Source organism: Pseudophryne corroboree, chromosome 12 (assembly GCF_028390025.1).
Source record: "Pseudophryne corroboree isolate aPseCor3 chromosome 12, aPseCor3.hap2, whole genome shotgun sequence".
NCBI lineage: Eukaryota > Metazoa > Chordata > Amphibia > Anura > Myobatrachidae > Pseudophryne > Pseudophryne corroboree.
The window spans coordinates 134,611,789-135,763,622 of record NC_086455.1 but is presented as its reverse complement, the minus strand read 5'-3'; the positions used below and the strand labels follow the sequence as shown (position 1 = coordinate 135,763,622).

General features: G+C 46.2%; 1 protein-coding gene and 2 long non-coding RNA genes across 10 annotated transcripts; 1 reads left to right on the top strand and 2 right to left on the bottom strand.

The window, feature by feature from the left end:
- Positions 1 to 7,225: 7,225 nt before the first annotated feature.
- LOC134980474 (uncharacterized) lies at positions 7,226 to 72,813 on the bottom strand. 3 transcript variants are annotated; one of them, XR_010190405.1, is made up of 3 exons: positions 72,413 to 72,813; positions 43,474 to 43,535; positions 7,226 to 7,528 (listed from the first exon to the last, which is right to left on the bottom strand). It is a non-coding gene; the product is annotated as an uncharacterized LOC134980474 (long non-coding RNA). The 3 variants fall into 3 exon arrangements; XR_010190407.1 differs by having other exon boundaries at positions 7,226 to 7,525; XR_010190406.1 differs by lacking the exons at positions 7,226 to 7,528; positions 43,474 to 43,535 and adding exons at positions 67,670 to 67,820; positions 69,605 to 69,696.
- Positions 72,814 to 634,653: 561,840 nt separating this feature from the next.
- On the top strand, positions 634,654 to 1,135,682 carry CDIN1 (CDAN1 interacting nuclease 1). 5 transcript variants are annotated; one of them, XM_063948053.1, is made up of 12 exons: positions 634,654 to 634,798; positions 665,018 to 665,120; positions 735,384 to 735,429; positions 738,134 to 738,198; positions 742,149 to 742,209; positions 784,652 to 784,724; positions 862,819 to 862,898; positions 866,325 to 866,374; positions 870,830 to 870,897; positions 885,976 to 886,041; positions 886,801 to 886,906; positions 1,031,616 to 1,032,060. In XM_063948053.1, the coding sequence occupies exons 2-12, from the start codon at positions 665,020 to 665,022 to the stop codon at positions 1,031,728 to 1,031,730; spliced, it is 831 nt and encodes a 276-aa protein (XP_063804123.1). In that variant the 5' UTR covers positions 634,654 to 634,798; positions 665,018 to 665,019; the 3' UTR covers positions 1,031,731 to 1,032,060. The 5 variants fall into 5 exon arrangements, with proteins under 5 accessions (XP_063804123.1, XP_063804125.1, XP_063804126.1 ...); XM_063948055.1 differs by lacking the exon at positions 1,031,616 to 1,032,060 and adding an exon at positions 928,678 to 929,026 and having other exon boundaries at positions 634,656 to 634,798; XM_063948056.1 differs by lacking the exon at positions 1,031,616 to 1,032,060 and adding an exon at positions 1,027,012 to 1,027,216 and having other exon boundaries at positions 634,657 to 634,798.
- On the bottom strand, positions 891,297 to 1,123,176 carry LOC134980988 (uncharacterized). Of its 2 annotated transcripts, XR_010190497.1 has the most exons (5): positions 1,123,093 to 1,123,176; positions 1,115,294 to 1,115,411; positions 1,046,899 to 1,047,067; positions 1,025,034 to 1,025,106; positions 891,297 to 892,242 (listed from the first exon to the last, which is right to left on the bottom strand). It is a non-coding gene; the product is annotated as an uncharacterized LOC134980988 (long non-coding RNA). The 2 variants fall into 2 exon arrangements; XR_010190498.1 differs by lacking the exon at positions 1,046,899 to 1,047,067.
- Positions 1,135,683 to 1,151,834: the final 16,152 nt, after the last annotated feature.

Genomic DNA, 1,151,834 nt, shown 5'->3' with positions numbered 1-1,151,834 from the left:
GTGGGTTTCTTCAGCCAATCAGGGAGTGCCACGTTGTAGCACTCTCCTGATCAGCTGTGTGCTGCTGTCCTCACTGACAGGCAGCACGCGGCAGTGTTACAATGTAGCGCCTATGCGCTACATTGTAACCAATGATGGGAACTTTCTGCTCAGCGGTGACGTCACTTTAGGTCAACCGCAGGGCAGAAAGTTCCCATCATTGGTTACAATGTAGCGCATAGGCGCTACATTGTAACACTGCCGTGTGCCGCCTGTCAGTGAGGACAGGAGCACACAGCTGATCAGGAGAGTGCTACAACGTGGCACTCCCTGATTGGCTGAAGAAACCCACTTAGCCAGAAGGCAAAGTGGGTTTCTGGCATTCGTGGAAAGGTGACCCATGTGCAAACATGGGTCACCTTTCAGTTCGTGGTCGGGCAACCGTTTTTTTGTTTTATTCAAGTACGTGGATTATCCCTGGATTTGCCGAGGAGCCTGGACCCCTGGATCTCGTGAGTAGAATTTATTCAACAGGTACCCCTTGGATTCTACTGGAGAAGAGGACCGACCTGCGTGGGAACTTAAGGTAAGTATGTATGTATGTGTGTATGTATGTAATAAAATTATACTTTCACGGTGTGTGTGTCTTGTGTTTTTTTGGGTATTTTTTTAGTGGTAGTACTACAGGTACCAGCGGGCCCGTTTTTCCGCCGCATGCTGGTACTTGTGGTTCTCCAAGTACCAGCATGCGGGGGAGGCTTGCTGGGACTTGTAGTACTGCTACTAAAAACAATATCTTTTATTTTACAACAAAGGCTATCAGCCCTCCCATCCGCAGCCCATTGGATGGGGGGGGACAGCCTCGGGCTTCACCCCTGGCCCTTGGGTGGCTGGGGGGGGGACCCCTTGATTGAAGGGGTTCCCACTCCCCCAGGGTACCCCGGCCAGGGGTGACTAGTTGGATTTTTGATGCCACGGCCGCAGGGCGCTGTATAAAAGTGACCCCCGGCTGTGGCATTATCTGTCCAGCTAGTGGAGCCCGGTGCTGGTTTTAAAAATACGGGGGACCCCTACTCTTTTTGTCCCCCGTATTTTTGGGACCAGGACCAGGCGCAGAGCCCGATGCTGGTTGCTTAAATATGGGGGAACCCCTGTCATTTTTTTCACCATATTTCTGCAACCAGGATCGGCTCAAAGAGCCCGAGGCTGGTTATGCTTAGGAGGGGGAACCCCACGCAATTTTTTTTTAAAAAATAAGCACTTTCCCACCCCTTCCCACTGATATACATGCACGGATCTCATGGATCCGTGCATGCCTATCCAATCACGAATAAAAAAAAAAGTTCTGTTTTTTTTTAGCACTTTTTTACGAGTTGAAATTTTTCACGGCAGTGTTTGTTCTTTTTTGGCTTTGCACTTCTTAGTAAATGACCGAGATTCATACTTAAACAGCCGCGTTTTGACCGATGGTGTATTCATTCGTAATTTTTTACCTGAACTTGCAAAAAATTACGAATGCCCTCATCACTGCCGTGATTAGTGTTTAGTAAATGACCGAGATTAACCGAGATGACACTTTGAAGAAAAAACGGCATCTCGGTCAAAATCGGGAGCTTAGTAAATATACCCCAGTGTTGTGCAAAAGTTTTAGGTAGGTGTGGAAAAAGTGCTGTAAAGTAAGAGAGCTTTTAAAACTAGAAGTGTTAATTTTTAACAATTAACAAAATGCAAATTGAATGAATAGAAGAGAGATCTATCAAGTCAATATTTGGTGTGACCACCCATTGCCCTAAAAACAGCATCATTTCTTCTAGGTACACTTGCACACAGTTTTTGAAGGAACTCTGCAGGGAGGTTGTTCCAAACATAAATACAGTAAATGGAGACTTCTCATATGTATATAGGAGCTTATGTTGGTTTGCATATACCGTATATACTCGAGTATAAGCCGACTTTTTCAGCACTTTTTTTTGTGCTGAAAAAGCCCCCTCGGGTTATACTCGAGTCATTGTGAAGGAGGGACATGGAGGGCACAGCGCACGCCTCTCCTGTGTCCCTCCTGCGTCTCCGGTGGCAGCATCAGCTCTATTAAATGAAGTACCCGTTCGTGAGCTCTGATTGGCTCACCAACCGGCACTTCATTTAACAGACCCGCCACGGCCGCCAGAGACGCAGGAGGGACACAAGAGAGGCGCGCTGTGCCCTCCATGTCCCTCCTTCACAAAACAGCGCGGGAGCTGCGGAGGGTAAGTTATACCTGCACTGGGGGAGCATATTTGGCACTTGGGGGGGGGGGCATATGTGGCACTGAGGGGGCATATCTGGCAGGATGAGGGCATATCTGGCACTGTGGGGGCATATCTGGCACTGTGAGGGCATATCGGACACTGTGGGGGCATATCTGGTAGTGTGGGGGCATATCTGGCACTATGAGGGCATATCTGGCACTGTGGGGGAATATCTGGCAGTATGAGGGCATATCTGGCACTGGGGGCATATTTGGCACTATGAGGGCATATCTGGCACTATGAGGGCATATCTGGCACTGTGGGGGCATATCTGGCACTGTGGGGGCATATCTGGCAGTATGAGGGCTGTGTACGGCTAGAGATGCATTTCCCACCCTAGGCGTATACTCGAGTCAATAAGTTTTCCCAGGTTTTCGTGGTAAAATTAGGTGCCTCGGCTTATATTTGGGTCGACTTATACTCGAGTATATACGGTATATAAATTTCACATTGGCTCGGCATTTCTCTTTGAACCACTTTAGGTAGCATATTAACATTTGCTGTATGTTTGGGGTCGTTGTCCTGCTGCATAATACATTTGGAGCCAATCAGACGCCTCCCCATATTGCATGATGTATAAAGCACTGAAACATTGCTAAATAATATGCTACCTAATGTGGTTTAAAGAGAAAGACTGTGATTGCCGCACCAATGTGAAATTTATATATATACAAATCAACTTATGATCCTATATGCGTATGAGAAGTCTCCATTTATTTATACTATGCAGTATATCATACAAATCTCCATGTATGTGGGGTCGGTATAATTTACACCAAAGTACTCTTGATCCATAGGACCGAAAATGGTCAGCCAGAAATACATGAACTGGTCAACCACAGTCTTAGGGCCAGATGTACTAAACCTTGAAAAGTGATAGAGTGGAGATTGATAAAGTTCCAGCCAACCAGCTCCAAACTGTCATTTTTCAAACAGGGCCTGTGACATGGCAGTTAGGAGCTGATAATTTATCACTCTCAACTTTATCACTTTTTAAGACTTAGTACATCTGACCCCATAAAGCAATAGATAAGTGTGGGGGCTGTATTATTCCAGACCTTTTTTGAGTCTTGTGCAAGTTGTACCCAGTGGTAACTCATTAAGCACTTTTATTTTGAAATATTCCTAGGCACAATCTCAAAACAGTAAAAAATTCACAAGCCCCAAAGAAGCTATGGAATAAAACCTCCAAACTCATCGGAAAAAAAACATTTATCACAAATCTCCATTTACAGCATCACAAAGTGGATTTAATTATTGATGATGTTTATGGCTCACATTCAGTAATATCTTATATCTTTAGCTTTCTGTACAGTTTGCGGGATGAAAATTGTAATATTTCATACCTTCGGAGTTTCCAGTGTTGTCTTTTTAATGTGGGATAATGTATTCCAGTAGTTTTGCTTAATGTGAAGATTAGTAATGTTGCATTCCAAGGTTTCATGAAATGTAGAAATTGATCTTCAAAACCTTTTTTGATAAACTTGGCTCTGCAAAATTCTCGAAGAAATCTTCTAACTGGCAGGGCCGGTTCTTGGCCTTGTGGCGCCCCGGGCAAAGTATAGGGGCGTGGCTTCAAATGGGGACGTGGTCAGTTACTGTTAGGATCTCCTGCTCTGTGCTGCCACGTCACCATGGCAACCGGGAGGCAAGTGTTAGTGAAGTAACCTGAGCGCAGCTGATACTCCGGTCCGGGTTTTTACTGTGCAGTGGTTACAGGCTCTGTGCACGGCAGGGAATCCGGCGCTGGTTTTGTGCTCACAGTCTGTGAGGTCTGAGTGGGGCGTGGACAGCACCTGCTATATAAACCATCCTCTGAGGCTAGGCAAATGCTGCTGAATCTTTGTTTGTCAGTTCCAGAGAGTTAGCTAGTACTGTGTGACTTTGTATTTACTTGTTGCTTACTGCAAATAGGCCTTGGGATTTGGTACTTCATTCTGCCAATCCGGACCTAACAGTAAGACTGGAGTCAGTTGTTTAACCTGCTGGGGTTCTTTTGCTATTCTGTGAACCCAGCAGGTTTGCGGCTGTACTCTCAGACCTGCTTGCTTTATCCTTCCTCACTGTGCAGGGCGTCCAGGTGTCAGTTTAGTGGCAGTAAGCTGAACCTGGGCCCTGCAAGTGGGGGTTAGGATTGTGGATACTCTCTTTGTGTCTATATTTCCATCTCTGACCAAGGAGTTTATTCCCACACCCGTTGGTAACCCTTTGGGGTTTTTTCTGTTGCTCTTAGCAACATCATTTCGGGTGCTCCACATGTTAAATCACTACATCTCGCTTCATTCCATCTGAGCATTCCTGACACTAGGGAGACACCCAGTTCCTGAGCCTTTGGGCTTCCCCGTTCACTTTGTGTTTATTAGTTTTTCCATCACCTCCTGTGTATGTTATATTATACTGTCTGTGAGTTCGTTTGCTTCGCATCCCTCTCTGTTCATACACCGGTATACTCCTGTTAGTACAGGTGTGCATAACAGTTACACCCCCATTTATGCCCCCTGTAGCGACGCTGAAAGAAAAAAGAAAAGAAAAAAAAGTATATTTACCATCCCCGTTCCTGATCCAGACCGCTGCAGACCTCCTCCGCCGGTGGCGCCGCTCTTCTCCTCTCCTCTCCTCGATCTATGGGAGAGACGTTATTACATCTCTCCCATAGAACAGCATAGACACTAGAGGTCAATTATGACCCCTAGTGTCTGTGCCACTATGCTGTGCGGTGCGCGATGACGTCATTGCGCACCGCACAACTAAGGTCCTCTCAATGAAGGGAAACTAGACGCTATGCGTCTGGTTCCCTTGAAAGCGGGAGGGGGGGCACAGCGGGGCACTGCGGGGGGCACAGTGGCGGATCTTGCCCTGGTGCGGCGCCCTCCAGATGGCGCCGGCGCCCTCCGGAAGGCGGCGCCCCGGGCAAAAGTACCGCTTGCCCATGGCAAGATCAGCCACTGCCAACTGGGGCTGTGGGGGTTTAGAATAACACCGGGAATGATTATGGTTAATGTGCACCCTTAAGGCGGTTTCCTATTAAGTGCGATGGTTTTCCACATGGTAATACTAACAGGCTTTTTAGCCTGATAACACTATCTGGCTATCCAATTCCAGCCATTTTTACAGTGTGGTAAATCACCTGTTATTGGCCGACATGGGATCCATTATAACATCGCAGACCCATGTGTTTCCATCCAAAACCGGGTCTCCTGGGGCTAGTTATCGGGGATTATGCATCGAGTGCCTAAAGTAATCCTCGATAACTGCTATTTTATGGGCCCAGTAAGATAGCCCTGGGGAATCCTTTTTTTTTTTTTGCTGAGGTAACTAACTGCAACTAATAGAATACTGCCCTTAGGCCCTCATTCCGAGTTGATCGCTCGCTGCCGATTTTCGCTGCGCAGCAATCAGGAGAAAAAAACAGCATTTCTGCGCATGTGCATGGTACGCAGCACGCATGTCCTAAATTCTTTCACACAAAACTTTGTAGTTTTACACAAGCTCGAGCGACGCTTTTCAGTCGCTCGAGTGTTCGTTGTTTGATTGACAGGAAGTGGGTGTTTCTGGGCGGCAACTCAGCGTTATCAGGGAGTGTGCTAAAAAACGCAGGCGTGCCAGGTAAAAATGCAGGAGTGGCTGGAGAAACGGGGGAGTGGCTGGCCGAACTCAGGGCGTGTTTGTGATGTCAAACCAGGAACTAAACAGATTGCAGTCATCGCAAGCTAGGAGTAAGTTCCGAGACACTCTGAAACTGCATGAATTTTTTTAGTAGCAGAACTGCTAACCTTTCGTTCGCACTTCTGCTAAACTAAGATACACTACCAGAAGGCGGCGGCCTAGCGTGTGCACTGCTACTAAAAGCAGCTAGCGATGATCAACTCGGAATGAGGCTTTTCCACATTATTTGGGATCCAAAATGTAAGTCTTTAAAACTACAAGGTTATGTATGTGATACTCCAATAACAACTGCAATGTACTGTATACCGTATGCACTTAGGACCGGATTCAGTATCGTACGCCATGTGATATTCACACAAACAATGTGGCATTTATTGCAAATGACGCACCATGCATACATCTCGATTTTGTTCCTACAGAGTCGCGGAACAAATTTAGATTGACGGTAGAAGAAATGTAAGAGGCGTTACTGGACGGTGACTGGGAGGAAAATGGGTATTGGCTAAAAAAGATAAACTGAGATGTTGCATCTTATGGGCGCGCTGAAGGCATGTGGTGGACATGTCGGTGAAAGCGGCTGCATACAGAGACACTGAACCGCTGGCACATAGGAGGCTATGCTCAACATCGGCTAGTGCAAGTTTCCATGGTGCGAATGATTGTGCACCAAGGGGTGTTTTGGTATCTACAGATGGTGCATAGGAGGCCATGCTCCGATAGAGAACCTGCACCTGCTATTGGGCTAGCGTAAATTTCCATGGTGCGAATGATTGGGCACCAAGGGGTGTTTCAGTATCTACAGATGGTGCATAGGAGGCCATGCTCCAATAGAGAACCTTCACCTGCTATTGTGCTAGTGTAAGTTTCCATGGTGCGAATGATTGTGCACCAAGGGGTGTTTCAGTATCTACAGATGGTACATAAGAGGCCATGCTCCGATACAGAACCTGCACCTGCTATTGGGCTAATGTAAGTTTCCATGGTGCGATTGATTGTGCACCAAGGGGTGTTTCAGTAGCTACAGATGGTGCATAGGAGGCCATGCTCCGATAGAGAACCTGCACCTATTGGGCTAGTGTAAGTTTCCATGGTGCGATTGATTGAGGTGTTTCAGCTAACAGTGGGAGTCTCAGGCTTTGCACATTTGGGGGCACGGATGTACACCACTGAAAGGACATTGTAGCGCATAGCTGAAAGACAAAGATGCAACCCCTTATTGCAGGTCAATGTCTATTGTTAAAGGTTACTGTCAAAATATACAAAAATATCCATTTCTTATTATTGAAGGGGACTTTAATATGCTGTTCTCTCTTACTTTGATAAACAGGTTTGGATTCACTCTCTCAGTAAGGTAATTTGTTAGTTAAGTTATATTCTCTTTTTAATGTATGGAAAGTTCAACATCCAAAGACTGAACTTTCCACGTTACAGGCTCCTCCACAGATCACACTCCAGCATTCCTTATTTTTTTTTTTCTTAATGCATCTATACAGAGCTGCCTCAGAAAGACCACCTATCTCACATCATCTACGGAGGTGCCACTTCTTCTTGCCAATTGTAGTGCTAGACGTTGTCGTTGGGAGATTGAATATCTACTGAAACATAAAATGACAGTATTATAATTTGACCTCTTCAATTTGACAGTGTTTTACAAGTAATGACAGTTCAGTTAAAGTACAATACTTCTTTGGGAAGCTCACAGCGGATTAATTAGGGAGAGTACTTCTCTCATTCTAGGAAAATGAAGACGGACCAGCAGAGACTAAGGGCCAGATGCATCATCGCTTGGAAAGTGATAAAATGAAGAGTGAAAGAGTACCAGCCAATCAGCTCCTAACTGGCATTTTTCAAGCACAGCATGTGACATGGTAGTTAGGAGCTGATTGGCTGGCACATTTTCACTCTCCATTTTATCACTCTCCAAGCGATGATGCATCTAGCCCTATATCACAGACTCCCTTTCCATTCTTGAAACAATGGCCCTCATTCCGAGTTGATCGGTCGCAATGCGAATGTAGCAGAGTTACACACGCTAAGCCGCCGCCTACTGGGAGTGAATCTTAGCTTCTTAAAAGTGCGACCGAAGTAATCGCAATATTGCGATCACAAACCTCGTAGCAGTTTTAGAGTAGCTTCAGACTTACTCGGCATCTGCGATCAGTTCAGTGCTTGTCGTTCCTGGTTGACGTCACAAACACACCCAGCGTTCGCCCAGGCACTCCCACCGTTTCTCCGGCCACTCCTGCGTTTTTTCCGGAAACGGTAGCGTTTCCAGCCACACGCCCCTAAAACGCCGTGCATCCGCCCAGTAACACCCATTTCCTGTCAATCACATTACGATCGCCGGAGCGATGAAAAAGCCGTGAGTAAAAATACTATCTTCATAGCAAAGATACTTGGCGCAGTCGCAGTGCGAATATTGCGCATGCGCACTAAGCGAAATATCACTGCGATGCGATGAAAAATACCGAGCGAACAACTCGGAATGAGGGCCAATGGTTCTCATTGCTAGCTCAAAGACTTAGCCATAGAAAAAATATCTTCTGTACATTCATTTGTAGCAGGCGTGGTCCTAAGCTTCCTCTCCACATGGAATAGGTATATAGTTATTAAAATGAGCATTACTTACAAATGATGGGTCTGATTCTGAGTTCAAGGCAATGGCGATATTGGGTGGTCTTTAGTATGCCGACTGACGGGATCCCGGCGCACAGTATACCGGCGCAGGAATCCCGACAGCCGGCATACCGACACTTATTCTCCCTCGTTGGGGTCCATGATCCCCCTGGAGGGAGAATAAACACTGTGCCTGTGCCTGTAGCGAGCGTGGCGATATTGACCAATAGGGTTGATGTTTTTCACTGTGCATGCATCTAGGTTACTAAAAGTCGCACATCCATGCATCCAACAGTGATTACACACAGAGAGTTGCAACAGCCATTGAGACACACAATCTCAGAAATGCCTGGGCTGTGAATGGGTGGTGTCTATTCAGCCGCAAGGAGCAGCCATGGTCTGATGGCCGTGTTTTGGGAATGGAGTAGACATGTCGCCAGGGGCGTATCTACGGAGGAGGGGACCCATGTGCAGTGTCCGCGTGTGGGCCCCCTCCTCCTCCGTAGCCGGCAGCGCAGTTAGTGCTCTGAGCACTAGAGATACTCTGGCACTGTGCCAGAGACAACAGCGCTTGTCTAGGTGTCCGGGAAAATGGCGTGGCAGCCATTTTTCCGGAGACCCGCACAAGCGCTTTAGACTTTGGCACAGTGCCAGATTGTCTCTAGTGCTCAGAGCACTAACTGCGCTGCCGGCTACGGAGGAGGAGGGGGCCCACACGCGGAGACGCCGATGGACACCAGAAAGGTAAGTATAGACGAAATAGGTGCGTTGTGGGCCCCCTCTGAACCCAGGGGCCCGTGTGCACACACTGGATCCACTATAGATACGCCACTGCATGTCGCATAACTGGTTGCGAACTCAGATTCATAAGAGGTCATACTCTGATAGAGGATTTAGTACCGAGCATGGGGTAGGTACAAGTTTGATGGTGCATCTAAAGATCTACTAAGTGCGATTGTGGTGTCTGAAAAAGCACAAAGTGGGCGTCTGAGTCCGAGTCAGACGCAGGGTTATACACCAGGGGGTGGCTGACACTAGCATTAGCATAAAGTTGCAGACACCACTACAGCAAAAGACGCTACAGTATCCGCAGCATCATGCAACAGAATCAGCCCCTATATCTTTTTGCAGCCATGTCAAATAAAGAACTTTGAGGTCTATGTACTAAGCCTTGGAGAGAAATTAAGTGGACAGAGACAAAGTACCAGCCATCCAGCTCTTAACAGCATGGCAGTTAGGAGCTGATTGGGTGGTACTTTATCTCAGACCACTTCATGGGGCTAATTCAGACCTGATCACTGCTGTGCGTTTTATTGACCTCTAGTGTCTGTGCGGCGTTGCTATGGGAGAGACGTCATGACGTCTCTCCCATAGAGATGATCGGGTGCCGTGAAGCGGGCGCCGGAGCGGGCGGCCAGACGGAGCTGCGGCCAGACGGAGCTGCGGCCAGACGGAGCGGGTGGACAGACTGAGCGGAGCAACGCAGCAGCAGAAGAAGACGTCGGGAAGCAGGAGCAGGGCAGTGGTAAGCATTGTTTTAGTGTGTGTTTGTAAGCGGCAATGGGGGCACAGTAACAGGGGGCAAAGAAAGGGGGCACAACAACTACTGGGGGCAAAGATAGGGGGCACAACTACTGAGGGCAAAGAAAGAGGGGTCATAACTACTGGGGGCAATGAAAGAGGGGGCACAACTACTGGGGGCAAAGAAAGAGGGGTCATAACTACTGGGGGCAATGAAAGAGGTGGCACAACTACAGGGGGCAAAGAAAGAGAGGGCATAACTACTGGGGGCAATGAAAGAGGGGGCACAACTACTGGGGGGCAAAGCAACGGGGGCATGTTTTTATCTGGCACTGTGGGGAGATATCTGTCACTGGGGGTATATGTGGCACTGGGGGCACAACACTAGCAACAAGCATTACCCCCTGGCAACAAGCATAACACTTACCGCATGAAACCCCTGGCAACGAGCATGACACCCTCAGCATGAAAACCCCTGGCACCGTGCATTTCCCACCCTAGGCTTATACTCGAGTCCGTAATTTTCCCAGTTTTTTGTGGTAAAATTAGGTGGCTCGGCTTATATTCGGGTCGACTTATACTCGAGTATATACAGTACTTGTTACTACCGTATCTGAGGAACTGTGCTGCTATTATTACACTGTGGATTCTACTGCTGAGCATTGGTTCTTTCACCTAACTGCCGTTGTGATTATTGAACTGTGTGCACAATAAAGAACTTTACTTTTTACACCTCTGTCATCATGGTCACGCATACGGGCGTCTGTGCTAAGGGTACCTTGTATGTCCAGGAATGCCATATGGCCACCGGCCAGGTTCACATACACATCAGCGTGACAACACAGGGGTAAGCTCTGTCTGTGTGTTTCCTCTGGATGCTCCAGCTTCCATCCATTTCCCAAAAACATACTAATACTGTACGGTAATTGGCTGCTGACAAAAACAATTACCCTAAGGTGTGTGTGGGAAGAATGTAGACTGCAGACATCAGTTTGGGAGGGACTGATCTAAATAATTAATTATTAACTGTTTAAACACTTTTATCAGACGTGTCCTCAGTGTTGTTGTATCATGGGTGGTCATTCCGACTTGTTCGCTCGGTAATTTTCTTTGCATCGCATCGATTTTCCGCTAATTGCGCATGCGCAATGTTCGCACTGCGATTGCGCCAAGTAAATTTGCTATGAAGATTGGTATTATACTCACGGCATTACAAGGTTTTTTCTTCGTTCTGGTGATCGTAATGTGATTGACAGGAAGTGGGTGTTTCTGGGCGGAAACTGGCCGTTTTATGGGAGTGTGTGAAAAAACGCTACCGTTTCTGGGAAAAACGCGGGAGTGTCTGGGCGAACGCTGGGTGTGTTTGTGACGTCAAACCAGGAACGACAAGCACTGAACTGATCACACTGGCAGAGTAAGTCTCGAGCTACTCAGAAACTGCACAGAGAAGTCTTTTCGCAATATTGCGAATCTTTCGTTCGCAATTTTGATAAGCTAAGATTCACTCCCAGTAGGCGGCGGCTTATCGTGTGCAAAGCTGCTAAAAGCAGCTTGCGAGCGAACAACTCGGAATGAGGGCCATGGTTGGAATGTTACATTATGGAAGAAACAGAAACCTCAAACTCCTCTGGCTCTGAGGGGGAAAAAAAACCTGGAACAATTATGAAATGGAGAACATGACTACTAGAGATGAGCGCCTGAAATTTTTCGGGTTTTGTGTTTTGGTTTTGGGTTCGGTTCCGCGGCCGTGTTTTGGGTTCGAACGCGTTTTGGCAAAACCTCACCGAATTTTTTTTGTCGGATTCGGGTGTGTTTTGGATTCGGGTGTTTTTTTCCAAAAACACTAAAAAACAGCTTAAATCATAGAATTTGGGGGTCATTTTGATCCCAAAGTATTATTAACCTCAAAAACCATAATTTACACTCATTTTCAGTCTATTCTGAATACCTCACACCTCACAATATTATTTTTAGTCCTAAAATTTGCACCGAGGTCGCTGTGTGAGTAAGATAAGCGACCCTAGTGGCCGACACAAACACCGGGCCCATCTAGGAGTGGCACTGCAGTGTCACGCAGGATGTCCCTTCCAAAAAACCCTCCCCAAACAGCACATGACGCAAAGAAAAAAAGAGGCGCAATGAGGTAGCTGTGTGAGTAAGATAAGCGACCCTAGTGGCCGACACAAACACCGGGCCCATCTAGGAGTGGCACTGCAGTGTCACGCAGGATGTCCCTTCCAAAAAACCCTCCCCAAACAGCACATGACGCAAAGAAAAAAAGAGGCGCAATGAGGTAGCTGACTGTGTGAGTAAGATAAGCGACCCTAGTGGCCGACACAAACACCGGGCCCATCTAGGAGTGGCACTGCAGTGTCACGCAGGATGGCCCTTCCAAAAAACCCTCCCCAAACAGCACATGACGCAAAGAAAAAAAGAGGCGCAATGAGGTAGCTGTGTGAGTAAGATTAGCGACCCTAGTGGCCGACACAAACACCGGGCCCATCTAGGAGTGGCACTGCAGTGTCACGCAGGATGGCCCTTCCAAAAAACCCTCCCCAAACAGCACATGACGCAAAGAAAAAAAGAGGCGCAATGAGGTAGCTGTGTGAGTAAGATTAGCGACCCTAGTGGCCGACACAAACACCGGGCCCATCTAGGAGTGGCACTGCAGTGTCACGCAGGATGGCCCTTTCAAAAAACCCTCCCCAAACAGCACATGACGCAAAGAAAAAAAGAGGCGCAATGAGGTAGCTGACTGTGTGAGTAAGATTAGCGACCCTAGTGGCCGACACAAACACCGGGCCCATCTAGGAGTGGCACTGCAGTGTCACGCAGGATGTCCCTTCCAAAAAACCCTCCCCAAACAGCACATGACGCAAAGAAAAAAAGAGGCGCAATGAGGTAGCTGACTGTGTGAGTAAGATTAGCGACCCTAGTGGCCGACACAAACACCGGGCACATCTAGGAGTGGCACTGCAGTGTCACGCAGGATGTCCCTTCCAAAAAACCCTCCCCAAACAGCACATGACGCAAAGAAAAAAAGAGGCGCAATGAGGTAGCTGACTGTGTGAGTAAGATTAGCGACCCTAGTGGCCGACACAAACACCGGGCCCATCTAGGAGTGGCACTGCAGTGTCACGCAGGATGTCCCTTCCAAAAAACCCTCCCCAATCAGCACATGATGCAAAGAAAAAGAAAAGAAAAAAGAGGTGCAAGATGGAATTGTCCTTGGGCCCTCCCACCCACCCTTATGTTGTATAAACAAAACAGGACATGCACACTTTAACCAACCCATCATTTCAGTGACAGGGTCTGCCACACGACTGTGACTGATATGACGGGTTGGTTTGGACCCCCCCCAAAAAAGAAGCAATTAATCTCTCCTTGCACAAACTGGCTCTACAGAGGCAAGATGTCCACCTCATCTTCACCCTCCGATATATCACCGTGTACATCCCCCTCCTCACAGATTATCAATTCGTCCCCACTGGAATCCACCATCTCAGCTCCCTGTGTACTTTGTGGAGGCAATTGCTGCTGGTCAATGTCTCCGCGGAGGAATTGATTATAATTCATTTTAATGAACATCATCTTCTCCACATTTTCTGGATGTAACCTCGTACGCCGATTGCTGACAAGGTGAGCGGCGGCACTAAACACTCTTTCGGAGTACACACTTGTGGGAGGGCAACTTAGGTAGAATAAAGCCAGTTTGTGCAAGGGCCTCCAAATTGCCTCTTTTTCCTGCCAGTATAAGTACGGACTGTGTGACGTGCCTACTTGGATGCGGTCACTCATATAATCCTCCACCATTCTATCAATGTTGAGAGAATCATATGCAGTGACAGTAGACGACATGTCCGTAATCATTGTCAGGTCCTTCAGTCCAGACCAGATGTCAGCATCAGCAGTCGCTCCAGACTGCCCTGCATCACCGCCAGCGGGTGGGCTCGGAATTCTGAGCCTTTTCCTCGCACCCCCAGTTGCGGGAGAATGTGAAGGAGGAGATGTTGACAGGTCGCGTTCCGCTTGACTTGACAATTTTGTCACCAGCAGGTCTTTCAACCCCAGCAGACCTGTGTCAGGAAAGAGAGATCCAAGGTAGGCTTTAAATCTAGGATCGAGCACGGTGGCCAAAATGTAGTGCTCTGATTTCAACAGATTGACCACCCGTGAATCCTTGTTAAGCGAATTAAGGGCTGCATCCACAAGTCCCACATGCCTAGCGGAATCGCTCCCTTTTAGCTCCTTCTTCAATGCCTCCAGCTTCTTCTGCAAAAGCCTGATGAGGGGAATGACCTGACTCAGGCTGGCAGTGTCTGAACTGACTTCACGTGTGGCAAGTTCAAAGGGCATCAGAACCTTGCACAACGTTGAAATCATTCTCCACTGCACTTGAGACAGGTGCATTCCACCTACTATATCGTGCTCAATTGTATAGGCTTGAATGGCCTTTTGCTGCTCCTCCAACCTCTGAAGCATATAGAGGGTTGAATTCCACCTCGTTACCACTTCTTGCTTCAGATGATGGCAGGGCAGGTTCAGTAGTTTTTGGTGGTGCTCCAGTCTTCTGTACGTGGTGCCTGTACGCCGAAAGTGTCCCGCAATTCTTCTGGCCACCGACAGCATCTCTTGCACGCCCCTGTCGTTTTTTAAAAAATTCTGCACCACCAAATTCAAGGTATGTGCAAAACATGGGACGTGCTGGAATTGGCCCAGATTTAATGCACACACAATATTGCTGGCGTTGTCCGATGCCACAAATCCACAGGAGAGTCCAATTGGGGTAAGCCATTCCGCGATGATCTTCCTCAGTTGCCGTAAGAGGTTTTCAGCTGTGTGCGTATTCTGGAAAGCGGTGATACAAAGCGTAGCCTGCCTAGGAAAGAGTTGGCGTTTGCGAGATGCTGCTACTGGTGCCGCCGCTGCTGTTCTTGCGGCGGGAGTCCATACATCTACCCAGTGGGCTGTCACAGTCATATAGTCCTGACCCTGCCCTGCTCCACTTGTCCACATGTCCGTGGTTAAGTGGACATTGGGTACAGCTGCATTTTTTAGGACACTGGTGACTCTTTTTCTGAGGTCTGTGTACATTTTCGGTATCGCCTGCCTAGAGAAATGGAACCTAGATGGTATTTGGTACCGGGGACACAGTACCTCCAACAAGTCTCTAGTTGGCTCTGCAGTAATGATGGATACCGGAACCACGTTTCTCACCACCCAGGATGCCAAGGCCTCAGTTATCCGCTTTGCAGTAGGATGACTGCTGTGATATTTCATCTTCCTCGCAAAGGACTGTTGAACAGTCAATTGCTTACTGGAAGTAGTACAAGTGGGCTTACGACTTCCCCTCTGGGATGACCATCGACTCCCAGCGGCAACAACAGCAGCGCCAGCAGCAGTAGGCGTTACACGCAAGGATGCATCGGAGGAATCCCAGGCAGGAGAGGACTCGTCAGAATTGCCAGTGACATGGCCTGCAGGACTATTGGCATTCCTGGGGAAGGAGGAAATTGACACTGAGGGAGTTGGTGGGGTGGTTTGCGTGAGCTTGGTTACAAGAGGAAGGGATTTACTGGTCAGTGGACTGCTTCCGCTGTCACCCAAAGTTTTTGAACTTGTCACTGACTTATTATGAATGCGCTGCAGGTGACGTATAAGGGAGGATGTTCCGAGGTGGTTAACGTCCTTACCCCTACTTATTACAGCTTGACAAAGGGAACACACGGCTTGACACCTGTTGTCCGCATTTCTGGTGAAATACCTCCACACCGAAGAGCTGATTTTTTTGGTATTTTCACCTGGCATGTCAACGGCCATATTCCTCCCACGGACAACAGGTGTCTCCCCGGGTGCCTGACTTAAACAAACCACCTCACCATCAGAATCCTCCTGGTCAATTTCCTCCCCAGCGCCAGCAACACCCATATCCTCCTCATCCTGGTGTACTTCAACACTGACATCTTCAATCTGACTATCAGGAACTGGACTGCGGGTGCTCCTTCCAGCACTTGCAGGGGGCGTGCAAATGGTGGAAGGCGCATGCTCTTCACGTCCAGTGTTGGGAAGGTCAGGCATCGCAACCGACACAATTGGACTCTCCTTGTGGATTTGGGATTTCAAAGAACGCACAGTTCTTTGCGGTGCTTTTGCCAGCTTGAGTCTTTTCAGTTTTCTAGCGAGAGGCTGAGTGCTTCCATCCTCATGTGAAGCTGAACCACTAGCCATGAACATAGGCCAGGGCCTCAGCCGTTCCTTGCCACTCCGTGTGGTAAATGGCATATTGGCAAGTTTACGCTTCTCCTCCGACAATTTTATTTTAGGTTTTGGAGTCCTTTTTTTACTGATATTTGGTGTTTTGGTTTTGACATGCTCTGTACTATGCCATTGGGCATCGGCCTTGGCAGACGACGTTGCTGGCATTTCATCGTCTCGGCCATGACTAGTGGCAGCAGCTTCAGCACGAGGTGGAAGTGGATCTTGATCTTTCCCTAATTTTGGAACCTCAACATTTTTGTTCTCCATATTTTAATAGGCACAACTAAAAGGCACCTCAGGTAAACAATGGAGATGGATGGATTGGATACTAGTATACAATTATGGACGGGCTGCCGAGTGCCGACACAGAGGTAGCCACAGCCGTGAACTACCGCACTGTACTGTGTCTGCTGCTAATATATAGACTGGTTGATAAAGAGATAGTATACTCGTAACTAGTATGTATGTATAAAGAAAGAAAAAAAAACCACGGTTAGGTCACTGGTATATACAATTATGGACGGGCTGCCGAGTGCCGACACAGAGGTAGCCACAGCCGTGAACTACCGCACTGTACTGTGTCTGCTGCTAATATATAGACTGGTTGATAAAGAGATAGTATACTCGTAACTAGTATGTATGTATAAAGAAAGAAAAAAAAACCACGGTTAGGTGGTATATACAATTATGGACGGGCTGCCGAGTGCCGACACAGAGGTAGCCACAGCCGTGAACTACCGCACTGTACTGTGTCTGCTGCTAATATATAGACTGGTTGATAAAGAGATAGTATACTCGTAACTAGTATGTATGTATAAAGAAAGAAAAAAAAAAACACGGTTAGGTGGTATATACAATTATGGACGGGCTGCCGAGTGCCGACACAGAGGTAGCCACAGCCGTGAACTACCGCACTGTACTGTGTCTGCTGCTAATATATAGACTGGTTGATAAAGAGATAGTATACTCGTAACTAGTATGTATGTATAAAGAAAGAAAAAAAAACCACGGTTAGGTGGTATATACAATTATGGACGGGCTGCCGATTGCCGACACAGAGGTAGCCACAGTCGTGAACTACCGCACTGTACTGTGTCTGCTGCTAATATATAGACTGGTTGATAAAGAGATAGTATACTCGTAACTAGTATGTATGTATAAAGAAAGAAAGAAAAAAAAACCACGGTTAGGTGGTATATACAATTATGGACGGGCTGCCGAGTGCCGACACAGAGGTAGCCACAGCCGTGAACTACCGCACTGTACTGTGTCTGCTGCTAATATATAGACTGGTTGATAAAGAGATAGTATACTCGTAACTAGTATGTATGTATAAAGAAAGAAAAAAAAACACGGTTAGGTGGTATATACAATTATGGACGGGCTGCCGAGTGCCGACACAGAGGTAGCCACAGCCGTGAACTACCGCACTGTACTGTGTCTGCTGCTAATATATAGACTGGTTGATAAAGAGATAGTATACTCGTAACTAGTATGTATGTATAAAGAAAGAAAAAAAAACCACGGTTAGGTCACTGGTATATACAATTATGGACGGGCTGCCGAGTGCCGACACAGAGGTAGCCACAGCCGTGAACTACCGCACTGTACTGTGTCTGCTGCTAATATATAGACTGGTTGATAAAGAGATAGTATACTCGTAACTAGTATGTATGTATAAAGAAAGAAAAAAAAACCACGGTTAGGTCACTGGTATATACAATTATGGACGGGCTGCCGAGTGCCGACACAGAGGTAGCCACAGCCGTGAACTACCGCACTGTACTGTGTCTGCTGCTAATATATAGACTGGTTGATAAAGAGATAGTATACTCGTAACTAGTATGTATGTATAAAGAAAGAAAAAAAAACCACGGTTAGGTCACTGGTATATACAATTATGGACGGGCTGCCGAGTGCCGACACAGAGGTAGCCACAGCCGTGAACTACCGCACTGTACTGTGTCTGCTGCTAATATATAGACTGGTTGATAAAGAGATAGTATACTCGTAACTAGTATGTATGTATAAAGAAAGAAAAAAAAACCACGGTTAGGTGGTATATACAATTATGGACGGGCTGCCGAGTGCCGACACAGAGGTAGCCACAGCCGTGAACTACCGCACTGTACTGTGTCTGCTGCTAATATATAGACTGGTTGATAAAGAGATAGTATACTCGTAACTAGTATGTATGTATAAAGAAAGAAAAAAAAACCACGGTTAGGTGGTATATACAATTATGGACGGGCTGCCGAGTGCCGACACAGAGGTAGCCACAGCCGTGAACTACCGCACTGTACTGTGTCTGCTGCTAATATAGACTGGTTGATAAAGAGATAGTATACTACTAATATTATATACTGGTGGTCAGGTCACTGGTCACTAGTCACACTGGCAGTGGCACTCCTGCAGCAAAAGTGTGCACTGTTTAATTTTAATATAATATTATGTACTCCTGGCTCCTGCTATAACCTATAACTGGCACTGCAGTAGTGCTCCCCAGTCTCCCCCACAATTATATGCTGTGTGAGCTGAGCAGTCAGACAGATATATAATATATATAGATGATGCAGCACACTGGCCTGAGCCTGAGCAGTGCACACAGATATGGTATGTGACTGACTGAGTCACTGTGTGTATCGCTTTTTTCAGGCAGAGAACGGATATATTAAATAAACTGCACTGTGTGTCTGGTGGTCACTCACTATATAATATATTATGTACTCCTGGCTCCTGCTATAACCTATAACTGGCACTGCAGTAGTGCTCCCCAGTCTCCCCCACAATTATAAGCTGTGTGAGCTGAGCAGTCAGACAGATATATATAATATTATATATAGATAATAGATGATGCAGCACACTGGCCTGAGCCTGAGCAGTGCACACAGATATGGTATGTGACTGAGTCACTGTGTGCTGTGTATCGCTTTTTTCAGGCAGAGAACGGATTATAAATAAAAGTGGTGGTCAGTCACTGGTCACTATCAGCAAAACTCTGCACTGTACACTACTGAGTACTCCTAATGCTCCCCAAAATTAGTAAATCAAGTGTCTAAACGGAGAGGACGCCAGCCACGTCCTCTCCCTATCAATCTCAATGCACGTGTGAAAATGGCGGCGACGCGCGGCTCCTTATATAGAATCCGAGTCTCGCGATAGAATCCGAGCCTCGCGAGAATCCGACAGCGTCATGATGACGTTCGGGCGCGCTCGGGTTAACCGAGCAAGGCGGGAAGATCCGAGTCGCTCGGACCCGTAAAAAAAAACATGAAGTTCGGCGGGTTCGGATTCAGAGAAACCGAACCCGCTCATCTCTAATGACTACCATATTGAGAAATTCCTTCATTGCCTTTTACAAAACCGGGGTGATTTGGGTGCAGCTCAACAAACTTCCTTCTCTGCAGTCATTAAATATCACTTCTACCCTGTTAATGGCTCCATGCCTTATTGCTCTTCACGGGTCTGGGACTCCAGGTCGACAACAAAAAGGTTGACACACCTTAGGTCGACACCAATTGGTCGACACACCTTAGGTCGACATGGGCAAAATGTCGACATGGACAAAAGGTCGACAGGAACAAGGTCGACATGGAAAAAGGTCAACATGAGTTTTTTATGTTTTTTGGGTGTTGTTTTCTTCGTAGAGTGACCGGGAACCCCAATTAGTGCACCGCGTCCCCTCGCATGGTGCCTTCGCTTCGCTCGGCACAGATTACCGTCCCAATCGTAGTCCACGTGGATCGTTAAGTATGAAAAGGTTCCAAAAAAGAAAAAAATTGTGAAAAACGCATGTCGACCTTTTTCCATGTCGACCTTTTTTCATGTCGACCTATGGTGTCGACCAATTGGCGCTGACCTAAGGTGTGTCGACCTTTTTGTTGTCGACCTGGTGTCCGGATACCGCTCCTCACACACTGGGGTACCTGTACAAGAGTGACACTGACACAACTCCCCCCCCCCCATAAGACTCCCACCTCTCCCCCAACTCAATACAAAAAAACAGGCAGTTGTCCATTTGTTATGTTTATCTGCTCAAAAAAATATTATTAACAGCCCAGTCCTGCCGATACTTAGATCATAAGCTGACATTGTGAGAAATTCATCAGTTATTCTCTGACTTATCTGAAATTGGAATCACAACATAAGCTAATAAAATATACTGTAACCCAAACAATTATAGGGGTCATTCCGAGTTGATCGGCTACGATCATTCACACTGACATGCGGGGAGACGCCGAGCACAGGGCTAGTCTGCCCCGCATGTCAGTGCTGCCCTCACTCCCCCCAGGAGAAGTGCAAACGCCTGTGTTGGCCAGACCGCTCCCCCTAAACAGCGGCTTAACGCCGCCGTCCAGCCCCCTCCCGCCCTGCGACCGCCTCTGTCTCCGAGGCGATCGCTAGGCAACGACGGCTGCCATGCACCAGTGCACTGCGGCGCCGTCGCATGCGCATTTCCGACCCGATCGCTGCGCTGCGACAAACTGCAGCAAGCGATCGGGTTGGAATGACCCGCTATATCACTTACATTTTAAATGTATTTATAAAAACAAGCCTATACGGCACATTAATCCATTAACAACATGAATACAGAATGTTATTTTACAATGTTTAATATGACAAAGAAAGCCAAAATGTTTAATGTATACAAAATAAAAATTGCATAGCAGTTCCTTAAAATAAACAGGAATTAAAGCAGAAAACAACAAATGTACTTTTTTATGGGATCTTTGCCTCTGGATGGCGTAGGTTAAAGACAGCCTCTAATAGCATATTGACAGTTTTTAAAAGTTTACATTACGACCCTCATTCCGAGCTGATCGCTCGCTAGCTACTTTTTGCAGCCGTACAAACGCATAGTCGCCACCCACGGGGGAGTGTATTTTTGCTTTGCAAGTGTGCGATCGCATGTGCAGCCGAGCGGGACGAAAGAGTTTTTTGCAGTTTCAGAGTAGGTCTGAACTTACTCAGCCCTTGCGATGACTTCAGCCTGTCCGGTCCCTGAATTGACGTCAGACTCCCGCCCTGCAAATGCCTTGACACGCCCGCGTTTTCCCTTCCACTCCCAGAAAACAGTCAGTTGACACCCATAAACGCCCTCTTTCTGTCAATCTCCTTGCGAACACCCGCGCTAATGGATTCATCGCTAGAAGCATTGCACAGCAACAATGCTGTTTGTACCCATACGACGCGCATGCACATTGCGATGCATACGTATGCGCAGTAGTAACCTGATCGCTGCGCTGCATAAATCGGCAGCGTGCAATCAACTCGGAATGACATCCTACATTTTTAAGCACTCTCGCATATAACCCTCTTTCCTTTCCTCCTCACTGAAAGAGATGTATGTGTGCTAATCATGTTTATAATCGGTTTTATAACATTGGGGCAGATGTATTAACCTGGAGAAGGCATAAGGAAGTGATAAACCAGTGATAAGTGCAAGGTGATAAATGCACCAGCCAATCAGCTCCACTATGCAAATTAATAGTTAGGAGCTGATTGGCTGGTGCGTTTATCATCTTGCACATATCACTTCCTTATGCCATCTCCAGGCTTAATACATCTGCCCCATTGTTCCAACACACGTTCAGAAATTTTATAAATGTGTTATTTTTCTTCTTGGACATACTAGAGATACAGTGGAGAAGAATTTGGACAGCCACCGATTGTGCAAGTTGACCCACTTAAAAAGATGAGAGAGGTCTGTAATTTCCATCATAGGTACACTTCAACTATGAGAGACAGAATCTGGAAAACTTGTATATTCTTGCGGAAAGTATTTGGACAATCAAAAAGTTTAACTCAATACTTTGTAGTATAACCTCGGTTGGCAATTACAGAGGTCAAACGTTTCCTGTAGTTCTTGACCAGATTTGTACACACTGTAGCAGGTATTTTGGCCCACTCTTCCATGCAGATCTTCTCTAGATCTGTCATGTTTTAGGGCTGTCGCCGGGCAACACAGACTTTCAACTCCCTCCACAGATTTTCTATTGGGTTGAGGACTGGAGACTGGCTAGGCCACTCCAGGACCTTGAAATGCTTCTTCTGGAGCCACTTATTACTATTAGTTGCCTGGGCGGTGTGTTTGGGGTCATTGTCATGCTGGAAGACCCAGCCCTGTTCCCTCTTCAATGCTCTTACCGAGGGAAGGAGGTTTTTGCCCAAAATCTCACGATACATGGCCCCATTCATCCTCTCCTTAATATGGATCAGTCGTCCTGTCCCCTTTGCAGAAAAGCAGCCCCAAAACATGACGTTTCCACTCACATGCTTCACAGTGGGTATGGTGTTCTTGGGATGCCATTCATCATTCTTCTCCCTCCAAACACAGTGAGTGGAGTTTATACCAAAAAGTTCGATTTTGCTCTCATCTGACCACATTATATTCTCCCAATCCTCCTCTGGATCTTCCAGATGGTCACTGGCAAACTTCAGATGGGCCTGGACATGTGCTGGCTTAAGCAGGGGGACCTTTCGGGCGCTGCAGGATTTCAATCCATGACGACGTAGTGTGTTACTAATGGTAACCTTTGTGACTGTGGTCCCAGCTCTCTTGAGGTCATTGACCAGGTCCCCCTGTGTAGTTCTGGGCTGATTCCTTGCCTTTCTCAAGATCATTGATACCCCACGAGGTGAGATCTTGCATGGAGCCCCAGGTCGAGGGAGATTGTCAGTGATCTTGTATTTCTTCCATTTTTTAATAATTGCGCCAACAGTTGATCTCTTCTCACCAAGCTGCTTGCCTATTGTCGAGTAACTCATCCCAGTCTTGTGCAGCTCTACAATTTTGTCCCTGGTGTCTTTAAACAGCTCTCTGGTCTTGGCCATGGTGGAGAGGTAGCAGTCTGACTGTTTGAGGATGTGGACAGTTGTCTTTTATACAGATAACCAGTTCAAACAGGTGCCATTAATACAGGTAACGAGTGGAGGATAGAAGAGCTTCTTAAAGAAGAAGTAACAGGTCTGTGAGAGCCAGAAATCTTGCTGCTTGGTAAGTGTCCAAATATCTATTTTCCACAAGAATATACAAGTAAATTGTTTAAAAATCATACAATGTGATTTCCTGTTTTTTTTCCCCCAGATTCTGTCTCTCACAGTTGAAGTGTACCTATGATGGAAATTACAGACCTCTCTCATCTTTTTAAGTGGGTCAACTTGCACAATCGGTGGCTGTTCAAATACTTTTTTGCCCCACTGTATATATTAATAAATCCAATGAAAAGAATATAAATAATTAATATGCTAACTAAATTTTTGGGAGAGTTATGTTATATCTTCCATATGCAGGTGGTATCTATGCTTGACATATGACGTAGTTAATTTCCCTTGTTACAAATATGTACAGCAGGGGTGGCCAACCAGTCAGTGACAAAGAGCCAAAAAACCTTGTTAAGTACGTCAAAGATCCGACATCGAGCCTATGGCGCGCATGCAAAAATGGAATGTGGCCTTGTGCCTGCTAGACCACACCCCTGGTATAAAATACATTGAAAAAGCCAGAACGACATAAAATTATTTTTTTAAAGCCAAATCCATTGAAAAAGCCACTTTCACATAATAAACTTCAGCTCCCCCATGTGTCACTCCAGCCAGCTCCCCCATGTGTCACTACTGCCAAGACCCTGCTGTGTCACTCCAGCCAGGTCTCCCATGTGTCACTACTGCCAAGACCCTGCTGTGTCACTCCAGCCAGCTCCCCCATGTGTCACTCCAGCCAACATTCTCCTGTCACTCCAGCCAGCTCTTCCATGTGTCACTCCTTCTAGCACCCTCCTGTCACTCCAGCCAGCTCCCCCGTGTCACTCCAGCCAGCTCTCCCATGTGTCCCTCCTGCTACCACCCTCCTATGTCACCCCAGCCAGCTCTCCCATGTGTCACTCCTGCTACCACCCTCCTATGTCACTCCAGCCAGCTCACCATGTGTCACTTCTTCCAGCACCCTCCCGCGTCACGCCTGCCAGGACCCTCCTGTGTCTCTCCAGCCAGCTCTGCCATGTGTCACTCTAGCCCACCCTCATGTATCACTACAGCCCCCCCCCCCCCCCCCCCCCCCAATCAACTCATGCCATTGCAGCAGTCCCTAATGTGTCCTCTGTTTGCTGGTGGGTGTCTCACCTCTAGTATCTGGCTCCTTCAGTTTTTTTTCAGTCCCTGTAGTGCTGCTGCGTGTCTGGCTGGAGTGCAACGGTTTCTGTGTCTGTTGTGGTCACATGATTTAGAGTGTCGGGAGCCACATTTGAATAAAGAAAGAGCCTCATGCGGCTCAGGAGCCACAGGTTGGCCACCTCTGATGTACAGGAATCTTTTCAAATAGGGATTATGATTACCTACACATAGTGATTTCAGATGCACTCATATCTTTGGGAATAATTTTAGTGTGTAGATAATTTTTCTAACTCATGATTCCATAATAATAGCAACCACAATTTAACAAATATCCTTTATTGGGCTTTCGTGAATGATAAAAAAAATTAACCAATTACTGTTTTCTTTTACTTTGTGTGCTAATATTTTTCTCTATGGGGGGTATTCAAATAGTGCAGTTTTTTCGACCAGTCAAAAAAAACCTGCACTTTTTGCCTGTTTTTAGGCCACATTTACATTCAACCTATTCAATGCCTTTTAGGCCTCATTTACATTCAACCTTTTCGACTGCTCGAAAAATCCGCACAGGCAAAAACCACGTGGATCAGTGAATTTTCCATCGATCCACATGTTTTGTCGATTTTGCGGGTGTTTTTGACAGTTTTTGGGTCTGTTTTCGCCCATGCCAATTCGACAAAAGAAAAACAATGAAAAGTCATGGGCGAAAATGAATTAAAAAAAGGGGCGAAAACCCCCGCTATTGAATGCACACAGGTCAAATTAGTGCCAATTTTCCAAATGTCAGAAAATTCGGCACTAATTGAATATACCCATATGTAGGATACTAAGGACGGTATCCAATTAGCCATGGATTAGATAATTGGCTAATGAAATTGCCAGAAGGAGCTAACAGAGTTTGAGAAGGTAATCCTCATATGCTTCTCGGTGGTAGGTATGAGTGTGAGAAGCATTGCGGATGTTGGGAAGGTTCTTCCAACAGCGGTGTCTTATGTCATTAATGCGTGGAAGAGGAACGGTCAGTCCAGGAATGCACCTCGCCCTGGAAGACCTCCAAAAGTGAAACCCAGGGACCGGAGAGTGCTAACCAGGGAGTTGCAAAAGAACAGGAGTCGTCCCATGCATACCATTGCACATGCATTCCAAATGGCCACTAATGTGCTGGTTTCGACAAGAACACTTTGTAGGGAGGCCCATGCACTTAGATATTATGGGCAAGCAGCTGCTCATAAACCTACGGTAAAGCATGGAGGTGGTTGCATTATGCTATGGGGCTGTTTCAGATGGTTTGGCATGGTTCTACTATTTGTATTGCATGGTAAAATGAACTCTGAGAAGTATAGAGTTGTTCTCAATAACTCTGTGCTACCTACATTTTGGCAGTTCTACAGAAACAACAAGTGCCAAATGTAATTGAGTGAGAGTTTCAGAAAGTGAGAGATTTGGTAAGGTTTTTTTTTTTTTAAAGTGGCAATCATTTACAATGCATAACCAGGTTGATCTTGCTGTGCAAATGATCGCCACTTTAAAAAAAACTGCAGAACCTTACCAAATCTCTCAATCTATTACAGTTGGCCCCAAATGTTTTATCAGTGCCGCCTGTCATGTTTCCAGGATGATGCTGCACTGGTATATAGAAAATTCGGTAACCAGGATGGACCGGGCAGCTCAGAGTCCAGATCTTAACCCTGGGGAGCGTGACTGTGTGTGGCGGTACACCTGTCAAACCATATCGCAGGTTTCCTAAGGTGAGCTCAGGGTGGACAGAAACCTCTCGTGGAGCAGAACCTCTGGGATGAATTGAAGTGACGGGTGCGTTATAGTCCGACTAAATTATTTTTAAATATCACTTTTAGAAAATGTTTTTTTTTTCCATTGAGAGCCGTATGATGCTGCTTCCTTGGTGTGAAGTGTTAAAGGTTGTATATCTGCTGACTTGCCTCTGCAGCTTCCCTTATTTGTTCCTTGCTTGCTTGGGTCATAACCTGTTGAATCTGAGCTCCATTTGTAACAAGAAAACAATTGGGATTCTTACATCCGTTCTTAATGCAAATGTCATTTTAGTTTCTCTTACTAAGTTAGGACAGAATGGAAAGTAACTGACCTTCAACCTGAGTCTGCACAAATATCGGAAATATATACTAGCTAGATTTCAGACGGCCCAAATCCCACAGGAGGCATTAGGTCAGATATTTCAGCAGCTAACCACCTTAGTATTTCTTCCTGATTCTGTAGCATTTCTATGGAGTTCCTGTTTATATTGTTCAAGGAGCTGGTTAACCCTATATTTTTTGGAAAGATCATGGCAACTGCCCCTGTAAAACTGTATGTGCACAAAAAAATATGCTTGTGGAAAACTAAAAAACAAAGTCAATTAAAAAGTCCAACTTACTTTTAATGGAAGGACTGCCTGTTTCCTTAAATTTTATCCCCCCCCCCCCCTAAAATACAGCTGTCACCATTCTTACTCATGTCTTACACTAGTCGTGACAGTAATGGGGAATTAAGACTGTCTTTCCAACCCGTGGCACATTTGTGCAGTTGAATGTCTTTATTACAAGTATTTATGTTCATATAAATGCATTTCCCCTACATAGAAAATGAACGCATATGCATCCAAATCTTACTGGTGAACAGTAACTACTTCCCCAGAGATTCTGACAGGCTTCCTTAGCACTTAAAAAAAAGTCAGTCGCCTGGAGGAATGGGGGAGGGGCGTTGAGTGGGGGTTAGAGGTCCTGCCTTATGTGTCATAAATGAACCTAAGAACTTCCTCCTAAATGCACCCTATATACATTTTACATTTCATTTAAAATTCATATTCCGCAAATGAAGTCTTGAGCAAAGCGGACCCATCTTCATCATGTGATAACAGCTCCCCAGCTATAATGGCTGGCAGCAGTAAGCCTAAACTTACCGTTTCACCGGCCAGTCTGGAGCCCTATGTGCATGCGTCAACAGCTTGGATTAGTGTACTGGAAAGCTAACTTGAGCATCCCGTTCCACTTTTGTCAATTTAAAAAATGTAAACGTTTAAAAACTAGAAAAAAAACATCAATGTGATTATTGTTATTCTTTTGAATACATTTTCTCTGCTACCTGCCCCAATGATAAGAGGGTTCTTTCAAACAGGCTTCCCCATGCTAGAGAAGCTTATCTCGGTAGGCAGCCAACAAAGGGTGGTATTCATGTGACCGCCGGTCAGCTGACTGACAGTCACATGACCTCCTCCACCAGCCCGACGGCTCACTATCCCGATGGTCGGCATGCCGACCAACAGGGACTATTTCCACTCGTGGGTGTCCACGACACCCATAGAGTGGGAATAGAACCCCTGGCGAGTGCAGGTCGCCACCGAGCCCGCAAGGGGCTTGCTGCACTCGCCCCTCCGATATGCTGCCGGGATCCCGGCTTCGGTAAGCTGACCGGCGGTCTCCTGACCGCCGGTCAGCAGTACTACACCCACCAACAAAGAGCCTGTTAAAGAGGGAGAAGCCCTGTCTCTAGCAAAAGCACCCAATTCCTCCAGATTTAAGGCTTTGCTCATTTTAATAAATACACTCCTATCTCTTCTTCATCAGGTCTGCACCAAGCTTGCAACCAGGGTTGGACTGGCCCACAGGGGTACAGGGGAAACCACCGGTGTGCCCTACTGCCTGGCGGCCGACCCCCTCCTCTAGGGATCAGGTTCCAGACTGTGCTGTTACTAATCTAGTACATTATCTTGCATGCACTACAGTATTTACTGTATATATTTATCTAGGGGACCAACACTTGCAAAAGGGTTAGGCAAAACAATGTGGTGGCTGGGCACACCCCCTCTAGAGACAGGCTACACCCCTAAACATGGGCCCCTACCACTGCATCCCCCCGGTGGGCCGTACATGCCCCAGTCCGACACTACTTGCAACCATGAAGAACTGTATTGCAATTCACTTCACATCTTGCATTTAAGGAGTTAAATACTACAAGTTGCACTCTAGCTATTAATGCTCTCATAGTAGTTATTGCAGCAGCTTAGGATGCATCTCCCTGAAGAAGTCCTCCTCTCTATCCCCACCTCACCTCAATTACAGCTGTGATCACATTTCTACCTGTAGGGCACTTTACTCCCTCCCAACACGGCCCTGCATTTGGTAACTAATACCAGCAATTAGCCTCATCTGCTATGTAAATGAGTGTAATTGCAATTAAAGAGTAAATGACTTTAGTGGGCCCGAAGGGAAAACATGCAGTTATTAGAAAGGCAGCGGCAGACAGAAGTAGGGTGCGAACAAGGGTCTGCCCCTCTCCATGCTGGCACAGTATAAACCTGAAATCCTCTCACCAGATGGCTGGGAAAGACCAGGTCACAGAACGTTAGTATTGTCACAGCAAAGATTTTCCATTTGTCACTTGTCTGCATCACATGCTCATTTTATTTTTGCATACCTGCTAGTCAATAAAACCTTGTTAGAATGTGCTTGTTTTTTTTTGTGCACTAATGTAAATTACCATGAACTGTACATAGGGGGTGATTCAGACCTGATTGCTGGGCGGCTAATTTTGCAGAACTGTGTTCAGATAGTCACCGCCCCCAGGGGGAGTGTAAACTCACCGTGCAAGTGTGCGATCCCATGTGTACGCCGAGCTGCAAAAATCCACTGTGTGCAGTCTCTGCGCAGCCCAGGACTTACTCCTACAGTGCAATAGAATCAGGCCGGTCGGGGCCGGAGCTGATGTCAGACACCCTCCATGAAAATGCTTGGACATGGCTGCGTTTTTCCAGACATTCCCAGTAAACGCTCAGTTACCACCCACAGACGGCCTCTTCCTGTCAATCACCTTGCGAATGCCCGTGCTATCTGAATTTTCGCACACCGTCCTGTCGCTGACAGGTGATGCCTGATATTGCGTGCGCATTGCAATACATACGCATGCGCGGTTAATGCCTGATCACCCGCTTTGCAAAAACGCCCAGCAGCTATTAGGTCTGAATCGAGTTCATAGTGCTGTACACTAAAGTGGAATGTAGTACAGGAATGCCCTATGTGTGTGGGGAGGGGCATGTTTAAATCACTTTAAATCCTGGTTTGGACAATTATTTTTACTGCACATTCTTCCTACAAGTGGCCGTCAGTGGAGTGGGATACTTTACATTTCATTAGATCCTTCTCCCAAATAATTTGCGGAAATGTAGCCTGTAGGGGCTGCGGATGTGATTGTAGATGGATCTGCTGCGGTTACCTCTTCTTACATATAGTGAACACTTACTTTTCCTGGAACCCCCCCCCCTCCCCCACAATAGCCGATTTCCTGCAAAACAGTGTTACTAAATAGGGCCCTTTGTACTGTTACATTTATAACACATACTAACCTAACTGAGATGTAATCCAGCCTTGATTTATCTGAAGTATTTCTAGGGTATTCAATTATCCGCAAATTCGCGGCAAATTTTCACCCGAAAATTTTTCACAGCAATCGGGCGAAAATTGCCGCGAAAACGCTCCGTTTTTTGACCTATTTAATTCCAAACGGGTTTCACCTGAAAATTCTTGCAGTGAAAAGTGCAGGTGAAAATGGGGAAATCAGCCTGTACCCCAAAAAATGCTAAACTAACATAGCAAAAAAGGAGAGAAGTGTATTAGAGATCACATTAGAGAGTTTTTGGGGACTTAAATTTTGTGAAATGGGTGTTATATGCATTTTTTTTTTAAAAATGCAAAAAAATTATAGAAAGCAAGTTTTTATTAAGCAAAATAAATGCTCTCATTAAATTTGGGGTACATGAAAATGAGTATAAGTATATATTTGGGTCATTTTAGGGTACTTAAAAAAAAAGTGGAAACAGACCGATTACTCCCATCTGCAAGTCTAAAAACACCTGTCCCACTCATAAAGCACCCCAATATACCTGTCCCATACCTTGAACCCCAATCCCCAATTTCCATCACTTTGTACTTTTTCACCCCAAAAAATGACGTCATTATTGGCCAATTAAAAATAATTAAAAACCTCAACGTGCCTAATTAGTCATTAAGGGGGGTGTCCCAGGAGTTCTGTACCATGGCCCTCATTCCGAGTTGTTCGCTCGTTCTTTTTCATCGCATCGCAGTGAAAATCCGCTTAGTACGCATGCGCAAAGTTCGCACTGCGACTGCGCCAAGTAACTTTACTATGAAGATAGTATTTTTACTCACGGCTTTTTCTTCGCTCCGGCGATCGTAATGTGATTGACAGGAAATGGGTGTTACTGGGCGGAAACACGGCGTTTCAGGGGCGTGTGGCTGAAAACGCTACCGTTTCCGGAAAAAACGCAGGAGTGGCCGGAGAAACGGTGGGAGTGCCTGGGCGAACGCTGGGTGTGTTTGTGACGTCAACCAGGAACGACAAGCACTGAAATGATCGCACAGGCAGAGTAAGTCTGGAGCTACTCTGAAACTGCTAAGTAGTTAGTAATCGCAATATTGCGAATACATCGGTCGCAATTTTAAGAAGCTAAGATTCACTCCCAGTAGGCGGCGGCTTAGCGTGTGTAACTCTGCTAAATTCGCCTTGCGACCGATCAACTCGGAATGAGGGCCCATATCCAAACATTTTTACCTTAAAATAGTGACTTTTCCCAACTTTTCACCTGCTTCAGAGTAGGTGAAGTTAAATTAGTGAAAAAATGATCACCGATAAATTTTCTAGGAAAATTGAATAGGCTGTAATTGCGTTTCGCGGGAAAAGTCCGGTTTTTCGCACGAAAACCGGACTTTTCACGCGAAAAGTCCGTTATCGCTGCTAATTGAATTTACCTATTTGTCTTTAAGAGATTTTTTTTTTTAAATGATAGCCAAGGCTAGGTATTTTTTTTTTTTTTTAAATCATAAGAGAGAAAATAAACAGGGAGCACAGAAAAGAGAGGAGAAGGGAATAGGGTAGAAATACTCAGATCCCACTCAGACACCAGATATGACATTAGACTTTATATCATAGACCAGAAGCAAAAATGCCGGCTAGGTAATTTTTTTCTGAGGTTAGTTGACTTCAGCGAATTATGTTTACACTTGGGGCCAGTGGCAGTTTTTACCTATGGGCTGCAGCCCTTCCAGGTATAATCTAGAGATGTGCACCGGAAATTTTTCGGGTTTTGTGTTTTGGTTTTGGGTTCGGTTCCGCGGCCGTGTTTTGGGTTCGAACGCGTTTTGGCAAAACCTCACCGAATTTTTTTTGTCGGATTCGGGTGTGTTTTGGATTCGGGTGTTTTTTTCAAAAAACCCTAAAAAACTGCTTAAATCATAGAATTTGGGGGTCATTTTGATCCCAAAGTATTATTAACCTCAATAACCATAATTTACACTCATTTTCAGTCTATTTTGAACACCTCACACCTCACAATATTATTTTTAGTCCTAAAATTTGCACCGAGGTCGCTGGATGGCTAAGCTAAGCGACCCATGTGGCCGACACAAACACCTGGCCCATCTAGGAGTGGCACTGCAGTGTCACGCAGGATGGCCCTTCCAAAAAATACTCCCCAAACAGCACATGACGCAAAGAAGAAGAAAAAGAGGCGCAATGAGGTAGCTGTGTGACTAAGCTAAGCGACCCTAGTGGCCGACACAAACACCTGGCCCATCTAGGAGTGGCACTGCAGTGTCACGCAGGATGGCCCTTCCAAAAAATACTCCCCAAACAGCACATGACGCAAAGAAGAAAAAAAAGAGGTGCAATGAGGTAGCTGTGTGACTAAGCTAAGCGACCCTAGTGGCCGACACAAACACCTGGCCCATCTAGGAGTGGTACTGCAGTGTCAGGCAGGATGGCCCTTCCAAAAAATGCTCCCCAAACAGCACATGACGCAAAGAAGAAAAAAAAGAGGCGCAATGAGGTAGCTGTGTGACTAAGCTAAGCGACCCTAGTGGCCGACACAAACACCTGGCCCATCTAGGAGTGGCACTGCAGTGTCAGGCAGGATGGCCCTTCCAAAAAATACTCCCCAAACAGCACATGACGCAAAGAAGAAAAAAAAGAGACGCAATGAGGTAGCTGTGTGACTAAGTTAAGCGACCCTAGTGGCCGACACAAACACCTGGCCCATCTAGGAGTGGCACTGCAGTGTCACACAGGATGGCCCTTCCAAAAAATACTCCCCAAACAGCACATGACGCAAAGAAGAAAAAAAAGAGGCGCAATGAGGTAGCTGTGTGAGTAAGCTAAGCGACCCTAGTGGCCGACACAAACACCTGGCCCATCTAGGAGTGGCACTGCAGTGTCACGCAGGATGGCCCTTCCAAAAAATACTCCCCAAACAGCACATGACGCAAAGAAGAAAAAAAAGAGGCGCAATGAGGTAGCTGTGTGACTAAGCTAAGCGACCCTAGTGGCCGACACAAACACCTGGCCCATCTAGGAGTGGCACTGCAGTGTCACGCAGGATGGCCCTTCCAAAAAATACTCCCCAAACAGCACATGACGCAAAGAAGAAAAAAAAGAGGCGCAATGAGGTAGCTGTGTGACTAAGCTAAGCGACCCTAGTGGCCGACACAAACACCTGGCCCATCTAGGAGTGGCACTGCAGTGTCACGCAGGATGGCCCTTCCAAAAAATACTCCCCAAATAGCACATGACGCAAAGAAGAAAAAAAAGAGGCGCAATGAGGTAGCTGTGTGACTAAGCTAAGCGACCCTAGTGGCTGACACAAACACCTGGCCCATCTAGGAGTGTCACTGCAGTGTCACGCAGGATGGCCCTTCCAAAAAATACTCCCCAAACAGCACATGACGCAAAGAAGAAAAAAAAGAGGCGCAATGAGGTAGCTGTGTGACTAAGCTAAGCGACCCTAGTGGCTGACACAAACACCTGGCCCATCTAGGAGTGGCACTGCAGTGTCACGCAGGATGGCCCTTCCAAAAATCACTCCCCAAACAGCACATGACGCAAAGAAAAATTAAAGAAAAAAGAGGTGCAAGATGGAATTGTCCTTGGGCCCTCCCACCCACCCTTATGTTGTATAAACAGGACATGCACACTTTAACCAACCCATCATTTCAGTGACAGGGTCTGCCACACGACTGTGACTGAAATGACGGGTTGGTTTGGACCCCCACCAAAAAAGAAGCAATTAATCTCTCCTTGCACAAACTGGCTCTACAGAGGCAAGATGTCCACCTCATCATCATCCTCCGATTCATCACCGTGTACATCCCCCTCCTCACAGATTATCAATTCGTCCCCACTGGAATCCACCATCTCAGCTCCCTGTGTACTTTGTGGAGGCAATTGCTGCTGGTCAATGTCTCCACGGAGGAATTGATTATAATTCATTTTAATGAACATCATCTTCTCCACATTTTCTGGAAGTAACCTCGTACGCCGATTGCTGACAAGGTGAGCGGCGGCACTAAACACTCTTTCGGAGTACACACTTGTGGGAGGGCAACTTAGGTAGAATAAAGCCAGTTTGTGCAAGGGCCTCCAAATTGCCTCTTTTTCCTGCCAGTATACGTACGGACTGTCTGACGTGCCTACTTGGATGCGGTCACTCATATAATCCTCCACCATTCTTTCAATGGTGAGAGAATCATATGCAGTGCCAGTAGACGACATGTCCGTAATCGTTGGCAGGTCCTTTAGTCCGGACCAGATGTCAGCATCAGCAGTCGCTCCATACTGCCCTGCATCACCGCCAGCGGGTGGGCTCGGAATTCTGAGCCTTTTCCTCGCACCCCCAATTGCGGGAGAATGTGAAGGAGGAGCTGTTGACCGATCAAGTTCCACTTGACTTGATAATTTTCCCACCAGCAGGTCTTTGAACCCCTGCAGACTTGTGTCTGCCGGAAAGAGAGATACAACGTAGGTTTTAAATCTAGGATCGAGCACGGTGGCCAAAATGTAGTGCTCTGATTTCAACAGATTGACCACCCGTGAATCCTGGTTAAGCGAATAAAGGGCTCCATCCACAAGTCCCACATGCCTAGCGGAATCGCTCTGTCTTAGCTCCTCCTTCAATGTCTCCAGCTTCTTCTGCAAAAGCCTGATGAGGGGAATGACCTGACTCAGGCTGGCAGTGTCTGAACTGACTTCACGTGTGGCAAGTTCAAAAGGTTGCAGAACCTTGCACAACGTTGAAATCATTCTCCACTGCGCTTGAGACAGGTGCATTCCACCTCCTATAACGTGGTCAGATGTATAGGCTTGAATGGCCTTTTGCTGCTCCTCCATCCTCTAAAGCATATAGAGGGTTGAATTCCACCTCGTTACCACTTCTTGCTTCAGATGATGGCAGGGCAGGTTCAGGCGTTTTTGGTGTTGCTCCAGTCTTCTGTACATGGTGCCTGTACGCCGAAAGTGTCCCGCAATTCTTCTGGCCACCGACAGCATCTCTTGCACGCCCCTGTCGTTTTTTAAATAATTCTGCACCACCAAATTCAAGGTATGTGCAAAACATGGGACGTGCTGGAATTTGCCCAGATATAATGCACGCACAATATTGCTGGCGTTGTCCGATGCCACAAATCCACAGGAGAGTCCAATTGGGGTAAGCCATTCCGCGATGATCTTCCTCAGTTGCCGTAAGAGGTTTTCAGCTGTGTGCGTATTCTGGAAAGCGGTGATACAAAGCGTAGCCTGCCTAGGAAAGAGTTGGCGTTTGCGAGATGCTGCTACTGGTGCCGCCGCTACTGTTCTTGCAGCGGGAGTCAATACATCTACCCAGTGGGCTGTCACAGTCATATAGTCCTGAGTCTGCCCTGCTCCACTTGTCCACATGTCCATGGTTAAGTGGACATTGGGTACAACTACATTTTTTAGGACACTGGTGAGTATTTTTCTGAGGTCTGTGTACATTTTCGGTATCGCCTGCCTAGAGAAATGGAACCTAGATGGTATTTGGTACCGGGGACACAGTACCTCAATCAAGTCTATAGTTGGCTCTGAAGTAATGATGGATACCGGAACCACGTTTCTCACCGCCCAGGATGCCAAGGCCTCAGTTATCCGCTTTGCAGCAGGATGACTGCTGTGATATTTCATCTTCCTCGCAAAGGACTGTTGGACAGTCAATTGCTTGGTGGAAGTAGTAAAAGTGGTCTTACGACTTCCCCTCTGGGATGACCATCGACTCCCAGCAGCAACAACAGCAGCGCCAGCAGCAGTAGGCGTTACACGCAAGGATGCATCGGGGGAATCCCAGGCAGGAGAGGACTCGTCAGAATTGCCAGTTACATGGCCTGCAGGACTATTGGCATTCCTGGGGAAGGAGGAAATTGACACTGAGGGAGTTGGTGGGGTGGTTTGCGTGAGCTTGGTTACAAGAGGAAGGGATTTACTGGTCAGTGGACTGCTTCCGCTGTCGCCCAAAGTTTTTGAACTTGTCACTGACTTATGATGAATGCGCTGCAGGTGACATATAAGGGAGGATGTTCCGAGGTGGTTAACGTCCTTACCCCTACTTATTACAGCTTGACAAAGGCAACACACGGCTTGACACCTGTTGTCCGCATTTCTGTTGAAATACTTCCACACCGAAGAGCTGATTTTTTTGGTATTTTCACCAGGCATGTCAATGGCCATATTCCTCCCACGGACAACAGGTGTCTCCCCAGGTGCCTGACTTAAACAAACCACCTCACCATCAGAATCCTCCTGGTCAATTTCCTCCCCAGCGCCAGCAACACCCATATCCTCCTCATCCTGGTGTACTTCAACACTGACATCTTCAATCTGACTATCAGGAACTGGACTGCGGGTGCTCCTTCCAGCACTTGCAGGGGGCGTGCAAATGGTGGAAGGCGCATGCTCTTCACGTCCAGTGTTGGGAAGGTCAGGCATCGAAACCGACACAATTGGACTCTCCTTGTGGATTTGTGATTTCGAAGAATGCACAGTTCTTTGCTGTGCTTTTGCCAGCTTAAGTCTTTTCATTTTTCTAGCGAGAGGCTGAGTGCTTCCATCCTCATGTGAAGCTGAACCACTAGCCATGAACATAGGCCAGGGCCTCAGCCGTTCCTTGCCACTCCGTGTGGTAAATGGCATATTGGCAAGTTTACGCTTCTCCTCCGACGATTTTATTTTAGATTTTTGAGTCCTTTTTTTACTGATCTTTTGTGTTTTGGATTTTACATGCTCTGTACTATGACATTGGGCATCGGCCTTGGCAGACGACGTTGATGGAATTTCATTGTCTCGGCCATGACTGGTGGCAGCAGCTTCAGCACGAGGTGGAAGTGGATCTTCATCTTTCCCTATTTTTGGAACCTCAACATTTTTGTTCTCCATATTTTAATAGGCACAACTAAAAGGCACCTCAGGTAAACAATGGAGATGGATGGATACTAGTATACGTATGGATGACGAGTGACTGACGACACAGAGGTAGCTACAGCCGTGGACTACCGTACTGCGTCTGCTAGTATAGAGATGATAATTAATGATATAAAAAAAAATATATATAACTACTGTAGGTATATATAATATAATGACGGACCTGGTGGACACTGTCAGCAGACTCCTAAACTACTAGTATGAAGAAGATAGAAAAAAAAAACCACCACAGGTAGGTAGGTATACAATTATGGACGAGCACTGACGACACAGAGATAGCCACAGCCGTGGACTACCGTACTGCGTCTGCTAGTATAGATAATATACTATTACTACTGTAGGTATATAATATAATGACGGACCTGGTGGACACTGTCAGCAGACTCCTAAACTACTAGTATGAAGAAGATAGAAAAAAACCCCACCACAGGTAGGTAGGTATACAATTATGGACGAGCACTGACGACACAGAGATAGCCACATCCGTGGACTACCGTACTGCGTCTGCTAGTATAGATAATATACTATTACTACTGTAGGTATATAATATAATGACGGACCTGGTGGACACTGTCAGCAGACTCCTAAACTACTAGTATGAAGAAGATAGAAAAAAAACCCACCACAGGTAGGTAGGTATACAATTATGGACGAGCACTGACGACACAGAGATAGCCACAGCCGTGGACTACCGTACTGCGTCTGCTAGTATAGATAATATACTATTACTACTGTAGGTATATAATATAATGACGGACCTGGTGGACACTGTCAGCAGACTCCTAAACTACTAGTATGAAGAAGATAGAAAAAAAACCCCACCACAGGTAGGTAGGTATACAGTTATGGACGAGCACTGACGACACAGAGATAGCCACAGCCGTGGACTACCGTACTGCGTCTGCTAGTATAGATAATATACTATTACTACTGTAGGTATATAATATAATGACGGACCTGGTGGACACTGTCAGCAGACTCCTAAACTACTAGTATGAAGAAGATAGAAAAAAAAACCACCACAGGTAGGTAGGTATACAATTATGGACGAGCACTGACGACACAGAGATAGCCACAGCCGTGGACTACCGTACTGCGTCTGCTAGTATAGATAATATACTATTACTACTGTAGGTATATAATATAATGACGGACCTGGTGGACACTGTCAGCAGACTCCTAAACTACTAGTATGAAGAAGATAGAAAAAAAAACCCCACCACAGGTAGGTAGGTATACAATTATGGACGAGCACTGACGACACAGAGATAGCCACAGCCGTGGACTACCGTACTGCGTCTGCTAGTATAGATAATATACTACTACTACTGTAGGTATATAATATAATGACGGACCTGGTGGACACTGTCAGCAGACTCCTAAGCTACTAGTATGAAGAAGATAGAAAAAAAAACCCCACCACAGGTAGATAGGTATACAATTATGGACGAGCACTGACGACACAGAGATAGCCACAGCCGTGGACTACCGTACTGCGTCTGCTAATATAGAGATGATAAAGATGATAGAGATGAAAAAAATATATATAACACTACTGTAGGTAAATATTTATATAATATAATGAATGACGGACCTGCTGGACACTGTCAGGAGAATGCGTTTATACTATAGAATAAAAAAAAAAAAACACCACAGGAGTGTTTAACTTTTTCAGGCAGACAATATACTGGTGGTCACTGGCAGCAAAAGTGTGCACTGTACTCCTGCTATAACTGCTCCCCAGTCTCCCCCACAATTAAGCTGTGTGAGCAGTGAGCACTCAGCACAGTCAGATATACATAGATGATATATCATGCAGCACACTGAGGCTGAGCACAGATATGGTATGTGACTGTGTATCGTTTTTTTTCAGGCAGAGAACGGATTATAAATAAAACTGGTGGTCACTATCAGCAAAACTCTGCACTGTACTGAGTACTCCTAATGCTCCCCAAAATAGTAGTAAATCAAGTGTCTCTCGAGTCTCTAATCTATTCTAAATGGAGAGGACGCCAGCCACGTCCTCTCCCTATCAATCTCAATGCACGTGTGAAAATGGCGGCGACGCGCGGCTCCTTATATAGAATCCGAGTCTCGCGAGAATCCGACAGCGGGATGATGACGTTCGGGCGCGCAAGGCGGGAGGATCCGAGTCTGCTCGGACCCGTGCAAAAAAGGCTTAAGTTCGGGCGGGTTCGGATTCCGAGGAACCGAACCCGCTCATCTCTAGTATAATCCACCACCCAGTTCACTGTCAGTGAAGACAGATGCAGTCCGTAAGACTGCACTGGCTTCACTGTGACTGCCAGGGACTTCCTATTGGAAATCCTACCTGCCAGTCACAGAAACTACAAGCAGTCCTATTGGGAGGTGTTTCCTCCCTCTGGGACTGCCAGACTCGGCTGCAATAGGCAGAGAGCTAGCTTCTTGTAGGAAGCCAGCTCCCTGCCTCATAGGCCCTAGCCGGCTTCTATGGGCTGCAGCTGATGCAGTCTATAGAAGCTGTGGTTTTGCGCTAGCGCAGTACCGTCGCTGCTACTGTGCATGAGCCGGGTCCTGGCATCTGTGAGCTGTACATAGCACAGGTGCCGGGACACAGGCGGCAGAGAGAAGTGGCAGCCCTCCTTCTCCAACAAGGTAGGAGCCGCCGCTGCTTGGGGCCTTATTCAGCATCGATCACTGGTGCAATCGTATTTGGCCGATTACCAGGCCAGTGCACGCCCAGTGCCTGCTCTGCGCGTGCACTGGCCGTTAAATGCATTCAGAAGTGCGATCACAATGCGGGGCGGCCCTTCACATGCTTGGCGGCCTTGCCCTGTGCTGGGCGGCCCACACCGTGCAAGTGCTAACAGATGCAGTTTGGCTTTTGTAGCAAAGGCCCACACCGTGCAAGTGCTAACAGATGCAGTTTGGCTTTTGTAGCAAAGGCCCACACCGTGCAAGTGCTAACAGATGCAGTTTGGCTTTTGTAGCAAAGGCCCACACCGTGCAAGTGCTAACAGATGCAGTTTGGCTTTTGTAGCCAAACTGCAACTGAAGCTGAAGAAGGTCCATGATGCCTAATTTGTAATGATGGTATTAGGTCTGTATTTCCTTTAAAACTACTATAGTCAAGGAATCATTTTTCTCTTAAGCATACCCCTATTATGGATGGTCACCAGCACATGCTAGAAGGTATAAATGAAATGAAATGTTGTGGTAAATATGTAGGAAGGGTGCAGATTATTCACAGAAAATTGTAATCATTGAAACCGTGATGTTGAATTTATACAGGATGGTGCAAGTTCATAGGTCATTATGTTAAGTAACTTTAAGGAAAAATATTACACCCCACCCTTGCCCATGATAATATTACATGGGTGCACACAGGACCCTTGTTAACAGCAGACCCGTTTAACAGATGGGGTTAATGAGCTTGAGATATAACCTGAAGGGGTTAATGAGCTGTGTCTTTGTCTGTTCTTTCCCCCAATGAAGGTCAATGGAGGACCATGCTTTCCAACTAAAATAAACACCCTATCAAGTTTCAGGCAGATCTTCCTCCTAATTAGGTCATCAGCTCTTGATGAAAAGGTACCATTATGGTTCAGTTTCCTGTCCAGTTCCCTGTTGGGAAAAGTATAGACCGGTAATGTGTTTAACCCCCTTTCAATAGCCTCTTTTCTCTAGGGGGCCACACTTCTCACTGGACCATGTTATGGAGTATGAAATGAATAGCAAAAGCAAGAGTTAATAGTAATATGATAAAACAAGGTCATTTATGTAATCTGTTCCTTTCAAGTTCCTATGTCGTGGCATAGTGCCACATATTAAAAGAGCTTGCAAATACATGTAGCCATTAACGTCCTTCAGGGTGGCGTGATGACGCACAAAGAAGGGAGCTCTGGGACATGGAAATTCATTCTCCAATTTACCGCTGTAAAGAACTAAACATTACGTGACACAAACTTCTCTCCACAGGAAAGAACAGTAATATAGGAAATGGTGTCTGTGATACAGTGGGCACAGCTATAGGAGCAAATGTATCAAGTTTCAGACTTAAGTAATAGTATCACAGCTATTTGTGGCAATTGGAGATGTTACTTCAGTACAACGTATCAATAATCAATAATTTGCCGGTACAGAGCATCTGATAAGGAGCTGGCTCAGCAAAGGGTTTCCCTCATAGTCATAGCTAACATGGGGCGGATCCAGAAGAAAATGATAGGGGGGGCACCATGGAAGGGGCAAGTACATTTGCGTGCGGCTTCGGTGCATGTGAGGTGGCGCTTCTTATACAATGCCCACAGTTGTAGCGCTCATTATGCAATGTCCACTGTACTGGTAGTGCCCCTTATATAGACCCCATAGTAGTGGTGCCCCTTATGCAATGCCCGTATTGCCCCCAGTAGTAATGTTGCCTGTAGTAATGCCCCCAGTCATTATGCCCCCAGTGGTAATTCCCCTGCAGTCATGACCCCAGTAGTTTACCCCCCCCCCCCTTAGTTTAGCCCCCAAGTAGTAATGCCCCTGTAGTTACACCGCCAGTAGTTAGCACCTTTGTAGTTGGCCCCCAGTAATAGTCCCCCAGTAGTTTGCCCCCAGTAGATGCCCCCCCCAGTAATAATGTCCCCCAGCAGTTTGCCCCCAGTAGATGCCCCCTAGTAATAATGTCCTCCAGTAGTTTGCCCCCAGTAGTAATGCCCCTTAGGAGTTTGCCCCCAATAGACGACCCGCCAGTAGTAATGCCCCCAGTAGATGCCCCCCAGTAATAATGCCCCCAGTAGATGCCCCACAGGAAAAATGTCCCCCAGTAGCTACCCCCAATAGATGACCCCCCAGTAGTAATGCCCCCAGTAGATGCCCCCCAGTAATAATGCCCCAGTAGCTGCCCCCAATAGATGACCCCCCAGTAATAATCCCCCCCTACGAGTTTGCCCCAATAGATGACCCCCCTGTAGTAATGCCCCCAGTAGATGGCCCCCAGTAAATGTGGCCCCCAGTAGCTGCCCCCAATAGATGACCACTCAGTAGTGATGCCCCCAGTAGATGCCCCAGTTATAATGCCCCCTGTAGTTTGACCCCCCAGTAGTAATGCCCCTTGTTGATGCCCCCCAGTAGTAATTTCCCCCATAGTTAGCCCCCAGTAGATGCATTAAGGAAGAAAAATACATACTTACCGAGCCCCGTTCCCGCGCCGCTGCAGTCCTCCTCCCTGGGCGTCCGCTCCTCAGTCAGCACTATGAGAGAGACGTCATGACTGACGTCTCTCCCATAGCGCACAGTGACAGCGCCGGAAGCCGGAGCTCAGTACTGAGCTCCTGCCTCCGGCTGCCGCTGTGCAGGGAGACGGGCGCCCGCTGGTAACTCAATCTCAGCAGGCGCCCGTCATCTCCCTATGCGGCGGCGGCACCGGGGGGGGGTCACAAATGACAGGGGGGGCACGGGCCCGAGTGCCCCCCCCCCCCCCCCCCCCCCTAAATCCGCCACTGTAGCTAACATTATACTTCTGGGGCTTACCAGAAACCCTTTTCCATTGCCTTGAGAAACCCGTATTTTTGCACATGAATGCGTATCAGTTTGCTGATAATTGCTCTATAGCGTGAACATCAGCCATCTTAGTTCTGCGTTGGAATTTATTTCCTTACCTTTTAGCATTCTGGGAATAAAATATAATAGCCACATAGTTGTGCAACTTTTTACGCTAACTTTTTTTCATGTTCACTTTAGGACACTACTAAACATATTATTAAATATTTATGCATAAACACTGAGTTTGTATATAGCATTCTACTGGAATAAGTTGATGGAGTGTGATAAAGTGATAAACGAACACGAGGGTGATTCAGAGAGGCGGACGCAGTGCAGTAGCAGATGTGATGGTTGTTGCAGCAGCGACTGCAAAATGTTACAAATTATTCTAATAGAGGCCTCCTGAATGCTTCTGTGATCCGCTGCTGCATCCGAGGAGGTAGTATCGGATCACTTGTGTAAACATTGGCTATATGAGTAAAGGTGGGTACACACTAGTAGATATATCTGCAGATCAATTGATCTGCAGATATATCTATGTACGGATCGGGCAGTGTGCTGTGCATACACACTGCCCGATCCGTCGGGGGACTGACGTCATGAACTGGGCGGGCGGGCGCCCGCCCAGTTCCCCTGTCAATCACCGCCGCCCGCCGCAGCATGTGTACGGGCGGTCAGACGACCACCCCGTACACACACAGCGACGCGCCAATATATCGTTAGATATATTGCCCGTCTGCTGTGCTGCGCAGCCGACGCGATCCGTCTGTGAACGATGGAGTTCACAGACGTATCGCCCGTACACACTGGCCGACAGTCCCGCGATGTATCAGCCGTTCAAGAGAACGGCCGATATATCGACCAGTGTGTACGGGCCTTAACCCTCGGGTTATTCAGGATGGCTGGGCTGTCCACGCTGCCAGCGTAAGTCTGCGATGGAAGATGCACACCTGACTCGGTATGCCTACAAATTGGGGGTGACACTGCCAGGCTATGTAGAATGTTGCCCGGCACCAACTCCTTCCTGCAGCCAAATGGCGCTGCGACTTAAGAGACACTATGTGCAAGGACGCGGGACCTGTTCTGCACATGTGCGGAACGGGTACTGAGCCTGCACTCTCCCAGAAACATCGGAGAAGTACATAAACCTGCGGATCTAAGTTATCGAGCTGCTCATGTGAATGAGTAGAATGCCGTTGTAGGATCTGTAGATCCCTCTCCAGTGAAAAACATTTACCTTTGAATGCTGCACAGAATAGTCTATATCTCTCCATGGCCATACCCTGCACTGCACTGTTTCTGGATATGGATATAAAATAAATAGTAGTAGTAAATAAAAACAACAAAACAATTAAAATAAAAACTATGATTTGCACAATGAGGATATAAAATAAATACATATTTTTAAGGGTTTCTAACAAGAATGTGGGAGAAGGATTTTCTCAGGACAGTTTTTATTAGTTTAAAAAATATATATTTTTATTAAAGCACAAACACACAAATACAAAGAAAATATAAAATACAACATGACACATTACAGACAGATAAAACCTAGATGCGAAAATTGGGCCGGATGGTTTTGTCTTGTAAATGAATGGCACTTTAAATAAACATCTGAGTTCAGCCAGCAACCCGCACCTCCGGCGAACTCGGACAGCATTACATAGAAACAAAGGGGGTAATTCTGAGTTGATCGCAGCAGGAACTTTGGTGGTCATTCCGAGTTGTTCGCTCTGTAAATTTCTTCGCATCGCAGCGATTTTCCGTTTAGTGCGCATACGCAATATCCGCACTGTGACTGCGCCAAGTAAATTTGCTATGCAGTTCGGTATTTTGCTCATGGTTTTTTCATCGTTCTGGTGATCGTAATGTGATTGACAGGAAGTGGGTGTTTCTGGGCGGAAACAGGCCGTTTTATGGGCGTGTGGGAAAAAACGCTACTGTTTCTGGGAAAAACGCGGGAGTGGCTGAAGAAACGGAGGAGTGTCTGGGTGAACGCCAAGCACTGAACTGATCGCACTGGCAGAGTAAGTCTCGAGCTACTCAGAAACTGCACAGAGATGTCTTTTCGCAATATTGCGAATCTTTCGTTCGCAATTTTAAGAAGCTAAGATTCACTCCCAGTAGGCGGCAGCTTAGCGTGTGCAAAGCTGCTAAAAGCAGCTTGCGAGCGAACAACTCGGAATGAGGGCACTTGTTAGCAGTTGGGCAAAACCATGTGCACTGCAGGGGAGGCAGATATAACATGTGCAGAAAGAGTTAGATTTGGGTGGGTTATTGTTAGGGTCTCCTGCCCTGTGCTGCCACGTCGTCATGGCAACCGGGAGACAAGTGCTAGTGGAGTGGCCTGAGCGCAGCTGATACTCCGGTTCGGGTCTTTTGCTGTGCAGTGGTTACAGGCTTTGTGCACGGCAGGGGATCCGGTGCTGGTTTTTGTGCTCACAGTCTGTGAGGTCTGAGTGGGGCGTGGACAGCACCTGCTATATAAGGCCTCTTCTCAGGTTAAGCAGATGCTGCTGAATCTTTGTTGGTTAGTCAGTTCCTGAAAGTTAGCCAGTACTGTGTAGCTTTGTATTTGTTGTTGCTTACTGCAAATAGGCCTTGGGATTTGGTACTACACTCTGCCAATCCAGACCTAGCAGTAAGACTGGAGTCAGTCGTTTAACTTGCCGGGGTTCTTTTGCTACTCTGTGAACTTAGCAAGTTTGCGGCTGTATTCTCAGACTTGCCTGCCAAAATCCTTTCTCACTGTGCAAGGTGTTCTGGTGTAAGTTTAGTGGCAGTAAGCTGAACCAGTGCACTGCAAGTGAGGACTAGGATTGTGGAGACTCTCCTTGTGTCTATTATTCCATCTCTGACCAAGGAGTTCACTGCCACACCCGTTGGTAACCCTTTAGGGTTTTGCTGTTGCCCTTAGCAACAGCATTTCGGGTTCTCTACGTATTAAAACACAACATCTTGTTTCTTTCCATCTGAGCACTCCTATTACTAGGGAGACACCCAGTTTCTTAGCCTCTGGGCTTCTCTGTTCACTTTGTGTTTATTTTGTTACCCTATCACCTTCTGTGTACGTAATGTCATATTCCCCAGTCTGTCTGTGAGTTCATTTGTTTTGCATCCCTATCCGTTCAGACACCAGTACATTCCTGCAGGCACTGGTGTGCATAACAGTTATTTTGTTTCTGTGCAGGGTAAATACTGGCTACTTTATTTTTACACTGGGGGTCATTCCGAGTTGTTCGCTCGGTAAAAATCTTCGCATCGCATCGATTTTCCGCTTAATGCGCATGCGCAATGTCCGCACTGCGACTGCGCCAAGTAAATTTGCTATGCAGTTAGGAATTTTACTCACGGCTTTTTCATCGTTCTGGCGATCGTAGTGTGATTGACAGGAAATGGGTGTTACTGGGCGGAAACAGGCCGTTTTATGGGCGTGTGGGAAAAAACGCTACCGTTTCCGGAAAAAACGCAGGAGTGGCCGGAGAAACGGGGGAGTGTCTGGGCGAACGCTGGGTGTGTTTGTGACGTCAAACCAGGAACGACAAGCACTGAACTGATCGCAGATGCCGAGTAAGGTTGAAGTTACTCAGAAACTGCTACGAGGTGTGTAATTGCAATATTGCGAATACATCGTTCGCAATTTTAAGATGCTAAGATTCACTCCCAGTAGGCGGCGGCTTAGCATGAGCAAATCTGCTAAAATCTGCTTGCGAGCGAACAACTCGGAATGACCCCCACTGCAATTTAGATTGCAGATTGAACACACCACACCCAAATCTAACTCTCTCTGCACATGTTATATCTGCCCTTCCTGCAGTGCACATGGTTTTGCCCAACTGCTAACAAAATTCCTGCTGCGATCAATTTGGAATTACCCCAGGGCCGGACTGGCCATCTGGCACGTCTGGCAAATGCCAGAAGGGCCGATGGCCACGTGGGCCGGTCCAGCGGTCACTGAGACGCGCTGCCGCTCAGTCCGGCGGCAGCGCGTCTCAGCTGTCAGAATTGGAGAGCTGTGAGGGACGGGGGTGAGAGCGCCGGGCGCCCGCCAGCACGGCTGTGTCTGGCGCGGTGCGTATAGCGGACTACAAAGCAGCCGCCGGTTCGTGAGCCAATCAGAGCTCGCGGACCGGCAGCCAATCAGAAGCCGCCGGTCCGCGAGCTCTGATTGGCTCACGAACCGGCGGCTGGTTTGAACGCTATACGCTACCGCGCCAGACACAGCCGCGCTGGCGGGCGCCCGGCGCTCTCACCCCCGTCCCTCACAGCCCGGAAGAGGAGGAGCAGCAGCAGCAGCAGCAGCAGCAGTGCAGCAGCGGTAAGTAGCTGCAGCACTGGCTGCTGTGGGGGCAATTGTATACCTGGCACTGTGGGGGCAATTGGCTGGTACTGTGGGGCATTTGTATACCTGGCACTGTGGGGGCAATTGTTTACCTGGCACTGTGGGGGCATCTGTATACATGGCACTGTGGGGGCATCTGTATACCTTGCACTGTGGGGGCATCTGTATACCTGGCACTGTGGGGGCATTTGTATACCTTGCACTGTGGGGGCATTTGTATACCTGGCACTGTGGGGGCATTTGTGGATCTGGCACTGTGGGGGCATTTGTATACCTGGCACTGTGGGGGCATTTGTATACCTGGCACTGTGGGGGCAATTGTTTACCTGGCACTGTGGGGGCATCTGTATACATGGCACTGTGGGGGCATCTGTATACCTTGCACTGTGGGGGCATCTGTATACCTGGCACTGTGGGGGCATTTGTATACCTGGCACTGTGGGGGCATTTGTGGATCTGGCACTGTGGGGGCATTTGTATACCTGGCACTGTGGGAGCATTTGTATACCTGACACTGTGGGGGCATTTGTATACCTGGCACTGTGGGGGCAATTGTTTACCTGGCACTGTGGGGCAATTGTTTACCTGGCACTGTGGGGGCATTTGTATACCTGGCACTGTGGGGGCATCTGTATACCTGGCACTATGGGGGCATTTGTATACCTGGCACTGTGGGGGCATTTGTATACCTGGCACTGTGGGGGCATTTGTATACCTGACACTGTGGGGGCATTTGTATACCTGGCACTGTGGGGGCAATTGTTTACCTGGCACTGTGGGGGCATCTGTATACATGGCACTGTGGGGGCATCTGTATACCTTGCACTGTGGGGGCATCTGTATACCTGGCACTGTGGGGGCATTTGTATACCTTGCACTGTGGGGGCATTTGTATACCTGGCACTGTGGGGGCATTTGTGGATCTGGCACTGTGGGGGCATTTGTATACCTGGCACTGTGGGGGCATTTGTATACCTGGCACTGTGGGGGCAATTGTTTACCTGGCACTGTGGGGGCATCTGTATACATGGCACTGTGGGGGCATCTGTATACCTTGCACTGTGGGGGCATCTGTATACCTGGCACTGTGGGGGCATTTGTATACCTGGCACTGTGGGGGCATTTGTGGATCTGGCACTGTGGGGGCATTTGTATACCTGGCACTGTGGGGGCATTTGTATACCTGACACTGTGGGGGCATTTGTATACCTGGCACTGTGGGGGCAATTGTTTACCTGGCACTGTGGGGCAATTGTTTACCTGGCACTGTGGGGGCATTTGTATACCTGGCACTGTGGGGGCATCTGTATACCTGGCACTATGGGGGCATTTGTATACCTGGCACTGTGGGGGCATTTGTATACCTGGCACTGTGGGGGCATTTGTATACCTGACACTGTGGGGGCATTTGTATACCTGGCACTGTGGGGGCAATTGTTTACCTGGCACTGTGGGGGCATCTGTATACATGGCACTGTGGGGGCATCTGTATACCTTGCACTGTGGGGGCATCTGTATACCTGGCACTGTGGGGGCATTTGTATACCTGGCACTGTGGGGGCATTTGTATACCTGGCACTGTGGGGGCATTTGTGGATCTGGCACTGTGGGGGCATTTGTATACCTGGCACTGTGGGGGCATTTGTATACCTGGCACTGTGGGGGCAATTGTTTACCTGGCACTGTGGGGGCATCTGTATACATGGCACTGTGGGGGCATCTGTATACCTTGCACTGTGGGGGCATCTGTATACCTGGCACTGTGGGGGCATTTGTATACCTTGCCCTGTGGGGGCATTTGTATACCTGGCACTGTGGGGGCATTTGTGGATCTGGCACTGTGGGGGCATTTGTATACCTGGCACTGTGGGGGCATTTGTATACCTGGCACTGTGGGGGCATTTGTATACCTGGCACTGTGGGGGCATCTAAATACCTGGCACTGTGGGGGCATTTGTATACCTGGCACTGTGGGGGCATTTGTATACCTGACACTGTGGGGGCATTTGTATACCTGGCACTGCACTATCGGGGGAATATAATGTAAATTTTGGCTCATACCGGGTGCTGTAATGTGAATTTTGGCTCATACTGTGTGGTATAATGTGAAAGGGGCAGCAGTACTAGATAGTATAAGGGGTCCTACTATTGTGGTGCAAAATGCGTATAAGGGGTGTATGGTGTGGTAAACTACACTGAAGACCACGCCCCTTTGAGTGGTCACACCCCCTTTGAGTGGCCACGCCCCTTCCCCCCCCCCCCCCCCCCCCTTTTTTTTTTTTTTTATACAAACCTCACAATTCCATACTCCCACTTAAAAATTTCCACTTCAACCACTGGTTGAGTATATTTTAATAGAGAATGATGTACGCCTGTATGTTGTTAGAATATTAATTATATTTGTAAGAACATAGACTAATAAGTGGGAGGAGTCAGGAATAGTAAGGGGAGGAGTCACAGAAGTGGGCCTGTGTGCTTCAAAAATGCCAGGGCCTATTTTTAGTCCCAGTCCGGCCCTGAATTACCCCCATGGTTTTGCTCAACTGCTAACAAAGTTCCTGCTGTGATCAACTCAGAATTACCCCCATAGTTTGTGAGGTTGAAAAAAGACAATTGTCCATCGAGTTCAACCTGTTAAGGGTGTGATAATGTCAAATATTACCTTAAAACATAAAGCTATACACTATTACCGTGGAGCCGCTATGGCCGCTAGACTTATTACACACACTACGGACTAAGTACGCTGTTTGCGTACTGAGTACCGTATGGATACGCACTTAGCGTATCAGACACTGTACCGTGGACGCGACGCACGAGCGGCACGTACGCACACGGATACACGCTTCGTACTAAGCACGCTGTTAGCGCACTGAGTACCGTATTGATAGTTTACGCTATTAGCGTATCAGACGCCGTGCCGTGGGTACAACGTACACGCGGCGCGGACGCACACTGAGTGATATACAGTAAACATTGTTAATGAAACAATGTAAGGATATGCTTATACTCTAAACCTTAGCAGTCAAGTACTGTAACGATGTAACACCTAAAAACCTTAACAATGCTCATACTGTTAAAGCGAGTTAGACGCTAAGAAAGCCCTTTGCAGGAAAGTGAAAACACAACACCGGTTTGTGGTAAACCACTGGACTCTAACACCGCAGTGGATTATTCAGAGAAAAGGGTTAAACAGATACAAGTTATACACTACAGGCTAACAAGGAAATCTAAACAGAACAATAGAGAATAATGGCTACAGAGAATATACATACGTGGGGAATCGTTCGCAAGCGTGTCCTGGACCAGTCCTCAGCTATCAGGGAGAAAGCCTTCAGAGTCTTGTGTCCGGCCAGGCAACAGTGGTCTTTTTATACACAACATACATTCACAATACAATGGTCACTGTAATCTCATTGTTCATTGGACACAGGGATGTGTCTCTACATTACAGCAAAGGTCATAGGTGGATTTGAACAGGTAGGCGATGTCCGTTCCCAACTGCTCTGGTGGGAGGTATCCTCAGGATTCCCGCCGCATGTGTAATTGACAGCAAATACAGTTAATGTTCATATTCTACTTTTGTACATAACTATACGCAGGAGCGAGAGATCCTTTCCTAACTAACACCGGAATGTTACCCTTAAAATACCCTACAGCTGGATACTAGACATCACCTACCAACCTTTATCTGACCCTTCCTATCATGCAAAGAGGAATCTCTCCGTCCAGGAACTGTTTAAACTAACATTTGTCGCTGTCATGGTCTAGGGGAACTACATCTACAAAATGCACTATTTGGGTTAATTATGCAATGTTCTGATTGCACGCTACACACTCACAAACTCCGCCGTAAGTACACATATCATGCGCACGAGTCGCCGGAGCGTCTCTTACGCAACTTGCGGATGTGTGCACGTACGGGGGACTGGGTGCACGAGCAGCGTGCACAGGCATGAGGGGTTAGTACAAGGGATATGTATAACGATATTTTTCGACTTTGACAGGTGGTACACACGGAGCGATGTTCAGCTAAAATTCTAAGCAATCTGTCTAGATTGCTTAGAAATTAGCTGAACATAGCTCCGTGTGTAGGGGTGCTGGCGACAGTGATGGTCAGTCCCGCGCGTCGCTCTCGCCGGTGCTAGATGGCCTGTATGTAGGCACAATCTAGCAGGTCGCTCATTTCACCACTGGGTGGAATGAGCGGCCCCCTGTGTCGATTCCCTCCTCGCTCAGCACATCGCGCTGTGCTGAGCGGGGGGGAGAGATGTGTATTGAGAGGTCTGTGCTAGACCGCTCAGCACACATCTCTGGGGAAATCTCCCCTTCAGTATGTGTGAGGGGGGCCTTCTGCCCCAGATGTTCTGGGATCGGCCTCCTGTCTCGATCCCAGACATCGAAAATCCAAAAATCCAAGGCCAGGGGTCGACCTTCTGCCACTACCCCTGCCCACCAACAGTTTTAGGGACGGAGGTACGCTCCGCCCCTACGGGGTAAAAAATAGGGCCACCGGCCCCAATATCCACACATGTTCATGTTCTATCATATGGGCCCACCAGGTACGGGGGTGCCCATCAATTAATAATAAGACTATAAAATTACCTAAAAGTTCCCCCGAAGTTACTAACGATAAACTCCATAAGTTAAACTAAAATAACCGTTCAGAAACCGGCCACCAAAAGCCGACACAAACAACCCCAGGGAAGCAACAAAAAACCAACTCTCCAGGGCGGGCGGGTGGGTCACGGAAAAACAGGAAAAGAGGCAGGCTGTCCCAGGTCTGAAGACTATATATATGTCAGACCAGCTCCTATACAGAATCCAGCCAATCACAATCCAGGCAGTTTCCCTTACATTCCTCCCACAAAAACTGTAACCCCTTCCATGCCAGAGTGATGCATTTAGAGGCGTGCCGCATGCCCAGCCGGTGAGTTTATTCTGTCTCGGCCACATTCATGACCTACGCAGTCTTACTTTTGAGAACCACCCTTGAATAATTTTAAGACAAAGGTGGTCATTCCGAGTTGTACGCTCGCTGCTATTTTTAGCAGAATTGCTAATAGGCTAAAATCCGGCAGTTCTGCGCATGGGTATGCACAGCAGGGTGCACGTGCTAACAAATTTACACAAAACTATGCTATTTTACTCACGGGTGAACAAAGCTTTTCAATCGCTCTGCTGATCGTAGAGTGATTGACAGGAAGTGGGTGTTTCTGGGCGGAAACTGGCCGTTTTCAGGTAGTGTGCCAAAAAACGCAGGCGTGCCAGGTAAAAACGCAGGAGTGGCTGGAGAAACGGAAGAGTGGCTGGCCGGACGCTGGGCGTATTTGTGACGTCAAATCAGGAACTAAACGGACTGAGGTGATCGCAATCTAGGAGTAGGTCTGGAGCTACTCAGAAACTGCAAGGAAATACTTAATAGCAGAATTGCTAATCTTTCGTTAGCAATTCTGCTATGCTAAGATACACTCCCAGAGGGCGGCGGCTTTGCGTTTGCATTTCTGCTAAAAGTAGCTAGCGAGCGAACAACTCGGAATGAGGGCCAATTATACAGAATAATACAGTTTACTAAAAGCAAGTTGATTCATGGAACAAACATAAAAAAATTCTGCACTGCCTATGGTAGCTGTTCCCCTATCATTAGGAACAGTCTTTAAATATTCATTTACCCTGAAAATAAACCTAGCTGGATTCAGACTGGATGGGCTAATGATAGGCTATCTGCTATCAACATTCCATGTTTGGATGGGCTAATGATAGGCTATCTGCTATCAACATTCCATGTTTCTAATTAGCCTGAAGAAAGAGTCACCAACATTATATCTCCAAAAGAGCTGAGAATACTGAAGTTGTGGGTGGTCACCTGAAATCACTGACATAATCTGTTTGACACCCTCATGTTGTGGGTGATTGGATAGGTATGAGGTTCCTCCATGCTCTGGTAGTTAGACAGTGTCAATGGATAACCCCCAAATTTGCTGCAAGAGCCAGAGATTCACTGAAGCATAGCTTGGAAATGGGAGCTGACAGGGCAAAGAGTTGGCCTGCCAAAGATAAGATCTATTTCTTGTACTGGGCCATGATTAAAAGGACAAGGGACATGCAGAAAGAGCCACAGAGACATATCTGTTTATTTACACAGAGAAGGGGACGGAGCCAGTGGAGAATTAAGTCTCCATCCACCCCAGGTTGTCTGAATCTCCTAGCAACCTATACACCATTACTGGTACACCCCCATTACGTAAACCCTTGCTCCTGTCAAATATCATCACGAAAACAGCTTCAAATTTTCTCTTCAAATGGCTCTGTCCTTACTAAGCACTGCACACTTCCATAACACAATTAAAGCATGTTAGCAACAAATGCCTATGGCTCACATGATAAATAGGCTGCATTGTCTGACTGTTATATAAACCTTGCTGCTCATTACCATACAGTAACCAGTCATCCTGTCTACCATATATATGAAGATATGTAGACCAGAATATCAAATAAGGCAATTACAGACAGACATTACGCATAAGAGGGTTTGCTAGTTGAGAATATCATGTTTGACTCAATTACCATATCTGTCATCAGTTAATCAATGAAGTATGACTTACTAGTTTAACATCCTGCTAAGTTAAATCTAATGGTGCCCATACACTTGTGTGATACCCCCCGATGCAACATCGTGGGGCATGGCACTGGCAGTTCAGGTGCGGTGAAATCGCACCTGAACTGCCAAAGTGATTACCATGCGATCGATCGCATGGTAATCACGAGATGAGCATGCCACCGCCGAGTGGAGCGGCCTCCAGCTGCTCCCAGCGGTGCCCATCGTGCATCGCAGTGCAATATATTGCATGTGCTTTTAAAAACACATGCAATCACACTGCGATGTGATAAATATTAAGTGCAGCACTTAATATCTTGCGAGGCGACATCAGACCAGCGTGGCTGCGCATCGCGTCGCAAGGTGCACAATATGTGCATACAATCCTTCGATTTATCTCACAGATGCGGTCGAAATCGAAGGATTGTATGCCATATCGCACAAGTGTATGGGCTACACTAGATGCCTCTCTTTTTCCAGTGTAATTATGACTATAATATATCCAGACCAGATCAGTTCAGTATTATGGAGCACATGATGATAACTGCATGTGATAGGAAATCACCAGCATCAAAGCAATATTAATACAATCAGTGCAGTCTTGGAGGTGCAATGCAATTAGAGACTATGGTGGCGATTCAGAGATAGACGCAAGCCGCGCATCTGTGCGCAGCGGCCGTGTCCATCTGTTCTGCACACACCCACTGGCCACAGTGTGTGTGCGCGACTCCTATCCTTGTGGCCGCATCCTGAAGAGTGATTGACAGAGGTGCTCGTTCGGGGAGCGGCGTTTCAGCATTGTGGGTGTGTGGCGGCCAAAACAGAAGTGTGGCGCAAGCGTTTTCTGGGCCGCTGCGTAACGTCACACAAAGCCGCTCCAGTAAAAAAAATGGCAGTGGACCGACTGCCAGCGCAGCAAAGCTGCACAGGCAGGTGTCAGCCTCTAATCAATGCGTCCGCAATTAAATTGCGGACGCTTTGTGAGGTGGTGCCACACATGCTGGTTGGCATTACCCGGTGCTGGGAGTCCCCCCAGCATGTGAGGGGATGGACACTGATCTTGCTGCGGATGCAACGACTGCGTCCGTCTCTGAATAACCACCTAGTTAGTATATTTGGTCACAATGTATTTATTCATTTATTAACAGTTTCCTAAAGCAGCAAATTCCGTTGAGCTTCACAATAGGAAAATGGTCTCACATCACCACTTTCCAGTAGCCCAGCATTGCATTACAGATTTAGTTGCACACCTCTATGGAGTGCAAGTAAAAATCTACAATGTTTGGTGGCTGCGAAGTCCCAGAGAAACAGTATGTTGACAACCATTAATAAATCATGAGATATTTTTACAGGGAAATTATTAGATCAGAAGGTTGGTGCTTAACTTAAGACATTAGTTTCAAAGAAGAAATGTAACTTGTGGGTGCCGCAGTGGTTAGCATTGCTGCCCCACAGTCCTGGGGACATGTGTTTATGCCGATGAGGGCACTAGTTTTGTGAAGTTTGTATGTTCTTTCAGTTATTTTCACATAACTCATGTATCCAAGTGGCTGAAAAAAATTCAAACCAATGGTCTCAGTACGTATTATTATTATTATTATTATCTTTTATTTGTAAGGCACCACAAGGTGTATGCTGTGCCATACACTAGGTATACATAAGAACAAGGTAAATATATACTATACTACAGACTGTACATAGCATAAACACAATCACTGGAGTAAAACCAAAATCAGGGAGTCAGGCAGTAATATTTTGTAGGGTGAGAACAGCTATCAATCATCCTGTACCCTTTGTAATGGTGAAGGGATGGAGAAACTGAAGGGAAGGAGAAGAGAGACAAGGAACAATGGGGGTAATTCCAAGTTGATCGCAGCAGGAAATTTTTTAGCAGTTGGGAAAAACCATGTGCACTGCAGGAGGGGGGGGGGATATAACATCTGCAGAGAGAGTTAGATTTGGGTGGGTTATTTTGTTTCATTGCAGGGTAAATACTGGCTGCTTTATTTTTACACTGCAATTTAGATTGCAGATTAAACTCACCACACCCAAATCTATCTCTCTCTGCACGTTATATCTGCCTCCCCTGCAGTGCACATGGGAGGTCATTCCGAGTTGTTCGCTCGCAAGGCGATTTTAGCAGAGTTGCTCACGCTAAGCCGCCGCCTACTGGGAGTGAATCTTAGCTTCTTAAAATTGCGAACGATGTATTCACAATATTGTGATTACAAACTTCTTAGCAGTTTCTGAGTAGCTCCAGACTTACTCGGCATCTGCGATCAGTGCAGTGCTTGTCGTTCCTGGTTTGACGTCACAAACACACCCAGCGTTCGCCCAGACACTCCCCCGTTTCTCCAGCCACTCCTGCGTTTTTTCCGGAAACGGTAGCGTTTTTTCCCACACGCCCATAAAACGGCCTGTTTCCGCCCAGTAACACCCATTTCCTGTCAATCACACTACGATCGCCTGAGCAATGATAAAGCCGTGAGTAAAAATACTAACTTCATAGCAAAATTACTTGGCGCAGTCGCAGTGCGGACATTGCGCATGCGCACTAAGCGGAAAATCGCTGCGATGCGATGAAATTTACCGAGCGAACGACTCGGAATGACCACCATGGTTTTGCCCAACTGCTGCGATCAACTTGGAATTACCCCCTATGATAGTATAGATAGTACAGGTAAAGAACAAGAGAGAAGAGGACACAGTCTGAAAGCATGCATTCTACAAGGATGGAGTGAAGAAGTGGAGGGAGAATTGGGAAGGAGACAGATCGGCACAGTATCAAAGACGGCAGACAGATCGAGGAACAAAAATTAGTAGTAATGACTCTTAGATTTGGTGGTGAGGTGGTCATTAGTGAACTTGGTGAGGACAGTTTCAGTGTAGCAGAGGGAGCGGAACCCAGATTGAAAAGGGTCAAGAAGGGAGGGGATGGATAGAAATGTGGTAAGGCGCAGATAGACAATCGGGATGTGCTCAATTTACCTACAATCAAAATCCCAACAGTCAAAATCCCAACAACCATTGACCGACAGTTAAAATCCTGACAAGGTCAAAATATCGACATTTAAAATACAGACAAGGCCAAAATACCGACATTTAAAATGTCGACAGGTCAAAAAGTCAAAACAAGTTTTTCATGATTTGTTTTTATTGAAACCGACTTGTTGATACATTACCATCCCAGTGAACCTGGAGAGGCAATATAATAGTGTGCCGAGCACAGCGAGGCACCGTGACCGTAGCATGGCGAGTGCAGCGAGCCATGCCAGGGGACGCAGTACACTCATACGGTGTCTATGTCAACCTATGTCGACATACACACACACAAAAAAACAGTGAAAATATTGTGTCGACTTTTTGACCTGTCAACATTTTAAATGTCAGTATTTTGACCTTGTCAATATTTAAAATGTTGGTATTTTGACCGTGTCAGTATTTTGACCTTGTTGGGATTTTGTCCGTCGATCAATTGTTGTCAGGATTTTGACTGTCGGCATTTTGAGTGTAGGTATTTCATACTGATCTAATCCCAGACAATCCTCTCATTGAGCTTAGAGACAAAGAAGAAAGATATGGTTGTAATTAGAGAGAGTCAGTGTTAAGAGATGTTTCTTCAGGATGAGAGAAATATATGTTTCTTCAGGTGTGTTTGAAGGAGGAGAGGACTGAGCTAGAAGGTAGTGCAAAGTTATGGAAACAAATGAGGTGGGATCAGGCAGCTTGAAAGAAGGAGTGGAAAAGATGAGAGGGGGTAGGGTCAAGTGGACTGTTGGAGGGGTGAAATGGAGATAAGAGGAAACAAACTTCATGCTCAGTGGTGTGGGAGAAGGCAGAAAGGGTGGGCAGGCCAGACTTGGGAGAAAGAGGTGCAAGAAGCGGAGGCTGGGGAAAGTAGATGGCCATATAGATGGCTTTAGTTTGGGTAGTGAAGTAGGTGGCAAAGTCATTAGCAGACAGAGTATAGTGAAGGGGAGGAGTGGTGGAGGCATAGGAGGGAAATGAATATGGCAATTGTTGGAAGATTGAGAGGTGAGATTTTTGCGTGTACATGGGCAGACTAGATGGGCCAAGCCATTCTTATCTGCCGTCAGAATTCTATGGGGTCTATTCATAAAGAAAACCTTGACCGAATTGGTACTTATCACTATACATCGCATCGATCCAATGCGATGTACAGCTGTGATAAATAGCAATTCATATATACTCACCTCTCCAGCGATGCACTGCAGTGTTCAGGACTCCAGCGACACTCTCTTCTCCAGCGGTGCTCCTCTGCGGTCTCGAAGTCAGCCGGCAGGTCCCTCTGCACATGCGCCGCCGGCTGACCTCCCGGAAGTCCGCCGAGGCCGTTGGGAGGTCAGAGCCAGCTCCGGGTGCGGACAGAGGGCAGGGAAGCATTGAGCTTCCCTGCAGTTACCGCACTTCAGTTAAGGTTTCACCATCCAGAGATGACGAACCTGAACTCCATGAAGAAGTGGAAAGCTGGGCTTTCTGCTCCTTCACGAAGAAGCGGTCACCATACTAAAGCATATCTCACAACTGTCCAGATTTTCACGGGGCAGTCACATTTTTTGGGGGGACTATCCCGCTGTCCCACCCGCGGGCCGCAGTTTCCCGCGGTGGGGGGGCAGATGGGAGGCTCCATTCACAGGGGAGAATAGACAGTGTGCGCACGCACACAGCATCTATTCAGTGGCGACAGGGGGACTGGGGGCATGCCAGCAGCTCACAGAGCGCTGGACGTGCCCCTTCACTGACAACAACGGGGCATGGATATCGATCGCAGCACTGCCACAAAGTCACACCCCCTTTTCCATAGGTCACGCCCCTTTTGCGAAGAAGTCCCTCTCTATCTATTTCAACTGTTGGGAGTATGCTAAAGTATGGTAATGTGATTCAGCTGCGGAGCAGGGGACCCACTGGAGAAGACAAGGACTTCTCCATGGTAACCACCTCAATGAACAGCAGAAAGCAGAGAAAAGCCCAGTTTTCCGCAAATATACCCCTATGTTTCTATGACTTTGTATTTGTATAAAGTTGCAATCGGGCAACTGCCACTAGACGCAGACATGGAAGTTGCTGACTCAGAATCAGCTCCTAACTGATGACACTCGTATGCTAACAGTAAACATTTTTGTAATAATTTAAACAGTAGACAAGAAAATGACTTCACTCTTCTGAATCCAAGTATCATCTGTAGCATGTATGAGCTGACCCCATAGTTTGACCTGACTGGGGACAGAGTATTTCTAGCTAGTTAATACTGGATCTCATTCAACTCTTCCTGCAATTCTGTAACTGGCTCTAATATAGTCTCTTTTATTTGTTTGCATACATTATCCCGCCGTGTCCTGTCACCCAGAGATTGCTGCTCCGTCACAGATGGTAAATAATTTGAATACCTCATCTTCTTATTGTGCTGCTGTCCAGTACAGGGAAAATCACCCAAGACTTAAGCAGATGTGTCAGTGCTGGCAGAGCCATACATCATCATCAAAACCCTGCTTAAAATGAAATTGGATTCTCAGTGACAGTTCATGCAGCGATTCAGTGTAATTCCATTAGGATAGATAAACTTTAGCATAGCCTGGGATGGCTGCTAGTACTTACAAATGCTGCATACTGTACGCTTGCCAATATACCTACAGTAATTCTTGCATCATGAGATTGCTCTGCACTCATAGTTATGTGCAAGTGACTGAGATACACAACATGAGGCATGAAGGTTCTAAGACCCACAGTCAGAGGGGAAAGCTGCCATAATTGATATCCTTACTTGAGTGGTAACAGAGCAAGCAGGCAGGGATTTATCTCTAGGTACGGAGTTGTCTTAAACTAGGTGTTAAAGATGTATCAGACAGCCACAGGTGCTGAAATGGAGGTGATGGGTGGCAAGGGGAGGACAACATTTGAGAAGTGCCAGTCAATGTAGTGTCTAGCAGGGTGCAGTGTGGCCACCATCTAGGGCTACCATGGGCAACAGTTAGGATGGAGATAATCCCCTTTCTGGCTGCTCCATCTCCTCCCTCCCCCCAGCCCTCCTCAGCCTGCCTAAAGGGCCCTCCTGCCCCTCAACAATGTGTGGCTAGATGCTGTGGGCTGGACCCTCCGCTGGAACACTCCCTGCACACATCTCACCTCACATTTCATATGTTCCAACGCTCTTCCCCCTCAGCCTCCTGGACCCAAATACACCAACCCCCCCCCCCCCCCCCCCGTGCCCCCTCCAGGACTGAAATGAAATGCTCCCCCCTGTGGAAACCCCTGTACCCCCATCACGGCACCATCTGGCGATCGTATGGGGAAGGATCACGCACGCACATTGCGGCCACTGCACATGCGCAGTGTCCCGCAAATCACACGATTGCAATTTTCGTGACGCTGTGCCCATCACTGAATAGCCCCCTCAGTACTATTTCCAGATTTGACGTCTTAGCCCGCTAACAGGCCCTGACTCACAGATGTAGACTAATGCAGTCACAGCTGTGATCCCGTATGCGGCAAATGTGAGAAAATGTGCTTATGCTGGGCTGCCTGGAAATGGACTGAGGCACCCACTGGAGGCATCGCAAATCCAAGCAACTGCATATAAACACATAGCAGTCGGCGCAGAACCTTTGATAATCGCATCTTATGTGTGCGCAGAATGGCTGCTGGAACTGAGACGCTGGTGCAGTGTATTCTGCGTATGGGATTGCAGTTGGAGTCTGACACCTCTCCTGTAAATGGTCCGACAACATACCTGTATTTTTGCCGCCACTCCCCGTTACCTCCCCTAAACAGTACCTGGGGAAGATGGACTAAGACTTGGAGAGAGATAATGTAACAACAAAACAGCTCCTGTCATTTTTCAAACACAACGTAACGTGGCAGTTAGAAGCTGGTTGGCTGGTACTTTGGGTCTATTTACTATGCCTTTATCTCTCTGTACTTTATCTCACTCCAAAGCTTAGTACTGTACAAAGGACCTATATCCAACTCACTTCACTAGCATGCTGGGTCCCCCCCCCCCTTGCTAGCATGCGACCGCTGTGCTAAGCAGCGAAGCGCTCGCATTATAAGTGTAGCCTCCTGTCTTTACAGCCTAGCTGCATAGGCAGACAGTGGGCCGCCATGATTTGGGTCGCAGCGACTGAGTGTGACATCACGCAGCCGCCACGGACCCGCCCCGCAAATGGTCTGGACATGCCTCTGATGTCCTGACTACACTGGCTGCCCACAACATGCTGCATCGACGCCCCATCACGACCCGTTCGAACGTGAACCCATGCGCAGAAGTGCTGACATCGGCAAATAGCGATTTCAGCAATACTACAGTCCATGCTGAATCGGGCCCGTAGACCCCTACTGCCGCACTGCAAGCAACATTGCTAAGAGACCTTGGCATGTGTGCACCAATAATTGCGTAACTCTGTAACTATCAGCATTATGTACATCACTGAGTCAGGCCCAGAGTACTGAAACCCTTCATTCGGTTATGAGATATATATCCCCTAATCATTCATGTCATTCTTGTTTTGGGTATTTATTGCTGCTTTCCTTCCCAATTCATACACAGAGATGTACGCAGCCAGATCTACGCCCATCTTCTCACATATTGGGGGCCGCCCAGCACAGGGCAAGGCCTCCCAGCGTGTGTGATAGACCGCCTGCATTGTGGATGCATTGAATTAAGATTGACCCCTGGCAGCGCTGTCAGGCGGTCCGCCACCAGTTTTTAAATTGGAGCAGCAGCATGTGATGTCACACAGCTGCCCCGAAAATGCTCAAGGCCAGTCCCCGTTCGGCTCGCCCCATCCGCGAAATGCCGCTTCGCCGCCCCATCCTTCTAGGATTCGGCCGCAATGGTTAAGGTCGCACGTGCGCATGATTGCCAGTAAGCGTGCACGTGCGCATGGCGGCCAGTGAGCGTGCACGTGCGCATTGCGGCTAATGAGCGTGCACAGAGCACCTGACTGTAGCCGCTGTGTACAGACCCACAAACTCTGCACAGATAAGTTATGACTGGAAACTGAATTTATGACCTTAGGATCTTATTCAGCTTCAGTTGCAGTTTTGCTAATTTAGCAAAACTGCAACTGGCTAGAATCACATGCTGGGGGCTGCGATCACATCGCAGACCCCGCAAAACATGGGTAGTCCCCTGCCTGCACAGGCAGGCACAGCGTGGCCATTTTTTTCCTTCGCAGTGGCTGTGTGCGAAGTCACAAACAGCCCGGACCCGCTTGCATTTCCGACACCACGTCCCCGCAACGCTGTGTCGCCACCCTGTGAACGCCTCTGCCGGTCAATCAGTCAATCATCTCCCTGCCAGTGCGCACATGCAGAACAGGTCCTGCGCGTGCACACTGCGCAGAAATTTGGGAATATGTGATGGCGCCAGTGATCCAACCTGCTAAGGCCCTTAGTGCTGTGAGGCAGTAATGCTAACCACTGTGCTACCAGTGTTCTTTCCTTTTCTATCTCGCCGTTTTTTTCTATTTTCTCCTACATTGTCTCTCGCTGTCTGACTATTCCTGTGTACACTGTGGGTTTTACTATGCACTGCTTATTACATGTCAGATTCCTATTGACACATATGGGCAGATTTACTAAAGTTTCTAAACATGAAAAGTGGTGATGTTGCCCATAGCAACCAATTAAATTATAACTACCAATTTTCTACTGCATTCTAGAAAATGATAGACCATATCTAATTGGTTGCTATGGCAAACGCTACACCTGTTTTAGAAGCCTTAGTAAATCCACCCCAAAGACTCCTAAATAATTACTGGGAAGGTACCCAGAAAGAAACAGTGTGGCCTATCCAAGAGCCTACGATTACTGGGAACCTCCCACTACCAAACAGATACCAATTTAAGGTCCAGATTTATCAAGCCATGGAGAGTGATACATTGCACGGTGATAAAGTACCAGCCAATCAGCTCCTAACTACCATGTCACAGGCTGTGTTTGAAAAATGACAGTTAGGAGCGGATTGGCTGGTACTTTATCATCGTGCAATTTATCACTCTCCAAGGCTTGATAAATCTGGGCCTAATTATTTGAATAATTTATACACTGAGAGAGGAGGGGAGGGGAACGACACTGGGACCCCTCTAGCTGGCTGGATAAGTAGCAGTCACAGACTATGCACCTGGGTCATCCACATACAATATAGGGGGTCATTCCCAGTTGATCGCATGCTGCCGATTTTCGCAGCGCAGCGATCAGGTTACTACTGCGCATACGTATGCACCGCAATGCGCACGCTCGCCGTACAGGTACAAACAGCATTGTTGCTGTGCAATGCTTCTAGCGACGATTCCATTCGCACAGCCGTTCACAAGCAGATTGACAGGAAGAGGGCGTTTATGGGTGTCAACTGACCGTTTTCTGGGAGTGGTAGGGTAAACGCAGGCATGTCCAGGCATTTGCAGGGCGGGCATCTGACGTCAATTCCGGGACTGGACAGGCTGAAGTGATCGCAAGGGCTGAGTAAGTTCAGACCTACTCAGAAACTGCAAAAAACGTTTTTGTCCCGCTCGGCTGCACATGCGATCGCACACTTGCAATGCGAAAATACACTCCCCCGTGGGCGGCGACTATACGTTTGCACGGCTGCAAAAATTAGCTAGCGAGCGATCAACTCAGAATGAGGGCCATTGGTACTACAGGACTCTCATAGGCCAATCAGGAATGGTCAGGTGTTGCTGTCGACTGTCATTATCAAGTTGTCAGTTATGCATTTATGTATGCAGCGTATGTAGAACTTTACAGAGATATTAATAGAGGGCCTTACATACAAAGAATCTAAGAATGGAAAAAATGTAAGAGAAAAGGCAACATATGGAGACATAAGCATTTAGTGCTAGGAGTTTTAGTGAAACATGTATCATTCTTTTTCAGGAGATCCACCAGACCACCATGGATGCACGTGTCATAGTGACCACAACATATTGCTCCGCTTATTCTACGCTCTTTCCAGTCCTCTTGCTCCAGCACTGACATTAATGTTTGTTCTCTTGTTTTTGCTGATTATTCCTGCAATATATGATTCTTGCCTTCAGCGACATTTTAGTTTGTGGCCTCATTTGCAAAAGTAATTTACAACTGCGCTGTCCAAACCTCACGTTGCGGCCTCACAATATATCAGACTTTCAGACATAGCGAGATGGAACGGTGACTTAGCTCCGGGTATGATTTTATTATATATATATATATATATATATATATATATATATACATACATACACACACACACACACACACACACACACACACACACACACACACACACACACACACACATGTAAATTTGTAAATATATATTATTTATATGCTGTATGTATATATATATATATATATACACAAAATTTTCATGTTTTATATTTATTTATTTATTTATTTTGCTGTTCTGCCTGTTCCACACCACCGTTAGCTATAAAACATCCTGGCATAATATATACTGGAGCAAATATGGAAATGTTGTCAGCCTCTATTTCCCTCTGGCTTGTCCCATTGTATCTACATCAATAGGCTTATTGCAGCTATGTAAATCTAACCAGTATGTAATGGAGTTGTTAATCCTATCAGGACTCTGCCGGGGGATTGAGAAGGAGGTAATGCTGTATGATGGTAGAAAAAAAAAAATAAGAACAAGAATAAAAGCACTAGACTCAGGGCCATCTCATTGTTAAACACATTCTCCCGAGAATACACAGTAGCAACAAGGGATCTATTTGTAGTTATGACTTATTCCGCAATACCCTATGAGTGTGCTAAGGTCATGAATATACAAACTCGGTGTTCTGATCAGGACTCAATCCAATATTTCCAAAGTATAAAACTATATTAAAGTGTATAAATCAAATTGTCATATGGTAAACAAAAGGATTAAACCACTTCTGACTTACAGTAAGGGCCCATTTATCATTGAATATTTGCAGCTTAATACCCCAAAACACCCATTTTGGGGAGTTAACCACAAATATGGGGCTAGCTGCTGTAGCCTATGGGTTACACATAGCATAATTGGCTGGGAGAGGTTTCCCCAGGAACCCGTCCCCTGCAATGGACGCCATGCATGCTGTCCCTTCTTACACATGCTGCCACTCTGTGCCTTCTTACATCTGCCCGAGGTTTGCGCATCCTGCAATATGCAAACTTTATTTCATTTTATATGTTTTTCAATATAATTAGGCTATGGATTCATTTTATTCTTATTAAATTTGCTAAACTCTAGACCTCAGACATTGGTCTCATGACCATGTCCAACATGCTTACTCAGTCAGAGTGCAAAGTCTGTAAGGAGGGATATATATCCAGCACTGTGCACTGATCAGAAGCACAGTTCTGGATATATTGGGTGAAGGCTGACTATATGACAGTTGTATAATAATTATATCCTATAGTATGTGAGATTAGCGGCTGAAGTATGGTTCACAGTAGAGTGGAGCTTAATAAGCTCCATGATCACAATTACAGAATAATTTCAGGCTTCACTACTGGAATCCATAAATTACACCCCACAAATTAATTTCAGGGCTAGCTGACAGGTACACTTAAGGAGAAAGGCGGTAGCAAAATCCTGGAACAAGCAATTGATTTGGGCCAGTAGGCTATAGCTTCTGGAATGAGATCTGAGTCAAAGCTGGAGCACTTAGCAAGAGATCTTGTCAGGCCCAACCCAGGTCTGATACCACGTAGACGGAAAACACTGTATATTTGGCAGGAATGCAGCTAACAATCCTACTGCAACCTGTGCTGGCCACAAATGTGTATATCAGTCAAGACAACTTGAAAACAAAATTGTCTGGCCACATTAAGCTAGATCACAATCTGATCCCACTGAGAGGCAAACTGAATGAGAACCTTATCTCCATTAATGTGTCTGCTGTTGTTGGCTAACGCACAAGCAGAATGGATAGTATAAGGTGGAGACACGAGGAGCTGCTAAATAGAGCACTGGGATTGCATACACTCCTGCAATAAGAGACAGTTCCTGATTGGAGAAGTGCCTCAGGACCAGCTGTCTGGTCTCCTAATACACTCCTCTCATGATCTACTTCTGTCTCCATGAAGAGGACTACCAAAGGTACAAGAGATAACGCTTTCTGCGTGTAAAATATTTGGGGGCATAGACATTAATGAACTATGGACTAAATAGTGAGAGAGACTAGTTATGATTTTATTTTTAGGGGTCTATTCATGTAAAAAAAAACTGAAAAATCGGTTCAATGTGATATATAGCTGTAATAAGTAGCAATTCATGTATACTCCCCTCTCCAGCGATGCAGTATCCTGGGGTCCAGCAGTGAAGTCTTCTCCAGGCGGTCCCCTCTGTGATACGTGGAGTCAGACGGCGCGTCTGTCTGTGCATGCGCCACCGGCTGACTTCCCAGGAGGCCAGAGGGGCTGCTGGGAGGTCGGGGGGTGGGGCCAGCACGGGTGCCCGGCAGAGAGTAGGGAAGCATGGAGCTTACCTGCCGCCCCCGCACCGATATTCAGGTTGCGCCATCCTGAGATGCCGAACCTGAACTCCATGGAGTTCCGCAAGTATGGTGATGTGATTTAGGCACAGAGCGGGGGTGGGGGTGGAGGTGGTGGTGATGGTGGTGGGGGGGGGGGGTTAGGCGCTGGAGAAGCCAGGAACTTCTCCATGGTAACCTACTCTGCGAATAGCCCAAAGCAGAGAAAAGTCCTGTTTTGTGTAGACCCTTAGTGGGACAATGAGTCAGTGAAGTACCTGGCAGAGGGGAGCAGCGGGTGTAGGAGGATAAGATAGTTAAGAACATATTGAAGAGGGGCAAGGAGGGAGATGGTAAGGATAGAGAGAAGTAGATTACAGAAGTCAAAGTAAGAGATTATTTATTACCAGTTATTTATATAGTGCACACATATTCCGCAGCGCTTTACACAGAATATTTGGCCACTCACATCAGTCCCTGCCCCAGTGGAGCTTACACTCTATATTCCCTAACATATGTACACACACGTTCATGCTAGGGTTAATTTTTGTTGGGAGCCAAATAACCTACCAGTATATTTTTGGATTGTGGGAGGAAACCGGAGTACCCGGAGGAAACCCACGCAAGTACGGGGAGAATATACAAACTCAACACAATTGAGTGCTAACCATTACACCATCTGTGCTGCCCATGACTGAAACTTGATGATGATGGAAGCTTGACAAAGGTTTAATAGCTTTCAGGGTGAGAAAGTTAAAGAGCTTGGCAATACCAGGGTGGTTCAGTAAGTAAGGTAACATGTGTGTAATATTCTCTATTTCATTGTATTTTCCAGGACAGAGCAGGTAGACCACTCTGACCGCTGATTCAGGTGACTAGACTGCGCCTTATATCAGTCATACTGTCCCAACATCAGTTGTAAGATGGCGGGGCTGGTGGAAACATGGTCATACATTGAGGTGCGGAGTGTGATCAGATTTCTGCATCTAAAGGGCACATTAGCAGCTGAAATTCATCACCAACTTGTCGAGGTGTTCGGTAGTAATGTCATGTCACAGACACACGTTTATTGCACTGCCTTTGATAATGGCAGGTCAGATGATCAAGATGAATAGCGATCTGGCTGGCCAAGCACGTCCACCACCGGCAGTGCACCAAACCCAAACCTGTGCCCGTGACATGACTTAGGGGGAGATGTACTAAGCAGTGAAAAGAGTGAAGTGAACCAGTGGAGAAATTGCCCATGGCAACCAGTCAGCATTGAAGTAACATTTATAATTTGCATACTATAAAATTATGCAGAGCAGCTGACTGGCTTGTTCACTTCTCCACTCTTTTCACTACTTAGTACATCTCCCTCTTTATCACTTTACACCTCAACAAGTTGGTGATGAATTTCAGCGGCTGATGTGCCCTTTAAATATGATCACACAACGCAGGTTGGGGCATCCTTACCGATATTCTGGCTGCTCTCTGCGGGAGAGAGCAGCCAGGTCGGCTCAGCGGGCGGGCAGGGGAGGCTGTGCTGTAAAGGAGGGGGTGGCCGGAGGCGGAGCAAGGGCGGGACAGGGGCGGAGCAAAGGCGGGGTCACAGTGACACCTCTTTTAAGCCACGCCCCCCGCTCTGTAATGCCGCGATCACCGGCATTACACTGCAGGGGGCGTGACTATGATGACGCGATTCAGCAAGAATCACGTCATCGACTGCCCGGACCGCCCACTTTACACACTAAGTGGCGGACGGGCAGGGGGGACCCCGCAAATCGGGAGACTTGCCTGCTCTTCCGGGGGGCCGGGAGGGTCACCCGATTTTCGGGAGCCTCCCGGCCATTCCGGGAGAGTAGGCAAGTATGGGTTGGGGCTAAACCTTCCCGTTGGTGCCTAAACCTACCCCCCCCCTCGTAGCCTAGCCCTAATCCTCCCCCCGCAGCCTACACCTAACCTCCTCTACCCCCTCAAAACAGTTGTTTGATTACACAGAATAGTTTTTTTTACTTTACTTTAGTCCTGCAAAAACACTCCGAACAACTGCTGTTATATCTGTTGAATAAGAATACAGTATTTAGGATTCCCATTCACTGCTGTTAAGCCTCCATCTCCTCACTTTGTTCCCACTTGTCTCCTGTGACTCAAACATTCTCCATGTGAATCAGCACCATTGATTCCTGCACCAGCAGCTGAGCTCAGAGCACCTATAAATAAAATATAGTTCCATAAAGGAAGCTGTAAACATCACTCTCTCATGTGTGAGAATTATGGATATTTATATTACTGTTGTCAAAAATGCACTTTCTGGAATTGAGAAACAGCCGCTGGCCAAGGGAGGATTTTACCATAAAATGGAAGTAAAGCTGTGAGAAGCTCAAAGTGGATCGAATATATTATAACAGGTGATATTGTATTCATTATTATATACACTGCCAATTGTAGTTTGCATATCATTTATACAAGGCTGGTACCAGTTAAAAAAGAATAATATCAATGTTAATGCGACAGCCAAGTATTTGCACTGATACAGGCAGAATTTCATCAGTCAGGCCAGTATTTAGAGTTGATGTGGCCAAGATTAAACTTCACACTACAGTATGGGGCTATTTAAAAGGGATAGAAATAGTGGAGCTGCCACTTCTGTGCGTCATAAAACATATGTAACACCAGCGACCTTATTTTGGCTATTCAAAAACCATTGTATATCTTTTAATTACAATTAGTTTGAACTGTTAAAATTGCTAGTTGAGTTCTGCATAAAAAACCTTTTTAAATATTTAATTTTCCAATCTTGGGCCAGATGTAATAAAATCCAAGTTGGCTGGAGGTGCTCGCAAACATGCACAAGGCAAAACCATGCTTTGTAAATTATTGCAGTTTAAAAAAAAAAATATCTGAGTTTGGTTGGGAACCCGCACCTCCGGACAACTCTGACTTCATTAAATCCAGCCCCCTGTGTTTCAGCATTGTGGTTAATCTTGAAAATTCCTCTAATTTAGGGGCATATTCATCATGAAAAAATTGTGCAATGAGAATTTTTAGTTTTCAATTCTCATTGTATTGTCTCACAATTTTTTCATGATTCATCATGCCACCCTGAGAGAATTTTGAGAAGGCAGTTTTTTCAGAAAAGTGACAACTTTCCCCTTTGAAGCCGCACGTGCACCCAGCTGTGTCTGCGGCCGACCCCCCCCCAAACACCCCCTGCCACTGGCACCTTCTTAGAGTGTGTCCGAGGCCTCCCCCCCTGCCCCCGGCACATTAATACCAGGGTTGCCCGGATGCAGATCTATGTAAAACGAAATTCAGGTGGCGCTCAACAATCACACACTGCAGCCACGGGCCCCCTCCTCAGCTCCCCCTGCCACAGGCACCTTCACTGTCGGGGGTGCCCAGCTGCAGAGTTCACACTGCAGCCCCGGCCCACCTCCTCCGCTCCCCCCGCTGCCAGCACCTTCGCTATCAGGGCTGCCCGGCTGTAGAGCACACATTGCAGCCACGGCCCCCATCCTCCGCTCTCCCCGCCACCGGCACCTTTACTATTGGGGCTGCCCATCTGCAAAGCACACACTGCAGCCGCGGCCCCCTCCTCCGCTCCCTCCGCCGCCGGCACCTTCACTATAGGGGCTGCTGCCGCAGCTCCCCTCATCGCTGCAGCGGCGGCTCCCCCCCCCCTCTTTCTCCCGGGTGGCTCATAATTGCCGGGACAGCCTGGGGGAACAATAGATCTTGCAGGCACAGCTTTTTCGGGGTGTGATGAATGTCACAATTTCTACATCCCTTGGGGAGCGCAAAAATTGTGACATGTTAAGGATAACGAATATGCCCCTTATACACTAGAGTTTGTGCCCAGCTTTCTATGGGGGTTTGGGGCGTTATCTATCTCTCTCATATCATCTGTCCTGAGGTCTCACAGTTTCTCTCTTGTATTAGTTACTGGCCTAGTCCATCTACTCCCACACAAACTCCCTCTCTGTCTGTCTCTCACCGTTTCTTTTGGCCTCTCTTTTCTGTGTCCGTCTCTCTCTTCCTCCCACTCTTTGTCCCTGTCTCATACTCTCTCTTTCTGGGAGGCTGATTCTTAGTTGGGAGCAAAGCAAGAAAGAGCAAGTAACGTTGCACCTTGGTAAAACCGTGTAGCACTGCAAGTGAGGCACGTGAGGTTCACAAATAGATAGAAAGACTTATCATGGCCATGGATGGCCATCCAAGGGGTCTGCTCCTCAGGTCATTCATGCACTCTTGAAACCTGTGCAGGTACAGATATTGCCCCTGGTGCATCGTCCATGAGGAAACATCTATGCACCTCTTTTGGGACTGTACCTATGCACAGTTACTGTTGGATACCCTGGAACATGTACTCGGAGACTGTGTGTGCCAAGGAACAGCCTTTTGTAACCCTCGGTACTTTATGGACTGGTGCCTTATATTATCTGTGTTTAGGACACGTTATTGCTTGCCAGGAACTGCCTTATTCTGAGGAGGGAAAAGTATCTGGTCAGCATACTAGCATTCAGGATGCCGCCAGTTGGAATACCGACACTGGGATTCCGACATGGATCAAAATGCCGCCACTAGAACCTCAACTGCCGGCACCTCAATTGTAAGTATGCCAGGGCTCCTTAGGATTAGGCCCCGGGGTGTGTGTGTGTTAGGTTTAGGCTGGGGGGGAGGGTTAGGGTTAGGCTTCTTGGGGGGAAAGATTAGGGTTAGGCTGCAGGGAAGGGGGTTAGGCACCACCGGGGAGGGTTAGATTTAGGCTGCCGGGGTGGGAGGGTTAGGTTTGGGCAGTGGTTAGGTTAGGCACCACTGGGGGGGCTTAAGGCCCCCATCCACTAGTCTGAATTGGGCACTTTTCTTCAGATTTCGACACATCTGACCGAAAAATCTGAAGAAAAGTGTCAGATCTTTGCCCCAACTATTTATCTGAATCTGAAGAAATCAGGTGCACATCGGAGTGTTTTTTTTACTTCAGATGTATCTGATCAGATTCATCTGAAGCGTCACTTGACTGGCATCTCCCTGGCCACTCCCACCCACAACAGGTCGCGGCGGCAGCAGCAACATCAGATCAATCACATGTAGCATGTGTGCATCAGATCTATCTGATGCGATCTGGAACATGATAGATCGCATCAGATATATCTGAATTGAATGTAGTGAAAATTAAAGCCAGGTTCCGATCCGATTTCCGGGACGCTCCCAGGAGAGTTCAAGTTCAGACAGTTCAGACAAGTCTGAGTAGTGGATGGTCACCTTTAGTGTTTGGCTGTGGGTAGAGGGGGGTTAGTGAAACTGCATCAGCTTGGGGGCAGATGGCATCCTAGTGGCCCCCGCATCTCCCCCTCCCCTCCCCCCTAGCACAGCTCACCACTGGCACACAGCATAGTAAGGAGTCCGCAATCCTCTATTTCAGCAGGAAGGGCACAGAACGGGGACAATGGAGGAGCAGTGCCCACTTACTTGTGTAATACTCAGGTAAGTATCACAGAATTTTCCAGCTTCCAGATGAGTTTGTGCTGAGTACTTATTCACTCTTTCTGTACTGTGATACGTAGCAGTGTTACAGAAGGATTTATTGTGTAGCTGCAGCCAATTAGCTGTGCACAATGTATACACCCTGCAGTGCATTTATCATGGGTTCAAGTCAGAAGCTCAGTTAGTTATTAAGTCAAATCCTATCTCTGCTCCTGGATTGAGTCTAAGGCAGTGGTTTCCAAACTTTTTTGAAACACGGCACCCTAGAATATCAGAATTTTTTTCACGGCACCCCTAGGCCAAAAATTTCTTATTGAGAAATTCAGAAAGAAATATTATATTAAGTAGATCACGTTTATATGTCATTCTTAGGGTCAGTTGTGTGGTGAGGGACAAGATTTGCTTTTGTTTGGCCACACCAGCACTGGTTTTGCCTATTATATTGACCATGAATAATTTGAATTGGTCCTGGACCACCAACCCAGGGCACCCCTGCAAGTGTCCCGAGGCACCCCACAGGCACATACAGTTTGGGAACCTCTGGTCTAAGGAATAAATAGTTTCCGAATACTGAAATCTGGGTAGTTATCTCTTACATCATTTGGTCCTAGCTGTCCTGAATAGATGCAGCTGCTAAATACATGCAATGTGCTGGCTACAGTATCTCTCACTGTGGGTGGGATGTACTATAAGACATCGCCGCCCCTCGCCAACTACCGCAGCGATACTAATCGCATATGTACTAACATATGTGATTAGTATCGCAATGCGGTATAGGAGGCCCCCCGCGATGATGTCTGTGGTGGTCTGTGGGGGTCGGCGGGGGTCAGCGGAGGTCTCCGTCACCTCCCAGACCTGGGAGGTGACGTGCGCAGGGAGTCCCCGGACTCCTCCTCCTCCCCCCTGCAGCTGGAAGGAGACAAGGCTGTGCTGCGGGAGAGAAGGAGGAGGGGGGCCGCACCAGCAGCCTCTCAGGTACACCGGGGGGAAGGGGGGGTCGTCGTGAGCGGCCGGGGCGGCGGCGGATCCGGCGGCGGTGGTAAGAGTCCCATAGGCTTCTATAGGGTATCGCCATAAAAAGATGGCGATACCCTATGGGGCGAAAACGCGGCTGTCGGGGGTTAGTACATATGAAAATGCAGTAAAACGGGGGTTTTACCGCATTTTCCCTTTAGTAAATCCCGCCCTGTCACTCTCATGTATGTACAGAGGAAGTGCCTTTTGTGCAGAAATGCAGAGTTACCAGCCTGTTATAGGCTTTAGCGGTAGTGACTGGGTTATGTGAGGGCTTTACTGACCGGGAGTATACAGTACTCACTCCCGCACACCGGCTGTCAGTCACTGGCTAAGTCCGCCCCACGTTCCTCCTCTGTAATGTTAGGCACTCTTGAAGCACGACCTACTGGCTGTCAGTGTGTAGTGGAGGCCTCGTCTGGAGCTGTCCCGATAGGAATGAAGTCTGCGATACCACTCTCCTGGCTGGACTCTCACAGCAGCTTCACGACCTCTGCTCCGCCTCCATCAGACACTTCTCTACCAGAGACACTGGGAGCTGCAGCGCCCCTTGGGAGGTGACGTAGTGACTTGGCTGCCCTTACACTGATCCCAGTCACCGGTTACCAGGGTTTCCTATCTCTAGCTGCTCAGCACACTCTCTCTGCCATCACAGTGTGTCTCTACCTCTCAAAATGGTCCCCTGCAACTGCCACCAATGGTCCTTCCTTGGCTCAGCAGCTAACTGTTTCAGCGCATGCCAGCTCTAGTCCATAGCCTCAAGTGCAAGTCCCGGATCACATCTGCTCCAGCTGCCTTCCTTCACACAGTACAATCCTAGTGTAACTACTGTGCATTTTCTGTGTCTAAAATTGCAAACATTTTTAACCAATTAAGTCCCACATATACTTCTACAGTTTCCACTGGTTATTTAGTGGGGTATCACACTTGCACATAAGGCCATTTACCCAAACTACACCAACCTGCAATCTACATTTCACTTATCTAAAAAAAATATCTCCCTACCCGACCTCTCCGCTCTGTCTCTCATCCAGACTCATTATTCACTCCCATTCACGATTGCAGGTCTTTCTTTGAGCTGCACCCGATCTGTGGAATGCCCTCCCACACACAATGAGACTCTCCTCTAGCCTCCAAACCTTCAAGCATTCACTGAAAACTTACCTCTTCAGGCTAGCTTATCACATTCGAGAAATGCCCACATAGCATTCATAAGCTATCCTACTCAAGTACATCCGCTCTATACCGTCCACACACAACCTCACATTTTTTCTTTATTCACTTGACATCCTCCTGGCACCTGGCCAACATTGTTGTGTGACCATATCATACAGCCCTTTGCAATCTGGCTGGACCATTCTGCAATAGATAGCACCTGTCCTTGTGTATCAATGTCAATTTTCCCGATAGATTATAAGCTTGCGAGCAGGGCCTTCCTACCTATATGACTGTTTGTTATTACCCAGTTTGTTCTGTCTAAGTTGTTTCCAATTCTAAAATGCAACGGAATATGCTGTGCTCTATAAGCAACTGTTAATAAATAAATATTCCATCATAGACAGTCCTGAGAAAGAAGAGGACTGGACCCATCTTCTTCTCCCCTTCTGCGCATGTGTGACTTTTCAACCAAGGCTTGAGACTGTGGCCCCCACACCCCTTTTTCACATTGCCTGATGTTTTGTTTGTGTTTTTCTATTTATTAACCCTCCCTTATGTGTCTGTCTTTCAATAAAGTTTCGTGCTTGTGATCCCCCTCCCTCACAATCGTACCCACCACTCCCATAGACCTTGCTGACTATTGTTCTGTTTAAGTATTGAGTGAATAGTGCAGTGCTTGATGTATGGTGTAGGATATCTTATGCCATATGTCTGGTAATGTACTATAATGTATGCCTGATTATCTGTTTTGGTGTACTGTGTTTTGGCTGTGCTGCGACCAGTGGTGAAAGTAAGGCGGTACGGGGCGGTAAGGTGTACCATTAAGAAATTTGTAGCTGGTCGGCCGTACCACCTGACCACCTTATTGCCGGCAAGATACAGTTTGTTTGAGTTTTAGGTCAGACATAAAACTTGGACAAACTGCAAGAGGGAGCGTGGAGGCTGGAGCGGAGGGGAGCCCTGACTGCCTGCACTATGGCACAATAAAAAAATTTGATGGACCCAGCGGTTACAACCATAGCACCGGCAGGCAGCCATAGAGAGACAGCTCCATTGGCATTTTGAATCTGGCGCCATCCGAGAGCCAATCAGAACTCAAAGACCAGCAGCCAAACTGAAGCAACTGCATTGGAAGCAACCGCATCCAATCGGAGCTCATGGACCAGCAGCCAATCAAAAGCAACCGCATCTGCAGCTCCTGATTGGCTACCGGTCCTGGAGCTCCATTTGACTCGCAGCTGATGCCACATTCAAAATGCCACTAGCGCTGTCACTGCATGACAACTTGCTGACGTGCCATCTGTGACCAGGGGTGGATCCTGATCGCCCTCTATAACACACCTTATCTGCACAGCATCGGGAGTAGTGTAGAACCATTCAGCAGAACCCTGGAGGCTTCATCGGGCATGCCTGGAACAATAGCCAGTGAAGGAGGAAGACCAGTGAGGGGATAGGGGTCAGAGGGGCAGTCCAAGCCCCACAATTTCTGATGGCAGTCCTGCATATCTGTGCAGGGGTGTAGTACTGGTGATCGGTGGTCTCCTGACCGGCGGTCACCTTACCGACGCCGGGATCCCGGCAGCATACCGACGCCGGGATCCCGGCGGGGAGGGGCGAGTGCAGCAAGCCCCTTGCGGGCTCGCTGCGCTCGCCACGCTGCGGGCTCGGTGGTGACCTGCGGTCGCCACGGGTTCTATTCCCACTCTATGGGTGTCGTGGACACCCACGAGTGGAAATAGTCCCTTTTGGTCGGCATGCCGACCATCGGGATAGTGAGCCGTCGGGCTCATGGAGGAGGTCATGTGACTGTCGGTCAGCTGACCGGCGGTCACATGACTACCACCCCTGTGCAGCTCGGTAATTCTACACCCCAGTAGCTGTTGCAGCAGGACTGTCCTAGGCTGCTTTAAGTCAGGAACACATTACTGTCACAAATCAACCATTTTTTCATCTGACAATGGATGTGAAATCCATATTGCCACTAAAGCAGCAGTTTTAATAGATTGCTGGCTCTCCACATTTTATAGGGGATTCAGAAAAATTGCCATTACATCAATGTACAAGCTGTATGCATATGCAGGGCTGCCAAGACGTCTTGTAGGCATGGTTGCTGTGGGGGAAGGGGGGGGGGGGAGGGGGGTTGGACGCAGGAAGCTGTGCGGCTACTCTCCCTCATTCAGCAAGAACCTGTGGTGCACACTGGGGATGTGTAGTCATGGATTCATAGCGGGCATGGTTACGCATTCACTGCACTCACATAATCTTCCAAATGACTCAGGTAGTTTGTACAATGGAGAAATGCTGAAAGGTAACAGGTTTTTGGCATAGCACAGATAACTTCACTGTAGAGAAACGCTAACAAGTAACAGGTTTTCTGCATTTGCGCTGTATAGGAATGCTAGACAGATTTCCCAAATAGCACAAGTAATATGCACATTAAAGAGAAGCTAGGCAGCTTCTGAATAGCTCAGATTAATTGCACTTTGGAGACATACTGGCTGGGACCCAGGCTTCTAAATAGCACAGGTAACTGAATTGTAGATAGATGCTGGGCAGTTCTTCTGAATAGCCAAGATGGACAACACTGTGAATACTAACAGATCTTCCAAATAGTACAGATGAATAAGCTCCACTAAGCAGAACAGAACAGGTATCCAAGTAAATGGCAGACAGACAAACACAGATAGATTATACCCCACAAAGGAGTGTCAGAGGAAAACTCGTAAAAGGCTGGACAGCCATTCATCACAAGTCCAGAAACCAATCAAGGTCAGAACACAGCCCAACATGATATGTCCTGGTCTGCACACCTGACCAGTTGCCAGGAGACTGATTAAAGCCACAAGAGATAACCGAACAAGGAACTACTTACATTTGCATACACTGAAGATGCTGAATACGTTTTTAAGAAGTGATACTACAAGAAAATGTTGGACCCATTTGTATATTTTTGTATTTTACAGTTGTGAAGTGTTTCAAATTTACATAAGTGTTTGCTCTATAGATACTGCCTTAGGAACCACTCTCTTGTTACTATTTTATAGAAGGAGCTGCAGCCACCCAATTGCTAATCTAGCCCTGATAGGAGGACCCTATTCCTGCACACAGTGTCCCCTACGCTAAGTAGATAACTGGGGCTGGAGGGAGAACTGTGTACAGTTAAGGAAAGGTAATATTATTTCTTTATTATTTATTATCAGTTATTTATATAGCGCACATATACTCCAGAGTGTTTTTCAGAGAAAATTTTCCAATTCACATCAGTCCCTGCCCCAGTGGAGCTTCCACATACACACACACATTCACGCTAAGGTTCCTTTTTTGTTGGGAGCCAATTAACCTACCAGTTTGGATTGTAGGAGGAAACCGGAGTACCCAAAGGAAACCTATGCAAGCACGGAAAGACTATACAAACTCCACACAGTTAGGCCATGGTGGGAATTGAACCCAAGTCCCCAGTACTGTGAGGCAGTAATACTAACCATTACACCGTCCGTGCTGCCTAATATTCAGAATAATGGGATTTATTCTTAGAATTGTTTTTATATGGTGTGAAGAGGTTCTAGTTATTACAAGAGTTCATTTTGATTAAGGGATTTATTTGATGAGATTGAAGGAGGTAATTATTAGTGATGAGCGGATTCGGTTTTACTCGGTTCTCAAAACGGCATCTTATTGGCTACCCAAAACACGTGACATCCGTGAGCCAATAAGATGCCATTTTGAGAACCGAGTAAAGCCGAGTAAAACCGAATCTGCTCATCACTAGTAATTATGTGGTTAATGAGTATCCATGGAATAAAGTATTCCGGTCATTGTTATGTTCTCTGTTTAGTATGGCAGTCCTTGGGCTATTCTCATGATATGATATATGATATATGATACATTATCATATTAAATTAGCAGCTTCAACACCCAATCATACTCAGACTTGAAAGTAAAAGTTACATACAGTACTAAGATAATAGTAGGATAGTCAATCCACAGAAAACTGAGCTCATATATTATTTTTTTCCAGTCTGTAACTGGTATAGTGATGATAAACATAGAACAATAAATATCACATATATCTTACAAATTCTGTTATACTGAGAGGTAAAAGCCTGAGGAATGATGTTGGTTGCCCAGGCATGATCTCCAGTATTTTCACTGTGACTGGTCCAGAGTTTTAATATACTCAGAGGTCTCATAGACCAAGATGTATCAAGTAGTAGAGGAAGACGTAATTGTGATTAATGCTTGGCCATGATCTATTGTGAAGTGGTTGTGTAACACCCCAGGGTTGACGGGCATGTCTAAGTGGTTGAGAGAGGTATCACAAGTGTTGGGTGGCTATGTGACAGACCTTTCACCCGAAATGTTTCTCCCCATACCTTGTTCTGTAGTACTTTGCTCAGAGAGGTAGGATAGATTGATGCGAAACAGGAGTGAGTCAGCAATTCCAACAGGATGTCTTTTATTGAGCTGCAATGAACTCTGGATTGAGGATTATGATTGGTTAATTGGCACAAAATATTAAATAATCACAAGAAGAATTGGGCATAAAAAGATAAAGAGAAGATAAAAAGCTACTGTTCCCATCATAAGGGACTTTTCAAAAATGCAAAAGACATTCAATTGCAGAGCATTCAGCACAGCAGACAAATCCCATGGAGCCACAGGAGGGACATAGGGAGGCTGAATCGGAATAACGCCCTGAATGAACATCTGAACATCATGTATAGAGGCAATCTTTCTCTGAAACCAAACCGACAAGGCAGAGATATGAACCTTGAGGGAGGACAGACGAAGACCCAAGTCCAGGCCTCTTTGCAGAAAAGCCAGTATCCTGGAAGTTTTGAATCTATGGACATCGTAATTCTTCTCAGCATACCAGGTGAAATAAGAATTCCAAACCCTGTAATAAATCCGGGCAGATGCCGGTTTGCGGGCTTTCAACATCGTCTGAATAACCACCTCTGAAAATCCTTTGGCTGTCAGGAGTGATGCTTCAAGAGCCACACAGTCAAAGCCAGTCTGGCCAGGTCTGGGTAGATACAAGTGCCCTGTAGGAGGAGGTCTGGTTGTTGAGGAAGTAGAAGGGGATGCCCCATCGATAGACCCTGCAGGTCTGAGAACCAATGACGTCTGGGCCACGCTGGAGCAACTAGAATCAGCATTCCTCCTTCCTGTTTTAACTTCCGTAGATTTCTGGGCAGAAGTGACACTGGAGGGAACATGTAGGGCAGCCGAAAGTTCCATGGAATTGCCAGGGCATCCACGAACGATGTTTGAGGATTCCTTGTCCTTGATCCAAAGACCGGAATCTTGTGATTGTGTCGAGATGCCATTATGTCTACGTCCGGTAGACCCCACCTGCCCACTTGGAGTTGAGAAACTTCTGGATGAAGACTCCACTCTCCGGAGTATACGTCCTGTTGACTGAGGTAGTCTGCTTCTTAATTCAGGACACCCGGAATGAACACTGCCGATATACTTGGCAGATGGCGTTCTGCCCAACAAAGGATTTTTGACACTTCCTTCATAGCCATGCTGCTTCGAGTGCCGCCTTGATGGTTTATGTATGCCACTGTCGTGGTGTTGTCTGACCGAACCTGAACCGGTCTGTTCCGTACCAGAGGCAGGGCAGGTGACAATGAATTGAACACTACCCTCAACTCTAGGATGTTTATTGGGAGGAGTGACTCTTCCTTGGTCAACCAACCCTGAAAAGAGTGTTGCTCCAACATCGCTCCCAATCCCCTCAGACTGGCATACGTTATCAGCAGGACCCAGTCGGGGATCCAGAGGGGAGGGCCCCTGCTCAATTGCTGGTCCTGAAACCACCAGGTCAGCGACAAACGAACCTCCAGAGTCAATAAGATCCTTTGGGATCTGATCTGATGAGGCAGGCAGTCCCACATGGCAAGAATTAATTGTTGCAGAGGGCGGGAATGAAATTGAGCATTTTCCACCATGTCGAATGTCAACACCATCAGGTCAAGTATCTGCATCACTGAGTGAATCGACACTCTGGGGTGACGGATGAAGTGTCTTATCCTGTCCTGGATTTTCAGGACCTTGTCTGGAGACAGGAACAGTTTCTGACTGTGTGTGTCCAGGAGTGCCCCTAGGTGCACCATGCTCTGAGCTGGGACCAGCGAGGACTTCTTCCAGTTGATAAGCCATCCGTGGGCCTGTAAGCAACTCAACGTCAATTGTAGATGACTGAGGAGGACATCGTGGGAACTCGCCAGAATCAGCAGGTCGTCCAAGTACTGCAGGATTCTGACTTTCTGGTGACAGAGTTGCGCCGTCATCACGGCCATAACCTTGATGAAGATCCGTGGAGCTGTGGCCAGTCCGAACGGCAGAGCCTGGAATTGGTAGTGACTGTCGCCAATAGCAAACCGCAGGAACTGCTGATGCGGTATGGCAATAGGAATATCTAGATAAGCATCCTGTATATCCAGGGATACCATGTAATCTCCGGATTCCATCGCCAGCACAATAGAGTGCAAAGTTTCCATACGAAACTTGGCGACCCTCACAAATTTGTTTAGTGACTTGAGGTTGAGAATAGGTTGAAAAGACTCATTGGGTTTCTGCACAAGAAACAGAGTCGAATAATAGCCTCTGCCCCGCTGGGACTGAGGTACTGGCACAACCACTCCTGTACTCAGGAGAAAACCTGCCACCGTTTACAGAGCCTGCGCCTTCAACGGATCTGAAGGGAGTACCGTAGTGCAGAACTGGTGAGGGGGACGTCTCTTGAAGGAGACAGCGTACCCGTGAGACACGACTTCCAGTACCCAAGCGTCTGAAGTGGTCTTTAACCAGACCTGGGCGAACTGTAGAAGTTGGCCTCCCACCCTGGGGTCCCCCAGGGGGAGGACCACCTCGTCATGTGGCAGGCTTGTCTTGTTTTGAAGCAGGCTGACGGGCTGGCCAGGACTGTTTCATCTTGAACTTGGAAGTCTTGGGAGCATGAGATTGTCTGGGGTAAGACTGACCCTTGGCTTTCCCTTGAGGTCGAAAAGAATGAAAAGTGGCAGTCATCGCCTTCTGTGCAGAAGGTTTAGTAGGAGGAAGAAAAGCAGTCTTAGCAGCTGCTAATGGAGACACTATTTTATTCAGGTCCTCTCCAAATAAAATATCCCCAGTAAAGGGGAGTACCTACAAGGTCTTCTTGGAATCCAAATCCATGACCTTAACCACAGCATGCGGCGAGCCAGGAAAGACGTGGAGGTATATATAAGAATACTCGTACAATATATTCTGTAATAGGTACACTCTTTCTTAACTAACGCTGTCTGTAATAAGACATGTAGAATACTCAAGTGTCTGTAAAGTCTCAGCGCTGTGGACAGGCGGCTTTACAGGGGAGACCTTGCACTGCAAACCAAGAGACCAGTAGCAGCTATGCTCAGAAGATGGCACCCAGCGTCTCTGTCAGGAACTGAGGGAGATTGTGAGGCAGCTCCGGGGCAGGAAATCTGTGAGGAGATGGCTCCCTGGGCCGGGGGAGCGGCTACAGGTCACGCGCCAACTCCCCTATGTTGGGCCTTACCCCCGGTACTACGGAGCCTTACCAATAGGGGCATTAGTACACCCGACCTGTACTCCTATGCCCTGGCGGATATAGTGGGGTCCCTGCTCGGTAACAGTGTCCACACCAGCGTCGCAGTCCGTCTCCCTAGACTGCGACACGAATGCGATTTAGTGGCGGGTCCCGCTTGGGGGACCCTCTTACCGCCTCCCTTTGTAGCAGCCACGCGACCCAGGAGAGCATCTTCGACCATGTGCCTAAGCCGGAGCGTCTCCGCCGCAAGTACCCAGGATCTGAGCCATGGGAGTATGCAACACCGCTTGGGAGGCGACAGAGACGCAGTGCTGAATGTCACCCTGACATAACAATGCTGCGTCCCTTGAAGTCTTCAGCTTTTTCAGGGCTGCCCAGTGCAGCTCGCCTGTTAAGTGACCTTTTTTCCTGCAGGCACCACTCCAAACTGAGCTCTCAGTGCCTGGAGGTGGGGTTATAGAGGAGGCCCCAATGCATCCTGGGACAGTCAAAGCTTTGTCTGATGGTGCCTCTGGATCCAAGATCCTGCTCTACACCCCGATGTATTCACTGTGGAACACAGTGTACCCCGCTGCAGAAATTCTAGTTACGCCTTGGCAGTGGGTACAAGGCCAGGAAAAGAGCACAGGGTGCATTTCTTCACTCAGTGAAATGGCAGTAACCCCTGACCCCCGACTGCACTCACTTTCATGTCACCATAGGCTCAGGGAATATGATAAAGAGCAGACCAGACCCTAAACAGAAAGCACTGTATCACCTGACCCCATAGCAGAAGGTGTAGGGGGCTCAGCAATGTATTGCTCCGCCTCTGAGTACCACTTTTCCTGTTCTGTTTATGTGATATAATCCACATTTTGTATACCTAAGATAAAGTGCAACAGAATATTCTTCCACTATATAAATACATGTTAATAATAATAATTTCTAGAAAGTATATTTAAGCTGAGTATTTATATTTAAGTGCAGTTTTATTCTGAGGATATCCAGCAATGTGTACATGATATATTATTCTAGGGTGTAGTACAGTATGCCGGCGGCCGAGCTCCCGGCGGCCAGCATACCGGCGCCGGAATCCCGACCGCTGGCATACCGACAGCTCGGTGAGCGCAAATGAGCCCCTTGCGGGCTCGCTGCGCTCGCCATGCTGCGCTCACCACGCTGCGGGCACGGTGTCGTGCTACATGCGCCACTCTATCTATTCTCCCTCCAGGGGGGTCGTGGAACCCCAAGAGGGAGAAAAGCTGGTGGTATGCCGGCGGTCGGGAAGACCACCCATTATTCTAGAGTCCACTACTTATGATGTAAAAATGCACCTGCCTGCAACCAGGGCTGCCATGAGGGCGGAAACTGGCGGGATGGTTTTCCTGGACCCAGACAGTCAGGGGCCCTAGGTGGCAGCTGTGTGCACGGTGGGCAGCCATGGAAACAGAGACATCACCGGCAGCATTTCAAATATTGAGCGGGCCACCAGCCAATCAGTGGTCATGGACTGGCAGCCAATCAGGAGCGGCTTCAGCTGCGGTCACACACTTTATAGTTCCACCCACAATATCCACAGCACCGGCCAGGACGGGGGACCCTGTCTATTTTGTCAATCCCGGGCCCCACAATTTGTGATGGCAGCCCTGCCTACAACAAAGCATTCCTGAAAGTTAAATTTTAGTGTGATATTACAAATAATAGGGTTATTAAAATAGGTTTGATTAGTAAAGAAAAAATAATTAAACTCACTGATGTATATTATTTAAAGTATTAATGTCTATTTGTTAACCTACATACAAAGACTACAGTATGTAACTATTCATATCAGTACCTGGCCAGACAGAGCTTGCAATGAACAAACACACACACACACACACACACACACACACACACACACACACACACACACACACACACACACACACACACACACACACACACACACACACACACACACACACACGTAGGATATGGAATGCACTGAAACGAGAATGCGGAAGATGTGACAGCTCCGGGGACCCCCTCCTGCTCTTGTGCATAGAACTTGCAGAGCAGCTGTTCTTGTGGATGCAACGATTAGCGGGCTGGTATTAAGGATGCAGCAGCTTGCAGGCATCCAGCGATGGATGTGGGTAATTATAAAGATCCCCCAGGAAAATAATGACACCAGACAGGCACATTTTTGCAAACCGCAGGGGCTTAATTAAAGCAGTGGGGGTATCTTATAATGAGGGGGGGTATGAATGGGGGAGAAATGACACATATATGAAAGAGACATAAGGTCGATAAGGAACAAAGTGATGGTATCCAACATATCCTACTCGTAATTTAATATTCTACAAAGAGGATAAGTCAAAGTTCTGGGCTGATGATTGAAACCTGTAATAGAGAAAATGTACAGACACATTTATTTATTACTAGTCACATGCCTTCATAAGTGCTCAAAATAGCACTTTATTCTCTATACATATTGTACTGCACTACAGATAATTAGTGATCTGGGAGCCAAGATAAGAAAACATATCTAGTAATTCCACACGCTCCAGTACTAAGACCAGCTCCTGTCCATCTCACAGAGAACATGCAGTGAGAACGCTTCACATGTTTTCACGGTCAGCGGGGGGCTTTCAGCACTTCTTCTCCAGAATATTTAGAACAGCTGGAGGTCAGATGTTAAATTTGCTTCCGTGCCACTGTTTGAGTCTATCATAACGGGATACGGAACAGCATCCAGCACGACCTCGCCACAATGGCGGCAAAAACGTGGCATCTTCTGATGAGGTATACTGCTTCATGTTACTGCAGGCAGGCTCAGACAATGCTGCATGTTCTCTTGCCTGAACAGTGGGCCTAATTCAGATCTGTTCGCTCGCAGGCGTTTTTCGCTAAGCAGCGATCAGGTAACTACTGCGCATGCATATGCACCGCAATGCGCAGGCACGCCGTACGGTTACAAAGCGGATCGTTGTTGTGTACTGGTTCTAGCGAAGAATCCATTCGCACAGCCGTTCACAAGGAGATTGACAGGAAGAGGGCATTTGTGGGTATCATCTGACTGTTTTCAGGGAGTGGCTGGATAAACGCAGGCGTGTCAAAGCGTTTGCAGGGCGGGTGTCTGACGTCAATTCCGGGCTCGAATAGGCTGAAGTGATCGCAGCGGCTCAGTAAGGTCAGAGCTACTCAGAAACTGCACAAGATGTTTTTGTACAGGGCGGCTGTACATGCGTTCGCACACTTGCAAAGCTAAAATACACTCCCCTATTGGCGGCGTCTATCTGGTTGCAGCGCTGCAAAAAATAGCTAGCGAGCGATCAGATCTGAATTAGGCCCAGTGTTAGTTAGAGACAGCCAGAGGCAATGCTAGCTTAATCCTATGATTTGAACAGTGACCTCCTGACTGCAGAGTACCTGGGACAGACACACACTGTGATAATTGCTATGCAGCATGTGGGCTTGTCAACTTGCTGAAAACATCTACATGATTCTTATGTGTTTTCAACACGTTAAAATTTTTATAAAACTCACAATTAAAAAAAAAAGAATTTCAGTCATATACAATGAGCAAAATAGGAGCAACAAATGGCCACCATATTTGCTTTCATATCATCAGAGGCACCATGGTGTGGGATTGCATTTATATGGTGGGGGCTGGCAGTTACAAATGATCTGGGCCTGCCTTGGAAGCCAATAGTAGAGGATTATAATGGTGGTGGAATGGGTGACCGCTTCATACAGACCCATCTTCAGTTAACGTATGGGCTCACTGGGCAGCTGCCCAAGGGCCCACAATTCTAGGGGAATTAGAGTAGGAGTGAGTTGGGCCAATCAGAGTGCAGCATTTCTTTACCTGCCTCCCAGCCTTCAGCCAGACAGTGAATATCTGTCAGAATGCTAATTGGTGGATGTGTAATACCCAGTGGTGCAAGTCGAAAAAATGTCTTACGGGTACTGTGTGCGCGCGCCGAAGGCGTGCGCGCAAAAAAAATGGGTGTGACCAAATGCCACATGGGGCGTGGCCAGTGAAAATGGGGGCGTGATACACATATGGGGGAGGGGCAGATACACGTATGACCCCAATAGTGTCAGATACACGTTGCCCCACAGTGCTAGATATACATTGCTCCACAGTGCCAGATACATATAACCCCACAGTGCCAGATACACATTGCCCACAGTGCCAGATACACAAATGTCCCCAGAGTGTCAGATACACAAATGTCCCCAGAGTGTCAGATACACATTGCCTCACAGTGCCAGATACACATTGCCCCACAGTGCCAGATACACAAATGTCCCCACTGTGTCAGATATACATTGCCCCCCGTGCCAGATACAGAAATGCCCCTACAGTGCCAGATATGCCCCCAGTGCCAGATATCCTCCAGTGCCAGGTATACATGCCCCCCTGTGCCAGATATCCCCCAGTGCCAGGTATATATGCCCCCCTGTGCTAGATATGCCCCCAGTGCCAGATATCCCCCAGTGCCAGGTATACATGCCCCCCCAGTGCCAGATATCCCCCAGTGCCAGGAATACATGCTCCCCCCCCCAGTGCCAGATATCCCCCAGTGCCAGGTATAACATGCCCCCCCAGTGCCAGATATCCCCCAGTGCCAGGTATAACATGCCCCCCCAGTGCCAGATATCCCCCAGTGCCAGGTATACATGCCCCCCTGTGCCAGATATCCCCCAGTGCCAGGTATATATGCCCCCCTGTGCCAGATATGCCCCCAGTGCCAGGTATACATGCCCCCCTGTGCCAGATATCCCCCAGTGCCAGGTATATATGCCCCCCTGTGCCAGATATGCCCCCAGTGCCAGGTATATATGCCCCCCTGTGCCAGATATGCCCCCAGTGCCAGGTATACATGCCCCCCTGTGCCAGATATCCCCCAGTGCCAGGTATATATACCCCCCTGTGCCAGATATGCCCCCAGTGCCAGATATCCCCCAGTGCCAGGTATAACATGCCCCCCCAGTGCCAGATATCCCCCAGTGCCAGGTATATATGCCCCCCTGTGCCAGATATGCCCCCAGTGCCAGGTATACATGCCCCCCCAGTGCCAGGTATAACATGCCCCCCTCCCCTACTCACCGCTGCCGCTGCCGTCGCTGTCCTCCTGTCTGTCATGTGAGGGAAGGAGAGTGCAGCCTGCGCCTCTCGTTCCCCTCAGTCTCCGGCGGGTGTCTCAGTTTAATTCAGCGCCGATCCGTGAGCCAATCAGAGCTCGCGGGTGCGAGCTCTGATTGGCTCACGGATCGGCGCTGAAGTAAACTGAAACACCCACCGGAGACTGAGGGGAACGAGAGGCGCAGGCTGCACTCTCCTGCCTCTCCTGCCCTCACATCAGCGGCGGTGCGGCGTGTGCGGCGGTGCGGCGTGGGGGAGGGAGGGAAGGAAGAGGAGCGGCGGCCCGTCGGTGTGGGTACGGCGTACCCACGGCTAAATTCTTACGGGTACGCCGTACCCACCCGTACCCGCCCACTTGCACCACTGGTAATACCCCACAATGTCAGACATAATACTTCACATTGCGGGATTCCACATTGTGGGGTATTACAGATGGCTGGAGCTATTCACCAATCAGAGTGCTGTAACAAAGCATGTGGAGAGACGGTGCAGGATAGCAGGCGGGGCATGTTATTTATTTTATTTATTTATTGGTTCCCGTGAATGGGTGGTTAGAGGCTCTAGTGCATTGCTTTGCCTGGGCCTACAATGCTGTTAGGACCGCTCTGGCTTCCTAATAAATTGCACAGTCCACCACTATACTTCCCAATGGGCAGATTTCAGCAGGACTGTCTCCTCTCTAAAACCCCCCACTAATTTAATGCAACGTGCAACTGCTACTGATACACAATGAAGGGGCAATTGCCAGTGATACATCGCCCAATTATTGTGGAATCTGGCCAAAAGTCCTGATCTGCAGGAACGTGGGATAACCTACTCCAATCTGGGCTGTCCAACCTAACGTAAGACTGTTGGCAAGTATGTATAGAACATAAATGCTTCGGCCATCTATACACCACAGCGTGTAATGATGTTGTCATAAACAGCATCTAAATGTACTGAAAATATGGATTGTGGCACTTATCCGTGGCTCAGTTATCAAGTGTAAATCCCATGGGGTAAATTTACTAAAATGGGAGTTCTATTTAAGATTGGCTGTTACCCATAGCAACCAATCAGATTCCAGGTATTATCTTCTAGAAGGTGCTAGATAAATGAGAAGCAGAATCTGATTGGTTGCTACGGGCAACATCCCGTCTTAAATAGAACTCCCATCTTAGTAAATTTACCCCCATGTCTACACAAGACAGGTGCAGATTTCGGTTGATGAAGAGTGATACATATTTGTCGGGTATGGGTCGTTGGGTCGACCCAACTTAGGTCAACAGTCATTATGTCGACCACTGGAGGTCAACATGTACTAGGTCGACATGAGTTTTTGGACTGTTTTTGGTGTAGTTTTCGTCGTAAAGTGACGGGGAACCCCAATTAGTGCACTGTGTCCCCTTGCATGGCTCGCTTTGCTCGCCATTATTCGGGCAAGGTTACCGTTCCAATCGTAGTCCACGTGGATCTTTAAGTATGGAAAAATCCCAAATTATTTTTTTTTTAAACTCATGTCGACCTTTTGACCCGTTGACCTAGTACATGTCGACCTAATGACCATGTTGACATATTGACCATGTCGACCTAATGCATGTCAAACTTCAGTGGTCAACCTAATGACTGTCGACCTAAGCTATGTCGACCTAACGACCGTATCCCATATTTGTCATGGGCGCTTTTACAGGACAGATTGAAGCGGTTGCGTGCATCCTAAGATATGCGTGCTGTGAATATGTAAGTGTGCAGATACATATGTATGCACAATGGGGTCATTCAGACCCGGACCCTAATGCGGCACGCAGCGCGGTTTGCTGCAAACTGTGCATGTGCAGCGGGTGCATCGCACGTGCCTGGGCACATAAATTGCGGTATCATCCCCAATGGATGCCACCGCAATGTGATTGACAGAGGCGGCCGTTGGGGGGGCATCGTTGCGGTGGTGGGGGGCGGGCCCAACGGGGGCAGGGCGGAACCTTTTTTTAGGGCGTCAGACACATCAGGAGGCGGCCTCACACATGCTTGGCGGCCTTACCGTGTGCTGGGTGGCCCTCAGCATGTGTGGAGTTGGACGCATGATCTGGCTGCGTATGCAGTGATCTGCATCCATCTCTGAATAAGGCCCAATGGGGGTCATTCCGAGTTGATCGCTCGCTAGCTGTTTTTAGCAGCCGTGCAAACGCTATGCCGCCTCCCACTGGGAGTGTATCTTAGCTTAGCAGAAGTGCGAACGGTTGTATCGCAGAGCGCCTGCAAAAAAATTTTGTGTAGTTTCAGAGTAGCTCAAAACCTACTCAGCGCTTGCGATCACTTCAGACTATTCAGTTCCGGATTTGACATCACGAACACGCCCAGCATTCGTCCAGCCACGCCTGTTTTTCCTGGCACGCCTGCGTTTTTCCGCACACTCCCTGAAAACGGTCAGTTGACACCCAGAAACGCCCACTTCATGTCAATCACTCTGCGGCAGCCAGTGTGACTGAAATGCATCGCTAGACCCTGTGTAAAACTGCATCATTCGTTGTGCCCGTACATCGCGCATGCACATTGCGCCACATACGCATGTGCAGAACTGCCGATTTTTAGCCTGATCGCTGCGCTGCGAACAAATGCAGCTAGCGATCAACTCGGAATGACCCCCGATGTACACTGCTGCTGCCTGCTGACAGTGTGAAGACAATCACAGAAATATGGCAGTGTGTAGTGAACCAGGAATGTTTTTTTCCGAATTTTCCTTTGTGCAGAATCAGATTATCTAGGACAAGTGCAGTTCAATTTTGAATCAGTTGCACACAACAGTTAAACAGTTAATTAAATATGAGAGGTGGTCAGACGTAGTAGGAGACAAATGCCACCATCGTCATGATTACTTTGTCTATCTCCTTAAACAATGATCAATTAATATTTTAGTTCAGTCCTTTTCTGAGGTTTGAAGATGTTATCTTCCCTCTGTATCCTGCGATCAAGTCCCATGTGCAGGGATATAGTCCATCAGTTGTTCTTTATCAGGGTAAAATCACTTCCAGAGCTATTTCTGGGACTGGTTAATACCACTCTTATATAATCAATAAAGAAAATCTGAGCACTCCATCTCTATCTTGCACACATTACACCACATCAATACCCGCATCTCTTACATCATTTCTCCCCATACGGAGGTAGTAGAATTAGGGCTTGATGTTAAGATGAATATTGGTTAAGGTTGTTTTAATACATTTTCTGCTATAAATCATACATACGGATTACTACAGTCATCATTATGTATTATCATCCTTTTAAAGACCTGGAGCTGACAAATACATACAGTAGCACCGTAGTCAATGGGGTATATTTACTAAGGTCCCGATTTTGACCGAGATGCCGTTTTTTCTTCAAAGTGTCATCTCGGTAATTTACTAAGCAAAAATCACGGCAGTGATGAGGGCATTCGTAATATTTTGGAAGTCCTAGGAAAAAATCACGAATCAATACACCATCGGTCAAATACGCCTGTAATTTGGTAGAAATCGGGAATTTACTAAAAAGTGCAAAACACAAACACTGCCGACAATAGCCAAACACTGCCGTGCTAAAATACAAATCGTGAAAAAGTGCTAAAAAAAAACCAGACCAGCTTTTTTATCCCGTGTTTGTATAGGCATGCACGGATCCATGAGATCCGTGCATGTTTTTCAGTGGGAAGGGGGGGGGAAATGTTATAAATTTTAAAAAAAAAAATGCGTGGGGTCCCCCCTCCTAAACCAAACCAGCCTCGGGCTCTTTGAGCCGGCCCTGGTTGCAAAAATATGGGAAAAAAATGGACAGGGGTTCCCCCATATTTAAGCAACCAGCACCGGGCTCTGCGCCTGGTCCTGGTTCCAAAAATACGGGGGACAAAAAGCATAGGGGTCCCCCGTATTTTTGAAACCAGCACCGGGCTCCACTAGCTGGACAGATAATGCCACAGACGGGGGTCACTTTTATACAGTGCCTTGCGGCCGTGGCATCAAATATCCAACTAGTCACCCCTGGCCGGGGTACCCTGCGGGAGTGGGGACCCCTTCAATCAAGGGGTCCCCCCCCCAGCCACCCAAGGGCCAGGGGTGAAGCCCGAGGCTGTCCCCCCCCATCCAATGGGCTGCGGATGGGGGGCTGATAGCCTTTGTTCAAAGTGTTTGATATTGTTTTTAGTAGCAGTACTACAAGGCCCTGCAAGCCTCCCCCGCAAGCTGGTACTTGGAGAACCACAAGTACCAGCATGCGGCGGAAAACCGGGCCCGCTGGTACCTGTAGTACTACTACTAAAAAAATACCCCAATAAAGACATCACACACACACCTTGAAAGTATAACTTTAATACATCCATCCACACCTCCATATACACATACTTACCTTATGTTCCCACGCAGGTCGGTCCTCTTCTCCAGTAGAATCCATGGTGTACCTGTAGAAAAAATGATACTCACATAATCCATGGTTGAAGGCTCCTCTGCTTGTAATCCTTTTGTAATCCACGTACTTGAAAAAATAAAAAAACGGATACCCGACCACGAACTGAAAGGGGACCCATGTTTTCACATGGGACCCCTTTCCCCGAATGCCAGAAACCCACTCTGACTGATGTCTAAGTGGGTTTCTTCAGCCAATCAGGGAGCGCCACGTTGTGGCACCCTCCTGATCGGCTGTGTGCTCCTGTACTGTATGACAGGCGGCACACGGCAGTGTTACAATGTAGCGCCTATGCGCTCCATTGTAACCAATGGTGGGAACTTTCAGGTCAGCGGTTGACCCAAAGTGACCTCACCGCTGACCTGAAAGTTCCCACCATTGGTTACAATGGAGCGCATAGGCGCTACATTGTAACACTGCCGTGTGCCGCCTGTCATACAGTACAGGAGCACACAGCCGATGACACAATAATAGTAACATTGTGCACAGTCTGGTACCTGACATTAAAGAAAGTAGGGGGTGGGATGTGTAGTAGTCACTGGTGAGTTCCCCTGTACCCGTGTGCCAGTCCAGTCCTATCCAGTATCTTCTTATATAAACTGTTGCAGATAAAGGTTCATAGAATTAAATGACAGCATTTGCACTGCTGGGTGCTGTTTTGCAACTTTGCAAATGTGCTTCATGCTCGCTGTATAATGATGCTCATTCTGAGCTGCACACAGACGCTAATTTCATTAATACTGAGTCTCCCACTTGCTGGAGTTCAATCTTGGTGCGCCTTTATACCCAGCATTAGTGCACCATCGAAACATCTGAGTATGGCATCCTGTGTGTGCATCTGTGAGTCTTTGGATGTAGCCACTTACAGCAATGCGCCCAGATCTGCTTAGCCAAATCCCCCCCAACACACACACCTCCCAGAAACCCCAGCGGGATTCCACAGTCCATGCATGTGATTCTTCCCTGGGTGTTTGAGCACTGACAATCGGGAAGCGTGTGCACCACGACTTTGACGCAGGTGCAAACTTAAAACATCAGCCAACTGCGTGGATCAGAAACACTGTGTGCAAATCAAACATACAACATGATGAAAGGTTTAGAATTGGACGGTGGGCACATCCTTGCTCAACTCTAATTCACAGTAAAAAAAAAAAAAAAGAATCTACTTGCAAAATCAGGCAGTATTTGCCTGCAGGCATGTTAACCCCTTGCACTGTAACATAGATTGTCCAGTAGCATATGTGCACGGCTTACCTGGATTTGCTCTGGACGCTAAGCCTAAGGGGTCTGTGGGCCTAATTCCGAGTTGATCGCAGCAGCAAATTTGTTAGCTGTTGGGCAAAACCATGTGCACTGCAGGGGGGGGGGGGGGGGGGGGGTGAGGGCAGGCAGATGTAAAATAATGTACAGAGAGAGTGAGATTTGGGTGGGGTGTGTTCAAACTGAAATCTAAATTGCAGTGTAAAAATAAAGCAGCCAGTATTTACCCTGCACAGAAACAAAATAACCCACCCAAATCTAAATCTCTCTGCAAATGTTATATGTGCCCCCCCCCCCCCCCCCTCTGCAGTGCACATGGGCCCTCATTCCGAGTCGTTCGCTCGGTAATTTTCATCGCATCGCAGTGAAATTCCGCTTAGTACGCATGCGCAATAATCGCACTGCGACTGCGCCAAGTAATTTTACAATGAAGATAGTATTTTTACTCACGGCTTTTTCTTCGCTCCGGCGATCGTAGTGTGATTGACAGGAAATGGGTGTTACTGCGCGGAAACACGGCGTTTTCGGGGCGTGTGGATAAAAACGCTACCGTTTCCGGAAAAAACGCAGGAGTGGCCGGAGAAACGGGGGAGTGTCTGGGCGAACGCTGGGTGTGTTTATGACGTCAAACCAGGAACGACAAGCACTGAACTGATCGCAGATGCCGAGTAAGTCTGAAGCTACTCTGAAACTGCTAAGTAGTTTGTAATCGCAATATTGCGAATACATCGGTCGTAATTTTAAGAAGCTAAGATACACTCCCAGTAGGCGTAGGCTTAGCCTGAGCAACTCTGCTAAATTCGCCTTGCGAGCGATCAACTCGGAATGAGGGCCATGGTTTTGCCTAACTGCTAACAAACTTGCTGCTGCGATTAACTCGGAATTACCCCCTATGTACTGAGCCTTGGAGAAAGAGAAAGTGCAGCAGACAGATAAAGTACCAGCCAATCAGCCCCTAACTGTCATTTCTCAAACACAGCCTGTAACATGGCAGTTAGTAGCTAATTGGCTGGCAACTTATCTCTCTAGAGGGCTTAGTATATAGACCCCAAAATGAGGCCCAATGTAAGGAAACAGGAACATCCATAGTCACCTGGTCAGAACCAAACCACAGCGTTACAAGACAGTAAAGATAACCAGTGTTCCATTGTGATTCATTATATATATGCAGTTATCATTTTGATTATAAAGTGGATACTGTACTTGGAAAACAATACATTGGTAAGTGATAGTAATGCAGATGTATACAGTACCTAATAATACACAGGGGTTAATGATCGGTTACTTAATGTAGAGAAAATAATGTATATAAGATCACACAGACTTTATTTCTGTTGACCCCTCTGGCAGTGAAAGTGTTGAACAAATGAAATCTTTACATTTTATGAATAAAAGTTTTACTAGGTGAATGTGAGGTGAATTTTGCAGAGTTCCTGATCACCTTTAACATGTAGTGGCTGATCTTAGTTATTTCTTATTATACAAGATAGTGGGTTGGGGGGAAGCTACTGGGGGCGCAGAGGCAGGGTGCCAGGCCGGCTGTGGTGTAGAGTTACTTGTGAAATGATTTGTAATTCTGAGTAATCACTTAGGACAAGCCATCTTCATTTCATCTATACATGACTGCAGGCCAAAGTCAATACTCATAGTAGAGTAATGAGATGAGGCTAACGGAGGGCTTTTATTAATGCTCAGAGGAGCACATCGGATGCTGCGTGCCCCTCCCGCTGGGGGGATAGTCTTCTTCCAAAGCTGGACCGACAGGTCACAGAGGGGGGTGTCAAAAGGATATTAGGTACCGAAAACAAGAATATAGTGATGTGCTGTTCTCATAAGAATGCTGCATGATTGGAGATCAGTCTTCCCTTGATAAGGATAGGAAGCAAGAAATGCAGCAAAACAAAAGAAGCGTAAGACAGCAACAGCAAGATGCCAAATCCAAACAATGGAAACAAAATTCTATGTATCTAGTCCCCTAGTTAGTTCTTCTATTGGACTGATGCTTAGAAAGTCACACTGGGGCAGGGTCTGATGTCTGATGTGAATGACTAAATATTCTCTGTAAAGTGGTTTATAATAAGTAGCTGATATATAAATAACTATTATTTATTAGGGTTAGTAATAATAATTATCATCACAGGGTAAGTCTGCAGACAGCACAGGAACGTTATGGTTATACAGATGGCATGTGGTCACAACAACAATGTAATGCTGAATGATTCATACTGTCAATATGTTCAGTCAGAATGTCGACGTGTCCCTAATGCCAATATAAAGCACAGAAACATAGGAGCCCATTTATCAATGAGTTTTAGCTAGTTAAAACTCTTGCGTATGATAAATGGTGCTCCAGCCAATCAGCTCCCAGCTTTTATGTGTCTGAAAAATGACAGTTGGTACGGTAGCTCATTGGTTGGATCACCATTTATCATACGCAATAAGTTTTAGATAACTAAAACTTGTTGACAAATGGGCCCCATAGAATTTGGCGGCAGATAAGAATAATTTTTCCCATCTAGTCTGCCCTTTAAGGGTGCGGGTATTATGTCTTCATTAAGAGCATATGAGCATTAATGTTAGGGTTAAGGGCCCCATACACTAGAGCGATTATGCCTGATTTCAGCTCAATTCGGGCATTCGGCCCGATATATTGGGTGAAATCAGGCATTTTTGAGGTGTCTTCGGTCCGATCCGATGCGCGTTCCCGTGAGCATCGGATCGAATCCTCCAGATTGAATGTGCTGCACCATTCAATCAGGTCCGACCTGGGGGCATGGCTGGGATCGCCCAGGATACATCGGATGCAAAAGGACAGCATCCGATGTATCTTGGCCGATCCTGTTCCCCGGGAGGCTGCCAGGCTGATCGCCTGCGATCGTCCCCGACACGCGGTTGGATAAGTGTATGGGGCCCTTTAGACTGCAGTTGGGTTTAAGGTTAAGGCTGCGGATAGGGTTAAGCTGTGGATAGGGCTAGATAGAAGTGTCAACATTCTCACGTGTTGACATTGTGAATATCGATATTAAGTTCAAGTTAACAGTCTAAATGTCATCATTCAGACCATGTCAACATTCTTGCGTCGACATTCCGAATATCGACATCCTGAATGCCGAACACCCTACCAAATTTACAGGCATGCCTGGAAATGATCTCATAGCTTTCAGTTGGCTTACTGTGCTAGTTTTAGAGATAAACAAATAATGGTACACAAACTGTGGGCCGGAGTCATGCAGATGTATGCAATGCCTGTATATACGGAGTTGAGCGATTATCTGCCGACTGCGCATGTATCATGGCTGCACTACACACGAGCCAAAGTACCTCTGCAATGCCGCTTGCAGTGAGGAATTCTCAGCAAAGTGATTGACAGTCAGGGAGCATTTGGGGGAGGCAAAATGCAGGTGTGTCGAAACCGTTTTCAAAGTGTTTCTCAGCCTATGACTACCATCCCGCATGCAGAAAATATGGCACCCGTATCTCGGTTCCAGCAGCCAATCTGTGCATCCACCGCTGCATGCTTGGATCTGCTTAGCCATCTGTGGACATATATTTCCAGGCGGCAGCTTTTCGCACATCCAGTGTGCACGGGATCACAGCTGTGAGTGCATTAGCATACATCTTGGAATCAGGCCTCATGCATACCTCCCAACATTGGTGGTTCAGGGAGTCAGATCCTGCTCATGTGCATCCAAAAAGGGGGCGGAGCCCTGGGGGGAAGAGGGTTAAGCTTTGCGACACCCTGTTCTCGTCATTGTGGGGGCGTGCCGAGCACTCTTCCGAGATGCTGGGCTGCCCCCAGGCTCACCCAGTGCTATGAATGGATGCTATTCACCCACTCCTTACCGGTGTGTGTGCTCCCCCAAACCTCCCAGCGGCCCACGGGTGGGAGAACGGGACAGTCCTAGAAAAACAGGACTATTCCACTGAATGTAGGACAGTTGGGGGGGGTTTCATGTTCTATTATTTTATTGCTTTACTGTATACCTAGGAGATTGTGGAAACCTCTGCAATATTCTTATTGTGTGTAAGACAGAACTTGCCTGTCCCCAGAATAGTTGTAGAATAAATGTAATGCAGCTATTAGTCTATGAGAAATTGCTGTTATGGTTTTGAAGATCACCAATAAATAGCACGCTGACCACAATCCTATCAAACGTGATACAGTGGCCATTTCAGGTCTGTATTGAAACAATAGGTTAATAGTCTGTCCTTTGTCAGGCTCCTTCCATTCTTTATCATTAGCAATATATATTCTGGGTGTAATGAGCTGTCGTTCTCCGGCCCACAGGCCTCTGTCTTTATTTCACTTTGCACGTATCATTGCCAAGGATCAGGTTCTGTTCATTTTCCCTGTCTGCACATTCCTCAAATCTCTGAGTATTCACAGATCCACAGAGCATTTCTAAATACAGTGTTGGGTCCAGCCAGCTGTGTTTTTCTGTATAAGCTGCAGTGGGCAGCCCTGCATCAGAAGCTACCACCGTTGCCACGACATGTGCCCACAACACAATGTAAGTTTTCTATACTGCTTTCAAGGGATGTGAAGACTGTAAAGGGTTAAGAATCAATATGACACAACGTTGTCCCTTGTAGAACAAGTCCCCATCGTGCACCATCTGACACAGATCACTACTTCCATTTCACACAACCGCTTGCCCTAAAGCTATTCAGAGCGTCTTGCACTAGCCTGCCTCTAGGCGCTGGTATTTGTGTAAACACTAGCTGAAGAATCCTCTCCTCTCCGAAGCTCCTGGCTGACCGTGGTCCATGGCTTTGGGCCTCTTATTTACCTTTGCAGCCTCTCTGCCTGTGCCATGCAATATTAATGACTCCTCTGTACTAAGTGGTTAAAGGAGCCAGCCTGCAGCTCAGCAAACAGTTTGAGAGCTGGATCTCTCGTCCCTCCCCAAACTCTCTCTGCTTTCATACATATTTTACACCGCTCTTCGCCTCGGGCTATATCTCTTCTCCTTCCCATTTCACTTTTTTTCAGGCTTGTTTGTTTTTATTAATTCACCACCTTTGCTTCAGAAATAGCTGAAACAACGTAACATGCAGAATTTAACAAGAATGGATGAAGTTCATGATTTAGGATATTGGGGGGTCATTCCGAGTTGATCGCTAGCCGCCGTTGTTCGCATCGCAGCGATCAGGCTAAAAATTGGCATTTGTGCGCATGCGTATGCAATGCAATGCGCACGCACGACGTACGGGTACAAAGTCCTTTGTGGTTTTGCACAGGTTCTAGCGAAGCTTTAAGTCACACGGCACAATGCAAGAAGATTGACAGGAAGGGGGCGTTTCTGGGTGTCAACTGACCGCTTTCAGGGAGTGTTTGGAAAAACGCAGGCATGCCGGGGGGAAATGTAGGCGTGGCTGGGCGAACGCTGGGCGGGTGTGTGACGTCGAAAGCCAACCCTCCAACGTTAGAATCAACGCACACGAAGAGTAAGTCCAGGGCTGGTCTTGTTTTGCACAAAATGTTTTTGCAGGCGCTCTGCCGCACAGGCGTTCGCACTTCTGCAAAGCGAAAATACACTCCCCGGTGGGCGGCGACAAAGCGTTTGCATGGCTGCTAAAAACTGCTAACGAGCGATCAACTCGGAATGACCCCCATTGCCTACTAGTTGATCTTTTTTTAAATACTTAGTACAACTCCGCATTGATGTATTTAATAATTAAAAAGATAATTATTCTAAAAGAGTAAACAAAACAGCTGAATAGGGCAAAACAAATGGAAGCAGGCACTGGCACCCAGCCCCTCTTCTAATCTGACTATGAAGCTGTCCTTTTCTAATCATTACCATCTTATCTTGGCAGATATGGCTGTACTGGAATCTTGAAAACAGGCATTTAGAACATGAAGTCCTTTCTAAACACTGGGAGTAATGGGGAAATCATTGGAGATAACTATTTCGTTTTTCCTGCATGGACTTTTGTGGCGTAGCGAGTAGGTGTCCCAGCACTTGTGACAGGAATTTGCGACACTTTGAGAGGTGTATTGTTAGTAGGGATGGTCATCGAAAAAGCGGCATTGTAATGGTAAATGTAATTGAGATTGGGGATAATTCTGAGTTGATCGTAGCAGGAACTTTGTTAGCAGTTGGGCAAAACCATGGTGGACATTCCGAGTTGTTCGCTCGCTAGCTGCTTTTAGCAGCATTGCAAACGCTAGGCCGCCGCCCTCTGGGAGTGTATCTTAGCTTAGCAGAATAGCGAACGAAAGATTAGCAGAACTGCTACTAAATAATTCCCTGCAGTTTCTGAGTAGCTCCAGACCTACTCACAGAGTGCGATCACCTCAGTCCGTTTAGTTCCTGGTTTGACGTCACAAACACGCCCTGCGTTCGGCCAGCCACTCCCCCGTTTCTCCAGCCACTCCTGCGTTTTTACCTGGCATGCCTGCTTTTTTTAGCACACTCCCTGAAAACGGGCAGTTTCCGCCCAGAAACACCCACTTCCTGTCAATCACACTCCGATCACTCGAGCGATGAAAAAACTTCACTCAAGCTTGTGTAAATCAACAAAGTTTTGTGTGAAAGTACTTAGCGCATGCGCATTTTTGCTGTTTTTTCACTTGATCGCTGCACTGCAAAAATCGGCAGCGAGCAAACAACTCGGAATGACCACCTATGTGCACTGCAGGGGAGGCAGATATAACATGTGCAGAAAGAGTTAGATTTGGGTGGGTTATATTATTTCTGTGCAGGGTAAATACTGGCTGCTTTATTATTACACTGCAATTTAGATTGCAGATTGAACACACCCCACCCAAATCTAACTCTCTCTGCACATGTTACATCTGCCTCCCCTGCACTGCACATGGTTTTGCCCAACTGCTAACAAAATTCCTGCTGCGATCAACTCAGAATTACCCCCACTGTTACATGGCTTGCGATGGCATGTAAACATCATTTGGAGGCCATTCGATGCTTTAGCCATGGATGATACACTGGTGTACATGTGCAGATGAGAAAGATAGATTGCACAAGTGCAATGGAGTCAGTGGTCAGATAAAATTGAGGAAAAATTGGAAAAAAACCATTAGAAATACAGCAAATACTGTAGGTGGTGGGGTGCAGTGTGTGCGGTGCACACGGGCCCCTGAGTCCAGAGGGGGCCCCCAACGCACACGCTGCACCAATTTTTAAAATACTCAGGAGTTAAAACACTCGGCGGCCATTTTCACGGAGTTCTGCGCCTGTGCAGCAGAGAAATCTCAGGGAAAATGGCCCCTGCACCATTTTCCCGGAAATCTGCACATGTGCAGTAGAGTCTGAGCCCTCTAGTGCTCAGACTCTCAGCGCTGCCGGCAGAGAGGAGGGGGCCCAAACGCAGGAGGCTGAACACGGGCCTCCTTCTCTCTTAAAGCGCCCCTGGTGGTGGCAACAATTACATGGAATCATATGAATAGACACTGAAAGCTACGACCCATCGGATTCTGATGGAGAACCCTATATGTGGGAACTTGAGTTTAAAAAGTATAACTCTAGGCCCAGGAGAGCTGCCCTAAAGTTTTCAGAAATGAGTGAGGTCTTCAGGTTTACATTAAGCCGTGAGTCTAATGCTACATTTACTTTAAGCCATTTGAGTAATACAAAGGTAATTTCACTGCAGAAATTACTTCTAGGGGGAGTACAGTGACTTCTCAGTAGAATGGCCAGGAACACAATCATGGAGCAGGGGCAGATTAAAAGAGAAGGGGCCTGTGTGCAGGCTGCATGCGGGCCCAGTCCTCCACTCCTCTCTGGCAGAGGCTGCAGCTCTGTAGACTCTGGATTTATGCCATAGTTTACGGCGCATGTGCAAATCACTGTGAACCAGCGCCATTTTCCCAGTGATTTATGACTGCAGCTTTGACTGTTACGGGACTCCAGAGGGGTAAGTATAATTTATGGTCGCAGGATGTGCGGTGCACATGGGTCCATGGGTTTGGAAGGCCCACACTGCACATCTTGGCCTGTACCCATTAGATATACACCATTGAAAGGCAAGAAGTCAAGAATGAGTAATATAGAATATTGCTGGGACAGAACTTAAGGCTGCTAGCTTGTTCTGTATGTGAATTGGTGAGTGTGAGTGTGGGTGTCCAATCTCAGAGACACTCTGGAAGAGAGACGGCACTTACTAATAGTGTACCTGAGTATGGAAGGAGGTAAATCTATACTCAGTACAAGTGAATAAGCTGGTATGACCGCAACTGAGCAGGGTCAGGGAAGTGAGAACTAGAGTGGCAGCATCGCAGTACCTTTGCAAAGAATATCAGCTCTTGGGTCAAATACTTCTACAGCCTAAAGCAAGCATGTCCAAACTGCGGCCCTCCAGCTGTTGTGAAACTACATATACCAGCATGCCTTGACACCGTTTTGCTGTCAGAGAATGCTGAAGCTGTGTCAGGGCATGCTGGGATGTGTCGTTTCTCAACAGCCGGAGGGCCGCAGTTTGGACATGACTGGCCTAAAGTATCTAACTGAACTGTACTGCAGTACAAAGCTGTGAAATTAAAAGTAAATTAGGTCTATAACGTTTCTTTCCTTCATGGCCTGGCAGATAGTAACTTCAACATTGGTAATTAATTGTACACCACTTGTTGTACTACATGTACTTTACTAAGTCAGGTACAGTGGGGATATACATATACACTGCCCACCTGGCAAACAAGGGGTTACACTCACAATGTTTATTTCCCTGCTATTTAAACTTCGGAGCATTTTACATAAGCAAAAGCAAAACTGGTCGAAAAAAATTGCATATATAGAATCTGCCTTACCTTATTTGGGATATAAAAGGAAATGCTGAGTGGAGTGTAGCGCATGAGCAGATGTTTTGTGTCATGGATGTCTGGTTTCTCACTCCACAATTGGGGATGCTCCAGATATGTATCAGAGTAACTTACATTACATAACATTTAAGTCTTAGTGGCAATTAAACACCTTGAAGTTTGGTGGGATGTATGCTATAAACACATAAGGTATTACAGGTTGAGTATCCCATATCCATATATTCCGAAATACGTAATATTCCGAAATACGGACTTTTTTGAGTGAGACTGAGATAGTGAAACCTTTGTTTTTTGATGTCTCAATGTACACAAACTTTGTTTAATACACAAAGTTATTAAAAATATTGTATTAAATGACCTTCAGGCTGTGTGTATAAGGTGTATATGAAACATAAATGAATTGTGTAAATGTACACACACTTTGTTTAATGCACAAAGTTATAAAAAATATTTGCTAAAATGACCTTCAGGCTGTGTGTATAAGGTGTATATGAAACATAAATGAATTGTGTGAATGTAGACACACTTTGCTTAATGCACAAAGTTATAAAAAATATTGGCTAAAATGACCTTCAGGCTGTGTGTATAAGGTGTATATGTAACATAAATACATTCTGTGCTTAGATTTAGGTCCCATCACCATGATATCTCACTATGGTATGCAATTATTCCAAAATACGGAAAAATCCCATATCCAAAGTACCTCTGGTCCCAAGCATTTTGGATAAGAGAGACTCAACCTGTACCACTAAATTCACCTATCTAATGGGTCTATTTACTAAGCCTTGGAGAGAGATAAACTACCAACCGGTCAGCTGCTAACTGGCATTTTTCAAACACATCCTGTAACATGGCATTAATTAGCTTTATCTCTTTCCAAGGCTTAGTAAATAGACCTCTGTATCCCAAGTGTTCCATTAACATTGTAAGTAAAATATTTAGGGCTCTATTCATGAAGCAGTGAAAAGTGTGGAGAAGTGAGCCAGTGGAGAAGTTGCCCATGGCGACCAATCAGCATTGATGTAACATTTATTATTTGCATACTATAAAATTATACAGAGCAGCTGATTGGTTGCCGTAGACAACTTCTCCACTGGATCACTTCTCCACTCTTTTCGCTGCTTCATGAATAGACCCCATAGATACAAAATAAATAAAAATGGGCTCTCAAATCTCTATACTGATTTTGAAATGGTGGTATGTAGGATCAAATCATCATCAGCCAATTATTACTATTTAAACTTTTCATTTGCATTTATGTAATTGCTTGAGCAAAGTGTGGCGTTTTCATGGAAACTGATCAAATCTATATAAAAATATCTGCTGCTCTCATGGCTGACAGATGGTGAGAAAAGAACAAAAATATTTGCCTTGTATTAAATAAAAAAACAAAAACAAAAAACAATAAGACCAATAAAAATATTGCATATTATAATAGCAATGCTAATGATGATGATGATGATGATGCTGGTGATAAAAATAATAATAATAATAATAATAATAATAATAATAATAATAAAAAGCAGTCATATGGACTTTAAGTAGGCTGTAACAGGGATGCCGAGAGGGGGGTGCGTCATGTACAGATTGCTTGTCTAAGGGGCCTAGCAGGATCCAGGGCAAGCTTAGAATGTGAAGCAACATATCGTCGTCATCTCCCCATCGACACACTCATTATTCACAGGGCACTGTATGCAAACAGGGCATGGGCACGCCCTTACATTTCTGTGCATATTTCTTCTTTTTTTCAGCCAGTCCCCGAAAAATATTCCTTATCGTGGCACTTTCCAGTAATAAAGAATCTTTTTTTGCCCAGGTGTCTCCAATAGGAACCTGTCCCTGCAGTGTCGGAATGGGGTGTGAAGGGCCCACCAGGGGAATTCAGTGATAGGGGCCCATACTTAGGGGTGTGGCCAGTCTACAGAGGGGGTGTGGCCAGCCTCCACAGAGGCTTGAAATGCACAATAGTCTTGTGCAGTGTAATGCAACATATCCACCATGTATAATACAAGTGCACAGTTTGGAACCTGATCCCTAGAGGTAAGAGTCTGCCTCAGGCAGTGGGGCCTACCGGTGGTTTCCCCTGTACCCCTGTACCCCTGTGGGCCAGTTCGACCCTGTGTCCCTGTGATCAGTGAGAAGTAAAGCAATCACATTGTGAACACTGTGATTCCTGCACTGCCACTTCAGCTAGGCTACAGCGCATGCAGTGACGTCAAACCTGTAGGGGCTATTTCTGCTATCAAATAAACTTTAATAAATAGGCCCCTTGGCCACACCTCTTTCTTTAGTATTGTGGCCCACCTATTGTCTTTGTAGCCCTGGTTGTAACGGGGCGTTCTCATGCAGAGTAAGATCAGACAGAGCATGCCAAAGAACTGCAGGCTAACCAGAGTTGCACATTTGCATAATGACATCTGCATTTAGGGATGCATTTGTGCTTTTGCACCCAGGATAGAGTGTGTGTATGTGCCCACTGATTACAAGGACAGCTATGAAACCAAGCATACCGACAGCAGTAGTCTGGCAACAGAGGTGCGTACAGATCAGCACACAGGTGAATAACAGTAAACACGTTTATTTTCACGCAAACTATCTCAGAACAATTACAGCTGACACGTTCAACTCTCTATCCAGCACAATGTGTAAAAAAAAAAAGAATAATACTTAATAAAATTTCCATTTAAATATGTGCAATGGTTGGCACTCTTGGCTGTAGCCCAAATGCTAGAGTTAAAATGACATACAGTGATGTATCAAGCATGGAGGCTTAGTGAAGTACTGTTCTGGGAACATCAAAGAAAAAGTTTAATGTCCACATATTTTTAACCTCTTCCCTCCCACATTTTTTAGATTATGCTCGTCAGTCTTTACCATATGACCAAAACCATGGGATGTGGGAGAAAATCATGCAACTGCACCGTAACTAATTCAAGCCATGCCTCTATCATTGTGGCTCAGGAAAGTACAATCTGTTTATTACCCGGTCTCTAAAATGTAGAACATCTGTAACCTGTGACTAGCTAATTCATGCAGCACATTTGTCTGAGACATTTTGACATGATCTGAATTAACAGACGTTTGGTAGAATATATCATATATGTAAACATGGAGCAAGGGACTAAAAAGACCCTTCAGTCAGTTCTAGCATAAGATTTTAAGTCCATTGTACAAGTATTCTAGCAATTCCCCCAACCCAACCCCTCCCCCAACTCTGTACCCCATCACCCACTTTTACTCTCATATTTATTATTATTATTATTATTATCATTATTATTATTATCATCATCATCCTCTATTTATATTAGAGATGAGCGGGTTCGGTTCCTCGGAATCCGAACCCGCCCGAACTTCAGCTTTTTTTACACGGATCCGAGCGACTCGGATCTTCCCGCCTTGCTCGGTTAACCCGAGCGCGCCCGAACGTCATCATGACGCTGTCGGATTCTCGCGAGGCTCGGATTCTATCGCGAGACTCGGATTCTATATAAGGAGCCGCGCGTCGCCGCCATTTTCACACGTGCATTGAGATTGATAGGGAGAGGACGTGGCTGGCGTCCTCTCCATTTAGATTAGAAGAGAGAGAGTGAGATTGAGACAGAGACACTTGATTTACTGGAGCTTAGGAGTACTAGAGAGTGCAGAGTTTACTAGTGACTGACCACTGACCAGTGACCACCAGTGCAGTTTTATTTAATATAATCCGTTCTCTGCCTGAAAAAAACGATACACAGTGACTCAGTCACATACCATATCTGTGCTCAGCCCAGTGTGCTGCATCATCTATGTATAATATCTGACTGTGCTCACACAGCTTAATTGTGGGGGAGACTGGGGAGCAGTTATAGGTTATAGCAGGAGCCAGGAGTACATATTATTAAAATTAAACAGTGCACACTTTTGCTGCAGGAGTGCCACTGCCAGTGTGACTGACCAGTGACCTGACCACACTGACCACCAGTATAGTATACTATATTGTGATTGCCTGAAAAAGTTAAACACTCGGCGTGTGACTTGTGTGGTGTTTTTTTATTCTATAAAAAACTCATTCTGCTGACAGACAGTGTCCAGCAGGTCCATCATTATATAATATATACCTGTCCGGCTGCAGTAGTGATATATATATTTTTTTATATCATTATTTATCATCCAGTCGCAGCAGACACAGTACGGTAGTTCACGGCTGTAGCTACCTCTGTGTCGGCACTCGGCAGTCCATCCATAATTGTATACCACCTACCCGTGGTTTTTTTTTTCTTTCTTCTTTATACATACTACATCTCATTATCATCCAGTCTATATTAGCAGCAGACACAGTACAGTACGGTAGTCCACGGCTGTAGCTACCTCTGTGTCGGCACTCGGCAGTCCATCCATAATTGTATACCACCTACCCGTGGTTTTTTTTTTCTTCTTTATACATACTACATCTCATTATCATCCAGTCTATATTAGCAGCAGACACAGTACAGTACGGTAGTCCACGGCTGTAGCTACCTCTGTGTCGGCACTCGGCAGTCCATCCATAATTGTATACCACCTACCCGTGGTTTTTTTTTTCTTTCTTCTTTATACATACTACATCTCATTATCAACCAGTCTATATTAGCAGCAGACACAGTACAGTACGGTAGTCCACGGCTGTAGCTACCTCTGTGTCGGCACTCGGCAGTCCGTCCATAATTGTATACCACCTACCCGTGGTTTTTTTTTCTTTCTTCTTTATACATACTACATCTCATTATCATCCAGTCTATATTAGCAGCAGACACAGTACAGTACGGTAGTCCACGGCTGTAGCTACCTCTGTGTCGGCACTCGGCAGTCCATCCATAATTGTATACCACCTACCCGTGGTTTTTTTTTTCTTCTTTATACATACTACATCTCATTATCATCCAGTCTATATTAGCAGCAGACACAGTACAGTACGGTAGTCCACGGCTGTAGCTACCTCTGTGTCGGCACTCGGCAGTCCATCCATAATTGTATACCACCTACCCGTGTTTTTTTTTTCTTTCTTCTTTATACATACTACATCTCATTATCATCCAGTCTATATTAGCAGCAGACACAGTACAGTACGGTAGTCCACGGCTGTAGCTACCTCTGTGTCGGCACTCGGCAGTCCATCCATAATTGTATACCACCTACCCGTGGTTTTTTTTTTCTTCTTTATACATACTACATCTCATTATCATCCAGTCTATATTAGCAGCAGACACAGTACAGTACGGTAGTCCACGGCTGTAGCTACCTCTGTGTCGGCACTCGGCAGTCCATCCATAATTGTATACCACCTACCCGTGGTTTTTTTCTTTCTTCTTTATACATACTACATCTCATTATCATCCAGTCTATATTAGCAGCAGACACAGTACAGTACGGTAGTCCACGGCTGTAGCTACCTCTGTGTCGGCACTCGGCAGTCCGTCCATAATTGTATACCACCTACCCGTGGTTTTTTTTTCTTTCTTCTTTATACATACATACTACATCTCATTATCAACCAGTCTATATTAGCAGCAGACACAGTACAGTACGGTAGTCCACGGCTGTAGCTACCTCTGTGTCGGCACTCGGCAGTCCATCCATAATTGTATACCACCTACCCGTGGTTTTTTTTTTCTTCTTTATACATACTACATCTCATTATCATCCAGTCTATATTAGCAGTAGACACAGTACAGTACGGTAGTCCACGGCTGTAGCTACCTCTGTGTCGGCACTCGACAGTTCATCCATAATTGTATACTAGTATCCATCCATCTCCATTGTTTACCTGAGGTGCCTTTTAGTTGTGCCTATTAAAATATGGAGAACAAAAATGTTGAGGTTCCAAAATTAGGGAAAGATCAAGATCCACTTCCACCTCGTGCTGAAGCTGCTGCCACTAGTCATGGCCGAGACGATGAAATGCCAGCAACGTCGTCTGCCAAGGCCGATGCCCAATGTCATAGTACAGAGCATGTCAAATCCAAAACACCAAATATCAGTAAAAAAAGGACTCCAAAACCTAAAATAAAATTGTCGGAGGAGAAGCGTAAACTTGCCAATATGCCATTTACCACACGGAGTGGCAAGGAACGGCTGAGGCCCTGGCCTATGTTCATGGCTAGTGGTTCAGCTTCACATGAGGATGGAAGCACTCAGCCTCTCGCTAGAAAAATGAAAAGACTCAAGCTGGAAAAAGCACAGCAAAGAACTGTGCGTTCTTCAAAATCCCAAATCCACAAGGAGAGTCCAATTGTGTCGGTTGCGATGCCTGACCTTCCCAACACTGGACGTGAAGAGCATGCGCCTTCCACCATTTGCACGCCCCCTGCAAGTGCTGGAAGGAGCACCCGCAGTCCAGTTCCTGATAGTCAGATTGAAGATGTCAGTGTTGAAGTACACCAGGATGAGGAGGATATGGGTGTTGCTGGCGCTGGGGAGGAAATTGACCAGGAGGATTCTGATGGTGAGGTGGTTTGTTTAAGTCAGGCACCCGGGGAGACACCTGTTGTCCGTGGGAGGAATATGGCCGTTGACATGCCTGGTGAAAATACCAAAAAAATCAGCTCTTCGGTGTGGAAGTATTTCACCAGAAATGCGGACAACATTTGTCAAGCCGTGTGTTCCCTTTGTCAAGCTGTAATAAGTAGGGGTAAAGACGTTAACCACCTTGGAACATCCTCCCTTATACGTCACCTGCAGCGCATTCATAATAAGTCAGTGGCAAGTTCAAAAACTTTGGCCGACAGCGGAAGCAGTCCACTGACCAGTAAATCCCTTCCTCTTGTAACCAAGCTCACGCAAACCACCCCACCAACTCCCTCAGTGTCAATTTCCTCCTTCCCCAGGAATGCCAATAGTCCTGCAGGCCATGTCACTGGCAATTCTGACGAGTCCTCTCCTGCCTGGGATTCCTCCGATGCATCCTTGCGTGTAACGCCTACTGCTGCTGGTGCTGCTGTTGTTGCTGCTGGGAGTCGATGGTCATCCCAGAGGGGAAGTCGTAAGCCCACTTGTACTACTTCTAGTAAGCAATTGACTGTTCAACAGTCCTTTGCGAGGAAGATGAAATATCACAGCAGTCATCCTGCTGCAAAGCGGATAACTGAGGCCTTGACAACTATGTTGGTGTTAGACGTGCGTCCGGTATCCGCCGTTAGTTCACAGGGAACTAGACAATTTATTGAGGCAGTGTGCCCCCGTTACCAAATACCATCTAGGTTCCACTTCTCTAGGCAGGCGATACCGAGAATGTACACGGACGTCAGAAAAAGACTCACCAGTGTCCTAAAAAATGCAGTTGTACCCAATGTCCACTTAACCACGGACATGTGGACAAGTGGAGCAGGGCAGGGTCAGGACTATATGACTGTGACAGCCCACTGGGTAGATGTATGGACTCCCGCCGCAAGAACAGCAGCGGCGGCACCAGTAGCAGCATCTCGCAAACGCCAACTCTTTCCTAGGCAGGCTACGCTTTGTATCACCGGTTTCCAGAATACGCACACAGCTGAAAACCTCTTACGGCAACTGAGGAAGATCATCGCGGAATGGCTTACCCCAATTGGACTCTCCTGTGGATTTGTGGCATCGGACAACGCCAGCAATATTGTGTGTGCATTAAATATGGGCAAATTCCAGCACGTCCCATGTTTTGCACATACCTTGAATTTGGTGGTGCAGAATTTTTTAAAAAACGACAGGGGCGTGCAAGAGATGCTGTCGGTGGCCAGAAGAATTGCGGGACACTTTCGGCGTACAGGCACCACGTACAGAAGACTGGAGCACCACCAAAAACTACTGAACCTGCCCTGCCATCATCTGAAGCAAGAAGTGGTAACGAGGTGGAATTCAACCCTCTATATGCTTCAGAGGTTGGAGGAGCAGCAAAAGGCCATTCAAGCCTATACAATTGAGCACGATATAGGAGGTGGAATGCACCTGTCTCAAGCGCAGTGGAGAATGATTTCAACGTTGTGCAAGGTTCTGATTCCCTTTGAACTTGCCACACGTGAAGTCAGTTCAGACACTGCCAGCCTGAGTCAGGTCATTCCCCTCATCAGGCTTTTGCAGAAGAAGCTGGAGACATTGAAGGAGGAGCTAACACGGAGCGATTCCGCTAGGCATGTGGGACTTGTGGATGGAGCCCTTAATTCGCTTAACAAGGATTCACGGGTGGTCAATCTGTTGAAATCAGAGCACTACATTTTGGCCACCATGCTCGATCCTAGATTTAAAGCCTACCTTGGATCTCTCTTTCCGGCAGACACAAGTCTGCTGGGGTTGAAAGACCTGCTGGTGAGAAAATTGTCAAGTCAAGCGGAACGCGACCTGTCAACATCTCCTCCTTCACATTCTCCCGCAACTGGGGGTGCGAGGAAAAGGCTCAGATTTCCGAGCCCACCCGCTGGCGGTGATGCAGGGCAGTCTGGAGCGACTGCTGATGCTGACATCTGGTCCGGACTGAAGGACCTGACAACGATTACGGACATGTCGTCTACTGTCACTGCATATGATTCTCTCAACATTGAAAGAATGGTGGAGGATTATATGAGTGACCGCATCCAAGTAGGCACGTCACACAGTCCGTACTTATACTGGCAGGAAAAAGAGGCAATTTGGAGGCCCTTGCACAAACTGGCTTTATTCTACCTAAGTTGCCCTCCCACAAGTGTGTACTCCGAAAGAGTGTTTAGTGCCGCCGCTCACCTTGTCAGCAATCGGCGTACGAGGTTACATCCAGAAAATGTGGAGAAGATGATGTTCATTAAAATGAATTATAATCAATTCCTCCGCGGAGACATTGACCAGCAGCAATTGCCTCCACAAAGTACACAGGGAGCTGAGATGGTGGATTCCAGTGGGGACGAATTGATAATCTGTGAGGAGGGGGATGTACACGGTGATATATCGGAGGATGATGATGAGGTGGACATCTTGCCTCTGTAGAGCCAGTTTGTGCAAGGAGAGATTAATTGCTTCTTTTTTGGGGGGGTCCAAACCAACCCGTCATATCAGTCACAGTCGTGTGGCAGACCCTGTCACTGAAATGATGGGTTGGTTAAAGTGTGCATGTCCTGTTTTGTTTATAGAACATAAGGGTGGGTGGGAGGGCCCAAGGACAATTCCATCTTGCACCTCTTTTTTCTTTTCTTTTTCTTTGCGTCATGTGCTGTTTGGGGAGGGTTTTTTGGAAGGGCCATCCTGCGTGACACTGCAGTGCCACTCCTAGATGGGCCCGGTGTTTGTGTCGGCCACTAGGGTCGCTTATCTTACTCACACAGTCAGCTACCTCATTGCGCCTCTTTTTTTCTTTGCATCATGTGCTGTTTGGGGAGGGTTTTTTGGAAGGGACATCCTGCGTGACACTGCAGTGCCACTCCTAGATGGGCCCGGTGTTTGTGTCGGCCACTAGGGTCGCTTATCTTACTCACACAGTCAGCTACCTCATTGCGCCTCTTTTTTTCTTTGCGTCATGTGCTGTTTGGGGAGGGTTTTTTGGAAGGGACATCCTGCGTGACACTGCAGTGCCACTCCTAGATGGGCCCGGTGTTTGTGTCGGCCACTAGGGTCGCTTATCTTACTCACACAGCTACCTCATTGCGCCTCTTTTTTTCTTTGCGTCATGTGCTGTTTGGGGAGGGTTTTTTGGAAGGGACATCCTGCGTGACACTGCAGTGCCACTCCTAGATGGGCCCGGTGTTTGTGTCGGCCACTAGGGTCGCTTATCTTACTCACACAGCGACCTCTGTGCAAATTTAGGACTAAAAATAATATTGTGAGGTGTGAGGTATTCAGAATAGACTGAAAATGAGTGGAAATTATGGTTTTTGAGGTTAATAATACTTTGGGATCAAAATGACCCCCAAATTCTATGATTTAAGCTGTTTTTTAGGGTTTTTTGAAAAAAACACCCGAATCCAAAACACACCCGAATCCGACAAAAAAAATTCGGTGAGGTTTTGCCAAAACGCGGTCGAACCCAAAACACGGCCGCGGAACCGAACCCAAAACCAAAACACAAAACCCGAAAAATTTCCGGCGCTCATCTCTAATTTATATCAGAGGTTCTCAAACTCGTCCTCGGGAGCCCACACAGTGCATGTTTTGCAGGTAACCCAGCAGGTGCACAGGTGTATTAATTACTCACTGACACATTTTAAAAGGTCCACAGGTGGAGCTAATTATTTCACTTGCGATTCTGTGAGGAGACCTGCAAAACATGCACTGTGTGGGCCCCCGAGGACCGAGTTTGAGAACCTCTGATTTATATAGTGCCATAAGGGTTCCACAGCGCCCAGTTACAGAGTACATAAACAAATAAGCAAAACAAGAAAAAAGTAACTTACAGTGCAAGACAATATAGGACAAGTACAGGGTATGTGAACATACCTGCATCAGCAGACGACACTGAAATAAGTATTAGAGTGGCAGAAAACCAAGGGATTTGGTGCTGTTGAAGGGAATGTGGAGTAGAAGATGGTTTACCTAAGAGAAGGAAAATAACATAAGGGAAGAGGGCCCTACTCATGAGAGCTTACATTCTAAAGGGAAGGGGCAGACAGACAGGGGTAACCCAGATGGGGTAGATAGTGAGCATGGAATAGAGAATTAGGATGAGTGTTGGCTGGGTTTGGTGAATAAGTAGGTATTGAAGATTTGTATAGAGGTGGAGAGTCTGATAGGGAGAGAATTCCAGAGATAGGGAGCAGAATGTGAAAAATCTTGGAGGTAAGAGTGGGAGGAAGTAATCAGTAGGCAGGAGTGGTGACATGCAATAGCGGAGCGAAGAGGGTGGGTGGGAACATAATATCAAGTGATCTCACACAAATGAAGGGTGACAGGTAAGGTAGTATAGCAAATTAAACTCTTGAATATTCTTTTTATTAACGATATATATGTTTATCTCTCAAACCAGTAATGAAACAAGGAGGTGCAATTATAATTTGCCAACAACACGCCAGAGAATCTTATGAAAACAATATAACATGTTCAGCTCCTGCTCTCCCTCTTTTCTATACTAGAGGTGTAAAAATAGGTGAGCATAATATTATATATTGTAACAAACCTTTCTGCCATCCTATGCTGGCCATACATCAGACCAACTTTTCTCCAACTCTCCAAACCTCCAACCTTCCAACTTGTCAGTCCAATTAAAATGGTGCCCCACACATCTAATCAACTTTTCAGCAGACCAGCCAACCTGCAAACTTTTTTTTAATAGACCATAGAAGCACAAGTACAAGCTTGCTCTAGTACCTGTATTTCAGTATCTCCTATATTGATGTTTATTTTTGTTATTTTTAAATTGTAAAAATTTACCCTATTCCTAGATAGTGGGGTCTGAAAGAAATAAAGGATTAAAGTAAACATGTGTTATTTGTTTATATAAAGGTGCGTACACACAAGATTATATATCGTACGATCCAGCTGATAACGGCCGGATTGTACGATATATTGTTCCCATTGTCTAGTGTGTACGCACTATATCATGTACGATGCGTGCTCCCATGGGTCGTTAGTGACATCCCCCATCGTCTGTACATGCAGCTCAATCTGGGTATGTTACTAGCAAAGCCATGCACCCGCTTCTTTCCCCCAGTCCAACCTGCTCTCCCCTTTCATTATTTTATATCTATTCATTTTTCGCTTGAAACACAGCACAATTGAATTACCCTCATTGATTTCTCATTGCACTCTCCGAGAGGTTGGGCTGCCCCCAGGCTCCCCCCGGCACTGCCTCTATTCTCCTCATCTCCTGCTGCTCTGTCATGCAGAGCAGCAATGTGTGCGCTCACCCCAATTCTCTCCCCTGCCACAGGACACTGACAGCCGCGAGTGGGACAGCAGAACAGTCCCCGTAAAATGGGACTGTCCTGCTGAATGCAGGACATTTGGGAAGTATGCCTATGGGTCCGGATTGAAATGCCAGCGATTGGGATGCCAGCGGTCAGTATACTGATTGCAGCATCCCGATGTTCAGAATCCCGTCTGGGGAAGGTAAGTATACTTAACTTCCCACAATGGCTACCTAAACCTAGCCCTCCTTTCCAGCAGCATAAACCTAACACCCCCCAGCCCCTCCCAAACACAGCCTAATACTCCTTGAGGGGTTGACTAAACCCCTCCTCCCCCTCCCTGCAGCCTAAACCTAATTCCTCCCTGTGGCCGGAGAGCCCCAGCCACGAGGCAAATGGCCGCCCTGGCACTGAAGGGGTTAATCCCTAGTGCCCGGCGCCATTTGCAAGGACAATGGGCGCTTGGCGCCATATTTGAATTATGTTGGGCGCTAGGCGCCGTGATGTATAAAGTGTGTAAAAAATGTATTTTTAACTGTGCCGTGGTCCCGGACCCCTCCGGAGACCACGGCAGGGAGGACAGCCCCCGGCGCGCTCAGCAGAGTGTGCACGCCGGGGGAGAGGAGGCAGCCGCTGACCGCCGGAGTCCGGGAGCTCCGCTCCCGGCAGCGGTCAGTGTAGCCCCGGGCGCACTGGAGTGTGCGCGCCGGGGAGAAGGGTGAGCGCTGCGGCTGGGAGCTCGGCTCCCGCTGCAGTGCTCTCTGTGAGAGCCGCCGCTGGGGGCCGGGAGCTCTGCTCCCAGCGCCTCAGCCCAGCACAGGTGGCCAGCCGCAGCAGCCGGGACGGACGTCCCGGGCTGCTAGCCGGCGAGGGGGGTGCGCTGCAGCCCGGCTCCCCGCCGGACGCTGCAGCGAGGCCACCAGACAGGCGCCGCTCATGGGGGACCGGGCTAGCCGGCTCCCTAGCGGCGTGGGTGAAAGTAGGCTGCCCAGCAGGATGGTGAGCGCTGGGGTCCGGGAGCTACGCTCCCGGCACCTCAGCGCTGAAACAAGCCAGGGTCACGGCGGCCGGGACAAGTGTCCCGGGCCGCCGGACTTCGGTACAGGGGGGTGCGCCGCTGCGTGCGGCGGGGCCACAAAAGTAGTGCCACACTGGGGGGACAGGGAGAGCCAGCTCCCTGGAACCCCAGAGGCAGGAAGGCAGGCTGGAGGATGGGGGAAGCCAGCCCCATACTTCCAGCACTGAGAGGGAGAGCCCTAGCAGCCAGGCTGCAGGGCTAGGGAAGGCACTGCAGTGCCTGAGTATGGAGAGTCTGTGCAGGGCACAGGCTCAGTGTATAGTTACAGGGAAATGTACAGTGTGATTTAAAATGTAATGTATTTAAAGATAAAATGCACTTACTTGATTGTGTGTCCCAGGAGGGGGGAATCCATGGCTGTGCAGGCTGATGGATTCTCCCAGACCTTTTCCCTAAAAACGGAATGCTTTCCCATCCAGCCTCACAGTTCCAATGGGCACAGGGAGAAAGAGAAGCAGCTTAGCTATAAAACAAGCTGAGTGGTTTCTTGGAGCTCCATGGAGATCAGCCGTAGTGGCCAGGAAACCTGGACCGGGGAGCCAGGCTGCCCAGCTCTGGAGCCCAAATCCAGGCTGCAGGCAGTGAGAGGGGTCCCGGGCAGGTTTCTGGAAGTCAGTTTAGGAGGGAAAACCTCCCCCCAGCCAGACTGAACGGCACCGTGGGAGTACCCTGCTCTCCCAGATGGGAGAGACAAAGGAGACCGACCACTCCCCACTGTCCATAGGGAACAATGTTAGGTGTGCATGAGACCAGAGCATGCACAGCTCATGGGTAAACATTGATTGGTTGTGCACCACAGGGCGGGCTTACCCCCTGTGGTAAGGGGTCTTGGAGAGGGATAAAAGAAGGGCAGTTGGCCCATAGGAGTGTGTATTGTAACATCTTCTTCTGCTGAAACATCTTAATTGTATGCTGTTGCCCCTAGCAATAGGGAGGAGCCTTTTTAAAGGTTATTTGAGCAATAAACACCTTTGCCTCAAGAAGACTGCTTCATCTTGTGACCAACGGGGTTAGGCCAAACCTAGCCCCGTCCTCCGGCTGTCCAGGGAAGCACCTGACGTCTCCAAGCTCCGCCTTCCGCCAGCTACCGGTAGAGGCCTAGCAAGTGGCTAGTGGGGATTCGTCGACACCACACAGGTGTGGTAAAGCAGTGCGTCGGCACATACAGAGCAGAACCGTGGTTCCAAACGCCACGGCAGGTTAGGAGTTTGGTGGTGGCAGCGAGAACCCGCCCACAGCGCAGTGGGTGGAGTCAGTAACAGGCGGTTACTGACGGTAAGCGGGAATCCCCTATGTGGTCAGGCCTCGTGCGGCTTGACCTTCCATTCTGTGTGCAGTCAACGGGACGCGGAAGCTGCGAGTGCTTCCGTACGGTATCGTCCTGTCACAGAAATTGGTGGCATAGTGGTGGGATATTCCCAGGCGGCTTTTCATCACCCGATTGGAGAAGCCGAGTTACTCAGGAGAGGAGTAACTGCAGCGCAGGAGAACGCACAAGATGGCGGAATTCAGCGGAATGTCCAAGGAGGATCTGGAGATCGTATGCCAGGGGAAGGGTGTGGATATCCCTTCCAACGCGTCCAGAAGCGTCATGAAGGCGGCGCTCAGGAGCGTGGAGGAGTCTCATCGGGCGGAGGTGGAAAGCACTGACGGCGTCAGCATCGCAGAGGACGGCCCAACAGTGGACCTTCGTAAGGAACCGGTGAGAACCACAAGCCCCGCCCTCTCTCACAGCAGCAATGTTTCCCAGCAATCCCTAGCAGGGCCAGGATCCCAACGTCCCAGGGGGGGCGGCCCGGATACCCTAGCAGATCGGCTAGCGGAATTGGGGGAAAGGGCAACGGAGCAAGAGCGCTTGATCATCATCCAGATGTGGCGTGATGAGCGGGCACCACAGGCCGTGGTACCCCGGGAGCCGTTGTCAGCTGTTGTTCACAGATCAGGACGTATTCAGTTTGCCAAGTTTGCAGACAGTGATGGGGACATTGATGGACATTTGCAAGTTTTTGAAAGGACTTGTAAACTACACGATCTACCCAAGTCAGAGTGGGTGAGACACCTTGTGCCCACTTTGCATGGAGAGGCCTTGGAGGCCTATCGAGGAGTGGCGACGGAGGACTGTGGGAACTACGACGAAGTCGCGAAGGCCCTCCTCCAGCGATTCTTCATCACTCCAGAGTCTTACAGGAAGAAGTTCAGAGACTTGCCCAAGAATCCTAGCAGCACCCATGAGCAGTTCGCCACCCAGCTGCGGCAGTACGTGGTGAAGTGGGTGAAGGATTCGGAAGCCACTACATGGGACGCACTGATCGACCTGATTTGCAGGGAGCAGTTCTACCGCAGGTGCGCCCAAGAAGTGAAGGAGTGGGTGCTAGATCGGGAGCCACCCAGCTTAAAGATGGCTGCCCAATTAGCAGACAAGTATGTGGCAATTCGGCCACGGGGGCAGAAGCGCCCCGCCAGCAGCCAGCTCCAACAGACTGTACCACCAAGGGGTCCACCCTCTTCAGCTCATCAACCCCAAAGACAAGCATCTTCCAACCCGGGTGCTCTTGGCCAGCAACCGCACCGCAGCGTCCCTGCAACTGATCAGAGATCATCGGTGCCACGCCTGGAGAAGAAGTGCTACGGCTGTGGGAAAATCGGACATCTGAGGATGAACTGTCCTGCATCCCAAGCACCCCAGACTCGTGCCCCAAATCCGAGTGCTGGAGCCCGGATTGCTTGTTTGACGAGAGGAGATGAGCCTACAGAGACTGTTCCCCCTCCAGTCAGTCCGATGGAGTGTGGCGAGAGACAGGTGCACTCTGCGGAGAGAGTCACCTGCATGGCCAAAAAGCCCCTACACAACATGTGGAGGCACCTGCAGCCAGTCCACGTGGGACCCCTGCAGGGAGAAGGCCTAAGAGACTCTGGGGCCTCAATCACTGTGGTGAGCCCCCACCTTATAGATCCTGCTGCAGTATTGCAGGGTCGCACTGCCACAGTCACCCTGGCAGAAGGAACAGAAAAAGCGGTTCCCATGGCAAGAGTCTACCTGGACTGGGGAGCTGGACCAGAGTTGCGAGAAGTTGCCGTCATGGATGGTCTCCCAACTGATGTGGTCCTAGGAAATGATCTGGGTGGTGGGATCGTCACTACGTTTGTTGGCGCCATTCCCCGGAGTCAAGTTCCAAAACCACCATTGACATCAGCTACTCCAGCACAGCCCAGCCCAGAGGAAAAGACTACAGCTGCTAGACAACTGCCAGCACAGCCAACCACAGCATCAACCAGCCCAGAGGAAAAGATCACAGCGGCTAGATCAGTACATCGACCCCGCATGCCTTTTGCCTCTGGTATGCCTACGTCCCCTAGCAACGCAGAGGATGTCGGTTCCAGCTCGTGTGATCCTGTGGGGGTGCCCAATGATGTTCCTGACCCAAGTGGTTTGCCAACTCCGGCGGTGAGTATGAGAAACCACATTGACTTTTCCATGACTGACCCCTACCAGACTGACCCTAGTAGTCCCCCCCTAGATCCCCCTGTAGAGTGTCCCAATTTAGGAGAGATTGAGGGCCACAGGCAGGAGTTTAGGGAGGCTCAACTCTCTGACCCATCCCCGAAAGGCATGAGGCGCCACTCTGGCAGCGGCCTTGACAGGGTTGGGGCGGGGAGGTTGACCTGGCGGGAAGGGTTAAGGTACAGGGTAGCCAGGAAAGTGGGAGGGGATAGACCAGATAGGGAATGTGTCCAACTGGTCCCCTCAGGGTACGTTCCTGTGCAACCGGTGTCGGTTGCCAGCGAAACCCCTTTGGACAGTAACCCGGAGACAGACCGTACCCTGAAGTGCCTGACACAGAGCTTACCCTGGTCTGGAATGTCGGATGACGCCCAGACCAACTGTAAGGCTGGTGCCATGCGTTGGCAGCCGGGGCACTCCAGCAGTTGTGTTGTCTCTGGGCCTCTGCCCATAGGAGAACCCTTGCAGCAAGTTGCTGTGGACATAGTAGGTCCCCTGCCTGTGCGCAGTAGATCGGGGAAGACACGCAGCCTCCCTGTAGTGGATGCCACACAGGATCCAGAGGCTGGTGGTCTGGCCGCCATCCCTGTGGCACAGGTAGCGGACGAGGAGGAAGGAGTAGGCCTAGGTGACAGGGTAGGTTTCCCGAGTCATAGGTCGACAGAAGAGGATTGGAGGGCAGGTCTGACAGTTAGGGCAGACAGTTGCCAGGTAGGAATGACGGAGGTGCAGTGCCTGGGGCACCATGTGGGAGGAGACAGGGGTAGGCCCAACCCAGAGGGGGTGGAGGCAACCAGAGGCTGTCCCCGACCCACATCACCCGGACCGGTACTGACCTTAGAACCTGCAAGGCCCTACGGACATGTTGTCATTGACTTTAGTCCTGTAGTGAACCCCTTGACAGAGATGGCTAGGAAGGGCATTCCCAAGTCAGTGGACTTTGCACCCGCTTGCGAGTTGGCATTCCAGTCATTGAAGGAGGCTCGGGTACCCGCTCCAGTGCTGATGGCGCACATTCTTGACCAGGACTGTGTGTTACGAACTATTGCGCCACTGCACGGACTAGGAGCAGTACCGAGCCAGAAAGAGCCATATGGGCAGGAGCATCCTGTGGCCTGTTTGAGCAGAAAACTGCTATTGTGGGAGGTGGGGTATGCCACAGTTGGGACACCGTGGGTGGCACTTGTTTGTAACCGGCCCCCCACCGTGGTGACTTACCACCTACCTGTTAGGTGGCTGCAACCGACCTTGGGGGAATTGGACAGACTTTTGTGGTGGAGCCTTGAACTTGGACTTCAGGTGGACTATTTGAACATTGTGCACCCACGAAGAGAGGCCCACTACACTATGGATGAACTGTCTAGGCCAGAGCCTACACCCCCCAGGTAGCGTCCCCTTCACCCCAACGGACTGCGGGACCAGGACCCAAATCGTTGGGACATGGGTCCCTGGTTGACCCGCTTGAATGGGGGGGGGGGGAGTGTGGCCGGAGAGCCCCAGCCACGAGGCAAATGGCCGCCCTGGCACTGAAGGGGTTAATCCCTAGTGCCCGGCGCCATTTGCAAGGACAATGGGCGCTTGGCGCCATATTTGAATTATGTTGGGCGCTAGGCGCCGTGATGTATAAAGTGTGTAAAAAATGTATTTTTAACTGTGCCGTGGTCCCGGACCCCTCCGGAGACCACGGCAGGGAGGACAGCCCCCGGCGCGCTCAGCAGAGTGTGCACGCCGGGGGAGAGGAGGCAGCCGCTGACCGCCGGAGTCCGGGAGCTCCGCTCCCGGCAGCGGTCAGTGTAGCCCCGGGCGCACTGGAGTGTGCGCGCCGGGGAGAAGGGTGAGCGCTGCGGCTGGGAGCTCGGCTCCCGCTGCAGTGCTCTCTGTGAGAGCCGCCGCTGGGGGCCGGGAGCTCTGCTCCCAGCGCCTCAGCCCAGCACAGGTGGCCAGCCGCAGCAGCCGGGACGGACGTCCCGGGCTGCTAGCCGGCGAGGGGGGTGCGCTGCAGCCCGGCTCCCCGCCGGACGCTGCAGCGAGGCCACCAGACAGGCGCCGCTCATGGGGGACCGGGCTAGCCGGCTCCCTAGCGGCGTGGGTGAAAGTAGGCTGCCCAGCAGGATGGTGAGCGCTGGGGTCCGGGAGCTACGCTCCCGGCACCTCAGCGCTGAAACAAGCCAGGGTCACGGCGGCCGGGACAAGTGTCCCGGGCCGCCGGACTTCGGTACAGGGGGGTGCGCCGCTGCGTGCGGCGGGGCCACAAAAGTAGTGCCACACTGGGGGGACAGGGAGAGCCAGCTCCCTGGAACCCCAGAGGCAGGAAGGCAGGCTGGAGGATGGGGGAAGCCAGCCCCATACTTCCAGCACTGAGAGGGAGAGCCCTAGCAGCCAGGCTGCAGGGCTAGGGAAGGCACTGCAGTGCCTGAGTATGGAGAGTCTGTGCAGGGCACAGGCTCAGTGTATAGTTACAGGGAAATGTACAGTGTGATTTAAAATGTAATGTATTTAAAGATAAAATGCACTTACTTGATTGTGTGTCCCAGGAGGGGGGAATCCATGGCTGTGCAGGCTGATGGATTCTCCCAGACCTTTTCCCTAAAAACGGAATGCTTTCCCATCCAGCCTCACAGTTCCAATGGGCACAGGGAGAAAGAGAAGCAGCTTAGCTATAAAACAAGCTGAGTGGTTTCTTGGAGCTCCATGGAGATCAGCCGTAGTGGCCAGGAAACCTGGACCGGGGAGCCAGGCTGCCCAGCTCTGGAGCCCAAATCCAGGCTGCAGGCAGTGAGAGGGGTCCCGGGCAGGTTTCTGGAAGTCAGTTTAGGAGGGAAAACCTCCCCCCAGCCAGACTGAACAGCACCGTGGGAGTACCCTGCTCTCCCAGATGGGAGAGACAAAGGAGACCGACCACTCCCCACTGTCCATAGGGAACAATGTTAGGTGTGCATGAGACCAGAGCATGCACAGCTCATGGGTAAACATTGATTGGTTGTGCACCACAGGGCGGGCTTACCCCCTGTGGTAAGGGGTCTTGGAGAGGGATAAAAGAAGGGCAGTTGGCCCATAGGAGTGTGTATTGTAACATCTTCTTCTGCTGAAACATCTTAATTGTATGCTGTTGCCCCTAGCAATAGGGAGGAGCCTTTTTAAAGGTTATTTGAGCAATAAACACCTTTGCCTCAAGAAGACTGCTTCATCTTGTGACCAACAGGGTTAGGCCAAACCTAGCCCCGTCCTCCGGCTGTCCAGGGAAGCAACTGACGTCTCCAAGCTCCGCCTTCCGCCAGCTACCGGTAGAGGCCTAGCAAGTGGCTAGTGGGGATTCGTCGACACCACACAGGTGTGGTAAAGCAGTGCGTCGGCACATACAGAGCAGAACCGTGGTTCCAAACGCCACGGCAGGTTAGGAGTTTGGTGGTGGCAGCGAGAACCCGCCCACAGCGCAGTGGGTGGAGTCAGTAACAGGCGGTTACTGACGGTAAGCGGGAATCCCCTATGTGGTCAGGCCTCGTGCGGCTTGACCTTCCATTCTGTGTGCAGTCAACGGGACGCGGAAGCTGCGAGTGCTTCCGTACGGTATCGTCCTGTCACACTCCCCCCCCCCCCGGACCGCAGTCTAACTTTAACTCTCCCACCGCAGCCTAACCCTAACCCCCCACCACCGCGGCTAACCTATCAGAGCAGCCAGCAGACACTCAGCCGAGATCCTGGCAGTCGGGATTACGGCGCCGGGATTGTATCCCTATTCGGAATACCAGTGATGGCATTCCGAGTAGTGGCGGGATTTCGGCGTCGCCATTTCGACTGCTGGGATCCTGACCACAGGGATCATGACCGGATCCCGTGTAATACAAAAGTCTCATTGGTTGTGTTGCGCTTAAACAGTTAATCTGTGTAAAATGCTTGCTGGAATGTTATAACAGATGTCTCTGAGTAATTAGATTGTGTACATTTTTTATTGGGACGAAAGGCACTGTGCGGCCCATGTGAAGGTTTGAGTGCAGCCCATTCGGCCAGCAGTGTCTATCAGGTCACCTGTCACTGCAATAAGGGACTCCTACATATGGGAGTGTTTTCTTACATGTGCTGTAAACATGAAGTGTGTTAGTGTGTGGTTTACAGGGTCAAACATGTTCTAAACAGTGGTGGGTTTTACCTATGGGCTGCAGGACTTCAGCCTTCCCCCCAGTAAAATCCACCACCTCAGCTCATGTCATTGAGCCAGATGCAGTCTGTGAGACTGCACTGGCTTCACTGTGACTGGCAGTGACTTCCTACTGGAAGACCTACCTTCCAGTCACAGACCGTACAGGCAGTCCCATTCCTCCCTCTGGGACTGCCAAACCGGGCTGCGATTAGCTGAGAGCTAGCTTCCTGTTGGAAGCCACTCCCTGCCTTTCAGGCAGCCCTAGCCGGCTTCTATGGGTTGCAGCGCTTGCAGACTTCACCAGAATAGTTTTACCCTGGCAGGCCATGCAGCATGCCACATCACAGTAGATGAGCATGACTACATCTGTAAACTGACTCTAGTAGATGATATAGAAGCATTTTTGTGTACCTTTAAATAGGCTAAAATAGGCCAGAAGGGCAGTGGGTGCCAAAGTTACCTCCCTATCTTACAGGGGTGGCTCAAAGATTTACCTGTGGTAGAAGCCAATTCCTATCTGTGCCTGAAAGAAGCTATGCTATCCAGGGTTGAGGTAATGGGCACCAGCAGCAGGGCCGGATTGAGCCTTGGAGGGCCTGGGGCATTTAAGACAGAGGGGCCCAGGGGAAGGGTGTATATTAGCTTGTCTTGCATATTAAATTTAAGCCAATCATGAATATTAGATTTAAACTAATAGTTTAATAATGCCCGTGTTAGGGACGGACTGGGTATATTGAAGTGGCCATGATTAAAAAATTTATTATTCGCATTGGGTGATTTATCAATGTATATTTTATGGAACATGTATTAGGCTGACAACTGGTTGAAACCTAATTACTCTGCTGGGACACAGCTTGTTTACCCTACAGCCCAGAGGTGTCAGATCTCCTCTGATGGAGGAGACCAGAGTTTGCTTGGAGAATGTATTAAGTGCTATGGGGGAATCCCTCAGAGATGCTATGACCAGCAGGGTATGAACTGCCCTTCCTGGGACCCTGTTGGAAAAACTAGTATAGGGATGATTACCAGACCAGGTCCAGAGCTTCAAACAAAGCCTTAAAGATAAGGCCATCTGCCTCTGCCAGAATGGCTGAGAAGCCCCAGTGTAAGCTGAGACTCAATCCACTTTGGTTTTGGGAGGGTTAAAATGCTTTCGGGGGCGAGGGGGCTCTACAGTGGGTTTAAGTATGAGAAACTCTGGCTGCAAGTTGTTCATTGCCGTGAATGGATCTAGATGATCATGATAAAACATACTTACCAGAGGGGACTTCACCTCAATCAGCGTTCAGACCTGCCTAGGTGATATGAGCGTTGTCCCTTTTTTCCCTTATTTTATTTCTTAAAATTGTAATTACTTGTGTGACTTTTTAAACTATTATATTCTTGTAACTTTTCTTTAAAAATCTTAGGGCCTAATTCAGATCTGTTCGCTCGCTAGCTATTTTTTGCAACGCTGCCAACAGATAGACGCCGCCTATAGGGGAGTGTATTTTAGCTTTGCAAGTGTGCGAACGCATGTGCAGCTGCCCTGTACAAAAACAGCTTATGCAGTTTCTGAGTAGCTCTGACCTTACTCAGCCGCTGTGATCATTTCAGCCTATTTGAGCATGAATTGAAGTCAGACACCCGCCCTGCAAACGCTTTGACACACCTGCGTTTTTCCAACCACTCCCAGAAAATGGTCAATTGACACCCACAAACGCCCTTTTCCTATCAATCTCCTTGTGAACGGCTGTGCGATTGGATTCTTTGCTAGAACCAGTGCACAACAACGATCTGCTTTGTAGCCGTATGGCGCGCCTGCGCATTGCAGTGCATACGCATGTGCAGTAGTTACCTGATCACTGCGCAGCGAAAAATGCTAGTGAGCGAGCAGATCTGAATTAGGCCCTTAATCTTAGTTCTGGAGTCTGTGTTTTCACACCTAAACCCTGAGAGGCTCATGATACCTAATTTTTACATACCAATAACTGTGTTTAAGGGTGAGAGCAGGAGCTCACACTGGGCTTGACCCAAAAGGGACTTCCGCTGGTGGCAGTTACCACGTTGATTTCCCACACACGCTGAGGTAATCAGTAAAGTGTCACGGGCAGAGTTCTTAGATTGGCGTATCTAGAGAATCGCCATGCCTAGCATCGTAACATCCTGAGTACTGTTTAAAGCTCCATTTAATTGAGAGACAACTATTTTATAAGGTTTTCCTGTATTGGAACAGAGACAACTTAACCTTAAAATATCCAAAGAAAAATAAAATCTTGATAAAATGTAATAGCAGCAGCCTCTTTACTACTTACACACTGGGACAAGGCTCGGTGTGTGTCTCTCTCTCTAGACCCATATGCTCTCATAGATAACAAGTTACACAGGACTCAGACACTCAGGCGGGGAGAAGGAGAAGCTGGGATTCCAGGGTCACTTACAGCGCTCTCCCTCCGGACTATAGATCTACACTAAAAAGGTCTACAGTCAAATGGTAAACATGCATTAGTTCGACAGAGTCAAAAGGTCAACAGGGTCAAAAGGTTAACAGGGTCAAAAGGCAGACAGTTCAAAAGGTCGACATGGTCAAAAGTTTTTTTGTTTTTTTTTTCCAACTTTTTCATACTTTACCATCCAAGTGGACTATGATTTGGAATTGTAACCTGTGCCAAACACAGTGGTAGCATAGCGAGGCACCTTGCCCGAAGCATGGAGGGCAAAGTGAGCCATGCGAGGTGATGTGGCACACTAAAGGGGCTTGTTTGTGGCAGAAAAGTTACAAAAATGCCCCAACCCCCCCCCCCCCCCCAAAAAAAAAAAAAACAACCCAAAAATTGTGTCTATCTTTTTTGTTCTCGGCCATTTACATGTTGACCTTTTGACCTTATCGACCTTTTGACCCTGTTGACCTAATGCATGTCTACAGTACCATTAGTGGTAGACCTACTGACTGTAGACATTAATACTGTAGTTCTAATAATCTACACCCCCCTCCTATCTCTTCTATGGTTAGAAATCTTTGTCAGAAGCTCATGAAACCTGAGAATCCTGTGTCTCTGCCTGCACTTCGTACCGTCCGGCTCTCATTCTGGTTGCCTGCTTCAGCTACTGCACAAGAGGGAGAGCTAGTCATGTCAGTGTGCTCTGGCTGGGGAGCCCCTGACAGAGGGAGGCCTGGGGTACAGCATTCCCTGCCCCCAACCCCCCCCCCCCCCCACCATCAACACCACTACAACTTTTAATCTGGCTATGCCCAGCAGAGCCCAGATATTTCACAGTTGGCGACTAAACTTATCTGAGGCTCCACGAGTTCAGCTGGCAGATATGGCCAGACTAGGCAGAGCCTGGCTGCAGACAGATAAAAACACCTCTCAGCACATAATGGTTATTGTGGCTCTAGACCATGCAACAAGGCTGTTAGATCATGGAGTTCAAAAATGGGCCCTTTAGACTGACCCTCAAACCTTTGAGGTATTAGCGGTGGTGGTAGAATGATACATAACCTTGGGAAAGCACCAAGCTGGAGATACTTCCAGTTCCCAAGCCCCAGGTCCAGACTCCCAGTACTGATGAACTGCTACTGATTGTATGCTGGGACTGCCCAAACCAAAGTGAGCCGATGTACTGTAGAGTGGGTACAGCAGCCCAACCTGTTGTCAGCCTGTGTGCAGGAAACGACTCCCGGCAGAAATCACTTTGTTCTGTTTGAAAATACAAGTGTAAGGTTGGGAGGTTTGGGCTTTGGTTGATGCAGGTAGTGCACTCTCCATTATTTTGACTAAGCTGGTGCCTGACAGAGTTGACTGAGTCTTCCCCTTGGTAAAGGTATCATGTATCCATGGCAACTTGGAAGAATACCCTTGGGTGCACATATAGATAGTGTTATAAGGTCGACCATTTAAGATAGTGGTTGCTGTGGCCCCAAAGACACTTTATCTTATGATACTGGGCTGCGATTTTCCACTGTTACCTGGCATGACAGTGGAAGGAAGCCAGTGGCTGAGGGGTCCCAAAGAAAGCAGAACTGTGAGATGTCTGAGTTCTGAGGCTATAAAGCCTTCCTTAAGCAGTGAATGGAAGGAAGGGAGTGGGGTAGAGAACAATTGGTTACTCGTCTGATAAAAATTTTCCTTCCAGGTCTTTTCTCGAGATCAGCAAAATGATGGGAATCTTGTAAAAATGCTTTCGAAAATGTTATAATGATAAATGGTAAAATAATAACTGCCTTACCACCTGAAGGCACCCCATATTTTATGTTAAAGAATGATTTCTTGTATCGAGTAGCTTATGTGTAGGGTAAAAAGACAAAACAGTTGTTGGTTCCAAGAACTCATGAGCAGTTGGTACTGAGGGCGGCTCATACGCATTTGTGAGGTGGGCACCTAGGGGAAGAGATAACTCTACAACACATTCAGTTAAGGTTCTTTTGGGCACACATCCATGCTGCAGAAAAAAATCATTGCCAGGAATGCACAGTGTGCCAAAAGACAGCACCCTGGCCAGAGTTTATAGTACCCTTGGTTCCCTTACCTATCATTTCCATACCTTGTGACTGGATTGGAATCGACCCGGTAGGTCGAGTGAAAAATTCTGCTTTTGAGCATCAATATATATTAGCAGTTGTCAACTATGCCACCTGGTACCCCGAGGCGATACCGCTACGTAATATTAAATCTAGCACTATCGCCCAGGAATTTGTTATGCTGTATACACGATTAGGGATCCCAACAGAGGTCTTGACTGACCAGGGGACACCTTTCATGTCTAAGTTAACAAAAGATTTGTGCCATCTGTTGGTGGTTTAAACAGTATCCCAGGAACACAGAATATAGGAGAGATCACATAGATACTATACAATGTATGATAATTGAATATGATATCTGAAATTTTTAGAAAACTCTGTAGAAAAAGTTGGAAGTTGAAACACACATCACTGTGTATCTACATAATCTACATTTAAATGGTAAAAGTGATCATGTAACAGCCACATTGTATGGGAGATACCCATTTCTATTTTTCTGGTTGATCCCCTGATGAAGTCTGTAAAAGATGAAATGCGTTGGGAATTTGAGAGAGGTGTGTACAAGTCTGTTTAAACCTCAACTGGTACAATTTCCATCAAGGATGGTACTGGGAAAGGTTCCATTCCATCTCGACAGAAAAAAAAGTGACACTCGATCTCCAACAACTCTGACACTATGTATTGTGTATTGTAATATAAGTTATGTCTTGGTTTTTATGGATTTTTTGTACTTTTTTAAAATGTTTAAAATTAAATAAATATACAGTAATTTTATGGGGTATGCAATTTAAGGATACATCAACATCCAAAGAGATTTTTTAAAATATCAGAAGGTAGGGGCGTGGCTTGGAGGCTGACTGAACAGGCTGCACTGTATCTGAGCTCCCAGGGATCTGGGACAAAACAGTGTTAAAAAAGCCTCCATTTCCACAAATCTACGAACTACGAGACCAGCCTTAAGCTCTACCCTGGTGGTGCAAGCGGGGAGTCAGTGCTGCGGAGTCGGGGAGCCGGTTTTCTGGCTCCTGCGGACTGCGGCCTTCTCCTCGCCCTGAAGCCGGGGCCTCAATTTTCAGTTCATCTCCCGACGAGTGGGCCTCCACCCCGAGAACGCCTGCAGTGCCCTCCGAACACCCTCCTATCGCTGCTACAGTGGTCCTCCCTACCCGAGACTCCATCCCGCCCGACAGACTTACCCCGGGACCGAGGATTGCCGGACATCGCGCTCCGGAGCCCGGACGGCGGCCATTTTGGCTGCAGGTGAGGAGAGAACACACGGCGGCGGGCGGCAGCGCGAGGTAGGCGGCTGGCGGCCTCCGAGAGAACGCGGCTGGCGGCCTCCGAGAGAACGCGGCTGGCGGCCCTGGCCCTGAGGAAGGACCGCAGCAACCACCGCTGAAGAGCCCCTCCGGAGCAACCGCCTGACAGATAGACAGACGTGCCGCAGAATCACCCGCGGCCCCCCCCCCCCCCCCCCTGTCTGCCGGGGAAACGTCATCTGCTCCTGCAGATACAATTTAACACCCCAAGAGACCCATTTTAAGCGTTCTCCTGGGTCCAGGAGCGGGAGCGACCCGAGGAGATAACGTTGACCCTCCTCCCCGCCCCCCACCCGGCTCGCCTTAGGTCACCTAAAGGGCCTGCGACCCCCCACGAGTTCACCCACGGCTGTGGGCACCACGTTGCAGCAGACAGTGAAACCTGCACGGCCTCCGGGGACCTGCTCTCAAGTAAAACTGAGCACTGAGGCTAGAGATGGAGGCCCAATATTAAAAGGCGGCAGGGGCGACACAGAGGGAGTACGAGGTACCATTGCTGGGACTGGAACTCCCTCCTGTGACAACTCCCGGAATAACACCCTTCCCTCAGACCATCTTCTTTCACAACGGGGAGATAGCGGAGTCACCCCCCGCCCTGCTACTGCTGTGTACAGCACACTTCTGCACACCTGAAAAGGAGCTGATCTTCACGACTGATATCTCCCGGACAGGGGCGTACATCGTTACTTGATCTGGTGCACTCACCCCGCCTGTGCGGCACTGAGATGTGATTTCTTCGCTACAATGTCCTCCTAATACCTCCCCGCAACCATTTTAGCTAATACATACCTACACCGGGTCGCTATACTGCTAAATTGAAGATACCTGGGCCAACCTAGTACTGCATCCGTCCAATTTCCGTTGCAACAGAAGCCATGGCTCCGAGGAAGAATAAAGCCTCCAAAACGGTCAGTCAAGTCGCCTTTTTCAAACCCTCTTCTTTCCGTAACAAACCCCCAGAAGCTGAAACCCCTGGGGTGGGCGCCTCTCCTCAGTCCAAGCGGTCCTCTCTTTTGCCCTCTGAGCCTCCTTCCAGTGGCGCATCCCCTTCAATGCGTCTCGAAGATGGTGAAGCCTTAACGATCGGCAGTATGAAGCTCTTACTACATCAATTTAAGGATGACGTCACATCTGAGTTTAGAGCCATGCTGAAATCCTGCCAGAGCTCCATCGACGACCTAGATGAGAGAACAAATCAACTGGAAACTAAGATGTTCGAGGTAGTCGGCTCACACAATTCGTTGATAGACTCCCATGATACTCTGGAGGGTGAAGTGAATTTCTTGCGCGATAAAGTAGCGGATTTGGAAGACCGCTCGCGCAGGAACAATCTGAAACTCAGAGGGGTCCCCGACTCGATCTCTAACAGTAGTCTCCACGATTACACTATGGAGATCTTCAAAAAACTGTTGCCTACTGCCAGCTCCTCAGATCTCTTGTTGGATCGAGTTCATCGAATCCCTAAGGCACGAGGTGCCCCAGAGGGATCATCTAAAGATGTTCTGATGAGGGTACACTTCTATCATATAAAAGAATCTTTGCTGAAGGCGGCCAGACCATCCTCTGATACGGCAGAAGCCTTGGGAAAACTTCAACTATATGGGGACTTGTCGCAGTACACTCTCAATAAAAGACGCTCCTTCCAACCGGTTACTACTATTCTCCGGAAGACGGGTATCCTTTATAGGTGGGGCTTCCCCACTCGCCTGCTGATCCTTAGAGACGGTTCTACCATAGCCGTCTCGTCGGCTGACGAGGGCCTGAAGCTCCTTCGTAAATGGAACCTGGGGGGAGATCCTGGGCCCAGTTCTCCTGACCATCGACTTCAGCAGGACTGGTCGACGGTTGAGAAGTAATGGTACACTGATCACACTCATTTGCCATGGTGCCTTTACCTGGATTGAAGCCCCGGGTCTTGACAATCAACTGCAGAGACGGTTGCGAGAGAGGTTTAAGCCGACTAATGCCACAGACATGGTTATACTATGTTTGCTAATCACTGCATGATAGTAGACTTTAATGTATGAGCAGTACAGAATTAATTAATTTGCTGTCTTTCTCCTACTAATTCTCAACTTAATAACCTCATAGTAACAGTACTTATATAGCTGACTAGCGCTGTATGTCTTTGTGGCACTAAACCCTAAGGTTTATGGGAATGATAGGCCGTGGGGGTGTATTTACACCGAGAAATATAATCCTTGTTTATTAGGTTGCGGGGGGGTTGGCCACCAACCCCTCTATTCCATTGGGTGGGGCGCTGGATGTTTTGGCGCCTTACTGCGGCCCCATATCTTTATGGGGTCTGTTTCTTCTCTTTTTCTCATAATTCTCCTTTGTCTACCCCAGTATGTTTCCCCTATGTGTCTTGTCTTCCCCAGGGATGTGTTCCTAGACGATGGACTCAGCGGTTGATGGCTCCTGTACTGCTCGGTTATGGTCAGGTTAGTCTCACTTAATGTTAAGGGATTAAATTCCCCACAGAAACGGAAACTAGCACTGTCCTCCTTCTATAAAATGAAGGCAAATGTAGTCGCGGTTCAAGAAACCCACTTCAAAAAATTAGATCCCCCTAAATTTCAAGATAACCGTTTCCCTACTTGCTATATGGCCAATGGCCCCACAAAAAAAGCTGGAGTGGCGATACTTTTTTCTTCAAGCTGCACTTTCACCTTAGAGTCCCAAATAGCAGACCCTGAGGGTCGATATCTAATCTTGATAGGGTCACTGGAGAACATTATGGTCACTCTAGTATCTTGCTATGCCCCTAATACTGGCCAGCTCACTTTCTGCAGGAAACTTTGTGCCCTGATACAGAAACATACTAAGGGGTCGGTTATGATTTTGGGGGATTTCAACTTAGTGGTCGACCCCCTATTAGACAGATCTGGTTCTTCTGGAGGTATTAGGTTGGGAGGTCGAAATGTTCGGGACGGGAGGCCTAGCCTCCGCCAGTTACTGGGGGAATTCGACCTATATGATGCATGGAGAACTAAGCATCCCACAGAGAGGGACTATTCCTTCTACTCACACGTACACGGCACATACTCTAGGATAGACCTTGCTCTGACAAAAAAAGAGACTCTGACGGCTATCAGAGAAATCAAAATATTGCCAATGACCTGGTCTGACCACTCCCCGGTACTGGTAGTATGGGAGTTGGAGACAGGTGGGATCCCCCCAGGGCCTTGGAGACTGGGGAGGTTCCTGCTCAATAATCCTGATGCCCTTAGCACCATTAGACAATCTATACAAATATATCTTGACACAAATAAATCAGAAGATACTTCGACCTTTAACAACTGGTGTTCTTTCAAAGCGGTGATTCGAGGCATAGCCATTCAGACTGCTGCCAGACTTAAACGAACCCAACAGGCGGAACACCTGTCTGCTGAAAGGGAAGCTGCCAGACTGGAAACATTACATAAAGCGAACCCGCTCAATAAGACCACCTATAAGCTCTTATTAGCCGCCCGGGAAAGGGTGAACACTTTTTCACTTAGGGAGGTGCAGCGCAATATTACTAGATTAAATCAGAGGTTCTATGCACTAGGTAATAAAGCGGGACGCCTTTTGGCTCGAAAGTTACAGTCTAAACGAGCTAGAGCCAGGATACACTATGTCTGTTCTGCGTCTGGATCTAGGGTATCTGACCCCTATGCTATGGCAAACACCTTTGCAGAGTATGATTCTCAGTTATACGACTTAAGGTCTGACCCGTCCACCCCCCAACCCAGAGAGGTTGATATTCAGTCGTTCTTGAAAGAAATATCCCTCCCAACGGTAGACTCCGCGACTAGCCTGTTCCTTAGTGCCCCTTGGACATTAGAAGAACTGAACACAGCTGTCTCTGGTCTCCCGAAGGACAAAGCCCCGGGCCCTGATGGCTTCCCCTCCAATTTCTATAAAGTATATAAGAATGAATTGGCTCCCCTACTGCTGTCTGTTTTCAGCGAGGCATCGGATGTGGGAAAGTTTCCCAAAGAAATGCTGGAGGCACAGATAGTTGCCATTCCGAAACCTGGCAAACCCCCCACAGCAGTACAAAATTACCGCCCTATAGCCTTGTTGAACACAGATGTTAAGCTATTTGCAAAATTAATTGCCAACCGTCTTTCCCCTCTGCTCCCTTCCCTCATAGCGGCTGACCAGGTGGGCTTTGTCCCGGGCAGACAAGCTCCGGACAACACCCGGAGGGTGTTTAATATTCTAGAACATTGTGATGCGCATAAAACACCCCTCCTTATACTCTCTTTAGATGCCGAAAAGGCGTTTGATAGACTTCATTGGGGATATCTGAGAGCTGTTTTAGACAATTACCGGTTCGCCGGGAGGTTCTTAGACTCTGTTTTTGCTCTGTACTCTGCCCCCTCTGCAAGGGTGTTTGTTAACGGTTGTCTGTCAGGGACTTTTAATATCACCAACGGAACCAGACAGGGCTGTCCCCTGTCACCCCTTATATTTGCTCTAGACATTGAGCCACTAGCTGAGATAATTAGGACGGAACCAAGGATTACTGGCCCAGAAATTGGGGGTTTAACCCATAAGATCAGTTTATTTGCTGACGACATCTTGCTCTGCTTAACCCGCCCTGAAGCCTCATTGGCTGCGCTCCATGACGTGCTGAACCGATATTCTAATATTTCATATTATAAGTTGAATACTACCAAGACGGAGGCCCTACCGCTTCACATACCACCACGTACGGTGACCCGACTTAAAGATCTATACCGTTATGCTTGGCAGGTTAAATCCATTAAGTACTTGGGTATCCACCTTTCCCTAGACGGAGACCTGTATGACTGTAATTATGTACCCCTTCTTAGCGCCTTCGGAAAATTAATAAAAGAATGGTCCCTTCATGAAATATCTTGGCTAGGAAGAATTTCCGCGACCAAGATGATACTACTCCCTAAACTTCTTTATTTGTTCCGAGCTATACCTCGTAGCGTCCCCAGACCTCTCCTGGTGAAAGCTAATATGATTATTTTGCAGTATATATGGAAAGGGGCGAGGCCCCGCATAGCTAGACAGGTCCTAATGTTGCCTAAAATGGTCGGAGGGGTGGCATACCCTAACTTGGAAGCGTACCAAACCGCGTCCCTTCTCAGCCAGGCTCGAGATTGGTTCGACTTGCACAGCCCCAAACCATGGGTCCTTATAGAAAGGTCCTTCATGGGTTCGATCGACTTGAGAGACTTGTTTCTGCTCCCTGCCCAAAGTGTTTCTAAGCGACTAGGCCCAGGGGAATCGGTTAGATGCACTCTGAAGCTCTGGCATAATTTTGCTGCGTCTGATCCGAAAATTGTATTGCCTGCGGCTGACTTAGAAATCAAGACTATTGCTAATCTCATACCCAACCTAGGATTGGAAAATTGGATCCGTGCTGGGGTTGTGCATTTAGGAGACCTATACTCAGAGGGAGGGTTGGTGCCCTTTTCTAAGTTATTAAGTAATTTGGGTATCCCAAGACAAGACTTCTTCAAATACTTGCAGATTCGACACTGGCTGCAGTCTTGTGGGAAAGAGGGGGTGGCACCTGTCCCCCTTCCGGCCTCCCTCCGCCTCCGGCTGACTTCTCCGGACCATAGGGGTGGGATATCAAAATGGTACCAGTACATAACCCTCCTCACTAAAAGGGGTAAGCTTCCTTCACAGCTGAAGTGGGAGAGGGATCTCTCCATTGATCTGCGGGAGGAGGAGTGGGACTCCATCTCCTCGAGGTGCTTTGGGATCTCAAGATGCCTGCAGCACTCTGAGATGTACTTCAAACTGTGCCAAAGGGCGTACTTTACTCCACAGCGACTTCATACCATTTGGCCTTCGATTTCACGGTTATGCTGGAGGAATTGCGGCCACGTGGGCAACATCCTACACGTTTTCTGGGAATGCCCTGCTTTGGGGGCGTTGTGGACTGAAGTGTTCTCTCTTCTCCGGGAAGTGTTGGGGTTTGGGGTCCCTATGACCCCAATGTTCGCCCTATTCCATTATTCCTCACCCGACCTTATGCGCTGTGATAGATATATAGCTGGCCATATTCTCATATCTACAAAGGCTGCAATTGGACAGCTTTGGAAAACACCAAAGGTACCCACGCTCCAAGCCATTGTTAACAACACACATAAACACTATCTATTTGAAACATCGGGAGGTTACGATACGCCCTTACCACCCTCAGTACTGAATTATTGGCTGAAGTGGAAAATATTTCGGGAACGGACAGGGCTCCCTATGGTTATTACCAATCCTATAGACTTGTCGCAGCTACACTCCCCACAATCAGAGGATGCCTGAGTATTACTGCTATAATTAGTATGTATCACTTTTAATTAAGATTGATAAATGATCAGATGCGTTTGGAACGTTCCCATCCGTGGAACCTATCCCGTGTCTCTGTTACCCCCTATGTGTCTCAATGTGATGTCTTTCTTCTTGTTCTACTCTACCTTTTCTCTCTATCTGTTAGATTTTAGTTCTATTTTTGTTTTCGGCCGGATTCGGCGGTACATGACTATGACATTGTAAACAAGGCTGCACTGTTAATGCATCGTAATATTTCTGCTTGATATTTTGTTCAGTCGACTCATACTTATATTGGAGTATATGTGTGCTGCCATACCCGGCTGGGAATGTTACTGTTTAAAAATAAATAAAAACTATTGATTAAAAAAAAAATATCAGAAGGTAATAAAATATAAGAGAATAAGAGAACAACTGAAACACTTTTGTTATAGGGCCCTTTTGATTACTATGTAAATAATATTATTAACTTTACTGTATATACATATAATAATGGCAATCTGAAAATCAGAACAAGATGATTAATCACAGTTTAAAAATAAATATAAAACATGGATATACATTTGACATCAGTGAAGAATTGAATATTAACATCACTAATAAATACAAACTATCAATCAATCAATCAATCAATCAATCAATCAATTCAAACACTCAGCTCCTTATTCCACTTTGTAGGTTAATGCTGCCGCAAATACGAGCACGGATGCAGCAAGTACTAAAATATGCAAATGCTATTTTAATCAGTCCGGGCATGTAGGGGCGGACCCAGGAGAAAATGACAGTGGGGCACCACGATAAGGGAAGGGGTGTGGGGACAATGGTTACTGATACTTGGGGTGCACTCGTTCCCGAGCTCTGATTTTCAGTACACCATCTCCAACACTGGAACCAGGAATGGTCTGAACCGGCTACCTGCAGCGACCTACAGGAGGGGGCTGTAACATCTCCCTGCACAATTTGCTGTGTGAGAGGGACACACAAAGACAGCTCCTCAGGGGCACAGGCTGCTGCACAAAGCCAGTCCGGTCTGGCATTTCAGACCATTCCTGCTTTCACCCAATCCCTGGTTTTACTGCATCAAGCCAAGCAATATTTGATTCAGCTATAGCACAGGTTCTCAAACTCGGTCCTCAGGACCCCACACGGTCCATGTTTTGCAGGTCACCTGTAGATTTTTCAAATGTGGCAGTTGGTGATACACAGTGCAGCTGCTGGGTGGTGACATGGAAAACGTGAACCGTGTGGGGTCCTGAGGACCGAGTTTGAGAACCACTGAGCTATAGGATACTGTTATCCATGAAATCACATCCAGCTATGTGCTTTATGTGGTTTAAACCCTTTTCACAACTATAGAAACACTGAGGTCCATCCGTAAGATGTAAAATCCCATGCTTTATAATACAATATAAGTAAATCTACAGTGTGAGACAGTACTGCCACACTCTGTCTGCCATCATCTTAGATGTGTATGATATAAGAAAAAGAATAATCTGCTGTAAATAAAAGTAACTTCTGCATTGAAACATCTGGAGACTCCACAGAGCTCTTAAGCTGACGGCGCTTAAAATATTAAAAAAGGAAAAATCAAATCTTGAAAAGAAAATGTTTTGGGTTTTTTTTCTTACCCTGATGCATTCTTTATCTATGTGCCATCTCTCCACTTCATCATCCACATAAAGCGACTGGACGGTTCTTTGAGTGGCTTGTTATAGCACCACAGCGCCACTGGTTGAGGTGGATTGTCCCATGCACTGATAGGCCCTGGGCAACTGCCCATATGCCAGCTGATTAAATTCACACTGAATGCACTTCTGCAAAAAACTAGCATTGTACTAATGCCGCCTCTTTCTGTCTCTGATTAGTATACATACATATTATACCTCACAACGTCCGCATGGGAAAACTGAGACAAATTAGGCTGTGCACCCCATCCACCCAGTTTATGCCCCATCATACGCTAGCCATTTCAAGTGAATCTACAGTATAATTCTTCTATTGTGCCTTTAGAAATTGGTATTATGGCTACAGGTGAGTGGCACCCTGGGTGAAGCATGAATAAGCGTACTGCCACATGGGTGTACAGTGGCACTGGAGTATTTAAATTCTTGCTCCCTTGGGGAAGAATACAAGTCTGAGCCTTTGTGTTGCGAGAGCTTACTTTCTAAATACAGGTCACATAGAGATTTTTATGGTAGCCATTTTCCATGTGCCAGAGTGACCAAGAGTTCCATGAAGGTGGGCCTGAAACCCAAAGATGCTGTCAAAAGTTGAGACGAGAGCTGAAGATGCAAGTTGACAATGCAGGATGTTGTGTGTCTTATTCACTCTGAGAGGTAGCAGGTGCATAGGAGCCAAGATTTTCTACCTGAGGGTATTAAATGTGAGAAAGAGCGAGATCAGAGAGTGAGGTATTAGTGCTGTGTGACAGCTGAGAGAGGAAAAACTGAGACAGATAAGTATTAAGACTTTACTCTAGAATGTAAAGGGAGATAAAACAAAGTTGTTGTGGTGCCCATTAATTTAACATTAAAGAGATTGTACTATGATTGCATCTGCATTCCAAATATTTTTAAACAGTTCTTCAAGAGTTAAGGCACCTGACCAACAACTTAAAGCTGGGTACACACTAGATGATATGTCGCCCGATCCAGCGGATCGGAGCGATATATCAGGTACATCGTCAACTGTTTACCCTGTAGGTCACTGGCGTCATCCCCGGTAGGCCCTACAGGAGGGCCCACGGGGCATGTCGCTGGCGATGACTCCCCTCGAAGTCGGCATCACCAAGTATGTATGCACTTGCGACATGCCAGGTCCCGTTGCCCATCGGATCGGCTGGGTACACACATCACGTAGTGTGTAACCAGCTTAAGATGGAGTGAGCAAGCATGGAGGTGGCTGACCAAGATCAATGCCATGCAGTGGTGAGCAATAATTGGAGGATGGGACAACATCCAGGGGCCCAAGGCTTTATCCACCCACGCACCTGAGCCGGACACCAGTGTGAGGAAAGCAGGGGCATGTGACTAATACCCCTTTTCCACAAAACTTATAACCTGGGTTTTTGCCAGGGCAACCCGGGTTGAGGTTTTGTGTGAAAAGGTAAATTACCCAGGAATCTGACCCTGATGGGTCGTACCTGGCACTGCCCCAGCCCGGGTAGCGTGTGGATGTGACTCGGGTCACGCTAAAAGTATAGTTGGATCACCTGCGAGAGTCGGATTAGTGGCGCTTGGAGATTTTTTCCTGTCCAAGAACCGGCAGAGGGAAGACCCAGCAATAACCTGATTCCAGCCTGCGGTGGGAACAGGGTTTCAAGCTGCTGTGGCACGATTTGAAACGGTATTCAATAACCCAGGTCAGACCTGGTGAAAAAGGGCTATCAGCATGCTAACAGAACTCCCCGCCCCCATTCTCTACATTTACAAAGCTACATGTGCCACTTTCCTATAGCGTGTGATCCAAGAACACCGCACTGCAGCTCTGTCTACACCATACAGCCAGTGAGCTGGGTACTACAGGACTGTCCATCAAAGATATTAACTGTTACTTTCTGTTAAATGCAAAAATGCAGAATGTTTCAAGATTATGAATTGCATTGCTTAGTAATTTTGTATACAAACTATAAGATTCAGATGAACATTCAGCCAAATCCCGAGAGGCCAGATGTGTATAATCAGTGCCTGCATGGAGTGCATGCATACAATCTTTGGCGGCACACCTAACAATTTTACACAGGATAATCTGTCGCTTTTCCTGTTGAGTTATAAAGCAGACTCTGGTGCAGATACCTACACAATTGAAACTCACATTAGATGATTTCTTAGCTGATGAATGAACATAAGTTGGCCATGGCACGCACGCTCTGCAGGAAGAGAGCTGCCTCTCATCCTCTGCTTCCCCTCAGGCCTATCGTGGCTAAAGCTAACTCTGGCTTGAGCACGCTTAGCAAAACGAATGATGAGAGGTTCACTCATCTCTAGCAGGGAATGTTCATAGTTAGATTGTTAAGCAATAAGTAGAAATGTGGTGATATAAGCAAAATGTAAAAATAATGTGAGTCACTGCTGAGGCGGTTTCTCATTTGTAGAACTAAAAATCCAGTTAGAATGATTAATAATGTAAATTAAAGCTCTATTGGTCTAAGGAGATACATAGGGTAAAGTAGTAAGAGATTGTGGATGCCCGGAGCTTCATTTTTGCACAAATGCCCCTATTTAGCCGCATACACATACATTGGTTTATAGTATACCCCATTCCAGTGTTGGAAGTTTGTTCACAGCAATCTTTTCTACCAAAGACATATTAACAACAGGGCAGCCTGGGCTGTCGCCTAAGGGCCCCCATACATTGGGGGACCCACATATAGCTCCATCACCAGTGTAGGTGCCCCAGGGGGGTTATGTAAACTGTGCGTGGCATAATGTGAACTGGGGACACTACAGTGAGTAACACATTTGTGGTGCTGGAAGTATTTATACATTATACTTTGTAATAACAGCCCAGCATATCTTATTGACAATTTTATTGGTAGGGGGCCCCCAAGTTAGTTGAGAACTACACAAGTCCTTTTTTGTACTAGTACTGCTGGGATCACATACATTGTAGGGTGCTGGCAAAGGTAAAAGCTACTCTTTAGGAATTCCCTACAGTACCTTTTCAAGATGACATCTGGGGGTTTGGGAAGGGAGTAGGGAGGCCAATCCCGGGATCGGCGGGATCCGGGATTTGGGCCCAAAAATGCCGGGATTTGAATCCCGGGATTGGAGCATCCAATCACGGGATTATACTGCGCATGCGCGGCGGCGGGAGGGTGGGTGTGTAAGTAATAGTACTTACTAATATTAGGCGGGCGGCAGCCATGAACAAGTTGAACGCGGCAGCACTTCAAATGTAGCGCCGGTCGCCAGCCAATCAGAGCTGGCTGACCGGCAGCCAATCAGGGAAGCTGCAGCGGCAGCCAATCAGGAGCGACTGCTGCGGCCGCTTCCCTGATTGGCTGCTGGTCCACCAGCTCTGGTTGGCTGGCGGCCGGCGCTTCATTTGAAATGCCGCCGCGTTCAGTGTGTTAATGGTTGCCGCCCGCCTAATAGTAAGTACTATTACTTACACCCACCCTCTCTCCCTCCATGCATTCAGTGGTGCTCCCTACAGCCTTCCTCCCTCCCGCACCGCTACCAACCCTCCCTGCCGCGACCTACACCCTCCCTCCTGAGTCTCGCACCGCTACCTACACCCTCCCTACCTCCCGCACCGCTACCTACACCCTCCGTACCTCCCGCACCGCTACCTACACCCTCCCTCCAGCGCTGCTCCCTACAACTTTCTCTGATACCTACTGCAATCCCGGGAATCCCGGGATTGACTGTTTTTCAATCCCGAATCCCGGGATTGAAAAAACGGCCCGGGATTGGCCTCCCTAGAAGGGAGTCAAGGTAGAAGGTAAGGGGGGCATGGTGGCACAATGAAATAGGGATTCATTAATTATGCCATGATGGTGGAACCATAATAACATGATTCACAACTAATCACATTATCACCATCTTGCCCACTGCACTGGGGAAGTGGGTGGGATCCGGGAGGATTTTAAAGTCTCCAGGAAATACCAGGAGAGTAGGTAAGTATCCTTTAGGGACCTGCTAAATACTAATTTTTGACTGCTCCTTAATTAATTACATTGTTACATTTTTTTCTCTAAGTACTACTCATAGGAGCAACATTTCTGTCTTAAATACAATGGAGCATATGCATCAAACCTTGGAGAGTAATGAAGTGGAGAGAGATAAAGGGGGTTGTTCCAGGGGTTCAGAAACAAATCCTGACATTTTTAACTTAAGGCCCATACACACTTGACGATGCACACGTCGTTAACGACCGTCGTTAACGACTTCCCTTGAACTTCCCTTCAACAGCTGAGCAAACGACATGAGCATACACACTACGAACGACCAAAGACCAAAGACCAAAGACCATTCATCATTGAAGCATCCAAGCTGAACAGTTTATTAAAATAATGAGCTGGGAACAGGGCTGGTGAACAATGGCTTGGTCGTTGGTCGTTGGTCGTTCACACCATACACATTCAACGACGTCTCTGGTCGGTAACGACCATAGTGGAAATTGAGCATACATGCTCTACAGATAAGCGAGGGTCGTTAACGTCCCACGGGGCCGCGCATCGGTGGTCGTCGGATGCATACACACTTGACGATTTAATGAGCGACGTCGTTGATGAGGACTGAAATGAACGACGTCGCTCATTTTATCGTCAAGTGTGTATGGGCCTTTAAAATAGGGATTTTACCCAGGTTTATATCCTGCTCAGATTGGTGAATTGAAATTTGCGGTAAAATTACAGCTAAACAGTTTTCGTGGATAATTGAATAAGCCTCTTTTTTTTCCTGGCTAATTGAATTCGGCCCTTAGTCCTAAATCTCTCTCCAAGTGTTGATGCATACGTCCCAATGAGTCAAACAAATTTTCCTCTGGTACTTTGGTATTCGATTTAACAATACAAATAGTGTTTTTTTCTAAACACTTTCTAATAATAATAATAATAATAATAATAATAATAATAATAATAATAATAATAATCTCCTATATATTTGGCTACATCTGTGACTCTGTGCCTGGCCGTAACGTTGGGTAGAGTCACAGCGGTGGGTGGAGTCAGCAAGTCTCTGCTCCTGCTGCCTGTCCATCTCTCTCTCCCCTCCCCCCACCCATCAGCAGCTCTGACTCCCCGGCCGCGGCGCCGGGCCAACAACAACGGCTGATGCCGCCCCCGGCATACACATTAGGAGGGACGGGTGGCGCAGGAGAAGGCTTTCATAGCCCTCCCTGCCCCGCGTACACAGACCCGCCGCCTCCTCCGCACACATCCAGCTGTCCGCTCTCCTGCTGTGACAGGAGGCGAGTGCTGCAGTGACGTCATCTCCTGCAGCACTTGCCTCCTGTCACACAGCCGGCACACACACTCCAGTCTCCGGGGGCTGCCAGCATCTACAGGCTAGCTGGAAACACCCCCGGAGCGAGAGAGAACATACCCGCGAGGCCACGCCCCTTTTGCATTAGGCCATGCCCCCTTTCATCCACCGCGCAGCACGAGCAGGGGGGGAATGTGTGTAATAGTAGCACAGACTGCCTCTGAACACTGTACTGTTTACCAGCCTGCAGCAGCCGCCCACAGCCCCAACGGTGAGTCCCTCCGGCCATCATACCCACTGATTCTATGTGTGGGCGCCACTTTACACAAGTCTCCTCTTCTGGTGCCCTCCCCCTCCACTACTTTCCCCCTCTCTTCATCAGCTTCCTCACTGGGGACCCTCCCTGCCGACCCGCGTCTCTATATCCCCTCCCTACCGCCCCGCGTCTCTCTATCCCCTCCCTACCGCCCGCGTCTTTCTATCCTCTCCCTACCGCCCCGCGTCTTTCTATCCCCTCCCTACCGCCCCGCGTCTCTATATCCCCTCCCTACCGCCCCGCGTCTCTCTATCCCATCCCAGCCGCCCCGCCTCTCTGTATCCCCTCCCTACCGCCCCGCGTCTCTCTATCCCCTCCCAGCCGCCCCGCCTCTCTGTATCTACCTGCTGCCCTGCGTCTCTGTATCCCCTCCCTAACACCCTGCATCTCTGTATCCCCTCCCTACCGCCCCACGTCTCTCTATCCCCTCCCTACCGCCCCGCGTCTCTGTATCTCCTCCCTACCGCCCGCGTCTGTCTGTATCCCCTCCTCCCTACGCCTCTGTATCCCCACCCTACCACCCCGCGTCTCTCTAACCCCTCCCTACCGCCCGCGTCTCTCTATCCCCTCCCTACCGCCCACGTCACTCTATCCCCTCCCTGCCACCCTGCATCTCTCTATCCCCTCCCTACCGCCCTGCGTCTCTCTATCCCCTCCCTACCGCCCTGCGTCTCTCTATCCCCTCCCTACCGCCCCGCGTCTCTCTATCCCCTCCCAGCCGCCCCGCCTCTCTGTATCCTCTACCTGCTGCCCCGCGTCTCTGTATCCCCTCCCCAACACCCTGCATCTCTGTATCCCCTCCCTACCGCCCACGTCTCTCTATCCCCTCCCTGCCACCCTGCGTCTCTCTATCCCCTCCCATCCGCCCCGCCTCTCTGTATCCCCTCCCTACCGCCCCGCATCTCTCTATCCCCTCCCAGCCGCCCCGCCTCTCTGTATCTACCTGCTGCCCTGCGTCTCTGTATCCCCTCCCTAACACCCTGCATCTCTGTATCCCCTCCCTACTGCCCCACGTCTCTCTATCCCCTCCCTACCGCCCCGCGTCTCTGTATCTTCTCCCTACCGCCCGCATCTGTCTGTATCCCCTCCTCCCTATGCCTCTGTATCCCCACCCTACCACCCCGCGTCTCTCTAACCCCTCCCTACCGCCCGCGTCTCTCTATCCCCTCCCTACCGCCCACGTCTCTCTATCCCCTCCCTGCCACCCTGCGTCTCTCTATCCCCTCCCTACCGCCCTGCATCTCTCTATCCCCTCCCTACCGCCCTGCGTCTCTCTATCCCCTCCCTACCGCCCCGCGTCTCTCTATCCCCTCCCAGCCGCCCCGCCTCTCTGTATCCTCTACCTGCTGCCCCGCGTCTCTGTATCCCCTCCCCAACACCCTGCATCTCTGTATCCCCTCCCTACCGCCCACGTCTCTCTATCCCCTCCCTGCCACCCTGCATCTCTCTATCCCCTCCCAGCCGCCCCGCCTCTCTGTATCCTCTACCTGCTGCCCCGCGTCTCTGTATCCCCTCCCTAACATCTCTGTATCCCCTCCCTACCGCCCCGCGTCTCTCTATCCCCTCCCTACCGCCCTGCGTCTGTCTATCCCCTCCCTACCGTCCCATGTCTCTGTATCCCCTCCTCCCTACGCCTCTGCATCCCCACCCTACCACCCTGCTTCTCTCTATCCCCTCCCTTTCGCCCTGCGTCTCTCTATCCCCTTCCTACCGCCCTGCGTCTCTCTATCCCCTCCCTGCCGCCCTGCGTCTCTCTATCCCCTCCCTGCCGCCCTGCGTCTCTCTATCCCCTCCCTACCGCCCTGCGTCTGTGTGCCCTCCCTACCGCCCTGTGTCTCTGTATCCCCTCCCTACCGTTCTGCGTCTCTGTATCCCCTCCCTACCGCCCTGCGTCTCTGTATCCCCTCCCTACCGCTCTGCGTCTCTGTATCCCCTCCCTACCACCCTGTGTCTCTGTATCCCCTACCTACCGCTCTGCGTCTCTCTTTCCCCTCCCTACCGCCCTGTGTCTCTGTATCCCCTCCCTACCACTCTGCGTCTCTGTATCCCCTCCCTACCGCTCTGCGTCTCTGTATCACCTCCCTACTGCTCTACGTTTCTGTATCCCCTCCCTACGGCCCTGCGTTTCTGTATCCCCTCCCTACCGCCCCGCGTCTCTGTGTCCCCTCCCTACCCCCCTGTATCCCATACACGGTCCATACCACTGGCTCCTTGATACCTCCCTGACAAACCCTCACCAGGAGTACAGGAGCCATAACCCCCTGCGGTGCCCCCCATAGTTACCGGTATATCGGTGATGCTCCGCTCTGCCGCCTCCTCCCTATCCCTCACACAGCAAGCGCAGGGCGCAAGCCCAGCACCGAGCACATGACCGCGCTGTCCATGCCCATTGGTCCTGGTACCAGCTCCAGCCATCGCCCCCTCCTCCTACTGCACCTGAGGGGGGCGCGCACATAGCGCATGCAGAGGGGACTGGTGCACCTGCGGCCGCGTGGAGACCTTGCGTGCGGAACATGTCCGTGTTGCTACACCTGAAGGATGGTACGGTGTAGAAAGAGGACACAGCTGCCCCTGCTCCGCATTGTACCAGCACTTCCCTCTGTGTCTAATGACACCATTTACCTCTTCATGCGGGTATGTCTATATCACATACATCCTTATCCGTGTCCTATATATTGTTACAAATAAAATGACATAGGTATAGGTCCCACACCCCCTCCCCCCCACACCTGCATCCACCTCCCCGTCCACTCGCAGCATCTACATACTCCCTGCCTCATCCGCGGTCCCCCCCGCACCCGCTACATTCTGTACATCTTCATTCTGTACATCTTGCTCTGCAGGCACTGTTCACGCCGTCGCAAGGGGCTACGCCATTGGAAGCACTTTCATCGTGCAATATTTAACCACTAACAAACCTAGGAATGCAGGTAATACTCATACAAATATTGAACCTAGGCAAGGCGTGCAGGGGTTAAGGGGGCGTAGCCCCTTTCGACGGTGTGAAGAGCGCTCGTAGGGCGTGATGAAGCACCTAGTAATAATAATAATATAATCAATAAAAGTTATGCTTTCATTAACAATAGTATATAATTTTGTTCATTATTTAAGATATAATATTATATACCCAAGCTATAGTTACATCTCAACCAACTTTCTTTCCCTTCTTGTTTTTCCTGACTATTAAATGAGAGTTGTAAAAGTAACATTTCCAGTAAATAGATAGTCAATACTATTATTGTCTGTATTAGGACGAGGAATCTCAACAATCCCCAGGGGCCTAATTGAGCGTGGATCGCATTTGTAAAGCTGCTCGCAGGCAGCTTTGCAAATGCGACCCTAGGCAATGCAAATGCAATAGGAGGCATTATATACCTCCTTGCTGCATTTGCGATCCCAGTGCTGTGACCGCGTCGCAGCCTGGGATCAACATCGTGGCCTCAGCTTACTCAGACGGACCATCACACGGCGGCTTGCAAGGCCAAGGAAACTGCATCTCGCGATGCAGTCCTTGGCCTCGCCACTACCGGAAAATGGGATGACACATCCCCTTTTCTGGCAATGCCGGCCAACCGTGCCCTCCCCAGGAATGCCTCTCCTGTCAATCAGGCAGAGGTGTTTCCAATACTGTGATGCAATCGCAGGACCCGTTCTGCACATGTACAGAATAGGTACTGTGTCTGCACAGTTTCCCGATAATTAGGAAACTGCACAGGGCATCACAATAGGTTGTGTCTATGTTACCTTCGTGCTCAGGACCTGGAAGTGGGCAGGAGAGAACTTCCGCCCTTACAGCACTTAAATGTTTTCTTCGTTCTCCGTTCGTTTGAGGTCATTTTTTTTTTCTATGCAGCATTGGACACTCGCCACGCTTCGGGCTCGGTGTCTCGCTCTGCTCCGCTTCGCTCGCCACAGGTTACTATTCCAAGTAGATTGTGACATGGACCCAGGGGGTTATGGGAAAGGTCCTCTCCATGAAGGGAAACTAGACGCTACCCATCACAATAGTGATCCAAGCTGAAATAGGCCCATAGTGCACAGGAAACATATAATAGGTGATCTTCCGTGCAGGAAACAAAACTCTTTCAAAAACCTTAAGAGTTTTAACACAATATGGCCTTACTTTGCACTGATATGTCTAAGATACACCTTAAGGAAGTACCCCTGTTAGACAGGGTACAGTATGATCAAGATGCAAGAAAAGAGGTTCCCAAGGGAGCTAATGGATTTAAAAGTGTCCTTTACCACCAACAGTAGCCGTGCAAATGGGGCCTTAGGGGGTCATTCTGAGTTGATCGCTAGCTGCTGTTGTTTGCAGCGCAGCGATCAGGCTAAAAATCGGCATTTCTGCACATGCGTATGGGCCGCAATGCGCACGTGCGTCATACAGGTACAAAGCCCGTTGTGGTTGTGCACAGGCTGTAGCAAAGTTTTCAGTTGACAGGAAGCGGGCGTTTCTGGGTGTCAACTGACCGTTTTCAGGGAGTGTTTGCAAAAACGCAGGCGTATCTGAAAAAACGCAGGCGTGGCTGGGCGGTCGCTGGGCTGGTGTATGACATCAAATCCGGACACGAATAGGCTGTAGTGATCGCAAGCGCTAAGTAGGTTCAGAGCTACACTGAAACTGCACAAACTTTTTTGGCAGAGCTCGGCTGCACATGCGTTCGCACTTCTGCTAAGCTAAAATACACTCCCCAGTGGGCGGCGGAATAACGTTTGCACAGCTGCTAAAACTAGCTAGCGAGCGATCAACTCGGAATGACCCCCTAAATAAGAGTTGATCGCAGCAGCAAATTTGTTAGCAGTTCGGCAAGACCATGGTGGTCATTCCGAGTTGTTCGCTCGGTAATTTTCTTCGCATCGCAGCGATTTACCGCTAACTGCGCATGCGCAATGTTCGCACTGCGACTGTGCCAAGAAAATTTGTTATGAAGATTGGTATTTTACTCACGGCATTACGAGGTTTTTTCTTCGTACTGGAGATCGGAGTGTGATTGACAGGAAGTGGGTGTTTCTGGGCGGAAACTGGCCGTTTTATGGGAGTGTGTGAAAAAACGCTACCGTTTCTGGGAAAAACGCGGGAGTGGCTGGAGAAATGGAGGAGTGTCTGGGCGAACGCTGGGTGTGTTTGTGACGTCAAACCAGGAACGACAAGCACTGAACTGATCGCACTGGCAGAGTAAGTCTCGAGCTACTCAGAAACTGCACAGAGAAGTCTTTTCGCAATATTGCGAATCTTTCGTTCGCAATTTTGATAAGCTAAGATTCACTTCCGGCGGCTTAGCGTGTGCAATGCTGCTAAAAGCAGCTTGCGAGCGAACAACTCGGAATGAGGGCCCATGTGCACTGCAGGTGTGGCAGATATAACATGTGCAGAGAGATTTGGCTGGGGTGTGTTCAAACTGAAATCTAAATTGCAGTGTAAAAATAAAGCAGCCAGTATTTACCCTGCACAGAAACAAAATAACCCACCCAAATCTAACTCTCTCTGCAAATGTTATATCTGCCACACCTGCAGTGCACATTGGGGGTCATTCCGAGTTGTTCGCTCGCAAGCTGCTTTTAGCAGCTTTGCACACGCTAAGCCGCCGCCTACTGGGAGTGAATCTTAGCTTCTCAAAATTGCGAACGAAAGATTAGCAGAATTGCGAATAGACACTTCTTAGCAGTTTCTGAGTAGCTCCAGACTTACTCGGCATCTGCGATCAGTTCAGTCAGTGTCGTTCCTGGTTTGACGTCACAAACACACCCAGCGTTCGCCCAGACACTCCTCCGTTTCTCCAGCCACTCCCGCGTTTTTCCCAGAAACGGTAGCGTTTTTTCACACACACCCATAAAACGGCCAGTTTCCGCCCAGAAACACCCACTTCCTGTCAATCACACTACGATCACCAGAACGAAGAAAAAACCTCGTAATGCCGTGAGTAAAATACCGAACTGCATAGCAAATTTACTTGGCGCAGTCGCACTGCGGACATTGCGCATGCGCATTAGCGACTAATCGCTCCGTTGCGAGAAAAAAATAACGAGCGAACAACTCGGAATGACCCCCATAGGCCCTCATTCCGAGATGATCGTAGCTGTGCTAAATTTATCACAACTATGATCATTCACACTGACATGTGGGGGGACGCCCAGCACAGGGCTATCCCGCCCCGCATGTCAGTGCTGCCCCCCTCCCTGCAGAAGTGCAAAGGCATCGCACAGCGGTGATGCCTTTGCACTTCAAGAGTGGCTCCCGACCAGTAGCTCCCGCCCCCCCCCCCCCAACTGCGGCTTAACGCCAACGTCCAGCCCTCTCCCACCCAGCAACCGCCTCTGCCTCAGAGGCGATCGCTAGGCAACGACGGCTGGCATGCGCCGGCGCATGCGCAGTTCCGACCCGATTGCTGTGCTGCGATAAACTGCAGCGAGCGATATGGACGGAACGACCCCCATGGTTTTGCCCAACTGCTAACAAATTTGCTGCTGCGATCAACTCTGAATTACCCCCATGCAGTGTCGGACTGGGGCATAAAGGTCCCACCGGGAGAATGCTGCTATAGGGCCCCATGCTTAAAGGTGTAGCCAGGTTCCAGTGGGGGCGTGGCCAACCACCACAGAGGTTTGACTAATCATTACATGTTCTGTGCCCCTTGGTAAATATATAATAAACCAAATTATTGTGAAGCATAATGTAACGTATGTATAATGCATAAATCCAGTGCACTAGGATAGTCTGGAACGTGATCCCTAGAGTAGGAGGAGGGCCCACAGGCAGTAGGGCCCACCGGTGGTTTCTCCTGTTCCCCTGTGGGCCAGTCTGACCCTGCCCCCATGGTACATATTTATTCACGATCACATTGCATGTTTACATAAAATGAGTCACAGTCTCTGGTTTGTCAATAATGTACATAATTCACAATGAACAATAAAATGATAAAATCTCTTGACATTAAGAACAATAAGCACTGTTAATATTTCATTGTGCGATATGAAGCTTCTGAATTCAATCTGTTTCAGAACTCAGCGTATATAAACCCTGTATATATATATATATATCCTGGCACCTATAAATGATCAGCTGCACATAATGTGGCTTTTTTGCAAGATATATATATATATATATATTAACAATTCTAAAAACTGACTATACTGTGTTGTAAGAACTAATGTTATATTATTAAAGTGTTATTACATTATTAAGTTATCCTGTGTGCCATGCTGTAACTGCTTGTTTGCTTCAATAAAATACATATAATAAAGAAAAACATAGTCACCAGAAAAATGCCTTATTTGATATCAGAAATCCAGCGTGGGAGGAAGGGGGGGGGGGGACCCTAATGACTGAAAGGTGTAGTGCAAATTGTGATATCATTATTACAGCTGCCACCATGTGGGAAAACCGCACACACCTACACACAGACAGACACACACACACCTGATCCCAGTAATTAGCTGCAGAGATCGATAGCAATGAGAAAACCTGGGCCCATCTATCCCCTTATCATACCTCTCCTCATCTCCCCCGCCATCCCTCCAACCCCCAAGCAAATGTGCAAGAGAAGCAGCTCAGGATGTCATCAATCACTACTAGCGCTGACAGCATGCCTGGGCTCACCAATGCCGCAATGTTTTAATAAGGCATCCATTAAAGCCCTCAAATAAATTGCAATTTGAAAACAGAAGAGGATTCAGGCCAAGTTTTCCTCATCCATCTTCCTGCGTGTCGTGTAATGTAATTGCGTTGTTAATTTAGCCGGGAACTTTCTCAGTGTGCTGTACCAGTGTCACTGCATTATTTCCCAGGAGACAGTGTGTGTCACTGACAGTGTGTGTATATATGTGGAGATGTCTGTGCATAGGCGAGTGATAGCAAGTGTGTGGCAATATGTGTATAGAAGAAGTCAATATGTGTGTTTGGGAACAGGCCTTGGTTTAAAATGAGACTAAATACAGACATTTAAAGTTGTCTACAGTAAATGTGGTGAAAGATGCAGATATTATTAATGCTGAAGTACTTTTCTAGCACTGTAAATGAAGTATTATCAGGGCATGTAAAGCGTAGACATATAATGCACACGGCATAGTGCTTTGGCAGAGCTTCGAGAAGAAAAAAAAAGTCCTTACTAATTCATTATATGTAAATGTAAAGTAAATGAAAAACCACTTTTAGGAATGCAAAGCAGACTAAGGGGGCTATTCAGAGATGGATGCAGACGGCCGCAGTGCGCATGCACAACCTATCATAATGGGGTGGCATTCAAGAAGTACATGATCACATTATGATTCGGAGGCGGCAGGCGTCCGGGGGGGGGGGGGGGGGGGGGGTGATGCAGTGTTGGGGGGAGTGGAGCAAGAAATGCAGGCGTGTTATGGTCGTTTTCGGGGCAGCCCGATGAGGTCGCCTGTGTTTCCTGCGATAGTCTGGCTGCGTATACAGGGGTCGACCTCTATTTAGAGGTATTTGCCATGATATCACAAATGAATTGCGATCGCAACGCTGGACAGTGCTACACATGCTGGGCGGGCCCCAACATGCGATTTTATCTGTAGCAGTTTTTGCGCTAACTCTGAATAGCCACCTAAATTATTGCTGCTACTTGCCTATTCTCTCAGAATGCTCAGGAGAGTCCCGAATGTCCAGGAGCGCTTCCGGACTACTGGGAGACTAGAGTAGCATCCCAGCTGATGCCAACATCCACTTCCACCGCATGGTGATAAAATAATACAATCATGGATAATTGTGTTCCTGACCTGCTTCTTGCTTTATCCTTTGGCTTTAATCCAGTGACTCCTGTGTATGACCATGGCATGTGACACTATTCTTTCCCTATCCCTTTGTATTCTAAGCATCAGCTCTGTGTACTGAACCTTGTTATCTGATTGTTCTTCAGCCTCCCATGCTAGGAAAAAACTCAAGGAGCCGCAACCTGTGTACCATCTGCAGTTATCTCCAAACCTCCTTGTGTGGGTCCCTGTTGAACATCCTAGTTATGTCTGCACTGCTGTTGGTAGAGGTAATCTTACTGTAGTTGGTAGAATTAATCCTCATACAGTATTTGTATTGAAATTGTGACAACTATTTTACATCCATAGAAATGTCAATAACTTTTGGCCATAGACACACTGATGAAATTGTGGGGAGATTAGTTGGACCTGTGTCTAGTTGTTAAAAGCTGCTCTGATGATGCCTATGATGCCTAATGAGTACTTCTAGAATGTGCTGACAATATTTATATGGTAATACCAAATAAGCCTCACAGTAATGTACCTGAAGTAACTAACTAATCCGACAAATGGGAGGTGATCCAAAACAGTTTCCCACTATTTTACATGTATATTATTATTATTATTATTATTCACATTATGCCACACGGTATGAACCAAAATTCACATTATACCACACGGTATGAGCCGAAATTCACATTACACCACACTGCATGAGCCAAATTCACATTACGCCACACAGTACGAGCCAAAATTCACATTACGCCACACAGCATGAGCCAAATTCACATTATGCCGCCAAACAGTATGAGCAGAAATTCACATTATGCCACACGGTATCAGCTGAAATTCACATTACGCCACACAGTATTAGCTGAAATTCACATTACGCCACACGGTATGAGCTGAAATTCACATTACGCCACACAGTATGATCCCAAAATTCACATTACGTCACACAGTATGAGCTGAAATTCACATTATGCCACACGGTATGAGCTGAAATTCACATTATGCCACACAGTATGAGCTGAAATTCACATTATGCCACACAGTATGAGCTGAAATTCACGTTACGCCACACAGTATGAGCTGAAATTCACGTTACGCCACACAGTATGAGCTGAAATTCACGTTACGCCACACAGTATGAGCTGAAATTCACGTTACGCCACACAGTATGAGCCACATTCACATTACGCCACACAGTATGAGCCACATTCACATTACGCCACACAGTATAACACCAGCAATTCCAGATACACATAAAACCCCCATTCAGGAAACTACTGAGTGCTTGGCTCAGCTAATATATTTATGTATCCCTTTTCTTTTCTTATTTTTTTTTCCTGAGTACAACTACAGATCTTATTTTTTTTTATTTTTTGGGGGGGTCGGGGCAACTTCACGTACAGAATATATACAGACAGTATGTATATTGCCCCTGGCTGGCCCCCTCTCAGCTGCAGCACTGCAATTTACTTACAGTCACTGAACCGTCTGCTGAGCTGAATTTGTCATCCGGGTCCTCGAGTCCTCCTGAGATGAAGGCTGCGTGGCTGTTGCAGCACACAAGGGCACAGAGTGAGCGCAGGGGAGTGCAGGGCCGCATGCCAGAGAGGATGGTGGCGTGCGGTGTGATTCATGTCACATCGCAGGCGGAGCTGGGAGGAGATTTCCACTTCTGTGCACCCAGTGCGGCTGCTGGTCAGTCCGACTTCCGGACATATCAGTCTGTTCTAACGGCGCAGCTGAGGGGTGGGGGGGGGAGGCGGAAAGGAGGCACAGGAATGAGCAGCAGGCGTGCGGGGGGTGCCGGACATTAGGGGGTGCCTGTGCGCAGTGGTGTCGAGAGAGGGGGGTGAAGGGTACAAATTACCTGGGCCCAGGTCTGATGGAGGGGCCCAGTGAGAGCCCAGGGCCCCCTCCCTCTTACATGGCAGCAGCAGCTGCAGCTCTTATCCTCAGCCCAGCACAAGCAGCTGTTTGCTGGGCTGCAGTGTGGCCATGGAGGCACTTATAATTAGAGATGAGCGCCGGAAATTTTTCGGGTTTTGTGTTTTGGTTTTGGGTTCGGTTCCGCGGCCGTGTTTTGGGTTCGACCGCGTTTTGGCAAAACCTCACCGAATTTTTTTTGTCGGATTCGGGTGTGTTTTGGATTCGGGTGTTTTTTTCAAAAAACCCTAAAAAACAGCTTAAATCATAGAATTTGGGGGTCATTTTGATCCCAAAGTATTATTAACCTCAAAAACCATAATTTACACTCATTTTAAGTCTATTCTGAATACCTCACACCTCACAATATTATTTTTAGTCCTAAAATTTGCACCGAGGTCGCTGTGTGAGTAAGATAAGCGACCCTAGTGGCCGACACAAACACCGGGCCCATCTAGGAGTGGCACTGCAGTGTCACGCAGGATGTCCCTTCCAAAAAACCCTCCCCAAACAGCACATGACGCAAAGAAAAAAAGAGGCGCAATGAGGTAGCTGACTGTGTGAGTAAGATAAGCGACCCTAGTGGCCGACACAAACACCGGGCCCATCTAGGAGTGGCACTGCAGTGTCACGCAGGATGGCCCTTCCAAAAAACCCTCCCCAAACAGCACATGACGCAAAGAAAAAAAGAGGCGCAATGAGGTAGCTGACTGTGTGAGTAAGATAAGCGACCCTAGTGGCCGACACAAACACCGGGCCCATCTAGGAGTGGCACTGCAGTGTCACGCAGGATGTCCCTTCCAAAAAACCCTCCCCAAACAGCACATGACGCAAAGAAAAAAAGAGGCGCAATGAGGTAGCTGACTGTGTGAGTAAGATAAGCGACCCTAGTGGCCGACACAAACACCGGGCCCATCTAGGAGTGGCACTGCAGTGTCACGCAGGATGGCCCTTCCAAAAAACCCTCCCCAAACAGCACATGACGCAAAGAAAAAAAGAGGCGCAATGAGGTAGCTGACTGTGTGAGTAAGATAAGCGACCCTAGTGGCCGACACAAACACCGGGCCCATCTAGGAGTGGCACTGCAGTGTCACGCAGGATGTCCCTTCCAAAAAACCCTCCCCAAACAGCACATGACGCAAAGAAAAAAAGAGGCGCAATGAGGTAGCTGACTGTGTGAGTAAGATAAGCGACCCTAGTGGCCGACACAAACACCGGGCCCATCTAGGAGTGGCACTGCAGTGTCACGCAGGATGGCCCTTCCAAAAAACCCTCCCCAAACAGCACATGACGCAAAGAAAAAAAGAGGCGCAATGAGGTAGCTGACTGTGTGAGTAAGATAAGCGACCCTAGTGGCCGACACAAACACCGGGCCCATCTAGGAGTGGCACTGCAGTGTCACGCAGGATGGCCCTTCCAAAAAACCCTCCCCAAACAGCACATGACGCAAAGAAAAAAAGAGGCGCAATGAGGTAGCTGACTGTGTGAGTAAGATAAGCGACCCTAGTGGCCGACACAAACACCGGGCCCATCTAGGAGTGGCACTGCAGTGTCACGCAGGATGGCCCTTCCAAAAAACCCTCCCCAAACAGCACATGACGCAAAGAAAAAAAGAGGCGCAATGAGGTAGCTGACTGTGTGAGTAAGATAAGCGACCCTAGTGGCCGACACAAACACCGGGCCCATCTAGGAGTGGCACTGCAGTGTCACGCAGGATGGCCCTTCCAAAAAACCCTCCCCAAACAGCACATGACGCAAAGAAAAAAAGAGGCGCAATGAGGTAGCTGACTGTGTGAGTAAGATAAGCGACCCTAGTGACCGACACAAACACCGGGCCCATCTAGGAGTGGCACTGCAGTGTCACGCAGGATGTCCCTTCCAAAAAACCCTCCCCAAACAGCACATGACGCAAAGAAAAAAAGAGGCGCAATGAGGTAGCTGACTGTGTGAGTAAGATTAGCGACCCTAGTGGCCGACACAAACACCGTGCCCATCTAGGAGTGGCACTGCAGTGTCACGCAGGATGTCCCTTCCAAAAAACCCTCCCCAAACAGCACATGACGCAAAGAATAAAGAGGCGCAATGAGGTAGCTGACTGTGTGAGTAAGATAAGCGACCCTAGTGGCCGACACAAACACCGGGCCCATCTAGGAGTGGCACTGCAGTGTCACGCTGGATGGCCCTTCCAAAAAACCCTCCCCAAACAGCACATGACGCAAAGAAAAAAAGAGGCGCAATGAGGTAGCTGACTGTGTGAGTAAGATAAGCGACCCTAGTGGCCGACACAAACACCGGGCCCATCTAGGAGTGGCACTGCAGTGTCACGCAGGATGGCCCTTCAAAAAAACCCTCCCCAAACAGCACATGACGCAAAGAAAAAAAGAGGAGCAATGAGGTAGCTGACTGTGTGAGTAAGATAAGCGACCCTAGTGGCCGACACAAACACCGGGCCCATCTAGGAGTGGCACTGCAGTGTCACGCAGGATGGCCCTTCCAAAAAACCCTCCCCAAACAGCACATGACGCAAAGAAAAAAAGAGGCGCAATGAGGTAGCTGACTGTGTGAGTAAGATAAGCGACCCCAGTGGCCGACACAAACACCGGGCCCATCTAGGAGTGGCACTGCAGTGTCACGCAGGATGTCCCTTCCAAAAAACCCTCCCCAAACAGCACATGACGCAAAGAAAAAAAGAGGCGCAATGAGGTAGCTGACTGTGTGAGTAAGATAAGCGACCCTAGTGGCCGACACAAACTCCGAGCCCATCTAGGAGTGGCACTGCAGTGTCACGCAGGATGTCCCTTCCAAAAAACCCTCCCCAAACAGCACATGACGCAAAGAAAAAAAGAGGAGCAATGAGGTAGCTGACTGTGTGAGTAAGATAAGCGACCCTAGTGGCCGACACAAACACCGGGCCCATCTAGGAGTGGCACTGCAGTGTCACGCAGGATGGCCCTTCTAAAAAACCCTCCCCAAACAGCACATGACGCAAAGAAAAAAAGAGGCGCAATGAGGTAGCTGACTGTGTGAGTAAGATAAGCGACCCTAGTGGCCGACACAAACACCGGGCCCATCTAGGAGTGGCACTGCAGTGTCACGCAGGATGGCCCTTCCAAAAAACCCTCCCCAAACAGCACATGACGCAAAGAAAAATAAAAGAAAAAAGAGGTGCAAGATGGAATTGTCCTTGGGCCCTCCCACCCACCCTTATGTTGTATAAACAGGACATGCACACTTTAACCAACCCATCATTTCAGTGACAGGGTCTGCCACACGACTGTGACTGATATGACGGGTTGGTTTGGACCCCCCCCAAAAAAGAAGCAATTAATCTCTCCTTGCACAAACTGGCTCTACAGAGGCAAGATGTCCACCTCATCATCATCCTCCGATATATCACCGTGTACATCCCCCTCCTCACAGATTATCAATTCGTCCCCACTGGAATCCACCATCTCAGCTCCCTGTGTACTTTGTGGAGGCAATTGCTGCTGGTCAATGTCTCCGCGGAGGAATTGATTATAATTCATTTTAATGAACATCATCTTCTCCACATTTTCTGGATGTAACCTCGTACGCCGATTGCTGACAAGGTGAGCGGCGGCACTAAACACTCTTTCGGAGTACACACTTGTGGGAGGGCAACTTAGGTAGAATAAAGACAGTTTGTGCAAGGGCCTCCAAATTGCCTCTTTTTCCTGCCAGTATAAGTACGGACTGTGTGACGTGCCTACTTGGATGCGGTCACTCATATAATCCTCCACCATTCTTTCAATGTTGAGAGAATCATATGCAGTGACAGTAGACGACATGTCCGTAATCGTTGTCAGGTCCTTCAGTCCGGACCAGATGTCAGCATCAGCAGTCGCTCCAGACTGCCCTGCATCACCGCCAGCGGGTGGGCTCGGAATTCTGTGCCTTTTCCTCGCACCCCCAGTTGCGGGAGAATGTGAAGGAGGAGATGTTGACAGGTCGCGTTCCGCTTGACTTGACAATTTTCTCACCAGCAGGTCTTTCAACCCCAGCAGACTTGTGTCTGCCGGAAAGAGAGATCCAAGGTAGGCTTTAAATCTAGGATCGAGTATGGTGGCCAAAATGTAGTGCTCTGATTTCAACAGATTGACCACCCGTGAATCCTTGTTAAGCGAATTAAGGGCTCCATCCACAAGTCCCACATGCCTAGCGGAATCGCTCCGTGTTAGCTCCTCCTTCAATGTCTCCAGCTTCTTCTGCAAAAGCCTGATGAGGGGAATGACCTGACTCAGGCTGGCAGTGTCTGAACTGACTTCACGTGTGGCAAGTTCAAAGGGCATCAGAACCTTGCACAACGTTGAAATCATTCTCCACTGCGCTTGAGACAGGTGCATTCCACCTCCTATATTGTGCTCAATTGTATAGGCTTGAATGGCCTTTTGCTGCTCCTCCAACCTCTGAAGCATATAGAGGGTTGAATTCCACCTCGTTACCACTTCTTGCTTCAGATGATGGCAGGGCAGGTTCAGTAGTTTTTGGTGGTGCTCCAGTCTTCTGTACGTGGTGCCTGTACGCCGAAAGTGTCCCGCAATTCTTCTGGCCACCGACAGCATCTCTTGCACGCCCCTGTCGTTTTTTAAAAAATTCTGCACCACCAAATTCAAGGTATGTGCAAAACATGGGACGTGCTGGAATTTGCCCATATTTAATGCACACACAATATTGCTGGCGTTGTCCGATGCCACAAATCCACAGGAGAGTCCAATTGGGGTAAGCCATTCCGCGATGATCTTCCTCAGTTGCCGTAAGAGGTTTTCAGCTGTGTGCGTATTCTGGAAAGCGGTGATACAAAGCGTAGCCTGCCTAGGAAAGAGTTGGCGTTTGCGAGATGCTGCTACTGGTGCCGCCGTTGCTGTTCTTGCGGCGGGAGTCCATACATCTACCCAGTGGGCTGTCACAGTCATATAGTCCTGACCCTGCCCTGCTCCACTTGTCCACATGTCCGTGGTTAAGTGGACATTGGGTACAACTGCATTTTTTAGGACACTGGTGAGTCTTTTTCTGACGTCCGTGTACATTCTCGGTATCGCCTGCCTAGAGAAGTGGAACCTAGATGGTATTTGGTAACGGGGGCACACTGCCTCAATAAATTGTCTAGTTCCCTGTGAACTAACGGCGGATACCGGACGCACGTCTAACACCAACATAGTTGTCAAGGCCTCAGTTATCCGCTTTGCAGCAGGATGACTGCTGTGATATTTCATCTTCCTCGCAAAGGACTGTTGAACAGTCAATTGCTTACTGGAAGTAGTACAAGTGGGCTTACGACTTCCCCTCTGGGATGACCATCGACTCCCAGCAGCAACAACAGCAGCGCCAGCAGCAGTAGGCGTTACACGCAAGGATGCATCGGAGGAATCCCAGGCAGGAGAGGAATCATCAGAATTGCCAGTGACATGGCCTGCAGGACTATTGGCATTCCTGGGGAAGGAGGAAATTGACACTGAGGGAGTTGGTGGGGTGGTTTGCGTGAGCTTGGTTACAAGAGGAAGGGATTTACTGGTCAGTGGACTGCTTCCGCTGTCACCCAAAGTTTTTGAACTTGTCACTGACTTATTATGAATGCGCTGCAGGTGACGTATAAGGGAGGATGTTCCGAGGTGGTTAACGTCCTTACTCCTACTTATTACAGCTTGACAAAGGGAACACACGGCTTGACAAATGTTGTCCGCATTTCTGGTGAAATACTTCCACACCGAAGAGCTGATTTTTTGGGTATTTTCACCAGGCATGTCAACGGCCATATTCCTCCCACGGACAACAGGTGTCTCCCCGGGTGCCTGACTTAAACAAACCACCTCACCATCAGAATCCTCCTGGTCAATTTCCTCCCCAGCGCCAGCAACACCCATATCCTCCTCATCCTGGTGTACTTCAACACTGACATCTTCAATCTGACTATCAGGAACTGGACTGCAGGTGCTCCTTCCAGCACTTGCAGGGGGCGTGCAAATGGTGGAAGGCGCATGCTCTTCACGTCCAGTGTTGGGAAGGTCAGGCATCGCAACCGACACAATTGGACTCTCCTTGTGGATTTGGGATTTCGAAGAACGCACAGTTCTTTGCGGTGCTACTGCTTTTGCCAGCTTGAGTCTTTTCATTTTTCTAGCGAGAGGCTGAGTGCCTCCATCCTCATGTGAAGCTGAACCACTAGCCATGAACATAGGCCAGGGCCTCAGCCGTTCCTTGCCACTCCGTGTGGTAAATGGCATATTGGCAAGTTTACGCTTCTCCTCCGACAATTTTATTTTAGGTTTTGGAGTCCTTTTTTTACTGATATTTGGTGTTTTGGATTTGACATGCTCTGTACTATGACATTGGGCATCGGCCTTGGCAGACGACGTTGCTGGCATTTCATCGTCTCGGCCATGACTAGTGGCAGCAGCTTCAGCACGAGGTGGAAGTGGATCTTGATCTTTCCCTAATTTTGGAACCTCAACATTTTTGTTCTCCATATTTTAATAGGCACAACTAAAAGGCACCTCAGGTAAACAATGGAGATGGATGGATACTAGTATACAATTATGGATGGACTGCCGAGTGCCGACACAGAGGTAGCTACAGCCGTGGACTATTGTACTGTACTGTGTCTGCTGCTAATATAGACTGGATGATAATGAGATGTAGTATGTATGTATAAAGAAGAAAGAAAAAAAAAAACCACGGGTAGGTGGTATACAATTATGGACGGACTGCCGAGTGCCGACACAGAGGTAGCTACAGCCGTGGACTACCGTACTGTGTCTGCTGCTAATAAAGACTGGTTGATAAAGAGATGTAGTATGTATGTATAAAGAAGAAAGAAAAAAAAACCACGGGTAGGTGGTATACAATTATGGATGGACTGCCGAGTGCCGACACAGAGGTAGCTACAGCCGTGGACTACCGTACTGTACTGTGTCTGCTGCTAATATAGACTGGATGATAATGAGATGTAGTATGTATGTATAAAGAAGAAAGAAAAAAAAACCACGGGTAGGTGGTATACAATTATGGATGGACTGCCGAGTGCCGACACAGAGGTAGCTACAGCCGTGGACTACCGTACTGTGTCTGCTGCTAATATAGACTGGTTGATAAAGAGATGTAGTATGTATGTATAAAGAAGAAAGAAAAAAAAACCACGGGTAGGTGGTATACAATTATGGATGGACTGCCGAGTGCCGACACAGAGGTAGCTACAGCCGTGGACTACCGTACTGTGTCTGCTGCTAATATAGACTGGTTGATAAAGAGATGTAGTATGTATGTATAAAGAAGAAAGAAAAAAAAACCACGGGTAGGTGGTATACAATTATGGATGGACTGCCGAGTGCCGACACAGAGGTAGCTACAGCCGTGGACTACCGTACTGTGTCTGCTGCTAATATAGACTGGTTGATAAAGAGATGTAGTATGTATGTATAAAGAAGAAAGAAAAAAAACCCACGGGTAGGTGGTATACAATTATGGATGGACTGCCGAGTGCCGACACAGAGGTAGCTACAGCCGTGGACTACCGTACTGTACTGTGTCTGCTGCTAATATAGACTGGATGATAATGAGATGTAGTATGTATAAAGAAGAAAGAAAAAAAAAACCACGGGTAGGTGGTATACAATTATGGATGGACTGCCGAGTGCCGACACAGAGGTAGCTACAGCCGTGGACTACCGTACTGTACTGTGTCTGCTGCTAATATAGACTGGATGATAATGAGATGTAGTGTGTATAAAGAAGAAAGAAAAAAAAACCACGGGTAGGTGGTATACAATTATGGATGGACTGCCGAGTGCCGACACAGAGGTAGCTACAGCCGTGGACTACCGTACTGTGTCTGCTGCTAATATAGACTGGTTGATAATGAGATGTAGTATGTATAAAGAAGAAAGAAAAAAAAAACCACGGGTAGGTGGTATACAATTATGGACGGACTGCCGAGTGCCGACACAGAGGTAGCTACAGCCGTGGACTACCGTACTGTACTGTGTCTGCTGCTAATATAGACTGGATGATAATGAGATGTAGTATGTATAAAGAAGAAAGAAAAAAAAAACCACGGGTAGGTGGTATACAATTATGGATGGACTGCCGAGTGCCGACACAGAGGTAGCTACAGCCGTGAACTACCGTACTGTGTCTGCTGCGACTGGATGATAAATAATGATATAAAAAATATATATATATCACTACTGCAGCCGGACAGGTATATATTATATAATGACGGACCTGCTGGACACTGTCTGTCAGCAGAATGAGTTTTTTATTTTATAGAATAAAAAAACACCACACAAGTCACACGACGTGTGTTTAACTTTTACAGGCAGACATTCACAATACAATATAGTATACTATATACTGGTGGTCAGGTCACTGGTCAGTCACACTGGCAGTGGCACTCCTGCAGAAAAAAAGTGTGCACTGTTTAATTTTAATATGTACTCCTGGCTCCTGCTATAACCTAACTGCTCCCCAGTCTCCCCCACAATTAAGCTGTGTGAGCACAGTCAGATATTATACATAGATGATGCAGCAGCACACTGGGCTGAGCACAGATATGGTATGTGACTGAGTCACTGTGTATCGTTTTTTCAGGCAGAGAACGGATTATATTAAATAATATAAAACTGCACTGGTGGTCACTGGTCAGTCACTAGTATAACTAACTAATACTATCAGCAAAATTCTGCACTCTCTGTCTGAGTACTCCTCCTAAGCTCCAGTAAATGAAGTGTCACTGTCTCACTCTGTCACTAGTATAACTAACTAATACTATCAGCAAAATTCTGCACTCTCTGTCTGAGTACTCCTCCTAAGCTCCAGTAAATGAAGTGTCACTGTCTCACTCTCACTCTCCTATCTATTTCTTCTCTAAACGGAGAGGACGCCAGCCACGTCCTCTCACTATCAATCTCAATGCACGTGTAAAATGGCGGCGACGCGCGGCTCCTTATATAGAATCCGAGTCTCGCGATAGAATCCGAGCCTCGCGAGAATCCGACAGCGTCATGATGACGTTCGGGCGCGCTCGGGTTAACCGAGCAAGGCGGGAAGATCCGAGTCGCTCGGATCCGTGTAAAATAAGCTGAAGTTCGGGCGGGTTCGGATTCCGAGGAACCGAACCCGCTCATCACTACTTATAATACCATTTTTTTCAGTATTGTCTTCCTTGGGTGCATGCCCACGCCTGCTGTGATTAGGCCATGCCCCCTGAAAAGTCAGGCTCTCTACTGCCCTGCCTGTGCGCACCAGGCGCCCCCTGTGCGCACGCCTATGTTTGCAGGTAAGGGAGAGAAGTATGAATCTGATAGTGAGCCAATGACGTGACTGCAGAGAGGGGCAGCACAGGTAGAGTGCGGAGAGAGGAATATGAGGCGGATAGCAGGGTTAAGGATAGCCTGAATAGTGGATCACTAAGTACCATTCTTCGATGTTTCATAGAGAGGTTATTATACTTTGTGTATTATACTTTAATCATGAAAACAGCGAAAACATGTCCAGGCTCTCTGCCAATTCTCCAAAACATCTCATTTACTTCTTAAACCCACATGAAGCTGAAATATATATACTGTACAGTGAGTAGAGACTACAATAGATATTTTACTTACTTATATAATTTTCATTATATTATCACTATCTTTTTCTAATTTACAAAATGTCATTATTATCATTGTCATTAAACCATTTTAGCTAAGTTTAACGAATTAACATATTTCATTATTTCCATTATTTCATTTGTATCTCTTTCTTTTTTCCTAATCATTATAGTTAATTACTTCTTTTTCATTATTATAATCATAGTCTTTTATTTATTATCCGTACTGTGGGGAAACTATCATATTGAATATAACTATATTTAATCATTTCCTTTTTATTATTCTCATTTACCTTTTCCCTTACGCTACTTTATTTTTAACAGTATTCTAAACATTCATTCATTAACGCGCTCCCAAACAACTGTTTGTTACTGGAAAAGAATCTGAGCATGTTATCAGAATTTTATGCCACATAACCCATTTAAATTAATTATATTCAATGATTTAATCTCTTACATAATTATTCATCAATTCTCCAGCAACACTAATACCGTTAAACAGAAACCCACCAAGATTACTAATTTGACTCAACATTCAATTGGAATTAGACTTATCTTTCATCATGTACTGTAAGTCAAAGGACAAGACTAGCCACACAATGCTATATAAAAATGTACTATTTATTTATTAAGTTATTTATATAGTGCACACATATTATACAGCGTTTGGAGAGAGTATTGACTGTATAGGAGAGGAAAGAGTTAAACATCTGGGGAGGGGTGGACCTAGCTGTGAGGAAAGTACAGCCTTCTTTAGGGGGAGGGTTTGATATATATAGGGAAGGTGAGGCCATCTTAGTTCTCTTGGTGGATTTGCTTTTAGGTGAGTGCTGCATTGCAGACAAATTTTGTTTCTCCTCCAAGATACGTAGGGTGCAAACAGAATAACCCCTACCTCAAGTTTATACTCCCCCTCTCCTCATATTATTCACTGCTAATATGGCTGCTCGCCCCCAGCGTGTTCTAAGGGCCCCGGCTCGGTACCGTGGGTCAGACGGTCGAGCGGGCCCTGAGGCTGCAGTGGGCAGCATGGGGGACGGGGCTCCGTCCCTAGGGGCATTCACAAACTCGGCCGCGGGCACCACAAGCAGGGCCCGGGCGGGTTCGCCGCCGGCAGCCGAATCGGTCACTCCGGCCGGACGAGGACGGCGTGGGGTACCAGGGGTCCCTTCAAGCCGCTCGACGGTTGGCGGGCGGCGGCCGTCCCCTCCGGGAGCCGCCGAGTCCGGGACCATGTCGGGCGGGCGCGCGCGCGCGCGCCGCGGGGGGAGCCCGGTAGTTGCAGGACCTAGCCCTCCTTCCTTGGCACGGCCGACTGTTAGTGCCGGGCGGGGGGAGAGGACCGGACGAGGAGCTGGTGGTCGCCGCGCGGGGCCTGTGCAGGAGCCTCGCGCGGCGGCTGAAGAGGAGAGCCCGATGGCGGGAGGACGTGGGACGCGCGCTCGGGGTGCGCGCGCGCCCACGCTCGCTCCGGCCGCCGCCGGCCGCGCACGTGTGCGCGCAGCGGCGCCACCAGCACACAGGCCACCCGTTTCTACTCCCCGGATGCCGGAATCCGGCAGGGGGAGAGAGTGCACAAGGGGGGTGCAGCGTATGCCTCGGGTAGGCAGCGCTGGGCGCATAGAGAGGACAATAGGAGAGGGGGACACGGCAGGAACTGCAAGGGGTGGCCGGGAGCAGCATGCGCGTGCGCACTCCGCGGGTCAGGTGACGCGCGGGGGAGCACGCGCGGGTGCGCAGCGGGTCCCTGTGACTCCCCACACCAGCACTGCAGAGGCGGGACGCAGCAGGTCCCGCAGGGGGAGGGGAGACAGGGAATGGGTCAGCGGCCGCAGGGCCGCGGCACGGGCCGCTGCGCACGACAGCGGGTCCTCCCCAGGACCGGGGGATTCTTCTGCTTCGCTAGAGTGTGAAGGCGAAGGATCGGAAATGGAGAGCGATTGGGCCGGCCGGGGGGCACTTGCTTCTAGGTCAGAACATGAGGGGCAGGGTCCCCGGGTCGCATCGGGCGGTCGGTGGGCACGGGCTCGCGCCCAACCAAGGACCGGTCGTCCTTCGGGCGGCGTTTCCGGGGGTCGCGCCGCACGTGATCCTCCTGGGGCCATAGCGTCGGCGCTGGCCACGGTGGTGGAGGCTCTGGGGCCGTTAGCTGCAGTGGCCTCCCCTAGGACGATGGCGGATGTCGGCCAGTCTGCGGGAGGCAGGGGGTCTGGCAAACGGAGGGCATCAGCGGCACAGCGGGTGGCACGAGCCTGCCGAGAGCTGGGGGCCGCGGCGGCGGAGCTGGAGCTAAGGTCAGACCGGGAGCAGCAGGGGCGCGCGGTCACTGCGCATTCCACACGGGGTGCCTGGCGTGCGCCGCAACCACGGGCCGGGCCCTCTTCTGTTTTGTCTTCCACAGAGGGCCGAGAGGAAGGGGATTTGGCAGATTTCGTGGTGGACGATGATTGGGCTGAAGAAAACGAAGAATCCGGGTCGGAGAGGTCGATGGCATCCGGTGAGTTGGTACAGTCTATATCAATTTCCACCGCGAGCTCGAGTTCGCATAGCTCTTCGTCTTCCTCCTCCTCCTCTTCTTTGGCGTCGCAAGCGTCCGACGCTGATAGTACTGCTAGGGCAAGGAAGGAGGCCGAAAAATTTGCCAAAAGGGCAGCAAAACAGCAGAAGAGGCGTAAGCGGCGCAAGCGAATTAGTGAGGAGGAGCGTAGGGCAAAGAAGCGGCGCGATCTGCCTGGGGTAGTGCGCTGCGAGTACACCGCAGTTATGCGGGGGCTGCGAGACAGCTGCCGCAAGAAGATACGTAGGGGTGACTTCGTGGACTTATTCGGCTTGACTAAGGCCATGAAGAAGGAATACAAAGCGGCGGCCGCTACGAAGGGCATGGGGACAGAAGCTTTCCGGTCTTTTGATAATTGGCTGGCCGGGTTCTGGGTGTTTGCGGCATGCTATTTGGAGGATAGGCCGGAAGAGCACATGAATATCATCCGGTACCTTCATCTCGTGCACGACATGCAGCGCACATCCTCGGGCTCGGAATGGCGGCGGTATGACCAAGAGTTTCGGGAGAAGCAGGACGGGCTACGGGTCATGGATTTTGGGTTCAAGGACGTGGAGGTCTGGCTCAAAGTGACCCGGGCATCCCAGCGGGAGGAGGAAACCCAGAAACAGGGAGCAGGTGGGCGTCGCGCGGGGTCATCAGCACAGGGAACGGGCGCGGACGGGGGATTTGCCAAGACAGGCGGATTGGCCGTTCGCGTGGGCGGGCGGTCTGCCCCTCGAGGGAAATGCTTCGCTTTTAACAGCGGAACATGTTCCTTTGGCAAACAGTGTCGTTTTCGTCACTCCTGCCAGCAGTGTGGCGGAGCCCACCCAGCCTCCTCTTGTTTCAAAGGGGGGCGACAGGGAAATCGGGGGAAACAACCATACCCGAAGCAGGCCGCGAGCGGGACCGCTCAGCAGAGCCCCAACGCCAGTTAAGCTGGAAACGATGGGTAAGTGGTTGGCTCTGTATCCAAATAAAAGGGATGCAAAATTTTTGTTAGACGGTTTTAAGTTTGGTTTTCGCTTGCCTGTTGCAAGCGAGGTGTCCGTGCGCGCGCAGAGGAACCTCCAGTCTGCCCGAGCTTTGCCGACGGTGCTGCGGGAGAAGGTGGACAAGGAGGTCCGGTTGGGCAGGATGGAGGGGCCGTTTAGGTCACCCCCGGTGGATGACTTGGTCATATCCCCGGTTGGGGTGGTACCGAAGAAGACTCCAGGCGCTTTTCGGCTCATCCAGCATCTTTCTTACCCGCCAGGGGCATCGGTCAACGACGCAATACCACCGGCTTGTTGCTCGGTGGTGTATCAGTCATTTGACGAAGCGCTAGAGATGGTCCGCAGCTACGGGAGCGGGGCCCTCATGGCTAAGATTGATGTTGAGTCAGCCTTTAGATTACTGCCATTGCATCCGGACTCATTCCGTTTTATGGGTTTCCGGATTGGGGCGGAGTATTTCATCGACAAATGTCTGCCGATGGGATGTTCCGTTTCATGCTTATTTTTCGAGCGCTTTAGCACTTTTCTTCATTGGTGCGTGGAGTCTGCGTCAGGCGGTCACGGGGTTGCGCATTACCTCGATGATTTCCTATGTGCCGGTCCGGCTAATGACACAAGGTGCGGCGACTTGCTGTTCAGCACCGGGGCTCTTTTCTACCACTTCGGCGTTCCTGTAGCCAAAGACAAAACGGAGGGTCCGGACTCCTGCCTATCATTTTTGGGGATTGAAATCGACACCGTGGCGGGAGAGTGTCGCCTGCCCCGGGACAAAGTGTCGAAGCTCCGCGAAACCATTTGCCGGTTCAACGTCTCGCGTAAAGTCACGCTGCGGCAGGCGCAGTCCTTGCTGGGCATGCTGAACTTTGCTTGTCGGGTAATACCGATGGGCAGGGTGTTCTGCCGGAAGCTCGAAAGGGCAACGGCGGGGTGTGCCAGGCCTCATCATTTCGTTCGATTGTCCTCTGAATTAAAAAGGGATTTGGCTGTCTGGGCTTCGTTCCTGGAGGATTTCAACGGGGTGAGCATATGGCAAGCGCCAGCCGTAGACAGCGACCGGTTGCAGCTGTTTACCGATGCCGCAGGTGCCTCGGGATTCGGTTGTTTTTTGGAGGGATCGTGGTGTGCGGAATCTTGGCCGGCAAGCTGGCATAGCGAGGGTCTTACAAGAGATCTGGTGCTGCTTGAGCTTTTTCCCATCATGGTAGCGTTAGAAGTCTGGGGCGATCGGTTGGCTAACCGCAGCATATTGTTTAGATGCGATAATCTGGGCGTGGTACATGCGATTAATAACCAGAGGGCGAAATCGCTGGTAGTTCTGCGGGTGCTCGGGCAATTGCTTTTGACGTGCTTGCGTAGGAACCTATTGTTCCGGGCACAGCACGTGCCCGGCTTGGAGAACGGAATCGCAGACGCGTTGTCGCGTGGACAGTGGGAGAGATTTTGGGTTTTGGCACCCGAGGCCGAGGAGCAAGGTTTTCACTGTCCCGGTTATGTTTGGCAGGTGATCGGGCCGGACTGGAGGGTCTAGCGTTGCGGTCAGTCGCGCCAGCCACGCTCAAGGCTTATGGCCAAGCTTGGAGCGAGTGGGAGGAGTTTGTCCAGTGTCATCAGCATCAAGGTAAGAGCAAGCATCGGCTGATGCTTTCTTTTATTTGGCAGCTTTACGTTTCCGGTAGGTCACGAGCGGTGGTATCACGGTACTTGGCTGGCGTCTCATTTTTCTGCAAGCTGCGAGGCGTCCCTGATATAACAAAAAGCGAGGTTCTGCGGAAGGCAATGAAAGGGTGGGCGCGAGTTGCGCCGACGCCACCAGATAGGAGGCGGCCCATCAATGCGGCCTTGTTGCCGGCCGTCATCGCGGCGGTGGGGCGAGTCGCGTCGTCCAGGTTTGAGACGCTGTTGTTCAGTTTGGCGTTCTCAATGGCTTACCACGGGGCCTTTAGGGTTTCGGAGTTGGTAGCGCCTTCCAAGAGAGCAGATTCGCGCATGCTGGTCGGAGACGTGGTAGTGGGTGAGAGGTCCTTGCTGTGCAGATTGCGGCGCTCCAAGACGGATCAAGTGGGGAGAGGGCGCTGGATCACTATGGTTCCAGCGCTAGAAGAAAGCGTTTGCCCAGTAGGTCTGGCAATGCAATATGTGGTGGTGCGACCCGTTAAGGAGGGGTCATGGCTATTGCATTATGACGGGCTGCCAGTCACGAAATACCAGTTCCGTTGGATGCTGGGTCGTTGTTTGGCGGGCTTGGGCCTCTCACCCGCTGCTTTCGGTACCCATTCCTTTCGGATAGGCGCGGCGACGTCGGCTGCTGCGGCGGGTTTTTCCAGAACTGAAATCCAGGCGGTGGGGCGATGGAAGTCGTCAAGTTACAGACGATATATTCGCCCTGTCACATGAGAGGTCGGTTTGCGCTTGGTGCTTTGGTTTATTTCCAATGTATTATGATGTGACAGTTCTGTGATTTTATCGTGTTGTGAGTTTGTTAGTGTTTTCCCCCTTTTTATCCTACTCAGGGATTAGCTACTCGCCGTTGCTGACATGAGTCGGCAGCGGGGGTCTGGAGTTATTTTGCGATTTTTTGCCTGACTTGACGGACTGAATTCTAATCTACAATTCGGCTAATCTGGTCTAATCAGAGTCCCTCAGCAGGTCTTTACGCTTTCACCTCCAGCTGAGTTATTACATGTGTTTCCCATTTTATACCCCCCCTCCCCCCCCCTATTTTATTTTGTTTGTTTTTATTTGATCCTTCCCCTTTGTGTCCTTAATTGCGCTTTTAAATGGCAACGAAACATGGTGCAGTCGGCTAGGCCGTGACTGCTGCAATAGCGAGACCTAAAGTTTTTCTTTTTGGCAGATCCTTCAGTGTAAACAATTAATAAGCCTCTTAGTAATCAATTCTACCCCTCTTTTCCCCTTCAGGATGGTTTGACGACAATTTGACCGTTTGGGTGGTTGGCCACTCTTACATTTATTGGGCGGCCAGGTTTGTGGCCTCGGAAGGGTCTCAGGCATTGCTAGGAACACAGGGTGTCAGATGGCTTGGCTGGCGAGGAATGATGTGGGGCGAGCTGAGGAGTAGGTTAGTGAGTCAGGCCAGCAAGCATGGAGTCCCTAGGGTTTTGGTTGTCCATCTAGGTGGCAACGACCTGGGGAAGAGGACATCCTGGGATCTGCGGTGGGCCATGATACAGGATCTGGCAAGTGTGGCCGCAGTATGGACCAATTGTGTATTGGTTTTTTCAATGATGGTGCCAAGATTGTGTTGGAGGGGAGTGGCGGATGGACGCCAGATTGACGAGGCCCGGAAAAAGGTGAACGGAGCGGTGGCAAAGTGGGTGCTGTCCCACGGAGGGAGGGTGGTTCGCCACCCGAGGATTCGGTTCAGAGACAGCCACCTTTTCCGGCGCGATGGAGTACATCTATCCAATGAGGGGATGATGTTTTTTCTGGAGGATCTAGGTTTCGCTTTGCAGGAGTTAGGGTAGGTTTATGGTGGCGGTGCGAAAGACTGTGGGGATGAGTCTTTCGCTGTTGGCGGAAAAGAACGGCAGTTTTGTATGGTAGAGAAAACTGTAGTGTTTTACAGTTTGTTGTGGTTTAGGTGCACTCACCTCCATCGACTTATGGCCGCTTGACCACCCGTCCGGAAAGGCAGCGGCAGGGCACCCAGGAGCGGTGGGTAGTCACTGTGGGGGTTGAGTTGTCACCTATTACCGGTTTATGATAAGTTTTAGTAAATTTATAGGGTTAGTTATTTAAGGTTAATTTAGGTTATTTGAGCCGTTCTTTTGGGCCGCCACCATATGCCGGCTGGAGCGGCATATTTAATTAATTTCTTTATTACAGGTTTCCTAATGGATAGGGACAAATAAATAGCTAGCAATTTTCTGCCAAAATTCAAGTCTCCGTGTCGTTATTCCTGGTTCTAGGTTATGAATGCTTTACTTTCAAAGAAAGGGGTCCACCAAATATCACTAAGATGTTTATGTCAGGACTATTTAGTAGAGATGAGCGGGTTCGGTTTCTCTGAATCCGAACCCGCACGAACTTCATGTTTTTTTCACGGGTCCGAGCAGACTCGGATCCTCCCGCCTTGCTCGGTTAACCCGAGCGCGCCCGAACGTCATCATGACGCTGTCGGATTCTCGCGAGACTCGGATTCTATATAAGGAGCCGCGCGTCGCCGCCATTTTCACACGTGCATTGAGATTGATAGGGAGAGGACGTGGCTGGCGTCCTCTCCATTTAGATTAGGGTTGAGAGAGAGAGAGAGAGATTGACCTGAGGCTGTGATACTGTAGAAGAGAGTGCAGAGTTTAGTGACTGACGACCACAGTGACCACCAGACAGTGCAGTTGTTTGTTTTATTTAATATATCCGTTCTCTGCCTGAAAAAAATGATACACACAGTGACTCAGTCACATACCATATCTGTGTGCACTGCTCAGCCCAGTGTGCTGCATCAATGTATATATATATCTGACTGTGCTCAGCTCACACAGCTTATAATTGTGGGGGAGACTGGGGAGCACTGCAGTGCCAGTTATAGGTTATAGCAGGAGCCAGGAGTACATAATATTATATTAAAATTAAACAGTGCACACTTTTGCTGCAGGAGTGCCACTGCCAGTGTGACTAGTGACCAGTGACCTGACCACCAGTATATATAATATTAGTAGTATACTATCTCTTTATCAACCAGTCTATATTAGCAGCAGACACAGTACAGTGCGGTAGTTCACGGCTGTGGCTACCTCTGTGTCGGCACTCGGCAGCCCGTCCATAATTGTATATACCACCTAACCGTGGTTTTTTTTTCTTTCTTTATAGTCATACTAGTTACGAGTATACTATCTCTTTATCAACCAGTCTATATTAGCAGCAGACACAGTACAGTGCGGTAGTTCACGGCTGTGGCTACCTCTGTGTCGGCACTCGGCAGCCCGTCCATAATTGTATATACCACCTAACCGTGGTTTTTTTTTCTTTCTTTATACATACATACTAGTTACGAGTATACTATCTCTTTATCAACCAGTCTATATTAGCAGCAGACACAGTACAGTGCGGTAGTTCACGGCTGTGGCTACCTCTGTGTCGGCACTCGGCAGCCCGTCCATAATTGTATATACCACCTAACCGTGGTTTTTTTTTCTTTCTTTATACATACATACTAGTTACGAGTATACTATCTCTTTATCAACCAGTCTATATATTAGCAGCAGACACAGTACAGTGCGGTAGTTCACGGCTGTGGCTACCTCTGTGTCTGCACTCGGCAGCCCGTCCATAATTGTATATACCACCTAACCGTGTTTTTTTTTTCTTTCTTTATACATACATACTAGTTACGAGTATACTATCTCTTTATCAACCAGTCTATATATTAGCAGCAGACACAGTACAGTGCGGTAGTTCACGGCTGTGGCTACCTCTGTGTCGGCACTCGGCAGCCCGTCCATAATTGTATATACCACCTAACCGTGGTTTTTTTTTCTTTCTTTATACATACATACTAGTTACGAGTATACTATCTCTTTATCAACCAGTCTATATTAGCAGCAGACACAGTACACTGCGGTAGTTCACGGCTGTGGCTACCTCTGTGTCGGCACTCGGCAGCCCGTCCATAATTGTATATACCACCTAACCGTGGTTTTTTTTTCTTTCTTTATACATACATACTAGTTACGAGTATACTATCTCTTTATCAACCAGTCTATATATTAGCAGCAGACACAGTACAGTGCGGTAGTTCACGGCTGTGGCTACCTCTGTGTCGGCACTCGGCAGCCCGTCCATAATTGTATATACCACCTAACCGTGTTTTTTTTTTCTTTCTTTATACATACATACTAGTTACGAGTATACTATCTCTTTATCAACCAGTCTATATATTAGCAGCAGACACAGTACAGTGCGGTAGTTCACGGCTGTGGCTACCTCTGTGTCGGCACTCGGCAGCCCGTCCATAATTGTATATACCACCTAACCGTGGTTTTTTTTTCTTTCTTTATACATACATACTAGTTACGAGTATACTATCTCTTTATCAACCAGTCTATATTAGCAGCAGACACAGTACAGTGCGGTAGTTCACGGCTGTGGCTACCTCTGTGTCGGCACTCGGCAGCCCGTCCATAATTGTATATACCACCTAACCGTGGTTTTTTTTTCTTTCTTTATACATACATACTAGTTACGAGTATACTATCTCTTTATCAACCAGTCTATATATTAGCAGCAGACACAGTACAGTGCGGTAGTTCACGGCTGTGGCTACCTCTGTGTCGGCACTCGGCAGCCCGTCCATAATTGTATATACCACCTAACCGTGGTTTTTTTTTCTTTCTTTATAGTCATACTAGTTACGAGTATACTATCTCTTTATCAACCAGTCTATATTAGCAGCAGACACAGTACAGTGCGGAGTTCACGGCTGTGGCTACCTCTGTGTCGGCACTCGGCAGCCCGTCCATAATTGTATATACCACCTAACCGTGGTTTTTTTTTCTTTCTTTATACATACATACTAGTTACGAGTATACTATCTCTTTATCAACCAGTCTATATATTAGCAGCAGACACAGTACAGTGCGGTAGTTCACGGCTGTGGCTACCTCTGTGTCGGCACTCGGCAGCCCGTCCATAATTGTATATACCACCTAACCGTGGTTTTTTTTTCTTCTTTATACATACATACTACTACGACATCTCTTTATCAACCAGTCTATATTAGCAGCAGACACAGTACAGTACGGTAGTTCACGGCTGTGGCTACCTCTGTGTCTGCACTCGGCAGGCAGTCCGTCCATAATTGTATACCACCTAACCGTGGTTTTTTTTTCTTTCTTCTTTATACATACATAGTTACATAGACATCTCTTTATCAACCAGTCTATATTAGCAGCAGACACAGTACAGTACGGTAGTTCACGGCTGTGGCTACCTCTGTGTCTGCCCTCGGCAGGCAGTCCATAATTGTATACTAGTATCCATCTCCATTGTTTACCTGAGGTGCCTTTTAGTTGTGCCTATTAAAATATGGAGAACAAAAATGTTGAGGTTCCAAAATTAGGGAAAGATCAAGATCCACTTCCACCTCGTGCTGAAGCTGCTGCCACTAGTCATGGCCGAGACGATGAAATGCCAGCAACGTCGTCTGCCAAGGCCGATGCCCAATGTCATAGTACAGAGCATGTCAAATCCAAAACACCAAATATCAGAAAAAAAAGGACTCCAAAACCTAAAATAAAATTGTCGGAGGAGAAGCGTAAACTTGCCAATATGCCATTTACGACACGGAGTGGCAAGGAACGGCTGAGGCCCTGGCCTATGTTCATGGCTAGTGGTTCAGCTTCACATGAGGATGGAAGCACTCAGCCTCTCGCTAGAAAAATGAAAAGACTCAAGCTGGCAAAAGCAGCACAGCAAAGAACTGTGCATTCTTCGAAATCCCAAATCCACAAGGAGAGTCCAATTGTGTCGGTTGCGATGCCTGACCTTCCCAACACTGGACGTGAAGAGCATGCGCCTTCCACCATTTGCACGCCCCCTGCAAGTGCTGGAAGGAGCACCCGCAGTCCAGTTCCTGATAGTCAGATTGAAGATGTCAGTGTTGAAGTACACCAGGATGAGGAGGATATGGGTGTTGCTGGCGCTGGGGAGGAAATTGACCAGGAGGATTCTGATGGTGAGGTGGTTTGTTTAAGTCAGGCACCCGGGGAGACACCTGTTGTCCGTGGGAGGAATATGGCCGTTGACATGCCAGGTGAAAATACCAAAAAAATCAGCTCTTCGGTGTGGAGGTATTTCACCAGAAATGCTGACAACAGGTGTCAAGCCGTGTGTTCCCTTTGTCAAGCTGTAATAAGTAGGGGTAAGGACGTTAACCACCTCGGAACATCCTCCCTTATACGTCACCTGCAGCGCATTCATAATAAGTCAGTGACAAGTTCAAAAACTTTGGGTGACAGCGGAAGCAGTCCACTGACCAGTAAATCCCTTCCTCTTGTAACCAAGCTCACGCAAACCACCCCACCAACTCCCTCAGTGTCAATTTCCTCCTTCCCCAGGAATGCCAATAGTCCTGCAGGCCATGTCACTGGCAATTCTGACGATTCCTCTCCTGCCTGGGATTCCTCCGATGCATCCTTGCGTGTAACGCCTACTGCTGCTGGCGCTGCTGTTGTTGCTGCTGGGAGTCGATGGTCATCCCAGAGGGGAAGTCGTAAGCCCACTTGTACTACTTCCAGTAAGCAATTGACTGTTCAACAGTCCTTTGCGAGGAAGATGAAATATCACAGCAGTCATCCTGCTGCAAAGCGGATAACTGAGGCCTTGACAACTATGTTGGTGTTAGACGTGCGTCCGGTATCCGCCGTTAGTTCACAGGGAACTAGACAATTTATTGAGGCAGTGTGCCCCCGTTACCAAATACCATCTAGGTTCCACTTCTCTAGGCAGGCGATACCGAGAATGTACACGGACGTCAGAAAAAGACTCACCAGTGTCCTAAAAAATGCAGTTGTACCCAATGTCCACTTAACCACGGACATGTGGACAAGTGGAGCAGGGCAGGGTCAGGACTATATGACTGTGACAGCCCACTGGGTAGATGTATGGACTCCCGCCGCAAGAACAGCAGCGGCGGCACCAGTAGCAGCATCTCGCAAACGCCAACTCTTTCCTAGGCAGGCTACGCTTTGTATCACCGCTTTCCAGAATACGCACACAGCTGAAAACCTCTTACGGCAACTGAGGAAGATCATCGCGGAATGGCTTACCCCAATTGGACTCTCCTGTGGATTTGTGGCATCGGACAACGCCAGCAATATTGTGTGTGCATTAAATATGGGCAAATTCCAGCACGTCCCATGCTTTGCACATACCTTGAATTTGGTGGTGCAGAATTTTTTAAAAAACGACAGGGGCGTGCAAGAGATGCTGTCGGTGGCCAGAAGAATTGCGGGACACTTTCGGCGTACAGGCACCACGTACAGAAGACTGGAGCACCACCAAAAACTACTGAACCTGCCCTGCCATCATCTGAAGCAAGAAGTGGTAACGAGGTGGAATTCAACCCTCTATATGCTTCAGAGGTTGGAGGAGCAGCAAAAGGCCATTCAAGCCTATACAATTGAGCACGATATAGTAGGTGGAATGCACCTGTCTCAGGCGCAGTGGAGAATGATTTCAACGTTGTGCAAGGTTCTGATGCCCTTTGAACTTGCCACACGTGAAGTCAGTTCAGACACTGCCAGCCTGAGTCAGGTCATTCCCCTCATCAGGCTTTTGCAGAAGAAGCTGGAGACATTGAAGTAGGAGCTAACACGGAGCGATTCCGCTAGGCATGTGGGACTTGTGGATGGAGCCCTTAATTCGCTTAACAAGGATTCACGGGTGGTCAATCTGTTGAAATCAGAGCACTACATTTTGGCCACCGTGCTCGATCCTAGATTTAAAGCCTACCTTGGATCTCTCTTTCCGGCAGACACAAGTCTGCTGGGGTTGAAAGACCTGCTGGTGACAAAATTGTCAAGTCAAGCGGAACGCGACCTGTCAACATCTCCTCCTTCACATTCTCCCGCAACTGGGGGTGCGAGGAAAAGGCTCAGAATTCCGAGCCCACCCGCTGGCGGTGATGCAGGGCAGTCTGGAGCGACTGCTGATGCTGACATCTGGTCCGGACTGAAGGACCTGACAACGATTACGGACATGTCGTCTACTGTCACTGCATATGATTCTCTCAACATTGATAGAATGGTGGAGGATTATATGAGTGACCGCATCCAAGTAGGCACGTCACACAGTCCGTACTTATACTGGCAGGAAAAAGAGGCAATTTGGAGGCCCTTGCACAAACTGGCTTTATTCTACCTAAGTTGCCCTCCCACAAGTGTGTACTCCGAAAGAGTGTTTAGTGCCGCCGCTCACCTTGTCAGCAATCGGCGTACGAGGTTACATCCAGAAAATGTGGAGAAGATGATGTTCATTAAAATGAATTATAATCAATTCCTCCGCGGAGACATTGACCAGCAGCAATTGCCTCCACAAAGTACACAGGGAGCTGAGATGGTGGATTCCAGTGGGGACGAATTGATAATCTGTGAGGAGGGGGATGTACACGGTGATATATCGGAGGGTGATGATGAGGTGGACATCTTGCCTCTGTAGAGCCAGTTTGTGCAAGGAGAGATTAATTGCTTCTTTTTTGGGGGGGGTCCAAACCAACCCGTCATATCAGTCACAGTCGTGTGGCAGACCCTGTCACTGAAATGATGGGTTGGTTAAAGTGTGCATGTCCTGTTTTGTTTATACAACATAAGGGTGGGTGGGAGGGCCCAAGGACAATTCCATCTTGCACCTCTTTTTTCTTTTCTTTTTCTTTGCATCATGTGCTGATTGGGGAGGGTTTTTTGGAAGGGACATCCTGCGTGACACTGCAGTGCCACTCCTAAATGGGCCCGGTGTTTGTGTCGGCCACTAGGGTCGCTAATCTTACTCACACAGTCAGCTACCTCATTGCGCCTCTTTTTTTCTTTGCGTCATGTGCTGTTTGGGGAGGGTTTTTTGGAAGGGACATCCTGCGTGACACTGCAGTGCCACTCCTAGATGGGCCCGGTGTTTGTGTCGGCCACTAGGGTCGCTAATCTTACTCACACAGCTACCTCATTGCGCCTCTTTTTTTCTTTGCGTCATGTGCTGTTTGGGGAGGGTTTTTTGGAAGGGACATCCTGCGTGACACTGCAGTGCCACTCCTAGATGGGCCCGGTGTTTGTGTCGGCCACTAGGGTCGCTAATCTTACTCACACAGCTACCTCATTGCGCCTCTTTTTTTCTTTGCGTCATGTGCTGTTTGGGGAGGGTTTTTTGGAAGGGACATCCTGCGTGACACTGCAGTGCCACTCCTAGATGGGCCCGGTGTTTGTGTCGGCCACTAGGGTCGCTAATCTTACTCACACAGCTACCTCATTGCGCCTCTTTTTTTCTTTGCGTCATGTGCTGTTTGGGGAGGGTTTTTTGGAAGGGACATCCTGCGTGACACTGCAGTGCCACTCCTAGATGGGCCCGGTGTTTGTGTCGGCCACTAGGGTCGCTTATCTTACTCACACAGCGACCTCGGTGCAAATTTTAGGACTAAAAATAATATTGTGAGGTGTGAGGTATTCAGAATAGACTGAAAATGAGTGTAAATTATGGTTTTTGAGGTTAATAATACTTTGGGATCAAAATGACCCCCAAATTCTATGATTTAAGCTGTTTTTTAGTGTTTTTTTGAAAAAAACACCCGAATCCAAAACACACCCGAATCCGACAAAAAAAATTCGGTGAGGTTTTGCCAAAACGCGTTCGAACCCAAAACACGGCCGCGGAACCGAACCCAAAACCAAAACACAAAACCCGAAAAATTTCAGGCGCTCATCTCTACTATTTAGTAATTCACATCAGTCCCTGGCTAATTTGAGTTTACAGTTTATATTCCCTACCCAGAGCCGGCCCTAACCAATATGATGCCCTAGGCAAGATTTTGGCTGGTGCCCCCTAGCACCACCGCTAGTTCCGCCTCTGACCCTGCAACCCTTTCCCAGCACCATCACCCCCACCCATAGCAGTCCTTTTTTTTCCTACCCCCTGTAATTTAAATAAGAACAGTGTGCACATTCGGCGCACAGCCCAAAAAGGTATGTGTTCTTGCTGGCAAGGGACATGGCCACACAATAGTACCCCCAATTCAAATTATGCCTCACAGTAGTGCAACTTTATTCACAATTTATCATGCGATAGTGTCCCTTATTCACATTACATCACACAGTAGTACCACTTTACCTTATATACGTTACTCCTCACAGTAGTGCCCCTCATTCACATAACATCATACTGAATTGCTCCTTATTCACATTACACAACACCATATTGCTCTTTATTCTCATTACACCACACCATATTGTTCCTTATTCACATTACAACACACGATATTGCTCTTTATTCACATTAGACCACACAGTAGTACCCTTTCTATACGTTATGCCACACAGTAGAGCACCTTATACACATAATGCCACACATTGGTAATGCATTTGTACACATAATACCACACAGTAATGCCCCTTACACATATGACACACATTATTAATGTCCTTATAAACATAATGCGCCTTTCACATTATGCCAACCCTTATTAATGCCCTTATACACATAATTTCCCTAACATATATGCGGTACATTATTAGTGCCCTTATACACATAATGACACACATAGTGCCTCTTACACATATGTTACACATTATTAATGTCCTTATACACATAATGACACATATAGTTCCTGGCGTGAGTCAACTGGCAGCTCTGCTAACTTCGGGTGCCTATTTTTATGAAAATGCATCTTATTTGCATTGCTATGTGGCTAGGATGCACAAGCAGCTTCTGCTGATTAAAATGATATGCGGCATGCCTATATACTGTGTGCGACTTTGGCAGTATCTTCATACAAAATGCTACACACAGAATATAGGTATGCCGCATATAATTTTATTCAGCAGAAGCTGCTTGTGCCCCTAGATATACCAGATGCCTTAGGCAATTGGCTAGTTTGCCTATGCCTAGGGCCGGCTCTGCCCCTACCACATGGACACACATAAACACTAGTGTTCATTTTTGTCAGGAGTTTATTAACCTACCAGTATATTTTTGAACAGTCGTAGGAAACCGGACTGCTTGCCGGAAACCCACGCAAAAATGGAGAGCATATATAAACTTTGCATAGATGGATCATGGCTGAAATCATACAGTATTTAATAAAATTTGATTATCATAACTTCTTTTTCTGGAAATCATTATTTAGCTCATGCTATATATGTCTGATTTATAATTCTTGTCTATTTTTTCAATTTTTTTTTGTTTGTTTTTTTATTACATATTTTATTACTGAAGCTCATAATTTGATTGTCACCTAAATTCAATGCAATGCAAAGTCAAAGCCATAACTATCAGATATCTGCATAATATATTTGTTAATATCTGCCGGTCTATCTATCTATCTATCTATCTATCTATCTATCTATCTATCTATCTATCTATCTATCTATCTATCTATCTATCTATGTATCTATCTATCTATGGGGGTCATTCCGAGTTGTTCGCTCGGTAAATTTCTTCGCATCGCAGCGATTTTCCGCTTAGTGCGCATGCGCAATGTCCGCACAGCGACTGCGCCAAGTAAATTTGCTATGCAGTTAGGAATTTTACTCACTGTTTTTTCTTCGTTCTGGTGATCGTAATGTGATTGACAGGAAGTGGGTGTTTCTGGGCGGAAACAGGCCGTTTTATGGGTGTGTGTGAAAAAACGCTACCGTTTCTGGGAAAAACACGGGAGTGGCTGGAGAAACGGAGGAGTTTCTGGGCGAACGCTGGGTGTGTTTGTGACGTCAAACCAGGAACGACAAGCACTGAACTGATCGCAGATGCCGAGTAAGTCTCGAGTTACTCAGAAACTGCACAGAGATGTCTTATCGCAAAATTGCGAATCTTTCGTTCGCAATTTTAAGAAGCTAAGATTCACTCCCAGTAGGCGGCGGCTTAGCGTGTGCATAGCTGCTAAAAGCAGCTTGCGAGCGAACAACTCGGAATGACCCTCAATCTATCTACTGAGATTTCCCATTATGGCTTCATTCTGAACAAAATATCCCCACTATAACTGAATATGGAATGGTAGTTGTGGAATAATTGGACCTAGCTGCTCTACCTGGCTTGAACAAACACTTCCCAGACCTCAGAAATCAAAGGAGCATGTACATACAAGCTGACTGTGCTGTGGCCCGAGCTCTCCTGAAGAACAGCTTGATCGGAGAGGTTACATACTCCGATTGATCATTCCTCCACTACCTAGCCTGCTTTTGTTTATGATGTTGTTTACTCCCAGAAGAACTTAGCTATACAATTTTGCCAGAAACATCTGAATTTTAAATAAATACAGGGAAATTGAGGCACTAGATATACAATAGCACTAGATATAAGATATAGGAAATAAAGACAAATACAGAATGTCTGCAGGTGTGCTGAGCTTTGACGGACTAAAGAACAGCAGGGTTTGTTTCTACTTTATTATCTGGAATTGAAACACTTTGAGGCACAATTAATTCTGCATATTGTAACTCACCGCGTTCACATATATTAGTTTGACTGGAGGATGCCTTATTGGGGCCCTAGTGGTCTGGTCATGGAAAATGCCGGACCATTGACCATTGACTTGATTCTACAAAGCAACGCACTACACGCAAAGTGTTTCTCATATTTGTGACCACACTCCGTTGTTGTTTTTTTGTGTTTTTTTGCAAGAATCACTGTAAAACACAATGTTTATAATGTAATTAGTGTTATGGTGTAAAGTATATTTAAAGGAATGTATCTCAGTCAACATATACATCTGTAAGTTCTTGACACAATATGTTATACACTTATTTTCTAAACAACATATTGTCTTATATCATAATTTTATTTAACAAAAAATGAGAGAGCATAAAGCACAAAACCTGTTCTACAGAAGGGACATTGACCCTTAGGATCACTTTCTTCCTTGTCATGATTATGACCATATTAGGATAATTAGGAAATAATATATTAATGTGGTCATGATTACATCCATAAAATAGTTGCTTTAAATAACACATCTGTCGCTGTAAGCATTTACGAGGTTAATGTATTTGGATATATGCTTCAGTGGCCTGCTTTTGTCACCTAGCTTTGATTGCTTGTACAGTGGCTGTTTATATTGACAAGAGCCACTGTACATACACGATTAAAAAGAAGATTGTAAGGAGAAGACACACAGGTAGTTACTCAGTATAATCACAGTGGACAAATGAACGTATGCTAAACCATCTCTATGAAAGTGACTCTTTCCGATTAAATAATCACTTTGTTTCTGCAGCACTCTTGGTTGCATAAATATAAGATAAGGCATATAATATAATATTACATAATATAATATATCCCCAGAGCTGATGGGTCTGTTGCTCTTCTCTCTCTCTCTCTCTCTCTCTCTCTCTGTCCATCCTCAACACTTCCAGGGCCAATTTTCTTGCCCTTCTCTCAGACCGCTCCAGAATCTCTTCCCATTAGTTCCTGTATCCTGACACAGTCTGTACTGACTGACAATTGACAGTCAGCTGCTGGCACTGACTTCCATCGATATCCGTTGGCAGGGCATCAGAAAAGAGAGCAGTTGGAAGGATCCTGTTCTCAGTAGGGTTTCTCCATTCTCTGAGTTGCAGTTCTAATTGAAAGTACTAAGCAACAACTCAAAGCGTAATTTTCCTGGGCACTGGAGTGGGTATTCCGGGCTCAGCACAATACATGCGGTATGCCCCATTCATTCCTGCCTCCATAAAAGACATTGGGGGTTATTCAGCATGGATTGCTCCTGCGATCCTCATTGAAGTTTCCCGATTATCGGAAAACTGCGCAAGCACAGAACACCAATGTGCAAATGTGCATAACGGGTCCTGCAACTGCGTTGCAGTATTGCGAATGCCTCTGTCTGATTGACAGACAGAGATGTTCGTGGTGGAGGCAGGTGGTATTGCCGGAAACGGAGGATAGTCACCCCCATTTTCCGGGAGTGGTGCAGCCAAGGACTGCATTGCGAGACGCAGTTTCCTTGGCATCGTAAGCCATCCTGTGATGGCCAGCCTGAATAAACTGAGGCTTAGTCAGCTGGCAGTCTGCAAAGAACAATGCGACCATTGGTTGCTATGTTGATCCCAGGCTGTGTTGCGGTCGCAGCGCTGGGATCGCAAATGCAGCAAAGAGGTGTTTAACACCTTCTACTGCATTTGCGTTACTATGGATTGCATTTGCAAAGCTGCCTGCGAGCAGGTTTACCAGTGCGATCTATGCTGAATTAGGCCATTATTCAGGGACAACCATGCATAGAAGGTTTACATTCTCCTCTCATTGGAGGTGTGTTAGTCTTTTTTTTCACACTAGCACCACACCCACCCACCCACCCACTCACTCACACATAATGGGGGTTAATAACACAGTTTTGTGCATGCTCTCACTGATTTGTGAAATATTAAAACATTAGCAGCATTATTATAATATGAAGTGGTATTCTTCATATATACAAGCCTTTCCCAACAATTATTTAATCATACCCACAATAACATTTACATTTCTTTGTATAAATATTTATAAATACCCTTTAGTAAATATTTACATTTGCATTTCCCAATAACAACCTTAAGGTCCATACACATTAGACGATGTCGCTCTGTGAGCGACATCGTCTAATATTTCCCCCTCACAGGCCGGCCGGTCAGCGGCCGACTGTACACACTGAGCGATATGACCGCTCATATCGCTCAGTGACGTCACGCCCCCACCAGCCCTGCATGAAGGTTGTGGACGACAGTCCACATCCTTCATGCATGCCCTATCGACAGCGATGATCGTTGCCGACCCACGGGGCCGTGCATCGGTCATCGCTGGCGGCATACACACTTGAAGATAAAATGAGCGACGTCGCTCAAGGAGGGGGAAAATGAGCGACGTCGCTCATTTTATCGTTAATTGTGTATGGACCTTAAGAGGCTGCATACATATTATTTCCTCTGTTTTCCCCACAGTCTTATGGGCCCTACACACTGGCAGATAACACTGAACGATATGAACGTTCTCATTCATTAATGAATGAGAACTTGTTCATATCGTTCAGTGTGGAGGCACCAACGATGAACGATGTGTGGCCCCGCGCTCGTTCATCATTGGTGCCCCGTCGCTTATGCATGCAGACCAATATGGACGATATCGGCCATATTAGCGTGCAGTGCTATGGAGCCGGGTGACGGGCGGAGTGAATAAACTTCACTCCCCCCGTTACCTCCCCCCCGCCGCTGGGTTGCCCATTAGAACAGTTTCTTCATAAAAGTAGTTGAAGGCCCAGCAAAGGCCCAAATGTAATAGACTGCAAGATGCAGACGGGGGCGAGATTTCGGCAATGTAGATGCTATATTTAAAGTGGAATATTTTTATTTTTAAAGCAAAACCAACTTGGCACTTTACATCAGGCGGTTACATGACCTGGACCTCACAGGCTGTAACACCACTGGTGATTCTTGACACGTCACCATCAACACTTGCACCTTTATCAGTAGCGGATCTTGCCACGGGCAAGCAGGACTTTTGCCCGGGGCGCCGGCGCCATCCGGAGGGCGCCGCACCATGGCAAGATCTGCTGCTGCTGTGGTGCCCCCCGCTGCCGCGGCCCGCTGTCCGTTGTGAAGGGAAACTAGACGCTACGCATCTAGTTTCCCTTCGTGGGCTGCCCGCTGTGAAGGGAAACTAGACGCTACACGTCTAATTTCCCTTCCTGGAGAGGACCTTCACTGTAATGATGTGCGGTGCGCGTTGACGTAATCGCGCACCGCACAGCAAAGGTCCTCTCCACGAAGGGAACTAGATGCTTAGCGTCTAGTTTACCTTCGTGGAGAGGACCTTAGCTGTGCCGCGCACCGCACATCCCACAACAGTACAGGGGGCGTAACTGACCACGCCCCCTGTATGAAGCCACGCCCTCTAATGCCGCCCGGGGCACCAGAAGCCCCGAAACCGGCCCTGACCTTTATGGTAGGTGCAGTTTATCCATCTGTGCATGGCCTATGCATCTGTGAATGCAGACACTATCATTTGCACACTGTTACAAGCCACCTCTGGTGGGTCTGGGTAATTGCAGCCTGACTCCTATGTCTTCTGTGTGCAGTCCAGCTGCTGCATAATTAGGCCATTAGCACTAGGTCTTGTGTGTGAGGCTGCTCACCTGCAGTGACTCTCCTCATTAAGGGGGCTTGTCCTTTTTGCCTGTTCTGATTGGATATTGTGTCTTTTAGTACCCAGCCTGCTTAGGACCTTGCGGCTGGATATACTCAGTCTTTATCCTGATTCTGTACAAATCGGATCTACTCAGTCTATCCTGATGAACCCTGAACAGTTTGTGTAATTCTGTCATACGCTGAGCCTGCTGTTTCCCTGCGAGTGCCTGATTCTGGGTGTTCCAGTCTACACTGTCTCTGTTAAGAGCTATTGGTTCCTGTATGTACCTGTGCCTGGTCCCTGTCCTATGATGGAATCTTGAACCTGTGCAGTTGGTGCTATTGCATCGCTTGTGGTACCCAGTCCAGTTTGAATCCTGTGTGTTCTCTCCTGCCAGAGTCCAGAGCATATTATCCCTGTCACCTGAGTTCTGATTGTGCATGTGAGACCTAGCCTAGCCTAGAAGTACTTTCAGACAGCTCTAGCCTTACCTTGCCTTGTCTTGCTTTGTCCTGCCTTGCATGGAATCCAGGGGTCTCCTGCAGCTAAGTACTCTTGTTATCTGTACTCTGCCAAGATGTTTAGGAACTCACTGCTTAATGATTTATTATTTATACCATCCTGTGTATTGTACATGTATATACGGTCTTGTTGCTATTGACATCCTGTGCTTTGTAGTACTGTATATACATATTTTTTGTATTAAGATTATATTCAAACCTGTGCAATGTTGCACTCATGTATCTTTAGTTATTTCTCTCTGTCTGTGTGTAGTGCAGCGGTATCTAGATTGGGTTCAGTGTACGTCTCACTGTACTGCAACCTACTCTTGCCCAGCCTCCAATATATATATAAAACCTGGGGCATCCGAGTACGGGGTGGACCTAATTCACCCTGGAAAGGCGGCTACTATAGGTGAAGTATTTGGCTGCAGGAGGCTAAACGACTGCTGGGCAAGGGTAATTGCGTGAGCGTCACCAAGATCCTCCAGATAGCCCATAGCACACTGTAGTCATAACACACACCTGAGACATCACACGCCTATGAGACAGACTTTAGTCCACCTCCCAGTCACCGACTATCACTTTGCCGCTCCATTTCTGATACTGTCTGCCCAACCGCATCTTTGTGTGTGCACTCATGCCCCAGTACCTGATGAGTCAGAGTATAGATCCGAGGTCTTCAGGTTGGAAACCTTGGAGTCAAGAAAACCATTTAATTTTAAATGTAAAAAAGACCAAAGAAGAAATTATAGATTTTAGGAAATTGCATAGACTGCCCCTCTGCCCGTTAGTTTTGAATGGTTAGGAAGTGGAGACAGTTGAGGAGTTTAAATCCCTGGCTATGAATATCTCCAAGATTTGTCTTGGAGTGTTAACACACAATGTTTTATTAAAAAGGCCCAACAAGGCTTGTTTGTTTGTTTGAGGAAGATGCAAATATCAGGAATATGTAAGGAGATCCTAGGTAACTTCTATTCATGCGTTATAGAGAGTGTTCTTACATATGCAATTGTGGGCATACATATGTGTGACCGGCGGCCGGGTTCCCGGCTGTCATGATCCCGACAGCGAGATCCCGGCCACCAGTATGCCGGCAGTGGGGCGATTCCAACTTGTGGGTGTCCATGACACCAATAGAGTGGGAACAGAACATGTGGCGAGCGCAGCAAATCATTCTGTTATGCACACCAGTGCCTGCAGGAATGTACTGGTGTCTGAACTGTTATGCACACCAGTGCCTGCAGGAATGTACTGGTGTTTGAACTGTTATGCACACCAGTGCCTGCAGGAATGTACTGGTGTCTGAACGGATAGGGATGCAAAACAAATTAACTCACAGACAGACTTGGGAATATGACATTACGTACACAGAAGGTGATAGGGTAACAAAATAAACACAAAGTGAACAGAGAAGCCCAGAGGCTAAGAAACTGGGTGTCTCCCTAGTATTAGTAATGCTCAGATGGAAAAAGCAAGATGTTGTGTTTTAATACGTAGAGAACCCGAAATGCTGTTGCTAAGGGCAACAGCAAAACCCTAAAGGGTTACCAACGGGTGTGGCAGTAAACTCCTTGGTCAGAGATGGAATGATAGACACAAGGAGAGTCTCCACAATCCTAATCCTCACTTGCAGTGCACAGGTTCAGCTTACTGCCACTAAACTGACACCTGAACACCTTGCACAGTGAGGCAGGATTTAGGCAGGCAAGTCTTAGAATACAGCCGCAAACTTGCTAAGTTCACAGAGTAGTAAAAGAACCCCAGCAAGTTAAACGACTGACTCCAGTCTTACTGCTAGGTCTGGATTGGCAGAGTGTAGTACCAAATCCCCAGGCCTATTTGCAGTAAGCAACAACAAATACAAAGCTACACAGTACTAGCTAACTTTCAGAAACTGACTAACCAACAAAGATTCAGCAGCATCTGCTTAACCTGAGAAGAGGCCTTATATAGCAGGTGCTGTCCACGCCCCACTCAGACCTCACAGACTGTGAGCACAAAAACCAGCACCGGATCTCCTGCCGTGCACAGAGCCTGTAACCACTGCACAGCAAAAGACCCGAACCGGAGTATCAGCTGCGCTCAGGCCAATCCACTAGCACTTGTCTCCCGGTTGCCATGACGACGTGGCAGCACAGGGCAGGAGACCCTAACACATTCGTGCATGCACAATTGCAAATAGTCACTCAACGACATGAACATCGGCAATGTGTGCAGTTTGCGTGTGCCACTGCATCCGGCCCACAATGATAGCCACAATGTGTCTTGGTCATGTCCCCAAATGTTTGTTCATGCTACCCCAATTTACCGGTGTCCCAAAATTTCTCATGGTAGGACTATAATAACCCTACATATGGGCTTTACTTTTGTACCAGCTGTGCCTGCATGTTGCCCTAGCACCGTAGAACTGAAGCTCGTTCCCAAGCAGTATAAACCTTTCATAAAAACAACTGACACCTGTACTAGATATTCCCCACGGTGTGGAATGAGGAGCACGAGTTTGCAGAGATGGCTCCAGAGGGCGCAAAACTAGGGTGGACTGAGGAGAACATCGGGTGCGCTACGCATGCAGACTACAGAAAAGGGCTGATGATGTGTAAGGGAAAGGTATGAATTACAAAATTATTATATATGTGAGATATACTGTATATAGTGCATTTTTTCAAAGGAAAAGGTTGCTGGTACTCGGACAAAAAGGTTCCAGTTCTCGCCAAAACATACAAGTTGATACAAGATTTGTAGCTCTGGGTAAGCGTCTAGATCAGGGGTGGCCAACCAGTCGGAGGCAAAGAGCCAGAAAAGATCCATAGGCAAGTGCAAGAGCCATTATCATGCATGCACCGAAGGCGTGTGCGTAAAAATGGGGGTGTGGCCTAGTTGTCACAAAGCCACGCCCCATTTTTGTGCACACACTTTTCGGTATGACGTTTGTAGGAGTGTGACCTTGTGTCATAACCCTGTTTAGTCATGTTGTACAGTGCCACATACATATAAAAATGCCATAAAATGGGGCCACCACAGTGCCAGATACATATACGCCCCCAGTGCCAGATACATATACGCCCCCAGTGCCAGATACACATGCCCCCACAGTGCCAGATATGCCCCCACAGTGCCAGATATGCCCCCGATGCAGATACACATGTCCCCACAGTGCCTCCCCCAGTGTTAGATATGTCCGTATAGTGCCAGATATCCCCCAGTGCCAGATATGCCCTCAGTGCAGATACACATGCCCACACAGTGCCAGATATTCCCACACAGTGCCAGATAATCCCACACAGTGCAGATATGGCCACACAGTGCCAGATATGCCCACACAGTGCCAGATATTCCCACACAGTGCAAATATGCCCACACAGTGCCAGATATGCCCACGCAGTGCCAGATATTCCCACACAGTGCCAGATATTCCCACACAGTGCAGATATGCCCACACAGTGCCAGATATGCCCACACAGTGCCAGATATTCCCACACAGTGCAGATATGCCCACACAGTGCCAGATATGCCCACACAGTGCCAGATATGCCCACACAGTGTCAGATATGCCCACACAGTGCCAGATATCCCCCAGTGCCAGATATGCCCCCAGTGCAGATACACATGCCCATACAGTGCCAGATATGCCCCCACAGTGCCAGATATGCCCCCAGTGCAGATACACATGCCCCCACAGTGCCTCATATGCCCCCAGTGCAGATACATATGCCCCCACAGTGCAGATACACATGCCCCCACAGTGCAGATACATATGCCCCCAGTGCAGATACATATGCCCCCACAGTGCAGATACATATGCCCCCACAGTGCCTCATATGCCCCCAGTGCAGATACATATGCCCCCACAGTGCAGATACATATGCCCCCACAGTGCAGATACATATGCCCCCAGTGCAGATACATATGCCCCCACAGTGCAGATACATATGCCCCCACAGTGCAGATACATATGCCCCCACAGTGCAGATACATATGCCCCCACAGTGCAGATACATATGCCCCCACAGGCCACAGTGCAGATACATATGCCCCCACAGTGCAGATACACATGCTCCCATAGTGTCTCATATGCCCCTACAGTGCAGATACATATGCCCCCACAGTGCAGATACACATGCCCCCACAGTGCCTCATATGCCCCTACAGTGCAGATACATATGCCCCCACAGTGTAGATACACATGCCCCCACAGTGCCTCACTCCCCCCCCCCCAAAAAAAAGTGCTGCTTACCGCGCTGCTGTGAGGGGAAGGAGAGCGCTGTGTGCGTCTCCCCTACCCCTCCGTATCCGGCGGCGGTGTGTATCTTCAATTTGGCACCGGCCCGTGAGCCAATCAGAGCTCGCGGACCGGCAGCCAATCAGGAGCCTTAGCTGCCGGTCCGCGAGCTCTGATTGGCTTACGGGCCGCAGCAGAATTGAAGATACACACCATCGCTAGGGACCAGCTGGAGGCCTGCTGCTGTGAGTCTGGTGTGTCGGGCAGCGGTGGCCAGGAGTGGATCGAGCCGCATGCGGAGGATGAAAGAGCCGCGGGATGGCCACCGCTGGTCTAGATGATTGTTCTATTGATTCTGAAATTATTTCACGGGTTTCTTCTTCCTGTTTCTAGAACTAGTTATAGGAATTTAAAAATGAAACCAAGACAAAAAAAAAATGTTGGTACTGCTTCATGAGGCATATATTGGTATACAGAAGTATATGGCTTGGGTACTGCCTCCCGATGGTCAGAATCCAAATTATCAGAATGCTGGCAGCAGTATCCCAATGGTGAAAATGCTGGCAATGTTTGGTAAGTGTTCTAAGGCTAATCCTATTCCTAACCCAGTGGTGCGAGTAGAAATATTTTCTTAGGGGTACTGAGTGCCAAAAAATGGGCGTAGTCGTGTGTTGTGAGGGGGCGTGGCCACATGTCACTAGTGGGAGTGGCTACATGACACTAGCGGACAATACAGACCCTTTTCTTTGGACTTTGGGGGCAAGGCTAGAAATATATAGTAATGCCTCCAGTATAATAAATACATATAGTAATGCAATTTGATAACAATATATAGTTACGCCTCCAGGATGCTTTGTGGTGCATTATAATTGTGGTAATGACGGTCAAGTGTGCAAAGTGTGTGGCAGGTGGTACTGCGTACCCGCTGCCAAATTCTTAAGGGTACTCCGTACCCACATACTTGCACCACTGCCCTAACCTTAGCCCACCCCTGTCGCAGCCCAAACACCCCCGCCACCACTACCAGCCTAACCCTAACCATCTTCTTCAGCAGCCTAACCCTAATACTTACCATTTGAAGCTGTTTGGCATTCTGACCTGTTGGGATCCTGCCGCCTGAATTGTGAGTTGGGCTTGTGACCGTGGGATGCTGATCACATCCCTATTTATACATTGATAGGTAAACCGTTTTTAGGCGTACTATAACTTTGGGGAATAAGTGACTGTTATAGTGGGGGTATGGTAACCGCTTCCCGTTATAGCCCATAGTAAATAAATATATTTATGTAAATAACTGTGCCGCTATATTGTGATTTTATTATAGTTATTTACTCAAAATACTTCCTCAAGTTCAGGTCCCACAATCCAAGGCGGAGGCGGGTACATATGCCATAAATCAAATATATAAACATATCAGAATTGAATTATACTGGTGCTAATCTGCAATTAAAGTCATTGTCTGATTTATTTAATGGTCGTGCTATTTGTAACTCCTTGTAATACCCACCATAATGAAAAAGGAGTTTTGCAGTTTGTACTATTGTCTAAAAACAACATCATACAAATTGTTGCTAATCCCCATGGACACAGGAAAATAAAAAAACATTTATGACACCTGTATTCACAGCCTGCGGCACCAATAATAAAAATGTACAAATTATAGGAACTTGGCATTTTTTTTTTATATATATATTCTTTTTCTTATAGCTACAAGTTTGTGGTAGAAGGGTTAAAAATGTGCAGCAAGTCTGCACCTGTTGCTGTCCCTCTGGCACTGAAAGGGTTGTTGTATCCTCTTTGTAATAAAGATGTTTTATGAGGCAATAAGGCCACTGAGGGGTGTATGGTTATCTCAGTGTAATAGGGCCCTGGGGGCAAGGCTCACATTTGGCTGTGCTTCATAACACCCAGCGCGTCTGTTTTACTCCTGATAACGGTGCTTGGTAATATGGCTCATTGCCTAATGACTCTCCCATCATGCGGAACGCTTATTCCTGGCCCTTCAGCGCAGTTTTGCTCGGCCGCAACAGCTATCTCTTGCTGGCGGGCCTGGCAGCTGCTGCAGCTTTCGCTTGAACCCTCTGTTGCCAGATAGCTGGATGAAACTATAACCCATGAAGTGCTGAGTCCCAAAGGAACATGTATCTCATAATTTTTGTTCCAGCTCATCTGAAAGCAGAAAGGAATGACATCACTAGCATAGCCACAATGTATGAATGTCGCAATACACTCTTTTCTTGCGTCGTCCTCCTGAGTGGTGTGCTTGTTAAAGGAAAACATGTATTCTTTACTTTGGCATGTTTTACTTAGCATCGCCACATTACACACCGCATTTCAGAATATATTGGTGTAGCCACGCTGCGCTTTGCTGCTGTGCCACCTATTTGCAGTAAAGCTGGCGTGGCTAGTGTGGCTGCGACTCTGACGCACATGACCATATAGATACATGGAGGCGGCTGCGGCTAGTCGCAGGCCAGTGTATTGAGTCGCACCCGGGGCTCGGCATGCCACATATGACCAGGGCCATCTTAACAGCAGTGTAGGCCCCTGGGCCCTACCCATCCTCCAGCAGTAGGGGTGGGGGGTGCAGTCAGCGGCAGCTTTGATGTCCAGCGGGCGGCTATCTTCTGCTCAGCATGTAGGACCTGGAGCAGTAATTTCTGCTAATTACTCCTTTACTGCACAGATGGTGGAAGGGAGAGCACTAAACTGTAGAAGGAGACATTGGGCTGAGTGAAGGGGCCCTGGTTCATGACTTCCAGACTGGTAGGGGGTATTTTATATGCAGGGGAGTGGTGGATAGAGGAGTGGGCTTAATAGTCATCATTTTCCAGTGGGAGGGCAGCTTGACTGCAGGTATCTCCAGTTTCTGGAAATAGATTTCTTAGCTTTCAATGGGATAAAAAAGTAGAGAGATCTTTCAGGAGGTACTGGGGACTTGGGGATCAGAGCTCAGAAGCCAGAGCAATCTACCAATGAAAATATAATACTACATTCCAGACGTCTGGAGCAGGAGCAGGGACCAGCAGCTGGAAGGCTGATATCTCAGGTTCTGAACATAGTAGAGACAAGCTGCCATTGTCCACCGAAAGGGGAGAGTCCCAGTTTTTGGAATGTACCATCAGAAAAACTATAAGTCAGACAGAACCTGAGATATCTGCCTGGGAAGAGCAATTAACAGGCTCGGATGGGGTCCACCGCTTTGAAATTGGAAATCTCTGGTTACCCAGGGCCGATTTTCAAAAATCTGGTAGCCCTGGAAAAAGGGGACATCCAGCTATCAGCGTAGGGCACTTATACTCCTGGGGCCATTGAGCAAGTGCCCATTGAGCCCATACAAAAAAGGACATCTGTAATAATCACAGACTTCTTGATTACTATTTCTGAGTATGTGGTCCATATGTTAAATTTATCATTATGGGGGGGAGGGGGGGATGTATGAAACCTTGGAGAGAGCTACAGTGAAGAAAAATAAAGTAGCAACCAATAAGCTTCTAAATGTTATGTTTCAAACAGCCTGTAACATCACAGTTAGGAACTGATTGGTTGGTACTTTATCTCTCTCCAAAGTTTCATTCATATTACCCTGGGCGGGATGTATTAACGTCAAAAATGCATTTTGGACGCATTTCCATATGCACCAAGCTCCGCAATTCAATACTTTCTGGAGCTTGGACCCAGTGGGCAATGCCAGCCTTAAATGGTGTTGCCTAGTAGAAGCCTATGAGCCTTTATCTGAATTCCTAAGTGATAGGTATCCAAATGGATCTCTCCCAGCGTTCCCCGCGTGGAATGCATCACCGACGCATGTGCAGAAGGACTCCCAGGTCCTTCTGCACATGCGGTATTTTAATTGCATTTCTAGGTAGATAATGGCATTATTAACATCAATATGTGTGCGATAAGTGGTGGGGTGTATCGCATCAATGGTGCAGTGTACATACCACCCCCTGGATGTTATCTGCGGTTTTCACAATTGAGTAGAATTACTAAAGGTAGTTTTTTGTACAGTTTGCAAACCGCCATACATCAGAAACAGTTTTCCAGTCCCAAACTGCTGGTTAGAGCAGCAGATAGGAGGGAGGAGAAGGACTGAGTGGGGGCGGGAACAGGACAGAGCAGGGGCGGGAACAGGACAGAGCGGGGGTGGGAACAGGACAGTACTGGTCCATTTACTAGTTCTTAATAGAATTAGAAGTAGCGCGCCTTATTAAACATATTAATAATGTTCCTGTTATAATCATATAACCACTAGTAGGTTCTTCTTGCTAAATCTAGTAAACTAGTTGTGCGCCTTTTATATTATCAATTAGTTGTGTTTTCTTTATAAAATAAATATATATATATATATATATATATATATCTATCTCTATCCCTCATAAAAAGGCGCCACCATAATTAGTACTTAGTTAACACTAATGCACAATAACCAGTGACCATAAGAGCAGCTCCTTACACCACTGTTATTTCTATCTCCACCAGAGTCCACTGGTATGTGTGGGACCTCTAATCAAATGGGCCATTTACAATGTTGCATTATATCTTTGGGCACAGGTCACAGGGCAGGAATGATAACCACTGAAAGTAAAGTCCTTGGCCAGCAATGGTGTAATTAATTGAGTACTTAGACTTTCTGAGTGAATCTCTCCTAACCTGCAAGAGACTAATAGCATTAGCAGAAATAAATGTCAGTTAACTATCCCATCGTCATGGAACTGTCATTACACAGTAGAGACTGGTAACCTTTTATGCTAAAAGGCTGATTATTGGGGTGCCTGCTGCAGGTCACACAGGTGGGACCCACACTGGAAATGCAATTTGCTTTGCTCCATCCATCAAGTAGACACATCACGAAAAACCGTACGGAAGACACTTCTCGCCCACAGCATTCTGTGATGCCAGTCAGTAAAATTCTTGAAATAAACCTTTTAAACCATTCTAGACCTTATCTTTGTCTCTACCATTTAGCACTGACCACTCCTTAAACACCCTAAAAGATAAAACTCTGCTGGGACAGTTCTGAGACTGCATCATAGATCACCCACTGTAACCTATCACTTTGACTCAGAAGGTGTAACTGTGGGAGGCAATGGAGTCAGCTGCCACCGAGCTCCTGCTCTGAGGGGGGTACCTTCCGTGTGTTCAGCGTCACCATTCAATTAAGTTAATTGACACTTGCAATATAATTGTCAGAGAAATAACACCAGTCAACAATTTTTTTTTTTTTAAGTTTGAGTCTTTATTTTAATGACTTTTTTCTGATTCCCTGTATCGAAAAATAACCAAAACCCTCGTTTATTTTTTTAAAAACTTTGCTTTTGTCCCTTTTACAATGATCAATAAATATTAAAGTTTTTGAATGACCATATAAGGAGAAACGCGTTTCAGTAAGTAAGGGATGGGACGAGCGGGGGGAAAGCAAGTAGTGTTCTGACCCTCATTACACGTAAGCAGTGTGTAACTATTAAGATAGCTAAACCATGTCCATCTCTTAATGCAGAGACGATGAGATTTATGGAACTGTAAATCTTTTATTAATACAGACTGAAATGATTGTCCATATAATATAGCTGTAGTTCTGCAGAGTAGATCAAAGGGGATCCGGTCTGAAGATCGACAGTGTCTAGGTCGACAATGTTTAGGTCGACCACTATAGGTCAACAGTCACTAGGTCGACATGTTCTAGGTCGACAGGTGAAAAGGTCGACATGAGGTGTTTTTTTAAAATCTCTTTTTTTCATACTTAACGATCCACGTGGACTACGATTGGAACGGTAATCTGTGCAGAGTGAAGCCGTAGCGGAGCGAGGCACCTTGCCCGAAGCATGGCGAGTGAAACGAGCCATGCGAGGAGACACGGTGCACTAATTCGGCTTCCCAGTCACTGTACGAAGAAATCAACACAAAAAAACAACAACCTCATGTCGATCTTGTGACCTGTCGACCTAGAACATGTCGACCTTATGACCCTGATGACCTTCTGACCCTGTCGACCTAGTGACTGTCAACCTAAACATTGTCGACCTAGACACTGTCGATCTAATGATCCACGCCCGATCAAAGTACATGTAACAAATAAGACTTCGACAAATTTAAAGATAACATAGGTGCCTATTCGGAGGAGCAAGGTGAACATTTTAATCAAGATGTGATGGACTTTGAACGTCGTTATCAGGGGTAATACAATGAGAGTATGATGGGGGGATTATATTTGGGGGCTAATACGAAAAAGTCCATACAATCACAGAAGGAATATGAAAAATATTAATTTCTAAACTTTTTTAATATATCCTGTTAAAGTAGTTGTTGTTTTTAAAAATAACTGTAAATATTATTTTATTTTACATACAATAAAGTTGTGTAAAACAGTTTTTTCTTTAATTACTAATGTGGAAGAAATAAAAATTAGATACGCAGAACCCAGACACAAAATTGGTATTGACTCGATGTAATCAACATTGTGAGTGACTGAGAAGATCTATGTGGTGTGTGCCTGCATACTACATAGATCTGCCTAGTTGCAATGGTTTTGAATTGACGATTGTAAGTACAGTAGCTTCACATAGTTAGAATCTGCAGGCTTGCTCTAAACAGTAAGGTGTAACAGGTCATGGGCGGGATGTACTAAACAAAAAAAATGTGGTATACTCCCATTTACCGCATTTTCGGAATGTACTAAGCCCCAGCCGCCGGGTCAGCATCGCGGAGGGGTTCGCCAGCTTTAGCGCTGTGTGAGAGATTTGATCGGATCCTTCAAAGCATGCCCCGCAACCACCCCCATCACTTTGCGCATGCGCAGACTGACTCCCGGAATACCTTCCTCCGCCCCATCGATTCTAATCCTGGGTATGACTGCTAAGAAATGTGCAATTTAAAATAAATGATAATGAAATGCATATATTATATATATATATATATATATATATTTTTTTTTTTTCTTTTTCTTTTTTTTTTTTTCAAAACACTCCATAAAAACACACACACACACACACACACGTGTACGTTGGGTACGGGATCCCAGTGGTCAAAATACTGATGCTAGAATCCCGACCGTCAGAATGCCAGCAGGGGGCGAGTGGAATGAAGCCCCTTGCGGGCCCGGTGGCACGCTTTGCTCGCCACAGGTTCTATGCTGTGGTGGCGGTGCTGACATTCTGACGGTCGGCATTTTTACCGTCGGGATTCCAACTACATCCCATGTATATACATGCATACATATATTATATCTACACATATCTATATATAGAGGTTGGGGGGGCACCAATATCTATGTTGCCTCCAGGCAACTGGAACGATCTTACGCCACTGCTGTGACTGAATGCATTCTCTGCAGTAGATTAATAGCACTTGCCAACACTAGTCTGAGGGGGGAGATGTTTTTAACGGATGGACAGAACATTTCTTCATATCAACCAGATTCAAACTATCATTTTATAGAATGTACTAGATAAATGACAGCTAGAAGCAGCGCCATAACAGGGCTTTACGGTGCCCTATTCCGGCCATGTCCCCTTGAGCGTATGATGTCATGATGAGGGGGCGGGGCTGCCAGCTTCTGGGAAAAACACTACCTAGGCCTCCTGCTAGCCAGATGCATGGACGGTGGGGAAGCAAGGGTGCCACCCCGCAGAACCCTGCACTATGTGTGACGGCACTAGTGGCGTGCGGGGGTGTGCAGGCAGATTCTTTCCTGTCATACCAACCTTTGCGTCAGAGTTTTTACTGTACAAAGTATATGAAAAAAAACAAAGAATATGTTAGAAATATCTTCTTTGTGTTATTCTGAAAAAGAACCTATAGAAATATAGAGAAAGTGGGCGCTAATTTTTAATGTTTAAATTCTGTTGATTCTATTGGAGGACAATAATCACCATCTGCTGGCTGCCTTCACAGGGTGGATCTGGATATTCACCGACCAATAATGCACAAAAAGAAAAGAATGATGGCGCACAGCTAAGTATACAGGTGGAGTGGTGAATTACTCTCGCTAAAAAAACACTTGACGGCTGCTTGTTTGATTTAAAATAAACTGTTTTATAACATTAAGATTAGTAATTATATTTCACTTAAAAAAATTGTAAACATGCATAAACATAAGCAACAAGTGGAGGTTCATAGAGCTCAATATCTCCCTACAAAAGAGTCAGTTAAGGGGGGTACTCACGGAGCGATCGCTGCTTAAAATCTAAGCAATCTGACTAGATTGCTTAGATTTTAAGCCGAATCGCTCCGTGTGTACCCCCTACAGCGATAGCGATGCGCAGCCCCGTGCATCGCTATCACTGGTGCTAGATTGGCCATCGCTGGTGCTAGATGTTTTGTTCATACGTTTGTTAATCCAGTCATCAGGACACAGAGACATGTGAGTTCACTGCTGTGCTGTTTATTCCCTCACCAACTCCAGGCACACTGCACACTGGACCACCCACTTCCCAGCATCCCCCTGGTCCCAGGGACCATCACTGAAGATTCAGGCTTACACAGATTAGTAAGGGAGTGTCTACAAATATAAGCATTCTAATACACTAACATCACATCCTCTTTTCTTTAAAGATAAGCCCTGTACGCTTCAATGCAACAATTAACAACGTCATATTAAGAACATCATCTAACACATTTCAATGAGTCTCTCAGGTCAGCGTATTTCCCTTTTGGGTCTTTCATACACAGTCTGTGTTTCATCGACCATGTTGGACCTTTCTAGAATCGTGGTTTGTTCACCATTATCAGGACCATCATACATGTCAGATGAAGGGTATTCTTCAGTCATGTTGTCTTCATTATGGTTAGGTTGAGATCTTAAATCCACCCGATTTCTTCTTACTTCCGTTCCACGCTCTGTACGTATAGTATAAGATCTTGGTGCTACTTGTGCTTGCACAATACCTTTCTGCACCCAAATACCTTTCTCGTGATCTCTGAGACGGACTTGGTCACCCGATTTTAGATCAGATAAGCTTTTTGCTCGCCTGTCATGGAACAGTTTCTGTTTCGCCTGTTGACGTTCCTTACTCAGTCTGACCAACGCTGAGTTATGTGTATTAAGCAGTTCATCATGTATCTAGAGATTTGCTCTAATCCTCCTTCCCATCAGCATTTGTGCAGGAGAAAGTCCATTCTGTAAAGGTGTACTGCGGTAGATTAAAAGACTTTTGTAGAAATCTTCTTTACCTTCTTGAGCTTTTTTCATGAGACTCTTTACAGTTTTTACTGAACTTTCCACCAACCCATTTGAGCGTGGATAGTGGGGACTTGACGTAGTATGGACAAATTCCCACTCATCAGCAAATTGTCTAAATTCAGCACTGGAAAACTGAGGACCATTGTCAGTGAACACTTCCATAGGAACACCATGCCTTGCAAAGATTTTTCTGGTACGGTCTCTCTGGCACTGCGTGAGGACTCAGTGGCTCGACTTGTTGTTTCGGTCTATACGTAAGACATAATTCACATGTAGCTGTAGTCTGTGCTATGTCTTGGTTCATTCTTGGCCAATACATAACTTCACGCGCTCTCCGCTTACATTTTTCTTCTCCTAAGTGGCCTTCATGTATCTTGCACAGCATAGTTTTTCTTAGTCGTACAGGTATGACAAACCTATTGTCTTTGTAAATAATACCATCGACAAGTGTAAGGTCACTGCGGTACATCCAATAATCATGGATAGACAGCGGGCACGCATGTTTTTCTGCTGGCCAACCTTTCAGAATGATATCTTTCAACACTTTCATTGTGTCATCTGTCTCAGTTTCTTTCCTAATCTGTTCTTGTTTTGCAAGAGACACTGGTAGAGAAGCTACGATCAAATTAACATAGGCTTCTATCTCTTCATCCATCAGACTTTTGGAACCTTCACTTTTGTCCACAGCACGAGAAAGTGTATCAGCAATGTACATGTATTTGCCGGGACAGTACAGCAAGTGTACATCATATTTCTGTAGTTGATAATGTCAAATATTACCTTAAAACATAAAGCTATACACTATTACCGTGGAGCCGCTATGGCCGCTAGACTTATTACACACGCTACGGACTAAGTACGCTATTTGCATACTGAGTACCGTATGGATACGCACTTAGCGTATCAGACGCTGTGCCGTGGGTACAACGTACACGCGGAGCGGACGCACACAGAGTGATATACAGTAAACCTTTAGTAATGATACAGTGTAAGGATGTGCTTATACTTTAAACCTTAGCAGTCTAGTACTGCAACGATGTAATACCTTAAACACTTTAACAATGCTTATAAACCTTATAGCGATTGAGACGCTAAGAAAGCCCTTTTCAGGAAAGTGAAAACACAACACCGGTTTGTGGTAAACCACTGGGCTCTAACACCGCAGCAGATTATTCAGAGAAAAGGGGTAAACAGATACAAGTTATACACTACAGGCTAACAAGGAAATCTAAACAGAATAATAGAGAATAATGGCTACAGAGAATATACATACGTGGGGAATCGTTCGCAAGCGCGTCCTGGACCGGTCCTCAGCTATCAGGGAGAAAGCCTTCAAAGTCTGTGTCCTGGCCAGGCAACAGTGGTCTTTTTATACACAACATGCATACACAATACAATGGTCACTGTAATCTCATTGTTCATTGGACACAGGGATGTGTCTCTACATTACAGCAAAGGTCATAGGTGGATTTGAACAGGTAGGCGATGTCCTTTCCCAACTGCTCTGGTGGGAGGTGCCAGATATACATTGCCCCACAGTGCCAGATATACATTGCCCCACAGTGCCAGATATACATTGCCCCACAGTGCCAGATGTACATTGCCCCCACAGTGCCACATATACATTGCCCCCACAGTGCCAGATACACAAATGCCCCCACAGTGCCAGATACACAAATGCCCCCACAGTGCCAGATACACATTGCCCCACAGTGCCAGATATACAAATGCCCCCACAGTGCCAGATATACAAATGCCCCCACAGTGCCAGATATACAAATGCCCCCACAGTGCCAGATATACAAATGCCCCCACAGTGCCAGATATACAGTGCCCCCTGCTCACCGCTGCCTGTTTGTGTTGTGTGAGGGGAGGAGAGCGCAGCGCAGTGCACCTCCTGCCCCTCAATGCTCGTGAAGTCCGGTCTCTGCAGCTCCGGCGGCGGGTATCTCAAATGAGGCGCCGGTTCGTTAGCCAATCAGAGCTCGGTCCACGAGCTGTGATTGGCTAGAAAACCGATGCCTTATTGAGATTCACCCCGCCACCGGAGACCGGACATCCCAGAGAATTGAGGGGCAGGAGAGGCGCTACGCTGCGCTCCCCTCCCCTCACATAACAGCCAGAGGAATGCAAGTAGGGTGGACGGCCCGGCAGTACGGCGTACCAGCTGGGAATTTCTTACCGGTACGCCATACTGCCCCGTACCACCATACTTGCAGCACTGGTTGTATATACTTCACCCTTTGATTCAAGGCACCAGCGTACCTCCTTTTATAGGTAGTGCACTTTGCTTTATCCTGCACTCTCCACGTGTTGTTATTAAAGTCCTATTTGTGCTGTATAGCGGTTCCCAAGTGCCAGGGACGCTGCTGGCTGGCTGGCTTATATGGCTGTGTGGGCGCTCTGCAGCAGTGTGGAGACCAGGGAACGCTGGCTACAGATCATGCCGCGACTTCCAGGTTCGGTGCTTCCAGATTTGCATTCTACCTGCGGTCCACTCATTCCTGACGCCACTGACGCGTTTCTCCGCCTTATAGGACGGCAGTTTCATCATCTTTTGTAGGGAGATATTGAGCTCTATGAATCTCCACTTGTTGCTTTTGCTTATGAAAGTTTACAAATTTTTTTAAGTGAAATATAATTAATAATTTTAATGTAATAAAAACACAGTTTGTTTTAAATCAAACCTGCAGCCGTCAAGTGTTTTTTTTTTTTTTTAGTGAGAGTAATTCACCACTCCACCTTTGTATTATTCTAATCATTTTTATTGTCAAAACTCTGGAGTAAAAGTCTATGGCAGATGAGCCAGTGCCTCTCCTACCTACCTTTTCCAGGAGTTTATACTGCTGCACCAGTGTATAATGCCCACATGAGCCCTTTGGCTCATATATTGTGTGTAAATCTGTCTCTGGTACTAGCCAGTGCCTCCTGAGCCATTTACTTCACCACACGTCCCTGGGCGCCACTGCTTCCTCACCCCTAGTTACAGACCTGGATAGTAGATATTTGGTTGCTATGGGCAACTTACTCCCTGTCCTCTTTAGAAGATTTGCTATATCCCATTCCTTAGTCAATTATCTATATCAGTCCCCTGGTGGTGCATATTAAGGAAATCCTGGTGACCTCAGCATAGGCTTTTCTACTGTAGGTATGGGAGAGAAACGCCCTAAAATGGTTTTCATTATTATACACTCAAGACAGACTGCTGGGCCAGCCTATAACCATGTAATTAGGGCCAATCTACTATCACTGCATTGATTTAGGTGCAAAATATTCATTACAATTTAGCAGCCAGATCCTTTCTTCATCCAGAACCTTCCCAAATGGCAGAGTCTCCCAATACAGAGGTATTAGCTATTGTATCTGCAGAGGCCACACTGGAAGCTTCCAGAAATACCACAGAAAATAACCACAGAAATAAGCCCGTTTAAAAAGGATACGTATGATATCCCAGCGGATGGGATGCCAGTGGTCATATGACCAACACCAGCATCCCAAAGTAATGAACTGACATGGGTCAGATAAGTATGTATTCTGACAACCTCCTTAAACATATCCACAGCTACTGTAGGTGTGATCCAAGACATCACTACCACCATGGTTCACACTAATTTAGTAGACACTCCAGACAAGAAGATACTGAGCCTATATGTTCAAATCTTCTGTCTTCTTATTTTACCAACATGGAAAGGGTAGGAAGAAAAAACAAAAAACGTATAGGATGATAATATAACCGGGAGATTGTGTATGTGCATGTGCCGCTGGCTACGCACTGTGACACCCCCACCCCTAAACTCCAATTACACTTACCTGCAGCCAGGACCGGTGACCTGTGAGGGCAGCCAGTCATCGGGTCCTGTGCCCCACTGTGAAGAACCCCAGTGACCCTTGCAAGGATGTATCAATTATCACATGCAGGGACAGAGCTTGCAAGAAAACTCTGCCCCTTTGAATCCACTTCACACACTTATCTGTGTATTTTTCACAAAACGTACAGTGAGAAGGTGTCCGCATGTGCGCCACTGCCAGTTAGCCCCTCTGCTTACACTTAGAGCACATAAATGAAGCGCGGTTGAATGGGTATACACTGTATGCTTCTGTGCCGTAACTAGACATTTTAGCGCTGTGTGCAAGATACGGCATCGGCACTGCCCCCACTTATTTAAAATAGGGCCAATACGTGCCAAAAATATAGGGGTGTGGCTTCATGGGACAGGGGTGTGACCACAGAATAATACCAATTCATATTACAGTGCACAGTAGTCTCCATTATTCAAATTACACAGCACAGTACCACTACACCAGGTAGAGCCCCTTTTACACATTACATCAGGCAGAGTCCCTTTTTACACATTACATCAGGCAGAGTCCCCTTTTACACATTACGGCAGGCAGAGTCCCCTTTTACACATTACATCAGGCAGTGTCCCCTTTTACACATTACGGCAGGCAGAGTCCCCTTTTATACATTACGACAGGCAGAGTCCCCTTTTACACATTACGGCAGGCAGAGTCCCCTTTTTACACATTACGGCAGGTAGAGTCCCCCTCTTTACATGTTACGGCAGGTAGAGTCCCCTTTTAAACATTACGTCAGATAGAGTCCCCTTTTCCACATTACGGCAGGCAGAGCTCCCTTCTACACATTATGGCAGGCAGAGTCCCCTTTTTACACATTACGGCAGGTAGTCACCCTTTTTACACATTACGGCAGGTAAAGTCACCCTTTTTATACATTACGGCAGGTAGATTTCTCCTTTTTACACATTACGGCAGGCAGAGGCCCCTTTTTACACGTTACGGCAGGCAGAGTCCTCTTTTTACACGTTACGGCAGGTAGAGTCCCCTTCTTACACATTATGGCAGGTAGAGTACACTTTTTACTAGAGATGAGCGGATTCGGTTTTACTCGGTTTTACTCGGTTCTCAAAACCGAATCTTATTGGCTATCCAAAACACGTGACATCCGTGAGCCAATTAGATGCCGTTTTGAGAACCGAGTAAAACCGAGTAAAACCGAACCCGCTCATCTCTACTTTTTACACATTACGGCAGACCAGAGTTGTCACCAGTGGGAGGAAGCCGAGTAGAGATGGCACTACCTGTGACGGGAGGAAAGTTAGGGACTCATGCGTCCAGTGCGGGGGAGCGCAGGGTCTCTGGATAGGCGGCAGAGGTGCTTCCGGTCCCTCTGACAGCAGCAGCGGAGGGAAGTTTCTCTTCCCTGCCGCTGCTAACACACTTTATCTGACTGGTCGCATCCTGTGCAACCAGGTCAGATAAAACACTTGCTGGCATGGTCGCATCTGATGCGATCACGCCAGGCAAGTGCATACCCTCAAACATTTACACATAAAAATCGGTATAAAATGGGAAAGGGGGCATGGCCACGGGTAAAGGGGGCGTGGTCACACCCTCTTTCCTATACTGTCAATGGATATTTGAAGAGTCAAAAATCAGTACAGACCATTAATCAAAGGTACTGTACCTGCCAAAAAGGTACAGCTGGAGGGTATGCAAGTGGTTAACTGCAGCCCTCCCAACAGCATCAGGAATCATAGTCCACGCATACAACATACACATATAAATAAATGTTTACAGCTCTGTTAGTAGAAAAATTGTAAAAATAAGAAGAAAAAATATATGGAAAAAGAAAAAAAATGCTAAGTAAAAATAATATATATTTTTTTTAAAGGTGATCCTCTCCCAGAGATGTTAATTACCGGGCCCCACTATCACTATTCCAAAAATGGAGCGTTCAAAAAAGGGCAGTAATGCAGGTAGAAACTCTCCCTTCCTCAACCTGTGATAACTGCTGGGGATAACAAACTCCGGACCAGCCGCATACAGGTAATTGTAGGGTCGGATCTTTTGATGTATACAACCCATATTAGCAGCGGCATCTAGTAGGGTAAATCGCATGGCTCCCTGTAGATCAGACTTACGTCTTCTGCAGATGCTGTATAAGATAGGAGGTGACCGCTGAAACTAGTAGCAGTGTCACAGTATCATGGGTGTAAAGTGTGTGGTGCACACTGGGCCTCCGGGTCCAGGGCGGCCCACATTGCACACCCTGCACCTATTTATAGAATATTTACCCCTCTGGAGTCCTGCATCGGCACAAGCAGCACTGCACAAATCACCAGGAAAAATGGCACTGCGGCAATTTTCTCAGGATTTTGTGCATACGCAATAGGAAAACCGCTGGGAAAATGGCAGCTGCATCAATTATCTGGAGACCTGCATATGCACTCTGGATACAGCGCTAGGGTCCCCTAGTGACCCCAGTGCTCAGAGTCCCACTATGCTGCCGACTTAAAGGAGGAAGCCCAAACGGAGACTGCGCAAGGGTCCCCCCTTCTCTTAAGACGCCCCTGATTCAGATGATACTTATATATGCCCGATAAAGTGGAGAAAGATAAAGTACCAACCAACCAACCAACCAACCAGCTCCTAACTTTAATTTTTCAAATACAGCCTGTAACATGGCAGTTAGGAGCTGATTGGCCGTTTTCTACTTTATCACTCTCCTAGGCTGCGCTGGATTAAGGCTGGTGGGGGGCCCCACTACTAAATGTGCTGTGAAAGGCCCCCTCACACCTGTGTCGTGGGTGTAGCTGGCTGAGCCGACGCCTGCACATGTAGTTCCTCATAAAGCAACATCCTCCGGGAGCTGCTGGTGACTGAGAGCCGGGGGGCAGGAGGCGGTAACGGGCATCCCCAAGTCTAACAAGCTCATAATTCCAACAGTGGCTGTCAAACTCAACGCAACAGCGGCAGGTGGTGCTCTTCCACCCGCCTGCTTACCTTGTCTAATTGTCCGGGCTGCCCTGCCTCCCATTGACAATGTAGTGTATGGAGGCCCCTAATCTGTGGGGGGCTCTGGACAGCCGCCCCTGTTGCCTATCCCTTAATCCGACTCTGCTCAATGGCTTAGTACATCTCCCTTACAAACACAAAACCAATGTTTGAATTAAGCTATCAAAACATACATCCATTGCCTTTCCTTTTAAAAGATGACGTTGAAATGTGCTTTACTGATACAAACCAATTGGTTATGTTATAGTAATAATACAAATTGATTGCAGCACCAACATCAACAACAGTATATAATAATCTTCTCAGCTCTGTCCCATCCCCTACATGCATGAGCAGTGGGAAAGAAGGAGGATCCATCGAGAATAGATGAGTATGCAGAAGCGGTAGGTAGGGGGCAGGATGGAGTGAGGGGCAGAGCATCAGGCAGAGTTGAACACTGCAGGGGGTGGAGCAATGGGTAAGGAAGGGGTAGTGTAGGACAGAGCAGGGACAGGGTGAAGCCGTGGACAGAGGGGAGTGAAGTGGGGTGGGATGGGTTAAATCATATAGAGGACTGAGGTGACCTGACATATGCACCATTAGGCCCTGCCCACTCAAGGGAAATTGCCACAATTGGCTTTTATTTGCATTGGGTCATAGACAAATTATGCATTTTCATAGAAATGCATTACTAGGCCATGTCCACTCTGCGAGGTCCTTGGGATTCCCCATCTCCACATTCTACCCACTTCACTAGTGTGAGGGATGTGGGAGGGTTGCCCACTCTTCCGAGGCTGCGTGGGACTACCTGAAAACTCAGAATAGACAAGAATGGTCTCAGTATGGTTTTGGACCAGTGGCGGATTTTACCTATGGGCTGCAGGGCTGCAGCTCTCCCAGTATAATCAGCCACCCCCAGGGACTGACTGGCAGTGACTTCCCATTGGAAGCACTCCCTGTAAATCACACCCAGACAGTCAGTCCCAGAGGAAGGTGTTTTCTCCCCCTGGGATTGCCAATCCAGACTGCAATAGCAAAGAAAGTTCTCCCCATGGGAAGTCACTCCTCTGCTATAGGGCTTCTGTGGGCTGCAGCTGATGCAGTCCATAGAAGCAAACCCCTCTTCAGCAGTACACATCAGCCCTCAATCAGGGACTGCAGCCGGGAGGAGATCAGCTAGCCTCCCCGGCCAGACAAGTACGCAGCCGCCCCTGGGTTGGATGTTTAAGAATATTTGGTGTCTACGCACAGATTGAAAAAAATCAATTTGCTGGATGAAAAGGTGCAATTTGCATTTCTCTACATGAGCCCCTGAATAAGTAGCCGGGATCGTTACTTTAAGGCTGTGTACACACGGTTCGATATTTATTTCGATTTTGACTATATAGTCAAAATCGTAAGAAGATCTCGTGCATATCACACTGTGTGTATAGTCCTCACAATGCTGATGCGAGGTTCCGCAGGATCGGCATCGCAAGGAAAAATAGACTGTGCAGGCAGCCCAAAATTGACTATATTTCGGCGGTTCCGGCCCTGTCGAATACTCAATGTCGGCTGTGCGGCGCATCGCGCCCTGTGTACACAGCCTAAGAAATATTAAGGGAAGGATTAATTAATGAAATCTAAAAAAAAAAAATTAATTGAGCAATAACTGTGCTAATTGTACTGTACCACATGGTCCATTTTATAGTATAGATGGTAGATACAGATGGGTCCATGTTTATCTTGACCTTTTAATAGGATTAACTGAGACTGGGCAGTTGGACTTAGGGGGTCATTCTGACCCGATCGCACACTGCAGTTTATCGCAGCGGTGCGATTGGGTCAGAACCGCAGTGCGCCAGTGCATGCCAGACGGCCGCTACGATCGCCTCTGCCTGATTGACAGGCAGAGGCACTCGCTGGGCGGGGGGGGGGGCAAAACTGCGGCGTTTTGCCGTCCTTTCTGGGGGCGGGCCGCAGCGGCAGTGTGACGTCACACGACATCACACGCAGCCGCTGCTGCGCTGGTCGAGAGCTATTCTTGAAGTGCAAAGGCATCGCCGCTGTGCGATGCCTTTGCACTTCTGCGGGGGGGCGGCACTGACATGCGGGGCGGGATAGCCCTGTGCTGGGCGTACCCCCGCATGTCAGTGTGAATGATCGTAGTTGTGCTAAATTTAGCACAGCTATGATCATCTCGGAATGACCCCCTTAATCCCCTGCTGTATTGTTCTCTGTATTGTATTGCAGCTGAGAACAATAGATGAAGGGTTTATGTTAATAAACCATGTTGTGCCTAGGTGCAGCAAACTAGCCAAGATAACCGTGGACCCATCTGTATGTGGGGGTAAGAGCATCTATAAAGGAGGACAAATCACCATGCACCATAAAACAAAACACTGTTTTATTCAGAAGTTAAAATGAGTTTGCTTTTATTGTGCATATTTCACAGAGAACTAGGCCGATTTTCTATTTGATGATTTGACCCATAGGTAGTAAAATGAAATTTCTACTTTGCAACAGACACAAGCAAGAAGAAAATCAATGCATGTTTAATGCTTTCAAAGAGACAATATTAACATAAGCGTAAAAATGAACACAGATCTGTAATGATTTATCCGGTTGTAACAAAATGAGATATACGGAGCTGTTGTTTGCTTGCTTCCCACTTCAGAGGCAAGAATCTTGTGTATAGGAAAATCTGCACCTATTATTTATAGTTTTCTCACTGCGGTGGAAAAAAACAACAAGTAAAATAAAATAATTACAAAATATATTGGGTTAATAAATCAGAATAGGAACAGCGTGTCGGAAAAGCCTCATAAAATGTTATAGCTAAATAATGCCTACAATCAGTGTTCTTTGTTTAACATTTTATGTGTATTGATAAATGAAGATGCATTTAAATAATTTAGGCCAAACATTAGCTGTGAGCAGGTCATTAATAAATAATGTTGCCCGGACGAGGAGGTGGGGGCAGATTACAGATAATATTAGCTGAGAGCCGAAGCTCGGAGAACTGACACGCAATATAGTAAAGTAATGACGGGTATGTCCCAGCACAGACTCCAGTACAGAGAAATACACCCAGAGATCATTAATTCACACCCAGTGCATGAACCTTTTGCGCTAACTCCATTCAGACGCTTCTAGTAAACACATCATCCTCTTCCAGACACATAGTAAAGATAAGACATTTTTCTCCAAGATTTCACACTTAGACAATCATTACCCAGCTCTAGATTCCCTCTGTAATAAAGCTATTGTTATTTAAACAGGAAGCTGATATATTAAAATAGGGAACTGTGCTGTTTTACGCTTTATAGGATGTCAGAGCAGCTATGTGTACGTTAAAAATACCAGTTGTTCACTGTACGCTGCCATATTTTCCAAAAGGTCCATGTGAATGACTTCTTGACTTATAGCAGGGGGGGTAGCCAGACCTTTGTGGGCCACATATAAACATTTTGAAGGGGCCCCTGTCCCAATGCTTCTAGAGAGACACGTCTCCGCAGCAGTTTTTCATTTTATGCCCCATAGTAGTGCCCTAGTCTATATTAAGAACCATTGTAGTGCTCTAGTTCACATTGTAGGGCTGCCAGTATACATTATGACACACAGTACCCATAGTTAACATTATGGCATACAGTGTCCCTAGCTCAACGTATGCGACATTAGTGTCCCCTATTCATAATAGACCACATTATAGTGTCTTTATTTCACATTGTGCCACATTACAGTGCCCTCCAGTTGGGTGGCTTGGGATGGAAAACCAGCCCGGGAATTTAATAGAAGCAGCACTAATGGGGGTGTGGTCTGATGAGGGGGTGGGGTCTGTTGAGGGGGGCAGGATCCCTCCTCATCGGGCTTGATTGTATGCAATTGTGGCCTTCCTTGCGTCTTTTGCTACAGTTGTGTCTGAGACCAGGGGTGGATTGAGAACTAAAGGTGGCCCTGTAAACTTTTGTAGGTGGCCCGACATGGGCAGCACAAGAGGGAGGTATGACATATTGTGTAGCCATAGCAGCATCACTGGATGGCAGAGTTGCTGTACTGCAGAGATGGAATAAAAGAATGAATGGGGACAATGCAGTGTATTGAGTGTGGTGGGCTACCTGTCATGTGGGGGGTGCGGCCACATGACAACACGAAAAACACGCCCCACAGACACATCGGCCTACCAGGAATGTTCCTGGTAAGCCTTATGGCCAAATTGCCCGTGACTACAGCTCATATTATGCTGCCTTGCAGTGTCCCCAATTCATGTTATGTCACACTGTAGTGCCTCCACTTCATATTGTGCCACATTACAGTGCCCCAGTTCTTATTATTTAACATTATAGTGCCCTCCAGTTCATATTATAGTGCATTACAATAATCTGGTCAGATTACGACACATTACACACACTTTTCACTGAAAATAGAATGTCACCAAGCTGAGCAACGGGTCAGAACCAATTGCTTAGCAAGCTGATGCAGAAAACTGGTAGGAAACTATATAATCTGGGTTCAGCTCACACTTATACCTAACTACAAAAAAATGGCAGCCCCTGCCCTCACTATAGCTGCGCCCATGACTTATAGTAAAAAGATTGTTACTGTATCTTGTGCAAGGGAGGGTTCTAGCATGCTTGGACTAGCCTTTAAAATGATCCTGGGATCCACCAGTGCACCTTCAGTCTAATGGTCTTATCTGAAATATTTAATAAAATACTACAAAGCGCCATTTTCCTGGTGATTTCTATATAGGGCATTGGACTAGACAGAAGAGATATTCAAATACCCAGTCATGATCCAGGTAATGGTCAAAAGGCAGATGGAGTTCACTTAAAGACAAATAAGGAGAAAACAGTAACAGATCTAACCAAAATACTAGAGTTGCTCCTCCTGGCTATATAAGCTTAATCCGTCCAGGGCAAAGTACCAGTGCGAGGGAACACCTACAGTATATGAAGCTCTGTCACATGCACCTGGCCAGGGCCGGTTCTTAGCCTTGTGGCGCCCCGGGCAAAATATGGGGGCGTGGCTTCAAATGGGGGCGTGGTCACGACGCTGAAAGAAAAAATAAATAAAAAAAAAGTATACTTACCGTCCCCGTTCCTGATCCAGACCGCTGCAGACCCCCATCCGCCGGCGGCGCCGCTCTTCTCCTCTCTTCAATCTATGGGAGAGACGTTATTACGTCTCTCCCATAGAACAGCATAGACACTAGAGGTCAATTATGAACCCTAGTGTCTGTGCCACTATGCTGTGCGGTGCGGCATGACGTCATCGCGCATCGCACAGCAAAGGTCCTCTACATGAAGGGAAACTAGACCGTAGCGTCTAGTTTCCCTTCATGGAGAGGACCTTTGCTGTGCGGTGCGCGATGACGTCATCGCGCACCGCACAACTAAGGTCCTCTCAATTAAGGGAAACTAGACGCTACGCGTCTGGTTCCCTTCAAAGCGGGGGGGGCACAGCAGGGCACTGCGGGGGGCACAGTGGCGGATCTTGCTCTGGTGCGGCGCCCTCCGGATGGCGCCGGCACCCTCCGGATGGCGCCGGCGCCCTCCGGAAGGCGGCGCCCCGGGCAAAAGTACCGCTTGCCCATGGCAAGAACCGCCACTGCACCTGGCATGTGACAGAGCTTCACATAGGTGTGTTCTAGCACAAAGCCGTGTGTTATTGTGCTTCAGTGGACCTATCGAGTGTGATGTGGAACACAAGCGTCTTTATAGATACCCAAAAGGTGTAACAAGCATAAAGAAACTAAGATGGCACAATTTGGGAAAGAACATCAAAGACACCCAAGAGTGATTGTTTTGTAAAGGTACTGGCTAAAGAGACACATCACAATATCCAATCATACACTACCTTAAAACAATATTTTATTGTAGAATCTCCAAACCAAACCCACTATAAGCTTATATCCATCTCTCATTCTAATAACAATGATGAGCGTATTTCTGTGATGTCATACCACTGATTATTACCATGTGATATTATTATGAATGCAGTTATTAGAAAGCATTTAAAAACCGTGAAAATTTAAGGATGTGATTTTCACAATAACTTTTTGAATGTACAGTACTACATACACTAGCCAAAAGGCCTTTTCATCCATTAAAAATCCTGTATGTATGTAGATATATATTGTGGTGAGAGGGCTTGTGTCTCACCACAATTTCCCACATTCTGGTGGAATCAGCTTCCTCCAAGGGAAAAGAAAACAAGGCCTGCACATTCTGAACCTGTAATGGAGATTTATAATTCCAGGCTTTCTAAATAGCACAGCTGTAGCTGGAGAAACAGAGGTCCGGGTTTTCCAGCTCACCCAGAGACAGCAGAAAGTCAGTTGCAGGAGAGGGGTTTAAAAATCCCATTTACTCACAATGCATTGCGCTGATGCCTGTTAGTAGGCCAATGAGCAGGGCTGAGTGTATAGCATCAGGGACTGTGGGGGTCATTCTGACCTGATAATACGCTAGCTATTTTATGCAGCGCTGCGATCAGGTTAAAACTCGGCAAAACTGCGCATGCGTATGCACCGCAATGCGCAGGCACGTCGTACAGGTACAAAGCGGAACTGTGCTGGGCGATGGATTTAACGAAGAATCCATTCGCACAGCCGATCGCAAAAAGATTGACAGGAAGAAGGCATTTATGGGTGTCAACTGACTGTTTTCAGGAAGTGGTTGGAAAAACACAGGCGTGTCCAAGCGTTTGCAGGTCGGGTATCTGACGTCAATTCTGGGTCCGGACAGGCTGAAGTGATCGCAGCGGCTGAGTAAGTTCTGAGCTACTCAGAAACTGCACAAAACTTTTTTGTACCGCTCGGCTGCACAAGCGTTCGCACACACTTGCAAAGCGAAAATACACTCCCCCATAGGCGGCGACTATCTGTTCGCAGCGCTGCAAAAAATAGCTAACGAGCGATCAACTCGGAATGACCCCCTGTGTACATTGGCCGTGTCAGGAGAGCATGGCATGTGTACCTGCTGCAAGCCACTGCAGCAGAATGACTCGTGAGCACGGGAAGTGATAGGACCATTTTATGTTTGTCTGCTTGTTTTCTGTATGTACCTGTGTGACCAGGCCCAAGCCTGTATATGCTGTGCTACAGTGTCTGATGCCAGTATAGACACTGTGGTTGTGACCGAAAAACCTGCCTATGAGTCCTTATTTCAGTACCTGTGTTTTATTTATATATATATATATATATATATATATATATTTATATATATCAAGCAGGAGAGTGTCAGCTCATAGGGCTAATAGATGAAAAACTGACAGAATGCAAACTTGACTGAGGGTTTAGGGTCATTATGATTTTGACATTTTATCAAACACATTTCTCCGTTGTTATTATTACGAGCACGTTAAAGCAATGTAGCTCAATCGATAAAATTGCTTTTTTTTTTTGTAAAAGGCCATATTTTGAAATCATTATTACACACACAAGTCTTTACTTGTTTTCCACATTTATGACAGTACAATTAGCATTATACAGTATGGGAGTGACTTTCCTTGCTTAGTAAAGAAAGGCTAAAATTGTTTGTGATCACCAAGAAGGAAACAAATAATTATCTGTAGACCCTGAAGTACCTGCTGTACCTCCACCAGAGAGTGAGAAAGTAGGCCACATATGTGGCAGAGGAGAGGGGCAGAGTGAGAGAGGGTTCCCCTGGAGGGAGTATGCAGTGTTTGAAGTATCCTCATCTGACAGACAGGGAACATATGTGTAAACTGACAGGTGATATCTGGGGAGGTTATGGAAAGAAGAAAGACAGCAAACAGATGGTGGGGCAGGTAAGTCACAGTCTCAGCTGGGCGACAGGGCAGAATAATACAACATGCTCAGAGAAGAGTATCACTAACATCGAGTGGATTCTCCATACTATGCTAAATTACAAAAGTGGGAGCACCGGCTTATGAGAATAACAAGGCTAATCAGAGGAACCGTTGTTGTAATTGGCACAAGGAGTATTTTGGCCCAGCATAAATTTGTGCTTATCTGAGGGAAAGCCAATGTATATCTAGCTTGTGTTTTCTCAGGTTAGAAGTGGTTAGTAAAAACTCTTGTCCATATAAATAACTGGCTCTCCAACGTAGCATCATTGCCCTGGGTAGAGCCCCCTGAGGGGTTTACCCTCTTTGAGTAAAGGACTGCCAGTGGTGACGGACTGGTGCTGTTCTGGTGATTCCAGCAGAACCAGAGGTATGTATTGAATAAGGGGTCTATTCATGAAGCAGTGAAAAGTGTGGAGAAGTGAGACAGTGGAGAAGTTGCCCATGGCGACCAATCAGCTTTGATGTAACATTTATCATTTGCATATTATAAAATTATACAGAGCAGTTGATTGGTTGCCATGGGCAACTTCTCCACTGATTCACTTCTCCACACTTTTCACTGCTTCATGAATAGACCCCTTAGAGTCTACAGCTTCTTTCACTGCACACCTCCTGTCCCTCAAAAATTATACAATGACTTCAGGCTACAGCCCTCAATCCCATCTTATCTCCCTGTAATGAAATGGTATGATCAATGGCTCACCTCAGGTAAAGGCAGGTCCAGACTGGGCAGGGCCAGACTGGCCACCTGGTACTTCTGGCAAATGCCAGAAGGGCCGAAGGCCGGATGTGCTGGTTCAGCCCGAAAGACTGGCCGAGCAGCTCCGCTTCCTGGCGCTCTGCTCAATCAGCATGCAGAGAGATTGGTCATGCCGTGAAGCTACACCCCTGTGCCTTGTGGCACGCCCCCACAAGGCATGGCCACACCTCTTTTCCATGTGCAGTGCAATCATGAAGAGGTTGAATTACAGCACCATTCAGTCATTTGGTAAAGAGGAGGCTTTTGTAGAGATTTTGACAAGGAGGAAAGCAAAAAAAAAAAAAGAAAACTCCTAATGAACAGAGCTTTCTATAGAGGTGGCTTACTATAGAGCTTAATAGAAAAAACTTGTATTAAACTAATAATATACCACTAGTGAGGACTATTAGATGTCACGGTGGGGCTCTGTGTTGCTCATATTGTCACAGATACTATGCAGTGAATTCCAATTATATGGGAAAGGATCATATGAAAACAGCCATAAAGTGTGATCTGTGATTTTAAGAACACGAGCATACGTTAAGGTGGAAGGGCTATTGTAGTTTGGTACAGATCACTTTTAATAAATGGCCAGAAGAAAGAATGTTCCAGCAATGCATGAAACGCTATTTCATAACTAAATTTCTACAAATTTTAACACTAAAAATAAACTGAGTGATGGAATTTCAGCAAAACAATGAAAACCAAAATATATACAGTACATATCAGCTGTTGTGTGTTACATATGATGATTGAATGCCAGGAATGGTTACATGGTAACGACATGCACTAAGGGCAGTATGCTATTACAGGAGATAAAACATTGATTTTCACACTTTTTTTTTACTATGTTTAACCAATGTTTTTTTGCAGGCTATACAATTAGGATCGCCTATAAAAAAAAAATCAGCTTTCCTCCCAAAAACACACAGATTCAGTGAAACCTGTGTGTTTTCATGAGAAACAGCCCCGTTTTCAGGCGAAAATGGGGATGTTTCCAGGGATTTGCTTTCACCTGCCTGAAGCAGGTGAAGCAAAATCCCTGATAAGCTGCAGAGACCCATCAGTGTCCCATGCCCGCCGAAGCAGCAGGCTGGGACTGCAGTGAGGGCGCCTCAGCACCATGACCCTCAGCGGGGAAGACGGATCAGCGCTGCATCTCCCCTCTTCCCCTGCCCCAGGCGGTGGTCACATGACGTTTTCATGTGACTGGGGAGCCGGAGTTCAGCTCTACGCTGTGTGCACCAGGAGCTGTCAGGAGCCCGCACCATGGGGGTCATTCCGAGTTGTTCGCTCGTTATTTTTTTGTCGCAACGGAGCGAATAGTCGCTACTGCGCATGCGCAATGTCCGCAGTGCGACTGCGCCAAGTAAATTTGCTATGCAATTAGGAATTTTACTCACGGCATTACAAGGTTTTTTCTTCGTTCTGGTGATCGTAATGTGATTGACAGGAAGTGGGTGTTTCTGGGCGGAAACTGGCCGTTTTATGGGTGTGTGTGAAAAAACGCTACCGTTTCTGGGAAAAACGCGGGAGTGGCTGGAGAAACGGAGGAGTGTCTGGGCAAACACTGGGTGTGTTTGTGACGTCAAACCAGGAACGACAAGCACTGAACTGATCGCAGATGCCGAGTAAGTTTGGAGCTACTCAGAAACTGCTAAGGAGTGTCTATTCGCAATTCTGCTAATCTTTCGTTCGCAATTTTACTATGCTAAGATTCACTCCCAGTAGGCAGCGGCTTAGCGTGTGCAAAGCTGCTAAAAGCAGCTTGCGAGCGAACAACTCGGAATGACCCCCCATATGCAGTTACGAAAACCCTGATAAATCGCAGTTTATGCTGGCTTATCAGGGCTAATAGGATAGCCCAGGGTGGTATCATTACCTGTGGTAATGTACCGCGAGTAATTAGATATCCCCCTATGAACACACAGTACTTCCATTACACCAATCTATTCCCCCAGCACGCATTAAAAGATATTAGTAAGGTAATAAAACTAAAATAAAACAGATGCATGGTGCAAAGATTTTTAAATTTTTGTTTGTTAAAGTATTAAAAATGCACACAAGTCAGCAAACGTTGAAACTTTGGACAATCACTGATTTGTCCCAAATATAAGTGGGATGTTCATTTGGGGATGCAGTGAGGATACCGACAGACAGGCGCTCAAAATACAGACGCCGGAATCCCGTCCGCAGCTGGAAAACCTACGCCGATATCCAGACAGGACTCGGGATCCCGGCATCTAAATACAGACACATGGAATCCCATTCCTTCTTTTAGCCGGGGGGGGGGGGGGGGGGGGGGGTTCTTGTTGGTTTAGCCATCAGAAGGGGGGTTAGGGTTCAAGGATGGGAAGGTTAGAGTTAAGTTCCGGCCAGGGAAGGTTGGGCATTTAGCGGGGGAGTTTAGGGTTAGGGAAAGTGAGGTTTAACCAGCGGGAAAGGGAGGGTTAGGGTTAGGCACCAAGAGGGGTGGGTTAGGCACCCACAAGGGAGGGTTAGGGTTAGGCACCCATGGGGGTGGGTTAGGGTAGGGTAAAGGTGAGGGTTTGGGTGCTTACTGGGGGGGCTGTCAAGATTCTGATGGACGGGATACCGCTGTCAGTATACTGACAGCCGGCATCCTGTCCATCGTCAAATCATACTGATCCCGTTCATTTGCTACAACATTTGGCACAACAACTTTAGGTGGACACCATATATTCACAGTAGACGTGTGGGGCCACATCCCTATTTCCCTACCTGACCACACCAGCAACCATGCTCTCCACAGTCACTGTGCTTCCCCCCCCCCCCCCCCCCCACACCATATTTTTCTGGATCTGCCCCCTGCTAACATATAGTGGCACAAATAGGAGTTAGCAGTAATATAATTTGCATTATGTTTCTTGAAAGCCCCTGTTAAACCCTGTAATGCCCCAGTTATTTATATTAAATGGTATCCATTCTCTCCAGTGCATTTACAATATGATGTTGTGCATTAATTTAATTTGCTATTGAATTTTAAGCCATTTGTAAGTGAGCATATATTTTAGGCAAGCACAAAGTTCCTTTGGATGTCTCTGCAGTATGTTGCCATGAATGTCTAGTAAATGTAAACATATGTGTAAGGATTTATTTTTTGGACACATGCTGATGTCATTCCCTGTTTTTTTTATAGGTCTCTCCTCATCCGTAGTTGGATCCGTTACACTTGACAAGGGTTGTCTGCGTAAGGACCTGTTGATTGAACCATGAGGCAATAGCTTTTGAAGATTGTTATCAATATATACACTGTGAAATTAAAAAAATGTCTAACAGATGGCATATTCCTGTACTTACATTCATCCACCTGTTTGCATTGATTTATACAAAGCAATCATGCTTTAGGGGCCTATTTATCAAGGCAAATTTTTTAGATTATGCAGAAATGTGTCAGTGCTATCTATGGCCCTCATTCCGAGTTGATCGCTCGCTAGCTGCTTTTAGCAGCATTGCACACGCTAGGCCGCCGCCCTCTGGGAGTGTATCTTAGCTTAGCAGAATAGCGAACGAAAGATTAGCAGAACTGCTACTAAATAATTCCTTGCAGTTTCTGAGTAGCTCCAGACCTACTCCTAGATTGCGATCAGCTCAGTCCGTTTAGTTCCTGGTTTGATGTCACTCGTTTGGCCAGCCACTCCCCCATTTCTGCAGCCACTCCTGCGTTTTTACCTGACACGCCTGCGTTTTTTAGCACACTCCCTGAAAACGGCCAGTTTCCGCCCAGAAACACCCACTTCCTGTCAATCACACTACAATCACTCGAGCGATGAAAAACGTCGCTCGAGCTTGTGTAAATCTACAAAGTTTTGTGTTAAATTACTTAGCGTATGCACGCTGCGTACCGTGCGCATGCGCATTTTCCACCTAATCGCTGCGTTGCGAAAAAAAGCAACGAGCGAACAACTCGGAATGAGGGCCTATGTACTGTGTATAGAGTTAAACATCCTAGTGATATTTGGTGGACCCCTTTTATTCAAGTAAACCTTAGTTACCTTTTTATACCAGTAAATAAAGACACGGAGACATGATTTTGGCAGAAAAATTGCTAGCTATTTATTTGACCCTAACCATAGCAAAACCTGTAATTGGAAAAAATTTGTTAAGATGCCGAATCAGCCGGCATAATGGTGGCAGAAAAAAGAACGGCTCTATTAAACTATTGGTAAACTTAAAATGGTAAACTGACCGAAACCGTCCAGCACCCTATCAAAACCGGTAATAGGTGTCAACACAACCCCCACAGTGACTTCCCACCGCTCCTGGGTGCCCTGCCGCTGCCTCCCGGATGGGTGGTCGAGCGGCCATTAAGTCGATGGAGGTGAGTGCACCTAAACCACATAACACTGAAACTTACTACCTATAAAAAACCATACAACTACAAACTGCCGTTCTTTTCCGCCAAAAGCGAAGGACTCCATCCCAGAGTCCTCGCCCGCCACCATAACCTACCCTAACTCCTGCAACACTAGGAACAGATCCTCCAGGAAAAACATCATTACCTCATTGGATAGATGCACACCATCAGGCCGAAAAAGGTGTTTGTCTCGGAACCGAATCCTAGGGTGGCGAACCACTTTACCTCCGTGGGCCAAGACCCACTTCGCCACCGCCCCATTCACCTTTATCCTGGCCTCATCTATTACGCGTCCGTCCTTCACACCTCGCCAACTCAACCTTGGCACCATCAGGGAAAATACCAATATACACTCGGTCCATGCTGCGGCCACCCTTGCCAGATCTTGTATCATGGCCCACCGTAGCTCCAAGGAAGTCCCCTTCCCTAGGTCGTTGCCACCTAAGTGGACAACCAAAACCTTGGGAACTCCATGGTTCCTGGCCTGACTGACTAGTCTACTCAATAGATCTTTCCACATCATTCCTCGCCAACCAAGCCATCTGATTCCCTGACCTCCAGGAAACCTCTGAGCAGTATCAGAGGCCAAAAACCTTGCTGCCCAAAAGACATACGAGTGGCCGACCACCCAAATGGACAAGCCATCGGCGAAACAACCTGAATGGAAGGAAAAAGGGGTAAAATGCGTTACTATAATTCTACGCCATAAATGTAATTTTGTTAACCTGAAGGATCTGCCAAAAAGAAAATTTTTTTATTCCTAATGTCGCAGCAGACACGGCCTGGCCGATCTCCCGAGCTTCTAACCAATTTGAAGTAAAAGCGTTAAGACATTAAGGGAAAGGCAAAAGAAACAAAACGAAATTAAACAGAGGGGGGGGGGGGGAGGGGGTATAAAAAAGAGGGTAAAACATGAAATAACTCAGCTGGAGGTGAAAGCATAAAAACCTGCTGAGGGACTTCGATTAGAACAGATCAGCCGAATTAATGATTAGAATTCAGTCCGTCAAGTCAGGCAAAAATCGCAAAATAACTCCAGACCCCCGCTGCCGGCTCACGCCCGCAGCGGCAAGTGGCTAATCCCTGAGTAGGATCACACACGGGTAAACAAACCAACGTACAGTGAACATAACATATGCATAAACACAAAGCAAACATGATCTTACTTTAACTTTATGAAGGCCAGCTACGCTTAAGCAAAACATCTCAGGCGACGGGGCGAATGTACCGCTTATAACAGGACGACTTCCATCGTCCCACCGCCTGGATCTGGGCTCCCGAAAAACCCGCGGCCGCTGCCGCCGTAGCAGCCCCAATGCGGAAGGAGTGTGTACCGAAGTGGGAGGGGGAAAGGCCCAAGCTCGTCAGACAGCGACCCATCATCCACCGAAATTGGAACTTCGTTACTGGCAGCCCGTCATAGTGCAGCAACCACGACCCCCGACAGTCGGGCCTCACTGCCTCATATTGTACTGCCAACCGTACTGGGCATATGCTCTCCTCAAGTGCCGGAACCAGGGTGACCCATCTGCCCTTCCCCACCTGGTCCGTCTTAGAGCGTCGCAATCTGCACAGCAAGGACCTCCCACTCACCACTACGTCCTCTACCAGCATGCGCGAATCAGTTTGCTTATGAGGCACTACCAACTCCGATATCCTAAAGGCGCCGTGGTAAGCCATAGAGAACGCCAATCTAAAAAGCAGCGATTCGAACATAGATGATGCGATGGCTCCAACCGACCCAATGATGCCTGGCAGCAACCCCGCATCAATGGGCCGCCTTCTGTCAGGCGGCGTAGGTGCTACGCGCGCCCATCCTTTCATAGCCTTAAGCAGAATCCCACTTTTTGTCAAATCGGGAACCCCTTTAATTCTGCAGAAGAACGCAATGCCAGCCAAGTACCGGGACACCACCGCTCTAGACCTACCTGAAACATAAAGCTGCCAAATAAAAGAAAGCATCATCCGATGCCCGCTCTTACCTCGTTGCTTCCGTCCTCTAGCAAATTCTTCCCATTCGCTCCAGGCCTGCTTGTAAGCCTTAAGCGTGGATGGCGCGACCGAACGCAGTGCTAGACCTTCCAGTCCGGCTTGATGACCTGCCAGACATAACCGGGACAATGAAAACCTCGTTCCTGGGCCTCGGGAGCCAACCAGTAAAACCTCTCCCATTGTCCTCGCGATAGCGCGTCAGCGACCCCATTTTCTAGACCCGGTACGTGTTGTGCCCGAAACCACACATTCCTGCGCAGGCAAGTAAGCAGCAACTGCCCTAGCACCCGCAGCACTACCAGCGATTTTGCCCTCTGGTTGTTAATCGCGTGCACCACGCCCAGATTGTCGCATCTGAACAGGATGCTGCGATGCGCTAACCGCTCGCCCCAGATTTCCAGCGCAACCATGATGGGAAAGAGTTCCAGGAGCAGAAGGTCCTTAGTGAAACCCGCCTGGTGCCAGTCTGCTGGCCACGATGCCGCGCACCAAGATCCCTCAAGATAGCAACCAAAACCGGAGGCTCCTGCCGCGTCGGTGAAAAGCTGCAATCTGGCGCTGTCGACCGTTGGTGCCTGCCATATGCGCACACCGTTGAAATCCTCCAGGAACGAGGCCCATACTGCCAGATCCCTTTTTAACTCCGCGGACAAGCGTACAAAGTGGTGCGGCCTGGCACACCCCGCAGTCGCTCTTTCAAGCTTCCGGCAAAAAACCCTGCCCATCGGGATGACCCGACAAGCAAAGTTAAACATGCCCAGCAAGGATTGCGCCTGCCGCAGCTTAACCTTACGCGAACCCATGAATTGGCCAATGGCTTCGCGAAGCTTAGCCACTTTGTCCAAAGGAAGGCGACACTCGCCTGACACCGTGTCGATCTCGATTCCCAGAAATGACAGGCAAGAGATCGGTCCCTCCGTTTTGTCCTCGGCCACTGGCACTCCGAAATGACAAAACAATGCTCGTATACTGAAAAGCAGGTTGCCGCACCGCGGCGAACCCGCCGGCCCCGTACAAAGGAAATCATCGAGGTAGTGGGCAACCCCGTGCCCACCCGACGAAGACTCCACGCACCAATGCAGGAAGGTGCTAAAACGTTCAAAATACGAGCATGAAACGGAACACCCCATCGGCAAACATTTGTCAATGAAATATTCCGACCCAATCCGGAAACCCATAAAACGGAATGAGTCCGGATGGAGTGGTAGCAACCTAAAAGCGGATTCGACGTCAATCTTTGCCATGAGGGCCCCAGCGCCGTAGCTGCGGACCAAATTAAGCGCCTCGTCAAACGACTGGTACACTACCGAGCAATGACCTGGAGGTATAGCGTCGTTGACCGAGGACCCCGCTGGGTAGGAAAGGTGTTGGATCAGTCGGAAGGACCCGGGTGTTTTCTTGGGTACCACCCCCACCGGGGAGATGACGAGATCCGCCACTGGGGGTGTTGCAAATGGCCCCTCCATCCTGCCCAGCCTGACCTCCTTATCGACTTTTTCCCGCAACACGAAAGGCAAGGCCCGAGCAGACTGGAGGTTCCTCCGCGCCCGAACTGTAACATCGCTCGCAACAGGCAAGCGGAAACCAAAACTAAAACCTTCGTATAAAAACCTGGCATCCTCCTTATTCGGATACCCATCCAACCATTTACGCATAGCCTTTAACCTAATTGGCGTTGGCGCCCTGTGTAGCGCCCCCGCCGGGTGTCCCTCTCGAGTAGGATTGCTTAGAACGGGGACCCTGCCGAGTATTCTTGAAGCAGGAGGAGGCAGGGTGGGAACCCCCGCAATGGAGGCAAGCGTGACGGAACCGACACTGCTTGCCGTAGGAACATGCAGCGTTGTTAAACGCGAAACATAATCCTTTCGTTGCGGGCTGTTTCCCAGCCCGGACGGCCGACCTACCTGTCTTGGCCGACCCGCCGTCCGCGCCGGGCGCATGGGCGGACGGCCCAGCACGGTGTCCGTCCGCCCCTGCGCTCCGGGGCTCCTTGGCCTGCTGCGAGGCCCTGGTGACCTTAAGCCATACCTCCACGTCCTTGAAACCGAAGTCCATAACGTACAACCCGTCCTGCTTCTCCCGGAATTCCTCATCATACCTACGCCATTCGTTACCCGCCGACGTGCGTTGCATATCGTGCACGAGATGTAGGTACCGGATGACATTCATATGTTCCTCTGGCCTGTCCTCAAGGTAACAAGCCGCGAAAACCCAAAAACCCGCCAGCCAGTTATCAAACGTGCGGAACGCCTCGGCCCCTATTCCTTTCTTAGCGGTTGCTGCCTTAAACTCTCTTTTAGCGTCTTTAGTCAAGACGAAGACATCTACGTAGTCCCCCCTGCGAATCCTCTTGCTGCAGCTATCCCTAAGCCCCCGCATGACAGCGGTATACTCGCAGCGGACCACGCCTGGCAGGTTGCGTCGCTTCCTGGCCCTGCGAGATTCTTTGCTAAGCCTCCTTCGCCTCTTACGCCTCTCCTGTTGGCCAGCTGCCTTCCTGGCGTATTTGGTTGCCCTTTTCTTCGCCTTTGTCGTGCTACTGACGTCGGACGCTGCCGAAGAAAGGGAGGAGGAGGAAGAAGAGGAAGAAGAGGAGGAAAGGGAAGAGCTGCGCGAACCCGAGGGCGTACGTGCAAACGACTCCGACTGTACCGCCTCACCTGAAGCCGTAGATTGGTCAGATTCAGATTCCTCAGGTGCGACGTACGTAACGTCCTCATCTTCCGATTCCGGTACCCCTGTATCTGCGTGAACATCTGTGGGCAGAAGAGGGAGAGAGGACCCGGACACAAACAGTGGCGTGCGCCTAGCCCGTCCCGGCGCAGGCGTGCCAGATGACTGCACACTCTCGTCTCGCCGCGGCTGCTGATGCAGCTGTGCCGCGGCCGCACCAAGCTCCCGGCACGCACGCGCTACCCTCTGGGCGGCCGACAACGCCCCGGCGCCTGATCCGGCCGGCACCCCCCCGGACCCGCCCTCGAGCTCCGGGGCCACGGCGAGCGGACCCAACGCCGCCACCACCATGGCGAGGGCCGACGCAAACGCGCCTTGCGGTTCAGCGTGACCCCGTGACGTAGAGACGTCGCCCGATGGCTGCCGTATGGGAGGCACGCGGCGAGTAGACCCGCCGCTGGGCATGGGCAGCCAGGACCCATCCGTACCGCGGCCAGGTCGGCCCTGGGGGGAGGGGTCCGCCATGGTAGGATACCTCACCCCGGATATACACCCCTCCATACGACCTGCCCCGGCCTGCCCCGGCCCCCTGGGAGTGATGGCTGGCCCTCGCTCTGCCCCTTCCCTGAGGCCAACCTGCCGCCGGACGGAGCCAGCTCGCCCAGCCTGGTTGGCCCCGCTCCTTGTAACACTATGTGCCCGCGATGCTGTGCCCTCAGCACCGCTGGGCTCATTCCCCCAGAAACCTGGTTGATCCCCGCCAGGCATCCTCCCCCCCCTCGTCCCGCCGGAAACCGGCCGCAACGAGGAGGGCTGGGGGGATACAGAGCGCTGCGGCGTCGCTGCTCGCACACGTGTGCGAGAGACGCCGCCGGAGCCGCGCGCGGGCGCGCGCCCACGCCGTGCGCGCGCCCCACCGCGCACTGCCCGGGCGCCCTCCGCTGAGGTCTCTGTTTGTGCGCCCGCCGATCCAGCGCTGGGCCCCGTGACGGGCCTGGCCTGGATCGTAAATACCTCCCTCCCGGCTCTCACCACCCGCCCGGGGCCTCTATCCGGCCCCGGCAAGCGTGAGTGTGCGGGAGTCGAAGGAGAGGGTGCCGAAAGGCGCCCGGCGAGGCGCGCCAACGTGCGCCCGCGGGCTCCCGCATTCCCTGCACCCCTGGCCGGCCCCGGAGGCGAGGGCTGTTGTTCGCCCCTCTCCGGGAGGCCAGACCTCCGAGCCGCCCCAGGCCGCCGACCGCGCCCGCCTGCAGAGGCAGACCCGACGCTGCCAACTAACACAGGGTCGCCAGAGGAGCGCGTTCTGCGCTCCGAACCCCCAGCCATCTGAGAGGCCCCAGGGGAAGTTACGGCCTCGTCAGAGCCGGACACCCCTGCCCCGGGACCAGCCTCACCGGACTGGTAACGGGCTGGGGCACCAGCGGACCGGCGTGGGCGGCTGGAGGCCATTCTACCTAGTTTATAAAACTTTTAAATTGAAATAAAGTAAGGGTGAAAATCTGCCAAGCAGCACTCACCCCAAGGAAATTCACTTGCAAAGAGACCCAAAATGGCCACTCCAGCCTATATATACCCTAACCCTCCCCCTTTTCCTAAGGCTGTACTACCTAACAGCTAGGTCCACCCCTCACAGAATGTTTAACTCATTCCTCTCCTATGTAGTCAATTCTCTCTCCATAGACCAATGAAGATTTCACAGAAGTCTCCTGCAAAAGGCTAACTGCCGGTGCATAGTGCAATCCTTATTATCAATGGGGACTACGATCTGATCCCAATGTACAATACTCTGTAAAGCGGAAATGGTGTAAACCGCTCTATGCCTGTGGAAGCATATTCACAGTAAAGGGATCTTACGATCGCTATCCCGCAGCCTCTGGCCAGCTCCTATTTCTGACACTGTTTGCTGCAGTGCTGCAACCCTAGGCATTTTTAAAAAAAAAGTACAAACACACATACACAAAAAGACATACAAAACAGTACGTACATTTATCGGTAAAATCATAGGTATACTCACCAGGCTGTTGTTGTGCTGGAGGCCTATTGTTGTGTTGCAAGCCTATGCCTTCAAAATCTTCCACTGGCAGGTTGTGCCTCAGTGCTTCATCATATAGGATGCTACACAGAGTTCTGGACAATTGCATGGAACCTGGGGTGCAACAGCAAGACAAGTAACTAAAGACCCCATCCACTAGGGAGTTTTATCTCAGCAATGAGTTGGATCCATTTTTCCGGCAGCTTCCCGGGAGCCCTGCAATTGGGATTTGCTACTTGAGTATATTTTTTACATGTGATTTATCTCATGCGATCTAACGTTATTAAACCTAGTTCTGTTTGATTGAGATAAATATCATGGTCAGCCCGTGTGATCTGCGACTGCGATGTGAGGCACACAGAAACGCGCCTCGCAACGCAGTCGCAGGAAAAGGACATGCGATGTGACACTTATCATGCAATCTGTCTCAGCAATTCGTCTCAATCGCATAAAAAGATCCAATATCGCACTAGTGGATGGGGGCCTTTAGGCTTCAAAGGGCTGCCAGCAATCTGCACATGTACAGTATAGACTCATGCTGTACAGATATTCCTCCTCTCAACTTGTGGTCAAGTTCTTTTAACCTTAGTGACTATGGGACAGAACGGTTGGACTGGCCCACAGGAGTACAGGGAAAATCCCCAGTGGGCCCCACTGCCTGAGGTTCCCAACCCTTCATCTTGGGATCAGTATCATGGATGAACTTGGGTGCTTGGTATGTTTATATGGAAAATGTACCAAGATTAGCACTTTTACCAATCAAAGTGTGTGCTTCCTGTCCACTCCTTTATCAAGAGCCTAAACCACAACCTAATTTGCATGTACTCTCTAATTGGTTGTCCAAGACCCTCTGTTGGCTGGCTACACCCATGAAGCTTGTCCCCTACCACTGCATTCCCTAGTGGCCCCTTCATGCTCCAGTCCAACACTGTGCGACAGAGCCACATGTGGGTAATAGTAATTGGAATGGAGTGCTGTGGAGCCACCATTGTAGTTGCACATCTTAACAAATACTGACCATAAAAAACAAATAAAAAATTAAATTACAGTGTCAGTCAGAACCAACACATTATAAAGATAGAATTTAAAGTAAAAAAAAAAAATAGTAAGGATAACGCACAAATAAATGACAAGATAGTAAAAAAATGGCAGAAATGAAAAGTGGGTGCAAGATGGAATTGTCCTTGGACCCTCCTACCCACCCTTATGTTGGATATTAAAAAGGACATGCACGGTTTAAAAAAACAAGCACTTCAGCCTCAAGGACTGCCACTTTTGGTGCTTGGTTTGTTTGGGCCCCCACAGAACAAGCTACCAATGGGCTTAAGACAGCTAAACTAACAGCATTGCAGTGGCAAGATGTCATTGTCATTACAATCCTCATCCTCACCCTCATCAGTGTGTACATCAACCTCACACAATATAAATTCATCCCCACTGGAATCCACTATTACAGAAGCCTCTGTACTAGAGATGAGCGGGTTCGGTTTCTCTGAATCCGAACCCGCCCGAACTTCATGTTTTTTTTCACGGGTCCGAGCGACTCGGATCTTCCCGCCTTGCTCGGTTAACCCGAGCGCGCCCGAACGTCATCATGACGCTGTCGGATTCTCGCGAGGCTCGGATTCTATCGCGAGACTCGGATTCTATATAAGGAGCCGCGCGTCGCCGCCATTTTCACACGTGCATTGAGATTGATAGGGAGAGGACGTGGCTGGCGTCCTCTCCATTTAGATTAGGGTTGAGAGAGAGAGAGAGAGATTGACCTGAGGCTGTGATACTGTAGAAGAGAGTGCAGAGTTTAGTGACTGACGACCACAGTGACCACCAGACAGTGCAGTTGTTTGTTTTATTTAATATATCCGTTCTCTGCCTGAAAAAAACGATACACACAGTGACTCAGTCACATACCATATCTGTGTGCACTGCTCAGCCCAGTGTGCTGCATCAATGTATATATATATCTGACTGTGCTCAGCTCACACAGCTTATAATTGTGGGGGAGACTGGGGAGCACTGCAGTGCCAGTTATAGGTTATAGCAGGAGCCAGGAGTACATAATATTATATTAAAATTAAACAGTGCACACTTTTGCTGCAGGAGTGCCACTGCCAGTGTGACTAGTGACCAGTGACCTGACCACCAGTATATATAATATTAGTAGTATACTATCTCTTTATCAACCAGTCTATATTAGCAGCAGACACAGTACAGTGCGGTAGTTCACGGCTGTGGCTACCTCTGTGTCGGCACTCGGCAGCCCGTCCATAATTGTATATACCACCTAACCGTGGTTTTTTTTTCTTTCTTTATAGTCATACTAGTTACGAGTATACTATCTCTTTATCAACCAGTCTATATTAGCAGCAGACACAGTACAGTGCGGTAGTTCACGGCTGTGGCTACCTCTGTGTCGGCACTCGGCAGCCCGTCCATAATTGTATATACCACCTAACCGTGGTTTTTTTTTCTTTCTTTATACATACATACTAGTTACGAGTATACTATCTCTTTATCAACCAGTCTATATATTAGCAGCAGACACAGTACAGTGCGGTAGTTCACGGCTGTGGCTACCTCTGTGTCGGCACTCGGCAGCCCGTCCATAATTGTATATACCACCTAACCGTGGTTTTTTTTTCTTTCTTTATACATACATACTAGTTACGAGTATACTATCTCTTTATCAACCAGTCTATATATTAGCAGCAGACACAGTACAGTGCGGTAGTTCACGGCTGTGGCTACCTCTGTGTCGGCACTCGGCAGCCCGTCCATAATTGTATATACCACCTAACCGTGTTTTTTTCTTCTTTCTTTATACATACATACTAGTTACGAGTATACTATCTCTTTATCAACCAGTCTATATATTAGCAGCAGACACAGTACAGTGCGGTAGTTCACGGCTGTGGCTACCTCTGTGTCGGCACTCGGCAGCCCGTCCATAATTGTATATACCACCTAACCGTGGTTTTTTTTTCTTTCTTTATACATACATACTAGTTACGAGTATACTATCTCTTTATCAACCAGTCTATATTAGCAGCAGACACAGTACAGTGCGGTAGTTCACGGCTGTGGCTACCTCTGTGTCGGCACTCGGCAGCCCGTCCATAATTGTATATACCACCTAACCGTGGTTTTTTTTTCTTTCTTTATACATACATACTAGTTACGAGTATACTATCTCTTTATCAACCAGTCTATATATTAGCAGCAGACACAGTACAGTGCGGTAGTTCACGGCTGTGGCTACCTCTGTGTCGGCACTCGGCAGCCCGTCCATAATTGTATATACCACCTAACCGTGGTTTTTTTTTCTTTCTTTATACATACATACTAGTTACGAGTATACTATCTCTTTATCAACCAGTCTATATATTAGCAGCAGACACAGTACAGTGCGGTAGTTCACGGCTGTGGCTACCTCTGTGTCGGCACTCGGCAGCCCGTCCATAATTGTATATACCACCTAACCGTGGTTTTTTTTTCTTTCTTTATACATACATACTAGTTACGAGTATACTATCTCTTTATCAACCAGTCTATATATTAGCAGCAGACACAGTACAGTGCGGTAGTTCACGGCTGTGGCTACCTCTGTGTCGGCACTCGGCAGCCCGTCCATAATTGTATATACCACCTAACCGTGGTTTTTTTTTCTTTCTTCTTTATACATACATAGTTACATAGACATCTCTTTATCAACCAGTCTATATTAGCAGCAGACACAGTACAGTACGGTAGTTCACGGCTGTGGCTACCTCTGTGTCTGCACTCGGCAGGCAGTCCATAATTGTATACTAGTATCCATCTCCATTGTTTACCTGAGGTGCCTTTTAGTTGTGCCTATTAAAATATGGAGAACAAAAATGTTGAGGTTCCAAAATTAGGGAAAGATCAAGATCCACTTCCACCTCGTGCTGAAGCTGCTGCCACTAGTCATGGCCGAGACGATGAAATGCCAGCAACGTCGTCTGCCAAGGCCGATGCCCAATGTCATAGTACAGAGCATGTCAAATCCAAAACACCAAATATCAGAAAAAAAAGGACTCCAAAACCTAAAATAAAATTGTCGGAGGAGAAGCGTAAACTTGCCAATATGCCATTTACGACACGGAGTGGCAAGGAACGGCTGAGGCCCTGGCCTATGTTCATGGCTAGTGGTTCAGCTTCACATGAGGATGGAAGCACTCAGCCTCTCGCTAGAAAAATGAAAAGACTCAAGCTGGCAAAAGCAGCACAGCAAAGAACTGTGCATTCTTCGAAATCCCAAATCCACAAGGAGAGTCCAATTGTGTCGGTTGCGATGCCTGACCTTCCCAACACTGGACGTGAAGAGCATGCGCCTTCCACCATTTGCACGCCCCCTGCAAGTGCTGGAAGGAGCACCCGCAGTCCAGTTCCTGATAGTCAGATTGAAGATGTCAGTGTTGAAGTACACCAGGATGAGGAGGATATGGGTGTTGCTGGCGCTGGGGAGGAAATTGACCAGGAGGATTCTGATGGTGAGGTGGTTTGTTTAAGTCAGGCACCCGGGGAGACACCTGTTGTCCGTGGGAGGAATATGGCCGTTGACATGCCAGGTGAAAATACCAAAAAAATCAGCTCTTCGGTGTGGAGGTATTTCACCAGAAATGCGGACAACAGGTGTCAAGCTGTGTGTTCCCTTTGTCAAGCTGTAATAAGTAGGGGTAAGGACGTTAACCACCTCGGAACATCCTCCCTTATACGTCACCTGCAGCGCATTCATAATAAGTCAGTGACAAGTTCAAAAACTTTGGGTGACAGCGGAAGCAGTCCACTGACCAGTAAATCCCTTCCTCTTGTAACCAAGCTCACGCAAACCACCCCACCAACTCCCTCAGTGTCAATTTCCTCCTTCCCCAGGAATGCCAATAGTCCTGCAGGCCATGTCACTGGCAATTCTGACGAGTCCTCTCCTGCCTGGGATTCCTCCGATGCATCCTTGCGTGTAACGCCTACTGCTGCTGGCGCTGCTGTTGTTGCCGCTGGGAGTCGATGGTCATCCCAGAGGGGAAGTCGTAAGCCCACTTGTACTACTTCCAGTAAGCAATTGACTGTTCAACAGTCCTTTGCGAGGAAGATGAAATATCACAGCAGTCATCCTACTGCAAAGCGGATAACTGAGGCCTTGGCATCCTGGGTGGTGAGAAACGTGGTTCCGGTATCCATCATTACTGCAGAGCCAACTAGAGACTTGTTGGAGGTACTGTGTCCCCGGTACCAAATACCATCTAGGTTCCATTTCTCTAGGCAGGCGATACCGAAAATGTACACAGACCTCAGAAAAAGAGTCACCAGTGTCCTAAAAAATGCAGCTGTACCCAATGTCCACTTAACCACGGACATGTGGACAAGTGGAGCAGGGCAGGGTCAGGACTATATGACTGTGACAGCCCACTGGGTAGATGTATGGACTCCCGCCGCAAGAACAGCAGCGGCGGCACCAGTAGCAGCATCTCGCAAACGCCAACTCTTTCCTAGGCAGGCTACGCTTTGTATCACCGGTTTCCAGAATACGCACACAGCTGAAAACCTCTTACGGCAACTGAGGAAGATCATCGCGGAATGGCTTACCCCAATTGGACTCTCCTGTGGATTTGTGGCATCGGACAACGCCAGCAATATTGTGTGTGCATTAAATATGGGCAAATTCCAGCACGTCCCATGTTTTGCACATACCTTGAATTTGGTGGTGCAGAATTTTTTAAAAAACGACAGGGGCGTGCAAGAGATGCTGTCGGTGGCCAGAAAAATTGCGGGACACTTTCGGCGTACAGGCACCACGTACAGAAGACTGGAGCACCACCAAAAACTACTGAACCTGCCCTGCCATCATCTGAAGCAAGAAGTGGTAACGAGGTGGAATTCAACCCTCTATATGCTTCAGAGGTTGGAGGAGCAGCAAAAGGCCATTCAAGCCTATACAATTGAGCACGATATAGTAGGTGGAATGCACCTGTCTCAAGCGCAGTGGAGAATGATTTCAACGTTGTGCAAGGTTCTGATGCCCTTTGAACTTGCCACACGTGAAGTCAGTTCAGACACTGCCAGCCTGAGTCAGGTCATTCCCCTCATCAGGCTTTTGCAGAAGAAGCTGGAGACATTGAAGGAGGAGCTAACACGGAGCGATTCCGCTAGGCATGTGGGACTTGTGGATGGAGCCCTTAATTCGCTTAACAAGGATTCACGGGTGGTCAATCTGTTGAAATCAGAGCACTACATTTTGGCCACCGTGCTCGATCCTAGATTTAAAGCCTACCTTGGATCTCTCTTTCCGGCAGACACAAGTCTGCTGGGATTGAAAGACCTGCTGGTGACAAAATTGTCAAGTCAAGCGGAACGTGACCTGTCTACATCTCCTCCTTCACATTCTCCCGCAACTGGGGGTGCGAGGAAAAGGCTCAGAATTCCGAGCCCACCCGCTGGCGGTGATGCAGGGCAGTCTGGAGCGACTGCTGATGCTGACATCTGGTCCGGACTGAAGGACCTGACAACGATTACGGACATGTCGTCTACTGTCACTGCATATGATTCTCTCAACATTGATAGAATGGTGGAGGATTATATGAGTGACCGCATCCAAGAAGGCACGTCACACAGTCCGTACTTATACTGGCAGGAAAAAGAGGCAATTTGGAGGCCCTTGCACAAACTGGCTTTATTCTACCTAAGTTGCCCTCCCACAAGTGTGTACTCCGAAAGAGTGTTTAGTGCCGCCGCTCACCTTGTCAGCAATCGGCGTACGAGGTTACATCCAGAAAATGTGGAGAAGATGATGTTCATTAAAATGAATTATAATCAATTCCTCCGCGGAGACATTGACCAGCAGCAATTGCCTCCACAAAGTACACAGGGAGCTGAGATGGTGGATTCCAGTGGGGACGAATTGATAATCTGTGAGGAGGGGGATGTACACGGTGATATATCGGAGGGTGATGATGAGGTGGACATCTTGCCTCTGTAGAGCCAGTTTGTGCAAGGAGAGATTAATTGCTTCTTTTTTGGGGGGGGTCCAAACCAACCCGTCATATCAGTCACAGTCGTGTGGCAGACCCTGTCACTGAAATGATGGGTTGGTTAAAGTGTGCATGTCCTGTTTTGTTTATACAACATAAGGGTGGGTGGGAGGGCCCAAGGACAATTCCATCTTGCACCTCTTTTTTCTTTTCTTTTTCTTTGCATCATGTGCTGATTGGGGAGGGTTTTTTGGAAGGGACATCCTGCGTGACACTGCAGTGCCACTCCTAAATGGGCCCGGTGTTTGTGTCGGCCACTAGGGTCGCTAATCTTACTCACACAGTCAGCTACCTCATTGCGCCTCTTTTTTTCTTTGCGTCATGTGCTGTTTGGGGAGGTTTTTTTGGAAGGGACATCCTGCGTGACACTGCAGTGCCACTCCTAGATGGGCCCGGTGTTTGTGTCGGCCACTAGGGTCGCTAATCTTACTCACACAGCTACCTCATTGCGCCTCTTTTTTTCTTTGCGTCATGTGCTGTTTGGGGAGGGTTTTTTGGAAGGGACATCCTGCGTGACACTGCAGTGCCACTCCTAGATGGGCCCGGTGTTTGTGTCGGCCACTAGGGTCGCTAATCTTACTCACACAGCTACCTCATTGCGCCTCTTTTTTTCTTTGCGTCATGTGCTGTTTGGGGAGGGTTTTTTGGAAGGGCCATCCTGCGTGACACTGCAGTGCCACTCCTAGATGGGCCCGGTGTTTGTTTCGGCCACTAGGGTCGCTAATCTTACTCACACAGCTACCTCATTGCGCCTCTTTTTTTCTTTGCGTCATGTGCTGTTTGGGGAGGGTTTTTTGGAAGGGACATCCTGCGTGACACTGCAGTGCCACTCCTAGATGGGCCCGGTGTTTGTGTCGGCCACTAGGGTCGCTTATCTTACTCACACAGCGACCTCGGTGCAAATTTTAGGACTAAAAATAATATTGTGAGGTGTGAGGTATTCAGAATAGACTGAAAATGAGTGTAAATTATGGTTTTTGAGGTTAATAATACTTTGGGATCAAAATGACCCCCAAATTCTATGATTTAAGCTGTTTTTTAGTGTTTTTTGAAAAAAACACCCGAATCCAAAACACACCCGAATCCGACAAAAAAAATTCGGTGAGGTTTTGCCAAAACGCGTTCGAACCCAAAACACGGCTGCGGAACCGAACCCAAAACCAAAACACAAAACCCGAAAAATTTCAGGCGCTCATCTCTACTCTGTACGTTGATGTAATTGCTGGTAAAGGTCTTCCTCGCTGAATTTGTAGTTCATTTTGATGAACATCATCTTTTCCACATTTTGAGGAAGTAGCCTCCTATGCCGATTGCTGACAAAGTTCCTAGCTGTGCTGAAAACTCTGAGTATACACTGGAGGGTGGGCAGCTTAAGTAATTCAAAGCCAATTTGTACATGGTTGACTTTTTCCTACCAGTAGTCAAAGGGACTCTGTGACATGCCTATTTGTGTGGTGTCATTAAAATAACCCTATGCTATTCTTTGGATGGTGACCATATTAGATGTGTACAGTGCATCAGAACAGTACAAACAATAGAACAATATATTTATTTTTCACTTCTCAGCTCAACTGAAACTGCAGCAATTCAGAGGGCTTCCTTTTATACATACATGAATAATAAATGCACAGGGGTAAAGTGTGCCAGAACAGTACAAACAATAGAACATTATATTTATTGTTCACTTTGTAGCTCAAACTGTGGCAATTCAAAGGATTTACTTTAATATGTATGTGAATAATAAACACACAGGAGTATAGCTCACAAAGGTTGAACAAACTTAAAATAACTTTTGTTTTTACAATATTTCACAACTGAGTGACAATACATACTGTAGTACTGCTGAACACACAGCCACTTGTATGGAGTCTGGAGTCCTCAGCACAGCCACTTCTATACACCGCACAGCCACTATGAGTCTGTACATACTGTATATAGCACAGCCACTTGTATACACAGCACAGCCACTAGGAGTCTGGACACAGCACAGCCACTTGTATACACAGCACAGCCACTATGAGTCTGGACACAGCACAGCCACTTGTATACACAGCACAGCCAGCATGAGTCTGGACACAGCACAGCTACTTGTATACACAGCACAGCCAGCATGAGTCTGGACACAGCACAGCTACTTGTATACACAGTACAGCCACTATAAGTCTGGACAGCACAGCCACTTTAACCATTTAACCATCAGAGTACAGCACAGCACACAGCAGTGTGGCTGCAGTAACATGCCCCAGCAGTGGTGCCCTTATATAAAAGCCAAAACCCATGAGAATTTGACACAGAGAAGATGACATTTTGTCTCGAATTTGAAATCCAAGTCTGGCAGGAAACCCTGAACCACGGCTTGGATTGATCCGGAAGTTTGGGCGAGTTCGGATTTCCGCTCATCTCTAGTAAAATGTAATGTTTTAAACAAACAAGTTTTGTGTTGAAAACCAGCCTTTTGCTGTAAAGCACATAAGAGACCACTCCTGATTGGTCAGCTGTCTGTTGAAGAAGCAACTTTACCAGCAAGTAACCAACTTCACATCTAGAGCTCATCATAAGCAATCTGTGTCATGTCTATAGAGTATATATTTTAAGAAGATTGTAATTAAGAAGTAATAAAAAAAAAAAAAAAGACATTACAGAAAATATTAAGGGGGAATTTAATTAGCCACAGGACTTACTGCAGGCTTTTAGGCCTTGTGTTAAGAGCAGTCATTGATCAATGGGTCAGAAGGTCAACATTATCTAGGTCAACATCAAATGGTTGTCATGCACAATGTTGACATGGTCAAAAGGTAGACAGGTTGACATGGAAATTGCCTTATTAATGTATTTTTGGTGTCAAAATGTTCCTTCTAGCATGTGGACCCCCAATAAGTGCACTAATAATAATTAGAGATGAGCGGGTTCGGTTTCTCTGAATCCGAACCCGCCAGAACTTCATGTTTTTTTTCACGGGTCCGAGCGACTCGGATCTTCCCGCCTTGCTCGGTTAACCCGAGCGCGCCCGAACGTCATCATGACGCTGTCGGATTCTCGCGAGGCTCGGATTCTATCGCGAGACTCGGATTCTATATAAGGAGCCGCGCGTCGCCGCCATTTTCACACGTGCATTGAGATTGATAGGGAGAGGACGTGGCTGGCGTCCTCTCCATTTAGATTATAAGAGACTGAGAGAGATTTACTGGAGCTGACTAGGAGGAGTACTGTTACCGTAGAAGTGTAGAGACTGAGTGGAGAGAGTTTACTAGTGAGGACAGTGCAGTTTACTTTATAATCCGTTCTCTGCCTGAAAAAAGCGATACACAGCACACAGTGACTCAGTCACATACCATATCTGTGTGCACTGCTCAGGCTCAGGCCAGTGTGCTGCATCATCTATTATCTATCTATATATAATATTATATATATCTGTCTGACTGCTCAGCTCACACAGCTTATAATTGTGGGGGAGACTGGGGAGCACTACTGCAGTGCCAGTTATAGGTTATAGCAGGAGCCAGGAGTACATAATATATTATATAGTGAGTGACCACCAGACACACAGTGCAGTTTATTTAATATATCCGTTCTCTGCCTGAAAAAAGCGATACACACAGTGACTCAGTCAGTCACATACCATATCTGTGTGCACTGCTCAGGCTCAGGCCAGTGTGCTGCATCATCTATATATATTATATATCTGTCTGACTGCTCAGCTCACACAGCTTATAATTGTGGGGGAGACTGGGGAGCACTACTGCAGTGCCAGTTATAGGTTATAGCAGGAGCCAGGAGTACATAATATTATATTAAAATTAAACAGTGCACACTTTTGCTGCAGGAGTGCCAATGCCAGTGTGACTAGTGACCAGTGACCTGACCACCAGTATATATAATATTAGTAGTATACTATCTCTTTATCAACCAGTCTATATTAGCAGCAGACACAGTACAGTGCGGTAGTTCACGGCTGTGGCTACCTCTGTGTCGGCACTCGGCAGCCCGTCCATAATTGTATATACCACCTAACCGTGGTTTTTTTTTCTTTCTTTATACATACATACTAGTTACGAGTATACTATCTCTTTATCAACCAGTCTATATATTAGCAGCAGACACAGTACAGTGCGGTAGTTCACGGCTGTGGCTACCTCTGTGTCGGCACTCGGCAGCCCGTCCATAATTGTATATACCACCTAACCGTGGTTTTTTTTTCTTTCTTTATAGTCATACTAGTTACGAGTATACTATCTCTTTATCAACCAGTCTATATTAGCAGCAGACACAGTACAGTGCGGTAGTTCACGGCTGTGGCTACCTCTGTGTCGGCACTCGGCAGCCCGTCCATAATTGTATATACCACCTAACCGTGGTTTTTTTTTCTTTCTTTATACATACATACTAGTTACGAGTATACTATCTCTTTATCAACCAGTCTATATTAGCAGCAGACACAGTACAGTGCGGTAGTTCACGGCTGTGGCTACCTCTGTGTCGGCACTCGGCAGCCCGTCCATAATTGTATATACCACCTAACCGTGGTTTTTTTTTCTTTCTTTATACATACATACTAGTTACGAGTATACTATCTCTTTATCAACCAGTCTATATATTAGCAGCAGACACAGTACAGTGCGGTAGTTCACGGCTGTGGCTACCTCTGTGTCGGCACTCGGCAGCCCGTCCATAATTGTATATACCACCTAACCGTGGTTTTTTTTTCTTTCTTTATAGTCATACTAGTTACGAGTATACTATCTCTTTATCAACCAGTCTATATTAGCAGCAGACACAGTACAGTGCGGTAGTTCACGGCTGTGGCTACCTCTGTGTCGGCACTCGGCAGCCCGTCCATAATTGTATATACCACCTAACCGTGGTTTTTTTTTCTTTCTTTATACATACATACTAGTTACGAGTATACTATCTCTTTATCAACCAGTCTATATTAGCAGCAGACACAGTACAGTGCGGTAGTTCACGGCTGTGGCTACCTCTGTGTCGGCACTCGGCAGCCCGTCCATAATTGTATATACCACCTAACCGTGGTTTTTTTTTCTTTCTTTATACATACATACTAGTTACGAGTATACTATCTCTTTATCAACCAGTCTATATATTAGCAGCAGACACAGTACAGTGCGGTAGTTCACGGCTGTGGCTACCTCTGTGTCGGCACTCGGCAGCCCGTCCATAATTGTATATACCACCTAACCGTGGTTTTTTTTTCTTTCTTTATAGTCATACTAGTTACGAGTATACTATCTCTTTATCAACCAGTCTATATTAGCAGCAGACACAGTACAGTGCGGTAGTTCACGGCTGTGGCTACCTCTGTGTCGGCACTCGGCAGCCCGTCCATAATTGTATATACCACCTAACCGTGGTTTTTTTTTCTTTCTTTATACATACATACTAGTTACGAGTATACTATCTCTTTATCAACCAGTCTATATTAGCAGCAGACACAGTACAGTGCGGTAGTTCACGGCTGTGGCTACCTCTGTGTCGGCACTCGGCAGCCCGTCCATAATTGTATATACCACCTAACCGTGGTTTTTTTTTCTTTCTTTATACATACATACTAGTTACGAGTATACTATCTCTTTATCAACCAGTCTATATATTAGCAGCAGACACAGTACAGTGCGGTAGTTCACGGCTGTGGCTACCTCTGTGTCGGCACTCGGCAGCCCGTCCATAATTGTATATACCACCTAACCGTGGTTTTTTTTTCTTTCTTTATACATACATACTAGTTACGAGTATACTATCTCTTTATCAACCAGTCTATATTAGCAGCAGACACAGTACAGTGCGGTAGTTCACGGCTGTGGCTACCTCTGTGTCGGCACTCGGCAGCCCGTCCATAATTGTATATACCACCTAACCGTGGTTTTTTTTTCTTTCTTTATACATACATACTAGTTACGAGTATACTATCTCTTTATCAACCAGTCTATATATTAGCAGCAGACACAGTACAGTGCGGTAGTTCACGGCTGTGGCTACCTCTGTGTCGGCACTCGGCAGCCCGTCCATAATTGTATACTAGTATCCAATCCATCCATCTCCATTGTTTACCTGAGGTGCCTTTTAGTTGTGCCTATTAAAATATGGAGAACAAAAATGTTGAGGTTCCAAAATTAGGGAAAGATCAAGATCCACTTCCACCTCGTGCTGAAGCTGCTGCCACTAGTCATGGCCGAGACGATGAAATGCCAGCAACGTCGTCTGCCAAGGCCGATGCCCAATGTCATAGTACAGAGCATGTCAAATCCAAAACACCAAATATCAGACAAAAAAGGACTCCAAAACCTAAAATAAAATTGTCGGAGGAGAAGCGTAAACTTGCCAATATGCCATTTACCACACGGAGTGGCAAGGAACGGCTGAGGCCCTGGCCTATGTTCATGGCTAGTGGTTCAGCTTCACATGAGGATGGAAGCACTCAGCCTCTCGCTAGAAAAATGAAAAGACTCAAGCTGGCAAAAGCAGCACAGCAAAGAACTGTGCATTCTTCGAAATCCCAAATCCACAAGGAGAGTCCAATTGTGTCGGTTGCGATGCCTGACCTTCCCAACACTGGACGTGAAGAGCATGCGCCTTCCACCATTTGCACGCCCCCTGCAAGTGCTGGAAGGAGCACCCGCAGTCCAGTTCCTGATAGTCAGATTGAAGATGTCAGTGTTGAAGTACACCAGGATGAGGAGGATATGGGTGTTGCTGGCGCTGGGGAGGAAATTGACCAGGAGGATTCTGATGGTGAGGTGGTTTGTTTAAGTCAGGCACCCGGGGAGACACCTGTTGTCCGTGGGAGGAATATGGCCGTTGACATGCCAGGTGAAAATACCAAAAAAATCAGCTCTTCGGTGTGGAGGTATTTCACCAGAAATGCGGACAACAGGTGTCAAGCCGTGTGTTCCCTTTGTCAAGCTGTAATAAGTAGGGGTAAGGACGTTAACCACCTCGGAACATCCTCCCTTATACGTCACCTGCAGCGCATTCATAATAAGTCAGTGACAAGTTCAAAAACTTTGGGTGACAGCGGAAGCAGTCCACTGACCAGTAAATCCCTTCCTCTTGTAACCAAGCTCACGCAAACCACCCCACCAACTCCCTCAGTGTCAATTTCCTCCTTCCCCAGGAATGCCAATAGTCCTGCAGGCCATGTCACTGGCAATTCTGACGAGTCCTCTCCTGCCTGGGATTCCTCCGATGCATCCTTGCGTGTAACGCCTACTGCTGCTGGCGCTGCTGTTGTTGCCGCTGGGAGTCGATGGTCATCCCAGAGGGGAAGTCGTAAGCCCACTTGTACTACTTCCAGTAAGCAATTGACTGTTCAACAGTCCTTTGCGAGGAAGATGAAATATCACAGCAGTCATCCTACTGCAAAGCGGATAACTGAGGCCTTGACAACTATGTTGGTGTTAGACGTGCGTCCGGTATCCGCCGTTAGTTCACAGGGAACTAGACAATTTATTGAGGCAGTGTGCCCCCGTTACCAAATACCATCTAGGTTCCACTTCTCTAGGCAGGCGATACCGAGAATGTACACGGACGTCAGAAAAAGACTCACCAGTGTCCTAAAAAATGCAGCTGTACCCAATGTCCACTTAACCACGGACATGTGGACAAGTGGAGCAGGGCAGGGTCAGGACTATATGACTGTGACAGCCCACTGGGTAGATGTATGGACTCCCGCCGCAAGAACAGCAGCGGCGGCACCAGTAGCAGCATCTCGCAAACGCCAACTCTTTCCTAGGCAGGCTACGCTTTGTATCACCGCTTTCCAGAATACGCACACAGCTGAAAACCTCTTACGGCAACTGAGGAAGATCATCGCGGAATGGCTTACCCCAATTGGACTCTCCTGTGGATTTGTGGCATCGGACAACGCCAGCAATATTGTGTGTGCATTAAATATGGGCAAATTCCAGCACGTCCCATGTTTTGCACATACCTTGAATTTGGTGGTGCAGAATTTTTTAAAAAACGACAGGGGCGTGCAAGAGATGCTGTCGGTGGCCAGAAAAATTGCGGGACACTTTCGGCGTACAGGCACCACGTACAGAAGACTGGAGCACCACCAAAAACTACTGAACCTGCCCTGCCATCATCTGAAGCAAGAAGTGGTAACGAGGTGGAATTCAACCCTCTATATGCTTCAGAGGTTGGAGGAGCAGCAAAAGGCCATTCAAGCCTATACAATTGAGCACGATATAGGAGGTGGAATGCACCTGTCTCAAGTGCAGTGGAGAATGATTTCAACGTTGTGCAAGGTTCTGATGCCCTTTGAACTTGCCACACGTGAAGTCAGTTCAGACACTGCCAGCCTGAGTCAGGTCATTCCCCTCATCAGGCTTTTGCAGAAGAAGCTGGAGGCATTGAAGAAGGAGCTAAAAGGGAGCGATTCCGCTAGGCATGTGGGACTTGTGGATGCAGCCCTTAATTCGCTTAACAAGGATTCACGGGTGGTCAATCTGTTGAAATCAGAGCACTACATTTTGGCCACCGTGCTCGATCCTAGATTTAAAGCCTACCTTGGATCTCTCTTTCCGGCAGACACAGGTCTGCTGGGGTTGAAAGACCTGCTGGTGACAAAATTGTCAAGTCAAGCGGAACGCGACCTGTCAACATCTCCTCCTTCACATTCTCCCGCAACTGGGGGTGCGAGGAAAAGGCTCAGAATTCCGAGCCCACCCGCTGGCGGTGATGCAGGGCAGTCTGGAGCGACTGCTGATGCTGACATCTGGTCCGGACTGAAGGACCTGACAACGATTACGGACATGTCGTCTACTGTCACTGCATATGATTCTCTCAACATTGATAGAATGGTGGAGGATTATATGAGTGACCGCATCCAAGTAGGCACGTCACACAGTCCGTACTTATACTGGCAGGAAAAAGAGGCAATTTGGAGGCCCTTGCACAAACTGGCTTTATTCTACCTAAGTTGCCCTCCCACAAGTGTGTACTCCGAAAGAGTGTTTAGTGCCGCCGCTCACCTTGTCAGCAATCGGCGTACGAGGTTACATCCAGAAAATGTGGAGAAGATGATGTTCATTAAAATGAATTATAATCAATTCCTCCGCGGAGACATTGACCAGCAGCAATTGCCTCCACAAAGTACACAGGGAGCTGAGATGGTGGATTCCAGTGGGGACGAATTGATAATCTGTGAGGAGGGGGATGTACACGGTGATATATCGGAGGGTGAAGATGAGGTGGACTTCTTGCCTCTGTAGAGCCAGTTTGTGCAAGGAGAGATTAATTGCTTCTTTTTTGGGGGGGGTCCAAACCAACCCGTCATATCAGTCACAGTCGTGTGGCAGACCCTGTCACTGAAATGATGGGTTGGTTAAAGTGTGCATGTCCTGTTTTGTTTATACAACATAAGGGTGGGTGGGAGGGCCCAAGGACAATTCCATCTTGCACCTCTTTTTTCTTTTCTTTTTCTTTGCATCATGTGCTGATTGGGGAGGGTTTTTTGGAAGGGACATCCTGCGTGACACTGCAGTGCCACTCCTAGATGGGCCCGGTGTTTGTGTCGGCCACTAGGGTCGCTAATCTTACTCACACAGTCAGCTACCTCATTGCGCCTCTTTTTTTCTTTGCGTCATGTGCTGTTTGGGGAGGGTTTTTTGGAAGGGACATCCTGCGTGACACTGCAGTGCCACTCCTAGATGGGCCCGGTGTTTGTGTCGGCCACTAGGGTCGCTAATCTTACTCACACAGCTACCTCATTGCGCCTCTTTTTTTCTTTGCGTCATGTGCTGTTTGGGGAGGGTTTTTTGGAAGGGACATCCTGCGTGACACTGCAGTGCCACTCCTAGATGGGCCCGGTGTTTGTGTCGGCCACTAGGGTCGCTAATCTTACTCACACAGCTACCTCATTGCGCCTCTTTTTTTCTTTGCGTCATGTGCTGTTTGGGGAGGGTTTTTTGGAAGGGCCATCCTGCGTGACACTGCAGTGCCACTCCTAGATGGGCCCGGTGTTTGTGTCGGCCACTAGGGTCGCTAATCTTACTCACACAGCTACCTCATTGCGCCTCTTTTTTTCTTTGCGTCATGTGCTGTTTGGGGAGGGTTTTTTGGAAGGGACATCCTGCGTGACACTGCAGTGCCACTCCTAGATGGGCCCGGTGTTTGTGTCGGCCACTAGGGTCGCTAATCTTACTCACACAGCTACCTCATTGCGCCTCTTTTTTTCTTTGCGTCATGTGCTGTTTGGGGAGGGTTTTTTGGAAGGGCCATCCTGCGTGACACTGCAGTGCCACTCCTAGATGGGCCCGGTGTTTGTGTCGGCCACTAGGGTCGCTAATCTTACTCACACAGCTACCTCATTGCGCCTCTTTTTTTCTTTGCGTCATGTGCTGTTTGGGGAGGGTTTTTTGGAAGGGACATCCTGCGTGACACTGCAGTGCCACTCCTAGATGGGCCCGGTGTTTGTGTCGGCCACTAGGGTCGCTTATCTTACTCACACAGCGACCTCGGTGCAAATTTTAGGACTAAAAATAATATTGTGAGGTGTGAGGTATTCAGAATAGACTGAAAATGAGTGTAAATTATGGTTTTTGAGGTTAATAATACTTTGGGATCAAAATGACCCCCAAATTCTATGATTTAAGCTGTTTTTTAGTGTTTTTTGAAAAAAACACCCGAATCCAAAACACACCCGAATCCGACAAAAAAAATTCGGTGAGGTTTTGCCAAAACGCGTTCGAACCCAAAACACGGCAGCGGAACCGAACCCAAAACCAAAACACAAAACCCGAAAAATTTCAGGCGCTCATCTCTAATAATAATAATAATAATAATAATTTATTATTATTATTATCTTAAGGGGACTGTGTATTAGTGGACGGTCTGATGGATTCTTCAGCAACTAACACTATTAAAATCAGTGCTATGTGATCTAATAAAAGCGAGTCATAACATTAAATCCAGATAACACTGTTACAGTTGACTAGTAAATTAATAAATCTAAATTTATATTGAAAAATTATATCAAAATTGTGATTTATTCATCTGTCCTGATCAATATATAGAAATGGTAGGATAATGGCATGACTATAATGGACCTCTTTGCAGTGTCCCTAAATTCTAGTGTCTTTCCTTGCAGGGAGCATCCCCCCAGCAACTAGTGAGGGAGCCCACTCATAAAGACGCAATATTAGACTTAATACTTACAAATGGAGACAGAATATCTGACGTAAAAGTGGGTGAAAATGAAAACCTGGGATCCAGTAATCATCAAGCAGTATTGTTCAGCATAAAGACAGAGACCAACTCATCCCACACAAAATCAAAGATTTTACGAAGGCTGATCTTGTAGGGATGGGAAAGCGATTCTTTGGGAGAGTGGAAGAACTTGGAAGGAGAGCAGGAGAGGTGGGGAAAAAAATAAAAAGTGCTATACTAAATGTAACAGACCGTTGTATCAAGTGTTCGGAAAATCTCAATGAAAAGGAATCCAGTGTGGTTAGCAAAAGAAGTAACAAGTATTCTGAAAGCAAAAAAGATGGCCTTTAGGAAATATAAGCAGATGCAAAATAATTAAGTCAAAGAGGTGTAACTTATTAGACAGAAGAAGACTAAGAAGGTAATCAGATGTGCAAAGGCATAAGCTGAAGAGAAAATGGCATAGTCAGTGGGTAAAGGGGGCAAAACGTTTTTCTAGGTATATAAGGAGAAAAACAAAAGGTGGAATAATAAGACTAAAGACAGAGACTGGGGGTAAATTTACTAAGATTTGAGTTCTATTTAAGCTGGGATGTTGCCCATAGCAACCAATCAGATTCTACTCATTTATCTAGCACCTTCTAGAAGATAATACCTGGAATTGGATTGATAGCTATGGGCAACATCTCATCTTAAATAGAACTCTCATCTTAGTAAATTTACCCCAGGGAGTCTTGTTGAGGGAAACAATGTAATAGCAGATCATCTTAATAATTATTTTTGCTCAGTATTCACTAGTTAAAGAAAGGGGAAGGAGCCGCAGTTAAGTTGCATGTATATTCAGAAAACGAGGTAGACACAATGACATTTCCAGAGGAGAAGGTCCTAACAGAACTCTCAAAACTGAAAGTGAGTAAATCAATGGGGCCAGAGGGGATACATCCATGGATACTAAAACAGCTTAAAGATGTGCTGATAGAACCATTAACAGAATTATTAAACCAGCCACTAGCTACAGGAGTAATTCCAGAGGAGTGGATAAGAGTGAAGGCAGTCCCACTGCACAAAAGTAGAAGCAAGGAAGAGGCAAGCATCTACCGACCAGTGAGCCTTACATCAGTAATAGGGAAATTGATGGAAACAATCTTAAAAGGAAGGGTTGTAGATGATCTCAAATCCAGCAATTTACATGATCCCAAACAGCATGGCTTTACTGGGGGAGATCATGTCAAACAAATCTTATTGACTTTTTTTTATCTCGGTAACTAAAGTAATAGATAAGGGGGTGGGGGGCTGTAGATATAGCTTATCTAGGCTTTAATCAAGCTTTTTACACTGACACACATCACAGACTGTTGAATAAACTTGAAAGCATGGTATTGGATACTAAAATGGTTAAATGGATAAGATCTTAGTTGATTAATACAAAACAGAGAGTTGTAGTAAATGGAGTGCATTCACAGGAGGAAATATTACCAGTGGAGTATCCCAGGGATATGTACTTGCAAACGGTAGTAAAAGGACGCAAAGGTGTGTAACACGATATACTCACCAGGAGGGATAAAACAAATGATTGATGATCTAGGTAGACTAGAGGAATGCTTAAGAGCATGGCAATTACAGTTTAATGCCAAAAAAATTGCAAAATTATGCACTTGGGTCTCAAAAATTCAAAGGCTAAACATACAGTGTGCCCTGTGATAATCTTGCCAGCTCAGGCTGGCGCGTTCACAGGGCAGCACTGCGATAAGCACCCTTTTGCCCAGCTTTCTCTACCCCTGGCAGAGAAAGCTGAGCGAGGACCCGGCTCCAGTGATCAGCTCTGTGTGTCCGATGGACACGCAAGTTGATCATAGTGTAAAAAGATAAAAAAAACAAGTAAAAAAACCACCCAAACCACACTCACCTGTCCAGGGAGCCGGTGTCTGTTTAGGCCGCACAAGTACATACATATATTTTCAAATGGACAGAGGGGAGAAGCGTACAGCCAGGGTTGTACTGGCCCACAGGGGTACAGGGGAAACCCCCGGCTGGCCCCACTGCCTGGGGGCCCCCACCTCCTCCTCTAGGGATCAGGTTCCAGCACTTGAATTACAGTATACATAGTATGTTACCTTACACAGCACAGGTCTATGGTGTATTTTCTATAGTACATTGCTGTTATTGAACTGGTACATTATCATGCATGCACTAACAGTATTTACTGCATATAATTATCAAGGGGCCCAGACCATGCACTCTCTAATGGTTAGACAAACCAATGCAATGGCTGCCCACACCACCTCTGGAGACTGGCCATACACTTAAACATGGGCCCCTGCATTTCCATGGTGGGCCCTTCATGCCCCAGTCTGCTTTAGCTAATGGTGTTAGCTAACAGGTGCCACTCCAGGAAGTTACAGGCAGCGGTGCAAGTATGCGGGTATGCTCGGGTACGGAGTACCCTTAAGAATTTGGCAGCGGGTACGCAGTACCACCTGCCACACACTTTGTCATTACCACAATTATAATGTGCCAAAAAGCAACAAGACCATGGTGCTTGGCAGCATGACGGCTCCTCCCACTTTGTCAGGGTTACTGGGAGTGCCACAGTGGCTGTATTTTCCTGTTATAATGGAGGCATAACTATATATTGTTATTAAATTGGGGGCATTACTATATATTTCTATTATACTGGAGGCATTACTATATATTTTTAGCTTTGCCTCCAGAATCCCCCCAAAAAGGGGCTGTGTCATGTGACCACGCCGCTAGTGTCATGTAGCCACTCCCACTAGCAGCATGTGGCCACGCCCCCTCACAACACATGACCACGCCCAATTTTTAGCACTCAGTACCCATAAGAAAATATTTCTACTTGCACCACTGGTTACAGGGCTGCTTTTACTAATGAAAATAGAGGGACCACCACAGTTGTCTCAGCGGTATCCCCTTGTTAAATAATCCTGATACTATAAATGCAGCAATCCTCTGTAAACTGAATTTGTTTAAGAGATTGACTGCAATATTTCCTTTAATAAATAGTCTCCTTTGTGTAGGACATCTCCTATATATTAGCCCTGTGACCCTGTGCCTGCATTTCTAACGCTGGGTGGAGTCACAGACCTGGGCGGACTTAGCAGCTCCTGGCCTGTCCCAGTGTCAGCACACCACTAGCAGAAGGGACCAGCCAGAGATTGCACACACCATTCCCTGACACAAGCCAGCAGTGCACTGACGCCCCACACTGCCAGGTAAGCATGGACACCCACACAGCCTCACCCCACACCACCCCTCCCCTACAAACACCCACCACCACCTAACACACCCACCTTCCCCACCACAGCGGGACACACAGCCACAACTGATGCCGCCGCTAACCCCCCTACCATCTGTAAGATTGCAGCCGCGCCGCGGCCACACACTCACGGCTAAACGCGCTCCACACCCCACCCGCACACACCGCTCCCTCACTCCCCACTACCGCTGCACACACTGGCCGGCGGTGGGGGGAGCGGAGGCCGCTGCGGCTGTATGACCTGGGGGAACAGGGCCGGCGGTGGGGGGAGTGGAGGCCGCTGCGGATGTGTGACCTGGGGCCGGCGGTGGGGGGAGCAGAGGCCACTGCGGCTGTGTGATCCGGGAATTGGGGCCGGCGGTGCGGGGAGCAGAGCATCCAGCCACTAATGGCACAGACGGGACACACTGCCCGGGAGCCCACTGACACCCGCACCCCTCCCTCCACACCAGCCCGTCGTCTGTTCCCACATGCAGCCACTGACATGCTGCCCGGGACCCGCCGTCCGCAACACGGAGTAACAGTAATACTGGCCATAGCTGTACATGCGGCATCACCCTGACACACCTGACTCTGTACCAGCGTTATCTCTCTCCCCGCTGCTGTCTCCCCACGACCCCACGAATCTGTCTGTTTCCAAACATCCAGCGGGGTCGTCGGGTCCAAGCCAGCAGCGGTGAGAGAGATAACGCTGGTACAGAGTCAGGTGCGGCGTGCTGTCAGGGTGATGCCGCATGTACAGCTATGGGCAGTGTTACTGTTACTCCGTGTTGTGCAGACAGCGCCCTCACCCACCCACTCACATATGGTGTGCCCCCCATATCACCCATCCCACCAGGTGCACCAAGCATCACTTGCACCCCGTCCATCACAAGGGGGGAAACAAGTAGCAGCCTAATGTCCCCACATATACCAACACCTATCACCACATACACTGCAACCACTTCTACCTTACACACACACACACACCCTCCACACTTCTAACAACGCGCACGCACCCTCCACTTCCCTTTCCCCTCCCCCCCTACACACACACGCACTCACCCTCCACACTCCTAACAACACGCCCGCACCCTCCACTTTCCCCTCCCCCCTACACATGCACACACTCACCCTCCACACTCCTAACAACACGCCCGCACCCTCCACCCCCCCCCCCACGCGCACACTCACCCTCCACACTCCTAACAACACGCACGCACCCTCCACTGCCCTTTCCCCTCCCTCTCCCCCCCTTTCCCCCCCCACACACACTCACCATCCACACTCCTAACAACACGCACGCACCCTCCACTTCCCTTTCCCCTCCCCCCAACACACACACAAAACACCTTACCCATCTCTGGTACACCACCACCCAACAACAACCACCCCTGCCCCCATCGCCTTCACACCACTAGGGGAAACAACCCTAACACACACCACTACATTTAACAAACAAACCCAAACCTATGCAACCACCTGGCAAACACCACCACGCACACCGCAAGCCCATCTCACAACCGCAATACACCCATACCGCCCAACCAGCCACTACAAATACAACACCCATCCAACACAACCACAGCACAACCTTACCCATCTGACTAATCCTGCCACCCCCTCCCCTCCCATTCACACACCACAAACCCCACAAAAACCCTCCACCATCCAACCACCCATCCTATGTGGACCTCCTCCACCCATGCCAAGTTCAAACCCCCTCACCCATCCCCCTGCCACCCAACTCCATCCCACACTACACCTCCTATCACCACCCCCATCCCTCACCCCTACGCAAAAACATATACAGGCAGTGACCCCTCTCCACACACTTGCCCAAGGACCATAAATCATTACCCACAGCATTTCAGCAAACCACACCCCAAACTACGTATCTTTCACAAAAAAACACTCCACCACACACATTCCCTTCAACACCCTCCACAATCCAGCCACACACCACCCTAACCCTATCGCACACCCACCTCCCTCCCTCTGCACCCAACTAATTCGGTCAAACCATTAAAACACCAGCTACCCCACAACACTACCCCCATAGCCTAGAGCCACTAATACCCCAACTCCAATATCTGCTAACACAACACACCTCTGCCCCCAACAAACACCCTAACACCACATCCACTTCACCTTGCCACACACATAAACAATCCACCCACCGCTCCCACAAAAACACAATAGACGCACCCTCCAAACACACCCCAGATCCCACAACAACAGTTCAGCATACTCCCTAAACCCCCATCCACCAACAACAACTTTGCAAACAATAACCCTCACAGCTATGAACACAACCCTCCCACACCCACAACGAGAACACACAACAAACCCTGCCACTACAATTACACCACAACACCTTACAAACACATCCATCTACCACCCAAGCACAATAGCGAACAGCCACCTTTCAACCACCTTTCAGAAAAACCCCGCACCTTGCACCTCAACACACACTTCCACATCCCCCTAACCTACTCACCACCCACCCTCCCATGCACACACCACACGACCCTACACAAATCTCCCTATGCAGACATCCCTTAGCCATGGGTGGTCTTCTGTATGCCGACTGACGAGATCCCGGCGCACAGTATACCGGCGCCGGGATCCCGACAGCCGGCATACCTACACTTATTCTCCCTCGTGGGGGTCCACGACCCCCCTGGAGGGAGAATAAAATAGTGTGGCGCGCGTAGCGCGCCACCGTGCCCGTAGCGTGGCGAGCGCAGCGAGCCCACAAGGGGCTCATTTGCACTCGCCACACTGTCGGTAAGCCGGCAGTCGGGCTCCCGGCGCCGGTATGCTGGTCGCCGTGAGCCCGACCGCCGGCATATCGTAGTGAACCCCTTAGCCATGGCACCTTCGCCCACCGTACCCCTTATCCCCACACCTACAACTCCACCAAGTGCAACATCGCACGCCCCCTCACCAAACCCCCACCCCTAGGCCAAAGTATGCAGTCACCGGACCACATCCACCATCCAGCCTTACTCTGCTCAGCCACCAACCACAGCTTCTTCGGGACAGCCCACCCAATCCATGTACCTCTTAACGCAAAACACTCCACCAACCACAGTCCCTTCAGCCCCCTCCACAATGCACCCCAAAGCCACCCAAAACCTATAATGTACAAACTTTACCCCTAACCTTAACCCACATACACCACCACCCACACCCTCCCCCCCACCAACACCACCTTGCACATGGCTTTGCCACACCCTGCACCCCCTCTCTCTGTCCACCAGCCCTTCCTCCCTCACACACACACTTTGCCTTCACCCACCCTGATTGCCATCCCCCCCATAGCAAACCCTCCACCACTCACATCATGTACACACCACATTTTCACCCACCACTCTAAAACATCACCCCCATCCACACGACCCTTTCACATAAAACCATCTTCTACATGCACCGCACACAACACCATCCCTCTCTGCATGCTATCGCTACCTACATCATAAAACACAACCAACACCCAAAAACCCCTACCCCTCAACACAACCCCACCCGCAACTCCACCTCACCCACCTCCACCACATCAGCTGCACCTCACAAGCACATCCCCCAAACAAGCTAACCCCCACACCTAACATCCACGGTCCACACATACACCACCCAACCAGTACCCCATGCACCATCCCCCTAACCCACCCAAACCCCCCTTCCTTACAGCACCCCACCCCAAATACCCTCCATCATCCCACCACACTCACCATGTGCAACTCCTCCACCCATGCCACGTTCCAACACCCACCCCTGTCCCCGTGTACCCCACAAACACAAATCCAACAAGTACTACACCACCTAACACCTACACCATCCCTTACTCCTTGCCCCTGTATACGCAGTCACCGGCCACCATCCACGGTTCAGCCCATACACACTCATTCACCCTCCCCAGCATCTTACAGGGCCACAGGACAAACCTACTAACACTCACACACACCACCACACCAAACACATTACCTTCACCACCATCAACAATCCAAAGCCAACCCTCACACTCCCTAACACATACATCCTCAATCCCTAACCCATCTAACCTCTCCACCACACCCACAAAACCCCCTAAGCACCTATGCACACCCTGCCAAACGCAACACTCCCTCTCTAGCCACCTACACACCACATGTTCCTCCCTCACACATAGCACATCCGTTCCCCCTTGAAAAATTCCATACCCCCCACTGCCAACCCTCCACCTCTCCCAACATCCACATACCCCATTTATACCACCACCTCTGCACCAACATCCCCATCCACAAGCCCATTTTGCAATCAAACACCCACCACACGCACCACCTACAACAACCCTCCCCACAAACAGTCAATACCTCAATCACAGGGCAACGCCAACACACACACACCTCCACCTCACTATACCCACCCCCTTTCACATACAAATAACACACCATGTACACTTTTACCCCACATCCACACAACACACACCTGCCCAACACCCACAACACCTCACAATAACATCCACCAAACATTGTAGTCCCATACTTGACACATAGCTTATTCAAATACACCACCCCTACAGCTCACACGAAACCTCAACAAAATCATCAACCTCCCCATACCCTACTCTCCACCACTCCCATGAACACTACAAAGCCCCCCATACCCTTCACCATCCACCCACACACCCCATGTGGAACTCCACCACCTATGGCAGCCTCGGACATACCCTCCCCAATCCCCCTGCCACACACACACACACACACACACACACACACACAACTCCAACAAGCCCAACACCTCCTGCCACCTCCACCATCCCTCAGCCCACAGGGGCGTAGCCCCTTATGACGGTGTGAAGAGCGCCCGTAGGGCGCGATGAATCACCTAGTATACATATACTTTTGGATTATCTTTTAAAGTCTTTGAGTGACCTTTTAGTAGTTATGGTTGTTCTGGTGAACACTTCCATCACCTTAATGAAATTGTGTCCAGGCTGTGGTGAGGACAACCAGGGCTGCCAAGAGAAATCCTGGGCCCTGGTACAACAGCTTCCTGGAACCCAACGGCCTCTCGGAGGGTGTGTGTCCACAGCATGCTGGGGGCATGGCCACACCTCTTTGAGGGCGTGTCTAGCACATGAGAAGCACTCACTTACAGGAGCATGGCATTCCTCCCAGCCAGGGCAGTAGAGAGCCTGGCTGGGCCCAGGTACTTTTCAGGGGGCCTGTCCTAATCACAGGAGGCGTGGCCATGCACCCTTAGAAAAAAAATCAGATTTTTTTAAGCACTTCCCTGGCCACACTGAAGCCCAGCACACAGCAGCGTGTGTTGGGCTGAGAATAAAAGTTGCAGCTGCTGCTTCCAGGTAAGGGGGCAGTGGGACCTGGGCCCCCACTGGGCCCCTCCATTAGACCTGGGCCCAGGTAATTTGTACCACCTCCCCCCCTTTCTCAGCACCACTGAGGACAACTGAGTGAGGCAATCCATTATTACAAAGGTACCTAATAAAAAAAGGCTACTAGGGGTATAAAAAAAAGTATTGATTACAAAAAAATTGTAATAGTTATATTTTATATTAGTCAATCTGTAACACTTTACAGAGGATACCGCATACGGTTAGCTGAGAACAGAGCAATGTTCACTTGTGAGCTGCAGGAATAGTTTTTAATTCATTGTGGTGCCATTTCTGTGCCTGTAGTCCCAGTTTAGCTGTTAGGTAATGGTCCCTGTAATTGAATGAATGTCCACCCCCCTGAACAGAGCATATCTGCTCCTGACTACCTCCTTACCAGATCACAGTATGATGCCTTGAATTACTTTTCCCTCGGTTACTGTGAATGAAAAAGACTGAGGGCCCACAGAACAAGGCGATAGCTATGTATGTGCCAACTGTATGGAAGCTTCTGGGGTATATTCAATTGCAGTCGAAAGCTGCCATCTGTCGGAAAGACGTCAGTTTTCGACTTTTTTAGGTCGGAAGGGGTTCCGACCTATTCAATACACCCCAAAATTATCCGACAAGTCGGGAATTCCGACTTGTCGGAAAGCACGTGGATTGGCGGAATAGCGGCCGATCCGCGTGCTTCTGTTGGAAACGGGGCCAAATCCGACAGGTTTTGTCCCCCTTTCCGACCATCTCAATCCGACTTTAAAAAAAGTGGAATTGAGATGAGGGACCTGAGAGGAGGAGACGGGGAGAGCCGCAGGGAGACGGGGAGAGCAGCAGCTACAGCACAACGCAGCAGGAGGATGGGGCACCGCCGCCACTCACGGCAGCGTCCACCCTGCTCCAACAAGCAAGGTCCCGCTTGCTGGAGCTGGGTGGACGCTGCCGTGCATTCTGGCGGCGGTGCCCCATCCTCCTGCTACAGCACTATGCTGCTGTAGCTGCTGCTCTACCCCGTCTCCCCGCGGCTCTCCCCGTCTCCTCCTCTCAGGTCCCTCATCTCAATCCAACTTTTTTTAAAGTCGGATTGATATGGTCAGGAATGGCCAAACTCTCTCGGATTTGGCCGTTCATTGAATAACCCTTGTCAGATCCATTCCGACAAATGCATGTCGGAATGGATCCAACTTTAATTGAATATACCCCTCTGTATTGATTGCTTTACGCAATTCTGTTTTTTTTTACCAGTATTGCTCCCCTATGATGGCACTTGTCTCCCATGGCATCAGAGCTTATTGTAAGTAGTCCGCATACTACATGCCCACAATAAACTTGCCCACCATTTTTCCTGCAATTTTTCCTGCCATTTAAAAAGAAATAAAACCATTCCGCTTTATTGCATGCTCTTCCTATTAGTTGCCGGTTATATGTATATACATGCTATACACTATAGGGCTGAAGCAGAGTTGGATATACACCCGTTTGTCTATCTTAAAAGAGGCAAATTTGTTCCACGCATGATCGCAAGAAAGGTGTATGCCTACATGTATTTCATGTGTATGAAGACACAGACAGCATTCAGAAAAAAGAAATTGTCACAGAGACACAAATATGCCTGTCAGTAACCACAGCTCCTGTGGGTCTCACGGTGACAGTTACCAGCATTAACTACCTGTAAATGCTTCTGATTGGCTGGTTGTAGAGTCACCACTGAAGCTGATTGGTGCACTAATCATAGATATGTTTTTAGAATAATTGTTTTAGATGCTTTAATTTGTAAAGTTTATTGTAAAGATTGTACCTACTGAATTACTTTACTGTAGAACAGTGGGGGTCATTCCGAGTTGTTCGCTCGGTAAATTTCTTCGCATCGCAGCGATTTTCCGCTTAATGCGCATGCGCAATGTTCGCACTGCGACTGCGCCAAGTAAATTTGCTATGCAGTTAGGAATATTACTCACGGTTTTTTCATCGTTCTGGTGATCGTAATGTGATTGACAGGAAGTGGGTGTTTCTGGGCGGAAACAGGCCGTTTTAGGGGCGTGTGGCAAAAAACGCTACCGTTTCTGGGAAAAACGCGGGAGTGGCTGGAGAAACGGAGGAGTGTCTGGGCGAACACTGGGTGTGTTTGTGACGTCAAACCAGGAATGACAAGCACTGAACTGATCGCACTGGCAGAGTAAGTCTCGAGCTACTCAGAAACTGCACAGAGATGTCTTATCGCAATATTGCGAATCTTTCGTTCGCAATTTTAAGATGCTAAAATTCACTCCCAGTAGGCGGCGGCTTAGCGTGTGCAATGCTGCTAAAAGCAGCTTCCGAGCGAACAACTCGGAATGACCCCCAGTGTTTCCCAGATTCAGTCCGCACAGAGGCTGCTTATACATTAGTCAAAGTTTATGGATACCCATGCTTGGGAACAGATGGTTAAATGAGTGAGGCAATAATTAAGTCACCGGTGCTTAAGTATCAATATCCTTAAATTGAAGACTGTTAGGGGGCTTTGTGGACTGAGTCGGGAAACACTGATTTACATTGAAACTAATAGTAAATGTGTATTTTTGCAATATCAAAACAAAAGATATTTTCTCATGGCCTGTTTGGATTAAAGTGTATCTAGGTGTAAGTAAATTTGCCACATACACTACTAGTGCAGTCAGTGTCGGACTGGGGCATGTAGGGCCCGCTGAGGAAATGCAGTGGTAGGGGCCCATGTTAGGGGTGTGTCAAGTCTGCAGAGGGGGTGTGGCCTGCCACCACATTGGTTTGACTAACCATTAGAGAGTGCAACTTTTGGGCTCCTTCATAAATATATACAGTAAATTCAGCTGCTGCATGCATGATAATGTACCAGATTAATAACAGATTAATAACAGCAATGCACTGTAGAAAATACACTATTGTCTAGTATAAGGTAACATATGTATAATGTATCATACTTGCCTACTCTCCCGGAATGGCCGGGAGGCTCCCGAAAATCGTGTGACCCTCCCGGCCCCCTGGAAGAGCAGGCGAGTCTCCCGATTTCAGGGGTCCCCCCCTGCCCGGGCGCCCACTTAGCGAGTAAAGGGGGCGGTCCGGGCAGGCGATGACGCGATTCTTGTTGAATCACGTCATTATAGCCACGCCCCCTGCTGTATAATGCCAGTAATAGCGGCATTACACAGTGGGGGCATGGCTTATATGACACGATCCTGCAGCCACGCTCCCACCACGTCCCCGTTCCGCCTCTGGCCCACCCCCCTCTGCACAGCTTGTCGCAGCCCTCCCCCCTGCTGAGCCGACCTGGCTGCTCTCTCCCGGAGAGAGCAGCCAAAAAGTCGGCAAGTATGTAATGTATAATTCAAGTGCACAGTCTGGAACCTGATCCTTAGAGAAGGAGGTGGGCCCCCAGGCAGTAGGGCCCACCGGTAGTTTCCCCTGTACCCCTATGGGCCAGTCCGAGCCTGAGTGCAGTACTGAATGCATTTCACAATGCCTACGACAGACCCAGCACGTCTGCAAATACTGTATGCTGTTTTTACATGTGGCGCGATGGAGCTGAAGAAATCGCAGGAAATATGGAGCATGCAATCATGTGTACATGCACTGCCAATGTGTTTCCACTGTGTTCCCCCTCCCCATGTACTGTACGTAGTTTCAATACTTGTTAGTAATGTTTACATTATTTCTCTATAAAATTATAAATGGCCTTGATTTACATTGTAGTGTATGGTTAGTTATACTGTTCAAATATAGAAGGAACCTTGCATGATCCGTAGTCTGGTCTAGAACATTAGCAAGTCATCCCCTCTGATATGAATCCCCCAGTATGGTTGTTAATGTAGGACCAGGGTACAGCAAACACTGTCAAGTGTGCCAGAGTGTCACACGGAACAATTACAAAATGTGTTTGGCATGAAATCCCGGCAGTCAGGATAGTCAGAAGACTGGGCATCCCACACGGACACTACACTCGGATTTCATTACATCCCACTCTTGGGGGTACATTTACTAAGATGGGAGTTCTATTTAAGAAGGGATGTTGCCCATAGCAACCAATTGGATTCTACTTCTCATTTATCTAGCAGCTTCTAGAAGATAAAACCTGGAATCTGATTGGTTGTTATGGGCAACATCCCATCTTAAATAGAACTCCTATCTTAGTAAATTTACCCCTTGGTGTGTATGTTGGTAGGTGCTCAGACTTCCATCTAGGAGCACCACTGCAAAACCAAGGTGCTTTGCGTTATACATTGAGGGGCCAATTCAGTAAGGAGAGCAAATTCTGCTAATCAGCAGAATTTGCTATCCTTTTGTATGCATGCTGGGGTCCGCCCAGCGCTGGGTAAGGCCGCCCATCATGCTGACCGGCGCCTCCCGCCCTGCAACAAGCAGAAATTGCGATCGCCTCGCAATTTCTGCTTGTCAACAGAAACTAAGGTTGACTCCTGCCGGCGCAGCTTAGCTGCGGCCGCAGAAGTTCCGGCGCCATCTTTCCTGTTGGGCGGCTGCATGTGACGTCCCGCAGCTGCCGCAACCGCACCCCCGACACGCTCCCGTTCGCGCCACACACAGCCCACCATTCGGGTTTCCCCCGCAACGCTCCATTTCCTCCATGAAAACGGAGTGTTGCCGCCCCCCTCCCGCCCCGTGACGGCCTCTGCCTGATTGACAGGCAGAGGTGACCGCATTTTCTGTGGCCCCCTGCAGATAAAGCGGACGCATGCACAGTACGGCTTGCTGCACATACACCCGCGGCACCCCCGCAAAAATTCCAGCCGGATCGCGATTATTTGATTCAACCTGAATTAGCCCCTCAGTCTGCCTTATACATGAGGTGCCCTGCTGGCTTTACTTGGGCAATTATGGCGACATGGCATTTTTGTAGTGGCTTTGAGACAAAATTAACATCAGTATTAGATCATATCCATCCACAAATTGCTTTTAATATCTTTTATATTAGCATTTACAGTGAAACACTAACCCTCTTCAAAACTATAGCCCCACTCAGTAAGCCCCACTCAGCCATGTATGGAAACTTTGTCAATGAATGCGCTCAGTGGGGTGGACAGCCCATCTATCATTCCATGTGTGAGGAGATTAAACTGCCAGTCAGTAAAGCGTTGTCCAGTTGATGAGCTCTCGCAAGAGATGTGCATCTGCTTCCAGCAGCAGCTAAGGGGTTAAACAGCAGAAAGATAGATTTATGGGTTTAACTCCAAGCATGTCATTTAATAAGTAATCTTTTATCACAGGGCACTATTAAATCTTTAAATGGAAAATGACACTGTAGGCGAGATATAGCAATAGAACAAGCTTTTAACGGGCCTGAAATCTTTATAAGGGGACATTAAGAGACATCAAATTACCTTATCCCAATCATAAACTCCCGAGTGCCAAGACATTAAAGAGCTTTAATTAATGGTGTTCACTGTCTAATATTCAATCTCCTTATCAAAAAAGGACTCATGTGACAGTAGCATGGGCAAAGCAGTGAATTAATTAAATATGTAATAATATTAATCTGTTAATGAGCACCAGCTGATCAAACAGATATAAAATTACATGATTCATCTTCTATGCTAAAATGCACGACTATTGGTGTGACAATAATGTTAGAGTTGTTAGCGTTAGACACTAAGGGGAGGGTTAGGATTATGGGTAGAGATTATCCTTAGGGACAGTGGTAGAAAATGCGCCTGAACTGCCACTCGGCACAGACCACCACCCAGAGCCGGCCCTAACCAATATGATGCCCTAGGCAAGATTTTGGCTGGTGCCCCCTAGCACCGCCGCTAGTTCTGCAGGAGATGCCTGGCATGAGTCAGCTGGCAGCTCTGCTAACGTCAGGCGCCTTTTTGTTTATGAAAATGCATCTTATTTTCATTACTATGTGGCTAGGATGCACAAGCAGCTTCTGCTGATTAAAATGATATGCGGCATGCCTATATTCTGTGTGTGACTGCGGCTGTATCTGCATACGAAATGCTACATTACAGTGATTTCCAGGAATACACGCAGAATATAGGCATGCCGCATATCATTTTAATCCGCAGAAGCTGCTGGTGCCCCTAAGCATACCAAATGCCCTAGGCATTTGCCTAGTTTGCCTATGCCTAAGGCCGATTCTGCCACCACCAGAAGTGCTGGTTACATGGCCGTCGGGACCCGGAAAGAAGGCTCTAGAGCTGCTGTAGCCACTGGGATCAGGTAAGTACATCTGGGACACCGTGGACGTAAGATTGACGTGCTAATAGGTCATCATAGAGTCCATGTAGACATGATAAATATTATTAGGCTTGCTGTCAACAAAGCAACCATGCCTTTTCATGTCCACATATCTAACATACCACCCCCCCTCTTTAGCTACATCCATATCTAACATTTTACATCTTTACTGAACTTACCAGTTCTCCATTTTTTTCTGGTTAAAATATGCAACGTAAGTATAATCGGAACACTCAAGAACACACATCCTGTCATTTCAGATGAAGATGGATGCACAAAACAGGCAAAGTCAATTACATTTTTGTCCTTAGTAATGTACTGCATAACTAAACAAGGAGTGGTCAAGTGAAAACGGACTTATGAAAGCCACGTTGATGCAAAAAGGCCACATAACACCTGCAAGTTACTGTATTCAAAATGATCAAGGTACAAAGGGCTATTATAGATTTCATATAAGCAATTCCATTTTTAAAGTAATAAATATATATTGCACAAGTAATGGTTTTGGGAGGGTCTTTTCTTGGCAATTCATCTTTTTCCTCTTTGCCACAAGCCCGTTATTGGCCCTGTGTTCCTGCTTAAACATAATTACACCATAACACAGTCATAAAAAGAAATAGTTACTGGCTGTTCCGGAATCATGATATAATTCCTACCAATCAATACAGAACACAGAGAATGTTTGGTGTGAGTTGTATAAATTGTTTTGTCTCTGTCCTTTCTTATAAACATTCCCCAATGTTAGACCTGCTGTGTCCACAATCCTCATTAATTTCATTAATCCGTCGATAACAGGCCTAATTAGGTCAGTGGCTTTTTGATACCCAATTATGCCTAATTATTATTAACTGCGTGAGGCCGGAGCCTTTCAAATAACTAATTGATCCCATTTGTCTGTGGGTTTTGAAGATTGCCTTAGCAGCGTTTGATAATAAATGGATCTTCGGCAACAGACTTTAAAGCAGCAGCAGACCACTCCTTGCAGTTCTAACTTTCAGCACTTCTATCCACCAGTGATAGAGTGTGTAATTGGTGGGTTATTTCTGACAGGTGGTTTCTGTCTTGTGTGCTGAATTCCTGCCGTGATTCAAGGAGTTATTAGTAGAAAGATATAGTAATGGAGCAACATGCCTCAGTGGGGTGCGACGAGCGAGGCATAGCAGGGTTACACGGGTCTTCCTGTCTCTCTTGCTCTAACACTTACAGGTCTTGTGAATATACAGATGGGTCCATGTTTACCTTGGCCTTTAATAGGATTAATTGAGCCAGGTCAGTCAGACTTAATCCCCTGCTGTAATGACTTGGGTGGTCATTCCGAGTTGTTCTCTCGCTAGCAGTTTTTAGCAGCCGTGCAAACGCTATGCCGCCTCACACTGGGAGTGTATTTTAGCTTAGCAGAAGTGCGAACGAAAGGAGCGCACAGCGACTACAAACATTTTTTGTGCAGTTTCAGAGTAGCTTCCAACCTACTCAGCGCTTGCGATCACTTCAGACTGTTCAATTCCTGTTTTGACATCCTGAACACGCCCTGCATTCTCCCAGCCACGCCTGCGTTTTTGCTGGCACACCTGCATTTTTTTGGAACACTCCCTGAAAACGGTCTTGACACCCAGAAACGCCCACTTCCTGTCAATCACTCTGCGGCCAGCAGTGCGACTGAAAAGCTTCGCTAGACCCTGTGTGAAACTACATAGTTTGTTGCAATAGTACGACGCGCGTGCACATTGCGCCGCATACGCATGCGCAGAAGTGCCGCTTTTTTGCCTAATCGCTGCGCAGCGAACAAAAGCAGCTAGCGAACAACTCGGAATGACCACCTTAATCCCCTGATGTATTGTTCTCTGTACAATACTCTGTATTGTATTGCAGCTGAGAACAATAGATGAAGGACTTATGTTAATAAACCATGGTGTGCCTAGGCGCAGCAAAGAAGTCAAGATAAATATGGACCCATCTGTAAATGCACTGGTGAATGGGTCTAATACGCAAAATGGGGATTAACCAAAAAATGTCAATATGTGGAAATTCGACAAAGGTATTTATCGCATAACACGGATTATCCATTTCATTTTCGGAAGACCTCAGAAACCAGACACCAACTTTCATAAATTCACTAGGCGTCAGTTTCACCTTGTCTGCACTCCCTCGCACGTGCACACGCACAAGCATTGTTTAAAAGTGCCAAATTTTTTATTAAATGTATTAGTTATAATGGGTAAACATTCTCACATTAACTAACAACAGTGCAATGTTTATCATATTAGGAAAACTAACATTGGCAAGTCTCGTTAATTACCCAACTCTCTATAGCCGAGGGAGTCCTGGAAAAGCCGCAAGGCTTTTCCTGCAGCCTTTTGGTTGAATGTTTATTTTATTAATATGCATCAACGATTGGAGACCATTTTCAGTCCATTTTCCTTACTGCGCATGCACAAAATGTGGGGATGCGCAGTAGGGTAAATGTCTGGAAAAAATGGCCACCATGCCCTTTTCCTGTAGACCTGCAAAACACCTAGGGCTCAGAGTCACTGTCACGGGACTCTAGAAAGGTAAGTGTTGAAAAAAATGGGTGCAGGGTGTGTGTACACTGCGCCCATTTTAGATACGCCACTGGGCAGTTGGCAGACCACCTGTACACTCAGCCAGATGCACCGATATATATCCGAAGATATTTCAGCCGTCGGCTGTGCTGCACAGCCGACACGATGTGATCGCCATTTGAGCCGAATCCGTACCCAGCTTAAGCCTTGAAGAGAAATAAAGCGGAGAGAGATAAAGTATCCACCAAACCAGCAGTAATTTTTCAAACACGCCCATAACATGGCGGTTAGGAGCTGGCTGGTTGGTATTTTCTCTCTCTCTATTGACTGTATCAAAGGACTTTCAATTTCTGAAAGGGCTCATTCACCAACTCTCACTTCCATTTAGTTCTTCTTTAAAAACTTGTATATATTTAGGATATTACCTGATTTAAGAACGTGCACTTTTAATTAAACACAAAACGCTTTACATTTCTTTAGGAAAGGTTATTTTAGAATGAAAGTGTAACAACAATTGGTTTATTATTTGAATGATGAGCAAAGTAGATTTCGAATAATACTTTTCTGATCTATTCTCCTGAATACTATTTAAAAATGTACCTTCAATTGTTTGAGGTCTAATTATCAAGGAAAATAAAGTTCTGCACTATGAATAGGACAGAAGTATATTTGTGGTGTATTCGTCTCTAGCACTGTGGGGGTCATTCCGAGTTGATCGCTAGCTGAAAATGTTCGCTGCGCAGCGACGATGCAAAAAAAGGCACTTCTGCGTATGCGTATTTGGCGCAATGCGCACGCGCGACGTACTTTCACAACGGCCGATGTAGTTTAACACAAGTTCTAGCGAAGCTTTTCAGTCGCACTGCTGACCGCAGAGTGATTGACAGGAAGTGGGCATTTGTGGGTGTCAACTGACCGTTTTCAGGGCGTGATTGAAAAAATGCAGGCGTGCCAGGAAAAACGCAGACGTGGCTGGGCGAACGCAGGGCGTGTTTGTGACGTCAAAACAGGAACTGAACAGTCTGAAGTGATCGCAAGTGCTGAGTAGGTCTGAAGCTACTCTGAAACTGTACAAAAAAATTTTGTAGCCGCTGTGCGATCCTTTCGATCGCACTTCTGCTAAGCAAAAATACACTCCCAGTGGGAGGCAGCATAGCGTTTGCACGGCTGCTAAAAACAGCTAGCGAGCGATCAACTCGGAATGACCCCCTGTAACCTTACAGAACTGTCACCGAATATGTGTTAAAGGTCGGCGACATGAGTCCATGGAAAGGAAACCTGCCTTGATACACACAACGTTTACTAAAAATACCAATAATGTTGGGCAAACTCCTGCTCTGGAATCCTGACACAGACAGGAAGGTATCCACATGATTTTGGTGGATGCTGCACTACCAGAAGGAACAATCCCCCCCCCCCCCCCCCTTCCCCGCAGCTGCATCCATCAATCACTTCTGAGCGATACATGTGCAGAAAACCTGGAGGCTTAGCAAGGCTTTGATGTTTTTGTACTTTAAAGAGAAAAAAAGAAAACAAGTGAACTGAACGCAACTCCAAGGCACCATCTCCCTCCCCCTTGTTGAAAAATGAGCCTGCAACATTACAATATGCAGAGATGAGCAAAAAAAAAAAAAAAAGGGCTGGAGATGTAGAGTTGCAACACAGCTGTACTGTCTGACCTAAAAATTCACACAGACCCAGCGAACGGGTCATGTGACTGCGCGCAGAGCTGAGAGCTTTGTAGTGGGATCAGTGGAGGGAGAGCATCAAAAGATTTCTGTTTGAAGGTTTATCAGCCACTGGGACTGAGCTAAATGTCAACTTATTTTCCATAATGGGAATCAGATCTGTTCCCAAACAGTTGCTCTTCTGAGGGACAGACACAGATGAGTCTTGTGGTTAAAAGTTAAAACATGGCCATTTATCAGGGAGAAAGTGTTCTCTGCTACTACCAGAACACCAGGTGGATTATGTTTGGGGGGATTATCAAGTGACGTCTCATAGAACAGATTCAAAACTGTAACATTCTGTAAATAGTATAAGTGCTCAGCTGAAATTGTTACAGCAACATCTACTAAGTAACTTATTTTGTTGCGTAAACTGAATTGCGTAAACTGAATTCTGCCAATGCAGTCTATAATTAGGTCTTACTAGCAACTTAAAATGTTCATAGCCAGTAAAAGAAACAGCGACATTTAAGTCATTAGAACTAATTTCTATAAAAATGTTTTGGAGGTTTTTTACATTTGAAAGAGAGATCTGTGAAAGTAGTATTTTAATAGTTTAATTGTGTATTATGATATTATTTATTAAATATAAACAGTTACCTAGATTCTGGGGTCCTGCAACTGCACCTGACTTCAGCACTGTTCCAGGCAATTTCTTAAATTTAAATCCAGTGTCTGAAGCCAGCAAAGATGTAGAGTCTTTGAAAGCACTGCAAAGTGAATTTAGCTCAAGGTGCATTCAAGATCAGCAGGGTCAATTATTACATACCTCCCAACATGACCCTCTCCAGGAGGGACAGAATGCTCTGCTCCTGGACTTCCCTCCTAATTTGTGATTGCAGGCACCTGCTTTGAACAGGTTAATGGATAAGAAAGGTGTTTCAGCACAGGTGATGGCAATCATAAATTAAGAGAGAAGTACAGGAGCAGAGCATTGTGTCCCTCCTGGAGACCTCCTGGAGAGGGTCATGTTGGGAGGTATGTTATTATGACACTGATGGTTTCACAATAAAATAAAATATTTTTGATACAAAAATGTGGCTGATTGAAGAATGCATTTTCAAGTGAAGTGAATTTTTTATTTTAGTTTTGCGTCTCATAGAACTGGGGTGATGGATTGTAGACTATGGCTTCAGGAAATCTGGCCTGGAATGTGTACGTTCTCCCCGTTTGTGTGGGATGCCCCTTAGGGCACACCAGTTCTCCAAAACATATTGGTATGGGTAATGTGTGTGTATTTTTGGTAGTGTAGGTAGAAAATATAGACTGTATTCAGGGTTGGACTGACCCATAGGGATACAGGGGAAACCCCAGTGGGCTCCATTGCTTGACGGCCCACCCCTTCCTCTGGGGATCAGGTTCCAGACTGTGCACTTGAATAATGCATTATACACTGTACATATGTTACATTATACTGCTCAGGACTATGCAGAGGAGGATTTACCACAAGGCAACCAAAGCAGCTGCTTAGGGTTCTGTTGGTCCCAAGGGGCCCTGCTGGTCCCAGGGGGCTCGCCGACAAGGCTGTATATAAAGGGCATTTCTGGCGGATGTCACGCTTGGCTTGAGTTGGGGATCTGACGACTAATAATTGACTGAGGGAGCAGCTATCGGCAAAGGAAGGAAACGAGGTGGCTGAATGTAGCTCTTATTCATGGATTGAAGACTTAGGCCCGAAGATGTAGAGGGGTAGGCAGTGAGGACAACGAATGAGAACGATATACTAAAGAAAGATTAATTCAGCTTTACTGAGACCTCAATCATACACAATGACGAGGAGATAAGTCTGAGTGATTTCTGAAAGACGAAATGTTCATGACTTGTAAACGATGCTGAAGAGTACTGTATGAAGTGACTTGTGATTTGTAAACAAAGTTGAAGAACTCTGAATGAAGAGATGACTTGTGATTTGTAAATGATGCTGATGAAGAGACAACTTGAAGGACGCTGTTGAAGAGAGGATCGCTGTGAGCACCGTCAGCAAACAGAGACCCTCTACTAGATAGAGGACCAAGTGGTTAAACCGCAAGTGTTAAAAACAAGCGCTGTGAAAACTATGTGTTAAAATGCAAAGCAGGTGGACTGGGAGCAAAGGACTGCAATAACAGAACTGACCACCGGGCGGCCACAAGAGAACCAGGATACCAGGGGTTAACCTGGGAGCACAGAGCTTGAGCACGTTAGAGCAGCAAGTAACTTAAGCACTGGCACCATGACTAATCATCAACCCCTTTTTATAAGGGAAGACTGCACCGGATTGGCTGGATGCGAACTGGCATACCTATTGGCTTGGCTTGGTCTCCAACATGGCGGCTCCCTGCACAGAGGACACATGTGGAACCAGCACACAGCCACTACCTCAGGCCTCAGCCTCCCAAATGCCGTACTCCAGCAACAGAACACTTGGAAACAGACACCTCCGGCTGCCATGCTCCGCTCCCCAGGACCCGGAGCCTGGCCTCCAGACACCCGGCAGCCGCACCGGAGGACCTTGCTGCCGCAGCTCCTATCCGCCGCAGCCACACCAGCCAGCTAACAGGAAGGCCACAGGGACCAGAACCGGAGGTAAGACTCCGGATACAGGCCCTCATTCCGAGTTGATCGGTCGCAAGGCGAATTTAGCAGAGTTACACACGCTAAGCCGCCGCCTACTGGGAGTGAATCTTAGCTTCTTAAAATTGCGACCGATGTATTCGCAATATTGCGATTACTAACTACTTAGCAGTTTCAGAGTAGCTCCAGACTTACTCTGCCTGTGCGATCAGTTCAGTGCTTGTCGTTCCTGGTTGACGTCACAAACACACCCAGCGTTCGGCCAGGCACTCCCACCGTTTCTCCGGCCACTCCTGCGTTTTTTCCGGAAACGGTAGCGTTTTCAGCCACACGCCCCTGAAACGCCGTGTTTCCGCCCAGTAACACCCATTTCCTGTCAATCACATTACGTTCGCCGGAGCGATGAAAAAGCCGTGAGTAAAATTACTTTCTACATAGCAAAGTTACTTGGCGCAGTCGCAGTGCGAACATTGCGCATGCGTACTAAGCGGATTTTCATTGCGATGCGATGAAAAATACCGAGCGAACGACTCGGAATGAGGGCCACTGACAGCAGACCAAGAGCTTCACCGAAATTGTCAGAGAGCTAGGCTGGCTGAATACCCACGGCAGGCTGTCAGTGATTAGACAGCTGTTGGGTGCTGGCTCTTGCGCATGCCTGTGTCTCCAGTCCTGCAGTACTGTGCGTGTAACCAGTGTGTATGACGTCATATTCTTAGACACGTTTGTATAACGTCAGATGAGAGAAGCCGAGATGTGAACAGAGAAAAACATTAGTTCTTCCAGTGTACTTTATTACGGTATTTTTTACATTTTATATAACATCCTCCTACTTCAAATTCCAATCAGGCGGGAGTGGGGGATGCGGTGGACAGTGTTATTTCAAGTACAGAGTCTAACATCCGCCTGCTACAATCATGGCTGGAGGGAGGCACACACTGACTGTTGATATATCAATATGCTATAATACTCTATTTTAAGTACTACTGTGTATGGAAGATGCCTGCTACAATCAGTGGGGCACTGATATATAATCAATATAGTTACACTTGCTGAGAGGTGTAATAATGGGTATCATCATAATAATAATGATAATAATTTTATTTATATAGAGCTCTTTCTCCAAACAGGACTCAAGGCGCTTTACAGACATCAGAACAATAAACATAATACAGAGGATTAATACAGCAATACACACAGACATAAAAATAAATACCTAGAATGCACAGAGTAATCATAATGCAGGATTGGTGTAGGGCTGTAGGCATTTTGGGTAATAACTTCCATGGGCTGTGTAATCACCCTCACAGGGTACCAGGTGCGGCAGCCATCTTGGGCGCACTTCATAGGATTACCCTGGGTGAAATAGTCCATCCCTAGAAGAGATGACACAAAATGGGAGTAAAATATATGTGGTATTCCACAAGCGCTGCAAATAGCTGATCAATTATCATCAGTTCCTCAAGATCTTATATTCTTAATCAGCTTCATGGGGTGCAAAGATTTCTCACACTTGTATCACTCCACGATTTTTCAAGGATTCGCACCTTTTGACTAACCTCCTCAAAACGAGATATGTACGTCAAAAGGTTTCTTTAGAGGTTCTTCCCATACACACTTATTTCTCAGGATAGGTGGTTCCACAACCCCGTCCCACTTAACTGACGATTTTTCCCTTCAAAAGCGTTAAAACATTGTTTTTTTTAAATATTTAAACATTACATTATGCACATCTGCAGAACGGACCTCCTCGTCAAAAACGGGGGTACAGGGTGGGACGGAGCAGTTTCATGAAATCTGACCATGCCAGTTAAGTGGTTAAAAGGGGCACTCACCTCACAACAGTGCCCTATGTTCCTTGAAAGGTTTCTTTACTGTCAACAGATCTCCGGGTTCCAACTGGCGACCACCGGTATTACAACAGATATGTGGATAAAGAACCAATGGATATAAAAAAAAATGCATAAATTTATTGTACCTCATACAGAATCTATATCCATAAAACATTAAAAATACAAAACATACATAAAATATATTCCCCTGGTCGACTGGGAATTTCTTACTCCACCCCACACCCTAAGGTACCAAACACTCTTCCTGTCCTCTATTCTCTTAAAAATAGTGCACAGAGGCTACAGCTCAAGGCCGAGTGTAGGTCCTGTTGGGGAATAAAAAAAGGTGGAAGTATACCATACGACCTGGGATGTAAAAAATCACACCTTTTTACAAGCGCCGTCTCACACTGCAGAACGGGACTCCGGAGCGTCTCGCCGGGGGCAAGCACAGCAATCTGGAAGCTGCTGTGCTGCCCCCAGCCTCTGGCGCTTCCAGGCCCAGACATGGCGCTGCTGTCTGCATAGACAGCATGTGCCATGTCTCCAGCCGCAGCATGGCAACCAGCACGGCGCACGCTGTCTGCATAGACACTGCGGTACGGGAGGTTTGCCATGCTGTAAATGGGTGCTGGGTCGGCTGACTTGGATTCCCGGGAAAGTGGACCCGGGGTTTAGGAGAAGGACCCTTTTACACCGCCTGCAGTCCCGGGATATTGTGTGCTCCCGTGCAAAATCCTGCGATATTTCAGGTGGTGTAAAAGGGGTATGACTGTAAGTTCCACTGGAGCAGGGACTGATGTTAATGATTACAAATATTTTCTGTAACACGCAGCTTAATATGTTAGTGCTATATACATAAAAGGTTAATAATAAACTACAAAGCCGAATAAAACAAAATAAGCTAAACGCCTACAAAAAGAAAATATTCTATATTACACAACCGCTCTATACTATGAATCCAGATGTGAAAGGTCCTCCATAAACCACAAAGAGCACCCTACAAGATAAACGTTTTTTTATTTATAATAACTAATGATAGCATAGGATTTTTAATATACATACTGTACAGTAGGGGTCCCTTCAGAGGACCTATCACTGCATCTCTGATGGAATTGTATTGCTTTGCTACATGTGAGCACAGTGTAAAGTAAAGCTGTATGAACTGGAAACCCAGCTGCTTTCTATGCAAGCAAAGAAATAAAGTGATCGAGGAGCAGAAACACTGCCAAGAGGATGCAGTCTGGCTGCTGCAAATAATACCCCTTTTACACTCGCAGAAAAATCCCGGGATATTGCACATGAACGCGCATCATCCCAGGATTTTTCTCAGTGTGAAAGGGTACAGGGACAATTTCCCGGGACGAGCATCCCGGGATTTCAACCCAGGTCTCGACCTGGGTTGAATCCGAGACCGTCCCGGGAAGCTGTGTAGTGTGAAAGGGCCCGTTCCCGGGATTCACTACCCGGGACTGTTAAAAGGCCTCGGATTGGAGCTTTCTTGGGCTCAGAAAAGATGATGTCATCTTTCAGAGCCCATTCGCCTTGCCGGAGACCTCATCTTTATAATGATGACGGCTCTTCACACATTAGTGTGACCCTCGTCCTCCTTCCCCAAGTTTGCTTAACAGACTGAGCTACCCGTGAATGAAGCACTGATGCTTAAAACCATCGATGGTAGATGATCACATATATATTTTTATTTTTAATATATGTATTTGTTTTTTTTTATACCATCGATGGTTATTGATTACATGGCTATCGATGGTAGCCATCGATGAGGGTGCTCCGGTGTGTCCATATCTCCTTTTCACGCCCCACTGCCTTTGGCTCCGCCTCCAGCTCTGCCCCCAGCACCTGACTTATAGGGATATCCCGGGATCAGTGTAAATGGGACTGTCCCAAGTCGATCCCAGGTCTTAGTGCAGTGTGAAAGGGGTCAATCCCAGGAATGCATCCCGGGAAGCATCCTGGGAGTGACCTGGGTGTGCGAGTGTAAAAGGGGTATAAGAGTACATACGCTGTGTAGTGCAGGTATAGGCAGTAGCGGATCTTGCCACGGGCAAGCAGGACTTTTGCCCGGGGCGCCGCCTTCCGGAGGGCGCCGCACCATTGCAAGATCCGCTGCTGCTGTGCCGTGTGCACCCCGCTGCCAACTGCCCGCTGCCCCCCGCCGTGAAGGGAACTAGACGTGTAGCGTCTAGTTTCCCTTCGTGGAGAGGACCTTTGCTGTGCGGTGCGCAATGACGTCATCGCGCACCGCACATCATTTAATCGGCGCTACTACTGTACAGGGGCGTAAGTGACCACGCCCCCTGTATGAAGCCACACCCCCATCGCCCGCCCGGGGCGCTCAAAATCCTCGAGCCGGCCCTGGGTATAGGTGACAGGAGATGGGGTTATGTATAACATCAGAAACTTTAATACCAGAATATTTGAAACATTTTACAAGAATTCCGGAAGAGTTGTATTTTCTGGGCATGATTAAAGTTTTGAAGGTTGGAGTTTAGTCTGATTGATACTGCAGCACCGCACTCTTGTACAGTGGCACCATCTGCAAGGCTGTACAGTTGGTCGAAATTGATGTAATTAACTGCAAGTCACGCCATCAAGTCAGGAGAACAGCCCGAAACTCTGCAGTTCAGTAGACACAAAGACTGGCTTCTTATCTATGAAGGGGCGTGGACTAAAGGGTCAATAGTAACTAGGTCGACAGTCATTAATGCGCCACTATTGGTCGACACCTGAAATAGGTTGACACGGACATTAGTGCACCGTATCCCCTCGCTTTGCTCGCCATGCTTCGGGCAAGGTGCCTGGCTCCGCTACCGCTGCGCTCGGCACAGGTTGCCATTCCCAATCGTAGTCCGCGTGGATCGTAAAGTATGAAAAAGTTCAAAAAATGAAAAAAAGTTAAAAACTCATGTCGACCCTTTTCCATGTCTTGTTTATGTCGACCCAATGCATGTCGTCCAATAGTGGTTGACCTAATGAGTGTCGGCCTAAGTGCTGTCGACATAAAGACTGCATCCCCTATGAAGCAGTTGGCTGCTGCTCCTCAATGTCAGGGATGGGCTGCAATGGTACTGCCTAGTGCCACCATAGCCCAGACCGAAGGGAGATTTAAACCCCCTCCCCCTCTCTTCCTCTCTCCAATCTGCTAAAGAAATAAACATTTTGTTTGGGGTGTCAACTCTAGGGAAGGGGAAACCGACTTCAAGGGTGTATAAGAAAGAACCTTGTATTATGCACCCACAGCGATTCTGCCGACCCTGCTTGTCATGTATTCCGCTGCATAGGTACATCAGCACATAACAGTTAGTGACTAGAGCAGCGGCTGCGGGTGATAAGTGAGGATGATAGCCATAGATCTTTGGGGGTCATTCCGAGCTGATCGCTCGCTAGCTAGTTTTAGCAGCCGTGCAAACGCTATGCCGCCGCCCACTGGGAGTGTATTTTAGCTTAGCAGAAGTGCGAACGCATGTGCAGCCAAGCTCTGCAAAAACAGTTTGTGCAGTTTCTGAGTAGCTCTGAACCTACTCAGCGCTTGCGATCACTACAGCCTATTCGTGTCCGGATTTGACATCATACACCCGCCCAGCCACGCCTGCGTTTTTTCAGACACGCCTACGTTTTTGCAAACACTCCTTGAAAACGGTCAGTTGACACCCAGAAATGCCCCCTTCCTGTCAATCTTCTTGCGGACGTCAGTGCGACTGAAAACTTCGCTAGAACCTGTGCACATCCACAATGGGCTTTGTACCCATACGACGTGCATGCGCATTGCGGGGCATACGCATGCGCAGAAATGCCGATTTTTAGCCTGATCGCTGCGAACAACGGCAGCTAGCGATCAACTCGGAATGACCCCCATTAGCAGACATAGAGCAGAATAAGATGACAAACAGAAGTAACAGAACAAATGTACGAAGCCGTAGTATTGTGGAGGGTTCTAAAACCTCTTCACTGTTAAATATTATCTCACCTCTGTGCTGAGTCTATTTTGTTGCTTTCAGTCTAGTACTCACATTATAACATTAATATCAATCATTTGTTTAAGCAGTTGCACCAGATTTTTCAGAAATCTTTTAATTTGCAGAAAATATTATTAAATTGTTTATATCTCAATTTTTTTTAGTAAAAATGTTATATGATCACAAAACAGGATGACGTGATCACCAGAGAAAACTTTCTCAAGGGCCACATAATTTGAAAGAGGAGAGTCTCTACTTTCAAATGAGGGTATACCTGACTTTATCAGTAACAGGAGAAAGAGTGGTTTTAGTGTGCTCCCCACATTTCCCGGTACTTTACATTTGACTGCAATGTTTTTGCTGTAAGGGATTGGGTCTTAATGATGTAATCACTGCTTCTCCAGAAGTGAACATCAATGGTGGCCTTTTCTGTAAGTTTTTCCCCATTTGAATGCCTGTAACGCTGAGGACGAGTCATGCTTCTCCTTAGCACTTTAAATGTACATGTTGAGGACTAGTCCCACTCATCCTTAGCACTGAAGTTAATAAATTAAGATCAGAATTGTTTATTGTATTCTGGTAGAAATAAAAGCAATAAGTTCATTAACTGACAGAGAGTGCTTGACTAGTAAAGAAAATCAGTCTGCAAGCTAAGTTTAAAATGGATTAAAGTTGAATCCGTTTGGTTAACAATATACCAGTTAGTACAGTGTTACTTTAGCTGACGTAGGCAATAATGAGAGCATAAACTAATGTGTTAGCGGTGTAGCTAATGAGGTATGGGCGGATGAGAGAGATATTGTTTAAGTTAAAAGATCATGATTTTCAATCAGGGAGGTGATATTCCGAATCCAACAATGGGCTTGTAATTTGGAAGTGACAGTGGGCTTGCGGTGTGGAAATGATGGTAATGTTGCTCACACAAATAGAAATGACAGGTGTGGGGTATTAGTGAAAGGAGGGGGAACAAGGAACTTAATTTAAGAATACTAGGGGTCATTCCGAGTTGTTCGCTAGCTGCATTAGTTCGCTGTGCAGTGATGAGGCAAAAAAATTGCACTTCTGCACATGCGTATGCTGCGCAATGCGCACGCGCAAAGTAATATTACAACGAAAGATGTAGTTTCACACAGGTTCTAGCAAAGCTTTTCAGTCGCACTGGGGGTGTTTCTGGGTGTCAAGTGACCGTTTTCAGGGAGTGATCGAGAAAACGCAGTCGTGCCAGGAAAAACACAGGCGTGGCTGGCCGAACGCAGGGCGTGTTTGTGACGTCAAATCAGGAACTAAACAGTCTGAAGTCATCGCAAGCGCTGAGTAGGTCTGAAGCTACTCTGACACTGCTCAAAATTATTTTACAGACGCTCTGTGATCCTTTCGTTCGCACTTCTGCTAAGCTAACATACACTCCCAGAGGGCGGCGGCTTAGCTGAAAAATGCTAGCGAGCGAACAACTCGGAATGACCACCACTGTAAAGCAGACGGTAGAGATATCTCCTGTGTGCTGTGCAGTACTAAATCACTTGACGCAAATGACCCCATAAAGCTACAAAAAAACTTAGCTGAAGATGGCTTTAGAATGTCTTTCCTATGGTTACAGCAATACCAGAGAGGGAGACTGCATCCGCCTTCCAAATATCTAAAATTTAGCTTTTTTGTTACTAGCTATCGCCTATTTAACAAGGACAATGGTGGAATAAGACCCGGAATTGTCCTCTGATCACTTCCGCCATCTCAGGATTGTGGTAGCAGGATTTCTACATTTCCAATAGAATTTACTATAAAGCCAGGTAATGCATAGTGCATTGGCGACTCAGATCGGTGGTGAGGTGGGGACTCTCTTTTAACCATTGCCAGCTAGTATCACCAATGAACTGAGCGCCATTCAGCTGCCCCAGGCAAACTGTGATTTGTACACAGGCCACAGGTCAGCCAATGAGAGATGACTATGGCGAGCTGCTTCATTTCTTGCCCCCTCACTCTGGCTTATATCAACTGAAGCGAGCGGAGTAGAGTACGTTCCCCGGTGGAAACAAGAATCAAAGAAAGAAGACGCCAAGAAGAATAGAAGCAATGCTGAAAAGAGCAAAAAAAAAAAAGAGGCTGGACATCCATGCCTAGAAAGCAATGCGGCACTTGTTTAAAAGATCTGACAGTTGCTTCCAGTGGCGGCTGCTGTCGGCGGTCTGCAGCACAGACCACATATAGCAGAGAGGGGGCAGTTAACACATAAGCCTTACTAGTACCTTTAATGTATAATAGAATGTAATGTGTAATAGCTGACTGTCCCCGGGAATCAGCATCACTGTGCTTCACAGACCCCGCTGAACCTGGGAGTCGGAACACAGCACTCAGCTTTTCCTTCCTGTATAAGCCACTCTTAAAACTCCCATTGAGTCTGTGGGTGGGCTTATTCAGAAAGGAGAACTGAAGCTGTCCTGCGTGCAGTGGCGACTGTGAAACGCAGTGATGCTGAACCCCACGGACAGGCGGGAAGCAGTTAGTTTCCCGGCTGTCAGAATCCTGGCGGTCAGGATACGGACGCCAGAATACTGACAGCCAAGGGAGTCCCGGCGGTTGGAATCCTAAACGGGGCCTTGAATCCCCACTCGGGGGGTGGTCCATGCCACTTTCGAGGGGGAATAAATTAGTGTGGCGAGGGAAGCTCGCCACTGGGCACGAAGCGTGGTGAGCACAGCGAGCCCTCGAGGGGACACGCTGCGTTTGCCATCGGGATCCCGCCTGTTGGGATTTCAGCATCGGTTTTATGACCGTCGGGATCCCATACTTAATGTGGACAGGCAGCCCTCAAAAACACATTACAGGCTACATTGAAATTACTATTAGGCTCCTATTTTAACCGGCCCACCCCTTCTATATGCAGGCGTATCCGGACTGTTGCAGGAGTGGGCTGCGCCTGCTGCGTGACATCACACGCAGCCGCTGCAACCTGTGATGCGGCGGGTAGCTGCCAGCCAGCACAGCTAAGATGTGCACTAGCTGCGCAGGCAGGGAGTAACTCGTCAGGTGTGAAGGCATCGCCACCGTGCGATGCTATCGCACCCGTGCGCGCGGGGGGAGGGGGGGGGGCAGAGCTAGACATGCGGGGCGGACAAGCCCTGTGCTGGGGGGCGTCCCCCCACATGTCTGAGAAAATGATTGTAGATGTGCTAAATTTGGCACATCTACGATCAGGTCTGAATTAAGCCCATAGTTAGTTAGTTAGTTAGTTAGTTAGTTAGTTAGTTAGTTAGTTAGTTAGTGCATTACATTCTTAGGCAGTTACTGTTTGTAATTCAGGTTAGTGGTTGGGTTCTAGGCCCCATCTCCTGTGCTGTACATTAGCATGTGATGTACATTAGAAAGTGGTTTGTTTAGCACAGTTGTGTGGGTGGTTTGAGAAGTAGTATTTATTGTAGGTGCAGGGACTGTGAAGCAGGAATCACCATGATAAGTTGAAGTAGTATTTATTGTAGGTGCAGGGACTGTGAAGCAGGAATCACCATGATAAGTTGGCTGGTGAGTAGTGCTCCTTCCTTTTGTGCAACCCTTGAGCCTATCTCCATGTTGGCCATTGAAAGTTGTCTGGTGGGCACTACAGACAGCTATTGCCTGCGTACTCTACAGGCTATAAAGGGTGTCTGATTTACTTGCACCAATGATACCCCATACTCACCTTGTCTATATATATATATTTGCTTTATGTATTTAAAGGCAATAGAGAAATGATACACAGCATCTGATTGGTTGCTATGGGTAACATCATCAATTCTCTTTTTTAGAAGCTTTAGTAAATTTACCCCTAGGTCTTAGGCAAAAGTTAATTTTTTACTTTGTTCTATAGCCATTTAAGGACATCACAGTGAAGAGACAAGTTTGGAGACATCCCTGGTATAGCAGAATTCTAGAGAGTCTTTTTTTGTTGTTGTAAGTCAACAGTTTATTGATTATTATTATTAATACAAAACAAAAAAAACATATCATGAGAATCCAAAATCGCTAATGAGCAGTGAGTGAAAACAGTGGTAGTACGTAGGCAGTTAATACATATAAAATGTAGTGCTTCCATTATCTTTTAGCAAGGAAGCAGGAGATAACATGAATAAATAGAGGAGAAAGAGCGAGAGAGCAGTAAGAGAATGGTGGAGAAAGGGGGATGCCCTGAAAGGAATAAAGCAAAGTATGGTAGAAATGAAGGATAAAAACGCAGGTATAACAGGACCCAGGTAGATGGATATTGTTGTCTTGGTACCTAGGTATATTAGAGACTGTACAAAGAAGGGCAACTAAAATGGTGCATGGCCTACATCACACAACATACCCAGAAAGACTAAGAAATCTCAATATGTATAGTTTGGAGCAGGGAAAGAAAAGGAGGGGACATAGAAACATAGAATTTGACGGCAGATAAGAACCACTTGGCCCATCTAGTCTGCCCCCTTTTTTTTTTTTTTTTTTACATTATTTTTTTCTCTAACCTTGTTTGATCCTTATTTCTTTGTAAGGATATCCTTGTGGCTATCCCATTCATGTTTAAATTGCTCCACTGTCTTAGCCTCTACCACCTCTGATGGGAGGCTATTCCACTTATCCACTACCCTTTCTGTGAAGTCAATTTTCCTCAAATTTCCCGTGAACCTCCCCCCCTCCAGTCTCAGTGCATGTCCTCGTGTCCTATTATTGATGGAAACTTTCAAATATATCAAGGGTTTTAACAAAGTCCAGGAGGGAAACATTCTTCAAATGAAGAAATGTAATAGGACACGAGGACATGCACTGAGACTGGAGGGAAGTAGGTTCAGGGGAAATTTGAGGAAAAAATTACTTTACAGAAAGGGTAGTGGACAAGTGGAATAGCCTCCCATCAGAGGTGGTAGAGGCAAAAACAGTATATATCCTTACAAAGAATTAAGGATCAAATAAGGTTTGAGATAGAAATATGGTAAAAAAAAATAAAAAAAAAGGGCAGACTAGATGGGCCAAGTGGTTCTTATCTGCCGTCAAATTCTATGTTTCAAGTTCTATGTTTAGGTCCGCAGGTCTCAGGAAATGTAGTCAATGTATTATTTTGGATAATGGTAAGCTTTAACTGCACAAATGATCAGATGTCAGTAATGGAACCTCAGTCACTAGTTTCAATGGGATGCTTTTGTTGACTGTAGGTGATTTTTTTACGGCAAATGTTGGTCTGACAATGAATGGCATGCCTGATGCCCACATATGATCATGATACATAACGACGGGTCAAGCAAGAAGTTGTTTATGCTAGAACAACGAGAATTTCACATTTATTAAAAAGATCCCTATGTAATGGTAGGCAAAATCTGAAGTGAGGTCTCCAAGGGACCTATTTACCATTGGTGGCTGTGGGGCCCTGAAAATTATCATTCTTTATTGGCGCATATTGCAGCAATAAAGAATTCATTTTTTCCAACTTTTTATCAATCTGTGGTTTCTGGAATTAGTTATCAGGGGGTCAAGGTTCTAAAGCTTGTTATTCTGAGCTTGATAACTTGGAGAAGACTGCAGTTCCCATTGAAAAGAAATTGGGATTGTGGTAGCCTACGTTACATATTTGAAATGGATGCACAAAATGCTTGCATCCTTTGTATCTCCTGCATTCTGCTTTTAGTAAATAGTAGTGATAGATAAATCATATGAAAAATGCTGTTTCTGCGTGATTTTTGGGGTGATAATTGAAATAATCAGTAGAAGCCTTCTGCATTTTCCAGGTCTTAATTTCCTCCCAGTGTTATCAACAGTATGTAGGCCCTCATTCCGAGTTGATCGCTAGCTGTTTTCGGTCGCAGCGCAGCGATTAGGCAAAAAAGCGGCACTTCTGCGCATGCATATGCGGCGCAATGCGCATGCGCGACGTACTTTCACAACAGCCGATGCTTTTTTACACAAGGTCTAGTGAAGCTTTTCAGTCGCACTGCTGGCCGCAGAGTGATTGACAGGAAAGGGGCGTTTCTGGGAGGTAACTGACCGTTTTCAGGCAGTGTGCTGAAAAACGCAGGTGTGTCAGGTACAAACGCAGGCGTGCCTGGGAAAACGCAGGCATGGCTGGCCGAACGCAGGACGTGTTCATGACGTCAAAACAGGAACTAAATAGTCTGAAGTGATCGCTAGCTAGGAGTAGGTCTGCGACCCTTTCGTTCGCACTTCTGCTAAGCTAAGATACACTCACAAAGGGCGGAAGCTTAGCGTTTGCACGGCTGCTAAAAGCAGCTAGCGAGCGAACAACTCGGAATGAGGGCCGTAGTTATTTCAGGAGGCAATCAATTTGCCAGCTGTCGGGATCCCGGCGGTCAGGATACCGACGCCGGAATCGTGCCAGCCGGCAATGTCGCTAGCCGGAAAACTGGCTCACAGGGGCTTTTACAAGTTGTGGCTGTCCACGACACCCATAGAGTGGGAATAGATCCTGTGGCAAGTGCAGCAAGCCTGCAAGGGGCCTTGTATCGCTCGCCTCACTGCCGGCATTCTGGCGGCTGGGTTTCCGCCGTTGGGATACTGACAGTCGGCATCCCTTCCGCAGGGAATACATATGTATTCCGTTATTTCAGTCAATAGCAGACAACCAGTAAGAGTTATGGATCTACGTTATATTATTTATTCCTATATATAAGTGCTAATATATTTATTATCAGTCACAGTCTCAATATATCAGTCGCAGTGTAAACTCCGAAAGTGAATATTTTACTATAACTCTGAGAAAGACGCACAGAATAAGGAAAGAAAATAGGCCACTTGCTGCAAGAGCTTAAATGGTACGCATGTTAGAGTCCTAATTATTAAGCCACAAATGGAGAATTGATGTTATAACAACAAAAACAGTGTCAGTTCAGCTTAATGTTCCTTAATGCTTAACACTGCTGTTTAGCCCTCTGCATCACGTTATTGAGTGCATTATTCAGAGCACAGACATTGTGCTTCTAGGCAGGGTTATGCAGCTCTAATATGTACATCAATTTAAAGAGACAATAACATGTACAATGAGAATTGCCCACATATATCTATGTATCATGTTCTATTAATATGCACACAGTAACCAGGTCACAAATTCTACCAAGAATAAGAATGTGTACATCTTACAGAATTGTCTATCCTGCATATCAAGCATATTTATTAACTATGTAAGTACTAAAATGTAAAACAGGTGCTTTATTTGCTGAAGCCTATAAACCTCCTAATGATAGTGTGTGGACCTTTATTCAAAAGTAAAGCATTAAATACCTTAATACTAAGAAATAATGACACGGAAACTTGAATTTGGCAGAAAATTGTTAGCTATTTATTGTACCCTAACCATTAGAAAAAACCTGCAAAGTAAAATTTAAGTTAATGTGCCGATTCAGCCGGCATATGGTGGCAGAAAAAAGAACGGCTATATTCCACTGACGATAACCTCAAAAAACATTAAAACCCAAACGATCCTAATTTACCACAAACCATACATAGGTAATAGGTGCCCGACTCAGACCTCCACGCTGACTGCCCACCCGGATGGGTGATGACGCTGCCCCCTGATGGGTGATCTAGCGGCCTTAAAAGTCAATGGAGGTGAGTGCACCTAAACCACACCAATACTGCAAACAACTGCAACTAACCAGTCAAATTACAACCTGCCGTTCTTTTCCGCCGACAAATAGCCAACGATAACACACGCTAACAATTCAGAGCCAAGGCACTCCGTGCCAAAACCTCTACCAAATGGGGTGGGAGGGCGGGAAGGAAAACCAGCAGCAAGAGAGACCAAGCTAGGCTATACATCCCTATATATACTGATCCCTCCCCTCTCTAACATTGGCTGTACTTTTCATCACAGTTAGGTCCACCCCTCACAGGAGGTTTAACTCTCTTCATTCCTATGCTGTCATTTCGCTCTCCTTATCTGAGAGATGAGCTCAATTTCTAAAACTGTTCTTTGGAAAATCAGCCTCATTGCGCAATCGGTTACAAGATTTTGCACCTTTCTTTGGCATAATTTGCCCTTAAGTGTCACCAGTCCTACCCCAACCTCCCCACCTAACAGAATGAAATGACCATTGTTGTTATATCATCTCTAAATACTGTATACAGTACATGTACATATACTGTATATAACTGCTTCAGGGACATATCAAAAAAGTCAAAGTAAATTTGTATCTGGATTCTGGAAAAAACCATGGCCCTCATTCCGAGTTGTTCGCTCGCTAGGTGCTTTTAGCAGCATTGCACACGCTAAGCCGCCGCCCTCTGGGAATGTATCTTAGCTTAGCAGAAGTGCGAACAAAAGATTAGCAGAATTGCGAATAGAAATTTCTTAGCAGTTTCTGGCCCTCATTCCGAGTTGTTGGCTCGCAAGCTGCTTTTAGCAGCATTGCACACGCTAGGCCGCCGCCTACTGGGAGTGAATCTTTGCTTAGCAAAATTGCGAACGAAAGATTCGCAATATTGCGAAAAGATTTATCTGTGCAGTTTCTGAGTAGCTCGAGACTTACTCTTCCAGTGCGATCAGTTCAGTGCTTGTCGTTTCTGGTTTGACGTCACAAACACACCCAGCGTTCGCCCAGACACTCCCCCGTTTCTTCAGCCACTCCCACGTTTTTCCCAGAAACTGCAGCGTTTTTACACACACTCCCATAAAACGGTCAGTTTCCGCCCAGAAACACCCACTTCCTGTCAATCACACTCCGATCACCAGAACGAATAAAAAACCTCGTAATGCCGTGAGTAAAATACCAATCTTCATAGCAGATTTACTTGGCGCAGTCGCAGTGCGAACATTACGCATGCGCAATTAGCGGAAAATCGCTGCGATGCGAGGAAAATTACAGAGCGAACAACTCGGAATGAGGGCCTCTGAGTAGCTCGAGACTTACTCCTCCACTGCGATCAGTTCACTCAGTTTCGTTCCTGGTTTGACATCACAAACACACCCAGCGTTCGCCCAGACACTCCCCCGTTTCTTCAGACACTCCCACGTTTTTCCCAGAAACGGCTGCGTTTTTTCGCACACACCCATAAAATGGGCAGTTTCCGCCCAGAAACACCCACTTCCTGTCAATCACACTACGATCACCAGAACGATGAAATTTCTTCGTTAAGCCGTGAGTAAAATACCAAACTCTTTTGCAAATTTACTTGGTGCAGGCGCACTGCGAACATTGCGCATGCGCAGTTTGCGACTAATCGCTCCGTTGCTAAAAAAAACTAACGAGCGAACAACTCGGAATGAGGGCCCATGCTGCAATGTAAGGGGTGCAAATACATGTATTTAATGCGTGCAGCATAAATTAGACTTCGGACTCGTCCCTCTAAAATATAAATCTCTCTGCACATGTTACTACTGCCCCACTTGCAGTGCAGCAGGATTTTGTAAACATGCAAAGGTATATGCTCTTTTTTATTTACTCCCAACTCAGGATAAGCCTCATGGTCACAGCTTTCCTCACTTTGTACACATGGTTTCTTTGCCGCAAGTCAACTGAAGAGCGCTGAAGGGCATTTTACAACATCTAAAATTGCCGAAAACTTATGCCATTGGCTTGCAGTGAAAAGGTTATCAAACCTACAAACTTACAGTGTGGAACATTATTTTCTGTTACATCCCACCCAACTCCTATAGAGCACAGGTTATCAAACTTGGTCCTCAGGACCCCACACGGTTCATGTTTTGAAGGTCATCTCTAGATTTTTAAAATGTGACAGCTGGTGATACACTGTGCAACTGCTGTGTGACATGGAAATCGTGAACCGTGTTGGGTCCTGAGGACCGAGTTTGAGAACCACTGCTATAGAGGTACAGTTGCCGGTCCTCAACTGCCTTTCCTTTAAAATGGTCTAAATTGTCTTGGTATGTACTCTACAGAACATACATGGGAAGAGACTTGGGAATGAATGTAACATGCATGACATATTGCATGTAATACATCCCACCTTACTGCATGCATAGCAGTATTTATTAACGCAGTTTGCATGAATAATTGTGGATATAAATGCATAAGAGCTCTCCTTCGCTGTGTGAGGACTTCAGGGTTTATGACCTGGGAGTCCTACTGCACATGTGCAAGCCATAGAGTGGATAGAAAGACAATTTTCAAATCCGTTTTAAGGGAATTCTGTGGTGAGAAGCCCAAAGGGTTCTATAGGCAATTACATGTATAGATAGGCTATCGGGTACAAGCCAAGGTCCAGAAAAGTTTAGCTTTCCAGAGCTTAATACATATGGGGGTTTTCGTGAGTTTTGACTGCATTTTACCCTAAGTACATCCTACCCTTGGAGAGTAGCTACACAAAGCCCATCTACGTAACCATCCTAAGACAATAAGTAGGGCAGTAAGCCTCGGCACAGCCTCCTGTGCTCTGTAATGGCTTTACAGCTTAAAAAAGTATTTTGATTTTACTGTGTTTTACAGTGTTTTAAATAGTGTTTCTCACCTCCCCTTAAGGTAGTCATGACATTTGAGAATGCTTCGGTATTCCTTCCCATCAACTTGGACCAATTTGTATGTTAGGTTTATGTCAATGTGAAAATAGCACATAATGTTCATGTTAGTGACTAGGCCTCTTAATGTGTTCCAGGTAGCCGCGTTGCAAAGGGTAAAGGATAGAGGACAGATGTGCTTTGTTATTCACTATTTCACTTTGGCACAAAAGGATTGTATGTTTTACTAATGCACCTTCTTTTCCTAATACTGAAATACTTTCCAATGACAAAGATTCAATAAGCGTGCAATTTATGACACAGGAGCACTTGTAGCTGGGATCAATGGGTTTTGTAGCTAAGGCATGAAGTTGTAATTCAGTGTCTTTTATCTAAGCCGCCGTCCTTTCTATCTTCCATTTATCCCATATCAGGTCTTTCTCTACTCTAAGGTGATCCGACAATTGGTGTTCTTCCTATCACAAGACACACAATGAAGCCGTTTGTCAGGAAATAACATGACAAATGTTGGGCAAAAATGATCCTTCTTTTGGCTGATTGATGTCTGTGGAATACAGCCTTCAAAGACTCCAGTCTGGGCATTTGGGAACTCTGAGATATTGAGCAGACTGACGTACTTTTACTATAATTATCAACTAGTTATAATAATGCAACTTGCATTATCGACTTGCAACACGTAAGTTACTTCCTATCCATATATATCCTGATATATTCTGCATTTAATAATGTTTTACTAAACAGCTCTTACAATTTACAAACCCAATTACTAATGAGTTCCTGGTTAACTTATATAAAACAAAATCAAATATGTCAACACTCTAGCAACAACAGAAAAGCTGGTTGCAAAATCTAAATCCCAATGTAGAAAATAAAGCAAACACCCCTTGTGATTATCAGCACCGCGCATGCATGCATGCTAAGAAGCAATTGCGGACAGTGAATGCGCCTCCATGGAGGGTACGAGAGCAGATGGCTTGCATCAACTATGGGAAGGGGGGGGGGGGTCTTTGGACTGCACACCCTAATTTGAAACATATTGAGAAGCGCTGAGACTTAACAGAAAAAAACAGAAAATGCAGGTGCACAGTCACACTCTAAATACCAAATGCTGCTAATCAGAATAATTATAATAAATTGTCAGAGTAAATATAATAAACACTAGAATAGAACAGTAAATTTGAGGCGCTTAGCATCATTTGGCCCAAAAATATTGTCCCACTAAGTGCAACCAGTAGACCTCATCTGGTGGGTTGCTAACACTAAGGTTCAAGTCCAGGGCACAGGACCCTCCAGGCCAGCACAAGCCAACCATCCCAAGGCAGTACACTAGTGAGAGGTTTAAGTGTTAAAAAGTGTTACATTAGTAAAAAAAACAATTACATGATAATGTATACATTTAAAAACGGAGACTCCTTTAGCTTGGATTAGCACCCCTCCCACCTGCGCAAGGGTGTTTTTAATTAGCATGGATATCTGCCATTTACAGATTGCATATTGGAAAAAGCACTATGAATGGTAAGTAGGGTAGGGTAGATTTGAATTCCTGGGTTGGTGCCTCCAAAACCAGAATTTTCGGGATTAACTCTTTGTGACCACTGGCGGCTGCTGGAATGAAATCTTTCAGTGGCAGGCAGACTTAGGACTCAGCAGTGCCAGCCCTGCGGTCCCCTCCTCTCTCCCTAGGCACAGTGTGAGGATCACAGCTACAGCTGCAGGAAGACAGTTTTCCTGCAGCGCCACAGGCAAATGCAGGAGGGGGGGGGGGGGGGGCGCTTTTCCGGTTTACCGGAAAACTCCCTTCTCTTGGCAAGTGCCTCAAATTATGACAACAATAGCAATGGTATATAATACGGTTACAAGAGCTGCAGCCCCATTATGCCGTTTAAGAGACAGGACAGAGCTGCTGCACATACCCAGTGGTAGCAGCTTCTTCTTCTGTGTGAGTGGATCTGAGTCCTCAATCAGTGCACTGGATCAGAGAGCAGCCACTAGGAAGAAGAGACAGGAGCCTTACCATGAGGTGGGAGAATGTGTGCTTAGAAAGTGCAGTACTGGTTCTATTGTGTTTTTATATCCATTTATTATGGTATATGTAACCTTTTCCTGACCACTTATTTATATTATTTAAATGTTTGATATAGCCTATACTAGAGACCATCTATAGTGTAGAATATTAATACTGTATTTCATACAGTATCCAGTGTATAAAAAGACCAATGTTAACATTAATGTCCAGGGTCATTACTAGGTTCTTCTGCTGCTCCCCCAGACTCCCGCACTTGCTCTAATGTTCCACAGAGTGGGAGATTGTAGACTTCATTTGGAAACCCCACTCTATAAATCCCCCATAAGCCCCCGTCGCCCCTCAGTACATAGGCCCCCGTCGCCCCTTAGTATATGGGCCCCCGTTGCCCCTTAGTACATAGGCCACCGTCGCCCCTTAGGACATAGGCCCCCGTCGCCCCTTGGTACATAGGCCCCCGTCGCCCCTTGGTACATAGGCCCCCGTCGCCCCTTAGTACATAGGCCCCCGTCGCCCCTTAGTACATAGGCCCCCATCGCCCCTTAGTACATAGGCCCCCGTCGCCCCTTAGTACATAGGCCCCCGTCGCCCCTTAGTACATAGGCCCCCGTCGCCCCTTAGTACATAGGCCCCCGTCGCCCCTTAGTACATAGGCCCCCGTCGCCCCTTAGTACATAGGCCCCCGTCGCCCCTTAGTACATAGGCCCCCGTCGCCCCTTAGTACATAGGGCCCCGTCGCCCCTTAGTACATAGGCCCCGTCGCCCCTTAGTACATAGGCCCCGTCGCCCCTTAGTACATAGGCCCCAGTAGGGTGCAAGTGGCACCAATGTGCAAATGACACTGCACCAATGCGAGTGGTGGATATCATATTGAGGCAAGCAATAAAATAGGTGTACAAAGTAAAAACTTTAAAAGTAGGGAACACCTTTGGTATACATTGTAATAAAAGTAAAAGCCCCAAACCACCCTTCATCCACAGTAAACATTTGCCACGTTGCAAAATAAGATCTCCTTGGAATGACTACTGTGCACAAAGCTCTGCACTACATTACAAAATAATCCTAGAATATCACAGACGCTGCACCATGAGGTACTAATGCACTGTGATGAACCCACCAGCACTATTATATTGTAGGTATATTCAACATCAGTAGTTAGAATGGCTGAAACCTTACATTTCAACACACCAGCCTGTTGCAACCATCTTTAAATCTGACACAGAAAGAACAGCAAAAGAGAGTAATGGTCAATAATAGAAAACAGGGGTGTAATTTACTTTTTTATCTACTGTAAGTGAATTTGTACAATCTGAATCTGCATGTGCCTTGGTGCAAACCTGATAGATACACTGTGCAAAACTAGTGCCCAGATTTAGTTAAACGTATTTTGCACTTGAAGCTCATTTCACATGGAAAGGTCAATCAGAGGTGTTACGGCGCCAGGGCAGAACAGTGAATCATGTACATACGCTAAGCACACCCCTTTAGTGTATCTTAGTTTGCCAACATAGATAGCACATTTAGGTTCCATGTAGCACAGAGTGTATTGGATTTGCCTGGTTCAGTGACGTCAGTCCACACACTTAATGACTTAAACAGTAATGCAGGTTTATTCAGTGAACACAGGTGACTCAGATGCTATATTGATATAGGCAATAAGGAGCCCTTATATCATACAAGGTTACAGCAGTGGTAGCGGTACTTATCAGGAGTTGTCTCCTGTGGTGATGGACGGGGGACTGCAGAGCCGTGCAGTCTGACTCCTGCTGTAGAGAAGATGCAGCGCGCGGCTCAGCGTCAGCTCCGGAGCCGCAATATATATGCAATGGAACGCTGTGAGTCACTGTAGCTGAGATCCGCTCCTGGTCTCAGCTCTGCACGCTTGCACACACCAGGACTCAGTCTCTCTCACTCACTCTGAAATGGAGGAGCAGGGATTACATCACATAGCTCCGCCTCTGAGTGACTCTTGGCACTAGGGGATTAAAACTAGGGGATGCGCCCATAGACTTCTATGTAGAAGGAGACAGGCACAGAGCGCATCATACACTAACAATCTATAGCTATGAGACATACATTTGCTCCTACCTAACAGGGCTACAGTTTTGGAGTTGATGATGATGATGAGTGACACATGTTGCTCCCAGTGCATCTATGCGCTAAACTTAAGGCTACAGGTATCTTACGATGTGTGGAATAATATAAGGACATGGAACGCACTTGTGCAGTTTTATCTGTGATAATACAAAAGTGGGATATGTTTGTATTGAATATATTATTTGCAATACATATTATGCATCACGCCCCTTATCACGCGGATAGTGACACTTCTTAACACCGTATGCATGAAATACTGTATAATTTCGGTCGGGACAGCTCTGCTGATAAGAGCTATCCTTCTCAAAGTGACTACGTCTGGGTTTGTGACAAGCAGGGGGGAGAGCCTTTGGATCTCTCTATGGGGACATGTTTAGGAAAAAAGCACATAGACTTCTAAATGTTATAAGCAGACAGCGCAGCGGCTCACTACTTTCTTTTGGGTCCCATACATCACCAGAAGACCTGGACGCCAGCATGCGGCTGCACTTAGGGGTATCAGCCGGTTCTAATCACTGGGACACTCAGTACTGCTACGTGCAGCTCTACACCTGCAGAATATTTTTATTTACTGGGCTTGTCTTTGTTGAGGCATACTGATTGGCTGTTGTGTGTGGTAAAAGGCAGCCAGGGCTTAGCCTCCTTGTCAGTCATAGCTTTATGTCCTGGTGTTTAGCTCTCTGATCCTGGTGTCTTGGTGGAAACTATGTGCTGCCGCAGTCATGGATTCACTTTGCCTCTACTGCCTGGTCTACGGTCTCCTGTCCTTTGCATCTTCTGCTCTGTTTGTATTATCTTCAATGGTGAAACAGAGTCCTTCTTCTGCCATTGCTAGTATTCTGCATTTCATTACAGTCCCTCTTCATTACTACTGCAAGTGTACTCATCTACTCCAGCCTATTTCCTGTGGTCACCCGATTATTTGTGTAAGCTCTTACTACACTGAGAGTCCTGGTGGCATCTCAGTACCGGTGACAGCATCTCTCTCTATGGGAAAAGGTGGCTGTGATATGGATGCAGCCATGTATAGCCGTGGCAGCCATCGTGGCTTCGCGTCGGCTATACGTGCCTGCCAGGTGACCCTAGTCACACCCACCGTGCCGCGCCAATTGCTGCTTAATACAATCTTAATGGGTGTGGGCGCGACTGAGACACAAGTGCATGCTGGGCATGCACTCAGTTGCAGCAAACGAGGCGCATTCACACCTAGATGTAGCCACGATGAGTGGCTACACTCTGTAGTGTGGTTGTAAGAGTCTTAAGCTGGGTACACACTTAGCGATGTGTACCCAGCCCGACGGGACCCAGCATGTGGCAAGTACATACACACTTGCTGATGCCGTGTCCAATGGGGAGGAGCCAAGAGACACGCTGCATTGCTAGTGATATCCCCTCATCAGCCCTGCAGCAGGGGCCATTGGGGGATGTCGCTAGAGACCCATGTGCATATCATAGGGGCACACTAGACGATGTACCCGATATGTTGCTCCGATCTGTGGTATGGGCGACATATCATCGAGTTTGTACCCAGTTTTACACAATTTCTCGGGTGTACCCTAACCTACAGTCAGTTTTCTGAGGTTTGGCCTCAAATTTTATTTTTAGTATATTCCACTCTAAATTATATTATGTAAAACAACTGTTGGTGATAATAAACAAGAGAACGCATCTTTATTATTACAGAGTAGTTTGACATTTTCGCTGAAGAAACTCACAAGTACTCGAGATGCCCTGGTGAACATTTAGCATGTTCAGATATAATGGTTGGTCAATACTCTAGCTTCTAATACACTTTGGCTTAAAACAGAAGGTGGGTTTTAACTGACAAATTTCTGAAGCTCAGATTACTCTTAGGGAAGCAGTAACTAAACCACAATCAACATCTCGCATGTTAGACAAGGTGTAGCCATTAGCTCAGCACATGGGGGTCTAACCACCATTGCCAATTGATCTGAGGTTCATGTATCTTTAATGGACAAATTAAATTTGTTGGAAAGCAAAGCCACGGGCCCCACTCCTGCCACATCTGACACAGTTCACTCATGTTCATATTTAAAGAGAGAAAGTGATGCTGTCAGGTACAGCCCCCATTACGATCAAGGATCATGTGCCTCTAGGGATTTGCTGCGGAACCTTTTCTGTAGCACTAAAAGTGCATCATTCCCTGGAGAAAGCTATGAATATCTTGTTTTTTCCTGGCAGAGAAAAAGCTCTCTCTATTCAAGACTGTGGAGTGAAGCTGATTGAGGGACGTCAGCATATGAAACACATGTAATTCAGTGTGTCTGCCAAACCTCTGTTGGGGAGTTATGGTAAATGGGAAGAATTTGCAGGGGCATCGAAACCCATACTTGGCATGTAGGATCTGCTCAAAAGCAAACACACTTCAAAAGGTTCATTATGCAACAGACCCTGAAACCCCATAATGAGCAGATTAGCTCTCCGTAGCCTTGTCCCTTTGGGAAGGCAGTCAAACACAGGCAAAATTCCCTGTACCAATATATCAGCAGAAAATTAAAAATGTAACATTCCTACAGGGGATCAAGACCATATCCTCTCTGCAATAAGGCCATCCATTCCTCTGCCAATACACTGAAACATTAAAAAATATGTGCAGCATTTTAGCAAGACTGAAATGTGGAATTTGAAGAAAGATACAAGTATAGTATAATGACATTGTAGTAGAATCAGCACCATCGGAAACCAATTGGAGCTACTATAAATACAATAATGGTTTATTTTTGTAATTCACATCTGATGCAGTGACAAACTGCAATGTGAAAAGTCCACCTACTCATCTACCCACCTGTTTAACCCATATATAATATATATATCCAGTGCTAAATTTCTACAAAGAACTAGGTCTTCGTCATCTCACCTCCCATGTCCTTACATGGAAGATAATGCAGATCTCTATTGCGTTTTACAATGAAATCCCCCTACATCTTTGATGGCGCAGTTCTCATGCAGATCCCATCTCCCTGGTGGCTTTAAAATACAAATGCCCTATCTCTAGTGACTTTACAATGGAGATCCCAATTCTGTAGTAGCAATACAATGCAGACCTCAGATCTCTGGTGTACTGTTGATGACGCCAATAGTTCTATTGGCGTCATGTACTATTGTCCTGTCTCTCAGCATGCAGGATGGGAAGATCCAGGAATACTCATTGGGTTTCTCCCAGCTGATAGCACTCTCCCATAGACAAAAAGCAGCATGGTGAGTGCGATCAGTACCATAATCTCATACCCACAAGTACAGAGAGTATAACACTTTTTACATCATACCCACCCATGCACCGGACTCTCAAATCCACCAGTATGTGAAACATAGCCCTGTCATCATGCTCACTAGTACATAATGCTTACTACTATGTCGTTATCTGTATACAACACTAGTGGGGCATATTTATCACAGTTAGTTTGGGGGATACCCACAAAAGGGAGATATATCTACAGTATATCCCAAATGTTAACAAGGAAGGCCCACATGTGATATCTCCAATGTCTTCTGTGGTCCCTCCATTTCTGACCACAAAAGTAGCCCCAATATTTCTATGGGGTCTGCTAAATGGTCAGAATACCCAATCTCCAGGAGCTTGGCCCCTGGAGACCTCTCCATCAGCCCCCCACTAAAGCATGTGCTAAACACGTGCCAGGTCCGAACCCAGAATCACAATGATAGCAGTAGCTTCTAGCCATTCGCTGAGATAGGGCTTTTTCTGAAGCTATGGCCCTCATTCCGAGTTGATCGGTCGCAAGGCGAATTTAGCAGAGTTACACACGCTAAGCCTACGCCTACTGGGAGTGTATCTTAGCTTCTTAAAATTGCGACCGATGTATTCGCAATATTGCGATTACAAACTACTTAGCAGTTTCAGAGTAGCTTCAGACTTACTCTGCCTGTGCGATCAGTTCAGTGCTTGTCGTTCCTGGTTTGACGTCACAAACACACCCAGCGTTCGCCCAGACACTCCTCCGTTTCTCCAGCCACTCCTGCGTTTTTTCCGGAAACGGTAGCGTTTTCATCCACACGCCCCTATAACGCCGTGTTTCCGCCCAGTAACACCCATTTCCTGTCAATCACATTACGATCGCCGGAGCGATGAAAAAGCCGTGAGTAAAAATACTATCTTCATTGTTAAATTACTTGGCGCACTCGCAGTGCGAATATTGCGCATGCGTACTAAGCGGATTTTCATTGCGATGCGATGAAAAATACCGACCGATCAACTCGGAATGAGGGCCTATGTTCCGGCACCTAGAAAACGGTAAATGCAAGCGGTAATAGTCATTACTGCACTACGAGATAGGGCATAATGTTAACATCCCAACCACATTAAAAATGCAATCAGTGATAAATAAGCCCTAAAGGGCTATTTATTATTTCCCTGAGCCCAATCCTATATAATAAAAGGCTAATGCTGCTCCTCACCTCTATGGGGGGGGGGAATTCAAGAATTTTGCATGACGGCGGCCACTAGATGGCAACTGGCGGAGCAATTCAAGTGTCGCTCTGTTTGGGTGCACACAGCCGCCGGCGCTGACATTACTATTATGTTGTTCAGTCATTTTGACGGGCTGCTAACTAGAAAACTATAATATCTTATTGCTGCATATCACTTTACTGCCAGTTCTGACACTGTGCATGTGCAGTCTTATGACCATATAATTTTGCCCTTGCCGACTGGGGAGGAACATGGTGGATGCCACAGTGATGCTCTCCCCATAAAGTCTGGAGGTAACCATGCTATTTGTTGCAGGTCCGATCCTACCATTAGGCAGGGTACGCAGCTGTGTAGAGCACCAGACTGAGAAGGGCGCTACGTCCGTCACCGCAATGGGATCTACCATCTATTCATTCCTGACAGGGCTTCCATCGCCTCCTCTCACCCGAAAGGGAACTCGGACACTTACCCTGCTGCATCCTGCTACCGACAGCACTTCAGGGACCAAGTTCCACGTCATCTGTGACCCGGTGCCAGAGTGTGACCCCGGCCCCCAATGCACCTCGTCGTCTGTGACCCCATTGCCAGAACCTTGAAGCTGCCGGCTAAACATCACTGTGGGCTACCTGCCGACTGCAGCAGCACCGCAACCCTGGTGGAGAAGGCCGAAATCATCACTGACAAGGGGTCCGGCTGGGCTCCTGTGAGAACGGACCCATGCTGATATTTCCCTGTAAAGGAAGGCCACGGCCTGGCACCCCCAACCCCACTCTGATTCATCACATAATTTTGATCATGAAGGGCCATGGCTGCCGGAACCACAATTGGTCTAGGCCCACCGAGAATGGACAGAGCTATGGCCGGCTCCGTATTTCCTGGGGAATCTGGGACAGTGATTTGTTGGATGAGTTTCATGGACTGAACTTTATTGTTTTTTTTTTTAAATTATGGTTCTGATTTTTTCCCTTGTCTAACAGGGAGCACGTCCACTTTTAATTACTGATAACTACATTCTCTGCACATAGGACATAGGTGGGGGATAGGCATGGGGTATATTGTCCAAAAAATTGCCTTTTTTACTTTCTCGGTTATATGCTGACTGCTTTAAATCCAAACCACTTCTATTGTCTTTGTTATGGGTATGGGTCGCTGGGTCGACCCAACTTAGGTCGAGTGGCCTCCGTGCGGGTGCTTGTTCTGCCCTGCGTGCGCATACCCGCACGTCGCGTATATTGGCTCACGAAGTCCTGCGTATTAACGCGTGGTATGAGTAAATACGGAACCATACGCATTCGCATGGAAAAAGCCACAAAAACATATCTGATATTTAATCCACATAGTACATAATTTACACATAGCCTACACGCACTACACCAGCAAGTTACATTTGCTTCAGAGGTATAACAGAGGGATTCAACTTTACAGGATATGAGGAGACAGAATTAGGTTAGGAGGTGGTGTTTGGTATCCAGCTGTACAGTATTTCAAGGGCAATATTCCGATGGCAGTTTGCAGAATGCGCAGGAGTACAATATTAATATTACACTGTATTTACTGTACCCTTGATATTCGGTGGGAACCCAGTGGAGGACATCTGCAAGTGCACCTGGACCAGGCATCGCCCACCTATTCAAACCGACCTATGACCCCTCATGTACTGTAAATGACCAGCCCTTTGACCTATGGATGAAGAGATTACAGTTTCCTTTGTTTCATGCTTTGGACTTTTGTATAAAAGCCAAGCCTCCTGGCCGGTCTCAGTCTATTCTCTGAAGGTCATCTTTCCAGATTAATTGAGGACCGACCCCGGGTGGCGCAGGTGAACAAACGTATGTATCCATTGGTTGTAGCTTTTCTCTTGTGTTATTGTATTTCTGTTGTACCCCCTTTTAAGTAAATATTTGTTGCTGCGTTGGACCACAACATTACATATACAATTGGTGTCACATTCCTTTCCTGTTAGGGGTTATAAAGTGAATTCCACCGCACATGTAGCTACTTTGTGCCTACAGCGTGACGGCGTGCTTACGCAATGTGTACGCATTTCTTAGGGGTTTCCCACACACGCATAGCGGTTGCAGCAGCCTGAACATTTGTGTATTTAAGGTATTGCTTTTTCTTCCTGTAAGTTAAACGAATTTAACAATTGGGGGCTCTGTCCGATTCACCACATACTTACAGACTTGCAGGCCATAACAGACTTTGGTCTACCAACAAAGGGTGGAGATGCATCTTAAGTAACCTTGCATTGTGTTTGAAACTATCTTGTGTTGTTAGGCCACGTCTGTTCTGTATAGTCTTAGAGGTGCTGGTGTAACCCGAGGGACAAACAGGAAAAAAGACGTTTATTATTTGTGTGTAATTTTTGGCACGAAAGCGTACACAGAGCGTACCGATACTTTGCCTACATTCTCACATATTGTTGCCATAGGTTATTACAGTCATTATAGATCTGTGTGAAATCGGATACATTTATTTGCTATATATATATATATATATATATATATATTTGAAATAGTGTGTTAGGGGAGTAATTATAAAAACAAATAAAAAAAAACACGAAATGCAGTTCCGGCCTAAACATTTAGGTATACACTCAAAAGAGGATTGCCTGTGTGGGTGACTACCGGCGAGTGTACGGAACAATTGTTTGTTGTGTTAGTGAGCAGTAGTATTTTTGTTGCTCGCATTTATCGAGATAGTGTGGTTTATTGAGTTGCAAATGCACGTTTGTACATGTGTTACGGTATGTGAGGACAGTGTACAGGAGCGCACACGTGGCGCAGGGACGCGCACGGTCGCGTGTTTACGCAAGGTTGCGTGAAGTTGCGAGTGCAAGTTATGATAATGTCAATTATTATCTTTAAACATAAAGCTATACACTATTACCGTGGAGCCGCTATGGCCGCTAGTCCACGTGCACGTGCTACGCACTTTGTACGCTATTTGCGTACAGAGTCCCGCACGTGGTACGCACTTGGCGTACACACGCTGCGCTGGGTGTACGGAATACACACAGCGGGCGCACACTCAGTAGATAACCTTTAAACCTTGTTAATAAAACACAGTAAGAATATACTTATACTCTAAACCTTAGTAGTCAAATACTGTAATGATGTAACGCTTAAAAACCTTAACAATGTTTATGCTGTTTGAGCGATTGAGACGCTAAGAGAGCCCTTTGCAGGAAAGTGAAAACACAACACCGGGTTTGGTTATAACCGCAGCAGCTCTAACACTGCCGTGGATTATTCAGAGTAAAAGGGGAAAAACAGTACAAATCATACACTACAAACTAACATAGAAATCTAACATAATAACAGAGAATAACATGAACAATGGCGAACAATGGCTACAGAGAAATATACATACGCGGGGAATCTTTCGCATGCGCGACCTGGAATCCAGTCCTCAGCTATCAGGTAGAAAGCCTTCAGAGACATGAGGCTGGCCAGGCAACAGTGGTCTTTATATACACAACATACATTCACAATACAATGGTACCTGTATCTCATTGTTCATTGGATACAGGGATGTGTCTCTACATTACAAGAAAGGTCATAGGTGGATTTGAACAGGTGGGCTGTGTCTTTCCCCAACTGCTCTGGTGGGAGGTATCCTCAGGATTCCCGCCGCATGTGTAATTTACAGCAAATACAGTTAATGTTCATAATCTACTTCTGTACATAACTATACGCAGGAGCGAGCGATCTTTTCCTAACTAACACCGGAATGTTACTCTTAAAATACCCTACAGCTGGATACTAGACACCACCTTTCAACCTTTATCTGACCCTTCCTATCATGTAAAGAGGAATCTCTCTGTCCAGGAACAGTTTAAACTAATCATACTCGCTGACATGGTCTAGGGGAATATTAACTACAAAATGCACTATTTAGGTTAAATATGCTACAATCGAGTCGCACGCTACGCGCTCACAAACTCTACCGTAAATGCGCACACCACACGCCAAGGCGCATGGCCGTGGAAGCTCCGTTACGCAAAGTGCGGATATGCGCACGCACGGCAGAGCGAGTGCACACGCAGCGCGCATGTGCATGAGGGGTTAGTACAAGGATATGCATCATGATATTTTTCGACTTTGACAGTCCATCCTTTGGCAGTCAACTATAACTGCCACTATATAAACAATTTAGCAGAAAAATATACAATACAATGAAATACCTATAAATGATTGGGTGGAGGGAGGAGAGGAGAAGGTGGGAAATGTATGACCTAGTGGGATAGTAAAAAGCATGTATGTATGAAATTCATGTCTGAGGGGTCATGTATCATCGTGCCGTACATGTTCTAGATAAGCTTCGAGGTATTGCGAAGTATACATTAAATCCTTCTTATCCCGTATTAAGGGTCTGTAAGTGGGCTAACAAACTCTACCGAGCTCTTTTTGGCTTTTAGTTCCAACAAATGGGGTGCACATTAGTTGATGATACATGGAGGGGGAAAATATGTGAGTGCTAATATATGTACCTATATCACCTGTCGACTATGTGTGTCACTACCTGAAGATCGTAGAGATGAAGATAAGAAACGTGTTATAAATACATTCATATGATAATGTGTGTAATTGTCCTTGAATGTCTTGTTGAAGTCTTGTCCGGATAGGTGTATCTTTGCTGTAAGTGGTAAGCAAAGTTTTTCAAGTGTCCATAGAAAGTTAAAGTCTCTAAAGTGTCTCGCAAAGTCTGTGAAAAAGTTAATCAAAGGTCTGTGGAAATGTTCATCAACGGTCTGTAGAAATGTGCATCAAAATCTTCTTCTGAGTGGATGTCTTTTTACCTTGGAGAAAAACAAAGGAGAAACGGGTGAAAGAAACGGACCGTGGAATCACGTCTTATCACAACATTGTCTCGATTGATGGGTCATAAATTAAACCAGTTGTTGTAACAATGCCCTCGCTCCTTAAACTCAATTTGGTACTGCGCTTGCAATGCATTAAAATCCGAACACATCTAAATATCAATCCAATCATTATGACAATTCCTAGGATACAAAGGAGAAATTTCCCTACATTCACCATAACATTTTGAGCCCATTCTCCTAAACCTGAGAACCAATTGCGTGGGTTCAACCATGAAACCCAGCCGGTCAGTTCATTACTCACAGCAGTAAGGGTAAGGTTGTGTCTCCTTCGGAACTCCCACTTCAATTGCAAGATATCGTCCATCTTTTGATCTATGACCTCGGTTGGGTCATCGGTGCTGTTTGTGATATATGTACAGCACTTCACGCCATACTGAGTTGCTAGGGTGACACAATACCCGCCTGTCACCGCTGTGAGGTAATTGAGAACCATCCTGTGCTGGATCAGTTCCGTTTTGTAAGCTTGCAATTCCTTCCCAGTATACCTGAAGGTGTCATCATACATCTCGGTGATATCGTCTATCAGGTTCGCTAGCGCAGTAATATACCTAAAATTTATAATTCCTCTGGCGGTACGGGTGATATCTAACGCGAGTAGGAATTGAATCCCCGTGGATTCGTGGATCAAATCAGAGGCTGCGTGCTCTGTCCTATCTATAAGGTGTCTCTTAACAATGTGTTCGTAGTGAGTGTGAGTGTAAGGAGCTTGAGCATTGCGGTGAACGTCTTTCATCTTATCATGGGTAATGGTTATTACTTCTGGCAACACTCTTCCAATGTAACACAATCCCTCTGAGTTTGGGGCAAGCCACTTATATGCCTTCCTCCCACATATGAAATATGCATCATCGGGGAGGACATATGGGACAGAATATGACATCACCATATTGCAAACCTTCCAGGTGAAAAATCCTATCCCTAACTCTCTCATCTGTTCAGTACACGTATCAGGCTGTATGATATTCGCACAGTATCCTGGAGATACTTCTCCAACCCGCATGGTCCTACTTCCTAGAGTGTACCTATACTGAAAATATCTCCCACCGTTGGCTATTTGGCGTATAAGTTCTGAGTCTACGGGCATTCTATCGGCTCTGTGTGAAAATGCCATGGTTTGGTTGTTCCATGTCACTTCCCAATTTCCCGGCTTTCGGGGATTGGAAATGTTAAAACATACTAAGGACCTATCCACATGGTATTGGTGGAGCTTCAAACTAGGAGGCCTAGAAATATTAAATTTCTTGTCCACCGGTCTCCCACCCCTTAATTCAAGTACCTCACCTATTGTTAAAGAGTATGGCACTAGTCCTGACTTGCTCTGGCCTTGAGGTACTTGTGAGCACACCCAGCATTCCGTTTGGTTTAAAACCTTACCCACTAATGAGTGATAGTCACTCAATGGATGACGGTCCATGTTGATATTAAGGCTGGACTGACATCTCTGGATGCACCCGTCACCCGACCCTACAGATACAATTTTCTTCAGCTAACAATCCTTCACAGTGTCTCCTAGTGTCATGACTACTAGATCGTTTTCTGATACTCGCCTTTGCTCGGTGATTGTGTTGCTCTTGGAATTCTACGAATCCATCCTCGTCATCAGAACCCATTCCAGATCCTTTCTCGACCTCTCTGGTACTCTCACCGAAACAGACTGTTCTGGTCAACAACAGGGTCAACAGGAAAACCCGGAATGCAGTCTCTTGGGGCAAGTCCATCTTGCAGGAGGAGAAAGAAAGAGTGGTAATGGGAGGTAAAGAAAATAATTAGAAGGGAAAGAAAATTGGTGCGATAATTGTCCTCTAGTCTTGTTGTTCTTCTTGCTCAGATGCCGTCTCAACAGTGCTGCCTCTCAGTCTTCCCAAAACGGACACTCCAGTGATACGATATTCTTTCCAAATCAGCGACTTTTCTGTAAGGAGCATAAATCTTGCATTACCATTTGTTTAACTGTTGTGTGACATACCATCCTTAGAACATGAAAAAACAAAAAGAGAGAGAATAATAGAAAAAGAGAAAAATTGTCAGATTTCCGTTCACCATCAGGCTGTCACACCAACATGTCTATCGGTATCTCTGCACAGTCTCCCCCACCAGTATTTCCACTCTCCACCCTCTGTGCATGGCCAGGCACAATGATGCTGGTAAGATATACTGGGGTTGGGCAGACCTCTGAAAAGACCAAGTAGACATGTGACGTTTGAGCTGTGGTTCTGCTGCTGAACGTCAGAGATGAAGAGGAAGCATTTAAAGATAAATCACAGAGTTTACCTGGCCGCCCCTGTGTCTACAAGGAATGACCTACCAATTACATCAACTGTGACCTCAGGTTTACTACCTAGGCTAACAATCAACTTCACTGGCTGCAAATTACAGGTGCGGCCCAAAGTTTTTCCTATATGATCCCTGATTACAATTTTGTGCATCATACAGTGTGTCATGTTCAGGTCTAGGGGGTCGATATACCTTATGTGGGTCTCTAAATCTGCAACTCCGTGCATAATGTCCTTCCCTCTGGCAGTTATAACATCTTACCACATACGACTTACCAACAGGGGTCTGGGGTTTAGGCTGATGTGGCTTCGTTGTCAGGACTTTTATACTTATTGTCATCAGCTTACCCCCCTGTGACTCCCTGTGTTTACTGATGTTCCGATCGTGTTTAACAGCGGACTCTCTTAATGCAGCCACCGAGATACCTCTCCAGTAAGGTTGAGTGGTCTGTACCCTTGTTCTCAACACTTCTTTTAAACCTTCCATTAATACGGACACCGCTACCTCTCTATGATGTACACTTTCCTCAATGTCCGCGATCCCAGTAGATCTAGCCATTACCTGTAGTGCTCGATTGAAATAGTCAGAAGCAGTTTCACCTTCTTTTTGTCTAATGGAGAAAATTTTCTTCCACTTTACAACAGTTGGGAAATATTTTCCTAATTGCAGATTGATTTGTCGTACATTCTCCTGATTGTATTCCTCAGTGAGAGGTACTTCTGCGTCTAACTTACAATCAGTGATGAATTTTGCAGGGTCAATATTGGAGGGTAGACATACTCGTAGCACTGTTCGCCAATCTTTGTTTGTGGGTTCGGTGGCATTACCTAATTCTTTAATAAACTTCTGGCATGCAACTAGATCTTTCCTGGGATCGGGAAATTCTGACATAATTGTTCTCAATTCTGCCCGGGACCAGGGACAATGCATAGCAATGTCCTTGACGGGAGTGACTCCCTGAGTGTCAGTCCTCCCATTGGGGACTGTGATCACCCTGACAGGATTTAGTTCAATTACACCATCTTGTGTTGACTCTACAATGTGAGGTGCAATTGTCTGTGCATAATGTACAATACCGTACTTACCTGTGGACACGACCTCACCTGACCCTCCGTTAGGGGGCTTTACTACTGCCCTTACCAATTGGGCCGTGCCCACCTGGGTGCTCTGTATGGTGGCTGCTGGAGAAAGTGCCGACATCGTGCTGGGATCACTTTCTTGCTTGTAATCCTGAGGGAAGTTTAACATGGGGTGTAACTTGCACGGGTTAGAATTTATACATTTATCAGGTTTACTCCTATCGTCATTAATACATTTATTACATTTATTCTTATTGTCATTAATACATTTATTAAGTGCACTTTTATCGTATACCAGTATGCCATTCTCTGTAGCCATTTTCTCTCCTGTTATGTATGGTGGTGGTGGTGCTGTTGCTATCAGTTTCCTGCTAGGGTTGGAACCAGCTGTGTAAGCTAATTCCCTCTGTATATCACTCTCTTGTTGCCATAAATGTAAACAGTTTGTGTGTCTGATCCTCTGTTTTTGGGATTTTATGAGACAGATCCTAAGCCTTAGATTATGCAATACCTCTGAGTCAAAACTACCTATCCTAAGAAATGGTGCTTTATCCCCCACAGTCATTCGTGTCCATTCATCACAAAAGGTCTCAGTGTGGGGACCATACTTCCCAACCCTGACTGCTGAACGTCCCTGTGTTGTGCACTTGGCTTCCATTGTGGACCTTTTTAACACAGAAAAAAATCCTAAAATGCACCAAACACAGTAATCTACGGTGGAAATCCTTAAAGCTCTTCCACTGAACTTCTTCTGCTCCGAGTACCACGGATCCGCCTTCTAGCAGACTCGTGTAGCCGTTGCAGGCCCTACATCTCAAGATTTTCCTGAGAGATCGGTGACAATTCCCTAAACTTTTACTTTACACAAATCACGCTTGCATGTGCTCCCTACAACGCGTATGAGGATAAGATTTACGCACGAATATGCAACCTCATATCATGTTGCGTCAATTGTTTACACATACAACCGTGCGGTCCAATCGTACCACTTATAGACACTTGTTATCTATAAATGGTAGGATCATTGGAGTCTCCCTACTGTGCTCCACAACAGCCGGAGCATAATACCACGAAAACTTTTATCACACTCCGTCGCACGTGTACACCTGGACCGTGCTCGCACGTTTTCGCCTAGAACGTGCTTCACCAAGCTTCACCAAGATCACCAAGACCACCAAGATCACCAAGACCACCAAGCGAGGTTCAATACACTCATACCTTTTTCAGCCCACACTATCATTCTATAGTTTTCTGATCAGAAAAAAAAATCATTTCCTGTTAACTGATAGCTTTCCCCAGAGGTTGCGAGAGGTCCCGGGTTCAGATTCCGGACGAGCCCTCAATTGATAATGTCAATTATTATCTTTAAACATAAAGCTATACACTATTACCGTGGAGCTGCTATGGCCACTAGACCACGTGCACGTGCTACGCACTTTGTACGCTATTTGCGTACAGAGTCCCGCACGTGGTACGCACTTGGCGTACACACGCTGCGCTGGGTGTACGGAATACACACAGCGGGCGCACACTCAGTAGATAACCTTTAAACCTTGTTAATAAAACACAGTAAGAATATACTTATACTCTAAACCTTAGTAGTCAAATACTGTAATGATGTAACGCTTAAAAACCTTAACAATGTGTATGCTGTTTGAGCGATTGAGACGCTAAGAGAGCCCTTTGCAGGAAAGTGAAAACACAACACCGGGTTTGGTTATAACCGCAGCAGCTCTAACACTGCCGTGGATTATTCAGAGTAAAAGGGGAAAAACAGTACAAATCATACACTACAAACTAACATAGAAATCTAACATAATAACAGAGAATAACATGAACAATGGCGAACAATGGCTACAGAGAAATATACATACGTGGGGAATCTTTCGCATGCGCGACCTGGAATCCAGTCCTCAGCTATCAGGTAGAAAGCCTTCAGAGACATGAGGCTGGCCAGGCAAAAGTGGTCTTTATATACACAACATACATTCACAATACAATGGTACCTGTATCTCATTGTTCATTGGACACAGGGATGTGTCTCTACATTACAAGAAAGGTCATAGGTGGATTTGAACAGGTGGGCTGTGTCTTTCCCCAACTGCTCTGGTGGGAGGTATCCTCAGGATTCTCGCCGCATGTGTAATTTACAGCAAATACAGTTAATGTTCATAATCTAGTTCTGTTCATAACTATACGCAGGAGCGAGCGATCTTTTCCTAACTAACACCGGAATGTTACTCTTAAAATACCCTACAGCTGGATACTAGACACCACCTTTCAACCTTTATCTGACCCTTCCTATCATGCAAAGAGGAATCTCTCTGTCCAGGAACAGTTTAAACTAATCATACTCGCTGACATGGTCTAGGGCAGGGGTGGCCAACCAGTCAGAGACAAAGAGCCAAAAAAAGTGTGTTAGGCACGTCAAAGAGCCGACATCGAGCAGAAGGCGCACATTCAAAAATGGGGTGTGGCCTTGTGCCTTCTAGGCCACGCCCCTGGTATAAAATATATTATAAAAGCCACTTCCACATAAAATAATTGTAAAAGCCAGATCCACATAAAATATATAAAAAAATCCAGATTCACATAATACACTTCAGCTCCCCCATGTGTCACTTCAACCAGCACCCTCTTGTCACTTCAGCTTCCTCCAGTTCATGCCATTGCAGCAGCCCCTTATGTGTCCTCTGTTTGCTGCTGGGTGTATCATCTCTAGCGTCTGGCTCCCTCAGTTCTAAGTCCCCGTAATGCTGCTGCATGTTTTTCTGGAGAGCAGTGGTTACCGGATCTGTTGTGGTCATGTGACTTTGTGTGTTAGGAGCCACATTTGAAGAAAGAAAGAGCCGCATGTGGCTCAAGAGCCACAGGTTGGCCACCGCTGGTCTAGGGGAATATTAACTACAAAATGCACTATTTAGGTTAAATATGCTACAATCGAGTCGCACGCTACGCGCTCACAAACTCTACCGTAAATGCGCACACCACGCGCCAAGGTGCATGGCCGTGGAAGCTCCGTTACGCAAAGTGCGGATATGCGCACGCACGGCGCGCATGTGCATGAGGGGTTAGTACAAGGATATGCATCATGATATTTTTCGACTTTGACAGTTATAACCGCACAATAGCAGTTCAATTTAAGGCGGGATAGAATACATTTATACTATAGCACATAACTATCTGATTTTAAAAGCAGATTATTATAATACATTGTTTAAACTGTGCTATCAGTCAAAGGGAGTGATATTTTTCTGTACAGAAAAACACTGTGTATGTGTGTGAGATGAAAGTAGGAGTGAATGTATTGAACCCCGGAAGTCGGGATCCTGTGGAGACATTGAGTTAGAAGAGGCTCAGTGGTGTGTAGGCCAGCTACCTTACGTTATAAGACAAATACGCAAGTAATGAGGAAACTTGCACAGGAGCGTGATAGAGTATAGATTGTGAAGTAATTGAAGTTTAAGGTTTTTGTGTTACGCTCTGGCTGTGGAGCGCAGCTTGTGAATTTGACTCCAGTGATCGTAGGGTGGATAGATAACAAGTATCTATACGCTGTGCGATTGGACCGTGCGTTTGTGTGTGCAATACGTGGCGCAATGTGATATCATTTGCATTCTTTTGCGTAAATTGCGTCATCATATGCATCGTGTAAAGCATACGCAAACATGATTTGTGTATAGTAGAAGGAAGTTTTCGCTGTTTCTCTCTCAGGAAATTTTCCTAGGTAAGACATTCACTGGAAAGGGTGATTGATAAGGTATTTCTCATCCTACAAAAATTCCAGTGAATAGAAACCAGAAGCTGATAGGATCCTCACTGGGTACGCGGTGGTCACTATTGGAGTGAGTCGTGGTACGGCCAGCGGAGGCAGGAGCGAGTGAAAGCGCTAGGTTGACTTTCACCGTCTGATCGTATTGTGCATGTGGGGACTGTGTTTAAAAAGTCCGCAATAGGAGCCAAGTGCACAAGCGGGAGGCGTTCGGCAGCCATGGTTCAGGCTGGAGAGCTGAGGCCCAGCGGGTCAGCTCGGTTAATAATGTGTGGGAAGTATGGTCCACACGCGAAGGCTTTTTGTGACGCATGGGTATGTATGACTGCTGATGATAGGGCATCATTCCCTAGGATGGGTAGTTTTGAACCGGAGGTACTACAGAGCGTAAGGATTACAATATGTCTGATCAAATCTAGGAAACGAAGGATCAGACATAGCGACTGTTTAAATCTGTGGCAACAAGAGGGAGATGTGCAAAGGGACCTGGCTCGCACAGCAAGTTCCAAACCTGACAGGAAGGTGATTGCGAGCGCACCACCACCGCCATATGTCGATGGAGAGAAACCGGCTACAACCAATGGTACATCGGTAAATGATAGCAAAATGCATAATCAGTGTGTTAACCCTAATCCCTGCAAGTTCTATCCCGTTTTAAATTCTCCCCAAGGTTGTGAGGAAGACAACGAGCCTAGCATGATATCAGCACTCTCTCTAGCAGCTACCATACAGGACACTCAGGTGGGCACGGCCCAACCGGTGAGAATGGTGGAGATGCCCCCCAGTGGAGGGGCGAGTGAGATCGTGTCCACCGGTAAGTATGGAATCGTCCATTATGTAGGGACAATAGCTCCCCGCATTATAGAGACAAACAGAAATGAAGTGGTTGAGTTAAACCCAGTCAGGGTGATTGTAGTCCCCAATGGGAAGACTGATAATCAGGGAGTAACACCCATCAGGAACATTGCAATGCATTGTCCTTGGTCCCGATCAGAACTGAGGTCAATTATGTCAGAATTCCCCGATCCCAGATAAGATCTAGTCGGATGCCAGAAATTTATTAAAGAATTGGGCAATGCCCATGAACCTGCGAACAAAGATTGGCGGACAGTGCTAAGAGCGAGTCTACCCTCAAATATTGACATCCCAAAATTCATAACTGATTGTAAACTAGATGTAGAAGTGCCTCTCACTGATCAGTACAGCCAGGAGAATGTAAGGCAAATTAATATACAATTAGGATTGTATTTCCCTACTGTTGTTAAGTGGAACAAAATTTTCTCCATAAGACAGAAGGAAAGTGAAATGGCATCCGAGTATTTCCGTAGAGCACTACAGGAAATGGCTAGATACACTGGGATAGAGGATATAAAGGAAAATGCCAACCACAGGGAGGTAGCTGTCTCTGTACTAATGGATGGACTGAAGGAGGCATTGAGGACCAGAGTGCAAACCTCTCTGCCAAATTGGAGAGGTATCACGGTAGATGCACTAAGAGAGTCTGCAAACGACCATGACCGAAACATCAGTAAACACAGGGAGTCTCAAGGAGATAGGTTGATGATGGTAAGTATACAGGCTCTTGCAGGGATGTCCAATCAACCTAAACCCCAGACCCCTGATGGTAAGAAACGGTCAATAACATGTTTCCTTTGCAGTAAAGAAGGGCATTTTGCCAGGGATTGTAGAAGTAACGGGACACATAACATATATAGACCCCATACACCTGAATACGAACCACGTTACAAGACACATAGTCGGGATCAGGGAACACATAGGAGGGATTATAAGCCACATAGAGGGGAAACAAGGAGGTACCCACCGAGGAGGGACTGGCAGACCCCCGAAAACCCACAGTTATCCCCCGCACATATTGTAGCTGCCAATGCCCTGCGGGAGAGTCCCCTACACAATAGAGGTCAGGTCATACCTGTAGTCTGCAGCCGGTGAAATTGATTGCTGGCCTTGGAAGTGAACCTGAGGTCATGATCGATGTACTGTAGCTGGCATACCACTACCTTTTCTTGTAGATACAGGGGCGGCCAGATCAGTACTAAATTCAACCACAGGTGTAACAACCACGGGTAAAACGATTTCGGCAATGGGGGTAACGGGAAAGGTGCAGCAGTACCCTTTGAGTAGACCTGCAGAGATTACAATAGGGCCCTTGCATACCAAAATTCTTTCCTGCTGGCAGCATTGGCTCAAACTAATCTGCTTGGCAGAGATTTGTTGTGTAAAATGCGGTGTGTCATATACTGTACCCTTGAGGGTGTGTTCTTAGATATCCCTGAGAATCATGCACAGGAAGTGCAAGATATACTAGACACCCCTCAAAGGCTAATGTTACACTCCACCGTTATAGACACATGTCCATCGCAGGTAGAGGAAATGATCTCGCAAATACCGGGTTCCCTTTGGACCAAAGATGGACAGGACACTGGATTGATGGCGAATGTAGCCCCAGCAGTAGTAGGGAGCAGGATAGCTCCAAAAATCCCACAGTACCGTCTGAAACCAGAGGTGGAATAATGAGTATACCCCATCATAGAACGGCTGCTACAGCAGGGCATCCTAGTCAGGACATCCAGCACAGCCAACAGTCCCATCTTCCCTGTGAAAAAGAGTGGGGGGAGAGGTTACAGGCTAGTGCAGTATCTAAGGGGGATAAACAAGATAGTTGAGAGTCAATTCCCCATAGTGCCCAATCCAGCCGTCATCCTCATGCGGATTCCCTCCACCTCCAAGTACTTCACTGCCATCGACCTCTGTTCTGCATTCTTTTCTTTCCCTCTCCACCCTGACAGCCAATACCTCTTTGCTTTCATCTACAGGGGAGTACAATATACCTGGACCCATCTTCCACAAGGTTTCATTGACAGCCCAAGTATTTTCTCCGAGGCCTTACTTGACTGTTTGCAATCTTTTCAACCTGAGAGTGGGTCAGTGCTAATACAATATGTTGATGACTTGTTGTTGTGCTCTGACTCATTCAAGTCGTCCGTGGCAGACACTAAACAGCTTCTGTTTCATCTCTCCCAGACAGGACACATTGTTTCAAGAGATAAGTTGCAGTTGTGCCGGACTAGGGTTAAATACTTGGGACACTGCTTGACGCAAGGACTTAGGCACCTGACCACTGACAGAATACAGGCCATCCGCGACATGACTCTGCCGCAAACTCAGTAACAGATCCGCACTTTCCTCAGAATGTGTGGGTACTGTCAGAATTGGATTCCGGGGTTCTCTATCCTGTCACTACCTTTGCAAGAAATGGTCTCCTCGAACAAACCAGAATGGGTCTCTCATACAGAAGAGTCCGAACTGGCGTTTGAGAGACTAAAACAGTGTTTGTCACAAGCACCAGCATTGGGGATGCCAGTTTACGAGAAGCCCTTTGCATTGTACGGTACTGAAAGCGCTGGGTGCGCGGCAGGAGTCTTAACACAGAAACATGGTCATGCCAGCAGACCGGTAGCCTACTACAGTGCACAGTTGGATACCGTAGCATGGTCTTTCCCCACTTGCCTACGAAATGTGTTGCAGCCATAGCTTTGGTGGTAAGTAAAAGCAAAGACGTAGTGTTAGGACACGACTTGACCATCCATACACCACATGCAGTATCAGACTTGCTAAACTCCGCCCAAAACAGACATGTCTCATCTGCTCGGTTTACAAAGTGGGAAGTTTTACTGATGACCCCTGTAAACATCACCATAAAGAGGTGCAGCACACTAAATCCTGCAACTTACTTGCCGAGTGTGCCTGGTCATGCACAAAGGGTGGAGGATGAGAATGATGGTGAAGGAGGATTTAGTGCAGACACTGATACGCATGATTGTATGGAATACCTGAACCAGACTTTCACTGCGAGACCTGACATCAGTGACAACCCACTGGAAGGTGTAGACTTTACCTTCTACACTGACGGTAGTTGCCACAGACAGACGGACTCGGGAGACCTGTGCACCGGATACGCAGTAGTAGATGACGAAGGTATCATAGAAGCTGAACCCCTTGGTCCACCTCACTCAGCACAAGACGCTGAGCTGGTAGCACTGACCAGAGCATGTGAGTTGGCAAAGGGTAAGTCAGCTAATATATACACGGACTCTAGGTATGCCTTTGAAGTGGTGCATGATTTTGGGGCCCTGTGGCACCTCAAAAATTTCATGTCAGCAGCTGGCACACCTGTAGCGCATGCGTCATATATCAAGAGGCTTCTGACAGCCATACAGGAACTGGACAGAGTGGCTGTTATCAAGTGTAAAGCACACACTTACAACCAAGACCCAATTTCACTTGGTAACAGCCGGGCGGACGAAGCTGCAAAATCAGCAGCAAGCACCATCATACAAACTAACATCACACAACTGATGACATTTAACACGGTAAACATGCAACAATTAATCGAAATGCAAAATTTGTGTTCCCTACAGGAGAACGCAGTCTGGAAGGTGAAGGGATATGGTCAGGAGTCCTCAGGACTTTGGACAGATAGACACGGTAAGCCAGTGGCCCCCAGGGCATTGCTCCCGAGCCTAGCTGAGGTGGCACACGGTCTGACTCATCTGGGCAAGGAAGGTATGTGCAAATTGGTAAAAACCTACTGGAGTGCACCAGGGTTCTCTTCTCATGCACGTAAGAAAGCAATGACATGTCTTACTTGCTTGAGGAAGAATATTGGTAAGACAATACCAATGGAGCCATCCCATATCCCTCCTACAGACGGACCTTTCCAGGTAATACATATCGACTTCATACAGTTACCACCCTGTAGGAATTTAAAGTATGTGTTAGTATGTACCGATGTCTTTTCAAACTGGGTAGAAGCATTCCCCGCTGCAACAAATACTTCCGTGTTCACTGCAAAGAAAATCATGCAGGAATTTGTGTGCAGATATGGTATCCCTAGAATAATTGAAAGTGATAGGGGTACCCATTTTACAGGTGAAGTCTTTCAGGTCATGTGCAAACTGATGGGTATTAATAGTAAGCTGCATACTCCGTACCGGCCACAGGCCAGTGCGAAGGTGGAGAGAATGAACAGCACTATTAAGAACAAGCTGAGCAAAGTGATGGCTGAAACTGGACTGTTGTGGCCAGAAGCACTGCCACTAGTGTTGTACAGCATCAGAACCACTCCCAGGTCACCGCTTAACTTATCACCCTTCGAAGTTCTTTTTGGACGACAACCCCATGTAATGATAGACCCCCAGGATGATTTGAAGTGCAATAATGAAATATCTGTTCAATATTTGGTTAGGATGAGCCAGCAACTGAGAGACCAGCAAAGGAATCTAAAACTGACGATTCCTGACCTACCAAACAGTAATTGTCATGACATTGAGCCTGGGGATTATGTGATGATTCAACATTTTCTACACTTAGGTTGCCTCATTGACAGGTAAGAAGGACTGTATCAAGTTTTGTTGACCAGCACGACAGCACTAAAGGTTGCCAAGAGAGAGACTTATGCCCACTCGTCCCACTGCAAGAAGGTCGCTGACCCGGAGAAGACTCGTGACAAAGAGAAAGGTGGAGAAAACCTTGTATCACTAGAGAATCTATTCCGGGAAAGCTGAGAGGCAGGACTGTTGGACGGCACCTGAGCGTGGAGAACAACAAAATGAAGGACGGTTGTCGTAACATTTTTCTTTTTCACCCTCCACTGCATTTTTCTTTATTCCCTTCCTAATTTTCTCCCTAACGAAATGGATACACCCTAGAGACTGTGTTCCGGCTTTTTCTGGTGACTCTGTTTTTGATCAGGACAATTTGATTTTGTGAGGGCCCCCGAGACGTCGAGCAAGGATCTGGAATGGGTTCTGATGGAGAGTACGGATTCGTAGGACCCCAGGATCAGCGCATCACTTTGGTCACAGCTGGTATCAGTAAGAGATCTGGTAGTCACAGAACTCGTGGCAATGTGAAGGGTTATTGTCTGATGAATACTGCATATGTAGGTATTGCGAAAACATAGTCAAAGATGGGTGCATCCAGAGATGTCAGTCAAACAGTAATATCGACATGGACGGACATCCTTTGAGTGATTACCACTCACTAGTGGATATGGTCTTAAACCAAATGCTGGGTGTGCTCACAGGTACCTCAAGGACAGAGTAAAATTGGATTAGTGCCATACCCTTTAACAGTAGATGAGGTACTCGAATTAAGGGGGGGGGGGGGGGGGAGACCGGTGGACAAGAAATTCAATATATCTAGGCCCCCTAGCTTGAAGCTCCACCAGTACCATGTAGATAGGTCACTGTTGTGCTTTATTGTGTCCAATTTCTGGAAACCAGGAAATTGGGAAGTGACATGGAATAACCAGAAAACTAAATGACTGCTTATAAGCACCCAAATAGTAGACTGTGCAATGTCAGAGAATTCCCCTGATATAATGCGCGGCCGACAACACTAGGTGAGTGTCATAAAGAAATCACAGAAAACAAAGAAACGGCTGCGCAATGTAACAGGGAAAGAAATTAATGAGAGCCGACGTTTAAAAAAATTAACACAATTTATTAACCAGAACACTTAATAAAAACATGCTGATAATAATACCAATGATATAAAATTATTAATGTGTATGGCTATGTAATAGAACACACCTTGATAAATATAGATATCTTATGAGGTTTTTAAAGCAGCTTGTATAATAAACTTGCTGAAGATCCGTAATCACTCACAAGGTTGACACTTGTGGATTCATTTGTGTAATTGAATAAGGAATGGTCCCAGGTAATGCACAAAGTTCCCGTCACAGAGCTCTGCTGCTATAATATGTACCTCTCCTGTGGGCTGGTCCGAGACCGGGCGTCCTCGGTTCTTAGTCCTGCGTTGCCCACTCGTGCTGTGCAGCAAGGAGATGGTGATGACCGCCGGGTTGTTGTAGCAAGTGAGGCCGATGTAACAGATGAGAGCCGCAGGCTGGTGTGTGCGGCTTGCGGGAACCAGAGAGCCGGTAGAGAAGTCCGTAGGAACTCGGAAAAGAGCTGCTGGTGTAGATACCTAAATCAAGGTGGATAATGAGGCGGGGTCCTAACTCGTTTCGTCACGTATCACGTGACTTTTTCAAAGGTGTATTCCTACCTCTATGCTCAGCAGTATTTAAAGCCAGAGTGGCTGAGGGTGTACAGGTGTACATAATAAAGAATTGATCATTGGAAAACAGTTGTAATTAAAAACGTCGGCTCATATACTAAAAGTGCCTGATATGCTTAGTAAAAGGCAGTTTAGAAATTTCTCAATAGATTAGTTATAGACATACACTACAGTCTACTACAAATAAACAGCTTATAAGAATAAGAATAAAAAATACAATATAAATGGACAAATAATAATAATGCATAATTGGGAATGAATATATAAACAATATAATTTAAAATAAATATAAACAATTCAGACAATTTGGATCTCCACATGGCTATATCTGACATGAATTTGTTCACAAAAATAATAATAATTCAAGATCATAGATCTAATAGGTTAAAACTAAATCATAGCTGAATAATAATATGAAGGGCTTTGATGTTCATTTGAACCATTATTTGTAGCTCTATTTGCATATAGGATATTTTTATGTACACAATAGCTGATGATAATAAAAATTAATAATAATGATACAAATATTAAGAGATTTTTAAGAAAATAATAAAACTGAGAATGAATTGTCAGATCGGGATCCGAACCCAGGTCTCTATCTATATGAGGTCAGTGGCTAAATCACAGGAGCCACTGAACCATGCATTAGAATGTAGGTAGAACATGAGATAAAGTACTTAGGAAGGTAAAGACAATAGGAAGTACTTTATCTCATGTTCTACCTACATTCTAATGCACGGTTCAGTGGCTCCTGTGATTTAGCCACTGACCTCATATAGATAGAGACCTGGGTTCGGATCCCGATCTGACAATTCATTCTCAGTTTTATTATTTTCTTAAAAATCTCTTAATATTTGTATCATTATTATTAATTTTTATTATCATCAGCTATTGTGTACATAAAAATATCCTATATGCAAATAGAGCTACAAATAATGGTTCAAATGAACATCAAAGCCCTTCATATTATTATTCAGCTATGATTTAGTTTTAACCTATTAGATCTATGATCTTGAATTATTATTATTTTTGTGAACAAATTCATGTCAGATATAGCCATGTGGAGATCCAAATTGTCTGAATTGTTTATATTTATTTTTAGTTATATTGTTTATATATTCATTCCCAATTATGCATTATTATTATTTGTCCATTTATATTGTATTTTTTATTCTTATTCTTGTGAGCTGTTTATTTGTAGTAGACTGTAGTGTATGTCTATAACTAATCTATTGAGAAATTTCTAAACTGCCTTTTACTAAGCATATCAGGCACTTTAGTATATGAGCCGACGTTTTTAATTACAACTGTTTTCCAATGATCAATTCTTTATTATGTACACCTGTACACTCTCAGCCACTCTGGCTTTAAATACTGCTGAGCATAGAGGTAGGAAAACACCTTTGAAAAAGTCACGTGATACGTGACGAAACGCGTTAGCACCCCGCCTCATTATCCACCTTGATTAAGGTATCTACACCAGCAGCTCTTTTCCGAGTTCCTACGGACTTCTCTACCGGCACTCTGGTTCCCGCAAGCCGCACACACCAGCCTGCGGCTCTCATCTGTTACATCGGCCTCACTTGCTACAACAGCCCGGCGGTCATCACCATCTCCTTGCTGCACAGCACGAGTGGGCAACGCAGGACTAAGAACCAGGGACGCCCGGTCTCGGACCAGCCTACAGGAGAGGTACATATTATAGCAGCAGAGCTCTGTGACAGGAACTTTGTGCATTACCTGGGACCATTCCTTATTCAATTACACAAATGAATCCACAAGTGTCAACCTTGTGAGTGATTACGGATCTTCAGCAAGTTTATTATACAAGCTGCTTTAAAAACCTCATAAGATATCTATATTTATCAAGGTGTGTTCTATTACATAGCCATACACATTAATAATTTTATATCATTGGTATTATTATCAGCATGTTTTTATTAAGTGTTCTGGTTAATAAATTGTGTTAATTTTTTTAAACGTCGGCTCTCATTAATTTCTTTCCCTGTTACATTGCGCAGCCGTTTCTTTGTTTTATGGAATAACCAGACAATGACCTCTCACATAGGGCTGATAAAGTACCCATCAGCTCCGAACTTGTATGTAAGAAAGCCACAAGTGGGAGGTACTTCCGATACAGGTATACACGTGGGATCAAAACCATGTGGGCGGAAAAAGTGTCGGAGGGGTATTGTGCCCACATCATCCAGCCTGATACTTGTACTGAGCAAATGAGAGAACTGGGGACCGGTTTCTTTATAAGAAAAATATGTGATATGGTCTTGTTGCATTTTGTCCCTTATGTTCTTCCAGATGATGCCTACTTCATATGTGGAAGGAAAGCGTACAAGCTGCTTACTCCGAGTTCTGAAGGGTTGTGTTATATTGGCAGAGTACTACCAGAGGATATGACCATTGCACACGACAAAATGAAGGATATTCACCGCAACGCTCAGACTCCTTATACTCATACACATTATGAACACATTGTCAAGAGACACCTCATAGATAGGACAGAGCCCGCATCCTCTTATTTGATCCATGAATCTACCGGGATTCAAATTCTCCCATTAGACATCACCCATACTGCCAGAGGAATTATAAATTATAGGTACATCCATGCGCTAGCAAACTTGATAGCTAATATCACTGAGATGTATGATGACACCTTCAGGTATACGGGCAGGGAACTACAGGCTTACAAGAAGGAGCTGATCCAGCACAGGATGGTCTTGAATTACATCACAGCTGTGACAGGTGGGTACTGTGTTACTCTGGCAACTCAATATGGTGTGAAGTGCTGTACGTATACTATGAACAGTACCGAAGACTCAACGGAGATCATCGATCAAAAGATGGACGAGATCTTGCAGTTGAAGTGGGAGTTCAGAAGGAAGCACAACCTTACCTTGACGGCTGTGGGTAATGAATTGACCGGCTGGGCCTCATGGTTGAACCCACTCAAATGGTTCTCTGGGTTAGGAGAGTGGGCGCAAAATGTAATTGCAAGTGTGGGAAAGTTTCTCCTCTGTATCCTGGGTGTCGTCATAATTATTGGTCTGATATTCAGATGTGTTCGAATTTTGACGCGGCACAAACATAGGACAAATTTGATGAGTCTAAGGAGCGAGGGCATTGTAACAGCAGGAGATTTGATTTATGACCCATCCATAGAAACAGTGTGATGAAAAGAATTGTAAAAGAATTTTATGGCCTGTTTCTTTCACCATTTTTTTCTGTTTTCCCCTCTACCCAGAAACATCCAACCAGAAAAGACTTCATCAATACCCAAATTTATTTAAATGTATTTTTATATGTCTTACCCTCATCTCTGCAATTTTCAATTAATGGCACACATAGTCGATAAATGTTATCCACATATAATAGCATACACATACATTTCCCCTTCATGTATCATCAGATAAATGTGCTCCCCATTTGTTAGTATAAGAAGCCGGAAAGGTGAGGGCTAATGGTCTTTGCCTAAAAAGAGCTCAGTAGTGTTTGTTTGCCCATATACAGACCCTTAATACGGGATGAGAAGGATTTAATGTATACTTTGCAGTACCTCGAAGCTTACTTAGAACATATACTGCACGATGATACATGCCCCTCAGACATTAATTCATACATACATGCTTTTTCCTATCCCACTAAGCTATACATTTCCCACCTACAAATCTCCCCTGGTCACTCGAACTTTGTATATAATGTATATGTAATATTTTCAGTTTTATTAGTTATGTGTGGCAGTTATTGTTTACTGCCAAAGGGTGGACTGTCAAAGTCGAAAATATTATACCCACATGCATCACGTGCAAACACCACACAGAGTGGCCTCCGTGCGTGTGCTTGTTCTGCTCTGCGTGCGCATACCCGCACGTCGCGTATATTGGCTCACGAAGTCCTGCATATTAACGCGTGGTATGAGTAAATACGGTAGCATACACAGTCGCATGGAAAAAGCCACAAAGACATATCTGATATTTAATCCACATAGTACATAATTTACACATAGCCTACACGCACCACACCAGCAAGTTACATTTGCTTCAGAGATATAACAACAGAGGGATTCAACTTTACAGGATATGAGGAGACAGAATTAGGTTAGGAGGTGGTGTTTGGTATCCAGCTGTACAGTATTTCAAGGGCAATATTCCGATGGCAGTTTGCAGAATGTAGCACGCTCCTGCGTATAGATATGCGCAGGAGTACAATATTAATATTACACTGTATTTACTGTACCCTTGATATTCGGTGGGAACCCAGTGGAGGACATCTGCAAGTGCACCTGGACCAGGCATCGTCCACCTATTCAAACTGACGGATGAAGAGATTACAGTTTCCTTTGTTTCATGCTTTGGACTTTTGTATAAAAGCCAAGCCTCCTGGCCGGCCTCAGTCTATTCTCTGAAGGTCATCTTTCCAGATTGACTGAGGACCGGATCTGGGTGGCGCAGGCGAACAAACGTATGTATCCATTGGTTGTAGCTTTTTTCTTGTGTTATTGTATTTCTGTTGTACCCCCTTTTAAGTAAATATTTGTTGCTGCGTTGGACCACAACATTACATATACAATTGGTGTCGCATTTCTTTCCTGTTAGGGGTTATAAAGTGTATTCCCTCGCACGTGTAGCTACTTTGTGCTTACAGCGTGACGGCGTGCTTACGCAGCGTGTACGCATTTCTTAGGGGTTTCACACATGCATAGCGGTCGCAGCGGCCTGAACATTTGTGTATTTAAGGTATTGCTTTTTCATCCTGTAAGTTAAACGAATTTAACACCTCGCATGGCTCGCTTCGCTCGCCATGCTTCGGGCAAGGTGCCTCGCTCTACTACCACTGCGCTCGGCACAGGTTACCGTTCCCAATTGTACTCGATGTGGATCGTAAAGTATGAAAAAGTCCAAAAAATTAAAACATTTTTTAAAAAACTCATGTTGACCTTTTGACCTGTCGGCCTAGTACATGTCAACCTAATGCCCATGTCGACCTTCAGTGGTCGACCTAAACTGTGTCGACCTAATGACCGTATCCCTTTGTTATATGCTGATTGCTTTTTACTTTAATCCAAACTAACACAAGGACAACTGATGAGTCAGATGACCCTGCTCTCCCCATTATTCTGTGACCAAGCCCCTAAATATTCCACTAAGGTGTGCCAAAATATATATTTGTTTACCAAAAGCTCTGGGGTACAGAGCTTACTTGTTTAGGTAGAGTACACAGAACAGTCCATATAAATTATCCAACAATATTTATATTACATTTTTTCTCATTTTAACTGTCAGCTCGGCTCACATTGTGTGGAGTCAGACCGCTTTTATGCACGCACACTGGGATACAGAGCATACTGGGGTAGGTAAAGTGCACATGAGAGTACAAACAAATGATACAACAATATATTTTACATTTTTTTATAGTCTGAACTGACAGCTTGGCTCACTGTGTGGAGTCACAGGGCTTACGTGAAGTGAATAAAGTGCAATGAGCTACAGTATACTTGGGTGCAGTGTGCAGATCAGTACAAACAAATTATACAATTTTTTTTACTTCTTACTTTTTTCACTTTTATTGCAACTGACAAACAATATGGAGTCACACTGCAGTGGGTGGGGCCTGCGGAGTCAGTGCAGCACCACTATGTGATAGAATTAGACTAAAGCGTCGTACACACGGGTAGAGATGTGTGCTGAACGCTCTATCAGTGACCGCTCAGCACACATCTCTCCCCCCGCTCAGCACAGGCCAATCTAGCACCAACGATAGCGACTCGCAGGGCCGCGCATCGCTATTGCTGTGGGGCATACACACGGAGAGATCCGTGCTTAACTTCTAAGCAATCTAGTCAGATTGCTTAGAATTTAATCACTACTCTCTCCCTTAAGGGTACTGGACATAGCTTGTGGATGAACACTGCACAGCCACTTGTAGAAGATGAACACCATGCAGCCACTTAGATGAACACCACACTGCCCTTAGACAGATGGACACAGCAAAGCAGAGTGCAGCACACAGCAGCGTGACTGGAGTGAAATGGTGCGGATTCACCACCACCAGGTCCTTATATAGAATCTAAGACCCACAAGAATCTGACACAGGGAAGATGACATTTTGCCTCAATTTGGAATCTGAGCCTGGCAGGAAAGCCCAAAAAACCCAAGCTTGAATTTACTTGGATCCTAGAAGTTCGGGCACATTTAGAATTCCTAAAATCCGAATCGCTCATCTCTAACTCATACAGCTATTTTTATGACTTTGGCCTAACTCAAAGGTGGATGCAAATGTCGCCGCTGCTACGTCTTCGTACCTAGGGGTCAATTTACTAAGTTGGGAGTTCTATTTAAGATGGGATTTTGCCCATAGCAACAAATCAGATTTCAGGTATTATCTTCTAGAAGGTGCTAGATAAATGAGAAGTAGATTCTGATTGGTTGCTATGGGCAACATCCCATCTTAAATAGAACTCCCATCTTAGTAAATTTACCCCCTAGTGTGTGAAAATATGCAAATGCTGCACAAGACGTCTTGTATAAATAGATGCCCACTGCTGGCTTCTCTGATCCAAAGCGTGTTTCCGAAAATGCACCATTGGTCCTCTGAGCAACCCAAGGATTGCTCAGTATGGCAGGAGGGCCAAAGCTGAGTAGGTTGGCCCAGAATGGTTTTCAGCAGCCAGGTAATAGTCAGCACCTGAGAGCCTGAGACCCAGGAGGGTCCACTGTTCTTGTGTACATTGGCTGTGACCACAGGTGAAACCTCACTGCTGTGATTGCTTTATTCTAAGACAATATTTGTAACCTGCCGTTGTGGAAGACCTGGTGTTTGATGTGCAGTGGCTGCTGAATTGCAGTGATAAAAACCTACTGCTTTTACCACACCTGATGGATGTGGCTCTTACAAGTGTCACATCAGAACGTCTGACACAACTACGCTGCTGATGCCAGTGAAGCTGCGTCCGAAGACACAGGTGCTGGCTTCAGCACTACCCCAAAACAAAAGCGTCATGCCTCCATTTTCAGCAACACTTCCCGCCGCCGCCCCCAAATACCTCCAGCAAACAAAAAACTGAGATCAGAGCTGCAGCACCATCACAACAATGTGGCTCCGACAGTCCCAAAAACATTGTGTAATTGTGACCAAACTGGAACTGTGTCTGGGGCTGAATCAAGCCCTAGGTGAGTATTGCTAATGCCTTTAAAAAACCCTAATGCGACACCAAGGCACATTTATTACACTGAAATTGCAGGATATTCCTGGAAAGTAGTCGATCCCCACAAAATCTAGGTGTTCCCGGAATGTAAGGGGCTGCAGCAGTTATTGCTGATATTTCCAACCCCAAACAAGCCCCTATAGGTTTCTATGGACAGGACGGTTTAGAGCTGATCAGGGCCAGGGTACTGGGAGGGTGTGGCCAAATAAGGAGGCTTATCCATTCTACAAAAAAATTTAAATTGAAAAAAATACTAAGTGAAGCAGCGTCGCATTTGTCCTCCTCGATAGCTGACCTGGGCCCCTGACATGCCCCTTAAAAAAGTTCAAAGCCTAGGTAGTCAGTACCCACCCATTCCCCTTCTCCCTCATGTGTAACACTCCAGGGTTTTGGGTATGTCTAAGTGGTTGAGAGAGGTATCACAGGTGATGGGTGGCTATGTGATGGACCTTTCCACTATAATGTTTCTCCCCATACCTTGTCCTGTAGTACTATGTTCAGAGAGGTAGGACAGGAGTGAGTCAGCAATTCCAACAGGATGACTTTTTATTGAGCTGTAACAAACTCTGGATTGAAGATGATGATTGGTTAAACATAGAAACATAGAATTTAACGGCAGATAAGAACCACTTGGCCCATCTAGTCTGCCCTTTTTTTTTTAACCATATTGTTATCTCAAAACTTATTTGATCCTTATTTCTTTGTAAGGATATCCTTATGTCTATCCCATGCAAGTTTAAATTGCTCTACTGTCTTAGCCTCTACCACCTCTGATGGAAGGCTATTCCACTTGTCCACTACCCTTTCTGTGAAGTAATTTTTCCTCATATTTCTCCTGAACCTCCCCCCCTCCAGTCTCAATGCATGTCCTCGTGTCCTATTGCTTCTCTTCATATGGAGAATGTTTCCCTCCTGGACTTTGTTAAAACCCTTGATATATTTGAAAGTTTCTATCATGTCCCCCATTTTCCTTCTCTGCTCCAAACTATACATATTGAGATTTTTTAGTCTTTCTGGGTATGTTTTGTGATGTAGGCCATGCACCATTTTATTTGCATTTATTTGTACAGTCTCTAATGTATTAATATCCTTTTGAAGATATGGCCTCCAGAATTGAACACAGTATTCTAGATGAGGACGTACCAATGACCTATACAGTGGCATTATTACTTCTTTCTGCTGCTGATTCCTCTCCCAATGCAGCCAAGCATCTGACTAGCCTTCCTCATTGCTTTGTTACATTGCTTACCTGCCTTTAAGTCAACTGAAATAGTGACTCCTAGATCTCTTTCCTCCTCAGTAGTTTCCAGTATAATGCCATTAATGCTATATTTATTGTAGCCTTTGGATTTTTGAGACCCAAGTGTATGATTGGGCATTAAACTGTAATTGCCACACTCTTGACCATTCCTTTAGTCTACATAGACTAGAGGAATGGTCAAGAGTGTGGCAATTACAGTTTAATGCCGAAAAATGCAAAATCATGCACTTGAGTCTCAAAAATCCAAAGGCTAAATATAGTATTAATGGCACTATACTGGAAACTACTGAGGAGGAAAGGTTTCTAGGAGTCACTATTAGTCTACTAGTTAATTGGTATTAATTTTAAATACTCACAAAAGAACAATTGAGCATAAAAGATGAACAATGAGAAGACAATTGGCTACAGTTCACACCACAAAGGAGCATTCAATATGCAAAGCCAAATAATTGGAATCACAAAAGAATGGCAGATTATTATTGGAATCACAGATGAATACGTTAATTAGAATCACAAATATTGGCATGAAATAATTGAAATCACATAATGTAGTCATGAGGAGAGTGATGAAAAATTAGCAATAACCAACACTAACTTTCTAGCTTTCCCTAGCCAAAGTATGACAATCTTCACTGGCAATAAACATTGGAGCTCTGGTAGAAGTCTGCTGTACCACAGAATGTCAATGGGGAATTGGCACACAATTTAAAGGGGAAATCCTGGGTGGTAACAGAGACAATTGTTCACAGTTCTACGCAAAAAAAATGCAGCTAGCGAAGGAATGGTAGTGTCTCTCACTAGATTCAACTCACTTATCAATGAGGGTTTTTCCAATGGAACAAACTCGGTCTCATTTCTGTTTGCAAGGCTGTATTCAAACTTGCCACAAACTCGGTCTTTTAAAGAAATGTCTGCTCATTGTGCTGGAAACACAACTCAGTCTTAAATAGTCTCACAGTCTCAATGTGGAAGGGGAAGAGGGTTGTCTTAATAACCTCCTTGCAGTGCTTAGTTTACGGAATGTGGCGTTGCAGTGTTTAACTTAGGGAATGTGGTGCTATGCTGTCCATGCCCTTTAACTGCACAGATGGACATAGGGGTCCATTAATCTGAGTATCAAGCTTGCCCGGGGCTCTTGTTACTTAATCATTCATGTACTCACTCAGACTCTCTTAAGCAGAGGTTTTCATTTGCTAGGCCAGTCCTTAATGGCTCCTTTCAGTCCCAAGATGGCCGCTGTATCCGCGCCTCTCCTCAGGCCTGGCGGTGTCCAGTCTCCAGCTGCAGTATCTCAACCAGGGTCCCGGCTTTAACTCCTGCTGTGCCGTGCTTTCTCCTTGTTCTGCTGCGGATCTGTGAGTCACGTCTTAAAGAGGCATACATACCACGTTTTCGGGGAACCACACATGTCTATGGTGAATCTGATATGTTGTCAGATTCACCAGACTGGCCATGGACGCTAATGGTTTTTGCCTATAGTAGTCTTTGTGCTAATCTAACTCATCCTCTGGAGCCTTATTCGTCTCCCATTCACGCCTCCCCCCCCCCCCACCCCCCCGATGACGCATACAGCTGCTCATGCAGTATGCATGGTGGACCAAAACCAGGAAGAAGTGTAATAGTGAACTGCTTCCAGCTCTTCATTGGAACTCTTATCTAAGATCTTATCTGAGCATGTGTCCAGCAAGATCATATTACTAAGTACACATGAAACTTATCATTAATTATAAAATGTTATAACATCTGCATTTTTAATGAAGATTTTGATAAATAATCCTTCAGTAGGGCTCAGGGACTAGGAGGACTAATCACACTTCTTCTGCCATCATTTAAAGAAACAGTCTCGACAAGGGAAAAACTGTTGCAGGTAGCTGTCTCCAAAGCTCCATCTGGGACGGGGAACCTGCTTTCCTAAGTAGTAGTAGAGCACCTTTGATATATATTCATCTCTCTGACACAGAGAACTCATACACATTACATTTTCAAAATTAGCTCTTTAGAACAATATCCCGCTAATGAACATGAAACAGCTTCCAATTACTAGATACTAGAAGTCACTTTTGATATATCTCACTGTAGCTTTACGAAGTGTCAAACTTAGGGTGTGCTAATAGAAATGAACTGACATCATAAACGGTTCAGCCTTAATAAAAAGTGGTCAGAGTCTGCCATACGGCATTGATTTTTTCATAAACTTCATGGCTACGCTGTAAATTTCATGGGGATTGTATCTCTCCCTTGCCCATCTTAACGTTAAAGTTTTGCTCTTTTATGTGCTTCACCTCTATTCCTGGAATGTTAAATCACAGTAAACTATATTGATTGTAAGCTCTTTGGGTCAGTAGTGAAAGATAAGATTTCCTCAGGGATGTTGCTGTCCACTGATGATGCACAGACACAGCAAATGCACGGTAATGCACGAGCTTCCTCAGCATTGATCCGAGATCAATGAAATGTATTATACAGTTACATGAAATGACTTAGAAAATAATTAGAATTAGTGAATTACTTATGAAGAAAGCAGAGACACCCTTTTATCACCGGTCATCACTGTTGCTCTCCGCAAAGGGTTAATCTCCTTGATAAAAATCACGTGTGTGGCATGTAAAGGGTTATATTTCCTTGTCTCAATGATTATTCATGCATGCTTTTCAAAGGGCATCTTAGGTCCTAATAGAAAGGTTGCTGTCCTTTTGGGATCTTCGCCCAGATACACCAGTGGGCTTGCAACCAAATTATAGGCCTGGTCATAAATCATGGTTATCTCTCCTTGTGACAGTGGTTAAATTATTCCTCTAATCAGATCACGGCCACTGATTCCTACTGACACTCCGAATAATCAACGGTGACTGATGAGGCCGAGCCAAGCATACAATTCCTCTTCCCAGAAGGCCCTGGGGAGCAGAACAACCTGTCCTTCCAGGCGCTGCTGGTTAAGCGAGATAGGTAAACAAACTGGCGCTTTGTCCTTCAAAGGAATGATGTGTTTTAAACTCATTTTGTTCCACACAGGAGCCGCCTGTCAATGTTAGTACCTGTGCGTACCCACGAGAGCTGCTAGAGACATCCAGCGGTACACATGGAATACTCGAGACAAGTAACAATGCCTTACAGTGCTCATGTCATAGTAATTGCCTGAAAGAAAAAGTATTCATATTTAAAAGTGTATACATTACCCGTGTTTCACTGTCGGTGTACAGCTCCAGATGTGTAAATGACTGCCGATCCTCACATAGCAAACGGCTTAGATATGTTTTTAAAAAAAAACAACATTTAATTTATTTTCAGAAAAACATTTTTAAGATATCATCTGAGATATATTTTCCACAGGTACATTACAAATTTATTGTGGCAATGGTGGTCATTCCGAGTTGATTGCTCGCTAGCAGTTTGTAGCAGCCGTGCAAACGCTATGCCACCTCCCACTGGTAGTGTATTTTAGCTTAGCAGAAGTGCGAACGAAAGGATCGCACAGCGGCTACAAAAAAAAATTGTGCAGCTTCAGAGTAGCTCCAAACCTACTCAGCGTTTGTGATCACTTTAGACTGTTTAGTTCCTGTTTTGACGTCACAAACACGCCCTGCGTTCGCCCAGCCATGCCTGAGTTTTTCCTGGCACGCCTGCCTTTTTATGAACACTCCCTGAAAACGGTCAGTTGACACCCATAAACGCCCACTTCATGTCAATCACTCTGCGGCTGGCAGTGCGACCAAAAAGCTTTGCTAGACCTTGTGTGAAACTACATCATTTGTTGTAATAGTACGCCGCGCATGCGCATTGCGCCGCATACGCATGCACAGAAGTGCCATTTTTTTGCCTGATCGCTGCACAGCGCCCGAAAGCAGCTAGCAAACAACTCGGAATGACCACCAATGTCCCAATCCCTCCACGGCTGGGTCGGGGAATTGGGAATGTTAACATTTAAAAAAAATGTTGATTCCCCAATCCCGACTGAAAATGATACAGATCAGCAAAACTGGGATTTTTAAAATGTCCCGATGGATCGCCATTCATTGATGGCCTCTGATCAGCAGTTCTGGTCGAGTCATGGAATTGGGGAAACAGGGTTTAGAGGTATGGGGACCTTAAGAAAAACATAATAGACTTGATATCTCATAAGTCATATCTGCATATACTAAAAATAAATTAGGACCTGGCTTTTTACTATATTCAACAACAAATGAAGGAAAAAATGTAAAATGAATAATAAGCAAAAATGTGTCGTACCATGGGGGTAATTCCAAGTTGATCGCAGCAGGAAATTTTTTATCAGTTGGGCAAAACCATGTGCACTGCAGGGGGGGCAGATATAACATGTGCAGAGAGAGTTAGATTTGGGTGGGTTATTTTGTTTCTGTGCAGGTTAAATACTGGCTGCTTTATTTTTACACTGCAATATAGATTGCAGATTGAACACACCCCATCCAAGTCTAACTCTCTGCACATGTTAAATCTGCCTCCCCTGCAGTGCACATGGTTTTGCCCAACTGCTAATGAAGTTCCTGCTGCGATCAACTTAGAATTACCCCCCATGTTAGCCAATATAAAATATATGGTAGTAGATAACTTCAGGTAGTAAACTCAATTAGAGGAACTGGATAAAATGTAAGGTATATGGGCAGATTTAACGAGTGATATTCTTGTTATTGCTCATAATGAATGTTAAATGATGCTCCAGCCAATCAGCTCCTGTCATCTTTTAAATGCATGACAGTTTGGATCCAATTGGCTGGAGCATAGCATTTATTAAACGGTAGCAATTGATTCTCTAATGTTATTGAAGTTAACATATATTACTGTATGTAACAACCTGTATCTATACTAAAAGGCAACAATAGCCAGAAGGCATAAATTTAATGAATGAGATATAGTATAAATAAGTGCATAATCAGGTGTTTAATGTAGTCTAGCCAAAGGGTCGGGTTGGCATGGGGGGGGGGGGGGGGGGGCAGGGTACCAGATGTCCCCCAGGGTGGTATTTTAGTGCCTTGGGCCGGCTGCTGGCATTTCACTTACACGCAGCGCCACCTTGCATGCTCTCTATTGTCAGCAGGTCAGCAGAGGCCAGGATACTTCCCTAGTACAGCCGCCAGCACGCACAATGGACCCGCCCCTGTGTATGCCGGTCACTAATTACAGCTGCAGTGCAAGGGAAGTGGGGTGAATCAGGGGGCTACACCGAACTCAGGGGGTGATTCATACCTGATCACTGCTGTGCGTTTTCGCACAGCGGATGATCATGTAGTCATTGCGCATGCACTGCAATGCTCACACGCGTCGGACAGCAACAAAGGGCATCGCAGGGATGGTGCCAAAAACCCGATCGCATGGGCGTTCGTAAGGTGATTGACAGGAGGAAGCCATTTGTGGTGGTAACTGACCATTTACTGGGAGTGTCCGGAAAAACAATGGCGTGCCCAAGCGTTTTCAGGGAGGGTGTCTGATCAGATCAGCCTGTTCTCATCGCACTGTAGGAGTAAGTCCTGGCCTGCGCACAGACTACACAAAGTGGATTTTTGCAGCTCTGTATACACATGGAATTGCACACTTGCACAGCGAATTTACACTCCCCCTGGAGGCGGCAACTATCCGAACACAGGACTGCAAAGTTTGCAGCCCAGCGATCAGGTCTGAATCACCCCCTCAGTCAGTGCCAGGCCAGCCCAGCAGTATGGAGTGAGAAGAGTGAGAGGAGTGAGAGGAAGGAGGAGCTAGTACATACAGTGAATGCATCCTGTGTGTGATATGAGGGTGGGGAGAATATATACAGTAGTCTGTCTGTGTGTGTGTCTGTGACTGCATTTGTGTGTGTGTGATTGACAGGCAGAGGCGTTCGCTGGGCGAGAGGGGGCGGGCCAGCGGCATTGGGCCGCCGTTTTGGGGGCGCAGGCCGAGCGTCGGGGGGAGATCTAGACATGCGGGGTGGACTAGCCCTGTGCTGGGCGTCCCCCCGCATGTCAGGGTGGCTGATCGTGGCCGTGCAACATTTTGCACATCTACGATCAGGTCTGAATTAGGCCCCATGTACAGTGTGTGTGTATTAGTGTGTAACTGTATGTGTGTGAATAAGGGTATGTAAGTGTGTAAAGCTAGGTACACACTATACAATTATCTGGCAGATAATCTGCCAGATCTAGCTGGTTGGAATGAAAATCTGCTAATGAATGAGAGCAGATGACAATCGACCATTTGCTCCCAAACACTGGAAAACTAACAAAACCTGTCGTTTATACAAATTGGTTAAACGCAGTGGCGTGCGGTGAGGTCAGTGCCCGGTGAGGCATGCCCGTTACCACCACCGCTCAGGCCGCCGCCAGTGCCCTCTACTGTACTGCCACCCATGCCAGCTGCAATGCCTGCTAAAGTTGCCGCCAGATACCGCCCCCACAGCTAATTCCCAGTCCGATGCTGCCGCCAATGCCCGCGAAGCCTGGGGAGTAGCAGCAGCCAGGGCCTGGGCAGCAGAGGGGTTAAGGAGAGCAGTGTAGGGTCCGCCTAGAAGCATGGAGGAGGGATTACAGCTGCAGGCCATTGATTGAGACAGCGGCCCCTGCCCTTATACCCCGGCACACACACAATAATCACCCCCTCCCCTTATACCCCGGCAGACAAACAGTAATCAACCCCCCTTATACCCCAGCACATATGCAGTAATCATCCCCAGACGGACCCTGTCCCGTAGCACTGACACCCCACAGACCCTGTCCCACAGCACTGACGCCCCACAGGCCGGACCCCGCAGCACTGACACCCCACAGACCAGACCCTGTCCAGCAGCACTGACACCCCACAGACCAGACCCTGTCCCGCAGCACTGACACCCCACAGACCCTGTCCCACAACACTGACGCCCCACAGTCTGGACCCTGCAGCACTGACACCCCACAGGCCGGACCCCGCAGCACTGGCACCCCACAGACCAGACCCTGTCCCGCAGCACTGACACCCCACACTGACCCTGTCCCACAGCACTGACACCCCACAGACCAGACTCTGTCCCGCAGCACTGGCACCCCACAGACCAGACCCTGTCCCGCAGCACTGACACCCCACAGACCAGACCCTGTTCCGCAGCACTGACACCCCACACTGACCCTGTCCCACAGCACTGACACCCCACAGACCAGACCCTGTCCCGCAGCACTGACACCCCACACTGACCCTGTCCCGCAGCACTGACACCCCACACTGACCCTGTTCCGCAGCACTGACACCCCACACTGACCCTGTCCCGCAGCACTGACAACCCACACTGACCCTGTTCCGCAGCACTGACACCCCACAGACCAGACTCTGTCCCGCAGCACTGGCACCCCACAGACCAGACCCTGTCCCGCAGCACTGACACCCCACACTGACCCTGTCCCGCAGCACTGACACCCCACAGACCAGACCCTGTCCCGCAGCACTGACACCCCACAGACCAGACCCTGTCCCGCAGCACTGACACCCCACAGACCAGACCCTGTTCCGCAGCACTGACACCCCACAGACCAGACCCTGTCCCGCAGCACTGACACCCCACACTGACCCTGTCCCGCAGCACTGGCACCCCACAGACCAGACCCTGTCCCGCAGCACTGATACTCCACAGACCAGACCCTGTCCCGCAGCACTGGCACCCCACACTGACCCTGTCCTGCAGCACTGACACCCTGCAGACCAGACCCTGTCCCGCAGCACTGACACCCCACACTGACCCTGTCCCGCAGCACTGACACCCCACAGACTAGACCCTGTCCCGCAGCACTGGCACCCCACACTGACCCTGTCCCGCAGCACTGACACCCCACAGACCAGACCCTGTCCCGCAGCACTGGCACCCCACACTGACCCTGTCCCGCAGCACTGACACCCCGCAGACCAGACCCTGTCCCGCAGCACTGGCACCCCACAGACCAGACCCTGTCCCGCAGCACTGGCACCCCACACTGACCCTGTCCCGCAGCACTGACACCCCGCAGACCAGACCCTGTCCCGCAGCACTGACACCCCGCAGACCAGACCCTGTCCCGCAGCACTGACACCCCACACTGACCCTGTCCCGCAGCACTGACACCCCACAGACCAGACCCTGTCCCGCAGCACTGGCACCCCACACTGACCCTGTCCCGCAGCACTGACACCCCACAGACCAGACCCTGTCCCGCAGCACTGGCACCCCACACTGACCCTGTCCCGCAGCACTGACACCCCGCAGACCAGACCCTGTCCCGCAGCACTGGCACCCCACAGACCAGACCCTGTCCCACAGCACTGACACCCCACACTGACCCTGTCCCGCAGCACTGACACCCCACAGACCAGACCCTGTCCCGCAGCACTGACACCCCACAGACCAGACCCTGTCCCGCAGCACTGACACCCAGTGTCGGACTGGGACATGAAGGGCCCACCGGGGGAATGCAGTTATAGGGGCCCATACTTATGGGTGTGGTCAGCCTACAAAGGGGGTGTGGCCAGCCTCCACAGAGGCTTGAAATACACAATAGTTTAGTGCAGTGTAATGCAACATATCTACCATGTATAATACAAGTGCACAGTCTGGAACCTGATCCCTAGAGGAAGAACTGGGCCCCCAGGCAGTGGGGCCTACCGGTGGTTTCCCTGGTACCCCTGTGGGCCAGTCCGACCCTGCTGACACCCCACAGACCAGACCCTGTTCCGCAGCACTGACACCCCACAGACCAGACCCTGTCCCGCAGCACTGGCACCCCACAGACCAGACCCTGTCCCGCAGCACTGGCACCCCACAAACCAGACCCTGTCCCACAGCACTGACACCCCACACTGACCCTGTCCCGCAGCACTGACACCCCACAGACCAGACCCTGTCCCGCAGCACTGACACCCCACAGACCAGACCCTGTTCCGCAGCACTGACACCCCACAGACCAGACCCTGTCCCGCAGCACTGACACCCCACACTGACCCTGTCCCGCAGCACTGGCACCCCACAGACCAGACCCTGTCCCGCAGCACTGACACCCCACAGACCAGACCCTGTCCCGCAGCACTGGCACCCCACACTGACCCTGTCCCGCAGTACTGACACCCCACACTGACCCTGTCCCGCAGCACTGGCACCCCACAGACCAGACCCTGTCCCGCAGCACTGACACCCCACAGACCAGACCCTGTCCCGCAGCACTGGCACCCCACACTGACCCTGTCCCGCAGCACTGACACCCCACACTGACCCTGTCCCGCAGCACTGACACCCCGCAGACCAGACCCTGTCCCGCAGCACTGACACCCCACAGACCAGACCCTGTCCCGCAGCACTGGCACCCCACACTGACCCTGTCCCGCAGCACTGACACCCCGCAGACCAGACCCTGTCCCGCAGCACTGACACCCCACAGACCAGACCCTGTCCCGCAGTACTGGCACCCCACAGACCAGACCCTGTTCCGAAGCACTGACACCCCACACTGACCCTGTCCCGCAGCACTGACACCCCGCAGACCAGACCCTGTCCCGCTGCACTGACACCCCACAGACCAGACCCTGTCCCGCAGCACTGACGCCCCACAGACAAGACCCTGTCCCGCAGCACTGACACCCCACAGACCAGACCCTGTCCCACAGCACTGACACCCCACAGCCCAGGCCCTGTCCCGCAGCACTGACGCCCCACAGACAAGACCATGTCCCGCAGCACTGACACCCCACAGACCAGACCCTGTCCCGCAGCACTGACACCCCACAGACCAGACCCTGTTCCGCAGCACTGACACCCCACACTGACCCTGTCCCACAGCACTGACACCCCACAGACCAGACCCTGTCCCGCAGCACTGACACCCCACACTGACCCTGTCCCGCAGCACTGACACCCCACAGACCAGACCCTGTCCCGCAGCACTGACACCCCACAGACCAGACCCTGTTCCACAGCACTGACACCCCACAGACCAGACCCTGTCCCGCAGCACTGACACCCCACACTGACCCTGTCCTGCAGCACTGACACCCCACAGACCAGACCCTGTCCCGCAGCACTGACACCCCACAGACCAGACCCTGTCCGCAGCACTGACACCCCACAGACCAGACCCTGTCCCGCAGCACTGACACCCCACACTGACCCTGTCCCGCAACACTGACACCCCACACTGACCCTGTTCCGCAGCACTGACACCCCACACTGACCCTGTCCCACAGCACTGACACCCCACAGACCAGACTCTGTCCCGCAGCACTGGCACCCCACAGACCAGACCCTGTCCCGCAGCACTGACACCCCACACTGACCCTGTCCCGCAGCACTGACACCCCACAGACCAGACCCTGTCCCGCAGCACTGACACCCCACAGACCAGACCCTGTCCCGCAGCACTGACACCCCACAGACCAGACCCTGTTCCGCAGCACTGACACCCCACAGACCAGACCCTGTCCCGCAGCACTGACACCCCACACTGACCCTGTCCCGCAGCACTGACACCCCACAGACCAGACCCTGTCCCGCAGCACTGACACCCCACAGACCAGACCCTGTTCCGCAGCACTGACACCCCACAGACCAGACCCTGTCCCGCAGCACTGACACCCCACACTGACCCTGTCCCGCAGCACTGACAACCCACACTGACCCTGTTCCGCAGCACTGACACCCCACAGACCAGACCCTGTCCCGCAGCACTGACACCCCACACTGACCCTGTCCCGCAGCACTGACAACCCACACTGACCCTGTTCCGCAGCACTGACACCCCACACTGACCCTGTCCCACAGCACTGACACCCCACACTGACCCTGTCCCATAGCACTGACACCCCACAGACCAGACTCTGTCCCGCAGCACTGGCACCCCACAGACCAGACCCTGTCCCACAGCACTGACACCCCACACTGACCCTGTCCCGCAGCACTGACACCCCACAGACCAGACCCTGTCCCGCAGCACTGACACCCCACAGACCAGACCCTGTCCCGCAGCACTGACACCCCACACTGACCCTGTCCCGCAGCACTGACACCCCACACTGACCCTGTCCCGCAGCACTGACACCCCGCAGACCAGACCCTGTCCCGCAGCACTGACACCCCACAGACCAGACCCTGTCCCGCAGCACTGACACCCCACACTGACCCTGTCCCGCAGCACTGACACCCCGCAGACCAGACCCTGTCCCGCAGCACTGACACCCTACAGACCAGACCCTGTCCCGCAGCACTGACACCCCACACTGACCCTGTCCCGCAGCACTGACACCCCGCAGACCAGACCCTGTAACGCAGCACTAATATGCCAATGACCCCCCCACCCCCTTATACCCCGGCACAGTGCGCACATATGTGTGTGTATAACCCGTCATCCTCGATGCCGTGCTGAGCGCTGCTGTGTACTGATCATGGGCTGTCCTGCTCTCTGAAACACAGAACGCAGCGCAGGGCAGCCCATGGTCAGTACACAGCAGCGCTCAGCACGGCATCGAGGATGGAGGGTTATACACACTGTCCGGCTCTCTGGCTGCGCTGCAGACTACAGCGGCGGGGACACTGACCTGTAGAGGGGAGGAGCACGTGGTTCCAAGGATGGTGGCGGTGTGAGCGGCTAACAAGGATGTACCGCCTGCTGCTGTGCAGGTGTCGTCACTCCACCCACCTGTGCAACGCCGCCGCAGACGATTTCCAGGCACGCCAGAGACTTCACTCTCGAGACCACTCCTCAGGGCGGACACCACCTCACCGCGGACGACAGGGGTCTGGAAAGAGAGGAATATGTCGGTTGAGACGTACGCCCGACCTCCGCCTGGAGTACGGGACACGTCAGGGGTAGCCGCGACCTTAACCGGCTGGGCGGAAGGTCATCACTGGCCAATAGGCCTCAGCTACCCAATTCTCACACACTCGCACTCTCGCACGTTGTGTGGTGAGAGGGGGGTCCTCGCGTCCGCGAGCAAACCCTCCGGACCGGTATACAGGGGGGATGACCGACAGACAGACACAGGGTGATACTCACTTCCAACTTGCGGGTCACCTTGATTGTCGCACCTCTCCACTCCTGTTGGGACAAGAAGAACAACCTCCCTACCTGCAGGCTACTCTACGGCTAACAACGATACAGCCAACTACGCCTGCCTAACAAACTAACTCAAACAACTGGAGGCTACTGGTTCTGCCCCAATCAACGGAGACTGTACTAATTAACACGTGCACTACCCGGCAAGTCAGTGGAACACTTCCCCGGCCTAACAGTATACCCCGATTTACTAGTCCTACCTTCCGGATGTTGGACACCAGCCGGTGCCTTCGGTTCACAAGGGAGGGCGGGGGTCTGGAACAGACTGGCCCACTTCCGATGACCGGGGGATGGCGACGTGTGGGACGGGAACGTTACTCCACACTTCCAATCCCCTGGGTCATACACCGCGTGGGGCCGGTCGGCTTCAAACAGCAACCTCTGACCCCTCGAGAGCTGCTGCACAGCCCACTTCCAGCCGGAAGGGCGCAGGCAGGAGCCTGAAGGAGGGGCACAGGCCTGGGGCCTGGAGTGAGGGCACAGGCCTGGGGCCTGGAATGAGGGCACAGGCCTGGGGCCTGGAGTGAGGGCACAGGCCTGGGGCCTGGAGTGAGGGCACAGGCTTGAGGCCTGGAGTGAGGGCACAGGCTTGAGGCCTGGAGTGAGGGCACAGGCCTGGGGCCTGGAGTGAGGGCACAGGCCTGGGGCCTGGAGTGAGGGCACAGGCTTGAGGCCTGGAGGGAGGGCACAGGCCTGGGGCCTGGAGAGAGGGCACAGGCCTGGGGCCTGGAGGGAGGGCACAGGCCTGGGGCCTGGAGAGAGCACAGGCCGGAGCCTGGAGAGAGGGCACAGGCTTGAGGCCTGGAGGGAGGGCACAGGCCTGGGGCCTGGAGTGGGCACAGGCCGGAGGCCTGCCTAACGTGCACACAGGCCGACAGGGCCTGACTCTGCCCGCAGGCCTAGTGCCTGTCCCTGGTGCTTTAGGGAGGATTATATATAGGTAGAGGTGGCCCAGGGCCGCCTACCTGTCGCGGAGGGAGAGGCTGCAGCGGGGAGCTTCGTTAGCTCTTTTGCTCTCCACACGCTGCAGCACTCTCCGCCGGACATCCGCCGCTGGTCGCCGTCTTCCGTCTTCCTGGGTGCCTCCGCCGACGTCTTCCTCCGCACCGCCGACGTCTTCTTCCGCACCGCCGATGTCTTCTTATCCGCCGACGTCTTCTTCCGCAGGAGCTCTTCTTCCTCTTCTGTCCTCGTCCGCCGTCCGACTGACTGGTCCCGCTCCGCAGCGCCTCTTATATGGCGCCGGGAGCGGGCGGAGCTATGACGCGGCGAGCCCCGATTGGCTCGCCGCGGCGAGCTCTGATTGGCGGCCGAGGCGCGAGCCCTGATTGGCTCGCGCTTGGCGCGCCGTTTGAAATACGCCGCTGGGATTGGAGGGGCTTGAATCCTTTCGGATGCAAGCCCCTCCAGACTGGAAACCGCCCGCCGCTCCGCCGCCCGCCGCTCTGCAGCCCGTCGCTCCGTGGAGGGGAAAGTGGTAATCCCCTTCACATTTCCCCCCCCTTTGTCCTTTGTGGTCTCCACAAAGCAAGAATCCGACCACACAAAGTTCGGATCCGCGTAGCGAGGGCCCGGAACGCCCCTATTTGAGCGCAGAGAGCGCCTTGGCAGGGGAGAGGCCACTACTTCGGCTGGGGGTTGAGGTTCCGATGCCTCCTCCGGATGATTCTCCTCCACCGGCAACCACCATTCCTCGTCTGACAGAGGGGTCAGAGCGTCCTCGATAGGGGCCCCTAACCCGTCCTCCGCTGCCGGGGACTCAGCCCCGCTCGCCGGATCCGGGAACGGACAAGGTCGCAGTTTACTACGATGTAACGTGCGCAGGCGTCTCGTCCCATCGGTAGACTCCACTTGATACACTGGTCCCCCCGGGTCCAAGCGACGGCGAACAAGGTATGGGGTTACTTCCCACCGTTCGGACAATTTCCCCCCTGGGCGAACCTTTCGCACCAACACTCGCTGGCCCACGGCCAACGATCCAGGCTCGTGGGACCTCACAGGTGGATGCTGGTGGTCGGCGATCAGCCTCCCAGCCAACTCGTGCGCCGCCTTCAGACGTAGGCGATGGTCCTCGACCCATTCGGCAGGGGCGAGGGGCGTTACCTCCTCAGTCCCGGACAGTTGTAAGTCGTGTGCCTCCCGTCCGGGTCGGCCGAACAACAAGAAAAAAGGTGAAAATCCCGTGGTGTGGTGAACTCTGTTGTTGTAAGTCCAGACCAGCTCCTGAACACGTTCGGGCCATCGCTGCTTCTCGGCACGCTCCAACACGCGGAGCATCTGCAGCAGAGTCCGGTTGAATCTCTCGCAGGCGCCATTCCCCTGCGGATGGTAAGGTGTCGTGCGGGACTTTTGAACGCCATAAAGCTGGCAGAGGCGCTCCATCAGCTGCCCCTGGAAACAGGCACCCTGGTCCGAATGGATCCGCTCAGGACAACCGTACTGCCGAATGAAATGTTCGACGATCGCTCGTGTTGCCGACTCTGCGGTCTGGTTTCGGGTGGGAACCACTACCGTGAATTTAGTGAAGTGGTCAGTCATTACCAAGGCATACTGGTGCCCACTTACAGATTCCCCGACCAACACGTAGTCGATCATCAGCATCTCCAGTGGCCGACTGGTCCGGATCGTCTGGATGGGCACGTGTTGTTCCGGTGGTTTAACTACCGCACACCGCCTGCACTCACGACACACCTGGTCCACGACCGCTTGCAGCCGGGGGGCGAAATATTGGCGTCTCAACCAATGGTATGTCTTATAGGGTCCCAAATGGGCCCCTTGCTCGTGCGCCTCTTCCACCAGCGACCGCACCCGGGCTTCTGGCACGACCATCTGCTCCACAGTACGCATTTCCTGTTCCAAGTAGCAGCGTCTCCGCAAGGTACCAGCGCAGACCCGCAAATGGTCCCAACGACGTACCACCTTCCTACAGAACCCGGTCAGTCCATCCTGCTCTTGGCGGGATGGCACATGACCCCTCTGTACCCACTGTCGAACGAGGTCCAAATCCTCATCAGCCTGCTGTTCCTGTGCCCAGTCCATCTCCGTGTACCTAAGCAAGGCAGTCTGGGCGTTTTGTCGGTACAACTCTCCGGCCGTGGCCTGCCGCACACGAGTGAGATCCGGCATTTCTTCGCCGCAGTCCTCTTCTTCCCCACCAGGTTCGGGGGTTTCCACCGGAAAACGAGACAGGGCATCTGCGTTGGCATTACTCTTCCCCGGTCGATAGCGGATTTTGTAGGAGAACTTGGCCAACCTGGCCACCCATCGTTGCTCCAAGGCACCCAACTTGGCGGTCTCCAGGTACGCCAAGGGGTTGTTATCCGTGAAAATATCCACGTGGGTGGCGGTCAAGTACTCCGCAAACTTCTCGGTCACGGCCCACACCACTGCCAGTAGCTCCAACTTGAAGGAACTGTAGTTGTCTGGGTTCCTTTCGGTCTCTCGCAGGCTACGACTGCCGTAAGCAATCACCCGCTCCTGCCCATCCTGGACCTGAGCCAAGACCGCGCCCAACCCCTGTAGACTCCCATCCGTGTATAGGACGAAGGGCTTCTCGAAGTCTGCGTACCCCAACACTGGAGCTTCCGTGAGACTTCCTTTCAGTTGGTCAAAGGCCAGGTTCTGCGCTTCTCCCCAAGTCTCCAGGGCAGCTTTCTTAGTGGTCGCAATCCCCCTAAGCAAGGCATGTAGGGGTTCCGCGATCCGGGCGAAATCCTTGATGAAGCGCCGGTAGTACCCCACCAAGCCCAGAAATGCCCGCAATTCCGTGACGGTGGTGGGCACCTTCCATTCCTGGACGGCCGCCACTTTGCTGGGGGTTGGGTACACCCCATCACGTGACACTACATGCCCGAGGTACTCCAAGCTGGATTTCAACAGGTGGCACTTCCGGGGCTTGAGCTTCAGGCCGTATGCTTCCAACCGCTGAAGAACCAGGTCGAGTCGAGCAAAGTGTTCCTCCAAGGTCGGGGCGAACACAATGATGTCGTCCAAGTAAATCAGCAAGGCTTCAAAGTTCAAGTCTCCCAAGCACCGTTCCATCATCCGCTGGAATGTGGCGGGTGCATTGTTTAACCCAAACGGCATGCGGCAGAATTCGAACAACCCCATGGGAGTGACGAATGCGGTCTTCTCCCTATCCTGGGGGGCCACCGGCACTTGCCAGTATCCACTGGCCAGGTCCAGGGTCGAAAAAAACTTCGCATTGCCCAGTGCAGCTAGGGACTCCTCGATCCTAGGGAGAGGGTAAGCGTCCCGGACGGTGCAACTGTTCAGCTTCCGGTAGTCCACACAGAACCGGATAGTCCCGTCCTTCTTCCGGACTAAGACTATGGGTGCAGCCCAGGGACTTTTGCTCTCCTGGATCACGTGGTTGTCCAGCATCTGACGCAACATGCTCTTTACTTCCTGGTACAACCGGGGCGGTATCGGCCGATACCGCTCCCGAACCGGGGGGGCGTCTCCGGTGCGGATCTCATGCTGCAGGTCCTCCGTATACCCAAAATCTTCCTCATGCCGGGAGAACACCTTCTGACGGTTCCAGAGCATCTGGTCCAGCTTGGCTACGTCCCCGGCCGCGCACTCTTCCAGCGACACGTCCATCTGTGTACGGATCATGGTACCGTTCCACTCGGGGCAGGGCCCCTCCTGCTCCTCCACTTGAACGGATAACGCCCATGCCTCGGAAGCCTCTGGCCGTAGGGACAGTTTACGCATACCCTGAACGCTATTCTCGTGAATCGCCACCACCTGAGCGATAACTGTCCCAGCCGGGACTCGGCAAAGCTGGTCGGTAAGATTGCAAAAGCGGACGGAGACCTTTCCACCGGTCACCACCGACACGGTCCGTGCCACCATCACTCCAGACCCTACCCTCAGCACATCAGTGGGCTCGACCATCACCTCCATGCCATTTAGGCGCTGATGGGTCCGCACTTCCAGAGGGATCAGGACTTCCTGGCGAGGTGGCAACTCCAGGCGCTGGTGGTGACCGACCTTCAAAAGGCCCAGGTGCTCTTCGATTGTCCCTAGGGCCCTGGTTCCCCGTCGTCCCACTTGTTGGAGTGCCTGCTGGACGGGGCGCTGGACTCCCAGGTTCCTCCAATATTGTGGCCCATTTTCCTGGAACAAGAGCTGGTCGAGATGTCGGAGTACATTCATCCCGAGGATCACTGGGCCATGGCTCAGTCCCGGGCTGCTGACTACCAGCAGCCCCTTCCTACCCAGCTCTCGGCCACAAACTACCATCTCCATCCACACCACCCCCACCACGGGAATGGGTAGGTTATTAGCCGCCGTGAGGGTAATGAAGCTCTCGGACACCTCACTTTTAAGATGGGCGTAATGTTCAAGAAAACAGGCCTCAGAAATGGTGGATACCTGAGAGCCGGTATCCAACAAGCAGGACTGATCTTTCCCGCCGAGGCGGCTGACTACCACGGGACACTCTCCTACCAATTCAGCCTGTTCGTTAATGGCTGATCTCTCCCCATCGCTCCCCCCCACGGGTGGTCCCGTTACCGCGAGGGAGGTCAGTTTAACTGTGCCTCCGGGATTGCTTCGGTACAGGTCCGCGCAATATGCCCATACCGATGGCATCGGTAACAACGAGGGCCCCGGCCCTCTCCCGGACGGCCGTCCGGTTCCGCGCCTCGCCCACGGGGCCGCCTGGTGTCCCGCTCACGGGACTCCGTGCCCCGCTGGTCACGCCGGTACACTTCCTCCCTCAGCTGGGAGACCTCTTCCCTCATTTCTTTAGTCACCCGAAGGAAGGCCTCTTTCAGGTCTTGCACGCAGGTCTCTAAGGGATTGGTCTCCCGGCTAGCCACGGGCGCGGAGATCGGCTGTACCCACTGGGGAAAAACGGCGTGTGGCCCGTAATTGGCATTGCGGTCCCTGGCTACGGCGTCGATCTCCACCTGATGGAAGGTCAGGGTGTCATCCTGGGATATCTTATCCAGCATCACCTGCCTCAGGGGCACGTTCCGGAGTCCCATGGCGAACTGGTCCCGCAATATTTGGCTGGTGTTGGTGAGCGCCCCAAACCCATCGGGGTCTTTCCGATGCACTTCTCCCATCATCTCTTGGAGCGCGTTTGCATACTGGGGGATGGACTCATCCTCCCTCTGGAACCGGCCAAACAGACGCTGCCGGAGGGTCCCCGCCGAGGAGGTGTCGCCATAAATATCCCCCAGGATATTATAGATCTCCTCCAGCTCCTCGCGTTCATCGTCGGGCCGCAAGAGAATCGTCCGACGAGCCTCGCCTTCCAGAGAATTCAGGGCGAGGGGCACCTGCAGGTCGTTGGGCACCCGATAGATGAGGAATGACGCCTCTAGTCGGGCCTTCCAGTCCTCTAAGGTCATATTGCGACCGTCGTAACGGGGTAGGTGGGCGAGGGCTGGTCCGACGTTGAGTCGACGCGATGACCTCCGTCGCTCGTCGTCCGTTCCCCTCGCCACCACATCAGTGGAGCTGGCAGTCGAGCCTCTCCGAGTGCGTGGTTTCGGCGCATCTGTCCACGGCTTCTCGGCCGTGGGTAGTGACCGATCTTCGTCCATCCTGCCGACTACGCCAAGTGTGAGCGGCTAACAAGGATGTACCGCCTGCTGCTGTGCAGGTGTCGTCACTCCACCCACCTGTGCAACGCCGCCGCAGACGATTTCCAGGCACGCCAGAGACTTCACTCTCGAGACCACTCCTCAGGGCGGACACCACCTCACCGCGGACGACAGGGGTCTGGAAAGAGAGGAATATGTCGGTTGAGACGTACGCCCGACCTCCGCCTGGAGTATGGGACACGTCAGGGGTAGCCGCGACCTTAACCGGCTGGGCGGAAGGTCATCACTGGCCAATAGGCCTCAGCTACCCAATTCTCACACACTCGCACTCTCGCACGTTGTGTGGTGAGAGGGGGGTCCTCGCGTCCGCGAGCAAACCCTCCGGACCGGTATACAGGGGGGATGACCGACAGACAGACACAGGGTGATACTCACTTCCAACTTGCGGGTCACCTTGATTGTCGCACCTCTCCACTCCTGTTGGGACAAGAAGAACAACCTCCCTACCTGCAGGCTACTCTACGGCTAACAACGATACAGCCAACTACGCCTGCCTAACAAACTAACTCAAACAACTGGAGGCTACTGGTTCTGCCCCAATCAACGGAGACTGTACTAATTAACACGTGCACTACCCGGCAAGTCAGTGGAACACTTCCCCGGCCTAACAGTATACCCCGATTTACTAGTCCTACCTTCCGGATGTTGGACACCAGCCGGTGCCTTCGGTTCACAAGGGAGGGCGGGGGTCTGGAACAGACTGGCCCACTTCCGATGACCGGGGGATGGCGACGTGTGGGACGGGAACGTTACTCCACACTTCCAATCCCCTGGGTCATACACCGCGTGGGGCCGGTCGGCTTCAAACAGCAACCTCTGACCCCTCGAGAGCTGCTGCACAGCCCACTTCCAGCCGGAAGGGCGCAGGCAGGAGCCTGAAGGAGGGGCACAGGCCTGGGGCCTGGAGTGAGGGCACAGGCCTGGGGCCTGGAATGAGGGCACAGGCCTGGGGCCTGGAGTGAGGGCACAGGCCTGGGGCCTGGAGTGAGGGCACAGGCTTGAGGCCTGGAGTGAGGGCACAGGCTTGAGGCCTGGAGTGAGGGCACAGGCCTGGGGCCTGGAGTGAGGGCACAGGCCTGGGGCCTGGAGTGAGGGCACAGGCTTGAGGCCTGGAGGGAGGGCACAGGCCTGGGGCCTGGAGAGAGGGCACAGGCCTGGGGCCTGGAGGGAGGGCACAGGCCTGGGGCCTGGAGAGAGCACAGGCCGGAGCCTGGAGAGAGGGCACAGGCTTGAGGCCTGGAGGGAGGGCACAGGCCTGGGGCCTGGAGTGGGCACAGGCCGGAGGCCTGCCTAACGTGCACACAGGCCGACAGGGCCTGACTCTGCCCGCAGGCCTAGTGCCTGTCCCTGGTGCTTTAGGGAGGATTATATATAGGTAGAGGTGGCCCAGGGCCGCCTACCTGTCGCGGAGGGAGAGGCTGCAGCGGGGAGCTTCGTTAGCTCTTTTGCTCTCCACACGCTGCAGCACTCTCCGCCGGACATCCGCCGCTGGTCGCCGTCTTCCGTCTTCCTGGGTGCCTCCGCCGACGTCTTCCTCCGCACCGCCGACGTCTTCTTCCGCACCGCCGATGTCTTCTTATCCGCCGACGTCTTCTTCCGCAGGAGCTCTTCTTCCTCTTCTGTCCTCGTCCGCCGTCCGACTGACTGGTCCCGCTCCGCAGCGCCTCTTATATGGCGCCGGGAGCGGGCGGAGCTATGACGCGGCGAGCCCCGATTGGCTCGCCGCGGCGAGCTCTGATTGGCGGCCGAGGCGCGAGCCCTGATTGGCTCGCGCTTGGCGCGCCGTTTGAAATACGCCGCTGGGATTGGAGGGGCTTGAATCCTTTCGGATGCAAGCCCCTCCAGACTGGAAACCGCCCGCCGCTCCGCCGCCCGCCGCTCTGCCGCCCGTCGCTCCGTGGAGGGGAAAGTGGTAATCCCCTTCACAGCGGCTCAAGTACTGTATGTCGGGCTGCGGTGCCCCACTAAGTGTGACGCCGGCCCTTACCTGGTGTCACACTAATCCTGGCCGTGAAAGCGGCTACCCCGTTAGCGGTAATCAGTAAGAGGGGAACAGGTGCACTGGTACAGGGGCCTCTCTCAGGCAAGCCAAGGAGTCAGTCCTAGTGAAGGTGGGCTGGACCCCAGGGAGGAGAGCTCTGATCTGGTGCCCAATCATATATGCCTCAGTGGCAGGAGCGTGCTTTCATATGGGCTGAAAGCACGCCCCTGTCACTGAAGCACTTATACTAGTGCCGCTTACTGTGCTCTTTTAAATGGGCTTTTTACTGCCCGTTGCTTGGCCCTGCCCCCCGCTTCCGAACCTTTATTATTGGCAGCGGGAGGCACCATTCTCAGTGCCTCCAAAACTAATTTAAGGCTGTTTTTACATTGTAAAAATAATTATAATAATATAAAGCATATACTTATGGCACAGAATGTGTCATAAGTATCTTTGTATTATTCTAATCGTTACTGACAGGGGAAGCACTGCCTCCCCTGCCTTCCCTGACTGCACGTCCCTGGTTAAACACAAATTTAACCAACTCAGACGAACGACTGTTTTTGTCCATTTTGCAGTTTTTAGGAGCAAACGGTCAATTGCCATTTGCTCTCATCCGTTACCAAATTTTAATTTCCACCAACTAAGTCTGGCAGATTATCTGACCGATAATTGTATACTGTGTACCTAGGCTTAGTCATACTTGTCTACAATGCTGCCCCCTTCTCTTGTGCAGGAGGCTTTGCAGCCTAAATGTGTCATCATGTGTCCCATCCCCCTAGCTATACAGTGCTGAGAAAACAGGCACTGGAAAGCGAGGGGCGGAGCTACGATGAAATAATTCATCACAAATCACATCATCGGGTCCCCTTCGGACCGCCCACAACAGAGCACCAGTGGGTGGTCCAAGGGGGACCCGATGATGTGATTTGTGATAAATTGCATCATAGTAGCTTGAGAGGGTTTGAGAGGGCTAGCAAAGGATGTGGGAGACTTGCCCACCTTTCCCAGGGAGCCTCCTGGCCATTCTGGTAGTGTAGGCTATGTTTTTTATTAAAACTTGCAACTTTTATATATAAACTTTTTTTCCATAAAAAATAATATTTACATATTTACATAAAAATAACATTCATCATAAATGTCGATAAGTATTTCATACAAAATGTCTTTCTTTTGTACTACACAATTCAACACTATCAAAAAGAAAACAGAGTTTCTTCCCTTGGAAACACACTTATTCCCATAATTCCTACTCTTCCTCCTTTAAACTTCCATTCTGCAGCGGGTACACTGTGTTCCACAGTGAATACATCGGGGTGTAGAGTTGGATCTTAATCCAGAGGCACCAACAGGTTAAAGCTTTGACTGTTCCCAGAATGCATTGCATGGCCTCCTCTATAACCCCGCCTCTGGACACTGATACTCAGTTTGTAAGTTGGTGCCTGCAGAGCAGGTCACTTAGCAGGGGGGGCTGCGCTAGGCAGCCCTGAAAAGATCTTTTATTAGAAGATTTTTCAAGGGCTGCAGCACTTTTATGTCATAGTGACAAACTGTGCTGCAGCTCCAACACCTCCCCAGCAGCGCCGCATACTCCCGCTGGCTGGGTTCCCGGGTACTTGCAGTGGAGGCGCTCCAGTTTCCAGGCACACACCACTGGTGCTCTCCAGGATCGCGTGGCTGCTCATTTGGGAGGAGGTAAGAGGGTCCCCCAGGTAGGATCCGCTGAATTTGCATTCCGGTCGCAGTTTTAGGAGACGGACCACGGCACTGGCGTGGACACTGTGGCCATGCAGGGACCCCACTATATCCACCAGGGCAGGGAGCACAGGTTAGATTTCACAAAAATCCCTTTAACAAGGCTCCACAGTACCCGGTGGTGAGGACCAGCATAGGAGATAAGGCGCTTGACCTGTAGCCCCTCCCACAGCTCCGAGCACCATCTACTGCTGGTGTTCCCACCCTGGAGCTGCTTCTCACTCTCCCTCACTCCCTGACAGAGATTTTGGCGCCATCTTTACACAAGTAGCTGCAGCTGATCTCCGGGACTGCAGGGCAATGTCTCCTCTGTAAATCCGCCTGCCTCATCAGCGCTATGCATTTACAGTCACTTACGTATTCTACATGTCATTTTAGACAGTGTTAGTTAAGAACAAGTGTACTTCTACCTGAATATTTAGTACAAGTATTCTGAGATATACATCCAGTATCTACTGTGCATTGTTATATCTACATATATATATATATATATATATATATATATATCTCCTATATATTAGCCCAAGTCTGACTCTGTGCCTGGCCGTAACGCTGGGTGGAGTTACAGTGCTGGGGGGGAGGCAACGGCCTCTGCCCTGTACAGCACATCAGTAGGGAGGCGGACACAATCAGCCACTGGATGGACGCCACACCGCGCCCGCTCACACAAGAGCCGCATTAAGGGGGGTCACTACCCTGGGATTCCTAATTTACGGGTCCCCTCAGCCGGAGCTCTGTCCCCATTCAGGTGGGCAGGAGGGATCCACGCTGCCGGGGGCGGAGTGCGGGCTGTGCGTGCGGCTTCCTCCTCTCGGCCAGCACGGCCAAGCAAACTCCAGCCTCCGCCGCTATGAGGAGAGATGCTGCTGGCGGCGGAGGCTGGAGATTGCTCGGCCATGCTCCTCCGAGAGGAGGAAGCCGCACGCACAGCCCGCACTCCGCCCCCGCCAGTGTGGATCACTCCTGCCCCGGCAACCTGGTGTCCTCTCACCCTGCTGCAGCGCTCCAGTTGCCTGTGTGAGCCAGGTGAGCAGCGCGAGCAGCAGAGGAGGGGGTAGGGGGGGGGGGGGGGGAGAGAAGGAAGAGGGATGGTTATTAGCGGCCTGATTTTCTCCTGGTAATCTGCGGGGGGAGGGGAGGGGGGGTGATGGTGCTGGTGATCAGCGGGGAGGGGGGGGGGGGGGTGATGGTGCGCACTCCTGTCTTAATCCGGCCATGTGTACACCCACACCCCATGCCATGAACCCCTCACTTACGCAACCCCATCACCACCTAACACAGGGAGGCCATGCAGACCACCGCACGCCATTTGCACAACGCCACACCACCCACCCATCCCTGCGCACACAACACTCCCATGGCAAGCACCATGCTCCGCTCCGGACACAGCTGCCAGCTCACACACACACTGCGGCCATGTGGAAACGAGCGCCTCCTTTCCCGGCAACACACAGCCACCCAGACCCCGACTGACACCCGCACCCCACACCACGGAACCCTCCCTCCGCCAAACCCCGTCACCAGCTACCAAATCCAGCTACTGAGGGGACATGCTGGCCGGGAGCCGCCGTCCGCACAACGGACCAGCACACACCATGTTAACACTGCCCGTTGCTGCACATGCGACGCCGCATCACACTGCAAGCACCCCGCACCTCACTCTACTTCCGTTAGGTGTATCGCAGCAACTGCCCCCAGCCCTGCGGGAGACATGTATGTTCCACGCCAACACCAGACACCCACACCTCGGGACAAGGGACACGAGTGCACATTCCAGATTCTATACACCCAACGCAGACACTCACAGACACCCACCTTGCACTATCATCCATCCCAGTATGTGCAGCAATGCCTTTTGCCCTAATCCACACTTGCATGCCCCCATCACAAGGGGGGGAACAAGTGCCACCTCATGGTCCCACACAGCCCTATCACCACAACACTTTACAGCTCCAGCAGCCAGAGACATACCATCGCCTATCAGCACACAAACAATGCAACCTCTTCTCCCTTACACACACACACACTCACCCTTCACACTCCTAGCAACACGCACGCACCCTCCGCCGCCCGCTGCACACACAAAACACCTTCCCCATCCTTGCTACACCTTCCCACAACACACTCCGCCACCCACAGTCCCTTCACCCCCCTCCAAAATGCAGTACAAAACCACCCAAAACCTATCACATACAACATCTGCCCCTAACCGTAAAACACATACACCTCAAACCCCCCCCCCCCACCACCACCACCACCACCACCCTCACCCCCACCTCCACCAAAAAAAACACTCAAACTACTATTCTACACCTTCAGATTTCTCTGGGGGGTTACAGGGGCGTAGCCCCTTACAACGGTGTGAAGAGCGCCCGTAGGGCGCGATGAATCACCTAGTATATATATATATATATATATATAGTTTTACTAGTCCAGTGCAGTTTTATTGTTTATCTGAAATAACTTCTGCATTGTAACTGTGACTGAGTGTGCCTGTAGCTGCTGTGTGGATTTCCTTCTCGTGTATCACACTTATTGCTATCACTATATTCTGTATCCTGGGGGGCTAGGTGCGTCAGGGTCTAATATATATAGTGCTACACAGTATATACTGTCTTGTGTTTTTTACTGTGTATTTCAGTCACCTCATACTGCTTTAATTCCCTGTTTGTGTCCTGTATTTGCTGTCACATAACACAGGAGGTTGTTTGCAGGTGTTGTGTTTGTCTGGCTATATTGTACTGTTACGCTCTAATGCTACATTCCTTATAAAGTCTGCCACACATTGCGGGAAATCCACGGACGCTTCTGCATCATGCAGTGCTTGCACCAAGTATTTACCTGAGGGGGAAGTTTTAGCTGATGGTTCAGATACTGTGTGCCATACATCTCCCAGTCAGCCTGCAACACCTGTGGCCAATCAGGAACCACGTTGGTCAGCGTTCTCAAGTATGCTGAATACACTTGTGACACGTCTTACGTCCCCTGTGGGGCCTCCTGTGCCATTGCAGCCACATATTGTCCCTGTGGTTAATCCGCCCTGGGTGAATACTCTTTCTACCGAGATACAACAATTAAATCAATCTTTGGTTAGACAAAAGTCTTCCCCACGCCACTCTGGGGTCAAGGAGTCATCTAAGTGGGCCGCTTTTTTCTCACATTCCACAAATATTTCAGATAATTCTTCTGATGAGGATGGGGACAGTGGCGTAACTACTGCCCCCGCAGTCCTCGCGGTGGCTTGGGGGCGAGGGGCTGCGGGGGCGCCACTGATTTAGAACAGATTGACATGCGGACGAGCGTCCGCATGTCAATCTGCGATCTCCTCTCCCTCCCTGCGGTGCCTGCTCCCCCGGCCCCCCCCCTATGTGTTGGAGGGACACGAGCGCATCACGCGTCTCTCCTGTGTCCCTCCTGGCTCTACCCCGGCCGGTCTAAGGAAGCAAGTGCCGTTCGTGAGCTCTGATTGGCTCACGAACGGCACTTCCTTTATTAGACCAGCCGGGGGAGAGCCAGGAGGGACACAGGAGAGACGCGCGATGCGCTCGTGTCCCTCCAACACATAGGGGGGGGGCCGGGGGAGCAGGCACTGGGGCATATACCCGGCACTGGGGACATATACCTGGCACTGGGGGGGGCAGATCTGGCACTGGGGACATATACCTGGCACTGGGGGGGCATATACCCAGCACTGAGGGCATGTACCTGGCACTGGGGGCATATACCTGGCACTGGGGGGGCATATACCCGGCACTGGGGGCATGTACCTGGCACTGGGGGCATATACCCGGCACTGGGGGGGGCATATACCTGGCACTGGGGGGGCATATACCCGGCACTGGAGGCATATACCTGGCACTGGGGGGGAAGCAGGCACTGGGAGGGAATATCTGGCACTGGGGGCATATACCCGGCACTGGGGGGGCATATACCTGGCACTAGGGGGGCATATACCCGGCACTGGAGGCATATACCTGGCACTGGGGGGGAAGCAGGCACTGGGGGGGAATATCTGGCACTGGGGGCATGTACCTGGCACGGGGGGCATATACCCGGCACTGGGGGCATATACCTGGCACTGGGGGGGCATATACCCGGCACTGGGGGCATATACCTGGCACTGGGGGGGAAGCAGGCACTGGGGGGGGATATCTGGCACTGGGGGCATATACCTGGCACTGGGGGCATATAACTGGCACTGGGGGGGCATGTACCTGGCACTGGAGGCATATACATGGCACTGGGGGCATATACCTGGCACTGGGGGCATATACCTGGCACTGGGGGGGGAATATCTGGCACTGTGGGAGAATATCTGGCACTGGGGGGGCATATACCTGGCACTGGGGGCATATACCTGGCACTGGGGGGGCATATACCTGGCACTGGGGGAATATACCCGGCACTGGGGGCATATACCCGGGACTGGGGGGGCATATACCTGGCACTGGGGGGGGAAGCAGGCACTGTGGGGGAATATCTGGCACTGGGTGCATATACCTGGCACTGTGGGGGAATATCTGGCACTGGGAGCATATGTGGCACTGGGAGCACGGCCCTAGCAACAAGCACTACCCCCTAGCAACGAGCATGACACCCAGTGCATGAAACCCCTGGCAACGAGCATGACATCCTGGCACCGTGCATGGAACCAAGAGCATGAAACCCCTGGCAACGAGCAGGTAACTTAAAAGTAATTGGAAGCCTTACTGTAGAACTTAATGTGTAATGGGCATTACGGTGTGTGGCATAATGTATCACGGACATTGCAGTGTGTGTCATAATGTATCTGGCATTACGGTGTGTTGTATACTATATCACGGGCATTGTGGTATGTGGTATAATGTCTCAGGATCATTGTGGTGTGTGTCATACTGTGTCACAGACATTGTATGTGCTATAATGTATCAGGGGCATTGCAGTGTGTAGCATAATGTATAACGGGCATTGCGATTCCTGTCATAATGTGTCACAGGCATTACGGTGTGTGGCATAATGTGTCGGGGGCATTACGGTGTGTGGCATAATGTGTAGGGGGCATTACGGTGTGTGCATATTGTGTCATGTGCATTATTGTCAGTGATCGCAAAAACGCGCTATGGCGCGTATTTTACCCAGAAACAGCCGCCCGGGACTCACATTTAGAAGATGAGCGGGTCCCACAGGAAGCGCTCATCTGAATATGTGTTTGCATGTGTTAAGCCTGTCAGCGGAATGCAGGAGGTGACTGGCTGTTTCCTCGGCCAATCACCTCCTGTAGTCTCCATCCAATCACAGCCTGCAGCATCTTCCGCTTTGAATCCTGCTCCCCGCCAGCACATGAATCTGTGCTGCAGGGCTGACAGACTGGCCCCGCTCATCCGGCTTCACTGCCGCTCTGCTGCCAGCACCCTCCTCTGCGACTGGGAGTACAGCTCCGGATCTGCCCGCCGCCACCCCCCTACCCGCTCAACGCCCCACCGAGACCCGACAACTACCTTCCAGCAGGAGCCGGCCGGGCTGCACAGCTCCCGCTGTAGGTAAGCAGTAGACAGTGCTGCATCGTCCCGCTTCACCTGGAGTAGCTGGTGCAGATGCGGGATGTCCGGGGGCTGCAAGCTCCGTGTGTGCAATGCGAGGCCGCTCAGAGTGTCAGGGCCTCACTGACACCATTTTTCTGACAGCACAGTGCAGTGAGTGCACTGGCACAAGTAGCCAGCCGGCGCCGCAGCATGAAGGAGCTATCTGTGAAATCGCAAGCAGAGGCTGGCAAGAAGGAGCTCCTCCGATCGCTTCCCCTGACGGGCTGGCCACTGCTAAATATACCAGTAATCAGTACAACTGTGCAGTGACACTGACTTTCCCATTGCACCTGGAGCTCCACTACTTTGACACAGTTGGAACTGATTATCGGTATATTTAGCAGTGGCCAGCCCGTCAGGGGAAGCGATTGGACGAGTTCCTTCTTGCCAGAGAACAGCCTCTGCTTGCGATTTCACATAGAGCTCCTCCAGGCTGCGGCTACTACAGGCGCAGGCTGGCTACTTGTGCCAGTGCACTCACTGCACTGTGTTGTCAGAAAAAATGGTGAGTGTCAGTGAGTTGCTGCTGGGGGCGGAGCCACTTGTGTCAAACGGCCCCTTCGTGCAACTGGAGGTGATAAGTGAGTGGTTACTGCAATGTGCCTCAGTGCTCTACCAGGCGCATTGTGTATAATAACGTGCTCTACCTGGCGCAATGTGTATAATAACGTGTTCTACCTGGCGCAATGTGTATGATAACGTGCTCTACCTGGCGCAATGTGTATGATAACGTGTTCTACCTGGCGCAATGTGTATGATAACGTGTTCTACCTGGCGCAATGTGTATGATAACGTGCTCTACCTGGTGCAATGTGTATAATAACGTGCTCTACCAGGCGCAATGTGTATGATAACGTGCTCTACCTAGTGCAATGTGTATAATAACGTGCTCTACCAGGCGCATTGTGTATAATAACGTGTTCTACCTAGTGCAATGTGTATTATAACGTGCTCTACCAGGCGCATTGTGTATAATAACGTGTTCTACCAGGCGCATTGTGTATAATAACGTGCTCTACCAGGCGCATTGTGTATAATAACGTGTTCTACCTGACGCAATGTGTATGATAACTTGCTCTACCTAGCGGCAATGTGTATGATAACTTGCTCTACCTAGCGGCAATGTGTATGATAACATGCTCTACCTGATGCAATGTGTATGATAACGTGCTCTACCTGGTGCAAAGTGTATGACGTGCTGTACCTGGTGCAAAGTGTATGACGTGCTGTACCTGGTGCAAAGTGTATGACGTGCTGTAGCTGGTGCAAAGTGTATGACGTGCTGTACCTGGAGCAAAGTGTATGACGTGATCTACCTGGATCAGTGTGCATAGGAGGTTCTACCTGGTGCAATGTGTATAAGCGCCACTACTGTGTGGTGTAATGTGAATTGACACTATTATGTGGTCACGCCCCTTCCCTATGAAGCCACGCCCCTAAAATTTTGCGGCGTGCCGTAGGCGCGCACTACCTGTTCTTTATGGTCTATGTGGTCTAACACCAATTCACTTTCTGCCTAAGGGCACCAAAATGTCTAGTTACAGCTCTGGTGCAGGGTGTCCTGCATGCTACACAGCCCAGCAGCATTGTCACCCCATCACCCCCATCTTGCAACACTTTTGTAGTGTCCAAACAAGATTAAAATTAATAAGAACCTTCATTCCGATGGGACCCAGAAAAAGACCGGTAGGACCCCAATTTTTAAAAGTGAAGGGTCCCTGGGACCCACTTTTTTTTTTGGCTCAGCGCGATCACTGATTGTGTGTGGAATAATGTCTAAGGGCCATTGCAGTATGTGGCATAATGTATACTGGGCATTACTATAAGGAGGAAAAATGACAAATAATGTAAGGGGCATGAATCAGGATTATTTTTCTTTCCTGTGGTGGCCAACGTCTGGGCGTACAGGTTGGAAAACTGGGGTATAAGGTAGTCTTTTCCTGCAATACCACGCCCTCCACGCAAAGCCACGCCCATGTCGACAAAGCCACACCCCTTTTTGCGCATTTTTCTACCTTTGCTAGTGCCAATTACAGGGTGTATGGGGGGGGGGGGGGCGCCAAAGGATTTTTTGGCTTGGGGGAGAAAAATTTCTAGTTACGCCACTGGATGGGGAATATACTGATCCGTCAGACACTGATACAGTCGCTTCTGACGAGGAACCTACAACTCAGGTTGATGTTCCTGACCTAGTGGAGGCTATTAAGCTGATTCTACAAATTGATTATGAGGTAGATCCCACAACTGCGTCTAAGAAACCTGATAAGTTCAAACGTCAGAAGGTTACTAAAGTGGTCACCTCACTGAAGGAACCGACGGATAAGCGTGTGGAGGGATGCCTGAAGTCTGTTTACTCCCTCACGGGTGCTGTACATAGACCCACTATAGCAGCCTCCTGGGCTGCAAAAGGAATTGAAGCATGAGTTCAGGCATTAGAGGATGAGCTGCCTCAGGATAATTCTGACACTGCCAGACAATATCTTTCTCATATTAACACCGCCTCCCACTATATTCAGAGGCATCCTCTGAGGCAGGTGTAATGGTGGCCACGGCATCTACTACGTCTATACTGGACGTATACCTAGACTCCAAAAGACCTTGTAGGTGCTCCCTTTTAAGGGAGACATCCTATTTGGGGAGGATCTGAATAAGATTGTGACTGAGATGGCGACTGCTAACACTGCGTTTCTCCCAAGTACTAATCCTTCTGCACCTAAGGCAAAGAGTACCACTTTTCGTTCCTTTCGACCTCCAGGGAAAGCAAAGGGTCAGGTGTACCCGAGACAGGCTCGTACTTCAAAAACCACTAAGCCCAAACCTAAACAGTCCTGGGCCGCCCGTCAGCCTGCTTCCAAACAAGACAAGCCTGCTGCATGATGGGGTGGGCCTCTGCCTGGAGGATCCCAGGGCGGGAGGCCGACTTCTGCAGTTTGCCCAGGCCTGGTTAAAGACCACTTCAGATGCCTGGGTGCGGGAAGTTGTCTCTCATGGGTACGCAATCTCTTTCAAGAGACGTCCCCCTCGCCGGTTCTGCTCGACGGTTATCCCTTTGGATCCGTTTAAAGCGCAAGCTCTAAACTTGGTTGTGCAATCCCTCATGGACACAGGAGTGGTAGTGCCGGTACCTCTGTCCCAGAGAGGCAGGGGAAACTATTCGACCCTGTTTCTAGTTCCGAAACCCAATAGGGCCTTCCGGCCTATACTTAACCTCAAATCATTGAACAAATTTGTGAGAGTGTCCAAATTCCATATGGAAACTCTGCACTCTATTGTACTGGCCATTGAACCCGAAGACTATATGGTATCCCTGGACATACAGGATGCTTACCTACATATACCTATTGCCATATCGCATCAGCAATATCTGCGGTTTGCTATTGGCAACCTACATTATCAATTCCAGGCTCTGCCATTTGGACTGGCCATGGCCCCTCGGATCTTCACCAAGGTCATGCCCATGATGATGGCCCTTCTCTGCCGTCAGGGTATCAGGATCCTGCCGTATCTTGACGACTTGTTGATCCTGGTGAACTCCCAAAGATGTTCTCCTCAGTCATCTGGAACTGACGGTCCAGTTCCTACAAGCCCACGGGTGGCTCATCAACTGGAAGAAGTCCTCGCTGGTCTCTGCTCGGAGCATGGTGCACCTGGGGGCACTGCTAGACACACACAGCCAAAGACTGTTTCTGTCTCCGGAGAAAGTCCTGAAACTTCAGGACAGGATCAGATGCTTCCTTTCTCGCCCAAGAGTGTCGATACACTTGGCGATGCAAGTACACTCGGCAATGCACTCGGCGATCCCTCATAGTGATGACTTTCGACATGGTAGAGTACGCTCAATTTCATTCCCGCCCTCTGCAGAGGTTTCCAAATGGGACGACCTGCCTCATCGGATCAGGTCACAAATGATCTCCTTGACTCCGGAGGGTCGTCTGTCACTGAGCTGGTGGCTACAGGACCAACGGTTGAGCAGGGGCCGACCCATCTGGATCCCCAACTGGGTACTACTAACTACTGATGCCAGTCTGCGGGGCTGGGGAGTGGTGCTAGAGCAACACTCTCTCCAGGGTTGGTGGACCAAGGAGGAATCTCTCCTCCCGATAAACATTCTGGAATTGCAAGGCAGTGTTCAATGCTTTGAATCTTTCCCTGCCTCTGGTACAGAACAGGCCTGTTCAAGTACAATAAGACAACGCCACCACGGTGGCATACATAAATCATCTAGGCGGCACTCAAAGCCGCACAGCAATGATGGAAGAGTCAAATATCCTTTGTTGGGCGGAAAGCCATCTGCCAGCAATATCGGCAGTGTTCGTTCCCGGAGTCCTCAACTGGGAAGCGGATTTCTTCAATCGTCAGGACATGCACGCCGGAGAGTGGAGTCTTTATCTGGAAGTCTTTCAACTCCTAGTGGACAAGTGGGGCCTACCAGATGTAGACCTGATGGCGTCTCGACACAATCACAAGGTTCCAGTCTTCGGATCAAGGACAAGGGATCCTCAAGCAGCGTTTGTGGACGAACTGGCAATTCCATGGAACTTTCAGCTGCTATACGTGTTCCCTCCAGTGTCACTCCTGCCCGGGGTACTAAGGAAGCTCAAAAAAGAAGGAGGAATACTACTTCTATTCGCTCCAGAGTGGCCCAGACGGCATTGGTTCTCAGACCTGCAGGGTCTATTGATCGAGCATCTTCTTCTACTTCCTCAATGCCCAGACCTCCTCGTTCAGGGCCCTTCTGTCTATCCGGACCTGGCCAGACTGGCTTTGATGGCGTGGCTCTTGAAGCTTCACTCCTGAGGGCCAAAGGATTCTCCGAGGCGGTTATCCAAATTATGCTGAAGGCCCGCAAACCGACTTTTGCACGGATTTTTTACAGGGTCTGGAATTTTTACTTAACCTGGTGTGCTGCTAAGAATTATGATGCATACAATTTCAGAACTTCCATACTTTTGGCTTTTCTGTAACAAGGCCTTTGTTTGGCCTCCCTGAAGGTTCATATTTCTGCCTTGTCGGTGTGGTTCAGAGAAAAATTGCGTCTATTCCTGACGTTCATACTTTCACTCAAGGCATTTTATGTATCCAGCCTCCCTATGTCGCTCCTGTGGCTCCATGGGATCTGTCTGTTGTCTTGAATGCCCTACAAGAGTCTCCATTTGAACCTCTTGAGTCTGTGGACCTTAAATATCTTATGCTTAAGGTCGTGTTTCTGCTGGCTATTGCCTCTGCTAGGAGGGTGTCGGACTTAGGAGCTTTGTCCTGTCGCCCACCCTTTCTAATTTTTCACCGTGACCGGGCAGTTCTCCGAACTTGCCCTGTTTATTTGCCTAAAGTGGTGTCATCTTTTTACCTTAACCAAGAGATCGTGGTTCCGGCTTTTATCTCTTCTGGTTTGTCCTCCAAAGAGCGGTCTTTGGATGTGGTACGGGCTCTCCGTATTTATGTGGAGAGGACTGCCTCTCTCCGGAGGTCCGATACACTTTTTGTAGTTTTTGGTTTTCACAAACGTGGCAGGCCTGCAAATAAGCAAACCTTGGCCAGATGGATTAGAATGGTGATTGCACAAGCATATGCACAGGCTGGCCTTCCAGCTCCTGCTGCTATCAAAGCCCATTCTACTCGGCCTGTTGGACCTTCTTGGGCGGCCCGCCGAGGCGCGTCTGCTGAACAATTGTGCAAGACGGCTACGTGGTCCTCTGTCAACACGTTCATTAGGTTCTATGCCTTTGATACTTCCGCCTCCCAGGATGCTTCCTTTGGACGCCGGGTTCTTGTGCTCGCTACGGTGTATCCGCTCCCATGAGGAACTGCTTTAGGACATCCCCGATGTATTCAATGTGGAACACAGTGTACCCCTCTGCAGAAAAGTAGATTTATGGTAGATTTACCATAGTTAAATATTTTTCTGCGAGGTACACTGGGTTCCACAGGGCGCCCACCCTGACGCATTTAGCTTCTTTGGATTTGTATGGCATTAGCCGCTGGTCCCTTCTCCTGTCGTGAGAATGTGGTTTTATGTGACTAACATCTGCCTTCTTTTACCCGCTACTGCATTGGACTGGTTAACAAAACTGAGCTCCAGTGTCCGGAGGCGGGGTTATAGAGGAGGCCATGCAATGCATCCTGGGAACAGTCAAAGCTTTAGCCTGTTGGTGCCTCTGGATCAAGATCCAACTCTACACCCCAATGTATTCCCTGTGGAACCCAGTGTACCTCGCAGAAATAGATTTAACTATGGTAAGTCTACCATAAATCTCCTTTTTAGCTTTGAGCCCACACTCAACCCATTCATTCCTCCTTTATTTCCCCTCCACCATCACTCAGACTCCCATCCATCCTCATTCTCTCCCACATCCAAACCCACTCACCCATCATTTATACCTTGAACTTCACCAACACTAAATCAAAGAAATAGAGGGTGGTTATAGCCCGTAAGTGTATGCAAAACCGTTTAAAAAAATAAAAAAACATATATCCAAACTCAAATCGACAGAAGAAAAGTGAGAAAGACAAAGACAGTAAGCCATTACTTTGGAGAAAGGAAAGTCATCCGCCACCCACTAAGGGAGCTTCAGCTGACGCCACCTATAGAAGCCTATGTGCATCTTTCCGCATAAATCCCCAAAAAGGTATCCGATAGGAACCCTCCCAGTATCCCCCACCGTCGCACATGTACAGCAGGTCTCGGGTTATAAACCCGAAAGTCTTAAAATCAAAAAGGAGAACTCCTTTGCGTAAATAATTGGAAATCTTCATGCATAATGCATTAATAAATGTTGGCATGGTGTATGGCCATTCCCCCTTTTCATGTGCGCACCAAAGGCTTGTACACGGGAACCTGAACCCCCATGTACCAAATGCTCGTTAAGCCCCCCCCCCCCTCAGTCTTAAATGCCCTGAGCCACCCAAAGCCTTAATCAAGCTCTGCTCCCACCATACCTGATTTCTCTCCCCGAGTTCTCCTTATTCTACACTGATGTGCTGCTATGCAAGGCTGCAAACCCACACTGCAACTCTAAACCAGGGGGCAGATTCCATTGCCGGCAGGGTTGTATTATTCAATTGCTGAACTGAAAATGAAACGCGGTCACCATGGGGTATATTTACTAAGCTCCCGATTTTGACCAATTTGGTGTTTTTTCTTCAAAGTGTCATTTCGGGAATTTACTAAACTCAAATCTCGGCAGTGATGAGGGCATTCATATTTTTTTGGAAGTCAAAGAAAAAAAATACGAATGAATACACCATCGGTCAAATACGTCTGTTATTTTATACAACTCGGTAATTTACTAAAAATTCTATTTCACAAACACTGCCAGCAATAGCCAAACACTGCCATGAAAAAATACAATTCATAAAAAAAAGCAGTTTTAAAATAGACCTGCTTTTTTTTACCGTGTTCTGATAGGCATGCACCGATCCGTGAGATCCGTGCATGTTTATCAGTGGGAAGGGGTGGGAAAGTGTTAAAAAAAAAAAATGCGTGGTGTCCCCCCTACTAAGCATAACCAGCCCCCCCTGACTCCTGTCAAAGAGGGTCCCTTCAGCCAATCAGGGAGCGCCACGTCGTGGCACTCTCCTGATTGGCTGTGTGCTCCTGAGCTGTCAGTCAGGCTGCGCACGGCAGAGATACAATGTAGCGCATAGGCGCTCCATTGTATCCAATGGTGGGAACTTTGCGGTCAGCGGTTGACCGCGAGTAACCTCAACCGCTGACCGCAAAGTTCCCACCATTGGATACAATGGAGCACCTATGCGCTACATTGTATCTCTGCCGTGCGCAGCCTGACTGACAGCTCAGGAGCGCACAGCCAATCAGGAGAGTGCCACGACGTGGCACTCCCTGATTGGCTGAAGGGACCCTCTTTGACAGGAGTCAGGGGGGGTCCCGGCAGTCGGGGAAAGGGGTCCCATGTGTAAACATGGGACCCCTTTCAGTGCGTGGTTCGGGTTTCCGGATTGTTTTTTTGCAAAGTACGTGGATTATAAAGAGGACACAAGCTACACTGGATTATGTGAGTATAATTTTTTTCACAGGTACCCCGTGGATTCTCTACATGGAGAAGTGGACCGACCCTCGTGTGAACATAGGTAAGTATGTATGTATGTAGGTGTGCTTGTATGTAATAAAGTTTTACTGTCACGGTGTGTGTGTTCTGTGTTTTGTTGGGTATTTTTTTTGTAGTAGTACTGCAGGTACCAGTGGGCCCGTTTCCCCCCCGCATGCTGGTACTTGTGGTTCTCCAAGTACCAGCTTGCGGGGCAGGCTTGCTGGGACTTGTACTGCTACAAAAACAATATTCTTCTTTTTTCACTTGGCTATCAGCCCCCCATCCGCCGCCCTGGGATGGGGGGGACAGCCTCGGGCTTCACCCCTGGCCCTTGGGTGGCTGGAGGGGGTACCCCTTGATTTAAGGGGTTCCCACTCCTCCAGGGTACCCCGGCCAGGGGTAACTAGTTAGTGATTTAATGCCAGGGCCGCAGGGACCAAGATAAAAGTGTCCCCCGGCTGTGGCATTATCTCTCTGACTAGTGGATCCCGGTGCTGGTGTTAAAAATACGGGGGACCCCTACGCATTTTGTCCCCAGTATTTTTTGTACCAGGACCAGGCGCAGAGCCCGTGCTGGTTGTTTAAATATGGGGGATCCCCAGTCAATTTTCCCCCCATATTTTTTCAACCAGGACCGGCTCAAAGAGCCCGAGGCTGGTTTTGCTTAGGAGGGGGGACCCCACGCAATTTTTTTCTTGATTTTTAACACTTTATTTTTTTTTTTTAAAGGTGCACAATGAAGCCCTGCACGGATCTCACAGATCCGGCCGAGATTCATTGTGTTAATATCGGCAGTGTTTTACTATTCACTCCCGTAAAACACTGGCCGAAAATACGAATGACATCGACATCGGAAACCTCGAAAATGCAGAATACGACAGCATAGTAAATGAGGCGTAAAAAATTCAAAAAGTTGCAATTTCACACATTCGATGTCATTCGTGTTTGAACTTTAACCTCATTCAGAAAAATACGAATTTTAGTAAATATACCCCCATGTCTTTTTTTCTCACACCTCCAGGGCAAGACAAATTTCAACTAAAATCCTTAATTTTCACTGGGATTTGCTCTGGGACACCCCTGTGTGGACTAATTAAGCAACTGGAAGTTTCAATTAGCTAAATTAGTGTGTAGCCGGTCTTCTGCAGCAGGGTGTGTCTGTGAGTGTGTGTAAGTGTGTATTCGTGTGTGTGAGTGACCCACGTTGTGTGCAACATCCCCCTTCCCTCCATGTAATGTCAACTCCCCTGGAGCCAGCCACTGGGAGAACTACAGATCCCAGCAGACCTTGCTCCCCCAGCACTATTGGAGCCTCCCAGCAGCCCCCGTGACTCCCAGCAACCTAGTCTTCAGTGGGAAGATGAAGGGAAGAACCACCGGACAGTTGAATATAATTTTTTTTACGTGCTACAGGGTTTTTAGTTCTGAAAACCCTGTGACCATTTTTTTTATTGGGTACCACAGGTATCGGGAGAGTGCATACCCATGGTAATCTAAAATTGGGTGGTTGAACAATAGATACTGTCAGCGGAGTTATTTTAAGGATAGACTACCACTCATGGGTCAGTGCTTTGATTATGCCACAGTCTTCTATAGGTAACATCACTTATCGTCGGTATGCTTATCAGACACAAGTTCCCAATAGCTGTGCTTTCTGCTTTTGCATATTTGGCCATCGCAGCCCCATAGAGTCCCCTATGGGAACTGTTGTGTCGTGAGTCCACAGTAGATATCTCCAATATCTGCTATGGACCGTCTAACTGTCATTTATCTACCACAGTCTATAAAATGACAGCTAGAAGCTGATGGATATGCTTTAACTCGTAGGTTTGATACGTCTCCCCATAGACACTACACCTCCCGACTAGACTTTTGCACAGAACATGAACATGATACAATTCTATTACACTCGATGCAGACATAAAAAAAAAAACCTCCCGATGTGGCCCTACCATTGGACAAACTCATAATGAAAAGTTATCACATTCTATACAGATACAGGAACTACCGCCCCTGGGCCCACCTCTTCCAGCACCTCATACCACAGAGCAGTGTTCCTGCCTTCTGGCATGGGCGATGATGTCACATCTCCATGCAGTGTAGAGAACAGACAGACGGAGAGCTGACTGAAGGTGAGCTGTTAGAAACTGTTTATGCTAAATGATTTGTGCTTACATGGAAATCATATTTTAAAGAAAAAAATAAAAATGATTGATGGCAGTATGCACACCCCCTGGGCAGCATTAGGCAAACCCACTCCAGCAGAATGCCGCTGAGAGATTTGACTGTAGAAGCTATGTGGGGCTCCTTTAAAATGTTACTATTGGGCCCACAAAGTTAGCTATTGTCATGTTGTGGCAGCGGCCACTGCCGCGCTTAGCTCTCTGTGGGTCCCATTGCTGCTGGGGACTCTCACTCCAGCTCGGTGGGGAGAGCGGTCACTGGGTAGCTGGCCTCCTTGCTGGGACTCCCACGGCCGCACCCTCCAGACACCGCCATCTACCAATAACAGCCCAGATCACAGTCCCAGCACCAGTACCAGCCTGGTTCATTGTAACAGCCTCGATCACAGTACCAGTACCAGCCCGGTTCTTTGGGTACGAATCCAGGTATCTCCGGTACTAGCCCGAATCCTTGTTGCGAATCCAGCTATATCTGGTACCAGAAACAAGAAAACTGAAAGGTTTGTAGGCGCAGTGTATGACAGTGTAAGTTGACAACTGTGGATCAGCAGCAACCTGGTGAGGGGGCAGCCAACCTCCTCAACTGACCAACCACTAGTATTTACAATACCAGGCAGGCGCTCAGAACCACAGAGGCAACCTTAATAAAAACACACTTTTAATATACAACAACAACAAAAAAATAAAAATAACGAGATTTATGGTAAGAACTTACCGTTGTTAAATCTCTTTCTGCGAGGTACACTGGGCTCCACAGGGAATGACATTGGGGTGTAGAGTAGGATCTTGATCCGAAGCACCAACAGGCTCAAAGCTTTGACCTTCTTCCCAGAATGCATAGCGCCGCCTCCTCTATAACCCCGCCTCCGTGCACAGGAACTCAGTTTTTGTTAACCAGTCCAATGCAGTAGCAAGCAAAAGAGATGACAACTGTTAGTAGCCACATACACCACATTCTCACGACAGAAGAAAGTGTCAGCGGCTAATGCCATACCAACCCAAAGAAGCTAAGTGCGTCAGGGTGGGCACCCTGTGGAGCCCAGTGTACATTGCAGAAAGAGATTTAACAATGGTAAGTTCCTACCATAAATCTCGTTTTCTGTTGTGGGGTACACTGGGCTCCACAGGGAATGACATTGGGGATGTCCTAAAGCAGTTCCTTATGGGAGGGGACGCACTGTAGCGGGCACAAGAACCTGGCGTCCAAAGGAAGCATCCTGGGAGGCGGAAGTATCGAAGGCATAGAACCTTATGAACGTGTTCACGGAGGACCATGTAGCCGCCTTGCACAATTGTTCAAGGGTCGCACCGCGGCGGGCCGCCCAAGAAGGTCCAACAGACCAAGTAGAATGGGCCTTTATAGTAGCAGGAACTGGACGACCAGCCTGTACATAAGCATGTGCAATCGCCATTCTAATCCATCTAGCCAAAGTCTGCTTGTGAGCAGGCCAGCCACGTTTGTGAAAACCAAACAGTACAAAGAGAGAATCAGACTTCCTGATAAGAGCTGTCCTCTTCACATAGATACGGAGAGCCCGTACCACTTCCAAAGACCGCTCTTTGGAAGACAATTCAGGAGAGGCAAAGGCCGCAACCACAATCTCCTGATTAAGGTGGAAAGAAGACACCACCTTAGGTAGGTACCCGGGACGTGTTCTAAGAACCGCTCGGTCACGGTGAGAAATCAGATATGGTGACTTACAGGACAAGGCACCCAAATCCGACACCCGTTTGGCAAAGGCAATAGCCAACAGAAACAACAGCTTAAGAGAAAGCCACTTAAGGTCTGCTGATTCAAGAGGCTCAAACGGAGACCCTTGCAACACCTCCAGAACCACCGGCAAGTCCCAAGGAGCCACAGGCGGGACGTAAGGAGGTTGAATCCGCATCACACCCTGAGTAAATGTATGAACATCAGGTAAAGATGCAATTTTTCTCTGGAACCAAACCGACAAGGCAGAAATATGAACCTTGATGGAGGCCAGACGAAGGCCCAAGTCCAGGCCCTGTTGTAGAAAGGACAAACGTTTGGGCATACTAAACTTGTAAGCGTCATGATTGTTAGATGCGCACCAAGCAAAGTAAGAATTCCAGACCCTATGATAAATCCGAGCAGAAGTCGGTTTCCGGGCCTTCAACATGGTTTGAATGACCACCTCAGAAAATCCTTTAGCTTTTAAGATGGAAGCTTCAAGAGCCACGCCGTCAAAGCCAATTGGGCTAAATCCTGATATACACAGTGGCCCTGAACGAGGAGATCTGGGTGCTGCGGAAGTAGAAAGGGGCGCTCTATCGAGAGACCCTGAAGGTCTGAGAACCAATGCCGTCTGGGCCACGCTGGAGCGATCAGAAGTAGGATTCCTTCTTGCTTGAACTTCCTTATTACTCTGGGCAGGAGTGACACCAGGCGGAACATGTATGGCAGCCGAAAGTTCCATGGAATTGCCAGTGCATCCACGAACGCTGCTTGAGGATCCCTTGTCCTTGCTCCAAAGACTGGAACCTTGTGATTGTGTTGAGATGCCCTCAGGTCCACATCTGGAAGGTCCCACTTGTCCACAAGGAGTTGAAACACTTCTGGATGGAGGCTCCACTCTACGGCGTGTACGTCCTGACAACCGAGAAAGTCCATTTCACAGTTTAGGACCCCCGGAATGAACACTGCCGATATGGCTGGCAGATGGCGTTCCACCCACTGAAGAATCCATGATGCTTCCCTCAATGCCATGCGGCTTTCGAGTGCCGCCTTGAAGATTGATGTACGCCACCGTGGTGGCGTTGTCCGACTGTACTTGAACAGGTCTGTTCTGTATTAAATGCTGGGCCAAGTTCAATGAGTTGAACACCACCCGCAATTCCAGATTGTTTATCGGGAGGAGAGACTCCTCCTTGGTCCACCGACCCTGAAGGGAGTGTTGCTCCAACAACGCGCCCCAACCTCTCAGACTGGCATCCGTCGTCAGAAGGATCCAGTTGGAGATCCAAAAGGGACGACCCCTGCTCAATCGTTGGTCCTGAAGCCACCAGTTCAGTGACAGACGGACCTCCGGAGACAAGGAGATCATTTCAGACCTGCTTCGGTGAGGCAGGCCATCCCACTTGGCAAGAATCAGCTTCTGCAGAGGGCGGGAATGGAATTGAGTGTACTCCACCATGTCGAAAGCCGACACCATGAGACCTAGCACTTGCATCGCCGAATGTATCGATACTTGCGGACGAGATAGGAAGCATCGAATCCTGTCCTGAAGCTTCAGGACTTTCTCCTGAGACAAGAACAACCGCTGGTTGTGAGTGTCCAACAACGCCCCCAGGTGCACCATGCTCTGAGCAGGGACCAGGGAATATTTCTTCCAGTTGATGAGCCACCCGTGGGCTCGCAGAAACTGAATAGTCAGATCCAGATGGCGTAGGAGAATTTCTGGGGAATTTGCCAGGATCAACAAGTTGTCCAGGTACGGTAGGATCCTGACCCCTTGACGGCTGAGTACAGCCGTCATTACCGCCATGACCTTAGTGAAGACTCATGGAGCCATGATCAAACCAAAAGGTAACGCCCGAAATTGGTAATGGAGGTTGCCAACCGCAAACCTCAGGTACTGCTGATGCGACACTGCAATGGGAATATGCAGGTAAGCATCCTGTATGTCCAGGGAGACCATATAATCCCCAGGTTCCAAGGCCAGAACAATAGAGCGAAGAGTTTCCATACGAAACTTGGAGACCCTCACAAATTTGTTCATGGACTTGAGGTTGAGAATGAGCCGATAGGACCCATTCGGTTTCAGGACTAGGAACAGCGGTGAATAGTACTCCTTGCCTCTCTGAGCCAGAGGCACCTGTACTACCACTCCTGTATCCAGGGGGGACTGTACCACCGAATTAAGAGTTTTTGCGTTCACCTGATCCAAAGGGACATCTGTCAGGCAAAATCGATGAGGGGGACGATTCTTGAAGGGTACGGTGTAACCTCGAGTGATGACTTCCCGTACCCAGGCATCGGAAGTGGTACTCAACCATTCCTGGGTATACCCTAGAAGTTGGCCCCTCACCCTGGGATCCCCCAGACGGAGTCCCGCCCCGTCATGCGGCAGGCTTGTCAGTTTTGGAAGCAGGCTGATGGTCCGCCCAGGCCCTTTTGGGTCCTGTGAACTACCTATATTAATGATAAACCTGACGCACTTAGCCCCCTCAGGTTATAGAATATAGGGATAGCAATCTGAGTGAGATACACGAAATGGAGGTCACACAGCAGCTATATGTACACACACAGAGTCACAGTTTGTACAATGTAGAAATTATGACATGCAATAAAACTGCACTGGACTAGCAATACATAGTAGTACTAAGTATTGCTATACACTTAATAGATATAACAATGCACAGTAAAGACTGGATGTATATCACAGGGTACTTGTACTATATAACCCTGACTAAATGCACTTTTTCTTAACTAACACTGTCAGCAGACATGTAGAATACTAAGTGTCCTGTAAAATGCACAGCGCTGACAGGCAGGCGGCTTTACAGAGGAGGATTTGCATAAACAGTCCCAGGATCAACTCAGCTTGTCCTAATGGTGCCCAAACGCTGACAGGGAGTGAGGGAGAGAGAGATATGCAGCTCCAGGCGGGAACATTTACTCTAAATGGCGCCCTGGGGCTGGGGGAGGGGCTACAGGTCAAAGCCTTATCCCCCTGCTGGACTTCACCACCGGGTACTGGGGGCTTAATAAAACAGGTTTATGAGAGAAAACCGACCTGTGCCCATGCCCTGGGGGTCTAGTGGGGTCCCTGTACTACCACAGTGTCCACGCCAGCGCGCGCAGCCTGCCTCCCACCGGCCGCGCAGGATCGCTGTCAGCGGGTCCCGCCGGGGGGAGACCCACGTACCTCCTGTGTGCGGCCACGTGATCCAGGAGAGCAGTGGTCGTGTGTGTGTCTAACAGGAAGAAAACCGGAGCCTCCACTGTAGGTACCCGGCAATCCAGGGCGCGGGAGTGTACAGCGCCGCTGGGGGAGGTGATGGAGCTGCAGCAGGAGATGTCTGACTGACATCACCCACTTACAGTGCCTCTGCTGCAGCGCTTGAAGTCTTCATTTTTCTTTAAAAAGCTTTTTCCTAGGGCTGCTGGAGCAGCCCCCCTGTTGTGTGCCTGCTCACTGCATGGCACCAACTACAAAACTGAGCTCCTGTGCACAGAGGCGTGGTTATAGAGGAGGCGGCGCTGTGCATTCTGGGAAGAAGGTCAAAGCTTTGAGCCTGTTGGTGCCTCGGATCATGATCCTACTCTACACCCCAATGTCATTCCCTGTGGAGCCCAGTATACCCCGCAGCAGAAAGACAGTTAAATCTCAATTAGTGAGCTGCATCATATATCTGGTACCAGCCCGGATCCTATGCTGCAAGCCCAGTGATATCCGGTACCAGTTTAGTTCTTTGTTTGCAAATCCAGTTATATCCAATACCAGCCCAGATCCTATGCTATAAGTCCAGTGATATCCGGTATCAGCCCGGATCCCTGTTGCAAATCCAGTTATATCCGGTATCAGCCTGGATCCTATGCTGTAAGCCCGGTGACATCCGGTACCAGCCCGGCTCATTGGTTGTGAATCCAGATATAGATCCAGAATCCAGAAATATCCAGTACCAGCCCGGATCCCTGTTGCGAATTCAGTTATATCCGGTACCAGCCCTGATCCTATGCTATAAGTCCAGTGATAACCGGTACCAGCCCGGTTCCTTGGTTGCGAATCCAGTTATATCCGGTACTAGCCCGGATTGTTATTGCTAATCCAGTTCCAGTTCTGTTCTGCATCTATTGGCTCAACCCTGTCTACGTCACTCCAGTGAATTGAGAGAAGTTGTATGCAGAGATCCTACATTCGGCTCTCTCTGTTCCACTATAGTCCCAGTTCCACTTTCCGACCATCAGAAGCATCCCTGAGTACCCAACCCTCTAGTTCCGTGACAGTTATGCCCACAGTCATAATATATTAAAGTAGCGGGGGTTGCTTTGTGAAAAGGTCATCACGTGACTGGACGCGATCACATGACAGAATTTTTCACTGCTTAAGTGATCTCTGACCATTAAAAAGATCAGCTGTATATTCCAGGGGGTGGAAAGTGGGTAATTTGGTGTCCAAATTGTTGGACAGAAAAATGTAACACACAGTACGAGGCACAAAGATACATTAGAAAGTCCATGAAGGGGGAGCATTTCTTTCACTTCTATAATAAAGTTTCCACCAGCAACTGACAGCAATTTTAGCTGTTAGTGTTTGTCACATACAGTATTATGGCCCCTTTTCAGGTTGGATCGCAGTGTACCAAAAATCGCAGTCAAGTGATTTTCGGTATATTGCACATGCGCTGTTGCCGCACAACGCATGCGTACGCAGTTCACAGTGTGCTCGCATCCCTGAAGGATTCTGTATATATAACTAGGATCAGGGGCGGATTGGGAACAAAAAGCGGCCCTGGAAAAATTTGTACTAGTGGCCCCACATGGACAGCACCAGAGGTGTAAGGTCTAGCTATGGGCCATGGCAGCAGCACCCTCCCCCCAAGACTTTCCAGATAGTGGGCATGTCCAGCACCAAGGGGGAAGTTAAAAATAAATAAAATTAAATATTATGAGCACATTATATGATACACCTTCAGAATTTAGGAAACTATATCATTCTGTAGAAAGATATATTTTCTTGCTTATTTCACCAACCGTATCCCACTATTCACTCAATCTTATATGTCAGCCAAGCAGGCAGACAGAGCATACACTAGATCATCTGCAATCACAGGCTAAGTGGCAAAGTCATTTTCATATATGCAAATTATTTTGCATCTTATTCATTATGTCTATAAAAAGGACCACATGTCCTCAAACAAAACAGGCCCCATGGGTGCGTCGGCCCACCGGGGATCTTCCCTGTAAACCCTATGGCCAAGCTGCCTCTGACTAGGATGAAGGATACTGTATATATAACTAGATTCTGATTGGTTGCCATGGGAAACACCTACATTTGTCCTCTTTCAAGGGATTGATAAAGCTCCTGCTCAGAGTCTAGCACACAAGTTGTTGAACCTGGGTACAATCATGATATGCTTAAACTCAAAACAATATATCATGACTCTATTACCTTATATATACAAATATTGTAACATAATATGTACAGTCACATTTACACCAATAATAATAATAATACTGTTTTTTATTAACCACATAAAAAAAAAAAATTAGAAAAGGACAATTTATTTTTAGCCATGTAAACTTCTAGACATGTTATAAGCTTGGTAATACAATACTATTTTATATGTATTTTTGACTGTTTTGAAATATCCTATCACAAGAAGTCATATTGAATTTTGCATCGATGATGTAAGAAAGGGGTGCACCTCATTACATAGCCCTGATCTAATTTCAACCTTCTCTGACCTAGAAGAGGCATGGTAGGAATGCAGAATAGACATGCACCTTTAATGATACCTCTAGCTGTTTTATGCACAGTCACCAGATATACAACTGTCACAAGGGCATGGAATTTTATGGGTGGCTGTCAGAGTCCTGATAATCACCTACACAGCAGGTTGTAGTACCGGAAACCTGCGTCTGCAAACCGTGTTAATAGTTATGCTCCCTGGACAGTCTCCATGTCTTTATTTGGAAAGGATTAAAAAGGATTAGAGGAACCTAATGAAGCCAACCAATGCTTTGCAAATAATCAGATACACAGCTTAGAATGGGATCCGAAATGTGAGCATCCCATCTGCACATTCCTACTCACTTAAAAAGATATCACTTAGCATTAAACAACTCTAGGGCAGATTATGTGTCAGTAATAATTACTTAGAAGATTGTCGCCATTTAAAGCAATTTGTGGCGTTCATTTATCTTCATCCCTAATTCAAAAAACATGGATAGGGTCAGGCAGATGTAATAATATGAAATAAAAAAAATGCTTTCATAAGCTATAAAGAGACAAGATGGGCACTACAGTCCCTACAATTGACTCACAGGGAGGGTACAACTTGTAGTGGGTATTGGATAGAATTGAGAAATGGAAAGGACTTTGGTGAGTGGTCCATGAGGGTGATAGCGGTTGGTGTTGAGCTTACGTTCAGTTTTCTTTATTTTTATAATTCCCTATGAGCACTGATTGTTCTGCACGTCTCTACATAATAGAAATGAGAGTATTCATATTGTTTGCTTTTGTCGTATAAGCTTTGACAGATCTACAAACTGCAATAAACAGTTATGAGTTCTGTGCATTTAAAAAAATACATACTATAAAAATTAAAAATATAATTCAGCAGACCAAGTAAATATAACAAATTTAGACTTTGTGTTTCTTTCATTTTGCTGCTCTTAAAACGTTCTATATCTAGAAAGGCCCTTCCCTGTCAGGAGGTCCATTGTATGTGCCTGGTTCTAACTGGTATGTCGGATGCTGAAACTAAAAAGCCTTAATGGTCTAATGACCACCCAAGTGTTTGAGTGTGGTAGTGACCAGAGATGCAGGGTATATAAGATGCACATGATATGGAGGAGCTGGTGTAACCTGACTGGTTACAGAGATGTATTCAACAACTCCCAACGTCCCTGGGGAAGGTAACAGCTCCATGGCTGTGGCCTGGAGATAATTACAACATGTGTAGAGCTGAGGCTGGAAGCATGCCTTGCAGAGCACAACTGTAATCCTTTAATCAGATGTTTTGCTTCCCTTTAAGATAACATCTTCAATTGATTTAGAGAACCCCTCCTCTGTATTTAAAGGAAAAAAATGTAGTAATGGGTTTCATTTGAGAGTCTAGTCTTACAAGATGATAAATGGCTGTTGTCAGCTTTACTTGACTTTGACTGGTAGAGTTGGGAGTGTAGTGAAAAGGTGAAGACCAGGTCAAGCATGTGTGGTCATAAACACAGCATCCACCAACCTATGAAACATACACATTTACCTCTAGATGTGTTTCATGCTCTGGATTATTATTATTATTATTATTATTATTATTATTAAAGTTTGTTTAAGTAATTCTTTATTCTGTCTTAAATGACAATCCCAGGAAAATAATACATTTTTAAATATTTAGGCTCTACTGTTCTCCACATGGGGAGAAAGGTGAAATCGAGGCAAAAGCCTACAATCAGCTACATTGATAATTGACTTAGTAACATAGTAACTAAGGATGAAAAAAGACAATTGTCCATCGAGTTCAACCTATTTGTGGTCTCCTATGCAGTCTTATTATAGGTCTAGTTATTTTTATGTTAGGACTAGTTAAATTAACTATAATGCCTGCACCATAACCCTGAATATCTTTATCCAATAGGAATTTATCTAACCCATTCTTAAAGGTATTGACTGAGTCCGCTGTTACTACTCTCTCAGGCAGGGAATTCCAAACACGTATTGTCCTTACTGTGAAAAAACCTTTTCGCCTCAATGTGCGGAAACTCCTCTCCTCTAACCAAAGCGAGTGACCACGTGTCCTCTGTGCTGATCTTATAGAAAACAGGTCCCTCCCGAGCTCTGTGTTTTGACCCCTTATATATTTGTAGATGTTGATCATGTCCCCTCTTAGTCTCCTCTTTTCCAATGTAAACATGCCTAGCCTTGTAAGCCTTTCCTCGTATTCCAGCGTCTCAATGCCCTTGATTAGTTTGGTCGCCCGCCTCTGAACCTTTTCTAGCTCCAGAATATCCTTTTTGTAATATGGTGCCCAAAATTGCACACAGTATTCAAGATATGACCTCACTAGTGATTTATATAATGGGAGTATAATACTCTCGTCCCTTGCATCAATTCCCCATTTTATGCATGCTAATATCTTATTAGCCTTCTTTGCTGCACTCCTACTTTGGGTACTGCTGCTTAATTTGTTATCTATGTGAATGTTATGCACACCAGTGCCTGCAGGAAAGTACTAGTGTCAGAACTGTTATGCACTCCAGTGTCTGCAGGAATGTACTGGTGTTTGAACTGTTATGCAAAACAAATGGACTCACAGACAAACTGGGGAATATGACATAACGTACACAGAAGGTGATAGGGTAACAAAATACACACACAGTGAACAGAGAAGCCCAGAGGCTAAGGAACTGGGTATCTCCCTTGTATTAGAACTGCTCAGATGTAAAAAGCAAGATGTTGTGTTTTAATACGTAGAGAACCCGAAATGCTGTTGCTAAGGGCAACAGCAAAACCCTAAAGGGTTACCAACGGGTGTGGCAGTAAACTCCTTGGTCAGAGATGGAATGATAGACACAAGGAGAGCCTCCACAATCCTGATTCTCACTTGCAGTGCACAGGTTTAAGCTTACTGCCACTAAACTGACCCCTGACACCTAGCACAGTGAGACAGGATTAGACAGGCAAGTGTTAGAATACAGCCGCAAACTTGCTAAGTTCACAGAGTAATAACAGAACCCCAGCAAGCTAAACGACTGACTCCAGTCTTACTGCTAGGTCTGGATTGGCAGAGTGTAATACCAAATCCCCAGGCCTATTTGCAGTAAGCAACAAACAAATACAAAGCTACACAGTACTGGCTAACTTTCATGAACTGACTAACCAACAGAGATTCAGCAGCATCTGCTTACCCTGAAAAGAGGCCTTATAAAGCAGGTGCTGTCCACGCCCCACTCAGACCTCACAGACTGTGAGCACAAAAACCAGCACCGGATCCCCTGCCGTGCACAGAGCCTATAACCACTGCACAGCAAAAGACCCGAACCGGAGTATCAGCTGCGCTCAGGTTACTCCACTAGCACTTGTCTCCCGGTTGCCATGACGACGTGGCAGCACAGGGCAGGAGACCCTAACAGTACCCCCCCTCTGACGAGGGGTCAAAGAACCCCTACCACCGGGTTTATCGGGGAACTGCGAGAAGAAAGAGCGTATCAGTCTGGGGGCATGAAGATCACAACTGCGCACCCACGACCGCTCCTCCGGGCCATACCCCTTCCAGTGCACCAAAAATGACAGCCGACCCCGAACCACCTTGGAGTCAAGAATCCTTTCAACAACAAACTCCCTCTGGCCACGTATCAGAAGAGGGGAAGGTCTTCCACTGGAAGAAGGATTACTAATCGCCCGTTTTAAAAGGGAACAATGAAATGTTTTATTGATACCCAAAGAACGGGGCAGATCTAACTGAAATGCCACCGGATTGATAACCCTGGTGATCTTATAAGGGCCGATGAACCGGGGCCCTAACTTATGAGATGGCTGTCTCAACTTCAAATTCTTGGTAGACAACCAGACAAAGTCTCCTAATTTGAAGCTGCAGGGTCTTTTCCGCTTATCAAAAACCCTTTTGGTCACTAATGACACAGATACAAGGGCTTTCTTCACTTTCCGCCAAATACCTCTAAGGACCGAAACCACAGAGGAACCACCAGGCGTGGAGTCCAGGGGGTCAAAAGAATTGGCCTTAGGATGATGCCCATACACACAAAGGAAGGGAGAGATCCCTGTAGCAGAGTGAGCCGCGTTGTTATAGGCAAACTCCGCCATGGACAGATGAGCAACCCAGTCAGTCTGACACTTGGAGACATAACACCTGAGGAACTGCTCCAAGGACTGGTTCACCCTTTCAGTCTGCCCATTAGACTGCGGATGGTAGCCTGACGACAAGCTGACAGAAATCTGGAGATCGGAACAAAATGCCCTCCAGAATTTGGCCACAAACTGGGATCCGCGGTCAGAGACCACATCAAGTGGCAACCCGTGGAGACGCACAACATGCAGCATAAATAATTCAGACAGGCGTCTGGCTGATGGCAGCCCAACCAGTGGAACGAAGTGCGCCATCTTCGAAAACCTGTCAACGATAACCCAGATGGCTGTCATCCCCGAGGATTTGGGCAAGTCCACCACAAAATCCATTGAAATGTGGGTCCATGGCTTAGATGGGATAGAGAGTGGATGTAATGGGCCAACAGGAACCCCTCTAGGAGTCTTATTTCGGGCACAGATGTCACATGCCCGAACCCACTGATCCACATCCTTAGCCACCGAGGGCCACCACACCGCCCTAGATAGCAACTCCCGAGTTCTGGCAATACCCGGGTGACCTGCCGACTTCTTGGCATGGAATTCCAGGAACACTCGCTGTCTTAACCTAGGAGGCACAAACAAAAGACCTACCGGAAGGTCTGGAGGAGCCTGCTCCTGTGCTCTAAGGACTAATGATAAGAGGTCCTGGGTAATGCCCACTTTAATACATGATGGGGAAACAATGGGCAACGGCTCCTCGGTGGTCTCCTGGATTGGAGCAAAACTCCGCGAGAGCGCATCAGCCTTGATGTTTTTTGACCCAGGGCGATATGTTATCAAAAAATTAAAGCGAGCAAAAAACAAAGCCCATCGTGCCTGCCTGGCATTGAGACGCTTCGCTGACTCTAAATATGCCAGATTCTTATGGTCAGTGAGAATTGAGACCACAAACTTAGCCCCCTCAAGCCAGTGTCTCCACTCCTCGAGTGCATCCTTAATAGCCAACAATTCCCGGTTACCCACGTCATAATTCATCTCGGCAGGCGAAAATTTACGGGAAAAGTAAGCACAGGGATGAAGGCGATTATCAGACACTCCCATCTGAGAAAGCACTGCCCCAATACCCATCTCAGAGGCATCCACCTCCACCACAAAAGGACGCTCTGGATCTGGGTGTCGCAGCACCTTGGCCGAAACAAATGCCCTTTTGAGACGGGCAAAAGCCGCTTTAGCCTCACAAGACCAGTGAGCAACATCCGCCCCTTTCTTAGTGAGTGCCACCAAGGGCGCCACTATAGACGAAAATCCAGCGATAAATCGTCTATAAAAATTCGCAAAGCCCAGGAAACGCTGAAGCGCCTTCAAACTAGTGGGCTGCACCCAATCCAGGACTGCCTGTACCTTGGAACCCTCCATTTGGAAACCTTCTGGGGAGATAATATATCCTAGAAATGCGATTTGCTGAACTTCAAATTCGCACTTCTCCAGCTTTGCCCCAAGCCGGTGGTCTCTGAGTTTCTGGAGGACTAAGCGTACATGCTTCCGATGTTCCTCCAGGGAATGGGAGAAGATTAGGATGTCATCTAAGTATACAACTAAGAATCTATCCAAATATTCCCTGAGCACATCATTCATGAAATCCTGGAAGACTGCCGGGGCATTACAGAGCCCAAAAGGCATCACCAAATATTCATAATGCCCTGAGTGGGTATTAAAGGCAGTCTTCCATTCATCCCCCTCTCTTATTCGGATTAGATTGTACGCACCGCGTAGGTCAATCTTAGAAAAAATGGTGGCAGTACGAAGCTGGTCAAACAAGACCGAAATGAGAGGCAGTGGGTATGAGTTTTTAATCGTGATACGGTTCAATTCCCTGAAGTCGATGCAGGGTCGCAACGAACCGTCCTTTTTACCCACGAAGAAGAACCCCGACCCAACTGGAGACTGTGAAGGTCTGATAAATCCCTTAGCCAAGTTCTCCTGAATGTACTCTGCCATAGCCTGAGTCTCAGGACGTGACAGGGAGTACAACCTGCTCTTGGGAAGCTTAGCATTTGGCAACAAATCAATGGCACAGTCATAGGGGCGATGGGGAGGTAGTACCTCTGCAACTTTTTTGGAGAACACGTCCGCAAAATCTGCATAACACCCTGGCAATCCTGGCAAACTTAGCTGCGAGAGCCTGACTGGAAGGCTCAAGCAACTCCTGAAACAATCAGTACCCCAACTAAGAATCTCCCCAGAGACCCAGTCAAATTGAGGATTGTGGGCCCTTAACCAGGGTAACCCCAACACCAATGGGGCAAAAGTACAGACAGTCACATAAAAGGACAATTTTTCAGAGTGTGTGGCTCCAATAAACAAAGAAATCTGGCTAGTGCAAGAGGTAATTTTACCTTGGGATAATGGTTCCCCGTTTAACCCACAAATCTCAATTTCCGATGCCAAGGGTACTAAGGGAACAGAGTGTTTTAGGGCGAATTGGCGGTCCATAAAAACCCCGTCGGCCCCACTGTCCACAAAGGCCTCAGTCTTGACAGTTTGACCGAGGATCTTCAAGGTCACCGGAATGATAAAAGTCTTCTTGGGAAATTCTGACTTCTGGCCTGACAGGATATTTCCCATCACCCTCAGGCCCTGAAGTTTTCCGGCTTTTCTGGGCATGATACTACCACATGACCTTTATTCCCACAGTACAAACACAACCCCTGCTGTCTCCTCCGCGTCTTCTCACGCGAGGAGAGGCGGGTAGCCCCAATCTGCATAGGCTCCTCAGAAAATTCCTCAGAGTCTGAGGTTCCCTTGGGAAGGAAGGAAATCTCAGTCTCCCTTTCAAGCCTACGCTCTCTCAGCCGTCTATCCACCCGGATGGATAACTGCATGAGCTGATCCAAGCTATCAGGCAAGGGATATTGTACCAGTTGGTCCTTTATCTGGTTAGAAAGACCTCTTCGGTACTGGTGTCTCAGGGCTGGGTCATTCCACTGGGTATCATGGGCCAACCTCCGAAACTCCGTACAGTAAACCTCAACTGGCCTTCGCCCTTGCTTAAGGATCGAAATCTGAGCCTCGGCTGAGGCCGTCTTGTCAGGGTCATCATACAACATGCCCAGTGCCGTAAAAAAAGCATCAACACTTTTAAGCGACGGACAGTCAGGCTGCAACCCATATGCCCAGACCTGTGGGTCTCCTTGTAGCAAGGAAATCACTATGCCCACCCGCTGAATCTCCGACCCAGAAGACTGAGGCCTAAGCCGGAAGTATAGCTTGCAGCTCTCCTTGAAACAAAAGAACTGCGAGCGATCTCCAGAAAAACGATCCGGGAGATTTACTTTCGGCTCCTTAACCCCTGCAGGTGCTGCTGCTGCGGGAGCTCCGCCAGCAGCCTGGGAGGTGTGCATTTTAATGGACAAATCATTAAATTGCCGAGTCAGGACCTGCACCTGATCGACCACCTGTTGCAACGTATTTTGAGGGGTATGCTCCATATTCCCACAAAATTTCAACAGGAGTATTAGGCTGCTGAATATGTTATGCACACCAGTGCCTGCAGGAAAGTACTAGTGTCAGAACTGTTATGCACTCCAGTGTCTGCAGGAATGTACTGGTGTTTGAACTGTTATGCAAAACAAATGGACTCACAGACAAACTGGGGAATATGACATAACGTACACAGAAGGTGATAGGGTAACAAAATACACACACAGTGAACAGAGAAGCCCAGAGGCTAAGGAACTGGGTATCTCCCTTGTATTAGAACTGCTCAGATGTAAAAAGCAAGATGTTGTGTTTTAATACGTAGAGAACCCGAAATGCTGTTGCTAAGGGCAACAGCAAAACCCTAAAGGGTTACCAACGGGTGTGGCAGTAAACTCCTTGGTCAGAGATGGAATGATAGACACAAGGAGAGCCTCCACAATCCTGATTCTCACTTGCAGTGCACAGGTTTAAGCTTACTGCCACTAAACTGACCCCTGACACCTAGCACAGTGAGACAGGATTAGACAGGCAAGTGTTAGAATACAGCCGCAAACTTGCTAAGTTCACAGAGTAATAACAGAACCCCAGCAAGCTAAACGACTGACTCCAGTCTTACTGCTAGGTCTGGATTGGCAGAGTGTAATACCAAATCCCCAGGCCTATTTGCAGTAAGCAACAAACAAATACAAAGCTACACAGTACTGGCTAACTTTCATGAACTGACTAACCAACAGAGATTCAGCAGCATCTGCTTACCCTGAAAAGAGGCCTTATAAAGCAGGTGCTGTCCACGCCCCACTCAGACCTCACAGACTGTGAGCACAAAAACCAGCACCGGATCCCCTGCCGTGCACAGAGCCTATAACCACTGCACAGCAAAAGACCCGAACCGGAGTATCAGCTGCGCTCAGGTTACTCCACTAGCACTTGTCTCCCGGTTGCCATGACGACGTGGCAGCACAGGGCAGGAGACCCTAACAGTGAACTCCTAAGTCTTTTTCCAGTACAGAATCCCCTAGTATTACCCCATTTAGTATGTAGGTGTTATTTCTGGTCTTGCCCCCACAGTGCATTACCTTACACTTGTCTGTGTTGAATCTCATTCTCCATTTTGCTGCCCATGCTTCCAGTTTAATTAAGTCATTCTGAAGAGATTCAGCATCCCCCTCCGTATTTATAACCTTACACAATTTGGTGTTGTCTGCGAAAATTGACACCATGCTCTCTAGACCTACTATTAGGTCGTTGATGAAAATGTTGAACAAAAGTGGTCCAAGTACAGACCCTTGTGGCACACCACTTAGTACTTTAGTCCAATTTGAAAATGATCCATTGACCACAATGCGCTGCTCCCTAGTATCTAACCAATTACTGACCCAAGTGCATATTGTGCTCCCTAGCCCTATTTCTTGTAGCTTATAGATAAGACACATGTGTGGTACAGTGTCAAAAGCTTTGGCAAAGTCTAAAAAGATTACATCCACCTCCTTACCCTGATCAAGGTTTGCACTTACTGTTTCATAAAAGCCAAGTAAGTTGGTTTGACATGATCTGTTCTTCACAAATCCATGTTGGTTCCTTTTAATGACCTTATTTGCTTCAAGGAACTTTTGAATACCGTCCGTTAGAATACCTTCCAATACTTTCCTCACTATAGATGTAAGACTAACAGGTCTATAATTACCTGGTTCAGCTTTGCTCCCCTTTTTGAATATTGGCACTACCTCCGCTATACGCCAGTCTTTGTGAACCATACCCGATTTAACCGAATAAATGAAGATCAAATATAGAGGTCCTGCTAGTTCAGCGTGCAACTCCATAAGAACTCTCGGGTGAATTCCATCTGGACCAGGTGACTTATTAATCTTTAACTTTTTTAATCGGTCACAGACTACCTCCTCACATAAATAAGCATTTAGCAGTGGGACATTACCTTTGTTGAGATTTTGTGTTAGACCCAGCATTTGGTCCTCTCTGGTAAATACCTCTCTGGTAAATACCCATTTTACACTGCCAACCCTGGTCCAGCCTGGGTTACTGAACACAGGTTTCAACCCATTTACAGCTGCTTGAAACCCCATTTACACCACAGGCTGGACTCAGGTTATTGCTGTGGTTTGGAGATGACATCTCCAAGCACCAGTGAGCCGGCTCTCCGTAGGCTTGTAACGGAACCGGGGTTCCATGACCTGTGTCATCCTTTTATATTGCCCCGCTCGCTACTCGGGATGGATTGCTTGGTCAGTCACCTCATTTTTTTTTTTTATCAGGGACCTTTTTACACTGAGGCCTGACCCGGGTCGACACGACAATAACACAGGTCATTTGGGCAATGTAATGCCCCTTTAAATCAGCCTGTGTATTTATAGGTCTGTGATACATGGTTGCTCTGTCAGTGCCACATCAGCAATGGGGCATATGGAGCTACAACTCTGGGCTTCTACACAAAATAGACCCATCATCATGGCATCAAGCCAGCAGCCTAGTTGACCATGTGGTCAACAGTATAAAAACAGTATTTCTAGTTTTCTCACAAAATGATTCAATTTTTATATAAGTTGTAACACTGTAGGGGTGCAAGGCGCCTTTTCCTGGGGAATATGGCAGCATGCAGCAGCTGAGGAACAACACAAGTCCAGTTTCTGGTACAACTGACCCTGGCCAGTTTTATTGAAACAGAAAATAAAACAAACCCCAAAATAAAAATACCTTGCCTGTCCGGCACTAACTAAACATAAGATATTCCTAACTGTCACTAAACAAAACACAGAGTTCTTCAGTACATACTGTATAGCTCACTTGCATCAGAAAGCGTGTCTCTCACACACAGATCCTGCAGCCTTCCCAGGCAGTCTGCCCATACTAATCAGGTTAGAAGCACTATATCACTCTTACACAGCTGAAACCCTGATTAGCCCTTTGTGAGGCCAAAGACCCGAACTGGGCCCAATGTCTAGAACTCGCCTTATCTCTCTCTCAGAGCCTTTACCCAGCTTTTACAGCAAACTGAAAAGGTTCAGACAAAACAAAAAGCATTTTTCCTAGAAGTTAACATTTTCTAAAACATGTAAGACAAGAACCTGGGACAAATATACCTGCCCTCAAACACTATCCCAGTGTTCTTGTCACATATCCCCCTCCCCTGTTTCGACCTAGGGGCCGGAACACTTGTAGCCCCCAAACAGAAGATGCGAGACAATGCATCTGCGTTGGCCAATTGTGTTCCCGGTCTATGTTCGACAGTAAACTTAAAGTCCTGCAACGCTAGAAACCATCTAGTTACACGAGCATTCTTGCCTCTATTTACATACATCCATTTTAAAGGGGCATGGTCTGTCACTAGTCTGAATTGTCTACCCAAGAGGTAATATCTCAAGGTATCTAGTGCCCACTTAATGGCCAAAGCCTCCTTTTCCACAATGGCATACCTTTTTTCATGCTCATTGAGTTTCCTACTCAAATAAATGATAGGGTGTTCGTCCCCATCTCTGGTTTGGGACAGCACAGCACCTATCCCTACCTTTGAGGCATCTGTCTGTACCACAAATTCTTTTGAAAAATCTGGTGTTATCAACACCGGTTGTGAACACAAAGCCACTTTTAACGCTTGGAACGCCTTTTCTGCATCAGGGTTCCATTTCACCACATTTGACTGCTTCCCTTTGGTAAGGTCTGACAACGGCACCGCTGTGGTCGCAAAATTAGGAATAAACCGTCTATAGTACCCAGTAATTCCCAAAAAAGCCCTTACCTGTTTTTTATTCACTGGACGAGGCCAGTTTTGAATAGCATCAACTTTATTCAATTGGGGCCTAATCAGACCTCTGCCTATGGTGAAGCCCAAGTATTTGACCTCCTCCATTGCGAGGCAGCACTTCTTTGGGTTAGCAGTTAACCCTGCCTCTCTGATTGAGTCCAGTACTGCTTGTACTTTAACCAAATGGGACCCCCAGTCTGTACTGTGAATTACCACATCATCCAAATAGGCAGCTGCATATTTTCTATGGGGCCTCAAAATTTTATCCATCGCCCGTTGAAAGGTTGCTGGAGCCCCATGCAACCCAAAGGGTAACATCTTATACTGGTACAGCCCCTCCGGAACCGAAAAGGCTGTTTTTTCTTTGGCGCTATCAGACAAAGGTATTTGCCAGTAACCTTTGGTCAGGTCCAATGTGGTGAGAAACCTGGCTGTTCCCAGCCTTTCTACAAGCTCATCCACACGGGGCATGGGGTATGCGTCAAACTTGGACACCTCATTTAACTTACGAAAGTCATTACAGAAGCGTATGCTACCGTTGGGCTTCGGGATGAGCACTATGGGACTGGGCCACTCACTGTTAGACTCCTCTATGACTCCAAGTTCTAACATGGTTTTAACTTCCTTAGAAATAGCTTCTCGCTGAGCTTCAGGAATCCTATATGGCTTTAAATGAACCCTGACCCCTGGTTCTGTGACAATGTCATGTTTTATTATGGTCGTTCGGCCAGGCAGCTCTGAAAATACCTCCCTATTTTGGATGAGAAATTCTTTAACCTGATTGTTCTGATCAGCTGATAATGTCTCTGACACCTTCACTGCGGGAAGCAACCGGGGTGAAGACACCGAAGGGCAAGGCTCCGCTGACAGAGACAACCTATCTTTCCAGGGTTTGATTAAGTTAACATGGTAGATCTGTTCGGGTTTTCTCTTTCCCGGCTGGTATACTTTGTAATTAACCTCATTCACTTTTTCCCTAATCTCAAATGGACCCTGCCATTTAGCTAGGAATTTGCTTTCCACAGTGGGTACCAAAACAAGAACTCTATCTCCAGGAGCAAATTCCCGTATCTTGGCACTCCGGTTATAGACCCTCTGTTGAGCACTTTGGGCCTGTTCCATGTGCTCTCTGACAACAGGTACCACGGCTGCAATCCTATCCTGCATTTGTGTTACATGCTCAATAACGCTTCTATAAGGAGTGGGCTGTCCTTCCCACGTCTCTTTGGCAATATCCAACAGCCCTCTGGGGTGTCTACCATACAACAAATCAAATGGAGAAAACCCCGTAGAGGACTGAGGGACTTCTCTGATGGCCATTAACAAGTAGGGCAACAAACAATCCCAGTTTTTCCCATCTCTCTCAACAACCTTTTTTAACATACTTTTTAATGTTTTATTAAACCTTTCCACCAACCCGTCAGTTTGGGGATGGTAGATGGACGTCCTGAGGTGAGTGACCTTAAATAACTTGCACAATTCTTTCATGATCCTTGACATAAATGGAGTACCTTGGTCAGTCAAAATTTCTTTTGGTATTCCCACTCTACTAAATACCTGCACCAGCTCCCTAGCTATCGCCTTGGTTGTGATAGTGCGTAAAGGGACAGCCTCAGGATATCGAGTGGCATAGTCCATAATTACCAGGATATACTGATGGCCCCGAGCAGACTTTAACAAGGGCCCCACGAGATCCATGGCTATTCTGTCAAACGGGACCTCTATAATAGGCATGGGAACTAGTGGGCTCCTGAAATGGGGTCTAGGGGCATGATACTGGCATTCAGGACAGGAAGAACAATATTCAGACACTTCTTTATAAACCCCTGGCCAAAAGAACCTTTGTAAAACTCTTTCAGTGGTTTTTTCTGCCCCTAAATGTCCTGCGGTAACGTGACTATGAGCTAAATCTAGTACCGTTCTCCGATAAGGCTGGGGAACTACCAGCTGTTCCACCACATCCTCACCCCTTTTGACAATGTGGTACAAGAGCTCATTACAGATGGCCATGTGGGGATACGTAACCCTGTCACCTGGTACCACAGGTTCCCCATTAACAATCTTAACATTCTCTCTAGCCTTTATTAAGGTAGGATCCTTTAACTGTTCAGACGCAAACAGATCCTTCTTTACCTCCAGGTCAGGCACGCTTTCAGTTCTAACTACTATGTCTCTGTTCCCGGCAAGAGGGTCCTCACTGGACTCCCCATCTGTCACTTCCCCAGCCAAACTAGCAAAAGGCAAAGGGCCAGAAAGTTCCGAAGACCCACGTACATCCATAAAATCACCGGTATTATCAACTGGTTTTTTACTTCTCACATCTGTTGATAACCGTGATTCCCACAGTTTCCAAAAATGAGGAAAATCCCTCCCTATTATGGCCTCATGCACCAAGGTAGGGACCAGTCCCACTTTAACCATTGCTGACCCACAACAAGTTTCTATATTCACCTCAGCAGTGGCATAATGTTGGGTATCCCCATGTATGCAAGTTACCCCAATAGGTATTTGCTGGACCTTTAAGGGGTTCACTAACCCAGCTTTCACGAGGGTAACTAAACTTCCTGAATCTAGCAAGGCCTCTACCCGGTTACCCTCTAAGAACACATCACACATTTGTTTTTCCAGCTCAGGTGAAGGTACCACAGTACAGGCTAACCTAGCAAAGAAAGACATTCTGCGACATTCAAAGGCAGCATCACATTGCATGGGTTCTTGTGTGACTGGGCAATTGGCAATAACATGACCTGGCATACCACACCTAAAACATTTAACCACACGATTATCAACCCATTTGGGCAGCATAGACCGTTCTAGCCCCATTGGCCTGTTTCCAGGGCCAGTGTTTACAGTCTCTCCAGCCTTACGTTCTCTTAACCGCCCAGCAACGTTTTCCCACGGAACAGTCTTACCAGTCTTTACTGAAGGGCGCTGTCGAGGATCTATGGGTTGCTGGGTGGTCATCAGTAGTTCCTCTGCTGCCAAATACCTCTCTACCATGTCCACTAATTGGTCAGCAGTACCCGGGTTTCCATGGCTCACCCACTTGCGCAGGACCATGGGCAAAGATCTCAAGTAGCGGTCCATGACGACTCTTTCCACCATCTGGGGACCAGTTAATGTCTCTGGCTGTAGCCATTTTTTTGTTAGCTGAATAAGGTCATGCATCTGGGAGCGCGGAGGCTTCTCCATGGCGTACAGCCAACGGTGCACCCGTTGTGCTCGTACTGACAGCGTGACTCCCAGGCGGGTCAGGATCTCAGTCTTTAGTTTATCATAGTCCCGAGCCTCAGCAGGGCTTAAATCAAAGTAAGCTTTTTGGGGCTCACCTGACAGGAAAGGTGCCAGCAGACTGGCCCACTGTGCTTTCGGCCAGTTCTCACGCTCGGCAGTCCTTTCAAACGTGGTCAGATAGGCCTCCACATCATCAGCCTCTGTCATTTTCTGCAGGAAGTGACTGGCCCGTATAGAACTAGAGCTGGTTGGAGCACTGACGGCCACATCTCCAACCCGAGCTGCAAGTCTCTGCACCACTTTTGCTAAGGCCTCTCTATCCTGACGCTGTTGCCTGTAAAGTTCATCAACAACTGCCTGCTGTTGTCTCTTATTTTCCTCCATTGCCACCTGCTGCTGTCTGTTGGCCTCCTGCTGTAGTCTCCAATTTTCCTCCATTGCCACCTGCTGTTGTCTCCTATTTTCCTCCATTGCCACCTGCTGCTGTCGGTTGGCCTCCTGCTGAGCCGCTGTAGCTTGCAGCAAGGCTTTAAGCAGATCCTCCATGTCGACAGATTTTTCAGGCGGCTTTGTAGCTGCTTTCACCCAGGACATATATCAAACCTTCAGGGGTGAGTCTCAGTAACTTCACACTGGGCTGTATCTGCATAAACCACCGTTTTCTGCAGGCCTCACAAAGCTGCTGCTTTCACTTATGCGCAGAACGGTGTGCTCGCATTCTCCACCAAGTTGTAACACTGTAGGGGTGCAAGGCGCCTTTTCCTGGGGAATATGGCAGCATGCAGCAGCTGAGGAACAACACAAGTCCAAAACCGAACCTCGCTCATCACTAGTTTCTGGTACAACTGACCCCGGCCAGTTTTATTGAAACAGAAAATAAAACAAACCCCAAAATAAAAATACCTTGCCTGTCCGGCACTAACTAAACATAAGATATTCCTAACTGTCACTAAACAAAACACAGAGTTCTTCAGTACATACTGTATAGCTCACTTGCATCAGAAAGCGTGTCTCTCACACACAGATCCTGCAGCCTTCCCAGGCAGTCTGCCCATACTAATCAGGTTAGAAGCACTATATCACTCTTACACAGCTGAAACCCTGATTAGCCCTCTGTGAGGCCAAAGACCCGAACTGGGCCCAATGTCTAGAACTCGCCTTATCTCTCTCTCAGAGCCTTTACCCAGCTTTTACAGCAAACTGAAAAGGTTCAGACAAAACAAAAAGCATTATTCCTAGAAGTTAACATTTTCTATACGGGCCAGTCACTTCCTGCAGAAAATGACAGAGGCTGATGATGTGGAGGCCTATCTGACCACGTTTGAAAGGACTGCCGAGCGTGAGAACTGGCCGAAAGCACAGTGGGCCAGTCTGCTGGCACCTTTCCTGTCAGGTGAGCCCCAAAAAGCTTACTTTGATTTAAGCCCTGCTGAGGCTCGGGACTATGATAAACTAAAGACTGAGATCCTGACCCGCCTGGGAGTCACGCTGTCAGTACGAGCACAACGGGTGCACCGTTGGCTGTACGCCATGGAGAAGCCTCCGCGCTCCCAGATGCATGACCTTATTCAGCTAACAAAAAAATGGCTACAGCCAGAGACATTAACTGGTCCCCAGATGGTGGAAAGAGTCGTCATGGACCGCTACTTGAGATCTTTGCCCATGGTCCTGCGCAAGTGGGTGAGCCATGGAAACCCGGGTACTGCTGACCAATTAGTGGACATGGTAGAGAGGTATTTGGCAGCAGAGGAACTACTGATGACCACCCAGCAACCCATAGATCCTCGACAGCGCCCTTCAGTAAAGACTGGTAAGACTGTTCCGTGGGAAAACGTTGCTGGGCGGTTGAGAGAACGCAAGGCTGGAGAGACTGTAAACACTGGCCCTGGAGACAGGCCAATGGGGCTAGAACGGTCTATGCTGCCCAAACGGGTTGATAATCGTGTGGTTAAATGTTTTAGGTGTGGTATGCCAGGTCATGTTATTGCCAATTGCCCAGTCACGTAAGAACCCATGCAATGTGATGCTGCCTTTGAATGTCGCAGAATGTCTTTCTTTGCTAGGTTAGCCTGTACTGTGGTACCTTCACCTGAGCTGGAAAAACAAATGTGTGATGTGTTCTTAGAAGGTAACCGGGTAGAGGCCTTGCTAGATTCAGGAAGTTTAGTTACCCTCGTGAAAGCTGGGTTAGTGAACCCCTTAAAGGTCCAGCAAATACCTATTGGGGTAACTTGCATACATGGGGATACCCAACATTATGCCACTGCTGAGGTGAATATAGAAACTTGTTGTGGGTCAGCAATGGTTAAAGTGGGACTGGTCCCTACCTTGGTGCATGAGGCCATAATAGGGAGGGATTTTCCTCATTTTTGGAAACTGTGGGAATCACGGTTATCAACAGATGTGAGAAGTAAAAAGCCAGTTGATAATACCGGTGATTTTATGGATGTACGTGGGTCTTCGGAACTTTCTGGCCCTTTGCCTTTTGCTAGTTTGGCTGGGGAAGTGACAGATGGGGAGTCCAGTGAGGACCCTCTTGCCGGGAACAGAGACATAGTAGTTAGAACTGAAAGCGTGCCTGACCTGGAGGTAAAGAAGGATCTGTTTGCGTCTGAACAGTTAAAGGATCCTACCTTAATAAAGGCTAGAGAGAATGTTAAGATTGTTAATGGGGAACCTGTGGTACCAGGTGACAGGGTTACGTATCCCCACATGGCCATCTGTAATGAGCTCTTGTACCACATTGTCAAAAGGGGTGAGGATGTGGTGGAACAGCTGGTAGTTCCCCAGCCTTATCGGAGAACGGTACTAGATTTAGCTCATAGTCACGTTACCGCAGGACATTTAGGGGCAGAAAAAACCACTGAAAGAGTTTTACAAAGGTTCTTTTGGCCAGGGGTTTATAAAGAAGTGTCTGAATATTGTTCTTCCTGTCCTGAATGCCAGTATCATGCCCCTAGACCCCATTTCAGGAGCCCACTAGTTCCCATGCCTATTATAGAGGTCCCGTTTGACAGAATAGCCATGGATCTCGTGGGGCCCTTGTTAAAGTCTGCTCGGGGCCATCAGTATATCCTGGTAATTATGGACTATGCCACTCGATATCCTGAGGCTGTCCCTTTACGCACTATCACAACCAAGGCGATAGCTAGGGAGCTGGTGCAGGTATTTAGTAGAGTGGGAATACCAAAAGAAATTTTGACTGACCAAGGTACTCCATTTATGTCAAGGATCATGAAAGAGTTGTGCAAGTTATTTAAGGTCACTCACCTCAGGACGTCCATCTACCATCCCCAAACTGACGGGTTGGTGGAAAGGTTTAATAAAACATTAAAAAGTATGTTAAAAAAGGTTGTTGAGAGAGATGGGAAAAACTGGGATTGTTTGTTGCCCTACTTGTTAATGGCCATCAGAGAAGTTCCTCAGTCCTCTACGGGGTTTTCTCCATTTGATTTGTTGTATGGTAGACACCCCAGAGGGCTGTTGGATATTGCCAAAGAGACGTGGGAAGGACAGCCCACTCCTTATAGAAGCGTTATTGAGCATGTAACACAAATGCAGGATAGGATTGCAGCCGTGGTACCTGTTGTCAGAGAGCACATGGAACAGGCCCAAAGTGCTCAACAGAGGGTCTATAACCGGAGTGCCAAGATACGGGAATTTGCTCCTGGCGATAGAGTTCTTGTTTTGGTACCCACTGTGGAAAGCAAATTCCTAGCTAAATGGCAGGGTCCATTTGAGATTAGGGAAAAAGTGAATGAGGTTAATTACAAAGTATACCAGCCGGGAAAGAGAAAACCCGAACAGATCTACCATGTTAACTTAATCAAACCCTGGAAAGATAGGTTGTCTCTGTCAGCGGAGCCTTGCCCTTCGGTGTCTTCACCCCGGTTGCTTCCCGCAGTGAAGGTGTCAGAGACATTATCAGCTGATCAGAACAATCAGGTTAAAGAATTTCTCATCCAAAATAGGGAGGTATTTTCAGAGCTGCCTGGCCGAACGACCATAATAAAACATGACATTGTCACAGAACCAGGGGTCAGGGTTCATTTAAAGCCATATAGGATTCCTGAAGCTCAGCGAGAAGCTATTTCTAAGGAAGTTAAAACCATGTTAGAACTGGGAGTCATAGAGGAGTCTAACAGTGAGTGGTCCAGTCCCATAGTGCTCATCCCGAAGCCCGACGGTAGCATACGCTTCTGTAATGACTTTCGTAAGTTAAATGAGGTGTCCAAGTTTGACGCATACCCCATGCCCCGTGTGGATGAGCTTGTAGAAAGGCTGGGAACAGCCAGGTTTCTCACCACATTGGACCTGACCAAAGGTTACTGGCAAATACCTTTATCTGATAGCGCCAAAGAAAAAACAGCCTTTTCGGTTCCGGAGGGGCTGTACCAGTATAAGATGTTACCCTTTGGGTTGCATGGGGCTCCAGCAACCTTTCAACGGGCGATGGATAAAATTTTGAGGCCCCATAGAAAATATGCAGCTGCCTATTTGGATGATGTGGTAATTCACAGTACAGACTGGGGGTCCCATTTGGTTAAAGTACAAGCAGTACTGGACTCAATCAGAGAGGCAGGGTTAACTGCTAACCCAAAGAAGTGCTGCCTCGCAATGGAGGAGGTCAAATACTTGGGCTTCACCATAGGCAGAGGTCTGATTAGGCCCCAATTGAATAAAGTTGATGCTATTCAAAACTGGCCTCGTCCAGTGAATAAAAAACAGGTAAGGGCTTTTTTGGGAATTACTGGGTACTATAGACGGTTTATTCCTAATTTTGCGACCACAGCGGTGCCGTTGTCAGACCTTACCAAAGGGAAGCAGTCAAATGTGGTGAAATGGAACCCTGATGCAGAAAAGGCGTTCCAAGCGTTAAAAGTGGCTTTGTGTTCACAACCGGTGTTGATAACACCAGATTTTTCAAAAGAATTTGTGGTACAGTCAGATGCCTCAGAGGTAGGGATAGGTGCTGTGCTGTCCCAAACCAGAGATGGGGACGAACACCCTATCATTTATTTGAGTAGGAAACTCAATGAGCATGAAAAAAGGTATGCCATTGTGGAAAAGGAGGCTTTGGCCATTAAGTGGGCACTAGATACCTTGAGATATTACCTCTTGGGTAGACAATTCAGACTAGTGACAGACCATGCCCCTTTAAAATGGATGTATGTAAATAGAGGCAAGAATGCTCGTGTAACTAGATGGTTTCTAGCGTTGCAGGACTTTAAGTTTACTGTCGAACATAGACCGGGAACACAATTGACCAACGCAGATGCATTGTCTCGCATCTTCTGTTTGGGGGCTACAAGTGTTCCGGCCCCTAGGTCGAAACAGGGGAGGGGGATATGTGACAAGAACACTGGGATAGTGTTTGAGGGCAGGTATATTTGTCCCAGGTTCTTGTCTTACATGTTTTAGAAAATGTTAACTTCTAGGAAAAATGCTTTTTGTTTTGTCTGAACCTTTTCAGTTTGCTGTAAAAGCTGGGTAAAGGCTCTGAGAGAGAGATAAGGCGAGTTCTAGACATTGGGCCCAGTTCGGGTCTTTGGCCTCACAGAGGGCTAATCAGGGTTTCAGCTGTGTAAGAGTGTTATAGTGCTTCTAACCTGATTAGTATGGGGAGACTGCCTGGGAAGGCTGCAGGATCTGTGTGTGAGAGACACGCTTTCTGATGCAAGTAAGCTATACAGTATGTACTGAAGAACTCTGTGTTTTGTTTAGTGACAGTTAGGAATATCTTATGTTTAGTTAGTGCCGGACAGGCAAGGTATTTTTATTTTGGGGTTTGTTTTATTTTCTGTTTCAATAAAACTGGCCGGGGTCAGTTGTACCAGAAACTGGACTTGTGTTGTTCCTGAGCTGCTGCGTGCGGCCATATTCCCCAGGAAAAGGCGCCTTGCACCCCTACAGTGTTACAATATATATATATATATATATATATATGTATACAGGGAGACTTTGGGACTGATAGTGTAAGGGGTCTGCAGACCCACGTGGCACTGGCCACACCCACATAGTGCTGGTCACAGCTCTTTCCCATCTCAGTATAGACCCTGGGCTCACGTGGCACTTAATCTGGCCCTGGTTCCTGTGTGGACTGTATGTGATGTGTAACTGTAGACCTATAGGGGAATTTAAATGTTTTTGAGCGCCCACATGCGCCCGAACTCCTGGCGTGAAAAGTGCTGTTTGAGCGTCCAAACGGGTCAGTTTTTGCACATTTCTTAGTGCCAGCACAGGGGGGCTGTGAGAATAAATGGGTCTCCATGCGGCTAATTGCGCTGGAACACAATTATATCCCCCACCTGCTTGAGTACTTATAACATTCAGATTCTATAACCCCACTTGTACCCCTTTCAGACCACGTAATGCGGGTTGTACCCGGGAGCCGTACACGGGTGCCTTCCGAGTGCGACCTGCCTGAGACCCTATTTGCCGCTGTCCTCAACCCAGCATAATGCCGAGTTGCTGATGTCACCGGTGATGCAAGTGGTGGCAACGCTTGGAGATCATATGATCTCCAAGCGCCGCCTGTCCCTATAGTGTGAACGGCAAATGGGTCGCATCGACCTGGCTTTCCCGGGCCACACAGCACAGTGAGCTGGGTTGAACACACGTTCAACCCTGCTCACTACCCAAGTTGAAATACCGGGTCACTCGACCCGGATTATTTCGACTGGCTTCTTTCAGACCGCACAGCAACATGGATTATGCGCGCTTATGTGCAATAACCCGTGTCAAAGCTGGCGGTCTGAAAGGGGCATTGGAGTCTCAGCCACAAGTTGTGCCCCTGTGATCCCAATAATAGCTACAATCAGAAGTGAAACGGCTGGTTATTGGTTTCCAATGGTTTATATAATCCCTTTATAACGGAGTTTGACAAATTTCAGATCTTCTTGTTTGGAATCAGCCAGTCTTGCGTTTAACAAAATATGATTTTGGAGAGAAGAAACACCTGTTCATAGATACTTTTTTCTTTTAATCTGCTAAAATATGTAGCTATTACTTTGATGAATCATCCTCTTTAAATAAAGCAGTCATTTTTAGGAAAACAGCTGTTATTTCAGAATGCGACGTTGATGAATACACCCCTAAATCTTTAATGTTCCACGGATGCCCAAAGAGCTAATGTGTCACTGTCATAGCAGTTGATTAAAAACTAGCTTTATTTTCTGTACATATCACAGAGCAGCGTTTTTATATCTGCCATATGGATGGTACACTCTCAAAGAAATTTACATTGCAGAGCTTCATTTAGCCCATGCTGATTCCCTGCAGAAATGCGACGCAGCAATACAATTATAGTCACCCAGGTCCGCTGCACATGCATAGTGGAGAGCCACAGCCTACGGCAAATTTGTCCAGAGATGAGGAGGTCCGAGCCTGTAGCACCAGGGTGGCTTGGATGTACTGACTGTATATGCAAAATCATATTCAACATTCCCAGCTTTCAGCAACAGAAAGTCAGAAAGGAGGGACGAAAATACTTTGTCATCAAAAGCCATAATAATTACGTGTCAAGTGTAATTACAGCTCTGAGGGGTAACCCGTCTAATCTGAAGTGACAGGAGAAAGTGTTTTTGCAGGGGAAGATGCATAACGGGGTGAAATCAGATACAAAAAAAATGTTCTTCGTGTTCTATTTCTGGATGCACAGAAGAAATCCAAGCCTCTTAGCAGCTATTTGCAATGCATAGAACTTTCTCTACAGGAAGATGTTATTTCGCCCACAACACATTGCCCGTTTTCTTCCCCAAGGTAGCTCCAACAGTGCGGGACAGAATGACATCATCTCAGCTGCTGGTACACACGATGCTAATTAGTTACTTGGGCATGTCTTTTCACTGGATTCCATTGTGACATGTTGTGTCTGCAGTAAAGTAGTGTAGCTGCATTATTAAGTGATTGTAGCTTGTACAGACCTAATGATGTCAAGGGTATTCCCTGTTAAAGGGTTAAATGGAACCTATACTGTACAACCCAGCAGTGCAAACAGCCGGAGGCGTTTTGTCAGTGCTTCTAGAAAGTGACTGACTTTTTCTTTGCATTCTGAGATATATGTAGGCAGCTGGATGTCCTTTCATGTACAAAGTAGAACACCCAACATAGATGCTATTGCATTAGATGGAGTTAGAGCAACTCAATATCTAAGGATCACACGGTATCCGGATGGTAGGTCAACAGTACTTAAGTTGACCACTATTGGTAGACATGGAAAAAATTTCGACACTGTAAAAAGGTCGACACGACCGGTCGACGCATAAAAGGTCGACATGGCTTTTTACAATTGGTTTTGATTTTTAACTTTTTCATACTCTACCACACGGACTACGACTGGGAATAGTAACCTGTGCTGAGTGCAGCGGTAGCGGAGGGAGGCACCTTCCCTACAGCATGGTGAGCGAAGCGAGCCATGCAAGGGGACGCAGTGCAATAATTAGGGTTCCAGGTCATGTTAGGGAAAAAACAACACCAAAAACATTTTTAAAAATCTCATGTCGACCTTTTCATGTGTTGACCTGTCCTGTGTTGACCTTTCCACTTAGTCAACTTCTTCCCATGTCGATCATGTCCATGTCAACTAATAGTGACCAACCTTATCTAGGTTGACCCTTTGATCCATATCCGGATGAGCCAACATAACAATGAAAGTAAAAGAAGGTGAAGCCAGTGTTTTCATGCTTTCTGAGACCACCTCCACTCAAGCACCTTGGAGAAGGTCTGCTATATCAGGTCAAGGGGGAAGGGGGTGGGGGTCACACTGCTGCTCTGCAAATAGCCTTGCCTGCTCTACCTGTCAGCGCTGCCAATCGGCGCAAAGCAGGCCAGGGAGCACAGCACTATCACATAAATCATCATCATCAGTAGGTTTCATTTAACTTTTAAATGATATACTGCAGTATTTTAGCCCCTAAAATGGACAGGGTGAAAAAAAACTAAGAATTTGATTATTTTAACCAGGAAAGAACAGATCACTACAGGGAATTTCAAAGTAGTTAAACCTTCACTAGGTTTGCGCACACTGTAGCAGGTAATTGGCTCACTCTTCCATGCAGATCTTCTCTAGATCTGTCATGTTTTGGGGCTGTCGCCGGGCAACATGGACTTTCAACTCCCTCCACAGATTTTCTATTGGGTTGAGGTCTGGAGACTGGCTAGGCCACTCCAGGACCTTGAATTGCTTCTTATTGAGCCGCTCCTTTGTTGCCCGGGTGGTGTGTTTGGGGTCACTGTCATGCTGGAAGACCCAGCCACGTTCCATCTTCAATGCTCTTACTGAGGGAAGGAGGTTTTTGCCCAAAATCTCACGATACATGGCCCCATTCATCCTCTCCTTAATACGGATCAGTCGTCCTGTCCCCTTTGCAGAAAAGCAGCCCCAAAGCATGATGATTCCACCCCCATGCTTCACAGTGGGTATGGTGTTCTTGGGATGCCATTCATCATCCTTCTCCCTCCAAACACGGCGAGTGGAGTTTATACAAAAAAGTTTGATTTTGCTCTCATCTGACCACATTACATTCTCCCAATCTTCCTCTGGATCATCCAGATGGTCACTGGTAAACTTTAGATGGGCCTGGACATGTGCTGGCTTAATCAGGGGGACCTTTCGGACGCTGCAGGATTTCAATCCATGACGATGTAGTGTGTTACTAATGGTAACCTTTGTGACTGTGGTTCCAGCTCTCTTGAGGTCATTGACCAGGTCCCCCGTGTAATTCTGGGCTGATTCCTCACCGTTCTCAAGATCACTGATACCCCAACAAGGTGAGATCTTGCATGGAGCCCCAGGTCGAGGGAGATTGTCAGTGATCTTGTATTTCTTCCATTTTTTAATAATTGCGCCAACAGTTGATCTCTTCTCACCAAGCTGCTTGCCTATTGTCGAGTAGCTCATCCCAGCCTTGTGCAGCTCTACAAATTTTGTCCCGGGTGTCCTTAGACAGCTCTCTGGTCTTGGCCATGGTGGAGAGGTAGCAGTCTGACTGTTTGAGGGTGCGGACAGGTGTCTTTTATACAGATTACAAGTTCAAACAGGGGCCATTAATACAGGTAACGAGTGGAGGATAGAAGAGCTTCTTAAAGAAGTAACAGGTCTGTGAGAGCCAGAAATCTTGCTGCCTGGTAGGTGTCCAAATATTTATTTTCCACAAGAAAATACAAGTAAATTGTTTAAAAATCATAGAATGTGATTTCCTGGTTTTTTGTTTTTTTCCAGATTCTGCCTCTCACAGTTGTAGTGTACCTATGATGGAAATTACAGACCTCTCTCATCTTTTTAAGTGGGTCAACCTGCACAATCGGTGACTGTCCAAATACTTTTTTGCCCCACTGTGTGTATGTATATATATATATATATATATATACTGTATATATACTGTATATATTATATATATATATATATATACTGTATATATTATAGATTCCAGAAGATGCGGCACTCGTGATACAGGCGACAGTACAACATCGGCAATCTTGAAAACAGTTGAATAAACTGAAACGTTGATTTGCCGTTGTTGTACTGTCGCCTGTATCGTGTATGTATATATATATATATATATTATAGTGTATCCCAGGCACCAGATCAACTGGACAAGGAACCTGTTCCAAAAAGAATGTGTGCAGACAGCATAAAAATGATACGCACTACAAAACAAAGCATACAGTAGTAAATTAATAAAACTATACAAACATTGGTCAGTATAACCCAGTCGAAGTACAATATATGACAAGAGTAACAAGAGGTTGGAGACTTCCAAAACCAAAAGCGTAACACTTGAGCACAAAGACAGCTGGTATATAAGGTGTGAGTATAATACATTGCATTTCTGTCTAGGGGGGTAATTCCAAGTTGATCGCAGCAGGATTTTTGATAGCAACTGGGCAAAACCATGTGCACTGCAGGGGAGGCAGATATAACATGTGCAGATAGAGCTAGATTTGGGTGGGGTGTGTTCAATCTGCAATCTAATTTGCAGTGTAAAAATAAAGCAGCCAGTATTTACCCTGCACAGAAACAATATAACCCACCCAAATCTAACTCTTTCTGCACATGTTATATCTGCCTCCCCTGCAGTGCACATGGTTTTGCCCAGTTGCTATCAAAAAATCCTGCTGCGATCAACTTGGAATTACCCCCTAGATTAGGACATCAGGCTGCTCACTGCATTTTTATAGAATGCTTGCACGTGAAAAGCAACTACTGTATGCACCATGGCATTACCTGTGTATTGTAAGGTTTGCATTACTTCTACTACAGAAAGGCACCACTTGCCCCACTGAGATTTGAAATGGGCATTTGATTTCCATATAAATAGGGAAGAAGCAGTATAGGGAAATCAACAAACCATCTATTTAATAATCAGTAGCCAGAGTGGAAGAGACAAGGCTGGCACTGGGGAGGAACTTTCAGCTGTATCGTACATTTTCCTGCTTGCATCGTTCCACTTTCATAGGGACTTCATACATTGAAATAGGAAACGTTACCACCATGTTAATTTGTACCCGGCACGACAAAGCCATCACTGTCTGCATGCATAATTATCAACACTTATGAGAAACAGACCCAAAGAACTCTCTGACCTCCGCTACATAAACAGTGGGCTGGAGACTTAAACAGCACAAGACTGCCAACATCCATTTGGTTCTGCAGCAGCATAAGTCTGAGTGACTGTAAAAGGACTGGTACGGCTAGGGGGGGGGGGGGGGGGGGGGGCATTGGGCTAAGGGAGACCCTTGTCTATAAGGACCTTCATTTTCCAGGGATACAAGATTCATGGCTACGTTTTGTTCATCGGTCACCACTTTGTTCCTGACATTTAGCAACAAGTTTCAAACTTCTGGACTGGAAGAAAAATAATGGCAGGGGGAAGGGAGCAGGGAGAAGAAAAATGGTTCCTAAAGTTCCCACGCTGGCCCCTAAATCAGAAACATATGGAGACCTGAACGTGTCTTGGTCACAGCCAAAGCGATGAAGGAGCTAGCTTGAGTAGGAAAGAACTTTTTCCTCAGCGTAATCCTTCGATGGTTATTAATTGCAGTCCCGTGACCCATATCCACTACACAACAAAAAACCCATTCATGGCACGCTAACCTGGAGACCCTGCTACTTTTGTATATTAATAACAAATTATATATGAAAATAATGATTAAATGGGGAGACCCCAGGAGCTTATTCACAAATTAATACTACAATGATTTACCACCAATGCATCACAGGGGTCAAGTCACACCAGAAGTATACAAACAATACTTAACAAGTAGCATTTATTTAAAAAAATAATAATAAATGAGAGACACACAAGCATATATGCATGGTATGTATTGCATGTAAAACAAATGCATCTGCCTTATATGTGCATTTATGTATACAAGAGGGAGTGACCATATTGCCTTATTTATTGCAGGAAAGCTTCAAATTCTCTGTAAACAGTAATAGTAACTGAAAGGTCATAATGCAGCGACTGTGTCATTGTAAATAAACAGATTCTGTGTCGCAATAGTTTCTTTGTAGTATCAGCTAAATATAATGCATTAAAGGCTTAGATCCGCAGGAACAATTGCAAGACTCCACTACATGAAAAATGCTATAAAAAAATATAACTACAATTCTGGCAGAAGTATTACAAAATTACAGGGGGTAAATTTACTAAGGTGGGAGTTGTTTTAGAACTGGTGATGTTTCCCATAGCAACCAATCAGCTTCTACTTAACATTATTTAGTTGCTTCTAGAATATAATAGAATCTGATTGGTTGCTATGGGCAACATCACCAGTTTTTAAAAAAAACTCCCGCCTTAGTAAATGTAGCCTTAGCTGAAGTCTCCGGCATTGCCCAAGTTCAAACCTTCAAATTATTAAGTTATCAATGAGTTGGATGTAAATGTCAACATTTAAAAAATAATTAGCAGCTTAGCAGCTCTTCCAGCACACCCATGAGGTGGCTGCCCGGTGACTTTTTTTTCACTTTTCCATTGCGAGATGAGTTTAAAGTTTTTCTTCTGCTATCAATGGGGGTCATTCAGACCCGTTCGCACGCCGCATTTTCTTGCAGCCGTGTGAACGGGTCTAAACTGCGCATGCGTGCGGGCTGCACTGCTCAGGCGCATCGTTGCCTGGCGATGGGGGTCACCGGAGAACGACGGCTTCTACGAAGAAAGCGATCACAGGGGCGATCGCAAGAAGATTAACAGGCAGAAGGCGTTCCTGGGCGGCAAGTCACCATTTTCTGGGAGTGTCGGAAGAAACGCAGGCGTGTCCGGCCGTTGCAGAGGAGGGTCCCTGACGTCAGCTGCTTCCTAGATCATCGCAGCGGGTGAGTAAGTCCTGGCCTGTGCAGAAACTGTGCAGCTCACTGCACAGCCCATCGCACCCCTGCAAAGCCCTTACCCCCTCCCCTGTAGGCGGCGATTACCTGGTCGCAGAAGTGCAAAAAATACCCTGCGTGCAACCAGACCTGAATTACCCCCGATGTTGCTATTCTAAAGGTGTAGCCACACTGTGCCCAATGTGTATGCTGAGCGATGATGTGAAAATCGCTGGCCGGAAAATCGCACAGTGCATACACACCGGGAGATTTTCACCCGGCCCAGCGATTTTCACGGGAGTGAACCACCGGTGAGTGTATTTTAGCTGTGCCATCGCATGTGCAGCCGAGCGGTACAAAAAAAACTTTGTGCAGTTTGTGAGTTGCTCAGGACTTACTCAGCCGCTGCGATCACTTCAGCCTGTCCAGGGCTGGAATTGACATCAGACACCCGCCCCGCAAACACTTAGACACGCCTGCGTTTTTCCAAACACTCCCTGAAAATGGTCAGTTGCCACCCACAAACGCGCTCCTCCTGTCAATCCCCTTGCGATCGGCTGTGCGAATGGATTTTTCGTAAAACCCATTGCACAGCAACGATCCGCTTTGTACCCGTGCAACGCACTTGCGCATTGCGGTACATATGCATGCGCAGTTCTGACCTGATTGCAGCGCTGCAATAAAAGCTAGCGAGCGATCAGGTCTGAATTACCCCCCATGTGCACTGCAGGTGTGGCAGATATAACATTTGCAGAGAGAGTAAAGGGCCCTACACACTGGCAGATAAAACAGAACGATATGAACGTTCTCGTTCATTAATAAACGATAACTCATTCATATTGTTCCGTGTGTAGGCACCAACGATGAACGATGCATGGCCCCGCGCTCGTTAATCGTTGGTGCCCCGTCGCTTATACATGCAGGCCAATATGGACAATCTCGCCCATATTAGCATGCAGTGCTATGGAGCCGGGAGACGGGGGGAGTGAAGAAACTTCATTCCCCCCGTCACTGCCGCCGGGTTGCCCGTCGCCAAATCCGCAGTCGGGCAGCTTGGCGGCGGATCAACAAATGTGTAGGGCCCATTAGATTTGGGTGGGTTATTTTGTTTCTGTGCAGGGTAAATACTGTCTGCTTTATTTTTACACTGCAATTTAGATCTCAGTTTGAACTCACCCCACCCAAATTTAACTCTCTCTGCACATGTTATATCTACCCCCCTGCAGTGCACATGGTTTTGCCCAACTGCTAAAAAATGTGCTGCTACAATCAGGTCTGAATTACCCCCTATATCTAGTAATTAGTTATTATAATTAATATATACAGTATGATAGATAGATAGATAGATAGATAGATAGATAGATAGATAGATAGATAGATAGATAGACAGTCAGACAGATAGATACAGTGCATCTGGAAAGTATTCACAGCACTTCACTATTTCCACATTTATTATGTTACAGCCTTATTCCAAACTGGAATAAATTCATTTTTCCCTCAAAATTCTAATGGACCTAATTACAGCAATTACAGCCTCAAGTCTTTTTGAATATGATGCCACAATCTTGGCACACCTATCTTTAGCCAGTTTAACCCATTTCTCTTTGTAGCACCTCTCAAAATCCATCAGGTTGGATGGGAAGCGTCAGGTCGATAGGAAAAGTGACCCCCAGTGGCGCTACCGTTAAACAAAAGAAGAAAGGCTTACACATATGCAGATTGATGAAAAGATCTAAATTTCATACACAATCCACTTATCCTTATAAAGGATTCAATTTCCTAAAACTTGGAAGAAAAAACACAATAGTGCAAATAGGAGATGGCACCATAAGATGAAAAACAATTTTATTAGTCCCACTCACAAAGATACAGATGAGTCAGCGTATATCACCCTTACAGGGTCAAAGGCAGCAAATTCTTCATATATTGTAAAAATAAAATAAACGCGTTTTCGGATAACTATCCTTCATCAGAAGCATGCTTCTGATGAAGGATAGTTATCCGAAAACGCGTTTAAGCAGAAAAAGGGACTCTAGACAGTGACGGACCTTACAGCCACGTGGTATCAAGAGGTTTTCCATTCTGTATTGGGGACAATTGTGAGTCATCTGGCTCCCTAAGGAACTCCATCTGATCATATGTGACGGCTTGGGAGGGTCCACCAGAGGACTGGTGATATATGCTTATACGCTTTTTACTCCATGTGAGTGTGTTATTATATTAAATTCTTGTTTTTATAAATGGGATTGCACTATATTTGTCTCTTCTAAGCCCTAGTTACAATATATGAAGAAGCACTGCCTTTGACCCTGTGAGGGTGATATACGCTGACACATCTGTATCTTTGTGAGTGGGACCAATAAAATTGTTTTTCATCTTATGGTGCCATCTCCTATTTGCACTATTGTGTTTTTTCTTCCAAGTTTTAGGAAATGGAATCCTTTATATGGATAAGTGGATTGTGTATGAAATTTAGATCTTTCATCAATCTGCATATGTGTAAGACTTTCTTCTTTTGTTTAACGGTAGCGCCACTGGTGGTCACTTTTCCTATGAAGTCAGTGGGAAAGTGTCAGCTAAGGACATGTGGACAGCTCTGCAAAATGCATATGAAGATAAAGGTCTAATGAGAAGAATAAGTTTGAGACGCATGCTATATGTAACAAAACTGAGTGCCTGCAAGGACATTAACGATTACATTGATAAGTTATTGTCGATAACTCAGCAGTTGGCATCTTTGTGGTCACAGGTGGACAAGGAGAAGTGGCAATGGCTATGTTACAGAATCTGACGCCAGAATTTGATTTTTTGGTGGTTGCGTTAGAGTCAAACGACACTATACCGACAATGGAGATTGTAAGAGCCAAGTTGCTGCAGTTCCAAGAACGTATTCCTTTCGAGACCATAGCTGAGGGTTCTGCCTTGATCACAAAGGGCACAAAGTCCAGAAAGCACAAATTCAAGTGTTTTGTATGTCACAAGATAGGACATACAGCTTCAGTTTGCAGAATGAGAAAATCCAGTGGTGCACAGAAGCAGCGTGACAAACCAAACGAGTCAGCACTGAATGTAGCAGACAGGAAGGATTGCTGGTACATGGACTCGGAGGCCACTAGACATTTCGGTTGCAATAAGCATTGGTTCAATTCTTTAACACCGTGTGTTCCCACTACAGTTACAGGGATTGGAAATAAGACCCTTACTGCATTACAAGCTGGGACAATCACAGTACATTTAAGAATTGGAGGTGAGACAGTTGTTACAGATATCCAAGGTGTGTTGTACGTGCTTGATTTAGGAAGTAATCTCATTGCTATTAGCGTCCTATAGAAAAAAGGCTACAAAGTCCAATTTCAGAAGAGCAACTGTATGGTGCATAATAAAAGAGGGACTGTTATTGCTTCAGCAACCCGGTGCAACCAACTATATGTCCTGGACACTGAGGAGTGTACTGCAATGATGGCTACTGAGGAAAAACAGTCAATGGAGCTGTGGCACAAACACTTGGGTGAGAGTTGCATAAAAGGCAAGCAAACTCGCAACCCATTTCCAAAGTCAGTTAATAGAGCAGAGGCACCGTTAGCTCTAGTGCACACAGACGTGTGTGGTCCAATGGAGGAAGAATCAATCAGTGGCTACATGTATTTCATGACTCTCATTGATGACACCACAAGAATAACACAAGTGTGATTTCTTAAGGAGAAGATTAAAGTGGTCAACAAAACTGTGGAGTACAAAAACCTGGTGGAGAATCAGACAGATCTGAAACTAAAGATCCTGAGATCAGACAATGGTGGAGAGTACGATAACAAAGTCTTAGCCTCATTCCTTAGAAAATATGGCATAAAGCATCAGCTAACAATTGCCTACACACCGGAACAGAATGGCGTGAGTGAACAGGCAAACCGCACAATTGTTGAGAGAGCATGGACTATGTTAAGTAATGCTGGCCTGGAAAAGAAGTTTTGGGCAGAAGCAGTATCTGCTGCAGTATATCTAAAGAATCGTGCACCTACAGTGACCGTCAAAGGTAAAACGCCACTGGAGGCTTGGTCCAAGAAAAAGTCAAGTATCCGTCATCTTAATGTCTTCAGGAGCAAAGCTTTTGCACATATACCAAAGGAGAAAAGGAGAAAGCTAGATCCAAAATACATAGAATGTATAATGTTTGGATACTGCGACAAAAGCAAAGGATACAGACTTTGGGATGTTACAAGTGAACGTCTTCTTAAATCCAGAGATGTGGTATTCTACAAGACAGCACCACTAACTGGAGCCGTGGAGCAACATCAAAATGTATTATTGGATGTACAGGCAGTAGAAAGCGTGTCTAAATCTGAGGGTGTCAATGCAGACAAGTCAGAGAACTGAAGTCCCACGAGGAGCAACAAAGATATTCCAGCCAAGAAATACTGTAGAGTGAGGAGCAGGGGTTAAAGTGAGCCGGAACGGGGCGGAACTGCATTCCGTCAGTTCCGCCTCCTCCGGCTTACCTCACGCGATGTGTGGGAGATGCCGGGCACCCGCTGAGATTGTGTTACCAGCGGGCGCCCGGTTCCCTCTCTACAGCGGCAGCCGGAGGCAGGAGCTCACTACTGAGCTCCGGCTTCTGGCGCTGTCACTGTGCGCTATGGGAGAGACGTCATGACGTCTCTCCCATAATGCCGAGGAGCAGGCGCCAAGAGAGGACAGCAGCGGACGGACACGGAGCGGGGCTCGGTGAGTATGGTGTGTTTTGTCTGGTTTTTTTACTTTGTAGCGGCGCATCTACTGGGGGGCATTACTACTAAGGGGCATCTACTGGGGGCAAACTACTGGGGGCCATTACTACTAAGGGGCATCTACTAGGGGCAAACTACTGGGGGGCATTACTACTGAGGGGCATCTACTGGGGCAAACAATGGGGGGATTACTACTGGGGGCATCTACTGGGGGCAAACTAGGGGGGGACATTACTACTGAGGGGCATCTACTGGGGGCAAATTACTGGGGGGCATTATTACTGGGGCAAGCTACTGGGTGCAAACTACAAGGGTGCAAGCTACTGGGGGCAAACTACAAGAGGGCAAGCTACTGGGGCGAACTACAAGGGGGCTAACTACTAGAGATGAGCGGATTCGGTTTTACTCGGTTTTACTCGGTTCTCAAAACCGAATCTTATTGGCTATCCAAAACACGTGACATCCGTGAGCCAATAAGATTCGGTTTTGAGAACCGAGTAAAACCGAGTAAAACCGAATCCGCTCATCTCTACTAACTACTGGGGGCAAACTACAGGACGGCATTACTACTGGGGGTATAACTACAGGGGTGTAACTACAGGGGCCTTACTACTTGGGGGCTAAACTATTGGGGGCATAACTACAGGGGCAATACTACTGGGGGCATTACTATTTGGGGGCGTTACTACTTGGAGGCATTACTACTGGGGGCATTACTACTGGGGCATAACTACAGGGGCTAAACTAATGGGGGCATAACTACAGGGGCTAAACTACAAGGGGGCAAACTACAGCAGGGCATTACTCCTAGGGGCATTACTACTGGTGGCTAAACTACAAGGGGCAAACAACTGGGGGCATTACCACTGGGAGGCTAAACTAAAGGGGGGTAAACTACTAGGTCATAACTGCAGGGGGATAACTACAGGGGGCTAAACGACTAGGAGGCATTACTACAGGCAACATTACTACTGGGGGCAATACTACACAGGGGCATTATCATTAAGGGCATTACTACTGGGGGCATTACTAATGAGGGCATTGTAAAGGGGGCACTTCATAAGGGGCATCATTCCTGGGGACATAAGGGGCACTACTATTGTGGGCATTGCAAAAGGGGCACCACTACTATGGGCTCTATATAAGGGGCACTACCACTGTGGGCACTACCAGTACAGTGGACATTGCATAAGGAGCCCAACTAATGTGGGCATTGTATAAGGGGCGCTACTGCTGTAGGCATTATGTGTATTATGGGGTGCTACTACTGTGGTCATTATTACTATTGTGTGACCACGCCCCTTTCTTTTTGAGACCATGCCCCTTTTTGCAGCGTGCGCCTACAGGAGCGCAATACCTTTATTACATGGGCGTCATGGGGAGGGGGTGAGTTCCACCACCTCTCTAGGACCACTTTAAGCACTGGTGAGGAGTATGCAAAAAGAGCTTACTGTGAACCTCAAAACATACAGGAAGCAAAGTCAAGCAGTGATTGGACAGAGTGTAAGTGAGCTATTGATACAGAACTGTCAGCACTAAATGATAACAGTACATGGACTATGGTTGATAGACCAAGTGACCGTATAATGATTAAGAACAAATGGGTTAACTGTAGGAAGTTGAATGCAGACAGGACAGTAGCTCATTACAAAGCCCACCTTGTTGCCAAGGGATATACCCAGAAGTATGGAATCGAATACGGAGAGATCTACTCACCAGTCGCAAGGTATAGCACCTTAAGGTTGGTGATTGCTGTTGCAACACTACATGATCTACTGTTATATCAACTAGACTTTGATTCCGCATTCCTTAATGGAGAATTGATTGAGGAAATTTATATGGAACTACCTGAACATTATGATATGGACATATTCCAAACTGGGAAAGTTTGTCTCTTAAAGAAGTCGCTATATGGCCTCAAGCAAAGTGGTAACTGTTGGTTTGTAAAGTTAGATACAGCGTTACTAGAAATTAACTTTGTTAGGTCAGAGACTGATCACTGCCTATACCACAAAACCATCAAAGAAAAGTTGTTCATCATAGCTGTCTATGTGGATGATTTACTTTTGGTAGGTCAAGAAGACCACATCACTGATGTCACGCACCAGTTAAACAAAGATTCAAGTTGAAAGACTTAGGCCCTGCAAATCATCTATTAGGTATGAAAATTGTATAAAACCTGCAAGAGGGAACTGTTACAATTGACCAATAAACATACATTGAGGCAATAATTTCCAAGTACGGAATGACAGTAAGTACTCCCATTGATAAACCAGTAAGTACTCCCATTGATAAAAAAAAATAGAATTTTGATAACCTGCTGGTAAATCCTTTTCTCCTAGTCCGTAGAGGATGCTGGGGACGACATCAAGACCATGGGGTATAGACGGGATCCGTAGGAGACATGGGCACTCTAAAGACTTTTCATTGGGTGTGAACTGGCTCCTCACTCTATGCCCCTCCTCCAGACCTCAGTTGTAGGAACTGTACCCAGGGAAACTGACATTTCGAGGAAAATATTTACTTAAATTAGTGGTGAGATATCTACCAACTCACACCCTCAACCATGCCGCACACATGGCATTCAACATAACACACACCAACAGGCATGAACCAATTGCAGCAACATGCTGAAACCAAGATAACACAACTTGTGTAACTGTAATAACTAAACTGCAGGTAAAGTACGCACTGGGACGGGCGCCCAGCATCCTCTACGGACTAGGAGAAAAGGATTTACCGGTAGGTTATCAAAATCCTATTTTCTCATACATCCTAGAGGATGCTGGGGACGACATCAAGACCATGGGGTCTATACCAAAGCTCCAGTATGGGCGGGAGAGTGCGGATAACCCTGCAGCACCGATTGACCAAACTTTAGGTCCTCATCGGCCAAGGTGTCAAACTTGTAGAACTTAGAAAATGTGTTTGACCCTAACCAAGTAGCTGCTCGGCAAAGTTGTAATGCCGAAACCCCCCAGGCAGCCGCCCAGGATGAGCCCACCTTCCTAGTGGAGTGGGCCTTTACCGACATCGGTAACGGCAATCCAGCCATAGTATGAGCTTGCTGAATCGCATTTCTAATCCAACTTGCAATAGTCTGCTTGGAAGCAGGACAGCCAATCTTGTTCTGATCATACAGGACAAACAGAGCCTCTGTTTTCCATATATGAGCTGTTCTAGCAACATAGATTTTCAAAGCTCTAACCACATCTAGAGACTTTGACTCAGCGAACGTGTCAGTAGCAACTGGCACCACAATAGGTTGGTTTATGTGGAAAGAGGAAAACACCTTTGGAAGAAAATGTTGACGAGTTCTCAACTCTGCCCTATCTTCATGGAAGATCAGGTAAGGGCTCTTGTGGGACAAGGCCCCCAATTCAGACATCCTCCTTGTGGATGCCAATGCCAAAAGCATCACCACTTTCCAAGTGAGAAACTTCAACTCTATTTCTTGTAGAGGCTCAAACCATCCACACCAGCCTGCAGAAAATGGAGAAAACGTCCCAACTCAAACTCTTCCGTAGGAGCCTTCTTGGATTCACACCAAGACACATATTTTCTCCAAATACGGTGGTAATGTTTAGACGTTACTCCTTTCCAGGCCTGAATAAGAGTGGGGATGACATCCTTGGGAATACCCTTTCGGGCTAGGATCCGACGCTCAACAGCCAGGCCGTTAAATGTAGCTGCGGTAAGTCTCGATACACACACGTCCCCTGCTGTAGTAGGTCTTCTCAAGGAGGAAGAGGCCGAGGATCTTCTATGAGCAACTCCTGAAGATCTGGATACCAAGCCCTCCTTGGCCAGTCTGGGGCAATGAAGATTGCTCAAACTCTTGTTCTTCTTATTATTTTGAGACCTTTTGGAATCAGTGGAAGTGGAGGGAAAACATATACCGACCGAAACACCCACTGGGTCACCAGTGCATCCACTGCTATTGCTTGAGGGTCTCTCAACCTGGAACAATATCTCTGAAGCTTCTTGTTTAGATGAGATGCCATCATGTCTACTTGAGGAACTCCCCAAAGACTTGTCACCTCTGCGAAGACTTCTTGGTGGAGGCCCCACTCTCCTGGATGGAGATCGTGTATGCTGAGGAAGTCTTCTTCCCAGTTGTCCACTCCCGAAATGAAAATTGCTGACAGAGCTCTAACATGTCTTTCTGCCCAGAGGAGAAGCCTTGTCACCTCTGCCATTGCCACTCTGCTTTTCATTCCGCCTTGCCTGTTTATGTACGCGACTGCTGTTACATTGTCCGACTGGATCTGCACGGGATCTTGAAGAAGATGTACCGCCTGTAGAAGGCCGTTGTAAATGGCTCTCAATTCCAGAACGTTTATGTGAAGGCAGGCTTCCTGACGTGACCATTTTCCTTGGAAGCTTTCCCCCTGTGTGACAGCTCTCCAGCCTCGGAGACTTGCATCTGTGGTTATTAGGACCCAGTCATGAATCCCAAACCTGCGTCCCTCTAGTAGGTGAGAACTGTGTAGCCACCACAGGAGCGAAATCCTGGCTTTGGGGGACAGGAATATTTTCCGGTGTATGTGTAGGTGGGATCCGGACCGCTTGTCCAACAGGTCCCACTGGAATACTCTGGCATGAAATCGGCCAAACTGTATGGCCTCATAGGCCGCTACCATTTTCCCCAACAACCGAATGCATTGATGGATCGACACACTTGTTGGTTTCAATATTTGTTTGACCATTTTCTGGATTTCCAGAGCCTTTTCCCCTGGAAGAAATACTCTCTGTACTTCTGTGTCCAGAATCATCCCTAAAAAGGACAATCTTGTCGTTGGTTCCAACTGCGACTTTGGAAAATTCATGATCCAACCGTGTTGTTGGAGTATTGACAGGGAGAGTGCGATGTTCTGCACCAACTGTTCCCTGGATCTCGCTTTTATCAGATCGTCCAGATAAGGAATTATTTTGACTCCTTTTTAACGAAGGAGGACCATCATCTCCGCCATCACCTTGGTGAATACCCTCGGTGCCGTGGAGAGTCCGAAAGGCAACGTCTGAAACTGGTAATGGCAATCCTGTACTGCGAATCTCAGATAAGCTTGGTGAGGAGGATAAATGTGAACATGCAAGTAAGCATCTTTTATGTCTACTGACACCATGAAGTCCCCCTCTTCCAGACTGGAAATCACTACCCTCAGGGATTCCATCTTGAACTTGAACCTTTTCAGGTACAGATTAAGATTTTTCAGGTTTAAAATCGGTCTGACCGAGCCGTCCAGCTTCGGAACTATGAAGAGGCTTGAATAAAAAACCTACTCCTTACTGACATAATTTTTGAATTGCCGTTGTTACTGCCTCTCTTCCCGGAAGAGAAGCTGGCAAGGTCGATTTGAAAAATCGGCATGGGGGGACATCTTGAAACTCTAGTTTGTACCCATGGGACACTATTTGTAAGACCCGTTGGTCCAGGCCAGATTGAATCCAGATTTGGTTAAAAAGTTTCAGACGTGCTCCCACCCGAGCGGATTCCCGCATGGGAGCCCCAACGTTATTCTGCAGATTTGGCAGAAGCAGGGATGGACTAATGCTCCTGCGATCCGGGAGACGCTGCGGATTTCTTTCTTTTTCCCCTTCCCCTACCTGCAAAAAAAGGGGAGACCTTTGGCCTTTTTGTATTTGTTGGACAGAAAGGACTGTATATGAGAGTGATGTGTCTTTTTTGCCGGTGTAGGAGCATAAGGCAAGAATGTCGACTTACCTGCGGTAGCCGCCGAGACTAACGCATCCAGCCCATCACCAAAGAAGGCCTCACCTTTATACGGGAGAGCCTTCATATTTCTTTCGGATTCTGCATCAGCATTCCACTGGCGAATCCACCACGCCCTCCGAGCCAATACTGCTATGGTAGCGGTTCTTGATCCCAAGAAACCAATCTATTTCATGGATTCTAGTACGTACGCAGCAGCGTCTTTGATATGACCTAACGTTAGGAGTATCTCGTCTCCATCTATTGTGTCAATGTCTAATGATAAGTTTTCTGACCACTTTTCAATAGCACTACTCACCCACTCACAGACCATGGTAGGCCTGAGTAGTGTCCCATTGGCCACATCAAAAAATCACCTCACTCACTTGCGGTTTGTCGGCTCCTTAAGTGAAGCCATTCCAGGCGCAGGGAGAAACACCTTTTCTCTTTTATGACAGGGCCCTGTTTAAAATGCGGGGTCACTCCCACCTTTTTTGGAAAAAGGTAAGCTGCCTGATATCCTTATGGGAATCAGAAATTTCTTTTCAGGTTAAATCAGACCTGAGGTGGAGGGAAAATTACAATACTTCTTTACTAAAGTAAACCCTCTCCTTGTGGTAAAAGAGGGGGCTTCACCTGTCTTCTGACTTCTGGCTCTGTGAGGGGGGTGACGGCGTGCTGTGGGAGTGAGCATCTAGGCATGGCTAGCGTTCAGTTCCCTTCAGGAGCTAATGGTGTCCTGTCAGCCAGAAGCAGAGCCATGAAACTCTTTAGGAAGTTGGTTCCTACTTCTGCCCCCTCAGTCCCACGAAGCAGGGAGTCTGATGCCAGCAGATCTCCCTGAAAATAAAAAACCTAACATAAGTCTTTTCAGAGAAACTCAGTAAAGCTACTCAGAGTGCATCCAGTCAGCCTGGGCACATTTCTAAAACTGAGGTCTGGAGGAGGGGCATAGAGGGAGGAGCCAGTTCACACCCAAAGAAAAGTCTTTAGAGTGCCCATGTCTCCTGCGGATCCCGTCTATACCCCATGGTCTTGATGTCGTCCCCAGCATCCTTTAGGACTTATGAGAAACAGTAAGTACTCCCATTGATAAAAGTACAAAGATGGTCAAGGCCATGTCACCAAGCAGCGAAGGGGAGATAGAGGAGATGCAAGAAATCCCTTATCAAAATGCCATTAGCAGTTTGATGTATGCAAGCATTGAGACATGTGCAAACATCACACATGCAGTGAGTCAGGCAAGCCAGTTCGCAAATAATCCTGGGAGACAACACTGGATTGCAGTAAAGAGAATACTAAGGTACCTCAAAGGTTCAAGTTCACTAAAGCTGAAATTTACAAGATCAACAGATACCAGCTTCAAAGTATTCTGTGACACCAACCGGGGATCAGATGAGGATGATAGACATTCTTATACTGGATACCTGTTTGCACTGGCAGGTGTAGCCATAAGCTGGGCAAGTAGGAAACAACCCACAGTTGCTCTTTCTACAACAGAGGCAGAGTACATGGTGCTCACAGAAACTTCAAAAGAAGCGCTTTGGATAGGAGAGACTTTATGCGAATTAGGTCTTCTTTACCACAGTGAGATCATCAACATAAAGTGTGATAACAAGGGAGCAATTGATCTTTCTTGTAGCACAAAGCATCATGGACGGTCTAAGCACATTGCTATAAGACATCATTTCATTTGTGAGTTGGTGGAAAACAAGTCCGTCAATATGGAATATGTTGCAAGTGAAGAAAATATTGCCGACATGTTGACAAAAGGACTGTCATCACACTTGCTACTTGCATTCCTGATGGAATGTGGACTAAAATATGGTTAATGTTGATTTATTCTTACTGTTTTTGCTTCACGTTATGTTTTTGGTTACAGGAGTGACTTTATTGATTTGTTTGATAAAATGTTATGTTCTTTAGAAGGGACAGCCCCTGCTCAATTGCTGGTCCTGCAGCTACCAGGTCAGCGACAGACGAACCTCTGGAGTCAAAGTGATCATGTTAGATCTGATCCGATGAGGTCGGCCGTCCCACTTGGAAAGGATTAATCTCTTCAGAGGGCGAGAATGAAATTGAGCGTACTCTACAATGTCGAATGCCAACACCATCAGGCCAGGTACTTGCATTGTGGAGTGTACTGACACTCTTGGGCGACAAAGGAAGCATCTTATCCTGTCTTGAAGTCTCAAGACTTTTTCTGCAGACAGAAACAGTTGTTGACTGTGTGTGTCCAGGAGTGCCCCCCAGGTGCACCATGCTCTGAGCTGGGACCAGCGAGGATTTCTTCCAATTGATGAGCCACCCGTGGGCTTGTAGGAAGCTTACCGTCAGTTGTAGATTACTGAGGAGGACATTGTGGGAGTTTGCCAGAATCAGCAAGTCGTCCAGATACGGCAGGATCCTGACTCCCTGGCAACGGATATGGGCCGTCATTACGGCCATGACCTTGGTGAAGACCTGAGGAGCAGTAGCCGGTCCAAATGGCAGAGCCTGGAACTGATAGTGGAGGTTGCCAATAGCAAACTGCAGATCCTGCTGATACAATATGGCAATAGGTATATGCAGGTATGTATCCTGTAAATCCAGGGATACCATATAGTTTCCAGGTTCCATAGCCAGTATAATTGAGCGCAGTGTTTCCATATGGAACTTGGACACTCTCACAAACTTGCTCAGTGATTTAAGGTTGAGTATAGGCCGGAAAGAGGGTCGAGTAGTAACCTCTGCCTCTCTGGACCAGAGGAACCGGCACTACCACTCCTATATTCAGGAGAGAACTCACAACCTTTTGCAAAGCTTACACCTTTAACGGATCCGAAGGGATAATCATGGTGCAAAACTGGCGAGGAGGACTTCTCTTGAAGGAGACTGCATACCCGTAAGAGACAACTTCTCGTACCCATGCATCTGAAGTAGTCAGAGGTACCTTTAGCCTTCTGTGCAGAAGGATTAGTATTTGGGAGAAAGGCAGTCTTAGCAGTCACCAGTTCAGACACAATTTTATTTAGGTCTTCCCCAAACAAAATGTCCCCCTTAAAGGGGAGTATCTCCAATGCCTTTTTGGAGTCCACCTGCCATGACCTCAACCACAGAATACGGCGAGCCAGGACAGACATAGTTGACGTCTTGGCTGCCAACACAGACGCCTCAGAGTATGCCTCCTGACTATAATAGGCGGTGGTGGTAATGTGAGACAGGTATTGTCTGCCATTGTCAGATATATCCTCGGGCAGCTCTTCCTCTAATGCCTGAACCCATACTTCAATATCTTTGGCATCCCAAGAGGCCGCAATAGTGGGTCTATGTAAAGCACCTGTAAGGGAGTAAATAGATTTCAGGCATTCCCCCACACGCTTATCTGTCGGTTCCTTCAGTGAAGTGACTGTGGTGACAGGCAGAGTGGACGACACTGTCGAAGTCGAAAAATATTGCAATACACACACCACATGCAAACACCACACAGATGGCATCCATGCATGTACTCAGTCTGCCGTGCGTGCGCATACTCGCAAATTGCGTACAATCGCCTCCCATGGGAGTGCGCGTACGGGCATGGTATGAGCAATTACAGAAAGATTCTTACTTGCAATGGAAAATGATTACAGACACATGCCACAGTGTCCAGCCTGTGTCGAGTCACTGTTCACACACACACTAATCTAACCAAACATGCACATCCTTCCAACACAATGTCTTGTTCACTCCAATGTTTGAACAGACCCCCTGGTCTGTGAAGAAAGACAAACACAAACCGAACAAGTCATCGTTTGGTGGGGGCCAGAACAATGGGAGACAAATATCCCAATAGATACACACAAGCCTGCGGTTGCAAATTATTAACTACTGGCAGACTGCAGTCTAGAAAACCTTTGAAAGATAGATATAATAGCAGGGAAACACTTATAAATATATATATATATATATATATATATATATATATATATTTGTGTGTATCTTGAGAATGGTTGGTCATTTCATGTGTAGGATCATGTTGCCTGGAGATAACATAACAAAGTAACCTAATGAACATGGAAATATCTGTCACACATTACATATTTCCCAAACTTAGTACACACATTACACATAGTCTCCCCTTTCCCCTCATGCAACTTTTACTTATTTACAAGGCACAACAAGGGAATTATACACCTTTACAGTATGCGAGGGGACAGTAACTGATCAGAGCATCATGCATGGTATCTACGTGTTCGGATAATTATGAGTAATAATCCGTTGTTGGTTTGGAGAAGATCGCATGTCATTGCGAATAGTTATTCGAAAAGGCAGATTAAAGGTATATTTGTGTTTATTATGTACTTGGTATGCGGTGGGAATCCAGAGCTGACCAGCTGTACACACCCCTGGATCAAGGCATCGCCCATCTCTTCAAACCGACCAATGACCTCTCCTGTACTGTAAACGACCATCCCTCCAACCAATCAGTGGAGAGCATACAACCCCATTGTATTGTATTTTGGGCAAGGGTATATAAACCATGCACCTGGGCCAGTCACTCTCTCTCTCTCTGCTTTTTAAAGACTCATAGGTCGTCTCGCCAGATGGCTGGGGACCGGATCCGGGTGGCGCAAGCGACAAAGCGTACATATCATTGGGTGTGACTCTCTCTGTGATTGAATTGTATGGTGTTGTACCATTTATATTGTAACTTATTGTAACCCCCTTTTTCAAATATATTATTACTTGTTGCTGCTTTGGACCACAACTTACAATCAAATACTGGTGTCGCATTCAGTTTCTGTTGAGCGTTTGTATAGTGTAATTGCCACACCTAGAGCTGCCTCGTGCTCTCAGCGTGTCGGTCTGTGTGTATGCACTGAGTGTAAGCTGCACGGCTATTCCGGCGTGTGTACGCAAAGTGCGTGCAGAGTACGGGACTGTGTACGCTAACTGGGGACAGAGTACGAAGGTAAAGGATTTATTACAGCGGCCGCAGCGGCTTCAGTTACAGTGTGCAATAGGGGTTAGTGGCTGCTTTCCAAGAAGTCTATCGAACTTCTCAGTTGGGGGCATCGTCCGGCTCGTCTCATACCCGGCTTTTGCACAACATTACAGGCGCTTGCCAGCAGCAAAGGGTGGATTAGCATTATTATATTGTGTTGAGCTATCTTGTGCTGCTGAACCGCGCCTGTACTGCATTGGTTAGGGATGCTGGCGTGAACCGCAAGGACAAAGGGAAAAAAAAGCCATTTAAAAGTTTTTTTCTTTTTTTTCTTTTGCACATGTAACCTTGCGTAAAGGCGCACACAGCGTACCCATACTTTGCATCCATCCCACATATTGTTGCCATAGGTTATAACGGTCATTTATAGGTTTGTGTGAAACCGATACATCTGTGTTGCTATATACCTTTGAAGTAACTGTGTTAATGATATAGTTGTAAGAACACAAAACGCAGCTCTGGCCTAGTCTTTTAGGTTAAACAGAGCAATTGTGGGGTGTGTTCGTGAGCGACAATAGTTTATATTGCTCACATTTATACTGTGTGATTTGTTTTAGTGCGGGCGCACTTTTCTACGTGAGCGCGCACAAGCGTGAAAAGGCACGTGCGGTTGCGTAATTACGCAAGTTGCGTAAGATCGCTAACGCCAAGTCAAACCACACAATAGTTAAATTTAAAGCGGAGTAGTAGATGTTTATCTACAAATAGCACATAACTATCCGGTTTCAAACACAGATTAGAATAACATTGATAAAGTGTGTTACCTCTGGGGAAAGCTATCAGTTTACAGGAAAGGATATTTTTCTGATCAGAAAACTATAGAGTGTTAGTGTGGGCTGAAAAAGGTGTGAATGTATTGAACCCCACTTGGTGAACTCGGTGAACTCGGTGAAACTCGGTGAACTTGGTGAGCACGGTCTAGGTGAACACGTGCAACGGAGTGTGATAAAGCTTTGTGAAGTTGTTGTTTTAAAGGTTTTTTTTCTTGGTATTACACTCCGGCTGTTTTGGAGCACAGTGTGAAGACTCCAGTGATCCTACAACTTATAGATATCAAGTGTCTATAAGCGGTACGATTGGACCGCACGGTTGTGTGAGCGATACGTGGCGCAACGTGATACGAAGTTTTGCATATTTGTGCGTAAATCTCGTCATCATACGCATTGTGTAAAGCACATGCAAGCGTGATTTGTGTAAAAATTGTCTTTTAGGCAGATATTCACTAGGTACGGTAAGCTACTCCTAAAGGCCCAGGGGATATAGGCCAAAGTATTGCCTGCACTGGCTATGCGTGTCTGCTAAATAGGGCGGATCCGTGGTACTCGGAGCAGAAGAAGTTAGTGGAAGAACTTTGAGGACTTCCACCGTTAGACTACTGTGTTTAGAGCATTTTAGGAAGTTTTCCCGTGTTAAAAGGGTCCACAATGGGAGCCAAGTGCACAACACAGGGACGTTCCTCAGTCAGGGTTCAGACAGCAGAATTGAGACCCAGGGGGTCAGCTCGGTTTGTAATGTGGGGAAAGTATGGTCCCCACACTGAGACCTTTTGTGATGAATGGACACAAATGACTGTGGGGGATAAAGCATCATTTCCTGGGATAGGTAGTTTTGATCCAGAGGTACTACAAAATGTAAGGATTAGAATATGCCTGCTCAAATCCAGAAAGCAAAGGGTAAGGCATACAGATTGTTTAAACTTGTGGCAACAAGAGGGGGATGTGCAAAGGGAGCTTGCTCGCACAGCAAGTTCCAAACCAGGCAGAAGCGTGAATGCGACAGCACCACCACCACCATATGTTGATGGAGAGAAGAGTGTCACCACCAATGATACAAAGGCAGAGGTCAGGGAAATGCGCAGCGAATGTATTAAAACCAACGCTTGTACCTTGTACCCTGTTTTACCTTCTCCCCAAGATTACAGCAACGTAGAGGATGAGCCTAGCATGATCTCAGCCCTTGCCCTGGCTGCCACCATACACGACACAAGGGTGGGCATTGCCCAACCACCAAGGGCAGTGGCCGCATCAGCCAGTGAGGGGGCAGATGAGATTGTGGCAACTGGTAAGTACGGTACCGTCCATTATGCAGAAACAGTGACTCCCCGTATTGTAGAGACAAACAAGAAAGATGTGGTTGAGTTGCATCCAGTTAGGGTGATTGCAGTCCCTAACGGGAGAACTGACACTCAGGGGGTGACCCCAATCAGGAACATTGCAATGTACTGTCCCTGGTCCCGTATGGAGCTGAGGTCAATTATGGCAGAATTCCCTGACCCCAGAAAGGATTTAGTTGGATGCCAGAAATATATAAAAGATTTAGGACTTTCCCAAGAACCCACAAACAAAGATTGGCGGACGGTGTTGCGAGCGAGTCTCCCCTCTAACATTGACATCCCAAAATTTATTACAGACTGCAACCTAGATGCAGAAGTGCCACTCACTGATGCTTACAATCAGGAGAATGTCAGGCAAATCAATATACAACTAGGTTTGTATTTCCAGCCGTAGTTAGATGGAATAAGATTTTTTCCATAAGACAGAAAGAGAATGAACTGGCATCCGAATATTTCCACAGAGCTTTGATGGAAATTGCTAAATTCACTGGGGTTGAGGATATTAGAGACAATGTCAACCACAGGGAAGTAGCTGTCTCTGTATTAATGGAGGGATTGAAGGAGGCACTGAAAACCAGGGTGCAAACTTCTCTGCCAAACTGGAGGGGTATTACGGTGACTGCACTTAGGGAATCAGCACTGGAGCACGACCGTAATATCCAGAAAACCAGGGAGGCACAAGGGGAGCGGTTGATGGTGATGAGCATCCAAGCACTGGAAGGAGCACCAACTCGACCAAAACCCCAGGCCCCTAACACATGGAAAAAGTCAAGAGTTTGTTATCTGAGTAAAAGGGAAGGGCATTATGCCAGGAATTGTAACAGCACACAAAAATTCAGACCCCTAGACAAGAACACGAGCAAAGTAATTATACACATAGAGGAGATCAGGGATCATACAGGAGAGAGTACGAGCCGCATAGAGGGGAAACAAGGAGGTACCCACCACGGGAGGACTGGCGAGCCCCCGAAGACTTACCGTTATCCCCCTCACATATCATAGCCGCCAACGCCCAAAGGGAGGGTCCACGGCCCCAATAGAGGTTAGGCCACACCTGTAGTCTGCAGCCTGTGAAGCTGATCGCTGGCCCTGGGAATGAACCTGAGGTCTTGGTCAAAGTAGCAGGAACACTACAACCATTTCTTGTAGATACAGGGGTGGCCAGATCTGTACTCAAAGCTCCAACCAATTTATTGACCTACTGTGCAAAATGCGATGTGTCATATATTGTACACCTGAAGGCGTGTTTTTAGATATCCCTGAAAACCACGCACAGGAAGTGCAAGATATGCTAGACACACCACAACGGCTAATGTTGCACTCTACTGTCCTAGACGCATGTCCATCGCAGGTAGAGGAAATGATCTCACAAATACCGGGTTCCCTATGGACCAAAGATGGACAAGACACCTGATTGATGGCGAATGTAGCCCCAATAGTGGTACAATTAAAAGATGGCAGGATAGCTCCAAAAATCCCCCAATACCCTCTGAAGCCAGAGGTAGAACTAGGAATTTTCCCTGTCATAGAACGGCTGCTACAGCAGGGCATCCTAGTCAGGACGTCCAGCACAGCCAATAGTCCCATTTTCCCTGTCAAAAAGAGCAGGGGGAGGGGTTACCGGCTAGTGCAGGATTTAAGAGGGGTGAACAAAATAGTTGAGAGTCAATTCCCCGTAGTGCCCAATCCAGCTGTCATCTTGATGCAGATCCCCGTATCCTCTTCATACTTCACTGTCATTGATCTCTGTTCTGCCTCCTTTTCTGTCCCTCTCCACCCCGACAGTCAGTACCTTTTCGCCTTCTCTTACAGGGGAGTACAGTACACCTGGACTCGTATCCCCCAATGCTTCATTGACAGCCCAAGTATCTTCTCCCAAGCACTGCATGACTGTTTGCAATCCTTTCAACCTGAAAATGGCTCAGTGCTAATACAGTATGTTGATGACTTATTGTTGTGCACTGACTCATTTGAAACGTCCTTGGCAGATACGAAGCAGCTGCTGCTTCACCTCTCCCAGACAGGACACAAGGTTTCAAAGAATAAATTACAGTTGTGCAGTAAAAGGGTGAGGCATCTGGGGCATTGCTTGACACAAGGACAACGACACCTCACTGCTGATAGGATAGAAGCGATTCGCAACATGACTCTGCCGCAAACCCAACAACAAATCCGTACTTTTCTAGGAATGTGCGGGTACTGTCAGAACTGGATTCCAGGATACTCTATTTTGGCACTACCTTTGCAAGAAATGGTCTCGTCAAACAAGCCAGACCGGGTCTCCCACACTGAGGACTCCGAGATGGCGTTTGACAGACTAAAAGAGTGCTTGTCACAAGCGCCAGCATTGGGAATACCAGATTATGAGAAACCCTTTGAATTGTACGGAACTGAAAGTTCTGGGTGCGCGGCCGGAGTCTTGACCCAGAAACACGGTGATGCCAGCAGACCGGTAGCCTATTACAGTGCACAACTGGACACTGTAGCAAGGTCTCTCCCGACTTGCCTATGAAGTGTTGCAGCCATAGCTTTGTTGGTAAGAGTGAGGATGTAGTGCTAGGGCATGACTTGACCATCCATACGCCTCATGCAGTGTCAGCCTTGCTAAACTCCGCCCAAACCAGACATGTCTCATCAGCCAGGTTTACAAGGTGGGAACTATCCTTGATGGCCCCTGTAAACATCACCATCAAAAGGTGCAGCACGCTAAATCCAGCAACTTACTTGCCTGGTGTGCCTTGTCATGCACAAAGGGTGGGAGGTGAGAACTGGGAGGTGAGAACAATGATGACATAGGGGGATTTAGTGTTGACACTGACACGCATGACTGTATGGAATACCTCAACCAAACTTTCACTGCAAGACCTGACATCAGTGACAACCCCTTAGATGACGTAGATTTCACTTTTTACACTGACGGTAGTTGCCACAGACAGACAGAATCAGGAGACCTGTGCACCGGATACGCAATTGTAGATGACAAAAGTATCATAGAAGTCGCTGAACTGGTAGCACTGACCAGAGCATGTGAGTTGGCAAAGGGTAAGTCAGCTAATATATACACAGATTCTAGATATGCGTTTGGAGTGGTACATGATTTTGGGGCCCTATGGTGCCTCAGAAATTTCATGACAGCAGCTGGCACACCCGTGGCGCATGCAACCCACATCAAAAGATTGCTATCAGCAATACAAGACCCCGACAGAGTGGCTGTAATTAAGTGCAAAGCCCACACTTACAGTCAAGACCCAGTGTCACTTGGTAACAGCCGAGCAGACGAAGCTGCCAAGGCAGCAGCAAGTTCAGCCACACTAACCAACATCACACCACTGATGACATTTAACACAATAAGCACACAACAACTCATTGAAATGCAAGATTTGTGTTCCCTGCAGGAGAAGTCCGTCTGGAAGGCGAAGGGATATGGAAAAGAGTCTTCGGGCCTCTGGACAGATGGCACGGTAAGCCAGTGGCCCCCAAGGCATATCTTCCAGCCCTAGCGGAAGCAGCTCATGGCCTGACCCACTTGGGCAAGGAAGGTATGTGCAAACTGGTCAGGGCATACTGGAGTGCACCAGGGTTCTCATCTCATGCAGGTAGGAGGGCAATGGCTTGTATTACCTGCATGAGAAAAAATGTTGGGAAGACAATACCGATGGAACCATCCCATATCCCTCCTACGGACAGACCCTTCCAGGTAATACAAATAGACTTCATACAGTTACCACCCTGTAGGAATCTGAAATATGTCCTAGTGTGTACAGATGTCTTTTCAAATTGGGTAGAAGCATTCCCCGCTGCCACAAATACTGCTAAGTTCACTGCAAAGAAAATTGTGCAGGAATTTGTGTGTAGATATGGTATCCCTAGAATAATTGAAAGTGATAGGAGTACCCATTTTACAGGTGAAGTCTTTCAGGTCATGTGCAAACTGATGGGTATTAATAGCAAGCTACATACTCCGTACCGGCCACAGGCGAGCGCAAAGGTGGAGAGAATGAATAGCACTATTAAGAACAAGCTTAGCAAAGTGATGGTTGAAACTGGATTGTTGTGGCCAGAGGCATTGCCACTAGTGTTGTACAGCATCAGAACCACTCCCAGGTCACCACTTAACCTATCACCCTTTGAAGTTCTTTTTGGGCGACAACCTCACGTAATGATTGACCCACAGGATGATTTGAAATGTAATAATGAAGTGACTGTCCAATATTTGGTTAGGATGAGCCAGCAGTTTAGAAATCAACAAAGAAATCTAAAGCTGGTGATTCCTGACCTACCAAACAGTAATTGTCATGACATTGATCCTGGGGACTTTGTGATTATTCGAAATTTTCTACGCTCAGGTTGCCTCATTGACAGGTGGGAAGGACCGTACCAAGTTTTATTGACCAGTACAACAGCACTATAGGTCGGCGAAAGAGAGACATGGGTCCACTCGTCCCATTGCAAGAAAGTTGCAGACCCGGAGACAGCTCGTGATAAGGAGAAAGGTGAAGAGAACCTTGTATCGCTGGAGCAGCTATTCCGGGAGAACTAAAAAGGCAAGACTGTTGAGCGGCACCCGAGCGTAGGGAGCGGAAAGAGCAAAGACGGTTGGTGCAGCCAGAGACGGTTAACAAAGATCAAGGAAGGTTGTCGCACCAGTTTTTCTTTTTTTCACCTCCCCACTACTTTCTCTTTGTTTTTGTTTTTCCCCCTCATCTTCCCATTTTTGTCCCTAACGAAATGGATCCATCCCAAGAGACTGTATTCCGGCTTTTTCTGGTGGTTTTGTTTTTGTGCAGGACAATTTGTTTTTGTGAGGGCCCCCGAGATGTTGAGCAAGGATCTGGAGTGAGTTCTGATGGAGAGTACGGGTTGGTAGGACCCCAGGATCAGCGTATCACTTTTGCCAAGGCTAGCATCAGAAAAAGGAAATCCACAAACCGGAACCCAACTCATCAATCACCAAAAAAAATGTCATTTTTGTATGTACCATTACATGTCTTCTGTTCATCTCTGTAGGGCTAGGTTAGTGAAACACACATAGTCATTAGATAATAGGAACACATAATTGCTCACACATATGGATCCTCACGATGTATCATCAGATAAATGTGCTCCCCATGTATCATATAGCTCGGTGGAGTTTGTTGGACTATGTACAGACCCTTAATACGGGATGAGAAGGAATATAATGAATACTTCGCAAAGCCTAGAAGCTAGTGATGCACGATGATACATCCCCCTCAGGCAGTTACTCATACATACACGTTTTTCATATCACACTAGGCCATCCATTTCTCACCTATGACCTTTTCTCCCTCTTCCAAGGTAAATACTCGCCCATTGTAATGTATAGCATGTAAATATTTTTTTCTGTTATTAATATTAGTGGCAGTTATTGTTGACTGCCAAAGGGTGGACTGTCGAAGTCGAAAAATATTGCAATACACACACCACATGCAAACACCACACAGATGGCATCCATGCATGTACTCAGTCTGCCGTGCGTGCGCATACTCGCAAATTGCGTACAATCGCCTCCCACGGGAGTGCACGTACGGGCATGGTATGAGCAATTACAGAAAGATTCTTACTTGCAATGGAAAATGATTACAGACACATGCCACAGTGCCCAGCCTGTGTCGAGTCACTGTTCACACACACTATGTTAAAACAAGGCGCTTGTGACAATGTGTGTTATAATTTGCAACAATTTAAATGTTGCAATACTGTAGTGCAATACCTGTAAGGAAAAGGATTAGTAATGTTTACAGCTCCTTTAGTGTTTGTTTTCAGTCCTGCCGCATTTTTCTATAAAACAGGCTCCTCGATAAAGGACGTGCAGTCCGAAACGCGTTGGAAGATTTCGGTCCGTGCACTCTTAGCTATACAAGAGTGCAAATAAGAAACAACATCTCTCCCGTCCGTCTCAAAAGCCGGGATTCCGAGCGGCCGCAGCAGCAAAGCACGGCACACTGGAAACGGAGCGCACAGAAGAAACAACCTGTCTCCTCCCCGCAATACAAGCCGGGATTCCGAGCAGCCGCCGCAGCACAGCACGGGACAACAGAGACAAGCAGCGGTTACGAAGAGGAAAAACACTTCACCGCTTGGAATAAAGATCTCGTCCCACCACTGCTGAACACAAGGTGGGTAGTATAGGGAAAGATAAGGTAACCGTCACCCCGCACAGAGATTTCAACGGGATAAGGAGCCGGTTTTATAGAAAAATCCGGCAGGACTGAAAACAAACACTAAAGGAGCTGTAAACATTACTAATCCTTTTCCTTACAGGTATTGCACTACAGTATTGCAACATTTAAATTGTTGCAAATTATAACACACATTGTCACAAGCGCCTTGTTTTAACATAGTGTCCATTTAAATTATTTTTTATTCAGGGCAGCTAAAACACTTAAATCCCGGCAACAGCGCGGTAATTCTCATTTTTAAACACTGTTCACACACACACTAATCTAACCAAACATGCACATCCTTCCAACACAATGTCTTGTTCACTCCAATGTTTGAACAGACCCCCTGGTCTGTGAAGAAAGACAAACACAAACCGAACAAGTCATCGTTTGGTGGGGGCCAGAACAATGGGAGACAAATATCCCAATAGATACACACAAGCCTGCGGTTGCAAATTATTAACTACTGGCAGCCTGCAGTCTAGAAAACCTTTGAAAGATAGATATAATAGCAGGGAAACACTTATAAATATATATATATATATATATATATATATGTATATACATATATTTGTGTGTATCTTGAGAATGGTTGGTCATTTCATGTGTAGGATCATGTTGCCTGGAGATAACATAACAAAGTAACCTGATGAACATGGAAATATCTGTCACACATTACATATTTCCCAAACTTAGTACACACATTACACATAGTCTCCCCTTTCCCCTCATGCAACTTTTACTTACTTACAAGGCACAACAAGGGAATTATACACCTTTACAGTATGCGAGGGGACAGTAACTGATCAGAGCATCATGCATGTTATCTACGTGTTCGGATAATTATGAGTAATAATCCGTTGTTGGTTTGGAGAAGATCGCATGTCGTTGCGAATAGTTATTCGCAAAGGCAGATTAAAGGTATATTTGTGTTTATTATGTACGGTGGGAATCCAGAGCTGACCAGCTGTACACACCCCTGGATCAAGGCATCGCCCATCTCTTCAAACAGACCAATGACCTCTCCTGTACTGTAAACGACCATCCCTCCAATCAATCAGTGGAGAGCATACAACCCCATTGCATTGTATTTTGGGCAAGGGTATATAAACCTTGCACCTGGGCCGGTCACTCTCTCTCTCTCTGCTTTTTAAAGACTCATAGGTCATTTCGCCAGACGACTGGGGACCGGATCCGGGTGGCGCAAGCGACAAAGCGTACGTATCATTGGGTGTGACTCTCTCTCTGTGATTGAATTGTATGGTGTTGTACCATTTATATTGTAACTTATTGTAACCCCATTTTTCAAATATATTATTACTTGTTGCTGCTTTGGACCACAACTTACAATCAAATACTGGTGTCGCATTCAGTTTCTGTTGAGCGTTTGTATAGTGTAATTGCCACACTTAGAGCTGCCTCGTGCTCTCAGCGTGTCGGTCTGTGTGTATGCACTGAGTGTAAGCTGCACGGCTATTCCGGCGTGTGTACGCAAAGTGCGTGCACAGTACGGGACTGTGTACGCTAACTGGGGACAGAGTACGAAGGTAAAGGATTTATTACAGCGGCCGCAGCGGCTTCAGTTACAGTGTGCAATAGGGGTTAGTGGCTGCTTTCCAAGAAGTCTATCGAACTTCTCAACACCACTAGGCAGGTGACATGAGAATCCACCAGCGGTGAATATTCCCACTTGTTACATAACTCTGCAGAGGGAATTTCTTCCCTGGATTAGACTAGGGCTCCAGCCTGATGTCCGCCAAATGGTCACAATGAGGTAATACATTTTTAACCACCTTCTGCAGTTTAAACATATCAGTTTTCTTAGCCACAGTAGTGGAATCCTCATGATCAGTGATTTGTAGGATTTGCTTAATAGCACCCACAAGGGCAGGGACATCAGTTTACAATGAAGAATCCTCATTAGAAACATCTGATTCAGTGTCTGACAGGACAGTATGCTCCCCCTCCTCTTCAGATGAAACATCTGAGAGATTTGTGGATTGTCAGGAGGAAGCAGACCGCTTAGATGACCCACAGACACTAGAGTGACCTGGAGTAGATTTTTGTCTGACCAAGGAACGATTTAATTGCTGCAACTGGTTAGACAATTTGTGGCTGTAATGGCACAGGTGGTCCCATAGGGGGTGTAAGGCGTTCTACCAGAGTACCCAGTAGGTTTGTGTACGCAGCCCAGGGTGGCTCCTGATTGGTTACAGGAGCTGCGGACTGACTGGGAGATGTATGATACATTGTACACAGACCATCATACACAGCTTCCCCCTCTGGTAAATCTTTGGCGCATGCTCTGCATGATGTAGGAGCGTCCACAGACTTACTGCCCTTCTTGTTAGACATTGTACACAAATGCAACAACAGAGCCACTTAGTACGATATAGCCAGACAGAGTACAATACCTGCAAATAAATCCGTTAGTATGTGACTGTAGACACAGTACACAACACCAGCGAATTAATCCGGTATTATGTGACTGAGTACACAGTAGAATACATGTAATAGGTAAATATTGTGACGCACTATATATATGACCCTGACGCATATGGGGGGGTCATTCCGAGTTGATCGCTCGCTAGCTAGTTTTAGCAGCCATGCAAACGCTATGCCGCTGCCCACTGTGGAGTGTATTTTAGCTTAGCAGAAGTGCGAACGCTTGTGCAGCCGAGCTCTGCAAAAACAGTTTGTGCAGTTTCAGAGTAGCTCTAAACCTACTCAGTGCTTGCGATCACTTCAGCCTATTCACGTCCGGATTTGACGTCATACACCCGTCCAGCGAACGCCCAGCCATGCCTGCGTTTTTTCAGACATGCCTGTGTTTTCGCAAACACTCCCTGAAAACGGTCAGTTGACACCCAGAAACGCCCCCTTCCTGTCAATCTTCTTGCAGCCCCCAGTGCAAAGGAAAACTTCCCTAGAACCTGAGCACAACCACAAAGAGCTTTGTATCCGTACATCCCGCGTGCGCATTGCGGGCCATACACATGCGCATAAATGCCATTTTTTTACCTGAACTGCGCTACCAAAATCGGCAGCGAGCAATCAACTCGGAATGACCCCCATAGTCCCTTAGGGTACAGAATATAGTGATAGCTATATCTGGGAAACACTGAAAGTGAAACCACACAGCAGATACAGGCATACACAGTCACAGGCAATACAGATAATTATTATGACAATAAAATTGCACTGGAGTAGTATACTGTATGTACAGGTATATATTTAACACAGCATGGTCCTAAACCGGAGGTATATATCAGAATACTCGTACACTATATCCTGTAATAGGTACAATTTTTCTTAACTAACGCTGTCTGTAAAGACATGTAGAATACTCAAGTGTTTGTAAAGTCACGGCGCTGTATACAGGCAGCTTTACAAGGGAGACCTTGCCCTGCAGTCCCAGAGACTAGCTGCAACTATGCTTATAAGATGGCACCCAGCGACTCAGTCAGGGAGTGAGGGAGAGTGTGAGGCAGCTTCAGGGCAGGAAAATCTGCAGTAGATGTCGCCCTGGGCCGGGGAGAGGCTACAGGTCAAGCGCCAGCTCCCCTATGCTGGACTTCCACCCCAGGTACTAGCGACCCTTATTAAATGGGGCGTTAGTACACCCGACCTGTGCTCTATTGCCCTGGTGGTCTAGTAGGGTCCCTGCTCGGTGACAGTGTCCATGCCAGCGCCGCGACCCGTCTCCCTAGGTCACGGATGGAACGCAATTTAATGGCGGGTCCCGCCTGGGGCACCCTCTTACCTCCTCCCCGTTGCAGTCACGTGAACCAAGAGAGCGACTGCGACCGTGTGCCTACAGTCGGAGCGTCTCCGCTGCAAGTACCAGGGAACAGGCCGCTTGGGAGGTGATGGAGATGCAGTGCTGAAGTGTCACCATGACATACAGCGCTGACAGCCCGGTTTTGAAGACATTTTCTGTCAGAAAAAGCTTTTTCAGGGATGCCCAGTGCAGCCAACTGTTAAGTGACCTGCTGCTGCAAACACCAACTGAAACTGAGCTCACAGTGCCTGGAGGCGGTTATAGAGGAGGCCCCAATGCATCCTGGGACAGCCTAAAGCTTTAGCCTGTTGGTGCCTCTGAATCAAGATCCACTCTACCCCAATGTTTCCCTGTGGAAACCAATGTAACCTGCTGCAGAAAGTACAAAGTGATGGAAATTGGGGTTCAAGGTATGGAACAGGTATATTGGGATGCTTTATGAGTGGGACAGGTGTTTTTAGGCTCGCAGGTGGGAGTAATCGGTCTGTTTCCACTTTTTTTTAAAAGTACCCAAAAATGACCCAAATATACACTTATACCCATTTTCTGTGTACCCCAAATTTAATGAGAGCATTTATTTTGCACAAAAAAAAACTTGCTTTCTATAATTTTTTTGCATTTAAAAAAAATGCATATAACCGCCATTTCCCACAATTTAAGTCCCCAAAAACTCTGTAAAGTGATCTCTAATACACGTCTCTTCTGTTATCCTATGTAAGTTTAGCATTTTTTGGGCTCCAGGCCGATTTCCCCATTTTCACCTACACCTTTCACTGCAAACCCTTCTGGAATTGAGAAGGGTTTGCAGTGAAAGGTGCGCATACCCACAAATAGCCATTTTCGCTGCAATTTTCGTCCGACTGACATGCAAAAAAATTAGCGTGAAAAATTGCAGCGAATTTGCATCTAATTGAATACCCCCATAGATGGCAGATGTATCAAACCTTAGAGAGAGATAAAAGGGCAGATGTACTAAGCCTTAAAGAGTGATAAAGTGGAGAGAGATAACAACCAATCACATACCTTCCAACTTTTGAATCCTGTGATGCGGGACATGCAGCGCTTCCGGTGCGGGCAGAAAGGGGCAGGGCTTCTGGGAAAAAAGGGGGGGGCTTTGCAAGAAAGGGGTGTGCCTCGCCGCACAACCCCCATTTTCGTCATTTTGGTGGCATGTCCAGCGCTCCCTGAGCAGCTGGGCAGCCCCTGCCTCACCTACCACACTGTTTAATGCTGGGCGCATGCCCACGGCATCTAATTCAGTTATCACTAGCTGCTTTGCAGAGCAGCGTGATATACTGGCTCTCCCAACCTGCCCCCCGCGCCTGCGGCACACTGCGACCTGTGGGTGGGACAGCAGGACAGTGTCCGAATAGTGGGACTGTCCTGCTGGAATCAGGACAGTTGGGAGGTATGCAATCAGCTCCTGTCATTTTTCAAACACAGCCTGTAACATGGCAGTTAGGAGAGGATTGGCTGGTACTTTATCACTTTCCATGACTTAGTACATCTCCCCCAAAGTACCAACTTCTGTCGTTTTACAGACTGTGTTTGAAAAATGACAGAAGCTGATTGGCACTTTGGGGGTTATTCATGAAGTAGTGAAAAAAGTGGAGAAGTGAGCCTGTGGAGAAGTTGCCCATAGCAACCAATGAGCCGCTCTGTACAATTTTACAGTATGCAAATTATAAATGTTACTTCAGTGCTGATTGGTTGCCATGGGCAACTTCTCCACTGGCTCACTTCTCCGCTCTTATCACTGCTTCATGAATAGATCCCTCTATCTCTCTCCAATGTTTGATATATTTCCTCCTCGCAGTTATATATACAGTTAAGGCTGTTCTGCTTGAGAGCTCAGTTGGGTCATCCTGGGTGACTTGTGGTCTGTGTGGTGCCGTCCTATTTAAAGAGAGGCCAGAGTGTAACATATCAGTACTTTCTGGACATATATTGAAATTGCTTGTGGAAATCTGAAGTCAAGCCAGAACAAGCAGGAAAAATAAAACAAATAACACAGCGTCTCACAGCTGGATATGTCAGCACTTGAGTGTGAAACACTCTTCTGACAGGCAGCCTGCTGTGAATATGGACTCCTGCTTGTTGTGTTTTGCTTTGGGAAGTTAAGGCAGGAATTAATTGACCCAGCTCCATTCCATGCTGTAACTGACGTCCTGCACACTTATATATTCTATCCCCGATCCAGAATACGCAATGGAAACAGCCAACATTCTGATAAATAGAAATTGTTATCGTCTTTAAAAATGGGACAAAGCAAAAGTTATTTACAGATTGTGTCCTAAGAATTAGTGATACAGTTTGGGAATTACAAAAAAGTAAGTATTATTAATTCATAGTAATCGTGCCTGGCAGCAGATGCACCAAATGGTAGAATAAAGTGGTGACATGTCTCTGTTTCGGGAAACAAAGGCTGTTACCGCTCCTTCCCCACCCCCAAGTAACCGCAGACTGGTGATCACTGATAGTCTGCTGCAGATCTGTCCCCGACATCTCAGACCCGCAGTGCGTATGCGTAAAGTTGTACGCCTCTAAAAGGGAGTGTGAACATGCAGGAATGGGGTGTGGTCTTGCATCCCGACCCCTATTTTCATTACTCCGGAGATGCTGAGCTGCCCTCAGAGACCAGTCTGTGTGCAGTGCCGACTCCTATACTGTGACAGTAGCCGAGTGCTGCACGTAATGTTACAGTGTAACACCTGGCTCCTGTCACTGTGGGGGAGTCATTACTTTGGTGTCACCCACAGGGCTGGCAACAGAAATCTCGGGGCCCGGTACACTGATACCTCTGGGGCCCCCCTCTTCCCTCCAACCACCTCCCCTCCCCACCCCCCGGATACCAGACCCGCATATTCGTCCTTTGCATGTGCCAATAAATGTATTGCCATATAGGTGTATTGTTCAGGTGAACGCAAAGAAATAGAGAATTTGACAGCAGATAAGAACCACTTGGCCCATTTAGTCTGCCCTAAACACGTGTACACACACTGATTTACACACAGTATATCTTTGGAGTGTGGGAGGACACTCAAGTACCCAGAGGAAACCCACACAAGCATGGGGAGACTATACAAAGTCCACACAGTTAGGGATGTTACTATATATACAGTACACTGCACTACTGCTGAGCAAAGTGGACCATAATATATTATCTGCACTTTGAATAGAAGTCCTCTACCAGTGAAATTAGTATTTTTGTTATTAATATTGTTGAATTGCTGGCATAATGTGATTTAATTCTAAAATAACATTATGCCGACAATTCAACAATATTAATAAAAACCACTAATGTCACTGCTATCAGGTAGAGACGTTCTATTGAAAATGCAGATAGTGTTATAGCATATCCTCAGCAGTAGTGCAGTATATTTTTATTACATTGCATATTGAATGTTTTTTTAAATATTATAAAAAAAACACAGATAATATTCACTATGCACTTTAATAAAAATATGCTGCATTACTTTGAAATAGCATTGCATTATTGAATATTATCTGGTTTGTTTGTTTTTTAAAACATTGTATGCTCTGGCTCATGAGAGACACTGCGTGACAGCGTTTCCACTCTCTGACTGCTGTCACTTACCAAAATACCACTGCTATCCTCCAGTTCCAAGCTGCCTGGGCTGTTTCTCCTGCAGTCCAGTGTTTCTCCTGGGCACTGGACTGCGCTCCTCTTAGGACCGTCGCCACTGCAAAGACTGAAGTGAACTGTGAAAGGCGGGGAGTAAGTGAAGGGTGTAGCGTCGTATGGATGCGTCATGTGATATCTACGCACACAGTGGGACACGGACAGGTGACTGTGGGCAGTGGCTGGGTTACCGCCGCAGAGAGGGGGGGGGGGGGGTTTCCACCGACGGAGTTATCAACTATACAGTGCCACGGCTCTCTTCCGGCCAGCGCAATCCATTTCAATTTTACCTCATCCTACGTGTTGCACTGACACAGCTTGATGCCATGGTTGATGCCCAGATCCTTGGGGCCCCTCACAACATTGGAGCCCGGTACAGGTGTCCCCTTTGACCCCCCCTGTCGCCGGGCCTGGTCACCCATCGTAGCCCTATAGTGACACGTGCAGTTTGAATCTGGTGCATGTGCAGCCGTCAGGCCTCATGCTATTGCCATGAGTGCAGGTTTTTTGGAACAGTAATGAAAACAGAAATAATAAATGAAGAGTAGGAGTTGTACTTTGATGTGATATTTCCACAGTGCACCTCTATGTTTTGGCACTTGTTTTTTTGTAAATCCAGGCAGACTTCTAGGCATCTCTCGGGAGCACAAAGTAGCTCAGTAGCTGGGCACCTTATTGTGCATTGGAAGCAGTAACGGATCTTGCCACGGGCAAGCAGGACTTTTGCCCGGGGCGCCGCCTTCCAGAGGGCGCTGGCGCCATCCGGAGGGCGCCGCACCATGGCAAGATCCGCCACTGCTGCCCGCTGTGTCCCCCGTCCGCCTCCGCTGCCCGCTGCCGTCCCCGTCCGCCTCCTGTGAAGGGAACTAGACGCTATGCGTCTAGTTTCCCTTCGTGGAGAGTAACTTTGCTGAGCGGTGCGCGATGACGTCATCGCGCACAGCACAGCAAAGGTCCTCTCCACGAAGGGAACTAGACGCATAGCGTCTAGTTTCCCTTCGTGGAGAGGACCTTTTGCTGTGCGGTGCGCGATGACGTCATCGCGCACCGCTCAGCATTCAAGCGGCGCTAGCAATATACAGGGGGCGTAACTGACTATGCCGCCTGTATTAGGCCACGCCCCTTTCCCTGCCCGTGGCGCAGAGCGCCATTGAACCGGCCCTGATTGGAAGGACAAACATAGGCTTGGCATGAAAAACACTGTGTTTTGCAATGGACAACTTAGTGTACTGTCCATGGTGGTCATTCAGAGTTGATCGCACGTAGCAACGTTTTGCTGCTCGTGCGATCAACTAGACGCCACCTATGGGGGAGTGTATTTTAGCATAGCAGGGCTGCGATCGCTTGTGCAGCCCTGCTATGCTAAAAAAGTGTTGTGCAGAACAAGACTAGCCCTGCAGTTACTTACCCTGTGCGATGGATCTAGCGATGAAGGTCCCGAAATTGACGTCAGACAACCGCCCTCCAAACGCCTGGACACACCTGAGTTCGGATATCCATGCCCGGAAAACGGGAAGTATCCGGAACGCCTCCCCACTGTCGATCTTCTTGCGATCGTGCTAGCGATCACTTTCTCCTTTCTTCTGGTTGTTGCCCGGCAACGGCTGTCGCTGGGCAATGACGCACGTGTGCATTGCGGACGCCGCGCATGCGCATTTCCGACCCGTTCGCACCGAAGCGATGAACCGCTGCGTGCGAACGGGTCGGATTGACCCCTATAGTACTGAATGATTTACTGTATGTTAAATCACATTGGCACTTGAAGACTGAGGAAAAGGTAGAGTGACAGCGCTGTTAGTTTATTTGCTAGTAATGTAGTTACAAACATTTCACATGCAGAAGTACATACAATCTGCGGGATATCATCCACATGCCACACTGAGAGACACAAACTGATAAACAAGGGTTATCGTGACGGAAACTGATCTATTTCCTCATCTGACAAAATGGAGCTCAGAGACTCCCCACCTACAGGCCGCGTACCTGTCTATCAATAACTGATGGAAAGCGGAAGACATTGTTATGTTTAGACAGGACAAAAGTGGTGTTAAAATTAGAAGAGTGTGTACAGGAACAATGTCATTACCTTCCCCTGGAAGAGAAAAAGACATGATTTATCATGACAACCAACAGGAAAACTGCAACAGGTCCAGGAGGAAGAGAGACGTGTGTGTACAGACCAGCACCAGGACATATAGGGGTTAACTAGGTCAGTACTGCAGTTAGCGTACGGGTTAGTATTGGTTAACTGATCAAATGACAATACATAACAATGAAATATTTGAATGCATGTGGTGTCTTTTCATAAGTGTCTTTACATCATGCAATAATGCAGCTTAAATAATACTAGTCATTATAATAGTGGTTTCAACCAGTTCAGGTTTTAAGGATATCCATGCGTGACAACAGGAGACCTCAGTCAGTTGGATATAACCATCTGTGCTCAACCATGGATATCCTTCAAACCAGGACTGTTAAGTAGCCTCTAGGAACACGTTTGGGAACCACTGACCCAAACTACATGTCTAATATTTTTATTCTACAGTACAAGAAAGCGTGCCGTTTGCTTCCTTTTCATGTAATGTCAATGGCACGCGGCGTCCTGCAAAACACAAGGGTAATACTTTCTCGGAATGTCCGTGAAACTCCTATATTTCACCAGGAAAGTGCGGTCGGGGGGCATTCATGACGCTGTCACATCATGAATCATCATGAATTATATCATCATGGCCATGTCCCACCCACGGAATGAGTGCCCAATTTGCGATAATAGTTCTCTAAAGTCGGCAACTAAATAAATAAAATACAGCTTGATCCCTACTTCATAATACGCTCACAGACATTCACAGACATTGGGGTAAATTTTTCTAAGGTGGGAGTTTTTTAGAACTGGTGATGTTGCCCATGGCAACCAATCAGATTCTACTTACCATTAATCTAGCTGCTTCTAGCAGATAACAGATATAATCTAAATGGTTGCTATGGGCAACATCACCAGTTCTAAAAATCTCCCACCTTAGTAAATTTACCCATTGTGTTACCTTCAGGAGCGGCTGGGGGCTGTCCAGCAGCTCCAGGAGTTCTGGGTAATGCATGTATTTGTAGCCTGCAAACAATCCTGAAAATTACTAATAAACATATGGTTTTTTTTTTAAAGTCCTACAAAAAAATGTAATTGAACTTTTTATTATGATTATGATGATGATGATGATGATGATGATGATGATGATTATTACTATTTATTATTATTGGCAGGATTTTGGATGTAAACTTACCAGAAGGGTCCTTAAATCTTTGTTGTGTTTTTATGAACTGAGCAGAAAAGCAATAAGGGAATACGTCATATGTTATATGTGTCATTATTACATCAAAAATAAGTAATTGACCTATGGCAATTTGGGACAGCCTAGCCTTTAAAGAACCATAACTCATAGGGGGTGATTCAATTGTTTGAATAGTCGGTTGTTGTTTTTTTCTGTCTAGATAGGAAAAAACAGACACCCAACTAACTTTTCAAACATTTGAATACCCCCCATAGTGTGTGACTGATTTAGCACACTGTGCATTTGTACATATAGGGGGCGTTTCAGTTGTTTTGGGCATCTATTATCCCATCTTAACAGGACTTTTTAGACGCCCAAATAATTGTCAGGATTCAATTGTTAATTGGGCACACATGTATATCGTGCCTAAACATATAGGGTTTAGCTGTATAAAATGGGTAAACCAGTCTAAAGTCCTACTTTGGGCGTCCAACTCCCATTTGGGTGCCCAAAGTGCCAGCAACGCACATTTCTTCTTGCACCTCAGGAGGCTACGAGAAGAAATGTCATCCCCGCGGCTTCCGGGCATCTAAATGGAGCAACAATTGAATTGCTCCGTTTTGCGCCCCGTAGTGGTAGTTGTGGGAGAAAACAATTGAATCGGTCGCATAGGTCCTGCTTCATAGATTGATGCAAATCGGGTTTGTGCTATGTCTTCAGTCGCAGCAGATCTGAGAATATATCCAAATGCCACAGAAGCCAACTTTTGTTAAAAGGTGACCACTGGCAACTTCTCAGATTTACCATTTGCACTTGAAGACAAAACATCTATCGCACGTCAGTGGTCCGAAGATGCAGTCGCTGGCTGTGACACGCCACCAAAATGGTTGGACACGCCTGCGTTTTATTTGGGCTCTGTGTCATCTCCCCGAAATTGGATGCTGCCTGCCAATCAAATTGTGTCTAAATCCATACTGGGATCGACGTTGCAAGACCATCACGGCACAGATGGTTCAGATGAACGCAGTGGACAAAACATCGCCCAGTTGTGAAAGAATCAAAATTGCGTTCACTTCGGAATCAGGCCAAATCACAAGCTTCCTAATTCTGGAATAGCAGCTGATACAGATGTGCACCTCAGCTTGTTCTTCTAATCCAGCAAACTGAATAGTAATCTTCAAAAAGATGGAAATTCCCATTGTTTGACGTTTGCCCCCTTTGCACATCCTCTTTAAAAGAACAAAACTATAAATATAGGAGCTATTAAAGTAACTAGACTAGAAATCATCCAGTGTGCTTTTTTTGGGGAAGAGGAAACATATCAAGTAACTGCAAGCATAGATTTTAAACCTAAAAAAGCCCTGCGTTCCCCCAAGGGAGTCATTATACTCCACTGAGGGTTTATGGTCCATATTTATTTCGGCAGACACCTCATTGTGAGGCCCGCAGGAAAAGAGATTTGATGTAGAGGTCCATTTCTTTGCCCATGTCCCCTCCCCAGAGGAAGGCAGCTGACAAGGTGATATATGGATACTCACTTATTGTACATTCCAGATTGGGTGATTGCAGAGGACTCCTGTCTGGGGTTGCTTTATCTGGAATTTTTGGGGAGGGCCAGTCAGAGTGGAGTCACCTTACAGTGAACCCAATGTTAAAAATACACACCTGATACCAAATTCTGGCATGCTCTGGTCAGAGGGTCGGGGTCCTGATCTTATTTGCACGCTTCTTCCCCCTCAACGTTTAACACACACCGTGTAAAGCTTTTGAACGAGAGGGCCTATGAATCAACCTGTCTTCTTCTGCTGTAAAATATACCTTCTGTCTGCCTGCAGTGTCATGTTTAAAAAAAGTAAGAAGCCTTCTAAATTATAGACGTAGTATGTCACAGAGCTGTTTTTAGCAAACCCCTGTCAGATTTAATTTTAAGGATAAACAGGTGCTGAGTTGCATTATGGAAAAAGTCCAAAATCTACGTGTTACAATAATGTGTGTCCTAAATATATAAATATTATATAAAGGACGGCTACACTTGGTAACTTCAGTCACTTAATAGCCACTGAAATGGCAGTGCAGAGGAGGGGGCAAACCCGGAGGTGTACATGCCCCCCCCCTCTATTGAAACGCCTGTGTGTGTGTGTGTGTGTGTGTGTGTGTGTGTGTGTGTGTGTGTGTGTGTGTGTGTGTATATTATGACAAGGATCACAAACACGGGGACTCAGAAGAACACTTTCTGTGTTTATTTTGAACAGCGGGTCACCACATAGCAAGATAAATCCATATGCAGTCGGTATTACAGGCAGTAGCATACAGGCACTTTCAGCATGGCAAACTCTTGATAGGCTCCAGTGGTCCCTAGTCTAACCCACACAACCCGGCCTATCACTTGGGTAGCTATTCCACCATCAAGAGCAAGGTGACTCTGCCCTGGAAACCCTTATATCAAGAAATCACAGGTGCTGCTGATCACACCCCCGGGATTCTGCTACTGCTTCCAAAACCTGGTCTGGATCCTCCACATTACTTCCACATGGAAAAATGCTGTCTCTGCCACAATACATATATATATATATATACATATACACATATATACAAACACATATATGCATACATACACACACACACGCACACACACACACACAAGCGTTTCAATAGAGGGGTGGGCCCCCTCCTTTGCTCAGTATACATATATATATATATATATATATACATACATATTGGCAGTATGAAGGTAAATTGTATTATTGCATTACTGACACATGTTAAGAGTGTGGCTAGAGGGATCCGCCAACATAGGGAAGAAAAAGAAGATGTTACCACACCTAATGGCTGTTTCTGCAGTGAGGAGACAGTCCAGGTAGGACTGTGCAGTCAACTGAGGCTGATGCCTGTGTATCCAGTCCAATGTGTGTGCTACCCTAGTGAGACAGAGCCCAGGTGGAAGTGGTACAGTCAGAGTGTAACAGGCCAGTTACAGAGTCAGAACTGGAGGATACAGGTAGACCCCTAATTCTCTGACACTGTACATGTGAGCAGCAGTGGTAGCCAAGCCTGGCCGGAGCCTGTAACTATACCCGTCAGAGACAGAACTGGGGCTTTGTCATTTTACAATAGACTTGATTTGCAAATTAGCTGCCCAAAGTTAGTCAGGGGCGAAGAAGTGAGTCAGTGCCCTGAATGGGGGCTAGGCATTTATTATGTTCTGTTCACTTATGTTGTACCATTTATGCTGAAACTAAAGCACCATTTCGTTCATTTACCTGAAAAGCTGAGTTGGATCTTGTTTGAACACCTAGACCCTGCTCAAATTCACCCCTCTACTAAGCTAATTACCCCAAGTCATCACTATATTACATAGTGCAGCAAATTCTGTTGCTCTTTACAACTGGAAACAACAGTGATAAAACAAAACTGGGTAACATAACAGACAGTCATAGAGACAGGAAGGCCCTGCTCACAAGCTTATAATCTATGGGGCAATAGGCATTGATACACAAGGATAGGTGTTATCAGTTGCATAACGGTCCACCAGATTGCAAAGGCTCTTGGTGGGCTGTGTGATATGGTCACACAGTGATGTTGGCCTGTGGTTAGGAGAATGGGAAAGTGAAGAAAGATAAAATACTGTATGTGAGGATATGTGTGGACTGTACTGTGGGATTGTATTTGGATAGGATAGTTTATGAAGGTTATGTGGGCAGTTCAGGAATTTGATAAGCTTGTCTGAAGTGGTGAGTTTTCAGGGAATGTTTGAAGGTTTGGAGACTAGAGGAGAGTTACATCGTTACATAGTTGTTGAGGTTGAAAAAAGACAAATGTCCATCGAGTTCAACCTGTATATATAATTATTTTTTGTATTAATTAAATGCTGTGTCCTTGGATATTTTTTTCCGCTAGGAATTTATCTAATCCATTTTTAAACTTATTGATTGAGTCCACCATTACTACCTTCTTGTCTTATGTAGTGTTTTTTTTATAAACAAATCGTTTGATAAATCCTTGTATTGTCCCTTAATGTATTTAAAAATATTAATAATGTCACCTCTCAGTCGCCTGTTTTCCATTGTAAAGAAATCTAACCTTTTAAGTCTTTCCTCATAATCCAGTGCCTCTAACCCCTTAACCAGTTTAGTGGCTTGCCTCTGAACCTTTTCGAGTTCCAAGATATCTTTTTTATAGTTAAGTGCCCAGAACTGTACACAATATTCCAGGTGTGGCCGCACCAATGATTTATACAGTGGCAGGATTACACTCTCATCCCTTGTCTCCATTCCCTGTTTTATGCATGCTAACACCTTCCTTGCTTTTATTGCTGCATTTTGACATTGCATACTGCTACTAAGTTTATTATCGATGAGCACCCCCAAATCTTTTTCCACTACTGTTATCCCTACATTTTCCCAATTGCGTTTATAGGCTGCCTGATTGTTCTTAGTCCCAAAGTAACTTTACATTTGTCTGTATTGAACCTCATTCTCCATTTATCCGCCCAGACCTCAAGTCTAGATAAGTAATTCTGTAGAGACTCAACATCCTTGTATGAATTAATTACTCTACATACATCTGCGAAAATTTACACTGTGTTTTCCAGTCCCTATCCTAGGTCATTAATGAATATGTTAAACAACAATGGTCAGAGTACTGAACCCTGCGGTATTCCACTGAGCACTGAAGCCCATTCAGAGTACATCCCATTAATCCCCACTCGCTGTTCCCTATTGAACAGCCAATTACTCACCCAAGTACAAATAGTGTCTCCTACCCAAAGCTCCCTTAATTTGAGAATTAGTCTCTTATGTGGAACTTTATCAAAGGCCTTAGCAAAATCCAAAAAGATCACATCCACTGCTTGACCCTGATCAATATTATCGCTCACTTTCTTGTAGAAGCTTATTAAGTTAGTTTGACATGACCTATCCTTCACAAAACCATGCTAATTCTTAGTAATAACCTTGGAGGTATCCAAGTACTTAAGTATGCTGTCCCTTAATATACCCCCTAGAAATTTCCCCACTATAGATGTCAAACTTACCGGTCTATAGTTACTGGGGTGAGTTTTAATACCCTTTTTAAATATTTGGACTACTTCTGCTATACGCCAGTCCTTTGCTATCGTTCCTGATCTAATTGATTCTCTGAAAATCAAATATAGGGGTATCGATATCTCTACATTAAGTTCCATAAAAACCCTGGGGTGGAGTCCATCTGGCCCAGGAGATTTATTTATCTTAATTTTACTTAGTCTCTCGCGGACTACTTCCTCGTTTAACCATGTACTAGCAACGGTTCGTTATTGTAGCTTATGTTATGCTCTACTCTCGTCAACCTGTCCTCATTCGTGAATACTGATGAAAAGAATTTATTAAATAAATCTGCTTTTTCCCTATCATCATTAATCAAGACATTCAACTCGCCCTTTAAAGGCGCCCTTCAACTCGCCCTTTTTAAACTTTTACCGTTTATATACTTAAAGAACTTTTTGGGGTTTGTTATACTGTCCTTTGTGATTTGTTTTTTCGTTTTCTATTTTAGCTGCTTTGATCACTTTTTTGCATTTTTTGTTACATTCCTTGTAGAACTGGAATGATTCCACCATTGCATCACACTTAAATGCTTTGAAAGCATGCCTTTATTTATCCATTTGTTCCTTTACCCTCTTATTAAGCCACATCGGTTTAAATTTACTACTCCTGTTTTTGTTGACTTTGGGAATATACAAATGAGTGTATTGATTGAGGGCAGTTGTAAAAACATCCCACATTTCAGCAGTATTCTTACCATGAAATACAATTTCTCAACTGATGTCCCTCATTGCTTGTTTCAGCAATACGAAATTAGCTTTCTTAAAGTTAAAAGTCTTAGTTAGACCCTTATATTGTTGTTTTTGTAAGCTGATATCGAATGTGATCATATTGTGATCGCTATTTCCTAGGGTCTCCCCTACTTTAGTATTTGATATTATTTCTTCATTATTAGTTAGTACTAGGTCCAGTATAGCCCTATGCCTAGTTGGTTCCTCAATTACCTGGGACAAGTAGTGATCTTTTAGCATGTTTAAGAACCTATTACCCCTAGTTGTTTTTTCTGTTTCGGTGTTCCAGTTTATGTCTGGGTATTTAAAGTCCCCAACAATAATGATGTCCCCCATACCTGCAACTTTTTCAATTTGCTGCAACAGTAGTAATTCGTCACACACACTAATATCTGGCGGTTTATAGCATGTCCTTGTTAAAAGTTTTTTTGTATCTTTACCCCCACTCGAAATCTGAACCCACAATGACTCCACGTTATCTCCAGCCCCCTCATAAATGACCTCTTTTAAATACGGTTTTAAGAAAGATTTAACATAAAGACAAACACCCCCTCCCTTTTTATTAGTCCTATCTCTCCTGAAGAGGGTGTACCCCTCCATGTTTGCCGCTAATTCATGAGAATCGTCCCACCATGTCTCTGTAATGCCTATTATATCATATTGGTCATTAATTGCAATTGTTTCTAATTCCCCAATTTTACTTGTTAGGCTTCTTGCATTTGTAATCATACACTTAAGTTTGGTAATTCCCTGATCCGTAAGTTTTGTTGTAGATAACGTTTCCTTAGGAACCTGAGTTTCCCTTAAATTACCATCACTGACTATTTTTCTCCTTCCCCCCTCTCCACCCTCATTATACTTTATACATCCCATTTTTCTTTGCTCCCTAGTAGTCCCTCTAATTCTTTATAGTCCCTCCCCCCTAGTTTAAAATCTCCTCCAACCTTCTAACCAACCTTCCCCCCAGCACTGCTGCCCCCTCCTCATTCAGGTGCAATCCATCGCAACAAAAAAGGTGGCACCTGACTGAGAAGTCCACCCAGTGTTCTAAGAACACAAACCCTTCTTTACTGCACCAGTCCCTGAGAGTCTTATTGTGCGTGGGAGGGCATTCCGCAGAGTGGGTGCAGCCCAAAGAAAGCCCTGCAATCGTGAATGGAAGCGAGCGATAAGTGTGGATGAGAGACATAGATCTGGGAAATAGTTTGAGATAAGCGAATAGATATACGATGGCGTAGTTTAGTTAATGGCATTGCGTGTGAGTAAAAGTATTTCATATTGAATAAGTAACCATGGAGGGGCTGACAGAATGGATCCGCAGCGGATGAACATCTAGCAAGGAAGATTAGCCTTGCAGCTGTATTCAGAATGGATTGCAGCAGTGAGAGTCTCTTTTTGGTAAGACCGTTAAGAAGACTATAGCAATAATCAATTCGGGAGATAATAAGAACATGGATTAGAGTTTTCAATTAATTTGCAATGTCTTGTGTAAGGAGTGGTCATATTTTGGATATGTTTCTTAGATGTACTGCATGTAACATGATTTTGAGACAGGATGAATTTAGGGAACAAAGGAAAGTTCAGAGTCAAGGATGACAACTAGGCAGCGAGCTTGTGGGGTATGATTGATTGTCGAGTTCTCATCTGTGATAGTAATATCAGTTGGAAACTACTATTGGGCAATGGAAATACAATTAATTCTGTTGGTGAAATATTAAGTTCCTACCTCATGTTGCAGGCTAGGTTTGGAAAACAACAGGGGCTGATTGATTGGTACTTTATCTCTCTCCAAGCTTTGATAAATCACCCCCTCAGAGTGGCGATTCTCCAGCCACGTGTGACAATTAAAACTATAGAACCTGTGCAAACTTCTGAGGGGGTGGGTTTCTCCTGCCCCTGTGTAATGTTACTACAGTACTGATGGTATAATGGTTAGCATTACAGCCACACAGCACTGAGGTCATAGGTTTAGGGGGTAATTCCAAGTTGATCGCAGCAGGAATTTAGTTAGCAATTGGGCAAAACCATGTGCACTGCAGGGGAGGCAGATTTAACATGTGCAGAGAGAGTTAGATTTGGGTGGGGTGTGTTCAATCTGCAATCTAATTTGCAGTGTAAAAATAAAACAGCCAGTATTTACCCTGCACAGAAATAAAATAACCCACCCAAATCTAACTCTCTCTGCACATGTTAAATCTGCCTCCCCTGCAGTACACATGGGCCCTCATTCCGAGTTGTTCGCTCGCAAGCTGCTTTTAGCAGCTTTGCACACGCTAAGCCGCCGCCTACTGGGAGTGAATCTTAGCTTATCAAAATTGCGAACGAAAGATTAGCAAAATTGCGAATAGACACTGCTTAGCAGTTTCTGAGTAGCTCCACACTTACTCGGCATCTGCGATCAGTTCAGAAAGTTTCGTTCCTGGTTTGACGTCACAAACACACCCAGCGTTCGCCAGACACTCCTCCGTTTCTCCAGCAACTCCCGCGTTTTTCCCAGAAACGGTAGCGTTTTTTCACACACTCCCATAAAACGGCCAGTTTCCGCCCAGAAACACCCACTTCCTGTCAATCACATTACAATCACCAGAACGAAGAAAAAACCTCGTAATGCCGTGAGTAAAATACCTAACTGCATAGCAAATTTACTTGGCGCAGTCGCACTGCGGACATTGCGCATGTGCATTAGCGACTAATCGCTCCGTTGCGAGAAAAATATAACGAGCGAACAACTCGGAATGACCCCCATGGTTTTGCCCAATTGCTAACTAAATTCCTGCTGCGATCAACTTGGAATTACCCCCTTCATTCCCACCATGACCCTAACTGTGTGGTGTTTGTTTGTATTAGAGATGTGCACTTGAAATTTTTCGGGTTTTGTGTTTTGGTTTTGGGTTCGGTTCCGCGGCCGTGTTTTGGGTTCGACCGCGTTTTGGCAAAACCTCACCGAATTTTTTTTGTCGGATTCGGGTGTGTTTTGGATTCGGGTGTTTTTTTTTAAAAACACTAAAAAACAGCTTAAATCATAGAATTTGGGGGTCATTTTGATCCCAAAGTATTATTAACCTCAAAAACCATAATTTCCACTCATTTTCAGTCTATTCTGAATACCTCACACCTCACAATATTATTTTTAGTCCTAAAATTTGCACCGAGGTCGCTGGATGACTAAGCTAAGCGACCCTAGTGGCCGACACAAACACCGTGCCCATCTAGGAGTGGCACTGCAGTGTCACGCAGGATGGCCCTTCCAAAAAACACTCCCCAAACAGCACATGACGCAAAGAAAAAAAGAGGCGCAATGAGGTAGCTGTGTGAGTAAGATAAGCGACCCTAGTGGCCGACACAAACACCGGGCCCATCTAGGAGTGGCACTGCAGTGTCACGCAGGATGGCCCTTCCAAAAAACCCTCCCCAAACAGCACATGACGCAAAGAAAAAAAGAGGCGCAATGAGGTAGCTGTGTGAGTAAGATAAGCGACCCTAGTGGCCGACACAAACACCGGGCCCATCTAGGAGTGGCACTGCAGTGTCACGCAGGATGGCCCTTCCAAAAACCCTCCCCAAACAGCACATGACGCAAAGAAAAAAAGAGGCGCAATGAGGTAGCTGTGTGAGTAAGATAAGCGACCCTAGTGGCCGACACAAACACCGGGCCCATCTAGGAGTGGCACTGCAGTGTCACGCAGGATGGCCCTTCCAAAAAACCCTCCCCAAACAGCACATGACGCAAAGAAAAAAAGAGGCGCAATGAGGTAGCTGTGTGAGTAAGATAAGCGACCCTAGTGGCCGACACAAACACCGTGCCCATCTAGGAGTGGCACTGCAGTGTCACGCAGGATGGCCCTTCCAAAAAACCCTCCCCAAACAGCACATGACGCAAAGAAAAAAAGAGGCGCAATGAGGTAGCTGTGTGAGTAAGATAAGCGACCCTAGTGGCCGACACAAACACCGGGCCCATCTAGGAGTGGCACTGCAGTGTCACGCAGGATGGCCCTTCCAAAAAACCCTCCCCAAACAGCACATGACGCAAAGAAAAAAAGAGGCGCAATGAGGTAGCTGTGTGAGTAAGATAAGCGACCCTAGTGGCCGACACAAACACCGTGCCCATCTAGGAGTGGCACTGCAGTGTCACGCAGGATGGCCCTTCCAAAAAACCCTCCCCAAACAGCACATGACGCAAAGAAAAAAAGAGGCGCAATGAGGTAGCTGTGTGAGTAAGATAAGCGACCCTAGCGGCCGACACAAACATCGGGCCCATCTAGGAGTGGCACTGCAGTGTCACGCAGGATGGCCCTTCCAAAAAACATTCCACAAACAGCACATGACACAAAGAAAAATTAAAGAAAAAAGAGGTGCAAGATGGAATTGTCCTTGGGCCCTCCCACCCACCCTTATGTTGTATAAACAGGACATGCACACTTTAACCAACCCATCATTTCAGTGACAGGGTCTGCCACACGACTGTGACTGAAATGACGGGTTGGTTTGGACCCCCACCAAAAAAGAAGCAATTAATCTCTCCTTGCACAAACTGGCTCTACAGAGGCAAGATGTCCACCTCATCATCATCCTCCGATATATCACCGTGTACATCCCCCTCCTCACAGATTATCAATTCGTCCCCACTGGAATCCACCATCTCAGCTCCCTGTGTACTTTGTGGAGGCAATTGCTGCTGGTCAATGTCTCCACGGAGGAATTGATTATAATTAATTTTAATGAACATCATCTTCTCCACATTTTCTGGAAGTAACCTCGTATGCCGATTGCTGACAAGGTGAGCGGCGGCACTAAACACTCTTTCGGAGTACACACTTGTGGGAGGGCAACTTAGGTAGAATAAAGCCAGTTTGTGCAAGGGCCTCCAAATTGCCTCTTTTTCCTGCCAGTATAAGTACGGACTGTGTGACGTGCCTACTTGGATGCGGTCACTCATATAATCCTCCACCATTCTTTCAATGGTGAGAGAATCATATGCAGTGACAGTAGACGACATGTCCGTAATCGTTGTCAGGTCCTTCAGTCCGGACCAGATGTCAGCATCAGCAGTCGCTCCAGACTGCCCTGCATCACCGCCAGCGGGTGGGCTCGGAATTCTGAGCCTTTTCCTCGCACCCCCAGTTGCGGGAGAATGTGAAGGAGGAGATGTTGACAGGTCGCGTTCCGCTTGACTTGACAATTTTCTCACCAGCAGGTCTTTCAACCCCAGCAGACTTGTGTCTGCCGGAAAGAGAGATCCAAGGTAGGCTTTAAATCTAGGATCGAGCACGGTGGCCAAAATGTAGTGCTCTGATTTCAACAGATTGACCACCCGTGAATCCTTGTTAAGCGAATTAAGGGCTCCATCCACAAGTCCCACATGCCTAGCGGAATCGCTCCGTGTTAGCTCCTCCTTCAATGTCTCCAGCTTCTTCTGCAAAAGCCTGATGAGGGGAATGACCTGACTCAGGCTGGCAGTGTCTGAACTGACTTCACGTGTGGCAAGTTCAAAGGGCATCAGAACCTTGCACAACGTTGAAATCATTCTCCACTGCGCTTGAGACAGGTGCATTCCACCTCCTATATCGTGCTCAATTGTATAGGCTTGAATGGCCTTTTGCTGCTCCTCCAACCTCTGAAGCATATAGAGGGTTGAATTCCACCTCGTTACCACTTCTTGCTTCAGATGATGGCAGGGCAGGTTCAGTAGTTTTTGGTGGTGCTCCAGTCTTCTGTACGTGGTGCCTGTACGCCGAAAGTGTCCCGCAATTCTTCTGGCCACCGACAGCATCTCTTGCACGCCCCTGTCGTTTTTTAAAAAATTCTGCACCACCAAATTCAAGGTATGTGCAAAACATGGGACGTGCTGGAATTTGCCCATATTTAATGCACACACAATATTGCTGGCGTTGTCCGATGCCACAAATCCACAGGAGAGTCCAATTGGGGTAAGCCATTCCGCGATGATCTTCCTCAGTTGCCGTAAGAGGTTTTCAGCTGTGTGCGTATTCTGGAAAGCGGTGATACAAAGCGTAGCCTGCCTAGGAAAGAGTTGGCGTTTGCGAGATGCTGCTACTGGTGCCGCCGCTGCTGTTCTTGCGGCGGGAGTCCATACATCTACCCAGTGGGCTGTCACAGTCATATAGTCCTGACCCTGCCCTGCTCCACTTGTCCACATGTCCGTGGTTAAGTGGACATTGGGTACAGCTGCATTTTTTAGGACACTGGTGAGTCTTTTTCTGAGGTCTGTGTACATTTTCGGTATCGCCTGCCTAGAGAAGTGGAACCTAGATGGTATTTGGTAACGGGGGCACACTACCTCAAGAAATTGTGTAGTTCCCTGTGAACTAACGGCGGATACCGGACGCACGTCTAACACCAACATAGTTGTCAAGGCCTCAGTTATCCGCTTTGCAGCAGGATGACTGCTGTGATATTTCATCTTCCTCGCAAAGGACTGTTGGACAGTCAATTGCTTACTGGAAGTAGTACAAGTGGTCTTCCGACTTCCCCTCTGGGATGACCATCGACTCCCAGCAGCAACAACAGCAGCGCCAGCAGCAGTAGGCGTTACACGCAAGGATGCATCGGAGGAATCCCAGGCAGGAGAGGAATCGTCAGAATTGCCAGTGACATGGCCTGCAGGACTATTGGCATTCCTGGGGAAGGAGGAAATTGACACTGAGGGAGTTGGTGGGGTGGTTTGCGTGAGCTTGGATACAAGAGGAAGGGATTTACTGGTCAGTGGACTGCTTCCGCTGTCACCCAAAGTTTTTGAACTTGTCACTGACTTATTATGAATGCGCTGCAGGTGACGTATAAGGGAGGATGTTCCGAGGTGGTTAACGTCCTTACCCCTACTTATTACAGCTTGACACCTGTTGTCCGCTTTTCTGTTGAAATACCTCCACACTGAAGAGCTGAATTTTTTGGTATTTTCACCAGGCATGTCAACGGCCATATTCCTCCCACGGACAACAGGTGTCTCCCCGGGTGCCTGACTTAAACAAACCACCTCACCATCAGAATCCTCCTGGTCAATTTCCTCCCCAGCGCCAGCAACACCCATATCCTCCTCATCCTGGTGTACTTCAACACTGACATCTTCAATCTGACTATCAGGAACTGGACTGCGGGTGCTCCTTCCAGCACTTGCAGGGGGCGTGCAAATGGTGGAAGGCGCATGCTCTTCATGTCCAGTGTTGGGAAGGTCAGGCATCGCAACCGACACAATTGGACTCTCCTTGTGGATTTGGGATTTCGAAGAACGCACAGTTCTTTGCGGTGCTTTTGCCAGCTTGAGTCTTTTCAGTTTTCTAGCGAGAGGCTGAGTGCTTCCATCCTCATGTGAAGCTGAACCACTAGCCATGAACATAGGCCAGGGCCTCAGCCGTTCCTTGCCACTCCGTGTGGTAAATGGCATATTGGCAAGTTTACGCTTCTCCTCCAACAATTTTATTTTAGGTTTTGGAGTCCTTTTTTTACTGATATTTGGTGTTTTGGATTTGACATGCTCTGTACTATGACATTGGGCATCGGCCTTGGCAGACGACGTTGCTGGCATTTCATCGTCTCGGCCATGACTAGTGGCAGCAGCTTCAGCACGAGGTGGAAGTGGATCTTGATCTTTCCCTAATTTTGGAACCTCAACATTTTTGTTCTCCATATTTTAATAGGCACAACTAAAAGGCACCTCAGGTAAACAATGGAGATGGATGGATACTAGTATACTTATGGATGGACTGCCGAGTGCCGACACAGAGGTAGCTACAGCCGTGGACTACCGTACTGTGTCTGCTGCTAATATAGACTGGATGATTGATAATGAGATGAAATCAATATATATATGTATGTATATATAATATCACTAGTACTGCAGCCGGACAGGTAGATAATATATTTATTAGGTAATGATGACTGATGACGGACCTGCTGGACACTGTCAGCTCAGCAGCACCGCAGACTGCTACAGTAAGCTACTATACTATAGTAGCATGTACAAAGAAGAAAGAAAAAAAAAAACCACGGGTAGGTGGTATACAATTATGGATGGACTGCCGAGTGCCGACACAGAGGTAGCTACAGCCGTGGACTAATGTACTGTGTCTGCTGCTAATATAGACTGGATGATTGATAATGAGATGAAATCAATATATATATGTATGTATATATAATATCACTAGTACTGCAGCCGGACAGGTAGATAATATATTTATTAGGTAATGATGACTGATGACGGACCTGCTGGACACTGTCAGCTCAGCAGCACCGCAGACTGCTACAGTAAGCTACTATACTATAGTAGTATGTACAAAGAAGAAAGAAAAAAAAAACCACGGGTAGGTGGTATACAATTATGGATGGACTGCCGAGTGCCGACACAGAGGTAGCTACAGCCGTGGACTAACGTACTGTGTCTGCTGCTAATATAGACTGGATGAATGAGATGAAATCAATATATATATGTATGTATGTATATATAATATCACTAGTACTGCAGCCGGACAGGTAGATAATATATTTATTAGGTAATGATGACTGATGACGGACCTGCTGGACACTGTCAGCTCAGCAGCACCGCAGACTGCTACAGTAAGCTACTATACTCTATAGTAGTATGTACAAAGAAGAAAGAAAAAAAAAACCACGGGTAGGTGGTATACAATTATGGATGGACTGCCGAGTGCCGACACAGAGGTAGCTACAGCCGTGGACTAACGTACTGTGTCTGCTGCTAATATAGAGTCTAGACTGGATGATAAATTATTGATAATGAGATGAAATCAATATAATATCACTAGTACTGCAGCCGGACAGGTACTATATATATTTATTATGTAATGACTGATGACGGACCTGCTGGACACTGTCAGGTCAGCACAGCACCGCAGACTGCTACAGTAAGCTACTATAGTAGTATGTATAAAGAAGAATGAAAAAAAAAAAAAAAACACGGGTAGGTGGTATACAATATTATATATATATATATTATATACAATTATATATATATATATATATATATATATATATATATTAAACTGGTGGTGATTGATTATTAAACTGGTGGTCACTTCAGGTCACGTTGCAACTTGCAACTAGTACTCCGAGGCCTAAGCAGACAATCACAAAATATATTATTATACTGGTGGTCAGTGTGGTCACAACAATGGCAGTGTGGCACTGACTCTGGCAGCAAAAGTGTGCACTGTACGTTATATGTACTCCTGAGTCCTGCTCTCAGACTCTAACTGCTCCCCACTGTCAGTGTCTCCCCCATAAGTCAGATAATACACTTACAGTCACACTATCTATTATCTAATCTATAAATATCACTTCAGCAAGTAGTATAGTAGTATACAGTATAGTAGTACTCCTCCTAATAATGCTCCCCAAAATACTGTGTCTCTCTCTTCTCTAAACGGAGAGGACGCCAGCCACGTCCTCTCCCTATGACTCTCAATGCACGTGTGAAAATGGCGGCGACGCGCGGCTCCTTATATAGAATCCGAGTCTCGCTATAGAATCCGAGCCTCGCGAGAATCCGACAGCGTGATGATGACGTTCGGGCGCGCTCGGGTTAGCCGAGCAAGGCGGGAAGATCCGAGCCTGCTCGGACCCGTGTAAAAAACCTGAAGTTCGGGCGGGTTCGGATTCAGAGGAACCGAACCCGCTCATCTCTAGTTTGTATATATAATATATATAATATATATAGCTATATTCTTAATTAGAGATGTGTGCCGGCCTTTTTTTTTGTTCCTACAGTATTCATCTCAGAAACATTAATTTCTAGTCAATTGTGACCATTTCTAGTAGAGATGAGCGCCTGAAATTTTTCGGGTTTTGTGTTTTGGTTTTGGGTTCGGTTCCGCGGCCGTGTTTTGGGTTCGAACGCGTTTTGGCAAAACCTCACCGAATTTTTTTTGTCGGATTCGGGTGTGTTTTGGATTCGGGTGTTTTTTTCAAAAAACACTAAAAAACAGCTTAAATCATAGAATTTGGGGGTCATTTTGATCCCAAAGTATTATTAACCTCAAAAACCATAATTTCCACTCATTTTCAGTCTATTCTGAATACCTGACACCTCACAATATTATTTTTAGTCCTAAAATTTGCACCGAGGTCGCTGTGTGAGTAAGATAAGCGACCCTAGTGGCCGACACAAACACCGGGCCCATCTAGGAGTGGCACTGCAGTGTCACGCAGGATGTCCCTTCCAAAAAACCCTCCCCAAACAGCACATGACGCAAAGAAAAAAAGAGGCGCAATGAGGTAGCTGTGTGAGTAAGATTAGCGACCCTAGTGGCCGACACAAACACCGGGCCCATCTAGGAGTGGCACTGCAGTGTCACGCAGGATGTCCCTTCCAAAAAACCCTCCCCAAACAGCACATGACGCAAAGAAAAAAAGAGGCGCAATGAGGTAGCTGACTGTGTGAGTAAGATTAGCGACCCTAGTGGCCGACACAAACACCGGGCCCATCTAGGAGTGGCACTGCAGTGTCACGCAGGATGTCCCTTCCAAAAAACCCTCCCCAATCAGCACATGATGCAAAGAAAAAGAAAAGAAAAAAGAGGTGCAAGATGGAATTGTCCTTGGGCCCTCCCACCCACCCTTATGTTGTATAAACAAAACAGGACATGCACACTTTAACCAACCCATCATTTCAGTGACAGGGTCTGCCACACGACTGTGACTGATATGACGGGTTGGTTTGGACCCCCCCAAAAAAAGAAGCAATTAATCTCTCCTTGCACAAACTGGCTCTACAGAGGCAAGATGTCCACCTCATCTTCACCCTCCGATATATCACCGTGTACATCCCCCTCCTCACAGATTATCAATTCGTCCCCACTGGAATCCACCATCTCAGCTCCCTGTGTACTTTGTGGAGGCAATTGCTGCTGGTCAATGTCTCCGCGGAGGAATTGATTATAATTCATTTTAATGAACATCATCTTCTCCACATTTTCTGGATGTAACCTCGTACGCCGATTGCTGACAAGGTGAGCGGCGGCACTAAACACTCTTTCGGAGTACACACTTGTGGGAGGGCAACTTAGGTAGAATAAAGCCAGTTTGTGCAAGGGCCTCCAAATTGCCTCTTTTTCCTGCCAGTATAAGTACGGACTGTGTGACGTGCCTACTTGGATGCGGTCACTCATATAATCCTCCACCATTCTATCAATGTTGAGAGAATCATATGCAGTGACAGTAGACGACATGTCCGTAATCGTTGTCAGGTCCTTCAGTCCGGACCAGATGTCAGCATCAGCAGTCGCTCCAGACTGCCCTGCATCACCGCCAGCGGGTGGGCTCGGAATTCTGAGCCTTTTCCTCGCACCCCCAGTTGCGGGAGAATGTGAAGGAGGAGATGTTGACAGGTCGCGTTCCGCTTGACTTGACAATTTTGTCACCAGCAGGTCTTTCAACCCCAGCAGACCTGTGTCTGCCGGAAAGAGAGATCCAAGGTAGGCTTTAAATCTAGGATCGAGCACGGTGGCCAAAATGTAGTGCTCTGATTTCAACAGATTGACCACCCGTGAATCCTTGTTAAGCGAATTAAGGGCTGCATCCACAAGTCCCACATGCCTAGCGGAATCGCTCCCTTTTAGCTCCTTCTTCAATGCCTCCAGCTTCTTCTGCAAAAGCCTGATGAGGGGAATGACCTGACTCAGGCAGGCAGTGTCTGAACTGACTTCACGTGTGGCAAGTTCAAAGGGCATCAGAACCTTGCACAACGTTGAAATCATTCTCCACTGCACTTGAGACAGGTGCATTCCACCTACTATATCGTGCTCAATTGTATAGGCTTGAATGGCCTTTTGCTGCTCCTCCAACCTCTGAAGCATATAGAGGGTTGAATTCCACCTCGTTACCACTTCTTGCTTCAGATGATGGCAGGGCAGGTTCAGTAGTTTTTGGTGGTGCTCCAGTCTTCTGTACGTGGTGCCTGTACGCCGAAAGTGTCCCGCAATTTTTCTGGCCACCGACAGCATCTCTTGCACGCCCCTGTCGTTTTTTAAAAAATTCTGCACCACCAAATTCAAGGTATGTGCAAAACATGGGACGTGCTGGAATTTGCCCATATTTAATGCACACACAATATTGCTGGCATTGTCCGATGCCACAAATCCACAGGAGAGTCCAATTGGGGTAAGCCATTCCGCGATGATCTTCCTCAGTTGCCGTAAGAGGTTTTCAGCTGTGTGCGTATTCTGGAAAGCGGTGATACAAAGCGTAGCCTGCCTAGGAAAGAGTTGGCGTTTGCGAGATGCTGCTACTGGTGCCGCCGCTGCTGTTCTTGCGGCGGGAGTCCATACATCTACCCAGTGGGCTGTCACAGTCATATAGTCCTGACCCTGCCCTGCTCCACTTGTCCACATGTCCGTGGTTAAGTGGACATTGGGTACAACTGCATTTTTTAGGACACTGGTGAGTCTTTTTCTGACGTCCGTGTACATTCTCGGTATCGCCTGCCTAGAGAAGTGGAACCTAGATGGTATTTGGTAACGGGGGCACACTGCCTCAATAAATTGTCTAGTTCCCTGTGAACTAACGGCGGATACCGGACGCACGTCTAACACCAACATAGTTGTCAAGGACTCAGTTATCCGCTTTGCAGTAGGATGACTGCTGTGATATTTCATCTTCCTCGCAAAGGACTGTTGAACAGTCAATTGCTTACTGGAAGTAGTACAAGTGGGCTTACGACTTCCCCTCTGGGATGACCATCGACTCCCAGCGGCAACAACAGCAGCGCCAGCAGCAGTAGGCGTTACACGCAAGGATGCATCGGAGGAATCCCAGGCAGGAGAGGACTCGTCAGAATTGCCAGTGACATGGCCTGCAGGACTATTGGCATTCCTGGGGAAGGAGGAAATTGACACTGAGGGAGTTGGTGGGGTGGTTTGCGTGAGCTTGGTTACAAGAGGAAGGGATTTACTGGTCAGTGGACTGCTTCCGCTGTCACCCAAAGTTTTTGAACTTGTCACTGACTTATTATGAATGCGCTGCAGGTGACGTATAAGGGAGGATGTTCCGAGGTGGTTAACGTCCTTACCCCTACTTATTACAGCTTGACAAAGGGAACACACGGCTTGACACCTGTTGTCCGCATTTCTGGTGAAATACCTCCACACCGAAGAGCTGATTTTTTTGGTATTTTCACCTGGCATGTCAACGGCCATATTCCTCCCACGGACAACAGGTGTCTCCCCGGGTGCCTGACTTAAACAAACCACCTCACCATCAGAATCCTCCTGGTCAATTTCCTCCCCAGCGCCAGCAACACCCATATCCTCCTCATCCTGGTGTACTTCAACACTGACATCTTCAATCTGACTATCAGGAACTGGACTGCGGGTGCTCCTTCCAGCACTTGCAGGGGGCGTGCAAATGGTGGAAGGCGCATGCTCTTCACGTCCAGTGTTGGGAAGGTCAGGCATCGCAACCGACACAATTGGACTCTCCTTGTGGATTTGGGATTTCGAAGAATGCACAGTTCTTTGCTGTGCTGCTTTTGCCAGCTTGAGTCTTTTCATTTTTCTAGCGAGAGGCTGAGTGCTTCCATCCTCATGTGAAGCTGAACCACTAGCCATGAACATAGGCCAGGGCCTCAGCCGTTCCTTGCCACTCCGTGTGGTAAATGGCATATTGGCAAGTTTACGCTTCTCCTCCGACAATTTTATTTTAGGTTTTGGAGTCCTTTTTTTACTGATATTTGGTGTTTTGGATTTGACATGCTCTGTACTATGACATTGGGCATCGGCCTTGGCAGACGACGTTGCTGGCATTTCATCGTCTCGGCCATGACTAGTGGCAGCAGCTTCAGCACGAGGTGGAAGTGGATCTTGATCTTTCCCTAATTTTGGAACCTCAACATTTTTGTTCTCCATATTTTAATAGGCACAACTAAAAGGCACCTCAGGTAAACAATGGAGATGGATGGATTGGATACTAGTATACAATTATGGACGGGCTGCCGAGTGCCGACACAGAGGTAGCCACAGCCGTGAACTACCGCACTGTACTGTGTCTGCTGCTAATATATAGACTGGTTGATAAAGAGATAGTATACTCGTAACTAGTATGTATGTATAAAGAAAGAAAAAAAAACCACGGTTAGGTGGTATATACAATTATGGACGGGCTGCCGAGTGCCGACACAGAGGTAGCCACAGCCGTGAACTACCGCACTGTACTGTGTCTGCTGCTAATATATAGACTGGTTGATAAAGAGATAGTATACTCGTAACTAGTATGTATGTATAAAGAAAGAAAAAAAAACCACGGTTAGGTGGTATATACAATTATGGACGGGCTGCCGAGTGCCGACACAGAGGTAGCCACAGCCGTGAACTACCGCACTGTACTGTGTCTGCTGCTAATATAGACTGGTTGATAAAGAGATAGTATACTCGTAACTAGTATGTATGTATAAAGAAAGAAAAAAAAACCACGGTTAGGTGGTATATACAATTATGGACGGGCTGCCGAGTGCCGACACAGAGGTAGCCACAGCCGTGAACTACCGCACTGTACTGTGTCTGCTGCTAATATATAGACTGGTTGATAAAGAGATAGTATACTCGTAACTAGTATGTATGTATAAAGAAAGAAAAAAAAACCACGGTTAGGTGGTATATACAATTATGGACGGGCTGCCGAGTGCCGACACAGAGGTAGCCACAGCCGTGAACTACCGCACTGTACTGTGTCTGCTGCTAATATAGACTGGTTGATAAAGAGATAGTATACTCGTAACTAGTATGTATGTATAAAGAAAGAAAAAAAAAACACGGTTAGGTGGTATATACAATTATGGACGGGCTGCCGAGTGCCGACACAGAGGTAGCCACAGCCGTGAACTACCGCACTGTACTGTGTCTGCTGCTAATATAGACTGGTTGATAAAGAGATAGTATACTCGTAACTAGTATGTATGTATAAAGAAAGAAAAAAAAACCACGGTTAGGTGGTATATACAATTATGGACGGGCTGCCGAGTGCCGACACAGAGGTAGCCACAGCCGTGAACTACCGCACTGTACTGTGTCTGCTGCTAATATATAGACTGGTTGATAAAGAGATAGTATACTCGTAACTAGTATGTATGTATAAAGAAAGAAAAAAAAACCACGGTTAGGTGGTATATACAATTATGGACGGGCTGCCGAGTGCCGACACAGAGGTAGCCACAGCCGTGAACTACCGCACTGTACTATGTCTGCTGCTAATATATAGACTGGTTGATAAAGAGATAGTATACTCGTAACTAGTATGTATGTATAAAGAAAGAAAAAAAAACCACGGTTAGGTGGTATATACAATTATGGACGGGCTGCCGAGTGCCGACACAGAGGTAGCCACAGCCGTGAACTACCGCACTGTACTGTGTCTGCTGCTAATATAGACTGGTTGATAAAGAGATAGTATACTCGTAACTAGTATGTATGTATAAAGAAAGAAAAAAAAACCACGGTTAGGTGGTATATACAATTATGGACGGGCTGCCGAGTGCCGAAACAGAGGTAGCCACAGCCGTGAACTACCGCACTGTACTGTGTCTGCTGCTAATATAGACTGGTTGATAAAGAGATAGTATACTCGTAACTAGTATGTATGTATAAAGAAAGAAAAAAAAACCACGGTTAGGTGGTATATACAATTATGGACGGGCTGCCGAGTGCCGACACAGAGGTAGCCACAGCCGTGAACTACCGCACTGTACTGTGTCTGCTGCTAATATAGACTGGTTGATAAAGAGATAGTATACTCGTAACTAGTATGTATGTATAAAGAAAGAAAAAAAAAACACGGTTAGGTGGTATATACAATTATAGACGGGCTGCCGAGTGCCGACACAGAGGTAGCCACAGCCGTGAACTACCGCACTGTACTGTGTCTGCTGCTAATATATAGACTGGTTGATAAAGAGATAGTATACTCGTAACTAGTATGTATGTATAAAGAAAGAAAAAAAAACCACGGTTAGGTGGTATATACAATTATGGACGGGCTGCCGAGTGCCGACACAGAGGTAGCCACAGCCGTGAACTACCGCACTGTACTGTGTCTGCTGCTAATATATAGACTGGTTGATAAAGAGATAGTATACTCGTAACTAGTATGTATGTATAAAGAAAGAAAAAAAAACCACGGTTAGGTGGTATATACAATTATGGACGGGCTGCCGAGTGCCGACACAGAGGTAGCCACAGCCGTGAACTACCGCACTGTACTGTGTCTGCTGCTAATATAGACTGGTTGATAAAGAGATAGTATACTCGTAACTAGTATGTATGTATAAAGAAAGAAAAAAAAACCACGGTTAGGTGGTATATACAATTATGGACGGGCTGCCGAGTGCCGACACAGAGGTAGCCACAGCCGTGAACTACCGCACTGTACTGTGTCTGCTGCTAATATATAGACTGGTTGATAAAGAGATAGTATACTCGTAACTAGTATGTATGTATAAAGAAAGAAAAAAAAACCACGGTTAGGTCACTGGTATATACAATTATGGACGGGCTGCCGAGTGCCGACACAGAGGTAGCCACAGCCGTGAACTACCGCACTGTACTGTGTCTGCTGCTAATATAGACTGGTTGATAAAGAGATAGTATACTACTAATATTATATATACTGGTGGTCAGGTCACTGGTCACTAGTCACACTGGCAGTGGCACTCCTGCAGCAAAAGTGTGCACTGTTTAATTTTAATATAATATTATGTACTCCTGGCTCCTGCTATAACCTATAACTGGCACTGCAGTAGTGCTCCCCAGTCTCCCCCACAATTATAAGCTGTGTGAGCTGAGCAGTCAGACAGATATATAATATATATAGATGATGCAGCACACTGGCCTGAGCCTGAGCAGTGCACACAGATATGGTATGTGACTGACTGAGTCACTGTGTGTATCGCTTTTTTCAGGCAGAGAACGGATATATTAAATAAACTGCACTGTGTGTCTGGTGGTCACTCACTATATAATATATTATGTACTCCTGGCTCCTGCTATAACCTATAACTGGCACTGCAGTAGTGCTCCCCAGTCTCCCCCACAATTATAAGCTGTGTGAGCTGAGCAGTCAGACAGATATATATAATATTATATATAGATAATAGATGATGCAGCACACTGGCCTGAGCCTGAGCAGTGCACACAGATATGGTATGTGACTGAGTCACTGTGTGCTGTGTATCGCTTTTTTCAGGCAGAGAACGGATTAAAAATAAAACTGGTGGTCACTATCAGCAAAACTCTGCACTGTACTGAGTACTCCTAATGCTCCCCAAAATTAGTAAATCAAGTGTCTCTCTAATCTATTCTAAACGGAGAGGACGCCAGCCACGTCCTCTCCCTATCAATCTCAATGCACGTGTGAAAAATGGCGGCGACGCGCGGCTCCTTATATAGAATCCGAGTCTCGCGATAGAATCCGAGCCTCGCGAGAATCCGACAGCGTCATGATGACGTTCGGGCGCGCTCGGGTTAACCGAGCAAGGCGGGAAGATCCGAGTCGCTCGGACCCGTGAAAAAAAACATGAAGTTCTGGCGGGTTCGGATTCAGAGAAACCGAACCCGCTCATCTCTAATTTCTAGTCAATTGTGACCACCTCACAGATCACAATATTGTTTTCATCCAGTTTAGGCCAAAGGCTGTAGAAAGCTGGCTGGGTTCTAAGCGACAGAGCAGTGGCACAAACACACGGCAGTTTATAGCACATCTATAAAACATTGCCACACATCAGTGGCAGAAAAGGAAAGTGGTGCAAGATGGAATTATCCCTGGGCCTTTCCACCCTTATGTTGGATATTAAAAAAGACATGCATAGTCCATAGTCTTCATTGAACTGATCTCTGGTATCTCCTGTGTTCAGGTTAGTCCATTGCCTCATATTAAAAAGAAAAAAGTAAAAAAAAACCCTTAATCATACTGAAACTTGGTTTTGGTTCTAATGCATCGGCCAGTTTTGGTTTTGCCTAAACGCCGTGACTGGTTTTGGTTTTATATTTTTTTTATCAAAAAAATGACACAAAAAGCTAAAACCGCATAATTTGGGACTTTTTTTTGTTCCTACAATATTATTAAACTCAATAACATTAATTTCCAGTCATTTCCATCTCACAATATTGTTTTCATCCTGTTTAGGCCAAAGGCTGCAGCGATCTGACTGGTTACTAAGCGACTGAGCAGCAGCACAAACAAACAACAATTTATAGCACATCTATGAAACTTTGCCACACAGCAGTTGCAAAACTGAAAAGTGGTGCAAGATGTAATTGTCATGGGGCTGTCCCATGCACACTTATGTTGGATATTGAAAAGGATATGCATAGTTTAACAAACTAAGCACTTAGTGCTTGATTTGTTTGGGTCCCCACAAAACAAGCTACAAATCGGCTTAAGGCAGCTAAGCTAACAGTGCTGTTAATGATCTCTCTCTAAAGTGGCAAGATCTCATCCTCACCCTCATCAGTGTGTACCTCATCTTCCTCACACAAAATGAATTAATTCCCGCTGGAATCCAGCATTACAGAAATGTTTGTACTTTGATGTAACTGCCGGTAAAGGTTTCCTCATGGAATTTCCAGTTTATTTTGATGAACATCATCTTTTTCACATTTTAAGGTAGTAGCCTCCTATGCTGATCACTGACAAGGTTCCCTTTTGTGCTGAAAACTCTTTCGGAGTACACACTGGAGGGTGGGCAGCTTAAGTAACACAGAGCGAGTTTGCCTTTTTTTCTTCCGGTATTCAAAGGGACTCTGTGACATGCCTATTTGTATGCTGTCATTTAAATAATCCTCCACCATTCTTTGGATGGTGACCGTATTAGATGGAGTTACTGTAGAGGTGTCATCATTTTGGACCATTCTTTTAGACCTGACCAGATGTCAAAATGTTGTATTGACTCCTCTGCATCACCACTGGGTCTCTTGGGAAAGCTGAGAAATTAAAGGAGTAGATGTTGTCATGTCATATGCCACTTGAGCTGAGTACTTGCTCACCACTCTTTGTACAGTATCTCTTAGGATCTGGGTCAGTTGTAAAGAAAGATATGACTTAAAACTAGGATCAAGCACGGTCGCCAAAATGTAGTGATCCAATTTCAAAATATTGACAACCCTTGGATCCTGGTGAACCCGAATAAAGGACTTGATCTACAAGTGTGATATACTTAGTAAAATCGTTTTGTTTAATCTCCTCCTTCAATTTCTCAAACTGCTTTTCCAAAAGTCTAATAGGGGAATCACCTGACTCAAGCTGGCAGTGTCTAAACTCACTTCATAGGTGACTACTTTGAATGGTTTCAGCACCTTGCACAACGTGGAAAGTATTCTCCACGGCATTGCACTAAGGTACATTGGTGGTCATTCCGAGTTGATCGCAGCCAGCAGCTTTTAGCTGCTGCTGCGATCAATAGTCCACGCCTATGGGGGAGTGTATTTTAGCTTCGCAGGGCTGCGATCGCTTGTGCAGCCCTGCTCAGCTAAAAAAAATCAAGCAGAAGAAGAGTAGCCCTGGACATACTTACCCTGTGCGATGGCTTCAGCGATGATGGACCCGGCTTTGACGTCACTCCTCCACCCTCCGTTGTCCTGGAAACGCCTGCGTTATACTCACCACTCCCCGAAAATGCTCTCCAACGGTCCGGATCCGCCCCTCCATGCCTCCTTGCTGTCAATCTTCTTAGCGGTCGCCGCTGCGATCGCTCCTGTCGGAAGCCACGACGTAACCCGGTGACCCCTGTCACCGGGCAACATCGCGCACGCGCCCTGCGCCCACCACGCATGCGCATTCCGCACCCGTTTGCACAGCAGCGAAAAAACGCTGCGTGTGAACGGGTCGGAATGACCTCCATTCTCCCTCCACTCCCAATGTCATGGCTTGTTGTGTAGCTTTGGATGGCTTTTGCTGTTCCTCTGTCCGCTGAAGCATTTAAAGAGTGGAATTACACCTTGTTACCACCTCTTTCTTCAGTTGGTAGCAGGGCAAACTGAACTGTTCATGCAGGCACTGCAGTCTTCTGCATGCAGCTGCTGAATGCTGAAAATGTCCAGAAATTTTTCGGGCTACAGACAGCATCTCCTGCATACCCATCATTTCTTAAAAAACTCTGTGCCACCAAGTTGATTGTGTGGGCATAACAAGGGACGTGTTGGAATTCACCCAGCTGTAATGCTTTCACAATATTTGTGGCATTATATAAATTACAAATCCTGAGGAGAGTCCAAGCAGGGTAAGCCATTTTGCTATGACATCCCTTAGTTTTTCTAAAAGGTTGTCAGTGGTCTGCCTCTTAGTGAAGCCGATGATATAGACTATAGCCTGCCTTTGAATGAGCTGGAGTTGTTTGTTAGATGCTGCTGCTGTTCCTGCTGCTGAAGGCAATTCACCCACCCAGTGGGATGTCACAGTCATGTAATCTTTAGTTTGTCCAGTTCCGCTTGTCCACATATCTGTGGTTAAGTGTACATTGGATACAATGGCATTTTGAAGGCCAATAATTTTTTTTTTTTTTAACGTCCTGGTACAGCCGAGGAATTGTTTGTCTAGTAAAATGGAACTAAGATGTTAGTAAGTCTGCAGGGAGGTTTGGATACAGCAATGAATGAATGAATGAATGTTTAAGACCACGATTCATGACAATAGGACCTTAATTAACTGTCTAAAATTCACTGCATTAATGGCAAATATTGGACGCAGATCTAATACAGGCATAGCGGTCATAGCATCAGTGAGACACTGTGCGACTGAGTGCCAGGTGTCAAACTTGCTTTCTCTCGCAAAGTATTCTTTAACAGTCACTACTAGTAGTCTTCTTGGTCCCCTTCTGGGATGAAGACCCACAAGCAACAGCAGCAGCAGTTGGCCTAGTGCTGAAGAATTCTTCTGAGGTATCCTGGATAGGGGAGGAGTCACTTAGCCTTATCCTAGATGCAGAACTACCTCCGATCATTAGTAAAGATATTGATGATAAAGGTGTTGTTGGTGAAGATTGCAGGTGCTGGGACAAGAGAGCTAGCTGATGTTGGATTGCTTGTTATTTTTTGGCATAAGTTTCTGATTTTCTCAAAATATTTCCATAAACTTGCTGAAAATTATGCAACAGGGAGGTTCCTAAATGGTTAAGGTCCCTACCTCTACTTACTGTGGCTTTACAAATTCAGATGGTAAGACAAGAAGACATATAAGAGGTGGATCTTTTGGTCTTATGCCCAGGCATGACAATGACCTCCTTCTTATCATGGACAAGAGCTGCTTCCACTGGTGCCTGACTTACACAAACAACATCCTCATCAGTGCCAGAGTCAGTTACACAAATATCCCCCTCATCCTCTTGCACTTCCACATTAGCATCCTCAATTTATATGTCAGCATGTTGACTTGTGCTGCTCTTTCCCACATTTGCTGAGGGTACAGAAATGGGGATAGTTGGATTCTCTATGGTACAGTATTAGAAAGGTTAGGCTCACACATAGCACTCATGGACCCAATTCATTTCTCCTCAGGGATTTGTAACATTTTTGAACACAGTTTGTTCTCATGCCTTAGTGGTTTTCATGTTTTTGACACATCTTCTAGACTCTGAGTGAGAAGGGCTTACATTGTCATAAGAGGCAGAAGATGCCTCACAGACAGTTGCAGAACTACTACTCATAAATAAAGACCAATGCCTGAGCATTTCCTTGCCACTGCATGTGGTGAATGGCATGTTGGTAATGTTATGTTTTTCTGCACCAAACGTTCCCTTTATTAGAGGTGTTTTTTTTCCTTTACTAATGTATATTTGTTTTATTTTAGATGCCCTGACAAACCCTCTATGCCCTTGGGCATCGGCTATAGTAAATGATGTTGAAGGACTAGTAACGCCATGACTGGTGGCAGCAGCTGCAGCAGTAGTATGTTGTTCCTGCTCTTCTCTAAACTGATCGTTACCCATATCGATGAACTTGAAGAAATAGTACAAACAATAGAACAATATATCTTTTTTTACTACTTTTTTTGGCAAATCACTGCTCACACTGTAGGATATCGCAGTGCTTATATGTATGTGAACAAAAATGCATTGTGGTACAGCACAATCAAAAATTGTACAAATTTTTTTTTAAAACTTTTTATTAACTTTTTAAAAAATTTGATCACAAATGACACGGTGTAGTCACACCGCTTATGTTAACGCAGTAGTGTACAGCCTGAGGAGTCACAGTATTTGTACATTATGGATACAGGGTGGAGCCTATGGAGTCCACAGTACTTGTACTTATGGATAGACAGTGCTGTACGGCCTGTGGAGTTCACAGTGCTTGTATGTTATGGATACACAGCGGGATATGGCCTGTCATAGTATGTACAAATTATGGATACACAGTGGAGTACAGCACAAGAAAAAGTTAACTTTTTTCAATTTTTTTACGTTTGTTTTTTTTCTACTTTTTTAAACTCTAAAAAATGTTAAAACTTTTTTTATTTACTTTTTTAACACTGGAGAGGATGGACATGGGACAGGTGTGTCATCAGCACTAGAGCGGATGGGCACTGGACAGGACAGGTGCGTCAGCAGCACTGGAGCTGATGGACACTGGACAGGTGCATTGGCAGAACAGGAGCGGATGGACACTGGACAGGTGCGTTGGCAACATTGGAGCAGATGGACACTGGACAGGCGCATCAGCAGTACTGGAGCTGATGGACACTGGGCAGTTGTGTTGGCAGCAATGGAGTAGATGGACGCTGGACAGGTGCACTGGCAGCACAGGAGCGGATGGACACTGGACAGGTGCGTTGGCAACATTGGAGCAGATGGACACTGGACAGGTGCACTGGCAGCACAGGAGCGGATGGACACTGGACAGGTGCACTGGCAGCACAGGAGCGGATGGACACTGGACAGGTGCACTGGCAGCACAGGAGCGGATGGACACTGGACAGGTGCGTTGGCAACATTGGAGCAGATGGACACTGGACAGGTGCGTTGGCAGAACAGGAGCTGATGGACACTGGGCAGTTGTGTTGGCAGCAATGGAGTAGATGGACGCTGGACAGGTGTATTGGCAGTACTGGAGCTGATGGACACTGGACAGGTGCATTGGCAGAACAGGAGTGGATGGACACTGGACAGGTGCGTTGGCAACATTGGAGCAGATGGACACTGGACAGGTGCACTGGCAGCACAGGAGCGGATGGACACTGGACAGGTGCACTGGCAGCACAGGAGCGGATGGACACTGGACAGGTGCACTGGCAGCACAGGAGCGGATGGACACTGGACAGGTGCGTTGGCAACATTGGAGCAGATGGACACTGGACAGGTGCGTTGGCAGAACAGGAGCTGATGGACACTGGGCAGTTGTGTTGGCAGCAATGGAGTAGATGGACGCTGGACAGGTGTATTGGCAGTACTGGAGCTGATGGACACTGGGCAGTTGTGTTGGCAGCAATGGAGTAGATGGACGCTGGACAGGTGTATTGGCAGTGCTGGAGTGGATGGTCACTGTACACATGCCTTAGTAACACTGGAGTGGATGGACACAGCACATCACTGGGCACAGGAGCAGTCACTGGAGTGTATGGACGGAGCACAACACAGCAGCAGCCACTGTATTGGATGGACACAGGAGCAGTAAAGCCGAGCAGAGCACACAGCAGCATGGACAAGTGGAACTGGCGCTGGAAGCACCTATGTGAGGGTCTTATATAGAATACAAAACTCCAGAGAGTTCCCATGCTGGCTGATGAAGTTTTGCCTCGATCTGAAATCCGGACTTGGTGGGAAGATCTGAGCGATGAGCCTGGATTCCCCCAGATTGGGTAAGTTCAGGTGGACATTTTTCTCAGAGATCCAAGCCCGCTCATATTTCCTGGTTGTCAAGATGCTGGTGGTCACATGACCCACACAACATCCCAACCTTGAAGAACCCGATGTTGTAATGTATATACAATTACCTCTCAAATTGGGATAATATTGTGATAATATAATTATAACCCTCCTCACCGAATATGTGAGTGGCTGCTCTCAACCAGTATTATATAATGGTATTCACATATAGAAAAATGGAAATATTAGAGGAAGGGTATAGCGCTGTATAGTGTATATCAAAATATGTAATATACAGTACCACAAATATAGGTGTGAGAAAGTTGAAGAAAGTGGAAAGAAGAAAAAAATGGATAAAATATGAAGGGCGATTCTCCGTAAAGGAACGTGACAGAAACACAAATGCCAAAAACATACTTCTCCAAAATACCAAGATTGTGGCCGTGTGGGATTCCGTCTGAACTCTGACTTTTTTAAAGAGGCAATCAAGTACAAGACATGGTTTAGCCTTGTACATGATTGACCCTTTAAAAAATGTCCAAGTTTGGACGGTATCCCGCACAGCTGCTGGACTCAGACTTTATTACATCCCAGCCATAATGTGCACTGGTAGATAAAATAACACTGTATTTAAAAAAAAACAACTTTAAAAATGCAACCCTAATTAGGGATAACTTCATCCCGATAAGGTAAAACTACCACAGTTTAAAAAGGTTTAAAATTCAATATTTATTACACAGTGATTTATCCATAAAATCGTAGGTAGCACACGTATATGACAATATAAAAAAGAGCGCTCATCTGTCCATGGGATATTCACAGGCACAGCAGTACATACCCGACGCGTTTCATCTAGTGGATAGACTTCATTATGGGGATGATGAAGTCTATCCACTAGACTATATCGGAACTGCAATCTTTTAAGAAATGGTTCTTATACATGAAGTATGGACGGAACACAATCAGCATAAAATGAAAGTAAATGATCAATAGCTCACATTTTGCAGTGGAGGGAGGAGTTCAGGATGACTGTCACAAGTGACGTCAATCAGCAGGTATAAATACGCAGGGAGATGAGGCAGTCCAGTTAAGGGCCCTGTACACTACTAGGGAGATGTATCTCAGTAATGACTTCCATGCAGTTTTCCTGCAATCTGGCCGGGAGCTTCCCAGGAGGCCTGCAATTGTGATTTCATACTTGAGTGTATTTTTACATGTGATTAATGTTATTAAACCTATTTCCATGCAATTGAGATAAATCTCACGTGCAGCATGTGTGATCTGCGATTGCAATGGGTGACACACGGGAGAGCGCAATCGCAAGAAAAGTACATGCAATTTTAAATTTTTCATGCTACATCTCAGGAACTCATCGCAATTGCACGAAAACGTGCACTAGTGTATGGGGCCCTTTAGTTTATAGAAAAGAGTGGAGAAATGGCAAATTAAATCCAGTTAACTTGAAAAGGTTAATAGTAAGGCAAGTGTAGTATTTGCTGGATGTGAGGTGGTTAGCAAGAACTTAGTGAAAACGTGCAGGTTTGTAATGATGGAGAAAGTATTGTTTCACATGCAGAGTTAAATGGCAGCAGATATGACATCCAGATTAGCATGCAGAGGTGAGGTAATGATCCAAGGCAGAGGTTCTCAAACTCGGTCCTCGGGGGCACACACAGTGCATGTTTTGCAGGTAACCCAGCTGGTGCACAGGTGTATTAATTACTCACTGACACATTTTAAAAGGTACATAGGTGGAGCTAATTATTTCACTTGCGATTCTGTGAGGAGACCTGCAAAACATGCACTGTGTGTGCCCCTGAGGACTGAGTTTGAGAACCTCTGATCCAAGGTATTGAACAGGCCTGGTTCAGCTGTTCATGGCAGCCAAAGTAAATCCAAACATGGGGGGTAATTCCAAGTTGATCGCAGCAGGAAAATTTTTAGCAGTTGGGCAAAACCATGTGCGCTGCAGGGGGGGAGGCAGATATAACATTTACAGAGAGAGTTAGATTTGGGTGGGTTATTTTGTTTCTGTGCAGGGTAAATACTGGCTGCTTTATTTTTACACTGCAATTTAGATTGCAGATTGAACACACCACACCCATATCTAACTCTCTCTGCACATGTTAAATCTGCCTCCCCTGCAGTGCACATGGGGGGTAATTCCAAGTTGATCGCAGCAGGAAATTTTTTAGCAGTTGGGCAAAACCATGTGCACTGCAGGAGGGGCAAATATAACATTTGCAGAGAGAGTTAGATTTGGGTGGGTTATTTTGTTTCTGTGCAGGGTAAATACTGGCTGCTTTATTTTTACACTGCAATTTAGATTGCAGATTGAACTCACCACACCCAAATCTATCTCTCTCTGCACATGTTCTATCTGCCTCCTCTGCACTGCACATGGTTTTGCCCAACTGCTAAAAAATTTCCTGCTGCGATCACCTTGGAATTACCCCCATGGTTTTGCCCAACTGCTATCAAAATTCCTGCTGCGATCAACTTGGAATTACCCCCCTGGTTCCCAAGAAGAAACTGTGAGCAGTTCCTTTGTAATGCTTCCAGACAAGAGTACATCAGACTATCGGGATCCCTGGGGATTAAGGGTTTAGGGGCAAATTCAGTAAGGATTGCAAAAATTACAAATTAGCAAAAATTGCGAGCAAAAGCAAAATTGCGAAAGCACGCCCAAACGGAAAAACTGCAACACTAATTTAATTTAACAAAAAGAAGGTGGCCTTGTGAAATGTGCAAATATTGCAAAAACCATCCTAATAATCGCAATTTTTGCGTACATATGATATTACAAATGTTCGCAATTTTTGCGTACATGTTTCTGATGTTGCATTTTTTGCTTACAACAGTGTTTTTCCCTTAAAAAATTGCACAACCTACTTTCCTGCACCCAAATTAAAGAAACTACTCAACAATTGTAAATCAATTCAATCATCACTTAATTGGTCAAATGATCTTGTGGTAATTTAGCAATTATTATCTTAAAGACACCATAGTGTTTTTCTTCAAACATTGACTAATTTTCTTCAAACATTGACTAATGCCCATAACTGTGTTCAAATATATTCAGCTAGAGCAGTGGTTCTCAAACTCGGTCCTCAGGACCCCACACAGTGCATGTTTTGCAGGTAACACAGCAAGTGCACAGGTGTATTAATTAATCACTGACACATTTTAAAAGGTCCACAGGTGGAGCAAATTATTTCACTTGTGATTCTGTGAGGAGACCTGCAAAACATGCACTGTGTGTGCCCCCGAGGACTGAGTTTGAGAACCTCTGATCCAAGGTATTGAACAGGCCTGGTTCAGCTGTTCATGGCAGCCAAAGTAAATCCAAACATGGGGGGTAATTCCAAGTTGATCGCAGCAGGAAGATTTTTAGCAGTTGGGCAAAACCATGTGCGCTGCAGGGGGGGAGACAGATATAACATTTACAGAGAGAGTTAGATTTGGGTGGGTTATTTTGTTTCTGTGCAGGGTAAATACTGGCTGCTTTATTTTTACACTGCAATTTAGATTGCAGATTGAACACACCACACCCATATCTAACTCTCTCTGCACATGTTAAATCTGCCTCCCCTGCAGTGCACATGGTTTTGCCCAACTGCTATCAAAATTCCTGCTGCGATCAACTTGGAATTACCCCCCTGGTTCCCAAGAAGAAACTGTGAGCAGTTCCTTTGTAATGCTTCCAGACAAGAGTACATCAGACTATCGGGATCCCTGGGGATTAAGGGTTTAGGGGCAAATTCAGTAAGGATTGCAAAAATTACAAATTAGCAAAAATTGCGAGCAAAAGCAAAATTGCGAAAGCACGCCCAGACGGAAAAACTGCAACACTAATTTAATTTAACAAAAAGAAGGTGGCCTTGTGAAATTTGCAAATATTGCAAAAACCACCCTAATAATCGCAATTTTTGCGTACATATTACAAATGTTCGCAATTTTTGCGTACATGTTTCTGATGTTGCATTTTTTGCTAACAACAGTGTTTTTCCCTTAAAAAATTGCACAACCTACTTTCCTGCACCCAAATTAAAGAAACTACTCAACAATTGTAAATCAATTCAATCATCACTTAATTCAGTTAATTGGTCAAATGATCTTGTGGTAATTTAGCAATTATTATCTTAAAGACACCATAGTGTTTTTCTTCAAACATTGACTAATTTTCTTCAAACATTGACTAATGCCCATAACTGTGTTCAAATTAGAGATGAGCGCCTGAAATTTTTCGGGTTTTGTGTTTTGGTTTTGGGTTCGGTTCCGCGGCCGTGTTTTGGGTTCGAACGCGTTTTGGCAAAACCTCACCGAATTATTTTTGTCGGATTCGGGTGTGTTTTGGATTCGGGTGTTTTTTTCCAAAAACACTAAAAAACAGCTTAAATCATAGAATTTGGGGGTCATTTTGATCCCAAAGTATTATTAACCTCAAAAACCATAATTTACACTCATTTTCAGTCTATTCTGAATACCTCACACCTCACAATATTATTTTTAGTCCTAAAATTTGCACCGAGGTCGCTGTGTGAGTAAGATAAGCGACCCTAGTGGCCGACACAAACACCGGGCCCATCTAGGAGTGGCACTGCAGTGTCACGCAGGATGTCCCTTCCAAAAAACCCTCCCCAAACAGCACATGACGCAAAGAAAAAAAGAGGCGCAATGAGGTAGCTGTGTGAGTAAGATTAGCGACCCTAGTGGCCGACACAAACACCGGGCCCATCTAGGAGTGGCACTGCAGTGTCACGCAGGATGTCCCTTCCAAAAAACCCTCCCCAGTCAGCACATGATGCAAAGAAAAAGAAAAGAAAAAAGAGGTGCAAGATGGAATTGTCCTTGGGCCCTCCCACCCACCCTTATGTTGTATAAACAAAACAGGACATGCACACTTTAACCAACCCATCATTTCAGTGACAGGGTCTGCCACACGACTGTGACTGATATGACGGGTTGGTTTGGACCCCCCCCAAAAAAGAAGCAATTAATCTCTCCTTGCACAAACTGGCTCTACAGAGGCAAGATGTCCACCTCATCTTCACCCTCCGATATATCACCGTGTACATCCCCCTCCTCACAGATTATCAATTCGTCCCCACTGGAATCCACCATCTCAGCTCCCTGTGTACTTTGTGGAGGCAATTGCTGCTGGTCAATGTCTCCGCGGAGGAATTGATTATAATTCATTTTAATGAACATCATCTTCTCCACATTTTCTGGATGTAACCTCGTACGCCGATTGCTGACAAGGTGAGCGGCGGCACTAAACACTCTTTCGGAGTACACACTTGTGGGAGGGCAACTTAGGTAGAATAAAGCCAGTTTGTGCAAGGGCCTCCAAATTGCCTCTTTTTCCTGCCAGTATAAGTACGGACTGTGTGACGTGCCTACTTGGATGCGGTCACTCATATAATCCTCCACCATTCTATCAATGTTGAGAGAATCATATGCAGTGACAGTAGACGACATGTCCGTAATCGTTGTCAGGTCCTTCAGTCCGGACCAGATGTCAGCATCAGCAGTCGCTCCAGACTGCCCTGCATCACCGCCAGCGGGTGGGCTCGGAATTCTGAGCCTTTTCCTCGCACCCCCAGTTGCGGGAGAATGTGAAGGAGGAGATGTTGACAGGTCGCGTTCCGCTTGACTTGACAATTTTGTCACCAGCAGGTCTTTCAACCCCAGCAGACCTGTGTCTGCCGGAAAGAGAGATCCAAGGTAGGCTTTAAATCTAGGATCGAGCACGGTGGCCAAAATGTAGTGCTCTGATTTCAACAGATTGACCACCCGTGAATCCTTGTTAAGCGAATTAAGGGCTGCATCCACAAGTCCCACATGCCTAGCGGAATCGCTCCCTTTTAGCTCCTTCTTCAATGCCTCCAGCTTCTTCTGCAAAAGCCTGATGAGGGGAATGACCTGACTCAGGCTGGCAGTGTCTGAACTGACTTCACGTGTGGCAAGTTCAAAGGGCATCAGAACCTTGCACAACGTTGAAATCATTCTCCACTGCACTTGAGACAGGTGCATTCCATCTCCTATATCGTGCTCAATTGTATAGGCTTGAATGGCCTTTTGCTGCTCCTCCAACCTCTGAAGCATATAGAGGGTTGAATTCCACCTCGTTACCACTTCTTGCTTCAGATGATGGCAGGGCAGGTTCAGTAGTTTTTGGTGGTGCTCCAGTCTTCTGTACGTGGTGCCTGTACGCCGAAAGTGTCCCGCAATTTTTCTGGCCACCGACAGCATCTCTTGCACGCCCCTGTCGTTTTTTAAAAAATTCTGCACCACCAAATTCAAGGTATGTGCAAAACATGGGACGTGCTGGAATTTGCCCATATTTAATGCACACACAATATTGCTGGCGTTGTCCGATGCCACAAATCCACAGGAGAGTCCAATTGGGGTAAGCCATTCCGCGATGATCTTCCTCAGTTGCCGTAAGAGGTTTTCAGCTGTGTGCGTATTCTGGAAAGCGGTGATACAAAGCGTAGCCTGCCTAGGAAAGAGTTGGCGTTTGCGAGATGCTGCTACTGGTGCCGCCGCTGCTGTTCTTGCGGCGGGAGTCCATACATCTACCCAGTGGGCTGTCACAGTCATATAGTCCTGACCCTGCCCTGCTCCACTTGTCCACATGTCCGTGGTTAAGTGGACATTGGGTACAACTGCATTTTTTAGGAGACTGGTGAGTCTTTTTCTGACGTCCGTGTACATTCTCGGTATCGCCTGCCTAGAGAAGTGGAACCTAGATGGTATTTGGTAACGGGGGCACACTGCCTCAATAAATTGTCTAGTTCCCTGTGAACTAACGGCGGATACCGGACGCATGTCTAACACCAACATAGTTGTCAAGGACTCAGTTATCCGCTTTGCAGTAGGATGACTGCTGTGATATTTCATCTTCCTCGCAAAGGACTGTTGAACAGTCAATTGCTTACTGGAAGTAGTACAAGTGGGCTTACGACTTCCCCTCTGGGATGACCATCGACTCCCAGCGGCAACAACAGCAGCGCCAGCAGCAGTAGGCGTTACACGCAAGGATGCATCGGAGGAATCCCAGGCAGGAGAGGACTCGGCAGACTTGCCAGTGACATGGCCTGCAGGACTATTGGCATTCCTGGGGAAGGAGGAAATTGACACTGAGGGAGTTGGTGGGGTGGTTTGCGTGAGCTTGGTTACAAGAGGAAGGGATTTACTGGTCAGTGGACTGCTTCCGCTGTCACCCAAAGTTTTTGAACTTGTCACTGACTTATTATGAATGCGCTGCAGGTGACGTATAAGGGAGGATGTTCCGAGGTGGTTAACGTCCTTACCCCTACTTATTACAGCTTGACAAAGGGAACACACGGCTTGACACCTGTTGTCCGCATTTCTGGTGAAATACCTCCACACCGAAGAGCTGATTTTTTTGGTATTTTCACCTGGCATGTCAACGGCCATATTCCTCCCACGGACAACAGGTGTCTCCCCGGGTGCCTGACTTAAACAAACCACCTCACCATCAGAATCCTCCTGGTCAATTTCCTCCCCAGCGCCAGCAACACCCATATCCTCCTCATCCTGGTGTACTTCAACACTGACATCTTCAATCTGACTATCAGGAACTGGACTGCGGGTGCTCCTTCCAGCACTTGCAGGGGGCGTGCAAATGGTGGAAGGCGCATGCTCTTCACGTCCAGTGTTGGGAAGGTCAGGCATCGCAACCGACACAATTGGACTCTCCTTGTGGATTTGGGATTTCAAAGAACGCACAGTTCTTTGCGGTGCTTTTGCCAGCTTGAGTCTTTTCAGTTTTCTAGCGAGAGGCTGAGTGCTTCCATCCTCATGTGAAGCTGAACCACTAGCCATGAACATAGGCCAGGGCCTCAGCCGTTCCTTGCCACTCCGTGTGGTAAATGGCATATTGGCAAGTTTACGCTTCTCCTCCGACAATTTTATTTTAGGTTTTGGAGTCCTTTTTTTACTGATATTTGGTGTTTTGGTTTTGACATGCTCTGTACTATGCCATTGGGCATCGGCCTTGGCAGACGACGTTGCTGGCATTTCATCGTCTCGGCCATGACTAGTGGCAGCAGCTTCAGCACGAGGTGGAAGTGGATCTTGATCTTTCCCTAATTTTGGAACCTCAACATTTTTGTTCTCCATATTTTAATAGGCACAACTAAAAGGCACCTCAGGTAAACAATGGAGATGGATGGATTGGATACTAGTATACAATTATGGACGGGCTGCCGAGTGCCGACACAGAGGTAGCCACAGCCGTGAACTACCGCACTGTACTGTGTCTGCTGCTAATATATAGACTGGTTGATAAAGAGATAGTATACTCGTAACTAGTATGTATGTATAAAGAAAGAAAAAAAAACCACGGTTAGGTGGTATATACAATTATGGACGGGCTGCCGAGTGCCGACACAGAGGTAGCCACAGCCGTGAACTACCGCACTGTACTGTGTCTGCTGCTAATATATAGACTGGTTGATAAAGAGATAGTATACTCGTAACTAGTATGTATGTATAAAGAAAGAAAAAAAAACCACGGTTAGGTCACTGGTATATACAATTATGGACGGGCTGCCGAGTGCCGACACAGAGGTAGCCACAGCCGTGAACTACCGCACTGTACTGTGTCTGCTGCTAATATATAGACTGGTTGATAAAGAGATAGTATACTCGTAACTAGTATGTATGTATAAAGAAAGAAAAAAAAACCACGGTTAGGTCACTGGTATATACAATTATGGACGGGCTGCCGAGTGCCGACACAGAGGTAGCCACAGCCGTGAACTACCGCACTGTACTGTGTCTGCTGCTAATATATAGACTGGTTGATAAAGAGATAGTATACTCGTAACTAGTATGTATGTATAAAGAAAGAAAAAAAAAACACGGTTAGGTCACTGGTATATACAATTATGGACGGGCTGCCGAGTGCCGACACAGAGGTAGCCACAGCCGTGAACTACCGCACTGTACTGTGTCTGCTGCTAATATATAGACTGGTTGATAAAGAGATAGTATACTCGTAACTAGTATGTATGTATAAAGAAAGAAAAAAAAACCACGGTTAGGTCACTGGTATATACAATTATGGACGGGCTGCCGAGTGCCGACACAGAGGTAGCCACAGCCGTGAACTACCGCACTGTACTGTGTCTGCTGCTAATATATAGACTGGTTGATAAAGAGATAGTATACTCGTAACTAGTATGTATGTATAAAGAAAGAAAAAAAAACCACGGTTAGGTCACTGGTATATACAATTATGGACGGGCTGCCGAGTGCCGACACAGAGGTAGCCACAGCCGTGAACTACCGCACTGTACTGTGTCTGCTGCTAATATATAGACTGGTTGATAAAGAGATAGTATACTCGTAACTAGTATGTATGTATAAAGAAAGAAAAAAAAACCACGGTTAGGTCACTGGTATATACAATTATGGACGGGCTGCCGAGTGCCGACACAGAGGTAGCCACAGCCGTGAACTACCGCACTGTACTGTGTCTGCTGCTAATATATAGACTGGTTGATAAAGAGATAGTATACTCGTAACTAGTATGTATGTATAAAGAAAGAAAAAAAAACCACGGTTAGGTCACTGGTATATACAATTATGGACGGGCTGCCGAGTGCCGACACAGAGGTAGCCACAGCCGTGAACTACCGCACTGTACTGTGTCTGCTGCTAATATATAGACTGGTTGATAAAGAGATAGTATACTCGTAACTAGTATGTATGTATAAAGAAAGAAAAAAAAACCACGGTTAGGTCACTGGTATATACAATTATGGACGGGCTGCCGAGTGCCGACACAGAGGTAGCCACAGCCGTGAACTACCGCACTGTACTGTGTCTGCTGCTAATATAGACTGGTTGATAAAGAGATAGTATACTACTAATATTATATACTGGTGGTCAGGTCACTGGTCACTAGTCACACTGGCAGTGGCACTCCTGCAGCAAAAGTGTGCACTGTTTAATTTTAATATAATATTATGTACTCCTGGCTCCTGCTATAACCTATAACTGGCACTGCAGTAGTGCTCCCCAGTCTCCCCCACAATTATAAGCTGTGTGAGCTGAGCAGTCAGACAGATATATAATATATATAGATGATGCAGCACACTGGCCTGAGCCTGAGCAGTGCACACAGATATGGTATGTATGTGACTGAGTCACTGTGTGCTGTGTATCGCTTTTTTCAGGCAGAGAACGGATTATAAATAAAAGTGGTGGTCACTGGTCACTATCAGCAAAACTCTGCACTGTACACTACTGAGTACTCCTAATGCTCCCCAAAATTAGTAAATCAAGTGTCTAAACGGAGAGGACGCCAGCCACGTCCTCTCCCTATCAATCTCAATGCACGTGTGAAAATGGCGGCGACGCGCGGCTCCTTATATAGAATCCGAGTCTCGCGATAGAATCCGAGCCTCGCGAGAATCCGACAGCGTCATGATGACGTTCGGGCGCGCTCGGGTTAACCGAGCAAGGCGGGAAGATCCGAGTCGCTCGGACTCGTGAAAAAAAACATGAAGTTCTGGCGGGTTCGGATTCAGAGAAACCGAACCCGCTCATCTCTAGTTCAAATATATTCAGCTAGAGCAGTGGTTCTCAAACTCGGTCCTCAGGACCCCACACAGTGCATGTTTTGCAGGTAACCCAGCAAGTGCACAGGTGTATTAATTAATCACTGACACATTTTAAAAGGTCCACAGGTGGAGCTAATTATTTCACTTGTGATTCTGTGAGGAGACCTGCAAAACATGCACTGTGTGGGGTCCTGAGGACCGAGTTTGAGAACCTATGAGCTAGAGAGAGTGTGAATTCTAGCCTCTAAACCCAACACAACAGCAATTATTGGTATATGTTTTAACAAACACACTTTTTTGGAGTCAAAATATTTTAATTCAGAAACAACAGTATCATTTTTATAAATAAAAAAAAGTATTTTTTTGATTGTGAAGTGGTCAAACATTACATATTATTGTTTCTTTGCTTTTATTTACATACCTTACTTTAAGGAATTACAGTATGTGTAAATATTTGTTTCAATAAGTATACAAATGGAGCAGAATTTGCAAAACATTAAAATAAAAAGATGGTGTTGCTGTTCTTCAACATGTTTATGTGTGTAGCGCACAAATAAAATGTAAAAAGTAAAAAAAATTATGTGGGTATGTTTTGTTTAACAAAAAAATGTTGGTTGTTTAAAAAAAAATTGTTAGGAAGCTAAATGTCATTCAGCAGATACTACCAAGCAAAATGCTTGTAAAGGTTATTTTACAATTGCTTCTATCAAATAGTGTGGTTGCCAAACCTCGATTGTTATTAAGTGTAAACACAAATCGGTTAGTAACATATATTTTCACAATCAACATGTGTTACAGAGTTAAACAATACCTTCCATGTTTCTTAGTTCTAATACAGCTGAATGAAGTGATTTGTGGTCTGAGGCGTGAGCTTCTTCAGCTGGGTGTAATGTAGCAATGATTGCAGTATACATCAGTCTACAACTGAGGTCAGCTTGTGCCATTTTTAAGGTAGACCTGTAGTCACTCAGAAACTGCGCATCAGAAATGTGCGATCTGTTGTAAAAATTGCGAATGCACCGCCCACCGACCATCAGCATAAGCCCACAACACACCCTGCAACATGCCCTGATCGTAGTTTTTGCGAGTCCAGCCCTTTAGTACGCCCCCTACACGCCTACTATTCGTAGTGCATACGCAGTTTTTCGTTAAGTCTCAGAAATTGGGGGGTTTTCTCAGTTTTTGCTATTTAAGTTGCAGAATTTGCGTTTTTACGCTTCTTTTGCTAATTTTGCTGATTTGCGATCCTTGCTGAATTAGGCCCCTAATTCAGACCTGATCGCAGCAGCAAATTTGTTAGCTAATGGGCAAAACCATGGGGGTCATTCCAAGTTGATCGATCGCTAGCTATTTTTTGCAGCGCTGCGGTCAGATAGCCGCCGCCTATAGGGGAGTGTATTTTTGCTTTGCAAGTGTGCGAACGCTTGTGCAGCTGAGCGGTACAAAAAAGTTTTGTGGCATTTCTGAGTAAGTCTTGATAATGAACAGAACAAGAGTGTTTCCCCAGGGAGCTAGTGATTTTACTCGGTATGTCAACAAATTTAACACATATAAAAAAATAGTCATAAATCTTAGACTTATTTATTTTTAAATAAAACACAGTATGATATGAACTGTATCACATTAAATCCAAAATGACAATCCGTATTCCATACATATAATGATGTTGATAACAATTCAATTCACTCATATATGAGTATACAGATGATCTTCCTTGAAGAAATGACAAAATCGCTGTCTTAACCCAACGCGTTTCGTCTTACAGACTTCATCAGGGGTATTTTATTTACAATCAAAAATCACAGTATGGACAAGTAGTTTAATGTGTCTTCAATAAGCAGGTAAAAACACTTAAAAAGTGATATCGAACTCGATTACACCATATGGCATATCTCTTTAGCCGAATATTCAATATGGCACATTCTATGTTTGTTTAATGATTCCAGCTTGGTAAGGTGATTTCTAATAGCAATATTGGTGGAACCAATGATAATAAGAACAGCTCTTAGAGCAGCTTCCCACTATATGGTGGACAGAAAATCGTAATCGTGCCTCTACACTGTTAGCAATGCTTCTGGCTGCTGCATCAGCGCGAGACAGGTCTTATATTTTTCACAAGTCTTGATAATGTCGATATTATCTTAAACCATAAAGCCATACCTTTAAACACACTTTACCATGGAGCCGCTGCGGCCGCTAAACTTAATATGCACTCTACGTACCTTTTACGCTATTTGCGTAATGAATCCCGTACCATGTACGGACTCTGCGTACAAACGCCGCGCTGGGGGTACAAAGTACATGCAGCGCGTACACACTCAATTAATACACTTTTAAACCTTATACAGTTAGGCAATGTAATACACTTTAAACCCTAGCAGGGAAAAGAGGACACAACACCGATTTGTAGTTAATCACTGGGTTCCGACACCACAGAGTAATATTTCTGAAAGGGGGTTAACAATACAAATTATGCACTACAATACAACAGAGTAAATGGCTACAGTCAATGTACATACGTGAGAATATTCGCTTGCGCAACCCCTCCCTATCAGGTTGATTGCGTTGAGAGTCTTGTGTGTGGCCGGGCTGCAGCAGGCTTTATTTATACAAGTCTTCCAAAGCAATACAATTTAGCTGAGCTCAGTTTCATGTCCCTGCTGAAGTAAAGGTTTTCGGATTAATTAACAACTATAATTCATATACCTCCTAGATTATAAATATCATTGTTTTAAATGCTATAACCTTGGATATATTTTTTAGTTAGAAATGTATCCAATCCAATTTTGAATGTATTTACAGAGTCCGCCATTACCACCATCTCTGGCAGTGAGTTCCAAATCTTTATTGCACTAACTGTGAAGAACCCTTTCCTACGTTGTGTACGGAATTTTCTCTCTTCTGTCCTTAGCGAGTGCCCACGTGTCCTATACGGTGTTTTATTAATAAATAAATCCACTGATATCTCCTTGTATTGCCCCTTTAAATATTTGAAGATATTAATAATGTCTCCTCTTAGATGCCTCTTTTCTAGAGTATACATATTCAATTTAGTAAGCCGTTCTTCGTAATCTAGTTCCTCTAGCCCTTTAATCAATTTAGTAGCTTGTCTTTGAACTCTTTCGATTTCCATGATATCTTTTTTATAATGTGGTGCCCAAAATTAAACACAATATGCCAGGTGCGGACGTACCAATGATTTGTACAGTGGCAGGAGCACGCTCTCGTCCCTTGTCTCAATTCCCTGTTTTATGCACGCTAGCACCTTACTTGCCTTCTTTGCTGCACTTTGACATTCTGTGCTGTTATTAAGCTTATTATCTATGAGTACCCCTAAATCTTTTTCCACTAATGTTACCCCCAGATTTTCCCCATTTAATGTGTAGGATGCAAGTTTGTTTTTTGTCCTAAAATGCATAACTTTGCATTTTTCTATATTAAACCTCATTCTCCACTTTGATGCCCAGATTTCAAGTTTAAATAAATCATTCTGTAGAGACTCCACATCGATTTCCGAATTAATTACCCTTCACAGTTTCGTATCATCAGCAAAGTGCTTTCCAGGCCTGTTCCTAGGTCATTAATAAATATATTGAACAATAGTGGCCCTAGTACGGATCCTTGTGGTATTCCGCTGACTACTAGTGCCCAGCTGGAGAACATCCTATTGGCCACTGCTCGCTGTTCCCTGTTATCCAATTACTTATCCATGCATAAATAGTTTTGCCTAGAGTCTAGACCAAGGACTGTTTGTTCGTTGGGAGGCTTGCCACCGAGCAACAGCTGGGGGGGTAGACAACCAATACCTGGTAGTCACTTGGAAAATTGGTTGGTTTTCAATAATGCTTTGCAAACATACTCAGAGGACGTACTTCATGGTAAGTAGGAACATACCTTTTGTTGCTGTGCTAGAGGTGTCAGCATCCTAGAAGGAGTGTTCCTTAAATTGGGAACTGTGAATGCCATAGTTTTTCATAGCTCTAATCATTCTCTAATTATAAAGGGTGTAGCAGGTCAAAGGGGTTTATGGCAAGTACAAAAATAACTGCAAAGCTTCACCTCTTAGCAGAGCAGTAAGTTTCAAGTATGAGCTGAGGTAAGTAGCCAAAGACTTGCATTTGTCCGTCTCAGATTATATCAAACTTAACTATAACATTTTCAAAGGAAGGTGTTTTGGATCAGTAATATAATTTAAGGTTAGCTCAGCACGCCTGGCCACAAAGGCTAAAGCTAGTAATAATATGAATTTCCCTAATAAAAAGACACTCTCTGAACTTGTGTCCAAAGTTAGAATAGGTTATGTATTCCATGTACTAGAATACTGTGGATTAATAGCACTGGGTAGGAAAACACTTCATGGTAAAACATATCTTTAGTTGGAATGGTAATGGGATCCCGGCACTTAGGTTCCCTACACCAGGTAGGTAAGTATTATATCCCTAATCCCTACCCTCCCTAACCCTAACCCTCCTTTTCCAAAGCCTGATAACATTCCCCGATGGTCCCTAACCGTAACCACCCCTTCATGCAGCCTAAACCTAACCCTCCCTCGCAGCCTAACCCTCCCCGGGGGGTGGCAAACCCTAACCCCTCCTCCCCGCAGCCTAACTTTAACCCTCCCCCCAAAGTTTAAACCTGACACACATACCCCCCCAGTGGCTTACCTCTCCGCAGCCCCGGCAGACCTTCATTCAGGAGCCTCCCACACAGGTTACATCCAATGGGAGCCTCTGCCCTTTGGCTGCTGTGTGTTCCCATAGCAGGATTAAGAATGAGGCTGATGGAGCTGCAGCTCCAGGCTCACACCCCAACATAGGCCCACTGCATCTGCAGCAACATATCCTCTAACAATTTACACATAAAAATCGCTACAAATTCGAAAAAGGGGCATGGCCACGGGTAAAGTTGCGTGGAAACGCCCCTTTTCCTATACTTGCAGAGCCAAAACTTGGTACAGACTATAAAAAAAAGGTACTGTACCTGCCAAAAAGGTACAGTTGGAGGGTATGCCACTGCATCTGCAGCAAGTCTCTGTGCTGTAGATAGGGGGGGGGGGACACACCTTTTACTGCAGCGTCCAATGTCCTGCTGCTAATCCGCCTGCCCCCTCCGGCATCAACAATCCCCCCTCCGGCATCAACAATCCCCACTCCGGCATCAACAATCCCCACTCGCAGGTGGAACAAAAGCTGCTGCGGCCACCGGCATAGATGTGTATGAAATCGGCGCAGCGGACAGCTTTCATAACCCTCCCTGCGCCGCATATTCTCTCAGCCCTGGAGCCTCTTCTGCATGTGATGTCACAGAACTGCCTTCCCGCCACAGCCACGCCGAGATCCCCAGAGGCCCTGACTCCGCAACACAGCACCTGGGCTGCCGGCCTGGAAGCCCCGAGATGGCTAATGTAACAGATAGAGTGGGTGATATCGCGGAGGGTAATGTCTGGACGCTGAACCAATGTAAAAGGTGACTGTGCTGTGCAGCACTCTCACCTTTTACATTGATTCAGCGAGTCAGTCAGTTCTGCCAGCCAGTCACTACTGTCAACGCCGGTTTCCCAACGCACCTTATTACAGGGAAGTAGACGCACTAAATAAACTAGCATTCCGGCCCTTAGGGCTGCTGGGAGCTGTAGTTGTATCTGTAGTGCATCTTCTTCCCTGTAATGTGGTGCGTTGGGACACCCTGGCGCTAACAATAGTGACTGGCTGCTTGGCTGCTGTGCGAGTCTCCGGAAGAGCCACTGCCAAGGGGAGGACAGCAGCTTAGCTGCTTCCAGGAGGAGAAGCAGGAGAAGCATTACCCGCACATCCTCCTCTCGCAGTACCTCTGGGCCCCATCCGCGGCACCCCCACACCCCCCTCCAGCACCCTCGGTGGCTCTGGACCCCCTCCCCCACCTGAAGCACTGCCGCACCCACCCTTCCCCCACCCGCCACACGACCGCACTCGCCCCTCCCCACTCGCGGCACCCCTGCAACCGCTCCTCCCTCACCCGCAGTGGCTCTGGACCCCCATCCGCGGCACCCACGCACCCTCCCCCACCCACGCACCACTGCACCAGCCTCTCACCCACCCATGCACCCCCGCAACCGCCCCTCCCCCACCCACGGCACCCCCGGACCCCATCCGCGTCTCTCCCGCACCCACCACTCCCCCAACCACAGCACCTACTAGGTGATTCATCAGGCCCTGCGTGCGCTGTTCACGCCATTGCAAGGGGCTTTGACCCCTTAACCATCGCATGCCCTTTGTCCGTGCATTATTTAACCACTCACACAATTATGATTGGAGGTAATACTCCTTATAATAAATATATTGCACGCCACAAGGGGCGTAGCCCCTTACGACGGTGTGAAGAGCCCCCGTAGGGCGTGATTAATCACCTAGTGTTCTAAAATTAGCTAGAAAAACCATCTTGTCATCTTCACTTGACCAAAGATCAGTGAGCTATTAATAGGTGAAATATCGCTACCATATTGTATGACTGTGTTTTGTGTAGGGGCTCGAGATATAAATGTAGTAGGCATTGAAGGTAATCTTATTAACTAGATATGCATTGTGTAAATCTAGTCAAATGAATGACACATGCTTCATGGATGTGATGCAGTTAGCTCATATAGATTCGGCATGCTTGCATGTAAGCAATACGGATAAGTAGCATGTATATGAATTTACTACTATATTGTGATATATATCTCTACATAGTATAAAATAAAGTTCCCGGTAGGCATTTGTCTGTTTGTTCAGGCTAATCTCGAGAACCAATGGATGGATTTAAAGTGATTTTCACAATTCTATAGGGAATTTTTCTAGGAAGATTTAAGTGTATGAAACATTCATCTATGACAAAAGGGAACTGAGTAGTGACGATTTTGGTGAAGCAAGTCAAAGAAAAAAAGGGCATCCGAGCACTTTCTAGACTTAGGCTGCCTAAACCATTAAAGATATATCACAACGATGAACTTTATTTCATACTAGATAGACATACTGTACATTGATGCATATTATCCAGTTTCTACAGAAAAAATTGTGTAAGCCCTGTTTACTGAAACAAAATCTCAGTTTTCCATATTTTTCTGTTCCTATTTCATTTATGCGAATAACGATCCTTTTTTCCTCAAAGTTAGATTAATTTTAAAAGTTTGTTTTTCTATATGTTTTTATACATTTTACGTTTTTCAATACATTTCAGCTAAAATCAGTAGAAACGGAAATCAAAAGGTGAACTCCAAACTGGCAGAGGACTGGGGACAATCGTAGGCGCAGCCAGCTGGTGTGAAAGTATATATGGCGCTCACCCATAGTAAATGCGTCTGTTGTTGCATCAGCACGTCTCTGTTTGGGGAGCTCTTTAATTAAAATGTAAATATTGTATTACCATTATGCCGAGACGGGGAGCGAATATAGGTCATAGTACATCGGACACTAGAAGGATTAGTTTATCCCAAAATAATGAAACTGACCATGAAAGAGAATCTCGATTGTCAAATGACAGAGAAAGAATGGCTTTACAAAGAGGAAGACAGTCATCTGCTGAGCGAAATAATCTACTCTCTATAGATCGAAACAGACATAATTCTCTGTTGAGCGAAACAATCATCTATCGCTAACAGGACCAGACATGTTAAAAAAGCCAATTGCCATAAATTCAAAATTGCTTCAGTGCGAAGCCGGGGTGGGTGGTTAGCAGAGCTGTTTCTTGCAGAGGGCAAGGTGGCTCTCTTCGTTCTCACTCTCCTCCCCATCATCACTTCTCTGCTCGGGGGGTGGGGGTGGGGGTGTGAATTTTCATGTAATGACATGTTTGCATCGTGATGTCACAACGCAAACGCGTCATTACACGAAACTACGCCCCCAAGCGGAGTAATAATGATGGGGAGGAGGGGGAGCCAGGACATGGGTGTGCAAGCAAGCCAGGAGGCTCTGCCTGCGTAATGTGTAAAATGGGGACTCTTGCCTGCCATAATGTGTAAAATGGGGACTCTGCCTGCGTAATTTGTAAAATGGGGACTCTGCCTGCCATAATGTGTAAAATGGGGACTCTGCCTGCGTAATGTGTAAAATGGGGACTCTGCCTGCCATAATGTGTAAAATGGGGACTCTGCCTGCCATAATGTGTAAAATGGGGACTCTGCCTGCCGTAATGTGTAAAATGGGGACTCTTGCTTGCCCTAATGTGTAAAATGGGGACTCTTGCTTGCCATAATGTATAAAATGGGGACTCTTCCTTGCCGTAATGTGTAAAATGGGGACTCTGCCTGCGTAATGTGTAAAATGGGGACTCTGCCTGCCATAATGTGTAAAATGGGGACTCTGCCTGCGCAATGTGTAAAATGGGGACTCTGCCTGCCATAATGTGTAAAATGGGGACTCTGCCTGCCATAATGTGTAAAATGGGGACTCTTGCCTGCCGTAATGTGTAAAATGGGGACTCTTGCCTGCCGTAATGTATAAAATGGGGACTCTGCCTGGCGTAATGTGTAAAATGGGGACTCTTCCTTGCCGTAATGTGTAAAATTCCCAATTGCCTGCCGTAATGTGTAAAATGGGGACTCTTCCTTGCCGTAATGTGTAAAATTCCCCATTGCCTGCCGTAATGTGTAAAATGGGGACTCTTCCTTGCCGTAATGTGTTGGTGCAGGGTCAAAAACTGGGCTGGTAGGTAGTTGTTTCAGGCGAGGCCACATCTATTGCAGTGAGGCCATCTATTGCAGTGAGGCCACACCCATTTTAATGAGGCACGCCCCTTGCCGGGAGCGCGAGCACCCAAATTTATTTCTTTTTTACCTATGGGGGGGGAAGCATTTCTTTTTTATGTTAATGGGGGGGGGCACATTTTTAAATCTCGCACTGGGAGCCAAATTGGCTAGAAACAGCCCTGGTGGTTAGTATGTGCTATTTATATGTATGATGTACATGGCTGACATAAAGCTAGCTATGATTTAAATGGGTGCTTCTATACCACTAAGCAATGTAACTGCATGCATGAGATTAATAATTTATATAAGCAAAAATAGTGCTTGGTGTAAGTGATACGGCTGCTTTAAACTCAGCCGTTAAGGGATTAGGCAAAACTCACTCTAAGTGATGCCAAGTTAAATCCATAAACCAGAGTAAAATGCAAAAAAAAAAATCAAAGCTTCTCATTGAAAATTTAGGAAAAAAAGAGGTGAGACAATTAAGCTAATTGCTCACAGCTGGGAGCTGGATCTTTGCATGTGACAGATAGCTAGATGTTTGATTCTGCGTCTAAACAACAGGGACATACATCATTAATCCTATAATATTCCTATTTAATTTTTTATAACACCCATAAAAATAATCATTAACCTCTGTTCTGCTTAAGATCCAATCAGCCATTTTAGTTAAATAAATATCATGGAAAACATTAAATATCACTTTGATAAGCTAGATTTGTTCCTGTGGGGAAGGGCCTCCTAATGGTTTATATTAACATCCGCTCTATTCCACAAGTGTCAAACAGTGAGAGGTAATGAGAAAACAGATAAACTGCAATATATGGCTTTAATCAGATTAACCTATCCCTCTGGCGCAGGCATTATTGGAAGGCTGGATTGCTGTGTATAATAAGTTGAGGCTGGAATTTTCGACACTGTCCATTTTTCTAATATGCCCTGTCTCATCCCTTCTACACATCTCATGGAGCACTCTGATCTGCTGTCCACACATCCTGCCATATTCTTTACTTTTTGTCCATATCTGTTGTCTTTCCCTTTTCATTGTTCACATGCCCTCCACCATCTTTTCTTATCCATTTTCTTCCCTTCCTCCATCATCTCCTACGCCTTGTCATGGTTTCTGCAACACTCCTGCCTTAGACTTATTACTTGTCCACTCACTCTAATTTCCTGTCAATGAAGAGCCCAGTACTCAAGCAGTGGGATTGTTTATTCTGGCGCAATGTTAAGTGTACAGCTGTACTCAGAGTTATGCTTACACAGACTCTTATGCATGGAGAAGACCTTGAGTGGAGCATACAGGTCAACAGACGGTCACTGTATAAGGGCAGCATAGCAGGATACAAGCAGTGGGATGGCAGTAATCACAGGATACCTCTGGAGCTAAGTGTAAGACTTCTGTCTTCCACTGTGGCTCTCTAACACAGTGACAAGATGGCGCCACATATTCACAGAAGGTCAGTGGCCATCTTGATTAGGGTTTTGAAGCCTCCCTGTAGGAGCCTCAACATAACTCCCCTACTCTTGTCTACCACTCTTTCTCATCTTCTCTACAGTATAAAACCGCATGTCTTGTCCAAATTGCTTAGCATCTGTTTCCTCGACTTATACATTCATTTCACTTCCAGCCCTCTCGCCCACCTGATTTCTTGTCTAGGTATGTGCTCTACACCTTTTATCCACTTTTACTTTTGCCTTTACAGTTTCATGCACTGCTTTCCTGCCCAGGGCTCTGTTTGTTGGTATACTTTTGTACTCACTCAGACCCTCTTAAGTGGAAGCATCCATTTGCTTAGCCAGTCCTTAATGGCTCCTTTTAGTCCCAAAAAGGCCACGGTGTACGCGCCTCTCCTCAGGCTTGGTGGTGTCTGGTCTCCGGCTACAGCTTCTAAACACCTGCTCACCCAGCACTTGTCTCACCGGCAGCACCCCGCTGCTCAGACTCTGCAACGTTGCTCTCACCCGTATAGTTTCACGTGCAGCAAGTGTTCCCACACCTCCTCTTACACTCTGCTATGCTCCACCTCCTTCTTCCCACAAAGCTCTCTTCTCCCAGGCTGCCCCTGTCCAATAATGTGACCATGTGATCGGACCAGGTTCCCAGGTTTAACTCGTGCTGTGCTGCGCTCTCCCCCTGTGTTGCAGACCTAGAAGTCAGGTCTTAAAGGGGCCTGCACACCACTTTTTGGGGTACCACACTTATATAGCGCAGCAAATTCCGTTGCGCAGTACAATTGGAAATAGTGATAAAACAAAACTGGGTAATAATAACAACATGCACCTCGATGTGTGTGCACACGCAGCGTGGCTGCTGCGCGTGCGCACATTTCACCGGCCTTCAGCCTGCGACCGCTGTCGTAGCAGCGTCCAAGTCTGAATAGGCCCCTAAGTACCAAGTTCAGTAAGGGCGTGTCCATGCAAATGAGAATAGATGCTGGACAGGAAAACGATGCTTATACAGATGTGTCCACATACACCTTTTCTATAACCTGCCATGTTTGGCACGGTTTAGCATGCCATAGACTCATGTGACTTTTTTTAATTTGCTTCTTTAATATGCTGCTTTATACATATTCTATTATGGCAAACATAAATGTTAAAGTCCATCCACTCGCTACTCGTAGAAAAAAAGCTTAGCCGTGTTATGCATGGCGTCCCAAATTGAGCAAAATACAAAAGGTGTAAGTGGACACATCTGTGTATCTGTGAAAGTCGTATTATTTGTATGAGGGCAGGGACAGACATAACTAGTGACTAGGGCTGAGGACAGGTATTGGTGCCACTTTGGTATTTGCTTTTACGCACTTTGATGCTTGGAAAAATCATTTTTCTGAGCACTTTTAAGCTATAGTTATTTTATTTTTGCTTGTGAGACCGGCAGTTGTTTCTTCAGTATTGGATGCGTTTTTGTCGTTTACTTGATGACTATTAGTGACTGCGTATATTGGACATAAAATAAATAGTTTATAAAGTGAGCGCAAGTGCGACGTAAGTATCCATGACATCTGCCTGGCACACACTACTGTCGAGCTCTGCATAAGCAAATTACACACCCAATTCTGATCACCCTCAGTATGCATGTTATTAAACTTTTTAGTTTATATTATTATTATTATTATTTTTCATCACAGGTGGTCATTCCGAGTTGATTGCAGCCAGCAACTTTTAGCTGCTGCTGCGATCAACTAGTCCACGCCTATGGGGGAGTGTATTTTTGCTTAGCAGGGCTGCGATCGCTTGTGCCGCCCTGCTAAGCTAAAAAAAATTAAAGCAAAACAAGACTAGGCCTGGACATACTTACCCTGTGCGACGATCTCTGCGATACTGGAGCCGGCTTTGACGTCAGACATCTGCCCTCCAAACGCCTGGACACACCTGCATTTTACTCACCACTCCCCGAAAACGACTCCAAACGGTCTGGATCCGCTCTGGAACGCCTTCTTCCTGTCAATCTTCTTTGCGGTCGGCTCTGCGACCGCTTCCATCGGTAGCCGTGACGTAACCCGGCGACCCCTGTCGCCGGGCAGCTTCGCACACTGCGGCCGCCGCGTATGCACATTCCGCACCCGTTCGCACCGCAGCGAGAAACTGCTGCGTGCGAACGGGTCGGAATGACCCCCACAGTGCGATTATAGCACAGTACAGGCATGAGTGATTAATTTTATTACTAGTGTCCTGATTGGGACCTGTTTTGCTATATTTGTATTGTTTGTTATCCCATATTTACCATCTTGTTGACAAAAGCAAACACTGCTGTGTAGCGTAATAATGACAATATTATATATGCACCACTAATACCCACCTTTCTTTTGTGTGTGTGAAGCGTCCTCTTTAAGACTCTGCATTCCCGTACTGCCACTGCATCTGCACTAGCTTCATACAATATGTGTTGCCTGCGGTAATGAAATGATTTTTAAATTATTGTGTCATAAAGGAGATGTTTTTTTAATACATTGTTTGACAGTGGGAAAGATGCACGCTTTAATAGTCTCTGCCCTCACCACTTGTACATGTCTGCATATTTATTCACATAATTTAATTGTCCCAGGATTCATTTTGTTGGGTTCCACATTGCACACAAATATCTGTTCCTCAGGCCTCTCTCCCTGCTGTGTCTACAATCAGCGCCAAAGAAACGAGGCAGGAACCTTTGTAAATCTGAGAGTCACCATGGTAGGTGACATTCTTGTAGATGTTAGAAAGTTACTTATTACACTCTCTACAATCTGTGGTTATGCTGTGTTACTTCTATGTGATTATATGTTGTGTAATATAAAGTAATTACAATGATTTTTTTATTCTAGTACTTGTATTAACAGCTTATGTTCTGGAAGGGGGGGTTACCCTTTCTTGTGTAGCACTTGCCACGTCTCTTGAATTGTAGATCCCACGCATAATAGAGAAACATAATCATATTACACTATGTACTTTCAGTGTGAGAAGGGGACAGGCTTGGACTGGCCCACAAGGGTACAGGGGAAACCACCGGTGGGCCCCATTGCCTGGGGGGCCCTCCTCCTGCTCTAAGGATCAGGTTCTAGACTGTGCACTTGAATTATACATTATACATATGTTACCTTATATTAGACGTTGGTGTATTTTCTACAGTGCATTACAGTTAATAATCTGGTACATTATCATGCATGCAGCAGCTGAATTTACTGCCCCCAGTCAGTGTATGCTCGCCAATCTGCCCATGGCTTATAGCAGGCGGATGGTAGTTGTACGAGTGTATTGATTATTATTTATTAACAGTTATTTACAGTATATAGCACACACATATTCCACAGTGCTTTCCAGAGAACATTTGGCCATTCACATTAGTCCATAGTTACCGACATTCTGGCTGCTCTCTGCGGGAGAGAGCAGCCAGGTCGGCTCACAGGGCGGGCAGGGGAGGCTGTGACAAAGAGGAGGGGGTGGGCCGGAGGCAAGATGGGGGCGGAGCACGGGCGGGTGGGGGCAGAGAAAGGGTGGGGTCACGATGACACCTCATTTAAGCCACGCCTCCGCTCTGTAATGCCGCGATCACCGGCATTACACTGCAGGGGGCTTGGCCATGATGACGCGATTCAGAAAGAAACGCGTCATCGACTGCCCGGACCGCCCACTTTACACACTAAGTGGGCGGACGGGCAGGGGGGACCCCCGCGAATCGGGAGACTTGCCTGCTCTTCCGGGGGGCCGGGAGGGTCACCCGATTTTCGGGAGCCTCCCGGCCATTCCGGGAGAGTAGGCAAGTATGCATTAGTCCCTTCCTCAGTTGAGTTTACAATCTATGTATGTTCCCTATCACATTCAATCTAGGGTTAATTTTGTTGGAGCCAATTAACCTACCAGTATATTTTTGGAATGTATGAGGAAACTGGAGTACCTGTAGGAAACTTACGCAAGTACAGGGAGAATATACAAACTCCACACAGTTAGGGCCATGGTGGTAATTGAACCCATGACCTCAGTGCTGTGAGGCAGTAATGCTAACCATTACACCATCCGTACTGCCCTTAAAATCACACCTGGCAGCTATCTAGTCACATTTTCGGCGGAACTCAGAAATGCCCTCATGACTCCATGATCTGTCAGCGAGCCCCCTGGGACCAGCCGGGCCCTTGTTGCTGCTTTGGATGCCTACTGGTAAATCCACTACTGCACGGTAGCCAGTTCGCTAACTTAATTGTCAGACCTCGTATAATGGAGTCACACTAAAGTCACTGATATATAGTCAATACGGTCACAGTCACTGAGGGGTGTAATAATGGATATTATAAGGGATGTCAGTATGCTAGGTGTCTCGCTAAACTTTGCTCGCCACAGGTTACTATTCCAAATAGTTTGTGACATGGACAGAGGGGCTTATGAGAAAGGTCTTCTCCACGAAGGGTAACTAGACAGAGAAGTGAGCAAGTGGAGAGGTTTCCCATGGCAACCAATCAGCATTGACATAACATTTATTATTTGCATACTATAACCGTATACAGAGCAGCTGATTGGTTGCCATGGGCAACTTCTCCACTGGCTTACTTCTCCACTTTTATCACTGCTTAGTACATGACCCCTATGGGTGCAGAAAACCAGCTTTAGAACAGTAGTGAGCCCCCATCGAGTAAATAATTTTGGGGCATATTTATAAACAATATATATAGTTTTTGGATAGTCCCTGAAAATATTTGTTTACATGGGCTACCCACAAATACTATGGATCTCCTAGAAGTATGTATGGGGGACTGCCACAGATATCGTATCAATCGCAACAGCAGCACCACAGGTTTCTATGGAGGAGGGAGGGGGGGGGGTCTGCTAAGATGCCAAATTTAGTAAACTTGGCTGTGGTAGCTTATGCCATCTTCAGATGGGGTTAGCTTTTGTAGCTTATAGGCTATATTTTACCAAAGTTTCTAGGAGAGGGACCCGTAGGCTTTCTCCCTGACTGTGGCAACCTGCATATGTGCTATCTGATGGCCAAGTATGCGCAGAAGAGTGACCGGGTTCTGAACCTGGAAGTATAGTGATCGAATTAGCAATTGGAGCTCCTGTATCTGCATGTGAATAATAGAAAATCCCTGCTATCTGTAATTTCTTAAGGATAGTAGCCGCAAAGGTGGAAAAAATAAATGATAATTATTGGGACAACATCCTGATAATTAGCAAATATGCCCCTTTATCACAGAGAATTACGCAGGTGGTAGAGAGGAGTTGTGCGGACTGTGGGCTCCTTGCTATGTATAAAGCAGGTGCGCCACAAGTAGTTTTGCAGAGAAGAATAGGTTTCATTGTCAGAGAAAGATTATTCAAATGAGATAAAGGAGCGCAGAGGGATCATATTTAATGGTGTATCTATAATGGGTGCATGGTATGCGGTGCAGGGAGGCCCACACAACACACCCTGCACCCATATTACCTATCTCGCCACAGTCTCTCTGTGTCCTGTGTCAGCTGGCGCTCCGGTGCTGCCGAACTGCAACAATCACAGGGAAAATGTGCCACGGAAACAACGTGTGTGTGGGTGCCATGTTCCTCGAGACCTGAGCATGTGCATTTTCTTGCACAAAGCCTGAGTCTACTGTTCCACCAGAGAGGAAGGGCTGCCATCAGTACAAATTAAAAAGGCAGTTCCAGCAGTTCCCCCTGATGGCGGCTCTGCCCACACAGAGTCCACATACGGGTCCTCTCCTGTCTTAAACTGCCCCTGGTTAATTTATAGGGGGCCTTTCTTGCTGTTATAAGTGCTGTTCAGCCATTTCCAGACTTATTTATATAGTGCCTATATATATATATATATATATATATATATATATATATATATATATTAGTGATGTGCACCGGAAATTTTTCGGGTTTTGTGTTTTGGTTTTGGATTCGGTTCTGCGGCCGTGTTTTGGATTCGGACGTGTTTTGACAAAACCTCCTTGAAAAATTTTTGTCGGATTCGGGTGTGTTTTGGATTCGGGTGTTTTTTTACAAAAAAACCCTCAAAAACAGCTTAAATCATAGAATTTGGGGGTCATTTTGATCCCATAGTATTATTAACCTCAATAACCATAATTTCCACTCAATTTTAGTCTATTCTGAACACCTCACACCTCACAATATTATTTTTAGTCCTAAAATTTGCACCGAGGTCGCTGGATGGCTAAGCTAAGCGACACAAGTGGCTGCCACAAACACCTGGCCCATCTAGGAGTGGCACTGCAGTGTCAGGCAGGATGGCACTTCAAAAAAATTGTCCCCAAACAGCACATGATGCAAAGAAAAAAAGAGGCGCACCAAGGTCGCTGTGTGACTAAGCTAAGCGACACAAGTGGCCGACACAAACACCTGGCCCATCTAGGAGTGGCACTGCAGTGTCAGGCAGGATGGCACTTCCAAAAAATTGTCCCCAAACAGCACATGATGCAAAGAAAAAAAGAGGCGCACCAAGGTCGCTGTGTGACTAAGCTTAGTGACAAAAGTGGCCGATACAAACACCTGGCCCATCTAGGAGTGGCACTGCAGTGTCAGGCAGGATGGAACTTCAAAAAAATTGTCCCCAAACAGCACATGATGCAAAGAAAAATGAAAGAAAAAAGAGGTGCAAGATGGAATTGTCCTTGGGCCCTCCCACCCACCCTTATGTTGTATAAACAGGACATGCACATTTTAACGAACCCATCATTTCAGCGACAGGGTCTGCCACACGACTGTGACTGAAATGACGGGTTGGTTTGGGCCCTCACCAAAAAAAGAAGCAATCAATCTCTCCTTGCACAAACTGGCTCTACAGAGGCAAGATGTCCACCTCATCATCATCCTCCGATTCCTCACCCCTTTCACTGTGTACATCCCCCTCCTCACAGATTATTAATTCGTCCCCACTGGAATCCACCATCTCACGTCCCTGTGTACTTTCTGGAGGCAATTGCTGCTGGTGAATGTCTCCACGGAGGAATTGATTATAATTCATTTTGATGAACATCATCTTCTCCACATTTTCTGGAAGTAACCTCGTACGCCGATTGCTGACAAGGTGAGCGGCTGCACTAAACACTCTTTCGGAGTACACACTGGAGGGAGGGCAACTTAGGTAGAATAAAGCCAATTTGTGCAAGGGCCTCCAAATTGCCTCTTTTTCCTGCCAGTATACGTACGGACTGTCTGACGTGCCTACTTGGATGCGGTCACTCATATAATCCTCCACCATTCTTTCAATGGTGAGAGAATCATATGCAGTGACAGTAGACGACATGTCAGTAATCGTTGGCAGGTCCTTCAGTCCGGACCAGATGTCAGCACTCGCTCCAGACTGCCCTGCATCACCGCCAGCGGGTGGGCTCGGAATTCTTAGCCTTTTCCTCGCACCCCCAGTTGCGGGAAAATGTGAAGGAGGAGATGTTGACGGGTCACGTTCCGCTTGACTTGACAATTTTCTCACCAGCAGGTCTTTGAACCTCTGCAGACTTGTGTCTGCCGGAAAGAGAAATACAACGTAGGTTTTAAATCTAGGATCGAGCACGGTGGCCAAAATGTAGTGCTCTGATTTCAACAGATTGACCACCCGTGAATCCTTGTTAAGCGAATTAAGGGCTCCATCCACAAGTCCCACATGCCTAGCGGAATCGTTCTGTTTTAGCTCCTCCTTCAATGTCTCCAGCTTCTTCTGCAAAAGCCTGATGAGGGGAATGACCTGACTCAGGCTGGCAGTGTCTGAACTGACATCACGTGTGGCAAGTTCAAAGGGTTGCAGAACCTTGCACAACATTGAAATCATTCTCCACTGCGCTTGAGTCAGGTGCATTCCCCCTCCTTTGCCTATATCGTGGGCAGATGTATAGGCTTGAATGGCCTTTTGCTGCTCCTCCATCCTCTGAAGCATATAGAGGGTTGAATTCCACCTCGTTACCACCTCTTGCTTCAGATGATGGCAGGGCAGGTTCAGGAATGTTTGGTGGTGCTCCAGTCTTCTGTAGGCGGTGGCTGAATGCCGAAAGTGGCCTGCAATTCTTCGGGCCACTAACAGCATCTCTTCCACGCCCCTGTCGTTTTTTAAATAATTCTGCACCACCAAATTCAATGTATGTGCAAAACATGGGACATGCTGGAATTTGCCCAGATGTAATGCACGCACAATATTGGTGGCGTTGTCCGATGTCACAAATCCCCAGGAGAGTCCAATTGGGGTAAGCCATTCTGCGATGATGTTCCTCAGTTTCCGTAAGAGGTTGTCAGCTGTGTGCCTCTTCTGGAAAGCGGTGATACAAAGCGTAGCCTGCCTAGGAACGAGTTGGCGTTTGCGAGATGCTGCTACTGGTGCCGCCGCTGCTGTTCTTGCTGCAGGAGGCAATACATCTACCCAGTGGGCTGTCACAGTCATATAGTCCTGAGTTTGCCCTGCTCCACTTGTCCACATGTCCGTGGTTAAGTGGACATTGGGTACAACTGCATTTTTTAGGACACTGGTGACTCTTTTTCTGACGTCTGTGTACATTTTCGGTATCGCCTGCCTAGAGAAATGGAACCTAGATGGTATTTGGTACCGGGGACACAGTACCTCAATCAAGTCTCTAGTTGCCTCTGAATTAACGGTGGATACCGGAACCACGTTTCTCACCGCCCAGGCTGCCAAGGCCTGAGTTATCCGCTTTGCAGCAGGATGACTGCTGGGATATTTCATCTTCCTCGCAAAGGACTGTTGGACAGTCAATTGCTTACTGGAAGTAGTACAAGTGGTCTTCCGACTTCCCCTCTGGGATGACGATCGACTCCCAGCAGCAACAACAGCAGCGCCAGCAGCAGTAGGCGTTACACTCAAGGATGCATCGGAGGAATCCCAGGCAGGAGAGGACTCGTCATACTTGCCAGTGACATGGCCTGCAGGACTATTGGCTTTCCTGTGTAAGGTGGAAATTGACACTGAGGGAGTTGGTGGTGTGGTTTGCAGGAGCTTGGTTACAAGAGGAAGGGATTTAGTTGGCAGTGGACTGCTTCCGCTGTCATCCAAAGTTTTTGAACTTGTCACTGACTTCTGATGAATGCGGTCCAGGTGACGTATAAGGGAGGATGTTCCTAGGTGGTTAACGTCCTTACCCCTACTTATTACAGCTTGTCAAAGGCAACACACGGCTTGACACCAGTTGTCCGCATTTCTGTTGAAATAATTCCACACCGAAGAGCTGATTTTTTTTGGTATTTTGACCAGGCATGTCAATGGCCATATTCGTCCCACGGACAACAGGTGTCTCCTCGGGTGCCTGACTTAAACAAACCACCTCACCATCAGAATCCTCCTTGTCAATTTCCTCCCCAGCGCCAGCAACACCCATATCCTCATCCTGGTGTACATCAACAGTGACATCTTCAATTTGACTATCAGGAACTGGACTGCGGGTGCTCCTTCCAGCACTTGCAGGGGGCGTGCAAATGGTGGAAGGCGCAAGCTCTTCCCGTCCAATGTTGGGAAGGTCAGGCATCGCAACCGACACAATTGGACTCTCCTTGGGGATTTGTGATTTAGAAGAATGCACAGTTCTTTGCTGTGCTTTTGCCAGCTTAAGTCTTTTCATTTTTCTAGCGAGAGGATGAGTGCTTCCATCCTCATGTGAATCTGAACCACTAGCCATGAACATAGGCCAGGGCCTCAGCCGTTCCTTGCCACTCCGTGTCGTAAATGGCATATTGGCAAGTTTACGCTTCTCATCAGATGCTTTCAATTTTGATTTTTGGGTCATTTTACTGAACTTTTGTTTTTTGGATTTTACATGCTTTCTACTATGACATTGGGCATCGGCCTTGGCAGACGACGTTGATGGCATTTCATCGTCTCGGCCATGACTAGTGGCAGCAGCTTCAGCACGAGGTGGAAGTGGATCTTGAACTTTCCGTATTTTAACCTCCACATTTTTGTTCTCCATTTTTTAATGTGTGGAATTATATGCCAGTATGCAATGGCCTACTACTATATATACTGCGCACAACTGAAATGCACCACAGGTATGGATGGATAGTATACTTGACGACACAGAGGTAGGTACAGCTGTGGCCTACTGTACCGTAATGCTATATATTATATACTGGTGGTCAGCAAACTGTGCAAAACTGAAATGCACCACAGGTATGGATGGATAGTATACTTGACGACACAGAGGTAGGTACAGCAGTGGCCTACTGTACCGTAATGCTATATATTATATACTGGTGGTCAGCAAACTGTGCAAAACTGAAATGCACCACAGGTATGGATGGATAGCATACTTGACGACACAGAGGTAGGTACAGCAGTGGCCTACTGTACCGTAATGCTATATATTATATACTGGTGGTCAGCAAACTGTGCAAAACTGAAATGCACCACAGGTATGGATGGATAGTATACTTGACGACACAGAGGTAGGTACAGCAGTGGCCTACTGTACCGTAATGCTATATATTATATACTGGTGGTCAGCAAACTGTGCAAAACTGAAATGCACCACAGGTATGGATGGATAGTATACTTGACGACACAGAGGTAGGTACAGCAGTGGCCTACTGTACCGTAATGCTATATATTATATACTGGTGGCCAGCAAACTGTGCAAAACTGAAATGCACCACAGGTATGGATGGATAGTATACTTGACGACACAGAGGTAGGTACAGCAGTGGCCTACTGTACCATAATGCTATATATTATATACTGGTGGTCAGCAAACTGTGCAAAACTGAAATGCACCACAGGTATGGATGGATAGTATACTTGACGACACAGAGGTAGGTACAGCAGTGGCCTTCTGTACCGTACTCCTATATATTATATACTGGTGGTCAGCAAAATTATGCACTGTACTCCTACTATATACTGTCTACAATGCAGCAGAGATATGGAGTGTTTTTCAGGCAGACAACGTATACTGGTGGTCACTGGTCAGCAAAACTCTGCACTGTACTCCTCCTATATAATATTATACTGGTGGTCCCCAGTCCCCACAATAAAGCAGCACACTGAGCACAGATATGGAGTGTTTTTCAGGCAGACAACGTATACTGGTGGTCACTGTCAGCAAAACTCTGCACTGTACTCCTGCTATATAATACAGCTGCTCCCCAGTCCCCACAATTAAGCAGTGTGAGCACAGATATATGCAGCACACTGAGCACAGATATGGAGTGTTTTTCAGGCAGACAACGTATACTGGTGGTCACTGTCAGCAAAACTCTGCACTGTACTCCTCCTATATAATACAGCTGCTCCCCAGTCCCCACAATTAAGCAGTGTGAGCACAGATATATGCAGCACACTGAGCACAGATAATAAGGAGCGTTTTTTTCAGGCAGAGAACGGATAAAACTGGTGGTCACTGATCAGCAAAACTCTGCACTGTACTCCTCCTATATTAATATACAACTGCTCCCCAGTCCCCACAATTAAGATATAACTAAGCAAGCACAAATATTTGCATCAGCAATGAATAAACGGAGAGGACGCCAGCCACGTCCTCTCCCTTACAGTTACCATGCACGAGTGAAAATGGCGGCGAAGCGCGGCTACTTATATAGAATCCGAATCTTGCGAGAATCCGACAGCGGGATGATGACGTTCGGGCGCGCTCGGGTTAAGCGAGCCATACGGGAGAATCCGAGTATGCCTCGGACTCGTGTAAAATGGGTGAAGTTCGGGGGGGTTCGGTTTCCGAGAAACCGAACCCGCTCATCACTAATATATATATATATATATATATATACATATATACAGTGAAACGGCAATCATTTATATCAGTCCTTTTCCCAGTGTTACTTGCAATTCACTACCACATGCAAACCTGTCAGTGCAGTATGTATTTATATTGTGGGAGGAAACCCATGCAAACTCAGATAGAGGATACATATGCCACGCAAATAGTGCCCTGATTGGAATTGCTGATTGACAGGCAGGAGGGGGCATTCCGGCGGTGTTCGAATGGCGTTGGGGAGGCGCGGTCCAGACAATGTGTGGGGGGGGGGGACTGTCATGCGGGGCGGACTAGCCCTGTGCTGGGTGTCCCCGACCCCCCCTGCCCCATGTCAGAGTTATTGATTCTAGATGTGCAATTATCAGGTCTGAATCGGGCCCTCAGACCTGATCACAGCAGCAACCTTTTTACTCTAATGGGCAAAACCATGTGCACTGCAGATGCGGCAGATATAACATGTGCAGAGAGAGTTGGATTTGGGTGGGGTGTGTTCAACTTCAACCTGAAATCTAAATTGCAGTGTAAAAATAAAGCAGCCAGTATTTACTCTGCACAGAATCAAAATAACCCACCCAAATCTAACTCTCTCTGCACTTGTTACATCTGCCCCACCTGCAGTGCACATGGTTTTGCCCATTAGAGAAAGATTTTGCTGCTGCGATCAGGTCTGAATTAGGCCCATGGATCCTTTTGCACCCACTGCTTCAGAGGCCATATGTTTAGTTGGATTTGAGAAGAGTAGTTAGAGTAGACCCTAGGCTACTGCAAATGTCGATGGTGCAACTGATGTTGGAGTGTTTGCCATCTCCATCACAATTGCACAGACCACAGAGCCCAAAAGTGGGCGTCACTCTCAGTGCTCGTACACTATACCGCACAGCAATGCGCAAAGGGGAGGCTGAGATTAGCATTAGCATATTTCCACACCGCTATTGAGAGTGCGGCTGCATTACCAACGTAAGTGATAATGCTTTGAAAAAAAGAAGTGTTACTAGTTTATTTTTAGCAACTAACAATATGCAAAGTGAATGGTTAGGATTTATGGTGTCCTGAATGCTGAGAAATACAGGCAGGTACTTATTCATCATGCAGTACCATCAGGGAGGTGTCCAGTGGCGGAAATAGCGAGCGGTGGGCCCAGGTGTGACAAAATGCTTTGGGCCCCCCATTTCATCCAAGTCCACCCCCTCACCCCTGGAGAGGATCTGGTGAGGGGAACCTGCTCAGGGCCAGAGAAATGGATACCTAGCAACAGTGCCGTAACTAGACATTTTAGCACTGTGTGCAAGAAACAGCATCGGAGCCCCACCCCTGCATGCAAAACAGGGGCAGTGCGCGCCGTAGTGGCGTGGCTTCGTTGGGAAGGGGTGTGGCCACAAAATAATACCAATTCATAAAACGGTGCACAGTAGTCTCCATTATTCAAATTACGCAGCACAGTAGCACCACTACACCAGGTAGAGACCCTTTTACACCTTACGGAGGACATATTCCTCTTTTTACACATTACAGCAGACAGCGTCCCCATTTTACACATTACGGCAGACAGCGTCCCCCTTTTTAGACATTACGGCAGACAGCGTCCCCCTTTTTACACATTACGGCAGACAGCGTGCCCTTTTTACACATAGCGGCAGACAGCATGCACTTTTTACACATAACGGCAGACAGCGTGCCATTTTTACACATAACGGCAGACAGCGTGCCCTTGTTACACATAGCGGCAGACAGCGTACACTTTTTACAAATAACGGCAGACAGCGTGCCCTTGTTAAACATAGCGGCAGACAGCGTACCCTTTTTACACATAACGGCAGACAGCGTGCCCTTTTTACACATAGCGGCAGACAGAGTGCCCTTGTTACACATAGCGGCAGACAGCGTACACTTTTTACACATAATGGCAGACAGCGTGCCCTTGTTAAACATAGCGGCAAACAGCGTACACTTTTTACACATAACGGCAGACAGCGTGCCCTTGTTACACATAGCGGCAGACAGCATACACTTTTTACACATAACGGCAGACAGCGTGCCCTTGTTACACATAGCGGCAGACAGCGTGCACTTTTTACACATAACGGTAGACAGCGTGCCCTTTTTACACATAACGGCAGACAGCGTCCCCTTTTTACACATTACGGCAGACAGCGTGCCCTTGTAACACATTACGGCAGACAGCGTGCCCTTGTTACACATTATGGCAGACAGCATCCCCCTTTTTACACATTGCGGCAGGCAGATTCCCCCTTTTTACACATTGTGGCAGGCAGATTCCCCCTTTTTACACATTGTGGCAAGCAGATTCCCCCTTTTTACACATGCGGCAGGCAGATTCCCCCTTTTTACACATTGCATCAGGCAGATTCCCCCTTTTTACACATTGCGGCAGGCAGATTCCCCCTTTTTACACATTGCGGCAGGCAGATTCCCCCTTTTTACACATTACGGCAAGCAGATTCCCCCTTTTTACACATTGTGGCAGACAGTCCCCCTTTTTGAGAAAAGAAAGAAAGAAAGAAAGAAAGAAAGAAAGAAAGAAAGAAAGAAAGAAAGAAAGAAAGAAAGAAAGAAAGAAAGAAAGAAGAAGAATTATACTTACCCTCTCCGCTGGCTCAGGCTCCTCGGTGCAGCTTCTGGTCACTCACGATTCCCGGACAGTAGAGAAGGAGGAGGAGGAGGGAGGTGGAGGAGGGAGCAGCAGCAGCGCTGTGTTATTGGTGGAGGAGCTGCTGCTGCTGCCCCTCTGCTTCACTATAGGCTGTTCTCGGAAGACAGCCTATAGCGAAGCAGAGGGCCAGCAGCAGCAGCGCCTCAACCAGTAGTAAAGCGCTGCTGCGGCTCCCTCCTCCACCTCCCTCCTCCTCCTTCTCCCCCGTACCGCTGCTCCTCTCCTCTCCGGGCGGCTGTGTGCTGCGGGCAGTGGTTGCCCGCAGCACACAGTGGCATGTAATGAGTCAGTTTGACTCATTACATGCTTTGGGCCCCTGGACAGAGGCGGGCCCCAATGCAACGCACTGGTTGCACTGGCGGTAGTTCCGCCTTTGGAGGTGTCTAATTGGCTACAAATTTATTCTGCAGCAGGACAATGACCCCAAACATACAGTCAATGTCATTCAGAAGTATATTCAGTGTAAAGAAGAGCAAGGTGTCCTGGGAGTGATGATATTGCCCCCACAGAGTGGTTAGTTTTTTTAAACAACTTCCCTTCCAAGTTCCTTAAAAAAATGTGTGCAAGTGTACCTAGAAGAACTGATGCTGTTTCGAAGGCAAACCGTGGTCACACCAAATATTGATTTGATTCAGATTTCTCTTCTGTCCATTCACTTTGCATTTTGCTAATTGATCAAAATAAACTATTAAGCACTTCTATTTTTGAAAGCATTCTTATTTTGCAGCATTCTTTCCACATATGCCTATAATTTTAGCACAGTATTGTATGTAAGAATGTATGTACAGTATGTATATATCTATGGGACTCTACTGTGCCTGTGAAAAGCTTCTTTAGTATGGATGCAGTTTTTAAGGTCAGCATTACTCAGTGCATCATATATGCCAAGAGAAGTCAGGTGATGTTCTTCTTTCTGTGCAGTTCCCTAAGCTGGTGGTGGACATCTGGTACTGGCCTTCACACATGACATTCTCACTATACATCTGAGGTTAAAGATGACTTTACCTGCTTGGTTCAGCATGGCATTAGTGTCATTTTCCTGGCTCCCCAACGTTAATCAAAACCTACAGAACAAAGAGTCACTTAGCTAATTTGTGTATTATTGTCAATGTTCTCATTAATTATGTGTTGGTAAAAGGAAGAAGAGGAGTAATGAGTTGTCACAGGTAATTTGCAGTGGGCCAGATCCCCCACCGGGCTATATGTGTCAGACCAATCTGTAAGCCACTTTGCATAGTCCCCAAGCTTACAGCTACCAGGGTAATGTATATTGTCTAGATGCATTTCATCTGCAGGGCAGGAAATAACAGTAGTACAGTTGTGTCCTCCAAACCTCACTTCTACAATAATTACAGAGAAATACACACTATAATATACACAGAACTACTATTATGCAGCTATACCTACTGTATATTAGCAAAATATAGCCAACTATACAATGTAAAGGGCCCCTCAGAAATCGACATAAAAGGTAGAGATGAGCGGGTTCGGGTCTCCGAGATCTGAACCACCCCGGACTTCAGGATCCGAGCCCGGATCTGAGTCCGGATCGGAACTTCCCACCAGACTCAGATCCCAAAAGCATCATCATCCCGCTGTCAGATTTTCGTGGGTTTTGGATTCCATATAAGGAGCCACGTGTCGCCGCCATTTTCACTCCAGACTTGGAGAGTGAGGGAGACAGACCTCTGTCTATCTGTGGGTGGTGGCGTCGGGTGGGGTTAGTGTGTGCTCTTTAGGGTTGCTGTACTGTGTGCTGTTAGGGGTGCTGTCCTGTCACTGTGGTGTCCTGTGCTGTTAGGGGTGCTGGCTTGTCACTGTGGTGTCCTGTGCTGTCAGGGGTGCTGTCCATGGGTGTTGCTGTACTGTCACTGTGCTGTACAGGGGCACTGTCCAGTATGCTGTAAAAAATACAGGGGTGCTGTAAAGGTACACTGGCCCTGTCCAGTATGCTGCAAAATTACAGGAGTGCTGTGAAAATAAAGGTACACTGGCTCTGTCTTGTATGCTGTAAAAAAAAAACAGGGGTGCTGTGAAAATAAAGGTACACTGGCCTGTCCTGTATGCTGTAAAAATACAGGGGAGCTGTTTTTAAAATAGAGGTACACTGGCCCTGTCCTGTATGCTGTAAAAAAAACAGGGGTGCTGTTAAAATATAGGTACACTGGCCCTGTATTGTATGCTGTAAAATTACAGGGGTTCTGTTAAAATAAAGGTATACTGGCCCTGTCTTGTATGCTGTCAAATTGCAGGGGTGCTGTGAAAATAAAGGTACACTGGCCCTGTCTTGTATGCTGTAAAAATACAGGGGTGGTATGAAAATAAAGGTTCACTGGTCCTGTCTTGTATGTTATAAAAATACAGGGGTGTTGTTAAAATAAAGGTACACTGGCCCTGTCTTGTATGTTATAAAAATACAGGGGTGTTGTTGTTAAAATAAAGGTACACTGGCCTGTCCTGTATGCTGTAAAAATACAGGGGTGTTGTTAAAATAAAGGTACACTGGCCTGTCCTGTATGCTGTAAAAATACAGGGGTGTTGTTAAAATAAAGGTACACTGGCCCTGTCCTGTATGCTGTAAAAATACAGGGGTGTTGTGAAAATAAAGGGGCACTGTTCTGTGTGCTGTAATAATAAATGGGTGCTGTCCTGTGAAATGGAGAACAAAAATTTGGAGTAAAAAATAGTGAAAGATCAGGAACCACTTCCTAGTACTAGTGCTGAAGCTGCTGCCACCAGTCATGACATTGACGATGCAATTCCATCAACGTCGTCTGCTAAGGCCGAATGCCCAATGTCATAAAGGGCATGTCAAATCCAAGAAGCAAAAAAAGGAATTATCTGATAACAAACGTAAAATTGGTAATATACCATTCACTACACGAAGTGGCAAGGAAAGGCTAAGGCCTTGGCCTATGTTCAAGACTGGTGGTTCAGCTTCTCATGAAGATGGAAGCCCTCCTCCCTCTTGAAAATTTTTACAAATAAAGCTTGTTAAAAACACAGGGGGAAAAACTTTGCGTCTGATGTCTAGGCCTGACCTTCCCAAGACTGTATGGGAAGAGGTGGCTCCTACCACCATTTGCACGCCCCCTGCAAGTGCTGGGAGGAGCACCACCAGTCCAGTTGCTGATATTGAGATTGAGGATGTCACTGTACAAGTACACCAGGATGAGGAGGATATTGGTGTAACTGGCACTGAAGAGAACGTTGATGATAAGGATTCTGATGGTGATGTGGTTTGTTTGAATAAAGCACCAGTGGAGACAGTTGTTGGCCATGGGATGAAAAAGCCCATTGTCATGCCTGAGCAAAATACCCAAAAAATCCACCTCTTCGGTGTGGAATTATTTCTCTGTGAGGATGAGGCTGTAAACACTGAAGGGGGTGAGGAATCGGAGGATGAGGATGAGGACGACATCTTGCCTCTGTAGAGCCAGTTTATGCAAAAAGAGATGAATTGCTTCTTTTTTGGTGGGGGCCCAAACAAATTAATCATTTCAGCCACAGTCGTGTGGCAGACCCTGTCGCTGAAATTACTGGTTTGTTAAAGTGTGCATGTCCTGTTTATACAACATAAGGGTGGGTGGGAAGGAGGGCCCAAAGACAATTCCATCTTGCCTGTCTTTTCTTTGTCTGTAACATAATTCAGGGGTGCTGCCCCACTGCCGTTTAAGTCCAGGCGTGCTGCTTCCTGTCTGTTGTGCTGTGTAATTCTCCAGGGGTGCTGCCTATGCTGTATAAGTCCAGGAGTGTTGTCTATCTGCTGTATAAGTCCAGGGGTGCTGCCTATCTGCTGTATAAGTCCAGAGGCGCTTCCATATAATTCCAGGGGTGCCCTGCTGAACCAGCTCATCTCTAGTAGATAGATCTTCTAGTGTGCATTGTGTACCCAGCATTAGAGAAGTTCTTCTCAATTATTTCATGTTAGGGACTCAAATGAATGGCTCCAAGTAGTCAACCTTAATTTTGATTTATTTTTATTAATGTTCCACATTTTGGGATTATTTACAAGATGCGCATTTGTTGTACAGGGTTCTTTTCCTTGATTTTGCAAAATGTTTTCTCCTTAATAATTGTACAATATAAGGGCTGCGTAGGGTTATCACAAGACCTCGTGGTGTTAGAAGAACAGAGTTTCAGTGATTTTGCATTGCATCAGCTTTCCGTTGCACTGCAGCACTAGATGGGCCAGGAGCTCCTGTGAGGCAAAACCAGTTTCTGAATAAGGGCCCAGTACAGAGTCTCATGGTGGCTTACAGCCAGGAAGATTTCTGGCTTGCCAGGCTGAGGCATGCTGGTGGCACAGAGGTTAGCACTGCTTCCTCCTACAGCCCTACTTGTAATATGAAATGAGTTTGGACTAGAGTGGTAAGCTCCACTAGGGCAGGGACTCAATAAAAAAAAAATAATCACCGCACAGTCCTGCTTAGTACTGTATTGAACCCACCCAAACTCAACTTGTCCGATCAGGGGCTGCTGTGGGGGCTCACAGCAATACTGTGAGGTGTGAGGTGTTCAGAATAGACTGGAAATGAGTTGAAATTAATGTTGAGGTTAATAATACTGTAGGCCGGAACGCCATTCCTGATGGTCTTTTCTAAAATCAGGAATGGCATTCCAGAACGTCTGCGGCCTGACCACAGTGGCGGTGTCCGGGTGCATGGGGCGCGTGACCATTTAAAATGTGTCTCCGGCCATCAGCCAATCAGAGCTCGCGAACTGGCAGTGGCGGCTCCTGATTGGCTGTTGGCCCGTGAGCTTTGATTGGCTCACAAGCTAGCACTATATTTCAAATGGTCACTGGAGACGGGATGGGACACAGTGAGGGTCAGGAGAGATGTGAACTGCTCTCTCCTCTCCTTAGACACAGATGTTGGCAGCAGCAGCAGCCATGGGGTGAGCATTACTGGGGGCAGTATGTGTAACTGGCACTACTGGAGGAATTATGTGTATATATGCCACTACTAAGGGCAAGACTACTACTGGGGGCATTACGTGTTTTAAAAAAAATATTGTGCACCAATTGATGCTCTACCCACATCACCGCCCACCTCTGCCCTGCCCACAGTTCCCGAACCTATTTTCCTACAAAAATAGCACTGCATGTAAAAAATACAAATAAAGCAAGGTTTGAGTAAATCTTGCAGATAGGCAAGTACAAGACAAATCAAGTCTTTTGAATATGGAAATCCAATATAGGAACGGAAGCCATGCAAACAAAAAAGAAGATACTGTACCTGCAAGATTTGTAAATTGCAATGCATTATATGCATGTTACTGCGCAATTCTTTATATTCCTTCCTCTTTTAGAATGTGAGTTAAGTATTAAACAGTAGGAAAAACTGATTAACCCTTTCCTACTAGGACGTGACTGGGAAATCTTGGCACCTAGCACTACCAAAGGGGGACTACATCTTTAAATACTGAATTCTTCATGTGTTGGAAACAATGGCCACATGTCACTTCCTATTGTCTTGTTAGGGACAAAGATAAATGAGCTGCTGTCGTAATTTAGATCAACTGCTCCTCTGCTAACTTCTATTATTTGCTTATTTATGGAGTGGTATCTAATTAAAAGCACAGTCAGGTGCGTGTGCTGCATACAAAGTGATTTTGGAAGCGGTCTGGGCAAATCAATACTAATTTTTGAAGGTGCATTTAAAGCACATTTACAACGGAGGTATGCAAAGTACACAGTATACACATTAGACTATCGAGTGCAAACAATAAGAAAGATGGATTATTCTGTCTTCAGAAGAGCGTCTCAGGCTGCTCCTTTCATGCAGATTTAACCGGTCCTTTGCCAGCACATCATTTGGTCTGTAGTAGCTTTGACTTACCCATATTGGACCGTATTCTTTAACAAATCAATGTGAATACAGCGCCCCAAGTAAACTTGCGGTAATTCTTTACTTCATAATGTCCTTTCGCTTTTTATAGATGCCAATAATTACTGTTTTGGGTTGTTCTCTATAATCAATTGAAATGTAAGTCAAGCACTTTAATTAGTCATTGATTTTACCATAAGGGTAGATAAATGAAAGAATTTCCTTAACGGATAGACAAAAAAAACATCAGTGGGTATGGCATATATACTTGTCGTTTTGCCGGTGGGAGCAAAGGTGATATTTGGGCTTAGTGTAATGATGGGAGCTTCATTTGGGACCTTGCTGAAGCAGTGGTAGCAACTACTACTCGCAAGTTTGGGACAAGGACTTCAGTATGGTATGGTGATGGGAGAATGGTAACCACAGCCCCACGTTGTGAAAGCCACATCATCTCCAACAGATCTACATATTCATGCCACGGCTATGCCCCCCCCCCCCCCCCCCCCCCATGTACCGTGGTCAGATATTTTTCTCGGTGCCCCTAGATTTGAACTATGCAACATATTTTGTTTACATGATATTTTACTATAGATATACACACTACACCAACAGAGGGGAAAGGCGGCATAAAGAGGATGGAGGGAAGGGGGGGGGGGCGGGCAGCATAGGGTGGACAGGGGCTGAGAAAAGTTGGCCCCTAATAATCCAGATCATTCGTGTTCCTCATGGTCTGGACTCTGGATATGAACGTCCACTGTAGCAAAATTCAGGTAGGGTAGGGGGGAGGGTCATGCTTTATGTGGCCATGGCTCCACACTACTCCTCTGACCGAACCCCCACACTGTTTCTAGCGTCACTGTACCCCCACACTGTTTCTAGCGTCACTGTACCCCCACACTGTTTCTAGTGTCACTGTACCCCCACACTGTTTCTAGTGTCACTGTACCCCCACGCTATTTCTAGTGTCACTGTACCCCCACTCTGTTTCTAGTGTCACTGTACCCCCACGCTGTTTCTAGTGTCACTGTACCCCCGTGCTGTTTCTAGTGTCACTGTACCCCCACACTGTTTCTAGCGTCACTGTACCCTCACGCTATTTCTAGTGTCACTGTACCCCCACTCTGTTTCTAGTGTCACTGTACCCCCACGCTGTTTCTAGTGTCACTGTACCCCCGCGCTGTTTCTAGCGTCACTGTACCCCCACACTGTTTCTAGTATCACTGTACCCCCCACGCTGTTTCTAGTGTCACTACCCACATGCTGTTTCTAGTATCACTGTACCCCCACGCTGTTTCTAGTGTCACTACCCTCACGCTGTTTCTAGTGTCACTGTACCCCCACGCCTTTTCTAGCGTCACTGTACCCCCACACTGTTTCTAGTGTCACTGTACCCCCACGCTGTTTCTAGTGTCACTACCCACATGCTGTTTCTAGCGTCACTGTACCCCCACGCTGTTTCTAGTGTCACTGTACCCACACGCTGTTTCTAGTGTCACTGTATCCCCACGCTGTTTCTAGTGTCACTGTATCCCCACGCTGTTTCTAGTGTCACTGTATCCCCACACTGTTTCTACTGTCACTGTACCCCCACGCTGTTTCTAGTGTCACTGTACCCCCACACTGTTTCTAGTGTCACTGTATCCCCACGCTGTTTCTAGTGTCACTGTATCCTCACGCTGTTTCTAGCGTCACTGTACCCTCACGCTATTTCTAGTGTCACTGTACCCCCACTCTGTTTCTAGTGTCACTGTACCCCCACGCTGTTTCTAGTGTCACTGTACCCCCGCGCTGTTTCTAGCGTCACTGTACCCCCACACTGTTTCTAGTATCACTGTACCCCCACGCTGTTTCTAGTGTCACTACCCACATGCTGTTTCTAGTATCACTGTACCCCCACGCTGTTTCTAGTGTCACTACCCTCACGCTGTTTCTAGTGTCACTGTACCCCCACGCCTTTTCTAGCGTCACTGTACCCCCACACTGTTTCTAGTGTCACTGTACCCCCACGCTGTTTCTAGTGTCGCTACCCACATGCTGTTTCTAGCGTCACTGTACCCCCACGCTGTTTCTAGTGTCACTGTACCCCCACACGCTGTTTCTAGTGTCACTGTATCCCCACGCTGTTTCTAGTGTCACTGTATCCCCACGCTGTTTCTAGTGTCACTGTATCCCCACACTGTTTCTACTGTCACTGTACCCCCACGCTGTTTCTAGTGTCACTGTACCCCCACACTGTTTCTAGTGTCACTGTATCCCCACGCTGTTTCTAGTGTCACTGTATCCTCACGCTGTTTCTAGTGTCACTGTACCCACACGCTGTTTCTAGCGTCACTGTACCCCCACGCTGTTTCTAGTGTCACTGTACCCACACGCTGTTTCTAGTGTCACTGTACCCACACGCTGTTTCTAGTGTCACTGTACCCACACGCTGTTTCTACTGTCACTGTACCCCCACGCTGTTTCTAGTGTCACTGTATCCCCACGCTGTTTCTAGTGTCACTGTATCCCCATGCTGTTTCTAGTGTCACTGTACCCCCACACTGTTTCTAGTGTCACTGTATCCCCACACTGTTTCTACTGTCACTGTATCCCCACACAGTTTCTACTGTCACTGTACCCACACACTGTTTCTAGTGTCACTGTACCCCCATGCTGTTTCTAGTGTCACTGTACCCCCGCACTGTTTCTAGCGTCACTGTACCCTCACACTATTTCTAGTGTCACTGTACCCCCACACTGTTTCTAGTGTCACTGTACCCCCACGCTGTTTCTAGTGTCACTGTATCCCCACGCTGTTTCTAGTGTCACTGTACCCCCGCGCTGTTTCTAGTGTCACTGTATCCCCACGCAGTTTCAAGTGTCACTGTACCCCCACGCTGTTTCTAGTGTCACTGTACCCCCATGCTGTTTCTAGTGTCACTGTATCCCACACACTGTTTCTAGTGCCACTGTACCCCCACACTGTTTCTGCTGTCACTATACCCACACACTGTTTCTAGTGTCACTGTATCCCCACGCTGTTTCAAGTGTCACTGTACCCCCACGCTGTTTCTAGTGTCACTACCCACATGCTGTTTCTAGTGTCACTGTATCCCCACGCTGTTTCCAGTGTCACTGTATCCCCACGCTGTTTCCAGTGTCACTGTATCCCAACGCTGTTTCTAGTGTCACTGTACCCCCACACTGTTTCTAGTGTCACTGTATCCCCACGCTGTTTCCAGTGTCACTGTACCCCCATGCTGTTTCTAGTGTGACTGTATACTCACGCTGTTTCTAGTGTCACTGTACCCCCGCACTATTTCTAGTGTCACTGTACCCACACGCTGTTTCTAGTGTCACTGTACCCCCACGCTGTTTCTAGTGTCACCGTACCCCCACGCTGTTTCTAGTGTCACTGTACCCCGACGCTGTTTCTAGTGTCACTGTACCCCCACACTGTTTCTACTGTCACTGTACCCCCACGCTGTTTCTAGTGTCACTGTACCCACACGCTGTTTCTAGTGTCACTGTACCCCCACGCTGTTTCTAGTGTCACTGTACCCCCACACTGTTTCTAGTGTCACTGTATCCCCACGCTGTTTCTAGTGTCACTGTACCCACATGCTGTTTCTAGCGTCACTGTACCCCCACGCTGTTTCTAGCGTCACTGTACCCCATGCTGTTTCTAGCGTCACTGTACCCCCACACTGTTTCTAGCGTCACTGTACCCCATGCTGTTTCTAGCGTCACTGTACCCCCACACTGTTTCTAGTGTCACTGTACCCCCACACTGTTGCTAGCGTCACTGAATCCCCACGCTGTTTCTAGTGTCACTGTACCCACACGCTGTTTCTAGCGTCACTGTACCCCATGCTGTTTCTAGCGTCACTGTACCCCCACACTGTTTCTAGCGTCACTGTACCCCATGCTGTTTCTAGCGTCACTGTACCTCCACACTGTTTCTAGTGTCACTGTATCCCCACGCTGTTTCTAGTGTCACTGTACCCCATGCTGTTTCTAGCGTCACTGTACCCCCGCACTGTTTCTAGTGTCACTGTACCCCCACACTGTTTCTAGTGTCACTGTACCCCCACGCTGTTTCTAGCGTCACTGTACCCCCACGCTGTTTCTAGTGTCACTGTACCCACACGCTGTTTCTAGTGTCACTGTACCCACACGCTGTTTCTACTGTCACTGTACCCCCACGCTGTTTCTAGTGTCACTGTATCCCCACGCTGTTTCTAGTGTCACTGTATCCCCATGCTGTTTCTAGTGTCACTGTACCCCCACACTGTTTCTAGTGTCACTGTATCCCCACACTGTTTCTACTGTCACTGTATCCCCACACAGTTTCTACTGTCACTGTACCCACACACTGTTTCTAGTGTCACTGTACCCCCATGCTGTTTCTAGTGTCACTGTACCCCCGCACTGTTTCTAGCGTCACTGTACCCTCACACTATTTCTAGTGTCACTGTACCCCCACGCTGTTTCTAGTGTCACTGTACCCCCACGCTGTTTCTAGTGTCACTGTATCCCCACGCTGTTTCTAGTGTCACTGTACCCCCGCGCTGTTTCTAGTGTCACTGTATCCCCACGCAGTTTCTAGTGTCACTGTACCCCCACGCTGTTTCTAGTGTCACTGTACCCCCATGCTGTTTCTAGTGTCACTGTATCCCACACACTGTTTCTAGTGTCACTGTACCCCCACACTGTTTCTGCTGTCACTGTACCCACACACTGTTTCTAGTGTCACTGTATCCCCACGCTGTTTCCAGTGTCACTGTACCCCCACGCTGTTTCTAGTGTCACTACCCACATGCTGTTTCTAGTGTCACTGTATCCCCACGCTGTTTCCAGTGTCACTGTATCCCCACGCTGTTTCTAGTGTCACTGTATCCCAACGCTGTTTCTAGTGTCACTGTACCTCCACACTGTTTCTAGTGTCACTGTATCCCCACGCTGTTTCCAGTGTCACTGTACCCCCATGCTGTTTCTAGTGTGACTGTATACTCACGCTGTTTCTAGTGTCACTGTACCCCCGCACTATTTCTAGTGTCACTGTACCCACACGCTGTTTCTAGTGTCACTGTACCCCCACGCTGTTTCTAGTGTCACCGTACCCCCACGCTGTTTCTAGTGTCACTGTACCCCGACGCTGTTTCTAGTGTCACTGTACCCCCACACTGTTTCTACTGTCACTGTACCCCCACGCTGTTTCTAGTGTCACTGTACCCACACGCTGTTTCTAGTGTCACTGTACCCACACGCTGTTTCTAGTGTCACTGTACCCCCACGCTGTTTCTAGTGTCACTGTACCCCCACACTGTTTCTAGTGTCACTGTATCCCCACGCTGTTTCTAGTGTCACTGTACCCACATGCTGTTTCTAGCGTCACTGTACCCCCACGCTGTTTCTAGCGTCACTGTACCCCATGCTGTTTCTAGCGTCACTGTACCCCCACACTGTTTCTAGCGTCACTGTACCCCATGCTGTTTCTAGCGTCACTGTACCCCCACACTGTTTCTAGTGTCACTGTACCCCCACACTGTTGCTAGCGTCACTGAATCCCCACGCTGTTTCTAGTGTCACTGTACCCACACGCTGTTTCTAGCGTCACTGTACCCCATGCTGTTTCTAGCGTCACTGTACCCCCACACTGTTTCTAGCGTCACTGTGCCCCATGCTGTTTCTAGCGTCACTGTACCTCCACACTGTTTCTAGTGTCACTGTATCCCCACGCTGTTTCTAGTGTCACTGTACCCCATGCTGTTTCTAGCGTCACTGTACCCCCACACTGTTTCTAGCGTCACTGTACCCCATGCTGTTTCTAGCGTCACTGTACCCCCACACTGTTTCTAGTGTCACTGTACCCCCACACTGTTTCTAGTGTCACTGTACCCCCACGCTGTTTCTAGTGTCACTGTACCCCCACGCTGTTTCTAGTGTCACTGTATCCCCACACTGTTTCTAGTGTCACTGTACCCACACACTGTTTCTAGTGTCACTGTACCCCCACGCTGTTTCTAGTGTCACTGTATCCCCACACTGTTTCTAGTGTCTGTACCCACACACTGTTTCTAGTGTCACTGTACCCACACACTGTTTCTAGTGTCACTGTACCCCCACGCTGTTTCTAGTGTCACTGTATCCCCACACTGTTTCTAGTGTCACTGTACCCACACACTGTTTCTAGTGTCACTGCATCCCCACACTGTTTCTAGTGTCACTGTACCCACACACTGTTTCTAGTGTCACTGTACCTCCACGCTGTTTCTAGTGTCACTGTACACCCACGCTGCTTCTAGTGTCACTGTACCCCCATGCTGTTTCTAGTGTCACTGTACCCCCACACTGTTTCTACTGTCACTGTACCCACACACTGTTTCTACTGTCACTGTATCCCCACGCTGTTTCTAGTGTCACTGTACCCCCACGCTGTTTCTAGTGTCACTGTACCCCCAAGCTGTTTCTAGTGTCGCTGTACCCAGTTTCTACTGTCACTGTACCCCCACGCTGTTTCTAGTGTCACTGTATCCCCACGCTGTTTCTAGTGTCACTGTACCCCCACGCTGTTTCTAGTGTCACTGTACCCCCACGCTGTTTCTAGTGTCATTGTATCCCCACACTGTTTCTAGTGTCACTGTACCCACACGCTGTTTCTAGTGTCACTGTATCCCCACACTGTTTCTAGTGTCTGTACCCACACACTGTTTCTAGTGTCACTGTACCCACACACTGTTTCTAGTGTCACTGTACCCCCACGCTGTTTCTAGTGTCACTGTATCCCCACACTGTTTCTAGTGTCACTGTACCCACACACTGTTTCTAGTGTCACTGCATCTCCACACTGTTTCTAGTGTCACTGTACCCACACACTGTTTCTAGTGTCACTGTACCCCCACGCTGTTTCTAGTGTCACTGTACCCACACGCTGTTTCTAGTGTCACTGTACCCCCACACTGTTTCTAGTGTCACTGTACCCACACACTGTTTCTAGTGTCACTGTACCCCCACGCTGTTTCTAGTGTCACTGTATCCCCACACTGTTTCTAGTGTCTGTACCCACACACTGTTTCTAGTGTCACTGTACCCACACACTGTTTCTAGTGTCACTGTACCCCCACGCTGTTTCTAGTGTCACTGTATCCCCACACTGTTTCTAGTGTCACTGTACCCACACACTGTTTCTAGTGTCACTGCATCCCCACACTGTTTCTAGTGTCACTGTACCCACACACTGTTTCTAGTGTCACTGTACCCCCACACTGTTTCTAGTGTCACTGTACCCACACACTGTTTCTAGTGTCACTGTACCCACACACTGTTTCTAGTGTCACTGTACCCCCACGCTGTTTCTAGTGTCACTGTATCCCCACACTGTTTCTAGTGTCACTGTACCCACACACTGTTTCTAGTGTCACTGCATCCCCACACTGTTTCTAGTGTCACTGTACCCACACACTGTTTCTAGTGTCACTGTACCCCCACACTGTTTCTAGTGTCACTGTACCCACACACTGTTTCTAGTGTCACTGTACCCACACACTGTTTCTAGTGTCACTGTACCCCCACGCTGTTTCTAGTGTCACTGTATCCCCACACTGTTTCTAGTGTCACTGTACCCACACACTGTTTCTAGTGTCACTGCATCCCCACACTGTTTCTAGTGTCACTGTACCCACACACTGTTTCTAGTGTCACTGTACCCACACACTGTTTCTAGTGTCACTGTACCCCCACGCTGTTTCTAGTGTCACTGTACACCCACGCTGCTTCTAGTGTCACTGTACCCCCACGCTGTTTCTAGTGTCACTGTACCCCCACACTGTTTCTACTGTCACTGTACCCACACACTGTTTCTACTGTCACTGTATCCCCACGCTGTTTCTAGTGTCACTGTACCCCCACTCTGTTTCTAGTGTCGCTGTACCCAGTTTCTACTGTCACTGTACCCCCACGCTGTTTCTAGTGTCACTGTATCCCCACGCTGTTTCTAGTGTCACTGTACCCCCACGCTGTTTCTAGTGTCACTGTACCCCCACGCTGTTTCTAGTGTCATTGTATCCCCACACTGTTTCTAGTGTCACTGTACCCACACGCTGTTTCTAGTGTCACTGTATCCCCACACTGTTTCTAGTGTCACTGTACCCACACACTGTTTCTAGTGTCACTGTACCCCCACGCTGTTTCTAGTGTCACTGTATCCCCACACTGTTTCTAGTGTCACTGTACCCACACGCTGTTTCTAGTGTCACTGCATCTCCACACTGTTTCTAGTGTCACTGTACCCACACACTGTTTCTAGTGTCACTGTACCCCCACGCTGTTTCTAGTGTCACTGTACCCACACGCTGTTTCTAGTGTCACTGTACCCCCACACTGTTTCTAGTGTCACTGTACCCCCACACTGTTTCTAGTGTCACTGTACCCCCACGCTGTTTCTAGTGTCACTGTATTCCCACGCTGTTTCTAGTGCCACTGTACCCCCACGCTGTTTCTAGTGTCACTGTACCCCCACGCTGTTTCTAGCATCACTGTACCCCCACACTGTTTCTACTGTCACTGTACCCCCACGCTGTTTCTAGTGTCACTGTACCCACACGCTGTTTCTAGTGTCACTGTACCCACACACTGTTTCTACTGTCACTGTACCCCCACGCTGTTTCTAGTGTCAGTACTTTCACGGTTGCCTCTCAAATATTTGGGGATGGGTGAGCCGCCCTCTTGTCGATGTCCCCTCCCCCTTCCAGCGCATATGGTACCATAAATATCTGTTCTCCACCTGGATATTTTGTGTTTCCCATCATCAAATATCCTCTTCCAATCCAAGTGAATATATATGATGCCTCGTGTCACAATGTTACTTCCATAATATTCCCTAATGACACTGTATAGATATTTCCATAGAATGACTGCATATTGTAAGTATGGAAGAATACAGATACAATTCCGTGAAGTGCAAATAAGGAAACACACACACTCTCAGTAGAGTAACAGCGTGCTAGTGTGCCCGGCCTATCTGACCTATATAGTGTGGTCTAGGATCAGGCTCACTAATGTTTCAGCGAATAAATTATACATGTAAATAAATACCTGTTTTAAATACGTCCGATAAATCTTTTCTGGAATAGGATTTCCTGATTTGACCACCCTCATATATTGTAGTTCCTAGGATGGTGTAATTAAATCTCCTTTCCTCAAATCTCAACAGATGCCCTTCAGTTACTTTCACAGTTAAAAAAAAACAAAGTTACTGCATATATTTTATAGTGACTAGATATGCTTATAAATGGCATCTCCAGCTTTCAGGGCTCCAAATACATCTATCCCATACAGTCCATTTTCTTTGGTGAGTCCTAGTGCGTCTCTCTTACACACTGCTCCTTACAAGTGTGCCCCATAGTCTAGGAAGTGGAACCCCAAAAATTGTGGCTCATTGTTAAACATGGGAGACTGTTCCATAAGTTATACATTTTCCACTCCATTAAATGAGTCATATGTGTAGTAACAATTATACCCCATTCACACCTGGCTCAGCGTGAAAGGGATGACCAGGGTCATGCATCCAGGGCCCACTACCCAGGTCACATTCAAGGGTGATCCCAGGTCCAAGTGAAGCAACCTCAACATGCTCAGTAAATGCATCACACATGCTGATTGGTGAATGGCTGGACCTATCAGAGAGCAGCATTCTCTACCTTCCCCCCAGTCTGCAGCCAATAAATGGCTGTCAGAAAGCCATTAATTGGCAATAGGACTCAAGGCGCTTATCAGATAGAATGAACATAATACCATACAGAAACAATGATGCTTTTCATAAAAGACAGAGAGCTTGGAGATACTAAAGAACATTAAGGAAATGCTTGAGTAAAAAGGAAAGTCTTGAGTTTGCTTTTGAAGGATTCTAGAGTGGAGGCCTCTCAAACTATGCGGGGAAGCTAGTTCCATTGAGTCGACGCAGTATGGCTATAAGCTCGACCCCCAGATGAATTCCATACTCTATGCAGTCTGTACTCAGTGAAGGGAGTAGAGGATGGGTGTTATGTGGCTGGAACAGGGCTGGTTGGTTAACAGCCTGGCAGTTGCATTTTGTACCTTCTGCAAGTTGCGTGATTCTTTTGCTGGGAGACCAAGGTTCAGGGCATTGCAGTAGTCCAGGCCTGGCCAACCTGTGGCTCTCCAGCTGTTGTGAAACTACAAGTCCCAGCATGCCCTGCCACAGTTTTGTTATTAGGGAATGCTAAAACTGTGGCAGGGCATGCTGGGACTTGTAGTTTCACAACAGCTGGAGAGCCACAGGTTGGCCAGGCCTGCAGTAGTCTAATCGAGATTATATTAATGCATGTATATCTTTAGGCAGATCTTCAGAGGGAATTAAGTGTTTGAGTCTCCCGCAGTAGAGCCCAAATCCAACATGATATATTATTAATATGCAACATGCATATGAAAATATTTTCTAGCTTTTCCTTATAGGGATTAATTTATCTCATTTATATTTTTATAAGACCACTCCTCACCAACACTGACATTTTCATATATAAACCAAACCATGTAGGTAAAATGCAGTGTTCAGTGTTAAGCTGACATTGCACTGCAGACCTGTTACAAAGGGTATCCGGATGATAGATCTACTGTGTTTAGTTAGACACTCAACAGGTCGGCACCATGCATTAGGTCAACAGGTACACAAGGTCTACAGATGAAATGTCGACAGTAATTAAGGTCTACTGGTCCAAAATGCTGCACACAGATGGTCAACACATTGGCCCTCATTCCGAGTTGTTCGCTCGCAAGCTGCTTTTAGCAGCTTTGCACACGCTAAGCCGCCGCCTACTGGGAGTGAATCTTAGCTTATCAAAATTGCGAACGAAAGATTAGCAAAATTGCGAATAGACACTTCTTAGCAGTTTCTGAGTAGCTCCAGACTTACTCTGCCACTGCGATCAGTTCAGTCAGTTTTGTTCCTGGTTTGACGTCACAAACACACCCAGCATTCGCCCAGACACTCCCCCGTTTCTCCAGCCACTTCCGCGTTTTTCCCAGAAACGCCAGCGTTTTTTCACACACACCCATAAAACGGCCTGTTTCCGCCCAGAAACACCCACTTCCTGTCAATCACATTACGATCGCCAGAACGAAGAAAAAACCTCGTAATGCTGTGAGTAAAATACCTAACTGCATAGCAAATTTACTTGACGCAGTCGCACTGCGGACATTGCGCATTAGCAACTAATCGCTCCTTTGCGAGAAAAAAATACAGAGCGAACAACCCCATTGTCTTTTTCCAGAATTTGCTTGATTTACTATCCACATGGACTACGATTGGGAATAGTAACAAAAAAGGAAGAAAGTGTTTCCAAGTGGGGATGGTCAGTACCCCCAAAGTGTATACAAAGAGAAATATAATGGATCCCAGCGCTGGCTGTACTGAAAACTCAATAGATATGTAAACCGGCTTATTTGTATTCATACATTTATTAAAATTCACAATAATAAATAAATAAATAAATGACATAAAAACAATGATAAAGACTATATAGTATGTTATATCAATGAGAAAGCACACTCAGGACAGTATTGAGCTAATTCCTTATCTGGCTAGGACTCTTCCTTGATGGAAAAATTTGTATATCACTACATGGGAAATATAATTTGTTTACCGGATAATTTTTGCAGTTCCGATGGAAGTCCTCTTAGGATAGGATACCAGTTGTTCGGAAAGGAAAAATCCCCCTAAAAGGTCAATTGGCAGTAGTCCTTTCAATGCAGACGGGGCATACCTTTCTGTAGATGTCAGCAGTGATCCCTTCCAAAGTAGACACAGTCTCCAACGGTCAATGAGCAATCGATCTTTTCAGTACCATTGGGGTGTTATGGTGTTAAGAGTGCAGCGTTCTCCAAAAATGGGGCAGAAAGTCCAATAGTTGCCAGATAGCAATACATAGGGGTCCTGGTGGTCAGATAGCTCAACGCGTTTCGCTGGTATAACCAGCTTCCTCTGGAGCATGTATGGGTATCGCAGGGAGTCTCCTTATATACCCTATAGAGTGGCTACATTGATAGTACCTGTGTTTGCATCTGAACAAACAAGCCGATTTTTATATAAAAACACAATAAAACACATATTGTCAGAGTCATATTGGATCCCAAATGGATGTAAATAAGTTTAAAGTCCAGAACGATTTTTTATATGTCTAAAAACTAATTATTTAATACACAGTTTATATATAGACAGTTCCGCTCATGTGACCCATATTGGTTACATGATTATTATTAACCAATGATTTCACTGGTCTATTACAATTTTAATAGGTAGGCTGATATCAGCTGTCAAGAGTTTCAGGAAGTGAAATCATAGGAGGCCGTATGGCATACTTGCCTACCTGACCCTCTCCACGAGGGAGAAAATGCTCTGTTCCTGGACTTTCCTGGTAATGTATGATTGCCATCACGTGTGGTGAGCTAGTTAATTGATAAGAAAGGTGTTTCACCACAGGTGATGGCAATCATACATTACCAGGAAAGTCCAGGAACAGAGCATTTTCTCCCTCATGGAGAGGGTCAGGTAGGCAAGTATGCCGTATGGTCCACGTGACCTGATAATCGTATACCAATACTGAGTTGTAAACGCACTTTCCAAACGACTGGGAATAGTAACCTGTAGTGAGTGAAGCGAGCCCGCAAGGTTTTATGTTTCTACTGATGGTGGTCACAGAACATGAAATATACAATATTTTGTCCAAAAAACATGTGTCTACCATTGTCATCTTGACTTTTTCATCCTGTTGACCCTTCGTACCTGTCGACCTAATACTTTTTGACCATATGTTGTCGTGCTATTGCCTGTCTACCTAAACAGTGTAGATCTATTGTACCACGCCCTTTCAAAGTCATGTATTACCTTCCACCATTATGTAATCTGTTAAAGGCCAAAAACTATTGTGACATCCATGGCCACTAATCTATACACTGTGTTTCTGCAGAGCAAGTCTACAAACCTGCCAGTCCCCTTCTGTCTGCTCTGTTAGAGAAGCACCCTCCCCTAACATGGGAGCCTGCTACAAAGAGGAAAAGGAGAGCATAGAGGACATCTTTATTTAAGTGGAACGACTTCAGTTATTTCATAAGCATTATTAAACTCATAACACAACCTTTAATATTTACCAATGACAATAGTGACTTTACATGCTCTATAACCTTATTATAAAACCTGCTGTGCGGAATTGAGTTGTCTTGCATTGCTTATTATTTACTTTTACAACTGTAATGTAAGAAGTTGCTTGTTGCTCTTCACACTTGCTAAGTATACATAATAGTCTTCATAAATTATGTGCAAGCCACAAGGCCTGTCAGTCATCGGGATCCGGTCTGAAGATCGACACTGTCTAGGTCGACAATGTTTAGGTCAACCACTATAGGTCGACAGTCACCAGGTCGACAGGGTTGGAAGGTCGACAGGGTTTCTAGGTCAACATGTGCTAGGTCGACAGGTCAAAAGGTCGACATGAGTTTTTCACATTTTTTTATTTTTTTTTACTTGTTCATACTGAACGATCCATGTGGACTACGATTGGAACGGTAATCTGTGCCGAGCAAAGCGGTAGCGTAGCGAGGCACCTTGCCCGAAGCATGGCGAGTGAAGCGAACCATGCGAGGGGACACGGTGCACTAATTGGGGTTCCTGGTCACTCTACGAAGAAAACGACACCCCAAAAAAAAAACTCATGTCGACCTTTTGATCTGTCGACCTAGCACATGTCGACCTAGAAAACCCGTCGACCTTCCAACCCTGTCGACCTAGACACTGTCGATCTAATGATCCACACCCTCAGTCGTCACCCCATACTTACCAACTTTATAACTGCTCTCTCCGGGAGAGAGCAGCCAGTCGGCTCAGCAGGGGGCGGGGCAGGGTAGTGATGAGCAGAGGGGATGGGGTAGAGGTGGAATGGGGGCGGGGCAGAGGTGGGTGTGTATTGCCGCTATTACCGGCATTATACTGCAGGGGGCGTGGCTATGATGACGCGATTCAACAAGAATCGCGTCATCGACTGCCCGGACCGCCCACTTTACTCGCTAAGTGGGCGGCCGGGCAGGGGGGACCCCAGAAAATGGGAGACTTGCCTGCTCTTCCAGGGGGCCGGCAGGGTAACCCGATTTTCCACGAGAGTAGGCAAGTATGCACCCAGCTCTAATAGTACGTGCAAACAGCTGGACCACTTTATAAAGAAGAGGACAGAGGTGGGTCAGGACTGCCCACTTTGACTGACAGGGGGGGTTAATCTTGGTGTAGCTTCCATAGAAACAAACCAAGTACCCAAGTGCATCCATGATCCTGGTCCACTAAGTTACTGACCCATAGAGGAGGAGGTACTGCCCACAGGGGATTTCCCCTATACACCGGTAGGCCAGTCCAACCCTGGGACAATCTATGTCCTAGAGTGCTGTCTCGTCACCACTCCCTTTAATATTCTTGGTAGAGAATTTGCAGCTGCACGGTCGTTTCTTTGCTCCCCAGGTAATTACAGGCTTGGTGAATGCTCAGCTCGAGGACTTTGCTGATAATTTGCATTTCACAGTCATTGCTGTTACTAGAAACAGCAATAAAATTGGGGATTACTGTATGTTTTATTGATATGTAACATGTAGGTCTTGTTAATACAGTAACTGGGAGGATATTAGCATTCTCACTACAAAGAGGTGAGCCCATGGGAAAAACACTTTTTTTTCTCAATTACTTGCTTGAATACCTGAGCTTTTCAGTTAAGAAATTTAGGAAACACTTAACGGAAAAGGTTTTTATACGCAGAGAGTACTTCTGCCTGCTAGAGGCACTGCCGCCTAAGCTGTGTTCACTACTTGCCTGGGACCGTTTGATTGCACTGCCTGTGGAACACAAAATGACGTTCAATATTCAAATACTAAAGCTTTACAAAAAAGAACATACTGTAAGAAGACACTAAGACTTTAGCATTGTATTATATTATGCTGTAATGCACCTCTGCATCTCTCCCAAAGGTGGTCATTCCGAGTTGATCGCAGCCAGAAACTTTTTGCTGATGCTGCCTTCAACTAGTCCACGCCTATGGGGGGGGGTGTATTTTAGCAAATCAGGACTGCGAACGCTTGTGCAGCCCTGCTAAGCTAAAAAAATTTCAGGCAAAACTAGACTAGGTCTGGACATAACCCTGTGCGATGGATCCAGCGATGATGGGTCCGGCTTTGACGTCACTCCTCCGCCCTCCGTTGTCCTGGAAATGCCTGTGTTATACTCACCACTCCCTGAAAACGGCTCCAAACGGTCCGGATCCGCCCTGCCACGCCTCTATCCTGTCAATCTTCTTTGCGGTCCGTCCTGCGACTGATTTCTTCTTTAGACGCGACGTAACCCGACGACCTCTGCATGCGAACAGGTTGTAATGATCCCCAATGTTCTCAGATTTGGCCAATTCGCCAACTGTAAATTACATGTGACCTGATGATGGTGGATCTGCTGAAGGTTAGATGGATCAGCAGCAAGACTGGGGCAGATGAGGGTCGGCAATTACTTTATTGCTTTTTTTTAAATGTTGTCAGGCAATATTACATATGTGGTTATTGTATATGCAGTGACTATTCCTGAATATTGGTCAACAGAGTCTTTCCATTTTGCAGCAATTGGACTTACACAGTATGGGCCTGAGGCAGCGTTGCATGCAGGACTGTATGCTACAGAGCCAAGTGCATGCATGCATGGGCGATCAGAATCATGCCCTTGTGACTAAATGAGTTTTACTGGGCGCCAATGCAGAATTTTCATGTAGTCTAAAGGGCCGTACTGATGGGGAGATTTCGCCAGAGATGTGTGCTGAGCGGTTTAGCACAGACCGCTCAGCACACATCTCTCCCCCCGTTCAGCACAGCGCGATGTGCTGAGCGAGGAGGGGACGGACACGGGGAGCCGCTCAAATCACCCAGCGGTGAAATGAGCGACCTGCTAGATTGTGCCTGCATGCAGGCCAATCTAGCACCGGCGATAGCGACGCGCAGGACCGCCAACACCCCTACACACGGAGCGATGATCAGCTAATTTCTAAGCAGTCAGATTGCTTAGAAATTAGCTGAGCATCGCTCCATGTGTACCCCCCTTAAGGGACAAAGTCAATTAGCCACAATTACTTACCACGGGCTAATTATAGCCCATGGCTGCCCCTTGACCAGCTCACAGGCCGCAGTTAACGCAGATTTCTGTTCGAGCCTGAGGAGTCTCGAACAGAAATCTGCATTAACTGCCCTGATCATGGGTGCTGCAAAGCTGTTAACCCATAGCTCTGGAAACTTAAACCGAATTCTATGGGTTAATGCGCTGTAACTGGTAATTTACCATGCTACAAACAGGGCTGTAATTAAAGGCCAGGGCTACCACCCTTTTCCCAGCGCGGTAAGTGACCACATGATAAAGGCCCTGAATTTTACATATGCAAAGATATGTCTCATTTCACACTAAGGACAGGATTGGTGAACGTGCACCCTGGTAATAATCAGGATTCAACCAATCATATGAATAGGAACTGCAGTCGCAAAGATGCATGCAACTCACTATACAGGTGAGTATCTGTATTAGGGAAACATTTACTAAGCAGTGATAAGAGCGGAGAAGTGAGCCAGTGGAGAAATTTCCCCATCAACCAATCAGCAGCTCTGTATCATTTTATAGTATGCAAATTATTGATGTTACTTCAGTGCTGATTGGTTGCCATGGGCAACTTCTCCACTGGCTCACTTCTCCGCTCTTATCACTGCTTAGCAAATGTACCCCTTAGTTCCATACACACAATTTGGGTGTATAGCAAATAATGTTCATTATCACTCCGAGTGCATGCATCACATAAACCACCCCCTGATCATATGACATCTCGTTAGTTAATGAGGAAAGTTGGAAGCCGAGCTGGAATTTTTTCAGCATAATTGAAATGGAAAAATTGAGATGGAATTTCATCATGTTTGTATGAACTGAGCTTCCTAGTAATACATTTGATCCCACCAACATGTGGCCATGCCTCTTTCACCGTAGGACACCCGCATCTACGGACGTGGTCTAACAGTCACAATGTGGTGTGGTTGCACCGCCCCATGCATGGCCACACCCCATTCATATGATTGGTCAGCATTTCTAATGACATGATCCCGGTATAAGCTCCCACAGGATCAGCAGACTTGTCTCCTGAAACAATCTGCGCTGCACCTATTGTTAGTAAATATAATGGGGTGCCCACTTGAAGGCGTGAGACAGATGGATAAACAGGACAGCAACTGTATAGGACACTTTATATATATATATATATATATATATATATGCAGCCTATTTGTTTATGTATCATGGTTACAGTTTGTCTTTTTTGCCCCTCATTCTATGGCATCTTGTATTTTACAAATACATTTTCTTTAAAATCACTATTGTTGGAAAAGGTAGTTGTTATATGGTTTGCAAACGAACATACAGCATGTTATTTGTCATTTAGAGCTGACACTGTAGACATTAGGTCATACATTGTGTGACCTGTGTATGACTGCACCAAGGGAAACTGTCACACTCCCTAAAACACAAATGACTGTACAGATGTGGACCTGAGATACTACAAGGACAAGCCAAGGATGTATCACCCACAGAGACAATAATACAAGGATAGAAACACAGAGGGGTTCATTTATCATACTGTGAAAAGTGGCTCCATTTGTCCCAGCTTTTTTACCTTCTCTCAGCTGAGGTGACTGACTAACCGTCAGTTAGTCTTATATCTAAAATTAATTGACAGTATGTAGGTTTAATAGCAGGAAAGGAATTATATATATATATATATATATATATGTTCCTTCATGCCTTTATTAAACACATAAAGCAACACTGACTTTGCTGGAAAGCAGAGGATTGGGTCTTCTGTGTTCCTACCACTCGTGGGGGAGAGACTCGGAGGTTATGCTGATGTAGCTGTGCACATTTTGATGTAGAAACAAGGGTGGTCATTCCGAGTTGATCGCTCGCTAGCAGTTTTTAGCAGCCGTGCAAATGCTATACCGCCTCCCACTGGGAGTGTATGTTAGCTTAGCAGAAGTGCGAACGAAAGGATCGCAGAGCGGCTACAAATTTTTCAGTTCTTGTTTTGACGTCACAAACACGCCCTGCGTTCGCCCAGCCACGCCTGCGTTTTTCTTGGCACGCCTGCATTTTTCCGCACACTCCCTGAAAACGGTCAGTTGACACCCAGAAACGCCTACTTCATGTCAATCACTCTGCGGCCACCAGTGCAACTGAAAAGCTTCGCTAGACCCTGTGTGAAACTACATAGTTCGTTGTAATAGCACGTCGCGTGTGCACATTGCGCCGCATACGCATGCGCAGAAGTGCCGTTTTTTTGCCTCATCGCTGCACAGCGAATGAATGCAGCTAGCGATCAACTCGGAATGACCACCAAAAGGTTATGTAACCTGTCGGCTGTAGCAACCAATTTCAAGTCAGCAAATTATCTAGCAGTGAATGCAAAATGATAACTTTCAGAATAAACTCATAATATCAAATCAAATATTTGTGTTTCATTGAAATCAGGAAAAGACAGACATGCCTACACTCCCGGAATGTCCGGGAGACACCCAAACTTGTTGGAATTCTCCAGGACTCCCTAGAGAGTAGATCAAACTGCTTGATCTGTCCACATCCCCAGAGAAGTGGGCGGTCCAGAGGCTGGACGACATGCTTTGCAGTGAATCAGATCATTGTGGTCTTCCCGCACTGCATAATACTGAAACTAGTGGCTTGAACTGTAGGGTATGATTTACCGGTGGCCGGGATGCCGGCCGTCAATATACCGACAGCGGCATCCTGGCCACCAGTATGTTGGCAGCGGGGCGAGCACACAGAGTCCCCTTGTGTGCTTGCTGCGCTCGCCACAGGTTCTATTCCCTCTCTGGGTGACGTGGACACCCACGAGTGGGAATAGTCCTGTTGCTCTGGTATTCCGGCATTGCCAGCTTTTGGGATTCCGTTGTCGGTATCCAGAACGCCGGGAACCCGACAGCCTGCAAATTAAAAGTATACCGTACTGCAGATGCAAGGCCTCAATAACACAATTCACAATGCCACACCATCTGCACCCATACTTATCTACTTTCCCGGAAGCTGCGGGAGGCTCCCGTTTTTTGGGGTAGCCCCCCGCACCCCCGGAAGAGTGGGCAGGTCTCCCGCATCCTGCTCGCACCCTAGTGATGCGAGCAGGATAGAGAGATAACCTCCCGCATTCGCGGGTCCGTCGGGTGGGGAAGGGGTTAAAATGACGCAAATTGCGTCATTTTAGCCCCGCCCCCTTCCCGCGGACCCGCGAATCGTGGAATTTCCCAATGTGGGGGCAGGGCTTAGTGATGTCATAGTCCGGCCCCGCCCCCCCCGAAGACACATGCAGCGTCTCCTCTCCGGGCTTCTCCCGGAGAGGAGACTTAGGGCTAAAACACACTACACGGTTGTTGCCGGCCGGGAAAAAGCCGGACGGCTTTTTCCCGTGCCGGCATTGTAGTTAACAGTGTGAGGGGTAGGGTCCCTTCACACTGCACGGCCCCGGCCCGGCTGCCGGGTTGCAGCCGGGTCTCACCACTGGAAGGTCCGGCGGCCGGGCGGCCGCCGGGCCGTCCTTGGAGCCAGTAAACCATGTGTGTGAAGGGGAGCTTTCACACACAATGGTTTTTTCTGAAGCCGTGTCTGATGCTGCGCATGCGCACAGCATCACACACGGCTCAAAGCCGTCCTGTGTGACAGACACTGCCGGTTTCTCCCGGATGGCAAAAAGCCGGACAAACTTTGTCCGGCTTTTTGCCATCCGGGAAAAACCGGAGTGTGTGTTACAGCCCTTACAATGTAGGCAAGTATGTCTGCACCTCTCATCTGGGGATCCATCATCACTAACACTTTGGGGACTGGATATAAAGTTGGCAACTGTGAAAAAAGATGACAAACACTGGATGTACCAGAACTGGTTGTTCTACTAACAAACCTATTCACCAACATGAAGCCATTTCCAGTTTGAAATTATTGCATTCAGTATGCATAGGGCATTATTTGCAGATACAAATAAACCCACCTACAACATGCACTTTTGAACCTTGGCAAACTACTGTATGTTGTTCTGCATGGGGGCAATTTTAAAGTCTGGAGACAGTTTTAATTGGCAAAGAAGGCATGGCCTACAGTGGCAAACGCAGGATTTCTAGAGGGGGGTTTCCAAATGCAGTCTACAATTTCCTACTCTGCAGGAGTCTGGGGGTGCGGTAGAAGAACCCAGTAATGACCCTGGATATTAATGTAAACAAACATTGGTCTTTTTAAACACTGTATACTGTATGGAATACAGTATTAATATTTAACACTATAGATGGTCTATAGTATAAGCTGTATCAAACATATTTAAATAGTCTAAATAAGTGGTCAGGAAAATGTTAAACATACCCTAATAAATAAATACACAGATATAATAGAACCAGTACTGCACTCTCTAAGCACACATTCTCCCACCTCATGGTAAGGCTCCTGTCTCTTCTTCCTGGTAGCTACTCTCTGGTCCAGTGCACTGATTGAGGACTCAGATCCACACACACAGTAAACTCGGTAGAAGAAGCTGCTACCACTGGGCATGTGCAGCAGCTCTGCTCTGTCACTTAAACTGCATGATGTGGTGGCAGCTCTAGTAATTGTATTATATACCATTGCTATTGTTGTCATAATTTGAGCCACTTGCCAAGAGAAGGGGGATTTCTGGGCAACCAGAAACCCCCCTCCCTGCGTTTGCCTATGGGCCTAGCCACATGCGCACACCACTATTACATCAGGAGAGAAAGACTGGGGGCATGGCCAGCAAGTCACAGAGTGCTGGGCATGCCCCACAGTGATGGATACAAAGGCGTGGCTCACAATTGTGGCATTTCACGTGAGGTCACGCCCCCTAGGTGCAAGGTCTCGTCCCTCATTCTGCCACGCACAGCTGTCCCTCTTCCTGGACAAAGTTGGAGGTATCCTGTAACTTTAAATTATAGTGTTAAAATAAATCTGCCCAGTATTTATTTGTATGCTACATGCAAAAAAGCCAGTATTTCCCTGCATGCAAAAACATATTGTGTTTGAACATCTAGGGGGTAAATGTAATAGAGTGCGAGTTGCCAGGGGTGCAGGACTTTGGGCGGGAATGCTCGTATTTTTAAAGCAGCAATCATTTGCAAGGCAGAACCAGGTTGGTTTTGCCTTGTAAATGATTTCCACTTTAAAAATACTGCCATTCTCGCCTAAAGTCCCGCACCTCTGGCTTCTCGCACCGTTACATTTACCCCCTAGCATCAAAACATGGTTTGTCCAGGTATAAATTGGCACCTTTCAGCTAGATTTGTGCCTAACCCTAAAAACAGTTCTTGGCGTCCATCATTTTTATGTGTTTCTTGGGTTAACTGCTATATGTTTGTACTAAAGATTAGTGATCTATCATTTTTATTTTTTTATTTCCTAAAAATAAAGCACCTTGCACATTCTCAGGTGATCTCATCGTGTCCGCATTTGCGCACATTTATTAGAAGCCATCACTATGAGAGTGGAAGCGTTTGTACGTAATAAGATCTCTTTTATAATGCCTTCAGGGGATATCATACTTTAATCAGAATGTTTCTTATGCAGTTTTACCAAGGAATACAAACTGTCTGATGCTGCAATAAACTGTCACTGGCACTAACAGTAAATGAATATATGAACCCACTATAATCACAGGCCTGGGGATGTAACACAAGCTATTGAACAAGGCATCTTCTATTCTGTGGCTGGAACCTTATTACAGATCTACTTTCTAGTGTAAGGTAACAGTACAAGTGTGACATTACATATATAGTCCACTAGAGGGCAGTAGAAAGTCAGAGTAATTCTCCAGCAGAACAAAAGGTTTTCTGTCAAGAGAGTGCTGCATTTTTACACAGCACACTGCTGCTGAAATCAATAGCACCTTCTCATGAAACAAGGGAAGAGAAACAATTCTGCAGTCGTATTTAAAGAGTATTTCTTTGTAAGATTTGAATCTGTGGTGTACATAATAACGTCAACCATCACACTCCGTATAATAATCCAAGCTGATAGGTGCCAACTTTCCAAAATAAATTTCAGTGACAGCTTTCCGAATAATTTTGGAGCACAAGGTCCACAATCCCATCTGCCAATGGGTGTAACCATTTTTGGAGATGTGCTGGATTTGCAATTGTTGGAAAGATAGAGGGTCACTAGTCGTCCCATTTTGTTCTTTTGGCTGATGGTACAGTGCTGTTGTCATTCTGAAAAATTACAATGTAAGATAATTAAATATTGATTCTAGTTCTTTTCTATTGCAAAATCGCATTGGGGATCATTCATGAACTGCAGCAAATTGTTGTAGTTGCATTTATTTGACCACACTTCATATGCAAAAGATCAATCTGAATTCTGATGTATCTCTGCGTATGCACAGCCCAGCATAGGGGGTAATTCCAAGTTGATCGCAGCAGGATTTTTTATAGCAATTGGGCAACACCATGTGCACTGCAAGGGAGGCAGATATAACATGTGCAGAGAGAGATATATTTGGGTGTGGTGAGTTCAATCTGCAATCTAAATTGCAGTGTAAAAATAAAGCAGCCAGTATTTACCCTGCACAGAAACAAAATAACTCACCAAATCTAACTCTCTCTGCAAATGTTATATCTGCCCCCCCCCCCCCCCCCTGCAGTGCACATGGTTTTGCCCAACTGCTAAAAAGTTTCCTGCTGCGATCAACTTGGAATTACCCCCATATGCCGCAGTTCTGACAACACTCCCTCTATGACAGAGGGGGTGGGGCCAACGAGACCAGGGAAGTGCAGCACTGCACGGGGTGTCCTGAGGAGGCGCCAAGCTGCTGCAGAGATGTCATTCTGAGAGAGTCTGGAGCTCCCGGGGGGCCCTGCTGCAGTGATAATGGCTGTAAGGTGACATTTCAGGCATCCTACTAGCCACAAGCAAGGGCTGTGGTGCAGCGATGGTGACGCTAACAGAACCCTGTACTCTGAGCATCAGCAGTAACTTGTTACAGCGCTTGGCTTACCTACAAACTCCCCATTCCCAACTGGTTACACACATTCAGATACAAGTTAGATGTGTACTCCTCTGTGATCACTTGGCCTTAGAGTATATTTGTGGATCATTAGGTCAACCAGCATTAGTCAATAGGTCGACATGTTAAAGGTAGACACTTAAAATATACAGAGAAGCCTTGATGCGGCTTTGGGGCTTATTCACACATTTGCGCAAATATGTGTAACCAAGATCTCTGAATTCTAATATTATGTGGGATTTATATCTGGTTACTGTTATCATTCAGGGTGCTGGGGGAAACAATGTCTCTCTTTTTAAGACACTTAAAAAGGTCAACGGGTCTAAAAGGTCAACAGGGTCAATCGGTCGAAATGGAAATGGTGGATGCAAAAAAGGTTACACATTTGTTTTTTTATTTTTGGGTGTCATTTTCAACATTAAATCATATGGAACCCCAGTTAGTTCACCAGGTTCCCTCGCATGGCTCACTTCGCTGGCCGTGTTTCGGGCAAAATATAACTTGTGTCAACCATATGTGTGTTGACCAATTCAACCTGTCGACCTTAAGCACTGTGGATCTTTTACATGTTGACCTTTTTGACCTGTAAACCGAATGCATTTCGACAATATGGGGTTGACCTATTTACTGTTGACCTATCATCTGGGTACCAGAGCACGCACAGTTGCGACATATCAGAATCGGCCTGTCTGTTCTTAAAGCTACATTTTGCAAGGAAGTTTCTGGGATTCTGGTCCATAACTGAGATTTGCATTTCTGTAACAGATTAAGGGACCTATTTATGAAGAATCAACAATAGTAAAGATTTATATCGCTGCAAATCACAAGAGTAAAAAAATAGGATTTTAATTACCTACCGGTAAATCCTTTTCTCGTAGTCCGTAGAGGATGCTGGGATCCACATTAGTACCATGGGGTATAGACGGGTCCGTTGGGAGCCATGGGCACTTTAAGAGTTTAATAGTGTTGGCTAGCTCCTCCCTCTATGCCCCTCCTACCAGATCCAGTCTAGAAACTGTGCCCGAGGAGACCGACATACTTTGAGAGAAGGAAATACACAGTTAGTGGTGAGATTCACACCAGCTCACACATAACAACAGAAATCCAAGCTAACAAGCTTGAAACAATTCAGCAACGGCTGAACAACAGTACCAAGTAACAATGCAGTACTTAACCAAGTAACAATGCAGTACTTAGCCAAGTAACAACGCAGTACTTAACTAAGTAACAAATGCAGGAAAATGAAGCACTGGGCGGGCGCCCAGCATCCTCTACGGACTACGAGAAAAGGATTTACCGGTAGGTAATTAAAATCCTATTTTCTCTTACGTCCTAGAGGATGCTGGGGTCCACATTAGTACCATGGTGATGTTTCAAAGCTCCCAGTACAGGAGGGAGAGTGCGGAGGCTTCTGCAGAACCGATTGACCAAACTTTAGGTCCTCAGAGGCAAAAGTATCTAACTTGTAGAACTTATCAAACGTGTTTGATCCTGACCAAGTAGCCACTCGGCAAAGTTGTAAAGCCGAGACACCCTGGGCAGCCGCCCAGGAAGAACCCACTTTACGAGTGGAGTGGGCCTTAACAGATTTTGGACACGGCAAGCCTGCCGTAGAATAAGCATGCTGGATAGTACACCTGATCCAGCGAGAAATTGTCTGCTTAGAAGCAGGCCACCCAACCTTGTTGGGATCATAAAGGATAAACAGAGCGTCCGACTTTCTGTGACGAGAAGTTCTCTTCACATAAATCTTCAAAGCCCTTACAACATCCAAGGATTTTGAAGTAATTGAGAAGTCAGTAGCCACTGGCACCACAATAAGTTGGTTGATATGAAAAGCTGACTGTCACGATCCGGGTATCTGGACGCCATTACTTACCCTTCAGATGCCTCCTAAGGCTGGCTCAGCGTTCCAGGACCGGATCCCGTTGTTCCTGAGTTTCCACATGCAGAATGTCAGAGTGGTGATTTCATCAGCCGCGGCCTCCGCTGTGCCCGCGTGGTTAAATGTGCGCTTGTCAGTCTGGCGTCTCCTGTCTCCTGTGGCCGGCGTCGCCATTACTGTTTCAATTCTCACATGGATTACAAACCAAACTTCCCTCCAAGTGTCTGCATGGGCGCAGCCATCTTGGATTTTGTCATCTGATTATTTCCACCAATCTGCTGTCTGTATTGTTGATTTGCATAATTGCCTAGCCAACCCCTTCCTTGCTGCAGGTATAAGTATGCTGTGCCTGAGCAAGGAAGGCGTCAGTGCTTTGGTTGTCTAACCTAGTTCCAGTTTGTCTCTCTCCTGTGGTTGTCTTCCAGGTTCCAGCTCCTGTCTCCAGACTTCTGCTATAGAGACCCGCACCAGCATTCCATCTGCGGTGTAGCCTGACTCTCCGATCCATTCTGGACTCACCTGTTTCCAGCTACAACAATCACCTGCTTCCAGCTCAGCTTCCAGCAGTGTACAGCTTCTCTTAAAGGGCCGGTGTCCTTTCTGCAGTTTACCACTCTCCACCGGTATTATTATTTCACCGCTCTCAAACAATCACCTGCTTCCAGCCCAGCTTCCAGCAGTGTATAGCTTCTCTTAAAGGGCCGGTGTCCTTTTCTGCAGTTTACCACTCTCCACCGGTATTATTATTTCACCGCTCTCAAACTCCAAACTTCATTATTATTTCATCGCTCTCAAGTTCGTTTATTATTTAACTGGTTCCAGCCAGTATCCACTCCGTACCAACAACAGTCTGGTTCCAGCCAGTATCCACAGCAGCCGTTTTACCTTCAGCAGCCCAGCCTTTCCTGGAACATCAGCTGGTACGATCCTGGGTTCTCTCCATTGCTACAGTCAGGCCTGGTAAGGACTTTCCAACTAGAAGATTATTAGAACTGTCTCACACTACCAGTGCCTGTGGCCCTTGCCACCCTGTAGTACCCAGGAATTGTATTTATCCTCTGTTGACTTTTATGTTTCCTTTTACTGCTGCTGTGTTACGGAGTTTGTCATAATAAACATCATTGACTTTTATCCTGGTTGTCGTGGTCACGCCTTCGGGCAGTTATTCTACATGTTACTTACATGTCTAGGGGTCTGATACAACCTCCCAGGTTCCGTTACATCTCAGCCCCTACAACTGAGGCTGCCTCCCGTCAGCTCAGGCCCTCAGTTGTGACAGTAAGCACTGACCTAATGAATCCAGCCGGAGACCAGGATCAAGCGGCCAGGCCGATGCAAGAACTGGCAGCCCGACTTGAACATCAGGAGGCTGCACAGGGCCACATCATCCGCTGTCTCCAGGATCTCTCTACACGGCTGGATGGGATTCAAACGACCCTCCGTGGACCTGGCACGTCCGGTGCGTCCACTACAGTAACACCAGCTGTAACCCCACCCACCTTACCCATTTCCAGTCCACATCTTCATCTTCCAACGCCAGCAAAATTTGATGGATCTCCAAGGTTCTGCAGGGGATTTCTCAATCAATGTGAAATCCACTTTGAGCTTCTACCTGGCAATTTCTTCAGTGACCGTACCAAAATTGCCTATATCATCTCCCTTCTCAGTGGCTCAGCCCTTGACTGGGCATCACCTTTATGGGAGAAGTCTGATCCCCTGCTATCCTCCTATACTGACTTTGTAGCTACATTCAGGCGCATCTTCGACGAGCCAGGCCGGATAACATCTGCTTCATCTGAGATTCTCCGTTTACGCCAGGGAACACGTACTGTGGGACAGTATCTTATACAGTTTAAAATCCTGGCATCCGAACTGGCATGGAACGACGAGGCCCTGTATGCTGCATTCTGGCATGGCTTATCAGAACGCATCAAGGATGAGTTAGCTACCAGAGACTTGCCCTCTAAGTTGGATGAGCTAATTTCTCTTTGCACGAAGGTTGATCTACGTTTCAGAGAGAGAGCAACCGAGCGAGGAAGATCATCTACTCCTAAATCTTCTGCTCCTCCTCCTCGTCAACCATCTCCATCCAAGGATGAGCCTATGCAAATTAGTCGTTCCCGTCTATCTCCCGCTGAGCGCCGAAGACGTCTCTCTGAGTCTCTCTGTCTCTACTGTGCAGCTCCGTCGCACACTATCAATGCCTGTCCCAAACGTCCGGGAAACTCCAGATCCTAGCTCGCCAAGGAGAGGGCCGGCTAGGAGTAATGATCTCCTCTCCATCTCCTCATGACTGTAACCTCCCAGTGTCGCTCCAAATTGCTCAACGTTACAGGAACGTCATTGCCCTCCTTGATTCCGGAGCAGCTGGGAATTTCATAACCGAAGCTTATGTTAAACGGTGGTCCCTACCCACCGAGAAACTGTCCTCGTCCATCTCTTTGACTGCCGTGGATGGCAGCAAGATTTTTGACGCAGTCATTTCCTTAAGGACTCTTCCAGTTCATCTGAGAGTGGGAGTTCTTCATTCTGAGTATATTTCTTTTTTAGTGATTCCAAGAGCCACACATCCAGTGGTTTTAGGCCTTCCATGGCTCCGTCTCCACAACCCATCAATTGACTGGACGACTACGCAAATACTGGCATGGGGTCCCTCCTGTGCTGAGACTTGTTTAGCCAAAGTTCTTCCTGTTTGTTCTTCCTTCCCCAGGTCATCTGATGTTCCGCCTCCTCCATATCAAGACTTCACGGACGTGTTCAGTAAAGCCTCTGCTGATATCCTTCCTCCTCATAGAGAATGGGACTGCCCAATCGACCTCATTCCAGGGAAGGTTCCACCGCGAGGCCGAACTTATCCGTTGTCTTTGCCTGAGACACACTCCATGGAAGAGTACATCAAAGAGAACCTGGCGAAGGGTTTCATCCGACCATCTTCTTCTCCAGCCGGCGCAGGCTTCTTCTTCGTTAAGAAGAAAGACGGTGGTCTGCGTCCGTGCATCGACTACAGAGGTCTGAACGACATTACCGTCAAGAACCGATACCCTTTACCCCTGATTATCGAGCTCTTTGATAGAGTTAGTGGTGCAACTATTTTCACAAAGCTGGACTTGAGGGGTGCCTACAATCTCATCCGAATCCGTGAGGGTGACGAGTGGAAGACCGCCTTTAACACCCGTGACGGACATTATGAGTACCTCGTCATGCCCTTCGGATTGAGCAACGCTCCAGCAGTCTTCCAGCACTTCGTGAATGAGATTTTCAGGGACATCTTGTACCGCCATGTCGTGGTTTATCTAGACGACATCCTCATCTTTGCTAATAATCTCGAAGATCATCGTTTCTGGGTAAAAGAGGTTCTTTCCCGTCTCCGTGTCAATCACCTCTATTGTAAATTGGAGAAGTGTGTGTTTGAAGTTAAAACCATTCCGTTTCTAGGTTACATTGTGTCCGGTTCCGGACTAGAGATGGATCCTGAGAAACTCCAAGCAATCCAGAATTGGCCTATACCCTTAAGCCTCAAAGGGGTCCAGAGGTTCTTAGGGTTCGCCAATTATTATAGAAAATTTATACGAGACTTTTCCACCATCGTGGCGCCTATCACTGCATTAACCAAGAAAGGTGCTAATCCGTCCAAGTGGTCCGAGGAAGCTACACAGGCCTTTCACCTTCTGAAGCAACGGTTCATCTCTGCACCAGTTCTGAAACAGCCCGACACCGACTCTCCTTTTATCTTAGAGGTAGATGCCTCCTCCGTTGGAGTAGGAGCAGTGTTATCCCAGAGGGCCAAAGATGGACATCTACATCCTTGCAGTTTCTTCTCCCGGAAGTTCTCCCCAGCTGAGCGCAACTATGCCATTGGCGATCAGGAGTTGCTAGCCATCAAGCTCGCTCTGGAGGAGTGGAGATACCTGTTGGAGGGAGCTTCCCACTCAATCACCATACTTACCGACCACAAAAATCTTTTATATCTCAAAGGCGCACAATGTCTGAATCCTCGTCAGGCCAGATGGGCACTTTTCTTCTCTAGGTTTGACTTTAAACTCCAGTTCTGTCCGGGTTCTCAGAATCGTAAGGCCGATGCCCTTTCCCGCTCATGGGAGCAAGAAAATGAGTCCGAGTCTGCAGACAAGCATCCTATTATTAATCCGTTGGCATTCTCCGCGGTAGGGATGGACTCTACGCCTCCACCAGGGAAAAGTTTTGTTAAGCCAGTTCTAAGGAAGAAGCTCATGCATTGGGCCCATGCTTCCCGTTTTGCTGGACATACAAGCATTCAGAAAACCCTTGAATTTATTTCTAGGTCCTACTGGTGGCCAACTCTGAAGAAGGACGTTATGGAATTTATTGCCTCCTGCCCAAAGTGTGCCCAACACAAAGTCTCCCGCCAGTCGCCTGCGGGGCAACTGGTTCCATTATCTGTTCCCCGTCGACCTTGGACCCATTTGTCGATGGACTTTGTTTCCGATCTACCTATCTGCAACAAGTTTAATACCATCTGGGTGGTAGTTGACCGGTTCACCAAGATGGCACATTTCATCCCTCTCACCGGTCTTCCGTCAGCTTCCAAGTTGGCTCAAGTGTTTATACAAGAGATCTTCCGACTTCACGGTCTTCCTGAAGAGATCATCTCGGATCGTGGAGTACAATTTGTAGCCAAATTTTGGCGAAGTTTGTGTCAAGCCCTCCAAGTCAAGTTAAAGTTTTCCACGGCTTACCATCCTCAGACCAATGGTCAAACCGAGAGGGTGAATCAGGACTTGGAGGCCTTCCTCCGTATATATGTGTCTTCCTCTCAAGATGACTGGGTTCAACTCCTTCCTTGGGCCGAGTTCAGCCACAACAATCAATACCATTCCTCATCTTCTTCTACACCATTCTTCATTAATTATGGATTCCACCCTAAAGTCCCAGAATTCCAACCGCTTCCCGCAACTTCTGTTCCAGCAGTGGATGTCACCTTGCGTCAGTTTTCAAATAACTGGAGGAACGTCCGCGCAGCCCTGCTTAAAGCCTCATTCAGGTATAAGAAGTTTGCCGATAGGAAGCGTAGAGCGGTTCCTGCTCTCAAGGTGGGTGATCGTGTGTGGCTGTCCACGAAGAATTTGAGGTTGAGAGTTCCCAGCATGAAATTTGCACCTCGCTACATCGGACCCTTCAAGATTGAACAAGTCATCAATCCTGTTGCCTACAGGTTACAGTTACCATCCTTCTTGAAAATACCCAGGACATTTCATGTTTCTTTGTTGAAACCGCTGATCCTGAATCGGTTTCATTCCGCACTTCCTCCAGCTCCCAAAGTTCAGACTCAACGGGGAGTCGAGTACGAGGTGGCCAAGATTTTGGACTCACGTTTCCGTTACGGTCAGTTACAATACCTCATTGACTGGAAGGGCTATGGTCCTGAAGAACGCTCTTGGACCAATGCCTCAGACGTCCATGCTCCTGCCTTGGTCCGAAATTTCCACGCAAAGTTTCCTTTAAAGCCTAAGAAGTGTCCTGGGGCCACTCCTAAAGGGGGGGGTGCTGTCACGATCCGGGTATCTGGACGCCATTACTTACCCTTCAGATGCCTCCTAAGGCTGGCTCAGCGTTCCAGGACCGGATCCCGTTGTTCCTGAGTTTCCACATGCAGAATGTCAGAGTGGTGATTTCATCAGCCGCGGCCTCCGCTGTGCCCGCGTGGTTAAATGTGCGCTTGTCAGTCTGGCGTCTCCTGTCTCCTGTGGCCGGCGTCGCCATTACTGTTTCAATTCTCACATGGATTACAAACCAAACTTCCCTCCAAGTGTCTGCATGGGCGCAGCCATCTTGGATTTTGTCATCTGATTATTTCCACCAATCTGCTGTCTGTATTGTTGATTTGCATAATTGCCTAGCCAACCCCTTCCTTGCTGCAGGTATAAGTATGCTGTGCCTGAGCAAGGAAGGCGTCAGTGCTTTGGTTGTCTAACCTAGTTCCAGTTTGTCTCTCTCCTGTGGTTGTCTTCCAGGTTCCAGCTCCTGTCTCCAGACTTCTGCTATAGAGACCCGCACCAGCATTCCATCTGCGGTGTAGCCTGACTCTCCGATCCATTCTGGACTCACCTGTTTCCAGCTACAACAATCACCTGCTTCCAGCTCAGCTTCCAGCAGTGTACAGCTTCTCTTAAAGGGCCGGTGTCCTTTCTGCAGTTTACCACTCTCCACCGGTATTATTATTTCACCGCTCTCAAACAATCACCTGCTTCCAGCCCAGCTTCCAGCAGTGTATAGCTTCTCTTAAAGGGCCGGTGTCCTTTTCTGCAGTTTACCACTCTCCACCGGTATTATTATTTCACCGCTCTCAAACTCCAAACTTCATTATTATTTCATCGCTCTCAAGTTCGTTTATTATTTAACTGGTTCCAGCCAGTATCCACTCCGTACCAACAACAGTCTGGTTCCAGCCAGTATCCACAGCAGCCGTTTTACCTTCAGCAGCCCAGCCTTTCCTGGAACATCAGCTGGTACGATCCTGGGTTCTCTCCATTGCTACAGTCAGGCCTGGTAAGGACTTTCCAACTAGAAGATTATTAGAACTGTCTCACACTACCAGTGCCTGTGGCCCTTGCCACCCTGTAGTACCCAGGAATTGTATTTATCCTCTGTTGACTTTTATGTTTCCTTTTACTGCTGCTGTGTTACGGAGTTTGTCATAATAAACATCATTGACTTTTATCCTGGTTGTCGTGGTCACGCCTTCGGGCAGTTATTCTACATGTTACTTACATGTCTAGGGGTCTGATACAACCTCCCAGGTTCCGTTACATCTCAGCCCCTACAACTGAGGCTGCCTCCCGTCAGCTCAGGCCCTCAGTTGTGACACTGACACAACCTTCGGAAGAAATTGCTGACGCATCCTGAGCTCAGCTCTATCTTCATGGAAAATCAAGTAGGTGCTCTTGCAGTACAATGCCCCCAATTCCGACACACGTCTAGCAGATGCTAATGTCAATAGTGTGACTGCCTTCCAAGTAAGGAACTTGACATCAACCTTCTGTTAAGGTTCGAACCAATCCGACTGCAGGAACTGCAGCACCACATTAAGATCCCAAGGTGCCGTAGGAGTCACAAAGGGAGGCTGGATGTGCAGAACCCCTTTCAAGAAAGTCTGAACCTCAGGGAGGACAGCCAATTGTTTCTGGAAAAAAATGGACAAGGCCAAAATCTGGACTTTTATGGAGCCCAACCTCAGGACCACATCCACACCTGCTTGAAGAAAGAGGAGAAATCACCCCAGTTGAAACTCCACCATAGGAAACTTCTTGGATTCACACCAAGACGCGTACTTTTTCTAAATCCGATGGTAATGTTTAGACTTTACCCTTTCCTAGCCTGTATCAGGGTAGGAATAACCTTGTTCGGAATGCCCTTCCGAGCTAAGATCTGGCGTTCAACCTCCATGCCGTCAAACGTAGCTGTCGTAAGTCTTGATAAGTGAATGGCCCCTGTTGCAGAAGGTCCTCTCAAAGAGGAAGAGGCCTCGGATCTTCCAACAGTAACTCCAGAAGATCCGCGTACCAAGCCCTTCTTGGCCAGTCCGGAGCAATGAGGATCGCCTGAACTCTTGTTCTTTTTATTAGTTTGAGAATCCTTGGGATGAGTGGAAGTGGAGGGAACACATACACTGACTTGAACACCCACGGACTTACCAGGGCGTCCACTGCCACTGCCTGTGGGTCCCTCGACCTGGAACAGTACCTCCGAAGCTTCTTGTTGAGGCGGGAGGCCATCATGTCTATTTGAGGTATGCCGCAAAGACTTGTCACCTCCGTGAACACCTCTGGGTGGAGGCCCCTCTCTACTGGATGGAGATCATGTCTGCTGAGGAAGTCCACTTCCCAGTTGTCCACTCCCGGGAATGAAGATTGCTGACAGCGCCACCGCATGCTTTTCCATCCAGAGGATGATTCTTGTTACCTCTGACATTGCAGCTTTGCTCTTTGTTCCGCCTTGTAATTTTATGTAGGCCACCGTCGTTACATTGTCCGACTGAACCTGAATGGCCTGATCTTTCAGAAGATGTTGTACATGGCCCTTAGTTCCAAAATGTTTATCGGAAGGATGGATTCTAGACTTGACCACCTTCCTTAGAAGTTTTCCACTTGGGTGACTGCTCCCCAACCTCTGAGACTTGCAGCCGTGGTTAGGAGGATCCAATTCTGAATCCCGAACCTGCGGCCCTCTAGTAGGTGAGAAGTTTTCAGCAACCAGAGGAGCGATATTCTAGCTTTTGGTGACAAATGTATCCTCTGGTGCATGTAAAGATGAGATCCCAACCATTTGTCCAGGAGATCCAGTTAGAAAGACCGTGCATGAAATCTTCCATACTGTAGAGCCTTGTAGGAGGCAACCATCTTCTCCAGAAGGCGAATGCACTGATGAACCGATACCTGGGCAGGCTTCAGGACATCCCGGACCATTGCTTGTATCACCAACGCTTTCTCCTCCGGCAGACACACCCTCTGTGCTTCCGTGTCGAGGATCATCCCCAGGAAGGACAGTCTCCTTGTCGGCTCCAAATGCGACTTTGGAAGATTCAGGATCCACCCATGATCCTGGAGTAGTTGAGTTGAGAGAGCAATGTTCTGTAACAGCTTCTTCCTGGAAGATGCTTTTACCAGCAGATCGTCCAGATAAGGAATTATGTTCGCCCCCTGCTTGCGGAGGAGTAGCATCATCTCCGCCATGACCTTGATGAACACCCTCGGTGCCGTGGAGAGGCCAAACGGCAGTGCCTGGAACTGATAGTGACAGTCCAGCAGCGCAAATCTAAGATAAGCCTGGTGAGGCGGCCAGATCGGAATGTGAAGGTACGCATCCCTGATATCCAGGGATACTAGGAATTCCCCCTCCTCCAGACCTGAGATCACCGCCTTCAGAGACTCCATCTTGAATTTGAATTCCCTCAAATAAGGGTTCAACGACTTTAGATTCAATATTGGCCTGACCGAACCATCCGGTTTCGGTACCACAAACAGGTTTGAGTAATAACCATTGTTTGTTAAGTGAGGTGGAACTGGAACAATAACATTTGATTTTAGCAATTTTTGAATGGCTTCCTGTAGGATAGCACTTTCTATCAGCAAGAAGTGGGAGATCTTGAAACTCCAGTCTGTACCCCTGGGTAACAATATCTTGTACCCAGGGGTCTAGGCCTGATGACACCCAGACATGACTGAAATTTTTTAATCTTGCTCCCACCTGCCCGTTTTCCAGGCTGGGAGGTCCACAGTCATGCTGAGGATTTTGAGTAGCAGAACCAGGTTTCTGTTCCTGTGAACCTGCTGGTGCAGGTTTTCTGGTTTTCCCACGACCTCCTCTAAAGAAAGTGGAAGGGGGTTTGGACTTTTTAACTTTCGCGGTCTGAAAGGACTGCATGGTAGACGTAGGATAAGATTTCCTAGTAGGTGGCTTAGCTGAGGGAAGGAATGTTGACTTACCCGCAGTTGCCGTGGAGATCCACGCATCTAACGCTTCCCCAAACAGAGCCTGACCAGTGAAGGGTAGGTTCTCCACACTCTTCTTGGATTACGCATCCGCAGACCATTGGCGCAGCCAGAGTCTCCTGCTTGCCGAGACAGCCATGGAAGAAGCCTTCGCATTGAGATGGCCAAGGTCCTTCATGGCCTCCACCATGAAACTGCAGAGTCCTGTATGTGACGTAAGAACAATTCAATGTCACTTCTATCCATAGAATCTAATTCCTCTAGTAATGTGCCTGACCACTTTACTATGGCTTTAGAAATCCACGCACAAGCAATAGTAGGCCTTAAAGCTATGCCAGTAGCTGTGTATAATGATTTGAGGGTAGTCTAAATATTACGGTCAGCCGGCTCTTTTAAAGCGGTGGACCCTGGGACAGGTAAAACCACTTTCTTTTTCATCCACTAGGGGTCACTGGAGTACTCTTGGGATATGGACGGTTCCACAGGAACTAGGCACTGAATAGTTAAAATTTGCCTATACCTCCCCTCCATATCCCAGAGTACCTCAGTGTTTTTTCGGTGCTCACCGAGCAACTAGGCTTGTGGAAGTTGGTCCACAATTATTAATTTTTTTTTATTCTTTTCCAGAATTCCTGTATTACATCTCTCCACCATTGAAGGCGCAGGGGTGTTAGGGAGAATTTGGGATCAGGCATATTGCTGGCACACTTGGCCAGAGATATAGAGACACCGTAGTGCTATTTACTGAGTCGCGCAAGTTGTTTGTCTTTGTATTTTGTATTGTCTGTTTGCATAATGAGTAAAACACCAGCAAAGTCCAAAAAGCAGTTTTACTGCCATGTCTGTAAGGGTGTATTACCTGATGGATTTACCACATGTAAAGTATGTTTTGTAAATTCAGAAACAAATACAATTTCTGCTCCGGTGGGCTATATTAGCAGATGTCTTAGCTGAATTGCAATCAGAGTTGTCCACCTCTCGGCAGGAGCGAGAGGCGGCAAGATCTGAATCTAGGGTGAGACCGCTAGAACTACCAGAGGGGTCTCAGCCTTACCAAAGGTCCAGATCCTCTTTGACTAAGGGGGATAAGTTTCATTTTTCTTATAAACTACCGGTTTCTGCTATGTTACTGTCTAATGATTCTTCGCCAGACCTCACTGTACAAGATGTGGTTGAGGAGGGCGAAGTAGACCAGCAGTCAGATGGTGACGATTTTGACAGCCCGGGCATTGATAATCTCATCAGAGCGGTGCGTCAGTCTCTGAATTTTACAGAAACTGAGGAGCCTCTGACAAATGATGAGGTCGTTTTTACTAAACGACAGAGAATTCCAATATGTTTCCCTGTTTCAGAATCTCTTAATAAAATGTTACTAGAAACAAGGAAGAATCCGGATAAACGGTTTTCTGTACCTCACAGATTTAGGTCTAGTTATCCATTTCCAGAGTCTGTGACAGCTACATGGGAGAATCCGCCGTTGGTGGATTCGTCTGTGTCTAAACTTACAAAGAAATTAACCATACCAGTACCAGCTGCAACTACACTCAAGGACCCTTCGGACCGTAAAATAGAAGTTATGCTAAAGTCCATGTATACAGCAGCAGGAGTGCTGCTTAGACCTGGGTTGAGTGGCATTTGGGTAACTAAGGCGTTAATGGTATGGATAACAGAACTCAGGTCTGCCTTAACTGATGATCATCTTATACTTCTCGCTAATCAAATCTGGGAAGCGGCTGACTATTTATGTACAGCTTCTACTGACGTCTGTCAGCTCACTTCTCGCCTTTCATCATCGCTAGTCACAGCACGACGTGCGCTCTGGCTACGTTCTTGGCGAGCGGAGACAGAGGTCAAAAAAGGAATAGAAGCGTTACCTTACGAGGGCGAGAAGTTATTCGGTCCTGAATTGGACAAATGGATTTCTGAGGCCACGGGAGGAAAGTCGGTTTTCTTACCATTTCCTCCAACAGTACCTAGAAAAAGATATTCTGGACCGGCGTTCAAATCCTTTACACCTCAGTCCTTTCGCGGGCGTGGCAGGGGAACAGCCACACCAGGTAGACGAGGTCGGGGACGTAGTTTCCAACGAACCAATACCACTCGTCAAGATACTAAAGTCACCGATAAGACAGTGGCATGACGGGCTCCCAGCCCATCTCGGATCTCCTATTGTGGGAGCACGTCTTCAGTCATTCCAGTTGGCGTGGCTTCAGACGTCCACAGATGGGTGGATCTGCAATTTAGTTTTAACAGGTTACAAAATAGAGTTCGACTGTCTCCCGCCAATGCGGTTTTTCAGGACAGGACTGCCTCTGTCGGACGGCAAGAGGGCGATTCTGCAGACTGCCATTCAGTCTCTGCTGGACGCAGCAGTTTTGATTCCGGTCCCTGTGCACCAACAGGGTCAGGGTTATTATTCCAGTCTGTTTGTGGTACCGAAGCCGGATGGCTCGGTCTGGCCAATATTGAACTTAAAGGGCCTCAATCAGTATGTCACTTACTACAGATTCAAGATGGAATCTCTACGGTCAGTAATTGCAGGTCTAGAGCCACAGGAATTTATGATTGCGCTGGATCTCAAGGATGCGTACTTACACATTCCGATTTGGCCTCCTCATCAAAGGTTTTTGCGGTTTGCAATACGACAGAACCATTACCAGTTTCAGGCTCTACCGTTTGGCCTCTCGTCAGCGCCTCGGGTATTCACCAAGGTGATGTCTGTGATGATAGCTCATCTCAGATCCCTAGGAGTGATAATAGTTCCGTACTTGGACGACTTACTCATCAAAGCTCCGTCTCAACAAATCCTCCTTCAACAGGCATTGCTGACATACAATGTACTAGTTCACCACGTTGGATTGTCAACTTCAAGAAATCACATCTAGTTCCATCTCAACGACTTCAATTCCTAGGTATGGTTCTCGATACGGTAGATCAAAGAATTTACCTACCCGAACAGAAAGTACAGGTCATTCGTCATCTGGTACAATTAGTGCTCAAGCCACGCACGGTCTCGGTTCATTTGTGCATTCGCCTCTTAGGCACAATGGTGGCGGCTTTCGAAGCGCTTCAGTTCGGAAGACTTCACTCACGTCCTTTTCAACTGGATGTGCTCGCACAGTGGTCGGGCTCGCATTTACAGATTCACCACAGGGTGAGGTTGACTCCAAGGACCAGAGTGTCTCTACTCTGGTGGCTCAAGGTACAGAATCTAACCGCAGGGAAACGGTTCGGTGCCTGGAATTGGATAATTCTCACGGCAGACGCAAGTCTCAGAGGTTGGGGAGCTGTAGTTCAAAATTTTCTCTGGGCGGATCACGAAAGATTGCTGTCTATAAATGTCCTGGAACTCCGGGCAATTTACAATGCATTGCGACAAGCAGTGCACATGCTGCAGGCTCAGGCTGTTCAGGTGCAGTCAGACAATGCGACGGCGGTCGCATACTTCAACAAATAAGGCGGAACTAGAAGCCGCATGGCAATGCGGGAAGTAGCTCGAATCCTCAATTGGGCCAAATATCACCAAGTGATATTGTCGACAGTGTTCATTCCGGGAGTGGACAACTGGGAGGCGGATTATCTCAGTCGTCGGGATTTTCATCCAGGAGAATGGGCATTAAATCCAGAAGTGTTTCACATGCTGGTCCAGAGGTGGGGTTACCCGCAGGTGGACCTGATGGCATCTCGCCACAATCATCAAATGCCCCAGTATGTGTCCAGAACGAGAGATCCAGAGGCAGTGGCGATGGATGCTCTCACAGTCATGTGGCCATACAGTCTAGTGTATCTGTTTCCACCGTTTCTGCTGCTCCCTCTATTGCTAAAACGGATCAAAAGAGAGTCCGTCACAGTCATACCAGTGGCGCCTCATTGGCTTTGGAGAGCTTGGTTCTCGGATCTTCGCGGATTACTCGCAGACGATCCTTGGCCGCTCCCACTACGTCCGGACCTGTTACAACAGGGTCCGTTCCTTTACCCCGATTTAGCGCGGCTGCGTTTGACGGGGTGGCTGTTGAGACCGCCCTCTTAAGAAGAGAGGGCATTCCAGAATCAGTCATTTCAACCATGTTACGAGCTAGGAAGCCGGTTACGGTAGCTCATTATTACAGAATTTGGCGTGCCTATATAGGTTGGTGTGAAGCTCGGAAGTTTCCGACATCTTCTTTCAAGTTATCCCGTCTTTTGTTATTTCTACAGATGAAGTTAGATGGAGGTCTACGTTTATCCACACTAAAGGTGCAGATATCTGCGTTGTCACTTTATTTCCAAAGAAGATTGGCTCTATTGCCGTCGGTACACACCTTTATGCAGGGTGTCCTCAGAGTACAGCCTCCATTCACTCCACCTACTGCGCCATGGGACTTGAATCTGGTTTTAGATTTCTTACAGTCTTTTCTTTTTGAACCCTTACAACAAGTGGATATTAAGTTTCTCACTAGGAAAACAATTTTTCTCCTAGCCTTGGCTTCGGCAAGGCGGGTTTCAGATTTGGGTGCCTTGTCTTGCAAGCCACCATATTTGGTGTTTCATGATGACAGAGCGGAACTTCGGACGAATCCCGCTTTCTTACCAAAAGTAGTGTCATCTTTTCACATCAACCAACCAATAGTAGTTCCTGTGTTAACAGGACATTCTGAAACTCTGGATGTGGTACGCGCATTACGCGTTTATGTATCCCGAACGTCTACAGTTCGTAAGACGGATACGTTGTTTGTTCTCTATGATGCTGCCAAGAGGGGTTGGCCAGCCTCTAAGCAGACCTTATCCAGATGGATAAAACTGACCATACGTCAGGCTTATCTTCAGGCTAGGTTACAGCCGCCTACATCAGTAACAGCTCATTCCACACGTTCTGTGGGAACTTCATGGGCAGCTGGTCGTGGAGCTTCTACGACACAGCTTTGCCGTGCGGCTACATGGTCGTCAGTGCACACGTTTGTGCGCTTTTATAAGTTTGATACTTTTGCGGCATCAGCATCTAGCTTTGGCCGTTTAGTGTTACAGGTGCCAAATAGCACTCCCGCCCACGGGGGAAACTTTGGTACGTCCCAAGAGTACTCCAGTGACCCCTAGTGGATGAAAAAGAAAATAGGATTTTGGTACTTACCAGGTAAATCGTTTTCTTTGAATCCATAGGGGGCACTGGACGCCCACCCAGAGCAGTTGTTTACCTGGTTGTGGTAAGTGCAGGGAATATTATGGTAACACACTCTTACCGACTGTTTCAAATTAGAAATTCTATCGGGTTGGTGTCAACTGTTAGTTGTCAGTTTCGTTTTGTGTCAACTTTATTGTTGTCCGTTTTTGGTTATATGTATTTCTCCATTGTCAACCTCTATAGCTCCAGTTCGGCTCAGTAAAAAAACACTGAGGTACTCTGGGATATGGAGGGGAGGTATAGTCAAATTTTAACTATTCAGTGCCTAGTTCCTGTGGAACCGTCCATATCCCAAGAGTACTCCAGTGCCCCCTATGGATTCAAAGAAAAGGATTTACCTGGTAAGTACCAAAATCCTATTTTTTTAGACAACCTAGATACAGAAGCGTCTACTACAGGCGGGATTTCCCACTTTTTCCTATCCTCTTCAGGCAAAGGAAAAGCAACGAGAACCCTTTTTAGGATCTGGATTTTTTTCTCCGGGTTTTCCTAGGATTTTTCAAACTGCGTTTAATTCTTTAGATCACAGGTTCTCAAACTCGGTCCTCAGGACCCCACACGGTTCATGTTTTGCAGGTCACCTGTATATTTTTAAAATGTGACAGTTGGTATTACACAGTGCACCTGCTGGGTGACCTGGAAAACGTGAACCGTTTGGGGTCCTGAGGACCGACTTTGAGAACCACTGCTTTAGATGCAGGAAATGTAATAGAAGATTTCTTAGCGTCAGTAAAGTAAGTCTCCTCTGCAGGCTCAGGTACCTTATCAGTAATGTGTAAAATGTCCCTAATAGCCTCAATCATAAGTTGCACCCCCTTAGCAAGGGTTGCATCTCCCCCCTGCATATCCCCATCACCGTTCCCTGTATCAGAGTCGGTATCCGTGTCAACTTGCATTATTTGGGCAAGAGCACGCTTTTTAGGGTAATTAATGGGGGTCTTTGAAGAGGTAGTGGGAGCTGAATACGACAAAACCTCAACAGACTTTTTCAGAACCTGTGTTTCAGTCTCATTTTGAGCTATCCGAGATGAAATCTGGGATATCATTCCCCTAATAGAATCCACCCATGGGGGTTCGGATTCAGAAGGCTGAGATAATAAGAATTTACTTACCGATAATTCTATTTCTCGTAGTCCGTAGTGGATGCTGGGAACTCCGTAAGGACCATGGGGATTAGTGGCTCCGCAGGAGACTGGGCACAAAAGTAAAGCTTTAGGACTACCTGGTGTGCACTGGCTCCTCCCCCTATGACCCTCCTCCAAGCCTCAGTTAGGATACTGTGCCCGGACGAGCGTACACAATAAGGAAGGATTTTGAATCCCGGGTAAGACTCATACCAGCCACACCAATCACACCGTACAACCTGTGATCTGAACCCAGTTAACAGCATGATAACAGAGGAGCCTCTGAAAAGATGGCTCACAACAATAATAACCCGATTTTTGTAACAATAACTATGTACAAGTATTGCAGACAATCCGCACTTGGGATGGGCGCCCAGCATCCACTACGGACTACGAGAAATAGAATTATCGGTAAGTAAATTCTTATTTTCTCTGACGTCCTAGTGGATGCTGGGAACTCCGTAAGGACCATGGGGATTATACCAATGCTCCCAAATGGGCGGGAGAGTGCGGATGACTCTGCAGCACCGAATGAGAGAACTCCAGGTCCTCCTCAGCCAGGGTATCAAATTTGTAGAATTTAGCAAACGTGTTTGCCCCTGACCAAGTAGCTGCTCGGCAAAGTTGTAAAGCCGAGACCCCTCGGGCAGCCGCCCAAGATGAGCCCACCTTCCTTGTGGAATGGGCTTTTACAGATTTTGGCTGTGGCAGGCCTGCCACAGAATGTGCAAGCTGAATTGTACTACAAATCCAACGAGCAATAGTCTGCTTAGAAGCAGGAGCACCCAGCTTGTTGGGTGCATACAGGATAAACAGCGAGTCAGATTTTCTGACTCCAGCCGTCCTGGAAACATATATTTTCAAGGCCCTGACTACGTCCAACAACTTGGAGTCCTCCAAGTCACTAGTAGCCGCAGGTACCACAATAGGTTGGTTCAGATGAAACACTGAAACCACCTTAGGGAGAAAATGAGGACGAGTCCTCAATTCCGCCCTGTCTGAATGGAAGATCAGATAAGGGCTTTTACAGGATAAAGCCCGCCAATTCTGACACGCGCCTGGCCGAGGCCAGGGCCAACAACATGACCACTTTCCATGTGAGATATTTTAACTCCACAGATTCAAGTGGTTCAAACCAATGTGACTTTAGGAACCCCAAAACTACATTGAGATCCCAAGGTGCCACTGGAGGCACAAAAGGAGGCTGTATATGCAGTACCCCTTTTACAGACGTCTGAACTTCAGGTAGTGAAGCTAGTTCTTTCTGGAAGAAAATTGACAGGGCCGAAATTTGAACCTTAATGGACCCCAATTTTAGGCCCATAGACACTCCTGTTTACAGGAAATGCAGGAATCGACCTAGTTGAAATTCCTCCATCGGGGCCTTACTGGCCTCGCACCACGCAACATATTTTCGCCAAATGCGGTGATAATGCTTTGCGGTTACATCCTTCCTGGCTTGACCAGGGTAGGGATGACTTCATCCGGAATGCCTTTTTCCTTCAGGATCCGGCGTTCAACCGCCCTGCCGTCAAACGCAGCCGCGGTAAGTCTTGGAATAGACAGGGTCCTTGCTGGAGCAGGTCCCTTCTTAGAGGTAGAGGCCACGGGTCCTCCGTGAGCATCTCTTGAAGTTCCGGGTACCAAGTCCTTCTTGGCCAATCCGGAGCCACGAGTATAGTTCTTACTCCCCTCCGTCTTATAATTCTCAGTACTTTTGGTATGAGAGGAAGAGGAGGGAACACATACACTGACTGGTACACCCACGGTGTTACCAGAGCGTCCACAGCTATTGCCTGAGGGTCCCTTGACCTGGCGCAATACCTGTCCGATTTTTTGTTTAGGCGGGACGCCATCATGTCCACCTTTGGTTTTTCCCAATGGTTTACAATCATGTGGAAGACTTCTGGGTGAAGTCCCCACTCTCCCGGGTGGAGGTCGTGCCTGCTGAGGAAGTCTGCTTCCCAGTTGTCCACTCCCGGAATGAACACTGTTGACAGTGCTATCACATGATTTTCCGCCCAGCGAAAAATCCTTGCAGCTTCTGCCATTGCCCTCCTGCTTCTTGTGCCGCCCTGTCTGTTTACGTGGGCGACTGTCGTGATGTTGTCCGACTGGATCAGCACCGGCTGACCTTGAAGCAGAGGTCTTGCTTGGCTTAGGGCATTGTAAATGGCCCTCAGCTCCAAAATATTTATGTGAAGTGATGTCTCCAGGCTTGACCACAAGCCCTGGAAAATTCTTCCCTGTGTGACTGCTCCCCAGCCTCGCAGGCTGGCATCCGTGGTCACCAGGACCCAGTCCTGAATGCCGAATCTGCGGCCCTCTAGAAGATGAGCACTCTGCAACCACCACAGGAGAGACACCCTTGTCTTTGGTGACAGGGTTATCCGCTGATGCATCTGAAGATGCGATCCGGACCATTTGTCCAGCAGGTCCCACTGGAAAGTTCTTGCGTGGAATCTGCCGAATGGAATTGCTTCGTAGGAAGCCACCATTTTTCCCAGGACCCTTGTGCACTGATGCACTGACACTTGGCCTGGTTTTAGGAGGTTTCTGACTAGTTCGGATAACTCCCTGGCTTTCTCCTCCGGGAGAAAACACCTTTTTCTGGACTGTGTCCAGGATCATCCCTAGGAATAGAAGGCGTGTCGACGGGATCAGCTGCGATTTTGGAATATTGAGAATCCAACCGTGCTGCCTCAGCACTAACTGAGATAGTGCTACTCCGACCTCTAACTGTTCCCTGGATCTTGCCCTTATCAGGAGATCGTCCAAGTAAGGGATAACTAAAACTCCCTTCTTTCGAAGGAGTATCATCAATTCGGCCATTACCTTGGTAAAGACCCGGGGTGCCGTGGACAATCCAAACGGCGGCGTCTGAAACTGATAGTGACAGTTCTGTACCACAAACCTGAGGTACCCTTGGAGAAGGGTAAATTGGGACATGTAGGTAAGCATCTTTGATGTCCAGAGAGACCATATAGTCCCCTTCTTCCAGGTTTGCAATCACTGCTCTGAGTGACTCCATCTTGAATTTGAACCTTTGTATGTAAGTGTTCAAGGATTTTAGATTTAAAATTGGTCTCACCGAGCCGTCCGGCTTCGGTACCACAAACAGTGTGGAATAGTACCCCTTTCCCTGTTGCAGGAGGGGTACCTTGATTATCACCTGCTGGGAATACAGCCTGTGAATGGCTTGCAATACTGTCTCCCTGTCTGAGGGAGACGTCGGTAAAGCAGACTTTATGAAACGGCGAGGGGGAGACGTCTCGAATTTCTTGAGACGGGCCCCCACCGTGCCTGAGACCGCTTGTAAAGCCCCAGCGTCATGTTGAGGACGTTGCGGAGGCGGGAGAGGGCTTTCGTTCCTGGGAATTGGCTGTTTGCTGCAGCCTTTTTCCTCTTCCTCTGCCAGGGGGCAGAAATGAGGCGCCTTTTGCCCGCTTGCCCTTATGGGGCCGAAAGGACTGCGTCTGATAATACGGCGTCTTCTTAGGTTGAGAAGATACCTGGGGTAAAAATGTGGATTTTCCAGCCGTTGCCATGGCCACCAGGTCTGTTAGACCTACCCCAAATAACTCCTCCCTTTTATAAGGCGATACTTCCATATGCCTTTTGGAATCAGCATCACCTGACCACTGTCTTGTCCATAACCCTCTTCTGGCAGAAATGGACAGCGCACTTACTCTTGATGCCAGTCGGCAAATATCCCTCTGTGCATCACGCATATATAGAAATGCATCTTTTAAATGCTCTATAGTTAGTAATATACTGTCCCTATCTAGGGTATCAATATTGTCAGTCAGGGAATCCGACCAAGCCACCCCAGCACTGCACATCCAGGCTGAGGCGATTGCTGGTCGCAGTATCACACCCGTGTGAGTGTATATACATTTTAGGATATTTTACTGCTTTCTGTCAGCAGGTTCCTTAAGGGCGGCCGTATCCGGGGACGGTAGTGCCACCTGTTTTGACAAGCGTGTGAGCGCTTTATTCGCCCTAAGGGGTGTTTCCCAACGTGCCCTATCCTCTGGCGGGAAGGGGTATGATGCTAATAACTTTAGGAATTAACAGTTTTTATCGGGGGAAACCCACGCATCATCACACACTTCATTTAATTCCTCAGATGCAGGAAAAACTACAGGCAGTTTTTTCTCACCCAACATAATACCCTTTTTAGTGGTACTGGTATTATCAGAAATGTGTAAAAACATTTTCCATAGCCTCAATCATGTAACGTGTGGCCCTACTGGAAGTCACATTCGTCTCTTAATCGTCGACACTGGAGTCAGTATCCGTGTCGGCGTCTGTATCTGCCATCTGCGGTAACGGGCGTTTTAGAGCCCCAGATGGCTTTTGAGACACCTGGACAGGCACAGGCTGAGTCGCCGGCTGTCTCATGTCATCAATCTTTTGTAAAGAGCTGACACTGTCACATAATTCCTTCCATAAGCACATCCACTCAGGTGTCGACTCCCTAGGGGGTGACATCTCTGTTACAGGCAATTGCTCCGCCTCCACCTCATTTTCCTCCTCATACATGTCGACACAACGTACCGACACAGAGCACACACACAGGGAATGCTCTGATAGAGGACAGGACCCCACTAGCCCTTTGGGGAGACAGAGGGAGAGTATGCCAGCACACACCAGAGCGCTATATATATATATACAGGGATAACCTTATATAAGTGTTTTTCCCCTTATAGCTGCTGTATTGTTATACTGTGCCTAATTAGTGCCCCCCTCTCTTTTTTAACCCCTTTCTGTAGTGTAGTAACTGCAGGGGAGAGCTAGGGAGCTTCCATCCAACGGAGCTGTGAGAGAAAATGGCGCCAGTGTGCTGAGGAGATAGGCTCCGCCCCCTTCTCGGCGGCCTTTTCTCCCGTTTTTCTGTGGAATCTGGCAGGGGTTAAAATTCATCCATATAGCCCTGGGGGCTATATGTGATGTATTTTCGCCAGCCAAGGTGTTTTTATTGCTGCTCAGGGTGCCCCCCCCCTAGCGCCCTGCACCCTCAGTGACCGAAGTGTGAAGTGTGCTGAGGAGCAATGGCGCACAGCTGCAGTGCTGTGCGCTACCTTGGTGAAGACAGGATGTCTTCTGCCGCCGATTTTTCCGGACCTCTGGTCCTCTTCTTGCTTCTTGCTCTGTAAGGGGGCCGGCGGCGCGGCTCTGGGACCAAGCTCCGAGGCTGGGCCTGTGTTCGGTCCCTCTGGAGCTAATGGTGTCCAGTAGCCTAAGAAGCCCAATCCACTCTGCACGCAGGTGAGTTCGCTTCTTCTCCCCTTAGTCCCTCGATGCAGTGAGCCTGTTGCCAGCAGGTCTCACTGAAAATAAAAAACCTAAAACTAAACTTTCACTAAGAAGCTCAGGAGAGCCCCTAGTGTGCACCCTTCTCGGCCGGGCACAAAAATCTAACTGAGGCTTGGAGGAGGGTCATAGGGGGAGGAGCCAGTGCACACCAGGTAGTCCTAAAGCTTTACTTTTGTGCCCAGTCTCCTGCGGAGCCGCTAATCCCCATGGTCCTTACGGAGTTCCCAGCATCCACTAGGACGTCAGAGAAAGTATATTACAGTCCTGAGTACAAGGAATAGACTCTTCAGCACAGGATACAGAGTTCCTAGACATGTTTATGTGAGCTATACAAACACACACACACACACACACACACACACACACACACGAAAATGTCAGACAGTTTCCGCCAGAGTACCTTCAGAGAGACACAGAGTATAAGGAGCCAGCCACACAGCGCCCCAGTAGGCAGTTTATACAGTAAACAGCAGACGCCTCCTGAATAACCTTAATAGATTAAACAGGTAATATCTCACCCCCCCCCCCCCCCCTGTCTATAACACCCTGGTACCGCAGAGGTATGCTGGAGTTATGTGGAGGACAGCGCTCCCTGTCAGCGTCTCTTCAGTGTGATCTGCAGGGAGAAAATGGTGCTGGATCAGAGCTCATGGACAGGCAGCTAATCAGGAGCCGGTCCGCAAGCTCTGATTGGCTAGCCGCCGAAGACCGGACACACGCAGCGCTGCTGGCAGCGCCGCGCGGCAGCGGCGGTGAGGATATTGAGGGGCAGGAGAGACGCTGCGCTCTCCTCCCGTCACATTGCGGCTTGACTGGGGCGAGTGGGCATGATGCCCTGGCCACCGCCGGCGACCCCCTCTGCTGGGCCTGCCAAGGCGCCCAGGGCACGTGCCCCACTCGCCCTACCCTAGTTACGCCTCTGGATACGCATAGCCAGGATCGGGTAAGTAAAGGTAAAGGGGTACTGCCTGGGGGCCCACCTTCTCCTCTAAGAATCAAGTGCACTTGAATGATACGTTTATTATACATATGTTGCATTATACTTAGGCTTACCATGCTATCCCTTTAAACTGGGACACACATGGATTACACAGGTTCTGTGGCTGATTAAAACCTGGTAAAATACAAGCTTGAAGTCAGCCAGCCACAGAACCTGTGTAATTCATGAGTGTCCCAGTTTAAAGGAATAGTATGGTAAGCCTAATTATAAGCCTAATTATACTGCTCAGGACTATGGCGTATTTTCTACAGTGGATTAATCTGGTGCATTATCATGCATGGAATATATTTATAAAGGGGCCCAGACCATGCACTCTCCAATGGTTATCCAAGCCTCAGTTGGCTGGCCACACCATCATGCATGGACCCCTACCACTGTGTTTTCCTGGTGGGCCCTTCATGCCCCAGCCTGACACTTTGCATAACCCACATTATGTCATACTTGCCTACTCTCCCGGAATGGCCGGGAGGCTCCCAAAAATCGAGTTGAAGGGAGCAAGTCTCCCGCTGCTTGGTGGAAACCCCGGTTACTCCCGCAGCCACCCACACCCGTCCGAAGCGGGAGGAAAAGTGGGTGAGGTGATGACATGATTTTCGTCAAATCACATCATCGTAGCCATGCCCCCCTGCTTTGCAATGCCGGAAAGGTGGACATTGAATAGCAGGGGGTCAGGCTGCTGATGGTGGAGTGTTCAGAACCACCGACGCAATTGCACTGTCTACAGACACAGAAAGTAGGTGTCTTGGTGCACAAATGGAAGGCTACTATTAGCATTTGCTTCTCCGACAGCCCAAACCTCTCTCCGCACCACACATGGAACCAGCCCAAGAGTCCCACTGCACCATCTGTGCACGTGGTGGAAAGAAACCTATTCTCCCAGTAGTGATATTTACTACAATATATCACTATTTTAAGTTTAACAGATTTCAACCGCTCCCTCCCCACATCTCCCACCACTGTGATAATTTGGACTCTATGATTTTTGTATTGCTGGACTTTTTTATTCTGCCCTCCCCACTGCTTCAGTACTGTCTTTTATGGCACCGTGTTTTGCTCTTCTCTTGTATTCTCTTCCTGTAACCCCCACTATATTCTATACCTCTACTATCTGCACACCCCGCCAGCAGCAACCTATACAGTATGTCCCAGATGGTTGCCTCAGATGGTTCATTCTTGGGCAGGATGTACAACACGTTGACCTATTCATACAGGGTATATAATTCTACATACGTGACAGTTTATCCAGTGTCAGACTGGGGCATGAAGGGCCCACCGGGGGTATGCAGTGATTGGGGCCCATCTTAGGAGTGTGGTCAACCTACAAAAGGGGTGTGACCCACCCCCCACAGAGGCTTGTATACACAATAGTCTTGTGCAGTGTACTGCAACGTATCTCCCATGTATAATACAAGTGCACAGTCTGGAACCTGATCCCTAGAGGAAGGAGTGGGCCCTCAGGCAGTGGGGCCTACCGGTGGTTTCCCCTGTACCCCTGTGGGCCAGTCCAACCCTGAGTTTATCCATATATGCCTTGGGTCCTTGTATGGCTCTCATGCAGTGTAACCTTTGTAACCTTTAAATTTAAAAAAAGTCGAATTGAGATGCGGGAGCTGAGACGGGGGAGAGCCGCGGGGAGACGGGGGAGAGCCACGGGGAGATGGGGAAGAGCCGTGGGGAGAGCCGCAAGCAGACGGGGGAGATCAGCGCTACAGCAACGTCTATATAGCAGCGTAGCCGGAGGATGTGTCACAGCTGCTGCTCACGGCAGCGTCCACCTGGATCCGGCAGGTCTCGCTTGCTAGAGCCGGGTGGACGCTGCTGTGAGCAGTGGCTGTGACACATCCTCCAGCTACGCTGCTATATAGCCGCTGCTGTAACGCTGATCTCCCCCATCTGCCCGCTGGTCTCCCCCCTCTCCTCCTGTCGGCACCCTCATCTCAATCCGACTGTTTTTAAAGTCGGATTGAGATGGTCGAAAAGGGGTCCAAAACCTGTCGGTTTTGGCCCGTTTTTTCGACAGAAGCACGCGGATCGGCAGCTATTCCGCCAATCCACGTGCTTTTCGACAAGTCGAATTCCTCGACTTGTCGAATATTTGGGGTTATATTGAATAGGTCGGAACCCCTTCCGACCTAAAAAAGTCGAACCTGCCGTCTTTTCGACAGACGGCAGCTTTCGACTTCAATTGAATATACCCCTAAAAGGTAAAAGAGTGAGTTGTACAGAAACAATGGAAGAAGACCTGGAAGACCGTCAAGCAAATGGCAGCAGCAAAGGAGTTAATTCATCTCTTTACTAAGATTTGAACAGTTTTGATGTCCAGCCTGCTTCTGGCTGCACCTGTGTTAATCCCTCTTAATCTCTAATTTCAGGCATGTTAAACACAGACAATAGATGGATATTGATTGATATTTGCAGGGTGTGAAAAGCCTTAACCACGAGATTAGTCTGATACTCCATATTCAAACACAAGCCCTGATATATGTGCCACCTCTATTGACCTTAATTTCTGTTTTTTCCTGACAGCAGTCACTGGCTCTGACACAGCAAACAATGTTGACAAAAGTAAGGGGCAAAGTGTAACCTTTCATTTACCTTCATGTCCCTCAAATGACTGTGGTAAGTATATTCAGCAGCACAGTGTCAGCTTCATGGTGCACTTCCTCCCTGTCTTTACGGAGTGGCCTTATGCCTTTAACTGAATCAGAGATATAAAAGTCTCCATTGCACTTCAATAACTATATATAAGGGTGAGTAAGACGTTGCTGTTTTCAGGTCACTGACTGCTCATGAAAGACAAGTGAATCTATTCTTTAACTAAAGCCGGGCCATACACATTTTTATACCACCGATGCGATTTGCAGCCAATAAGGTCTACAAGGGACTAACTGGCTGTCAAAATCACAGCATGTACGGGTATGTCAGTGTATACAGGCATTACTAAGGTTAGAGGAAAAGTAACCCTAAACAACGTACAATTATATCATGTAACATTCACAAAGGAAAAATCGACCTGGATAAAGCCTTAGATTTGTAAATGCCTATATTTGGGGGAGATTTATCAAAGCTGAGAGATAAAGAAGAGAAAAATAAAGTCCCAACCAATCAGCTCCCAATTGTCATTTTATGGGCTGTGTTTGAAAAAAATGGCCGTTCGGAGCTGATTTGTTGGTACTTTATACTAGAGATGAGCGCCTGAAATTTTTCGGGTTTTGTGTTTTGGTTTTGGGTTCGGTTCCGCGGCCGTGTTTTGGGTTCGACCGCGTTTTGGCAAAACCTCACCGAATTTTTTTTGTCGGATTCGGGTGTGTTTTGGATTCGGGTGTTTTTTTTCAAAAAACCCTAAAAAACAGCTTAAATCATAGAATTTGGGGGTCATTTTGATCCCAAAGTATTATTAACCTCAAAAACCATAATTTACACTCATTTTCAGTCTATTCTGAATACCTCACACCTCACAATATTATTTTTAGTCCTAAAATTTGCACCGAGGTCGCTGTGTGAGTAAGATAAGCGACCCTAGTGGCCGACACAAACACCGGGCCCATCTAGGAGTGGCACTGCAGTGTCACGCAGGATGTCCCTTCCAAAACACCCTCCCCAAACAGCACATGACGCAAAGAAAAAAAGAGGCGCAATGAGGTAGCTGACTGTGTGAGTAAGATAAGCGGCCCTAGTGGCCGACACAAACACCGGGCCCATCTAGGAGTGGCACTGCAGTGTCACGCAGGATGTCCCTTCCAAAAAACCCTCCCCAAACAGCACATGACGCAAAGAAAAAAAGAGGCGCAATGAGGTAGCTGACTGTGTGAGTAAGATAAGCGACCCTAGTGGCCGACACAAACACCGGGCCCATCTAGGAGTGGCACTGCAGTGTCACGCAGGATGTCCCTTCCAAAAAACCCTCCCCAAACAGCACATGACGCAAAGAAAAAAAGAGGCGCAATGAGGTAGCTGACTGTGTGAGTAAGATAAGCGACCCTAGTGGCCGACACAAACACCGGGCCCATCTAGGAGTGGCACTGCAGTGTCACGCAGGATGGCCCTTCCAAAAAACCCTCCCCAAACAGCACATGACGCAAAGAAAAAGAAAAGAAAAAAGAGGTGCAAGATGGAATTGTCCTTGGGCCCTCCCACCCACCCTTATGTTGTATAAACAGGACATGCACACTTTAACCAACCCATCATTTCAGTGACAGGGTCTGCCACACGACTGTGACTGATATGACGGGTTGGTTTGGACCCCCCCAAAAAAAGAAGCAATTAATCTCTCCTTGCACAAACTGTCTCTACAGAGGCAAGATGTCCACCTCATCATCATCCTCCGATATATCACCGTGTACATCCCCCTCCTCACAGATTATCAATTCGTCCCCACTGGAATCCACCATCTCAGCACCCTGTGTACTTTGTGGAGGCAATTGCTGCTGGTGAATGTCTCCACGGAGGAATTGATTATAATTCATTTTAATGAACATCATCTTCTCCACATTTTCTGGATGTAACCTCGTACGCCGATTGCTGACAAGGTGAGCGGCGGCACTAAACACTCTTTCGGAGTACACACTTGTGGGAGGGCAACTTAGGTAGAATAAAGCCAGTTTGTGCAAGGGCCTCCAAATTTCCTCTTTTTCCTGCCAGTATAAGTACGGACTGTGTGACGTGCCTACTTGGATGCGGTCACTCATATAATCCTCCACCATTCTTTCAATGGTGAGAGAATCATATGCAGTGAGAGTAGACGACATGTCCGTAATCGTTGTCAGGTCCTTCAGTCCGGACCAGATGTCAGCATCAGCAGTCGCTCCAGACTGCCCTGCATCACCGCCAGCGGGTGGGCTCGGAATTCTGAGCCTTTTCCTCGCACCCCCAGTTGCGGGAGAATGTGAAGGAGGAGATGTTGTTGACAGGTCGCGTTCCGCTTGACTTGACAATTTTCTCACCAGCAGGTCTTTCAACCCCAGCAGACTTGTGTCTGCCGGAAAGAGAGATCCAAGGTAGGCTTTAAATCTAGGATCGAGCACGGTGGCCAAAATGTAGTGCTCTGATTTCAACAGATTGACCACCCGTGAATCCTTGTTAAGCGAATTAAGGGCTCCATCCACAAGTCCCACATGCCTAGCGGAATCGCTCCGTGTTAGCTCCTCCTTCAATGTCTCCAGCTTCTTCTGCAAAAGCCTGATGAGGGGAATGACCTGACTCATGCTGGCAGTGTCTGAACTGACTTCACGTGTGGCAAGTTCAAAGGGCATCAGAACCTTGCACAACGTTGAAATCATTCTCCACTGCGCTTGAGACAGGTGCATTCCACCTCCTATATCGTGCTCAATTGTATAGGCTTGAATGGCCTTTTGCTGCTCCTCCAACCTCTGAAGCATATAGAGGGTTGAATTCCACCTCGTTACCACTTCTTGCTTCAGATGATGGCAGGGCAGGTTCAGTAGTTTTTGGTGGTGCTCCAGTTTTCTGTACGTGGTGCCTGTACGCCGAAAGTGTCCCGCAATTCTTCTGGCCACCGACAGCATCTCTTGCACGCCCCTGTCGTTTTTTAAAAAATTCTGCACCACCAAATTCAAGGTATGTGCAAAACATGGGACGTGCTGGAATTTGCCAAGATTTAATGCACACACAATATTGCTGGCATTGTCCGATGCCACAAATCCACAGGAGAGTCCAATTGGGGTAAGCCATTCCGCGATGATCTTCCTCAGTTGCCGTAAGAGGTTTTCAGCTGTGTGCGTATTCTGGAAACCGGTGATACAAAGCGTAGCCTGCCTAGGAAAGAGTTGGCGTTTGCGAGATGCTGCTACTGGTGCCGCCGCTGCTGTTGTTGCGGCGGGAGTCCATACATCTACCCAGTGGGCTGTCACAGTCATATAGTCCTGACCCTGCCCTGCTCCACTTGTCCACATGTCCGTGGTTAAGTGGACATTGGGTACAGCTGCATTTTTTAGGACACTGGTGACTCTTTTTCTGAGGTCTGTGTACATTTTCGGTATCGCCTGCCTAGAGAAATGGAACCTAGATGGTATTTGGTACCGGGGACACAGTACCTCCAACAAGTCTCTAGTTGGCTCTGCAGTAATGATGGATACCGGAACCACGTTTCTCACCACCCAGGATGTCAAGGCCTCAGTTATCCGCTTTGCAGTAGGATGACTGCTGTGATATTTCATCTTCCTCGCAAAGGACTGTTGGACAGTCAATTGCTTGGTGGAAGTAGTACAAGTGGTCTTACGACTTCCCCTCTGGGATGACCATCGACTCCCAGCAGCAACAACAGCAGCGCCAGCAGCAGTAGGCGTTACACGCAAGGATGCATCAGAGGAATCCCAGGCAGGAGAGGAATCATCAGAATTGCCAGTGACATGGCCTGCAGGACTATTGGCATTCCTGGGGAAGGAGGAAATTGACACTGAGGGAGTTGGTGGGGTGGTTTGCGTGAGCTTGGTTACAAGAGGAAGGGATTTACTGGTCAGTGGACTGCTTCCGCTGTCGGCCCAAGTTTTTGAACTTGTCACTGACTTATTATGAATGCGCTGCAGGTGACGTATAAGGGAGGATGTTCCGAGGTGGTTAACGTCCTTACCCCTACTTATTACAGCTTGACAAAGGGAACACACGGCTTGACACCTGTTGTCCGCATTTCTGGTGAAATACTTCCACACCGAAGAGCTGATTTTTTTGGTATTTTCACCAGGCATGTCAACGGCCATATTCCTCCCACGGACAACAGGTGTCTCCCCGGGTGCCTGACTTAAACAAACCACCTCACCATCAGAATCCTCCTGGTCAATTTCCTCCCCAGCGCCAGCAACACCCATATCCTCCTCATCCTGGTGTACTTCAACACTGACATCTTCAATCTGACTATCAGGAACTGGATTGCGGGTGCTCCTTCCATCACTTGCAGGGGGCGTGCAAATGGTGGAAGGCGCATGCTCTTCACGTCCAGTGTTGGGAAGGTCAGGCATCGCAACCGACACAATTGGAGTCGGACTCTCCTTGTGGATTTGGGATTTCGAAGAACGCACAGTTCTTTGCGGTGCTACTGCTTTTGCCAGCTTGAGTCTTTTCATTTTTCTAGCGAGAGGCTGAGTGCTTCCATCCTCATGTGAAGCTGAACCACTAGCCATGAACATAGGCCAGGGCCTCAGCCGTTCCTTGCCACTCCGTGTGGTAAATGGCATATTGGCAAGTTTACGCTTCTCCTCCGACAATTTTATTTTAGGTTTTGGAGTCCTTTTTTTACTGATATTTGGTGTTTTGGATTTGACATGCTCTGTACTATGACATTGGGCATCGGCCTTGGCAGACGACGTTGCTGGCATTTCATCGTCTCGGCCATGACTAGTGGCAGCAGCTTCAGCACGAGGTGGAAGTGGATCTTGATCTTTCCCTAATTTTGGAACCTCAACATTTTTGTTCTCCATATTTTAATAGGCACAACTAAAAGGCACCTCAGGTAAACAATGGAGATGGATGGATACTAGTATACAATTATGGATGGACTGCCGAGTGCCGACACAGAGGTAGCTACAGCCGTGGACTACCGTACTGTACTGTGTCTGCTGCTAATATAGACTGGTTGATAAAGAGATGTAGTATGTATGTATAAAGAAGAAAGAAAAAAAAACCACGGGTAGGTGGTATACAATTATGGACGGACTGCCGAGTGCCGACACAGAGGTAGCTACAGCCGTGGACTACCGTACTGTACTGTGTCTGCTGCTAATATAGACTGGTTGATAAAGAGATGTAGTATGTATGTATAAAGAAGAAAGAAAAAAAAACCACGGGTAGGTGGTATACAATTATGGATGGACTGCCGAGTGCCGACACAGAGGTAGCTACAGCCGTGGACTACTGTACTGTGTCTGCTGCTAATATAGACTGGTTAATAAAGAGATGTAGTATGTATGTATAAAGAAGAAAGGAAAAAAAAAACGCGGGTAGGTGGTATACAATTATGGATGGACTGCCGAGTGCCGACACAGAGGTAGCTACAGCCGTGGACTACCGTACTGTACTGTGTCTGCTGCTAATATAGACTGGTTGATAAAGAGATGTAGTATGTATGTATAAAGAAGAAAGAAAAAAAAACCACGGGTAGGTGGTATACAATTATGGACGGACTGCCGAGTGCCGACACAGAGGTAGCTACAGCCGTGGACTACCGTACTGTACTGTGTCTGCTGCTAATATAGACTGGTTGATAAAGAGATGTAGTATGTATGTATAAAGAAGAAAGAAAAAAAAACCACGGGTAGGTGGTATACAATTATGGATGGACTGCCGAGTGCCGACACAGAGGTAGCTACAGCCGTGGACTACTGTACTGTGTCTGCTGCTAATATAGACTGGTTGATAAAGAGATGTAGTATGTATGTATAAAGAAGAAAGAAAAAAAAAACACGGGTAGGTGGTATACAATTATGGACGGACTGCCGAGTGCCGACACAGAGGTAGCTACAGCCATGGACTATCGTACTGTACTGTGTCTGCTGCTAATATAGACTGGTTGATAAAGAGATGTAGTATGTATGTATAAAGAAGAAAGAAAAAAAAACCACGGGTAGGTGGTATACAATTATGGATGGACTGCCGAGTGCCGACACAGAGGTAGCTACAGCCGTGGACTACTGTACTGTGTCTGCTGCTAATATAGACTGGTTGATAATGAGATGTAGTATGTATGTATAAAGAAGAAAGAAAAAAAAACCACGGGTAGGTGGTATACAATTATGGATGGACTGCCGAGTGCCGACACAGAGGTAGCTACAGCCGTGGACTACTGTACTGTGTCTGCTGCTAATATAGACTGGTTGATAAAGAGATGTAGTATGTATGTATAAAGAAGAAAGAAAAAAAAACCACGGGTAGGTGGTATACAATTATGGACGGACTGCCGAGTGCCGACACAGAGGTAGCTACAGCCGTGGACTACTGTACTGTGTCTGCTGCTAATATAGACTGGTTGATAATGAGATGTAGTATGTATGTATAAAGAAGAAAGAAAAAAAAACCACGGGTAGGTGGTATACAATTATGGATGGACTGCCGAGTGCCGACACAGAGGTAGCTACAGCCGTGAACTACCGTACTGTGTCTGCTGCGACTGGATGATAAATAATGATATAAAAAATATATATATATCACTACTGCAGCCGGACAGGTATATATTATATAATGACGGACCTGCTGGACACTGTCTGTCAGCAGAATTAGTTTTTTATAGAATAAAAAAAAAAACACCACACAAGTCACACGACGAGTGTTTAACTTTTTCAGGCAATCACAATATAGTATACTACTAACTATACTGGTGGTCAGTGTGGTCAGGTCACTGGTCAGTCACACTGGCAGTGGCACTCCTGCAGCAAAAGTGTGCACTGTTTAATTTTAATAATATGTACTCCTGGCTCCTGCTATAACCTATAACTGGCACTGCTCCCCAGTCTCCCCCACAATTATAAGCTGTGTGAGCACAGTCAGATATATACATAGATGATGCAGCACACTGGGCTGAGCAGTGCACACAGATATGGTATGTGACTGAGTCACTGTGTATCGTTTTTTTCAGGCAGAGAACGGATTATATTAAATAAAACTGCACTGTCTGGTGGTCACTGTGGTCAGTCACTACTAAACTCTGCACTCTTTACAGTACTCCTAAGCTCCAGTAAATCAAGTGTCTCTGTCTCAAATCAATCTCACTCTCTCTCTTCTAATCTAAATGGAGAGGACGCCAGCCACGTCCTCTCCCTATCAATCTCAATGCACGTGTGAAAATGGCGGCGACGCGCGGCTCCTTATATAGAATCCGAGTCTCGCGATAGAATCCGAGTCTCGCGAGAATCCGACAGCGTCATGATGACATTCGGGCGCGCTCGGGTTAACCGAGCAAGGCCGGAAGATCCGAGTCGCTCGGACCCGTGAAAAAAAACATGAAGTTCGGGCGGGTTCGGATTCCGAGGAACCGAACCCGCTCATCTCTACTTTATACCTCTCTTTTTTACCACTCTCGAAGCTTTGATACATCTCCCCGATTGTATTTTAAAAGGTATGTGTGCTAAAAATTAAACACAATCACAGCACGCACACAAAATCAAACCACACATTTTCTTTGGTCAAGCAAACACACAGGAAATATGGTGGGATAAATGGCCTAATTCAGACCTAATTGCAGCAGTAAATTTGTTAGCTAATGGGCAAAACCAGGGGGGTAATTCAGAGTTGATCGCAGCAGCAAATTTGTTAGCAGTTGGGCAAAACCATGGGGGTCATTCCGAGTTGTTCGCTCGCAAGCCGTTTTTAGTAGCTTTGCACACGCTAAGCCTACGCCTACTGGGAGTGAATCTTAGCATCTTAAAATTGCGAACGATGTATTCGCAATATTGCGATTACACACCTCGTAGCAGTTTCTGAGTAACTTCAACCTTACTCGGCATCTGCGATCAGTTCAGTGCTTGTCGTTCCTGGTTTGACGTCACAAACACACCCAGCGTTCGCCCAGACACTCCCCCGTTTCTCCGGCCACTCCTGCGTTTTTTCCGGAAACGGTAGCGTTTCTTCCCACACGCCCATAAAACGGCCTGTTTCCGCCCAGTAACACCCATTTCCTGTCAATCACACTACGAGCGCCAGAACGATGAAAAAGCCGTGAGTAAAAATCCTAACAGCATAGCAAATTTACTTGGCGCAGTCGCAGTGCGGACATTGCGCATGCGCATTAAGCGGAAAATCGCTGCGATGCGATAAAACTTACCGAGCGAACAACTCGGAATGACCACCCATGTGCACTGGAAGTGTGGCAGATATAACATTTGCAGAGAGAGTTAGATTTGAGTGGGTTATTTTGTTTCTGTGCAGGGTAAATACTGGCTGCTTTATTTTTACACTGCAATTTAGATTTCGGTTTGAACACACCCCACCCAAATCTAACTCTCTCTGCACATGTTACATCTGCCCCACCTGAAGTGCACATGGGCCCTCATTCCGAGTTGTTCGCTCGCAAGGCGATTTTAGCAGTATTGCACACGCTAAGCTGCCGCCTACTGGGAGTGAATCTTAGCATCTTAAAATTGTGAACGATGTATTCGCAATATTGCGATTACACACCTCGTAGCAGTTTCAGAGTAGCTCCAGACTTACTCGGCATCTGCGATCAGTTCAGTGCTTGTCGTTCCTGGTTTGACGTCACAAACACACCCAGCGTTCGCCCAGACACTCCTCCGTTTCTCCGGCCACTCCTGCGTTTTTTCCGGAAACGGTAGCGTTTTTTCCCACACGCCCATAAAACGGCCTGTTTCCGCCCAGTAACACCCATTTCCTGTCAATCACACTACGATCGCCTGAGCGAAGAAAAAGCCGTGAGTAAAAATCCAAACTTCATAGCAAATTTACTTGGCGCAGTCGCAGTGCGGACATTGCGCATGCGCACTAAGCGGAAAAACGCTGCGATGCGAAGAAATTTTCAGAGCGAACGACTCGGAATGACCTCCATGGTTTTGCCCAACTGCTAACAAATTTGCTGCTGCGATCAACTCTGAATTAGGCCCCATGTGCATTGCAGGTGGGGCAGATATAACATGTGCAGAGAGAGTTAGATTTGGGTGGGGTGTGTTCAAACTGAAAACTAAATTGCAGTGTAAAAATAAAGCAGCCAGTATTTACCCTGCACAGAAACAATATAGCCCACCCAAATCTATCTCTGCAAGTGTTATATCTGCCCCACCTGCAGTGCAGATGGTTTTGCCCATTAGTTAACAAATCTGCTGCTGTGATCAGGTCTGAATTAGGTCCAAAATCTACTGCGACCAATGTATGCAAATCGTCAAAATTTAAAAAAGGCAAGTCTGTTCAAAAATGACTAAAATGCCACAATAATTAGCCTTAAACTCTATTAACCGCAAAGTACTGTAACTAATAAGATTTAGGGGCTAATTCAGACCTGATCGGTGCTGTACGTGCTCATGCGTGTACATTCTCGGTATCACCTGCCTAGTGAAGTGGAACCTAGATGGGATTTAGTACTGGGGGGACACTACCTCCATCAATTCTCTAAGTCCCACTGAACTAATGGCGGTTACCGAATGCACGTCTAACACCAACATAGCTGTCAAAGCTTCAGTTATCCGCTTTGCAACAGGATGTCTGCTGTCATATTTCATCTTCCTCACAAAGGACTGTTGGACAGTCATTTGCTTAGTTGAAGTAGTACAAGTGGTCTCTCCACTTCCCCTCTGGGATGACGATTGACTCCCAGCAGCAACAACAGCAGCAGTAGGTGCACCACTCAAGGATCCTCCGGAAGAATCCCGGTTAGGAGAGGACTCCTCAGTCTTGCCAGTGACATGTCCTGCAGGCAGGGGCGGATCCAGAAGAAAATGATAGGGGGGGCACCATGGAAGGGGCAAGTACATTTGCGTGCGGCTTCGGTGCATGTGAAGTGGCGCTTCTTATACAATGCCCACAGTTGTAGCGCTCATTATGCAATGTCCACTGTACTGGTAATGCCCCTTATATAGACCCCATAGTAGTGGTGTCCCTTATGCAATGCCCGTATTGCCCCCAGTAGTAATGTTGCCTGTAGTAATGCCCCCAGTCATTTAGCACCCTAGTAGTTATGCCCCCAGTGGTAATGCCCCTGCAGTTATGACCCCAGTAGTTTACCCCCCCCCCTTTAGTTTAGCCTCCCAGTGGTAATGCCCCCAGTAGTTTGCCTGCTTGTAGTTTTGCCACCAGTAGTAATGCCCCCCTGTAGTTTGCCCCATTGTAGTTTAGCCCCTGTAATTATGCCCCCCTTGTAGTTTAGCCCCCAGTAGTAATGCCCCCAGTAGTTTGGCACCTGTAGTTATCCCCCAGTAGTTTGGCCCCTGTAGTTATGCCCCCAGTAGTTTGGCCCCCCTGTAGTTTAGCCCCCAAGTAGTAATGCCCCTGTAGTTAAGCCGCCAGTAGTAATGCCCCTGTAGTTACGCCGCCAGTAGTAATGCCCTCCTGTAGTATGCCCCCAGTATTTAGCCCCTTTGTAGTTGGCACCCAGTAATAATGGCCCTCATTCCGAGTTGATCGGTCGCAAGGCGAATTTAGCAGAGTTACACACGCTTAGTCTACGCCTACTGGGAGTGTATCTTAGCATCTTAAAAGTGCGAACGAAGTTTACGCAATATTGCGAACAAAAAAAACTTAGCAGTTTTAGAGTAGCTCCAGACTTACTCTGCCTGTGCGATCAGTTCAGTGCTTGTCGTTCCTGGTTTTACGTCACAAACACTCCCAGCGTTCGCCCAGACACTCCCCCGTTTCTCCGGCCACTCCTGCGTTTTTTCCGGAAACGGTAGCGTTTTCAGCCACACGCCCATAAAACGCCGTGTTTCCGCCCAGTAACACCCATTTCCTGTCAATCACACTACGTTCGCCGGTGCGAACAAAAAGCCGTGAGTAAAAATCCTTTCTTCATAGCAGAATTACTTAGCGCAGTCGCAGTGCGAACATTGCGCATGCGCTCTAAGCTGATTTTCACTGCGATGCGAAAAAAAAGAACGAGCGAACGACTCGGAATGAGGGCCAATGTCCTCCAGTAGTTTGCCCCCAGTAGATGCACCCCAGTAATAATGTCCTCCAGTAGTTTGCCCCCTGTAGTAATGCCCCCTAGGAGTTTGCCCCCAATAGATTACCCCCCAGTAGATGCCCCCCAGTAATAATGCCCCCAGTAGATGTTCCCCAGTAAAAATGTCCCCAGTAGCTGCCCCCAGTAGTAATGCCCCCAATAGATGACCCCCCAGTAGTAATGACCCCAGTAGATGCCCCACAGTAATGCCCCCAGTAGTAATGCCCCCCCAGCAGTAATGCCCCTTGTTGATGCCCCCCCAGTAGTAATGTCCCCCCGTAGTTTGCCCCCAGTAGATGCCCCCGCTGCACTAAGGAAGAAAAAAACATCATACTTACCGAGCCCCGTTCCCGCTTCCAGACCGCTGCAGTCCTCCTCTTGGCGTCCGCTCCTCAGCACTATGAGAGAGACGTCATGACTGACGTCTCTCCCATAGCGCATACCACACAGTGACAGCGCCGGAAGCCGGAGCTCAGTACTGAGCTCCTGCCTCCGGCTGCCGCTGTGCAGGGAGACGGGCGCCCGCTGGTAACACAATCTCAGCAGGCGCCCGTCATCTCCCTGTGCAGCGCCGGGAGGGGGACGGAGGCCACAAATGACAGGGGGGCACGGGCCTGAGTGTTCCCCCCCCCCTGGATCCGCCACTGCCTGCAGGACTACTGACGTTTCTGACTGAGGAGGAAGTTGACGTTGAGGGAGTTGGTGGTGTGTCTTGCAGGAGCTTGGGTACAAGAGGAAGAAGGTGTCAGTGGACTGCTTACGCTCTTACCCAAAGTTTCACAACTCGACACTGACTTCTGATGGATGCGCAGCAGGTGACGTATAAGTGACAATGTTCCTAGGTGGTTAACGTCCTTACCCCTACTTATTACAGAATGAGAGGCAACACACGGTTTGACACCTGTTGTCTGGATTTGTGGAGAAATAATTCCACACCGAAGAGGTGGCTTTTTTGGTATTTTGCCCAAGCATCACAATGGGCATATTCATCCCATGTACAACTAGTGTCTCCCCCGGTGCCTGATTTAAATAAACCACATCACCATCAGAATCCTCATTGTCAACTTCCTCCTCAGCGCCAGCCCATATCCTCATCCTGGTGTACTTCAACAGGGACATCTTCAATTTGAATACCAGAAACTGGACTGTGGGCTCCACCTCCAGCACTTGCAGAGGGTGTGCAAATGGTGGAAGGAGCCACCTCTTCCCGTCCAGTGTTGGGAAGGTCAGGCATCGCAACTTGGACTCTCCTTGGGGATTTGTGATATCATCTTAGAACACACAGTTCTTTGCTGTGCTTTTGCCAGGTGAACTCTTATCATTTTTCTAGCGGGAGGATGAGGGCTTCCATCGTCATGTGAAGCTGAACCACTAGTCATGAACATAGGCCAGGGCCTTGCCACTCTGTGTTGTAAATGGCATATTGGCAAGTTTACGTTTCTCCTCAGACCATTTCAATTTCTTTTTTTGGTTCTTTTTACTGAACTTTGGCTTTTTGGATTTTACATGCCCTCTATCACATTGGGCATCGGCCTTGGCAGACGACGTTGATGGCATTTCATCATCTATGTCATGACTAGTGGCAGCAGCTTCAGCACTAGGAGGAAGTGGTTCTTGATCTTTCCCTATTTTATCCTCCAAATTTTTGTTCTGCATTATTTTACTGAAGTTATTTAACAATATGCGGTACAGGAGAGTGTACCTCTACACCACACAGGGCAAACTCTGTGAAAATTATTTGGATTAAATATTAATAACCCCTTTATTTGGAGTAAATAATATACAGCACAGGACAGCACCACTGAATTTATATAGCAGTACCACTGGAATTATACGGCAGTATCACTGGAATTATATGGCAGTACCACTGGAATTATACGGCAGTATCACTGGAATTATACGGCAGTATCACTGGAATTATATGGCAGTACCACTGGAATTATACGGCAGTATCACTGGAATTATACGGCAGTATCAATGGAATTATACGGCAGTATCACTGGAATTATATGGCAGTACCACTGGAATTATACTGCAGTATCACTGGAATTATACGGCAGTATCACTGGAATTATACGGCAGTACTGCTGGATTTGTACAGCAGTACCACTTGATTTATACGGCAGTACCACTGGACTGGATTTATACGGCAGTATCACTGGATTTATATGCCAGTACCACTGGAATTATACGGCAGTATCACTGGAATTATACGTCAGTACCACTGGAATTATACGGCAGTACCACTAGAATTATATGGCAGTAACACTGGACTGGATTTATATGGCGGTATCACTGGATTTATATGCCAGTACAACTGGAATTAGATGGCAGTACCACTGGATTTAGATGGCAGTACCACTGGACATATACGGCAGTATCACTGGATTTATACGGCAATACCACTAGACATATATGGCAGTATCACTAGACTGGATTTATACACCAGCACCACTGGATTTATATGGCAGTACCAGTGGACATATACGGCAGTACCACTGGACATATAAGGCAGTATCACTGGACATATACGGCAGTATCGCCGGATTTATACGGCAGTAGTGCTGAACATATATATGGCAGTATCACTGGACTGGATTTATATGCCAGTACCACTGGACATATACGGCAGTACCACTGGACATATACGTCAGTATCACTGGAATTATACGGAAGTATCACTGGACTGGATTTATACGCCAGTACCACTGGACATATACGTCAGTATCACTGGATTATATGGCAGTACCACTGGACATATACGGCAGTATCACTGGACTGGATTTATAAGGCAGTACCACTGAACATATACGGCAGTACCACTGAACATATACGGCAGTACCACTGAACATATACGGCAGTATCACTGGAATTATACGGCAGTACCACTGGAATTATACGGCAGTATCACTGGACTGGATTTATACGACAGTACCACTGGATTTATACGGCAGTACCACTGGACATATACGGCAGTATCACTGGATTTATACGGCAGTATCACTGGACTGGATTTATACGCCAGTACCACTGGATTTATGGGTGTGGTATGGAAGGTAGATAGTAACTAGGTCGACAGTGTCTAGGTTGACCACTATTGGTCGACAGTAACTAGGTCAACAGGGTCTCTAGGTCGACAGGGTCTTTAGGTCGACATGAGTTTTTTATGGGGGGGTTTGTGTCGTTTTCTTTGTACAGTGACCGGGAACCCCAATTAGTGCACCATGTCCCCTCACATGGCTCGCTTCGCTTACCGTTCCAATTGCAGTCCACGTGGATCATTAAGTATGAAAAGGTTAAAAAAAAGAAAAAATCGTGAAAAACTCGTGTCAACCTTTTGACCCGTCGACCTAGAACATGTCGACCTAGAGACCCTGTCGACCTAGAAACGCTCTTGACCTAGTTACTGTCGACCAATAGTGGTCGACCTAGATTGTGTCGACCTAGTTACTGTCGACCTAGAGACTGGATCCCGGATTTATACGGCATGACCACTGGAAATATACGGCAGTATCGCTGGAATTATATGGCAGTACCACTGGACATATATGGCAGTATCACTGGACTGGATTAATACGCCAGTACCGCTGGAATTATACGCCAGTACCGTTGGAATTATACGGCAGTACCACTGGACATATACGGCAGTATCACTGGACGGGATTTATACACCAGTACCGCTGGAATTATATGGCAGTACCACTGGAATTATATGGCAGTATCACTGGACTGGATTTATACGCCAGTACCACTGGACATATACGTCAGTATCACTGGATTATATGGCAGTACCACTGGACATATACGGCAGTATCACTGGACTGGATTTATAAGGCAGTACCACTGAACATATACGGCAGTACCACTGAACATATACGGCAGTACCACTGGACATTTACGGCAGTATCACTGGAATTATACGGCAGTACCACTGGAATTATACGGCAGTATCACTGGACTGGATTTATACGACAGTACCACTGGATTTATACGGCAGTACCACTGGACATATACGGCAGTATCACTGGATTTATACGGCAGTATCACTGGACTGGATTTATACGCCAGTACCACTGGATTTATGGGTGTGGTATGGAAGGTAGATAGTAACTAGGTCGACAGTGTCTAGGTTGACCACTATTGGTCGACAGTAACTAGGTCAACAGGGTCTCTAGGTCGACAGGGTCTTTAGGTCGACATGAGTTTTTTATGGGGGGGTTTGTGTCGTTTTCTTTGTACAGTGACCGGGAACCCCAATTAGTGCACCATGTCCCCTCACATGGCTCGCTTCGCTTATTCCAATTGTAGTCCACGTGGATCATTAAGTATGAAAAGGTTAAAAAAAAGAAAAAATCGTGAAAAACTCATGTCAACCTTTTGACCCGTCGACCTAGAACATGTCGACCTAGAGACCCTGTCGACCTAGTTACTGTCGACCAATAGTGGTCGACCTAGATTGTGTCGACCTAGTTACTGTCGACCTAGAGACTGGATCCCGGATTTATACGGCATGACCACTGGAAATATACGGCAGTATCACTGGAATTATATGGCAGTACCACTGGACATATATGGCAGTATCACTGGACTGGATTAATACGCCAGTACCGCTGGAATTATACGCCAGTACCATTGGAATTATACGGCAGTACCACTGGACATATACGGCAGTATCACTGGACGGGATTTATACACCAGTACCGCTGGAATTATATGGCAGTACCACTGGAATTATATGGCAGTATCACTGGACTGGATTTATACGCCAGTACCGCTGGAATTATACGACAGCACCACTGGAATTATACAGCAGAATCACTAGATTTATATGGTTTTTTTTCAAAGGGCATTAATTGGAACGGATTCTCAAGCATATAAATTTATATGTCCTGACCCAGTGCACAGGGTAATATTATCCTTTTTCCTTTTAAACCTCATGAATTCATGTTGTATGTGATGTTTGTCATTGTGATTTTATATTAAATTGCTGTTTTTTTAACATTGCTAAAATGTCTAGTTATGGTACTGGTTATGGGAGGGAAGTGGTATTAGAGCATGGTATGTGGGCTGATACCTATTCTCCCCCATGTATTATTGTGGCAGCGTGTGCTACATGACGTCCCTGTTATTATCAGTGCTGCTGTCTTTAAGAAAGTGCGCCAATGTGCTGGGCAATGTATGAATAGTTAGTGGCACTGACCGTTCCGACACCTTCACTATTGATTTCAACAACTGCAGGTGCCGTTGCCCCATTCACAGCCACTGTAGCAACTGCTGCAGCTTCTGGGCTGCACGGGAGATCTCGTGATAGTAGCGAGATCTCATGCATGCCCACTGGAGCCGGCTGGGGTGAGAGACGCATCGCATCAGCACACTGTGGGCTCTAGTGGGGAATGCTAGAGGAAGGAGTTTTCACGCCCCCACTCCACCAATTGAGATGTTAAAACATCTCATCGGTACTTTTTCCTGCTTCGCCTAGGTGGAGGAGGGGGCTGCTACTAGACGTACTGTCTGGTCCCTGCCACATTGCCCCCTCCGCTAGCCTGGTCCCAGGACCTATATAATGTAGTATCGGTGACGATATTGCGCATGTGCAAACCCCTAGCTTCTATGGACTGTATCGACTGCTGTCCATAGATGCCGGCTAGGGCTGCTCGAAAGGCAGAAAGTGGCTTCCTACAGGAGGCCAGCTCTCTGCTAATCGCAGCCCAGTCTGCCAGCCCCAGAGGGAGGAAACATCTTCCAATGGGGCTGCCTTATGTGTCTGCGACTGACAGGTAGAACTTCCAATTGGAAGTCAGTGCCAGTCACAGTGAAGCCAATGCAGTCTAGTATTGATAGGTCCGGAAAGTCCTTTTCTTTTGTCCAAGAGAATCAGTGTCATTATTAATTAGCATGGGTATTATATGACACAGATAGGAATCTGGTATATATGAATAGGAATATGATAGGGGTCTTTCCTGACTCACATTTATTGTGATGAGTATGGGTCCTACTATTTTTTTGAATTAGTCTTTTAAGTGGTCACTGTACATGAGGAGTTTACTTTGCATATTAAGCTGACTGTGCTCTGGCATGTACCTTTAGGGTGTGCCCCGATGACTAATCCTCTCCGGTCTTGCACTATGGGCTCGAGCTTCCCACCCCCTCTAAGTATCCTCCCACTCAGAGTCTTTCCGGATCTCTGCCCTCTTATGCTGCCGCTGCACAAGGTGAGCTCCCTGAGGTATGGGAAGCAGCGGCTGGATCCTTGATGACACAGCTCCCTTGGCGGGACACTCTCTCTTCTTTTTATATCAGCTTCCAGTGGGGAGATGTACTAAGCCTTAAAAAGTGATACATTTCACAGTGATAAAGTAGCAGCCAATCAGCTCCTACCTGCCATGCAACAGGCTGTGTTTAAAAGTTACAGTTAGGAGCTGATTGGCTGGTGCGTTATCACTGTGAAATTTATCACTTTTCAAGGCTTAGTACATCTGGCCCTATGTGTCTCTGCAAGGCCGTTTCTAGCCTATTTGGCTCCCAGTGCAAGATTTAAAAATGTCCCCCCCTAAATATAAGAAACACCTCCCAGTGAGGGGGAATGGCCTAATGGGTGTGGTCTCACTAAAATGGGCGTGGTCTCGTCTTAAAAGACTACCTTACACCCCAGTTTTTGACCCTGCACCAACAGACCTCGGCCACCACAGTGGGAAAAAAAAATTCCACCATATTAAGCCCCACCGAGTAATGCCCCTTGCACCATATTATATTCCCTGCACCATACTGTGCCATACACCACAATGCCCGTGATATATTATGCCCCACCGTAGAGCTTCTGATTACTTTCAAATTACCTGCTCGTTGCTAGGGGTATCATGCGCTGGGTGTCATGCTTGTTGCCAGGGGTTTCATGTGCTCGGTGTCATGCTTGTTGCCAGGGGTTTCATGTGCTGGGTGTCATGCTTGTTGCCAGGGGTTTCATGTGCTTGGTGTCATGCTTGTTGCCAGGGGTTTCATGTGCTGGGTGTCATGATCAGCTGTGTCCTCCTGCCGGTGCGCAGGCGGCGGGATGTAATGTGTGAATTAGCCGGCCGGGACCAGAGCACGGGTTGTGCGGAATGACGCGGTGATGCAATCGCATAATTCCGCAAAACTCTGCCCCCCGAGCAGAGTACTCAGGAAGCAGAGGGAGGAGGGGAAGCCTGGAGCAGTAAAAGGAACAAAGTGCCGCGTCGGGTGCCCCGTGTAGGTTGCACGGCTCGTCCGCCGCAAGAAACTGCACAGTTTCTCCGCTTTCCCAGCTGCTCATCTCAGCTCAAATATTGCGTCACCAACTCTCCCCTCTCCATCACTCCTCAAACTGCAGTTTTGTTGTTGTTTTTTTAATAAACTTTCTTTTAAAATGGCACTGGCCCCAGCACTTTTCAAAAATGTCCTTATTTTATTGGAGTATCACACTTTTTTGTTTTTTTAGGGCTTTTCAGGGGTGTTACATCGTTACATAGTTACATAGTTGTTGATGTTTTTTAATATTAATTAAATGCTGTGTCCTTGGATATTTTTTTCCGCTAGGAATTTATCTAATCCGTTCTTAAACTTGACAAAGAAGGAATTTAGGAAAATCCGTTGGCGCTCCTGTTCAAATCTCTGCTGCCTCCGGCTTTTAGCCTGGATCTATCCCAGAATATCCAAAGAAAGTACAGAAAAGTGGTAAAAAGTGGAAAAAGAGGGTTGACGCTGAGGGTGAAATAAAAAATTGATACTTATCTAAATAATGGGGTATGTTGACTTTATGAGTTCTCTTCTTTCCCCTTTGTTTTCTTAATAGTGGCCCTCATTCCGAGTTGTTCGCTCTGTAATTTTCTTCGCATCGCAGCGATTTTCCGCTAATTGCGCATGCGCAATGTTCGCACTGCGACTGCGCCAAGTAAATTTGCTAATAGGTTTGGTATTTTACTCACGGCATTACGAGGTTTTTTCTTCGTTCTGGTGATCGGAGTGTGATTGACAGGAAGTGGGTGTTTCTGGGCGGAAACTGGCCGTTTTATGGGTGTGTGTGAAAAAACGCTGCCGTTTCTGGGAAAAACGCGGGAGTGGCTGGAGAAACGGGGGAGTGTCTGGGCGAACGCTGGGTGTGTTTGTGATGTCAAACCAGGAACGACAAGCACTGAACTGATCGCACTGGAAGAGTAAGTCTCGAGCTACTCAGAAACTGCACAGAAAAATCTATTCGCAATATTGCGAATACTTCGTTTGCAATTCTGCTAAGCTAAGATACACTCCCAGAGGGCGGCGGCTTAGCGTGTGTAATGCTGCGAAAAGCGGCTAGCGAGCGAACAACTCGGAATGAGGGCCCGTGTTCCTCCAAAGAATTTCAAACGGTGCATGCAAAATAAGGATTGCAATAATTGTAGATTATATGTTGATCCCAATTAAATTGGTATTATTCCTGTCTGGCTATTCTTCTATGTAATTTATCTTAATGGATATACCTAGCTTACATAGTAGGTAGTATAGTGAAGCCCATAGCGGTTTCTTTTCAGAATAATTTGGAACCAAACATATTTCAATAGGACATTTTCATGAGGCAAACGCATACCTCAACTTACACAATGAAAGTTGATAGCAGACTTATCAAGGTATCTTTTAAATAAGACCGCGGTCCAATAAAATACAGTAAATAATGCACAAAGATTGTTTTTATAGTGCGTACCTAACTTACACTAGTTAGGTGTAATATCCTCATATAAAGGTATCTTTCAAGTATAGAAGATCGTACCAGTACTCACAGACGTTCTTGTATATTGCAGTCACATCAAGGTATCTTTGTCTTCTTTTCAAGAAGATGGAGGCTCATTTATAGAATATAACAAATTTTAATAAAAATCTTATAAAAGAATTACAAAAAATAAATAAAACATTGATTGCCGGAGAGCACCGCCCGTGTTGGGGATTGGGAGGACCAAAATATTCAGCATACAAGAACCGGTACCTATAGGCTAAATATAATAAATAATGGCCGTACCTTTCTCCCAAAAACGAGCGGTGTGATATCCAGCAGGCAATGGTCCTCAACCAACGCGTTTCGAGTTTGCCGCTCTTTATCAAGGCTGATGGAGGACTGTGGAGAGAATGCATTTATAGTAAAAGTCCGGAAATTGAAACAGATGACATCACTTCCGGTTCCGGTAATTTCCAGGAAGTGTATGTATTTGAATATAACTTTTCTTTTTATATATGATATTCACATGTTGGTGATATAGTGGTATTAGCAATACAGTTATTAACTATAGTAGTGATAGCCTGACTCTGAATGAAAACTGAGTTTTTGCTAAAAACGCTGCAACCGGACGTGACGTTCCAGGATATCTGGGTAATGTAGTTTTATATAAAAACAGAAGTTCCGTCTTTTGCATAGCAGTTCTGGAATCCTTTCTTTGTATGTCCATATTAGTATGTTGGTGATAGGTGTATTCTAGCTATTTGGACATTAGGATGATATGATTGTTTTGAACAATCATATCATCCTAATGATGAACGTCACTTCCGGTTGCAGCGTTTTTAGCAAAAACTCCATCTTGCTTACGTCTGTTTTCAGGCCATTTCTGTGCATACGCAGTGCAATTAAAAAACACATTTTACGCTCCATAAACTGGCATATCTGCAAATCTGAATCTGGCCCTATCTTTTCACTGTGACTAAATTCTGTGGACTTTCTAAGGCTTTTTTAGACTTCTCCCTATATTTCAGTAACAATCAATAATGAAATGCAGTTTCCTTTACATATACTGTCAGATGCAGAATTGACTGTCTATTTCTATTTTCTGATTTTAATGTGGGCAATACAATTAGTGGCTCGCCACAATGTGTCACTTCAGAACCGCGCAGTCTTTCCGGCCTGCTTTATCACTTCCTTACCGTAATTAGCAATATTGGCCTTACTGTAATTGGATGAATAGGCGCACAGCCAAACATCAGAGCATATTCAGCGGCAACTACTCGAATAGGCACCAATAAGTTAAAAGACGAGCTTTATCAAAGCTTGAAAAGAGATAAATTACCAACCAATGAGCTCCTGTCATTTTTCAAACAGCCTGGAGAATGACAGAAACTGATTGTTTAGTACTTTACCTCTCTCCACTTCATCTCTCTTCAAGCTTTGATAAATCATCCCCTAAGGGGGACATTTACTAAGCAGTGATAAGAGCAAAGAAGTGAGCCAGTGGAGAAGTGGCCATGGCAAACAATCAGCAGTGAAGTAACATCTGTAATTTGCATACTATAAAATTATACAGAGCTGCTGATTGGTTGATGGAGCAACTTCTCCACTGGCTCACTTCTCCGCTCTTATCACTGCTTAGTAAATGTCCCCCTTAATCTCTTAAATTAAATTTATATATATATATATATATATATATGTATAATTTTGATCCGCACACACTTTGTTTTTTCCAGAGTTTGTTTGATTACCACATGCGGTGCCCGCTCATCCACTCCTGCCAGGAGCCACAATTTTGCTAGATAATAATAAAATAAGGAGAGCGCACCAGTGAATAGTAATAAAAAAAAAGTAACAATTTACTTGTGTAAATATCCACGTACATCAAGGTTCACATTCAAGCACTTAGCCACTTCTCCGATAACCTCCGCCGCAAACGATGTGTTACAGTCAGTGGGGTATTTTTCCGGAGATGCCGTCTGCTCTGTATCAGGCGGAAGACAGGATTCGTCTTGCACTCGGGGGCGTGGCTTACGAGTGCAAGACGAATCCTGTCTTCCGCCTGATACAGAGCAGACGGCATCTCCGGAAAAATACCCCACTGACTGTAACACATCGTTAGCGGCGGAGGTTATCGGAGAAGTGGCTAAGTGCTTGAATGTGAACCTTGATGTACGAGGATATTTACACAAGTAAATTGTTACTTTTTATTACTATTCACTGGTGCGCTCTCCTTATTTTATTAATATATATATATATATATATATATATCTCATTACAGTTAAACGCACTTGCTCTATAACAAAGTTCAGATGAAAATTGTATTCAAATGTTAAGAGCTATAGCAGCATCTGTAACATATAAGATTTGTAGTGAAACAGAAAACTATACACAAAAATAATGGGAAGCCATGCACTTCAATCATTATGCTAAACAGATGAAATATAGAGTGATATGATGTATTAACGTTTGGCTGTAGATCACAATATTTCAATATGCCTTATCCTATGTAACAAGTGAAGAGCAGATAGACAGAAATTGTGAGATTGAGATCTAATATCAGTGTCATATCATTGAGATTTGGGAGGTTTGAATGAAAAACTGACATTTTAATGTAATCCTAGTGATGTCTATTTGCAGGAGGTGTTTCCAAGATATCAGGTCTGTCAAGTCTCATTTAAGTGAATAGTGTGTGTTCTAGGGCAAAGAATTCTGTCACTTTCACATTTTCAAATATGCTTTTCGACTAAAGGTAAGTATGCATCCATTCTCTGATGGTACATTTACCCGTAGCGCACAGAATTCAGGCTAATGCTGGCAACACATGGATAGATTTGATAGGCCAATTTAGTTGCCTTTGACTAAACAGAACAACCATTGCATGCCATATGGCTGTATACTGAACTACAGTTGCAGAGGTGAGTGTCAATTGTTGAGAACCAAATATATAACATACATCCAAGTAGTGTTGATAATAATATGGAAAAAGTTGTAAGGAACCACGTCAAGGTGAACCCTATCAACTGGATTCCTAACACTGCTACTAGTAACACATTACTGTATATCAAATTATCAAGAAATTAAAAGTTGTAGCAAATTTAGGGACCCATCTGATGGGCTTCACCTTGACGTGGCGGATGGGCTCATGTTTCGCCAAATAAGCGCTAAGAACCTCATTTATACTCCATGTTATTTGTAGAGTTTATCATAATTGTTTTGATTATCAGCGTTCTTAGTGGACTGAGTGTACACCTGCAAAAAACAGGGACATAAGAAGGAAAATGCACACATGAAAACAAAAGGATAAAGAGGATCCTGCTCTTGAGAGAGCTTAGATTCTGGGTAGCGGCGGGAGTAAGAGACAATTATTAGGGGCTAGTTGCAACATGCAATAAAATTCCATTTCTTCTGTTGTTAAAGTGTTAGTAGGACCCACCACTAATTTTCTTTAACTTTTAACCTTGGGGGCACATGCAATCAAGTGGCCACAGCTTCTCTACCAGCGCCTGGCAATGGCAAAATGGATGTGGCAGAAAATTCTGCAGCTGTAGTTTATCTAATGGGGATGCAGTTAAAAAGTGTAGTAAAAATATCTGAAAAATCATTACGTCTAAGAGCAATGATCAAATCCATCGCCAAACAGCCCTGTGTGACAAACAGAAGCTATTTTAATGACTGATATAAAACATAGAAAACAATAGGCCTAAGGGGTTTATTTACTGGGTGGTATTCAGTATACCGGTTGTTGGGATCCCGGCGCACAGTATACCGGTGCCGGAATCCCGACAGCCGGCATACCGACACCTTTTCTCCCTCTTGGGGGTCCACGACCCCCCTGGAGGGAGAATAGATAGCGTGATAGCGCGCCCCCGTGCCTACAGCGCGGTGGGCGCAGCGGGCCTGCAAGGGGCTCATTTGCGCTCGCCCCGCTGTCGGCAAGTCGGCGGTCGGGTACCCGGCGCCGGTATGGTGGACGCCGGGGACCCGGCCGCCGGCAACTCATACCACACCCTTATTTACTAATCCTTGGATGGAGATAAAGTCCCAGCCAATCAGCTCCTAACTGTCATTTTTCAAACACAGCCTGTGACATGGCATTTAGGAGCCAATTGGCTGGTACTTTATCTCCAGCGATTTTATCTCCATCCAAGGCTTAGTAAATAGACCCCTAATTCAGGTGTGGATAGAGTGGCTGTCACTTCCTTGGAAGCAGCAGTGATAGCGCTGTATGGTGATGCAGCAGGAGGCTCCTGCTGCAGTAGTGCTCTGACTTGCATCCTATGACGCAGGCATCAGATCACTGACTCCCCATTGGGCAGCTTGCCGAGATCCCTGGTCTCTTGTCTCGCCCTAAACAGTGGCGACATGCCTCCATTATGGGAAACTGAGGACGTTGCCACCCCACCCTGCCCCAAAATGGCATTAGACTGTCTATCACTGTCAATCTGCTTCCATCCTACTTCCTACATCGCAGGACTCGTTTGTGCATGCACTCAATGGGTCTTGCGCATGAGCAAAGTACCGATGAGATTTACTGTAAGAGTCAATTTCGATTCATTTTGTACTGCTGATCATGAATAGGCCATGCTTGTTTTTCAATTGGCTCTAGTTTTTGAGATATGCATATATCTTTAATATTTATGAAAAATGTAATTAAACAATGTTAAAAATAGTTAAAATATTTTTTTTTCTTCTGATTAAATTTGATTCGTAAAATGTTATAAAAAGACACAGGATAATTACATAAGTGTTAGGAAGCTATTAGAACCGTTTTTTTGTAGGATTTTCTTTTGTATTCTTGTTCCTTGTAGTCCCTCTGCAGACTCCAACAGTAATCGGCCATCATGTGACCTCTATATCTCTCTTCCATTACCTGAATATCCTGGTGGAACCGTTCACCCTCTTCTTTGCTTAAATCTCCTAGATTGGACGGTAAGTGACCTAAATGGCTGTATAAAAAATGTACTTTAATACTCATGTTGGCACCTACTTTGTTGAAACATTTTTGCACGTTGTGGACTACATGTAATTCCTGATAGTTGTCTGCCTTGTGATTGCCTAAATTTTTTTGAATGACCGACACATAACTCAGCCATGCTTCAGATTCTGTTTCAGTCATAGACGTGGTAAAATTTGGATCCTTCACCAGTTTCCGTATCTGTGGGCCGTGAAAAATTCCTGCATTTAATTTTTCAATGCTAAGAGATGGAAAAGTTCAACAAATATACGTGAAACAATCGCCTGACTTGTCTAATGCTTTTACTAATTGTTTCATTAAACCCGTTTTGATATGGAGAGGTGGCAGTATGATTTTTTTGCTGTCGATTACGGGCCCATGAATGATGTTGGCTTCTCCTACAGTTATAACTTCTCTTGGAGGCCATACGGTTTGCTGCCAGTGCTTTTATTTTGCACTACAATCCCCAGAGCCGGCCCTAACCAATATGATGCCCTAGGCAAGATTTTGGCTGGCGCCCCCTAGCACCGCCGCTAGTTCTGCAGGAGATGCCTGGCATGAGTCAGCTGGCAGCTCTGCTAATGTCGGGCACCTTTTGTTTATGAAAATGCATATTATTTGCATTACTATATGGCTAGGATGCACAAGCAGCTTTTGCTGATTAAAATGATATGCAGCATGCCTGTGTGACTGCAGCTGTATCTGCATACGAAATGCTACATTACAGTGATTTCCAGGAATACACGCAACGTAGCATTTCGTATGCAGATACAGCCGCGATCACACACAGAATATAGGCATGCCGCATATCATTTTAATCAGCAGGAGCTGCTGGTGCCCCTAAGCATACCAAATACCCTAGGCATTTGCCTAGTTTGCCTATGCCTAAGGCCAGCTCTGACTATCCCATAAGAATATGTGACAAGGATATTTAGGATATCCACTTTGCTGCCCAAGAAGAAAGTTTACCATTTTTAAATCTACATAAACAGACCACCGATGCTGAGAATAAGCTATTTTTTCTAAGACTAACTTGATATTTTCATACTGTTCTTTAAGTTTTGTGAATGACCGATAGGAATCAACGCAAATTTATTCCCATTGTGCAGTAATACGCATTTTAAGCTCCTTTTAGAACTGTCCAAGAAGAGCCACCAGTCTTCTGCTTGATATTCTGGAAAGCCCATCATCTGGAGAAGTTCTGGAATATTGTTGCAATACACAAGGGGGGTCATTCCGAGTTGTTCGCTCGGTAAAAATCTTCGCATCGCAGCGATTTTCCGCTTAATGCGCATGCGCAATGTCCGCACTGCGACTGCGCCAAGTAAATTTGCTATGCACTTAGGAATTTTACTCACGGCATTTTCATCGTTCTGGCGATCGTAATGTGATTGACAGGAAATGGGTGTTACTGGGCGGAAACAGGCCGTTTTATGGGCGTGTGGGAAAAAACGCTACCGTTTCCGGAAAAAACACAGGAGTGGCCGGAGAAACGGGGGAGTGTCTGTGCGAACGCTGGGTGTGTTTGTGACGTCAAACCAGGAACGACAAGCAGTGAACTGATCGTAGATGCCGAGTAAGTGTGGAGCTACTCAGAAACTGCTACGAGGTGTGTAATCGCAATATTGCGAATACATCGTTCGCAATTTTAAGATGCTAAGATTCACTCCCAGTAGGCGGCGGCTTAGCATGAGCAAATCTGCTAAAATCCGCTTGCGAGCGAACAACTCGGAATGACCCCCAAGATTGTTATCTTGGCTAAAGAACGGCAGTATGGCTTGCTCTCTATTTCAATACAACGTTATAGTAACATTCGGCTCAAGACAGTGCTTTTCTTGAAGTCTGAATGCTAAAAGCTCAGCTCCTTTTTTCAATAAATTCAAGTTACAAATTAAATCATTTAGTTCCTTTTGAAAAAATTTGTTTGGAGTAGAGGAACTTTCTTCAAACTCACTGGATGAAATTAACATATCCACATCATCACATTCAACTTCATACAAAGAACTGAATGATGGTTCAGGTAAATCTTCACTATGTGGTATCGGTTGCTTTGCAGAATTCAAACTTGGGTATTCCCATTTGCGTTTCTTTAATCGATTCATACCCTTCACATTTACAGCACAAAAATAGCAGTTACTCAAGTGATCTTTTGGCTTCCACCACATCATACTGTAGGTATGCCAAAATGAAGTCCTTTTCGATCACCGTTAGTCTAATTGTGGAGTGATTCCACACAGGTTTTACAAACTTTGTAAGGCACCCATATCTTGTCTTGCTGGCTTATGTGACGTCCAAAATAAACCTGATATGCTTGTTTTACAAATACAGTTATATATTTTTTCTTTTGCAACACTATATTTGCCACAAATATAACAGAAAACATCCTCGGGTCTTTCTCAAGGTCAGCTCAGGTGTGGATGTCTTACAGGTGCTGTCCGTCTACGTAGGGATTTAAGTAGACGGACAGCACCTGTAAGACATCCACACCTGAGCTGACCTTGAGAAAGACCCGAGGAGGGTCGTAACGCGTAGGTGCTCATTGGACTGACCTCCTGAATGTGAACGACGAGTGTGGACTGAGCCGGTGTCTGAAGGAGTCCTGGGACTGGGGAATCCCTTGCTGCAGCCTGGTGATTTACTCCGTGTCATTCATGCTTATAGAACTGACGTGAGCCAGTTCTCACTTCTAGCCGGTAATCAGCCATTTCTACTGTTGTTGCCCAGGGTGTCAGACCTACCAGTGAATGTCTGCACCACCATTGTGTGGTTTTTGTATTTTAGGATTGTTTTTAATTGTCATGTTGTCTTGTGTGATGTATTAAATTTTTAAACAATATCACACTATGGTTGCCCATTATCTCTCTTTCCGGTAAAATTTCTGTGATCCACACTGAGAGTCTGTTCCTGTATAATACGTCTGAAGGATGTTATGGATCTGAGAGCCGGGCGTGACTAAGGCTCTACTGACGTAGAGTGAGGCGCTTGTCGAGCGGTATTCCACGTATCTTTTTTCCTATTGCATTTTGTATTAGAGGTGGGAAAAGCCTCTGGTGGTACACTGTATGACTAGCAGCCTTAATTGCGCACTGTTTGACACTCCAAAATTCTTTTGTTGCATTAAATTATTGTTATTGTTGAAAGAGGGTAGTTATTAAAAAAGCAAAACTAAGTTGATTCTGTTAAGTAAAGTGGCCTAGACTAGTAAAGTACTTCAAATGGAGAAAATAATTGAATTTTAGAATTTTTCATTAATTTGAAAACTGGAGCCAATTCAGCTATAGCAAAGATCTAATGCGAAAATAAGACCTGCGAGTACTCCCAAACCTATCTTAAATCCTTGGCAACAAATAATAATAAATAATAATGATAACAAATAATATTTTTTTGTTCCCTAGTGTAAGAAGTAGCAACATCAATTGGACCAGAATGAGGTCCAATCTACTGTACAATAACCACCTCACGTCACCTCCCTCAGCTCCTTCAGTGTCCAAATTAAATAAAATGTATATATAGACAAAATAAAGTAAGGAGGTGTAGATCAAAACAAACACATTCTCACTACTTAGGCATTTTAATAAGCAATTTATAAATCACAATAAACCATTAACATCACTGTCACAGGAACACACAGATGACAGTACTGCAACTCATTTCATTAACTACATGTACGCAGGGTAAGCATCAGTTAATAATGTATGGAGGTAATGCACGCACACAAATGTGTTTTTTTTGCCAAAAACTATAGCACCCATCAAGTTGCTGATGATGTTCAGGCATTGCTGCACGGTGTCAGTGGGCACAGGTGGGCTGCATAGTACCAGTGTACACAGGGTGGAGGCACAGGGGAATGCATGGTGTCAGTGGGCACAGGTGGGCTGCATAGTACCAGTGTACACAGGGTGGAGGCACAGGGGAATGCAGGGTGTCAGTGGGCACAGGTGGGCTGCATAGTACCAGTGTACACAGGGTGGAGGCACAGGGGAATGCATGGTGTCAGTGGGCACAGGTGGGCTGCATAGTACCTGTGTGCACAGGGTGGGGGCACAGGGGGGATGCACAGTGTCAGTGGGCACAGGAGGGACCGCACAGTACCTGTGTACACAGGGTGGAGGCATAGGGGGGAGGCATGGTGTCAGTGGGCACAAGTGGAGCTGCATAGTACCAGTGTACACAGGGTGGAGGCACAGGGGAATGCATGGTGTCAGTGGGCACAGGTGGGCTGCATAGTACCAGTGTACACAGGGTGGAGGCACAGGGGAATGCATGGTGTCAGTGGGCACAAGTGGGGCAGCACAGTACCTGTGTGCACAGGGTGGGGGCACAGGGGGGATGCACAGTGTCAGTGGGCACAGGAGGGACCGCACAGTACCTGTGTACACAGGGTGGAGGCATAGGGGGGAGGCATGGTGTCAGTGGGCACAAGTGGACCTGCATAGTACCAGTGTACACAGGGTGGGGCCACAGGGGGGATGCACAGTGTCGTCAGTTGGCTGCATATTACCAGTGTATACACGGTGGGGGCACAGGGGAATGCATGGTGTAAGTGGGCACAAGTGGGGCAGCATAGTACCAGTGTACACAGGATGGGGCCAGAGGGGGTGCACAGTGTCAGTGGGCACAAGTGGGCTGCATAGTACCAGTGTACACAGGGTGAGGGCACAGGGGGGATGCATGGTGTCAGTGGGCACAGGTGGGGCTGCACAGTACCTGTGTACACAGGGTGGGGGGAGCACAGAGTCTATGGGCACAAGTGGGGCTGCACAGTACCACTGTACACAGGGTGGGGTCAGAGGGGGGATGCATGGTGTCAGTGGGCACAGTGTGGGGGTACAGGGGAAATGCATGGTGTCAGTGGGCACAAGTGGGGCTGCATAGTACCAGTGTACACAGTGTGGGGCCACAGGGGGGATGCACAGTGTAGGTGGGCACAGGTGGGCTGCATAATACCAGTGTACACAGGGTGGGGGCACAGGGGATTGTATGGTCTCAATGGGCACAAGTGGGGCTGCATAGTACCAGTGTACACAGGATGGGGCCACAGGGGGGTGCACAGTGTCGGTGTGCACAGGTGGGCTGCATAGTACCAGTGTAAATAGGGTGAGGGCACAGGGGGGATGTATGGTGTCAGTGGGCACAGGTGGGGCTGCACAGTACCTGTGTACACAGGGTGGGGGCACAGGGGGGATGCACAGTGTCAGTGGGCACAGGAGGGACCGCACAGTACCTGTGTACACAGGGTGGGGGCACAGGGGGGAGGCATGGTGTCAGTGGGCACAAGTGGATCTGCATAGTACCAGTGTACACAGGGTGGGGCCACAGGGGGGGTGCACAGTGTCGTCAGTTGGCTGCATATTACCAGTGTATACAGGGTGGGGCACAGGGGAATGCATGGTGTAAGTGGGCACAGAATAAAGGGGCGTGGCCTGAGCGCTGAGTAAGGTGGACGGTTTTACCCTGAGCTTCCGTCCCATCACTCGAAAATACCCCATAATACCCTCTCCTGGGGCTCCTACTGGCCCACTTCTGCATCCCACTACTCCCCGCATACCCTCAGTCACTGGTGGGTCAGGTCTGCTGAATCAGGGAGCGTGCTTGCATGCTCCTGTGGGTTGCGGCCTGCCCGCCTCTACCAAGCCGAGACATCGATTACTGCCGGTACCCGAGGCGGCCTTCCAGAGCGCAGAGATCGGCGTTACTACGCCTGCTACAGAGGTTCACAGACCCTACTCATGGCTCTCCCTAAACCGCTGACCTCCACTGATACTACTGCCGCCACAGCTCTCCCCCAGCCTGGCTCTGTGGTGCCTGCAGCCGCTGCCCAAACCGTCTCCCGGCTACCTGTGGCTACCTTGCCTCCTTCTTCCCCTGCTACAGGACGCTGTGGGGAAGTGTTGGAGAATCCTCACAAGCAGCGCCAAGGTCACTGGCTGGTCCGTGACTGGCGCCTCAAGATTGTGTGCCCTGCTTATATGCTCCAAGGGAAGGAGCAAAAGGATTTCTCTGATGAGTGGGTCCTGATAGTAGGTGAGTCTGGCAGGGAGCTCACAGCTCCCATCTATTACCCTCTGTGTGGATAATTGCAACCTTTCTTTCAGGCGAGGTTTGTGAGGAGTGGCTGAAGAGAGAATTTTATTGATCTCTATATTTTTCCACATAAAACTGACCTTATTGGGGGTGTGGCCTATCTGCCGAGCTGTGAGGACGCAGCCCTAGACAGCTCCTGACCAGCTTCTTTCAAAAAGTCCCCTTGCACCGCTCCAAGAACCCTCTCTTGCTGCACCCCCCCTCGCCCTGCACTACTTCCGGGTGAGACAGGTTGGTGGTGGTTGATCACAGAGCCGGGGTTCACGGTATCTGTGTTCCTGTGAGTTGCGGTCCCCCACTGCTGTGAAAGACGCAGTCTCTGGTTCCCCCGTCAGGTCTGTCTTGGGGAAACATCTAGCGTGGCTGACGGACGTTCATAGGAGGTGCAGAGGCCCTGCCCTAGACACCCCTGATGGTAGCCCGCACAAGAGGCAGCCGACTGATATGGTCTGGATCCTTCAAATGATGTCATTTAGCCACTGCCTGACTCCCCCCTACCCAAAGCTATTGACCTGACCCAGTGGATCTGGTGGGCCTTTGTTGTAACCTGTCCCTGAGTTAGAGCCTCTGTTTTACCAGATATTATGAGCAGAACGAGTACTCGGGCAAATAAAGGAGCTTCACAGGACATTACTCAACACTTTTTGCATTGGGAAAAGTCAGTTTCCTCACCGCCATCTGCACTGCCTACTCAGAAGATGGATCCAAAGACTGCTCCCTCTACTAAGGAGGACATTCAATCTCTTCAGAATATGATACTAGACCTTAAACATTCTTTCACCACCACCAAATCTGACTTGGCAGCTTTGGATTCTCGCACTGCTTCATTGGAATCACAGTTGGAAAAGCAGCAAGAATTCCAAAAACAAGTGGGAGATGATATGAATTATCTTTCAGGCGAATTGGAATTTCTCAAGGATAAAGTTGAGGATAGTGAAAATCGCGAGAGGCGGAACAATTTACGCATTTGGAATGTTCCAGAATCCATATTGGTTTCTGAACTGGAACCATACCTCAAAATGCTGTTTCTCTACTTGGTTCCGTTGCTGTCTGAACCTGCAATCCTGACTGAGAGAGCTCTTCGCGCATTGAGGCCTAAGCCAAAGGACTCTGACACTCCCCGGGATGTTATTCTTCGGTTTCTGTCTTTCAAGATTAAAAATAGTATCACAATGACAAGCAGGAACTCCACTTCAATTTTATTAGAGGGATCTCAGATTCAGATATATCAAGATCTATCGCCAGTGTCCATTGCTAAACAACGTTTAGCACTGTCACCTCTGCGCTACGTGATAACGGATATAAATATCGTTGGTGATTTCCATTTCGTCTCATTGTGGACATTGATGGCAAAGTTCATATCATCTGCTCTCCTGAGGATGGCAACAGACTGCTCCGTAAACTTCAACTGACACCCGCTTCTGGACAGAGTCAAGCTGGACCCAATGCCTCTTCTCTGATGTGAAGCTCCTCATGCTTGGGTTTAAATGACACATGGCTTAATGTACTTTTGACTTTTATTGTCATTTACTCTTTGTGTTGAGTTTAATACTGGTAATACCCCACATTTGAGCCATGTACTTTTTCGAATATTTTCAGTTTTATATTAACCATTTTTTTATGATACTTACTTTTGTTCTTGTTGCCATAATATTTTGCCCAGCTGTTACCATTAGCCGGCTCTGTGCAGTGTCTGTTTCTCAGAGTCTCTTTCACCTCATGGTCATGTCCAGTAGACTGGATGCAATGTCCATGGGCTAGGGCTTCATGTTCGAACCCTGATCCGCAGCTGTGTTGCTTGCCTTTATTTACCGGTCAGTACTGTGTCTCTACCGTAGATCTACAGTATTTTTGATATTGGTCTACTACTGTTTAAAAAAAGGTTTGATTTTATTCTTTGTACCTTCTGTGTCTCAGGCTGGCTCGACTAGGCTATGGGTTTCTGTTTTATGTCCGTTGGCGGGACAAGTTCCCGGACGGGCGGCGCATAGCGCGTGACGTCATCAGCCGATGCGTCATCACTGTGCTCCCCATCACCATGGCTACCGGAATACAACTACAAGGAGACACATCATATAATAACAATGCTCGTCCTCATAAAATAACAACCCACATAACATTTTAGCTTAACGCCGCTATTGGGCCCATAACAGCATAACAGCTTAGATCAGAGGTTCCCAAACTGTGTGCCGTGGCTCCCTGGGGTGCCTCGGGACACTTGCAGGGGTGCCCTTGGTTGGTGGTCCAGGACCAATTCAAATTATTCATGGTCAATATAATAGGCAAAACCAGTGCTGGTGGCTGCCAGTCATAAAATATGTGGCCAAACAGAAGCAAATCCTGTCCCTCACACACAACTGACCCTAAGGATGACCTATAAACGCCATCTACTTAATGTAATATTTATTTCTAAATTTCTCAATAAGACATTTTTGGCCTAGGGGTGCCATGAAAAAATTCTGATATTCTAGGGCGCCGTGATTCAAAAAAGTTTGGAAACCACTGGCTTAGATTATAAAGTGTAGAATGATTGAACAATAGTTAGGCTGGAAAACCTAAAAATAACAATCATAGGCTATTGTTAACAGACATCCTGAGAAGAAAAATCATAATAGGTACCACATATCCCATCACGTGCGGGCCATTACAAAAAACAGTTTAAACCCAAGTGGTCATTGAGGCCCTTGGGATGTAAAGTACCCAGCTGGTGTATCCAGCGTGTTTCTAAACGCAATAACCTGAGGCCTCGATTCCCACCCCTCAAAGTTTGGGGAACATGATCTATCATGCGGTATCGTAAAGACACCAAAGGGTGTCTAGCTGTAAGAAAATGTCTAGCGACTGGTTGGTCGCTCTGACCCGTATTGATGGCCGCCTTAATGGCCGATCTGTGGGCTGCCATACGTTCCTTGAACATCCGTTCGGTCTTCCCGACGTATGACAGCCCACAGGGGCACACCAACTGGTAAACCACATACCGGGAGGAACACGTTAATTGGTGTTTGATAGAAATGGGCCTACCAGTAAGGCGATGCGGGAATTGGTCCCCAGGGATAAGGTACTGGCAAGTAGTACAGGTGCATCTAATGCACCCCTTTCTACTGCTAAGGAAGGTTGTGGTATCACGGGTGCTTGTTATATCAGCCTTGACCAATATATCTCTTAAATTACGGTTTCTGGAATAACAGCACATGATTCTAGTATCCTCCAGGGTGAGGTCAGTGTCAGACTGAATTAAAGGCCACAAATTTTTTACTTTTTGCTGAATGACCCGGCTTTGTTGGTTGTATTTATTAACCCATGGTAAGAATCTAGTTTTATTGCTGGATACCAGCAATTGCTGACGGTCCTTACTAAGAGCCTTCAACTTGGCTTCCTCTAAATCACGCCTCGGGTACCCTCTGGCAACAAACTTATCAAGCATGGTATCCATTTGGGCTTCCGCCAGAACCGGGTCAGACGTAATACGTCTGATACGTATAAATGGAGAATACGGGAGCCCCCGTTTTAACGGTGTTGGATGACAACTGTCGTAATGTAAAAGGTTATTCCTATCTGTAGGCTTTGTATACAGAGAGGTAGTGATCTGACCCTCATTTAGTTTTATCTCTACATCTAGGAAGTTTATAACCTTATCACTGATGTTATAAGTAAATTTGACTGCATGTGACTTACAGTTATGTTTCTCAATCAAAGTGATAAATGCCTCCTCAGTACCTCGCCAGAAGATTAATAAATCATCAATGAAGCGATAGTACAGTGCAATCTTATCGCTAACCACCGGGTCACTAAAAAAGACGTCCTCCTCAACTTCAAACATGTACATATTGCTGTACGACGGGGCCACACTGGACCCCATCGCACAGCCCCTCAGTTGTAAAAAGAATTTCCCATCATATAAGAAGAAATTTTTAGTTAAGGTCATCTCTAGTAGACCCATACAGAACTCTAATTGTGGCCCGTTGTACATGCTACTATTCTTCAAAAATTTAGTGGCTGCCGCAATACCCTCACTACAGAGCAGTAATGTTTCCGTAAAGACTGGTAGCTGATTAATCTTTCTAAGTAGCGTGCTGGTGTCTAGTAGGTATCTCGGGTGGTTCTGTATGCTGGGTTGAAATAATGCATCTAGGTACAGGGAAATTGGTTGGAACAAGGAGTGTCTAGCAGAAATTATTGGTCGGCCTGGTGGCCTAACCAATGATTTGTGAATTTTAGGGGTTGTATACATCAGTGGGACCACAGGATAGCTAGGAATCAAAGCCTTACACAATACATCGCTAATAATGCCACGCTCCACTGCAACGTTAAGGTAGGCTATAAGATCTTGTGTATAGACAGGCGTAGGGTCCCTCGGCAACAGACAATACGTCTCACTATCACTAAACTGCATATCAATCTCTGCTTTATAGTCCTTGATGTGTTGTATGACCAAGGCACCGCCTTTATCAGCCGATCTGAATACCAAGTCCTTGTTGTTTGCAAGTCCATCTAGTGCTTGGGACTCCATTTTGGTTAAATTGTAATGGCGCTTAGCTGGTGTATCTACCAAATTATCAGTCACTTGCTCTAACAGTCTCATGAATGTTCTGATGGACGCATTCATAGACTGCGGCTCAAACGTAGACTTAGGTTGGATCTTTTGTACCTGGATAGGGATGGGATTACTTGCCAATGTTGTAATTGAGGGCTTTTTAGCAAAGTATTCTTTCAACTTCAGTTGACGATGTAACTTAAATTTCTCTATTTTCCATTCCAATGGATTGGTACGACTAGTTGGTACGAATGACAGGCGTTTCGCCAGTACTCCTTTCTCAATGTCATTAAGTTCATAGTCAGATAGATTAACTATTTGGTTTTGGGGTTCTTTGGTGGTCTCCCCACTCGCTTTTTTTCTTTTCCACTGATGGCCACGTCTAGTGAAGGGTCGCCGTCGTCGTGTCGGTTGGCTCTTGTGGCTAATGCTAAAGGGCCACTGTTGCCCTGTAGATTTTGTGCATTATCAGAATCGCTGGTAGTAGGTGTATGGTCATTGGAAGATTCCATATCTCTAGTTGGCCTCAGTTTGCGTCTAAAGAAAGGTTTCCTCCCATCCCGTCTCATTCCACCTGTAAACATTGTTATTCTCATAGTCCATGTCCACTTTAGTTTTTTTCTCCTGTTTAAACTTAATTAAATCACGTATGTACGCCTGTATCTGACTATTCAGTTTTTCGTACCATTTGGTTGTTACATCGGCTTCAAGGTTGGGTTTATAAACTAGCTCCACTGCTGCTATTTTCTCTTTGAGCAAGTTCATCTCTTTTCGTGGATTGCTCTATAATAAGCAATATTAGATCCAACGAACATCTGTTCATAATGCCAACCCATGCAACGATTTTATATATATATATATATATATATATATGTATGTATTGGGAAAAAAAGGAATTAAGACCCCTTAATTGCGCTATAATCTGATAGCTCAAACCACTGAGAAATACCCCCTGTCAGAAGGAGTACTACACATAAAATAGGCAAAGAAAGAAAAGGGTTCTCTTGGGAGCTTGACCACCACAAGTATCTTAAATTATAAAATCATTTATTAAACAAAACATGTTATATATATATACTTCCATAACATGAATAACAGGATCACACATGTCACTTGAGTAATACATTCATTTGTAATAATCTATTGCAAGATGTTTTCAATCATTCGGTGAAGTACTTATTCCTCAACACGAATAAGCATGTATGATCTATTCACCAATTCATGGAAACGCACAGTCGTTGAAACCCAACGCGTTTCGGCCGTTAGGACTTCATCAGGGGTGCACATCAAAGAATGGCTTCACCAAAAGAAAAACAAACAGAGCATGAATTCGCTGAGAGTGTATTCCTGTAGATACTAATAGACCATCAAATTATGGATGTTGGCCGAAGTAAATCAGTAGTACATCCGTGTGTTTCCTTCCAAAAACTCCTGTTTGGACTTCACAAATATATATATATATATAGCTGTGAGGTGGACCTTGAGACAACACGCCAGGGTTTGATTGGATAGTACTTTTTGATTCCATCAGAATTTCCCTTTTATATTTGTGAAGTCCAAACAGGAGTTTTCATGAATTGGTGAAAAAAAGACACTCTGCACTACCGAGTCTTGAGGAAGGAACTTGAGATATCTGCAGTCAAGCAAGCTGCCCTCACACCAGAAAATTATAAATATTAAGCCCACTCCACTATCCTCTCCTCCCCTACATATTAAACACCCCTACCACCCTGGAATTCATGTTCCAGGGTCACTTCATTCAGCCCAATGCCCCCTTCTACAGTTTAGCCCCATCTGTGCAGTAAAGGAGTAATTAGCAGAAATTACTGCTCCAGGTCCTAAATCCCTTCCCTCCTCAGTAGTTTCCATTATAGTACCCTTGATACTATATTTAGCCTTTATGTTTTTGAGACCCAAGTGCATGATTTTGCATTTTTTAGCATTAAACTGTAGTTGTCACGTTCTTGACCATTTCTTAAGCCTACCTAGGTCATCAGTCATTTGTTTTACCCCTCCCGGTGTGTCTACCCTGCTGCATATCTTTGTAACATCTGCAAAAAGGCATACTTTCCCATCAATACCATTTGCAATGTCACTAACAAAGATATTTAAGAAAACTGGTCCAAGTACAGATCCCTGGGGTACTCCACTGGTAACATTTCCCTCCATAGATTGCACTCCATTTACTACAACTGTCTGTTTCCTATCCAGGGCTCCAGCAGCACTGTCTTCCCTGGCAGTCCCCTTCTGCAGTGTTGTAGTCAGCCGGCAGGTCTCTCTGCGCATGCGCCCCTGGCTGAGTTCCCGGGAGGCTACAGTGGCCGCTGGGGGAGTCAGGTGTGCAGAGCTAGTACCGGGTGCTGGGCAGAGAGCAGAGAAGCATTGAGTTTCCCTACTGTCTCCGCACCAAAGTTCACACTGCACCATCCTGAGATGGTGAATCTGAACTCCATGTAGAAGCGGAAAGCTGAGCTTTCTGTTCCTTAATGAATCGCACTCACCATACAGATGTGTGCTCTTACATCCTTGCTGCTGTCACGCTAAACAGCCCTTGAAGTCGTGCCATGCCGTGGCACGACTCGGTAGAGCAGAGTGTCTTTTTTTGCATTTTTTTTTCTGCACAAATGCGTCTTAGATGCAAAGTAACGTAATAGGACGCACAAGAAGCTTCTGCTGGCTTAAATGATATTCAGCATGCCTATATACTATGTGTAATAGTGGCTCTATCTGCATCCGAAATGTCACGTTACAGTGTTTTCCATGAAAACACTGTAGCATAGCATTTTGTATGCAAATACAGTCGCAGTTACACACAGAATATAGGCATGCTGCATATCATTTTAATCAGCGGAAGCTGCTTTTGCGTCCTATTACATTACAGTGAAAGCAGCTGCTTAGTGTTAGGAGTGTTACAAGCATGAAAAATGTGAGAAAATATTTTGCATAGATAAAAAAAAAAAAAAATAAGTGATATAAAGTGTTAAAATAAGTGTTACATGGTGATGCCCTGAAACGGCCCAGCCAGAGAAGTTTAGAGGGCCCTACACCCCAATGCTCACCCCACAACTGACGCTATATAAAGAAAATGACACCAAAAAATATAAAAAACTCATGTCCACCTTTTACATGTCGACCTAATGACTGTGTCGACCTAGTCACTGTCGACCAATAGTGGTCGACCTAATAACATGCCGACCTAGTTACTGTTGACCCTATGATCCACCCCCGTGAAAAGGGGTGGTAGCCTCAGGCTTTAGTGCGGGACTATTCAACTAGAGACGCTTATTCTAGCCAGGTGTATTAATTGTTAATGGGCATTAACACATAGAATCCAGATAAGTTCCCAGACCAACTGTTGTGGCAACCAAAAACAGGCCATTCATCGGGGATTTCTTTTCAAGTCTCCTCAGGCTTCAGATTTCAGTTTGAACACACCCCACCCAAATCTAACTCTCTCTGCACATGTTATATCTGCCCCCCCCCCTCCCGCAGTGCACATGGTTTTGCCCACTAGCTAACAAATTTGCTGCTGCGATCAGATCTGAATTACGCCCTTAGGGGCAGGGCTGTCTTAACAGCAGTGTAGGCCCCTGGGCACAGCAATGCACTGGGCCCCCTACCCATCCTCCAGTGGTAGGGGTGGGGGGTGCTATCAGTGGCAGCTTTGAAGTCCCGCGGGTGGTAGGGGGTGTTCTATCTTCCGCTAAGCATGTAGGACCTGGAGCAGTCATTTCTGCTAATTACTCCTTTACTGCACAAATGGGGCTAAACTGTAGAAGGGGGCATTGGGCTGAAGAAGCCCTGGTACATGACTTTTAGGATGGTAGGGGGTGTTTAATACGTAGGGGAAGGGTGGATAGTGGAGTGGGCTTAATATTTATAATTTTCTGGTGGGAGGGCAGCTTGCTTGACTGCAGATATCTCAAGTTCCTGAAAATATATTTCTTAGCTTTGAACGGGATAAAAAACTAGAGAGTCCCACTTTTCACAAGGTACTGGGGAATTAGGGCTCAGAGTTCAGGTGCCAGAGCAATTCACCAATGAAAACCTAAAACTGCATATTAGGCGTGTGGAGCTGAAGCAGGGACCAGCTGCTTGAAGGCTGATATTTCTGGTTCTGGGCATAGTAGAGACAAGCTGCCAGTGTCCACCAAAAGGAGAGAGTCGCAGCTTTTGGATTATACCCTCAGAAAAACTCTAAGTCAGACAGAACCCGAGATATCTGGCTGGGAAGAGCAATTAACAGGCTTGGATGGGGACCACTACTTTGAGGTCGGATATCTCCGGTTCCCCATGGCCGATTTTAAAAAATCTGGTACCCCTGGAAAGAGGGGACCCTCAGCTATCAGCCTAGGGCCCTTATACTCCTGGGACCCTTGGGCAAGAGCCCATTGAGCCCATACGGAAAGACGGCCCTGCTTAGGGGTACATTTAATAAGTGTCAGATCCATTCCGACATGCATTTGTGGGAATGAATCCGACAAGCCCTGTTCAATGAGTGGCCAAATCGGACTGTCGGATTTGGCCGTTCCCGACGCCCCTATACCCCATGCTGTCACCTATGCTCGGTGCTTACCGACCAGTGGCAGTGCCTGGGTAACTGCAGATGGCGGCGTCACGCCAGACCACCAGCCGTTGTTGACTGGGAAATTTGAGTCCAGAGGAGGTGCTGCCGCTTGATTATCAGGTCATGCCCAAACCAGAGGAGGTGCTGCTGCTGGGTCATGAGGTGGTGTCATCAGCACTGCCCACACACACCCAAAGAACCCGGCGGCCGAGGCGCTGACCTATCGCATGACTGGAGGTAGAAGTCCACCGTCTCTACCTCTGGCGAGTATTCAGTGCCACGCCAAACCTGATAGGGTTGACCCATTCCCGACACTGCCAATCTGACTTTTTTTAAAGTCGGATTGACAGTGTCGGAAACGGGGCTAAATCCTGTTGGGTTTGGCCGCAAATCTGACAATACACGCGTCTCTGCGGCTGAAGATGCTGATCCGAGTGTATTCCGACAAGCTTCCGACAAGTCGGCTTTCCTGACTTGTCGGAAAAAAAACGGGGGACTAATGAATAGGTCGGAACCCCTTCCGACCTAAATCTGTTGGAAGCTGCTGTCTTTCCGACATGACGGCAGCTTCCAACACTTATTGAATACACCCCATAGTGTCAGCTGCATGCAGAGCCGAAACCAGAGCCACATTCCCAGATATGGCAGTCCCTGATTCCTTTATATTTTCAGAAAGATTACAGTTTGTTTCTTGATGTTATCAGAAGTAAAACAACTTCCAGTTCTCAAACTGGCTGACAGAGCAGAATGGGAGTCGCAGTTCAGCACCAGCTGGTGAGCCACTGCTGTATGCAATAAGGCTTTTAATGCTCATTCATTCATACTACATTAGGATACATTACAATAATTCTGAATGCTGCAAATGCAGATTTATTGCTCAGTTTTGTTGACATAAAGGGGGAGATTCAAATGTTTGAGAAGTCGGTTGGGAGTCTGTTTTTTCCTGTCTATTAGATAGGGGGGGGGGAAGAATCCCAACTGACTTTTCAAACATTTGAATCTCCCCCAATGAATGCAACTGACTTCTCTCATCACACGAAAAAATGGTTAAAAACAATTTTGTGATATTTTCCACACAACCCGAAGTAACAGTCACTTGGACGCCTTGATTTAAGAAGATGCAGTAACTTCCTGTCCTAAATCATTTCAGCGTAACATCTGCCCTTCGATTTCCTTGCTCTTTCACCAGATAATGAGGCAACCTCGTGTGTCATACCCGTGTCCACCCATCCGTCCTTGTGTGCCCAATATTAGGTCTTTGCTTTCAGGCTACTTCCCAATTACAAATCAAACGTGATAGTGGAGGCAACACCTATCCAGATCATCCCTTTGTGTTCCGCTGCATCACTAATGCAGATTAGCCCTGAGCTGTCAGTTGACTAAGATTAATAACACTGCACCAACTCCTTTGTTTCTCTCTGTGGCCGTTTAGTGTGAAATACTATCCAAAAACATTATCCATCCTCTATTAATCCCACAAATTTGTTCACACCATGCACACTGTTTAGGGCAATTTACAACAGGAACATACTGAGCACAATTGCATTTAATTACTTGGGTTCTAATTACATTCATTAAAGGCTAATAAAATAAATGAAAGAAACAGCTTTAAAGACTTTTGTAAAATACACAGGCCTCGTCTCTGTCATGAAACATGGGTGACAGCTTGTAGGGGGTAAAAGTTTTAAGGGAGTGTGCACACTGCAATTTGCAATGTCTCTGCTGGTGCCCGATATCCATTGTGAACAAAATTTTAGTTCCATTTTGAGGCTTTTCCTTAACTCTTAACCTTTTTCTTTTTTGTGTATGTAATGATATAAGCTATCGGGGTGATTCTGTGTCGGAAACGTCTGAAGAAACGGACTCATCTAGCAATTTAGTGGGGACTGCACATGAATCTGAGGTGTGCGCATGCGCCACATAATGCGTCTGAAGTAGCAAACTACTGCGACTGCATTGGCTCTTGTGCAACTGGGCAGTGGGTATTAAGATGCGCAGAGCGGCTGTGTCTGAGGAGTGTCATGGGAGTGGGCACATATCGAGACTTTAGTCCTGCTTTTCTGGCACTGTACCACCCACGGGACACTGTGTCACTCCATGGGGGGAGCACACACCATAGCAAAGCAGCAGGTGAATAGATGCCACATATACACAATGCAGGCAGAGTCTCTGGGTGCAGCCCAGCATCCCCCAGAGTGATGAAATGGGGGCATGCTGTGATACCACACGCCTTCCATGAGACCTCATCCCTTTTTGAGGTTACAATTTCAGGAACTCAGAAGTTGGGAGGTATGCTACAGTATGTTAGCCTGTCTTCGCCCGTAGGCTGCCACGACGGATGCAAATTCAGACACTACTGCATGTGACTTAGTACGAGTCAGGACACTGAAGGGCTCATTCAAAGATGGAAACATTTTACTTCAAAAGCACAAGCATAAAATATGTACCAAAAAAACATGTAATTCTGTTTGCTAGACGCAGCTCAAGCTGCAGCAGAAGAATATACACCAAGCTTACGCAAACCTTGACTAGTCAGTATAAATACTCAATATCAACGCAATATAATACTACAATAAAGTGTCTGAACATTGCTATTTATAATGTAAAACTTGCATTTACTGTGTAAAATCTAATTAGTTTAGACACAAATACAAAATAAAAGTATTATCATCGATGTTTATTTATAAGGTGCCAGAGATTTTGCAGTGCCAGTCAGAGTAATACAGATATAGCATAAAGAGAAGAACTTGAGCAAAATAACGAGTTCATGTGTGCAATTAATGATCACATTAAACAGAATGCATGCAGACAAGATCCGCATAATAAAGCTGAGGAGAATTACAGTTAAGGAGAATAACAATGAATTGATGCAGTTTAGACAGAAGAGGGGGAGAGCTATCAACGCTTGGAGAAAGATAAAGTACCAATTAGCTCCTAATTGTCATTTTTAAACACAGCCTTTTTGGTTGGTACTTACTACTTTATCTCTATCCAAGCTTTGATAAATCTCTTATTAATTTTAATAATTAAAATTCATAAATGCTTTTAGTGGGTGTAATCCTGGTGCAATCGGCTAAATACATTTGTCTTTGAATTGTGCAAACCTTTTAGTGTGATACAAAGAAGCCATGGCCCTATTGGTGAAAAAATAAGAATTTACTTACCGATAATTCTATTTCTCGTAGTCCATAGTGGATGCTGGGGACTCCGTCAGGACCATGGGGAATAGCGGCTCCGCAGGAGACAGGGCACAAAAGTAAAAGCTTTAGGATCAGGTGGTGTGCACTGGCTCCTCCCCCCATGACCCTCCTCCAAGCCTCAGTTAGGATACTGTGCCCGGACGAGCGTACACAATAAGGAAGGATTTTGAATCCCGGGTAAGACTCATACCAGCCACACCAATCACACCGTATAACCTGTGATCTGAACCCAGTTAACAGCATGATAACAGAGGAGCCTCTGAAAAGATGGCTCACAACAATAATAACCCGATTTTTGTAACAATAACTATGTACAAGTATTGCAGACAATCCGCACTTGGGATGGGCGCCCAGCATCCACTACGGACTACGAGAAATAGAATTATCGGTAAGTAAATTCTTATTTTCTCTGACGTCCTAAGTGGATGCTGGGGACTCCGTCAGGACCATGGGGATTATACCAAAGCTCCCAAACGGGTGGGAGAGTGCGGATGACTCTGCAGCACCGAATGAGAGAACTCCAGGTCCTCCTCAGCCAGGGTGTGCCCGTGACCAAGTAGCAGCTCGGCAAAGTTGTAAAGCCGAGACCCCTCGGGCAGCCGCCCAAGATGAGCCCACCTACCTTGTGGAATGGGCATTTACATATTTTGGCTGTGGCAGGCCTGCCACAGAATGTGCAAGCTGAATTGTACTACACATCCAACTAGCAATCGTCTGCTTAGAAGCAAGAGCACCCAGTTTTTTGGGTGCCTACAGGATAACAGCAAGTCAGTTTTCCTGACTCCAACCGTCCTGGAAACCTATTTTCAGGGCCCTGACAACATCTAGCAACTTGGAGTCCTCCAAGTCCCTAGTAGCCGCAGGTACCACAATAAGCTGGTGCAGGTGAAACGCTGACACCACCTTAGGGAGAAACTGGGGACGAGTCCGCAGCTCTGCCCTGTCCGAATGGACAATCAGATATAAGCTTTGTGAGACAAAGCCGCCAATTCTGACACTCGCCTGGCCGAGGCCAGGGCCAACAGCATGGTCACTTTCCATGTGAGATATTTCAAATCCACAGATTTGAGCGGTTTAAACCAATGTGATTTGAAGAATCCCAGAACTACGTTGAGATCCCACAGTGCCACTGGAGGCACAAAAGGGGGTTGTATATGCAGTACTCCCTTGACAAACTTCTGGACTTCAGGAACTGAAGCCAATTTTTTTTTTTTTGGAAGAAAATTGACAGGGCCGAAATTTGAACCTTAATGGACCCCAATTTGAGGCCCATAGACACTCCTGTTTGCAGGAAATGCAGGAATCGACCGAGTTGAAATTTCTTCGTGGGGCCTTCCTGGCCTCACACCACGCAACATATTTTCGCCACATGTGGTGATAATGTTGTGCGGTCACCTCCTTCCTGGCTTTGACCAGGGTAGGAATGACCTCTTCCGGAATGCCTTTTTCCCTTAGGATCCGGCGTTCCACCGCCATGCCGTCAAACGCAGCCGCGGTAAGTCTTGGAACAGACATGGTACTTGCTGAAGCAAGTCCCTTCTTAGCGGCAGAGGCCATGAGTCCTCTGTGATAATTTCTTGAAGTTCCGGGTACCAAGTCCTTCTTGGCCAATCCGGAGCCACGAGTATAGTTCTTACTCCTCTACGTCTTATAATTCTCAGTACCTTGGGTATGAGAAGCAGAGGAGGGAACACATACACCGACTGGTACACCCACGGTGTTACCAGAACGTCCACAGCTATTGCCTGAGGGTCTCTTGACCTGGCGCAATACCTGTCCAGTTTTTTGTTCAGGCGGGACGCCATCATGTCCACCTTTGGTCTTTCCCAACGGTTCACAATCATGTGGAAGACTTCCCGATGAAGTCCCCACTCTCCCGGGTGGAGGTCGTGCCTGCTGAGGAAGTCTGCTTCCCAGTTGTCCACTCCCGGAATGAACACTGCTGACAGTGTTATCACATGATTTTCCGCCCAGCGAAGAATCCTTGCAGTTTCTGCCATTGCCCTCCTGCTTCTTGTGCCGCCCTGTCTGTTTACGTGGGCGACTGCCGTGATGTTGTCCCACTGGATCAATACCGGCTGACCTTGAAGCAGAGGTCTTGCTAAGCTTAGAACATTGTAAATTGCCCTTAGCTCCAGTATATTTATGTGGAGAGAAGTCTCCAGACTATATCACACTCCCTGGAAATTTTTTCCCTGTGTGACTGCTCCCCAGCCTCTCAGGCTGGCATCCGTGGTCACCAGGACCCAGTCCTGAAAGCCGAATCTGCGGCCCTTTAATAGATGAGCACTCTGCAGCCACCGCAGAAGAAACACCCTTGTCCTTGGAGACAGGGTTATCCGCTGATGCATCTGAAGATGCGATCCGGACCATTTTCCAGCAGATCCCACTGAAAAGTTCTTGCGTGAAATCTGCCGAATGGAATCGCTGCGTAAGAAGCCACCATTTTTCCCAGGACCCTTGTGCAATGATGCACTGACACTTTTCCTGGTTTTAGGAGGTTCCTGACTAGCTCGGATAACTCCCTGGCTTTCTTCTCCGGGAGAAACACCCTTTTCTGGACTGTGTCCAGAATCATCCCTAGGAACAGCAGACGTGTCGTCGGAAACAGCTGCGATTTTGGAATATTTAGAATCCACCCGTGCTGTCGTAGAACTACTTGAGATAGTGCTACTCCGACCTCCAACTGTTCTCTGGACCTTGCCCTTATCAGGAAATCGTCCATTTTCTTTGAAGAAGAATCATCATTTCGGCCATTACCTTGGTAAAGACCCGGGGTGCCGTGGACAATCCAAACGGCAGCGTCTGAAACTGATAGTGACAGTTCTGTACCACGAACCTGAGGTACCCTTGGTGAGAAGGGCAAATTGGGACATGGAGGTAAGCATCCCTGATGTCCAGGGACACCCTATAGTCCCCTTCTTCCTGGTTCGCTATCACTGCTCTGAGTGACTCCATCTTGATTTGAACCTTTGTATGTAAGTGTTCAAATATTTCAGATTTAGAATAGGTCTCACCGAGCCGTCTGGCTTCAGTACCACAATATAGTGTGGAATAATACCCCTTTCCTTGTTGTAGGAGGGGTACTTTGATTATCACCTGCTGGGAATACAGCTTGTGAATTGTTTCCAATACTGCCTCCCTGTCGGAGGGAGACGTTGGTAAAGCAGACTTCAGGAACCTGCGAGGGGAAGACGTCTCGAATTTCCAATATGTACCCCTGGGATACTACTTGTAGGCTCCAGGGGTCCACTTGCGAGTGAGCCCACTGCGTGCTGAAACTCTTGAGACGACCCCCCACCGCACCTGAGTCCGCTTGTACGGCCCCAGCGTCATGCTGAGGACTTGGTAGAAGCGGTGGAGGGCTTCTGTTCCTGGGAATGGGCTGCCTGCTGCAGTCTTCTTCCCTTTCCTCTATCCCTGGGCAGATATGACTGGCCTTTTGCCCGCTTGCCCTTATGGGGACGAAAGGACTGAGGCTGAAAAGACGGTGTCTTTTTCTGCTGAGATGTGACTTGGGGTAAAAAAAAAGGTGGATTTTCCAGCTGTTGCCGTGGCCACCAGGTCCGATGGACCGACCCCAAATAACTCCTCCCCTTTATACGGCAATACTTCCATGTGCCGTTTGGAATCTGCATCACCTGACCACTGTCGTGTCCATAAACATCTTCTGGCAGATATGGACATCGCACTTACTCTTGATGCCAGAGTGCAAATATCCCTCTGTGCATCTCGCATATATAGAAATGCATCCTTTAAATGCTCTATAGTCAATAAAATACTGTCCCTGTCAAGGGTATCAATATTTTCAGTCAGTGAATCCGACCAAGCCACCCCAGCGCTGCACATCCAGGTTGAGGCGATCGCTGGTCGCAGTATAACACCAGTATGTGTGTATATACTTTTTAGGATATTTTCCAGCCTCCTATCAGCTGGCTCCTTGAGGGCGGCCGTATCTGGAGACGGTAACGCCACTTGTGATAAGCGTGTGAGCGCCTTATCCACCCTAAGGGGTGTTTCCCAACGCGCCCTAACTTCTGGCGGGAAAAGGTATACCGCCAATAATTTTCTATCGGGGGAAACCCACGCATCATCACACACTTCATTTAATTTATCTGATTCAGGAAAAACTACAGGTAGTTTTTTCACACCCCACATAATACCCTTTTTTGTGGTACTTGTAGTATCAGAAATATGTAACACCTCCTTCATTGCCCTTAACATGTAAAGTGTGGCCCTAAAGGAAAATACGTTTGTTTCTTCACCGTCGACACTGGAGTCAGTGTCCGTGTCTGTGTCTGTGTCGACCGACTGAGGTAAATGGGCATTTTAAAACCTCTGACGGTGTTTGAGACGCCTGGACAGGTACTAATTTGTTTGCCGGCCGTCTCATGTCGTCAACCGACCTTGCAGCGTGTTGACATTATCACGTAATTCCCTAAATAAGCCATCCATTCCGGTGTCGACTCCCTAGAGAGTGACATCACCATTACAGGCAATTGCTCCATCTCCTCACCAACATCGTCCTCATACATGTCGACACACACGTACCGACACACAGCACACACACAGGGAATGCTCTGATAGAGGACAGGACCCCACTAGCCCTTTGGGGAGACAGAGGGAGAGTTTGCCAGCACACACCAAAACGCTATAATTATACAGGGACAACCTTTATATAAGTGTTTTCCCTTATAGCATCTTAATATATAATCATATCGCCAAATAAGTGCCCCCCCCTCTCTGTTTTTACCCTGTTTCTGTAGTGCAGTGCAGTGCAGGGGAGAGCCTGGGAGCCTTCCCACCAGCAGTTCTGTGAGGGAAAATGGCGCTGTGTGCTGAGGAGAATAGGCCCCGCCCCCTTTTCGGCGGGCTTCTTCTCCCGTTTTTCTGACAACCTGGCAGGGGTTAAATACATCCATATAGCCCCAGAGGCTATATGTGATGTATTTTTAGCCAGTATAGGTACTTTCATTGCTGCCCAGGGCGCCCCCCCCAGCGCCCTGCACCCTCAGTGACCGTTGGTGTGAAGTGTGCTGAGAGCAATGGCGCACAGCTGCAGTGCTGTGCGCTACCTCATGAAGACTGAGAAGTCTTCAGCCGCCGATTTCTGGACCTCTTCTCTCTTCAGCATCTGCAAGGGGGTCGGCGGCGCGGCTCCGGTGACCCATCCAGGCTGTACCTGTGATCGTCCCTCTGGAGCTAGTGTCCAGTAGCCTAAGAAGCCAATCCATCCTGCACGCAGGTGAGTTCACTTCTTCTCCCCTAAGTCCCTCGTTGCAGTGAGCCTGTTGCCAGCAGGACTCACTGAAAATAAAAAACCTAATAAAACTTTTACTCTAAGCAGCTCTTTATGAGAGCCACCTAGATTGCACCCTGCTCGGACGGGCACAAAAACCTAACTGAGGCTTGGAGGAGGGTCATGGGGGGAGGAGCCAGTGCACACCACCTGATCCTAAAGCTTTTACTTTTGTGCCCTGTCTCCTGCGGAGCCGCTATTCCCCATGGTCCTGACGGAGTCCCCAGCATCCACTTAGGACGTCAGAGAAACAGTAGTGCAAACCATTGTGACATTATTACAATTAACAGACCTTGATTTTGTTTTAGCTGCCTTTTTTATTTTATATATATTAGTATAGTGTTTGTCTACTTTACACGATGTTACCTTACATTACAAGGAGTGGCTATTAAATAATGAGACTGTACTTGTAAAAAAAAATAAACCATACTGTGCAAGATAAAACAAAGGGAGTGGGGGAACATTGAGCTTGGACTATCTCAAAATGGTTTTGCAAGTTTCACCCCTCTTGCACAGATAATTTGCTGTCACACAGCGTTCAGAGTTAAATTATTCTTTAAAACGCCCACTGAATTTTTCCGTATGCTAAGCCTCAGGTAGAGGGCAGAGTGTATGTCACGTGCACATGTGTTTGAGTGGCACAAAAGATTCAGGAAAGCACGTCTGAAGACTGGATCAATTTGCAGTGCATGGTATATAGCTGCTATTTGCACACATTGCAGAGCTGATTGTGTAGCGATTTGCAGTGTGTATGTTGCATGAAATCGCATGCGTATGCTCAGATCAGAGAAGCTTTTAGAGAGGCGGGGGCCTGTGTGCAGGCTCCAATCGAGCCCCCTCCTCTCCGGCGGTGCAGTAGACTTTGGCATTGTGCCAGAGTCTACTGTGCATGTGCAGGTCTTCGGGAATATGGCACCCGCACCTCGTTCCTGAGCATTCTATTGAGCATGCGTGAATCTCCAAAAAATGGCCATGGCAGCCATTTTCTCAGTAATATTTGCAGCTCTGCAGCCAGCGACGGAGTGGACCAAGACCCCGCGTGCACTGTACACTTTTCACCCATTATAGTTACGCCAGTATCTCAGATAATGGGCACATGCATATATGGCTGTGCAGAATCACAAGGATTTCCACTGCACCTACACTCATGATGGGGAGATGGAACTGGACTGTGACCGGGCAAAGGTGAGGGCATATTCATGTAAATAAATGCCCCTGCCGATATTTGCAGATGTGCCTATTAGGAGGCATATATGTTACACCTAGTATAGGGCAGGTGCATGTAGAAGTTAATTATGACTTGTGGGAAGATAGCCGAGTATGCGGCCTATGCAGAGGCTTACGCATCTCTAGTGGCTCTTATGTGCATAATACGCTTATGATGTCAGAATGTTTCTCTGAAGTAAATGACTCCCATTTTAATTGCGGCTCTGCACCTGGCCTATTATACAAAGCATGTCTGTATCAATCAAATGTAAATGCACTTACTTCAACTCTGCCGAAAGGTCCGGGGGGAGTCCCGAATTAGGGGGTTTTTCCCGGCCTGCCCACAGAGTTGGCCAGTCTTCCGGTGCAGTGCACTTCCTCCCCAGAAGTGGGCGGTAGGGAGGTTGGATGACGTGATTCGCACTGAATCGTGTCATGCTAGCCTTGCCAACCACCCATTGTAAAATACTGAGATTCATTGTTTTGAACAGCAGGGGCACTGGCATATCTATAATAGGTGCAAGATGGGCGGTGCACACAGAACCCTGGGTCCAAGGGTCCCACACACCACACACCCAACATCCGTTTAATTATACTAACCTCTCCATTGGCCCGGTGCTGGCTGAATATCACCCGGAAAATGGCTGCCATGGCTATTTTCCGGTGACATGCCCATCCGCAATAAAGATGTCACTGGGACTGCAGCATGAGCACCATGTTCCCGGAGACCTGCGCAGTAAACTCTGGCACCATGCAAAAGTCTACTGCACCGCCAGAGAGAAGGGGCCCAATCGGAGACTGCACACAGGCCCCCTCCTCTCTTAAAGCAACTCTGAGCAGGGGGAGGAGCCATGATGATGTGTGGCCCCACTGTAAAATATAGCGAACTGCACCTTAAAAGTGGAAGGGAATGGCCACAATGATGACAATGCTGCACCACTACCCCCACCACAAAGGGTTAATCCCTAATGGAGAGGATTCAATAAAAGTACAGATAGATCCACGGTTATCTTGGCTACTCTGCTGTACCTAGGCACACCATGGTTTATTTACATGAACCCTTCATCTATTGTTCTCAGCTGCAATACAATACAGAGAACAATACAGCAGGGGATTAAGTCCGACTGCCCAGTCTCAGTTAATCCTATTAAAGGTCAAGATAAATGTGGACCCATCTGTAGGTAAGTATGATTTACTTTAGTAATCTACAAATTGAAGGTTTTAATTGGAACACAATTAATGGCAAATGTAAAATAGACCGGTTTTCTTGTGGCTCTACCAATCATTCATTCCACAGCCTTGTCCATAAGTGGAGGGATGTGTGGCTACATGGGCCAATGTGCAGCACAAGTATGGACAAGGTGGTGCTATACTATAAAACACCGGGGGCTCCACTAATGAGAATGATGATTATACAGTACTCCCTTATTGTTCTGTCTATATTTTTCCAAATACATACAAGAAGATGAGGTAAGTGTTGATTCGTTTGTTGAACAGAGGCGGTGTCAAATAAAGTCAACATCTCAGGTGTTTAGAGTGCTTATCTTCAACTATGTTCTTCTATTTTGCTTTATGAAAATGACTGCACTATAGAATCCTGGGGAAAAGAATAGAAAGGTAAACACCAGCTGCCCAACAGTAGTGTGAGACGGACCGCCATACAGCACTGAGAAGAGTGGGATCAATGTGGAGGAACATTAGTCACGGGGCTGTTTTGTGGATACATTTTAACCAGGATTTATGGAAGGATTTTACTATTCTATTAGTTTGCAGGATCAATATACAGCTGTGGTTATACTAGTAGATCTTATATTAATTAAAGACTAACGAATGTCTAAGGTGTTTATTTGCTAGTGAGTACAGTAAATAGCCAGCAGCTCATCAGTAAGTGTGCATATACTGATAAATACCGCGCTGCCTCCTGCCCTTTACACAGGAGTCCTGAAGTTCATCCATCTCTAGTCAAAAGATACACTTGAAACGCAGCCATACTTAGTTATTCATTCGTGAGCCATGCCAAAGCTCATGCCGCTCTACCAGTGGCCTATTCACCTTAAAATAAGAAACCAACAGTTTCTGAGGGCTGATAAATACATGCACTGTCCACTTCCTTTACCTGAGGATCCAACAGTTCAAGTTGACCAACAAGACATTTATCACAAGCAAAATATGGAATGTTCTCTTATTTTACATTTAAGTATGAAAGCTACAAACATATTTTATTTTTTTGGTACCCTTTAGCAGAATTTGTGCATATGCCATCTCATGAACAAGCATATCCAACTGCTGACCTTTTTCTCTCTTCCCCTTTGCCCCCAACCTGCTAGTGACTTGTGTACAACTGTCTCTCTCACATTCTCTCTTACTCTATTATATACTCTCTATAATTTAGATTTGTGCCCCCAACAATATACTGCCCGTACCAACGTGATCAATTATCTATTTACAGCAAAGTCCAATAGTAATTTAAGACAAAGGGGGTTTTGAGAATCCCAGGTAACTGGCGCACACTGCAAGCAGCCCCCTGATTGATTCACCACAGATGAATCCCCACCAAAAGTTCAAAACTTGATAACACGATACACAACAATTTGTAGGACTCAAATGGAAGGCGCTTTTTTACAAGAAAATTTGTAAAAATACAATATTAAGACAAACAATACATCCCTGTAGTTGCTTTTAGAAGAGTCTCTGTAAGGCACTGTGCAAATCTTCTCTTCCTTTACCAGAGGTCCTCTCACAAGATGGTGTCAACATGTGAAAAAGACAATAATATATATATATATGTGTAGTGTAGTAAAATTTTAATCAAAAGAAATAAAACAGTCACTGAGTGTGTAATGCACACATAGAGTGGTCGAATAAGTAGTGGACGTTTTCAATCGAGGGGCGTAGCCTGACTCACACTTCAATAGATGTGCCACACATATAACGGTATCTTTATCCACCACGGTGCCTGGGGACCCCAGCATGCAATAAGACCCTTAAATAGTAGGTAAGCGTACCCCACTCACACAACAAAAGGCTGAATCGAAGCACATAAAGGTTTCTTTTGTGTTGTGAAAAAAAATTCTTATTATTGATGTGGGGCGTACCCTACTCATGGGAAGGTTAGTAGTATTCAAGCATATCTGGGTTTCTTTTAAAAACTGGACATCAGCACAATCACCATGACGGACATCCTCAGATATGGCACTTTCAGCAATGGGACACCTGACAGCAAAAGTCCATAAAAAAGTTTATTAAAAAAACCTCATACAATTGAGGTACCAGATTAAAAAAACAGCATACAAATGGACCAAGAGTCCAAAGATAACGTCATATACAAACTCGCAGATTTTAAAAAGGAATGATGCTTATATGAAATGTTGAAAGTTCAAAACTTCCTAAAAAAAAAAGTAAAAAACAAAACAGATAAATACAAAAAAATAAAATGTCAGTTCATACTTCATACCCGTATCGTATCAATAATGGTCCACACTCTCAGCTGGTCAACGCGTTTCGGCCCTACATGGGCCTTTATCAAGACATGTAGGGCCGAAACATGTTGATCAGCTATGTGTGCATTACACACTCAGTGACTGTTTTATTTCTTTTGATTAAAACTTTACTGCACATATATATATATATATATATATATATATATATATATACATATATATACATATATATATATATATATTATTGTCTTTTTCACATGTTGACACCATCTTGTGAGAGGACCTCTGGTAAAGGAAGAGAAGATTTGCACAATGCCTTACTAAATCTCTTCTAAAAGCAACTACAGGGATATATTGTTTGTCTTAATATTGTATTTTTACAAATTTTCTTGTTAAAAAGCGCCTTCCATTTGAGTCCTACAAATTGTTGGGTATCCAATAGTAATTTCTCCATACTCCTCTTCCTGGACATCTCTGCTGCGATTTTCACTGTCGATCACCCTCTTTTTTCTTTCCTAACACAGTGCTTTACCAGTTTACTTCCTAGCTATCAAACAGCTTCTCTAGGGGGCCATTTACCAATCATTGCATTTGCAAAGCGATCTGGGCGTGATGCTAGCGCCCAAGATCGTATTACAGGATGCGCATACATTGGCCAGATGTATGAAGCAGCAACGGCAGGGAAGGGCTCTGAAGGGAGCCCATCCTTGCAATGTGCTCACTTAAGTGACATGACTCCTGCCCATGCACGGTTCGACTGTCCATTGTATGTGCGACGGCCATTGCCAGAGAGAGTTCTAGGGAATCCTCTCCCGGTGATTCTTACAAAGTGTAGCCAATAGGGTATAGTGGGCCCCAGAATACTTGGCATTCCTGAGATTAGTATATCTGGCAGCATTGCATCCCCAATAGAAACCAATGGGGGCTGCAGCTGCAGTTGGGTATGATTACACTAAATATTTCTGTTTACAGCACAAATCACCCCCTGAAGGAGCCAGGCTCGACAGATTGCAGTGGCCAGTTCTGCCCACAGAGCACATGCGCTCTGGGCAGCAGCACCAGCCACACCACCCTAATTTTGGCCTGCCTTGCGAGCAGACAGACTGAGAGACTCTCCCAAAGTATATGGGGTGCATAGTTGCCTCAAGTACATTTCATCACCACTGCTTTAGAGAGGGGGCATAGTAGTAGTAATATCCACAGGTGCTTTTACAGCCCAGATGCCTGGCGCACTATAACGTCAACCATTGTGCTCCAGGCTGAACCCATTCATACTTATATACTACTAATACACCTATTGCAATCCCTGTGTCTTATGTTACTTATTGTTCTACCTGGTTGAATAAACCCAAGAACTTGATAAGCTGTGCAACGTGTGGACTACTATTACACCTATTGCAATCCCTGTGTTTTATGCTACTTATTGTTCTACCTGGTTGAATAAACCCAAGAACTGGTTAAGCTGTGCCACATGTGGACAAATCACCACTAGAACCAACAACTGCGTTAGTTCGCATAACACCATATATACAGACCCTCCAACATGACCCGCCCCACTAGGTACAAAATGCTCTGTTTCTGGACTTCCCTCTTAATTTATGATTTCCATCACCTGTGTTGAACTAGTTAAATGATAAAAAAGCTGTTTCTTCACAGGTGATGGCAATAATAAATTAAGAGGGAAGTCCAGAAACAGAGCATTTTGTACCTAGTGGGGCGGGTCATGTTGGAGGGTATGTATATACTGTAGCCAAGTGTATTCCTTGGTGACAGTCTGTCTGGATGATAAAATAGGATTTTAATTACCTACCAGTAAATCCTTTTCTTGTAGTCCGTAGGGGATACTGGGAATCCGTTTAGTACCATGGGGTATAGACGGGTCCACTAGGAGCTTTGGGCACTTTAAGAATTTGACAGTGTGTGCTGGCTCCTCCCTCTATGTCCCTCCTACCAGACTCAGTCTAGGAAACTGTGCCCGAGGAGACGGACATACTTTGAGAGAAGGATATAGAAAAAGGAAAGTGGTGAGATTACGAATCAGCACACACAAAACAAGAGGAAAGCCATGCTAACCAAACTTGAAACCAGGAACAGCAACAGCTGAACCAAATACAACAGTACTGAACCAAGTAACAGTGCAGGAAGAACGAAGCACCGGGCAGGCGCCCAGTATCCCCTACGGACTACGAGAAAAGGATTTACCAGTAGGTAATTAAAATCCTATTTTCTCTTATGTCCTAGGGGATACTGGGGTCCATTTAGTACCATGGGGAAGTACCAAAGCTCCCAAACCGGGTGGGAGAGTGCTGAGGTTCCTGCAGAACTGCTTGACCAAACTGAAGTTTCTCAAAGGCCAAAGTATCAAACTTGTAAAACTTTGCAAACATGTCCGAACCTGACCAAGTAGTTGCTCGGCAGAGCTGTAAACCCGAGACACCCCGGGCAGCCGCCCAAGAAAAACCCACCGACCTAGTAGAGTGGGCCTGTACAGATTTTGGAACCAGCAAGCTTGCCATGGAATAAGCATACTGGATAGTAAGCCGCCTGATCCAGCGTGCAATTGACTACTTTGAAGCAGGACACCCAATTTTATTGGGATCATAAAGAACGAACAGTGAGTCCGATTTCCTGTGGTGAGCTGTCCTCTTTACATACACCTTCAAAGCCCTCACCACATCCAAATACTTTGAAGTAGCAGAGGTGTCCGTAACAATCGGAACCACAATAGGTTGGTTGATGTGAACCGTGGACACCAGCTTAGGAAGAAATTGCTGACGAGTCCTGAGTTCAGCTCTGTCCTCATGGAAAATGAAGTAAGGGCTCTTATGAGACAATGCCCCCAGCTCCAACACACATCTTGCTGAAGCCAAGGCCAGCAGTGTGACAGTCTTCCACGTAAGGTACTTTACGGCCACCTCCTGTAACCGTTCAAACCAGTCCAATTGGAGGCACTGCAGCACCAAATTGAGATCCCAAGGAGTCGTGGGAGGCACAAAGGGAGGTTGAATGTGCAGAACACCTACAAGAATGTCTGGACCTCAGGGAGAGAAGCTAATTGTTTCTGAAAGTAAATAGACAAGGCCGTAATCTGGACTTTAATGGTGCCTAGACGTAGGCCCACATCCACTCCTGACTGCAGAAAAAGCAGGAAACATCCCAGATGAAATTCCACTGCAGAATATTGTCTGCTTTCACACCAAGAGACATACTTCTTCCATATACGGTGGTAATGTTTAGACGTAACCCCCTTCCTGGTTGGATCATAGTTGTCAGGAATCCCTCTCCTGGATAGAATCAGCCGTTCAACTTCCATGCCGTTAAACGTAGCCGCGGTAAGTCTTGATAGATGAACGGGCCCTGTTGCTGAAGATCCTCGCTAAGAGGTAGAGGCCACGGACCTTCGATCAGCATCTCGAGAAGATCCGCGTACCAGGCCCTTCGCGGCCAGTCCGGAGCAATGAGTATTGCTTGAACCTTTTCCCTTTTTATTCTCTTTAGAATTCTTGGGATCAGAGGAAGTGGAGGAAACACAAACACCAGCTGGTAGACCCACGTATACCACCACTACTTGTGGATCTCTCGATCTGGAACAATACCGCTTGAGCTTCTTGTTGAGTCGAGAGGCCATCATGTCGATCTGTGGATATCCCCATCGACGTGTCAACCACCAGAACACCTCCGAGTAAAGGCCCCACTCCCCCGGGTGCAGGTCGAGTCTGCTGAGAAAGTCTGCTTCCCAGTTGTCTGCTCCCGGAATGAAGACCGCTGACAATACCACGGCGTGTTTTTCCACCCAGAGGAGAATTCTTGACACCTCTGACATTGCTGCTCTGCTTTTCGTTCCACCCTGTCGGTTTATGTACGTTACCACCGTCACATTGTCCGACTGGACTTGAATGGCCTGATTCCGAAGTAGAGAAGAGGCCTGCAGAAGGGCATTGTAGATAACCCTGAGTTCCAGGATGTTTATTGGCAGGACAACTTCCTGACTTGACCATCTTCCTTGAAACTGCACCCCCTGGGTGACTGCTCCCCAACCTCTGAGGCTTGCATCTGTGGTTAGCAGAATGCAATTCTGAATCCCGAACCTCTGACCCTTGATGAGGTGAGAAGTCTGTAGCCACCACAGAAGGGAGATCCTGGCTCTTGGCGACAGACGGATCCTCTGGTGCATGTGAAGATGCGATCCGGACCATTTTTCCAATAGATCTAGCTGGAAGGGCCTCACATGAAACCTTCCATACTGAAGCGCCTCATAAGAGACCACCATTTTCCCCAGAAGGTGAATGCATAGATGCACCGAGATCCAGGTTGGCTTTAGGACAGCCCGAACCATCGACTGGATTACCATAGCCTTCTCCAAGGGAAGGAACACTCTGAGACTCTGTGACCAGTATCATTCCCAGGAAAGGAAGCCTCTGTGTCTGTTCCAGGTGAGATTTTGGTAGGTTCAGAATCCACCCGTGATCCGGGGTAGTCTGGTTGAGAGGCCAATGCTGTCCAACAACCGCTCCTTGCCTTTATCAGAAGATAGTCCAGGTATGGAATTATGTTCGCTCCCTGTTTGCGGAGTAGAAACATCATCTCTGCCATCACTTTGGTGAACACCCTCGGTGCCGTGGAGAGACCAAATGGCTGGGCCTGGAACTGGTAGTGACATTCCTGCAGTGCAAACCGTAGATAAGCCTGATGAGGCGGCCAGATCGAAATGTGAAGGTACGCATCCTTGATAGCCAGAGATACTAGGAATTCCCCCTCCTCCAGACCTGAGATCACCGCTCTCAGGGACTCCATCATGAATTTGAACACTCATAAGTACGGGTTCAACGACTTGACGTTCAGAATCAGTCTTACCGAACCGTCCGGTTTTGGTACTACAAACAAGTTGGAATAATACCCCTTGTTTTGCAGATGAGGTGGAACTGAAACAATGACCTGAGTCTGTACCAGTTTTTGAATGGCATCCTGTAAAGTTATACTTGCCTCTTGTGAAACTGGTAAGCCTGATTTGAAGAATCTGTGAGGTGGGAGGTCCTGGAACTCCAGTCTGTAGCCCTGGGAAATAAGATCTATGACCCAGGGATCCTGGCACAAACTTGTCCAGATGTGACTGAAGAATTTTAGTTGGGCTCCCACCCACCAGTCTTCCAGGCATCGCGGTCCACTGTCATGCTGAAGGTTTTGAGGAAGCAGAGCATGAGCCCGGTTCCTGTGAACCGCCAGTTGCTGGTTTGCATGGTTTACCTCTAGCGCCTCTGGTGGCTGTAGAAGAACTTCTGGATTTGCCCCTAAACTTAGCAGTCCGAAAGGAGTGTAAATTGGGACCTGAGTAAGCCTTCCTAGCTGGGGGAGCTGCAGAAGGAAGATATGTGGACTTACCCACAGTGGCTTTGGAGATCCATTTGTCTAGTTCATCTCCAAATAAGGACTCTCCTGTGAAGCGTAGGCCTTCCACTCCTTTCCTGGAGTCCGCGTCAGCAGTCCATTGGCGTAGCCATAAGTCCCTGCGTGCTGACACTGCCATAGCAGTGGTGCGTGCATTAAGCAAGCCTATTTCTTTTATGGCTTCCACCATAAAGTTCACAGAGTCCTGTATATGTTGCAGGAGTAAAATAATCTCCCCTTGAAGTAAGGAATCTAACCCCTCAATTAGGTTACCCGACCATTTGGCAATGGCTCTTGTAATCCACCCACATGCTATAGTGGGTCTTTGGGTCACCCCAGTAGATGTATACAAGGATTTGAGTGTGGTCTCAATCTTACGATCAGCCGCATCTTTCAGGGAGGCTGCACCTGGGACAGGCAATACAATTTTCCGGTACATCCTGGATACTGATGCATCCACTGTCGGTGGATTTTCCCATTTTTTCCTATCCTCAGGAGGAAAAGGAAAGGATCATAGCAGCATTTTAGGGATTTTAAATTTCCTATCAGGGTTAACCCACGGTTCTTCAAACAGGAAAAGTGGCTGATGATTTCTTTTTTAAATTAAAATAAGATTCCTCACTCTCCTCTGTCACCTTATCAGGGATATGCAGAACTTCTCTGATAGCCTCTATGAGAGCCTCTATTTCCTGTGACAGAGTAGCCTCCCCCACCTCTAAGTCCACCTCCCCCTCCTCCATGTCTGACCCCTCATCATCAGAGTCAGACTGCAGGATTGGGCCAAAGTACATTTTTGCGGACAAATGGCAGGAGACTGAGACGCTGGTTTGGGCACTGTGTTTCTTTTCATAAACTCAGTCATAGACTGTCTTAAGTATTGCATCTCATTGCATCTCATTGCGGGACAATTTAGTAGAAATGTTGGAAATCATTCCCCTAATGGAGTCTAGCCATAATGGCTCTGCCCCACTAGCCTGGGAAGGTACACTACACTGAGTACACACTAGTGAACCCCCTGGAGAAGAGGAACACTGTGCCTTACATGAAACACACTCTTTGCCTGACATACTGTAACAGTGACAGCGCACACACACACACACGAAAAGGTTAAATGCACAATTAACCCACAAAGAGCCCTTCCAGGGAGACACAGAGAGAGTATGGAGCCAGCACACGGCGCCCTTACTGCTAATGCAAAGCTTAGCCGGGTCGCAGAATAAGTACCTAGATTAAGGACTTAGTACATTAATAACCGCTCCCCCCTTCTATGATCCCCTGGTACCGCTGAGGTAATTTGGAGTCTCTCCGGAGGAGCTGCATGTCCCTGTCAGTCAGCGTCTGTGTCCGCTGCAGATGGAAAATGGTGCTTGTGAGCTGCTGGGTCCGCTCATAGTGAAGCCCCGCCTATTCAATGGCGCAAGGTCTTCCCGCTCTTTTTTTATACTGGCTGAGGTAATTTTGTGCCTAAAATGGAGTCAGCCCGCTTTTAAGTCTGTAATGCCAGTCTGAGTACTGTGTACACATATAGTGTACTGAGACTCAGTTCGCCCCCTCAGAAGCTGTGCGTCTGCACTGTGTACTGAGTCTGGAGACCCAGCTGCCCCATGTAGAAGCCGTGCATCTCCGTACCCTCATGCTACCGTAATGGCTGGTGACCCACTAACCGGGACGCCAGCTTAGTACTCACCACTCTTCTTTCTTCTGGCTCTGCTAGGGGTGGCGGCGTGCTGCGGGAATGTACGCTCGCCGTGGTGGGGCTTGCGAATAGTTTCCTCAGGAGCTAGTGTCCTGTCAGCGGAGAACAGGACCATTTAGCCTGAGAGAGGTTGGGCCGCCCCTCCCTCCCCAAGTCCAACGAAGCAGGCAGGCTGGTGCCATCCAGTCCTGCCTGAAAATAACAAACATATAAATTAAATGCAGAAAACTCTTCAGGAGCTTCCAGAGACATGACCGGCTCCTCCGGGCGCATTTTCTAAAAACTGAGTCTAGTAGGAATGGCATAGAGGGAGGAGCCAGCACACACTGTCAAATTCTTAAAGTGCCCAAAGCTTCTAGTGGACCCGGCTATACCCCATGATACTAAATGGATTCCCAGTATTCCCTAGGACATAAGAGAAATATATTTGTTAGGACCATTCCGCAGCATTACACTTTGCTCGACGACTCCGCTAATAATCTTGTTTTAGCTATGCTCTCTTTCAGGTAGTGCGGCTAAATGCAGAGTGGCTGTGGTTGTGGGCAGCCGCATTACCTGGATCTACTACTTTATGCTAATGCATGAACCCGTAGGGTTCATGCGGATGATCTGTGTGCCTGCAAGTGGAAAGCTAAGCTGCCCATTGATGTTATGCATGTTGCTGCAACTATTGTCATTAGTCAGAAAAAGGCTTTACATAGAGCTTTTTTTAATACATGCTCACGACACCCCCATGAAACACCCATGACACTTATACAAGACAGGGAAATTCTGTGCGCTCGCATTGTAGCAGCCCAGCTGTTGCAAGGAAAGTCCCAATTTCATGGTAAAACAAGTCTGATTAGGATGTGTTAGAGCAGTACTACGCAGTCTCCAACAAAATGGTTCCTCTGGGAAACATCATTCCGAAACCAAGATGGCAACCAATAGTGTATCTCTGCAGGCCATCTAGCCACTGTGTATGAGCAACATGGTGGTGTGCTGCACCAATGGTAGTTCCACCCCAGACCTTGTGCTTCCTTGTTTTATGTCCGGTTTTCCATACTATATTGTGCTATAAATCAACAATTATATTATTATTACTATTATTAGTATTATTAACACTGCAACTTGGCAATACCACATAACTCCTCTGTATCTCTACTACATGCACAGTCAATATTGTCATTCTTAGGCCTGGCAAGAGCCATGACTATATTTTATAGAATACAGATCAGAGCCATAGGCAATAGGAAACTTACACGAACATTAATCATCTTGTCTTGATAATTCTGTTTGTCTGGGGTTTTAGTAGATAAGATTGGGTGAGTGACTGACAAGAGGGCAAGGTACAAACAGAAAGCAAAATACATATTATATTAAACATGGAGAGATTATGAATGGTTGGTGATGACAGATGACTTCATTTTAGCGGCAGTTCTAGGAAATATCATCTAGAGATAATGTTATTTGGAAAAATAAAAATAGAAAGAGAATGCGATATTTTTTATACATTCTGTATATATAGGTACATATCAGATACCGATTGTGCAGTCTTGTTTACCTGCATGGGACAAAATGCTGTATTATGGCTCTTGTGAGAATTGTGATAGTGAAATGTAAACACACTTGCATACCGGCCTACGGTGGTCATTCCGAGTTGTTCGCTCTGTATTTTTTTCTCGCAACGGAGCGATTAGTCGCTAATGCGCATGCGCAATGTCCGCAGTGCGACTGCGCCAAGTAAATTTTCTATGCAGTTAGGTATTTTACTCACGGCATTACAAGGTTTTTTCTGCATTCTGGTGATCGTTGTGTGATTGACAGGAAGTGGGTGTTTCTGGGCGGAAACTGGCCGTTTTGTGGGTGTGTGAGAAAAAACGCTACAGTTTCTGGGAAAAACGCGGGAGTGGCTGGAGAAACGGGGGAGTGTCTGGGCGAACGCTGGGTGTGTTTGTGACGTCAAACCAGGAACGACAAGCACTGAACTGATCGCAGATGCCGAGTAAGTGTGGAGTTACTCAGAAACTGCTAAGAAGTGTCTATTCGCAGTTCTGCTAATCTTTCGTTCGCAATTTTGATAAGCTAAGATTCACTCCCAGTAGGCGGCGGCTTAGCGTGTGCAAAGCTGCTAAAAGCAGCTAGCGAGTGAACAACTCGGAATGAGGGCCAACATTCCCAATTGTAGAATCTGCACAAGCTAGGCCACACCATGAGCCTCCCTCATCCATTCCCTGTTACTACACACCTTCTTTTGGCTGATTTGAATTGGCTTTTTTTGTTTTGTTTTTCAAAAATTGTGACTGTTAACAGGTATGCATTCATGATTTTAGGGGTAATTCAGACTGCATCGCTGCAGCGGCAACGATCGCAGTCTGCATTTTCTTGTGGAGTGCGCACGCGCACACCGGGAGTCGAGTGAGATGCTAAAAGTATCTCAGGGCTGCGATCGCCTCTGCCTGATTGACAGGCAGAGGCGGTCGCGGGGCGGAAGGGTGCACGCAGGCCTGTCCGGATCGTGGGGGGGGGGGCGTGGCGGCTACGTGACAATACACACAGCCGCTGCAACTCGGGACGCGACGTGTAGCTCCCTGCCAGAGCGCAGGAGCTGCGCAGGCAGGGGGCTACTCGCCGGGTGCAAAAGCATGTCTTAGAAATTGATTATAGATTTGCTAAATTTAGCACATCTACGATCAGATCTGAATTAGGCCCTTTGGCCAGTAAGTATATTAGAGGAAGCAATGCAATCTCTAATTTGATTACATATCAAGGTTACCAAATCTGGCAAGATCTGAATGACCTTAGAACTTCTTGTGGCTTATCAGTACACTCAGAATATGACATTGCAACAACCAACGTGCCTAATAATGACCTAATCTATTTTAATGAATGCAGTAATTTTCGGGTCACACAGACCAGAAATATCACTGCTCTGCCTTCTACGCTCAATTTTTTAACCTCTCTCAATAGCCATAATAAGTGGTCCTACTGTGTAACCGGTTTATTCCTGACTTTATTATACTTTACTGGTGCTAAAGACTGCTTTTCTTTTATATACTTTCCCATGTGCCTGATCACAAGGCATATAAAGACTGTCTCACTTGTATCTATGGGGGTTGTTTCGAGTTGATCGCTCGCTAGCTGTTTGTAGCAGCCGTGCAAACGCTATGCTGCCTCCCACTGGGAGTGTATTTTAGCTTAGCAGAAGTGCAAACGAAAGGATCGCAGAGCGGCTACAAAATAATTTTGTGTAGTATCAGAGTAGCTTCAGACCTACTCAGCGCTTGCGATGACTTCAGACTGTTCAGTTCCTGTTTTGAGGTCACGAACACGCCCTGCATTCACCCAGCCACGCCTGCGTTTTTCCTGGCACGCCTGCGTTTTTCCGAACACTCCCTGAAAACGGTCAGTTGACACCCAGAAACGCCCTCTTCATGTCAATCACTCTGCGGTCAGAAAAGCTTTGCTAGACTTTGGGAGAGATTCAAATGTTTGAAAAGTCAGTTGGGTGTCTGTTTTTTCCTATCTAAAGGTGGGTACACACTAGTAGATATATCTGCAGATCAATTGATCTGCAGATATATCTATGGGCAGATCGGGCAGTGTGTTTAGCATACACACTGCCCGATCCATCGGGAACTGACGTCATGAACTGGGCGGGCGTGTACACACGCCCGCCCAGTTCAGCTGTCAATCACCGCCGGCCGCCGCAGCATGTGTACGGGCGGTCGGCCGACCGCCCCGTACACACACAGCGACGCGCCAATATATCGGTAGATATATTGGCCGTCGGCTGTGCTGCACGGCCGACGCGATACGTCTGTGAACGGCGGAGTTCACAGACGTATCGGTCATACACACTGGCCGACGGTCCCGCGATATATCGGCCGTTCAAGAGAATGGCCGATATATCGACCAGTGTGTATGGGCCTTAATAGACAGGGAAAAAAAGACACCCAACCGACTTTTCAAACATTTGAATATCCCCCTTTGTGTGAAACTACATCGGCCGTTGTGAAAGTAGTAAAAGTACGTCTCGTGTGCGCATTGCACCGCATACGCATGCGCAGAAGTGCCGTTTTTTTTTTTGCTTCATCGCAGCGCAGCGAACAATTTCAGCTAGCAATCAACTCGGAATGACCCCCTATATCACTACTGATAGAATTATGTCCTTATCTGCAGTATGCACAATTTCTTATTATTGATAACATATTAAAGTTTTTAATATACTCTCAGTGTTGTCTTGTAAGCATTTACATTCATTTAATTGGTATTTGCAAAATGATCTGGTCTGTGATTAGCTAGTGAAATCACTACAGTGCACCGATATTTGTTTTGTTGTATACATGGGGTACAGACATACACACCGAAACATACAGACACACCGAGAACAGAGACTAAAGTGTGATTTGACAGAAGTGGACTTCAGCATCACAAAGGTCAGAATTCCGATGTCCACAATACCGACAGGTCAAAATGGTGACAACGGCAAATGGTAACTATGAGTTTCAGGCTGCGGGAAGGGATGGTTAGGTTACGCTGCTGGGAGGGGGGATGGTTAAGGTTAAGGGGGTACACACAGAGAGATCCGTGTTTAAAATCTAAGCAATCTGACTAGATTGCTTAGATTTTGATCACGGATCTGCCGTGTGTATGCCCCCCAGCGGTAGCGATGCGCGGCCCCGTGCATCGCTATCGCAGGTGCTAGATTGAGCCTGGCTCAATCTAGCGGGTTGCTCACTTCACAGTTGTGTGAAGTGAGCACCCCCTCGCTCAGCACACCGCGCTGTGCTGAGCGAGGGGAGAGATGTGTGCTGAGCGGTCTGTGTTAAGATCGCTCAGCACACATCTCTCCCGTCAGTACCCCCCTTTAGGCTGAGGGATGGTTGGGTTAGAATCTGATTGTCTTCTATCATACCCTCCAACATTTTACACATAAAAATCGGTACAAATTCGAAAAGGGGGCATGGCCACAGGTCACGCCCATTTTCCTATACTTTCAGTGGAAGTTTGGAGAGCCAAAAATCGGTACAGACCATAAAAAAAGGTACTGTACCTGCCAAAAAGGTACAGTTGGAGGGTATGTTCTATGTGCAACATCTCCACTTCCAGTAAAGAATCTGCCTTTGACATGTAAGTAGAACTCCAGGCTTGTACATGCTGCTGAAGGGAAGTTGGTAAATAAAGTTTTGTGAATATCTGTTTCATGCAGACTACCTCCACCTTACAGTATACCATTATTATTGTTGTACATGAGCTGTACTAGTAGCCATCTTTCTGGAGACTAAACATGCACTGAGACCTATATAAATATCACAGCCACAATAGCCTCAGGAGTAGTTAAACTGATGGTACAAATTAATCACCAAGAGGTAAGTGAAGCAGAAAACTCTCAGTGAAGTGTCGGACTGGATGATCAGGGCTAGGCTCCTTATATGTGTAGCCCCCGTTCCCCTGATGGCGGACCTGAATATAATATACTTCTATTAACCTGTAAACCTCTTCTCTGTTCATGATCTACAGTATGTCTTTCATCCACGCTTATTGCCTGATTGCAGGACTGTGTCCAGGCTGCACCCACTCTGTGGAATACCTTCCCTCACACAACAAGATCTCGATTAGTTGAAAGTTTGTGTTTATCTGTAAGTTCTATGTTTTATAATGTCTTGTAGCCCATAGTCACATTCCAAACATTTTCTAGAGTCAGATTTTAAGGACGGCTAACCATTCATAGAGTATGATGTTGTCTTAACATTGGTTTCTATATACACATGGTTGGCACAAAGTGGTTTCCCAAAAGCTATTGCTGTCTTGGCACACAAGTCAACAGCCCCTATACTAATTACAGGACTAAATGACTGTGATTTGGTTTCAGTATGGGAAGCAGGTCTACTCTGAAAACTAGCTTTGGCAAAGTCAGTGTATAATTATGGCTGGTGGTTAGCCACAAAGACAGTCAAATAGGAAGAGGTCTCTTTCTTCCAATCTGTGTAGTTTTCAGCACGGAATGTGATTTCCATTCAGCTGTACAGACGCACTGCCCAACTCCAAGACCCAAATAACCACCAGAGATTAGAAGAAAGATTATTCAGACTCGTAATGGAGCTGTCTCATTGCGGTGTGTTACTGTTATTCTTGGACAAAAATCTAGTGAGAACTATTACGCTACATTTGTTCTTGTAAAAACTTTAAGCTATTTTTATTGCAGCAAATACATATATTTTATGGGATGGATATAAGGAGAGTTATGGTAGACCTACCATGGTTAACTCTCTTTCTGCGAGGTACACTGGGTTCCACAGGGATAATATCGGGTGCAGAGTGAATCTTGATCCAGAGGCACCAACAGGCTACAGCTTTAGGCTGTCCCAGGATGCATTGGGGGCCTCCTCTTATCCCCGCCTCCAGGCACTGTGAGCTCAGTTTCGTTAACCAGTCCAATGTAGGAGCAGGTAAGAGAAAAGGCAGATGTTAGTCACATAGAACCACATTCTCATGACAGGAGAAGGGACCAGCGGCTAATGCCATACAAACCCATAAAAGCTAGGTGCGTCAGGGTGGGAGCCCTGTGGAACCCAGTGTACCTCGCAGAAAGAGAGTTAACCATAGCAAGTCTACCATAACTCTCCTTTTCTGCAGCAGGGTACACTGTGTTCCACAGGGAAAATATTGGGTGATGTCCTAAAGCAGTTCCTCATGGGAGGGGACGCTTCCTAGCGAGTATGAGAATCCGGCGTCCAAAGGAAGCATCCTGGGAGGCGGAAGTATCAAAGGCATAGAACCTAATGAACATGTTCACTGAAGACCACGTAGCCGCCTTGCACAACTGTTCTGCGGACGCGCCACAGCAGGCCTCCCAAGAAGGTCCAACAGACCGAGTAGAATGGGCTTTAATAGCAGCAGGAACTGGGAGTCCAGCCTGCGCATAAGCTTGTGCAATCACCATTCTAATCCATATGGCCAAGGTTTGCTTATTCGCAGGCTAGACACATTTGTTGAAACCAAACAGTACAAAAAGGGTGTCTGACCTCCTGATAGAGGCAGTCCTCTCCAGATATATACGGAGAGCCCTTACCACATCCAAAGACCACTCTTTGGGGGACAAGTCAGAAGAGATAAAGGCCGAAACCACAATCTCTTGGTTAAGGTGAAAAAATGACACCAGTTCACAGAACTGCCTGGTCACGATGGAATATTACAAAGGGTGGATGAAAGGACAAAGCGCCTAAGTCCAACACCATTCTAGCAGAGGCAATAGCCAGCAGAAACAGGACCTTGGCTGTGAGCCATTTAAGGTCCACTGACTCAAGAGGTTCAAATGGAGACTCTTGCAGGGCATTAAGGACAACAGACAGATCCCATGGAGCCACAGGAGGGACATAGGGAGGCTGAATCTGTAACATACCCTGAGTGAATGTATGAACGTCAGGTATAGACGCAATTTTTCTATCAAACCACACCGACAAGGCAGATATGTGAACCTTGAGGGAGGCCAGACTAAGTCCAGGTCTTGTTGCAGGAAAGCCAGGATTCTGGATGTTTTGAATCTGTACGCATCATAGTTCTTATCAGCACACCAGGTGAAGTAAGAATTCCAGACCCAATAATAGATTCGAGCAGACGTGGCTTATGGGCTTTCAACATAGTTTGAATGACCACCTCAGAGAATCCTTTGGCCCTCAGGAGTGATGCTTCAAGAGCAGCGCTGTCAAAGCCAGTCTGGCCAAGTCTGGATAGAGACAAGGGCTCTGTAAGAGGAGGTCTGATCGTTGAGGAAGTAGAAGAGGATGCTCTATCGATAGACCCTGCAGGTCTGAGAACCAATGCCGTCTGGGCCACACCGGAGCGACTAGAAGTAGTATTCATCCTTCGTGATTGAACTTCCGCAGGACACTGAGTAGGAGTTACACTGGAGGGAACACGTAAGGCAGCCGAAAGTTCCATGGAATGGCTAGTGCATCCACTAACGCTGCTTGAGGAAAGACTTCCGGATGAAGACTTCACTCTCTGGCGTGTACGTCCTGGTGACTGAGGAAGTCCGCTTCCGAGTTTAGAACCCCCGGAATGAACACTGCCGATATTGCTGGCAGATGGTGTTCTGCCCATTGAAGGATTTTTGACACTTCCAACACTGCCATGCGGCTTTGAGTACCACCTTGATGGTTGATGTATGCCACCATGGTGGCATTGTTTGACCATACTTGAACAGGCCTGTTCTGTACCAGAGCCAGGACGAGAGTTAATGCATTGAACCCTGCCTGCAGTTCCAGAATGTTTATCGGGAGGAGGGACACCTCCTTGGTCCAACCACCCTGGAAAGAGTGTTACTCCAACACCGCACCCCATCCCTGCAGACTGGCATCCGTCGTCAGCAGGACCCAGTCGGGAATCCAGAAAGAACAGCCCCTGCTCTATTTCTGGTCCTGAAGCTATCATGTCAGCGATTGACGAACCTCCAGAATCAAGTGAGATCTGATCTGATGAGGTAGACCATCCCACTTGGAAAGGATTAACATCTGCAGAGGACGGGAATGAAATTGAGCGTACTTTACCATGTCGAATGCCGACACCATGAGGCCAAGTACTTGCATCGCCGAGTGTATCGACACTTTGGGGCGACAGAGGAAGCATCTTATCCTGTCCTTAAGCTTCAGGACTTTCTACGGAGACAGGAACAGACATTGACTGTATGTGTCCAGGAGTGCCCCTAGGTGCACCATGCTCTGAGCTGGGACCAGCGAAGATTTCTTCCAATTGATGAGCCACCCGTGGGCTTGTAGGAAGCTTACCGTCAGTTGTAGATGACTGAGGAGGACATTGTGGGAGTTTGCCAGGATCAGCAAGTCGTCCAGATATGGCAGGATCACGACTCACTGGCGATGGAGATGTGCCGTCATTACGGCCATGACCTTGGTGAAGATCCGAGGAGCCGTAGTCAGTCCAAATGGCAGAACCTGGAACTGATAGTGTAGGTTGCCAATAGCAAACCGCAGATACTGCTGATGTGACTTGGCAATAGGTATATGCAGGAATGCATCCTGAATATCCAGGGATACCATATAGTCTCCTGGTTCCATCACCAGCACAATTGAGCGCAGCGTCTCCATACGGAACTTGGACACTTTCACAAGCTTGTTTAGTGATTTGAGGTTGAGTATTGGCCGGAATGACCCATTGTGTTTCGGGACTGGAAACAGGGTCGAGTAGTAACCACTGGTTCTTTGGGACAAAGGTACCGGCACTACCACTCCTGTATCCAGGAGGGAACTCACAACCTGCTGCAGAGTTTGCGCTTTTAGTGGATTCAAAGGGATGACCGTGGTGCAAAGCTGGCGAGGGGGACGTCCCTTGAAAGAGACTGCGTACCCGTTAGAGACAACTTCTCGCACCCATGCGTCTGAAGTGGTCTTTAACCAGACCTGAGTGAACTGCAGAAGTCGGCCTCCCACCCTGGGGTCCCCCAGGGGGAGGCCCGCCCCGTCATGCGGCAGGCTTGTTTTGTTTAGAAGCAAGATGACGGGCCGCCCAGGACTGCTTTGCCTTGGGCTTAGTGGTTTTGGAAGCACGAGATTGTCACGAGTATGCCTGACCTTTTGCTTTCCCTTGAGGTCGAAAGGAACGAAAGGTGGTACCTTTTGCCTTCTGTGCAGAAGGATTAGTACTGTATTTGGGAGAAAGGCAGTCTTAGCAGCCGCCAGTTCAGACACAATTTTATTTAAGTCTTCCCCAAACAAGATGTCTCCCTTAAAATGGAGTACCTCCAAGATCTTTTTGTAGTCCAGGTCCACCTTCCATGACCCTAACAACAGAATGCGGCGAGGCAGGACAGATGTAGTCGACACCTTGGTCGCCAGCACACCCGCCTCAGAGGACGCCTCTTGAATATAATAAGAGGTGGTGGTGATGCGAGACAGGTATTGTCTGGCATTGTCAGATATATCCTCGGGCAGCTCTCCCTCTAATGCCTGAACCCATGCTTCAATACATTTAGCAGCCCAGGAGGCAGCAATAGTGGGTCTATGTACAGCACCTGTCAGTTTTCTTGTTGACAGTAGTGGAATCCTCAGCAGTGATTTGTAGGATTTGCTTAATAGCAACCACTAGAGCAGGGACATCAACTTGCAATGTAGAATCCTCGTCAGAAACGCCTGATTCAGTGTTTGACAGGGCAGTATGTTCCCCTTCCTCTTCAGATGAAACATCTGAGAGATTTGTGAATTGTGAGGAGGAAGCAGCCCGTTTAGATGACCCAGAGACATGGGATTGACCTAGGGTAGATTTTTGTCTGACCAAGGAAAGAGTCAACTGCTGCAACTGGTTAGACAGGTTGTCTGTCCAGGGCGGATTGACCATATTGACTATTTGAGGCTGTAATGGTACAGGTGGTCCCATAGGGGGCATTAGGCGTTCCCCTAGAGTACCCAGTAGGTTTGTAGGTTTAAGAACGCAGCCCAGGGTGACTCTTGATTGGTTACAGGAGCCACAGACTGACTAGGGGGTGTATGGCACATAGTACACAGACCATCATACACAGCTTCCCCCTCTGGTAAATCCTTGGCATATGCTCTGCATGATGCTGGAGCATCCACAGACTTACTGCCCTTTCTGTTAGACATTGTACACAAATGCAACACACAGCGGTTTAGTACGATGAAGCCAGACAGAGTATAATGGGGCCAATTCAGTAAGGTTAGCAAATTCTGCTAATCAGCAGAAGCTGGGGGCCGCCCAGCATGCTGACCGACGCCTCCCCCCCTGCTTCAAGCAGAAATTGCGAACAGCACGTAATTTCTGCCTGTTAGCAGAAATTAAGGATGACTCCTGCCGGCGCAGCTTGCTTGCGGCCGCAGGAGTTTCAGTGCCATTTTTGTTGTCGCAGTGGCTGCGTGTGATGTCATGCAGCTGCTGCGGTCACACCCCCGACATGCCCCCGGTCGCGCGTACCAGCCCACCGTTTGGGCTGACATGCCCCTGCAACGCTCCACTTCCACCTAGAAAACGGAGCATTGCCGCCCCCCTCCCGTCCCGCGACCGCCTCTGCCTGATTGACAGGCAACGGCTATCGTAATTCCTGCGGCCCCCGGCAGAAATTGCGGGCACATGCGCAGGCCCCCGCGGGCCCTCAGCAAAAATTCCGTACGAATCGCTACTTGCGATTTATACTGAATTTGCCGAAATAACTGCGAATAAATCTGATAGTATGTGACTGAGTCCCCAGTACACAATATCTGCGAATAAATCCGGTATTATGTGACTGAGTACACAATAGAATACATGTAATAGGTAAATACTGTGACACTATATAAACGACCCTGATGCACCTAGTCCCTTAGGGTACAGAATATAGTGATAGATCTCTGGGAAACACTGAAAGTGAAACCTCACAGCAAATACAGGCACACACAGTCACATTGCAATGCAGATAATTATTATATTACAATAAAACTGCACTGAACTAATATACACTGCTCAAAAAAATAAAGGGAACACTTAAACAACACAATGTAACTCCAAGTCAATCACACTTCTGTGAACTCAAACTGTCCACTTAGGAAGCAACACTGATTGACAATCAATTTCACATGCTGTTGTGCAAATGGAATAGACAACAGGTGGAAATTATAGGCAATTAGCAAGACACCCCCAATAAAGGAGTTGTTCTGCAGGTGGTGACCACAGACCACTTCTCAGCTCCTATGCTTTCTGGCTGATGTTTTGGTCACTTTTGAAAGCTGGCAGTGCTTTCACTCTAGTGGTAGCATGAGACGGAGTCTACAACCCACACAAGTGGCTCAGGTAGTGCAGCTCATCCAGGATGGCACATCAATGCAAGCTGTGGCAAGAAGGTTTGTTGTATCTGTCAGCGTAGTGTCCAGAGCATGGAGGCGCTACCAGGAGACAGGCCAGTCCATCAGGATACATGGAGGAGGCTGTAGGTGGGCAACAACCCAGCAGCAGGACCGCTACCTCCACCTTTGTGCAAGGAGGAACAGGAGGAGCACTGCCAGAGCCCTGCAAAATGACCTCCAGCAAGCCACAAAATTGCATGTGTCTACTCAAACCATCAGAAACAGACTCCATGAGGGTGGTATGAGGGCCCGACGTCCACAGGTGGGGGTTGTGCTAACAGCCCAACACCGTGCAGGACGTTTGGCATTTGCCAGAGAACACCAAGATTGGCAAATTCGCCACTGGCGCCCTGTGCTCTTCACAGATGAAAGCAGGTTCTCACTGAGCACATGTGACAGATGTGACAGAGTGTGGAGATGCCAAGGAGAACGTTCTGCTGCCTGCAACATCCTCCAGCATGACCGGTTTGGCAGTGGGTCAGTAATGGTGTGGGGTGGCATTTCTTTGGGGGGCCGCACAGCTCTCCATGTGCTCGCCAGAGGTAGCCTGACTGCCATTAGGTACCGAGATGAGATCCTCAGACCCCTTGTGAGACCATATGCTGGTGCGGTTGGCCCTGGGTTGCTCCTAATGCAAGACAATGCTAGACCTCATGTGGCTGGAGTGTGTCAGCAGTTCCTGCAAGACGAAGGCATTGATGCTATGGACTGGCCCGCCCGTTCCCCAGACCTGAATCCAATTGAGCACATCTGGGACATCATGTCTCGCTCCATCCACCAACACCACATTGCACCACAGACTGTCCAGGAGTTGGCGGATGCTTTAGTCCAGGTCTGGGAGGAGATCCCTCAGGAGACCATCCGCCACCTCATCAGGAGCATGCCCAGGCGTTGTAGGGAGGTCATACAGGCACGTGGAGGCCACACACACTACTGAGCCTCATTTTGACTTCTTTTAAGGATATTACATCAAAGTTGGATCAGCCTGTAAATCCAGACCTCCATGGGTTAATAAATTTGATTTCCATTGATCAATTTTGTGTGATTTTGTTGTCAGCACATTCAACTATGTAAAGAGCAAAGTATTTAATAAGAATATTTCATTCAGATCTAGGTTGTGTTATTTTAGTGTTCCCTTTATTTTTTTTGAGCAGTATATATATATATATATATATATATATATGAAAAAGAATGGATTAGTGCGCTTATCCAAAATATACAAAGTTCCTTACTGACAAAATATAGTCTGAAGTCACAGATGAATATGGTCGACTGACCAGTCCAGTATATAAGTTTTTTACAACTTATGTTCGATTAAATAGTCAAATAGTCCACACTTTCCCCGTTTTAACGGGTGGCTGCTCAGTTCTTCAAATAGTGCCACTAGGTATACGTAGCCCAAAGGAAAATCTGAAAGTAGAGGAAGAAACAGCAGAGCGCCTATAGTGTAGTATCCCTTAAATAACTTTTTGTCACCCGCAAGAATAATATTGCGTACCGGATTACGGCTTGACTCAATGCCTATTGGTCCCCTGGTCTTCTAGTCCACGTCTCTGTCGGAATCTAGATGGAGTCAGGAGACAGGGAATCGCTATATAGCGTAGTAGTTACTCGCAAGTTAATGTCAATTGTTACGTCTCACAAAAAATTACATGCGTACCAGATGAAACAATAATTTGTGCATGTTAGTATGAATACTTAAGTCCTGGTCCTCACCAGATCGGTCTTAAATGGTAAGAAGTGCAAAAGTTCCTCAGCATAGGTACTTCTTACCATTTAAGACCGATCTGGATAAGGACTTTTGCTTCCCTATTGGAATACAAAAAAACGCAGATACCTCCCGTGTTGAGTACTTCCAGCAATTTATGGAAACCCCTTCAATCACCTACACAGACGAATATTAAGAGTCATCTTTTCGTGGAACTGTGGATGAGGTATATTCAGGGTATTACCAGCTGACTGTGCTTTATACTGCTATTTGAGGAGGAGCGGATTTCCAATTAAGTCCGGGATCTTTTAAATTAATGGTATAGTTCTTATCAGCAAAACCTACTATTCTGACCACTCCAGAGCCATTCAGGATTAATTAATGTTTTCCTCATTATTTTTTATCTATATGCTATTATCGACTATTCAGTCTCTATTATGGTTTTAGTATTGTTTTAATATTATTTTATATTAAAAAAGTAAAATAAAGATACTGATTAACTGATCCAACTGTTTCTTATCAATATTTTGGCTAAACGACTCATAGCGCTGGTACTCTTGCTTTATCTATACGAATAGCATATTACATCACAGTAGCTCACATCTCCCAGCCACCCTTAGGGGAATTCCCAAAGGGGAATATATTAGGATGAGACGGAACTGTTCGGATGAGACAACATATAAGCAGAGGGCTGATGAACTACAAATTTGTCTAAAAAAGAGGGGATATAGTAAAAAAAGAATTACAAAAAGCATATAATCATACTAGTACTATCCCCAGAATCAATCTACTCACTCCAAAAAAGAAGGAGAAAATTGAGATTGAAACAAGATTCATTAGTACATATTGTAAGGAATGGAGGGAAGTAAATGAAGCCCTACAAAAGCACCATCATGTACTTATGACAGACGAGGATTTACGGAAGGAAATTGGGGACAGAATACTTACCAGTTGGAGGAAGTCGCCCAATTTGCAGAACAAACATGTTAGTAGCCACTTCGTAAGAAATAGGAAGCGAGAACCGACAATTCAGGGATGTTATATATGTGGCAAATGCAAAGCTTGTTCATATATAAAAACAACCAAGGAATATGTCAATAAATACAATACCAAGGTCAAAATTCAAGATTACATCAATTGTATGACCCAGGGGGTCATTTACTGTCTGAGCTGCCCCTGTGGACTTAAGTACATAGGGATGACTAAGAGACAATTTAGACAACGAATACTGGAGCATGTGGGCAATATCAATCGTGCCAGGAGAGATCACTCCAATATGAAGCAACTTACCAGTGTAGCACGACATTTCATGAGGAAACATGGGAGTGATCCAAAACAAATGAAATTATATGGCCTCGAGAAGGTTGAGTTGGGGCTAAGAGGAGGCAATATTACAAAGGAACTCTTAAAGAGAGAATCTTGACACATTTTCCTCATGGATAGCTTAACACCACATGGGTTAAATGAGGAAATACAATACTAATCTTTTTTGTAATCTGGAATCTAAAAAATACCAATTGGATATATATTTTATGCTTGAAATTTGAAGAAGGATCCATACTTATTCAGCATAAATCTGGGGACATATATGTGAGAACAGGTGTAGACATGCACTTACCTTGGGAATTTATACTTACTCAGCATATATTGGGGGACATATGTGTGAGAATGGGTTTAGAAAAGCACTCATACTGTTTATAACAATAAATAATATATACTTACCTTTTTGAGAAAACTATCTTATTAGGACCATGGATATGGAATCGAGTTGGATCCTATATTTTTATTGTACACTCAGTTTTATGCAGTTAATGTAACTAGTTTATGATAGATATTAAAAACGTGATCATTTGCTCATGAATGTGAGGGATGAAACCCATTTGTGTTTGAGTTATTGCATACATGAGTGTAAATTGCACCTATTGGATATACGGCACTTATGTACTGAATAATAGGAGCCATTTAACAGCATATTCTTAGTATGTTCACATTGTAGCCTTGTAACTATATCTACATATATCCAAGGATGCACATTTTATAATGTACACTATATACTATAACCAAATACAATATCTTACAATAACATATATGCCTTTCATATATTAACATCTTCAAGATGAATATAAACTATTATGACCTTTGAGTTATATATTATTTTTAACTGGTATACAATACAGTTCAATTACGCACCTATATAAGTATTGGTACATATAGTACTGTTTTCATTTATTGTTAAATAATTTCTTTGTTTAGTTTAACTACACTAATAAATATAATGATGGTTAATTGTTTTTTATATCACAGTCACATCGTATTTTCTAACATACATTTTTATATATTTTTTTTCACTTTCCCTCTTTTTGGTAATGGGATCTTACATAATAAATTTTCACAATTTAACACATCATTATTATTTTTTATATCATATCACGCATAATTTTATATATATATATATATATATATATATATATATTGACACAGATCACAGGTAGCACTATACTTTATTAATAGAAATTTATATTAGATCACAGGTAGCACCATACTTTATTAATTAGCACATTTCATACTTCACAGTATTTATTTGAACACATATTTAACAATCTATCACATTATTATAATGATAGGTTTTAATAGTCACAATAAAAAATATAAATAAAATAATGATATTGGTAAGAAAAGACATGAGACATTTTCTTTTTTTAAATAATTAATTATAATCAATTTATTTAGTTAATATAGGATTAAAAAGGAAAAATATATCACGGCCCTTTTATAGGATCAATAAGGCACATTGGAAATAAAAAGGCATTTAATAGAATGTCTAATATAGTATATGAGATATTGGTTTGGGATAATGAATTTAGTTGATATATGTATAGTTATAACAAGAAGCAATACAGGCTACCTATATGTATGGACAGATAGCCCTGGAGTAGATATATGATTCATTGGGGGCTCTGTATTCACTTAAAATGCTCTGCTCATTCCCACATATATATGCATGTAAATATATTATCAACTACTCTCTTTTGGGTGTGGACTCTGGATATGCGATGTAGCTTTCTTATTTAAAATTATTGTGATGTTGTAATTTATTATAAACATCTTTATACTGTTTTGTTATTTGACATCCAGCGTGCAGGGTTCCCAGAACATGGACCCATAATAATACGGGTGCAGGATGATTAGGTGCACCTGCGTATCTGTGCCGGGATGTAGATAATTAATTGACGAAGGACGGAGCCGCTGAGGTATGCGGCAACGGACCGGAGATTTGAAAATCTCCTGCCCGCATAGAGGATTGGTTATTGAGGTCCTAAAAGATCCCCATTGGTTCCCTTACCATTTATAAACCGGTAATGAGGCGAGCGCTGGACACTAGAGCCCTGACGAAGCTCTAACATAGAGTGAAATGCACGTAGGGAATAGCCGTGCGCCGCAGACACTAATGCAAATGTTTAATTAGAATTAATATTCCGCCGCTATACCTACCAACCTAATTGCCTGTAACGATATATTGTATGCACGTTTAGGTCCTAGCCACGGTCAGTGCGGTGCTGTGGGAGTTAGCAGCACACATTACAGACAGCATTGTGCTGTTCTGTTAAATGTCCGTGGCATTTGGTTTGGCAGCACAGACCAATATTGTGCTTGCATTATGTAAAATCATAGAACATCAATTGTTAGTATTGTTAGTGTTATCTTTAGGGGATTTATATCATGAGTATACGGAAAATCTACTGAACAATATATAATTGTCCCATAATATTTGTGTACTAAGATAACAGCTCTTGGATTGCCCTATAATTTATACAGGTGTGGGTAATGTGGACCAGAATATTAGTAGGAGCACACTATATGTATAAGTATACATCAGCTGGGCATGTACACACTACTTCATTGATGGGCATCTAAAATAAAAATAAGATTTTACTCACCGGTAAATCTATTTCTCGTAGTCCGTAGTGGATGCTGGGACTCCGTAAGAACCATGGGGAATAGCGGCTCCGCAGGAGACTGGGCACAACTAAAGAAAGCTTTAGGACTACCTGGTGTGCACTGGCTCCTCCCACTATGACCCTCCTCCAGACCTCAGTTAGGATACTGTGCCCGGAAGAGCTGACACAATAGGAAAAGGATTTTGAATCCCGGGTAAGACTCATACCAGCCACATCAATCACACCGTATAACTTGTGATATTATACCCAGTTAACAGTATGAAATATAACTGAGCCTCACTACAGATGGCTCATAACAATAACCCTTTAGTTAGGCAATAACTATACACAAGTATTGCAGACAATCCGCACTTGGGATGGGCGCCCAGCATCCACTACGGACTACGAGAAATAGATTTACCGGTGAGTAAAATCTTATTTTCTCTGACGTCCTAAGTGGATGCTGGGACTCCGTAAGGACCATGGGGATTATACCAAAGCTCCCAAACGGGCGGGAGAGTGCGGATGACTCTGCAGCTCCGAATGAGCGAACTCTAGGTCCTCCTCAGCCAGGGTATCAAACTTGTAGAATTTAGCAAATGTGTTTGACCCCGACCAAGTAGCTGCTCGGCAAAGTTGTAAAGCCGAGACCCCTCGGGCAGCCGCCCAAGAAGAGCCCCCTTCCTCGTGGAATGGGCTTTCACTGATTTAGGATGCGGCAGTCCAGCCGCAGAATGTGCAAGTTGAATCGTACTACAGATCCAGCGAGCAATAGTCTGCTTTGAAGCAGGAGCACCCAGCTTGTTGGGTGCATACAGGATAGATAGCGAGTCAGTTTTCCTGACTCCAGCCGTCCTGAAAACATATAGTTTCAGGGCCCTGACTACGTCCAGTAACTTGGAGTCCTCCAAGTCCTACGTAGCCGCAGGCACCACAATAGGTTGGTTCACATGAAAAGCTGATACCACCTTAGGAAGGAATTGGGAACGAGTCCTCAATTCCGCCCCATCCATATGAAAATCAGATAAGGGCTTTTGCATGACAAAGCCGCCAATTCTGATACACGCCTGGCCGACGCCAAGGCCAAAAGCATGACCACTTTCCACGTGAGGTATTTTAGCTCTACGGATTTAAGTGGCTCAACCCAATGCGACTTCAGGAAATCCAACACCACGTTGAGATCCCACGGTGCCACTAGAGGCACAAACGGGGGCTGAATATGCAGCACTCCCTTAACAAAAGTCTGAACTTCAGGCAGTGAAGCCAGTTCTTTTTTGGAAGAAAATGTACAGAGCCAAAATCTGGACCTTAATGGAACCCAATTTTAGGCCCGTAGTCACTCCTGACTGTAGGAAGTGCAGAAATCGACCCAGTGGAAATTCCTCCGTTGGGGCCTTCCTGGCCTCACACTAAGCAACATATTTTTGCCATATTCGGTGATAATATTTTGCGATCACATCTTTCCTAGCCTTAATCAGCATAGGAATGACTTCCTCCGGAATGCCTTTTTCCTTTAGGATCCAGTGTTCAACTGCCATGCCGTCAAACACAGCCGTGGTAAGCCTTGGAACAGGCAGGGCCCCTGCTGCAGCAGGTCCTGTCTGAGCGGTAGAGGCCATGGGTCCTCTGAGATCATTTCTTGAAGTTCTGGGTACCAAGCTCTTCTTGGCCAATCCAAAACCACGAGTATAGTTCTTACTCCTCTCCTTCTTAGTATTCTCAGTACCTTGGGTATGAAAGGCAAAGGAAGGAACACATACACCGACTGGTACACTCACGGTGTTACCAGAGCGTCCACAGCTATCGCCTGAGGGTCCCTTGACCTGGCACAATATCTTTTTAGCTTTTTGTTGAGGCGGGACGCCGTCATGTCCACCTGTGGCCTTTCCCAATGGTGTACAATCATTTTGAAGACTTCTGGATGAAGTCCCCACTCTCCCGGGTGGAGGTCGTGCTTGCTGAGAAAGTCTGCTTCCCAGTTGTCCACTCCGGGAATGAACACTGCTGACAGTGCTAACACATGATTTTCCGCCCATCGGAAAATCCTTGTGGCTTCTGCCATCACCATCCTGCTTCTTGTGCCGCCCTGCTGGTTTGCATGGGCGACCGCCGTGATGTTGTCTGACAGGATCAGCACCGGCTGGTGTTGAAGCAGGGGTCTAGCCTGACTTAGGGCATTGTGAATGGCCCTTAGTCCTAGAATATCTATGTGTAGGGAAGTCTCGTGACTTGACCACGGTCCCTGGAAGTTTCTTCCCTGTGTGACTGCCCCCCAGCCTCGAAGGCTGGCATCCGTGGTCACCAGGACCCAGTCCTGTATGCCGAATCTGCGGCCCTCTAGAAGATGAGCACTCTGCAGCCACCACAACAGCGACACCCTGGCCCTTGGAGACAGGGTTATCAGCCAATGCATCTGAAGATGCGACCCGGACCTCTTGTCCAACAGATCCCACTGGAAGATCCTTGCATGGAACCTGCCGAATGGAATTTCTTCGTAAGAAGCTACCATCTCTCCCAGGACTCGCGTGCATTGATGCACCGACACCTGTATTTGTATTAGGAGGTCTCTGTCTAGAGATGACAACTCCTTGGCCTTCTCCTCCGGGAGAAACCCTTTTTCCTGTTCTGTGTCCAGAACCATACCCAGGAACAGTAGACGCGTCGTAGGAACCAGCTGGGACTTTGGACTATTCAGAATCCAGCCGTGCTGTTGTAGCACTTCCCGAGATAGTGCTACTCCGACGAACAACTGCTCCCTGGACCTCACCTTTAAAAGGAGATCGTCCAAGTACGGGATAATTATAACTCCCTTTTTTCGAAGGAGTATCATCATTTCGGCCATTACCTTGGTAAATACCCTCGGTGCCGGGGACAGACCAACGGCAACGTCTGGAATTGGTAATGACAGTCCTGTACCACAATTTTGAGGTACTCCTAGTGAGGAGGGTAAATGGGGACATGCTGGTAAGCATCCTTGATGTCCAGTGATACCATGTAATCCCCTTCGTCCAGGCTTGCAGTAACCGCCCTGAGCGATTCCATTTTGAACTTGAACCTTTGTATATAAGTTATAGCTGTGAATGGGAATCCTGAGAGAGCACCAGGGATATCCGAATTTAGATCATTCTTATTCAAAATAGGAATTTTCTTATTACACCTAAAAGGTCATTGTCACAGCAATTTCACGGTTTTGTACATTGATGAACTATATATGATAAATACGAATACTATAATATCTTCCATACCCACGGCAAATAGCTGGTTGGGATTTTGAAACTTACAAACTTTGACCATATCGATCACGACCCCTGATGAAGTCCTGTATGGACGAAACGCGTTGGGTATTCGCGCAATTGTGAATTTGAACACACTTCTGAACGCTTTGGTGGAAGAATTGATATCACCAACACATATTTCGTCAGATTATTAGTCTGTATTGTTCATTTATGGTACAAAGTCATTTGCATGTTTTATTGACGTTTTTATATATTGTTACAGTATTTACTGTTAAATTTTAAGAATAAATGCATCTTAAAGTGATATCTGAGGTGGTCCAGCTCCCATGAGAAACCCTTTTTTTCTCTCTTTGTATATAAGTGTTCAAGGATTTCAATTTTAGAATGGGTCTCACCGACCCGTCTGGTTTCGGTACCACAAACATTGTGGAATAGTAACCCCGGCCTTGTAGAAGGAGGGGTACCTTGATTTTCACCTGCTGGAAGTACAGCTTGTGAACAGCCGCCAGTACTACCTCTCCTCGAGGGTAGCAGGCAAGGCTGATTTGAGGTAACGGCGAGGGGGAGTCGCCTCGAACTCCAGCTTGTATCCCTGTGATACTACTTGCAGAACCCAGGGATCCACCTGTGAGCGAGCCCACTGGTCGCTGAAGTTCCCGAGACGCGCCCCTACCGCACCTGGCTCCACCTGTGGAGCCCCCGCGTCATGCGGTGGACTCAGAGGAAGCGGGGGAAGATTTTTGATCCTGGGAACTGGCTGTCTGGTGCAGCTTTTTCCCTCTTCCCTTGTCTCTGTGCAGAAAGAAAGCGCCTTTGACCCGCTTGCTTTTCTGAAGCCGAAAGGACTGTACCTTATAATACGGTGCTTTCTTAAGCTGTGAGGAAACTTGAGGTAAATTTTTTCCTTCCCAGCAGTTGCTGTGGATACGAGGTCCCAGAGACCATCCCCAAACAATTCCTCACCCTTATAAGGCAGAATCTTCATGTGCCTTCTAAAGTCAGCATCGCCTGTCCACTGCCGGGTCCCTAATACCCTCCTGGCAGAATGGACATTGCATTAATTCTGGATGCCAGCCGGCAAATATCCCTCTTTGCATCCCTCATATATAAGACGACGTCTTTAATATGCACTATGGTTAGCAAATAGTATCCCTGTCCTGACAGGGTAATAGACCACGCTGCAGCAGCACTATTCATGCTGAGGCAATTTCAGGTCTCAGTATAGTACCTGAGTGTGTATATACAGACTTCAGGAAAGCCTCCTGCTTTTTATCAGCAGGCTCCGTCAAAGTGGACGTATCCTAAGACGGCAGTGCCACCTTTTTTGACAAACGTGTGAGCGCCTTATCCACCCTAAGGGATATTCTCCCAACGTGACCTATCCTCTGGCGGGAAAGGGTACGCCATCAGTAACTTTTTAGAAATTACCAGTTTCTTACCGGGAGAACCCACGCTTCTTCACACACTTCATTCACTCATCTGATGGGGGAACAAAACACTGTCTGCTTTTTCTCCCCAAACATAAAACCCCTTTTTTTGTGGTATCTGGGTTAATGTCAGAAATGTGTAACACATTTTTAATTGCCGAGATCATGCAACGGATGTTCCTAGTGGATTGTGTATATGTCTCAACCTCGTCGACACTGGAGTCATACTCCGTGTCGACATCTGTGTCTGCCATCTGAGGTAGCGGGCGTTTTTGAGCCCCTGATGGCCTTTGAGACGCCTGGGCAGGCGCGGGCTGAGAAGTCCCATAGCTGTTACGTCATCCAGCCTTTTATGTAAGGAGTTGACACTGTCGGTTAATACCTTCCACCTATCCATCCACTCTGGTGTCGGCCCCCCAGGGGGCGACATCACATTTATCGGCATCTGCTCCGCCTCCACATAACCTTCCTCCTCAAACATGTCGACACAGCCGTACCGACACACCGCACACACACAGGGAATGCTCTGACTGAGGACAGGACCCCACAAAGTCCTTTGGGGAGACAGAGAGAGAGTATGCCAGCACACACCAGAGCTATATATAATGCAGGGATTAACACTATAACTGAGTGATTTTTTCCCCAATAGCTGCTTGTATACACAATATTGCGCCTAAATTTAGTGCCCCCCCCTCTCTTTTTAACCCTTTGAGCCTGAAAACTACAGGGGAGAGCCTGGGGAGCTGTCTTCCAGCTGCACTGTGAAGAAAAAATGGCGCCAGTGTGCTGAGGGAGATAGCCCCGCCTCTTTTTCGGCGGACTTTCTCCCGCTTTTTATGGATCTCTGGCAGGGGTATTTTACACATATATAGCCTATATGACTATATATTGTGTAGATTTGCCAGCCAAGGTGTTTAATATTGCTGCTCAGGGCGCCCCCCCCCCCCCCCAGCGCCCTGCACCCATCAGTGACTGGAGTGTGAGGTGTGCATGAGGAGCAATGGCGCACAGCTGCAGTGCTGTGCGCTACCTTGTTGAAGACCGAAGTCTTCTGCCGCCGATTTTCAGGACCATCTTCATGCTTCTGGCTCTGTAAGGGGGACGGCGGCGCGGCTCCGGGACCGAACGATCGAGGTCGGGTTCTGTGTTCGATCCCTCTGGAGCTAATGGTGTCCAGTAGCCTAAGAAGCCCAAACTATCTCCAGTCAGGTAGGTTCGCTTCTTCTCCCCTTAGTCCCTCGTAGCAGATCTCACTGTTGCCAGCAGATCTCACTGAAAATAAAAAAACTAAAATATACTTTCTTTTCTAGGAGCTCAGGAGAGCCCCTAGTGTGCATCCAGCTCAGCCGGGCACAAGATTCTAACTGAGGTCTGGAGGAGGGTCATAGTGGGAGGAGCCAGTGCACACCAGGTAGTCCTAAAGCTTTCTTTAGTTGTGCCCAGTCTCCTGCGGAGCCGCTATTCCCCATGGTCCTTACGGAGTCCCAGCATCCACTTAGGACGTCAGAGAAATATATAACAAATTAAGTAAGGGGATATGATCTGACCCTTTCCCAATGGTTTACATATGACCAACGTGCATCTTTATTATTAGTCCAAAGGTATATATTACAATTAAATTATGTTACATGTATGTGTATACATTTGAAGGGCTTTATACAAGAGAGATCTTCAATGTACTTTTCTGTATAGGATAAGAAATTATCACGATTTCACCCTAATTGGGAATTGCTTGGCTACTTATTATCCTACTATATATATATATATTGGAATCAATACTGTGATATAGGGTATATACAGCCAAACTAATACCCTCTTAGGGGTTATACATTGGGGAGACTGCAGACCTCCAATGACATGGTGATATAGCCATAATATAATAAGACACTCTTTTCAGCAAAGTAACAATTGTATCTATTATAACATCCTATCAGGTACTAAATGATGTCATATGCATCATTTAGGAATGACTGTAACATGTGATAAAACAGAAGTACAGAGGCAATATTAAGATTGAGAATCACTGTCCTTATTTAGTTACATAATGCTCGAATCCAATTAGGAGAGATTATTGTCAGCATTAATATAGCAAGGTGTGATAGGTTTATGTAGGAATAAATCGGCAACTTGGAATTGTTGTATTAAATAAAAATACACATATATATCCCGATTATCTCTTTCCTAGTAATATGAGTGGAATACAATTTATATACAAGATATATATAATTGAGAAATAATAGGCGGCACACGGCTCTGTTTTTAATACCTTCTTTATTATTTGACACCAGGACAAAATAAAACTTTTCCTTTTTTTGTCCATTTTTCTGATTCACGTTTAACTATCCTTTATTGTTTTTATATTTCACTGTTTATGGCCTTATTAAAGGGTCTGAATACTTCATATGGGATACCAATAAAGTTTATATATTCCATATGGGTAATTGGTATATAATATTAACTTACTGTCGATTCATATATATAAAAGAAGTACAAAGACACGGATACAATACAGGTTGAGTATCCCTTATCCAAAATGCTTGGGACCAGACGTATTTTGGATATCGGATTTTTCTGTATTTTGGAATAATTGCATACCATAATAAGATTTCATGGTGATGGGGCCTAAATCTAAGCACAGAATGCATTTATGTTACATATACACCTTAAACACACAGCCTGAAGGTAATTTTAGCCAATATTTTTTTATAACTTTGTGCATTAAACAAAGTGTGTGTACATTCACACAATTCATTTATGTTTCATATACACCTTATACACACAGCCTAAAGGTCATTTAATACAATATTTTTAATAACGTTGTGTATTAAACAAAGTTTGTGTACATTGAGTCATCAAAAAACAAAGGTTTCACTATCTCACTCTCATTCAAAAAAGTCAGTATTTCGGAATATTCCGTATTTCGGAATATTTGGATATGGGATACTCAACCTGTATCAATAATTCTTGTTGTTAATAGGAGAGAGTGCACCTAAAGAAACTGATCCCTTTTCCTCACCCTTGTTTTGTATATTCTGTAATCTGTACATTTTTTTCTTAACTAACGCTGTCTGTATTAAGACATGTAGAATACTTAAGTGTTTGTAAAGTAACAGTGCTGTATACAGGCGGCTTTACAAGGGAGACCTTGCCCTGCAGTCCCAGAGACCAGTCGCAGCTATACCTAAGATGGCGCCCAGTGTCTCAGTCAGGGAGTGAGGGAGAGTGGGAGGAAGCTCCAGGGCAGGAAAATCTGCAGTAGATGTCGCCCTGGGCTGGGAAATCCCCTATGCTTGGCCTCACCACAGGTACTATGAAGCCTTATTAACAGGGGCGTTAGTACACCCGACCTGTACTCCTATACCGTGGCGGATATAGTGGCGTCCCTGCTCGGTGACAGTGTCCACGCCAGCGTTGCAGTCTGTCTCCCTAGACATGCGATTGTAACGCAATTTAATGGCAGGTCCCGCATGGGGGACCCTCTTACCTCCTCCCCGTAGCAGCCACGTGTACCAGGAGAGCGTCTGTGACCGTGTGCCTAAAGCCGAAGAGTCTCCGCCGCAAGTACCTGCGAAAAGGCAGCGGTAGTATGCGACGCCGCTTGTGTAAATACCAAATTGCTTTCTAACAAATATTTAAAATACCCGCTCTAATATATATTGTAGACGCCTGCACATCTTATTACCATGTGCCATGAATGTGCGCTATACATCGCAAAATGCTGCATCCCATAAGAGAAAACAATACACCCACACATTATCTGAGTTCCAAAGCTCATTGATGTATATATTTGTTATTAAAAGGATATGTATTCTATATATCACAATGTACAGTATACATATAGTTACATGGTTACAATTTATACAGTAAGCAGTTAATACATAGTTACAGGCCAGCAATACAATTACCATATCTTTCTCATATAAATTCTTCCCTCCATATCACTCTTTCTCTCTCTGTAAATAAATACAGGAACTGGTCTGGCAACATCTCCACCATTGTCTGGGACAAAACAGCAACTAACTCCTGTGTGTGTCTGATCAGCAATGTGTTATCTAGTTTGGGGGAGTGCACACATCTAGTCTAAGGGAGGGAACTTTCTCATTCATGATGAGTCACTGGTTTGTTCGTATGCTAACCAGGTTCAGCCTTGAAGACAATCAAAGGGGCTGGCCTGAGTTTCCTGTCCATTGTCCTAATAAGAGTGATTTTAGCTTTCATACATTTAATCATAACTACTTGTTGCAATGTCCTACAACAAGTATCAAATGAATCTACACATTAATCTGGTTGCTTTAATACCAAATATGACATGTCTATCTGGCTCCGCTCCAATAATACACATACATGACATTACTCCATTATATAATTTGAAATCATTATGATGTCTGGCACTTGATATTATTATAATTATGTGCTGTATGAAATATGTGTCGAATCCATCTCTGTGGCATGTCTGTGTAAATGCGTATGTTACCATATATTGCTGTGCTCGCTGCGCGTATTTGCAAGCATAGCGACTTATAATGTGTGTAGTCTGTATGTACTCTATATGTAATATTTTTGACTTCGACACTTGGGAGGTGATGGAGCTGCAGCGCTGAAGTGTCACCATGACATACAGCGCTGACAGCCCAGTTTTGAAGACATTTTCTGTCAGAAATAGCTTTTTCAGGGCTGCCCAGTGCAGCCCTCCTGTTACGGTGACCTGCTACTGCAGCACCAACTGAAAAACTGAGCTCACAGTGCCTGGAGGCGGGGTTACAGAGAAGGCCCCAATGCATCCTGGGACAGCCTAAAGCTTTAGCATGTTGGTGCCTCTGGATCAAGATCCACTCTACACCCGATGTTTTCCCTGTGGAACACAGTGTACCCTGCTGCAGAAATGTATATTTTTAATGCACTAGGACTAGAGGTTTGTCAGAAGCATGGCCAAAGTGAACACTACAAGAGCATGTGCACTTATGTGAGCATCACCTGGTCAGGCTCATACTGTATTTAGGGCAAGATGTACTAAGTTTTGGAAAGTGATAAAAGTAGGGAGAGATAAAGTACCAACAGCTCCTAACTGCTATGTTGCAGATCGTGTTTGAAAAAATGACAACTAGGAGCTGATTAGTTGGTAGTTTATCTCTCTCCACTTTTTCACTCTCCAAGGCTTTAGTACATCTGCCCCTTAGTCATTTGTGCTGTCTTTACCCATGCACGCCCCGCGGCTACTAAGCCTCCTGTGAGTAATACAATTCAGGATGAAGTATCCATTCCCTTTAAAAACATTTAATGTAATCTTTATAGCCGGTACTTTCTACACAAAATAATCCTGAGGTGATTTCACATATGCATACCTGCCAACCATCCTGATTTCAGCGGGTCTGTGATCGGCATGGTCGTTCCACTTTGTGCAGTATGGAAGGTATTATTCCCCAGTCACAAGCAGCGGATACAGGTGCCTCCACTGCAGGTGGTAATACTATGGGTTTTCTGTAAGAGAAGACAGCGGAGTAACAGTGTACAAATTCTAATCCTGCCCCTGGGGGTGTATCTACACTCACTGAGGTGCGGTCACACCTAGTATGATGCAATCCTGTATTCTTCTCTGATGCCAGAACCAAAGAAGCTAGTTTGTGATGAATATACTGTATATTTATCTTGGCAAATAAACATGTTTTGTATTCAACTGAAGCTCATACTTGCCTACTCTTCAGGAACAGCCGGGGACTCACAAAAATCGGGTGATACTCTTGGCAACCCGAAAAAGTGGGCAAGTCTCCCCGAGCCTGCTTACCTTGCTACTACCCACAAATCCCCAGAGCCGCCACCTTGGGCGGGGCGATAACGCAATTTGTTTTATTTGTAGGGACACAATCGCATTAGATAGTTTTCAGACTCAAGACTTGTAACATGCATACATTTATGGAATATGATGATATATTTATCTGATTTATACAGCTATTCATGTTAGACCATTGTTCTCCTTCATCCATTAAAAAAAAAAAAATGAATTCACTTTTTGAGAAAGTAGTATTGCAGCTCAATTTTTGCATAAGATCCACAGCAATTTACAGAGAAAATCAGTTGTGCTGGGAATACATTATACAATTATCTGGCCAATTCATCTTATTTAGAGGATAAATATAAATATGCATTTTCGAGACTGATCTCAAAATATCGATCAATTTGACAGGCTGAATTTTCCAATGTGTCCGAAAGAGCTGATTATAGGCTGCCTGCATCTGACCATCATTTTCACTGTTACTTCATGGGGGGGGGGAGGGGGGGGGGTCGTTTTGATATTGTCATACACCATACCTCCCAACATGATCCTCTACAGGAGGGACACAATGCTCTGCTTCTGAACTTTCCTCTTAATGTATGATTGCCAGCACATGTGGTGAGCTAGTTAATTGATAAGAAAGGTGTTTCAGCACAGGTGATGGCCATCATAAATTAAGAGGGAAGTCCAGGAGCAGAGCATTCTGTCCCTCATGAAGAGGGCCATGTTGGGAGGTATTATACACTGTCAGAAATACCACAGTGTAATATTGCTACGATTTATGCTGGATATCAAATAAAATGTATGTTGGTCAGACACATGTTTTTTTCTGTCAGCATATGACCAGCAGCAAATGTATACATTATGGTATAATGGATGCAAGGGTTGTGGGGTGTAGGGGAGGGTGCTGGGCCCACACTACACACCCTGCATCCATATATATATATTTACCCTTCTAAAGTCCCAAGCGGCGCTACGTACAGAAATCACTGGGAAAATGGTGCACACGCACAGTATAGATGTCCCCGTGAACAAGACTCTGGCACCATGTTCCTGGAGACCACAACATGCACAGTAGACTCTGGCACTTATCACAGGCGGACCCTTTGCTAGGGTCCGCCTGCAATGTCCTCTCACCGCCCGGGCTCATCCTTGTCTCCGCGTCCAAAGAAGGCAAGAGACCCTGCAGCGGCGCCAAGGACAAGCCCGGGCAGGTGAGAGAGGACATTGCAAATGGACACTAGCAAAGAGTGCAGCCTGGTGCTGAAGACCGAAGGAGCCGGATCGGAGGTGGCAGAAGAGCTGCAGCGAGGGGTAGAAATGAGAGAGGACGAGGAGCAGAATGTGAAACTGGCTGAGATCCTGGAGCTACTAATGGCTGCTGGGTATTTTAGGGTCAGAATTAAAGGCCTCTCTCACATTTTGACAAGGAAATCTACAAGCCGCGCAATAAGTACAAGAGGCAGGGTGACGCAGCGGCGCTCACAGACGAGGACTCACGCATCCACTCCACGCCTCTGGAGTATGGCAGACTGAGCACATGAAAAGACACGATATCTTGTGAGGAGAAGATTGTGAATCTCCAAGGACATTACCTTCACCATCTAAAAAGGGAAGTCCTGTCTGTAAAGTGCTTTTAACTTGAATGTACCCACTTGATTTGTGTTTTGTTGTTGGGGGCATTATGTGTATAAACGGCATACTGTGAACATTATGTATAAAGGGCGCAATTACTGTGGGTATTATATGTAAAAGCGGCGCTACTACTGGGGGCATTATGTGTAAAAGCGGCACTACTACTGTGGGCAATATTTGTATAAGTGGCACTACTGCGTGCAGTGTAATGTGAATAAGATTGTGCTACTGTGTGGCATAATTTGAAATGGGGGTACTGTTGTGTGGCCATGCCCTTTCCTTGTGAGACCACACCTCTTCTCCCGGCAGCACGTGCTGACCCTTTGTAAAGTATGGGAGGACGCAAATTTAGAGTTTGCAAGGGGGCACTGAACACCCTAGCACCGTCCCTGCTTACCGTTCCATCCCTTTAAACTGGGACGCTCATTAATCACACAGGTTCTGTGACTGATTAAAACCATGTGAAAAGCAGCTTGAAGTCAGCCAGCCACAGAACCTGTGTAATTCATTAGTGTCCGGATATAAAGGGATAGCATGGTAAGCCTACCCATACATACATTCATGAAATCCTTAATATTTGCAGGTACCCCTGAAAACTGGTGGTTTCAGGGGATATCCCACCAACATTCCTGGATAAATATGCCCCTAAGTAAGGTCAGGAATTCACAGCATCTATGTAGATGCAGCAAGAGTATGTTTCTGAGATTTTAATAATTAATTTCAGGCAAAAAATGGGAAGACTGTGATATGCCACAGTGTAAAGAACGCAGTGTGGGAGTGGTGGTGCAATGGCCCAGTTGCTGCCTTGATAATACACAGTGCCACAGCACATTGACCTATGAATAGCTACCTACTGTATTCTATTCTAAGTAACTTGCATGTGACTGCTACACCGAGTGCTAACATATCTTGTGAATATATATATATATATATATATATATATATGGGGAACGGGCGGGCCAGTCCATAGCATCAATGCCTTCGTCTTCCAGGAACTGCTGACACACTCCAGCCACATGAGGTCTAGCATTGTCTTGCATTAGGAGGAACCCAGGGCCAACCGCACCAGCATATGGTCTCACAAGGGGTCTGAGGATCTCATCTCGGTACCTAATGGCAGTCAGGCTACCACTGACGAGCACATGGAGGGCTGTGCGGCCCCCCAAAGAAATGCCACCCCACACCATTACTGACCCACTGCCAAACCGGTCATGATGGAGGATGCTGCAGGCAGCAGAACGTTCTCCTTGGCGTCTCCAGACTCTGTCACATGTGCTCAATGAGAACCTGCTTTTATCTGTGAAGAGCACAAGGCGCCAGTGGCGAATTTGCCAATCTTAGTGTTCTCTGACAAATGCCAAACGTCCTGCACGGTGTTGGGCTGTAAGCACAACCCCCACCTGTGGACGTCGGGCCCTCATACCACCCTCATGGAGTCCGTTTCTGATCGTTTGAGTAGACACATGCACATTTGTGGCTTGCTGGAGGTCATTTTGCAGGGCTCCTCCCATTCCTCCTTGCACAAAGACGGAGGTAGCGGTCCTGCTGCTGGATTGTTGCCCTCCTACGGCCTCCTCCACGTCTCCTGATGTACTGGCCTGTCTCCTGGTAGCGCCTCCATGCTCTGGACACTACGCTGACAGACACAGCAAACCTTCTTGCCACAGCTCGCATTGATGTGCCATCCTGGATGAGCTGCACTACTTGAGCCACTTGTGTGGGTTGTAGACTCCATCTCATGCTACCACTAGAGTGAAAGCACCACCAGCTTTCAAAAGTGACCAAAACATCAGCCAGAAAGCATAGGAGCTGAGAAGTGGTCTGTGGTCACCACCTGCAGATCAACTCCTTTATTGGGGGTGTCTTGCTAATTGCCTATAATTTCCACCTGTTGTCTATTCCATTTGCACAACAGCATGTGAAATTGATTGTCAATCAGTGTTGCCTCCTAAGTGGACAGTTTGATTTCACAGAAGTGTGATTGACTTGGAGTTACATTGTGTTGTTTAAGTGTTCCCTTTATTTTTGTGAGCAGTGTGTGTGTGTGTGTGTGTGTGTATACACACACACACACACACACACACACACACACACACACACACATAGATTTACCTCCCAACATGACCCTTTCCAGGCGGGACAGAATGCTCTACTCCTGGACTTCCTTCTTAATGTATGATTGCCATCACCTGTGCTGAAACACTTTTCTTATCGATTAATCTGTTCAACACAGGAGCCTGCAATCATAAATTAAGAGAAAAGTCCAGAAGCAGAGCATTGCGTCCCTCCTGGAGAGGGTCGTGTTGGGAGGTATGTATATATAATACACATACATATACAGTGCACACCCTGTGAATAATAGAAATACTTTCTGGAAAGAACGTCTGCAGGATACCAAGCACACGCTCTGAGCTGTAACACGCCTGCACTGCAGTCCCGTAGTTCTGCTGCATTTGCTCCAACATAGGCAGAGCATCAACCAGAGAGAGCCTGCTGACGTCAGTGTTGTGCGTCCGCTGACAGCGTCTCCGTTGCTATGGAGGTGACGCGTGACGTCATTGCACGGGGCGCGCGGGAAGACAGCGATCGGCATCTGACACAGGAAGGAACACGTGACCAGCCGAGGTATTTAATACTATAGGGCCGATAAGACGCCTGGCAGACTGCGCGCTTGAGTATCGCCGTATGCTAGCGGTGCTCTTACCCCGCGCACCGTTTCTGCTGCTCAGATCTCGGTTTGCAAACCCGTAAAAGGGATAGCACAGTGTCTCCGCTGTCTCCTGCTTAGTGCCGGGGCTCAGTCACCACTTGCCGCCCGCTGACTCAGGCTACTGCTGTAGTACAGCCCTTTCCTGGCTACATAGGGGGCAGGTTGGCGCTTGTAGTGAAGTCAGTAATGGGGGGGGGACTGGTACTGTGTCACAGGCTACAGGTCACAGTATCTGTTTATGCAGACCAGAGTGTCATTCCTTGTAGTATCTGCTGCTAATGCTGGCCGCGGGTGTAGTATGGTTTGCCGGCGGTTGGGGTCCCGGCGCTATCTATTCTCCTTCCAGGGGAGTTGTGGACCCCCAAGAGGAAGAAAAGATGTCTGTATGCTGGCAGTCGGGATTCCGGCGCTGGTATGGTGGTCGCCGGGAGCTCTGCTGCCGGCAACCGGAAGACCACCTGCTGGGCACACACTGATAGATATTTGTGCAGTTCAATTGCATACCTCCCAACATGACCCTCTCCAGGAGGGACAGAATACTCTGCTCCTGCACTTCTCTCTTAATTTATGATTGCCATCACCTGTGTTGAACAGGTTACTGGATAAGAAAGGTGTTTCAGCACAGGTGTAAATTAAGAGAGAAGTGCAGGAGCAGAGTATTCTGTCCCTCCTGGAGAGGGTCATGTTGGGAGGTATGCAATTGATCTGATATATCTGTAGGCGGATCGGCCAGAATGTTGTGCGTATATACTGCATGATCTGTTGTAACTGATGTGTCAAACTGGGAGGGCATTTACATGCCCCAGCCCAGCTGAGCTGTCAATCACTGGTGGCCTCTGTAGAATATGTGCTGGCAGTCGGCTGACAAACGCAACGATGCACCAATATATTTGTAAAGTAGATATATTGGTCATTGTGTGTGCAGCAGGGCCAACACGGTATGTCTGTGAATGACTGCGTTCAGACATATTGCTGGTACACACTATCCGAAGTTCCAGCGATTATATTGGTAGTTCAGTACAATGGCCGATATATCGACCAGTGTGTACCCAGCTTAACAAGGGATTGGCACTTGTTCAGCTAGATATACTAAATCGCTTTAAAGCAGTGGCTGCCAAGCAATCCAGGTTCCTTGAAACCTGGGGCCTAATTCAGACCTGATTGCAGCAGAAAATTTGTTAATGGGCAAAACCATGTGCACTGCAGGTGGGGCAGATATAACATGTGCAGAGAGAATTAGATTTGGGTGGGTTATTTTGTTTCTGTGCAGGTAAATACTGACTGCTTTAGTTTTACACTGCAATTTAGATTTCAGTTTGAACATAACCCACCCAAATCTAAAGGGCCCTACACATTTCCCGATGCGCCGCCGAGGTGCCCGACGTCCGATACGAGCGACCCGACGAGCGACCCGGCGGCGGGGGGGCAGTGACGGGGGGAGTGAAGTTTCTTCACTCCCCCCGTCACGCGGCTGCATTGAAGTGCAGGCAAATATGGACGAGATCGTCCATATTGGCCTGCATGCACAGCCGACGGGAGACCAGCGATGAACGAGCGCGGGGACGCGCATCGTTCATCGCTGGAGTCTCCACACTGAAAGATATGAACGAGTTCTCGTTCATTTATGAACGAGATCGTTCATATCTTTCAGAAAATCGGCCAGTGTGTAGGGCCTATAACTCTCTCTACGTTATATCTGTCCCCCCTTGCAGTGCACATTGTTTTGTCTATTAGCTAACAAATTTGCTGCTGCAATCGGATCTGAATTAGGCCCCTCGACCATTACACTGCTTTGAAGGCAGAGTTTGGGAAAATTTGCTTTAAAGAGAACAAAATATTTTTGATGCTTTATCCTCTGGTTGGGAATAGGGGTAATTTTGGGCAGTGCCGTAAGTAGCGGTTTCTTGCACACAGTGCTAAAATGTCACCGTACCCCACCCCACTCCAAAAAAATATATATATACACGTGTCAAAAATATAGGGGCGTGGCTTCATGGGTAAGGGGCGTGCCACTGAGCTCCCTTTTACACATTACGTTAGGCAGAGGTCCCTTTTACACAGTACGGCCGGTACAGATGGAGCGTCGGTCATCTCCCCTTACTGAGGCGCAGGCGTGCACTCCCGGCATGACTAGGCAATCTGTCTGCCTAGTCACGCCGGGAGTGCACAGAGACGCTCCCTTACAGACTGAGACGTTCACAGTGACTAGGTGCGCCCAGGCGGGCATGCCTCTTTTGACTGTTCCCAAGATGCACAGCGCCGCCTCCTCTATAACCCCGCCTCCGTGCACAGGAGCTCAGGGGCAGATTTATTAAGCCTAGTGAAGTGATAAAGTGGAAGGTGATAACGCACCAACCAATCAGCTCCTAACTTCCATGTTACAGGCTGGGTTTGAAAAATGACAGTTAGGAGCTGACTGGCTGATGCGTTATCACCTTCCACTTTATCACTTCACCAGGCTTAATAAATCTGCCCCTCAGTTTGTAAGTTGGTGCCATGCAGTAAGCAGGCACTTAACAGGAGGGCTGCCTTTGGCAGTCTATTGATAGCTTTTTTGAAGAAAAGACAGAGAAGATTCTTCTAACAAGACTTCAGGGCTGCAGCGTGTAAAGTCTCATGGACTTTTCTGACTGTTGCTCCGTCACCCCCAGCGGCGCTGTATACTCCCGCGCCCTGGTTGCCGGGTCACTGCAGCGGAGGCTTCGGTTCCTTCCAGCGTCAGTCACACACACCGCTGTCCTCCCGGATCGCGGGGCCGCAGGAAAGGGGGAGGTAAGGGATCTCTTTGGCCACACTTTACCGTGATCCAGCGCGGCCGTGGAAGGCGGGCCGAGCGCGCGTTGGCGTGGACACTGTTATTGGTTAGCCGCGCCACCAGGGACAATATCAGGGCACAGGTCTGGTTTTTTTTTTTACTATAAATAACCCCATTTTTCAGGCCCACAGCGCCCGGTGGGGATGCCAGCAGGGGGAGCAGGTCTAACCTGTGGCCCCTCCCCCAGCCCCAGGACGCCATTTCTGCAAATGTTCCTGCCCTGGAGCTGCATCTCTCTCCCTCATTCCCTGTCAGCAGCCATCAGAGACAGAGCTGAGCTGTTCCTGGGAATGCTGGGGCAAATCCTCCTCTGTAAAGCCGCCTGATCGCCAGCGCTGTGCTTCTTACAGGACACTTAAGTATTCTACCTTTCACTGGGACAGTGTTAGTTAAGAAAGAGTGCATACATTCAGGGTTGTGTGGTACAACACCCTGTGATAGACATCCAGTATCTACTGTGCTTTGTCATATCTATTGTTGACACATATAGCCATACTGAGTATTACTTTGTATAGCTAGTCTAGTGCAGTTTTATGGTACATAACTTCTGCATGGTACGCTTGTGACTATATATATATATATATATATATATATATATATACATACACACACACAGCTGAAGGGAGAGCACTCCCGGTGAAATAAATGATAGTCCCGGTGCCTGCGGTAGGAGTTTTCGGCCGAAAATCCAATATACATACACAGGTAGTCCGCAGCACACGGTCAATAACCAAGGCAAATACAGCAGATATACTGCAACGTTTTGATATTTTAATATATCGTCATCAGGCACAATAAAACATACAAACAAACAACTAACCTTATATCCCCTAGCACCCACATGGCGAGGGCTGCCTCCGGAAACAGGGGGACGGCACCAATAAATGACGTCATCACCACCCGTCCGTTGCTAAGACCACAAGCCAAAATAAACCATTAAAAACAAACGGTAAAATAGAACATCGGCAGGGGGTAAATGCAAGAACAGCATATAGAACATAATATGTTACATTTAGAAACATAGTATTTATGTAAACTACAGAAGATACAGAAAGCACCACAACAAATAACAATTGTAACGTTTAAATACATGCAGAGACACCAGAATACTCATTCAAGCCTCTGGGTGATAAAGTTTGTAAGCAGTGAATCCATCGCACTTCACATTTCAGCAATTTGGATGCACGATCACCCCTCCTCAAATTGATCGGTACATGATCAATGATCATGTATCGTAATGTTGCCAAGCTGTGCCCCGCCTGCATAAAGTGACGGGCCACAGGTTGGTCACTCTGTTTGGTGGAAATGGCCTGCCTAATAGCATACCGATGCGTGGCCATGCGCTCTCTTAAAGTGCGCTCAGTTTTCCCTACATAACTGAGTCCGCAAGGACATGTAATAAGATATACAATGTAACGTGTAGTACACGTAACCCGGTGTTTAATAAAGAATTTCTTACCGCTGTAGGGATGGCAGAAACTGTCACCCGCAACCAAGGAGCGACAGGTGGTGCAATCCAGACAGCGATAACAACCATTCCTTCGTTTTAGAAAATTATCTTGAGCGGTTTGTATCTGATCCATGCCGGTGATATCAGTGCGCATCACCATGTCTCTAATATTGCGTCCACGAGTATAACAACTCATGACTCTGGTTTGGGCTAAATTAAGAGTTTGATCCGATTGTACTATTGGCCACAGTTTTTTTTTACTAATGTGACCTATAGTACCACTGAATGGATTATAATGATTAACCCAGGGCATGACTGAATCGGCAGGTTCCTTCTTCCTGGATTGTAACAATTTGTAACGAGGAATACTCAATGTCCTGTCTTTGGCTTTCTTGAGATGACATAATTCATACCACCTCTGCAGAAAATCCATTATCTGTTTGTCTATGTTCGCAATGGCTGTCTCTCGATTGCTACAAATGCGGCAAGCCCGAATAAATTGAGAATATGGAAGACCATATTTAAGAGGTTTGGGGTGAAAACTTCCAGCGTGGAGAATAGAATTCCTATCGCTGGGCTTCTGATATATGGAAGTAATTAATGTATCATCCTGTAGGGTAATCTGAACATCTAAAAAGTGTATAGTAGTCTCATCAATGTCATACGTAAATTGAATGGGATGTTTAGATTCATTATGCATAGAAATGACAATTTCAAAATCTACCCGCGAGCCGGTCCATATGATGAACAAGTCATCTATATATCAGCTATAATGTATGATATGTCTAGAGATCTCTGGTTTAGAATGAAATACAGCATGCTCAACCTCAAACATGTACGCATTAGCGTAGCTAGGGGCCACATTCGACCCCACGTTACATTGTATATCTTATTACATGTCCTTGCGGACTCAGTAATGTAGGGAAAACTGAGCGCACTTTAAGAGAGCGCATGGCCACGCATCGGTATGCTATTAGGCAGGCCATTTCCACCAAACAGAGTGACCAACCTGTGGCCCGTCACTTTATGCAGGTGGGGCACAGCTTGGCAACATTACGATACATGATCATTGCTCATGTACCGATCAATTTGAGGAGGGGTGATCGTGCATCCAAATTGCTGAAATGTGAAGCACGATGGATTCACTGCTTACAAACTTTATCACCCAGAGGCTTGAATGAGTATTCTGGTGTCTCTGCATGTATTTAAACGTTACAATTGTTATTTGTTGTGGTGCTTTCTGTATCTTCTGTAGTTTACATAAATACTATGGGGTATATGCAATTGCGGTCGAATTTCCGAAATTGTCGAAAAACATGATTTTTTCGGCCCAAAAAAATATTTGACAATGCAATTCAGTACTTTCCGTCAAAAAAACGGACTTTCAAAATTCGACTTTTTGAAATTCGACATTTGTCAAATTTGACATTTCTGCAATGGTACAAATGCGGCAATTCGCCAAAAGTATATTCAATTGAAGTTTGGAAATTCGACAACAGTGCTTTTAGACAGTAAATTCGTCATTTTCAATCCGCCACACTTTGGTGCCGGAATCTAATAAAAAATTTTTAAAACATGTTTTTTTTGGTGTTTATTTTATTGGTAATAGCATATCTATTTATATTAGAAGGGATTAGGTACTTGGTTTGTCTATTTTGGAGGCACAAGTATTATTTATATATTTTTAAAAATATATATTTTTTTTATTTTTTAAATGGAATGGTAAAAACCCGAAAAAAAAATGGCGTGGGGTCCCCCCTCCTAAGCATAACCAGCCTCGGGCTCTTCGAGCCGGTCCTGGTTCTAAAAATCCGGGGGGAAAACTGACGGGATCCCCCGTATTTTTAAAACCAGCACCGGGCCCTGCGCCTGGTGCAAAAAATACGGGGGACAAAAAGAGTAGGGGTCCCCCGTATTTTTTACACCAGCATCGGGCTCCACTAGCTGGACAGATAATGCCACAGCCGGGGGTCACTTTTATACAGCGCCCTGCGGCCATGGCATTAAATATCCAACTAGTCACCCCTGGCCGGGGTACCCTGGGGGAGTGGGGACCCCTTCAATCAAGGGGTCCCCCCCCCAGCCACCCAAGGGCCAGGGGTGAAGCCCGAGGCTGTCCCCCCCATCCAAGGGCTGCGGATGGGGGGCTGATAGCCTTGAGAAAAGTGTAAGAATAGTGTTTTTTTCCAGTAGTACTACAAGTCCCAGCAAGCCTCACCCGCAAGCTGGTACTTGGAGAACCACAAGTACCAGCATCCGGGAGAAAAACGGGCCTGCTGGTACCTGTAGTTCTACTGGGAAAAAAATACCCAAATAAAAACAGGACACGCACACCGTGATAGTAAAACTTTATTACACACATGTCGACACATACATACTTACCTATGTTCACACGCCGACCTCTGTCCACTTGTCCAAGTAGAATCCACGTGTACCTGTGAATAAAATTATACTCACCTGATCCAGTGTCCAGATTATAATCCACGTACTTGGCAAAAAAACAAAACGAACACCCGAACCACACGGACTGAAAGGGGTCCCATGTTTACACATGGGACCCCTTTCCCCGAATGCAGAGACCCCCCCGTGACTGCTGTCACAGAAAGGTCTCTTCAGCCAATCAGCGAGCGCAACGTCCTGGCACTCTGCTGATTGGCTATGCGCGTCTGAGCTGTCAGACAGCGCATCGCAAAGCCTCTCCATTATATACAATGGTGTGAACTTTGCGTCAGCGGTGAAGTCACCCGCGGTCAGCGGCTGACCGCGGGTAACCCCACCGCTGACGGCAAAGTTCCCACCATTGAAACTAATGGAGGGAGCTGTGCGATGCGCTGTCTGACAGCAGACGCGCATACAGCCAATCAGGTGAGTGCCACGAAGTAGCGCTTCCTGATTGGCTGAAGGGACCTTCTGTGACAGCAGTCACGTGGGGTCCCGGCATTCGTGGAAAGGGGTCCCATGTGTAAACATGGGACCCCTTTCAGTCCGTTCCTTTCAGTCCGTTTGGTCCGGGTGTTGGTTGTTGTTTTTTTGCCAAGTATGTGGATTATAATCTGGACACTGGATTGAGGTGAGTATAATTTTATTCACAGGTACACGTGGATTCTACTTGGACAAGTGGACAGAGGTCGGCGTGTGAACATAGGTAAGTATGTATGTGTCGACATGTGTGTAATAAAGTTTTACTATCACGGTATGCGTGTCCTGTTTTTATTTGGGTATTTTTTTCCCAGTAGAACTACAGGTACCAGCGGGCACGTTTTTATCCCGTATGCTGGTACTTGTGGTTCTCCAAGTACCAGCTTGCGGGTGAGGCTTGCTGGGACTTGTAGTACTACTGGAAAAAACAATATTCTTACACTTTTCTCAAGGCTATCAGCCCCCCATCCGCAGCCCTTGGATGGGGGGGACAGCCTCGGGCTTCACCCCTGGCCCTTGGGGGGCTGGGGGGGACCCCTTGATTGAAGGGGTCCCCACTTCCCCAGGGTACCCCGGCCAGGGGTGACTAGTTGGATATTTAATGCCACGGCCGCAGGGCGCTGTATAAAAGTGACCCCCGGCTGTGGCATTATGTGTCCAGCTAGTGGAGCCCGATGCTGGTGTAAAAAATACGGGGGACCCCTACACTTTTTGTTCCCCGTATTTTTTGCACCAGCACCAGGCGCAGAGCCCGGTGCTGGTTTTAAAAATACGGGGGATCCCCTGTCAGTTTTCCCCCCGGATTTTTAGAACCAGGACCGGCTCGAAGAGCCCTTGGCTGGTTATGCTTTGGAGGGGGACCCCACGCAATTTTTCCCCGGGATTTTTACAGTTTGTTTCCCGTTTTTTAAAAATCGGATCAAAATCCGTCAAATCGGCCGTTTTTCGACAGCGGGACTGTCGAATCCGTTTTTTATTGAATATGTTGAATTTCGGCACCCGCTTGCCGGAATTCGACGGTCGAATTGTGTCGAATTAAAAAACGGCCGAAAAATTGCCGCGATTCGCCGCTAATTGCATATACCCCTATGTTTCTAAATGTAACATATTATGTTCTATATGCTGTTCTTGCATTTACCCCCTGCCGATGTTCTTTTTTACTGTTTGTTTTTAATGGTTTATTTTGGCTTGTGGTCTTAGCAACGGACGGGTGGTGATGACGTCATTTATTGGTGCCGTCCCCCTGTTTCCGGAGGCAGCCCTCGCCATGTGGGTGCTTAGGGGATATAAGGTTAGTTGTTTGTTTGTATGTTTTATTGTGCCTGATGACGATATATTAAAATATCGAAACGTTGCAGTATATCTGGTGTATTTGCCTTGGTTATTGACCGTGTGCTGCGGACTACCTGTGTATGTGTATGTGTATATATATATATATATATATATATATATATATATGTATGTGTGTGTGTATATATATAGATATATATATATATATATATATATATATATAGAATACAAGTGTTTTCTGCATACAGCAGAACACAAAACACGGCACTGCAGGATCTGGTTCAGCAATCAATATTTACTCCTTCAACGTTTCGGGGACTCGCACTCGTCTTCAGGAAGGTACAACAAAGGGTTTGTTGTACCTTCCTGAAGATGGGGTGCGAGTCCCCGAAACGTTGAAGGAGTAAATATTGATTGCTGAACCAGATCCTGCAGTGCCGTGTTTTGTGTTCTGCTGTATGCAGAAAACACTTGGATTCTATATAAATTATACAAGGGCACGCAGGCAGCTGAACTTTTGTATGGGAGTGCCGAACCAACTTGCAAACTATATATATATATATATATATATATATATGTACATGTGTGTGCATGTAGTTGCTGCGTGGCTGCCTTATTGGGGTATTTCATTCAGCGTGCTACTCCTATAGTACTGTACCTGAAGGGGCTAAGTATATCAGGTTTTTCTGTATAATATAGGATTTGTTTCACAAGGTATACTTACTGTGTATTTTTACTTGTGATCTATAATCACTCTATATATCTCTAGGACTCCCGGTTTGTGCTCTCATAGCCTTCACTGGGGGTTCTTGCTAGGTATATCGCTGCTAAGACTTGTACCAGGTTGCCCGATATTGTGCACATTAATATGTCGGCTACACGTGGCAACGGAGCTGGGGCTTCTCCCACATTGCGTTGTGGTGATTTCACAGACAAGTTGGAGGAAAATATGGCAGCTGAGAGTTCAGGTTCAGGGGGTTCCTTACCTCCCAGTGGGTCTGTAGCACCGGGGGCATCACAGGACCCACCTTGGGCTACCTTTTCCACAATGTTAAACACGCTTGCAACTAATTTGGTGCCCCCTGCGGGACCACCTGTGCCACTGCAGCAGTTTATGGTACCTGCTATTAATCCGCCATGGGCAGATCAAATCTCCACTCAGTTACAGCATTTGAACCGGTTATTGGTTAAATCTAAGTTTCACTCTTCTAAACGGGCCATTACCTCCTCCCAATCCACTGCTATCCCAGACACGTCCTCTGAGGAGGATGGTGCATATACAGGTTGAGTATTCCTTATCCAAAATGCTTGGGACCAGAGTAATTTTGGATATCGGATTTTTTCGTATTTTGGAATTATTGCATACCATAATGAGATATCATGGTGATGGGACATAAATCTACACACACAACGCATTTATGTTTCATATACACCTTATACACACAGCCTGAAGGTAATTTTAGCCAATATTTTTTATAACTTTGTGCATTAAACAAAAGTGTGTGTACATTCACACAATTCATGTTTCATATACACCTTATACACACAACCTGAAGGTCATTTAATACAATATTTTTAATAACTTTTAGTATTAAACAAAGTTTGTGTACATTGAGCCATCAAAAACAAAGGTTTCACTATCTCACTCAAAAAAGTCAGTATTTCGGAATATTCCGTATTTCTCTAACGTCCTAAGTGGATGCTGGGGACTCCGTAAGGACCATGGGGAATAGCGGCTCCGCAGGAGACTGGGCACATCTAAAGAAAGCTTTAGGACTAACTGGTGTGCACTGGCTCCTCCCCCTATGACCCTCCTCCAAGCCTTAGTTAGATTTCTGTGCCCGACGAGAAGGGTGCCCACTAGGGGCTCTCCTGAGCTTCTTAGTGAAAGTTTTAGTTTAGGTTTGTTATTTTCAGTGAGACCTGCTGGCAACAGGCTCACTGCATCAAGGGACTAAGGGGAGAAGAAGCGAACTCACCTGCGTGCAGAGTGGATTGGGCTTCTTGGCTACTGGACATTAGCTTCAGAGGGACGATCACAGGCCCAGCCTGGATGGGTCCCGGAGCCGCGCCGCCGGCCCCCTTACAGAGCCAGAAGAGCGAAGAGGTCCGGAAAAATCGTCGGCAGAAGACGTTCCTGTCTTCAATAAGGTAGCGCACAGCACTGCAGCTGTGCGCCATTGCTCTCAGCACACTTCATACTCCGGTCACTGAGGGTGCAGGGCGCTGGGGGGGGCGCCCTGAGACGCAATAAAACATGATAAAAATACCTTACATGGCAAAAAATACATCACATATAGCTCCTGGGCTATATGGATGCATTTAACCCCTGCCAGAATATACAGAAAAACGGGAGATAAGGCCGCCGAAAAGGGGGCGGAGCCTATCTCAGCACACTGGCGCCATTTTCCCTCACAGCTCAGTTGGCGGGAAGCTCCCTGGCTCTTCCCTGCAGTCACTACACTACAGAAAGGGTTAAAAAAAGAGAGGGGGGCACTAATTAGGCGCAGTATTAAAACATACAGCAGCTATAAGGGGAAAAACACTTATATAAGGTTATCCCTGTATATATATATATAGCGCTCTGGTGTGTGCTGGCATGCTCTCCCTCTGTCTCCCCAAAGGGCTAGTGGGGTCCTGTCCTCTATCAGAGCATTCCCTGTGTGTGTGCTGTGTGTCGGTACGTTTGTGTCGACATGTATGAGGAGAAAAATGATGTGGAGACGGAGCAGAGTGTCTGTAACAGTGATGTCACCACCTAGGGGGTCGACACCTGAGTGGATGTACTGTTGAAAATTACGTGACAGTGTCAGCTCTGTATAAAAAAACAGTGGTTGACATGAGACAGCCGGCTACTCAGCTTGTGCCTGTCCAGACGTCTCATAGGCCGTCAGGGGCTCTAAAGCGCCCGTTACCTCAGATGGCAGATACAGACGCCGACACGGATACTGACTCCTGTGTCGACGGTGAAGAGACAACCGTGATTTCCAGTAGGGCCACACGTTACATGTTTGAGACAATGGAAAATGTTTTATACATTTCTGATAATACGAGTACCACCAAAAAGGGGTATTATGTTCGGTGAGGGAAAAACTACCTGTAGTTTTCCTGAATCTGAGAAATAAAATGAGGTGTGTGATGATGCGTGGGTTTCCCCCCGATAACAATTGATAATTTCTTAAAAAGTATTGGCTGTATACCCTTTCCCGCCAGAGGTTAGGGTGCGTTGGGAAACACCCCCTAGGGGGGATAAGGTGCTCACACGCTTGTAAGAACAAGGGCTCTACCCTCTCATGAGATGGCCGCCCTTAAGGATCCTGCTGATAGAAAGCAGGAGGGTATCCAAAAATGTATTCACACACATACTGGTGTTATACTGCGACCAGCAATCGCCTCAGCCTGGAGGTGCAGTGCTGGGTTGGCATGGTCGGATTCCCTGACTGGAAATATTGATATCCTAGATAAGGATAGTATATTATTGCCTATAGAGCATTTAAAAGATGCATTTCTATATATGCATGATGCACAGCGGAATATTTGCCGACTGGCATCAAGTATAAGTGCGTTGTCCAATTCTACCAGTAAAATGGTCAGGTGATGCGGATTCCAAACGGGACCTGGTGGCCACGGCAACAACTGGGAAATCCACGTTTGTACCCCAGGTCGCCTCTCAAAATAAGACGCCGTATTATCAGGCGCAGTCCTTTGTTGGCAAGCGGACAAAAGGTTCCTCTTTTCTGCTCGTGACAGAGGGAGAGGAAAAAGGCTGAAGAGATTAGCCAGTTCCCAGGAACCGAAACCCTTTCCCGCCTCTGCCAAGCCCTCAGTATGACGCTAGGGCCTTACAAGCTCAGGCACGGTGGGGGCCCGTTCTCAATGAATTTCAGTGCGCAGTGGGCTCACTCGCAAGTAGACTCCTGGATCCTTCAGGTAATATCTCAAGGGTACATATTGGAATTCGAGACGTCTCCCCCTCGCCGTTTCCTAAAGTCGGCTTTACCGACGTCTCCCTCTGACAGGGAGGCAGTTTTGGAAGCCATTCACAAGCTGTATTCCTAGCAGGTGATAATCAAGGTACCCCTCCTGCAACAGGGAACGGGGTATTATTCCACACTATTGTGGTACCGAAGCCAGACGGCTCGGTGAGACCGATTCTAAATCTAAAATCTAAAATCTTTGAACACTTACATACAGAGGTTCAAATTCAAGATTGAGTCTCTCAGAGCAGTGATTGCGAACCTGGAAGAAGGGGACTACATGATGTCTCGGGACATCAAGGATGCTTACCTTCATGTCAAAATTTACCCTTCTCACCAAGGGTACCTCAGGTTATGGTACAGAACTGTCACTATCAGTTCAGACGCTGCCGTAGGGATGGTCCACGGCACCCCGGGTCTTTACCAAGGTAATGGCTGAAATTATATCCCTTCGAAGGAAGGAAATTTTAGTTATCCCTTACTTGGACGATTCCCTGATAAGGGTAAGATCCAGGGAACAGTTGGAAGTCGTGTAGCACTATCTCAGGTAGTGTTGCGGCAGCACGATTGGATTCTCAATATTCCAAAATCGCAGCTGGTTCCGACGACTTGTCTTCTGTTTCCTAGGGATGTTCCTGGACACAGTCCAGAAAAAAGGTGTTTCTCCCGGAGGAGAAAGCCAGGGAGTTATCCGAGCTAGTCAGGAACCTCCTAAAACCGAACCAAGTCTCAGTGCATCAATGCACAAGGGTTCTGGGTAAAAATGGTGGCTTCCTACGAAGCAATCCCATTCGTTAGATTCCACGCAAGAACTTTCCAGTGCAACCTACTGGACAAATGGTCCGGGTCGCATTTTCAGATGCATCAGCGGATAACCCTGTCACCAAGGACAAGGGTATCCATCTTGTGGTGGTTGCAGAGTGCTCATCTTCTAGAGGGCCGCAGATTCGGCATTCAGGACTGGGTCCTGGTGACCACGGATGCCAGCCTGCGAGGCTGGGGAGCAGTCACACAGGGAAGGAATATCCAGGGCTTAGGGTCAAGCCTGGATACATCACTTCACATAAATATCCTAAGCTAAGGGCCATTTACAATGCTCTAAGCTTAGCAAGACCTCTGCTTCAAGGTCAGCCGGTGTTGATCCAGTCGGACAACATCATGGCAGTCACCCACGTAAACAGACAGGGTGGCACAAGAAGCAGGAGGGCAATGGCAGAAGCTGCAGGGATTCTTCGCTGGGCGGAAAATCATGTGATAGCACTGTCAACAGTATTCATTCCGGGAGTGCACAACTGGGAAGCAGACTTCCTCAGCACGACCTCCACCCGGGAGAGTGGGGACTTCACCCAGAAGTCGTCCACATGATTAAAAAACTCGACAGGTATTGCGCCAGGTCAAGAGACCCTCAGGCAATAGTTGTAGACGCTCTGGTAACACCGTGGGTGTACCAGTCAGTGTATGTGTTCCCTCCTCTGCCTCTCATACCCAAGGTACTGAGATTGATAAGATGGAGAGGAGAAAGCACTATATTCGTGGCTCCGGATTGGCCAAGAAGGACTTGGTAACCGGAACTTCAAGAGATGCTCACGGAGGATCCGTGGCCTCTACCTCTAAGAAGGGACCTGCTCCAGCAAGGACCCTGTCTGTTCCAAGACTTACCGCGGCTGCGTTTGACGGCATGCCGGTTGAACACCGGATCCTGAAGAAAAAAAGGCATTCCGGATGAAGTCATCCATATCCTGATCTAAAGCCAGGAAGGATGTAACCGCAAAAACATTATCACCGCAATTGGCGAAAATATGTTGCGTAGTGCGAGGCCAGTAAGGCCCGACGGAGGAAATTCAACTGGGTCGATTCCTACATTTCCTGCAAACAGGAGTGTCTATGGGCCTGAAATTGGGGTCCATTAAGGTTCAGATTTCGGCCCTGTTAATTTTCTTCCAAAAAAGAACTAGCTTCAGTCCCTGAAGTTTAGACGTTTGTAAAAGGGGTACTGCATATACAGCCTCCTTTTGTGCCTCCAGTGGCAATTTGGGATCTCAATGTAGTTTGGGTTCCAAAAGTCACATTGGTTTGAACCACTTAAATCTGTGGAGTTAAAATATCTCACATGGAAAGTGGTCATGCTGTTGGCCCTGGCCTGGGCCAGGCGCGTGTCAGAATTGGCGGCTTTATCCTGTAAAAGCCCTTATCTGATTTTCCATTCGGACAGGGCGGAATTGAGGACTCGTCCTCAGTTTCTCCCTAAGGTGGTTCCAGCGTTTTTACCTGAACCAACCTATTGTGGTGCCTGCGGCTACTAGGGACTTGGAGGAATCCAAGTTGCTGGATGTTGTCAGGGCCCTGAAAATATGTTTCCAGGACGGCTGGAGTCAGGAAATCTGACTCGCTGTTTATCCTGTATGCACCCAACAAGCTGGGTGCTCCTGCTTCTAAGCAGACTATTGCTCGTTGGATTTGTAGTACAATTCAGCTAGCACATTCTGTGGCAGGCCTGCCACAGCTAAAATCTGTAAAAGCCCGTTCCACAAGGAAAGTGGGCTCATCTTGGGCGGCTGCCCGAGGGGTCTCGGCTTTACAACTTTGCCGAGCAGCTACTTGGTCAGGGGCAAACACGTTTGCTAAATTCTACAAATTTGATACCCTGGCTGAGGAGGACCTGGAGTTCTCTCATTCGGTGCTGCAGAGTCATCCGCACTCTCCCGCCCGTTTGGGAGCTTTGGTATAATCCCCATGGTCCTTACGGAGTCCCCAGCATCCACTTAGGACGTTAGAGAAAATAAGAATTTACTTACCGATAATTCTATTTCTCATAGTCCGTAGTGGATGCTGGGCGCCCATCCCAAGTGCGGATTGTCTGCAATACTTGTACATAGTTATTGTTACAAAAATCGGGTTATTATTGTTGGGAGCCATCTTTTCAGAGGCTCCTCTGTTATCATACTGTTAACTGGGTTCAGATCACAAGTTATACGGTGTGATTGGTGTGGCTGGTATGAGTCTTACCCGGGATTCAAAATCCTTCCTTATTGTGTACGCTCGTCCGGGCACAGTATCCTAACTGAGGCTTGGAGGAGGGTCATAGGGGGAGGAGCCAGTGCACACCAGTTAGTCCTAAAGCTTTCTTTAGATGTGCCCAGTCTCCTGCGGAGCCGCTATTCCCCATGGTCCTTACGGAGTCCCCAGCATCCACTACGGACTATGAGAAATAGAATTATCGGTAAGTAAATTCTTATTTTCGTAATATTTGGATATGGGATACTCAACCTGTACTGATCCCACAGACACTGACACAGATGTTTCTGATGGGGGAAGGGAACTCATTGGTGGATGTCCCGGATATGATTGAAGCAATTAGGCTCATTCTTCAGGTGTCTGATGATCCTGAGGCTGTCTCTAAGAAACCGGATAGGTTTAAACGTAAGAAAGTGGTTAAACAACTTTTACCTCATTCTCAACACCTGGTTGACATATGTCAGGAATCCTGGGAAAATCCGGGGACAAAATTCACACCAAATAAGAGACTGTTGGCTCGCTATCCTCTCTCTGCGGAGATGAGTAAGAATTGGGATAATAAGTAAGAATTGGGAAACTCCTACGCCTGTGAATTCTCATGTGGTGCGCATGGTAGTTTCCTTTGCTCCTGTCACCTCTCTGAAGGAACCGACGGATAGACGTGTGGATGGTTGTTTAAAAGCGATTTACACCCTAACGGGGGCTGTGCATAGGCCAACCATTGCAGCGACATGGGCTGCTGAAGCTGTTGAGGCGTGGGCTCAGGAGCTTGAGGCAGAACTGACTTCCAACGCATCTGAGCATGCTCGACAATGTCTCTCATATATTACCACGGCTTCTCTGTACCTTAAGGAGGCGGCCTCTGATGCCGGGGTGCTGGCGGCCAAGGCTGCTACTACGTCCGTCTTAGCCAGACGTATCCTTTGCTTGAGATCCTGCTCGGTGGATATGGATTCCAAGAAAACCCTGGAGGTGCTTCCTTTCAAGGGATACATTCTCTTTGGAGAAGACCTCAATAAGATTGTGGCTGATCTGGCTACGGCTAAAACAACTTGCCTACCTAGTATGGCTCCTTACGCACAGAAGGCTAAAAGTGCTTTCCCTCAGCCCTTTCGTCCTCCAGGTAAAGCAAAAGGTCAGGCGTACCCAAAGCAAGCTTGTGCTTCCAGACCTGCCAAGCCCAGACCGAAGCATGCCTTGGTTGCCCGTCAGCCTGCTTCCAAAACTGACAAGCCTGCCGCATGACGGGGCGGGGATCCCAGGGTGGGGGGCCGACTTCTAGGTTTTGCCCAGGAATGGTTGAAGACCACTTCAAATACCTGGGTAAGGGAAGTCGTCACTCGAGGTTACACCGTACCCTTCAAGAATCGTCCCCCTCATCAATTTTGCATGACAGATGTGCCTCTGGACCCGGCAAATGCAAACACTTTGCACTCGGTGGTACATTCCCTCCTGACCACAGGAGCGGTAGTACAGGTGCCTCTAACTCAGAGAGGCAAGTGGTACTATTCACCGCTGTTTCTAGTCCCGAAACCGAACGGTTCTTCACGGCTTATTCTCAATCTGAAGTCCTTGAACAAGCATGTGCGGGTCTCCAAGTTTCGTATGGAAACTCTGCGCTCTATTGTTCTGGCCTTGGAGCCTGGGGACTTTATGGTCTCCCTGGACATACAGGATGCCTACCTGCATATTCCTATTGCAGTGTCTCATCAGCAGTACCTGAGGTTTTCGGTGGGCAACCTTCGTTGCCAATTTCGGGCGTTACCCTTTGGTTTGACAACGGCTCCCCAAGTTTTCACCAAAGTTATGGCGGTCATGACGGCTACACTCCGCCGTCAAGGGGTCAGGATCCTACCGTACTTGGACGATTTGTTGATCCTGGCAAATTCCCCAGAACTTCTCCTGTGTCATCTCGATCTGACGGTTCAGTGCATGAAAGCCCACGGGTGGCTGATCTACTGGAAGAAATCCTCCCTGGTTCCTGCTCGGAGCATGTTACATCTGGGAGCGTCATTGGACACTCACAACCAGCGGTTGTTCTTGTCTTAGGAGAAAGTCCTGAAGCTTCAGGACAGGATTCGATGCTTCCTATCTCGTCCGCAAGTGTCGATACATTCGGCAATGCAAGTACTAGGTCTCATGGTGTCGGGCTTTTCGACATGGTGGAATATGCTCAATTCCATTCTCGCCCTCTGCAGAAGTTAATTCTGATCAAGTGGGACAGTCTGCCTCACCGGATCAGATCTCACCTGATCTCCTTGTCTCCGGAGGTCCGCCTGTCACTGAGCTGGTGGCTTCAGGACCAACGATTGAGCAGGGGCCGCCCGTTCTGGATATCCAACTGGGTCCTTCTGACGACGGATGCCAGTCTGAGAGGTTTGGGCGCGGTCTTGGAACAGCACTCTCTTCAGGGTCGGTGGACCAAGGAGGGGTCTCTACTCCCGATAAATATTCTGGAACTGCGGGCAGTGTTCAATGCGTTGACAATGGCCCAGCATCTAATACAGAACAGGCCTGTTCAAGTACAATCGGACAACGCCACCACGGTGGCGTACATAACTCATCAGGGCGGCACTCGAAGCCGCTTGGCAATGAGGGAAGTATCACGGATTCTTCAGTGGGCAGAATGCCATCTGCCGGCCATATCCGCAGTGTTCATTCCGGTGGTCCTAAACTGGGAGGCGGACTTTCTCAGTCGTCAGGACGTACACGCTGGAGAATGGAGCCTCCATCCAAAGGTGTTTAAACTTCTCGTGAACAAGTGGGGCCTTCCAGATGTGGACCTGATGGCGTCTCGACACAATCACAAGGTTCCGGTCTTCGGTGCAAGGACAAGGGATCCTCAAGCAGCGTTCGTGGATGCTCTGTCAATCCTATGGAACTTTCGGCTGCCGTACATGTTCCTTCCGGTGTCACTCCTGCCCAGAGTAATACGGAAGTTCAAGCAAGAAGGAGGAAACCTACTTCTGCTCGCTCCAGCGTGGCCCAGACGGCACTGGTTCTCCGATCTACAGGGCCTCTCGCTAGATCGTCCCCTTCTACTTCCAGAGACCAGACCTCCTCGCTCAGAGCCCTTGTGTTTACCAGGACTTGGTCCATCTGGCTTTGACGGCATGGCTCTTGAGGCTTCCGTCCTGAGGGCCAAGGGTTTTTCTGGGGCGGTCGTTCAAACTATGTTGAAGGCCCGTAAGCTGGCTTCTGCTTGGATTTACCATAGGGTCTGGAATGCTTACTTTACTTGGTGTGCGTCTCACATTCATGACGTTTTCAAGTTTAACATGGCCAAACTGTTGGCCTTCCTGCAACAGGGCCTGGACTTAGGCCTGCGTCTGGAATCCCTGAAGGTTCACATTTCTGCCTTGTCGGTTTGGTTTCAGAGAAAGATCGCTGCCCTTCCGGATGTTCATACATTCACTCAGAGCGTGTTGCGGATTCAGCCTCCTTATGTACCTCCTGTGGCCCCTTGGGATCTGTCGGTGGTACTCAAGGCATTGCAAGAGTCTCCATTTGAACCTCTTGCCTCTGCTGACCTTAAGTGGCTGTCCCTTAAGGTGCTATTTCTGCTGGCTATTGCTTCAGCTAGAAGGGTCTCGGACTTGGGTGCCTTATCCTGTAAGTCCCCCCATTTAATTTTTCACCGTGACCGGGCGGTTCTTAAAACGCGCCCGGATTATTTACCCAAGGTGGTATCTTCCTTCCACCTTAACCAGGAGATTGTGGTTCCGGGCCTTTAATTCTCCTCAGTTGTCTTCCAAAGAGCGGTCTTTGGATGTGGTACGGGCTCTCCGTATCTATGTGAAAAGAACATCCTCCATTAGGAAATCTGATTCTCTGTTTGTTCTGTTTGGTGTTCACAAACGTGGCTGGCCTGCTTCCAAACAGACTCTGGCCAGATGGATTAGAATGGTGATTGCACATGCTTATGTACAGGCTGGTCGTCCAGCTCCTGCTACCATCAAAGCCCATTCTACTGAGTCGGTTGGACCTTCTTGGGCGGCCCACCGTGGTGCGGCCCTTGAACAATTGTGCAAGGTGGCTACGTGGTCCTCAGGGAACACGTTTATAAGGTTCTATGCCTTTGATGTTTCCGCCTCCCAGGATGCTTCCTTTGGACGCCGGGTTCTTGTGCCCGCTACAGTGAGTCTCCTCCCATAAGGAACTGCTTTAGGATATCCCTAATGTTAATCCTTGTGGAGCCCAGTGTACCCCACAGCAGAAAACGAGATTTATGGTAAGAACTTACCGTTGTTAAATCTTTCTGCGAGGTACACTGGGCTCAAGGCGCCCACCCTGACGCACTCAGCTTCTTTGGGTTGGTATGGCATGGCCGCTGACACTCTCTCCCGTGGTGAGTGTGTGGTGTAATTGGCTACGAGCGATTGTCATCTCTGGTACCTGCTACTGCATTGGGCTGGTTAACGAAACTGAGCTCCTGTGCACGGAGGCGGGGTTATAGAGGAGGTGGCGCTGTGCATCTTGGGAACAGTCAAAGCTTTGAGCCTGTTGGTGCCTCGGATCAAGATCCTACTCTACACCCCGATGTTAATCCTTTTGGAGCCCACTGTACCTCGCAGAAAAGAGATTTAACAACGGTAAGTACTTAATATAAATCTCGTTATTCGCCGGCACTCTCTTGTGAAAATAAAATTATTACTTGACTCAAATCATTTGTGTTCCAGCCTATTTATGTGCCAATAACAAAAAGCGACGTCGGCAGCAGTAGATTAATTTGGAGCGTCATGGGTTGAGCTTTCATGACCGAGTAGATGCACACAAGACTCATGTAAGCATGCGCAATGTTAAACTTTGTCAAGTCTGAGGTTGACCAACGCCTGGAAAACACTTTGTACTACCAACTATAACATTTGGTGGAGGAGTATTAATGTTCTAGGGCTGTTTTTTATGGTTCCTACCCTCAGACTGTTACTTTGATGGGATCACTGCCTATTATTAATTTATGGCCAAAACACCATTGAATTAGTATTACTGTAGCCATCTAGTCAAGGGGTGTAGTATGAGTGGCCGGGATCCCGGGGGCCAGCATACCGGCGCCGGGATCCTGACCGCTGGCATACCAACAGCTGGCTGAGCGCTAATGAGCCTTTTGCGGGCTCGCTGCGCTCGCCACACTGCGGTCACAGTGGCTATTTATTCTCCCTCCTGGGGGTTCGTGGACCCCCAAGAGGGAGAATATGTCGGCATGCCGGCGGTCGGGAACCCGGCGCCGGGCTGGCGGCATGCTGAAGACCACCCCTAATCAAGATATAGCTGTCTTATCTGGCTGTGAGTTGTAGTTATCCATCTACAGACACGATACTTCCCTACCTAAAAGTGTAATGTAGAGTAGAGGCTTTTTTGGGGGGGGAGGGGGGGGGTAAGTTTTTTTTCTTTTTTAGATTCATTAAAACAGCAGTAATCTTGGGAGAGCGGATCCCATAAAAGTATTCAGGAAGTGAAGGTTCTGAACAACACATTGAAGGGGAATACATATGACCTACCGGTTGTCAGTATGCGCTCACCATGCTTTGGGCCGGGTGGTGAGCTTCGCTCACCACAGGTTATATTCCCACTCGAGTGGTGACGTGGACCCACCACCCGCGTGGGAATACGGAGCTTTACATTAATCTGACACGTGCTTCAACACACTTTGTTGTAGCTAAAACCATTCAGCATACCACGGCTCGTTGATAAAATATCTTTAGCCAATCATGGCAACACCACATTGTGTAAAACGCACACATGGTGAAGATGCTTAACTTTCTTTTGAATTTACTGAGAATGATGCACAGATCACCAGACATTGCCCATCTGTGTATAAATTGAACCTGAGCCTACCGCTGAATCAAGCACTAAGTTTCACTCCTGTTGAACGCAAAGATCTGTCTTTCAGGGGCGGTTACTGGTTGGGAACAGTGGGGGTAATTCCAAGTTGATCGCAGCAGGAAATTTTTTAGCAGTTGGGCAAAACCATGTGCACTGCAGGTGAGGCAGATATAACAAGTGCAGAGAGAGTTAGATTTGGGTGGGTTATTTTATTTCTGTGCAGGGTAAATACTGGCTGCTTTATTTTTACACTGCAATTTAGATTGCAGATTGAACACACCACACCCAAATCTAACTCTCTCTGCACATGTTATATCTACCTCCCCTGCAGTGCACATGGTTTTGCCCAACTGCTAACAAAATTCCTGCTGCGATCAACTTGGAATTACCCCAGTGTGAGCACAAGTAATAGAAGCCTGTTTCTGATGGTTCTCTTATTCCAAGCATGGGACTCGTGCTAATGATGCTTGTGGTGGCTGGGGTAAAGTCACTGGGCGGCACGGCTTTCCGCTTGCTGGTGCACCGACTCCCACAGTAGGTGTACAGATTCTTACATTCGCATAAGGTAGTAAATCTGGCTTTTGAGGCTGCCAGCTACTACAGCCAATCTGCTTGCATCTCGGCGGGAAAATTGGGACAAGGGGCCTTATTTGGGTTTGTTAGCAAACCAAGAAAGCAAGCAACTGGGCAAAACCATGTTGCAGTGCAGGGGGGCAGATCTAACGTGCACAGAGAGATTTGGGTGTAGTGTGTTCAAACTGAAATCTAAATTGCAGTGTAAAAATAAAGCAGCCAGTATTTACCCTGCACAGAAACTATAGCCCACCCAAATGTAAATCATGTTACATCTGCCCCACATGCAGTGCAGCACGGTTTTGTCCAGTTGTTTGCTTTTTTGTTTTGCCAACAAACATGAATAACCCCCCAGGTGCACTATGTGAAATAGTAAACATGACATGGAGTCCAGCATGCTACCACTTTAGTACAAGAAGATTTTCAGTTTCACACTTGGTTAAGCCTTGTTTATGACTTAAGTTATGAGAGTGATAAGCCTTTATTACATGAGGTGCTTGTCTGTACGGTATTATTATTACATTTTATTTGTGCAGCGCCGTACAAAGAACAGCACAGGGAGACAAAACTTAACATTACAGTAAATAAATGACAAAAAAAAGTACAGGTAACAAAGAGCACCACAATTCTCAAAACATAATACAGCTTAGATGTAAGTAGCAAGTGAGTGATCAGCACACTACTAGGAGCTGGTGGCCATAGATAGAGATGAGCCTTTACCAGCAGGAGAAAAAGCGGGTAAAGATGGTTGCTGAGTAGGAGAGAGCTGTGAGTGAAATGCGTGGAGAAGAAAGTTTTGACAACGAGAGGAAAAAGGGCGTTCTCTGAGGAGCTAACAATCTAGAAGGAAGGGGTGACAGACAGATGACATGAGGTGCAAGCAGGCGGGAAGTAGCCTGATGGCAGGGTGTTAGCAAAGCAGAGATTGTCAAGGCATGAGGCAGGGGGATGGAGGAGCTGCATCAGGACTAGGTTATGCATAGAAAGGGTACGCTTTGATGAATAGGTGGGTTTTCAGTGCCAGTTTGAAGCTTTGCAAGGTCGGGGAGAGTCTAATGGAGCGGGGTGGCGTGTTCCACAGAAGAGGTGCAGCACGGGCAAAATCTTGAACTCGAGCATGGGAAGCAGCGACAAGGGTGGAGGAGAGGCACCGGTCATTGGCCGACCGTAGGGGTCGGGAGGGAGTATTAAGGGAGAGGAGGTTGGAGATGTAGGGAGCAGTGGAATTAGAGATGGCCTTGTATGTGAGGGTGAGGAGTTTGAAGAGGATTCTGTACGGGAATGGGAGCCAGTGCAGATTTTGTTGAAGTGGAGTGGCGGGAGAGGAAGATAAGCCTAGCTGCGGAGTTGAGGACAGATTGGAGAGGAGCAAGTGAGGCCAGTGAGAAGAACGTTACAGTAGTTGAGCCGTGAGATGACAAGTGAGGGGATGATAAGTTTAGTTGCACTCTGGGAGAGAAATGGCCTGATGCAAGCAATGTTGTGTAGCTGGAACCGAGATTTTTTTGCCAGAGCTTGGATGTTGCGTGCAAAGGAGAGGGAGGAGTCAAGAGTAACGCACAAGCAGCGGAGTTGGGGAACGGGGGAGATTGTGTTGGCAACAGTGATAGAGATATTGGTAGGGGGTGTTACTCTGGATGGGGGAAAGATAATGATTTCAGCTTCAGAGAGCACTCAGCCATCCAGGAGGAGATGGCGGAGAGGCAACTGAAAACCTGAGAGAGGACAGAGGGGGACAGATCAGGAGAGGTAGAGTTGTGTGTCATAAGCATAGAGGTGGTATTGAAGGCCAAATGAGTTAATGAGCGCACCCAGGGAAGAGGTGTACAGGGAGAACAGAAGGGGGCCGAGGACAGAACCCTGAGGGGCACCAACAGGAAGTATGGAAGGGTGTGAGGTGGCACAGAAAAGGAGCTGTTAGTGAGGTAAGAGGTAAACCAGTCAAGGGCAGTGCTAGAGAGGCCAATGTTTTGGTGTTTGCAAAGGAGGAGAGGATGATCCACTGTGTCAAAGGCAGCAGAGAGATGCAGAAGGATGAGCAGAGAGAAGTGGCCCCTGGTTTTGGCCGAAAGCAGGTCATTGGTGGCTTTCCCCAGGGCAGTCTCAGTGGAGTGGAGTGGGCGAAAGCCAGCTTGTAGTGGATCAAGGATGGAGTTGTCAGAGGTAACTTGTGAGACGGCTGTAGACCAGTCGTTCAAGAAGTTTGGAGGCGAATGGGAGAAGAGAGATGGGGCGGTAGCTAGTGGATGATGAAGGGTCGAGATTTTTTGAGAATAGGTGAGACCAGAGCATGTTTGAATGGCGAGGGAAAGATGCTGGTAGAGAGTGATAGGTTGAAGAGGAGAGCAAGGTGGGAGCAGGCAGTGGGGGAGAGGAAGCGGAGAAGACGGGAGGGGAGGTGGTCCAGGGGGCAGGTTGAGGGAGTGGACTTCCTTTTCTGTAGTGGGACAGAAAGAGGACATGGTGGGATAGATGGAGGGGAAGGATGATGGGGGCAAGGGGGCAGCAGAGGCTTGACGGGAGGAGATATTGTGTTGAATTTCCTCAATTTTGGAGATGAAGAAGGAGGCAAAGTCAGTGTCAGTGAGGGAGGATGGGAGAGGAGGAGGGGGGCAAAGGAGAGTGTTGAAAGTTTCAAAGAGACGGCGTGGACTGGAGGACTGAGAATCGATGAGTACTTGGAACAAGGGATGCGGTTACATTGCTTGCAGTCGGGATCCCGGTGGTCAGGATACCGACGTCGGAATCCCCCCCTCGCCGGCATTCCGGCGGCCAGGATCCCGGCGCCGGTATGCTGACCGCCGGGATCCCGGCCGCCAGCATACTATACCCAATGCTTCTGTACGTGTAATGGTCTGTGTGCTTGTTGCACTCCTAGAGCTGCACTTCTTTTATAACGTAGCGGAAGGTCGCAGTTGGTATGGTCATTGGAATGCAGTAAAAGGTTGGAAAGGATACAGCGGGTACAGAATGTGAGTGCTCTAATGCAGTCGTCTCCAACCTTAATTGGAGTGTGAGCTACTTTCGGAAAATAAAGCTACCCCCTCCCCCCAATGCCCGTGCGTCCCTGCGAAAGTGGGTGTGGCCTCACAAGTGATGCCTCCCACGTAGTGCCAGATACACAAATAATGCCCCTCATCAGTGCCAGATACACAAATAATGCCGCTCAGCAGTGCCAGACACACAAATAATGCCGCTCAGCAGTGCCAGACACACAAATAATGCCCCTCAGCAGTGCCAGACACACAAATAATGCCGCTCAGCAGTGCCAGATACACAAATAATGCCCCCCAGCAGTGCCAGATACAATTCCCCCAGCAGTGCCATTTAAAATGCCCCCTGCGCTGCCATTCAAAATGCCCCCCGCAGCGCCATATAAAATGCCCCCACCGCAGTGTCTGATACAGTGCCTCACACAGTGCTAACCCTTGCTGGCTTCTTCTACTGCCGCCGGTGCTGCTCCTCCTGTATGAGGGACGCAGCGCGCGCCTCTCCTGTGAAGTCCGGAGAGCGGCTGCGGTGAGGGTGACAGAGCCTCCGTTGGTGGCGGGCATTTAAAATATGGTGCCGGTAAGTGAGCCAATCAAAACTCGCGGTCTGGCAGCCAATAAGGTGCCGCCACTGCCGGTCCACAAACTCTGATTGGCTGACGGCTGGCACCATATTAAAAATGAAGGGAGGAGGAGTGCCAGTGACTGCCCAAGCCCGTGCGCTCTGTGAGCTACCGAAAATACTACGGCGAGCTACCGGTAGCTCGTGAGCTTACGATTTGGAGATCACTGCTCTAATGTTATATGTGAATGGATGTGCAAACTTCTGCATGGCAAGAAACATTCCTAAAATGTGCCCTTTCCCAACCGTTTACCTCATTGCAATGATGCACTTGTCTGAAAAATGAGACACATTGGTGCATCTATTCTGTACAGTACCCACTGACCCTATCCTTGGCCTTTCAGAATGCTGCTCCCATGCAGTCATGGACATCTTGAACCTTAGGATGTAGTCCCTCTCATGTCCAATAGGTGGCCTCAGTTAATGGATGTTCATATATATAGCAAGGAAAAACGTACACATTGTGTCCTGTGTATAGACTGTTGGACTAGTGTTAGCGTGCAATGCACTAATAGCTCTCACAGAAATAGTAATTGGACAATAGTTCCCCCTGATCTGCTGTTGCTGCCTGTCTCCTCAGATCTCAACATTGAGGGGAAGTGTATCAAACATTCTAAAGAGGACATAGAGAAGCACCTAACTGCTTCTCCATGGAGTTCAGGTTCGCCATCCTGAACTCCATGGAGAAACATTTAGGTGCAGTTAGCATGGAGAGGTAGGAAGAAGCAGTGAGGTTGAGCTTTTGTAGGTCACAGATGAGTTTGAATTCAGTTCTCAGTGAATAAGGGAGCCATGGAGATGACTGGCAAAGGTAGAGTAACAAGAAAGAAAAAATGAGGTGGGCAGCAGAATTATAGACAGATAGGAGAGGGGTGAGTCCAGCATGATGAATACTAAGGGGGATATCCAATTAGCTGCAGTAATTTACCATTGCTAATGGGTTTTCCAGGGGCTATCCTGTTAGCCCTGATGCTGACGCTTATCCCCCGATGCTGGTGCTTATTAGGGATTTTGTTTCTCTTGCTTCAGCCAGGTGAAACCAACTCCCTGATAATGAAGCATTTTTTTCATGATAAATACATACTGTAGGTCTGGCTTTAAACAGGACCTATGTATTTTCATGCAAAAATGGGTAATTTTTCTCGTGAAAAAAGGACTATAATTGGATAGCCTGATAATGACCTTTGGGCAAAAATCGCAAAAAAAACCCCACGATTTTTTTAGCAGGAAAATATTGCAGCGAGTACGATACCCGCTAGTGAGTGAGCAGATTAAGGTGGAAATAATGAGAGCATGAATGAGATTTATTGCAGCTTCCAGGATGATTCAATTTTTGAGGAGATGGAAACATCAAGATTTAAAAAGGGCCTGTACAGTATGTGGGAGAATGAAGGGGCAGAGTCACTGGTGACAGCTAGACATCGGATTGGGGGACGATTCGAGGTGGAGAAGGAAATGGCAGAGTCACTGGTGACGGCTAGACATCGGATTGGGGGACGATTCGAGGTGGAGAAGGAAAGGGCAGAGTCACTGGTGACGGCTAGACATCGGATTGGGGGGCGATTCGAGGTGGGGAAGGAAAGGGCAGAGTCACTGGTGACGGCTAGACATCGGATTGGGGGACGATTCGAGGTGGAGAAGGAAAGGGCAGAGTCATTGGTGACGGCTAGACATCGGAGTTGGGGACTATGTGGGGGGAGAAGGAAAGGGCAGAGTCACTGGTGACAGCTAGACATCGGATTGGGGACTGTATGTGGGGGTTCAAGGAAAGGGCAGAGTCACTGGTGACAGCTAGATATCGGATTGGGGGACTGCAGGGTGGAGAAGGAAAGGGCAGAGTCACTGGAGACAACTAGACATCGGATATGGGGACTGTGCAGGGTGGAGAAGGAAAGGGCAGAGTCACTGGTGACAGCTAGACATCGGATTGGGGGACTGTATGTGGGGGGAGAAGGAAAGGGCAGAGTCACTGGTGACAGCTAGACATCGGATTGGGGGACTGTATGTGGGGGGAGAAGGAAAGGGCAGAGTCACTGGTGACGGCTAGACATCAGATTTGGGGACTGTATGTGGGGGGAGAGGGAAAGGGCAGAGTCACTGGTGACAGCTAGACATCGGATTATGGGACTGTATGTGGTGGGAGAAGTAAAGGGCAGAGTCACTGGTGACAGCTAGACATCGGATTGGGGGACTGTGTGGGGGGAGAAGGAAAGGGCAGAGTCACTGGTGACAGCTAGACATCGGATTGGGGGACTGTATGTGGGGGGAGAAGGAAAGGGCAGAGTCACTGGGGACAGCTAGACATCGGGTTGGGGGACTGTATGTGGGGGGAGAAGGAAAGGGCAGAGTCACTGGTGACAGCTAGACATCGGGTTTGGAGAATGGAGGAGCGTGGGATGTCAACGGAGAGGGTGGGAATAGAGGAGCCCTTGGCTGGTAACTATCAGGAAGCGTTCATGTAATCACAATAAACTGGCTTAGAGACGGGTGGTGACCTAGCATGTGGTAGAGGAAGATAGGTAAGTTTGGGTATATTCAGCATAGAGGTGTAGCATAATAATGACAACCCGGGGTAAGTTTCTTATTCAGTGCTATACTTCACTTACCTTTTGTAGACTTACAGGTGCTTTTGACATTTATTTCATGCTCTACTAGCAATCTGTATATTTAAGTGACTTGCACTGTTGCTGAATAGTTGGTATAAATGCACAATATTAAAAAGTGCAATGTGTCTAGCAAACTTTTAAACCTGCTTAAAACGGTTCCTCCTTGTGATAAAGCGAGAAAACTAGCAATAATAAAAAATATTTATGAAAAGGTTATAAGGCATAACAGTATGGCTATTCTATAAAAAAAAATTATAATAATTCAAATGGACATAAAACAAAGAACAAAAGAGGCATACCGTATATACTCGAGTATAAGCCGACTTTTTCAGCACTTTTTTTTGTGCTGAAAAAGCCACCTCGGCTTATACTCGAGTCAGTCAGTGTGACAGGCAGAGCAGTGTGAAGGAGGGACACGGAGCGCACAGCGCGCGCCTCTCCTGTGTCCCTCCTGCATCTCCGGCGTCAGCGGCGGTCTATTAAAGGAAGTACCCGTTCGTGACCTCTGATCGTGAGCTGGCACTTCCTTTAAGAGACCCGCCGCGGCCGCCGGAGATGCAGGAAGGACACAGGAGAGGCGCGCGCTGTGCGCTCCGTGTCCCTCCTTCAGAAGACAGCGCGGGATCGAAGAAGGGGTAAGTAACAGCACTGGGGGAGCATATTTGGCACTTGGGGAGGGGGCATATCTGGCAGCATGAGGGGGCATATCTGGCAGCATGAGGGGCATATGTGGCAGCATGAGTGCATATCTGGCACTGTGGGGCATATTTGGCAGCATGAGGGCATATCTGGCACTGTGGGGCATATTTGGCAGCATGAGGGCATATCTGGCACTGTGGGGCATATTTGGCAGCATGAGGGCATATCTGGCACTGTGGGGCATATTTGGCAGCATGAGGGCATATCTGGCACTGGGGCATATTTGGCAGCATGAGGGCATATCTGGCACGTTGGGGCATATCTGGCACGTTGGGGCATATCTGGCAGTATGAGGGCATACCTGGCACTGTGGGGGCATATCTGGCACTGAGGGCTGTGTACGGCTAGAGCTGCATTTCCCACCCTAGGCTTATACTCGAGTCAATAAGTTTTCCCAGGTTTTTGTGGTAGAATTAGGTGCCTCGGCTTATATTCGGGTCGACTTATACTCGAGTATATACGGTATGTTAAAAACAATGCTCCACAGCTATCTACGCGACATAGCAGGGGGAGTGGTTACGCTTCCACTTTCTTTTCTGGCCTTCCCACCTCTGCACCCTCGATGGCATGCAGCTCCGCCCCTAATCTGCACACAGCAAGGATCATCTCTGATCCACCCAACTGCTCCCACCAGAAGTAACAAACTTTTGAACCCCAGCTGAGACGGCTCACAAATCAGTGACCTTGGCAATCGCAGCTGGAGCACTACACAACAGCAGGCCTGTGACATTGCAACAAACAATTACTCTGCACTTTTTCATTTTTCAGAAATGAGCATTACTCTGTAGAATATATGTTTTATGTTAATGAACACCGACCAACAGATATAACTTTTCAAAGTAGATTTCTAGAGAAATAGCTATATGCCTTTATTTTTATGGAATATAATATGTTTTTACACATAAATATAGACAGGTCTTAAAAATGTTCAAAGCTAATGGGCCCTACACTATGAACATTCTCGTTTCGTTCATATCGTGCAGTGTGTAGGCACCGAGTAACGATGCGCGGCCCCGCGCTCTTTAATCGTTGGTGCCCCGTCGCTTATGCATGTAGGCCAATATGGACGAGATTGTCCATATTAGCATGCATTGCTATGGAGCCGGGTGACGGCGGGAGTAAAGAAACTTCACTCCTACCCCCCGTCCCCTTCCCCCGTCCGCCGTATCGGCGGTTGGGCAGCTCGGCGGCGGGTCGCCCAGTCTGTAGGGCCCTTTAGTTGTTTTATTTATCTATTTAAATGGAGTTTTTGTTGAAAATATTATTTTGACCTAGATCACAGAATAATGGAAATCTTGATATATATGTTATACAAAAATAATTAGCGCTTATGTGTTGTCATTTTTATTTCACAGTGATGAAGCTGAGTAAAGCGAAGTATGATGAGATTGCCCGTTTCATCACTACCCTGAAGCCCAGCCGGCAATGCATGAGGCAGCTGAAGGAGAGGTTTCCCCGGTGAGTGCAGCCCATGCCGCTATCTGCTTATGTAATTGTCTTTTAAGAAATGTAATTAGCGTTGTTTTATAAGCAAAAGTATTTTCTATCTCCGTTGTAAACGGTTGGATTCCTAAGCAGCATCTAACTCATACATCCGATGCTTACAGCCAGTATTGATCATGTGCTTATGCAGAGTATATATAATACTGTTAGAGAATTGCTGGGGCCGTAGCAGAAGGGTTAATTGAGATGCTTTGGATTGCAAGTGTTGTTATGCTAATTGCCCCCAATGGCTGGTGATTTTGTGGAGGTAACCACTTTCTGGCAGTGCCCAGAAGCTATGAAACCAATGGGTTATGTGCTCAGTGATAATCTCCGAGTTACAGAGTGAAACTCTTCTGTGTTCTGCTGCCAGGGAACTGTTGGCAAAGGCTGTGCCTGTGTTTGCTCATCCAGTGTGTTTGAAGAGGAAGGTAATATTGTGTAGCATTAGCTTGCACTTCAGGGTCCATTTAGCTAAACTGGCAAATGGGCCAAGGCTATACCAGTAAGTAAAAGGTACATAAGGGAGTCATGACGTGTGGTATTCCTGGCATTACAAGCCACTTGGTTGTAATCATCAAATTGGGAGCGATATACTCTAGAAGTCTCAGGGATTCGCATCGGAATGTGAGACAAAAGCCAGAGAAAGATTACGTCTTCTAATGACATCAATTTTTTTTTTGTGAGTTTCTCTTTTCTAACTAAAGTATCTGCAAGTCTGAAACTGCAGTACTCTATAGTGATTACACCTCCTTCCCTCCTCCTACACTTTTTTCTTTCTGAAACCTCTCTGCCCCCTTCCTATATACAGTAATGTGCTGAAAAATGAAATCATTTTTTTTTACTGAAAGTTCTTTACTTTAACTGAAGTGAAAGACGCCAAGTGCTAAAGCCTCTGATATTCCCGAGCCAAACTCTGGGGCTAATTCAGCATGGATCGCATTTGTTAAGCCGCTCGCAGGCAGATTTAGAAATGCGCTACTTTGCAATGCAAATGCAGTAGGTGGTGTTACACCCCTCCTTGCTGCATTTGCGATCCCAGCGCTGCGTTCCTCACAGACTGCCAGCCGAGTAAGCATCAGCTTACTTAGGCTGGCTGTTCCTTGATGGCTTGCGAGGCCAAGAAACAGCATTTCGCTACGCAGTCCTCTCTCGACACTCCCAGAAAACGCCGCCTCCAGCCCTCCCCCCGAATGCCTCTGCCTGTCAATCAGGTAGAGGCATTTGCAATACTGCGATGTGATCGCAGGATCCGTTCTGCACATACGTACAACGGATCCTGTGCATGTGCAGTTTCCCAATTATCGGGAAACTGCTCTGAGGATCGCAGGAGCGATCCATACTGAATAACCCCATCTGTTAAGATCGGGTATGGGTCGTTGGGTCGACCCAACTTAGGTCGACGCTCATTAGGTCGACCACTGAAGGTCGGCATTGCTGTTAGGTCGACATGGGTGTTAGGTCGACATGTACTAGGTCGACAGGTCAAAAGGTCGACATGAGTTTTTTGACTGTTTTTGGTGTTGTTTTCTCCGTAAAGTGACGGAGAACCCAAATTAGTGCACCGTATCCCCTCGCTTCGCTCGCCATGCTTTGGGCAAGGTGCCTCGCTCCGCTACCGCTGCGCTCGGCACAGGTTACTATTCCAATCATAGTCCACGTGGATCGTCAAGTATGGAAAAATACAAAAAATTATTATTATTTTTTGTTTGAAAAACTCATGTCGACGTAACGGCCATCTCGACCTAATGGCAATGTCGACCTTCAGTGGTCGACCTAATGAGTGTCGACCTAGGTTGGGTCGACCTAACAACCGTATCCCTTAAAATCAGTGGCAGCTGCAGCTCCGACCATATAATGTAGGGGAGAACCCTGGCTGGTTCCCCCGGGGATCGGCAGCGCTGTGTGTATCAGGTGCTGTGCGGCACCCGGGACACAACATAATGCATCACACTTCTGGACTTCCATTGGCTTAAAAGAAGTGTGTTGCCTTATGCCAGTGATGGCTAACCTTGACACTCCAGCTGTTGTTGAACTACACATCCCAGCATGCCCTGCATCAGTTTTAGCATGGCAAAATAGCAAAACTGTAGCAAGGCATGCTGGGATGTGTAGTTCAACAACAGCTGGAGTGTCAAGGTTAGCCATCACTGCCTTATGCTGAGTCCCAGGGGCCGCATGATATACACAGCGCTGCTGATCTTCGGGGGAACCAGCCAGCATATATATTACTTACATGAGGACATGTATGTATATATGTGCTAAGCGGTTCCCAGATGCGCTGTGTGACGTCATAATGACTGCTAAGAATAATAAGCTATAAAATAATTTATCAATGTAATGTTAATTAAAAATTTCTATATCAGATATTTCATTACTAACGAGGTCACACTTTATATATTGCCTATATCAGTGGTTCTCAAACTGTGTGCCGTAGCACCCTGGGGTGCCTTGATACACCTGCCTTGTATTGGTGGCCCAGAACCAATGAATTTTTTTTATGGTTAATGAAATATGCAAAACCAGTGCTGGTGGCTGCCAATTATAAAATATGGGGACAAACAGAAGCAAATCCTGTCTCTCATCACACAATTGAACCTAAGGATGACATATAAACATAATTTACTTAAATTCATATTTCTTTCTAAATTTCTCAATAAGAAACTCTTGGCCTTGGGGTGCTGTGAAAAATATTTTGATACGTTAGGGCGCCGTGATTCAAAACAGTTTGGAAACCACTGGCCCACATAATAGAGGGGCCATGTCATTTAAGGTGGGTTGTTAAAATTCTAAAATGCAGTGTAAGTAGCTGCTCTGCTGAAAAGTTAATGTACAGTATGTTATTATCAATAAAATGCATATGGCAGCAGTTTCATAGATAAATAAACCCTGAGCCATGGGTTGGAAAGCGGATCATCCCAACATCTTCTCTACAGTATGTTACAAATAATCTCAAACTGTATTCCCAATCGCTGTGGGACATTCAGTAGCATCATTGTTCCTGGTGTACAGGTGAGTAGTGTTATCTGACTGTGGGGTGGGGGGGTTGTGACGGGTGTGGATCATTGGATCGACAGTGTCTAGGTCGTCAATGTTTAGGTCGACCACTATAGGTCGACATTCACTAGGTCGACAGGGTTTCTAGGTCGACATGTTCTAGGTCGACAGGTCAAAAGGTTGACATGAGTTTTTCATGTTTTTTTGATGTCGTTTTCTCCGTACAGTGACCGGGAAGCCCAATTAGTGCACCGTATCCCCTCGCATGGCTCGCTACGCTCGCCATGCTGCGGGCAAGGCACAGGTTACTATTCCCAATCGTAGTCCGCGTGGATCGTTAAGTATGAAAAAGTAAAAAAAAAGAAAAAGAAAAAATAAGGGAAAAACTCATGTCGACCGTTTGACCTGTCGACCTAGAACATGTCAACCTAGAAACCCTGTCGACCTTGAAAACACGTCGACCTAGTGACTGTCGACCAATAGTGGTTGACCAAAACATTGTCGACCTAGACACTGTCGATCTTCAGACCGGCTTCCGTTGTGACTTCCCTGTAACGTGACTGGGATGAATTCACATTGGAGTGATGCACTGCAAAATGTTTATGTTTCAGTAATCCACTGTGATTTAGATTGTAATTAATGATTAATTTACTATCCTGTGTATATTGTTGATAATAAAATATTAATAATATTAGATTTCCAGCAGTTACTAATAGTGTGTTCTTATAATAGCACATTTAGGGCCTAATTCAAGGTTGATTGGAAAACAACATTCTCCTCTAATGGGCAAAACCATGTGCCCTACACAGGGGCATAGCCAGAGCTTTGTAGGCACCATAGCAACATTAATGGCTCCCAGTTGTTCATTGTATGCCCTATAATAGTGCCCTAGTTCATTTTCTGAACCATAGTAGAGCCTTATTTAATGTTATGCCCCATAGTAGTGCCCTAGTTTCTTTTATGAATCACAGTGGTGCTTAAGTTCACCCTATGTCTCATTTCAGAGCTGCCAGTACACATTATGCCGCACAGTACCCCCAATTCACATTATGATATATAGCGCTCCCTGTTCATATTGTGCCTCATTACAGTGCCCCAGTTCATATTATATCACATTAAAATTCCCTCCAGTTCATTATATACCACACTACAATAAAAAGGTTAAGGGCATACCTAACTATATACAGTAGCAGGCCCCAAGGAAATAGTTTGGAAGGACTCCCTACGTACCACCCAATGGCGAAAAATGTATATAACACATGTAACTTTGACAGGGAAGGTGGGCCCCTCTCAGCTCTGGGCCCCATAGCAGCTGTACTGCCTGCACGTATGGTAGCTGTGCCCTTGGCACTACAGATGGGGCAGATATAACATGTGCCAGAGAGTTAGTGTCACGATCCGTGTGACTAAACACGCTTAACTATCATCCAAGTGCCTTCTGAGACTGTCTCTGCGCTCCAAGCCGCCTTGATTCCATCTGCGCTTTCTGCGTGCAGCACGCTGCACGGCATCTCCACAGTCTCTCCTCAGCGATCCCGGCAGCGCTGCCATGACAGCTATTCAGCATGTCCCTCCTGTTCCAGTGGATGGCGTCTCCTGTTCTCCGCGGCCTCCGCCGCCATCATTATAAGTTTCCACATACTGTTGACAAACTGACTTTTCCCTCCAGAACCAAACATGGGAGCAGCCATGTTTGGCCTAGTCACATGACTCTCTGCAGCCAATCCATTGTACTCAGAATCATCTCTGATTGCTCAGCCAATACCTGCTTCCCAGCAGGTATAAGTATCCTGTACCAAGGTTCCCTGTTGTCAGTGCTATGGTTGTCTAACCCAGTGTTGGATGTCTCTGCATTCTGTGGTTGTTCCTGCTTGCTGTCTCCAGGTATTCCAGCTCCTGTGACCTTGCTCCACTTAAAGAGACCTGCACCAGTTTCCATCCTGCGGTGCTGCCTGACTCTAGCGGTGTTCCACATTGCCTTCTGTTACCAGCAGTGTTCCATCACCGTCCCCTGCTCTCAGCGGTGTGCTTAGTGTTCACTCTAGAATCCGGGCAGGGCAGGTCGCCAGACCTAGAGGGGCACAAGCATGTGCGGCGAAAAGGGGGTGTGGCCATGCAAAATAGGGGACGGGGTCATTACGGGCAATAAAAGTGGGCGGTTCAGCCCACAGACGTAAAAAAAAGGGGGCGTGGGCAGCCGGCAGCGCTCTCTCAGTGTGAATGCGCGCAGCATCTTTACACGCTGTGAGAGCAGGAAGCGGGCGGCTGTTTTAGCAGGGCGCCGCAGAAAGGGCAGGGCGAGTTTTGCCCTTAAAAAATCGGGCAGGGCGCGGCGCCCTGCTAAAACTGCCTAGCGTGAACACTAGTGCTCACATCGTTTCCAGCTATTATCAGTGCTTCCGCATTGTCTTCGGTTACCAGCAGTGTTTCTACACCGTTTCCAGTCGGCAGCGGTGTTCCTACATCGCTTCCAGTTGTAGTGGTGTACCTACATCGCTTCCATTCGTCAGCGGTGTTCCCACATCGAACTCCAGTTCACCATTGGAGCTCCAACATCGAACTTTGTCACCATCGGTGAGTTCCACTGCATCCTCACCATCTGTGCCAGTTTTACCCAGCATCCTCGGCAGTCCTCCAGCTCTCAGCCTACCTCGGTGCTCCGTCACTAACTCCAGCTTCCAGTGAGTCATCTTCTGGACAGTAACAGTTCATCTCGTCAGTACAGTGGTTAGCTGTTATCTCTATGGACAATACCATCTCAGTGTCTTCCAAGACTGTGACACATCGAGTTGTTTCCATACCAAACAGCATACGTATTACCACTGCATCTGAGTAACTGTGCTGCTAGATTTATACTGTGAATACCAATTGCTGAGCATTGATTCTTGCATCTGACTGCCGTTGTGATTAAGTGAACTGTGTGCTTAATAAAGAACTTAACTTTTACTACATTGTCGTCTTGGTCATGCCTTCGGGCGCTGGTGCTAGGGTTCCCTGTATGTCCAGGAAACCCATACTGGCACCCAGGTTTACGTACACGCCAGCCACTACGCCTGAGGCCTCCCCAGGTCAGCCTCAGCCCTCAGGTGTGACAGTTAGATTTAGGTGGGGTGTGTTCAAACTGAAATTTAAATTGCAGTGTACAGTAAAAATAAAGCAGCCAGTATTTACCCTGCGAAGAACCAATATAACCCACATAAATCTAACTTTCTCTGCACATGTTATATCTGCCCCACCTGCACTGCACATGTTATATCTGCCCCACCTGCAGTGCATCATTAGAGGAAAATGTTGTTTTGCAACCAACCTTGAATTAGGCCCTTAGTGTACACATTCTGGCCTATGATGTTTTTTTGCATTTCCCCAGGCACAGTCTTTAGTGTAGAATCATGTCTGCTCCTCCCCCAGTGCTGCCTGGTGGGAACACTACATTGTAATATGCTGGGCACCTAGTAGCTCAGTATTTACCAGTCTGTCATGTACTGAAGTGAAACATAATTTTTCTGTTTGCTTTGTGGTTTATTGCTAAATGCTGACTTTTTAATCCAGCACATATGCCTAGTAATAGTAATGAGAATGACCTTTTCTGTGCATATTCTTTGAATTGACCCCACTGCTGCCCCAGCTGTCCCAGTGATTACAGTCTTTACTTCTGTCACCGCTGTACTAAAGGTGGCACACATCTCAGTGTAGCCTCGGTTATGATCAATGTAGTTGTTTTAGAGTTTATTTCTAATGGGCATGGTACAAAGATCTTCAATATCTCCATAAACAGATGTAGCCATGCCGTGTGTTGCATTACGGCATGCTGCATGGCCTTAATGGCGCAATCGCCCACTGTGAATAGTTGCAGCCTGGCACGCCATGCAGCATGCTGCATCGCAGCAAAGATGAGCATAGCTACATCTGTACCATGAGATGAATTTTGGATAAATATATTTTCCCAGTGATGCCAATTCACATGTTAAAGATTAAGCTGCGCTGCCCGCACAGCGCTGTACAGTTGAAATGAAATCACCTTTGGCATGGGCCTCTTCTTATGCCAGCGCCAAGTGTTCTCCAAGTCTACCCTCAAATTGAAAAAGGAGAAGTGAACTAAGCGAAGAAATTAAAGGGCTACAAGCAGTTGTGGCAGAGCTGAATGGGTGGTGCACAGCTATTAATGGGTCAGGCCTGAGAGGGAACGATATTCAGCTTTCATATCTGAGGCTACAGTAACATTATACAGCAGTAGTTTGGATATAGTGAAGGGGATGGGATGCTGGCAGTCATGTGATCGACGCTGTAATCCAGACACCACTCAGGAGACTGGCGCCGGATCAACGACAGCCAACATCCTGAAGGTCCGTATCGAGGTGCTGGGTCAGGGCCTTGGGGGGACATGTTTGGGATTAGGCACTGGGGGAAGGGGGTTAGGGTTAGGCATTAGGGGGGAGTAGCTGAAGTCAACACCCCCGAAGAGTTATCCCTAGGGTAGGGGACGGGAGGTAGAAATACTTACCCCCTGCAAGGGATCTTCCGTGTTAGGATGCCGCTGTTTGATATTTGACCACCGACAGCCAGGATTTAGTATGTATTCCAAGGAAACACTGTTTGAAATGTGTCATAGTGTGGGCAGTGAAAATACATCTTTGGTTTCTGCTATATTGGGCCAGATGACAGCATTGTTCTCAGTGGTCCATTGTCTGTATGGCTCAACAATTAAGGATACAGATTTTCAGCAATTAGGGTTAGTGTTAAGGTTAGGGTTAGGCTTACAATAGCATTTGGCTGTATTGTCCAACAGTGACTGAACTGAGATGGAGCATGGAGAAAATTTCATTAGTGGGCAGAGACACTGAGGGGAATTCAGTTGTTTTTGTGGGTGCCCACCGGAGCATTTCAATTGTGTCTCCTACGCCCACCCCCCACCGGGTGTGAGTGCCGAGATTGTGCGCCCATAAGTACTGTGATAAGCCACAATTTATTGCACATTTCTCCTCGCACCTCAGGAGGCTGTGGTGGGGTATACTGTGTATCATGTTCCCTGTGGTGGGGCGTAGTGTGTATCGGGGGCACCGTGGTGGGGCGTAGTGTGTATTGGGGGCCCCATGGTGGGGCATCATGTGTATATCGGGGGCCCCGTGGTGGGCTGTATTGTGTGTCAGTGGCCCCGTGGTGCGGCGTAGTGTGTATTGGGGGCCCTGTGGTGTGGAATAGTGTGTATTGGGGGCACAGTGGTAAAGTCTGAACGGGTGAGAGTGGTGTTCTATTTACGTTTCCATATATTTTGGTTGTGGAGAATAGTCTGGCTAAACATTTAAGATTGCTTCTAGAGTTTAAAAAAAAATTGAGCCCTGTCCTAGGATAACATTTATGCTGTATAGCACGTATGTAATTTGCATGTGTATTAACCAGGGTTAGCTGGTTTAAACCAAATGTTTTGTTTTTATTTTTTTTATAAAAACCACTCTCTTTTTTAGTGTGCTGTTAGTACAGGCACGGCGCCGTGACTTATTAAAGCTAAGAAAATTGTTTTTATTCAAAATGTTTAATACCAGCGACATTCCCAGTGCTTTGTCACAACTGAGGACTGGTGTTGACCAGGAGTGGCCTCAGTTGTAGTGGCTGGTGTGTATGTAAACCTGGGCAGCAGTATAGGACTTCTAGACATGCAGATAAATTTGTTCCACCAAAGCCCGAAGGTGTGACCACGACAACAAGGATAAAATTAATGTATATTTATTCAGCACAGTTCAGATGGTACACAGCAGTAGCAGTAGTAGAATATGAGGAATGATAAAAACAGTACACAGTTCCACTGGATGCAGCAATAAAGGAAATGTCCTTAGGTGTGGTATCCACAGCAAGACTAGCTTGAGGGGTTAGGAGATTAGGAGATGGAAAGTCCTTTCACCAACACCTATATGCTGCAATGATAAGATGGAGATATGAACTGGTCAGCAGATGTTGTACAGAGGCTGAATATACTGTAGAGTAGATCGTACACGTAGTCTGCCGGGTTTGCTGGTTGGAACCGGTGATGGAGAACTGTTGAAGAAGTGCAGATGAGCCAGTGTTAACAGGAAGAGAGTTGAATGACACTGGTGACGCTAGGGATCGATGATATTGAAGAATAGATGACTGAACATCGATGGTATCAAGGAAACCGATGGCGGAACATCGATAATACTGTGAAGCTGAACACCGCTAGGAGCCAGGCGCTGGAAGCCGGTGTTTTAGAGCACTGCCAGTAGCATAGAGCAGTGAGGACACTGTGAACTCAGGCTGCACCACAAGGTGGTGAGTGGTGCGGGTCTCTGATGGAACAAAGACACAGGAGCTGGAATACCTGGAACTTGATAATCAACCACAGAGAGCAGATACAGGTTACACTGGTAATGACAACCAAAGCACTGACAACTTCCTGGTTCAGGATCAGTCCCTTTATACCCTCAGCAGTGCAGGGATTGGAGGAGCAATCAGGCACTGTTCAGCAATGCAGTGGATTGGTGGAAACAGCGTCATGTGATTAGGACCAACATGGCTGCGCCCATACAGGCACTTGGAGGGAAATCTAGTTTGTAGCACCACATGGGGTTTGCAGTAATGGCGGCAGCGGCCGCAGGAGCCAGTGGACGCCAACCCGCGCATCAGACACACGGGGCCAGCGGCAGAGACCACAGCGGGTGAGAAGCGTCACATAGACCCGCCTGTGCACTTGAATTACAATGGTGGCGGCAGAAGCCGCAACTGACAGGAGACGCCATGCAGAGCCATCCGAGCACTAGAAGCGCAGCAGTGGCGGCAGAGGCCGCGGCGGCTAGAAACACCATCCAGACAATAAGAGTTCCTTATGACAGCATCTGCAGACTGGCAGAGAGGATTGTGACATGCTTATGCTATTGTCCTCCTTTGTGTGTGTGTGTGTGTGTGTGTGTGTTAACCTGAAAAGTGCTTTTGCATTTTCCATTTTGTATTACTATTCTGATTTATTTAACTATAATAAGTAAGACTCTATCTATGAGTGTACTTTGTATTTATTAATATGTTTAGTTTATCTATATACACTGCTCAAAAAAATAAAGTGAACACTTAAACAACACAATGTAACTCCAAGTCAATCACACTTCTGTGAAATCAAACTGTCCTCTTAGGAAGCAACACTGATTGACAATCAATTTCACATGCTGTTGTGCAAATGGAATAGACAACCGGTGAAAATTATAGGCAATTAGCAAGACACCCCCAATAAAGGAGTTGTTCTGCAGGTGGTGACCACAGACCACTTCTCAGCTCCTATGCTTTCTGGCTGATGTTTTGGTCACTTTTGAAAGCTGGCGGTGCTTTCACTCTAGTGGTAGCATGAGAAAGGAGTCTACAACCCACACAAGTGGCTCAGGTAGTGCAGCTCATCCGGGATGGCACATCAATGCGAGCTGTGGCAATAAGGTTTGCTGTGTCTGTCAGCGTAGTGGAGGCGCTACCAGGAGACAGGCCAGTACATCAGGAGACATGGAGGAGGCCATAGGAGGGCAACAACCCAGCAGCAGGACCGCTACCTCCGCCTTTGTGCAAGGAAGAACAGGAGGAGAACTGCCAGAGCCCTGCAAAATGACCTCCAGCAAGCCACAAATGTGCATGTGTCTACTCGAACGATCAGAAACAGACTCCATGAGGGTGGTATGAGGGCCCGACGTCCACAGGTGGGGGTTGTGCTTACAGCCCAACACCGTGCAGGACGTTTAGCATTTGCCAGAGAACACCAAGATTGGCAAATTCGCCACTGGCGCCCTGTGCTCTTCACAGATGAAAGCAGGTTCTCACTGAGCACATCTGAGTCTGGAGATGCCAAGGAGAACATTCTGCTGCCTGCAACATCCTCCAGCATGACCGGTTTGGCAGTGGGTCAGTAATGGTGTGGGGTGGCATTTCTTCGGGGGGCCGCACAGCCCTCCATGTGCTCGCCAGAGGTACCCTGACTGCCGTTAGGTACCGAGATGAGATCCTCAGACCCCTTGTGAGACCATATGCTGGTGCGGTTGGCCCTGGGTTCCTCCTAATGCAAGACAATTCTAGACCTCATGTGGCTGGAGTGTGTCAGCAGTTCCTGCAAGACGAAGGCATTGATGCTATGGACTGGCCCGCCCGTTCCCCAGACCTGAATCCAATTGAGCACATCTGGGAAATCATGTCTCGCTCCATCCACCAACGCCACTTTGCACCACAGACTGTCCAGGAGTTGGCGGATGCTTTAGTCCAGGTCTGGGAGGAGATCCCTCAGGAGACCATCTGCCACCTCATCAGGAGCATGCCCAGGCGTTGTAGGGAGGTCATACAGGCACGTGGAGGCCACACACACTACTGAGCCTCATTTTGACTTGTTTTAAGGACATTACATCAAAGTTGGATCAGCCTGCAGTGTGTTTTTCCACTTTAATTTTGAGTGTGACTCCAAATCCAGACCTCCATGGGTTAATAAATTTGATTTCCATTGATAATTTTTGTGTGATTTTGTTGTCAGCACATTCAACTATGTAAAGAACAAAGTATTTAATAAGAATATTTCATTCATTCAGATCTAGGATGTGTTATTTTAGTGTTCCCTTTATTTTTTTGAGCAGTGTATAATCAGATGTAATAGGAATAATAAGCAGTAAAAATGTGGTTTTATTGAAATATGTAAAATACATCAAATCTAAGCCAAATAACATTATTAATGCTAGAAAGCATTATAACATGTTTGATCAAGGTTTTTAATATATGATTCAAATTTTTTTCATTAAAATATTATTGTAAAATTATTTGGGTAAAAAAAAAAAGCTGATTTTTTTTTTTTTACCGTCTGCTTCTTTTCAATCCTGGTATTAAAAAATGTTTTCAAAAGCATATGAACTATGTATTACTGGGAAAAAAAACAGTCTTAAAGTCATTATGGTGATGATTGAATTGTTTATTGCTCCCATCTAAACTGCGCGGGAGCTATTTAGGCTTTTCCTGTGCTAAATGCCGGGTTCACTACAGTTAAGGTGCACCTGGCATGTGCAACTAAACCCGAAGCCCTACTTGACTAGATAAGTGCACCCCCGCCGGGGCTGGTCGCACAAAACAATTGAATAGCTTTAGATGGGCGCTAAACTCCTCCAACCAATTGAATCACCCCCAAAGTCAGTGTTTGATGGCTCTCAAATAAATATAATTATGTTGATTATCATTTTATGCTTTTATATAATACAATGATATTGTAGATAATGTTCCCTTTTGCTTTTTTTAATACCATAGAAGATAGTGTTATGTTCCTGTGTGAGCCGTGCATACTTTCTTCTATATGGACTGATGATCTGAATTTACGGCAGTAGAACCTCGATCAATGAAAACTGCTGCAGTGCTGAATTAGCAATTTCAGTAGCTGTTCAGGGGGCAGCTCTGTTATCTATTACAGTTGTTTCAGATCGAGCCTTTAAGAAGGTTTTGGCACAATGTAATAGTATACATTTTATTATGTTTTTTTTTTTTCTTTCTCTTTTTAATTTAAGATAAGTTTTTATGTCTCTCTTTTGTTCCTGAACTCAAAACAGTCCATGCCATTTGCCTTGTGAATGCCAGTATCCTGGGGGACTGGAATCCAAGACCAACTTCATTTCACTTTGGACAAGTCACTTTGTCACGTTATACTGAATTAGATTGTATACTCCTTAGGGTACAGACAGCATTCTTTGTCTACTATTATATTTTACTTCTATTTCTTCCCAATGACCATCTAAAGCATAGCATTGGAGGGCGACGTGTATACTGTGCCGTTCCGCACTTCTCATTGATTCCAAATTAGGAGGAGCTGACGTGAGGCATCAATCATATGCTATCCAGGCTGTAAAGTGCATGAGGACCACTCACATAGTAAATACTTGCCTCCCACAGAGAGAAGCATCTGATGGCAGCACGGCAGTAAGTGGCCTGTCACAGTGAATGCCTCCATGCTATATAGACAACAATTTTAATATCTGTTCTAATAGAAAGATAATGTACTTTGTTTGGTTTTCATTGCTGGAAGCTTTTAACTCGCCCATTACCAAGAACATCTTAACCCTAGATGCTTGTGCCTTGAGAATGCCGCAACTATTTAGCTTTTGTGATGTATTTTTTTGCACCTATACACAGGACTTTTCTGGTAAGTAGAAACGCCTTAAAACACTCTGTATGCGATCAAGCATATATTTAAAAATAATAATTTAGCAATAATTTCTAAAAAAAAATAATAGTTTTTTTTTTCTTACTAGTGAATATTTTATAGTTGTTTTTGGCTTTGGATTGTTGTTACTGAATTGTTACAGCCTCTTTACAGTTTTCATTTCTTAATTGGAAATGAGATATTAAACATTGTGAATTTGTTGAAATTCACTTTGTTCATAATATCCCTCCATATGCATTGCACATGCATTTTTACCAAATATACTGAAAGCATAATGAATACTCTTTAAGTTTTACTACTTGACAAGATTTTAATTTCTTCAAAGTGTGTCATCCCCCCATAAGATAAGGGGGGTCATTCTGACCTGATCGCACACTGCCGGTCATCGCAGCGCAGCGGTCATGTCAGTAGTGGGCATGCGGGTGCATGGCTGACAGCCGACAATCAGGCAGAGGCGGTCGCTGGGCGGGAGGGGGCGGCACGGCGTAGTTTCGCCGATTTGTGGGCACAGTCCGGCCAACGCTGGCGCGGCCGGACCGTGCAGGGGGCAGGCTGCAGTGGCTGTGTGACGTCACACGCAGCCGCTGCGACCTGGGCAGCGACGAGTAGCTCCCGGCCAGCGCGCAAAATCTGTGCTGGCCAGGAACTACTCCTGAAGTGCAAAAGCATTGCCGCTGTGCGATGCTTTTGTACTTCTGCCGGGGGGGGTGGGGCAGGGCGACATGCGGGGCGGACTAGCCCTGTGCTGGGCGCCCCCCCCCCCCCCGCATGTCAGTGTGCCTGATTGTAGCCCTGCAAAATTTTGCAGGGCTACGATCAGGTCTGAATTAGGCCAAATGTGTGTAGCTGTGCCCAACCAGTAAAAACAAAAACTGAGATATTTCCAAAGTATTCTGTTTCAGAAATGTAAGGGAGGATTCATATTGGCATGACGTTTAGCGAAGTAAAAACCCTTGCGAACCTCACATCCAATTTTAGAATACTGTGGGTATGCGCTCCCAATACCCAGGGTATCCAATTAAAAAAAAAAAAAAAAAAGTTGAAAACCCTGCGGCGCAAGTGAAAAAATAAAAAAAAAATACAGGTTGAGTATCCCATATCCAAATATTCCGAAATACGGAATTTTTTGAGTGAGACTGAGATAGTGAAACCTTTTGTATTGTACACAAACTTTATTTAATACACAAAGTTATTAAAAATATTGGCTAAAATTACCTTCGGGCTGTGTGTATAAGGTGGATATAAAATATAAATGCATTCTGTGCTTAGACTTGGGTCCCATCACCATGATATCTCATTATGGTATGCAATTATTCCAAAATACGGAAAAATCCGATATCTAAAATACCTCTGGTCCCAAGCATTTTGGATAAGGGATACTCAACCTGTAGTACGATTCTACGGTGGTCTCCGCTGCTGTGGTCTCCCCCTCCATCTTTACACTGGGGAGGGGGCTGCTGGGATATGTAGATGTATTCAGACTTACTCTGAATGTACGTGAAAAAAAGATGCAGTGATTTCAATAGGGGATGTAGATTCAGAATGATAATGCTAGAGGAAACCTTTCAGTAGGTCTTTTGTGACCTATGGGCTTTGTTTTCCATGATCTGATCAGTATCAGAGAGCTTTACATGGTCAGATCAAATATTGAGATTCAGAGCATGATGTGGGCCCATCTACTACAACCAGGTGAGCTCGTCATGTGGGTCCCTAACACTAAGGTTCCAATCCAGAACACAGGACCCAACCGACCCAAGGCATCACACTAGTAAGACGTGTCAGTTTGCGTTAGAAAGTAGATGTGGTCAGCATCCCAGCGCACTGGATGCTGGCGGACAGGTGACCGACCCTGGAATCCCGACACCCCACAGAATCCCGGCCCCAGAACACGACCAACGGCATCCCGATGGTAAGTATTGGAGTTAGGACCCAGGGGGTTAGGGTTACGCACGACATGGGGGGTTAGCTGTAGCTGCCACCCCCTATGTCGGTAGCTCTAACCGCCACCCCCTGGTATTAGACGTAGCTGACACCCCCTGTGTCCTTGGCCCTAGCCACCACCCCAGGTGGGTTAGGGATAGGGGTCAGTGGAAAAGGGGTATTACATAGGTGCGAAGTAGTAATTAAGGTATTCAAATGTTTTCATTAAACAAAGGCAAATTTAAGTGTTAAAAAGTGTTACATTAATGCTGGGTACACACTAGACGATATGCTCCATGAGTGATATCGTTGAACATTTTCCCTTGAGTCCCGGACAAACGATATTGAGCATACACGCTGAATGATTTACAAACGACCAACTATATACAGGAGTCATCTGATATTAGGGGTTTTCAGCAACTGGGTTGGAATTTAATGTAGTGTCCACACTGAATGATATGCACCTTATCGTTAACGTCATAGCCAAAATTGGCCTGCACGTACAGACGACAGAAGACCTCGCTAGCGACCCGCAGGAGCGCGCATCATTAACAAAATAGTGCATACACCCTGGACGATATTAGAAACGATCTCTTAGAAGGGTGAAAGTGAGCAATATTATTTAAAATATCGTCTAGTGTGTACCCAGCTTAAGTGTTACAATAATGGTGCGCTGAAGCAGCCCAACCCACCAACCCAGGAGGCTCCACTCCCCGAACCCATTCCTAATACTGGCATATTATATAAACTTATCCAGGGTTTATCATTCATAGTGCCTAATTCAGTATGTAGACTGCAAATGCAGGAACCTATACTAATTAAAAACACCAAAGGACAGGTGGGAGGAGTGCTAGTCCAAGCTGAAGGAGCCTCCGCCTTCAAGTGTACACAATATAGAATATATGGGGGAGTCCCGTGTTTTGGACTTGAACCTTGGTATTGTTAGGGACCCACCTCATGAGGTCACCTGGTCGGAGTAGATGGGCCCAAATTTTTGTCCAAAATGATGCGAAGAACCTCAATTTTACTCCATGTTAATTGCCAGAGTTTATTATAATTGTTCTGGTTAGCAGTGTTCTTAGAACTTAGAGTGTGCACTTGCGTTCTCTCTTATTTCTATGTGGTACTGCAAGTCTCAGCATGGTAGCACCTCTTATGTTTAGAATTAGGGTCTACAGTCCAGCCCCCCCATATATATATATACATTCCATATACTGTATCTCCCAAATTGTTACCCACACTTTCTGCAATGTAAAATATGTTATTTTTCATGAGAATCTAACCTACCAGTAGTAGCAGCAGCAGCAGTGTCTGAGTGGACACTGAAGCACCTGGTGGAAACATACAGAAAAATTAGTGAGAACATACAAACTCTGCACAAATGGGCCATGACCAGGAATTGAAATTTTGTTGGTGAAAGCAGGAATTGCTTTTTTGATAGTGTGTGTCCCTTTCCACAGTATCTTATCCTTTCCTGGTGTCTTATACAGCGTCTAGTCCTTGAAGGGGCAGGTATAGCACCCAACATTTACGTACTGCCAATTTGTTGGCAGGTAATTATATATAAAACTCATCATTAATGGAACTGGATATGCTATCAGTTGTGTTTTTACTGGTAATGTAAAATATGGATTACTACTCGATATACTGGGAACTAATTGCCCCAATTTGGGCACACAGTGCACGGTTAGCGCTGTGTTTAAACACCAGTCTGACCAGTTTTATATCATCCGTATTTGTGCCATTCAATGCTATCTGCTAGAATCGGTCTGTCCTTAGTAATTTTATGTTAACTAGTTCACTGTGTAAAGTGTAGCCTGCTTAGCCGCAGTGTAGGAATAGCAGCCGCTGCACTGGATTTCTTCTCCCTGCTGCTTTGTTGTTTGACTTCTGTACAACATGCTCATATTGTTGGCAGTCTTTCAACGGACCCCGTAATATAAATCATTGATTCTAGCAGCATGGGGGCAGCTGAAATGTGGCCTCTGGCATCTCCCTCTCCCCAGGAAAGAATCCAATTGGCCTCGTGGCGCAGTTAGAGTGAGCGACCTTACTAGTGACACAAAAGATCAAACTACAGGTTCTTAAGCGCAGTATTTACTCTTTAACCTGTAACATGGCCAGCTCCCTGGCGGTGCCTAAAATTACATTTTTACAGGTCTGTCACTTGCGCTTCTGTCAGTGGATGTAGATACAGAAAAGCAGTTTGTGTGTTTAATTATACTGTTCCAGCATTCCGAATTACAAAGCTATCCTTCAAAACCTATAATATAACTGTATAATATAAATGGATTCAACTTTCCAAACTCTGCAGCAAGCTTTCATCCCATGTGAATATTATTCCGCCTTACATTGGAGAACAATTTCTTTTGACATCTATAAGCAACTCATGCCTTATGTTTCAGCGTGACTTTAGAGCATTTAAGAACATAGGGGGTCATTCCGAGTTGATAGCTCGCTAGCAGTTTTTTGCAGCCGTGCAAACGCTATGCCGCCGCCCACTGGGAGTGTATTTTAGCTTAGCAGAAGTGCGAACAAAAGGATGGCAGAGTGGCTACAAAAAAATATTGTGCAGTTTTAGAGTAGCTCCAGACTTACTCAGCGCTTGCGATCTCTTCAGACCATTCAGTTCCGGATTTGACGTCACAAACACGCCCTGCGTTCGGCCAGCCACGCCTGCGTTTTTCTTGGCACGCCTGCGTTTTTTTCGAACACTCCCTGAAAACGGCCAGTTGACACCCAGAAACGCCCTCTTCCTGTCAATCACTCTGCAGTCAGCAGTGCGACTGAAAAACTTTCCTAGACCTTGTGTGAAAATACATTGGCCGTTGTGAAAGTACGTCGCGCGTGCGCACTGCGCCGCATACACATGCGCAGAACTGCCGGTTTTTCCCTTAATCGCTGCGCAGCGAACATTTTTAGCTAGCGATCAACTCGGAATGACCCCCATAGCTGGTATTATGTAGTAAATAAGTCTTTACTAGTATGAAGGTTCTTTAACTGTTTTAAAACATCTGTACTAACAAAGATATTAATCAGTTGTACAGATTTCCAGGGTAGAATTGGGTAATTAGAACCTTAGTATAATGAACTTGGGACACTATTTCTGAAAATGTCAAATTTGAAAGCTCATCAATGTACAATTGCATAACAGTAGAAATGCTAGTATTTAGGTAAGGTTTAAGAGCAATGAATGAGTGAGGCAGATAGAGAAGTATTCCAGTTTGCATCTTGTGAGAAATTACTGGGTGCATGACCTTTGAGGGAGGAATACGCATGGGTGTTTGCAGACTCACACAGTTCTGATACTTAAGCCTGCCTGCATCTTGTTAGGTGGGACTCTCCGCAAGGGTGTGGTTCATCAAATCGATAGTATCTAGGTCGACAATGTTTAGGTCGACCACTATAGGTCGACAGTCACTAGGTCGACATGGATGGAAGGTCGACAGGGTTTCTAGGACGACGTGCTAGGTCGACATGAGGAATTTTTTTTTTTGGTGTCGTTTTCTTCGTAGAGTGACCGGGATCCCAAATTAGTGCACCGCGTCCCCTCGCATGGCTCGCTTCGCTCGCCATGCTTCGGGCATGGTGCCTTCGCTCCGCTACTGCTTCGCTCGGCACACTTTACCGTTCCAATCGTAGTCCACGTGGATCGTTAAGTATGAAAAAAGAAAAAAAAAGAAAAAAAATGTGAAAAACTCATGTCGACCTTTAGACCTGTCGACCTAGCACATGTCGACCTAGAAACCCTGTCGACCTTCCATCCATGTTGACCTAGTGACTGTCGACCTATAGTGGTCGACCTGAACATTGTCGACCTAGATACTGTCGATCTTCAGACCGGATCCTCTCCGCAAGGGGCAATTTAATCTTGGCTGAGTAGAGTAATCTCCGTGTGTTTGCCCATAGCGATGCGCGGCCCCGAGCGTCGCTTTCGCCGGTCCTAGATTCTGTCTGCATGCAGGCACAATCTAGTCTGGTCGCTCACTTCACCGCTGTGTGAAGTGAGTGGCCCCCGTACCTCCCCTGAGTGCTGAGCGGTGGGGGGGGGGAAAGATGTGTGCTGAGCGGTCTGTGATAGACAAAGGTGTCTTTGCACAACTGTGCCGCATGCAGATCTGCAGAAACACCTATTAAAAGGCAAATCTTTGGCACCTGCTACAGTTCAGGTAGAAATAGATGCTGATTGATAATGCATAATTGTAAACCGGGTACTTTTATTTCTGATGCATAGGCAGACATACATTAAGATGTATATGATTCTACTTATGGGCGAAAAGACACCTTTTTTTGTATGCGTTTTTATTATGTTTCACAGTGACTTTACGTCTATTTTGAGCCCATGTGCAAACTGGGCATAATTCACCAAGAACTCTGCATTGTATCTTTGGGAACTTGTATTTTAATCTATTTTGCTACTTGGACTGAGTAGTGACAGAAGCGACCTGTGTAGCCTATTGTAGATATTCCACTAGAAGCAGCGTCTGACTGTATAAAATGCACATTCAATGTAAAATCAACTTCAAACATAAAACATATTCTTGGGTATGGTTAGAGTTTATGACATAACTTGGGATAGCTTAAGAAACAAACGTTTAGCTAATGATGCCTGTAAGCTAGTAGATACTCCTTCAATCGATGTCCTTCCCGTCCTCTGGTCTCTCCCCATTCTCAGCAACGAGCTCATTATCAGTATACAGATAATTAGTATCATTAAGCAGCACACCATGTTCATTCTCAGAGTAGATAGATACTTGATATCATTACACAGTGCAGTGTGTCTCCTACTCAGCATTGTCCCCAGGTGTTCTGAGCCTGCACTCAGTGACCAGACAGACAGGCAGATGTAGCAGGCTGGCTGTATTACCTTCTGTGTAAAGTCATGGCTTGAATTTGGCTGTGGTTTATATAATTGGAAAATAACAGCAGACCTATGTGATGGAAAAGTTTTATCACTTATACCCCTTTTCCACTGCTGCAATAGCCATGGATATTGTCGGGTCTACATGGATCACGGCTCAGTGTAAAAGGGACCCATAAAATAACCCAGGTCCAGTTGTCCGGGAGGCCGACCTGGGTAGTTTCTTGGATCGGATACGAGAAAGACCAGAGTCACAACACAGTGTAAATGAGTGACGCTGGTCATCCGACCCATGTCCTATTTAAAGTCTATGGCGAGCCAGATCACTGGCGCTTGGAGATGTCATCTTGAAGTACTGGCAGAACAGAAACACTGCACACGGGTGCAGTGTAAACAGTGCCGACTCGGGAATTTAAAGGTATAGCGTCTGACCCGGGTTTGAGTTGAAACCGTGTTTAAAAACTCTGTGGACCCTGGAGTTTGGAAAAGGGGTTTTAGAAACGGATTTTACAGATCATGTTTTCTGATTCCTCTGTATAACATTGTAGTGAACATTAATATTATCCATATAGTAAATTGTGCTAATTGCCACTTGCATGATTTAACCGCTGAAAGCTAGAATTGCCTGAAAACACTGAAAAAAGTGTTCTGTGGCAGAGAACAGTGTTTCACAACCTCGTCCCTCAAAGCACACTAACAGACCAGGTTTTCAGGTTAGCCATCTTTGAGCACTGATAACTTAATCAGTATCTCAGGGGCAGATTTATTAAGCTCAGTGAAGTGATAAATTGTAAGGTGATAAAGGACCAGCCAATCAGATCCTAACTGACATTTTTCAAACAAAGCCTGTGATATAGCAGTTAGGCGCTGATTGGCTGGTACTTTATCACCTTCCACTTTATCACTTCACCGAGCTTAATAAATCTGCCCCTTAGTTACTTTCATGTAAGCATCTAGGCTGAATCATTGATAGCTTTAAAACCGTGACTGTTAGTGTTCCTTGAGGACTGAGGAGCCATAGAGGTTGCTCACAAGCTATAAGATATGACCATTATGGCACTGACTCACATCTGCTAAAAACACTGAAATCCTATGGGAGTCATGACATAGGTATAGACACCCTTTAATCTAAACAGGTATTCTGTACCGGGGATCCATAATAGAGAGAAGCTTGTTGCATGCTTATGGTATCTGCCAATTCCCCACATTGGGGCATTCATGGATGCACAGGCTAAATACTTGTCCTTTTGGAGCTGAAAGTGAATGAACAACTGGAAAACAAGCAGGCATGTTTGATTGCCTAGTGATTACTGTGCGGTTTAATTTTTCCGCCACAGTGCCTCCTTTCAGCTTACTTTATTGTTCACATAACTGCGGCATGCTGATATTCTATGGGATTTTGTACCCCAGGTGAGTGGCTCAATCCTCATTCAGGCTATCAGCAGAACATAGACAATGAGTACATTATCAATGAAATGATCTTGCCCCTTAACCCATTAATAATCATATGTGTTTTCATCTTATCAGAACTGAATGTCTCATTGCTGATTTACTGTTACAATTAGCCGTGTTTATATTGGTTTCCTATAATAATCACTGCACAATGTAGATTGATTTCATACTTTTTCAGAGTTGTGTAATGTATTTGTTGCAACTGAATTATACACACTGTGTTTTGGTAAATATTTTTTTTCTGTTTCATTTATGTGTTACAAAGTATCTGTCGTACGCTCAATACATTGAAAACTGGTTGCAGAAATGGCAGCTGCACAGCGCTTTTCAAATGGATCATTTATTCTGTTTATGGCATGATGGAAGCATGATAAGTAATCGGCTATGTGCATATATTCTGTACCAGAGGCTGATGATGTAGGGATTTGCTTAATATTGTTTACCGTTTCAAACATGATATTGATGTATGAAGGGAGACAGGAGCGTGCTAAAAATGTCTTAATTGTGTTATGTTAGAATTAGAAATCCCTCTCTACATGTGACAAAACACATTAATTCACTGACAGGACAGATTCCTGCTATACGGAGCGTTTACGTTCATGGGCACCGTGATTACATCCGCAGAGTATACTGCTTATAGTGGCTAGAAGACAAGACCGCCTTTGGCAGTTGCTAATCGGAATCTTTTGGCCACAAAATGAACCCATAGTTTCATATCTATGGAACAAACGCTTTTTGATAAAAGTGGTGAAATTAGGTTAGTTGTTCTCTGCAGGAGAATATTAATTTATACAATAGTTATAAAATACCTCACTGCCACAATCAGTTGAGTTTATCACTATGTTAGGGCCCACGCACCTCCTAAGGGTGTTATATGTGGCCAAACTCACCAGTATAACTTGCGCTCTTTCCTGCCTGATGCCAGGTTAATTGCAGTGTGCTCTCACAGTCTGTGTGGCATGATAGCCTGTGGCTGGATGGTGAGATATTCTCACCCACATCACTAGTCTGCCATGGGCTATCCTACTCTTCAGGCTGTGTGTATCTGCTGATCTGGACTGGCAATGTTATCTACAAAGGTAACAAAGCTTGTGGTGATGCCCTGTGACGGTATAATGCTTCTGCCATGTACCTAACTCAATAGTCATACGGTATAAGAATAACTTGTATACAGTGAGGGGAATTCAACTGCTTTTTGGGCACCCGACGCCTGATGGACCTATGCAATTGTCGGTCCGATCCAGTGCTGGCGCCCATTATTTCTGCTTGCATCGTCCTGAAGTGGCGAGCAGAAATGTGCCACACCTAGCACCCTGCTTTCCTGGATCACACAGCTCAGCATGGTACTATCGTAATCCTCTTCCTTGACACAGATCACGGTCACTGGGGCATCGGAATAACTTCACTGGTTGAAGGAGTGTCCTGATTTCTCTTAGAAAGATACCTGTGATGTGCAATACCTTTACTGGAAATGATGTGTGTGTGTGTGGGGGGGTGGGGTGGGGGTGGGGGCAACCCCTAATTTCATTTATATTTTCACGTGGTGGCTTCCAACTGGTGCACAAAGATACCATTGAAGTGCCATATACTAGTGTATGGCTGGGAGTCTTAGGTGTGTGCGTGTGTGTGTGTGTGTGTGTGTGTGGGGGGGGGGGGGGGGCAACCCCGCAACCCCGCAACCCCGCAACCCCGCAACCCCGCAACCCTGCAACCCCATTAACTGTTTTTATTTAGTATCTAGGTGGAGGGAGTATTAACACGCCCTTATATTAGAGACTTATCACTATATCAGTGGGACTGTGTTTTTCTTTATTTCCCGGAACCCTTCTTGGAAAGAAAACCATACTTTATTACAGGAGAGTACTATTTCTATTTGTAATTGTTATTCCAAAGCGCCATTTCTACTGGTACATATTTATTGTCTATCAGAAATGTGTGAAAAGTCCAACCTTTGGATGCATTTCGTCAGCATGCCCAATAGTTTACACCAGAGGTTCCCAAACGCGGTCCTCAAGGCACCCCAACGGTCCTGGTTTTAAATGTATCCATGCTTGGCCTCAGGTGACTTAATTAGCACCTTAATCAATTTGATTTAACCATCTGTGCTGAGCCATGGCTATACCTAAATCCTGGACTGTTGGGGTGCCTTGAGGACCGCGTTTGGGAACCTCTGGTTTACTCGGGTAAAGCCACTTTACGTGTTAAAACCACCAAGTCTATTTGGATGCAACATGCGCGGAACGCAATACGCGTCCAATTACTAATGAAAGTGATGGGGAATCGGGCACAAAAACTGTTGAATCACCCCCAGTGAATTCTAGCAGCATTAAGTAGGGAAATGTCACCTTTTCCCCCATCACCAAACATGCTGTTGTATAATGAACATTGCTATTATTATTATTTTACAGATGCAGTGCCATATTTTCCTATCATATCCCTTTGCATTGCCACCCTTATCACCATTTCTATTCACACAAAAGGCCAGTGACATATAGTAATTCTATGACATGTTACGCTCTTTATAATATCACCCTTACTGGAACACTAAGTTTGGTACGCACTTTAAGATGACATTTTACAGACTGAACAGTTTTAGATTTGTCACTGGTTACTGATGCAATCTGGGCAGGGGGAACAGGCCGCTTCGGAGAACTGTATTTGTTAAAACTGTTACCCTTTAGCATTGGCTCGGTTAGTAAGCAAACATATTAGGCGAGTGACATCGGAAGTGAGCATGTTCCATATCTTCATAGAAAATGTATAAAAACAAATATCTTTGATGTTTGGTTCATTTCTTCTAGAGGTTTATTGATATTGGTGGTTCCACATTATTTAGTACAGATGTGTCCTCATACATCTTGCCTCACTCCGGAGTAGGAGATGCCTGGCGCGAGTGAGCTGACAGATCCTATGCATCCTTTTGCGGAAAACGCGTCTTATTTACATCGCTATATGAATAAGGCACACAAGCAGATTGTGCTGATAAAAATGATATGCAGCATGCCTATATTCTGTGTGCGTCTGCGGCTGTATCTGCATAGGAAATGGTACATTAGTGTTTTCTAGGAAAACGCTGTACCAGCACTGTAACACAGCATTTTGTATGCAGATACAGCCGCTGTCGCACACAGAATATAGGCATGCCGCATATCATTTTAATCTGCATAAATTGTTTGTAGATCCTATTCGCATTGTTTTGCGAATAAGACACATTTTAATGGAAAAAATCGCACAAAAAACGGAATTTAGATCAATTAAGCTCTGAGAGCACATGCTGTTATGGGGACTCCTCATAACTTGCCCATTCTATGTAGCATGCAGCTCCTTTATTATCTTATCCTGAAATGCAAAATGGCATGTTTGCATGGAATGCCACATAGGCCGCATCAGCCACATGTCACATTCCTTTCCATACCACTGCATGATATCTGCTAGTGTAGGCAGAGCAGGGAATCCTACGCATGTTGGGGGTCATTCTGACCCGATCGCACGCTGCAGTTTATCAGTTTATCGCAGCGGTGCGATCGGGTCAGAACTGCGCATGCGCCGGCACCACAGTGCGCCGGCGCATGCCAGAAGGCCATCGGGCCGATACGATCGCCTCTGCCTGATTGACCGCAGAGGCGGTCGCTAGGCGGGCGGAACTGCGGCATTTGGCCACCGTTTTGTGGGCGTGGTCCGGCAAACGCAGGCATGGCCGGACCGACCGGGGGGCGGACCGCAGCGGCTGCGTGACGTCACACGCAGCCGCTGCGAGCCAGGGAGCGATGAGTAGCTCCCGGCCAGCACGCTAAAGCTACGCTGGTCGGGAGCTACTCTTGAAGTACAAAGGCATCGCCGCTGTGCGATGCCTTTGCACTTCTGCGGGAGGGGGGCCCTGTGCTGGGCGTCCCCCCGCATGCCAGTGTGAATGATCGTAGCTGTGCTAAATTTAGCACAGCTACGATCATCTCGGAATGACCCCCGTTAACTGTAGTAAAAAGATGTGGAAAAATAATTTTTCAAATGAACCACACAGGAAGCATCACAATTTAAAGAATACTCACCTTGTCATGGGTACCAAAAAAAAAATCTTGGCGGGACTGAGATGCAGAAAAAAGTAATAAAAAAGCATGATGATTAGCAATAATGATTACAGAACCCAAAATTAGTTATTATTCCACTTATTTTAAAATAATTTTTAAAGTTTTATCCATCTCCAACTAGGTGAAGACAAATCTGTGATGACCATAGTCCAAACCCCTGGTAACTTATCACTGGTTTGTAATTGGTTACCGAATACCAATTAAGTCACTTTTTTTTTTACTATGGAGAAGAGCGAAACCTGCAAAAATGTAATGTATTTATTTTTTGCGAAAACGGCACAATAGGAGAAGCCGATAAGTTGAGGACAATTGGATACCCGCATAGTCTACATTTAGTCACGAATGCCAAGATTCTCCCAACTCACCATAAATGTAGTGAACTACCTGCAGTCATTGCCCTTAATGTGACAGTACATTTAACAGCTGCATTGGCGCAAAGGTGTGGACAGCATCACAAATCTCGCCAGCCAGACTACATTGCCACGTCACGTTTGTGAATGACCCATAGGCAGTGGACCAGGACACACACACATAAAATTACAAAAATATGTACCGTAATTAAAGCTACTAAACAGTGATGTCAGCTAGAACATTGAACTGCGTTGCCAGTTATTTTATTAACACTCTTGTTTTCTCACACATGATGAGGATGAGGAAATTTACTAAGGTCTGCCCTGTCCAGGGACGTGCGGTGAGGTAAATTGCTCAGGAGGCACTGGCTAGTACCAGAGCCAGATTTACACACAATATATGAGCCAAAGGGTACATGTGGGCATTATACACGGGTGGTATTCATGTGACTGCCGGTCACATGACCTCCACCAACATCCCGCCTCCTCACTATCCCGACGGTCGTCATGCCGACCAACAGGGACTATTTCCACTCGTGGGTGTCCACGACACCCATAGAGTGGGAATAGAACCCGGTCGCCACCGAGCCCGCAAGGGGCTTGCTGTACTCTCTCCCCTCCACACCGGTATCCCGGCGTCGGTATGCTGACCGCCGGGCAGCCATACCGCACCCATTATACACCGGTGCAACAGTATAATCTCCTGAAAATTTGGTGAGTTTTGATCAGAGATATGTGGAAAAGATAGGCAGCGCCTCACCTGCCATTGACTTTACTCCAGAGTTTTGAGTATAAAAATGATTAGTAGATATTTCTAACACATTCTTTGTACTTTTCATATACTTTATACTGTCAAAACTGATGCAAACGTTAGTATAACATGAAAGGCTGTACCTCACCCCACCGACCCTGTTTCTGACATGTTGTTGTTGTTGTTGTTGTTGTTGTTATTATTATCCTTTATTTATAAAGCAATGACAGATTATACAGTTCTGTACATTGTGAAATGATAACACAAAGTATGTACCATGACATGAAAGAGAAGGTAAGGGCTGAAACACACGCGCCGGCTTTTGCCGGCCGGGAAACAGCCGGCCGGCTTTTTCCCGTGCCGGTATTGTAATGAACAGTGTGAGGGGTAGGTTCCTTTCACACTGCACGGCCCCGGCCCGGCTGCCGGGTTGCAGCCGGAAATATCCACTGGAAGGTCCGGCTGCCGGGCCGGGGCCGTGTCGTCTTTGAAGGCAGTGGGCGTGTGTGTGAAGGGGAGCTTTCACACACCACGTTTTTTTTCCAAGCCGTGTCTAATCTTGCGCACAGTATTTCACACGGCTCAAAGCCGTTGTGTGTGAAAGACCCTCCCGGATGGCAAAAAGCCGGACAAAGTTTGTCCGGCTTTTTGCCATCCGGGAGAAACCGGCGCGTATGTTACAGCCCTTAGGATGGCTATGCCCAGGTGAGATGACACTGTTCTTGACACTGTACCTAATACAGAAATGGCTACTGTATGGTAGATCCATTATCAAGTTCCAATAACAAGGCAGCCATTGCCGGCTGACATTTCTGCTACCAGTGGGGTGATATGATTGGAGTGAGGAGAAGACTCCAAGAAATATACAACACCTTTGTATATTTGAGAACACTGCAGCAATGGATTTTTATAATTACCATAGTGTAAGTGGACACTACAACCACATACTGCATATGACAAAGTAACAAATAGGTTGTAAGGTTAGCCATTGAGAAGCTATCTTGTAATTTGATTGTGATTTTTTTTTTTTTTGTCGTTATTCTTTTTATACTTCATTGATTTAAACCACCATCAGCAGACAGGCTGTATCCATCCCGTATAACTTGGCTAATAGGCTATTAAGGCTCTGCCCTTGTTACTATGACACATCCAAGTCTTCGCTTGCAGGCTGTTGTGCCTTCACCGCTGGTGAAAGAATGTTATTTCTGTGAGTAGAAGTCCCCATTGATTCCGATTTGTGCTGAGGGAGTTGGTTAAATGAGTATGTGGTTTTCTATTGTTCTACTTCATTTAAACAGAAGGCTAAAATAAAATACTAAGTAAATGTAAGCAAATGCTGGAGTTAGATGACAGCTTACGAGCAGGAGCCCGAGCGCAGCCGGCCACATAACACAGATGTCTAAGGGAGTCATCTGCCAGCTATGCCTGTCCCATGGTGTTGCACTCTCCCTGGGTGAAAGCATTCGACACAGTGCTGTCAATGATGCAAATTGCACAATAGAGGAGGATGCAGATAGTGAGCCCCTGCCGTGTGCAGTCCTGCCCTGCTACCCTATGAGATAGCAAGAGGCGCTGGAGGAGTGGAGCGCCTAGAGCTCTGGAGACCAGGAAAGGTCATGCAGCCAGGGTCATTTGAATTGGAAATTGACTACCCTCTCCATTCTGAGACGGAGATAGACAGAAATATTATATATATAATAATAACAATAATAATAATTTTATTTATATAGCGCTCTTTCTCCAATAGGACTCAAGGCGCTTAACAGATACATAGCATAATATAGTACAGAAAATAATAAAGTACAATTTCATAAAATACAGAAGCATGAAGATATAGCAGGCGTGGAGACTGCGGCACTCGTGATAATGTTTAGAAAAAGATGCTGTTTAATGAATCAAATCCATGATAAAAATGCCACACAAGGCCAACGTTTCGGTGCCAAGCACCGTTTTCAAGGCAGGCATAAACATGAAACAAACAAACATTACAAGTACATAACACTCACCTAAATAGGGAAGAACCACCCCACTGCGGGAGAGCCGGGGAGATCAGTCAGCGGTATCCTGCGGGTGGCCCGGCAAGCAGACGCGTTGCCAGGGAAACGGGACGCGTTGCTATGGTAACCACGGCGGATGTCGACTGACGTCACCGGATGTGATGCACTCGTGGCTGCGGCTGGCAGAAGCGCACGCCGGTCCCGGCTCTCCCGCGGTGGGGTGGTTCTTCCCTATTTAGGTGAGTGTTATGTACTTGTAATGTTTGAATGTTTCATGTCTATGCCTGCCTTGAAAACGGTGCTTGGCACCGAAACGTTGGCCTTGTGTGGCATTTTTATCATGGATTTGATTCATTAAACAGCATCTTTTTCTAAACATTATCACGAGTGCCGCAGTCTCCACGCCTGCTATCACTACCTTACTGAAGGCACCGTGCAAAACTTATTACAGCAACGAGTGATGGTTCATTTCTGCATATATATATATATATATATATATATATATATAATGTATAATTTTTTTATGTCTGTATTTCTGTGTATAGATAATCTGTTAATAGCACATGAAAGGTTAGGCTTTTAAGAATACCGATGATATAATTACTGTATTTATATATTTCCTAAAACCTGTAAATAAATTAATATAATACATTTAATAAACAATGCATATTTCACATTATTGTAAATATTTGTATTCTGACTTGCACTGAGCATTCCGCCGCTAAGAACGCTATCTGTAGTCCTAAGATGTTCAGGTGCCCGCTTCCAGAGTTCATTAGCCATCGTCTGCGGCCGGTGTGATTTTTCTGACCAGAAAAGCAAATACAAGGAAAATTAGTGATTTGTTCAGGAAGCGTTAAAATAAAGAAACAAAAGATAAATCTGGCATCATTTAAGGTGCAAAGAATATAGAACCGCAGATTTGTCACAGCTCATAGAAGATGATGGATACAATTACTCTTTTGTAATAGGGGCAGCACACAATATGGGCATGTATATTAATCGTGGCGTAATTTAAATGAGAACAAATAGTCAATGAATATTTTTAAATATAATTCATTTTGCTTTCCCCTGTTTCAGTGTCCGTCTGACTGCTGATTTTCACGCCCGGGTCTGGAAATGTGACATCGAGTACTGATTATCTTCTAAACCAAATAATTGTGTTTTACTGATTTCTCTGTTCATAACTTTTCAGTGATATAAATGTTCGTTATATTGTTCAGGTTTTTGATACCTGCGCCCAACCCTATACTCTGTGTTGTATGTGAGAAACAGGTGTCTATATGGTCTGTAAATACTTTTATTTTTGCAGTCACAATGCTCAGTATAACAGACAGTACAATATTGCATATATATTAGATCACATGCAGTAGCATGCATGCAGTGTAAACAAACCGATGTGTAGAGAAATCAATGCAAACTTGATGTCGTATGATGAATACAGTAATGAACAGTCCTGAGAGCAAAGAATGTCTCTATTCCGGATATATCAAGTGGCAGTCTTTTCCTAAAGGGACTTCCGTGTCCCCCAGTATAAGTCCGAGTAACTGTGCCCAGAAGCAGTTCTCTCTCAATGAATTGTTTCTGATGGGAGTCGTGTTCTGGAATGTCTGCGTCTCGGCCTGCCAGGTGCAACTTACCCTCACGATGTGGTGCCTCGTTCCCGTTGCTCACTCTGCGGTGAGCCTTTGTGTAGCCGCTTGTGTAGCTTCAACCCTCTCCGTCCCCAGTGGTGTTCCTCAGCATGCAGTGCTGGATGTCTTCCTGGCTCTACTGCTGGGCCGCCGGGTCCCACCGGAAGAAGCGGAGCCTTGCGGCAACGCAACTTCCGGTACTCAGTGCGGCTTCCAGTGGGACCCGGCGGCCCAGCAGTAGAGCCAAGAAGATATCCAGCACTGCATGCTGAGGAACACCACTGGGGACGGAGAGGGTTGAAGCTACACAAGCGGCTACACAGAGGCTTACCGCAGAGTGAGCAACCGGAATGAGGCACTACATCATGAGGGTAAGTGGCACCTATTTCTGCAGCAGGGTACATTGGTTTCCACAGGGAAACATCGAGGTGTAGAGATGGATCTTGATTCAGGCACCAACAGGCTAAAGCTTTAGACTGTCCCAGGATGCATTGGGGCCTCCTCTATAACCCCGCCTCCAGGCACTGTGAGCTCCGTTTCGAGTTGATTCCCTGCAGAGCAGGTCACTTAACAGGGGTGCTGCACTGGGCAGCCCTGACAAAGCTTTTACTTGAAGACTTCAAGGGCCGCAGCACTTAATGTCAGGGTGACATTCTGTGCTGTGGCTCCGTCACCTCCCCAGCGGCGTCGCAGACTCTTGCTGGCTCAGTTCCCGGGTACTTGCGGCGGGGACGCTCCGGCATTGGGCACACGGTCGCAGCGCTCTCCTGGTACGCATGGCTTTTACGAAGGGAGGCGCAATTAAATTGTGTACTAATCGCAGTCTAGGGAGACAGACTGCGACGCTGGCGTGGACACTGTCACCGAGCAGGGACCCCACTATATAGGCCCTATAGGAGTACAGGTCGGGTGTACTAATGCCCACTTTAATAAGACTCCATAGTACCAGGTGGTGAGGACCAGCATAGGGGAGCCGGTGCTTGACCTTTAACCCCTCCCCCAGCTCAGGGAGCCATCTACTGGTGTTCCCGCCCTGGAGCTACCTCACACTCTCCCTGACTCCCTGACTGAGACGCTGGGTGCCATCTTCTAAGCATAGCTGCGACTGGTCTCCAGGACTGCAGGGCAAGGTCTCCCCTGTAAATCCGCCTGTACATCAGCGCTGTAATTTAACAGACACTTAAGTATTCTACATGTCAATATAAAGACAGTGTTAGTTAAGAACAAGTATACTTGTGCCAGAATATATTGTACGAGTATTCTGAAATATACTTCCGGTCTGAGACCGCACTTTGATATATATATATATATATATATATATATATATATATATATATCCTTCCAGTATTTGCCGGCACTCAAATCCTTCAATCAGCATGCTCCGGTGCCAGTTAAAGCAGAGTAATATCAATCCAATTGAAAACGGCACTCGGAGATCACAAACCATGTGGAAAAATTTAATTCGTAGCATTAACGTTTCGGGGCAGCAAGCCCCGTCCTCAGAATGAACAGAAAATGTTCATTCTGAGGACGGGGCTTGCTGCTCCGAAACGTTAATGCTACGAATTAAATTTTTCCACATGGTTTGTGATCTCCGAGTGCCGTTTTCAATTGGATTGATATATATATATATATATATATATATACTAGTCCAGTGCAGTTTTATTGTCTTACTAAAATAATTATCTGCATTGTCACTGTGACTCTGTGTGCCTGTATCTGCTGTGTGGATTTCACTTTCAGTGTATCCCAGCTTTGTCTATCACTGTATTCTGTACCCTAAAGGAGTAGGGGGGTCATTCAGACCCATTCGCACGCTGCCTTTTTTCGCAGCCGTGCGATCGGGTCTGAACAGCGCATGCGCCGGGCAGCATCAGAACTTATGAAGAAAGCGATCGCACCGACGATCGGAAGAAGATTGACAGGAAGAAGGTGTTCGTGGGTGGCAAATCACCGTTTTCAGGGAGTGTCCGAAAAAACGCAGGTGTGCCCAGCCGTTCGGGGGGAGGATTCCTGACGTCGGCATCGGCCCGGATCGTCGCAGCGGCTGAGTAAGTCCTGGGCTGTGCAGAAACTGCACAAACTTTTGTTTGTGCAGCTCACTGCACAGCCGATTGCACCCCTGCACAGCGATTACCACCTCCCCTGTGGGCGGCGATTACCTGGTCGCAGCAGTGCAAAAAACCACCTGTGTGCGACCAGGTCTGCATGACCCCCCTAGGTGCGTCAGGGTCTCATATTTAGTGTTTCACAGTATTTACTGATTAAGGTATTCTATTGTATACTCAGTCACATAATACCGGATTTATTCGCTGGTGTTGTGTACTTTGTCTGCGGTCACATACTAGGGATTTTATTCGCAAGGTATTGTACTCTGTCTGGCTGTATCGTACTAATACTCTCTGTTGTTGCATAACTGAAATTTCTAACACAAAGGGCGGGAAATCTGAGGATGCTCCTGCATCATGCAGTGCATGCACCAAGGCTTTGTTTGAGGGGGAAGTTTTGTATGATGGTTTGTGTACTATGTGCCATACATCTCCCAGTCAGTCCGCAGCTCCTGTAACCAATCAGGAGCCACCTTGGGCGGCAATCTCAACTATGTTAAATACGCTTGTGACAGGGTTTACGCCCCCTATGGGACCTCCTGTACCATTACAGTCACATCTTGTCCCTATGGTAAATCCACCTTGTGTAGATAATTTGTCTACCCAGTTGCAGCAATTGAATCAATCTTTGGTTAGACATAAGACTGCCCCAAGCCACTCTCGTGTCACGGGGACCACTGCCTCCTCACAATCCACTAATCTCAAATTCTTCTGAAGAGGACGGGGAGCACACTGTCCTTTCAGACACTGACACAGCTGCTTCTGACGAGGAATCTACAACTCAGGGTGATGTCCCGGACCTAGTGATTGCTATTAAGCAGATCCTGCAAATATCAAATGATGATGATATTACGGTGTCTAAGAAACTTAAAAAGGTTTCTAAGAAACCTGAAAAGTTTAAACGGTGTCTAAGAAACCTACGGTGTCTAAGAAACCTGAAAAGTTTAAACGTCAGAAAGTAACTAAAACATTATTGCCGCATTCTATTTAGTGGACATACGACAAGAACCCTGGATTACTCCCTGTCTAAATAGATGTAGCTCGCTATCCTCTCCCTACAGAGTTGTGTAACAAGTGGGAAAAATCACCGCCGGTGGATTCTCATGTCACCCGTCTGGTGGTGTCATCTACTCTGCCTGTCACCTCACTGAAGGAACCGACAGATAAGCGCGTGTAGGGATGCCTGAAGTCTATTTACTCCCTTACAGGTACTGTGCATAGACCCACTATAGCAGCCTACTGGGCTGCAAAAGGAATTGAAGCATGGGTTCAGGCATTAGAGGATGAGTTGCCCCATGATATATCCGACAGTGCCAGACAATGCCTGTCTCATATTACCACCGCCACCTATTACATTCAGGAGGCGTCCTCTGAGGCGGGTGTGTTGGCAGTCAAGGCGTCGACTACGTCCATCTTGGCTCGCCGTATTCTGTGGTTGAGGTCATGGAAGGTGGACCTGAACTCCAAAAAGACCTTGGAGGTTCTCCCTTTTAAGGGAGACATCTTAATTGGGGAAGACCTCAAAAAGATTGTGGGTGACTTGGCGGCTGCTAAGTCCGCCTTTCTCCCTAATACTACTCCTTCTGCACAGAAGGCAAAAGGTACCACTTTTCGCTCCTTTCGACCTCAAGGGAAAGCAAAAGGTCAGACATACCTGAGACAATCTTGTGCTTCCAAAACCACAAAGCCTATGGCAAAACAACCCTAGGCAGCCCGTCAGCCTGCTTCTAAACACGACAAGCCTGCTGCATGACGGGGCGGGCCTCCCCCTGGGGGACCCCAGGGTGGGAGGCCAACTTCTGTGATTCACCCAGGTCTGGTTAAAGACCACTTCAGACACGTGGGTGCGAAAAGTTGTCTCTCACGGGTACGCAGTCTCTTTCAAGAGATGTCCCTCTCGCCAGTTTTATACCACGGTTATCCATTCGGATCCGTTAAAGGCGCAAGCTCTTCAATTGGTTGTGCGTTCCCTCCTGGATACACAGGAGTGGTGATGCTGGTACCTCTGTCCCAGAGAAGCAATGGATACTACTCGACCCTGTTTCTATTCCCGAAACCCAATGGGTCTTTCCGGCCCATACTCAACCTCAAATCACTGAACAAGTTTGTGAGAGTGTCCAAGTTCTGTATGGAAACACTGCGCTCAATTGTACTAGCCATGGAACCCGGAGATTATATGGTATCCCTGGATATACAGGATGCTTACCTGCATATACCTATTGCCATATCGCATCAGCAATATCTGTGGTTTGCTGTTGGCAACCTACACTATCAGTTCCAGGCTCTGCCATTTGGACTGGCCACGGCTCCTCGGATCTTCACCAAGATTATGCCCGTGATGACGGCTCATCTCCGTCGCCAGGGAGTCAGGATCCTGCCGTATTTGAACGATTTGCTGATTCTTGCAAACTCCCATGATGTCCTCCTCAGTCATCTGCAACTGACGGTAAACTTTCCCCCAAGCCTGCGGGAGGCTCATCAATTGGAAGAAGTCCTCACTGGTCCCAGCTTGAAGCATGGTGCACCTGGGGGCACTGCTGGACACACACAACGAACGCTGTTTCTGTCTCCAGAGAAGGTCCTGAAACTTCAGGAAAGGATCAGATACTTCCTCTCTCACCCAAGAGTATCAATACACTCGGCAAAGCAAGTACTAGGCCTGATGGTGTTGGCGTTCGACATGGCAGAGTATGCTCAATTTCATTCCTGCCATCTGCAGAGGTTAATCCTTTCCAAGTGGGACGACCTGCCTCATCGGATCAGGTCTCACATGATCTCCTTGACTCCGGAAATTCATCTGTCGCTGACCTGGTTGCTACAGGACCAGCAGTTGAGCAGGGGCCGTCCCTTCTTGATCCCCAACTGGGTCCTACTGACTACGGACGCCAGTCTGAGGGGTTGGGGCACGGTGTTGGAGCAACACTCTTTCCAGGGTCGGTGGACCATAGAGTAATCACACTCCCGATAAACATTCTGGAATTGCGGGCAGTGTTCACTGCTTTGTCTTTCGCTTTGCCTCTGATACAGAACAGGCCTGTTCAAGTACGGTCAGACAACGCCACCATGGTGGTATACATAAACCATCAAGGCGGCACTCGAAGCCGCATGGCAATGATGGAAGCGTCAAAAATTCTTTGTTGGGCGGAACGCCATCTGCCAGCAATATCGGCAGTGTTCATTTCGGGAGTCCTTAACTGTGAAGTGGATTTCCTCAGTCGTCAGGACTTGCACGCCGGAGAGTGGAGTCTTCATCAGGAAGTCTTTCAACTCTTAGTGGACAAGTCGGGCCTACCAGATGTAGACCTGATGGCATCTCGACACAATCACAAATTTCTTCGGATCAAGAACCAGGGATCCTCAAGCAGCGTTCGTGGACGCACTGGCAATTCCATGGAACTTTTGGCTGCCGTACATGTTCCCTCCAGTGTCACTCCTGCCCAGGGTACTGCAGAAGTTCAAACAAGAAGGAGGAATACTACTTCTAATCGCTCCAGCATAGCCAAGACAGCAGTGGTTCTCAGACCTGCAGGGCCTATCGATAGAGCGTCCTTGTCTACTTCCTCAACGCGCAGACCTCCTTGTTCAGGGCCCTTGTGTCTAACCGGACCTAGCCAGACTGGCTTTGACGGCGTGGCTCTTGAAGCTTCAGTCCTGAAAGCCAAAGGATTCTCCGAGGCGGTTATCCAAACTATGCTGAAGGCCAGCAAACCGGCATCTGTGTGGATTTATACCTATAGAACGCCTGCACTAACTTTAATTGGGTGAGTGTAATAAATAGAGGCCAGGGGCTCAGGTATTTGCACAACCTTCATCTACAGAATCCATCCTCAATTGACCCTTTTTCATTAGTATTATGTTTCTGCATTTGCTACTTATTGTCATATTTCCAGATCAGATATTTCCAGCATTAAGGTGATTAACCCTTTTGTACATGATGCGTAGTTCATATGTTACTACGTGATACTACAATATGTAGCAGTGTAGACACCAGACAATTATCACTCAACACTTTTAACTCTTTTGCTACTGCAGGTTTCTTGATTCTGTTATGCGTCATGTAGTCATTTTTACACACAGTACATTAATAAAATGTGATATAAACTGTCCCCTCCTCCCCCAGTCATATATTTTATGGTAAGTATACATCCTGTAGAGTTCAAAAGTAGGATTTTGTGTCCCGCAATATATATATTTTTTTTAATAAAGATGAGATATTAACCATTGTGACTAAAAATTGAATGCAGATGCAATGTAACACAAAGTACCTATTACACTTACATTTTTATTTACTGTACATTTTAGCTCTATACACTTTATTAAAGTGTATAGAGTTCCTACATGCCACATGTCCAGGTTTAAACAGATGGGCACACACCAAATTAAAAAAATAGGTTAACTATCATTTTAGATTTTATACTTTGCTGTTTCGACACAGTTGTGGATTAAAATACAAGATGACTGTTTTGTCTTTTTTGTTTTTTAACCTTCCCATTTTCCCCCCGTATTAATATCAAACAGGCCTATGTCTCCCATTTGATAATGTTTATTGGATATTAGAAAATTACAATTCTTCGTTCTATCATTCCCTGAAAGGTGAAGTCATTTCATCCTTCTCTGTATAGAATAACATTATGCCAGGAAGCTACAGCATTGACTGGGGTGGTATTCAGTATACCGGTTGTTGGGATCCCGGTGCACAGTATATCAGCGCCGGAATCCTGACAACCAACATACCGACACCTTTTCTCCCTCTTGGGGTCCACAACCCCCTGGAAGGAGAATAGATAGCGTAGCGCACCACCGTGCCTGCAGCGTGGCGAGCGCAGCGAGTCCGCAAGGGGCTAATTTGCGCTCGCCTCGCTGTCGGCAAGCCGGCGGTCGGGGTTCCGACGCCGGCATGATGGCCGCCGGGGACTCATACCACACCCCGTTGACTGGACCAAGAGGTAGCCACAGGGGATGAAGTTAAAATGACGGCTGTTGATATCCTGACGTTCAGGATACCGATGCCAAAATCTCGACAGCTGACAATACTAACAGCTGGAATCCAGTCGCACCAGGCCTATACCCACTCGTGGGTGTGTACGACACCCATAGAGTGGGAATAGATCCTGTGGTGAGTGCATCGATCCACCAAGCCCGCAAGGGAACTCTCCCCGCTGCTTGCTTTCTGGAAGGCGGGATGCCGCTGTCGGGATATTAACTGCCGGCATCCCGTCCGCCGGTAAAAAGTATGTAATCCGGCCACACAATGCACCTGGTGGCTTCTGGGTGCACATTTCCGGCTGTGCTGTGACGTACAGGATTGCTGATGCGTGATCTGTGTGCATCCCCGTCAGATTAAGAGTTTCTGTTGTGTGTTTAATGTGAGTGACACAATGGATTATGTACATTTTAATTCTGAGGCTTCTTGGGAATGGTAGAGCATTGAAATAATAGTAATGTTTGCATTTCATAAGTTTTCGTTTGGGTCAGATCTGCATTCATATTTTAATTTGCCCCATGTCCTGTGAGGCAACTCAGTGGCATTTTAGGTTACACTTATCTTTATAAATGCCTTTTATAAAATACACCTTAACATGTCCAATAAACTTACAAGATGATGTTGGTGGCTACAATAGCATTGCTTCAGATACGTCAATATTCACATATTTAGGTTACATCTAATCCAAAGTACATATGGAAGCATGCAAGTTTGCAGACGCGTCTTTGCTTATACTCAAAAGGCACATCTTGCAATTCAAAATGTGGTTCTAAATATATATATATATATATATATATATATTTCTCTGACGTCCTAGTGGATGCTGGGAACTCCGTAAGGACCATGGGGAATAGCGGCTCCGCAGGAGACTGGGCACAACTAAAGAAAGCTTTAGGACTACCTGGTGTGCACTGGCTCCTCCCTCTATGACCCTCCTCCAGACCTCAGTTAGAATCTTGTGCCCGGCCGAGCTGGATGCACACTAGGGGCTCTCCTGAGCTCTTAGAAAAGAAAGTTATATTTAGGTTTTTTATTTTCAGTGAGATCTGCTGGCAACAGACTCACTGGTACGAGGGACTTAGGGGAGAGAAGCGGACCTACCTGCTTGCAGCTAGCTTGGGCTTCTTAGGCTACTGGACACCATTAGCTCCAGAGGGATCGAACACAGGCCCAGCCTCGGTCGTCCGGTCCCGGAGCCGCGCCGCCGTCCCCCTTGCAAAGCCAGAAGCAAGAAGATGTTCCTGAAAATCGGCGGCAGAAGACTTCGGTCTTCATTAAGGTAGCGCACAGCACTGCAGCTGTGCGCCATTGCTCCCCATGCACACCACACCGGTCACTGATGGGTGCAGGGCGCTGGGGGGGGGGCGCCCTGGGGCTGCAATAAGAGTACCTTACTGGCAAAATAACACATAATATAGTCATTAAGACTATATATGTGTAAAATCCCCTGCCATATATTCCATAAAAAAGCGGGAGAAGTCCGCCGGAAAAGGGGCGGGGCTATCTCCCTCAGCACACTGGCGCCATTTTCCCTCACGGCTCCGCTGGAAGGACGCTCCCCAGGCTCTCCCCTGCAGTTTCCAAACTACATAGGGTAAAAAAGAGAGGGGGGGCACTAAATTTAGGCGCAATCTGTGTAATATCAGCAGCTATAGGGGAAAAATCACTATGGATAGTGTGAATCCCTATATATATAGCGCTCTGGTGTGTGCTGGCATACTCTCTCTCTGTCTCCCCAAAGAACTTTGTGGGGTCCTGTCCTCAGTCAGAGCATTCCCTGTGTGTGCGGTGTGTCGGTACGGCTGTGTCGACATGTTTGATGAGGAGGCTTATGTGGAGGCGGAGCAGGTGCCGATAAATGTGATGTCACCCCCTGCGGGGTTGACACCTGAGTGGATGGTTATGTGGAAGGAATTACGCGACAGTGTCAACTCCTTACATAAAAGGTTTGACGACATAGCAGATGTGGGACAGCCGGCTTCTCAGCCCGTGCCTGCCCAGACGTCTCAGAAGCCATCAGGGGCTCTAAAACGCCCGCTACCTCAGATGGCAGACACAGATGTCGACACGGATACCGACTCCAGTGTCGACGATGATGAGACTAGTGTACATTCCAATAGAGCCACCCGTTACATGATTACGGCAATGAAAAATGTGTTGCATATTTCTGATATTACCCCAGGTACCACAAAAAAGGGTATTATGTTTGGGGAGAAAAAACTACCAGTGGTTTTTCCCCCTTCTGATGAATTAAATGAAGTGTGTGAAGAAGCGTGGGCTTCCCCCGATAAGAAACTGGTAATTTCTAAGAGGTTACTAATGGCGTACCCTTTCCCGCCAGAGGACAGGTCACGTTGGGAGACATCCCCTAGGGTGGATAAAGCGCTCACACGTCTGTCAAAGAAGGTGGCAGTACCGTCTCCGGACACGGCCGCCTTAAAGGAACCTGCTGATAGAAGGCAGGAGGCTATCCTGAAGTCTGTATATACACACTCAGGCATTATACTGAGACCAGCTATTGCTTCTGCATGGATGTGCAGTGCTGCAGCTGCGTGGTCAGATTCCCTGTCCGAAAACATTGATACCTTAGACAGGGACTCTATATTGCTAACCGCAGAGCACATTAAAGACGCAGTCTTATACATGAGAGATGCACAGAGGGATATTTGCCGGCTGGCATCTAAAATAAACGCAATGTCCATTTCTGCCAGGAGAGGATTGTGTACTCGGCAGTGGACAGGTGATGCTGATTCTAAAAGGCACATGGAAGTTTTGTCTTACAAGGGTGAGGAGTTGTTTGGGGATGGTCTCTCGGACCTCGTTTCCACAGCTACAGCTGGGAAATCAGCATTTTTACCCCATGTTCCCTCACAGCCAAAGAAAGCACCGTATTATCAGGTACAGTCCTTTCGGCCCCAGAAAGGTAAGCGGGTTAAAGGCGCGTCCTTTCTGCCCAGAGGCAGAGGTAGGGGGAAAAAGCTGCAGCATACAGCCAGTTCCCAGGAACAAAAGTCCTCCCCCGCTTCCTCTAAGTCCACCGCTTGACGCTGGGGCTCCACAGGCGGAGCCAGGTACGGTGGGGGCCCGTCTCAAGAACTTCAGCGACCAGTGGGCTAGCTCACGGGTGGATCCCTGGATTCTACAGGTAGTATCTCAGGGGTACAAGCTGGAATTCGAGACGTCTCCCTCTCGCCGTTTCCTCAAATCTGCCTTGCCGACGGCAAGAACTATACTCATTGTTCCGGATTGGCCAAGAAGAGCTTGGTACCCAGAACTTCAAGAAATGATCTCAGAGGACCCATGGCCTCTGCCGCTCAGACAGGACCTGCTGCAGCAGGGGCCCTGTCTGTTCCAAGACTTACCGCGGCTGCGTTTGACGGCATGGCGGTTGAACGCCGGATCCTGAAGGAAAAGGGCATTCCGGAGGAAGTTATCCCTACGCTAATTAAAGCTAGGAAAGAAGTGACCGCATACCATTATCACCGCATATGGCGGAAATATGTTGCGTGGTGTGAGGCCAGGAAGGCCCCAACGGAGGAATTTCAGCTAGGTCGATTTCTGCACTTCCTACAGTCAGGGGTGACTATGGGCCTAAAATTGGTTTCCATTAAGGTCCAGATTTCGGCTCTATCGATTTTCTTCCAAAAAGAACTGGCTTCACTACCTGAAGTTCAGACATTTGTTAAGGGAGTGCTGCATATTCAGCCCCCTTTTGTGCCCCTAGTGGCACCTTGGGATCTCAACGTGGTGTTGGATTTCCTAAAGTCGCATTGGTTTGAACCACTTAAAACCGTGGAACTAAAATATCTCACGTGGAAAGTGGTCATGCTGTTGGCCTTGGCTTCGGCCAGGCGTGTGTCAGAATTGGCGGCTTTGTCATGTAAAAGCCCTTATCTGATTTTCCATATGGATAGGGCGGAATTGAGGACTCGTCCCCAATTTCTCCCAAAGGTGGTTTCAGCGTTTCATTTGAACCAGCCTATTGTGGTGCCTGCGACTACTCGTGACTTGGAGGACTCCAAGTTGCTGGACGTAGTCCGGGCCCTAAAAATCTATGTTTCCAGGACAGCTGGAGTCAGAAAGACTGATTCGCTATTTATCCTGCATGCGCCCAACAAGTTGGGTGCACCTGCTTCAAAGCAGACTATTGCTCGCTGGATCTGTAGCACGATTCAGCTTGCACATTCTGCGGCTGGACTGCCGCATCCTAAATCTGTGAAAGCCCATTCCAAGAGGAAGGTGGGCTCTTCTTGGGCGGCTGCCCGAGGGGTCTCGGCTTTACAACTTTGCCGAGCAGCTACTTGGTCGGGGTCAAACACATTTGCTAAACTCTACAAGTTTGATACCCTGGCTGAGGAGGACCTAGAGTTCGCTCATTCGGTGCTGCAGAGTCATCCGCACTCTCCCGCCCGTTTAGGAGCTTTGGTATAATCCCCATGGTCCTTACGGAGTTCCCAGCATCCACTAGGACGTCAGAGAAAATAAGATTTTACTCACCGGTAAATCTATTTCTCGTAGTCCGTAGTGGATGCTGGGCGCCCGTCCCAAGTGCGGATTGTCTGCAATACTTGTATATAGTTATTGTTTAACTAAAGGGTTATTGTTGAGCCATCTGTTGAGAGGCTCAGTTCTATTTCATACTGTTAACTGGATATAGTATCACGAGTTATACGGTGTGATTGGTGTGGCTGGTATGAGTCTTACCCGGGATTCAATGTCCTTCCTTATTGTGTCAGCTCTTCCGGGCACATTATCCTAACTGAGGTCTGGAGGAGGGTCATAGAGGGAGGAGCCAGTGCACACCAGGTAGTCCTAAAGCTTTCTTTAGTTGTGCCCAGTCTCCTGCGGAGCCGCTATTCCCCATGGTCCTTACGGAGTTCCCAGCATCCACTACGGACTACGAGAAATAGATTTACCGGTGAGTAAAATCTTATTATATATATATATATATATATATATATATATATAATACACACTGAGACCAAAGTGAGACCCTGGCACTCCGGACTTACGAATAACCTGCTCCGGTGCCTTCCCCTCAGAGTTATCCCTGCTTCATATAGTTCATGGCTGGGCGGCACTCAGAGACTGCTGTCATAAGTCATAAAGGTGAACAAGACCCGTGGGGCAACTTTAATGTGACATTTCGGGGTACAAACCCTTTCCTCAGACTGGGGTCTCAGGAAGGGGTTTGTACCCCGAAATGTCACATTAAAGTTTCCCCACGGTGCTTGTTCACCTTTATGACTTATGACAGCAGTCTCTGCGTGCCACCCAGCCATGAACTATATATATATATATATATATATATATATATATATATATATATATATATATATATATTATACCAGATACTGTAACTTCATCTTTATATTTATCTTACTTGGACTTTATATAACATTAATACTACTACTACTACCACCCACCACCACCCACCACCACCACCATATCCTCCTCCTCCTAAATATCCTCCTCCTAAATATCCTCCTCCTCCTCCTAAATATCCTCCTCCTAAATATCCTCCTCCTCCTCCTCCTAAATATCCTCCTCCTAAATATCCTCCTCCTCCTCCTTTATATCCTCCTCCTCCTAAATATCCTCCTCCTCCTAAATATCCTCCTCCTCCTCCTAAATATCCTCCTCCTCCTACTCCTCCTCCTCCTCCTCCTCCTAAATATCCTCCTCCTCCTCCTCCTAAATATCCTCCTCCTAAATATCCTCCTCCTCCTAAATATCCTCCTCCTCCTCCTCCTAAATATTGTGTAATTTATTGCAGGCACATTGAGATCATACTGTATAACTAGTGTTCACTTTAGGATTTTTTTAGGGCAGGGTGCTGATCACTGAGGAGGGCACATTTTAATTTTGTAGGGCACATTTTTGGTGTGACGCTTTGCGTACGAAGCATAGCGCATATGTCTATAGTTGTTATACATATATTTTCCCCTTAGTGTATCATCTACCGATACATACATATAGGAGACCCATGTAACACCCAACATACAGGAGCCACAGCAGTAATGTAATTTCCTCCTCTTCTATCCCATTCGCAGAGGATAGAAATTGTGTTCCAATTTTAAAGATGGGCAAGGAGTAGACCACTGCATTGTAACATGCGCTCTGACTGTTGCATTATGTATACAAGGGGGTGATTTCTGATCCTGCAGGGTGCACTGAAAAAGGGCAGGGGGCTTTTTCACATTTGAAAAATGGGCTGGGTGCAGCACCCTGCTGAAACAGCCTAGAAGGAACACTAGTATAACACCCATGACCGTGCGGAACCAGAAGAAAATGACAGGGGGAGGGGAGGATGGTGTTGTTTGTTAGTAGTGCCAGGTACATTCTGGACGCACGCTCCCAGCAAAGGGGCGTGGTCTCATAGGATGTGCGGTGTGCGGAACACAAATACAATTTCTTAAAATATGAGAATAAAGAGGAATTACATTTTTATTAGTAGTATCTTACAAACAATTTTAGTAGTAGGCAGTGGGTGACGGGAAGAAAGAGAAGGTGACAAGCAGGGTGTGATGGAGAAGCAGCGGGTGACGGAGAGGGTTAGATGGAGAGGGTGGCAGAGAGAAGCATTGGGTAATAGGGAGAGGGTGATAAGCAGTGGGTGACAGGGAGATGGAGACGAGCAGAGGGAGACTGGGAGAAGGAATGGAGGACGGACAATCAGAGTGTGATGGTGAGACGATGACAAGCAGATGGTGACATGAGAGAGACAGACACTGGAGAGTGGGTGACAGGGAGAGGACACTGGGTGACAGGGATAGGCAGCAGGTGATGGGTAGAGGCATGGGGTTACAGGGAGAGGTCTCTGTAGGACGGAGTAAAGGGTGTAAATTTGGTGGAAAGGGAAGGGAACGTATCAGTGGGGGAGATGGACAGAAAAAAACCCAAGGGGTTTTAATACGAGAACAGAGAGAGGGGGAAAGGGAGGGAATGGTAGTAGACAATACTCCCGAGGAGTTTGAAAGCAAAGAGGAGCAGAACGAATGGTGAAGGAAGAGGAAAATGAGCTAGAAGAGACATCAGTAAGGACTGCTAGGTACCATTCACCTGTTCTAAGTGAAAAACTGACAGGACAATGTGTGACAAAGTTTGACTGAAAGATCCATGTATCAGGGGTTACGCCTGCTTTGTACTGCGCTAAGGGACATGCAGGTGCTATTTAAAGAGTAATGATAATGAACTGACCCTTGAGGACTTGTAGCAGCAGCTGGATGCCTTCCTTATAGCAGACCAGACTTTACTGGTACCACCCATTCCCGTATTATCACGGGTAAAAGTTATCAAATAATTGGATAGGTCCGTTTTTGCACTAATTGAATTCCCCCATAATGTTAATATTCATTTGTCTATCCATTTTCACACTGTTTTACCTCATCTGTGACTTTTTGCACTGTTTTTTTTTTCTTTTTTTGAATCCTTCCTCCCATGTTCTTATAAGTCTCCTTACAACTATACTATATCCAGCAGACGTTACTCGGCACTCCACAGAATAAGACAACCACCCTGGTGCCCTCCACAGCATTCACATAGAAAAGAGGGAGAATGGTGTCACTCACAGCATTTACAGCCAACAAGATATGTGTGTGTGTGTGTGTGTGTGTGTGTGTGTGTGTGTGTGTGTATGTGTATATATATATATATATATATATATAAAATGTGTGTATGTGTTCAGTGAGATAAGATCATGTTTACCTCATTAGACTATGTTTTTTCTTACGATATGATGTGGATGATCAACTTCATTCTCAGTATATTCAATAATACATATTTTATTTTAAAACACGATAAACAACCCTCCAGATACAATAGAAATCTCTTATACATCACACATGTTTCGTGGTCATTTTGAAGCAGTTGGTACTTAAACTTGTTGTGTCCCTTATATGGGGCAAGCTTGTTGACTGCTCATTCAGCCAACATGACATCACCCAATGCGTTTCATCATTAATGACTTCCTCAGGGGTGTTTAGGATCTGTGTGTGATTCCAAAGAAGTGTTTCATTTTCCAAACCAAAAACACCAATTGATGTATCCTTTGAATGGCATTTATTGGTATACTTCAAAGTAATGAACTGACCGCTCCAATCGCCTCTAGGATCTTTAGGATGTCCTTTAGATGTAAACTTCAAAGTGTGGCCTATGAGTTGCCAAAGTATGAACTCACCTGTGAGTAGCACACTTGGGCAGGAGGGCTGATCTTCACTACAATCCCAGCTGAGGATAACAATAAAACTACAGATTTGGTAAATATTCTACAATCAGTTGGAGCAGCTTGTTCATTTAAATGTATTTGACTATGCATATAGTATGAGGACAGTGCCCCGTACCTCCCTAGATTCTACAACATTGCCAATCTTTTATTTTATCTCATTTGTATATATTTTAATTACCCACCCCTAATCTTTAAGTAGTAGATTCTCTAGGATTCCATGACTGAGCACAATGGTGTGGTTGCAACGTACTTCCCTGTCTACTGCAGTCCTATGATGTTGCAGGGACTATAAAGCACATAGATTAGGTGAAACAGATTCTCCTGAACTTCTTGTTCAAAAGCTTACTTATATCTTGTTCAAAAGCTTACTTATATATCATCTTAATACTTGTAACAGGTGGCCTTGGCATTTGTTAATCTTTTACCTATTTTCCTGATTAGTAATTCATATCTAATACCCAAAGCTTTTTTTATTGCAATGAGGCTGTACACAGTGAGATGTATTCTAGTAGTGTAATAAATACGGGATGCAGTAAATTTAGCGACAGTCGGGATCCCGGCTGTCGGAGTACCAACCCCCACCGTAATGTCGGCACCAAAATCCCGATTTGGTCAGGATACCGATATCAGAATCCCCACAGTCGGCATCCTAACCTATGTCAGTATAGCGCCGGCGTAAGGTTTAGGGCCGTGGGGGATGAGGGGTTAGTTTAGATGCCCCCCCGGGGAGGTTAGGGTTAGGCTGTGGGGAGGGGGCTAGGGTTAGGCACCCACGGGAAGTGCTAGGTTTAGGCAATGCCGTAGGGAGGTTAGGGGTTAGGCTATGGGAATGAAGGGTTAGGGGAGAAGGGAGTGCCAGCCAATCAGCTCTTAACTGCCATGTTTCAGACTGTTTGAAAAATGACAGACAAAAGCTGATTGGTTGGTACCTTATTTTTCTTCAAGACTTAGTACATCTGCCCCTAAATGTCTGTGTGCCGCAGTATGGTCATACTCTGGCTTATAGCGAGCGCTGCTGCAATTTGAATCCTCACTGTAAGTTTACAGACTTCTGCCTGGTCATAGCTATGTGTAAGAAATTTACATTTTTATTTGATTATAAAGTGCTTATCTATTATAATTTATATATATATATATATATATATATATATATAAATCTATCTATATATATATATATATATATATATGTGTGTGTGTGTATAATATGTATATGTGTATACTGTAACAGTAGCGAAATATGGCCATTGCCAAATGATGAGTATTTTACAGTCTACGAGTTGTAGGGAGTAGTTGATACATATGTTCGGAATTAACAACTGTGGTGGGGGAAAGCTGCGTAGCTCCTGTAAGGTGGAAGCAATATTACAGCATATTATTAAATCCCCTGCAGTGGTGAGAATGGGAAATACTAGTTTTCTGATTTGCATGTTTTTGCTGCATGTAGTCAGCGTTGATGCTAGTGCCCTGTTGGAGGTAGGGATATTGATTGTTTTCAGTGGGACATTGTCTACGCATTGTGGGAGTGTAAGCTAACACTCATTTATGCGCCATGAAACAATGTAATTGAAAACAGAATCAATAAATATGACATTGACGTAAAGACAACCCCAATGTCGTCTTGCCATCATGAATTATGTAACATCTGAACGAGTGTACGTAAGGCAACCACAGCAAAAGTCCAAATTAATGAGGGCAAGCACCGTGTGCTCTAGTAGGCAGTGCTTTCACATGCAACCTTGTATGAGTGACAGGTTAACTTTAAAATAAAAAGCGTATATCCAGCGATCACCAATTGTTGTGTCAGGAAGTTTCATAAATTAAATGAGCTGGTGATAATGGGGCTAGTGCAGAGCTGGATACAAGTTGGACATAATTACTCCTTCATCGCATACACGGTAATAAATATTATTATTATTATTACATTTTATTTCTAAAGCAGCACGAGTGGTCCGCACCGCCGTACATACGGCAACAGTAGGACAGTACAGGGTACACAGAACATTACAGTAACCAAGACATAAACAGAACACAAGTAACAAGTAGCACCACAATTCTCAGTGTCCAATACAGCTGAGAAGCAAGGCGAGTGATGGGGTAATCTGTGAAGGGTGGAACCTGTCTCCAGTAGTGATGGCATGAATAGCTGGAGTAGAGTCGCTGGAAGAGATGAACGGCTGTCAGTGAGAGGAATTTCGGGCTAAATGGCCACTTCAATGACCATTCACAAGGTGAAGGCTGTCATTGAAGTGCTAGAGAAGTGGGCTGTGAGAACAAGAGGGAGGAGGACCCTGGTCCTAGGAGCTTGCAATCTATGGGAGAGGGGAGACTGACAGATGACATGACAGCTGAGCATGTGGGTGGGGACCTGAGGGCAGGAGGTAGGCAAAGTAAAGATGATTGAGATAGGAAGGGGTGGGGGGGGGTGGGTAAGTGACCTGGTGGCAAGGTTATATGTTGGAAGGGCACCTTGGATGGGTTTTCAGTGCACGTTTGACTCTATGGAGCGAGGGAGCTTGTTCCAGTGAAGGGGGGCTGCACAGGCAAAATGTTGGATTCGAGCGTGAGATGTATGAACCTGGATAGAGAGGCGACGGTCATTAGCTGATCGGAGAGGGCGGGAAGGAGTATGCGAGGAGATGAGGCTGGTGATGTAGGGCGCAGTGGGGTTAGAGAGGGCCTTGTATGTGAGGGTGAGGAGTTTGAAGAGGATTCTATAGGGGATGGAAGAAATTGCAGGTTTTGGTGGAGGGGGAGTAGCGGGAGAGGAAGATGAGTTCAGATGCAGCATTGAGAACAGATCGGAGTTCAGCAAGATGGGAACGTGGTGGGCTCTTGAGGAGAAGGATGAAGTAGTCGATCCAAGAAATGATTGGTGAGTGGATAATCAGCTTTGTATGCTGCGATATACTGATCTCTGTGCCCGGTCCGCCGTCACCCATTTGATGTCTTTGCTGTCACTTGTACCAGCCCTATCACACATGCAAAAGATACATCTGAAAACCGGCGTATTTACACGTACAGGCAGCTCTGCATATGCCAATGTCTTCCATGAGCTTTGCCTAGGTGTACATGCCCCTCCACCACGCAGTTATCCCCTTAGAAGATATGTACACTTAGCTCTGAGCATGCACAGTACTAAAACAAGCACTGACTCCAACGCTGCAACTGCTCCTTTATGTAGCACATTGCTATTGGACGTTTATAGCTCACATTGGTATTGAGTATCATGTTTGCCTATTGAGCCTTTATTTTTTCTCTAGTGTTTTAACTGAATAGAATAACAAAACAAAAACAAAGTTATTAAATGGGATGATTTGCAGGTGTATTGCAACAGCAAACTATTCTGGGAACCGTTGCCTTTAACCCGTTTAATAATACTAGTTGTAATCATAGTGCAGTGAATGCTGAAAGTAGTATTTTAGATTTTTATGCTTCCAGCTTTTTTGGTATTATTCTTCTGTTGCTTAGAATGTGTCAGGCAAAACACCAGTTCTCCACGACATCTTGGCCAGTGTCAATCCAGAGAAGATTGTAGACTTCATCTAGAGGAAGGACAGGGACACAATATGCTTTGTGCGTCTCTCTTGGGGCACATGAATGCAGATGAAGAATCCTCCCAGGCTTAACGTTTTCAGAGCAGTGTCAGAATAATGGATGTTGAGCACATGTCAAGCATTTGTTAATTTCTCTGTTATTTGGAGTTTATCTACCATGATCAATCTAGTAAACGAGTGCTTGGCTCCCGTGGCATGTGCCATTGAAATGGTGATTAGGCAGGCCGGTGGAGCCTTCTGCCTTCTAGTTTCCTCTTTGCCAGGTAACCAGCTACGTATGAATAGCAATCGCTTTCCAATTAAGGGCCAGTTTACAGTTTAAATTGGTGGAAATGTATTTGGAAACTGCCACATTAACTTAATGCCGTGCAGCTAACAAAAGTCCTCTACTCGATTTTAATTCAGCACTTAACAAGGACGAAATGAACCCAGGATAATGTGATTAGGAAGGAGATAAATATGGATACCTCCCAGCCTTGCGCTTCTGGGTTTTTTTTTTATAATGAAATATATAATACTGTTTTTTGTCTTTTAACAAATGATACAATATGTGATTGACAGAAATATTTACTTTAACTATATAAAATATGACTTACAAAAGAAAATGAAATGGATTACTATACTCTGCATTGTAGAGCTCATTCCCTAACACTGTGTACTATTGCTGTACATAGGTGCTATATCCTTAGAACTGGTTTGATTTAAATCTGTATTTGAAAAATTATACCTTAGCTTGGTGTTCCCGTCGAGGTCTTTTCTACATTTATTCAACATTGCATAAACGTATATAGAGTATACAAAGCGTTGTCCACATCAGCTGCACCACTGCAAGCTTCTTCTCCTCACCTTCAAGGCCCTCACTAACCCTTCCCCTTCTTATAACTCTGACTGTGTCACCCTTTCGATGTGCCTATGACCTACGCCAGACCTCCTTTCTGGTAACCACATATCCCGAGTCCAAGGCTTCTCCTGTGCATCTCTTCACTTATAGAGCTCCTTACCATGCTGGACCAGACTCTCCACTATCATTCAGTCTTGTAGGTTGTTAGTCAAAGCCCACCTCTTCTCTATAGCCTGTTACTACTATCTCAGGATGTTCTACTAGCTCCTGCCCCATGTTTACTCAATGATCCAATATCTCATTGTCTTAGCATTGCCTGCTCCCTCTAGGTTGTAAGCTCTCATGTTCAGAGCCCTCTCAATCCTTTGTTTCTTGTCTGTTTTATTAATCATACAACTCCATTTTTTATTTAATAGGCTTGAGTCACCAGAAAGTTGGTTTGATTATGAAGTAAGGTTTCACATCTGTATTTGCTATGCTACATGATCTTTGATAAACATTATTATACAGTAAGCTTAAAATTTCTCCATGTAGCCTCTTCACATTGCAGTCTTGTTGTCAGGCCGATTGCTGAATGATGAGTTCTGCCTGCATTTTAGGCAGATCCTTGGAACGTAAAACTTGCACAGATCCTTTAATTTGGGGCACAAGGATGAGATGGTAAAATCTTACTGCATGTGCCCACTCTTGTGCGGAGGCAAATTAACTTTCACTTCAATAGGGCTCTAGGACTAAACAGCTGTGAACCCCCCCCCCAGCTCTCCTAGGTAGCTGGTCACATTCCTACCACAATTCCTGCATTAGACACAAAATAGGCCACACCCCCACTCAGCAATAGCCACACAGATCTGCAAAGTGGCATCTAGATGGTCCTTCAACATCAATGTACACACCTACTGCCCACTCTCAGCGTAGGAAAAGGCATTAAGCGTGTACTGTGCATTCGTTAGATTTTTAGGGTTTTTTGTTTTCCTGAAACACTGCATTTTTAGATAACAGGTTCTCAAACGTGGTCCTCTGGACCCCATACAGTACATGTTTTCCAGGTTTCTTCAGTGAATCACAAGTGAACTAATTATCTACACCTGTGGATCTTTATAAATGTGTCAGTGAGTAATGAGTGCACCTGCTTGGTGACTTGGAAAACGTTGACTGTGTGGAGTCCTGAGGACCGAGTTTACATTATGGTTTACATTAATTTATTACTTATAATAACCCTAAGACTAACGTGGCACTCGGGCTATCTTTACTGTATGTATTTCTTTTTGTGTAAAGCTTTTTAGCGGCACTTTCTAGAGTTTGTTGCTAGAAATACGCTTCTTCCATCAAGTGCTCCGTGGTGCAAAATGTATCCTATTAAAAGCATAAAAGAAGAACATAGGCATTTAGTATGTTATCCCGATGGACATTATGCCGGCGGTTAGAATACGGTCACCGGAATCCAGACAGCTCCCCAGAGAGTACCGTAAGCATCCCCTCCCCTTCCCTAACCCTTCCTTCCCCGCTGCCTAAGCTTAATCCTTTTCTTCCCTTGAAAGTGCCTAACCCCCACTCCCCGGTACCTAACCATAACCTTCCCTAACCCTAATCCCACATGGCAAAACTTGAGCGCGTCCCGCTGCAACAACGATTGGGATTCCGTGCATCTGTATTTTAGCGGCGGGATCCCGTCCCGTCAGGATGTTGACCCTTGTCTTAAGCCGTTGTTCAGGATTCCGGCGTCGGTATTTGATTGCTGGGATCTTATCCGGCGCCATTTTAACTGCATCCCAACCATAGAAAGTCGGCTGCAAACCAGTACAAATTAATAATTAAATGCCCTTGTGCCCCTCCACAATTCAAGAAATGCCCATAAAAAGGTGCCTCCTCCACCCCTTGTCTCATTCCAATAATCTCATTCTGAAAAAAATGTAAACAATAATGTTATCATTACTTGGGCACTACTGGTGTATACGGAGCATCATTTGGACTTCCTGGTATCCCCCCCTCACCCATAATAAACTACAAGTTGCAAGACAATAAAAAAAAGTGGGTAGCACAAAGGGTGCTGAGAAGTAGGTGCAGTGTTCCCATTGCTCTGTAAATTGATTGTGTATTGGGTAGCGGATCTGTATTGTGCTGTACACTCTAAGCTGCAGTGGTCGTAGCCTCCTATAATATATCATTCAAGACGAGTAGATAAACTGGTTGGAAATTTGTTTTATCTATTGTATTGCTTTACATTTTGTAAGACATGAGAATCCACTTTTGACTGTTGTATTGCGCCTTTGTACAATGTGCATATGCTGCATGAGGCGCCTTATGTAATAGACTTCTTCTGCCGGCGTCTGTGATCTGCTGCTGTATCCTGAGTGCGCAGCATCGGATCATCTGAGTGGACCTCAGACCCGTGAGTAACTCTCAGGATGTCCGGTGATTTCATGCTGCCAGGACTGTGAAGCCACGTCCGAGGATGCCGTCACTGTCTTTATTTTCTGCAGCGCTGCTTGTTGCCGCCCACAAAGGCTAGCATTAGGGCACTGCGTGCCACGTTGCAGCATATGCGCAGTGTGGATCCTGCGCTGATCTCGAAACATTGTAGATGTGCGTTAATATCGAATCATCGTACATCTCTGAATTAAGCCCTTACATCCATCTAATTTCTTTTCCTGACTTTCTTAAATCACATTTCTTTGAAGCACGTCACTGTAAGTAATGGCCAGGATCTGCTGCGACTTGTACGGAATTAACAGATGTGTCCTCATACACTGTGGTTCGAGTCGCGCTAAATATCCTTTCTAAATGCGCCAGGTTTTGTGCAACCTGGCTGCGCCAAGCATGTTTCTCCTTTCAAAATGTGCATCTTATTCGCGTAATGAAAACCACTGGAAGCAACAAAGCAGCGCATGTATATCTGTGTGCGACTGAGTCTGAATCTGTGTAACAAAGTCTCTGATATGAGCAGCCACAGGTTTTCCTCATGCTGTGTTCCGTCATTTCGCATCTACGGCTTTGTACGTGTATTAAACCATTTCCTGTGTGATTAAAGTTACAGCCCAGTCTATCTGGCACACTGTGAGCGGCCTTTTGCTGCGTCTGCGATGTGACTGGTACACTAGTCGTCCCGTATCACCTCAGTCATGCTGGGCACTTCTCGCCATACATATGTGTCTGGGTCTGAGGCATTATTACGGCAGTCAGGATGCCAGCAGTCACATGACCGACACCAGCATCCCTGACAATTAGAACTCATGGGGGTGGGGTGGAATCTAGGACAACCCCCTCCCCCTCTATTGCCTAACCCCCCTCCCCGACCCTAACCATCACCCTGATACTTACCTTCGGGTTGTTGGTGGTCGGTGTTCTGGCAATGAGATTCCGAATGGTGTCGGGATTCCGGCATCGGCCACATGACCGCCGACATCCTGACCGCTGGGATGCTAACTGTTTCACATGTGTCTTCATACATTGTTGCTGCAGTCGCGCCAACCAGCCCCTCTTGACGTGCCAGGTCCTGTGAGAGACTTCAAATGGCGAGCATCTTTTTACCTGAAAAAGCATCTTAGTTACAACATGTGCTGTGCTGATTAATTTGAATGCAACATTTGTATACTTGTGTGCGAGTAAAGGTGGGTACACACTGGGCGATATATCGGCCATTCTCTTGAACGGCCGATATATCGCGGGTCTGTTGGCCAGTGTGTACGGGCGAACATGTCTGTGAACTCCGTCGTTCACAGACATATCGTGTCGGCCCCCGCAGCACAGACGACGCCCAATATATCTACCGATATATTGGCGCGTTGCTGTGTGTGTACGGGCGACCAGTCGGCCACCCGTACACATGCTGCGGCGGCCGGTGGTGATTGACAGCTGAACTGGGCGGGCGTGTGTACACGCACGCCCAGTTCATGACGTCAGTCCCCGACGGATTGGGCAGTGTGTATGCACAGCACACTACCCGATCCATCCATAGATACAGTATATCTGCCGATCAATTGATCAGCAGATATATCTATCCGTGTTTACCCACCTTGAGTCTGAATCTCTATATGGAGTGCTACGATGCAGCGGCCATGGGGATTTTTCATGGCGAGTTCTGTTGTGCTCCGTATTCAGAGTCACTCACAGATATACAGGTGCCGCATATCAAATTAATCAGCACAGCACGTGCTGCGACTAAAATGCTTTTTCAGCAATAAAAGATGCCCGGCATTTGCAGAGTTGCACAGGAGCGGGCATCTTGCGCTGCATGGCGTATTGAGGCTAGATGTAACAGGACACATCTGTAGTACTGCCACTGCAGATGCAGTATTTTGTTATTTTATTTATATTTTGTAGGATGTTAATCTCAGGATATTTGTTATATTTAATCATTGTGTTGCACCCAATTAAGATGGTAATTTCAGACCTGATCGCTCGCTAGCTGTTTTTTGCAGTCCTGCGTTCGCATAGTCGCCGCCCACCGGAGAGTGTATTTTAGCTGTGCAAGTGTGCGATCGCATGTGCAGCCGAGCGTATAAAAAACTTTGTGCAGACTCTGAGTTGCTCAGGACTTACTCAGCCGCTGCGATCACTTCAGCCTGTCCGGGACCGGAATTGATGTCAGACACCCGCCCTGCAAACGCCTGGACACACCTGCGTTTTTCCAACCACTCCCTGAAAACGACCAGTTGCCACCCACAAACGCCCTCTTCCTGTCAATCTCCTTGCAATCGGCTGGGCAAATGGATTCTTCGTAAAACCCATCGCACAGCAACGATCCACTTTGTACCCGTACGACGCACCTGCGCATTGCGGTGCATACGCATGTGCAGTTCTGACCTGATTGCAGCGCTGCAAAAAACGCTAGCGAGCGATCAGGTCTGAATTACCCCCTAAATTAATTACTTTACATACCTTCAAATATGAAACCTTTCAACCATGACTCAATAGTGTGCTACAATTTATTTCTACATTTTGTCATTGCAGTAGCCTTGTGTGCATATAATATAAGTATATTTAATAATAATTATCTACTGCAAATCTGCTAAGGTTATTTCAATGAGAAAAAGTAGTGGGGAAAATAAAAGCACAAATGATCTTTTTGTTGAATGGTCATGATGCAAGATAACCAATTGACATTATCCAGTGCCTAATTATGGGTATCCGGACTCCAGGTCGACAACAAAAAGGTCGACACACCTTAGGTCGCCGCCAATTGGTCGACACACCTTAGGTCGACATGGACAAAAGGTCGACATGGAAAAAGGTCGACATGAGTTTTCCACAATTGTTTTCTTTTTTGGAACCTTTTCATACTTAACGATCCACGTGGACTACGATTGGAACGGTAACCTGTGCCGAGCGGAGCTGAGCGAAGGCACCATGCGAGGGGACGCGGTGCACTAATTGGGGTTCCTGGTCACTCTACGAAAAAAACGACACCAAAAAAACATAAAAAACTCATGTCGACCTTTTTCCATGTCGACCTTGTTCCTGTTGACCTTTTGTCCATGTCGACATTTTGTCTGTCGACCTAAGGTGTGTCGACCAATTGGCGTCGACCTAAGGTGTGCCGACCTGGAGTCCCAGACCCTAATTATGACGATTTGTGAATCTGCCATTTGATTCCCAAACCTATTCATACATGTTGTAGTCATGCATCTTCAGATGGAGTTAGCCATTGTACCCTATGGGCTATGGATCACAAAACATTCCAGTAGAGGGATTGGTGGGACATACTTGTCAAATCTCCCAGAAGGTCTGGGAGCGTCACAGATATTTTGGGGGGAACTCTCCCGACCTCCATACAGAGTTGACCAGTCTCCTGATGCTGCCCACTGCAGTCCCGACTGAAGTGGGCAGCTGGGAAGTTGAATGGCGCAATTTGCATTGTATTGGGTAATCCTAACCCTTCCACCACTGTAAGTCGCAAGAAACTGTGGCTTTGAACAGCAGGAGTGGTGTCTCAATACCATGTAGCCCTGCCGTCTGCTGTAAAATGTATCAAATTGCGGATTTAAACATCTGGGTGTGGGACCAGGATGATGAGAATGTTGGGCCATGGCCAATGCCCATTGGAGAGTGTCCCGGAGGGGGGTTTAATGAAACCCCTAGCGGCTAAACTCTTCTAAGCTCCCGAAGCACTTGTGCCCCAACAATTGAATTGCTTTGTCAGGCGCCCACTAGTGTCAGCTGCCATGGGAAACCATTGGATCACTCCTGCAGAGTTTAGATGACGTATACCAGTGGCCTGTTTATCATTAAATATTTGCAGGATTTTATCCACAAATATTAAGCAGTCCCCAGATGTACTATGGAAGAATTTCAGCAGATATCTCTGGTATCGGCCGCAGTCCCTTCATTTTCATCCACAAATGCAGCCCCCATAGGTTTTGCCAGATTTACCAAGCGGCTGTCAGGTTCGGTCTGGTTTGTGTCCCCGGAGGGGGCGCTAGTGGGTCAGTGGAGGTAGGATGGAAGAATGAAGTGAGGAGGCAGTACTGGGTCTCTGCGCATGTGCACAATGGTATTTATTATACAGGAGGTAAACAATACGGCAGCAGAAATGATAATAAATGCAAATGTCAGTTATACAGCGTGATAGCTGAAAGTCTATTGAAACAGGTTGGATAATGACTTGAAGAAATAATGTCCAGTAATGATAATAAACAGATGGGAAGGTAACTTGTAGTAATATTCTGGTATAGGAACCAGTGCAGGTTGAATCATGGAACTTAACAGTGATGTTTGTAGTATGGCAAACCTGATAGCAGAGGCAGGAGTCTGACTGTGTCCACAGTGCAGGTGGAGAAGCACTGACAGCGAGCAAGCTGTATCACAGGTGAGAGATGGAACACACCTGGAGTCAGTCTCTACTGCAAGGCTGAAGCACACCAGGTAATGATGGGTGTGAAGCCTTTTGATGAATGCAGGTATTGCTGGGACTTGAAGTTCCACGGAGCAGAGTGAAGTAACCAGGAGTACTAAGTCTCTTGAGAATAGCCAGGTACACGGAGGAGACCCAGGAACACAGGGGATCTGGAGACTGGAACACAGGGAACCACTGGATGCAGCAGGAGAGCTGGAGTGATTGCTGGAACTTGTAGTTCCACAGAGATGCAGGAGGATAACCAGGAACACAGGGGATCTGGAGACTGGAACACAGGGAACCACTGGATGCAGCAGGAGAGCTGGAGTGATTGCTGGAACTTGTAGTTCCACAGATGCAGAAGGATAACCAGGAACACAGGGGATCTGGAGACTGGAACACAGGGAACCACTGGGAACTGGAACTGCTGGGACCTGTTGTTCCACAGGTCTAACACACAAGGAAATCTCTGTACTCAGAGGATTGCAAACAGGAACCGTCTGTTCACGGGATGTGACGTGTTGTCCAAGGCGATGTGAGAGAGCCACAAACTGGAAGTTATACCTCCTGCCCAGCAGTGATTGGACACAAACTGCAGGCAGAGATACTAGCTGGATTAGGTGTCCAGATCAGCTGTGAGTTGGCTGAAGCATTCCAGGCTGCAGAGGACTGAAAACCAGAACTGGAACAGAACTGAACTGGTTAGATGGAGCACGGTGAGCTGTGGGCTGCAGGAGACTGAAGACCAGAACTGGAACTGCTGGGACCTGTAGTTCCACAGCAGAGATGCAATGGAAAATGTGGATTCCTGACAGTACCCCCCCTTTTATGGGTGGGCACCGAACACCCACGCTGGAACTTGGAGGATCCTTGAAAAAGAGCTTAGGAATACACAAAAGCAGAGGTCCTCAAAAGTCTTCCCAACTTTCATCTTCAGAATAAGTAGACCATTCATGGTCATTTGAGACAGATTTTACTTCCTGGGAGAAGGCATAACTCGGAAGGATAGAACCCCCCATAATGTAACTTGAGTCGTCATCAACAAACTCACTTTCAGAGTCAGAGTCCAGGTCTAGTGTGGTCATGGGAGCCTTTTGTTTAGGAACAACAGAATCTGAGACAATCTGTGGACCAGTGAATTTGAAGCTATGCGAGACACCAGGACTAGGGTTTACGGCAGCATAGCCAACACTTACGTCAGATGGTAGACTTTGAACTGATTCTGGAGCTCTCCAAAGCCTGTGATTCTTGAAATCTCTGATACATTGATTCAACAGAACCTGTTCATGTTTGGAAGGAATTGAGTCGAAAAACTGAGAACCTTGTCTTGACTTTACAGCTTGGAAATCTTTAATAGCTTGGTCTAATGTATCCTGATCTTGCACAGACAGAGATGTTGGAGAGGATTTAGCAGTAGACAAACTGTTGACAAATTGGCCGGAATGCCCAGATGACTTTGACTGCATAAACTTTGGAGCAAACTCCTGTTTTACGGCTTCGCAGAAAGCGGGAAGATCACTCAGTAGCGGATCTTTAGATTCAATGAGAGGATTCGCCCAGTCCAATGCTTTACCTTTGAAGAACAGGAGGAAGTATCTGATTGCATTGGCTGGAGAAATAGTCACTGAAGGTTCAGACTCAGTAAAAGCGAGGTATTGGCTCGCCACTGCAGGAAACTGAGCATAGTCACCATCAAAGTAGACTGGAGCTTTTGTATCTGGTGGACACTTGGAAGGCTGAATGTCAGTTGAAGTCTCGGAAGACAATGTAGGACACTTGAGAGTTGAGGACTGGAATAAGCATTCAAAAGCAGGAGTAGAATCAACTTGAAATGCTCGAGGGTGGAGAGAGGACGTCATCTCCTGGATTGACTGACGGGAATTTTCTGCTGAGGTTGACAGAATGCTAGAAGCTTCATCTTGGGGTGAGATGCGTAGAGCCTCCATCTGGGTTGAGGCAACTGCAACATCTGCAAGAACTGTAGACTCTGGACATAGCGACAGGAGTTGTTTACTTGAAGCACCGGAGAGAACCACACCGGGTTCAGAGGAACTGGAATCGGTAGGGACCGATGGCAACTTTAGACAAATGGATGGATCCGGGATTTGTACAGGACTACTTGACTTGACTTGAACTGAGGGAGGCTGATCTGGACAGACGGATGGGACCAGATTGGGTCCAGAAAAGCTTGAACCGGCTGGAACCGGAGGAGTCTTCGGACAGACGGATAGGACCAGATTTGATCCGAAGAGACTGGAATCGGCTGGAACCGAAGGAGGTAGCTCAGCATTGGAAACAGAGCTACTCGGGCTGGCTGGAACCAGAGGAGGCTGATCTGGACAGACGGATGGGACCGGATTGGGTCCAGATAAGCTTGAAGCGGTAGGAACCGGTGGAGTCCTCGGACTGACGGATAGAACCGGATTTGATCCGAGGATGCTGGAATCGGCTGGAACCGAAGGAGGTAGCTCAGCATTGGAAACAGAGCTACTCGGGCTGGCTGGAACCAGAGGAGGCTGATCCGGACAGACGGATGGGACCGGATTGGGTCCGGAAGAGCTTGAAGCGACAGGAACCGGTGGAGTCCTCGGACTGACGGATAGGACCGGATTTGATCCGAGGATGCTGGAATCGGCTGGAACCGAAGGAGGTAGCCCATCATTGGAGCCACTCAGGCTGGCTGGAACCAGTGGAGACTTTGGACCGACGGCTGGAACCAGGCTAGGTCCATTGACACTTGATTCTGTATAGACAGAATCCGGATGTTCTGATGATCCCTTTTGGAGTGGTACTGAGCTGGTAGCACTCTCTGAAGTTGGCAAACAAAAGTTCACGTCTGTATCTGTGGCTTTAAGAATTCCTCCTGGGATCTTGGCCCTGGATTCCTCACTTGAGGATGAAACTCCAAAGACCCCTCCTGGGGTTAATAGATCAGACACACTTCTTTGAGTTGCATGCCCGGATGCCACTTCTGGAACCTGAACATCAGATACCCCTACTGGGGTCACAACATCAGATGCCCCACCTGGGGCTGTAGAGACAGACGCCCCTTCTCGGGCTGAAGGCACGGATGCCCCTTCTCGGGCTGTAGACACGGATGCCCCTTCTCGGGCTGTAGACACGAATGCCCCTTCTCGGGCTGTAGACACGGATGCCCCTTCTCGGGCTGTAGACACGGACGCCCCTTCTCGGGCTGTAGGCACGGACGCCCCTTCTCGGGCTGAAGGCACAGATGCCCCTTCTCGGGCTGTAGGCACGGACGCCCCTTCTCGGGCTGTAGGCACAGACGCCCCTTCTCGGGCTGTGGGCACAGACGCTACTTTAGTTATGGGCAACATAGATAGTCTCTGTTGATTTCTGAACTTGGGATTGGGTCTATTTGTCACAGGACCCCAATCGTATACTTTTTGGACACTTCTGTCTGGGGTAAAGGAACTTGAAACTGTAGAGGATACGTTGGAAGGTTTGCAGGTGAAAACACTGTGATGCTGGGACCTGTCACCAACTTTTGAGTCGCGGAAGGAACAGTCCTTAATAAGATGACTAGGACTCCCACAGTAAAAGCAGAGGTGAAGCTGCCTGCGATGGCGGCGTTCAGCTTCCGTGAGTTTGGAGCGCGGGTAGCTCTGGAATCTGCCCTCTCTTTGCACAAGAGGAGAGACTTTAGTTTGAAAAAAAGTTGACACGGAGGTCGCACTAGTCTTAATACTTTGAGCAGTACTCTTCACTGCGTTTAAAGCACCACTCAGGATTTCTGGCATTATCGGAATGATTTTTGTTAGGAGATTTTGAAGTTGTTCCAATAGATGATAAAGAGTGCTTAGTGGTTCAGAGTTCACAGCAGACAACAAGGGAGTCTTGAAGCTTTCAAAGGAGGAAGTCGCTCTCTCAGGAGAATTAGCTGCGAAGGGACTGCCATAGGACTGACTTGAGCAACAGCCATCCACAGGAACGGATTGTGCAGGGAAAGTTGAAATGACGGGAGCAGGAGTGACTTGAACAGGAACTGGAGAAACAACTGAACTTGAAAGGGATTGCTGCAAGGTATCCAAACGGATAGACATTCCCTGTAGGAACTGGAACATCTGCTGCTGCGCAGCCTCTTGACCATCCAAACGGGAGACCAGATTTTGTAAGGCCCCTGACCCCACATTCTGACCACCATCCGAGTCCATTGGCCTTGGACAAACTGTCAGGTTCGGTCTGGTTTGTGTCCCCGGAGGGGGCGCTAGTGGGTCAGTGGAGGTAGGATGGAAGAATGAAGTGAGGAGGCAGTACTGGGTCTCTGCGCATGTGCACAATGGTATTTATTATACAGGAGGTAAACAATACGGCAGCAGAAATGATAATAAATGCAAATGTCAGTTATACAGCGTGATAGCTGAAAGTCTATTGAAACAGGTTGGATAATGACTTGAAGAAATAATGTCCAGTAATGATAATAAACAGATGGGAAGGTAACTTGTAGTAATATTCTGGTATAGGAACCAGTGCAGGTTGAATCATGGAACTTAACAGTGATGTTTGTAGTATGGCAAACCTGATAGCAGAGGCAGGAGTCTGACTGTGTCCACAGTGCAGGTGGAGAAGCACTGACAGCGAGCAAGCTGTATCACAGGTGAGAGATGGAACACACCTGGAGTCAGTCTCTACTGCAAGGCTGAAGCACACCAGGTAATGATGGGTGTGAAGCCTTTTGATGAATGCAGGTATTGCTGGGACTTGAAGTTCCACGGAGCAGAGTGAAGTAACCAGGAGTACTAAGTCTCTTGAGAATAGCCAGGTACACGGAGGAGACCCAGGAACACAGGGGATCTGGAGACTGGAACACAGGGAACCACTGGATGCAGCAGGAGAGCTGGAGTGATTGCTGGAACTTGTAGTTCCACAGAGATGCAGGAGGATAACCAGGAACACAGGGGATCTGGAGACTGGAACACAGGGAACCACTGGATGCAGCAGGAGAGCTGGAGTGATTGCTGGAACTTGTAGTTCCACAGATGCAGAAGGATAACCAGGAACACAGGGGATCTGGAGACTGGAACACAGGGAACCACTGGGAACTGGAACTGCTGGGACCTGTTGTTCCACAGGTCTAACACACAAGGAAATCTCTGTACTCAGAGGATTGCAAACAGGAACCGTCTGTTCACGGGATGTGACGTGTTGTCCAAGGCGATGTGAGAGAGCCACAAACTGGAAGTTATACCTCCTGCCCAGCAGTGATTGGACACAAACTGCAGGCAGAGATACTAGCTGGATTAGGTGTCCAGATCAGCTGTGAGTTGGCTGAAGCATTCCAGGCTGCAGAGGACTGAAAACCAGAACTGGAACAGAACTGAACTGGTTAGATGGAGCACGGTGAGCTGTGGGCTGCAGGAGACTGAAGACCAGAACTGGAACTGCTGGGACCTGTAGTTCCACAGCAGAGATGCAATGGAAAATGTGGATTCCTGACAGCGGCGCTTGGACCCGATAGATAACACCATCTCTCCACTAGCCTACGGGCTGCTATTCTTCTGGAGAGAGTTCAGACGGCCGTGCATGTGCGGTGTTCGCGAGGACCTGAGCCAGGACGCAGTGTGATCGCATTACTCCGGCTCTTCACCAGGGCGTCTCTTATCAGAGCTTGTTTCCTGAAAAGAGAAAAATTGATAATTTGCTTGTAAATAATTATTTTCATGTTGCAAATTTACGTGAAAAATATTTATCACATCCGTATTCAAAAATGCAAATTGTGCTAAATATTCCCTATAGCGAGATGGCAATCCAAAACATTTACTCAGCCCCCTTTCTCTATTCTTCTCATCTCAGTAGACCCTGGTAGGCAGACAGGCAAGACTTCTGTTAAGCTGGTTACGCACCTTCTGACAGTGCGACCAGGAAATGCCTTGTAACAATACATCTCATCCGTGTATACACTACTCAGTAAGCTGTGCAGTGTATAGTTACATGCTGCACGCAACAACACCGCCTGCAGCACATCCAATGGGGCGATTTGGTACATGACTGATTGTGGATATACACTGTGTGATGTGTACGATATAGCGTTCCGATCGGCACCGTGTTGCTCTATCACAGGATATATAGTCTAGTGTGTACCCAACTTAACCCTTTCATATTTTGTGGTAACAGTGTTGTAGTTCTTTGCAATATGGTAACTGGTAACACAGCACTGCTTTTCTTTAGGTGTCTGCCTCATGTTTGTTATAGATGAAGGCCACGTGAATTAAGGTCAGTGGAGTGTGCTCGGGTAACCTCCCTGAACGCAAATACCATCTCTCCACCTTTTTACCACATGTCAAATGCGTTTATGGTAGAAATGCAGCGTCTCACTTTTTGCGCTTTTTAGGCACAAGTTGGATCCCTGCCGACAGAAGTATAAAAATATGATCTTCTCCATTGCAGGATATTTAATTAAACCATCACTGTTTTTGTGGATAGCATCTTTCAGTGCGTGCCATTGCTCATGATGGGGTTCTGAGAGGGGTGGTGTCATTCTATTAAAGGCTTTGGAATGCAGGGGTTAATTCAGCATAATTAGGTGCAATGCTCAGTGCTCTCTCCAGACTAATTAAGGATGTCTGGCTCAGTATGCTCTGTTGCGTTCCCAATATGCTTTTTGCATTAGCACATCTATCTCTCTGGACAACAGAAGTGGCATAAGCATTTGGGGCCTCATTTGGAATTAGGACCAGATCCAATGGAAGGGTGTAACTGAGAGAATACCTCCTGGTTTGGGCATGGACATACTGGGCAGCATTTGTTGTCACTGTGATGAGTCAGGGCTGACGCAATGCGTCTTTATACGCAGCGGATCTGAGGAGGTAACGCTAATGCTGTCGCCATTGGAGTTTGTATTGAGATGTCCGCGTCTCAGATCTCGTGTACAAAGACACATCACTGGGGGCACACCGATCACACCATCGGACCTCCGAGCAATCATTGCAGAGAGGAAAAGGCTGTGTCCCCTCATGCAGTGCAGGGATCTTCCCTATAAATGCGCCTTGTCCACCCCTAAGGGCCAAATTCAGTGAGTCACGAAATGGTGTTATTGTGGTAAAAAAAAACAACTGCAAATTTACTGCAAATAGCAAAAAGTGCCTATTCAATTGTTATCGAAAACGGTTTCACGGTAGTTTTACCACTAATTTCAATTCACCACCTTTGATCAGGTGAAAAGTTGGGAAAAATCCCTATTTTAAGTTAAAGATGTCAGCATTTGGTTCAGAAGCCCTGGGACATGCCCCTGAATGGCTAATTACGCACTTAGACATTTTTAAGTGGGCAATAATGCCCTCATTTTTTGGGGTGAAAGTGCAAATTATGGAAATTGGGGTACAAGGTATGGGACTGCTATAGTGGGGTGCTTTATGAGTGGGTCAAGTCTCTAGGCTTGCAGGTGGGAGTAATATACATTTTTTTGTTTGTTTTGGAACCTTTTTCAACATGGTGTAAAATGGAGCAAATATATACTATAGCATTTTTCTGTGCCCAAAATTTTATTTTATCACTTATTTTAATGAAGAACACTTGAAAATGCAGATAACAGCCATTTTACACAATTTAAGTACCATAATACTTTTTTTTATAACCAATAATAAACTTCTGTACTGCTAGTTGTTGTTAGTTTAGCAGTTTTTGGGGGTAGAGTCAGATTTACTCATTTTTCACTGCTGGCAACAATTATCGCTGTAATCCTGTTTTTGCGAATTTGCAATTCAGTAGACAAATTGTGGAAGTATGCATTCCCGCAATTTATTCCATTGTCGCTGCAAAAAAAGCTGCAGCAATTGCTTTAAATTGCATTTAATTTTATGCAATGGCATTAAATTACTGCAATTTCACCACTAATTGAATTTGGCCCTAAATCTTAAAATATCTCAATCTTCAGTAGGGGCACTTGGGCAAGTAATCTGTAGTCAGCAGGAATGCCCCCCAGTCCACCTAACTTCCCACCAGCCACAATACATTTTCAACATTTGCAGACCCTGTCTTCTTGGCCAATACCTCATAAACTTTAAACCTACATTCCTTGTAACACTTGTTGCAGTTGTTTAAAACAGGATGCGTTTAATTTACCGGCTGGCGGGATCCCGCTTGTCAGGATACCAGTGCCGGAATCCTGGCAGCCGACAATACTGCAAGTCGGAATCCCGGCGCAACAGGGCAACTCCCACTTGTGGGTGTCCACAACACCCACAGAGGTGGAATAGATCCTGTGGCGAGTTCAAGAGCCACCAAGCCCCGCTGCCGTAATTCTAGCAGGTGGAATGCCGCTGTCGGGATATTGACGGATGCCATCCCGTCCGCCGGTCATCCGTACCGAATATCTTTAAAACAAGAGATGCAGCTTCAAGGGAAAGCATTTGAATCACAGTTTGGGAATTTTTAATGATCTGTAATGTCACACTAATTAAATCTATATAATAATTCTCTAAGGTCTGTCCCTAGCCTAGCAGGAGATGAGGAAGACGAGGACCGGGGCCACCAGGAATACGGTAAGTATGGCGCGGGATGGATTGGGTGGGACAGGATCGGAGTGGGACAGAGAAGAAGGCAGAGAAGGGTGTGTGGCTTCACAGGGTGGGGAAGAGCAGTGGATAGAGAAGGGGGTCCAGCAGCAGTCGGACACTATCTCCCTTTACTAGTGTATTAACATTTTTCACAACGAAAGTATCCCCCAAACAACCAAAAATGGCGCCATTTAAGATTTTGTTCAACCCTACCTGCTTTATTTCTTCACAGTAACAGTTATTTTCCAAAGAAATCTTTCATTCTTTACAGCTGTCCTGATTCGCAGAGTGTCTTTGGATGGATCTGAGTCGGGGTGATGCTTATTTTGTACTGATTTGTCTCAGTAAATAGTGTTTGTTGCGTTATATATTTTCCCGCAATGTTTTCCTATATTTTTCTGCTCATGAATAATTAGGCTTCGGGACTAAATGATGTAAGAAGAAATTGGGGGTCATTCCGAGCTGATTGCTAGCGGCATTTGTTCGCAGCGCTAAAAAATGGCAATTCTGTGTGCGTATACGGCGCAATGCGCACGCGCGATGTACGGGCACAACAAACTATGCAGTTTTGCACAGGGTCTAGCGATGCATTTCAGTCGCACTGGTTGCCGCAGAGTGATTGACATGAAGTGGGCGTTTCTGTGTGGCAACTGACCGTTTTCAGGGAGTGTTTGGAAAAACGCAGGCGTGCCAGGGAAAATGTAGGTGTGGCTGGGCGGGTGTGTGTGACGTCATATCCGGAACTGATTAGTCTGAAGTGATTGCAAGCGCTGAGTAGGTTTTGAGCTACTCTGAAACGACACAATAATTTTTTGCAGGCGTTCTGCGATACAACCGTTCGCACTTCTGCTAAGCTAAAATACACTCCCAGTGGGAGGTGGCATAGCGTTTGCACGGCTGCTAAAAACTGCTAGCGAGCGATCAACTTGGAATGACCCCCATTGTACAGATATGTGTTTATATTTTAAACTCGTACTATTTTCTTAATGAAATCAAATACAAATAGAAGACTTCCTTGAGATTTATAATTGTTCCTTTTAGCACCACATACGGTATACTAATATTGCTCGGTGTTATAAAGTTGGCACTCATCCAAGTCTTCCTAGGCGTGACCGTCTTTTCAGCATTCTGCATAAATGTAATATGTAGCAGTCTATTCCTTGGCAAGCTGGGGCAGCACGGTTGGTTAGCATTTCTTTCTCTCACTCCTGAGCAAGGCACACTCTGTGTGGAGTTTGTATGTCCGCTCTGGGTTTCTCCCAACAGTCCAAAAACAGGTTAAATGGCTTGCAGCAAAAACTATTATCCCTATTGTGCACATGTGTGTGATAGGAATATAGATTGTAAGCTTATATTTTCTGTAAAGCTCGGTATACAACATGTGTGCGCTATATAAATAACTGAATAATAATAATATATAAGCTGACGCTCTGATTGTGGCTTCTTGTGGCTACCGCCTGAGGAACGGTGATTGCTTACCGATCATTAATCATGCAGAAATGGGCTGTACTGAACCCATTAACCTTAATATTTTCCGTGATGTGTCATTATTTTGCCACTAAAATGTTCATCAATATTGGTCTATTACATTAACATATGTGCTGCCACCTTCAGTTGGGTAGCAGAAAGGGGATATCCTGTTCAGCTGCTTTCACTTGCCTCGTCTCCCCACTGCCCGACCACCATACATATTTATCTCAATACTTTTCCACGCTCTACTGCTCCTTTTCATGCCTATCCCACACCAAGCTTGACAGAGCACTTATGCCCCCAAGAAGACATGCACTCCTACACACATTTGACACATGGTTATGCTAAATACTGAAACAGCATGAGGCACATGTCATTAGCAGTAATTAACTTAATGAAAGCCACCTGGCTTTAAAAAAATAATTAATTGGTTGGAAATAATAAACTTAGATATAATTTATATGTTCCTCTATTTGATTTAACATACAGTCCCAACAGGAATCGTTTAAAAAAAAAACATTCCTGGAAATCAGCGCGCAGCGTCGAAGCCGTATTTCTCCCACTACGTAGGCTGCACGACGTTGGTTTATTGGCTTCTGTTGCCAGGAGTTGACCATCCTTTTACTACTGCTGTGTGGCATTGCTGATAGTTATATGTGTGTGTAAAGTTGCATGTGAAAAAGTCTGTTTGTCCCTGCGATCCCAGGAATACGTCATCGCTTTTCTGTCACATAAAGCTGTAACTGCAAATATATGGTATGTTTTCCCAGCGTTTGTGTCCTTTGTATGACTTGTATACCATCGGAGTGACCATGGGGGTCATTCCGAGTTGATCGCTAGCTGAAAATGTTCGCTGCGCAGCGATGATGAAAAATATCGGCACTTATGCGTATGCGGCGCAATGCGCACGCACAACGTACTTTCACAACGGCCGATGTAGTTTCCCACAAGGTCTAGCGAAGCTTTTCAGTCGCACTGCTGGCCGCAGAGTGATTGACATGAAGTAGGCGTTTCTGGGTGTCAACTGACCGGTTTCAGGGAGTGTTCGAAAAAACGCAGGCGTGGCTGGGCGAACGCAAGGCGTGTTTGTGACGTCAAAACAGGAACTGAACAGTCTGAAGTGATTACAAGCGCTGAGTAGATCTGGAGCTACTCTGACTCTGCACAATTTTTTTTTGTAGCCGCTCTGCAATCCTTTCGTTCGCACTTCTGCTAAGCTAAAATACACTCCCAGTGGGAGGCGGCATAGCGTTTGCACGGCTGCTAAAAACTGCTAGCGAGCGATCAACTCGGAATGACCCCGCATATCCTCTGTTGTTGGGATTGCAATTAAATACACTTATCAAGTCATGACAGTGTAAAATATATGTGTAATGGATAGAGAAAAATGCTAGCTAATGACATCGTGCGCACATTTGGCAATAATTACATTTGTTTTTACCGTTTTCAGAATGATTTTCATGTCAGGTGATCTGTAGCTATTCTCGTGTCTGTTTATATTTGATTGACTGTAAGGACTATTTAGTCCTGTTTATTTCGATATAACCACAAGTGGAAAAAAAAACTCTGTCATTTAGGTGTAATAAGTTAACACACTCACATTTTCCCCAAAATGACCTCAATAAGTTGAATATAACACCTCTTAGAACATTACTATTTGCTCTTGGCTACTAACATGGGATATTGGGGGTAATTCCAAGTTGATCGCAGCAGGATTTTAGTTAGCAATTGGGAAAAACCATGTGCACTGCAGGGGAGGCAGATATAACATGTGCAGAGAGAGTTAGATTTGGGTGGGGTGTGTTCAATCTGCAATCTAATTTGCAGTGTAAAAATAAAGCAGCCAGTATTTACCCTGCACAGAAACAAAATAACCCACCCAAATCTAACTCTTTCTGCACATGTTATATCTGCCTCCCCTGCAGTGCACATGGTTTTGCCCAATTGCTAAAAAAAAATCCTGCTGCGATCAACTTGGAATTGCCCCCATTATGTGGTGTTCATGGTAATCCTATAATATAGCTCTGTATATATAAATCCACTGTGTGAGTGTGAAACATTCTCCTGCTTGTGTTCATCAAGCAGCATCATTCCTCCTCGTACTGCTGTCTAGCCGTCATTTTATCAGTTCTGACCACAGAGAAGGTCCCAGAGGGCTTTAAAGTTCTGTCTGGCAATTTTACAAAATGTGAAAGTTTCCCTTTGATCTGGTCCAAGTGAAGATTGTTATTTTTTTTTACGTGCGGAGAAAAAAAAAAACTTGCGGTAGAAGATAATTAATCCTGAATAACATCGCTTTAGTGTTTTGTTTGTAAATAAAATTGCCTCTAGAAAGGGAAAAAAAAAGTAAAATACTGGATATGAGGAGAAAATGCAAAATATGTTAATTACTCGGCGTGTTTTGCGATACAGTAAAAACAGATTTATCGGAATTGTAATCTGTGAGATGTGTCTAGTAGGAAAATATATCATAAGTAATGAATTGTGTTTTAGGACGGGGTGAGGGGTAGAGATCCACAGAGGACAATTGAGCAGAAACAATAACAGTCATATTTATTGATCGGCATGAGAAGTTGGAGGCTGCACACACTGTCCTGCGTCTCGGAGGTAACCTGTTAGCTGCTGGAGTGGGCTAAGCTGATCCTGTGCATTGTCTGTGTTATTGCGCGAAGAGTTAACTGTGCCGTAGTCTGAGGAGTGAAAGAGAGAAATGAGATACAGACTGAGGGGAAATCCCTCTTGGAATAGCTGCTTCATTTGCCAGGTGCTTGACACAGAGTGGAGTAGGGGATGGATGGAGCTCTGGAAATGACTGACTCGGAGGAAAAGCAGCCCTCCTGCTGGGAAAGTTTCTATTTTCAAAGCCCCGTCAGTTTCAGTGGGAATGTTAGAGTCCCATATGCTGCTACTGACATTGAGTTAAACCCCCCTCCAAACCCTCCCCCCCCCCCCCCCTTGGCTTTTCTTCATGCTACCCTTTAATAAGACACAGCTTCCAAAGAGGTTTCCCTGACTGCTCACAAAATGAATTTCAATATGTTGCCAATGAGCTAAGCGGCATGTTCCCAACTGCTAATGGATCTGAATTTCCATCCATTATTAATAGGAAATGTACTCTGTTTTCTTTTCAGTCCCCCCCTCCCCTCCTGCTCCTTGTGTTTTACCAGCAGGACATGCCACTAACACAGCTTTGTGGGCCTGGAAAGTGAAAAAGGATCCTGCCAACACATGTGCCTACTCTATCTGCCGCTCCTGCCTGAGTGTCCCCTGTCTTCCTCCTCCTTCTCTCCTAACTTTCTTCTTCTTTCCCTCTCCCCCTGTCCCCTGACCTAGCCTTTGTATGAGGTGTCCGTCTGGAACAACTTTTGCGCACTTGTTTTCGTGTTCTCTTAGATTACAGGGCAGCGGGGCCTACCTTTGAAGCTGACTAGCCTTTTGTCTCCCCCCATGCACTCCAGTAATTAACTTTGTCCATCTTTTATTTTGTTCCAGTCAATCGCAGTCCACTCTGCTGAGCATCTTCTCCCAGGAGTACCAGGTTAGAAGTTTCCTCCTTTGTGAAGCTTGACAGGTGCTTAATTGAATGATGAATGTCCCTTTATTTCTTTGTAATTGAACTGCCAGCCCGGTGATTGGTTTGGAAGCTGTAAACCCCTCCATCTCCCTCCCCTCCGCTCTACCCCCACCCCTTATCAAGCGTTGCCTGATCCTGAGTGGATGCCTGCCAAGCTTTACCCATCCATCTGTCTAATAACATCTATCCTTTGCTTATTTGGTGGACCCGTAATAAATTATGCTAAACCATTATTATTCTGACAATAATAATTTCCCTACGTTGCACGGTTCCGTGTGCTAAATGTTTGCTGACTTGCACTGTCAGAGCTACTTTCCCTCGCTGACAGAGATTATGATAAACGACCCTCTCTTGGAGTGGCAGAAGGCAAGAGAGGCAGAAAATGGAGTCATTTATCATCTTGTGACGGGTGTCACTCATATGGCAGCTCTCCAAGGAACCGTCACCGTTGTTTTTTTCCCTGCCTCTCCATTTCTGATCTTCGTTTCTAAATATATATATATATATATATATTTTTTTTAAATTAAAAAGAACACTGCTCTCTTGCTCTCTAGAACTTTGAAATAACATGCGCAGGGGCCAAATGGGAATGGAGTGGACGGAGAAATGAATGGCAAACTGGAAATTTAGAAATAGTCTTGTTTAGCCTGACCGCTTTCTCCCTAAGGCTGCCTATTGCAATTCTGTTTGCGTGCAACCCTGTGTGGGTGCGTCCCAGAGTTTAACACAAAATCTCTGCTCAATAGGGTGATTTAAATATGCTGTTTAAGTCTATATGAGATATTGTGATGTCTGAAACTTCTATATGTTTTACACTTGTAGTATTAAATCCAAATTGTATATTAGCGCTGAGTATGTTTATTTCCAACAGAGAAAAAAAAGTAATAAGATTATATAAGTCTCAGTCTGTTTTCTTTAAACTACTACTTATTTTTCATATACAAAAGTCTATGTAACAAAGGTGTGCTTGTGGCATCTTTCACACCCTAATGGTGGGTACACACGGATAGATATATCTGCAGATCAATATCTATGGACGGTTTGGGCAGTGTGCTGTGCATACACACTGCCCGATCTGTCGGGGACTGACGTCATGAACAGGATGGGCATGTACACACGCCCGCCCAGTTCAGCTGTCAATCACCGCCGGCTGCTGCAGCATGTGTACGGGCGGTCGGCTGGTCGCCCATATACACACAGCGATGTGCCAATATATCGGTAGATATATTGGCCATCTGCTGTGCTGCAGAGCCGACGTGATATGTCTATGAACGACGGAGTTCACAGACATATCGCCCGTACACACTGGCCGACAGACCCGCGATATATCGGCCTTAATGGTATTGAAGATGCCAGCAGGTCACCTGCTACGGAAGTGATACCTCTCTAGACCAGCCGTCCCCCCTATGTGCACTGCAGGGGTGGGAAACTGGCATAGTATGGGCTGATGTAGTGTGAGATTGATGCCAGCTTGCATAGCCTGAATTCTCTCTGCACATACTCTGTATGGCTGTATGTGTATATGACATTGCAGCTTTGCGTGATTCTATCTAACTTATACCTAGTACAGTCAGACACACACGCTTGTGGTATGTTAGATAGAATAGACTTAGGTCGACAGTGTCTAGGTCGACCATTATTTATTGACATGAAAAAAGGTCGACATGAGTTTTTTAAAAAATGTTGGTGTCGTTTTCTGCGTAGAATGACGGGGAACCCCAATTAGTGCACGGTATACTCTTGCATTTCGGGCACGGTGCCTTGCTCTGCTGCCGCTGCGCTCGGCACTGGTTACCGTTCCCAATTGTAGTCCACGTAGATCGTGAAATATGAAAAAGTAAAAAAAAAATGAAGAAAAAAAAAGTGAAAAACTCATGTCGACCTTTTGTCATGTCGTCCTTGTATATGTTGACCTATTTACTGTCGACCAATAGTCGTCGACCTAGACGTAGAGACCAGATTCCGACACACACACATATACAACAAGCGACCGGGCAGATGGTGATAATGATGGTCACCAGCCTAAGCTATCTGCGTGTAATGGGTAGATTGTGAGTAGGCACCACTGATGGTAGTATGTGCGAGCTTGGTTACCTGTGCATACTGTATATAGGGAGGAATTCAGCTGCTTTAGCCCGGCTGCAGCTCCTGCCTAAAGTGCCAGGAGCTGTTCAGTTGTTTGTGCTGCGTGTTCCCGACATTTATTGCGGCTGTCGCTCCTAAAATGCAGAGGATTAACTGCGTAAAGAGACGGGGTGCCCAAAAGCCTTATTTTTGTGCCTATTTTAAGAAAAACATTTAGAATAAACAAAACTGATATCGAATGCGATTAAAGCCGTGGGTATAATTGTATCTGAAATTTGCTGAAAGTAAACCTGGAGCGCATGCTACTGACGCAGACCCGCGTGCATCTAGCGCGGATTGCTGCTCTGCTTGCAGTTGTGGCTGTTAGAGGACACATTTATACCTACGATTTAGGGAGCGATTGTGGCCAACACTACATCAGCCACTAGTGCACTGCATGTGTTTTCTCCATCTCCAATACTCTGTGCGAGTTCCATGACGGAAATCAGTATTAGCATTATATACTTTTATCTGGCCAATTTCACTATAAGATTCCTTGTGATACTGTCATGTGATGTTTTCAGTATGTTGTGTTTTATTTTAGAAGCTGACTAAAAGGACACATGCGAGACATCATGCTCCCGACACCATTGAAACGTACTACAGCAGGTGAGTTGACCAACCCCTTATGTCATTAGCGTTTATGTGGCCAGTTCTCAGTCGCACTCAGACTGCGTGTGCAGCACTAATCGCAGATCATCACCTGTTTGCAGGGTTGCATGCCTCTATGCAATTGCATCGGCACTATACATCCACTTGTGCAAATACTGTAGCCGGCACCAATATCAGCGCACACTTACGCCATCTTTGTACCCGGTGCAAGAGATTAGCCACATCCCTGCATACTCACTACGCCACATAGCCCGCAATTCAACTACATGCAAGCATCCCGTTGCTGACCATTACGTACATTGGACCTGATTCATGTTTGTAAGTAAAGCAAAAAAATCAAGTAGCTTTGTGTCTGGATCAAACCATTCTGCCATGCAAGGGGAACAAATACATTTATATATTTTCTGTGCAGGGTAAATACTAGCTGCTTTTGCATGTAGCCCACAGATGTTAGACAGCTTTATATTTACAGTGCAATTTAGATTTCAGTTTATGCACACCCCACTCAACTAAATCCCTCTGCACATGTTAAATCTGCCACACATGGTTTTGCCCAGTTGCTTGCTCTTTGATGCTGCATTCAGATCGCAAATGCCGGATCCTACCCGGTAAGAGAAACGTGTCCTTACCGGGTGGGATCCGGCATTTGCGCTCCGTTGCTGGCTTTCCGACCCGGCAATATACCGGGTCGGTTGCCATAGCAGCAGTGGGGCGCAGCAGGGGCGGGGGTGGAGGCGGCGCCGGGAGATGAGCTCATCTCCTGCGCCGCCTCTTCCTATGCTGTGAATGGGAGCCATGTCGCATCGGAACGGCTCCCATTCACACTGCGCCTGACCCGGTAATCAACCCGGTAATAACCCTTCTTTTTTACCGGGTTGAATTACCGGGTCAGGCGACCCGCTAATTCTGAAAAGGACCTTTCACATCGCACACTGACCCGTTTCTTGCCGTGTCGATACCGGGTTTTTAGTGCGATGTGAAAGGGGTATAACTTTACTTGCAAACCTGAATCAGGACCAGTGTGCCACAAATAGGGAGGCCAAATGTGCCGGTATTTAAATCCCGGTATTGGAGCCTTCAATCCCAGTATTTGCAGGATTAAGTTGCACATGCGCAAATTTGTTCTTTTGCGGGGCAGCGCTGAGCACTAGCAGGACACGGCTCAGATGCTGTGCGCAGCGTGATGTCAGAAAGGTCATGCTGCGCAATCCTACGTCAGCCGCCCTTTCAGCCATGCCCACGTAAGAGGAGAGGACGGCTAGACAGTGCTTAGCGGACTGGTAACAGTGTGTTACATGTATCGTCCCTGCAGTCATAGAGGAGATCAATGGCTCATCACTGCTGGGAGTTGGGACGGGATAGGAGTGCACTGGTAACTGGTAGTGGTAGCTGTGTTCCTGCTGCTGCTGCCTTCCAGTGAGTGTCAATGCCCTGGGCTGGCCCTGCCTGGTCTCTGGAGGACAGTGAGTCAACTTGAATATGTGACAGTGTCACTGTCTGTCATACAGTTTTTTTTACTATGGGGCCTGGGCTGGATGGGGGTCATGAAAGAATGTTCTTTTATTCCTGGGGGAAAAAAGGGTATGAAAGTTTTATATTTTCCTGGTGTGGCTGCTGAGCCATCTTTTCATTGATCAACTCAATCCTGGGATTGAGATTTTTTTCAATCCTGAATCCTGGGATTGAGAAAATAAAGCAGGATTGACGTCACTAGCCGCACGTTTTGTAAACCACTCAGCTTGCAGAGCCTGCGCAGTGCTAAACATCACAAGATATGCAATTATATGTGTGCCCCCGTGTATGGTGTGCTCTATCCTATATCTAAAGGAAGGTTTCCAAAAATTCGGCTTTAAACTGTTCCATTCTCTCTCTCTTTCTTCTTCTTTCTTTCTTTCTCTCTCTCTCTCTTTTTTTTTTTTTTTTTTTTACTTTTTCAATTAATTTTATCAGTTCATACCATATTTTTTTCACTTTATTTTATGTTTGGTTCAAATGTAAGTATTATTATTCTCCTATATAGTAATAACAGCAGTAAAATTACATTTATGAGTGACCTATTTCTATGATGCCGTTGTCTGAGCAGGGCACATCATATACCAAATGAAAAGTCTTGGTCTGTAAATTTGCAGAAAAATATTGGCAAAATAATTGGTAGCTTTGTTTTGGAGTTACGTTGCAAACTGTCCGCCTGCCATTTACAAAGCATCACCATTGTGCTCTGGGAAATGTGACAGTTGGTGAACTCTCCCTGTGCACCTGCTGGGTTACCTAGAACACGTGACCTGCTGGGTGGTTTGGAAACTGTGACAGTTATTTGCAGCCACCTACTAAGCAGGGATTTTTCAAAATTCGACTCATAAGGGGTCGAATAGGGGTAAAATATTCCACCCAGCAAACCTTTGCCCGGTTGACACTGGTCACATCATTTAGTAATTATTATAACATATTTTAATTATTAATAACTTTTTTTGTAAACTAGAATGTTTTAACATTGTCATATATATTTCCTTTCCAAGGTGATACTCCCAAAATGTGCAAATTCCGAAGCCTTTCTAATTAAGTGTTTTAGTGTTTTGCTCAATTCTAAATATATTACAGTAGATGTATGCACAAAATGAACCATTGCAATAAAATGGACAATATTAAAAAACAGTAATATTCTGCACAGTTTAGACCAAACCTAAACAGCTTGTTTATCTCTTTATACTGTATTTAAGATCAGAAAATGTAGCTGTAAGTAGCAGACTGATGTGGAAAGTCTCTCTGTTTGTCTATTTAGTATTGTCTTTTCACACATTTATAAAAATGCCCATCTAGCATTTTAACACATTACAACGTTCAGCTTATCTGTCAGTGCAACGTAATATAATTTTTTTTGACGCTTCCTGGATTATATAAAAAAAAAAAAAGCGTATATCGCTTTAAATATGTGCATCAATCCATTGGCACATACTTAATATGTATTTATGATACAGTATATGCTAAATTCACCTTTTCTTTAATAAACACATGAAAGTTTAAATTTTTTTCATTAGAAGAAGTTACAGGAAAGGAGCTGTAGACAGTTGGAAGTTGTATCATTACAGTCCCATTTAAGGAACATGTTGGGTGATTTTTTGAAGTGTTTCTCTATACTTTTGCTTATCTACCCTTATATAATAACAAAATATTAGACTTAATGCAATATGCTACAAAAAAGTGCCTTGTACAGCACAAACAATATATACAATTTACTTTGCTCACCAAGTTACCGAAATGTTATATTGTTTTAAACATGGACCTTTGAACCTTAGAATTGTCTTAGCCTAAAGTTAGAGATTACGCTCATGGGCCCTCATCCCGAGTTGTTCGCTCGCTAGCTGCTTTTAGCAGCAGTGCACACGCTAGGCCGCCCTCTGGGAGTGTATCTTAGCTTAGCAGAATTGCGAACGAAAGATTAGCAGTATTGCTACTAAAAATTTTCATGCAGTTTCTGAGTAGCTCCAGACCTACTTCTAGATTGCGATCACCTCAGTCCGTTTAGTTCCTGGTTTGACGTCACAAACACGCCCTGCGTTCGGCCAGCCACTCCTGCGTTTTAGCCTGACACGCCTGCGTTTTTTAGCACACTCCCAGAAAACGCTCAGTTGCCTCCCAGAAACGCCCCTTTCATGTCAATCACTCACCGATCAGCAGAGCGACTGAAAAGCGCCGCACGAACACCAGCAAATCTGCTAAGTTTTGTGTTAAATAACTTAGTACATGCGCGCTGCGTACCATGCGCATGCGCATTTTCCACCTAATCGCTGCGTTGCGAAAAACGGCAACGAGTGAACAACTCGGAATGACCACCATTAAGTACAGTACATAGGAACTGCATATTGGATGCTCTGTGTATATGTCAGGCAGCTTACATGTGGTGTCTGAGATTAAATGTCCCATACATGATGTACTGCTTTGTATCACAGGTATCTAAATGGCGTAGCTGTAGACCCAGCCGCACCTGTTTTACTAAACCTGGCTAATGAGGTAAGACTTCTAAGTAAATTAAGTTTTATAGCAACAGAACATATGAGTGTGATTATAAGACTGTTAAATACATGGGTTGTATTTATAGTCTGCTGTATTTATACAATTAGTTTAATTGTGTACTTGTGGAGTTGGGCAGTGAAAATACATTGGTAAACTAAAGTGTGTGACAGTGGGTTTCCATATCTAAGTGTTTAATTTGAATTGGAACGACTTGTCATTTATAAACAAACTATTGTAAGTATTGAGAGGGAAACAAAACATAAATAGCCATTACATGCCATCGGACCATCCAAATAGACACAGCCATATAGCATATAGGGTAGTGCTAGACAGTTAATGAACCTTTAAAATAAATAAAAATCTGAATTTCTGCATAAATGTGATCTTAAATGCATTCAGATCTTATAATCCATGAAAATAAAGATAATTTTTTCATTGATTTATTATTTATCAAAATTATCCTACATTTTCTTTGTCGGAAAATATATGTAAACGCTCTAGGTTCAGTAATTGCAGCAATGACTTCAATCAACAGTTTACAGTAATCTTTGTTCAGTGACTGGAGGAATTTGGGACCTTCCCTCCTTACAGAACTTCTGCAACTCAGATATTTTTGGGTTATCTTGCCATAGCATTTCTATTGGATTAGGATCTAGACCACTAATATATGAATATCTCCTCAGCCTTGTGTATATATGGTTGCTGTCTTGCAGTAAGACTCACCTTCTGCAGAGTTTCAGTTTATGGACAGGTAGTGTCCTGTAGAATTTGCTGGTACAATGCAAAATTCATAGTTTTATCAAAGATGGAAAGAAATCCTGATCTCATGGCAACATATCAGCCCCAAACCATGATGCTGCCAATGTTGGGCTCGTTCTTCCAGGGATCTTCTCCCAGACATCTTCTGGCTCAAACAGGTGGTCATTAGCAAACTTCAAATAGGCACCTCCTCCTTGCTCTTCTCCCATGCGCACTATAATACAAACTAATTGATTAAATGAATTTGGCCACTCCTTCTAATCAGTGTGTTTTGCCTTTCAGCCACATCTATTTCTGGGAGGTGCCTAAAATCAATTATAAAGCCATGCATTATCCCCAGCACAATAAACAAACACAACTAGTGTTTCACTTTATGGGTAAGAAAATTGTCTTCCACGTTCCATAAAGGCTCTCTAAGGAAGGAGATATGAATTATCATTGTGGATTATCCCATAACATCTTTGTACCTGCTACTGTAAGATGCAAATATAACCAAGGTAGAGAACACAGTTCCCCCTGGTGTTTCCACACTGATGCGTTTTGACAGTGTCTTTGTCTTCATCAATGCAATAGTCTCCTTACTGGTCTTCCCAAGAAGATACTCTCACCACTACAGCCCATTTTGAATGCGAGGCTGATCATCCTAGCAAAACGTTCATCGTCTGCTGATCTGCTCTGTCAGTCCCTCCAATGGTTGTCCATATTTTACTATATTCAATATAAAATACTTTTACTCACATGTAAAGCTATTAACCAAATTACACCAACATATATCTCTTAGCTTATCTCAAAATATCTTTCAACTCAACCTTTCCGCTCTGCACAAGGTCTGTCTCTCTTCTGCATGGATCACTCGTTCCCATTCACAATTACATGAATTTTTTTGGCCAACACCCACCCTATGAAATGCCCTCCCACACACAACAAAACTCTTCTCTAGTCTCCAAACTTTCAAGCATTCCATGAAAACTCACCTATTCAGGCACGCCTATCAAATTCCGGAACCGCCCACAAAAACTTCAGAAGCATTATTATCTAATTATATCCCATCAGGACTGTCTTTGCAGTCTGGTGGTACCGCTATGCTATAGATAGCGCCTATCCTTGTGAATCCTTCCTATTTCCCTTTAGATTGTAAGCTTGCGAGCAGGACCTTCCTACCTCTATGTCTGTCTGTCATTACCCGGTTTGTCTTATCACTGTTGTTCCCAATTGTAAAGATCAACGGAATATGCTGCGCTATATAACAAACTGTAAATAAATAATAAAATAAACGCAGTGGACTTCTTTGGGGAATAACATCTAAGCTTGTTAATTAATGTCTAAAGTCTGGTAATATACCACAGTGGATGTATCTTAGTGACTTCTCTATAGTCAAACAATAGCATTAGATTGTGTCGTACAGAAGATCACAGAATGGGACTGGAAGTAAAAACCATTTGTCCTCAGTTGCAGCACACTTCTACTTGGTTACAAAGTAGGTTGGTTCTCTAGAAGCAACATCACAACAACTGTTCTTACAAAACTGTGTTTATTGGGTTTCCATAGCCAATCAGCCACACACAAGCCTCAAGCCACCATATGCAATGCCCAACGTTTGCTGTATTCGGATAAAGCATATCGCCATTGGACTCAGGAGCAGTGGAAATCATTTTTCTGGAATGATAAATCATGTTTCACTTTCCGACTGTGTGTAGGATGAGTCTGGATTTGGCATGTGCCAGGAGAATTATTCCAGCCTCATTGCATACTGCCAACTGGAGGAGGATAGTTTATTCAGGGCTGTTTAGGTTTGTCATGGGCCTTTAAATTCAACTGAAGAGGTGAGTGGTGGTTTTTAGAAACAAACCTAATAGCCATTAGTTTGTAATGAAATGCTCAACAAACACACATAGGAGTGATGTTCAGCATTCACATGCCATGCCACGTGGTGCAAATAATGTATACATATATTATGTAAATGATGCATGCACCACAAGAAATGTGTTGTGGATATCAGCATGGTATGGACCGGAGGGCGAGGGCATCATTGGGAGCCTTAGTGCACTGGGGTAGTTCTGACTTTGTGCAAGCAGTGAGCAGAATAGGTTCCTAAATATGACTGTCCATGTGGTCTGTATGAAATGTATCCATTATTCCTATCATATTGATATTAATGGGGAGCGGGCACCGGGGCTGCCCATGGGCCTGTCTAGTGTACTTGGCAATGATGCCTGTATGAAGTATTTGCATGTACATAGAATCCTATGTTGTGCTGATGAAATGAGACTGGCAATGATGGTAAGGGATTATACAAAGTACGGGGACAATGGAGGCTGTGTAACAGGGACTGTGCAATGTGCCTGCCATTGGATCCAGTCCAATGTGCCTGCCGGTGGAACCAGTGCAGTGTGCCTGCCGGTGGAACCAGTGCAGTGTGCCTGCCGGTGGAACCAGTGCAGTGTGCCTGCCGGTGGAACCAGTGCAGTGTGCCTGCCGGTGGAACCAGTGCAGTGTGCCTGCCGGTGGAACCAGTGCAGTGTGCCTGCCGGTGGAATCAATGCAGTGTGCCTGCCAGTGGAACCAGTACAGTGTGTCTGCCAGTGGAACCAATGCAGTGTGTCTGCCAGTGGGTCCAGTGCAGTGTGCCTGCCAGTGGATCCATAGCAGTGTGCTTGCCAGTGGATCCAGTGCAGTGTGCCTGCCAGCGGAACCAGTGCAGTGTGCCTGCCAGCGGATCCAGTGCAGTGTGCCTGCCAGTGGATCCAGTGCAGTGTGCCTGCCAGTGGAACCATTGCAGTGTGCCTGCAAATGGAGGGCTGAAAATGGATTTATCATTGTGGCTGGTAATGACAGCGGGCACCACCTGGATCATACTAGTATAATAATTGTCTGCTATGGGATCAGTATGATATCCCAGCTGTCGGGATCCCGGTGGTCAGGTGACAGACACCAGGATCCCTACAGCCGGAATACTGGCGGTGAGCGCAGGGCCCGAAGCGGGCTCCCTGCGCTCGCCATGCTTCGGTCCCGGTGGCGGCCTTGGGTGGCCACAGGGTTATATTCTCCCTCGGGTGGTGGCGTGGACCACCACCCAAGTGGGGAACTTGGCCGACTGTTGGGATCCCGGCATTGGTCTCCTGACAGCCGGGATCCCAGCAAATTGACTGCCTCCCGTCTGCAATACTTTGTATACACAATGAGTTCTTAAGGTCACCTGTAACATACATAACATTTTTTTAAAGCAAGGGACACTTCAAACTTAGGGGCCTATTTATCATGGGATATTTGCGGAATACCCACAAATAATAAGGATCCTCCAAATGTATGAAGGAGGGATTGCATTAGATATCTGCTGCGGTTTCTCTATTCGTGACAGCAGCCACAGCTCCCATTGTTTTCTATGGAGGCTACAAAGCTGTAAGATTTACCAAACTTAGGCCTCGATAGATTAACATCTTCAGATAGCGTTGTGCCACTGTACAGATTGTAGAAAACACTGGGAGAGGGTTTTTCTGGAACCCTTCCAGGCAGTGATCTCCGCACGAGCGTGGTCAGCAGCCTGCACATGAGCAGAACAGCCCCAGCTTCCAAAGTAGAAGTGAAATGAGCGCTCACTTTGCGGCTTTACACATGACTTACTGCCACGAGTAGCGCCTCTACAAAATTCTAATTATCTGGTCTAAAAGCTCATAATTAGTAAATGTATCCCTTAGTGCTCATTTCTCTAACGTCCTAGTGGATGCTGGGGACTCCGTCAGGACCATGGGGATTAGCGGCTCCGCAGGAGACAGGGCACAAAAATAAAGCTTTAGGATCAGGTGGTGTGCACTGGCTCCTCCCCCTATGACCCTCCTCCAAGCCTCAGTTAGGTTTTTGTGCCCGTCCGAGCAGGGTGCAATCTAGGTGGCTCTCCTAAAGAGCTGCTTAGAAAAAGTTTTTAGGTTTTTTATTTTCAGTGAGTCCTGCTGGCAACAGGCTCACTGCATCGAGGGACTTAGGGGAGAGAAGTCAACTCACCTGCATGCAGGATGGATTGGCTTCTTAGGCTACTGGACACCATTAGCTCCAGAGGGATCGAACACAGGCCCAGCCATGGAGTCCGGTCCCGGAGCCGCGCCGCCGACCCCCCTTGCAGATGCCGAAGATGGAAGAGGTCCAGAAGCAGGCGGCAGAAGACTTTTCAGTCTTCCTGAGGTAGCGCACAGCACTGCAGCTGTGCGCCATTGTTGTCAGCACACTTCACACAGCGGTCACGGAGGGTGCAGGGCGCTGGGGGGGCGCCCTGGGCAGCAATGTATAATACCTTTTTATGGCTAAAAAATACATCACATATAGCCCTTGAGGCTATATGGATGTATTTAACCCCTGCCAGATCTCACAAACTCCGGAGAAGAGCCCGCCGAAATAGGGGGCGGGGCTTATTCTCCTCAGCACACAGCGCCATTTTCCTGCTCAGCTCCGCTGTGAGGAAGGCTCCCAGGACTCTCCCCTGCACTGCACTACAGAAACAGGGTAAAACAGAGAGGGGGGGCACTTTTTTTTGGCGATATTACTATATTTAAGCTGCTATAAGGATACAACACTTATATAGGGTTGTTCCCATATATATTATAGCGCTTGGGTGTGTGCTGGCAAACTCTCCCTCTGTCTCCCCAAAGGGCTAGTGGGGTCCTGTCTTCAATAGAGCATTCCCTGTGTGTCTGCTGTGTGTCGGTACGTGTGTGTCGACATGTATGAGGACGATGTTGGTGTGGAGGCAGAGCAATTGCCGGTAATGGTGATGTCACCCCCCAGGGAGTCGACACCGGAATGGATGGCTTTGTTTATGGAATTACGTGATAATGTCAGCACATTACAAAAATCAGTTGACGACATGAGACGGCCGGAAAACCAGTTAGTACCTGCCCAGGCGTCTCAGACACCGTCAGGGGCTGTAAAACGCCCTTTACCTCAGTCGGTCGACACAGACCCAGACACGGACACTGAATCTAGTGTCGACGGTGAAGAAACAAACGTATTTTCCAGTAGGGCCACACGTTATATGATCACGGCAATGAAGGAGGCTTTGCATATCTCTGATACTAGAAGTACCGCAAAAAGGGGTATTATGTGGGGGGTGAAAAAACTACCTGTAGTTTTTCCTGAATCAGAGGAATTGAATGATGTATGTGATGAAGCGTGGGTTAACCCAGATAGAAAAGTGCTAATTTCAAAAAAGTTATTGGCATTATACCCTTTCCCGCCAGAGGTTAGGGCGCGCTGGAAAACACCCCCTAAGGTGGATAAGGCGCTCACACGCTTATCAAAACAAGTGGCGTTACCGTCTCCTGATACGGCCGCCCTCAAGGATCCAGCTGATAGGAGGCTGGAAACTACCCTAAAAAGTATATACACACATACTGGTGTTATACTGTGACCAGCCATCGCCTCAGCCTGGATGTGCAGTGCTGGGGTGGTCTGGTCGGATTCCCTGACTGAAAATATTGATACCCTGGATAGGGACAGTATTTTACAGACTTTAGAGCAATTAAAGGATGCTTTTCTTTATATGCGAGATGCTCAGAGGGATATTTGCACTCTGGCATCGAGAGTAAGTGCGATGTCCATATCTGCCAGAAGAAGTTTATGGACACGACAGTGGTCAGGTGATGCGGATTCCAAACGGCATATGGAAGTATTGCCGTATAAAGGGGAGGAATTATTTGGCGTCGGTCTATCGGATTTGGTGGCCACGGCAACTGCCGGGAAATCCACCTTTTTACCTCAGACCCCCTCCCAACAGAAAAAGACACCGTCTTTTCAGCCGCAGTCCTTTCGGTCCTATAAGAAGCGGGCAAAAGGACAGTCATATCTGCCCCGAAGCAGAGGAAAGGGTAAGAGAGGGCAGCAAGCAGCTCCTTCCCAGGAACAGAAGCCCTCCGCGGGTTCTGCAAAGCCCTCAGCATGACGCTGGGGCTTTACAAGCGGACTCAGGAACGGTGGGGGGTCGACTCAAGAATTTCAGCGCGCAGTGGGCTTGCTCACAGGTGGACCCCTGGATCCTGCAGGTAGTATCTCAGGGTTACAGGTTGGAATTCGAGAAGTCTCCCCCTCGCCGGTTCCTAAAGTCTGCTTTGCCAACGTCTCCCTCAGACAGGGCGACGGTATTGGAAGCCATTCACAAGCTGTTTTCTCAGCAGGTGATAGTCAAAGTACCCCTCCTACAACAGGAAAAGGGGTATTACTCCACGCTATTTGTGGTACCGAAGCCGGACGGCTCGGTAAGACCTATTCTAAATCTGAAATCTTTGAACCTGTACATACAAAAATTCAAGTTCAAGATGGAATCACTCAGAGCAGTGATAGCGAATCTGGAAGAAGGGGACTTTATGGTGTCCCTGGACATAAAAGATGCTTACCTGCATGTCCCAATTTGCCCTTCACATCAAGGGTACCTCAGGTTCGTGGTGCAAAACTGTCATTATCAGTTTCAGACGCTGCCGTTTGGATTGTCCACGGCACCTCGGGTCTTTACCAAGGTAATGGCCGAAATGATGATTCTTCTGCGAAGAAGAGGCGTATTAATTATCCCTTACTTGGACGATCTCCTGATAAGGGCAAGGTCCAGAGAACAGCTGGAGGACGGAGTAGCACTAACCCAAGTAGTGCTGCAACAACACGGGTGGATTCTGAATCTTCCAAAATCTCAGTTGACCCCGACAACACGTCTGCTGTTCCTGGGAATGATTCTGGACACGGTTCAGAAAAAGGTGTTTCTTCCGGAGGAGAAAGCCAAGGAGTTATCCGAACTTGTCAGGAACCTCCTAAAACCAGGAAAAGTGTCTGTGCATCAATGCACAAGAGTCCTGGGAAAGATGGTGGCTTCTTACGAAGCAATCCCATTCGGCAGATTCCACGCACAAACTTTTCAGTGGGATCTGCTGGACAAATGGTCCGGATCGCATCTGCAGATGCATCAGCGGATAACCTTATCGCCACGGACAAGGGTGTCTCTTCTGTGGTGGTTGCAGAGTGCTCATCTGTTAGAAGGCCGCAGATTCGGCTTACAGGACTGGGTCCTGGTGACCACGGATGCCAGTCTGAGAGGCTGGGGAGCGGTCACACAGGGAAGAAACTTCCAGGGAGTATGGTCAAGCCTGGAGATGTCTCTTCACATAAATATACTGGAGCTAAGAGCGATTTACAATGCTCTAAGCCTGGCAAAACCCCTGCTTCAGGGTCAGCCGGTGTTGATCCAGTCGGACAACATCACGGCAGTCGCCCACGTAAACAGATAGGGCGGCACAAGAAGCAGGAGAGCAATGGCAGAAGCTGCAAGGATTCTTCGCTGGGCGGAAGATCATGTGATAGCACTGTCAGCAGTGTTCATTCCGGGAGTGGACAACTGGGAAGCAGACTTCCTCAGCAGACACGATCTACACCCGGGAGAGTGGGGACTTCATCCAGAAGTCTTCCACATGATTGTGAACCGTTGGGAAAAACCAAAGGTGGATATGATGGCGTCTCTCCTCAACAAAAAACTGGACAGGTATTGCGCCAGGTCAAGAGACCCTCAGGCAATAGCTGTGGACGCTCTGGTAACACCGTGGGTGTTCCAGTCAGTGTATGTGTTTCCTCCTCTGCCTCTCATACCCAAAGTACTGAGAATTATACGGCAAAGGGGAGTAAGAACGATACTCGTGGCTCCGGATTGGCCAAGAAGAACTTGGTACCCGGAACTTCAGGAGATGCTCATGGAAAATCCGTGGCCTCTACCTCTAAAACGGGACCTGATTCAGCAGGGACCGTGTCTATTCCAAGACTTACCGCGGCTGCGTTTGACGGCGTGGCGGTTGAACGCCGAATTCTAAGGGAAAAAGGCATTCCAGAAGAGGTCATTCCTACACTGGTTAAAGCCAGGAAGGAGGTGACTGCACAACATTATCACCGCATTTGGAGAAAATATGTTGCGTGGTGTGAGGCCAGGAAGGCCCCCACGGAGGAATTTCAATTGTGTCGATTCCTATATTTCCTGCAAACAGGATTGTCTATGGGCCTCAAGTTGGGGTCCATTAAGGTTCAAATTTCGGCCCTGTCGATTTTCTTCCAGAAAGAATTGGCTTCAGTTCCTGAAGTCCAGACTTTTGTAAAAGGAGTACTACATATACAGCCCCCGGTTGTGCCCCCAGTGGCTCCGTGGGACCTTAATGTAGTTTTGGATTTTCTCAAATCCCATTGGTTTGAGCCACTCAAATCGGCGGATTTGAAATATCTTACATGGAAAGTAACCATGCTACTGGCCCTGGCTTCAGCCAGGAGAGTGTCAGAATTGGCGGCTTTATCGTATAAAAGCCCATATCTGATTTTCCATTCGGACAGGGCAGAACTGCGGACGCGTCCTCATTTTCTGCCTAAGGTGGTGTCAGCGTTTCACCTGAACCAGCCTATTGTGGTGCCTGCGGCTACTAGCGATTTGGAGGATTCCAAGTTGCTGGACGTTGTCAGGGCATTGAAAATATATATTTCAAGGACGGCTGGAGTCAGAAAATCTGACTCGCTGTTTATACTGTATGCACCCAACAAGCTGGGTGCTCCTGCTTCTAAGCAGACGATTGCTCGTTGGATTTGTAGCACAATTCAACTTGCACATTCTGTGGCAGGCCTGCCACAGCCTAAATCTGTCAAGGCCCATTCCACAAGGAAGGTGGGCTCATCCTGGGCGGCTGCCCGAGGGGTCTCGGCATTACAACTCTGCCGAGCAGCTACGTGGTCGGGGGAGAACACGTTTGTAAAATTCTACAAATTTGATACCCTGGCTAAAGAGGACCTGGAGTTCTCTCATTCGGTGCTGCAGAGTCATCCGCACTCTCCCGCCCGTTTGGGAGCTTTGGTATAATCCCCATGGTCCTGACGGAGTCCCCAGCATCCACTAGGACGTTAGAGAAAATAAGATTTTACTTACCGATAAATCTATTTCTCGTAGTCCGTAGTGGATGCTGGGCGCCCATCCCAAGTGCGGATTGTCTGCAATACTTGTACATAGTTATTGTTACAAAAAAATCGGGTTGTTCTTGTTGTGAGCCGTCTGTTCAGAGGCTCCTACGTTGTCATACTGTTAACTGGGTTCAGATCACAAGTTGTACGGTGTGATTGGTGTGGCTGGTATGAGTCTTACCCGGGATTCAAAATCCTTCCTTATTGTGTACGCTCGTCCGGACACAGTATCCTAACTGAGGCTTGGAGGAGGGTCATAGGGGGAGGAGCCAGTGCACACCACCTGATCCTAAAGCTTTATTTTTGTGCCCTGTCTCCTGCGGAGCCGCTAATCCCCATGGTCCTGACGGAGTCCCCAGCATCCACTACGGACTACGAGAAATAGATTTATCGGTAAGTAAAATCTTATTTTTCATAATTGAAAAAAACAAACAAACCTTTATTGAGCCTGGTTTGCTACCCAGTGATTTGTTTGCGCCATGTTTACCACACAAAGCACCTCACTGAGAAAAGGTTTAAGGTTTAATGCTTTTCATAGACTGATCAAAATAAAAATCCACACTAGCTGGAAGGTTCTGGAATCGCATTTATTGCCGTTATAAATATAAATAACTCTCTGGAGTTTTATTGAGTAAAGCCCCACGTGAATGGTGGTGGGGGCAGATAAAAGCCAACATGAAATCAGTGTGTGGAAAACTAAAATATTTATTTACAATAATAGTGTGGCTGTGATATCTGGTCACACAGAACCGGCGGCCCCTATAAAATCAAATAAAATGGCATAATGTGTCTTCTGTTACGTTTTGTGTTACGGAAGTAACTTTTAGTCTTTATTGTGAAATAGAAGTTTAGATTTTATAAATGTCCTTATAGTGTTTGTAGTAATGTATAGTTTATTGGAATATAAGCACAGGTTACTAATGAAACACATTTTTTTTATCTATAGATGACCAGCAAAGACCCTTACCCACTGTTGCTGCGTTTTTACACACACACACATACACACAAAAATAAAAAATCTGAAATAACTGCAGGCAGTGTTGGACTGGGGCATGTAGGGCCCACAGGAGGAATGCAGTGGTAGGGGCCTCTGTTTAGGGGTGTGGCCAGTCTGCAGAGGGGGTGTGGCCTGCCACCATATTGGTTTGACTAACTGTCACAGAGTGCAATGTCTGGGCCCCTTCATAAATATATACAGTCAGTTCAGCTGCTGCGTGCGTGATAATGTACCAGATTAATAACAGATTAATAACAGCAATGCACTGTAGAAAATACACCATAGTCCAGTATAAGGTAACATATGTATAATGTATAATTCAAGTGCACAGTCTGGAACTTGACCTTTAGAGGAGTAGGTGGGCCCCCAAGCAGTGGGGCCCACCGGTGGTTTCCCCTGTACCCCTGTGGGCCAGTCCAAGCCTGACTGCAGGCGAGTGTATGCACTGTAAGTGTTCTGCATGTGATATGTGCTTCACGTGTGATGATATATGCTGAATGCATTTGCATTCTCCACTCTTTTCACTGCTTAGTACATCCCCCGATATCTTTAGAGACCCCGTTATTATGAATGTGTTATTAAAATAAATGGGAATGCTCCATTCATAAAAAAAAAAAGCTGACCACTCCCTTTTAGGGCTTATTTAGAGAAATACAGTTGTGCTCATAAGTTTACATACCCTAGCAGAATTTGTGATTTTCTGGCCATTTGGCAGAGAATATGAATGATAACTCACAAACTTTTCTTTCACTCATGGTTAGTGGGTGGGTGAAGCCATTTATTGTCAAACAACTGTGTTTACTCTTTTTAAATCATAATGACAACAGAAACTACCCAAATGACCCTGATCAAAAGTTGACATACCCTGGGGATTTTGGCCTGATAATATGCACACAAGTTGACTGAAATGGGTTTGAATGGCTACTAAAGGTAACCATCCTCACCTGTGATCTGTTTGCTTTTAATCATTGTGTGTGTATAAAAGGTCAGTTGAGTTTCTGGACTCCTGAGAGACCCTTGCATCTTTCATCCAGTGCTGCACTGACGTGTGTGGATTCTGAGTCATGGGGAAAGCAAAAGAATTGTCAAAGGATCTGCTGGAAACGGTATTTGAACTGTGTAAAACAGGAAAGGGATATAAAAAGATATCCAAGCAATTGAGAATGCCAATCAGCAGTGTTCAAACTCTAATTAAGAAGTGGAAAATGAGGGATTCTGTGGAAACCAAATCACGGTCAGGTAGACCAACAAAAATTTCAGCCACAACTGCCAGGAAAATTTTCGGGATGCAAAGAAAAATCCACAAATAACTTCAGCTGAAATACAGGACTCTCTGAAAAAAAGTGGTGTGGTTGTTTCGAGATGCACAACAAGGAGGCATTTGAAGAAAAATGGGCTGCATAGTCGAGTCGCCAGAAGAAAGCCATTACTACGCAAATGCCACAAAGCATCCCGCTTACAATACTCCAAACAGCACAGAGATAAGCCTCAAAACTTCTGAAACAAAGTCATTTGGAGTGATGAGACCAAAATTGAACTTTTTGGCCACAACCATAAACGTAACATTTGCAGAGGAGTTAACAAGGCCTATGATGAAAGGTACACCATTCCTACTGTGAAACACGGAGGTGGATCACTGATGTTTTGGGGATGTGTGAGCTACAAAGGCACTGGAAACTTGGTCAAAATTGATGGCAAGATGAATGCAGCATGTTATCAGAAAACACTGGAGGAAAATTTACACTCATCAGCCCGGAAGCTGGGCATGGGACTTACTTGGACGTTCCAACATGACAATGATCCAAAACACAAGGCCAAGTCGACCTGTCATTGGCTACAGCAGAATAAAGTGAAGGTTCTGGAGTGGCCATCTCAGTCTCCTGACCTCAATATCATTGAGCCACTCTGGGGAGATCTCAAACATGCAGTCATGCAAGACAGCCCAAGAATTTACAGGAACTGGAGGCTTTTTGCCAAGAAGAATGGGCAGCTTTACCTTCTGAGAAACTAAAGAGCCTCATCCACAACTACCACAAAAGACTTCAAGCTGTCACTGATGTTAAAGGGGGCAATACACGGTATTAAGAACTGGAGTATGTAAACTTTTGATCAGGGTCATTTTGGTAGTTTCTGTTGTCATCATGATTTAAAAAGAGAAAACACAGTTGTTTGACAATAAATGGCTTCACCCAACCACTAACCATGAGTGAAAGAAACGTTTGTGAGTTATCATTCATATTCTCTGCCAAATGACCAGAAAATCACTAATTCTGCTAGGGTATGTAAACTTATGAGCACAACTGTACATCAACCTGGGAGCGACAAAACTACATTGCTAGCTTGCACTAATATTCTATAGATTTTATGCTTGCGAGCAGGGCCTTTCGGCCTCTATGTCAGTCTGTTATTACCCAGTTTTGTGTTATCACTGTTGTTCCAATTGTAAAGTGTAACGGAATATGTTGCCCTATATAAAAAAATTGTTAATATGCGATGGTATGAAACTGTGTATGAAGTGCTTCTAATGCAGCGTCCAAGGCTTTTTCTCACACCAAGGGGGTCATTCCGAGTTGTTCGCTAGCAGATTTCGGTCGCAGCGATCAGGCAAAAAATTGGCACTTCTGCGCATGCGCCGAAATGCGCACGCACGTCGTACTATTACAATGAACAATATAGTTTCACACAAGGTTTAGCGAAGCATTTCAGTCGCACTGCTGGCCACAGAGTGTTTGACAGGAAGTGGGCGTTTCTGGGTGTCAACTGACTGTTTTCAGGGAGTGTGTGGAAAAACGCAGGCGTTCCAGATTAAAATCGCAGGCGTGGTTGGGGAAACGCAGGTGTGGCTGGCCGAACCCAGGGCGTGTTCGTGACGTCAAAACAGGAACTGAATAGTCTGAAGTGATCGCTAGCGCTGAGCAGGTCTGGAGCTACTCTGAAACTGCACAAAATTATTTTGTAGCCGCTGTGCGATCCTTTCGTTCGCACTTCTGCTAAGCTAAAATACACTCTCAGAGGGCGGCGGCTTAGCGTTTGCACGGCTGCTAAAAGCAGCTAGCGAGCGAACAACTCGGAATGAGGGTTCAAGTTCCGTTGGGCTTAATCTGTGACTTTGTACGCATCTCAGACTAATTCCTGTGCGGTTAAAGTCTCAGTACACAGAGTCTTGCTGCATCTGCAGTACGGATAAGATGCAAAATGTAAAGTAAAAGACGATACACCTCTCGGAGTGACTCAGTCGCCCTGGTCATCATGCTCTATATGGTGTATTGAGGCTAGGTGTAATTATTATTTTTACATGCCGTTTTATTCCTTGCACTTGTGTTAAGAGCACAGTTCATTTAAATGCAAGTTGGTGAGTGCTCTTAAACCCATGGTAATATTACTCAGCAAAGAGCACATCTTTCTCTCTGTATAAGTTGCAGTCACTATAATAATGAAATCATGCAACTACTGGTACATTTCATCTGGAACATTTTTTAAATATTTGCTTAACCTTATCATGAAATAACTTTTGAAGAAAAGGATCTCTCAGATACGAAATTACCTTTCATTTATTTATTAGGACGATCTATAGTAAGGTTCTATAGGTTATAATTACTTGCTGTATATACTTTCTGACTAAATCAGTAGAAGCCAGAGAGTACATGTTTAAATGACCTTCTAAAATAATGACCATTCTGACCTTTCCTTGCAGAATCTTTTACTGCAACCTCTACTTTTAGAGGCTGCTAAATTCTGACCCCTTCGCTCGCTGCGTTTTAACGCAGAGAGAGAACGGGTCCCTATTGTGCATGCCAGACGGCCGAAGGCCGTAGCAGGGATGTGAGTGTCTCTGCCTGATTGACAGGCAGAGGCGATCGCTGGGCGGAACGGCGGCGTTTGGCCGCCGTTTCGTGGGTGTGGTCGGGCCAACGCAGGCGTGGCCGGACCGAACGTGGGCGGGCCGCATCAGCTGCGTGACGTCACACGCAGCCGCTGCGGGCCAGGGAGCGATGAGTAGCTTCCGTCCAGCACGCTAAAGCTGCGCTGGCCGGGAGCTACTCTTGAAGTGCAAAGGCATCACCGCTGTGCGATGCCTTTGCACTTCTGCGGGGGGGAAAGGGGGGGGGGCTGACTGACATGCAGGGTGGACTAGCCCTGTGCTGGGCGTCCCCCCGCATGTCAGGGAAGAAGACCGTAGCTGTGCTAAATTTAGCACAGCTACGATCAACTCGGAATGACCCCCATTGACCTCTGGCTATACAACCACTGAGATCAGACTTCTTTTTGTGTTTAGCGGTTCAGTTAAGTATTTTGTTTAATTTTTGAAAACTATCTATTACGTAATTGGGCCGAATGTAATGCGGGTATGGGTCGTTGGATCGACTCAACTTAGGTCGACAGTCATTAGGTCGACATGCACTAGGTCGACATGGAAATTAGGTCGACAGGTGAAAAGGTCGACATGAGTTTTTGGACTTTTTTTGGTGTCGTTTTCTTCGTAAAGTGACGGGGAACCCCAATTAGAGCACCGTGTTCGCTCGCCATGCCTCGGGCAAGGTGCCTCGCTCCTCTACCGCTTCGTTCGGCACAGGTTACCGTTCCAATCGTAGTCCACGTGGATCGTCAAGTATGGAAAAATCCCAAAAATGATTTAAACACCCCCCCCCCCCAAAAAAACACACACCTCACGTCGACATTTTGACCTGTCGACCTAGTACATGTCAACCCAATGGCCATGTCGACCTTCAGTGGTCGACCTAATGACTGTCGACCTAAGGACCGTACCCCATGTAATGCAGTGAGAGACGGCCGGAGTTCCACGATTCTGGCTGAACTTGTACGTTTTTTAAAGCAGCAATGATGCCTTGTAAATGTTTGCCGCTTTAAAAAAATCATGAGTTCGGCCGGAATATCGGAGCTTCAGCCATCTCTGGCCCATTTGCCTAAAATATTTTGAATGGTCTATCTCTAAATTTGTGCATGTTGGCAATTGAAAATTGCTACAGCAAACCATGATCATACACGACTATATTTAGCCAGCCATTGTCTCATACTGTCTAGCCAAAAACACTTTCATGTCTTTCTTTATACTCAGATGCCTGTTCATTACAGGGAGAAACCCCCTCTCTGGCGAAAACCGGTGTGTACAGAATAGACAGAACGAGATTTACGAAGCGGCAGCTTGCTGCTGACCTAGAAATTTAAAGAGGAAGTAGAATTAAGTGCAAAGCCGGAGCGTGTTTTCCATTTTCTTGGTGAAACCCGCCTCTTAGTAAATCTACCTTTTAAGTGTGATAGACTTAATCAGTAGTCAGTCCAGACAGATATTGCATTAGTGACATACAGATGTGTCCTCATACTGTACATCTTTGCTGCAGTCATGCCAAACAGCCTATCCTGTCACGCCAGGTCACGTGACAATCTTCAAGCATTGGACGTCTTTTTTGCCAAAAATGCATCTTAGGAGGTCATTCCGACCTGATCACACACTGCTGTTTTTCGCAGCGGTGCGATCAGGTCTGTAGTGCGCCTGTGCATGGGTCACAATGCGCGTAGCTCCCTTGCCACAGCCGTCGCTAGGGAGTGACAGAACTAACGAAGAAAGTGATCGCACCCGCGACCGCAAGAAGAGTGACAGGAAGAGGCCGGCCGGAGGCGTCAACTGACCATTTTCATGGAGTGTCCGTCCGAACGCAGGCGTGCCCAGCCGTTTCCAGGGAAGGGTCCTGACGTCAGCTCCGTCCTGGATGATCGCAGCGGGTGAGTAAGTGCTGAGCTGTGCAGAAACTGCAGAAACTTTTGTTTGTGCAGCTCTCTGATTAGTTTGATATGACGCTTGTATATTTGTGTTTGACTGTTGTGCTCCATATACAGACTCCTGCAAACACAATATATGAGTGTCGTATATCAAATTAAACAGCACAGTCTCCTTATGTGTCTTAGTTACAGCTGCACTGCAACTAAGATGCATTTTCAGCAAAAAAAAAAGACACCCGATATTAACAGAGTTGCACAGGACCTGGTGGCTCACTCACGCCAGGCATCTCGCGCTGTATGCTGTGGGGAATTTCCGTGAGGGTCAGCACTTGTTTTGGGGGGTGGCACTTGGTTGGTTGTGTCAGTAACGTCAGCCTAAAAAGTACCACTGTACTGTACGATATGCCATTGTCTGGCCTTTACTATTGTGCCTAGAGGTGCCCTCACCACTACATCTGCCCCAGACTGTATGGCGCATTGAGGCTGGATGTATGAGGACACATCTGTACCTTCTGTACATAGCATAGAATTCTGTGGCTGCCTGTGGTGATCTGCTGGACACAGTGAAGTTCCTCGTAGTAGCAGAGAAGTGATCCCACCAAAGTGCAACTGTTACATTGGTTCAGTATTAACCTATACAATATACATGTTGAGTATCTCATATCTTAGATGCTTGGGACCAGAGGTATTTCTCTTACGTCCTAGAGGATGCTGGGGTCCATATAAGTACCATGGGGGTATAGACGGGCCCACCTGGAGCCATGGGCACTTTAAGACTTTGATAGTGTGGGCTGGCTCCTCCCTCTATGCCCCTCCTACCAGACTCAGTTTAGAAAATGTGCCCGGAGGAGCTGGTCACAGCTAGGTGAGCTCTTAGTGTTTTTATAGTTTTACTTTTATTTTTTTAAAGATATTAGGCACAGGGAGGTTGCTGGCAACAGACTCCCTGCTTCGTGGGACTTAGGGGGGGAGTAGTGTCCAACCCCTTAGCGGTTAATGGCCACTATCTCCGCTGACAGGACATTAAGCTCCTGAGGGTGATAATCATTAGCCCCACGAGGCGACCGCTCACTCCCGCAGCTTGCCGCCCCCCCCTAACAGAGCCAGAAGATCGCGGTGGTGAGTGTGTCACCGGTGACCCGACAAGCGGGGAGCCAGTGTAAATGGCGGCATCAGGGTAGGAGCGCAGTACTAACACTGCGCTCCGGACGGCTCAGCGGTACATCAGGTGCGGCGCTGTGAGGGGCGCCCTGGGCCAGCGCATATACCCTAAAAACTGGTCACCTCTCCTATCAGGGATGTTAGTTCTACTGCTAGAATGCATTACATCAGGCCAGTATAATCCTGTAAAGTGCGGGAAGCTGCGCCATGTTTGGGAGCGAAGCTTCTCCTCAGAGCGAACCCAGCAGCTCACCAGTGCCATTTTCTTCCTGCAGTTCATCACTAAGAGACGCTGACAGGAAGCGCTGCCCTCCGCACGACTCCAGCTATTCTGTGCGGTACCAGGGGCTTGTAGAAGGGGAGGCTGTAAATTGCTGTGTAATCTATTAAGGTACACAGTCAGCACCAGGCAATTACTCTGTAACTGTCGACTGGGGCGCTGTGTGGGTGCTGGCTCCAATCTCTGTGTTTCTCTGAAGGTACTTGGGGGAAACTGTGTCTGACATTTTCCTCTGTGTGTTTGTGTATATGCAAATTATCATATAACCATGTCCAGGGACTCTGTGTCTTGTGCGGCAGAATAAGTATCTTCCCCAGAGGAATCCATTCCATGTACTCAGGAATGTAATATTTTGTCTCAGCCTTCCGAAGCCAAGCCCCAGTGGGTAGCTTCTATTAGGGGAATGATATCCCAGATTTCTACTAGGATTGCACATTGAGACTGAGCCACAGATTTGAAAACAATCTGTAGAGATTTTGTCTGATTCTGTCCCCACTACCTCAAAATCCCCTGGTGTGTCCAAGAAACATGCGCTTGCTCAGATTATGCAGGTCGACACGGGCACCGATTCTGACACGGCAGAGGGTGATGCGGATTTGCGGGGGTGGGGGGATCCCTGACAAGAGGGGTGCAAATCATGATTGAGGCAATTAGGGATGTGTTACACATTACTGACAAACCACCTGAACAGGTAGAGGAGGTTTACTTTACAGACAATAAGAAAGCTTCCCTGACCTTCCCTGCGTCTAAATGATTAAACCCATTATTTGAAAAATCCTGGGAAAATCCAGAGAAAAAATTCCAGATCCCAAAGAGGGTTTTTGTGGCTTTTCCTTTCCATGAGGATGATAGGAAAAAGTGGGAAAACCCGCCTATAGTAGACGCGTCTGTATCTAGACTGTCTAAAAAGGTGGTTTTACCTGTCCCGGGGTCTACCGCTTTGAAAGAACCGGCAGATTGCAAGATTGAAACTATGCTCAAATCCATATACACTGCTTCAGAAGTGGCGTTAAGGCCCACTATTGCCTGTGCATGGATTTCTAAAGCCATAGTAAAGTGGTCAGGCACATTACTAGAGGACTTGAATTCTATGGATAGAAGTGACATTGAATTGTTTTTACGTAACATACAGGATTCTGCGTGTTTCATGGTGGAGGCCATGAAAGACCTGGGTAATCTGACTGCGAGGACTTCGTCCATGGCTGTCTCAGCACGCAGGGGACTATGGCTAAGCCAATGGTCTGCAGACGCGGAATCCAGGAAAAGTGTAGAGAACCTACCCTTCACAGATAAGGCTCTCTTTGGGGAAGCATTGGATGCGTGGATCTTCACGCCAACAGCTGGTAAGTCAACCTTTCTTCCCTCAGCTTCTCAGACGACTAAGAAACCCTTTTCTACGTCTTCGGTGCAGTCCTTTCGGTCTGCAAAAGCTAAGAAGTCCAAGACTTCTACCACGTTCTTCAGGGGTGGCTGTGCTAAATTAAAAAAACCGGCACCTGCAGGTTCCCAAGACAGAAACTTGCCTCTGTGTCCTCAAAATCCTCAGCATGACAGTGGACCTACCTGCCAGGAGAACGGGCAGGTGGGAGCAAGGCTCAGATGTTTTAGTCATGTCTGGGTGTCATCCGGTCTGGATCCCTGGGTACAGGATATTGTGTCCCAGGGATACAAACTGGAGTTTCAAGAGCTCCCACTCCACAGGTTCTTCAAATCAGGTCTGCCAGCTTTGCTGGAAGACAGGGCTATCCTTCAGGAAGCCATTCACAAATTGGAAAGGACAGATGTCATTGTTCCAGTTCCGCCTCATCTGGTAAACCAGGGTTACTCTTCAAGCCTCTTTGTGGTACCGAAAATGGATGGTTCGGTCAGACCAATTTTGAACCTGAAGTCGCTAAACCCTTAGCTAAGGGAATTCAGGTTCAAAATGGAGTCTCTGAGAGCGGTGATCTCAGGGCTGGAAGAGAGTGAGTTTCTGGTATCTTTGGACATCAAGGATGCATACCTCCATATTCCAAATTGGCCGCCACACCAGGCTTATCTCAGATTTGCGTTGTTGGACTGTCAGTTTCAGTTCCAGGAACTGCCGTTCAGCCTCTCCACAGCACCGAGGGTGTTCACTAAGGTAATGGCAGAGATGATGATCCTCCTCCGCAGGCAGGGGGTGAATATAATTTCTTATCTGGACGATCTGCTGATAAAGGCATCTTCCAGGGAGAGGTTGTTGCAGTCCATTGCTCTCACGACTCGACTGCTCAGGGAACATGGATGGATCCTGAATCTTCAGAAATCACATTTGGAGCCGACAAGGAGATTGTCTTTCCTGGGGATGGTCCTCGACACAGAAGTGCAGAGGGTATTTCTACCGGTGGAAAAGGCTTTGGTGATCCAAAGTATGGTCCGGGATCTCTTGAAGCCTACCCGGGTATCGGTTCGTCAGTGCATTCGCCTTCTGGGGAAGATGGTTGCCTCCTATGAGGCTTTTCAGTACGGAAGATTTCATGCACGGTCCTTCCAACTGGACCTCCTGGACAAGTGGTCGGGATCTCATCTGCACATGCACCAGAGGATAAGTCTGTCGCCGAAAGCCAGGATTTCACTGCTGTGGTGGCTACAATTGCCTCACCTTCTAGAGGGCCGAAGGTTCGGAATTCAGAACTGGATCCTTCTAACTACAGATGCAAGTCTCCTAGGTTGGGGCGCAGTCACCCAAGGGGAAACCTTCCAAGGAAGGTGGTCAAGTCTGGAATCCATTCTTCCAATCAACATTCTGAAACTAAGGGCCGTGTACAACGGTCTTCTGCAAGCGGGACATCTTCTACAAGATCGTGCCATTCAGGTTCAGACGGACAATGTAAAGACGGTGGCCTACATAAACCGACAGGGCGGAACGAAGAGCAGAGCTGCAATGTCAGAGGTAACAAGAATCATCCTCTGGGCAGAAAGGCACGCGTTGGCGCTGTCAGCAATCTTCATTCCAGGAGTGGACAACTGGGAAGCGAACTACCTCAGCAGACACGATCTCCATCCAGGAGAGTGGGGCCTCCATCCGGAGGTGTTCACGGAGGTGACATCTTTGGGGTTTACCTCAAATAGACATGATGGCCTCCTGTATCAACAAAAAGCTTCGGAGGTACTGTTCCAGGTCAAGAGACCCGCAAGCAGAGGCGGTGGACGCCCTGGTGACTCCGTGGGTGTTCCATTCAGTGTACGTGTTTCCTCCACTTTCACTTATTTCCCAGGATTCTACAGCTCATAAAGAGAACAAGAGTACAGGCAATCCTCATTGCTCCGGACTGGCCAACGCGGATCTTCTGGATCTACTGCTGGAAGATCCGAGGCCTCTTCCTCTTCGGGAGGACCTGCTGCAACAGGGGCCGTTCGCTTATCAAGACTTTCCACGGCTACGTTTGACGGCATGGAGGTTGCCAGATATTAGCTCGGAAGGGCATTCTGAACAAGGTTATTCCTACCCTGATACAGGCTAGGAAAGGAGTAACGTCTAAACATTACCATCACATTTGGAAAAAGTATGTATCTTGGTGTGAGTCCAAGAAGTTTCTTACGGTGGAGTTTCAACTGGGATGGTTTCTCCTCTTCCTGCAAGCAGGTGTGGATATGGGCCTGAAGTTGGGGTCCGTAATGGTCCAGATTTCGGCCTTATCCATTTTCCTTCAGAAACAACTGGCTTCCCTCCCTGAGGTCCAGACTTTCTTGAAAGGGGTTCTGCACATCCAGCCTCCCTTTGTGCCGCCTACGGCATCCTGGGATCTTAACGTGGTGTTACAGTTCCTCCAATCGGATTGGTTCGAGCCTCTACAGGAGGTTGAGGTCAAGTTTCTCATGTGGAAGTCTGTCACTTTGTTGGCCTTAGCTACTGCTAGACTTGTGTCGGAGTTAGGTGCTTTGTCTTGTAAAAGCCCCTACTTGATCTTCCATGAAGATAGAGCTGAGCTACGGACACGTCAGCAATTCCTTCCAAAGGTTGTGTCGGCTTTTCATATCAACCAACCTATTGTGGTGCCAGTTGCTACTGAATCCTCAATTCCATCAAAGTCCTTGGATGTTGTAAGGGCTCTAAAAATCTATGTGAAGAGGACTGCTCGTCACAGAAAATCGGACTCTCTGTTTGTCCTGTATGATCCCAAGAAAATTGGGTGTCCTGCTTCTAAGCAGACGATCTCTCGCATGATCAGGGTCACTGTCCAGTATGCACATTCTACGGCAGGATTGCTGTGTCCAAAATCTGTTAAGGCCCACTCTACTCGTAAGGTGGGTTCTTCCTTGGCGGCTGCCCGGGGTGTCTCGGCTTTACAGCTTTGCCGAGCGGCTACTTGGTCTGGGTCGAACACGTTTGCTAAGTACTACAAGTTCGATACTTTGGTCACTGAGGACCTAAAGTTTGGTCAATCAGTACTGCAGGAGCCTCCGAGCTCTCCCTCCCGTTCTGGGAGCTTTGGTACATCCCCATGGTACTAATATGGACCCCAGCATCCTCTAGAACGTAAGAGAAAATAGGATTTTAATTACCTACCGGTAAATCCTTTTCTCGTAGTACGTAGAGGATGCTGGGTGCCCGCCCAGCGCTTCGTGATCCTGCAGTGGTTACTTGGTTCAGTACTGCTTTGTTCTCGGTTAAGTACTGTTTTTCTTACTTGGTTAAGTAATTTTGATCAGCCGTTGCTGAGTTTTCAAGCTGGTTAGCTTGGTTTGCCTTGTATGTGTGAGCTGGTGTGAATCTCACCACTATCTGGGTAAAGTCCTTCTCTCGAAGTTGTCTGTCTCCTCGGGCACAGTTTCTAGACTGAGTCTGGTAGGAGGGGCATAGAGGCAGGAGCCAGCCCACACTATCAAAGTTTTAAAGTGCCCATGGCTCTTGGTGGACCAGTCTATACCCCCATGGTACTAATGTGGACCCCAGCATCCTCTACGGACTACGAGAAAAGGATTTACCGGTAGGTAATTAAAATCCTATTTTTGGATATCAGATTTTTCCGTATTTTGGAATAATTGCATACCATAATGACATATAATGGCGAAGGGACCCCATTTACACCTTATACACACAGCCTGAAGGTCATTTAATACAATTATTTTCAATAACATTTGTGTATTAACAAAGTTTGTGTACACTGAGCCATCAGTCTCATTAACAAACAAAACAAAACAGAATTTCAGAATATTCCGTATTTCAGAATATTTGGATGTGGGATACTCATCCTGTATATATAATTACGTGAGCCAGGAAAAACTCTTGTCAGTCTCTACATTGCCTTTCTAGAGGCATACCCACTGAATTGCAGCCAGTGTCAGTCAGTCTGGTGTACCCGTGAGCTATATTCTAGAAGTGGCACCAGCATTCTCTGTCTCAGCAGCATACAGAATTATATTTTCTTTAGAAATTTAGAGTAGTCATAACAGAAAACAAAAGAAATATTTAATATCCACATTGTGGATGAAAACAAAATCCAGGCATGAATTATACAGTGACGTTTATTGTGTAGATTTAATTCCGCGTCTGAGGTCTTATTTTCCACCCGCCATCTTAGCTATTCGGCATCCCTTGCACAACCCCCTATCCCTGCCCTGGGCCTTGTTGTGTTCTCGTTGTGAGCGCTGCTTAATGCATTAGGGAAATGTTGCAATAACCAGTAGCACATTATTACCTCCAAACAATCAAGCTGCCATTTTTATATGATACTTAATATTTAAATGACACCTCGCCGCATCTGCTGACGATTGATGTAACGGCGCTACTTTATGAGTCAATATATATTTAATCAGTGAAAACTGTAAAATCTGATGAGAGATGTATAACATACTGGCAGGGTATGGTTGCAGAAGGCCAGTTAAAGCTGCTGCTAAGTCCTATGATGCTGCTTTGCATGCACCTCGACAGATACACATATTTCTTACCTGAGCTGCTGTATATATTTATCTGGTTCTATCTCTGTACACAAGTGAGTCAGTGCTGCAGCCCGTGGACTTTGTTATTAATATATGCCACCCTAATTCTAGATGAAATAAAATGAATATGCCCAAGTGCCATAAACAGAAATGATAATTCAGTTTTAGCGTTCCAAAAGCTGTCCGTCTTTGCTCTGCTTGGTAAATGACTACTTACTGGAATAGTGCCATTTCTGCAACATTAATTAGTTTAGTTAAAATCTGTCAATTAGTATGAATGCCCTGTGTGTATCTTCAGTATACTTGAGCAGAGGATACTGTTGTTTTTCATGAGGCATTTGGTCTTATAATAGTTATAGCATGTTAGAAATAGCATGGTTTATACATGATTAGTGCAAACGTGTTCCTGTACGTGTGTGCTGAAATTGATATGGCATAACACATAATTACACATATAGCAACCCTACTAGTCTTGCTTTCGGAACCCCCCCCCCCCCCCCCCTTCCCCGCAGTCTAACCCTAACAGCTTAGTGCCTAAACCTAACCTCCCCCCAGTCCTAACCCGCCCGCTATATTTACGGTCGGGTTGCTGGCTGTCTGGATTCCGGCATTGGTCGTCTGGACCTGATGAGATACCGCTGTCGGCATTTTGACGGGTGTCGGGATTCCGACTGCCGACATCTTGACCACATCCTGTTGTCTGACAGTAAACTGAATGTTATTCACTAAACCAAATGAGAGGTATCATTTTACAAAGAGAGGGCTAAGAAGGAGAGAATGTGTTCAGTGGATATTAATATATATCTTCTGATATGACTGGCCAGATTGTGGTAGGCAGCATAGGTAGCCGAGGTACAAGGACTGTATTGAGGCCTGCTCAGGTTATATTGTCTCCCCAGTTGAACAACCAATTATAACCATCGCTCTTAGGTTATCAGGAAGGAAAGATCTTGGTGAACCTGTTCCGGAGCTGCACAGACTAGGTAGTACTGGTCAGTATGGCTGAATCATCGCTAATCATGGGAACTGAAATAAATGATACATAGAATGGCAGGTGCTCAATCAATGTATTGGTCCATCACAGGTGCTTAAAAGGGGGGGCTGATCTAGACAAGAAAAAACACTGTAAGGTACCAAGGAATACTTGCAGGGAAGGTGACTTTTAGCAGGACTTAAGCTATAATCGGCAATGCACTAAAGCCCTAACTGTGCTTTAGCTATTCAGGATGACAGTCAGAACCTCAGAACAGAGTCAGGCCCCTTTCAATTCATTACGCTACAGCTCAGTAGCTGCAGGTACAAAGAAAGCGTCCTGGCTGCTTCATAACAGCCAGGACCAACAGGCAGTGTAACCACAGCGTGTCCCGGTTGCCTAGCAGCCATCGGGCTCATCGTCCATTTCGGCTGCCGTGACACGGTGTCCCGATCGCCTAGCAATGACCGGACTTGTTAGCGGCAGCAGTGGCTCCTAACAATATTATATTATACACCTCATAAAAAACCTCTGAAAATGATATGGTATTTATAATGTTTTTGATAAGGTGTTATAATGATTATTTCTCTTGCAGGGTCCACAGATTATCCACAGGATAAACATTGGAACATGAGTTTGCGTTAGCGGATTGTTACCAACGATCAAAAGCTTTCGGCCTCCCACAATGCAACGGGCCAGTCCCCTATATCCCCGCCTCCTGGCTCAGGCAATTCTGTTTTTGTTTGGTGCAACAGGAGCCAGACCCTGGTCAATGAGCTGCTCGTTTTTAGCAGCCATAAGCTTTTTATTATTTTATTTTAATAGTCTTATTCTTTTTGAGTGATCTTTCTAAAAAGCATCTTATACGTACCTTAGAAAGAGTCGCTCCGATAAACTTCCCGCCGGGTCGCCTTAACGCTTACCCACGTGTACAGTGCTGTTTCGGCGGGCATCTGTGTAGGATGTACTAGCAAGTTCAGGAGATGTTACCCGGCTGTGGCCAGAGCATGGGTAGAAGGTAAGGCGTCGGTTCCGCTTAGCGGGGGAGACGTGAGACACAGCCGCACTGTTTTTGGGATGGAGACTACCGAACAGTCACGGACGCGGCTGCCACCTCGGGTGCACCAGCGCTAGGCCCCAGGGATCATATGCCCCTTTCCCCGGTTCATGACCAATTTCCTCTGAGTTTCCTGCCATGAACTGATTTCCTGCTTCCGTCTGAGATGCTGTGTATTAAAGGGACCCAGTCGCAGCATAGGCAGCTGTGTGACTGGTGCGTCGGTGTTCACTTGGGCATCTGTGTTCACTGGGCGTTTTGTGTACACTATTTGCGTCTGGATCCACTCAGTGTTCACTAATTAATCGATCCTGGAAGCGGGGTGACGTCTCCCTGTATCCCACTCTCCTGAGCCAGGTGATACAGCACTAAGTCTCTACAATTGGATATGAGTAGTTGGATAAGTGCCTGATGCATATGAGTCTGTAAACTATTGCTGAATACGTTAAATGTCCTATATAAGGTATTATAGTAATATTTTTCTCCTACATACTTGAAATGTATCTATAGTTGAATATGTGCTCATCTTGCTTATTATACTAATGTATAATTTGTGACTGATTGCTAGTGTTATTGCTGACTTTACTATTTCTTGTATAATACCAATCGTCAATGCTGGTGCAAGGCAGGGAGGGATCGGATTGTATGTCACTTTAACAAGCTTTAAAGTGGTTTCAGTCACAAATTGTGTAGTTAACACCATACAGGTGTGTGATTTGTTTACCATGTCTAAGAGAGGCAAGGGTGAGGAGGATACACTCCACAGCAACACCCACACTGATTTCATGTTTGTCCTACAAAGCTGGGTTAACCTCTCAGGATCTGGTTCAAAATTTTTATCTGCAAATTGTTTTAACTTACATCAAAGCCTCCTGAATAATCCAAGGCAGGCACATGTTCAAATCGAACCTCCATGGGCTGCTTTTGCACAGACATTATCCAATATAGCTGAGCGGATAATGCCAGCTCCTATACCAGGGATAGGTTGCCCTGTTAGCCCTTACATGCAACATTCTCCGTGGATTTTATCACACCCAGTCCAGAAATCTGAAGCCTTTCAACAAAAGCAGGCTGAAAGGCCTGGGGAACGTAAATCACACAGTCTACACATGTCTACACATGTTTCAGATGGGGACCCATCGAATGAGGATTCCTTGCATTCTGGTTCTGCATACAGAGATGAGGATGAAGGTCCCAGCTCAGTGGATATGCCTGAGCTAATTAGTGCTATGAAAGCCATTCTATTCTTAGAGGAGGCAGCAGAGCCTTGGTTAAAATCCAAGGCTCCTGTGTGTAAACGTCCCAAAACAGTCAGAACTGAATTTCCGGAGTCAGAATAGCTGATGGAGATTATGCAAGAGGCTTTGGTCACACCCAGTAAGAAGTTTAGAATTCCAAAGAAATGGAATTCCCACTATCCTCTTCCAGCTGGGGACTGTTTAAAGAGGGAGGTGGCTCCCAAAGTAGATACGCACTCGATTGGTGCAAAAATCTACATTGCTTTTGCCTTCAACATCATTAAATGATGTTACGGATAGAAAAATAGATTTAAAAAAAACCCCAAAACATTTTCTACTTGTCAGAGGCAGTTGTAAGACCAGCCATGGCTTCAGCCTGGATGGCAAGAGCAGTGGCGGCCTGGGCTGACGCATTGGAAGATGATCTTTCATTGGCATCTAAAGAGCAAAATTCCCATATTACACATATTAAACAGGCAGCTATTTTTATGGAAGAAGCAGCCTTGGACATGGGTACTATTGCCTCTCAAGCATCAGCCTCAGCAGTAGCAGCTCGCAGAGCTGTCTGGCTACGTACATGGAAGGCTGACTCAGAGTACAAGAAAGTTTTAGAGTCTTTGCCTTTTAGTGGAGATATTCTTTTTGGTAAAGAATTAAACAGTATTTTGGAGTCAGAGGCAGACTCCGAGAAAGTGAAGTTTCCCTCTACCCACAAATGCAAACCTAGATTTCCAGCTTTTCGGCCCCAAGGAAAAGCATAAGGAAAGCGTTATTGCAAACAGTCCCAATCTGATAAGTCTGGTAAGACTAAAAAGCATTGGGCTATCAGAGGACCTGCTTCCAAGCCAGAATATAAGCCATCAGCCTGATGGTGCGGGCCTCCACTTGGGGGACCCCATGGTGGGAGGCTGATTTCTTCATTTTGCACAGATATGGCAGCAGTCTACCATAGATGCCTTGGTGCAAGAAACGGTATCTCACGGTTATGCGTTTGCCTTCAAGAAACACCCTCCACAAAGGTTCTTTTGTACCAGCCTATCTGCAGTAGAAACAAAGGCCAGGGCCTTACAAGAGCCAGTTCAAAAGTTGCTAGAATCAGGAGTGATAATTCCAGTTCCTCCTGCGCAATAAGGACAAGGTTTCTATTCCAACCTGTTTCTAGTTCAGAAGCCAAATGCAACAGACAATAGCTTGTTTAGAGAAACACGGTTGGCTCATAAATTGGGCAAAGTCACCCCTGGTTCCGTCATAGTGTATGATGCACTTGGGGGCTGTATTGGATACCGGTCTTCAGAGAGTATTTTTTACCTCCGAACAAAATATCCACAATATATTCCAGGATTCAGGAGCTACTACACAGTCAAAGGGTATCCATTCACGTGGTTTTGAAACTGGAAGGTTTGGTAAGGCCCATTTTAAATCTAAAATCCTTGAACCCTTACCTTAAGGTTTTCAAGTTCAAGGTGGAATTCTTGCGAGCAGTGATTGCGGGCCTGCAAGAACAGGAGTTCATGGTCTCACTGGATATAAAGGACGCCTATCTCCATATCCCGATTTGGCCACCTCACCAGGCTTACCTGCGGTTTGCCTTGCTGAACGTTCACTACCAGTTCCAGGCCCTACCCTTTGGCCGGTCCACAGCTCCGAGGGTGTTCACGAAGGTGATGGTGGAGATGATGTTCCATCTCCGAGTCCAAGGGGTCAATATTGTCCCTTATCTGGATGATCTCTTGATAAAGCCGAGATCCAGGGAAATTTTAATGCGCCATATAGACCACACTATCCAACTTTTGTCACACCAGGGTGGATCCTCAATTTACAGAAGTCCCACCTGGAGCCAACTCAACGGCTCCTGTTCTTAGGAATGTTGCTGGATACTGTGGCCCAGAAAGTGTTCCTCCCAGAGGACAAAGTGAGAACACTCCAGGAGATGGGTCGAATGGTCCTACGGCCTACTTGAATATCCATCTATCTTTGCATAAGATTGTTGGGGAAAATGGTAGCCTCATATGAGACGATCCAGTATGTAAGGTTCCATGCCAGAACATTTCAATTGGATCTCCTGAGCAAGTGGTCAGGATCACATCTTCAGATGCACCGGATAATACGGCTGTCACCTCAGGCCAGGATTTCCCTCCTGTGATGGCTGCAGTCCTCAAACCTACTGGAAGGTCGCAGTTTCGGGATTCAGGATTGGATCCTCCTCACTACAGATGCGAGTCTCAGAGGATGGGGAGCTGTCACCCAGGGGGCTCAGTTCCAGGGCAGGTGGTCAGCCCACGAAGCCCTACTTCCGATCAACATTCTGGAACTTCGGGCGATCTACAAGGCTTTGCTTCAGGCATCTTTTCTACGCAGGGATCACGCGATCCAAGTTCAGTCAGACAACGCCACGGCGGTGGTGTACATAAATTGACAAGGAGGGACAAAAAGCAGGGCCTACATGCGAGAAGTTTCCAAGATACTCCTCTGGGCAGAAATAAATGCGAGAGCAGTGTCCGCAATCTTCATTCCGGGAGTGGACAACTGGGAGGCGGACTTCCTCAGTCGTCACGATCTCCACCTGGGACTTTGTTTGACAGCATTGAGGTTGAGCGGAACATCCTAGCTCACATAGGTCTTTCCAAAAGATTATTGCTACCATGGTTCAGGCTAGGAAGCATGTGACTTCAAAACACTATCATCATATATGGTGAAGATATGTCTCTTGGTGCGAGGAATGCACGTATCCGCCGCAGAGTTCCACTTGGGACGTTTCTTACGGTTCCTGCAGACTGGTGTGGATAAGGGCTTACGTCTGGGTTCCATTAAGGTCCAGATTTCAGCCCTCTCAATTTTCTTCCAGAAGAAATTGGCCATGTTGCCAGAAGTTCAGACCTTCTTGCAAGGGGTACTCCACATACAACCTCCTTTTGTGCCGCCCACGGCACCCTAGGATTTGAATGTAGTGTTGGAATTTCTGTAGTCCTCCTGGTTTGAACCTCTGATGATGGCAGAAGACAAGTACCTCACGTGGAAGACGGTGATGTTACTGGCCCTGACTTCTGCCTTATCGTGTAAAAGTCCCTACTTGGTCTTTTACGAGGACAGAGTGGAGCTCAGGACTAGACAGCAGTTCCTGCCGAAGGTCGTCTCTGTGTTCCACTTAAATCAACCTATTGTGGTTCCATCAGCTTCTGGCACTTCTGCTCATCTGGATGCATTGGATGCTGTGCGAGCCTTGAAGATCTATATCAAGAGAACAGCTCGGATCAGAAAGAAAAGGGCCGTTCTGCATCTAAGCAGTCCATTGCTCGTTGGCTTTGGCTTACTATCCAACAAGCCTATGTGTCGGCAGCCTTCCCTGTTCCACAGTCTCTGAAGGGCCCACTCTACGAGATCAGTGGGGTCTTTCTGGGTGGCTGCCCGTGGAGTTTTGGCTTTGCAACTATGCCGCGAGGTGCTACCTGGTCGGGAAAGAACACCTTTGTGAAGTTCTAAAGCATTGATACCTGGCCAAAGAGGATTCCCAGTTTGGGCAGGCGATGCTGCAGACGTCTCCGCACATTCCCGTCCGTTCTGGAAGCTTTGGGACGTCCTCATCGTACTAATTCCTCAATATCCCTTATGGGTGCTAGAGAAAATAGGATTTTAATTACCTTCCGGTAAATCCTTTTCTTGTAGTCCATAAGGGATATTGGGCGCCCGCCTCAGAGTGTTGACTTTTCTGCAGGTTTTCTCTTATCTGGTTACCTGTTGAGCTGTTGCTAGTCGTTTTCTGTTGTTGGTGTGCTGGTATTTGAATCTCACCACTCCTTGTTATGTTCCTTCTCTCATATATGTCCTTTCTCCTTCGGTCACTGTTTTTCCTATAATTGCCTGTGGGAGGGGGCATAGAGGGGAGGAGCCAGCAAACCCAGTTGAAGAAATTTAAAGTGCACCGGCTCCTTTGGACCCCGTCTATACCCAATCGTACTAATTCCCCAATATCCCTTATGGACTGCGAGAAAAGGATTTACCGGTAGGTAATTAAAACCCCATTTTTGTTTTTTTCTAAAGTATAGTTGCTATAGTAATTGAGAAGGGGCTGGTTCTTCCACGCCTTTATTCTAATGCCGCAAGTTTCTCCAGCTGAATATGGCGTCCTGTAGAGCCACTGTTAGCGGCATGCCCACGTCTGTCTGCCCCCCCCCCCCCCCCCCCCCGTTACCTAGCAGGAACACCAAGTGATATTCGCTTCCCTGAGTCCAAATTCGTTCTGCATCTCCAAGCAATAACCATTGGGATACATGCGAAGTGCGACTCAGGCCCATAATGTGTACAGTGGCTTACAGAATTTTGTAACACAGGAAAAATGACTCTAGTGTACATCATTCAAAAATGGCACAGACTTGCCTGAGCAGTAGTAAAGCACTAGTAAGCTAAAGATTCCATTTTCACATCTGAAATGGTCAATTATAAAAAATCTATTGTTAATTGTTGAGCTGCATCCTTGTTTAGAAATAGATTACCTACTGCCCCATTAGAGACAGCTGAATCTCCTCCCACGTCTTTAGAATCCTGTCCTAGTGATTAAGATCAACTGCTGATGTTTAGAAATCATTGATGGTTTACTATTGATGTTTGGTGGGTTTCCATCGATGGTGGCATTCCGATGTTTCTCCATAACCAATGGCGGCACAGTGATTCCCCCAACCCCCCCCCCTTACCACACTCTTATATTGCTTAGCCCTACATCCCGTAGCACTGGCCTCTTTCTCTTTTTGTCATGTGTCCGGCAGGGGTGTGAAACAGAGCATGGTGGTCATATTTAGGGTGTGTAGACTTGGTGAGATCCTTGCTATGCCCGATTTTCACTTGCGATTTCCCTTGAGCTCCCCGGAGCCCAGCACCACCGATTTTGACTAACTTTTCTTGAGCTATGGACTATGTGTGCTTACGATTTTGGCCTATGTGAGATTTCTCTAACGTCCTAGTGGATGCTGGGGACTCTGTAAGGACCATGGGGATAGACGGGCTCCGCAGGAGACATGGGCACTTTAAGAAAGAATTGAGGTTCTGGTGTGCACTGGCTCCTCCCTCTATGCCCCTCCTCCAGACCTCAGTTTGATACTGTGCCCAGACGAGCTGGGTGCTTTTCAATGAGCTCTCCTGAGTTTGCTGAGAGAAAGTATTTTGTTAGGTTTTTTATTTTCAGGGAGATCTGCTGGCAACAGACTCCCTGCATCGTGGGACAGAGGGGAGAGAAGCAGCCCTACTCTCTGAAGCTAGGTCCTGCTTCTTAGGCTACTGGACACCATTAGCTCCAGAGGGATCGGTACGCAGGATCTCACCCTCGCCGTCCGGTCCCAGAGCCGCGCCGCCGTCCCCCTCGCAGAGCCGGAAGACAGAAGCCGGGTGAGTATGAGAAGCTAAGAAGACTTCACAGGCGGCAGAAGACTCCGTGATCTTCACTGAGGTAACGCACAGCACTGCAGCTGTGCGCCATTGCTCCACACACCTCACATACTCCGGTCACTGTAAGGGTGCAGGGCGCAGGGGGGGGGGGGGGGCGCCCTGGGCAGCATTTGGGACCTCTTTTTGCAAAGTTAAACATATATACAGCTGGGCACTGTATATATGTATGAGCCCCCGCCAAGAATTGCATACTTAAGCGGGACAAAAGCCCGCCGCCGAGGGGGCGGGGCTTCTTCCTCAGCACTCACCAGCGCCATTTTTTCTCCACAGCTCCGCTTAGAGGAAGCTCCCCAGGCTCTCCCCTGCAGATACACGGTAGAAGAGGGTTAAAAAGAGAGGGGGGGCACATAATTAGGCGCAAAACACAATATAAACAGCAGCTACTGGGTTAACATTAAGTTACTGTGTTATTCCTGGGTTTATAGCGCTGGGGTGTGTGCTGGCATACTCTCTCTCTGTCTCTCCAAAGGGCCTTGTGGGGGAACTGTCTTCAGAAAGGGCAGTCCCTGTGTGTGTGGTGTGTCGGTACGCTTGTGTCGACATGTCTGATGAGGAAGGCTATGTGGAAGCAGAGCGCGAGCAAATGATTGTGGTGTCTCCGCCGACGGCGCCGACACCTGATTGGATGGATATGTGGAAGGTTTTAAATGATAATGTTAATTCCTTGCATAAAAGGTTAGACAAAGCTGAAGCCTCGGGACAGTCAGGGTCTCAACCCGTGCCTGATCCTATGTCGCAGAGGCCGTCAGGGTCTCAGAAGCGCCCACTATCCCAAATTGTTGACACAGATACCGACATGGATTCTGATTCCAGTGTCGATTACGATGATGCAAAGTTACAGCCAGAATTGGCTAAATCCATCCGTTATATGATTATAGCAATTAAGGATGTGTTGCACATCACAGAGGAAACCCCAGTCCCTGACAAGAGGGTGCATATGTATAAGGGAAGAAGCCGGAGGTAACCTTTCTCCCCTCACACGAGCTGAATGAGTTATGTGAAAAGGCTTGGGAATATCCAGATAAAAAACTGCAGATTTCCAAAAGGATTCTTATGGCGTATCCTTTCCCGCCAACGGGCAGGTTACGCTGGGAATCCTCCCCTAGGGTGGACAAAGCTTTAACACGCTTATCCAAGAAGGTAGCCCTGCCGTCACAGGATACGGCTACCCTCAAAGATGCTGCGGATCGCAAACAGGAGGTTACCCTGAAGTCCATTTATACACATTAAGGTACCTTACTGAGACCGGCAATCGCGTCGGCCTGGGTGTGTAGTGCTGTCGCAGCATGGACGGATACCTTATCTGAGGAAATTGATACCTTAGACAAGTATGCTATATTGTTGACCCTGGGGCATATTAAAGACGCTGTCCTATATATGAGAGATGCTCAAAGAGACATTAGTCTACTGGGTTCTAGAATAAATGCTATGTCGATTTCTGCCAGAAGGGTCCTGTGGACTCGGCAATGGACAGGTGATGCCGACTCAAAAAGGCATATGGAGGTTTTACCTTACAAGGGTGAGGAATTGTTTGGGGAGGGTTTCTCGGACCTGGTCTCCACAGCTACAGCTGGAAAGTCAATTTTTTTGCCTTATATTCCTTTACTGCCTAAGAGAGCAGAAAGAAACAAGAAAGTCCGAGGTGCGTCCTTTCTTGCCAGAGGCAGGGGCAGAGGAAAGAAGCTGCACAACACAACTGGTTCCCAGGAACAGAAGTCCTCCCCGGCCTCTACAAAATCCACCGCATGACGCTGGGGCTCCACAGGCGGAGCTAGGCCCGGTGGGGGCACGTCTTCGAAATTTCAGCCACAAGTGGGTTCACTCCCAGGTGGATCCCTGGGCAATAGAAATTGTGTCTCAGGGATACAAGCTGGAATTCGAAGAGATGCCCCCTCACCGATACCTCAAATCGGCCCTACCAGCTTCCCCTCACAAGAGGGAAATAGTGTTAACTGCAATTCACAAATTGTATCTTCAACAGGTGGTGGTCAAGGTTCCCCTCCTTCAACAGGGAAGGGGTTATTATTCGACCATGTTTGTAGTCCCGAAACCGGACGGTTCGGTCAGACCCATATTGAATTTAAAATCCCTGAACATATACCTGAAAAGGTTCAAGTTCAAGATGGAATCGCTGAGAGCGGTCATCGCAAGCCTGGAAGGGGGGGATTTTATGGTGTCTCTGGACATAAAGGATGCATACCTTCATGTCCCCATTTATCCACCTCATCAGGCGTACCTCAGATTTGTGGTACAGGATTGTCATTACCAATTTCAGACGTTGCCGTTTGGTCTCTCCACGGCACCGAGAATATTTACCAAGGTAATGGCGGAAATGATGGTACTCCTGCGGAAGCAAGGGGTCACAATTATCCCGTACTTGGACGATCTCCTCATAAAAGCGAGATCAAGAGAGCAGTTGCGGAACAGCGTATCACTTTCTCTGGAAGTGTTACGGCAACACGGCTGGATTCTAAATATTCCAAAGTCGCAGTTGGTTCCTACGACTCGTCTGCCTCTCCTGGGCATGATTCTGGACACAGACCAGAAAAGGGTTTGTCTCCCGATAGAGAAAGCTCAGGAACTCATGACCCTGGTCAGGAACCTATTAAAACCAAAACAGGTGTCAGTGCATCACTGCACTCGAGTCCTGGGAAAGATGGTGGCATCATACGAGGCCATTCCCTTCGGCAGGGTCCATGCGAGGACCTTTCAATGGGACTTACTGGACAAGTGGCCCGGATCACATCTTCAGATGCATCGGTTAATCACCCTATCCCCCAGGGCCAGGGTGTCACTCCTGTGGTGGCTGCAGAGTGCTCACCTTCTCGAGGGCCGCAGATTCGGCATTCAGGACTGGGTCCTGGTGACCACGGACGCAAGCCTCCGAGGTTGGGGAGCAGTCACACAGGGAAGTAATTTCCAAGGTCTGTGGTCAAGTCGAGACTTGCCTTCACATCAACATCCTGGAACTAAGGGCCATATACAACGCCCTCCGTCAAGCAGAGAACTTGCTTCGCGACCAACCGGTTCTGATTCAGTCAGACAACATCACCGCAGTGGCTCATGTAAACCGACAAGGCGGCACAAGGAGCAGAGTGGCGATGGCGGAAGCCACCAGAATTCTTCGCTGGGCGGAGAATCACGTAAGCGCACTGTCAGCAGTGTTCATCCCTGGAGTGGACAACTGAGAAGCAGACTTCCTCAGCAGACACGACCTCCACCCGGGAGACTGGGGACTTCATCAGGAAGTCTTCGCACAGATTACAGGTCGGTGGGAACTGCCACAGGTGGACATGATGGCATCCCGCCTCAACAAAAAGCTACAAAGGTATTGCGCCAGGTCAAGACACCCTCAGGCAGTAGCTGTGGACGCCCTGGTGACACCGTGGGTGTTCCAGTCGGTCTATGTATTTCTTCCTCTCATACCCAAGGTGCTGAGGATAATAAGAAAAAGAGGAGTGAGAACAATCCTCATTGTTCCAGATTGGCCACGAAGGACTTGGTATCCAGATCTGCAAGAAATGCTCACAGAGGACCCGTGGCCTCTTCCTCTAAGACAGGACCTGTTGCAACAGGGGCCCTGTCTGTTCCAAGACTTACCGCGGCTGCGTTTGACGGCATGGTGGTTGAACGCCGGATCCTAGCAGAGAAGGGCATTCCGGATGAGGTCATTCCTACGCTGATAAAGGCTAGGAAGGACGTGACAGCTAAACATTATCACCGTATATGGCGAAAATATGTTTCTTGGTGTGAGGCCAGGAATGCTCCTACGGAGGAATTCCAGCTGGGCCGTTTCCTTCACTTCCTACAGTCCGGAGTGAATTTGGGCCTCAAATTGGGCTCCATTAAGGTCCAGATTTCGGCCCTATCCATTTTCTTTCAAAAGGAGTTGGCTTCTCTACCAGAAGTTCAGACGTTTGTAAAGGGAGTGCTGCATATTCAGCCTCCTTTTGTGCCTCCAGTGGCACCTTGGGATCTTAACGTGGTGTTAAGTTTCCTGAAATCCCACTGGTTTGAACCACTTACAACGGTGGAGTTGAAATATCTCACATGGAAGGTGGTCATGCTATTAGCCTTGGCTTTGGCTAGGCGTGTGTCAGAGTTGGCGGCTTTGTCACATAAAAGCCCCTATCTGGTTTTCCATATGGATAGAGCAGAATTGCGGACCCGTCCACAATTTCTGCCGAAAGTGGTTTCATCTTTTCATATGAACCAACCTATTGTGGTGCCTGTGGCTACTCGTGACTTGGAGGATTCCAAGTTGCTTGATGTGGTCAGGGCTTTGAAGGTTTATGTAGCCAGAACGGCTAGGGTCAGGAAAACAGAGTCGTTGTTTATCCTGTATGCATCCAACAAGCTTGGTGCTCCTGCTTCAAAGCAAACCGTTGCTCGCTGGATCTGTAACACGATTCAGCAGGCTCATTCTGCGGCTGGATTGCCGCTGCCAAAATCAGTTAAGGCCAATTCCACTAGGAAGGTGGGCTCTTCTTGGGCGGCTGCCCGAGGGGTCTCGGCATTACAACTTTACAGAGCGGCTACTTGGTCAGGTTCAAACACTTTTGCAAGGTTCTACAAGTTTGATACCCTGGCTGAGGAGGACCTCTTGTTTGCTCAATCGGTGCTGCAGAGTCATCCGCACTCTCCCGCCCGTTTGGGGGCTTTGGTATAATCCCCATGGTCCTAACGGAGTCCCCTGCATCCACTCGGCCGTTATAGAAAATAGGATTTTACTTACCGGTAAATCTATTTCTCGTAGTCCGTAGTGGATGCTGGGCGCCCGTCCCAAGTGCGGACTTCTTCTGCAATACTTGTATATAGTTATTGCTTCAATAAGGGTTAAGTTATAGTTGCATCAGGGTTTGACCTGATGCTCTGTTGTTTGTCATACTGTTAACTGGTTGTTATCACTTGTTATACGGTGTGATTGGTGTGGCTGGTATGAATCTTGCCCTGGATTACCAAAATCCTTTCCTTGTACTGTCAGCTCTTCTGGGCACAGTTTCTTTAACTGAGGTCTGGAGGAGGGGCATAGAGGGAGGAGCCAGTGCACACCAGAACCTAAATTCTTTCTTAAAGTGCCCATGTCTCCTGCGGAGCCCGTCTATCCCTATGGTCCTTACGGAGTCCCCAGCATCCACTACGCACTACGAGAAATAGATTTACCGTAAGTAAAATCCTATTTTTGGCTTTTGTGAGATGTCATTGACATGTGAGATGAACTAGAGTAGACAGTACACCGATCTAGCAAGGATTGACTTGCCTGCAGAGTCTATCTTTTCGTGCGTTGCTGACCTGGCGGGACCGCTTATCGGGATCAAATTTGGATCGCAAAGGTGACTTTCACCTTGCGATCTGCACTAACTTTTCCTGTGATTTTGACTATATAGTCAATATCGAAAGAAAATATCTTACCGTGTGTACACACCCTAAGTTTAGTGTCAACACACCAGTTATTTAACAGGTTATTCATCCGAGCAATGTGGTCTTTTTTTTAATTTTTATACATTTTAATTTTGAATAGTGCTTTACTTTCTTTTCTGCTGCGGGGTACACTGGGCTCCACAAGTATAGACATAGGGGTGTAGAGTAGGATCTTGATCCGAAGCACCATCAGGCTCAAAAGCTTTGACCTTCTTCCCAAGATGCATTGCGCCGCCTCCTATGTCACCCCGCCTCCGTGCACAGGAGCTCAGTTTGTAGTTGGTGCTTGCAGTGCAAGCATGTGACAGGAAGAGCTGCTCACAGTAGCTCTAGAAAAAGCTTTTTCTGAGGAAAAGAGAAGACTACAAGGGCTGCAGCAGAGGCACAGATTGTGCTGGATGTCAGTAGACATTGCCTGCTGCAGCTCCATCTCTCCCCCAGCGGCGCTGTACACTCCCGTGCCCTGGTTGCCGGGTACCTACAGCAGGAGGCTCCGGTTTTCTTCCAAGTTAGTCACACATGGCTGGGGCTCTCCAGGATCGGGTGGCCGCACTTCGGGAGGAGGTAAGTGGGTCCCGCGAGCGGGAGCCGCACCGTATCGCGATCTGGCGCGGCCGGTGGGAGGCGGGCCGTGCGCGCTGGCGGTGGACACTGTTTCAGTACAGGCGATCCCACTAGATCACCAGGGCATGGGTGCAGGTCAGGTTTTCTCTCTAAACCTTGAACAATTGTGCAAGGTGGCTACGTGGTCCTCTGTGAACACGTTCATAAGGTTCTATGCCTTCGATATTGCCGCTTCCCAGGATGCTTCCTTTGGATGCAGGGTTCTTGTGCCCGCTACAGTGCGTCCCCTCCCATAAGGAACTGCTTTAGGACATCCCCTATGTCTATCCTTGTGGAGCCCAGTGTACCCCGCAGCAGAAAACGAGTTTTATGGTAAGCCCTTACCTTTGTTAAAACTCTTTCTGCGAGGTACACTGGGCTCCACAAGGCGCCCAGCCTGACGCACTTAGCTTCTTTGGGTTGGTATTGCATTAGCCGCTGACACTTCTCCTGTCGGGAGAGTGTGGTGTTTGTGGCAACTGGCAGTTGTAGTCTCTTTTACTTGCTACTGCATTGGGCTGGTTAACAAAACTGAGCTCCTGTGCACGGAGGCGGGGTGATATAGGAGGTGGCGCTATGCATCTTGGGAATAAGGTCAAAGCTTTTGAGCCTGTTGGTGCTTCGGATCAAGATCCTACTCTACACCCCTATGTCTATCCTTGTGGAGCCCAATGTACCTCGCAGAAAGAGTTTTAACAAAGGTAAGTTCTTACCATAAAACTCGTTTTTAATCTGTGTCCACATGAAAAGCGAGGCTGCAGGTGTGTCTAACTCCTAGTGATGCATTTGCCTCATCACATGTCAAATCACACCGGGCTCCGTGTTCTGTAAGAAATCTATCTGGATACCTTATAATGCAACTGACTCGCAATTTCGCTGCAATTTTTCTTCTATAAGGTGCAGACAGTATAATTAGTTTCAATAAATACTTTTTTGTGTGTGTGACAGGATGGCTATAAGGTATCGCTTACTAATGGCACTTGATGACCCCTTTGAAAACCGCTGGTCTAAACCCTGGAGACAAAACTAGAACTTATTAAATGTGATACATCCTGCTTTAGAGAAATTGGTGCATGGCTAGATAAATACCTGAACAGTTTACAAGGAGAAGAGAGGCATGAGGTCATACTCTTGTCTGGAACTGTGGTCCTCTTCCTGGTTCAGTGCTGGAGAACGCAGACAGCTCTTGTAGCTGAGAAGGTAGCGCAGGGCTTGTATGTAAGGCAAACACTGATTCTAAAGCCTAGTTTCTAAATCAAGATGAAAGGACGGTGTGATTATTAGCCTTGAAAGCTGTCAGAGTGTTCATTATGCAGGGATATTCAAGCAAGTCACTGTCTTTGCTCTCACACTTACAAAGGTGTCTTCGAACAACTGTAGTATTTGAAGACCTAGATTAGATTACTTGGTGTAATTGGAGAGCTGGGTCTTCTGAGTTCCCCTGTGCTTTGTGCATATCATATTTCCCCGTCATGAACAATTGTGTGATGTTGTTGTGTGTTTTGTGGCAGTTTTGCAGGGTTTTTTGTTTTATCCCCATGCAAATGAATAAGTGCCCTAGCTAACGTACATGCCTCAAGTACGCAGCCTTACAGTACATAACACACTGCTAAATCATCTTAATTTAATATATTGAGTTGGTATTTAGTTTCTTTTTTGTTTTTATATGATGTTCAAAAATGCAAACTATAGTCTGATTAGCAATGCCTTAATTGTATGTGATGTGTGCAACTTATACAAAGAACATAGGGTGTAATTCAGAGTTGATCGCAGCAGCAAATTTGTTAGCAATTGGGCAAAACCATGTGCACTGCAGGGGAGGGCAGATATAACATTTGCAGAAAGAGTTAGATTTAGGTGGGTTATTTTGCTTCTGTGCAGGATAAATACTGGCTGCTTTTTTTTTTACACTGCAATTTAGATTTCAGTTTTGAACACACCCCACCCAAATCTAACTCTCTCTGCACATGTTATACCTGCCCCCCCTGCAGTGCACATGGTTTTGCCCAACTGCTAACAAATTTTCTGCTGCGATCAACTCTGAATTAACCCCCAGTGTCTTGACGTTTATAAAGAACTAGTAAAATGTAGCCGTCATATGCCGGGTCACCTCAGCCCGCCTCCGTTCCCCCGTTTTGCTCTCTGTAATACCTGTGTTGGCGCAGGGTTCCCCTCTAATGCTCTGTCCACTCTCTGTCAGTGAGCTCTGTGGAAGGGATGTGCACGACTGCCTAAGGATGTGCCATTCTTGATTATTATATAGATTGTGAAAGATCCATTTCCATATAAATTGTTGTTAAATACCAGTCATTTACAAGCAAATACGAACAAATATCTTGTTTCCCCCTTTAAAAATGAAACGGGAATGCTCTTTCTTTTAGTTGCCCAAATGGATATACCACTGAAGTATTGCTCTTAGGTGGGCATAGCTTGCTGTCTTATCGATGCAGGGCTAAAGCTGGTGGGGTATGTAATCAGCCAATCAGGGGCAGCTAGATAATGTTTCTGATAGTCTTCTTTATAATTGTTGCCCCCTTGTACCTCCAAGCAGTGTGCCTCCTAATAGGCGTATTGCAGATTTGGTCACATGTAATTGTGCTGCAGTTATGTGAATATGCCTTGTACTTAGTCTGCCCATATCCGCCTCTCTGTACGTAAGGGGACACAAGTCAAAAATGTATATTCGGATATATGCGTGCATAGGTTTGGGGCCTGTGTGCAGTTTGGAACTATCTTATGGAAAAGTGTAATTTACACATATGCTGCCTCTGAAGCTGGGTATGCACTAGGCGATAATTGAAACAATATTTCTCATTTTGACCCTTCTGAGCGATGTCGTTTGCAATATCGTCCAGTGTGTACGCACAATATTGTTAACGATGCGCATTATATTGTCCAAAACTGCATGTTTAGGGTTGGGGCCGGGTGACGTCACTGAACAATATCATTAAGTCTGTATGCACTATGGACTTTATTCAGTAAGGATTGCAATTTCTGCTAAAAAGCACTTGCCATGATCAAATAGTTGCCGCCTAGAAATTGAGAAAAAACGCCCATTGCAGAAATTGCGAATACATCGCAATATGTGGGCTGATCGCAAAACTATACGCAATTCCTGGAACATTGAAGATTTTTTTTTCTATCTGCGCCAGGCAAGGTCATCCACAAGTCTTGCGACACAAGACGCTGGAAGCGGTCATCGCTGACGTCAGAGGCCCTCCTCAAAAACGCCTGGGCACACCTGCATTTTTTCAGACACACTCAGAAAATGGCAGTCAAATAGCGTCTGCATTGCAGTCACAATGTGTACACATTTTCTGTCGCTATTGTTACTCGCATGTGCGCAATGTGAACAATGCACATGCGCAGTTGTTTGATAGTCGGACAGATTGTGATTCACAAATTTGCAATCCTTACTGAATAAGGTCCTATATCGTCCCATCTATGATCCCACTGTCTGTCCCTGATTGCCGGGAGTGGAAATTCAAGTTTAAAGGGGGGTTCCAGATGTTTAGTGATAACAGGACATATCTTTGCTTTTTTGTAGATTTCATGCATGTAATAATGAGGGTATATAGCAAATCAAAGCATAGTGGAGGCAGAAATGAATATAATTTAGCTATATTTGACTCTGAAGTATAAAACTGGTAAATGATGGGAAACAATATATATTGTCACATATTGATGGTCTATAACTGCCCAGGTGACTCCTGTTGTGGTGGATGAAGGAGAACGTCCTTTATTATGTATTTCACCAGGAAGGATTCATTTAGAGTTACCTAAGTATGTATCACATTAGTATAATTGTAAGTACATTGTGACCTAGGCCAAAGGCATTAAACATTCCAGTTACAGACATGTTTAGAAAGCATTATATAACAAATATCACTCTTTTGGTCTCTGTTCTCTATTACAGGTGGACTTTTCTCCAGCCCTTATTGCACGGATTGTTTTGGAGAGATTCCTGCAAGATCAAGATTCACCTCCACGTGAGTATTTTCCATTCTTCCCCAATAAATAAATGTCCCACTTTATTCTTTTCACTGGGGCAGTGCACAGATTTATTAATACTGCTTTCACATCGCAATGGCGGGTCGCACCTGGAATTGTACACGGGTACTTCCTGGGTGCGACCCGCCTGAGACCCCTTTCAGATTGGCAACTCGACCTGGCAATTTACCAGGTCATTTTGCCAGCGGAGGCGGCGTTTGGAGATGAGATCCTCTCCATGCTGCCTCCTCCATAGTGTGAACGGGTTCCGGATTGCGTCGACCCTGGTAACCCATTCACACTGCTCCTGACCTGGTAATAACCCTACTTTATTCCCGGGTTGAATTACAGAGTCAGGTGATCCAGAAATTCGGGACTTACCTTTTCACACCGCACATCGACCCGTGTTGACCCGGCAATATATTGGGTTATTTGTGCGGTGTGAAAGAGGTATTATTTTTTCCATGAAAGAGGAGGTACAATAGGGTCGTCCTGCAACATTTATATACATTACTTGTGTCATACTGTTTCCTTCACTATTATCCAAAGCTAAAATTATTAAGATTGTTTTTGTTACATGTAAGTGCCGTTCACTATTTCATGTATTAGTAAAACAATAAAAAATGTAGTGAATACATCTGTTACTATGCATCTTATGATTTGCTAACTCTTACATTAAAGTTCTGCACATGTGCTATAGAAATGGGGTGGGGGGTCTCACAGTTAGGGGGCGTGGCTTTGTGGGACATGCTGTGGGAGCGACTGCCCATGCCCCCAGTCCCTCTCTCCCAGGAATAGACACTGTGCGCACACAGCCTCTTTTCACTGCTGCTCTGCAGAGCTACAAGTGAGAGGGGGCCTCCAAACTCCCACTCAACGCCCCCCCCCCCCCCCCCCCTCGCGGGACACTATAGCGCCGCAGGTGGGACAGCGGGACAGTGCCCAAAAAACAGGACTCTCCCACTAAAATCAGGACAGTTGGGAGGTAGGAGACTGTGTTCTCTAATGAACAAGTAAAGTTAGGCGGGTGCTTGTATTTGCAGGAGTTAACTTTTTTATTTTGGCTAGTTTACATTCTTATTTTGTGAAGTGTGTTTAGAATACAGTATACTGTATTTGAATCCACACGGTATTCAATACTTTTGTATCAGGTCCCCCCCCCCAAAAAAAAAAAAACAAACAAACAAAAATAAAACAAACAAGTTCAGTTTATTCCTAGAATGCACTGTGTATCTTACCCCCTTCACATCTCCAATGCCGGATCCCACCCGGGTGGGATCTGGCATTGGAGCCTCAGCGCTGGCTTCCCAACCCGGCAATATGCCGGGCCGGTTGCCATAGTGGCGGAGGCGGGGGAGGAGGTATTCAACCCAGGAATAACCTTTCTTATTACTCGGGTTGAATTACCGGGTCAGACGACACGGGAATTCTCCAAGGCCCCTTTCACATTGCACACTGACCCATGTCGACTCGGCAATATACCGGGTTATTTTTGCGATGTGAAAGGGATATTTGTGATAGTGTCTAAGGTGATGATTTTTCCAAACCCTGTACTTTGTTACACTCTCTGTTAGCACTACTAGCAGGGGGGATCAGCATTCTAGAAGAGTCGTTCATTTTATTTTTTGGCACATTTGGTGGCTGTGGAGTATCTTGTGTAATTCATGTGACATTGGCCCTCATTCCGTGTTGATCGCTCGCTAGCTGCTTTTAGCAGCAGTGCAAACGCTAAGCCGCCGCCCTCTGGGAGTGTATCTTAGCTTAGCAGAAGTGCGAACAAAAGTATCGCAGCGCTGCTACAAAAAAAACTTGTGCAGTTTTAGAGTAGCTCGAGACCTACTCCTAGCTAGCGATCACTTCAGACTGTTTAGTTCCTGCGTTTGGCCAGCCACGCCTACGTTTCCCCAGCCACTCCTGCGTTTTTATCTGGCACGCCTGCGTTTTTTCACACACTCCCCGAAAACGGTCTGTTACCACCCAGAAACACCCACTTCCTGTTAATCACTCTGCGGTCAGCAGTGCGACTGAAAAGCGTCGGTAGACCTTGTGTGAAACTGCAATGGCTTTTGTGAAAGTACGACGCGCGTGCACACTGCGCCCCATGTGCAGAATTGCCATTTTTTTTGCCTATTCGCTGCGCTGTGAACGAAAGCAGCTAGCGAGCAAATCGGAATGAGGACCATTATTTTAAAACCCAGGTGTTAAAATCACGGTATGGCCCTATCAGTTTTGCCTGCTACCTAGGAACGTACAGGTGAGATACATTCTCATTTGCAATGTTGCTGGGGTATTAAACACATAGCGTAAGGGACTTACAGTTGCCCTGTTTATGGCAATCAACCTAGAAATGCCGTCAGATTTTTTTATACTCAAATATGTCCAGTTCACTGGCTAATGCTGACATTCGCTATTTACAAATATGTATTATATTTATCTGAGCTCTGTACTCCATGTTGCATTGCATAGTGGCATAATGTATTGCACCTACATCATCTTTCCAAGCAATGTTTCCTTTTCCATCTGTGGGTATCTCTGATTATATGACCTTGCCTGACCTATCCGCAGATGAGCATTCTCCTTCAGCCCCGCTACCCACCTGTCGCTAGAAATAAAACATCTTTAGCATTAAACGCCTTTGTTCTGCTTGTGAATTCTCTGCTTGTGTTGTTATTTTGTCCTTCCGCCCTGGAATCCTCCTCCCCGCACAGTAACGCTGGGCTCGGGAAGAGGGTAGGAGGAAATACTCTGCTGCTACTAATAATAATAATAAAAAAATAAATAAAACGGAGAAGAGATGAAAAGAGCAGCGCTTCAGGAGGAGGTTCAAACTTAAATTAATTTGCCACTGAAAAAATACATTTTGTTATTTTCTCCATGTCAACTGCATGATTAAAACTGGCTGTTAAGTGAGCTCAGGGGATCTTCTCGTAAAAGATTTATGAGTAATGTTCAGTGCAATATTCAAAGTGAGCCATGAATATCAGGGTAATTGCTCTCTCTGCTGCTTCTTTTACTAGGCATGAGTTTGTCAACTATGCCATAAATATTTGCCTAGTCTGGTGAAGGAAAAAAAAAAGAAGAAGAGAACGTTTCATCGCCTGCGTTTTTTATTACCTGGTGTTATGTTTACCTTTTGAGTCCTGCCTTTAGGCACATAGGTAATCTAACAATAAAGAAGAAAGGCAGCAAATAATTCTTTGTGGGTTTCATCTTTCCGGTTTTTAATGCAGCTCGCTTTTAAAGGTCTATTGTGCGCGCCACGGCATGCAAACTTAAAACCTGGCTGGCTTTCACAGTACATCAATAGGGATCGCTATGCTTGACGCCTATATTTTACAGGCAGGTAAATATTCTTCTGTAGCAAAAAGATTTAAGATGTATGAATGTTGCCCTGGGGTGGACGCTATCCAAGTGCATCATCCTGTTTATATTTTCTTTTGGATATATTTGTTTGCTGTGAACACTTATTATGTCGTATTCATCCTGGAGATCCTTAACAAGAAATGGGATTTTGCTTACTGAAGCAATGTAAACGGAATCCGTACGGATTTCAGATACTAGTAGGATTTTTATTCATTTATTTTGTTCTTTATTTTGCTTTTTGGACATTGATGTTTACATTCTGACTGTGGTAATTAAATGATTTACCATTAAGACAAGAAGAAGAGTTAATACATCATTTGCACTGTAGGTTTACATTGATCCCCCCCCCCCCCCCATAATTTGTATTTTTTGAGGTTAGTTACAATATTTAACCCAAGTCCATTTTGCCTTCACCTGCACACTTTGAAAGGAAGTGGAAATGTAACGTTTTATACCCAGCGTGCTGTAACGCGCCGACGCTTTGTGAGCAAATCACATGATGTCAGAACAGCACGGCTTTAGATTTAATCAAGAAAGAGATTAAAGTGAATGTGTCTCCGCTCCCTCCCTCCTTCCCTCTCCACAAGTCTGCCGCAGCCTGGCCATTTGTCAACGTCAGGCGGTCTGATTGCTTTGGACCTACTTCTATCCGACTCGCGTCAGCCAGCACAAGGGCAAGGCAGGCAGATTAGCCTGTATCAGACCCAGTAAAGCAAAATTCATTGAGTGGAGTAATTGTAAAGTTAATAGACTGACCGTAAATGTGATGTCTATTAAGATATTTCTTGTTGTACTATATAGTATTATTTTAGTTGTTGTTTTTGTTTTTCCAAAAATATTTTTCATTTTGGCTTTGATCAATACAATAACGAATGCAATTGTATTCAGTAAAAACACAACTGCTTTGCTATTACATAAGTCATTGTGACAAGATACGTTTCCAGTTGTCTTTATTTTATTTTTGTGTGTATTTCCCAGCTCTGTATTCTGTTTTCATGTATAGAGATTTAATCTTCTTTACACAGAATTTCATTACCTAGCATTTGATCTTTTAAAAAACAGTGAAAAAATAAAATAAAATCAGTGCCTAGGTCATTTTTACGATGTTATCTTTTTGAGAAATCAGAGCTGTTTTTGAAATTAGTACAACAATTCTTTGAGGGGCAGAGACCAGAGCTGCAGAGATGGTAAGGTGGTGGTGGTGGGCGAGGGGGGGCAGGTGTGATGGTGTTGGGTCACTTGTACCAGGTGGATGCAAGTACATATCGGCATGGATGGAATGTATTTCTGTGTAGAAAGGCAGAATGGGTAAGCGAAGAGGGGATCTGGCTTTGACCAAGGTCACGCACCTTACTTCTCTTAGGAGGCTTCTCCACTACGCTGCTGCAAGATCCTTACTGATTATGTTGATCATCAGCATAGACCTTGTTTAAATATAATAAAAATAATTAAAGGTGGAAAAATTAAATTGACGCTATAAGCACTATAGTAGGAAAGCTGGGTTGCCAGTTCATAGCACCAACCAGCCCTAGGCAAGTCAGCAGGGGCCACCCAAGAATCTCCCGGTATCATCCAGGAGACTCCTGAATCTCAGGTGGCTCTCCTGTACATCCAGAAAAGTGAACAAGATCCCGGTGGCCGCCTACTGCAGCATACTTCCAGAGTGTATTGCTTCATCTTAGCCCCACCTCTTTCTTTACGCTGCCTGCTATCTCCCTCATTAGTTGTGCCACGCCTCTCTCCCCCCCCCCCCCCCCCCCGCTCTACTGACCTTTCTGCTCTCTCCCACAGAACGCAGCCAAAAAGTCGGCAAGTATGCTTAGGAGATTTGGGCATGCAAAATAGGGTCCCTCACCAGCGCTAGAGCTGTTCTTAAACCTCTGGCCATTGGTTTTGGTTAATACATTTTAAATGTTCTTTGTTTCTGTTACACCACAGCCACCAGTACAGATGGTCCTCATTTAATGACCGAGTTCCGTTTCTACGACTAGGCCGTTAAACAAATTAGTTGTTAAGCGAGGAGCCCATACTTAATAAAGGTAATTGTTTTCATTTAATCAGAATAAACAAAAGGTCTAAATGAAATTTCAACTTCATGACTTTGTTTTACTTTGCATAAGTCTTACATAATGTTCAGTATTACAGAACATGAAATTACAATCAGCGAAAATTTTAAAAATGATTAAAGTGCCGTGTTCAGCTGGTCATAGAGCTGGTCTTAAGACCGAGCGGTTGTTAAACAGATAAGTTGTTAAGTGAGGAGTATCTGTATGTGCAGTCCCCACACAAAGGACTTGTACAGTACACCAGTTTATTGATCTGCAAAGTTCTGGGGGGTCCTGGTTTGGTTGTATAGGTAATCACCAGTTACAAGCAACCAACCCCCATTCAATGACGAGTACTTGGTCCTTTATACAGCTCTAATGTGAACAAGTTAGAATTCATTCTGTTTATATGAGGTCAGACTATGATGAATACCCACTGTAACACACCAAAGTGATACACTGCTAGGAGTTATATACTTTAATAAGTGTTTCTTAACGCTATTAGTCTCTACTACAAAAAAACTGTTTTGGGGAATAAATTGCGTCCTACTAAAATCATCAGGACCAAAAGAGACAAGGGGTTGTATTCAGTTGTGTCATTGTCTCGGACCCCGTGCATGCCTGTCGGCAGCTAATTAGTTGATTCTGCTGCCGGGCATGCAAAGATCATTTCAACTCACTACGCCCGGGGGTTTCAGGCTTAAATAAGCGCCGAAACAGGACTTTTTGTGTTGCGCCCATTAGTTTAGTTGGGTATAGCTGCTTCAGGCGGCATAACCAACCTCTGTGGGCATGATAAAAACAATCAACTAAATATCGACCCGCGGTCTCCCGTCACTTTAGATGGGAGATCGGGCGCGATATAACAATTGAATACCACCCAAGGGGTGAAATAATTTCTAATTCAAAATTTTACATGTTATGTGGACATGTTGTATCTCTGACTGCAAAATATAAGGATATTTGGAGACCCTGATTAGATCTCTGACCATATATAAATACAAGGCTGTAACTTTAAATGGAGAACGTTGCCTGTGTATAGTGAATATACAAGTATCGGTTATATATTCCAACACGGAACATTTGTAATGTCCATAGACTACTAGAAAGTGGGATGTAGAAAGATCTCAGTGGCGATTGGGAATGCTGGGGCTTCTTATGCACATAAGGCAATTTCAGCATCCGTTTTGTGGTATTTGACAATATTGTTCCTGAATAGCTTGATATGGCCCCAAAAAGTCAAAACACAAAGCAGTCCTAAAGGTGATCTGATTGGTAACAATGGTTGTCCGGCGTGACTGATTAGCCAGTCTTTGCGTCCAGCGGCGGAACAATTAGGCTGTATTTGGTCCAGCTGCACATGCGTGGTCAGATTGGATCCCATACTCAGGCTGCGCTACTATTGCTCTGTAAGCGGAAATGGCAAAGACATAAAAAAAAAAGCATTGGTTTTAAAGTGTCCAAACTTTTGTCACGTTCAAAAAAAATTTTTTATTAAATATTCTATTACTAGATACAGCTATTCTACTGCCTAAAATTAATGCATTATTCCACAGGTTCTCAAACTCGGTCCTCAGGACCCCACACGGTTCATGTTTTGCAGGTCACCTGTAGATTTTTAAAATGTGACAGTTGGTGATACACAGGGCACCTGCTGGGTGACATGGAAAACGTGAACTGTGTGGGGTCCTGAGGACCGAGTTTGAGAACCACTGCATTCCCTAAATTTGGGGTATCCAGAACATGTTTTGTAACATTATAGAGATATAATAAATACATTTTACAGAGAATGGATACATAGCTATAATGCTGTTTGTGGTTATGCTCCATTTGTTTGTACTGTAGTATAGTGATTATGAGATACGGAATACTTATGTACCGGACATTCGCTTTCAGCTATTATTTTTTTCTAGAGCTCTATGCAAAACTTATTGACAACTTTACAGGCCTCATAATATATGTCCACCCAATAATTGATTCTTTAGTGCAGTCCCTTTAGTTTATTTATAAAGTTGAAGCAGCAATATCAATTTGTTTAATATAGATCAGAAGCTGACAATCTCCGGGTCACCGTGGCGCCTGTAATACTGTATGCATGGCCGAGCAAACTGCCAAATTATACACTTGCTAAGGGAACAACTAATCATTGGTCAGTTCGTCTGTAATCAAACAGATGTGCTCAGGATAGGGGTAAATGTGATTGATGCTGGGGTTGCATACTTGCCGACTTTTGGGCTGCTCTCTCCAGGGGAGAGCAGCCAGGTCAGCTCAGCAGGGGGGCGGGCAGTGAAGTGATGTGTAGAGGGGGACGAGCCAGAGGCGGAACGAGGGTGTGACGGAGCCGGAATGGGGGCGTGGCTGCTGGATCGCATCATGTAAGCCACGCCCCCCGCTGTGTAATGCTATTACCGGCATTATACAGCAGGGGGCGTGGCTATGATGACGTGATTCAACAAGAATCGCATCATCGCCTGCCCGGACCGCCCACTTTACTCGCTAAGTGGGCGGCCGAGCATGGGGTTACCCCTGAAATCGGGAGACATGCCTGCTCTTCCGGGGGGCCGGGAGGGTTACCCGATTTTGGGAGCCTCCCGGCCAATCCGGGAGGGTAGGCAAGTATGGGTTAACGATGATGTAAGATGCAGGGGGTGGTCAGTGTGGATGAGGGTTTTATCCCTATGATTATAATGCATAAGAGGAGATGATGAGGTCAGGGTGATAACAGGATGGTGATAGTAATGAAGGGGACTGTGTGATAGTAAAATTTTGAGGAGAGGTGAATGATGAGGGGACAAAGGTTTGGACGTTGGCTTGGTATTGCAAAGGCTGTAATCTCATACGTGTGAGCTGTATTTTACCCAATATCATGAAAAGTTGAGACTGGTTCCTAGAATTTGAAGTCATTGCTGTTCCCTGCTGCACAGATGGCTCCTGGGATACAGGGTGCGTGGCACTGAGAAAGGAATAGAGTCACCACACACTGGATGGAGGAGGACGGTTACCGAGCTGTAGGCAGCAAGGCGCCCAGAGCACAAACTTCCAATAATAGCCTTCCCACATTTCTCAGCATTTTAATAATTTCTACTTCAACTCCTGCACGGATTGGTAATAATAATTAAACACAATGCAATTAAAATGATGAATGCCTTTCCTTTCAGTGCTTGCTCAGCAATGTGTAGATGGTATCTGTCCCAATTATATGGCTCCTAAAAGCACAAGTGGCAGGAGAAGCTGTATTTCTCTGTGTTGCACCCAGCCTGTGTCTTTGCCTCTCTAGAGATGCCATGTACTGCAGCTTATACCGTGCGGGCTCTTTTGTGTGGTTAGCGTTCTCCCTCATTACAGGCTGGTAAATGTGCTGTAACACTGATAACACAACAAATAATATAAGGGAATAGACTTCTGCATTTAAGAAATGCTCACACGGCAGCTATCTCAATGTCTCCTGCAGTGTTAATGTTCAGTACAGAGGCCGTAATGCTGCAAGGAGGCCTTGGGAAGACGCTTTGATTGCTGGGTTAAATGTGAGGTCGAAGTACAAGAATTTACCAGGCGTTTAATGCCCGTGTATGAGCTCTAACATGTATAGGTTTTTATTATCTTCATATCAAGGTGAAAAGAGTTTGTGCTGAACAATGTGTTATATGTATTTTATCATGCAATATATGCCGTTTCATTGTGGTTAATATAAGTTCTCGGAATCTACCCATTTTTTCATTGGCTTAGGTGCCCATGTATGCAATGCACACACCTACAGTTCTGCTCATATTTCACCTAATCATTTGCTGATTAGAGTGACATTTATAGCCGAATGCTCCAAGTCCTTGTTTCAGCCCCCATTCTAATTCTCACCCCCAAATAAGGGGTGCATGGTTGTGCATAACACTGTCCTGACTCACAGCAGAGTATAGCTGCTGTCTTACCAGCAAAGGGGGTCATTCCGAGTTGTTCGCTCGCTAGCAGTTTTTAGCAGCCGTGCAAACGTTATGCCGCCGCCCACTGGGAGTGTATTTTAGCTTAGCAGAAGTGCGAACGAAAGGATCGCAGAGCGGCTACAAAATAATTTTGTGCAGTTTCAGAGTAGCTTCAGACCTACTCAGCACTTGCGATCACTTCAGACTGTTTTGACGTCACAAACATGCCCTGCGTTCGCCCAGCCACGCCTGCGTTTATTCTGGCACGCCTGCGTTTTTCCGAACACTCCCTGAAAACGGTCAGTTAACACCCAGAAACGCCCTCTTCCTGTCAATCACTCTGCGGCCACCAGTGCGACTGAAAAGCTTCGCTAGACCCTGTGTGAAACTACATCATTCGTTGTAATAGTACGACGCGCGTGCGCATTGCGCCGCATGCGCAGTAGTGCCGTTTTTTTTGCCTGATCGCTGCGCAGCGACCGAAATCTGCTAGCGATCAACTCGGAATGACTCCCAAAGTGCAAGGAATTAAGTTAACATGAATTTGGTTTCTTTGTGTTTATAGCACTTGGGGGGATTTTCAATTACCCTCACTCACTGCTTGTGTGTAAAATTATTGCCGGAGGGCTATTAAATTAGCCCCAATAATCTGGCGCGTACTGCAGCTTTTCTGGGATTTTTTTATCCTGCCTCCTGCAGGCGAAGCAAAACCCCTGAAAACAACTCAGTTTTCACCCGAAACACTGGCTGCTTCTACCGAAAACACACAAATTTTGCAGAACCTGCGTGTTTTCGGGTGAAAAAGATGTTTTATCCGGGTGAAAAAACAATTGATGAAACATCAGGAAATATCACCGGACGCTTCATCGGCGGTATAGTCCCTTTTGTATATGCACCATATTCTTTAAAATGCTTCAGTGGGTTTGCATACTATTTTAAAGAATAAACGCTGCTATTTATATGATCATGTATTTGAGTCGGATCAGAGGAACAGTGAGCCTGATTCTGATTTGGAAGTAAAGCTAAAAAAAACCAACAAGTACTATAATTGAGCGCCTAGGAAAAACCATGCCACACTGCAGGTGGAGCAAATGTAACCTGTGCAGAGAGATTTAGATTTGGGTGGTGTATGCCCAAACCGAAATCTAAATTTCAGTGTAAAAATACACTGTCTCACATTTTGTGGGCTACATGCAAAAGCAGCAGGTATTTACCCTGCACAGAAATTATAAATGTATTTGCTCCCCTTACATTGCAACATGGTTTGTTCCAGAAGTTACTTGCCATAATACAGTCCGTCCGTGCAGCCTTTCTCTGGTGAAGATTCTGTGTGTTAATGTTGATATCAGAGGAGTGCTTTTTACTAGTGCTATCTTCAGTTTAAGAAACACTCAACACTACTTGTATAGGGGTTTAATTGCAGCTTGAAAAGTGCGGCATGAATGAGTCTTGTAAGTTTTTAAAGAGTGTGTGAAAAAGTGTGTGTCTGTAGGGGGGGAAAGATTTATACCCCTTTTACACCGAGCTTTTGACACAGGTTATTGCTGGGTCTATCCAGGTCACAGCTTGGTGTAAAAGGGTCCTTGAAAAATAACCCAGGTCAAGTGACCAGGGAAGCCGACCCTGGCAGCTACCAGGGGTGCACCCTAGAGATGAGCGGGTTCGGTCCCTCGGAATCCGAACCCGCCCGAACTTCAGCTTTTTTTACACGGATCCGAGCGACTCGGATCTTCCCGCCTTGCTCGGTTAACCCGAGCGCGCCCGAACGTCATCATGACGCTGTCGGATTCTCGCGAGGCTCGGATTCTATCGCGAGACTCGGATTCTATATAAGGAGCCGCGCGTCGCCGCCATTTTACACGTGCATTGAGATTGATAGTGAGAGGACGTGGCTGGCGTCCTCTCCGTTTAGAGAAGAAATAGATAGGAGAGTGAGAGTGAGACAGTGACACTTCATTTACTGGAGCTTAGGAGGAGTACTCAGACAGAGAGTGCAGAATTTTGCTGATAGTATTAGTTAGTTATACTAGTGACTGACCAGTGACCACCAGTGCAGTTTTATATTATTTAATATAATCCGTTCTCTGCCTGAAAAAACGATACACAGTGACTCAGTCACATACCATATCTGTGCTCAGCCCAGTGTGCTGCTGCATCATCTATGTATAATATCTGACTGTGCTCACACAGCTTAATTGTGGGGGAGACTGGGGAGCAGTTAGGTTATAGCAGGAGCCAGGAGTACATATTAAAAAATTAAACAGTGCACACTTTTTTTCTGCAGGAGTGCCACTGCCAGTGTGACTGACCAGTGACCTGACCACCAGTATATAGTATACTATATTGTATTGTGAATGTCTGCCTGTAAAAGTTAAACACACGTCGTGTGACTTGTGTGGTGTTTTTTTATTCTATAAAATAAAAAACTCATTCTGCTGACAGACAGTGTCCAGCAGGTCCGTCATTATATAATATATACCTGTCCGGCTGCAGTAGTGATATATATATTTTTTATATCATTATTTATCATCCAGTCGCAGCAGACACAGTACGGTAGTTCACGGCTGTAGCTACCTCTGTGTCGGCACTCGGCAGTCCATCCATAATTGTATACCACCTACCCGTGGTTTTTTTTTTCTTTCTTCTTTATACATACTACATCTCATTATCATCCAGTCTATATTAGCAGCAGACACAGTACAGTACGGTAGTCCACGGCTGTAGCTACCTCTGTGTCGGCACTCGGCAGTCCGTCCATAATTGTATACCACCTACCCGTGGTTTTTTTTTTCTTTCTTCTTTATACATACTACATCTCATTATCAACCAGTCTATATTAGCAGCAGACACAGTACGGTAGTCCACGGCTGTAGCTACCTCTGTGTCGGCACTCGGCAGTCCGTCCATAATTGTATACCACCTACCCGTGTTTTTTTTTTCCTTTATACATACTACATCTCATTATCATCCAGTCTATATTAGCAGCAGACACAGTACAGTACGGTAGTCCACGGCTGTAGCTACCTCTGTGTCGGCACTCGGCAGTCCGTCCATAATTGTATACCACCTACCCGTGGTTTTTTCTTTCTTTCTTCTTTATACATACTACATCTCATTATCAACCAGTCTATATTAGCAGCAGACACAGTACGGTAGTCCACGGCTGTAGCTACCTCTGTGTCGGCACTCGGCAGTCCATCCATAATTGTATACCACCTACCCGTGGTTTTTTTTTCTTTCTTCTTTATACATACTACATCTCATTATCATCCAGTCTATATTAGCAGCAGACACAGTACAGTACGGTAGTCCACGGCTGTAGCTACCTCTGTGTCGGCACTCGGCAGTCCGTCCATAATTGTATACCACCTACCCGTGGTTTTTTTTTTCTTTCTTCTTTATACATACTACATCTCATTATCATCCAGTCTATATTAGCAGCAGACACAGTACAGTACGGTAGTCCACGGCTGTAGCTACCTCTGTGTCGGCACTCGGCAGTCCATCCATAATTGTATACCACCTACCCGTGGTTTTTTTTTCTTTCTTCTTTATACATACTACATCTCATTATCATCCAGTCTATATTAGCAGCAGACACAGTACAGTACAATAGTCCACGGCTGTAGCTACCTCTGTGTCGGCACTCGGCAGTCCGTCCATAATTGTATACCACCTACCCGTGGTTTTTTTTTCTTTCTTCTTTATACATACTACATCTCATTATCATCCAGTCTATATTAGCAGCAGACACAGTACAGTACGGTAGTCCACGGCTGTAGCTACCTCTGTGTCGGCACTCGGCAGTCCGTCCATAATTGTATACCACCTACCCGTGGTTTTTTTTTCTTTCTTCTTTATACATACTACATCTCATTATCATCCAGTCTATATTAGCAGCAGACACAGTACAGTACGGTAGTCCACGGCTGTAGCTACCTCTGTGTCGGCACTCGGCAGTCCATCCATAATTGTATACCACCTACCCGTGGTTTTTTTTTCTTTCTTCTTTATACATACTACATCTCATTATCATCCAGTCTATATTAGCAGCAGACACAGTACAGTACGGTAGTCCACGGCTGTAGCTACCTCTGTGTCGGCACTCGGCAGTCCGTCCATAATTGTATACCACCTACCCGTCGTTTTTTTTTCTTTCTTCTTTATACATACTACATCTCATTATCATCCAGTCTATATTAGCAGCAGACACAGTACAGTACGGTAGTCCACGGCTGTAGCTACCTCTGTGTCGGCACTCGGCAGTCCGTCCATAATTGTATACCACCTACCCGTGGTTTTTTTTTTCTTTCTTCTTTATACATACTACATCTCATTATCAACCAGTCTATATTAGCAGCAGACACAGTACGGTAGTCCACGGCTGTAGCTACCTCTGTGTCGGCACTCGGCAGTCCATCCATAATTGTATACCACCTACCCGTGGTTTTTTTTTCTTTCTTCTTTATACATACATACTACATCTCATTATCATCCAGTCTATATTAGCAGCAGACACCGTACAGTACAATAGTCCACGGCTGTAGCTACCTCTGTGTCGGCACTCGGCAGTCCATCCATAATTGTATACTAGTATCCATCCATCTCCATTGTTTACCTGAGGTGCCTTTTAGTTGTGCCTATTAAAATATGGAGAACAAAAATGTTGAGGTTCCAAAATTAGGGAAAGATCAAGATCCACTTCCACCTCGTGCTGAAGCTGCTGCCACTAGTCATGGCCGAGACGATGAAATGCCAGCAACGTCGTCTGCCAAGGCCGATGCCCAATGTCATAGTACAGAGCATGTCAAATCCAAAACACCAAATATCAGTAAAAAAAGGACTCCAAAACCTAAAATAAAATTGTCGGAGGAGAAACGTAAACTTGCCAATATGCCATTTACCACACGGAGTGGCAAGGAACGGCTGAGGCCCTGGCCTATGTTCATGGCTAGTGGTTCAGCTTCACATGAGGATGGAGGCACTCAGCCTCTCGCTAGAAAAATGAAAAGACTCAAGCTGGCAAAAGCACCGCAAAGAACTGTGCGTTCTTCGAAATCCCAAATCCACAAGGAGAGTCCAATTGTGTCGGTTGCGATGCCTGACCTTCCCAACACTGGACGTGAAGAGCATGCGCCTTCCACCATTTGCACGCCCCCTGCAAGTGCTGGAAGGAGCACCCGCAGTCCAGTTCCTGATAGTCAGATTGAAGATGTCAGTGTTGAAGTACACCAGGATGAGGAGGATATGGGTGTTGCTGGCGCTGGGGAGGAAATTGACCAGGAGGATTCTGATGGTGAGGTGGTTTGTTTAAGTCAGGCACCCGGGGAGACACCTGTTGTCCGTGGGAGGAATATGGCCACTGACATGCCTGGTGAAAATACCAAAAAAATCAGCTCTTCGGTGTGGAAGTATTTCAACAGAAATGCGGACAACAGGTGTCAAGCCGTGTGTTGCCTTTGTCAAGCTGTAATAAGTAGGGGTAAGGACGTTAACCACCTCGGAACATCCTCCCTTATACGTCACCTGCAGCGCATTCATAATAAGTCAGTGACAAGTTCAAAAACTTTGGGCGACAGCGGAAGCAGTCCACTGACCAGTAAATCCCTTCCTCTTGTAACCAAGCTCACGCAAACCACCCCACCAACTCCCTCAGTGTCAATTTCCTCCTTCCCCAGGAATGCCAATAGTCCTGCAGGCCATGTCACTGGCAATTCTGACGAGTCCTCTCCTGCCTGGGATTCCTCCGATGCATCCTTGCGTGTAACGCCTACTGCTGCTGGCGCTGCTGTTGTTGCTGCTGGGAGTCGATGGTCATCCCAGAGGGGAAGTCGTAAGCCCACTTGTACTACTTCCAGTAAGCAATTGACTGTTCAACAGTCCTTTGCGAGGAAGATGAAATATCACAGCAGTCATCCTGCTGCAAAGCGGATAACTGAGGCCTTGACAACTATGTTGGTGTTAGACGTGCGTCCGGTATCCGCCGTTAGTTCACAGGGAACTAGACAATTTATTGAGGCAGTGTGCCCCCGTTACCAAATACCATCTAGGTTCCACTTCTCTAGGCAGGCGATACCGAGAATGTACACGGACGTCAGAAAAAGACTCACCAGTGTCCTAAAAAATGCAGTTGTACCCAATGTCCACTTAACCACGGACATGTGGACAAGTGGAGCAGGGCAGGGTCAGGACTATATGACTGTGACAGCCCACTGGGTAGATGTATGGACTCCCGCCGCAAGAACAGCAGCGGCGGCACCAGTAGCAGCATCTCGCAAACGCCAACTCTTTCCTAGGCAGGCTACGCTTTGTATCACCGCTTTCCAGAATACGCACACAGCTGAAAACCTCTTACGGCAACTGAGGAAGATCATCGCGGAATGGCTTACCCCAATTGGACTCTCCTGTGGATTTGTGGCATCGGACAACGCCAGCAATATTGTGTGTGCATTAAATATGGGCAAATTCCAGCACGTCCCATGTTTTGCACATACCTTGAATTTGGTGGTGCAAAATTTTTTAAAAAACGACAGGGGCGTGCAAGAGATGCTGTCGGTGGCCAGAAGAATTGCGGGACACTTTCGGCGTACAGGCACCACGTACAGAAGACTGGAGCACCACCAAAAACTACTGAACCTGCCCTGCCATCATCTGAAGCAAGAAGTGGTAACGAGGTGGAATTCAACCCTCTATATGCTTCAGAGGTTGGAGGAGCAGCAAAAGGCCATTCAAGCCTATACAATTGAGCACGATATAGGAGGTGGAATGCACCTGTCTCAAGCGCAGTGGAGAATGATTTCAACGTTGTGCAAGGTTCTGATGCCCTTTGAAGTTGCCACACGTGAAGTCAGTTCAGACACTGCCAGCCTGAGTCAGGTCATTCCCCTCATCAGGCTTTTGCAGAAGAAGCTGGAGACATTGAAGGAGGAGCTAACACGGAGCGATTCCGCTAGGCATGTGGGACTTGTGGATGGAGCCCTTAATTCGCTTAACAAGGATTCACGGGTGGTCAATCTGTTGAAATCAGAGCACTACATTTTGGCCACCGTGCTCGATCCTAGATTTAAAGCCTACCTTGGATCTCTCTTTCCGGCAGACACAAGTCTGCTGGGGTTGAAAGACCTGCTGGTGAGAAAATTGTCAAGTCAAGCGGAACGCGACCTGTCAACATCTCCTCCTTCACATTCTCCCGCAACTGGGGGTGCAAGGAAAAGGCTCAGAATTCCGAGCCCACCCGCTGGCGGTGATGCAGGGCAGTCTGGAGCGACTGCTGATGCTGACATCTGGTCCGGACTGAAGGACCTGACAACGATTACGGACATGTTGTCTACTGTCACTGCATATGATTCTCTCCCCATTGAAAGAATGGTGGAGGATTATATGAGTGACCGCATCCAAGTAGGCACGTCACACAGTCCGTACTTATACTGGCAGGAAAAAGAGGCAATTTGGAGGCCCTTGCACAAACTGGCTTTATTCTACCTAAGTTGCCCTCCCACAAGTGTGTACTCCGAAAGAGTGTTTAGTGCCGCCGCTCACCTTGTCAGCAATCGGCGTACGAGGTTACATCCAGAAAATGTGGAGAAGATGATGTTCATTAAAATGAATTATAATCAATTCCTCCGCGGAGACATTGACCAGCAGCAATTGCCTCCACAAAGTACACAGGGAGCTGAGATGGTGGATTCCAGTGGGGACGAATTGATAATCTGTGAGGAGGGGGATGTACACGGTGATATATCGGAGGATGATGATGAGGTGGACATCTTGCCTCTGTAGAGCCAGTTTGTGCAAGGAGAGATTAATTGCTTCTTTTATGGGGGGGGTCCAAACCAACCCGTCATATCAGTCACAGTCGTGTGGCAGACCCTGTCACTGAAATGATGGGTTGGTTAAAGTGTGCATGTCCTGTTTATACAACATAAGGGTGGGTGGGAGGGCCCAAGGACAATTCCATCTTGCACCTCTTTTTTCTTTTCTTTTTCTTTGCGTCATGTGCTGTTTGGGGAGGGTTTTTTGGAAGGGCCATCCTGCGTGACACTGCAGTGCCACTCCTAGATGGGCCCGGTGTTTGTGTCGGCCACTAGGGTCGCTTATCTTACTCGCACAGTCAGCTACCTCATTGCGCCTCTTTTTTTCTTTGCGTCATGTGCTGTTTGGGGAGGGTTTTTTGGAAGGGCCATCCTGCGTGACACTGCAGTGCCACTCCTAGATGGGCCCGGTGTTTGTGTCGGCCACTAGGGTCACTTATCTTACTCACACAGTCAGCTACCTCATTGCGCCTCTTTTTTTCTTTGCGTCATGTGCTGTTTGGGGAGGGTTTTTTGGAAGGGCCATCCTGCGTGACACTGCAGTGCCACTCCTAGATGGGCCCGGTGTTTGTGTCGGCCACTAGGGTCGCTTATCTTACTCACACAGTCAGCTACCTCATTGCGCCTCTTTTTTTCTTTGCGTCATGTGCTTTTTGGGTAGGGTTTTTTGGAAGGGCCATCCTGCGTGACACTGCAGTGCCACTCCTAGATGGGCCCGGTGTTTGTGTCGGCCACTAGGGTCGCTTATTAAATTAACACAGTCAGCTACCTCATTGCGCCTCTTTTTTTCTTTGCGTCATGTGCTGTTTGGGGAGGGTTTTTTGGAAGGGCCATCCTGCGTGACACTGCAGTGCCACTCCTAGATGGGCCCGGTGTTTGTGTCGGCCACTAGGGTCGCTTATCTTACTCACACAGTCAGCTACCTCATTGCGCCTCTTTTTTTCTTTGCGTCATGTGCTGTTTGGGGAGGGTTTTTTGGAAGGGCCATCCTGCGTGACACTGCAGTGCCACTCCTAGATGGGCCCGGTGTTTGTGTCGGCCACTAGGGTCGCTTATCTTACTCACACAGTCAGCTACCTCATTGCGCCTCTTTTTTTTCTTTGCGTCATGTGCTGTTTGGGGAGGGTTTTTTGGAAGGGCCATCCTGCGTGACACTGCAGTGCCACTCCTAGATGGGCCCGGTGTTTGTGTCGGCCACTAGGGTCGCTTATCTTACTCACACAGTCAGCTACCTCATTGCGCCTCTTTTTTTCTTTGCGTCATGTGCTTTTTGGGTAGGGTTTTTTGGAAGGGCCATCCTGCGTGACACTGCAGTGCCACTCCTAGATGGGCCCGGTGTTTGTGTCGGCCACTAGGGTCGCTTATCTTACTCACACAGTCAGCTACCTCATTGCGCCTCTTTTTTTCTTTGCGTCATGTGCTGTTTGGGGAGGGTTTTTTGGAAGGGCCATCCTGCGTGACACTGCAGTGCCACTCCTAGATGGGCCCGGTGTTTGTGTCGGCCACTAGGGTCGCTTATCTTACTCACACAGTCAGCTACCTCATTGCGCCTCTTTTTTTCTTTGCGTCATGTGCTGTTTGGGGAGGGTTTTTTGGAAGGGCCATCCTGCGTGACACTGCAGTGACACTCCTAGATGGGCCCGGTGTTTGTGTCGGCCACTAGGGTCGCTTATCTTACTCACACAGTCAGCTACCTCATTGCGCCTCTTTTTTTCTTTGCGTCATGTGCTGTTTGGGGAGGGTTTTTTGGAAGGGCCATCCTGCGTGACACTGCAGTGCCACTCCTAGATGGGCCCGGTGTTTGTGTCGGCCACTAGGGTCGCTTATCTTACTCACACAGTCAGCTACCTCATTGCGCCTCTTTTTTTCTTTGCGTCATGTGCTGTTTGGGGAGGGTTTTTTGGAAGGGCCATCCTGCGTGACACTGCAGTGCCACTCCTAGATGGGCCCGGTGTTTGTGTCGGCCACTAGGGTCGCTTATCTTACTCACACAGCGACCTCGGTGCAAATTTTAGGACTAAAAATAATATTGTGAGGTGTGAGGTATTCAGAATAGACTGAAAATGAGTGTAAATTATGGTTTTTGAGGTTAATAATACTTTGGGATCAAAATGACCCCCAAATTCTATGATTTAAGCTGTTTTTTAGGGTTTTTTGAAAAAAACACCCGAATCCAAAACACACCCGAATCCGACAAAAAAAATTCGGTGAGGTTTTGCCAAAACGCGGTCGAACCCAAAACACGGCCGCGGAACCGAACCCAAAACCAAAACACAAAACCCGAAAAATTTCCGGCGCTCATCTCTAGTGCACCCAGTTAATGATGCAGTATAAACAGCTCAACCCAGGTTATCCGTCCTGTGTTATGCTTAAAAGCTGCTGATTGGCTGTGTATACAGAGATCCGCCTTAAGGGAGGGTCTGTGAGTAACATTCAGGGCAGATCCGGTTTCAGTGTAATACCCCTTTCACACCGCCAATGCCAGATCCCACCCAGGAATTGGAAACGGGTCCTTCCCGGGTGGGATCTGGCATTCGACCTTAACGACAGGCTTCCCGACCCAGCAATTTGCCAGATCGGTTGCCATAGCAGGCGGAGGCTGCGCTGGGAGATGAAATCATCTCCGTGCCGCCTCTCCCTATGTAGTAAACGGGTCCCGGGTTGCATCAACCCGGGAACCCGCTGCCACTGACCCGGTATTCAACCCAGGAATAACACTGCTTTATTCCAGAGTTGAATTACCGGGTCAGGTGGCCCGTGAATTCGACCATGGCCCTTTCACACCGCACACCGAACCGTGTTGACTCGGCAATATGCCGGGTCGATACCGGGTTATTTGTACGGTGTGAAAGTGGTATTAATGGGGCTGACCCGGGTCCAATGTGGTGTAAACAGGGTCTGACCCAGGTTGGAACTGTGTCTGGAATCCTGGGTTTCTGGCGTAAAAGTAGTATTATCAGTTGAGTGAGATTTGTACCAGAGGCTTAATCCTGCCACTGACAGACTGGGCATTGTGCACGCCATAGTGCATAGTTGTTTTGGAGACTGAAAATGCCAATTGCCAGTGACTTGACTCAGGGTGGTGGGAAAAAAGCCAGAGAATGGCCAGCAAAATTACGGGTGGGGATCATTAGATCGACAGGGTCTGGGTCGACAATGTTTAGGTCGACCACTATAGGTCGACAGTCACTAGGTTGACAGGGTTTGAGGGTCAACAGGGTTTCTAGGTCGACATATGCTAGGACGACAGGTCAAAAGGTCGACATGAGGGTTTTTTTTTGTGTTTTTGGTGTCGTTTCTGCGTACAGTGACCGGGAAGAGGAATTAGTGCACCGTGTCCCCTCGCATGACTCGCTTCGCTCGGCACAGATTACCGTTCCAATCGTAGTCCACGTGGATTGTTAAGTATGAAAAAGTTTAATAAAAAAATTGTGAAAAACGCATGTCGACCTTTTGACCTGTCGACCTAGCACATGTCGACCTATAAACCCTGTCGACCTAGTGACAGTCGACCTAAACATTGTCGACCTAGACAGTGTCGATCTTCAGACCGGATCCCCAAGATTACTCACCCTCATTGCAGAATGAGTTACACAGTATCTACTGGATCAGAATCTATACATAAGGAGCCGTATTCAGCATGTGTATTGTTATTAATAAGTACGGGATCAAAACCAGTTTAAAGAAATAGTCATAAAAATTCCATCTTTTTTTATTGTGCGGACACTATAGTAGTTAACAAATATTAATGGGCCAATATTATTTTTTTCAGTTATATAACGGAGACAATAATTTATGTTAATTAAGAGCCATGTTAATTAGTGGTGGAGGAATGTGTGTGCTGGCAGTTACGTTTCCCTCTGTGTGTTGTAGGGCCTGCTGAGGCTTAATGTACTAGTAAGCTGGACCTGACATACGCCGGGTCGCCTCAGTCAGCCCCCTGCCCACCCAGAGACTGGTCAGCTAGGACCTTTCACTGTATATACTGTGCTATTATAATACATTTCAGTTGGAGAGAGGTTCTACTGAGCTCTTTCAGCTCTTCTCCAAAAAACTGCTGTTAGCATTTTAGAAAGCTCGATGGCAGCGATGGGGAATCTTTGGCACTTCAGCATGGGCAAATAGCAAAACTGTAGCAGGGCATGCTGGGATGTGTAGTTCAACAACAACTGGACTGCCAAAGGTTCCCCATCACTTCTCCATGGGGTGCAAGGAAAAGGTAACGATATCGCTGGTCATGTTGTGACTTTCTGGAATGGCACATCGCGGCCAAGCCGCTAATTGAATAGTCCCCAGAAAGTGTTGGAATGCTGAATTTTTACCTTCATTATTTCCGCAATTTGAGTTTTTACAACCTCACAAATGTAGGATTGTAAAGAGGGGGAAAATGGCGATAACCAAAGCACTATGCGGATCAGTAGGTTTATTTGTGTATATATAAAACTGTGAGCCCTCATTTTCATGGATCATGTATGAACCTTAGAGGATTGTTACTTTTAAGGCCCACAAAATAAGCAGTATTTGGTCTTTTATCCTTTCAGTGTTAAATAAAATAAACAAAACCTTGGAGGCTGTGAGTGTAGACAATTACTAGATCAATACACAATTAAAATTGTTTTTGTTCTGAAGAGAAGCAAGGAATCTGGATGTAGACCTGTATAGCTGGATGCAGCCGCCGTATAGATCTGTGGTGCTGTAACGTTATGATGGAAATTCCATTCTCGGCAGTGTGGAGCTGCGCACATCACCATAGGTTACAGTACGCCATCGTAGGTGCGAGATGGATGTTGGTGGCCGAGAGGTGCTGGCTAACAGAATGGCCACCTACAGTACAGTATATGTAAGGTGTGTGTCCTGCCAAAGGGTTTACTACATTATAGCTGTTTACCTTGAGTATAAAATGTTTAGTGCCATTTATATTGGACACATCATTCTTTTCTGGGAGCAAACATGATTATATTACAATCAGTGGCGTAACAAGGGGGGTGCGTGGGGTGCAGCCCGCTCCCAGGTGTCACCCGCCGAGGGGTGACACCAAAATGCCGGCTCCTGCACAGTGACAGGAGCCGAGTGCTGCACTTTTATATTATGTACAGCACTCGGCTCCTGTCACTGTGTAGGAGTCAGCACTGCAGGGACAGCACCTCCCGAGAGTCAGCCCTCACCTCCCAAACCCCCGAGTGACAAAAAAAAAAACGGGTGTCGGGACGCGAAGCCCCGCCCCTTTTTGTGCCTTCAATGGGCTAAAAATGGGTGCAGGCCCTGAAGCCCCGCCCTCTCTTTAAGCTCCACCCATCCCCGTGAAGTCCCACCCCCTTTTCCCACGCTGCCGCACCGGGTGTTACAGAGGTGAGTGACGCCTCTGATTACAATATAATATGGGTAATATGACTAGTATCATTTCTTCATGAATGAAGCAAAAGAGAAAAAACTAAACAAAAAGTTCACAAGAAAAGTTAGTTTTATAATAAATGTACAAGAAAAAGGGAGTAGTTTAATAGCGCTTTTGTTTTTATTTTATTAGCATTTGTTTTACATGTTTAAATTAGTATCAGTTGGTTCTACAGTATGTCATTTAACTTTTGTTCAGTTTTTGCGCTATTTCTTACACCTTAAAAGTTGTGCGCTCTGAGTTCCCGCAGATGCGGTGACATCACACTGTTGCGTTAGATCTTTGACAGGGGTCACATTAAGCAGGCTGACCAGATCTGTGACACCATATTTCTCCGCTATTGTTTGTATTATATGTAACCAGTTAACACAGGGGTGGGGAACCTCAGGCCCGCGGGCCGTATAAGGCCCGCAGAGCCACTTGATCCGGCTCGGCCAGGCTCACCTAACCGAGGGAGATGCTGGGTGCCCACTGACATTTTGTTACTTACGGGCGCCCGGCTTCTTGCCCTCAGCAGCAGCCGGAGGCAGGAGCTCACTCCTGAGCTCCGGCTTCAGGCTCTAGCAGTGTGCGTGTGCAGCTGTGCGGTGCTATGGAAGAGATGTCATGACATCTCTCCCATAGTTCTGAGGAGCGGGAGGCCAGGCTGAGGGCAATGGTCCGGAAGCAGGAGCGGGGCTGGTGAGTATTGTGTTTTCTCTAACGTCCTAAGTGGATGCTGGGGACTCCGTCAGGACCATGGGGGGATAGCGGCTCCGCAGGAGACAGGGCACAAAAATAAAGCTTTAGGATCAGGTGGTGTGTACTGGCTCCTCCCCCTATGACCCTCCTCCAAGCCTCAGTTAGGTTTTTGTGCCCGTCCGAGCAGGGTGCAATCTAGGTGGCTCTCCTAAAGAGCTGCTTAGAAAAAGTTTTTTAGGTTTTTTATTTTCAGTGAGTCCTGCTGGCAACAGGCTCACTGCATCGAGGGACTTAGGGGAGAGAATTTCAACTCACCTGCGTGCAGGATGGATTGGATTCTTAGGCTACTGGACACCATTAGCTCCAGAGGGAGTCGGAACACAGGTCTCACCCTGGGGTTCGTCCCGGAGCCGCGCCGCCGACCCCCCTTACAGATGCTGAAGATTGAAGGTCCGGAAACAGGCGGCAGAAGGCTCTTCAGTCTTCATGAAGGTAGCGCACAGCACTGCAGCTGTGCGCCATTGTTGTCACACACTTCACACCAGACGGTCACGGAGGGTGCAGGGCGCTGCTGGGGGCGCCCTGGGCAGCAATATATAATACCTTTTATGGCAAAAGAATACATCACATATAGCCATTGAGGCTATATGTATGTATTTAACCCATGCCAAATGTCTAAAACTCCGGGAGAAAAGCCCGCCGGAATAGGGGGCGGGGCTTATTCTCCTCAGCACACAGCGCCATTTTCCTGCTCAGCTCCGCTGTGAGGAAGGCTCCCAGGACTCTCCCCTGCACTGCACTACAGAAACAGGGTAAAACAGAGAGGGGGGGCATATTTTGGCGATATTTTTATATATTTAAGCGGCTATAAGGAACAACACTTATATAGGGTTGTTCCCATATATATTATAGCGCTTGGGTGTGTGCTGGCAAACTCTCCCTCTGTCTCCCCAAAGGGCTAGTGGGGTCCTGTCTTCGATAAGAGCATTCCCTGTGTGTCTGCTGTGTGTCGGTACGTGTGTGTCGACATGTATGAGGACGATGTTGGCGTGGAGGCAGAGCAATTGCCGATAATGGTGATGTCACCCCCCAGGGAGTCGACACCGGAATGGATGGCTTTGTTTATGGAATTACGTGATAATGTCAGCACATTACAAAAATCAGTTGACGACATGAGACGGCCGGCAAACCAGTTAGTACCTGCCCAGGCGTCTCAGACACCGTCAGGGGCTGTAAAGCGCCCTTTACCTCAGTCGGTCGACACAGACCCAGACACAGACACTGAATCTAGTGTCGACGGTGATGAAACAAACGTATTTTCAAGTAGGGCCACACGTTATATGATCACGGCAATGAAGGAGGCTTTGCATATCTCTGATACTACAAGTACCACAAAAAGGGGTATTATGTGGGGGGTGAAAAAACTACCTGTAGTTTTTCCTGAATCAGAGGAATTAAATGATGTATGTGATGAAGCGTGGGTTAACCCAGATAGAAAAATGCTAATTTCAAAAAAGTTATTAGCATTATACCCTTTCCCGCCAGAGCTTAGGGCGCGCTGGGAAACACCCCCTAGGGTGGATAAGGCGCTCACACGCTTATCAAAACAAGTGGCGTTACCGTCTCCTGATACGGCCGCCCTCAAGGATCCAGCAGATAGGAGGCTGGAAACTACCTTAAAAAGTATATACACTCATACTGGTATTATACTGCGACCAGCCATCGCCTCAGCCTGGATGGGCAGTGCTGGGGTCGTCTGGTTGGATTCCCTGACTGAAAATATTGATACCCTGGATAGGGACAGTATTTTATTGACTATAGAGCAATTAAAGGATGCTTTCCTTTATATGCGAGATGCGCAGAGAGATATTTGCACTCTGGCATCGAGAGTAAATGCGATGTCCATATCTGCCAGAAGGAGTTTATGGACGCGACAGTGGTCAGGTGATGCGGATTCCAAACGACATATGGAAGTATTGCCGTATAAAGGGGAGGAATTATTTGGCGTCGGTCTATCGGATCTGGTGGCTACGGCAACTGCCGGAAAATCCACTTTTTTACCTCAGACCCCTCCCAACAGAAAAAGACACCGTCTTTTCAGCCGCAGTCCTTTCGTTCCTATAAGAACAAGCGGACAAAAGGACAGTCATATCTGCCTCGGGGCAGAGGAAGGGGTAAGAGAGGGCAGCAAGCAGCCCCTGCCCAGGAACAGAAGCCCTCCCAGGGTTCTGCAAAGCCCTCAGCATGACGCTGGGGCCTTACAAGCGGACTCAGGAACGGTGGGGGGTCGACTCAAGAATTTCAGCGCACAGTGGGCTTGCTCACAGGTGGACCCCTGGATTCTGCAGGTAGTATCTCAGGGTTACAGGTTGGAATTCGAGAAGTCTCCCCCTCGCCGGTTCCTAAAGTCTGCTTTGCCAACGTCTCCCTCAGACAGGGCGACGGTATTGGAAGCCATTCACAAGCTGTTTGCTCAGCAGGTGATAGTCAAGGTACCCCTCCTACAACAGGGAAAGGGGTATTACTCCACGCTATTTGTGGTACCGAAGCCGGACGGCTCGGTAAGACCTATTCTAAATCTCAAATCTTTGAACCTGTACATACAAAAATTCAAGTTCAAGATGGAGTCACTCAGAGCAGTGATAGCGAATCTGGAAGAAGGGGACTTTATGGTGTCCCTGGACATAAAGGACGCTTACCTGCATGTCCCAATTTGCCCTTCACATCAAGGGTACCTCAGGTTCGTGGTGCAAAACTGTCATTATCAGTTTCAGACGCTGCCGTTTGGATTGTCCACGGCACCTCGGGTCTTTACCAAGGTAATGGCCGAAATGATGATCCTTCTACGAAGAAGAGGCGTATTAATTATCCCTTACTTGGACGATCTCCTGATAAGGGCAAGATCCAGAGAACAGCTGGAAGACGGAGTAGCACTAACCCAACTAGTGCTGCAACAACACGGGTGGATTCTGAATTTTCCAAAATCTCAGTTGACCCCGACGACACGTCTGCTATTCCTGGGAATGATTCTGGACACGGTTCAGAAAAAGGTGTTTCTTCCGGAGGAGAAAGCCAGGGAGTTATCCGAACTTGTCAGGAACCTCCTAAAACCAGGGACAGTGTCTGTGCATCAATGCACAAGAGTCCTGGGAAAGATGGTGGCTTCTTACGAAGCGATTCCATTCGGCAGATTCCACGCACGAACTTTTCAGTGGGATCTGCTGGACAAATGGTCCGGATCGCATCTGCAGATGCATCAGCGGATAACCTTATCGCCACGGACAAGGGTGTCTCTTCTGTGGTGGTTGCAGAGTGCTCATCTGTTAGAGGGCCGCAGATTCGGCATACAGGACTGGGTCCTGGTGACCACGGATGCCAGTCTGAGAGGCTGGGGAGTGGTCACACAAGGAAGAAACTTCCAGGGAGTATGGTCAAGCCTGGAGATGTCTCTTCACATAAATATACTGGAGCTAAGAGCGATTTACAATGCTCTAAGTCTGGCAAAACCCCTGCTTCAGGGTCAGCCGGTGTTGATCCAGTCGGACAACATCACGGCAGTCGCCCACGTAAACAGACAGGGCGGCACAAGAAGCAGGACAGCAATGGCGGAAGCTGCAAGGATTCTTCGCTGGGCGGAAGATCATGTGATAGCACTGTCAGCAGTATTCATTCCGGGAGTGGACAACTGGGAAGCAGACTTCCTCAGCAGACACAATTTACACCCGGGAGAGTGGGGACTTCATCCAGAAGTCTTCCACATGATTGTGAACCGTTGGGAAAAACCAATGGTGGATATGATGGCGTCCCGCCTCAACAAAAAACTGGACAGGTATTGCGCCAGGTCAAGAGATCCTCAGGCAATAGCTGTGGACGCTCTGGTAACACCGTGGGTGTTCCAGTCAGTGTATGTGTTCCCTCCTCTGCCTCTCATACCAAAAGTACTGAGAATTATACGGCAAAAGGGAGTAAGAACGATACTAGTGGCTCCGGATTGGCCAAGAAGAACTTGGTACCCGGAACTTCAAGAGATGCTCACGGAGGATCCGTGGCCTCTACCTCTAAGACGGGACCTGCTTCAGCAGGGACCGTGTCTATTCCAAGACTTACCGCGGCTGCGTTTGACGGCATGGCGGTTGAACGCCGAATCCTAAGGGAAAAAGGCATTCCGGAAGAGGTCATTCCTACACTGGTAAAGGCCAGGAAGGAGGTGACTGCACAACATTATCACCGCATTTGGAGGAAATATGTTGCGTGGTGTGAGGCCAGGAAGGCCCCCACGGAGGAATTTCAACTGGGTCGATTCCTACATTTCCTGCAAACAGGATTGTCTATGGGCCTCAAATTGGGGTCCATTAAGGTTCAAATTTCGGCCCTGTCGATTTTCTTCCAGAAAGAATTGGCTTCAGTTCCTGAAGTCCTGACTTTTGTAAAAGGAGTACTACATATACAGCCCCCGGTTGTGCCCCCAGTGGCACCGTGGGATCTTAATGTAGTCTTGGATTTTCTCAAATCCCATTGGTTTGAGCCGCTCAAATCGATGGAGCTGAAGTATCTCACATGGAAAGTAACCATGCTACTGGCCCTGGCTTCAGCCAGGAGAGTATCAGAATTGGCGGCTTTATCATATAAGAGCCCATATCTGATTTTCCATATGGACAGGGCAGAACTGCGGACGCGTCCTCATTTTCTGCCTAAGGTGGTGTCAGCGTTTCACCTGAACCAGCCTATTGTGGTGCCTGCGGCTACTAACGAGTTGGAGGATTCCAAATTGTTGGACGTGGTCCGGGCATTGAAAATATATATTTCAAGAACGGCGGGAGTCAGAAAGTCTGACTCACTGCTTATATTGTATGCACCCAACAAGATGGGTGCTCCTGCTTCTAAGCAGACGATTGCTCGTTGGATTTGTAGCACAATTCAACTTGCACATTCTGTGGCAGGCTTGCCACAACCTAAATCTGTCAAGGCCCATTCCACAAGGAAAGTGGGCTCATCCTGGGCGGCTGCCCGGGGAGTCTCGGCATTACAACTCTGCCGAGCTGCTACTTGGTCAGGGACAAATACGTTTGCAAAATTCTACAAATTTGATACCCTGGCTGAGGAGGACCTTGAGTTCTCTCATTCGGTGCTGCAGAGTCATCCGCACTCTCCCGCCCGTTTGGGAGCTTTGGTATAATCCCCATGGTCCTGACGGAGTCCCCAGCATCCACTTAGGACGTTAGAGAAAATAAGAATTTACTTACCGATAATTCTATTTCTCGTAGTCCGTAGTGGATGCTGGGCGCCCATCCCAAGTGCGGATTGTCTGCAATACTTGTACATAGTTATTGTTACAAAAAAATCGGGTTGTTATTTGTTGTGAGCCGTCTGTTCAGAGGCTCCTACGTTTGTCATACTGTTAACTGGGTTCAGATCACAAGTTATACGGTGTGATTGGTGTGGCTGGTATGAGTCTTACCCGGGGTTCATTATCCTTCCTTATTGTGTACGCTCGTCCGGGCACAGTATCCTAACTGAGGCTTGGAGGAGGGTCATAGGGGGAGGAGCCAGTACACACCACCTGATCCTAAAGCTTTATTTTTGTGCCCTGTCTCCTGCGGAGCCGCTATCCCCCCATGGTCCTGACGGAGTCCCCAGCATCCACTACGGACTACGAGAAATAGAATTATCGGTAAGTAAATTCTTATTTTTTTTTCTTTTAATGTGTGCGTGTAAGCAACGCTACTAGGGGGCAAAGCTAATGGGGCATATTTAATGGGGCATAACAACTGACTGGAGGCATATCTAATGGGGCATAACTGATTGGGGGAATATCTAATGGGGCATAACAAGTGACTAGGGGCATATGTAATGGGGCATAACAACTGACTGGGGGTATATCTACTGGGGGCATAACTACTGACTGGGGGCATATCTACTGGGGCTTGTCTATTGGGGGGCAGGCTAATTTTTAAGTTGATAATTTTTGTATGGCCCCCGAAGGATTTTATAAATACCCAAATGGCCCTTGGTAGAAGAAAGATTCCCCACCCCTGAGTTAACATATAGAATTATCTTGGTGGCCAAAAGTCCATCCTGTATCATTCAAGATTTTATTCACTTATAGAAACTGACTTGAAATATATGTCATGAAATTGTTCTCTAAAAGGGGAAGTGACACATGTCCTCATACAGCTAGCGTCAGTACGGTGCGGGATGCCTGGCGTGATGGAGCCACTCAGAGAGGTGTAGTGTAGAGACTTTTTCTTTCAGTTTTGCATCCTATTCGCATCACAGTTGCAGCAAAACACCACTCACAGTGTACTACAGATGCTGGTCTGTGACTTTAACCACACAGGAATGCTTATTAAACACATACAAAGTGGCAGCTGAAATACAACTGAACTTGGCGTGAGAACTAGCCGCTTGCGGCTACACAGTGCCACTTCGTATACAGGTTCATTTGTACTCAGATGTACAATTATCACACATCAAATTGATCTGTGCAATCGAGCAATGTTTTGTCATGTCCAGTTGTTTTATTTAGGTGAAAAAGAGATATGGCCGAGTCGCATGGGACATGGTGGTCCAAAAGGGGCTGTTTGGCACGACTGAAGCCACATGAGGACACATCTGTAGGTTGGAGAGCTTTAAAAATGATTTACAGAGGCAGATAATAACCTTTTAGATTTGTCACTTACACGCTTTTAAGGTGACAATCTGAGAATTGATACATACTGTACATGAAGTTTCACATTTGTAATATTGATTATGTACATTTGTTTAAGGATGCTTCAACATTTGTATATGTATAATGCACAGAACTGTAACAAAACATTGATGTACTGTAATATGCAGACTGTAATATTCTAAAAGATACGAGTGTAACCAATTTAGTCATACAACTTGTCTGATTGATTTCACTTTTTCCACAACATGTGAGTTTTCTTTAATTATGCACACATTTGGAAACTTCTTATAGCCTCCAGTTGTTGCTGTCTATTGAGATTAATATGTTAAAACAACGCATTTCAATGAAGTTACTATGCTCAGAACAAAGTAGAGCAGTTTTACAGAGGGACCTGGGTGCATAGCTCCAAACACGTTGCTTTTGCATTGGTAAGCCTAGGTGCCCACCTAGGGACACAACCAGAGCTGGGTCTAGGCACATGCAAACTAGGCAAATGCCTAGGGCATTTGGAATGCCAGGGGGGGGGCACAAGCAGCCTCTGCTGATTAAAATGATATGCAGCATGCGTATATTCTGTGTGTGACTGCAGCTGTATCTGCATACGAAATCCTACGTTAGTGTATTCCTGGAAATCACTGTAAAGTAGCATTTTGTATGCAGATACAGCCACAGTCGTACACAGAATATATGCATCAGCAGAAGCTGGTTGTGCGTCCTAGTCACATAGCAATGCAAATAAGATGCATTCTCAGAGAAAAAGGCGCCCAACGTTAGCTGAGCTGCCAGCTGACTCACTCCATGCATCTCTTGCTGCATGGCATATTGAGGCAAGATGTGCTGTATGAGGACACATCCAAGCAGAGGCAGAGGTCACAGTGTTAGCGGCTGTGTGTGAGTGGCTTGGTTGTGCAATATTGTTCGGCATATGTGTAAGGGGCATTATGTGTGTCGTGTATAAGTACATTAATAATGTGCAGCACACAGTATGTGTAAGGGGCAATATGTGTGTCATTATGTGTATAAGGGCATTAATAATGTGTGGTATATGTGTAAGGGACATTATGTATATAAGGCATTAATAATGTGTGTCATGTATAAGGGCATTAATAATGTGTGGCATATGTGTAAAGGGCATTATGTGTGTAAGGGCATTACCAATGTGTGGCATATGTGTAAGGGGCATTATGTGTATAATGGCATTAATAATGTGTGGCATATGTGTAAAGGACATTATGTGTATAAAGACATTAATAATGTGCAGCATATGTATAAGGGACATTATGTGTGTAAGGGCATTAATAAAGGTTGGCATAATGTGTAGGGTGCATTATGTTTATAAGGACATTATTAATGTGTGTCATTTGTGTAAGGGGCATTACTGTGTGGTATTATGTGTATAAAGGCATTACTAATATGTGGTAATTATGTGTCAAAGGTGCTCTACCATGTGGCGTAACGTATAGAAAGGGCACTACTGTGTGGTCTTATGTGAAGAAAGAGCAGTATGGTGTGGTGTAATGTGAATAAGGGTCACTACTGTGAGGAGTAACGTATATAAGGTAAAGTGGTACTGCTGTGTGATGTAATGTGAGTAAGGGACACTATCGCCTGATAATGTGAATAAAGTTGCACTACTATGTGACGTAATTTGAATTAGGTGTACTATTGTGTGGTCATGCCCCTTCCCAGCAAAAACATGCCCCTTTTTGGGCTGCGCACTGAATGTACGCACTGTTCCTATTTAAAATATATGGCGTAGGAGCACCAAAATGAGGACTGCTATGGGTGAGGGGCGATGGTGCTGGGAAAGGGGTGCAGGGTTAGAGGCGTATCTAGCAGTGGTACTAAGGGGCACCAGCCGAAATCTTGGCAAAACACAGTCTAGGTATATTTTTTTAAATAAAATATTTACATATGTCTTTAAAAATAATTGTAAAACTTTATGAAACAAGAAAAACCATCAATTTCTGGGCTTTTTTTTTTTTGGGGGGGGGGGGGGGGGATTGTTAAGATGTTAATAATCTAGCTCTGCAAGAAATATCCTTTTTGCACTGCTACATCAAGCTAGGCTGACTGATGTGCCAACTCCATACTTACTCTGCCCAACCCATCACATTGGAAGGCTCCTCTTGCTCTATAAACCCATTTGCTTTGGTAGAAACCTAGGTGCATAACACCACCAAAGAGGACTTGGCTCTGCGCATATGTCATTTTGCACCTCTTAAATGCAGTGACTTCCAGAGCGAGCATCAAACAGCAGTGTGTCCAACACGGTGGGTACCTGGCCTTATTGTCTGCAATAATCACAACCACTTGAAACCATAACATCGCTGTTCATGGGTTATACCTTCCCTGCTCATATTTATCCAATATTATGTACTTCCAGTTTAACTGAGCAAGAGTGTAACTGTTCAAAACAAATAATAATATAGATAAATAGATCAGATTGTGTTGTCATGCGTGTCTCTGCCCACTGCCAATCTGGCAACACGTAGGTTATGTGGTATGACGGGCAGAAACGGTCTCATGGGAATGGCAGAAATATATCACTAAAATGAAACTTGTCATTTGGATGCTGCGTTTTCACAGCCATCTGGCTGGCAAGAGTTTGCTAGAATGTGATTATTTTTTTCCCAAAAAGAAAAAAATTCCTACCTATTCCTAAAATTAGGATTAGCTAGTTTTATGGCTTTTGGGGGTCATTCCGAGTTGATCGCTCGCTAGCAGTTTTTAGCAGCCGTGCAAACGCTATGCCGCCTCCCACTGGGAGTGTATGTTAGCATAGCAAAAGTGCGAACGAAAGGATCGCAGAGCGACTACAAAAACATTTTGTGCAGTTTCAGAGTAGCTCCAGACCTACTCAGCGCTTGCGATGACTTCAGACTGTTCAGTTCCTGGTTTGATGTCACAATCACGCCCTGCGTTCGGCCAGCCACGCCTGCGTTTTTCCTGGCACGCCTGCGTTTTTCCTGGCATGCCTGCGTTTTTCTGAACACTCCCCGAAAACGGTCAGTTGACACCCAGTAACGTCAACTTCCTGTCAATCACTCTGCGGTCAGCAGTGCAACTGAAAAGCTTCGCTAGACCTTGTGTAAAACTACATTGTCCGTTGTGAAAGCATGTCGCGCGTGCGCATTGCGCAGAAGTGCCTTTTTTTGCATCATCACTGCACAGCGAACATTTTCAGCTAGCGATCTACTCGGAATTACCCCCCTTTGTGTCAAGCCGCAACATAAGACGAACTTGTAGCTGTATATTAAGAGTATGTACCGTCCCAACGTGGCCTGGTTCCCCACCCATATCCCCAGCACTTGGAGTAACCTTGTCTCTTTCACCCTAAATAAGTTGCCGTGTGTGCATGTACGCTTTTTTTATGTCACTCTGTAACAAACTGTAAGTTTCTCCGCTCACTGCCTTTTACATTGTAAATAGCAAAGTTCTTGGCTGGAGTAGAAATGTATTCGCCACCGACAGTGATATAGTTTATTGGAATGGATTGTATAATTAATAGCTTACTTTTGGAAGCTCCATGTTTGAAATCTGCCATGACATCTCCACTCTCTTCTCATTCTCAAGCTGGCATCAGGACGTAACCCACTAGTCCCCTCCCTTACCACCATCCATCACGCTGTCACTTAACGGCAGGGTGGGTTGGAGTAGAACTCTTGTTACTCCACTAGGATGTGCACTGAAACCATTTCATTTATGCTAAATGCCTCTTTATTTTATTTTTTTGAGTAATGAGTCAGGAGCAGTTCATTAGCTTCTGGGGACAAAAAGACAAGTGCAGTGAGGAGGAGAGCAGGCTCTAATTTGACAAGTAGCACTCATTTTTCAGCTTCTCCTTGTCTGCTGAGCGGCTGGAATGCAGGTACATCCAGGCTCACTATTTTAGATGGATGTTTAAAAATAGTAACATGCACATGAGTCCAAATACATTGAGACTACTATCTAGATTTAACCCCTCTTTCATCAAAGGTACATCTAAAAAATTATATTCCTGAACAAAATAGAGGGGTAGCAAAAAGTTCCTTTTTATTTAAAATATCATCACCTAGATCAATCATTTCCACCCTCGGTCCTGAAGACACACCAAGTCAGGTTTTATTGATGTCCAGGCTTCAGCACAGGTGGTTATATCAGAATAACTGAGATACTAATTAAGTCACTTGTGCCCAAACATGGATATCACTAAAACCTGGACTGCTAGTGTGCCCTGAGGACGGAGGTTGGGAGTGACTGATCTAGACTGAGCTTCTAATGCTTTTGGTTGCCCATTCTTATTCTTTTCAGGCGCCATATATTCTACTATAGGGTTATATTCTATATTGTGTTAGGAATAGTCGCCCCTTGGTGTCTGTGGGTCTTCTTCATGTAAATGCCAATTTCAGAGATGTACACTAATTGCCGTCTCAGCTGCATCTTTGTACGCAGCGGCTGTGCAGAAATACGCAGATTTCGAAGCCGCTGGGATTTGTATTGAGACACCCATAATCGGAGTGTCTGTAACATCGCGTGCATACAAATGCACAACCATTGGGCGCACGTCAGGCAAACATTGGCATTCTCTGAGATGCCTTATGCCCGCTGGCATTTACACTGCACTGGGTCACTAGCGGCATTTTCTGTCGGCCTTGCTGTAGTGCCGACCGGAAGATATCGCTAGTGACCAGCGGGTGCACGCAATTAATGCATATACACTTTACGATGTAGATGATTTGTCGCTACGAAACGCATGCGTAGACACCGACAGCCGATCAACTGCAGAAAATCGTGTTTGTATACATCTCTCAAATCAAGCCCATAATCCTTACTTGTGGTTTAAATGAATCCTTACTTGATGTTGTTGATTGTATCATTGTTGTTTATGTTGAAGGTATTGATGCTGCTGTTGAAAAACCTAAAATACCATTGTAAAAAGACAATAAAAACTGCACAAAAAGTTGGTACTGTACATCAGTAAAAAAGGGTGAGCAATGTATAGATTAATAATAAAAAACGTTATCATTTAAAACATCAAACGGAAAATGCTTCCAGATCTATAAGACAAAACTAGGAACGTGCACAATATTAACCCAGGTGGATTTGGAACACATTTACTGGTATTAAGTAGTTAAATTGTCAAGTGTGTAAAGTTGTGTTCAACACATTGCTGTGATAGCTTGCAGGTCTCAGCGGATGTTCCCCTTTGCCAGGTGAGCAGTAGCAGGTGGAAGGGGATTAGTTCTGGCAGAATGGCCTCCCCCCACCCTCCCTTGTCTGTCGCCTCCTGGAGCAGCACAAGGGAAAAATATCAGCACTTTTTATTTTTAGTGGGAAGATAAATTTAAAAGGAGTAAATTGGAAAATCAAATGAGGGCTGTGGAAGCCGGGGAGATTTGCAGAGCTGTCTCTCGGCGTTTGAATGAGCCATTCATCATCCCTTAGAAGTAGTCAATTCCTCTAGTATCTGTAAATGTTTTCAGATATTAGCCAATTTATATGCTCTGAGATTCATCATGGAAAATCAGCTTTACCGATGCGCATTATCTCCATCGGAGATGAAGTTTGATGTATGGGCATCTTTGGAACTCAATGAGATGTGCGTTCAGAGAGAGGAAAAAAAATAAAGGGGAGGAAAAAGGAAAAAAAGCGTTTTTAATTAATAAACAAATTTGCTCAGGAGCCCATCAGTGTCAGAAACAATAAGAAGTGTCGTTCATTACTGTTTATTGCGTTCCACCCTCAACAAATGTTGCCTTCTAATGAGATTTTGTTTCCTTTTTCCCCCCTTTTTTAATTTGGTTAATGGCATTCTCGGAAGAGAAAATGCTAATTTATCTTGAGCGAAAAATAAAATTAAGTTAAAACTCCACGTTTCTGAGATTGGAGTAAGATTTCTCGGAAACGTTCAGTTGTTGTACGGGCAGCATAACAGAGCCATTGGCAGATTCTGGGTCACAGGACTGAGTGGACATTGTGACGCTGAATATTTACTGATGTCCTTTTTCTCACGTCTGATGTATTAGATTTTCAGCAGACAGATTAACCCCTACATTTATGGAGGTGTATCGTTTCATTTCCACCGTAGGGAGGTGTTTTTTTGTTTTTGTTTTTTTTCGGGGGTGGACTGACTGGGTTTTTTTTTTTAAATCTGTCGGCTCATTAAGTAATTCTTTCTCATTTTCAAGCCCCTGTGTAAGCAAGTTGGGGAAACAATAAACTTTTACATGATGATTATTATTATTATTATTATTATAGCTGCTTACACACAATAATATTACCTCTTGTTCTTCCAAATATATATTTACATTAGGAAAACGTTCATGAAACTAGTAACGTTACACAGTTTCATTTACTTTTTATTTATATTTAACGTGCTGCAAATGCAGGCGTGTGACAGCCTTTATAGTGGAAGTAGGGACGGACAGGACTGTGGTGGGTGGATAGAATTTGAGGTCTTAGATCCTTTTCTATGGGTTTGGGTAACATTCAAAATGTATTAGATGTACTTTTTCTAGTGGGAACGCATTGGATGCTGGGTAGTGAGGTGAGGGATCGCGGAGGTCCAAAATGTATTACATGTACTTTTCTAGTGGGAACACATTAGATGCTGGGTAGTGAGGTGGGGGGCGGAGGTCCAAAATATATTAGATGTACTTTACTAGTGGGAGCGCATTGGGTGCTGGGGTCTTCACAAACATTCATCTTCTTTGCTTTTAATTGTGAGTAAGGAGTCAGTCAGCTGTAATACTCACTGCATTGCTTTATTAATAAGGACTGGGTGATTTATAGAATAGTAGTTAGATTTGGAGGCACTTTAATCTCTGTGCCCAATCTTCCACGTAATCTCAGTAAAGCAAAACAGACACATTTGTGAAAGGGATGTAGTTGGCATCCCGACGCTTAGAAATGCCGGTGCTAGAATCCTAACACCCATCAGAATCCTGTCAGTCAACATCCTGCCTGAATGTAAGTATGCCGGGGAGGGCTGGGGTTAGGCTGCGGGGGGAAGGGGAGGAGGTTAGGGTTAGGCTGCGTAGGGAAGGGGAGGAGGTTAGGGTTAGGCTGCGGGGGGAAGGAGAGGAGGTTAGGGTTAGGCTGCGGGGGGAAGGAGAGGAGGTTAGGGTTAGGCTGCGGGGGGAAGGGTAGGAGGTTAGGCTGCGTAGGGAAGGGGAGGAGGTTAGGGTTAGGCTGCGGGGGGAAGGGGAGGAGGTTAGGGTTAGGCTGCGGGGGGAAGGAGAGGAGGTTATGGTTAGGCTGCGGGGGGAAGGGGAGGAGGTTAGGGTTAGGCAGCGGGGGAGAGGAGGTTAGGGTTAGGCTGCGGGGGGAAGGGGAGGAGGTTAGGGTTAGGCTGCGGGGGGAAGGGGAGGAGGTTAGGGTTAGGCAGCGGGGGGAAGGAGAGGAGGTTAGGGTTAGGCTGCGGGGGGAAGGGGAGGAGGTTAGGGTTAGGCTGCGGGGGGAAGGGGAGGAGGCTAGGGTTAGGCTGTGGGGGGAAGGGGAGGAGGTTAGGGTTAGGCTGCGGGGGGAAGGGGAGGAGGTTAGGGTTAGGCTGCGGGGGGAAGGGGAGGAGGTTAGGGTTAGGCGTGGGAAAGGAGGGTTAGTGGTAGAGAATGGAAAGGGTTAGCATACTTACCTACTAGTTGTCAGGATTCTTAGTGTTGGGGTGCTGGTCCCAACCCTTTTTTGAAGTAATTGATCATTACATGGTGGTACCGAGGAGAGTACTCGTACCTAGGACAGGGTTGATTTGAAAAGACTTACTGGAATTCCATCTCAGTTCAGTTGGTGGAACCAATGTTTTGTTATTGCGATCCGTGTTCCTCCTCTGTTGAACTTTGCGTCCTCTTTGTTTACTAACTGCCTTCAGTTCTCTATAGTGACTGACTGCTCTCTCGTGTTTCCATATCCGTTTTTCTCTATGCCTCTTATATTATGAGCTCATTTCGGCAGGGCAGGTGTTAACTTATGTTTCCTATCACTGTAAGCTCTGTTCGATAGGGACATCTTTACCCCATTATATGTAGTAACTCTGGACAAGTAGAAGAGGTAAGCATGCTCAAACCATACAGTAATGTAGAGAGAAGCGGCCTTCACTGAAATAGGTAATAACATCCAATAACAATAATAATAATAATAATAACCATTTTATTTATATAGCGCTGTTTTTCCAATAGGACTCAAGCCGCTTAGATGTAGTGGATGTTATGTTCATGGTGTGGATAGCTTCCCTACAGGGAGCATGAGAAGGTGAAATTCATCAGAATCTTTAGAGACTTTTTCCTTGTACTGGATCCAACTTCTTCACCCTTGATATCTCTCTTGGCAAAGGGATCCCCTCATTTTCGGGTACTCCTTATCTTTTTTATTATCCATAAAACAATATTTTAAATTTTTAACATCACCTGCTATAAAAATAAACCACATAAATTCATTCTGTTTCGGTATCGTGTGTATATCCAACAGGTTTCGCGTTTTGTAAAAGTATCCAGAAGGTCACCATTAATGCCCCGTTCACACCCCATATTTTTACTGGTGCACAAACCTCGACCCTGGTCTTGACTATGTGTGAACAGACCCAACCCAGGGCCACGACCCTTCTCGGGACCATATTTTTTCCCTGGAGCGACCCCAGGTCTCCTTTAGTTTGAACGGGCACGGCCTGGGTTCGTCAGAAAAGTCTCTGATTGGCTGTTTGTTGTTGTCAACTTCAGGCGCCGGACCACATGGGGGCAGACATAGCAGTGCACAGGGGAACATGTTTGAATGCTCATTTGGGGGGAAAAGTGGTATCAGCGCTGATACAGCTTTTCCCCCATGTGTAAATGCGGAGAAGTATTCTCAGTGATAGTGGCGCCATGTGCCCCTGTCTATATTAGCGCTGCCATCTACAATATAACACGCCGATATGCAGGGCAATGTATGAGCGATCAGTTGCACTGTCTGTTCCAACACCTGCAGCTATTGATTTCATTTTCTGCAGGTGTCGTTGCCCATACACCATAGTCATGGACAGTTCTGTCCCTGACTGTGGCCGATGCCAACTCCGGCCTGCATGTGAGATATCGCAATAGTAGCAAGATCTCGCCCATGGCCAGTGGTGTCAGCTAGCGGAGAGGCATTGCGTATCAACCGTAGACTGATGCGCTGTGGGCTCAGACGGGGATCGCCGGAGGGGGGAGTTTTCACTCCCTCATTCCTGCAGACAAGATGTTAATACATCTTGTCGGAGTGGCTTCCTGCCTCGCCATGGTAGTGTGGCGAAGCAGAAAGTGCTATAAAATAATACAGCTCCCCCGCAGTGTGGCAACCGCAGCACCAGTGCAAACGCTGAAGGAGACGCAGCAGCAAAAACAGGCGTCCCCTTTAAATGGCAGCCCAAATTCCAGGGCAGCGTTCAGTGTGAACACATTTGACCTGAGGTTTTTGGTGCAGTTTGAAAGGGAGTCTCAGGCAGAGAGCGGGGTTGAAGCCGGGTTGATAGACCTGGGTCTGAGGTGAGTTTTTATTGGTGCATATGTGTGAAAGGGGTATAAGCCATCTATGTATGGCAACATATATTTAAATGATAATGTAACAATAATCTTGAACTGCAGGCCCTGCTAAGCCATCTACACTAATGTTGCCCAGTTCGTTGCCAGCAGCAGTAATACCAGCAATAACCATAATAGCCATTAAGACAAAACCAATAGCAGTGACCATTAGGAAGAAACCAAAAGTCATGTCTATTAAAATACCAGCAGTAGTAGTGGAACTCAGTAGTTATCCACACTCTCACAAGAGTAGGGCGCCCTCCTGATGTCTGTCTTGTGAAGTCGGCAGGGTAAGGCCTAGACATACGATTTCCGCCATTATTGCGTTTCCCTCCTCACATGCATGATGAATGTCCATTTCTTTAAATTGCTGAAAAGTAAACCACTGATGAAGTAAGCAGTCGGCACTGTGGACAGCCGCTGTGCTTCGTTTGCTGTCCTGACACACAGGGAAAGGAATATCTGCACCATTCACCACCTCTCAGTGACTATACTGGGACATTAAATTGTTCACACTTACTGTGCGGTGTACAGCATGGTAACCCAAGGCTTAATATGGCCCTCACCCGTATACTTTCTCATTTCATATAAGTGACATGTGTATATATTCTGCAAATTAACCATATGGAATTGCAGTTTTATTATCCCTATGAACCATATGAAGTAGATTACTAGATCGTTGCCTTAACGACAACATAGTTATTTGGTAATTTTGGATGAAATGAAAACAGTAAGCAGAGGTTGACTGAACATATGCATATGTATATACACAGACATTACGCATGTGATTATGTATAATTTATATTGAGAGGTGAAGTATATCTCAATCAGCTCCCGCTTATTACTCCCTATCCTAAGGCATGTTATTTCCATAAGTCACTGCAGGAGATATTTTACATTTTCAGATGACACCTGGCAGGGACAGCCTCTGCCATGCACGTTTCTCAGATCCAGGTGCAGGCCCTGTTTACATCCCACAGCGCTCTACCTTGCTTCCAGTAATCCAGCTCCTGTGTGGCTTGTCAGCACTATCGTACAGGTCAGAGAGCACCACACATTATATGTACAGGTGGCTCTGCAGGTTTTCACGTTTCCTCTGCTTGAGCATAAAAATGTGCATGGTAAATAGTATGTTGGCTAAACAGTACATTGTATTATGCAAAATATATATATATATATATATATATAAGGTATATCTTTAAGAAAATCTAATGCTTCATGCATCTACTATATTACTACTATGTTACTGCTGTAACCTAGCAGCTGCACAAAGCATATTGCAGTTTTATACAGTATTTTTTTATTCAAAAGAGTAGGGTGACCCCTTAGTAAGAACGGATGTAAACAGATGTTATACCGCACCCCAGATAGCAGTTTATTAGCAGTAGTGGGCCATACAGCAATGGGCAATAAGCAAGTAGTGTTTTATACACTATTTTCCTCTCTGGTCCTATTTCAGCAAAACAGCATTTTTTGGGAATATTAAAAAGGTGGCTGCAGCGCAGTTAGTTTACAGCTATATCCGTTCATCATTGAGGACTGAAGGTGGCAATTTATGGACACTCCGGGGGCGATTCAAATGTTTTGATGCAGCATATTGCATGTCACTTGTTTAGACGGGTCTATGTGCAAATGTCTGTCTGCCGCCACACATGCCCAAAAGCCCCGGGTTTAGCCGTGTAAAGTGGCTAATCCCATCTAAAGTATTTGGCATGACAAGAAGAATGTATGAAAAGCCAGACTTTTCGCACATTTTAGCACGCCCCCTCGGGATGGATGAAAGCAGAAATGATGAGCACCCGCAGTATGCACGCCCAATCAGAGCCCAATTGAATTGCTCCGTCGGGAGCAGGGCGCCCAAAAAACGGTTGAATTCCCCCTCTGTATTCTTTACATGGCTGAAATATATTAAAAATCATTGTTTATTTACTTCTCTCTACTTTTTGATTCTGGGCAACTGGACCCTTCGTCCATTATAATGGAGACCTTTAGGTTGGGAAAAGTCTATTCTGTAAATTTTAACATAGAAACATAGAATTTGACATCAGATAAAAACTATTTGGTGCATTAAATCTAACCTTTTAGGGTGTGGTAATTAGCTTAGGAGTTACAGTTGGGTTAGGGTATTCATGTTTGGATGTGAGCAGTTTTGTCCAAATAGGGCAGCGAGCTGTAGGTGGTGTGGGCGCAGCCTCAGAGTGACCGGATCCTCTCACACACAGTGGCTGTGCAGCACGAGTGTTCGCTCGCTCTTCTGGGTTCAGCTCTGTTGCTGGCAGTTATGGGACATGGTAGCAGCTCCGTTGGCTAAGAATCTCATGCCCTGCGCTGACCTCTTCTGGTGAGGTGTGAGGGCCGCATGGTACCTGCTGTGTGGTGTGAGGGTCTGGATACTGGGGAGTGCAGCGAGTCCCCAGGGTGAGAGTGGCTTGGTGAAGGGATACAGAGCTTTGGGATAGGGTGGGGGAGCCGGGAATTCATCATGGAGTCATTGGTGAGACACAGACTGTGGTGTGTGTGGGGGAGGAAGGAGAGATATACATATTTATAAACATGTATAGATAAATATAACCTTAAGGACTATGAATTTGGACAGTAGCTTGCTTTTGTGACGTAGGCACCCACTAAGAAGGTATTTTTCTAAATTCCACTCACAAAGGGGTTAAAAGGGGTAAGATAATTCCCCCCTCACAGAGGAGAGTTAAGACAGCCCACCCAGCTGGGGCTAAAAAAAAAATGCATGGTGCCGGCGATACCAAGTCACAGAAGGGGGAGGACACAATGCTCTGTTCATTATTCAAATAGGGGAGCCACATCAGCTGCCACCCCTAAACACTGTCAAACATCGCTGAGTGTGACTCCCCTATTTGAATAATGGACTGTTCTGTAACTGCCACTGGCAAGGATGTGCAGCCCTATGGTTCAGGAGATTGTGTGATGAGTCAGTGCCATATATATATACACAGCTCAAAAAAATAAAGTGAACACTTAAACAACACAATGTAACGCCAAGTCAATCACACTTCTGTGAAATCAAACTGTCCACTTAGGAAGCAACACTGATTGACAATCAATTTCACATGCTGTTGTGCAAATGGAATAGACAACAGGTGGGAATTATAGGCAATTAGCAAGACACCCCCAATAAAGGAGTTGTTCTGCAGGTGGTGACCACAGACCACTTCTCAGCTCCTATGCTTTCTGGCTGATGTTTTGGTCACTTTTGAAAGCTGGCGGTGCTTTCACTCTAGTGGTAGCATGAGACGGAGTCTAAAACCCACACAAGTGGCTCAGGTAGTGCAGCTCATCCAGGATGGCACATCAATGCGAGCTGTGGCAAGAAGGTTTGCTGTGTCTGTCAGCGTAGTGTCCAGAGCATGGAGGCGCTACCAGGAGACAGGCCAGTACATCAGGAGATGTGGAGGAGGCCGTAGGAGGGCAACAACCCAGCAGCAGGACCGCTACCTCCGCCTTTGTGCAAGGAGGAACAGGAGGAGCACTGCCAGAGCCCTGCAAGATGACCTCTAGCAAGCCACAAATGTGCATGTGTCTACTCAAACGATCAGAAACAGACTCCATGAGTATGGTATGAGGGCCCGACGTCCACAGGTGGGGTTTGTGCTTACAGCCCAACACCGTGCAGGACGTTTGGCATTTGCCAGAGAACACCAAGATTGGCAAATTCGCCACGGGCGCTCTGTGCTCTTCACAGATGAAAGCAGGTTCTCACTGAGCACATGTGACAGACGTGACAGATTCTGGAGACGCCAAGGAGAATGTTCTGCTGCCTGCAACATCCTCCAGCATGACCGGTTTGGCAGTGGGTCAGTAATGGTGTGGGGTGGCATTTCTTTGGGGGGCCGCACAGCTCTCCATGTGCTCGCCAGAGGTAGCCTGACTGCCATTAGGTACCGAGATGAGATCCTCAGACCCCTTGTGAGACCATATGCTGGTGCGGTTGGCCCTGGGTTCCTCCTAATGCAAGACAATGCTAGACCTCATGTGGCTGGAGTGTGTCAGCAGTTCCTGCAAGACGAAGGCATTGATGCTATGGACTGGCCCGCCCGTTCCCCAGACCTGAATCCAATTGAGCACATCTGGGACATCATGTCTCGCTCCATCCACCAACACCACGTTGCACCACAGACTGTCTAGGAGTTGGCGGATGCTTTAGTCCAGGTCTGGGAGGAGATCCCTCAGGAGACCATCCGCCACCTCATCAGGAGCATGCCCAGGTGTTGTAGGGAGGTCATACAGGCACGTGGAGCCACACACACTACTGAGCCTCATTTTGACTTGTTTTAAGGACATTACATCAAAGTTGGATCAGCCTGTAGTGTGTTTTTCCACTTTAATTTTGAGTGTGACTCCAAATCCAGACCTCCATGGGTTAATAAATTTAATTTCCATTGATAATTTTTGTGTGGTTTTGTTGTCGGCACATTCAACTATGTAAAGAACAAAGTATTTAATAAGAATATTTCATTCATTCAGATCTAGTATGTGTTATTTTAGTGTTCCCTTTATTTTTTTGAGCAGTGTATATATATATATATATATATATATATATATTGTGACAAGAACACTGGGATAGTGTTTGAGGGCAGGTATATTTGTCCCAGGTTCTTGTCTTACATGTTTTAGAAAATGTTAACTTCTAGGAAAAATGCTTTTTGTTTTGTCTGAACCTTTTCAGTTTGCTGTAAAAGCTGGGTAAAGGCTCTGAGAGAGAGATAAGGCGAGTTCTAGACATTGGGCCCAGTTCGGGTCTTTGGCCTCACAGAGGGCTAATCAGGGTTTCAGCTGTGTAAGTGTGTTATAGTGCTGCTAACCTGATTAGTATGGGCAGACTGCCTGGGAAGGCTGAGGGATCTGTGTGTGAGAGACACGCTTTCTGATGCAAGTGAGCTATACAGTATGTACTGAAGAACTCTGTGTTTTGTTTAGTGACAGTTAGGAATATCTTATGTTTAGTTAGTGCCGGACAGGCAAGGTATTTTTATTTTGGGGTTTGTTTTATTTTCTGTTTCAATAAAACTGGCCGGGGTCAGTTGTACCAGAAACTGGACTTGTGTTGTTCCTCAGCTGCTGCGTGCTACCATATTCCCCAGGAAAAGGCGCCTTGCACCCCTACAGTGTTACAACTTGGTGGAGAATGCGAGCAACCCCGTTCTGCGCATAAGTGAAAGCAGCAGCTTTGTGAGGCCTGCAGAAAACGGTGGTTTATGCAGATACAGCCCAGTGTGAAGTTACTGAGACTCACCCCTGAAGGTTTGATATATGTCTTGGGTGAAAGCAGCTACAAAGCCGCCTGAAAAATCTGTCGACATGGAGGATCTGCTTAAAGCCTTGCTGCAAGCTACAGCGGCTCAGCAGGAGGCCAACCGACAGCAGCAGGTGGCAATGGAGGAAAATTGGAGACTACAGCAGGTGGCAATGGAGGAAAATAAGAGACAACAGCAGGCAGTTGTTGATGAACTTTACAGGCAACAGCGTCAGGATAGAGAGGCCTTAGCAGAAGTGGTGCAGAGACTTGCAGCTCGGGTTGGAGATGTGGCCGTCAGTGCTCCAACCAGCTCTAGTTCTATACGAGCCAGTCACTTCCTGCAGAAAATGACAGAGGCTGATGATGTGGAGGCCTATCTGACCACGTTTGAAAGGACTGCCGAGCGTGAGAACTGGCCGAAAGCACAGTGGGCCAGTCTGCTGGCACCTTTCCTGTCAGGTGAGCCCCAAAAAGCTTACTTTGATTTAAGCCCTGCTGAGGCTCGGGACTATGATAAACTAAAGACTGAGATCCTGACCCGCCTGGGAGTCACGCTGTCAGTACGAGCACAACGGGTGCACCGTTGGCTGTACGCCATGGAGAAGCCTCCGCGCTCCCAGATGCACGACCTTATTCAGCTAACAAAAAAATGGCTACAGCCAGAGACATTAACTGGTCCCCAGATGGTGGAAAGAGTCGTCATGGACCGCTACTTGAGATCTTTGCCCATGGTCCTGCGCAAGTGGGTGAGCCATGGAAACCCGGGTACTGCTGACCAATTAGTGGACATGGTAGAGAGGTATTTGGCAGCAGAGGAACTACTGATGACCACCCAGCAACCCATAGATCCTCGACAGCGCCCTTCAGTAAAGACTGGTAAGACTGTTCCGTGGGAAAACGTTGCTGGGCGGTTAAGAGAACGCAAGGCTGGAGAGACTGTAAACACTGGCCCTGGAAACAGGCCAATGGGGCTAGAACGGTCTATGCTGCCCAAATGGGTTGATAATCGTGTGGTTAAATGTTTTAGGTGTGGTATGCCAGGTCATGTTATTGCCAATTGCCCAGTCACGCAAAAACCCATGCAATGTGATGCTGCCTTTGAATGTCGCAGAATGTCTTTCTTTGCTAGGTTAGCCTGTACTGTGGTACCTTCACCTGAGCTGGAAAAACAAATGTGTGATGTGTTCTTAGAAGGTAACCGGGTAGAGGCCTTGCTAGATTCAGGAAGTTTAGTTACCCTCATGAAAGCTGGGTTAGTGAACCCCTTAAAGGTCCAGCAAATACCTATTGGGGTAACTTGCATACATGGGGATACCCAACATTATGCCACTGCTGAGGTGAATATAGAAACTTGTTGTGGGTCAGCAATGGTTAAAGTGGGACTGGTCCCTACCTTGGTGCATGAGGCCATAATAGGGAGGGATTTTCCTCATTTTTGGAAACTGTGGGAATCACGGTTATCAACAGATGTGAGAAGTAAAAAGCCAGTTGATAATACCGGTGATTTTATGGATGTACGTGGGTCTTCGGAACTTTCTGGCCCTTTGCCTTTTGCTAGTTTGGCTGGGGAAGTGACAGATGGGGAGTCCAGTGAGGACCCTCTTGCCGGGAACAGAGACATAGTAGTTAGAACTGAAAGCGTGCCTGACCTGGAGGTAAAGAAGGATCTGTTTGCGTCTGAACAGTTAAAGGATCCTACCTTAATAAAGGCTAGAGAGAATGTTAAGATTGTTAATGGGGAACCTGTGGTACCAGGTGACAGGGTTACGTATCCCCACATGGCCATCTGTAATGAGCTCTTGTACCACATTGTCAAAAGGGGTGAGGATGTGGTGGAACAGCTGGTAGTTCCCCAGCCTTATCGGAGAACGGTACTAGATTTAGCTCATAGTCACGTTACCGCAGGACATTTAGGGGCAGAAAAAACCACTGAAAGAGTTTTACAAAGGTTCTTTTGGCCAGGGGTTTATAAAGAAGTGTCTGAATATTGTTCTTCCTGTCCTGAATGCCAGTATCATGCCCCTAGACCCCATTTCAGGAGCCCACTAGTTCCCATGCCTATTATAGAGGTCCCGTTTGACAGAATAGCCATGGATCTCGTGGGGCCCTTGTTAAAGTCTGCTCGGGGCCATCAGTATATCCTGGTAATTATGGACTATGCCACTCGATATCCTGAGGCTGTCCCTTTACGCACTATCACAACCAAGGCGATCGCTAGGGAGCTGGTGCAGGTATTTAGTAGAGTGGGAATACCAAAAGAAATTTTGACTGACCAAGGTACTCCATTTATGTCAAGGATCATGAAAGAATTGTGCAAGTTATTTAAGGTCACTCACCTCAGGACGTCCATCTACCATCCCCAAACTGACGGGTTGGTGGAAAGGTTTAATAAAACATTAAAAAGTATGTTAAAAAAGGTTGTTGAGAGAGATGGGAAAAACTGGGATTGTTTGTTGCCCTACTTGTTAATGGCCATCAGAGAAGTTCCTCAGTCCTCTACGGGGTTTTCTCCATTTGATTTGTTGTATGGTAGACACCCCAGAGGGCTGTTGGATGTTGCCAAAGAGACGTGGGAAGGACAGCCCACTCCTTATAGAAGCGTTATTGAGCATGTAACACAAATGCAGGATAGGATTGCAGCCGTGGTACCTGTTGTCAGAGAGCACATGGAACAGGCCCAAAGTGCTCAACAGAGGGTCTATAACCGGAGTGCCAAGATACGGGAATTTGCTCCTGGAGATAGAGTTCTTGTTTTGGTACCCACTGTGGAAAGCAAATTCCTAGCTAAATGGCAGGGTCCATTTGAGATTAGGGAAAAAATGAATGAGGTTAATTACAAAGTATACCAGCCGGGAAAGAGAAAACCCGAACAGATCTACCATGTTAACTTAATCAAACCCTGGAAAGATAGGTTGTCTCTGTCAGCGGAGCCTTGCCCTTCGGTGTCTTCACCCCGGTTGCTTCCCGCAGTGAAGGTGTGAGAGACATTATCAGCTGATCAGAACAATCAGGTTAAAGAATTTCTCATCCAAAATAGGGAGGTATTTTCAGAGCTGCCTGGCCGAACGACCATAATAAAACATGACATTGTCACAGAACCAGGGGTCAGGGTTCATTTAAAGCCATATAGGATTCCTGAAGCTCAGCGAGAAGCTATTTCTAAGGAAGTTAAAACCATGTTAGAACTTGGAGTCATAGAGGAGTCTAACAGTGAGTGGTCCAGTCCCATAGTGCTCATCCCGAAGCCCGACGGTAGCATACGCTTCTGTAATGACTTTCGTAAGTTAAATGAGGTGTCCAAGTTTGACGCATACCCCATGCCCCGTGTGGATGAGCTTGTAGAAAGGCTGGGAACATCCAGGTTTCTCACCACATTGGACCTGACCAAAGGTTACTGGCAAATACCTTTATCTGATAGCGCCAAAGAAAAAACAGCCTTTTCGGTTCCGGAGGGGCTGTACCAGTATAAGATGTTACCCTTTGGGTTGCATGGGGCTCCAGCAACCTTTCAACGGGCGATGGATAAAATTTTGAGGCCCCATAGAAAATATGCAGCTGCCTATTTGGATGATGTGGTAATTCACAGTACAGACTGGGGGTCCCATTTGGTTAAAGTACAAGCAGTACTGGACTCAATCAGAGAGGCAGGGTTAACTGCTAACCCAAAGAAGTGCTGCCTCGCAATGGAGGAGGTCAAATACTTGGGCTTCACCATAGGCAGAGGTCTGATTAGGCCCCAATTGAATAAAGTTGATGCTATTCAAAACTGGCCTCGTCCAGTGAATAAAAAACAGGTAAGGGCTTTTTTGGGAATTACTGGGTACTATAGACGGTTTATTCCTAATTTTGCGACCACAGCGGTGCCGTTGTCAGACCTTACCAAAGGGAAGCAGTCAAATGTGGTGAAATGGAACCCTGATGCAGAAAAGGCGTTCCAAGCGTTAAAAGTGGCTTTGTGTTCACAACCGGTGTTGATAACACCAGATTTTTCAAAAGAATTTGTGGTACAGACAGATGCCTCAGAGGTAGGGATAGGTGCTGTGCTGTCCCAAACCAGAGATGGGGACGAACACCCTATCATTTATTTGAGTAGGAAACTCAATGAGCATGAAAAAAGGTATGCCATTGTGGAAAAGGAGGCTTTGGCCATTAAGTGGGCACTAGATACCTTGAGATATTACCTCTTGGGTAGACAATTCAGACTAGTGACAGACCATGCCCCTTTAAAATGGATGTATGTAAATAGAGGCAAGAATGCTCGTGTAACTAGATGGTTTCTAGCGTTGCAGGACTTTAAGTTTACTGTCGAACATAGACCGGGAACACAATTGGCCAACGCAGATGCATTGTCTCGCATCTTCTGTTTGGGGGCTACAAGTGTTCCGGCCCCTAGGTCGAAACAGGGGAGGGGGATATGTGACAAGAACACTGGGATAGTGTTTGAGGGCAGGTATATTTGTCCCAGGTTCTTGTCTTACATGTTTTAGAAAATGTTAACTTCTAGGAAAAATGCTTTTTGTTTTGTCTGAACCTTTTCAGTTTGCTGTAAAAGCTGGGTAAAGGCTCTGAGAGAGAGATAAGGCGAGTTCTAGACATTGGGCCCAGTTCGGGTCTTTGGCCTCACAGAGGGCTAATCAGGGTTTCAGCTGTGTAAGTGTGTTATAGTGCTGCTAACCTGATTAGTATGGGCAGACTGCCTGGGAAGGCTGAGGGATCTGTGTGTGAGAGACACGCTTTCTGATGCAAGTGAGCTATACAGTATGTACTGAAGAACTCTGTGTTTTGTTTAGTGACAGTTAGGAATATCTTATGTTTAGTTAGTGCCGGACAGGCAAGGTATTTTTATTTTGGGGTTTGTTTTATTTTCTGTTTCAATAAAACTGGCCGGGGTCAGTTGTACCAGAAACTGGACTTGTGTTGTTCCTCAGCTGCTGCGTGCTACCATATTCCCCAGGAAAAGGCGCCTTGCACCCCTACAGTGTTACAATATATATGCCAAGAAATTGAAGAAGCAGGGAGCGCCAATAGTGCATTAAAAGAGTACAGAAATTTTATTTAAAAAGTCCAAATCGGTGACAAGTAAAAACCCGTACCATAAAAGGCGGTCAAACCACCGCTCGTATAACCGGCATATGATTTACCCCACCGTGCAAAGCAACATTCTTAGTTCCAAATCCAAACGTCAGAACACGCCCATACGCGTTTCGTCATTCGACTTCGTCAGTAGGCCTGGTCTTTTTTGTTCACAGCGGTTGTATCAATCCTCACAATTGGGTGTCAGTACTTACGTCACCTGTGGCCACAGGCCACAACCGCTGTGAACAAAAAAGACCAGGCCTACTGACGAAGTCTGACGTTAGGATTTGGAACTAAGAATGTTGCTTTGCACGGTGGGGTAAATCATATGCCGGTTATACGAGCGGTGGTTTGACCGCCTTTTATGGTACGGGTTTTTACTTGTCACCGATTTGGACTTTTTAAATAAAATTTCTGTACTCTTTTAATGCACTATTGGCGCTCCCTGCTTCTTCAATTTCTTGGCAGGACTACCACCCGTTCGGGATCGGGCAACACTGGGGAAGCGACAGCTGGAAATCCCAGAAGTGCGCACTGACAAGTCTCTTCCACCAAATAATATTGGCTGTCAGTGAGTTTGAGGAACATTGCTCCTAGTCTATCTTTGGACTTGTAGTTCCACGGGACTTTATATATATATATATATATATATATATATATATATATATATATATTTAAAAAAAGCTTTTACCTTGTTATTTGCGCTCATACTATCTGTTCATATATATATATATATATATATATATATATATATATATATAAAAACACAAATTCCCAAGTGCGCTAAAGTGGAATGTAATTACACAGTTCTTCCAGCGTTATTTTCGTCGGAATGTAGACTGGAGGGTATTTAAATCTGGGGACCTGTAACAAACACCCCTCACCAAATAGTCACCCAAACAAGAGGCCAACAGGCCAATTAGTAAAAAGTTATTTTAATAACGTATACATAGTTCAAAGTATAAAATTGTGTCAATAAAATGCAACTAAAAGAGTACACAGCCAACTCGTTTGTAAGGTGGATCTAGATTCTCCCATGGATCTGTAGTAGAAGCTCAGCACCTGTGTAAATCTATTTACACAGGTGCTGAGCTTCTACTACAGATCCATGAGAGGTCTCCTATCTAAGTGACCTTTCAGTACCTGAGTTTCAGAATTTCTTTTATTTAAGTTGTCTTACCACGAGGCCACACTGGTTACTTATCAGAAAGCCTTGGTGATATATTGGAATTTCCATCTTGCACGTATGAACGAGTTTTCTTGTATTTTACTATATATACCAGTTACTCGAGATTTACCCCTAAAGAAGTATTTTGTATAAGACGAAACGCGTCGGGTTGTCTATGTTGTGGCGTTATCTCCGAACCAACTTGAAGGAGAAGACTGTTGTGATCCACTTGCATTTGTATTCACCACTGAGAATTATACATCTTTCACTGTGGAATAATACGTCTCTTCTGTATTAGTTTTTAATGTGTTTTTCTCTGACGTCCTAGTGGATGCTGGGGACTCCGTAAGGACCATGGGGAATAGCGGCTCCGCAGGAGACTGGGCACAAAAGTAAAGCTTTAGAACTACCTGGTGTGCGCTGGCTCCTCCCCCTATGACCCTCCTCCAAGCCTCAGTTAGATTTTTGTGCCCGAACGAGAAGGGTGCACACTAGGTGGCTCTCCTGAGCTGCTTAGTGAAAAGTTTTAGGTTTTTTATGTTCAGTGAGACCTGCTGGCAACAGGCTCACTGCATCGAGGGACTAAGGGGAGAAGAAGCGAACTCGCCTGCGTGCAGAGTGGATTGGGCTTCTTAGGCTACTGGACATTAGCTCCAGAGGGACCGATCACAGGCCCAGTCATGGATAGGTCCCAGAGCCGCGCCGCCGGCCCCCTTACAGAGCCAGAAGACAGAAGAGGTCCGGAAAATCGGCGGCAGAAGACGTCCTGTCTTCAACAAGGTAGCGCACAGCACTGCAGCTGTGCGCCATTGCTCTCAGCACACTTCACACTCCGGTCACTGAGGGTGCAGGGCGCTGGGGGGGGGGCGCCCTGAGACGCAATAGAAACACCTTGGATGGCAAAAAAATGCATCACATATAGCTCCTGGGCTATATGGATGAATTTAACCCCTGCCAGAATACACAGAAAAACGGGAGATAAGGCCGCCGAGAAGGGGGCGGAGCCTATCTCCTCAGCACACTGGCGCCATTTTCCCTCACAGCTCCGTTGGAGGGAAGCTCCCTGGCTCTCCCCTGCAGTCACTACACTACAGAAAGGGTTAAAAAAGAGAGGGGGGCACTAATTACGCGCAGTATTAAAAATACAGCAGCTATAAGGGGAAAAACACTTATATAAGGTTATCCCTGTATATATATAGCGCTCTGGTGTGTGCTGGCAAACTCTCCCTCTGTCTCCCCAAAGGGCTAGTGGGGTCCTGTCCTCTATCAGAGCATTCCCTGTGTGTGTGCTGTGTGTCGGTACGTTTGTGTCGACATGTATGAGGAGAAAAATGCTGTGGAGACGGAGCAGATTGCCTGTAATAGTGATGTCACCCCCTAGGGGGTCGACACCTGAGTGGATGAACTGTTGGAAGGAATTACGTGACAGTGTCAGCTCTGTATAAAAGACAGTGGTTGACGTGAGACAGCCGGCTACTCAGCTTGTGCCTGTCCAGACGTCTCATAGGCCGTCAGGGGCTCTAAAGCGCCCGTTACCTCAGATGGCAGATATAGACGCCGACACGGATACTGACTCCAGTGTCGACGGTGAAGAGACAAATGTGACTTCCAGTAGGGCCACACGTTACATGATTGAGGCAATGAAAAATGTTTTACACATTTCTGATAATACGAGTACCACCAAAAAGGGGTATTATGTTCGGTGAGGAAAAACTACCTGTAGTTTTCCTGAATCTGAGAAATTAAATGAGGTGTGCGATGATGCGTGGGTTTCCCCCGATAACAACTGATAATTTCTAAAATGTTATTGGCATTATATCCTTTCCCGCCAGAGGTTAGGGTGCGTTGGGAAACACCCCCTAGGGTGGATAAAGCGCTCACACGCTTGTAAGAACAAGGGCTCTACCCTCTCCTGAGATGGCCGCCCTTAAGGATCCTGCTGATAGAAAGCAGGAGGGTATCCTAAAATGTATTTACACACATACTGGTGTTATACTGCGACCAGCAATCGCCTCAGCCTGGATGTGCAGTGCTGGGTTGGCGTGGTCGGATTCCCTGACTGAAAATATTGATACCCTAGATAGGGACAGTATATTATTGCCTATAGAGCATTTAAAAGATGCATTTCTATATATGCGTGATGCACAGCGGAATATTTGCCGACTGGCATCAAGTCTAAGTGCGTTATCCATTTCTGCCAGTAGAGGGTTATGGACACGACAGTGGTCAGGTGATGCGAATTCCAAACGGCATTTGGAAGTATTGCCTTATTAAGGGGAGGAGTTATTTTGGGTCGGTCTTTCAGACCTGGTGGCCACGGCAACAACTGGGAAATCCACGTTTGTACCCCAGGTCGCCTCTCAACATAAGAAGACGCCGTATTATCAGGCGCAGTCTTTTCGTGGGCAAGCGGGCAAAAGGTTCCTCTTTTCTGCCCCGTGACAGAGGGAGAGGAAAAAGGCTGCAGGAATCAGCCAGTTCCCAGGAACAGAAGCTCTCTCCCGCCTCTGCCAAGCCCTCAGTATGACGCTGGGGCTTTACAAGCAGAATCAGGCACGGTGGGGGCCCGTCACAATGAATTTCAGCGCGCAGTGGGCTCACTCGCAAGTAGACCCCTGGATCCTTCAGGTGATGTCTCAGGGGTACAAATTGGAATTCGAGACGTCTCCCCCTCGCCGTTTCCTAAAGTCGGCTTTACCGATGTCTCCTTCTGACAGGGAGGCAGTTTTGGAAGCCATTCACAAGCTGTATTCCCAGCAGGTAATAATCAAGGTACCCCTCCTGCAACAGGGAACGAGGTATTATTCCACACTGTTGTGGTACCGAAGCCGGACGGCTCGGTGAGACCGATTCTAAATCTAAAATCTTGAACACTTACATACGGAGGTTCAAATTCAAGATTGAGTCACTCAGAGCAGTGATTGCGAACCTGGAAGAAGGGGACTACATGATGTCTCGGGACATCAAGGATGCTTACCTTCATGTCCCAATTTTACCCTTCTCACCAAGGGTACCTCAGGTTTATGGTACAGAACTGTCACTATCAGTTTCAGACGCTGCCGTCCACGGCACCCCGGGTCTTTACCAAGGTAATGGCCGAAATGATGATACTCCTTCGAAGGAAGGGAATTTTAGTTATCCCTTATTTGGACGATTCCCTGATAAGGGTAAGATCCAGGGAACAGTTGGAGGTCGGTGTAGCACTATCTCAGGTAGTGTTGCGGCAGCACGATTGGATTCTCAATATTCCAAAATCGCAGCTGATTCCGACGACTCGTCTTCTGTTCCTAGGGATGATCCTGGACACAGTCCAGAAAAAGGTGTTTCTCCCGGAGGAGAAAGTCAGGGAGTTATCCGAGCTAGTCGGGAACCTCCTATAACCGAGCCAAGTCTCAGTACATCAATGAAATGGTTCTGGGAAAAATGGTGGCTTCCTACGAAGCAATCCCATTCGGCAGATTCCACGCAAGAACTTTCCAGTGGGACCTGTTGGACAAATGGTCCGGGTCGCATCTTCAGATGCATCAGCGGATAACCCTGTCACCAAGCACAAGGGTGTCTCTCCTGTGGTGGTTGCAGAGTGCTCATCTTCTAGAGGGCCGCACATTCAGGACTGGGTCCTGGTGACCACGGATGCCAGCCTGCGAGGCTGGGGAGCAGTCACACAGGGAAGGAATTTCCAGAGCTTATGGTCAAGCCTGGAGACATCACTTCACATAAATATCCTGAAGCTAAGGGCCATTTACAATGCTCTAAGCTCAGCAAGACCTCTGCTTCAAGGTCACCCGGAGTTGATCCATTCGGACAACATCACGGCAGTCACCCATGTAAACAGACAGGGTGACACAAGAAGCAGGAGGGCAATGGCAGAAGCTGCAAGGATTCTTCGCTGGGCGGAAAATCATGTGATAGCACTGTCAGCAGTATTCATTCCGGGAGTGGACAACTGGGAAGCAGACTTCCTCAGCAGACACGACCTCCACCCGGGAGAGTGGGGACTTCACCCAGAAGTCTTCCACATGTTTATAAAACTCGACAAGTATTGCGCCAGGTCAAGGGACCCTCAGGCAATAGCTGTAGACGCTCTGGTAACACAGTGGGTGTACCAGTCAGTGTATGTGTTCCCTCCTCTGCCTCTCATACCCAAGGTACTGAGAATTATAAGATGGAGAGGAGTAAGCACTATATTCGTGGCTCCGGATTGGCCAAAAAGGACTTGGTAACCGGAACTTCAAGAGATGCTCACGGAGGATCCGTGGCCTCTACCTCTAAGAAGGGACCTGCTCCAGCAAGGACCCTGTCTGTTCCAAGACTTACCGCGGCTGCGTTTGACGGCATGGCGGTTGAACGCCGGATCCTGAAGGAGAAAGGCATTCCGGATGAAGTCATTCCTATCCTGATCAAAGCCAGGAAAGATATAACCGCAAGACATTATCACCGCATTTGGCGAAAATATGTTGCGTGGTGCGAGGCCAGTAAGGCCCTGACGGAGGAATTTTCAACTAGGTCGATTCCTACATTTCCTGCAAACAGGAGTGTCTATGGGCCTGAAATGGGGGTCCATTAAGGTTCAAATTTCGGCCCTGTCAATTTTCTTCCAAAAAGAACTAGCTTCAGTCCCTGAAGTTCAGAAGTTTGTGAAAGGGGTACTGTATATACAGCCTCCTTTTGTGCCTCCAGTGGCACCTTGGGATCTAAATGTAGTTTTTGGGTTCCAAAAGTCACATTGGTTTGAACCACTTAAATATGTGGAGTTAAAATATCTCACATGGAAAGTGGTCATGCTGTTGGCCCTGGCCTGGGCCAGGTGCGTGTCAGAATTGGCGGCTTTATCCTGTAAAAGCCCTCATCTGATTTTCCATTCGGACAGGGCGGAATTGAGGACTTGTCCTCAGTTTCTCCCTAAGGTGGTTTTCAGCGTTTCACCTGAATCAACCTATTGTGGTGCCTGCGGCTACTAGGGACTTGGAGGACTCCAAGTTGCTAGACGTTGTCAGAGCCCTGGAAATATAGGTTTCCAGGACGGCTGGAGTCAGAAAATCTGACTCGTTTGTTTATTCTGTATGCACCCAACAAGCTGGGTGCTCCTGCTTCTAAGCAGACTATTGCTCGTTGGATTTGTAGTACAATTCAGCTTGCACATTCTGTGGCAGGCCTGCCACAGCCAAAATCTGTAAAAGCCCATTCCACAAGGAAGGTGGGCTCATCTTGGGCGGCTGCCCGAGGGGTCTCGGCTTTACAACTTTGCCGAGCAGCTACTTGGTCAGGAGCAAATATACGTTTGTAAAATTCTACAAATTTGATACCCTGGCTGAGGAGGACCTGGAGTTCTCTCATTTGGTGCTGCAGAGTCATCCGCACTCTCCCGCCCGTTTGGGAGCTTTGGTATAATCCCCATGGTCCTTACGGAGTCCCCAGCATCCACTAGGACGTCAGAGAAAATAAGAATTTACTTACCGATAATTCTATTTCTCGTAGTCCGTAGTGGATGCTGGGCGCCCATCCCAAGTGCGGATTGTCTGCAATACTGGTACATAGTTATTGTTACCAAAAAATCGGGTTATTGCTGTAGTGAGCCATCTTTTCTAGAGGCTCCTCTGTTATGCTGTTAACTGGGTTTAGATCACAAGTTATATGGTGTGATTGGTGTGGCTGGTATGAGTCTTACCCGGGATTCAAAATCCTTCCTTATTGTGTACGCTCGTCCGGGCACAGTATCCTAACTGAGGCTTGGAGGAGGGTCATAGGGGGAGGAGCCAGTGCACACCAGGTAGTTCTAAAGCTTTACTTTTGTGCCCAGTCTCCTGCGGAGCCGCTATTCCCCATGGTCCTTACGGAGTCCCCAGCATCCACTACGGACTACGAGAAATAGAATTATCGGTAGGTAAATTCTTATTTTAATAAATGTTTTATGATGGAACATGTTATTACTGTGCTTTAAAATAGGTTTTAACTAGTTAAGGTTTAAAAGTGGGAGTTGATACGACCCCTTGGCGCCAGTTTTTCTATTGTTGCATATATATATATATATATATATATATATATATATATATATATATATATATATATATATATATATATATGGAGGCAGGGGAAAAGAACAAGCGCCATATGGTGTAGTATTTTAAATAAATAGGAGTGGTAGATACGTATATATAATCTAAGTACCGGGTGGATTCTTGAGATCAGGCCTGTCTGTCTCACTCTATTCTTGGTGGCTGTTCCCCACCTATATGTTAGGAGACAAAGATCATCGCCATATAGTGTAGTAACCTCGGATATATCTTAGGGAACCCTCCCCTATATTTCATGCGTACCAAAAGAAAAATTCAATATAGCATATGGGATATACTTATATCCAGATAGATCAAGTCGGTCCAGTATGATGTTTTGGCTAAATCAATCGCCTGCTACTGCCTTATATAGCAATATCAAATTTTTAATCAACATAAACCATATACAAATTCAAAATAAAAATAAAAATAAATCAAATCAAGAATCTTAGCTGATTGGTATAGGCAGTAGGCAGGTCAGTCTCAACGCGTTTCGCCTCCAGGGCTTCCTTATGTTGATTAAAAATTTGATATTGCTATATAAGGCAGTAGCAGGCGATTGATTTAGCCAAAACATCATACTGGACCGACTTGATCTATCTGGATATAAGTATATCCCATATGCTATATTGAATTTTTCTTTTGGTACGCATGAAATATAGGGGAGGGTTCCCTAAGATATATCCGAGGTTACTACACTATATGGCGATGATCTTTGTCTCCTAACATATAGGTGGGGAACAGCCACCAAGAATAGAGTGAGACAGACAGGCCTGATCTCAAGAATCCACCCGGTACTTACATTATATATACGTATCTACCACTCCTATTTATTTAAAATACTACACCATATGGCGCTTGTTCTTTTCCCCTGCCTCCACAGAATTGCATGACTGAATGTACCCAAGTCATATTTTGAAGAACTGAGCAGCCACCAAAGAAGCTTGGGAGGTGTTCACTGACGGAGCATTCACGATCGACTAAAGTCCAAACAGCAGGACTTTTTGACGACCCCTTCCTTCAAAGGAACATTTGGACGTTAGACTAAGCGCACTGACCTATAAAAAACTCTCTCCATATATATATATATATATATATATATATATACACACACACATATTTCAGATATAAGTACTTAACCAACCTATTTCCAGTCAGGAGAGGATAGTGTCTCAATTATCAGCGGTTAACCTGTCCTTGAACTAAACATTGTCGAACCTCTCAGGGAGCAATAGGAGGAAAGGAGAGATAGATATTTTGACTCTTACATGCATTAAAGGAAAGATTGATAGTCAGCAATTGCTTATCTGCTGTGTAAAGGGAACCAACAGTTCTCCAAGTAACCTTAAGCGTTGTGCGAAAATCTTTACCTTTTTACCTCAAAGGAGGAGCCCTAAGGAAAGTGAGAAGCTAAGCAAGGAGACCTAGGGCCCTTTTGAACAGAGTCCGCCTATGCCTGCAAACCTTACATATTTAACATACAGCGGACAGAGCTTGGCCTGTCGTCCCATCATTTACAGCACTGAGCAGGTCAGCATCAGAGGCGAGACGGGGCAGAGAAGGAGGCGGATTATTCTCCTCAGCGCCAGCCTTTTGACAGCATCAATCCGGGGTAGGCCTGCCCGGAGGTGCGCCCTGACAACGTTTGGCTGCATCGGGCGGAGCATGTCCTGTTGTAAGTCTAATTAGTTTACCAGGAAGTCCTTCAAAATTAAAGTTATACGCACGGAAATACTTGAAATTCTGTATTGTAGCACAGGTATTCAGCTAGTGAATATCTATATATGGGTTGGGTATGGCCTACTGGCGCTGGGGATCCCGGTGGTCAGCATACCGGCAGCAGAAAGCTGACGGATTTTGGCGAGCGAAACAAACCTTGCGGGCTCGGCCTATTCCCACTCCATGAGTGGGAATAGACCCCGCTAGTCGGCATGTAGAGGGTGGCTGAATGTAGCCGGTCATATCTCTACATCCTATATATATATATATATATATATATATATATATATATAGAGAGAGAGAGTGTGTATATAATCTGAGGGGGCCCCAGAGATATCACTGTACCGTGCCCCAAGATTTCTGTTGCCGGCCCTGGCATTAGGATCAGGATTAAGGGTGTTGGGGTAGTAGGATTACTTGTGAGGTTTTTGGTTATTAGTGTTAGGGTATAAGATTAAGAGTGAAGGTTTGGTTAGTATGATTGGCATGGGCCTTTATTATTATTTATTATTATTATTGTACATGTGACGACAACCAATTCAATATCAATGTACAATCTGTAACTTTACAAACGCAAACTTACCTTCCTTCCATAGCCTTAGTAGCTAATAAACCCCAAAGTAAGCATCTGGAGACATAACACCAAGTTACGAAAAAAACACATTAGCGCAATATTCTACTTATTACTCAAAACCAATGCAACAATCCACCGAATATGCGAAAGTCCTGCGCTATAGGCGCCATCATTACTATATGAACTTGCGCCCACCCCCTGCTAGGTGCAATAGATCTGTCTTAAACAGGTGCCCCATCTTTGTCCACATGCTGCTATAGCGAACACACAGAAGTTGGACTTCTTGCTCACACCAGTCTAATGATGAAAAGATGTCTTGTATGTATCTGCAATCAAGATATCTGTCCATCTTTAAATCACCCGGAGATACACAATAATGCGTAAATTGTCTACTGCATAGGTGCAGTTGCTAAATGAATTATTTGCAGATGTGTATATAGGGAGCACAGAGGTAGCCCTCCTGCCACTTGCTGATACTGCCCTGGTGCTGAGCTGTGTGTTCCTCAGTGTGACGCGACATTAGGAGAGCCTGAAATCTGAATGCCTGCTTGCAGGACTGGCACATTTATATTTCATTTAAATAATCTCAGGATTGAGGGCTAACGGGTTAAACTGGAGAATGTCGAGATGTCGTAAAATGCTTATTTAATGATCTGGTCAAGCAGCATATTATTCTGATCATCAATAATGATTGTGTACGAGCTCTCAGCATTTCATGTAACCAGTTTCTTTATAGTCGTGTAAGAACCACGGCATACATTTACATGCAGGTTATTGTATCACAATTTATTACTGATGTAGTAATGCCATTATCACATGCCATTCATTTCATTATCATGTGATGCTTTCAATGTCAATTTAAAGTTTGTTACATCTGTTTACATAGCAACAACAGTAAGAAGTATTGAAAGGAGATGCTCACCCAAGTATCTTACCAGCAAACCCTCTTCCTTCACATGTCAGAATGGCAGGAGTCCACCTTCCAGTTGGCTGGTTAACTTGCAATGTATGAGGAACACTGGCCAAGTTCAGTTCTAGACAAATGATAGGTTTGTCCTTTATGGAGAGCACTGGCCAATAGGTGGGCACTTTACAGGCTGCAGTGTGTCACAAAACCAAAGATTAACGTTTCTCTTGACACCAGTGGTAGGAGAAGCAGCCGTTAGGGTGAGTGGCTCCTGTAATTCCCTATAATAATACTCAAATTGAATAACGTATTTTCTGCAGCGGGGTACACTGTGTTCCACAGGGAATACATTGAGGTGTACAGCGGGATCTTGGATCCAGAGGCACCATCATGCAAAGCTTTGACTGTCCCAGGATGAATTGGGGCCTCTTCTATAACCCCCCGCCTCCAGGCACTGAAAGCTCAGTTTCGAGTGGTGCCTGCAGAACAGCATGTCACCTAACAGGCGCGCTGCACTGGGCAGCCATGAAAAAGCTGATGACTTCAAGGGATGCAGCACTGTTATGTCAGAGTGACAGTCAGCGCTGCATCTCCGTCACCTCCCAAGTGGCGTTGCATACTCCCGCGGCTCAGATCCCGGGTACTTGTGGCAGAGACGCTCCGGCTTAGGCACACTGTCGCAACTGGTTCATATATATACACACACACTAGTCACACACACACTAGTCCAGTGCAGTTTTATTGTGCTTATAATAATCTCTGCATTGCCTGTGACTGTGTGTGCCTTTACCTGCTGTATGGTTTCACTCTCATGTGTATCCCATCTAAGGTAGCTATCACTATATTCTATACCTGAAGGGACTAGGTGCGTCAGGGTCCTCTAATATAGTGTACACAGTACTTATCGCTATACGGATATTTTACTGTATTACAGTCATGTACACCAGTATTTAGTTCACAAGTTTGTGTATTCTGACGCTGTTTGTGTACTTTGTCTGCAAGTTGTGTACTCTGTCTGGCTTCATCGTACTAATAGACTGATTGTTGCTTTATTACAATGTCTAACAATAAGGGCAGTAAAACTCTGGAAGCTCCTGTAATTAGCAACGCATGCTCCAGAGGTCTACCTGAGGGGGAAGTATTGTGTGATGGGATGTGTTCTAAATGTCATGCACCTCCCAGTCAGCCTGCAGCTCCTGTCACTACAATGGAGCCACCTTGGGCTATGTTCACTACCCTCCTGGGGACTCTGGTGGACCATTTAGCCCGTATCCCCCCCTCATGGGACCTCCGGTGTCACTGCCACCACAAGTTGTCCCTATTGTAAATACGCCTTGGGCGGAAAATTTGTCTACCCAGCTGCAACAGTTAAATCAGTCTTTGGTTAGACAGAAATCTACTCCCGGTCACTCCCGTGTCCCTGGGTCATCTAAGCTGGCTGCTTTCTCCTCACAATCCACTAACCTCTCTGATGTTTCATCTGACGAGGAGGCGGACCATACGGTCCTGTCAGACTCTGAATCATGTGTTACTGATGAGGATTCTACCTTACAGGTTGATGTCACCAGGGACATCAACCTGTAAGGTAAATTCCTCGTGGTGGTCCTTCAAATCACTGAGGATGAGGATTCCACTACAGTGGCCAAGAAAACTATATGTTTAAACAACAGAAGGTGGTTAAAACTGTTTTAACCCATTCTGATCATCTTGTGACAATCAGGAAGGAACCCTGGTCTACCCCAGGTAAGAAATTCCTGCTCCCCAAACAGGCTTTGGCTCGTTATCCTCTCCCTGCAGATTTATATAGTAAATGGGAAAACCCACCGCCGGTGGATTCTTAAGTCACCCGTCTCGTGGTGTCGTCTACTCTGCCTGTCACCTCCCTAAAGGAACCGACAGATAAGCGTGTGGAGGGATGCCTGAAGTCTATATATTCCCTCGCAGGGGCCATCCATAGGCCCACCATAGCTGCCTCTTGGGCCGCAAAGGGTACTGAGGTGTGGGTTCAGGTGTTAGCGGATGAGCTGCCTGAGGATATTTATGACAAATCCAAGTGATACCTGTATCACATATGCACCGCCGCCTACTACATTCAGGAGGCATCCTCTGAGGCGGGGGTACTAGCGGCCAAAGCGTCATCCGCATCTGTCCTGGCTCGCTGCATACTGTGGTTAAGGTCGTGGAAAGTGGATTTAGACTCCAAGAAGACCTTGGGGGTACTCCCCTTCACCGGGGACATTTTATTTGGAGAGGACCTGAATAAAATATTGTCTGAATTAGCAGCTGCTAAGACTGCTTTTCTTCCTCCTACTAATCCTTCTGTTCAGAAGGCAAAGACTACCACTTTTCATTCCTTTTGACCTCAAGGGAAAGCCAAGAGTCAGTCTTACCCCAGACAATCTTGTGCTCCCAAGACCACCAACCCAAGAAGAAGCAGTCCTGGGCAGCCCGTCAGCCTGCTTCAAAACAAGACAAGCCTGCCGCATGATGGGGCGGGCTTCCCCCTGGGTGGGAGGCTGACTTCTACAGTTCGCCCAGGTCTGGTTAAAGACCATTTCAGACACACGGGTACTGGAAGTTGTCTCTCACGGGTACGCTGTCTCCTTCAAGAGATGTCCCCCTCACCAGTTCTGTGCTACGGTGCACCCTTCTGATCCGTTGAAGGCGCAGGCTCTGCAAACGGTGGTAGGTTCTCTCCTGAGTACAGGAGTGGTTGTGCCGATACCTCAGTCCCAGTGTGGCAGAGGCTATTATTCAACCCTGTTTTATTGTGCAGAAATCCAATGGGTCTTTTCGGCCTATTCTCAACCTCAAGTCACTGAACAAGTTTGTGAGGGTCGCCAAGTTTCGTATGGAAACATTGCGCTCTATTGTGCTGGTGATGGAACCCGGAGATTACATGGTATCCCTGGATAAACAGTATGCTCATCTGCACATTCCTATTGCCGTATCGCATCAGCAGTTCCTGCGGTTTGCTATTGGTGACAGCCACTCTGCCGTTCGGACTGGCCACTGCTCCTCAGATCTTTACCAAGGTTATGGCTGTGATGACGGCGCACCTCAGTCTCCAGGGAGTCAGAATCCTGCCGTACTTGGACGATCTGCTGATTCTGGCGAGTTCCCACTATGTCTCCTCAGTCATCTAAAATTGATGGTGAGTTGCTTGCAAGCCCACGGATGGCTGATCAACTGGAAGAAGTCCTCGCTGATCCCAGCTCAGAGCATGGTGCACCTGGGAGCGCTCCTGGACACACACAGTCAGAGACTGTTCCTGTCTCCAGACAAGGTCTTGAAAATCCAGGACAGGATAAGTCACTTCATCCGTCACCCCAGAATGTCGATTCACTCAGCGATGCAGGTACTTGGCCTGATAATGTCGATGTTTGGCAACGTGGCGTACGCTCCATTTAATTCCCGCCCTCTACAAGGATTCATTGTTGCCAAGTGGGACAGCGTGCCTCATCGGATCAGATCCCAAAGGATCTTGTTGACTCCGGAGGTTCGTTTGTCGCTGACCTGGTGGCTCCAGGACCGGCAATTGACCAGGGGCCGTCCCTTCTGGATCCCCGACTGGGTCCTCCTGACGACGGATGCCAGTCTAAGGGGATGGGGAGCGGTGTTGGAGCAACACTCTTTTCAGGGTCGGTGGAACAAGGAAGAATCACTCCTCCCGATAAACATCCTAAAGCTGAGGCCAGTGTTCAATGCATTATCACTTGCCCTGCCTCTGGTACGCAACAAACCAGTTCAGATACGGTCAGACAACGCCACAACAGTGGCATACATAAACCATCAAGGCGGCACTTGAAGCCACGTGGCTATGACGGAAGTATCAAAAATCCTTTGCTGGGAAGAACGCCATCTGCCAAGTATATCAACAGTGTTCATTCCGGGTGTCCTGAACTGGGAAGAGGACTACCTCAGCCGCCAGAACGTACATGCCGGAGAGTGGAGTCTTCATCCAGAAGTCTTTCAACTCCTAGTGGACAGGTGGGGTCTACCGGACGTAGACCTAATGGCGTCTCGACACAATCACAAGGTTCCAGTCTTCGGATCAAGGACAAGGGATCCTCAAGCAGCGTTCGTGGACGCACTGGCAATTCTATGGACCTTTCGGCTGCCTTACGCGTTCCCTCCGGTGTCACTCCTGCCCAGGGTTCTACGGAAGTTCAAACAGGAAGGTGGAATGCTGCTTCTAGTTACTCCAGCGTGGCCAAGACGGCATTGGTTCTCAGACCTGCAGGGTCTATCGATGGGGCATCCCCTTCTACTTCTTCAACGCCCAGACCTCCTCGTACAGAGCCCTTGCCTCTACCCAGACCTGGCCAGACTGGCTTTGACATCGTGGCTCTTGAAGCATCACTCCTGAGAGCCAAAGGATTTTCAGAGGTGGTTATTCAAACGATGTTGAAAGCCCGCAAACCGGCATCTGCCTGGATTTATTACAGGGTCTGGAATTCTTTCTTCAGCCGGTGTTCTGAAAAGAATTACGATGTCCATAGATTCAGAATTGCCAGGATACTGGCTTTTCTGCAAAGAGGCTTGGACTTAGGTCCTCGTCTGGCCTCCCTCAAGGTTCATATATCTGCCTTGTCGGTTTGGTTTCAGAGAAAAATTGCCTCTATCCCTGATATTTAGATGTTCATTCAGGGCGTTATTCGTATTCAGCCTCCCTATGTCCCTCCTGTGGCTCCATGGGATTTGTCTGTTGTTCTGAATGCTCTGCAAGAGTCTCCATTTGAACCTCTTGAATCGGTGGACCTTAATTGGCTAACAGCCAAGGTCCTGTTCTTGCTGGCTATTGCCTCTGCAAGACGGGTGTCGGACTTAGGCACTTTGTCCTGTCGTCCACCCTTTCTAATATTCCACCAGGAGCAGTTCTTCGATCTCGCCCAGGTTATCTGCCTAAGGTGGTGTAATCTTTTCACCTTAACCAAGAGATTGTGGTTCCGTCCTTTGTCTCTTCGGATTTGCCTCCCAAAGAACGTTCTTTGGATGTAGATAGGGCTCTCCGTATCTATGTGGAGAGGACTTCCTCTATCAGGATGTCAGATTTCCTTTTTGTTTTGTTTGTTTTTCACAAACATGGCTGGCTTGTGAATAAACAAAAAAGAAGGGGGGTGCAAATCCCCACCCCCAAATTCCCTTCCGCACACTGAAAATTACCTGTAACCATCCCTGAATCTATCTGGTAATAAAATTCAGAGAATTCGTCACAAATGTTTGCAAACACATGTTTAGCTGCTGGCCACTTCACGGCTTCTCTGATACAGGTATGATTGAGCAGCTTCCAAATTGTTTGTCTGCTTGTGTGCATGAGGCATTGAATGGGAGCAGCATTTGGAAGGCATGCTGTTCCTTGTAGTGCCAATGGGAGATCCTGGGGGTGGCTCCCTGGTAAGTTAGCTCTCAGTCTGGAACTGTTTTAGTAATGGCCTTTATTATGAGGCGTACTGTGACAAATTACATGGCCCAATGTGGGCACTGCTATCAAGTAGTTAGGACTGCTGTATCAGAGAAGCCGTGAAGTGGCCAGCAGCTAAACATGTGTTTGCAAACATTTGTGACGAATTCTCTGAATTTTATTACCAGATAGATTCAGGGATGGTTACAGGTAATTTTCAGTGTGCGGAAGGGAATTTGGGGGTGGGGATTTGCACCCCCCTTCCTTTTTGTTTGTTTGTCTGTGACCCCTCCCCCTTCCAGCACCTGATATATAATTATCTCCAGGTATGATTGAGCAGCTTCCAAATTGTTAATAAGCAAACCTTGGCCAGATGGATTAGAATGGTAATTGCACAAGCTTATGCGCAGGCTGGACTCCCAGCTCATGCTGCAATTAAAGCCCATTCTACTTGGTCTGTTGGACCTTCTTGGGCGGCCTGCTGTGGCGTGACCCCAGAACAATTGTGCAAGGTGGCTACATGGTCCTCAGTAAACACGTTCATTAGGTTCTATGCCTTTGATACTTCTGCCTCCCAGGATTCTTCCTTTGGACGCCGGGTTCTCTTGCCCGCTAAGGCGTGTCCCCTCCCTTGAGGAACTTCTTTAGGACATCCCTGATGCATTCCCTGTGGAACACAGTGTACCCCGCTGCAGAAAAGGAGAGTTATGGTAGACTCACCATTGTTAACTCTCTCTCTGCGATGAACACTGGGTTCCACAGGGTGCCCACCCTGACGCACCTAGCTTCTGTGGGTTGTGTGGCATTAGCCGCTGGTACCCTCTTCTGTCTTGAGATTGTGGTTCTGTGTGACTAACATCTGCCTTCTCTTTTACCTGCTCCTGCATTGGACTGGTTAACGAAACTGAGCTCTCAGTGCCTGGAGGTGGGGTTATAGAGGAGGCTCCAATGCATCTTGGGACAGTCAAAGCTTTGCCTGACGGTGTCTCTGGATCCAAGAGCCCACTCTACACCCCGATGTATTCCCTGTGGAACCCAGTGTACCTCGCAGAAAGAACGTTAACCATGTTAAGTCTACCATAACTCTCCTTTTAAGAGCTGAAAAGCCATCTGAGGAACCTGCAGCACTATACACCAGACTAGGAAGTAAGTCTAGAAGACAGATGGAATATAAAGTATGGTTCAAAAGGGCTGCTGTGCTTCCCAAAATAGAACATTTGGGGGGTCATGTCCTTCCAATATGTAATCTTGTGAATGATATAAAAGGTGCTATGAGTGGACCTAACTCGAAGGATCGTGGCTGCCTAGCTGGCGGTATGCTTACAGAATGTGAATCTTGGTTGCTGTTTATTGTGACCATAGTCTGTACTAGGTGTGATCATTTTTGTCGCCCTAACTAGTGTTTCCAGAAATGAATATAGTGTATGTGGCCCATGGCAATGACCGTCATGGCCAGAGCATACTGAATGTTCCTGAGCACTTTCCCATCTTCTGACCTCATTCCGCTTGCTGGTGATCTTCAAGATGAGAAGCTTAAGAATAAAATGTGCTTGTCAATATGGCAGAAAGTGATGGCACAAAGACTCTAATCAGCTGCTTTACACTGCAAGATGTTTGTTGCTCTCGACCCTGCCAGGTTAATGAACCACTTTTCTGTTAAGAGGGGCAGCGAGAGAAAAGAAAAAAGAATCAGTTGAGTTTCACACTGGGGACCACTTAAGTCATTTAACCTCTTAAGTGCCGGGAGACCTGCAACGCATTAAGTGAAGGTGTTAAATGGTTTTTATTTGCTTGAGGGTTAGTAGAGGCTAGACAACTTTCCTCCACCCCCCCTCCTTCCCCTTCTGTTCTGCAAATGGCATTGCAGCTATGATGAATGAGCATTAGGGTAACTCATTTTAAGACGTGCTTGATTTATTAGCGCCAAGGTCTCCATTTTCCGGCAGGTCAGTGCTTTACTGAAACACCCAAAGTCATTGCCAAGGTCAGCCTGTTTATGATTTTTTTTTTCTTTTTACACAAATGTCTGCGACGCATCATTCTCTTTATCAGCTCCTAGTCGCGCTGATGAGATTCATATATTGGACAGAAAGGAAAAGCTTTTTTGGTCTTCACAAGAAAAAAAAATCTTTAAAAAAATAAAAAAAATAAAAGCTAGCGGCTGTGTGGGCCACGCTTCAATTATGACTCCCTAGTAAGACAAGGGCCTTAATGGTCAGTGTTTGCCTTCAGGGATGTTTATTACACACACAACTATTTTGCAGGAGCAGCGTCAAATCTATAAAACTACCATTAGGCTGAAAAATCAATCAAAATGCCATTAAACTGGAATAAGTTGCCAATATTGCTGATGTGGTAGCAGCTCTTTCGATTTTCCTTCAGATTATTAGGTACAGCCTAGTAGTGACTTTGTTAAGGAAAATAAGTGTTGTTCAGAAGTAATACGTCTCTTTGGCTTCATAAAGTTTGTGGCCTCATATTTCCCACTTTATTGATTACCCATTATCATTTCTCACAAGGCGTCCTAACTCAAGGGGAAAATATAACTCTCTCTCGTTTCTCGCTGAACGGCCATGCCATTATAGATCGGGAGGAAGGTATTTCAGATGAACCAGTCTGGGAGAAAAATGAGCTGAAAATAATAGGAGCAGCGTGCCTTCCAGGTTTTATCAGTTAGAAGTAAGAACAAAGCTTTGTCAGCAATCTCCCCTTCAGTCGTCCCCCACCACCACCTCCTTTCTTCTTTCTACCCTCCTCTCCTTGGTATACCACCCCCATACTGCTGCAGCTCCAGCCTAACCTCTCTTGCAAAACAATGAACAGCTGGAACAGAGTTCTTGAGATATCAGTAACCTTAAAGCGTTTCTGTGCAATGAGTAATTTTCTCTGAAGAAGAGAGTAGGTTAACGATTTCTACAACTCCTAAAATTCTAAGTCAACTGCTGTGATGTTCGAAGCGAGTAATCTTATTGTGCCCTGGCTCTCTCCTTAACTAATGTATGTGTGTGGATCTAACACACACACACACACACATATATATATATATATAGATATATATATATAGATATATATAGATAGATAGATAGAGATATATATATATATATATCTTCTCTCTTGCATTGTAGTTATGTGTAACCTCCATGTGCATGCTTTTTTTTCCCATCTCTGTGATGTGACTTTGGTAGGAAAGACTTGGGTTGAACATATAGTATCAATGAACTGTATGAGGCATTAAAACAAAGGTATTACATTGTATTTTGAATATAATTTATACATAGTAGGTGTGTGAAGGTTGTAACCGTTTTGTGTAACAAGCTCTCGTTTAGGTTTAGCTTTGCACACATGTAGCGCTTTAGTATTGCCCTCTCCCCCCGTAGTACAGTATGTGACATTGCTTTGTCGTTACACGGTACCACAAACAGTAGATTTACACCCATCATCATTGTGGAGAAAGTGTAATGTAGGAGAACCCATGAATTCTGTATATTCCTGGGATTTACTTGTCCATCACCGGTGTTACATACAAACTGTATGTGAGTAATTTCAAGGGTTAATAAATGGGTTCATTCATACTCGCATTAGCTACAGAAATGATTAGGATTTCAACTCCATTCAGCACCACATCCCGCCCACTGCCGCCGCGGTTTACAAATCATTGGCACACCTAGAATGTAGCATACCTGAGTTCAGCAGGCAATGGGCAAGTATTCTGATATCTCTCATTTAAGGGTTAACACACTGTAGCTCTGGTTTAGTTGAAAGGTAGTGAAGCTCATGTGTGAAGCAGATTAGGTTACCCCTTAGTTGTACACAAGTGCAGCTAGATGGTCCGACATGTCCATTTGCAGAAAGACCGATCCATCTAAGATCCAATTCGGAAGAGGGCGGATATTCAAAAAAAATTCCTTGAAGTGACATCTGTGCATGCACTATATGCTGGAACTCGCTATTTGTGTCTGTGCAACTCAGCTAGTGCAAAATGAAAGTCATATCTTAAGTGTGATTAGCTGTGCATGCTTCAGTACAGTATGGTATGTCTATAATATTGTACCCCGCTCCTCTGTTTGGTTTCAGTAATCTTCTATATGAAATCTTTGTTCACCAAATGCTCACACTTGCATAATGCTTTGCAGTGAACACCCTCACTGGGTCTAACGCTTACCATCTTCTTCTTATGGGTGTCTCTGTATTCTGCACATCCAGGGACTGCGTCAGATACGTGATATGTCTGCATGAATCAGGGAGCACAGCTCCCCCAGAGAGTAGATAAGATCAGCTAAACAGTATTATATAATAAATTATACCCCTTTAAGGAGACGGCTGGACTCCTTTCATTGGCTAGTCAAGCAGACTGACAACAGCCAATGGGAAATGTGTCCAGATGCCTAATAAACTGAGTTTCATAGGTAATTGGTATTGGCGGTACTAGGGATTCTACTTAATAGATATGAGTTATCTATTGTGTTCTAGTCCTAGGATTTTCTCCTAAGCCAACATTGGAAGGCACATAAAGTTGGCATCTGTCAGGTATTGAACTAATTCCAGGGCCATAACTAGGTGTGTGCAGAGGGGGCACTGCACATAGCGCTTCAGGGTAGGGGGCGCTGTTGGCGGCACTTGTCTATTATCTGTTTTAATTACATTCACTTGCAGCTTCTCCTGACCGCCCCATCTCCTACCCTGAACCCTTCTGTTGCTAATACCTACATAACATTCATGAACTCAATTTGAGATGTCTTTGTTAATTCAGTCACATGGGATTCGAACCCATTGCCTGTGACATAGCAGTCAGGCAATCTATTCATTGAGCTATCTGCTCTTACATAGAAAGCTAGATAATTCCAATTTAAATTACATTTTAAATTTATGGCAGTATATTGACGTGTTATTTAATAAAGGGTATTGTAACTGAATAACAACGAGCTCCCAAGTTAAATGCATGAATGTTGTATAAAGAGGAATTGTGTCCAAATCCATTTACTTGCAGTGGTCTATAAATGTGTGTGTATTATTTATATATAATATATTTTATTATATATTATATTTAAAATGTATGAAAGGGCAATATAGCTTGGGCTTCCTCTGGTATCAATCTTGTCATGCCCCTTCCGCACGAGGCATGCTCCTTATGTCCCTATTGGAAAAAATGGGGAGGGGGGAGGGCAATTCTCTCTCTCTGACACCGGGCACCAATTAGTCTAGCAATGGCTCTGACTAATATTATTTAGGGTATTCAATTATCCGCAAATTCGCAGTAATTTTTCGCCCGAAAATTTTTCGCGGCAATCGGGCGAAAATTGCCGCGAAAACGCTCCGTTTTTTTACCTATTCATTTCCGACCGGGTTTCACGTGAAAATTCTTGCAGTGAAAAGTGCAGGTGAAAATGGGGAAATCAGCCTGTACCCCCAAAAAATGCTAAACTAACATAGGAAAACAGAAGAGAAATGTGTTAGAGATCACATTAGAGCGTTTTTGGGGACTTAAATTGTGTGAAATGGCTGTTATATGCATTTTTTTTTAAATGCAAAAAAATTATAGAAAGCAAGTTTTTTTGTGCAAAATAAATGCTCTCATTAAATTTGGGGTACATGAAAATGGGTATAAGTATATATTTGGGTCATTTTAGGGTACTTTAAAAAAAAAGTGGAAACAGACCGATTATTCCCATCTGCAAGCCTAAAAAACACCTGTCCCACTCATAAAGCACCCCAATATACCTGTCCCATACCTTGAACCCCAATTTCCATCACTTTTTACTTTTTCACCCCAAAAATGACATGTCATTATTGACCAATTAAAAATAATTAAAAACTTCAACGTGCCTAATTAGTCATTAAGGGGGGTGTCCCAGGAGTTCTGTACCATATCCAAACATTTTTACCTAAAATAGTGACTTTTCCCAACTTTTCACCTGCTTCAGAGTAGGTGAAGTGAAATTAGTGAAAAAATGATCACCGATAAATTTTCCAGGATAATTGAATAGGCTGTAATTGCGTTTCACGTGAAAAGTCCGTTTTTTTCACCCGAAAACCAAACTTTTCACGTGAAAAGTCCGTTATCACTGCTAATTGAATATACCCCTATGTATGATCTACACTTTCACAGTTTCAGAGTGACTTATGGTTAAAAAGGATTTTAGCATTGTTTTTAAGATAGTTGGGCAAAGTTTGCATTTGTATTTCCGCAACTCATTTCTGGCCATGTTTGGATGATTTTGTATTATTTATGCCACTTTTGATACTGTTACTATTTTAGAAATAATAATTAACATTTAAGATTGTCCATTTAATTTACTGTTTAATGTACACTGCTGCTCCATCGTCAGCTGCATCGTGCAGTGTGTACCAGGCATTAGTTCCAGTGGTCCGTCTGAGCAACTGTACTACTGCTCAGAAGTTCGATGTTGTGGGTAGTGTTGTCGATGGTGCGTATTATGCAGAAGCGGTGTTTGTACAAATCCCCGCAGCTGCAGCATTATTATATCCCCTGCGTACAGCATCGCAGTAGCAGCGTCAGTTGAGTCCACCTGTGAGTCCCGCCAATATTCACTAGTAACCGCACTTACACCTACCTCATGCTAGGTGCGACACACAACTCGCACGCTGGCATACGCACAACCCACACGCTGATGATACTTTCACAAGACGGTTGACATTACATATATGGAGACACATGTACTAAGCTTTGGAGAGAGCTAAAGTACCAGCCAATCAGCTCTAAACTGCCATGTTACAGGCTGTGTCTGAAAAATGACAGCTAGGAGCTGGTACTTTATCCTACTCCACTTTATCACTCTGCAAGGCTTAGTACATCTCCCCTATAGAGCGAAACACTCAAGATTCCACGGAGTCAGAATCACCCTGAAATATGCAAAGAGTGCATGCGCAGTTATCTAATAAAACTGCATCATTTAGTGAGAAAGCTAGAAAACCAATTGTAATATACTGTATGCGTGTTTAATGGCCGACTGGTCGTTGTCATGCTGTCATTGGCTGCAGCGCCATCTTCCCCTTTGCTAATTTGGCTTTGGTACGGTATGCAATTTCTCACAGGATTTCAATATTTGAAGAATGTACAGAAACTCTACCCTTTGTGGGTGGTATTCAATTACTGGCGAGAATGCGTTTTAATGGTAAAAAGACGCAAAATGACAGCAATTCGCGGTAATTTCGCCAAATGCTTATTCAATTGTACGTGAAAACGTTTTCGCAGTCATTTTACCACAAATTTCAATTCACCAACTCTGAGCAGGTCATAAACAGTCTGTTTCCACGTTGTTGTTTATTTTAAAGTCCCCTAAAATGACCCAAATATATACTTATTGCCATTTTTATGGACTCCAAGTTTAATTTTAGCACTTATTTTGCTGCAAAAAAAATTGCTTTCTACTGTATACGTTTTTGAACATGTAATAAAAAATGCATATAACAGCCATTTGACCAAATTTAAGTACCAGAAATACTTTTATTATAACCAATAGTAAACTTTTATACTGTAATCCAATGTAAGTTTAGCTTTTTTGGGGGGTATGGACAAATTTACCCATTTTTCACTTTTTGCACCAATTTCCGTGGCAATCCCGTTTTCGCTAATTTGCATATGAATAGGGCGAATCGCAGGAGCTCGCATACGAACCTTTTGTCGTGAAAAACGCAATCAAAGTAATTTGTCGCAATTTCTGCGCTAATTGAATTCCCCCTATGTGTTCCTGATACCTCTTAGATTGCAAGCTCATTAGATCAGTGTCATCATTATCTTCTGTTTTCTGCCACCGTATGTTATTTGTATAACGATTCTCTAAATGTACAGCACTGTGCGATATCTTGGCTCTTTATAAATAAATAATAATAATAATAATAATAATAATAATAATAACATAAAACAAAGCCTGGCATACATTTTGTACAGTCCTTGTAAATTCCTGTTTTATACTTTTCTCATTGGAAATAGAACAGACTTGTTTTAGTGATTAAAAATAAATAAAAAATACAGTTCTGCAAGTTTAATTAAACTTCAAAACATAAAGTCCACTGACAGTAATCTATGTATAGAACTAAAGAAAATCTGAGAGATATGAGAATGTCTTCTTTACTGGCAACTTATTAGGGTAATGAGTAAGGCATTAAACATATTATGTCATGTTCTTCAAAAGATGTTTTCCTCTACAGAGTGAGTCTTTGGTGTACAAATGATGTTCTATAGGAAGTGCTTTCAGCATATACAGTTCTTGACCAATTAAAGGCTACAGTCATCATACTGTTTATCATAAAGTGTCAGCTCTTCTCGTTTTGTTTGCTGTGTTACTGGTTTATGGAGTCACAGATGTGTCCTCATACATGGGTTCACTACGGCTGGCCGGCGGTCGGGCTCCCGGCGACCAGCATCCCGGCGCCGGGAGCCCGACCGCCGGCTTACCGACAGCGTGGCGAGCGCAAATGAGCCCCTTGCGGGCTCGCTGCGCTCGCCACGCTACGGGCACGGTGGCGCGCTACGCGCGCCACACTATTTTATTCTCCCTCTATGGGGGTCGTGGACCCCCACGAGGGAAAATAAGTGTCGGTATGCCGGTTGTCGGGCTCCCGGCGCCGGTATACTGAGTGCCGGGAGCCCGACCGCCGGCATACAGAAGACCACCCCTCATACATTTAGTCCCAATACACCATGCGGTACGAGATGCCTGATGTCGGCGAGTTGCGCCGGGCAGTGTAGCGTCGTTTTCACTCTAATGTGCGTCTTGACTGTAATGCTTTGTTGCATAAACCGCTTCACAAGACTACGCTGATTGGTTTGATATGCGACACAGTGGTATATCTGTTTGCAACTAAGTCTGCAACTAAGTCTGAGGGATGAGGGCTATATCTAGTTTGTCCATGAGCTGCATATACAGTATACATTCTAATGGGTAGACCTTGCTGTGCTTTTCCACTTAAATGGCATGGTCAGATCTCATGCAACCGCGTTGCCCCACTGTGTCCCCCAGTTTTTGACGTGGAGATCCGTTCTGCAGATGTGCATAGTATAATATTTAAATATTGTAAAAAAAAATACTTTTTAAACTATTTTAAATAGAAAATATTAAAAAAAACAATGTTATGAACGATTTTGAAGGGAAAATTCGTCAGTTAAGTGGTTAAATGACTTAAAAATGGTAATGACAACACTGATCATACTGTGGACACAGCATTGTGTATGTAAGTATGATTATCTAAAGCGTCTTCTAAATGAAAAATAATTTGTCTTCTGGGAAGTGAGCTAAAGCTGTACAGAAGTACAGTACTGGCCAAAAGTTTTAAAATACCCCCATTTTCCAGTATTTTAATTTAACCAATTCAAGTCCAGTGAACACCATATAGTAGATACGGCGCTCCAGGATGGAATGCGGTCAGAATGTTGACAGCGGGATCCTGAAGGTAAGTACTGGCTTAGGGAATGGGTTAGGCATTCGGGGGAGGGGGAGGGTTAGGCTTGCGGGGTAGGAGAGGTTAGTATTAGACTGTGGGGTGGGGATATGTTACGGTTAGGCTGGGGCAGGAGGTTAGTGTTAGACTACGGGAGGTTAGGGATAGTGTTGGATTAGAGGTACTGTACGGTAGAGACACAACAATCCGACCGTATTCTGATCGATGGGATTTCAACTGCCGGGATTTTGTACCCAACCCTCCAGAATTTTAAGAGATTTAATATACAGAGCACTTTTGTGGGTCTTTCAGACCCCGCCGCTGTTGCAGCGCAGTTTGCCGGTGGCATAAGGGATGTAGCCGCAATGTTTTTGACAGCGGAGGGCGTTCATGGGGCAACGGCGCAGGATGGGGGGGGGGGTCCGTTTACGGTGTTGCTGCCTGACGTCATACACAGCCCTTCTGGGAAAAAAGATGGCCTCTGGCCACATGACAGCGCAGCACGCTAAGTTAGTAAAAGCTGAAAAATAATGTAGATCTCACATTTATATAAGAAAGACTTTTTCAGGGAGCAAGTAGTTGGTAGGAACTTGCAGCTGTTTTGCAGCAATGCATAGGAAGCTTACCTGGGCCATGAAGCACCATCACAGGGCTCCTGGAAGAATGTCTTATGCACCAATGAATCACAATTTGAAATCTTTAATTCATCATGCATGGTTTTTTTGTATGCCGTCAGGTAGGTGAAAGGCAGGTTCCTTGGTGTGTGGTGTTTCTGTACTAAGCGGTAACTTTAAATAGCAAAACACCTCATTTTACTGTTTAAAGCATTGTTCTTTTACATTTTACACTTAAACACTCTGAGAAGCAAGCATCTTGTACAAGCCGCCGCTTAGCAAATAAGTCTCGTGTCAGATATAAGGGAGAAAAACTGATCGTCTGGCGCTCTTTTGCTGGGTCCCAAGTCAACGACTTACACAGACTGACTGTACCATAAGGGTTCCCGCAGCATTTTGCAGCGGCAGCCCTCAGTTTTGTAGGTAACGGCCTCTGTATATTAGAGATGCACCACTCCACATAATATGATGATTCATCTGATGGAGGACAGGGACAGTACTGTCCCAATTTATTTAGACCAAAATTTTGGGAAGTACACATGTTGTTATTAGCACCACTGCTATGATTGTTCTACCATAGGAATTTTATGCTTGAAAGTAGTTCTAGATCCAGTAGAAATCATTTGGCGTTTCTGGATATTAATTGCTTGCGTTCCTTGAATTTCGTGATTCCTTTGGATGTTTTTCTTCAATCAATAACCGAATAAAGCATACTGATCTTTCTCAAGAATGGAGAGATAGCCTATGTACCTTGGGAGATGACCTTGATACCCCCTTGTACATCCTTCTAAAAGGAATCCGTGATTAGCTCAGGACAGCATAAAGCAAGCCTTGTCCCAGACGTAAGCTAGCCTTCCTCTGTTTTGGCTTTCATTCTCAACAGGTTACAACAGGAGGTCAGCCAAGTACTAGTCCCCTTGCAGAACCATTTTACCTATTAATAGGAATGGCTGGTTAAATTGCTATCCTTTCTGTGTTCTAAACGTTCGAAGGCAGCATCATGTTTAAGTACAGCAGGCAGTTGTTGATGGAGCTGGATGTACAGCTGCCAGTGTTCCCCAATTAGCTCCATCAACAGCTACCCAATATCCTGCATTTACCCACAGGCTAGGAGAGCCCATTGTCTAAATGAGTAACCTGTATTGAATCCTAAAGCACAGGTTAGGAAGCCTTGTACAGATTAAAGACCATTTTTATAAACCCATTTTATTTCCCTTGGTTAATTTAAATGATTGTTGTCCAGCTTGTGATAACGGGGGTCATTCCGAGTTGTTCGCTCGCTAGCTGTTTTTAGCAGCCGTGCAAACGCTAAGCCGCCGCCCTCTGGGAGTGTATCTTAGTTTAGCAGAAGTGCAAACGAAAGGATCGCAGAGCGGCTACAACATTTTTTCGTGCAGTTTCAGAGTAGCTACAGACCTACTCAGCGCTTGCGATCACTTCAGACTATTAATTTCCTGTTTTGATGTCACGAACACATCCTGCGTTCGCCCAGCCACGCCTGCGTTTTTCCTGGCACGCATGCGTTTTTTCAAACACTCCCTGAAAACTGTCAGTTGACACCCAGAAACGCCCTCTTCCTGTCAATCACTCTGCGGCCAGCAGTGCGACTGAAAAGCTTCGCTAGACCCTGTGTGAAACTACATCATTCTCTGTAATTGTACGACGTGCATGCGCATTGAGCCGCATATGCATGCGCAGTAGTGGTTTTAATTTGAAAAAATCTCCCGAACTGTTGGACATGACTGGTAAATAGTTGTGTCCACATACACCTCTAATCACGCCAGATCGCATGCCACAGGCTTTGCCACTTGGTTGCGTCAAATCACTCATCCTGAGTGCCTAGTACACTATAAGTGAGCAGCAACATTGAGGAAAAAAATTATAAAGTCAAATTACAGGTCTGATACGAGTGACTTAGTTGGTTATGCTAAGGAGGAATTCAATTAGCCCCATTAATTTAACGGGGGTGAAAAAGGGTGGTAGCCTCGGGCTTTAGCGCCCGGGGCTGTTCAATTAGAGCCGCTTTTTGTCGCCCGTTAAATGAATGTGTTATTAATCTGTTATCGGGCATTAACACTGTTGCTGCGCTTGAAAACAGGCTAATTATTTGGGATTTATTTTGGGGTCTGTTAAGACTCAAAAAGAAATCCCCATTAAGGGCAGCTGGTAGGCTGCCTTCGGGGGCTAATTGAGTTAAACTCTTAGGGGGAGATTCAAATGTTTGAAAAGTCGGTTGGGTGTCTGTCTATTATATAGGAAAAAACAGACTCCCAACTGACTTTTCAAACATTTGAATCTCCCCCATTATCTGCGATTTTGTACCAATTCCTTTGTGTCAGAAGTACAAATCTGAGTACACTGTGTGTTCTAAAATGCAAAATTGAGGAAAAAGTACAGTACGTAGCCCGGGAATCGCATCTCGTGGGTTACGTTACATGGCACAAAAAGGATATGTATATGAAAGCGTATCTGTGTGTATGTTCTTCCTTTGTGTTCTGTTCTCACCTATACTGTTTATTTTTCAGCCACAAAGCCCGTCTTAAATAGCATGCTGCGTGAGCCGTCTCTGATCCCTGACCCTGTTCTTGCCAATCAGGTCCATCAGGTAATACCCTATAGCCAAGCCAAGGGGAACATTTAGTATAGCTACAAAATAATATTGGGTTACAGAGTATACAAGATGCTGTATACCTTGCCTGTGCAATGCTTTCCATTGTTCACCACTGCATTCTGTGACGGCTGTAACCATGTGTGATCCTGTACAGCGTGTCATATGTAGGACACTGCTCTGGGTTGTTGATTATATACAGTGTGTCATATGTGTAGGACACTGCATTCTGCATTGCTGATCGCGTACAGCGTGTCATATGTAGGACACTGCATTCTGCGTTGCTGATCCCGTACAGCGTGTCATATGTAGGACACTGCATTCTGCGTTGCTGATCCCGTACAGCATGTCATATGTAGGACACTGCGTTCTGCGTTGCTGATCGCGTACAGCGTGTCATATGTAGGACACTGCGTTTTGCGTTGCTGATCGCGTACAGCGTGTCATATGTGTAGGACTCTGCGTTGCTGATCCCGTACAGTGTGTCATATGTGTAGGACACTGCGTTTTGCGTTGCTGATCCCGTACAGTGTGTCTTATGTAGGACACTGCGTTCTGCGTTGCTGATCCCGTACAGGGTGTCATATGTAGGACACTGCGTTCTGCGTTGCTGATCCCGTACAGGGTGTCATATGTAGGACACTGCGTTCTGCGTTGCTGATCGCGTACAGTGTGTCATATGTGTAGGACACTGCATTCTGCGTTGCTGATCCCATACAGCGTGTCATATGTAGGACACTGCGTTCTGCATTGCTGATCGCGTACAGCGTGTCATATGTGTAGGACTCTGCGTTGCTGATCCCGTACAGCGTGTCATATGTGTAGGACACTGCGTTCTGCGTTGCTGATCCCATACAGGGTGTCATATGTGTAGGACACTGCGTTCTGCGTTGCTGATCCCGTACAGGGTGTCATATGTAGGACACTGCGTTCTGCGTTGCTGATCCCGTACAGGGTGTCATATGTAGGACTCTGCGTTGCTGATCGCGTACAGGGTGTCATATGTGTAGGACACTGCGCTCTGCATTGCTGATCCCGTACAGGGTGTCATATGTAGGACACTGCGTTCTGCGTTGCTGATCCCGTACAGGGTGTCATATGTGTAGGACACTGCGTTCTGCGTTGCTGATCCCATACAGCGTGTCATATGTGTAGGACACTGCATTCTGCGTTGCTGATCACGTACAGCATGTCATATGTGTAGGACACTGCGCTCTGCGTTGCTGATCCCACACAGCGTGTCATATGTGTAGGACACTGCATTCTGCGTTGCTGATCCCGTACAGGGTGTCATATGTAGGACACTGCGTTCTGCATTGCTGATCACGTACAGGGTGTCATATGTAGGACTCTGCGTTGCTGATCCCGTACAGGGTGTCATATGTAGGACACTGCGTTCTGGGTTGTTAATCCTATACAGCGTGTCATACGTGTACGGCACTGCGCTCTGTGTTGCTGATTCAGTACAGCGTGTCATATGTGTAGGACACTGCGCTCTGCGTTGCTGATCCCAAACAGCGTGTCATATGTGTAGGACACTGCATTCTGCGTTGCTGATCACGTACAGCATGTCATATGTGTATGACACTGCGCTCTGCGTTGCTGATCCCATACAGCGTGTCATATGTGTAGGACACTGCATTCTGCATTGCTGATCACGTACAGCATGTCATATGTGTAGGACACTGCGCTCTGCGTTGCTGATCCAGTACAGTGTGTCATATGTAGGACACTGCGCTCTGCGTTGCTGATCACGTACAGGGTGTCATATGTGTAGGACACTGCGCTCTGTGTTGCTGATCACGTACAGGGTGTCATATGTGTAGGACACTGCGCTCTGCGTTGCTGATCCCATACAGCGTGTCATATGTGTAGGACACTGCATTCTGCATTGCTGATCACGTACAGCATGTCATATGTTTATGACACTGCGCTCTGTGTTGCTGATCCAGTACAGTGTGTCATATGTAGGACACTGCGCTCTGTGTTGCTGATCCAGTACAGTGTGTCATATGTAGGACACTGCGCTCTGCGTTGCTGATCACGTACAGGGTGTCATATGTGTAGGACACTGCGCTCTGCGTTGCTGATCACGTACAGGGTGTCATATGTGTAGGACACTGCGCTCTGCGTTGCTGATCCCATACAGCGTGTCATATGTGTAGGACACTGCGCTCTGTTTTGCTGATCCCATACAGCGTGTCATATGTGTAGGACACTGCGCTCTGCGTTGCTGATCCCATACAGCGTGTCATATGTGTAGGACACTGCGCTCTGTTTTGCTGATCCCATACAGCGTGTCATATGTGTAGGACACTGCGCTCTGCGTTGCTGATCCCGTACAGCGTGTTATACGTGTAGGGCCCATACTGGGTGCAGGATTTGGCATCCTCTGTCCATATGCATGACTTGGAATAGGGCGTATCTCTGACACTCCCAGCAGATGGTTCTCTCCATGCGTCCACCGATGTAACGGCCGGTGAGATGCACACCCCTTCCAACCTGCGTACAATTCACATATATGCGCAGGCAGCAGAATGCACATGTGCGATACTCGCTAGCTGTGTCAGTGGCCCGACATGGAAATGTATGCAAATGCTTTCAGATTTGTACGCAGTGGGCATGTGGCAATATTGTAGTGTTTTATAGAGATGGCCGTGATTGGCGTCTCTGATGCACCGAGCATCGGATGCACATCAGGTAAACATCGCCCTTATAGTATCCCAGCATGGCCACAGGAAGTAAGATGCTGTGGCCGATGTTCATGCAAAGCGATTATAGGCAAACTGCGCACGTGCTGTGATCGCACTTCATTAAGCTCCCGCTCGCAGTGAGGATTTCATGGAGAAGTGATTGACTGGATGTGAGAGCTAACGGGGAGTGGTTGCAAAAATGCAGGCGTGTCATGGCCATTTTCGTGGCTTGTATCTGCTAACAGCCGACTCGTATCTACAAAACATGGCTCCGGTGTCGCTACTGCCGTGTCCTGCATTACGTACATCTCTGACTCGGGCCCAGTATACAAAGTAGCATGTGACTCAGAATTAGCCCGCATACTTTTACGGTTATGATTTCCAATGAAAGCGCTTTGTATCATTGAACGGCATTTCAAAATGAAATCCTGTATGGCTAAATGGTCTGTACCTTACATCAGAGGTTCTCAAACTCTGTCCTCAGGACCCCACACAGTGCATGTTTTGCAGGTAACCCAGCAGGTGCACAGGTGTATTAATTACTCACTGACACATTTTAAAAGGACTACAGGTGGAGCTAATTATTTCACTTGTGATTCTGTGAGACCTGCATAACATGCACTGTGTGGGGTCCTGAGGACCGAGTTTGAGAACCTGTGCCTTACATAATGATTGGCGAGGTGCAAAATATGAATAACTATTATGCTGATCCTGCGTTCTTGTCTTGCAGTGTATTATCAATGACTGCTGTAACGGACCCTTGGTGGATTGCATCAAACAGTATCCTTCTATACACCACACTGCTGTTCCTGTGTAAAGTCACGCTGAAAATGTTGTACTAAATGTCACTGCTTGTGTGTTTATTATACAACAAGTGGGGTCACCGCTAACTCACAAGTGGACAGTTCAGTGCAGTTACTGTATGTAACCAGATTTTATTTTATTTTTATTTTGCAGGATGTTTCTGCCCGGTGGCAGGTCTTCCTAATAAGCCGGACTATGTAGCTTAGCAGTCCCCCTTGTGGTGTGGCCTGGGGGTTCTCATCTTCACATACTGTGCTTGGAACTCTGCAGTATGCGCTGTGTAATACACGTTGCCTGCCAGTTAATATTGGTCTCGCACATTTTAAGTTGCTCGTAACACAGGGATTCCGGCCACTTCAATGAAGAGACAAGTGTTTAGTGTATTAGTTTGAAGTATTAATGCACTTCTCTCTAATGCCAAATATAGTGCACCTTTGTGTGACCCTGCCTAATGCTACACACAGCCAACAAGCTGCTAGCATTATATCTGCAACTATTGGCAGCCAGGAATGAGTTATAATGGCTTGTAATGGCTTTGTGGTTTAAAAAAAAAATCAAGGCTGGTGAGGAAATAATTGATTAGCATTTGATAGAAACTATCAGGGAAATGCTTGATTGGCCTGTGGAGATATTGAGAAATATCATCCTTGCAATATGAAGTGGCATTACTCTGCAGGCTTTGACTTTGTGCATACTCAAGAGATTTATCTAAAGGAACTACATGTGACAGGCCATTAATAAGTGGGAGTATTTTTATTCTCTGCATTACTAGTTGTGAAATGTAATAAGTGAGGCGTGCAGGTTTCTTGCTGAACACAAACAAAAAGAAGTTACAGCCAATCGGGACACGCTGAATAGGAATTTATACAGCGTATATTTGTTACATCCGTGCAGTGTCGGACTGGGGCATGAAGGGCCCACCGGGGGAATGCAGTGATAAGGGCCCATACTTAGGGGTGTGGCCAGCCTACAAAGGGGGTGTGGCCAGCCTCCACAGAGGCTTGAAATACACAATAGTTTAGTGCAGTGTAATGCAACATATCTACTATGTATAATACAAGTGCACAGTCTGGAACCTGATCCCTAGAGGAAGGAGTGGCCCTCAGGCAGTGGGGCCTACCGGTGGTTTCCCTGGTACCCCTGTGGGCCAGTCCGACCCTGTATCCGTGCAAGCTAAGCACCTGTTGGCTCTAGTACTGCAACATGCAGTCAAAAAGGCAGTGTCCTATTAGACACCCAAAGCAACAGACACTGCATTACATAAATAACCAACTTAAAGCACACCCTCCACCCCTGCTTTAACCCTTTCAGTGCCACCCTACGTAGAGTTTATGGGGGGGGGGTCATCTATCCTCTAATAGCCGGCTATCTCAATAAAGCTAGCCGATGCGGTTTTTAAGATCTCATCTCCATTTACAGCAGTTTGTACTTACAGCTAAAAGATTTCTTTCTGTGCGTCCTGTAAATGTGTTATGTAATTTGTATTGTTGTGGGTCACCCTGCTCTTTTCTTTTCCGCACAGCTATCTGCATTGTGTTACTCTTTTTTGTGTTCCTTTCCCATACCGAATAATGATCTTCTATCTGGACTCCACACTGGTACTGGATTAAAGCTTTAGTTGTTTAAAGTTTCATTTTAGTTAGATATAGCTCTGCACTTTTGTTTCGGTACCAGATATGGCTTCTGATAATCACTTTTTGTACCATATAAGAAACATTTACTGCTGGGAGTAGCAGCAGTGGGGAGAAAGCTCTGGGAATTGCTATCAGGTTTTCTGCCCCGGTCCGTGGACAGGGCCACGGTGCTGCAATGGACAGTCTTGGGAAAATGTAAATTCTTCCAACAGTTCTCACTGCTTGCTGTACTCATCGCGTCATGGGAAATTACAGAAGCCTCAATATAGTGTTTGTAAATGCAGCATTAGTCTGATGTTTTGGTATTTGTTTTATTAAAGTCGGTTGCTGTAATGTTGGCCACACATTTTGGAAAATGATGAATATAGCAGAAATTGGGGCAGATGTATTAACCTGGAGAAGGCATAAGGAAGTGATAAACCAGTGATATGTGCAAGGTGATAAAAGCACCAGCTAATCAGCTCCAATATGTAAATTAACAGTTAGGATCTGATTGGCTGGTGCCTTTATCACCTTGCACATATCACTGGTTTATCACTTCCTTATGCCTTCTCCAGGTTAATACATCTGCCCCATGGCATAAATGTAATATGCTCTGAGTTGCCAGAGATGTGGGACTTTCTGAGAGTCTGCCCGTTTTTTTTAAAGCAGCAATCGTGTACAAGGCAAAATTAACCTGATTTTGCTTTGTAAATGGATTGCTGCTTTAAAAAAACAGTCAGACTCTCCGAAAGTCCAGCAACTCAGAGGCTATTACATTTTAACCCATATACTGTATGTGTAAACAGCACAAACTCCTTCCCCATATTGGAGTGTAAATGGCTATGTTCCACTTCTATCTGTTTGCATGGGCCCCTTAGAGCATTTGCTGGCTAGCCTTGCGTGAGCCTCTGTGACTTACGGCCATAAGGAAGTGTTACATCAGGGCGAAAGTTTTCAGAAATTACATGTTAATTTCAGGGCACATAAAATAGTTAAAAATCAATTGAAAGTTTAAGGTTTTAAAAGCATAATGTCTTCTGAAGGATTGTGTATTGATTTTAAATATAACTCTCTAATTATATATGCACGGCGTAAAGCACAGAGACAAGCTCTTTGCAAATGGCATGGGGCTATTTCACAGGAAGGGTTCTGAGGATTACGGGAAGCTGGGGCCTCAGTTTTTCATTGGGCAGAAAATGGCCTGTGAGATTATTTACAGGTTTTGCCTCATGGTCAGCGGGATACATCAATAACAGGTAGTAACATTATAGAGCATCTAAGTGTTTAGGCCACTATTACATTCGGAAATCGCTTAAAAGTTCTTGTATTATTCCCTGTTCATCCTCACCCTCCACTTATCTTCTTCCTCTGGCTTTCAGTCCCTATGGACCAATTTGCCTATATTTATATTTCTGCCCTTCTGCCTGGTCAAAACTGTGAATTACATTGGGCAGTTTTATACTGTTTGCCTTTTTCCCAGAATACATTTGGGGCATATTTTTGATATTGCAGCAAATATATTTATGTTGGGGAGTGTTATTTACCCCTATGGGGTATATTAAATTAGTGTCGAAAACTGCCGTCTGTCAAAAAGACGTCAGTTTTCGACTTTTTAAGGTCGAATAGTGATTCGACCTATTCAGCCCCATCAGTTTTTATTCGACAAGTCGTGGAATTCGACTTGTCGAATAGTACGTGAATCGGCGGTATAGCTGCCGATTCACTTACTTTTGAGTGAAACGGGGCCAAATTCGACAGGATTTGGCCTCGTTTCCGACCATCTCAGTCCGACATAAAAAAATGTCGGACTGAGATGTGGGACCCAGAGGAGGAGAGGGGGGGGGGGGGCCGCAGGGAGACGGGGGACAGCCGCGGGGCATACAGGGGAGAGAAGCGCTACAGTAGCGCTGCAGCAGGATGCCTCACAGCCGCACTGCTCACAGCAGCGTCCACCCGGCTCCAGCAAGTGAGGTCACGTTTGCTGGAGCCGGGTGGACACTACCGTGAGGTCTGACGGCTGTGAGACGTCCTTCTGCAGCGCTACTGTAGCGCTGCTCTCCTCCGTCTGCCCGCGGCTCCCCCCCTCCTCTGGGTCCCTCATCTTAATTCGACTTGAAAAAGTCGAATTGAGATGAGATGGAAAAGGGGTTGTCGGATCAATTCCGACAAATGCATGTCGGAATGGATCCGACCCTAATTGAATATACCCCTATGTCTTTTGGTTCTTAAACTGGAGCAATATCGTACCGAAATGTAGTTTCCGGCTAGATCGGTCATTTTGCATGGTCAATCGGCGCTCCCGCGGTCGTTAGCAATATCTTCCTGTAAGCCAGGATGCGCTGCCAACCGGGGCGATATCTCATGCGGTGCCGTGCAGTGTAATGAAGAACGGAATGAGGGATTATTCCGTCCTTCCTTACATTGTTCTGATGTGCACCATGGATATTGTCCGGATATGTGCACCATGGATATTGTACACGTCGCTCTAGTGTGTACCAAGCTTTAAATTGTCAGTTCTACAGACCAGGGTTCTGTCATTATGCCATGTAACTACCTAATTGCCCTGATATCGGGGGTCTGTGGCTTTACAGCGCTACAGAATACATTAACACTGGAGGAGATGTATTAAATCTCCGTGAGAGAGCAATCAATCAACTTCTTACTTTTTAACCTGGCTAGAAACTGGTTGCTATGGGCAACTTCTCTACTGTATTGCTTTTGAAGGTTTGATACAGTACGTCTCCCCTGTATATGTTGTGTGTGTGTATATATCCGTTACTGAGATGTCTAGGCCCTTGACCAGTTGACCGTCCAGCTCAATCGGTTATGAGCATGAAGTACTACTGAGAGAGAAGCTCTTGGAGAGAAACCTAGCCTTTTTAGGTAAGATATTTCTGTTTATTATTAGAAAAAAACATGTTTGCCCAGCTTTTATATGTGAATAATACCTTGTTTTACAATGGAGCTGTCCCTGCAAACTAACCATTATTAATTCAATGCTACATGAGAGACTACAGGTTCAGTAACATCTTGATAGCTTAAAATCAAATACAGCTTGCGGTGTGCTTAGGTGAGTAGTGTGCAGTACCGTTCTAATACATATACCTGAAATAAATGAAGCAAGTGTCTGGCTGTAGATTTGTGGATACAGTAGGTGATATATTGGGGGAGACCGGGGAGAGGGGGGGGGACTGCAGACCCTAATTACAAACATGTTGAGAGGTGCTGCCATGCTGAGACTTGTGGTTCCCCACAGAAGAAAGAACATGCAGATGCACACACTATAGTACTAAGCACTGCTAATCAGAATAATTGGAATACACTCTAATCCAACTCAGAGCAAAATAGAGGTTCTTAGCACCATTTTTGCCCAAACAAAAATATGAGCCCACCAACCAACGACCAGGTGACCTCATCTGTTGGGTCCCTAACACTAAGGTTGAAGTTCAGGGCACGGAACCCCCCTGGTTAGCAAAAGCCAACCACCCCAAGGCAGCACACTAGTGAGAAGTTAAAGTGTTGGTAAGTGTTAATAGGTAAGATGCATAAGCTATGTGTTAAGAGTGTTACATGGGTTAGAGGTAATAAGTAGTATGTTAAAAAGTGTTACATAGGTAGTAAAATAATTAGTTGCTTAAAAAAGTGCTGAATAAAGTATTTCACTGTAATGACCCACAGCAGTCAGGACACACCAACCTTCTGTATTGATAGGTGACATAATCAGTGATATGGGATAAAGCATTATATACAGTATAATGGGAATATACTGCTAGAGTGATTTAGTGGTTAGACTTCATCCAAAGAGTCGTCACAAGATTAGCCAGAAAATAGCTAAACCCACGATGCCAAATCTGCTGCCCTCCAGGTCATTCATCTATGTCTGGTGTATCAAGCCTTTATTATGGTAGCAAAACGGTACAGGGTCAGACAGTACTGAAAATATGAGAAACCACTGCTGTGAAGTGAGCCAGCAGCTTCGAGAGTCTGTTCAGATAGCTCATTGATTTCATGATGCATGCTGATCAAACTTAATTATATCTATATATTAATAGCAGAAGGACAACTTTTATGAGTGACCTATGTATATGATGCTTATGTCTGAGCAGGGCACATCCTATACCAAATTCAAAGTCTTGGTCAGTGGATTTGTAGAAAAGTATTGGCAAAACATCTGCCTGTCATTTTTGATGCATCACCATTGTGCTCTGGAAAATGTGACAGTTGGCAAACTCCCCCTGTGTACCTGCTGGGTGACCTGGAACATGTAACCTGCTGGGTGGTCTGGAAACTGTGACAGTTATTTGCAGTCACCGACGTCACTAAGGGGTATATTCAATTGAAGTCGGATTGACATTGTCGGAAACTGGGCAAAACCTGTCAGATTTGTCCGCGCTTCCGACAAAACACGTGGATCCGCAGCTATTCCGTTAATCCACGTGTTTTCTGACAAGTTGGAATTGCCGACTTGTCCGAAAAACGGCAGGGAAATTCAATAGGTCGGAACAGTTACCGACCTAAAAAAGTCGGAAACTGCCGTATTTCAGACATGACGGCAGTTCCGAAAACAACTGAATACTCCTAATAGGACATACATACAAATAAGCTTCTCCAAAAGTAGAAGGTAGTCTGAGAATGCCATTTATACCCCTTTTCCACTAGCTCAAAAAACACGGGTTTTTGCACGGGGGCACGCATTTACCCGTGTTTTTTGCTAGTGGAAACGGCTCTCTCTTAAAAAACCCGGGTCAAGTGATCCGGGAATCCTACCCGGGTAGCTACCTGGTTAGGACATGGGTAAGGTATAGTGTAAATGGGTTACCCGTGTCAGCCAACACGGAACCCGTTTACAGCATGTGAAGATACCATACCTACCTGACTGCAGGATCTTGCGGGCAGTCAGGAGGTTGACGGGGACAGCGCTGCTGTCTCTCCTGCTATAGCGCTTGCCGGGAAAGCGTGTGCTGGAGGCTGGGGGCAGCCCAGCAGCTTCCAGAGTGCCAGGCTTGCCCCCAGCGTGATGGTGGGCAGCATGGAATTGGGGGCGTGGCCTAACGGGTCCGAGGCCATGCCCCGGGGGTCCCGATCTGCCGGTTTTCCCGGCGCTTGAAGATGACGTCATCTCCAAGCGCCGGCCAGAAGACACTGCACCCGGGTTCAGGGTAAACAGCGCATACATGGGATATACCCGGGTCGGCACCATAGTGGAAAAGGAGTCCGTCTCGGGTCTGACCTGGCTTGGAACCGTGTTCCAAATCCCGGGTCAGACCCGAGACTTCTAGTGGAAAAAGGGTATTACTTTGCAGCACCATTTTGTCAGTTTTCCACCCATCTTGAAATAAACAATTTAACGATTTTAGATTGCAGCTTTACCTACTGTGATCAGATGCAGACAATGGTATTGTGACTATTGATTGCATGATGTGCGCGATGTCAGGTGAGAGGTTTGATGTTGGTGAGGGGCATTAGGGATACAAGAGTTGATAGTATAGGTAGAGAGTGAGGAGCCATGAGAGGACAGTGGGTATTGGAGACTGATCTGCTGTTCTCCTATTGGCTGTAAAACTATTAGACCTGCTCTGCAATGACAGGCTGTCACAAAGTACTCGCTTACTGGTGGGTAGGCCACATGAAAATGTTAATTCAATTTACAGCACCCCTCCCCCAAGAGGGAAAGAATAAATGAAATGTCTAAACATTGACATTTAAACAATACGAACATGAATGCACCTGTTGCAAATATTTCACATGTATGCAGCATGGTAAAAACTATAGACTTACAGCAAGCATGTGAGTAATAACAGTGCAGCCATGCAGCATGCAAAATATGCATGCATAAGAAAATGCTTTTCATGTATTTAAGTCAATTTATCTTTATACTACTACCTTATGCCTGTTGGAAATGCTAACAGTTGAAGGCAATGTCATCTTGTTTGAGCAAAAGATATGACCCGTCATGCACATCCACGTACTCATGAAGCGTACCTGTTCTTTCTACAGAAAAGTTCTTACTGAACTTTAATAAAATGTGATGTGAATGGAAGAAAGCAGTGGCATGTCAGCGAGTGACAGGACTATGACAGCAGGGGATCTAGCTTTCATAGTACCGCAGATATTGGTGGTCATTCCGAGTTGATCGTTAGCTGCATTCGTTCACTGTGCAGCGATGAGGCAAAAAAAGACACTTCTGCATATGCGTATGCGGCGCAATGCGCACGTGCGAAGTAATATTACAGCGAACGTTGTAGTTTCACACAGGGTCTAGCGAAGCTTTTCAGTCGCACTGCTGGCCGCAGAGTGATTGACATGAAGTGGGCGTTTCTGGGTGTCAACTGACCGTTTTCAGGGAGTGTTCGAAAAAATGCAGGCGTGCCTGGAAAAATGCAGGCATGGCTGGGCGAACGCAGGGCGTGTTTGTGACGTCAAAACAGGAACTGAACAGTCTGAAGTGATCGCAAGCGCTGAGTAGGTTTTGAGCTACTCTGAAACTGCACAAAAACACTTTGTAGCCGCTCTGCGATCCTTTCGTTCACACTTCTGCTAAGCTAAAATACACTCCCAGTGGGAGGCGGCATAGCGTTTGCACGGCTGCTAAAAACTGCTAGCGAGCGATCAACTCATAATGACCACCATTGTTCCAGTCTCTTATTCACAATCATACATTAGACATAAGCAGAGCCTAAACACAAACATCAGGCTGGTATCTCCATGGCCAGTGTATTGTTGCTTTGTGCATGTATGCAGAAGTCTTATTCTGTGTCAATATAAATGGGGGAGGGTGACACAAATGGATGTCCTCCTCCTGCATTTGAGCATCAGGCTTGCTATTAATGGGATCGCTGCTGGCTCTGGGAATGCTGTAGGTAAGGTTTAAGAATGAGGGGAAATGATCATTACTGAGCATGAATATTGCCAGGGAGAGAGTTCAGGATGATTGATGCCGAACAGGCTCTTATTGATTTAGGGCCGAGCAGGAACTCTGTTATCTAATACATTGTATAAACAGCACACCCTTGCTGGCGTGTAATTAATATTTTATAGAATAAGTAGCTGAAAGAAAATGCTTTAATATGTGCTGCAGTATTACTTTTCCTGTCATGAGATAAGAGCCATCATTTGGGTCATGTGATATTGCCAGTTGTATCAGCCCATTACCAGAAATTCTACTGGAAACACTAGAGGATCAAGTTCACGAATACAGAAACACATCATGGTTAAAATATACACATATATATATATATATATATATATATATATATATATATACTGTACAGTATATCAGCAGCTGCTGTTAGCTGCTCTGGCCTAAACAAGCTGACGTACTTTGCATTTTTCTTTATTTGCTGTACTTATAAGTGTGAAAGGTACATATTGTATTGTGTATCAAGGTTATTCTATGCACTAAGCTGTGGAAGAAATCTGTGTATATTACATTGTAAAATATTGCTAGCATTAAAATATTACATATTGTTCATTATTGGTAGTTTCAGTCTGCACAATAAACACGTTTTTGCTGTCTTAATATTTATTCTTCGCAGTACTATAAAGTTATTACATTGTTTATGCACACTATACTATACAATGTTTATATACTCCTTTTTAGACTGTTTTGCTTTTCTTATCTACAGATGGTTATTACTTTTAACTCTTTGATTTCTTCACCCTGACTAATCCTGCCGAGTGGTTTTTCTCACAGGAGATATTAGCACTTGGTCTCCGTGAGATGTTTGTCCGGGGCATATAGATGGATGGGAAGCTAGCTTTACCACCTCTGGGAACCGTCATTAATTCTAATCAAAGGTGAAGCAGAAAGAGCACTTGGAAGGCAGTGTCAGTAACCTAGCAGGTGTTAGGACAGGACCACACAGCCTTCCCTGTTACATATCCAGGTCATTAGTTAGGGTTGGTTGGAGACATACAGCAATGCCTGTTATAGGCTTCTACAAAATGCTATAGCACTCTCCTGGGTTTCAGAAGTCAAGGGCAATATGTTATGACATACAAGGGCTTTTCTGATCAAACTGTGGCAACTTTAAAAAGGAGAGAGAGGATCTTGGAGGCTTATGCGTGATTAGATTTCTAGTTACGAGGGCAGTTTGCTTTGCAGAACAGTAGACATGTTGTACATGATAAACTCTGGCTCCTGACTATATAGTTTACATTCAGTTATGCAGTAGCTCTAGCCAGTGTAGTATTATATAACATCCCGGTTAGATGATTTAGTGAGACCTCCTAATCTTGCAGGTTTTGGGAGCGACCACTTAGCCAGAAAACAAAGTGTGTTTTTAAAGTACATCGAGCAATTTGTATTCTGTCAGTTCGGACCTTCATAGAACAGCACGCTGGGTAACACAATAGCTCTGCATATACCGCGTTACACTAGGCAAGTATGAGAGGATCAGACAACAAAGTAGAGTTTACCGGGGGCAAAATCTGTAGACGGATAGAGATGGCGATAAAACAGGATCAATTAAAATGTTGTTTTTGTGCTCATTTGGTTTATTGTGTCATGTAGGAAATTTCTGATGACGTGACTCCAGGATTGTTTAGTAGTGTGTGGACTGTTACATGTTCCTCCTTTTGTAATAGTTGTATGGTAAATAACATTTAAATTAGTCCTTTTTATATTGGGATGCATTTTGTTATGTATAATTTATATTATATCTCCATTCTCCAAAGCATGCCGTATTATTAAACCATGGGGAACCACTAAGGGGGTAATTCAGTTGCAATCAATGGCCACGAAGTGCCATTGCAACGGTTGGAACAGAGGAACTTCACGACCACCAGCGCTGCCAATTTTCCCTTACACCCTGTGGAGTTTTTTTTTTTTTTTAAAGTAAGACTTGGTATCGGCCCTGACAGTAATATACTGCAAATCTGTGTGCAGGGCCATAGAGAGCTTGGCCGGTTCCGGGTAGTGCAGGAGGCATGGCCTAATTGTAGGAGGCGTGGCCACTCCACTCCTTTAAAAAGTATTTTCAGCTCTGTGGAGCGTCACTGCTGATGAACAGTTGGGTGCCGTGAGCCCCTTAGCCGTGGGCAAATCCAGTAGGGGGGTTGATCACTGTAACAGATGTCAAAGTCGAAAAATATTCCAGTACACACATCACGTACTAACCACACACACATGCCCGCTGCGCGTGCACTTGTTCCGCCGTGCGTGCACATATCCGCAATTTGCGTATGGTCGCTCCCGCGGTCCTGCGCGTGGTATGGGTATTTACGGCAGAGTTTGTGAACGCATGGAGGGTTATCAAAACATTACATATTTAACCCAAATAGTGCACATTGTACACATAGCCCCCCTGCACCACATCAGCAAGAAATAGCTGTTTAAAATGGTTACAGAACAAAGGGATTCACCTTTACAGGATAGGAGGGGACAGAACAAGGTTACAAGGTGGTGTTTGGTATCCAGCTGTAGGGTATTTTAAGGGAAACATTCTGGTGTTGGTTTGAGGAAGATCGCATGTTCCTGAGGATAGTTAGGTGCAGAAGCAGAATATAGGTATAAACTGTATTTACTGTATATTATGTATGCGTCGGGAATCCAGAGGAGACCACCCACAAGAGCAGTTAAGAAAGACATCGCCCACCTATTCAAATCGACCTATGACCTCTCTTGTACTGTAAAAGTGCATTCCTGTGTCCAATGGACAAAGGGATTACATTATCCATTGTATTGCTTTTGGAAGTAGTGTATAAAACGCCTGTTGCTGCCTGGCCGGTCAGAAAACTCTTAACGCTATCTACCTGATTAGCGGAGGACTGGACCAGGTTGCGCAAGCGAATATTCTCACGTATGTACATTGACTGTAGCCATTTACTCTGTTGTATTGTAGTGTATAAATTGTATTGTTATCCCCTTCCAGATATATACGCTGAGGTGTCGGAGCACAGTGTTTTAACTACAAATCTGTGTTGTGTCTCTTTTCCCTGCTAGGGTTTAAAGCGTGTTACATTACCTAACTGTATAAGGTTTAAGAGTGTATCGATAAGTTGTGTACGCGCTGCGGGTACTTTGTACCGTCAGCGCTGCATAAGTTTTAAGGTTTAACATCATTGCAGTGCTTTGCTGCATAAGGTTTAGAGTGTAATAATATCATTGCATTGCATTACTAATAAGGTTTAAAGTATATCAAGAGTGTGTGCGCGCTGTGTGTACTTTGTACCCCCAGCGCGGCGTTTGTACGCTGAGTCCGTACAAGGTACGGGACTCTGTACGCAAATAGCGTACAGAGTACGTAGCGTGTGTACTAAGTCTAGCGGCCGCAGCGGCTCCATGGTAAAAGTGTGTTTAAAGGTATAGCTTTATGGTTTAAGATAATATCGACATTATCACAGAAGCATGTGCTGGACTGGGGAGACAGTGAAACAGGTGTTAACAGGTAAGCGGAGGGCGACAGTGGACCTGGGCTCCACCAGAAAGTCCAGGGCCGGGTAATTAGTTTCGGCAGCCCTGTCTATGTATATAGAGCACAATATAAGCATGGAGATTTTGTTAACATTTTTGATCAAAACAAATGAGCTTTCAGCCTGTTGTCAGAGGATCCCAATTCTCTACAAGTCCCTACACTAGCATATATGCCCAGCGCACCATTACATTGTAGGTAAATGCACTCACCTCCCAGACACAGAAGGGGACAGCTATACACAGCTGGCTTGTGAGATACACCCAAACAGGCCTTTTACAGCCATGATAGCGCTAGGCAGAATTTTGAACCAAACACAAAAGAAATATGCTCGCGCTCTGCTTGTACCCAGTAGCAGCCAGCCTTTGTATAGACTAAAACAAGATGGATGTATGTATTCTGGCGCAAAGTTGTCAGCCCAATCTAAATCCTCCAAGGATCCGCCCAAAATCACAGATCGATTACAAAGATACAAGATATACAATTTAAGGATAGATCAAAGGCGATAACCATATGACACATAAAATGAATACAATCATGAAAATACGTCACTTGTATGGGTAGAAGTCCTTTTCGAATGGTCGCTTTTTTGCGCTATCTCACAAATTCCAGGTTTTATACATATGCAAAAAAGAGAAGAATACAACAATATGGGTGGTATAGTTGAAAACAAATAGGAAAAAAATCTGTGAATGTCCAAAAAATGGAACCCTATTGTGCCACCAATGCTTGATAGGAGATGAGGATAGTGACTCGCCACCACTTCACAACATAAATGGATGTACCACAACTCACTTGTGGAAGGGCAGGACAATATATATAAAGGTATCTTTAACACTACACCCGGCGTGGTATTATAACAGAAGAATTCTGCTCAGGATGGCGTACCCCACTCACATCTAGGTAAAATTGGTTCCACAGATAAAGGTTTCTTTAAAGCAGAATCAGCCACCACTTCGATGATCCAGCAGTTTAAAAAAGGTTAATCTTTGGTAAACATCTCACGAATTCCAGATATTAGGCGTATATGGAAAAGAAAGGAAATGGAGGGGTATGGGTGGTATTGTTTAACACAAAATGGGTGAAGTCCGTGAATATCCAAGGAATGGAACCCTATTGTGCCACCACAACTTGATAGAGGATGAGGATAGTGACTCGCCACCACTTCACAATATGTGAGGACGTACCGTAACTCACTTATAGAAAGGTAAAACCATGTGTGTAAAGGTATCTTTAACACTTATACGTGATGGTTTCAGGGAAATTCTTCTCAAAACAGGCGTACCCTACTCACTTTATGGAGGGAAGTGATCCCACGTATCAAGGTTTCTTTAATCAGGAATCGGCCACCACTTTTATAATCCAACACATTTATTTTTGTTCACATACAAAAAAATCCATAAAAAGACAAAATGATATTTTTCCGTGAAAAAAATCCCACTTTTTGGTAAATGTCAGCATGTGTGTCAGATGTAAACAGACAAGGACTGGTGCAATCCGGACTTACACCAGTATTAACATGTTAGGCATACCCCTAATGCGTTAATCACGATGAAAAAAAGCAAATGTCTGTATAGAATAAAAAACTCACTGTCTGGTGGCACCAACGGCGTTTCGACCTACTTGATAAAGACCCAAGTAGGTCGAAACACCGTTGGTGCCACCATCGTGACTCGCCACCATTTATGTTGTGAAGTGGTGGCGAGTCACTATCCTCATCTCCTATCAAGCATTGGTGGCACAATAGGGTTCCATTTCTTGGACATTCACTGATTTTTTTCCCATTTGTTTTAAACTATACCACCCATATTGTTGTATTCTTCTCTTTTTTGCATATGTATGAAACCTTGAATTTGCGCAAAAGAACGACCATTCGAAAAGGACTTCTACCCATACAAGTGACGTATTTTCATGATTTTAGATAGCGCAAAAGAACGACCATTCGAAAAGGACTTCTACCCATACAAGTTACGTATTTTCATGATTTTATTCATTTTATGTGTCATATGGTTATCGCCTTTGATCTATCCTTAAATTGTATATCTTGAGTCTTTGTATAGATGTTACACTGTGTACCTGAGAGGGGACTTGCAGAGCATTGGGGTCCGTTGACGATGGGCTGCAAACTTAAACGTTTTGATCATAAAATGAACAGAATCCCTACGCTTTTATTTGCAATATACACAGATTTGCAGTATATTATTGTTAGCGCAGATAGAAAAAGTATTTCTGCATTGTATACATACAGTATATGGTATTAATAATGCCACGCAGCTAGTACTATGTACAATATGGGTATAACAGAGCGCGGGCATTTTTCTTCTCTACACTATGGCCCTAATTCGGGGTTGATCGCAAAAGCAGAATCTTCCTCTAATGGGCAAAACCATGTGCACTGCAGGGGGGGGCAGATGTAACATGTGCAGAAAGAGTTAGATTTGGGTGCGGTGTGTTTAAACTGATATCTAAATTGCAGTGTAAAAATAAAGCAGCCCTTATTTAGCCTGCACAAAAACAATATAACCCACCCAAATCTAACTCTCTCTGCACATGTTACATCTGCCCCACCTGCAGTGCACATGGTTTTGCCCATTAAAGGAAGATTTTGCTTTTGCAGTCAACCTTGAATTAGGCCCCATATGTCATCTTACTCACTTGTAGAGTAATGATTCCTGCTCTCACCCTCACCTATCCTACACAGTGTGACCATTTTTATGTAACTGGATCATTTTAGCTATAACCAACATTATTCCAAAATGAAATGATTCTCTGTTGAGCTACGTTACTTATAGGGGTATATGCAATTGCGGTCGAATTCCCGAAAATGTCGAAAAACGGGACATTTTCGCAAAAAAAAAAAATTCGACAATGCAATTCAGTACTTTTCGTCAAAAAAACGGACTTTCCAAATTCTACTTTTTGAAATTCGACATTTGTCAAATTCGACATTTCTGCAATGGTACAAATGCGGCAATTCGACAAAAGTATATTCAATTGAAGTTTGGAAATTCGACAACAGTGCTCTTAGACAGTAAATTCGTCATTTTCAATCCGCCACACTTTGGTGGCGGAATCTAATAAAAATGTTTAAAAACATGTTTTTTTTAGTGTTTTTTTTTATTGGTAATAGCATATCTATTTATATTAGAAGGGATTAGGTACTTGGTTTGTCTATTTTGGAGGCACAAGTATTATTTATATATTTTTTTAAATATTATTATTTTATTTTATTTTTTAAATGGAATGGTAAAAATCAGAAAAAAAATTGCGTGGGGTCCCCCCTCCTAAGCATAACCAGCCTCGGGCTCTTCGAGCCGGTCCTGGTTCTAAAAATCCGGGGGAAAAACTGACAGGGGATCCCCCGTATTTTTAAAACCAGCACCGGGCTCTGCGCCTGGTGCTGGTGCAAAAAATATGGGGGACAAAAAGCGTAGGGGTCCCCTGTATTTTTTACACCAGCATCGGGCTCCAGTAGCTGGACAGATAATGCCACAGCCGGGGGTCACTTTTATACAGCGGCCGTGGCATTAAATATCCAACTAGTCACCCCTGGCCGGGGTACCCTGGGGGAGTGGGGACCCCTTCAATCAAGGGGTGTCCCCCCCAGCCACCCAAGGGCCAGGGGTGAAGCCCGAGGCTGCCCCCCCCCCCATCCAAGGGCTGCGAATGGGGGGCTGATAGCCTTGAGAAAATTGAAAGAATATTGTTTTTTCCAGTAGTACTACAAGTCCCAGCAAGCCTCCCCCGCAAGATGGTACTTGGAGAACCACAAGTACCAGCATGCAGGAGAAAAACGGGCCCGCTGGTACCTGTAGTTCTACTGGAAAAAAAATACCCAAATAAAAACAGGAGACACACCGTGAAAGTAAAACTTTATTTCACACATGTCGACACACACACATACTTACCTATGTTCACACGCCGACCTCTGTCCACTTGTCCAAGTAGAATCCACGTGTACCTGTGAATAAAATTATACTCACCTGATCCAGTGTCCAGATTATAATCCACGTACTTGGCAACAAAAAAAAACGAACACCCGGACCATGCGGACTGAAAGGGGTCCCATGTTTACACATGGGACCCCTTTCCCCGAATACAGAGACCCCCCCCATGACTCCTGTCACAGAAAGGTCTCTTCTGCCAATCAGGAAGCGCCACTTCGTGGCACTCTCCTGATTGGCTGTATGCGCGTCTGAACTCAGACAGCGCAATGCACAGCTCCCTCCATTAGTTTCAATGGTAGGAACTTTGCGGTCAGCGGTGGGGTTACCCGCGGTCAGCGGCTGACCGCGGGTGACCTCACCGCTGACCGCAAAGTTCCCACCATTGAAAGTAATGGAGGGAGCTGTGCAATGCGGGTCTGAGCTTAGACGCGCAGAGCCAATCAGGTGAGTGCCACGAAGTGGCGCTTCCTGATTGGCTGAAGGGACCTTTCTGTGACAGGAGTCACGGGGGGGTCTCTGTATTCGGGGAAAGGGGTCCCATTTGTAAACATGGGACCCCTTTCAGTCCGCCTGGTCCGGGTGTTCGTTTTGTTTTGTTTTGCCAAGTACGTGGATTATAATCTGGACACTGGATCAGGTGAGTATAATTTTATTCACAGGTACACGTGGATTCTACTTGGACAAGTGGACAGAGATCGGCGTGTGAACATTGGTAAGTATGTGTGTGTGTGTGTGTCGACATGTGTGAAATTAAGTTTTACTTTCACGGTGTGTGTCTCCTGTTTTTATTTGGGTATTTTTTCCCCAGTAGAACTACAGGTACCAGCGGGCCCATTTTTCTCCCGCATGCTGGTACTTGTGGTTCTCCAAGTACCATCTTGCGGGGGAGGCTTGCTGGGACTTGTAGTACTACTGGAAAAAACAATATTCTTTCAATTTTCTCAAGGCTATCAGCCCCCCATCCGCAGCCCTTGGATGGGGGGGGCAGCCTCGGGCTTCACCCCTGGCCCTTGGGTGGCTGGGGGGGGACCCCTTGATAGAAGGGGTCCCCACTCCCCCAGGGTACCCCGGCCAGGGGTGACTAGTTGGATATTTAATGCCACGGCCGCAGGGCGCTGTATAAAAGTGACCCCTGGCTGTGGCATTATCTGTCCAGCTAGTGGAGCCCGATGCTGGTGTAAAAAATACGGGGGACCCCTACTCTTTTTGTCCCCCGTATTTTTTGCACCAGGCGCAGAGCCCGGTGCTGGTTTTAAAAATACGGGGGATCCCCTGTCAGTTTTTTCCCCGGATTTTTAGAACCAGGACCGGCTCGAAGAGCCCGAGGCTGGTTATGCTTTGGAGGGGGGACCCCACGCAATTTTTTTTCGGGTTTTTTCCCGTTTTTTAAAAATCGGATCAAAATCCGTCAAATCGGCCGTTTTTCGACAGCGGGACTGTCGAATCTGTTTTTTATTGAATATGTTGAATTTCGGCACCCACTTGCCGGAATTCGACGGTCGAATTGTGTCGAATTAAAAAACGGGCGAAAAATTGCAGCGATTCGCCGGCAATTGCATATACCCCATAGAGTCAACCAATATTGTCCCAAAATGTATTTATTTTAACTTTAGCCTCCACACCCAAAAAATGCATCTTTGCAGCAAAAGGTTTCCGAGTTAATTATTTGGGTTAGCAGAATTGGTATCCGGACTCCAGGTCGACACCAAAAAGGTCAACACCCCTTAGGTCGGCACCTGCAATAGGCTGACATGGAAAAAGGTCGACATGAGTTTTTCCCTTTTTTTTTTCTTCTTCATTTTTTGAACTTTTTCATACTTTACGATCCACGTGGACTACAATTGGGAACAAAGCTGCGAAGGGACACGGTGCACTAATTGTGGTTCCCGGTCACTCTATGAAGAAAACGACACAAAAAAACCATTAAAAAACTCATGTCGGCCTTTTTCCATGTCAACCTTGTTCATGTCGACCTTTTGTCCATGTCGACCTATTTCAGGTGTCGACCAATTGGTGTCGACCTAAGGTGAGTCAACCTTTTTGGTGTCGACCTGGAGTCCCAGACCCAGCGGAAATATCACTCTGGGATCACCCACTGTATAAGCTCTCCCTTGTAGGGTCCTCTTCTTTGTTCTCTCCAACCCTGATGCACTCCCAAAGCTCATGTTTTGGGGCTTTTTGTTGATTGTGACGACAGGCTATGTTCTAAACCACTGTCCCCTGTACATGATTAGTGATACCCTGCAAACATGAGCTATTGGGGGGATAGAGGGAGATGAGGGCTCTAGCTCAGAAACATTGTAACTACAATATTTGCCATTTTTCCTAATTGTACACTGATACGGAGTATGTCTGATGAACAGTTGGCACCAAATTTCACAGCTTGGCAACTTTGAGGCACTTATAATTTGCTCTGCTCAGCAGATTTCTATGTCTACATTAAACGTGTACGCTAGTAGCGTTCATATTGATAAATAAGCATATAGTTCTAGTTTAATGATTATTTACAATGTAAAATGTTACATATTAATTGCTCACCAGTAGTTTTTTTTATTGTTTACTCAGTTAATTTGTTTTTGCGCCTCCACTTGTCACGTCTTGTGGTAGACACAGCAATGCCATGTGCTTTCTCCCGTAGGGGCCTATTTATCAACAGGCTGCCTTTCTTATCACTGCATATGGGGCAATAGGGAACGTTTTCTGAGGGGAAATCTGATTTACAGCAGTCGCCGGCATATGGACTACGATATGAGTCCATACCAAATATGAGTCATTGCGGTGGGCATATGCGGTTCAGCTGTATCCCACCTGGATCAGAAGATCATTCTCCAGCCGGGAAGCTCCGTAGAGGTTAGAGTGGTGACACCGTTCTCATATGGCATTACATGTGCAGGCATACGCCAGAAACTTTTGATTATTGGAACTGGTTAGATTGCACTACTGCTTTTTACCTTTATATTGTATGAGCTGCGGCATTCTGCTGTTTTTTATGTCAAATGCAGGAGATATAATTCTTACTTTTTCAGGTCACATCACTAAATGATGCGACCGCAATTACCCCACCTGAGGTGCTAATGTGCATGCGCAGGTACTGTCCTGCCATGCGCTAGCAGCCAATGCAATCAGATCGCATTGGCTGTCAATCAGGCAGAGGCGGGCAGGGGGCGTCGATGGAGGGTTGCAGGGGTGGTGCAGGGAAAACAGGATCTGGTCAGCAGCGTTTTCAGGGGGGGAGCTGCGTGACATGACATGCAGCCGCTCATATGATAAAAATGGCGGCTGACCGTCTGCATACGCAGCCTATCTGCAGGGGGTCGTCCACAGTTGCTGCAACCGCCATTTAATTGCTGTCCCAGCCGCTGGGCAGGCCATTTAGCATGCTGGGTGGCCTTGCCCTGCGATGGGCTGCTCCCAGCATGCGATAAAAAGGATCACAGATTCTGCTTGTTAGCAGAATCTGCAGTCCTTACTTAATAACTCCCTTAGTGTGGAAACTACTTTTTCCATATTATTTGAAGCCCCGGTTAGCTTGATACATATGCCCCATAGTGATTGTAGTTATTTTGAAGCTAATTACTTATATGCTCTTTCTTTATCTGCAGATGAAGACCAGCTGCGTATTAAGGGCTATGATAAAACTCCTGACTTCATCCTGGAGGTGCCAGTAGGTGAGTCTTTTAAACTATATATTTACTTCAGTGAAATAAGTTTGATTACATTTTTTCAAGTTTTCATTATAGAAAAAAAAAGACACATTGTCAGGACGCTTCTCGCTGTAGCTGTTCTAGCCTGTACATTACATAGTAGCTGACGCTTCCAGGGATGCATGCACTGTCAGCACAGTGGAAGCTGACACTTTATCACCTGACCTGATCTTACTGAGAATGCAGCCTATAGGCTCACTAGGAACTAGTGACATCATGGAGGCAGCTCATGTCAAGTTGGGCTCCCGCGGTTGTGGGAAATTTCAATTTCTTTACATCATAATTTAAATACATAAACGGAGAGCAATCTGATAGTCAGGTCATTCATACAGCTTGTGACGGGACTTCAGGATTTAGGTCCAGAGATGATGACCATGTATTACCCATCTGTCAATGCTGGGCTACTGGGTTGCAATCACATCCGTTCATAACAGACAACTAGTACCATCTTACTTTAGGTAATGCCTAGGACATAGGTCTTCAACCTGCGGACCTCCAGCTGCTGCGGAACTACACATCCCAGCATGCCCTGCCTCACTTTTAAGATGCCTTAATTAGCAAAACTGTGGCAGGGCATGCCGGGATGTGTAGTTCCACAACAGCTGGGGGGCCACTGATTGAAGACCCATGGCCTAGAACATATTAGCAAGCTTTCACAGTGTGGTAACCTGCTTGTAAATGAAACCCTGTTTTTATACTTATTATGTTTTCCTTGTTTATTAGCTGTGGATGGACATGTTATTCATTGGATTGAAAGCAAAGCATCCTTTGGAGATGAGAGCAGTCATCGCATGTATTTGCAGGATCAGTTCTGGAGCTACTGGAACAGGTGAGTCTGCTGCGCATTCATTGAGAGGACTTCATTCCAAACCTGCATTAATGCCATAAACTTGCCCCTCAGAACTTATTTCTGGACTACTCTATAACTACCAATAGCTTCTCCTTCCATGGTAGAAATGATTGGGGGAAGGGGGGGGGGGGGGGGGGAGACTCAGTGTTCTGAACTCCGTTTATATCATTTATCCTATATAAAAACAGGCTAACGCTACACTCCACTGATTCACGTGTTTTTTGCACCGGTAGCCACTAGATGTGGCAGACAGAGCAATTCAAGTGTTACAGTCAGGCACGCACAGCCGCCGGTGCGGACATCACTGTTATGTTGGTCCGTCATTTTGACGGGCTGGTAACAAGTAGGTCTATAATGCTCTAAATTACTTTATAAGCCGGCTGCAATTGGAGGTATCGCCGGTATAATCAACAAATGTTTCAGCTTCCCGTAAACTTATATATAAATTCTAAAAAGTAAAGTAGCCACAAACATGGAGAGATAATTAACAGATACATCCTTTACTTTAGTAAATTGTAAAACTGTTGCAGGCATCTAAATACACATTCCAAGGACTTGTCTTAGGGGTCTATTCATGAAGCAGTGAAAAGAGCGGAGAAGTGAGCCAGTGGAGAAGTTGCCTATGGCAACCAATCAGTGCTGACGTACCATTTATAAAGTGCATTCTATTAAATTATACAGAGCAGCTGATTGGTTGCCATGGGCAACTTTGCCACTGGCTCACTTCTCCACACTTTTTACTGCTCCATGAATAGACCCCTTAGTGTGAGAGGGGGCAGATGTGTTCCTAACACTCCCTTCACTCCAGTCAGAAAATGTTCAATATGTGATTGTTACATACACCAGCAGAAGGCAGCAGTAACGCACAACAAAAAGGCTATTCCAATATTCGCCCAAACCAAGGCCACAAGTTCTCCCATCAAGGTGTAATTATTATTGTGTCTTGCAGTGCAACACGTTTTCATAATCTTTTCCCTGGCATTTGCCTACGTTGAATAACGTTAAAGAAAAAAAACAAAATGCTGTCTTCCAGGAGACCGCAGCCTATCAACATTATCTAGATGGAATATGGACAGTAAATATACAGTCAGTGGGTCGACACCAGATTGTTGACATCGACATGGTCAAACAGTCAACAAGTTAAACGTTCAACATAGTCAAAAGCTCAGCATGCTAGTTGTCGACACAGAAAAGACGTGGTTTTTCATGATTTTTAGGGTTAGACACTTGGCGGAGGGATATGCTGCGGAAGGGGGCGTTAGGGTTAGGCACTAGGAGGAGGATTAGGTACCAGGGGGAGGGTTAGGGTTAGGCACTAGGAGGAGGATTAGGTACCAGGGGGGGGGATTAGGGTTGGCACTAGGAGAAGGGATAACCACTAGGAGGGGGGTTAGGGTTAGACACTAGGAGAAGCGTTAGGTACCAGGGGAAGGGGGTTAGGGTTGGCACCAGGAGAAGGGTTAGGCACTAGGAGGGGGGTCAGGTACCAGGGGGAGAGTAAGGGTTAGGCACTAGGAGGAGGATTAGGTACCAGGGGGAGAGTTAGGGTTAGGCACTAGGAGGAGGATTAGGTACCAGGGGGAGAGTTAGGGTTAGGCACTAGGAGGAGGATTAGGTACCAGGGGGAGGGTTAGGGTTAGGCACTAGGAGGAGGATTAGGTACCAGGGGAGGGTTAGGGTTAGGCACTAGGAGGGGGGTTAGGCACCAGCATTAGTGTTAGTGTTAAACACTAAAAGGGGAGGGTTAGGTACTAGGGGGTGGGTTGGGGGGGGGGGGGGTGTTAGGATTGAGGTTAAATTAACAAAAAAATGTGTCCAACTTTTCTGTGCCGACCATTTACTTGTCGACCTTTGACCATGTCGACCATCTGATGTCAACCTATTGACTGTCTTTATATATACTGTCAATCTTTTAATTCACACCCTCTATCAAAGGTGCTTTGAATAAACTGGACTCTCCCGAGTGAATGTTATTTCAGGGTAACCCTGATTTCTTTCTCTTTTGCTAACTTTGCATTGCGCAAAATACTATGTAGTAAATCTAAACATGATAACCTGTTCTCTTCAAACATTCATCCTTGTGTAAGGGTAGAGTGAATTTGGTTGGGTGAGTCACTAAAACAGGTGACGTTACATATTTCTTATGAAGCTGAATAGAGAGCAAGATAAGGACTCTAGAAATTATTTTAAAGGACACATGATAAATGCTGTATTTAGACTAGATGTGCACTGGAGTTCAGGCAATAATGAATGCTAGATTTTGGATTAGGGTTAAAGTTTGGATTACCTTAAACCTATTTTTTTTTTTAACTTAAAAAGTGTATTAGATAGGCCTGGAAATATAGGGGGGAGGAGGGGGGGGGGGGGTGTTAAGCACTAGGAGGAGGGTTAGGTACCAGGGCATAACAGACATAGCAATGCAGCCTTTTAGGACTGTCTGGAATTATTCCTCTCACTTCAAACTCAACTAATAGGCCCTACACACTGGGCGATAATACTCAAAGATATGAACGATCCCATTTATTAATGAACGAGATACCGTTCATATCTTTGAATGTGGAGGCACCAGCGATGAACGATGCGCGGCCCCGCGCTCGTTCATCGCTGGTGCCCTGTCGCTCAATGTGTAGGGCCCTTAAGTGTTAACTTCTCTGCAAATGTTAGTTCTTAGCAAACATATTTTACATATCAGATGATGCCAAAGGAGAGATGGATTCTTTTTCAAAGCCAGAAAAGTGTAACTGGATTTCTGGGCGTCAAAAAAATGCCTGCATTTCTTTGGCATATACTAGTAGTTCCCAAACTTTCTTGAATCACGGCACCCTATCAGCATAGAGTATCAGCATTTTTTACATGGCACCCCTAGGGTGATAATTCTTTATTGCTCACATAGTTTATGATTGGCAGCCACTAGCACTGGTTTTGCCTATCACTTTGGCCATAAATAATTTGGTCCTGGACCATCAACCCGAGGCACCCCTGCAAGAGACTTGCAGCACCCCAGGATGCATAGGCACACAGTTTGGGAACCACTGGCATATACTGTGATCACTTGTTTACCTATAGTACCTATATGTGTGGGAGAAGACGGTCACCGATAGTTCAGTTCTGACTTGCTCTCACTTTTCCTTTTATTGTCTTAATGATTGTCTACACATGTGTAAGTGTATTGTTTTAACTACTGAACAGCCATTTTGTATCTGATATATATCAAATTCCATGTAATATTTTTACATAGAATCCAAATATACCATCAGAAATTTGATATAACATAAGGTTTTTGAGATTTAATATAAATGTAAATTTGAAAATGTATGTATTTAATCACAGTTAGTTCGCCAAGGCTCCCTCGCGCACTATGGGGTAAGCATCTTGCCCAGACACCACCTCCTCTATGTCCTCAAAATCCTCATCTTCCTCATTTTCCTCCATGTGCTGGTCCTGGGGAAAAACCCTCCTCTTAGTGCTGATGCCATGTTGCTTGCTGGCTCCTGTCCTAGCTCCAGTCGGAGTGCAGAGGGGGAAGGAAGCAAGTAAGTGTGTGTGTTATTGGAGGGAATCAAGTATGAGGCTAAGGAATCTATGATGAGACTAAAAGGTAGTCACACTGCTGTTAGGTTTGCAATGTGGATCCACAAAGCACTGCTGTTTTCTGTGTGTATGGGACAGCAGAGACACTAAAACTCACTATATCACAGAGAAGTGACCAGAGAGAGAAACCTGTGATGCTGGAGAGAAAACCGCCAAGAACACTCCATTAGTTGAACCGTATGAAAGCATTTTACCTCCACTTGACACTAAGGGGGATATTCAGTTGTTTGAAAAATTGGTTGGGTGTCTGTTTTTTCCTGTCTATTAGATAGGAAAAAACAGACACCCAACAGAGGTGCTGATGTATTAACCTGGAGAAGGCATAAGGAAGTGATAAACCAGTGATATGTGCAAGGTGATAAACACACCAGCCAATCAGCTCCAATATGTAAATTAACAGTTAGGATCTGATTGGCTGATGCCTTTATCACCTTGCACATATCACTGGTTTATCACTTCCTTATGCCTTCTCCAGGTTAATACATCTGCCCTAGACTTTTCAAACAATTGAATACCGCCCTAAGTTTGTTCTAATGAAGACTTTCATGAAAGGTCTGGATAAAGAAGTCCGAGCTTTCAGTTATGTAAAGGAAAAGTTTCCACGGTTAAGTAAAGCTAATAGAAGGCATATTTGTTGGGATCCAAATAAGGGAACTGTTTATGGATGAAATATGTAACGCTAATTGACAGAAATTGAGTCTGCTGCTTGGTAAATGTAACGAGATAGAGAAAATCTGATTTTTTTCCACTGAATTCAGCATCCATAAATTAGGCGAGAACACATTCACATGCCAGATGTAGAGAGCGTTGTAATTAGTAATTTACTGGGTAATACATAAGAACCGGAGAGAAGTATAATGTACGGTTAACGCTACCTATTTTATGGGGTGCTGCATATAGGTACAAAAAGGAATTTTCTACGGGACTAGTCCCCACAAAAGCATGTCTATATAGGTCAAGGCACCCTGCTCTAATAATTATTCTTTTGGGTGTAAAAACATTACTCACAGCATGACTGACTGTATGTACTGCTTTACAGACACCTCTCTCTTTCACATGGAAGGTGCTATTATCCTTTAGTGCTTACATTGGAATATTCATTGTTTCATGCTGTTTTCCCATATCCGGAAATATGTATTTCGTAATACAGGGAGCTAGTTCTAAGTAGGAATACAAACTGCATAACAGAAGGACTGCATACCAGTATCAGCTTCTGTTACGCTTACTTCAGCTATGTTATGTTCTAAAGGTGTAGTCTCAAGTCATGTCCCCCACCAGCCCAGTAATTAACTAGACCATTTCCTTGATTGGGAAAGAATTACAAGCTGATTTTTAAGGCTCACCCTCTAAAAGATGTTTATGGAATAAAGTTGCCATGTTGACACAAGTCCACCGCCAGCCTGACAGGACTTCTGCCAATACTGTAACTGTTTTCATATTAAGAGGCTGATGCTGTTATCACTCACTGTTAATGTCTCTGCTCCTCACCATAAGGCACACGTCAATTGCAGTAATTAAGAGCACTCAAGCATTTTCATTGCCCTGTTGATCAGAGACCGGGCATTGAAGTATCATGAAGGCCATGCTTTGGCTTTGACACCGAGGCTCTTTACGTTTAGGTGACCGGTCGCCGTGGTAGCACTTGGGAAAGTAACACTTTGTTCTCCTGTTCCAAGCCGTCCTCTTTTGTTTTTCTTATTCCGTGTAATAGTGGACATTGAAATCTGTAAAGTCAAATTATTTTCTATTCAAACAGTATAAGCGATGTACATAACTCTCATCCCTCAATACACATGCAAAAATTCTGTTTCACGTCAAAGTATTCATAATTCTATCAATGTACTGTGTTTTCTGGAAGTACGTGCAGCAGCTAATAGTGGGGGCTGTAACATCCCATTTTATTGTGATTAGGAGGGATGGATCAATAAATCATTACACCTGGATTACATATCACCTCTCTTTGCCTGTAGGGGTCACTGTGAGCATGGAATGGCTACTTCTTTCTGGATTTGCTCATTTGAATATTTTATCTTGTCCCTGGTAACTGATATGTGTAACATAGAAACATAGAATTTGACGGCAGATAAGAACCACTTGGCCCATCTAGTCTGCCCCTTTTTTTTTATCCTTTAGGCAATCTCAACCCTTTTTGAACCTTAATTCTTTGTAAGGATATTTCTCTATCGTCCTAAGTGGATGCTGGGGTTCCTGAAAGGACCATGGGGAATAGCGGCTCCGCAGGAGACAGGGCACAAAAAAGTAAAGCTTTTACCAGATCAGGTGGTGTGCACTGGCTCCTCCCCCTATGACCCTCCTCCAGACTCCAGTTAGATTTTGTGCCCGAACGAGAAGGGTGCAATCTAGGTGGCTCTCCTAAAGAGCTGCTTAGAGAAAGTTTAGCTTAGGTTTTTTACTTTACAGTGAGTCCTGCTGGCAACAGGATCACTGCAACGAGGGACTTAGGGGAGAAGTAGTGAACTCACCTGCGTGCAGAGTGGATTTGCTGCTTGGCTACTGGACACTAGCTCCAGAGGGACGATCACAGGTACAGCCTGGATGGTCACCGGAGCCGCGCCGCCGGCCCCCTTGCAGACGCTGAAGAGAGAAGAGGTCCAAAATCGGCGGCTGAAGACTCCTGAGTCTTCATAAAGGTAGCGCACAGCACTGCAGCTGTGCGCCATTTTCCTCTCAGCACACTTCACACAACAGTCACTGAGGGTGCAGAGCGCTGGGGGGGGCGCTCTGAGAGGCAAATAAAAACCTTATTAGAGGCAAAAAAATACCTCACATATAGCCCACAGAGGCTATATGGAGATATTTAACCCCTGCCTAACTTCAAAAATAGCGGGAGACGAGCCCGCCGAAAAAGGGGCGGGGCCTATCTCCTCAGCACACAGCGCCATTTTCTCTCACAGAAAAGCTGGAGAGAAGGCTCCCAGGCTCTCCCCTGCACTGCACTACAGAAACAGGGTTAAAACAGAGAGGGGGGGCACTGATTTTGGCGATATTGTATATATATAAAAGATGCTATAAGGGAGAAACACTTATATAAGGTTGTCCCTATATAATTATAGCGTTTTTGGTGTGTGCTGGCAGACTCTCCCTCTGTCTCCCCAAAGGGCTAGTGGGTCCTGTCCTCTGTCAGAGCATTCCCGGTGTGTGTGCTGTGTGTCGGTACGTGTGTGTCGACATGTATGAGGACGATGTTGGTGAGGAGGCGGAGAAATTGCCTGTAATGGTGATGTCACTCTCTAGGGAGTCGACACCGGAATGGATGGCTTATTTAGAGAATTACGTGAGAATGTCAACACGCTGCAAGGTCGGTTGACGACATGAGACGGCCGACAATCTATTAGGACCGGTCCAGGCGTCTCAGAAACACCGTCAGGGGTTTTTAAAAAAACGCCCATTTACCTCAGTCGGTCGACACAGACACAGACACGGACACTGAATACAGTGTCGACGGTGAATAAACAAACGTATTTCTCATTAGGGCCACACGTTAAGGGCAATGAAGGAGGTGTTACGTGTTTCTGATACTACAAGTACCACAAGAAAGGGTATTATGTGGGAGTGAAAAAACTACCTGTAGTTTTTCCTGAATCAGATAAAATAAAATGAAGTGTGTGATGATGCGTAGGGTTACCCCGATAGCAAATATTGGCGTTATACCCTTTCCCGCCAGAAATTAGGGTACGTTGGGAAACACCCCTTAGGGTGATAAGGCGCTCACACGCTTATCAAGTGGCGTTACCGTCTCCAGATACGGCCGCCCTCAAGGAGCCAGCTGATAGGAAGCTGGAAAAATATCCTAAAAAGTATATACACACATACGGTGGTTATACTGCGACCAGCGATCGCCATCAGCCTGGAGATGCAGTGCTGGGTTGGCTTGGTCGGATTCCCTGACTAAAAATATTTTATTCATGTACAGCATTTAATAGGATGCATTCTATATATATGTATGTGAGATGCACAGAGGGATATTTGCTCTCTGGCATCAAGATAAGTGCGTTGTCCATATCTCCCAGAAGATGTCAGGGACACGACAGTGGTCAGGTGATACAGATCCCATACGGCAGATGGAAGTATTGCTGTATAAAGGGAAGGAGTTATTTGGGGGTCGGTCCATCGGACCTGGGGACCACAGCAACAGCTGGGAAATCCAACCTTTTTTACCCCAAGTTACATCTCAGCTAAAAAAGACACCGTCTTTTCAGCCTCAATCTTTCCTTTCCCATGAGGGCATGCAGGCAAAAGGCCAGTCATATCTGCCCAGACATAGAGGTAAGGGAAGTAGACTGCAGCAGGCAGCCCTTTCCCAGGAAAAGAAGCCCTCCACCGCGTCTGCCAAGTCCTCAGCATGACGCTGGGGCCGTGCAAGCGGACTCAAGGTGGGGGGGTAGTCTCAAGAGTCTCAGGGCGCAGTGGGATCACTCGCAAGTTGACCCCTAGATCGTACGAGTATTATCCCAGGGGTAAAGATTGGAGAGTCGAGACATCTTCTCCTCGCAGGTTCCTGAAGTCTGCTTTACCAACGGCTCCCTCCGACAGGGAGGCAGCATTGGAAACAATTCACAAGCTGTATATCCAGCAGGTGATAATCAAAGTACCCATCCTACGACAAGGAAAAGGGTATTATTTTTCCACACTATATTGTGGTACTGAAGCCAGACGGCTTGGTGACACATAGTCTAAATCTAAAATGTTTTGAACACTTACATAAAAGGTTCAAATCGAGATAAAGTCACTCAGAGCAGTGATAGCGAACCGGAAAAAAGGGGACTATATGGTGTCCCTGGACATCAAGGATTACCTCCATGTCCAAATTTTGTCCTTCTCATCAAGGGTACCTCTGGTTCGTGGTACAGAACTGTCAATATCAGTTTCAGACGATGCCGTTTGAATTATCCACGGCACCCCGGGCCTTTTTACCAAGGTAATGGCCGAAAAGATGTTTCTTCAAAGAAAAAAGGCATCTAAATTATCCCTTACTTGCACGACCTAAAAAGGGCAAGTTCCAGAGAACAGTTGGAGGTCGGAAGAGCACTATCTAAAGTAGTTCTTCGACGGCACGACTGGATTCTAAATATTCCAAGAATCGCAGCTGTTTTCCGACGATACGTCTGCTGTTCCTAGGGATGATTCTGGACACGGTTCAGAAAAAGGTTTTTCTTCCCGAGGAAAAAGCCAAGGAGTTATCCGACCTGTCAGGAACCTCCTAAAACCAGGAAAGGTGTCTGTACATCAATGCACAAGAGTCCTGGGAAAAATGGTGGCTTTTTACGAAGCAATTCCATTCGGCAGATTCCATGCAAGAATTTTCCAAAGGGATCTGTTGGACAAATGGTCAGGGTCGCATCCTCAGATGCACCTGCGAATAACCCTGTCGCCAAGGACAAGGGTATATCTTCTGTGGTGGTTGCAAAAGGCTCATCTATTGGAGGGCCGCAGATTCGGCATACAGGATTTGATCCTGGTGACCACGGACGCCAGCCTGAGAGGTTGGGGAGCAGTCACACAAGGAAGAAACTTCCAGGGGGTATGGACGAACCTGGAAAAGTCTCTTCACATAAACATTCTGGTACTAAGAGCAATCTAAAATGCTCTAAGCCAGGCGGAACCACTCCTGCAAGGAAAACCGGTGTTGATTCAGTCGGACAACATCACGGCGGTCGCCCATGTAAACAGACAGGGCGGCACAAGAAGCAGGAGTGCAATGGCAGAAGCTACCAAGATTCTTCGCTGGGCGGAGAATCACGTAATAGCACTGTCAGCAGTGTTCTTCCCGGGCGTGGACAACTGGGAAGCAGACTTCCTCAGCAGACACGATATTCACCCGGGAGAGGGGGGTCTTCATCCAGAAGTCTTCCACATGCTAGTAAACTGTTGGGAAAGACCAATGGTAGACATGATGGCGTCTCGCCTCAACAAGAAACTGGACAAGTATTGCGCCAGGTCAAGAGATCCACAGGCAATAGCTGTGGACGCACTGGTAACACCTTGGGTGTACAAATCAGTATATGTGTTTCCTCCTCTGCCTCTCATACCAAAGGTATTGAAGATTATACGGTGAGGAGGAGTAAGAACAATACTAGTGGCTCCGGATTGGCCAAGAAGGACTTGGTACCCGGAACTTCAAGAGTTGGTCACGGACGACCCGTGCCCTCTGCTTCTGAGAAGGGACCTGCTACAACAGGGTCCCTGTCTCTTTCAAGACTTACCGCGGCTGCGTTTGACGGCATGGCGGTTGAACGCCAGATCCTAAAAGGGAAAGGTATTCCAGAAGAAGTCATTCCTACCTTGATTAAGGCAAGGAAGGAAGTCACCGCGAAACATTATCACCGCATTTGGCGAAAATATGTCGCGTGGTGCGAGGATCGGAGTGTTCCGACGGAGGAATTTCAACTGGGTCGTTTCCTACATTTCCTACAATCAGGATTGTCTATGGGTCTCAAATTGAGATCTATTAAGGTTCAAATTTCGGCCCTGTCAATATTCTTCCAAAAAGAATTGGCCTCAGTTCCTGAGGTACAGACTTTTGTTAAAGGAGTACTGCATATACAGCCTCCTGTGGTGCCTCCGGTGGCACCGTGGGATCTAAATGTAGTTTTAGATTTCCTCAAATCCCATTGGTTTGAACCATTGAAAAAGGTGGATTTTAAATATCTCACATGGAAAGTGACTATGTTACTGGCCCTGGCTTCCGCCAGGAGAGTATCTGAATTGGCGGCTTTATCTTATAAAAGCCCTTATCTAATCTTCCATTCGGATAGGGCAGAACTGAGGACTCGTCCGCATTTTCTCCCTAAGGTGGTATCAGCGTTTCACCTGAACCAACCTATTGTGGTGCCTGCGGCCACTGGCGACTTGGAGGACTCCAAGTTGTTGGACGTTGTCAGAGCCTTAAAAAATATACATTTCAAGGACGGCTGAAGTCAGAAAATCTGACTCGCTGTTGATACTATATGCACCCAACAAGTTGGGTGCCCCTGCTTCTAAGCAGACGATTGCTCGTTGGATTTGTAACACAATTCAACTTGCTCATTCTGTGGCAGGCCTGCCACAGCCTAAATCTGTTAAGGCCCATTCCACAAGGAAGGTGGGCTCATCTTGGGCGGCTGCCCGAGGGGTCTCGGCATTACAATTCTGCCGAGCAGCTACGTGGTCGGGGGAAAACACGTTTGTAAAATTCTACAAATTTGATACCCTGGCAAAAGAGGACTTGGAATTCTCTCATTCGGTGCTGCAGAGTCATCCGCACTCTCCCGCCCGTTTGGGAGCTTTGGTATAATCCCCATGGTCCTTTCAGGAACCCCAGCATCCACTTAGGACGATAGAGAAAATAAGAATTTACTTACCGATAATTCTATTTCTCGGAGTCCGTAGTGGATGCTGGGCGCCCATCCCAAGTGCGGATTATCTGCAATACTGTACATAGTTATTGTTAACAAATTCGGGTTATATTGTTAAGGAGCCATCTTTAAGAGGCTCTTTCTGTTATCATACTGTTAACTGGGTTTAGATCACAAGTTGTACGGTGTGATTGGTGTGGCTGGTATGAGTCTTACCCGGGATTCAAATTGCCTCCCTTATTGTGTACGCTCGTCCGGGCACAGTACCTAACTGGAGTCTGGAGGAGGGTCATAGGGGGAGGAGCCAGTGCACACCACCTGATCTGGTAAAAGCTTTACTTTTTTGTGCCCTGTCTCCTGCGGAGCCGCTATTCCCCATGGTCCTTTCAGGAACCCCAGCATCCACTACGGACTCCGAGAAATAGAATTATCGGTAAGTAAATTCTTATTTTATATGCCTATCCCAAGCATGTTTAAATTGCTCTACAGTCTTAGCCTCTACAACCTCTGATGGGAGGCTATTCCACTTATCCACTACCCTTTCTGTGAAGTAATTTTTCCTTAAATTTCCCCTGAACCTCCCCTCCTCCAGTCTCAGTGTATGTCCTCTAGTTCTAATACTTCTCTTCCTTTGAAGAATGTTTTCCTCCTGAACTTTTTTTAAGACCCTTGGTATATTTGAAAGTTTGTATCATGTACCCTTTCCCTTCTGTCCTCCAGACTATACATGTTATGATCTTTTAGCCTTTCCGGGTACGTTTTGTGATGTAGGCCATGCACCATTTTAGTTGCCCTTCTTTGTACACTCTCTAATGTATTTATATCCTTCTGGAGATATGGTCTCCAGAACTGTACACAGTATTCCAGATGGGGGCCTTACCACTGACCTATACATGTTGGAGCTGGTGTATTGCAGTCGTGCAGTGCAAAATACATACACAGTTTCATACCTCCCAACATGACCCTCTCCAGGAGGGACAAAATGCTCTGCTTCTGGACTTTTATCTTAATTTATGATTGCTGGCACCTGTGCTGAACAGGTTAATGGATAAGAAAGGTGTTTCAGCACAGGTGAGAGCAATCATAAATTAAGGGGGAAGTCCAGGAGCAGAGCATTCTGTCCCTCCTGGAGAGGATCATGTTGGAGGTATGCAGTTTAAGTCTCCCATTTCCAAAATGGGAGGTATTTTGGATATCTGATTTTTCCGTATTTTTAAATATTTTCATACTACTCTGGGGATGCAGTCGGTATCCCGGCGGTCAGGATACCGATGCTGGAATCCTGTCAGCCGACATTTTACCGGCTGTCGGAATACAGCCACCCGTCCGTTTGGTGGATCCATGCCACCAACCGAGTGAGACCCAGGCCCAATGCATGGCGAGTGCAGTGAGCCCGTAAGGGGACTTGCAGCCGGTATTCCGGCAGACGAGATGCCGCTGTCGGGATACAGAAAAAAAATTCTGTATTTCGGAAAATTCCATACTTCTGAAATTTTATTACGGGAAACTCAACCTGTATTAGATTTGTGCACATACAGAAGCAAACTGTTTGACTATTTCTTTATGCAGATCTGATCACATCTTACACTTGCACTTATTTATGATGAGAGATGGGAGACAGGTGAGGAAACGTCTGATGTTGGTAGAGTACAGTAAGGGCATGTTTGAGTGATTACATACAGATACAGACTGGGACACCAACGCATCTGCCGGTCATGCCATTTTCAGCCATGTGACCCGGCAAATTCCCGGGTCTCTGCCCTATGCCCCTGATTGACCCTCAGAAATATCTCTCCTCTTAAGTCTCCTCTTCTCGCCTACTGTGTGTGTTTGCCATCACTTTGCCTGTCCATCTTATTTTCTGACGTTTCAGGACTTGCACATTGCACCAAAATATATCATATTTCATACATATGCCTGGCCAATAAGCCACACAACAAGCTAATGTCTTGGCAGATTATTATTACTCCTCAATTACGGGTATATTTATCGGGTGTAGTACGGGTGACCGGCGGTCTCCTGACCGCCGGTCACCTTACCGACGCCAGGATCCCGGCAGTATACCGACGCCGGGATCCCGGCGGGGAGCGGCGAGTGCAGCAAGCCCCTTGCGGGCTCGCTACGCTGCGGGCTTGGTGGCGACCTGCTGTCGCCACGGGTTCTATTCCCACTCTATGGGTGTCGTGGACACCCACGAGTGGAAATAGTCCCTGTTGGTCGGCATGCCGACCATCGGGATAGTGAGCCGTCGGGCTCACGGAGGAGGTCATGTGACTGTCGGTCAGCCGACCGGCGGTCACATGACTACCACCCTATTTATCATGTAGTGTCCCGATAATGCTGCAATATGAAACTCATGGTGCTGCAGCTGTCCCCGCGAGCCTCCCACTGGTACATTTGCCACTAATTAGCAGTTTGATCCAGTAGTGTTATAGAGAGGGCCATAGGTGAGAGAGGAATAAAAACCTCTTCGCACCCCGGACCTTCTTTCTATAGGAAAGAGCATGGCGTTTGCATTGGTTCCAACGATCAAACTCTGAAAACTTAAAGTTTTAAAGGTTGGTGAATGTAGCTCCACTTATTAGTGTATGGAGACATCATGCCACAGAATCTTCTACACTCAGTACAGTCCTAATCAGTGATATCAAGTTATAATGGGCAAAGGAAAGCATAATACAGGAAGTGCTGTTCATGCAGATTAACACCAGAGAAACTAGATAAAATCCTGTAGAAATATATTTCACCCAATTCACAGTGGATTCCGTCACTGCACTAGGGAAGTGGATGGACCATTGGGCCTAATTCAGACCTGAACGCTCGCTAGGGTTTTTTTTGCACTGCTGCAAACAGATAGTCGCCGCCCATAGGGGAGTGTATTTTCGCTGTGCAAGTGTGCGATCGCATGTGTAGCAGAGATGTGCAAACTGATCTTGTGCAGTCTCTGAGTAGCCCAGGACTTACTCAGCCGCTGCGATCACTTCAGCCTGTCCGGGACCGGAATTGACTTCAGACACCCGCCCTGCAAACGCTTGGACACACCTGCGTTTTTCCAACCACTCCCAGAAAACGATCAGTTGCCACCCACAAACGCCTTCTTCCTGTCAATCACCTTGCGATCAGTCGTGCGAATGGATTCTTCGCACAAACCCATCGCTGAGCGGCGAACCGCTTTGTACCTGTGCGACGCGCCTGAGCATTGTGGTGCATACGCATGCGTAGTTCTGACCTGATCGCAGCGCTTCAAAAAACGCTAGGGAGCGATCAGGTCTGAATTACCCCCATTGTAAGGTTGTCTGGTCCCTGAAGATCAGACAACTGCTCCAAATGTCCTCCGGTAGACTAGGATATTATGCACTGGGTTGAGGGTCTCAGTGGTAGGACATCCACTGTAATGTCTACTGTAAAAAGCGCAGATCCCCCTTACCCACTGGTGTCAAAAATCATGCACTTAATACATGTACATATTTGTCCACATGCGTCTATCCTCAAATTGCGACTAATATCCGCATTTGGCACACCATTGAGCTTTGTCTTAAAATATGCATTTAATCTAATATTAGTACTGTAAAAGAGGTTGGGTATAGGTAACCGGCAGATGGGATACCGCTGGTCACCATACCGACGGCGGGATCACCATACCGACAGCTGCACTCGCCACAGGTTCTATTCCCACTGTCATAGACACCCACGAGTGGGAATAGTTGACTGTCGGGCTGTACACCGGTCGGGATCCCGGTGTCGGTATAGTGACCGGCGGTATCCCAAACCCCGGTCACATAACTACATCCCTTTTATAACAATTTTGTTGTGATAAGAATATACTAATCCTAAGTGCTGAGGGGCCTGGTTCAGTGGTGGATGATGTTTTGGTCGCTGCTGCATCTTCGGTGGTAGCAGATCTTAGAATTTATGCTAATGCTGCAGGCGCTGTCTTGTGTAAAAAGACGGCCGCTACCGACTTCCCTGATCCGCTTCCTGCGTACGAAGATGCAGCGTTAGATCCACACAACCCTAAGGTTGATCTGAACGCTCACCACGCCGGAGAATCTGTGTCCAGAGATGCAGTCGCTGGCTTCAGCATGCCCCAGAAATTGAGATGACGCCTCTCCATTTTCAAAGCTGCTCCCCGTCACCACACCCAAACACCTGCAACCGGATATGCAGCACTAGCACACGGGCTCCGGTGTATGCCCAGAAAATGAGACATTGGTCAGTTGCGAGTGAATCATGCCCTTAGTGCGATATTAGCGAATTAAGATGCAACATTCAGGAAAAAGTACTCAGTGAGGGTAAAAGGACAGAGGTCCTATCAGATTTGGTCTATGCATTATTATGCTTAATTATCTACTTTATAATTAACTCCTTAGGGACACAAAATAGTAACCACTGAGTATGCTATTACTTAGTATTCTAGTTCTTAGTATTCTATTAGTGAATTAAGATGCAAAGAAATGTACTCAAACCCAGGAATTGTGCCAGGCATCTCATACCATGTGGCTCAAAAAGAATATCCTGTATGAGGGCCCATCTGCAGGTGGGTGTGGAGATGAAGCCTATTGGGGCCCACTGACTCCACTCTCACACACATTAGTATTTGATGAAAACTGGTTTTAGTGCTGTTTCTGTAAATCCAAGAGACATTCCAGACAGCGTGTAAATATGCCGATATATCTAAACCTGAAAATCTGGCACGCTTTCAGGAAACCGAGGATCTAGATCTTCATTAATAAATGCTGCTGTCAGCACCTATGTAATACCATTGATCTCTATAACCACAGTTGACAATATTCTGTTTTGACACACGTTTGACCACACCTCTGATCCATCCAAACCACGCCCACTGTTGGCAATGCCATTTGATCATTCCTAAATCTTTTGTCTCATTGAATGTTGACTGTAAGTAGATGTGTTTGTTTAGTTCTAAAGTTCTGAGCTAATATAAAAACAAGAAAAAGGCATAGACGTATTATCTAGGCACTAATTGTGCAGGTATGTCTCTCTGCTTTGTCGTCTTTAACGAGGCAAAGCAGGAAGCACTAGCGACAAGATGTATTACCATCTTATTTGCTGGAGTGGGGACTTGAAACAACTCCCTCTGGTGATCCCTGTCAGACCCCCACACCACATCAGCCTAGAGCGCTGTGTCTCACCGCCCAGCCAGCTCACTGGGCATGTGCAAGAACTCGCTACTGTCAGGAGATCTCCCATACAGCCCGCAGCTGCCACAGCCAGGGACAGATCTGTCCCTGTTGTGGCGATTTCTACAGCTGCAGGTGTCCGAATGGTCAGTGCAACTGACCTGTCATATATTGGTGTTTATTCATGAAGCAGTGAAAGGAGTGGAGAAACAGACCAGTGAAGAAGTTGCCTATGGCAACCAATCAGCATCTTCCTTACATTTTATAAAATGTACTTGATAAAGGCTACTTTCAAAGCTGATTGGTTGCTTCTCCACTGACCTTTTCTCCACTCTTTTCACTGCTTCATGAATAGACAACGTTGTCCAGCATATTGGAGTTCTATCTTGTAGATAGCGCCGATAAAGACCGAGGCACACAGCACCCCTGTGATTGAGCACACACAACCAGAGTCATATACTGTATGGTGAAGTATCAGTGCACATAACATGAGCGGATACTGCTTCTCCCCCATACAGACAAATCATACATCTACCCCAAAGTGTGGACTAATGCTCCCTGTTGGTAAATAGTGACTGATTAGGCCACAGGTTCTCACACTCGGGAGGTCATTCCGAGTTGTTCGCTCGCAAGGCGATTTTAGCAGAGTTGCTCACGCTAAGCCGCCGCCGCCTACTGGGAGTGAATCTTAGCATCTTAAAATTGCGAACGAAGTAATCGCAATATTGCGATTACACACCTCGTAGCAGTTTCTGAGTAGCTTCAGACTTACTCGGCATCTGCGATCAGTTCAGTGCTTGTCGTCCCTGGTTTGACGTCACAAACACACCCAGCGTTCGCCCAGACACTCCTCCGTTTCTCCGGCCACTCCTGCGTTTTTTCCAGAAACGGTAGCGTTTTTTCCCACACGCCCATAAAACGGCCTGTTTCCGCCCAGTAACACCCATTTCCTGTCAATCACATTACGATCGCCAGACCGATGAAAAAGCCGTGAGTAAAATTACTAAGTGCATAGCAAATTTACTTGGCGCAGTCGCAGTGCGGACATTGCGCATTAAGCGGAAAATCGCTGCGATGCGAAGATTTTTACCGAGCGAACAACTCGGAATGAGGGCCTCGGTCCTCAGGACCCCACACGGTGCATGTTTTGCAGGTCTCCTCACAAAATCGCAAGTGAAATAATTAGCTCCACCTGTGGACCTTTTAAAAAGTGTCCGTGAGTAATTAATACACCTGTGCACCTGCTGGGTTACCTGCAAAACATGCACTGTGTGGGGTCCTGAGGACCGAGTTTGAGAACCCCTGGATTAGGCTGTATTATAGAGCCCGGTCCATTTGTACATGTGATACTTTAACTGTATATTCCACATACAGTACTTGCCTACCTGACCCTCTCCATGAGGGTGAAAATGCTCTGTTCCTGGACTTTCCTGGTAATGTATGATTGCCATCACCTGTGGTGAAACGCCTTTCTTATCAATTAACTAGCTCACTACAGGTGATGGCAATCAAGCCCCAGTGGCCTAATGGATAAGACACTGTCCTCCTAAGCCAAGGATTGTGGGTTCATGTCCCATCTGGATTGCAAGTTATTACAGCAACCATTTCATCACTAGAGTTGATGTTTTATCCTTGCTTCATCTGTACAAGAGTATTGTAGTGTTTAGCTTGCAAAATATGACTACAGAAGCTAAAAAAAATGACCACAGGTGATGGCAATTATAGATTACCAGGAAAGTCCAGGAACAGAGCATTTTCTCCCTAATGGAGAGGGTAAGGTAGGCAAGTATGCTTTAACTGTATATTCCAGCTGTGACTCTCTTGTATAGCTTAATGCTGGTCACTTTAAATTACTGTTCTGACCATTAAATTTCTATTCTAGTTCTGTTTTTGTTTTTTCTGCCTCATCTAAAATGCTAACTTGAATTTGGACATCCTGGAATCTGTCAGGTGTGGAGCCTGAGGAGCTGGTCATGCACAGACAGTTTCCAGTTCTCCACAGGCAGCCCAAGCTAGGCCACCAAAGGTCAGCCTTGATGTCACAGTACGTCAGCTGGTTGACATGTTGTGATGCCATCCTGCCACGCTCTGCAGTTTTGACCCTGACTGCACTGGAGGATTCCTAGAGGAGCATGTGTGCAGCCTCGGTGCAATGTCTATTCACTGTTGGGAAAAGCCTTTTTTTAATGAACTTGTGACTGCAGCTCCTGTCTCATTACAGCAAGGATGGGATCAGCATTAAAAATATTTAAATGACCCAGTTTTTGAGCTTTGTCCCAGCAGAGTAGAATGACAAGAAAACCATGTATCAATAGATTGGAATCAAGCAAAAGTTGTGTCAAATTGTGTTTATCACCTTATGGACAGACTTATTCATTTTCTAACTTGTTCTCAATAAGTATCATTTTTTTATTGCAGTAATAAGAAAGTACGTATCGCCCAAATTTATCAAAATTCCCATTTAGGGACAGAGGCTCCACTGATGTGTATTTGGGGGATATGCCACAAATATGTTTTGATAAATATGCGCATTCATGCTATAGTGTTTAGCTTTGATGCAAGAAATAGCTTGTGATTAAAATGAATTATTTAGTTTAACATAAGATAATTTCACAAAGCTTAATTAGCCATTCATCAGCCAAATCTCATTCTTGCAGGGTTTTGGTGTTTTTTTAATCACTATTTTGTGGACCTTTTGAGGGGTGGGGTGCAAGTAGAATCATATTTTCTATTATTACCAGTTCTAAGGCATGTTCAATTTCAGTTAAATCTTAAAGCTTTCCTGCAGACTCACATCTGTAGACTATAGAGAATAGTTCCTGATGAACGTTCTGTAGGGCTCTCTGGCACTGCCTTTTGGCTCTCAAATGCTATTTCCTTATGGGCCCTACACACTGGCAGATTATACTGAAAGATATGAACGATCTCGTTCATTAATGAACAAGATACCGTTCATATCTTTCAGTGCGGAGGCACCAGCAATGAACGATGTGCGGCCCCGCGCTCTTTCATTGCTGGTATCCCGTCGCTTGTGCTTGCAGGCCAATATGGACGAGATCATCCATATTTGCCTGCACTGCTATAGAGCCGGGTGACAGGGGGAGTGAAGAAACTTCACACTCCCCCCTCCCTCCGCTGGGTCGCCCGTCGGCTGTATCCGCCGTCGGGCAACTCGGCGGCGAATCTATCAGTGTGTAGGGCCCATTATTCGTATAACATATTTAGTCAGGGGTGGTGGCCATTTAGATTGTTACAGGGGGAAATGTGTCTGGGACTCAAGGTCAACACCTGAAATAGGTCGACATGGAAAAAGGTCGACATGAGTTTTTTTTATGGGGTTTTTTCTTGTCGTTTTCTCTGTAAAATGTGACCGGAAACTCCAATTAGTGCACCGCTTCGCTCGCCATGCTTCGGGCAAGGTTGCAGAATTCTTCACCAAGTGAACTGTAGGAACTGGCTTCAGTACAGTCTTCTAGGGGTATGGGACTCATGGTCCACAGTGTCTATGTCGACATGGCCATTAGGTCGACATGAACAAAGTCGACATGGAAAAAGGTAGACATGAGTTTTTTTTATTATTTTTTTGTGTCGTTTTCTTCGTAAAGTGACTGGGAACCCCAATTAGTGCATCGTGTGCCCTCGCATGGCGAGCAAAGGGCCAGCTGCCTCACTCCGCTACCGCTGCGCTCGGCACAGGTTACCGTTCCCAATTGTAGTCCACGTGGATCGTAAAGTATGAAAAAGTAAAAAAAAAAATGAAAAAATATATATGTAAAAACTCATGTCGACCTTATTCATTTCAACCTTGTGTCCATGTCGACCTATTTCAGGTGTCGACCTAAGGTGTCTCAACCTAAGTGGTGTCGACCTTATTGTCCGGATACTGGGGGAAATGTACTAAGCAGTGATAAGAGTGCAAAAAAGAGCCAGTTGAAAAGTTGCCCATGGCAACCAATCAGCAGCTCTGTATAATTTTAACGTGTGCAAATGATAAATGTTACATCAATGCTGATTGGTTGCCATGGGCAACTTCTCCACTGGCTCACTTCTCCGCCCTTTTCACTGCTTAGTACATATCCCCCTAGCCTTATGCACAGTACATTAAGCTCTTATTTATGGAAGCGCAGAAAGAGGGACAATTCCATTGCAGGATTCACCAGACCCACAATGTGGGGATTTCCCTGTAAGAGATAACTTTGTCTGCAGGCTTAAGGGCCCTACACACTGGCCGATTTTCGGAAAGATATGAACGATCTCGTTCATAAATGAACGAGAACTCGTTCATATCTTTCAGTGTGGAGACTCCAGCGATGAACGATGCGCGTCCCCGCGTTCGTTCATCGCTGGTCCCCCGTCGCTTGTGCATGCAGGCCAATATGGACGATCTCGTCCATATTTGCCTGCACTTCAATGCAGCCGCGTGACGGGGGAGTGAAGAAACTTCACTCCCCCCGTCACTGCCCCCCGCCGCCGGGTCGCTCGTCGGCCGTATCCGCCGTCGGGCAGCTCGGCGGCGGGTCGGCCAGTGAGTAGGGCCCTTTAGGTGTAGGATATGTGCAGTCATTGCTTGCTACTGATATGGAACCATATGCAGCTGTGTCTTATTCTACTCTTTATTTGGTTACAGGCACACTGTCAGATTTTGCCTTGATTCACTCGTTGCTGACATTTAGTCGGAGTACTCCTTTTTTCCTTCCAGCTGATTTACCGGCGGCTGACTCAATATTATTTTCAGTCTCCTGCGGCACAGGAGAGAGCAGATTATTGTAATAATTTCCAGCCTAATATATATATATATATATATATATATATATATATATATATATATGTGTATTTTACATTTTTGTAATGAACTAATGTTCCAGTGCTTTTCTGTAAGAAGAAGAGGTTAATAGAACTACTGCCTTTAGTCTTCTCATTGACTGGCTGATTGCATAGCAAGCCATCAGTTTCTATCTAGTCTTCAGCCTTGGCCGTCTGTAGATGCAGGCCAGTTGACAATGCGAGTGCTGGGTTTTTTTTTCCCCCTCTCCCTTTAATGTCCCTTCACCCACCCCTCAATCCTCCCCCACTTCACTCTATCAAATATTGTTATATCACCCAGGAGCACCGCGCCATTACGACAGCGCTTTCTGCACCTATCTACAGTACGTTACCGCAAGGCTTCTACTCTACATACAGCGTCGCCCCCACCGAACTAACATTCGACAAGCGTCTCGCCTCACAAACGATAAGAGCTGACAGCGCAGATCTTGAAATGTCTTTATATTTTTTTTCCCCCATTCCCTATTTTGCCAAAGGCCCTGGTCAGATGTTCTCCTCCATGTCAGAAAAATGTCAGCAAGCACAGCCCCTACCTTTCAGAATTCCTTGTAATTTCTTAATTGGCATTTACAAGTGACATTTGCAATGTGTGCTCTAGTACTGACCGGAGAGGCTCCCAAAAGAAACATTGCATACACTGTTCACCACAGATCTCTTTTCATCCTGTTACTTTAGAGCTGATAGTTCTGTAACGACATCTACATGTTATTTAGCATTCAAGCCTTTATATTCTACATAAACAGAGTATGTAGAAGAGGACATGCAGACAGCAGAGTGCAAGAGAATTGCTATAAGGGTTTTTTGGCACAGAACCTAGTAATAACAGGAAGAGTATTGATGAGAGTGATTGACCGACCAAAATATTCTCTTTGCTACAAATTTGTAGGGCTATAGAGTTTGAGACATTTTGGTTGGTTAAGCTGAGTACACACCTGCGCAATCACACTTCTGATGCGATGGTAAGGACGACCGTACTCCCATTCAGAAGTTATGATCACTGCGCAGATACGTGCGTACACACACATACAATCATACTTGCTACCTTCGATGCCAAAATATCACAAGGAAATGATTGTACACAGTCTGCCGATTCCGGGCAGCGCTTGCAGCGGGTGTACCTAAAATTAGCATAAGGGGCAGGGAAGAGGTGGGAATACAGGACCAAATCAAGCCTCCCGGAATCGCCTTTCCGTTTTACTGAGTGTTGCGATTTGAATACATGTGTGTTGCGGTTTGAATACATACTTTCGTCCCTTTCATTCTCCATATTGAGTTTGGAAAAAAAAAAAGCTTGTGCTTGCATTCTTGCTGCTATGGCAAATACGATGCAGGCGATCAGCAGGAGAAAGAGGAGCAAAAATCAGTCGCTGGATAAAAGGTTGGCCGCAGAGGCGAGGCACCTTCTCGCGCATGCCTCTGGTTCAGGAGATACGGGAGAACAACCCTGATACCTTCAGGAATTTCTTACTTATAGATAATCCATCCTTCCAGAAGCTTCTGTGTCTGGTCACCCCTCTCATGTAAAGAAAGGACACCTATATTTTTGTAAATTTGGTGGGGTGGCATGTTAGTTTTATACTGCTGTATTACGGTTATGCACCTACTTGATAGTGCAAATTTCTGTGCCTGAAAACATATACTGTTATATGTTGGGCACATGGGACCATGCCAGCGATACATCACATGGAAACAGGTCGGGATGTTGACATGTGATGCGTCGTTGGTGTGGGACCATATGAGCGACATTTACTACTATACTATATTTTTGCAGATTCATGCTTGGAGTTACATGTGGCTGCGTAGTCTTGTATTTGTCATGTTATATGGCTCGTGAAACAGCAAAAAGTTGTGATCCATAAAATCTATTTGATAAAAAACATTTTCATATATATCATTGGGCAGGTATTATAGTCTAGATCAGGGTGGGCACTAAGCAGTCATCCAGGTGTTATAGGCTGCGCATACCAGCAAGTTGTGGAACTACATATGCCAGCAAGCCCTTACACCGTTTATACCGATATGGGGGAAAAAGGCTTGGAGTATATATGGTGGGGAAAGTAAAGAGTGTATGAACCTGACCACTTGCACTTGTGGAACTATACATGCCAGCAAACCCCTGCTTGGAGTATTGGTGGTCAGGACATTTTTTAAGGTAAAGGGTGTATGAATTTGGGCACTTGCACTAGTACACATCCCAGCAAGTTGTGGAACTACACATGCCAGCAAGCCCTCAATTGGAGTATATGTGCTATGGAAAGGTTTATGTTAACGGGTGTATGGGCACTTTTGGTCCCACCTGGCCCTGTCTATTCTGATGAAAATTAAACTGCACATAAAATGCGACCACCCGTCCTGACAAGGTTGCTTCAGACAAAACATGATTGGACGTGCGGACACCATCCTTTTGATATCAAATTTGCAAGAACGGGCAGACGATTGTATAGGTGTGTATCCAGCTTTAGACCAGATAGTAGATACTTGAAATGGGTAATCCGATCACAGTTAAGTTTTATTCATGGTGTGTATTAACAGGTCAGCTACATATATATACATACATACTGTACATACACTAGTCCAGTGCAGTTTTATTGTCTTACTAAAATAATTATCTGCATTGTCACTGTGACTGTGTGTGCCTGTATCTGCTGTGTGTATTTCACTTTCATTGTATGCCAGCTTTGTCTATCACTATGATCTGTACCCTAAAGGACTAGGTGCGTCTGGGTCACAGTATTTACTGATATAGTGTATTCTACTGTGTACTCAGTCACGTAATACCGGATTTATTTGTTGATGTTGTGTACTGGGGACTTAGTCGCATAATACCGGACTTATTCGCTGGTGTTGTGTACTGTGTACGCGGTCACATACTAGGGAATTTATTCGCAGTTATTGTACTCTTTCTGGCTGTATCGTACTAATACTCTCTGTTGTTGCATTACTGAAAATGTCTAACACAAAGGGCGGGAAATCCAGGAACGCTCCTGCATCATGCAGAGCATGCGCCAAGGATTTGCCTGAGGGGAAGTTTTGTATGATGACCTGTGTACTATGGGCCATACATCTCCTGGTCAGTCCGCAGCTCCTGTAACCAATCAGGAGCCACCTTGGGCGGCGTTCTCAACTATGTTAAATACGCTTGTGACATGCCTTATGCCCCCTATGGGACCTCCTGTACCATTACAGTCACATCTTGTACCTGTGGTAAATCCACCCTGGGTGGATAATTTGTCTACCCAGTTGCAGCAATTGAATCAATCTTTGGTTAGACATAAGACTGCCCCAAGCCACTCTCGTGTCAATGGGACCACTGCCTCCTCACAATCCACTAATCTCAGATTCTTGTGAAGAGGACGGGGAACACACTGTCCTGTCAGACACTGACACAGCTGCTTCTGACGAGGAATCTACAACTCAGGTTGATTTCCCGGACCTAGTGATTGATATTAAGCAGATCCTGCAAATATCAAATGATGATGAGGATTCCACTATGGTGTCTAAGAAACCTGATAAGTTTAAACATCAGAAGGTAACTAAAACATTATTGCTGCATTCTATTTAGAGGACATACGACAAGAACCCTTGATTTCTCCAGGGAAGAAATTCTCCTTGTCTAAATGGATGGTAGCTCGCTATCCTCTCCCTACAGAGTTGTGTAACAAGTGGGAAAATTCACCGCCGGTGGATTCCCATGTCACCCGTCTGGTGGTGTCATCTACTCTGCCTGTCATCACTGTCACCTCACTGAAGGAACTGACAGATAAGCGTGTGTAGGGATGCCTGAAGTCTGTTTACTCCCTTACAGGTTCTGTGCATAGACCCTTTATAGCAGCCTCCTGGGCTGCAAAAGGAATTGATACATGGGTTCAGGCTTTAGAGGATGCCCCATGATATATCCGACAATGCCAGACAATACCTGTCTCATATTACCACCGCCACCTATTACATTCAGGAGGTGTCCTCTGAGGCGGGTGTGTTGGCAGCCAAGGTGTCGACTATGCCCATCTTGGCTCTCCGTATTCTGTGGTTGAGGTCATGGAAGGTGGACCTGGACTCCAAAACGACCTTGGAAGTTCTCCGTTTAAGGGAGACATCTTATTTGGGGAAGACCTCAATAAAAGTGTAGCTGATGTGGCGGCTGCTAAGACTGCCTTTCTCCCTAATACTACTCCTTCTGCACAGAAGGCAAAAGGTACCACTTTTCGCTCCTTTCGACATCAAGGGAAAGTAAAGCGTCAGACTTACCTGAGACAATCTTGTGCTTCCAAAACCACAAAGCCCAAAGCAAAACAATCCTGGGAGCCATCAGCTTTCTTCTAGACACGACAAGCCTGCTGCATGATGGGGCGGGCCTCCCCCTGGGGGACCCCAGGGTGGGAGTCCGACTTCTGTGAGTCACCCAGGTCTGGTTAAAGACCATTTCAGACGCATGGGTGCAAGAAATTGTCTCTCACGGGTGTGCAGTCTCTTTCAAGAGACGTCCCGCTCGCCAGTTTTGCACCACGGTTATCCCTTCGGATCCGTTGAAAGCGCGAGGAAACTACTCGACCCTGTTTCTACTACTGAAACCCAATGGGTCCTTCCGGCCTATACTCACTTCAAATCACTGAACAAGTTTGCAAGAGTGTCCAAGTTCCGTATGGAAACACTGCGCTCAATTGTACTGGCCATGGAACCCGGAGACTATATGGTATCCCTCGATATACAGGATGCTCACCTGCATATACCTATTGCCATATCACATCAGAAATATCTGCGGTTTGCTATTGGCAACCTACACTATCAGTTCCAGGCTCTGCCATTTGGACTGGCCATGGCTCCTCGGATCTTCACCAAGATTATGGCTGTGATGACTGCTCATCTCCGTCGCCAGGGAGTCAGGATCCTGCCGTATCTGGGAAACTTGCTGATTCTGGCAAACTCACACAATGTCCTCCTCAGTCATTTACAACTGACGGTAAACTTCCTACAAGCCAACGGGTGGCTCATCAACTGGAAGAAGTCCTCGCTGGTCCCAGCTCAAAGCATGGTGCATCTGGGGGCACTGCTGGACACACACAGCCAACGGCTGTTTCTGTCTCCAGATAAGGTCCTGAAGCTTCAGGACAGGATCAGATACATCCTTTTTCGCCCAAAAGTGTCTATACACTCGGCGATGCAAGTACTAGGCCTGATGATGTCGGCGTTCGACATGGTAGAGTATGCTCAATTTCATTCCCGCCCTCTGCAGAGGTTAATCTGTGCCAAGTGGGATGGCCTGCCTCATCGGATCAGGTCTCACATGGTCTCCTTGACTCTGGAGGTTCATATGTCGCTGACCTGGTGGCTACAGGGCCAGCAGTTGAGCAGGGGCCATCCCTTCTGGATCCCCAACTGGGTTCTATTGACTACAGATGTCAGTCTGAGGGGTTTGGGTGCGGTGTTGGAGCAACACTCTTTCCAGTGTCGGTGGACCAGGGAAGAATCACTCCTCCCGATAAATATTCTGGAATTACGGGAAGTGTTCAATGCTTTGTCTCTCGCCTTGACTCTGATACAGAACAGGCCTGTTCAAGTACGGTCAGACAACGCCACCACGGTTGCATACATAAACCATCAAGGCAGCACTCAAAGCCGCATGGCAATGATGGAAGTGTCAACAATCCTCTGTTGGGCGCAACACCATCTGCCAGCAATATCAGCAGTGTTCATTTCGGAAGTCCTCAACTGGGAAGCGGATTTCCTCAGTCATCAGGACGTGCACGCCAGAGAGTGGAGTCTTCATCAGGAAGTCTTTCAGCTCCTAGTGGGGTCTACCAGATGTAGACCTGATGGCGTCTCGACACAATCACAAAGTTCCGATCTCCGGATGAAGATGCAGGGATCCTCAAGCAGCGTTCGTGGACACACTGGCAATTCCATGGAACTTTTGGCTGCCCTACGTCACCCCTCCGGTGTCACTCTTGCCCAGGGTACTGCAGAAGTACAAACAGAAGAAGGAATACTACTCCTAGTTGCACCAGCATGGCCCAGACGGCATTGGTTCTCAGACCTACAGGGTCTATCGATAGAGCGTCCTCTTCTACTTCCTCAACACCCAGACTTCCTCGTTCAGGGCCCTTGTGTCTACCTGGACCTGGCCAGACTGGCTTTGACGGCGTGGTTCTTAAAGCTTCACTCCTGAGGGCCAAAGGATTCTCAGAGGCAGTTATTCAAACTATGCTGAAGGCCCACAAACCGGCATCTGCCCGGATTTATTACAGGGTCTGGGATTCTTATTTCACATGGTGTGCTGCTAAGATTTATGATGCTTGAAATTAAGTACTTTCAGACTACTGGCTTTTCTGGAACAAGGCCTGGACTTAGGCCTTCGTCTGGCCTCCCTCAAGGTTCATATCTCTGCCATGTCGGTGTAGTTTCAGAGAAAAATTGTGTATATTCCTGACGTTCATACTTTCACTCAGGGGGGTAAATTTACTAAGATGGGAGTACTATTTAAGATGGGATGTTGCCCATAGCAACCAATCAGAATCCAGGTACTGTCATTTGGAAGGTGCTAGATAAATGAGAAGTAGAATCTGATTGGTTGCTATGGGCAACATCCCAACTTAAATAGAACGCCCATCTTAGTAAATTTACCCCTGAGTGTTTTACGGATTCAGCCTCCCTATGTCCCTCCTGTGGCTCCATGGGAGCTGTCTGTTTTCCTGAATGCCCTGCAAGAGTCTCCATTTGAACCTATTGAGTCAGTGGACCTTAAATGGCTCACGGTCAAGGTCCTGTTCCTACTGGCTATTGCTTCTGCTAGCAGGGTGTCAGACCTAGGCGCTCTGTCCTGTCGTCCACCCTTTCTGATATTTCACCGTGACCGGGCAGTTCTTAGAACTTGCCCTAGTTATGTGCCTAAGGTGGTGTCATCATTTCACCTTAACCAAGAGATTCTGGTTCCGGCCTTTATCTCTTCTGGTTTGTCTTCCAAAGAGCGGTCATTGGATGTGGTAAGGGCTCTCCGTATTTATGTGGAGAGAACTGCCTGTGTGAGGAGGTCAGATTCCCTTTTTGTACTTTTTGGTTTTCACAAATGTGGCTGGTCTGCAAATATGCAAACCTTGGCCAGATGGATTAGAATGGTAATTGCACAAGCGTATGCGCAAGCTGGATTCCCAGCTCCTGCTGCTATTAAAGCCCATTCTACTCTGTCTGTTGGACCTTCTTGGGCGGCCCGCTGAGGCGCGTCCACTGAACAATTATGCATGGCGGCTGCGTGGTCCTCAGTGAACACGTTGGTTCTATGCCTTCGATACTTCCGACTCCCAGGATGCTTCCTTTGAACGCCAGTTTCTTATACCCGCTATGGCGCTTCCCCTCCCATGAGGAACTGCTTTAGGACATCCCTGATGTTTCCCTGTGGAAACCAATGTACCCCGCTTCAGAAAAGGAGATTTATGGTAGACTTACCATGTTTAAATCTTTCTGCGAGTTACTACAGGGCGCCCACCCTGACGCACCTAGCTTTTATGGGTTTGTATACAAGACAAGAATTAAGAGGGTACCACTGGCGCTCAGTCTCTTATGGATGGTCCTGAATGATCTACTCAGAACACAATGTCTGTCTGCCACATGTAACTCGATCAAAAATGTTTTGAAGGAACAATGTTTTATTTAACAGACAACACATAAAGACATCACATTAAAAATGTGGGTACAATGGTGTGTAAACTTAAAGTGACTCGTGCGTCGATGGTGAACAGGCTCTTTCACCTTGGAATGGTATAAAGCTGATGGTATTGCAACTCTACTGAAGGGCTGTGGCTGATTGGGCTGTGATGGGTGATTTCCACAACTGGTCACCACAGACTTAAATCGTGCACAGTAATTAGGTAGAGTCTCTGTGCAAATGAACAGCAATAAAGTGACTGGTGCATATAGTGGAAAATGAATCTCTCACCATTATACTCCCGTGCGGTGGACTAGCTGGAAATTAGCAAATGTGGTCCAAGGCTGATGAGCCTGACACCACCGCCACGGGTATTATCAGCAGTAGTCCCGGAAATGTGCAGCTCTTTCTCCTCGCAACGCGTTTCGGTCCAAATTGACGACCTTTCTCAAGAATGGATAAGGAGCTGTGTAGTTGATGCTTCTTTTATACCATTTACAATCTCCCAATAATGGCATAATTCTAAACAGCCGCGCTTCCGGAATCACGTAGCGGAAGTGCCGTGTATTCGTTCCAGCGGCCGTTTCCGTACTTCCGGGGTCACCTGACGGAAGTGACGCGATTACCTCTTAGCCGCAGTTCTCGCAGGGATCTCGTTTCTTTACATAATCCTCACATCCTGGTTCCCTGTTCAATTGGTCAACAGGGACTCCCTGATGATCCGGCAGCCATTTTGCTTTAGGGATTAGATTTGCCCAAAGATTTCCACATTTCTTCTTTCACGTTTCTAGATCCCCACACCTGACCAAACTAGATGGTACTTCGTATTCCCATCATGTCCATCCCTAATTACCCGGGTGGGGATCTGAATTTCTTCAAACGAATACATGAGTGATCGAACATATGTAATGGAAAGAGAAAATGTATGATTGATACACATCAGTTACTTAAAAGAATCATAAAAAGGATGTAGTGTGCAAATGGAATATGTATAAAATAGGAAACTTTCCATAAATAAGACACTACTATAAATAAAATAATATTAATCCAGAAACCACTTTAATTCAAAGTCAACATTGTGACCATTGGGTTTCAACTTGTCAAGGTCATATATCCATCTCATTTCACTCTGCGCTAAGCGCTTCTCTAGACTTTTATTCTGCCAGGTGGGTTTCAATTTCTGTAACCCAATGAAACGTTGGATCTGACCCTCGCACCTATTGTGTTTCTTACTGAAATGCTCCGAAAGGGGGTGGGTCTCTAATCCCTTACGGATATTATAAATGTGCTCAGCTGCCCTGGTCTTTAGTGGCCGCGATGTTTTTCCAATATAAATTTGGCCACAATTACATTCCAGTAAATAGATTACGTTCCTGGAATGACAGGTGACAAAATCTTTTATCACATATTTCTTGCCATTCACCTCAAAATCCGTGATCTTTCTGGCTATGTCTTTTTTCGTGGTGGTTCGACACATAAGGCAAGCTCCACATCTATGGAACCCCTTGGTGCATGTTCTTCCCATATTATTCTCTCTCTTAAACTGCTTTTAACTAGTTTGTCTTTCAGAGACCTAGCCTTTTTGTATATGAATACTGGTTTAGCTGGTAAGGAATTCCCCAAAACAGGGTCATCCAGCAGTATTTGCCAGTTGTCTCTAAATACCTTTTCCACCCTCTTATGGTATGCACCATATTGGGTGATGAATGCCCATTCATATGGGTTGTCTTTTGATACTGGCTTCTCCTTCTCCATTAAAAGCTCCTTCCTATCAAGTTGGTGTACTTTCTCTTTCGCCTTTTCCAATGTGGATTCTTCATATCCTTTTTCCCGAAACCTTCCTGTCATTTCCTCAAGTTGTGTTTCTAGGATGGCAGAATCCGTGCAATTTCTTTTCAATCGTTTAAATTGCCCTACCGGTATATTTTCTAACCATTTCTCATGGTGTTCACTATTTATACTGAGGTAGGCATTGGAATCGGTCGGTTTTCTATGGCTTTGTGTATATATTTTCCCGTCCTCTATATATATCTTAAGGTCCAGGAACACCAAGTCATTCTTACTTTCCACAAAAGTTAAAAATATATTAAAATCATTGGCATTAAGGGTCTCAAGAAAGTGAGTTAACGTGCTACTCTCTCCTCGCCAGATAAGAAGGACATCGTCTATAAAACGCCACCAGGACACCAGGTTTGCTCCCAGTGCCCGTAGGGAATCCACGTGCTGAACTTCCCAATAGGCCATGTACGGGTTTGTATGGCATTAGCCGCTAGTCCCTTCTCCTGTCGTGAGAAGGTGGTTCTATGTGACTATTACCTGCTTCCGCATTGGACTGGTTAACGAAACTGAGCTCTCAGTGTCTGGAGGTGGGGTTATAGAGGAGGCCCCAATGCATCCTGGGACAGTCTAAAGCTTTAGCCTGTTGGTGCCTGGATCCAGATCCATCTCTACACCCTGATGTTTCCCTGTGAAATCCAGTGTACCTCACAGAAAGAGGTTTAACCATTTAAGTCTACCATAAATCTCCTTATTGCTCAAAATAATTACCGTAAAAATACCTATCACATTATTGTTAAACTTTAGGTATGCTACATGGTCTAATGCTCACAGCAACTTTGCTTTTAAAGGTGAGGCAGTTACCAACACACCTGTTGTAAAGCACCTAGGAAAACAGCTGACACAGTCTATAATAAATAAGTAAAAACAGGGTGCTGTATTCCACTTTGACGGCAGAGTGATCAATATCCACATTATCCGCTAAATACAGTAAGGTAGGTAGTATATATGTATTCTCGGATTAACTGTGATTTTGATTGTCAAGGCAGCCTCTGCCCTCGTTAACCTCAGGTAATTGTGGTGCTACTGTATTGTGCAAAAGCCACAGATGTGCTTTAACTCATTACAACCGGTTATAGTCATGTTCACATTAAAGTAGTGAACGTAAATGCCTTGTGGGTTGCTGACATTTGTATCATGGTAAGAAAGAAACATTCCTGAGTAATAGAGTTGGTGGTTAATATTGTTAAACAAAATGTAAGTTCCTTGAGACATCAGCATGTAGTCTGAGTAGCTAACATCTTATTGTACACTTCAGGGATCAAGGAAAATGTTTCCGATATTGTGTGTAAACCACAGCATAGAGCCTAGAACTAAAATGAGTTCAGGCATCGCAGCAATACGCCTCATGATAAACGCTAGTATTTTCTACACCACATACTATGATGAATTTACATATTGGGCAGAATTCAATTGTTTGAACCACTGGCAGCCAGTAGATGGCGCTCAACGGAGCTATTCAATTGTAGCTTGTGTTCGGGTGCAATCAGCCCCTGGCGTTGGTATTTCAGCTCACATGCATGCTGAAGGGAGCAAAAAGTTACCTGTTTCAGCGCTCAAACAGGATGTTTTTGCATTGCACCAATTTCTTTGTTCGGGTTTAGCTGTTTTGCGTGTCTGAACCCGACCTCTCTGGGAGCGATTAGCGCAATAACAAGAAACAATTGAATATCTCCCCCACATCTCCCGTCACTTTAGATAGGAGATCAGTAGCGATAGACAATTGAATTTTGCCCATTGTTATAAAATGGAAGAATTATGTAATAATAACGCCTATTCAGCAGCCTATTTTGTGGCTGGGAAATGGTTCCAGGGCTCCTGTTTTGCTGTCTCTGAATAAACTGGTGTATGTGAATGGCTGAGTGGGGTCATGGTTTGTTTTTTGTTATTTTTTTCATCATTGGGTTTATATTGAAATTTTATAGCCGGTGGGGACATCTTTTAATCCATTATGGATACTATGTAGAGGATTAAACTAAAAGCGGAAGATTCATCTTAAATTACTTACCAAGAAATTACAGTTTGTTGGTTGTTTTTTTTTTTCCTCTTTCAACGGAAATCCATTAAGTCATAATATTATTTTAAGTTAATGCGAAAAAGAGAGGTTTGTTGACAACTGAATGACATAATGCCGCTAAGAATGTTCCCAACTGGTCTGTGATGTCATTGGTTCCTTTTTAATTAAAAGATGCCCATTATTGGCTTATTTAGTTAACAACATTGCTTCTACGCAAAATTTCATTCATCCCCTGCTGCCCCTTGCCTCTGAGGGGTAGATTTACTAAAGCTTCTAAAAATGAAAAGTGGAGGTGATTTTAGCTATCATTTATCTATTGCATTCTAGAAAATGATGACAGTCTGGTTGCTACAGGCAACACCTCAACTTGTCTCTTTTAGAAGCTTTTGTAAATCTACTCCTCTGTGCAGTAGCGGATCTTGCCACGGGCAAGCAGGATTTTTTGTCCCAAGGGCGCCGCCGCTATAGCAAGATCCGGAGCCGTGCGGTGCGCGATGACGTCTTTGCACGCCGCACAGCATTGTGGAAGCATCCATAGACGCTAGATTTCATAATTGATCTCTAGTGTCTGTGCGGTGCTATGGGAGAGACGTCATGACGTTTCTCCCATAGATCCGAGGAGCGGCGCCGGAGACAGAGGGCAGCAGCAGGCGGGAAGCAGCAGCGGGGATGGTGAGTATTTATTTATTTTGGTAGGCGGCGCTACTAACGGCACAGCTACAGGGGGTACAGTACTGGAGGCACAACTACTGAGGGCACAGCTACAGGGGGTACAGTACTGGAGGCACAACTACAGGGGGCACAGTACTGGGGGCACAGTACTGGGGGCACAACTACTGAGGGCACAGCTACAGGGGGCACAACTACTGACGGCACAGTACTGGAGGCACAACTACTCTGGGCACAACTACTCGGGGCACAACTACTGGGGGCACAGCTACAGGGGGCACAGTACTGGGGGCACAACTACTGAGGGCACAGTACTGGGGGCACAACTACTGAGGGCACAGCTACAGGGGGCACAACTACTGACGGCACAGTACTGGGGGCACAACTACTGATGGCACAGCTACAGGGGGCATAACTGTGACCACGCCCCTTCCTCATGAAGCCATGCCCCTATTTTTTGACGTGCGCCTAAGGCGCGCACTAACCCTGTTTTGCCTGTCGGGTGCCAAAGGAAACTCGCCCTGGGCGCCACAAGATCTACTTTATTTTGTCAGGTCTAAAACCGGCCCTGCCTCTGTGCCTCCCCTAGGTAAACCCACTTTTGGAACCACTTTGTAAATGACGAGTATGCACTAAGACTGGGGCTTGTCCAAAAGCTAATCACTTTGAAACATCAAGCTACTGTATATCAGGGACGTGCGGTGAGCTAAATGGCTTAGGAGCCACTGGCTAGCACCAGAGCCAGATTTACATGCAATATATGAGCCAAAGGGTGCATCTGGGCATTATACACAGGTGCAGCAGTATAAACTCAAAAGGTGTTGTGGCTTCACAGGACTGTGGGGACCTGCTTAGCACTCTTTCAGCAGCTGGCATGCCCCCAGTCCCTCTCTCCCAGCAAATAAATGCTCCGCGCATAGCATGTATTCCCTGCTGCTCTGCGGCCAGTAACAGGTGACCTTCCAACTTTTCCCCCCACCACGGGAGGACACTGACCCGCGGGTAGGACAGCAGGACAGTCCTGCAAAAATCTGTACAGTTGGGAGAAATGCATTATGGGTACAATGAGCCAAACTCAGTGTAACCCATTTTATCCATGGAAGCATAAAAACAAAATAACTTCAGGGATAATAATGATGAAGACAACATCACTGTTTGACTTCCAAAGTTTCTGTTACCAAACCAATGTACAGTGTTTTTTGGAAAAAGAAAATTGTACACATATACATGCACAAAGCTTATAGATTGCAAGCTCTCACAAGCACATTCTTACTGTTTATCCATCTTTAACATTTGCATAACATTTGTATTCTTAATTATAAATTGCCATCAACACAACTCAGCGAAATATGTTGACGTCTTATAAATAAAGGATGCATATGTAAATATATGAATATGTAATGGTGTAAGAGACGTACGATATTTCAGAGTTATAGTCCTGAGAACAGGCTGCGGTCGCTTTATGGTCTTCATCCTAAGGATGCTGAAATAAACACTAATGCAGGTGTCCCAACCCAATAATGTGGACCAAGGCCCTAATGTAACATTTGCATAAACCAATCAATGTTGGTCTTGCCTAAAAACTAATTGTCACTTTACATCTATAGGCTATGTAGCCGAAATCTCTGGCTGTTACGTTTGGAGACAAGGGTTCCTGACTCGTTTTGATTCAGTGACCACCCTGTTCATTTCAATTTTACCTTCTGCAGTGACCACCCTGTTCATTTCAATTTTACCTTCTGCAGTGACCACCCTGTTCATTTCAATTTCACCTTCTTCATTGACCACCCTGTTCATTTCACTTTCACCTTCTTCAGTGACCACCCTGTTCATTTCAATTTTACCTTCTGCAGTGACCACCCTGTTCATTTCCCTTTCACCTTCTTCAGTGACCACCCTGTTCATTTCACTTTCACCTTCTTCAGTGACCACCCTGTTCATTTCACTTTCACCTTCTTCAGTGACTACCCTCTTCATTTCAATTTCACCTTCTTCAGTGACCACCCTGTTCATTTGCCTTTCACCTTCTTCAGTGACCACCCTGTTCATTTCACTTTCACCTTCTTCAGTGACCACCCTGTTCATTTCAATTTCACCTTCTTCAGTGACTACCCTCTTCATTTCACTTTCACCTTCTTCATTTGTTATTATAATTGTTATAACACAAAACCATAACCTTGAACAAATCTGGCTGCTTTGGAAAACAAAGGCAATTCTTGGCACTTTCCTTACATTTCCTATAAATGCAGTGTTCATTGTCATTACATGAACTTTTTTGTTCACTTCACTAATAACTCCTAATTTCATGTGACACATCTGACCTCCTGTACCAAAGTGTTTGGCAATGGCATAGACTGATTTAAACTAGTTAGTGTTTTTTGTTTTGTGCATGACAATGATTAATAAGAATGTTGCATAGTAATTAGCCAGGAACGACTCACGTTGCATGAGGCACTTTGTACCTCATACCTCAGTGATGTCACTAATTTTAGTGAATCGTTTGCATGGCAAGGAGACTGGTACAGTTTGAAATCATGCATACACCACTGGATGTAAATTGTAAGACCGTTATGCCCCCCCCCCTCCCCTCCCGCCCCCAACCCGTCAGCGGCATGGTGACATAAATGTTCATCCTAACCTGGAATTATGTGCTGTTTATGCTGCAATAAATAAAGCCGACTTCACTTATTGTTCCCTTTGCATGAAAAATTAACTGGACACCTAATATATTTAATATTTGCCAGCGTGTGGGAATAATTTTTATGCAACTCTGATAGTTAGAAAGATAGATAACTCAATTATTCCTTCATCTATCAAAATATTCCGATATATAAGAGCTCACTAGGAAGATTGATGGGAAGTAAAGTCCACCGATTTCAGAGCCCTTATAATATTCATGCATTTGGCTCAACAACTTTTTTTTTTTTTTTTACCTAGGGTTTTTTTTTTTATTTCAATTGCATTCACAAGCAAGCTTCATTACCCATCACTCTAGCGGAGAGGTTTTATTATAAGGATGCCATCTTGGCAAGGCTGTTATTTAGATGATAAATGTAAGGAAGAAAGAGTGTGTCTAGAAATTCTACTTATTTATGTGCTTGAGTATGGAAAAAAAAAAAAAGGGAGAGAAAAAGGGAGGGAGCTGTTTTTGACAGGTAAAACAAACAGCATCTACATTCCTAATGAACCTCGATTTTATAGATACAAATACAGGTCACTTAACTCCATGATGTATTGCTGGGTTTATTTTCCAGCAGGAATTCCATCATTAATTTGTAAAATGTAAATGAACTAATTAGGAAGAATATGTTTTATTTGTGACAATTTTCTGCTCATGTCTCCTCTCCCGCCATATATTTATGATGAATCGAGTATTTGTTCATTTTATCGTTTGCTTTCTACACTTCCTACGTTTGATACTTCTGCAGTTGCCTTTTTGTTGTAAATTTGTTATTGGGTAGCAAAAATTTCAAAGAAGAAAAAAAGAAGGTGAAAGAATATATATTACAGTAGGTACTGTGAGACAGCTGTATCTTGTGCAGAAAAGTTAACATTAGATGGTTTACAATCGGGGGTCATTCCAAATTGGTCGCTAGCTGCCGTTGTTCTCTGTGTAGCGATCAGTGAAAAAAAAGGCTTATCTGCGCATGCGTATGCACCGCAATGTGCACGCGCGCCATAAGGGTACGAAGTCCTTTGTGGTTTTGCACTGGTTCTAGCGACGATTGCAATCGCACAGCCGAACGCAAGGAGATTGATGGGAAGTGGGAGTTTATGGGTGGCAACTGACTGTTTTCTGGGTGTGTTTGGAAAAACGCAGGCGTGGCCGGGCGGGTATCTGACGTCATTACCGTGTCACTCGTCGCAGCAATCATCGCACAGGATAAGTAACTACAGGGCTGGTCTGGTTTTGCACAAAATGTGTTTGCAGGCACTCTGCTGCACAGGCGTTCGCACTCCTGCAAAGCGAAAATACACTCCCCCGTGGGCGGCGACAATGCGTTTGCACGGCTACTAAAAACTGCTAGCAAGAGATCAACTCGGAATGACCCCCATTATGTCACCCTGAAGGCTTGGTTTTAATTTTGAGATGCATTAATTGTAGTATTTAACTTACTTCTCTTTTCACTCATCGGGCTGGATGTAATGCAGTACAAGACGGCCGGAGCTCCGAGATTCTGGAAGAACTTGTACGTTTTATTAAAGCGTCAATCATTTTATAAGACAAAACCGGGTTGGTGTTGCCTTCTAAATGAATGCCGCTTTAAAAAAGAAAAGTACGAGTTCGGCCGGAATCTCGGATGGCTGCGGCCGTCTCGCCCTGCATTAATCCAGCCCATGATGGCCGTTTTCAGTGGAGGCCATGGATAAAAATCTTTTTTTTTTTTCCCCTATGTTCAGTATGCGGTCTGTTTATGATTGGGAGAAGAGCCTTAAATCCAGATTTTCCCCATTTAAGATACAAAAGAAAAAAAAATTAAAACCTTAAAATACTGTTTTGTGGAACTGATTTGTGGTTTTCTTAGATTACATTTCTTTTATTATCGTCTTGTTTTTTTAGATTTAAGTAAGAAAACTACAAAGCAGTTCTCGGGGTCTGATTCAGAGGTGTCATAGTGGACGCTGTTGGTACAGCGGGTGTGATAATAAGCAAATGCTAATGTAGGTGCAGAGACGCCCGCTTTTAGTGTCTATGGACAGTGCAACTACATCAGTGGTTTAGAACATTCCACCGTCAGTTGCATCAACACTTGCGCCAGCCTATGGCTTGTATAGTGTTTCCTTCTCAAGTTCCGCTAAACACGGCCTCTGTAGCTGCGGTTTGTGACCGCAGTCACGTTCACTGCCGTGCCTGTGTCATTGTACTCAGTGCTGGAATCTTTTTCTGGTCTAGTTATGCCTGTGATATTCCCATAACATGCCCACGAAACCTGTGCTTGCTAACACTTTAGTCCCAGTCAGCACCCAGGAACGCCCATGGTTGCGTGCTGCCACAACAGCGGTCGCTGCATAAACTAAATGGTATGGATGTGTTGTAGGGTTTTCTGCAAGTTTTGCACATGTTCAGCAGCAAAACATCGCTCAGCTGCAAACATCGGCATTGTATCCATCTCTGAGTCAGGTGCACCCACGTGTGAATCAGATGCACAGTTCCAACACAGTCTCTTTTTTTGTTATGTTTTGTTTCTGATGTTAAATTTAGAGATGGTTTACAACAGCAACATGAAGCGATAACTGGTACTGTCCTAAAAGCAATATGCACCGAGGTGTCACCACAATTGAAGACTATAACAATACAGGCATACTTACTGTACCTACTTTTACGATGTAGCCTCTGGGAAACCTTTGAATGGGTGTGGCGTTATTAATCGTGACATCAGACCAACTGTATACGGATAAATTCTTTAAAGAATGTTTTTTAACATTTACATATGGACCGGTTTCTGTGCGTCTTGGCTGAAACCTGTTTTTCAAGACTGCACTGTGTTTAACTACAACAGTCAGCAGTTTGCAGGTATTGTCGTTATCCATTCTTTAACACAAAAGTACATTTGTTGCCTACACATGCTGAATGTGTTTTGCGGCAGGCAAGAAGAATTCCCGCTGCAGTAAATAGACTGAGAGACAGAAAGACTGCACTGGCAGAGGAAAAGGGGAGGAGTCAGGGCAGAAAGGCAGGAGTGACACATGTCATAGAGACAGTTCTCTCTCTCTTTAACATTTTTCTTAGCTTTTAGCAATATTTATTGATAATGCTACACTGAGAGGTATATTTGGAGAACAACTGAAAATGTTACTCATGTGAAGGGGTGTTACCAGCGGGATCCGGTCTCTAGGTTGACAGTAACTAAGTCGACACTGTCTAGGTCGACAGGGGTTCTATGTCGACAGGTCAAAAGGTCGACATGAGTTTTTCACGATTTTTTTTTTTACCTTTTCATACTTAACGATCCACGTGGACTACAATTGGGAACGGTAACCTGCCCGAAGCATGGCAAGCGAAGCAGTGCACTAATTGGGGTTCCCGGTCACTCTACGAAGAGAACAACACAAAAAAAAAACAAAAAACCTCATGTTGACCTTTTGACCTGTCGACCTAGACCATATCGACCTTAGGACCCTGTCGACCTAGAGAACCTGTCGACCTACTTACTGTCGACCAATAGTTGTCGACCTAGTTACTATCTACCTTCCATACCACACCCGTTATCAGCGGGGTAGGTGGCTGGACTAAGATGCTTTGCAAAGTGCAGCTGCTGATGATCTTTCCCTTGCCTCACTTCTGAGTGTGGAATGAACGCACATACGTCTGTGTGTGCCGGGCGGGCCATTGAGGTGTGGCATGGTGCACCTTAGCCTGTAAAATCTCTAGGAGCTAATGACCAGAAATACATCCTGAATAAGTACATCAGTGATGTCATTGGTACACAGGGAATGAATGGGCTGCATTTGCATGTTGGTTCTAGCCACAGAATGCCTCTTATGGTAAATAGGTGGTATTAGCATTGTGACTGTAATGTAATCTTCCACTCTGATGATCATTCTGAGGTACACACACACACACACACACACACACACACACACACACACACACACACACACACACACACACACACGTCTTTGGAAATGTATATATGTATGTTAACAAAGTTACTCAGAGTTCTGTTGGCAGAGTACATATAGGACTTACTTTCATATACTTACTACCTTCTGCTGATGCCAGTGTCTGATAGTCTATGTGAGTATCTGACCGTCTGCATGGGTATGCATTGCCCAACCCACTGTTTTTCTGTCTGCAGCCTTCATTATTAGTATCCGCAGTTACACCCGTACTGCTGGGTGCCTATGATCCACCTGAATGAATCAACCCATCTCCACTTCCACATCACTCCATTGGCACTCCCACATCAGGCATCTGTTACACCCTTCCGATTGGTAACCACCCAGTTGCCGACTAGAAAGGTCCATTCCAAGAAGAGAGTGCACTTCCATATCCTCCGTCACAGTGTGAAAAAACCTCCCATAATAACCAGTCAATATTCTTATCTCACCCAAATTTTCCTTTTTCTTACATAAGTACATAAATTCCCTCACAAAGTTATTGGTTCTGTCATCTGCACATGGGCTACTGACCTGGACTTGCTGCTAGAAATATAAAGGCCCCAATCAACCTTTTTGATAACGTAAAGTTTCCCATCCTGACCACTGTGGCGTTTTGGTAATTGTGGATATATAATGCCAGAGACCGGGGTGAACAAAGGCCAACTCCAATATACCACCCGTTCCCTTACCAAGACGTACCTCGTATCTCATAATGTTCATTATACTATGGTAGTCAAGTGGATACCAAAACCGCTACATCCATTTTTAAGATCTTAAAGTAATCCTTAGCTGATGGCCAAAGTCGGTAACATGAAATGAAAATAAAACCAATAAACAAATAAATGGTTCAAAGCGACAGTTGTATGATAAGTCATGGAAATACTTGTGCACTGTATGCTCCATAGTACTGCAAATCAATGAGGAATATTCCTGTCATTTAGAGTTTACATATTGGTGGTCATTCCGAGTTGTTCGCTCGGTAATTTTCTTCGCATCGCAGCGATTTGCCGCTTATTGCGCATGCGCAATGTTCGCACTGCGACTACGCCAAGTAAATTTGCTATGCAGTTAGGAATTTTACTCACGGCATTACAAGGTTTTTCTTCGTTCTGGTGATCGTAATGTGATTGACAGGAAGTGGGTGTTTCTGGGCGGAAACTGGCCGTTTTATGGGAGTGTGTGAAAAAACGCTACCGTTTCTGGGAAAAACGCGGGAGTGGCTGGAGAAACGGAGGAGTGTCTGGGCGAACGCTGGGTGTGTTTGTGACGTCAAACCAGGAACGACAAGCACTGAACTGATCGCACTGGCAGAGTAGGTCTCGAGCTACTCAGAAACTGCACAGAGAAGTCTTTTTGCAATATTGCAAATCTTTCGTTCGCAATTTTGAGAAGCTAAGATTCACTCCCAGTAGGCGGCGGCTTAGCGTGTGCAATGCTGCTAAAAGCAGCTTGCGAGCGAACAACTCGGAATGAGGGCCATTGTTCATTCCATTCTCTGTCCTGTTGTATTTATCGGGTTCACTACGGCTGGCCGGCGGTCGGGCTCCCGGCGACCAGCATCCCGGCGCCGGGAGCCCGACCGCCGGCTTACCGACAGCTTGGCGAGCGCAAATGAGCCCCTTGCGGGCTCGCTGCGCTCGCCACGCTACGGGCACGGTGGCGCGCTACGCGCGCCACACTATTTTATTCTCCCTCTATGGGGGTCGTGGACCCCCACGAGGGAAAATAATTGTCGGTATTCCGGCTGTCGGGCTCCCGGCGCCGGTATACTGAGCGCCGGGAGCCCGACCGCCGGCAAACAGAAGACCACCCGTATTTATCCTCTTTTTACTGCCTCTCTATCCACCCAGTTGCACATCTGACCATCCTAATGTAAATGGTTAATAAAAGTAGCACTTTCAGGGTTTAGGAGTGTGTGCCCTCTAAAGCAAAGGGCCACGGTTTAGGGCGTATTCTTCCCCCACAGCACTTTACCGTGTCTGTCCTACTGGATAATGCATTTCTGTGTAGAGAAACACTTGGTATATCATTTCGTTTTTCATTTTTATATTGCTGAAACTAGTCTTTTTCATGTGTTCCAGCAAATCTATCATCCAGTTTCCATCCTATATACATGAGGAAATGATGTCTGGAATATGGTAAATAAGGCATGGGGAACTCCAGACACTGGAGAGGCTTAGTGCAAAGCTGCTGGAGTGCAGAATGAGGTGTGAAATGAAATCGCCACGGAGGCACCAGCTTAGCTAATAGACAGCAGTCAGATACAATATAGCATCGTCTCCTCTGATTGAAACGTCTGTGCTTGAGAGCGGATAAGAAGCTCCTGCACACGCACCTGCTAGGAAATACATTTGCTGGGCACACGAGCAGAACACGGGCAGCAACCCAACAAGACGCATAATTGAATGCAGAGGCGTAAAAGTGAACAGAGCCGTTAGTGGGATACTTGATGGCAGCACCAAGAATTATGGCTTACAGTCCCGATTTATTTAAAAATAAAATACTAATGGCCCTTCGGAGAAAGTGGGAATGTGAATGTCTACATTATTCTCTCCTGTACTACTGATTATTCATTTCCTGCGCGTGTGTGGCTTCTTACATATCTTTTTATTATTATTTAAAGCTGGTAACGGTGAAAGTTATAGTGTATGCTGTGAGCTAGCATATTTCCGCTCTATAGACCAGTCTTCCAGCCGTTCCATATTTTTGTACTATAAAGTTCCTTTAACCCACGTATTTATTTTCTCCCATATGTGTGCTTGCGTTAGGCTAACTTTCTCCACACCTCTAATTCTTACATAGGGGGTAATTCCGAGTTGATCTCAGCAGCAAATTTGTTAGCAGTTGGGCAAAACCATGTACACTGCAGGGGGGCAGATATAACATGTGCAGAGAGAGTTAGATTTGGGTGTGGTATGTTCAATCTACAATCTGAATTGCAGTGTAAAAATAAAGCAGCCAGTATTTACCCTGCACAGAAACAAAATAACCCACCCAAATCTAACTCTCTCTGCACATGTTATATCTGCCCCCCCCCCCCCCCCCCCCCCCTGCAGTGCACATGGTTTTGCCCAACTGCTAACAAAGTTGTTCCTGCAACTCAGAATTACCCCCCATGTGCACTGCAGGGGGGCAGATATAAAATTTGCAGAGAGAGTTAGATTTGGGTGGGCTATTTTGTTTCTGTGCAGAATAAATACTGGCTGCTTTATTTTTACACTGCAATTTAGATTTCAGTTTGAACACACCCCACCCAAATCTAACTCTCCCTGCACATGTTATATCTGCCCCCCTGCAGTGCAAATGGTTTTGCCCAACTGCTAACAAATTTGCTGTTGCGATCAACTCGTAATTACCCCCATAGTGCTGTGTTTTGACTTGGCTCATTTAAATGATTTTGTAATACTTTGAGTTACTTTATTTAGAGCTGCAGACACACCCTGCACATTCTGTAGGAATAATCTATTTTGAGTTTGTCCAGGACCCAAATTTCATAATTCAATTGCTGTCTTAAATGCTCCCCTCAATTTCAGGATGTGGTGACACCCCTGCACTTCCCCACCCTTCCTCTCCTTCCGAGGCTCTGTCATTCACCAGGAGGCAGTCTGCCCCAGGAGAATCTGTACGGACCCTGGATGCTAGAAACAAGCTTGTCTCTTCAAGTTTTGTTACTGCGACCTGACGCCTAGTTAGTTCTTATCAGGACTAATACCATGTGAAGCACTGGGCTTCCACTCGTCACACAAACCGACATCGAGATCCTCTCCGTCTGATGGAAATCGCTCAAGGCAGCCCAGCATCCCTCCACACTGCCAGAGATTTATCTTCCATAACTCCTTCCTTGCCACTTCCAACTAGACTCACCAGTTCCAGCTCAACGCATTGCACGCTGGTTTTCATATCTTCTGCTGCATCTGCATCCAACAATTATGCGGAGCTTTGCTTATAAGGGAACACAGCTTTTACTCTGAGTTACAATGTATTAAGAAGAATAGAATTGAAATCTCTTTTCAAATTGCTGTTGTATCTGGTTTATGCAGTTTGCCAAAGAGCATACGGAATGTAAATGACCTATAATCGTAGGTTGTTCTGTTTTCCTGATTACAAGAATAATCCTTAGTGACTATAGTTTATGCCATAATCTGTAAAGTTTTCTACCTGCATCGTGTGCTAATCTAGTTATCTGTGAAAGATCCTTGTCAAACATAGTGGGCTCCACTCAATTAGGAGTGAGTTGGATTCTGCGCACCAGATCATGGCGAATGTCCACTGCGAATTGCAATTCAATTCCAAAGTCACATTCCGTTTTTCCAGGACATTCGCTGTTTACATTTTTTTAATGCACCAATAAATTATGAATTCCTTTTGCTCCTTTAAAATAATGAATAAATAAAATTATTTTTTAATAAAAATGAGACAATAATTTTGCCACTAATATGTAACTTAAATAGTATTTTCTTATAAGAGCGTTATCCATGTCTGCCTTCTTATTAAATGCATAATAACTTAATATGCATACACACGGTGCAATGTAACCTTACGATTTGGGCTATATAGTCAAAATCGCAAGGGAAGTTAGTGAAAATCTCACCGTGTGTAGGGTCGGTATCACAAGAAAAGATAGACTGTGCAGACAAGTCAGTCTTGACTATATTGTGTACAATTTAGTACATAGTATAGTCAAAATCTCAAGTAAATATAGTCAATATCGGTGGTTCAGGGCCCCGGGGAGTTCTGAGGAAATCGCAAAGTAAAGATCGGAGATAGTCAATATCTCACCGTGTGTATGCACCTTTACTTTATAATGTATTGATGCAAGATGCATTTTTATATATATATATATATATATATAGTGATAATGTCAATTATCTTTACAGGAATAAAAGCTATACCTTAAACACACCGTAAATACACTTTAAACCTTTAGCCGCTGCGGCCGCTATACTTAATTCACACTCTACGCACCTTTTACGCTATTAGCGTACAGAGTCCCGTACAGTGTACGGACTTTGCGTACACACGCCGCGCTGACGGTACAAAGTACTCACAGCGCGTACACACCCAGAGATACACTTTAAACCTTCTACAGCAATGCAATGCAATAATAATAATAATACACTTTAAACCTTAGCAGGGCAATGAGCACACGACACCAATTGTGATTAACCGCTGGGTTCCGACACCACAGTGGATTATTTCTGAAAGGGGGTTTACAATACAAATTATACACTACAATACAAGACAATATATAACAGAATAATGGCTACAGGTCAATGTACATACGTGAGAATATTCGCGTGCGCTTCCTGGTCCAGTCCTCCGTCATCAAATAGATAACGTTGTGAGTCTTGTGTGTGGCCGGCCTGCAGCAGGCTTTATTTATACAAGTCTTCCAAAAGCAATACAATGGATACTGTAATCCCTTTGTCCATTGGACACAGGGATGCACTTTTACAGTACAGGAGAGGTCATAGGTTGATTTGAAAAGGTAGGCGATGTCTTTCTCAACTGCTCTTGTGGGTGGTCTCCTCTGGATTCCCGCCGCATACATAATATACAGTAAATACAGTTTATATCTATATTCTGCTTCTGCACATAACTATCCGCAGGAACATGCGATCTTCCGCAGACCAACACCGGAATGTTTCCCTTAAAATACCCTACAGCTGGATACCAAACATCACCTTATAACCTTAGTGTGTCCCCTCCTATCCTGTAAAGGCGAATCCCCTTGTTCTGCAACCATTTAAACAGCTATAACTTTCTGATGTGGTGCAAGGAGACTATGTGTACATTGTGCACTATTTGGATTAAATATGTAATGTGTTTTGATGGCTCTCCATGCGTACACAAACTCTGCCGTAAATACCCATACCACGCGCCGATGCGCAGGTCCGCGGGAGCGACCATACGCAAATTGCGGATATGTGCACGCACGGCAGAACAAGTGCACGCGCAGTGGGCATGTGTGTGCAGTTTATACGTGCTGTGTGTTCTGCAATATTTTTCTACTTTGACAATAGATTGATAAATATATACACAATAATATTTATTTATTTTAATAAACAACACTAACATGGGCAGCCTTCCCCATCCCAAACATACTTTTTGAAAGGAGTGTTTATTACAATGATCTTGTTTTGAAATCACAGTTGCAACTAGCTTAATTTGCATTAATGGATGTGGCTTAATTGCATCAGTACAATAAGAAATGCCAGCTCTCATCAGCTCTCAACTGGCAAACACACAAATATGCAACTTTATGCTGGCCATCTTGGCTACAATTTGTTTCAACACCTTTACTATTCTTTAGTCACGTCTACATGTCCCCCTCCAATTGCTAACCCTATCCCCATGTTTTCGTCAGTGTGAGTGCAAGTAACAAGTGCCAAGAAGACGTTCCTACGCTACTACACAACCACCAGCTTGATCCTTTGACACAAGGCAGATTGTATCTATGGAGTCAGGTGGTTTACATCAAATTCTGATCTGACATGCAGCAGAAATCAAGGCTGGTCAAGACAGGCTATGTTTTTACATTCTTCAGCTGTCCAGATTTGACACTGTAGCCCAAGGCAGTGCCATAACTAGACATTTTAGCGCTGTGTGCAAGAAACCGCATCACCACAATACCACTTCATATTACTCTGTACAGAAGCCTCCATTGTTCAAATTACGACGCACAGTCGCGCCACTTACACACATTACACCAGGTAGAGCCCCTATCACACATTACGCCAGGTAGAGTCCACTTTTACAAATTACAGCAGCAGAGTCCCCCTTTTTACACATTACCTAGGCAGAGTCCTCTTTTTACACATTAGACAGAGTCCCTTTTTTACACATTATGGCAGCAGAGCCCTCCTTTATTACGCATTAGGCAGACAGAGTCCCCCTTTTACAAAGAGAGATAGAGAGAGTGTGAGAGAGGGGGGTGAGGACAAAAGAGAGAGGACAGAAAGAGTGAGAGAGTCAGTCAGGGCATATATTCTGTACATCCGCACTCACCCTGGCCGGGCAGGAGGTGGGGTGGCACACTCTCCCTGCAGTGCTGAAGTTGGCTCTGAGCTGTGCTGCTGCCAGGATCCCGGACTGCGTGGATGGAAGCCGGCAGGACTCCTCAGTATCAGGGGCTCAGGAAGGCTGCAGACCTGGCTGGTGCTTGAGGGCGGGTGGGCGCGCCGTCACTGAGGCCGCTGCTGCTCCTCAATCTTATCCGCTTCTCGGTCACCATGCACCACCGCTGGGCCTGCTTCTGCTCCTTGATCTTCCCTGCTCCTCGGTCTTCACCACCACTGTGTCCGCTTCCAGAATGCCGTGCGCGATGATTTCGCGCCCGCACCGGGGGAGTGTATTTTCGCTTTGCAAGTGTGCGAACGCCTGTGCAGCCGAGCTCTGCAAATATATTTTGTGCCGTTTCTGAGTAGCGCTGGACTTACTCAGCCGTTGCGATCACTTCAGTCTTTTTGGTGCCGGAATTGACGTCAGACACCCACCCTCCAAACGCCCGGACACGCCTGCGTTTTCCCTACCACTCCCAGAAAACGGTCAGTTGACACCCATAAACGCCCTCTTTCTGTCAGTCTTCTTGCGATCGCCCGTGCGAATGGATTCTTCGTTAAGACACCTCCTTCCCCCCCCAAAGCATAACCTGTCCCCGGCTCTTTGATCCGATCCTGGTTGCAAAAATACAGGAATAAAATTGAGTAAGGTTCCCCCTATTGAAACAACCAGCACCGGGCTCTTGGACTAGTCCTGGTTCCAAAAATATGGTGGACAAAAGAAGTAGGGGTTCCCCGTATTTTTAAAACCAGTATCAGTGAGGTAATTCCGCAGCTGGGGGACAGTTTTATATAGGTTCCTGCAGCCGCAGCATCACATACCCCAACTTGTTGCCCCTGGCCGGGGTTCCCTGGGGAAGTGGGGACCCCTAAAATAAAGGGGTCCCGTCCCCCCTTCCAGACACCCAAGGGCCCAGGGATGAAGCCCGAGTCTGTACCCGCCATCCGTGGGCTGTGGCTAGCGGGCTGATATCCATACATGTGTAAAAATAAATAAATATTGTTTTTTGTCGTGGAACTATAGGTCCCAGCAAGCCTCCCCCGCATGCTGATACTTGGAGAACCACAAGTACCACCATTAAAGGGCCCACTGGTACCTGTAGTTCCACAACAAAAGAAATATTAAAATAAACACACACACCGTGAAAGTATAATTTTATTAAAATACACTTACACACTCACACATACTTACCTACATCCCATTCACGTCATGTTTGCTGGGACCTGTAGTTCCACAAGAAAATATTATATTTTTCTGTACACATTTATGGCTATCCCGCCATCCACAGCCCACGGATGGCGGGGACAGCCTCGGACTTCATCCCTGTCGCTTGGGTGCCTGGAGGGGGGACCATTTTATTTTAGGGGTCCCCACTCCCCAAGGGAACCCCAGCCAGGAGTGACTAGATGGGGTGTGATGCTGCGGCCGCAGGGACCTATATAAAAGTGTCCCCCATCTGCGGCATTACCTCCCTGGCTAGTGGAGCCCAGACCAAGTTTTAAAAATATGAGGGACACCTACTTCTTTTGTTCTCCGAATTTTTGGAACCAGGACCGGTCCAAGAGCCCAGTGCTGGTTGCTTAAATACGGGGAATCCTACTCAATCTTTTTCCCGTATTTTTGCAACCAGGACCGGCTCAAAGAGCTTGAGGCTGGTTAAGCTGTTGGGGGGGACCTGCATGTCATTTTTATGTTTAACTGTTTCTTTACTTTTACAGACAGAAGCACGGATCTCACTGATCTGTGCATGCTTCTGTCTAAATTTGCACCTTGCGAATTGAGCCAATAGGTTTCAGATCTGGGTTTTTTTTCGCCAGACCTCGCATGCAGGTTCATTTTTTTACTAAAAACTTGCACTGCATTACATATGCGAGTTGCGCCGCCAACTCGCACCTTCTCAAAGTGCGAGAAGGTGCGAGTTGGAATGTGTGCTAAAAATCGCACACCATTGAATCCTGCTCATTGAGTTGCTGCCACATGGTGTCTACACACTGCTGAATTTTTGTAATTATATGGAATGTGGGTATTCCTATAGCAGCTATTGCCTTTACCTGTTGTTACTGCTATATGAAAACATAGGGGGTTATTCCATGTTGATCGCAGCAGGAATTTTGTTAGCAGTTGGGCAAAACCATGTGCACTGCAGGAGGGGCAGATATAACATGTGCAGAGAGAGTTAGATTTGGGTGTGGTGTGTTCAATCTGCAATCTAATTTGCAGTGTAAAAATAAAGCAGCCAGTATTTACCCTGCACAGAAACAAAATAACCCACACAAATCTAACTCTTTCTGCACATGTTATATCTGCCTCCCCTGCAGTGCACATGGTTTTGCCCAACTGCTAACAAAATTCCTGCTGTGATCAACTTGGAATTACCCCCATAGTCATCTCTTTGTAAACTAAATAGTAAAATAGCTTCTCTAATGTTACAGTCTCAAGAATAGCACAAACAATTAAAAGTGTTGCACAACAGTTACCCCAGTCTCGCGACTTATCACTTGCTTATGAAGTTTATTCCAGTTGAGCCTTCCAGAAATTTGGTAGCTTTGCCTTTCATCTGATACTACTGCTATTATATTATATTTGTATCTGTTTAAAGCACTTCTCAGATACAATTAAAGTATCACTAGCATTAGATTACACAGGTTATTACTGGCTCCCATTTCATCTGTTTCAGAAAGATGAAAGGCTAATTGACCTCTGTGAAGTTTAAACCTATGACCTTGAGGTCACAAAGACCTTTCAGTCTGCGGCTTTTCACATACAGTAAAAAATAAATATGTGTAATACATATATTTACAAAAAAATGTAGCACATATTTTGTTTAATTCCTTTAACATGCAGTGATAGTGTTAGTGAAAAAATGATTTGTATGCTATACGTATCACAGACATAACTAAATGTTTTAAGGCTTAAAAATTGTTTCACCTTACATTATTCACCTTTTAATAATATATTATGCTAAATGAAAGGTAATTATAAATAAATAGAAAAAATCTTGCTTTAAAACAAATTGTATATGTGTATTAGTTTTATTTTTTTTTCTGTTTGGTTAGAATGTAAAAATGCAACTTCAGTAAATAAGTCTGTGCTGTTAAGAAAAGAAAATATGACACCAGCATCTGCCTCATCGTGTAGTGTCCTGATGTACTAACCATAAGAATCTGTAGCTTAGTCTGGATTGTGGTATCATTTAATGGCCCGTATTTCAATGTGGGAACACAATCTGTGCGCACTTCGCCGGATATACTGGTAACGTAATATCGCAGGTTTTTACTGCACATCTCTGTGATGGTGATTGTGATCTGCCATAAAAACAATAGAATTAAGACACTGCGACTAATTAAATGCCCCCAAAATTTATTATTTAGCTATTATTTATAATAATTTATTATACAGGTTGAGTATCCCATATCCAAATATTCCGAAATACGGAATATTCCGAAATACGGAATTTTTTGAGTGAGAGTGAGATAGTGAAACCTTTGTTTTCTGATGGCTCAATGTACACAAACTTTGTTTAATACACAAAGTTATTAAAAATATTGTATTAAATGACCTTCAGGCTGTGTGTATAAGGTGTATATGAAACATAAATGAATTGTGTGAATGTAGACACACTTTGTTTAATTTACAAAGTTATAAAAAAATAATGGCTAAAATGACCTTCAGGCTGTGTGTATAAGGTGTATATGTAACATAAATGTATTCTGTGCTTAGACTTAGGTCCTATCACCATGATATCTCATTATGGTATGCAATTATTCCAAAATACGGAAAAATCCCATATCCAAAATACCTCTGGTCCCAAGCATTTTGGATAAGGGATACTCAACCTGTAGTTGTTCTTATAGTTATAACTATTAAGTTTATGCAGTAAAATCTAATACTGTGGTGGTTGGTTTTTCTTTTTCTTTGTGTGTATTTTTTTATTTTAGACATTATTCTCACATGTAATCCTTGTTAATAAAACCTGTTTTCCCATCCAGTGTAAAGGTGGGTACACACTAGGCGATCTGCTCTTTGAGCGACGTCACCTAGTATGTTCCCTTCCATGCCGTCGTCGGCAGTGCGTACACACTAAGCAATATGGCAAAGATATCGCTCAGTGACGTCATGCCGCGGCCTGGCCGTGCATTCAGGTTTTTGACAATAGTCCAAATTGAGCTGCATGCACGGCCGACAGCGAGGGTCGTTAACGACCCGGGCTGCTCATCGTTGGGCATCGGACACGTTAGTCGATATGGTAAACGACGTCGCTCAGGAAAATGAGCGATGTGGTTTTCTTTATCGGCAAGTGTGTATCCACCCTTAAACTTTCTCCTTGCATATCTAATGCTGTTAATAGCTGGGCCTGGTTATAATAACTGGTATTAGGGGCTAATTCAGCTTGGATCGCAGTGTGTGATCCAACCGGAATTTTTGCTGAAAAGATGCGGGCCTGTCCTGCTCATGAGCCCGCACTTTCTTTGGGGGGGGGGCTGCAGAAAAAGCGATTGCCTCTGCCTGTCAATCAGGCAGAGGCGGGGGTGGTGGGGAGCAACGCTCCGTTTCCAGTGTGGAGACAGAGCGTTGCGGGGGCAGGGCAATGCGGACGGTGGGCGGTGTGGCGCAAACGGGGGTGCTATTGCAGCGGCTGCATGACGTCACACGCAGCCGCGATGGGTAAGGTGGCGCCGGGACTCCTGCAGAAGCCATCCTTAGTTTCTGCTGACAAGCAGAAATTGCGAAGCGATCACAACTTCTGCTTGTTGAAGGGGGGGAGGCTCTGGTCAGTATGCTGGGCGGCTTTGCCCACCGATGGGCGACCCCCAGCATGCGACCAAAAGGATAGCAGATTCTGCTGATTAGCAGAATTTGCTATCCTTACTGAATTAGCCCCTTAATACAGACAGAGCCTGTTCTATCGCTGTGCTTCTGAGCATAGGAGAGTCTGGAAACTCTTGGTAGCAAGGTATGATCCCAGCTGTGATAGAAACAATGATGGCTATCGCTGCATTTGAGAAAGAGACTGCTTAATGTAAATGTTAGGTTTAGGAGTCAGCACGTTAACGTTGCTTTTTGTTGTATTACCATATGATTTTGTTAAAATGTTTAGAGGCAGGTCACCTTCAACTTGTGACTATATATGTAAATGGCCAAAAAAATAAAGACTTGGGTATATTGTTACTTGTACGATGGCAATGGGCTGCTATTGTTTGTACATATGGTCTGTATGTGCCTTGTTCTGTGAATAGGGGAATTGTCACAATGGAAAATCATCTTCTCCTTAGCAAAGAAATGCTGCAACGTGAAGGTGATTACTCTGTTCCATTAAGAATCAATTAACATTGATCTTACCTTCTAAAGGAATGACTGCACCCACCCCATTACGATGCTGATTAGGAATAATGCATTTAAACAATTCAATAGGTTTTAAATAAAATGATCAAAGGATATGTTCCTCTCCACCATTTAACAACGCGTTTCACAGAGCTTTTTCTGGTTTGTTATCCAGCAGTTTATTCCTTTTAACTGCAGAGGACAGGTGGGTCTTGTTCTCTTCATATAAACTGTGGGGGGACAAGTCCCATTTATCTTTCTCCCCACCGCCCTGGTGCCACCTCCTTTCTGGTCTGAGCACACACCCTGGTTTGAAAAAAAAGGGCAGTAAAGAAGGGTGCCCTGTAATACCCCTTTCAGACTGACAGAGCCGGGTCACACCCGGGAATGTGTTCCCGGACGCATTCCGGGACACAACCCAGGAATGTCCCGTTTCACACTGCACTTAGATCTGGGATCGACCCGGGACAGCCCCGTTTACATTGATCCCGGGAAATCCCTGCAAATACATACAGTATGTTTGTCATTAGAAATGGACATTTTTCTGGCTCACATAGATGAGGTCACAAGAGGCAAGCAAAGGGAGGGGTGGGGCCTGCTTTTTCAGAGTCTTCATTTTATGAACAACTTGCTGTTGTGTACAGATAATTCTTCTGGCTTCAAGCAGCTTTGCAATGTTCTTTTCTCTAACGTCCTAGTGGATGCTGGGACTCCGTCAGGACCATGGGGAATAGCGGGCTCCGCAGGAGACAGGGCACATCTAAATAAAGCTTTTAGGATCACATGGTGCGTACTGGCTCCTCCCCCTATGACCCTCCTCCAAGCCTCAGTTAGGTTTTTGTGCCCGTCCGAGAAGGGTGCAATCTAGGTGGCTCTCCTAAAGAGCTGCTTAGAAAAAGTTTTTTTAGGTTTAAATCTCAGTGAATCCTGCTGGCAACAGGATCACTGCATCGAGGGACTTAGGGGAGAGATTTCCAACTCACCTGCGTGCAGGATGGATTGGAGTCTTAGGCTACTGGACACTTAGCTCCAGAGGGAGTCGGAACACAGGTCCTCCTGGGGTTCGTCCCGGAGCCGCGCCGCCGATCCCCCTTACAGACGCTGAAGACGGAGGTCCGGAAAGCAGGCGGCAGAAGACTCCTCAGTCTTCATGAAGGTAGCGCACAGCACTGCAGCTGTGCGCCATTGTTGCTACACGTCTCACTGATTCAGTCACGGAGGGTGCAGGGCGCTGCTGGGGGCGCCCTGGGCAGCAATATTAAATACCTTTAGTGGCAAAATAAATACATCACATATAGCCATTAAGGCTATATGTATGTATTTAACCCAGGCCAGTTTTCTTAAAACCCGGGAGAAAAGCCCGCCGAAAAAGGGGCGGAGCTTATTCTCCTCAGCACTCAGCGCCATTTTCCTGCTCAGCTCCGCTGGTGAGGAAGGCTCCCAGGACTCTCCCCTGCACTGCACTACAGAAACAGGGTAACAAAGAGAAGGGGGGCATAATTTGGCGATATTGATATATTAAAAGCGCTTATATCAAAAACAACACCTTCTAGGGTTGTTTATATACATTTATAGCGCTTTTGGTGTGTGCTGGCAAACTCTCCCTCTGTCTCCCCAAAGGGCTAAGAGGGTCCTGTCTTCGATTAGAGCATTCCCTGTGTGGCTGCTGTGTGTCGGTACGTGTGTGTCGACATGTATGAGGACGATGTTGGTGTGGAGGCAGAGCAATTGCCGGTAATGGTGATGTCACCCCCTAGGGAGTCGACACCGGAATGGATGGCTTTAGTTATGGAATTACGTGATAATGTTAGCACATTACAAAAGTCAGTTGACGAAATGAGACGGCCGGAAAACCAGTTAGTACCGGCTCAGGCGTCTCAGACACCGTCAGGGGCTGTAAAACGTCCCTTACCTCAGTCAGTCGACACGGGTACCGACACAGATGAATCTAGTGTCGACGGTGAAGAAACAAACGTATTTTCCAATAGGGCCACACGTGATATGATCACGGCAATGAAGGAGGCTTTGCAGATCTCTGATACTGCTGGTACCTCAAAAAGGGGTATTATGTGGGGGGTGAAAAAACTACCTGTAGCTTTTCCAGAATCAGAGGAATTGAATGACGTGTGTGACGAAGCGTGGGTTAACCCAGATAGAAAACTGCTAATTTCCAAGAAGTTATTGGCATTATACCCTTTCCCACCAGAGGTTAGGGCGCGCTGGGAAACACCCCCTAGGGTGGATAAGGCGCTCACACGTTTATCAAAGCAAGTGGCGTTGCCGTCTCCTGATACGGCCGCCCTCAAGGATCCAGCAGATAGGAGGCTGGAAACTACACTGAAGAGTATATACACACATACTGGTGTTATACTGCGACCGGCAGTAGCCTCAGCCTGGATGTGCAGTGCTGGGGTAGCGTGGTTGGATTCTCTGACTGAAAATATTGATACCCTGGATAGGGACAGTATTTTATTGACTCTAGAGCAATTAAAGGATGCTTTTCTTTATATGCGAGATGCTCAGAGGGATATTTGTACTCTAGCATCAAGAGTAAGCGCGATGTCCATATCTGCCAGAAGAAGTTTATGGACGCGACAGTGGTCAGGTGATGCGGATTCCAAAAGGCATATGGAAGTATTGCCATATAAAGGAGAGGAATTATTTGGGGTCGGTCTTTCGGACCTGGTGGCCACGGCAACTGCCGGCAAATCCACTTTTTTACCTCAGACCCCCTCCCAACAGAAAAAGACACCGTCTTTTCAGCCGCAGTCCTTTCGCTCCTATAAAAACAAGCGACCAAAAGGACAGTCTTATCTGCCGCGAGGCAGAGGAAAGGGTAAGAGAGGGCAGCAAGCAGCCCCTGCCCAGGACCAGAAGCCCGCCCCGGGTTCTACAAAGCCATCAGCATGACGCTGGGGCTTTACAAGCGGACTCAGGAGCGGTGGGGGGTCGACTCAAGATTTTCAGCAATCAGTGGGCTCGCTCACAAGTGGACCCATGGATCCTGCAGATAATATCTCAGGGTTACATGTTGGAGTTCGAAAGGTCTCCCCCTCGCCGGTTCCTAAAGTCTGCTTTACCAACGTCTCCCTCAGAAAGGACGTCGGTTTTGGAAGCCATTCACAAGCTGTATTCTCAGCAGGTGATAGTCAAGGTACCCCTCCTACAACAGGGAAAGGGGTATTATTCCACACTATTTGTGGTACCGAAGCCGGACGGTTCGGTAAGACCTATTCTAAACCTGAAATCCTTGAACCTGTACATACAGAAATTCAAGTTCAAGATGGAGTCACTCAGAGCAGTGATAGCGAATCTGGAAGAAGGGGACTTCATGGTGTCCCTGGACATAAAAGATGCTTATCTGCATGTCCCAATTTACCCCTCACACCAAGGGTATCTCAGGTTCGTGATACAAGACTGTCATTATCAGTTTCAAACGCTGCCGTTTGGTTTGTCCACGGCCCCTCGGGTCTTTACCAAGGTAATGACCGAAATGATGGTTCTTCTACGAAGAAAAGGCGTATTAATTATCCCTTACTTGGACGATCTCCTGATAAGGGCAAAGTCCAGAGAACAGCTGGAAGTCGGTGTAGCACTAACCCAGGTAGTGCTTCAGCAACACGGGTGGATTCTGAATCTTCCAAAATCTCAATTGACCCCGACAACTCGTCTGCTGTTCCTGGGAATGATTCTGGACACGGTTCAGAAAAAGGTGTTTCTCCCGGAGGAGAAAGCAAGGGAGTTATCCGAACTTGTCAGGAACCTCCTAAAACCAGGAACTGTGTCAGTACATCAATGCACAAGAGTCCTGGGAAAGATGGTGGCTTCTTACGAAGCGATTCCATTCGGCAGATTCCATGCACGGACATTTCAGTGGGATCTGCTGGACAAATGGTCCGGATCGCATCTGCACATGCATCAGCGGATAACACTGTCACCAAGAACAAGGTTGTCTCTCCTGTGGTGGTTGCAGAGTGCCCATCTGTTAGAGGGCCGCAGATTCGGCATACAGGACTGGGTCCTGGTGACTACGGATGCCAGCCTACGAGGCTGGGGAGCAGTCACACAGGGAAGAAACTTCCAGGGCGTGTGGTCAAACCTGGAGACGTCCCTTCACATAAATATACTGGAGCTAAGAGCGATCTACAATGCTCTAAGCCTGGCAAAATCGCTGCTTCAGGGTCAGCCGGTGTTGATCCAGTCGGACAACATCACGGCAGTCGCCCACGTAAACCGACAAGGCGGCACGAGAAGCAGAAGAGCAATGACAGAAGCTGCAAGGATTCTGCGCTGGGCGGAGAATCATGTCATAGCACTGTCAGCAGTGTTCATCCCGGGAGTGGACAACTGGGAAGCAGACTTCCTCAGCAGACACGACCTTCACCCGGGAGAGTGGGGACTTCATCCAGAAGTCTTCCACATGATTGTGAACCGTTGGGAAAGACCAAAGGTGGACATGATGGCGTCTCGCCTCAACAAAAAATTGGACAGATATTGCGCCAGGTCAAGAGACCCTCAGGCAATAGCTGTGGACGCTCTGGTAACACCGTGGGTGTACCAGTCAGTGTATGTGTTCCCTCCTCTGCCTCTCATACCAAAGGTACTGAGAATTATACGGAAAAGAGGAGTAAGAACAATACTGGTGGCTCCGGACTGGCCAAGAAGAACTTGGTATCCGGAACTTCAAGAGATGCTCACGGAGGATCCGTGGCCTCTACCTCTAAGAAGGGATCTGCTTCAGCAGGGACCTTGTATGTTCCAAGACTTACCGCGTCTGCGTTTGACGGCATGGCGGTTGAACGCCGGATTCTAAAAGAAAAGGGCATTCCAGAGGAAGTTATTCCTACCTTGATTAAGGCTAGAAAGGAAGTGACTGTACAACATTATCACCGCATTTGGCGAAAATATGTTGCGTGGTGTGAGGCCAAGAAGGCTCCAACGGAAGAATTTCAATTGGGTCGATTCTTACATTTCCTGCAAGCAGGATTGTCTATGGGCCTAAAATTGGGGTCCATTAAAATTCAAATTTCGGCCTTATCAATCTTCTTCCAGAAGGAATTGGCATCAGTGCCTGAAGTACAAACTTTTGTCAAAGGTGTACTACATATACAACCCCCAATAGTGCCTCCAGTGGCACCGTGGGATTTGAACGTAGTTTTGAATTTTCTCAAATCTCATTGGTTTGAGCCTCTAAAATCGGTAGATTTAAAATACCTTACATGGAAGGTAACCATGCTATTGGCCCTGGCTTCAGCCAGGAGAGTTTCAGAGTTGGCGGCTTTATCATACAAAAGCCCATATCTGATTTTCCATTCGGACAGGGCAGAACTGCGGACACGTCCTCATTTTCTCCCTAAGGTGGTTTCGGCTTTTCACTTGAACCAGCCTATTGTGGTGCCTGCGGCTACTAGCGACTTGGAGGACTCCAAGTTACTGGACGTTGTCAGAGCATTAAAAATATATATTTCAAGGACAGCTGGAGTTAGAAAATCTGACTCGTTGTTTATATTGTATGCACCCAACAAGATGGGTGCTCCTGCGTCTAAACAGACGATTGCACGTTGGATCTGTAGCACAATCCAACTTGCACATTCTGTGGCAGGCCTGCCACAGCCTAAATCTGTAAAGGCCCACTCCACAAGGAAAGTGGGCTCATCTTGGGTGGCTGCCCGAGGGGTCTCGGCATTACAACTTTGCCGAGCAGCTACGTGGTCAGGGGAGAACACGTTTGTAAAATTTTACAAATTTGATACTCTGGCTAAGGAGGACCTGGAGTTCTCTCATTCGGTGCTGCAGAGTCATCCGCACTCTCCCGCCCGTTTGGGAGCTTTGGTATAATCCCCATGGTCCTGACGGAGTCCCAGCATCCACTAGGACGTTAGAGAAAATAAGAATTTACTTACCGATAATTCTATTTCTCATAGTCCGTAGTGGATGCTGGGCGCCCATCCCAAGTGCGGATTGTCTGCAATACTTGTACATAGTTATTGTTGCAAAGATCGGGTTATTACTATTGTTGTGAGCCATCTTTTCAGAGGCTACTTCGTTTTTTGTTATCATACTGTTAACTGGGTTCAGATCACAAGTTGTACGGTGTGATTGGTGTGGCTGGTATGAGTCTTACCCGGGATTCAAGATCCTTCCTTATTGTGTACGCTCGTCCGGGCACAGTACCTAACTGAGGCTTGGAGGAGGGTCATAGGGGGAGGAGCCAGTACGCACCATGTGATCCTAAAAGCTTTATTTAGATGTGCCCTGTCTCCTGCGGAGCCCGCTATTCCCCATGGTCCTGACGGAGTCCCAGCATCCACTACGGACTATGAGAAATAGAATTATCGGTAAGTAAATTCTTATTATAAATAATAGCATCCTTCACTGTGCCTGTTATCTGTCTCTTTATTTCCTCCTTCCCCTTATGCTGAGCAGCTCTCTGATCTCCTGATCAGTCCAGGTAGCCATATTGCCTGTCTCCTCCACTTCCTGGATGCTTCCCCGGGCTCTGGATGATGACATCATCTTTTCTAAGCCCAAGAAAGCTCCAATGAGAAGTCTTTTAACAGTCCCGTGTACTGAATACCGGGTAGGGCCCATTCACACTACACTGCATCCCGGGACGGGTGGTATTCATGTGACCGGCGGTCGGGAGACCGACCGTCACATGACCTCCACCAACATCCTGCCCCATCACTATCCCGATGGTCAGCATGCCGACCAACAGGGACTATTTCCACTCGTGCCCATAGAGTGGGAATAGAACCCGTGGCGACCGCAGGTCGCCACGAGCCCGCAGTGTGGCGAGTGCAGCGAGCCCGCAAGGGGCTTGCTGCACTCGCCCCTCCCTGCCGGGACCCCGGCGTCGGTATGCTGACCGCCGGTCAGACATACTACACCACCCGGGACGATCCCGGATTCAACCCTGGTCGAGACCTGGGATGAAATACCGGGACGCTCGACCCAGGATATTCTTTCAGGACCCCTTCACACTGAGCAAATTCCCGGGTTGATGCGCGTTCATGTGCAGTACCCTGGGAAATATTGGTCAGTCTGAAAGGGGTATAAGTGGTGTCTAGTGGTCACTAGATAATTACTAAGCACTACACAAATACAAATGATTTTTCCACAGCTGGGAGAGGGGAATCTAATGCCCAGATCATCCACACTTTGTGTCAGCTAAAAATAGGTTTAAACAGGTATATTGTTGCAGGTCTTCCAGTTTAAAAAATGACATGCATTCTTGGGCTACCATATATTCCTACACATATGTGATTGAGTTTATGGTGGGAAAGGCTATCGAAAACATTAATAATGTATAATCTTTTTCTAGCGCAGATTTTTTTCTGTTTCTCTGACGTCCTAGTGGATGCTGGGAACTGCGTAAGGACCATGGGGAATAGCGGCTCCGCAGGAGACTGGAGACTGGGCACAACTAAAGAAAGCTTTAGGACTACCTGGTGTGCACTGGCTCCTCCCACTATGACCCTCCTCCAGACCTCAGTTAGATTTCTGTGCCCGGCCGAGCTGGATGCACACTAGGAGGCTCTCCTGAGCTCCTAGAAAGAAAGTATATTTTAGGTTTTTTATTTTACAGTGAGACCTGCTGGCAACAGGCTCACTGCAACGAGGGACTAAGGGGAGAAGAAGCGAACCTACCTAACTGGTGGTAGCTTGGGCTTCTTAGGCTACTGGACACAGTGGCACACCCAGGGGGGGTTTCCGAGTACCCAGAAACCCCCCTCCACTAAAAAAAAAACAAAAAATTTTTTTTTTTTTTTTTTAGCTGCATGAGTATTATCAATGACTGTCTAGCGTCCTCTGCAGCCTGCTGTCTTCCTGGTGGCACTTGCAAGTGCAATAAAAGTACTTTATTTTAATTATAGTACATATATATCCATGTGCATACATACATATATACACATGTATATACATACATACATATAAACACACACACACACACACACATATGATATATATATACATGTGTATATATATATATATATATATATGTGTACTGTATATGTGTGTACATATATATATATATATATATATATATATGCATGTTTAATATGCTATGTATAGGTGTATATGGGTTCACTACGATCTCCCGGTGACTAGCATACCGGCGCCGGGAGGGCGGCAGCGGGCTTACCGTCAGTGTGGCGAAGCGCAAATGAGCCCCTTGCGGGCTCGCTGCGCTCGCCACGCTACGGGCACGCGCGCCTCGCTATTCTATTCTCCCTCCAGGGGGGTCGTGGACCCCCACGAGGGAGAATAAGTGTCAGTATGCCGGCGGTCGGGCTCCCAGCGCCGGTATGCTGGTCGCCGGGAGCCCGACCGCCGGCATACTGAAGACCACCCGTGTATATGTATGTGTGTGTGTATGTATATATATATATATATGTGTAGATATATATATGTATATATATATACACACACACACACACACACACACACAGAGACACACTAGTTTTACGGACCCAGCATATACTGGGTCACCTCAGTCCCCACCCCCGTGATTGGCTCCGCCCAGTTCTGGAAACCCCCCCATGCAAATCCTGCGTTTGCCACTGACTGGACACCATTAGCTCCAGAGGGATCGCACACAGGACCCGACCTCGTCGTCCGGTCCCGGAGCCGCGCCGCTGTCCCCCTTACAGAGCCAGAAGCAAGAAGTGTCCGGAAAATCGGCGGCTGAAGACTTCTGTCTTCTCCAAGGTAGCGCACAGCACTGCAGCTGTGCGCCATTGCTCCTCATGCACACCACACACTCCGGTCACTGATGGGTGCAGGGCGCTGGGGGGGGGGGGCGCCCTGAGCAGCAATATTAACACCTTGGCTGGCAAAACTGACACCATATATAGCCCTAGAGGTTATATAGGTGTAAATTACCCCTGCCAGATTTACACAAACAGCGGGAGAAAGCCCGCCGAAAAAGGGGCGGAGCCATCTTCCTCAGCACACTGGCGCCATTTTCCCTCACAGCTCCGCTGGAAGGATCGCTCCCTGGCTCTCCCCTGCAGTCCTGCACTACAGAAAGGGTAAAAAAGAGAGGAGGGCCAATAAATTTAGGCGCAGTATATATAATACAAGCAGCTATAGGGGAAAACACTCTGTATAGTGATATCCCTGTGTTATATAGCGCTCTGGTGTGTGCTGGCATACTCTCCCTCTGTCTCCCCAAAGGGCTTTGTGGGGTCCTGTCCTCTGTCAGAGCATTCCCTGTGTGTGTGCTGTGTGTCGGTACTGCTGTGTCGACATGTATGATGAGGATAATGATTTGGAGACAGAGCAAATGCCTGTGAATGTGATGTCACCCCCTGCGGGGTCGACACCTGTGTGGATGGACTTATGGAAGGAATTACGTGACAGTGTCAGCTCCTTACATAAAAGGTTTGACGACATAGGACAGCCGGCTTGTGCCTGTCCAAGCGTCTCAAATGTCATCAGGGGCTTTAAAACGCCCGCTACCTCAGATGGCAGACACAGATGTTGACACGGATACCGACTCCAGTGTCGACGACGATGAGACTAGTGTACCTTCCAATAGGGCCACCCGTTACATGATTGAGGCAATGAAAAATGTATTACACATTTCTGATAGTACCCCAGGTACCACAAAAAAGGGTATTATATTTGGTGAGAAAAAAACTACCAGTAGTTTTTCCTGCATCTGAGGAATTAAATGAGGTATGTGAGGAAGCGTGGACTTCCCCCGATAAGAAATTGATAATTTCTAAACGGTTATTGGCAGCGTACCCTTTCCCGCCAGAGGATAGGTCACGTTGGGAAACACCCCCTAGGGTAGATAAAGCGCTTACACGTTTATCAAAAAAGGTGGCACTACCGTCTCCGGATACGGCCGCCCCAAAAGGAACCTGCTGAGAGAAAGCAGGAGGCTACCCTAAAAGCTATATATACACACACGGGCATTATATTGCGACCAGCGATTGCATCGGCATGGATGTGCAGTGCTGCTGCTGCGTGGTCAGATTCCCTGTCGGATAATATTGATACTCTGGATAGGGACAATATTTTGCTGACAATAGAGCATATAAAAGACGCTGTCTTATACATGCGTGATGCACAGAGGGATATTTGCCGACTGGCATCAAAAATAAGCGCAATGTCCATTGCCGCCAGAAGGGGGTTATGGACTCGGCAGTGGTCAGGTGATGCCGATTCAAAAAGGCACAGCGTCCGGTAAGTCCACAGCATGACGCTGGGGCTTCACAGGCGGACCCGGGTACGGTGGGGGCCCGTCTCAGAAATTTCAGCGCACAGTGGGCTCTCTCACAGGTGGATCCCTGGATCCTTCAAGTAGTATCTCGTGTACAGGCTGGAATTCGAGGCGTCTCTCCCCCGCCGTTTTCTAAAATCTGCCTTACCAGCAACTCCCTCTGCCAGGGAGGCAGTGTTGGTGGCTATCCAAAAACTGTATTCACAGCAAGTGATTGTCAAGGTACCCCTCCTTCAACAAGGAAAGGGTTACTATTCCAGAATGTTTGTGGTACCGAAACCGGACGGTTCGGTGAGACCCATCTTAAATTTAAAATCCTTGAACACATATATCAAAAGATTCAAGTTCAAGATGGAATCGCTCAGGGCGGTTATTGCGAGCCTGGACGAGGGGGATTACATGGTATCCCTGGACATCAAGGATGCTTACCTGCATGTCCCCATTTACCATCCTCACCAGGAGTACCTCAGATTTGTGGTACAGGATTGCCATTACCAATTCCAGACACTGCCGTTTGGGCTGTCCACAGCACCGAGGGTGTTTACCAAGGTAATGGCAGAAATGATGATACTCCTTCGAAAAAAAGGGAGTTTTAATTATCCCGTAATTGGACGATCTCCTTATAAAGGCGAGGTCCAGGGAGCAGTTGTTGGTCGGGGTAGCACTATCTCGGGAAGTGCTACAACAGCACGGATGGATTCTAAACATTCCAAAGTCACAGCTGGTTCCTACCACACGCCTACTGTTCCTGGGGATGGTTCTGGACACAGTACAGAAAAAAGTGTTTCTCCCGCTGGAGAAAGCCAAGGAGCTGTCCTCTCTAGTCAGAGACCTCCTGAAACCAAAACAGGTATCGGTGCATCACTGCACACGAGTCCTGGGAAAAATGGTTGCTTCCTACGAAGCAATTCCATTCGGCAGGTTCCATGCAAGAACTTTTCAGTGGGACCTCTTGGACAAGTGGTCAGGATCGCATCTTCAGATGCATCGGCTGATAACCCTGTCTCCAAGGACCAGGGTATCTCTACTGTGGTGGCTGCAGAGTGCTCATCTTCAAGAGGGCCGCAGATTCGGCATACAGGACTGGGTCCTGGTGACAACGGATGCCAGTCTTCGAGGCTGGGGAGCAGTCACACAGGGAAGAAACTTCCAAGGACTTTGGTCAAGTCAGGAGTCGTCCCTACACATAAATATTCTGGAACTGAGGGCCATTTACAATGCCCTAAGTCAGGCAAGGCCTCTGCTTCAAAACCAGCCGGTACTGATCCAATCAGACAACATCACGGCAGTCGCCCATGTAAACCGACAGGGCGGCACGAGAAGCAGGATGGCGATGGCAGAAGCCACAAGGATTCTCCGATGGGCGGAAAATCACGTCTTAGCACTGTCAGCAGTGTTCATTCCGGGAGTGGACAACTGGGAAGCAGACTTCCTCAGCAGACACGACCTACACCCGGGAGAGTGGGGACTTCATCCAGAAGTCTTCCAACTGATGGTAAACCGTTGGGAAAGGCCACAGGTGGACATAATGGCGTCCCGCCTAAACAAAAAACTAGAGAGATATTGCGCCAGGTCAAGGGACCCTCAGGCGATAGCTGTGGACGCTCTAGTGACACCGTGCGTGTACCAATCGGTTTATGTGTTCCCTCCTCTGCCTCTCATACCAAAGGTACTGAGAATAATAAGAAAACGAGGAGTAAGAACGATACTCGTGGTTCCGGATTGGCCAAGAAGAGCTTGGTACCCAGAACTGCAAGAAATGATATCAGAGGACCCATGGCCTCTACCGCTCAGACAGGATCTGCTACAGCAGGGGCCCTGTCTGTTCCAAGACTTACCGCGGCTGCGTTTGACGGCATGGCGGTTGAATACCGGATCCTAAAGGAAAAGGGCATTCCGGAGGAAGTCGTTCCTACGCTGATAAAAGCCAGGAAAGAAGTAACCGCAAACCGTTATCACCGTATTTGGCGAAAATATGTTGCGGGGTGTGAGGCCAGGAAGGCCCCAACAGAAGAATTTCAGCTGGGTCGATTTCTGCACTTCCTACAGTCAGGAGTGACTATGGGCCTAAAATTGGGTTCCATTAAGTTCCAGATTTCGGCTCTGTCCATTTTCTTCCAGAAAGAACTGGCTTCACTACCTGAAGTTCAGACATTTGTAAAGGGAGTGCTGCATATTCAGCCCCCTTTTTGTGCCTCCAGTGGCACCTTGGGATCTCAACGTGGTGTTGAGTTTCCTAAAATCACATTGGTTTGAGCCACTAAAAACCGTGGATCTGAAATATCTCACGTGGAAAGTGGTCATGTTATTGGCCTTGGCTTCGGCCAGGCGTGTATCAGAATTGGCGGCTTTGTCATATAAAAGCCCTTATCTGATTTTCCATATGGATAGGGCAGAATTGAGGACTCGTCCTCAGTTTCTCCCTAAGGTGGTATCAGCTTTTCACTTGAACCAACCTATTGTAGTGCCTGCGGCTACTAGGGACTTGGAGGATTCCAAGTTACTGGACGTAGTCCGGGCCCTGAAAATATATGTTTCCAGGACGGCTGGAGTCAGGAAAACTGACTCGCTATTTATCCTGTATGCACCCAACAAACTGGGTGCTCCTGCTTCTAAGCAGACTATTGCTCGCTGGATTTGTAGCACAATTCAGCTGGCGCATTCTGCGGCTGGACTGCCGCATCCTAAATCAGTAAAAGCCCACTCCACGAGGAAGGTGGGCTCATCTTGGGCGGCTGCCCGAGGGGTCTCGGCTTTACAACTTTGCCGAGCTGCTACTTGGTCAGGGGCAAACACGTTTGCTAAATTCTACAAATTTGATACCCTGGCTGAGGAGGACCTTGAGTTCTCTCATTCGGTGCTGCAGAGTCATCCGCACTCTCCCGCCCGTTTGGGAGCTTTGGTATAATCCCCATGGTCCTTACGGAGTTCCCAGCATCCACTAGGACGTCAGAGAAAATAAGATTTTACTCACCGGTAAATCTATTTCTCGTAGTCCGTAGTGGATGCTGGGCGCCCATCCCAAGTGCGGATTGTCTGCAATACTTGTATATAGTTATTGCCTAACTAACGGGTTATTGTTATGAGCCATCTGTTGAGAGGCTCAGTTATGTTTCAAACTGTTAACTGGGTATAGTATCACGAGTTATACGGTGTGATTGGTGTGGCTGGTATGAGTCTTACCCGGGATTCAAAATCCTTCCTTATTGTGTCAGCTCTTCCGGGCACAGTATCCTAACTGAGGTCTGGAGGAGGGTCATAGTGGGAGGAGCCAGTGCACACCAGGTAGTCCTAAAGCTTTCTTTAGTTGTGCCCAGTCTCCTGCGGAGCCGCTATTCCCCATGGTCCTTACAGAGTTCCCAGCATCCACTACAGACTACGAGAAATAGATTTACCGGTGAGTAAAATCTTATTTTTGGTTTCATGGATTAATGCCGAAGCCATTTCCCAAAAGTGTTTTTTTGTGCTGTGTGTAAAAAATAACATATATACTTTCATTCATTGAAGAAAATAAAACATTTTAGGCAATATTGTTTGAATTTCATTTGGCTTATTAGATAAAGACTAATTGTATTTTCTGAAAAGGCGAAAACTTAAGAAAAAAAATTATAATTTGTGTGGGTTCGGCATAAAAAAATGATATTGTTAGAATGTGATGAGCACAAATGTGGAAAAATGGGCTCAGCACAGGGGATGAGAACTGCTCATGTGTGTGAGTCGCACTGCTAATGTCGCAGAGAGGATTTATTTGCAAAGTAATTGACAATCAGAGGGGGCAGTTACGGGGAGAGACAGCAAAAACTGAGAAGTGTTGTGACCGCAGGGTGATACATGCTAATTGAATCAGTCCGGGGTGGCAGTTAGCTGCGGGGTAAACACTGCAGCAAATCGAATATACCTGTTATACCACTTTCAGACAGAAATGTCTGAAAGTCCCGGCTTTTTTTGCCGGTCCCTTCCTGTCCCCCTCCTTTCACACAGACAAGCAAATTACCGGGTGAAGAATTTCTACCCGGTAATTTCCTGATCAACACGGGTATTTTGTCTGTGTGAACGGGTCAGCCCAGGTAGAAATTCCCAGGTCTCCGAACCTGGTAAATTCCAGGGTCGAAGTCCCGGGAATTCCAACCCAGGTTTACCCTTTCACACAGAAAAAGGACCCATGTTTATCGTCAAATTACCGGGTGGAACTTCTTCACCCGGTAATTTCAGTTTCTGTGTGAAAGGGGTATTAGGGTCAGATGTAGTAAACCTTGGAGAGTGATAAAGTATAGAGATAAATTACCAGCCTATCAGCTCCTAACTGCTATGTTACAGGCTGTGTTTGAAAAATGATAAGAGCTGATTGGTTGATACTTTATCTCTCTCCAATGCTTAGTACATCTGCCCTGAGCAACATTTTTAAGACATTCCTAAGGAACAAGGGCCCTCATTCCGAGTTGTTCGCTCGCAAGCGGATTTTAGTAGATTTGCTCATGCTAAGCCGCCGCCTACTGGGAGTGAATCTTAGCATCTTAAAATTGCGAACGATGTATTCGCAATATTGCGATTACACACCTCGTAGCAGTTTCTGAGTAGCTCCAGACTTACTCGGCATCTGCGATCAGTTCAGTGCTTGTCGTTCCTGGTTTGACGTCACAAACACACCCAGCGTTCGCCCAGACACTCCTCCGTTTCTCCGGCCACTCCTGCGTTTTTTCCGGAAACGGTAGCGTTTTTTCCCACACGCCCATAAAACGGCCTGTTTCCGCCCAGTAACACCCATTTCCTGTCAATCACATTACGATCGCCAGAACGATGAAAATGTCGTGAGTAAAATTCCTAAATGCATAGCAAATTTACTTGGCGCAGTCGCAGTGCGGACATTGTGCATGCGCATTAAGCGGAAAATCGATGCGATGCGAAGATTTTTACCGAGCGAACAACTCGGAATGAGGGCCAATATACAAATAACCCACTCCGTTTAGAATACATTACCCAGAAGATTTAGCATGAATATTAGTGGCTTGTCTGTGTCCTATCCTGAAGAAACCTTTTTTAGATTTATTCGATAGTTTTAGACTACAGACTCTGGGTCTGAGTCGGTCACACTCAAAGTGAGCAAAGCTGCATTTTTTTGCATTGCTCATACACTCGAATACATGGGCTGATCTGCAGGCTATTCAGAGTCATGCTCAGTGGCGTGTCTATACTGGGTGCAGTGTGTGCGGTGCACCCATTACTTCTATACTTACCTATCTGGTGTCCATGTGTTGGCCCCCTCCTCTCCCGTAGCCGGCAGCGCTGTAAGCGCTCTGAGCACTACAGACTCTGGCACAGTGCCGCCACGCCATTTTTCGGAGACCTGCACATGCGCTGTAAACTCTGGCACTGTGCCAGAGTCTCTAGTGCTCCGAGCGCTAACGGCGCTGCCGGCTATGGGAGAGGAGGGGGCCCACATACGGAGACTGCACACGGGTCCCCTCCTCTCTAGATATGCCGCTGGTCGTACTCCTGCAGTTAAAGGAAACTGGCCATAACAAATGTAACGGAGCTGCAATGGGTTATTCACATGTGGCATAATTGTTCCGTGAAGACTGAATGGCAGATTGCAGAGAAGTGAGACTATGCACAGATCCTGTTTCTTTTGCACCAATGCTAAGGTCGGTGTATTCGCCTGCTGATAATGATCGCTGCTACTTTAACAAGTGGATGCATTGTTGATGGACAAATGTATGTGTATACTGGTGAAAATCTGCATCCATTCACAAGCACACAATGCGGCCGCAGATGCGCCCTTGTGTGCGACTCTGAAGCAGCCCCCATCTATTCTCCAGAGGAATGCTTATTTTTTTTATCTCTGCTCTTTATGAATCTTGCTCCGTTGTTATTAGGCAGTCTGCTTTATGTGACCTCTATAGACGGATACACCAGAAATATCCCTCTATACCAGCTTATTTATGTGGACTAAACATTTGTCATATTTTAAGGCCATATATGTGGCATTCCTATGGTTTATGTGGTTTAGAAAGTATTATATTCTTATTACAGTTTGCTGCCCCTTTTTATAATGATGACCTCCAAATTGTTTCTTCCATATTTTATCTTAATTTGTGTCTGTCTCATGTGACCCAGCAACCCTGCTGTCCAGCCATAGGGGGGAAGTCAAATGTTATCGCTCCCGATCTCCCGTCTACATTGACGGGAGATCGCAGGGGGCGATATACAATTGATGTGCCCTATCACGCCAATTAGTGTCTGGTTTAGCCGCGTAAAGTGACTAAACCCGACTAAACTAATAGGCGTGGTCAGGAAATGTGCCGTTTTCACACATTCCAGCTCACCACCCCCGGTGGGTGAGAGCTGAAGTGTAGATGCCAGCAGCAGATCGTGCCTGAACTGAGCTACATTTGAATAGCTCCATTAGGCTGCCGGCCACAAATACATTTGAATCTAGCCCATAGTGTACTAAGGGGCAAATGTATTAAGCCTAGAGAAGTGATAAAGTGGAAGGTGATAACTCACCAGCCAGTCAGCTCCTAACTGTCATTTTTCAAACCCAGCCTTTAACTTGTGTGGGACCATTGTTAGCTATAGAACCTGTAGATGTTTTATATTTAGGGGGGCATTTACTAAACAGTGATAAAAGCAGAGAAGTGAGCCAGTGGAGAAGTACCCACGGCAACCAATCAGTACTGAAGTAACATCTATACTTTGCATACTATAAAATTATACAGAGCTGCTGATTGGTTGATTGGGCAACTTCTCCACTGGCTCACTTCTCCGTTCTTATCACTGCTTAGTAAATGTCCCCCTTAGTCTTGGACCCTATCATGGTTACTTAATATAAAATTGATAGTCCTTTGCTTCTCCTCTCCTTTAGGACAATCTACTACCATTTAAAGTGTATTATTGTTTTATGATCCTGTGTTGCCTTACATTATATTTTCCCCTGGGTTGGAACTTCAGTTGGATTTTTTTATATAAAACACCTTCATTCTCATGACATGTTGATTGTCCATCAAGCTTTATGAGACAAATTCCATATGCCCTCTTTAGAACATTTTCAAACCACCCAAAATTATCTTCTTCCTTTGCCGTCATCTTCAGACTTTTTTGTTTATTTCTTTATTTAAGACAGCATGTTGTAAGACCCAGAAAATATTATTTTATTTTCTTCTATATGGTCTCTTTCCTTAATTTGTTTGAGCGCTTTGAAAACTGTACTTGCACTCTGTTTAAATAAACATCTTTATCCATTTTTTTTTTGTAATGTGTTATTTGATGACATATTTTTTTTAAAAACATTTTTTGATGATACTGAGTATCAGTATAGGCTTATAAGCTTTTAGAGGCAGACTCACATGTGTCTAAAGGTAATTTTTATAGTGCTGATATATAAAGGATCTTTAAATACTGTATAGAGAACGATTATTTCTCCAAGACTTATAAAGTGAGGGTAAATCATGTCATTATTTTGTATAAAGGTTGAGTATCCCATATCCAAGTATTCCGAAATACGGAATTTTTTGAGTGAGAGTGAGATAGTGAAACCTTTGTTTTCTGATGGCTCAATGTACACAAACTTTGTTTAATACAGAAAGTTATTAAAAATATTGTATTAAATGACCTTCAGACTGTGTGTATAAGGTGTATATAAAACATAAATGAATTGTGTGAATGTACACACACTTTGTTTAATGCACAACGTTATAAAAAATATTTGCTAAAATTACCTTCAGGCTGTGTGTATAAGGTGTATATGAAACATAAATGCATTCTGTGCTTAGACTTGGGTCCCATCGCCATGATATGTCATTATGGTATGCAATTATTCCAAAATACGGAATAAACCGATATCCAAAATACTTTGGTCCCAAGCATTTTGGATATGGGATACTCAACCTGTACTTGTTTAGATGGAGTACACTGAAGAATTGTTATGATAATAATTAAATAAAAAGGAAAGTGCAAATATGTTAAGTTCTTATTTCGGAATACAAATTTAGAAAATCATTTATCGCATAGATACATTTACGTAGGATGCGTCCCTAATTAGATGTACTGAATGTGGACTGATTGTATCTATAAATGGACAGGCAGATACCTACTCTGGATACCTCCATATGGAGTATTAGGGTGCAAGCATTGCAGTACCTTTTTATGCGCCCATCGTCCATTACACTACAGTGCATTCCAGCACATTGCCTTGCATAGAGATCATTACTGGATAAAATGCAGAATATACATATGCTAGACACCTATAAAACAGAAAAATTGGCACTATAAAAGTACATGTAATAGTAAGTACACATCCCTATGCACCAGTAGCATATGTACTATGTTTGTGTCACATATACTTACAGCCAGATACCCTCACTTTTCCAACCAGGCTATAGACACTAGTTTTGTACAATGTGTTTTGAAATGTAAAAATACCTATGCTATTAGGTTTGATTTAAATAAAAACAAAAACTTTACAATATTACTACTCAAATTAATTTAGCAAACGTGAATGAAAAAAATAAGCCCATCTAAATCATATTAAAACCAAACATAGGCCAGTACGGACGGTGTAATGGTTAGCATTACTGCCTCACAGCACTGAGGTCATGGGTTCAATTCCCACCCTGGCCCTAACTGTGTGGAGTTGGTATATTCTCCCCATGTTCGTGTGGGTTTTTCCCACAATCCAAATATATTCTGTTAGGTTAAGTGGATCCCAACAAAATGAACCCTAGTGTGAAAGTGTGTACATGTACATGTGCTACGGAATATAGATTGTAAGCTCCACTGGGGCAGGGACTGATGTGAATGGCCAAATATTCTCTGTAAAGCGCTGCAGAATATGTGTGCGCTATATAAATAACTGGTAATAAATAATAATAACTCCTAACCATTTCAGAGGTGATTTTGCAACCCACTACAGATATGGCAGGAGTGTTGAAAACGACCCCCCCCCCCCCCCCCTTAAACAGCATGAGTCATTGTAAGCAAAGCCCTTGTCCTTTGCATATGACCCTGCTATGGATTACTACAGTTAGGGCGTACCCCATTTTTGGAAACCTTATCCTGTTTTGTCACTTCCAACCAAACCTCCTTGTCCTTAAAACCAAAAGGCATGATCAACATCCCGTCATCCTTACGATGAAGCTTCATCATACTCCCACCAGACTGTACCTTTAGACTTCAAGAACATCTCATGCACCAAAGAAAAATATTTGATGACATTTAGTGGCTCCCCAGTCGGGTCTCTTAGTAACAAACCAAAAATATGAACAGACTCTTTATCCAAGTACAGTATCCCCAAAACACCTCTTCCCAGATACCCCCAGGGTTCGTTCTTTTCTCTAATTTTTTCTTCGCAACTTTGGTAAGGACAGATATATCAACATATTTTCCTTTATGAATTTTCTCCTACCTTCTTTCGTAAATCCCTTATAACGGCCATGATAGCACAGTGGCCCATTTCCTCGTGCAAACCCTGCACATCTTTATATGCAACCTACAAACTGCCTAGGCCTTTAGCCTGCTACTTTTTAATTTGTGCGCAGTAAGCCTAGATAATTACGTGGCCTATGCGAAGAGGAAGAGCTGCTGCTGCTACTACTACTAAAAGAAGAAATTAAGGAAACAAGTTCGTTAATTTAAAGGCCCATATTCACCAACTCCAGATGGACCAGGCTTTTCCAATTCGACTGCTAAAGCTGCTGCTTGATGATGAACCTCTGTGCCTTCCGCCAATTCTGATGTACCAGGAATTACTACCGACTCTGCAACAGTAACTGGGTTACTGACAGCAGGAATGTGCAATGTAACTGGAAAGGTGTGTGGGGGGGGGGGGGGGTGCAGGGACGGGAAGGGATAACAGGTGGAGGGGTAAAGGTGGAGCCACTGGCGTTGCTGCAGTCCTGAGATGTTACCAAACAGGACTGTGTCAAAAGAACCGTTTCCATGAAGGATAAAGAGTAATTCTGCCACCAAGGAGCAGACGGTTGGCAAAAATTTTACAAAGGAGGAAATTGAGAACAAGAGAGGGCAATGGAAACCATAGGTGACCAATAAGGAAAAAGGGAAAACTGCCTGTCCTGAGGTGGTAGTAACGACCCGCTAACTGTAGGGTTAACACCTGTATGTTACTGCCAGCTGGGACCTAACCAAGGGGGGAAACAGTACAGTACAGTACACTTTTGAGTTGACCTAGGAATCACCTATGCTAACTTTAAATCTAGATGCATATATAAAATCTGATCCTTTTTTGCTTTTCTCCCAACTCTAAATCATCCCCACAGTATGCAATTCATTCACATCATATTCTGTCTATATCTGTATAGTGTTATTAACAAATAATAACGGCAAATTTATCATATAACATGTAATTAAAACAGAAACCAAATACAAAATGAAAGTAATAATTAAGTTCAAATAAATACAAACATCCATTGTCTTCTCCAAAGATCAATTGGGAGTCTGCTTTCATACTGTGAACTGATTGCTCATATGAAATATTCCAAAGAGATCTCAGCAGCAACACAAATAATAGTAATGGTATCAAGATGCATACAGCCAATTTGAGGCACCTTCCACTTGTCATCATTATTCATTTACCTCCTATCAGATGCATAGATTTTTTTTTTGAGGCAGTCAACACAGGTGTCTACTTGAGTTGACTATTCAGCGAGGTACAAAAAAGAGAAGGAAAGTTCTAAAATGTTCCTCAGATTGCAAAAGTTTTGTAGAATGTGAGTGCTTGTAATGGAAGATGTTGTACTGTTTATTTCCCAAATGTGACCACAAAAAGCATTTCATTGTACGAGAAATCTACAAAGCAGTACTACGAACTTATGGGGAATACATACAGTCTAGTACACAATCATCCATTTATACTTCTTGAAACAAAGACATTTTATACTCAATCTGTTTCTTTTTTGTACTTTTTTTTTTTTTTTTTTTTTTTGCTGTGTTTAGAAAATAGTGTTTTATATATAAGAAAAAAAATCTTTAAGTCTGTAAATGAACCAAAAAATTGTCATTCAATTCATGGAATTTTAAGGATTTTACATTAGCATGCTTAATTTAGTTGGCTTTATATTATTTTAACTTCTTCAGAGACAATTTTTTTATTTTATAGAGATGTAAATTAAAATTGTTTTCCTAATATATTTTTGAAAAGAGAATAAATTTCAAGTTAAGAAAAAAAGTTTTCTAATTTGACCAATTTAGTATAAAATATGGGTTGGGTATGTGTGACTGGCGACAATACCGACAGCGGGATCCCGGCTGTTAGGTGGCCCAGTGGGAGAGGCCACCCACAAGTGGGAATAGTTCCTATTGATCGGCATGCCAACCGGCAGAATTTCCAGATGGCAGGATCCCGGCGTCGGTATTGTGACACATCCCATAAATATACGTACACATATGTGCCAGTTATCCATGAAGAGGTTAAGTTTTTTATTTATTTATTTTGGGAGAGCTGAGTTTGGAGAAAACCTATGACTAAGGGGGGAATTAAGTGTGCTCAAGGTTTTCTCTGCATAAAACCTTGTGCACAATTTTGGATTAGTGTGGGTATGCGCGCTCCCGATACCAGCAGTATCCAATTTTTACAAATTTTAAAGATGTAGTTCTCCCAGCTGGGAGGGTGACACGCCATGGTGGGTCTTACATACAGCAGGGGGACACGCACGCTTTTACATTCATCGCTGCTGCAGGAGTCCAAATCCTGATGCTAAGAAGACACAACTTCGAAAGATGAGTAATCACAGACTAAGCTGATTGGAGACTTCCAATTGCATAATTAGCCCTCAAGAGGGGGGGGGGGGGGTGCCGCAAGGTTGCCAGAGCAAGTCCCAGTGATTTACCTAGAATTAATTATTTTAGGAAAAATCAGACTTGCTCTAGAGGAGTGTGAAAAAGATGTGATTTCTATAAAAATCACTGCGTCTCATTTTCTCTCCTGCAATTGAATAGCAAAACTCCACTGCTGCGGGAAAAACATGGGGTTTTTATAAATCTTCTGCACTTATTTGAATTACGCTACAGTATATGTGTCCAGTTTTCTGATGCTCCTTTAATTGGGTGCAATCAGCAGGCAAAAATAATAGAGATTGCCACTAGATTAAATGAGAATTCCACCCATGTTGTTGTTAGTGTTTATTTATAGGTTGCTACAAAATTTAACAGCATTGTACAGAGCAGTGGTACAAACAGGTTTGACCTCTCATGAACTTACATAGCACGAGTAACACAGAAAAGTGAGGGTAACATATCAAGCAAGTAGTATTACAAAAGTACCACGTTGCAAGAAATATACAAGAAGAAATAACAAGGGCATCACAGGTATCCAAAGGCAGTACTGTAAAGGTAGGGTAAAGGAATGTAAGAACAACCGCAAGAAGTGTGATATAGCATAGGTTGAGAGTGGATGACACAATAGGTGTTTGGGGGCGGGGGGTCCAATAGGCTTTAGTGAACAAGTAAGATGTGAAGGAGTGTTTGAAGCTTTAGAGGCTGAGGGAGTCTCTGATAGAGGAAGGGTGAGTGTTCCATAGATGAGGAACAGCACAGGAGAAGTCTTGGAATCGGGAGTGAGAGGTGGTTGTTATAGGGGAGGCAGAGGTTGATGACCAAGCAAATGTGAATGGAGATGATGGGGGGAGCTGATTTAAAAAGAGTGCTTTGTAGATGTGGGTGAGAAGTTTGAACTAGATTCTTGGGGAAGGGATTGGCATAGAGGGTGGAGGCAAAATCAGAGCAATGTGAGAGGAAGATCGGTTTTGATGCACTATTATGTAGGAATTGAAGAGGATAAAGGCAGGTGAAGAGATGGTCAGACAGGAGAAGGTTGCAGCTGATGAAACTAGAGATAATAAGAGAAGGGATTGGCAGCATCGAGGGAGGAAACAGCAGGAGCTGAAGAAGGACTTGCTATGAGGAGTGAGGGAGAAGAGAGGTCAAGGAGCTTTAACTTCGGCTGAGTGCCTAACCCTGCCAGCGGTGATTAAACCTAACCAACGACATTCTGAGGATGTCAGCATGTTGAACCATGTCAACTTTGTTGTGTCAACAGTGTGCATACTGACATGGTAATGGTCGACAATGTGACCGATATCCTGGACACACAGGGTGAGCCAAAAAAAACTCCCAGATTTTAAAGGTTAACAAAGGCATGATAAATGCTATTCAGAATTGTCGTACATGATCTAAAAGTGCATTGAATACAGATTATTTTCATTTGGTTTTTAATATAATATCCCAATGGTGGCCTTCATTAGTGATGCACATTTGTAGAAGATTTCTGTAGTTTTGCATCACCCGGCGGGTCATTTCTGGCAATTTCTTGTTGAAGGTCATTTGTCTGGCTACGTTAACAAGCAGAATTCTCATTACTGGGTGAGAAACAATCCTCATCAGCTTATGAATGGCCTCTACCCAGCCAACAGAGCCATGTGAAAGCTGAGGCCTCCAACATTGACCAAGAACCATTAATAAACTGGAGGCTGCTATACACCAAGAAATGTCAATATTATATCCAACACCAATTGAAAATAAACTGTATTCCTTACACTTTTAGATTATATATAAAAATTTTGAATAGCATTTACCATGCCTTTTATGTTAACGTCTAAAATCTGGGAGGTTGTTTTGCTTGAGAAAGAATTGGGACATACAGGGGGAGTTGAATATTTGCAATAGAGGGGTCACATTCAGGGGCGGATTGGGAACAAAAAGCGGCCCTGGAAAAAAAATTGTACTAGTGGCCCCACTTGGGCAGCACCAGAGGTGTAAGGTCTAGCCATGGCAGCAGCACCCTCCCCCCAAGACTTTCCAGATAGTGGGGATATCCAGCATCAAGGGGAAGTTAAAAGGAAATAAAATTAAATGTTATGAGCACATTATATGATACATCTTTAGAACTTAGGAAACTATAATTCTTTAGAAAGATATATTTTCTTGCTTATTACACCAACCATATCCCAATCACTATTCACTCAATCTTATATGTCAGCCAAGCAGGCAGACACTAAATCAACTGCAATCACAGGCTAAGTGGCAAAGTCATTTTCATATATGCAAATTGTTTGGCATCTTATTCATTATGTCTATAAAACGGACAACATGTCCTCAAACAAAACAGACCCCCCCCCCTTGTTCTTGCTACCACAGTGCATTACCTTACACTTGTCTGTATTGAAGCGCATTCTCCATTTCGCTGCCCAAGCTTCTAAGTTAACTAAGTCGTTCTGAAGCGACTCAGCATCCCCCTCCGCATTTATAACTTTACACAATTTGGTATCATCTGCAAAAATTGACACCATGCTCTCTAGACCTTCTGTTAGGTCGTTAATGAAAATATTGAACAATAGCGGTCCTAATACTGTGCCTTGCGGCACACCACTTAGCACTTCAGTCCAATTTGAAAAAGATCCATTAACCACAACGCACTGCTCCCTATTATCTAACCAGTTTTTGACCCAAGTGCATATTGTGCTTCCTAGCCCTGTTTCTTGTAGCTTATAGATAAGGCTCATGTGTGGTACAGTGTCGAATGCTTTGGCAAAATCTAAAAAGATTACATCCACCTCTTTACCCTGATCTAGGTTTGCGCTTACTGTTTCATAACAGCCAAGTAAGTTGGTTTGACAGGATCTGTCCTTCATAAACCCATGTTGATTCCTTTTCATGACCTTATTGACTTCAAGGAACTTCTGAATACTATCTCTTAGAATACCTTCCAATACTTTCCCCACTATAGATGTAAGACTAACTGGTCTATAATTACCTGGTTCAGCTTTACTTCCCTTTTTGAATATAGGCACTACTTCCGCTTTGCGCCAGTCTTTGGGAACCATACCTGATATTACTGAATCCTTAAGATCAAAAATAGCGGTTTTGCAAGTTCAGAGTGACCCATGCTCCCACCTGGAATAGGTCATGTTGGGATGTATGGAATGTGTATATTAAATTTAGCCCAATGGTGTGTATTAGATTTTAACTAATAGTTTAATATTGCCTGGGTGCTGTTTATAGCTCCACCTAATTGACAGACAACTATTTTATAAAATGTTCTTGTAGTGGAACAAAGACAACTTAACCTTAAAATAAACATAGAAAAATAAAATCTATAATTTATCTTTTCCTGACAGAGGGGGGCCCGGGGTACAGTATGCCTTGCATACCACCCTTAATCTGGCTATGCCCTCTAAACTTGTATTACTGTTTATGTTATCAGTGTACGTTAGCTTATTGTTTTATGCAGAATACACTGGTGTTATATAAATAAGTATTATGATAATCTATTAATGACTAAAAGACTAAATTCATCCATAGCATGAAGTTCTGCAAATAGGGAGGTAGTTTAATAATCTAAGGGTTGGCATGTAGGCTGGTCCTTCTGAAATCTGTAGTTGCATGCACAGTGTTACTATGACATTCACAGAAACTCTGCAGTGACATAAGTGCCGCAGGTCATTCTTCTTGCTCATACTGTACCATAATGCTTTAATTTGCAGCAAACAACAGAACTGTGGATAGCGACTAATGCCTTAGCAATACGAGTCTGAATAATAATAAGAAATGCTGCCAATTTTGTGCCCAGCGGTTCTGGCATCTTCTCATGTCGGTGTTCTGTTCACTTTGTCCCATTAAGCAATGCACGCACTTAGTTGCACACATCATACAAACAAATTTGTGCAAGTGCCGTGATCCAAGAAAATTACTAATACATGCTATGTTATGAATAAACCATTCATGCTGAGTATTGCTTGCCGGTCTCTTCTGTATAAACTAAGCAGGAACTGTTTACATGACGTTTTTTATGGTCTAAAAAACACCTGATGCAGGTCCCCCCCACTGTAGCATGGCTCAAGTACTAATGTTTGGTGCATTGCTTATGCGCCGGATGCATAGTGCGCATGTGCAGTACGGTCTGCGATGTTGGAAGCAGTTTGGCTGCAGACTTGCAGTGATTGACAGCCTACTGCTGTTTGGGGGCGTGGAGGAGGTTGCAACGGCTACTGTTTCCCAAAATGGAGGTGTGTTGCCTCCATTTTGGGTGAGTGATGAGGCCAGGCTCTCGGTCTGAAGTTGGACCTATAGTGGCAGTCTTACACAATGGGTCACACAGCTGGCAGATGGTGTCGCAGGTGATCAGGTGTTGCACCCTCGGACACAGCACGGGTTACTAATGCAAGCTGGAGGCATCTAATCATATCAGATGCCTCCTGCTGCATTTCCCATAATAGTGCATGGCTGCTTCCATGTAAGTAGCAATGGTCGCTCCTCCAACTACATCTTAATCACACCCACTGTTTGTTACTCATTGTAAAACCATCACTACCGGTCCCTGTATGCACCCACTTTTGCATTTTCCTTTCATGGGAGGTTTTAATGGTTGTCCAAAACATATTACCTTTAATAGTACATTGATGTCAAATGGTTTTATTGCTCAATGGTGTCTAATAAAAAGCAACAATACTTGGCATAATGTACTTCTACCTTTCACGAACAAGTTAAGAAAAAGGTGGCTTTTACCTCTTGGCATCCTCAATGTTATTTTCAGGAGCATGCGGCCTGATTGTGCCCCCATGACATCATAGCCCATCCCCACACGCCACAATGATTTTACAACTACCCTCGCCACTAGGGTGTGCCCAAGCTATTGTATTTTTACAGGAATATGCAATATAAAGGTGTAAAAAACAAATAGTGGTTATGGGAAAGAGACAGAGAACGGTTAGCTCTGCAGGCAACTTGCAAACACCTTCATATATAATTGTTTAGCTGACATATTATATTCTGAATTCTGAGCACCTAATATATCTTAGTCTACAGGGATTTCATGTATGTACAGTTAAAACTCGCGTTAAATAATAGCACCAATGCAAGTCGTAGAACTAGAAATTTTGGGCCCTCGCATGGTCCATTCTTGGATACACTCCATTTGGGAGCATGTGCAATGCGGGAAAAAAATGCAAGATGCGCTCTTCAAACCAGGGCCGAAACTAGGATTTTCCTCACCCGGGGCAAGGCAATAGTTTGCGCCCCCTTCCCCCCCAAAAAAAACAAAAAGCAACAACAGTAAAACAAACTCTGTCAGACTAAAATATCAGATTACCAGGAAATTTGAAAAAAGGAGATACTGGGGGTCATTCCGAGTTGTTCGCTCGCAAGCTGCTTTTAGCAGCTTTGCACACGCTAAGCCGCCGCCTACTGGGAGTGAATCTTAGCTTATCAAAATTGCGAACGAAAGATTAGCAGAATTGCGAATAGACACTTCTTAGCAGTTTCTGAGTAGCTCCAGACTTACTCGGCATCTGCGATCAGTTCAGTCAGTTTCGTTCCTGGTTTGACGTCACAAACACACCCAGCGTTCGGCCAGACACTCCCCCGTTTTTTCAGACACTCCCGCGTTTTTCCCAGAAACGGTAGCGTTTTTTCGCACACACCCATAAACCGGCCAGTTTCCGCCCAGAAACACCCACTTCCTGTCAATCACATTACGATCACCAGAACGAAGAAAAAACCTCGTAATGCCGTGAGTAAAATACCTAACTGCATAGCAAATTTACTTGGCGCAGTCGCACTGCGGCCATTGCGCATGCGCATTAGCGACTAATCGCTCCGTTGCGAGAAAAAAATAACGAGCGATCAACTCGGAATGACCCCCACTATTGGACAATATTCCCCTATGTGCATCAAATGCCCTACAGCATGCGTCACATGCCCTGCCAGCGTGTTCAACTACATGATCCACCGTGTGTCCCCATACATTGCACTATATCATAACACTTCGTCACTGCACTACATTCTCCTATCCACTGCACTACATCACTATACTACATCCCCTACATGCTGAACTACATCACTACACTACATGCCCCTATGTTCTGCACTACATACCCTATATGCTACACTACATCACTACACTACATCCCCTTATATGCTACACCACATCAGTGCACTACATGCCCCTATGTACTGCAATACATTACTACACTACATACCCTATATGGTACACTACATCACTATACTACATCCCCTATATGCTGAACTACATCACTACACTACATGCCCCTATGCTCTGCACTACATACCCTATATGCTACACTACACTACATCACTACACTACATCCCCTTATATGCTACACCACATCAGTGCACTACATGCCCCTATATACTGCAATACATTACTACACTACATACCCTATATGGTACACTACATCACTACCCTATATCCCTCTATAAGCTACACCTAATCCCCCCATCTGGGAGGCAAAGCGGAGCTTGATACTGCTAACTGAGAGCACAGTGCGCTTCTATAGCTTGTACAGTGCACTGCACGCTAGTCGCAGAACTGCGTGGCAAAGAAGAGAGTTTAAGACAGAAGCTGGCATGGAAGAGATCCCAGGTACTGGAGCTCACCTGCACAGCATTGGAGCCAGCTGTGGGCAGACAGGTGGTTCAGAGACATTGCCAAGGGTGCTGTCTGGTGCCTCACTGGAACAGCACAGCACTGCCGGTAAAAAAAAAACCTTTAAAAAAAAATCCTTTTCCTCTGTAACTCCTTGGCGCTCCCTCAAATCCTGCACCCGGGGCGCATGCCCCCCTAGTTACGGCCCTGTACAAACAGACTTACGTTTATGTCTGCATCAACGCTTTGTTTATTTCATATCCTGGAATTTTTTTTATTTATTTTTTTGCGATAACGAGCAGATGCCAGACTCCTCACTGACTTCTCTGCTTAGATATCTAGTGTTGGTAATTCCCTCCTTCAGCTTTTCCAAACGCTTCTACATTACCAAGTGGCACCATGCATTGCTGGCTCCAGACACGCCATACAGCTGGAGCAAGACAATGAGAGCAGAGAGAGAGCTGCTGTCCTGACTTAATCAGCTGCAGAATTTGTAAACTGCACGTGTCATAGCTTGAAATGTTAGCCCTTTAGTAGGAGCCTGAAAAGGTTAGATCTGATAAAAGCCGTCAGCAGAGGAGGAAAGTGATTTATGAGGATGTAATGACACAAAAATGCCTCATTTATCACTCCTATGCAGATAGGTTAAAGTCTTCATGTCATTCTTTTAAAAACTGGACTGCTTAGAATTGTCAAAATAGGTGCTTAATTACCCTTTGTGCCTTTCATTCTGAATTACTTTCATTTCCATTTTGGTCATGTTCGCTCAGATTAATTTCCAAAATTTTCATATGGTTTTACTTAAAGACATTCATATTTCAGATTTTTGCAGTTGTGTATTACCAGACTGTTTGAAGTTTTATTAGCTTAAGCTGTTGAGGAGGGGCACAGAGTCGGTGCTAGTTAAGTCCATTCCCTAGTTTATATTTTGCTACAAGATAAATGGGGTGTAGAAACAGGAATCATTTTGTTGTCAAGTTTTTCCTTTCTTTTCTAATAGAAAATAATTTTCTCCCAGTTGGCACAGTTGTTTTTGAGTGGCGTCCAGTGATTATTCTTTCTTTCCAGTGAATGAATATCACAAAATTATGAAAAAGTAGATTTTGCTCTGTTTGTCCTGTCAAGTGAAACAAGTATAATCCCATAGCTGGGAACGGCTTTGTTAAAAAGTTCTTTATCATAGAATTTTCCAGCTATGGCTGCTTAGATCCCAAAAGCCAGTTGTGCATAATACCTGAAATTGTGCTTTTGGGGAAAAGGCATTGGACTGCAAGCAGTGGGTGTAGTTTAAATGGCCAGGTAAACCAGGTTCTCTACAAACATATAAAGGCTCCTGGGTACTGGTGCTATTACAGTGTGGTGGGCATTCTCCTGCCATGAGTCCGCTCATCGGCATCCTGGCTCTCACAGTACCGACGCCGGGATCCCGACTGGGTTACCATACCGCCGTCGGTATACCGGCGAGGTAGGCGATTACCCCTCTATTTGGTGTCCATGACACCCATAGACGGAGAATAGAACCTCTGGCAAGCGCAGCTCGCTACTGTGCCCACAAGGGGCTTCGTTGCCAGCATTCCACCGCTCGGATTGCCGATGTCAGTATACTGACATTCGGCATCCCAAGCGGCGGTATAACATGCTGATTCCGCCATGAGCACAGTCATTCCATAAATGGACAAGGTGAATTCCAGTACTGCAGTGTTGAGATGGATGTCTCCTAGGATTACAAGGGGGGTCATTCCAACCCGATCACTCGCTGCAGTTTATCACAGCGATCAGGTCGGAATTGCGCATGCGCCGGCGCATGCCGGACAGCCGAAGGCCGTCATTCAGTAGCGATCGCCTCTGCCTGATTGACAGGCAGAGGCGGTCGCAGGGCGGGAGGGGGCTGGATGGCGGCGTTAAGCCACCGTTTAGGGGGGCGCGGTCTGGCCTCCATTGGGGGCGGGCCGCGGCGGCTGCGTGACGTCTCACGCAGCCGCTGCAGCCAGTGGCAGCGACGATCAACTTCCGGCCAGCCGCGGGAGCTGCGCTGGCCGGGAGTTACTCCACAAATACAAAAGCATCGCCGCTGTGCGATGCTTTTGTACTTATGCGGGTAGGGGGGGCGGACTGACATGCGGGGCGGACTAACCCTGTGCTGGGCGTCCCCCCGCACGTCAGGGAAGATGGTCGTAGCCTTGCTAAATTTAGCACAGCTACGATCAACTCGGAATGACCCCCAACGTCTCCATCCACTTCCACAATTTCTCCATCCACTTAGCATTTGTGGCAGTAACCAGGTGAACCAAACTGTGCATTTATGAGATATTCGGGAACATATCCTGAGACAGAGTTTTCCACCGGCAGCAACCAGCTGTCAGTTGGGTGACTGTCTTGAAGAATGATTCTGCACCCCTACCAGACATTGATATAATCAATGCCATGGTGAAGTCACTAGTATTTATTTTATTTATTAACGCTCATTGGCCCTCATTCCGAGTTGATCGCTCGCTAGCTGCTTTTAGCAGCAGTGTAAACGCTAGGCCGCCGCCCTCTGGGAGTGTATCTTAGCTTAGCAGAAGTGCGACCGAAAGGTTAGCAGAACTGCTCGAAAAAATTTTCATGCAGTTTCAGAGTAGCTCCAAACCTACTCCTACCTTGTGATCACTGCAGACAGTTTAGTTCCCATTTTGACGTCACATACACGCCCTGCGTTCGGCCAGCCACTCCCCCGTTTCCCCAGGCACGTCTGCGTCATCTTCTGACACGCCTGCGTTTTTTAGCACACTCCCGGAAAACGGTCAGTTACCTCCCAGAATCGCCCCTTTCCTGTCAATCACTCACCGATCAGCCGAGCGACTAAAAAGAGTCGCTCGACCTTGTGTAAAACTGCATAGTTTTGTGTGAAAGTACTTGGACATATATAATGTGTAGAAGTAAATGTATGACCTGATTAGCGGTCAGAGTTAATGCGTTAGCAGCTGTACACTGGGGTCAGCCTCCAAAAAATACTGCATTAGTGGAGATATGGGCGTGTGTAGCGCTAAACCATGTGTTACAAAAACAGATCAATTACCCGTCAGGCTTATAAAAATTTATATATAATATTTATTCTAAATAACTAAACAAATAATGCATAAATTAAGGGCGTATATGGTCAGCAATAATACCCAGGTTGACTGTGGCGTTTTAACAATGTTTAATTGTTACTAAGTGGCTTAGTGGGTGCCAAGAAAATATTCCCCACACCATTATACTGCCAGCCTCAGCAGTTGACACATGGCAGGATTGATGCACTCAAACTCACTTGGATCACAGTTGTCCCCCCATTCTTTTGTTTGGTCTGAACAACAACTGAACCTCTTGGCCATATCTGCACGCTTTTGTAAATTAAGTTGCTGCTACATGCTTGGCTGGTTAGAGCTCTTGATTGATGAACAGGTGTACAGAGGTACCTAATTAAGTGTCCACTGAGTGTATATATAAATGTGTTTATGCAATTCATATGAAAAATCTTTAAAATAAAAATATGGAGTACTCAAGTTTTTGAAGGGGAAAAAAAGCCTGTACTATTTGATCCCCCTGCATACCTTCAGCAGCACTGAACTGTGCGCTACTAAAATGTTGTAATTACAGGGTAGGAAGAGGAGAAAGCTGCACTGTCTCTTACCATGTGATCTCTGAATTGTTCTGTGAGGAATAAAAAGAGCATTCAGGCATGCTGGAGAATAACTGTCAGAAATCTTCGGCACCCAGCTCTTTGTGAGGCTTTTAAAGACCTTTCAGGGAATTACATTTAATTAACACAAAAATAAGTGGGAGAATGAAAGAACCCTCGTTTCAGGGAAATGTAAAGTGTTATAAAATTTCATAATGTTAATACATTAGTAATGTAACCAGAATAGGCGACAGAGGAGAAGTGATGATGTTTGACTCGCACGGTACTTATTAGAGAAATATTTGTCTTCCTTTTTACTTTTTTATGAAGGGTAACTTAATGTCTCTAATGCTTTGCCTTTTTATCCCCGTCTCCATTGTGGAAATTACAAATTGAGCTTGTGACATAGTGGATCATCTTTCTTTGCTTGAAAGTGCTGCGTGGACTGGTAGCTGCTCAATTCAGAGAAATACTGGATGTTCCTCTAGGAGAATAGATCTTCTCTTTCATGTTCGCAGCCCAGACTTTACCTTTCAAGGGGTAATTTATACTCAAGTTCATTTTTCTGGCATCTGTTCCAGGAACCGGGTGCATGAAACTTCTCATCACGCAAAGATCATAACCCAGATATAGCCATATTGTAATTACACTTAAATATTAGCTTTTATAACGTCTTCAACATTTTTGTGAGTTCAGGACCCACTACTAATACTTGGGTTACTGGTGTGTTTTTTTTTAAATTCTTTCTGCTACTTCCAAATCCTCCATTTCCAGTTCCGGGGGCAGTCCATGAATTTAGATGGTACCGTTCTTAAGAACGTTCCCACTTGTACAGTCCTACCGTATACAATAAACAGACCCTCTCCACCTACCACTCCTTCCCTGCATATTTTTATTTGTTAATTGGACATCATTAAGACTAATGGGCCCTACACACTGGGCGATAATACTGAAAGATGTGAACGATCTCAATCATTAATGAACGAGATACCGTTCATATCTTTCAGTGTGGAGGCACCAGTGATGAATGATGTGCGGCCCTGCGCTCGTTCATCGCTGATGCCCCGTCGCTTGTGCATGCAGGCCAATATGGACGATCTCGTCCATATTAGCCTGCACTGCTATGGGTCTGGGTGATGCCCCGTCGCTTGTGCATGCAGGCCAATATGGACGATCTCGTCCATATTAGCCTGCACTGCTATGGGTCTGGGTGATGCCCCGTCGCTTGTGCATGCAGGCCAATATGGACGATCTCGTCCATATTAGCCTGCACTGCTATGGGTCTGGGTGATGGGGGGGGAGTGAAGAAACTTCACTCCCCCCCCCCCTTCCTCGCCGCGGGTCGCCCTTAGGCTTCCTCAGGGCGCCCTGAGGATGCCTAAGGTGGAACAGCCGTGGGCTGCTTCCGAATGATGTTAAAACTCTAAATTCAACTAATGTGATAAACGTTTCTACAGTTGTATTGTCCTCCCACAGAGATAAGCAGTACTGATATAAGGATCGCTCCCTCTCACGATCTCCATTGCCGGCAGCGGCTTTGTGTACAAAGCTGTCAGACGGAGAGAGAGAGCGGGGAGTCCCGGCGTCAGCCCGCGTACACGCTGAGCTCAGTGCCGCCAGCGGCAAAGAGACGGGCGGCCGTTCTCCAGTGCTCTCCTGCAGTAGTGATCACAGCATCCCAAGTTACATGGTGCTGTGATCATAAAACATATAAGTTATGCAATAAGTATAATCCTCTTACAACCAATCAGAACTATCAGATAGGGAAATAAATAAATATAGAGGAAATACTATTGATGCTGAGAGACTATAACGAATTAGCAGTGTAATGCACGACTGCCTAATAGATATAATTTCTCTGAAGGGACGGAATTGTGAGGGTTATTATATACAAAGTAACAGATTGCTTATAATTCAAAATAAAACACACTTGATATGATGGGAAAGATATCCTTTAATATTTAATATCTAAAGGATGGTGTGTTAATCACAGATAACTGGGCAATACATTACAGAAATAGAACTGATAATATTTAAGTAGCTATAATACATAAGAGCATATCTGCAAATGTTGTGTCAGTCAAAGATAACCAGTGGAGGAATCATTTCCCCTACATGAAGTACTAGCAGTGACACATCCTTGGAACAAAGCTAGCAACATACAACTAGCTACAACTTATAAGAGTAGCTAAATAGCTACAATTTATAAAAGTGTGTCTGGAAGTGTTGCAAAGGATAAGCAACAATACTGCTAGCTTGCTATACCTATCAAAAAAGTAGTTTATGGGACAATATCAATAAAAGACACGGATACCTTGTTACAGGCAATATAGCCGTTGACACTTTGAGGGATCATCAGTCGGAAATTAGTAGTTTTTATTATCACATTCTGTTTTTCTTATTCACACTATATTTTAATATTTCACCAATTCCTTGATATTATAATTTTAATGCATATCCATTAAAGATTAGACATTTTAAAAAAATGAACAGTGGTTGAGTGCGTCCAAAGAATGCTTCTTTTTTCTGATAGGATCTGTCAGTGTGTAGGGCCCTTAAGTATAATTTAGATTTGTGCTTAAATATAACAACTAAAAGTGTACGGATGATACTTTTTTTTTTATCTAGGTCATGCTCAAACAATTTTTTATTGTATTATTGGATGTGCAGGTGTATTTATTTTGTTTGCTGCTTATTCTACACCTTGTTGCTTTAATAGTCTGATTTGCTTGTTCCTTTCCATTACATTTTAAAGAAAAGATTGCAGTACTAATTATATTGGTGATGGGCGTCCCTTCAAGCCAGTCCCTATCTCGTTCCTGCCTTAATGCCATATTTATTTGTTTTAGGCTGTATTGCTTATTTAAAAGATCTACTGATATATTATTAGAGAGAGCTGTTTTTTTTTTATTGATCAAATGTATTACATTTAAATAACTACAGAAATTCCGAACAATCTTTTGATGGCTAGTGGGCCACCTAATGTGGTCATAGAAGTGTATCAGGTCGCCTGTCACTGATTTACATGAATGTTTTGTATACAACGAGAGATATTTCTATTCATGAAGTAGTGAAAAGAGGGGAGAAGTCAGCCAGTGGAGAAGTTACCCATGGCAACCAATCAGTGTTGAGGTAACATTTATTAAGTGCATTCTATAAAATTATACATAGCAGCTGTCATGGGAAACTTCTCCACTGGCTCACTTCTTCAAACTTTTCACTGCTTCATGAATAGACCCCTTACTCTGCATGTCTCTTGTAGAAACATACTAGACCTGACTACACAGTGAGTAAAAAAAATATATCTTTAATAATAGAATTTTTGGGACTGCTGAGTGATACTCATTGATACTCAGTTGCCTGGCAATACTAACTACCTCTGCTGTACTTGCTAAACACCAACCCCTGTGATTGCCAGCAATATCCACCAGCAGCTATCTTTGCACAGGTCTACTGATAAATAAGGTAAAACTGTTTTTAATAGGCCTTTTAGACAAAAGTATGAAACCTTAAAAAAAAATCCCAAAACCCTTAACTAACCTTTAACCATATTTACCAACTGTCCTGGATGGTGCAGGAGATTCCCAATGGTTTGGGTAGTCCTTCACACCCCCAGAAGAGTGGATGAATGTCCTGCAGCTCGCCCACTTCCTGGTGAAGTTAGCAGGATGGAGATAACATCAGGAATTGCTTATCCGTGTGGTGGGAGCGGGGCTAAAATTATACAATAATAATTGCATCATTTAGCCATTCTCCTCAAAGGATTCACACATGAAGAGTCCGGCCTTGCACCTAAAATGATCGGCTGCTGCTTCCTTCTGGGCTTCTCACAGACAGGAGCAACTAAAAGTCAGCAAGTATTAGTGAAGCGTGCCATATTTATTACTCTGCTGTGAAATATAACCTGATGATGACATGAGTGGACTATGTCACTAATGCAATGGTTCTCAAGCTCGGTTCACGTTTTCCATGTCACCCAGCAGGTGCACTGTGTGTCACCAACTGTCACATTTCAAAAATCTACAGGTGACCTGCAAAACATGAACCGTGTGGGGTCCTGAGGACCGAGTTTGAAAATCTGTGCACTAATGGATACATTTGCATAATAGTTAAAGCTTGGCACTGTTACTTTAAATAAAGCATTATTCATTTTTTTACGATAGGAACCACAACAAAATATTTTGTTTTGAAAGCAAGTTATGTAATATATACATTTTGATGCCGCCCTTTTTATGTGAGAGGACACTGGAAATCGTCTCTGTAACTGATACTAATTGTACTGTAGAAATTCAAACCAAATCAATATATGAAAACATCAAATGTATATCATTAAAGTAGAAATCATTGCCAGACCTGGACAGTTTAATATTGAGATCTTTTTTTTTTATAAGAAATCATATATTAAGGTTTAAATAAATGTACATTTAAATAATTTGTATTAAACAAATATGTTATACACCAAAAGAAACATACCATGTGTTACAGGGAACTATGTTCACTTTCATTGGTTAAACTTGAAAGAAGTATTACATGGACCCTATAATAATATAGTAGGTGCTTATTAATAAGCATTAGATGGGATTCTGAGTTTCTTGTCTCATTTATTTTTCTTCCTTTTAGACAAGTGGCAGTATCGGGCACCTCACATTGCTTGCCATTCATGCCCCTTCCTCTGGCTGCACTACATATTGGGGGTCATTCTGACCCGATCGCACGCTGCAGTTTATCGCAGCTGTGCGATCGGGTCAGAACTGCGCGCCGGCGCATGCCAGGCAGAGGCGTTCGGGGGGTGCGGAACGGCGGCGTTTAGCCGCCGTTTCGTGGGCGCAGTCCGGCCAATGCAGGCGTGGCCGGACCGAACTGGGACGGGCCACAGCGGCTGCGTGACGTCACACGCAGCCACTGCGGGCAGGGGATCGATGAGTAGCTCCTGGCCAGCACGCTAAAGCTGCGCTGGCCGGGAGCTACTCTTGAAGTGCAAAGGCATCGCCGCTGTGCGATGCCTTTGCACTTCTACGGGGGTGGGGTGGGGCGGCACTGACATGCAGGGCAGTATAGCCCTGTGCTGGGCGTCCCCCCGCATGTCAGTGTGAATGATCGTAGCTGTGCTAAATTTAGCACAGCTACGATCATCTCAGAATGACCCCCATTGGCTGAGTGAGTGTGGCATAGTCTATTGCATTAGCGGGCAAATACCAGATTGCATGACTTATGTAGAAGAAATCCTCCAACCGAATGCCTTTGGGCCAATAATGAATCATATATAAGGTGGGGCTATAAAATAACAAGACTGATGCTATAATTTACGCTTAATTATATTAAGTACATTTTAACGCTTCCTCTTCTATGTACTCCCTTTCTGCATCCACACACTGCTGCATTCTTATTTTCCATCGGCCATGCTGTAGCTCATTATCTGTCAGCTGTCTCAACAGCTCAATCGTTTCTTTTTTACCTCAATAACTGATGCAAAAAAGGGTTCCCTTGAATACATACTTGACATTAAGGAAAATAAAAAAAGTCACGTGGTGCTAGGTCTGGCGAGTATGGAGGGTGTTCTAGCACTGCAATCTCTTTCTCGGCCAAAAACTGCTTCAAAGAAAGAGCTGTGTGGGCTTGTGCTTTGTCCTGATGGAGGATGAAACCTTTTTTCCACTACTATGGCCTTTTCTGATTCTTTCCCGCAAAGTTTCTAGAGTACTTTTGTAGTAATGTTGATTCACTGTTGCACCTTCTGATACCCAATTCCTCCAAAATAACACAATTGACATCAAAGAAAACAATTAATATGGATTTGCTTTGATGTGCTTTCTTCGTTCTTGGTGGTGATGGTGTTTTCCAGTGACAGAACTGGCGTTTTGTCTCAGGATCGTACTGGAAGATCCATGTTTCCTCACAGGTAATAATTTTATGTCACAAGTGAATTTGCCTGTTCCAAGTGTCGGTACAAATTTGCTTTTAACTTTTTCTGCTCGGCATTGAGAAGCTTTGGAATCTTCTTAGCACATATTTTTGTCATGTTAAGATCTTGATGTAAAACTTGCCTAAAGGTGCATACACACGGTGAGATATGCACTTAACTTTTCCTTACGATTTTCACTATATAGTCAAAATTGTAAGGAAAGTTAGTGCATATCGCACCGTGTGTACACCGCTTGCGATGCCGATGCACGGTCCCGCGAGATCGGCATCGCAAGGAAAAAATAGACTGCGCAGGTAGCCCAACAGTCACTATATCGGCGAATCGTCGCATCGCGCCATGTGTACGCAGCTTAACAGTTTCTTTGTTGATGTTTACCATTTCTGCTGTTATTCGGATGCTGAGTCGATTGTCAATTTGAACAATCTTATAAATTTGTTCTACATTTGTTCATCATACTCAACGTCCTCACAATGCTCACTAAAACTTTTGTGCCTCTCAAACACACGTGCACCTGAAACATAATCTGCCCCATTAAGTTAGCATACGGAAAGATTTGGTGGGCGTTTTTTTTTTTTTTTTTCAATTTAACAAAAAATTTGAAGTTTTCACGTTGCTCTGCTTTTGAACTAAGCGTTTTTACACAACTTTTTTGAACGCTGTGTGACTGCAAACTATCTGTGCGAGAGGGGTGAAACTTGCAAAATCATTTTGGGGTAGTCCAAAGTCAATGTTCCACCATCCCCTTGTAACTCACGCAGTATGGTTTATTTTTTACAAATACAGTCTCGTTATTTAATAGTCACACTTCGTACACATCAAATATACTTATATAGTAGAAGCTGCCACAGTACAATGCGAAGGAGAGCCAACTTAAGGTTCTTGGCTCACTTTTTTTTAACCCATTTACTAAACTTACATCTCAGGAGTCCTGTGTCGGCACTGCACAAATTAGTGGGAACACAGTGTGTCCGCATCGTTACGCAGCCACAATGGAGAAAGTATGAACGTCTGGGAATCGCTACCCATGGTGCAACATCTAAGTTGCGCCATACATCTCATGCCATATGGAGTAAAAAGGATAAGCATATGAGGACACATTTATATGTCATGGGAGTAACATTTTGTACATGGCTGAGATAATATCAAACACATTCTGCATAACAATTTTGCAATTAAAAAATCTAAGTCATGCACTCTCTTTCATGAAGCGCAGCTCCACTTTCCTATCGTTTTTTTTTTTTTTTTAGTATTCTAAAGATGAAGCCCTGAGATCATTCATCTTTTTCCTGCCTAAGTTAATTTGACCATTCAATTTGATGGCACAACAAAGCATTACATTCAAATTAATCTAATGCAATTGCTCTGACTACAACCCCTAACATCATTGTAGCATAAGAGGAACGTCTAAGTCTTATGAAACAGGTGGCTGTATCCAACACACAAGGATTATTAAATATGTAGGTTCATATATTTATATACCTTCATTTATAGTACAGTACAGAAAAAGTATTGTTTGATTTTATTTTAATGAATTCTTTCACTTCCACCAATTAAGCAGCGCTGTACAGATCAGTTATAGTGATGTAACGTACAATGAAATAGCACAAAATAAATATACAATGTGATTCATGTCTCAGCATTAAAAATGAAAATGAGCAATAAAGCTTTTTATAACTACCCTTTATCGGGCATAATTCAGTTATGTGAGAGTTTTACTATAGGGGGAAAACAAGCATGGGGGTAATTCCAAGTTGATCGCAGCAGGATTTTTGATAGCAATTGGGCAAAACCATGTGCACTGCAGGGGAGGCAGATATAACATGTGCAGAGAGAGTTAGATTTGGGTGTGGTGTGTTCAATCTGCAATCTAAATTGCAGTGTAAAAATAAAGCAGCCAGTATTTACCCTGCACAGAAACAAAATAACCCACCCAAATCTAACTCTTTCTGCACATGTTATATCTGCCTCCCCTGCAGTGCACATGGTTTTGCCCAATTGCTAAAAATAAATCCTGCTGCGATCAACTTGGAATTACCCCCCATGTTCAACCCCTATTCAGTAATTTCCCCCATGCAGTTAATCCTTTGGTAACGTACAGAAAGTAACCCTCTGATTCTATGTTATTTGCCTAAACTGATGGGTTCCCCAGCTCGTTAGATGCAGAGGGCTGCATTTAGGGGGTCATTCCGAGTTGATCGCTCGCTAGCATTTTTTAGGAGCCGTGCAAACGCTAAGCCGCCGCCGTCTGGGAGTGTATTTTAGCTTAGCAGAAGTGCGAACGAAAGAATCGCAGAGCGGCTACAAATTTGTTTTGTGCCGTTTTAGAGTAGCTCCAAACCTACTCCTAGCTTGCGATCACTTCAGACTGTTCAGTTCCTGTTTTGACGTCACAAACACGCTCTGCGTTCGGCCAGCCGCGCCTGCGTTTTTCCTGGCACGCCTGCGTTTTTTCGATCACTCCCTGAAAACGGTCAGTTGACACCCAGAAACACCCACTTCATGCCAATCACTCTGCGGCCAGCAGTGCGACTGAAAAGCTTCGCTTTAACGTTGCGCGTGCGCATTGCGCCGCATGCGCAGAAGTGCCATTTTTTTGCCTCATCGCTGCACAGCGAACGAAAGCAGCTAGCGATCAACTCGGAATGACCCCCTTAATGCAGAGCTTCCTTGCAGCTCCTCAGGCTATTAGCGGAAAGCCTGCCTCTGGGGATTAGCATGCAGGATACCGGCAGCTTATTGAATCGGCCAGCGCCGACAAATAGCCGTGGGGTAAATTCAGCAGCTAATTCGATGTGCTGCTTTCAGTTACAGTGTAATGAGTGCTTTCTCACCTTGCTACTCCAAGAACATTGAGTGAAATGCAGGTGCACGTAGTAGCTATATATCTTGGTATTTTGTTCAAACCCTTTGCCAGAATGCCTTTATCATGTGGAATTGGGATTCATTGTTGCATACATCAATAGAAAACCAGAAGTTAAAAGCTTTTATTAATGATATGTTTTCTCCAGTGTATTTTTATTTTATCATAGATGCGTGTGCTTAGTATTAATTATATATGTCATTTATTGGAGTCACTAACAAATAAGTGTTGTAACGGGTGAGATGTGCTTTGTTTATGTTTTTACCCGGCTATAGTTCTCTGCAGTGAGCTGATAGGAGCATTAGAGCCTTGATTTGCAGGGAGTAGGGGAGGTAGGCAGGAGGGTTCTGCAAGAGAGTGTGCATTAGTCCCAAGCATAAAGCATCCAGCTCTGGCTGTCACTATTTTAATTAGATAAAACAAGGCCAAACACTAATGAAACCTGACTCTCTCATTAACATTCTGAAAGGTTTGGGATACATGTCTGAAGGGGAATCTGGTGGGGAAAACATTATTTGTTTTTCCTGCACTGGCATCCAGTATGATGTTCTATACAGCCTCAATCACCAGCAGTATTACCACTTTGTACTGTCTCCCGTGTTACAGTAAGTTAGCAATCATTTTGCTTTAGGATTTTTTTTTTCTATTTTATGCAGGTCTGACATTCTTCCTTCTTGCAATATATAGTGTTTGGAAGATTATACATTCAGTTTTGTGAAATGTTTTTGGAATACTGGATTGATGCAGAGTAGCCTTTTTATAATGTTGTGGTTATTGCTAACTTGGAAATGTTCATGTACGTTGGAATACGTTTTATATGGTAATGTATTATGGAACAATCATGTTTTATTAAAAAAAATGTGGATTTTCATTAGAGATGAGCGGGTTCGGTTTTACTCGGATTTACTCGGGTATTTCGGGTTTTGCTTATTGGCTATCCAAAACGCGTGACATCCGTGATCCAATAAGATGCCGTTTCGAGCCCCGAGTAAAACCGAAGCCGCACATCTCTAATTTTAATGTAGTTTATGACAAATTATAAAGTCTGCATTTGTTACTTGCAGCTGTGTTGTCCATTAGTAGCTTATGCTATAAAACGGCAACCCAATGTACAAGAAAATGACATGTTTTTGTTTGTAAATCATCTCTTTATTAAGTATTGAACAAGTTAAAAAACAAAGTAAATGGCGACAAAAAAGTACGTCAAATACAACTCATGGATAACCATACATTGAGAAAAGGTAATAACCCCATCCTTATAAACATACAGTGAAGTGCATATAAAAAAGATAAGGTGGATGACTGATGAGATTAAAGATATAGCAAAGCAAAATAAAAATTTTTACATGTCAGTCTTCGTAAAATCTGTGATATCGGATATAATTCTGTAGTGAGAAACAATTTGACAATAATAAAACGGTAAGGGATGGATTACACACAAGTACGATAAAGGGGAAGGATAAGGAAGGGGAGCAGGGACATACAGTCCAAAATGTGTAATGTCCAGAGCAGACTACACACTGCAGTTATTGCAATGAGTCAATATCCCCCATCTGCGTTAAATTCTCCCCCAGAAAGTGATAGAACAGAGAAAATGGAATCTGTAGAAGAACCTAAACAAAACGTCAACAGTGTCATGGTTTTGGGTAGGAGAGATTGAATCTGTCACCGTTGTCACTGCTTGTTCTTTGTCCCAATAGGGATTGGCTTCTGGTAAAGTCCATATAGGAAGTGCCATCATAAAGGCATAGGAAGCGAACAATAATAATAATAATAATAATAAAGCGAACTTGCGTCCTAGGTCATTGAGGCGGGAATAGTGTTAGTGTTGAAAAACAAAAAATGTAATTGCAAGGTTATAGATCAATGGGTCGACAGAAGGTCAACACCAAATGGCCGACATGCACAAAAGGTTGCCACGGTCGACATGGAAATGGTTGAAACATTAAAAAGTCGACATTAGTTTTGTTTTGTTTTTTGTCATAATGATCCTATTAGCATGTGGACCCCCAATTAGTGCACTGCATCCGGTGCCTCGATCCGCTCTGCTTTGCTGAGCACAATTTACTATTCCCAATTGTAGTCCACGTGGATAGTAAAGTAAAAGTAAAAAGCCCAGAAAATGGGGGGGGGGAATACAAAAACTCATGTTGTCTTTTTGACCATGTCAAACAATCGGTGTCAACCTGTAGACTGTCGACGTATCATCCAGCTGCCCAATTGCAAAGCACAATGCAAATAATATAATTTCATCTGTTTATGTGAATTGTGCTAAATGTATTCAATGGTACGAATTGTGTCTGTATTGTTGTTGTTATTATTATTATTATTATTATCCTTTATTTATATGGTGCCACAAGGGATCCGCAGCGCCCATTACACAGTACATAATCAAATGAGCAAACAGGAAAACAGCACTTACAGTCTGTATAACTCACATTGTCCTAGGAACCTTGGAGCTGTACTAGTTGTGATAGTATTAGTGTTGGCCTTCCACCATGGATAGAGATCTCCCACCGTTACTCTTAAAAATAAGTTTTATTGGCAGGTTGGACATCACCACATATTGCTGCACATCACTAGTAAGAGCTGACTCTACTCTATGATTTCCCAATGTAACTGAGTAAACCTACAATGGTCCCTGTATGCATAATGAGAGCTACTCTGATTGGCTACCCATCTATAAAGTAGATGCCATTGTCAACAATTAACGTTGTTGAGCTTCCCTGGTGATGGGACCCCACCCAGAGTACCGGGATCAGTACTAGTGAGCATGGACAGATCAGGAAAGGGAACTCGGGATTTGTGCTGTTTTTGCTGCAGTTTGCACTATCTCACCTGTCAAACTACCATTTTTGGTGGGTCTTGCAGTGTGTTTTCAGGTAGTTTGTGCAACGGTCGGTAAGAATACCTGGTTGTTTCTGGAGTTATTTTAATATAATAGAAGCTTTTTCACCAAGTCATTGCTTGTTACATTTTCCCCTTAAAGTAATCCATTGGAGAGGCCCTAGAAGCACTTCTAGGGGAAATTCAATTGCCAGCAGTTATCTCATCTGGCTGAATCAGCACAGCACTTATCGCGCTTTACCGCAGCAGGATCTTGCACAAAAGTGTTTGCTACCCCATAGGGTAACGAGCACTTTTGTGCGAATTGGCCGGGCATAGGTTACGAGATGGGCTTTGGTTGATGACATTTAAATGCTGCTGCAATTTGAAACCCTTCACTACAAATTGAATTCTTTCCTAATCTCATCTCTCTAACGTTCTAAGTCAGGTTTTATCAGCTCCAGTCCTCAAGTATCCACAGCTGGGGAGGCCAGTCCCAGGATTGGCGGGATCCTGGGATTTTGAACAAAAGCCACTGGTATTTGAATTCTGGGACTAGCGCCTCTAATCCTGGGATTAAGGTGCACATGCGCACATCTCTTTTAAGGCTGGGCAGCGCTGAGCACTAATGCTCAGTCAGCTTAGATTGGGGGGGGAAGGGGGGGCAGGACAAGCATGCAGCAAAGTGCTGCTTGTGTGAGCTCTCCAGCAGGGGATTATACCAGAAAACTCACCCACTGCTGCCTGCTGTGTGGTCTTAGTCATGTGGTTGTCTGGTGACTGGCGGTATCTCCTCCGGCTGCCTGTCACTGAAGCCTCCCTGCCACATGTGCCGCCTCTGCTGCCTCTGGTGTCTTGGTCATCTGTCCTCTTTCCTCCTGTGGGGTCTTTTCTGCGTGAGCTGCTGCTTGCCCCAGGTGACTGGCGGCTTCTCTCACTACCTGGTGCTGACCTGCTCCTGACACCTCCTGCTGCTGACCTATGCTGTTTCACTTGGTGGGCGCCCCTTGTTGCGGCTTCCTCTCTGTAGCTCCCAAGGGGATAGATCTGCAATCATCTGCTGTTGCCTTATAGAGAGGGGTATGATCTATACCGCTCTACCCCCTCCCCCCCCCAATATCCTTTGAGCTTCCCCGTCCATTTGTGTGAAACTAGGGGGCAAACCTTTCTTCCCATGCCTGAAGTACTGTAGGTACTGATCTAGCCACTATTTGTTTCTGCTGCTCCACCTAACGTGGTTGCACCACAAACAAGTGTCACAGTCTGCAATGTCTGGTTAACCCATTTAAGTATTAGACTCTATTTACTTTTACTCCTCTGCATTCTGTACTGTATTTTAACTGCACTCAGTTCCCATTGCCCTGCTGTGAAGCATCTGCCTGCCTTGATCCTGCATTTTGCCCCAATTATTCTGTCCTCTAGCCCCCATATTTTCAATGATCAACTCAATTTTAGGAATCCTGGGATTGAGATTTTTTTCATTCCCAAATCCCAGGATTGAAAAAAGTATTATTTATTAACACCTCTTATAAAGCGCAGCATATTCCGTTGTACTTTACATTTAGAACAACAATAATAGAACAAAACTGGGCAAAAACAGACATAGAGGTAGGAGGGTCTGCTTGCAAATTTACAATCTATAGGGAAACAGACATTGGGGGTGATTCCGAGTTGTTCGCTCGCTAGCTGCTTTTATCAGCATTGCACACGCTAAGCCGCCGCCCTCTGGGAGTGTATCTTCGCTTAGCAGAATTGCGAACGAAAGATTAGCAGAATTGCGAATAGAAATTTCTTAGCAGTTTCTGAGTAGCTCCAGACTTACTCACAAATAGCGATCAGTTCAGTCAGTTTCGTTCCTGGTTTGACGTCACACACACGCCCAGCGTTCGGCCAGCCACTCGCCCATTTCTACAGACACTCCCGCGTTTTTCCCTGACACGCCTGCGTTTTTCCGCACACTCCCAGAAAACGGCCAGTTTCCGCCCAGAAACACCCACTTCCTGTCACTCACACTCCGATCACTTCAACAATGAAAAGTCTTTGTTAGGACGTGAGTAAATCTACTAAGTTTTGAGCTAAAATACTAACCGCATGCGCACTGCGAACCATGCGCATTTTTGCCTTAATCGCTCCGTTGCGAAAATCGGCAACGAGCGAACAACTCGGAATGACCCCCATTGATACACAAGGATAGGTGCTACCTATTGTATAATGGTCCACCGGATTGCAAAGGTTCTTAATGGGTTGTATGAACTGATCACCCAGCAATGCTGGCCAAGGGTCAGGATGGTGTGAGAGTAAATAAAGACAAAATATGTGAGGTTAGGTATTAAAAAATTAAGCGGGATTGGTTCCCCTATCCACAGCAGGTCATATTTTCAGGATTACTCTGTGAAAACAGGTGAAATAATTTCTCGCCTAACAAAATTAATTAACTCACCTGTGCATGATTAAAGAAATTCAGAAAACATTACATGTTGGGGATAGCTGAAGACTTGAGTTGAGAACTACGTTTCTAGTGAGATGAAAATCTGTTTCACTTGTAAACAAAAATGAACAAGCAAATCAAGTGTTAACTTCAACTTCATGATAACTGCAGCCTAAGCCATAATATAAATGTAACCATTAACAATAAAGCTACCTCAAGCTTTATCTAATACTAAGCTGAATCTGCACATAGCGCTGATTTTGCTCTTAAACTGTTTTGTTTAAGAATTCTCAACCCAGACTAATTATACAAGTAGGCTATCAACATTTTTGCCCTTGGAAAACTGTAAAACACAAACATACTTTTGGGACGACTAAAATAAAATATTTAAAAAATGCGATATGTACTACTGGGGTCAATGCCGCATACTCTGTAGGAGATAAAGACCAAATATTTGAATTACTGTAATCTCCTCCTAACTGGCCTCCCTGACAATTACCTCTCTCCACTCCAATCTATCCTCAGTGCTCATCTTCCTCACCAAACGCACTACATCCACCTCCCCTCTCCTACAAGCCCTTCACTGGCTTCCCTTCCCTTTCAGAATCCAATTCAAACTCCTCACACTCACCCACTCCTCTCCCATTTACATCTCTGACTTTATCTCCCTTTACTCTCCCACCCGACCTCTTCGCTCTACTATTGCACGCTGACTCTCCTATCTTCTGATTACTTCCTCCCACTCCTATCCAAGATTTTTTACGTGCTGCTCCCTTTCTCTGGAACTCTTTACCTCTCCCCTCAGACTCTCCACCTCCCTACAGAACTTGAAACGGACTCTTAAGACCCAATTCTTTATCAAACCCAGTCAAATCTCACCCTAACCTTCTGTCTCATGCTTGGTCTACCCCATCTGTGTCACCTCTGTCTGTCTGCCCCTCCCCTTTAGAATGTAAGCTCTCACGAGCAGGGCCCTCTTCCCTCATGTGCTTATCCTTCTCTTACTTTAATAATCCTCAGCTGCCCAAATCCCGCAGTTTTTTGGCCACCTTTAAACTTATCTCTATGTCGTTTACTGGTGTAGTTATGCCTAGTTACCCTGTACTTGTCCTATATTGTATTCTACTGAAAGTTGCTGTTTTCCTGTTTTGATTATGTGCTTATGTACTCTGTAATTGGGCGCTGCGGAACTCTTGTGGCGTCATATAAATAAAGGATGATAATAATAAAATAAACAAGCAAAAAGCAAAATGTTATGCACTTAGACCACAGGATTGGCTTGTGATGATAGTGACCACACCTAAATGTATAATTTAGATATTTATATATTATAACCAACCAAAACATGATTATGATTAAAAAAACTGCCTTGATATAACATTGATATAACATTTATGAATACTAATTAATTGCTGTATAAGGGACTTCTTTGTGCAAAGAAACAGGACGTGCACTTGTTCCACTCATTCAATAATACGACTTATAATTAGAGATGAGCGGATTCGGTTTTACTCGGTTCTCAAAACGGCATCTTATTGGCTATCCAAAACACGTGACATCCGTGAGCCAATAAGATGCCGTTTTGAGAACCGAGTAAAACCGAATCCGCTCATCTCTACTTATAATGTCTCAAAAGTGTCCAAGATGTACTGTACATTAGAGGTCTGGGGGAATCGCCACAAGCCCCTTGCAGGAATAGTCCCTGCTAGTCGGCATTTAGAGGGTGGCGGGATGTAGCCGTCAGTAATGTGACCAGCAGTCTCCTGACCACCGGTCACTTAACTACATCCCTTCATGTCAAGCCTCCAGATGTCACAATGAATACAGTAGCAAAGAGGTCACAATTCTGTCACATCCTCGGATGCATAAACACTACTTAAGCAGTTTCCTTGAATGCGTGTCTCCAGAAAATAATACCCTGATTTCTTCAGATGAATCCAGTGTTTTGGTTCATGTGAATTCTCTCAAATTCCTTAATAAATGATTCTGTTTGGAACAAGTCTCCTGTTCTGGAGAAGGTACTTCTGAGAAGTGTCCGTTGCACAGAAGTTCTCTTAGTCTCCTCTTTATCTAATGGTGCCCGTCAGGGCCGGCAACAGAAATCTTGGGGCCCCATACAGTGATATTTCTGTGGCCCCCTCAGATGAGATATATATATATAAAAATATGTGTGTATTTATTTATCAAAGTGCAACAGAATTTGCGCTATATAAGAATCTGTGAATATATATATATATATATATATATATATATATATATATATATATATAAATAAATATGTATATCTCTCCTTCCTCCTCCCTACACAGCACAGTCTGCGTCTCCCTCTCTCCTTCCTCCACACACCCCACAGTCTGTCTCTCCCAAATGACTCCATGCTGCATTCCCATCTTCCCCAGCCCATCCCAAAGTCCTGTATCCCCTCACCAATCCATTCTTACCCTGGGGAGAGACTCACCTGTGCTGCACTCCCCAGACCAGCACACCGCACAGCAGACCCTACCAGAAGAGGCCAGTGTATGGCACGGGAAACCTGGTCAGCAGAGCTGCTGCCATGTCCCATAACTGCCTGCAATAGAGCAGAACCCAGAAGAGCGGCGCACACTCGCTCCGCACAGTCACTGTGTGTGAGAGGCTCCTGTCACACTAAGGCTGATGCCACACCGCCTACAGCTCGCTGCCCTATTTGGACAAGAGAGCTCACATTTCTACCAGGTACTTATCAGCATATACTTGGGGCCCCTCTGGTCCTTGGGGCCTGGTACAGTTGTCCCTTTTGTACCCCCCTGTCGCCAGCCCTGGTGCCCATACACTTGTGCGATTGAGCACAATGCATATCACGCTTCAATTTCCCTTGAAGCTCCCCGTGTGATAAATCGCATCGAAATTGCTTTTTCTCTATCGTCCTAAGTGGATGCTGGGGTTCCTGAAAGGACCATGGGGAATAGCGGCTCCGCAGGAGACAGGGCACAAAAAAGTAAAGCTTTTACCAGATCAGGTGGTGTGTACTGGCTCCTCCCCCTATGACCCTCCTCCAGACTCCAGTTAGATTTTGTGCCCGAACGAGAAGGGTGCAATCTAGGTGGCTCTCCTAAAGAGCTGCTTAGAGAAAGTTTAGCTTAGGTTTTTTACTTTACAGTGAGTCCTGCTGGCAACAGGATCACTGCAACGAGGGACTTAGGGGAGAAGTAGTGAACTCACCTGCGTGCAGAGTGGATTTGCTGCTTGGCTACTGGACACTAGCTCCAGAGGGACGATCACAGGTACAGCCTGGATGGTCACCGGAGCCGCGCCGCCGGCCCCCTTGCAGACGCTGAAGAGAGAAGAGGTCCAAAATCGGCGGCTGAAGACTCCTCAGTCTTCTTAAGGTAGCGCACAGCACTGCAGCTGTGCGCCATTTTCCTCTCAGCACACTTCACACAACAGTCACTGAGGGTGCAGAGCGCTGGGGGGGGCGCTCTGAGAGGCAAATAAAAACCTTATTAGAGGCAAAAAAATACCTCACATATAGCCCACAGAGGCTATATGGAGATATTTAACCCCTGCCTAACTTCAAAAATAGCGGGAGACGAGCCCGCCGAAAAAGGGGCGGGGCCTATCTCCTCAGCACACAGCGCCATTTTCTCTCACAGAAAAGCTGGAGAGAAGGCTCCCAGGCTCTCCCCTGCACTGCACTACAGAAACAGGGTTAAAACAGAGAGGGGGGGCACTGATTTTGGCGATATTGTATATATATAAAAGATGCTATAAGGGAGAAACACTTATATAAGGTTGTCCCTATATAATTATAGCGTTTTTGGTGTGTGCTGGCAGACTCTCCCTCTGTCTCCCCAAAGGGCTAGTGGGTCCTGTCCTCTGTCAGAGCATTCCCGGTGTGTGTGCTGTGTGTCGGTACGTGTGTGTCGACATGTATGAGGACGATGTTGGTGAGGAGGCGGAGAAATTGCCTGTAATGGTGATGTCACTCTCTAGGGAGTCGACACCGGAATGGATGGCTTATTTAGAGAATTACGTGAGAATGTCAACACGCTGCAAGGTCGGTTGACGACATGAGACGGCCGACAATCTATTAGGACCGGTCCAGGCGTCTCAGAAACACCGTCAGGGGTTTTTAAAAACGCCCATTTACCTCAGTCGGTCGACACAGACACAGACACGGACACTGAATACAGTGTCGACGGTGAATAAACAAACGTATTTCTCATTAGGGCCACACGTTAAGGGCAATGAAGGAGGTGTTACGTGTTTCTGATACTACAAGTACCACAAGAAAGGGTATTATGTGGGAGTGAAAAAACTACCTGTAGTTTTTCCTGAATCAGATAAAATAAAATGAAGTGTGTGATGATGCGTAGGGTTACCCCGATAGCAAATATTGGCGTTATACCCTTTCCCGCCAGAAATTAGGGTACGTTGGGAAACACCCCTTAGGGTGATAAGGCGCTCACACGCTTATCAAGTGGCGTTACCGTCTCCAGATACGGCCGCCCTCAAGGAGCCAGCTGATAGGAAGCTGGAAAAATATCCTAAAAAGTATATACACACATACGGTGGTTATACTGCGACCAGCGATCGCCATCAGCCTGGAGATGCAGTGCTGGGTTGGCTTGGTCGGATTCCCTGACTGAAAATATTTTATTCATGTAGAGCATTTAATAGGATGCATTCTATATATATGTATGTGAGATGCACAGAGGGATATTTGCTCTCTGGCATCAAGATAAGTGCGTTGTCCATATCTCCCAGAAGATGTCAGGGACACGACAGTGGTCAGGTGACACAGATCCCATACGGCAGATGGAAGTATTGCTGTATAAAGGGAAGGAGTTATTTTGGGGTCGGTCCATCGGACCTGGGGACCACAGCAACAGCTGGGAAATCCAACCTTTTTACCCCAAGTTACATCTCAGCTAAAAAAGACACCGTCTTTTCAGCCTCAATCTTTCCTTTCCCATGAGGGCATGCAGGCAAAAGGCCAGTCATATCTGCCCAGACATAGAGGTAAGGGAAGTAGACTGCAGCAGGCAGCCCTTTCCCAGGAAAAGAAGCCCTCCACCGCGTCTGCCAAGTCCTCAGCATGACGCTGGGGCCGTGCAAGCGGACTCAAGGTGGGGGGGTAGTCTCAGGAGTCTCAGGGCGCAGTGGGATCACTCGCAAGTTGACCCCTAGATCGTACGAGTATTATCCCAGGGGTAAAGATTGGAGAGTCGAGACATCTTCTCCTCGCAGGTTCCTGAAGTCTGCTTTACCAACGGCTCCCTCCGACAGGGAGGCAGCATTGGGAAACAATTCACAAGCTGTATATCCAGCAGGTGATAATCAAAGTACCCCTCCTACGACAAGGAAAAGGGTATTATTTTTCCACACTATATTGTGGTACTGAAGCCAGACGGCTTGGTGACACATAGTCTAAATCTAAAATGTTTTGAACACTTACATAAAAGGTTCAAATCGAGATAAAGTCACTCAGAGCATTGATAGCGAACCGGAAAAAAGGGGACTATATGGTGTCCCTGGACATCAAGGATTACCTCCATGTCCAAATTTTGTCCTTCTCATCAAGGGTACCTCTGGTTCGTGGTACAGAACTGTCAATATCAGTTTCAGACGATGCCGTTTGAATTATCCACGGCACCCCGGGCCTTTTTACCAAGGTAATGGCCGAAAAGATGTTTCTTCAAAGAAAAAAGGCATCTAAATTATCCCTTACTTGCACGACCTGAAAAGGGCAAGTTCCAGAGAACAGTTGGAGGTCGGAAGAGCACTATCTAAAGTAGTTCTTCGACGGCACGACTGGATTCTAAATATTCCAAGAATCGCAGCTGTGTTCCGACGATACGTCTGCTGTTCCTATGGATGATTCTGGACACGGTTCAGAAAAAGGTTTTTCTTCCCGAGGAAAAAGCCAAGGAGTTATCCGACCTGTCAGGAACCTCCTAAAACCAGGAAAGGTGTCTGTACATCAATGCACAAGAGTCCTGGGAAAAATGGTGGCTTTTTACGAAGCAATTCCATTCGGCAGATTCCATGCAAGAATTTTCCAAAGGGATCTGTTGGACAAATGGTCAGGGTCGCATCCTCAGATGCACCTGCGAATAACCCTGTCGCCAAGGACAAGGGTATATCTTCTGTGGTGGTTGCAAAAGGCTCATCTATTGGAGGGCCGCAGATTCGGCATACAGGATTTGATCCTGGTGACCACGGACGCCAGCCTGAGAGGTTGGGGAGCAGTCACACAAGGAAGAAACTTCCAGGGGGTATGGACGAACCTGGAAAAGTCTCTTCACATAAACATTCTGGTACTAAGAGCAATCTAAAATGCTCTAAGCCAGGCGGAACCACTCCTGCAAGGAAAACCGGTGTTGATTCAGTCGGACAACATCACGGCGGTCGCCCATGTAAACAGACAGGGCGGCACAAGAAGCAGGAGTGCAATGGCAGAAGCTGCCAAGATTCTTCGCTGGGCGGAGAATCACGTAATAGCACTGTCAGCAGTTTTCTTCCCGGGCGTGGACAACTGGGAAGCAGACTTCCTCAGCAGACACGATATTCACCCGGGAGAGTGGGGTCTTCATCCAGAAGTCTTCCACATGCTAATAAACTGTTGGGAAAGACCAATGGTAGACATGATGGCGTCTCGCCTCAACAAGAAACTGGACAAGTATTGCGCCAGGTCAAGAGATCCACAGGCAATAGCTGTGGACGCACTGGTAACACCTTGGGTGTACAAATCAGTATATGTGTTTCCTCCTCTGCCTCTCATACCAAAGGTATTGAAGATTATACGGTGAAGAGGAGTAAGAACAATACTAGTGGCTCCGGATTGGCCAAGAAGGACTTGGTACCCGGAACTTCAAGAGTTGGTCACGGACGACCCGTGCCCTCTACTTCTGAGAAGGGACCTGCTACAACAGGGTCCCTGTCTCTTTCAAGACTTACCGCGGCTGCGTTTGACGGCATGGCGGTTGAACGCCAGATCCTAAAAGGGAAAGGCATTCCAGAAGAAGTCTTTCCTACCTTAATTAAGGCAAGGAAGGAAGTCACCGCGAAACATTATCACCGCATTTGGCGAAAATATGTCGCGTGGTGCGAGGATCGGAGTGTTCCGACGGAGGAATTTCAACTGGGTCGTTTCCTACATTTCCTACAATCAGGATTGTCTATGGGTCTCAAATTGAGATCTATTAAGGTTCAAATTTCGGCCCTGTCAATATTCTTCCAAAAAGAATTGGCCTCAGTTCCTGAGGTACAGACTTTTGTTAAAGGAGTACTGCATATACAGCCTCCTGTGGTGCCTCCGGTGGCACCGTGGGATCTAAATGTAGTTTTAGATTTCCTCAAATCCCATTGGTTTGAACCATTGAAAAAGGTGGATTTTAAATATCTCACATGGAAAGTGACTATGTTACTGGCCCTGGCTTCCGCCAGGAGAGTATCTGAATTGGCGGCTTTATCTTATAAAAGCCCTTAATTAATCTTCCATTCGGATAGGGCAGAACTGAGGACTCGTCCGCATTTTCTCCCTAAGGTGGTATCAGCGTTTCACCTGAACCAACCTATTGTGGTGCCTGCGGCCACTGGCGACTTGGAGGACTCCAAGTTGTTGGACGTTGTCAGAGCCTTAAAAATATACATTTCAAGGACGGCTGAAGTCAGAAAATCTGACTCGCTGTTGATACTATATGCACCCAACAAGTTGGGTGCCCCTGCTTCTAAGCAGACGATTGCTCGTTGGATTTGTAACACAATTCAACTTGCTCATTCTGTGGCAGGCCTGCCACAGCCTAAATCTGTTAAGGCCCATTCCACAAGGAAGGTGGGCTCATCTTGGGCGGCTGCCCGAGGGGTCTCGGCATTACAATTCTGCCGAGCAGCTACGTGGTCGGGGGAAAACACGTTTGTAAAATTCTACAAATTTGATACCCTGGCAAAAGAGGACTTGGAATTCTCTCATTCGGTGCTGCAGAGTCATCCGCACTCTCCCGCCCGTTTGGGAGCTTTGGTATAATCCCCATGGTCCTTTCAGGAACCCCAGCATCCACTTAGGACGATAGAGAAAATAAGAATTTACTTACCGATAATTCTATTTCTCGGAGTCCGTAGTGGATGCTGGGCGCCCATCCCAAGTGCGGATTATCTGCAATACTGTACATAGTTATTGTTAACAAATTCGGGTTATATTGTTAAGGAGCCATCTTTAAGAGGCTCTTTCTATTATCATACTGTTAACTGGGTTTAGATCACAAGTTGTACGGTGTGATTGGTGTGGCTGGTATGAGTCTTACCCGGGATTCAAATTGCCTCCCTTATTGTGTACGCTCGTCCGGGCACAGTACCTAACTGGAGTCTGGAGGAGGGTCATAGGGGGAGGAGCCAGTGCACACCACCTGATCTGGTAAAAGCTTTACTTTTTTGTGCCCTGTCTCCTGCGGAGCCGCTATTCCCCATGGTCCTTTCAGGAACCCCAGCATCCACTACGGACTCCGAGAAATAGAATTATCGGTAAGTAAATTCTTATTTTTTTGTGCATTCGATACGCGTACAATCATGTGATTTATCGCATGCCCCTTGCGACCAGAAATCGGGTGACCAGAAATGGGTGGAGGGGAGTGTCCAGGAAGTGAGCTAAATACCTCACAGATCGCACATCGCAGTGCGATAAATCGAATGTGGTAAAAACAGCATGCGATACGATAAATATTAAGTGCAGCACATAATGGGGGTCATTCCGAGTTGTTCGCTCGTTGCTGATTTTCGCTATGCTGCGATTTGTTGCAAATTGTGCATGCGCAAGGCACGCAGGGCGCATGCGCTTAGTTATTTAACTAAAAACTTAGTTTTGCTGTGGATCATGCGGCGCTTTTCAGTCGCTCTGCTGATCGGTAAATGATTGACAGGAAAGGGGCGTTTCTGGGTGTTAACTGAGCATTTTCCGGGAGTGTGCTAAAAAACGCAGGCGTGTCAGGGAAAAACGCGGGAGTGTCTGGAGAAACGGGGGAGTGGCTGGCTGAACGCAGGGCGTGTGTGTGACGTCAAACCAGGAACTAAACGGACTGAGCTGATCGCAATCTGTGAGTAGGTCTGGAGCTACTCAGAAACTGCAAAGAATTATTTATTAGCAATTCTGCTAATCTTTCGTTCGCTATTCTGCTAAGCTAAGATACACTGCCAGAGGGCGGCGGCCTAGCGTGTGCAATGCTGCTAAAAGCAGCTAGCGAGCGAACAACTTGAAATGAGGGCCAATATCTTGAAATGCGAGATTCGACCAGCGTGCCCACGCATCGCATTGCATCGGAAAACACAATAGATGAGCAAACAATCCTGCGATTTATCGCACCGATGCTGTCAAAATCGAAGGATTGTACCAGATATCTCACAAGTGTATGAGCACCATAGTTTGCTTTGCTCTTGTTAGGGATCATCGATGCAGAATGGGATTTACTGTACACTGTGTGAAAAGCTATAGAAACAGCCTCATTAAAACAATTATAAAAGTTGCAAATCTCATCATGGCTCATTGACTTCTAAGTTTTATGCGTTTATTAATGATGAAAAAGTTTATTAGAATAGCACATATGCCTTTCCGTGGAGTAGATCACATTATTGCGTTCTGAAATATTGACACTGCATTGCAGATTTCAGAATGCATCATGTTTTCCATTTATTCCATTTGCAGACATCATTCCATTAATTCAGCTGTGTAAAGTTCTGTAAAACTAATTAAAAACACACATACATTTTAAAACACATTTATGTGATTATAGCCTTATGCTACTCCTGGGGACATTAAGTAATTAAGACCCTCGTACTTAGTAGAATAGGCTTATGAGAAATGCTACTTAGCTGGCACCCCTTTGTAGACCTGCCAACTTCAAAACATTTCTTTACAGTGAGATTATAGGGAACAAGTTATAGGAGAGCATACTGCCGCACTCACAGGTATAATTAGCACTTTGCAAGCCACGCAAATTGCATGCTGCAAAATTAATGTATTAAATTAGAACAAAACAGTTAAATGAACAAATGAACATGCCCCACAGCACATGACAAAATGTATTTTCTAATTGTATGTCCTGTTTGTGTGGTTCTCTATTACAGATAGATACACACACACACACACACATTTTTTAGGATCACTCTGAAGACAGGTGGAGCAAATAAATGTGTCCCATGTTACCCCCTTATGTCTCTTACACTGCATAGAACGTTTAATGTTTTTTTGTTTCGTTTTTTTTTTTTTTTTTTTTTTCAGAAAGACATCTTTCCTATCATTTCATGAGTGAATGGTGGAGAGTGGGTAGACCTCTATTCTTTTGCCAGTTTTGGACTTTAGGCCTCCAAGACACGTAACAACCAGATTGCCAGACTGCAGGTGTGTGGCGTAAAGAAATGTGTATGACAGCCTGCTGTCTTAGGGGGTCATTCCGAGTTGATCGTAGCTGTGCTAAATTTAGCACAGCTGCGATCATTCACACTGACATGCGGGGGGACGCCCAGCACAGGGCTAGTCTGCCCCGCATGTCAGTGCCGGTCCGTCCATCCGTGTCGTCTCTCCCCACCCCCACCCCCCTGCAGAAGTACAAAGGCATTGCACAGCGGCGATGCCTTTGCACTTCAAGAGTAGCTCCCGACCAGCGCAGCTTTAGCGTGCTGGCCGGGAGCTACTCGTCGCTCCCCGGCTTGCAGCGGCGGGCATTGGCCGGACCGCTCCCCCTAAACGGCGGCACCCAGCCAGCGACCGCCTCTGCCTCAGAGGCGATCACTAGGCAACAACGGCTGCCATGCGCCGACGCATGCGCAGTTCCGACCCGATCGTTGCGCTGCGACAAACTGCAGCGAGCGATCGGGTCGGAATGACCCCCTATATCACACTGTCTGGCCGCAAAGCTTATACTGCGAGAGATACCTGTTCTTGTCATCAGGGCGACCTGTTGTGTAGGCGTAATAATAGGTCTCCCACATATAGGATGGGATGTTATTTTTTTTTTGCTTGCATGTTTGATGCCCAGAAACACTATTTGAGGGCTAGCTGTGCCAGACTGTTGGACTTTATCTGGCAGCTGTACTACTGTCTGCCTAGAGGAGAATTGTACTTAATTACAGAACAAAGAATACTCGGTGAAGCGCTACCATTCAACAGCATAAATAAATTTATTATTAAAAAGCATATATAAAAACTGTCACAATTCAGTGAAATAAGCCCAATATCCTGTATTATAGTAAGCTCATATATTATGTATCAAACAATCGTAACACAAATGGTAACAATGTATACGTATATGATAAAAGCTCCCTGGGAGAAAGAAAACCACCTATATTCTGGTGGAGACTGCAGCATTTATAATTAGATGACCCTCATTGTGTTAAGCTCCATGCATGGACTATTTAGTCATGTAGATTTTCTTTAGAAGTCCATCCGTTTTTAAATGATGTAGGTGTAATGTGATTATAATCTAACCACCATTTAATAGAGAGCTTAAATGCTCGCAGTGAGTTACTTCCAACGGAAATTACGGTTTACTGGGTAGCTCTAATGGACATGCTTCCATATGTAGATGACTTTAAGCTGTAATTGCTATTTGAAAAAGTCCCGTATGTACGGCTTACCCAGACCTTTCCGTGATGAGAAGATTGATTGCTATCTCCTATGTATCGGTGGGCGCCGGCTGCCCACACTGAGGTCCTGCTGTGCGTCGATGTCCGGACGCTGATAGGGAACCAGATGGAGATCAACCTTCAAGTGCTGGTGTCGGAGCGTAGATGTATAGCTGTATTGCATAAGCTCGTAGCTCCGTCTGCGGGAGCCGCCGAACACCCTTGTGCACTGATGTAGAAGCGCGGCTTGATGTCCCCAGGCCGTGCGCTTATGTTCTATTAGCGGGAGCCGTTGAACACACTCCTTGTGTGTGGATGCTTTGATAAGCTCAGGATATCGGGTCGACGTCGGGCGGAACACTATTTGAGGGCTAGCTGTGCCAGACTGTTGGACTTTATCTGGCAGCTGTACTACTGTCTGCCTAGAGGAGAATTGTACTTAATTAGAATGTTTAAAAAAAATAATAATAATTTTTTACCTGCAACACATGGTTTTGTGGAAAAAAAAATATGGCAGCATTATATATAGATGATTATGTTCTGTAGTGAGAATACCCATATAGTCAATGTATGTGGTATGGCAAAAGTACCGTGTACCTCAGATGTAACTGTCTCAGTGTGTCCATGTAGCGCTGTATACTCACATATACGGCCTGATTCTGATTTGAGAATAAAGTAAGTTAGAGCAAGTAACTGTGCACCTGGGCAAACCATACTGCAATGCAACGAGTGCAAGGATTTCAGTTTGGACACTTCCCTCCCAAATGTAAATCTCTCTGCACATTATGGGGGATATTCAATTGTTTGAAAAGTCGGTTGGGTGTCTGTTTTTTCCTGTCTATCAGATAGGAAAAAACAGACACCCAACTGACTTTTCAAACAATTGAATACCCCCCTATAAATCTACTCCACCTACATTGCAACATGGTTTTACCCAGATGTAAAGTTACTTGCTCTTCCTTATTTTCCCAAATCAGCATCAGGCCCATACTCAGTATGCCAATAACTTGCCAAGGGTTGTGTACGATATCCTGGCAGTCACAATCCCCACAGTCAGGATGCCTACAGCAACACCCCAATGATCAAAATCCCAAAGGATTCAGGTATTTTAACCCTAACCCACCACTCCCGCAGCCTGTCCCTAACCATTCCCGCCCACCTCCGCAGCCTAACCCTAACCGTGTTGTCCTCCCCGCAGCCTAACCCTAACCGTGTTGTCCTCCCCGCAGCCGAACCCTAACCGTTGTCCTCTAACCATACCAACCTCCCTAGTGCCTAAACCTAACCCCTATACTTACTGTCAGGATTCTGACTTTTAGGATTCCACTGTTGATCTTCTGACTGTTGGGATGCTGACTGCTGGGATACTGACCACATCCTCTTGCCAATATCTCTACATAGTATAAAATAAGTCCCCGGTAGGCATCTGTCTGTTCGGGCTAATCTCGAGAACCGCTGGACGGATTTCGATGTGGGTTTCACAATTTTATAGAGCATTTGTCCAGAAAGGTTTAGGTGTATGAAACATTAATCGACGACAAAAGGGAGACTAGCAGTAACAATTTTAGTGAAGCAAGTCATTAAGAGAAGAATGGTAGGGCTCTACAGTGCCACACAATGGCCAAGAGGGGTACTGTAATAGCAGTACCACTTGCATTAGAGCTATTGGCAGTCCAGATACCTATTTCCAAGGGAGTAGCTTTCTTGTGTGCAGGGCAGTGATGTACGGTGGGGTGAGGCAGAGCATTTCCTGTCATACTGACATGTGCGCCAGAGTTTTGACTGTATAAAGTACACACTCAACCCTGTATATGGGAAAATACAAAGAATATGTTTGAAATATCTTCTTTGTATTATTCTAATAATTTTTATAGCCAAAACTAGAGTAAAAAGTTTGTCAGGTGAGGCACTGCCTATCTTTCTCAGACGTCCTAGAGTATGCTGGGGACTCCGTAAGGACCATGGGGTATAGACGGGATCCGCAGGAGACATCGGCACACTATAAGAGTTTGAATGGGTGTGAACTGGCTCCTCCCTCTATGCCCCTCCTCCAGACTCGTTAGATTCTGTGCCCAGGAGAGACTGGACACACACTAGGGGAGCTCTACTGAGTTTCTCTGAAAGACTTTATGTTAGGTTTTTTTTTTTTCAGAAAGACCTGCTGGCTACAGGCTCTCTGCTTCGTGGGACTGAGGGGAGAGAAGTCAGACCAACTTCTTCTGAGTTAAGGGCTCTGCTTCTTAGGCTACTGGACACCATTAGCTCCATAGGGTTCGATCACTTGGTGCGCCTAGCTGCTGTTCCCGCCACGCCGTTACCACCCTCACAGAAGCCAGAAGAAAGAAGCCGGGTGAGTATTAGAAGAACAGAAGACTTCAGTGACAGCAGAAGACTTCAGAGTCTCAGAGGTACCGCGCAGCGGTCGCGCTGCGCGCCATTGCTCACACACACCAACGGCATTACAAGGTCGTAGGGGGGGGGGCGCTCTGGGCAGCAATATACCTCTCCATTGAGCCTGGCTAAACATGTATACAGTGCATAGGCATCCCCCGCCAGCATAAAACGCTAAAATAATAGCGGGGCTACAGCGCACCGAGAAGGGGCGGGGCTTAGCCCTCAGAACATGATACAGCGCCATTTTCTCCACAGTCCCCGCCAAAGCACTGTGTACAGACTAGCAGTGTAAACGAAGGGGGGCACAGTGATTTAGTGCATAATAGAATAAAATATAGCACTGTCTTAGATAATGGGCGTGTAGTCATTGAGTTGTGCATGGGGGAGTGCGTGTATTCGGAAAGGCATCCGATAGAATTACCCTAGAGAGAGAGGGGATGTTTCTTATGTTGGGTCTTCTCTATAACAGTGCGGCAGGCTGCCGTGCGACTACAGGAGGTGTGGCCAGAGGAATGCTGAGGCTGACTCCGAGAGATACTGGAGTTTTTCCTGTGACGGTGTACCGCAGTTTGGGGAGTTAAGTCACTCTCGGCGGATACCACTGGTAAGTCTACCTTCGTGAGTTAGATTCCCAACGGTTGGTAAAAAAACTTTTTTATCAGGCGCTAATATCAGATGCTATAAAAAACCCTTTTGGATAAAATAACAATCAGCTGCAAAAAGTTAATGACCTGGGGTTAGCAGGTCAATCAAATTGCACTGGGCCACCCAAGTGCAATTAACCACAAAACTCCAATTGTTAGAAACTTTTGCGCTATATTGTGAATTTATATGATATGGCTGACAAAAATAACAGACTCCTATTAAATTAAAAATATTTAATAATATATGAATAATCACAAATCATAAAACAAGACCGGTCTTCGTAGTTTAAACATCTAAGATGACAAGTATATATACTTTCCAATAAAAGGAGGTGGACTTAAGCATATTCTGTGCACAGAGGTGTAAAAACTAGCTTTATAGCTAAATGACTTGTTATACAAAGTCAAAAAAAATATAGATCAAGTGTAGCTGCTGGTAGAACCCGTATAATAGATGTTTCCAATAAACAGTCAATTTGTATCAAAGTTCCTTTGAATGTAATAATCCAACATAGATCAGTAAAATGAAATGAGAGCCGTTTTCAACCGGAATCTTACTTGAGGTGTGAGCAAGTAGTATCAGCAGGAGTACATCCCGACGTCCACCACACTGGCTTCTAGCTGCGGGGAAAACGGCACCTGCACTGGCACCTGCTACAACCTGTCCTGCTCGGTCTGAATGCTCCACAGGTCTCCACCTCTACGTGCCGTTTGCGGGCACCGGTGAGCGGCTCCTCTCCACTCAAAAAATATACAACCAGCAGATAAATGCTGCGGCCGGTATGTACTACGGGTCTAACTCCAGCTGGGGTCCAACAGTTTTATGATTTGTGATTATTCATATATTCTCCCAACGGTTGGTGACGCATTCTTTTGTGGGTTGCAGTCATTAAAAAAAAAAAAAAAAGAAACAAAGATTTCTACTTACGAAGTTGAACTACAGGATGGAATCTCCCAGGCCAGGGAGCTCCAGCACGTAAAGGTAGAAAAGGGTTTAAATGCGTTTTTCTCTATCGTCCTAGTGGATGCTGGGGTTCCTGAAAGGACCATGGGGAATAGCGGCTCCGCAGGAGACAGGGCACAAAAAGTAAAGCTTTAGGATCAGGTGGTGTGCACTGGCTCCTCCCCCTATGACCCTCCTCCAAGCCTCAGTTAGATTTTTGTGCCCGGCCGAGAAGGGTGCAATCTAGGTGGCTCTCCTAAAGAGCTGCTTAGAAAAGTTTAGCTTAGGTTTTTTATTTTACAGTGAGTCCTGCTGGCAACAGGATCACTGCAACGAGGGACTTAGGGGAGAAGAAGTGAACTCGCCTGCGTGCAGGATGGATTGGCTTCTTGGCTACTGGACATTAGCTCCAGAGGGACGATCACAGGTACAGCCTGGATGGTCACCGGAGCCTCGCCGCCGGCCCCCTTGCAGATGCTGAAACGAGAAGAGGTCCAGAATCGGCGGCAGAAGACTCCTCAGTCTTCTTAAGGTAGCGCACAGCACTGCAGCTGTGCGCCATTTTCCTCTCGGCACACTTCACACGGCAGTCACTGAGGGTGCAGGGCGCTGGGAGGGGGGCGCCCTGGGAGGCAAATGAAAACCTTTTTTGGCTAAAAATACCTCACATATAGCCTCCGGGGGCTATATGGAGATATTTAACCCCTGCCAGAATCCGTTAAGAGCGGGAGACGAGGCCGCCGAAAAAGGGGCGGGGCCTATCTCCTCAGCACACAGCGCCATTTTCCCTCACAGAAAGGCTGGAGGGAAGGCTCCCAGGCTCTCCCCTGCACTGCACTACAGAAACAGGGTTAAAACAGAGAGGGGGGGCACTAATTTGGCGTTAGAAATATATAAAAAAGATGCTATAAGGGAAAACACTTATATAAGGTTGTCCCTATATAATTATAGCGTTTTTGGTGTGTGCTGGCAAACTCTCCCTCTGTCTCTCCAAAGGGCTAGTGGGTCCTGTCCTCTATCAGAGCATTCCCTGTGTGTGTGCTGTGTGTCGGTACGTGTGTGTCGACATGTATGAGGACGATGTTGGTGAGGAGGCGGAGCAATTGCCTGTAATGGTGATGTCACTCTCTAGGGAGTCGACACCGGAATGGATGGCTTATTTAGGGAATTACGTGATAATGTCAACACGCTGCAAGGTCGGTTGACGACATGAGACGGCCGACAAACAATTAGTACCGGTCCAGACGTCTCAAAAACACCGTCAGGGGTTTTAAAACGCCCGTTTACTTTAGTCGGTCGACACAGACACAGACAGGGACACTGAATCCAGTGTCGACGGTGAATAAACAAACGTATTCCTTATTAGGGCCACACGTTAAGGGCAATGAAGGAGGTGTTACATATTTCTGATACTACAAGTACCACAAAAGAGGGTATTATGTGGGATGTGAAAAAACTACCGTAGTTTTTCCTGAATCAGATAAATTAAATGAAGTGTGTGATGATGCGTGGGTTCCCCCCGATAGAAAATATGGGCGGTATACCCTTTCCCGCCAGAAGTTAGGGCGCGTTGGGAAACACCCCTTAGGGTGGATAAGGCGCTCACACGCTTATCAGAACAAGTGGCGGTACCGTCTATAGATAGGGCCGTCCTCAAGGAGCCAGCTGACAGGAGGCTGGAAAAATATCATAAAAAGTATATACACACATACTGGTGTTATACTGCGACCAGCGATCGCCTCAGCCTGGATGTGCAGAGCTGGGGTGGCTTGGTCGGATTCCCTGACTAAAAATATTGATACCCTTGACAGGGACAGTATTTTATTGACTATAGAGCATTTAAAGGATGTATTTCTATATATGCGAGATGCACAGAGGGATATTTGCACTCTGGCATCAAGAGTAAGTGCGATGTCCATATCTGCCAGAAGATGTTTATGGACACGACAGTGGTCAGGTGATGCAGATTCCAAACGGCACAAAGGTGTATTGCCGTATAAAGGAAGAGGAGTTATTTGGGGTCGGTCCATCGGACCTGGTGGCCAGGGCAACTGCTGGGAAATCCACCGTTTTTACCCTAAGTCACATCTCTGCAGAAAAAGACACCGTCTTTTCAGCTTCAGTCCTTTCGTCCCTATAAGAGTCATATCTGCCCAGGGATAGAGGAAAGGGAAGAAGACTGCAGCAGGCAGCCCATTCCCAGGAACAGAAGCGTTCCACCGCTTCTGACAAGCTCTCAGCATGACGCTGAGACCGTACAGGACCCCTGGATCCTACAAGTAGTATCCCAGGGGTACAGTTTGGAATGTCGAGACGTTTCCCCTGCGCAGGCTCCTGAAGTCTGCTTTACCAAGGTCTCCCTCCGACAAGGAGGCAGTATGGGAAAAAATTCACGAGCTGTATTCCCAGCAGGTGATAATTAAATTACCCCTCCTACAACAAGAAAAGGGGTATTATTCCACACTATATTGTGGTACTGAAGCCAGAAGGCTAGGTGAGACCTATTCTAAATATAAAAAAATTTGAACACTTACAAAGGTTCAAATCAAGATGGAGTCACTCAGAGCAGTGATAACGAACCGGGAAGAAGGGGACTATCTGGTGTCCCGAGACATCAGGGATGCTTACCTCCATGTCCCAAATTTGCCCTTATCAGTAAGGGTACCTCAGGTTCGTGGTACAGAACTGTCACTATCAGTTTCAGACGCTGCCATTTGGATTGTCTACGGCACCCCGGGTCTTTACCAAGGTAATGGCCGAAATGATGGTTCTTCTTCGAAGAAAAGGCGTCTTAATTATCCCTTACTTGGACGATCTCCTGATAAGGGCAAAGTCCAGGGAACAGTTGGAGGTCGGAGTAGCACTATCTCGGATACTGTTACAACAGCAGGGGTGGATTCTAAATATTCCAAAATCGCAGCTGATCCCGACAACAAGTCTCCTGTGCTTAGGGATGATTCTGGACACAGTCCAGAAAAAGGTGTTTCTCCCGGAAGAGAAAGCCAGGGAGTTATCCGAGCTAGTCAGGAACCTCCTAAAATCAGTGCATCATTGCACAAGGGCCATGGTAAAAAAATGGTGACTTCCTTCGAAGCAATTCCAGTCGGCAGATTTCATGCAAGAACTTTTCAGTGGGATCTGCTGGACAAATGGTCCGGATCGCATCTTCAGATGCATCAGCGGATAACCCTATATCCAAGGACAAGGGTGTCTCTCCTGTGGTGGTTACAGAGTGCTCATCTTCTAGAGGGCCGCAGATTCGGCATTCAGTTTTGGATGTTGGTGACCACGGAGGCCAGCCCGAGAGGCTGGGGAGCAGTCACACAAAGAAAAAAATTTCCAGGGAGTGTGATCAAGTCTGGAGATTTTTCTCCACATAAATATAGCTAAGGGTAAATTTATAATGCTCTAAGCTTAGCAAGACCTCTGCTTCAAGGTCAGCCGGTATTGATCCAGTGGGATAAAACATCACGGCAGGCGCCCACGTAAATAGACAGGGCGGCACAAGAAGCAGGAGGGCAGTGGCAAAAACTGCAAGGACTTTTCGCTGGGCGGAAAATCATGTGATAGCACTGTCAGCAGTGTTTCATTCCGGGAATGGAAACTGGGAAGCAGACTTCCTCAGTAGGCACGACCTCCACCCGGCAGAGTGGGAACTTCATGGGGAAGTTTTCCACATAATTGTAAACCATTGGGAATTACCAAAGGTGGACATGATGGCGTCCCGTCTGAACAAAAAACGGGACAGGTATTGCGCCAGGTTAAGAGACCCTCAGGCAATAGCTGTGGACGTTCTGGTAACACCGTGGGTGTACCAGTCGGTGTATGTGTTCCATCCTCTGCTTTTCATACCTAAGGTACTGAGAATTATAAGACGTAGAGGAGTAAGAACTATACTCATGGCTCCGGATTGGCCAAGAAGGACTTGGTACCCGGAACTTCAAGAGATGCTCACAGAGGACTTATGGCCTCTGCCGCTAAGAAGGGACTTGTTTCAGCAAGTACCATGTCTGTTCCAAGACTTACCGCAGCTGCGTTTGACGGCATGGCGGTGGAACGCCGGATCCTAAGGGAAAAGGCATTCAGGAAGAGGTCATTCCTACCCTGGTCAAAGCCAGAAAGGAGGTGACCGCACAACATTATCACCACATGTGGCGAAAATATGTTGCGTGGTGTGAGGCCAGGAAGGCCCCACGAAGAAATTTCAACTCGGTCGATTCCTGCATTTCTTGCAAACAGGAGTGTCTATGGGCCTCAAATTGGGGTCCATTAAGGTTCAAATTTCGGCCCTGTCGATTTTTCTTCCAGAAAGAATTGGCTTCAGTTCCTGAAGTCCAGAAGTTTGTCAAGGGAGTATTGCATATACAACCCCCTTTTGTGCCTCCAGTGTCACTGTGGGATCTCAACGTAGTTCTGGGATTCCTCAAAACACATTGGTTTAAAACCAGTCAAATCTGTGGATTTGAAGCATCTCACATGAAAAGTGAACATGCTCTTGGACCTGGCCTGGACCAGGCGAGTGTCAAATTGGTGGTTTTTTTCTCAAAAAAGCCCATATCTGTTTGTCCATTCGGACAGGGCAGAGCTGCGGACTCGTCCCCAGTTCTCTCCCTAAGGTGGTGTCAGTGTTTCACCTGAACCAGCTTATTGTGGTGTCTTGCGCCTACTAGGGACTTGGAGGACTCCAAGTTGCTAGATGTGGTCAGGGCCCTGAAAATATAGGTTCCAGGACGGCTGGAGTCAGGAAAACTGACTTGCTGTTATCCTGTATGCACCCAACAAACTGGGTGCTCTTGCTTTTAAGCAGACTTTTGCTAGTTGGATGTGTAATACAATTCAGCTTGCACATTCTGTGGCAGGCCTGCCACAGCCAAAATATGTAAATGCCCATTCCACAAGGAAGGTGGGCTCATCTTGGGCGGCTGCCCGAGGGGTCTCGGCTTTACAACTTTGCCGAGCGGCTATTTAGTCAGGGGCAAACACGTTTGTAAAATCCTACAAATTTGATACCCTGGCTAAGGAGGACCTGGAGTTCTCTCATTCGGTGCTGCAGAGTCATCCGCACTCTCCCGCCCGTTTGGGAGCTTTGGTATAATCCCCATGGTCCTTTCAGGAACCCCAGCATCCACTAGGACGATAGAGAAAATAAGAATTTACTTACCGATAATTCTATTTCTCTGAGTCCGTAGTGGATGCTGGGCGCCCATCCCAAGTGCGGATTATCTGCATTACTTGTACATAGTTACAAAAATCGGGTTATTATTGTTGTGAGCCATCTTTTCAGAGGCTCCGCTGTTATCATACTGTTAACTGGGTTCAGATCACAGGTTGTACAGTGTGATTGGTGTGGCTGGTATGAGTCTTACCCGGGATTCATAAATCCTTCCTTATTGTGTACGCTCGTCCGGGCACAGTACCTAACTGAGGCTTGGAGGAGGGTCATAGGGGGAGGAGCCAGTGCACACCACCTGATCCTAAAGCTTTACTTTTTGTGCCCTGTCTCCTGCGGAGCCGCTATTCCCCATGGTCCTTTCAGGAACCCCAGCATCCACTACGGACTCCGAGAAATAGAATTATCGGTAAGTAAATTCTTATTTTTCTCCGCATTCAGCTTACCTGGGTTGGTATCCAGGATTGTCTTTGCCATTTCACCGGAGTGATGGCAGTATGATGGTTTTCTTTCAATAGTAAGAGCCATTGTTGTTCTGTACTGGACGCTCTCCTGATTATGGCGAGGTCAAGAAACAAGTGGTGCAAATCGTTGTTTCTCTCTGACTGTTCTTCAGCACAGGAAATGACTGTTGTTCCCAACGACGCAGATGTCGGAGGTGGGTATCAGAGTAGATACTGAAAGGTTGAGGTTCTGTGTTTTACTGTGGAAAAAGGTCTCAGATTTACAGTGACATTCCATCAATATGTTCAGTTGATGAAGAAGATGGGTGCGGCCTACGAGGCCTTTTCGGTGAGCAGGTCAAATGCCAGAGTGGTTTTCACAGGACCAGTTGGAAATGTGGTCTGGGTCTCACCTACACATGCACCGGAATATAATCCTAATGGCCCGGATATCGCTCTTGTGGTGTCTGCACAGTTCTCACCTCCTAGAGGGACGAAGGTTCAGGATCCAGGATTAGATCCTGGTGTCCATGCATGCAGATCTCCGAGGCTGGGGAGCAGTCTTTGCAAGGGAAGTATTTCCAGAGGAAAAAGGTCAAGCTGGGAGGCTTGTCTGCAGTAAGCTTTCTTGAATAAAGAGCTATTTTAAACGAACATATTCTTCGTGATCTGCCCATGTTAATTCTGTCGGACGACTTGACAGCAGTGGCGTAAGTAAGCCGCTAGGGCGGAACAAGGAGAAAAGCGGCAATGGCAGAAGCCGCAAAAGTTTTCCGCTGGGTGGAAAGACAGGTGAACGCTATATTTGCAGTCTTCGTTCCGGATGTAAACGACGGAGAAATAGATTTCCTCTGCAGACGCGATCTCCATCCGGGAGAAATACAGTTGTCATCGAGAAAATTTCACAGAAGTGACAAGTCTTTGAGGAGTGCCTCAATTGGACATGTTGGCGTCTCGCCTCAACGAGAGACCTCTGGGATATTGTTCCAGGTCAAGGGACACTCAAGCTATAGCAGTGGACGCCCTCGTGACACCTTGGGTGTTTTCAGTCGGTCTATGTGTCCCCTCCGCTTTCACTCTTTCTGAAGGTGATAAACGTAAGAAGAACAAAGGTTCAGGCAATCCTCATTGTTCCGGTCTAGCCAAGGAGGGCTTGGTATCCAGTTCTTCAAGATTTACTCATAGAAGATCCCTGGCCTCTTCCTCTACGGGAGGAACTGTTACAGCAAGATCCGGGTGTGTATCAAGATGTACCGCGGCTGCGTTTGACGACGTTGAGGTTGAACGCCATATCCTAGCCCAAAAGGGTATTCCCAGTGAGGTCATTTCCACACTTCTTTAGGCTAGAAAAGAAGTAACGGCAAAGCCTTACCACCGTATTTGGCGTAAATATGTATCTTGGTGTGAATCCAAGAAGGCTCCTACGGAAGACTTTCAGCTGGGTCGTTCTTCTCCATTCTTTGCAAGAAGGTGTGGATGCAGGCCTAAAGTTAGGCTCCATTTCAGTGCAGTTTTGGCCTTATAAAATTTCTTTAAAAAAAAAAAAAGAATTGGCCACCATTTCCAGAAGTTCAGACTTTCGAGAAAAGGAGTACTGCACATCCAACCTCCATTTGTGCCCCCATTGGCACCGTGGGACCTTGACGTGGTGTTGCGTTTTCTTGTGTCACACTGATTGGAACCTTTGTGAAAGGTTGTGTTAAAATTTATCTCTTGGAAAGTGGTCATGCTATTGGCTTTGGCGTCCGCAAGGCGGGTGGCGGAAGTAGCGGCTTTGTTTCACAAGAGCCCCTGTTTGATCTTCCATGTGGATAGAGCGGAATGGAGAACTCGGATGATAGTTCTGACAAAAGTGGTTTCTGGGTTTCGCAGAAACCAGCTTATTTTGATGCCTGTGGTTACTTAAGCATTGGCTGATTCAAAGTCTCTCGATGTAGTCAGGTCTTTGAATATTTAGGTCGCCAATTTGGCTCAGATTGGGGAAACAGAGGCTCTGTTTGTCCGGTATGCTCCCAGCATGATTGGGGTGCCTGCGTCTATGCAGTCTGTTACACGCTGGATCTGTGATACGATTCGGCGTGCTCGTTCTACGGCTGGATTGCCGTTACCGAAGTCGGTGGACACCCATTCTACTAGGAAGATAGGCTCTTCTTGGGCAGATGCCCGAGGAGTATCGGCGGTTCAACTTTGCCGAGCGCCTGCTTGGTCGGGTTCAAATACTTTTGCTAAGCTCTACAAGTTTGATACCCTGGCTGATGGGGACCTCATGTTTGCTCAATCGGTGCTGCAGAGTCGTCCGCACTCTCCCGCCCGGTCTGGAGCTTTGGTATAAACCCCATGGTCCTTACGGAGTCCCCAGCATCCTCTAGGACGTATGAGAAAATAGGATTTTAATACCTACCGGTAAATCCATTTCTCTTAGTCCGTAGAGGATGCTGGGCGCCCATCCCAGTGTCTGCAGTTATTGGTTATGGTTACAGTCTTGTGGTGTTTCTTTTCTATCAGGCGGTTGCTGACGTTGTTCATGCCATGGCATGCGGTGTCTTATTTGTTGTGTTGACACACAGGGTGTGTTACATATTCTCTCAGCATGTGGCTGTGTATTTTTCATGCCGTTGGCTGGTGTTCTATTGAATGCCACGCTCTGCGGTATGTTCGAGGTGTGAGCTGGTATGACACTCACTGTGTTTAAACAATAAATTCTTTCCTCGAAATGTCCGTCTCCCTGGGCACAGTTCTCTAACTGGAGTCTGGAGGAGGGGCATAGAGGGAGGAGCCAGTTCACACCCATTCAAAGTCTTATAGTGTGCCCATGTCTCCTGCGGATCCCATCTATACCCCATGGTCCTTACGGAGTCCCCAGCATCCTCTACGGACTAAGAGAAAAGGATTTACCGGTAGGTATTAAAATCCTATTTTTCTGCACATCTCTGATCAACACTTACCAAATTTGCAGGAGTTTATACTTCTGCACCTGTGTATAATGTACAGATGTACCCTTTGGCTCATATATTGCATGTAAATCTGGCTCCGGTGCTAGCCAGTGCCTCCTGAGTCATTTATCTCACCGCATGTCCCTGGTTTAGGGAGTGCAGTTGCTTTGGGACCACCCGTCACCTCCGGGGCCTGCCTCCTAACTGCACCCAGCTCATCACAGAGGACATGATAATGATGACAGTGAGAGAACAAAGTAGCTGTTGTTCTGGCTGCACCATGCGGCAACTTGTCAATCACAGCTTTACCCTTCCACTCTTGGTTACTCCCGCTATGTAACTATGGGGGTGGAGCTACATGGGGTACTGCTGGGGGCAACATTTAATGTGGGACCGTGAGTTGTGTGTGATATCAGGACTTCAGCCTGTACTAGGAAGCAGTTTGCTGCAGCGATCATTGGCGCTGCGGGCCCAGCAGCAGCTCCCCTGTCCCTCCTCTCTGTCGTAGAAGGCTTCAGTCTGCAACTCTGCACTGGGGAGGAAATCATCACAGCTCATCTTTCACATACTTTATGTACCTGCCCCCATCTCTACTTAATGCTCTTTCACCTGCTTCCACGAGTCATCAGTAATATAGGCAAGTCTCCCATGAGTGTCTCTGCCTCCCCAAGTGTGCCTCTGACCCCCTCCAATGAGTGCCTCTGCCTCCCCTCCCCATGAGTGCCTCTACCTCCGCATGTGCAGCTGTCATCTCCCCTTCCCATCTAAACCTCTGACTCCCCTCCTCATGAGTGCTCCTGACCACTTCCTACTCAGTTATGCCTCTTAACCTGCTCCCCATGAGTGCCTCTGCCTCCATCCTCCCCATGTGCACCTATGATCTCCCCATATATGCCTCTGAACCCCCTCCCCATGTGTACCTCTAGCCTCTTCCTTCCATGTATTCTTCTGACCCCCCCCCCCCCCCCCTCTCTATATGCTTCTCTGTCTCCTTCTCCCTATTGGTCACTGTGCTGTGCCTTTGCCCCGCACCTCATCCTTACTGTGTCTTTGCCCCCTCCCCAAGGCTGGTGGCTGCTGATCAGAAGTATCATGCACGAAAATAACCAAGTAATTTTTCAGAGCCACATAATTCAACCTACAGATGGCAGATGAGAACAATTTTCCATTTAATAATGATTAAAGAAATTATGTAGTAGCTACAATGTTTAAGGAGCTGTGTGTTTTCAACAAATTTGCTGTTAAATTTAAAGCATTGGGGCACCTTCAAATTTTGCTATGGGGCCTACAAAGTTTTAGCTACTGTACTCTTCCCTGCCTTTATCTCTATCAGGTATAAAATAAAGTCCCCGGTAGGCATCTGTCCATCTGTTCGATCTAATCTTGCTCCTTCTGAGGAAACGGCCAGTCCTTGAGACCGAGAAACACGTTAAGGTTACCTAGTTCAGGGACCGAATCAGCTGCTTAACACTGTGTTCCTACCGGCTTCACAGCCTAAATCCTGACTTCAAATTCGACCAGGCATCTCCATTTCCACTCGGTCACACTACATATATGGTATCTATTCCACACAGCGTGGCCCTCCTGATCCATACCCGCTGCAGAGAGGAGACCCTGTCAGTGAGACCATCGGCTGCCATTGACCGCATTGGAGCCTCTGCACACCCGGCTCAGTACAGCCATCATTCACCTGCCATACCCGCTACAGAGAGGAGACCCTGTCAGTGAGACCATTGTCTGCACAATGGCCCTCATTCCGAGTTGTTCGCTCGCTGGCTGCTTTTAGCAGCATTGCACACGCTAGGCCGCCGCCCTCTGGGAGTGTATCTTAGCTTAGCAGAATAGCGAACAAAAGATTAGCAGAATTACGAATAGAAAATTCTTAGCAGTTTCTGAGTAGCTCCAGACCTACTCCTAGATTGCGATCACCTCTGTCCGTTTAGTTCCTGGTTTGACGTCACAAACACGCCCTGCGTTCGCCCAGCCACTCCACCATTTCTCTAGCCACTCCTGCGTTTTTACCTGTCACGCCTGCGTTTTTTAGCACACTCCCAGAAAACGCCAAGTTGCCGCCCAGAAACACCCACTTCCTGTCAATCACACTACGATCACTCGAGCGTTGAAAAAACGTTGCTCGAGCTTGTGTAAATCTACAAAGTTTTGTGTTAAATTAATAAGCGCATGCACGCTGCGTACCATGCGCATTTTCCACCTAATCGCTGCGCTGCGAAAAACGGCAACGAGCGAACATCTCGGAATGACCACCATTGACCGCATTGGAGCCGCTGCACACCCAGCTCAGTACAGCCATCATTCACCTGCCATACCCGCTGCAGAGAGGAGACCCTGTCAGTGAGACCGCCAGTTGCACACTGACCGCATTGGAGCCTCTGCACACCCGGCTCGGTACAGCCATAATTCACCTGACATTGCGGCCCTCTGATCCTCACCCGCCGTGGAGAGAAGCTTCTGCCAGCGGTCACCGCCAGCTTTTCTTTCACCGCCCCACAGCCATCTATACCCTGCTCAGCACAGCCGCAACTTACCTGACAGCGTGGGTCATCTGATCTTCATCTGCTGTGGAGAGGGGATCACACCAGCTGTCTCCACAGGCTGCATATTTACCATATCCGAGATGCTGTACATTTGGCATAGCACAACCGCAATTCATTTGTTCCCCAGTCTGTGGACGCACGGCTGGAGTAAGTTTCACTACTTTTGAATGTTTTCCACTTTCTAATCTATACCAGCACCTATGTCACGGAGTGTGAGGTAATTAACAAGAGGACTCTGAGCTACAGTGCGTAATATACTCACCCTATTCATATTAGTATTCCATATGGTTGCCTGATGTAACAATTTCTATTCTACTGGTGTCAATATAAAGACTTGTATCTAAGAAGATACATTAGTTTCTATTTCAACATTATATTGTGTCACTATATGTATTACATTGTTGCCAGCAGCATGTTTTAGTGTGCTCCTGAATTGTAGGCTACTAATCACAACTTGTTCACATTATTTAAATCATATCTATGCTATGGTATTTTATGCCACATTGTTTTAATAAAAAATTATTTTTGAATACACTTCCAGCGCTCCCACTTTCTTTCTTTCTTTCTTTCTTTCTTTCTTTCTTTCTTTCTTTCTTTCTTTCTTTCTTTCTTTCTTTCTTTCTTTCTTTCTTCAATACACTTTTTTGTGGGCCCGCCCGTCCCTCTTTTGGTGAGCAGCTTTAAGAGTGTATTTTGGTTGTGTGTCTTTCTGGAGCGCCAGTTTTCGTTGCATAATCTTGAGAACCACTGGAAAGATTTTGATGCGGTTTTCACAATTCTGTAGAGCATTTGTCAAGGAAGGTTTAGGTGTATGAAACATTATGATTTTAGTGAAGCAAGTCGGCTCCCGTGCGAAGCTGTGCAGGCTTTTTGTTACCCATATGTAGTATAACACCACTAATTTTACTTTATACATGCACATAGACTGAAATGCAACCAAGTTGTCCCATATAGAAGCACATGCCAGTATGTGATGAATTTGCCTTTATGTAGCCAATGATATACCCCTCACATAAACAATATGGGCCTAATTCAGTAAAGATTGCAGCTTTGGATCGCATGCCAGGGTCTTCCCATCGCAGGCCAAGGCCTCCCAGCATGCTACCCGCCGCCTTGCTCCCATTGACCCTCTTGCGGTCGCACCGCAATTTCAGCATGATCGTAAAAAATGGGGTAGCATCCTCCTGGCGTAGCCTGGCTGCACCCACAGGAGGTCTGCCACAATTTTTGTGATCGCAGCGACTGCATGTGACGTCACGTCACGCAGCCGCCCCGTCACACCTCCATTTCTCCGTCACCGCCACCATTTTGAAGCTATGCCCCCGCTCCGTCTCCACCTTGGAAACGCAGAAAGTGCGGGTGCATGCGCAGTAGGGCCCTGCGCTTGCGCCCGCATCCTCCTCATAGTTTTTGCGGTTGGATCGTGTATTGTGATCCAACCTGAATTAGACTCTATGGGGGTCATTCCGAGTTGATCGTAGCTGTGCTAAGTTTAGCACAGCTACGATCGTTAACTCAGACATGCAGGGGGACGCCCAGCACAGGGCTAATCCGCCCCGCATGTCAGTGCCGCCCCCCCCCCCCCCCCCACACACAAATACAAAAGCATCGCACAGAGGTGATGCCTTTGTATTTCAGGAGTAACTCCCGGCCAGCGCAGCTCCTGCGGCTGGCCGGGAGTTGCTCGTCGTTCCCGCTGGCCGCAGCGACTGCGTGAGACGCCCCCCCAACGATCCGGCCACGCCTGCGTTGGCCGGACCGCTCCCCCTAAACGGCGGCTTAACGCCACCATTCAGACCCCTCCCGCCTCTGTCTCAGAGGCGATCGCTAGGTAACGAAAGCTGCCATGCGCCGGCGCATGCGCAGTTCCGACCCGATCGCTGCGACAAACTGCAGCGAGCGATCGGGTTGGAATGACCCCCAATGTTCCTAATTGCTTCATATGTCCCCATATAGTATATGAAGGCATAATATACGCCCTCTGACACTACTTCTCCTGCTGCTCTCTCTGCTGGGGCCTCACATTCACACACACACCCCGACCTGGGTGTCGCCATGGGGGTGGTGTTGGGGTACTTTTACCTTCTAGTTACTCCTACCAACTCCAGAACCATCCCTTGCATTCTCTACATTTGAGGTCCATGCCATACGCCTCTTCCAACCAGTCCATCTTAGAGTAGCTGTCATTTACCGCCCCCCTGGCACTGCTTCCAAATTCATTGACAGCTTTGCTTCCTGGCTTCCTCACTTCCACTCTTCTGACATTCCCTCCATTATCCTAGGCGATTTCAACATCCCTATTGACATCCCCACACAATCCCCTGCCTCTAAACTCCTTAACCTCACCTCTTCACTTGGTCTCTCCCAGTGGACCTCCTCACCCTCCCATGTGAATGGGAGCTCACTGGATCTGGTCTTCACTCACCGCTGTGATATTTCTGATTTTTTCCAACTCCCCATTTCCCCTCTCTGACCACCACCTACTCTCCTTTAACCTATCTCTCTCTGCTTCCCCATCTCTACCTCCTAAAGCTACCATCACTAAGCGTAACATTGAAGCTATTGACACCACATTCCTTTCCTCCCTGTTTGACTCACTTCTCTCTCCTATTCTCTCTCTCTCTCTCATGCCCTGAACAAGCCAATTCCACATACAGTGCATCCCTTACTTCTGCTCTTGACTCTGTTGCTCCACCAACCACTATTCACCCTCGCAAATTAACACCTCAACCCTGGCACACCAGATGCACCAGATATCTGCAAAAATGCTCACGTACTGCTGAGCGACACTGGAGGAAATCACGCTCTAAGGCAGACTTCCTCCATTTCAAACTTATGCTCTCATCCTTCAGTGCTGCCCTTTCTCTTGCTAAACAGTCATACTTCAAGAACCTCATCTCCTCCCAGTCTTCCAACCCCCGGCGCCTCTTTGCCACTCTCAACTCACTCCTCTACCCACCTCCACCTCGTCTCCCTTCCTCACTCTCTGTTCTTGACTTTGCTACTTACTTCACATCCAAAATTGACTCCATACTTCAGGACATCACACCAGACCATCAGTAACCAGCTTTCTCCCATCCCTTACCAACCCTCCCCATCCCTCGCACCTACTCTGACATCTTTCTCCCATGCATCTGGAGAGGAAGTCATGGCCCTCATTCGTTCCTGTCCCCTCACCACCTTCCCACTTGACCCTATCCCCTCCCGCCTCCTCCGCTACCTCTCTCCTTCTGCTTGTTCCCATCTTTCCCACCTTCTCAATCTATCCCTCTCATCAGGCACTGTCCCCTCTGCCTTCAAGCATGCACTCATCTCTCCTATTCTTAAAAAAACCTACCCTTGATCCAAACACTCTCTCCAACTACCGACCCATCTCTCTCCTCCCTTTTGCCTCCAAACTCCTTGAGCGTATTGTCTACAACCGCCTTACTTCCTTTCTTTCCTCACACTCACTGCTTGACCCATTCCAGTCTGGCTTCCGTCCTCTCCACTCCACTGAAACTGCCCTTACAAAAGTTTGCAATGACCTCCATGCTGCTAAATCTAAGGGACACTACTCTATACTTATTCTACTTGATCTCTCTGCTGCTTTTGACACTGTGGACCATCCTCTCCTACTGCAAATTCTTCACTCCATTGGTCTACGTGACACTACCCTCTCTTGGCTGTCCTCCTACCTTTCTGACCGTTCTTTCTCTGTCTCCTCTCATGACTCCACCTCCCCCTCACTTCCACTAACTGTAGGGGTACCCCAAGGTTCTGTCCTTGGTCCTCTTCTCTTCTCTCTCTATACGTCCTCACTAGGTAAGCTCATTAGTTCTTTTGGTTTCCAATATCATCTCTATGCTGATGACACCCAACTCTATCTTTCCTTTCCAGACCTCTCCCCTGCTCTCCTCACTCGTATCTCCAACTGTCCCTCTGCTACCTCTTCCTGGATGTCCCAGCGCTTTCTTAAACTTAACATGTCTAAGACCGAGCTGATCATCTTCCCTCCCTCCCGCATAGCCTCACCTCCTACAATCTCATTATCTATTGATGGCACTACTATCTCCTCTAGCCCCCAAGTGATCTGTCTTGGAGTAATCCTTGACTCCTCCCTCTCCTTCAAACCACACATTCAGCACCTCTCACAAACCTGCCATTTTCATCTAAAAATATTTCCAGGATCAGACCCTTTCTGACCCAGGATGCTACTAAGACTCTTATCCACTCACTGGTCATCTCCAGACTGGACTACTGTAATCTCCTGATTGGCATTCCTGACAGATACCTCTCTCCACTCCAATCTATCCTCAATGCTGGTGCCCGGCTCATCTTCCTCACCAAACGCACTACGTCCACCTCTCCTCTCTTACTAGACCTTCACTGGCTCCCCTTCCCTTTCAGAATCCATTTCAAGCTTCTCACACTCGCTTACAAAGCCCTCACCCACTCCTCTCCCATCTACATCTCTGACCTTATCTCCCTTTACACTCCCACCCGTCCTCTTCGCTCTGCTAATGCACGCCGACTCTCCTGCCTACGGATTACTTCCTCCCACTCCTACTTCCAAGATTTTTCACGTGCTGCACCACTTCTCTGGAATTCCCTACCTCTCCCCCTCAGACTCTCCACCTCTCTACAAAACTTCAAACGGGCTCTCAAGACCCACTTCTTCACCAAACCCAGTCAAATCTCATCCTAACCCTCTGTTCTACGCTCTCTATGTACCCCATCTGTGTCACTCCTGTCTGTCTACCCATCCCCTTTAGAATGTAAGCTCTCACGAGCAGGGCCCTCTTCCCTCATGTGCTTATCCTTTCTTACTTTAATAATCTTCAACTGCACCAAATCCATCAGTCTTCTGCCACCTGATACTTATTCCAGTGTCATCTGCTGATGTAACTATGTTTATTTACCCTGTTCTTGTCCTATACTGTCATCAACTGTAAGTTGCTGTTTTCCTGTTTGATTATTTGTTTATGTACTCTGTAATTGGGCGCTGCGGAACCCTTGTGGCGCCATATAAATAAAGGATGATAATAATAATAATAATATGACAGAGCCTCCCTTCACTCCCTCTTCTCCAGTTTCTCCATGATCCAACTTACTCACAGCATTGTGTCCTCGTGAGTAACGGTAGCTGCAGTAGTCTGTCCTTACACCAATAAGCTAACGCTCCAAAATAAATAAGTACTGTGAGAGTTGGCAGGTGTTCCTGTAAGATAATACATGATCCACTGTGCTCCCAGGAACTTGTGCTAGCTCAGTATATCCACTTACAGTCTGGCTATAACCTTTGTTAAGACTTAACAGCGGAGCATAGGGTTCTGTGTTCGTTGTTTGTTACTAAAGTGACTTATTTGCATATTGGCCATAGTGACTTAAAGATTTCCCAAATATTTTTCATTGCTTCAATGTAATGAATAGTGTTAGACACCATGAGCTTATTGTTATGGTTCTTCCCATAAAATTGTAGCGCACAGAAAAAGCATCAAATAATAAATAAAAAGTTTTTTTATTTGATTAAGACAATTTATTATAACCTTAAAATAAGTATATAGATTTTAAAAGACATCACCAACTACAACATATAATAAAATGCTGGAGAAGCTCTGTTTACATATCCAACGCTACCTTGTAGCTAATCTTCAACAATGTGTCAACAATGTTGCTTTCATGGAACTAATGCCAGTATAGCATACAAAATCAATTAAACTACACTCAGATGTACATAAATAGGTCAATGGACTTCCCTCTGATAAGATTCTTGACAACCAGAGAGTTAAGGACACTTAATTCCTATGTTTGTAAGTCCAGTATCCACAATTGTACAATTGTATATAGTCAGCTGGCCAGCTATTTTAAATATCACTGATGCAGTAATGAGCTGTAAACAGTGCTCACGTCCTCCCCGGCTGCTGGTGCCGTACCTTTTTTATGGCAGTCTTTTCAGGGGGACTAAGATAACCACTTTCCACATGTTACATTTCAAAAAACCTCCCCTTCTCCCCGACTGCTGGTTGCTTGATCCTTACGTGGCAGTCTTTTCTGGGAGACTGAGGTGCAGAGATCCAAACATGAAGTGGTTCCCAGTGCAAACATGCAGGTGCAGTCTCGTTAGGTGGTGAGCATCTCGGATAAAACTTTACCCGTTTCTCCGCCTCCCTACGGTCTCAGCGGCTTCATCTGACGAAGCCGCTGAGACCGTAGGGAGGCGGAGAAACGCGTAAAGTTTTATCCGAGACGCTCACCACCTAACGAGACTGCACCTGCATGTTTGCACTGGGAACCACTTCATGTTTGGATCTCTGCACCTCAGTCTCCCAGAAAAGACTGCCACGTAAGGATCAAGCAACCAGCAGTCGGGGAGAAGGGGAGGTTTTTTGAAACGTAACATGTGGAAAGTGGTTATCTTAGTCCCCCTGAAAAGACTGCCATAAAAAAGGTACGGCACCAGCAGCCGGGGAGGACGTGAGCACTGTTTACAGCTCATTACTGCATCAGTGATATTTAAAATAGCTGGCCAGCTGACTATATACAATTGTACAATTGTGGATACTGGACTTACAAACATAGGAATTAAGGCCCTCATTCCGAGTTGGTCGCTCGGTAAAAATCTTCGCATCGCAGCGATTTTCCTCTTAATGCGCATGCGCAATGTTCGCACTGCGACTGCGCCAAGTAAATTTGCTATGCACTTAGTAATTTTACTCACGGCTTTTTCATCGTTCTGGCGATCGTAATGTGATTGACAGGAAATGGGTGTTACTGGGCGGAAACAGGCCGTTTTATGGGCGTGTGGGAAAAAACGCTACAGTTTCCGGAAAAAACGCAGGAGTGGCCGGAGAAACGGAGGAGTGTCTGGGCGAACGCTGGGTGTGTTTGTGACGTCAAACCAGGAACGACAAGCACTGAACTGATCGCAGATGCCGAGTAAGTCTGAAGCTACTCAGAAACTGCTACGAGGTGTGTAATCGCAATATTGCGATTACTTCGTTCGCAATTTTAAGATGCTAAGATTCACTCCCAGTAGGCGGCGGCTTAGCGTGAGCAACTCTGCTAAAATCGCCTTGCGAGCGAACAACTCGGAATGACCTCCTAAGTGTCCTTAACTCTCTGGTTGTCAAGAATCTTATCAGAGGGAAGTCCATTGACCTATTTATGTACATCTGAGTGTAGTTTAATTGATTTTGTATGCTATACTGGCATTAGTTCCATGAAAGCAACATTGTTGAAGATTAGCTACAAGGTAGCGTTGGATATGTAAACAGAGCTTCTCCTGCATTTTATTATATGTTGTAGTTGGTTATGTGTTTTAAAGTCTATATACTTATTTTAAGGTTATAAATTGTCTTAATAAAATAAAAAACCTTTTTATTTATTTGATGCTTTTTCTGTGCGCTACAGTTTTGCTGCTTTTTTCTAGATTTTCTATACACAGGGTTGAGTGACCCCTGTTTTTTTTGTCAGCTGCACAGAAATCGCAATTGATCAGCGCTGGGTCAACCATTTTTCTTCCCATAAAATAAATCAAGGCTTTTCAATGTCTAAAAATGCAGAATATTTTTCTTAGTAAAGTCATGCAAGTTTGATCCTATTTGTAATTGAGTTAACCAATAGGTACACTGATCCATTAGATGACAGATAATATAACCTTGGCAGAAAAATGAATGTGGCATCATAGAACCTTTTTTCCTATTTTTAACGTTAAGAAACCAAAATTCTGAAAACATAAGTGCATCCACAATCCACCCAAACCACACAAGAGAGCTTTACACCTAGGTTTCTGTAAAGCTGGAATCTCTTGACAGTAGGCCCGTCCCCTTTTGAGGTCCAAGAATCTATACAAATATGTAACCAAAATAACATTACACTGCACATGTGTTACAGTAAACATTTACATAAAAATGGGGTATATTTTAAAAAATATGTGACAGTACCATATGTACATTGATTATTAAGACCTTTACAAATTCTGGAATGTTGTCTTAGAATGTATTATTTAATTTACATTAGATATTTTTTTTTGTGGAATTTACTCTATAAGGTTTTAATAAATGATGAGACGTGACGGTGAAACAGTTGTCTGTGAACAGTGTGGACAGATTGGTACCTGCTGCCCAGACAGATGGTTACAGCTTTTACTGTCCGTAGTATTGAATGTGTTTGTCTAGAGGCTTCATCCAGCCCTCTGCAAGGTTTGTAGGGATTTCTCAGTTATTTGAACAGAACCAACCCTTGTCAAGCCTCATTTAAAAGTCGCAGATTGAAACTCTACTGGGGCTCCAGCAGGGATGTTGAAAGGTTTATCTTTCAGTAAAGGAGAGAGGCCATCCCTCGTCATTAATCTGATTCATCTGCAATTCAGAGGCCTTGTTGCCCCTTACTATATTTTTGTTTCATTTTTTTGTTTTTTTTGTTTCTTAAGGCATCTTGAAAATGTCGCTCCTTGAGGGCAGCAATACGTGCCAACAGGTCCCAGCATGCTGAAAGTTGTAATACTTTGTTAAGAGTATAGCTGGTTTTCCTGTTACCCTCTCAGTCAACTTTAACCTCCAACCTCCTCTGTATGCATCATTGCAAATAAAATTGCTGCACTTTGACAAGAGGATATAAAGTCAGGAGGCCATCAAACAGAAATCTCAGTCTGATTTCACTAAGCTAAACTTAAACTGAACGCAGCTACCTCCCTGCACAAGACCTTTAATAGGAAGTCAAACACTCAACCATATCGCTTTAGTTTTGATAATCCCTTCTTTAATAGAAAGGGAAAAAAAGAAATATACATAATAAAATATGTTTGACAACTGGAATTCAGTGGTCTCGTTACGGCTTGTCTCTGCCTATTACACAGGTTTCTGGTCTTCATTTTAAAGAGTACTCTTTCCAGCAAACTTCATGTGATATTCATATAAACATGGCATTTTGTATACAGAGTCCAAAATGAGTTTCTAGTATAAGAATAAGGCAATCCAGATGGTAAATCAGAAAAACATACTTGTGCTCTTGATGGCTCAAACTGACCTTTTTCCCCTTACTGAAGGCGACTTTGGGCTTAATGGTAGTAACAAAGGATGTAGACTAGGCCAAAACTTGGGATAAGATCATAAATAGTGAAATGGCTCTTTATAATTCTTAGGATGTTTTGAATATGTAATGCTCATATACCGCTTACAAGTTGTAGAGCTCTATGTAAAATATTTGGATTTCTTAAATACTGGATAATGATCATTTCTATCAACATTACCCTGAAATGGAACTGCAATAGACAGATTTCTGAAAATATTATAATTGTATATTAATATTGCATCACTTCATTGAGGTTATTTGACCATTCACATCAAAGTTCAACTATTATAAAATTGGAGCCTGATAAAAATGAGGTCACCATGTATGCTTGATGACCTAACTGTGACTGCAGTGTAGGCACACATCACACCTTGGGCCGGATGTAATAAAGTCCAAGCTGAGGTGTGGGTTCCTGGCTGAACTTGGATGTTTTTTAAAGCCACAGTCAATTACAAGAGGCGTCTAAGAGGAGACATTGGGCCTAAATCAGGTTGGATCGCAGTGTGCGATCCAACCAGAATTTTTGCAAAAAAAATCCTGCGCATGAGCCCGCATTTTCTGCAGGGGGGCCACAGGAGGCTTCCTCTGTTTCTGCTAACAAGCAGAAATTGCGATATGATCGCAATTTCTGCTTGTTGAAGGGGGGGGGGGGGGGGGGCTCCAGTCAGCCTGCTGGGCAGCCTTGCCCAGCAATGGGTGACCCCCAGCATGCGCTCCAAAGGAGAGCAAATTCTGCTAATTAAGCCCATTATTAATATTTATAGGGACAATACATGAAGCTTTCAGGCGACTTGTTTATTGAAAAATCTTTAAACAGGACACGCGGGCATCCTCGAGGTTAGAGGAGAGAAAATTTTATACCCAACGTGGAACAGGGTTCTTTACAGGAAGGGCAGTAAGGATATGGAATTCTCTGCCAGAGACGCTAGTAATGGCGGACTCAGTCGATATGTTTAAAAATGGATTAGATACATTTCTATCTGAAAAAGATATCCAAGGATATAGCATTTAAAATGATTGTATTTTAGAAACAGTGCAAATTATAGTATTAGATAGATTTAAAACATAACTCCATCCGGGTCATTATAGTTACACTATAAGTTGCATACAGAATAGTGTACGATTTATGCTACAGGTTGAACTCGATGGACAAATTGTCTTTTTTTCAACCTCATTAACTATGGGGCTAATTCAGACCTGATCGCTAGGCTGCGTTTTCATACAGTGGGCAATCAGGTCTAAACTGCGTATGCACCGCAAAGCGCAGGCGCGTCGCACAGGTACAAAGCGGTTCGCCACTCAGCGATGGGTTTTTTGGCAAGAATCCGTTCGCACGGGTGTTCGCAAGGAGATTTACAGGAAGAAGGCGTTTGTGGGTGTCAACTGACTGTTTTCTGGGAGTGTTTGGAAAAACGCAGGCGTGTTCAAGCGTTTACAGGGAGGGTTCCTGACGTCAGTTCCGGTCCCGAACAGGCTGATGTGATGGCAGCGGCTGAGTAAGTCCTGGGCTGCTCAGAGACTGCACAAAATCTGTTTGTACAGCTCTGCTACACATGCGTTCGCACACTTGCAAAGCGAAAATACACTCCCCCTACGGGCAGTGACTATGCGAACGCAGGACTGCAAATAAACCCTAGCGAGCGAACAGGTCTGAATTAGCCCCCATGTTACAAGGCAAAACCATGCGTTCGGCCGGGAATTCGCACCTCTGGCTAACTCGGACTTCATTACATCCGGCCCCTGATGTGCACATTGCGTATCCTAGCTACCACTGTGCGTGTGATGCTCATTACACAAACGGGACAGAAGAGGAATGGGAGGTAAGTATAACAGGACAGGGTTCAGGTGGGGGAGGGTTCAAAGCAGCTGAGGTGACTCCGCAGACAGCAGGTCCATGTAAATACTAGATTAAACACACAAACACACACACAAGGGTCCCTTTTGTCAACAGCCAATATGCTTTTGGACTGCAGGTGGAGGAATTTCGCAGAAACACGGTGAGAACATAAACATCAAACTCACTGCTAGTAAAAGAGGTTCGATTCCATTTCATATACTGTATTGCTTCCCACATGGAAGATTCTTTTTCATTCCATGTCTTGGTTGGTCAGTCACTACAGTTTGGTAGAATGTAGTGAGCAACTGTGAGGGAGTAGATTTCCACTGTTACTTTTATTTTTGCCTAATAATAATAATAATAATGATAATTATAATAATAATATCCTTTAATTATTAAGCCCTATATATTGTAAAGTGCTGTAAATTGAGGAGCTAATGAAACATTTACGTACATACAGTGAAATGAATAAGAAGGTAAGGCTGGCCTTCTCCAAGGGAAGTTACAGTACGAGGTGAGGTGTGGGGAACATTTGATTCATAAGGTAGGGGAATAACAATTGCGGTTGGTGGTGGGGAAGATATGCGTTATTGTTGGAGTAAGGTTTCCTTGAAGTCTTCATTGCCTTGTAGCAAAGAAAAAGTGAAAGTGCTTATTTCTTTTCCTCAAAATTAGTCTACAGTTGGAAGTAATATTTATGGAGTTCAGTTTTATTTTTATTTTTTATTCCCTTGACCTGCACCCACTATTTTAGCAATGTAATTTAAAGTTAATTTGGTATTTGTTCAAAGGCTAATTAATTATATATTTCAATCTGATTTTACTAGGTTGTCTTAAGGAGCCTACACACGGTGCGATTTTGCTTGCAATATTGACTTTATAGTCAATATTGCAAGTAAAAATAGTGTATATCGCACCGTGTGTATACACCTTGTGATACCAATGCGCGATCAGCGGGTCAGTATTGCAAGAAAAAATAGACTGTGCAGGCAGGTACATTTTCACTAGAAAGTGTACAGTCTAGTTTCTAGTATAGGCAAAATTGTATATAGTCAAAATCATCCATAGTCATTATCTCACCCGTGTGTACCCGCCTTTGGTTTCCTGCAGCGCATTACACTGTCATGTTGATTTAGTAATATCCAATAACATGTACTAACTGGCAATAACTAGGAGTTTTTAACAAATAGTATTTTATGGTAATATAAATAACCTAAAATCTGGTCAGAAAATTGGTTGCATTTGAGGGAAAAGGGTTTCCCACCGTCACTGTGCCTTCCTTCTGCTGCAAGTGGAACTTTTGTACCAGTAGATGCAATATCCAATAATTAATAGTTTTTAGGGAAACATTGGCTTGTAACCTTGTTAACTGGCTTAGGGGTAAGAAACCACGATTCAGTCACAGACTAATACTAATAGTTTTAATTTTGGTAGATTGGTCCCACAGGACAAGCCTAAGCAGGGGTGGTGTGTATTTTAAAGTTGTTTTCACCTTGAGCAAATGCTCATTGTGCGGGTCATGTTTTTGCCTAATTTTGTCCAGAGTTAATGTTGAAAAGAGGTGTGGGTGTATCTTAGACTGTGCTAATGCACTGTATGCATTTTAGGCAACACTTAAAGGACTTATATAAAATCTCATATGCTATGTTGGTATATATTGAAAAAAAGAGAAAATGCAGGCGTACACTCTTAAGTATTAAACAATGCTAATCAGAATAATTATAATAAACTCTGCAACATAACAGAGTAAATGTAAGGTGCTTTGCATAATTTGGGCCCACCACCTGCGACCAGGTGACCTCATATGGTGGGTCCTTGATATTTCTAAGCAGTGTCGGACTTGGGCATGAAGGGCCTACAGGCGGAATGCAGTGGTAGGGGCCAATGCATAGGGGTGTGGCCAGCCACCACATTGGCTAGCCACACCTCTATGTGGTGTGGCCAGCTGGGGCCTGGCTCCTCCTCTGCTGCCTGGGCCTGAGGGGCTGCAGGTGGGCAGGTGGTGGCAGTACTCAGAAGAAAAAAAAAGTAACAGTACCGTAAGTGACGCTGTCAATTTGTAACATGTTCTGTACAGTATCCAGGACACATGCACAGTAGTTAAACAATGACAGTCGCACCAGAATTCTCATTACACAATACCACTGGGAAGCGATGCAGAAATCGGAGAGTAGTGTGCTTACCGACTGAGCTGGGGCCTGGCTCCTCCTCTTCTGCCTGGGCTGGGGGGCTGCAGGTGGGCAGGTGGTGGCAGTACTGTGGGGAAAAAAATAACAGTACCGTAAGTGACCCTGTCAATTTGTAACATGTTCTGTACAGTATCCAGGACACATGCACAGTAGTTAAACAATGACAGTCGCACCAGAATTCTCATTACACAATACCACTGGGAAGCGATGCAGAAATCGGAGAGTGGTGTGCTTACCAGTATGTACAGTACTGTACAGTATATATTTACACAACAGAATTTGTTGTGCTACAGTATATACAGTAAGAAACAACTAACAAATAAATATATAGAAACAAACGTAGATACAGTACAGTATATACAGTACTGTATACAGTATATATTTTATTTCTTTTTGCTACAGTAAATACAGTACAGTATGCAGTACAGTATCTTTCCTTCCTACCCCACACAGCCCACAGGCTGTTTCATGCATTGACAGCCCTCCCACACCATCCTCAGAAGCCCTGTATCCCCCTCACAAATCCACTCTTACCCCGGAAGATACTCCCCTCCACTTGCACTCAGTGTCGGACTGGGGCATGAAGGGCCTACAGGGGGAATGCAGTGGTAGGGGCCCATATATAGGGGTGTGGCCAGCCACCACATTGGTTTACCTAACCATTAGAGACTGTATGTGCTGGGGCCCTTTTTATATATATATATATATATATATATATATATATACAGTCAATATTGCTAGAGCATGCATGATAATGTAGCAGATTAATAACAGCAATGCAGGATGTGCGGGACACACACACACACACACATACACACACATAGGCAGTAGGGCCCATCGGGGTTTCCCCCCTGTGGGCCAGTCCGGACCTGTTCCTAAGGTTCAAGTCCAAGGCATGGGACCCCCCAAGCTAGCACAAGGCATCACACTAGTGAGAGGTAGCAGTTTAAGTGTTAAAAGGTGTTCTATTAGTAAGAAGCAGTAGCTATGTGTTGAGAGTGTTACACAGGTGAGAGGTAATAATTGTGTTACATTGATAAAATAAAATTTTTAGGTGCTAAAGTGCTAGATTAAGTGTTACAATATGATGCCCCAAAGCAACTAGGCCACACCAACCAAGGGGGCCCCGAACGGTCTCCCTCCCCTCTCCTCCCCACCTCTTAATTAATTGTTCAGCACCGCACTGCACCCGTCCTCTCCTGTGGACGGTATGTATAATGCATGTATAATTATGTATAATGTATATGTAATGTATGTATAATTATTTATAATGTATGTATGGAAGTTTTTTGTTTTTATTTTACTAATAGCAGTGTGCAGACCATAGGCATCATGGCACCCCCCACTCATAAGCTTGCCGCCGGTTAATGTGTCCCCCCATGCTGCCGATTAATGTCGCCCTCGAGGCGCCCGGTCACGTCTCGTTCGTGTGCCATGTAGTGTCTCCACCCTTCTCCTGTCGACTCCCCGGTATGAGACTCCTGGAGCACAGGAGAGCTGCTCTGTTGATGGGACTTGTGAGGAGACGGAAGAGCGGGACACGACAGGAGCTCTAGTCACACTTGCTCTGGCTATCTGTCTTAGCGCCGCGGCTCCTGTGTGAGGCTGCTGCCACTGTCCACAGAGGGAACAGCGGCGGCCGGGACCCGGGAGCTGTAGGGAGCAGGTGACATTCTTGTTTAACTTAGCGAGCGAGAGCGAGTACCTTTCACTACCATCGTGCCCCCCCTGCTCCTCCGCACCACTGCTCCCATCCTGTCCCCCCTGCTCTGCACCACTGCTCCTATCCTGCTCCGCACCACTACGCCCATCTTGCCCCCTCCTGCTCTGCACCACTGCTCCTATCCTGCTCCGCACCACTACGCCCATCTTGCCCCCTCCTGCTCCGCACCACTGCTCCCATCCTGCCCCCTCCTGTCCCCTCCTGCTCCTGACCACTGATCTTATCCTGCCCCCTCCTGATTGGCTGCAGGTCCACGGCGGATTTGAAATAGTGGCGTTGTGATCATAGGAGCCGCAGTGCCGCCAACCACAGCTTCCTCATCCTTGCACCGTCACCACCCTCTGCCTCCTCCTCTGCTACACCGCCGCCGCCCTCAGCCACTCTGCCGCCGCCCTCAGTCCTTCTCTGCACTTCAGTACCATGCCGACCACAGCCTCCTAATACACCGCACCGCAGACCACAGCATCCTCAGCACCGCCGCTGCTAAATAGGTAATCTTACCCTGCTGCCTTTCTCTCTCCCTAGTCCCTATTGTATGCCCTTACTATCCCTCTCTCTCACGCTCCCTTTCCCTATGTCCCTGCTGTCACTCTCCCTGTCCCTATGTCCCTGCTGTCACTTTCCCTCTCTCTCTCCCTGTCCCTGCTGTCACTCTCCCTGAATTTTGTCTCCATGTGGCATAATTTGAATTTCGGCTCATTCTGTGTGCTATAATGTGAATTTCGGCTCATACCGTATGGTATAATGTGAATTTTGGCTCATACCGTGTGGTATAATGTGAATTTTGGCTCATACCGTGTGGTATAATGTGAATTTCAGCTCATTTTGTGTGCTGTAATGTGAATTTCGGCTCATTCTATGTGCGGTAAAATGTGAATAAGATTGTGCTACTGTGTGACATCATTTGATTGGTTCTACTGTTGTGTGGTCACACCCCGTGGGAAACCATAAATCCTTTTTTGCGGCCTCCGACGCACGCTCTTATTTTATTAACTACAGTATGAGAGGGAGGGCGCAAATTTATAGTTTGCAGGGGGGCGCCGAACACCCTAGCACCGGCCCTGTGCTCGGTAATAGGAAAATTGCAAGACCCTTCCTCAAAACATTCCCTTACATTTACTGGTTTTATTGGTTGACCTATAAAATAAAAGATTTGGACATCTTTAAATTTTGGTTACTGTCCCTTAATTTTCTAAAGTAAAATGTCAAATTCCTTATTTTATTTCTGCTTTATTGAACTAATGTTGTGCAGTTTGCTATGAAACTAGCACTCTGCGCTATATCTTGCTTCATTCAGTTAATCTTGTACAGACTACCAAGACTATAGCCTGCACTAGCTAACAAGTGATGCTGCTACTTATTTTCTAGCTTTTGACTCTAACCAAGACTGAGGGTAAAAGCTGTAGCATGTAGGTGAATTTATATTCAAAGTATATTAGTGAAAGTGTTACTCTTGTGTGATTTTTGGATATGGCTAAAATTTTCCGTGACACAAATTAATGGCATGTGATCTTTCAGAGCCAATGTACCGCAAGCTGTTTTTATCGCACTATAGTGGTCATTCCGAGTTGATCGCTAGCTGCATTTGTTCGCTGTGCAGCGATCATGTAAAAAAACGGCAGTTCTGCACATGCATATGCGGCGCAATGCACAAGTACAACGACCAATGTAGTTTTACAAAGGGTCTAGAGATGCATTTCAGACGCACTGGCTGCCGCAGAGTGATTGACATGAAGTGGGCTTTTCTGTGTGTCAACTGACTGTTTTCAGGGAGTGTTCTGAAAAACACAGGCGTGCCAGAAAAAACGCAGGCGTGGCTGGGCGAACGCAGGGCGTTTTTGTGACGTCAAGTCCGGAACAGAATGGTCTGAAGTGATCGCAAGCGCTGAGTAGGTTTTGAGCTACTCTGAAACTGCACAAAATAAATTTGTAGCCGCTCTGCGAAAGAACCGTTCGCACTTCTGCTAAGCTAAAATACACTCCCAGTGGGCGGCGGCATAGCGTTTGCATGGCTGCTAAAAACTGCTAGCGAGCGATCAAATCGGAATGACCACCAGTAGGAGAATGTCCTGGGCTACACACAGACTGCGCAGTATGGAAAAATCATTAGATGGTGAGCAAGTTGCGAACAGATTTGCAGATGTCCACTGTCTGGCAAAGTTTTTGCGCAGCGTACACATGCATTCGCACACTTTCACGAGTTGGGTTTTCAATCTCCCTGTGCGACAATTATCTGATCGCAGTCCTCTGCAAATTTGCAGCACAGCGATCAGGTCTGTTTTAGGCCCGTAATTCTGCATTTACTGTATATGATATATATAATTTTGAATTCAGGTATTCCTACTATACTATAGCTCATTTCCTTGTGGTCCCTTTATACTCAAGTTTTGCATATGAAGCCATAACAGAGCTATTTAGATTTATTTTTTAAAAAGGAAAAATAAATCTTAGGATACGGGCATCAGACATTTTTTTCATGCATGTGCAGTATAGGTTGTTGTTATTATTATTATCCTTTATTTATATGGCGCCACAAGGGTTCCGCAGCGCCCAATTACAGAGTACATAAATAATCAAAACAGGAAAACAGCAACTTACAGTTGACGACAATATAGGACAAATACAGGGTAAATAAACATAGCTGATTGCAGATAATTTCTCTAACGTCCTAAGTGGATGCTGGGGACTCCGTAAGGACCATGGGGAATAGCGGCTCCGCAGGAGACTGGGCACATCTAAAGAAAGCTTTAGGACTAACTGGTGTGCACTGGCTCCTCCCCCTATGACCCTCCTCCAAGCCTCAGTTAGATTTCTGTGCCCGACGAGAAGGGTGCACACTAGGGGCTCTCCTGAGCTTCTTAGTGAAAGTTTTAGTTTAGGTATTGCGCCAGGTCATGAGACCCTCAGGCAATAGTTGTAGACGCTTTGGTAACACCGTGGGTGTACCAGTCAGTGTATGTGTTCCCTCCTCTGCCTCTCATACCCAAGGTACTGAGATTGATAAGATGGAGAGGAGAAAGCACTATATTCGTGGCTCCGGATTGGCCAAGAAGGACTTGGTAACCGGAACTTCAAGAGATGCTCACGGAGGATCCGTGGCCTCTACCTCTAAGAAGGGACCTGCTCCAGCAAGGACCCTGTCTGTTCCAAGACTTACCGCGGCTGCGTTTGACGGCATGGCGGTTGAACGCCGGATCCTGAAGGAAAAAAGGCATTCCGGATGAAGTCATCCCTATCCTGATCAAAGCCAGGAAGGATGTAACCGCAAAAACATTATCACCGCAATTGGCGAAAATATGTTGCGTGGTGCGAGGCCAGTAAGGCCCGACGGAGGAAATTCAACTGGGTCGATTCCTACATTTCCTGCAAACAGGAGTGTCTATGGGCCTGAAATTGGGGTCCATTAAGGTTCAAATTTCGGCCCTGTCAATTTTCTTCCAAAAAGAACTAGCTTCAGTCCCTGAAGTTCAGACGTTTGTAAAAGGGGTACTGCATATACAGCCCCCTTTTGTGCCTCCAGTGGCACTTTGGGATCTCAATGTAGTTTTGGGTTCCAAAAGTCACATTGGTTTGAACCACTTAAATCTGTGGAGTTAAAATATCTCACATGGAAAGTGGTCATGCTGTTGGCCCTGGCCTGGGCCAGGCGCGTGTCAGAATTGGCGGCTTTATCCTAAAAAAGCCCTTATCTGATGTTCCATTCGGACAGGGCGGAATTGAGGACTCGTCCTCAGTTTCTCCCCAAGGTGGTTTCAGCGTCTCACCTGAACCAACCTATTGGTGGTGCCTGCGGCTACTAGGGACTTGGAGGCCTCCAAGTTGCTAGACGTTGTCAGTGCCCTGAAAATATATGTTTCCAGGACGGCTGGAGTCAGGAAATCTGACTCGCTGTTTATCCTGTGTGCACCCAACAAGCTGGGTGCTCCTGCTTCTAAGCAGACTATTGCTCGTTGGATTTGTAGTACAATTCAGCTTGCACATTCTGTGGCAGGCCTGCCACAGCCAAAAATCTGTAAATGCCCACTCCACAAGGAAGGTGGGCTCATCTTGGGCGGCTGCCCGAGGGGTCTCGGCTTTACAACTTTGCCGAGCAGCTACTTGGTCAGGAGCAAATACGTTTGTAAAATTCTACAAAATTGATATCCTGGCTGAGGAGGACCTGGAGTTCTCTCATTTGGTGCTGCAGAGTCATCCGCACTCTCCCGCCCGTTTGGGAGCTTTGGTATAATCCCCATAGTCCTTACGGAGTCCCCAGCATCCACTTAGGACGTTAGAGAAAATAAGAATTTACTTACCGATAATTCTATTTCTCATGGTCCGTAGTGGATGCTGGGCGCCCATCCCAAGTGCGGATTGTCTGCAATACTTGTACATAGTTATTGTTACAAAAATCGGGTTATTATTGTTGTGAGCCATCTTTCAGAGGCTCCTCTGTTATCATGCTGTTAACTGGGTTCAGATCACAGGTTATACGGTGTGATTGGTGTGGCTGGTATGAGTCTTACCCGGGATTCAAAATCCTTCCTTATTGTGTACGCTCGTCCGGGCACAGTATCCTAACTGAGGCTTGGAGGAGGGTCATAGGGGGAGGAGCCAGTGCACACCAGTTAGTCCTAAAGCTTTCTTTAGATGTGCCCAGTCTCCTGCGGAGCCGCTATTCCCCATGGTCCTTACGGAGTCCCCAGCATCCACTACCGACTATGAGAAATAGAATTATCGGTAAGTAAATTCTTATTATTTGCTTTCATTGTTATTTTTTTTTTTTTTTACTGTTTTGAAGTTTCTCTGTATATGTAATAGTTTTGTGCAAATCAATATTTTTATGAATAATCTATATATCTGCACCACTACAGGCGGTTTCAATCCTCAAAGCCTGTTTATTTCTGTGTTGAAAATTCAGAGAACAAATCTAAAAGAAAAGAAAGGAGCTTGAAACCTGCTGCACGCTGCTGGAGAAATATGGCTTGAGGTTTCACCGAACTTGTAAGAATATCCATGGTTTCGCATAGGGGAACAATCGTATTCCTGCAGAGTTACAAACCCTACTTGTTGATTCCTATCTCTGTCTCTACTTTGGAGCTTTATTTCAATTTTACTTCAGTTTTACAGTTCTCACGCTGTGCTTACCCAGCCATAAGACAATAATATGAGGAGCCAGTGAAGGAGAGGTTTTTTTCACAGCTGCTTATAGGAGCACAAAGCCTAGGTTGCATTACAAAGCCATCGCACGCAACCTAGGGTGATATATCATAATGAGGTAGACAACAAGTTTACATTACCCTCCTACCTGCTGTCTCATTATCTATTCCAATTTCTATTCCAATTATAGGAATCTGACCAAACTTCCTCTGTCCTGATTTTTCTTCAAATTTCTATTTCAGGTTATTTTAGTATGTCATTTAGGTTTAGTAGCATTTTAGTCAGGTTACAGCATGGAAGGAATTGACAACCACAAAAAGGCCCCCATTTATCAAGCTTTGGGGGTATATTCAATTAAAGTCGGATCCATTCCGACATGTATTTGTCGGAATGGATCCGACAACCCCTATTCAATCCCATCTAAAATTCGACTTTTTCAAGTCGAATTTAGATGGGACGCAGAGGAGGAGAAGGGGGTCAAGCCGCGGGGGGACAGCCGGCGGGCATACAGGGAGATCAGCGCTGCAGCAGGATGTTACTCAACCGCCTGACCTCACGGCAGCTTTCACCCAGCTCCAGCAGCGTGCTGGAGCCGGGTGGAAGCTGCCGTGAGGTCGGGCGGGTGAGTGACATCCAGCTGCAGCGCTACTGTAGCGCTGATCTCCCTATATGCCCGCCGGCTGTCCCTGCGGCTCCCCCCCCCTCGCCTCCTCTGGGTCCGCATCCCAGTCCAACATAATTTTGATGTCGGACTGAGATGGTCGAAAAGGGGGCCAAAACCTGTCGGATTTGGACCCGTTTTCGACATCAACGCGTGGATCGGCAGCTATTCCGCCGATCCACGTGCTTTTCGACAAGTCGAATTTATCGACTTGTAGAAAAATTTAGCAAAATATTGAATAGGTCGAATCAGGATTCGACCTTAAAAAGTCGAAAACTGACATCTTTTCGACTGACGGCAGTTTTCGACTTCAATTGAATATACCCCTTGGAGAGTGTTAAATAGCACGGTGATAAAGCATCAGCCAATCAGCTTCTAACTGTCATGTTACCGGTTGGGTTTGAAAAATGACAGGAGCTGATTGGTTGATACTTTATCACCGTGCTATTTTTCACTCTCCAAGGCTTGCTAAATCTGGCCAAAAGATTGCTGATGGAGTGTTGTCAGCTTGTGTGCAAATGAGCAAAATGTACAGCATTGTGTGTTGCAGAACTCAGAGTGTGACCTTGAATATGCCTTCATATTACTGTATGTATTCATTAGAAAAGTACCCTACATTTTGCTTATGGCATGCATTGCTGCTTCACGCTCAATTCTAGCTTATAACTTGTCTGCTGCCCCCGCTGGCTTGTTACTCAGGATATGACTGGCGTATGCACGTAAACGGTCATAATGCCAGCAATGAAAATAGTACATAATAAGATACGACACACTGCCCTGTCAGGGCAGTTTTACATTAATATCACAGATTTCCAAATATCACCAGGAAAATGTTAGAGCAAGAGTCTCACAATAAACCCACCAATGATAAAGTGGTAAACAGTGCATGAGAGTGTCATGGTGGAGGAAGTTGGCTCTTTTAACATATTGGGAGTTATAGAAACATAGAATTTGACAGCAGATAAGAACCATTTGGCCCATCTAACCTACTCTAGGTTTATTATTATTTTTTGTTGTTGTTGTTGTTGCTGTTGTTGGGAGACAACCTACCAGTATATGTTTGGAGTCTGGGAGTTAACCAGAGTACCCTGAGGAAACTCATGCAAGCACAAAGAGAATATACAAACTCCACACAGTTAGAGCCGTGGTGAGAATAATAATACATCTGCAGCTACTAAAATATGCGTGTTAGGCCTGATATTAATAAAGGCATACAAATTAAGGGTAAACTCCAGAGCCTTAGTATTAGACCAAACATTCTGATATAATGGAGGCTATGTTGTGACTGCTTACAACAAAACACAACCTTTAGTAATGCAAAGAAATAGAGGGTTGGTTCACAGTATTGAGAAGGCATCTGAAACTCTGATGCGTTTCTGTGACCTAGTGTCAGTTCTCCAGAAGCTTGGTAGCAAGTTGTAACTATGTTTCAGTACTATAAAACAGGATGTTTTGAAGTATGACATAATGTGCTAAGGTAAATTAAGTGATCATCTTAGAATACTGGACAAACTAATAACTAAGGTGTCTATGTAATGAGCCCCATAGAGAGACAAAGTGAAGTCCAATCCATTTTTTAAAAGTGGTTTTGGTCACAATTCTGAATAGCGTTAACAAATATTTTACAAAATATGTCAGTCTTTTTATTACAAATAACAAATGTGCAGCACAGCTGTTTTAAGGATTGTTTTATATTTTTATTTTACTACCGTTTCAAAAGTTGGTATAGAAAAGAAGTGGAATGAGAAAGGGAGAGCTACATTTCTAGATATTAATTGAAATATTGCTTATTGTCTTTGCTACTCATCAGTCAACAATGGATACACTAAAACCAGATATGAAGTCCAGATCATTTCTGGCAGATACTAATCAATCAGACTTATACGGTCCATATATTCCAGGTGCTGCTAATGTGATTAGAGCAGTCATGTACTATACGGATGGATTCAGTAAGATATCCCGGCTGGAGATCAACGCCGGGATCCCGACAGCCAGAATAGTGATGCTGAGCACAGTGTGTCCCCTCGCGGGCTCGCCGGTGGCGACCAAAGGTCGCCACAGGGTTATATTTTCCCTTCCCAGCGGGATCCCAGCAGCCGGCGACTTGATTGCCTCCCATACGAATTCTATGTCCCAATTTGTGCTTTTTGTCAAACTTTTTTTAATTGATGCATTCATTATGGGTCCCTGCGCCAGTGATACTTACAGTCTAAATTCTCTACTACACCCACCCACCCACCCACCCACCAGGGTTAATACTGTTAGAAGCCAGTTAACATAACGGTGTGTTTTAGGACTTCAAATGGAAGATACAAACTCCACTAGGTAGTAGAAGTTAGAATAGCACCAGTGTTACTATTCACTCAGCCACTGTGCCCCTGTTACTCCATATATTTACTCTAAACAAAAAGGGGTGCTTTGAATTCTGGCACTTTTCCAGCTAGGATACATTATTCATAACTCCCATACTGACACATTGGGGGGATGCAATTGTGGGCAAATGGTGCAAGTTGCCTTTGCAGCAACATTAAAACGCTGGCAACAGCACCAATTCTTGCAGCACTCGTGGCCCCCATTTCATCTTCAATTCGCACAATTTTGTACGCAGCCCTAAGGGATTGCTAACGAATATTTTACAAGTCCATGGTGCCGTAAAGCAGTGGTTCTCAATTTCGGTCCTCAAGTACCCCCAACAGTTCAGGTTTTCCAGGTTACCTAGCAGTTGAACAGGTGTATTCATTACTCACTGACACATTTTAAAAGACCCACAGGTGGGGCAAATTATTTCACTTGCAATCCTGTGAGGAGACCTGGAAAACATGAACTGTTGGGGATACTTGAGGACCGCGGTTGAGAACCACTGCCGTAAAGTGTAGCTCTTTAACTTGTAGGTGCAAAAACTTTGGCCGCAATTGGATTTTCTCACTGAAGGTAGACGCACTCCCCACACTGCCACATAGGAGCGATAACAGTCCAAAGGCACCACAGGCAGCTGGAAAAGCGATTAAGGTCTCAAGACCATCAAAGGTGTCAAAACCATCCTTAGATCACTTCCTTATGCAGGTCTTTTCTGAGTTTAATATTGTCTTTTGGATATACAGTTTCATAATGCCAAAATATGTGATTTTTAAGTATTTTTTTTTAAATAACAGAAAACCTACTTTGCACAAAATCCTAGATCAAAGTATGTCTGTATAGGAGAATTGGTGCTGTTAGTTCTGTTTTTTTAGCAATTGCATGTCTATCGTTCATTTTAAGAACTCTTATAATATATAATATAGGTGGCCATTCCGAGTTGTTCGCTCGCAAGCTGCTTTTAGCAGCATTACACACGCTAAGCCGCCGCCTACTGGGAGTGAATCTTAGCTTATCAAAATTGCGAACGAAAGATTAGCAGAATTGCGAATAGACACTTCTTAGCAGTTTCTGAGTAGCTCGAAACTTACTCTGCCAGTGCGATCAGTTCAGTGCTTGTCGTTCCTGGTTTGACGTCACAAACACACCCAGCGTTCGCCCAGACACTCCTCCGTTTCTCCAGCCACTCCCGCGTTTTTCCCAGAAACGGTTGCGTTTTTTCACACACTCCCATAAAACGGCCAGTTTCCGCCCAGAAACACCCACTTCCTGTCAATCACATTACGATCACCAGAACGAAGAAAAAACCTCGTAATGCCGTGAGTAAAAAACCTAACTGCATAGTAAATTTACTTGGCGCAGTCGCACTGCGGACATTGCGCATGCGCATTAGCGACTAATCGCTCCGTTGCGAGAGAAAAAATAACGAGCGAACAACTCGGAATTACCCCCATAGTCTTATAATACACTATAGTTAGGCTGACCTATCCCTTTAACCTGGGACACTCATGAATTACACAGGTTCTGTGGCTGGCTGACTACAAGCCTGCATTTCACCTGGTTTTAAGCAGCCGCAGAACCTGTGTAATCTATGAGTGTCCCAGGGATAATACGGTCAGCCTACTTATAGTGTATTATTTGCAGTTGAAAACTTTTAGAGCTCTTTGCTGAATTCACGTTAACTTTAAGGATTGTATACATACTGTATATTGTCAAAGAGCAAAACGTCTACTTCCAAACATTACTGAATGATTATAATTCCGTATATATGTAGCTTTTAGTTATGGCTATTCAAATCCCCTGTCCTATGCCACCTTATGTGTAGTTATCATATATGTCATTAGTACACAATAAATAAATGGTGTATGGATGTTCTCTTTCAGCCACGGTCACGCGTGTTTATTTCAGGACCATGTCTGACTCATACAAGACCTTTACCGTGTCTTCGCACTCTCCTCTGAGGTCTCTTGCAACACATTTTCGACTGTACGCTTTGCCTAGTGTTAGTTGTCGAGACTTAATCACCAACTTCAAATCCTTTGTTAACAATCTAAATAGTGGCAGATCTGCAACTTCAAAGCCAGGCAGCTCAGTGTGTTTATGCCTCCAATATGTCGGGGACTTTAAGCGTAATGTTTTATGTATATTGCCATTATGACAGTTGGAAAGGCTAAAAAAGAAAAAAGCAATTATATAATTGCTTCAAAGAATTATGCATGGGGGGATGGAGGCTTTTAAGGAATGCCAGAACAGCCTTAATTATTATATCACCTGAAGTCGAGCAGCGAAATTATGTCCCAATTATTTGTGATAAGCAATTAAGCTTCATGTTACAAGGCATGAAAGAAATTCCTCTAATATTGTTTTCCTTTCAGAATCAGGCAGGGAAAACACTCCGCTTTTATTTTTTAAAGCAGTGCGTGGGTGAAGAAAGAGGGGGTCATTCGAATCTTTGTAGGCTTATTTATTTATTTCCGTGTTGATACGGTGAAAGCGTTGTTTGTGATGTTTTGCTTCCACTAAGGTGATTTATTCTGCAATTCAAATCTTACTTTCCCCTCCCCAGCTGTTTGAAGACTAGACAGTATGTTTTTTTTAATGCGTCTTTTCTTTTGCCAAGCCGTATTGACAGGGTTTCCATTTCCAGAATGACAGCAAAGGTAAGGAGCAGTAATTATTGAAATTGCTGACGTGTTTAGAACATTGATGAAAGCGAAAACGGGAGAGAGAGAGAAAGAGTAATGATAATAGTATAAAAATATACACAGGCTGGTACGGTGGCTGAAGATGGCGTTATTCATCTATGGACACAGGCATGGCCTCAATGTTCGTTTTCGCTGGTAGACTGCAAGAGGGCAACTATAGCTCTCTCCTCTGGAAGTCTGCAGTTTATTACTGTGTGAATGTTTGCAGGACTTCTCCTGGCCTAGTTTTTATCTGTAAAGAAGGAATTTATACAGGAGAGGCTGTGATAAAGGGCTGTAGAAGGGAGGCCTTTATCACAGCTACCCTATTGTATATGTGTTCTATTCTCCCATGGATGGCAGTTAAGTATACAGAAGCCTACTCGTTCTTTGCTGTCAACAGGCTCTGAATTTAGTGAGTATTTTCCTGCTGTGACAACGCAGGATTAACATCCCAGCGATCACCCGGGCCCCAAACCCTGCAATTTAATAGCTTTTTAGGTTCTCTTCTTTTTCTAAACAGCAATTAATCTCATTTTAGCACAATTTTCTCGTTTCTGAAGTCCTCTCATTGAGGAGTTGTTTTGTTCATATTTGGCTTCATCTCCTCTGCATAGTCATTAGAGTCTCCAATTAATGTCACCTTTAGCTGAAGAGTACTCATTTTTATTGAGAAAATGACAGTTGCTACCAAGAGCAGTGTAGTGTAATATACATTAATTGCCCCGTAACACTGGTAATTACCAGTTTTTTTCAGGGCTCTCAGTAAACCGTCATTGCCTAGACAAGACTAGAGCAGATCTAGAGTAGTGATTAGGCAAAGGGGACAGTCCTGTTTTCTGTTGGTTTCTTATTTCTGCTTAACCCTTTACCTAACAACAGGGAGGATACAATAGCTCAGATGCAAGTATCAAGTCATCCCTATATGTACACAATAGTGTGTTTCCCAGCTCACGCTCTTATGATTCATCAGTACAATAAGAACCTGCAGTGTACTGCTTTTATTGGTAAAGTTTTAATGCATTTGTTATCCCCTCCTGCCCCCCTCCTTTCCCCCCAGCTTGCTACGCTTAAATACTGACATGCCGTGACATCAGTGTCTTTTATATAGTAGCATACCATATTAATAATTCTTTAGTTGTAATTTGACCAAACTTGTAATTTTGTTTAGACTTTTAATAGCATTAAAATACTCTCTATTATCAGCGTATACGCTTGATAACATAACATGTGTTTCTCTAACGTCCTAGTGGATGCTGGGGACTCCGTCAGGACCATGGGGAATAGCGGCTCCGCAGGAGACAGGGCACAAAAAGTAAGCTTTTAGGATCACATGGTGTGTACTGGCTCCTCCCCCTATGACCCTCCTCCAAGCCTCAGTTAGGTTTTTGTGCCCGTCCGAGCAGGGTGCAATCTAGGTGGCTCTCATAAAGAGCTGCTTAGAAAAAGTTTTTTAGGTTTCTTATTTTCAGTGAGTCCTGCTGGCAACAGGCTCACTGCTACGAGGGACTTAGGGGAGAGAAGTGAACTCACCTGCGTGCAGGATGGATTTGCTTCTTAGGCTACTGGACACCATTAGCTCCAGAGGGATCGAACACAGGCCCAGCCATGGAGTCCGGTCCCGGAGCCGTGCCGCCGACCCCCCTTGCTGATGCCGAAGTTGAAGAGGTCCAGAGGTCCGGAAACAGGCGGCAGAAGACTTTCAGTCTTCATAAGGTAGCGCACAGCACTGCAGCTGTGCGCCATTGTTGTCGGCACACTTCACACCAGCGGTCACTGAGGGTGCAGGGCGCTGGGGGGGGCGCCCTGGGCAGCAATGTATAATACCTTTTTCTATGGCTAAAATACATCACATATAGCCCTTGAGGCTATATGGATGTATTTAACCCCTGCCATATATCGCAAACTCCGGGAGAAGAGCCCGCCGTTTTAGGGGGCGGGGCCTATTCTCCTCAGCACACAGCGCCATTTTCCTGCTCAGCTCCGCTGTGAGGAAGGCTCCCAGGACTCTCCCCTGCACTGCACTACAGAAACAGGGTAAAACAGAGAAGGGGGGCATATTTTGGCGATATTTTTATATATTAAGCGCATATAACAGAAACAACACCTTTTAGGGTTGTTTATATACATTTTTATAGCGCTTTGGTGTGTGCTGGCAAACTCTCCCTCTGTCTCCCCAAAGGGCTAGTGGGGTCCTGTCTTCGATAAGAGCATTCCCTGTGTGTCGGTACGTGTGTGTCGACATGTATGAGGACGATGTTGGTGTGGAGGCGGAGCAATTGCCGGTAATGGTGATGTCACCCCCTAGGGAGTCGACACCGGAATGGATGGCTTTAATTATGGAATTACGTGATAATGTTAGCACGCTGCAAAAGTCAGTTGACGACATGAGACGGCCGGAAAACCAGTTAGTACCTGTCCAGGCGTCTCAGGCACCGTCAGGGGCTGTAAAACGTCCCTTACCTCAGTCAGTCGACACAGGTACCGACACAGATGAATCTAGTGTCGACGGTGAAGAAATAAACGTATTTTCCAATAGGGCCACACGTTATATGATCACGGCAATGAAGGAGGCTTTGCATATCTCTGATACTGCAGGTACCTCAAAGGGGGGTATTATGTGGGGTGTGAAAAAACTACCTGTAGCTTTTCCAGAATCAGAGGAATTGAATGACGTGTGTGATGAAGCGTGGGTTAACCCCGATAGAAAACTGCTAATTTCAAAGAAGTTATTGGCATTATACCCTTTCCCACCAGAGGTTAGGGCGCGCTGGGAAACACCCCCTAGGGTGGATAAGGCGCTCACACACTTATCAAAACAAGTGGCGTTACCGTCTCCTGATACGGCCCCCCTCAAGGATCCAGCTGATAGGAGGCTGGAAACTACCCTGAAGAGTATATACACACATACTGGTGTTATACTGCGACCAGCAATAGCCTCAGCCTGGATGTGCAGTGCTGGGGTGGTGTGGTCGGATTCCCTGACTGAAAATATTGATACCCTGGAATAGAGCAATTAAAGGATGCTTTTCTTTATATGCGAGATGCTCAGAGGGATATTTGCACTCTGGCATCGAGAGTAAGTGCGATGTCCATATCTGCCAGAAGAAGTTTATGGACGCGACAGTGGTCAGGTGATGCGGATTCCAAACGGCATATGGAAGTATTGCCGTATAAAGGAGAGGAATTATTTGGGGTCGGTCTATCGGATCTGGTGGCCACGGCAACAGCCGGAAAATCCACTTTTTTACCTCAGGTCACCTCCCAACAGAAAAAGACACCGTCTTTTCAGCCGCAGTCCTTTCGTTCCTATAAGAACAAGCGGGCAAAAGGACAGTCATATTTGCCCAGAGGCAAAGGAAGGGGTAAGCGGTTGCAGCAAGCAACTACTTCCCACGAACAGAAGCCCTCCCCGGCTTCTACAAAGCCCTCAGCATGACGCTGGGGCTGTGCAAGCGGACTTAGGGGCGGTGGGGGGTCGACTAAAGATTTTCAGCACACAGTGGGCGCGCTCACAGGTGGACCCTTGGATCCTGCAGGTAGTATCTCAGGGTTACAAGTTGGAATTCGAAAAGTCTCCCCCTCGCCGGTTCCTAAAGTCTGCTTTACCAACGTCTCCCTCAGAAAGGGCGACGGTATTGGAAGCCATTCACAAGCTGTATTCTCAGCAGGTGATAGTCAAGGTACCCCTCCTACAACAGGGAAAGGGGTATTATTCCACACTATTTGTGGTACCGAAGCCGGACGGTTCGGTAAGACCTATTCTAAATCTGAAATCCTTGAACCTGTACATACAAAAATTCAAGTTCAAGATGGAGTCACTCAGAGCAGTGATCGCGAATCTGGAAGAAGGGGACTTCATGGTGTCCCTGGACATAAAAGATGCTTATCTGCATGTCCCAATTTACCCTTCACACCAAGGGTATCTCAGGTTCGTGATACAAAACTGTCATTATCAGTTTCAAACGCTGCCGTTTGGTTTGTCCACGGCACCTCGGGTCTTTACCAAGGTAATGGCCGAAATGATGGTTCTTCTACGAAGAAAAGGCGTATTAATTATCCCTTACTTGGACGATCTCCTGATAAGGGCAAGGTCCAGAGAACAGCTGGAAGTCGGAGTAGCACTAACCCAAGTAGTGCTTCAACAACACGGGTGGATTCTGAATCTTCCAAAATCTCAATTGACCCCGACGACACGTCTGCTGTTCCTGGGAATGATTCTGGACACTGTTCAGAAAAAGGTGTTTCTCCCGGAGGAGAAAGCAAGGGAGTTATCCGAACTTGTCAGGAACCTCCTAAAACCAGGAAATGTGTCAGTACATCAATGCACAAGAGTCCTGGGAAAGATGGTGGCTTCTTACGAAGAAATTCCATTCGGCAGATTCCACGCACGAATATTTCAGTGGGATCTGCTGGACAAATGGTCCGGATCGCATCTGCACATGCATCAGCGGATAACACTGTCACCAAGAACAAGGGTGTCTCTTCTGTGGTGGTTGCAGAGTGCCCATCTGTTAGAGGGCCGCAGATTCGGCATACAGGACTGGGTCCTGGTGACTACGGATGCCAGCCTACGAGGCTGGGGAGCAGTCACACAGGGAAGAAACTTCCAGGGCGTGTGGTCAAACCTGGAGACGTCTCTTCACATAAATATACTGGAGCTAAGAGCGATTTACAATGCTCTAAGCCTGGCAAAACCGCTGCTTCAGGGTCAGCCGGTGTTGATCCAGTCGGACAACATCACGGCAGTCGCCCACGTAAACAGACAGGGCGGCACGAGAAGCAGAAGAGCAATGACAGAAGCTGCAAGGATTCTTCGCTGGGCGGAAAATCATGTCATAGCACTGTCAGCAGTGTTCATTCCGGGAGTGGACAACTGGGAAGCAGACTTCCTCAGCAGACACGACCTCCACCCGGGAGAGTGGGGACTTCATCCAGAAGTCTTCCACATGATTGTGAACCGTTGGGAAAAACCAAAGGTGGACATGATGGCGTCCCGCCTCAACAAGAAACTGGACAGATATTGCGCCAGGTCAAGAGACCCTCAGGCAATAGCTGTGGACGCTCTGGTAACACCGTGGGTGTACCAGTCCGTGTATGTGTTTCCTCCTCTGCCTCTCATACCAAAGGTACTGAGAATTATACGGCTACGGGGAGTAAGAACAATACTCGTGGCTCCGGATTGGCCGAGAAGGACTTGGTACCCGGAACTTCAAGAGATGCTCACGGAAGAGCCGTGGCCTCTACCGTTAAGAAGGGATCTGCTTCAGCAGGGACCTTGTATGTTCCAAGACTTACCGCGACTGCGTTTGACGGCATGGCGGTTGAACGCCGGATTCTAAAAGAAAAGGGCATTCCAGAGGAAGTTATTCCTACCTTGATTAAAGCCAGGAAGGAAGTGACCGCACAACATTATCACCGCATTTGGAGAAAATATGTTGCGTGGTGTGAGGCCAAGAAGGCCCCAACGGAGGAATTTCAATTGGGTCGATTCCTACATTTCCTGCAGGCAGGATTGTCTATGGGCCTCAAATTGGGGTCTATTAAGGTTCAAATTTCGGCCTTATCGATTTTCTTCCAGAAAGAATTGGCTTCAGTGCCTGAAGTACAAACCTTTGTCAAAGGTGTACTACATATACAGCCCCCGATTGTGCCTCCAGTGGCACCGTGGGATCTCAACGTAGTTTTGGATTTTCTCAAATCCCATTGGTTTGAGCCGCTCAAATCGGTAGATTTGAAGTATCTTACATGGAAAGTAACCATGCTACTGGCCCTGGCTTCAGCCAGGAGAGTATCAGAGTTGGCGGCTTTATCGTACAAAAGCCCATATCTGATTTTCCATTCGGACAGGGCAGAACTCCGGACGCGTCCTCAGTTTCTGCCTAAGGTGGTTTCGGCTTTTCACTTGAACCAGCCTATTGTGGTGCCTGCGGCTACTAGCGACTTGGAGGACTCCAAGTTGCTGGACGTTGTCAGAGCATTGAAAATATATATTTCAAGGACGGCTGGAGTCAGAAAATCTGACTCGCTGTTTATCCTGTATGCACCCAACAAGATGGGTGCTCCTGCGTCTAAGCAGACGATTGCTCGTTGGATCTGTAGCACAATCCAACTTGCACATTCTGTGGCAGGCCTGCCACAGCCTAAATCTGTAAATGCCCACTCCACAAGGAAGGTGGGCTCATCTTGGGCGGCTGCCCGAGGGGTCTCGGCATTACAACTTTGCCGAGCAGCTACGTGGTCAGGGGAGAACACGTTTGTAAAATTTTACAAATTTGATACTCTGGCTAAGGAGGACCTGGAGTTCTCTCATTCGGTGCTGCAGAGTCATCCGCACTCTCCCGCCCGTTTGGGAGCTTTGGTATAATCCCCATGGTCCTGACGGAGTCCCCAGCAACCACTAGGACGTTAGAGAAAATAAGAATTTACTTACCGATAATTCTATTTCTCATAGTCCGTAGTGGATGCTGGGCGCCCATCCCAAGTGCGGATTGTCTGCAATACTTGTACATAGTTATTGTTACAAAAATCGGGTTATTATTGTTGTGAGCCATCTTTTCAGAGGCTTCTTCGTTGTTATCATACTGTTAACTGGGTTCAAATCACAAGTTGTACGGTGTGATTGGTGTGGCTGGTATGAGTCTTACCCGGGATTCAAGATCCTTCCTTATTGTGTACGCTCGTCCGGGCACAGTACCTAACTGAGGCTTGGAGGAGGGTCATAGGGGGAGGAGCCAGTACACACCATGTGATCCTAAAAGCTTACTTTTTGTGCCCTGTCTCCTGCGGAGCCGCTATTCCCCATGGTCCTGACGGAGTCCCCAGCATCCACTACGGACTATGAGAAATAGAATTATCGGTAAGTATATTCTTATTTTTATTTTAAATTCATGGATCTATTTCTCCAAAGGAGTGTCACGTGGGATACTTAATTAGTAGTGAATAATATATTGATTGTATATTAATGGTTCATTTAAAATACTTGTTTGAGCTATTTTAGATCAAGGAAAAGGATGAAAGCTTAATTGTATTTTACTGGCAATTGCTGTAGTGGGTTCTATATGATCATAACCCCTATTTGCGCAAGTTGGATAAACGTAATTTATTTTATATATATATATATATATATATATACAGGTTGAATATCCCTTATCCAAAATGCTTGGGACCAGAAGTATTTTGGATATCGGATTTTTCCGTATTTTGGAATAATTGCATACCATAATGAGATATCATGGTGATGGGACCAAGTCTAAGCACAGAATGCATTTATGTTACATATACACCTTATACACACAGCCTGAAAGTCATTTAATACAATATTTTTAATAACTTTGTGTATTAAACAAAGTTTGTGTACATTGAGCCATCAGAAAACAAAGGTTTCACTATCACTCAAAAAATTCTGTATTTCGGAATATTCCGTATTTTGGAATATTTGAATATGGGATACTCAACCTGTGTGTGTGTGTGTGTGTGTGTGTATATATATATATATATATATATATATATATATATATATATATATATATATATATACTCCTCCAAATCAGCCGGCACTCCACGATTGTGTTCAGCTGGTCCCGGTGCCTAGTGCAACTCGTATACACTCCTCCAATACAGCACGGCACTCCACGGGACTCCTCTTATCAAATGGCTGGTATGTCCTGAGGAAGAGGCTGACGCCTTCGAAACATGTTGATGTTATACCGCTGATGTTACATTAAACACTGCTATAAGAGGAGTCCCGTGGAGTGCCGTGCTGTATTGGAGGAGTGTGTGTGTGTGTGTGTGTGTGTGTATATATATGTATATATATATATATATATATATAAATTAAGTTAGTACACCATAACACATGGAATTAAAAAGACAACGTCATTTCTCTTTCATATCTGAGTCATAGTTCCCTTCAAGAAAGTTATCACATTTTAAAAGCTGAATGAGGTTTTCTACCCTCACATAATGGTAAATGACTTGTATATGCTTTCCTGAAAAAAATATAAATAAAATCTGCCTTATATCTGTGCTTTTCAGTAATGTATCTATAGCATTATGTTGTTGTTTATTTTAATTTCACTGGGACAAAACACATCTGCCATGTAGGGAACAACTATGGGTCCCAGGACAACAACCGTAACAACACAGAGACTCTGCTTGATGATACAATACATGGCTGAAAAAATCGCAGTTTATAACTAATGAGAAAATTCAATATACTTAGTAAGCCTTTCAGTAGAGCACATGCAAGTAAACAAAAAAAAAAATAGGTCTGAAGGTGGAAACTCCCTTTTATTCATTATATTTTGCACAAGTGGGCTATTTAAAATATCTCATCTATAGTTAGGGTGCATAAAATGCATTTGTGTAACTAAACAGAGGCTGTCCTTTGGGTCCGAAATAGAGGATTCCATAGTATAATGCTGCTGGCTCCTCCAGTTAGATGACAGTCCACCTATAGCTTCAAGCTGGCAAATAACAGAGACCTTTCTTTTATCTTAGTGATAACACCTGCTTTAGGCAATCACGTCTCGCTCTCCAGCAGTCTCCCTAAATGAATTTTGTCACAGGCTTTCACATTGTGTGGCGGTGATGAGCTAATGGAAGTGGATAGCACAATTTGTACTGAGCAGGTCCTGATTCCTAGCACACAGCTGAGAATAGCTAGTATCCCAGCTCTGGAGATAGAAGTCTTCATGATACAGCTGATTTCCCCATTACTGATCATTAACAGGGGAGATGCACTCATGTTTATCTGTTTGTATTGGTGTGCGGCTATCGAATTGTTTATGACAGGACTAATTGAGGTAATTGCAGAGCCCGAAATTACCTGTCAGCTGTTTATTCGCATAGTCTTTTTCTTCCCTGACAAACAATGACATGTGAGGGATCCCATAGCATTAGTCATGATGGCTTTCCGCAGTAGTAATGAGGACAGTCGGATACCTGCTGCCTTCATATGCACAAGCCAGTTAAGTGACTTGTTGGCTGGGGAAAACTAAAGTGTCCCTTTGCTGTACATGATAAGAGGAGGCATTTACTGGAGTCTAATACCTCATTTTATTACATCTGACAATAATCACTGATGAATGAGGTCCTAAGATCCAGGTGTCGTGCGGTGCACAAGCCTTAGTGACTGACGGGGTGGATGAGGCTCTAATAATAATTATGACATTGCTGTGAATTGTTGCTGGGGCTGTTTTTTTTTTTTTTTTTACTTTTTTACAGCCAGAAAATTCTCTATTGTTTTTTGACACAATTACCAGCAGCTTATTTACATAACAATAAGGCCATTACCTGTATATTCCATTCCACCTTTTCTGCCTTGCGTTGTTTATATTCCTTTCTTACATTCACCTTTTTACTTCTCCTTTCCAATGTATTGTTGCTATCATTTCTGTTTGTCCTTTCACTACCTTGTTCCATCTCTCTCTGTCTGATGCTCTCGCTTTCTCTTTCTCTCTGCCTGAAAAAAGTGGATGGTGGAAGTCATCAGGAGACATTGAAGCATGAAATGATTTCCCCTCTGCATGCAGCTGTAATATAACCTGTCCCACTGAGGCCCACAACTACCAGATTTTATTAGATTTATTCCCTCAAGCTCATCAAAACAAAACAGATGCAGGAGGAGAGAGATGCACCCCATGCGTAGCTGTGGGTGAGCGCAAGGAAAGAGACGTGTTATGTTGCTTGGCCTGGTAGTCGCTATTGCAGCTGTTAGAGTTAAGTATTTGACTTGCATGTCGTATATGTTTGTATTCCTCAGAGTTGTTGCTATGGAGGTGGGGATCGCATCTGGGAGTCACCCTCGTATAGAGCGACACCGATATGCCGTCTTCTGCACAGCAAGAGAGAGTTGGGTGCTGTACTGTCACGTTATCATGCAGCACTTGGGCAGATGTATTAACCTGGAGAAGGCATAAGGAAGTGATAAACCAGTGATATGTGCAAGGTGATAAAGGCACCAGCCAATCAGCTTCATTATGTAAATTAACAGTTAGGATCTGATTGGCTGGTGCCTTTATCACCTTGCACATATCACTGGTTTATCACTTCCTTATGCCTTCTCCAGGTTAATACATCTGCCCCTCAGTTCTTGTGACGGTGTAGGAGTTGGCACTGCGGGGGGAGTCTCCAGGGACAGCCTGGCATCTACGGGAATACTGGGTACACTGTCGGAGTGATGAAAACTGCTGTCACCAGAGACAACACTGAACTTGAACTTTGACAACATTATCTCTGTTACACTTTAGTCTCAAGATGATAAATATGTGCCAATGATAACTGCGCCAGTGTCCATATGAGAACTTCCTCTGTAACGCATTAATGTGCCACCTTCCTAGCCACCATTAAAAACCGCTGACACATTGCTGCACATTGCACCTAAATTTAACAGAACCGTTGCTGAGCGATTGCACAGGTCTGTCAAATTGGGGTCATTAAAAATTGCAATTTGATGACTGATTATTATGGTAATTGGCATGCTGATTTCAATCATGACCACCACATTTTTTCACAAAGTGAATGCGAAAATTTGGGGAAATAGCATAATACGTATTCTGGTTGAAACATATTTTTCTGGTAAAAACCATAAAAAAATAGTTTTATGCAAAAATTATTGCTAAAAATCCATTCTGATGTTCTAAAAAATAGTTTTAGGCACCGTTACAAGTGCCTTTTCCTTTTTTTGGGGGTACTTATTATCTTGTACACAGCGTATGGTTCTTCTCTATGCAGTATCCAACAGTAGTCCGCAATCATGTTGACGTTATACCTACCCTGGTATCTGCGTTCCATTTCCTTGATATTTTGATGCACTCTTTCTCCACGCTCTTCACTTAGAGCACCATGGTTTGTGGGCAAATAGTCTAAATGAGAATTCAGGGAGGGCACCTAAAAACTCATCAAGCAACCCAAGTATCTGTATTTTTCTTAGAATGTTCCTTCTTCAAAACTTGTTCAAATGATGGTTTAAAAAATGTTGTTGACGTGTTATAATGAAATTTTTGTTTTAGAGCTTAATACAGTAATTCTGGAAATGCTAAAAGCAAAAGTCTGAGTTTGCAGGAAAATGGTATGTGATGCAACTGTTTTAGTATGTTTCCAACCATCTCCTAACTGACATGTTACGGGCTGAATTTAAAAAATAACAGTACATGATTAGTAGTTCGTTTCTCTCTCTCCACTTTATCACACTACAAGGCTTAGTACATCTGCCCCTTATTGAGATATATTAATCTCACTATAAAAATTATTAGCACCATGGCCTTGTGTCAAGAAGCATGTGTTGATATTGGGGGAAGTGGATTACGTAATTTGGGCAGGGATAGAAGCTTTGAGAATATGATACACAGTGGCAGATTTATTAAGCCTGGTGAAGTGATAAAGTGGAAGGTGAAAAAGCACCAGCCAATCAGCTACTAACTGTCATTTCTCTAACGTCCTAAGTGGATGCTGGGGACTCCGTAAGGACCATGGGGATTAGCGGCTCCGCAGGAGACTGGGCACAACTATAAAGAAAGCTTTTAGACTACTGGTGTGCACTGGCTCCTCACACTAAGACCCTCCTCCAGACTTCAGTTAGATTCTTGTGCCCGGCTGAGCTGGATGCACACTAGGGGCTCTCCTGAGCTCCTAGAAAGAAAATAAGAATTTACTTACCGATAATTCTATTTCTCGGAGTCCGTAGTGGATGCTGGGGTTCCTGAAAGGACCATGGGGAATAGCGGCTCCGCAGGAGACAGGGCACAAAAAGTAAAGCTTTAGGATCAGGTGGTGTGCACTGGCTCCTCCCCCTATGACCCTCCTCCAAGCCTCAGTTAGGATACTGTGCCCGGACGAGCGTACACAATAAGGAAGGATTTTGAATCCCGGGTAAGACTCATACCAGCCACACCAATCACACTGTACAACCTGTGATCTGAACCCAGTTAACAGTATGATAACAGCGGAGCCTCTGAAAAGATGGCTCACAACAATAATAACCCGATTTTTGTAACTATGTACAAGTATTGCAGATAATCCGCACTTGGGATGGGCGCCCAGCATACACTACGGACTCCGAGAAATAGAATTATCTGTAAGTAAATTCTTATTTTCTCTATCGTCCTAGTGGATGCTGGGGTTCCTGAAAGGACCATGGGGATAATACCAAAGCTCCCAAACGGGCGGGAGAGTGCGGATGACTCTGCAGCACCGAATGAGAGAACTCCAGGTCCTCCTTAGCCAGGGTATCAAATTTGTAGGATTTTACCAACGTGTTTGCCCCTGACTAAATAGCCGCTCGGCAAAGTTGTAAAGCCGAGACCCCTCGGGCAGCCGCCCAAGATAAGCCCACCTTCCTTGTGGAATGGGCATTTACATATTTTGGCTGTGGCAGGCCTGCCACAGAATGTGCAAGCTGAATTGTATTACACATCCAACTAGCAATAGTCTGCTTAGAAGCAAGAGCACCCAGTTTGTTGGGTGCATACAGGATAACAGCAAGTCAGTTTTCCTGACTCCAGCCGTCCTGGAACCTATATTTACAGGGCCCTGACAACATCTAGCAACCTGGAGTCCTCCAAGTCCCTAGTAGGCGCAAGGCACCAAAATAAGCTGGTTCAGGTGAAACACTGACACCACCTTAGGGAGAGAACTGGGGACGAGTCCGCAGCTCTGCCCTGTCCAAATGGACAACCAGATATGGGCTTTTTTGAGAAAAAAACCACCAATTTGACACTCGCCTGGTCCAGGCCAGGGCCAAGAGCATGGTCACTTTTCATGTGAGATGCTTCAAATCCACAGATTTGACTGGTTTTAAACCAATGTGATTTGAGGAATCCCAGAACTACGTTGAGATCCCACAGTGCCACTGGAGGCACAAAAGGGGGTTGTATATGCAATACTCCCTTGACAAACTTCTGGACTTCAGGAACTGAAGCCACTTCTTTCTGGAAGAAAATCGACAGGGCCGAAATTTGAACCTTAATGGACCCCAATTTGAGGCCCATAGACACTCCTGTTTGCAGGAAATGCAGGAATCGACCGAGTTGACATTTCTTCGTGGGGCCTTTCTGGCCTCACACCACGCAACATATTTTTGCCACATGTGGTGATAATGTTGTGCGGTCACCTCCTTTCTGGCTTTGACCAGGGTAGGAATGACCTCTTCCGGAATGCCTTTTTCCCTTAGGATCCGGCGTTCCACCGCCATGCCGTCAAACGCAGCTGCGGTAAGTCTTGGAACAGACATTGTACTTGCTAAAACAAGTCCCTTCTTAGCGGCAGAGGCCATAAGTCCTCTGTGAGCATCTCTTGAAGTTCCGGGTACCAAGTCCTTCTTGGCCAATCCGGAGCCATGAGTATAGTTCTTACTCCTCTACGTCTTATAAGTCTCAGTACCTTAGGTATGAGAAGCAGAGGATGGAACACATACACCGACTGGTACATCCATGGTGTTACCAGAACGTCCACAGCTATTGCCTGAGGGTCTCTTAACCTGGCGCAATACCTGTCCCGTTTTTTGTTCAGACGGGACGCCATCATGTCCACCTTTGGTATTTCCCAACGGTTTACAATCATGTGGAAAACTTCCCGATGAAGTTTCCATTCTGCCGGGTGGAGGTCGTGCCTGCTGAGGAAGTCTGCTTCCCAGTTTCCATTCCCGGAATGAAACACTGCTGACAGTGCTATCACATGATTTTCCGCCCAGCGAAAAGTCCTTGCAGTTTTTGCCATTGCCCTCCTGCTTCTTGTGCCGCCCTGTCTATTTACGTGGGCGACTGCCGTGATGTTTTTCCCACTGGATCAATACCGGCTGACCTTGAAGCAGAGGTCTTGCTAAGCTTAGAGTATTATAAATTTACCCTTAGCTCCAGTATATTTATGTGGAGAAAAGTCTCCAGACTTGATCACACTCCCTGGAAATTTTTTCCTTGTGTGACTGCTCCCCAGCCTCTCGGGCTGGCCTCCGTGGTCACCAGCATCCAATCCTGAATGCCGAATCTGCGGCCCTCTAGAAGATGAGCACTCTGTAACCACCACAGGAGAGACACCCTTGTCCTTGGATATAGGGTTATCCGCTGATGCATCTGAAGATGCGATCCGGACCATTTGTCCAGCAGATCCCACTGAAAAATTCTTGCGTGAAATCTGCCGAATGGAATTGCTTCGTAGGAAGTCACCATCTTTACCAGGACCCTTGTGCAATGATGCACTGATTTTAGGAGGTTCCTGACTAGCTCGGATAACTCCCTGGCTTTCTCTTCCGGGAGAAAACACCTTTTTCTGGACTGTGTCCAGAATCATCCCTAGGCACAGCAGACTTGTCGTCGGGATCAGCTGCGATTTTGGAATATTTAGAATCCACCCGTGCTGTTGTAGCAGTATCCGAGATAGTGCTACTCCGACCTCCAACTGTTCCCTGGACTTTGCCCTTATCAGGAGATCGTCCAAGTAAGGGATAATTAAGACGCCTTTTCTTCGAAGAAGAATCATCATTTCGGCCATTACCTTGGTAAAGACCCGGGGTGCCGTGGACAATCCAAACGGCAGCGTCTGAAACTGATAGTGACAGTTCTGTACCACGAACCTGAGGTACCCTTAGTGAGAAGGGCAAATTTTGGACATGGAGGTAAGCATCCCTGATGTCTCGGGACACTATATAGTCCCCTTCTTCCTGGTTCGTTATCACTGCTCTGAGTGACTCCATCTTGATTTGAACCTTTGTAAGTGTTCAAATTTTTTTAGATTTAGAATAGGTCTCACCTAGCCTTCTGGCTTCAGTGCCACAATATAATGTGGAATAATACCCCTTTTCTTGTTGTAGGAGGGGTAATTTGATTATCACCTGCTGGGAATACAGCTTGTGAATTGTTTCCCATACTGCCTCCTTGTCGGAGGGAGACCTTGGTAAACCAGACTTCAGGAGCCTGCGAAGGGGAAACGTCTCGACATTCCAATCTGTACCCCTGGGATACTACATGTAGGATCCAGGGGTCCTGTACGGTCCCAGCGTCATGCTGAGAGCTTGGCAGAAGCGGTGGAACGCTTCTGTTCCTGGGAATGGGCTGCCTGCTGCAGTCTTCTTCCCTTTCCTCTATCCCTGGGCAGATATGACTCTTATAGGGACGAAAGGACTGAGACTGAAAAGACGGTGTCTTTTTCTGCAGAGATGTGACTTAGGGTAAAAACGGTGGATTTTCCAGCAGTTGCCGTGGCCACCAGGTCCGATGGACCGACCCCAAATAACTCCTCTTCCTTTATACGGCAATACACCTTTGTGCCGTTTGGAATCTGCATCACCTGACCACTGTCGTGTCCATAAACATCTTCTGGCAGATATGGACATCGCACTTACTCTTGATGCCAGAGTGCAAATATCCCTCTGTGCATCTCGCATATATAGAAAATGCATCCTTTAAATGCTCTATAGTCAATAAAATACTGTCCCTGTCAAGGGTATCAATATTTTTAGTCAGGGAATCCGACCAAGCCACCCCAGCTCTGCACATCCAGGCTGAGGCGATCGCTGGTCGCAGTATAACACCAGTATGTGTGTATATACTTTTTATGATATTTTTCAGCCTCCTGTCAGCTGGCTCCTTGAGGACGGCCCTATCTATAGACGGTACCGCCACTTGTTTTGATAAGCGTGTGAGCGCCTTATCCACCCTAAGGGGTGTTTCCCAACGCGCCCTAACTTCTGGCGGGAAAGGGTATACCGCCCATAATTTTCTATCGGGGGGAACCCACGCATCATCACACACTTCATTTAATTTATCTGATTCAGGAAAAACTACGGTAGTTTTTTCACATCCCACATAATACCCTCTTTTGTGGTACTTGTAGTATCAGAAATATGTAACACCTCCTTCATTGCCCTTAACGTGTGGCCCTAATAAGGAATACGTTTGTTTATTCACCGTCGACACTGGATTCAGTGTCCGTGTCCGTGTCTGTGTCGACCGACTAAAGTAAACGGGCGTTTTAAAACCCCTGACGGTTTCTGAGACGTCTGGACCGGTACTAATTGTTTGTCGGCCGTCTCATGTCGTCAACCGACCTTGCAGCGTGTTGACATTATCACGTAATTCCCTAAATAAGCCATCCATTCCGGTGTCGACTCCCTAGAGAGTGACATCACCATTACAGGCAATTGCTCCGCCTCCTCACCAACATCGTCCTCATACATGTCGACACACACGTACCGACACACAGCACACACACAGGGAATGCTCTGATAGAGGACAGGACCCACTAGCCCTTTGGAGAGACAGAGGGAGAGTTTGCCAGCACACACCAAAAACGCTATAATTATATAGGGACAACCTTATATAAGTGTTTTCCCTTATAGCATCTTTTATATATTTCTAACGCCAAATTAGTGCCCCCCCTCTCTGTTTTAACCCTGTTTCTGTAGTGCAGTGCAGGGGAGAGCCTGGGAGCCTTCCCTCCAGCCTTTCTGTGAGGGAAAATGGCGCTATGTGCTGAGGAGATAGGCCCCGCCCCTTTTTCGGCGGCCTCGTCTCCCGCTCTTTAATGGATTCTGGCAGGGGTTAAATATCTCCATATAGCCCCCGGAGGCTATATGTGAGGTATTTTTAGCCAAAAAAGGTTTTCATTTGCCTCCCAGGGCGCCACCCTCCCAGCGCCCTGCACCCTCAGTGACTGCCGTGTGAAGTGTGCTGAGAGGAAATGGCGCACAGCTGCAGTGCTGTGCGCTACCTTAAGAAGACTGAGGAGTCTTCTGCCGCCGATTCTGGACCTCTTCTCGTTTCAGCATCTGCAAGGGGGCCGGCGGCGAGGCTCCGGTGACCATCCAGGCTGTACCTGTGATCGTCCCTCTGGAGCTAATGTCCAGTAGCCAAAGAAGCCAATCCATCCTGCACGCAGGTGAGTTCACTTCTTCTCCCCTAAGTCCCTCGTTGCAGTGATCCTGTTGCCAGCAGGACTCACTGTAAAATAAAAAACCTAAGCTAAACTTTTCTAAGCAGCTCTTTAGGAGAGCCACCTAGATTGCACCCTTCTCGGCCGGGCACAAAAATCTAACTGAGGCTTGGAGGAGGGTCATAGGGGGAGGAGCCAGTGCACACCACCTGATCCTAAAGCTTTACTTTTTGTGCCCTGTCTCCTGCGGAGCCGCTATTCCCCATGGTCCTTTCAGGAACCCCAGCATCCACTAGGACGATAGAGAAAGTATATTTAGGTTTTTTATTTTCAGTGAGATCTGCTGGCAACAGACTCACTGCAGCGAGGGACTAAGGGGAGAAGAAGCGAACCTACCTAACAGGTGGTAGTTTGGGCTTCTTAGGCTACTGGACACCATTAGCTCCAGAGGGATCGACCGCAGGACCCGACCTTGGTGTTCGTTCCCGGAGCTGCGCCGCCGTCCCCCTTACAGAGCCAGAAGCAACGAAGAGGTCCGGAAAATCGGCGGCAGAAGACTTCGGTCTTCACCAAGGTAGCGCACAGCACTGCAGCTGTGCGCCATTGCTCCTCATGTACACCTCACACTTCGGTCACTGATGGGTGCAGGGCGCTGGGGGGGGGCGCCCTGAGGGCAATAAATAACACCTTGGCTGGCAAATATACATCATATATAGTCCTAGAGGCTATATAGATGTAAAATTACCCCTGCCAGTATTACAGAAAAAGCGGGAGAAAGTCCGCCGAAAAGGGGGCGGGGCTTCTCCCTCAGCACACTGGCGCCATTTTTCCCTCACAGTTCCGCTGGAAGGAAGCTCCCTGGCTCTCCCCTGCAGTCTGAATACTACAGAAGGGTAAAAAAGAGAGGGGGGGCACTAAATTTAGGCGCAGTATAGTTATTATATATACATGAGATATATAAAAAAGCAGCTATAGGGAAAACACTCATTGATAGTGGGATCCCAGTGTTATATAGCGCTCTGGTGTGTGCTGGTATACTCTCTCTCTGTCTCCCCAAAGGGCTTTGTGGGGTCCTGTCCTCTGTCAGAGCATTCCCTGTGTGTTTGCGGTGTGTCGGTACGGCTGTGTCGACATGTTTGTTGAGGAGGCTTATGTGGAGGCGGAGCAGATGCCTGTAAATGTGATGTCACCCCCTGCGGGGTCGACACCTGAGTGGATGGTACTGTGGAAGGAGTTACGTGATAGTGTCGACTCCTTACATAAAAGGTTTGACGACATACCAAATGTGGGACAGCCGGCTTCTCAGCCTGTGTCTGCCCAGGCGTCTCAAAAGCCATCAGGGGCTCTAAAACGCCCGCTACCTCAGATGGTTGACACAGATGTCGACACGGATACTGACTCCAGTGTCGACGACGATGAGACTAATGTAACTTCCAGTAGGGCCACACGTTACATGATTGAGGCAATGAAAAATGTGTTGCACATTTCTGATGTTACCCCCGGTACCACAAAAAAGGGTATGATGTTTGGAGAGAAAAAACTACCAGTAGCTTTTCCTCCATCTGAAGAGTTAAATGAAGTGTGTGAAGAAGCGTGGGCTTCCCCTGATAAAAAGCTGGTAATTTCTAAGAGGTTACTAATGGCGTACCCTTTCCCGCCAGAGGATAGGTCACGCTGGGAAACATCCCCTAGGGTGGATAAAGCGCTCACACGCTTGTCAAAGAAGGTGGCACTACCGTCTCCGGATACGGCCGCCCTGAAGGAATCTGCTGATAGAAAGCAGGAGGCTATCCTGAAGTCTATATATACACACACAGGTGTTATATTGAGACCGGCTATAGCTTCAGCCTGGATGTGCAGTGCTGCTGCTGCGTGGTCAGATTCCCTGTCAGAAAATATAGATACCCTAGACAGGGACACTATTTTGCTAAACGTAGAGCATATAAAAGACGCACTTTTATACATGAGGGATGCACAGAGGGATATTTGCCGGCTGGCATCCAAAATTAGTGCAATGTCCATTTCTGCCAGGAGAGGGTTATGGACTCGGCAGTGGACAGGTGATGCAGATTCCAAACGACACATGGAAGTTCTGCCTTATAAGGGTGAGGAATTGTTCGGGGATGGTCTCTCGGACCTTGTTTCCACAGCAACAGCTGGGAAGTCTACATTTTTACCCCATGTTCCCTCACAACCAAAGAAAGCACCGTATTATCAGGTACAGTCCTTTCGGCCCAATAGGGGCAAGCGGGTTAAAGGCGCGTCCTTTCTGCCCAGAGGCAGAGGTAGGGGGGAAAAGCTGCAGCATACAGCCAGTTCCCAGGAGCAAAAGTCCTCCCCCGCTTCCTCTAAGTCCACAGCATGACGCTGGGGCTCCACAGGCGGAGCCAGGTACGGTGGGGGCCCGTCTCAAAAATTTCAGCAATCAGTGGGCTCGCTCACGGGTGGATCCCTGGATCCTTCATATAGTATCTCAGGGGTACAAACTGGAATTCGAGACGTCTCCCCCCCGCCGTTTCCTCAAATCTGCCTTGCCAACCACTCCCTCAGGCAGGGAGGCAGTGTTACAGGCAATTCAAAAGCTGTATTCACAACAAGTGATAGTAAAGGTGCCCCTGCTTCAACAAGGAAGGGGTTACTATTCCACAATGTTTGTGGTACCGAAACCGGACGGTTCGGTGAGACCCATTTTAAATTTGAAATCCTTGAACACGTATATAAAAAAATTCAAGTTTAAGATGGAATCGCTCAGGGCGGTTATTGCAAGCCTGGACGAGGGGGATTACATGGTATCGCTGGACATCAAGGATGCTTACCTACATGTCCCCATTTACCATCCTCACCAGGAGTACCTCAGATTTGTGGTACAAGATTGTCATTACCAATTCCAGACGTTGCCGTTCGGTCTCTCCACGGCTCCGAGGGTCTTTACCAAGGTAATGGCGGAAATGATGATACTCCTTTGAAGGAAGGGAGTTTTAATTATCCCGTACTTGGACGATCTCCTGATAAAGGCGAGGTCCAGAGAGCAGTTGTTGGTAGGGGTGGCACTATCTCGGGAAGTGCTACAACAGCACGGCTGGATTCTAAACATTCCAAAGTCACAGCTGGTCCCTACGACACGCCTGCTGTTCCTAGGGATGGTTCTGGACACAGAACAGAGAAAAGTGTTTCTCCCGGAGGAAAAGGCCAAGGAGCTGTCATCTCTAGTCAGAGGCCTCCTAAAACCAAAACAGGTGTCGGTGCATCACTGCACGCGGATCCTGGGAAAAATGGTAGCTTCCTACGAAGCGATTCCATTCGGCAGGTTTCATGCAAGAACCTTTCAGTGGGACCTGTTGGACAAGTGGTCCGGATCGCATCTTCAGATGCATCGTCTGATAACCCTGTCTCCGAGGACAAGGGTGTCTCTGCTGTGGTGGCTGCAGAGTGCTCATCTTCAAGAGGGCCGCAGATTCGGCATACAGGACTGGGTCCTGGTGACCACGGATGCCAGCCTTCGAGGCTGGGGAGCAGTCACACAGGGAAGAAACTTCCAAGGACTATGGTCGAGTCAGGAGACCTCCCTGCACATAAATATTCTGGAACTAAGGGCCATTTACAATGCCCTAAGTCAGGCAAAACCCCTGCTTCAAAACCAGCCGGTACTGATCCAGTCAGACAACATCACGGCGGTCGCATGTAAACCGACAGGGCGGCACGAGAAGCAGGACGGCGATGGCAGAAGCCACAAGGATTCTCCGATGGGCGGAAAATCACGTGTTAGCACTGTCAGCAGTGTTCATTCCGGGAGTGGACAACTGGGAAGCAGACTTCCTCAGCAGGCACGACCTCCACCCGGGAGAGTGGGGACTTCATCCAGAAGTCTTTCAAATGATTGTAAACCAGTGGGAAAAACCACAGGTGGACATGATGGCGTCCCGCCTAAACAAAAAGCTAGAAAAATATTGCGCCAGGTCGAGAGACCCGCAGGCGATAGCTGTGGACGCTCTGGTAACACCGTGGGTGTACCGATCGGTTTATGTGTTCCCTCCTCTTCCTCTCATACCAAAGGTACTGAGGATAATAAGGAGAAGAGGAGTAAGAACTATACTCATTGTTCCGGATTGGCCAAGAAGAGCGTGGTATCCGGAACTTCAAGAAATGATGTCAGAGGACCCATGGCCTCTACCGCTCAGACAAGACCTGCTGCAGCAGGGGCCCTGTCTGTTCCAAGACTTACCACGGCTGCGTTTGACGGCATGGCGGTTGAACACCGGATCCTGAAGGAAAAGGGCATTCCGGAGGAAGTCATTCCTACGCTGATTAAAGCTAGGAAAGAAGTAACCGCAAACCATTATCACCGCATATGGCGAAAATATGTTGCGTGGTGTGAGGCAAGGCAGGCTCCAACGGAAGAATTTCAGCTGGGCCGGTTCCTGCACTTCCTACAGTCAGGGGTGACTATGGGCCTTAAATTGGGTTCCATTAAGGTCCAAATTTCGGCTCTATCGATTTTCTTCCAGAGAGAATTGGCTTCACTACCTGAAGTTCAGACTTTTGTTAAGGGAGTGCTGCATATTCAGCCCCCTTTTGTGCCTCCAGTGGCACCTTGGGATCTCAACGTGGTGTTGGATTTCCTAAATTCACATTGGTTTGAGCCACTGAAAACCGTGGATTTGAAATATCTCACGTGGAAAGTGGTCATGTTGTTGGCCTTGGCTTCGGCCAGGCGTGTTTCAGAGTTGGCGGCTTTGTCATGTAAAAGCCCTTATCTGATTTTCCATATGGATAGGGCAGAATTGAGGACTCGTCCCCAGTTTCTCCCCAAAGTGCTATCAGCTTTTCATCTGAACCAACCTATCGTGGTGCCTGCGGCTACAAATGACTTGGAGGCTTCCAAGTTGTTGGATGTAGTCAGGGCCCTAAAAATTTATGTTTCCAGGACAGCCGGAGTCAGGAAGACTGACTCGCTCTTTATCCTGTATGCGCCCAACAAGTTGGGTGCACCTGCTTCTAAGCAGACTATTGCTCGCTGGATCTGTAGTACGATTCAGCTTGCACATTCTGCGGCTGGACTGCCGCATCCTAAATCAGTAAAAGCCCATTCCACGAGGAAAGTGGGCTCTTCTTGGGCGGCTGCCCGAGGGGTCTCGGCTCTTCAACTTTGCCGAGCTGCAACTTGGTCAGGGGCAAACACGTTTGCAAAATTCTACAAATTTGATACTTTGGCTGAGGAGGACCTTGAGTTCTCTCATTCGGTGCTGCAGAGTCATCCGCACTCTCCCGCCCGTTTGGGAGCTTTGGTATAATCCCCATGGTCCTTACGGAGTCCCCAGCATCCACTTAGGACGTTAGAGAAAATAAGAATTTACTCACCGGTAATTCTATTTCTCATAGTCCGTAGTAGATGCTGGGCGCCCATCCAAAGTGCGGATTGTCTGCAATACTTGTATATAGTTATTGCTTAACTAAAGGGTTTTTGTTGAGCTATCTGTTGAGAGGCTCAGTTGTTATCATGCTGTTAACTGGGTATTGTATCACGAGTTATACGGTGTGATTGGTGTGGCTGGTATGAGTCTTACCCGGGATTCAAAATCCTTCCTAATTGTGTCAGCTCTTCCGGGCACAGTATCCTAACTGAAGTCTGGAGGAGGGTCTTAGTGGGAGGAGCCAGTGCACACCAGTAGTCTAAAAGCTTTCTTTATAGTTGTGCCCAGTCTCCTGCGGAGCCGCTAATCCCCATGGTCCTTACGGAGTCCCCAGCATCCACTACGGACTATGAGAAATAGAATTACCGGTGAGTAAATTCTTATTTTTTCAAGCCCAGTCTGTGACATGGCAGTTAGCTGATTGGCTGGTACTTTGTCACCGTGTAATTTATCACTTCACTATGCTTAATAAAACTGCCCCACAATTTCCTGAGTTTGGTCATAGACTATGCAGATTGGATTTTGTTTCATACGATCACTGTATGTTTGGTATATTGGGTATTCCATGAGAAGGTGAACCTGATCATTGTGCTTTCAGAATCATTATGAAGATTCAATTTTTAATTGTTTTGTTAGTAAATACCTCAGATTTAATATACCATTAAAGAAAACTAATTTTGCAGCACCTTTTTTTGGCTTAAATCATGGTAGAAATACATATGTTGGTGGCTGTCTACTGAAGACGTTTTGTTTCCAAAATTGCCACCATTACATATAAATCAGCTGTTTATGTTCTGCACGTTCTTAGTAGGTCTTGTTGCTATTTAAAGTGTTTACTTCAAGATTCATCTGAGTATTTGTTTGAAAAGTTAAGTTTATCCATAGTATTTAAGTTGCAAAAACAGAGTGCTTTAGTTGTCCTGCCCATGACAAAAAACATACAAAAGTTTTTGTTATGAGATAATGGTTTTGAGGTTAAGTGTACAGTTGGTTAGGAGTAAACATTTACTTAAATTCATTACCTCTTTAAATCATTAATTGAATTATGCAGCTGCATTATCGGGATTTTAATATTTTTTAAACTGTCCCACCCGTGACAAATTGAACACCAAGACTGAGGCCAACAGTTTTAGAACCGCCAATGACTAAATTTAGTTTCATGAAAGAAGTTTGTCTATTTATTAATTCCTGCAAGTTAAAACTAAAATCACCGCCATAGTAAATGAAATATCAGTATCCATAGACCACGCTAGCAGCGTGTCTCTCCAGGGATGCAGCCAGCAACAGGTACACTGAGACAGCAAACAGCACAGCAGGTGAGCATGCAGGAGGCTGGAGCCTGAACCAGTATCCACGGAGAGATGTACTGGCAATCACTGTGAGCACTGAACAACCTTATAAAGGAGAGGTAGATCCCAGATTGGTTGCAGAGATCATGTGTCAGATAGCTGCTGAGATTGGCTCAGAACGGCATGTGATGAACAGACATCTGATGAAATACAGTCAGCGCATTGGAACCACAATCAGGTCACTATATTTACTGCTTGTGCACGGCTTACAAGGGAAGAAAAATGTTCCTTTGCAATGGTCAGTGACTGTCTTGCTCACGACAAGTATTCTGTATTTGCGTACCTAAAAAGCATTGGAACGTTATTAAAAAATTAGATGAATTTACTAAACAAGATATTTTCCGATGGGCCAGCAAACTAATTTAAGAATAGATTTACAATGTTGAACGTTTGTTTTATAAAAGAAGACTTTGTGTGGAGGGACAGTTGTACTTCTTTGCTACATCCCATGGCAGGGGGGTGGTTGATAGGGTAGGAGCCATAGTAAAACACACTGTGTGGAGTAAAACAGTGCAGAGTTCGCGTTTGAGAATTCTAAAGACTTTGGTGGTCATTCCGAGTTGTTCGCTCGCAAGCTGCTTTTAGCAGCTTTGCACACGCTAAGCCGCCGCCTACTGGGAGTGAATCTTAGCTTATCAAAATTGCGAACGAAAGATTCGCAATATTGCGAAAAGACTTCTCTGTGCAGTTTCTGAGTAGCTCGAGACTTACTCTGCCAGTGCGATCAGTTCAGTGCTTGTCGTTCCTGGTTTGACGTCACAAACACACCCAGCGTTCGCCCAGACACTCCCCCGTTTCTCCAGCCACTCCCGCGTTTTTCCCAGAAACGGTAGCGTTTTTTCACACGCTCCCATAAAACGTCCAGTTTCTGCCCAGAAACACCCACTTCCTGTCAATCACACTCCGATCACCAGAACGAAGAAAAAACCTCGTAATGCCGTGAGTAAAATACCTAACTGCATAGCAAATTTACTTGGCGCAGTCGCACTGCGGACATTGCGCATGCGCATTAGCGACTAATCGCTCCGTTGCGAGAAAAAAATAACGAGCGAACAACTCGGAATGACCCCCTTTGTTTCAGCAGCACGCTTTTCGGCGGAAAATGTTGAGATCATACGTATCACTACTGAAGAATTTGCAGAAAATAGGGAAATGCTATAGCAGATAAAAAATGGGAAACTGTAATTGGTATTGACGGGTTACAGTCACTGCACTATCTGTAGGACCATGACAAACAGACTTTGATTGTTCAGCACACTTTTCAGTCTGAGCACAAAATGTTCAAAGTCTTCAAACTGCGAATCTCCCAAGTGATTCTGAACCTGACAGTCCTGAAGATCGTACCTCCCTACTGGAAGTTATTCAAATACAGCCACCTGAAGTTGCTGATGTAACAGCAGGGACATTTCTGCTGGTACAGTTCAAACCATCTTCCAGAAAGACTGCTCACTACAGAAGTGCTGCCATTACACAGAGCTCCTGTGAAGATGAGAGTTCAGTGAAAGTAATGTTTTTGAAAGTTGTTGAGGAAAATGGAAAACTGTTCAAAACAGTAGAAAATTATATTAATTTTGCACATTTGGATCAGATTCTTGCATTGTTACCTACACCAGTATTTAAAAAAGTGAGAGGCAGTATTTGTTCTGCTATGGTACATGTGTTTGAACAGGGTTAAAAGTGGAATGTAAAAACAAAAAAAATCTGTACTCAAAACCATAATATTTATAATTAGATTAACATGTTAAATAACAAAAAAAAAGGATATAGTAATAGAAGTGCCCTGTTTTGGTTTTAAATACAAAATGGGTGTTACTGAGCATTTTTTTTGCACTGTGTCCCACCCATGCATGACACATAGTTGTCCCGCCCCGTGACAAAATGAAAAAATAATTTTTTTGCCATAAAACTAATACTTTTCTTCTTGTTTTATGTAACATATTCTACACCAAGTTCTTACTTCACAATAGGTAAATTATACATTTTATCCCACCTGTACACTCGGGTATGTCTACGTTCTGTCCCACCCGTGACACAAGTTTTAAAATCAGTCACGCCATATCTAACGATGCAAATAAAGATTTCCCAAACACATCTTATCATAACATGCACACTGTGTTATGATTCCCGTACTCCAGACCAGAGGTGATCTTATGGCAGAGGTCTGAGTACTGGGAAGATATGCTGGTTGTGGGAGCAGGAGAGCCTAGTAACCCCTGGCGCCCTAACTCCGTTGTCTCGCCCGTGTTATCAGAAATCCCCTGCGAGACTATGGTTGCTTGAGCCCATGGCAGCCGCGTTCGAAGGGCGGATTATGTCTGCCCAACCCCGATGCCCCCGCAGGTCTTAATGGGAGACAAAGGGAAATCCGAGACAGGGTGATAACAAGGGGACCTCTGACTAAGCAACCAGGCCAGGGGTTACAAGCTAACTAACTTAAACCAAAGGTATGTGCGGACTAGCCGCCAGGGAAAAGGACAACCAAAGATCCACTGATCCGTTACTCCTATCCAGCACCGCTGGATACCAGAGTGGATCTGTGGGAGCGGAATCCTCCGCAAAAGCTCCAGAACACAAATAAACTAAATAATAAACAGTAAGCGGACAAGCCGCAACACACGGCTGCGCCGCGACTCACGAACACCACAGGATGTTAAAGGTGCTCGGTCAGACTCCAGGAATAGATGACAAACTTCCGAGTACAGGATCACTGAGGACAGGAACAACCGGATTGAGCAGGACTGGAAACTCTCTGTAGCTGACACAGGCAAACAGGAAGCTATCACCGGCGTCTGTAAGAAGTCCTGAGAGTGCCTTTATTCAGGAACCCTCCAATCAGGATCCAGACAAGGTAATCTCAGGTAATGCCGTGCAGCTTGCATGCTGCACGGCCAGCACACCAAAATATAATTAGAACAGACCCAGCAACGGGGAACGCGGCCGAACGTGGCGTCCCCGTTGCTAAGGTCAGAGCGGCTCCGTGCGCCCGGCGTCTAGCGTTGCCAGGGAGCCGGCGGCTGTACGCGCACGGCGTCCCTGGTTGCTAGGCGCCGGGCCGCACCGACGAGCGGACCCCGGCGCCTAACAGTACCCCCCCCTTGAGGAGGGGTCAAGGAACCCCTAAAGCCAGGTTTCTGAGGAAATTCTCGAAAAAATGCCCTTTTGAGCCTCGGGGCATGAAGATCCTCATCCAGGACCCAAGACCTTTCCTCTGGCCCATAACCTCTCCAATGTACCAAAAAATAAAGCCGACCCCGGGACAACTTGGAATCGAGAACCTTCTCCACCAAGAACTCCTGCTGACCCTGTACATTTATTGGTGATCTCCCCTGAGATATTTTACGAGGAAATCTACTAGACGAAACATATGGTTTCAGCAATGAGCAATGGAAGGTATTTCCGATCCGCAAAGTTTTTGGTAAACGTAACCGGAAAGCAACTGGATTGACTTTTTTGATAATGTGAAATGGTCCAATAAATCTAGGACCCAATCTGGCTGAGGTTTGTCGAAGTTTAATGTTGCGAGTCGACAACCACACCCTGTCTCCTACTTTAAAAGTGCACGGCCGCCGGAGCCTGTCAGAAAAAATTTTTTCCCGGAATGCTGCTTTTCTGAGAGCCAGGTGCACTTTTCTCCAAATAAGTTTAAGATGAGAGGTCAGGGCCAGAGAGGAGACAGAGGAATGTTGAAAAAATGAATTAGCTCTGGGGTGAAAACCAAAAACTGCAAAAAATGGAGACACATTGGTGGAGGAATGACAGGCATTATTATAAGCAAACTCCGCCAATGGAAGAAACTCAGACCAGTCATTTTGGAGTTTGGCCGAGTACAAACGCAAATATTGTTTTAGAGATTGGTTAACTCGCTCAGTCTGCCCATTGGATTGGGGATGATAGCCGGACGTTAAAGATAATTTCATCTTTAACGAAGCACAAAAAGACTTCCAAAATTGTGCAATGAATTGTGGACCCCGATCAGAAACAATATCAGTGGGTAAGCCATGGAGTCTGAAAACATGGCGGAGGAACAAGACTGCCAATCCCTGGGCAGATGGCAATCGGGGAAGAGCAATGAAATGGGCCATTTTGCTAAAACGGTCCACTACCACCCATATGACTCGGCATCCGGCTGACAGAGGGAGGTCCACCACAAAATCCATGGAGATATGCGACCATGGCCTAAGAGGAACATTCAAGGGCATAAGTTGACCTATAGGCAAAGAACGGGGAACTTTATGCTGTGCACAGACCTGACACGAAAAAACAAACTCTTTAATGTCTTTGGAAAGACCAGGCCACCATACTGAGCGGGAGACTAATTCCAAAGTCTTAGCGATTCCCGGATGCCCGGCAACTTTGCTATCATGAAACTCCGTCAAAACAGTTGCTCTCAAAAACTCAGGGACAAAAAGACGACCAGCAGGAGTATTTCCAGGAGCTTGATGTTGAAGCAGCTTTAACTGGGTAAATACATCCTGTGTGAGGCCTGCCCGAATGACTGAAGACGGAAGTATGGGAGTAACAGGACTGTTGTCTTGAACTGGAAGAAAACTGCGTGACAGGGCATCTGCCTTAGTATTCTTGGAACCTGGCCTGAAGGTGATAATGAATTTGAAACGAGTAAAAAATAAAGCCCAACGAGCCTGCCGGGCATTCAGTCGTTTAGCTGATTCAATGTATTGAAGATTTTTGTGATCAGTCAAAACTGAAATGGTATGAGTCGCTCCTTCAAGCCAATGCCTCCACTCCTCGAAAGCCCATTTAATAGCCAGCAATTCCCGGTTACCAACATCGTAGTTGGATTCAGCAGATGAGAATTTCCTGGACATAAAGGCACAAGGATGTAATTCAAGGGAATCCGGATCCTTCTGAGAAAGGATAGCCCCTACTCCAACCTCCGAGGCATCAACCTCAACAATGAAAGGCAATTCTGGGTTGGGATGTCTAAGGACAGGGGCTGAGACAAAGGCTTGTTTCAAGGCCTGAAAAGATAACTCAGCTTCACGTGACCAATTGGTAGGATCTGCTCCCTTCTTAGTCAGTGCCACAATGGGAGCAACTAGGTCAGAGAAAGAGTGAATAAATCTTCTATAGTAGTTCGCAAACCCTAAAAAGCGCTGAATTGCTTTTAAGTTGGTGGGTTGCGCCCAACTAAGGATGGCTTGGAGCTTCTTTGGTTCCATACGGAATCCCCGAGGGGAAATAATGTACCCTAAAAAGGATACCTCCGTGACATGAAATTCACATTTCTCCAGCTTGGCATATAGGTGATTTTCACGTAATTTCTTTAGAACCTGACGCACCTGGGTAACATGTTGTTCTACAGAGTCAGAATATATCAAAATATCGTCTAAGTAGACTACAACGAATCTTCCAAGAAATTCACGGAGCACATCGTTAATGAGATCCTGGAAAACTGCCGGAGCGTTAGACAGGCCAAATGGCATAACCAGATACTCATAGTGGCCTGACTGAGTACTGAATGCCGTTTTCCACTCATCCCCTGACTTGATTCTGATGAGGTTATATGCTCCTCTCAGGTCAATCTTAGAAAAAATCACAGCCGAACGTAGCTGATCAAAGAGGACAGAGATCAGCGGCAGAGGGTAAGTATTCTTTACTGAGATTTTATTCAAAGCTCTAAAGTCAATGCAGGGTCTGAGTGAACCATCCTTCTTCTCTACGAAGAAGAAACCTGCACTTAAAGGGGATTTAGATGGCCTGATAAATCCTTTCCCAAGGCTTTCTTTCACATACTCATTCATGGCCACAGTTTCAGGACCAGACAATGCATATAACCTTCCTTTAGGCAACGTGGCACCAGGAATTAGCTCAATGGCACAATCATAAGGCCTATGGGGAGGCAGAATATCCGCATTGCCCTTGGAAAATACATCAACAAAATCCTGGTATTCCCCAGGAATGGGTGCGGGAACGGCGGCAGCTACTCGGATAGGAAGCGTAATACATTCTTTATTACAGATGGTACCCCATTGTAAGATCTCCCCCGACTGCCAATCAATGATGGGATTATGAAAGGCCAGCCAAGGGTGACCCAGAACCACAGGAACTGCTGGACAATGGGTAAGGAAAAACTCAATCTTTTCAGAATGCAGAGCTCCTACCGAGAGTAAAACAGGAGGTGTGCATAGAGAAATAACCCCATTGGACAAGGGACTCCCATCTAAACCATGCATGGTGACACACCTACCCAAGGTTAACTGAGGAATACCTAAGGCCTTGGCCCATGTTAAATCCATAAAGTTCCCTGCAGCTCCACTGTCCACAAAAGCAGAGACCGAGGAACAGAGGCTGCCAAAGGAAACTTTAGCAGGAACTAACAGTGAATTATTTGAGGAGATAAGCTGCAGACCAAAGTGAACCCCCTCACAACTCACTTGGTCAGGAAGTTTCCCGACTTGTTCGGACAACTACGGGCAAAATGTCCCTTACCTCCACAGTATAAACAAAGACCAGAATTTTGCCTCCTGGTTCTTTCTTCAGGAGACAATTTGGAAAGACCTATCTGCATAGGCTCCTCCATGTCTACAGGAATGGAAAGAACACAAGGAGTAGACCCGACAGATGCCCCTTTTTCAGCCCTCCGCTCTCTGAGCCGACGATCTATCTTAATAGAGAGCTCCATGAGTTTATCGAGAGTCTCAGGAGCGGGATACTGAAGGAGACTGTCTTTTATAGATTCAGATAAGCCGAGGCGAAACTGACTGCGTAGGGCTGGGTCATTCCATCCACAGTCGTTCGACCAACGGCGAAACTCCGTACAATAACTCTCTGCGGGATTCCTACCCTGTCTAAGAGCACGCAACTGACTCTCAGCGGACGCCTCTCTATCAGGGTCGTCATACAATAGCCCTAAAGATTTTAAAAAGGCGTCTACAGACGATAAGGCCGGATCGTCTGTCTTTAAACCAAAAGCCCAGGTCTGAGGATCCCCCTGAAGCAGAGAAATAATAATTCCAACCCGCTGAGCCTCCGTACCTGAGGAGACTGGTCTTAAACGAAAATAAAGTTTACAAGACTCTTTAAAATTAAAAAACTGTTTTCTATCCCCAGAAAAACGGTCAGGCAGATGCATTTTTGGTTCAGGGATGACCCTCGGGGAAGTCCGTAACAGATCTTCCTGTGACCTCACCCGGAGGGACAGATCCTGAACCATCTGAGTAAGTTCTTGAATCTGACTAACTAGAAGCTGGCCAGGATTTGGCACAACACCGGCGGGATTCATGAGGCCGACAAAATCTCCCAACTGAATAAGTGAAAAAAAAGATTAACTCCTGTTAATTTAAATTTTTTTTTTTTTGTCTGGCCGGTGATAATGTTATGATTCCCGTACTCCAGACCAGAGGTGATCTTATGGCAGAGGTCTGAGTACTGGGAAGATATGCTGGTTGTGGGAGCAGGAGAGCCTAGTAACCCCTGGCGCCCTAACTCCGTTGTCTCGCCCGTGTTATCAGAAATCCCCTGCGAGACTATGGTTGCTTGAGCCCATGGCAGCCGCGTTCGAAGGGCGGATTATGTCTGCCCAACCCCGATGCCCCCGCAGGTCTTAATGGGAGACAAAGGGAAATCCGAGACAGGGTGATAACAAGGGGCCCTCTGACTAAGCAACCAGGCCAGGGGTTACAAGCTAACTAACTTAAACCAAAGGTATGTGCGGACTAGCCGCCAGGGAAAAGGACAACCAAAGATCCACTGATCCGTTACTCCTATCCAGCACCGCTGGATACCAGAGTGGATCTGTGGGAGCGGAATCCTCCGCAAAAGCTCCAGAACACAAATAAACTAAATAATAAACAGTAAGCGGACAAGCCGCAACACACGGCTGCGCCGCGACTCACGAACACCACAGGATGTTAAAGGTGCTCGGTCAGACTCCAGGAATAGATGACAAACTTCCGAGTACAGGATCACTGAGGACAGGAACAACCGGATTGAGCAGGACTGGAAACTCTCTGTAGCTGACACAGGCAAACAGGAAGCTATCACCGGCATCTGTAAGAAGTCCTGAGAGTGCCTTTATTCAGGAACCCTCCAATCAGGATCCAGACAAGGTAATCTCAGGTAATGCCGTGCAGCTTGCATGCTGCACGGCCAGCACACCAAAATATAATTAGAACAGACCCAGCAACGGGGAACGCGGCCGAACGTGGCGTCCCCGTTGCTAAGGTCAGAGCGGCTCCGTGCGCCCGGCGTCTAGCGTTGCCAGGGAGCCGGCGGCTGTACGCGCACGGCGTCCCTGGTTGCTAGGCGCCGGGCCGCACCGACGAGCGGACCCCGGCGCCTAACACACTGTATGTAAGCTACCGTAATAATGTAATACTTTATAACATGAAAGAGCCTCTTTTGATAAGTATACCTCAGTGCAAGTGTCCTACCCATGACAACGGAATGGCCAATATGCATTCTTCTGGGCTTGTCACAAGGTAAAACAAGTGTTGAGTGTTACATAGCTAATAATTTGGCAATTGTAAATTTCGAGACTCCATTTTTTTTTTATTCAGCCCCCCATATGATAGATTCATTTTATTATTTAACATGGAGAATTCTCACTGATCTGTACACGTCCTCACCACATTATTGGGCATATGCAGCTTAGACATTTCGCTCACACCCATATGTAACATCATTACACTTGATCATCCAGCACACTTATTTGGAGATTTCCCATAATAAGTTATCTGGGGAATGCCAATTACATTTACATATACAAACTATTTTTCCCTAATACTTTAATTTGTGTTCTTTAACTGGGGACTTATACTCAGCTGATGTAACATCCCTGTGATGTGTAAAGATACACAGCCTTATTTCTGATTAGTGGGATCTCCTGCCAATCTAACAATAGGACTGCTGATTGGATATTCAGACGTTTTTTTAACTAGCCTTAAAAGCCCTTCACACTGGACGATAATACTCTAAGATATGAACGATCTCGTTCATTAATGAACGAGATACCGTTCATATCTTTGAGTGTGGAGGCACCAACGATGAACGATGTGCGGCCCCGCGTTTGTTCATCGCTGGTGCCCCGTCGCCTGTGCATGCAGGCCAATATGGAAGATCTCGTCCATATTTGCCTGCACTTCTATGGAGCCGGGTGACGGGGGAGTGAAGAAACTTCACTCCCCCCGTCACTGCCCCCCCCCCAGCAGCCGGGTCTCCCGTCGGCCGCATCCGCTGTCGGGCAGCTCAGTGGTGGATCACCCAATGTGTAGGGCCCTTTACACCTGGAACAACTGTGATGAAGCCTTGGAGACAAAACAATATCGTTGGGATATACCCACGGACACAGGGCGGCATGTTTCTGAGAACACATACACTACCTAAAGGTATTTATCTACGCTCTGTTCCCTGCATTCTCATCAGCTGGCAATCTGCAGGAGCCGGGTGCCCAGCTGACAATAGATGCAGCTCATATACCCAGTTTGAGGAATCTCTCGGCACCCTTATTTCTCCTCCTCTGCATGCTTACTGAAGTAAGAGGGGAAATGAATCGTAGAAGCCTGATTACCTGACTTGCTGGGACTTTTCATTACTTTACTACTACATATTTCCTACTATTATAACTGCAGATAGAGGTTTGGGAGCACTCATCGATTATTCAGTGTGTACATAACAGATAATAAACAGCAGTTGCCCATACTCTTACTGTATGTGCAGTTAGGAATATTAAGACGTGCCCCCATAAAACGAGTTTCTTTCTGTGGGGGGTGATAGGATTAGGATTACCCCCCTCCTGCACCCCTCTCAGCAGCACAAAAAGTCAGGATGCCAGGGTCAGCATTTTGCACTGTTTATAAAGTTGTGAATTGAAAAAGTCCAGGCAGCACATGATTGGTTAGTCACAGCACCAAGTTATTCCTTATAGTAGTTATCTTGTAATACGTGTGTGTGTGTGTGTGTGTGTGTGTGTGTGTGTGTGTGTGTGTGTGTGTGTGTGTGTCATTAGCAAAGGAGAGGACAATTGTTTTATATGTGTTTGGACACTGTAGCCCCTACAAAAATATAATAAAATAAGTTGGCAGATCCCAGTGTAGATTTGACATGGTTGCTAAAGTAAATTAACTACAGATGTTAGTTTAAATAAAAAACAAAACAGAGTAAAACTGTTTTCTTGGGCATAAATGGGCTGATAAATATGTAATGTAACTCATCTGTGTGAAGATTAAGTGTACAAATGCTTATTTACAAAGGAATAAACTGTCAATTTAACAACTTGTAAAGTGCTTTATCACAGCATGAAAGTGAAATCAATACAAGATTGCCTGAGGAATATTATTGATGACCTTCACCCAACAAGCAGCTTTTATCACCTTGTATTTGAGCAGATCATTTGGTTTCCTTTTTGAATTAATTAGTTTGCTTTGGTTGGCTGTAAATACAAAGCTCTTCTAATAGAAGACACTTGTCTCTGAGAAGCCAACAACATCCGTATTTCCTTTAGGATCAATCGGCCGTTAAATAACTCATTGAACTTTCTGTTATTTCAACTAATTTATTTTTGGAAGCGCAACGGGATTTGATCTCCTTGTCCCACTTTTCACCCTTCTCAATAAAAAACAAATCTGGTCTAAAGTCTGACCCCTGATGCTGTAAAGGGTTAACAGTTGAATTGATCTCCCTGTGATCTCTTGTTATAATGTTCTCTAGGACCTGGAAGAGGGAAGGTCTGAGCCTCAGCAACATATGTTTTCCTTCAAGCCCTTTACACATGTTGCTGCTTTGGGTCCTCTGGTGTATCTTGCAGAACTTTAGTAAGGTCCCAGCTAGGTCAGGGGGACTGGAATGAGCATCTCGCTCACTTTGCCATGCTGAGGACACAATTTAAAACATCCCACTGAGTTTAGGCCTCTTTCAACCACTGATTAGATTAGTTTTACATTTGTCAACTGCACTGATATGAATACTTAACCTTTAACTCAATGGATCTGGAATCGTGTTGCTGGAAAGTGCACTTTTACGAACTTTTCACATTCCTTATTTTAATCATAACATGAGGGCAATCAATACACACTACAGTGTCATTATACTCATAGAAACAGGAATCTGATGGCAGATAAGAACCACTTGGCCCATCTAGTCTGCCCCAAACACATGTACACGCAAGCACGGGGAGAATATACAAACTCCATACAGGACCATAGTGGGAGTTGTACCTCAGGCAGTAATGCATACATATATTCTGTAGAACAATATATGTATGCAGCTGTTATTATTTTTATTTATATATACATACATACATACATATTTCTTTACTTTATTCATAGGTTTGCCATAATATCCCTTTAACCTGTGACACATGTTCTGTGGCTGACTAAAACCAGGTGAATGCAGTCAAAGGTGCCTCGGATTAAAGGGATATTATGGTAAGTATATATATATATATATATATGGTGATTCAAAAGTCGCAGTACACCCTTTTGTTTCAGAAGCTGTGCAGGAAATGGGAAAACTGAATACTCCAGTAAGGTATGGGTGAGGTGGGCTATCTTTTAGGGTATGTGCCAAACATGTGCGCTGTCTTGAAGTCGGCCATCTTGAATCTATGTCCATTTTTTCAAATGGAAAGGTGGTCGTGTAACATGTCAAACAGCATCAGAATTTGCTGAAAAGTTTATTGCTGCAAACAGATTTGAAATAGCAGTTATTGTTCAAAAGTTACACCACTTGTTTTCACTATATGGCAATGTGCCAAAAATGAAACCATTATTCAATAAAACTTACATGAAATGAGAGTTAGCGAGAAAGCATGTTGGCTATCCGCATAACAAGTGATGTAAGATTCTTTGGTCTGATGAATCAATAGTGAACTTTGGGACAAATGGTATTTTTCCACAAACTCTAGCCTTTCCATGAAACAATATGGCAGAAACATGAAGTTGTTGGGCTGGGAAGTGTCAAAGTAAAAGCTTTAGAGTTGTGCTTGTATTTGTATTTTGTGTTAATTAGTCCTAACAATTCCTGAATACATCTATTTTGACTCCATACTGTAAAAAAGTAAATTGTGAAGACTGCAAAAGGGTGAATACTTTTCATAGTTATTATATGCTAATTAAGGTTAATACGGATAAATATCTTTTTTTTTAAATTTCAGTCTACGAGGGAGATGTACTAAGCAGTGATAAGAGTGGAGAAGTGAGCCAGTTGAGAAGTTGCCCATGGCAACCAATCAGCTGTTCTGTATACTTTTGTAGTGTGCAAATGATAAATGTTACATCAATACTGATTGGTTGCCATGGGCAACTTCTCCACTGGCTCACTTCTCCACTTTTATCACTGCTTCGTACATCTCACCCTAAAGCACTGTTAGTTCAGGTTGTCATTTTATATGTATTGTGCCATAGTGCCTACTATTTCTGCCTACTTGCCGAACACTTGGATCTGTAGCCTAGATGGCCACACACATGGTACATTCTTTTGGATAATTGGTGGCGGTGAATTCTGAGCGGAAGGAGTAATCATTAATTGGAATCTGTAATTATAGATTGTGGCTTATGATATTTCCTCCCACATGCACACCCCATCTGCTGCCATGCAAAGTGGCGACCTACATTGACTTGCCAGTTATATAATACAGATCCGTAAAATTCCCAGGTAAACGGCTGCATGCAGCGGCCCCTGGTTCTTTGGGAAGGGCGTTGGGGGCACATTTGTAAAATATTTTATGTAGGTGGTAGCACAGCCTTAATTGAACCGTTAATTAATCCAGTTGCACTAGAAAGATTGCAGATTAAATGCAGGCTAGTATTATCAAATGTATAAACTGGATTTAGTAAGTTTCCATTTCCACACATGCCAGACTTTTATGGTGAAGTAGTGCAAGCTGGTTTCACTCCGAACATTGCCAAAAATGTTCAAAGCCACAAACTTTAAACTTGCAGCCAGTATTTCTGTTAGACATATACTTGTAGCCAGATAAATGTAGAGTAAGCACTTTAACATTTTAAAGATTGTATATTTATAACATCCCGGGCTGCTATTTGAGGAAATACCAAAAAGATACTGCCACACAGTAAAGCTGGATACACACTATCTGATTATCTGACCAATCTTTCTGGTTGGAATCTGGTAATGTTTGGGAGCAAATGACAAGTGACCAGTTGCTACCAAACACTGAATGTAACCATTTTTTCTGAATGCCCATATTTGTCCATTTTCCAGATTTTGGGAGCAAATGGTTGATTGTCATTTGCTCCCAGACATTACCCGTGTATTCAGCAAAAGACTCATCTGTATTTAGATGGTTTATATGAAGTTTTTCTTAAATAGCTTGTTTAGTAAATCCACAAAAGGCTTTCATCCACAGAGAAATAATTTACATCTTTGTATTGTTAATTCTACTAATGAGATATTAGGTGGGAAGCGTGGATAATAAAATGTTCCAATAGCTCAAAGTTACTGTAGGGGGGAATTCAATTGTCTGTGAAAAAAAAAAAATTCACAGGTGAAAAAGGGAATTATCCTCTAACTTTAACGCCCATGGCTATTCAATTGCACTCCTTTTTTCACCCGACAGCCTTGTTAACAGCCATTAAATTAGCATGTTAAACATTGTTAACAGAGGTTAATGGAATCCGTGAAAAGTTAATGGATTTGCATGTTATCAGGGTCTTGGCCCCCATTAACCCGCTAGTTTTCAGGTATATTTTCTGATCCGCTGATGCTGCTGAAAAAAATATCTGTTAACTGCTGGATTCGGGGCTAATTGAATTCTCCCCTTTGTAGTGCTAACACAGTTATCAGTCAGTAAAGTCTGTCGGCGTGGCTTTGGGCTGGCCACTCTACAGGTCCTACAAATACCTAAGGCAGTGTTTCCTTTTCTTGAATCACATCACCATAGCGTATCAGTACTGTTTTCATGGCACCCTTAGGTCAAAATTTCTTAGAAATTCAGTAAAGAATTATTATTACATAGTACGGACGGTGTAATGGTTAGCATTACTGCTTCACAGCACTGAGGTCATGGGTTCGATTCCCACCATGACCCTAACTGTGTGGAGTTTGTATATTCTCCCCGTACTTGAGTGGGTTTCCTCCGAGTACTCTGGTTTCCTACCACATTCCAAAGATATACTGGTAGGTTAATTGGTTCCTAACAAAATGAACCCTAGTGTGAATGTGTCTGTGTGTACATGTGGTAGGGAATATAGATTGCAAGCTCCACTGGGGCAGGGACTGATGTGAATGGGCAAATATTCTCTGTAAAGTGCTGCGGAATATGTGTGCGCATCAGTCCCGGCTCCAGTGGAGCTTACAATCTGTATTCCCTATCACATGTACACGCACACATTCACATTAGGGTTAATTTAGTTGGGAGCCAATTAACCTACCAGTATATTTTTGGATTGTGGGAGGAAACCGGAGTACCCGGAGGAAACCCACTCAAGTACGGGTAGAATATACAAACTCCACACAGTTAGGGCCATGATGGGAATTGAACCCATGACCTCAATGCTGTGAGGCAGTAATGCTAACCATTACACCGTCCGTACTGCCCTGGTATAGGCAAGTCCACTGATTATTACAGATATAACTTAGTGCAACATTACAGTAACATATTTGGGTATCTTCTATCTGAGCAGTGTCATAATGGGTAACATTCACTGCCCACATCTTGTGCAATTTCAAGTTGTGTCTCACACATATGCAGACTGGTGTATTGAACCACGTCACCAGCTTGCCAAGCTCTATCATATTTTAGGAACATAAAGGGGGTCGGGTTCGGGTGACCGGCGTTTGGAATCCTGCCGGTCACCAAACCGATACCGGGATCCCAAGGTTTAGAATGCCGGCGGGATGGGGGCGAACGCAATGCTGCGCTCGCTACATGTTCTATTCCCACTCTATGGGTGTCGTGGTCACCCACGAGTGGGAATAGTCCCTGCTAGTCGGCATGCCGACTGTCGGGTGTTAAAGTGTTCGTGATCCTTTCCACCTGATACTTACGTCAATGTCATCGGCTGATGTTTATTTACCCTGTACTTGTCCTATATTGTCAACTGTAAGTTGCTGTTTTCCTGTTTTGATTATTTGTTCATGTACTCTGTAATTGGGCGCTGCGGAACCCTGGTGGCACCATATAAATAATGGATGATAATAATAATAAAATAATAAATCCCGGTGTCGGTAATGTGAGACTGCTGGTCATATAACTACATACCGATAAACGTATACACAATAGCAAGTTAAACAAAGAAACATTATGTACGTTTTAATATTGTTTCATTTCTTAATACATTTAGTTAGTTTGTGCTATCTGATCTCTTGTATTCCTATTATATACAATCACTAGGATATTCAGTAGTAATAGGATAACAATAGCATCACACTCTGAATAATTAATTATACACAAAGGGGGTTATTCAGGTTTGTTAGCAAACCAAAAAAAGTTAGCAATTGGGCAAAACCATGTTGCATTGCAGGTGTGGCAGATGTAACATGTGCAGAGAGATTTAGATCTGGGTGGATTACATAGAAACATAGAATCTGACGGCAGATAATAACCACTTGACCCATCTAGTCTGCCCCTTTTTTTACCATATTTTTACCTCAAACCTTATTTAATCCTTATTTCTTTGTAAGGAAATCCTTATGTCTATCCCATGCATGTTTAAATTGCTCTACTGTCTTAGCCTCTACCACCTCTGATGAGAGGCTATTCCACTTGTCCACAACCCTTTCTGTGAAGTCATTTTTCTTCAAATTTCCACTTTGTTGAAACCCTTGATATATTTGAAAGTTTCTATCATGTTCCCCCTTTCCCTTCTCTGCCCCAAACTATTCATATTGAGATATTTTAGTCTGTCTGGGTACGTTTTGCGATGTAGGCCATGCACCATTTTAGTTGCCCTTCTTTGTACAGTCTCTAATGTATTAATATCCTTCTGAAGATATAGCCTATAGAACTGAACACAGTATTCTAGATGAGGCCGTACCAATGACCTATACAGTGGCATTATTACTTATTTCTGCTGCTGATTCCTTTCCCTATGTAACCAAGCATCTGACTAGCCTTCCTCATTGCATTGGTACATTGCTTACCTGCCCTTAAGTCACCTGAAATAGTGACTCCTATATCTCTTTCCTCCTCAGTAGTTTCCAGTATAGTGCCATTAATACCATATTTAGCCTTTAGATTTTTGTGACCCAACTGCATGATTTTGCATTGTATGGCATTAAAATGTAATTGCCACTCTTGACCATTCCTCTAGTCTACCTAGAACCTCAATCATTTGTTTTACCCCACCTGGTGTGTCTACCATGTTGCATACCTTTGTGTCATCAGCAAAAAAGCATACATCCCCTTTAATGCTATTTGCAGTGTCACCAATAAAGATATTAAAAAGCACTGGTCCAAGTACAGATCCCTGGGGTACTTCACTGGTAACATTTGCCCCCTGTGAATGCACTTCATTTACAACAACTCTCTGTTTTCTATCCTGCAACCAAGATCTTATCCATTCCACCATCTTAGGGTGGAATTTAATTGTTTGAAAAGTCGATTGGGTGTCTGTTTTTTCCTATTAGATAGGAAATAACAGACTCCCAACTGACTTTCAAACAATTGAATACCCCCTTAGTGTCCAATCCCAAGCTTTCGAGATTTTTTAGCAGTCTGCAATGTGGGACAGTGTCAAAAGGGGCTGTAGTTATATTGCCAGCAGTCGGGATCTCAGCGGTCAGGATACCAACCCCGGAATCCCGACCACTGACAATGCCGCCAGCCGGAATCCCAGCTAACAGGGGCTATTCCCACTCGTGGGTGTCCACGACATCCATAGAGTGGGAATAGAACTTGTGGCGAGCGCAGCGAACCACCGAGCCCGCAGCGTAAAAGTTATATTGTTTCTGTGCAGGGTAAATACGGGCTGCTTAATTTCTACAATGAAATTTAGATTACAGATTGAAAACACCCCACCCAAATCTAACTCTCGTTGCACTTTGGTTTTGCCCAGTTGCTTGATGTTTTGGTTTGCTAACAAACCTGGATAGGTCCAGTGTACATAAAATAACACTAGGATGAAAATGCATATCAGTAGTTTTATTATGCATGTTATATAGCTGGCCCTGTAAAATGGTTGGACCGCACCAACATAGGTGCGACGTGTTGGAAATGTTTATCACTGTGTTACTGTTTAACATGTGGTAAAAGCATGCTAATATCTCACACAGCGATGAAAGGGAAATACCCTACAATAGAGAGAAGATGAGCTCAGATATTGACATTTGTTTTGATGAACCTGTACAACCTGAGGCAGATGGGTATGATCAACAGTATTACATTCTATGCAGATATTACAAAGGATAAAAAGGAAGAATTACTGGGATTTTGCATTGCAAAATGCCTTTGGTAAAAAAAAAAGCTACATAGTACTCTATTTGTCCAAGACAGAGGGGTCTGGATTAGTACAATAATGTTGGAGACGCAGATAGTATTGGACAGAAATCTATTCTTTGAACAATGTCTTCATTCTTCCTCTCTTTATAAAGTAAACCTGCCAGATCTGTGATAGTCATGAAACTGCCATTATTTAGTCTAAGGATGGGAAGCTAATTTATCATTTTCAAGCCTAGCGATTACCTTCTCATGTCAGCAAATGTATCTAGAGAGGTTAACGCTTGATTTTTAGGATCAAGCAAATGTAGATGGATGTCTCTAACTGAGTATAAGAAGTTATTGCTGTAGAAGTATTTCAACCTGTTGACATTAATTTTCAAGTATCGGTAAGCACTCTTACAATTATTCAGTCTCAAATGGTTATTTTATTAAACTTTATAAAGTTGCTACATATTACAGACAGCTTTACAGAGAATATTCAATCATTCACATTACTGTCTGCCCTCGTGAAGCTTCCCACTACAGTATACACCTAACCACACACACACATATTCATTCCATCAGATGCTAAATATCCTATCACTTTGTTTTTAGACTGTGACAGGAAAATTGAATCACCCAGAAGAAATCATTGCAAACTCCGGGGGAACATAAAAAGTCCCTACAGTTTGCGGCAGATGTAAAAAGCCTGGAGAAGTGATAAAGCAGTGATAAGTTCTAGGTGATAACGCACCAGCCAGTCAGCAACTAACTGTCGTTTTTCAAACCCGTAATGATTGGCTGGTGTGTTATCACCTTCCACTTATCACTGAATTATCACTGCTTTATCACTTCTGCCCTAAACATAATACATATGTTCTTAAAGGTTGTATGACTTTTTTCCTTAATAAAAAAAAAAAAAGTCCCTACAGTACAGTTGTTGAAATACAGCGATCTAAGGGAGCAGTGCTGACTACTATGCAGCTGTGCTATGTGTATAAATTAGCTTTGGATTGATAACTGAATCAAAACAAATAGTATGTAACCTTGACATTGAAAGCTTCACACCAGAATCCTCCTTGACGATTCTGTTTATCTCTACTTTCCACAAAATGTGAACATTTGCAGGATTACATACCTCCCAACTTTTGATTTTCAGAAAGAGGGACACGCTTTGTCGCGCGCACTTCCGAAAAAGGTGTGTGGCCTAAGAAAAGGGGCGTGGCTTCACAGGAGGACCACGATCGTGAGCCACGCCCCCGTTTTTGTCACTGAGGGGGCATGCCCAGCGCTCTGTGGCCCTCATTCCGAGTTGTTCGCTCGCTGCCGTTTAGAGCAGAATTGCGATCAGGCTAAAAACCGCCAGTTCTGCGCATGCGTATGGGCCGCAGGGCGCACGCGCTAAGTACTTTCACACAAAACCATGCAATTTTACACAGGGCCGAGCGACGCTTTTCAGCCGCTCTGCTGATCAGTGAGTGATTGACAGGAAGTGGGTGTTTCTGGGCGGAAACTGAGCGTTTTTTTTCCGGGAGTGTGCTAAAAAAACGCAGGCGTGTCAGGTAAAAACGCAGGCGTGCCTGGGGAAACGGGGGAGTGGCTGGCCGAACACAGGGCGTGTATGTGACGTCAAACCAGGAAACAAACAGTCTGCAGTGATCGCAATCAAGGAGTAGGTCTGGAGCTACTCAGAAACTGCAGGGAAATATTTAATAGCAGAACTGCTAACCTTTCGTTAGCAATTCTGCTAAGCTAAGATACACTCCCAGAGGGCGGCGGCTTAGCATGTGCAATGCTGCTAAAAGCAGCTAGCGAGCGATCAACTCGGAATGAGGGCCAGTGAGCCGCTGTCATTCCCCCTCTCCCTCTGACTCCAGTGAATAGACACTGTGCGCATGCGCACAGCGTCTATTCACCGCTGCTCTGCTAAGCAGGACAGCGAGTGCAGGAGCCTCCCAACTGCCACCCCCCCCCCCCCCCTTCGCGGGACACTGCGGCCCGCGGGTGGGACAGCGGGACAGTCCCCAAAAAACGGTACTGTCTCGCGAAAATCGGGACAGTTGGGAGGTATGGGATTATAATGTGTAAAATATAAATCATAAGTACAAGACTATATTGGGAACGGCATTCTTAGATCATGAGTGTCTGTACTTAAATTGCCAGGAGAAACAGCTTATGGGACCATACTGAGGTCTTGCAGGAATGACTTCACACTGAGCCTTATTGTGGAGTTAAAAGCTGTAAAGCCTTAACAAAGTCACAGGGCGACTTTCCTTATCTAGAAAGTTCACATAGGAGCCATCAGTGTGCTGTAGATTTAGGGGTACATTTACTAAGCAGTGATAAGAGCTGAGAAGTGAGCCAGTGGAGATATTTCCCCATCAACCAATCAGCAGCTCTGTATCGTTTTATAGTATGCAAATTATAGATGTTACTTCAGTGCTGATTGGTTGCCATGGGCAACTTCTCCACTGGCTCACTTCTCCGCTCTTATCACTGCTTAGTAAATGTCCCCCTTAATGCCACATCTCCGTAGCAGTGACAATTCACTAGACATCCTACATGTGGCTCAGTGCGTTGCGGTAACACTTTCCTCTCCTATTGGGTTTAGACATTTTGTCAAATTTTTTTCATAACTGCAGTTCAAAAAACTGTTTTTTGCCTTCTTAGCTGGACGTAAACAATTTAACTGCATTTTAGTTATACGTAGAACATAGATGTCAGCTTAGGTACTAACAAGAAATTACAGCCATTGACAACATAATTGTAACATTTATTATCTCCCCTCTGGGAGATTGCCCAGACGGGAAATTCTGCTAATTAGTGATGGGGCCGGGGCCAGGTGCTTTTAATTATTTGGACCCATCCCCTTTCGGCATAATGCTACAAATCACGGGTTAAGTGAAGAGGGGGCGATACCTGAAGAATTATGTCATATAGTCACTGGCTCCTCCTCATGGGACGTGATTCGCAACCTTCTGTTCCCTGTCCCTCCCATTTCAATAGAAAGTGAACAGGATGCGGGAGGGTCACTACTCTTCCGGGAGCCTGTGGGACACCCCAAAAATGATGGCAACTACCGGACAGGGCAACCATCAGCGCCGGGTAGAGAAGGAATCAGTCTCCCCCAGGGTTCTTCCGGGTCTCGAGCACTTCACTAATCGAGCCCCCAGTCTCTAGAGAGCACCTAGGCCCCAACCCGCAGGGAAGCAGGAGGCTCCCCCCGGCTCCGGGACTCCACGGGCACCAAAACTGTTTTCGACACAAGCACGTGGATCAGCAGCTATTCCGCCGATCCACGTGCTTTTCGACAACTCGAATTCCTCGACTTGTCGAATATATTGAATAGGTTGGAATCCCTTCCGACCTAAAAAAAGTTGAAAACTGCCGTCTTTTCGATAGACGGCAGCTTTCGACGTCAATTGAATATACCCCTGTGACTTGAGAGGTTGGACAGGAAGGTTAGGAGCAGTCGGACCTAGGCAGAGTAGAGTTATAGGCATCTTTACACAGCGGCAGTTCATGCAAAACATTCCTATATGTCTGTTAGGAAGCAGGTACCTTATACACCTTCTAGAAGGTAAGATGATGATTAGTATAAACCAGGGCCATATACTGCCGTCACATAGCCAGAGACAGCTCAGCCTCTGCATATGGGTGGGAATATGCAATTTGTGTGTGCTTTTGTTTTAGAGTAATTATTGCACATTTTGTGAATATCTCTGAATAAGATCCCAAATCCTACTGTTACTACAGTAGATACTAGTCTGCATTTATACTAGTCAGTCATGCCATAATATGGAGCTTATATCTACTAAATGACACCAGGAAAATAAAGAATAAATAGGAGAATTATACATACATAAGCTGAAGGATACAGGAACAGTAGTGCACGGTGGGAATAACAATCCAGCAATAACCTCAGAAAGTCTACCTGTGCTATTAATAAACCATCTGAGCAATACCCGCTGTCCTGAGTTTTTGGATCCAAGGTTGAGGGACATGCAAAAATTTCAGTGGGATGAGGTAGAGACTTTCCTGTTATACTAGCATTTCAACTTTATAAAGTATATGAAAAATCCAATGAATGTATTATAAATATCTTCTTTGTATTATTCTAATGATTTTTATAGTCAAAACCCTGGAGTAAAAAGTCTATGGCAGGTGAGGCAGTGCCTTCCCTGCCTACCTTTTCCGCACATCTTTGATCAAAACTTACCAAATTTCCAGCATTATATACTGCTGCACCTGTGTATAATGCCCACATGCACCCTTTAGGGCCCCATACACTTATACGACATAACGGTCCGTCATGTCATATAAGATTTCGTCCAACCTCCCGGCAGTCTCCCCGTTGGTAAGATAGTATTAGATATATCGTATGCAGTTTTTTTTTGTATATGATGTATCTTTTACTATCCTATCTATTTACTGCGGGATCCGACATATAACGAGTGCAGCACTCCTGATATGTCGGATCTAGGGGGATCTGAGCCGATGCTCACGGGAACACGCATCGGATCGGATCAGCTTTTCAAGCACCCCGAAAATGCCCGATTTCACCCAATATATCGGGCCGAATTTGGGCAAAATCGGCCTAGTGTATGGGGGGCCCTTAAGGCTCTAAATTGTGTGTAAATCTGGCTCTGTTACCAGCCAATGCCTCCCCAGCCATTTACTTCACCGTACGTCCCTCTGCAAAATTAAGATAACGTATTGAATAGTCAGATGTTAGCTTTCGTCTTGTAAAGTGTGACCGCTCTATTGTGATTGGACGCTACGTTTTACAATATATTTCTCTATATTACATCATGTTATCATCGAAGCCACAATTGACTAGTTCCATATTTCCACTTAAGATTCTTTGTAGAACATACTGCATTAAGAAGCATTTTGAATAAAGTAACACTAGGCCGATTTACAAGCGACGCTATAGATGTAAGGGGAAAGTGCATTGTGGGTTTTAATACATCCCATTATGTTATTGTTTTAGAAATCATTATGCTGCTTTTGTCTGTACTTATATGTCATTTTACTGTACCATTACTTTACTATATAAAACTAACATTACTTTCAACACTTACCACATTTAACTCCTATTCCTCAAATCTAAATCATTTTTTTAAATGTATATCATAAAATGTAGTGTTTTGTAGCAATAATTAATACAATTTTTAAACATTTACATTTTCATGAGATCAGTAAAACATTTTAAATTAAAGTCAGAAATTCACACTCATCTAGTAGAAGAAAGATGTAATGCGTCATACATCTGGGCGTCATTTAGAAGCATTTAATGCGCATTTTCAAAGCCTGTGAATGTTTTACCCATAGGGAACGATTCAGTTCAATGAAGTAGGCGCCCAGTGCCATCCTGGAACGGCACATTGCGTCCAGTGCCATCCTGGAACGGTACATTGCGTCCAGTGCCATCCTGGGACGGCACATTGCGTCCAGTGCCATCCTGGAACGGTACATTGCGTCCAGTGCCATCCTGGAACGGTACATTGCGTCCAGTGCCATCCTGGAACGGTACATTGCGTCCAGTGCCATCCTGGAACGGTACATTGCGTCCGGTGCCCAGTGCCATCCTGGAACGGTACATTGCGTCCAGTGTCCAGTGCCATCCTGGAACGGTACATTGCGTCCAGTGCCCAGTGCCATCCTGGAACGGTACATTGCGTCCAGTGCCCAGTGCCATCCTGGAACGGTACATTGCGTCCAGTGTCCAGTGCCATCCTGGAACGGTACATTGCGTCCAGTGCCCAGTGCCATCCTGGAACGGTACATTGCGTCCAGTGCCCAGTGCCATCCTGGAACGGTACATTGCGTCCAGTGCCCAGTGCCATCCTGGAACGGTACATTGCGTCCAGTGCCCAGTGCCATCCTGGAACGGTACATTGCGTCCGGTGCCCAGTGCCATCCTGGAACGGTACATTGCGTCCAGTGTCCAGTGCCATCCTGGAACGGTACATTGCGTCCAGTGCCCAGTGCCATCCTGGAACGGTACATTGCGTCCGGTGCCCAGTGCCATCCTGGAACGGTACATTGCGTCCAGTGCCCAGTGCCATCCTGGAACGGTACATTGCGTCCAGTGCCCAGTGCCATCCTGGAACGGTACATTGCGTCCAGTGCCCAGTGCCATCCTGGAACGGTACATTGCGTCCAGTGCCCAGTGCCATCCTGGAACGGTACATTGCGTCCAGTGTCCAGTGCCATCCTGGAACGGTACATTGCGTCCAGTGCCCAGTGCCATCCTGGAACGGTACATTGCGTCCGGTGCCCAGTGCCATCCTGGAACGGTACATTGCGTCCAGTGCCCAGTGCCATCCTGGAACGGTACATTGCGTCCAGTGCCCAGTGCCATCCTGGAACGGCACATTGCGTCCAGTGCCCAGTGCCATCCTGGAACGGTACATTGCGTCCAGTGTCCAGTGCCATCCTGGAACGGTACATTGCGTCCAGTGTCCAGTGCCATCCTGGAACGGTACATTGCGTCCAGTGCCCAGTGCCATCCTGGAACGGCACATTGCGTCTGTCCACACTGCAGGTGTTGCTCCGCACTCAATAGTGAAGCACAGGAAAGCTTGCAATTTTGGGGGGTCCCATGGGCGGCTGTTACATGCGCAGCCAAGGATTGCTTTGATGTTTGGTGGCACATCAGCGGTAACTAAATTACCCCCTTATTGTCCAAAAAATAATCTAAGACAAATGGAACTGGACAGTGTTGCCTACAGCATTAAAAAGTATGTAATCTGTGACATTGTATGCCTGGCAAACTGCTAGGCAATCATTTGTCAGTACACATTTGACCAGAACAACGAACTGTGGTATTACAATCAAATGCAGATCGCGGGGTTTCAGGCGCATCTAGAGTTATATGACTTCTCTTACAAAGGCCTGTAGTGACTGCTATAAAATAAGGAATCATGGCTCAGAGAGGCAAACCACCAGACTGGGATATTATTTATTACCTTTCTTTTTATAGCGCTTACATAATATGCAGTGTTTTAAAGAGACTAGTCATTCACATCAGTGCCTCACGTATATATATTCTATGCACGGCCACGTGGACATACATGTACACTTGTGTTTAAGTTATGTGAGAAAACGAGTACCCGAAGCAAAGTCACGCAGACACAGAGAGAACATAAAACCTCTGCACAGACAGAGCCTTGGGGGTATATTCAATTGAAGTCAAAAGCTGCTATCTGTCGAAAAGACGGCAGTTTTCAACTTTTTTAGGTCGGAAGGGGTTCCGACCTATTCAATTTAACCCCAAATTATTCGACAAGTCGAGGAATTCGACTTGTCGAAAAGCACGTGGATCGACGGAATAGCTGCCAATCCGCGTGTTTCTGTCGAAAACGGGTTTTTGCCCCCTTTCGACCATCTCAATTCGACTTTAAAAAAGGTTGAATTGAGATGTGGGAGCAGAGACGGGGGAGAGGAGGAGACGGGGGAGAGCCGCAGGCAGACGGGGGAGAGCAGCGGTACAGCAACGGCTAGCAGCGTAGCCGGAGGATGTATCACAGCCGCCGCTCACAGCATCGTCCACCCGGATCTAGCAAGCCGGGTGGACGCTGCCGTGAGCGGCGGCTGTGACACATCCTCCGGCTACACTTGCTGGAGCCGCTGCTCTCCGCCGTCTGCCCGCGGCTGTTTCCCGTCTCCCCCTTCTCCGGTCCCTCATCTCAATTCGACTTTTTTAAAGTGTGTATGTGTATTGAATGTGATGTGTATTGAATAGCCCTTGTCGGATCCATTCCGACAAATGCATGTCGGAATGGATCCGACCTCAATTGAATATACCCCTTGGATGGAGTTGAACCCATGACCCCAGTGCTGTGAGGCAGCAGTGCAAACCATCTATTGCCCCTCGTTCTAAGAGGAGAGCCAACAGCAAGGTAATAATACAATTCTATATTTTTCTAAATATTGGATAATTGGAAATTATTTCAACTGCACTGGAATATAATGTACACTGCAATAAAAGGAAGACTTGGCGGAGCTTTCAAATCAGTACTGTCCCGCCTAAATAGGAACAGTTGTGAGGTATGCCCGCCGAGTGCTATCATATTGTCACATAAAATTCTAATGATTTCACTCCAGCTTGGCAGTCTGGGAAGATGCTTGAAATATATTATATCTGGTTTGCAGCAGAACTGATCCAGCTAAATATACTATATTTCCAGTTAAAAACCAAGTAAATGAAACCAAGTTTAAAAACAGGATAAACCATCCTTCTTCCTATTCCTATAAATCTTTACCACCCTAATAAATTATATATGCCAACATTCCCACTCTGTAGAGGTCGTGGGAATTTTCTGTGATTTCTATAATCACGTAAAAATGTGGAAACAGATTTTAGTTTGGTTTACTATACCAGAGGTAAAAGTATATGCTTATACTGCCCCTACAACAAACTGACCTACAGGAACCGATAAAATGGGTTGCTTTCAAGTATGAGAATCAGGTGGGCAGGGGCGGGCTAATCGCATCATTAGGCCCTGCCCCCTTGCTGGCAATATGCCCTGATTGGAGTGCATTAGCATAAGGGAGGGGCTAAGATGACACCATTAGCATAGAATCGTGTTATTAGACTTCAGCAGGACCTCAGTTTCACATTCTTTATCTCCCCTTTTTGCCCATTTACTAGGAAGTGAGCAGAATGCGGTAGGGTTGCCACTCTTCCGGGGGTGCTGGGGACTACCCAAAAAACAGGGTGTCTACCAACAGGATCCGGGAGAGTAGGCAAGTATGAATGTAATAGTCTGCGAGTTGCGAGTTGTGCAGGACTTTGTGCGAGTCTGCCCATATTTTTAAAACGACAATCATTTACACAGAAATTTCACCCCACGTGTTTATACCTGTGAGTGTGAGTCCTTATTTACACATGGACTTTAGTACTTGTTACTGTGTGAAAGCGCCATAGCCGAAATTCCGGGTCACCTGACCCGGCAATTCAACGGGAATAAAGCAGTGTTATACCCGGGTTGAATACCGGGTCAATGGCAACGTAAACTGGCTCCTGGGTCGATGCGACCCAGGACCTGTTCACTACAACGGGGGGAGGCGGCGCGGAGATGATCTCATCTCCCAGCGCCGCCCACCCCCGTCGCTATGGCAACCCGCCCAGCATATTGCCGGGTTGGGATGCCAGCAGTAGCGTCCAATGCCGGATCCCACCCGGGAAGGACCCATTTCCAATTCCCGGGTGGGATCCGGCATTGGCGATGTGAAAGGGGTATTATACAGGGGTCTGGGACTCCAGGTCGACAACAAAAAGGTCGACACACCTTAGGTCGACGCCAATTGGTCGACACACCTTAGGCCGACATGGACAAAAGGTCGACAGGAACAAGGTCGACATGGGAAAAGGTCGACATGCTTTTTTTATGGGGGGGTTTTGTGTCGTTTTCTTCGTAGAGTGACCGGGAACCCCAATTAGTGCACCGCGTCCCCTCGCATGGCTTGCTTCGCTTGCCATGCTTCGGGCATGGTGCCTTCGCTTCGCTCGGCACAGATTACCGTTCCAATCGTAGTCCATGTGAATCGTTAAGTATGAAAAGGTTCCAAAAAAGAAAAAAATCGTGAATACGCATGTCGACCTTTTTTCATGTCGACCTTGTTCCTGTCGACCTTTTTTCATGTCGACCTAAGGTGTGTCGACCAATTGGCGTCGACCTAAGGTGTGTCAACCTTTTTGTTGTCGACCTGGAGTCCGGATACCATTATACAGAATAATATTGGTACATTAAGAATTCCCTGTGATCTGTAATTAGCAGACGTATTTGGACGCAGATGAGCCACGTACATGCAGGTTATACCCCTTTCACATCGCCAAAATAACCCGGGTTAGTGCCGGGTCGACCTGGGTCGAGGTGCAGTGTGAAAGCATCAAAGTTAATAACCCAGGTTGAGCGACCCGGCATTTCAACCTGGGTTAAAAGAAGGGTTAAACACAGGTCGGACCGGGGTCGTTGTGCAGCGTGAAATCCTCTGACCTGGGATATTCAACCCGGGTCACAGAAAAAGCTGCTGATTGGCTGTTTATGCATTTGCTCAGAGCAGTCCCCAGCCCCTCCTTTTATTTCCTTTGAAACCACATCAATGTGAGCCAGAAAAGTCCATTTTAAATAACATCACAGTGTTTATCATGGGTGACCCGGGTGCAGTGTGAAAGGCACCAACCCGGGAATAACCTGGGAATAACCCGGGTTGAAACTGCAATCTGAAAGGGTCTGGGCCTGCTCGGACTCAAGTCAGACCCGGGTTTGCAATCTGAAAGCGGTATTACTCTCTTGGGGAAAATGGGTGGAGCACATAGGTAAGGGTTAGTCAAATTGGGAGCAAATACATGCCATGGTCTCCTGCTCTGGGGAACCCTTAACTGCAAAACTCACTGATCATAGTTTTTGATGAAACAATTATGCAGAAGCCACTATTCTATTGTAAATGGAGGAACATACTGGATTGTTTGTTTTTCCGTTTCCCATATATTTGTGTTATTATTTTCTAAAATGTTTGGACAAAGTGATTTTACAAAAGTGGAAAGGAGCCGTTTATAATTAATGGAAATTATTGTTATCCTTTATTAATATCGCGCCACAAGGGATCCGCAGCGCCTATTTACAGAGTACATAAATGAAAAATCAAAACAGGAACTTACAGTTGATGACAATATAGGACAAGTACAGGGTAAAAAACACTGACATAAGTATCAGGGTGGCAGAAAACCGTGGGATTTGGTGCCATCAAGGATGGTTTAAGTAAGAGAAGGATAAGCACATGAGGGAAGAGGGTCCTGCTCGTGAGAGCTTACATTCTAATGGGGAGGAGACAGACAGGGGTGACACAGATGGGGTAGACAGCATGGAACACAGGGTTAGGAGGAGAGTTGGCTGGGTTTGGTGAAGAAGAGGGTCTTGAGAGCCAGTTTAATGTTTTGTAGAGAGGTGGAGAGTCTGTGGGGGAGAGGTAGGGAATTCCAAAGAAAGGAAGCAGCATGTGAGAAATCTTAAAGGTAGGAGTGGGAGGAAGTAATCAGTCGGCAGGAGAGGTGGCTTGCAAGTAATTGTAAATAGAAGGTTTCACCTTTACATAACGTGGCTGCCCAGATAATTAATTATCAACTGGAGGTGTCAGTATGGGGACAGACAATAAAAATGGCTCAGTAGTGCTGCCGATAGTCACTTCCATTGCGCATCATTGCACCTGTCCTCCTAAACTACACATCTGTGCCTGCATCCTCATCTAACTACATGCCCATGCTGTATTCATCCAACACTTCCCTTCCCCTACCACCCCCATTCCACATCTCATAAGGCAACGCAAGTCTATATACAGAATTATACATACAAATCTTTATTGACCATGAATAGTACGGAAATGAATTTTGTGCAAAAATACACAAATCCATCTTTAAACTACATCAGTTTTCTAATTACTCGAGCGGGGTATCAGTTCAGACCATGTTTTTATTATGTCTACTTGGCATATATTTGGCGGGGGTGCCACAGTGGCAAGTCTTGCAGAGAATTTGATGGCAGATAAGAACCACTTGTCCCATCTAGCTACATGCACACACTTATACACTATGGTTCTTTTTTTTTTTACTGTTGAAAGCCAATTAAGTTACCAGTATATTTTTGAGGAAACCAGAGCGCCCGTAGGAATCCCACACAAGCACAGGGAGAATATGCAAACTCCACACAGTAAGGGCCATGGTGGGAATGAACCCATGACCTCAGTGCTGTAAGGCAGTAATGCTAACCGTTACACCATCCGTACTGCCCTAAAAGTGAGCTTTATCATCTACCAGTGATGCTTCAGTCTTTTTCTGCCTGTGCTGCCTGGACCAGTCTTATGGTTATACTCATGTCACCAATGCACACCATGTAAATGTGACCATTGATAATTTCTCACCACTCAGCCTGTAAAGTACTTTTACTGTGTTTTTATCTTTCCAAGGCTTGATGTGAGCTATTTAGCTGTGGATAATGCTGTTTTCTTTATTTTTGCGCTAAATTCGCTTTTCAACCAAACTTTTAGCAATGTAGTATAAAAACAAAAAACCCACAAAAATATAATAATTTAGCGTTATATCATTTAATAATAACACCCTTGCATTAATAAAGGATTCACTATAAAAACGGAATACTGTATTTAGCGACCTGTATTTATGGAGTATACTCATCACTATCAGTGCCACTGCCATGTGGTGTCCCACAAGGTTTTATACTATCCCCCATGCTTTTTGCAGTATACATTCTCTCGCTGGGTGAAATACTCAGGCGCCATGGCCTGGTCTACCACTGCTATGCCGATGATACACAACTGTACTTGTCCTTTGCTCCGGGCAGTGATAACCCAATAGCAACCCTAAATGACTATCTAGCCGAGCTCCTGGAGTAGATGAGTGCCAGTTGGCTGCGACTGAACCCGGATAAAACAGAGGTCCTTATGATAGCACCGCAACATCAAAGGACAAGACTGCAGCATAGCCAACCAACTGGACTTACACTCAGGGATTCAGAATTACAGACCACTGATCGTGTGCGGAATCTTGGCGTTGTCCTGGATGGTGGCTTGACACTTAAACACCAGATATCAGTCACAATCAAATCCTCATTCTTTCACCTGAGGAATATAGCCAGAATCAAGCACTTAATTCCCTCAGATGATCTGCCAAAAGTCATCCATGCATTTGTATCATCTCGATTAGACGACTGTAATGCCCTCTACCTTGGTCTCCCAGCAAAAGAATCGCACCGCTTACAGCTGGAGCAAAACACAGCTGCCAGGCTATTAACTGACCAGCCCCGTTCTAGCCACATAACACCCATCCTCTACTCCCGTCACTGGCTGCCTGTAAGATGGCGAATCATCTTCAAGATTGGCTTAGTGAGTTTCAAAGCATTACATGACCAAGGCCCAAGGTACCTGAAACAGCTTCTGATCCCATACTGCCCCACTCGATTACTGCGATCTATAGATGAAGGACTTTTAGCAGTACCTAAAATCTCCCGTAATTCACCTGGGGGTCGAGCTTTTAGTCATGCGGCTCCGACTCTATGGAACTCACTTCCCCGCACAGTGCGAGAGGCACCAACTATAGAATCCTTCAAAAGTAGACTCAAGACTTTCCTGTTTACTCAAGCATTCCCATAATGTCCCCTTAGTATCTTCATGCTTCTGTATTTTATGAAAATCTGTTCTGTACTTCATTATTTTCTGTATTATATTATGCTATGTATTTGTTAAGCGCCTTGAGTCCTATTGGAGAAAGAGCGCTATTTAAATAAAATAATAATAATAATTATTATTATTATTTAGCTCATATGTACAGTTCTACTGTAAAAACTGAAGATTGTGTTAAGTCTCCATCCAAATGTTCTAAGATCGTCATCTTCGGTTATCAGCGTTGTGTGAAGGTAAACACACTACATATTATGTATACGTTTTGATGTATTCAAACATTTATCTCTTATCTTTCTACAGCTATATAAATATGCATTAACTTTCCAGCAAATAAGCACAAAGCTCCCATTGCTCAGTATCCTGATCTTGTTGGATCTTTGTAACCACCATCTAGATATTTTTACTGTTTATATACATTGATCCCAGGGTTTTTCAAATAATCCTTGAACGTGACTGTCTTTGAGATGCATTAATTTAGGAGCTTGAAAAGGTTTCCACTTAAAACTTTCTGTGGTCTACCTGTGGGAAATATATTATTTAAAGATATAACTCGCATGTAACTCACCTTTTAGAATGTAAGCTCTCACGAGCAGGGTCCACTCCCCTCGTGCCTTTCCTTGTCTTAGAATATGTTTTACTCCATGCTCCGTACATCGGAACCTAGCTCTCGCTTTGGCCACCCTATTTCTTATCTCAGTGTTATGTCCGCCGATGCAGGAATATTTATATACCATGTATAGTCCTACATTGTCTTGTACTGTAAGTCACTGTTTCTCTTGTTTTGCTCATTTGTTTATGGGTTCCGTTAGGCGCTGCTGGGGGCGGATTGGCCATAGGGCTTGCCAGGAAGTTTGCCGTGTCCCCCCCCCCCCACCCACACCCTAACATGTGAGTGCTTCGCTGCTCGCATGATTAGGGCAGGCAATCGTAGGGCCTCCATCTTTCGGGTTACAGCGGCTGCGTGTGACATCATGCAGCCGCTGCGGCCGGCCCGGCAAATGGTCCGGACTCGCCTGCGTTGTCTGGCCCGCACCCCCAAAATGGTGTATCGATGCCCACAAAACCCGGTGTCACCGCCCAGTCACCACCCCACCCCCACCCCCGCCAGCTCTTAAACTGTGATCGTGTGCACATGAGACCTCACGCATGTGCAGAAATCGGCAAATAGCGATTTCCGCACTTCTGCAGGGCTTACTGAATTAGCATTCTCCTTATTCCTTCTGTTATTGCATCTCTGCAGTACAGCAACTCTGCCGTGGCTACACAGTGTGTTATACCTCTTGTGCTGCTCATGTTGGGCCACATCTGTAAAATTTCACAGGTCCTTTTTCTCTGACGTCCTAGTGGATGCTGGGTACTCCGTAAGGACCATGGGGAATAGACGGGCTCCGCAGGAGACTGGGCACTCTTAAAAGAAAGATTAGATACTACATCTGGTGTGCACTGGCTCCTCCCTCTATGCCCCTCCTCCAGACCTCAGTTAGAATCTGTGCCCGGCCAGAGCTGGATGCACTTAGTGAGCTCTCCTGAGCTCACTAAAAAAGAAAGTATTTGTTAGGTTTTTTATTTTCAGTGAGATCTGCTGGCAACAGACTCACTGCTACGAGGGACTGAGGGGAGAGAAGCAAACCTACCTGCTTGCAGCTAGCTTGTGCTTCTAAGGCTACTGGACACCATTAGCTCCAGAGGGATCAAACACAGGGCCCGACCTCGATCGTCCGTTCCCAGAGCCGCGCCGCCGTCCCCCTTGCAGAGCCAGAAGACGGAAGATTCCAGGAGAAAATCGGCGGCTGAAGACTCCGGTCTTCAATAAGGTAGCGCACAGCACTGCAGCTGTGCGCCATTGCTCCCACAGCACACCACACGCTCCGGTCACTGGTGGGTGCAGGGCGCTGGGGGGGGGGGCGCCATGGGCTGCAATATGTATACCTTGGTTGGCAAATGCACATAATACAGTTATAAACTGTATATGTGCCTAATCCCCCGCCATAAATATTATTAAAAAAGCGGGAGAAGCCCGCCGCTGAAGCGGCGGGGCTATCTTCCTCAGCACAGCCAGCGCCATTTTCTCTTCACAGCTCCGCTGCAAGGACGCTGCCCAGGCTCTCCCCTGCAGTATTCACTACGAGAAGGGTAAAAAAGAGAGGGGGGGCACATAAATTTAGGCGCAAAAGGTAATAATAAGCAGCTATTGGGGGAAATTTCACTTTGTATTAGTGTAAATCCCTCTGTTATAAATAGCGCTCTGGTGTGTGCTGGCATACTCCCTCTCTGTCTCCCCAAAGGACTTTGTGGGGTCCTGTCCTCAGTCAGAGCATTCCCTGTGTGTGTGTGTGCGGTGTGTCGGTACGGCTGTGTCGACATGTTTGAGGAGGACGCTTACGTGGAGGCGGAGCAGGTGCCGATAAGTATGATGTCGCCCCCTGCGGGGCCGACACCAGAGTGGATGGATATGTGGAAGGTATTAACCGACAGTGTCAACTCCTTGCATAAAAGGTTCGATGACGCAGCTTTAGGACAGCCGGCATCTCAGCCCGCGCCTGCCCAGGCATCTCAGAGGCCATCAGGGGCTCAAAAACGCCCGCTACCTCAGATGGCAGACACAGATGTCGACACGGAGTCTGACTCCAGTGTCGACGAGGATGAGACAAATGTACAATCCACAAGGGCCATCCGATGCATGATTACGGCAATGAAAAATGTGTTGCACATTTCTGATATTAACCCGGTTACCACTAAAAAGGGTATTATGTTTGGGGAGAAAAAGCAGCCAGTGACTTTTCCCCCATCTGATGAGTTAAATGAATTGTGTGAAGAAGCATGGTGTTCCCCAGATAAGAAATTAGTGATTTCTAAGAGGTTACTACTGGCGTACCCTTTCCCGCCAACGGACAGGTTGCGTTGGGAAACATCCCCTAGGGTGGACAAGGCGCTCACACGCTTATCAAAAAAGGTGGCACTGCCGTCTCAGGATACGGCCGCCTTAAAGGAGCCTGCAGATAGAAAGCAGGAGGCTATCCTGAAGTCTGTGTATACACACTCAGGTACTATACTGAGACCTGCTATTGCTTCAGCATGGATGTGTAGTGCTGCAGCAGCTTGGTCTGATTCCCTGTCAGATAACATTGATTCCCTTGACAGGGATACTATTTTGCTAACCATAGAGCATATTAAAGACGTAGTCTTATATATGAGGGATGCACAGAGGGACATTTGCTGACTGGCATCTAGAATTAATGCAATGTCCATTTCTGCCAGGAGAGTATTATGGACTCGGCAGTGGACAGGTGATGCAGATTCTAAAAGGCACATGGAAGTTTTGCCTTATAAGGGTGAGGAATTGTTTGGGGACGGTCTCTCGGACCTCGTATCCACAGCAACAGCTGGGAAGTCGACTTTTTTACCTCAGGTTCCCTCACAGCCTAAGAAAGCACCGTATTATCAAGTACAGTCCTTTCGGCCTCAGAAAGGCAAGCGGGTCAGAAGCGCGTCCTTTCTGCCCGAAGGCAGGGTTAGAGGGAAAAAGCTGCACCAGACAGCCAGTTCCCAGGAACAAAAATCCTCCCCTGCTTCCACTAAGTCCACCGCATGACGCTGGGGCTCCACAGGTGGAGCCAGGTGCAGTGGGGGCCCGTCTCCGGAACTTCAGCGACCAGTGGGTTCGCTCACAGGTGGATCTCTGGGTTCTACAAGTGGTATCTCAGGGATACAAGCTGGAGTTCGAGACGTCTCCCCCTCGCCGTTACCTCAAATCAGCCTTGCCAGCTACTCCCATGGAAAGGGAGGTAGTACTGGCTGCAATTCACAAGCTTTACCTGCAGCAGGTGATAATCAAAGTTCCCCTCCTTCAGCAGGGACGGGGTTACTATTCCACAATGTTTGTGGTACCGAAACCAGACGGTTCGGTGAGACCCATTCTAAATTTGAAATCCTTGAACACTTATATAAGGAAGTTCAAGTTCAAAATGGAATCGCTCAGGGCGGTTATTGCAAGCCTGGAAGAGGGGGATTTTATGGTGTCACTGGACATCAAGGATGCTTACCTACATGTCCCTATTTACCCACCTCACCAGGAGTACCTCAGGTTTGTGGTACAGGACTGCCATTACCAATTCCAGACGTTGCCGTTTGGTCTGTCCACGGCACCGAGGGTATTTACCAAAGTAATGGTCGAAATGATGATACTCCTTCGAAAGAAGGGAGTTATAATTATCCCATACTTGGACGATCTCCTTATAAAGGCAAGGTCCAAGGAGCAGTTGTTGGTCGGAGTAGCACTATCTCAGGAAGTGCTACAACAGCACGGCTGGATTCTGAATATCCCAAAGTCGCAGCTGGTTCCTACGACGCGTCTGCTGTTCTTGGGCATGATTCTGGACACAGAACAGAAGAAGGTGTTTCTCCCGGAGGAGAAGGCCAAGGAGTTGTCCTCTCTGGTTAGAGACCTCCTGAAACCAAAACAGGTGTCGGTGTATCACTGCACGCGAGTCCTGGGAAAGATGGTAGCTTCTTACGAAGCAATTCCCTTCGGCAGGTACCATGCAAGGAGCTTTCAGTGGGATCTGTTAGACAAGTGGTCCGGATCGCATCTTCAGATGCATCGGCTGATCACCCTGTCCCCGAGGGCCAGGGTGTCTCTGCTGTGGTGGCTGCAGAGTGCTCATCTTCTCGAGGGCCGCAGATTCGGCATTCAGGACTGGGTCCTGGTGACCACGGATGCAAGCCTCCGAGGTTGGGGGGCAGTCACTCAGGGAAGAAACTTCCAAGGACAATGGTCGAGTCAGGAGACTTCCCTACACATAAATATTCTGGAACTAAGGGCCATTTACAATGCCCTAAGTCAAGCAGAACCCCTGCTTCAAAACCAGCCGGTGCTGATTCAGTCAGACAACATCACGGCTGTCGCCCATGTAAACCGACAGGGCGGCACAAGAAGCAGGATGGCGATGGCAGAAGCCACAAGGATTCTCCGATGGGCGGAGAATCACGTGCTAGCACTGTCAGCAGGGAAGCAGACTTCCTCAGCAGGCACGACCTCCACCCGGGAGAGTGGGGACTTCATCCAGAAGTCAGTCCAGCTGATTGTAAATCGTTGGGAAAGGCCACAGGTGGACATGATGGCGTCCCGCCTCAACAAAAAGCTAAAAAGATATTGCGCCAGGTCAAGGGACCCTCAGGCGATAGCTGTGGACGCTCTAGTGACACCGTGGGTGTACCAGTCGGTTTATGTGTTCCCTCCTCTTCCTCTCATACCAAAGGTGCTTAGGATAATAAGAAAGAGAGGAGTAAGAACTATACTCATCGTTCCGGATTGGCCAAGAAGAACTTGGTACCCGGAACTACAAGAAATGATCTCAGAGGACCCTTGGCCTCTGCCGCTCCGACAGGACCTGCTACAGCAGGGGCCCTGTCTGTTCCAAGACTTACCGCGGCTGCGTTTGACGGCATGGCGGTTGAACGGCGGATCCTAATGGAAAAGGGCATTCCGGTTGAAGTCATTCCTACGCTGATAAAGGCTAGGAAGGATGTGACAGCAAAACATTATCACCGCATATGGCGAATATATGTTGCTTGGTGTGAGGCCATGAAGGCCCCAACAGAGGAATTTCAGCTGGGTCGATTTCTGCAGTTCCTACAGTCAGGAGTGACTATGGGCCTAAAATTGGGATCCATTAAAGTCCAGATTTCGGCCCTGTCTATTTTCTTTCAAAAAGAACTGGCTTCACTGCCTGAAGTTCAGACGTTTGTTAAGGGAGTGCTGCATATTCAGCCCCCTTTTGTGCCTCCGGTGGCACCTTGGGATCTCAACGTAGTGTTGAATTTCCTAAAATCACATTGGTTTGAGCCACTTCAGACCGTGGAGTTGAAGTATCTCACATGGAAGGTAGTCATGCTGTTGGCCTTGGCCTCAGCTAGGTGTGTGTCAGAATTGGCGGCTTTGTCCTGTAAAAGCCCTTATCTGATTTTCCATATGGACAGGGCAGAATTGAGGACTCGTCTCCAATTTCTCCCAAAAGTGGTATCAGCGTTTCATTTAAACCAACCTATTGTGGTGCCTGCAGCTACTCGGGACTTGGAGGATTCCAAGTTGCTGGACGTAGTCCGGGCCCTAAAAATCTATGTTTCCAGGACGGCTAGAGTCAGGAAAACCGACTCGCTGTTTATCCTGCATGCACCCAACAAGCTGGGTGCTCCTGCTTCTAAGCAGACTATTGCTCGCTGGATCTGTAGCACGATTCAGCAGGCTCATTCTGCGGCTGGACTGCCGCATCCTAAATCAGTAAAAGCCCATTCCACGAGGAAGGTGGGCTCTTCTTGGGCGGCTGCCCGAGGGGTCTCGGCTTTACAACTTTGCCGAGCTGCTACTTGGTCGGGATCAAACACTTTTGCAAAATTCTACAAGTTTGATACCCTGGCTGAGGAGGACCTTGAGTTTGCTCATTCGGTGCTGCAGAGTCATCCTCACTCTCCCGCCCGTTTGGGAGCTTTGGTATAATCCCCATGGTCCTTACGGAGTACCCAGCATCCACTAGGACGTCAGAGAAAATAAGATTTTACTCACCGGTAAATCTATTTCTCGTAGTCCGTAGTGGATGATGGGAGCCCGTCCCAAGTGCGGACTTTCTGCAATACATGTATATAGTTATTGCTTAACTATAGGGTTTTGTTATGAGCCATCTGTCAAATGAGGCTCAGTTGTTGTTCATACTGTTAACTGGGTATGGTTATCACAAGTTGTACAGTGTGATTGGTGTGGCTGGTATGAGTCTTAGAGAGAAATACAGTCCCCCTCGTGCGCTTGAATACTAATAGCTGCCCCAGGAGACCACAAGGAACCTTTCACCGTGATTCAAACAGAATTCAATACAAAATAATTGTGACTCCACGTGGCGCTACTCCACACCCTCAATAAAACAAAAATGCTTACACAATCAGTATATAGCAGTATTGGTTTCCATGTAGTAATTCATGAAAATAGCACTATAATAGATAAACAAATATAGACATAGCGTGACCCTGTTGGTAGCAAGTGGTAATTGTGTTTGCGTGGACCTAATTTTCATGAATTACTACATGGAAACCAATACTGCTATATACTGATTGTGTAAGCATTTTTGTTTTATTGAGGGTGTGGAGTAGCGCCACGTGGAGTCACAATTATTTTGTATTGGTATGAGTCTTACCCTGGATTCCAAATCCTTTCCTAGTAATGTCAGCTCTTCCGGGTACAGTTTCCTTAACTGAGGTCTGGAGGAGGGGCATAGAGGGAGGAGCCAGTGCACACCAGATGTAGTACCTAATCTTTCTTTTAAGAGTGCCCAGTCTCCTGCGGAGCCCGTCTATTCCCCATGGTCCTTACGGAGTACCCAGCATCCACTACGGATTACGAGAAATAGATTTACCGGTGAGTAAAATCTTATTTTTAGTTCCCAATCTGCCCCTGGCCTCAGACACAACTGCAGCAAAAGACGCGTACAATCAGGCCCTCTGATGAGGGATCACTCCCCTTCAAAAGACCACAGCCCATCATCAGACCACACACCCATTAGGGCTGCTTCCATAAATTACCCGGTCTTATTTTCCATCCCATTCTGACCCTGGGCGCTGCAGATCCCTTGTGGCGCCATATAAATAAATTATTATAATGATAGCTGCAGACACAGGTGTGGTGGTTGGGTCCATGGTCTGGTATTTCTGTTTTGTTTTTTGTTTGTTTTGCATTGTATTTTGCATATTCTGCCACCTGATACTTATTCCAGTGTCATCTGCTGATGTAACTATGTTTATTTACCCTGTACTTGTCCTATACTGTCATCAACTGTAAGCTGCTGTTTTCCTGTTTGATTATTCATGTACTCTGTAATTGGGCGCTGCGGAACCCTTGTGGCGCCATATAAATAAAGGAGAATAATAATAATAAATAATCTACTGTTTTGTTTTTGTTTGTTTGTTTGTTTGTTTGTTTGTTTTTTTGGGGGGGTTTACAAGAGTTTTGTGTCTAGTGCTTTTCACCTCTCCATTTCCTCTCACAGATGGGAAGTGCTCTTGTGCATATAGATTCAAGTTTGTTGGATCCTGTTATTATGTACACAAGCAAGCAAAACATTGATGTTGGATGCTAGCTGCGTTGTATACACAATCTGCAAATAATATTTATTTTACAATTACATTGTCCTCTTGCTACTGTGCAAATGATAATATTACCTCTCTTTCACCCTTACAACTTACTAATGCACAGGAAATGTCATTACTAGTACAGGGGTAAACAGTGGGGTTTAACCACTTAATTGGCTAATACTGTTTCCAAATATGCCCCCAAAATGTTAGATTTTTTTGATTATTAAATCATGTATATATTAGTTACTTAAACCTGGTTCAGTATACGTTTTGTTTTCTTACCAAGTATGCCGGATTGTCAATAATGTTACACTTTATCAAGTTTACATAGCTATTATTATTTATGTAATTGGATCAATAAAAAACATAATTTACATATTTGGTAAAAATATTTGGTAAAAATAGTTTTATTCAGCAAAAGAAAAGCATTTACTGTGTTAACTGATGAGAAATATTGTGTGTGTGTGTGTGTGTGTGTGTGTGTGTGTGTGTGTGTGTGTGTGTGTGTGTGTGTGTGTGTGTATATATATATATATATATATATATATATATATATATATATATATGTGCAGTTCAATGTGGTGGAAGGTGCACTCTCATATATAATGTAAAACTCAATTAAAGTCCATAAATGTATTAAAAAACTAATATTCCAGAGCCACAGAGTCGACGTTTCGAATCAAACAGAATCTTTTTCAATACAGGCATCAAACGCATCAGGATTTACACATTGTAGATGAGGCAGAAATGTTCAAACCTGTGGAAGGAAGCAAAAAATACACAATAGAGACTCAGCCTCCCAGGCCCATATATGATGCTACGAATCAAAGGATACCAGTAAACAAATCACCCTATGGGCAACGTGTGGTACTACTACACAAAGTATAGGATCACCTCAATGTGCTCACTATGACCTATATAAGAATATAGGGACCAACTTACATCTATGGTGACTCGGTCAATAACAACCAAATAGAAGGTAGAATATGCTGTCCATATTAGCAGGTTACTGTAACAACATACAAATACACAATTAGAGTTCCCCGCATATATAAAGAAAGCATAAATCTCCAAAACAAGAGATAAGCACTTACAGCGTATCAAATGGAAGGACCACATCAGACATAATCAATGCCAATGCGGACATGTATCAAAACGCCCCTGTCAGCCACCCATCAATGCTAGATAGATGGAGGCCAAGGTAAAATAAGTCAATCAGTCCAACTAATCAGAAGAATAAACCTATGAAATAACCGCACAGTACTTAAATCTAGTGGGGGGAGTTCAGAGTCACCATGTGTGCAGTGCACAGTGTGCATATATATATATATATAGGTAAGGGGGGACATAAAATAACCACAAAATAGTCAGTGACTGAAACGCAAATACGTCACTTCCGGTTCCGATTTAGCGGAACTGAAGTTTGATTTTCATCTTAAAGGAACTAAAATAACTAAGCGGGAAGCATATTTCTCATACGTCCTAGAGGATGCTGGGGTCCACTTTAGTACCATGGGGTATAGACGGTTCCGCAGGAGCCATGGGCACTTTAAGACTTTTTCAGAGTGTGAACTGGCACCTCCCTCTATGCCCCTCCTCCAGACCTCAGTTTAGAAAATGTGCCCAGGCAGACTGGTCGCACTCTAGTGGAGCTCTACTAAAAGACTATATTTAGTTTTTTTATTTTACAGGGAGACTGCTGGCAACAGTCTCCCTGCTTCGTGGGACTTAGGGGGAAGAAGTAGGAACCAACTTCCTAAATAGTTTCATGGCTCTGCTTCTGCTGACAGGACACCATTAGCTCCTGAAGGGTACTGAACACTAGCTGCGGCTATGCGCTCACTCCCATAGCACGTCGTCACCCCCCTAACAGAGCCAGAAGTCAGAAGACTGGTGAGTAGTGTTACCGGAGATCTGCAGAGAGGGACCTCCAGTCATCGTGACGGCTTAAGGTACCGCACAGCGAGTGGGAACGCTGCGCGAGCGTGCTATCCATAACACAGAGCCCAGCAGGGCGCGGGGGGGGGGGGGCGCCCTGGGCAGCATGAAACCTACTTGTTACTGGCAAAAGGTAGCATATGATGTTGTGGCACAGTCCTACACCCCCCGCCAGTATAAAGATTAAAAATTAGCTCTGAGGGGAAACGCGCCATTACAGAGGGCGGAGCTTCTTCCTCAGGCAGCCAGCACACTGTTCAGCGCCATTTTCTCCCACCTGCTGCAGGGGAAGAACCGCTGATCCTCCTCTCCACTTCAGAATCAAGTATCAGGGTGCAAAAAGGGGGGGGGGGGGGGGGAGAGTGTAATTTGGGTGCTCAGTCATATTATTGGCATTTTATAAGCGCTTAAGGTCTCTGTGTACAAGGTACATGACAAAGGGATTTCTCTAACGTCCTAGTGGATGCTGGGAACTCCGTAAGGACCATGGGGAATAACGGTCTCCGAAGGAGGCTGGGCACTCTAGAAAGATCTTAGACTACCTGGTGTGCACTGGCTCCTCCCACTATGACCCTCCTCCAAGCCTCAGTTAGATTTCGTGCCCGGCCGAGGTTGGATGCACACTAGGGGCTCTCCTGAGCTCTTAGAAAGTTATAGTCTTAGAATTTGTTTTTTTTCAGTGAGACCTGCTGGCAACAGGCTCACTGCAGCGAGGGACTAAGGGGAGAAGAAGCGAACTCGCCTGCTTGCAGCCGGATTGGGCTTCTTAGGCTACTGGACACCATTAGCTCCAGAGGGATCGACCGCAGGCCCAGCCTTGATGTTCGGTCCCGGAGCCGCGCCGCCGTCCCCCTTACAGAGCCAGAAGCAGGAAGATGGTCCGGAAAATCGGCGGCATGAAGACGTCCTGTCTTCACCAAGGTAGCGCACAGCACTGCAGCTGTGCGCCATTGCTCCTCATACACACTTCACACTCCGGTCACTGAGGGTGCAGAGCGCTGGGGGGGGGGCACTCTGAGGCAGCAATAAAAACACCTTGGCTGGCTAAAATACCTCAATATATAGCCCCTGGGGCTATATATGAGGTAAATACCCCTGCCAGAATCCCAAAATAAGCGGGAGAATAGGCCGCAAAAAAGGGGCGGAGCCTATCTCCTCAGCACACTGGCGCCATTTTTCCCTCACAGCTCGGCTGGAAGGAAGCTCCCTGGCTCTTCCCTGCATTTCTACAATACAGTAAGAGGGAAAAAGAGAGGGGGGGCACTAAATTGGCACTGTATACAGTATAAGCAGCTATTAGGGACATAACTCAGTTAGTCCCTGTATATATATATAGCGCTCTGGTGTGTGCTGGCATACTCTTACTCTGTCCCCCCAAAGGGCTTTTGTGGGTCCTGTCCTCTATTTGAGCATTCCCTGTGTGTGTGGAGTGTGTCGGTACGGCTGTGTCGACATGTTTGAGGAGGATAATGATGTGGAGGGGGAGCAGATGCCTTTAGCAGAGATGTCACCCCCTGCGGGGCAGACACCTGAGTGGATGGTATTATGGCAAGAAATGAGTGCACGTATAGACTCCTTACATAAAAAATTTGACGACATGCCGACTGTGGGACAGCCGAGTCTTCAGCTCGTGCCGGTCCAAGGGTCTCAAAAGTCATCAGGGGCTCTAAAACGCCCGTTATCTCAGGTGGCACAAGTAGATGTCGACACGGATACTGACGCCAGTGTCGACGACGATGAGTCAAATTTAATGCCCGTTAAGGCCATTCGCTGCATGATTGAGGCAATGAAAGAGGTGTTAAATATTTCTGATTTACATCCAGGTACCACAAAAAAGGGTATTATGTTTGGGGAGAAAAAACTACCTGTAGTTTTTCCCCCGTCAGATTAATTAAATGAAGTGTGTGAAGAAGCGTGGGCTTCCCCTGATAAGAAATTGGTGATTCCTAAGAAATTACTAATGGCGTTCCCTTTCCCGCCAGAGGATAGGTTACGTTGGGAAACACCCCCGAGGGTGGATAGTGCGCTCACACGTTTGTCAAAAAAGGTGGCACTACCGTCCCAGGATACGGCCGCCCTTAAGGAACCTGCTGATAGAAGGCAGGAGGCGATCCTGAAGTCTGTATATACACACTCAGGCATTATACTCAGACCAGCAATTGCGTCAGCTTGGATGTGCAGTGCTGCCGCTGCATGGTCAGATAACCTGTCAGAAAATATTGACACACTAGACAGAGACACGATCCTGTTAACAATTGACCATATTAAAGACTCAGTCTTATACATGAGAGATGCACAGAGGGAAATCTGCCGGCTGGCATCTAAAGTAAGTGCACTATCTATCTCTGCTAGGAGATGCTTATGGACTCGCCAGTGGACTGGAGATGCAGATTCCAAAAGGCACATAGAAGTTTTGCCTTATAAAGGGGAGGAATTATTTGGGGATGGTCTCTCCGACCTAGTTTCCACAGCAACGTCTGGGAAGTCAGCATTTTTACCCCATGTCCCCTCACAGCCTAAGAAGGCGCCATTTTATCAGGTTCAGTCCTTTCGATCCCAGAAAAATAAGCGGGGAAAAGGAGGGTCTTTTCTGTCAAGAGGCAGAGGCAGGGGAAAAAGGCTGCAGCAAACAGCAGGTTCCCAGGAACAAAAGTCCTCCCCCGCTTCCTCTTCCAAGTCCGCCGCATGACGGTGGGGCTTCACAAGCGGAGCCAGGTACGGTGGGGGCCCGCCTCAGGAACTTCAGCGATCAGTGGGTTCGCTCACAGGTGGATCCCTGGATCCTTCAAATAGTATCTCAGGGATACAGGCTGGAATTCGAGGCGATTCCACCCCGCCGTTTCCTAAAATCCGCCTTGCCGATTGCTCCCTCAGACAGGGAGGCAGTGCTAGCGGCAATTCACAAGCTGTATTCCCAGCAGGTGATAATCAAGGTACCCCTACTTCAACAAGGCCGGGGTTACTATTCCACACTATTTGTGGTACCGAAACCGGACGGTTCGGTGAGACCCATTCTAAATTTGAAGTCCTTGAACACATACATAAAAAAATTCAAGTTCAAGATGGAATCGCTCAGGGCGGTTATTGCAAGCCTGGACGAGGGGGATTACATGGTATCCCTGGACATCAAGGATGCTTACCTGCATGTCCCCATTTACAATTCTCACCAGGAGTACCTCAGATTTGTGGTACAGGATTGCCATTACCAATTCCAGACGCTGCCGTTTGGACTCTCCACGGCACCGAGGGTATTTACCAAGGTTATGGCGGAAATGATGATACTCCTTCGAAAAAAGGGAGTTTTAATTATCCCATACTTGGACGATCTCCTAATAAAGGCACGATCCAAGGAACAGTTGTTAGTGGGAGTAGCACTATCTCAGGAAGTGCTGAGCCAGCACGGTTGGATTCTGAATATCCCAAAGTCACAGCTGGTCCCCACGACACGTCTAATGTTCCTGGGAATGATTCTGGACACGGCCCAGAAAAAAGTGTTTCTCCCGGAGGAGAAAGCCAGGGAGTTGTCTTCTCTAGTCAGAGACCTCCTAAAACCAAAACAGGTATCGGTGCATCACTGCACGCGGGTCCTGGGAAAGATGGTAGCTTCTTACGAAGCAATTCCATTCGGCAGGTTCCATGCCAGAATCTTTCAGTGGAACCTGTTGGACAAGTGGTCCGGATCGCATCTTCAGATGCATCGTTTAATAACCCTGTCTCCACGAACCAGGGTGTCTCTTCTGTGGTGGCTGAACAGTGCTCATCTTCTGGAGGGCCGCAGATTCGGCATACAGGACTGGGTCCTGGTGACCACGGATGCCAGCCTACGGGGCTGGGGGGCAGTCACAAAGGGAAGAAATTTCCAGGGACTATGGTCAAGTCAGGAGACTGCCCTTCACATAAATATTCTGGAACTAAGGGCCATTTACAATGCCCTAAGTCAAGCAAAATCCCTGCTCCTACACCAGCCGGTGCTGATCCAGTCAGACAACATCACGGCAGTCGCCCATGTGAATCGACAAGGCGGCACAAGAAGCAGGACAGCGATGGCAGAAGCCACAAAAATTCTCCGATGGGCGGAGAATCATGTACTAGCACTGTCAGCAGTGTTCATCCCGGGAGTGGACAACTGGGAAGCAGACTCTCAGCAGGCACGACCTCCACCCGGGAGAGTGGGGACTTCATCCAGAAGTCTTCCAAATGATTGTAAATCAATGGGGTCGTCCACAGGTGGACATGATGGCGTCCCGCATAAACAAAAAACTAGAGAAGTATTGCGCCAGGTCAAAAGACCCTCAGGCGATAGCGGTGGACGCCCTAGTGACACCGTGGGTGTACCGGTCAGTGTATGTGTTCCCTCCTCTACCTCTCATACCAAAGGTACTGAGAATAATAAGAAAGCGAGGAGTAAACACAATTCTCGTGGTTCCGGATTGGCCAAGAAGAGCGTGGTACCCGGAACTTCAAGAGATGATCTCAGAGGACCCTTGGTCCCTGCCGCTCAGACAGGACCTGCTACAGCAGGGCCCCTGCCTGTTCCAAGACTTACCGCGGCTGCGTTTGACGGCATGGCGGTTGAACGCCGGATCCTGAAGGAAAAGGGCATTCCGGAGGAAGTCATTCCTACGCTTATTAAAGCCAGGAAAGATGTTACGGCAAAACATTATCACCGCATATGGCGGAAATATGTTGCATGGTGCGAGGCCAAAAAGGCCCCAACAGAGGAATTTCAACTGGGTCGATTTCTGCATTTCCTGCAAGCAGGAGTGAATATGGGCCTAAAACTAGGCTCCATTAAAGTACAGATCTCGGCTCTGTCGATTTTCTTTCAAAAGGAACTAGCTTCAGTACCTGAAGTTCAGACATTTGTGAAAGGAGTGCTGCATATTCAGCCCCCATTAGTGCCTCCTGTGGCACCGTGGGATCTCAACGTGATGTTGAATTTCTTGAAATCACATTGGTTTGAGCCACTAAAAACCGTGGATCTGAAATATCTCACGTGGAAAGTGGTCATGTTATTGGCCCTGGCATCAGCCAGGCGAGTGTCAGAATTGGCGGCTTTATCATGTAAAAGCCCTTATCTGATTTTTCATATGGATAGGGCAGAATTGAGGACTCGTCCCCAGTTTCTCCCTAAGGTGGTGTCAGCGTTTCACCTGAACCAGCCTATTGTGGTGCCTGCGGCTACTAAGGATTTGGAGGACTCCAAGTTGCTAGACGTTGTCAGGGCCCTGAAAATATATGTTTCCAGGACGGCTGGAGTCAGAAAATCTGACTCGCTGTTTATCCTATATGCACCCAACAAGCTGGGTGCTCCTGCTTCTAAGCAGACTATTGCTCGTTGGATTTGTAGTACAATTCAGCTTGCACATACTGTGGCAGGCCTGCCACAGCCTAAATCTGTCAATGCCCATTCCACAAGGAAGGTGGGCTCATCTTGGGCGGCTGCCCGAGGGGTCTCGGCTTTACAACTTTGCCGAGCAGCTACTTGGTCAGGGGCAAACACGTTTGCAAAATTCTATAAATTTGATACCCTGGCTGAGGAGGACCTGGAGTTCTCTCATTCGGTGCTGCAGAGTCATCCGCACTCTCCCGCCCGTTTGGGAGCTTTGGTATAATCCCCATGGTCCTTACGGAGTTCCCAGCATCCACTAGGACGTTAGAGAAAATAAGAATTTACTCACCGGTAATTCTGTTTCTCGTAGTCCGTAGTGGATGCTGGGCGCCCATCCCAAGTGCGGTCTATCTGCAATACTTGTACATAGTTATTGTTAACTAAATCGGGTTATTGTTGAGCCATCTGTTGAGAGGCTCTATCGTTTCATACTGTTAACTGGGTTTCATATCACGAGTTGTTCGGTGTGATTGGTGTGGCTGGTATGAGTCTTACCCGGGATTCAAAATCCTTCCTTATTGTGTACGCTCGTCCGGGCACAGTACCTAACTGAGGCTTGGAGGAGGTTCATAGTGGGAGGAGCCAGTGCACACCAGGTAGTCTAAGATCTTTCTAGAGTGCCCAGCCTCCTTCGGAGCCCGCTATTCCCCATGGTCCTTACGGAGTTCCCAGCATCCACTACGGACTACGAGAAACAGAATTACCGGTGAGTAAATTCTTATTTTTTTCCTTGGCACTGAGTTGTGAGCTGGCAAATCCTGTTCTGTGTCCTTCTGACAGATTTTACTGTGGGTCTGTCCCCAATAAGCCCCGGAGTGTCTGTGTGGTGTGATTGTGTACGTGTGTGGCATGTCTGAGGCAGGGAGCTCTTCCCCTTAGGGAACCATTTTAGGGACATTGAGTTGTAATGTGGTGGCGCTGCCGCCGCACCACGAGCCTGAATGGGTGAAGGAATTACGTGATAGTGTGAATCAGTAAGAGATTGGATAAGTCTGAGTCTCATGCAGAAAACTGGAGAAAATCCCGTGGAAGATGTGATTTTTAATAGTTCTGACTTTTCATCCACAGGGAACCCCTCGGGTTCACAAAAAAAGATCTTTTGCACAAGAAGTACAAACTAATACTGACACGGACTTTGATTCCTGTGTCGACACTAGTGATTCCAGGGGAATAGATCCAAAGTTAGCAAAAAACATACAATACGTGATTGTTGCTATAAAGGAGGTATTAGAAGTTACGGAGCCCCCTCCTTTACCACAGGAGAAGGCTTATTTTAATAAAGAGAAGAAAATAAATGCAACTTTCCCTCCATCTCATGAGCTGAACAGTCTCTTTGAGGGAGTCTGGACAAACTCTGAAAAAAAATTTCAGATTCCCAAAAGAATTCAGGCAGCTTACCCTTTCCCTGCAGAGGACAGGAAAAGGTGGGAGTCACCCCCCGTTTTAGACAGTGCCCTGTCACGGTTAACAAAAATGGTGATTCTCCCTGCGCCTGGGACGGCTTCACTGAAGGAGCCAGCAGACCGCAAGTTACAGACTACGTTGAAATCTATTTATGTGACCAATGGGACACTACTCAGGCCCACCATTGCCTGTGCGTGGGTGAGTAGTGCTATTGAAAAGTGGTCAGAAAACTTGTCATCAGACATTGACACAATAGATAGAGACGAGATACTCCTAACGTTAGGTCATATCAAAGACGCTGCTGCGTACATGCTAGAAGCCATGAAAGATATTGGTCTCTTGGGATCAAGAGCCGCTACCATGGCGATCTCAGCACGTAGGGCGTTGTGGATTCGCCAATGGAATTCTGACGCAGATTCCAAAAGGAATATGGAGGCTTTCCTGTATAAAGGCGAGGCCTTGTTTGGAGATGGGCTGGATGCCTTAGTTTCTGCGGCTACCGCAGGTAAATCGACATTTTTGCCTAATGCTCCTGCGCCGGCGAAAAAGGCACATCACTCTCACATGCAGTCCTTTCGGCCCAATAAATACAAAAAGGGTAAAGGTTCCCATTTCTTTGCGAGTAAAGGAAGGGGAAAAGGAAAAAAAAATCCACAGCCTCTCCTGGATCACAGGAGCAGAAATCAACCTCTGCTTCTGCCAAATCTTCAGCATGATGCTGGGGCTCCCTTGCGGGAGTCCGCTCAACTGGGGGCACGTCTGAAACTCTTCAGTCAGATTTGGGTTCAATCTGGCCTGGACCCGTGGGTCTTACATATAGTGTCCCACGGGTACAAGCTGGAGTTTCAAGACATTCCCCCATGCCGATTTTTCAAATCGGCCTTACCAGCTTCTATCCCAGACAGGGAAGTGGTATCAGCAGCAATACAAAAATTGTGTTAGGATCAAGTGATTGTCCTGGTTCCCTTGTCGCAACAAGGAGAAGGGTTTTATTCAAGCCTTTTCGTAGTTTCGAAACCGGACGGCTCGGTCAGACCGATCCTAAATCTGAAAACACTGAATCTCTACATGCAAAGGTTCAAATTCGAGATGGAATCTCATGAGTGATTTCCAGTCTGGAGGAAAGGGACTTCATGGTGTCAGTGGACATAAACGATGCCTACTTACATGTTCCTATCTATCCTCCACATCAAGCTTATCTGAGATTTGCAGTGCAGGATTGTCATTACCAGTTTCAGACGTTGCCGATCGAACTCTCCACGGCACAGAGGGTGTTCACCAACGTGATGGCGGAGATGATGTTCCTCCGACAGCAAGGAGTCAATATAATTCCTTACCTGGACGATCTCCTGATAAAAGCGAGGTCCAGGGAAAGGTTGGTGCAGAACATTGCACTCTCCCTGACAGTACTTCAACAACACGGTTGGATCGTAAATTTTCCAAAATCACAGTTGGAACCGACGACAAGATTATCATTTCTGGGGATTATACTGGACACAGAAGTACAGAGGGTATTTCTTCCAGTAGAAAAGGCTCTGGAAATCCAGAGAATGGTCAAACAAATTCTGAAACCAACAAGAGTGTCGATTCATCAATGCATTCGGTTGTTGGGGAAGATGGTAGCGGCCTACGAGGCCATACAGTTTGGCCGATTCCATGCCAGAGTATTCCAGTGGGACCTATTGGACAAGTGGTCCGGATCCCATCTACACATGCATCAGAGGATAATCCTGTCATCCAAAGCCAGAATTTCGCTCCTGTGGTGGCTGCACAGTTCTCACCTCCTGGAAGGACGCAGGTTCGGGATTCAGGACTGGGTCCTAGTAACCACGGATGCAAGTCTCCGAGGCTGGGGAGCAGTCACACAGGGGGAAAGCTTCCAAGGAAGATGATCACGTCAAGAAGCCTGTCTTCACATAAACGTTCTGGAGTTGAGAGCCATTTACAACGGCCTTCTACAAGCGGTGCATCTTCTTCAAGATCAACCCATACAGATCCAGTCGGACAATGTAACAGCAGTAGCGTACATAAACCGTCAGGGCGGAACGAAAAGCAGAGCGGCAATGACAGAGGTGACAAAGATCCTCCTCTGGGCAGAAAGACATGCAAGAGCTCTGTCGGCAATTTTCATTCCAGGAGTGGACAACTGGGAAGCTGACTTCCTCAGCAGACACGATCTCCATCCAGGAGAATGGGGCCTCCACCAAGAAGTCTTCGCGGAGGTCACAGATCTTTGGGGAGTTTCTCAAGTAGACATGATGGCATCTCGTCTCAACAAGAAGCTTCAGAGATATTGTTCCAGGTCGAGAGACCCTCAAGCAATAGCAGTGGATACACTAGTGACCCAGTGGGTGTTTCGGTCGGTGTATGTCTTCCCTCCACTTCCACTGATACCAAAAGTTCTCAAAATCATAAGAAGAACAGGTTCGAGCGATTCTCATTGTCCAAGACAGGCCAAGGAGGGCTTGGTATCCAGATTTGAAGGAGTTACTCATAGAAGATCCTCGGCCTCTTCCTCTTTGCGAGGACCTGCTGCGGCAGGAGCTGTGCGTGTATCAAGACTTACCGCGGCTACGTTTGACGGCATGGCTGTTAAGCGCCGGATCCTAGCCCGAAAGGGTATTCCCAAAGAAGTAATTCCCACTCTTATTCAGGCCAGGAAAGGAGTAACGTCTAAACATTACCACTTTATTTGGAGAAAATATGTGTCTTGGTGTGAATCCAAGAAGGCTCCAACGGAAGAGTTTCAGTTAGGCCGTTTTCTCCATTTTCTTCAGGCAGGTGTGGATGCTGGTCTACGATTGGGTTCAATCAAGGTCCAGATTTTGGCCTTGTCCATTTTCTTTCAGAAACAATTGGCCTCCCTTCCAGAAGTTCAGACGTTCGTGAAAGGGGTTCTGCACATCCAACCTCCATTTGTGCCTCCTGCGGCACCGTGGGATCTTAACGTGGTATTGCAGTCCTTCAATCAGATTGGTTTGAACCTCTCCAGGAGGTAGAGTTGAAGTTTCTCACTTGGAAAGTGGTAATGCTGTTGGCCTTGGCATCCGCAAGGAGGGTGTCTGAGTTAGGGGCCTTGTCTCACAAGAGCCCTTACTTGATATTCCATGAAGATAGGGCTGAGCTGAGACCTCATCAGCAATATCTTCCAAAGGTGGTTTCTGCTTTCCATGTAAACCAACCTATTGTGGTGCCAGTGGCTACTGACACCTTCGATGGTTCAAAGTCTCTGGGTGTGGTCAGAGCTTTGAGAATTTATGTCGCAAGAACAGCTCGGATACGGAAAACAGAGGCACTGTTTGTCCTGTATGCCCCTAACAAGATTGGGTGTCCTGCTTCTAAGCAGACTATTGCACGTTGGATCAGAGGTACAATTCAGTACGCTCATTCCACGACAGGGTTTCCGATGCCGAATTGGGTGAATGCCCATTCTACAAGAATGGTGGGCTCATCCTGGGCGGCTGCACGGGGGGTCTCGGCTTTACAACTTTGCCGAGCAGCTACTTGGTCAGGGACAAGCACGTTTGCTAAGTTTTATAAAACAAAAAAGGAAGAATAGAGGTGGATGGTTGCGCTGTAAGGATTTATGCAGGCCTGGGGGTAGTCTGGAAGTTCCCTACATACTCCAAACAGTAAAAATGCACTAAATTTGGTAAAGTGACTCCTCCCACTTAGCGCTAATCCAATGCTACACTTTTTGCAGGAACTTCTATTTTCTCAATAAAATGTAATGTACCGGCTTGATGTGAATAAAATATGAATTTTAATACTACACAATGATTAAAATTGAGACAAAAAACAGAACCCAACATGGGAAACAGAGTCCTACCAAGATGATAATCGGAGCCGCAGGTGTTATGAATGCAAGGTATTTCCTGGGAACAATACCCTGCATGTGGCTCCGTCAGGCGTGTTCCCCAGTGGTCCCTTTCACAGCTGTCGAAGTCAAAACAATATTACATAAAGAGAACATACAAACTACACACATTTAAGTCGCTATACTTGCAAATATGCGCAGCTAGCACAGCAATATATGGTAACACACGCATTTACACGGACATGCCACAGAGATGGATTCGACACTTATTTCATACAGTACATAATTATAATAATATCAAGTGCCAGACATCATGATGATTTAGAATTATATATATTGAAGTAATGTCATGTATGTGTATTATTTGAACGGAACAAGATAGACCGGTCATGTTTACTATTAAAGCAACCAGCTTAATGTGTAGATTAATTTGATACTTGTTATTAATTTGTAGTACATTGCAACACGGAATTATGATTACATGTATAAAAGCTAAAATCACTTTGTTAGAACAATGAATGTTACAGTGGACAGGGAACTCAGGCCAGCCCTTTGGATGTCTTCAAGGCTGAACCTGATCAGCATATACAAAGAGAATAGTGACTCATCATGAACCCCTCCCCCAGAAACTAGTTAACACACTTTGCTGGTCACACAGGAAGGTACTTGCTTTTTGGTCTCAGAGGATGATGGAGGAGTTGCTGGCAGTTCAGGTCCTGTATTTATTTACAGAGAGAGGGAGACATAAGCTGCATTGGAGGGAATGGTAATTGTATCGCTGGCATGTAACTGAAACTGCATATAACTGTATGTAATTGTATGTTCTAACTGTTTACTGTGTGAGTTGTATTCATGTAACTATAGGTATACTGTACTTTGTAATATATATTGAATCCATATCCTTTTAACAACAAGTATATACATCAATGAGCTTTGGAACTCAGATAATGTGTGGGTGTATTGTTTTCTCTTATGGGATGCAGTGTTGTGCGATGTACAGCGCACATTCATGGGATATGGTAATAAGAGTTGCAGGCATTTACAATATATATTAGAGCGGGCATTTTAAATATTTGTGAGAAATCAATTTGGCATTCTTACAGCCAAGGTTGTCCAGAAGCACAGGAGAGTACTGGAAAGTTTGACACCTTGGCCGCTGATGACCTAAAGTTTGGTCAATCGGTCCTGCAGTGACATCCGCACTCTCCCGCCCGTACTGGAGCTTTGGTATAACCCCATGGTACTAAAGTGGACCCCAGCATCCTCTAGGACGTATGAGAAAACAGGATTTTTATACCTACCGGTAAATCCTTTTCTCCTAGTCCATATAGGATGCTGGGCACCCAACCCAGTGCTTACTTTACCTGCAGTAGTTATTTTGTTATAGTTTTACACAGGTGTTGTGTTAAAATTATTTTCAGCTCGTTGCTGTAATGTTTATGCTGGTTAGCATGTGTTAGGTTGAATGCCATGTTGTGCGGCATGGTTGAAGTGTGAGCTGGTGTGAATCTCACCATTAACTTAAAAGTAAATCCTTTTCTCGAATTGTCCGTCTCCCTGGGCACAGTTCCTATACTGAGGTCTGGAGGAGGGGCATACAGGGAGGAGCCAGTTCACACTCTGAAAAAGTCTTAAAGTGCCCATGGCTCCTGCGGAACAGTCTATACCCCATGGTACTAAAGTGGACCCCAGCTTCCTCTACAGACTAGGAGAAAAGGATTTACCGGTAGGTATAAAAATCCTGTTTTTAGATGCCCAAACGGAAATTAGCCAATTAAGGATCAATTAAATGAAACATCATATGGTATATAAACCCCATGGAGGACTTGCATGCTATCCATACTTGAAAAGGTTGCTTTAACTGAAACGCGTTGCCTGGGCTGCATGCAATACTGAAGGGACACAAGAGGGGACAACTCTCACTAAGACTGAGAAAGCCATCTGCGACATTACCAGTGATACCAGTACCAGTCCGTTTCCTTGCTACATTACTAGTGATACCAGTACCAGTCCGTTTCCTTGCTACATTACCAGTGATACCAGTACCAGTCCGGTTCCTTGCTACATTACCAGTGATACCAGTACCAGTCCGGTTCCTTGCGACATTACCAGTGATACCAGTACCAGTCCGGTTCCTTGCGACATTACCAGTGATACCAGTACCAGTCCGGTACCTTGCTATATTACCAGTGATACCAGCACCAGTCCGGTTCCTTGCTACATTACCAGTGATACCAGCACCAGTCCTGTTCCTTGCTACATTACCAGTGATACCAGTACCAGTCCGGTTCCTTGCTACATTACCAGTGATACCAGTACCAGTCCGGTTCCTTGCTACATTACCAGTGATGCCAGTACCAGTCCGGTTCCTTGCTACATTACCAGTGATACCAGCACCAGTCCGGTTCCTTGCTACATTACCAGTGATACCAGTACCAGTCCAGTCCCTTGCAGCATTACCAGTGATACCAGTACCAGCCCGGATCATAGTTACACTAACCATTACATCCGGTACCAGCCTGGAACATTGCTGCGTACCCTGTTATATCCAGTACCAGCCCGGATCATTGTTGTGAACCCCGATTATATCTGGTTCCAGCCCGGATCATTGTTGTGAACCCTATTATATCCGGTACCAGCCCGGATCATTGTTGCATACTCTATTATATCTGGTATCACCCGGATCGCTATTACGCTACCAGTTATATCCGGTACCAGCCCAGATCATTGTTGCATTGCTAGCTACACATCAGTATCTAGCGTGGTTCCATACCACCAGGTTCTTCCCAAGACCTCAGTCACCACAGTGAACACTACCCACACCTACTTCAGAGTATCTGCATGAGGAGGACTTACATCTGTCCTTCTTTGTTTCGACACAGCTTCAGTTCCCCTTCCCGACCATCGGAAGAATCCCCGAGTGCTCAAACATCCATCGCCAGTTCTGTGACACCGACATTCTCTGCAATAGCCCCTGAAGGAGAAGAGGAGGTCGTTTTATTCCCATGCGTACTAAATTTTTTATTAATAAGACCATTGAAGAACATTGCAGTCAACCTATGTATGTCTTACAGGTAACAGACAGTTGCTTGATAACAAGGCTACCTGCACTGTAAAATACCCTAACTCCTGTCATGTCGGGGCGATACGTTATTAGGAATCTCATAAACTGTTTTATCGCAGTGGTTGGACTTGCATTGTGTGGTTAGTGGCCCAGTAAGAAACAGAATGCAGTGGGTGATAACTGGCTATGTGTTTGCTTGTACAATCCAGCGCACACTGCACAGCCACCTTTACATCCCCACTGGCCTGGACGTTAACATTAAGAAGAGGAAAAATGATCCCTTTAGTTTGATGTTTGAGCTATTGCACATGATGATTACCAAGTAAATAACCTTTAATCCCATCACTTTCTTGTCAGGAGGCGTGAGTGATTGATCTCTGCTCTGCAGGCCATGGGGAACATAGCAGAACCATGCAAAAGGTTGATTCCTAGAGGAATAAGCTCTGGAAATGTAAGACAGACCAATTACTTGGTGCACTCTCATATACGTTTGTGTGTAGAGAAGGCCTCAGGACACTGGATCACGTCTCTTGATTTGGAGAAATTTGCAGCATTATAGCAGACCAGTGATTGACAAGTTTATATGCAAATAATTATCAACATCATTATCTTATTTTTCTTCTACCACATGCAATTTATTTATTAACAATATACTGTATTTGTGACATACAGAGAAATACAACTTGTGCAACTTCTTAAGGAAGTAATTTGCGCTAAAATCTCAGTGCATTTAAGGAGTATAATGTCTTAAGTAAAACAAAACAGAATTGTATTGTGGCTGTGCAAATGTTTTCTGAAATTAGGAGTTGATGATTGGTGGATTAAATTGGTTGGGAACTATTTTTTTTCCCAGCGTCAGTAAAGATGTATACAAAACAGAACTACTTTTGTTATCGGCGCTAATAATATACTGCAAATCTGGGTGTATCTAGCAAATAGAAGCATGGGGATTTGATTCATATTTTGGTCAAAACATTTAAGTTTGCAGTCCATCATCAAGGGACACCAGAACTCTGCAAGTACCTACCCCAGCATTAATGCCTACACACCAATAATGTGCAATTAAATGCACTCCCCTCTCAGGTACAGAGGGTAACAGTGGTCATTCCGAGTTGTTCGCTCGCAGCCGTGCAAACGCTATGCCGCCGCCCACTGGGAGTGTATTTTAGCTTAGCAGAAGTGCGAACGAAAGGATCGCAGAGCGGCTACAAAATAATTTTGTGCAGTGTCAGAGTAGCTTCAGACCTACTCAGCGCTTGCGATCACTTCAGACTATTCAGTTCCTGTTTTGACGTCACGAACACGCCCAGCGTTTGCCCAGCCACGCCTGCGCTTTTTCTGGCACGCCTGCGTTTTTCCGAACACTTCCAGAAAATGGTCAGTTGGCACCCAGAAACGCCCTCTTCCTATCAATCACTCTGCGGCCAGCAGTGCGACTGAAAAGCTTCGCTAGACCTTGTGTAAAACTACATCGTTTGTTGTAATAGTGCGACATGCGTGCGCATTGCGCCGCATGCGCAAAAGTGCCGATTGTTTTTGCCTGATCACTGCGCAGCGACCGAAAGCAGCTAGCGATCAACTTGGAATGACCCCCAACATCTAAATAAAGTAGGGTGTTAAGGGTGTGTTCATGCAAATGTGTCTCATGCTGGCCACAAGGCAGACACACAGACACCTTTTTGGAGGCAGATCATTTGTGGGTGCTTTGTACCCTGGTGATGAAATGCGGGTGTGGTATGTTCGATAGAATAGACTTAGGTGGACAGTGTCTAGGTCGACCACTATTGGTCGACAGTAAGTAGGTCAACAGGGACTCTGTCTACATGTACTAGGTCGACATGAAAAAGGTCAACATGAGGTTTTTAAAAAAAAAAATGGTGTTGTATTTTTCGTAGAGTGACGGGGAACCCCAATTATGCTTCGGGCAAGGTTCCTCGCTCCACTACCGCTGCGCTCAGCACAGATTGCCGTTCCCAATTGTAGTCCACGGGGATTGTGAAGTGTGAAAAAGTAAAAATAAAAGTTTAAAAAATTTGGAAAACGCATGTCGACCTTTTGTCATGTCAACCTAGAAACCATGTCGACCTACTTACTGTCAACCTAGAGACCGGATCCCATAAAATGCCGTGATAATGAGAATAATTGTCAGCTGCTGAATGCACCTGTATTCCTCACTCTCATGCTACATCTATAGTAAAGGCGGCGCTGCAATTATTACTAATGATAAAGCAACAACATTTCCGTTTCATCTTTTAAAGGGGAAGATGTTGGATATGTGCATTGCTGTGAACTTAATAAAAGCTTTCATTGTTGTCTTTGCGTCTTGGTCTAATTTCCATTAGACCTAGAAGTCTGTGGTCTTTTAGATTGTAAGCTCACAAGAGCAGGGCCTTCTCGTCTCATGTGCCTTTCCTTCTCTTACTTACACCATCTATACTCCCTGTGATGGCAGCTAACCCCTGGTTTTCTGTATGTACCTAGGGGGTCATTCCGAGTTGATCGTAGCTGTGCTAAATTTAGCACAGCTACGATCGTTAACTCAGACATGCGGGGGGACGCCCAGCATAGGGCTAGTCCGCCCCGCATGTCAGTGCCGCCCCCCCCCCCCCCCCCCCCCGCACACACACACACACCCCTGCACAAATACAAAAGCATCGCACAGAGGCGATGCCTTTGTATTTGAGGAGTAACTCCCGGCCAGTGCAGCGTCTGCGGCTGGCCGGGAGTTGCTCATCGCTCCCGCTGGCTGCAGCGGCTGCATGTCACGCAGCCGCCGCGGCCCGCCCCAACGGTCCGGCCACGCCTGCGTTGGCCGGACCGCTCCCCCTAAACGCCGGCTTAACGCCGGCGTTCAGCCCCCTCCCTCCTAGCGACCGTCTCCGTCTCAGAGGCGATTGCTAGGTAATGAAAGCTGCCATGCGCCGGCGCACTGCGGCGCTGGCACATGCGCAGTTCCAACCCAATCGCTGCGCTGTGACAAACTGCAGCGAGCGATCGGGTCGGAATGACCCCCCTTGTACTTGTCCTATATTGTCTCAAACTGTGCTTTTTTCTTGTGTTGCTCATTGGTTTATGTACTCTGTAATCGGCGCTGCCGGATCCCTTGTGTCGCCATATAAATAAAGATAACAATAATGGTGTATGCCACTTTATTAGTTATTTATACTGCATTGTGTATGAATTGTGTGCTGTATCTAGCATTTACTACTACCACTGTGCAGCCACAGCTTTTGACATAAAAGTGGGCATGTTGCATACATGGCCAGGTCTGCAAGGTAAGCAAAATTCACTTTTTTTGTGCTTGGGGTTTACATGTAAATACACCATGAGCCCCAACGTGTGCAACCTCTACCCCTAACAGCTCATAAAATATAGATTTGCCCCAGTAGCTCACATTCAGCAAGGTCCTGCCCACACTACTTTCACCGCAAATGTTTCTCGAGTTGCCATTACTGACATTGTGATGTGCTAGGACATGTCCTTTGCTCTTCTTTGTATGTACTTTTTTATTATTATTATTATTATTATTATTATTATTATTACAAATGAGGGTTTAAATAGACACATGGCATCACATATGCCCTGCAGGGTTTCGGTATGATATCCCGATGGATGGGATGCCAGCGGTCAGAATCCCGACAGCAGCATCCTGACCATCAGAATCCCAACATCTCCCCTACCCTAACCCTCCCTGGTGGTACCTAACCCTCCCTTCCCTGCTGCCTAAGCCTAACCCTCCCCGCTTGGTGCCTAAACCTAACCCTCCCCGCTTGGTGCCTAACCCTAACCTCCCCATGTAAGTGCCTAACCGCCCCTCCCCGGTACCTAACCACCCCTGCACCCTAACCTCCCTTCTAATGCCTAAACCTAACCTACCTCCACCTGCGGCAGGACACAGGCGTATTCCGCTAAAAGAACGTTTGGGATTCCAGGCGTCAGTGTATTGACACTGGGATCTCGAGCTGAGTCGGGATTTTGAGCCGGCCTTATGCCATCATCCGGGATTCCGGCGTCAGTATTTAGACCACTGGAATCCCGTCTAGCGGCATTTTAACTACATCCCCCCTGCAGGAACTTATTTTTGGAGATTCACAAATCGCCTTTTTGTCTTATTGTATTCTTGAACACTGAGCTACCTAAATTATCAATTTAATATTTTTGTTTTATATTGTGTATTGTCCATTCAGAACATGTTTTGCCGTAAGAGAGTACTGCAGGAGAAACGGCACACACTATTTTGGAGAACAGGAAACCTATAGCAATGTAGTTGTTTTTGTAACACTGGAGGTTGAATTTTATTCATCACTATAATTTACAACTTGGGTTTACTAACCTTTGTGTAACCTTAACCATGATATTCAGGTCATGTGAGAACAATGCCAGTAAATGTTGGCTAGACCTTAATGTTCTGCAAGAGGAAACTGATTACAAGCTTGAAACACTGCAAGATTTGTCTGTTTATATATTACTATGGCAGATTCAGCTGTGTACTGTAGCAACTGCAGATGGAAACAAAAAAAAAGCCCATTTAGAATGGACTGCTATTTTTGGTGATATGTTCTGAAATTGTGTTCTTGAGTTGTTCAGCAACGTTAATAACAAGGTTCAACAAAACACCACTTATTGTCAATGCATTTACATTTACTGCAAAGAAAGCAAATATGCTTGCATATGTTTTGTAAGAGTAAGTGCTGCTTTAAATGTCACTTAGGCGATAACTATTAGGATTGTCTTCAATTATATGGCAAATAGAGGTACAGGACTATTTTCTCTCCAAACACCATTCGGTTGAGGCTGTATTGTTTAAGTAGTTGTGCTGAGTACATTTTCATGTTGGAACTAGATGATAAATTCAAGTCAGAAGCTAAGGAACTGGTCTGGGACCTCTTCCGTTCCTCAAATACTTAGTTCTGTGTAATACTGTACACCCAGGAAGCCTCTCGTCTCCAAAGATGATGTTTCTTTTGTCTTATTAACAGGGCTGGCCTTAAAAGCGTCGCACAGCTTACAGGATGTCTGGGAAACCTCAACCCTGCTTCACAATAAGCTCTGACACAACATGCAAAACTGATATTATGTAACCATTTTCCCACCTATTTATAGGAGGTGTTTGTTAACTGAAATTGACTTTTTGAGGCTGTTTTGTGGTTTTTAAAGACAGAAGATAAAGAATTCTGCTTGCTTTAATATCGTGTCTACAGGGGTTCAGTATGGTATGCCGGCGGTCGGGCTCCCGGCGACCAGCATACTGGCGCCGGGAGCCCGACCGCCGGCTTACCGACAGTGTGGCGAGCGCAAATGAGCCCCTTGCGGGCTCGCTGCGCTCGCCACGCTACGGGCACGGTGGCGCGCTACCACGCTATTTTATTCTCCCTCCAGGGGGGTCGTGGACCCCCACGAGGGAGAATAAGTGTCGGTATGCCGGCTGTCGGGATTCCGGCGCCGGTATACTGTGCGCCGGGATCCCGTCAGTCGGCATACTGAAGACCACCCGTCTACAGAACAGGTTCCTGATCATTATTCCTACAGCTAACCAGATGTAGGCAAGTCCAGCAATTCTTCCTTATATGTGTGTGTTATACAGACATGAAAGTGTTTATAGATGTGCCCAACACCTTTCACAAGACTTAATCGGCATGAGCAGAGGGGAGGTGTATTGGCGAAAAATGTATCTGATGTGTCCGGTATCTCTTGCTTTGTTTTAGATTTATATTGTTGGTCACAGGAATTCTAGGTTGCCCACTGTTAGTGAAATTAATCCAGATTCCCACTCAAACTTCAGGATAGAAATAATGTCCACACTAATATATCCCTTATTGGATTTTGTTGGATGCCATTTACTTATAATTCCCATGTTCTTTTGTTAGAATTTTGCCAATTTTGCTCTCATATAACACATGGTGTCCGTAAATTGTATTTCCATTTAATAATTGTCCGTTATACTATTTCAAATGGTGTCAACAAAGGGCAAGTTTATGTTAATATTGCTCCAATGTTCACCAGTTTGATTATATGGGGATTACTGACAAATGCTAATGAACAGGTAGGAGTGACTTTTTTTTTTCTTTTTTTTTATTGCTATGGAATAAATTATAAGATATAAAATGAAAACATGTAGGGTCAAATCAATTAGACGCAAGGGGCAAATTGCTATTGGTATGGAGTGGAAACACCGGCAATCGCACATCCTGTTGCCCCCCTTTTTATTTATTTATTATTTATTTATTACCAGTTATTTATATAGCGCACACATTTTCCGCAGCACTTTACAGAGAACATTTGGCCATTCACACCAGTCCCTGCCCCAGTGGAGCTTACAATCTATATTCCATATGTACACACAGACACATTCACACTAGGGTTCATTTTTGAGGCCTCATCTCAACCCAGACTATTGTCCACTATGGGGCTACAAACAAAAATCAGCGAGTCCAAAGCGCCTGTAAGTGTGGCATATAGACATACCTCCCAACATGACCCTCTCCAGGAGGGACACAATGCTCTGCTTCTGGACTTCCCTCTTAATTTATGACTGTCTGCACCTCTGTTGAACAGGGTAATGGATAAGAAAGGTGTTTCAGCACAGGTGATGGCAATCATAAATTAAGAGGAAAGTCGAGGAGCAGAGCATTCTGTCCCTCCTGGAGAGGGTCATGTTGGGAGTTATATTATAACCACACAGACTCATAGGGCAAGATAATAAATCAACCCATAACACTGATGCATTCCACTTTATAGTGTGATTGATATGGTGTCGTTGTGTGTTTGAGTGGGGAAACTTTGCAAAAACAGTTTGGAATATCTGGGGTGTTATAAAACTGTATTTACAATAAAAATACACAGTAGCAGTTACAGTACAATTTGTATAAAAACGATAATACAACACTATCCATACACCATTGTCTTAGGCTCCAGACTTGCCTACTCTCCCGGAATGGCCAGGAGGCTCCCGAAAATCGGGTGACCCTCCCGGCCCCCCGGAAGAGCTGGCAAGTCTCCCGATTTCAGGGGTCCCCCCTCCCCTGCCCGGCCGCCCACTTAGCGAGTAAAGTGGGCGGTCCGGGCAGGCGATGACGCGATTCTTGTTGAATCGCATCATAGCCACGCCCCCTGCTGTATAATGACTGTAATAGCGGCATTATACAGCGGGGGTGGGGCTTACACGGCACGATCCCGTGGCCACGCCCCTGGTCCGCCTCCACCACACCCCCAGTCTGCCTCCAGCCCGCCCCCTCTGCACGCACATCGCAGCCCGCCCCCCTGCCGAGCCGACCTGGCTGCTCTCTCCCGGAGAGAGCAGCCAAAAAGTCGGTAAGTATAGTCTTAGCATATTTTATAGAAGTCTCTTAAAACTGCATCCAGTGATTTAGTAATTACCGAAAGGCCTGGAAATATGTCATATCTAGATAGAATGCTTTTTGGGGCCTCGTACTTCCCAGCAGTCTTTGGGAGACCTGGGCCAGATCAACAGCTGTGCGAGAGGCTTTTGTAAATGTATGAGACTGTGTAAACTAATCCAGATATCAGCTTGCACTGGCCTCAGTGTGGCCTGTTTCCAATCAAGCCCTAAAAATAAACACTGGTTAATCACCTGAAGAGCAACATGCCTTGACGGTCCTGAAATTCAGTCCCTGAATCCTTCAAGAGCCTGGAGCTTTTTCTCTGGAACTCATCCAGGAAGGAAGAGAGCATTTGAGATACTGCTCCTCCTTTTGTGCTGTTTGTGGCTTCCGCTCATTCTTAATACTGTACATGGCACAAATCCAGATGACAAGTAATATTCTTTTTATATAGTGGGGGAGACGTCCTTTCCCTCCTTCAGTTCATCCTTGAAGCTTATAGAGTGAGTTGCAGAACTGCCCTCAGAGCCATGCAAAGTGACTAACTAGTGTACAGGAAATAGGTGTTGCAATCCATAGTGAAATAATCAATGTTTGGTTGCTATGGGTTACAGCACATTGTTCCTATGCACAATTTTTCATAAGCGCTGCTCCGCTATGTTTTTCATTGATGTTTCATGTAACAGTTTTCTTGTTACTGTCCGCAAAGGAAGTTCTATGTGGAGCGTCAAGAGAGGTATACTGTACTTTTGCAGGCTTTCTGTTAGATTTACAAGCGCAGGAATTTGGAAATAATGGGAAATGCTCGAGACTGTCTACGCCCTGAAATTATACTGTTACTTAATAAGGAGCTGTGCTTAATGCTAAGGAAACAATGTCTGGCTTCTTAACAAGGTTACTTGATATCCCAGGTGATCCACGCCACAAGTTGAATATTATTCAGAGCGTGTTGTAAACATTCTTAAAAGGAAGAGTACAGGCTTTTCCCTCCCTTCTCTTTTCTAATTTCTCCTTTTCATCTGTGGAAAACATTTTTAACGTAGACAAAAGAGCAGCATTGTTGCCAAGTCTACGCTAGGCATCTTTTCAGAAAAGCAGTGTGCACCAGGAAATTCTTCTGTGAAGGTATAATCAAAGCATACTTCAACCCACTCCGTAATGTATCAGTGGCTTTTTCACATTCCTCCGACACAATGCCTTAGAAAGTGAAAACATGCACATGGTGAGACTGCCTGCAAACTATTTGTCATGCAGCCTAACAGTCTGTAATCAAGCTGCGGCTTAAAATGCACACCATGTAATTTGTGCGTAAATTAAGAGGTGTTTAAGAGCTGGAGCTGTTTGAGAGCTAATGACTTGCGGCTGACACTCCAGCCTCTCCAGCTTCTCTTACACCTGAAGCCCGCCACCCGTTCTTTACAGTGGAGCAGGTGTTTTGATTCTGGTCTGCTGGCACCTGCAGTAAAATCCAGCAGCGTGCATTTGGCCTGTATTGAAAGCCCAGAGTTTGAGCTGCATTGATCATTGTACTTAGAAAGAAATTAGTCTGTTTGGCTAAATTGATGGAGCAAACAGAATATGAAAGAGATGCTTCAACGTGATTCCTGCAAGCAATGGATATTATAGAACATGTATAGCTTGGTAACATTTCTACAAAAGTGAAAGATGTTCTTTAAACTCAATTTACACCAATCCTAATCTTTGTATTATTAGTTTTATTAACCTTTATTATAAAGCCATCATATTATGCTGTGCAATTCCTTACTCCTCCCTACATTCATATCTATCCCTTCTCCCTTGAACTCTCTCTTACCTTTTATTTCTTGTGTGCAAATGCCTCTGAGCCATCTCCAGTGTCCAAATGCTACCTAAAGCTCAACATGTCCAGATCATAGCTCCTCATCTTTCCTCCCACTAATGTTACTTTCCCCCCACACACGCACACCACTCGCTTGCTTTGATGTCTCTCAGTTAATTACATCACACACTACTCAGCTCACCAAATACATGGCCTTGGTGTTACTGTTGAACTCACCCTCAAACTTACTCTGTACATAGAACCCTTTGTTGTCTTGATGCCTCCTCCTCAGAAAAATTGACAGAACACACCCCTTTCCTACAAACCCCTCGTCCATTCTTTTAATATTAACCACCTTGAGTACAGCAACCTCCTGCTATCTGGCCTTCCCTCACGCATCATTGCCCCTTTAAATGCAGCAGTAAGTGTTAGCTTCCACTTTCACCCTACTCATCTGCTGTACCACCGTGCTAATCCCTTTCTATCTCCTCCAGATAGCAAATCAAGCTACTCACACCATCAAAGCCCTCACAAAAACTCCCCTTCTCTGACTTCACAATATTCTTTCCATCCGACCCTCTTAGACTTTATTCTGACCGGTGTCTCATCTCTGCATTAATAATCTCCTTTCATTCCTTCCTCCTAGACCTCTGCTGCACCTGACGTATCCTTCCTGTCTGTACGCTTTCCCAGCCTGCAATCTTTGAAGTGCTCTCTCAAAACCTGCACCTTCACTATAGCCTACCTTACCCCAACTTCATTGTGCTTAGCTCCTTTGGCTCACAATTGCCCTGTCCCTCTAGAGCCAAGGGTGTCCAAACTACAGCCAAATAAAACTTGAACAATCCCCCTCAGGGATGATGGGACAGCAGATTGAACATTTGAGTGGCCTACACAGGGTCGGACTGGCCCACAGGGGTACCAGGGAAATCACCGGTAGGCCCCACTGCCTGAGGGCCCACTCTTTCCTCTAGGGATCAGGTTCCAGATTGTGCACTTGTATTATACATGGTAGATATGTTGCATTACACTGCACTAAACTAAGGTGTATTTCTGTGGAGGCTGGCCACACCCCTGAGTATGGGTCCCTATCACTGCATTCCCCCGGTGGGCCCTTCATGCCCCAGTCCGACACTGGGCCTACACATGTAGGTGGGGACTTAGCAGGGGCTCTTTCCGGGGCCTAAAGGAGGTGGCCTCGTTAGTGATGTGGGTGACAGGCAGCCTTTTATTGTAGAGTCACGTGCAAGATTAACAGCTTCACATTACAAGATGGACACTAACGTGGTGGCACATCAATGTCCACTCTCCTCTCCCCACTGCCAACTACCATGTCCCTAATGCCCCGCAACAATCACAAACATCATGCCTGACATCACACACATCATTCAGTCAAGGTCACAACTCCATTCTTTGCATTAATAGAGCGTCTCGTCACAGTAAATTTAAATTGCAATATTAAATCATTAAAAGACTATTTACAGATATTTTTGTTAATTTTAGCTAATTGCTTAGAGGCTAACTGTGAGAAAACATGTTGTGGACCTCCACTCAAAGTCATTTTCCTAATGTGGTGCTCAAAGATAATAAATGAAACACCCTGATCCAGACTATAAACTTTCCCAAACATGCCACTCTATACCCTCAGCCTCACATGTGCACCTCCTTGATCACCCTCGTATGTGCTGTCTCGGAATATGATTTGTATCTTGTATGATCTGCCATAGCTGCAGAACTTTGTGAAGATGGACTCTAGACCTCCAGGCCTGCCTGTTGCTTCTATAGAGCACAACACAACAGGTAGTCACATGGAGTCACTTATATGGGATTAAACATAATAATTGTGTGCTGGGAAGGTGGTACATATGCCCATATTCACAATGCACTCTTGTAATACACTTTCTTCTTCTCTGTACTACTCTCGGTTCTACCACAAGACCAGTTTAGTTAGGATTCCAATAAGCTATCAGATAGAACACAGGTTCTCAAACTCGGTCCTCAGGACCCCACACGGTTCATGTTTTGCAGGTCACCTGTAGATTTTTAAGATGTGACAGTTGGTGATACACAGTGCAGCTGCTGGGTGACATGGAAAACCTGTACCGTGTGATGTCCTGAGGACCGAGTTTGAGAACTACTGAGATAGAGTATTACACCTTACATCAGGAGACACCTACAGCCAGTGTCGGACTGGGGCATGAAGGGCCCACCGAGGAATGCAGTGGTAGGGGCCCATGTTTAGGGGTGTGGTCAGTCTCCAGAGGTGGTGTGGCCCGACCCTGCCTACAGCGGCTTAACTTTCTGTTTCCTATATTCAACAAGTAAATTCTAAGTGGCTTGCCACCACAAATAGCCTGTGTGTGAATTAATGATACTCCCTCATGGAAATAATCCACCGCTGGTCTCTTTTGTGTATGATTAGTCATTGTGACTTTCCGTTTTGGTTTTTAACTTGGCATTGATAAATCATAGAACAATACAGTACTTTTAGTGAGCTGGCAGAAGAGCCAACCGGGCAGAACGACTCCATACTTCATCTGTACTGTTGGAACTTGGCAGAGGTGCCGAAGGCAGCCTAACCCATAGCTCATTGTACGGCATAAACACCTTGAGTTTTGGTATGTAGGACTGTGGAGTTCTCACTCCTTTAGTGATTGTCCTATAACTGAGCCACATTTTATGTGCAAGCAGGGATGAAAGAAAATATTTATGCACTTTTGTATTTCTTCATAGTTTGATTACAGCTACAATGCGTATCAGAGAAACTATGAGGTCATACTAAGGTGCATAATCACAGTCTCCTGGATCAATCACTTGGGCCTGAATAACAAGTAGATCTGCATAGGTTTTGTGTATCTTCCCATATTCACAAGATTTCTCCAAGTGCTCCATGGTCCAAAGTAATTTATATGTGTCAGTGCATCAGTTGTTACGTGTGAGAGGTGCGGTGCGTGTGGTGGTGCCTGCTGCCGTGCAGGTGTAGACTCTGTACTCACCAGGCGCCGCTCTCTCTCACCTTCAGGTACCGGAACCTTCAACGGACCTGGAATTCTTCAGTCGGATCCGGACACGGCGATTCCCTCTTGGAGCTGACCGTCGACCGAGCTGAGGAGAGAATGGTTTACATTAAAGGGGGTATCGACCCTTCTTCCACTGGAACAGGGGATACCCCAGGGGTGGCTGCGACCTTCACCGGCTGGGTGAATGGTCATCACCGGCACAAAGCCTCAGCTACCCAGCTTTCACACACTCGCGCTTTCGCACGTAGTGTGATGAAAGGGATTCTCACGTCCGTGAGCAATCCTAACTCCGGCGCTCGGGGACAAACAAGGGACAGACGTACACGGATGCTACTCACCGTCACGAGTCTTGCACTCCAATCTTCTCCACTTACAGGTCCCTGTAAGGAGGCAAAGAGAAACAGCCGTGCAGGGCCTAACTCTGACCTAGTGTCACACCCTATACTATCTACAACAGCGGAGCCCTCAAACTAGCTCTGTGGGTGTGGTGCAACACAACTATGCACAACTTACACAACACATACACTTTGCCCTGCACGGTAACAACATATAACACACTATCGGAGTAACAACATAAAACGGTGCTGTCCCTTTATCTACCCGACCCAGAACACCCAGTAGTGGGGACCGCACAGCTCACCCACCTACCGTACTCTCAGGGTGGCCTGAGCCTAGCGCCCAGTACCACCTTTACTCACCTCAGGGAAACACTGCTTCGCTGGGCCTAGCGCCCCCTAACTGCCCACAGGCCGGAGGCCTGACTTTGCCCACGGGCCTAGCGCCCGCCTACTTGCCGCCCGTTGGGTGACCTGGGCCTTGTGCCCAGGGTCACCTTATCGTATCCCTGATTTGGCCACAAATACCCTAGGGCCTAACGCCCTCTATTAGCCACAGGCCTAGTGCCTAGATTGTTCCCCGGGCCTAGTGCCCGCCTAACTGGTGCCGCATGAGTGGGGTGGCTTGGGCCTAATGCCCAAACCACCTCATCAAATATTGGGGGCCCAAACTCCTAACTGCGCCCAGGCCTAGCGCCTGAATTGTGTCCTCGGGCCTAATGCCCGTCCCTGGTGGTCGAGGGAGGAAAAGGGGAGGGGGAGGATAGCCTCACTGAGGCCTTACCTAACCTGGGGGCCTCCACCGTCTTCTGCCGCTGACCCGTCCTGGCCAGCGGCGCCTCCGTCTCTTCCCTGCGTCCAGCCGCCGCTGGACATCTTCTTTCTGCAGGCCGACGTCTTCTGGCCTCTTCCGCGGCCTCAGGACCTCCTCTCCCCGCGGTCGTCGTCTTCTCCTCGGCGCCGGATCCTCTTCTGCGCTCCGGCGCGCCGACGACCTCCTCCGCTGCTCCCGGCCGTGTCTTCTCTTCCTCGCGCTCTTCGGCGCGGCCTCTCCTTCTTGGTCCCGCCCGGCGTCTGACGTCAGACGCCGGAGGCGGGGCCTATGACGCGGCGAGCGCCGATTGGCTCGCCGCGTCTCTCCCTGATTGGCCGCCACTCCGGGAGCCGCGATTGGCTCCCGGAGGGCGCCAATATTTAAAAGCCTCTGGTCCGGTGCAGGGAAAAGTGTAATCCCTGCACCGGACACCCGCCGCCACTCACCCAGCGCTGGGGACAGACAAGCTGCCCCAGCGCTGTCCCCAACTAGGGACAACACAGATGTGCCCACAGGGCACATCCTTACATACGTTCTTGTGAACACTGATCCTTTCTAGGTGGGAAATTCAAATGCAGCCGTGTGATTGTTCATAGGAAGTCATTAAGTTCTACAACCTGGATTTAGCCAGTTGCCTGAGAACTAAAAGCTGATATAAGCCCATTTTTGTTGGCAAAGTGCCTTTGTATGTATTGTGTATGTGCACAAAAAAATATTTTGTATGCATTCTTACATTTGAAGTTATAAGTGTCAACAAGTATGGACTTAAATCAGTTTTACAATCTCATTCTTTGCTAACCGTGAGCTGCCATCTTTGTATTGCTCAAAATGGATGCTGAGATGCATCAAAGTGACATAATAGAAAGTAATATTCTATAATATGACTTTTCTGAGAAGGTATAATATATAATTGTATATAGTGTACAATGCTGCTATCAGGAGAGTTAATCATTAATGACACAGAATGTGGGGAGGTCTTTCACGCAAATATGGAAGCATGTGCAGTGTGTCATGCCTTGTGATCACAGCTGCTCTCACATTCAATGCAAGGTAGACTGTACAGTTCATCCTCTAATGAAACATAAAAAAATATTATTTGGTTTAGTTCCACATTAAAACGGAGCCTAGCAAATATATCAGCTGCAGCACATTTCCCTCACATTACAGATCTTTGGGTCATGGTGCAAATGACTATTTAAAGTTTAAAAGGAACCATGTTTTCAGCTCCAGCTGCTCTTTGCGTGGCTGAATGAAGGATGCCATTAGATAAAGGTTTTTATGGTCTATCTTGACTTCTGGGACATAGAAAATGTGGCACGTATTTAACACGCTGTCTCTTTCACACACATTTACTTTTTTAAACTTTCCATTTCTTACTAGTTTTCTCACTTGTCTGGTGTGATTCTCAAATAAAACATAGCAAAAATGTTTCCTATTATCTCTGATATGGTATCCGTTCAGATGGTCGACCATGTTATGGTCAACAGTCATTAGGTCGACCACTATTGGTCAAGATTCACATGGTCGACACATGAAAATGGTCGACATGAGTTTTTTAACTTTTTTTTCTTTTAGGGAACATTTCCATACTTTACGATCCACGTGGACTACGATTGGAACGGTAATCTGTGCCGGACGAAGCGGTAGCGGAGCGAAGGCACCATGCCCGAAGTTCCCAGTCTCTTTACGCAAAAAACGACACCAAAAAAAGTTTAAAAAACTCATGTCGACCTTTTCATGTGTCGACCTTTCATGTGTTGACCATTTTCACGTGTCGACCATGTCAATGTCGACCAATAGTGGTCGACCTAATGACTGTCGACCATAACATGGTCGACCATTCATACCGGAACCCTCTGATATTGCTATGTGTTGTATTCATTATTTGCTGTTGATCGAATAAAGTCCTTTTACAACAGTAATGGGGGTAACTAGGTTCTGCTCTCAAGTCCTATTTTTATCTGTGTCCTAGATGATAAATGTTCAGTTGTAATATTATTTAAACACCATAAATTGAGATATTTTATTAGCTGTCCATTTCATCATTATAACAAACCTTTATGCCTCAGTGAAATAGATGGAGTTACGTGTGTGCTTTTCACTCCACATACAAAATGCAGAACACTAATTGCTGCAATTTGAAATTAGTCATTTGTATGAGTATAACAGTGAGGATGCTACATTGGTGCCTTCATTGATTAAACCGTTTTTATAGAATAGTGATGGCTAACCTTGACACTCCAGCTGTTGTTGAACTACATATCCCAGCATGCCCTGCTACAGTTTTGTTATTTGGCCATGCTAAAACTGATGCAGGGCATACTGGGATGTGTAGTTCAACAACAGCTGGAGTGTCAAGGTTAGCCATCACTGATATAGAATGACAACTGCAGCATTTTATGGCATACCTCCCAACAGATTGGGATTAATGGATCGGGACAGAGATGTCACAAAGTGGGTGTGGTCACATCACTGATTGGACTGCCCCTTATCCACCGCTCCAATAGCACAGTCACTGCAGCACAGGAGTCATCCATTTTCCGCTGCTATGCAGACCATACTTACCGACTTTGAATGTATCCTTTCCGGGAGATGCCTGGAGAGGAGGCAGGTGGGCAGGATGGGGCTAATTGTGTCATTCTACCCCGCCCCTCATGGGAAAGCAGCTGTGATTGGACAGCATTCGATTATGGGCAGGGATAAATTGCGCATTTCGCCTACAATCTCATCATTAGGCCCCGCCCCCTCTTTAGGGACCACAGATTGCCTGTATACTACATACTAGAGATGAGCGGGTTCGGTTTAACTCGGATTTACTTGAATCTCCTTATTGGCTCTCGGATGTCGTGTGCTTTGGTTAGCCAATAAAAAAAATCCGGAACATCTGATTTTGCGATAATTCTGGCGTTAAGAACCGAGTAAATCCGAACCCGCTCATCTCTAGTATTTATCCTCATGTTCTGTCCACTTCACTTGGAAGTGGGTAGAATGTGTGAGGGGTGCAGGGGAGTACCCCCCCAAAAAAAGTCTCTCCCACAGAACCTGGGAGAGTAGGTAAGTATGATGCAGGCATATCTCCCTTACTGCCCAGTAGCCCTGGCCCGGGAAGGAGGGTTAGAACCCTTAAATCAGGACAGTGCTGCTGATTTGAGGGCTCTTTTGGTTGGGAGCTATGATTTTGGAAACGTGTCCAAAGCATACTTGCCTACCTGACCCTCTCCATGAGGGAGAAAATGCTCTGTTCCTGGACTTTCCTGGTAATGTATGATTGCCATCACCTGTGGTGAAACACCTTTCTTATCAATTAACTAGCTCACCACAGGTGATGGCAATCATACAGTACCAGGAAAGTCCAGGAACAGAGCATTTTCTCGCTCATGGAGAGGGTCATGTAGGCAAGTATGTTTAAGAGTAACCTATGAAATGAATGTATGTAACTAGCTGGTGCTATAAGGATACCATATGCTACCATATGCTAAGTGGTTATTGTCTTTATTTTCTATAAACGATGTCTTTATTTGACGGTGTGTCTCAGCATTAATACCTTCTTCTGATGAGCAAAACTGATGCATGGACTTCTCCTCAGAAGATAGCTGTGAAACTTCGCACCCCTGCCAAACCGCATGTTCCACCGCAGAATTCAATCTGCAAGAAAATTTTGATGCAACTTTATTGATCTTTGTCTATTTGTAGACTGTATCTTGCCACAGATCAAAATCTATCTAGAAAGTAACTACATATTCTACACGGTTTCAAATGACACTTTTTACTCACAGCTGTGTTAATAGGAAATAGTTTCTTATGACATGCACGGAATGGGTTAACCTTTGGGCAGCCTGGGTTTGGGTTGTTTAACTTCTGATTAGTGTAAAAAGACAGAGTATTGCTATGAAATGTAACTTCCTTGCTGTTGAAAGCCCCGCTGTAAATCCAGGTATAAACTGTTACATGACATTGCAGTGAACTCAACGGTTCACAATGTAACAGGCATCTTCCCCCGCAGTGTTTTCTTTGGCAGGATCCCCTAACAGACTCTCATAAATCACCTGGTGAACCCTCCGATGGCTGGGCCTAAGCTGGGGGACAGCTTCTAGTGATGAAGCTTCAAGACTTGAGTCTGGCCTTAAAGACAGGCTACCACCTATGTGACACGGGTGAAATGAACAGCAGTAAGTGGATGCTGGCTAATCCTGTAGAGCTGCAATTTATCTTCACCACTTACTGATACTATATGTACCTCAAGTGAACAACAGTCACAGCCAATATATAAAATATAACCTGATTTTATTCACGACAAAACTGTGATGTTTGTATATTGGCCCTCATTCCGAGTTGTTCACTTGCTAGCTGCTTTTAGCAGCATTGCACACGCTAAGCCGCCGCCCTCTGGGAGTGTATCTTAGCATAGCAGAATTGCGAACGAAAGATTAGCAGAATTGCGAATAGAAAATTCTTAGCAGTTTCTGAGTAGCTCGAGACTTACTCCTACATTGCGATCAGCTCAGCCCATTTCGTTCCTGGATTGACGTCACAAACACACCCTGCGTTCGGCCAGCCACTCCCCCGTTTCCCCAGACACTCCCACATTTTATCCTGGCACGCCTGCATTTTTTCGCACACTCCCAGAAAACGGTCAGTTTCCGCCCAGAAACACCCACTTCCTGTCAATCACACTCCGATCACTTCAACGATGAAAATTCTTCGTTCGGACGTGAGTAAATCTAAGTTTTGTGCTAAAATACTTAGCGCATGCGCACTGCGTACCATGCGCATTTTTGCCTTAATCACTCCGTTACGAAAATCGGCAACGAGCGAACAACTCGGAATGACCCCCCTTATTCTTTATTTATTATTAAATGCATTCATAATGCACACATATTAGGCTTTGAACGCACATCAGTCCCTGACCCAGCCGAGCTTGCAATCTGTATTCCCTACCACACGTGTGTGTGTGTGTGTGTGTGTGTGTGTGTGTGTGTGTGTGTGTGTGTGTGTGTGTGTGTGTGTGTGTGTGTGTATATATATATATATAAAATACAGATGTAACACTAGGATTTTTATTTTTTGGTCAAAAGCCAGTTACCCTACCAGTATACTTTTGAAATGTAGGAATAGACTGGAGTACACAAAAGAAACCAATGCCAGTTTGTGGAGAACATACAAACTCCACACATTAGGGCCTTGGTGGAAATGACACCCAAGGCCTCAGTTCTGCGAGGCAGTAATGCTAGCCACTATGCAAATCTGTTTTATTTGTATAATGGTATAAGTAATGTAGTGTAAACATATTTACACATTAAGCTTCTATTGTTACATTATTTGATAATATAATTGAATTAAAATGCAGGGCTTTTTATGAAACTTCCATGTAAACCCAATTCCCATGACCCCTAAATGGGAGAAAAAAAGGATCAGAAATAAAGTTACTAGTCAATCAATCCTAATTTATGGTTCCACTTTAAACATAATATTGTAAATGAGCAATCTATGGCAGAGCCCTAGAGATGGCCGGAGTAGTCCATTCTGTAAGTGTTCTCAGTAGGGGAGGGAGGCCAGTGAAAACATCCCCCATGCATGTTTGTATAAGTGAGGTGAGGCTGATGTGTTGCGTTGTTTCTCTGATTGATGGTGATTACTTGTTTATGAACCCGAGGCTGAAGGTCTGAACTTCCTCACGGGCCAAATAGTTCAGGGGGCTGTTTCCTGAGGCTGCCCCAGGGATTTCTCCATCTGAAAGTGGGAGGAATGGATAGGCAGTCAGAGGCAGACAGCCAAGTCTATGTGTAACAAATGGAGAAGAATATTGATATGTACATCTCGTATATTTGTTTTTAAAACAAAACTTCTGAGAAAGAGACCCAAAATTACGCTAGATGACAGCTGGCCCCGCACTTCTATATGCGGAAAGGCCCCAAACCAGGCTGCCACTATTCTATGGGGCACACCTTCTAAAAAAAAGTGTAGGACATGATTCCTGATTTATGTTCCTCTCCTGTTATTTATGTGTCACATTATAGTATTGCAGTAATTTCTACTGATTTCTTTCTAACCATACATGTGTCATTCAGATTTGGGCCTGGCCTGGTGATTTACTGGTACGGATTTATTGAGGAGCTGGACTGTCACCGAGATCGCGGCATTCTACTGAAAGATGACTTTCCCCGTGATATCGTAACTCTGCGTAACTGCTTGGTGCTGGAAGATGAGCGTGGCCGACATACCGAAGACTATGCGACGGAGAAAAGCCAGGAAGCAGTGTAATAATTCTACGCGAGCCTCAAATGCTGAACTCCGGATGAACTGCAGTACCAAGTCACAGAGCTGCCTTCTCATACAAACACTCAGACAATCTGTTTACCTTCCTTTCCAGCCGCCCTTCTGCCCTGTGCTCCAGCCCAAAGCCCACGCACTATCTGAAACACCTTTGCTTCTGCAGATGCTCTGCGGACATACACACTGGCCTTCCTTCCGCCTGCACCCTGTACCTAGAGTGAAAAGGAAACCACTGCTCTTCTGACGCCCTCACCGTTAACTGACGCCCTCACCGTTAACATCTCCCCAAAATATATTTGCAGAGGACCTGACGTGCGTAATAGGTGTCATTCTCTGGCGCAGTGCAACTGTGTGAAGAAAGCGATCAGTCATTATTAAGTTGTTACCATGACCTGGAGTGTGGTGAGAAATGTACAGTCTGCATCGCAGTTTTTAGCAGCATTGCAATCAGGAGGTTTATATTTGCTTATCATACATTGCAGATGTTGGGAATATTAAAGTTGGATTACTGTCTGATATTAAAGGTGTTGTTCAATCTTGCAGCCTAAAAGCTAATTAATGATCATGTTGTTTCATTTGCAAATAAAGCATTTTTCAATCACCTTTTTTTGTTTACTTTTAAATAAATGATTTTGATTATACTCATCACTCTAAATTTGGCTGCTACCACCTCCTCTGTCTGTCAGCTGTAAGGGTGGCTTGTCAACCATCCTATGTGTGAGTTTCCATTGCAAGTTCTACTTTTGTCTGTTTTTATTTTTTTGTTTGTCCTTCTTTTCTTGAAATGCAGCTCCAGAGCCCCACTCATACTGCAGGAACCGTCTGAGCACCGATCTGTCCTACAAGCACTGTCCCCTTCATTGTGTGACCGTAGAACCCGTGACAATGGTCTTCCTATAAGGATACAAGGGAGAAGTGGCTGTAGCTTGAACTGCAATCAGCAACAGAAGAATACTTGTAGGAGTAAGGGGAGTTTTTCAAGTTATCAGCCCTGTAAGTGAGGAAATTGCACTCCATAATCCGTATCACTAATAGTAGAGCCAAAAACTGACATTTATTGCAATGTTAGGGAACTGTACAACTATAAGTAGCCCTGCCCATGTAAACATCTCTTAAAAGATAAATCCACTTTTTGTTGGGTAGATTGAGAGGGGGTTTGTTGTTTTTATTTTTTTTAAATTACGCAAGTCCCTTCTCATCCACTTTAGTAGCAGTGTGTATCTAATAGTTATCTGATTTGAGAAATTCTTCAGTTCCTTGTGGGAATGCCATAAAGTGCTCCCTCATCACCTTGTATCTATCTGACATCACAGGGAATTGCATAACTAGCACAAATAGCTATATTCCTGTGATGTGGGGCAGATGACACAGTAGTGGGGGAAACATGGGGAAAGTACACAATTTCTAAAATCATAAGATACACTCTACTAGAGAGAATCTAACTAGTCTGATGGCCATGAAGTAGTGTATATAACAGAGACTGGGGGTACTATTGTATATGAAAACAATATATATCTAAAGTCCAGGGCATCATATTCAGTGTGCTGTATATAATATGACCTTTTCAGATATTTCATATATATTGCTGTTAACTTGTAAGTTACATCGTTGTAAGAAGTGCATCTAACCTTTTTTTGTGTGTGTATATGTATGTATGGGTGTAGTATGGTATGCCGGCGGCCAGGCTCCCGGCGACCAGCATACCGACGCCGGGAGCCCGACCGCCGGCATACCGACACCGTTGCGAGCGCAAAGGAGCCCCTTGCGGGCTCGCTGCGCTCGCCACGCTACGGGCACGGTGGCGCGCTACGCGCGCCACACTATTTTATTCTCCCTCCAGGGGGGTCGTGGACCCCCACGAGGGAGAATATATGCCGGTATGCCGTGTGTCGGGATTCCGGCGCCGGTATACTATGCGACGGGATCCCGACATTCGGCAAACTGAAGACCACCCGTATGTATATATATATATATATGGAGAGAGAGAGAAATGAAGAATAGCGCCTGTGTTCACCTAATAAGACCCCCTGGGATGAGTTCGCAATACTTTTTGCTAGGCACGACAGACCTCATACATGGGTGAGTGGCAGCTCTTAAACAGTATAAAGATTAAGAAAATGGAGTAAAAAGGAGCGCCTACTAGTGTCAGTGAAAAAAACCTGTGGGCTTAAGTATAGTGATAAATAAAACAATATGCAACAATTTAGCTTGAAAAACTTTCAGGCTGATGACTCTTAGAAGCAGGTCATGTAAAAAAGAGATAAAAGCAACATAGTGTGTACTGTTTTTTAATTATTACTGAAGTTTAAGAGTTAGGAACTATGCTGGTTCCAATTTTTGATAAGAGAGCAAAATAAATTAAAAACAGTAACAATTTATTTGGCACAATCCTGCCACAAATGCTGGTGACAAATAAATAACAATTAAAAAATATATATAGCAGCTTGTCTATTCGTAAGTGTAGGTAACACGCGTACAAGATTAAGAAATATAGCCAGCTTATCTGTCCGCATGAGGAAAGTCCAAGATTTATAAGAATATATAGGAAGATTCTCTGTCCATAAATGCAGGTAACAAACGTACAAGATTGAGTATTAAAAACAGCTTATCTGTCCACAAATGGGAAGTCCAAGGGGTGAGCATCAAGTCCTTGTTCCAACGCGTTTCGTCCTAGTATGAGGACTTCATAAATCTTCATAATTTTATGCTTCTGTAATAATTCAAAAACACTATGTTGCTTTTATCTCTTTTTTACATGTCCTGCTTCTAAGAGTCATCAGCCTGAAAGTTTTTCAAGCTAAGTTGTTGCATATTGTTTTATTTATCACTATACCTAAGCCCACAGGTTTTTTTCACTGACACTAGTAGGCGCTCCTTTTTCCTCTATTTTCTTAATATATATATATATATATATATATATATTTATATCATTCGTTTAGTGAATTTGCCGTCTCCTCCCCATATGGTTATGAATTCCACATATTACCACTAACATAGGATTGCTATTTATAGCAGTTGATCTTTGAGCTTTAATCTGATTATTTCATATTTTGTACATTACTTATGTCAATAATAAATTTCCAGTTCCCTCTAGTTTTAACAGCTTAGTGTTGTTACCTAATGGTGTTTGCATGGCTTACGAGGTTGCATGTGACTGCGGGGGTGATCAGTGATTGCAGTTAGGAGGAGTGATGATGGAGGACACTGCATCCAGGTTCTCTTGATGTGTGAGCCAGTGGTGCAAGCAAAAAATGGTTCTCAGATGTAACTCCTGTAAATATTGAATTCAATATTACCATGAGTGCTCTGGTCCATGAATGCCTGCTCCCCCATATACCAGGCATAATGGGCCTCATTTGGAGTTCAGCGCAAGTCCAACCTGGTTTTGGCAAATCCTTGAGCATCACATCATAGGAAAGCCACCCAGCATTTCGGTGCTACATGCTGAAGTAGGCAACACTTAATGCAATAAAACCTGACTCACATCCTCTGCATTGTGACTTGGCTTGTCATGAGCATTTTAACCGATGAGTGGGTAATGTGCTGCGGGCCCCCATCATGTAATGGCACCCTACATATCTGTGAAGGCAGCCAGTGTTGATGCTGCTGACCCCTCTATAGGTGCTTCTAGTCAGCGCTGCCTCCTTTCCGTTGATAGTGGAAAAGACGGTGCATGCGCACTAGAGAAAACTGTGGCACAGTGGCAGAGTGCTTATGGTCTGCTGCACCAGCTCCACCCTCCTGTATACATCATCCAGAGATGGCATTGCAGGAAGCACTTATAGGAGGTGTTTGTTGCACGGATGGCGGATATCTCATTGGTGCAAGGTCTCTGGACCCATCAGACTGTGTGCACTGCATACCCTACACCCATTATAGATACGTCACTGATTAGATAGAACCAAGATACGTCACTGCTTAGATAGAACCAAGTTCAGCAAAGTAACTCCTCTGTGCCCTGCATAGGCTTCCAGATCTTAAGTCCTCACTGCTGCTGGTAGTCCCCCTCTGGTCCAAGGGGTGATGGTACCAACGCGTTTCGGAACACTGGAACATCTAACAGTATTTAGCAGAAAAGGCACATAGCAGATGCACAGATCCTGGGAGTATAAATACAATTTACCTTTGTAAATCTATTCACAGGAAACAGGACGATATGTGCACAAGCATGGATATCCTTAAAACCAGGACTGTTATGATGCCTTGAGGACTGCATTAACCACTGCACTAGAGGTTGTGTCCTATAACTTGTATAAAACCATAAACCTGTTTCCCGTGAATAGATTTACAAAGGTAAATTGGATTCATACTCCCAGCATCTGTGCATCTGCTATGTGCCTTTTCTGCTAAACACTGTTAGATGTTCCAGTGTTCCGAAACGCGTTGGCGCCATCACCCCTTGGACCAGAGGAGGACTACCAGCCGCAGTGAGGACTTAAGATCTGGGAGCCTATACCGGGCAAGTCCGGACTTCCCTGCATTCATCACCACCTGCTGCTCCTCAGCGTATTCCTCGGTAGGACTCCTCCTGAACTATATGTCTTTTAATTTTGTCCACACAATGCCTGTATGTGTGGTCATTTTATCAGTTATATGATCTGGATGCTACAGAGTGTAATAAATTGTGATATTTTTACTTTTCGTTGTATCTGAAGTATCCTAATAGGAATCGGGTAGCGCCACATTTAATACCTACTACCATTTTTTTCCATTTGTTCCAGTGGGGATAGGGTACCCCTTTTTTGGTAATAAAAAGCCAGCTAACACCCAGTGAAGCGCCCAGGGTATCCTGTCATCCTTTGTACAGACCTATTTTGGGTGTCGACTTAGTTACTGTCGACCAATAGTGGTCAACCTAGACATGGTCGACCTAAGTATGGTCGACCCTATGACCCATCACCTAAGTGTGGTCGACCCTATGACCCATCACCTAAGTGTGGTCGACCCTATGGCCCATCATTAAGAGGTGTGTCATTCTGCTTTGTATTATTTGACTGTATTGTTTGTTGTAAGAAGTTGTGGTGTGCATTGAAGCACATGACCTGGCTTGCAGCAACACAGATACGTGAGTGTATGCCAAGGTGATTATGAGCACGAAAATGTTTAGTAGCTTTCAGTGTCCACAGTCAATCAAGCAAGTGCAGCTACAGCGAGGAGACTGCATAAGCGGAGTATCTGCTTTCCTTCCATCTGGAAAATGGCTGCTGCTTAGAGTTCAAGTCTCCACAGTATGCGAACACTGTATGAGCCACACAGTTACTACAAGGAATCTTTCTCAATCCAAAATCCAGCTCTATGCAACAACTGAACATCAAATCAAATGTATTTTTAGATCTCAAAAATTATATTATATTTATATATATATATATATATTAATATTAAAACAGGATCTCTGCTGTATTAAAAGAACTCAAGTTATTTATTTTCATTTAGATACTTACTGCTTACATAATACGTCCTCAGTGTTACTATTTTGAGGGTCACTTGTCTAGGTCCGTAACCCCCCCCCCCCCCCCCCCCTCTCGCTATTCCATAGTAACTCAATTCTGCCGGTGATTGCAATGGCCCTATATCCAGGATCCAATACCCAGGTGACTTAAATGGATATACTGCTTAGTTCAGTGTATTGCTTACGCCATCATGGCTTAGTAGCAGCTGTCTATTCTGTGTTATCAAAGTGTTTCACTTAGGGGGTCATTCCGAGATGATCGTACTGACATGCGGGGGGACGCCCAGCACAGGGCTATCCCGCCCCGCATGTCACAGCGGCGATGCCTTTGCATTTCAAGAGTAGCTCCCGACCAGCGCAGCCTTGGCGTGCTGGCCGGGAGCTACTCATCGGTCCCCAGCCTGCAGCGGCTGCGTGTGACATCACGCAGCCGCTGCAGCCCGCCCCCCGTTTGGTCTTGCCACGCCTGTGTTGGCCGGACCGTGCCCACGAAACGGCGGGCAAACGCCGCCGTTCCGCCCCCCTCTGCTCAGCGACCGCCTCTGCCTGTCAATCAGGCAGAGGCGATCGTAGCAGCCCAACGGCCTCTTAGCTCTTTAGTAATTCCAAAATATGCAATGTGCCAAGTCCTAGAAGGGAATAGTTACAGACAACAGCAGGGGTGGATCTGGGGGATCAGTGTCCTTAGACTCCAGATTGTTCCGCTACTTGGGTTTAAAACTAAAATGTAAAAAAAAAAATATGTATTTTTATTTTAAAAGAAAAAATTAATGTCAGTAAGAAAATAATAAAAATGATTCAAAGGAGGCATACCTGCAGATCATGCATTACTGTTGTGCAGACATGGCATTAAGGGGTCTATTTACTAAGCATTGGAAGGAGATAAAGTCGTTGGAGATAACGTACCAGCCAATCAGCTCCTAAGTGTCATTTTCAAACACAGCCTGTGACATGACAGTTAGGAGCCGATTGGCTGGTACTTTATCTCCAGCGACTTTATCTCCATCCAAGACTTAGTAAATAGACCCCTAAGGGGTACATTTACTAAGCAGTGATAAGAGCGGAGAAGTGAGCTACTGGAGAAATCTCCCCATCAACCAATCAGCAGCTCTGTATCATTTTATAGTATGCAAATTATAGATGTTACTTCAGTGCTGATTGGTTGCCATGGGCAACTTCTCCACTGGCTCACTTCTCCGCTCTTATCACTGCTTAGTAAATGTACCCCTAAATCTCTTAACATAAAATGATATTCAGTTCAATTCGACATCTTCCATTAAACATAAAACACTGGGGGTAATTCCAAGTTGATCGCAGCAGGAATTTTTTTAGCAGTTGGGCAAAACCATGTGCACTGCAGGGGAGGCAGATGTAACATGTGCAGAGAGAGTTAGATTTGGGTGTGGTGTGTTCAATCTGCAATCTAAATTGCAGTGTAAAAATAAAGCAGCCAGTATTTACCCTGCACAGAGACAAAATAACCCACCCAAATCTAACTCTCTCTGCACATGTTATATCTGCCCCCCTGCAGTGCACATTGTTTTGCCCAATTGGTAAAAAAAATTCCTGCTGCGATCAATTTGGAATTACCCCCAATGTTCAGTTTATAATCTGCTCTAGATCTCTACCATCTGAAATTATGGAAATAGTCATACACAATCTGTTTATGTTACGCAGATATATTTAGATAGAACTTCTGAAGTTCTTTTGAACACTATTGTATGTATTTGTCCTATAATTTATTGTGCTGACCTATTCAGCTCTTTGTGTACCAGCCATGTCTGAAACAATAGCAGGAAAGTGGAAACCACGAGAGGAACTACAGCAGGTTTGTTTATTATCGAGCTCTTAATTATACCTTCCTTATTTAAACGTTTTCAATTCTGGCACAATTTGAAATAATGCCGGCTTACATAATATTTCCGTTTTCCGAGGAGGTTAGATTGAGGTAGCATGGTCACATGACCGCAAGTCTGTGTCTGTCCTAACCTTTCTATAACCCTTTGCTAATCGGTTTTATTTTGTTACCGCTCAGTTAAAAATACAGCAAAGGGAATGCACTGTAACCGTACAACAGATTGCCCTTGGATGGGGAAGTTCTTGGAGGTGATTGGATGAAGTTATATTGCAACAAACTCTTCAATGTGTCAGGAACTATAACAGTCACTATAAGCACAATGTTCTCCATTGCCAGATATTTTTGGTTGTTTTTTAATATTGTTCTGTTATACCCCTTTCACATTGCAAAAATAACCTGGTCAGTGTGCAATGTGAAAGGGGCCTTGGAGAATTCCCGGGTCGCCTGACCCAGTAATTCAACGCAAATAATAAGAAGGGTTATTCCCGGGTTGAATACCGGGTCAGTGGCAGTGTAAACGGGTTCCCGTGTCAATGCGACCCAGTACCCCTTTACTACATAGAGAGAGGCGGCGTGGAGATGAGCTTATCTCCCAGCGCCCCGCCACTGCTGCCAGCTCCACCCCCGCCGCTATGGCAACCGGCCCGGCATGTTGCCGGGTCGGGAAGCCAGCGCTGAGGCTCCAATGCCAGATCCCACCCAGGAAGGACCCGTTTCCAATTCCCGGGTTGGATCGGGCTTTGGAGATGTGAAGGAGTATTAAGGAGAATGATCCCGCACAACCTAATATAAAATAATGTTGGTGTATAAGTGACCTACAAGCAATTTTCACAGTTAAATGAGTCAGATATTCTGGAACTTGTATGTTTCATTAGGAAAGATTATTTTCAATCTCTGGAAACTAGACCCTATTGTAAAGCTATATAGAGGACATAACAGGAAGCCACCCAGATAACAATTTCTAGTACTCAGATAGCAAACAAGAGTTCTTATCTGTTTCGTGCCCATTATGGGATGGGAAAAAGTACATTTGAATGGTACATGATACACTAAGGAATTTGCTGCTTTATTGACCATAATCTACTACGACTCTTCTGACCATTTCAGGCCTTTTTTTAGGGCCAAATGGACTTTTTGATAAAGCAGTTATACATTTTAGACAAGTACAATTTCCCTTTTAACATTTCTTTACTGTAAACTGTTTATACCATGATTGTATCTAAAATATATCCTCTCATTGACCAATCTGCATCTAAAATGTCCATATCAACATTCATAGCCCCAGTTTGATCCTTTTATTAGTATTGTAATAATTTATTTATATAGCATCACAAGAGTTCCTTAGCACCATACAGCAAGATAGGTTATACAATAGTGTTTCGTAGTTGCATGGTGAATAGTTGAAACAACTACAGGCAAGTTCACATATTTACATATACATATTGAAAACCCCACAAATTACATAATTATTTGGCGAAAATAAAAGGAAAGAACTTTACATTCGTATTACATTTGCCTAGTGTCACCACGTGCATGAGAAACAAGACAAGACCGCTGTTATAATGATGATCACGTTTTATTGTGGTCAGCCTAATATCACATGGGTGTGTGTGCGCGCAAAGTTTTGTCCTTTCCATGTGTGGTCAAACTGGCCTCTGATTCAGTAGAAGGACAATCATGGAAGATCACAACGGCAAGTGTTCGTCCATCCTAAGTCTCTTGCTTACTCATACTTCCAGTGTTGACCTATTTAACTGGCTGCAAGAAAATGTCAGTTTTACAAACCGGAATCCGCACACCATCACAAGTTCAGCAAGTTTCTGTGTGTATCTGACATAATCACACTGAATAGACCAGGCTTTTTCAACCAGTGTGCCGTGGCACACTAGTGTGCCGCGACCAGTTGCAAGGTGTGCCGCGGAACCAGAGCAGCTTCCTGCACCTTCAGAGTGAACTGTTGGCCCGGGCTCTTCTTAGAGGATCAGTCATGCTCTGGTCGTGACCGTTGCCTTGATGATGCGGCGGTGTGATATCATAGATCACAGCCGCCGCGTCTCACCACCCAGCCAGCCCACCTGCCTGCATACACATCTTTCAGTACCCGCCTGCATCCACTGATTTCCTTGCCCACCCACATCAAACACCTGCCCGACCGACCGCTGCTCAGTAATCTCGGCACTCCACTATGAACAACCCCCGCCACTGAGGGACAGGGAGGAGGACAGCTGACCGGTAGGGGCTAATATTTGTTATGATATTTCTCCTATGTGGAGCATTAGGATTTATGGATTTATGGGGGGAACAATGTGAGTTCATGTGGGGAGCAATGTGATTGGCCTACACACACAAAAAAAAACAATGTATGTGTGGATTTTTTTTTTTACTGTGAGGGCCAATGTGTGTGTGTGTGGTGGGGGGGGTTCTGTGGAGAACTGATGGTGTGCCTTGGCATTTTTAAAATAGTGTTCAGTCTGCTGCAAGTAAAAAAGGTTGAAAATCACTGGAATAGAGGATGCTGAACAACACACAACTCTACTGGTGAAGTACCAGTTGAGTATTTTGGAGCTGATTGCAGAGGTCTAAGTAAAATAGGTGTACATTACTCTGCTGTAAAAGAATTGGGCATAGAAAAGTTGTGACACCTTGAGATGTGTCTGTCTCTGCATCATCAACATTTGATACAATGAAGAGGTATTTCTAGAGAAGCTGCTGATAGCCTAACAGCAAAGGCGGTGTATGGTTGGAAATACCAAATAAAAACAAAAACCAGCAGTAGGCAGCGCTGCTCAATAATAATAAGAGATCGGATGTATCATATATTTCAGTTTAATACAATTAAAAATACATACAACCATGCAAATAAAACTGTGACCTATAAGTGCTCGAATGAATGTGATTAGTCTGGTCATAAACCACATAAGTCTAGTATACAAACAATGCTGTGCGCAAATAGGTGATAATTACCGGCTTTAATCCAGGTGGTCAGTCCCTCAATATCCTGCAGAGAAGAAACAAGCCACAGTGGGGGTCATTCCGAGTTGATCGCTCGCTAGCAGTTTTTTAGCAGCCGTGCAAATGCATTGCCGCCGCCCACCGCGGAGTGTATTTTTCGCTTTGCAGAAGTGCGAACGCTTGTACAACAGAGCGCCTGCAAAATCTTTTTGTGCAAAACAAGACCAGCCCTGTAGCTACTCTTCGTGTGCGTTGAGTCTAACGACGGAGGGATAGCTTTTGACGTCACACACCCGCCCAGCCACGCCTGTGTTTTTTCAGCCACGCCTGCGTTTTAACAAACACTCCCTGAAAACGATCAGTTGCCACCCAGAAACGCCCACTTCATGTCAATCTCCTTGCGTTCGGCTGTGCGTTTGGAATCGTCGCTAGAACCAGTGCAAAACCACAAAGGACTTTGTACCCGTACGACGCACGTGCGCATTGCGGTGCATACCCATGCGCAGATTAGCCATTTTTTTCATTGATCGCTACGCAGCGAACAATGGGAGCTAGCGATCAACTCGGAATGACCCCCTATATTCCTGGAAGATGGTGTTCTATATTGAAGGATCACTGTGTGCAATATGATGGGGCACATTTAGGCCATACCCTGGCATTGATGTAATAGTCGAATGCAAAATAAATGCAGCCAGCCAATTTATAGCTCTTTTGGCGCAGTGTATGGTGTTAGTCTCCGACTAACTGGAAATTAATCGCTGTTCTAATATTCTTAGTATCATATAGATCTAAGGCTACTGCTGACTGATGCTTTCTTCATTGTGTCTCCATATTATGCTTTTGTACGCATTTCTAAACAAATGGTTTTTCTTGAAGAAAATAAGTATTTGAAGTTTTATTGATGACTAATAGGAAATTGTGTATTTTGCAAATAAATCAGTTGGTAAGTGTGTGCCTGTCATAAAGCATATCACTAATCTGCTGGGATTTGCACTACCATAAATGGTTGAGCAGGGTGTAACGCACAAGTGTCCTCCACCAGTGTTCCTCACAATGAGGTTTGGGCTTTGCTTTAACTGGTACACAGGTATGCGCAGCCTCTTCTTCCTAACGTGATAGGCTATGCCATAGCAGAGCCAGCAAGCTGAGGAATGGTAAAGTCATGAAAATGCAACAGAGAGAAGACTAAGGAAGAAGACTAAGGAATGTCACCAAGGAAGCCAAGGTCTGGTACTCAAAAATTAAAATGCTGCCCAGTAACACCAGCAGTCACATAAGCACAGGTCTAAATCTGCACCCATCCTTATAGGGAGAAGAGGACAGTGTGGAACACTAGCAGGGAGTCTGTAGAGCCTGGTTGATAGTTGCTGTCACACATGCTAAGTGAAAGCCAATACACCACACTCTGTGACATTACTCCCCCACTTAGGGGTGAGCTCCGTACACTCAAAAATGGCTTTTTAAGGGAATTTCTTGTGAAAGAATTGTAAATGGTGAATAGCATAATTATCTGAGGCTCCACAAGCCCAAAATACTTTCAGCCAATAAGAAACTGTAGAGTTCACTACGAGATCCTGGAATCTACGAGTCGTTTCACTTCAAATTCTTGTAGTTGTTGACGTATAACTGCAGACTGGGAACCTAAACTCTAAAACGAGTGATGATGAGCGATTTTAGTAAATAGATGTGAAGTATATTGGGAACATGCAATTTCTATTAACTAGTATGCCACTGAGTTTATTACGGAGTCCAATAAATTGAGGAGCAAACTTCAGGCTGAGGACTCTTAAATGTAGATGTCGGAGGGACAGCGAGACCTTTTTGGAACTATTAGTCTTCTCATGTCAACAAGACATGAAAATGTTTAGAATCCTGAATACTTCCTTGCTTCATATTTCTGAGAACTTCCATAAAACATATATGAATTGATGGAAAACGGAAATTTAGATGGCATGGCAACCACATTTACTGAAGAAATGTGAGCATACAGTAGATTTATTATGGACAAACTCTGCTCATGGAAGTAGATCCACCATCAGTTTGTATGTTAGATTGGGTGTGATAGGCCGATGAACAATTTAGCTTTATATTAAAAGCTATACTGAGTGCATGCCGAAACTTAGAAACAAAGTTAGAAACTTCACCATCAGAAACCTTTTTTCTGTATTGTCAGGAGATCTATTTGATTAACTTAAGTTTGAGTTTAGGTGCGCAAGGAGACACTTTAAGATAGACAAAATGTACATGTTTGGAAAATTGGTCCTTGACTAACCATAGCAGGTTGAAGTTACAACATTGGGTTACAACAGTTAAGAAGCTCAGATGTGTGTCCTGCACAAATTGAGCACCCTTGAATGCAATCCTTCACATCTCAGTAGAGAAGGCCACCAGTAGTAACATGCTAATATCTGTGTGCCTGCATGCCCAGAAAATTGAGTGGCATGTGCCCAATTAAGTAGTTATGGTTGCAACTTGGGGAATCTGAAGAATTTCCAGAAGTACACTTTGACAGATGGAGGTAAGTGAAACCACACAAGTGTTGTGGGAAATTGATTTATCCTTTACATCCTTATCTGCAATTTGAAATTTGCTGGAGCAAAATCTGCAAGGATGATTTCTTTATTTTATTTTTTCGGGTGGGCGGGATGGACACAACTGCTCCTACACCAATAGTGTAAACATGTACCTCCTGGTTAAAGGTATTGTCAGGCTGACTGAGGGTCAATAAATAAGGCCTGTTTTAGATGGCTAACAAACTTTTTTGCTTCTGTGGTCCAGGATTTGGAATGCAGGTGTTTTTGAGTCATGGCAGTGATGCAATCATGGAGGGATAATTCCTAATAATCTCCCAGTAATAATTTAAGAACCAAAGAAATCGTCAATTTCCTTTGAGTCTAGGTGGCTTATGACATAATAATGCCTTCTAATTTCTCTGGGTCTATTTGCAGACCAAGACCTGAACCAGAACCTACATATCACAGAAAGGGCACCTGAATTTGCTCAAACATTTCTCAATCTTGCAGTACAATTTATTAGCCTGGAGATGGTATAAAACATGTGGCCTCACTAAAATGGATGTGTCCTTGCAGGAAAAGACTATCTTACACTCCAGTTTTTGACTCTGCACCCCCAGACATTGGCCGACTCGGGAAAGAAAAATTCCACCATATTATGCCCCACACAGTAATGCCCCTTGCACCATATTATGCCCCACATAATAATGCCCCTTGCACCATATTATGCCCCACATAATAATGCCCCTTGCACCATATTATGCCTAACACAGTAATGTCCTATGTTACCATATGCCCCATACAGTAAATGCCCCTTGCACCTTATTAATTCTCTTGCACCATATGCCCCACACAGTAAATGCCCCTTCAACCATATTATTTCCCATAGTTAAGCCCTGCCCTGTCTCTTTAGTGTATGCCAGCCTCACATAATGCCCCACTACCTGCTCGTCAGGGGTTTCACACCGCCGCCTTCCTCTAGCTGCAGCTGTCCCTCACTCCCGACACTTAAATGGAGTGATTGGTGCCCCTGCAGCTAATAAATGTCCCTACCAAAATTTCCTCCTCCTCCTCCTCCTCCTCCTCCTCCTCTAGCTTCCTTTAAATCTGTCTCCTCATTTGTTCTTCATTCCTAATCATCCTCCTCCGGGGATTGTACCACTGATGTAAACCATGGAGCCAGACAAGTGGTAGAGTTCTCTGACTGATTTTTCTCCTGCGCGTGTTCCCAGTATCGAATGTCTATCTTTATTCACAATGCTATCCGATCATCCACCTCTTATGGTGAGGGACCACCCACAGATCCATAATGACCAGAGTATAATGTTACAAAACCTTATGGGATGTGGATTCTAACCTTATCAGCTGTGATGTTCACTAACAGGAACAATGACACAATGGCCCTCATTCCGAGTTGATCGCTTGCTAGCTAGTTTTAGCAGCCGTGCAAACGCTATGCCGCCGCCCACTGGGGAGTGTATTTTAGCTTAGCAGAAGTGTAAACGCCTGTGCAGCCGAGCTCTGCAAAATCAGTTTGTGCAGTTTCTGAGTAGCTCTGAACCTACTCAGCGCTTGCGATCACTTCAGCCTATTCGTGTCCGTATTTGACGTCATACAACTGCCCAGCGAACGCCCAGCCACGCCTGCGTTTTTTCAGACACGCCTGCGTTTTTGCAAACACTCCCTGAAAACGGTCAGTTGACACCCAGAAACGTCCCCTTCCTGTCAATCTTCTTGCGGCCGTCAGTGCGACTGAAAACTTTGCTAGAACCTGTGCACAACCACAACCGGCTTTGTACCCGTATGTCGCGCGTGCGCATTGCGGGCCATACGCATGTGCAGAAATGCCGATTTTTTTAGGCTGAACACTGCGCTGCGAACAACGGCAGCTAGCAATCAACTCGGAATGACCCCCAATGTCTATTGCAATTGTGGTCTTCACCAGGGACCCCCACAAGGAAATTTGGGCATTGTGACAACTGGCACGCAGGTCACAGCCACTTGTCCTGTTTCTTAGCATCATAGCGGTATGCAAAAGGAGAGATAACAAGCAGACATTTAGTACATGGGGGGGAATTCCAAGTTGATCGCAGCAGGATATATTGTAGCAGTTGGGCAAAACCATGTGCACTGCAGGGGGGGGGCAGATATAACATGTGCAGAGAGAGTTAGATTCGGATGGGTTATTTTGTTTCTGTGCAGGGTAAATACTGGCTGTTTTATTTTTACACTGCAAATTAGATTGCAGATTGAACTCACCACACCCAAATCTAACTCTCTCTGCACATGTTATATCTGTCCCCCCCTGCAGTGCACATGGTTTTGCCCAACTGCTAAAAAATTTCCTGCTGCGATCAACTTGGAATTACCCCCATGGTAAGGTCAAAGAAAAGAAACAATGAAAGTTACAAAACAAATAAAGCTCTAGTACTTAAAGTGGTCTCAGAATTGCCATGGGGATTGGTATGGTACTGGAACAAAGCAGGAATTCAAAGAGCTAGAGCTGGGTAGTGAGCTTAATACTCTGACATCTTGCAGCACCCAGAGTGAGTTTTAAATAGAGAAGGTATGGAATAGAAGCAAGGATCAGGTAGACACTGGCAGTCAGCCGCTGCCGGATCTAAAATGTGAAAGCCAAGTGCTGTAAAAGACACTTTGTGACATTACCCACTCTCCCTCTACTGGTGCTGCTGCCACAACTGCGCATATACATGCAATTGCGGCTTTTGAGTGAGTAGCGAGATTCCGTGCAGGTGCACTGGAGCCGGCCAGGCAGGGGGAGACAGCGTTTCAGTACTGAGCTGAAGCGCTGTGTGCTCGGGGGACGTCGCCGGAGGGGGGAGCGTAAGCAGACAAGATGTTAATACAACTTGTTGATGTCCCTTCCTGCTTTGCCTCGGTAAGTGTTATAGCATCACAATCCGTGCCGCTATAATACATTTACCCCAATGTGCAGATGTCACTTTTTTGGCAGCAGGTGGAGACTCCAACACATCGTTCAAAGGATTTGACCAATCTTCCTCGGAGAAACGGGCAATCACTGAATTAGCATAATGCTGCATCTGAAAGTATGCCAGGGGATATCTTTGAAGTATTGGGAAAAGTTGTGTAGCCTGAGTAAAGGTTCTAGGTTTCTTGGCTACATTGTCCACCACATCGCCAATATTTCAAGTGCAGCTTTTTAATCAATGCCAATTGTGCTTGCATTTTTTTGGGAACAAAAGTGTCCAACTCTAAATCAGTCCCAGTGTGTATGTGGCTGACAGCCCTAGGAAATGACCGTACAGAGAGGTTTTAAAATAGAGTTAATGAAATGTCAGGACAGCTAAGAAAAATGACATCAGATATATGCAGTGGCGTAACTACTGTCCCCGCAGCCGTGGCTTGGGGGCGCAGGGCTGCGGGGGCGCCGCCACTGATTTAGCGCAGATTGACATGCGGACGAGCGTCCGCATGTCAATCTGCTGTCTCCTCTCACTAACCCTCCTCTGCTGTGATGGAGGGACACGGAGGGCACAGCGCGCGCCTCTCCTGTGTCCCTCCTGGGTCTCCGGCGGGTCTAATAAATGAAGTGCCCGTTCGTGAGCTCTGATTGGCTCACGAACCGGCACTTCCTTTAACAGACCCGCCGGAGACCCAGGAGGGACACAGGAGAGGCGCGTGCTGTGCCCTCTGTGTCCCTCCATCACAAAACAGCGGGGGATCGCGGGGGGGGGGGAGATTTAACTGGCACTGGGGGAGCATATTTGGGGGAGGGGGAGCATATGTGGCACTGAGGGATGTATATGTGTACCTGGCACATGGGGGGGCTTTATTTGGCACTGGGGGCATGTGAGTACCTGGCACTGTGGGGGAATATCTGGCATTGGGGGCATATGTGGCACTGGGGGTATATGTGTACCTGGCACATGGGGGGGGCTATATTTGGCACTGGGGGCATGTGAGTACCTGGAACTGTGGGGGAATATCTGGCACTGGGAG

Excerpts from the sequence above, each read along its gene's own strand:
- CDIN1 (XM_063948052.1), top strand. The coding sequence starts at position 665,020 with ATGAAGCTGAGTAAAGCGAAGTATGATGAGATTGCCCGTTTCATCACT. Across the intron at positions 742,210-784,651 it reads TACTAAACCTGGCTAATGAG|GTGGACTTTTCTCCAGCCCT; the intron begins GTAAGACTTCTA and ends TCTCTATTACAG. Across the intron at positions 862,899-866,324 it reads TTGCCAATCAGGTCCATCAG|TGTATTATCAATGACTGCTG; the intron begins GTAATACCCTAT and ends CTTGTCTTGCAG.